The sequence below is a fragment of the Ambystoma mexicanum genome, chromosome 1p (assembly GCF_040938575.1).
Source record: "Ambystoma mexicanum isolate Mex_15411 chromosome 1p, UKY_AmexF1_1, whole genome shotgun sequence".
NCBI lineage: Eukaryota > Metazoa > Chordata > Amphibia > Caudata > Ambystomatidae > Ambystoma > Ambystoma mexicanum.
The window spans coordinates 466,967,781-468,121,213 of record NC_090921.1 but is presented as its reverse complement, the minus strand read 5'-3'; the positions used below and the strand labels follow the sequence as shown (position 1 = coordinate 468,121,213).

The window sequence follows — 1,153,433 nt, the reverse complement described above, 5'->3', positions numbered from 1 at the left end:
CTATTTATTTTATTTATTTATTTATTTTGTCATTTATAAAGTGCACCGAATCCGGGGGCATCTGGGCGCTGGTTTACATAAAGCTAGTGGATGCTCTTGGTTACAACATGGTAACAAACATAGGTGGTACAATGGTATTATAGTGTTTACAGTGGTTATGGGCAAAAGAAAAGATACATGCAAGTAGCTTAGGTGTGCGTTACTGAGCTGGATGGAGGGTGGCAGAGCCACGTGTTAGTCAATTTGGGCGGGTTCGATTCGTTTTGTTGGTCTTGGGAACTTTTGATTGCACTTTTTTTGCGTCATTAAAAAAAAAAAAAACTTTCCTGTCCTAAAAATCAAACCACTCTATGTACGTTCCAACTGTTGCAGCACCCCCACTTTATGCCTGCAAGGTAGGGCTTCAGTTGCTTTTTTGGGAGATTAAGTCATAACATTTCAGCCTAAAAATGATTGGCAATGTATACATCCATGGATATTATTTTAGGAGTAAATTACATTCATAAAAAGACCAAAAAAAGAAGTCAGAGATTAGGTGAGAATATGGGTAGAATTCTCCTGCCTTCTGTTTTTCTGAGAACCAAGAGGAAGACAGCGTCACTATTGGATTAGTCAAACCCACAATCTTGCCGCAGGGAGTAGTGAGAGCGACTCTGGGAGATGTTTAAGGAAAATAAATGAATCCAATTATGGTCTCCACAAAAGTAGACCGATGCACAGTATACCTCAGGGCTGGAGTTTGCATTTGTAGAGGGAGCGGGGACACAAAAAGTATGGAGAAGGAGGACGATTAAGGCGATGGGCGGTGGTGATGGGGGAGAGGGAGGACGTGTTTGGTTGTGTGTGGGGGCCCTGCAGCGGGAATGAGAAGGGTAAGACGGGATTAGAGAGTGATCATGCAGGGAGCAGCCTTCACCATGCGGCCTTCCGCAAGAATGCTCTTTTGTAAGAGAACTTCGAACATAGATCCTGCAATCTGTGGGGTCTATGTCTCCCTGGCTACAAATGTCCAACATGGGCTTAAGCCTTAACTGAAGCACTTGCTCTAGGTGCGACCTGTGTGTTCAGCTAAGTGTGGGCAGTGGATGGAAAAAGGTTTGTGACTACCCATTCAAGACAGGTTTTCATCAACCATCCCACTCCCCCTGAACAATGCATGATGTGCCCCCGGAACCCCTCACTTATCCAAAACCTGTGTTGATGCACCAATGCATGAGGGATGTATTCATGCACGGATAATGCATATTTTCACCTTTTGTGAATCTTACAAGTGGAATGTATGTCTATTTCAAGGTGCAAGTCACCCCCACCTAAAATGAAGTGCTTGTGTTGGTCATTTATAAAGAAGCCACTATGAGTCACTCTGACGTTTGGCTTCAATCTTGAGTGGGCAAGTAAGCCAAGAGTAAGGGAGTCCAATAGAATTCACTCGCCCTTGGATTATTTATTTTATTTAATTATTTGTATTTATTTATTACTTACTAAAGGTAAGTCAGGACTAAGTTAGTTACTAATAGTAACTTCATTGTGAATTGAATATCCTTTCCAGGTTTATGTCAATGTTAACTGAGTAAGTGCTTTGCATAAAGAACACTTTGCTGGAAATATCCCAATCACTCCCCAACAGATCTCAGATTGCCTTATCAAATTAAAAATACCGCAATAGAATGGTGTTGATTGTGTATGGTTGGAGATTCGTAAATTGTGTGGCTCACACTGGTGCTTCCTGAGATTCACGCCAACTGTATCGAGGTAACTCAAGTACATTCCTGCCCATTGAAGTACTTCTTTATTTGCAGGGTAACCAACATAGCACCTGTACCTCAGGAGCCACATTCTCTATGAAGATTACTGAGCCGCATTATCAAAGAAATGCTTTTTTGATCTCCGCTCTCTACATTGCAAGCAGCGTTGGTGTAATTATTTGTATGGGGTGCCATCAGTGAATCCTTTGGTCGTACCTCTCATGCATGGTTGACGCGCAATGCTCAGAAGAGAACCATAGGTTTGTAGACATTTAGAGTAAAACAACCCTCAGTGAAACTACCTCACTCGCAAGATAAACAGGTGCTGAGAAAGCCAACAGCTCTGACCATGCATGTTGTTCTAGAGCTTACAGAGGGCTTTTGTGGGATGCCGTGATGGAGCATCCAGCATGGCAGGAGATGGGGATGTGGGGTGAATGATGTTAAAAGTACTGCTTTTTCTATGGCATCTGGCTCTTCCAATGAATGGTGAAAGAAGGGAGCAAGATTTGACCAGCCATCTTGTTAGGTTCCTGTGCCTTACTCGGAGAACACCACAGAATTCGAGTGGCGTGGAGTCTGGTGAAGTTGTAAAGTGGCAGGGCATAAATGCTTTCCCTGAGCAGAATTTTTGGGGTTCCTCCCATGAAAACGTTATTAAAAAATTGTTTGATATCATACATTTTGAAGCTCAAATAAAAACAAAAAATAGGTACAAATCGCTATCATTTATTTTTGGTTCTAAAAAGGAACACATGAAAAACTCCAATAACTGCCAGTCCATAAGCAGTACCATTTTGCAATTCATTTTCAAGCTGGCTATGTCCAATGGAAACCCATGCGTTCTGTTCAACAATATATGTCAGCATTGCCTACCTGTCAAGATGGGCTGTGCCGAAAGCAAATCATGAGGCCTGGCAACATAGCTGGCCAGCGCTGCCTTCCTTTCATGAGGTTGTGACCAAAGACAGTTATGCGTCTTCTCTCAGCAATATATGCCAGTGTTGCCACTGTGAAACACATGTTCATAATGATTGTGGTCAAAGCAGATCATGAAGCCCCACAGCACCTCAACAGATCATATTTTACAATAAAATGCATCTACATCTAGTGCATTTACAATAGCAGTGTTTGTAATAGTGACACTCATAATAACACAAATCTGTATGCTGCGTCCCTGAATTTGTGGCAACCCTCATAATGGAACAATGCAGCATTTTGCCTTTCTCAGTAGATATAATATATAGCCCCTGAGAGGGGTCAGAGTTATGAGATAGACACAAGGTTGGTAATGTGCCCAATTATGTTTATTCAAATAATAAAAGGGTTTGGAAAAATGCCTCATTAGCCCTAACTCTATGAGTGGTTTCCCTGCCTCAACAAAACGAACTAATGAAGCAGTCGTTGTCAGGATGCCCAGAATGTCCTGTGTCCAAAACCTATTCTGACTCTCACGCTCAAAATGCTACAAAATCTACTATAAGGGAAACATAAAATGTCTTCCAGCTGCTTCCGTGCAGCCTCCCTCAAATTGATTGAACAAAGTTCAAAACATTCAAAAAGTGTTCCAAAGCAAAGTTCCACAGAGATAAAAGTAAGACTCTCTTACTTGCTGGTCCGCCCCTATTTTGGAGGTGACCTTCTTCTCTTCAAGTTGATCTGATAATGCCAGGGTTGACAATTCACATCCCTTGGTCTATCCTCAGGTTTGCTAATTATAAAGAGTAATTGCAACATTCAAAATGTTGTAATGTCTGTGGCGGACTTGGTTTACTTTATTGCCAGATCTGTATGCTTCACTCCTTATCCCAGTAGTCTTGGTGTACTCGCCTGTGGCCCACCTAACAAACTGGGTTCACTCTCCTGCCCAGTGCTGTTTGTTATTGTTGCCCACTTTGCCCCTTCCTTCCCTGCCAGCGCTCATAAACTCTTATCTTTTTGGAGCTTCCTCTAGGGTTGCAGCAGGTCATCAGGGTCTCCCTTCTTTATTTGGTATTCATTGTGCCGCTTACCAACCCACAACGACCCACAATGAGTTGGCTGGTTGTCGGCTTGCTCCTCGGCTGGTCCCAGAGGGACCTCCAGGCTCGCTGCTGTTTCAAGTGATGTCGCTGGGACCAGCAGACAAAGGTATTGTCCTCTGGGTTTCTTCCCCGGTCCTGCAGCGAATTCAGCCCTGCCTCCAGGTGGCCCGCCTCTGCCGTTTGCAGACAGTTTTCTTAATGTCTTATGGCAAGTGCCTTCCACATGCTGTGCATAAGCTCCCGGCTTTCAGGGATATCCCTGCCTGTGCTGCTTGGGACTGCCCCCGGTTGCACGATAGCCATGTTCCTTACCCAAGGGAGGCGGCTGGCAGTGCCTTAAGTGGCACTACAAATCGAGCCGGGGCTCATCGAGGGGGCGTGGACTAACAACGGGGGTCTTCATGGCCCGTTAGGCCACGCCCCCTTGACGAGCCCCGGCTCAATGGGCTACTGGCACCCCTGCCAGGCAGCCTTTTGTAGAGATTAGCACCCGCACCCCTATGGGGGAGAGGGTGCTGATCTCTGCATTTATTTTGTATAGGCTTGCCTGGCAGTGGACAGCGCCTCGCCTATTCAGCCTTAATGGTGACGCTGCCCTTCCCAGCTGGGGAGGGGCAGCGTCACCATTAAGGCTGAAAGGGTGAGGCCACTGGAAGCAGAGGCCTTTTTCCTAAAGACTGAAACTCCCGAGAAACCGCGGGAGCTTCAGTATTTAGAAAGCAAAGCCTCTGCTTCCAGCGACCTCACGTTTTCTCCATAATGGTGGCGCCGGCCCACGTGCATCACTTGATTAAAGGAATGCCTCGCAGGTGCGGCGCCACCATTATGGCTAAAAGGCCATTTTTTTCTGAAGCGTGAAGCTCTCGCTCACGAGCGAGAGCTTCAGGCTGTAGAAAAAAATGGCTTTTCGTGTAGTGGCCAGGGCTGCCAGGGGAGATTAGTGGGCCCCGGCAGGGCCCCGCCTCAAAACGAAATTTCGGAGCCTGCCGGGGCCCAGCCTCTGCAGGCCCCGGCCCACTTAAAGATCAAGCGGCTGGTGTGTATGAGATTCAGTAGGACACTTCACTACTTGCCCGTTGTTAGAAGTGTGAGTTTTTCGCTCCTTTTCCACTGTCCTCTGTTATTCCCACTGTCTCCTCCACTCTGTCCTCTTCTCCGCCTGTTTTCTCTGCCGCCTGCCTTCACAACTTCTTTGACTGCTCCAGCAACTATTACGCTCCGATCCACTGCCACTACTGCTGCTACTACTTCTGGTACCATTTCTCTGGTGTCTGTTTTCGACTTCCCTTTTTATACAATTAATATCTCCTATAGCTGTATAACAACTGGAGCGTTGCTGGTACTTTTCTAGTGCCTCCATATAGGTCCTCCTGTCCTTTAGTGATAGTTGCCACTTTGCCACTGGATCTTTCACATGTGACTTGTCCCAACTGGATAGGCTAGCACTGCAACTGTAAAACACATTTTACTGCCCACAGCAGCTCATGAGGCTCGTCAACACACCATATTATATAATAAATGGCCCCAAACAGTGGGCGTCATTCATAATGAAAATCCTCATAATGGCTCTACACTGCATGTCGCTTTCACAGTGGGCGTTACTCATAATGAAAATCATAATGACACTACACGGTATGCTGCTTTCACGCATTTCTTCTGACCCTCATACTGGGACAACGGTGAATGTTGCCCTCATTAACAGATAAAATACAGATTGCTGAGCTGATTTTCTTGCTTGATTCATATTTGGCATTTGAAGGACTCCTCAGGAACAGATGCACTCCAGTGCACACAAGCCACGGGTTGCCACTTTCATTGTGGTGCCGCATCTCACACAAACACACCTATTCCCTGTGCTCCCTGTGCTACTTGCATGGGGACAGGGCAAGCTGACACAGAGTAACGCAAGGGCACTGTAAAAGAGGTCTGGGAAACGCCCAGTTTAAGCCGAAAGGAGAGGCCGGGAAATCCTGCACTCAATAACAGAAATAGTCACAGTGAAAGGCAAAACCTGCTTTATTAACAATCCAACATAAAGCAGGGATAGCATACAAGCGATTAAGTCGCAACTCTCAAAGCTGCTCATACAAAACAACGGGTTATAAAGCAGGATTTCATCATCACTGACATCATACTACAATCTCAGTAACAAAATCTTACGTGGTGGAGGATTTGGTTAAGGGAATCGACTATAGATATATATATACATATATATATATTAGATAGGGGTTAGTCCTCTGATTGTATATTACCTATCTAATGGCTCCACCCGAGACAACCTCTAAGTTGATCATTGTGAAAACATGTAAGCGCTACAATAAGGTATTGGTTGGCATAATACATAATGGGCAGCCTAGCATTGGGGGTTTTCATTGGTTGGCATCTACTGTGCAACCTTGGGCAACTGACAGGTCATCAACACACGAGCCAATCATGAGAAGGGGGAGAGAGGCCTAGGAACTGCTTTCCTTTCCATCAAAAAAGATACTATCCGTTATTCCTAGGCCACGAGCCAGAGCGACCTCTGGTTAGTCGACCTTGCAAAGCGCCCCATTTCTGAGAATATGTGAGGAGTCGAGGCAGGTGCCTATCTGTGTCTGGGGCTAATGAATAGACAGTGTTCTTAAATTATGGGTCATGCGTGAGAAGACCATGTCCAGGGATATTTTGCCCTGCATTTATCGATATTTTAGCTAATATGAGTGTGAGTTTTATTACTTTTCTGGCCACCAGAGACGTAATCGATTAATTCCTTATGAAGGTTCTAGCTTATAAATACTCTGCACCTGACTTTCAAAGACTGGTTGTTCTTTAATTAATCTTAGAGAAATATGTTGTGTGCCATGGGAATTCTTATCTTGTGTTCTCTTCTGAGCTGTTCAAACAATCCCTAATTTCTCAGTAACCTTGGCAGTGTCCGTGCAGCTACTGTCATTGTCCTGCATGGGTCTGTATTTCAGTGATTTCCGCAGATTGAGGTTTATGGAGCCTTGAGGCCTTTCATTAATTTCAATGTATGCTGCTGCTTCATTTTAAAAACATGACTGCCCATTACTGTTACGTTTCTATGTTGGTGAGATAGATATGTGTATCATTCCTGTAACATTTCAGGTTTGTGAGAAACTTGAGGGTATTCTCCCTCCTACTCCGCTTGGCTCCTCTACGTAATTGGCCAGGGAAAGGTCATTGCTTTTGGATCCTGACCCTCGGGGTGGACAAGCAAGGGATGATCACCTGGGTGGATGGTCCTTGGGGACTGGGAGTGGGGTACGTTTAGGCGAGACATGGTATCCATCTTATCCTAGTGACAACCAGTTTAGCCCTCCCCGACCTTTATAGTTAGCTGTAAATCTGTTCCCTTTTTGTCCCCTCTTGGGGTACCTGACAGTACTGAGACGAAGAAACTGAGAGTAATGAACACCACTTACTCTCACTACTTTGGTACTAGGACGAAGAAGATGACTAAAGAGGCACACCAGTATAGTGAATAGTTATGTCCCACTAATAGGTTCAGGCAAAGTCAGGCAATTGGACCTAAGTATGCCCACCTGCAACCTATCAAAGTCTCAGGAGAGTATATAAAGAGCAGTAACAGGAAAGAAGGTGAGCAAGTTGGGAGAGCAGCTGAGATGCCAGAATTACCCATGACCAGCCAATGGAGAACGAGACTCCAAGATGGCAAGAATCTGCAGAGTGAGGCAGCGAGAGGAAACATGGCGAGGGAGGTGTGACTCCAGGGAGCCAGAGAAGTACAGGGTAGGGAGTTGGGAGGCCTGCTTTTCCCTTATGAAGTCATTAGGAAGAAATGCTCATTCCCCTCGGCTGAGAAGGGAGCCCCGTGTTTGAGGGGCAGAATCCCACTGAAAGCCAAGAACACAACTTCTTTCTTTTAAAACAGCCAACAAATCTTTATATACAATAATAAAGTAATCACAAGTACATTAATACAGTTACATCATGGGTAAGAACATATACTTAATTGCTAATCTTACAATGCAACATAGTCATAGCAATAAGTATTAAACTGTTAAAATGTCTAAAATATCTTTGATAGCATTCCACATTTTTACCATAGGATATAACACCAAAAAATGTTTACTCCTGAGAAATACTTATCATACATAAACAGTATTTACAATGTCAGGCCTACCTGTCCCACTGGCCCTAAACATCATCCTCCTTATGTTAGTTAAACTTTCACAGTAGAGCATCAAATGCTTGGTTGTCTCTATAATCCTGTTACCACAAAGCCTTCACCACCTGTGGTTTTTATCCAGATCTATCCTGATACCTACTTCCTCAAGTGTGTTAACCAAGTTGAACTTAATCCGTAAGTACTCAAGTGCAATTTGGTTGTTGAGGTGGTCAAGAAGATAGCGATGGAGAACATCAGACTTACGGCTTTGAAGGAGATATTCTCCACTATGTGAATTGGCCCCTAAATCAACTATTGTCTGCGCAAGGTCAAGGGAATGGCAAGCACTTCTAATGTTGCCGATATGAAGTAGCCAAGGGATCAAAGCCAAGAAGTAAGCACCACCTGCGGAATTCGTCCATATGCAATTAGAAAACTGTGCCAGCCAATCCCCTGGTGGAGCTTTCATCCGCTAAAAGAATAATATTCAATCAAGAATTATCAGGACTGTTTATCAGTTTACAGTACAATAACACACTCTGCAGTTTGAATGCTCCACAAGTACATAAGTTGATGGGGAAGTGCTTTCCTGACATGGCTCTCAGCTGGTCACTTGGCTCCCCTAAAAGCAGTACACCACGCTGCAGCAAGTCTTATTAAAGGAGCATGGAAATTTGATTGAATTGCCCCATCCTACACAAACTACATTGGCTTCCACTCCAAGCCAGGATACCATTCAAGACTGCATGTATCATCTACAAAGCAGTCACGAGTAGCACACCAGCGTACCTTGCTGCTGAGCTCCACATATCTGGTGGCACACACAAGCTCCTCGTGCAGCAAATTGACTCACCGGCTTGAATCACAACTCGTCCGCAAAGAAATGACCCGCAAGCAATCCTTCTCTTGTCATGCACCCACCCCTGGAACTCGATCCTTGTGTCGGCTCAGAACGCCCCCACAATTTTCCAATTTCGCAAAATCTCTCAAAACATGGCTCTTTCAACAATACCTGATGAAGGACTAATCCCAATGGACGTACAAATCGACGCACAGCCTTCACAGTACTGCGCTACTGTTAAAAGATGGAAGCCGAAATTCTGGCTACCCACACTCTGTACAGCGCTCGGCTACTCTCTAGCTAGGTCCGCACTTTAAACATAAAAAAATAAATACAAATAAAATGCCAAATTCATTTAGAAGGTATTGAACCAGAGTGTGGCTAGGACATTTAATAATGGCTTTGAGGAACGTCCCTTCAAGTTTTTAAAATGTGTCCAAGTGTCTAGCACCACAGATTTCTGAGCAATAAAGTATAATTGGGCTAATGTTTACTTATACACCTGTATAACAGACTCAAGCTAATATCCACTAAGTTCGCAGGCAAAAGGTAATATGGCACCTACTTGTTGGTGGGTTTTTGTCTCGATTGTGTCTGATCTGTGATGTCCAGATCAGTTTGCTATTGATAGTGACACCAAGGTACTCGTAGGTATTAACCATTTCGAGTGGGTTATCCTCCAGCTGCCATTTTAGGCCCTTCAGATTGCCATGTTTATTAGGATTGAAAATCGTGATTTTGTTTTTTTTTGCTGAATTTCAACCTATTATTTTTGGCAAAAGCAGCAAGTTTATCCAGTTGAATGTTAAGCCTTTAGCTGTGTAGTCAAGCAGGACAAAATCGTCTGCATAGCCAAGCAACTGTAGCCGATTCAGCCCTAATCTGGGCGGAAACATTTCTTAATCGTTAAAAATGAGGGGAACGTCAGCCAGATATAAATTAAACAGTGTAGGGGCAAAAATCGACCCTTGCTTTAGTCCTACAAATGTAGAGATGGAATCTATGACCTCACCAGCTGCTACTTTTACCTTGGTATGTCTCTGCAGTAACATTAACATTAACATTCTTAACAAACCCGGGGTTATATCCCAGTTGTGCTGTTTGAGCATAGAACATCACGCTGGACAGTGTCGAAAGCGGCACTAAAGTCATCAAATGCCATGTATACAGTTTGTCTCAGATCCCACCAAGAGCATTCAATAGTTGCAACCAGCACCAGTACATTTGTGAAGATACCGGAGCCGTTACCAAATACATTTTGGTTTGTGGCGATAATGTTATTACTAGTCCAATCCTTAAGGTCCTTAAGAAGAACACGAGCCCTTCTTATGTACCATGAATGATAAGAATATTTGCTAGTGGTATGTTGCTACTGAGTCTTATAGTAGAAAATAATAGATGCAGCAGCCTACTCAACTAACTGGGGTTTAGTTTGATTAGGGCATTGCACAAGCCATCAGGGACTGGAGCAAGCACATTTTTGAGAGACTTACAGTGTTAGTTATTAATTATTCATCGCCATTGTATATCTATCTGTTATTTCAAGTAATCTGACCGATGGATTGTTAGACTGCCCAGTAGTATCCCTAATATGGGAGACCCAATCAGATTTAGAGGCTCCTCCCAAAAGACTGTTCCAAGGAGGTCGGAATTTGCTATTTTCCAAAACCTTTCACTATCATTTTGCCTAGCCACTAATATTAGGGATTTCCACTAATTGCTTATTCTAGTTCTACGCTGCTATCTTAACCATTGGCGATAGCGGGTTTTCATCTGCCTAATAGCCATACAGCAGTCAATGCTGTCAGAGATGTTACGGCATATCCAGCAAAGGTCACTCCTAAGATTACTTTTAGCGTCATGTATGTCTTTACCGTATGTATGCCTATGTCTAGTTGGAGTGTTTACCGATATCCTAACAGCCTTGAAACGAGTAAACCAACTAGAAATGACTCATGAGTGTTAACCAATCACCGGCAGCTATCATTGCTATATTCAGAACAGAAGACAAGTTCTATATTGTTAGAGGTTCTCACCTGGGCAGTGCCTATACACATACAAAAATATCTCCCCAGACTATTTCTGAAAGATTTAGGCACTAGATAAGATAAGGCATTGTTGATGCTGGCCATGTTATTTGAATTCCATTTGATTTTATTCTGGCTGCTGTTGAGTCCCACAACCATGCCTATAGCATCATGGATTTGATTAGGCTCAGTCACTCCAATCAGGGCGTGCAGTGGAAAATGAGCACTGGGGATAATGTCTTTTTTTTCCACTGGGGATAACGCGCAAATCAGTATGAGTCGTGAATAAGGAAATATATAATCTAGGGTGCTTTCGCTGTTATGTGAGACTCTATTAAAAGGTCCATGATTATCTCCCTGACAACACCTATTCATCATACATAACCCATATATGCCCATGTGTTTTTCCCACTCCAAGTCTCTTTTATTGTAGCTGGCTTGCTTGAGATTTAGAAACTGGCAGGCCCTCAGGTGAGTCTAAGACTGAAGAGATCTTTGAATTCAAGTCCACCAGATGGACACATTCATCTCAGACTGTATGCTGCTCCAATAGTAACTTGACCTTATTCATGAGCAAGGGTTGTGACTAGGGTGATCATAGATGTTAATGATGAGCAGGGCATGCTGGAGGCCATCAGTAGAAAACCATGTTAAAATAGCTGCCAATAACTGTTCTCCAGGTACTTTAAGATCAACCAAATGTAAACAATTCTTGACACTGATCAAGAAGCCTCCCATAGGTCGTCGCTTTCAACCTTTTATTTTTTGCAGGCCATTTTATACTACACCTTCCATCCAGTTCTAAATTATCAATAAGCCATGTTCCTGGCCGGGCCACAATACATACGTTTTGTTGGCCAGTAAAAAGTCCTTAGTCGCCAAAGAGATTAGAGTGACCCTGAGAATTCCAAGAAACTACCTTCACCAAATTGCTAATGGAAGGAGCCGATGATCCGCAGGCAGAAAAGATGGCAGCTAAGACCAACTGTCTTCATCGTTGGTGTTGGTACTGTCAAACACTTTATCAAACTGGGCATTTCTAGTGCCTGTTCTATTGGTAGCAATCTTGATAGGTGTCATATTGTGTGAAGAAGGTTTTACTAGCCTTATTAGCCCTTGTCGTTCTCTCAGTGTTTCCGTTATACATTATTGATCATGATAAGGAGGGTGAATGAGTATTTTGGTGTAAGTGGTATGAAAATGCAACTTGACTTGTTCCAAGGAGCAGACATAACCATACCTAACAAATTCAGCTTCGTGGCTGTGAACAAAGTCCAGTGTAGAAATGTATTCTTGAAGTAACGTGGTCAGTTTCTTCAAGCAGCTCCACTGTCTTGCTATCTCTTGTGGTGATGGTTTGGAGGGGCAAGATTTAGTAAAGGAGATGTAGGATGGAAGAGCGGTTCAGATGGTAGTCCCCATTTTGATCAATAACATTTTGGATTCTGGGTACATGCTTGTATGATTTGGAAGCCGAGGCTTTATTGGGTCTCTGTTTCTCATTATGTCCCAGACTCAGGGGTATAGTCTAAGAGTTGCTGCTCGTTAAGCTGCATCCAGTAGGCCTCTCGCGGAGCTTATCTTGTGTATTTACCCAAGGAGTATTATCTAATGTGGAAGTGGTGACATTTTCTCTTGGAGGTCATCATCCACAGAAAAAAGTGGTTCACGTTGTAAAAGAACTGAAGACTTTCCATATTTTTACATGGGGAATAGTTGGATGACTGGCAGGGGTTCAACTAGCAAACCATTGCTTTGCTTTTGCAGTGTTTAGTTTTTTATCCTGCATTTCACATTATTTGATAGCCTAGACTGTTTTTACCCTTGTGTCTAGCCGCCTGATGACAGGTAGAATGAGCAGTAACACTCCTCGCATTGTACTCTACCTTGCTATTTTTCACAGTAAAAATATCTGTAGTGTTCGAGTTGGCAAGGAACATAGCAAGGTTTACTACCTGGGTTAGGTTTGGTCTGTTTGCTTCCCAAGCAATAGTTTGATTCACTTTTCCCTGCTGTTTAGTTATACAAATGAGTGATGTACTTGTGGTTTCTAAGGCATACTATTCTTAAAGATAAGAGAATTAGTAATGATGCGTGCAACATTGGTCAAAGGACGTGAAGGGGTCAAGTGCTTGATTATAGTATCAAGCAACATGGGCTTCATTACGAGTCCGGCCGTAGCTGTGCCAGAGGATTACGACCCCAGTGTTCCTGGAAGTCAGGTGCCAGAAAATTGTTAATCCCCATTCCCATTTGAGTGCCATAGGTGTGCCGGTCCGGTAACAACAGTGCCGGTAGGCTTAATGGCACTGTTGTTTACCGGAGCGGCACACTCGTAATAAGGCCCTCAGTGTATTCAGCAGAAGTTTTGTGCAATTCCTCGATGAGCTTTACAAGAGGTGTTAGCAAATATTCAAATGCCTCCAATTGTGTGGAAGAAGTGCTAATGTGATCGGTTACCAGTCAATTGGTCGAAAACATTTGGTCGACAGGACAACTGGTCGACACCATTTGGTCGAATGCCAAATGGTTGAATTTTAATATTTTTTTACCCCTTTTTTTGGTTTTTTTTGGGGGGGTCCCCCTCCAAACCCCTTTTTTTTTTTTTTTTCCCCCACACGAAAACCCACAAAACACATATATATAAAAAAAAAAAAAAAATTCGACCATTTGGCATTCGACCAAATGGTGTCGACCAAATTGCAGTCGACCAGTTTGCTGTCGACCAATTGACTGGACACCAATGTGATCGTTGTCGCTACCCAAATTGCCCCCATCCTCTGGATTGTGTTGATCAGCTTCACTTGAGCCTACTCAGTTGTGTAAAGGTAACAAAGGTGAGGCCAATAGACTACTGTTTAAAAGACTCTGCTCAGTCTGATGCAAGTCAAACTCCTTCACTAGTACTGGTCGTTGTTGTGATGTGGTTTTCTTGTCAACTGTTTCTGTTGAATTTGCATTGTTTCCCTCCTTGTTGAGCACCTCTTTGGTTGTTTCAGGAGGTCGCTTCTCAGTGTGCAGCGCTAGCGCGAGAGCTGAAATACAGTAATGTCTTCACCTGTGCTTGGTCTGTTAATAGACATATCAGATTGTTTGATAGAACACCAAGGGGGGGAACCAATGTCAGTGTTTTGCTGATGGCCAAGGTCTGGCGAGTTACTCAACTTAGAATCAGCCACATGACAGCCAACGTTAGGCGTTTTGGAATTTGAGTTAGTAGCCTAAGTGGCTGTGATGGTGCTAGTCATTTTGCTAAAAATGCAGTCTTACTATCCATCAAAGCGGCGCGTTTAACATTATTAATGCTCTTGGCGGACCTTAGTTGTCTATCAGAAGTTAAGGATAGCTTGTACTTACCAGTATATGCGGAGTTAGTCGCCAGAGGAGAAGTGATGTTATTGGTGTTGTCAGGCTGATGTGAATTGCAGCAACTTGCTTCCTCCATCACCATGCCAGCAGTTGTCACGTCATCAGACAGCGACACGTTTTGTGCTTAGTGAACTTGTCACCGACATACCGAGTGAGCACTGCTTGAGTACTCTGGTGCTGTCTTTATTCTGGCAGAAGTAGTTCCAAGGGCACGCCAGCCCAGCATTCAACTCTGCTTCTAGTTATAGAAGTAGTGGTCCTCCCAAACAGCCTTCCATGAGAAGTGCCAGCAAGGTCAGCAGTACGATGAAGAGACCGCTGCTTCAGTGCTCTTTTGCCGGCTTCATTCCGGCAGAGGTGGTTCCAAGTGTACGCCGGCTAAGCAGTCACCACCACTTTTACTTGTGGGAGTTGTGGTCCTCCCAAACAGTCTGCCAAGAGAAGTGGCAGCAAGGTAAGCATATGATAAAACACGTTTTAAAAAAAAAGAAATCAACAACTGTGAAGGCATCATGAATCAAGACATAAACAACAAAGTTCAAACAAAAGATATTTATTAACTTAAATGTCAGGATGGTAAAAGGGCTAACTTGCCCTATGCTAAGGTGGGATTTCCTTACCTGAACGAAACTAAGGAAAGTCTGAGTCAAAGAGTTCAACTTAAGCCTGTCTGTGTACAAAGCCTATGCTTGCCCTCACAACCAAAGCTAAACAGTGTTTAGACATGCCAATAATCAAAGAAATGGTGATCAACGCGAAATTCTCAGCTCCTTCCAGTTCTTTGCTTCCTTTTCTGTTCCCCTTCCCCATGTTCATGAAAGTTCCACAAAAGTCTCAGAATTACCTTTCTTACATTCAAGGTAATGCAGTTTCACACAATCCTCTGGACTCCCTTCCCCAAGGTTAAAGCACCTCAGTTCAAAAGGAAAGGGTCTTGAGGCACTGTCCTCAAGACAATACTTGCAGTTCTTGAAGTCTCAGGCTTCCCTTGCCCAAGACTTCAGCTCAGCCACTTACACTTGTTTCAGTCTTTCAATAAGTTTAAAACAACCCAAGGTCAGCCTGACCCTCTTTCTGGATTGCTTCACCAACTCACTTGCAATGCTTCTTCTCGTTTTATTTCACAATGGGCCTCATCATGAGTTTGGAGGTAGCCATGCCGCTTTTAGTGGCATGGCTACCTCCAAACTGGGTACTGGGTCCCAAAAAGAGGGAATTACTGGGCCATGCTGACTTTGGCGGGCCCGTTAATTCCCATTCTCGGGACCGGGACCCGGTACATCCCCATTCCCATTGAGCCCCCACAGGGCTCAATGGGAATGGGTAGGATACTAATGACGGCCCGGTTGTTACTATCCTGGTCTGCTCGCGGGTGGTGGTAAGCACGTCTGGTCTGGACCAGGCATCTTTACCTCCACCCGCGAGCAGACCCGTAATGTTGCGGCCCGTAATGAACGGTGCCGGTCCCTTACCGGCACCGTTCATTACGCAGCCTCCCGGGACGTAATGACCCCCAATGTCTTTGTTTCTTACAGTTCAGGGCTCACTGGTCTAGGCTCCGTTGTCAGACCAAATGGTCCATCCATCACAGGTCACAAAACCAGGATCCCTAGACTCCTCAGACTACACAGGTTCTTCTAGAGTTGCCTCTGTGTATAGAGTCACATTCCTTGGTTTTTCTTTAATGACCTCTTGGCTTTATGTGCAATATTTGTATTCCTCTGGCTTCTCATGCTTAACCTTGTGGCTCTGCCATAGCATGTGTTAGGGAGAATACTCTCTTTAGGCTGAATTTCCTAACCTAGTGAGTCCCCCAGCAGGTTTGCTGGATTTCTGGAGTTTGTTTTTTCCTCCTGCCAAGAATGAGACTCTTTTTCTCCCACTCTTGGACATGATTAATGGTATTCCTTTGATTGGTAATGTGTTTTATGGGCTATGGGGTCCTTTACTCCATAGGGTCTCATGTGTTTTTCCTATGTGTGTTACATAGCACCCTCCGTGCAGTAACAAAGGGGTGTCATAGTGACACCCCACCATAGACTGCATACCCTGGGACTGACTACTGTCTCCCAGGGCATGTAAAGTCACCATTGGCTTTACTAGTCCCAAATTATTAACAGAAACCAGTACAAACCATCGTATTGTGGACGTACTGGTCGGGTCAATTCGATTGCCCCGGGGTCTGTTAGTCGAGGGGGCACGTCTCCATCCCCACTGATCGAGTTTTGGCTGGTGGCAGTGGAAACTACTTTTTATATTCGACCGCAAATATTTCCCTATGGGATTTTCCCATTGTTCGAGGCTACCAACTTTAATTATTTAATTCTTATAGCCTCGAACATACCGCCGGTTTATTTAATTAATATTAATTCTCTGGTTGGTATTTTTTGCCAAGACTCGATTCTAAAATGGCGTTTGTGTTCTCTTCTGTGACTCCAACCCAAGTCGAGCCCTTTGTTCCACTTTTTGGCGGGCTTCTCCACAAAGCCTCCAAAAGTGATGCCACTCTGTCTGGGTACCACAGAGGGTGTGGGAGGGGGTTTAGACACCCTGGACTGAGTTACCTTGGTAACTCAAGTCGCACTCTTGTGTGATTGGCCCAAGTGGTGAGCCGGCCGGCTCACCACTTAGCATGTTTGAGTGACAGCTAGGCTGAGTGAATGAGGGTTTTCTGCATAAAAGCAGGGCTTTGGGGACCGGAACTTCAGAAGTTGCCAAAGGACCTGAGAATCCGACGAGGGAGAGCTGAGCTGACCTACCACGACGACACCACCGGTGGAACCCTGCAGAACCGACTCACTACTTCCCGACGACAGAGAAGATCTCCCAGCTGGAGAGGCTTCTTCCCCTGACTGGTGGGCACAACCAGTTTACCTTTCTTTCTTCGCACCCCAGCCCGGTTTGTGGTCGAACTGCCCGTGCCAAGCACCCCGGCAGCCGGATAGCCACTCACCACTGAACCGCAAATCACCGGACCGCTCCTTGTACCTGAGAAACTCCGCGGCTGGTTTCTTCCCTGGCAGTGCAACGGATCCCTGTCTTCCTCCACGACGAGATCCTCTCTTCCCCCGGACGAAGCATCGACTTGCATCCGCTGCCAGGAACAACTGCCCCCACTGGAGCGTTCTCACCACTTTAAGGTACCGTGTCCGCCAGGCCTCCCTTTCTAAAGATTGCAACAAGGTAATAATAACTCCTTAACCTTCTGGACTGGGCCGGTCTCCTTGACCCTCCAACTGGTCCCTTTCTTTGGTCCAACTCCTTTTTTGAATCATTACAAGACTTTTGTGCACTGCAACCGTGTGACCTTGGACACATTTCGTTTCGATCCTCTTAAAGTGGATCCGGCCTACTGACTCTGAATTCCCGGTTTTCCTTTGCCTTCCTCTCTTGTTATGTTCTTGTAAAAGTGTTGGGATCTGTTTCTCTTCTTTTCTCTCCCTTTTTAAAACGAACTATTAGAGTGCCATCTACGTTGAGCGCTCACCGCTGTCTGAAAATAAGTGGAGCTTTACTTAAGACTTGTCTGATATTCTTTTAAGGGAGTGTATATCTTTTAGTGACTGTGTTTTTGAATTGCTTACTATTCGTGCCTGTGTGTTTTTCTAGGTGTGGTTTTAAATAAATAATTATATCTCTTTTACACCAAGCTCTGGTCAGTGTTTACTTGTTCTATTGTGTGCTCTTGACCTATTGTGAATACTCTGTATACTGCCTAACTCTTCTTGAGGGAAGTCTGACTGCTCAGCCACAGCTACCAAGTGAATCTGTGTGGTACAGACTGCTACCAAGTGGGCTTACTGCCAAACACCTGTAGTCTTAAATATTTTGCAGTGGTCCCAGAGGGAACTGCACAGGTTTTTGCCTAACAGCATGTCACACACCTCTTGCCAGAATGGCTTTGCCGCACTACATATACTCATAAAGTTCACTTTGTGGTGGTCTTGCTAAGTCCCACCTTTTGTGGCACTCTTTCACACTTGCACTCTTGTTCCACAATGTTGTTTTCATAAGGGCACTTTGTCTTTGGCTGTCTTCTGTTACAAATTGCCCATAAAGTTGTACTCAATTCAATATTCAATAAGCTTAATTGCAAGGTTTAATTCAGTTCGGTATTCAATATGCATTCAATATGCTTAATTTCAAGCCTCCTTTCAAGTAAGTATTCAACAGATATTCAATATACTTAATTTCACGTTTCCATTCAGTTCTGTATTCAATGTGCTTAATTTCAAGCTTCCTTTCAGTTCAGTATTCAATATACATCTAATATACTTAATTTTAAGTTTCTCTTCAGGTTGGTAATTCATTACCTATTTGCAGACTGGTCAGAACGTCCCGGCTGTCGAGTGCCTCTCCCTAATATTCACTGGTCCTCTGTGTTGTTTCTCTGCGTCTCCGGCTGCTTCTGTCCTGCTTCTTAGGTTAGTGGGCAAGCTCCGGCAGGACACAGCGGCTCCGACTGCTTCTGTCCTGCTTCGACAAAATATTTTTGGCTGCCAGAGACTGCATTCTTAAGAGAGAAACACCTAGAAGGTGCCGAGTATCCCCACCTTGAGTTCTAGGACTCAGCTGGTCATATTTTACCTAAACTACATGGATGAGTCAAGAATAAAGGTATAGGACTCATCTAGATACTGCTTTTAAAGACATGATTAGCTTAACCATCCAGGTGTCTTTTTCTCAAAACAGAGTGCCGAAGTAAACAGCGTTAGTTTCTCTGGCTATCCCCTTTTCTAAGATAGATGTCCCATCACTGTCTCCCAGCGAAAGGAGGCCCTTACGAGGGGCAGTAGAGTCTTTCATACAGGGTAAGACAGTGACTTGTAGAGCACTTTGAGAATTCAACAGATTCTGTCTTGTATGTGTTGTGGATCAGTATGGGTGTTTGAATGAATCAGGTACCCATTAGACCCCTTTGTTCTGTATATTTAGTTCCATGAACACTTCCATTTTTCCCTTAATGTTAGTCAATTCCGGCAGCAGCTCCATCAAGCGCAGGTTATTCTTTCTCACTTGAGGATGTGAGGCCCACAGGTGTAGGGAGCTTCTCAATGCTTACGTGGAGTGTCAGTTTCTCTATCACATGCATACTTTGTTTTTCTCTAATAATGTTACCATTGGACTATAAGACTCGAACAGTCGTGTGTCTCGACTCCAATTGTTGAAGTGGGGAACGGGAACTTATTTTTTAACTTATTACTTCCAGAAGAATTGGATGCTGCATATCTGGCGACTCTCACAGGGGATTCAATACCTTTTCCCACCTAAAAGCATGGAAACAGGTTAAACACTAAATGCAACTCCCATAGCACATGTGTCCAAAGGGAATCCAAATCCCCTTACCCATGTCAGAGCATCATGGTACCCGGCACCTGGTTTCCGAGAAAGTATTGCGGCCCTGTATCTATATCGGCGGCCGCGATGCAGTACCGGCGTCGCACATGACACGTAGCCTCGTGCACGCCTTCTTGAAAGGAGAAAGATACCTGCCATCCATGATATCTGCATGCCCCATGTTACTGCTAGCATCCCTTTTTAGCCCTGAAAGTTTCTTGATACCGCTAGAGGAAAACCTTAAATACAGTTGAATTTGGGCAGAATTATTCTGTGTGCTAGTACAGACCCATAATTATAGCACGTAGGTGACATAACCACATACCTCTTGCGCTCCTACTACATTTGTGGTACTGTCTAAGGGATTCCAAGCGGCATCCTAAAGACAGCACAGAGCTTGTGTTGTGCATCTACCTAATACCTTTTAATCAGGAGAATATTCTAAGGAGCCTAAGCGAGACACACTACATAGATGAATGGCAGCATCTTTACATTCATTATACTATTTCTTATTCTGTAACGCCATACTAACACCCAGGTTACTGATACAATTTGTGAGAGGTCAGAAATGAGAGGCGGACACAAAGTTGTAATGTTCTCGACATTAGCCATTTTTATTAAAATAAAAAGGGGTTTGGATAAAGGGCTATCTGTCCCTCTTTTAATGAGTGTTCCTGCCTATGAAACTAAAACAAAAGCAAGTTGATCTTGTGTCCAAAATATACCTGAACCTCACACTAACATACACAATAAAAAGGTGCATAGCAAATGTCTCTGTTTCCAAAAATGTGCACAAATCCAAATGTGTTATTCCAACAAAGCTAACCTTGGGTCCAGGGGTTGGTTCCCTTCCCCTAAAATATTTCAGGAAAACTGTTGAAAGTGTTCTGTTTCAGAAATATTCTGTTAAAGTCAGTGAAAATGGGCCTCATTACAACTCCGACGGTAGCCATGCCGTTAAAAATGGGAAGGCTGCTGCCGGAATTGTGATTTTTTCTGGCGCCTGGCTTGCCGTTAATAGTGGGGGATTCTAAGTCAGGCTCCGGAAAAATGGTATTCCCCATTCCCATTGAGTCCAATAGGACTCAATGGGAATGTGGAACACGGAGGCATCAGCACCGTAAATAACGGTGCGGGTGCCTCCGTGAATGTCTGCTTGTGGCTGCCGTCCCGCCCGCCAGTTCTGACCTGGCAGGCGGGATGGCAAGCAGCTCGCAAACTCGGAGTGTGCTGGTCCAGTAACAATGGTGCTGGTACGCTTACCGGCACCGTTGTTACCGTACCGGCATGCTCGTAATGAGGCCTAATGTGTCTTTCAATAATGACTCTTCTGAGGTTGTCAAAGCAAATCTCTTTTCCATAGAACACATTTCTCAAGATGGCAACACAAATGTTTTTTCTATAGAACACTTTTCTCAGGAATGCAAATCTTTTTAACTTCAACAATTGCTTCAAATGATAAAGCATCTCTTCAACACAACAGTTCAAAAATATGATTTTGTGGTATACTCTCCTGCCAGGAATTTCTCCACTGAATTTCTAGATATCCTGGTGTACTCTCCTGTCAGGCATCTTTCAATGTATCTTTTCCTTTCCTTTAACGTAGTGATTCCTGGTGTATTCCCCTAGTAGGAATCGCCCCCTTTTGGTTCTCACAAAACACCTGGTGTACTCTCCAGCCAGGTATCTATTTCCAAAAAGGGCTCACTGCCTGATGCATATCTTTCACCAGGTCTTTTCTACAATGTTCTTTCCTTTAAAGTATAACGCAGATGTACTTCTTCTCTGTTCATACATTGTTGACTTCATGTATCACTTTCTCCAACTTCCCTCTTATAGATATCCCACATATGGGGGTTTTCTCAAGATCTGTCTGTCAACTTCTTTCTTAATGTCTTTTGGCCCATGGCCATGTGGGTTCCAAGTTTCCCCAAATTGACATCTCATATAAGGAGATTTGCACCACTTTTACCTTTGTCCTTCAATTCTACTTGATTGGTAAAAAATAATCCCCCAATTGTTCATTATTCATTAACCTTTTGGCATGTCCCAGGGCCCCCAACTCCTCTTGGGAGACTCACCGGTGTAACGTGGGGCTACAGTGGGCTGGCTTCCCCTGTTGGGCAGGCTTCCCCTGCCAGTCACAGTCTCTTTTGGTTCCCGCGTTGGCTTTTCACCCTTTCGCAAATGGAACCATTGCCACTCAACAAGACTGCGTCTCCTCTGATCTCGCTGCAAATGTCTCACTTCTTGCGGTTCCTCCAGGGCACCCGCTATAACTTTACCAGAGTTCCTGTCCTCCGGTATGATAGGCGTCCATGTGGCTGCCTGTAAGCGTTTCCTTCTTCCTTCACGGCTCGTCTCTGTGAAGCTGCCTCAGCCTCTGGGTTCGGTTCTCGCTCTGTGCCCTCTGCTGCTCTTCTCTCCTGCCTGCTTGCAGGTGATATTCAAGTTTAAATATCCCATGCAGCTGATTGTCAAACTTACAACTAGACCACACGTTGTACTTGGTAGTACATTTATTCCATATTGACTCCTTGCTCCTCTTCTTTGTCTCTGTACTTGAGGCTTTCTGGGACATGGCGTCCATAGGAAGTTTAGACTGTTACATTGTTGGACACTTTTGTTCAAATTACAACCATCATAAACATTAGATGTTAAATATGTTTTGATGTGTTATGTACATATGAAGAGTGAATAGAGTTCTGTTTGGAATGTTTGGAAAAAGAAGGTTTCAGGGTTTGACAATTAATGAGTTCTGAATAATGCTAACATGCTGTTAGAAACTCTGGAATTAAAGAGTCTCCTTCACCAGATAAAGAAGAATACTGCGTCTCTCTGTTGGAGTCACCACTTTTCTCCAAAAGCCATAATCCCCTATGTGATCCACCCCCAGGACACCACCCGAGGCTCAGGATCAGGTATCCTTTCCCTGGCCACATGGGAGGAAACTTTAAGCTGGGGGTCAGTGATTGCTCCAAAGGATTCATCGCATACACTTCCCCTAACGACCCAGCCTTTTGATCTTGGGTTATTGTTTTGATGAGCACCAATAGCCTCCCCCTTAAAGGGAAAATGTTTCTGGGTTTGATTTTCCTAATCCCAAACAAGGCTTGTCCATGAAAATTCCTTCCTTTAGGGAATAGATGTTTTACTAACATTGCTTTGAAGTCTTTCAAAATTTGGGAAATCTGTACCAATAATGGTCTCTTCTGGTAAATTTGAAAGAGGGCTGCATTGATTTTAGTGGCCTTAGTTGAAACATATTAGTAACAGGGGTTCTATGGTAAACCTCTTCATACCCATGTACAGATGTAACTTTAATTGGGGTACCTTTTCTGTGATTTCTATTTGATTCTCATTCATATTGTATAGCTGTTTGTTTACTTCCCGAATCAATTAAGGCTCTAACTGGGATTCCATTAACTATGGTGTAGCAAGGAATACATTATTAGTAACTTCTACTTCCTCCTCATCTAATTAATCTTCCACCCAATTTTGCCCCATCATATATCCAATTTCCATTGGTTCTTCCTTTTTATTAAAGGGGCAATGTCGGGACAGATGTCCAGATTGCCCACATGAGTAACACACCAAGGGGGTAGGTTTTTGGATTTGTGCCTCTTCAGTCCTTATCTCACTTTTAACTATGCCATATTTTCATTCTCCTTTAAAAGATTCCTTTATGGATGCCAAGATGGCGACCGGTGGTGACGCGATGTGCGCGTGTGAGCTCCGTCTCCGATAGGCCCAGGCAACATTGCACATGAGTGATTGTAGCCCCCACAACGCAAAATAAATGAGCTGGGTTTATATTTGCAGCAAAAGTGGACTCTAATGCGGGCTGCTAGATGCTCAGGCTCACTATCCCTGTGGCTCCTGCCTCACCGAAAGCAGAGGTGCCCCGCTATCACGAGCTGCAAACCTGGGGGTCGAGGCAGCCTTTACTGACCATACATCCTGATCATGACTGGGGGCGGAGCAGGCTACCCACTAAAGGGTTCGGAAGCTCCTGCCGAATAACAGGGAGAATAACCAAACAGGCGGCGGCCGCAATAAGCAGAAGCACACTCACCAGATCCCAGAGTGGGGAGCCGATGGCTGTGAGACCGCCGCTCTAGGCGGCAACTCAAGCAGGGGGCCGGACAGCCCCGGAGGGAGCACAGCAGGATTACCAGCAGCGCACACCCAGGCATCCAGGAGAGGACTGGGGGCTCGGTGAACTAAGAGGCACCCACACTGTGCCCACAGCAGTGGGAACACCATCGGCGCACACCTGGGCCTCCAGGGGAGGACTGGGGGCTCAGCATATGGCAAGGCGGACTTGTATCATGCATGCACGGAACACCGGGTGAGGGCCTCCCAGGAGGGGAGCACCCGAAGGAGGCAGACATTAAGAAGAATCCAGGATAACATAATCACTGTGCAGGCAGAGCGGGAGCCCGACGCCACATAGTAGAGCATCCCAACCCTCAAAAGGAGACCCGCAGGGCGGCGGAGATAAATAAAAGAAAAAGGGGACTCCATAAGCAATAGGTGAGGAGGAAGCGAGCCAAGCGGAGAGCACCCCAAGACAGCAAAGGGGGCCCTTACAGTGCGGGGAGACCATGCCATGGGGGGAACTTTTTAATATATCTCCAGACATAAAGAGAGTCCCCTCGGCCCTCACTGGGGGCCTGAAGAGGCAAACGGCCCCCACAGGCGAGGAAAGTTCTAGACACGGGGCGAGTCCCCTAGGCCCTCACCGGGAGTCTGAAGAAGCGAATGGTCCCAATAGGAAACGCAAGGACCACTGACACAGCTTCATGCTGGACTAGACTGGGGGCTCCATGGAGCAAGGCGATCAGAGGGAGACCCCCTGGACTAAGGAAGCTAGCGTTGAGAGGCTTCACTACCAATATAGGCAACCCTCCATAAAGAGAGGCCACACTGAAGCCACGTCCATGCAAATTGCACAGCACCCCAGATATTGTGATCAACCAAACACAGGACGACCCTGCAAATCACCAGAACAAGCAAGGGCACTGGGACACACACCATAGCTGACCATTAGCAGCAATTATCAAGGGAACTGAGGGGTGCAACTCCCAATGCTAGAGGGCAAGGGTCAGAGCACATCCTGCAAAAAACACCCACTGCTGACACCCAAGGAGAGAACCCTCCACCAGTGCTGGGTTAAGGAGAGAGCCCAAGATGCCACCCCACCAAAGATACATGAGCAGGAAAAGGAAGGCACTCACCAGCATAGTGATACGACCGCCATGGCTGTGTCCAAAGGAGATTTGGAAGCCTGCTTTGATGACTACCAAAATAAGCTCACCTCCTTCCAGACGCAATTTGTGACGTTCACGTCCGAACTTAAACAAGCTATCCAATATCTGAAAAGAGACGGTGCAACACTGAGCGAGCGCATTGACACTGCTGAGATAGCGCTGCAAGAGCTAGTGGAGGATAGCAGGAAAAGAGAGGAGATGCTCGAGGATCTGGTTAGGATCTCCCACAACCTAGAACTCCAATGCGAGGATCTAGATAACAGGTCACGGACATCCTACATCCGCATACGGAATCTACCAGAAGAGTTGGGGGACAAAGAGCTGAAGGACACTTTGAAAAAAATGTTTGCAGACCTCTTTGTGGTTGGAAAGCCAGAGGAGGTGCACATAGATAGAACCAGCCCTAATTCACTGGAACCGGGCACACACCTTAGAGACACACTGGTGGTGGTGAGGAGAAACACCCAAAAGGAACAAATCCTTCAGGAGGCCCGTTGGGCAGAACCTATAGCATACAATGGGATGGACGTCCAGCTATACAAGTACCTTGCACAAGTAGGAACAGGGCATTGGGCGATCGTGCATGAGATGCCGGGACATAGGGGCACTTGTAGTCAGAGTAGCGCATCACCGGACGCCTTTGGAAATGTACTGGGGGTTTTAGGATACCCTGCTATTCTACCTTGGAACTGACAACGGGCCATTGCAAAGGGTCCTAGGCCTGAGGTTTCACTAGGAAGTATGGCTCGTACCACGGGACGGGGTTGTTGGGACACTAAAGTTGCGGATGTAGGTGAGGTGGGTGAGGGTGGGGATTTGGGGGGACAAAGCTGGGGTCACAGGGAAGATGGGGGGACGATGCCTGTTTGGCACGTTGGGGAGGGAGTTGTAGGGGAGACAGGGCCAGAGGAGCCATGGGGTGGGCGGGCGGAGGCACTGATGGCAGCAATTCATAGTGTGCACTGTCAAGTACCTAACATTAAACAATAGGAGTTTTAATTCACCCACTAAATGGCAGAAAGTAGACAGATTCCTTCGGAGAACACAGCCTGACATTTGTGCCTTCCAAGAGATTCATATCAGGAAGCTAGACCGACACAGATTTAAATCGACACAATACCCACACCTATATCACTCTAATGCCGAAGGAAAGTTGGCAGGGGTACTCATAACTATTCTCTCGGATCCAACCATTCGGGTCCTGGACTCGAAGGCGGATACCCAAGGGAGGTACCTATTTCTTATCTTGCAAGAGGGGGCCAACATTAGTTACGATCGCAACTTTATATGCCCACAACTTGGGGAAAGATGGCTTCATCAGAGCAACACTAGCAAAATTGGAGGACTTCGTGAAAGGGGAAACTATGCTAATGGTTTACTTCCACCTGGCATGGGATCTACGGGGAGAGATAGAATCACAGGCAACTGTCATGGGCAGCCCCCTCCCACCATGGATCTTTGTGTGACAATGGGCAATTTAGCTCTGGAGGACACCAGAGAAGGGCTATACCTTTTATTCACATGTGCACACATCCTTTTCCTGCATAGATTACGCCTGGGCTTCAGTATCTCTGCTGGTAGGTCTAGAGAGGTGGTATTTGGGGCCATCCAATTATCCAACCATGCACCATTATCGATCATGCTCAACCTGCCAATGGAGAAGCAGGGGCTGTGGAAGTGGTCATTCCATCAGGGGCTCTTGGCCGATCAGGTATTGAGGGAGGAGATGGAATCCAAAATCAGTGATTTATTCACATTGAATGCCTCCTCAGAGGTGGCGGAACGCTCCCTATGGGACGCCTTCACGGCGACTCTCAGAGGTGACCTTATCTCAATGCAGGCAGCAAGATCGAAACAACTCAGGGAGCTAGAAACTGACCTTGGGCAGGAGCTTCAAAATGTAATGCGCTAGATGGAAACTGATAAAGGCACGAAAACCCGTAGGATATATAGACAGCTGAAGGGTAACCTCGACCTGCTGCACACCAGGAAAGCAGAGAAAGGGCTGAGCGAATAAAGCCGACAGATTGCTGGCACAACAGATGAAACAGAAAGCAGCATTGCGTGTTATTCAGGAAATAGTAACCCTGCAGGGTACTAGGCTGGCCACGACCTGGGACATCATTAATCTGTTTGTCTTGTTTTATTCCTCCCTGTACTTCTTGTAAGACCCTGACCAAGACCAGCAGCCTATCTGCGGGCGGTATTGCTACAGAAAATCTCCCTCAGTGAGCGAGAGCAACTTGAGGCAGATATTACCACAGAGGAGGTTATTAGAGCAATTAGGGAACTTCTGCTCAATAAGTCCCCCAGCCCTGACGGATATCCAGAGGCGTTTTATAAAACGATCCAGAAACAACTGGCCCCCAGATTAACTAAACTCTTTAATACTTTAGGCATCCCGGGCCTCATAACTCCTACAATGGAAGAGGCAAAACTGATTGTCTTCCCAAAACCGTTCAACGACCTATTACTATGGTCTTTCAGGACCACAGCTCTAATTAACATAGACACTAAGCTTTACACAAAAGTCCTGGCAAACAGGTTGGTAGAAGTCCTCCCGAAAATAATACACCCAGACCAATCAGGGTTTATCAAACGGCAGCAAACGTTTGATAACATATGGAGGGTGGACCACATAATTGAGAATATCGGGATGAAGGGCACACCAGTAATCCTCATCTCACTCGACGTTGAAAAAGGGTTTGACCGCGTCAAGTGGTCCTTCCTATTTTGCTCAATGGAGATGTTGGGATTTGGGACATCAATCCTACAAAAGACTAACTATGCGGGTTCAAACTAACAGGCCCCCATTAGGCTCGGACGAGGAAACAAGCATGGCTGCCCCTTGTCCCCACTTCTTTATGCAATTCACTTAGAACCTTTTCTTACCAGGATAAGGTCACAGGGGGCAATCCGGGGATCCCATTTGGGGGAGGACCATAAGGTAATGGCCTTTAAGGACGACTTGCTCCTCATCCTCAACGGCCCGTAAAATCTCCTACCAGCAACAATATGGGAGACTAGAGGAGTTCAGGAAGGTGGCGGGACTGAAGGTTAACATCACAAAATCTGTACCTCTCACTTACTGGAGACTCCTGACAAGGGCGCAACACAGTATGTTGTTTCCGATGGGCACCACAGGGCATTAAACTATTAGGAGTGATGCTTACCTAGAGCCCAGCGGGGCTGTATGAGGCAAACTATCACCCTCTTTTAGAATCCATGCAAGCGCAACTGCGCAACTGGGGCGCCCTATCAGTCTCATGGCTCGGGAGAATCAACACCATAAAAATGGTGATCCAGTCTAAGATCTTGTACTACTTCCAAACACTCCTGATCCCTATCCCTCCACAGTTTTTCCGATCCCTGAACCAGATATTCACCGATTTTGTGTGGAATCATAAGACCCAGCGGATCACACTGAAGACGCCCATGGCGCCTATTCACAAACGGGGACTGGGACTGCTAAATTTCCACATCTACTAAACAGCAGCTCAGTTAAGGGTAATTAAAGATTGGTTTGTAGGGAACCCTGATAAAATATGGATGTGCATTGGCCTGAGTGGTAACAGGCAGTTCTCTAAGAGAAGCGCTGTGGTCAGCCAAAGGGGACAGACCACAAAATATGCACAAAAGCACCATCACAGCATTACTAGGGGACACATGGTATAAAGCCGCACAATTTGTATGGTACAACATCATTCCCATCCCTGTTTACCCTGTTATTCTACAACCCCCAATTCTCCCGAGGAATGGCATGGGCTTCTTTCCCAAGCTGGAAGGCTGCAGGGTCTACCAAGATCGGGGACATGTTTCATGGTCAAAGAATTAAATCATTTGAGCAGTGCAAAGCAGACGTGGGTTTGAGCAACAAGGATAGGCTACAATATCTGCAGTTTAGACACTGGCTGATGGCCCCTAGTAATAAAGGGCCACAACCAGATCCCTCCCAAGGTTTGAGAATTATCTCATCTCCAGCATGAGAGATAGGAAGTTTTGGTCTCTACTATTTATAGACTGTTGATACAGAGCATGCCAAGACCACAGAATGCGTACATGGCTGCATGGGACCGGGCATAAGGGAAGCCCATAGAACCTGAACAGTGCGAACAGCTATGGCAGGACATTCCAAAGCTTGCGCGGGCCATGCAAACACGAGACATTTGATATGAAATCATGACACAGTGGCATTGCACGCCAATGCAACTACATGCACTGCGTGCAGACAGGGGTGTTGCTAGGTCTGGAAAAGACCTGGGGCTATGCTGATGTCGGAACTGTTGGGACTGGGGGCTAGCTATAGCCTTTTGGTTGTAGCTCCTGAGATTCTATCCTGGGCTACAACCAAAAGACCAGGGGCTATAGCCCCTTTAGCCCCCCCTCATCAACGCCTCTGCGTGCAGGAACATCACAGGAATGCTGGTGGGAGTGTGGGGGACGGGATGATTGGGTTCATATATGGTGGTCCTGCCCAAAGATGATATACTTTTCGAAAGCTGTTAACGGCAATATGGGGCAAATGTTTGGCAATCAGATTAGGAGGGGACTCAGAGAATGAGTTTAGGTCTGGGGACTCATGATGAGAGAGAGTGGCCGTGGGCTAGGAGGAAGGCATACGCAATCAGACTAGCCCATACAATTGTCTTGGGCACCAATGAAAAAGTGGCCCACAGTTGCAAATGGCGATTCATTCTTTTTGTGACACTGTTTTCAACAGTAACCAAGGGGGAGTTTTCTGATGTAGTGTTATGCAAATTGTGCATTTTAAAGAATATTTATTCAGCAACACTGGTCAAAACTACTAGCCGAAGAGTGAATTAATCAAACGGGACAAAATTGGCCCAAAAAGTGGCCCACTTTGACCAGAAAAACTGTCCCACACTAGCATGTTGTGTTTTTGGTTCGGCCATGGGCCTGTTGGCCTATAGGCCAATCCGAGCCTCGGCAGGTTATATCGTTTCTGCATGATGACTATAGAGAATCATATTGTCCGCAGCGCATACTGGGCATCAAACCTGTCTATAACCAAGAAACCTTATAGGTTGCCACCACCTATGTAACCATGAATTCTGCTACGTATACCTTCCATGCAACAGCGCCTCGATGCCTTTCGGCGCTCTACAAATGTAAAAAATAAAATAAAAAATAAAAAAAATGAACTATCCTGAATATATATATTGGGTCAAATCGCTCATCTACTCTACAGTTTATAGGGGGTAGGGGGAGGTTTGGGGAGGGGCTTGGGGGGAGATTGTTTACTGTTACTTTAATTGAAAATGCCAATAAACAAAGTTTTTAAAAAAAACTGATGATTTTATTACAGCCTTGTATGAACTGTCTTGATTTCTGTCTTTGTTTATTAAAAGGGGAAACCCGGCGAATCTCTTTCAGATCTCCTTTAACCTCTGGTATTTTATGAAGGTTACGAACATGACGATTGGCCTCTCCATGACTCAGAGCTGTTTCCATAATCATAGTCAGACTAGGTTTGTTTAATTGCAAAATAGTTTTTTGTAAATAGGAAGGAACAGAATTCACAAACTGTGGTTAAGATCTCCAACATACCTGGTAAAGATTTTATTCCCAACCATAGAGACAAGGTATTGCAGTAAAGGTGCTGATCCAGTGCTGCGGGGGGGGGGGGTGGTTGTAATTACACGCTGCTGAGTGATTGGAGTGGGGTAGTGTGCCCCTAAATGGATAGGATATCATTGAAAGCTGTAATAAATGTGTCTAAGGCACGCATGCAGCTCAAGAAGTCCAGGGACAATTTCCGGCGGGGGTGCTCAATGGGGGACATGTGGGGGCATCGGGAGTGTGTGATATGAGGCTGGGTTAACTAGGGTAACCTAACACAAGGGGGATCCCCTATAACCACCACTATGATGAGAACCACAGGTAAGTAAATCACATGGGTACAACCCTGACAGCCCCTGCATGATGGGCAAACATAAAATTGCATGAGACCTCTGTGGTAAATGGGGAACGGGAAGAATAATACCAGCTGACTGTTCCCAGGAGACAGTAGTCACTGGGAACATGGACCAACAGATACATACAAGATCAGAGAACCAGGCCCTCGGGCGCAGCTTGGGACAGAGGAGAATTAAACTAATAAAAACACATTCGAGGAGGCACTGACGCAGTGTGGTCAGCAGTTTCAAATTGCCCCTTGGCAGGTGGGCCTGGGAAGAAGGATGTGGGACGAGGGCCTGATATGGGAAGGAGCCAATCGGAAGGTGAGCTTTGGTGTCCTTGAAAGGCAACAACTATATTGTGTTCTTGCTGATTGCCGCGTGGCACCTCATTAGTCAGATGCCATGAGAATGTCTCCCTTCCCACACACCCAGTGTGTCTTGTGTCTTTTCCTATGTGGGCTGACCAATGGCAGGGTAATAAAGTACTGGAGGTCAGCACGATTTTGTATAACTAATAAAAAACAAAAAGGTAGTTCTTGGGGCGGAGCGAGGAAGAATGTTGTGCCACAAGGGAGGTGATGAACAGAGGGGTTAAGATTGTTCGCTCCAGTCACTGTTGATTAACCTATGCCTAGCTATAGGGGACCAATGTAGTCCTGCCAATCATCTTAGTCGGGTGTCTAATATTTTCCAACATTAATCACAACTGCTAATGACTATATAAATAACATTTATTAACTGTATAAAATATCTGACCGTAGTGGGCAGTGCTGTCAGCTCCTATCCACCACTTCTGTTCCACTGTGCTGTTTGATTTGTCCTTGCCCAGCTGTAATAAACAGCGTTACTTCTGGCCTGGTGTACGTTCCTTTCTGGATTACTTTTGGTGTTTTATTGACTACGTGTTCGTGGAGGAACCCTGTTATATTTTGGAGGCCCCAACGAGATCCTTAGTTCCCTCGATCAACTGAGGGTATTCTGGCCGCCCTCCCGTGGAGCATGGGTCTGGTGACCGTAGACCAGTTCTACGTGCACCACCAAGGAGGTCTTGCAGATGCCAAGTTCACGAAGGTCTGCCTGGTCCCAAATGCTGCCAGCACTCAGGAGGAGCGGCGAGGCAGCAAGGAAGGCTTGGTGCAGAGAGGGCTCAAGGATCTCTAGGACATGTGAGTGTACCCGTGCATTAACGAGCTGTGTCGAGATTGCATACCCACAAGGTGGGAGGGAGTCTCTTTTCATAGTGTTTAGGTTGCATCCTCAAGGATGGAGGACGATCGGCCATGGTAGTAGTAGACTCTAGTGCAATATACGCCATAATGAGTGGATATGTGGCGGGCACATCTTTGGTAAGCAGAAATGTGTGTAGAAAGTGGCCGACCCCGTTAGAGGGGAGTTGTGCGCAGTGCAGGTGATTGTATAGTTGTGTCATTAGGGGAAAAGAATGTTGTTTTTATTCATTTGTTGAAGTGGTGAAGGAAGCGCACTATAGAATAGTATATGTCTGAGCGGTTCTGGTGGTCCGTCATCAGTGATTAGTGTTTGTCACTTGTTGTTGTGTGATCCAGCCCGAGGTGGAAGGGTCGACGCCTACAGTATGCAGTACGACGCCTGTATAATATTGCGCTTGGCATAGTAGTGGTGGACACTAGCCTGGAGGAAGGGCATGGTCTGGCATCCAATTGCACTAACATAGGTAAAGGTGAGCCTGTGGAGAGGGCCAGTGGCATACTAACACAGAATAAGTGGACGGGCCTGTGGAATGGGCTAGTGTTCATGGTGGGTGTGCATGGGTAGGTCTGTGAAGAAGGCCAGGGTTGTGAATAGGCCATAAGGAGGAAGAGAGGTTAGTACGTGTATCTGAGAGGTGAATGATGGTGAGGGTGTGAACAGGAAAATAGAGGACAAAAGGGGGACAAGGGCGAATAGGATAAGGGGGAGGGATCGTAGGGATATAACAGGGGGACAATGCCAGATGGTTGAATAATGGCTTCCTGGAATAGCCCCCTCGATTATATGTGTGAAATGTTGCCCCAATATCGTGATAAAATAATAAATATACTTTTTTCAATGGGTTCAAGACACTGGGGAGGGACCGTTCGATAGTAAGATAATAGAACAAATGTTTTCGTATCCATTGACAAAGGCTCTAAACTTAAGAGTAGACAGAGTATTTTATGGTTGTGAAAATTGAATTGAAGAGAAAAAAGGATGGGCCCACGAAGGAGGGCAAAAAGACAATGGCCCTCATTACGACCCTGGCGGAATTCGGAAAACGATGGCGGAAATGCAATACCGCCATCGAATAGCGCTCGGTGCGACTATGATCCGTCACCGCAAAGTACGAAGCCATTAGCGACACCGTAGTGAACGCCAACGCTAACTGCACCAAGCACGCGCGCGCGCGCCATGCCAAACCGCAAACACCACCATGGCGCAAGGGTACGCCAATTCCGACCCTAGCGGACATGTACCTAACGCCATCAAGCATGGCGGAATGTACCATTCCGCCATGGTGAGAAGTACGGCATCGCGAATCAACCGTAAACGGCCCCACTGAGTGCCTGTACACCGCTCCCTGCCCACAAAGTACAACTCCCCGTAGGTGCAATGAAGTCACAATGCAACCATTGAAATGTACAAGTCACCCATGCATGCCAACGAACAAAAGAAACACAACAGGGGCCAATGGGAGCTGCAGGGCACAGATGGCACGAATACAGAAGCCATCCCAATGGACATGACCACAGTCCCCCACCAAGAAACGCACGCAAACACAGGCACCTGTGACCAGCAATATTCCGAGAATCACATCATTCCACCAGTCCACCTGGCTGACCGGCATCTGTTACACAAAACCCAATCCCCCGCCCCTGAGCATGACAACATTCAAACTGTCATATTGGCAGCCCCCATCCCTGACCTCACGGGCTTCGTAGGCAAACGCGCCCAGTACAGTACCACGCAACTAAACTCCGAAGCTGGAACCCAATGCAGATCTCCTCACAATACATCGCCCCCCAAATAGGCATATGCCACATCACTTGCAAAGAAGAACGCTACACGGGCCAAATCAGAATAGAAATTTAATGCACATCAAAATCACCAAGCCCATACAGCCATCAGGCCATGAACTCCAAAACACTTTTCACCATTGTGGGCTGCATCCGCAAGAAATGACCAGCCACTACTTGTGTGACGCCCTGTTCCCTCATGGTACACAGAGCCACATTCACGTACGAAAAGGCAACATGGAAGCACACAGAACCGCAGGGCCGTCCCAATGGGGAGGCACTAGTCCAGCTGAAAGGCCGAAATGTTGCTCCGAGCCACCAGTACTGCGTAAGGGCATGTGGCCCATTGGCGATCGTCCCATAAGATCGTAATGCTGCTCCACTGATTAACACGAAGCAGCAGGTGTCGGGAGTAAAACCCATCTGCAGGAGTGGCATACAGATGGCAGTGGCAAAAGGGGAGGAGATACCTGTCAACCAAAAGAAAAGAAAAAGAACAGAATGGCCATCAGAACTACATTCGAACAACTCACTTCAATGATCACACTAAATCCACAGCCATATGCATGCTAGCCCACTCCAAAGGATCATCACCACCCCAAAACCACTTGCGACACATAACCATCTATATCGAGGTGCAAACACCATCACAAACGAGTGTACCTGTGCATGCGTCTGTCAAAACAGAATCCATCAGATGGGAATGTTAACGTGTATGGACACAAGTGTCTGAGGGCGCGTCGAGACAGGGAGGGCTCAACAAGGCCAGATAGACGATGGTCCCACTATGGCAGCCCTGCATCACATAGCGTAGGGGAGGCGGATAGATCCCAAGAAGCCCTGTACATGGCAAACTCTGTATCAAATCACCTGCCCATGCATCCATTCATCATTCCCTCATCCCGGGATTAAAACGCCTGAATATTTACTCACATAACATTAGAAATATCCATTGAGTCTGTGCGTTATGCAGCCTGCAAAATCCACAGTGCCCCAGCCCGTAATTCCAGTGTAGTGAAGTAACATGTATTTGGGAACGTCCGGCCTCATCGCCCACGTCGCCATTGCGCATCCCAAACCATTCATATCAATCATTGCATCCTCGCCATGGCCCCTGTCTCAAGGACATTGAACAATAGTACGTTATATTTGCAGTCAGACCTGTGGGCATTTCCTCGCCGCTAGCTGAAAACCGAAAGCGCCGCCCTTCGAATTCCTCATTTGCAACATCACGTCGAAGAGGCATCTGTGGCCGTTTGAAATCACTAATTATTCCATCGAGTGCGGCTGTGTGTGAAAATGGCAACTGCCTTCACCCACAAATGGGACGCCCCGCCCGTCGTTGCAACTCGGTACAGTGATGCATGAGGGCCCACCGTTACTCGAGTACTACGTTCCACTGACCCTTCACAAGTCTGTTCGCGACTGCACAGATAGTATGTGAAACAATGGGACCACAGCAGAATGAACATATCAACCAATGTTACACGGCCATCGGGTACAAATACATGATTGCAATAGCAAGATGCCATTCCCCGAATTGCAGCGTTGTGCACGGGACGTGCTCGGCCAAAGGGGAGAGCAGTTTGCACAGGTGGAATGAATCACCACAGGTGGAGGCCATACAGCCTGAAAACACATAAATTGCACAGCCAGTCTCCTCCCACAACCACACCGAAATGCTACCGGCAGGACTCGCGATGTTGGCCCTGGGGGACCTGATAGCACTGCAAGTACTCCAACTCCAAGAAGAAGACGAACACCAACTACAACCGGCCGCACGGAGGAGACGCAGGAGGAGGAGGAGGCCAAGGCAGGGCCAGCAAGGGCCGCCAGCACAGCCACTACCACCACGCAGGCAGCCCGCAATCCCACGCCTCCGAGCACATCCGTTCAACCTCACTGATGAGCAGATCCACACCCTCTACCGTTTGGACCGGGACACCATAGCCGCCATTGTGGACATGACACAGGCTGACCTTGTCAGCATGATAGATAGCCCAACCGCCATCCCACCCCTACTGAAGGTGGTGTCTGTACTCCACTTCCTGGCCACAGGCACCTACCAGCACACAGTCGGACAGTTGCATGGCATTTCTCAGCCACTGTTCTCACGGACACTATTGCAAGTGCTCGATGCCCTCCTGCAGCACGCAGACGACTACATCTCCCTACCACGCTCGGAGCAGGAAATTACCAACACAAAAGTGGGATTCCATGCACTTGCCGGCATACCGGGTTGCATTGGTGCCATCGACTGCACCCATGTGGAATTGGTCGTCCCACATGCCATGGAGGCCCAGTACCGCAACCGAAAACAATTTAATTCTCTGAATGTACAAATGGTGTGTGACTCCAACAGGATCATTACACATTGTTGTGCCAGATTCCCTGGATCAACCCATGATTCTATGGTCTTGAGGAACTCTACAATACCACGCTACATGGAGCGACACGCAGGGAACAGATCCTGGCTACTCGGTGAGTCTCATTACATGCATGATAATGTGGGGTATGTGATTCGGCAATGACCTGGCAGGAAGGGGGGGGGGGTGTGCGTACGTAGCAATGGCATTCCACATCATACGTTTCTCGTCCACATACAGGTGATGCTGGATATCCACTGAAGAGATGGCTCCTCACACCAGTCCGGAACCCACGGGACCAGCATGAGGAGGACTACAACCATGCCCACTCACGTACCCGTGTAGTAATTGAACAGGCATTCGGCCTACTGAAGGGTCGTTTCCGCTGCCTCAGCAGGTCTGGCGGGGCACTCCTGTACCGCCATGAGAAGGTTGCAAAGATGGTGATGGCATGTGTCATGCTCCACAACATGTGCGTACGTAGAAATGTGCCCATGCCCCCTGACGCAGAACTGCAAGCACCTGATGATGGTCATGATGAGGGTGGGGATGTGGCAGCACCTCATGGAGTCTGCGAGGCACCGGAGGGCCGTGACATTCGTCAGCATCTCATTGATGTATGCTTCTAGCACTCACGCCTGGTGGCTGATACATGGACACGGGACCCGTGGCACTGTGTGTGTCTGGGACATGCACAATATGGACTGTACGCCTATGATGGCCTAGTACACAAAGATCAATGTCCACACATCTCATTGGTTGATCGTGCACTGTTTATGGCATATGTGATATCATGTTGTACACCCTATCGACCCGCCACCCAAGTGAGCCCAACACACCCCCTCCACCCTCCTACCTCCCCCCCGAACACCAGTGTCCAAAGATGCTCATTGTCAGTGGGCAGTCGCTATTGCAAGCCCCCTCTGCGGGTATCAGGGGCACCCCTGCCTGTGGAGCGCAGGTTCCTCCCAGATCTACGTTGGGGGCTGCCCTGGACGGAACTTGCAACGGATGATGTCTCTGCCTGCTCACGTCCATGCATGTCCCTAAGGGTTTGCGAGAGCTCAGTGAGCACACGGCGCACTGCGACAAGTTCGGCACATACGTCCTTGGACGTCGCATGCAGTTCCCCCCTCAGGCTCTCGGTGCTACTCTCCATCTGGACTCTCAGGCTCTCGGTGCTACTCTCCATCTGGACTCTCAGGCTCTCGGTGCTACTCTCCATTTGGACTCTCAGGCTCTCGGTGCTACTCTCCATTTGTGCCCTTAGTGTCTCTGTACTTCTCTCCATTTCTGCCCTAAGTGTCTCAGTTGATGTTTCTATGTCTGCCTTAGTGCCCCCACATTCATCGGCATGGTCCTTGAGGAGCGTGGCCAGTTGCTGCTGTTGCACGATTAACTGGTCGAGGGACTGTTGCCTCTGCTGGGCCATGGCCATTTGCGGGGGTGTCACAGAGGGGCTGTTGTCCTCATGTTGCCTTGCCACAGGGCTTGTGGGGGATGGCCAGTCGTCGTCTTGTGGGTGCCCCTGCGTGGTATCCTCATGTTGTACGGGATGGGACAGACAGGGGGATTGGGACAGGTCATGGATGGATCTGACTTCGACATCCCCGTCTTCTGTGTCGGAGCATGCTGCCATCAATGGGGTGTCACCTATGGTGCTGCTGCCACCAGAGGCAGTGCCTTCTGTGGCATCCGTTGGGGGGACCTGTGGTGGTGGTGTTGTGGGCATGCTGGCTGCTGGGGTGCCTGTTGATGTTCCCTCCTCTGTGCTGCCACCTGATTTGTGCTGCTGCCGTGTCTTGATGCGTGCAGCTGAGGTGGAGGGTCTTTGGCCGTTGGTCTTGGCCCTCTTTGCAGGTGTGCTGGTAGGGGTGTCCTGAAGCTCGTCGTTTGGATCAGACCCTGTGGTGGAGTAAAGGAGGTCGAGGGTTATTGATGGGTCTGTGGGAATTGGAATGGCATTGTATCACATGCATTGGGGTGGTACCTGAGGGTGATTTGGGTCGGGGCCTTGGAGGTGCTTTCATTTGTGTGTGGAGTGAGGGTGCAGTTGTTTGGCAGCCTGCAGTTAGGGTGTGCCTGCTGCACGTGTAGTGCGTGTTTTAGGGGTTTTTAATTATTTATGTATTTATTGTGGGTTTTAACGTGCGCTATCAGGCCGATGTGTGTGGACGTTCTCCTGGACATGTGTTTCTGTTGCACTATGTGGACGCATGGTACTTCACATGGATGGACTTTGTGGATTTGGCATTGTTTTATTTGGCCCACCTACCTGAATCTTCGGATGTCTGCACTCCTTTCTCCATCCCTCCGACTCCCTCTATGCTCTCCATTCCGATGGTGGAGGCACAGATTTCTTCCCAGGGGGTCAACTTGATGGGTGATTCAGGACCTCCCCCGGTGGCTGTGGCAATGTTGCGGTTGGCAGAGAGTATGCTGCGGACGCGTATCCGCAGGTCGTCCCATCGCTTACGGCATTGCTGTGGGGTGCGGGGTGCGGTCCCCACCGCACTTACCCGCTGTGCCACCAGAGCCCATATGGCCTTCTTGTTTGCAAGTGCCGTCCTGGTCATTTGCGTGCAGAAGACGACGGCAGCATTCTCCTGGAGGGTCTCTGTTAGCACGGTGAGTTCCTCACGGGAGAAGTGGACCTGCCGCTTGCGGTCGCACGCTTTCTTCGCTACTTTTCCCATTTTTCTTGGTTTCGCTAGGGTGGATGACGGGTTGGGGTGTGTTTCAGGGTAGTGATTTTAGTGGTTGTGTGGTTTTAGTGGTTTTATAGGTGTACGGCGGGATGTTTCCCGTTCCGGGCCCATGTTTTAACTTCCGTTTCCGTATATTTCCGGTCACCGTACTTTCCGGTAGGCGCACACTGCGGTGTCCGCTGTGATGGGTGGCGGTATTGCACCTAGGGCGCCGTACGGCGGCGGTGTGGGCCGTTTTGGGGTCATTTCCGCCATCGCGGACTTTGCACTTCCGCCATGCCGTGGTGCTTGTGCCCGATGGGTCGGAATGGGCCGCACTTTGCTCCTTCGTGCAATGGCGGAAACGCTATTTACGCTGTGGCGGTCCGGTCAGTCACTTTCCGCCAGGGTCGTAATGAGGGCCAATGTGACAGAACAGCCCAGTGCCCTGCCTCCACCATACGGGGCATACCCAGCATTAAGACCTGCAGCCACATATACAAAGCCATGGTGGGCAAACCCCAGATAAAAGGCATGGAGAAAATGAAATAAAGAAAAGCAGGGAGAAGGGACAGGGGCGATAAATAAGCACAGAGAGGAGCACACATCAACAGGTGTATGCTTTTGATCAATGAAGCAGAGAGAGTAATAGAGAAGGAGGTGCGGAAAAAGGAAAGAGAAAAAGGGGACACAGAGCGAGGACAAGGGTGGACATCGGGGAGGAAAAAATGTAATTAGATAATGAGAAGCACAACTTTGGCACCAGGCTCATGAACCAATGTAAGTGGACACACTTTATTTGATGCAAAAGTACTTTATTTGACCTGCAGGAACTTCCATGTGCATTTATTCAGGCGTGGCTGGTGGGGAAAGCTGGATTGCACGTGCAGCATCCTTTAGGAGTGGCAGGGTGGGGCCAGTAAGCCAAGGCTAATGGGCGTGGCCAGAGCTAGACTATATGAGTCCGCCCAGCCTTCATGAAAGCGCTTTGCGTTATTCTGCTCTGATGGCATTGTAACGCTCACCGCCGCCTGAGCGCATTTTACCTTTGATTCCAGCTACCAGCCTCAGCACTTACCTTGGGACCTGTTCTTGTCGGCACGCATCGCCGCTGACTCTGGCATTCATCATCCATCTCCAGACCTCGGGAAAGCAGCACTTCAACCCCGACATCGCGGCATGGCGAGCAGTTCATCCGAAGACGTCACCTGCAAGAGAAAAAGATGAAGACAAGGTTAGAAAATACAAAGACATTACGTTTAAGGTCACGCTTTTGACAAATTTGCACGCTCAACTTTAAACCAACACTCACCTGCTGCCGGAGCATCGTGGGTTCCTTTCTCTTCCATTTTGGCCTTGCTTCATGCACTGCAACTACCACAGGGTTGCAATTTCACCTGTTGGGAGAAAGCAGGAGAGAGACATCATTTAAAGACACGGACAATAATCAGGAACTAAAATCACAATATTTTAAATCCCACCCAAGAACTTAGTCGGAGCAACGGACAAAGATGACGAGAAAGAAGAACAAGATTCGAGAAACTCCAACGCCCGGTAAACGTAGGCGTCCACTTGTCGAGCGAAAAGAAGGAATCCGTACAGACCTCACATCTAGTCATCCCGGTACTTTTGGTTAACCACAAACAACTGTCAAAGATACACACCTTGGAGGCATACATTGATAGCGGCGCCGTGGGAAATTATAACGACCAAGATCTGGCTACACAAATAGGCCTTCTTCTCCGACAAAAGCAGAAATCGGAAAATGACACATCAGTGGATGGTTCTCAGCTATCGTCTGGGCCAGTGACGCAGTATACCGAAAAAGTCATGCTTATGTGTCAGGACGGTCATCAAGAAGACATTGGGTCTCATTATGAATGTGGTGGAAAGGCAACAACGGCGCTGGTAATGCTACCGGCGCCGTTGTTGCCTCACTGCCACATTACGAGTTCTGCCTGCCGGTTCCAGACTGCACGCGTGGTCTGACCAGGCATGCAGACCAGCACCCGCGAGCAGAACTCATGATTTCACCAGCATCGTTATTAACGGTGCCGGTGCAATCATGCTCCCGACCCCCATTCTGCCCTATGGGGCAGAATGGGGATCGGGAGGTCAGCCATATCGGCACCCGCGAATGGCCAATTACCGGCCCATTCATCTCGTAATGGGCCAGCAATGGCCAATTCGTGGGAGCCGGGACCGGTAGCGAGTTTGGCGGTAGCCTTGCCCTTAATAAGGGCACGGCTACCGCCAAACTTATAATGAGGCCCTTTACCTTCGATCTCATTGGTGCTCCTCAGTTCCAGATGATATTAGGAATGCCTTGGCTGGAAACCCACAACCCTAGGATCGACTGGTCAAAACGAGTTCTGACCTTTCTTCAAGAGTGTGCTAACACCTGTTACAATAAAAATGTTTTCAACCTGAAACCAAAGAAAGGAACCATTCTGGGTCTCAATGGTTTCTTACCACCTGAATATCTGGATTAGCAGGATGTTTTTCAAAAAGAGCAAGCGAACATCCTGCCTCCACACAGGCCTTACGATTGCCAAATTGATCTGGTACCTGGAGCCCAAATCCCCTGCAGTCGGATTTACGCCCTAACGGAACATTAAAAAGAGCATCTAACATCTTACCTGGATCAGTATCTAGCTAACGTCTTTATCCGCCCGTCCAAGTCCCCTGTCTCCACGGCTCTCTTTTTCGTACCTAAAAAGGAGGGCGACTTAAGAACTTTTATTCACTATAGAGCGCTTACCCAGATCATGGTAAAAAACGGCTTTTGGATCAGGTAAACAAGGCTCAAATTTGCACAAAACTGGTCTACCATCTTGTAAGAGTTAAAAAGGGGGATGAGTGGAAGACGGCTTTCTGCACAAAGTATGGTCTTTTCGAATACCAGGTTATGCCCTTTGGGTTATGTAATGCCCCTGCGGCGTTCCAATTTTTTATGAATGACGTGCTTCGTGAATTATTGGACATTTGCACACTTGTCTACATTGATGACATTCTCATTTACTCGGCTTCCAAGGAGGATCATGTCGGCCATGTGCGAGCAGTATTGGAAAAGCTTTGGCAACATCGGTTGTTTGCCAAGCTGGAAAAGTGTTTCTTCCATGTAACAGAAGTTGAATTTTTGGGCTTTATTTTTTCACCACAAGGAGTACACATGGACACACGCAAGGTGGATGCTATCCTCCAATGGCCATCACCAACATCCACAAAAGGAGTACGAAGTGTGTTCGGATTTGGCAATTTTTATCGACGGTTTATTCCCAGGTTTTCACAGATAGTACATCCAATTACCTCCCTGCTGAGAAAAAACAAGAAATTCCTTTGTCTTCAGAAGCAGAGAAAGCCTTCCAGGAACTGAAACTTGCCTTGACCACAGCACCAGTTCTTCGACACCCTCGACCGGACTTGCCATATGTGGTCAAAACAGATGCCTCCAACGTAGCCATGGGGACAGTATTGTCGCAGAGGGACCACAAAACAGGAAAATTACATCCTGTAGCATTCTGGTCCCGTACGTTTTCTGCACCAGAGTTGAACTATGCAATCACAGACAAAGAACTGCTAGCAATTAAAGCAGCCTTCAAAGCATGGAGACACTACCTTCTTGGAGCAAGACATACAGTCACTGGGCCTCATTAAGACCCTGGCGGAACGGGTTAAACGGCGCCGTAAAAGGCTGCAGCGCCTTTCAACCCGTTCCGCCACATTACGAGGTCCCCTCGCGGGACACGTTAAGCACGCCTGGGAAAACTAGGCGTGCATACCGGGTCCCGCGAGGGGAAGAGGGAACAAACAACGGGCCATCTCGTAATGGCCCGTTGTTTACTCCCTCTCCCATTCCCATTCAGCCCTATAGGGGCTGAAATGGGAATGGGGATGAACCGTGTCCGTGTCCTCGAGTGAGGAATTACCGGGCCATCCGAACTCGGAATGGTCTGGTAAGTCCTCATTCCGAGGACACGGATGCGGTTTTGCCAGCAGCCATGCCGCCAATAGCGGCATAGCTACCGGCATACCTCGTAATGAGGTCCACTGTCATCACGGATCACTGCAATCTGCAATACTTGAAGACTGCCAAAGCCCAATCCTCATGCCAACTTCGTTGGGCTCTTTTCTTTGCGGAATACGATTTTATCATCACCTACAGACCCAGAGTACGCAATGGGAAAGCAGACGCTCTGTCACACATGAGTGGGTACAAAGAAGCTTTTACCACGTCTGAGCCCGTGGCCATCATTCCTGAAGAATGAGTTCACTACAAAATCATCACAACCACCTGTTTGGACGACCTGTCAACTGATCTCCGATCTCAGATGAATCAAGCAACACAACAGGAATGGCTATCTAGAGGAGACCAATACACCATTGAAAATGATCTACCGTACTTTCAAGGGAGACTGTACATTCAGGACAAAAAACTACAAGATCAAATAATAGCAAACTATCATGATTCACTAGTGAAAGGACATCCAGGAATTGCCAAGACTCAAGCTAAAATACAAAAAAACTATTGGTGGCCAACTTGGAGAAAAGACATTGCCCAATTTATCGTGCCCTGTAGTGTCTGCACACAACACAAATCTCAAAAACTAAACCCAGCCGGTTTACTGCGTCCATTGACGGTACCACCAGCACTGTGGCATACGTTGTCAATGGACTTTATCACAGATCTTCCTCCCTGCAATGGATATAACACCATCTTAGTTATTGTGGATTTGTTCTCCAAAATGGCCCATTTCATCCCGTTAAAAGGACTCCCCACTGCTTCCGCCCTCGCCACCGTGTTTTTGGAACAGATTTTCAGATTAAATGGGTTCCCATCAATATTAATATCAGATTGTGGAACTCAGTTTGTCTCAGGACTCTGGAGGAGATGCTGCAAAATAGCCAAAATCGACCTCCGGTTATCCAGTAGACATCATCCTCAAACCAATGGTCAAACCGAATGGACCAACCAAACCTTGGAGCAATATCTAAGGTGCATGTTGCAACTAACTGAGGACTCCTGAAAAGACATACTTTGGTTAACCTAATATGCCTACAACAATTCCATCCACACTAGCACCGGACAGACTCCATTCTACACGGTGCATGGTCGACATCCTCGAACGTCTGTTTTTGATTCACTTGACGAATTGGAAATGCCAGCAGTGACAACCTTACATAAAACCATCACTCAGATTCTTAAAGAGGCAGCAGAACATTTGACCAGAGCTAAGGAGAAGCAGAAGCAATTTGCAGACCGACACCGAAGAGAGGCCCCATATTATCAGGTCAGAGACAAGGTTTGGTTAGCATCCAAAAACATTCCCCTGAAAGGACCGCAAGCTTTCTGTCCCAGGTACCTGGGGCCTTATCCCATCAAAGCTGTGATAAATCCTGCTGACATGAAATAGGAACTTCCACCTAATATGCAAATCCATCCGGTATTCCATGTTTCACTCATGAAACCAATGAAACCAGGTACTCGGATTGAAGCACCACCCGAGCCCGACATCATAGAAGGAGAACCAGAATACAAGGTCAAAGCTATTCTGGATTCCACGATAGTGCAATCTAAATTCTACTACCTTATAAACTGGAAGGGTTATGGAACTCAAGACCGTACCTGGGAACGCAGTGAATTCGTCCTCGCTCCTCGACTGATCAGACAATTCCATTGCAACAATCCCACCAAGCCAGGACCATGAGAAAGAACACCCGTGAGAGGGGCCTTGAGTGGGAGTTCTATCATGGCCATTGGCCCGAAACCACAGACAATGCACCATCAGGGATGAGGCAAGGTGTAACATAACTTTGAATTGTCCATTTGGGACAATAAAGCATATAGGGCCCAGCTGGACTCAGTCCTGGTGCCTTTGGCACCAGGGTCATGAACAAATGTAAGCTGACACACTTTATCAGGTGCAAAAGTACTTTATTTCACCTGCAGGAACTTCCATGTGCATTTATTCGGGCATGGCTGCTGGGGAAAGCTGGATTGCACGTGCAGCATCCTTTAGGAGTGGCAGGGTGACACTTACATAAGACACTTCCCACCAGAAGTGGCTAAGCCACAGCGGGTCTGGGGTGCCACGTACAATGGGCCAGTGAAGGAACTCGGTCCATCAAGAAGTGCCCTTGCAGTGAGAAACAGGACGGAGAGCTCATCATCATCAATTAACAGGTGAGCCTATATGGGTCGGCACATGCTCACCACTTTGGGAAGAAGGGTTCGAGAGAGACAACTATTGCATAGCAGTATTCTCACGATCTTTCATATCCACGCAGGAGCAGTGTCACCAATTGTTGCAGCCCACAGCATATGTGCAGGGGAAGAAGCCTGACAAGGGTGATCCACTTCTAGGGAGGGCTGCAAGCGTGCTCCAAAATCCCTGCAGAGACCAAAAATGCCAATAAAATGATGTACAAAGAAGCCTGTGTTTTTTTCCTTGTAAGAGCTAGGAACAAATGGTTTGCTGTGCTGAATTCCCCAATTTCCTGGCTTTCAAGAACCGGTTGAGTGGAAACGAAAACAAATATTTTGATGTTGTTATCAACCGTTTTGTGAGAGGTAGGCGATTTTGGCCATTTTTGACAATTGGACATGCATGGACGGAATGGAATAAAAGGGTAGGAAAGCCGAATTGGAGGACAGAAATGCATACATTTCTGAAAAGTAGACAAAATTCCAAGTTTAGGAAGGGGTGATTTGCATAGGTCGGGCAACAACTAGGTAGGGGAAAATGCCATAGATTGGGGAAAAGCGGGAAAATGACTGAAAAAAGGTATGTGGTGGACATGGTTGGCTTGGTATGGCAATGGCTTCTATGAATTTTGAGAAAAACAATGCTCCGCTACATTCCCCCGTCTCTTGCAGTTAGGAAAACACACATTTTTTGTAGTGTTTCACTAAACGAGCAATACCACAAGCCAAACACTGAGCCATGGTAGACAGGAGCTTTATGCCTATGTCCTGAACAGACATACTTAGCATGTGTAAATCAGGAAAACCAATGTGGTGAGGAACGGCAAGCATACATTTTTTGAAAGAGCACAGGCAGACCTTTTCAAGGGTCGGTGACTTGAGCAGGTTACAAAAGTGTATGGTGCCTAAAGTAGAGACTAAATGTAGAGCACATTTGGGAAAAGAAAGGGTTGTATGACAAAGGGCACCAGCAAATGGGTCAAAACTTTGTAAAAACCACACAAACACAACAAATGTCATACCTTCCCGCGTTTCCACACGTGTCCCGATGAAAATGGTACCTCACATGTGTGGGTGCACCTACCTGGGCACCAAGGGGAAAGCCGAACACACCCCTAACCCTAAGTCTTTTCTGACATCTGAATTTCACACTTTTTCCAGACAGGCACACCATACAGATATGGGCCTCGGGTGTCCAAGCCACCAAGGAAACCACTTTACGCAAGTCAGACCTCTATGCATTCCCACGGGTGTCCTCTTTTGGGAAATGCATGGGGTTCCCTGTTTTCTTTGCTGGATTCGACACCCTAGGCCCAAATCTGCAGGTTGCCCACATGAACAAAATGTGCTGTGCTGAAAGGCTTGGGGTTAACAGTGGGTTACCCTTTTCCTTTTACGCCCCGGAAGGTGCACCCACAGATGTGAGGTACCGTTTTTGTCAGGACACCTGTGGGAACACGGGAAGGTATGACATCTGTTGTTGGCGACATGTTTCGGTGAGTGTACAGAGGGAAATGTCTCAGAAATTGGCTGGAAATAAAGACAATTATCAGACATTTCACTCTGGCCACCCACCGAAACACACCACCAACAACACATGGCCTTCCTTGCCTCATCCCCACACATTTCCCGATGAAAACGGTACCTCACATGTGTGGGTGCACCTACCGGGGCGTAAAATGAAAAGAGTAACTCACTGGCAACCCCAAGCCTTTCAGCACAGCACATTTTGTTCATATGGGCAACCTACAGATTTGGGCCTAGGGTGTCGAAGACAGCAAAGAAAACTCGGAACCCCATGCATTTCCAAAAAGAGGACACTCGTGGGAATCCACAGAGGTCTGACTTACACATATCGGCCCAGAATTTATTACCCAGAACCCCGGGCAAAGACCCACATGGGAAAAGGGTGCCAAAGGCCAGGGATATTACCGCCGACTTTGCTGGAGCCCTGGCTGTCCTGCGTTACAGCTTCTCCCCACCAGGGAGTCCAGACAGTGTGCCAATACATACCTGAAGGGAAAAGCTGTAATGTAGCCAGCCGCAACTTCAGGACGGTTGGAGGTGATGTCCCTGGCCTTGTACATCCATGTACCATGTACATCAGCTCCAGGGAGCCCCGGCAGGATCCCCATTCCTCCCCGGAGGTGACATCTGTAACGTAGCACAGCCAGAGGTGGAGCCTGGGCTTGCAGACGGACAACCCACATGGGAGGGATCCACTCCCAGGGAAACACCAATGTTCTGCTGGCATGGGGGGCAATTTGTGGCCTGCCCCTACAATTGTGTCCCAGCCCACCAACATATCTTCCCAGACGGCCCATGGACACCCACACCGCCAACAATCCAGCCCCAGTCTCACCCACCCCACTGAAAGTGGGCCCTAACCATAGCATAATAACAAACAGTACTCACATAACGTTGCAGCTGCTCGCGTAGAAAAAGCTGTACACAAAACAAAAAACATGTGTTACCTACGGTCACACCAGCAAAAACAAATAAATACTTTGCAAGCATGCCCCCCCCCCTTGCAAGCCATCCCTGTGGTCTACTGAACCTTACCCCCAGTGAATACCCATTTGCCCCTTCCTACGGGCAGATATCTGCCCCCAGGGAGGCCTGCATGTGGTACACCCCCCTCCATTTGGGGTGGGGGGTAGAGGGCCCCCAAAAATGGTGGGACAGGCACCCCGGTGGATGGGGCAGTAAGGTTTGGTCACCCCGGGGCAAGACTGGCACACCAATGTGCCCCTCTGCGCCAAGGCAAGTTTAGTAAACAAAGAAAATAATTCAAAATGGCACCCTACACCGCCAGATAATTTTCTAATGTACTGGGGGTTGACCTTCTCCACTCACACCAAATGCAGGAGGGGGGCATCTCATTCAGCCCTCCCTGGGGGCAGATAAGAGGGGGGTTCTCATGCAGCCCTCCCTGGGGTTACTTGCCCGCCCAATCCAGGAGCAGCAATGCTTACAAACAGGGTGTCGTTGGAAAGGGGAGAATCTCCCCTTTCCAACGACACCTCTACCAAAAATATCCCTGGTGTCTAGCGGTCCCCAGCCCCCTGCCCCCTTCCCATGCTGCTTTTGTAATTTCTTTTTTTTAAAACTGTTTTTGATCCCCAACCCTGGGGGCAGATGGTCACCCATCCGTCCCCAGGGTTCTCCATACATATGGCCCCATGCTTTGGGGCCACGGGGGAGAGGGGCGCTTACCTAGTAAGTTGCCCAATCCCCCCACCTCTATAACACATCCCTGGTGTCTAGTGGCCATTCCTGCTCCCGGATTGAGCGCCCTGCGCTCAATCCAGGAGCAGCAATGCTTACAAACAGGGTGTTGTTGGAAAGGGGTGAATCCCCCAAAAAATCCCTGGTGACCTAGTGGTCCCCAACCCCCTCGCCCCTTCCCATAGTATTTTTTTAAACATTTTTTAAAATATTTTTTTCTCTCCCCACCCCTGGGGGCAGATGGTCGCCCATCTGCACCCAGGGGTCTCCATACATGTGGCCCCATGCTTTGAGGCCACAGGGGAAGGGGGCCGCTTACCTAGTAAGCAGCCCCCTGTGTCACAAACGGATCCCTGTTGATCCAGTGACATTGCTACCCATGGATCCCACGCCCTGCACCCGATCCGTGGGCAGCATTGCTACACAAAGGGTGTAGTTGGAAAGGGGAAAATTTCCCCTTTCCAACGACACCTGCCTCGATCTCCGGCTTGAAATACAGCCGGAGATTGAGGTAGAGGGAGAAGGGCACTTACCTTCTCTTTTCACCGCACAAGCCGAAAATGGCTGCTGCAGTGAATTTACTTTCAGTTTCACGCCTTGAAACTGAAGGTAATCCAGCCCCCTGGCAGTGAGGGGGGACCTCCTCCTCACATAGCCCTGGGGTTGGATTACGGTTTTGAGCGATCCGTGCTTTGCAGGGATCGCTTAAAACAGGGTGCCAAAAAGGACGAGCTATCTCATCCTTGGCACTGTGAAAGTAATTCCAAGGATGAGATAGCTCACCCTTGGCACTGAAGGGGTTAAACAGGATGCATTAACCTTGAACATTCCAATCATTAAGCAGCCCCAAATGTATTCTTGGGTGTGGCTGCTAATGGATTGCCTTCGCACGTGCTCACTCTCTAGGAGTGGCAGGGTGTGGCTGGTAAGCCGGCCCTAATGGGCGTGCCCACGATCTCAGCTACATAAGCTGCCCCGATCCTCAAGACAGACGCTTTGTGTTATTCTGCACTTGCAAGCAGCGTAATGCTCACCGTCGCCTGAGGTCAGACTTACCTTTGAAGATCCTGCTTCCTGGACATCCTGCTTCCTGCCAGCATACTTACCAACTGGGGGAAGCTGTTCTTACCTGTACATCTCTTCGGCGAACCAAGTATTCATCTTTACACTTTCCGGAATGCCGCGATCCTCATCCGCAGCACGACACACTCTATAGTTGACAGCAGCGCCTGCAAGGAAAAACAGAAGACAAGGTTAGACATTGAAAAAACAGTCAGTTTAAGGTTGCGTTTTGCCATACTTCGCGTTTTCCTTAAATCATCATTTACCTGCTGTTGAACATTGCAGTAGCATCCATCTTCCATCCGGCCGCGTCTCACGTCTCACAGCTGCATTGAGGCCGCATTTCCATCTAAGGTAAGAAAACAGAAGAGAGACATTATTGCGGGCATAAATAGGAGCAACATTTAAAGTCATTAAACAGAACGAACAGCATCACAAGAGTTCAAGAAAGACTTATCAATCATAAGGAGAAGCATAGTCACAGCTGGACTGGACTAATCCTTATCAGGGATCAGTGAAGGAACTAGATCCCATTCGACGCGCCCCTGCCAGAAGTAGCAGGACGGGGAGCTTATCTTCCATAATTCACAGGTGAGCTTTATGGGCCGGCGTATGCTCACAGAAACCGTACTTTGGGGTGAAGGGTTTGAGAGGTACAGCAATCACAGATTGGTGCACTCACACACTCTTATCTCCACGCAGGAGCAGTATCACCTCGTACCACTGCTCACAGCTTTTCTACTGAGGGAGAGGCCTGAAGGGGTTATTCAAGTTCAGGGATGGCTGCAACCATGCCCCAACGCCTCCGCATAGACCAGGTGAGCGTAACACCTTGCTAAAACCTTATCATCAGCCTATTTTACCACAAAAAACACTGCCTCTACCTGTACTGGTTAATAAGGTCCCGAAATATGAAGTCAACCGCATCTATGATTACAGCTACCGATGTGGAAGACTACATTATGCGGTATATTGGAAGGAGTATCCACCCAGCAAGCGATCATGGAAACTTAGCAGCAATATATATGCCCCCATTCTGGCACAGCATTTTCATACGTTACATCCTGGAAAGCAAAGAGGAGTGAGCCATTAGAAGGGGCATGCTGTCATGAATAGGCAAATCAAACACTGGTCCCTGTGGTCAAAGTGGAGGTTCCCCTATAGATGCTCTGTCAATGCTCTCCACTCCAAGATGGCGCCCTAATTCCCCATACTTCACAAGACCTCTATGATTACAACATGGCACTCTGCTGGCAACGCTGTGCCTGACAGCGTTGCCACAACTGTTATCAGCAGTAATCAGACCCGGCTTGGAGCGTCTCAACGCTAAGGTAAAGCTTAGCTCAGCGCTCCTTGGTTTTCTTATCTGCAACATTTCACTTCTGAAATATTCCCTCCCTTTCCTTCTTAGTATTTACTCCTGCTCTGTCCCTTCCTGTATCCCTGGACCTTCCTCTTGCTCGATCCTTTCCGTGTTGCTTGTTTACCTGGATGGTGCCTCCTGGATCATTTGGTATTGTTGATGTTTCCTGTCTGCCTTTCAAACCCCTGGGCTCTCCACTACTATTTTCGGCATCCAAATTGGAGAGTGCATATCCTTGCTGATGGGATACTATTGGATTACATTCTACTTCTGAACATTCAACTCCATATCAATTCCACATCATATTTTTTGACCCATCTGGGTTATTTCCTGATTGGTGGTTGGCTCTGGGTGTTTCCCTGTCTGGTGTTCCATTCATCAGGCAGGGTGGCGTCCAGAGACGATAGCCAATTTCTACACGCCTCCCGGACCAGCCAAAGAAAACGCCAGAACAAGATTGAATATACTAACAAGACACAGGTGAGACCAAAATCTCATGCTTCAGAGAGTTCTATGTGTCATTCTGAACCTGACAGTAAAATCTAATTCTTCAAACTGTCTCTAATAATCCTTCCTGTCTTGTCAATGTTGTAGTGGATTTTCTGAGACTAGGAGGAACACTAGTAGAGGGACTGGAGGTTAGATCTATTTCTGTTTTGATGACCAATCTTAATTTGCTGTGTTGTTGTGTATTATACTCAGATACCTTAAGGGTATCTAACAAAAGTAGACGATGGCAAAAAGGTTTTTGATAATGCATGGGAAACGCACATTTAGTCAGTATCTTCTGTTTAATTCTTATATTAATATTTTGAGTATTAATCTCAAGAACATAATCCTTTTCCTCTAATTGTTGAATTATGACTTTCATTAAAGTGTAAGGATGTTGCCATAAGGTTCTGAGTTTTTATCAACCAGTTCAGCATCCCACCTCTAACACCATATGTAAGGGGTCTGAAATGAAAGGCGAACAGAAAGTGCCATTGTTCTCAACATTAGCCATTTTAATTAAAATAAAAAGGGGTTTGGATAAAGGCCTATCTGTCCCTCTCCTAATGAGAGTGTTGCTGCATATGAACCTAAAACTGAAGCAAGCTGATAGTGCATCCAAAATATATCTGACCCTCACACTAACATACACAATCAAAAAGTGCATGGTAAATGTCTCTGTTTCCAACTCAATAAAAATCCTTGGGTCCAGTGTGGAAAACTGTTGAAAGTGTTTTATTCCAACAATGTTCTGCAAAAGTGAACGAACATGTCTCTTTCACAAAATACTTTCCTCAGTTTGGCAAAGCTTTTCTCAAGATGGTTAAACAAATGTCTTTTCTATAGAACACTTTTCTCAGGATGGCAGATCTGTTTAACTTCAACAATTGCTTCAAATGATAAAGTATCTCTTTCACACAAATGTTCAAAATGTAAATTCCTGTTATACTTTTTTTCCAGGGACTTCTCAACTGAATCTCTAGATATACTGGTTTGCTCTCCTGTCAGACATCTTTCAATGTATCTTTCCCCTTCCTCTACCTTAGGGATTCCTGGTGTACTTCCCTACCAGGAATCGCTCCCTTCTGGTTCTCACAAATCCCCTGGTGTACTCTCCTGCTAGATATCTATTTCCAGTAACGACTCACTGCCTGATGCGTATCTTTGACCAGGTCTTTTCTACAATGTTCACTTTCCTTTAAAGTATAACACAGTTGTACTTTTTCACTGTTTATACCTTGTTGACTCTTGCTCTCACCTGCTCCAACTTCCGCCTTATTGATATTCCACATATGGGTGTTTGTTCAAGATCTAGCTGTTAACGTCTTTGTTAACGTATTTTGACTTTTGGCAATGCTTGTTCCACGTTTCCCAAATTGAAATCTCACATAAGGAGAATTGTACAACCTTTGCCGTTTAATTTCTTCTTTAGTGTCTTTTGGCTTATGGGAATGTGGGTTCCAAATTTCCGCAAATTGACATCTGATATAAGGAGATTTGTACCAGTTTTGCCTTTGTCCAAGATTTCAACTTGGTCTATAAAAAAATCCCCCAAGTGTTCATTAACCTGTTGGCATATCCTGGGGCCTCCAACTCCTCTGGGTTGACTCACTGGTGTAACATGCAGCTGCGGCAAAGGTTTACCGATGGGCAGGCTTCCCCTGTCAGGCAGAGTCTCTTTTGGTTCCTGCGTTGGCTTTTCACCCTTTTGCTGATGGAACCATTGCTATTCCACAAGACCGCGACTCCTCCAGTCACGCAGAGAATGTTTCACTTCTAGCGGTCCCTCCAGGGCACCTGCTATGATTTTACCAGAGTTCCTCTCATCCGGTATGATACGCCTCCAGGGCACCTGCTATGATTTTACCAGAGTTCCTCTCATCCGGTATGATACACCTCCAGGCAGTTGCCTGTAAGCGTTTCCTTCTTCCTTCACTCTCGTCTCTGTGAATCTGCCTCTGCCTCTGAGTTTGCTACCCGCTCCACACTCTCTGCAGCTATCCTCTCCGCTCCGGCCTGCAAGCAGGTGATTTCCACATTTAAATCCTGCGCAGCTGATTGTGAACCTGAAAACTACACTGCACGTTGTTCTTGGTAGTACTTTCATTTCATATTGCCTACTTGCTCCTCTTCTTCTCAGTACTTGGGGCTTTCTGGGACATGGAGTCCAAAGGAAGTTTAGACTGTTTTAAGTTACATTGTTAGACACATTTGTTTAATTAACAACCATCATAAACATTAGCTGTTAAATATGTTTGAGAGAAGTTATGTACATATGAAGATTGATTAAAGTTGGGTTTGGAATGTTTCGAAATAATGGGTTTCAGGTTTTACAATTAAAGGGTTCTGAATAATGAACATACCAGACAACATTTGTTGTACTCTGGCACACGGGTGTATTCTGTTTACCTTGCCTACTCAATGTAAGTTATTATAGTTACCCTTTGCATCTATACCCAATTTCTTCTTCAAGATTGGCACAAGTATATTGGTGACCCTATACCCAGATATGTTCTTACCCATAGGTACCTTATTTTCAATCAAACACTGGCCTCCGCGTAGTTAAGGCACATTGGAAAGGACAATAGGGAGCTCAGTGCTGCTCCGTATACCGGACTCCTCAAACCCTCCTCCTGCAACGAGTGGCGACGATCTGGCGACTGACTGTTCTCATCCTTAGGCCCGGCACAACGGACCAAGAATGAAAATCGAAGCTACGATGCATCCATTGCCACGGGACCCAGTCATGCTGGATCTTGCCATGCCACCGGTCTTTACCCATTGGACCCCAGATGGCTCTAACGAGGCCCCTCTTGAGACGGGCCGTGTCATCCCCGAGCATGGCATCCTACCCGATGGTGTCTTTTCATCTATTTTGCCCAAAACGAAAAGCCAGTCCCTACAGGTCTCGGGCAACGGAGCCCAAGCACAGGTGGCGAAATCCACCTACACAAGAAAACAGCATACAAAAGCAACGGCCCTTAAAAAAGCAAAGGAGAAAGTGTTTCGTCAAGCCCCCCCTAATAAAGAAGGAGCCCGCACAAGAGCCGATGCCATCCAAAAAGTTGTGCCCCGGACAAATCCTGCGCCGAAGAAACAGGCTGTAACCAACATGAAGGCCCTTCCTATTACTATGTTGTCTAACGCACTAAAGGACTGTTTAAAAAAGCAGTGTAAGAGAAAACTTGATCTATCGAGTGAACTATCTGACGCAGAAATTTTGGAAGCCATCCAAGTACTGCCCTCGAACAAAGCTTGGAAAATAGAGCAGTCTGAGTTGAACAAGGACCCCGTGCCATCATTGTTACAACATCCTCGTTCCTCACCGACGAGTCTGGAGTTATCCAACCAATCGACTGAACACTCTCAAACCACCATGAAAGGGCATGAAGAACAAGAGGCAATGCATGTATGAGATAGTTGCCCTGCAGAGCGTCCAACGAAGAATTTGCTGTTAAACCCTCTCCGGCAAATGGCCCATCGATTGTCCCAATCCTCTAAAATCCACACGACAGGGTCCGAAGATCAAGAGACTAAAGGGCCCGAGATCGCGACCACAACGAAAGCCCAGAAGCCCCAGAGCAGGCTCTTTAACGCCGAGAAGCAAGGCAAGACCACGTCAACTAATACCCAAAGGTGCGAAGAAAGTCAACCTCCTGACCCTAAGATAGGGTCTAAAGTCACAGTGGTGTTGACCTTAGGTTACTCGATTTTTGAAAACTCGAAAACAAAGACATCTTTGGCAATAGAGGATTTTCGGGAGATAGGTGAAGACGATCACTGCTAAGGACTTCATGGACGATAAAGTACTCATGGACTTATCACTACACCTGGACCATGAACAAGACCCTTTGGCCCTCCAATCTTCCTCACCGGAGAAGAGAGTTACAATCAATCTTGACCGGTCCCCTGTAGTCTCCCGTATAAAAACAAATCCTCAAAAAAGATCATACCGAGACCACCGCCACACTTCCCCTACCGGGAAACGGAAAATCTCTAGCACTGACATCAGTTGATCACCAAACCTGGACTCAACGAGATCCAGAAAAGAGCAGAGGCAGGTGGTACCGGATCAAGTAGATGGCAGTAGCCGTGAGGATCCTCGGAATCAAGACAAGAACTCAGACAAGAGCACCATTCATCGAGACTCGAAAAGTGACCATAGATCATCTGTACCCACAAGAACCTTCAAACTGGAACAAACATTAGCTGCAAAGGAGAATTTCGTTTTGAACAGATGAACAGTGCTGTACATTCTATCGACTATAAGCAAGTTAAGGGCACTGAAAACTGACGACTTCACTTTGATAGAACCCTATCATAGACAGCGCAGAGCCAAGGCCTACCTGCAGATTGACGCAATTGCAGTCCAGCCTCTTTCGTCAGAAGTGTACAAAGACCTGGAAAAAAAAGGCTTCCGCCTCACTGAAATCGAACCACCGAAGCCAACTGACCATCTTTACCATGAGTCCATCTGCGTGTCGAAAGAACCGATATACGTCAAGAACTGAAGATTCTTGCAGCGGGCTCGTCAACTCGCAAACCCAATGATTTGTTGCACCGTCATCATGCTGAACCCTACACAAGACATCCCAGTCCTAGCCGCAGACACACCGTCCTTCCACCAAGATTAGAGAGTGACCCTGAACTACATCTGAACACCAATGCGGTCTTTAGCTCGTCACGATCAACTACCCCTAAGACAAGTGCACAAGACTTTGTTATCCAGGAGACCAACTTATCAACTAAAGACAAGCCCGCGAACGTACGTAAAGGTCTGTGGGCTTGGTTACCAAAAGCCCTGGAACCAAGTACCAGGAAATAGCAACCACAGAATACACCATCGCGTTTCAGGGACAAAACTGTCAATGCGGTACCCAAGGTCAGCTACTCCCGCTGACATTGGGTTCATGGAATACTAGAGGACATCTCCACCTCACTCGACCTAGTGAAACAAACCTGGGTGCTTTCAACATCCTCTGTCTACAGGAGACATGGTTGGAGGATCGACCAGCTCTTAATGGGTTTACAGTGATTATTTCTCCTGCCCTTAAAGGTTTGCTGAGCCGACCTTCATCTGGGCTTCTCCTGGCGGTCCGAGCCAATTCCGGTATTAACATCATAAAAAAAAATCCGAAACCGACGGCCACTTTGCAGTTCTCCTATCTTGGGAGCATGGCAAAGCACAGAGTCCAAAGTCCAAAACGTTCCAACTTGCCATTGTGACGTTATACTAGAATCCTCAGCGCACTATGAACGAGAGCTTTTGCACATCGGTGGCTGACTTGACTGACAAGCTCCTTGTGGACTATCAGCAACCCAACATAATCATATGCAGAGGCTTGAACGCTAAGTGCATAACATCTATAAAATCTCCCCAACAAACCGCGCAAAGATGAGGTACGGAGGACCGAGGATCGGCGTGGTTAGACGTGATGAACTCTCAAAACTTCCACAACGCCGCCTCGATTTTGGACAATGGGCCTTGTATCCCAACTTGGCAACGAAAAGCATCATCTGTGACTTTGGACTACATCTTTGTATCGCACGGTATGGTACCTTTAATCACGAATTTCATGGTCCAAAGAACTGAAGCCAATGACCATAACTTGTTATCTGTCTCATGGAGTGCTTACCGTGCACAAAAACCTTCCTGTAACTTGAATGTTGAGCCGAATCAACAGCAAAATCGCGTAAGACTTTCAGCGGAGGACATACTTGACCTCACTAGAAAGTATAACCAACAAGTTATGTCTACCAGCTTGGAAGATGGGACACCAAAAGTCAATTGCCAACCTCTGGTACTTAAATAAAAAGTGGACAGAAATGCAAGACCTAAAACGACCCTGCCGGTGAAACACGCCTATAACAAAATGCTTGTGATCAAGAGGAGATATTTAAGACAGCTGCAAAGGGCTGCAGCGAAACATAACACGTCGGAAACAAGATCGACCCTTGCTACTGAGACCAGAGCCTATAACACCTGGCTTAGAGGCTATTGCGCAACGTTATACCAGCAAGACTAGGAAAATATGCTCAAAACCTTGAGTAGTAAGAACACCAGAGAATTCTGGAATCTCATTCACCCATCTGTAAACCAGTCGAAAAAAGCTATTACAAACTCGGTCACTGAAATAAAATTGGTAACCTACTTTATGGCACTTTTCAAAGCTCCGTGTGGCTCAAACCAAACAGAGAACAATCCCAGCACCACTCTATGGGAAGATCTCTCTGATAAAGATGACATCCGTAAAACCATCAAGAAGTTAAAATCGTCTAGAGCACCGGGCCACATGGGCTGACGAATATAGACTTAAAACGCTACCCGGAGGAATGGGCGTCACTAGTGAGTCAGATTATTACCCGCTGTAACGATGGAAAATCAATTCCATCATCCTGGACCATGGCAGTGATCGTACCAATCTTGAAGAAAGGCGTCAGAGACGATCCGACCAACTATTGCCCGATAGCCCTGCTGGATATTATTGGTAAGATCTACTCGTCACTCCTCTTCAAAAGATTCCAAGCCTGGGCCAGGTTGGCGCCTTCCACAGACCCCTTCCAAACAGGATTTTAAAAAAATGTCAGCACTTTGGTCAACCTAATGGTATTGAACATCATCAAGAGTAAGATCATGATAGGTGCCCCGAGAGTGTACCTGGCTTTCGTCGACCTCACCCAGGCCTTTGACCGGGTAGATCAAGTGAGACTGTGGAAGAAACTTCGAGCGTGGAACTGTGCAGCATCAATATTGGGCCCCCTCATCGCCCTTCACTCAGGCACAAGTATGAGAGTAAGACTTAGCTGCCAAGGAATTCTCTCAGCGGAGATTCCCTCGAATCGAGGCATAAAGCAGGGCTGTCCGTTGGCCCCAGCCCTGTTTATCGCCTTCCTGGGTGACTACCAAGAGACCACTACAATGGTACAAGCTTTCCCCCCTAAACTGAAGTCCCTCGCCTACTTTACGCCGATGATCTTATTTTGTTGGACCAAACACCAGCTAAATAATTTGGTCCAGTACATCGAACAGAACAACTTAGAAATAAATAAAGACAAGACCAAAATCTGATCTTGGAGAAAGCGTCAAAGAAAATCTCGAAGCCCAGCTGGTTCATGGACGGATCCAAAATTGAGCAAGTCTCCCACTTTAAATATCTTGGGGTAACGATTGACTGCTCAAAAGTAGACGTACAAATGCAGCAAGCTCTCTGGGACAAAGTTCACAATTTAACAGCACAAACCTGACTAATTGACAGAAACTTTGGTAGACTTTCATTGCTTCCCGCAATTCAGTACTATAAATCCGAAGTGATTCCAGCTATGACACATGGAATGGATGCAAGCCCGGCTATCCCTCTGACAATATGGCCCAAGCTAGAAGGCTTCCTCTGGCGATCCGTCCTGAATCTACCAAAATCCACTCCCATCGAAGCAATCCGACAGGAGCTAGGGCTGCTCTCACTATCGGCAATGGTAGACCACATCAATATGCAGCTGTTTAGAAAGACGCTAATGCTGGAAAGCCAACCAGTCTACAGACTGATTGGCGAAGAAATTTCAAAAAGTACCTGCTGCATGTGAAATACCTTGGTGAAAAGGAAAAAAATCTCTCTTTGAGACGATCACATGTTCAGAGGAAGTTTTGATATTAAACCCGATGAGAGTAAAACAGAAGTTGGAAGATCAGGACTGGTTAACGACTCAGGAGAAAACAGCAAATAGTAAATCTCTGGCCCACCTTCCACCTACAATAAGAAAACGTAAAGCCGTGCTGGAGTACATCAAGAAATTTCCTGATAAAAAGCTGAGAGGAACATTTATGAGAGCGCGGCTTAATCTTCTCCCGACTCGAGAAATTCTGGAAAGAAGATGCCAGTCTAATTCAAACAAATGGATTCCAGTTGATGACTGCCCAGAGAGTCATCAACTGGAATCCATTAGACACCTGATGTTGTTATGCCCAGCAATACGAGGAGTGAGGAGTGTCTACCTTTTACCTTTGTTTTCTACCTGCAACCTACGCGAAGAAGAAGTTTGGTGGGCCTGTCTCATCCCCGGAGAAAACACTAGATGGACAATCGCAGGAGTCAAGATTTGAAACGCTGCTTTCGAGAAAATAAACTCTGTGAAGATGGAGCGTAATTGACGCGAATGACGCCCAACTCAAAATATATTCTCGAAGATGCAATTTTCACTCTTGTAAAAGCCTATGTCTGGCTAAACACAAGTAAATAAAAAAGAAAAAAAACGGGGGTTATCTTACATTGTTGTAGCGTGCAGCGAACAAACAAAAGAAGTTTAAAGGGCAACACATATGTATACTACAAGCAAAAATGTGGTAAGTCTACAAACTCTGTACTTATAAAAGCAGAACTGCACTTGCATAGGTTGTGCAACATAATGGAATGCACCAAGTACAAAAATAACTTGTGCATCTAATAATATTACCTCAGTGCTGTTTTGCATACACAGTGAGGAGCAACTGCCAAAAGGAAGTCCAACATACTAAGAAGAGAAGCATTCAAAAAATAAGTACACTATATTTTTTCCTGTAACAGTGGAGTTTGTTGTGTGTACATGACTAATAAAAAGCATCATTATTTTTTACACAGAAATGGCAAGCACCCTTGAGTGGATAGAGGAAGGTTTCCCCCATGATGAAATGAGTGATGATAGCAACTCTAAGGGTACACAGTACAATTATTAAAGTAGGAAAGGTAATGCACATTGCTTCACATGTCACTGAAACATGCTTCTTTTTTAACAGTACATATTGCAAATGAAGAAAATGGCCTGGAAGCACCAGCAAATGTGCAAGAAGATGGGGACAGACAGGCCCAAAGTGGAAATGTAGGAAATTAACTGATAAGCCTGTGTGCAAAAATGGATCAGCTGAACACCAATTTTGGACAGTTGAAGACATTTGTAGAAAGGCATATGATGGACAATATTAAATACCACTGCCTCACTTGTACCTGTGCACCTCTGTCCCAGCCAACCATCCCCCAAATTCCCTTAAGTCAAAGACGCTATGATGAGACCTCAATCCCTTCCTCCCCTGATGAACAGTCTGAGCAAAACCCCAATTCCCCCCGTATATGTTTCCCATTCCTCTACCCCTTCCCTTTCCTAATTGAGTATATTTGTGTGTGTTAATGCATTTCTATGTTTATACTGTTGCTGTGTGTGTGTTATTTTTAAAGCCCCACTGGAGTCCGGGGACAGCGCGACTGTCCAGCCTGTCTGTAATCAAAATGGAGGTACCCCCGAACAGCGCACCTGCCCGGACATGTCTGCAAAATCATGAGGAACCATTGTATGATTTGGGGGCCCAGAACCTGTCCTGCGGACACCTGGGCGCATATGCATCCGATCCCCTGTGCCCTCCGAACACTGCGCCTGTCTGCAGATGTACTTAAATTGTGGCACACTTTTAATTAGTTTGGGGGTGCCGCACCTGTCGCATGGACACCTGGGCGCATGCGCATATCATCCCCTGTGCCCTCCAAAACCGCTCCTGTCCGCAGATGTCCGTAAACCTTTGGTGTACTTTTAATTAATTTGGGTGTCCCGCTCCTGTCCTATGGACACCTGGGTGCATGCACATCCAATCCCCTGTGCCCTCCGAACACTGCTCCTGTCCGCAGATGTCTGTAAACTTGTGGCATACTTTTAATTAGTTTGGGGGTCCCGACACTGTCCTACGGACACCTGGCATATGCGCATCTGATCCTCTGTGCGCTCTGGACACCGTGTCTGTCCGGAGCTGTCCGCTGCACGTTTGTCAAACTTTTAATTAGTTTGGGGATCCTGCCCGTGTCCTGCAGACACCTGGGCACATGCGCACATCACATCCTGCCCAATAGGTGTCCTACGGACAGCCGTCTCATCCACGAGTGTTCGCAGCATCATCATGTGACTCCACGCATGCTGAGCGTCGGTCCATATCCACGGACACTGTTCGTACCCCCGGAAACCCAAAAAGTGCTTTTTTGACAAATCCAAGATGTTTTAAGCTGAAATTTGCAGATGTCCTAAACCATGCCCATGTCAACTTTTTGTAACTTTTTTAGCCCAAACTGGGGCTCGAAGTGGCCACGGAGCACGTGACTGTCCCAGAGCACTCCTCTGCACACCTTTAAAAGGCCTCACCCCACTGATGCTCGTCATCCTGTTTTTGGCTACCCAGGACAGAACACTTGACTGACATTGGGATTGCTGTTTGTGGATTCCTGCTGTTGGACATTATAGCATCCATGGCTGCTGCTGTCTCCTCAGCAGCATCCCCCCCACCACAACCACCTTCTGGAGGGCCTAGGGAGCGGGAACCGGCATGGTGATGTAGAGGGGAATCAAGAAGAAGAAGAGGATGAGGTAGTGGATGTCCCCACTACCAGCTGCCAGCGTGATTCTTGAATTTGGAGGCTCTTTACCACCATTGGGTGGGAACACAAGGCGCGTGCATCCAAGGTTTGCTGCACTGAGTACTCAGTCATGGTAAGCCTGGGCTGTACAGCTACAGGACCACCTCCATGTGGCGACACCTGAGGTCAAACCAAAAGGCAGCAGTTCGGAGAGTCGTCCCCTTCGAAGGCAGTAGTAGGTTGAGTTCCTCTGTCACATTCTCAACATCTGCTCCTGTCACCACAAGAGACACTTCTGTGGGGCAGCGTATCCCTGAACATGTCTCACAGGCCATACAGAACACTGTGGACCCTGGCGTTTCGAGGGTCACTGTACTTTTTATGTACTGTGACGCCGCACTTTGCAGGGGGGAACAATTTTGAAGTGCTTTCGGGGCTACAGTCCGGGAGCACGAGAAAGACTGCTCCCTAACTAATTGAGGCCTACCCAACATCTTCCTCTCTCCACCTGCCCCTTCATCCTTGTGGTTGGTGCCCCTTCCCTACTCCCTTTCCTTGCCTCCCTTCTGTGCAATGCCTAAAAAGCCAAAAGAAATTACAAAACACAAAAGTCAAACCAAAAGCATCTCTTTTCAGAACCACCTTTCACAGTTGAAAAATAGAAGTACCAAACAAATGGTGCAGGCTCCTGCGCTGCTTGTGAAGTCCGTGGACAGCACGGTAGTCTGCAGACATCCAAAACACATGGGTGGTGGCAGCATCTAAACCATTGCACTCTTTTGCGGGAGAAAGTTGTGAGCGTTTTTTGTAGTTTTTTATGTTTTTGGAAGGTTTTTTCAAGGTTTAGAGTAAAGTAGGCAACACCTACTGTAAAATGCTTGCTATAGTTGCAAAAAAGGCTGTGAAGCATTTTGTATATTTTCCAAAAAAAGCTGTTTCCCAGCATCAGTAAAATGGACTCCATCTCTGCAAAAAATATTGGTGCTACGAAATATAATGTTTTCATTGTGGAAGGACAACATGCCAACATCTCTCAAAAATGTGCAAACAGCCTAGTTAATATTGCGTCTCACTTTATCCATTTGCGGTCCAAATGAACTGGAGGGCAGCCACAACTGTCTCTGGGTAAGGGAGTTTGGAAACATGTCCTTGATGTTCCCAAATGCCTCCTTCATCGCAAACTGCAGTGAAATTCCAGTAACATGGCCTAAACTGTTCCCTCCACTGTCAATCTGCATCTTTTATGATTAGCATAAGCTAATCCATTCATTCATTATTGTAAAATCTGTTTAGCAATATGGTTTGTTCCGAGCTATCATGGATCAACAATTGCTGAGAGCCATGCAGAAAGATATAATGTAAATATACTTGGTATTATGTATAGAGCAAATTCTAGTTTTCTAAGTGCTAAATGTGGTCTGTTTTTGTCCATTATGAATCAGGCTTTGCTGAATGCGCAAGGAAATGTGTTCATGATAAATGCTGAATGCAGCTGAACACAGTGTAGAGATGTTATTATAAAAGCGTGTCTGTTGGCAGACTGTCAGCTATTCTTTAGCACAGAGAAACAGCCTTGACTGCAGAGATAGAATGACAAATGTTTTTGTTTGCAGCAGAGTTAGGATGTCTTGTACGAAAGATTGTTCGCACAATATGCCTTGCTTTCTTAGATTACATGTTCCAGCACAGTTCATGCTATTATGAAATGTATGCATGTAAGCAGAAGCATGCTGTTTCCATGAAACGCTTCTACGCATGTAATGTACATCACTGCCACTATGTATAAACAGTGGATTTCTGTTCAGTGTTAGTGTGAGCGGGTATGCTAGCGTATGGTAGTGTGTATGCCAGTGTGAGTGTTAGTACTAGAGTGTTAGTGCTAGGGGCCTTGACTTGTTAGTGAGCAGCTGCCTTCCCCTGCCACGCATAATAAACTGTTTTCTGTTTAATATCTATCTCTGTGTCTCTTGTGATCTTATTTTGTTTCCATAGTATATATTTTGGGACTTAAAAATGGTGCCCGAACAGGGACCCTTCCAAGGATGATCAAGGCGGCATTTGGACAAGAGTACCAGGCATCCCTGCCAAGTAGAACAAACTTCCTAGCAGTTGCTACTCCTGATCCAAGTGTCGGCTAAACGATCATCTCCGGTGAGGGTTTTGAACCGGTGCAGCCGTGATGTTGTTTCGCACCTTTTGAATGAAGATCACCAGGCATGGAAATCGAGTTTTTGTTTAATGGGAGATAGCGTTCCCTCTCTTTGATATTAGGTGAGCTTGCTCCAAGTTGTTTGTTTGAAAAAATATATGCATATATTTTGCCAGGCTAGAATAGTTTTTTAAAGATGCCTGATGTTAGAAAAATTCACACATGTTCTTCAACAACCAACAGGGTTAGAAAATGAAATGAAATAATAATGACTCCCTATTTTAGTGAACTAAGAACAATACAGGGGAGATTGAGGAGTATGTTGGACAATTGGGATGTGGTCCCAAAGTCAGTACACCAGTCAGTTCAAAAGAATAAGGTTGGGAATTCCAAATGGCGCCTCACTGATATGAATGAGAATGAGAAGATAGGGGTTGCCCAGGATCAGAGGTTACCTACGGCAGACTCATTTGTGATAGATACCAGGTCACATAAGTGCTCCATTGACAGATCATTGGTTCCAGATATTGCCCTGTTAGGGCAACAGAAAGTTTCTGTAGGGTTTGCATGTACACCAGAAATATGCCCGGTGTCTCAGCCAGTGCCCATTACTGTTGGTCTCTTTACAGATAACTGCCACTTCTTGCTAACATCCAATTATAGAGAGAAACTATTGGGATTGTATATGTTGAAAGAAAATTTACACAATGATTCATTGCAGGTCTGATGGTGTATACTTAACAGTGGCCTCGCAGAAAAATGTTTACTCACAGTATTTAGCATTGCCTTCTGATTTGGCGAGGAAAGGTGTAATTAAGGAAATATCTGACAGTATCTGTAACAGCACCTTTTTGCCAGTTTTTAAAAAGGGTGACAATGGTTTGTCCTATTGTTTTGCAAGTTGTTTGAAGGCAATTGACAAAATGGGTGTGTCACAATTTCCAATTGTCTCTGACATTATTATTCCTGCTCAGGGAACATACATTTCTGTGATTGATGCATTTACTTTTACTATAATACCACAATTATACACTGAGAATACTATAATTTACAGTAGGGCTCTTAAGAAACAGGTTGATAGATTACAATTGCCACAATATTGCACATTGTTACTAGTTGCAGCAGACTCCTGTGATGTATGCCAGAAGGCACTATTGGTTTACTAAAGGATCTTGCAAATATAAGTTAGAATTGTCAACATGAGGTCACCTATGTAGGGTACCTCTTGTTGACGGAGGGTAGGGGCATTGCTCTTGAGAAAGTACATGTTGCATCACTATTGCAATGGGATGCTCACTGTGAGAACACTTTTGTCTTACTGAAATCTGCTTTGTGTTGTGCTTCAGTTTTGGGGATTTGTGATTATGTTAATAGGTTTGTCGTGTTTGTATATGTAAAAGATGAATGTGCTTTATCAGTACTAACCCAGGAACATGGTGGGAAAAATAGACCATGGGGATATTTTTCATTCACATTGGGTCCTGTTGCTTATGTGCTACCTGAATGTCTTAGAGCAGTAGCTACAGCAACTGCACCATGCAAAGAAAGTGAAGGCATGGTTTTGGTCCACTGCTTAACCATGGTGCCTCACTCAGTTGGTGTGCTAGTTACAGAAACATGTCACATCAGCTTGAATTATGAACATATTCTGTTCACAGCACACATTAGGATCACAATTGAACACAGCTGAGTTACTACCTCTCCCAGAGCAAAATGATGGGAATGAGGACGACCATGATTGTGTTCAGCAGAGAACAGATGAACAACTGAGAAAGCAGGAAAGAGCAGAGGAGCAAGACAATACGACAATAGACAGAGGGCAATTGAAGAACGAGGGAGACTAGAAAGGAAAAGAGAGGAAGAGGAGCAACAGAAATTAAGGGATAAAAGAATACCCAGACAAAGAGATGAGGAAATACAGAGGGCAAATGAAAGGAAGGACAGCAAAAGTAAAGAAGAAGACAGGGTGAGAGAAGAAGCGAGGAAACGAAGAGAGCTTGTTGATGACATAGAACGAAAGAGAAGGCAGAGCGCATGCGATCTCGAAAGTATGGAAAACGAATTCATGGATCCTAATCCACTAGTGACATGGCAGGATATTGTCGACTGTGTAGTCATCATCTTCAGTGTCAGTGAATTTCCCCTCCTCCTCACCTGAGCTGATGCGGTCTTACTGGGACTTATTCTTCTTTCTCCAGACACTTCCTTTTTTGTGTGAACATATGGCCTGCCTTGAGAGGAAGCCACAGTGGAGGCTGGAGGCAACAGCTGCCACTGAACCTGCTCCCGAGACAAGCCCAGGAAAGGGTAAAAAGCCAGAGGCACAAAAAAACACTAGATAGTTCCAAGGTCTCAGAGTGTCCAAATGTCAATAGTGGGTTCACATTGAAGGTTGGTGGCTCTGGGAAGATAGTAGTCTGATCCCCTCTGGTGGAATGTGGGTTCAGGTGGATATGTCTCAAGAACTGGGGACTTAATGGTTTGAGGAAGGAGGGAAGGGCCTCCTGGCCATTCCGATGACCACTGGACTTGGCCCCGGAGAAAAGCAAGATGAGAGGCCAAAGCAGACCCCCACAGGAGCTGGGGCTGCAGGGTGGCGATGATAAGGTAAGTGGAACAAATGCTCCTGATGCCCCAGAGTGGGAAAGCAAACAGGGAGAACCCAAAGGAAACACGAGGACCGTGAAGAAACGCAGGGACAGAAGGAGAGATGGGAGAGAGGGAGATGCCAGACACGGTAAGAAAAGAGGAATGAGAGGGAGAGTGGAGAGAAAAGGAGAGGAGAGGAGAGACAGACAGCCGCAGAGAGACGCAGAGCCAAAGTAGAAAAGGGAAAAAGGCAGAACAGACTGCCATAGAACCGGCATAGAAGCGGCAGAGGGCCAGAGGAAGGCAGGCGAGTGGATGCACAGAAAGTAGAATACTAGCGCACTAACCCAAAGATGGAGGGCTCCGGTAGCGGGTTTGCAACGCGCCGACCGCCGGGATGTAATGGAAGTTAAACCTCCTGGCGATGGCCATGCTGCTGAACACTAGACCGGGCATGATGCTGGGGAATACGTAATGGAACATTCAATGGCGGCAGAACTGCCATTGGTTCCACAGGCGCAGGCCTAAGCGGCACATGACAGATATAGGGGAATTCTTTCCAGCAGAGGAGCCCATAGCAGGTGCATCTGGAGTAAATCTAGAGGATGAGTTTGACTCTAGAAGCATTGGGGAATCAATCGATAAAGTCTATCATGATATGAGAATAAGAAATAACTGTCAGTAAAGGGCAAGAATGGGTGCATGGACGTAGGACCTAGGTTCCCAAGAATCTTCTGAAGATGGATACCCCTTCCAACGCAGTAGGTACTCTAAGCGACCCTTTCTATAGCGGGAGTCAAGAATGAGAGAGATCTTGTATTCATCCGGCTCTGCCGTGGAGAGGTCACAAAGCCTACTAACAGGTGAAACTGGACTTCCTGGTTCAGCTGGCTTGAGGAGGGAAGAATGGAATACAGGGTGAATGTGAGCCAAACTCTTAGGGAGCCTAAGGCGATAAGCCACTGGGTTGATCCTACCGATTATTTCGTAGGGGCTCAGCGAGCCGATAACTTGGATGGGTGAACTCACTGAGGCAAGTATCGGGTTGACAACCAAATCTTTGAACCCACATTCCACCCAGGACCCGGCCTAAGGTGATGGTCAGCCTGGATCTTGTATCGGTTGAGTGCCTCTTGCAGACTCCTCTTATGATATGATATGATATGGCATTTGTAACGCATACACAAGGGTTTCAAGTGTTTCAAGGCGCGACGAGGCAGGGAGGGGGGAACAGGGGAAGACAGACAGCGATCCTACTAGGCCAGGTGTCATTCAGATCGCGCAAGTGCAGGGGTAGGGGGAAGGGAGAAAGTGCAAGGGGAGGGGAGGGGGGAAGTGCAGTACAAGTTAAGTAGAATAAAATAAATAGGGCCAGCTGGTGGCAAGTGCAAGGTAAGTGCAGACAAGTGCTGGGAACGGGGGCTGTAGGGATAAACAGACAGTCCCGCAGTGCAGGAGTTGCCACAGAGGCAGTGCAAGTGGAGAGTCGCTGGGCCCAGGACCGAGGTCGGCGAGAGTGGCCCAGTTGCAGATTCGGTGCAGATTCAGCGAAGAATTAGCAGGGGAGAGGGAGAGAGAAAGCAGAAGCAAGGAGGAAGGTTTTGAGGTGCTTCCAGAACCGTAGATGGTTCTCCTCAAGTTTCAGGGAGGCAGGAAGGCTGTTCCAGAGGGAGGCCCCTGCCGCGGAGAGAGATCTACCCCCAGCTTGTTGCTTCGAGAAGCGGCTGACCCTGAGGGATTTGGAGACGGATGAGCGAAGGGCTCGGGAAGGAAGATATTTAGGAAGAGAGAGTTGAAGGTATTTAGGCCCCAGGCCCCAGAAGGCCTTGTGGACAATGCAGAGGGTTTTGAACTTTATCCTCGCAGCCACTGGGAGCCAGTGTAGAGACTTCAGTCCTGGAGAGATACGGTCCCTGGGCTTGAGGCCAAGGACAAGTCTTGCAGTTCTGTTCTGGATGAGTTGCAGAGGGCGGAGAGTGGATGCAGGCAGATTAAGATAGAGGCTTTTACAGTAGTCCAGCTTTGAGAGAACCAGGGCTCGTGAGACAGTGTGCCTCTGGGGGAAGGAGAGGTAGGGAAGAATACCTCTGAGGAGGTGCAGCTGGTAGTGTGACTTCTTAGAAACGTCAGATATATGAGGAGAGAAGGAGAGTGTGGAGTCGAAGATAACCCCGAGGTTTTTTGCCGTGCAGGTAGGAGCAGGAAGAGGGCCAAGAGAGGCTGGCCAGAGAGCTGCAGGGAAGGAGAGAGTGGGTGTGCCGATGAGTAGAATCTCAGTCTTACTGGCATTAAGGCAGAGGTCATTGGCGGCACACCATTCTTGGATAGCAGACAGACAGTCAGAGATGAGGGAAGGAGAGGAGGAGCCCGAGGGTAGCCTGAAAATGAGCTGGGTATCGTCCGCATAGCACTGAAAGTTGGGGCAGAGAGCGGCGATGCGGTGTCTTAGGCTGCAGTGATGTTGTCCAAGGTGGCTTCTATGGATGGTAAGTTGGTGGGCAAAGAATGCACAGGGACAATACTGCGTGGGTGCTTTCTATATGTGCAGAAGAAAGGGCTAATACCGATTGCTGAGAGAATTGTGTTGTTGTTGGCGTATTCTGCGGTGGGTAACAGGGAAACCCAGTCGTACTGATCTCGGTTGGCGTAACATTGGAGGTATTGTTCTAACGAAGCATTGAGACTCTCTGTTTGTTCATTGTCTGGGGATGGAAACCAGAAGACAAAGCCCTTTCTATGCCCAGATGATCGCAGAGAGCTTTCCAAAATCGGGATGTATATGGCTCCCTCGGTCTGAGATGATCTTGTCCGGCAAACCATGCAGGCGAAAAACATCCCAAATGAATGTTTCTGCCATCTTGGAAGCAGAAGGAAGGCCTGGCAAGGGAGAGAAATGTGCCAACTTGGAGAATGAATCTATGGTAACCCTTATGCATGAAAAACCTTGAGACACAGGGAGGTCGACAATGAAGTCCGTGGATATCAGGGACCAGGGTCTGGAAGGAACTGAACTTGATCCAGGAGGCTAATGGGCTTTTGGGTGCTGTATTTGTTTCTGGCGCACACATGACAAGCCATACTTTACCTCTTAATGTCTTATGATAACGATGGCCAGTAGAAGGAGCGAGAGAGCAACTTCAGCATGCCCTTGACCCCGCGATGACCCGCTGTCAAGTTGTTGTGACACCATTCCAGGACCTTTTTTCGTAGAGGTAGAGTAGGTACGAAGAGCCTTTGGTTTATGAACAGCAAACCATCATTGTGTTCCACCTGCCGATGTGCGGAATGAAGCCATGCATCTCGGTTCTGTATTGTAGCTGCCTTAAGATCCTGGAGGAAGGAGGATATGACTCCAACTGTCCAGTTTCTGGGAAACATCGGTACCGGTTGATAATCTGTGAGGGAGCCAGTTGATTCCCTGTGAGAGAGAGCATCCGCCAACATGTGTTGGCTGCCCGGTATGTAGGTGATAGAAAAATCATACTGACTAAAGAAGTGAGCCCACCTCACTTGTCTTAAGTTGACACATTCCATATTCTGGAGGACCTTTAAGTTCTTATGGTCTGTGCGGATGGTAAATGGAAGACAACCTCCTTGTAAGAGATGCCTCCATTCTTCGCACGCAATCTTGATCGCCAGTAATTCCTTCTCGATAACCAAGTAGTTTTGCTGACCTCTAGAGAGGGTCTAAGAGAGATAGGCTATTGGGTGTTCCACGCTGTCCTTTGCTTGAAGCAGAACCGTGCCCACTGAACCTGCAGAAGCATCCGCTTTGACGACAAATGGCCTGGTTTTATCTGTCTAGCTGAGTATGGGAGCAGAGCAAAAGAGGCCCTTAAGGTGCTTGAATGCCTGGTCAGCTTCTTCTGTGTACCGGAATGGTGTGTTTTCCTTCTTAAGTACTGCTGTTAGCGGTAGAATTACCTTAGAAAAATTGATGATGAACTTGCGGTAGAAGTTAGCTAAGTCGAGGAACCTCTGGATGTCTTTCACTGTGGATGGAGTGGGACATACCATAACGGAGGAGACCTTCTTCAGGTCCATCATTATGCCTTGTGGAGACAAAATGAACCCTAGATAGGGCACGGTATCCACGCAGAAAAGACACTTCTCAGGCTTGACAAGCAGACAGTGGGACTGTGAAAAACAGCTCAGAAATGTTCGGTGTGTTCTGGGAGGTTATGTGAGAACACCAAGATGTCATCCAAGTAGATGATAATGTTCGAGAACAGCGTATCCGAGAACATATGATTCATAAACCGCTGAAGCACAGCAGGGGCGTTAACCAGCCCGAACGGCATTACCTTGTATTCAAACAGACTGAATGGTGTCCTAAATGCCGTCTTCCATTCGTCTCCTCTTCATATGCAGATCAAATGGTATGCGTTCCTCAGGTCGAGTTTAGAAAACACAGACACCCTCTGCACCGCCTCGAAAATATCAGAGTTGAGGGGCATGGGGTACCTGTGCTTGATGGTAACCTTGTTGAAGCCTCGGTAGTCAATACAGGGCCTTAAATCGGTTGAGTCTCGCTTAGGTATGAAGAATAGGGACGCCCCTGCAGGGGGTCTGGAGGCTTGAATTAGGTCGTTCTCGAGATGAGCATCCAGATTTGTTCTCAAGGCCTTCTTTTCGATGAGGCATAAGGCAAACATTCAACCGAAGGGCACCAAAGCATCAGGGATTAGGTCGATGGCACCATCCTTTGGGCGATGGGGAGTTAAATCCAAAACTGCCTTGTTTGACGAAGACTTCTTTGTATTCTCCGAGTTCCGGTGGGATGCAACATATCCCTTTGGTTTCCCCTGTAGAGACAGGTAAGATCCGGACAGTCTCGTTGGCTACTTTCCGAAGGCAGTTCTGACGGCAATAGGTGGAATGAAAGGCCATGTTGTTCTTAGTCCAGTCTATGGTGAGATTGTGTAGCCTGAGCCAAGAAATGCCCAGGATTACAGGGAAATGTGCAGCCCTGATGATGGCAAAGGCAAACTCTCAGTGTGTTGCAACACTCTGACCAGGAGTGGCTGTGTGGTGTGAGTGATGACTCCAGAGGAGAGAGGGGTTCCATCCACCCCTCCCACTTTCTGGTCTTCTTCTCGTCGTAAGCAACACAGACTAACTTTGTTGGCCCATAGGGTATCTATGAAGTTACCCGCTGCTGCACAGTCAATGAAGGCTAAGGTGTTGATGGTTTGCTATTCGCAGAGCATCTGTAAGGCGACCACCATGAGGCGGGAATCTTCGGTGCCAGAGATAGGGGCCACAGTGAGAGAAATATAGGGACTGCTTGAAAGCACTCGGATACCCGTACCGGCTGTCAGTTTCCCAATCTCCTTGGAGGCACTTCAGGACAGTTCCGGAGTAGGTGCTTATCAGAGCCACAGTACATACAAAGGCTGGATTCCCGTAAGTCTCTCTGTTCATCAGGCGTCAATGCGGCTCTTGCAGACCAATCTGCATGGGCTCTTCTTTTGTCGGTCGAGCTACAGAGGGCGGAGGGGAGAACAATGTTGGGGGAAAAGAAAAAGGAGCCTTAGTCTTCCTTCTCTCAGACTTTTGTTCACCTAAGCGGTATTCGATATGCAGAACCGCAGTGAGGAGGTCTGAAAAGATCGCGGGATGAGGTGTCTGGGCTAACTCATCCTTCAGTTCTTCTTTCAGACCTCAATGGAAAATCACATACTGTACCTGTTCCGTCCACCCAGCGTTCGTGGCTAGGAGCTTAAACAAGGTAATGTAAATGAGCAGGTCGTTAAATCCCTGATGTATATCTAGAAATTCTTCGGATGCTCCAAACGTGGTTTTGGGGCATTGAAATGCCTGTTTAAGCAGAGTAAGGAAACCACTGTAGTCCTGGAGGACCGGGTTGTTCCCAGTCACCAATGGTGTAGCCCAGGCCAGGGCATTACCTGTGATATTAGAGACCATGAAGCCTACTCGGGAGTGTTCAGCTGCATACATGTGGGCCAAAGAGCGAAGTGGATCATACAGGCTTCAATAAACTCCTTGAGCCGCTTGGGTTCCCCTCAAACTTGCCCAAAGAGAGAGCTATTGCGGGTAGATCAGCTAGATGTGGTTCTTGCCCTGAGACCAGTTGACGGAGAATGACCTTTTCAGCCAGATTCTGGACATTTAATGTCAGCTCCTGCACAGCGCCACAAGCTCCTGTCCCTGTTCGGCCATTGCCATGGTAGTAGTTGGGCATTGCAAACTGTCAACTGTGTTGTCTTCATCTTCAGTGTCAATGAATTCCCCCTCCTCTTCACCTGAGCTGATGGTGTCTTGCTGGGACTTCTTCTTTCTCCAGACACTTCCTTTTTTTGTGACGGTATGGCCTGCCTCGAGAGGAAGCCACAGTGGAGGCTGGGGGCAACAGCTGCCACCGGACCTGCTCCTGAGACAAGCCCAGGAAAGGGGAAAAAGTCGGAGGCACAAAAAAACCCTAGATGAGTCCAAGGTCTCAGAGTGTCCAAATTTCAATAGTGGTTTCACATTGAAGGTTGGTGGCTCTGGGAAGATTGTAGTCTGATCCCTTCTGGTGGAATGTGGGTTCAGGTGAATATGTCTCAAGAACTGGAGACCTAATGGTTTGAGGAAGGAGGGAAGGGCCTCTGGGCCGTTCCGAGGACCACTGCACTTGGACCCGGAGAAAAGCAAGATGCGAGGCCAAAGCAGATCCCCACAGGAGCTGGGGCTGCAGGGTGGCGATGATAAGGTAAGTGGAACAAATGCTCCTGACGCCCCTGAGTGGGAAAGCAAACAGGTAGAAGCCGAAGGAAACAGGCGGACAGAACTGCGGATAAATAGGGTAACAGAAGGACTGCAAAGAAACGCGGTGACAGAAGGTGAGAGAGCGAGAGAGCGAGAGAGCGAGAGATGGGAGAGAAGGAGAGGCCAGACACAGTAAGTCGCAAAGGGACACGGAAAAGAGGCATGAGAGGGAGAGTGGAGAGAGAAGGAGAGGAGAGATGAACAGCCGCAGAGAGATGCAGAGCCAAAGCGGAAAAGGGAAAAAGGCAGGACGGACCGCCAGAGAAGCAGCAGATTCAGAGGACGGCAGGCGAGTGGATGTACAGAAAGTAGAATACTAGCACAATAACCCAAAGATGGAGGGCTCCGGTAGCGGGTTGCAACTCACCGACTGCCGGGATGCAATGGAAGCTAAGACTCCCGGCGGCAGCCATGCTGCAGACCACTAGACCGAGCATGCTGCTGGGGAAGACTTAATGGAACATTCAATGGCGGCAGAACTGCCATTGGTTCCACATGCGCCAGCCTATGCGGTGCATGACAGATATAGAGGAATTCTTCCCAGCAGAGTTGCCCATAGTAGGAGCGTCTGGAGTAAATCTAGAGGATGAGTTTGACTCTAGAAACATTGGGGAGCTGTCATGATGCCTACCGCCGGAGCACCAGGCCAGGCCCAGCACCCCTGGAAGCAGGCATCATGCCCTTGGGTAAAAGCCCAGCGGCCCCTTATAGGGGCTCTTTGGACTCAGTCCTGGCGCCTTTGGCGCCAGGCTCATGTTGAACATCAGTCCTGGCGCTATAGGCGCCAGGCTCATAAAGGGAGGTGTTTTGTGCACTTACCTGGTGCAGACCATGCTGCACACTTCAGGCCTCCCTGAGACCTGAAAGGGACTATTTTTTCATAGGGACTATTTTTTTACTTGGGCGTGGCCAGGGAAGGATACATATCTAGTTGGGGAAGGATACATACCTGGGACTTCTTTGGAGGCTATTTAAGCCACGCCCAGACAGCAGCTCATGCTTCGCGTTGTTCTGCTTCCTGCAGCTTAACGCTCACCGTGTCTGCTCCTGCTCCTGGACTCCAGCCACGCCCGCCTCGAACCTGGAAAACCTGCAAGGAAGGAAGAGAAGAGAAAGGTGAAAACCAAGGACTATTTCAAACTTCTTACCTGCATCCGGAATCTTCTCGCCAGCATCCCTGAAGAAAGACTTCCATTTAAAAGCATTGCGTTGCTCGCTGCAGCGCCACGCTTCACTCACCTGTCCTCGAGATATCTCCCGGCTCCAGCGCGGCTGTCAGCATCGGACGCCACATCTCTGCACCTAGGGGAGAGAGGAAGAAACAAAAGGTGAGCAGAAGGAACACAGAAGGAAAGCCTGATTAACAGCCATAATACTTACCGGCTTTTCTTCCACATTTCGGGTCGGCGCCGCCCCGTTGGCAGGTACCGTACCCGGGCCCCTGTGGGGAAAGGACAAGAGACATTTCTGGGGAATGATAAGGACATTTAGAGGGCTCGCCCTCATCACTACTCACCTCGGCAGTTTAACCCCTCGACGCATCGCCTTCATTCTGCACCTGAAATAAAGGACAGATCACAGGTTAGAAAGACAACATAAAGGGGGCCTCACTTGAACTTTGAACTTTCATACTTACGGCGCATCGCTCAGGAAAGTCAAGTGGATTTTGCCAGCGCCATACTGAAAACCAGTGAAGTAACTGGACGAACACGCGCCCCTGCACCAGAAGCAGGATGGAGAGTTCATCCTTCCAAACCATAAGGTGAGCTTAAACCGGGGTTTGGAGGAAGTTAGAGAGGAACTAAGGGGGAAGGGGGAAAAGGGGGAGCTAGCACACTATTCTGCAGACTGTTAATCCCCTTTCTCATCTGCAGAAGGATATTCCTACGGGCCAGGCAAGCACGATTTGGAGGTCCTGTCCAATCGGTGTTCTGGGTCCTGCGCATCACGCTAGAAGAGGCCACAGCAATCCAGACTAGACCAGCGCCCCCGTGGGAACCAGGTGAGCGTTACAGAATGCGAAGCCTTCCTACAAATTCCCACCAAGGCGCTATGGAAACTTCCGAAACTGACCAGTTGGCCCAATTACTGGGGGAATTACGGGCCGAAGTACACGCCGCTCATCAAGAGACTAGTGCCCTCAGGAGGGAAGTGATTGTAATAAAGGATAGAGCTGATGACCTGGCTAGACAGCTTTTGCAAGGTCAAGCTGGACAAACTCCTTTACCCGGTTCCGGGGGGAACCCCGCTCCTGTGGTTTCCAGTAACCCGGTGCAGATTAATCTACCTGGAAACATGCCGCTGGCCCCACCTGAACGCTTTGCTGGGGACCCCAAACGATTCGCCGTATTCATGAATCAGTGTCGTTTGCACTTCCTATGCAGACCTGGGGCCTTCCCTAATGATCAGACCAAGGTAGCCTTTGTGTTGTCATATCTCAGCGGCTGTGCTGCCGATTGGTCAGTCCCACTGGTAAATCAAGATGACCCGATTCTTCGTGATTTTCAAGGATTTCAAACAAGCATGGAAAGGTTATTTGCTCAACACTCCCAGGGACAGGCTCTGGATGACGAACTTCTATCTCTGCGACAGGGCAATCAAGACCTTCTATCCTACATTGCAACCTTCAATAGACTAATTGTGGAAACTGGTTGGCCAGAGGATAAAAGAATCACGTTATTCTATCGAGGTCTACGCGGAGAACTTAAAGATGTCCTGGCACAAGTTGTAAATCCGCCCCAGGAATGCAGTGAATATATAGACTTAGTGGTCCAATTGGATCACAGGCTGCAAAACAGAAAAGCAGATCGGTCCAAGTTTGAAACCCGGGTGTTGGCCAAGACCCACACTAACCCCAAGGGGGCTGATGCCTCGGAGCCTATGCAAATCGGAGGTGTTAAAGGACCCCTAACTCAAAAAGAACGGGAAAGAAGACGACAGATGCAATTATGCCTTTATTGTGGGCCCTCTGGACACTTTCTACGAGATTGCCCGGTTAAGCCGCCCAAGAAGGTGGTAGGAGCCGCTGATAAAATCCATGGAAACTCTGTATCGGGAAACGACCACGCCCGGCAAGCGTAGGGGTCCGCTTGCCGAGCTTGAAAACTAACTCTCAGACCTCGCATTTCATTGTGCCAATGGTCCTCGTAGATCCGGAACAGCCTAAACGGTTGCATGCTATAAAGGCATATACATCGATAGCGGGGCTATAGGAAACTATGTGGATCGAGAATTGGTCTCTAGGATACACCTCCCTCTGCGTCCTAAAACCAACAAAGATGTCATCACCACAGTAGATGGAACCGAAATTGCCTCTGGACCGGTAACACATTCCACAGCTGAGGTGACACTTGTAGGTCGGGATGGCCATCGGGAGACAGTTGTGTTTGATGTAATCAAGGCTCCACAGTTTCAGCTTATTCTCGGAATCCCTTGGTTAGAGACACATAATCCTCGAATTGATTGGCGAGCGAAGAGAATAACCTTCCCGGATTGTGCACAAACCTGCTACCCAGAAAATCCAAAGATTAATCTAGCATCAGTAACCTCTGTCCCCGTGCAACTACCTCCAGAGTATCAAGAATTGCAGGACGTGTTCCAAAAGGAACAGGCCAACACGTTACCTCCCCACAGATCGTACGATTGCCAAATCGATCTGGTGCCCGGCGCACAACCCCCTTGTAGCAGGATTTACGCCCTTACTGAACCAGAGAATCTGCATTTGAGACAATATTTAGATCAATACCTCGCCAATGGTTTCATTCACCCGTCAAAGTCCCCGGCATCCTCAGCTTTGTTCTTCGTGCCTAAAAAAGAAGGCGACCTTAGAACTTGTATCGATTACCGCGCATTGAACCAGATAACTGTTAAAAATCGTTACCCTCTGCCTCTGATCCCTGAACTCCTTGACCAGGTGAAGGACGCTTGCGTATACACCAAGTTAGATCTCCGGGGGGCTTATCATCTGGTACGAGTAAAAGAAGGCGACGAATGGAAAACGGCCTTCCGTACAAAATATGGACTATTCGAATACCAGGTGATGCCTTTCGGGTTGTGCAATGCGCCTGCAGCCTTCCAATTCTTCATGAACGATGTCCTTCGGGAACTCATCGATGTCTGTGTTGTCATGTATATCGATGACATTCTTGTGTACTCCTCTTCAGAATCTGATCACAGAAAGCATGTCATGGCCGTCCTAGAGAAACTGCGCCAGCACAAACTGTTTGCCAAGCTGGAAAAATGTGTTTTCCATACCACCGAGGTTGAGTTTCTCGGATTCATCCTGACACCTAAAGGGGTCCGAATGGATTCACGGAAAGTGGATGCCATCCTCAAATGGCCATCACCTAGTTCGGTGAAAGGTGTCCAAAGCATGCTTGGTTTTGCCAACTTTTATCGCAGGTTTATCCCGGAGTTTTCACGTGTGGTGCAACCCATCACTGCACTCTTGCGAAAAAATAAACGTTTTGAATGGACCGAGGAAGCCGAACAGGCCTTTCAGGAGTTGAAAGCTAAGTTCACGTCCGCACCTATTTTGAAGCACCCGCGTCCCGATCTCCCATATATAGTCGAAACCGACGCGTCCAGCTTAGCCATGGGAGCTGTCCTGTCTCAGAGAGACCCTGAAACCAACCAACTGCACCCCGTAGCATTTTGGTCCAGAAAGTTCTCACCGCCGGAGATAAATTATGCGATCACTGATAAGGAACTATTAGCCATTAAGTCTGCCTTCAAGGCTTGGCGGCATTATCTCCTCGGCGCCCGGCATACCATCACCGTGATCACTGATCACCAAAATTTACAATATTTAAAAACTGCCAAGGCTCAATCGTCTCGACAGCTCCAATGGGCTTTGTTCTTTGCTGAGTTCGATTTTGTAATCACCTACCGGCCCGGCTATAAGAATGGTAAGGCGGACGCTCTATCCCGAATTGGAATGGAAGAAATAGACACAAACTCAGAACCTGTGCCGATAATTCCCGAACAAAGAATTTTGGGGATAACCACTTTACAAACCCTTGAAGACATTCAAGCACGAGTGAAACAATTCCTGGACTCTTCAGCCTTGCAGGATTGGATCAAAAGGGGGTCTAACTTTTAAGTCAAGGATGGCTTACCTTACTTCCAAGGACGCTTATTTTTGCCAGAAAAGGAATTGCAAGAACTGGTTATTTCCCGTCATCATGATACCCTGATGGAAGGACATCCTGGCATTTCCAAAACAGAGGAAAAGGTTAAACGACAATTCTGGTGGCCTTCCTGGCGAAAGGATATTAAATCTTTCATGATGTCTTGTGGAGTTTGTGCCCAAAACAAAGGTCAAAAGACAAGACCCGCCGGTCTTCTTCAGCCCTTAGACATTCCACCAGCACCTTGGCACACCCTGTCACTAGATTTTATCACGGACCTGCCCTCTTGTAATGGTTACAATACTATTCTGGTCGTGGTGGATTTATTTTCCAAAATGGCCCACTTTATTCCATTGAAAGGATTACCTTCAGCCTTTGTTCTTGCCAAAGAATTCCTCGAAAATATCATCCGTTTGCATGGATTCCCGTCCATACTAGTCTCCGATCGGGGAAGCCAGTTTATTTCTCATTTTTGGAAAAAGTGTTGTCAACTGGCACAAATCGACGTAAGACTCTCGACCAGCCACCACCCACAGACCGATGATCAGACGGAGAGAACGAACCAGACCCTTGAACAATATCTACGATGTATGTTGCACCAATCGGAGGGTAATTGGAAGGACATTTTATGGGTGGCAGAATATGCATACAATAACTCGATACACTCTGGAACTGGTCAGAGCCCCTTTTATACCCTATATGGACATCACCCTCATACTTCAGACTTGGACTCACCTCTGAGCCTTGAAATGCCCGCAGTGGACCATTTGCATTCTACGATTACTCAAGCCTTCAAGGATGCAACTGCACATTTGCAACATGCGAAAGGGAAATACAAAAAGAATGCGGATCTGCATCGAAGAGAAGCGCCTCCATACCAAATAGGGGATCAAGTATGGTTGGCTACCAAACACCTATCACTCAAGGGGCCTCGAACTTTTAATCCAAGGTATTTAGGCCCTTACTCGATCAAAGCTATAATCAACCCAGTGGCAGTCAAGCTCGATCTACCAGATAACATGCGGATTCACCCCGTTTTTCATGTGTCACTTTTGAAACCGGTGCACCCAGGAACCAGATTAACAAAGCCACCAGAACCGATTCAGATAGATGGGGAGCCTGAATTCGAGGTGAAGAACATTTTGGATTCTAAGATCTCAAAATCAAAACTTTTCTATCTAATTGATTGGAAAGGGTACGGGCCTCAGGAAAGGTCTTGGGAACCCAGTGATCACGTACATGCACCTCGGCTGGTAAAAAGGTTCCATCGGAATTTCCCAAACAAACCGAAACCTCCAGAAGGAACGACCTTGGGAGGGGCCTTGGGGGGGAGTGCTGTCATGATGCCTACCCCCGGAGCACCAGGCCAGGCCCAGCACCCCCGGAAGCAGGCATCATGCCCTCGGGTAAAAGCCCAGCGGCCCCTTATAGGGGCTCTTTGGACTCAGTCCTGGCGCCTTTGGCACCAGGCTCATGTTGGACATCAGTCCTGGCGCTATAGGCGCCAGGCTCATAAAGGGAGGTGTTTTGTGCACTTACCTGATGCAGACCATGCTGCACACTTCAGGCCTCCCTGAGACCTGAAAGGGACTATTTTTTCATAGGGACTATTTTTTCACTTGGGCGTGGCCAGGGAAGGATACATACCTAGTTGGGGAAGGATACATACCTGGGACTTCTTTGGAGGCTATTTAAGCCACGCCCAGACAGCAGCTCATGCTTCGCGTTGTTCTGCTTCCTGCAGCTTAACGCTCACCGTGTCTGCTCCTGCTCCTGGACTCCAGCCACGCCCGCCTCGAACCTGGAAGACCTGCAAGGAAGGAAGAGAAGAGAAAGGTGAATATCAAGGACTATTTCAAACTTCTTACCTGCATCCGGAATCTTCTCGCCAGCATCCATGAAGAAAGACTTCCATTTTAAAGCATTGCGTTGCTCGCTGCAGCGCCACGCTTCACTCACCTGTCCTCGAGATATCTCCCGGCTCCAGCGCGGCTGTCAGCATCGGACGCCACATCTCTGCACCTAGGGGAGAGAGGAAGAAACAAAAGGTGAGCAGACGGAACACAGAAGGAAAGCCTGATTAACAGCCATAATACTTACCGGCTTTTCTTCCACATTTCGGGTCAGCGCCGCCCCGTTGGCAGGTACCGTACCCCGGCCCCTATGGGGAAAGGACAAGAGACATTTCTGGGGAATGATAAGGACATTTAGAGGGATCGCCCTCATCACTACTCACCTCGGCAGTTTAACCCCTCGACGCATCGCCTTCATTCTGCACCTGAAATAAAGGACAGATCACAGGTTAGAAAGACAACATAAAGGGGGCCTCACTTGAACTTTGAACTTTCATACTTACGGCGCATCGCTCAGGAAAGTCAAGTGGATTTTGCCAGCGCCATACTGAAAACCAGTGAAGTAACTGGACGAACACGCGCCCCTGCACCAGAAGCAGGATGGAGAGTTCATCCTTCCAAACCATAAGGTGAGCTTAAACCGGGGTTTGGAGGAAGTTAGAGAGGAACTAAGGGGGAAGGGGGAAAGGGGGGAGCTAGCACACTATTCTGCAGACTGTTAATCCCCTTTCTCATCTGCAGAAGGATATTCCTACGGGCCAGGCAAGCACGATTTGGAGGTCCTGTCCAATCGGTGTTCCGGGTCCTGCGCATCACGCTAGAAGAGGCCACAGCAATCCAGACTAGACCAGCGCCCCCGTGGGAACCAGGTGAGCGTTACAGGAGCCAATCGATAAAGTCTATCATGATCTGAGGAATGAGAAAGAACTGACAGGAAAGGGCAAGAATGATTGTCTTGCGAGTACACAGCTCTATGATAGAGAGGGAGGTTTGTGTAGTTTTGAGCCTAAGGAGCTGTCTTTAAATAGACTAACTCTGAATAGAGACAAAGAAGAGAGAAGTCACACACGTTGGGGCCAGGATATGTCAGACGAGGACAGAGAACCTTTCCAAGGAGAAGAGGGGAAAATGCGTGTAATCCCTAGCTATGCCCAAATCACGGGCATCAGAATCTCTGGCACGGCTAGATCTACCCAAAAGACGATCTCATGGCGAGAGGCAGTCTCGCCACCTTATGTGAGCAGGTTAAGGTCATTGCCAGGGAGGAGGCAGAGTGGAACTATTGTCCCTACCATGAATAGACATGCAATGGGGGACGAATATGAGTTTGGGATTTCATAGTTTCCTTTGTTAGAAAAAGGAGGGGCCAGACCACAGTTTATACCTTGGCCGCAAATGGGTAAGGATAATTTAAGATGTAAACTCCAGAGTTAAACGTCTGGTGCTGGGAAATGGATACATGAATTCGAAAAAATGACAGGAGGAAATACGTTAGCTGTAGGGGACATTAAAGGTCTCCTATCCTTGGGGAGAAAGCTGATGATGTTTGGTCAAGAGCAGGATATTCAAGTGTTACCGCGTTGAGCACCACTCATGACGCAGCACTGTTCAATAACTGTAGGGTGGCAGTCTGGAAAGCGCTTAGAGTGCTGTACCCGGACACGTCCGACATGGGAGCTATAATGACAAAAAAGATGCAGGAAGGTGATGATCCTCTCGTTTACATTCTGAATTTTCAGGAGAAATGGAGCTTGGAAACCTGCGAGCTGTAGGGGAAATCTATACTTGTATTTTATCATATATTATGCCAAGGGCTGCCAGAGCCAGTGCTGAAGCAGCTCAAGAAATTCAGTTGACCATTGCACATTATTGTAGACTTTTGCAAGAAAAGAACAGAAAGAAAGAAAGACGATACTAGGAAAGGTGAAGAGGCGAAATTAGTACAGAAGAAGTTATGAAAGTATGCCATTGAAGGGGCGATGTTAACTAGTGGAGAAGGATTGTGTTCGCAGCAAGCAGCAAACATGACACAGATGAGTAACCAAAGGCAGTATGATCAAGGAAACAGTGGATTCATACCACAGGGTAGGGGAAACTTCTGAGGTAGAGTTTTTCAGAATAATCAAGGGAATTTCCAGAATAACCAAGATGGGTTTTAGAACACGCAGATCGGTAATCAAGACATGCAGGATGGGCAAATTTGGAGAGCTCCTGTATGTTTGACATGTGGTATGACAGGACACACTGCGCGTGTGTGTCGAAGTCAAGGGTTTGTACAAAATGGACAATTTTCGAGAGGGGGGGGAATGCATACCCGCCTGCATACAAGCAACAGAATGAAAGTGGGTTTGTTCAAAATCAGACAGTGCAGCAAACACAAGCCCTGAGAGCACAGCAAGATTTACACCTGCAGCAAATAGCAATGAATCTGCTGCAAGGGCAGTCACAGCAGTCCCCCATGCAGAGACAGCAAGGTACAAGCACGGGACAATTGATGACACCTAGGATTGGGGGTGTCACTGTTGAAGGAGGAAATCCTTTCACATGCACAGGAATGAGAATGTACCCACAATAGGACAGCTCTTTGGGAGTCTTGATGTGTTAAGTACTATCTGTAATGCCTAATCCTCAAGAGAACCCAAGGGTTGACGTTAATATAGGGGGCAAATCTTTTTCTTTTCTAGTAGACATGGGAGCAACACGCTCGTGTATACGAGAGGGAAAATTTGCAATGTCAGGAAATACCATGAATAATCAAGGCTTCACAGGAGCTACAAGTAGAGTTCACTTTACTAAGAAATTGCTAGTCTCCATAGGAAAGTGTGACATGTCTGTGCCATTATTATATTCAAGGCAGACACCTGTCAATATACTGGGTCGACACTTTATGACAATTTCATTTACTGATGAAGGCATGGTGTGCTCAACACCAGCAATGGATTATTTAAACGTGAGCGAATTTATCATGGCATTTGCAGGACAAATGACCACGTGAGGAGTACTGTTAGAACTAGAAGTTTTTTACTATGGCGTAAACATCTTGTTAACATGGCTACCAGGCTTAGTGGGGAAAAACTATGAGAATACCTGATGAATTGTTTTTAGACCAAAGATACCTATGGATCAAGAGAAAGGACAAGTCTTTCCTTTAGAATTACAAGCAGCCATAGTGTGGGGAGAAATGGCTTTGCTCGATGGAACCGATTACGAAGGCAGATGATGGTGCACCGTGATTGCCATTGGGGAAGGTTATAGATTGACTGATGTCACTGACAAGGATATATTCAAAGACCATCCATCGGATGACAAAATAGTATTTGAAATGAGTATTACATATAGGGTATGAGCAATCAGACGTTCCTAAAAAAAAATTATGTTAACATTGAAATGTCCTGAGTACTTTGATGAAGATATGGCAAAAGTACCAGCTTCATTGTGGACAACAGGCCCTTATGATATAGGTCTACTAACGGGAGTTGGAGAAGTAAAGATTAAATTGAAACCAGGAGCAATTGTACCTCGAGCACGATAGTATCCCATGTCTCGAGAGGCAGATGAAGGTATCTTTATGATGACATCCGCAATGATGGATCAGGGTATCTTAGTGACATCAGAGTCACTGGGTAATATGTCAGTGTATCCGATCAAAAAAAGTAAAGGGGGTTATGGCGTTTAATTCAAGACCTTGCCCAATTAACCAGATTGTAGAGGCTGATTTTCCTCTAGTTCCTAATCTTGCAACAATCATATGTAATATCTCTGTTGAGGTGCGATATTTCACGGTGATTGACTTAAAAAATGCGTTTTTCTCAATCCCATTGCATAAAGACTCACAGGATCTGACGTCATTTACGTTCAGACAACAGAAGTTAAAAAGCACGAGATTGCTTCAAGGGTACTGTGAGTCTCTGTTGATTTTTAATAGAGTCCTACAGATGGACTTAAGCAATATTAACTTGGAAAGTGTTGTGTTGCAATACGTAGATGATACTAATCTGCAGCACCTCAGAAGAAGAGTGCAGACGTGATTCAGTTCAACTGATGATCATTATAGCAGACAACGGATACAAAGTAGATAAAGAGAAATTGCAGTTTTGCCAAGAAGAAGTGTTGTACATGGGTCAGTTAATATCATATGAAGGAAAAAAGGTTACTCCAGAAAGAGCTGAGGCTATTTTGAAAACAGTAAAGCCACACACGATAAAGCATATACAAAGATTTTTAGGACTATGTAATTATGTGAGAGCATGGATCTTTGATTGCAGTTGATACACAAGGCCCTTATTGCAAGCTCTGAAGAAAGCACAGGCAACACGAGAAACAATTGTCTGGACTGAGGAAATGGAAGAAGGATTTGATGAGTTGAAAAAAGCAATAAACATAGCTCCAGTTTTAGTGATTCCCAATTATGCTGAGGAAGTCTTTTTGTTTTCGCGTATACATGGCACTGTTATGATGGCAGTACTTACACAGAGGACCACTTTGGGGTACAAGCCCTTTGCATATTACAGTGGGATTTTAGACCCAGTACTGAGGGGTAATTTTCCCTGTGAACAATCTTTGGCAGCCGCCGAATTTGCCATTGAGAAAGCTGCTAGTATAGTAATGGGGTGTTTCATGACATTATTTGTTGAACATACTTTGTTTGCCATTTTGGAAAAACCTAAAGGCACGTTAACTTCTCAAAGGGCTTGTGTCTATGAGGTGGTTATATCAAATCCAGCAATTGAAATAGTTAATTGCAGAATAGTGAATCCTGCCATGTTTGTAGTAGAACCACTGGCAGAAGGTGAGCAGGCGCACGATTGTTCGAATATCAAGAATTTTATGACGAGATCCCAAAAGTTAAGGAGAATGCATTGGCAGCTGGGGAGATTCTTTTTATTGACGGTTCTTCCAGAATTGATCAGAATTATGGGCAGAGATATACAGGTGCCGCTGTGGTAAGGCACATGGCAAATTAGGAATTTGAAGTATTGCCAAGTGCACGACTACCATCTCACTGTTCAGCACAGGCTGCAGAGCTAGTGGTGCTGATAGTCACGCTCAAGAATCACACAGACCAGGAAGTAACAGTGTACAGTGACTCTGGCTATGTGACATCGACAGTACATGCAGGGTTAGCATGTTTGAAAAGGAAGGGCTGCCTCCGAGCGGACGGCACTCCAGTGCAACACACAGCCTTATTGGACAGACTCATTAAAGCACTACAACTCCCAGTAGCCATCCCAGTCGTTAAATGCGCAGCTCACACCAAAATGGCAGATTTTATCTCACGTGGAAATTAACCAGCAGACGAGGAAGCAAAACGTGTTGCATATTCCGAAAATATTATGACGTTTGATGCATCTGATGTGAATAAAAGCATGGTTGTGATGATGACTGTGTCCGATTGTTATAGCAATTTGTATAGGACACAGCTGGTGGAGATTTAAGGGGAAGCACCTCAGGATGAGAAAGACATGTGGACGCGGAGGGGATGTTTTACTGCTGGGCACACACTGCATACTGTTAGAGGAGTTATCCCGAGACCTAATGGTCCTTTCCAGCATTTACACATTGACTATGTCGATATGCTGTAAGTCTGTAATGGATACAGATATATGATTGTAGTGGTATGTCCCTTTTCAAGGTGGATGGAGGCTGGTTCATGTACACATCCAGATTCCACCTGCGCAGCGAAATGTTTAGTACGAGAAGTATTTCCTAGATTGGGAATATGTGAAGTATTAAGATCAGATAAAGGCCCTCACTTTGTTAACAAAGTCTTTGAACAAATAAGCTTGTTGCTTAGTATAAAGTACAAGTTTTCATCAGCTTATCACCTGCAAGTGAACGGTGACTGTGAGAGACTCAACGGCCTGCTTAAAGAAAGAATAGCCAAGTTGAAGCTTGCTCTGAAGAAAGAATGGCTGCATTGCCTACCACTGGCATTGTATGCATTGAGAAATCAACCAGGTTCCGACCATCACCTTACGCCCCACGAAATAGTGACAGGGAGGTGAATGAGGACACCCCTCAAACCTCCATCTAGAACTAGAAGTGATGCCCAGACGACAGCAGAATTGTTAGGAAAGGAGTTACGTGATTACTTAACCTGTATGTCCTCAAGTATCTCTGTCATTTCAGAACAGCTCAAACGAAAGGGGTGTGGGACACAGAACACAGTAGGAGATGCTACAACAACCAGACTTTAAACATTATGTCTTCCCAACCTTTTTCCTGGTGATCAAATATTAATCAGGAACTTTACCCGTTGATGGCATAAGACATGGTTTAATGGTCCATTTATCATTGAGGACGTAACACCATCAGCAGTGAATGTAATTGGAAGAACCACAGCACGTGCAGACTAGGTCTATGATGAGGAAGAAGGATGCAGAAGCTGTTAATTAAGCAATCAAAGAATATAGTGGACTGTGACTTATTGTCTGGACACTCTTTTTTCAGTCACTAAAAAAGGAATTAAGGGAAGCTATCTGTTCTGAGCCACAGGAGTTTGTTGACATTGAACTGAGACATGTTTAAGTCTTGATAGAGAAGGAAAGCATGCCAAATTTGGAGTTCCTTTTTGACGACTGGAAGAAGGAACAATACCCTGATTCCTTTCTCACTGTCAGGGTTGCACACCGGCACCTGGCGCAGGAGTGGATGTACCAACTACCCCCACACTGGTCTTGATACCTGCAAGACGAAGCTTACGCAGGCCTTCGTGACCAGGGCAGGGAAAGAGGGTTAGGGTCTCGTTGATTGGATAGGTTGGGGGGTTGTGGGAAAACCGGGAAAAGGAGTAGGGCGAGGTAATGGGTAGGTAGAGGGAAATTGGGTGAGGCTCAACTGCTGCACACCTTCACCGTCATCTTCATAACACACCACATGATAATTCCTGCAGTGCCTACAGGCTGGGCCAAACAGTACGCTTTCTGAAGTATGAATCACATAAACAACATTTGACCCCTTTGAGCAGTGCAATTGGCAGTGGGCAACCACTGTCACAGTTAGACTAGCATGCAACACTTAGCTTGGGTTCATTGTCCGGTCCAAGTGCTCGGTCCTTGGAAAGCTGTCAGTCTGTGCTGCGTCTCTGAAAACGGTGTAGACTGGTCACGTCTTCCGCTACAAAGAAAGAATATGTGTTATTCTTGGTCACACATACACACGGTCATTCACTCCATGCCGCATTCATACTTTCTTCCCAGGCTTAATGATACGGCTCCCCACGGACTATGCTGCTCGCCGTGCTTGTCTTTTTAGCAAACAAGTCGTTAGTAAAAATGCCAGCGCGAGCTTCGCCGCGCGTGGCTTGGGGCGCGGGTATTCTCCGTGTCACAATGCCAATGTTGCGTTCCTCATATCGGCATGACTCGCGCTGCTAAACACTCTTTATCCCAGGGCTTGTACTTATCTCGTATGCCGGCGCAGGGGCAAGCGATATGGACTGGGAGACTGTGCCCCCTGCGCTTCCCAAAACTCTCTCTACGGGCTTTCTCAGGACTGAATATTGCGTGGCTTCGATTCCCTGGGTATGCGTCCCCAACTTATCTGAGTATAGGCGAGGGGCCGGATTCTCAATCAGGCAGGGCGGGGCCCCTCGCACGAGTTTTCCTGCGGAGCTCGGTGTCTCACGTCCTTCTCCCCAGCGATCTCGAGCACAAGCCCCGTGCCGGTGTTTTCGCGCATGCGCGTTGGGGCGTACCATGCCCGATCCGATCCCTGATTGGCTGTCTGTGTGCGAGGCATGCTGGGAAGTGTAGTCTCGATGCACTTGCAGTGCCTGCAGCCTACAGGGAGGACAAAGCAGTCTCCTGTATGGCAGCACCCTTCCCCATCCTACCTGAACACTACACACATCCACAACACGTGGCCCATAGTGCAGGGCACCCACCAGTTTCTTCACTTTAGGTTTCGCTGCATGCTTTGCTGCATGCTTTTTGCGTGCCCCCCCAGGTCTGCCCCTGACACTCACTGAGTTTCTTTTCGGAGGTGTCTATGGTGGTGCCTATTAACAACATTCTTCGGATCGTTCTTGCTGTTTTTTTTGTTCATTTTGCGCGCATACCCTGCGTTGGTGGGGAGAACTACTGATATTCATAGTTTACTGCTAGATCCTAAGAATGGTCCAATCATGAGGATATTGCTCACAGCTATTATTGAGCAAATCCTTCAGCTTCCTGAGCACAGTGGGGAAAACACAAATGCCCCTGTCAGCGGATAATGCACATAGATTGGTCAGCTTGGTGTTCTATTATCTGATTGAGGAGTGCCCAGCTTTTGTTGGGAGGCAAACTGATATCTGCTCGCTCCTGAGGAATCCGAGGAATAATGCAGCACTTAATAAAATTCTACGAGACATAATCACGCAGGTTAACCTTTACTCTGAGAGAACACTGAGAACTGAATGAGACTGTTGAAGGAGAAGATTAAAAAATCTACTGGTTAAAGTACTTTGTTTTATGCTGAAGGAGAATCTTCATTTCTTTTGGTAAAAGGCCAATTTCTGGTCTTCACTGGGAGCTTTTCTTCACCATTGGATAGTCAGCCAGTTGAAGCTGATTGAGGGATTTGTGTCGAAGGATCGGCAGCTTTCAGAGTAGTGCATGATGTTGCCCGACTAAAAAAATTGTTTTTCCTTACTTAAAAAACAGTCAATAGCAACAACGTGATGACAGACAACGAGAGATGTCCATCTTGTGCAAGAAGTTACTTCTGTAACAAATGGGCCTACTTGTATAGTGATACTTCTTTTACTTTCAGTAAGCACAGTTTAGTATGTGCACCCAAACAGAGAGAGGAGTCCTGTGTATCTTCCTATGCAAGAGGAAGGTACAAATATGGTAACTACAAGGCAGCCGAGACCTTATGTAATTGTCCCTACTCTAGAGGTACATTCAAAGGCACCTACTCCTGAAATAGGTATAGCAAGGCTTCCTATTAAAAAGAGGTCACATGCAGAGATTATGCGCGACATCTCTATACCTGCATATTATGTTGATAGGATGAGGTTTAAAGACCTTTCTCCTACGCAGGTAGCACACGTAAAAACACCAGGTCCACTGACAAATGTTTCTATGATTGGTCCAGTTAAAAGGAATTATGCTGATATACTTCACAAGATGATTATAGAGTTTAATGATTACCTGGACAGTACAGCACATTTGGGGAATAACATATGGTATCAGCATATGAAGGAAGTGGGGAGGAGGACCTCGAAGGAGGAATGCTTTGTATGTGCACTCCTGCCTTATAGCATGGGGAAGTCCAAAATCTTCATAGCTATTGAAATAGATGTCCAGACAGCACATTGTCTATAACACAAGGCGCTCTGCTTGACAAGAGGCCAGTTCATGGGTCGAGATGCTCATTTCAAATGGGCAACTGAATGGACAGATCCAGATGAAGACGATTGTATCCAAGACACAAAGACAAGAAACAGGGCGCATACCAAGAATCACGTGATCAGATATGAAAAGCCTGGAGTAAAAGGAGCTGGAATCAGAAAGGAAGTAAACAGGAGACTTGAAAATCCAGATGCAGATGTGGGGATCAGTTTTATCACCAGATGGATGGGAAGAAGGAGTGGTCATCTGCACAGCCAGGGTGGTCATTGGCTGTTATAAACCAGCCATTGACATAGCTCAAAATGGATGCAAGCCTCTATGGCCCAGAATCGCTAAAGTACTGACTTGGGTCGATGATAAAGGGGAACCTTTGCAGATAATGCCTCTGGAAACTGCAAAGCTGTGCTTCAGAAACAATGGCACAAGGGAAGTCAGAAAGAACCAGAACTGTGGTCGAATCTTTGATGTACCAGGAATTAAACTTGAACAGCAGTAATTATGGATCATTATTGGGCATGTGGATCCAGAGCCTATACGAGACTGCCCAAGGACTGGGGAGGAAAGTGTTCATTGGTGAATGCTCATGTTCCAGCATTGGTGATTTCAAAAAGTGACTTAAGTCTTGACAGCTTCCCAAAAGAAGATGCTCATCTAAGGAGGAAGAAGAGATCTGTGGAGCTGATAAATCGAATGAAGAGAGAGAACTATTTTTCAGCCAAGTCAATGGAAGCTTTTGATGCCATCCCTTATGAGCACAGACTGTTCAGTCAAACTTCGCCAGTATTCACGCTGATCTTTAGGCTGAGTGTCCTAGTTGGAGCAAATACCAAGTGACTGCAGATTACCAGATGGGAATTGCTACGGCTAATCAACACTACCATAAAGGGATTCAATGCTATCAGAGAAGAGCTGAGAGCCATACGACTGATGACCCTTCAGAATAGATACGTCCTGGACATTATTACAGCTATGGATGGAGGTGTTTGTGCAAAAATCAGAGAATCATGTTGCTCGCTCATACCTTCTCAGGACGATGAGAATGGCCCCTTGATGGAGGCCATAGAAATGCTGACAAAGCTACACGTCCAGATGGTAGACAAAGTAGGAGATATTGCTGATGATAGCCGGTTTGGATCACTCTTTACCTGGGTTCCACAATGGATGGCAGACATTTTCAAGTTTCTTGGAGCCCTGATCGTGATAGTGTTGCTTGGATTTTGTGTGATTAGGATAATCATCGCCCAATGCAAGAGGACAGCAAAGAAAGCCATAGGGATGAAGATTATGATTGATGTTGAATCAGGATGGATGGCTAGAGACCTGACATATGAAGAAATCAGAGACTTTGTGAAGGCCAGTATCCATGCACCTGAATGTACAAAGTTCTTGTACCCAAAGAACCATACAAAGTATGTGGGAAAATGTATCTATTGCAATCCAAGTGGACAGTATATGCTTATGACATGGAACAAAGATGAGCATGCGATATCAGCTGGATGCCTGAAAGGAGTTTTAAAGATATGGGTCCCGAAAAAGTATTTCTTCAGGCGAGGATGTTTGGATGTAAAGAAGGATGGGTGCGTGGTCGACGAACCGCCCAGAGGGGGGAGTGTAAAGGACGAGCCAAGTATCCCCACCTGATCACCAGCATTGCCTATATGTTGGGAACCAGAGTGTGAGACATGTGCAGTCCCAGTGAAAATACCAATACTGAGGATTATCTTGGAGGCAAGATTTGTATTAAGAAAGCCATACCTGCATACAAGACAATATGATGGCCATTTGAATGAAATCCCAGAAGAAGCAGGACCAATGAATGAAGGAACATATTGGTGACATCACACCTGAAGCTGAACTGACGTACATAGAAGAGATACAGACACAAGAGAATGAAAACCTTCTATAAGGCATCAAGAAAGTATCAAAGATAAGTAACATCTTGAGCTCAAGATGAAGAAACTTATGCTAAAGAAATTATGGAGATATCTAGTGATTTTACACGTGTAAATACGCAATAAAACCAAGCAGATAAAGTATTCTTAAGGCTGGCTATATAGTAAAATAGATTGCGGCAAATGCCAATGTATAGATATATAGGAATCTAGTAAAGTATGGATGTTCTCCACAAGGTGTTATAGCAGAGCTAGACCAAAAGAAGAAAGGCCTTTTTTTCCTGTGTTGCAGCTGAAAAAGCAATTGGTTTACAGAAGCAGATCTCAGAAAAGTGAGGCTGGATGGGCACCAAGAAGCCGAGGTCTTATCAGACGTGGCTGAGCAGAAAGTAGTTACAAATCATGTGAAAGAACAAAACTCCTGTTCCGAAGGCACGGACAAAACAAGGAAGACGTTAGAGGTCTATTAAAAAATAGTATTTTAACTGAACTAGAGCTCGAATTTGTGGTCTTCAGTCACATGGAAGGATAAGATTGGACTGACATAATGGACCACACCTACGCATGAGGGCAGAGTGTGTCTTTACTCCCCTGTATTCTCCAGAGCAAGGAACATATCCAAGGCCAAGTTCAAAAGCTTAATTGACAGCAGACCACTGATTTGATGATGGATGATATGCTAATTGGTGGGAAGCTATGGTTATGACCAGCTCACCAGCACCTGAAAATCTAGCTGGTGTGCTGCTAACGTAGGTGGAAAAGTACTGACGAATTCAAGAGTGCCAACCAATTGTAGGGAGCTGCATGATTAAGAGCCCTATAGTTTGTATAACAAATGGGCACGTCGTATATTTAGTGATGTTCATAGTGACTTGTTTGGGGGTAGGGCTTAGTTGCCCACCTGACCTTAGAGATCCAATCACATCCCTGTATCCCATAGAAAGTATATGTAGATGTTCCCCTTAAGCCTATCACATTTGCCACTAGGTTTTAGTAGTTTGCCACGGAGGATGACGTTAGTAAATACGTAGGTTTATGTCATCCGTGATGAGTTTTTGCTATTTAATATTTGTTTTTTCTAAAGTAAATTGAGAGATTGCTGTGCAACGTTGGATGATGTCTGTTGTAACTCCCCGTTTTAGATAATTGATATTAAAACAGTTAACCTTTTTGCCAACTACCTGAGTTGTTTCAATTATTGATGTTTGAGTAACATCTGCATCCCCATTTATCTCACTGTATTGCTACCTTGTCTTAAAGGGCTGAGGTGACTCCCTCAGTTCACATTTGATGTAGGAACACTGGCCTACTGATCCAGACTGGCCTACAGCTGAACACCCAAGCCAAGCGATCGCAGTACTGTAGAATGTGTAATGCCTCACAGTGTCGAGCAGGATAACAGCTCGGCTTGAGAAGGACACAGTTTATGATGCTTCTGGCTCGAATCCCAATGGTGCAAGATGCTTGTAGAAACTGCCTGCAGTTGCGAGATGTATTTCCCACCTGTTCTTCGAAATGCACATGTTTATCATATGTACATTATACAAGCTGTTCGCATGGGCGGCAAGAAAAGACACTGGATCCATGCTGCACATCTGAAATAATTACTTTACCTCTGCTCTATGACATACTGGGTAAAAAAGGAGGCAGTATGGGACATTGTAATATGTACCAAATACGTACCCCAGTGTGTCTTTCAGTGAGAAGAACAAAATATAGATCCTAGTTTTGAGCAACCTGTGGGTCTATTGAGATCTGAAAATAACTGAATTGTTCATAGTTCACTCTGTGCCCTTAGTGACACAATACAATCTGTACCAAGGAAACATAGGGAAAGACTTTTGGGGTAGAAAGTGTTGCATCAATTTGTGCAGCATCCACAAGAAAACAACGTGTGTTCTCTCTATAGTTGCCCAAAGATGCCTGGAGGTAAGGACATGTTGTCAAGTGCCACTCCTACAGCCTATATCAGTGAGGCTTATTAACGGACACTGATAAGTTATGCCCATTTTTTGGGTTGCGCAGAAATGAGGTTATGGACATAATTGCCACAGAAATGATCAGGTCCAGGAGGCCATGGTCAGCCAGAAAGAAATATGTGATACTTGGTCTGATAATATCTGTGGTACAAATGATAATAATAACTGTCTTTTGGGGACTAGAGAATGCACACCATCTCATAAAACTGTTGCCCACGTCCATCACACCTGCTATGCTATGCTATGCTATGCTATGCTGTGCTATGTTTCTTTTCAAATACACACACACATACTTGATCCTTTTCATCTTGAGCACCAGATTGATACCCTGCTTTTGTACACAGCTTGCTTAGTTTCCATGATATGTACATGTTTCCAGAGATCTGGCACACTTACAGGTCATCATGGTAAATTGCCCAAGATTTGCCATCTCGCACTAAGAGAATATTGCACTGTCCATGTTACTGCCTTAGTATGCCTTAGTATCTAGCTACAGTTCCTTCTTATATCCCTGTTTTGACTGACCTCTGTCATGTAACTTGCCTGATGTCAATGTACCATCTCCTCCACACTACTGCCTAGCTTTACTGTCCTAGAATCGATTAGCCCATGCTAAAAGGAGCGTTTGTGAATCTGCATTTTTTATGGTTATCATAAGCTAATTCATTCATCTATTAATATTGTTTAGCAATATGATTTGTTCTGAGCTATCATGGATCAACATTTGCTGGGAGCCATGCAGAAAGATATAATGTAAATATACTTGTAATATGTATAGAGTAAAATCTACTTTTCTAAGCGCTAAATGTGGTCTGTTTTTGTCCATTATGAATCAGGCTTTGCTGAGTGTGCAAGGAAATGTGTTCATGATAAATGCTGAATGTAGCTGAACATAGCGTAGAGATGTTATTATAACAGCGTGTCTGTTGGCACACTGTCAGCTATTCTTTAGCACAGAGAAACAGCCTTGACTGCCTTGACTGAAGAGATAGCATGACAAATCTTTTCATTTACGGCAGAGTTAGGGTGTCTTGTGCGAAAGAATGCTCGCACAATATGCCTTGCATTCTTAGATTATATGTTCCAGCACAGTTCATGCTATTATGAAATGTATGCACTTAAGCAGAGCATGCTGTTTCCATGAAATATGTCTATGTATGTAATGTACATCACTGCCACTATGTATAAACAGTGGATTTCTGTTCAGTGTTAGTGCGAGCGAGTATGCTAGCATATGCTAGTATGTATGCCAGTCCGAGTGCTAGTGCTACAGTGTTAGTGCTAGGGTCCTTGGCTTGTTAGTGAGCAGCTGACTTCCCCTGCCATGCATAATAAACTGTTTTCTATTTAATATCTATCTCTGTAGTGAGACACATGGCACAGCATATCACGGACAGGATACATCTGTTAAACGTCGCTGAACTGGGGTGCTCGACCCAGCCCTTTAAGACAAGGTAGTAATATTATGAGATGAATGGGGATGCAGAACTTCCTCAAACATCAATAATTGAAACGAATCAGGTAGTTGGCAAAAAGGTTAACTGGTTTAATATAAATTATCTAAAACAGGGAGTACAACTGACATCAACGGACGTCTCAGTGCATGGTCTCTCAATTTGCTTCAGAAAAATCATTGTACTTATAGTAAAAACTAGTCATTGATGACGTGAACCTACGCATTTACTAACATCATCCTACGTGGCAAACTACTAAAACCTATTGAAGAGAGTGATTGGTTCTAAGGGAACATCTAGGTATACGTTCCATACTAGTCTAAGAAAGTGATAGGCTCCTTAACATCAGGTGGGGCAACTAAGCCCTCCCCTCAAATGGGTCACTATGAACGTCACTAAATACACAACGTCCCATTGGTTACCCAAATTATAGGGCCCTTAATTATGCAGCCCCCTACAATTGGTTGGCACTCTTATATCCGTCAGTACTTTTCCACCTACATTAGCAGCACACAGGCTAGACTTCCAGGTGTTGGAGAGCTGGCCATAACCATAGCTTCCCACCAATTAGCATATCATCTATCATCACCTCAGTGGTCTGCTGTCAATTAAGGCTATGAACTTGTCCTTGGAAATGTTCTTTGCTCTGGAGAATTCAGGGGAGTGAAGGCACGATCTGCCTTCATGTGTAGGTGTTGTTCGTCATGTTTGTCATACTTCATCCTTCCACGTGACTGAAGACTGCATTTCTGAGCTCTGGTGCATTTAAAATACAATTTTTTAATAGATCTCTGATGTTTTCCTTGTTTTTGTCCATGCCTTCTGAACAGGAGTTTCATTCTTTCACACAATTTGTAACTTCTGTCTGTTCATCCCAGTCTGATAAGACCTTGGATTTTTTGGAGCTCATCCAGCCTCGCCTTTCTGAGCTCCGCTTCTGTAACTCAATTGCTTTTTCAACTGCGACACGCTGGAAAGGCCTTCCTCCTTTGGTCTAGCACTGCTATAACACGTAGTGGCATCATCCATTAATTTCTTGTCCCTATATATGTAGACATTGGCCCATGCCGCAATCTATTCACTGCATAGCTAGCCTCAAGAATACTTCAACTGCTTGCATTTCTTTACATATGTACATGTGTAAAATGATGTAATATCTTCATTGTTTTTGTAGCATAAGCCTCTTCATCTTGAGCCCAAGATGTCACTAATCCTTGACACTTTCTTGATGCCTTATAGAATATCTTCATTCTCTTGTCTCTGCATCTTTTCTAAGTACGTCAGTATTACTTCGTGCAGTGTCACCAATCTGCTCTTTCATTCATTGGTCCCGCATCTTCTGGGATTTCATTCAAATGGCCTTCATACAGTCGTGTATGCAGGTATGGCTTTTTCGATGGGAACCTTGCTTCCAGGATTCTCCTCAGTATTGGTATTTTTACTGGTACTGCACGTGTTCCACAATCTGGTTCCCAACATATAGGCAGTATGGGCGAGATGGTTGAGGTGGGGGTATTTGGCTCCTTCTCTACAGAATAATACTTTTGACACTGGGACATAGGCTACCCCACCTGTATGGCACTTGCCGGTAGTGTAAAGTCGCACACAAAGATCGATCATAACATTTGATCTATGTATAAATTAGAGAGCACCAACATTTGTTTTCACACATATAACAGTTTTTATTTTCCAGTGAATCCTTAAAATGCCTATTGAGGCTGTTGTGTATGTATAGACATTTTTAACCCCCTATCTACGAGGAGTTTATACAAATGCAATCATATTAAGTATTCATATGACTAACAAATTTGTAATACAGTTTTTTTGTGAGGGTTAGTACAAGTTGTGACTTAGAATGTGGTTATTATAACCAACACATCTGTCTAGTCGACACTTCTGGTGTTTCTGGCACAAACTGAGTGGTTTGCTGTTCTAGTGCCGTCTTCAAGACTATGCAAGTGGACTGGGTGGTGTTACTTGTGTACCCTGTGGCGTAACATCTAAAAATAGAGAAATAAAATCAGAAACTTGGTGTCTCTCTATAGGGAATAGTGATTGCCTGTGTGGTGCGCTCCGACATGTCCTTCCTGAGCCGATGATTGTAGGGTCACAGGTACTGAGAAGAGGTGCAGCGTTCTTCTCTTAAGGTGCCTTCTGTGCACCTCGTGTTTCTTGGTCCTATTCAAAAAGGTTCTGCTGGTGAGTGTCCAGCTGGATCAACTGCAAAAGTAAAAGGCTTTTGTCATCATTGTTGTGTCTGTAGTCAATAGACAGATCTAATTTGCTGCATCTGTTGCGGACCTTTGGCCCTTTTACTAATGGATCACTAGTGTTGGCACTTCCTTGCCGAGTTATTGATCACTAATGTTGGCAAACCCTTATGGGGTAATGCCGGCTTGTGATTAGGTACAAGCACCACATGGAGAAAATCTGAATGTGGCTGTGCGGCCATTTTATATCTGATGCCCCATGGTGAGCCAGCCCTGCCGGGGTATCCGTTACTAGACATGTCATCCCATCACGTTAGTGGGCCCCATGGGTGGTGCCCCCCTGTCTGCGTGGTTGTGGGCAGTAGTTATTAGCATTTGGAAAAAGAACCGCTCTATGGAGGGAGACGGTCTTACCGTCTGCTTGCTTCGTAGCGGAGCTGTGTCCGCGGTTGTGTTCCTGGCCTGTGCATGTGTGTGTGTTAGAAATAAGCGCATCGCTTGTAACTAGGCGACCGCCGTGCAGACTGCGTATGAGTCGATGGATAGTGCTAGTGGCTGGTGTATGTGATGCATACCAAAGCGTTTGTCATGGGCATAGTGCAATCTACTAAGGGTGCCCGGGAACCGTGCGTCCATGGGTGAAAGGCATGCAACAAAATGCACGTTATGAAAGCGTTTGAGCTAGTGATAGGCACATCTTTTTGCAACATAAATCAGCACTTGGATAAACACTAAACATCATTAACAGATAATATTGTGGTAAGATTGTTCTAAGCCTGGCACAGACATAAGTCATTTAACAGTATTCATAACAACTTTGTGCTGGCGTGTGTTAGACCCGTCGCATAACTGAGAAGGCCTTGTCCATACCATAATGCATATTGGATGACACTGCAAAATGGTAATGTGTCATATTGGAGATAATGCACGTAATGAAAGCTTTTGGGCTAGTGATAGGCGCATCTTTGTACAGCATGATTCAGCACTTGGCTGAACACAAAACAGCATTAACAGATAGTATTGTCATAAGTAATTCAACACTATTCATAACATCTTTGTGCTGGCATGTGTTAGATCAGTCGCATGACTGAGAAGGCCTTGCCCATACACTAATGCATATTGGATAGCACTGCAAAATGGTCATTTGTCATATTGGAGAAATTGACATGTTGGAAAATCTGTGCCATAAGTGCCTACCCATGGATGTCATAGCTGGGTGGTGATTGGCTTCTGGGTGACATAGGTGTTGGTGAACCCCTACTTTTAGAAGAACAGGTTCCATTCTATTGAAACATTTAATCAATTTTTCACCGTATCTAAGTTGTGTATCCATTTCTGCTCCACTTTTATGAGTTCCAGATCCCTATCTCCTCCTCTGGCCTTGGCGTTTATGGTTTGGATGACGCACCATCGTAGTTCTGTGTGTTTGTGTTTTTCTTTGTCCTTGATGGTGTTCTTGAGGCACGATCTGTGCTCGCAGATTCTCTGCCTCACTTGTCGCTTGCTTTTCCCGATATACATTAAGTTACATGGGCATTTTATCAAATAGATGCTCCATTTTGTGAGGCAGTTGGAAAAGGTTTTGTACTTTCAAATGATGCCCTTGAGTGAGATTTCTTTTTGGTCTTGTGTAAAATGGCACACTGAGCACTTGCCGCATCTGTAATGTCCAACTACGGGTGGGAGGTGCTATAGAGTGGTTTGGTCTGGCTTCTTTGGTTTCTCAGTCGGGTCGGTGTGTACTTGATGGTCTCTCAAGTTTTTGCTTCTTTTGAACCTGAATCTTGGTGTCGCTGGTGTGAAGGTTTCTGTTTGTAGTAGGCTCCAGTTGTTAAGAATTGTTTTCCTGATTGCATTGCTGACTGGTGTGAATGTGGTCACACACATCATTTTTTCTTGGTGTTCTTCTCTTGGACGTTTCGTCAGGCAATCTGTCCTGTTGGTATTTCTGGCTGTTTTACGTGCCTTCCTAATGATGGCTGACGGGTATCCGCTTGCTTTAAGGTGATTCTCTAAATCCTTGCCATGATGATCATATTCTGGTAGCGTGGTGCAGTTCCTCCTTATTCTAAGGAACTGACCATACAGGAGATTTTCTTTTAGAGCTTGTGGATGAAAACTGGTGAATTTCAGAAGCGTGTTCTTGTCTGTGGGTTTGCGGTGCAGAGTTGTTGTGATTGTGCCGTCTTCTGCTCTGATGATGTTGAGGTCCAAAAATGCTATGCTAGTAGTATCATGATGCATGGTGAAATTTATGCAGGTATCTACGCTGTTGAGCCAGATATGGAAGTCTTGTAGTTGTGTTGCTGTTCCTCTCCAGATGGTGAAAATATAATTGATATTTCGTACCCATCCAATCAATTGGTTCCTGTATATGTTGTTGTCATTGTAGACAAACTTGTTTTCCAGATTGTCCATATATAAATTGGTGATATCCGGTGCAAAGGTGGAGCCCATGCTGGTGCCCCTTGTTTGTTGGTAGAATTGTCCCTGGTATATGAAATAGTTCTCTGTGAGTGCCAGTCGAATGCATTCTTAGATGAAGGAGGTAGGTATTGACACATCTGTTCTTCTGCCCAGATACTCTTTGAGTGTGTTGATGCATTGATTTTGCAGAATGCTCGTGTAGAGGACTTTGACGTCAAAGGTGACGAGGAGTTCTTGTTGTGATGTCTGTATGTTGTTGAGGTGGTGTATCATAGCTGTTGTATCCTGAATGAATTATTTCATTTTTATGACACAGGGGCGGAGGAAAATGTCCGTGTATATGGAAAGTGGCTCAAGTAATGACCCAATGGCGGATACAATTGGTCTTCCTGGTGGCTTGGTAACATTTTTGTGAATCTTGGGGATGCAATAGATGCTGGTATAACCGAATGTTCTTTTATAAGAAAAGCCTTCTCATCTTCATCAATCCATCCTTGTGTGGTGGCGAAGAACATGAGACTTTTGATTTCTTCTAGGATGCGTGTGGTCGGGTTAGTGTCCGGTTTCTTGTAGAACCGGGCGTCGCTGAGTTGTTTGAGGATTTCTTCTTCATATAAATCTTTGCCCCGAAGGACTATGCCGCCTCCTTTGTCGGCCGGTTTGACTACAAAGAGGTCGTTGGTTTCCAGGTTTTTTAAGGCCTGTCTTTCTGACTGTGTGAGGTTGTCTCTATAATTGTTTTTGGTTTTGAAGATTGTCTCCATTTCTCTTAAGATTTTATTTTTTTCGAAGGTGAATATTTCTGGGCAAACCATAGATGTGATGGGGATGAAGGTAGATTTGGGTATTAATCCCGTCGTAGTATGGTCTGTTGGTTTTTCCCCTGTGGAGTTACGGAAAAAATATCGTAGCCGTATCAGCCGGAAAAATTTCCTGATTTCGACCCCAGTATTGAAATGATCTGCTTTGCTTTTTGGGACAAAGCTTAGTCCTTTACTTAGGACTTCTGTGTCTTGTGGTGTCAGGGTATATTTGCTTAAGCTGAATATTGGAATCACCAGGTTTGCTGCTGTGGTTGTGTTGTCCACTGCCGTGTTTGCATCCCGTGGTACCCTGTTGTCGTGGTCTGCCTTGTTTGCCTCGTCCTTGAAAAAATTGTTGTTGTCCTCTTGCCTTATTGCCTACTGTTGATGATGTGGACAGTCCCCTTGGTGGAGAACCTGAACCGCTGCTATTTGATGAGTTGAAGAATGATACACATTTCCTGGATGGCCTTTTTTGGTTATATGGGCCTCCCCTGGTGGTGTTGTTGCTATTTTGCTATTGGTAGAAACCTGGCTGTAGATAGGGGTACGTCTTCTCCTCTTTGTAATTTTGGATGTCCTTTTTAAGTTTCCAAAATTTTTTGTCCAGTGTGAACTCTTTGAATTTCTTGATTTCCTCTTCTATTTTTTCTAACTGTTTTTTGATGTCTGGAATGATTGATTCTGTGTTGATTTTGTTTTCCAGCTGTTTGAGCTCCTCAGTCTGTTTCTTGCCCTCTTCTTCCACTGTTTCTATGATTAGGATCACCCAATCCATGGAGCATTTGTTCCCAACACCACTGACTTTGACCTGAAATTTGGGATTGTCAATGAAAACTCGAGGGATATTTTTGACCTGAAGGCCTTCTGGGATTGCTCCTGCCTTCAGGTATTCCAACATTAGTAGTCCATGTGACTCGGTAGGTACTAATTTTTTCTTTTTTTGTAACAGTGTGTCTAATTCTGTAGTGGAGGTGTTAGTTGCCTCTGCTGCTGTTGGTGGTGTTTGTCCCAGCAGTGATGGTTTGTCTAAAAAGTGGCGATACTGATCGTTCAAGAATGACACAACGTTGACATTCTCCATTGATTTATTTCATGATCTATTGGCACCCACCAACCGTTCAGTTGTCCAAAGACTTCTATAATATAAAGGGGGTGTACGTGTCCCTCTTTTTTGATTAGGGGGGCCTATGTCATGAGGGTATAGAATAATACTTTTGACACTGGGACATAGGCTACCCCACCAGTATGGCGCTTGCCGGTAGTGTAATGTCGCACACAAAGATCGATCATAACATTTGATCTATGTATAAATTAGAGAGCACCAACATTTGTTTTCACACATATAACAGTTTTTATTTTCCAGTGAATCCTTAAAATTCCTATTGAGGCTGTTGTGTATGTATAGACATTTTTAACCCCCTATCTATGAGGAGTTTATACAAATGCAATCATATTAAGCATTCATATGACTAACAAATTTGTAATACAGTTTTTTTGTGAGGGTTAGTACAAGTTGTGACTTAGAATGTGGTTATTATAACCAACACATATGTCTAGTCGACACTTCTGGTGTTTCTGGCACGAACTGGGTGGTTTGCTGTTCTAGTGCCGTCTTCAGGACTATGCAAGTGGACTGGGTGGTGTCACTTTAGTACCCTGTGGCGGAACATCTAAAAATAGAGAAATAAAATCAGAACCTTGGTGTCTTTCTACAGGGAATAGTGATTGCCTGTGTGGTGTGCTGCGACATGTCCTACCTGAGCTAATGATTGTAGTGTCACAGGTACTGAGAAGAGGTGCAGCGTTCTTTGCTTAAGGTGCCTTCTGTGCACCTCGTGGTTCTTGGTCCTATTCAAATAGGGTCTGCTGGTGAGTGTCCAGCTGGATCACTGCAAAAGTAAAAGGCTTTTGTCATCATTGTCGTGTCTGTGGTTGATAGACAGATCTAAATTGCTGCATCTGTTGGGGACCATTGGCCCTTTTACTAATGAATCACTAGTGTTGGCACATCATTGCCGACTTATTGATCACTAATGTTGGCAAACCGTTATGTGGTAATGCCAGGTTGTGATTAGGGACAAGCATCACATCGAGAAATATGGGCGTGCGGCCATTTTATATCTGATGCCCCGTGGTGAGCCAGCCCTGCCGGGGTATCCGTTACTAGACATGTCCTCCCATCACGTTAGTGGGCCCCATGGGTGGTGCCCCCCTGTCTGCGTGGTTGTGGGCAGTAGTTATTAGCATTTGGAAAAAGAACCGCTCTATGGAGGGAGACGGTTTTACCTGCGTCTGCTTGCTTCGTAGTGGAGCTGTGTCCGCGGTAGTGTTCTTGGCCTGTGCATGTGTGTGTGTTAGAAATAAGCGCATCGCTCGTAACTAGGCGACTGCCGTGCAGACTGCGCATGAGTCGATGGATAGTGCTAGTTGGCTGGTGTATGTGATGCATACCAAAGCGTTTGTCAAGGGCATAGTGTAATCTACTAAGGGCGCTCGGAACCATGCGTCCAGGGGTGAAAGGCGTGCAACAAAATGCAAGTTATGAAAGCGTTTCAGCTAGTGATAGGCACATCTTTGTACAACATGAATCAGCACTTGGATAAACACTAAACATCATTAACAGATAATATTGTGGTAAGATTGTTTTAAGCCTGGCACAGACATAAGTCATTTAACAGTATTCATAACAACTTTGTGCTGCTGTGTGTTAGACCAGTTGCATAACTGAGAAGGCCTTGTCCATACCATAATGCATATTGGATGACACTGCAAAATGGTAAATTTTCATATTGGAGATAATGCACGTAATGAAAGCGTTTGAGCTAGTGATAGGCACATCTTTGTACAGCATGAATCAGCACTTGGCTGAACACAAAACATCATTAACAGATAGTATTGTCATAAGTAATTCAACAGTATGCATAACATCTTTGTGCTGGCATGTGTTAGACCAGTCGCATGACTGAGAAGGCCTTGCCCATACACTAATACATATTGGATAGCACTGCAAAATGGTAATTTGTCATATTGGAGAAATTGGGCCTCATTACACGGTAGGTGCTAAGAGATTACCAGTACTGGTAAGGTCACCGGTGCCGGTAATCCCTTAGCACCCTACTACGAGGTCCCTCAGCGGGTCCCATCCTTAACGCCTGGTCTGACCAGGTGTTAAGGACGGCACCCGCTAAGGGACTTCAGAGCTAGTAACGGTTACCTCCTACTGTGTAATGAGGCCCATTGACATGTTGGAAAATCTGTGCCATAAGTGCCTACCCATGGATGTCCATAGCTGGGTGGTGATTGGCTTCTGGGTGACATAGGTGTTGGTGAACCCCTACTTTTAGAAGAACAGGTTCTATTCTATTGAAACATGTAATCAATTGTTCACCGTATCTAAGTGGTGTATCCCTTTCTGCTCCAATTTTCTGAGTTCCAGATCCCTATCTCCTTCTCTGGCCTCTGGGGGTACTTGGCTCCTTCTCTACAGAGCCAAGGATTTCTCTGAACTAGACTTACAAAAGGCTATGACCAGCTGGTGTTGAGCCCAGAAAGCAGGAACATCATTACATTTGTCACGCATGTCAGGCTCTACAGATATAAAAGATTGAGTTTCAGCGTGTCCTCTGCCGCTGAAATCTTTCAGGTGGAGATTCACAATATAATTAAACACGTACCTAACTGTATCAATTACAGTGATGACATTCTTGTTTTTGGGACTGATGTACGGAAACATGATGAGACCCTGTCCAGAGTGTGCGTGGCATTAGAAGTACCCAACCTCACTCTCAATCAAGAGAAATGTGAATTCAGAAAGGGTCTGTTGAAGTTCTTCGGGCACATATTTTCAGAGAAAGGCATGATGCCAGACCCAAAAGAGGTCACATTGCTCAATGAGAAACCACAATACACGATAGAGTGGCGCAGGCCGAGAACATGGTCTAATTTGTTGCCAACCACAAATCTGAATTGACAGTAGATTCAAGCTCAGTCAGGCTAGGAGAACACCTGGCCCAAATTGTTCCTGATGATCCAAGTCGCACCCACAGCGTTGCTTACGACAACTGCAGTCTCTCGACGACGGAGGAAGCATACACTGAAGCGGAGAAGGAAAGTCTCGCTGTTGTATGGGCGTTCAAACACTTCCATCTTTTTCTATATGAAAAGCCGTTCAAAGTAGTGACAGAGCTCCAGGCTCTCATGTTCCTTTATGGCAACCCCCAGGCCAAGATGCCACCTCGGATAGCCAGGTGGGGCCTCAGACTACAAGACTATTCATTTGAGATAGTTCACAGGCCAAGTAAGAAAGAAAACCCGGCCAATTTCTTGTCGCATCACCCGATGAGTGAAAGTACCCCTGAACCGTGGGTAGCAGACTGCTGTCTCCGGTACCTCATCCAACAAGCGACACCCAAGGGCATCGACCCGGCTCACCTCACCCAAGAGATGGAGGCGAACACAACATGTCAAATAGTGTGTGAGGGACTCAAGTCGGGGCAGTGGAGGAGAGCAAAAGAGGGGGGATGCCTCGAATCAGACGACGTCAGGAAAAAGTTGGACAGACTCAAGCAGGTGAGAGAGGAATTAGCCCTCTCTGAGGACAACATACTGCTAAATGGACACAAGATGATAATCCTGGCTTCCCTCAAAAGGAATGTGGTGGAACTCGGCCATGAAGGGCACCGAGTTGTCGTCTCCACAAAGCACATGCTGCGACGAAAGGTGTGGTTCCCACAACTGGACTCAATTGTGGAGGAAATTCTAAGAGAGTGCCCAACATGCTGTCTCATCACACCGAATAGACAGCCCGAACTGTTTCGCATGTTTGAGCTACCAGACGGGTTGTGGGATGCAGTAGCGGCTCACTTCATTGGACTCATCCAAGGAAGGAAACACATGCTAGCAGTGATGGATGAATACTCCTGCTACCTGGAAGCACAGATAGTGTCGTCCAACCCACCACGTCATCCCAGTGTTGGACCGCATCTTCAGCGCATATGGTCAGTGGTCGAAGTGTACGGAAAGAAGTAGTGGAACTATGTTCCCTACTGGCCTGCACTGCTCCCCACAAACCCCATTGCTGCGCCCCCTCCCACACACAATCCAAACCCCCAAACACACGTGCCTGCTGTTTCAGGGAACGTTCAGTGCATTACACTGAAAGTGTATGTTTCAACTTCTTCCTACACTATTATTTTAAAACAAAACCATTCTGGAACGGTTTCTTTTTAAAATAAAAGTATAGGAACAGTAAAACGTAATTAAAAGAAGTAGAGGAGCAACGCTCCCGACCGCTCCCATTCACTTCGACCACGGCGTATGGTATTCCCAGAAGGGTGAAAGCAGACAATGGGCCCCCCTTCACTGGCCAGGATTTCGGACATTTCAGTGAATACATGGGTTTTCATCATCAGAAAATCACACTGCTTTGGCCACAGGCAAATGGCATGATCGAACGCTTCATGGCAAACCTCAAACGAGCCTTGCAAGTGACCCGGCTCACGGGTCTACCCTGTGAACAGGTCCTCCACCAACTGTTAAGGGATTATAGGAGCACACCACATAGCTACACAGGAAAAAGTTCAGCTGAATTAATGTTCGGGAGAGAAGTGTGTACCAGGCTACCCTATGGGAAGCGGCCGGTTGATGCGTAACTGTGAGACTAAGACAGAGCTGCCAAGCAAAGAATGAAGGAGGACGCCGAAGTGATAAGAAAAGCCCAAGATTCTAAGCTTGAGGCAGGAGAAGTGGTGATCGCGAAGCAGCCACAGACACACAAACACACCTCAGTGTTCAAGAGTGAGCCCTTGATCATTACCACGGAATGGGGCTCAATGATATGGGTCATTGAGCCGTCATTGAGTGTAGTGGGTCCAGGGTGACCATGGACTCACTACACGGAACTCCTCACATTTCAAGAGATTCCCACTAACGAGCCCTAGAAGGACAAGTCAAAGAGGAGATGTGACAGATGAATGCCTATCGGACGATCCCTACCAGGGAGATTGAGAAGACTCATGCTTGGGCCCCAAGACAGGGGTTCGATGGGGACAGCAAACTCGGGACATCAATGGACTAGGAACAAGCCTAGATGACTCATTGAAGAAATGGGCTGATCAGTATCATCACAAGTTCAAGCTGAACCCGCATTGGGGTAACTGTTTAATTTGGGGGATGTCACGTTCACAAGTATTTTCTGGGGTCGTGGGGCGGGATGGAGCGGGGCAGGCAGCAGGCAGGGAAGTGACGCAGTGCGGGAGGGACATGGCAGTACGTGTTGGAAGAAGGAGAAATAAAAACATGTGTGCAGAGCACCCTTGGCTCCGTCTTTTCCATATTGCCCAGTTTGGTGAGCAACATCAGTAAGGGCCGTCCCTCACTTGGGACCCCTTTACAGTGCTGAGCGCTTTCTTTGGAGTTTGCCTCATCCCGGGCCATTTGGGCTTCATGGGGGCACCGCCCGCTTGGCCCCACCCTTGCTCTGCCACTGACATCGAACCCCCGCAGTGTAGAGCCTATCACTTCACTTTATACCCATACCCTAGTAGTGCGGAGCACTCAAACAAGCAGTATTCTGAAATACTGCCTGTTTTATTATTACTGCACAACTCATATTATTAGCACATGAAAGTCATCATTGATTTCCAATCGGAATGTTTGGAATCCAGTCAATACTGCTATTGACTCCACAAGCAGCCAAGGAAACAACAGAAAACATTTCCCTGCATTCCCGAAACATGCATGCAATTTCTCAGCAAGATTTCGTGAAAGCTAAAATATGGAATAATGCTCTCAATTCTGTAAAGAAAAAACGTTCACTTTAACATTGCACTTGCAGCAAGCTTGTGCTAAAACTGTTCCAGATCATCTGCATTTATAATTAAAATGTTTTTATTTTACAAGGATAACCCAGTTATTTAAATATTATAAGATGAAATATTTAATTTAGTAATGCGTTTTATGTACTTTACTCATTATTAAAGTAACGTTTTACTCCACCACTACAACTCCAAAAGCTGTATTGCTACTAACACTATGTGCGAACTTCAGACATGTTTTTATCCAACACTAATGATGGTCCTTAGGCCTATAAGGCTATATATAATACGGCCCCAAACTCTTTTTTTTCAATGTGAGTGTTCAAAGACTTCTTTGAAGGCCACAGACACTTTCATACAGTAAATACAGACCCTCTTGTTTTCCAGTAAATGCCCATATAAGTAGTTTAATTTGGAAATACATTGACTAAGGGAAACAAGGCCGAACTCCAGACACCTCGGCTGTTTCTCTGCACCCAGTCTCTGTTTTTTAATGAACTTTCCAATCATAATATTGTGTGACTCCAAGCCATGAGGAAAGTATAACATGAGCTCTGGACATTGCAACAAGGATAGCATAGCTCTTTATACTACTGTTGATTTGTTAGTACCCCATGTGAAATACAATGAATAAGATAGGACAAAATGGCCGCCGTTTCCTACTCAGTATTTCACAGCTCTCCAGGGTGCAGCATGACACATGTTTATTACAGCGCTGGGTTGGGTGTTGGACGGCAGGTTTCATCATCTGTAAGTGCAGTTAAAGGAAGCACAGTGCGTAGATCCATTGCAGCAGTGTTTGGGACTGGCTATGCATGACTCACCTTTCTCCCTCGAACGAATAGGGACATTTGTAGCGTTAAGTTTCCCGAAAAAGCAGACATTTCATTCCCAATGGGGGACGAGATAAAACGTAAACAACTTAAAGCAGAATAACATTTACGACCACCACTGAGCAAGACCCTATTTTGCCAAGAAAGCTGAAGCTGTGCAACATGACTCTTAGCTTGCTGTTCTGTTTCATTCATTTTCTTAAGCAAATTGAAGAAAAGTCTAATTCTGTCACAACGAAAACGTATTATAAAGAAACAAGTGGGTAGTTTGAAGGTAGGCTGCAGGAGGAAATGATATGGCCCCTTCCCTGATTACTTACAGTTAATCTTAAGGTATTCGATTCCCCATGCCTCATCTCACCCCTTATCTCTATTGGGTGGGTTCATCAACTCTCCGGACAGGTAACCCTCTGCCTTCACCCATAGCTCTCAACTCACACGCTTTTGGCGGGTGTCACCCGCCCTGTAAAGGGCTGACTCACCCGCCAAGCCTCCTGCACGCCCATTAATTCCAATGGGCGTCTCACCCGCCAAAAACAAAATTGGGTGATTTCACCCGCCTTTGCAACAGAAAGGCTTCACCACACTACAGTGCTGTCTGCCTCAGTAGAGTTACTAGAGTAACAAAACATAACAGACAAAAAATACCTTTGAAACACTGTGGGACGCACCAGAAAGTATACATGCTTTGTGCGGGAGACTTATTCATCAAAAATGGTGCTATTTTATACTTTCTCCCAGAGATGTCGATTTAGGGGTCGCCAGAGGTCGATCGAGCGACCTCTGCCGATTGGCAGGCGACCCCTGCCAATCTCTGTCGACCGCTGAGGGGGCGTGGCCATCTGAGGGGGCGTGGCTACCACAGCAAGCACAGTGCCACGTGTGGGTTTCTCCATTTTGCCTCGCGTGCGTCATACTGCTGGTGCCTGGTTCTCGTCATCCCGTGAAAGAGGGTAACAGCCAGACTGGAGTGAGAGCAGAGCCGCACAGAGAGTTTGTAGTGTGCTCTGCTGGGGTGGGTCTTCGTCGTGTGGCGTGCCGTCTGACACGGCGCCCCAGGCCTGGATTGGCCGACCTGGAGTTTCCCCGCGAGGCCTCTTTTCTTGGCGGGAAGGATACAAAGATAATCGAATCATGTTGAAATGCTTTGGTTGCTTCTGTTCATTATTTGCAATTGCAATTTGCCTTTTTTGTGTGTTTTCTAACTTAAGTGACAGTCATTCATAATCTCCCTGTTCTGTGGGTTTGCTGAGCCGTTCCGTCTGGGTAGGCAACCAGGCTGTGTGCACTGGCTAGGATGGGGAAAGGGAAACATGGCATGATTCGGCACGGGCAGCGATCATTACGAGAAACCGCACGTGTAAGTGATAGTCATTCATAATCTCCCTGTTCTGTGGGTTTGCCGAGCCGTTCGGTCTGGGTAGGCAACCGGGCTGTGTGCACTGGCTAGGATGGGGAAAGGGAAACATGGCATGATTCGGCACGGGCAACGATCATTACGAGAAACCGCACGTGCCCTACAAATGCGCAAGTGCGGCCTGGCGACAAGCTGACAGCCTGCCTGCATCCATTCTTCAGTAGCACATAGCGACCTGCTGTCAGCCTGTGGCTGTCGGCTGAGGGCAGCAGGCCTGGATAGCCAGGTAAGGATTATTTAGAACACTATTTGTTTCGTGAGCTTTACAGTGTTTTCTGTTAATCACATTGGCAGGACCAGGTTGAGGCAGGACGGGGGACATCATATCTGAAGCTCTTCCATAGTAGTGGTAGATCTGCCAGTGAGCCCTACAGCATTTGGATCAGGTTGATGCCCAGAGTTACCTTGCTCATGGGCTTTGCTTTCCTTTGCCATGCGATCTTTGCCCCTTGCACAAAGTATCATCTTGTTGTTGTGCTCTTTAGGGGATGTGGGACTGCAGGCACTGTAGTTTCGGCACCTCACTTTTGGCATCGTTGACAAAGAGCATCCACTGGATCGGTGGGTCACACAGAGCAATGTGACTGCCTCAGAGAACCTTTTTCTCAAAAGCTCCAGGGTTCCTGAGGAAGTAGTGTTTCTGTGCATGTCCCTGACACACTCACAAATTCACATACCTCCAAAACTGATCAACCAGTATGATTAAAATTGGGATACACTGTCAGACTCTGGGCTGCAATCCACGAAAACAGATGAGACCACATAGATAAACAGCCTTCCCCAGCCTCAATTAGTTTTGTGTGTTCTTTAGCAGATTCGGACTACATGTACCACAATGCATTGGTTGTGATCTGAATGATACATGATACCCCAGCCCTTGAATGGGGGTTTCAGAAGCGGCCCGTGCCACACAAGCGCTTTCACGGTAGTGTAGGATTGCAGCACATGCTGGCACTTCTAGCTTTTTATATATATAAGTCCCAATGCAAAGAAAATCAGGCTGGGTGACTTACTAACAACTAATACATAGCGAATTGTGAAATCTTTATTGTGTGCCTTAAAAAACAGCTGGAGTCTTTTTTAGTTAACTTTGCTGATGTCACTGCACCCATAGAGCATGACGGGGGAACTGCTGCTGGGAGCTGACTAGCTGATGAGGCCTTATTTCAAGGCGGGGGGGGCAGATGAGACGTGAGGGTCTGGATCAATGATGGAGTGGGGGTGGGTAAGGTACCTGGTCTTGATTGGAGATGGCAGGAGAAAAATGGGTGCAGTTCATGATTCTATCCGAGGGGGGGTGAGGGGGACCCAAGTGATGGGCCCAGCCTGATGTCATCCAGGGCCTATATAAGACACACACAAGGATGCCTTGCAGTTTTACTGCTTTCGCTGCCTTCACTTGTCCATTTTTGGTAGAAGCAACCTGGCAATGATTTATCTTTGTTTCCTTTGGTACACTTTTGTTTGAAAATAAGAAAGGGCTGTTTGGTAAAGATTTGGGGGACGGGTTCTTTCATCCTGTCTCGTTTAGGACTCTGCGTGCACTGACATGGCGTTTCTTTTTGGATCCGGCAGGATAATGGGTTACCTGTGCCTTAAAAATCTCAACAGTGGTTGAGGCGCGCCCCCACTCTGTTCTTTTTCTAATGCACATAAGGGAAAAACACACTAGGTGGAGCACCTTATGCACTAACTAACCTGTAGTTGTGGATCTTGGCAGCAGGCCGTACGTTAGTTCTTGTAGCATGGGGTGGTTAAAACTCAAAATGCATACTTTTTAGAGGTTCTGTTAACTTTGAAGCACTGATAACTGTTTGATGTGGTCTCTGGGCGGGAGACACTCTGCGTTCCTGACATGGTCAATATATGTTGAACAGTGTGGGATGCAGTGCCAGGCTTCCTGACCAGCAACAATTCAAACACACACTGTCTACCATTGTGGGGAGTCTCAGCCAGTCCTGTGGTGGTGGTATTTTTCCAGAACGTGTAGTACTGAATTGCTATGGTAAAATCAATTACACAAGTCACAGAAAGGAAAAAGCATGCGTCGAGCATTTATACGTTCATGCTCAATGGAACATGGATAGACCAACCCCCCTCCCCCCGGGGTGGATAGGAGTTTGCCATGTTACCCCAGCCATCGACCTATATGAGCAGTAGTAAAGCATTGCGTCTGTATGTTGCTGCTAACTTCATTGGCCTCAAGGAGTGTATATTTATGCCCTTTCTAGATTCGTCTGTTGGGGGGTGGAGGGTTAGGGGTGGCAGTGCCATGCTCAACATTTGCGCTGGTCCTAGGATTATCATATGCTGCATGCATTTTTGTGTCCCAAGCAGGCCTTATTTGCCATTCCTTAAACTGCAGTACATTTTCAGCATTGAGCCAAAATGCGGCTGTTTCTTAGTCAGCTGTTTTTGATTCCATTATTGTCTTAAACTGAATCTTGGCGCCTCTGCCATAAAATCCCATCTGTCATGGATCTGCATTTCTGTTGCTTGGGGGTCGTCCCGTTTAGCAGTTAACTCATGTCACCTGGGACATCATGGCCCAACCCTAGGCTTTAATTTTCAAAGACGTGCTTTGTAGTTGTTGAAGCCTTGGGTCACTTTAGATGATCACAAGTATTGCCAAATATAATAGATATCTGTCACGTAGATTCAAAGATGTATTTTGTAAAGCCACCTCTGTATACAGGCAGGCCTATTGGCTTTGGCAGTGCTTACAATTGCAGGTTGGCCCTCAAAGAACTCCCATGCTTCCATTTCATGAAGTCTGAAAAATTGCAGAGTGTGTTGTTTGTTCTACTGAGTTACGTGTGGTTTTCCACTTTTCTGGCCATGCATGCTGCACATCAGCCGGTCTCATTTGCACACCCTCATCCCTGTTTCGATCAGACACTAATGCTTTTTTCCCCATAGAATGGCTTCCAAATGGTTGAGTGAACGGACATTGTTGTGAAAAATCCGTTGGCCTATTTATTTCCAGCAATATACGCTATGTGATCCCTTGGAGGAGCGATTCCACTACAAAATTTCAGAAAAATCACAGGCTTCAACCAGAGATGCCCCTCACCCCTCCGGCAGTGTTGTGAAACAGGGTTGAGCATTTGTCTATAGATTTACAGTGGTTTGGTGTGTATGAGCAGGACAAGGGTGGACTGGCCTTTAAGGAACTTTGGAGATTTCCCGATAGGCCTCTGTACCCTGGGACTCCTTTGTGTGGTAACCCATTTTATTTTCAAATGTTCTCATAGGAAAAGGGTTGCGTTTACTGAAAATTATGTCTAATATGGGGCCACTTTGAAAATTATTTCCAGCGCCTCTTTTGGTTCCCAGTCCAAGTGCGGGTCCATGAAACAACTGCAAACAGTACCGTACAACACAACACTGCAGAATCAGAAGAAAATGGGGTACGTGCCAAAATCATTAAAGACTGTGGATGCCAATGACTAGAAGAGTACATGTTCTCTGGTGAAATATTCTCCCTCTCTCCTTTTATCCTGGCTTTCCCCCATCCCCATACTTGCCTATCCGCCCCTGTCCTCCCATAATCCGATTTTTTTCTGTAGTCCTGTTGAAATAACAGGGCGGATCCACATGAAGAGGTGATTTGGGTTCATAGACTTCCTGTTACGCTCACCTCGTCTCTGCGGAGGCGTTGGGGCATGGTTGCAGCCCTCCCTGAACTTGAATCACCCCCTTCAGGCCTCTCCCTTAGTAGGAAAGCTGTGAGCGGTGGTACGTGCGTGGAGATAAGAGTGTGTGAGTGCGCAAATCTGTGATTGTTGTACGCCTCGAAACCTTCACCCCAAAGTACGGTTTCTGTGAGCATACGCCGGCCCATAAAGCTCACCTGTGAATTATGGAGGATAAGTTCTCTGTCCTGCTACTTCTGGCAGGGGCGCGTCAAATGGGATCTAGTTCCTTCACTGATCCCTGATAAGGATTAGTCCAGTCCAGCTGCGACTATGCTTCTCCTTATGATAGGTAAGTCTTTCTTGAGCTCTTGTGATGCTGCTCATTCTGTTTAATGTCTTTATATGTTGCTCCTATTTATGCCTGCAATAATGTCTCTCCTCTGTTTTCTACCCTTAGATGGAAATGCGGCTTCAATGCCGCTGTGAGTCACGGCCGGATGGAAGATGGATGCTACCACAATTTTCGACAGTAGGTAAGTGATGGTTTAAGGAAAAGCGCAAAGTATGGCAAAGAGCAACCTTAAACTGACTGTTTTTTCGATGTCTAACCTTGTCTTCTGTTTTTCCTTGCAGGCGCTGCTGTCGACGATGGAGCATGTCGTGGTGCGGTGCCAAGGTGAAGATTTCGGCGTTCCGGAAAGTGTAAAGATGAATACTTGATTCGCCAAAGAGATGTACAGGTAAGAACAGCTTCCCCCAGTTGGTAAGTATGCTGGCAGGATGCAGGATGTCCAGGAAGCAGGATCTTCAAAGGTAAGTCTGACCTCAGGCGACGGTGAGCGTTACACTGCTTGCAAGTTCAGAATAACGCAAAGCGTCTGTCTTGAGGATCGGGCCGCTTATATAGCTGAGATCATGGGCACGCCCATTAGGGCCGGCTTACCAGCACACCCTGCCACTCCTAGAGAGTGAGCACGTGCAAAGGCAATCCATTAGCAGCCACACCCAAGAATACATTTGGGGCTGCTTAATGGATGGAATGTTCAAGGCTAATGCATCCTGCTTAATGGATGGAATGTTCAAGGTTAATGCATCTGAAGTGCTATGTCCATAATAAAAGCTTTTTGGTGTTAAATGGATGTTCTTGTTTACTTTTGTTCATGAGCCTGAAGCCAAAGGTACCAGGACAGTGTCCACCAAGGTCTCCTGTGCATGCGACCCCTGCATGCCTGTGCCCCTGACTTCATGGCCATGACAGCACTCCCCCTCAAGGCCCCTCTCAAGGGTAGTTCTCCCGGTCCTGGTTTGGTGGGATTATTGTGATGGAACTGTCTGATTAAACGCAGAGCATGGACGTGTTCACTGGGTTCCCAAGTTCGGTCTTGAGGTCCGTAACCTTTCCAGTCAATTAGGTAATACAATTTTAATCAAACTATCTTGGAGTCCAGGATGGATTTGACTTCATATTTTGGTTCTCCTTCTATTACTTCGGGCTCTGGCGGAGAACTAAGCTGTGTATTGGACTTCATTGGTTTGAGGAGAGAGACATGAAATATGGGGTGAATTTTCATGTGAGATGGTAACTCCAATTTCATGGTGACAGGATTGATTATGGACTTTATAGTATAGGGGCCCAGGTATCTTGGGCAGAAAGCTCTTGGCCCCTTCAGGGGAATATATTTGGATGCTAACCACACCTTTTCCCCAATCTGGTAGGTGGGAGCTTCCTTCCGATGTCGATCAGCAAACAGTTTTTGTCTTTCCTTAGCCTTGGTCAGATGCTCTGTCGCCTCCTTAAGAACCTGAGTGATGGTTTTATGCACGTTTTTTAAGGCTGGCATTTCCAGGATATTGGGTGGATTAAATATGGATGTCCTCGGATGTCTTCAGTGCACAGTGTAGAATGGAGTTTGCCCTCTGCTTGTGTGAACTGAGTTGTTGTATGCAAACTCAGCTATCCAGAGTATATTTTTCCAAGTATCCTCGGACTGTTGCAACATACACTTGAGATATTGCTCTAAAGTTTGGTTGGTTTGTTCAGTTTGCCCATCAGTTTGAGGGTAATGGCTTGTGGATAACCAGAGATCAATTTTGGCAATCGTACAACACTTTCTCCAAAAGGCAGAAACAAATTGCGTTCTGCGATCAGGTACTAAGATTGATGGACATCCATGCAATCGAACAATTTTCTCTAGGAACACAGAAGTGAGAGTTCACGCAGTTGGGAGTCCCTTCAGATGGATGAAATGGGCCCTTTTGGTGAATAAATCCACGACTAATACGGTGTTGTATCCATTGCAGGGTGGAAGATCCGCGATGAAGTCCATCGACAAAGTATGCCAAGGTGCTGGCAGTTCTGTTAGGGAATGTAGTAAGCCAGCGGGGTTCTGTTTCTGAGACTTGTGTTGTCCACAGACAGATTCCTGGGTGTCCTTCCACTAATGAACCGTGGTCATTTGTGATGATTTGCTTTTGCAGTTCTTGGTCTTGGACATTGAAACGTCCTTGGAAATATGTTAGATTGTCTTTGATGGTGTATTGGTCACCTTTTAGCAGCCATTCCTGTTGTGTTGATTGATCCATCAGGGATTGTAAACTGGTTCTTTGGTCATCCACACAGGTGGTGGCAGCTATTCTGGTTTGAATCCTTTCCTCAGGAATTATGGCCATGGGGTCGGATGCTGTAAAAGCCTCTTTTTCTTCACTCATGCGTGATAGAGCATCTGCTTTCCCATTGCATACTCCAGGTCTATAAGTGATAATAAATTTGTATTCCGCAAAAAAGAGAGCCCAACGAAGTTGACACAAGGATTGTGCTTTGGTGGTTTACAAGTATTGCAAGATACTGTGGTCCGTGATGACAGTGACCGTATGTCTCGCCCCAAGAAGGTAATGTCTCCAGGCCTTGAATGCTGATTTGATCGCTAGTAATTCCTTATCTGTGATTGCGTAGTTCAACTCGGGGGCTGAAAATTTGCAGGACCAGAATGCAACAGAGTTTAGTTGTCCTGTTTCAGGGTCTCGTTGTGACAATACTGCTCCCATGGCTATTTTTGAAGCATCTGTCTCAACTATGTAAGGTAGGTCTGGTCGTGGTGTCACAGGACTGGTGCTGAAGTGAATGCTAGTTTCAACTTCTGGAAGGCTTCTTCAGCTTCTGTCGACCAATGGAACTTTTGATTTTTCTTTAACAAGGAGATAATTGGATGTACAATTTGTGAAAACCCAGGTATAAACCTACAGTAAAAGTTGGTGAATCTGAGCACTCTTTGCACTCCTTTCGTGGATGTTGGTGAGGGCCATTGGAGGATTGCATACGCCTTTCGTGTATCCATATGTACTCCTTGTGGTGTGAGCATGAAACCGAGAAACTCGACCTCGGTTACATAGAACAAACATTTTTCCAACTTGGCATACAATTGGTGTTGTGGAAGTTTCTCTAAGACTGCCCGGACATGGCCTACATGTTCTTCCATGCAATTTGAGTAGATAAGAATATCGTCAATGTAAACAAGAGCGCAAGCATTCAGTAGTTCATGGAGTACATCATTCATAAAGAGCACCGAGCAAGTCCCGTCAAGTCCCTCTTTGCCTCGGACACTGTTTGGAACGCTTCCTGCATGTTTTCTGCAAGACTTTTCTCCGGCAGAGCCACGAACACTAAAAAATATGTGCAAGCCTCGCCCTCTTGCTGCATGACTTCAAAGGAAGCATCCGCGCGCACCAGCACGCGTGCACCGAGCAAGTCCCGTCAAGTCCCTCTTTGCCTCCGATGCTGTTTGGAACGCTTCCCGTGTGTTTTTTGCAAGACTTTTCTCCGGCAGAGCCACGAACACTAAAAAATATGTGCAAGCCTCGCCCTCTTGCTGCATGACTTCAAAGGAAGCAGTCCGCCCACACCAGCGTGCTCGCACCGAGCAACCCCGTCAAGTCCCTCTTGGCCTCGGACGCAGTATGGAACGCATACCGCATCTTCTCTGCAAGACTTTTCTCCGGCAGAGCTACGGTATCAATTGCCTTCTGAACTCTCATAAGGAGCTTGGCTTGCATTACAGGCACTATATTTGGCCTTTATTTCTCTTTTGCTTATTTAGAACACTAAAAATATGTGCAAGCCACGACCTCTTGCTGCGTGACTACAAAGGAAGCAGTCCGCGCGCACCAGCGCGCGCGCACCGAGCAAGTCCTGTCAAGCCCCTCTTTGCATCTTCCCCGCGACGTCATGGTCGAGTGAACCTCGGGACTTGCTCGGTCCTATTGGCTGCTGCACTTTCATGGGCACTTCGCTCAAATCAGATATGCCGCAGGGCCTTCTACCTTTGAAACAGCCTGCGGCCATTAGGGCAGCTGTTATCAATACCAAGAACTGCATTCTTTTTTTTTAAAAACTCTTTTTATTAGTGATCACAGAAGATGCACAGCACTTGTCACATCATTTTCACAGTGTACAACCAATATATAATATATATCACATTTGAATAATAAAGATTACATAGTCTCGTCATCCTCAGAAATCAATTCACATAAGTACATTCTGAAGGGGCCCCAAATGTCTTTGGGTATTCTTGTAGTTGGGCGGGTAAGGACAAACTGCTCCTCTGTTTCATTTACATACGTTAGTTCTTGAAGGAAATGTTTCATGGTGGGTGGGCTAGTCCTCTTCCAGTTTTGTAAAATGCACTTTTTGGCCACCGCACATGGGACATTAAACAGGCTCCTAATTTTTTCGGAGCACTTCCCTATGTCACAAAATAGGTACTTCTGTGGAGTTAGTACAGGGGGAACTTGTGTGATTTCTTCGAGCATCTCCGCCACCTCCCCCCAGAAGTCCGCCACCACTGGACACTCCCAGTACATGTGGAGTGCCCCCGCCTGAGATGCTTTGCACTTGGGACAATCACCAGAACCATTCAACGTGAACTTGGCTATTTTGGCTGGGGTGTAGTGTAGCCTGTTTAAGATCTTAAATTGGATGAAGCATAAACCAGCATTCAACGATATCTTTTTGGTAAGCGAGCAATATCTGTCCCAGGTTTTATCGTCAATTGGGGCCTGAAGATCTCTTTCCCACTTGTCTTTAGCCTGGTTTGTCGTGGGGGTATGTGCTTGGACCGCCACGTATAGTTTGGAGATCCCCAGGCCGTCCCTAGCCGTTACCAGCTGTGAACATGGGTGTGTATGGGGCTCATCCGGGAATAATGGCCAGTGCTTCTAGAAAGCTGATCTCATACGATAATATTGCAATGTTTTAAGTGGTCCTCCGCCCAGCGCCCTCAACACGTCTTGTAAGGTCGCAAATTTCCCGTTGATGAACATATCCCCCAGTTTCATTTCTTCATTGGAATCCCAGGCTTCCTGTAGGTTGCTATCATGTGTTGGAGGTTGTAAGAAGATTCAATTCAACACTACAGTCAATGCCTAGTCTGGGATACTGAATGGAAACCCTTATTGATATATCTTTATGCCCAGTTCATGAGTTCTGGATGACTACCCCTATATAACACCCCTCTCTTAGAATCCCCCTGACCCCACTGAGCCAAGAAGTAGTTCTGTTTTGCAAGTTTAAAAGGTTTATTTGAAAAAAAAATAACAGTATATATATATATATCACACTTTTATAATGAATTAATAATTAATATCACACTTAAAACATGAGCAGTGATCAACAGTGAATAATGTCCTACTAGTAAACTGATTTGGTTACCCAGGAGTAGTATAAGGATGAGGTAGCACACTTGTGAATAGGAACAGAAGAATAAGGTGGTAGAGAATGCTTTATATAAGTTCAGATGGATGCAATGTTGAATGAAAATGCAGTACAGAAAATACTCAATATGATTTCAACAAAACAATGTAATCACTTTCTCTGGCAATCCACTCCCCCCCTTATGCAATGTTAGGAAATGAAGAGTAGCACACAGTTCTCAGACATGCAATCAAATGTAATTCAGTTCACCCCAGCAAGCTTAGACTACGGATAGAAGTTGAAACACAGGCCCAAAATGCTTTTATATGTGCTGGCAATGAAGTGAGGAATATGCTGAAAATGGTTTTAATTCCCTTTAGGAGGTTCAGGGTGAGTGAAAGATACTTGGGATGAGCTCAGGCTCCCTTTAACAATGCTCTAGGAGTAACTAGCAGGTTAAACAAATTTTTGGCAAAGGAAAGCAAGGAAGCTGCTGTTTTCACTCGTGGCTGGATTTTTAACCAAATCGCGAATCGCGGCAAAATTCGCAAATGCGTGAAATCGCGATTACGGCAAAAGTATAAGGAGTAGAAAGTCGGTTCTAGGTTCGTTGAAAAGCTAAGATTCTAAGCTTTCAGAGGCCCAAACGGTTCCAAAGATATGAACGATTTTGTAAAGGTCGTTTTTCGAATTTAAAGTAACTCAAATTGACAGGTGACAGCTTTTAAAAATGACAAGTGACAACTATGCGGCTGCAGAATTGACAAGTGACAGGAGGCAGTTCTACTTAGATTAAATAGATTGAATTATATCACTGGAAACTAAGAGAGTTGGTTTCACACCGTCCTAGCTGTACTCACAATGAATTTGGAAGGTCTAGGTCTCACGGATCGGGTCAAGATGGCTTCGGTTCTGGTTTCGCCCCGGACGGTCTCTGCGCACAGCATCTGGTCTCTGCTCTGCTGGTCTGGTCTGACACAGCTCCTGGCCCCGCTCCTGGATCTCTGGGTACAGCGTCTGTGCACAGCTCCTGGATCTTTCTGCACAGCTTTCTCTGGACACAGCGCTGATCTGCACGGCTCCTGGATGCTGCTACCGCTGTTAGGTTTGCTGGATGCTGAGGCCTGCTGAGAAGAGTTCTCAGTTTGTGGGTTTAGGCCATTGCTTTGAGTTCTGAATCAAGTTCTTTGGAGTTTTAAAGTCTAAGTGTTGGATCTGGTATCTTCTGGATGTTGAGTGGTCCGGCAGAGCGCGTTGCAGCAACTGGATTTGAATGTCCTCTCTAGCTTCCAGTGGCTCTTTTTATGTCTTTTGAAAGTGGGTGTGTGCCTGGGCCTAGCTAAGCCTGCCCCTCTCTACTTGTCATTGGCCCAATTCTCCCCTCTCCCATGATTGGGGGAAGGAAATGTGAGTCAGAGTGATGCTGTAGGTTTTATGGGTCAGAGGATCCTCCCCTGGTCAGTTTGCCCACAAATCTATATTTGATTCAAATACATATTGCACAGATACACAGTTGTTTAAAATTACATGCACCCAACACATATCACATGAGGTATACTCTGTTCAAACTCTGCTCTTCCTGGGGGCTTGCATTCAGAAATGGCAACATATTTTCGATCTTAGTGGGCTATGCAACATTGGTTTGTCATTAAAATGTATACAAATGTGCGCAAGGCATGTATGCATTTATATAAGGAAGTGTCAGATTTTTAACATGCATACATTTGGAGTGAAACCCTATTTTCTGCTAGCAACCCCCCAGATCATACCACCTGGTCCTAAAACCTCTTAAAATGTGGGCAGAAAAATCACAAGAATTATGGTATCATTTAGATAATTTTGACAGGTCCGCACCATGAGTTATACATCTTTCTTAAAATCATATTCTGGCCAACAGGGGTGTGTCTTCCCAGGTCACATGGTGTAGAAACCAGTTTATCCAGTTTCTGCCAAGCTCAGAGACCCTGCCCCTCCCAGCTTCTGCCAAGAGGAAGCTATTTTACGGCCCCCCCAATAAACCATCTGCCTGGGTCCTGGAAGGCCCATTGTTCAAGAGGAAGCCATTTATGACCTCCTTCCAATAAACCCTCTGCCTGGGTCCTTTGTTTAGTCTCTAGCAGTCCCTTGGTAATTCAATCAGAGAGGGGTAACCTCCCCTCAGAATGCAGCCAGGCCTGAGAACTGCTGTGGATCCAGTTTCACTCCAATTGGGGGGAAGTTGTCAGGCAGAATCCAGTTCCTTAAACCAGGCCCCAGCTAATGTCACTTTTAGTTACCCAGTTTTCTGCATTCAAATAAAACTAACAATTTTTACACATACAGCTAGAATGCTGATTCTAAGTTCAAAACTATGACATTTTAACAGTGACAAACTATGTGGCAGTCACAAGTCTATCCCTCAGTTTATTTACACATTTCGATTTTTGGTAATTTTAAATCCAGTTTCAGTTTAAGCCGCTGCAGACCTGCAGAGCTCAGCCAGTCTTGTTATAAACCTTCAAGTCACTTCAGAATATAACTTTACATTGTATCCACCTCTCAGTAAGTCTTTTTTTGGCCTGCTTTGGGTTCATTTATTCAGTTTTACACAAATGTCTGGTGTTGTTTTAAAACGCCGGCTTTCTGATAGTGGTGAGCACCAGTATTGCAGCCATTTTTGGGATCTGCCTTGGATTCAAGCATTTCAAACAAGAGATATTACATGGAAGTATATTCTCCAGGTTCAACACATGGCACTGGTGTTTTTCCTTTGGCACCCATTCCACTCATGCTCGCACTGGTGGGTGGCAGGTTAGGCAACCATTTTGGTGTGCGCAAACTGCGTGGTTCTCCTGGATTCGGGCGCACATGTGGGCTTTTTGGCCATCTTGGATTTTCTAAGCCCACAGCACCAAATGTTGCAGCATGATAGCTCAAACGTGGGTCAGGACACCCAACAAGGTATGCCCAGGTAGTACCAGAGAGAGACCTATGGATTATAGGGGGTTTCTATGCCCAATCTTTTAAATATAGCCTTCCATGCCCCAACCGTACAGCTCACTGGGTTGTAATCACATGTGTCTCTATAATGTGTATCGAAAATTACAGACTGAATATTCGTGGGGTGTGTGGTGTGTTCTTCTATCCACGCGTGGGAGGGCCATCTGTCTCACCATACCAGTATTTCGTGAATTTGGCTTGGGTAACGTAGTAGTATAGTTCAAAATCGGGCGCTGCTAAGCCGCCTGAGGAGTATGGTTCAGTCATTTTTTCCCACCCTATCCTTGCAGTCTTCCCGTTCCAGAGAAAAGTTACCACCATGGATCGAAGTCTAGCAAAGAAGGGTCGTCCCAGCCATATGGGGATGTTGACAAAGAAATACAGCAGTTTGGGCAAAATTATCATTTTAAGGACTGCGACTCTGCCATGCAGTGAGAATGGAAGGCGCCCCCACATCAATAGTTTGGTATTTAAGGTGTGTAGCGCGCTTTTATGGTTTTCTGCGTATAGTGTATGTCTATCTCTAGAGACAGTATCCCCAGGTATCTGGTGCTTTGTTCGGACCATTTGAGTCCACATAGAGTGTCTGGACACTTGGTTGCCGGTGTAAGGCGGGAATATCTCAGATTTCGCCTTGTTTATAGTATATCCGGAGTAGACTGTAAAGTCCTGAATCTCCACTATAATGGGTGCAATATTGTTGTCTGGTTCACGAACAAATAAGAGTGTATCATCCACATATAGGGAGATTAGTTGGGTAGGGCCTTTCAAATGTATCCCCCTGCCTGAGTGTCTAAGCCTAATTGCGACCGCCATTGGCTCTATTGTTAATGCGAATTATAATAGGCGATAATGGACACCGCTGCCTGGTGCCCCTCCCCAGCAAGAATAATTCAGAGATGGTACGGTTAGTTAACACTCGTGTCCCCGGTTCCGTATATAACAGCTTAACATATCTAATGAAGTTCGGGCCCATCCCAAATGCTTCTAGTACCGCTAACAGATAAGCCCATGACACCGAATCCAAGGCCTTTTCGGCATCCAGGGATATGACCACTGCATTTCTCCCTGGGTCTATTTGTGCCATCATTCCAAAAAGTCTGCAGAAATTAAGGGCCGTGGATCTGGTGGGGATAAACCCGTTTTGGTTGGGATGGACAAGTGTAGGGACCTCTGGCAAAAGCTGATTTGCCGGGGGGCGCTGTTGAGCAGCCTGCAAAATGGCTGCCTAGAGCAAGAGCTCCGTGCCTAGCCGCCTTTTATCCGTCGACATCTGCGGTTCTGCTTTGGATCCTGTGTCCCTGCTACGATCCATGCACTGCGGCCAACGAGCACTATCCGCACGTCGAATTTTGGGAGAAATCGGACCCTCAGAGCCGGAGATCTTCGTCCCGCTGTGTCTTGCTGAGGACCGCCCTTGGGCCTCCGACGGTCCCTGTCCTCATCGTGGCCTGATTGGGCGCCTCCCACCGGATTCGCTGTTGGCTGCTCTGCCCCTGGTGCCTTGGGGCACACACTACACTCGTGATCCGGTCCGTTCCAGTCCCGGCCCAACCTGACTGTCCTTTCGGCTGGGGACTTAGGCCGCGGCCGCCCGCGGCGCGTTAGCTGCCCGTCTACGGTCATGAGGGGCCTGGGCTGAGCTGCTTGGTACGGACCGGTGGGGACCACTGTCGCGGCCTGTTTCCTGCATCGCTGCTGATCTGTAACCCAGCTGAATCCAAATGGTGTGTCCATTTTCTAAGGGATTTCTGTTTCGACGCCGATCCAGTGCCGGTCAGGTGAGGAGTTGAGGGGGTGGCTCCACCTGGGCCCTACATGTATCTGCGATTCTTCTACCCTCTCCCCTGACACTAGCTGGCGGCATGTGCATTACTTGGTCCCTACCTTGGAGCACCGGGACACGGTCATTCTACAGTGGATTGCCCTAACACCCACACTTCAGCCGCGTGTCTATAGGGGATGCCTCTCCTGCCTACTGATTGCGCGGCACACCCGCTGGAATCGTCCTCTGCCGCCCTGCCATACATTGCTTGGGAGTTGTAACCTCCCCAGATTTGACACCGCTCCCTGTGGTGGTGTCCTCCGAGGGAACCGCAATAGGGAATGTGATGATCCATTTAGTCTCATACTTGGCTGAGCTATATATTTAGACTTCCCGCGCACAGGGCCTCCTCAATACCTGACTCACTAGCTGGATGGCCGCGGGGGGCAGTGTTCTCAATTTGCCGGGTTGCTCTCGTCGAGCCTATAGCAGCCACTAACGCTACCGGAGCCTGCTCCCTCCATCTTATCGTCTTCCCCTCTGATTCCGGCCATGTCGAGTCGCTGCAAAGGATCTGCTAAAGGGGGTGCCATGGACAAATTTACTAAGGCGGTCCCTCAGCCTGAGGTGGGCCACACGTCGCCCCCACAGGAAGAACTTCACAACGACCCTAATCCGGGGGTGGCGACGTGTTAGAGAGAATTCTCTCTTTAGGCTGAATTTCCTAACCTAGTGAGTCCCCCAGCAGCTTTGCTGGATTTTTGGAGTTTGTGTTTTTTTCTCCTGCCAAGAGTGAGACTCTTTTTCTCCCACTCTTGCACATGATTTGTGGTGTTTCCTTTGACATTTAATGTGTTTTATGGGCTATGGGGTCCTTTACTCCATAGGGTCTCATGTGTTTTTACTATGTGTGTTACACAGCACCCTCCGTGCAGACACAGGGGTGTCATAGTGACCCCCCACCATAGAGTCCATACCCTGGGACTGACTACTGTCTCCCAGGGCATGTAAAATCACCATTGGCTTTACTAGTCCCAAATTATTAACAGAAACCAGTACAAACCATCATATTGTGGACGTACTGGTCGGGGCAATTCGATTGCCCCGGGGTCTGTTAGTCGAGGGGGCACGTCTCCGTCCCCCCTGATCGAGTTTTGGCTGGTGGCAGTGGATACTACTTTTTATATTCGACCGCGAATATTTCCCTATGGGATTTTCCCATTGTTCGAGGCTACCACTTTATTTATTTAATTCTCATAGCGTCGAACATACCGCCGGTTTATTTAATTAATATTAATTCGCCGGTTGGTATTTTTTGCCAGGACTCAATTTTAAAATGGCATTTTTGTTCTCTTCTGTGACTTCAACCCAAGTCGAGCCCTTTGTTCCACTTTTTGGCGGGCTTCTCCACAGAAGCCTCCAAAAGTGGTGCCACTCTGTCTGGGTACCACAGAGGGTGTTGGAGGGGGTTTAGGCACCCTGGACTGAGTTACCTTGGTAACTCAAGTCGCACTCTTGTGTGATTGGCCCAAGAGGTGAGCCGGCCGACTCACCACTTAGCACGTTTGATTGACAGCTAGGCTGAGTGAATGGGGGTATGCTGCATAAAAGCAGGGCTTTGGGGACTGGAAGTTCAGAAGTCGCCACAGGACCTGCGAATCCCACGAGGGAGAAGCTGAGCCGACCTGCCATGACGACACCACCAGTGGAGCTCTGCGGAACCGACTCACCACTTCCCGACGACAGAGAAGATCTCCCGGCTGGAGAGGCTTCTTCCCCTGACTGGTGGGCACAACCAGTTTACCTTCTTCTCTTCGCACCCCAGACCTGTCTGTGGTCGAATTGCCTTTGCCAAGCACCCCAGCAACCGGATAGCCACTCACCACTGGACCGCAAACTAAAGGACCGCTCCTTGTACCTGAGGAACTGCGCGGCTGGTTTCTTCCCTGGCAGTGCAACAGACTCCTGTCTTCCTCCTCGACGAGATCCTCTCTTCCCCCGGACGAAGCACCGCCTTGCATCCACTGCCAGGAACAACTGCCCCTGCTGGAGTATTCTCACCACTTTAAGGTACCGTGTCCACCAGGCCTCCCTTTCTAAAGATTGCTACAAGGTAATAATAACCCCTTAACCTTCTGGACTGGGCTTGCTGCCTTGACCCTCTAACTCGTCCCTTTCTTTGGTCCAACTCCTTTTTGAACCGTTACAAGACTTTTGTGCACTGCAACCGTGTGACCTTGGAGGCAACGTTCGCATTAATGTCGTCGAGCTTCTCGTGGAAGGAGGCAAAGTTTTTAGCCATTGATTCCATCATGGCAGTAAGGTCTGGCGCCGTGTTAGGCAGAAACCTGTGCAGTTCCCTCTGGGACCACTGCAAAAGATTTAGGACTACAGGTGTTTGGCAGTAAACCCACTTGGTAGCAGTCTGTACCACACAGATTCACTTGGTAGCTGTGGCTGAGCAGTCAGACTTCCCTTAAGAAGAGTTAGGCAGTACACAGAGTATTCACAATAGGTCAAGAGAACACAATAGAACAAGTTGCAATAATGTGCACATCCTTCTTGGCGTGTTAGTGAGGCACTCCACAGAGCTAATCTTGCATTGTTTTGTTGTCCTACCGCAATTTCTGTCTTCCTGTTATTGAATGCAGGTCTTTAATCTCTCTGCGATAAGCCCCGTTTCCCATATATGGGACATAGGGGTGAACACTATTTAACTGTTGAAACTGTTTTGGTTTGTTACGGAACCGCAGGGGCTCGTGCGCAGTCCCCGGTTACCCGCCCCGTGGGCGGGGTCCTGCATCATGTGTCCGCCACCACTGTTCGTTTTGCAACAGAGCCATTTGGCTCCAAGCATGCTAGCGCACGGCAACGGCATACCCCATTGCGATTGCACTGTTTTTTTTCAAACCTTTGGTATGTGTTGGCCCCAGTTGGGCCTTAGGGCAGTTTGGGCCAGGTTGGGGACGGCCCAACTGTGCGCAGTTAAGGGTGGGCGATGTTTACACTGCTGATCCATGGTTAGTGGTGAGGGTGGGGGGTGGTAAAGGGGTGGTTTTTCAAAAAGGCACACAAGGTTTCGCGGCGCGCATACTGAAGGGCCACATGCCCACTTGCTGTTCCAACTCTGGGAGCTCATACCATCACTGGAGCTGGGATGTTCACTGAAATATGGGTACTGTGTGTGTAGATGCCTACCTCTGAAATGGCGACTGTCATAATGTCCTGGAATATTCGGGGGCTGAGCAATCACACTAAGGCCCGTAAGATCGTGGCCTATGCCAACAGACACAATTGCAAGATATTGCTTCTACAAGAGACACATTCCAATGGACTCATCCCGAGGGCTGTTGCCCCGTCATGGGGTTCCGCCAGGTTCTTTACCTCCTATTCCACACAATCTAGGGGTGTTCTCACGATGATCCACAAATCAATTAAGTTTGTGCTGCATAAAAGCTACATAGACCCTGAAGGTCGTTATGTCATACTACACTGTACACTGGTCAATAAAGAGTATGTGCTGGTTAACACTTACTGTCCCAACGTAGGTTCTCCGGAATTCTTTGACACTGTAACTACCATACTGCTGGGCTTCGTAGGGGTGCAGATTATATGGGGGGGGATCTGAACCTTATTCTGGACACTGTCCTGGACAGAATTGCCACGGCTGCCAGAGTTCTGTCTGGTGCAGCGTGCAGGCTGCATGGCCACATGCAGTCGCTCAACATCTGTGACGCCTGGAGAACACTTCACCCCCAGAAGCGGGAATACACCTATTATTCATCTGTACATGATAGCTAATCCAGGATAGATTTGTTCTTGGTCTCTAGGGAGGTCATGGGTAGGGTGGAGGATAAATGAATTTTGCCACGCACACTTTCAGATCACGCTCCAATCACACTGTCCTTAGGACTGGGAATTCCCATTCCAACACTCAGCACCTGGCGCTTTAAGTCCGAAGCCCTAAAAGACATTGTGCTTAAGTCTGAGATACTAGCTGACATTGAGTCGTTCTTTGAACTTAACTCTCTTCAGGACACTTCCGCCGCGGTTAGATGGGAGGCCTTTAAGGCTTACATTAGGGGTATGTCTATCTCCCGGGAGGCTGGGGTGTTAAAAGCCATTAGAGCCGCCCTTGGGCGATCTGAGGCCAAACTGAAAAGACTGGAGCAATGTTGCTCCACCGGTACTGACCCCACCATTCTTGCCCAAATCTCGGTTGAACTCCAAGTATTTAACACACAAGCTACCAGCGAAGTTCATTACTTCAGCCGCCCGCAGGCCGCCAGGAAATATGGAGAGGAAGACAGACCAGGGAAAACGCTTGCGACACTTGTGAGGGGGGAGCTGGGCCAAACGCAGATCATTTCCATCAAATATCGACATGGTGACGCTCAATGGGCGGTCGAACAAATACTGGATATATTTACTGAGTTCTATAGATCCCTTTACTCCCAGCCCGTAGAGCACACCGAGCAACATATGCGAGATCAGATCCCCACTACGGAAATTTCCCCACAGACCCGGGACCATTTGGATGCCCTGTTTACGCTAGACGAGATAGTAACGGCTATCTCGGACTTATCCAAAGGCAAGGCGCCAGGTCCTGGCGGGCTCACTGCGGACTTCTACCAAGAGCACATAGCTATTCTGGCCCCCCGGCTGTTGGAGGTCTGGAATGAGGCACTCCGTACCTCCATCCTTCCCCTTCCATGCGAGAAGCGGTCATCACGGTGCTGCTCAAACCGGGTAAACCTGATGACGAGTGCGGGTCCTATAGACCTCTCTCCCTCATGAATCTCGACACAAAGATCTTTGCTAAGATCATTGCTAATCGCTTTCTGCCTATTATGACGCACTTGGTACAAGAAGACCAAGCAGGCTTTGTTCCTGACAGGTCCACCTCCCATAATATCAGGAGATTGTTCAATGTCATGTCCCGTATAGATCAAGACGTCCAGGCCGTAGCGGTTACGTTGGACGCTCAGAAGGCCTTTGATATGGTCTCTTGGAAATACATGTGGCTGGTCCTAGAAACAATGGGCATTGGCCCAAACATGATAGGGTTCATCAAACTATTATACACTTCCCCTGTTGCGCGAGTACGAGTTAATTCACTAACATCCGAGATGTTCACGCTATTCAGAGGTACCAGACAGGGTTGCCCCTTCTCCCCGATCCTTTTCACGTTGGTGATAGAACCAATGGCGGACTTTGTCCGTGCACGACACTCGCGTAAAGGAATAAGACTGGTAGACGATCCTGAAATTATATCTCTATATGCTGATGATGTCCTACTATACGTCAGAGATCCCACAACCCACCTAGATCCTGTACTGAGAGATATCACCCGTGTCGGCACCCACTCCGGATTTACGATTAACTATTCCAAATCGGAGATCTTCCTGCTCACTAAAGCTACCCTACAGCCCACCACCGAATATCCCCTGCGCTGGGCCCCGGAGCGTGTTAGATACCTGGGGGTGCAGATATCCCTCACTAAACCCACCTTGCTTGCTGATAATTACTCAGCTGTAGATCGAACAGTTGAGACCAAAATCTCACGATGGCGCACTCTTCCGTTATCCGTTGCTGGCCGACTATCTCTTATTAAAATGATTTTGCTCCCCAAGCTCTTATACACCTTTTGCAATATACTCACATGGCCTGGGAGGGCATATTTCACTAAATTGCATACGCTTTGTGCACAATTCCTTTGGCACTCCGGTGCAGGGCGCAAGAAGTGGACTGACATGACACTTTCATACAAACGGGGTGGTATTGCTGCTCCGGACCTAGCACTATACTGGATCGTGGCCCAGGCCCAGCATGCTACTCATTGGTACCCTGGCTCCCCAGTGCACCCACATGTCAAACTGGAGCCGCTTGCGTCTGCTGGTATCAACTTAGTGTCCTTAACACTACATCGACACTATGCACCTGATTCCCCCATCGACCCCATTGCTGCGACTCTGTATGCCTGGTCACGTCTGCTGTGCTCGTCAAGTGGGCCCTCCCCATATTACAAATGGCTTCCCGTATGGGCCTTCCCTGGAGCCCGCGCTGGATACCGCTTTGGCCCGACACTGGGGTGCACTGGGGTATAGGGCGCTATCTGACTTCTATCCTGAAGGCAAATTCATAGATCCCCAAACTTGGAGACCGGGGCACACCAGAACCCCCCTAGAGACTCTTCAATATTATAGGCTCCGCGCCGCGTTCCGCACCATGTGGCCCTCCTTTCCTGATGAGCCCCCAGATAACCCGGCAATAGCATATATCGCTAGCTCGGGCGGTGCACGGGGCGTCGTCTCTTCATTGTATCAAATCCTACAAGACATCATCCCCACTCCGGCTCTCGGGGCACGCGACGGATGGGCAGCTGAACTGGGCCTAGAAATACCTGATGAATTGTGGGAGGATATGTGCTGTCACACCCAAAAAGTCTCCCTCAACTTCCGTTTTCGTGCTATGCAATATAAACTTCTTAACAGGCTCTACTACACTCCACGCAGGACTTCGGGGTTTGCTCGCTCTGGGGTGCACCTCTGCCCACGTTGCAAGGCAGTGGATGCTGATCACTTACATATGTTCTGGACCTGTAACAAATTGTCTGATTTTTGGGATGGTGTTCCAAATACACTAAGTGCAGTAACTGAAACTGTAATTGACTTCGATCCTTTGGCAGTTCTGTTAGGGGTCTGGAGGACTGACGAAACTAAGCGCCTGAAAAAGCTTTTGAATATAAGTTGTTTGATTGCCAAAAAATGTATACTCCAGAGCTGGAAGCGCTCCTCCCCACCGGCCTCTCAGAAATGGCTGGGTATGCTCACATGGTCACGGAACTGTGAGGAGGAATACCTGACTATGCTGCCCGCCCAATCTCGCCCCAGGAACATCTGGAGCAAATTTAATACGTATCTCAACAACCAAAGTGAGAGCACGCCCGGATCTGGCTTGTCTCCAGTCTCCATCCATGCATCGTGATCTCTTTTGTGTCCTTCTTTATTTGGTGATGCTCTGAAACCACTGTTGGAACTAAGATATTGTAATCATTATGATGTTCTATGCTATGCCTGGTTTATATGCTTGTTGCCTTGATGTTTGTGCCTTGTGAACCTCTGCCGACAAAAATAAAAGTTTTAAAAAAAGCCTATTTGCCAGTACTCTTGCAAATACCTTGGCGTCCGTGTTTATGAGAGAAAGGGGTCTGTAAGAAGATATATCCTGGGGTGGGCGGCGAGGTTTAGGGAGCATGGTTATTATTGCTTCTCTCATTGTTGGAGGTAGTATGCTACTCTGGAGGGCCTCTTCCCATACCTGCAACAGCACTGGTACACAGCTCCTCGTGGAACTCCTTGTAGAATTCCAAGCCCAATCCGTCTGACCCTGGAGCCTTGCCCGATGCAAATGCCTTAACCGCTTCAGTGATTTGCTCAGCGGTAAGACTCCTCCATTGCCATTCGGGCCTCCTCAGTTTTGGCATTCCGAGTGCCTCTAAGTAGGATTTAATTTCCGGGTTTGTCTTAGTATCTTTGTTTCTATATACTTCTTGGTAGAATTTAGTGAACTCATTATTGATTTCTTGCTCGCCCAGGAGGACCACCCACTGTGATGTTTGTATATTTGTGATATGGTTGGGTTGCCTATCTTGTTTGAGCAAGTTGGACAGTGTCCTCCTAGTTTTGTTCCCATCGCCATATCTACGGGCACGGATCGGTGCTGCCATATATTGCACTTCTCTAGTGGCTAACTTGCCAAATTCTTAATAATAATAATAATAATAATATTTATTATTATTGAAGCCGTGCCTGAATTTCAGCCAATATTGCCTTGTCTTGTGTGCGAGTGTAGGTTTCTCCAAGATCCCCTAGATATTGGGACCATATGTGTTGACCAGCAATATTTGCTGACCCGTGATCTCACCCCACACCAGAACATATCTGCCTAGCGGATCAATTCTTTGGCACAGTAGCCTGAACCCTAGTCCTGGATGAATAAGGGTAATGATGACCCCACTGAATTGGGATGAGTAATTAGTGTGAAACCTCGATTTGCCCCATTTGGGCAGTATGTGCTCATTATTCGCATCCATCATGTGTGTTTCTTGTAACATAACAATCTGGGGACCATGCCTGGTTATATAATTACCCACTTTCTTGGTTTTCAACCGGTTATTCAGCCCCCTTATATTCCATGACAATAGTTTAACTTTTAGTCCATCACCAATGCTTCATAGGAAAATGTTTTTGACGACCCCATGCATCTTAGAAATGTACTGTTCGTATAACGTAGGTAGTGCTAGCATCTGTGAGAACACTGGTTTAACCAATAACAAACATTCTACTTTCTTCGTCCTTGCTACAGGACAGGGCTCCTTAAAACGGGACCCGTTTTCCGCTTCAAACCGTACGTTTATATAACAGCCGTCATCCCCTCCAACCAACCCCCCTCCCTCATCATCACCCCCAACTTGACGATGTTCCCACTGCAACTTGTGGAATGTTCCAGTGGTAGCCATGTTGCATCACATGTCTGCCAATTCCGGTACCCACCACCCCACCTATCCATAAATCATGAGGCCATCCCAGGCGCCAGCCAGCCTCTCATTAGACCAAAGAGAAAAACGGATATCCCAAACATAGCTGCATATATCATGTGTCATTAATCTGCCGGGCGGGGTCTGTTGTTCTGCGCTGGTCTGCCCCCTCTGGGAGGAAGGGGTATGAAGGGCTCTATATACGTTAAGGCTTCCGTCGGATTCTCAAAGAAGTGTGCAATTCCTGCATGCTGAATCCTCATTTTGGCTGGGAACATCAGAGCATATGTAATTTGGCGTGCTTTCAAAAGTTTCTTGATTGGTTCATAAGATCTCCGCAGCGGTTCAGGCGAGCAGACGATTTCTGGATATATATGTATGCGGTTCCTATCATACTGTAGTGTTCCTGCCTCCCTTGCCAGGCGTAGGATTGCGTCTCTGTCTCTAAAGTTTAGTAGACGAGCAATTATCGTACGTGGCGGTGGACCTGGCTTGGGTACCGGTGCCAGCGTGCAATGTGCTCTCTCTACCAGGAAATGTTCGGAGAATGCCTCAGCCTCGAACAAGGTTCTAAACAGTGCTTCCAGTTGTTTCTCCATTTGGCCTTTCCCAAAGGATTCCGCCACACCAACCACGCGAACGTTGTTCCTCCTTTGATCTGGATTCAAGATCCTCACCCTTACTCTACAAATTGCTCATTGTTTCTTTGATGTGAGTGATGTCCCGGCTGTGATGAGCAATAGTATCTTCATCCGCACTTATTCTGTTTTCAGTTTCAGTGACACGTGCACTCTCTTTTTCTATTCTGGACCTCATGGAGCCTATAGTGGCCACTATCTCATCTAGTTTCATGTTTACTGCCAGGAACCCATTTTGCATTAGCGTGGCCAGTTTATCTTCCCTTTCCCCTCCTTCAGGTTTGCCATTCAAACCGGGCTCCGATGCATCTCAACTGCCACGGTTTGATTTTGGCTACTGGTATAGGTGTCCATTGGTCCTTTCTTTTTGCTTCCAGGGGTTTTGGATGTTTTGCCAGTTTTATGTGGTTCCCCCATGTCGGCGCCGGGCAGCGTGTCACCCCCAACTGCACTTTTGTCGATGTTTTAGGGCAATGGTTTCTATAAGTGTTCACCCCCTCACCACATGTTGCCTGTGCCTGTGGCCTACATGGGATGGGGTCATAGATATGTCCGTGTGCCCGTTAGAGCCAAACCGTATCGCCCATGAGTGGACTGCGCTCTCCCACGTATGTGATGTTTTAATAACAGTATCTGGTAGCTTCTTGCTCAGCCTTCTCCTGTGGGGCCCCTGTATGTGTCTTACTGATTTAGCGTGTCGTAGTGGCAATGTCAGCATGCCTTCAGATGGTCTAGAGGATGCAGTGTGTTAGGCGTTGAGCGCTATCACAGCCCCTCCCTGATACTTAATCAAGGTGCTACTTTGCTTGAAGTTCAAGTGCGCCTCACGGATCGATCAACCGTGCCTTTTACGGGTCAACCGAGCCACGTGTATTCGCCACGGAGGTCAGAACCTCACTGTACAGCTGGCTCCAGGTTTTATATATTGCCTTGAATCAGAAAATTATGTCTCTAGTGGATCGTCAGCGTCCAGCCTGTAACAGGCGCTCGGATGCTAGTGTTACATCAAACAGCTCCGTGCTGATGGGCCCACAGGCTTCTCCGCGGCAATCCTCATGCGCACCGGCAAAGGCCGCCCACCTCAGTCGCAGCAAGCAGAGCCGTGCCAGCCATAAGCCCAGGCCGCGGTATGTGCGGGAAACCTCCACACAGCCTAGTTAGGCCCACCACACACCGCCACACTTATCACACGGTATCTTACTTGTGATCGCGTGCTTTCTCCGTGTCGCCGCGAGAGAGCCGAAGCGTTCACCGCCTCTCTCAGGGATATTGTGGGATCTTTGTTGATCGCGGCGTCCGGGAGGGTGTCGGGTGTTCGCTGCAGTCTCCGGTTGGGGCCCACTCGGGCACAAAAACTCCAGATAGGCACCAGGCGCTGCCATCTCCAGAAAGGCAACCCCCTTATGTCATTCCCAGGCGCGAATCGCCGCCGCAGGCTCCTCCCCTCTGCGGCCTGCAATCCACCCGCGTCCACGGCACTCGGGTGAATCTGACCGGTTCTGGGCACCGGATCGTTACAGCGCTGAGTGTCGGCTAGTCTTCACTTGGTCGTATCATGGCAAATCTGCGTCGCGCTGACCAGGATTTTTTCTGGTTGTGGTCAGCTGTCTGGGCCGTTGTCAGCGCAGCTTACCAGCCTCCCAGGTAGCCTCAGAACGGATAAATTGGCACAGGATGTTGCGGTGGAGCAGAAGCTCCGAAATCAAGCGGCCATTTTACTCATGCGCAACAGCGCCCCCCAAGAACTGCATTCTAAATCACACGTCAACTCCAAACGCTTTGTGAAAGGCGGCAACATTAATAGGCAGCACAAAGGACTTTATGGATATTCAGAAATTCTGCACAGATCCTTTAAACGCCACAGATGCTGCTTTTGCGCGAAATGCAGTGAGTACCTCCAGACTTGCTTGCCTTGTTCCTTCTGTGAAAGTTGGTGCCCAAGTTTTGCCCCAACACAAGGATCACGTGCCAAGTAATCAGTTAAAATCTACCGCACAGCAAGCCAAAGTGGTTGCACTGTCTGTTCAAGAATCACGTGCGGAATATCCGAAACTGAACATATCAATGACCGACAATAGTCTATTGAACTCTGTACCTCCCATTGCTCCAATTGAAGCAAACATGGTCACCTCTGAGGGGGGGGTGTCTGATGTTGCTATAATTGATTTAAATTAATCGAACTCTTGTTTTTCTCCGCAGCTTCTTTCCGACAATTTGTCTAAATCACCAGTAATGTTTTCCAGTATCAGTTCTTACAATTCTAGCACTCACGTGTCATTCTGTGCACCTACGCCGCGTCGAGCTTGCGCTCTACCGGTGTTTACACTTGAGGATGTCCCAGTGAATTCGGCAGAAGTGCCTTTGCCGAGCTCACCTACAACCTCCTTGGAGCCTTGCAGGAAAGCGGATGTCGCTAATCCTGCATTAAGTCCCTTCCACCAGAGCTGGAGCTCTGGCTGCATCACCACGAGCTTCAGGAGCAGCATCCCCATCACCTTTACCCTGCTGGGTGTTAAGGTAAGCCTGGGGGCAATATTGCCACCTCCCTCTGCAATAACTGCGGATGCGCGGCACCCGCGATTCTAATATTGCCGTTATTACAGCATTGCATTTACAATAACAAGAAAACTTGCAGGACCACGAAAAGCCGCAGTCTGACCCTTCTCTTCCATTTGAATATCCAGTCACCATTGTACAACATGAGGATCGTCTCCTTCCAACATGGCTGCCCGCTAAATTTGACCATCAGCACCCAGAGCCCTGTGCCCAGAAGCGACCAGATTGGTTGCTGTGTATCTTCATAAACAATCAGCTCTAGCCGGTAGGCGAGCGCCGGCCCTCGTAACAAGGCACGAGGAAAAAGGCTCCTGTCCCGAGCTTGTCGTAGCCGATAGGAATGGTGGAATGTTCCCCAACCCACTTAATCCCCATGCTCTGCAAAGCATGAGTAATACCCATCCACATATCTTCCCCGAGTGTGTATGCACTGCCATAATCCACCGCTGTACTACACGCAGCATCTGCTTCACTGGTGCTTATAACCCTTGCCCGCCACCACGGCAATCATTTATTTTGATCTCGTGATCTTTCAACACCAGGATCCCTTGCATGTCAATGCGGCAGCCCCTATTACCCAACTCGCTTTGTGATGTTATGCTACTGAATTGTGCGCCACCTCAGCACCTCTTATCAATTGAGTGTATGTTCATTTAAATCCACTATCTGCTCCATGGCACTTTCGGCATCATTCATGAACTGACTTGCTGCAAGGATGACTTGCTTCGTCACTGTGAGCCACATCCTCAGCACCTTTCCTAATAACTGCCTTGCCATATTACTACTGCAACTTTGTGGTACACTGCAGCCTGTCTCGCCTCTATGCAGACTCCTTCTTTTCACGTAGGTGCACCACCCTTGCTCTTATATGAGCGCTCGATCCCCACTAATGTCTTTTATGCTCCCTGAGCCAATACCCAACTGTGCACGCCTGCCCACGTTTGTATATGCTACTGCTATTTATGAACGTCTGCTTTAGCTGCACCAACTGCCTCACGCGCCTGTGTACAGCCGTGCTCACTGTTTGCTCTGAACTGTTCTGTCCCCCTTTAGTCGCAAATGATTGGCACTGTTTTTGTTCTAATGCATTACACTGTTATTATCTGCTAATATTGCACGCCACTATACTGTTTATTATCAGGTGAATGATTTGGGAATGTCCTTGTTTTGCTAGCAAACGCTTGACACTGCTTTGTTCTAAATTGCATTGTACTGCTATTTTCTGCTAATATTGATCGCCACTATACTGTTTATTATTAGTTGAATGATTTTACTCACCCATGAGGAAATGCCCACCGGTACACCATTTCCTGGAGGCCGTGCCTCCTATTACCTGTTGCTCTGATTGTTGTTCCATATTAACATTAACCTCTACATAAGAACATCGTCCTATTACACCTAATTGCTTTATCATCCTGTAAATGTCTAACGAAAGTATTACTCTCCAGACATGTACGCATAACGTTGCTGTAATGTGTGTATGACATTGCGCTATTATAGTCTCTGCATTTCCACCCGGCAATAACCCTCCACATACTAACGTTGCCAGTCTTTAGTGCACCCTTGATTGCCTCCAATGTTCGTGACTCTCTGATACATTATCAGCCCCCACCCTCAGACGGTGCCTTTGTGACTGCACTGGTGCCCCAGTAGCCAGCTAATAGCCCTACTCGTATCAACTATGCACTTACCAACCATCTACACAGTCCTGCTGAGGACTATCCTAAACTTAGCTAGCCTTTCAAACATTATCAGGACCGATACTCCACCTCTCACCACAACTAACCTGTCTGCAAACTTCCACAATATTTGCACCATTCAAACCAAACCGGATACCAGACCATGTAGTCTCCTCCAGAGAAACCTCAAACTTCGTGCCAGATGGCCCAAAATTTTCGAACCCACCGCCAAATCCCTTAGCCTTTGTTCAACCAATAACAATAGAACCTCGAGAGAACCTCTGACATACACTAACAACCCTCACCTCAAAGTCCACAATACTAAAATTCTAACACACAGCCCCCACACTATTCTGTACCATAACCCCGTCCCGAAGTATCATCACAACATCCAGATTCCACCAGCAGATACTACTCAGACTAGCATAAGAGGAGACCTCATAAATGCCCGCTCCAAGGTAGCCCATGCCACGGAAATAGCTGACCTACACCAAACTGAGAACAGGGACTTCCTTGCCATTACAGAACCCTGGCTTCACCCAGCAGCAGGCCCAGCAGTCATGCTAGCTATCCCAAGGACTACACACTTCTCAGAATAGATTGCACCAAATCCCGAGGCGGAGACCTCGCCATAATTGCTAAATCCAGCCTAGTTCTGAGACTCGCCCCCATTCAAAACTTTGACTCCTGCAAATCCCTTACAGCCAAGCTCCCGATCTCCAACTCCCAAACCCTGACTATCCACCTTATTTATAGACCCCCTGGCCCCTTAGGATCCTTTGAAGAACACCTAACCAATATCCTATCAGACAGCCTAAAAAACACCTCACAATGCCTTCTCTTAGGGGATTTCAACTTAGGACTCCATGACCCTTCAGACCAAAAGCTACACATATTAACGACTCCCTGGCCGAACTAGGCTTCACACAAAAAGTGTCAGGCGTGACCCACACTAAAGGTAGGACTCTTGACTGGATCGCAGTTTATAACTGCCAGACCGCTATCACCTCCTTAACACCACAGCCTTGGTCCGATCACCATCTGATCTCTTTCACGGAAGAGGCGTCACCCCCCTCACCCACCACCAACAGCATAGCACCCGCTATTCCCACCAGAAATAAACACAATATCACTGCCGATAAACTGTCTCCCCTGATCCTCCCCACCTTGAGCTCACTCCCAGACCAGACAGACCCTTTTACTCTGGTAGAGGAATACAACAAGATAATGACTTTATCCTTAGACATTATAGCACCCCTAAAACGTAGAAAGAGTAAACCTAAAAAACATGTGAACACCTGGTTCACACCTCATCTGAAAGCCATCAGACTATAAAAACAGAAAAGTGAACAAATCTGGAGACTTGATCCTTCTGTCACTAACAAAAACAACCTTAGCAAAATAGCCACTCTCTAAGAAATAATTCTTGCCAAACAATCTTCCTTTAACCTACGTATAACTCAAGCCAACTCAAGCACCAAAGAACTGTTCACTATCCTTAAAGAGTTAAAAACACCCATCCTTACACCCAACACTTGCCTCAAGGACAAGTTATGGTGCACCAACATTCATAGCACCCTTTCCAACAAGGTCGCTACTCTCCAAACTAAAATCAACAACAAAAACGAAACTGTCCACCTTGCCCCCAAACCCAACAACCCCCTTGTTCTACAGCCCTCGCCTCACCTTAATCAACCACCACCCTGCTTTAATTTGAATAAACTATCTATCCTAGAGGTGGAAAAAATCATCCTCTAGCTTAAACCCTCTAACTGCCACAGCGACCCTTGTCCAGCCCAAATTATGAAGGATGCGGCACGTGATCTCTCGCTATTCATTTCCAAACTCATCAACGCCTCCTTCTCCACCGGCACCATTCCTAATAACTTGAAACAATCCTGAGTCCTCCCACTCCTGAAAAAGCAATCTCTTGACCCCTCGATTCCAACTAACTACCGCCCCATCACCACAGTCCTTTTATTGCTTAAAATTCTTGACAAGGTGGCTTACCTTCAAATTCAACAATATTTGGAATGTAATCACCTTTTAGGAGTACGTCAATCCGGCTTCAGACCCCTACACAGGACAGAAACCACATTGATCGACCTCAAGGCACAAATTGACACGCTGAGAGACAATGGAAAGGCAGCATCACTGCTCTTACTTGACCTCTCAGCAGCGTTCGACTTAGTGGACCATAAAATCCTATGTAACCACCTGGACTCCGCTTCCCACTTTTCTCAGGAAGCGATTGTATGGATCCAATCCTTCCTTGACAATAGGACCATGCGCATCTTCTCCCCATCTGCGGCTGCTGACCCCTTAGCCATCACCTGCGGGGTGCCTCAGGGTTCCTGTGTTTCCCCAACCTTGTACACCATCTTCACAAAGCCCCTTTTTGACAATCTAGGTGGACTGGGTATCACCTACACTAACTATGCTGATGATACCCAGATCCTCATCCCGCTGACGGGAGATTACAGCAAGGATTTGGCCTTTGTAAATAGAGTGTACCTCATCATCCAGGCATGGATCTTCAAACACGCATGCTTTCCATAATAGATAAGGGCAAATCAGGGTTCTTAATGCTTTTAGATCTAAGTGCTGTTTTTGACCTTGTCGACCACTCACTCCTACAACAAGTTCTGGAGAAAACAGCGGGGTGCTCTAAGGTAGCCCTGGCATGGTTAACATCGTTTCTCACAGATCGGGGAGCCAGAATTCACTGGGTGGAGAAGTTTTCAACACCTTCCCCCATAAATGCAGGTGTACCGCAGGGAGCCAGCATTTCTTCTCTTCTTTTCAATCTATTCATGAAATTTCTCTGTGTATTGTTAGAATCCATCGGTGTTCACTTTACCAACTACGCTGATGACACACATCTGGTGATAGAGTTGGAAGGAGATTATCAAATAGACGAGGAAAAGATCACAACTATATACAACTTGATAGACATATGGATGGAAGACAATTGGATGTGCTTGAACTGCAAAAAAAACGAACTAATGATTTTTGGTTCCAGTCACGCAAGGGGTAAGCTTGGTAAAGAATTTGAAGAATTCACCATCAAAGACTCAAGCATTAAGGTGGTCCCCCATGTGAAAACATTTGGGATGATGCTGGAGGCGTCCCTGGGATCTGAATCCCAAACTAATTATCTCCATAAAAATAATGCCTACTACATTAGGCTATTGAGAGCCATACGCCCACTACTAACAGAAGACAATACGGCTACAATCGCCAGGGCCATTATACTGGCACGCCTTGACTATGGCAACTCATTGGTACTGGGAGCATCAAAAAAGTACATAAACAAATACCAGATAATGGAGAACAATGCCGTTCGGATCATAAAAAAGATAGACAAAAGAAGCCATGTGACAGAGGCCAGAAGATCCCTCCATTGGCTCAGAATAGAGGATAGAATCCTTTATAAGTCCATGACCCTAGTACACAGGTGTCTATATGGAGTGGCTCCTTCCTACCTCAGAACCAAATTCACCTGATATACTCCTAAACAGGCTTTAAGATCCCAAACACAAGGCAAGTTACAGATACCCCAGGCACTCTGAGCGACTGGTGCTGGGAAATCCTTCCCGACCCGTGCTGCTCAGCAGTGGAACAACCTCCCAGTTTCCATCAGAGCAGAGCCAAATCTGCTTCTTTTTAGAAAAAAAATGAAGACCTATCTTTTTAAATAATGTGTCATCCCTTAACTTTTCCTCTTCCTTCGGCTTAACATGAACCTGTCTCTCTGCGCCCTGATGCCTGCGGGCTACCGACGCATTATAAATAAACAAATACAAATAAAAATAAATGGATGGCCTCGCACGGTCTGCCTGAATGATGATAAAACGGAACTTCTCATCCTTGGCACCCCTGCAACCCTTAACAAACTAGGTCATAACTACTCCAACTTCAGCATAGATGACAATATTATCACCGTAGCCAAGGAAGTCAAAACCCTTGGATTTTACCTAGATTCTATACTGACGTTTATTTAACAAGTCAACGTTATGGCCTCGTCAATGGCCTACACCTGCAAACTAATCAGAGCAGCTAAACCTTTCCTTTCTTTTAATATCTGCATCACCTTAGCTAGAGCCCTGGTTTTGTCCAAACTGGACTATTGTAACGCCCTATACTTAGGGTGTAACAAATACATTACTAACAAGATCCAGATTTTACAAAACAAAGCCTTGAGAGCAGCCCTAAGCATTCCCAAAAAAGCCCACATCTCTGACATCAGAAGAGCTAACAACTGGCTATCGATGAAAGACAAGATCCTCCTCAAAACAGCTTACTTAACACATAAATGTCTCCACTCCACACTACCTCATAGCCAGATTTACAAGACAATCCTCCAACCGCCCCAGTAGAACTGCTAATGCTAACCTCCTAATGGTACCCAGATTTAAACGCACTAAGACTGGCGGCAGCAGCTTTCCGGTTAAAGCTGCTCAATACTGGAATTCCCTCCCCCCTCTCCTGAGGGAAGATGCACCCTTCCTCCGCTTCAGGTCCAACCTCACCTGTTGGATCAAGGAGAATGACTGTTAAGATATCCCAGTATGCTATCACCATTTGTACATACCATGTAAATTTGTAAATTGTGTATTGTGTATCTATCTAGTAATGTTACCCACTTACCTGCTCCTCATTGTATACTGTCCTAACTGTCTGCTCCTCACCATTTACTTATTGTGTAAATGTATATTCCTATATTACTGTATAAATGTATATTCCTATACAGCATTGTAACCTAAGCTGAACAATCTTCTTGATGCTTATTGCACCCTGATACCCCTGGGACTGGCGCGCATTACAAATATTAAAACAAACAAACAAAAGTAGCTACACCTTGGTGGAAATTGCGCTAAATGCCATGAAACTTTCTCTATCTACTTTGCTTAAGTTATTTGACACTCTTAACAGCAAAGTAAATAGCCAAGCAACCCAAATTGATAAATTGCTTCTATGGCAACAAAAAATCACTCACAAATTACAAGGCAAATGTCTAACTCAGCCAATCATGGCTCCGGCTCCGTACTTGCATGGTAGCAACGAGCACGGCGACTGATGTCCCTCAGCTTCTTCAACCTGTAGGGACCCTGCCTCTAGGGGGTTAACCTGTCTTTAATACAATTCCACAAGTCGGCAAAATCATTGGTGATTTTGACACTAATGGTGATAGGTCACATCCGCACAAAGGTCTAAACATCCCTTTGCAGAGTGAATCCAATGTTTCGAGCTCCACTCCCTTTGAGCTGATGAAACCTTCACAAGTTGCATACACTGGCCCTCATTACGACCCTGGCGGAAATCGCGGTGCTAAATGCACCGCGGAGCACGGCGGAAAGCTGCCGATAGCGCCATGGAGGTTGGCGGATTTTCCGCCCCATGCCGACCTTGGCGGGGCGGTAAATCCCCATTCCCCATTTTACCCTTCCCCATTCCCATTTTTGCCCCATAGGGTATAATGGGAGTGGGGAAGGCGTTAATTGCGCCACCGCAAAATACGGTGGCGTAATTAACATCAAGGTCCCGTAGCGCCATGGATTTCACCGCCCGGAAAAACCAGGCGGAAAACGTTCCATGGCGCTACGGGAACTCGTAGTAGGGCGGACGGGTCCGCCGCGAATAACGCTGGCGTAAACCCACTCCGCCAGGGTCGTAATGAGGGCCACTATCTTTTCGAAAAATTCTAGATGTAGTACAAAACCATCTGTTGTTTCTCATTCCAAGCTGTCAAAAAATGAGCCCAATACAACAAACAATAAAGGCGCTAAGACGCAGTCCTTTATGAAAAGGCTGTGTTTACCGGCCAAAAATTCCATATCGACTGCTCAAGATATATCTAAGAAATATCAGTTTATGAATTCCAACAAAGTGAGCAGAGCAGAGGCAGAGCCCCCAGTCTGCTTGTGTTGTGTGCCCCTCTAGACGCATTAGTCAAGGAGGCTGCCTTGCAACAAACGCATGGAAGTTCTAAGGCGGCTAGACTCCAACCTGCTGTGCCTATTAAATTCCCCATGAATGAAGGCTCAAATTCAGCATCTAATATTAGAGACTGCCATCGTCAAGAGATAAGGAAAGCAGTTGATGCTTACATGAGCAGTCAACCTGCTGTAACTCCTTGTAATGACTCCCCCATTCCCTCGAGACCCCCAGCTAATTGTAACGCTAAAAGTGTCTCTTTCAAAGACAAAAGAGGAAATGAGATCCAGTTGCCGGGGTTGGTGGCCAATAAGATGATACCGTTGGGCAACACAGATCAAAATCTAGAAAAAATAACAGAAAAGGTGCCACTTGATATGGTATCAAATCAACAGAAGCATGACTCAATTTGGCACATAGAGAAAGACACTCCACTCTACCAAATGGCAAAAATGCTCTGCTAGCCCAGGTTGCACCTGAAATCATCCAAATAATTCAAGCCGCCATGGGCACCAATCCTAATCTAGTAAGGGCCCCTGTCGCTGGAGAGCTATTTGCAATTGGCATTTAGTGGCCCCCTTGAGATTCGCAACAAGAAGTTTCCGGCCAATTTCACTTTGAAGTTGGCTAGCAAACAGAGTCCCTCTGTGCAATATGAACTGAACAGGCGGTCCATTTTGGCCATCTTCTCTGACATACCGATGTTGGAAGACTCCACCGATTTGGTGCTGGTGGAATTCCCTGTGAATACCAATTTACAGTGTGTACGGATATGGATGAATTCCAGGTTGGTTCAAAATACCATCTGGTTGGCCAAAAAGGAACTGGTAATGTTGGGTTTTGTACTTAGTACTGAATCAACAGTCGGTAGTGAGATTGGAAAGTAAATACAATACCAACCTAGAAATCTTTGCTCCAACTTTTTGGTACCCAAATCAAGCACTGCACCATATAAAATGGCCGATTGCACATGTAGTATGCCTACTAATTTCTCCTAACTAGCACAGTCCCTCAACCCCCAAAATATTTCACTGTTAAATTGGAATACAAGAGGATTTTCCCATATGATAAACAACAATGATAGTCATATGACCCAACATGATATACTCATGCTCCAAGAGACTTGGTTAGTGTCAGTCTCGGTGTGGGACAATTATGATTTATTTTTTAATCCAGCAGTTAAGGCATCTCAAGGCAGGCCATCATCAGATCTGCTTGTAGCCATCAAAATAGAACAAGGTACTTGTGCAGAAAAATGGGCAACACCGAATTAATTCATACAATTTGTCAAAGTGAAACACAATGACACGTATGGTCTAATTAACGTGTATTGGAATCCTGTGGGAATATCGGATGGCAGTTTCATAAAAACACTTGGTGAATTACGTAACTTAATTGCAATGGACACAACACTCTTGAATTATAATTGCGGGAGATTTCAAATCCTAAATGTACAATTGACCATGCCTCTAAAAACAATTCAAGATTGGCAAAATTACTAGCTATTGCATCTAATCATAACTTGATTAGATTAAATAGAGCTTTTCCGTCCGATATTCCCCCACGACCCACTTGGCAGCGTGGTAGCAGCTGCTCAACGATTGATTTTATTTATGTGAATACGCAAATGTTCCACAGTATAACCAAGTTTTGTATTCTAGAAAACATGCATAGTGATCACAATCAACTTGTAACTGAATGGCCAAGTGTGAAATCCATCAAAGCCACTCAAAAGACCCACCTGCATGATAAATTAATGGTAAATAACAGTGGCAATCGCCTATGATGGTTTGTTAAATCGTTAACTTCCCTGAATGAGCATCTAGCTTTACAATGCTGTAATCATCGAGTGGATTTGGCTGAAACACAGCCTGTTTATTCGGACATGTTACAACACTTCCAAAGCTCAAGTAATAGTAAAAGTCTGCTTAGTCATCGAACTTTGCGACCAAAACTACATGTGTATGACGCGGCCACTTGAACTAAGAAGGCAGGATTTCATCGGCAAAAAAGAGAAGCCCTCAAAATGTCATCTACAGAGAGAGCTTCATTTTTAGCCCACATTAAGACCAAATATAAAAACTGGTTAAAAGTTACTAAGGCTAAAAGATATCAGCTCGATGGAGAAAATATGTTGTCATCAATTCATTCCAAGAGCATGGCTGTTACTTGGTCTCTTTTAAACCAGACAATGCACCACTTGCAAACCATTGTACAAGATAATAATGTCACTGAACAGGATTGGAGCACTCACTTTCTAAAACTCTATGCGGTCCCGCCTAATAATGTTGTTAATCCAATGCAATGTTTGTGGCACTTTCATCAAAAATTTGACTTAGATGATATCAAATTTTATATAAACAAAATCAGTAAGTCAGGAGCCTGTGGGCCAGACGGTATATCCAATAGGACGTTCAAAAAACATCCAGAACTATGGACTAACATACTATTTAAAATATTTACGTTAATTAATGCAACACAAACTCTCCCTGCATCTTGGAAACATTCAATAATAGTCCCAATTTATAAAAAGGGGGACCGAATTCTACCAGCTAGCTATAGACCAATAGCTTTATTAGATGCTCCGGGAAAAATCTTTACCAGATTGATTCTAAGGGACTTTAATGAATGGACTTTAGTAAATCAACTCCGTGACCCGTTTCAAACGGGATTCATAGCAGGTCTGGGTACCAGTCCGAATTTGATGGTATTGAATATGTTAAAATCAAAATATGCGATCAAAAATCAAGTCCGCTACATAGCGTACATAGATTTTAATTCTGCTTTTGATTCAATTGATCGTCAAATTTTGTATTGCAAACTCATTCAGCTCAACTGTCCCACCTCCATATTATCCTTGATTATGAGACTCCACTCAAATAGTACAAGTCAGGTTAACCTTAGCAGGAAAATGATCTGCAATTCTTCATACGTATCGAGGCCTAAAGCAAGGATGCATATTAGCATCATCAATTTTCAACTTCTTTTTGCTTGACCTAGGTGAAGAATTGCGGTCTGGGCATTGTGACTCCCCTAAATTAGGGAGACACAGAATTTCGCATCAACTTTATGCTGATGATCCCATTCTTACATCCCAAACTCCAACAGGTCTGCAACTCTTGCTTAATAAACTGGATCAGTATGCTTCCAGTAACAACATGATCATCAATCTGCAAAAAACGCAGATTATGGTGTGTCGACCTCACACAAATAGCAGAATAAAATCTCACAAATGGTACCTGCAAAAAGAATGTCTAGCTAAAGTTCATCAGTACAAATATCTGGGAGTAAGTATTGTGGACTCCTTGTCCAACAAAGTTATTGAACTAGACATGTGTAATAAACTTCAGACCGTTTCCATGGATGCACTAACAACAAAAAGTGCAATCAACATTACTGTCGCAGGCCTGTGTCCCGACTCGCCGACTCGCCCAGCCCGCCCTCCCTTCCTGCTTTATATGGAGGGGGAGAGGGCCGAGAGGCGAAGCCGAGCAGGGAAGGCCATCAGGAAAGGCCTCTGGTGCTCTTTGCAGCTTTGCTCCGAGCACGAAGTACCACCCATCAGCTGAGGGCTAAATCAGCTGTTAATCTTCTCTTCGGAACATCCACGTGTTCCTCTTTGTCTCCGGGTCCAGCCGCGTGTGCTGAAGCACCATCGAGCCCATACCAAATGGCCCCCGTTTCCATGGATGCACTAACAACAAAAAGTGCAATCAACATCACCGTTGTGGGCCCGTGTCCCGATTCGCCGGCTCGGCCAGCCCGCCGCGCCCCTCCTGCTTTATATGGAGGGGGAGAGGGCCGAGAGGCGAAGCTGAGCAGAGAAGGCCGTCAGGAAAGCCCTCCGGTGCTCTTTGCAGCTCTGCTGCGAGCAGGAAGCACCACCGATCAGCAGAGGGCTAAATCAGCTGTTAATCTTCTCTTCGGAACATCCACGTGTTCCTCTTTGTCTCCGACTCCAGCCGCGTGTGCTGAAGCACCATCGAGCCCATACCAAATGGCCCCCGTTTCCATGGATGCACTAACAACAAAAAGTGCAATCAACATCACCATCGCATGCCCGTGTCCCGAATCGCCGGCTCGCCCAGCTCGCCCCACCCCTCCTGCTTTATATCGAGGGGGAGAAGGCCGAGAGGCGAAGCCGAGCAGGGAAGGTCATCAGGAAAGGCCTCCGGTGCTCTTTGCAGCTCTTCGCTGCTCGTCTACCGTCTGCCCCAAACCTATGCCGCATCCGGAAGGTAAGAAGCACAACCACTGCGACCTACTTACTAATCCATGCTCTACCACAAGGCGCTTTAGACTACGTGCCCGTACTCTGCAAGCCACCGTCAGATCACAGCCCATCCCCACAAGCAGCCGTAATACCAGGCTATGCTCTCGTACCGTGCAACCCCTCTATTTGCCAACAAGGCCAGACTCCTCTGCCCAACTCCCAAGCTTTAAAGCTCAATCCATTAAATACAAAAAGGCAATCACCCAAGCAAAGGCCAAATCTTTTGAATCCAGAATCTCGAAAGCTCAATCTAGCACAAAAGAAATCTTTGCCATTTTTAGGTAGTTCGAGACACCCACTCCCGCCCCCGAGAAATTCACTAAAGACAACACCTGGTGTGATGACATACAAAAGGCCATGCAAACCAAATTGAGCCTCCTAAAAAACAAAATACTAGCCACCAAACAAGCCCTACCGAATAAACACATCCCTGTCCCACCACCTGCCCCGGCCCCCCCCTCAACCTTTATCCTTCAAACCCATTCACGAAAAAGACATTGTCAACATAATGAGGAACATCAAACCCTCGAACTTCAAAGGGGATGCATGCCCAGCCCCCATTATCAAAGACAGCACTGAAGCACTAGCTCCCTTCCTGACAGCCTTCGTTAATGCCTCCTTTACCACAGGAAAAGTTCCCACCTCCCTCAAGGAAGCTTGGGTCCGCCCTCTCTTAAAAAAACCAACTCTCGACCCCACCTCTCCCAACAACTACAGACCTATCACCACTGTCCCGTTCCTCCTCAAAATACTGGACAAAGCCGCCTACCTGCAGGTTCAGCACTTCATTGAAGAAAATAAACTCCTTGGACTCCGCCAATCTGATTTCTGCCCCAGACACGGGACTGAAACCGCCCTTCTTGACCTGAAAAACCAGATGGACGATGCTAGAGACATGGGTAAACCAGCACTTCTTCTACTCCTTGACTTATCTGCAGCCTTCGACCTCCTAGATCATGACGTCCTATGCCACCACCTTTCTTCCACTGCCAAATTTTCTCCAGAGGCCACAGCTTGGATCACTTCCTTCTTACAAGACAGAACTATGCAAGTATTCTCCGACCTAGCCTCTGCCTCACCAACCATCATACTCTGTGGTGTGCCCCAAGGCTCTTGCCTCTCCCTCACCCTCTACAACATTTTCACAAGACCCCTCTTCCTCATACTCGACGCTATGGGCATCTCCTACACCAACTATGCCGACGATACACAGATCCTCCTCACCCTCACTGGTACCTATGACATCGACTTCTTGACCCTCAACAACCTCTACAACACCATCCAAGCCTGGATGCCAGACAATGGACTATGCCTCAACTCCGACAAGACTGAACTCCTCCTGGTAGGCTCCCCCAACATGCTAAAAAACCTAGACTCACAATTCAGCCACTTCACCATCGACACCATTAAAATTCCTGTCTCAGATTCTGTCAAAACTCTTGGAGTCTACCTGGATTCCAGCCTATCCATGGACAGACAAGTCAATGCAATAGCCTCTGCAGCTGCATATCATGCTAAACTTATCAACGCAGTCAGACCCTTTCTCTCCAAAGAGAACTGCACCAATATAGCCAGAGCCATCACCGGCTCTAGGCTAGACTATTGCAATGTACTCTTTCTAGGAACCTCCAATAAGAACCTAGAGATACTACAAGTCATACAAAACAATGCTCTCCGGGCAGCCCAAGGCATTGCCAAAAGAGAACACATCTCTGGGGCCAGGAAACTAGCTCACTGGCTCCCAATAAAGGAAAGGATCCTCTTTAAAGCTCTGACACTGACCCACAAATGCATTCACCTCACTACACATGCCTACCTCTCAAAAATAATCTACCCCGTCTCCACTATCAGGCCAACTAGATCACCGTATACCAACATGCTATCTGTGCCACTAGTAAAAAAAGCCAGAGCGGGCGGATCCAGCTTCCCCTATCTCGCAGCCACTCACTGGAATGCCCTACCTCCCACGATCCGAGGTAAGGCCTCCCTCACCACCTTCCGCAAAGCTATGAAAACCATCCTCTTCACATAAGGCCCCACACTTTAGCATGAATACTCACCACATGACCCACTGCATAAATTGTAACACAATTACCAAGTGCAATGTCTGTGACAACAGTATGATGTTCTATAGTATTCATAATGTATCAACGACCGCTACCATGCCTGTACCTGTGCAACTAAGTTCTTGCAAGTAACAGTGCCTCAATGCCCTTGGGCTGCTTGCGCGCTATATAAATATAAATAAATAAATAAATACATAAAACTGTAATATGCCAAGCAAAATACTAAAGGGCAAATTTGAGAAATTTACCTTAACTCATATTATGACATTCTACCGACAAAAGGTGATTCCTAGGTTATTGTATGGGATTTACTCCTTTTTGCCTAAAAACACCAACTGGACAAAAATGGAATCACGCTTTTGGAAACAACTACTGAATATACCTGCATATGTGCCACTACCATTAATTAGGCATGAACTAGGCTTGCTATCACTTGAAGTATAAGTAAAATGGAGAATGGTAGCCTTACTTAGGAAATGCATTTTAGGTTTATCATCATGTAACTTACTGGGAATCATGGCTGAACAGCTCCTGGCACGGGATCAGACTTTTACCAAAATGTGTTGTGATTACACACTACATGCATCAATATCTCTAGATTTACTTCTGACCAACCCTGAACATGCTAAAACTAAACTGTACCAGAATGACTGGATAGTGAACCGTAACTCGTGCTGAAGGTATAAAGAGTTCTGGTCTAATCCATTTATACACAAGTGTTTCCGAACAATGGCAGATTATCTTATCAAGTGTCCTGTGCCTCGACTGCGTAATCAATATCTTAGGTTCAGGCTGAATCTATGGCCGACTAGGGAGATCTTGGTGAGAAGGAAATTGATACCTAAAGAATTAATTCATTGTCGATCGATTCTGTGAAAATAAGGCCTCAAAAGAAACTTTAGAGCATTGCTTAAAGATTTGTCCCAGATTATTTAATTTTAGGATAATTCATTTAAAAAATGAATGGGCAGTGATGTATGGCAACATGGAAACAAGTGTGTTATGGCTACATCTTTTTAACAATTCTAAACTAACAGTTCGTATAGCGATTGTGCAATTTTTGACTGCAATATTTCCTGATATGAATGAAAAGCAAAAATCTAATAATGTTTAGATGTTCATCCAAAAATGTGTTTTGTTTATTGATTTGTTTGATTTATTGGTTAGATGAGATGAAATGTAATATATTGTAAAAAATTGGAAAGGATGATTTTATTATCCAATACAAATAAAAAATAAATAGAACCTTGTATTCAAAGAGGCCGTACTTCATGCGGAAGGCTGTTTTCCACTCGTCTCCCTCTTTTACTCTTACAAGATGCTATGCTCCTCGTAAATCCTCGTAAATCCAGTTTTGTGTAGATTTGAGCATGTTTCACTTGGTCCAGGAGCTCTCGTATAAGCGGTAAAGGATATCGATTTTTAACTGTGATCTGATTGATGGCTCTATAGTCGATGCAAGTTCTTAAGTCCCCCTCCTTTTTAGGCACGAAGAATAAGGGCGAGGAGGAAGGTGACTTGGACGGGCGAATTAAACCATTCGCCAGGTACTGATCCAGGTAAGTGCTAAGATGCTAATTTTCCTGTTCTGTCAGAGCGTAAATTCAGCTGCAAGGGATCTGACTCCGGGTACAATATCTATTTCACAAACGTAGGGTCTGTGCGGGGGCAGAACATTGGCTTGCTCTTTTTTGAAGACATCCTGGTAATCTTGGTATTCAAGCTGTAAGGAGCTGATAAGGCCCAACACGATTCCTTTCTTCGGTTTCAGATTAGTGTCATCTTTTTTGTAACATGTGTCGGCACAATCATGAGGAAATGTCAGAACTCGTTTCTGCCAGTCGATCCTAAGATTGTGGGTCTCCAGCCAGGGCATTCCCAATATCATCTGGAAATGAGGAGCACCAATGAGATCAAAAGTAATGTCCTCTTGATGCCCGTCCTGACGCAGAAGCTTGACTTTCTCGGTGTATTGTGTCACCGGGCCGGATGATAGCTGAGAACCATCCACAACAGTGAGGTTTTCTGATTTCTGCTTCTGTCGGAGAGGAAGGCCTATTCGGAGAGCCAAATCTTGCTCAATGTAGTGGCCCACAGCTCCACTGCTAGTCAGTACATGAAAATAAGGCACAATAGCCATATACCCAATGACACATCAGTCGTGAGGTTCAATTTGCAAACAAGTCTGGTTTTATTGCAAAGTATCTCAGTTGGACGACTGGGTCTCAGCGCCTCACAACGTGTGTTCCCAGACACCGTGAGATGCGAGAGAGAGCGAACAGCACTCAAGCAGTCATATATATAAATCATACATCAACATTTGCTAATCCTATTCGTCCCGCCCTTATACATGTCATACAGGCTAGGGTTCGGTTCTTGACAGTAATGACACGTCATCATTTAGTCTAAACATTAGTTATTCTAGCAAAGCGTGCAGAGACACTTTTCTGTTATGAGGAACATGGAGCACTGGCAGATGAAGGATATCTTGTTGTTAGCAGAAAAACATTCCACACAACGTTATCTATTTGCTGTGACTCGTGAGCTATGGGTCAGACAGTTCTGAGGCAGAAGATACCATCCTACGTGAAGGAGCACCGCTAGCTGCATATAATTCATGTTTAACTGCCTTTTACAACAGTGCTTGCAAGACAAACCGGCACCTGGGCTACTGATTAGGCGCGGCTTCTGCACAGCTTCAAGACCTCAGTGAGAGGGAAAATAATGTATTTCTGCATGGCTCTACATTCCTGCCTATGTTAGTATTTCAGAGTTCAAGTTGTGGCCTCGCACCGTGTGTGGATCTAAAGCATAGAATACATTTGCAAAGTGTTATAAAAAAAGAAAATGGGCAGCATTTAGAAAATGGACTCCCTATGATCAAATTCAGGTTTTTAGTTTGCAAAGTTTGTCACATGATGCGATTTGCTTCTGGCCAACATACTAATCACAGATTCGGGCTATGTGATTACTTTTTCGGTATAACAAACCCTCCTTTTGGCCTTAAGAAAATAGCATTGTCATCCAAACATTGCATCCTCATCAGACCAGGTGTCATCATCATCAGAAATATTGATTGCCATAAATTCCTTAATTAGTTCATTTTCATGTTTCGGACTATCATTTATCATACGAGGAGGAGGCTTCACAAGCGTTGTACTAATTGTCTGTACACATTCATTTGAAATTATGGAGCAAATAGCTGGCAAGCCTTGTATGCAACAACAGCAGAATATGAGGATACCGAATATCATAACCAAAATTGCAATTAGTTTCTATCCCCAGGATCGTAACAGTTCCTAGAACCATTAACTTATGTTTACATTCCAGCCACCTGCGGGAACATGAATTTCAGAATTTAGGACATGTAATTTCTTAATTGCTTCAAATATTGTAGGGGAGGAGTCACTTACAAATACACAGCACACTGATCCCACTAATTTGCATACACCTCCACGATCAGCCAAAATGATATCATGAACCATTCTATTCTGAAGTGCAACTTGTCTGATTGCTTTTTGTTCCAATGTCATATTGTAAAGTGTGTCAGTAGTTCCATTTATTGTTTTTTCTAATACCCTGGATAGTTTTCTTATATTCCATGAGTTTATTGCCTGTCCCCAAAAAAGTATAAAAGATTTTGCTATGTCCCCAAATATTTGCCCAGCAGTATCATCTCGTTGTGGCTGAGATCTAGATATTTTTGCTATTTCGGAGGTATTGGCAAGGAATACACCAGGTAAAAGTATCCCTAAATAACAGGTACCTTCCCAGCTTCTAGGTAACCATGGATAAGCCTGGTCTGCACACACAAACTAGACAGAACCTCCTACATACAATGGTTTCTCTTCTTGCTCAAGTACAGCAGTATTCATGCATCTAGTAAATTTTCCCACTGGGTGGGAACCTTTTTTCCGTAAGCAAAATGGAACAGAATGTGGACTATGATTAATAGTATGGGAGGGAGGCATGTTTCCAACCGGAGCCATTTTGAAAGTAATTAGGGACTGGTAGGGCCTAGAGAACCTATCTATTGGACTGGTCGATGCAGTGTGCATCTTGCTCCTATTTGTGAACACGGAACAACCTAGCGGTGCTAATAGCAATCTTTTGAATTAATTTATGTTTGTTCCATCAAAGTTTTCAGTGACACTATCATTCCATCTTCCAAAAAATAGAGCTTGTAATGATGCATAACAGGCAGTACTAAGTGGTAGAGGATGCATATACCAACCCATTCCTCTTTCCCTGTGCTGGGGTAAATGTGGACAAACCCAGCAATTGGATCTATTCAAGATAGCATGAGTCATATTCATAATCAGTAATAAAGTGTTATTATCATAACCTTTTCTGTGTTTCACATCTTGTGACGGAAGAGTGTAAGAAAGCACATGAGCGGGAGTGCTTATAGTGGGAGCATTGGCAGTTGGGAATAGAGTGTTCAAGGGATGCATAGTTTCCAAGTACCAAAACATTGGGATCAATGTAAATACAATACAGATAGATATGGTAATCAGGAGCAGGTTAGTCTTTGTAGACCAAGTCTTTCTTGAAGCAGACTTAATGCCAATGTCTATATTCTATCAATGACAGCATCAGTGCAGGCGGCAGCAGGAGCGGATACAGGCATGATCTATGAAGCATATTTAAAGAAAAGTTTCACAGTGTCCGTCGGAAAATTTCTCCACGACAACACACGTTGGCAGCAAAGTTCAAACAAGTTCAGTTCAGCCTGCTTAAGATGGCAGCAAGCTGATGTTTACCTGAACACCTCCAAAAAGGCAGGAGCAAGTATCAATATCAATTTTATAATGTTGTACCTTTTGCCCCGTTTGTTCACGCTAGGTTGCAAAGGCCTTCACTTTCAATGGTAGCACCGGGAAACCGTGTGTCAGAGCTCTCATCCGAAACAGCTCATACATTCCCTTTCCCTAGGGCTCCGTTCCCAGCTCTGTCTGTGAGCTAGAAACAAAGGCGAAACAAAAGCTGCTGATTACTTCCGATTTTGTGAATGCAGATTTTACCTTTGAGCTCCAGGTACAGTGTGGTCGATGAATAGCAAGCACTGTCGTTGCTTGCAGCAGATGCAGAAACAGTGCCAATAGGTGATGCAATTCGTGATGATGAGGCAGCAATCGAACAAGGTTGAGGTAACACTGATGTTTCAATTTTCGTTGCAATCTCCCGAGCCCCCTTCTCGGGCTCAGGAAGGACTTTTGGCTGAAATTCGGCGATGTCTTTTTGATCAATCACGGCTGTCTTACTTTCGACATCAGGACTATCGATATCTTTCTCATGTGGCAAAGAAAACGGGATTCTTTTCGTGTGTGTTGCGTGGATCCAATGCTTTCAACCATTCACTTTGACTGCAGTCTGCATGGCCAGTAACACCTGATAAGGTCCCTTCCAGCGCGGTGCAAGCAAACATTTTCTTTAAAATGTTTTTGACAAGGGTCCAGTCTCCCAGCTGCAGACTATGTCCTGGGCTTGTATATCTGACAGGAAGAGCCTCCTGCACCTGCTGATGAATCAAACGCATGTTTTGAGTCAACTGTTTACAATAGTCAATGAGCAATGGGTATTCAACATCCTTCAATCTCTTTGGACGTGGCACATTCCAGACATTTGCTGATCTCCCCATGATTATTTCATACGGGGAGAGGCCAGTCCTTGCTGCACAGACGTGCGCATGCACAGTAAAGCTAGGGGTAATGCATTGGGCCATTTCAGATTGCTTTCAGCGCATGTCTTGGCCAGTTTGTTTTTACCGTTTTGTCATTCTACCAAACCGGCACTCATCGGGTGTCTAGCTGAATGGAATCGCTTATCGATTCGGAGGCCTGCACAAATCTGTAATACCACGGCTGCTATAAAATGCAGACCATTGTCTGACCATATGACACGGGGTAGCTCGAATCTGGGAAAGTTTAACATGGATTTTGCTGATGACATGGCTGAACAATCTTTCCGGGGATAGGCCGCCACCCATTTGCTAAACGCACATACCTCTACGAGAAATATTTATAGTTCTGGCATCTTTCAGTTTCTATGAAGTCAAAATGGATGACCTCAAAGGGCTCAAAGCGCATAGATGGGGGACCAAAACTTCCTACTGGTGTCACTGTTCCCTTCCCAATGTTATGTTGTAAACAAGTCATGCAATTCTGAACCACTCTCTCAGCAGTTTTCTTAATGTTGGTATTGTGCCATACAGAATCAAGGTGCTGGGACATCTTTTTCGCACATATATGTGTTGGACTATGGGCCATGGTAACCATTGCCATTACATATGCATTTGGCAACATCCATCTATTATTTTCTTTGACCACCCAACAACCCTCGGGATCTAATTCTGCTGGACCCTCGTACCATTGTTTTATTTCATCTGGAGTGGCTTCTGCTTGTATCGCCTTAACTGTCTCAATTCCATCCTCTATTATGCAGGACACTTTTTCTGCTGTTTCGACATACATTTTTGTGTGCAAATCAATGGCAGTTTGTTTTGCGATTCGGTCTGCAAATACGTTTCCCTTTCCTACATTGCACGTTATTTTCTTATGTGCATCGCATTTCATTATTGTTAACTGCTTGGGAAGCGCAAGTGCTGACAACAGTCTCACTATTAAAGTGCCATGTTGAATCTTTGTTCCATGTGACGTCAGGAAGCCCCTTTCAGCCCATAACCGACCAACATTGTGGACCACCCCAAAAGCAAATTTGCTGTCAGTGTACATGTTTACACTAAGGTTTGCAGAAATTTCACATGCTCTGGCTAAAGCTATTATTTCCGCAGCTTGTGCTGAGTTATATGGGATTCGTTTGCTCTCTATAATAGTCTTCAGTGTAGTAATGGCAGAAGCAGCAGATGATGTACCATTCAGTAATTTAAAACAGGAGCCGTCACAAAACAATTCTCCATCTGGCTCTTTCAGGGGAGTATCAGTTAAATCAATCCTTCCTTTTGTCTCTTGCTCTGTAATAATTAAGCAATCATGTGATAATTATTTCTCACTCCCTTTTTCACTGAGAGGGGGCAATGACTCGGCCAGATTTAAAGCGCAACATCCCTTAATTTGAATATGCGGTGCAAATAGGATAATTTCATACCTTGTTAGTCGGGCGGATATTAACTGTTGCGTTTTGGTTCTATTTAGAAGAACGTCTACTGAATGGGGTACTATCATGGTTGAAAAGTGACCTACAACTATCCCCTCGGTTTGTTTTACTGACGCTACAGCTGCAGCAACAGTTTGCAAGCAACGTGGCAAAGCACATGTAACAGGATCCAACGTGGAAGAGAAATAACCGCATAGTCTATTTCTGCCCCCGTATTCCTGAGTCAAGACAGCCAAAGCACATCCATCCTTTTCATGCACAAATAACATAAAACACTTCTCGTAATTTGGCATGCCCAAAACTGGAGCTGAGCATAATGCAGCTCTGAGCAGGTCAAAAGCTTCTTGACACTCCATGTTCCATGGCAAAGGTAAGGTAACATCCTTCCATGTCAATGCCACTATGGGTTTCACAATCATTTAAAAATTAGAAATCCACTGCCTACAATATGAAGCCATGCCAATTAAGGCCCTGACTTCCTTCTGCTTGTTTGGAATAGGCATATCGGAGATGCTTTCTATGCATTCTGGTGTCAATCTTCTTCCCTCCTTCGATAGGAGGTAGATCAAATAGGCCACCTCCTGTCGACAATACTGTAATTTCTTCAATGAAGCCTTGTGACTGTGTGCTGCCAAATGTGTCAACAATGCAACAGTGCTTTCTTTATATATGTCCTCCGAGTCTGCTGCTTTAAGCAGATCATCAATATACTGTAACAATATACACCCTAACGGTAATTGAAGCATGTCCAATTGTTCCTTCAATGCTCTACTGTAAATACTTGGACTTTCAGTGTAGCCATGTGGAATACGTGTGAATGTAAATGAGCACCCTCCTAATGTAAAAGCAAACAAATATCTACTGTTTGGATGTACGGGAATACTGAAAAACTCGTTCTTAAATTTGATCACACTGAAGTTTGATGCAGAAGCTGGAATCATAGTCAAATCATGGTAACATCGGGGACTAACGGGAATTGGGGATCAACTACTTTGTTAACTGTACGTAAATCAATTATAAAAGGGTAAGGGATATTATTCCCTCCTTTCTTGTAAACTGGAAGAATCGGGCTATTGCAAACACTACCGGAAATCTCTTCAATTACATTTCTAGCAATTAAATCTGACACAATATATTTCAACACTCTCTCACCTTCACTCGAAATTTTGTATTGCGGAATACGCGGTAATGTAATTCCTTCCTTCAAAACAATTTTTACTGGTTCTACTTTCAAACATCATTATCGTTCACTGCCCATATACAAGCCGGCACTTCACATAATTCAGTCGTTAATGGCATGGATACAAATTGCGATACAGGAGTTTTTTGTGGCAAAATCATCAAGTACACTCCATCAGGAGAACAATAAATTACTGCATTCCAATTTCTTCAATAGATTCAATCCCAACACATTTTTACCGTAGTTTGTCGTCAAAAGAAACGTGCAAGTTTCAGTAAATGAAACTAGTGTGATTGCCATTGGTTGTGAAACTGGACTAATTACTGGAATACCTGAGAACCCTACTGAGACATTTTTATGCCCTGACAGTGGTATATTTGGAACCCGTTGATGATCGATCGAACATTTTTGTTCACCTGTGTCCACTTAAAAATGTGTTCCCTATTTTCAACCTTCATTTCTACGTAGGGCCCTTTCTGGTCAACAGAATAGGCACTGGTTCCAAACCCTGTTTCGGGCTGTCCTAGTGGAACAGTACATCATCAGATGTAAAGTCTCCAGAGTAATATACATTGGAGGTATTATCAAAAACATTTCCACCATTCATGGTGATCCGTTGTTGATTTTGATTAACCTGATTATCCTGAAATTGTGGCTTCATCTGATTTCTATTCTGACCTGCTATTCCCGGATGACATCTAAATGGTCTTCTTGAAATAATCCCATTTCTATTCTGTAAATGCGGGCACTGTGCTCGCCAACGTCCTTCTTGTCTACAATAGGCATGAAAGGGGCCCCTAGGGGTCCCTCGCGTTATGGAAACAAGGCAAGTCACCACACACGATAGATACGCCAGACACAAGGTTGTATTCCCAAAGCTAGCGTTTATTGCAAAGCAAATAGTCTCAGTTGACCAACTCGGTCTCACGCCCCGCGACGTGTATCTCTAGACCTCGAGGGACGCAAGAGAGCGAATTACATACATCAGTTACATATATACAAAATGCATATCATACAATCAGCTGTGAGATGTTTAACACCCCCCTTTATTGGGTTTCTTTGAACTTGGTTCGCCCCGTTTGTTCACGCTAGGTTGCAAAGGCCTTCACTTTCAATGGTAGCACCGGGAAACCGTGTGTCAGAGCTCTCATCCGAAACAGCTCATACATTCCCTTTCCCTAGGGCTCCGTTCCCAGCTCTGTCTGTGAGCTAGAAACAAAGGCGAAACAAAAGCTGCTGATTACTTCCGATTTTGTGAATGCAGATTTTACCTTTCAGCTCCAGGTACAGTGTGGTCGATGAATAGCAAGCACTGTCGTTGCTTGCAGCAGATGCAGAAACAGTGCCAATAGGTGATGCAATTCGTGATGATGAGGCAGCAATCGAACAAGGTTGAGGTAACACTGATGTTTCAATTTTCGTTGCAATCTCCCGAGCCCCCTTCTCGGGCTCAGGAAGGACTTTTGGCTGAAATTCGGCGATGTCTTTTTGATCAATCACGGCTGTCTTACTTTCGACATCAGGACTATCGATATCTTTCTCATGTGGCAAAGAAAACGGGATTCTTTTCGTGTGTGTTGCGTGGATCCAATGCTTTCAACCATTCACTTTGACTGCAGTCTGCATGGCCAGTAACACCTGATAAGGTCCCTTCCAGCGCGGTGCAAGCAAACATTTTCTTTAAAATGTTTTTGACAAGGGTCCAGTCTCCCAGCTGCAGACTATGTCCTGGGCTTGTATATCTGACAGGAAGAGCCTCCTGCACCTGCTGATGAATCAAACGCATGTTTTGAGTCAACAGTTTACAATAGTCAATGAGCAATGGGTATTCAACATCCTTCAATCTCTTTGGACGTGGCACATTCCAGACATTTGCTGATCTCCCCATGATTATTTCATACGGGGAGAGGCCAGTCCTTGCTGCACAGACGTGCGCATGCACAGTAAAGCTAGGGGTAATGCATTGGGCCATTTCAGATTGCTTTCAGCGCATGTCTTGGCCAGTTTGTTTTTACCGTTTTGTCATTCTACCAAACCGGCACTCATCGGGTGTCTAGCTGAATGGAATCGCTTATCGATTCGGAAGCCTGCACAAATCTGTAATACCACGGCTGCTATAAAATGCAGACCATTGTCTGACCATATGACACGGGGTAGCTCGAATCTGGGAAAGTTTAACATGGATTTTGCTGATGACATGGCTGAACAATCTTTCCGGGGATAGGCCGCCACCCATTTGCTAAACGCACATACCTCTACGAGAAATATTTATAGTTCTGGCATCTTTCAGTTTCTATGAAGTCAAAATGGATGACCTCAAAGGGCTCAAAGCGCATAGATGGGGGACCAAAACTTCCTACTGGTGTCACTGTTCCCTTCCCAATGTTATGTTGTAAACAAGTCATGCAATTCTGAACCACTCTCTCAGCAGTTTTCTTAATGTTGGTATTGTGCCATACAGAATCAAGGTGCTGGGACATCTTTTTCGCACATATATGTGTTGGACTATGGGCCATGGTAACCATTGCCATTACATATGCATTTGGCAACATCCATCTATTATTTTCTTTGACCACCCAACAACCCTCGGGATCTAATTCTGCTGGACCCTCGTACCATTGTTTTATTTCATCTGGAGTGGCTTCTGCTTGTATCGCCTTAACTGTCTCAATTCCATCCTCTATTATGCAGGACACTTTTTCTGCTGTTTCGACATACATTTTTGTGTGCAAATCAATGGCAGTTTGTTTTGCGATTTGGTCTGCAAATACGTTTCCCTTTCCTACATTGCACGTTATTTTCTTATGTGCATCGCATTTCATTATTGTTAACTGCTTGGGAAGCGCAAGTGCTGACAACAGTCTCACTATTAAAGTGCCATGTTGAATCTTTGTTCCATGTGACGTCAGGAAGCCCCTTTCAGCCCATAACAGACCAACATTGTGGACCACCCCAAAAGCAAATTTGCTGTCAGTGTACATGTTTACACTAAGGTTTGCAGAAATTTCACATGCTCTGGCTAAAGCTATTATTTCCGCAGCTTGTGCTGAGTTATATGGGATTCGTTTGCTCTCTATAATAGTCTTCAGTGTAGTAATGGCAGAAGCAGCAGTTGATGTACCATTCAGTAATTTGAAACAGGAGCCGTCACAAAACAATTCTCCATCTGGCTCTTTCAGGGGAGTATCAGTTAAATCAATCCTTCCTTTTGTCTCTTGCTCTGTAATAATTAAGCAATCATGTGATAATTATTTCTCACTCCCTTTTTCACTGAGAGGGGGCAATGACTCGGCCAGATTTAAAGCGCAACATCCCTTAATTTGAATATGCGGTGCAAATAGGATAATTTCATACCTTGTTAGTCGGGCGGATATTAACTGTTGCGTTTTGGTTCTATTTAGAAGAACGTCTACTGAATGGGGTACTATCATGGTTGAAAAGTGACCTACAACTATCCCCTCGGTTTGTTTTACTGACGCTACAGCTGCAGCAACAGTTTGCAAGCAACGTGGCAAAGCACATGTAACAGGATCCAACGTGGAAGAGAAATAACCGCATAGTCTATTTCTGCCCCCGTATTCCTGAGTCAAGACAGCCAAAGCACATCCATCCTTTTCATGCACAAATAACATAAAACACTTCTCGTAATTTGGCATGCCCAAAACTGGAGCTGAGCATAATGCAGCTCTGAGCAGGTCAAAAGCTTCTTGACACTCCATGTTCCATGGCAAAGGTAAGGTAACATCCTTCCATGTCAATGCCACTATGGGTTTCACAATCATTTAAAAATTAGAAATCCACTGCCTACAATATGAAGCCATGCCAATTAAGGCCCTGACTTCCTTCTGCTTGTTTGGAATAGGCATATCGGAGATGCTTTCTATGCGTTCTGGTGTCAATCTTCTTCCCTCCTTCGATAGGAGGTAGATCAAATAGGCCACCTCCTGTCGACAATACTGTAATTTCTTCAATGAAGCCTTGTGACTGTGTGCTGCCAAATGTGTCAACAATGCAACAGTGCTTTCTTTATATATGTCCTCCGAGTCTGCTGCTTTAAGCAGATCATCAATATACTGTAACAATATACACCCTAACGGTAATTGAAGCATGTCCAATTGTTCCTTCAATGCTCTACTGTAAATACTTGGACTTTCAGTGTAGCCATGTGGAATACGTGTGAATGTAAATGAGCACCCTCCTAATGTAAAAGCAAACAAATATCTACTGTTTGGATGTACGGGAATACTGAAAAACTCGTTCTTAAATTTGATCACACTGAAGTTTGATGCAGAAGCTGGAATCATAGTCAAATCATGGTAACATCGGGGACTAACGGGAATTGAGGATCAACTACTTTGTTAACTGTACGTAAATCAATTATAAAAGGGTAAGGGATATTATTCCCTCCTTTCTTGTAAACTGGAAGAATCGGGCTATTGCAAACACTACCGGAAATCTCTTCAATTACATTTCTAGCAATTAAATCTGACACAATATATTTCAACACTCTCTCACCTTCACTCGAAATTTTGTATTGCGGAATACGCGGTAATGTAATTCCTTCCTTCAAAACAATTTTTACTGGTTCTACTTTCAAACATCATTATCGTTCACTGCCCATATACAAGCCGGCACTTCACATAATTCAGTCGTTAATGGCATGGATACAAATTGCGATACAGGAGTTTTTTGTGGCAAAATCATCAAGTACACTCCATCAGGAGAACAATAAATTACTGCATTCCAATTTCTTCAATAGATTCAATCCCAACACATTTTTACCGTAGTTTGTCGTCAAAAGAAACGTGCAAGTTTCAGTAAATGAAACTAGTGTGATTGCCATTGGTTGTGAAACTGGACTAATTACTGGAATACCTGAGAACCCTACTGAGACATTTTTATGCCCTGACAGTGGTATATTTGGAACCCGTTGATGATCGATCGAACATTTTTGTTCACCTGTGTCCACTTAAAAATGTGTTCCCTATTTTCAACCTTCATTTCTACGTAGGGCCCTTTCTGGTCAACAGAATAGGCACTGGTTCCAAACCCTGTTTCGGGCTGTCCTAGTGGAACAGTACATCATCAGATGTAAAGTCTCCAGAGTAATATACATTGGAGGTATTATCAAAAACATTTCCACCATTCATGGTGATCCGTTGTTGATTTTGATTAACCTGATTATCCTGAAATTGTGGCTTCATCTGATTTCTATTCTGACCTGCTATTCCCGGATGACATCTAAATGGTCTTCTTGAAATAATCCCATTTCTATTCTGTAAATGCGGGCACTGTGCTCGCCAACGTCCTTCTTGTCTACAATAGGCATGAAAGGGGCCCCTAGGGGTCCCTCGCGTTATGGAAACAAGGCAAGTCACCACACACGATAGATACGCCAGACACAAGGTTGTATTCCCAAAGCTAGCGTTTATTGCAAAGCAAATAGTCTCAGTTGACCAACTCGGTCTCACGCCCCGCGACGTGTATCTCTAGACCTCGAGGGACGCAAGAGAGCGAATTACATACATCAGTTACATATATACAAAATGCATATCATACAATCAGCTGTGAGATGTTTAACACCCCCCTTTATTGGGTTTCTTTGAACTTGGTTCGCCCCGTTTGTTCACGCTAGGTTGCAAAGGCCTTCACTTTCAATGGTAGCACCGGGAAACCGTGTGTCAGAGCTCTCATCCGAAACAGCTCATACATTCCCTTTCCCTAGGGCTCCGTTCCCAGCTCTGTCTGTGAGCTAGAAACAAAGGCGAAACAAAAGCTGCTGATTACTTCCGATTTTGTGAATGCAGATTTTACCTTTCAGCTCCAGGTACAGTGTGGTCGATGAATAGCAAGCACTGTCGTTGCTTGCAGCAGATGCAGAAACAGTGCCAATAGGTGATGCAATTCGTGATGATGAGGCAGCAATCGAACAAGGTTGAGGTAACACTGATGTTTCAATTTTCGTTGCAATCTCCCGAGCCCCCTTCTCGGGCTCAGGAAGGACTTTTGGCTGAAATTCGGCGATGTCTTTTTGATCAATCACGGCTGTCTTACTTTCGACATCAGGACTATCGATATCTTTCTCATGTGGCAAAGAAAACGGGATTCTTTTCGTGTGTGTTGCGTGGATCCAATGCTTTCAACCATTCACTTTGACTGCAGTCTGCATGGCCAGTAACACCTGATAAGGTCCCTTCCAGCGCGGTGCAAGCAAACATTTTCTTTAAAATGTTTTTGACAAGGGTCCAGTCTCCCAGCTGCAGACTATGTCCTGGGCTTGTATATCTGACAGGAAGAGCCTCCTGCACCTGCTGATGAATCAAACGCATGTTTTGAGTCAACAGTTTACAATAGTCAATGAGCAATGGGTATTCAACATCCTTCAATCTCTTTGGACGTGGCACATTCCAGACATTTGCTGATCTCCCCATGATTATTTCATACGGGGAGAGGCCAGTCCTTGCTGCACAGACGTGCGCATGCACAGTAAAGCTAGGGGTAATGCATTGGGCCATTTCAGATTGCTTTCAGCGCATGTCTTGGCCAGTTTGTTTTTACCGTTTTGTCATTCTACCAAACCGGCACTCATCGGGTGTCTAGCTGAATGGAATCGCTTATCGATTCGGAGGCCTGCACAAATCTGTAATACCACGGCTGCTATAAAATGCAGACCATTGTCTGACCATATGACACGGGGTAGCTCGAATCTGGGAAAGTTTAACATGGATTTTGCTGATGACATGGCTGAACAATCTTTCCGGGGATAGGCCGCCACCCATTTGCTAAACGCACATACCTCTACGAGAAATATTTATAGTTCTGGCATCTTTCAGTTTCTATGAAGTCAAAATGGATGACCTCAAAGGGCTCAAAGCGCATAGATGGGGGACCAAAACTTCCTACTGGTGTCACTGTTCCCTTCCCAATGTTATGTTGTAAACAAGTCATGCAATTCTGAACCACTCTCTCAGCAGTTTTCTTAATGTTGGTATTGTGCCATACAGAATCAAGGTGCTGGGACATCTTTTTCGCACATATATGTGTTGGTCTATGGGCAATGGTAACCATTGCCATTACATATGCATTTGGCAACATCCATCTATTATTTTCTTTGACCACCCAACAACCCTCGGGATCTAATTCTGCTGGACCCTCGTACCATTGTTTTATTTCATCTGGAGTGGCATCTGCTTGTATCGCCTTAACTGTCTCAATTCCATCCTCTATTATGCAGGACACTTTTTCTGCTGTTTCGACATACATTTTTGTGTGCAAATCAATGGCAGTTTGTTTTGCGATTCGGTCTGCAAATACGTTTCCCTTTCCTACATTGCACGTTATTTTCTTATGTGCATCGCATTTCATTATTGTTAACTGCTTGGGAAGCGCAAGTGCTGACAACAGTCTCACTATTAAAGTGCCATGTTGAATCTTTGTTCCATGTGACGTCAGGAAGCCCCTTTCAGCCCATAACCGACCAACATTGTGGACCACCCCAAAAGCAAATTTGCTGTCAGTGTACATGTTTACACTAAGGTTTGCAGAAATTTCACATGCTCTGGCTAAAGCTATTATTTCCGCAGCTTGTGCTGAGTTATATGGGATTCGTTTGCTCTCTATAATAGTCTTCAGTGTAGTAATGGCAGAAGCAGCAGTTGATGTACCATTCAGTAATTTAAAACAGGAGCCGTCACAAAACAATTCTCCATCTGGCTCTTTCAGGGGAGTATCAGTTAAATCAATCCTTCCTTTTGTCTCTTGCTCTGTAATAATTAAGCAATCATGTGATAATTATTTCTCACTCCCTTTTTCACTGAGAGGGGGCAATGACTCGGCCAGATTTAAAGCGCAACATCCCTTAATTTGAATATGCGGTGCAAATAGGATAATTTCATACCTTGTTAGTCGGGCGGATATTAACTGTTGCGTTTTGGTTCTATTTAGAAGAACGTCTACTGAATGGGGTACTATCATGGTTGAAAAGTGACCTACAACTATCCCCTCGGTTTGTTTTACTGACGCTACAGCTGCAGCAACAGTTTGCAAGCAACGTGGCAAAGCACATGTAACAGGATCCAACGTGGAAGAGAAATAACCGCATAGTCTATTTCTGCCCCCGTATTCCTGAGTCAAGACAGCCAAAGCACATCCATCCTTTTCATGCACAAATAACATAAAACACTTCTCGTAATTTGGCATGCCCAAAACTGGAGCTGAGCATAATGCAGCTCTGAGCAGGTCAAAAGCTTCTTGACACTCCATGTTCCATGGCAAAGGTAAGGTAACATCCTTCCATGTCAATGCCACTATGGGTTTCACAATCATTTAAAAATTAGAAATCCACTGCCTACAATATGAAGCCATGCCAATTAAGGCCCTGACTTCCTTCTGCTTGTTTGGAATAGGCATATCGGAGATGCTTTCTATGCGTTCTGGTGTCAATCTTCTTCCCTCCTTCGATAGGAGGTAGATCAAATAGGCCACCTCCTGTCGACAATACTGTAATTTCTTCAATGAAGCCTTGTGACTGTGTGCTGCCAAATGTGTCAACAATGCAACAGTGCTTTCTTTATATATGTCCTCCGAGTCTGCTGCTTTAAGCAGATCATCAATATACTGTAACAATATACACCCTAACGGTAATTGAAGCATGTCCAATTGTTCCTTCAATGCTCTACTGTAAATACTTGGACTTTCAGTGTAGCCATGTGGAATACGTGTGAATGTAAATGAGCACCCTCCTAATGTAAAAGCAAACAAATATCTACTGTTTGGATGTACGGGAATACTGAAAAACTCGTTCTTAAATTTGATCACACTGAAGTTTGATGCAGAAGCTGGAATCATAGTCAAATCATGGTAACATCGGGGACTAACGGGAATTGGGGATCAACTAATTTGTTAACTGTACGTAAATCAATTATAAAAGGGTAAGGGATATTATTCCCTCCTTTCTTGTAAACTGGAAGAATCGGGCTATTGCAAACACTACCGGAAATCTCTTCAATTACATTTCTAGCAATTAAATCTGACACAATATATTTCAACACTCTCTCACCTTCACTCGAAATTTTGTATTGCGGAATACGCGGTAATGTAATTCCTTCCTTCAAAACAATTTTTACTGGTTCTACTTTCAAACATCATTATCGTTCACTGCCCATATACAAGCCGGCACTTCACATAATTCAGTCGTTAATGGCATGGATACAAATTGCGATACAGGAGTTTTTTGTGGCAAAATCATCAAGTACACTCCATCAGGAGAACAATAAATTACTGCATTCCAATTTCTTCAATAGATTCAATCCCAACACATTTTTACCGTAGTTTGTCGTCAAAAGAATCGTGCAAGTTTCAGTAAATGAAACTAGTGTGATTGCCATTGGTTGTGAAACTGGACTAATTACTGGAATACCTGAGAACCCTACTGAGACATTTTTATGCCCTGACAGTGGTATATTTGGAACCCGTTGATGATCGATCGAACATTTTTGTTCACCTGTGTCCACTTAAAAATGTGTTCCCTATTTTCAACCTTCATTTCTACGTAGGGCCCTTTCTGGTCAACAGAATAGGCACTGGTTCCAAACCCTGTTTCGGGCTGTCCTAGTGGAACAGTACATCATCAGATGTAAAGTCTCCAGAGTAATATACATTGGAGGTATTATCAAAAACATTTCCACCATTCATGGTGATCCGTTGTTGATTTTGATTAACCTGATTATCCTGAAATTGTGGCTTCATCTGATTTCTATTCTGACCTGCTATTCCCGGATGACATCTAAATGGTCTTCTTGAAATAATCCCATTTCTATTCTGTAAATGCGGGCACTGTGCTCGCCAACGTCCTTCTTGTCTACAATAGGCATGAAAGGGGCCCCTAGGGGTCCCTCGCGTTATGGAAACAAGGCAAGTCACCACACACGATAGATACGCCAGACACAAGGTTGTATTCCCAAAGCTAGCGTTTATTGCAAAGCAAATAGTCTCAGTTGACCAACTCGGTCTCACGCCCCGCGACGTGTATCTCTAGACCTCGAGGGACGCAAGAGAGCGAATTACATACATCAGTTACATATATACAAAATGCATATCATACAATCAGCTGTGAGATGTTTAACACCCCCCTTTATTGGGTTTCTTTGAACTTGGTTCGCCCCGTTTGTTCACGCTAGGTTGCAAAGGCCTTCACTTTCAATGGTAGCACCGGGAAACCGTGTGTCAGAGCTCTCATCCGAAACAGCTCATACATTCCCTTTCCCTAGGGCTCCGTTCCCAGCTCTGTCTGTGAGCTAGAAACAAAGGCGAAACAAAAGCTGCTGATTACTTCCGATTTTGTGAATGCAGATTTTACCTTTCAGCTCCAGGTACAGTGTGGTCGATGAATAGCAAGCACTGTCGTTGCTTGCAGCAGATGCAGAAACAGTGCCAATAGGTGATGCAATTCGTGATGATGAGGCAGCAATCGAACAAGGTTGAGGTAACACTGATGTTTCAATTTTCGTTGCAATCTCCCGAGCCCCCTTCTCGGGCTCAGGAAGGACTTTTGGCTGAAATTCGGCGATGTCTTTTTGATCAATCACGGCTGTCTTACTTTCGACATCAGGACTATCGATATCTTTCTCATGTGGCAAAGAAAACGGGATTCTTTTCGTGTGTGTTGCGTGGATCCAATGCTTTCAACCATTCACTTTGACTGCAGTCTGCATGGCCAGTAACACCTGATAAGGTCCCTTCCAGCGCGGTGCAAGCAAACATTTTCTTTAAAATGTTTTTGACAAGGGTCCAGTCTCCCAGCTGCAGACTATGTCCTGGGCTTGTATATCTGACAGGAAGAGCCTCCTGCACCTGCTGATGAATCAAACGCATGTTTTGAGTCAACAGTTTACAATAGTCAATGAGCAATGGGTATTCAACATCCTTCAATCTCTTTGGACGTGGCACATTCCAGACATTTGCTGATCTCCCCATGATTATTTCATACGGGGAGAGGCCAGTCCTTGCTGCACAGACGTGCGCATGCACAGTAAAGCTAGGGGTAATGCATTGGGCCATTTCAGATTGCTTTCAGCGCATGTCTTGGCCAGTTTGTTTTTACCGTTTTGTCATTCTACCAAACCGGCACTCATCGGGTGTCTAGCTGAATGGAATCGCTTATCGATTCGGAGGCCTGCACAAATCTGTAATACCACGGCTGCTATAAAATGCAGACCATTGTCTGACCATATGACACGGGGTAGCTCGAATCTGGGAAAGTTTAACATGGATTTTGCTGATGACATGGCTGAACAATCTTTCCGGGGATAGGCCGCCACCCATTTGCTAAACGCACATACCTCTACGAGAAATATTTATAGTTCTGGCATCTTTCAGTTTCTATGAAGTCAAAATGGATGACCTCAAAGGGCTCAAAGCGCATAGATGGGGGACCAAAACTTCCTACTGGTGTCACTGTTCCCTTCCCAATGTTATGTTGTAAACAAGTCATGCAATTCTGAACCACTCTCTCAGCAGTTTTCTTAATGTTGGTATTGTGCCATACAGAATCAAGGTGCTGGGACATCTTTTTCGCACATATATGTGTTGGACTATGGGCCATGGTAACCATTGCCATTACATATGCATTTGGCAACATCCATCTATTATTTTCTTTGACCACCCAACAACCCTCGGGATCTAATTCTGCTGGACCCTCGTACCATTGTTTTATTTCATCTGGAGTGGCTTCTGCTTGTATCGCCTTAACTGTCTCAATTCCATCCTCTATTATGCAGGACACTTTTTCTGCTGTTTCGACATACATTTTTGTGTGCAAATCAATGGCAGTTTGTTTTGCGATTCGGTCTGCAAATACGTTTCCCTTTCCTACATTGCACGTTATTTTCTTATGTGCATCGCATTTCATTATTGTTAACTGCTTGGGAAGCGCAAGTGCTGACAACAGTCTCACTATTAAAGTGCCATGTTGAATCTTTGTTCCATGTGACGTCAGGAAGCCCCTTTCAGCCCATAACCGACCAACATTGTGGACCACCCCAAAAGCAAATTTGCTGTCAGTGTACATGTTTACACTAAGGTTTGCAGAAATTTCACATGCTCTGGCTAAAGCTATTATTTCCGCAGCTTGTGCTGAGTTATATGGGATTCGTTTGCTCTCTATAATAGTCTTCAGTGTAGTAATGGCAGAAGCAGCAGTTGATGTACCATTCAGTAATTTAAAACAGGAGCCGTCACAAAACAATTCTCCATCTGGCTCTTTCAGGGGAGTATCAGTTAAATCAATCCTTCCTTTTGTCTCTTGCTCTGTAATAATTAAGCAATCATGTGATAATTATTTCTCACTCCCTTTTTCACTGAGAGGGGGCAATGACTCGGCCAGATTTAAAGCGCAACATCCCTTAATTTGAATATGCGGTGCAAATAGGATAATTTCATACCTTGTTAGTCGGGCGGATATTAACTGTTGCGTTTTGGTTCTATTTAGAAGAACGTCTACTGAATGGGGTACTATCATGGTTGAAAAGTGACCTACAACTATCCCCTCGGTTTGTTTTACTGACGCTACAGCTGCAGCAACAGTTTGCAAGCAACGTGGCAAAGCACATGTAACAGGATCCAACGTGGAAGAGAAATAACCGCATAGTCTATTTCTGCCCCCGTATTCCTGAGTCAAGACAGCCAAAGCACATCCATCCTTTTCATGCACAAATAACATAAAACACTTCTCGTAATTTGGCATGCCCAAAACTGGAGCTGAGCATAATGCAGCTCTGAGCAGGTCAAAAGCTTCTTGACACTCCATGTTCCATGGCAAAGGTAAGGTAACATCCTTCCATGTCAATGCCACTATGGGTTTCACAATCATTTAAAAATTAGAAATCCACTGCCTACAATATGAAGCCATGCCAATTAAGGCCCTGACTTCCTTCTGCTTGTTTGGAATAGGCATATCGGAGATGCTTTCTATGCGTTCTGGTGTCAATCTTCTTCCCTCCTTCGATAGGAGGTAGATCAAATAGGCCACCTCCTGTCGACAATACTGTAATTTCTTCAATGAAGCCTTGTGACTGTGTGCTGCCAAATGTGTCAACAATGCAACAGTGCTTTCTTTATATATGTCCTCCGAGTCTGCTGCTTTAAGCAGATCATCAATATACTGTAACAATATACACCCTAACGGTAATTGAAGCATGTCCAATTGTTCCTTCAATGCTCTACTGTAAATACTTGGACTTTCAGTGTAGCCATGTGGAATACGTGTGAATGTAAATGAGCATCCTCCTAATGTAAAAGCAAACAAATATCTACTGTTTGGATGTACGGGAATACTGAAAAACTCGTTCTTAAATTTGATCACACTGAAGTTTGATGCAGAAGCTGGAATCATAGTCAAATCATGGTAACATCGGGGACTAACGGGAATTGGGGATCAACTACTTTGTTAACTGTACGTAAATCAATTATAAAAGGGTAAGGGATATTATTCCCTCCTTTCTCGTAAACTGGAAGAATCGGGCTATTGCAAACACTACCGGAAATCTCTTCAATTACATTTCTAGCAATTAAATCTGACACAATATATTTCAACACTCTCTCACCTTCACTCGAAATTTTGTATTGCGGAATACGCGGTAATGTAATTCCTTCCTTCAAAACAATTTTTACTGGTTCTACTTTCAAACATCATTATCGTTCACTGCCCATATACAAGCCGGCACTTCACATAATTCAGTCGTTAATGGCATGGATACAAATTGCGATACAGGAGTTTTTTGTGGCAAAATCATCAAGTACACTCCATCAGGAGAACAATAAATTACTGCATTCCAATTTCTTCAATAGATTCAATCCCAACACATTTTTACCGTAGTTTGTCGTCAAAATAAACGTGCAAGTTTCAGTAAATGAAACTAGTGTGATTGCCATTGGTTGTGAAACTGGACTAATTACTGGAATACCTGAGAACCCTACTGAGACATTTTTATGCCCTGACAGTGGTATATTTGGAACCCGTTGATGATCGATCGAACATTTTTGTTCACCTGTGTCCACTTAAAAATGTGTTCCCTATTTTCAACCTTCATTTCTACGTAGGGCCCTTTCTGGTCAACAGAATAGGCACTGGTTCCAAACCCTGTTTCGGGCTGTCCTAGTGGAACAGTACATCATCAGATGTAAAGTCTCCAGAGTAATATACATTGGAGGTATTATCAAAAACATTTCCACCATTCATGGTGATCCGTTGTTGATTTTGATTAACCTGATTATCCTGAAATTGTGGCTTCATCTGATTTCTATTCTGACCTGCTATTCCCGGATGACATCTAAATGGTCTTCTTGAAATAATCCCATTTCTATTCTGTAAATGCGGGCACTGTGCTCGCCAACGTCCTTCTTGTCTACAATAGGCATGAAAGGGGCCCCTAGGGGTCCCTCGCGTTATGGAAACAAGGCAAGTCACCACACACGATAGATACGCCAGACACAAGGTTGTATTCCCAAAGCTAGCGTTTATTGCAAAGCAAATAGTCTCAGTTGACCAACTCGGTCTCACGCCCCGCGACGTGTATCTCTAGACCTCGAGGGACGCAAGAGAGCGAATTACATACATCAGTTACATATATACAAAATGCATATCATACAATCAGCTGTGAGATGTTTAACACCCCCCTTTATTGGGTTTCTTTGAACTTGGTTTGATGATGGACAATTTAGACGAATATGACACCTTCAAATATCTATTCTAGCAACAATATGCAACCTTGTAAGTGTGGAGACATCTTTTCTTTGTTGAACAGAACACAGTGCTTCTGTTCTTGTAAGCGAGCTACATACGGGGGAAGAGTCACATTCCAGGCCTTGCTATCTTTTAGATGCTATTTGAGTCCTGGGAGTCGACACGCTCTACAGGGCTCGGAAAAGGGGGGCCGCAAGAAGAGCATAATTCAAGCCTTTAGCTGCTTTATTCTAACATATTCTACCATATAACGAGACTGGCTGGCAGCTGTGAAATTATTAAATGCCCTGCGGCTCTCCTTCAAGGCTACATTCGGGAGGGAGCCGGGCATTCCTCTCCAGAGCTGCCTACGTTGTGTTTCAACAAACTCCTTATTAGCCACGCGGCCTTGCGGCCTTGTCCTTTCACGTTCAGACAACAATGTTAACAGTCGAGCAGAGAAAGCAAATAATGTGCTGTGAAGCAGTTTGAACAGAAAGCAATGAGCAATCGTTAGAAAACAAAATGGCGATCCTTGTTACATCAAAATGGCCGCTCATTGGTCAAACTCGGAAACCTGTATTTCTATCGTTATGTACATGAGACGGTTGGTCTTCGGCCACCAAATTGTGAGAGGTGTCCATTTTTCTAGACCGACTAGCCCTCCTTTTGGCTGTATGCCAAATGTCTCATTTGTTCATTGTATCCTCCTCTGATGACGATAAGTCTAAAGTACCTATGTCTGAATTTTGCATGCTATTATAAGTATCATCATCGTCATTAATATCTGTAGCCATTAATTCTTTCACTGTTTTCATTTCATTCATGTCTCTGTCATCCCGGCCATAAGTTTGTTTTCTTTTTGTTATCATATGCATACATCCCTTAGTACATCCCTCAGTTATCTCAGTGCAAACTATCGGTAGGCAGTGTATGCAACAACAGCATGTTATGAATATTCCAAACACTACTACTAATATCGCAATCAACTTCCATCCCCAAGAACGCAGTATTCCCCAAAACCAGGACCCTATTCCCCAGCCCCCTTCTCCAGTAGGGAGTTCGGAGCTTAGGACAGGCATTTTTTTTATTGCTTCAAAAATCGTAGGGGAGTAGTCATCTACGAATACGCAGCACGCTGATCCCACAATCTTGCAAATTCCCCCACCATCAACCAGGATTACATCGAGAGCCATTCTGTTTTGCAGCGTCATTAACCTAATTCCCTTTTCTTCCAACGTCATGTTAAATAGTATATCTGTCATTGTGTTTATCGTATCTTTTAGTATTCTGGACAGCTGCCTTATGTTATAGGAGTTCACTATCTGGGACAAGAATGGTATGAATGATTTTGCTACGTCCTTCGCTATCAAAACACCTTCGCTACTCCTTCGGTTTCTAGATCTGGATAGCTTGGCTATATCTGCTGTTTCTAAGAGGAACACTCCCAGGAACACTCTGTCCAACAGTAGACCCAGGTAACATGTACCTCCCAAGTTTCTGGTCAACAAAGGATATGCTTTTTCTCCACATATAAAATAAACAGGATCTCCCACATATACTGGTTCTATTTCCCATTGCACTGTATTCATGCATCCAGTAAATGTTCCTACTAAATAGGAGCCGTTCTTTTCTAGACAAAAAGGGACAGTTCTCGGGTTGTAAGAAGGGGGGATTGCATCTTTGTTCCCGTCTGTCCTTACACGAAACGTCATCACAGATGTGGTAGGGCTGTGAGCCATTGATAGGTGCTGTATTATTTTCTTGGCACAGATGTGGGTAGGGCTGTGAGCCATTGTGACCATTGCAGTTACATAGGAATTTGGCAACATCCAGTTTTTAGTTCCCTTGTCCACTCAACAACCCTCTAAATCTAACTCAGCAGAGCCCTCTGCCCACCCTTGTATCTCATCGGCCGTGGCTTCGGCCTGCATTTCTTTGACAGTGGCAATTCCATCTTCTATCATACAGGGTACTTCCTCAGTCTCGACTGTCATCATTTTATTATTCAAATCAGTGGCAGTTTGTTTCGCAATTCTGTCTGCAAATGTGTTTCCCTCTCCCACTTTGCATGTTACCTTTTTTTGTGCCTCGCATTTCACTATTGATAGGCGCTTTGGAAACGTGAGTGCAGACAGCAATTGTACAATCAAAGGGCCATGTTGAATTCTTGCCCCATGCGGTGTCAAGAAACCCCTCTCAGCCCAGAGTCGACCAAAGTTATGAACCACCCCAAAAGCATACCGACTATCAGTATAGATATTCACGTTCAAATTTATAGAAATCTCACAGGCTCTGGTCAATGCTATTATTTCTGCGGCTTGTGCCGAGTTGTAGGGGATTCTTTTGCTTTCTACAAAGCTCTCTAGGGTAGTGATAGCGTAAGCGGCAGTTGACGTGCCATCAGGTAGGTTAAAACAAGAGCTGTCGCAAAATAACTCTCCACCTGGCTCCTTTTGTGGGATGTCACTTAAATCAACTCTCCCCTTTGTTTCTTCCTCAGTGACCATTAAGCAATTATGGGGTGGTGATTCGTTGTCACCAATTTCTTCTGTGGGCAGTGGCATTAATTCTGCAGGATTCAAAGCGCTACACCTCATAATTTGGATATGGGGCACGAATAAGATAATTTCATATCTTGTCAGTCTAGCAGAGGTGAGGTGAGGTGTTGCGTCTGTGTCCTATTTAACAGGACATCTATGGCATGTGGCACCATCAGAATTAAAGTATGCCCCAATACCATCCCTTCCGTTTCACCGACGCAACAGCTGCCGCGACAGATCGCAAACATTGTGGTAGTGCGCGCTCTACAGGGTCCACCGCAGAAGAAAAATAGCCACACGCCTATTTCTTCCACCTTGTTCCTGTGTCAAAACAGCCAATGCACATCCTTCATTCTCGCATACAAACAATCTAAAAGCGTTTTCATAATTTGGTGTGCCCAAAACTGGAGCAGAACATAATGCAGTTTTCAATTGATCAAACGCTCTTTGACATTCTTCATTCCACCGCAAAGGTATCACTGCATTCTTCTTAGTTAATAGCACCATTGGCTTCACAATCAACGCAAAATTACCGATCCACTGCCGGCAATAAGAAGCCAGGCCTATTATGGCTCTGACTCCTTTCTGTGTCTTTGGAATAGGCATACAAGAAATACTTTCTATGCGTTCTGGCGTTAGCCTTCTCCCTTCTTTCGAAAGTAGGTAGCCCAAATAAGCTACCTCCTTTCGATTATATTGAAACTTCTTCAAACTAGCTTTATGGCCATGTGCCGCTAGGTGTGACAGTAGTAATACGGTGCTCTTTTTACAAATCTCTTCTGTATCAGCAGCGATCAACAGATCATCTATGTATTGCAATAGTACACAACCCACTGGTAATTCTAGCATGTCTAGCTGCTCTTTTAACACTCTACTGTAAATACTCAGAATTTCCGTATATCCTTGTGGAATGCGCGTGAATGTAAATGATCGTCCCCCTAATGTGAACGCGAACAACTATCTACTGTCCTTGTCCACCGGAATGCTAAAGAAAGCATTTTTTAGATCAATTACACTAAAGTATTCTGCTGAGGCAGGTATCATTGTCAATATTGTAGTGACGTCTGGGACCAAAGGAAATTGTGGATCTACTACTTTGTTTAGCGCGCGCAAATCAATTATGAAACAACATGGTACTTCATTGCCTCCTTTCTTATACACTGGAAGAATCGGGCTGTTACATGTACTGCCTGTAATTTCTTCAATTACCCCTAATTTCACCAAATCTGAAACAATACTTTTCAATCCTCTCTCTCCGTTAGCCGAAATTTTATACTGGGGAATTTGCGGCAGTGTAACTCCTTCTTTCAAAATGATCCTCACTGGCTCTATCTTCAAGCATCCTACATCGTTGTCATGCATCGCCCATATACAGGTTGGCACTTTTCTTAACTCTCCTGGCAAAGTTTCAGACATGAATTCTGACACAGGGGCATTTTGTGGCCAAATCGTCAGAAACACCCCGTCTGACGTGCAATGTATAATCGCACCTAGCCTTTTCAACAAGCTTAATCCCAACAGGTTCTCCCCACAATTTTCTGTTAGGAGAAAGGGACAATGTTCAGTGAATGGTCCTATGGTAACTCGGACTGGTTGGGACACTGGGTTTATGACTGGTGTACCAGCGAACCCTACGGAAATATTCTTTTGCTCTGACAGTGGTATATCCGGAACCAAGTGATGGACTTTTGAACACTTTTGCGCTCCTTTATCTACAAGGAAACGGTGCTCCTCATTCCTGACTCTCATTTCTACGTAGGGTCCTCTCTGATTCACAGGAATAGACACTGGTTCCGACCCCTGCCCTGGGCTGTCCTATTGGGGAAATAACACATCATCCGATGTGTAGTCACTACTATTACTGTAATACGTATTTGGCTGTGTATTGAAAATGTTCCCATTCTTTCCTCTATTTCCCCCACTTTGATTCCCATACTGTTGGTTTTGCTTACCCTGACTCTGGTTAGGAGCACTTTGGTTTTGGGCTTGGTTTTGATTACCTTCATTATTGTGGTGCTGCTGCATACTATTCCGATTTGGTCCATTCCCTCCTTGGTGCCCTCTTTGCTGTCTTCTCTGGCCAGTTCCATTTCTATTCTGTAGATGTGGACATTGCGTTCGCCAGTGTCCTTCCTCCTTACAGTATGCACACTGATTTGGTCCCAATGGCCCCCATGCATATTCGAATTACTCCTCCCTTGTGCGTTCCCTCTTCCTCTATTATGTCCTGCTACTTGCTGCAGTAACACCCTTGTTTTTAGTATGCATGCTTTCAAGTCTTCCCCCACCTGTTTTAACAACAATAATTCGTCCACCATCGCCTTTCGCCCCGGCGATGGTAACTGTTGACCGTCGATTATGTGGCCCTAGCACTTCCTTCCTATCTCTCCCGATATCCTTAGCCCTGTAAACATTTCAGCATAATCATTATCCAATTCATTTTTGAGCTCAAAAAGTCCATACACATGTTCCCTTACTTCTTCATCTCTTCTCTACAGCGTGCTAATGCATTCAAATCTAACAATCGCTGTGGTGGTAATTTCCCAATTAACTGTTTCCATCTCTCCACCAAATATTCACCCATGCATTCCAACACTACCTGTCTTTCGTTGCTTCTTCGGAAGTCATACATCGAAGCCAATTCTGCCGTCCCATCATTCCTGTCTATATACATTTCTGCCTGTTGCTGCAATTCCACCTTCCTTTCTTTGCTGATCGCACTGCGGGTTACCCTTGTGCATCTACTTTGTTCAGTCCCGCCTCTCGCCCCCGTGGTTTCAACTTCAACCCCTGGAGGGATGGACGGTACTGAGTCTCTATCTAAGGCGGGAGGTGCGGATGGGACAATAGGAACGGGGAGTGTCTGCTGTGGGCCTGGTTGTCTAATAGGAAGTGTTACGTGCGCGGTCTGTGGCTGTGGGAGGGCTTGAGCTACAGGAGGGAGAGTTTGAGCTATGGGAGGGGCTTGAGAAATAGTTACTGACGTGTTTGGCCTCGATTCTGATCTTGGGCCTTGTTTTGTATGGATCAATATGTTTTCCATCACTTCATCTACAATGTGCAATTCCCGTTGTGGGTATATTTTTTCTATGTTCAACTGGTCACGTCTACCAGACTTCCTTAGACTCTCCGTCCACTCCTCCTCCTCCTTTTCTTCCGCTACTTCACCTTTCGGTTTATGCCTGCGCGCATGCTTCGCTCTACTTCTAAATCGGAGCATTGCTTCCCCTCTCCAATCCTTAACGATATCAAGTGCTGCGGGACACGCTTTCTTTCTTATAAACACCCTTTCCAGGTTATCTATTCTCGCTATCTCAAAACTACCATTTATCGGCCACTGATGGTCTTGTTGCTTTCTGGTTTGCCTATGCCAAGTCTCACAGAATATTATCACTCCCACACCATACTTCACATACATCTCATACGCCGGCGTTCCCCCAGGTGGTGCAACCATGTTCCAAAGATTGTCTACCGCAGTGGAAAAACCCCGCTAGGGTGGAGAATACCCCAGGCATGTTTCCAGGGTGTTTGATTTTGCAAAGTCAACTCTCAACCAATATCAGGGTTATTTTGAATCGGGGTATGACTCACCTGATAAATCAAATTGTCCTCCAGGACACAATTCGTCTGTATACTGACGCAACCAATGACGTCGTTTCTGCGTTTCTTGGCTTCTGCCTCGTTTCGGGACCTTCGCCTCCTTGTTCTCTAGCCAGATACGTCGATCAGGGATCATATGTGTGCAGATCTGCAAAGGAATCTCTCATCACTTCTACAGGGCGCCCCGAACACCTCTTGATCCGGCTCGATCGTCCCGTCCTCGTCGTTCTCCGCCTTTACTCAATTACAATGTACACGATGGAACAAGTGGGGGAGGGTCCCTATTTGGGTGCCATCTTGAAAGGGGCCCCTAGGGGCCCCTCGCATTATGGAAATAAGGCAAGTCACCACACACGATAGATATGCCAGACACAAGGGGCCTCATTACGACCCAGGCGGTAAGTTACCGCCTGGGCCGTGACTTTACCACTATGGCGTAAACTACGTTTACGCCATGGTGGTTGGCGGATTTACCGCCCCATTCCAACCTTGGCGGGGCGGTAAATCCCCATTTTCCCATTTACCCTTCCCCATTCCCATTTTGCCCCATATGGCATAATGGGAGTGGGGAAGGCGTTAATTACGCCACCGTAAATTACGGTGGCGTAATTAACTCCATGGTCCCTTAGCGCCATGGATTTTAACACCTGCTAAAAGCAGGTGTTAAAAACTCCATGGCGCTAAGGGACCTCGTACTCAGGCGGTAAGGGTCGGCGCTGTTTACGCCGCCGTAAAACCCTTACCGCCTGAGTCGTAATGAGGCCCAAGGTTGTATTCCCAAAGCTAGGGTTTATTGCAAAGCAAATAGTCTCAGTTGGCCAACTCGGTCTCACGCCCCGCGACGTGTATCTCTAGACCTCGAGGGACGCAAGAGAGCGAATTACGTACATCAGTTACATATATACAAAATGCATATGTTTAAAACCCCCCTTTATTGGGTTCCTTTGAACTCGGTTTGATGATGGACAATTTCGACAAATATGACACCTTCAAATATCTATTCTAGCAACAATATGCAACCTTGCAAGTGTGGAGACATCTTTTCTTTGTTGAACAGAACACAGTGCTTCTGTTCTTGTAAGCGAGTTACATACGGGGGAAGAGTCACATTCCAGACCTTGCTATCTTTGAGGTGCTATTTGTGTCCTGGGAGCCGACACGCTCTACAGGGCTTGGAAAAGGGGGGCCGTAAGAAGAGCATAATTCAAGCCTTTAGCTGCTTTATTCTAACTTATTCTACCATATAACGAGACTGGCTGGCAGCTGTGAAATGATTAAATGCCCTGCGGCTCTCCTTCAAGGATACATTCGGGAGGGAGCCGGGCATTCATCTCCAGAGATGCCTACGTTGTGTTTCAACGAACTCCTTATTAGCCTCGCGGCCTTGCGGCCTTGTCCTTTCACATTCAGGCAACAATGTTAACAGTCGAGCAGAGTAAGCAAATAATGTGCTGCGAAGCAGTTTGAACAGAAAGCAATGAGCAATCATTAGAAAACAAAATGGCGATCCTTGTTACATCAGAATGGCCGTTCATTGGTCAAACTCGGAAACCTGTATTTCTATCGTTATGTACATGAGACGGTTGGTCTTCGGCCACCAAAATACGTTTGCCGTCAATCGTGAGAGGTGTCCATTTTTCTAGACCAACAGGCACATTGATTTATACCTATTGGACCCCCTTGCAAGTTAGATGATAATGCAAATTGGACTCTAGACAGTGCATTCCCGCTACCTCTATTATTGTTTACTACCTGTTGCAGTAACACTCTCGTTTTGAAATCTCCTTTCTCCCTTATTTCCTTATCCTTTTCTGAATTTACTGAATTCTCATAATATTGGGCCATATGTAATACTTCACTTTGTGATTTTGCTTGTCATGCACTTTCAGATGTCATTATTAATGTTTGTATTTTTGGTAAAAACCTCGCACAAACTTATCAACAAATAATCTCTTCCCAGGTTCGGTATTTAGATCTTGACCACTAAAATCCGCAAATACATCTTCAAACGGTTAAAATAATCTGTCGCTCCTTCCGATTTGCCTTGTAAGCAAGCAGTCAATTTATCCCAAACTATTCTCTTCTCAGGCACTAAAGTTTTCAATTTCTCTACTATCCGCAAAGGCAAAGTCAAAATTACTTGCGGAGACTTCTCCCCAGCCTTTCTCTCACTATCAACGCTAATCCAAGTTTCCCATTTATCGCCTAACATCGGTGCATCATTTATACTTCTATTATGCTTCCATATGTCTGCAGGAAGAATCACAGGGAACAATAAATCAATGTCACTCAGTGTAAAAACAGATGAACTTAAAACTGATTAAATTTCCTTATAGAACCCTGCCGGGTTTTTCCTAATGTCAGGGACCGTCTGCTTTATAGTATTCACTTCTTGACTAGAAAAGGGAACATGTACAAACTGTGCGATATAATGAGCTTCTATCGTTCGCGCTGGAGTCGCTCCATCGGCAGCATCCTCTACTTTCGGGACAAACGTGGGAGGCACCTCCCTCATGGGTAATTGCAAAGTAGGGGATTCTACATCTGTTTGTCTATTAAGCAACAAAGCTAAATCAAGTGAAAAAGCAGCCGTTCCAGTGTCAGGTGAAAAGGCTCTTTTATAAATCGTCATTAAATCAGCAGGACAACAAACCTTTTTCTTTATACATTCATCCTGCAAGTATTCCACCATAATTTGCAACACCTTTCTCTGCATTTCTGGTCTATACTGACTAAACATATCATGCACTTCAATCGGGGAAATGGTGGCATACGTAATCCATCTAAGCGTGTCTCACGTGCAAATTCGCATCTCTTCACTGACAGGTTTCAACGGCGGAAGAAACTGTTTCTGAGCATAGGACATAAGCGGTTCACCTTTACTCATTATCTCTTTATGCAATCAATCAAGTTCTCGCTTAAACACAAATATTCGCACTACATGTTCTCGGATTTTTGCCGCCTTATCTCGCAAATTGGAAAGGACAGTCAAATCACGCAATTCTTGCGGTACCACTGTATTAGTGAAATCACTCCATATGTTAACAATGTTATCTCCCATGCATTCTAACAATACCTACAGTTCACCCAGGCCTCTATGATCAGATATGGAACTTTGCACAGCCACTTCATCTCCATCATCAATATACGTCTTAGCCCACTGTTTCAGTTCGTCTTTCCGTCCCTTGCTAATCGTATTACGAGTCAGCCTAACACTTCCTCTTTCAGGTCCCATTGATGCAGAACTGCCAACTAAAGCGTATAACTCATGTTCTGAAGGCGGTAGAGGAAATGATGTCATGGGTGCAGATGGGACGGCTACTGCAGGTGCGGATGGAATCATGGGAATAGCAACAGGAGGAGGTACCTAAGGAGGCGGTGCAACTGGGTCAGTGCTTGAATGTTCATTTCTTCGCTCATTTAGTATCTTATTTATCAGTTTGTCTGAACTATGCAGATCTTGTGAAGGATATATTTTCTGTATGTCTAATTGAAAGGTCCTATCCATACTCCTAATGGCTTCTGTTTGCTTCTGCGGATCATGCTCTAGCACTTTCTTTGTATTTTATGTATGTCTACATGCATGTTTTTCTCTACTTTTCAAGCGTAGATTTGCTTCCTTTCTCCAGTCTCTTACAATGTCGAACGCTGCAGGTCTGGCCTTTTTTTGTAACAAAACTGATTCTAAATGTTCTGTACGTGCTAGTTCAAAGCTCCCATTATACAGACACTGATGGTATGATACACGTCTGGTCTGCCTATGCCAAACCGCATTGAACACTATTGCCCCTATTCTGTATTTAATATGCATGTTTTGTGCCGGCGACCCCTTGGGTGGCACCGCCTGGCACAGTTTCCAAAGATTGTCTACCGAACACCTTCCGATCCCGGTGCGACAGCTTCATCCTCGACTCGTCCTTGCCTTCAACATATGCGATGAAGCATCACAGGGAGGGTCCCTGTTCAGGCGCCATCTTTGCTAGTCCGTACATGGAAATAAGGCACAATAACCATATACCCAATGACATGTCAATCGCGAGGTTCGATTTGCAAACAAGTCTGGTTTTATTGCAAAGTATCTCAGTCGGCCGACTGGGTCTCAACGCCTCACGATGTGTGTTTTGAGACACCATGAGATGCGAGAGAGAGCAAACAGCGCTCAAGCAGTCATATATATAAATCATACATCAACATTTGCTAATCCTATTCAACCCGCCCTTATACATGTCATACAGGCTAGGGTTTGGTACTTGACAGTTATGACATGTCTTCATTTAGTCTAAACATTAGTTATTCTAGCAAAGGCTGCAGAGACACTTTTCTGTTATGAGGAACATGGAGCACTGGCACAGGAAGGACAGCTTGTTCTTAGCAGAGAAACATTCCATACAAAGTTATATATTCGCTGCAGCTCGTGAGCTAAGGGTCAGACAGTTCTGAGGCAAAAAATAACATCCTTCGTGAAGGAGCACCACTAGCTGCATATAATTCATGGTTAACTGCCTTTTACAACAGCACTTGCAAGACAAACCGGCACCTGGGCTACTGATTAGGTGCGGCTTCTGCACAGCTTCAAGGCCTCAGTGAGAGGGAAAACAAGGCATTCCTGCACGGCTCTACATTCCTGCCAACGTTAGTATTTCAGAGCTCAAGTTGTGGCCTTGCACCGTGTGTGGATCTAAAGCATAGAATATATTTGCAAAGCGTTACAAAAAAAAGAAAATGGCCGGCATTTACAAAATGGACTCTCTATGGTCGCATTCAGGTTTCTTAGTTTGCGAAGTTTGTCACATGATGCGATTTGCTTCTGGCCAACATAATATTCACAGATTCGGGCTCTGTGATTACTTTTTCGGTATAACACCACAATCAATATATGCCTCCAAGACATGCATTTTTGATGGTTGCTTGTGATTCACCAAAAGCACTGGAAGGACAATATGTGAGGTCTGTAGAGATTCCTTTTTCATGCTCGACAAGCGGACCCCTACACTTGCTGGGCTTTGGCATTTCCCGAGTTCTGTTCTTCTTCCTCATCAGTTTTGTCTGTTGCCCCAACCGTTTTCTTGGGTGATTTTACCGGGCAGTCATGGAGGAAGTGACCTGCTTGTCTACAATATAAGAACAGCTGTTATTGTCTTCTTTCTTCCCTTTCTGCTTTGGTAAGGGGACTTCGTAATCCACCAATTTGCATTGGCTCAGAATGTTCATGTGGTTTAGTCTAATTCTCACAAGGTCGTATGTAAACTGACTGTCCTTCTGATCTAGGTCGATCCATTTTCCGATTCTGCAACCTAAGATCGAGTTGCATCGTCAAGTCTATATAGTCCGCACACCTCTCAGGGGGATTCACCACTTGCGCCAACACATCCTTAAATTCTCCACGTAACCCTCGGTAAAAGAGTGTAGTCCTCTTCTCTTCTGGCCAGTTGGTCTGGGCTATGAGACGATTGAAGGTTGCAATATAGGTTAATAGATCTCGACTCCCTTGTCTGAGTGGTAACTCGTTGTCCAGAGCTTGTCCTTGAGTATGACGGGCAAACAATTTCTCCATCTCATGTTGGAAATTCCTAAAGTTCCGGAGTAAAGGGTCATCTTGATTTACCAAAGGTACAGACCATTCCGCCGCACTACCTCCGAAATACGAGAGTACAAACGCAACTTAGGCTTGGTCATTAGGAAAGGCTCCTGGTCTGCACAAGAAATGAAGGCGACATTGGTTCATAAATACAGCAAACTTGTTTGGGTCACTGATGAAGCGTTCGGTAGAGGCACTGCTCCTGGAAGAACCACCTGAACCGGTCTTGATTGCTGTGGTGTGGAAGAATGAGAAGAATGGGTCACTCCAAGCAGTGGAACCTGTCCTGCTTGTGCTTGTAGCATTTGTCTTGCCAATTTGTCAGTTCTTTCTTGAGAGACAATAAGATCCCTCCGTAATACATTGGGTTCCTGTCTTGAAGCATGTACTTCAGCCCGTAATTTTCCTAGTAAGAGGGCTAACTGATCTGTTTCTGAAGTTTCCATAATGCCCAGGCAGAGAGTTTTAGAGGCTTTGCGTTCTGTTATGCTCACCTGGTCTCTGCGGAGGCGTTGGGGCACGGTGGCAGCCATCCCTGAAATTGAATCACCCCCTTAAGGCCTCTCTCTCAGTAGAAAAGCTGTGAGCGGTGATACTGCTCCTGCGTGGGGATAAGAGTGTGTGAGTGCACCAATCTGTGATTGTTGTACCTCTCGAACCCTTCACCCCAAAGTACGGTTTCTGTGAGCATACTCCGGCCCATAAAGCTCACCTGTGAATTATGGAAGATAAGCTCTCCGTCCTGCTACTTCTGGCAGGGGCGCATCGAATGGGATCTAGTTCCTTCACTGATCCCTGATAAGGATTAGTCCAGTCCAGCTACGACTATGCTTCTCCTTATGATTGGTAAGTCTTTCTTGAGCTCTTGTGATGCTTTTCGTACTGTTTAATGTCTTTATATGTTGCTCCTTTTTATGCCCGAAATAATGTCTCTCCTCTGTTTTCTTCCCTTAGATGGAAATGCGGCCTCAATGCAGCTGTGAGACGGGGCCAGATGGAAGATGGATGCTACCACAATGTTCAACAGCAGGTAAGTGATGGTTTAAGAAATAGCACGAAGTATGGCAAAGTGCAACCTTAAACTGAGTGTTTTTTCGATGTCTAACCTTATCTTCTGTTTTTCCTTGCAGGCGCTGCCGTCGACGATGGAGCGTGTCGCGCTGCCGTGCCAAGATGAAGATTTCGGTGTTCCGGAAAGTGTAAAGATGAATACTTGGTTCGCCGAAGAGATGCACAGGTAAGAACAGCTTCGTTAACTATGCTGGCAGGAAGCAGGATGTCCAGGAAGCAGGATCTTCAAAGGTAAGTCTGACCTCAGGTGACGGTGAGCGTTACGCTGCTTGCAAGTGCAGAATAACGCAAAGCATCTGTCTTGAGGATCGGGGCAGCTCATATAGCTGAGATCGTGGGCACACCCATTAGGGCCGGTTTACCAGCCACACTCTGCCACTCCTAGAGAGTGAGCACGTGCAAAGGCAATCCATTAGCAGCCACACCCACGAATACACTTGGGGCTGTTTAATGGATGGAATGTTAAAGGTTAATGCATCCTGCTTAATGGATGGAATGTTCAAGGTTAATGCATCTGAAGTGCTATGTCCATAATAAAAGCTTTTTGGTGTTAAATGGATGTTCTTGTTTACTTTTGTTCATAGAGTGCCCACCTAGGTCTCCCGTGCATGCGATTCTTGCATGCCTGTGCCCCTGACTTCATGACCATGCCACTTCCCATGGCAACATAGACCTTGACACACTGCTACATATGATGATCCATTCTTGTATGAAATGTCACAATACAGTGATATCGTAACCATATTTTTCTTAGTGTACTGAGGGATAATGCTTTATGACGTCACTTCCTGTACCATCAACCTGGTCAAATGACCACTTCCTGTGATGTCACACAGGGGCGTGGTCAAATGACACCACTTTCTGTGATGTCACTCTTGGGGGTGTGGTATTGTGATACCACTTCCGCTACCCCTGACATTTTGGTGAAATGACGTCCCTGCTTTCTCCCTCAAAAATAATTCAATCCAATGGGAAAATTAAGTTCTCGTGATTTCTGTTGTAAAATCTCCCTTCTAGCTGCTGCAAAATGTTCCCATGTGTGAGAAAAGACTATCTTTCCCACGGCTTCTTCCGAATTCTACCCATGCTAGGATTGATAGCCTCCAAGTGGGAGGGTGGTGCATAAGAAGAAAGGTAAATCGGAGTAATGAAGGTTAACATAAGTAGTCAGGCCCTTATGCTTTCACTTTCTCCCTTGCCCCAGTCATTACATGTATGAGGAAATACCAGAGCAGAATGCTACCTTAAGTTTTGTTCTGATTCTGCAACCAAAAATAACCTATCATAGATCATATTGCCTGGGACCGCATCCATTTTAAGGACACTGGTTAAAAAAATATATTCATGCAGAACTGAGGCAATGACACTGCAACCAAACTTCAGTAACCTCGTTTCTCCCATACACAGATATTGTGTGGACTGTCCAAGTAGCAGCCCTGCAAATACCCAGAAGAAAGGCAGCTCTCAAACTGGTTTGATACATGCAGAATTTGAAAAGGGTGGGATGCCACCATGCTTTTGAAGATGATTTCTATTTTTAATCACTTTAAATTAAATAGAACGGATAGAGGAACAGAATAGAAGGGTACATTGATGGAGGTGAGTACCGGTCTTGGGAATCAGAGGCCATATGCTAACAGAGTGGCCTAAAAATGAGTAGAGCAAAGGCAACCTTTGGATGAATTGAGAAAAAAGCTTTGTTTGGAAAAACCTAACAAGCCCAATAGCGTGAAAATACATCCTTTCACTGAGAACGATGTTCTGCTTCTCGATTGGCATAAATTAACTTTCCATAAGCAGGCAAACTTACCTTAATGAATTTGGACTTCAGTATGGATGAAAACATTACGGGGGAGTTCATGAAATCCTTATCCTAAAAACAGGTAAACAATGAAGAATGGAGAGCATTTATTTCATTTTATTTTGGGCATCTATTGAGCACAGACCTAGCTTTGGGAAGGAGTAGTCCTCTACATCAATAAGAGCGAGGGCATTCTTTAGGTCACAGGGGTGGCGGACAGGCCTAACAACATAGAATTTATTATATGTGTACCATTGAAGGTAGCAGGAAATAGAAAGTTAGTGGAGAAAAGAGCAATAAAGGGAGAATACAGAGGGTATCATTTCTTTACACAATCTGCTGTTCTAGTCAGTTCCTGCTGCATTCTGTGAGGCTAGTTATCTTCTGTGTCTGTGCCGGGGTATGTGTACCTTTTTATATCGCTACTGATCTGTGTGCTGCCTCTGTACTGCAGCCTATGTACTTTCCTCGTGGTTGCTATTGTTAAAAAATGTCTTGTACGTAAGCCAGAGCACAAGTACCCTCACTGTGGACTTCTAGGTTGCCCTACAAATGCCACTTGTTTATTATCATGATTCCAGAAAGGATGGGGTATTGGGTAAGGAGACTTCAATACCCATGCTTATTTTGATTTCCGATGTGGGCAGCATAATAAGCTCTGGTTTATCATTAACAAACAGGGGGTCGACCAGACATTTTTGATCCCTTAACATTTTTGGTTTGGGGGGCAAACCAATATTCATTGTAATGCAATTGTCCTCCTTCAGAATTATGGCATTGCTGCACCAACTTTGTTTTCCTTGGATGTAATTAATAAAAATGTTTTCTTAAATTTAGGGTAGTTCTGGTACCTAGTTTTACCTGTACATCCCGGGAATATTATTCCAAGCTTTTTTGGTGTCCATTGTACGAGATGGCTTTTGTATTTGCCTTATGATTCCAGTCCCAAGGTGTTCCTTGTTACAGGACCTGTGTTTAGAGGTCGAAGTGTAACAAAGCCAGTAGTAGATGTATGTCTCTGGAAGAGATGGAAAGAGGCATGAACATGGAGCCACACATTTGTTAAGTGGTTGTGGTGTGTGTGTGTGGGGTAATGACCAAGTCAGTGGGCTGGGACAAGGGTGCCCTAAGATTGTTTTTTATTTTGTTCTGTCCTCTCAACACATAGTTCATTTTAGATATAACATCTAAGAGGACTTTGATAGGTTTTCTCTGTTCTGTGGGGTGCAATCATAGGCCCCAAATCGAAGGTCCCTTTCACATGAAAAGTAGGAATATTTCCAACACGTACACAAAAACGGCTTTGCATGTGTGAAAAATGCACCACTGCTAACAGAAAGATGTTGGTGAAGAAGACATGTTTTTGTGTTGACAAAAAGTAATGTATATTATGTTTCGTATGCAAAATATCAGCAGACATTCAAAAAGAAAAGCCCAATTTGTTTTTCATAAAAATGTTTCTGTAGGCCAGAGGCAAACTCTTTAACTGGCTGTAAAGATCTACAGAAAATAATCAACAAATGGCACATCAAACAGTTGATCAATGATGCTGAGAAGTCATTCATGATAATTAACAAACCAAGAATTCCGACAATATATTTTCTGCTGAAAATTAACAAAGACCACATTGAACTTCCAGAAGTGAGACCAATTGTTAGTGGAATCGGGTGGGCAACCGAAAATGTATCAAAATGTATTGATAAAATTATCAGACCAGAGTTATATAAACTTGACTCATACACCCCAGACACCATGCATGTACTGGAAAACGTGAGCAAAGTGGAATGGAATAATGATTACATGTTGGTAACTATTGACATAAAAGCACTGTATACCTGAATAGATCACAATCTGGCACTTCAAACCATAGACTTTACGTATCAGTATGTCTCAGCTTCACATTATTCATTCATAGAAATGATAAAATAATTATTGGATTTTGGATTAAAGAACTATGCATTCCTATTTAATGACATACTATATCAACAAATAAAGGGCATAGATAGCAATGGGCACATGCTTTGCACCATCTATAACCAATCTTTTTGTTGGTGAATTCAAGAGCAAACATGCATGTAAAAATTCAATACTGTCTGAGAAAATTGTAAACTGGCAACGATACATTGATGATATTGTCACTATATGGATTGGTAATGAGAGGGAAATGATGGAATTTTGTAAATACCTGAACAACAACACCTTTGGGTTGCAATTCACTATCGAAATGAGCATGACTGAGGTGACGTTCCTCAACCTATACATATATATGGACAGTGGAAGACTAGAGACCAGAAGTTACCGCAAAAAGACTGAGGTCAATGCTAGCCTACAGGCATATAATTGTCACCTTAAAAGTACAATTCAAAACATCCCCAGAGGGGAATTTACCAGAGTTAGAAGAAACTGGAGTCTGGACACCACATATGGGACTGAATGCAGACACATTGATGAAAGGTTCACATCACAAGGATACCCCAAGGGATGCATAAACAAGGCTAGATTTAAAGACGATAGCAAACAACGGGGGGAGCACCTCAAACCACGGAACAAGGATGGAACCAAGGACAAGTACAAGGACATAATAAGAATGATAACACAATGTACAAGGGACAACAAAACAGTATGAAAGATTTTTCAAAAAAACTGGCCCCTGTTACAACTTAGATAACTACATCTCTGAGAAACCTGACATAGTTTACACAATAGCGCCAACACTACAGACGGAACTAAGCCCAAGCTTCATGAACACAGCCAAACCCCAAAACCAAACTAACATCCTGACTGGTAAAGCAATTAAGGGATTTTACAAATGCATCAATTGCAGCATGTGCAAACATCTGTTGAATAATGTCCAAACCTACACAACTGCCACTGGTAGAAATGTGACAATAAAAGAAATCATAAATTGTAGAACAACATTTGTAATCTATGTAATGATATGTTGGGAGTACAATACGTGAGTTAAGAGTAAGAATCAGGGAGCACCTTGGGAGCCTTACTACACCAGGAAGTAACTCTGCCCGGGCAGAACACTGGATCAAGGTACACCAAAAAGACAAGAAGGAGGACATCAAATTCTTCGGAGCATAACATATAGAACTGGATGCAGGACTGAGGGACCGAGAAAAAGCCCTACGCCAACAAGAATGCAATGATCTGAGATAAACCACTGAGGGCCTTAACACGGACAATGAGATTCATTACTTTCTGTAGCAATTAAAACCTAAAAATGCCCAGTGGACAAGCACGTCCGTGGGAATCTGACATAGATTCAGACGACAAGAGCCCAACTGATCCAATTTACATAAAACCTCTAAAATAGCTGAACCTATAAGACACTTATATGTGACCATATGACTAATATGGATCTAACAATTTTGATAAAACCTTCTTAAATAGCTGAATCTATAAGACATTTATACGTGACCATATGACTCTTATATGTATCTCAAAATTACAACATTTGCTAAAATCAGGACATTGGGTATCTCTGTACATTAAGTAAATAAAATCAGTCACGAGAATTATATCTCTAAAATTTGTTCTAGGAATAAGCCCGGAACAAGGCTTAATATTTCTTCAAACTTTGTATTTATATTCATAAAATACAACGATAATACAAATAAGGACGCTATAACTGCAATATGCACCATAAATAAAATATCAGCATGAATCCCCCATACCAAAACTTATTAATATCGAATCACAGAATAATGCAACCCGTGATGACGTCATCATGCACACGTTGTGCCAGCACACGCTGATGACAACTATATTTTCAGTTTCAAAACAACGGCAACCCGGAACTGACCGTGGAGTACTGATACCTTGAAAGAAGCTGACCGTAACAATGGAGGACACTAAACATACAGGTGTTTACTAACATAATGTAGGGATGAATGCTAAACTAGGCAAACTGCATTTTATAGAATGAGATAGGACTAGGGCCCATGTGGGAGGGCAACCAATTGCATAGAACTCCTGAAGTACAGTAACAATTTGGTTAATGATAATTGCATACATACCTCAAACTACATGTTGGGATTTACCAATGTAATAATATATGGGACCTCGGGCTCACACTAAACAGGCACCCGGGCACTAAACCCTATCCAGCTAATGAGCAGTAAAAGTATCACGGCAGAAAATGCCAACACAGCAACAACCAGTGAATGTACAATGTTCAAAATAAAAATATCCACTACAATGGATACAAACCATTTTAATAATGGTCTTCAGTAAAAAAAAGAAGGTGGGTGAGGCGCGCACTCCCGGTCCTGGTCAATTGAACCTGTTGCAAAAAATATAATAAGTAGCTGGGTCAAATCCCAAAATGGACAAATATTCACAGGGTTAGATCCCTTCTGCTGCAAATCAGGTAGTCAGTAATAACAGGGTTAGATCCCTTGCTGCAAATCAGGTACTCAGTAATAACAGGGTTAAATCCCTCAGCTGCAGTTCTGTGGTCTGTAGTTGTTCTCCTCCTAGCGCTTTCTTATCTCAAATAATCATCAGGGAGGCTGTTGAGCAGGTGTGTCTAATTAGACTCAAAGGATTCTGGTAGCTGTAGTGAAAACGTTTTTTTCTGTTCAGGTGACCAGCAACCGACACCCCTCCAAAGCACAAGTCCTTCCCAAATTTGGGGGAGGGGAGAGAACCATCTTTATGATTCTCCAAAGTGGGGCACAGTCACCCTGTGGCGCTGCCTCTGGAGCCCGGGACTCCCATAGCATTCAGTACAAAAAAGAAGGTGGGTGAGGCGCGCACTCCCGGTCCTGGTCAATTGAACCTGTTGCAAAAAATATAATAAGTAGCTGGGTCAAATCCCAAAATGGACAAATATTCACAGGGCTAGATCCCTTCTGCTGCAAATCAGGTAGTCAGTAATAACAGGGTTAGATCCCTTGCTGCAAATCAGGTACTCAGTAATAACAGGGTTAAATCCCTCAGCTGCAGTTCTGTGGTCTGTAGTTGTTCTCCTCCTAGCGCTTTCTTATCTCAAATAATCATCAGGGAGGCTGTTGAGCAGGTGTGTCTAATTAGACTCAAAGGATTCTGGTAGCTGTAGTGAAAACGTTTTTTTCTGTTCAGGTGACCAGCAACCGACACCCCTCCAAAGCACAAGTCCTTCCCAAATTTGGGGGAGGGGAGAGAACCATCTTTATGATTCTCCAAAGTGGGGCACAGTCACCCCGTGGCGCTGCCTCTGGAGCCCGGGACTCCCATAGCATTCAGTACAAAAAAGAAGGTGGGTGAGGCGCGCACTCCCGGTCCTGGTCAATTGAACCTGTTGCAAAAAATATAATAAGTAGCTGGGTCAAATCCCAAAATGGACAAATATTCACAGGGCTAGATCCCTTCTGCTGCAAATCAGGTAGTCAGTAATAACAGGGTTAGATCCCTTGCTGCAAATCAGGTACTCAGTAATAACAGGGTTAAATCCCTCAGCTGCAGTTCTGTGGTCTGTAGTTGTTCTCCTCCTAGCGCTTTCTTATCTCAAATAATCATCAGGGAGGCTGTTGAGCAGGTGTGTCTAATTAGACTCAAAGGATTCTGGTAGCTGTAGTGAAAACGTTTTTTTCTGTTCAGGTGACCAGCAACCGACAGAAGAGAGAAGGGTAACTTTCCAATTCTAGTTGCAAGAACTCTTGCAAGGTACTTCCCCAAGATTGTAAACTTGCGGGTGTCATTGCTGCTACATAAGGGGGACTGCACAAGGAGGAAGTGACAGAGCTGTGGAAATTTAGATCAGGAGGGCTGCTGAAACTACCAACTGACAGCTGCAAAGAAACACCAGAGGAGATTGCTGAGAGTGCATCTGGGTGGCGCTGTCTTTTCTAGCAATGCCTAAAAGCTGACTGGGTCCTATGGTGGAGAGTGGGAGGCCATCCTTGAGAATGGAGTGACCAGACCCCTTATCTTATCCAGAGTGCCCTGAAACGCAGCTGGCTTTCCGGAACTTTAAACAGAGGCTTTCTATGTGAGTAGAACTGAGCCCTGGGAGGCCAAAATGTGTGGAGTCTGCTTGCCTTAAATCCTTTCCCTTTGTAGTGGACGGGGACAAGGGGGGAACTGTGCAGATCCTTAGTCTACTTAACTAAAAATATGAATTTAATTAATTCCCCATTTGGTGGAACACTACGGGGTGATTTTTGTTAAAATTTGAAATTAAGAAAGCTCACTTCCCGGTGTGCACTATAAACATATAGCCTATAATTTAACTGGGTAATCCTTTTTGTCCTGTTCACCCGACTTCTTTAAGGAAGAGGGTGTCTTTGTTCTTAAATACGTCCAATCTTTTTGTCCAACTTTCCCCTAACACTTGCCTTTAAGTGGGGGGGAACTTAAATCCTGATTTCTCAAATCATCCCAATTGTTTACCATTCGGCTTCCCCAACACAGGCCTTTCAGTGGAGGCGGTCTAAAATCCCAAATTCCCAAATCATTCCAATTTTTCTCTCAGACTTCCGCATCCCAGAACATAGTAGGGGGGGGGTCTGAAAAACAAACGCTAAATCACCCTGTTATTTTTGAGGAAGTGTATTTTGTTGTGCCACGGATAAAGTGGTGTTTGACATTTCAGTGTGAGTTTCGTAATATTTGCTCCAAATTAACCTAAACATATTTCCTGTACACCAGCCTGGTTCTTGGCTCATTGGTAGCTTAGGGGGAGGGATCCAAGGGGTGTTAGATGAATTGGAGATAGGGCTGAATAAAAGAATCTGTTAAACAGTTTGTTGCGTGACACCTTGAGTGGGCAGGGAAGGAACTCCCTGTGTAGAGGATGGCCTATCAATAAACTGTTACAAATTCGAGGCTCATGGCCAGGATTTAGCTGGCTATTTCAGACACATGACAAAGTGGATTCGGACAGACTGTTCCTTTTGATACAATTGCATTAAGGTGGGGAAAAGTAATATATGTTTTGTTAAAGTGCCATGAGGACTTGACCCTTGAGTTCCAGGGAGGTGTATAGGAGAAAAATTAAGATTGTTTAAGAATTGATTCATATGAGGAAATCAAGCAGGAACAGGGTGATTTTTGCCCCTGCATAAAGGAAGTTTTACTAAGTGGCAAAAAGCCATAGTGAAAATTACTACTGTACAAATTGGTGAAGCCAGGGAGCATCTCCTAGCTAAATTATTTCTTAAAGGAGAATGGGTTGAGGGTGATGCGGGAGGTTACCTCAGTAAGCAATGATATTTGGTTTTAAGGTGGAATGTTGCACCAGGCGCTTGAGGCATTTTATATGACCGCAACTGCTCGTGATGAACAGGTATAAATGGCTCATCTAACTGCTCAGTTATATTTTCATTTGTTTTTAGTGGAAGAGCGTTGGCCAAATAGTGAGGCTAGTAGGATGAATCAGGCTGGAGACCTGTCACAGGCCCAGGATCCCATTGAACAACTAAAAAATGACTTAAAAACTCAGCAGCAAGAGAGTGCAGAGTGTGAAACACAGATTTCTGCACTGCAAAATGCACATAAAGAGTGTGTGTAAAATTTGAGCACACTGCAACATACGGTTAATGTTCAGACTATTTATACCAGAGGGTTGTTAGATGATATTATGGCCCTCAAACAACAAATTAAGGAATTGGAAAGGGAAAATAGTCAATCCATAATTAAAGAGATGGACTCACAAAAAGAGTTTGATTAAATGGCGACAGAATGTAAATATTCTTAAACAACATAATTTACAACTGGTCAAAGACCAAGATGCATTTAGGCTGACAGTGGATGCAGAGAAGGAACAGTCAGCTCCTCAGGAACTGACCAGAATTAGAGAAGAAAGGAATGAGCTAGAAAGGCATGTGATACAAAAAGAAGCTGAAATATCAGAGGCAGAGAATTATAGGGATGAGCAAGAGAAAGAGTTAGTCTCCTGAAGGAAAAGCGCCTTGAAAATGCACACAACATACAAGGTACACAGAGGTAGAATGAATCACACCAGCATGAGGTCCAGCAAACAAAAGATTGGTTGGTAGCTCAGAGCAGGGTGCTTGACACTAATCAGGTCTTAGTGTCAGAATTAAAAAGCCATCTCTCTGAGTAATGACAGGAAATGAGGAAGGAGAGAAGCAGGTGTGAGAGCCTCACCAAGGAAACCAAAAATTATAAACAGGCACTGAGGCACTCTGACCAATCAGGATATGGGACAAGGCCCACCGATCAAGGTGAGGCACCCCTCCCAGCAGAGCCCTCAGGCCAGTCATTTACAACCTCCCTTGCACAAATGGGAACCAACCTCCTGGATGCCACCTATCTGGAACAGGTCGAAATGAGGCAGTTAGACTTACCTATGCCTAGCCCATCTGATCAAGAAGGCCAGTCCCTGTCTGATATTGATGAGTACTCATCTCTACCACACAGAAGGGAAAGTGGCTGGGTCAGTGCATTCTGGGAAGTAAGGAATAATACTGTAAGTACTCCAGGACATAAAAACTCTTATGATGGGAAAGTCAGTAAGATTGGCTGAAGATGCGACTACAAAGAGACCACCTTCAGGCTTCGCTGAAGGAGGAAAACCAGACCCCTAGCATAGGAAGGGCATTCTAAAAACCTCTCTATATTCAGGGGGAGAGGGGAGTTCCCCAGACTCCCTGGTAGGAGGGATTAGGAAACTGGGTTCTATCCTGGGCCTGAAAGGAATTCCAGTAAGAATTATGACCCTGGGGTTCACTTTGGTCCAGGCGAGAGGAGTCCAGACCATGTGGTTCTAGGAGATGTGAGTGAGAAGGGGAATGGATCCGGTGCAGAAGAAGAAAAAGGCAGGGAAACAGAGCAAGGGATTTGTGAACTACCCCATAATGCAAATGAAGCCATAAAGAGCTTCCTGACCCCATACCATAAAAATGTCAGGTAATTGGTATGGCAACACCTGGAACTTTATGAACAGATGATGGAATCCTTCCAGATCAGGAATTATGTGAATTGTATAGCATTTGCTAAATGGACTTTCTCACCTGAGTACTCCAGTTTCTTTGCAGGACTGCAGGACCAGGATCATTATACATGATTCACCTATAAGGCGGCCATACACAAGAGGCCCGTAAGGCTGCATATAATTTGCAATGTGGGAAGGATCAGGCGCCGAGGGAGTTTGTGCAGGAGTTAAAGCCAGAATTTGCTCAGACATTCCGGCGAGTGAACACCAATAGAGCAACAACATATTTCCATGCACTCCCCAAATACATAAGGACTCAGTTGGTGTGTGATTTTTGCGAACATGGGACCCTGGATTGGGTGATTGAACAGGCCACCAGGATATATGAGGTCCAAAAGCCTGCTGAGTGTAAAAATACCACCAACATCCCCAAACCATCTAACACCCCTGCTGCTGCGAAGGTGGAAGAGGTAACAACTACCCCTCCATTGGATCTGGTGATGGGGAGTCCTAAATGTCACCATTCTGCCAACAAGCAAATAGGAAGACAGAAGGGACCCACCATACCCGTCCCAAATGGTAGCCCGGTAGAGTGCCAGAACAATGATCCATCTGACCCTGCCACTTTTATAAGCCCTAGGTACAAGGGTACGAAACCAATCCTGGGGTATCTATACACTCCACCAGCCCAAGTGGGGGAACCAATCAGGTACGTACTGCCCTGGGAATCTTCACTCCAAACTTCCCTTAGGAGAGAAGTATCACTCTACCTCCCAATTTGAACTTTTTCCCCAGATATTCCCTAAACCAGAACTATCAAAAGAATCCTCTCTCTCCCCGGTTCCAGGACAATAGATCCCTGAACCCGGTAGAAGGGAGATTCAGGAAGGAGAATTATGGGGGGGATTTCCAGTTCCCGAACTACTCCGGGAGAAGGGACAGTTACCCTTTTCGGGAGCAGCAGAGGTATGACTTGAGACCTCCCTACCACCCAGACAAGGTTTTACAACTGGAGCGACAGGTCCATCAACTGACCGATGATCTGGGGTGCATGCTGAGGCCTCAGTCTAACTCTCAACCTAACCCTACTTCCCAGAATTCTCCAACACCGAGGGCTGATGCCACAGTGGGGAAATGATTGAAGGAAACCTCTGACAAACCACTTGTTTCTGAGGAGGGGGCCCGGGTGGAGGGGAGATGCTAAGCTCTAGAGGAAGCTTAATTTCTCACCCAAACAGATCCCCTAAAAACTCTCAGCCTGGAAGTGTCTCTTCTACCCCCAAAATGTTTGAACGCAAAGAGCAAAGGGTAAGTAGGCGAGGCAAAAGAAGAACCCACTTTGTGGAGGAACTCCAGATCATTCCCTTTGAAAGAGAAGAATCCCTGGAGGGTTCAGGTAAGCGGACCTTCTTTTTCAAAAACAGAGAGAAACTATTCAACCCTAAACATGTCAGCCAGAATAAATGGAAACAGAGCGGGGTGTCCTTTCTCCAAACGGGTTCTGAGAACAATGCCAGATAAAGATGGACAGCCAAGGAGCCGGGGAAAAAGAGGGTTCCCCAACAAGTCTCACTATGAGTTGCAATTTTTTTTTTTACAGTTTTCCAAACTCTGACACAGAAAACTGCCCAAGATCACACAGTGTCGGAGTTCAATATTAAGAAAATGACCACCGGCTGTCAAATGAGTCACATTTGCTTTGAACCTTGGAGGAGAAAGAAGGCCGATTTTATGCACTGGTCAAGGTGCAGGGTCAGTGTGAATTATCAGCTCTGGTAGATACTGGATACCAAGCCACCCTCCTGTCCAAAAAGGCCTTTGACCGACTAAACTCAGGACGGGGGAGTGTTACCAAATTCCCCTCACACCACTTCCCGGGCACATCCAAAATGTATACGGGAATGATATTTCCGTCAGAGGGACTGCAGATCTGGAAATAAAAATTGGACGGCATCAGCTGAAACATCAGGTGATAGTTGTGACTCCAAAGGGCACGCCTTGTTTACGGGGAACAACCTCCTGAGGAGGTTATCACCTCTGATTGACTGTAAACAAAGTCCTCAGGACCCAAACTAAGCACCCTATAAAATTAAAAATTAGTACCAATTGTGTAATTAAAAAATAGTCATAGGCGCCCCTGTGCGAGAACGAACACGGCTAAATTGCCTGTTCTTTGGGAAGGTACCCACTCGAGAGTCTGCAGCCACACTTTAGCTCACTAACCTTTCACAGAAGGGTAATATCCATTTGCATATCAGTCTTTGTCCCGCCCACATTAGCAGTCCAGCATCGCAATGCTATGGCAATTTTCTTCTGAACAAGAATACCAACAGCATCCCAAAGACACATGTTTCAGCCTTGTTGGGCCTTATCAGTGAGGTGGAGCTGTGCCTCTCTGAGTACAGTAAGCAAGAATTCCACATCTGGATGACCCTAGGAAACTTTGAGTGAATAAACCTAAGTCCCTTTAACAATTAAAAAATAGTCATAAATGCCCCTCTGCAAGAACAAACACGGCTAAATCACCTATTGTTTGGGAAGGTACCCACTCGAGGGTCCGCAGCCACATTTAAACTCCCTGTACCTTTCACAGAAGGGAAATATCCATTTGCATATCAGTCTTTGTCCCGCCCACAAGAGCAATCCAGCACCAAAATACTATGGCAATTCTCTTCTGAACAAGAGTACCAACAGCAAACCCAGACACGTGTTTCAGCCTTGTTGGGGCTCATCAGTGAGGTGGAGTTGTACCTCTCTGAGCACAGTGAGCAAGGGGTCCATGTCTGGATGACCCTAGGATGTCAACAAGTAAGTGTGCCCCTGTATTAACTGCAAGAGAGAACAATGAGTTTGATGGATAGAGTCGATTGTTCAGATATATATTGTCAGATCTCATTAATTAGAGACCTTGAGTTTTGGGTCTATGAATAGACCCAAATACCAATGAACATTCCAATGCATATGTCAAGGAGACATTAGAGAGAAAGAAAAAAAAGGAGAAATGAAGCATTCATCAATAATTTTGTTTTACTCAGTGCAAATAAACATAACATTGCTTACTCTCTGGATACAAAGTGTATGAACAGTTTTAGAGTGTAACAAAATAAGGAAAAGACGAAAAGAACAACATAGTTATAAATATATACAAATGTCAATTAGAATTCATTGGTGGTGATCATCTTCACATTAGGTCAACAATATAATACATAACAATAATCAATAGTTTTTAAGTTGAGCTTGAACAAATACATGTTTGTTTTAGTAGCATCTGAAGGAATATTCTCAAACAATTACTTGAAAGGTGAATGAGGATGCTGTTGACTCTGGAATAGTGGTCGATGTAGCGTTACAGTCCTTTAATCAATGTATATATATGTATACCATTGTTCAATAGAAAATGAACATTGGTATTTATTTATTTATTGATTGATTTCCATTTATAAAGCGCGCAATCTGCCCTCATGCTTTGAGGTGCTGTTACAGAATATTCACCCAGGTACAGATAAACATATGTACAGTATTTTTGGTGCATGTTCAATGGTTAAGGCATACAGTACTCATGTCCCAAGGTTACAGAGGAACAGCAGAGAGGGTGCGGTCTACTTGAATAGTTTGGTTTTCAGTGCCTTTCTGAAAGCCATGGGAGAATTTTCTGTTCTAAGTTTGAGTGGTTGTGAGTTCCAGGATTTTGGTGCTAGCCCTTAAAAACTGGACCCTCCGGCTTTGGCTCTGTTAAATGCAGGAATTTTAAGTTGCTGTGAGTATAGGTTATGTTTAGGTCTGAGGGTATGAGCTTGGTGTATTCGTTCCACTAGATAGCGGAGTGCCGACTGAGATAGGCATCTGTGAGTGATTGTGATTGTCTTGAACAATATGCGCTCTTTCATCGGAAGCCAGTGGGCCTCTTGCCTTGCCTGAGAGACATGCTCTCTCCTGGGGATGCTGAGAGCGGCTCTAACAGCATTGTTTTGCGCGATTTGTAATCTGTTAGCGTTTTTGACGGATGTGCCAAGTAGGAGGACATTACAGTAATCCAATTTTGCGCTTATTGTAGCTCTAGCAATGTTGAGGCAATTTCTGGCAGAGTCTGTGAGGTGTTTCCCTAAGATCTTGTGGTTAACCAAGTCGAACGCTGCCGACAGGTCGAGGAGCAAAAGAAGCGCAGACCTGCCTTTGTCCATGTTTTCTAGTAGCTAATTTTTTAAGTCTAGCAGGGCTGACTCAGTGCCATGCCGAGGACGAAAACCAGATTGCCTCATTCCTAAAATGTTGTGCAATTCGAGGTAGAACTGGATCTGTAAATATGCAGCCTTGTCAAGAATTTTCAACAGGAATGGCACAGTGGTGATAGGCCTATAGTTGTTTGGGGAGTCAGGGTCCAATGTGGGCTTTTTTAGCAGAGGCCGGACCCATGCTTCCTTGAGGGAGGAGGGTACCGTGCCTGAGGTGAACAAAGCATTAATAAAGGCTATAATGAAGAGAGCTAATGCTATAGCACAGTATTTGATTATACTTTCTGGACATATGTCACCTTTGCATAGCGATGGTTTTATGTGCTTCATGATTAGTATGACTTGAGGAATGGTTACTTCTCTGAAAGTTAAAGGCATCGGGGGCTTTGAGTCCAGAGGTGTAGGTGGATCGGATTCAGAGCCAATGTGTGTTAGGGGTGCAACCTTGGGCAGGTTGTTGAAATTGGCTTTAATTTTTTCTTGGAGTAGATTGATTTTGTCTAACATAGCATGTTGGATGTCGTTACACCATTTCTCATCCTTCATGGTTTGGTGTGTAGGCGTGGAGGAGCCAACCAGCTCAATGAAAATGGCAAAAATTCCTTGGATTGGGGTTTTGCTTTGTCAATTCTGATGTTATATGTAGCGGCTTTTGCTGTAGCTATGGTGTTTTTATATTGTTTGGCAATTGTGAGGTAGGAGTCAAGTGTGGAGGCAGAGGGGCAGGATTGCCATTTGTTCAAGGCTTGCCTTTTGAGTACTTTTAAGTCAAGAAGGTCTTGATTGTACCAGGAGTTGGCGTGTTTGATACTTTTTGCTCTTTTTTTCTCTAGTGGGGCAATGGTGTCTACCGATTCTTTGGGAATGGTGTTATACAGCTCAACCAATTCTGTGGGGTTGTTGGAGAGTGGTAGTGCTAGTGCTGATGCTTCTAAGAGGGGGAGTATTCTGTTTTTGGTGAGAATTTTTTTTGAGCTGGCCATGGTGGCTGGCATGGTAGGGTTTTGTTGGTATGTGGAAATGGAGGAGATGGTATCAGTCCATGGGCGTGGAGTGTTGGAAATGATGTCAACACCGCAATTGTGATGAACTAACCAATCGAATATGCATCCTTGATGTGGGTACGGGAGTCCACTTTTTGAATGAATCCCAGTTCAAGAAAAGACTTAGCAAGGGCTTTACTTTGTTTGTCTTTTGCATCCTTGAAACCAAGGTTGAAATCTCATAGGAGAATGGCTCTGCTGTTAGATTGGAGGTTATTGCCTATGAGGTGTGAAAGATTGGCTTGGAAGTCCAGTAGGGTCTGGAGGACGGTATACTAAGTCTATTATAATTTAGACCACATCAAAAATTATTTTAAAAGTTTGTGTGCAAGTCGCTTGGCCTCATAATTAGAATGTCGGATGTGTCTGTGGTTTCCTCCATGGAAACGGTCTGTAATTCCATAATACGGTCTACGTAAAGACAAACATGGTAATTTAAAAAATAAAAAAAAAACTTTTTAAAGGACGCAATGTGATTGCGTGTTTGGAAAGGCTCCCATTGCACTGAACTATTCGAGTATCTTTGAAGTATGGATACACAAAGTAACCTAAAGTTCAAAATATACAAACCACAGTACATTGTGTCACGAAGGAAACAAGTGTAATAAAATATCATTATAAATATTTAGAAAAACCTGAAAACCGTTCATTATGTTACCTGTTTACAGACTATTTCAATATATTGATTGGTCACCTATTAGACATGTTATACAGACCAATTTGGAAAATGGTAAGATACATTTCCAAATTCAGCATCCACTACTCACTGGGGTTCGCTTGTGTTGGAATTAAGTTGTAACTGTATTTAGAAGTAATTTTACGAAGGAGTCTGGGGGTTTTCTTTGTAGTGTACTTTGATTGTTGGTACATATCTTCTGAGAAGTGTATGCTGCAGATGCATAATTGATTGCCCCTCACGTCATCCAAGACATCCTTGGCTCTGCTTTCAATTTCGGACACTGGAAGCCTGGAGCTCGAGAGCCATTTCGTTATTAAATGTAAATCTTTTGGGAACACATGCAGGACTGTACTCATACTTTTGGCCTAGCTGATATTAGTGCAACCCAAATCGATAAAAGAAGGCATTGTTGTATTGTCACTATGATATGTTAAAGAAATATACATAAATATATTTACATAAATATTGCTTCAAAAATATGCACTACAAGAAATTACATTTGGAAACAATACTCTGTAACGTTATTTTTTTTATTCATTTTTTTATTTTATTGTAACATTAGTTTTAATACAAAAAGAAAAACTTTAAGTTACAGTTCATCCAACCTTAAATTATAAAACAATATCTTCTGATTAATTCTTTCAAAACTTTACAAGACTTTACACGACTTTACACCTATTATAATTGTCCTTTTACTTCCCTAAAATTGAAACTTTACTGCCCCTTATTATTTAACATCAGGGCATCCAGAAAGTTTATTGTGGCGCATATTAACTGAGTATTACCTCCTCCAATCAAATAGCTCCACCATGCATCCATATTACCAGATAGAGGTGCAAATTGAGCTAAATAGAAGGAGCGCTGACTTGTAATCGTCACGCATTCGGTGATTAAATGTCTCACAGATTCTACTTCCTGTTTGCAATACCGGCACCATGAGTCATGTACACTCGGGTCTCGTTTCAACATTTGGATATCTTTGGTGTAGTAGAGGTTAAGACATAACCGAAGGAACATATCTCGATGATACTTAGATGGAAATTGCTTCAAATATTTTGGGAGCACATCAAGTTGGTTCAAGACACTACCCAAATCGAGCGATGTTGCGAGTTTCATCCGCTTTTCTTCATTTGCTATCCAGTTTCCCAACCGCAGTTTCTTTTTCGCTTCTTGCGGTCTTAACAACACTGATTCTAAGGTGACATCCACTTTATCCAAGGCATACATCAGTCTTGCCTTCCACTCATTCAATAAACGAGCTGAGTGGTGCGATGAAACTGTGTGCAAGATTTCATAAGGTTTAGCAACTGGATTCAACTGCGTTTTTCTTAAGGTGGATACAGATTTCCACTAAACAACCCCATAAAGAGATTCAATACATAGCTCATACCGTATTGCAGAGATTGACATGTTTTTTGGCAATCTTAAAACCTTGCGCCAGAATTTACCTTCTAACCTATCCCACAATTCATGGGAGATGTTCCAACCTGCTTCACTACCGAATGTTATTGCTGGCACCACTTTTTGAAGGTAAAATGATAACACTGGCCCAAGGGTAAATTTTCCAAACTCTACGTGCAATTTTGCTCCCTGCAACGCAAACCTCTGCATACGGGCCAACAGATCTTGGGTCCAGTCCCATTCCCGTATTGAAGCATTGAACAGTACCCCTAGATACCGAATGTTCTTTGATACCTCAAGAAGTTCATCTGCTATTCTCCAAGAGAAATTATTAGATTTCTTTGAGTTGCAATTTCCCATCACAATGATCTTTGATTTTTGTGTGTTGATCCGTAAATCATTATGCATACAATATTCTTGGAAAGCATTAAGCAAACGCTGGAGTCCAATAGGGGTAGAGTCTATTAGTACAATGTCGTCTGCGTAAATGGCCCAACTTAATTGATTCCCATTTACTAATGGTGGAAACACCCTTTGACCATTTAAGGACAACAACAGGTCTGAGATGAATAACTTGAATAGTTGTGCCGCCAGAGGACAACCTTGTTTCACTCCTCTTTTAGTAAAGATTTCATCAGATAAGTCACCTTGCTCATTTAGCCGTATTCTAATTGAAGTCTTTGTGTGGAGCGCAATCAGCGGGGACAACAACTCATTAGGGCATTTCCAGTCATATAATTTCCTCCATAGTAGATTACGGTTTATGCTGTCAAACGCCTGACTCAGATCTATGAAGGCGAAGAACAAGCTTCTTTTCCTCATCAAGGAGTCAAGCTTCAGACTGTTCAAGAGGACTAAATTGAGCTCTACACCCACTCCCCTCGTGAATCCTGTTTGACGTACGTCAACCGCTCCCACATCATTGGCCCATGTCGCAAGCCGTTTCTGAAGGAAAGATGAAAATACTTTGCCGATTGTGTCCAAAAGGGCAATCGGGCGATAGTTGTTAGGATCGTCCCGATTGCCCTTTTTAAAAATGGGCACCACAACCGCTTTCAGCCAAGAATCAGGTAGCACTTTATCGCCGGCAATTAATTCAAAGAGGATGGCCATGAAATTTTCTCACAAGGCACTGTTGGTTTTAATGTTACATTGGAGACGCCATCAGGACCAACAGCTCGTGATGACTTTAATCTTTGGATTGCCCACTCGATATCCTCTTCAGAGTCGGCCACGTTCCACCTCGATGTATTCAAGATCAAATTTGGAACATCAATGCAATTATGGTCGTCAAATACCCTAGAGAAGTGTTCCACCCATGTAACTCCGTTCACACCATTTGACATTGCGTAAGAATGTTTTACGCCACTTGTGTTGATAATCTCCCAGATGTGTCTACTATCTTTTTGCAAGATTAGTTTTAACATTTGTTCGGCCTGGTCTTGAATTCTGATCGTTTTGAAGGATTTTATCCAATTACGGTATTGCTGGCGCCGAGATTTAATTAGGTACAGGATGTTACTGGGGCGGGTTTTCTTCAGGACATGTAGATCCTCTCGTAGTTTTCTTTGCTCTCCCTATTGCTGCACTAGGATGGTTCAATTTTGTCACATTACCATTGTGGATTTTAGTCATCACCTTATATTAATGCAGCAAAATGGGATAGTTTATCCTTGAGAGGGACGAATTTGACTGTAGAAAAGTCGATGTCATCTGGGCCAACCGAGGAGCATTCATTCGTAATCGATTAGTTCGATTATTTACTGTGATGTTGGCACTATACTTAATGTTTTGTTTTTTTGGTTCCTTTAACCATGACAACACCAGCGCATCATGATCGCTATTGTCATTCTCTAATATTTTTAGACTTATGATCAGATCTAAAAAGTTTCTGGCCGCCCGGATATAATCAAGTGTCTTCTTACTCATTCCCCGTTTCCAGGTAAACCCTGGGGGGATGTCGCCTCGTGTGCATCCATTCAACATTGAGCAACCTCTCAGGGAAATTTCGTTTATCCATCGGGAACCTCGGTCTATTGAAGTGGTTCCTGATTTACAATCAGATGTTTTATTTTTTATCAATTGGTTGTTAAGCCAAGCGTAATTGAAGTCTCCACATATCAAGATTGTTGGGTCACTAAAAGACAATAGACACTCGTCAACTGCGGCCATAACTGCCGCAATGAAAGCAATTTGTGAAAACATTGCCGGGTTCCAATACAAGTTAATTATCAATAGCACTTGATCATGTGTGCTTATTGACTCGTTCTTTTGAATCGTTGTGACTTGTACAAACATATTTGTGTTTTTGGAGGATAGAATCTTCGATTCCAGACTGTTTTTAACCAGTGTTATAAGACCTGAAAAAGGGCGCCCAAACAGGTTCTTGCCTGCAGGATTCAGCAAAACAGTATAGCCATCGCATGCTGGGCATTCACGTAGCCAAGTCTCCTGCATGCACAATATGGAAACGTGGTCCGGGAAAAGCCATTGTTCTTGAAACAGATGCACAAATCCGCGAGTGTTCCACAACAGAAGCTGATGAAAGGCGTCCGTCTTATTTTCCTTTTGCTAGTTGCTGTTATAGGGTGGGGCCTTCCTGCTTGGTGTACGCTTAAAGCTCATCCGGGCCCATAACTCGTTCCTCCTTGATTCATTCGCAGTTAAATCCACAGGAGAACAGAGCTCTCTTTCATCATCTTGTTCGTCCTCACAGTGAACTTCAAAGCCAAAGAACAGAAGATCCTCAGCGGCTTCCTTTATGGCCGACAGTAAGGACCGTGATTTGAGGTGAAGCCTCACCCAGTCCAGATGATCTTCGGACATGTATTCAACCACTACAATATCCTCCGATTTTGTCGCACGCAGGGTTGGAATACAATATAGCAGATTTAAAATATTCCACCGATTCAAGTTCACTTCTTTTTGTTCTGGCAAGATGTTTTTAAATTGGACGGGCCACAACCCATGGTTTAATGATGAGTGATGTTTTATGTTCTTAACACTTGAGCTCCGTTCAAGTTTTTCAACCTGAGCTCTCGTCTGTTTCGGATTCAATATTTCACACAGAACGTTAGGTCGGGAGGATGAGATTCTCACCTCTCCACTCTGTATCTTCGCATCCTTGACAACCAATGACGAGGAGAGCGGCATTGTTTTCTGCTTTTTTACCAGACCGCCCCCTCGAGGAATGGCAACCCGCACATCTGCAGCCACGGGTATGATAGTCTTAGCTTTATCTAATGCAGTAGATAAGCCTTCCGCCACGGTGACTGCAGCAACCTCGATATCGTCATCAATTGAGTACGTGGAGTATTCGCATGGCTCTAGCGAGACATCAGAGATTGCCTCATCTTCATCTTCAAAGGTGTCTCTATTTCTTTTGGCACAGTTCTATGGAGAGATTAGTATTTCAGGAATATTAATAGAACTTGGTGGTGCCTCATTTAATTTCTCAGCTTGAGAAACTAACTTTGGGTGAGGAGGAGTAGAGAGATTCCTCAAAAAAATTTTAACACCACTTGTCCGTGCTTGTTTTGCCACCTGTTTCAGTGTTGGACGTCGTTGGTGGACGTTTGGACGGCCATTCTTGTGTTGTAGTTGATGAGCATTCTCTTGCACCGGTGTTTTTGATTTATTAAAAATGCCAAACGATAGTTTCTTTGTTAAGGAAACTGGCTCCACAACAACCACCCTCGGGTCAGGAAGCTTGTTGCTGCTGTCAAAGCTCTGCGCGGATGAGGCAGCTAATGTTCCATCCGTGCTTAATATATCACTGTCAGGCTGCGTTGGTATTTCGTGAGAGGTGCCAGGTAGCTTATGCTTGGGTCCATTTTTTTTTCTCTCAATGAGCTGCCATTTTGAAGGCTAGAAGTTGCCTTTAAGGGAGCTGTTGATTTGCTCTTCGAGCTCACTGGACACACTCCACCAATTGGTACACCATCCATCTGATGATCCATGTTAGTTACCTTATGAGCCACTGTAGAAATCCCATTTGGAGGATCTGTGGGTCTTACAAGAGCTTTATGAGTGTCATGTTCAACTTGCTTTTTTGAAGTAGTGTTGAAGCGCATCCATTTAGTACATTCGATGACCACTTCCATTAGGGCTGCTTGATCTCCGTGCGACTGCCGAGCAAGATCACACAATCTATTTTGCCATTTTTGGGAAGTTTCAGCTTCGTAATCCAGTCATTGCGTGTTTTTTTCCGAAAAAGCTTCTAGGGTTGAGATCTTGTTATTGACAGAAACTAGCATCGCCGTTTGATTGCGAACAGCATCATTTAGGGATTCATAGAGCTTCATGAAGGGCAATAAAGCAATTGAAGTTGCAGCGAGCACATCATTATGTATTTGAATACCAGCAGCCGTAGATAGGGAGCTTTTAGAAAGAATGTCAGTTTTTGCATCCTCTGAGGCCACTTTATCCTGTGTGCTGCTAGTAGAGAGTTCAGGCGTTTAGCCTGCCACGTTGGGATCTTTTGCCGTGGCTCGCTTCTCAACTTCCATGACAATTTTGGTCTCCCTGTCTCCACATAATCTGGCGCACAATGTCGTCTTTGATGTATTCTGAGAGAGAGGCACGAATGTCTTATCACCTGGGGTTGCTGGAGAGCTACACCTTCTGTGCGCCGTTGTTTTTGCTGGTGTGTGATAATTCTGCAAGAAGCTGTCCTTTAGACGTTCATACACAGCCATAAAATCAGCTTTTAATCTGGCTGTTAGCCGTACTTCACGTGCAGACAATTCAGTAGTAACGTCATCTGGTAGGGTCATTACAGATGACCTGTCCGTGGGGATAGTCTTTGAACTATGAGGCAGCATCTGATTCAAGTCGGTCTCTGGCACCACAATGACATTAGCCTTGTTGGGCACTACCATGTCATGCGCTGTGCTTTTAACCAGTCCAGCGTTTTGGGGAGCACTGTGTCTCCCTTCCCCCTGTCTCTTTTCATGTGATGGGACTATATTATCTGCCATGCTCGTCACATACAGCAATGGCAAATCCACCGCTGTCAACTTTCTTGGGGTAAAGGAAGAACTTAATGCATGAGGCTCAGGCAGCACCTCCAAGCTATGTGAGTTACTCAACTTTGCAGGTAGTGGCGACTGTACAATTACTTCCACCTGGCCCAAGACATTCGGGAGATTAATAGCAAGCAGATCAGAGTCCGTTAGTTCAAAAGGAGAAACCTGTGCCACATCACTAGCATCTACATACACAGACGGTGACGGCAACACGGCCCACTCCTTCTCACTCCCAGCGCCTCTGCCGCCATGATGAAGCTTTAAGTCAGAAGACTTTGGGGGTATATGGCGGATGGCACCCAATGATGTTAAAGACAGTGAGGCTAAGGAAGGAACCACTCCCCCCACCGTCTCTGCTCCATCCTTAAGATCAATCAAATCAGCTTGTCTTACCTCTTTTAAGGATTTCGGCGGATGTTTCCGACGGGAGAGGAGGGATTTGAACCGTGTCTGAGGACCGGTTTTTGAGCTGTCAGGCATCATGGCGCCAAGTGCCAAACACTCTGAGCAAACTGTTATTCCTCACACCCCCAAAAACAATAATATATAAAAATGCAGGAGAGTCCGTTGCTGCAGCTCCTCTCTTAAAGTGCACAACCAAAGTTCCTTGGCAAGCTAAACACGTCACCGAGCTTTTCCTCTACTCGATGCCGGGATCAAAGAGGGGATACCTCCGCAGTATCCTGGTTACTGGTCACGCCATCAGCGCCAAACAGCCGCACAACAGCCGGTGGGCTTGACTCCTCCGGGTTGTAACGTTAGTTGCTAATTACAGAGGTAACAATCCATAGGACGGTTGATAACGGTGTATACCTTTTGAATAAAATAAAATGAGAACATACATAGAATATAAAACAATAGACAGTGGCCAAGCAGAGAATTTTGACACTACAGAAAACTAAACTAAAAGTTGACTAACCGTTACTTTGAAGAACAGATGAGTCGATTCAGCAAGCAAGGTGAAATGTGGAGAGCTGGTGATATCCGTTGTAGATTTCACAGATGTTTTCTTGACAACTCCTAAACTGTTTATAAAGGATTACAGAAGTGGGTGTGTATGTGAATGTCTGACGTGTTTGTTGACACCCACCAGGCCTCTCTGACAATGTTTGACTTCCTCAAACCCGCCAGTGCAGACCCCTTACGAGCGCTCTGCAACAGGTGCAAACTGCCATTGATAATGGAGGGGGGTGGATGTGGACGAGGCGAGCGCGATAGGCCCGTAACACAGTGAAAGGACACAGACATATGTTGATTTCAGCAGGGACGGGGTCTTTAAAGGAGAGTCTCGAGACACCGGGTCTGGGTGGCCATGTTGCTATGGGTGTGATTGCGAAAAAAAAACCCTTTGAGGTGTACATGGTATTCGAAACCTTGAGCCTTACCATCCTCCCAGCCCTCTCAGGAGCGCACGCCCACAGGTGCGAACTGCCGTTGATAGCAGAGGGGGATGGATGTGGATGAGGCGAGCGCAATTGGCACAGAACACATTGAAAGGACACAGACATATGTTGATTGCAGCATGGACAGGGTCTTCAAAGGAGAGTCTTGAGACCCTGGGTCTTGGTGGCCATGTGGATATGGGTGCCAATGCAAAAAAAAAACTTTGATGTGTACATGGTATTTCACACCTTGAGGTTTACCATCCCCCCAGCCCTCTCGGGAGCGCACGCCCACAGGTGCGAAGTGCCATTGATAGCAGAGGGGGATGGATGTGGTTGAGGCGAGTGCAATTGGCACAGAACACATTGAAAGGACACAGACATATGTTGATTGCAGCATGGACGGGGTCTTCAAAGGAGAGTCTCGAGACCCTGGGTCTGGGGTGGCCATGTGGATAAGGGTGCCACTGCGAAGAACCCTTTGAGGTGTACATGGTATTCAGCACCTTGAGCCTTGCCATCCTCCCAGCCCCCTCGGGAGCACACACCAACAGGTGCGAACTGCCATTTGTATTTTGTATTTTATTTATTTGTAGAGCGCACCAAGCCCTAGGGCATCTGGGTGCGTTTCTTACATAGTTACATAGTTACATACAGTTAAGTAGAATACAACAGGTACAATAGCAGTGTAAAAAGGGGGTATAAGCAAATAGTCAGGTGGAGAGACAAACTTATAATTCTCTTGCTTGAGGAGCCACATCTTTGCATTTTTCCTGAATATATGGTAGTTGGGTTCAGTTCTTAATGTTATAGGAAGAGTGTTTCACATTTTAGCTGCTAGTACTTCTAAGCTGCTACCTCTTGCCTTCTGTAGTTTGAACCTAGGGATCTTATAGCAGTGGGCCTGTGCAGTTCTGTTAGAGCGATCTGAAATGTTACGTGAGAAATCGTTGGTCAAATATCTATTTGCAAGATTCTCAAAGCAATTATGTGTAAGTGACAGGGTTTTGAATTCCAGCCTTTGATTGACAGATAGCCAGTTCAAGTTGCGTCTAGATTCAGAGATGTGCTGCGATCTCAGGATTTTCAGTGCTGATCTAATGGCATTGTTTTGTATTACTTGAATCTTATTTAGGTTCCGTTGGTTAGTTCCCAGATAAAGCGCATTGCAGTAATCAAGTTTAGAAAGGACTAAAGCTCTGGCTATGGAGACGCAATTAGTAGTGGTTAGGAATGGTCTGCACGAAATGTAGGGCTGATATTAAAAACACCCCATGCTTTACATCTTCGGATACATGCCGGGTAGGCATAGCCAGTGGTCGAAGTGTACGAAAAAGAAGTAGTGGAACTATGTTCCCTACTGGTCTGCACCACTCCCCACAAACCCCACCGCCACGCCTCCTCCCATGCACAATACAAACCCCAAAACACATGTGCCTGCTGTTTAAGTGAACGTTCATTGCAGTGCACTGAAATGTAAGTTTCAACTTCTTCCTACACTTTTATTTTAAAACTAAACCATTCCGGAAAGGTTTCTTTTTAAACTAAAAGTATAGGAACGGTAAAACTAAATGAAAAGAAGTAGAGGAGCACCGCTCCCACCCGCTCCCACCCACTTCGACCACTGGGAATAGCACATTGCGCTTGTCATTGGGCAACAGAGAGGAGATACCCGTGTAGTATAGCGGCGGGAGCGAGTACAGCTATAACTAAATTAGCACGGTCAGAATGCAGGTTACAAGCCTTTGATAATAAACACAGTGCTGATATTAGACACTGCTGAGATGCCCTTTATCTCTCCTAGGTCATCACCTACTGTGAGATACGCAATTTGGTTGACTTCAACGACCAAAGCTGGATATCGGAGTGGGAGACACCTATATCACTGGTGTTTATGCCCAGGTAAATCTTTAAGTTTAGATGCACCATTATGTTTCATACACTTCTAAACTAATGGAATAAGACCAGTAAAGATAGTGATGCATGTTGTTATTTCATGAAGGTTATCCACCAGTGCAAGAAGAGATTGGGTCCCAGAAGGACCCTGAGCAACTAGTTATTGTTTGATTGATGAATTACCGTAGAAAGTCAGTTAACTTTAGTTTCATTAGTTCAAAATGGGGAACGTTGAATTACCTATACTAAAACATGTATTATTACCATTAATTTCAGATATACAGAAGATTATGAATAAGTCTATTGGTTACAAGTTTATTTTAAAGAAGCCCGGATGATGGATGACATATCCGAAACGCGTTGGCTAACTGTTGAATGATTGAATTCAAACCAAAATTGTATATGGTACTACTATTGTATTAATGTGAAAGGAATGTGGTTTTATCACAATTTGTACACTAAGAAATATAGACAAATATTATATGCTTGCACTGTGAAATCACTAGCCAAACAACTGAAGCCAATGAAACTACTCCAGCAGGTCAAAAGAGCCACCCACACGGTGGGACACACGCTAAACGCAATCTTCACCAACAAAAACCTAAACACCACAATGCCACCACTACAGATCATTTGGAGCGACCATCTCATCATTCCCTTCTTAATCACGCTACCCACAATGACAGACAAACAGCCCAACAAACTGCCAACCACCTGGAGGGCCATCAAAGACAGTAATTTAGCAGAACAACTAGAAATCAACAAACCTCCTACAAGGATCCTGGATGAAACTGACATCGACAGCAAAAAAGAACTACTTCATAACTGATCGCCCAAACAATCAATGAAATCTCCAAGGAAAAAACATTCAACCCATCGCGCAAAAGAGCTACATCAAAATGGTTTACCCCAATACTCAACGCCATGAAAAGAAAGAACAGAAAACTTGAAATAGAATGGAGGAAAAATAACGATCAGGCGAAGAAATTACAACTCCAACGTCAAATCCACTCCTAAAAAAGGAAATACATAAGGCCTAAAATAAATACTACGATGACAGAATCACCAAAGCCGCCAACACCCAAAAAGAACTATTTTAAATCATAAACAAAATGAGAAACCCACCCGGATGCAAAAACTCACCAATACCCTTGATGACCATTTCAAAAACAAAATCTGTACCATAAAACAGATCATACAAAGCAGACCAAGGAACTACAACATACAACCCATCCAGCCATCTGAGGAACGCCAGAACAAACTTCAAAGATTATCCCAAATATCAGTTGAGACATTCGTCAAGCTGGTAAGCAATAGCAACAAATCAGGCCCCCCATGGATCCATGCCCTCTGGACATACCCAATCCTGTCCCAAGGAATGCCAATGGAATACTACAGAAACCTCTTCAACCAATCACTTTCAATAGGGAAAGCACCACGATCATTCAAATCGGCATACATCAAACCGCTCCTCAAGGACACAGCAGAAAATGTGGAGGACCTCGCCAACTATAGACCCATCTCCAACATCCCCTGTCCAGCGAAAATACTGGAAATGTACATCTATAGAATAACACAAGAATTCATAGAAGAGCACCAACTGCTGGACCAAGCAAAAGTAGGCTTCCGACCGATGAGAGGAATGGAAACAGCGCTGCTTTCAATCTGGGACGATTTTAAGGCTAACGCAGACGTTGACAAAAACACAGCTCTAATACTATTTTTATTTATTTTATTTTATTTATTTATATTGCGCCGGTAGCTCGCAAGCTTCGGGGCGCAGGAACAGGCACACAAGAAACAAGTGACGGGTAACTAACACAAAGCACAAGACAGATATATATAGGATATCGGACTGGGCCAGAAAAATTTATATGTTTTACTTAAAGATGTAAGTTTTCAATTGTTTTCGAAAGCGTTGATAGTTGGTTTCCATCCTTATCTGGCCCGGAAGGTTGTTCCAAAGGCCTGCTACTGTGACAGGGGAGGATTTGCCTGCTCCATTTTTGAGTCTGAAAGGAGCTTTCGTAATCAGACCATGTTCGGATGATCTTAGCTCTCTGGAGGGCTTATATGGAATGATTTTATTTTTCATGTATGCTGGGGCTTTGCCGTATATACATCTGTGTGTGAGTGTGAGCGACTTAAATTGGACTCTTTCCTCGATTTTCAACCAGTGTAGTTCTTTCCTAGCTTCGCTAATATGCTGGTTCCTGGGAATTTGTTTGATGATTCTTACTGCATTATTTTGCAGGACTTGGTAGCTGTGGTAGCAGTTTTTGTTAGAGCCTAGAATTAACGCGTTGCCATAGTCGAGGCGAGATAGAATTGTGGCTCTTGCAATTGTGGCACTGTTTTCCTCCGATAGATAGGGTCTGATGGCTTTTAATAAGCGGAGATGATAGGAGCATGTTTTTTTCACATAGAGGGTTTGAGCCTCGGATCCTAGAGATGCTTCCAACATCATCCCCAAGGTTTTAACCTTGTTAAGGACTTGTATTTGAGTGTCTTTGATGGTAAAGGTGTTATATGCGGGGTGGAGCTTGGATCTGACCAAATTGGAGCCAAAAACCATGAGCTCGGTTTTATTGCCATTTAGGCACATCCAATTTTGATCCATCCAATTTTCCACTGCTTTATACACTGTGTCAAGTTTTTTGTTGTCCTTTTGATGGTCTCCACTTAGTTCAATTACCAGTTGAGTGTCATCTGCATAATTGGTAAAGAACGTGTTGATGTTATCAAGGACTATACATAGAAATCTAAGGTATATGTTGAACAGGAGTGGGGACATGCTAGCGCCTTGGGGGACTCCGCATGTAATTACTTTTTCAATTGAAAATAAATTTCCCCAATGTACTCTAGATGTTCTATCTTGTAGGAAGGACATGATCCAGCTTATAGCTTTGTCTGAGCAATTTGCTGTTTCTTTTAGAGCTGACTTAAGTAAGTTGTGGTCTAGTAAGTCAAAAGCCGCGCTCAGATCTAAAAGTATTAGTAGTCCAGCTTTTCCCTGATCAATAATGTTAAGCATCTTAGTCTGTAAGTCCAGCATAGCTGTTTCTGTGCTATGTGCTGGTCGAAATCCTGACTGTTGGTGATGGAGGAGGTCAGAGCTTTCTACATGTTCCTGAAGTTGTGTGGTGGCAATTTTGTCCATGATTTTAAGTATGAAATTGCAGTTAGTTATGGGTCTTAAGTTGTTTGGGTCCCTTTGATCTAGGTTAGGTTTTTTTACAAGGGGTGTGACTGTTACCCTTTTTATGCTTTTAGGTACATTTTGGTCACGGAAAGATGTATTTATTACTTTGGTTAGAGCTGGTGCAAAAATGGCTGGATGTTCTAGGATCAGGTTGGCCGGGAGTATGTTTTCCGCGCACGTGGTGGGTTTCATGGATGCTAGGGTTTTTATCATATCGCTGGTAGTGATGGGATGGAATTTGAATTGGGTCGTCTGGTGTACAAGTTCCTTTGGTGTGTCTTTGGTGGAGGATTTAGAGGCAGCTTGGGATTTGGCTATGATATCCCTGGCCTTGTTAATTTTATTAAAGAATGCGATCTGTGTTGCGTCGCATTCTTCTTGGGTGGGCGAGAAGGCTGGGTTAAGCTTCTTGGCTTATCTATAGATTTTAATATATTAAACAGTTTGCTGGTGCAGTTGGCTGCTGCAGAAATCTGTTTATCATAGTAGTTTTTCTTAGCCTCGGTTATCATTCCTTTGTAGATTTTCTCCCTGGTTTTCCAGAGGGATTTATTGTCCACTGTGGGTTTTTTTCTCCATTCATTTTCCCTATTCCTTTTAAGCTTTTTCTGTTCGAGAAGTTCCTCTGTAAACCACTCTTGTTTTATTTTTTTATGTCTAGAGGTTTTGGTTTGGAGTGGGGCTTCGCGGTCCACTAGTGCCTGTAACTGGCCAAGTAGGTTGAATAGAGTGGTTTCACATGTATCCTCAATTTTTCCCTCAATTTCATGAGCATGTAGACATTGCATCAGGTGCTCTTCATTGATGTTTTTATAGTTCCGCAGTGTTTTTTTGATAGGGAGATTGGGAGTTTTGGGTCTTTGTGCAGGGGGGTAGATATGAAAGGTCACGCTATAGTGGTCTGACCATATACATGGGTCAGTTTCGTAATCTTGGGATGTGAGGTTGTTGGTGACAACCCAGTCAAGTATATGGCCGTTGTCCATGGTAGGAGCAGTATTCATTACTTGGTAGTCTATGTTGTTCAAGAGTTTCTCCAATTTAATGGCCTCTTTGTCTTTCGGGTCCCCCCGCCATCGATTGAAATCTCCTAAGACTAGAGTGGAGGTATTGGGTCCTTTAATCATATTAAGCTGGTTTGTGATTTCTTCGTTAAAATTGGGCATGGTGGCAGGTGGTCTGTATACTACAATTATGTTAAGGCTGCTATTATTGGTTTGAAGATGTTTAAGGTGGAGGATCTCTGAACCGTTACAATGTGTTTTGATCGGGAACATTTGGATGGTGTCCCTGGCGATTACGGCCACGCCACCCCCTTGTTCTGATTCCCTGTTGGTGTAGTATATAGTGTAGCCCTCTGGGACTGCTAGGTCGCAGGTGGGACCGACGGGTTCTTTTAGCCAAGTCTCGGTAATACACATGATGTCTATTTTTTCCGCGGATATCATGTCATGGACGCTGATGGCATGTTTGTTGAGGGAGCGGGTGTTGAGGAGACAGATCTTTAGATCTGGAGGAGGTTGGGGTGGCGATTTCTTGAGGAAAGTGATCAAAGGTGTTTTTTTCTCACGTCTCTTAATAACAAGGGTTTCTGTGGAGGGGAGACTAACATCTGGATTGGTTCGTTCAAGGATTGCGTCACAGGCTGCTTTGGCAAGCTTTGTGTTTTGGTAATTACGAATGAAGTTGGCCACTATGTCAAAAGGAAGAAACCCCATGGTTTCTGATTAGCAGTGGTTTCTGGGCAGCGTGCTGTGCGCCGGTCGCCGTGGACGGCGAGGACCGGCGCAAGACCGGCTTGTCCCTGAAGCGCCTGACGTTTCCCTATGAAGGGCGCTGGTGCTTCTGGGAGTTGAAGTCCGTAAGCCTGCTTAGCCAATGGCAGAGGCTGAAGCAGGAGTCAGTGTCGAGTTCGCTGACTATAGGTTACAGTTTTAGTGCACCGCAAAGCGGCTGCAGTTGCTAGTAGTTAACACGAGGTCTCGGGGGCAAGGATCTCCTGGGCGTTCCTGCCGTGCCTGAGGACCCACAAGTAAGTACTTTCCTAAGCGTGTGAATCTTGTTGCTGAGTTCACGCTCTTCAGCTCAAAGCAGTCGCTTAGTGCTTAGTGCGTAAAAGCAGCACAAGTGTTCTTTAAATAAAGCGGCAAAAGGCAATTCAAATAAAGTTATCTAAACACACATTCGTTGCTTCTTTCACTCAGATGGCAATATACTTGGACAAAGGCAGGCAAACCGTAAGTTAATGCTCGTTGCAAAACACGTGAGAATTAAACCTTAGCATTCAGAGTGCCGACCTCCCACCAAGTTACCTACCTGGATCTCTCAGCAGCATTTGACACAGTCAACCATGAAATCTTCATCAGGAGATTAGAAGAAATAGGAATCACCGACCTAGCCCTACTATGGATTAAATCCTTCTTAACAAACAGAACAGAAACCATATGTGTCAAGCCTTTCGAATACACTACAAGGGAATTCCCCTGTGGAGTACCCCAAGGATCCTCCTTCTCCCCACTGCTCTTCAGCATATACCTGATGTCTCTAATCAAGCTCATTAAAAAACATGACCTCACTTGCTACATTACGCTGATGATACACAGATTGTTTACAAAATACAAGACACACAGGAAGGAAACACACCACTCGAAGAATGCCTGCAAGAACTCTACAGCTTGATGAACACTAACAGCCTCAAACACTCAACGCAGACAAAATAGAAATAATGATCATATCCAAAAACGTGGAAAACAATCACTGTATCCCATGACCGACAGAACTGGGAACAGCACCAACTCCTTCAACGACAGTAAAGAACTTGGAAGTTTTAATGGACAACAAACTCACACTGGAGCCACAAGTAAACGCTACAATCAAGAAAAGTTTCTTCCTCCTACACGCAGTAAAAAGGATCCTACATTCCTCTCTTTCACCCACAGAATACTCACCATCATCGCACTCATCAAGTCTAGAATAGACTACGTCAACAGCCTATATCTAGGAATGCCAGAACTACTATTAAAAAAACTCCAGCGCATCCAAAACATTGCGGCCAGACTGCTGCTCAAACTACAGTGAAGAGAACACATGACCCCTGCACTGAAACTGCTACAATGGCTGCCAATAAAAGAGCAAATATGGTTCAAAACTATGTGCATAACACACAGGGCAATCCATGGCCAAGAAGCAGAGTTCCTAAAGGAGAAGATAACCGTCTACTATCTGACAAGACCACTCAGATCACGCAACAACATTAGCTTAGAAACAAAACCATACAATAAAAGAACATTTGGAGGAACGTCATTCTCTCAGCGGGAAGCAAAATCCTGGAATCACCTACCAAAAAACATTAGGAACACAAAGGATCACCTGGATATCAGAAAACGACTCAAAACATGGCTCTTTGCTCCAGAAACAATAGGAAACGACTAGGAAATAGAGGCCCATCGGGAAGCAAGTTTATGAGGGAGAAAATCATAACCCCTAAATCAAATCCTCACAGAAGCATAATACGGAGGGGACGCCCCCACACCACCCATGCCCCACTAAGCTAATCCATAGAAGAAACCTAGGTAAGTAAGATCACCACACGGGACGGGTAGGGAGGGAATGTAGTCGTCTAACCTAAACATCACCGACCCAGGATGAGGGAGCGCAGAAAAGCAAAGACAAAGAGGTAGGAGAGGGACAGAGGCAGATAAAAGAATAAATACATCAATAAATAAATATAACAAAAATAAAAAACCTGCTAACCAAAGTCTCAACTTTCCTCATACAACTCTCACACAGAAAACCAGACAACCACCTCTCTGCACAGCAATCCATACGCACTTCACCACATTGCAACATCAGACTAACAACACATAACCAGACACAACAGCACATGGGAGTTCGCACAGACCCGTTAACCGCACTTAAGCTCAACGAACGGTATGAACCGAACTGAAGCTGCCAACACATCACAAATTTCACTTTCCTATTCTCAACTACACCCTACTAACCCTCCACCAAAACCCTTTTTTCCACACTCTCCTTTCTCAGATCTGCCAGAGCGCGTGGAGACCACTTTGGTAGTGACGGTGCGCAGTACAAATACCTTTAACATTAACATTAACTCTTTCCCTAAATGGAAATGCTGGATGATACCGTAAAACAAAACATCTTGGTCTTTTTACTATCTCCCAGTTAGACATGGTCACGCAGCAGAATCTTCCGGACATTCAATTGCACTTTGTCCATCACACTCCTCATTCATTACTTCTTTGTATACATTTCCAGTACAGAGACATACGAGTGTACACTTCGATATCAATTGTGTACTGACGTAATGCTTATTTCCATTCTGTACCCAATCTAGTACAAATCCAAACTTTTGATTACTTAAGGCACAAGTGGGACCTAAGGACTAGGTGCCACAGAAACATAAAAAAAAAGCTTTTTACATTATTTTCTCTGTATCTTGCGACTTGTGTCTCAGTGTCTTCTTAAACCTGACATGTTTCTTTCTTAGGCAAGTTTGCTTGGATATTCATTTAGAGGTTTATTAAAAATTTCAAAGCTGACCTTAGTCTTCCTTTGATACATGCTCCCACTACTGAATTCTACTTGGAATTCACCCTCAACTTTGAGGCATTGGATAATGATACTAAACATTTTTCCAACTAACCCCCTATGGAGGAGAGGTCAGGCTGTGAAATAGATCCCAGTATCCATGTTATTATGTGGATATCATTTATCAAAGTCTCGAAAGCATTCCCGCATTCCATCAATCAGCAAAAGTTGCAAACTGTAAAAGACATTTTCGAACAGCAACATCCAGAAAAGCAGGACCTTCTCCTCAAAGATGTATCAATAGCACAAAGCAAGTATTTATTCTATAGGCGTGAGAAATAGTGCCATAGTCACTGTCTTCCTGTTGAGCATGTACTTTTGACTGCTCTAAACTACACATGAAGTACATGTTTAGCATTATGTACATATGTACAAAGTGTAGGACACTGGAAGACAGGCAACAAGCAGACATGGAACAAAAGTTACTTAAGTACAGAGCATACAGTACTTATTTCCAGAGGACAAATAAACGGCACATACTCCTTGAGCACGCAAAAAAGGGTGTCTATCGTAACGCCCCAAGCTTCTGCACGTGCATCCTATCTTCCTTGACATGGATTCTCTCGTATGCAGCTATGCACATCCCCCGGCGCACATACTGCTCTGCACCCTCATTCCTTGCACTGCCATTCCCTCCCTGAGTTCCCCTTCTGCAGTGTGTCCTTGTCACTTTCAGTCTATGCCAAGACTCAGCATGACACTGCCTTCAGCTCTCACATCCACTTTCCTACTAATATCTGTAACCCATAAGCATATAGCAAAATTACATTTATTCATTTATTTGATATTTGTATGGCGCCTATACATAGGTCTTTCCAGGCGCCACAAGACAAGAGGGGCGGGGGGCATGGGAAATCATAAGAATAGAATAGAACAACAAAGAGACGGTTATATTGGTCTTGTGACAATCCTACTGTGCAAGTGCATGACAAGGTGATAAGTGCAAAGGGGACGGGGTAGAGGCAGAAATGCAGAGGTGGGGTGCCCTCATGGGTGGGGGTGGGCAAGTGCTGGTCGGGCCAAGGCGGCAAGTGCTAGGGGAAAGAGGGCAGGTGGGGCAGAGGAGTGCAGTGGACATGAGGACTAAATTGGGATAGTCCGGGAAAGGGAGCCCGAGGGCAAGTGCTGACAAAGGATGCTAGGGGGGGTGGGGTGTTGGGGGGGGTTGTCTGGCCCTTGTAAGACTCTGAAGGGAGTAGGCTGCAGTTGCAGCAGCAGATGGAGAGTTTAGCATGGGAGAGGGAAGGAAGAGGAGAAAGGAAAGGTCTTGAGAGGTTTCCGGAACTTACGAATATCCGGTTCAAGTCTGAGGGGGATAGGGAGGCTGTTACAGAGGGAGGTGCCAGTCGAGGAAAGCGATCTACCTCCCACTCTCTGCTTGGAGAAGCTTTTCACCTGCAGAGAGTTGGTGCTAGAAGACCGAAGGACTCTGGCTGGGAGGTATTGTGGGAGATAAAGCAGGATGTAGAGAGGTCCCAGACACCAGATAGCCTTGTGGAAGATGCAGAGGGTCTTGAATTTGATCCTTGCAGTCCCTGGGAGCCAGTGCAGAGATTTTAGGACTGGAGAGATGTGGTCCCTGGGCTTGAGGCCAAGGATAGATTTCACAGTCCTATTCTGAATTAGTTGGAGGGGGCAAAGGGAGGAAAGGGGAAGGTTGAGGAAGAGGCTATTGCAGTAGTGAAGCCTGGAGAGAACCAGGTCTCCGGAGACATTGAGCTTCTGGGGGAAGGTGAGGAAAGGTAGAATGCCACTGAGGAGATGAAGCTGAACATTGGACTTCTTGGCAAGCTCTGTGATGTGTGGAGAGAAGGAGAGCGAGGAGTCAAATATGATCCCAGGGCACAAAGCTTCTTTATCAAAGTCAGTGGAACAGAGCCACATGTTTATATCTTTTTAACTGATTATACTAGTAAATCGCGCTTGCCCCCGAAAATTAACATCAAATAGTGATATGAACAACAGATTGGTCTGTACAATTTTTTTATCCAAGAAGCTGGATTTATTATGATCCAAAAATCTGATTACAGCAAACACGTGTTTTGACACAAGTTCTTTTTCAAGGCTGTTATTCAAGCATTCTTTTGACTATAGTACCAATGTGTATTGACATTTAAAGAAATTGTAAATACAGAGCAGATTAATGGTCTGTGAGCAGGCAGGCGAGAAGGAGATAAATCAAACAAAAACATTGGACAGGCAAATATTAAAAGCTGAAAATTGGCAACATTTGACTAATTGTCATGCCCATTACTCCTTTTGACCACCTAGTGTAGTACTGTAGGCAGCTGATAGCAGACAGTTAGCTTGTCTAGTGTTTAATAGGTGAAACACCCACAATTCCTGCTCATTAGAGTACCAATTGCTGGTATGGTAGTTCAGTTGGTGGTGCACACATGCATTGTGCCAAATAATATCTTTTAGGTAAGTGATGATATTAGTAATAGGGTATTATAACATGTTGTAAAATTTCATTCTGAGCATAATTTTTTATCTCAGTGATACCAAGGAGGAGTTCCGCATTGGGTGTATTGTGAGATGTGATAGAACTCACCATTTGTGGCAAACTGATCTTTGCTGTAGGTCAAATTAAATAAATACATGGTTATTAGTCTTTTCAGAACTCGGCTCTATCACTCCTGTAACAATAAAGCAATCAAGAAAGCACTTACCCATTGTGCTGTGGGTAATGCCTGACTGAGTGTTAGTAGTTGCTTAATCTGATTTAATAGGTTCTTCTGTTATAGCTGCAAAGATTGCCAAAGGTCTAATTAAGACTTCTCATATGCATATTATTTCTAAATGCTAAGAGTGTGTTACCAAGGGCTTACCTCAAATGTTGGGTTATTCAGTTAATGTGACATTGTTGTTATGGGTTGTTGCTTCTTAATTTCCAATATATAATCCTGCAAAAGGCAGGAGAGCCACATGATTAAATTAGGTAATGTGATTGACTCTCGTCACAAAATATCATTACTAACAGGTCCAATGTACTCTGCTATATTAGTATTACTGAACTTGGATTGGTCAATAAGAGAAACTATAATTGGTAAAATACACAGAAGTCGGTTTCCCAGAAACTAAAAAAACATTGTGTATGCTAGTTGAGGTCTTTACCTGATTATGGATAGGGTGTCCTGTTAGGAGTCATCTCCGGCAACCTGTGTGTGTGATAAACGCGGGCGCCATTTTTAATAATTATTTATGCTCCAAACATACGTGTGAAACGCACATTGCGCGTGATGTCAAGGTTGCTTGTGTCAATATTGACATAAGTGTTTATTGTACAGTAACGGAGTAGCAAATCTTGTTTATATTTAGCAGCTCCTTTAGAGACCGAGCCATTAATGCTGTTATTTACAAGCAATGTGTGTTAAATGATCTGAAGCATTCTTGTCAATTCTACTTGAGTTTTTATTTCCTCTAAAATAGTCCCCTTATCCTGGTGTGCATGCTTCTTAAATTGACATCTCTAAGAAAATGTTGTCATTAAGTTCCATCATTATTAAAACATAACATTAATTAACTGTTTAATGAATGTTTTTCAATTTGATGAAACATACTGTTTGCAGACAGAGGGAGTTGCAATGGGGGCCAAGATTGCCCGCTTACTGGTCCATCTTTTTATGGCACACTATGAACACACACACATGCTCTTAACAATAATATTTTCATTTGGAGGAGATACATTGATGATATCATTATAGTATGGCATGGTTCACAACGCGTGTTTGAGGAATTTACACTATATTAAAAAAACAATGCTTTTGGGCTTACACTGACAGGCATTGTGATGATAAATGTATAGAGTTTCTTGACTTAAACATCTAGATTGCCAACGGAAGAATCTAGACAGCAACATTTTGCAAGGGCTCTGAGGTCAATTCTTCCCTTCATTCGAGCAGTTGCCATAGAAAAGCCACTGTAAACAATATACATGCAGGGGAGTTCTATCAGGTACGCGGAAACTGTAGTGAAGATGTACACTTTGAGAGAGAATGTGAATTTCTCACAGGGAGATTTCAGGCGAGGGGGAATTTGTAGACTGTGGTTAAGAAATCCCATGTTAAGATTAAGAATTTGTACAGATCAAGTATGATACAACCAACCCCCACGGGAAGTTCGGATAAGAGAAATAACATTTACATCGCCACACAGTATTCAAATGATGCACATATACTTTACAAACTAGTGCAGAAACACTGGCACCTCCTGTGTATGGATACCGATCTAGAACACCAACCATCAGGAGCAAATTATGTCATTCATTTATTGTTACCAGTTGCTGTAAGACAAGCAGTGGCAATGATAGGCTGAGAACTCAGACATGCTTCCATACATGTGGGACATACAGTATGTGCAAGTATGCACACATGGATTGCGAAAAATGTATTTATAAAGAAGTTTGAGGGAATACCATCAAGGATTTCATCAACTGCAAAACCACACTTGTTGTACATGCCATAATCAGTGTGTGTAAGACATTGTATATTGCCACCCCTGTTAGGCAGCTAAGGATCCGAATTAGGGAGCATTTTGCTAGCCTGAATAGTTAAGACCCCAGATCACCAATGGCACATCACTGGCAAGAACGTCACCAGATGCACAACCAAAGCAATCTCAAGTTCATTGGACTCATGAAAACCAAATATGGGAAATGAGGGGGAGATCTAAACTCACATTGAGACAAGTGGTATCTAAATGTATTTGCAACTTAGTGAGCACAACGGAAGGCCTCAATTCAGACCATGAAATGCATGTATTCTTGTAACAATGTGGGGGAGCGGGGCATCCATAAGTACAACATACAGCACCATTATGTAGGAGAATGTGATTATGTTACTCAATTTTTGTCCACAAGTCAAAACTGTCATCACAGAATAAAATGTTACTAATTGAAACAATGGATATCATTGCCAATGTAATAACCAAGTCATAGGAGTTAACACAGGCTTACTGTACCATTCTGCTTTCTTGCTGCATACAATATGCACCAGCAAATGCTGTTATACTTATACGCAATTGAATTAGCTCTTACTTATGACCTTGCATCGATGTAAAGGAAGGATAACAATGTATATTAACATTGGGTGGATGAAGCACCCCAAATGCCATAATAACAGCAGGAATTAAAGAGTGTTGCTTATCTGAGCAACACACATATCAGGACAAGGTGGTATCTTTAACACAATAAGATTATGGGTTGAAGTGACAAGAGTGCTTCAGATTACTTAGTACACTCTGCCTGCCAAAAATATGTACAATGATTTAAGTGAAATTCCAAAAATACTCACAGAGGCCCAAGACGCTACCAACTTATGGATAAAGAGACTAGGTGTTAGGCCAGTGAAATAAATACAGTTAATTAATGTTATGTTTTAATAATGATGGAACTTAATGACAACATTTTCTTTTTTAAGCAGCATGCATACCAGGACAACAGGGCTATTTTAGAGGGACAAAAACGAATGCAAAAACAAAGAGGTGATGGCTGGAAGGTTTAGAATTAATCTTAAACACTGGCGATGCTCTGGACAACCCTCCAGACCATCGTTCTTCGCCTGCCAAGCCATTACAGAAGGGGAAAGACCATATGCAAATCCGGCTTGGTCCCACCCCAAAAGGGTCAGTCCAGCCCGAACTGCTAAATCACACCCCTTCTGCACGAGACCTCAAGCATCCCCAAACATGTTTCGGCCTTTTTGGGCCTCATCAGCGAGGAGTAGATTGGATCTCTGAGCCCAGCAGGCACGTGACCCACGTCTGGGCATACCCATCCCACTCGGGGTGACAAAGCTCCCTGAGCGTCTTCGCTAGCACTCTGCTGATCATCGAGAACGTAGAAAAAGCATAATGCAGTTCTCCACTCCAATCTTGTGGAAAAGTGTCAGCTCCCCTCGCTGTCGGATCTAACCTCCAGCTGAAGTAGCTGCTTTTCTGTGCGTTTAGTCTGGATGCAAAAAGGTCTGTCTGTACTGGACCCCACAGTTGTTCTAATCGTTGCAACACTCCCACATCCAGCTTCCAGTCACTGGCATCTGCCAAATAGCTGGAGTTCCAGTCCACTACTGTGTTCAGAGTCCCTGGCAGGTACTCTGCTATCACTGATGTTCCCGACTGCAGGCACTAATGCCAGAAGTGCTTTGCTAGTTCTGCTTGGAGCCTGGACTTTGTCCCTCCTAGGTCATTGATATATCTGACTGCTGAGATGTTGTCCATCTTCAACAGAATACAGGAGTTCACCTTGCTGTTTGTGAAAGCTTTGATCACAAAAGATCCCGCTAATAGCTCCATGCAGTTTCTATGCATTTGGGGTTCTCTGCTCCTCTCTGCTCCATTTTCTAGTGTCTCTAGTGTCGGGCTCCCCAGCCTACTCTGCTGACATCTGATTCTTTCCCTAGGTCGGGTCGGTCTCCGAAAATGACCTTCCCATTCCATGCATCCATATTCTGTAGCCACCATTCCAGCTCTACCTTGTATTTGTGGTCTAAAGGTACTACTTGATGGTATGCTAGGCCCTGCTGAAGGTGTCTTATCTTCAGTCTCTGGAGGGCCCGATAGTGTAAGGACCCTGGAAATATGTCTTGAATAGACAATGCTAACAGACCCACTATTTTCATGATCGTTCTCAAGGATATTAACTACTTGGTGAGGCATCCTCTTATTTCTCTCTTTATGTCTTTTATTATCCTGGCTGGTAGTTCTAGTGTTGCTGACCTGGTGTCCACCATGAACCCGAGGAAGTGTATCCTCTGCCTCGCCATGATGTTGGAATCCTTCCTGTTTACTAGAAATCCCAGTGATGAAAGCAGTTGCGTCACCCTCTCTGTCTGGTATAGGAGGGTCTCTATGTTGTCCACCAGCAGCAGAATGTCAACCAGGTAGGTGATCATACAGATCCCTTTCACCCTGATCGCTGCTGCTACTGGCCTCATGAGCTTCGTCATGCCCTCTGTCTCACCCTTGGGGAGGTTTTGTCCTGTTCCCTTTCCTCGCCGTCCTCTCGGGAATCGGCCTCTAGTGGGAAGGAAAGTATCTTGTTTATTTTCCCAATAATGTGTTCTGTTGTTTTGAGGCCTCCGTGTGCCCTGATAGTGGCCGGTCGCCAATCCTTGGTAGCGACTGGTCCCGCCAAACCTTCTACTGGGAAAGATCTTCCTAAATGAGGCTTGCGCTTTCTCCAGGGAGGTGTATGTCCCCACAAAACTCTAGCTCTAGTTCTAGGGCTTCCCCTACTTTGCCTGGTAGCTCCGGCCTCATGTATTCCGCCCTCATGCGCTGTCTTGCTTCTTTCTCCAGCGCCTTTCACAGTATCTTTGTCATGTACTTGGTTACCCAAGGGGATGGCTGCCAGTCCGAAGACGGGATTTATAATGTTCTCTGGCTCGAGCATATCTGAGATCTCTTCAGAATCGTCTATGTGTTTCTTATTTCTCAGCCTCTTACCCCTTGGAGGTTCCAGCTCCTCGTCTTCTGTTTACTCTTCTTTTGCTTGAGAAGAGCGTTGGGTGTCTGGTGACTGTTCCTCAGAGTCCCTTTCCTCTTTTACCATATTGTCTTCCCCTGGGTTGGGGGTTGTGAGGCCTGGCACCACCGACTTACGTAGAAAAGCGTCTCTTAGCGTGTTGAAAGCTTCCATAGCCTCTTGGGCTTCTTTATCTGCCCCATAGCGGTGACCTGGGGGTCAGAAGAGGCCTTCCTCTTCCGGGTCTCAGTACACCCCTGTGGACCACTCTGCGGGTCTAAAGTGGGCGTGCTCTCTCTTTTCTCAGGCTTTTCTGTCTCTGGCTCAAGAATGTTTCTATTGTGGCCAGCCTGTCTTGTAGGGGCTTCACCCCTTGGGCCACTGCTTCCACCAGTGAGCTTCCCAGTAATACTCTGAAGCTGTGAGTTAGGTCCTCTGTCTGCTTTCCTTTGCTCCATTCCAATTCTGACATCTTTAAATATCTGGGTATTTGTGCCTTTACCTGTGAGGAGGTTGTGTGGAACGTCCACTGTTGCACTGTGTTAGTAGTTTTTGTGGCCAGCACCTGTCTGCACAGTTTGTGCCTGTGTCTGCTCTCTCTTGCCGTGAGGATCTTGTGATCTCCCTTGTCGTATTTCTCCCTGTTCTCTGTGAAGGGAATTGTGGCGCGGTCTACGCTGTGTTTTTATTTTACTTTTATGGTATTAATCAAGTATGCAACCTCTCCCTGTGATGCGAGCTGGTTTGTACTATGTTCATAAATCGCTTATTACTTTTCGGCTTACTGCTCGCTGGGGGAATAGTCGCGCTCTGCCGACAAGCGCTGTTGTGGCTCCTCCTCCTCCTTTGCGTGCTAGGCCTCGCCCCTCCGTGGGAGATGATTGTTGAGCCCTGCCTTTACTGTGGCTATCAAGGCGCAGCCCCTCCTAGGGAGGGGGCTGGTGCGCTGAATGTGCAGAGGCTGGCTTGATTCCCTGATTGTGCCAGTAATTCGACACAGGACTGCAGCTCCTCCGTTCTGCTCCTATTGTGTCCGTTCTTTCCTGTGATGTCTACACTCACAGAAATCATGTTCAGTCTAACGCTGCTTCCATTATAGTGTTCTCTGCAATATTAATTCAATGTTTTTGGCATAACGCACTCTCATACAGAGAAACGGAGAAAAGGTACTTATCTGTCTGAAGAGCAGGAAAAGAAGAGGTGGAGCAAGGAAAGAGGAAGTACTATTTATTTTAAAGTGTTTTAGATGGACTACATAGAGCCTAGTTTAAAAGGGAAATGTAGTTTTTTTGAAGAGACAAAAAAACAAAGATTTTGAACACGTTTCTAAAAAGTTATATTTTGTTGAAACTGCTGAAGAGAGGAATAAATAGAAGTTGAAACATAATGCTCGCCTGCTGTCTTGACATAGAATGTTTTTTTAGTTGCTTGGAAACCGACTTCTGTGTATTTTACCAATTATAGTTTCTCTTATTGACCAATCCAAGTCCAATAATACTAATATAGCAGAGTATATTGGACCTGTTAGTAATGATATTTTGTGACGAGAGTCAATCACATTACCCAAACTAATCATGTGGCTCTCCTGCCTTTTGCAGGATTATTTATTGGACATTAAGATGCAACAACCCATAACAATGATGCGACATTACCTGAATAATCCAGCATGTGAGGTAAGCCCATGGTAACGTGCTTTTAGCATTTAGAAATAATATCCATTTGAGAAGTCTTAATTAGACCTTTGGCAATCTTTGCAGCTATAACAGAAGAACCTATTATATCAGATTAAGCAACTACTGACACTCAGTCAGGCATTACCCACAGCACAATGGGGAAGTGCTTTCTTGATTACTTAATTGTTTCAGGACTGATAGAGCCGAGTTCTGAAGGACTGATAATAATGTATTTATTTAATTTGACCTACAGGAAAGATCACTATGCCACAAATGGTGAGTTCTATCACATCTCACCATACACCCAATGGGGAACTCCTCCTTGGTATCCCCGAGATAAACAATCATGCCCACAATGACATTTTACCACATATTGAAATGCCCAATTACTAATATCATCACTTACCCAAGTGTGCACCACCAACTGAACTACCATACCAGCAATTGGTACTCTAATGAGCACAGATTTTGGGTGTTTCACCTATTGGGTGTTTCACCTATTCCACACTAGAGAAGCTAACTGTCTGCTATCTGCCGCCTACAGTAGTAAACTAGGTGGTCAAAAGGAGTAATGGGCATGACAATTAGTCGAATGTTTCGATTTTCAGCTTTTAATATTTGCCTGTCCTATGTTTTTGTTTGATTTATCTCCTTCTTGCCTGCCTGTTCACAAACCATCAATCTGGTATGTATTTATAATTTCTTTAAATGTCAATACACATTGGTACTATTGTCAAAACAATGTTTGAATAACAGCCTTGAGAAAGACTTTGTGTCGAAACACGTCTTATCTGTAGTCAGAATATTTTCGGATCATAATCAATTCAACTTCTTGGATATCTAACAATTGTACAGACCTATCTGTTGTTCATATCAATACTTGATGTTAATTTTCGGGGGCAAGCGCGATTTACTAGTATAATCCTTTATCTGTATGCAACATATGAGGCAATGGTTGAACCTCAACATACTAGTGAGGCAGCACGCCCCATCACATATCAGTAGGACCCAAGCGCGCCAAGAAGCGGTCATACCCTGACACTATTTACATGTTCATATCTTGTTTGGTTGCATACATAAACCCTTACACATGCATACACATACAATGGTGGTAACGTGGGTGGTTGATAGTCTGTATCCACTTGGTCAGAGCAGATGGTGTGTATGCAGAAGAGGGGTAACCCATACCCAGACCCTGACATTACTCAGTTGCTGGGTGCCATGATCAAGTTAACACTTGGAAACCTGTTTGATGGGCAGGTTGCCCGTATTCCTGAGACAGGGTGCCTGTACTGCAAGCAACTGATACCTATGTTTTCTCTATTGTATGTTGGTAAGCAATTTGATAGGGTGTTACAGCATGAGAGTCTGCTAGTCAATGCTTGGGAGCAGGGGACCATCTGCAAGCATCTTCATACAGAAGTGCTAAACCCTCCTTCCTCTTGTTCAGGAAACAACTCCAGACTCACCTGTTCAACTAACTTTAATCCATTCTTCTGTCTTCCATTTTCACTGTAACTAGTGCCTAGATGTCCACGGGCTTTGTGCGCTTGTATACATTCAAAAATAAATACATAAATAAATAGAATGCATTTTGTATTTTACATAGGCCATTCAATGTTATCCTATGATCTATTAAATATTGCATAACAACAGAAATGTTACGATTGAAAGAGCATACTGCAGTCCTATAGTTCTTTGCCATGGGTGATGTGCCCGAGATCTGTTGAGGTCTCATTATACACGTTTTGATTCAAGGGTAGACATAGGTCAGACAGGTGCAATTTATTGGCTGGAAAAACCTGCTGAGCACAGCTTTTTCCACTGGTATTGTTAATATGGTTTTACACATCTGGAATGGACCAATGAAGTGCTTTTGTTTGTGCAAGTTCTCGGATAGGTGCTAATGATTCGGTGATTAGAGCTGCTATCTGCACCTGCACCTGAAAGGCCACACACAGCCTGGCTCAGCTAGCATTTTCTAAGCAACTTTTTACCATGGGATACGAAATAAAGGCCAATATTTTAACTTGCTATTTTGTGCTTGTTTGTAGAACTTCGAGTGTTGGTCACTTTCATTTAAAACAAGCGGCTTGGCTGTGTATGAGAAGCTATTTCTTTTATTGGGTGTCATGAAGTCTTTTTCCCAATTTTTTCATCCATCCTCCAGAATTTGCTTAGCTTCCAGAATTGGGAACATATGTTTACAATAAGTAAATAAACTGCAATTAGTAAAACCGCAGATGTTTCATTTGCTGCCTTTTAGGTGTCCATCTGGCCTATGAATATTGCCCGTATTCTTCACAGTGCAATTACATTAAACAACTATTTTAAAAAGTGCTGTTTCGATGAGCAAGCCGAGAAACAAATTACTTTTTCTTGTTTATTCACGCAGACCATTTTATTAGGGCTCAGAAAAGTAAAAATAATCTGTACAATTTTACAGGATTTTTCTCTTGATAACAAAGAATATGGACACGATTCTCAAAACGTTTTGGGCACAAATGAGGAGATGCGCCAAAAAAATAGAAGCCCAATTACGAATGGCATCTGAACGAGCGCATCTTGGATGAAATCATTCAGATGCCTTTTTTCTTCTGTTTGCGCATTTGCTCAAATAAGGGGGCATTTCTGGGCATTTAAATTGCATCCCAAATTCACAAATGGGATTTGCTTTTTTTTTTTATATATATAAAAGTTGTATATTAGTTTGATAAACAAACTGTTACAACATAAAAATATACATCGTGTTTTGTTACAATTAGAGAAAAATTTCGATAATATTTCATATCAAGTAAAATCTTAGCAATATATGACATGATTATATATTCCTACAGAAAACAATGCAAGACATTATCTATAAACCGTTCCATCCCTCGAGAGAAATCAATTCTTGCTGTATTTCATATATAATGCGTTGTTTACAATCAAGGTGAATTCGTTATAGCACAATTGAGATTCATAGGTTCAGAGTCATCACATCGTATTTGGGATTCACCTAGTGTTTAGCATCTAGTTCTTGTTCCAATTTAACCAAGAATTGTGTCAATGCCAAATTATTTTTGAGAGAAACACCCCACATAAGTGTTTTCCAACACCATTCCCTGGAGTTAAGGGTGTTTCCAAAGAATTGGGTTCCGAAGGAGTCGGAACGCAATACCTCAAAGAAATGGCATTCCAGTATCAAGTGTTTGAGTGTTTCAGTCGTAGTACCATCAACACAGAATCGACATAAAGTTGAACAACCATTATCACCAATCTTATTCCATACTGCAGTTTTGTCTAAGGTATGTAATTGGTTCAACTTGAATCTTAGATATAAATTGCGTAATTTACTAGATGGAAATTTCATCAAATAAGTTCTTCGTGGAGTCCTAGTTGCAGCAAAAACAGTAGCTTCCAAGTACGATTTTTTTGTAGCCATTTCATTCAACGTTTTTGCCCAATCGTATTCGAATAAGCGCTTTTTAACATATGAATAACGAAATTCGAGATCAGTGGGTTTTAAGGCAAGCAGTTCGAGAATTTTAGTCATGCGCCGAAGGAACATTCCAACCGATGCTGGATTTCCTGTACGAAGCATTATACCAAAATCCTCGTATAATGAATTTACTGGTGGATATAACATCTTGGCAAGGTTAGATAGCTGTCTCCACTGGAATCTAGTGGATAGGGCAGTTAAACCAAGCTCTTGTCTTAGTATACAATTTGGAAGAGAGTTGGAAATTCTCAACGTAGTCTTCCATAAAAGGCCCTGAATCTGATCGAGGATATCCTCAATATCCACCAAACATAAGTCTAGCCCATACAACAGGATAGCCTCAACTTTTAGGAGGTAAAACTCAAACAGTGGTCCCATAGGGAATTTGCAGTATTTAGCATACACTATCCTCATCTGGGATCCCAGTACCGGAATCTGTGAGTTTAAATTTTTCCTCCATAGTATTTTTGAATTAGAGTCTGAAACATCATAACCCAAGTATTTCAAGTTCGAAGCGATGTTAATTTCATGACTGTCAATTGACCATTTAACAGAATACTTCTTTCTTTTCAGATTTTTGAATATTAGTATGTTTGATTTGTTTGCATTACATTGAAGATTATGTTTATATAGGTATTCTGAGAAAATGTGCAATTTATTCTGAAGCCCAAATGGCGTTTGATCGAATATCAGCACATCGTCAGCAAATGCCATCCATTGCAACCTAAAATGCCCCAACTTGGCGGGATAGCAGATTTCGCTTTTCCAAATATGTTCGATGTCACAGAGGTAGAGATTAAGCAGGGTCGCCGCCAAGTTGCAGCCCTGTTTAACCCCGACCTCCGTGGGAATTGGTTGCGTGGTGGCATCAGTGCTGTCTACTCGTACCATATACGATGTATCTTGATGTAATTTTGCAATCAATGAAATAATATACTTAGGAATACCCATCGTCTCGAGCTTTCCCCACAAAATAGAACGCACCACACAATCAAAGGCGGCAGAAAGGTCAACCGATGCCATATATAAAGTAGCCGAGTTGGATAATTTAGTTTGCCTAAGCAAATGAGCTAAGACAGTTGCATTTAAAGCAGTGCCCATACCGGCACGAAAACCAATTTGAAATTTTGATAAGATGGCGTTTTTCTGTATATATACTTTGAGTTCTTGAAGCAATAAAATGGCAAATACTTTCGCCCCTGAGTCGATAAGAGCAATAGGTCGAAAGCTATTGGGTTCATTTTTTGGGCCTTTTTTGTAAATAGGCACTATAATTGATTTCAGCCATGAGCTGGGCACAAAAGTTGTTGCACAGATCTCGTTGAATTGAATTCTCAGCAAAGGCCCCCACAATTCAGAATTAGATTTTAGAACACAGGGCGGAATACAGTCATGGCCAGGAGCTTTCGAGTTTAGTTTTTTAGTTTTTTAATTCCCCATATTATATCCTCCAATGACCATCCATGGAATCCTTTCAGATCGTAATTGTAGTACCTGTGGTTGTGGTTCACAAATCTTGTCGGAAGCGCAAACTTGGTTTTGAAATATACAGTCCAAACCTCCTCAGAGATGTTAGAGGATTGATTGCATCTCACAACGTCATCGTCACCTCTAAGAAGTGCCCAGATTGATGGTCTATCATTTCGACATAAGCTCTTAATCATTTCTTGATTAGTATGATTGTGTAGCTACGTTCTTTGACTCTTAATGCTATTATGACATTTGTTTAAAAAAAGAAATTTCTGACTTTGGTATTCTGATTCTCCAAGTTGACAACTTTTTAAGAGCCTGAGATCAGCATTCTTTTTTTTAACCAACATTCTAATAGTATTAGTGGATGCATTTCTCAAATTCTCACTTTGTTTATAAGGAGACTTGTAGATGTGGACTAAGTCGATAATTGCAGCGTTGATGATTTGCGTGATTTCACAAGAGGTCAAAGAATTAGTGCAAGTAGAAAAGCACGATTTTACCAAGTCATCAAACCGCATTGCAATCCTCTTATTTAGTTTGTTACAGATCAGAGGATTCCACCTCAAGGAGGCCCCAGGCCGATCTCCTTCAATAAATATATGGGCGGGATCATTTTGCAGCGTAGGAGTAGATATTTGAATTAGTAAATGTAATAGTACATGATCGCTAAGCTCCAAAGTTGTGCATACAACTTCACCAGATAGCATTGCTAGTTCCTTCGTCATTGCAAAATAGTCAATACAAGAAGTCATAAGATTTTGCTTCCAGGTATAACCACAGTATTGCTGCTTAAATGGAATTAGTACAATATCCCATTGGCACAAAACATTGTGGATTAATACCCCTCTCATGATCACAGGAGATAAGTGATGCTTCCTGTGTGGATTCTCAAGTGGATCGATGTACCTCATACAATCCGCATTGAGATCCCCCCCTAAGATAACTTTGCATTCAGGATACTTGGGAAATATCACACAAAATAACCTCTGGAGATTTTCCAATAGAGTGTCTATCGACATCTGAAGAGGATTAAAGTATATTGATATTAACAAAACAATATCACAATTACCTGTTACCATCTCCATAAGCACAGCTACAAAACCCTGCGTTTTCTGTTGCATAATTGTAGAGAATTGAAGTCGATTACTTATAAAGACTGCAATCACCCCTGACGGTCTCCCTTTTACCCCAAGTTTAGCTTCTATTTGAAAAAAGGAGTAGCCATTGAGCTGAATTTGCCTGTGTGACATAGTTTCCTGGCATAAGATGATATCGTAGTCCAGCGGGCATGGGACTCTGTTCGCCCAAGTTAATAGATTCCTGCTAACGCATGAGTTCCACGACATCACCTTGAGGCCAGTATAGCTACTATGAGGGCGATGTTTTTTGTTCTGCCCTAACGTTTAACATCACTGTCACCCAGGACCAATCTTTTGTAGTTTTGGAAATGGCTGCCAGTTGTGCTATTACAGAAGCTTCTAGGTTTATCAAGGTTGTGGTGCTAGATGACACCGCTTCAGGAGTTCGGATTAATACAAGAGGAGTCTCGTTGAATACCTTAGCTTCGTCAATGGAGACTAGGAAATACACAGCCAGTCCTAACATTTTTAGTTCCCTTTTATGAGCCCAAATTAATTCTGCAATGATTGTTGATTGCACTTGAAACACCATTCTGTAATTATTAATAGATGGAAGAGTAATCCACATGATGTCATTAGAAGCTAAGGTTCTAAGTGCAGGAATTTTCTGAAATGTGTGAAGCATAAAAGATCTGTTTAAGCTCTTTTCACCATTTATTTCAGGAGAACTGATCCATCCTAGGATCGAAGAGAGCTGTGTGTTTTCAGACAAGTCGTCTTTAGTGCACAAATTATTTCCATCATTCTTTCATTCCGCACCCATCTTGTTGTCCGATTTTAGGCAGATCTCAAGAGTCGGATTCTTGTTAAATTGGTGAGGAGAGACTACATTGTTTTTCTCATTTGAAGATTCTCTGGTTATACTTTCTTGAATTGAATGGGAGTTTTGATTACTGAAGCATTCCATTTCACATTCCTGAAGATTCGCTGGTAAAGTGATTTTATCAGGAATTTTGTTCTCGAGACGGTTTACACCGTCTCCAGGACTGGAACTCAAGTGTTTTGGACTTAGATTAGTTTTTTTATTCGAAAATAAGTTTATAGAAAGTCGATAAAAGGGTTTGATGAGTGCTCGTAGATGGTAATACGACTGTAGCCCGTTCATCATTAGTTATTGAGCAAGATGCTGCTGAAGTCAAATTTTTTTCCCCAGTTCTAGTCATGCTAGGTTGAGCTTGTAATGCAATTTTACTTTCATTAGTTAATTCCTCTATGTCAATTCCTAGGTCAATATGGGGTGTGCATTTAGGAGTAAATTCCAGGCCCTCACCTGCGATATACTGCATATCGTTTAACGTTCTATTCGTATTGTCGACCACCGCAGAGAACTTAACCTTTATTTGTTTTTTTGTTTTTTCTTGATTTTTAATTTTTTGAGCTTCAGCAGCCTTACGAGTTTTAAGTCTGTTCATAGCACGTATGAATCGTCTTTTTTCTTTGCGTGAGGCAAACTGAGTGTGAGGAGTAATAGCCACATTCTCCTCCTCACACACTTGGGCATCAGCTCTTTGGATTTCAATCAGAAAGGGCTGGTCAAAGAGTGCAATCAATGCTGAAGGACTATCGGGTTGTGAGAGATTGGGGTCATTGATAGCATTATCATAGGGTATAGTTGGTAAGTTTGAAGGTCCCTCATTAGTTTGATTAAAAAATAGCAGTTGGTCGATCTTTTCTGCGTGAGTAGCCACAGTCTGACAGAGTTGAGAAAATGTAGGAATTTGAATTGAATTATTTGGCTTAGGTGCATTAGGCACTTGTGCATATGATTGAGGGAATTCACATACTTGAGGTTGACGAACAGAACTGTTCACCGAGTCAGTTAGTGTGGTTGCTGATTCGGTTTGAGTAGCTCTTGAAAGGCAAGTGTTCGTAGCCGAAACTGGGGAGATACATCCTCCTTGTTTTTTTATAGTTCTCAGCAAAGATAAATCCCTCAAGTTTATTCAATTTAGCTAAAATTGCTGATTGTGTCGTTTTTATGTCGCGAAGCTCGTAATGTGTATAATCATGACCGCGATCTAGTAAATTTAATATGCGTCAAATTACTGGAAATGAGGTTTCAAAGAGCTGTAAATCCTCTGATAGAGTGTTTAAGTTAGCTCCTTGATGCATGCCTTGCCCAATATCAGCAGAAATAGGTTGGCCGTCAGGCTGTATTTCAATGTGGGAAGATGTAGCATGGTTCGAAACTGGGGAAATGAATTGAATGTATTTATGAGGCTCAGGAGAAGAAGCTAAGTTCAACTCTGTACCCGCCGAAATTTTATTTTCTTTGCCTTCTTTAGTTAGGACAGTCGTGTTAGCGTGATATTCAACTTCCTGCGTAGATATCGTTGGTGCGTTTAGGGGTTCAAGACGTAAGTGAACTCTGTTCTTACAGCCTATTCTAGCAGTGACAGGGGTTGATGGCAAAGCCGAAAGTAAAATTCTCTTCTCTAACTCATTGAGGACAACAGGAGCCAAGATCGACACATCAGACGAAGAACCTGCTGGTAGCTCTTGTATCGCACCAAGAGTGGTGCTGTCGTCAACCTCAAGCATACTTAGAAAGATTTTTCTAATGTTGATTTGGGTATTAGTTCCTTTGCCCTTTAATATGGGCATAATTTCAGATTTGTAAATTGGGACCTTTGATCTCTTGATTGATTGAACAAGCTGTGCGATATTATCAATTATCTGTGTCATCCCTTTGACTTTTGATCTCGGACACTTTGGTGGAGGATAAAGTTTCAATATGCCCGCTACGCAAGCGGGTAACCATTTCACCTACCCCACAACAAAAAACAAATTGCCCCACAGAAAAGGTACAACAGTAATAAATTCACAATTCAAGGCGGATCCTATTCTTCCAATGATAGATGCAAAGCTTTAGTCTAAATTACATCCCTCCACCCTCCACCCGCTCACCAGCCAAACAGCACAACAGCACGGCACTTCCGTGCACTTCCCGGATGCGCGCGCGGATGCGCACGCACGTGGATAATGTAGCGTGCCTGTGAGCGAGGGGGCGCGGGTCCAGTAGTCGCAAGGTGTTGCTGAGAAATGAGAGAAAGAAAAAAAAAGAAGCAGCGTAAGTAACGTTCTCTTCTACGTTCCTTCAGAAGAGAGAAACAGAGCAAAGAGCAAGGGTCCAAACAAACAGGCAGCAAAGGGTCCAAGAAACGTAATTACTTGGAATGGTAGTCCACAGTTCGATCCTTAAAAGTTACGCCGTGAAGAGTAGGAAGTGTGCTTCCTCTTGCGCATACAACTCGCAATCCACGGATGAAAACGTTACTTCAAGGCAGCATTTACAAGAGCCCAGATTCACCAGCACAACAGCACGGCACTTCCGTGCACTTCCAGGATGCGTGCGCAGATGCGCACGCACACGGGTAATGTAGCGTGCCTGTGAGCGAGGGGGGGCGGGGCCAGTAGTCGCAAGGTGTTGCTGAGAAATGAGAGAAAGAAAAAAAAAGAAGCAGCGTAAGTAACGTTCTCTTCTACGTTCCTTCAGAAGAGAAAAACAGAGCAAAGAGCAAGGGTCCAAACAAACAGGCAGCAAAGGGTCCAATAAACGTAATTACTTGGAATGGTAGTCCACAGTTCACAGTTCGATCCTTAAATGTTACGCCGTGAAGAGTAGGAAGTGTGCTTCCTCTTGCGCATACAACTCGCAATCCACGGATGAAAACGTTACTTCAAGGCAGCATTTACAAGAGCCCAGATTCACCAGCACAACAGCACGGCACTTCCGTGCACTTCCCGGATGGGATTTGCTTTTAAATATGCATCCCCCAGCACCTTTTGAAATAGCCACAGGATGAGGTGCAAATAATGATAGGGTCACGGCCCTGTCAAAATATTTTTGCATTTCCATCCTCCAAACAGGGATGGAAATGCATTTTTTTCAAGCATTTCACTGACACGCGCCTTTCCAGCTCCTCCTGAAATGCTCAGGCCACCTTTAAGAATAAGATGACCTGCACTCTCTGCACTCCTTTTATTTGTGCAACTCTTTGAGAATCTGTCCCTAGACTTAGAATAAGGTGACCTGAGCATATCAGAAAGTAGTGCAAATGAATCAAAGCGCATTCTCTGCGCTCCTTTCATTTCTGCTACTCTTTGAGAATCTGGCCCTAGACTAAGAATAAGGTGACCCGAGCATAGCAGAAAGTAGTTCAAATGAATCAAAGCGCATTCTCTGCGCTCCTTTCATTTCTGCTACTCTTTGAGAATCTGGCCCTAGACTAAGAATAAGGTGACCTGAGCATATCAGAAAGTAGTGCAAATGAATCAAAGCGCATTCTCTGCGCTCCTTTCATTTCTGCAACTCTTTGAGAATCTGGCCCTAGACTAAGAATAAAGTGACCCGAGCATTTGAGGAAGTAGCGCAAATGAATCAAGCACATTCTTTGTGCTCCTTTCATTTGGGCTACTATTTGAGAATCTGACCCTATGGGCCAGATTCATGGAATGAGGCTAAGAAATGGCGCAATGTCTGCGTGCCGAGAAGAACCCTGCGCCAGCGGTGGCGCTGACATTTTTTTGCTCGCCACACAAATTCATGGATTTAAAAACGCATACTAACCGTCCAGCAAGACAGGGTCCACCCACGCAAACCCAGACTGCATCCCAGCAAAAACGCAGGTCCTCGCTCGCAGTCCCAGACTGCACCCCAGCAAAATCGTGCACACCTCACCTCGCAAGCCCAGGCAGCACCCCAGCGAAAACGTGGGTCGTCCCTCGCAAGCCCAGACTGCACCCCAGCAAAAACGCAGGTCCTCCCTCGCAAGCCCAAGCTACACCCCAGTGAAAACGCGGCCCATCCCTCGCAAGCACAGACTGCAAACTACAGACTGGACACCGCCCCTTAACCCCCTTCACCTGTGACACCACCCAGGCAGCCCACTCCAGACTGGACACCCCCCACAGGCAGGCCCCTCCAGCCCCTTCATCTGTGACACTCCCCCCCAGGTATCCCACTCCAGACTGGACACGCCCCACAGGCAGGCCCCTCCAGACTGGCCACCACCCCCAGCCCCACTCACCTGTGACACCGCCTCCCCCCAGGCATTCCACTCCAAGCTGGACACCCCCCCCACAGACAGCTCCCTCCAGACTGGATACCCCCCACCAGCAGCCCCAGCCAGACTGGGCACCACCCCCCAGCCCGCTCACCTGTGACAGCCCCAGGCAGCCCACTCCAGACTGGACACCTCCTACAGGCAGCCCCCTCCAGACTGGACACCCCCCACAGGCAGCCCCCTCCAGACTTGGTACCACTCCCCGAGCCCCCTTCACCTGTGACACCCCTCCAGGCAGCCCCCACCAGACTGGACACCCCCCACAGGCAGGCCCCTCCAGACTGGGCACCACCCACCAGCCCCCCTCACCTGTGACACCCCCACAGACAAGCCCCTCAAGACTGGGCACCATCCCCCAACCCCCGTCACTTGTGACACTGCATCCCCCCAAGCAGCCCACTCAAGCTGGGCACCCCCCACAGGCAGCTCCCTCCAGACTGGACACCCCCCACCCGCTGCCCACTCCAGACTGGACACCCCCCACAGGCAGTCCACTCCAGACTGGACACCCCCCCCACAAGTAGCCCACTCCAGACTGGGCACCCCCACAGGCAGTCCCCTCCAGACTGGGCACCACTCCCAAGGCCCCCTAAACCTGTGACACCCCCACAGGCAGCCCACTCCAGACTGGACACCCCCACAGGCAGCCCCCTCCAAACTGGACCCCCCCACAGACAGCCCCCTCTAGACTGGGCAGCACTCCCCCAGCTCCCCGCACCTGTTACACCCCCCCAAGCAGCTGCCACCAGACTGAACAGCCCCCACAGGCAGGCCCCTCAAGACTGGGAATGAACCCCCAGCCCCCCTCACCTGTGACACCCCCCAGGCAGCCCACTCCAGACTGGACACCACCCCAGGCAGCCCACTCCAGACTGGACACCCCGCAGCCATCCCACTCCAGACTGGAAACCCACGACAGGCAGCCCCCTCCAGACTGGGCACTGCCCCCCCCCTCTGATACCTCCCAGACATCCCCCTCCAGACTGGACACCACCCACCAGCCCTCCTCACCTGTGACACCACCCCCAGTCAGCCCACTCCAGACTGGACAACACCCACAAGCCCCCCCTCACCTGTGATACCCCCAACAGGCAGCTCACTTCAGACTGGACCCCCCCAAGCAGCCGATTCCAGACTGGACACCCCCCACAGGCAGTCCACTCCAGACTGGACACCCCCCGCAAGAAGCCCCCACCAGGCTGGGCACCTCCCCTCAGCCTCCCTCACCTGTGACACCTCCCAGGCAGCCCCTTCCAGACTGGACACCCTCCACAGGCAGCACCCTCTAGACTGGGCACCACCCCCAAGCCCCCCTCACCTGTGATACCACCCAGGCAGCCCCCTCCAGACTGGACACCCCCACAAGCAGCCCCCTCCAAACTGGACACCACGCCCAGCACCCCTCACCTGTGACAACCCCTGGGCCGCCCACTCCAGACTGGGCACCACCCACCAGCCCCCCTCACCTGTGACACACCCCCGGCAGCCCCCTCCAGACTGGATAACACTCTCCAGGTTCCCTCATCTGTGACACCCCCTCAGGCAGCCCCATCCAGACTGGACCTCCCCACAGCCAGCCCCCTCTAGACTGGGCACCACCTCCCAGACTGCCTGACCTGAGACACCCCCCAGGCAGCCCAGTCTAGACTGGACACCTCCCACAGGCAGGACCCTCCAGACCGGGCACCACCCCAAGGCCTCCTCACCTGTGACACCCCCCAGACAGCACACTCCTGACTGGACATCACCAACCAGCCCCCCTCACCTGTGACACACCCCTAGTTAGCCCCCTCCAGAATGGACAACACCCCCCAGGTACCCTCACCTGTGATACCCCCCCAGGCATCCCCCTCGCGCCTCGTGACTGGACCCCCCCACAGGCAGCCCCTTCCAGACTGGGCATCACCTCCCAGCCTCCCTCAACTGTGACACCCCCCCCAGGCAGCCCCCTCCAGACTGGACACCCCCACAAGCAGCCCCTTTCAAACTGGACACCACGCCCAGCACCCCTCACCTGTGACAACCCCTGGGACGCCCACTCCAGACTGGACACCACCCACCAGCCCCCCTCACCTGTGACACACCCCCAGGCAGCCCCCTTCAGACTGGATAACACCCTCCAGGTCCCCTCATCTGTGACATCCCCGCAGGCAGCCCCATCCAGACTGGACCTCCCCACAGGCAGCCCCCTCTAGACTGGGCACCACCTCCCAGACCGCCTGACCTGAGACACCCCCCAGGCAGCCCAGTCTAGACTGGACACCTCCCACAGGCAGGGCCCTCCAGACTGGACACCCCCCACCAGCAGCCCACTCCAGACTGGACACCCCCCACAAGCAGTCTACTCCAGACTGGACACCCCCCCACAAGTATCCCGCTCCAGACTTGACACCTCCCACAGGCAGCACCCTCTAGACTGGGCACCACCCCCAATACCCCCTCACCTGTGACACCACCCAGGCAGCCCCCTGCAGACTGGACACCCCCACAAGCAGCCCCCTCCAAACTGGACACCACGCCCAGCCCAACTCACCTGTGACAACCCCTGGGCCGCCCACTCCAGACTGGACACCCCTCACAGGCTGCCCCCTCCAGACTGGACAACCCCCACAGGCAGCAAGCTCCAGTCTGGGCACCACCCACCAGCCCCCCTCACCTGTGACACACCCCCGGCAGCCCCCTCCAGACTGGATAACACCCTCCAGGTCCCCTCATCTGTGACACCCCCTCAGGCAGCCCCATCCAGACTGGACCTCCCCACAGCCAGCCCCCTCTAGACTGGGCACCACCTCCCAGACCGCCTGACCTGAGACACCCCCCAGGCAGCCCAGTCTAGACTGGACACCTCCTACAGACAGGACCCTCCAGACTGGGCAACACCCCAAGGCCTCCTCACCTGTGACACCCCCCAGACAGCCCACTCCTGACTGGACATCACCAACCAGCCCCCCTCACCTATGACACACCCCTAGTTAGCCCCCTCCAGAATGGACAACACCCCCCAGGTACCCTCACCTGTGATACCCCCCCAGGCATTCCCCTCACGCCTCGCGACTGGATCCCCCCCCACAGGCAGCCCCTTCCAGACTGGGCATCACCTCCCAGCCTCCCTCAACTGTGACACCCCCCCCACTCAACCCAGTCCAGACTGGAGACCCCCACAGGCAGCCCACTCCAGATTGGACACCCCCCGCAGGCAGCCCCCTCCAGAATGAACATCCCCCACAGGCAGCCCCCTCCAGACTGGAAATGACCACCCAGCCCCCCTCACCTGTGACACCCCCCAGGTATCCCCCTCCAGACTGGACACCCCCACCTGTGACACCCACCCAGGCAGCCACCTTCAGACTGAACACCACCCACCAGCCCCCTCACCTGTGATACCCCCACAGGCAGGCCCCTGACAGTCTCTCACAATACCAGTGCAGTGCATGTCTGCAGCTCACCTGAACTTCTGTGGTCTGACAGCACCATCAGGTGCAACACCAACATGTACACCGCAAATACGACCAACTGGAAGCACCGGAGGTCCATCCATGAGTGGAGCATCTGCTCACACACCCTTCCAGGCCTTAATCAGCCCCCCATACACATGTGACAAGTGAATGCAAATCCATGCGCATGTTGTACATGGCACATTGACAAGGCTTCAAAGCAGAGTAACTCTGCCTCGCTGCCATAGGGATGCCACACTGGCTAGAGAATGATAGTGCTGACATGGCAACCCCTGATGCAGGTGTGGGTGGGCAAGGTGGTCCTGAAGCTGGGCTGTGGAGTGGTGGTGGTGGAATGGCACAGTGGGAGTGATATGAAGCAGCTGAGGTGGTCACATGGCCAAAGACAGGAGCATAGGCAATGGCTGGACAGTAGGCACTCAATACGCAGTGCAGGTGGGCAGCAGGCACACACACTGTACAGGCAGCAGCAGATGGCTAAGTTGGAGGCCTCACAGGGCAGTAGGAGGCAGGTAAAATGTTACAGAGGCAGGAGCATGGGTCTCCTGTGTATCGCAATGTAGGCAGCCAGAAACAGAGTGAAGGGACTTTGCGCGTAAAAAATGGGAAAAGAGTGGACACGTGAAATCTGAGGAAAGGCTTGTGTTAACTTATGTGACATGCGCTGTGCGCAGGCGTTCAGCATGCCATATTTGGGGATACATTAGTACGTGTATAATCAATTCTGAATGTGTGCGCGAAGGGAAGGAGATGGACAAGTGGACTTCTGCATATTTTGGGGTGTCACGCAACCCGTTCACTTCAGGGACTGTACAAACTTCTTATTTTGGTGGGGGATTTGCCTCTGCGCAGACGTGCATCTACTTTTGATTTCTGTGAGGCTACCATTGAGTCATGTACACATTTTACGCCACTCTGGGTGCCCCTGTGTATCGCACACCGCTATTCTTACCTTTCTGGTAGCTTTCCGGGGTTCACATACACATTTTTTTGTGTTGCTGGGTGCCACTGTGTATCGCGTACCGCTACTTTCTTATTTTGGATGCTATCCTTGTCTCGCGGACGCATAATTTAAAATGTTTGGGTGTCTGTGCGTTACGCATACCATATTGTTTACACCTGGGGTACATTTGCGCCTTGCTGAACCACAGTATTAGGTCGTCCATCACGTAGACTGCCCCCTCACTCACATTGCCTGCCTTCCATTTTTCCATTACACTTGGAACATAAGTGGGACGGCACAGAGAGGGAAAGAAGGTAGACGTGGCCAGCCTCAGCAACATGCTGCGGAAGCAGCTGTCCAAGCCCAAAGGGTTCTGGGATGTGCTGCGGAAGCAGTTGCCCAAGCTCCAAGGTTTCCCGGACCTGCTGTGGAAGCAGCTGCCTCAGCCCAAAAGGGTAAGGGACGTGCTGTGGAAGCAGCTGCCCCATCCGGAAAAGGTAAGGGATGTGCTGTGGAGGCAGCTGCACCAGCCCCAGGGGGTAATGCCATGCCCCAGGCCACTTGTGGCCCGGCAGCTGGACCCCAGAGGGGTCTCAGCCAAACAGGGATGGCGACAAAACCTTATGGCAAGAAGGCAAAGCCTGCACAGCAGGAACAGGCTCAACCCCATAACACAGCACAGGACACTGGCACATTGAGGAAGAAGAACTTCCATTATGAAGAACTCAAAATCCTCATGGACTACGTGATCAGTCACCACTGTGACATATGCCAGGAATCGGGGAGCACACATACACCTGCTCAGTGTATGGTGCATTGGCAGCATGTCGCAGATGAGATCAACGCCTTAGGGTTTGAGAAGTGCACTGCTGCACAGGTAGTGAAGCGCTGGAATGATCTTACCCGTCGCACCAAGTCCAAGCTGGGTGCCAACCTAGCCTCTGCTCTGGCAACTGGAGGGGGGTCACCAGAGGAGGAGGAGCTGACCGAACATGAAAATGCTGTGAGCCAATTCATTCTACTGGAGCAGGTGCAAGGCGTGGGAAGCCTGGAGAATTATGAGGACATATCCGGTGAGTGCCCAACATTGTGCATCCTGAGTACGTGTATTAAAGCATGTTTAATTGTCGTGCACATCTGGCTGCATCGGAATGACTGCCCTGGGTGAACCATGTCATGTGGTGTACTGGCTCCTGTCCAGTGTACACAAGAGTGGATACAAACCATGTGTCGTACATCAGTTGAACATGTCCGTGTGACAGTACTATTCCCCCACTAGCATACCCCGTAACATCTGCAACATGATACTTCAACGTACACAGTTTTTTGCTGCATCCATGTGCATGTGTCCGAAATATGAGTTACACTTCATGCTCTGCAGGTATACAATCTCTTTTCACACATGTACGTAGGTGCTTCCATGCTACATACGACATCCAAGATGACAACCAACACGCCTTATGGCATGCCCTGAGTGAGTGTGCATATGTCTAGACTGTGCACATCCCCGCTGCCCCAATGGCAATGACTCCTGAGGCAAATAGTTGTGAGGCCTTCTCCCTGTTACCCTCCCACACTCAGCCCACACCCCATGGGTCCATGCCTCTTTCCCTCTTGTGAGTCACTGTACCTTGCTCCTATCTACAACTCCATTGACTTACTCTCTCCACTTCACAGACCTTGCCTAGGTGGTTCTCTTACAGCCATACATCAACCGGGTCTGTTTCCTTTTTCCCAGACTTGCGGCATGGTCCCATTGTGTACAGTCCCAGGACAACACTGGTGTGGCATGTGATGGATGCAGACTTGGATGTGTGTCTGCCTATTGCCATGTGATGTAATTTCACATCACAGAGCCACCTGTCCATGCCCATTTCACTGGTATTAGTCAACAGTTTGTGGTGTCATGGGCCATAATGTGCTTCTTAAGAATCCTGTTGGTTGGCAATGTGTCCACTGGCAGCATGGCCCTGAGCAGGGAATTTTGTTGCCAGTCTGCATATGCCATGCTCAGATAGCTTGTTGTCCATAGTGTGTGGAGGCTGTATTTCTTATGGTGACATGTCCTCAATTTTGTTGCATGACAGCAATGTGATACACATGTTTACTGTAGACACCTTGCACATGACTCCACATGTCTTTTTCTATCTATGTGCAGGTGGGGAGGCACCAGATGCAGAGGACAAGGAAGAGAATGTAGAAGAGTCTGTGTTGCTTCAGACCAACAGTGGAGGACGTGGTGTGGCAGGCCGTGAGAACCCACTGGTGCTACAGACCATCCTGAGCCGTGCTGCAGACACTTATGACTCCTTGGACTCAAGTAGCTCTGATGCTAAACCGGATGTGCAGTCCTCAATGCTGGCAGAGGTGAATGCACAAATGGTTAGAGCAGTTGGGGCCTGTGAGTCTGCAGGGGTTCAGCTGCCTTCACAAGGCCAGTCAGTGGTGGCATGCCCGTCTGTGGTGGTTACGGCTGCAAGGCCACACTCCCATGTATTGGTTTCTGGTCCTGGGACAGATGTCCAAGGGAGTGTTGCAGTCCTGCAGCCAGGGATAGGGGCATCACAGCAAGGACCATGCTCCTTTGGATAAGGCAGGGGTGGGCCCCGCACATGTTGGGGACGTGTGCAGACTGGGCAGTCAGAGAGGGAGCAGCAGATGTTTGAGTTCCACACACCGACAGGGTGCTGCCTATGATAGTTTGGCTGAGGGCATAGATAGGGTGACCACTTCCATGATCCCTCCAGCTACAAGGTTGGAGCAACAGCTGCAGGTCATGCGGTCCACATGCTGCCCCCACATGCTGCACATGGAGGCCAACATCAAGATCTGAAGGGCAGAGCTGCAGTATCTGCAGGCATCCCTGCTTGCAGATGGTCAGGCACACAGGGAAGCCCTGAGGTGTGAGTTGTTGGCCCACAGAGCTGAAATCTGTGAGGAAGAGGCAGCCAGACGAAGAATTTTCCACCAGGAGATGTTATCATTGAGGCAGACAATCGCAGAGGAACTCCGTACAACCCGTGAGGTTGTGCATAGTGACCTCCAAGCCATCAGAGGTGCTGGAGCATTCATCAGTGTCATGCATGGTGGCTGCCACTGAGGACCAGGCCAGGGCACTGCGTGATGAGCCTCCAGCCCCACTTCCACCTTCAGATTCAACGCAGGATGATGGTGCCAGCACAGACATGCCTCCCGGACCGCTGTAGCCGTCTGATCCGTGAGCCCATGGAGGGGTATTTCTTTTTTAATTATTTTTTTTAACGTCCACCCATGTTGACTTTGACATTCACCCCGCCCCTCCGCCCTCCTGGGTAGACCCTCCCCCCCAGTCCCCCTGTCCATGATGGACATTTTTATTTTTGTGCTAATTATTTGATACTTTAGTTGATTTTTTTTTAACCTTGAGTTGTGCAGTTGACCTCGCAAGGCTATGATGTTTGCAGTGGTGGGCATGCATGCATAGTGATGTCAACTTCCATGTTTGCATGGTGGTGCACAGGATGGCATGTCAGGTAACTATGCATTCAGTAAATCCTCGCACATGTGTGATGTGTGAATGCTACTTCACTAATCCTGTCTTCTCCCATGTTGTTTCAGTAATCAGTGATGTGGCGGTGGCTGCTGTCCCGGGGGAGACACCCTGCACCCTTTGACGTCCATGCTCCCCATGCCCTCCACCAGGCACTGGCCCTCCTGTCACTAATTTGGAGACCCAGTTCCTTGTGAAGGTGATGTAGGATTCACACCATGCCAGCACAGTCAGCAGGTAAGCATGAGCACTGTCTTGCATGTTGAGCATGTGTCTGTGGTCCCCTGCATGTGTAACTTTACTTAACTGTGCTTTGCATGCTACCATGCCAGGATGGTTATTTAAGTGGTACTCATGTCACTGTGTTACCTCCCTCGGTCAACTCATCATTGCCTGCGCCTACTGCGGTGTAGTGCATGTCATTGGCCATCTACAATCCTGCCAGTGTACTCCTTGATGTGCGTTTAACTTGGCCTTTCCTCTCACTGTCACTCTCTTTCCCTCTCTCTGTTGTGGTACGCTGCACTCATGGGCAGGTGCCAATCTATGTCCTGTCACCCTCTTGCAGCCTGTGGTGCTTCTGCAGTGGGTGCTCTCTGCATATTTTCAGGATCCACTCATGTGTTGTCGTGGAGGTGCATGTTTTTTCTGTTGTTACTAAGCATGTCATTGCATTTAGGGGATGCGTCTCCCGATGGGTTGCATCATATAAAAGGCAGGTGGGTACCATGTGCAGGTAAGTGAAGGGCATTTGCAGACACTTGTGTGGTGTTTGGCTGGGATTTTTGCACTGTGTGTGATCACTTTGGATTGACTTGTATTGTGAGGCACTAGTACTACTTCATGGGTGCATGTTTCACAGGGTGTGGTTCTGGGGATAGGTCTGGGCATGGTGTTTTTTCTATGGATTGGTGGGGCCAATGGTTTCATATTTATTTATTTTTTTTTTTTATTTCAAACCGTTGTTTAATTAGTTCGATCAACAAACTTTTACAACTTTTTATAAAAGATATTTTCTATGTTGCACAATGAACACATAATCCATTACAAAATTTCATTTAGATTACATTATTCATTTCTTATACAGCATTTGCTTTGCCTAACAAAGACAATTTTATATGCATAGAATTTTGAAACTCATGCTAAATAATTATTGATACATTCTAATGTAGTCTTATATCATCTACATCATTTCCTTTTGATAAAATAACAGACTTGTGAAGGGACATTAACAACAATGCTTCATTTCGTGTCTTCAAGGTAATAATGAAAATACAGAGACATCTATGTTGACTTAAGCATGTATGTCAGTAAAGTGAATTTGCCACGCACTGTAATGCGGAATTCTCACAGCTAGTCTATATATTTCATCTGGTCAGCTGATTTACAGCTACGATATTAATAGCTTCAACAAGTTTCTTACACCATTTTCCTATTGAACATCCTCTCCAGTTCACTATTTATTACCAGTAGAAGTCTACACAGAGCTATTATGAGGCTCGTTCGAGTCCCCACATACAGGCTAACCATATCCATTCCCTAGTTGCCTCAGTTAGTGAGCAATCAGTTGCAATTGTTAGTACACGTATTGACTCAAAATGAGTGCAGAATATCACTAGATGTTTAAGAGTTTCTTGAGTTGCACTATCTTTACAAAACCTACACCCTAATCCCGCCTGTAATTTCCAATGCTGGCTCCAGCCACTAATTCTTTCTAGGGTGAGGGATTGGTTCATTTTGAAACGTAAGTAAACTTCCCTAGCTTTATTACAAGGAAACTGGATTACATAAGGTTTATGCGGCCGTCTTGAGGAACAGAAGCGTACTGCTTCCTTATAGCCCTTAACATCCGCCATCGCAGAAACCGTTTTACACCAATCATTTTCTATGATGCGATGTTTGACGAGGTTAGATCTAAATTCCAAATCTGCTGGTGTAAGTGCAATCTCATCCAATAGATGAAGCATTTGTGCATGGTAAGTCGTCAGGGATGATCGTTCCGGTGCAGTCATTAGTTGCCCCAAATCTTCGTATAGACAGTTGGTGGGGGGATATAACATTCTGGCAAAGTTAGCCAACATGCGCCAGTTACGGCGTGCAGATAGAGAAGTAAGACCCAATTCCTGTCTTAACACAGTATTTGGTGTTGCTTTGGCTAACCTCAAAGCCCCCTTCCACATACAGCCTTGTAGTTGATCAAGGTAAGTGCTAATATTCACAAGGCACATGTCCAAAGCAAAAAGAATAACTGACTCTACTTTTAAGATGTAAAATTCCATAAGTGGCAATAATGAAAATTTACAAAACTTCAGGTATACTAATCGCATTTGCGTAGCGAGCGGAGCAGCCTTTTTCTGTAGAACCTCTCTCCACATCGCCATCGAGTTGGAATCAGTTAGGGTATATCCGAGATAACGAATTTGAGTAACTGTGGTTAGAGGAAAGTTATCAAGACTCCACTTTCGTGTGATGTTACCCTTCTTGAGATTCCTGAACACTACTATGTTAGATTTTTCAACATTGCATTTTAGATTATGTGCCAAGCAATAGGAGGCAAATAGATCTAATTTAATATGCATACCTTTGGGGGTGCGATCAAATAATACAATGTCATCCGCAAAGGCTAGCCATTGGATCTTGAGATGGCCAAGCCTTGCTGGATAGGAAATATGGGTATTCCAAATATCATTGATACCACATAGGTAAAGATTGAAGAGCGTGGCTGCTAAATTACAACCCTGCTTGACACCTAGGCCGATGTTTATTGGGTGAGTTGTTGCTCCTTCATTATTCACCCTTACCAAGTAAGCTGTATTTGTATGGAGCTTTGATATTAATTGTATAATGTAAAGAGGTATCTTCATCTCAACCATTTTTTTCCAAAGCAGTGCTCGTATAACTGAATCAAAGGCAGAAGTAAGGTCGATCGAGGCCATATACAAAGGACCTGAGTCTCTAATTTTGTGCTTGGCTAAAAGATGCGCCATAAGTGACGCATTTAGAGGTGTACCCATCCTTGAGCGGAAGCCAATTTGAAACTTGGATAAGATCTTGAGGTCACCAATAATCGCTTGTAGTTCACCTAAGAGCAAAATGGCGAATACCTTTGCAGCTGTATCGATGAGCGCTATCGGTCGAAAATTACTTGGATCAGACCTTAGTCCTTTTTTATAAATGGGGACAATGATAGAATTTAGCCAAGACGGTGGAGTAAATGTAGTTGTCAGCATGTTATCAAACAGTTTCTTCAGTATACCGGCCCACATGATGGGGTATCGTTTAAATACACAAGATGGAATCCCATCCGGGCCAGCTGCCTTTGAATATTTAAGGGCAGATATAGTGGCTTCAATAGTAGGAATCTCCCATGATAGGAAAGAAGCAGGAGCCAAATAGGTCCATTTGAATTCCAAATCTTCAAATGTTGCTGGGAGATCAAATTTATTTTCAAAATAAGTTCTCCATGTGTGTGCTGAAATCGATGATGACTGGTCGGAGGGGAGTACAGAGGTTCCTGCCCTAAGTAAACCCCAAGTAGACCTTCTGTCCCTGTGACAAAGTGTGTTAAACATGTTTTGATTCAGCTGGTTTTGAGTGAAGTGCCTGTGATCCCTGCATTGATTCCGGTAAGTGTTTAATATACTTTTTTTTTCTATGCAGTAACTCGCCCAATTTGGAGCCATTTTAAAAATGTGCCTCAGGGCCGCTCTCTTTGCTCTTTTGGCTTTCAAAATGAACTCGGAATATTGCGCGGGAGAGCCAAGAATGGGGCTCGTTGCCTTGCCACGCAAGGATTGAATTATCTGGGTTATTATATTGAGTAGAACATCAAGCTCTCGGTTTGATGTGGGGAGATGAAAGGTAGATCTTTGATATAGTTGGAATCGTGCATAGATCATGTCATTGACCCTATCGCAGAGGATAGTAGTCCAACGAAGCGATAGGCCAGGCTGATCCCCTACTAGAAACCCTTGTTGATTATCAATGGGTAGTTGCGCAGCATGTAGTTGAAGGTTCAAATGGATAATATAATGGTCGCTGAGCCCAGGATCGTATATTGTTGTTTTGCTAGAAACGGACTGCAGTCCGCGCGAAAGGGCAAAATAATCAATACAAGTCGATCTCTCGCCTCTTCTCCAGGTATTGCACCCATCATTGGTGCTAAAAGGGAGGATGTCAAGCTCCCAGGATTCCAAGTAATCCAACCATAATCTACCTCTATGCCAAGGTTGGTGCATACCTCCACAATTTTCAGAGCCAGGATTAATTGTTGTGCAATAGGCATTGAAGTCCCCTCCTAGTACAATATTACAATTGGGATGGAGTGTCAATATTTCATCAAATAGCGTGTCCAGCTCTTGAAATACACCCGTTAGGGAGATCATTGTGGGATTATGATATAGAGATACCAGGAGGAGAGGAGTAGGATCTACTTCCTTAAATACAATCAAAGCAGCCAACATTGCCTTAGCTTTGAAAACATTCAATACCAGTATATTTAATGAAGTATTTATGCATATCGCCAAACCCCCATACGGTCGACCACTAGACCCGCGTTGAGCGTTTGCTTGCAAGACAGTGTAGCCAGGTAGCAGGAGTTCATGGGTGCACATGGTTTCTTGGCATAACATAATATCACATTCCATTTCACCATGCGGATTTCTAAACCATGATGACAAATTGCTAAAGCCACAAGAATTCCAGGATACAATCGATAAAGGAGCACGCTACTTAATTAGGAATATTGTTCATGGCAGGGTTGCGAGTATTTTGCAAAGCAACCAGCCATGACCAATCCTTACTGGAATTAGATAGCGTTACTAATTGAGCAATCACCTCAGAGCTTACCCCACTCTGCAATTCACCAGGGACCAGTTTTGGAGGTTGATCAGGAGGGGGCGCCAGGGGTGTTTCATTGAAGGATATGGCATCATCGATTGAGTCAAACGGATACGGCATTAAGCCAATAAACCGTAACTCCTCAGTATATTGCAAGAGGAGGTTAGTTATGATGGCAGATTGCACCTTGCACACCATACGATTGTTTTGAGTAGGTGGCAATGTTATCCATTCTATATCGTGTGTGTTCAATGTGCGAAGACCAGGTATCCGATTGAAAGCTTGCTTCAAAGCAGATCGATTTAATCGCTTTATGCCATTTTTAAATGATATAATTTCCCATCCTATAATGGTAGTAGATAACTTTGAAGGTTCCCCTGGTGATTCGTGATCCCCCCCCCAAATGATCTGGAGGTGCCCCCTGTAGATTTTGATTCTTATCTATGCCCTTTGCATTACATGCGGGTGAAGCTTTCTTGTCAATCTCTCGATTTGGGCCTGGCTGAAGTGCCACAGGGGATTCATGATTTACTGAAACCAACACATCTGGAGTTGTTGTGTCCAGGTCCTTCTCGCTATTACATAACAGAGGTCCAGCGCGCCTACCTATTTGGGTAATTTTATTGTCTATCGGTTTAAAGAAGTTGGGTAGGTGCGTTTGGGATGCAGAATGACCACACTCTTCATTCATAGAATGCTTCATTTGGTGGTACTGTTTTTTTAGGTTTTTGTTGGAGATTAATTCCCCAGGTTCCACATCATTTGGATGCGATTGCGCTACTGTAGCATATGTCTGTGCTACAGTGGCACTAGACTTCCCTATTTTTAGTTTAGTTTTTTCATTTCCCTTTACAGGTGGGATCAAGTCCTGTTGCAATGTTTTGGAGACTTTTTCCCGAGCAGCTTTCCTTTTCAAGGCACGGAAAAATAGCCTTTTTTCATTCCTTGATACAAAGGATCGCTCTTCAGGTTTTGAGGGGCTTTTAACAGCCGGAACTTGCGTGTTGGCAATTGTAGACGGAATGCTTGTGGGCACACTAGCCATTTGACTGTCCAACTTAAATAAATTGGTTAGTGCCGAAGGACTATCAGGATAAAGTAAATGCGCGTCCTCCGTGGCGGACACGGGTGGACCCACTCTTTCCTCCCCTAAATTAGGTTGGAGAAAGAAGAAAAGCTGGTCCAACTTTTCAGCATGTAAAGCCACTTCACTACATAGTTGGCCGTACGTGAGGATCTGGCATGTATCAGAGGGTCTGGGGGCCATCAATGTTTGAGCAAAAGATTGCGGAAATGCATACGTGACAGGGGGAGGATTCATATCATTAGATTCGTTAGCAGGTAGGTGTGGAAAATCTGTTTGGGTAGTTACTGAGGTCCTAGTAAGAAGTCCTTTTAGAAATGGTTTGGGCCCATCGGGAGCCAGTCTAAGGGTGTCTGCAAATATAAAGCCCTCAAGTTTGGTAATTTTTAATAGAATTTCTGTGAGAGCTGTTTTGTAATCTCTTAGTTCGTAGTGGGTGTATTCGTGACCACGGTCTAATAGATTGAGTATTCTTGTGAGGACCGGGTAGGATGCCTCAAGAGATTGAATATCCCCTGTGGGTTCCAGTATGTCAAAACCCAGGGGATGTTCCGATGTCTTTTTTACAGGTGAATAAGGGGGATCTGTATCCAGGTGATTGGTTGCACAAGGCTGCCTGTTAGAAGAAGATAACCGGGTCGGGGAGGATGGCCACGAGCTGGAAACAGGCATCTTGGTGGACTGAGGTGTATTATCAAGCCGTGGAGGAGAAATATTCAAATCCTCCATTTGTAATTCTTCTTTACAGTGCATATGCACGTCAGCTCTTTTTGAGCTCATAAATGTAACAGGAGTCGAAGGACCCACCGATAACCTCACCCGTTTCTCTAAAGCAGCAAGTACCACCGGCGCTAATATAGAATTATCAGAAGGGGAGGACGGGGTGTCTTCATTAGGGTGCTCAGACTCCAGGGCAACAGTATCCATGCGCATACTAAGAAAGCTTTTTCGAGGTGGTTTAGGTGACAACTTTCTGGGGTGCAATTTACACTCAGCGGTGGATGATCCATTTGTAGGTGGTGCTTGTGCCTGGGATCGAGCATATCCAAAAGCCACCTCATGTTTTATTAGGTCCTGGTCAGTAATTGGCCCCCAATGAGGTACTAGGGTAGAGCTCGCAGTCTCCCCACAAGAGCCTGAAATTTCCATAACTTTAGGAAAAATAATTTTTTTATTTTTTCTATTTAATTTAGGTGTTTTATTGGACGAAGATTTCAAGAGGTGCCCACTTCGCAAGCTTGCAACCATTTATCGCAACCTTCAATATCAATGCAATGAATTAAATATTAAGATACTTACTTGCCCCGCACACCCTGCCTCACTGCCTAACAGCCCAACAGTCCACTTGGAGCCCACTTCGATGCGCGCGCGCGATGCGCGTGCGCGAGGGCTAAATAGGACGTCGGCGTCAGCAGGGGGCCGAGCAGCAGAGGCGGGGGCGGAGCAAGTGTGTGAGTGACTGTGAAGAAATAGAAAAGGGGCCAAGTTAGGCGCTTGAAAAGAAACAAACAAGTAGATACAATTGGAGAAATGCAATGAGATGCGCGGCATTCCTTATTGAGAGACTTTGAGTTAGTTCACTGAGTAACCGAGTTCATTACTTGTTGTTGTTCCCAGTGCGGTGTTTCGCCTTCCAGGGACTTCCTCTCGCGCACAGCGCTGTGATAAACGAGAAAAGTCCAATATAAGTCCGATGCCTGCAGATAGCAAACTTCCTTCACAAATTTCCGGGCAGCCCAACAGTCCACTTGGAGCCCACTTCGATGCGCGTGCGCGAGGGCTAAATAGGACGTCGGCGTCAGCAGGGGGCCGAGCAGCAGAGGCGGGGGCGGAGCAAGTGTGTGAGTGACTGTGAAGAAATAGAAAAGGGGCCAAGTTACGCGCTTGAAAAGAAACAAACAAGTAGATACAATTGGAGAAATGCAATGAGATGCCGCGGCGAAGCCGCGGCAGTCCTTATTAAGAGACTTTGAATTAGTTCACTGAGTAACCGAGTTCATTACTTGTTGTTGTTCCCAGTGCGGTGTTTCGCCTTCCAGGGACTTCCTCTCGCGCACGGCGCTGTGATAAACGAGAAAAGTCCAATATAAGTCCGATGCCTGCAGATAGCAAACTTCCTTCACAAATTTCCGGGCAGCCCAACAGTCCACTTGGAGCCCACTTCGATGCGCGCGCGCGATGCGCGTGCGCGAGGGCTAAATAGGACGTCGGCGTCAGCAGGGGGCCGAGCAGCAGAGGCGGGGGCGGAGCAAGTGTGTGAGTGATTGTTGTTGTTCCCAGTGCAGTGTTTCGCCTTCCAGGGACTTCCTCTCGCGCACGGCGCTGTGATAAACAAGAAAAGTCCAATGTAAGTCCGATGCCTGCAGATAGCAAACTTCCTTCACAAATTTCCGGGCAGCCCAACAGTCCACTTGGAGCCCACTTCGAATGGTTTCATATTCACAATTGTGGGAGTTCCAACTGTGTGGCCTTTCTTGGGTGGTTGGGATTGGGGTGGGTGGCAGGGCTGGCTGTTTGTGGCGTGTGGTGTGTGTCTCATTGTACTTTGACCATGTGTACTGAGTGACACTTCACATCCCTTGCAATGTTTTTGGGGTAATGGTTCAATGGCGCATTTTCCCTGTCTTGCTTAGGGTTCCCCAATTATGGTGTGCTGCCCCAGTTACAAGCCACAACCATGGAACCATTGATGCACATTTTTGTGATGCTATGTTGTGTACCAGCACATTATGTTTTGCGGTGTTGGTGTTTTCACATGCATGTCCCATGCATGCTGCACCATGGTGTTTGCAGCTTCTAGTTGACCGCAGCTGGGTGCAATCATACTTCTGCATTCAATTGAATGCACAATTGGACCAATTGTATGCTGTCAAAATTAAGTCTGCATTGACCCTGCACTTTTACTTTGCATCCTACAATTAGCACGCATTTATCCTTCCTTGCAGTATCACATTGCTTTGTCTTGTCATGGCAGTTGCCTGGGTGGCCAGCCTTCCAGTCTGATATCGGCCTCTGTGAATTGCTGTGTCAAGCATGATTCTGCCTGGATTGCAAGAGGTGAGTATTTGTGTACTTCATTCTTGTGCTTTGCGTAATGGGCTCCCATGAATGTGTTCAGTGCACTGTCCCAATACTACGCAGGTGATTTCATGCCTTGCCATGCCATTGGTAGTCTTCCAGGGGTTTCCTTGCTTTTTTGGGGGCTCATTTATCTGCATATGTGATGTCTTTTCATTTTCACGAAGCATGTTGACTGATGGGTGCATTGTGCATGTGCCATCGTCTTGTGAATGGGGATATATGACATGCACATTTGCTGCATGTCATTCTGGGGAACAGCGAGTGTGGGGGTTGTTGTTGTTTGTCAGTGTGTGTGTTTTGTGTGTTTGATTTGCATGTAGTGTGCAGGTGTTGCTGCATGTGCTGGGATACATGTTGATGGTTGTCTTGTGAGTTGTTTGCATTTGTTGTATGTCACTCAGAGGGGCGCGTGGGTCTTGAGTTTTTGGGTGCGTGGATGTGTTAGCTGTACTCTGTTTCATGTTGTTCATTGTCTGCAGATCCTTCAGTCAGGGAATGATGGGTATTTAATGGGATGAAATTTGACTGTCGACTGCATGCCAAGGGGACAGGTAAGATGTGTATTTATCTTGATCGTTATAGAATGGCTACTTTAGTTGCTGAATGCCTGGATGTGGCAATTCTGGTGTGTCGCCCTCTTTGTCACAATTGTAAATTACCTCTTGTTAATTAATATTTTTGAGATGGAGTTTATTGTGGTCATGTTGCCCAATTGAGTAACATGTGGATCGATACTTGTAAGAATATATAGAGTGTTTTACTAAAGGTGATGGCATTTTATTGCATTTATTGAAAATTGTAGTGGCATTTTGTTTCCAGCAGTAGTATAGCATTTTTATTTAGCCAGTATAATATAGCCTTAGTGGTAGTATGCAAAGTACAGAATTTATAACACAGTCAAACCCAATGTGAAACTACAGAGAATGAAGTGCACCCATTTTTTTTTCTGTGATGCTTTATACATAACTGACTAACTTAATTAATAATACTAATTACGAATCCTAACTTCCCTAACATTATAATGTAGTCTCATGTGCAAAATGAGGTGAAAATACATGTTTTGATGACACTACTGAAATGCATTTTAAATGTACGCTGGCATTTTTTTTTCTTCTTTCTTCTGTGTTAGTTGTGGAGAGCAGAGGGAAGAGGCAGCAGGAAATAAAATGAAACAGTTGCTTAGAGAGCAAGGATTTCATTGTTCTGAAAATTAGGGTGCTGCAGAAAACATTCTTTTAACCTGATTGGAAGAAAGTGTCTGCAGACATGCCACGTAAAAAATGGGAAGGATCCGAGGTTTGCTAATGGTAATAATTGCAGAGAGGAGTTAGTGGAGACTGGGCTGTGAAGACAGAGGGAGTTCCAAGGGGTTACAGAGTGCTGGCTGGGAGAATTATCTCGCCGTGCTCCCCACACAAGATTTACAGAAGCATTTCGCGCTGACTGAGCCTGCCTTTGCGAGTGGAGCAAGGTCGTACTAAGAACTTCAAAGAAGTGCTAATCTCGATAAGATTTGTGCCAAGTGAGGATCATTTAAACGTCGTATGTGTGGCTACAAATTCTTAGTGTAGAAAGGTTAGGGAATTACTACATGTGTATTCTTGGCATTTCAGGATGTGGGAATATTAATTTACATTTCAAATAGATCTGCCTGTTCTGCTTTGTGTTCTTTTTGTATTCCAGAGGCTGCTGTAAATAACCATGGTAAGACTCAGGGGAGGCTCATATTAGTGCAGTAGTGCATTTGCCAATTTACCAATGCAAGTTAAGTAACAGATAAGCAAAGGTTTGTGTGCGGTATGATGAATGCCCTTTTCTTGCATGCTGATGGGAGAGGCATATATTACTGGATGTAAATAGGCCAGTGATACTTTATGATATAGATTACTGGATGTGTATAAACCAGTGATACTTTGTGACATAGATTACTGGATGTATATAAGCCAGTGATACCAGCCACAAACTATAGGTGGCGCTCTAAATAATATTATTGGGTTACAACAGTGCATAGGTCCGAGGCTCTCTATAGATCACTGGGAGGTATTCTAATGTAAAGGAAAGTTTTGTTTTATGATGGGGTTATAGTATAAGGAAGAAAACCATGCTCATCACTAAATAACGCAAAACAAAATACCACTAAAATTACCATCAATATCAGCTAACAAGGTATGGTCACTAAGATAATATGAGGCCAAACCCAATCTAAATGCAAGACTAATTTACCACCAAATTACCGCCAATATTTTTACGGTAAGAAAATACTGCCAAACCCCAAATTTACCCAAATAAGACAAAATATCTAACAGATAATGGTGCTTTGGCTGGGAAAGTGGCTGTAGAGCACCTACTGGGCGAGGCACTACTATACGTGCCTTGAAGGGAACCCATTTCATGAGAGCAGTGTGACCCTAAAAGTGAATCTCAGAATGTCTCAAATGGAGGCCACATTCCCAGAGTTAGTGCAATATCTAGAGGCAAAGTTATATGCATATGGGACATGGTTGGTAGATCATATTAGACAAGATAAAGATGAAGTTGTTTTGGAAATGCAGATTTTACAAAAAGAATATTTTGAGAAAGAAAGTGATCTTCAGAATGCTGAACAAGAGATAGTTAAAATGTTTCAAGAAAGAGACAAAAGAGACAAAGAATTCAATGGCCCTCATTACAACTGAGGTGCTAAGTGCACCAACTTTACCACCATGGTGTAAACTACGTTTACACCATGGTGGATGGCGGATTTACCGCCCCATTACAAGGTGAGTGGGGCGGTAAATCCCCATTTCCCATTTTCACTTCCCCATTCCCATTTTTGCCCCATAGGGCATAATGGGAGTGGGGAAGGCGCTAATTACGGCACCGTAAATTACGGTGCCGTAATTAGCACCAAGGTGCCTTAGCACCATGGAACTTAACGCCTGCAAAAAGCAGGCGTTAAGGTGGGAATCAGGCGTTAAGGGTTAACGGTGGCGTTAACCCTTAACGCCTGAGTTGTAATGAGGGCCAATGAATGCCAAATGCAAATGAGCAATATGCAAAGTGTGATTAATAAGATGAGTCATGAAAACAATTATTTGCATAAGGAGGCAGATAGGCTCCTTAAAAAGTACGAGGATTTGGAACAGCAAATATGCATTTCCAGATCCCAGGACAAACGGCAGGGCACCACATTCAATGGAGTTGAGGTGAATTCTATTTCTACACAGAGAACTAGTGCCCTGGTGGCTGGGCCGGTGACTGAAATTGGTTGCAGCGCCCTTGGGGTATTTGACACACCCATCGGGGGGCGCCACCAATCCCATAAGCCTGAAACAAGGATTGAATCACAAAGTAGTGTGACCCCGTGCATAGCAACAAGTAGCCCTATCAAAATAATGAAATCAATCAAGGCTCTGATCAAACCATTTAAAAAAGGAGGGGAGTGCTGTATAGAGCACCACTTAGAAGTGGTGCACAATATATTTAAAGCCCTCCAGATACCTAAAGAACAATACAGACAATACTTCATTTATCTCTGGACAATCCCACAGCCAGTATCGTTAGAGGGTTAAATGAACAGCAGAACATGACATAGGCAGAGTTTGAGAAAGAGATTAGACGTCATTTTTCTCCATTCCAGTCCTTACAGGAGGTGAAGAAAGTTGCTTACACAATTACAGCTGGGCCAAATACGTCCCCTTGCCAGTTTTTACAAGACTTAAAAAGAGCTTTTTCTCGCTTTGATGTATCTTTTGACCACAATTCCAATGAGTTTAAAACTGCCTACTTCTATGGGTTGCAGAAAGACATCATATCACAGTTAGTCCGTGAATTTGACCGTGACAAGTCCCTTGAATGGATTGTGCACCAAAGTACAAAACTACATGAAGTGCTATGTTGTCAGGGTAGAGAGAGTGATAAAATGAAAGACAGTAGACCAAAATCTAAAGAACCCTCAGCAACAGTGATGGAGAGCAGGTCAGATAAAATGTCACTTGAGTCTGCTCAAAGTCCAGGCAAAAATAATTTGACACCTGAACAAAGGGGTAATCAACAGTGGTTGTCACTCCCTACACCGATGTTTCAATCACATGACCCTAGTAATACGGAGAGCTACATTAGCCCTAGGTACTTCGGAGACAGGCCTCGGCCAGGATATCGGCCTGATATGTCAGGTATGAACAATAATCAGAGACAAGGCCAGAACCAAAGAAATAATGGTCCCTACCAGACATTGGGGACACAGAGCAGATTTGACCCCAATACCATGATATATGGTAATCAGGATAGACCCCGATATGTGGATCGATTTACTGAAAATGGGAATCAACATAGGGGACAATACTCACAAAATGAGAGACAGGGCATGAGGCAGAGTATGAATTATGCCCCACGTCAATACAATCAATCACCGCCATCAGAGGACTACAACCAAAGGATAGGTGCACCACGCTCCCCACCCCACATGAATCAAGAATTCAGAAACAACCCCAATAGAAACCATTCTCCTGAGAGATATCAGAATAGATTCAATCAGGGGTAAAACAACCAATATCGACCTAGGCCACAGAGAGAAGATTCTAGAGAGATGGAAAGATTCCAGTGTCTTGAGGCCCAAGTGAAAATGTTGGCTGAACAAATAGGAAAGCTCTGTACGGCACAAAAACAGTCATCAAAGGAGAGGGCAGAAGGCCATAGCAATGACCGGGTGGTTTCCGATAATAAGTGACTAAATATTAATGATACCTGCAATGCTAAAATGACAGATTGGCCTGATTTCATCTTGCATAATGACTCTGAGATGCTTAATGATTTAAAAAGGAAAATACCGGCAAATGAGCATGTGACAGGAATTGCAAATACATCTAAAAAAGAAGTTCAGTTTAACCTGGAGTTAAATCAAACGTTGGAGATTTGCACAAATGAAAAAGGAAAACATAAAATTCCAAAAGAACAAAGGGACAGATTTAAGAAAGACAACTCATGCATGGGGAATACAATTGAACAGGGAGTAAGTGGGGATGTTAGAACGCTCCCCCTAGACAATCAAAACACTAACAAAATACAGGCAGGAAGAATAAGTACTCAAAAGGAGGGTACAGATCAATCAACTGAAGAGTTTTTAGAGCCACAGATTTTTGAGGAAGTTAACAAGATTGGTACCATGCCAAGCATCCACAAGTGCCCCCAATTAGAAAATGACAAATGATCAAGTAATGTTTTTACGCATATTCAGTTGGAGAATTGTAGTGTGAACTCAGATGACCCGCGGATGGAAGGGCGAACAGTGGCCACACTACAAAGGACCCTTGAATATGGAGAGATGAGTAAGGTTTCTCAAACAAAAACAGATATTATGCTCCCATTACTATGGAAGAGAAACGCAATACATTTGCACTGATTGACACAGGCGCACATGCCACAATTATGTTCAAAGAATTGGTAAAAAGTATCAATGAAGGGAGATCTCCACAGAACCAGATCACAGTGAGGCAAAGTGAAGGCCTAGTGCATAACTTTAACGGTGAGGAGGTGCCTATTGTGGGTGTCACTGAGGTTGACATAAAGATAGGAAAACACAGAATGAAACAGAAAGTATTGATCACACCTATTTGTGAAATTCCATTCCTGATGGGAACAGATTGCTTGAAAAGATTATCTCCTCTAATAGATGGGGTAAATGTGGTACTGTGGTCGTTGACCAAAAAACCATTAAGATCTAAGAAAATAAAATCACAAAACAACAGTATAAATTAATGCCACACTGTTGTTAAAACGAATGATGCAGTGGAGGTATACCTACAGAATAGCTGTGTGCCTAATGTTACTGTCATTTTGATATGTCAGGATAAAATGCAAAATGAAAAGGAAAAACAATCTATGCAGATTTATTTGGATCCCAGGAAGAAATGGCAAACTGAAATAGATGAACACACATTGTGCTTCTATTTAAAAGAGAATAAATGCAAACAGAATACTATTCCTAAAACAGACACAGAAAAACATATTACCACTCTTGCTGAAATACACATGGAAGATGAGCAGCCATGGGTTCACATTGGTATAAATGACCATTCTAAAGTGGTAAAAGCTACCTTGGCGCTTGAACAGGAAAGGAGCTTTATTTTCTTTATTTTCTTTTAAAACATCTATTTATTAGCATGTCAACAAATACAAATCATATCGATATTATACAAGGTTTTTTAGATTTTAGCAGAAGCATAAACACTTTGTTTAACTACACTTCAATAAGTATATAATGTAAAGCAAACATTACAATCCAAAACACCCCCCTTAGCCACACTAAATGACTTTCAGTGTATGTAAACAACAACATTCTCAAAATAAAAAATAACCACCCCTCCTATCAAAAGACATACATAGGCACAAGATTCCACGCAGACCAACACCAAACCAATACGCTAAGAAAGAGAGCAAAGAAGAAAGATAAGAAAAAGTAGAAAGAAAAGTGAAAGAGGGACGAGAAGAGAGTGAAAGAAGAGAAGGAGAAAAAAAAAGCACAATTCCCACTCCTCAATATTAACCACACCTTAGATATTTAGCCATATAAGGCATTGAATGGCTCCCACATCGAAATGCATTCCTCCTCCTTCTCTCTCGCTTTGAATGACATTTTATCATAAGTAGACAGGGTCTGCAACCCCATTAACCAGTCCTCCACTGAGGGCTTCTTCCTGGTTTTCCAAACCCGAAGAATCAGTCACATCGCAACTAACAAAACTTTATCAATCCAATTGTTATATTTCATAGAATCTGTACATCTGCCCCTATGTAGAAGGATTATATTAACTGCTGATCTCTGCAAAATTACTTTTAGCGTCAATTCACTCTATCAATCACTTCATTCCAAAAGCTATGAACTCCCGGACAACTCCAAAAAAGGTGTACCAATGTACCCCTGTCTATCCCACACCCCCAGCATAAATCATCTGTCTGTAAGTTCAATTTATACATCTTAACCGGCGTCCAGTATACTCTACCTATTAACTTCTGTCTGATCATACGTAGATTTAAGTCCGCTCCTAGACTGGCACCTACTCTTAATATATCTCTCCAATCTCTATCCATAAAGTCCATATTCATATCCACTGACCATTTCTCTCTCAATTTTCCCCAAGCTTCAACGTGTCCAATTTCCAATTGCATAAAGTTTATATATGTATGAGCATTATAATCTTGTCCTAAAAGTAGCTGATACAACTCTGGTTTAGTTCCCATGGAACCATTGAGCATGCCTTTCCAAAGATTAATCAATGAGACTAGATCCATATATCTGTTTCTTTCTCTAGCATGCAGACCATATTTTCTCTGCATCTCCTCAAATGACAATAAATGGTCTCCATGAAGTAAATGCCCTAAAGTGAGAATGCCCCTCTTCATCCAACTTTGCCAGATAAGGCACCTATTGTTGAGTTTCAGCTCCTCATTATACCACAGAGAAGCATCCTCACTAAATCCATACAACTGTTTATTCTCTCCAAACCACATCCAAAAAACTTGTCCAGTAGCCACTATTGATTTTAGCTGTAATCTATTGGTCGACAAATTCCCCATAGTATAAAGGCTTTTTAAATGATACGGACTGCAGATATATTTTTCCATACGCAACCAAAGAGGCCCATTAAAATCATCATCTTTATAATAATAAGAGCCTTTTTTAAGCAAAAACGCCTTACAGTATTTATGTAATTCTGGATAGCCAAATCCCCCCCATCAACCTACTGCATCAAAATATACCGTGGGATTCGTGGTCTTTTATCCAAACCCCACAAAAAACTTTGGAAAACCTTATCAACCTGCATAATCTGCTTTTTACTGATTAAACATGGAAGTGACTGAATAATATACAGTACTTTTGGTAATAAGACCATTTTAATGGCGTTGATTTTTGCCCATAAGGAAAGTTTATATCTTTCCCATCTTCGTATAGAGTAAGATATTTTGTCTAATACCCTATCAATGTTGTTCTGCACAATTTTGTTTAGATCACCAATAACATAAATACCAAGATATTCCACACTCTCAGGGTACCATTTACAATTCCACATATTTAGAATTTCTCTATTATGTATTTTTGATAGTGGGAAAATCTCAGTTTTGTCCCAATTCACTTTATGTCCAGATAGTCTACCTACTTTCTCAAACATCTTATTTCAGTAATAACCCACAAACATCTGGGTCGGACAACAGGACCACCATATATCTGCATAGGATAAGATTTTAACCTCAAGTTTCCCAACACACAATCCCTTAATGCTTTCACAATGCCTAATATAAGCAGCTAATGGTTCAAGTGCCAGATCAAATAAAAACAGAGATAGAGGGCATCCTTGTCTTGTTCCCTTAGTAAGTGGGAAAGACTCAGAAAGCAAACCATTCACAGACACACTTGCCTTGACTTCATGATGAATACATCTAATCATGCTCATAAAAGTTGGCCCAAAACCCATCCTCAACAAGGTATATTCCAAAAATCACCAATTAACCCTATCAAACCCTTTTCCTGCGTCAAAAAACCCTATGATTCCTTTTGGAACCTTATTATAATGCTTCCGAACAACATTCAATACCGTCCTGTTGTTATCATATCCATATCTCCCTGGGATGAAACCCACTTGGGATTCATCTACCAAATCTTCCATATTAACCATAAGCCTATTTGTCCATATTCTTGTAAATATCTCAAAGTCCACATTTAATAATGAAATTGGTCTATAGCTCCCACATTTTTTGTGATCCTTACCAGATTTTGGAAGAACAATAATTGTAGCATCCGTCATTGATGCACATATAGTGCCAGTCATTAAAAAATCATTAAAAAGCGTGCACAGAATTGGCGACAACTTATCAGCAAATTTCTTATAAAATTCTGAAATTATCCCATCAGGCCCCGGCGATTTCCCATCTTTCAACTGTAGGATAGCGGCATTAACCTCCGCCTCATCTATCATAGATTCAAGTAACATATTTTTATCTCCTCTCAATTTATTAAGATTAACTTTATCAAAAAAAAGCCTACAGATCCATTTCCTCAGGATGCAAGTCCTCTTTATATAACTTCTCATAATATGATCTGAACGTTTTACAAATATCCGCACTCCGATTAAACGATTCCCCTTCATAATTTTCAATGGTAGAGATACACGTATCAGTCACTAGACCTCTAAGCTTATTTGCCAATAACTTGCCATTTTTGTCACCAAACTCCCAAAACAATTGCTTTGAAAAAAACAACCCTTTCCCTGCGCGTCTGCTCTACATTTCTCAGTTCTTCCTCTGGTTTTTTCAATTCTAATTGTTTGAACTCCGATTCAGTACGTGCACAACATTTTTGTAGTTCCATTTTGTAGTTCCATCACCTCTTTTTCCAGTTGCTCAATCTCTTTTTCTTTTTTTTCCATGCAAGGCTGTACAAATCATTTCACCCCTCAACACTGCCTTAAAACAATCCCATACTATCTTGACATTTGAAGTGCCAACATTTTCCATAAAATATCTCTTGATGAAATCATCTAAATCCTTACCGATTAATGAATATTTAAGGGCATTCGCTTCATTCTCCACCTGTTATTTTACTTACCCATATTAGCCAAATTAATGTTCAGGTCTATTAACGCATGGTCTGAGATAATCCTCTTCTTAATACTAGAGCAGAGTGTCTGATCAACCAATTTGTTACTTATAAAGAAAAAATCTATACGTGAATATGAATTATGAACCAATGAGTAAAAGGAGTATTCTCTATCGGATTGATGTAGCACCCTCCACATGTCTACAAGATTGTAGTTAGACGCAAACCGTTTCAATTCTGTACTAAATCTCTCACCATTGTACCTGCAGTCAGATCTCCTGTCCAGATTACTATCCATTACTAAATTAAAATCACCGCCCAAAATTACATCTTCTCCCTCCATTTCATTCAAAAGACTTTCAAATTGTCTAAAAAAGTTTAAAGTTGGTGTACATGGAGCATATACTGTCCCAACAGTCATTTTCCTCCCAATATATACCACATTAAGTAATAGAATACGTCCCTCTTCATCTTTCACCACCTTTTAAATTTTAATTGGCAATCCTTTTCGAAACAGTATGCTAACTCCCCTAGATTTAGAGTCGTAGTAATTTGAGACCACTTGTGGATATCTACGATTAATACAATATTCCCCAATTTGCTCATTTAATTGTGTCTCTTGAAGAAATACCACATCCCCCCCACTCCTCCAAATTCGGGCCAGAACTTTATGCCATTTGATCACACATCCAATGCCCTTCACATTCCAAGAAACAAAGTTTAACAGACTAATATCGCACTATACAAGTACTGCAATTTTTACCTGCCAAAGTAAATGATCTTTAATATGCTCAAACATCCCCAAAAACCATTGATGAAGAATGTGGGAATTGAAAGTAATGTGAAAAGAAAAAGAAAAACAAGACAAAGACAGAACGAAAAACATCACACCCACATACATAGAAACAACAATAAACATATAAAAGTATTTATCTAATCCAAAATTCCAACAACCATCAGACTTGTAGTAAGCAGATTGATGTACACCCAAACCTTCATTCTGAACTATCCTCACCAGTCACCCCAGACCATATTGAACACATCATATTTCAAGTCCTTTGCCTACTTCAAACAAGAATTACCTTAAATCTACCCCTATTTAAGTAATTACCCCCAAAAAAACAAATAAAAAGCTCTGGATAACCACTGTTATAGTTCAATACAAACCATCAATAGACCTTGTCTTACTGCCGATCACCAAAAACCACCCACACAAACATATACCCATACTCTATCAACGCTCCCAAAAGATTGATCACCTTCCCATGTCCATTTGCATAAGAAAAATTGATATTGCATAGGAATCCAAAATCCGCTACTACCCCTTTTCCTCACAAGAAACTCTGCCTTTTATCAATGTCAACCACCCCCCAAGACCAGCTCATACAGAACTGTTGCACATTGATAAATGCATCAAAAAATCTTCTAAGTGCACGCTAACTAGTCCACATGTATGTAAGTACCTCCCAACTACCAAAACATCCACAGCAACTAAAGCCACTCACTCATATATTCCCTATGTTATCCATGTTTCTAAACAATAACCACTTCCCACACTTAAACACATATAATATTTCCTAAAGTCATCAAACCCTGAACTATCATTAATATGCATCACAACCCCTGCAGTTTCAATTCCCTCAAAATAAAAGATTGTTGACTCCCATCAGTATATAAGGGGAGTATACACATCCACTGCCAAATACACTGACATATAAAATCAATTTTGAATGAATATAAACATATTTTACCCTTCTTGCCTCGTATAGGCTCCATAAAATCCTCAAGAATCACAACACATACAGTCAATCACAATAAGTCACACTCATATTGAATCATCCTAATCATCTCTAATGTACCACTCCTAACATCCTCACACTAATGTTCTAATGCATTCTCTGCAGTATAGACCCAAAAAAGTACACTTTCTAACCAACAGATGCTGCAAGTATTTGAGAAAGTAAACCCAGCAAGGCTAACATGAAACAAAATTAACTGCTACGAAATTGTTAAATGCGCTTATCCCATTGAGTCATCATGAAAAATTGTGTTCAGCAGTTTTTTCCCCTTTTAGAATTACGCCTCTACCCCAACATCAAGTAAAATAAATAAATAGACAATTCAAGTTCTACAGCCATTCTCCAATATCAAGTGATCCGAACACACGCACTTCATTGCTTCTCACATACCAAATTCATAATGGCATTGAAAATGGAATTTCATCTAGTCTTAGGTCCAATATTACCTTTGCTAATTGCCATCACTATATCCTTTTCATATGGAGCAATAAGTGCCTTCCACCAGCATGAGACTACTCTTGGTAACTCTCAAATCACTGGGCGCTCTCTTTTAAACTATATTGCTGTCAGCATTCCATTCCAATGTTTCCAAACAACTCATCCATAGATTCCCACCAAACACACAATAAATGAAAAATATTTAGCTGTATTAGCACCGTAGCATTTACACTGCCGGTTAAACAACCATGTCAATGGGATTCTGCCCCCTAGTGCCACCACACACAAAAAGTGACAGGGCTAGACACCAGAGTGTGCACCTTTCCACTATACTCCAATACATGCTCATGCAATAAGAAATTACAGTCAATTTTAACAGAACCAATAACTGTGGATGAATCCAAGAGAGAATCAACCTCCCCAGTTATGACCTAGGTAGGTGTCCATTAACACACTGCAGTAAGAAGCTGGAAACTGTGCCCCTCTCCCTCCACCCACGTCCCCAGTGAAAAACAGTACCGTGGCATTGCACCACCTAGATGGCGTCACTCAACAAAAACAGTACAGCGTTCTTTAGATTCTCTCCTCTCCAAGGGCTGGATTACGCTAAACAAAACAAAAAAACTGCCCCCAGCAGTGTTAGGTCACTGGACAGTCCTCAAGTTATGAAAGAAGTTTTGCAATTAGTGTACCGTGGGAGACACATCTGCGGGACCCGGAGAGAACCCATATGCCACCTTGAATCCTGCTGCATGACTGACCTTTTTATTCTTTCCCCAATGCAAATCCGGCACTGCAAAGTCAAATCATTTCTGCAATGAAGATGGAGCTCTATCTCAGCCCCATGCACTGCCATCAAGCCACTGGCTCTCCAACTCTCTTGCCAGATGGATGGAAACCTCCCCCCCTGGTCAAGGGTTGTGCATGTGCGTGTCTTCACCTGCCAGCTGAAGTGCTGCCAGAAAGCACACCAAGCAAGGGGCGATGCCAAGGGCCAGGTGGAGTCTACATAACAAGACAGCACGATGTTGACGAAGCAACTTTAACTTCACTATGAAAGTTATACACCATCATCACGACATTAGGCAGACTTACTCCAGGACATCAGGGGCACCTCCGCGGCACGTTTCAGTAACAGACCGCAGGCAGCCTGCAGTTTCCATAACGTGACAGGCAGGCAGCACTGATCACGTATCCTACGGCCTCTCCCCTCTGCTGTGAACTTTCTCATTACGTTCAGACGCACGTTGCAGGAGGAAGGTTCTTTTTTCAAATCATTCCGTTCTCAAGCTAGGAAGATTAAGTAATGCATACACAATGCTGCATCCTCACGTTACGAAAGAAGAATTCCAAACAGTTAAAGCAACGGCCAAAAGGTGGCGGCCATTTTAATTATCAAAAAAGATATTAAACTAATTATCTCTTAGATGTTGTGGTCAAAACAAAGAAATGAATGCAAACCTGAGCAGTCAAGAGGAGAAAAAAAACAGTCTGATTCCCAAACCATAGTCAATGTAACTCAGACCTTCCTTTCTTCCTCGTATTTGTATTTTAGGTTTAACGTTAGATGAAGTTCCCTCCATTGGATCCAGGTCTAAATCCGTTAAAAATGCTTCCAGTGACTTGCATTCACTGAATGAATGTAGCTGCCCCTCAACCACAACTTTAAAAAATGGCAGGATCAACCACATAATATTTTAGTCCTTCTTCCTGTGCCTTCACTTTCACCTTATCAAATGCTTTCCTTCTTTCCAAAACATCTTTGCTGAAATCCACAAACACCATATTTTTTTCCCTCCCCAGGAGCTTTATTAATGAGAAATTACTGCAAAAAATAATGGAGAGGGAGGAGATCCCAAAATTTAGAATTAAAAACCAATATGTCTCTGGTTTGGACAACCCAGATTTTGAAAATGGATTTTCAAGAAGATGCATGCTAAAGATTAATATTGGACAGAAAACCATCTACCACAATGTGTGGATAGTGAGTGGAACACAATTTTCTTTTACATGGGAAATGATATCATACCAGAATGTGTATGGTGTTAGATTTTCTTAACCCAAAAATATGCTCCCAGCCAGTCGGGCCTGCACATGAATTTGAAGATAAGAGAAAGGCTTTTCAATGTGCACAACTGGTACCATGTGCAATTGAAAAAGGATATTACTATTCCTGCATTCACCAAGCAGGTTGCTATAACACTAAAGTGTAAGAATGGACAGCGAATGAAAGATTCTGATGCATTTGTGGGCCTGAATGAATCTATGAAACAGCAGGGCCTGGATTGTGAATACAACCCATTGATAGATGTTGGAGAAGGATCTGCCAAAATTATGGTGAACAATAAAGGGTGTCAGGTTATTAATTTAGAAGAGAATTCTTCATTAGGAATGGCCATACAAAAATCACATTATACCGCAGATTTCAATGACATGGTGATTGGAAATATTCCTGAGAAATATGTAGATGCACAGGGTGTGTTGCCAGAATATCTGGATTCTCAACCCAAAGGGATCTTTAAAATTCAATCTGTGTATTCTTATGATTCCAATGAAACAGTGTGCTGTCACCAAGACAATTGTATAGTATTTGACTTAAATGAAAATGAAATAGAATATCAGCACATTGAAGTGGAGGCTGATGTGCCAAAATATTTAAAAGTGGCAGCTTTACAGAGAGAGACAGCCACACAGTTGGAAGAAAGCACAGAGATTCCTCCACTGGAGGATTTCCCAGAATTTTCAAAAATGGGAGAGGAGCAGATTTTGTTAGCAGATGCATGTGATAGTGAAGAGGATAAGAATGAATTGAGAAAAATATTTTTAGAATTCAAAGACGTTTTTGCCAAAGATGCATATGATTGCGGCCTAACTAATTTACATGTTGCTGAATTACCGGAAGGGTGTGGTAGAAATCCAGTATTTATGCGCCAATATCGGTTACTACTGGCATGTTTAGAGTCATTGGCAGAGATAATGAAAAATTTGGAGTCTAGGGGAATTATCAGGCCCATTCATAGCACCCCCAACACTCCTATTCTGGGTGTGTTAAAGCCAAATGGTCAATGGCACCTGTGTGCAGACTTGAGAGAGTTAAATAAAAGAGTGCCAGTGTCCAGATGGCCACTGCTATTCATTTATCATGGCCTTGCTCAGGTGCATGGCTCAAAGGTATTTACTACCTTAGATCTCACATCTGGATATTGGTGTGTGCCACTGGCAGAGGATATTCAGAATTTGTTTTCATTTTCATTTTATAAAACGCAATATGCATGGGCTAGAACACCATTTGGGTACATCAATAGCGGGAGCGAATTTGGCATATTTCTGAGAAAGGCTATGCCTGATGCAGCGGAAAGAGGAACTACAGTTTATGTGGATGATGTCCTGATAAACAATGACAACTTAAAAAGCCATTTTGATGAAATTAGACATGTACTTGGCCAATTGCAAAAGGCGGGTGTCAAAGTATCTTTACAGAAAGCACAATAGTGCAAGAAAAAGGTGAATTTCCTAGGCCATGAAGTAACTGAACATGGTCTAAATCCACAAAAGAAAAAGGTGGGGGCCATACAGAAATTGAAAGATCCTAGAAATGTGAACAGTTTAAAACGTTTATTAGGAATGACGGTATATAACAGGAAATGTATTGAAAATTATGCTGACATTACTCATCCATAAACTAAACTATTGAAGCTGAATACGCCCTGGAAATGGAAAAAGGAGCAATCTGAGGCAGTTGCTAAATTAAAGGAATGTCTCATAAAGGCACCATGTTTAGCATATCCCATAAAAAAACTGAGATTTCTTTATAGAAATAGGTTTCACTGAACATTGTATGTCAGCAGTGTTATTTCAAAAACATGATTTGAACCACAAAACCATTGCTTATGCAAGTAAGGCATTTTCTCAAGTTGAAATTAAATTCAGTGAATGTGAAAAGGCCCTTTTGACCACTGTGTGGGTGTTGCAGCATTTCCACCCCATTGTTCAAGGAGAAAAGGTAATAATTGAGACAAATAACCAACCATTGCAGTTTTCACAGAGTAAAAGGATTAGGTCTGGTAATCTAGCACAGTCCAGAATTACTTCATGGGCATTGGCATTGCAAGGCTTTCCTGTAGAAGTGAGGTATGGCCAAAATAAAAAGAGCCCAGTTGCTCAAGGATTAGCGGATTTACATGACTGTTCAGCTGAATGTGTATCAGACGAAGTAGAGGTGGAATCTAGTTTGCAGGAGTTTGAACAATCACCACACAAAGCTTTTGATGAAAAGACATGCAAGAATTTACCAACTGTATATGTTGACGGTTGTGCTTTTCACATTGAAAATGAAAGTAATAAACAGTTGATATCAGGAATAGGGAATGTTTGGTTGAAATGTGAAGGCATTACTAGTATAGGGATGAGAATTGGGCTAGGAGTAGTCAGGTAGCGGAATTGGCAGCCATTTATGAAGCAATTACTACTGCAGTTGATAATAAATTCAGTGAAATTGTCCTGGTGACTGATTCTGATTATGCACGAAATAGTTTTGTAGAGTATTTGCCTGGATGGAAAACGAGGCATGCTTACATATAATAAAAAGCCCCTCAAACATGGAAAAATGATACAGGCTATGGACAAATTAGTGTCAGAGAATGATTTAACAATATACTGGAGGAAAATTTGTGGACATTTAAAAACTCCAGGAGAAGATAAGGAGGGGAATGATAAAGCAGATCATTTAGCCAAAATTGGGGCTGTGATGGGAGAGTTGCCACCCATTGAACACTTAATTGGTGAAATACAGATAGATGCAGTTACACGCTCCACGGCTCCAAAAGAGGTAGAACAACCAGTAGTGCAATGGAGTTATGATACACCAGATCAAGATTTGATTAAGGCGCAAAAAGATGATCCAATATTAGGGATCTATTATAATCATTTGATGGATCCCGAACAAAATCCTTTAACTGAGAATGATTATACAGGAAAAGAGGAGTTGAGGGTATTATTAAAGAATAAAAAACAAATCAGACTACAGGATGGACTCATGATCAGGGAATCCATAACAGGACAAATACAGTGGGTGGTACCCCTTTCATGCAGAGGGCTAATGCTACATCATGCACATGATGCAATAACTGCAGGACACAGAGGTTCACAAAATACTTTAGAGATACCGAAAGATTATACTTACTGGCCACATATGTCCAAAGATGTGGGATTATATAATAGGGGGTGCCTGGTATGTGCCCAATATAAACCCGCATCACCAATGCATAGAGCTCCACTGATAAAAAGAGGCTTAACCCTTCCATGGTCAGATTTGCAAATTGACTATGTAGGGCTGTAAAGAGGTTGAGTAGGGGGAACCATTATATTTTGACTGTGGTTTGTTTGATGTCGAAATGGATAGAGTGTATTCCTGCACCAGATTGTAGTGCGCAAACCGCAGCTATGTTACTGGTAAATCATATATTTTCAAGATTTGGGTTACCACAAAGAATAGAGTCAGACAGAGGAAGTCATTTTACAAGCGCTTTAATGAGTAAAGTGTGGCAGATACTGGGGGTGAAAGGGAAACTGCATATTGCGTACCAACCTAATATTGGACGTTGCAACAGGTCTGTTGTGGAGATATTAAAGAAGTTTGCAGTAGAAGCAGGTTTCAGCTGGGATTTACGATTATCCCTGGTTTTAATGGCCATCAGATTGACTCCTGCCAAAGCAACAGGTAATCAGCCCTCATGAGGTGTTGACAGGTAGGAAGATGGTACTGCCACAACATTTATTATACAGGACACATGAACAGACACTTGTAAGTGCATCTACAGTTCACGAATATGTGGAAGAACTGAGGAAGCATTTACAACATGCATTTGCAATTTGTAAAGGGCTACTGATAGTGCAAAATCATATTATGATAGAAAGACGTCTATGAAAGCGTATAACGTGGGGGATCAGGTATATAAATTTCATTTTGGAAACGTTAAACATAAAAATTCTAAATTTCTTGCGGCTTGGCAAGGGCCATTTGAAATTGGGGATAAGGTGTCTCCAGTAGTTTACAAAATATTAAAGACAGAGGGTGAAACGGTGACAGAGCAATTTGTTCATGTTAACCAAATTAAGCCCTGTCACCCCAAACATGAAGTCAGGAGGCTTGAGCAAGTAGAAACAGCTTGAGTGCCCTGAGTACATGGAAGGAAAACCACAGTGACTGTGTTCATTGTATCCCACATCAAAAAAATGTATAAAAGTAGTTGTGGTCTTTATTATAGAGATACATGTAAATGAAAATACCATAGGTGATAAACATTGGTATAAGGGGCTGAAGCAGATTGAATTATTATGGTACAATGTTGAAATATATTTTGATGTATAATGGTGTCTTATGTATATGTTTGTTTTCTCTCTAACATGTGCTTAGTTTCAGAAAGCGAGCGCAATGTTTTGGACTATACTTATTTTTTTTGGTAGAAAGGGTGACATTGGTATTGTGCTATGTACTTAATCTGTCTCTTTTCTGTTTGATTTAGAACAACTAATATATCTTTTGAGGTTGGAGGTTGCAGGACCGGAGGACACGAGAGATGACGGAGTCCTGGAGTCCGCGGGAGGGAATTCCAAAAAAGGCCCGGGAGTTGGGCGAAGACCAAGTCTATGAGACGGATGTCATTGATAATGGCGCCAGCGATATGGATAACAGTTTTAATGGTTGCAGGGAATCTTAAAGCTATGGAAGCACAGGTTATCATTGAGCCCGGACAAGCATCTGGCATTGCAGTGGAAGAAGCGCCTGTGTTTATTATGGGCAATAGAAGGATGATTTTCCAAAATATATATGTACCCATGAATCCTGATTGGTACATATTTAACAAAACTGGGATCGTAACCGATTAGACTAAAGAGTGGCTAGAATTAAGAAAAGAGGACGCTAAGCAGACAATAAGAGATATGTTAATGCAATTAGAAAAGACATTTGGGAATTCAGTGGATATAAAGAAAAGGAGGGGAAAGAGAGGGGCAGTAATGCTTGTGGTCTCCTTGGCAATGTCTATTATTGGAGCTGTAATAGGTACTACGATGTCAACAGCTAATGCCATTTCAGTATGGACATTGAGTGCCAAAGCACAACAATTGAACCATGATCTAGAAATGATCCAAAAATACCTTGGATGGAATTATAGGTGGATTGGATGAACAAGTGAAATTTATGAATTAAATTGTGGTGTTACTAAATAAACAGGCTGAAATTATACAACATAGTACCAAACTAATAATTAAGCATGACCGAATATTGAATGAAATTATGAATGTGATCAATCCTGCTGATAGATTGTTGACAAATTACATGAGGGAAGTCCAAACTGCAATTTCCCAAATAATTCAAGGACATACACCGTTATATTTTGTTTCACAAGATATTGTTCATCAATAGATGGAAAGAATGACTAAAAGGAAAATTGAAACAATACATGTGAAAGTGGCTTTTTGTTCTAATTCGATGGGTCCGACTTGATGGTCGTGCAGTTATGTAATGCCTCCGTCCCCAAGTACCGCTCGAGCAGAATGTAAACACTGTCCTAGCAATCTTTGAGGCCACAGGTGGGGAGTGTCGTAGTCAGCCTGGTACCGGGAACGCCGGAAGGACCCCTGAGTGCTGTAAGGCAAAGGGTTATAATCAAGGAAACACCCAAAAGGCAATTGGCGGAGGGAGCAAACAAGATACAGTGACACCAGCTTACCTAAAAGGGGTGGAGCATAGGTAAGAGACCTATACAGACAGCAGGGGAACCCACAGCAGGCTGAGATGATGTACTTGCCACTCCTGAAAGCACCTGGTGGAGCAAGAACTTGATCCGTGGCAAAACTTGAAGCAATCCGAGGTTTGCAGAAACAGAAGGGTAATCCAAAGGCAAGTCCAGAGTACAAACAGGTGTCAGGTGTCCGGGAGATCAGAGAGCACGCCAGAGTCCAAGGGTAATCCGAGAGCAGGTCCAAGTGAAACGTTCCAAGGTCGAGGTACAAGAAGCAAAAGGTAACGCCTGGCAGTCCTCCGGAGAAGTAGCTGTGAAGCAAAGTGTTTTGTTTGCCGGCTTCTTTTGAAGCGGCGAGCAGTGTCACGTGACGCATCACGTGACCGCTTGCACGCGTTACGTGGAGCACAACACGGCCAGCGATTGGGGCTGCCGGTACTTCCTGGTATACTGGCGTCGCCGGCTGTGCAGGAGGCGCCATGGCAACCGCCAACGTGGGAAAGGGCGAAAAGAGGCGGGTCCGCCCAACATGGTATCCCACCTGCCGTGCTTCCCCTGCTGATGTGAATGGAGAACACGATGGCGAGAAGCGCCTGGTGTGAGAGACAGGTGTGAGGGGGGAAGTGGGAGATGGGGTGTGTGTGGGGGCGTGACACTTTTGAAATGGGCAATGCAATGCCACTATATGTGAATTTAGAAAGAATGGAAATCGGATTTTTGTTGTGCATCCCATATATAGCTCCTGAACTTATTTATCAAACTAAGTGGGTGCATAACGTGGGATTTTGGCAAAAAGGGAAATATATAAAAATTAAAACTCCAGAGGTGGTGGCATTTCAGTCATGGGAGCCTGAGGGTTACTTGATTTCAAACCTGGAAACATGTATAAAGTTTAAAGAACAAAATTACATGTGTCCAGGTAAACCATTTGGTCCTGATGCTACAGATGCTATTTATGGTTTAAAACCTGATCCAGGTGTATCAGGAGGATGTGAAGTGGTCATTAGCAATTCGGGTGGTGAGGAGTTAGCACAAGCCAAAATGGTTAAAAATAGATGGTTGGTCAGCACCTTTATGAAGAATATGACTATCACGCATCTAAATCATGGAACATTTGTTGTCAAGCTATTGAAATATAATGTATTTTACTTGCAGATTCCAAAGGATACAGTTGTTTCGATTGGGGGTCTAACATTATTTCATATTACAAATGATATTTGGGAAAGCCAAGTGGAAAATATTGTTTTTTTTCAAAGGGATACATTTTCGATAGACCCGATGTAGAATTTTTGTTGAGTCATAAGGAAAAGCATACTATTAAGATGAATCTGAGAAACAACAACATTACAGTTAGTAGCCTGGGTGTAATGGAGGTAGATGTGTTTAATTGGGGAACCTTGGTGGAACGCACTATAGTGGGTTTAGCAGTAGTAGTGTTAGTGATGGGAGGGTGGTGGATTATTTTGTCCATAAAGATAAAGATGTTAATTATGATATTGGCGACAATGTGAAATGAAAGATATCCCAATGCACATACATTGTAGGGTAATAAAAGAAAAGAAAGAATAACAATTTGGGTTTCCTCCAATTGTGGATTTGGGTAGCCAGAATTGTCGGAAAAGGAGGGAATATGTAAGAATATATAGTGCATTTTACTAAAGGTGATGGCATTTTATTGCATTTATTGCAAAATGTAGTGGCATTTTGTTGCCAGCAGTAGTATCGAATTTTTATTTAGCCAGTATAATATAGCCTTAGTGGTAGTATGCAAAGTACAGAATTTATAACACAGCCAAGCTCAAAGTGACACTGCAGAGAATGAAGTGCACCAATTTTATTTTTCAGTGATGCCTTATACATGGAGACTACATTAATCATACAGCTGACTAACTTAATTAATATTACTAAATACTAATCCTAACTTCCCTAACATTATAATGTAGTCTCATGTGAAAAATGAGGTGAAAATACATGTTTTGGTGACACTACTGAAATGCATTTTAAATGCACACTGGCATTTTTCTTTCTTCTTTCTTCTGTGTTAGCTTGTGGAGAGCAGAGGGAAGAGGCAGCAGGAAATAAAATGAAACAGTTGCTCAGAGAGCAAGGATTTCATTGTTCTAAAAATGAAGGATGGCACAGAAAACATTCTTGGAAGAAAACATGATTGGAAGAAAGTGTCTGCAGACATGCCACGTAAAAAATGGGAAGGATCTGAGGTTTGCTAATGGTAAAAATTGCGGAGAGGAGTTAGTGGAGACTGGGCTGTGAAGACAGAGGGAGTTCCAAGGGGTTACAGAGCGCTGGCTGGGAGAATGATCTCGCTGTGCTCACCACACAAGATTTGCAGAAGCCTTTTGCGCTGACTGGGCCTGCCTATGCGAGTGGTGCAAGGTCGTACTAAGAACTTCAAAGAAGTGCTAATCTCGGTAAGATTTGTGCCAAGTGAGGATCATTTGAACGTCGTATGTGTGGCTACAAATTATTACAGTGTAGAAAGGTTAGGGAATTACTACATGTGTATTCTTGGCATTTCAGGATGTGGGAATATTAATTTACATTTCAAATAGATCTGCCTGTTCTGCTTTGTGTTCTTTTTGTATTGCAGAGGCTGCTGTAAATAACCATGGTAAGACTTGATGGTGTGTAATTGTAACTCAATATAATAAGCACCTGTGAAAACAAATGTGAGTTTGTGTCATTCTTGCATCTGTGAATTATTTTCAATAGACAAGGTCTAATGCGGAGGCTCGTATTAGTGCAGTAGTGCATTTGCCAATTTACCAATGCAGGTCAAGTAACAGATAAGCAAAGGTTTGTGTGCAGTATGATGAATGCCCTTTTCTTACATGCTGATGGGACATGCATAGATTACTGGATGTAAATAAGCCAGTGATACTTTATGATATAGATTACTAGATGTATATAAGCCAGTGATACTTTGTGACATAGATTACTGGATGTATATAAGCCAGTGATACCAGCCACAAACTATAGGTAGGGCTCTATATAATATTATTGGGTTACAACAGTGCATAGGTCTGAGGCTCTCTATAGACCACTGGGAGGTATTCTAATAGAAAGAAAGGTTTTGTTTTATGATGGGGTTATAGTATAAGGAAGAAAACCATGCTCGTCACTAAATACCGCAAGACAAAATACCACTAAAATTACCACCAATATAAGCTAACAAGGTATGGTCACAAAAATAATATGAGGCCAAACCCAATCTAAATGCAAGACTAATTTCACACCAAATTACCGCCAATATATTTACGGTAAGAAAATACTGCCAAACCCCAATAAGACAAAATATCTAACATACTGCACTGCTTTTCTACACTCCACAATAGGGACATGTTTGTGCGCATCATGCACTTTCTAGGACATGTGTGCAGCTATATGTCCTTGTGCTTGTATTTTTTGTCCAGGTTAATTTTTGAGGCCATGTATGGCTTGCAGCTCAGACAAATTGCTTCAGGATTTATCGTTGCATACATATTTCACAGGTATGTTAGTTAGTCACATGTTTTTGGTGCCAAAGGGGTGATTTAATTAAATGGTTGGAATGGTGGTAGTGGTGTCCTTCCTCTTCAATGTGTTTCTTTTGGAAACACAAAAATAAATGTCTTTTTTACTTCTAAGGGATGCACACAAATTTGTACTTTAACAGGCACTTTCTCAATGTGGTTTTGTGGGCACAGTGGATTGGTCCATTGTCATCATTGAATGCCACCTGGGATTTGGCAGGATTGTGTGCACTCCACAGGGGAAGGATTTCAGGTGAAAAAAGATTCCACAAGCTGGATACGTGCAGCCTCGCCACGTTCCCTTTGCCCAGCCATACGCAAGCAGTGTGCCTGTGGGTGTGGATGGGTTGCCACCACCATGTCCACGGGCACGCCACGCCATGTTGCAACATTGTGCAGGACACATGCTGCCACAATGTTTCTGCAGACTACTGGTGGTGCATATATCAACACACCACCAGAGTGGTCAAGGGAGCGGAAACGTGACGTGAGCGCTCTGAATGTGTGCTCCACTATGCCCCGAGTTGTAATATGGCAGTGTTGTACCTTATCTCGGCAGGTGTGTTGGTGTTGCGTATGGGCATCATCATGTATGTGTTCAGAGGGTAGGTACGGTCCCCTGTAGAGGTGAGAATGGTTGTCATTGTCATTTGTTGACAGTGTCTATTGGTCTGTGTGCAACATGCATCCATGTGCATGTCCATTAATACTCACCAATGAGCCATGTGTTGCCATGCTTCCGAGCTTTAAGGGCCCGGTGTAGGGGAGACATCCTGAAGATGTAACTATAATGTCTGCTACCAGGATAGTTGGCATACACTTCAGTAATGATGCCCTTGGCATCACACACAACCTGGACATTGATGGAGTGCCAATGTTTCCGGTTGCAGTAGATATGCTCTGTTGCTCGAGGAGGACGTAGAGCAACAAGGGTACAATCAATGGCACCTAGCAATTTTGAGAAGTGCGCCACCCCATAAAAATCGTAGACCACTGCTTGCCTTTCTGCCCGTGTTATGGGCATCTAGATATGCCGGCGGACAGAAGGACCTGCAGTTATGATTGGCAACACTGCTGTAAGCAGCGAGACTGCATGGCCTGGTAGATGCCACCTACTATGGCGGTGGTCCGCTGGAATGAGCCAGTGGTCAAATAATGCAGAGCAGTGAGCAACTTTTGCAAGGGGGTCAGTGCTTGGGAGCACATGGTGGGTGATGTGAGGTCATCTTCCCATTCCGTGACCAGGTCAAGGATGATATGGGGGGAACCTATAGCTGCCATTGACCTGGTTATCAGGCATCCCAAAAAGACTGGTCCTTGGTTGGAATATCTGTGCCCTAGCCATCCTATTCCTCCTCCTGTGGTATCCCTGAATGATTGCTGCAACAAATGGTGCATTCATCATGGCTGTATCCATGAGTTTGTTGATTGTGCATGTTTTTTATGTATTTGTTAGTGTGCGCGTTGATGTTTACGCCTGCTATAATGTGTTTCTGGATTTGCGCATGCTTTTGCGAGTGCCGGCGTTCCCTGTTTAATTCCATGTATACATTTGTTTTGCGTGCATATGGGCGGTGCAATTGTTTGACGGTGGAATGTCCATCGTAACGCCCACATTTTCATATGTTCTTTCTCATTCCACCTATTCCGCTCCCTTTTTAGGTGGTTGCGCAGGCCCAGCCGGCCCTTCTCTTGGAGTCTCGCGCAAGGTGTTTGTCGGGTCGCAGTGATGTGGTGGACCGGAGTGTATTTCCTCGCAAGTCCTGGTATAAGCCCTGCACATTGTGTTCCATGAAACGTCGAATGGGTACTTGCGCGTGATTTTGCGCTCAAGTTCTGTTTTTTCCACGCAGATTATTCTGTGAATTGTGCCCTATATGTTTTCAGATTGACTGTAAATATTCCATTTATGGTGTATTCCTATTTAATACACTTTGAAAATGCAGATTTGCAACATATTATATGTAATTGAAAGGTTTTTTAAAGATTATTAAATCGGTCAGATTACCAGTTTAAGGGCATGCAAAAAAATGTCTACATGATGCTCTCAAATCAGGCATATTGAGCAAACATTTTCCCGGGTCTGCCACTGCCAAGGACTATTTTGTATTGCTTGTTTGTAAAAGTCTGGCACAAAGTTATTAATTACAATAATAACTTCTTTTAGCAGTGTGATTTCTGCTCAACTGGAGTGCGCAATGATAATTGTGTTATCAGGCGGGAGGCCAGCGACTATGTGCTGCCTGACTCATGTAGTGACATTGTTGGCACTTCCACATTTGACTCCCAGTCCTCATCCATTTGACATGTGTGTAACTGATGGGGATCAAGCATGTGCTCTACACACCGAACAGCATGCCTAACACAACCAGACTGAGTCATTGTGCCTGATTTACAAACTGTTTTTCTATAGGATTGCGCCATTGTAAAAGGCTTTTGTAAATCAGGCCCTTTGTATTCTGCACTGTGTATGGCTTGACTGCACAGTATTGTGATGTCACCATTTCTCTCAATGCCCTTGGTGTACATTGGAGTGGGGCATGTCCCAATGATAAGAGCCTACTCTGGCAAAGGAAGACGTACCAACTGACAGTGGACCATTATGTCAACCAGTAGGTAAAGTAAGAGAAAAATGAACTAGAAGAGGAAAATGCAAAACAAAACAGATGTGCACGAAAAACAACAAACAACGCTTTATTTATTTAGTTATACATTTATAAAGCTCATATAACCCAAAGACATCTATGTGCTGGAACTTTATGAACATAGTTACACAATTTGTTACAGTGACGTAGACATAGACATTCATCAAAACCGGGCTTACCTTGTAACATTTGCATAAAGACATTTATCCCCTTTGTGTTTTTTCAATTGATACTTCTTTCTTTTTTAAAGTGCTATCTCCATTTGATAAAATAAAGCCGTGTCTATGTTTCGAATTCCGGCCGCTGGGCTGTATGCAAGAAGCTTAATCACTAGAACACAAGAATGTCTGAGCTGATACTTGTGAAACACTCATGTTCACTTTCTGCTGTCCAGGACATATTTTCGTACACAGGTGTGCTTCTTTTCTATTTAGTACGCAATATTTTAAGACAACATGTCTTGGGAAATGCGTATTAGTGCTGCAAACTTTCTTGAGTTGTGAAATACGGGAAAATGGGCAGTGCTTAATTTGTGCCGGTGTTTGCCGGTCCCCAACACCGGCACAGTTTTTTCGGCACCGCCACTCAGCAGTGCCCAGGGGACGAAGGCATTCATCAAAGAAAGTTAACACATAAGGGTTAACTTTCTTTCATGAATGCGATCGTTCGCTGAGGTTATGCTGACAGTGTCCCCGCCAGCGTGGCGCCAGCCAGGAGGGATTACATAACAGAAAAAGGCTCCAACCACATACACATTTTTCTAACTCTAGTCTCGCTTAGAGTATATTATTGTATTTAGTCAAGTTGCTGTTTTCTAACGAGGTGCTTCAAGAGTAGGCTGAGTACCCAAATACAGGCATTATTTTATTCTGGATATAAATCCCAAAAATTTCCCCTGAGCCATTACTTTCTTGCTCAAAGCATTTTTATTTTTATTTATCTAACCCAGTCTCTGGGGCTGGATTTTTATTGCACATATTCATAGTACAATAAATGAACAGAATATGGTTGCTATGATTCTTCACATGAAACAACATATCACAAAGTATGCATCAGAGGTGTGTTAGTATTACTTTGTGGAGTAAATATTACATCATATTCGCATTGTTACACAATAAAATCCAAAGAAATTATATTTGAAAAAAACATGAACAGTAGTGTGCATTGTTATACACCCATTCCCTAGTATTAATCTGCCGGGCGGGTGCGTTCATATCTGTGCAATTTGTCTTTGGAAAAAAAGGGTTTCAAACTAGTGGAACTAGGTTGACCATGGAGCTGACATCAGTTTATGTGGTCAACTCCTAAGTGGATTAAAATTATTTCCACAGAGTATCAAACCACTGCCAGGAGGGAGCCGTGCTCACCCGCCCACACATTGTAATGGTTACTCTTGCAAGGAGAACCTTTGGCCTCGCTTTGCTTTCTTGGAAGCCTTAGCCTTTCCATTGACAATGATTCTCGAGATGAGTCATGTGGTGACATTTCTTCCCCCGTGTCTCTGTCTCAAAACAAATGCCCCACAGAGAATAGAGGCGCTCTGCCCCCCCCCACTCCTCAGCCCCTCCCTCGGCTTCCCCTGGCCCCGGTCCAGGCTCTGACAGAAAATGAAAGTGAAAGCGCCTCAGCCTACTCCCTCCCTCGGTGCCTTAAGCTCGGCCCTCAATGGTTTCTCCCCACCCCTCATGTAGGCACCGCAGGTTCTGGGCTTCCCCCACCTGCAGTGCACTGAAGCGCAGCTTCTCAGTACACCCCAGTCCAGCGGGTCACGGAGAGTTATGTGTGGTAAGCGTGTGTTGCCGTTCACTTAGTAACTGCTGACATCCACCTGAAGTATGACGCCGTTGCTTGTTATGTGGGAAATCCTGCTCCTGGACTCCTTTGCAAATCGTGATGAAGTTTTTAATGTGAAACAGTTGTCCGCAGAAATGTTCGGTCAGACGAAGCCGGACTAGAGGGGGCAACTGCAAGACAATGGAGGCTAGAAAAGCGTGACTACTTGATACACCGTAGTAAGTTAGTAACGTGTTTGAAGTGAACTGAGGTATATCAACAAAACTACTACCATTAAAAATAAACGCCTCTTAATGGCCCGTAAGCAGGAGTTTCCCCGACCAGTGCGCGTGTGTGCAGGAGAACATGGTGCATTGTCGTTGTGTCCTAGACACAATATCCAAACTTGTTTAAAAATCGTAGCTATTTGGTGTTATGGACCCAAGCATTAGCTCATTGCGACAGGTGGCTCATATTTATGTCCAATGTTAGTGGTGGCAGGTGGTTGTATTTTCTTTTCTCTTTGGTTTATTGTAGACTCTTCTTCACTTTGCGTTTATATTTTAAATGGTGACCTGTCAAGAGCAGTTTGATTACCAGAGCATGCATTTGCAAACTTTGTTGATGCCACACTACCCCCTTAATAAATTGCAAGTAAACGTTCCCTAAAACGGCTAGCGAGATAAAGAAATCAGTCATTTTACAGGTGTAGTTTAGGTGGTCAAGGTAACAAATGCAACCCAAAAGTAGATCCTGTACAATTTTCATCTACCATATCAACAGCTGACTCGATACCTATTCTATGTTTTAGTCCCATCCCTGGACCCTCGTCTTCACTTCACACCAGACAGCGGTGCCCCCTGCCGGAAAGAGCCAGGAGCACCTGCAGCGAGGGTGCACCGAGGGGGCAACACAGAAGGAAGGGGCGACCCCCGCTCAGGGTAAGTGCCAACTCCAAGCTTTCACGGCACTTAAAACAATGATGGTTCTGCAAATGAGGGTATGATAGGGGCACGTTCTCTGCCTCCCTTGTGCTTATATCTGCTCTCTGTGCTTTCTCTTACCCCTCGTGTCCTTTCTCTGCCTATGCCCCTTCTTTCCCTGCCCCCCACTTTCTGTGACCCTCTTGTTTTTTCAGACTCTCCTTCTGTTATTTCTGTCCTCTGCTGTTCTTTTCTCCCTTTTTTCTTCTCTGTATTTCTTTCTGTGCTTTCTCTGCCCCCACAGTGTAACGGTAAACTATGGCATAACCTATGAATTCGTATTCGTGCAAATCCTGCAGCATGCAAACCTTGAGCAACATCATTTATCACAAACTATTGGAGAGTTCTATTATAGCTCACTACAATGTACTGCTGCGTGCTGGGGACTATATTGTGGTATGAGGTAGACTATTTTTATAATGATCTGCCCCCCCTGCCCAATTCTCGTGTGTGTGTGAGGTGCCCCGGCTGCAGACATTATTCACCCGAGGTCATCACAATTGTTACACTAACCCTTGGATGGTCTAACAGGGGTACACTTGGGATCGATGCAGGCGGCCCCAATGCCTTATGATCGATAATGTGAACTGTCGTGGGGAGAGCGTCTTTCCACCTGCCTTCGCCCAGGTAAATGGGGTCTTCCCACCATTACATGGCATCCGATCCCGAAGTGGACCAGCATTTGTGTCTTTCGCTAAGCCAGTCATTTTCTTCAAATTGTAAATTGCAGAAAGGGAACCCATTACATTTGTACTTAAGTGCAAAAAAGGTTCCCTCTTTGGAATGTATCATTTGCACTACGATGTGAAAAAAATGCAAAGAGTATAAATGCCACAATCAAAATCAAATGCTGGCGGTAATGCAGGAAGATGTGTATGGCGCATGGGATGGCGGGCTGGCATAAGTGGTAGTTTCATTCGATTCCCCAGCTCTGCCATGCAAATCAATGAAAACCTGGCGGACGGTAAAAAGTATGTGTAAAGGGGTTTATGCATGCTTTTTTGCATGATGTGTCTGTTGCACCAGAAAGGAAATGAGCCTGAAGGTGTAATTTGACCTGCCCCTGGCAGTCACCAGCATATCCCGGAATGCGTTTGTGGACTGATACTTTGGGTACAATCCAGTTCTCTGGTTTGCTTTTTGGCTCTTTAGTCGCATTACTTAGTTATTGCCAGCTTAATTCCAGGCCTTCTACAGTGATATCAACCGTGAAAAGTGAGATCTGTTTTAGTTCGCTGCCAGCATGCAGAGATAGGTGGTTCTCGTGCTATAATCTATCAGGGGTTTTGGTTATGACCAGTATATAAAGGGAATGGGAGGTGGGATTGTGTAATTACTTAATCATAATTGCTCTTTTATAACAACGCACTTCATACCAGACAGTGGTTTCTACGAATGTCATCGGGATTCGAAATCGTGTTGCGCTGCGTTGTCAAGCACTGGTTGCAAGCACTGGTAGAGCCAACCACTTTGTCATATGCTTAGGAATTAGGCAATACCTGGCAAATGTCTATCACACTGAACTGGCTCGGGCCGCCCACGCTGCGGGCGGTGCCCGCTGGTCCCGGGGCCGCCATTATGGGGCCAAGATTTTTTGGGCACTGGCACTTCTTTTTTTACAAATTAAGCACTGGAAATGGGAAATATGTTTGTTTGTTTGTTTGTTTATTGATTTATACTGCACGCCAGACCCGAGGGTATCAGGGCGCAAAGGATACAAGAAGGCTTTCAGCTTAGTTACAAAGTGACATAAAGTACAAATCAAAATCTACAAGATAATAATGTTATGATGAAAATATGCGAATGTCCCCAATTTACGTTCACTGCCTGTGACTTCACACCCCACTGCATGCGTGAGTTCCCCCACTTATTTTGTTTAGGACTTGAGCCCTGGCCCATAGAGTTTTGTAGTCATAGCAACTGTATGACCAGATGTTCACACACAAAAATGTCTGCCTTGGGACAAACCACTCATTACATTTCAAGGAAATGTCTCCTAAAATAATGCAATAAAAAGAAAGAACCTAAAAGCTTCTGTTCATGCAGCACAACAAAAGACTGTCTGAAGAGGCAATCCCTGCACTAATGTGGCATAAATACACTCCTGCATCAATAACACAAAATCTTCATTACATTTTAATAGTGAAAATGTGGTCAAGGACGTGGAAAGGGAATCGTAAAGGTGAACACAGATCATGAATGTGTAGTATATTAAGTGGGATTCCCAAGTGCCCCTAGCTAACATGGGACACTGAGCACATGTGTACGGGGCAACCCATGTAAATGGCCGGATCATTACAGATTCTTGGGAATAGTTGGAAACTCTAATGAAGGAGAGTAATAGGTGCAGAAGGAACTGTCATGCAGGAAAATGTTAGTTTCAAAAGAGATGTTATTGATGGAAAGTGTTATGTTCAGAAAGAACGCTGGAATAGACAAGTATTAAGTGTAGATGAATGAGAGTGCTGATTGCTAAATAAACTGTAAAGAAGTCAAGTGTTAATTGCAGACGGGCAGAAAGCATTCTAATGAAGGTAAGTGTTGGATGCAGAATGAATTCTAATGAAGGAAAACGTTTTGTGCAGAGGCAATTTTGATTAATGGCAGCAATAAGTGCAGAAGACACTCTATGGAATTATAATGATAGATCCCAATGAAGAAGAAACTATATTGAAGGAACTGATTAGTTGCAGAAGGACTTCTAATGAAGAAAAGTGCTACGTGCAAAAGGAACTCTATGGAAGAGATACAGAACACTAATGAAGAAAGAGTTAAGTGCATATGGACCTCTAATGAAGGATAGTGCTAAGTGCAAAAGACACACTAAGGAATAGATAAGGAACACTAATGAAGAAAGAGTTAAGTGCAGAAGGACCCCTCATGAAGGAAAGTGCTAAGTGCAAAAGAACACTAAGGAATAGATAAGGAGCACTAATGAAGAAAGAGTTAAAAGCAGAAGGACCGCTAATGAAGGAAGGTGCTAAGTGCAAAAGGAACTCTAAGGAAGAGATAAGGAACACTAATGAAGAAAGAGTTAAGTGCAGAAGGACCTCTGATGAAGGAAAGTGCTAGGTGCTGAAAGAAATGTTATGGAAAGTTGTAGATGTAGAAGGAACTATTATAAAAGTAAGTGGTTGGTGCAGAAGGAACTCAAATGAAGAAATAGCTATGTACTGAAGAACGCTAATGAAGGAAAGCATTACGTGCAGGAGGAACTTTAATGAAAGGAAGTGGTAGGTGCCAATGGAACTGTAATGAATTAAAGTGTGGGTTGCCGAAGGAACTCTATTGAAGGAAAGGGTTCGATTTAGAAGGAACAGTAATGTAGAAAAGTGCTAGTTGCGGATGCAGAAGACAGTCTAACGAAGGACATTGTTAGATGCAGAAGGAAGTCTAAGGAAAGAAAGTATTAGGTTCAGAAGGAACTCTAATGAAGAAATATGTTTGCTGCAGTCGGAGCTCTAATGAAGCAATGAGATACAGAAGGAATGCGAATGAAGGAAAGTGTTGGGCACAGATGGAATGCTATGTAAGAACAGCTTTATGTGCAGGAGGAACTCTAATGAAGCAAAGCATTAGCTTCAAAGGGAACTCTAATGAAGGAATGTGTTATGCACAGAAGGAACTCTACCAAAGTAAAGTATTTGGTGCAGATGAAGAAGAAACTCGAAAAGAAAGACGTTGTGCAGAAGGGACACTAATGAAGGAAAGTGCCATGTGCATGTGAAACAGTTATGAATGGAAGTGTTATCTGTGGAGGAAACTCTAATGAGGTAAAGTGTTAGGTGCAGACGCAGGAAACACACTAATGACAGATGCAGAAGCAGGAAACACACTAATGACAGAAGCGTTAGGTCCAGCAGGAACTCGAATGAGGTAAAGTGTTAGGTGCAGACGCAGGAAACACACTAATGACAGATGCAGAAGCAGGAAACATACTAATGACAGAAGTATTAGGTCCAAAAGGAACTCTAATGAGGTAAAGTGGTAGGTGCAGACGCAGGAAACACACTAATGACAGATGCAGAAGCAGGAACACACTAATGACAGAAGTGTTAGGTCCAGCAAGAACTTGAATGAGGTAAAGTGTTAGGTGCAGACGCAGGAAACACACTAATGACAGATGCAGAAGCAGAAAACATACTAATAACAATAGTGTTAGGTCCAGAAGGAACTCTAATGAGGTAAAGTGTTAGGTGCATACGCAGGAAACACACTAAGGACAGTATTAGATTCAGCAGGAACTCGAATGAGGTAAAGTGTTAGGTGCAGACGCAGGAAACACACTAATGACAGAAGTGTTAGGTCCAGCAAGAACTCGAATGAGGTAAAGTGTTAGGTGCATTCGCAGGAAACACACTAATGACAGATGCAGAAGCAGGAAACACACTAATGACAGAAGTGTTAGGTCCAGCAAGAACTCGAATGAGGTAAAGTGTTAGGTGCAGACGCAGGAAACACACTAATGACAGAAGTGTTAGGTTCAGCAGGAACTCGAATGAGGTAAAGTGTTAGGTGCAGACGCAGGAAACACACTAATGACAGATGCAGAAGCAGGAAACACACTAATGACAGAAGTGTTAGGTCCAGCAAGAACTCGAATGAGGTAAAGTGTTAGGTGCAGACGCAGGAAACACACTAATGACAGATGCAGAAGCAGGAAACACACTAATGACAGAAGTGTTAGGTCCAGCAGGAACTCGAATGAGGTAAAGTGTTAGGTGCAGACGCAGGAAACACACTAATGACAGATGCAGAAGCAGAAAACATACTAATAACAATAGTGTTAGGTCCAGAAGGAACTCTAATGAGGTAAAGTGTTAGGTGCATACGCAGGAAACACACTAAGGACAGTATTAGATTCAGCAGGAACTCGAATGAGGTAAAGTGTTAGGTGCAGACGCAGGAAACACACTAATGACAGAAGTGTTAGGTCCAGCAAGAACTCGAATGAGGTAAAGTGTTAGGTGCATTCGCAGGAAACACACTAATGACAGATGCAGAAGCAGGAAACACACTAATGACAGAAGTGTTAGGTCCAGCAAGAACTCGAATGAGGTAAAGTGTTAGGTGCAGACGCAGGAAACACACTAATGACAGATGCAGAAGCAGGAAACATACTAATGACAGAAGTGTTAGGTTCAGCAGGAACTCGAATGAGGTAAAGTGTTAGGTGCAGACGCAGGAAACACACTAATGACAGATGCAGAAGCAGGAAACACACTAATGACAGAAGTGTTAGGTCCAGCAAGAACTCGAATGAGGTAAAGTGTTAGGTGCAGACGCAGGAAACACACTAATGACAGATGCAGAAGCAGGAAATACACTAATGACAGAAGTGTTAGGTCCAGCAGGAACTCGAATGAGGTAAAGTGTTAGGTGCAGACGCAGGAAACACACTAATGGCAGAAGCAGGAAACACACTAATGACAGAAGTGTTAGGTTCAGCAGGAACTCGAATGAGGTAAAGTGTTAGGTGCAGACGCAGGAAACACACTAATGACAGATGCAGAAGCAGGAAACACACTAATGACAGAAGTGTTAGGTTCAGCAGGAACTCGAATGAGGTAAAGTGTTAGGTGCAGATGCAGGAAACACACTAATGACAGATGCAGAAGAAGGAAACACACTAATGACAGATATGTTAGGTCCAGCAAGAACTCGAATGAGGTAAAGTGTTAGGTGCAGACGTAGGAAACACAACAATGACAGATGCAGAAGCAGGAAACACAGTAATGACAGAAGTGTTAGGTCCAGAAGGAACTCAAATGAGGTAAAGTGTTAGGTGCAGACGCAGGAAACACACTAACTACAGAAGTATTAGATTCAGCAGGAACTCTAATGAGGTAAAGTGTTAGGTGCAGACGCAGGAAACACACTAACTACAGAAGTATTAGATTCAGCAGGAACTCTAATGAGGTAAAGTGTTAGGTGCAGACGCAGGAAACACACTAATGACAGAAGTGTTAGGTCCAGAAGGAACTCTAATGAGGTAAAGTGTTAGGTGCAGACGCAGGAAACACTAATGACAGATGCAGAAGCAGGAAACACACTAATGACAGAAGTGTTAGGTCCAGCAGGAACTCAAATGAGGTAAAGTGTTAGGTGCAGACGCAGGAAACACACTAACTACAGAAGTATTAGATTCAGCAGGAACTCTAATGAGGTAAAGTGTTAGGTGCAGACGCAGGAAACACACTAAGGACAGAAGTATTAGATTCAGCAGGAACTCTAATGAGGTAAAGTGTTAGGTGCAGACGCAGGAAACACACTAATTTCAGAAGTATTAGATTCAGCAGGAAGGAAAGTGTTCATTGTAGAAGAAATTCAAAGGAAGTAAAGTGGAAGGTGCAGAAGGGTCAATATCGTGTGCGCTTCGGCGTCTCAAAATATGCATTTAGCCCTCATGTTTGAATGAAAGGACATCTCCCCATGTGAATGAATACTTTCCTGCTGCAGAATAAATCTAACATCTTTGATCTCGATCTCCCAAACGTGCAATATCCCATGTCGGAGGGCCTGACACCACTAATTGTCAGTCAGCTTTTAGACATTCCAAGTCCTCAGTTCCTTTAATTTTCTGTAGCACGTCTTCCTTACTTCCAAATTGTTGCCGCTCGAGATAACTTCTGGCGCTCTTTCTGATGGTCAGTGATGTTGGGCAGAGATCAGACGAGAAGGATCTATTTTGTTGTGTATCTTAGCTGCCACAGTAGCAACCCTACCCACTCTTGGCCGGTGCTTTCCAAGCCCCATTCCCTGCACCCTTTCTTCTTTTCCAAATGTCCTTCTCTGGCCCTGAACCTCGCCAGTTGCCAGGCTGCCGCTGGAAAGCGTTCAGTGGTTCATATTTGGTTCTAACATCTACTTAGCGCCCTAAGGAGACGAAGCCAGTTAAAATTAAACTCAAATTAGAATCGTGTGCCGTGAAATTGAGGTATATTGCATCATCTGATGCCTATTTGGAAGTACAAGAAATATGTTGTCTTTGGTTTGCTCTCCCGACTGAACAAACACCATCTGAGGAAATATGGCAGCTGTATTTTTTTTTAGAAGTGAAAAGAGGTTAGCGTCCTCTGAGGGAAATGGCTGCCTGGCGCGATGATCTCATTCTGTCAGGACACTGTCGCCATTGTGCTCAACCCCTAGAGAACCAGCAGCTATTTTCGCAGTTGCATTCCTGCTAATAAGCGTGATGCAGGATACCTTCCCCGAGACGCATGCCACGCTTCTCCAAAACCACTGCAAACGTTCTCTCAGAAAAAAAAACAAAAAACAGGCGGCAACCAACCCTTTGGATCTGTGAGAAATGTACCGCCACTGGAAAATGACTTCACCTTCATTCAAGGGGCTTTTTCTAATTCGGAAATATTTTTTTTTTTGCTGTTTAATTACGGATAGAGGAATCTCGCTGAGGGACTTCAGTTCCAACACCTTCACAATTTTGACTTATAAGTAGACTTCCAACACACAGTGAAGAGAGAGCATAGTGCAGGAGCACTGTGAGGAATTCGATGATCCGCATGGGGAGAGTGCACTCGTCTTGGATGTTTTGATTTTTTAATAATGAAAATTAATGATGGGAGACCAACCTCTGAGAAATGTGTGAGCCCACTGACTGTTGTCCCGCTGCAGTCACCAGAGCCGTCTGAGACGCCTCAACCAGCATTCCAGATCTGCTAACTAGCACAGAGACAATGATTCTTGGCCCAGAGCCGCTGTACGGACAGCCTACAGACGTCCATCTAGCCTTTCTTACCAAACTGCTTCCGGCCTACTATCTACAGTTGTCTGCTGCTGCTAACTCTGTCTCAAGGGCTGCAAAGCACCCTGGAACTGCATCAACGTTGCCGAGCACCAAGAACTTCTTCAGCACCAGCTACATTGTGGTTTTGCCCCTCTGGTCCTTCTCTGTAGGCCCCTAGAGAGAGTTACGACCCTTTGCCCTTTTGGTGCTGGAACATAATAACCTTGAGCAGTAAGACTGATTACTTTACCAACTACCCTCCTGTCAGTATCCAGAGTGGACCCCTTTCCTTCGTGAAACTGCCCTCTGTGTTCCTTTACAGGGTGGGTTGTATTTATGTAGTCAGCTAGAACTGTCTGTTGTAGAATAATAAAGTAGATACTTTTATTCAACCTTGACTGAACAGTACTTTTTATCACTGGGTAATAATTGTATTTTTGCTGTGTTTCAACTAACCAACGATCCACAACCTTGTGGAGATAAGCCTGCTGTTCCGTCCACGTTACCAAAATTGCACAAGGAAGTCTTATAATTCACTGGTATTCCAATCTGTTCGGATCCCGTCTGGTGTACTAGAGGTGTGGGGTTGATTGATGGTTTAGAAACTGATATTCATCCCTGGACCACTGGTGCCCTGGAACTTGATTCGTCACAGGCACAACTAGACCCAAAGGTCATGGGCGGGAGTGGGTTTGGGAGGCAGGAAGCAGCACTTCAAATGGTGGGGAGCAAGCGGCTACCGGCTTTCAGAGACTTTGTAGGGCAGCAGCATACTTTCTTCGGTAGGGACCCCTCTCACCTTTCCCTCAAATGTTTTTTGTGGGAACTTTCGCCAAACTAGCACCAAACCCTGCATTTTGAAACACAATAGGCCAGTGTCATTACCAGAAAACATGACAGGATTTAAAGACAACATGCACTTGTTTACTGCAGTTGTGATTTGCTGTGTGGTTGGCTTTCTCAGTTGCTAGTTTACAGTGTGTGTGTGTGTGTCCTAATGCATTGCATCATGATTCCGTGTTAGCATGAGCAACGCTTTTCTTGGAGTGTCTAGGAGGCATCAGGAGGTAGCCAGAAAGGAGCCCCCAGGAAATTGATTACAAGCTGTTGGCCCCAGGGTTTGCTTCCTGACAAAGCGGTACCTGGCATAGGATAACCAAGCCTAACCTTGTATGATATGGTAACAAGGTATACCTCGGGCATAGCAACGAGTTTCACAGCTCCTTGTTCTGTGAGGCAGTGCTCTGCCCTGCCGGTGCTTTTTTGTCAGCAAGGTAGGACATGAATGCTGACTATGCTGCTTTCAGTCCTCTATACTAGAATCCCTGGTACCCTGACTGACCAGGGTGAAATGATATCCTGCTGTCCAACCAAGTGGTATAAGAATGAGCCACGGCCATTGGTACAATAGCACTAATCTAGGCAACATCCTCGAGAGCAACCAGCGTAGGAGCACCAGGGTTAGCCGTTTCCTCTCTAAAAATATAACATCTGCAGCATTGAACATGTGGGGATGTGAAAAGGTAGCATTTGCATGGGTTACCGTTAATCCTTCCTTTTTTTGTTGAAAATGTTTATTTGTTCTTGATTCTCTTACAAAGTAACAGAACCTTTACAAAATTGAGATGACAGATAATCATTACAATATAATTCATACAAAAATGTAAAATCATTATTCAATAAAACTTCACATTAAACATTTCCTGTACCAAAACAAGACAAAGGTTAGATTTACAAAATAGAAACAAACATACTCAGGTTAAAAAAGAGAGATAATGCAACATTAATAGTATATCTCTTCGCTTGATTTATTGAGTTTACCTATGCAGTTTGTCAAACCTTGGTATTGGCATGATTGTCTAATTCCTTTTCTATCAATTTGCAAAATCTCCTTAGGGCATAAATGAGAGGTTTGTGATTGCCTTGCATCATTCGAGCCCATAGGAATAATAAAAAATCAGTATAATTGATATTCACAAATTCCATGAGGAAAACAGTTCTTGAATGTTTAAAATAAGGACAATATAAAATCAGATGTTTTAATGTTTCTATAGTTTCAGTACACGTGGGAAAACTACAATGCTTGTTTTCAATGCTCGTCTTCTGCCCAGCCCAATTCGAAATTCTTTCTTTGGTATATAGTAAATTAAATTTAAACCATAGATAGGCCTTGCGGGTATAATTACAGGGAAATAGAGTGATATGGTCGTATCTAGGTGTGCGCATTTTTGTGAATAGATAGTACTCCTTATAAAGTTTGTATGATCCTATTTGGTCGATAGTTGTGCACCAGTCAAGTTCGAACAACTTTTTTTTGGCATAAGCAGGTCTAATATAAACGTCATCCACTGTAATGTTGGCATCATTCAGAATAACATGCATTCTTGTCAGATATTGATCCATGGGGGTCGCTGGCCTTAAATCAATTGTTTTCTTCATATCCACATACAGGGAATTCGCCCTAGGATAAATTATTTTTGCGAAATTTGTAAGGAGTCGCCATTTCCAGCGAGTGGATAATGCTATTAGGCCTAGCTCATGCCTTAAGACTGCGTTAGGCAGTGACATTGGAAGAGACATTGCGCGTTTCAAGGATGTTCCTTGTAATTGATCCAAGATCGCACCCATTTCACTGAAACATATATCTACTGAATAAAGAATAACACTTTCGATTTTCAGCGTGAAGAACTCAATGAATGGAGTTAGTGAAAACTTGCAGTATTTCGCGTATATTATTTTTAACTGCGATGAGAGTGGTCTGATCTTGTTGTTTAGTAGGTCAGTCCACATTTTAATGGAGTTTTTCTTGGATAGATAGTATCCTAGGTAAATTGTATCTATATGAGAGGGGATGCTAGTTTTCATAATATACCATTGGAATTTTCCAGTTTTCTTCTGAACACCAAATTTCATCACTGCTGTTTTGACAGGGTTGGGGGTTAAATTATGTGCTATTGCGAACTCTTTGAATAATCGTAGTTTACATTGGGGGCCTGCAGGAGTAGGATCAAATAGAATGATATCATCTGCAAAGGCGAGCCATTTTAATCGGATAAGCCCGATTTTCACAGAGAACAAGTTTTTCTCGTCCCAGCCTTTGTCGAGGTCTGCCAGGTACAAGTTGAAAAAGGTAGCGGCTAAATTACAGCCTTGCTTTAAGCCTATTTCACTGCTGATTGGTTTGGTTGTGCGGCCTTCAGAAGTGAGTTTGATTTTGTAGGAGGTGTTGGTGTGCAAAGCAATTAACCAATATATTGGCACTGGCGGTATTCCCATTTCGGTTAGTTTGACCCATAATAGATTCCGTATCACAGTATCGAAAGCTGAAGTCATATCGATAAGGGCAATATAGACTGGATTTGCAGATGTTTGTTTTGCTCCTGCGATGGTAAATGCCATTATCATGTCATTGAGCGAGGTACTCATCCCTTTCCTGAACCCAGTTTGATATTTAGAGTATAACTCATTCGTTTCGATATGTTTTTCGAGATCATAGAGAAGAAGAATTGCGAAGAGTTTGGCTTCCGTATCAATTAGGGCGATAGGCCGGTAGTTCTCTGGCATGGAATGGTCCCTTTTTTTGAATATCGGTATGATATTGGCCGAGAGCCAAGAAGCAGGAATAATTCCCGAGTTAAGAATGGCCTGAAATTTGGTTTTAATAATCGTAGCCCATAAATCCGGATCTGCTTTGTACAGGCAGGGGGGAAAGCCATCTGGACCGGCTGATTTAGAATAGTTAAGTTTTGAAATAGCCCACTTAATATCAGCAATGGTCCAATTCAAGCAGGGAAGGCCTTGATATGGTAAAAAAGTTGTACGAGTAGTCAGAAACTGATAAGGGATCCGAAATTTATTTATGATATAAGTGTGCCAAGTAGATTCAGATATGGCATTAGGAGCTGAGAGTGGCATTTGATTATGGTTGGTTTTGATAGTTCGCCAAATGGTTCGTGTATCGTGGGCTGTTATGGCTCTAATAAGGTTACAGTTAAGTTAATTGTGTCTTAATATTCTTATTTGTTTTATGTTTTGTTTGTATGAAGCCATGATTCGATTTCGCTGTATTTGATACGTTTCACGGGATAAATCATTGTTTTTTTTCAAGTCTCTGAGGGCCTTGTTTTTATCTCGCTTCTGAGTTTTGCAGAGAGGGTCAAATAAATGTCGATGTTTGGTGACAGTACTTTTTTTTTAACTAAAATGTAATAAAGCAACATGAATTATTTCAGCGTAAATTAACTCCATATCACTATTGGGGGTTTCCTCTGAGATGTGGTGATTGGCAATGGCCATTGTTACATATTGTACAAATTGTTTGCATAAAGCTTGACTCCATCTCAGAGAAACCTGCGGGCAATCTATTTCGAACAACATTGTAGGGGGATCAGCTGCCAGAATAGGGAAATTAATTTTTAACTTGCCCAGTATTTGTGCATGGTCACCATATGACATCGGGGTGATTTTTAGCGGCGCTGATGTTACAAGCAGATTGTGCGTGACGAATATAAAATCAATCGTTGAGAATTTTACGTCTCTTGACCATGTAATCCAGTTGGATTTTTGGCCAGGTGTAATAATGTCCAGGTCCCAATCTTTCAAGAAGTTCCTCCTCTGCGCTTTGATAGTATATTACTTTTGGAGCCTCTAAGCTCAGTGTTAGTCCTACAATCACAATTAAAATCGCCTCCTAGTATTATTTCAATATTTTGGTATTCATGAGTTACAAATTCTAGGCAATTCTCAACCAAGTTAATCATCTCATCAATTGGAGTGTGCGCTGGATTCCAATAAATTGTAATTACAATCAGGTGGCGATACTTATAGATATTTGTTTTTAACAATATCGCGAGAAAATTGTTGGCCTTCCAAATAATATTAGAACTAAACTTTAGGGCATTATCTACTGCTATCAAGATGCCTCCAGAGGGGCGACCAGCAGAAGATTGTGTGGCCGGTAAGCAATGCGTTGTATAGTCAGGTAACGAAAATGCAATTGTTTTCATGGTTTCTTGTATCATTAATATTGATGGCCGGTTATCACAATCTATCGCTGAGTGCCATTTCATAAGATTGTGATAGCCGCATGAATTCCAAGATAGAAAAGTTAGGAAAGTTTTTGTGGGCAGCTACGATGTAGAATATGGTTCCTGGGATTTGAAAAGGGATTTGAGCTTTGGGGCTAGCCACGGGAGATCATGAGAAATACCCGCTTTATTTAGTAGTTCATTGATGGCTGCATTTGCATCCTAATTAGTTTTAGGTAGCAGAGCAGATCGTGATTCAGGAATAGAAGTCTGAGGGCATTTATACTCAATGAATTTCATTGCTTCTTGTTCTTTTTCCATTGTGCTTAGGACAAGGCCTTCTTCTTTTATACCTTCCCTGTTGAACCATAGGTATTTCATGACAGCTTCAGAGGACAAGTAACACACAGCATGGTAGTTGTTTTCTGTAGATAATGATACTCTCAGGATATCCTCTGATTTAAACATCCGTAATTGGGGGATTCGACTGAAGAGTATTAGAAGAAAAGCTTGATTAATGCGATTTATCCCAAGTAATTCGCGCTTTCCTTTGAACCCTATTAGATGGTGTTTTTCCGTGGTGATGTGTTGGATCTTATCAGGGGGTTGATCGAACAATTTTATGTGAGGGTCAGAGGTGTTATCAGGAGGAGGGACATGATTGTTCGAACTGATCGGGTTTGGACTTGATAGTTCATTGTCCAGGCCGGCTTTGCTGGATCTCTCGTAAAGTTCTTTCCTCAGAATATCTAAAATATCGTCATGAGTTAGCATTGTGGAGGTTTGGGCTTCTAAGATAGATCTATGTAGCGCAGGGCCATGCACTAATGTGCAATTGTGATCAGGGGATGGTGGTGCACGAGGCAGGTTCTGATTGGGATTCTGTGAATGGTAGGATTGTAAGAGATGTTACTTTACCTCGTCGGTTAACTACTATCTCTGGTCAGACTATAGTAGGAGGGTCCATTCTATCAGTAATGATAGTAGGACAGTTAGGTTCAATTAAGGACTTGGTGGTAGAGGATGATAATACATTAGTAGTACTCGGGTCCAAATTTTGCAGATGTGAAGATGGTAGTTGAACCACTGGCAATACTGCTGCAGGTGGATCAATGTCCCGTCCATTTACTACTGTTATAGGACCAATGATATTAGGGAGGTCTGTAATTCGAGTAGAAATTGGAACGGAATTAAGAACGTTTGTGCAGGCTTCACTAAATGTTTTGGTCATTGTAGTGATGGGAGGATCTAAGGGCAGAGTATCATCATAACGGGTAGTACGCATTCTGCCACATATTGGAAAATAATTGAGCAAATTCGATTTAACTCCCGTCAATTGTGTCGGAGCCTGCTCGTTCTGGGATTCCAAGCACATGGATACGTTTTTTGTGATCACATTGTCTTTTTTATTTCTTCGTTTGGTTCTTATTGGCACATTGTTGGTCTCTTTAAGATATATGGGTGCTTCTTTGTTGTCGGAGTTGACAGGTATGATTTCCTTGGGAGAGTTTGCATTGACAAACGAGATAGGCATTTTTGGGGTATTTGTTGCTTTGTTAGGTTGTTTCGAATTAGGTTTAGTGGGCAGAATTAAGGCTTATTGGCTTTCTTTTGAAAGTTGTTGAAGATCAATGTGGTCTTCATCTGTTGTTGTGGGTAATGACTGATCGTCCCGGGAGGATAGCACAGCGGCAGCGTGCGCGTCTTGGAAGCAAGACGACACAAAGCAACAACAGGTTCGATCCCCGGGTCCGCGCTTAGAAACCTCTGAGTGTTTAAGCGCGTTATAAATACGTAACTAAGACAAAGAAAAAAAAAACACAATTACACAACTAAGAAAAACTAACAATTCCTGTAACAGCGCCTCGATGCCTGCGGGCTGTGTGAGCGCTTTATAAATGTAAAATAAAAAAAAAAAAATTAGTTGGGTCGATTTGGGTACTGGAACCTTTGGTCAGGGCGTCCTTTCTTCTTTTAGCATACCTTTTAACAGCTCTTTGATGAAGTATTTTAGCTCTCCGAGACATAAAGCCAGTAGTCCTCTCTATTGACAGATGTTCTCGAGAGTCCGGCTGCATTTGTTCGAGTACTTTGAGCAGCTCAGTTGGACTATCGGAGCCGTCTTTAGGCTGAGGGAATTTTGGGGTATATAGCGCTATGATGGTATTCATTTTTTCTAAGGTTGTTTTGAGCTCAGTTGGAGCATTTTGGCAAATACATACAGGGGGGTTTGGCGAAATTTCCAAAGAGATTGAAGGAGGCGTGGAAGTTCGTTCTAGACAGCACTGGGTAGTTTTGTTTTTCAAGATTGAATTAGTCGCAAATGGGTGATTTAAAGTTGGGGCTACTTTAAGGTTTTTTAGTGTTTCCGCTGCCATAATAAACCCTTCAATGCGATCCATCTTTGAGGACATGAGTAAGAGCATTGATATAATCTCCTTCAATTCGAGATGGGTCAGGTCGTGGCCTTTGTCGAGGAGGTCTAGGATTCGGATGATCACCGGGAAGGAACCGGGGGAATGTTGGATAGGACTCTCATCAGGAGATGGTGATCGGTGAGAGGATTGATTGTGTATTACCACATGTTCCCGAGTTAAGGTGGTTTGAGATGGAGGTGGCTCTTTGTTTATATCATCGATAATTGCAGTGCTCATGTCCAAAAGACTTTTAGAATAGTTCGGCAAGTGCGAATGAAAGGACATGCGCTTTTTTACTGAGTTAAATACTATTGTTGTCAAGGTGCCAATAGAGCGGCCGACAGCCTGATCAAGCGCCTCCATTTTCTCCATAGTTACATCGAATTGCTTTTTGTTGGTTTCAAAGACCAAGGGTGATTCAGAGCAACTTCTGAAATCATCTATGGCTTTGCGCACCTCGGGGCTAATAGAGGAGGGAGAGGCAGAAGGCGCAGAGGGTGCGAGGGGTGGAATGTGATTAGTGATTGGGGAATTTCTCTGCACATGTATTTGGGCAGCATGTAATGCACGACAGGGCTTGGGCAACTCTTCTTTGTCAGAAGTCACGGCATGAACTTCGGGGACAGTTGATTCGATGTATGAAGTTTTCCCATGACATACAAGCAAGTCAATGTTACTAGAGGAAAGAGGAAAGGGGGTAATCAAGTTGCCCTTAGCGCTTCTTAGTCCACTCGCCATGTTTATATTAGCAGGAGATCAACGTCGTTGATCCAAAAAAGGGAATTTTAGTGCAAATTAGTTAGTGCGTTTGAGTTTGATGATTATAAGCACACTGAACATAAAACCAATGTATGCACTAAGTAATTTGACAGCACTTAGCTAAGTAGCAGAATCAACAAAAAAAAAATGTCTAAGTAAGAGTATGGCCCGTCAAGCAATGAGCAACAATTATTTACTCCCCTTTACCTGATGTTAGAGTGTTTAAAGCAAAGAGAAACCAGCTGCCAGCTGCCAGCTAACAGCAAACAGCGCTACTTATAGCGCGTACTTAATGTGCGCGCGCAGGAAGCAGATTATATGCACTTCCTGTGTTAGGGGGCGGGACCAGCAAAAGTCCAGGCAAAGTCAGGCAGGCCAGGCAGTTTCCAGGAATCTTGAGCATGTAGGACAGCGTAACTGGACAGCAAACAGCGCTACTAGCGCGTACTTAATGCGCGCGCGCAAATGCACGCAGGAAGTAGATTATATGCACTTCCTGTGTTAAGGGGCGGAACCAGCAAAAGTCCAGGCAAAGTCAGGCAGGCCAGGCAGTTTCCAGGAATCTTGAGCACGTAATCCTTTCCCCAGCCTCTACCAATAAACTGTAAGGAGCTGAATCACCAGACAGGGTTTGCTTCACTGCATTACGCCACATGGAACTGAGAAAATAGGACTCATCCCTTCTGACTTAAGAAATAATACCCGGCGAGTAGCGTACCACGTTGTAACAGACCACAGGCTAATACTGCACATTGGTATGGTGCTCAGAAATGGGCAAGATTGCTTCTAGCAGCCCCAGGTAAACATCTGGGCGACTAAGGTCAAGAAAAAAAGAAGAAAATAAAGGGCGCAGCAAATGTGCAACTCGTAGATGCCAGTTTAAAAGTAAAAGACAAACATAATGGCCACCATGGAAATGGAGCGGGGCTCTAAGTGGAGCCCGCGAAAGGATGATGACGTCTGAGGGGCACATGGGGTGCGTTGCTGTGGGAGTGGACGTCAGGTCAGGTGATCCAGGGGAGAGGCGTAAACGGGGAAGGGGGAAGGTGGTCAGGAGGCAAGGCCGACAATGGAAAGCCTGTCTTTCTCAGGAAATCAAGGACATGTTCTTCTGCACATCTTGATTGGTCAGCTGGCATCCTTTGGGTGCTTATATGCAGTTTTGAACAGAGTGAAAAGGGAACAGTCCTTCTGATGAACTAGGCTGGGCCATGGTTCTTTATGCAGGAGGAAATGGAACATAAGGTTGTAGAGAATTTATCCGGTGATCACCTAACAGGCGTCAGAGCACACTACAGATTGGAGGAAGAGTCTGATCCCTGTTCATCTGGATGTGCCCAAACAGTGCAGACATAGAAAAAAACAAGAGGGATGGTAAGGCATAGTCCCTACTGTACTATATCTGCAGCAGACATTGCTGGCCCCTTTGCTGCCATACTACGGCATTCTGGTGGCAGTGGCTCCCTCCCCCAGATCATGGTCTGATTCATAGATATGAACCATTGGCTCTCAAAGCTGAGGGTGCTGATGGTCCTGCAGCACAGTCGGGACCTAACTGTGGGGGCAATTGAGACACAAATGTGGGAGGCGTTGGAGCACCCTGTCTGTCATCCCTAGCCAGGAAACACAAACATGGCCACTGCAACCAGCTTCGCCACCCAACTGTGCTAGTGTCGTAGAAGGTGGCAGAACCCTCTCCTCCTCCAGAATGCAGTAGTCCCACATAGCGAGAGAGAAGAGAAGCGAGAACTCATGGACTCATAGCGAGAGAAGTGAGAACTCAGGGACTCACTGGAACAAGCATTTGCTGATGGGTGAAGGATGCAGGTCATCATCAGTAGGCAGAAAGTGATGATGCGTGCACTTTTCATTTGCAAATAAAAATATGTCTACTTCAATGTGATTGGTCAATATGATCAATCAATCATATTAAAAAGTGGCTTCAGGCACAAGAGTACGCCCTTGGACTTGTATGCATTTCAGTAGTTCCGGTCCGAGGATTCGTGGGATGCTGCAGTGCGCATGCACCCTAAATTAGATTTATATAGACCTCACTGGAGATGGCAGTAGTCTCTAATACTCAACAGCTTTCCGAGGAGCGACATTCCAAGAAGTTCATGTGAAGGCACATCAGTAAAATGGGTTAACATACATAACAACAAAACAAGGATAACTATTGTTGCAGTGCAGCCAATATTTTACAGTTTAATTTGCCAAACCCTGCGCCATTTTCTGCTATGTATCGCCACTGAACTACAAAGATATAGAGTGGTGAAATGATGGAACTGGTGAGATCTCATTCCAATTAGCGCAGTCCTGCAGGCAAGATTTAAATTCTAAGTATAGCTGCCAGTATCAATGTATTCCATAGTAATGGTTGCAGGCATTATCCCAACAGTATGTTACCCATGTGCTCTTTAAGGCGCGTTACTCAAAAATAAGAAACATCATAAAAGGCAGCCGGAAATGGAACGTAAGGGGATGAGGGCATAACGGACTAATAGTGGAGAAATCAGGGTCTATGGGAGGACCCCTCTCATGAAGGATACGTTGGGAGGGGACCCTGGATTTCCGAGCATGGAGAATGGGAATGTGTAGGTCGAGACAGCTGCCTACCAGCCACAGTCCCAACTATTTTTAAGCACTTACGTCTCAAGTCCACAATCCGTACAGCCTCCCATCCAAACATTTAACCCAATTCTGGCCCCATTAGTAGGTAGTGACTCCCTGACTCCCATTGATCCATAATCTTTATTAGGTGGAATTGAAGAGGGAACACACCAAACTAAGGGCCATTAACCAATGAGGGCCGATACTGCAGGGTACCACATTTGTAACTATACGTAGGACGAATGCAGGAATCTGGGACCGGCTGTACCGTATGTGCTCTCAATGAACCTCCACCCCAGATGTGCACTCAAATAACCAACCTTTGCTACTAACCACCTCAATCAGTATTAAAGAGAATCAGGACCTTTTAAGAAGTACACACAAGGAGGATGACTTCGGAAGACTTATTAAGTGGAAGCAAAAGCTGCATGAGTGAATCTACTAAATAGGTAGGGTTTTAACTCTTCAATGCAAAAAGAGAGAGATGCATAATGACATATGGAACATCCTTAACAAAGAAACTGGTAAAGTAATAAAGAAATCAAAGAGGATTTCGCAGGTTTGGCTAAAATATTATTAAGAGTGATATACAGAAAAAAGACGTGCATATACTACTCCATATAGAAAGGTTTTGTGGCGCTCTTAGGCATATGAATATTAGATATTGAGAGTTGTACAGACATCTTCACCATCAAGGTGATTACACATATCATAGACCAAAAGGCAAGTGAGAGTCACTGATAGACCCGGTAATAGTGGTTGCACAATAAAGAATGAGCTTTTATTGCAGAATACATCACTTGCATACTACTCATGAAAGCACCATATCACATGTTATCTTTAGTAGTAAATGTGGCAGAAATATGTGGGAGAAAGAGAGAGGGGGGAGAAGGCCAAGAAAGAGGGTAGAGAGGGTTTAGAGAGAAGGAGCCGAACGGCAGTTGAGAAGGAAACTGAGAAAGAAAGAAATGGAAGAAGAGAGAGAGGACAGGTGGGAGGGAGCGAGAGAGATGCTGAGGGTTGGAGACAGAATGGTGAAGGATGGGAGAGCTTGAGAGGGCATGCACTGCATACATTGGTCTGCAGAATGCTCACTGTCTCATGGACACCAGACTTCCAGTCTCGCCCATTCTATTTACAAATCCCTGTCATCCGGTGTGTTAGTACCATTGGTTCAGCCAGCACTCGAATCCCCAGAATGTAATTTGTCTTGAAAGAAAGGCTTAGCCTAGAAAACATGTTGAATTACCTGGCCACCTTATGCACGAGGAGCATGTATTGTGATTGATTAAAACGGACTCCCCTATCCGTTGTCCCACTTTTCTACAACACACTTTCCCAGTGGAACGTATATTTTGAAGGCTGATGGGAATTGGGAAGGTATTCCTTTAGGTTAATGCTGCAGGGTAAAGTGACAGCAGGAGGGCCGAATTGATTGGAGAGGGAAAGCAGTAGCCACAGGATCCAGGGAATGTCCTGTGCTGGCAAAGGTAAAGAAACATAATGCATTGAAAATAACAATTCTTACAATGACCCAACTCCTGTTACTATTACCCAACTCAATGGGACCCATTTTATTAACATCGGAGGATTACAGACAGAGCCTGGCCATCTGGGCTCGCAACTAGTATATATGCAGGTTTCACCCGGATCTCTACTTATCTACACAGATTGCCGTTCATGTACATATGTTAAAGGATTGGTTTGTAATAAGAGTGAAAAGCATATGTCAACCTCTTCTGCATTCTTTTTATGAACTCCCTCATTTTCAATGATTTCTACCACAGAGACTGGCACCTAGTAAAGCCACCACACCCATGCACTCCACCATAGAAATCCAAGAGCCTCTGTGGGGCCCGGGCCTATGTGAATTTCCATGCATTGTTTGTACTTTTCAGTGGAAACAATAAAAATAGTTTGAGGGCTTTGCAGCCTCCTCCATGTCCATCTTCATGGGATGAATTTAACTTGGATTAGTACATATGTTTCCTCTCTCACAAAAGTAATCTGTATGCAAAGTAACTGCTGAGAAAGAGTACTCTACTGGCAGTTACATTTAGCTAAATTGAAAACCTACTGCCCACTTTGTTTGTATTTTTGTATTGTATTATTCTAATCTAAAGCGCTTACACCTCACCAGTGTACATAGTTAATGAATTGGTGCAATCACAGTTGCAGTGACAAGTTAAACAGGACAGAATAGCAAGATGAAAATACAGGAGAAAACCATAAAGACGAAATGTAAGAAGGATGAACCAGTAGAACTACAGATAAGGGTCACTCAAATGTATGAATGCAGGAATTTATTTTTAAAACTGTTTTTTATTAACTTTTACAATACAATCCGTACAGTAGACCAAAAGAGGAAAAATAAACACTTAACAATGCCCAATCATAGGACAACAACCCCACCCACCAGCCCGCCCACCCAACCCCTTCCAGGTTATATATTCATACCACAAAAACGCATCAGCGTACCATTACCATAACAAGAGTGCCCTAGACCCAAGGTGCCCTAATACTATAAAGGGTAAAACCCCAAAGCAAATCCACACCAAGATGAGGTCCCTAGTCAGTGTTTGGGGCCGAAGACCTCTGACATACTGTAAGAGTATCCTCCAGGTTATCTTGTGACAATGAGTCGCTCCCACAGTTCAATTCGTTAGACATGTAGCTCCTGAAGGCCAACCAATAGTCCCGGGGTCTGCTGTTAAGGGGAAGCGTCTGATTGTACTGCGTCTCCCTCCATTCACATATCGACATAGAATTCACACAATGGTGTAATGTAGGGGCTGCAGCTGCCCCCCATGTGCGTGCCACTAAAGATCTAGCGACCAAAGAGGCCATGCCAACCAAGCGTTTATCACTGCATGATTGCAATTCCACCAATGCCAACAACCAGGTTTCGGGAGTAAATGGAATCGTGTCCTCCACCATCTTCTCCATAACTTCTGCAATGCCCACCCAAAAGGTTTGAATATGAGGACAGAGCCAGGCCACATGGTAGAAATCGGCTGGGGTCTGTTGACAACTCTTGCAGTTCGGGGACCTGAGTGGGAACAGTTTGTGCAGAGAAAGAGGAGAATAATACAAATGATGTAAGAATTTAAAATGGATCAAGCAAAATCTATTATTGATGGAGATCAATATGGTCTGAGCAAGTATGGAACCCCATTGAGTCGGTGACAATGAACATGTCATACTTTCTTCCCATCTGATCTTGTATTGAAATGAGGAGGGGGACACCAGCAATCGAGCCATGCTGTACAGGGATGAAACCACCTTTCTAAGGGATATCGGGGCTATGACATACTCCAATATTGGGGAAACCTCAGGAGCATTTGGGAAGTCGGGCCACCTTGACTTCAATACCTCACAGAGGTGGAAATACAGTAGCAGAGTGACCGGATACCAGTCGCCCCTGGCCTTAAGATCCTCCCAAGATATACATTTGCCATGCAGTGCCACATCTCCTAACGTGTGGATTTGCAGATTCTGAAAATGTTGACTAAAGATGTGTTCATAGAGAACGGATTTCCTGTCTTTTCGCCGACAGTTTGGCTTGAAGCGAGGGGGAGTTCGTCCTTTCTTGAAGGAGCTCTATATTTTTTATTTCTTTCTCTTTAAGAGCAATTGCTCTACGGATACTTTTCAGGACCCCCCCATCCTGTGACATGCACCAATCCCGCAAAAACACCTTAAAAGTTTCCCATACAACAACTGGGCTAGGGAAGGATTCCCCGTTCAGCTGGAAAATTGTGCAATGGCCTGGCGCAGATCCTCCCGAAACGCCACGTCCTCCAGGGCTTGAGCCCGAAACCTCCATCAGAGTTGGTTGGGAGGGGATGGTGGGCCCTTGAATTTCAATAGCACCGGGGAATGGTCCGACAGGGTACGGGGAGAGTCACCGCTCCATCCATCACGCGTGACAGGTCTAGGGACAGGTGGATATAATCGATTCTGGAGGAACTCCCTTTACACTAGAATGAAAGGTGAATTCCCAAGCGTTAGGGTGATGCCAGCGCCAGATATCAAACAGGGAGTAATCCAATGCAATGGAATGCCATTTTTGAGCTGCACGGGTGAGTGGCCTTTGGGCCGGTGTAGATCTGTCTAATGTTGAGGAGAGGGCTAAGTTAAAATCTCCCGCCCAAACCACCTCATACCCCGGGAATGTTCGCAGGTGTTCCGAGCATGCTTGGAAAAAATCAGGAGAATCATGATTAGGGCCGTAGACATTTATGAATAAAACGGGCCAGGCCGCAATCTCACCAGCCACCAGGATGAACCGGCCTTCACTATCCGACACCTGTCTGTGTAATTTAAATTCCAGAGAGCGGTGTATATAGATTGCCACACCCCGGGAGTGTGTCGAGTAGGAGGACCCGTACCTGTGGTTACCCCAACCTGACAGGGCAGAGAGTTTGTGATCCTTCCCTAGATGGGTCTCCTGTATGCATATGACATTAACATGGTGGTTTTGCACGTAGTTGGAGATGAGGTGTGTATTTTTTGCATTAGTGAAGCCACGAATGTTCCATGTAAGTAGAATAACGTCAGAGTTGATGGGAGCATGAAGCCCCTGGGGGATAGTCATGTCATGACTGGGCTGGCAGTAATTGGATAGTCTGATGCCACAGAGGTATCATCTGGTGTAATACTACAGGGACACTTTACCAAACCATGACGCGCATAAAGCATTATAAGCCCAGAAGGAAAGACCCGCCACCCCATCCCCTTAAACTAAGTACAGCAATACAAGGAACACCATCAGGTGAAAAACTATGAATACTCCTCTCCACCCCCCACCCACGCCAGAAACTCCAACCTACCGGCCAGCAAATCCCTTCCCCCACCCACTTAACACCATCCATTAAACCTCTAATCGCTTAACTGCCTCTGGGCATTGGGTGTGCCGGCGGCCTCTGTGCCTCCCAATGGCAAGAGGTTCATTTACCACATCAAGCTACTACATTGGAATTAACATGTTTAGTAAGTGTTTCCAGTAATTGCAAAGCAGGGCCTCGGGGTTCATTTGAGGCCCAGCGAGCCGGTCGCAGCTGTGTGATGGTTCCATCCAAACCAAGTCAGGCTAGGATGGATGTCGAGGGGAGGCCCCCGAGTCCGGGATTTCAGAAGCAAATCGTTCCGCCGATTCCGGAGTCGTGAAGAATATAATGTTTTCCCCTGGTAAACGACCCTGAGTTTAGCGGGGTACATCATAGAGTAGCGAATGTCTTTCTTTCTTAGGATGTTTTTCACCTATTGAAAGGGCTTCCTATGGTCCTGTACTTGTTCACTAAAGTCAGGGAAGAGTCTAATTGTAGCAGAGCCCCACCGGAGAGACTTCTTTTCCCTAGCGGTGCGGAGCAAGATATCCGGATCCTGATAGTTGAATATGCGAGCAATAATGGCACTCTCCGGGGCCCCTTGGGGGGGGTCTAGCCGCTAGGGAGCGGTGGGCCCGCTCCACCATGAACATGATCATAACGGGAGGGTCGTCGAGAACCTCTTTAAGCAGTTTTTCCACAAATAGTTCCATGTTGTCAATGGGGGTGGACTCGGCGACCCCTGTGATCCTTAAGTTGTTTCTTCTAGACCTTCCCTCCAGGTCGTCGTTCTTGGCAACCACTCTTCACCATCTGTTGAAGAGATTCCACCTCTCACTGAAGTACCGTAATCTTGTCCTCTCCCTCCCCGATACGGTGCTCTGCCTCCGACATTCTGCCGCACAGTTTTTCAATTTGTACTGCTGACAAGTCTACCTTACACGTTAGCACATCGATTTTGGCACTCAGATTGTCCGTACTGCCTTTCAGAGCTAATAGGGTCTGGTTGAGGGCCATAATATGAAATTGGGATGGGCCTGGCTCAGTTTCTTGTTGCGAAGAGTCCGACCTGGCATACTGATCCATCTTCGCCTGTTTCTTCTGGTTTCCCATTACTGGTGCAGGTTATAGGCTCGAGGTGCACGTAGGACAATCCAGGGGTAGAGGGGTTTATCACAGTATACCCAGGAGGGCTGCCGGGAGGTATGAATGGGCAGGGGCCCCTAATATCACAGCTGAAAGACGACCCAGTAAAAGAGATGGGCAGGGCGGGGAGGGCGCCCCATGCAGAACCAGGAAGAATTCAATGGGCCCCAGAGGACCGGCCCAGGGTAAAGCTTGTTGATTCAGAGAGCTTGCTGAAGGTGGGCGGTGTAACCCCACTGGGCAGCCTCCCAACAGGCCCAATCTATGGGACCTCCTGTCCCAGGAGAAGCATCCAGTCCTCTCGCACCCCCAAGGGCGTTGTGTCCGCAAGGGGTAGTTGGAGTGTCAGGCTTCCACCCCCAGAGAGTCCCTCCATGAGCCAAGCACTGCAGGGATAGGGGAGCACAGCGAGATGTGAACTAAGAGCAACGCTGGAGCAGGGCTTTATATGCAAGGCTCCTCAGTTCAGGGCTACCACACCTCCAGTAGCCGGAGAGCCCCACTGCGTTAGGAAAGGGGGAGGGGGGCAGGGTCGAGGAATCTGCACAGGTAGGCAGGACAGGTAGGGTGAGCCCCGGCACCCTGCCGCTCCCGCCTCCAGGATAGGACGGCAGCACCCACAAGTCACTCCCAGAGGCTGCCCGACTCACTGCAATGAGAGAATGCTGGTCCTGTGGGGCCGGAGGGCGAAGAAGGAAGCGGGGAGGCACGGTCTAGTCCCAGCTCAAGTCTTGGAGCCAACCAACGCCGTCTACCCAAGCACTTGCTGGCAGGCAATGGCGATGCTCCCCCAGCAGTGTGGACAGATTCAAGGAGCCGCAGGGGGACAGACAGCAGCGCCGCGGCGCTAGTTCGACCCAGAGACACCCCCAGCAGTAGGTGATCCAGGGGGAGTTCCTCCAGGCACCCTTGGGCGGACAGCCAGAGCTCCCCCCGCAGCGTAGCCAGGTCCATGGAGCCACGAAGGGGCAGAAGGTAGTGCCTGCAGTGCTAGCCCCGGCTGAAGCCACCCCCCAGCAGCAGACGATCCAGGAGACAAGGGGGAGGTGGGCGAGGGTCACCACGCCACCCCTGCAGATGGCAGAGGGCCGCAAAGCAGGGAGGGGAAGCCCTGGGGTATTACTTCAGCCATTGGTGCCGGAGGGGTGGCCCGCCAAGTCCAGCCACATCACAGCAGGCCCCGAGGAGAACGGCCAGATAATCCGGGACCACTTAGTCACAGAGGCTATAATCCAAGTTCCCCTGTGCCACAGTAGTTCCGACACTGCGCGGAGCAGTTTCCCTCTGAAATTCACAACTCGAACGCAGGATATCAAGCCACATAGTTGAGCCTCTGCCAGAGCACTCTCAGGCTGCGGCCATCATACGAGCCGCACAACAGCGCCCCCCCATGAATGCAGGCATTTTGCAGGACGCATGAACTTAAAAGCACTAAGACTAAAAAAGGTAGGTTATTTAGAAGTCAAGTGGGATTCAATGGCATATGAAGGAGGAAAGCATACAATGTAAGGAAACACATATGAGGTTAGTCACTAGAGTGCCAGCAATACCAGGCAGTACAAGTTGGACCAACAATAGGTAACGGATGATACTACTGCACAGTTTAAGGTAGTCAAAGCTGGACAGCCACTCCACCACATGGCTACAGGTTGATAGAAATTACACTCAGGTAGCCAGATAATATGACCAGTAACCAAACTGGTCAGCTAGCTTCAGCTATAGTAAGTAACAGTAAGATGGAAAAACAGTTACTCTACCCAGCGCACCCAGACCGTAAGATCAATTAGTCAACCGCCATGGCGCAATGGGCACACGCCAAAGCCAGGGCACCACAGTGGAAGCAGAACATCAGCTGCAACCGCAAAACCTGCATAGGGAACAGAACACCAGCAGATAGATACCATGTTGCGAAATAGGAGAGCTCAACAATCCACGCTAAACCGACGCCAGCTCACTGACACACTGTGCCGGTAGGCATGCAAATGAGGGAGAATGAGGGCTGAAACCGGTGTCAAGATCTGCCACAGCACAACAGTCCAATCCCCGTTTACCCTAGCGTGCACCAGGATCCCATAACACTCGTGGTGAAGAGAGGGTCCCAAGAATGCCCATCCTCACTCCCAGATTCATGACAAGATGAAGAGCCAGAAACCCCTGCAGCCACCCATCCTATTTTGGACGAATCCCGAGTGCATCAATGATTGACAAGTACACAGAAAGGTATCCTCTCAGCCAGACCTACGGACAGAATCCAATACACGTCTTCACAGGTATAGGAGAAGAAACAGAGATCCTGGACGGAAACACGTATATGGACAGTCTCGACTAAGCACCAAGAAACCACGATGCTGACATTATTAGTGACACTGCAACGTAGCAACATTAGACATGAAGCATCGTTGCAGTCCTGCACTGCATTACAAAAACACATATTTGCATACACAAAGAACATGCATACACAGTTCTATAGCAAGAGGACAGATACATATATATACTGTCAATGCTGTTATTATTTTCTAATTAGCCAAATGCAGTAATGCAGAACCGCAAGGCACATGAGATCCTGAGCAAGCTTGCAGATGCTTAACGCGAACAAACCTATGGGACTACAGTGATACATATATGGAACCTGATTTAGAGTACTTAGAATAACATGAACATGTAGAATTTATATTATATGTCTAAGGAAAGTTACAGAAGGCCTAAAGCCACAGAGCTTGAGACTAGGAGAGCTGATTTAGACTGCACAGAGCATGAAGCAGGCTCACTGCCAAGGTCAGAGATATGCGGACACGTTCCAATCTTCAGACTACAAGGGGACCTGCTGCAGAGAAACTGAATAAATCATCATAAATGCAAGCTGTAGAGCTCAATTTTGTGGTCTCTAAGCATGTGGTACAGCCAAACGAGACAATGGACACGTGGTGAGAAAGTAGAGCCGATCCCTGCAAATCGACGCAGACGGCAACTAGTGTTGCAACGTAAGGAGAGCATTCTCATAGGCAAAGGTAGTACACACAAGTTACAATGCAGACACATAATCATTCACATCACCTTGAAGAGGTGCACAGAGGGCTGAGAACTAAAATCAGTCCCAGGCCTGGGAGATCAGCCCTAACCAATCACAGCTTAGAAAGTCAGGGGGTGGATAACAAAGGGTACAAACCAATGGTAAGCCCATTACTCTGAAACAATGTAGTAGATAGTTTCTCAGGTACGGGACAGGCCAGCCAATGACATGCAAAGACCAGTAGAATAAACTCTATAGGGTACCTCTATAGGTAATAGTACTCTTGATACCCAATCCTCGGTGGAGATAGGTTTTTCGGGGAAGGGCACAGATGATGATGAAATACTTGTACAAAAACGGAGCACATGCCATGAAGAGCTGAGAAGTACTGGAGAATCCAAATTGTCTTGTATTATCCCTGTTGGTTTTTGTAATAAACCGCAGTTCTAACTTGCTGTTGACTGAGTCCTCCATTTATTCTGGGGAAGGGCGTTGGGGCCCTTGGGAGTCAGGCGGACCCCCAGACCTCTTGAATACCTTTGGAGAAATTACCTCAACATTGGCATAAGACCATCCACGAACAAGCTGCAGCTCTGCTTCACAGCTCCCACTAGCCAGGCTATCAGCTGCACCATGGCTCCAGCGTGCAAGCGCCATTGCACTGCGCTGACTGCCAGTCGTTACAAGAGACTCCTCCTCCTCCAAATGTTTTCTTCTAGCACCACTTCATAAATCACACTCATAAAAATATGCATAAATAGATTTCTGAAGTAATGTTCTGCAAACCCAGACTTTTTGTTACATGTCATTGTGCATTCATGTTTATTGTTTATTTCAGTGACCATGATCCCTTACTCATCATATCCCCTCTCACTGCTGTCTTTGCTTTATTTTTTATAAAATAGCTGCCCTTTATCTTTGCAATGCTCCCAGCAAACTGGTGCTACAAATTATAGAAATGCTTGCTCCCCCAGCTGGAAATCGAGCTTGGGTCTGGCAAGTAATGCAATAGTTTCTCAACACGCATGTGGATAAGGTGTTTCATGTGGCACACCAGCGGAAAAAGCTCCCCCATCATGGGAACATTCAAATATATGCATTTGTGTGAGTAAAATGGGTTTGACAAATAAAATACTAAAGAATATACAAATAATCTAGCAAACACACAAAAGCAAGACTTATTGTAAAAAATCGAGAAGTTTAATATTCAGGGATGATGCAGGGATTTCTGATCAGCCGGGTGTGGGTTCTGGTATTTATTGAACTGTTTGCTGAACTAAGTAGAAGTGAAGAAAAGGTGATACGAGCAGTTCTGAAAGGGTAATGGCCCTTTCATGCAGATGACGTTTAGTGTATTAACATAATTCAGATCTCACATACATAATAATCCTCAAATCTTTCATCAATCTGGTAAATACTGCAGACATTTTATTAACCAATCTGAATCAGAGATTTTTGAAATTAGCAAAAATATTACATCTACTAAACATTTGATAAGTTATACATTTAATTTTGGAATTTGGTTTATCCATAGTCTGCAGAAAATCGTCAAAGTACATTTTGAGGATACGTTAGCTGAAGTGCAAAAAGAGTTGAATTAAATAACTAATCACCAGTGCTTTCCAACTGAAAATATTAACTATACAAAAATGTATATTATGCGAAGTTCTCTTTTTTTCCATAAATCCACCATACTGGTGTTCTCAAAAATATGGATACTGTATTGAGTAAGATTCTGAGGACTAGGCAGAAACCTTAACCCACAAAGATGAAGCTAATGTATGCAATGTTGTTTGGGTCGAAGGTAATAACAATTACGCTGGAAAATTTGAAATATTTGAGAAATGTGTTAGTGAGAATGCATTGCAATAATTGTCATCAATATTTGTAATATTGGGCAAAACGTAATGTAATCTTTGATGTGATATGAGACCCTGGGCCTCATTACGACCCTGGCGGTACGGAGTGAACGGTGACGTAAAACGTGCCGGCGCCGTTCACTCCGTACCGCCGCATCACGAGTTCCCCTCGCGGCACACGGTAAGCACGCCTGGGAAAACCAGGTGTGCTTACCGGGTCCCGCGAGGGGAAGAGGGAGCAAACAACGGGCCATTTCGTAATGGCCCGTTGTTTGCTCCCTCTCCCATTCAGCCCTATGGGGGCTGAAATGGGAATGGGGAAGAACCATGCCCGGGTCCTTGGAGGGAGGAATTACCGGGTCTTCCGAACTCGGAATGGCCCGGTATGTCCTCATTCCGAGGACCCGGACCCTGACGCGATTTCGGCGGCAGCCATGCCGCCAATAGCGGCATGGTTACCGCCGAACTCGTAATGAGGGCCCCTGTGTTTTGGTAAGGAATTTGTGTAATTTTTCTGCAACAGAAATGTTCAAGGGAGAACTGACCGAAGATTATTTGCCCGAAATAATCTTCGGTCATTTCTCCCCTGAACATTCCCGATGTGCACAAACCCCTACCCAAACCACCACCCACACCACTACGCCCACAACACTCTCACCCTCTTACTTACCTTGCCTACCGTCTCGATGGACCCTGAAATGCTTGTTCCCTTTCACTTCTGTGATCGGGGAACCCTTGCCGCAGGGTACGTTTCTTTTTTTTTTGTTGGGCAGCTGCGGGTTTGTCCCCCACAAACCCTGCTCACCATACTATATAGTATGGTGAGCAGGGCTTTGTGGGGGACACCCCTCGCAGCCCCCACAGCCTTTCTTTCTTCTTTTTCAGGTCTGCTGGTGTGATGTCCTCTGCAACCCCCACTCACTATACTGTAAAGTATAGTGAGTGGGGTGTTGTGGGGGACATCCCCGCAGCCCCCACAGCCTTTGATTTTTTTTTTTTTTAACAGATACAGACCCCACCAATAAATACATACCATAAAACTTTTGGTGGTATGTATTTTAGGTCTTTTGGTGGGGTCGGTAATTTCTATTTGGTCATTTTGTCCTATTCCTTGGTAAGCAGCCACCCATACATGTATTTATCTTTTCACCCATCAACTATAAAGCTAAAGGCAATCTTACGTCACCTCTCCATTCATGCCACAGTGTGGAGCCAAATGAAAGATGTATTCACCATACATAAGGTTTAAGCCATACCCAACATGTCACATTATATAATCCGTTAGTATAGGCACTCAATGCCATCTCTTATATGGTGCCAATTTCCTTAAAAAAGGGAGCAGCCATTGGAGCTGAGTTTGAACTGATTCTTTTTACGTAAACTGTTAGAGCCTATAATTAATACACATTTTGTGATTAAAATGTGCCCCACTGTTTGTAAATAGATTATCCAAACACAAAATAAAAGATACCAAAAAAAGGGTCCATTACAGGGACCCCTGAAAGGGAGGAGCAAATGTAATCACCTGCCAAGTGGCTGTGCATTTGCATGGCCAGTGTTGATCATAGAATCAATGTGGTACTGTAGCAATGGACCTTACTCACCATCTTCTTTGGTTAGCCCAAACATATGAAAACAACAAAGGGAAAAGAGGAAAGTAGAAAAATGGAGGAGCCATTCAGGTTGTACCATCCTTGCAACTTTGGCACTGTGACTGATGGAAGCTCTCTCTCTGGTGACATCTACTTCGGGGGAATATTCCACCCCAAATCAGGTGCCCACAATCTTTATTTATTCAACAAAGTTCTTTTATATGAGCCTGGGATTCACCAGTTTAACAGTATCAATTACCTACAGCCTCTCTCCCCTTTCAGGACAAGAAATGCACAGGATTGCACAGAAGGATTATTTATTAAAAACATATCAAAACTAAAAGTAAAAATCTAAACAAATTATACATCTTTTACATTCTCTATGAATTCCCAAAGTCAATGATTATTGTAATGATGAATGAACACTATAGTGATCATTTACATTTTTCCAAGCTATAATTAATTTGAATGCAGTCTTTTTAAAATCACACACCCCACCATATGTTCATTTGGTTTAGCCTAAGTTCACATTCACCAAGCATTGAAAAATGAGTAGGGTTTAGGGCAAAGCTTCCCTTTTATAGAAAACAAAATTAAATCAGAACATCCCTCCCTATCTAAATCTCTCTACTTTTTATTTATTAAAAATAAACACCCCCTTCTGTAACAGTAGACATGACAGTGTTTCAAACAGCACCTTAGAAAACTCAATTTAAAGACAAGCTATTTGACATTCCTGTGTCTAAATCTATTGCAAACAAATATGTCTATTTTAAATGCATGTTTGCTACATTCCCTTAAATGTTTTTTTTTCTATTGCATTAATGTGTAGGAATTGTACAAATGGTGGCAGTTAAAAATCATTTCTTCTTATGTGATTCAGAGCCAATAACAGGACTCTGCTTGATGATACAATCAGGGAATGACTTTAATTATATTATTTTCCTAAGCATGTGAAAGTGAGACACTATTAGGCTCCCTGTCTGTACTTGGCCATGGCACAGAAAAGGTGTCCGGGATTTCCAAACTTGCACACCATTTGGGTCTATTTGATAAAATCCAATGTTTCCAGAATCCCTTAAAGTTCTTAAATATTTACTAATTTCCCAGGATGTACAGTCAATTTTTGTAACACCCTCAGTACTTTCACAAATAAAATAGGCTGGGGCCCCATTTAATTATATTTCCTCCTGGCATTATACTTACATAGGAATTTCTTTTGGCTGTATCACAGACAGGTGGGTACCCTCCCAAGTAGTGGTTCAATTCTCCTCTTCTAGTAACAGGTGGGCATCAGTCAACAGGATGGGTCAGCTTCCCTCCACTGCCTGATTTCTCTCCTTCTGCATTGGGACGGGCTGCCTGCTTTTCGACTGAGAAAGGCCTTGGGTTGTATTCCATATAAGCCTTTCTCAGAAGTCTGCCAGCACTCCAAAATGGGTCCAAAGGAAATGAAGCTATTCTATTCTCCTTCCTATTGTTGTTAATTCTTCTTTCTATCTTCTTCATCCAGTCAGTCTGTCAGTCTTCACCAATTAGTCTGGGATTTAGACTTTTATAGATTGAATACCACTCCCTATAGAAGTATGCATCATTTATTTTTTAAACTTTTGTTTCATTGTGCCACAAGTTTATGTTATGTCATGTCATGTTGATTTATACCAGGCACCCCTACCACCCAGGGGCAGTCTCCAGGCCTTTGTGTGGCTCTGCAAGATAGGGGAATGTGGAGGTTCGTGGGGATAGGGTGAGAGGATAGGTTCAGAACCAGGAGGAACAGGTGCTTGTAAGTGTTGTCTTGCATGTGGTAGTTTGTGCGAGAGGTCTTGTGCATTGTAACCGTATGGGTGAGATTCAGTGCCTTGGGTGTGTGGTAGTGTTTTGTGTCGGTTTTAGTGTGTTGTGTGGGTTAAGGTGCGTTTGGTTATGCGCACTGGTTGGATAGTGTCCATAAGGGATTCAGAGTCACGGGTGGCAGTACCTGTAAGATAATCTGGTATCTTAGTGTGTAGTTGCGTGTTGATGGTTTTATGTACTATGTGGGTGGTTCGCTCTCAGTGTGCTACAAACTTTAATACAAACAATTCCCATAAAAAAGATGTCTCATACAAATAATTTCACATAAAATACATTACAATTTTGTATGAAACCATTCTATTGAGCAATTCATTAAAATTGGAGGACAATATTCACCAACTAAATTAAGAATAAAATTAAATCTATTGAAACAGACCACTTCTCCTTAACACATGTAATCCACTTCTTCCAATAATGTGTCCATAGTGGCTAACACCTTTACCCATGTTATAATCAAAGATGTTCCATTACCTCCCATCAATCTATTCCAAAACCATTCACTATCCAAGTGGTTGTCTGTGACAACAAATCTCCTAATGTGCAATAGTCTTAAGGTTCTAGTAGCAAGACAACTAGACGTCCAATGCTTAAGGGATTCCAAGCTGACCCCGCTCACTTACATGGAAAGAGAATATAGATGTCTTCCACAATTTAATAGACCTCTACCAGGGACTCTATACAGGTGTTCAGTGCGTGGAACCAACAGAAAACACAAATGATTCCCGCAAACCAAACAGTAGCTCTAGCACTTGACTGTGCCTGACCCTGAGTCTTTTATGTCTTCTACAGCAATAAGCCTGACTTTCGGGTAGCGCTAACGCATAGAGGCGTGCACACGTGACACGCGACCGCGCCTCACATGACTCGGAAGCTGAGTCTGTAACAGGAACCGGCAATCAAACTGCGTTGTTCGCGCTTCGATTTTCCGGCCAACAGTTGACACAGATTTCGGCTTTAAAGGAGTAACATGCAAGTAAGTGCTGGATCCTGACTTGCAGCCCGCTCGGTTATATATAAGCCATTAAATACTTGGGATACTTTTTTTAAAATGCATGTTGAATCCACACTACAAGGTGGACTAGACACTCTAACTCCTTGGGGTATGAAGTGTATTAGGAAGAGTATCATAAACATCTATGCGGCCCGTTAGTACTACCATATGCGCGCCTGCTATAGAATCAGAAACCGCATGCTGCCTTTAAATATCTGTGTTTGTTGCAGACTAGGAGCATGTGGACTGGACAGTTACGTTACGCCTAAATATGAGGAATACATTCAATCATTGTACCAAAAGGGAATAACACACAAGGTGAGTGCATCCCTGTTTTTTGATCAACTAAATAACCCCCCCCCTTTTTAAGCTGGGGAGGCTAATCACAGAGGATCCCCGCATGTAACATAAGAAATGGGATAAGATGGGATCAGATAGAGCTTACCCAATAATAATAAAAATATCTGTGGCCACCATTCTTGAGCCCTGAAAGAAACATGAGGAGACCAGCTGCCTCTTTTGATGAATGTAGCGAAATGTGGTGTTTTTGCAGTAAATGTCTGTAGATATGAATGACACAAAGTAATGTGCCAATTGATAATCCAGTTATTGGAATCTAGCAGCCTTAAAGTGACTGTCGTGCATAGTTTGCTTTTGCCCATAGGTTCCCTTCTAGACTGTTCCAGTCCATTGACACCTACGGCGAGGTGGTAAAGTATTAATCCATCTACCCGATCCTGTTTTTCTCAATCTGGTTATCAATTGTATGTCAAAACCAGGTAGGAGAAACCGAAGACTGTCCTGACGAAAGTGGCATTATCCAAGTTATGCTGCTGAAAACGGCCTATTTTTGGAGTCTGAGCAAACATTTTTACATATCTCCATCCACCGCAAGTTTAAAATAGCTACAGACGGAGAGTGGCGATTGTATTGACTTCTTGTCCTAGGAATAAGGGACATTCGTGTTCCTTGTCCCTTGTTTATTTGTGTCTTTTTAACCCCAGCACCAGTGAGACAATCTATGGGTTATTAAAGTATACATTATCCAGTAGATAGTAGATGCCCCACGCTTATCATTTTTCCTTGGTGCGCTTTTTTACTACATTCTCTTCCAAAAAAAAAAAACAAAAAAAGAAATATATATATATATATATATATATGTATATAGACACACACACACAGTGGAAGAGAGCGGTAAAGGCTGAATGTATTACAATCAATAGAAATTGTTAAAGTAATTCTTATTCTATCACTATTAGACAGAGTTACATCATCACAACCTTGTTGAGACACCACACTAGGTAGGGATAGTTAGCACTTCGCTCTATCCTTTTCTGTCTTCCTTCATAGCCTTGTCTCTTGAAACCATAAATAGCATAATCCTTGTCCATACCACAGGTTTTCTGTTTTATGTTGGAGCTGTCTCCGGACTGATATTAGCTGCTACTAACAAACAACACTGATGTGTATGCCTGTTCTTTTGTGTTAAAAAAAACTCTAAGCTATCCCCCATCCTTGCAAAACCTGCAAATGCAATCTTTCTTTTCTATTTGTCTTAGCCAGCCCCATCTTTCCAGGGTACCTAATAGGTTAAACCTAAACCTAATATATATCAAACAGAACATATAGTTTGGAAATCTTACCATGTATCCTGGAAGACTTTGGCATGGTCTGTATTGTTTGGCCATTTCAGAGTATAATTTGTATTTACCTAGTAGATATTGATCACAACTGCACTGGTCAATTTTTATTTTTCAATAGACTTTCACAGGGTTCTCATCCAGACAGCTTTGATTCATCCCGGAGCCCTCAAGAAAGCTCACACAATCCATTATAAACACAGAAAGGGGCTTACAGGAATTCTGAACACAAATGACATTTAGATTCTTAAATAAGGAGCCTCTTGCTGGATCCAGAATGTTCCTATAGAGTCTAAGTTTTGCTATTCACATTATAGTTTTCCAATAAACTAGACCCAATGTCGAATCACGACAAAAGAGATGGCAGATGGAAAACGTAGCAAATTTTTCCAGAAGAGTCCTTGCATTCTCTCTAGACTCTTCCAGTCCAAGGTACACAGTTCAAGAAGTATAACATTGATGGAATCATCTTTCCCACATAAAATGAAATTACAGGTTGCAACCTATATCTACAATATTTTTTCAGAAGGTTCTTACATTGTGCATATAAGGGTACTCGCTTCTGTTTCATTCTCATGGTTTGTATACCGCAATGATCCTTGTTTTAAAGTCTAAAACCCACATATTTAATTTCCTTGACTATTTAAAATTTCTGATTTTCAATACACCAAGCACCAGAATTTCTAGTCTTAGAACAGTAACTATCTACATTGCTGTTTCTACGGCATTAATACCTAGGTTATTAAGAATAAGGTAGCCATGAAGAGAATATAAGGCTTGTTGCAAGCCGATCTTGGTACTGTCAAAAAGGAGTTTATCATCAGCAAACAAGAGAGTCGGCACAATGAGACTTCCTACTCTAGGTGGAAAGTTGTAACACTTTCTCAAGTGCTCAAGAAGGCTGGACTGATGCAAGTTAAAAAGACATGGAGAAAGTATGCAACCCTGTTTTAGGCCCCTGTTTGTCATAATGAGCTTCAGGCTTCCCATTACTGTCCAACCTTTTTGGAACACTTGTGTTAGTGTGCAAATCCACCGAAAATGTTGCTATCTATGGTATAAAATGGCCTGGCAAGATCTATACTTGCCAGGAATACAGGTGCTGACCCCTTGCTAAGAGCCTGTCTCTTACTTAGCTGAACCATCAAACTGTTTAATTTTGTGCCATAATTCTTTCTAAAAACCTGTTGATATTTACTTGGCCTATTCACACTTTCAGTCCAAATTAATACATCCATCAATAACAGAGCCACAAATAGCTCAGATGAGGAGTCCATTATGGCAATAGAGCGAAGGTTCCCCAGGGATCTTATTTCACCTTATTTAAATATTGACACTGCATAATGCCTGATGCCAGGACTCAGGAATCACTCGCTTTGGTATGATTTCCCTAAACACTTGTAACAAGATTTTAGAGCATCATTTCCTTCCAGATTTGAATACCAAATTTGGAATTCCATCAGGCCCTGCTGCCCTTGATCCCTTAGATCTCTTTATCAGATGTTCAACTTCAAGGCGCCCAAAAGTCCCCTCCCACTTCTGGAGGTTCCGAATAGAAAAGTCATACCGGGTAATATTCTTGGTCTGGAACTTTTCCACCACAAAGACGCTCCAAGAATACTTTGGTATGACGCTATCTAGAGCCTGCTCAACTTCCCTGTTGGTACCATCTACCCTATTAATTTGTTTCCAAAGTACAGTAAGGTTGAATTTATTTGCAACTACCTACATTTTTTGTGCAGCTACATCATCAAGTCTATAAGGGTAACATTTTTTCCAATTGCGATGTTCTTGTTTCAGTTTCTTAATAGCAATCATTTTTTCATCACTATTCAAATAATCCTAATAACTGTCGAATATTTTTCCTCAGTCTCCTTTTCCGATCTTGCCCTTCCTGATCAAAACCTTTTCTACACGAAAACCCTTTATGGGGCTTGTTTTGAACTCCCATCACTACAAATTCACATATTTTCTGAATTTCGCTCAGAAAAGTACATAACAATAATAATTATTATTATTATAATACATAATTATAATAAACACTAATAATAAAAATAGATTGAAATACATCCAATGAGGACCAGCTCTATTCCATAGATCTTCTAGTTTAGTATTCAAAACAGAGATTGTACTGCAATACTAACTCACTCAATTTTTTTCATGGCTACATGAAGAGCCACAGACCCACCACTAAATTCCACTTGATTCACCTTGAGGGATAGCTGGACTATAGATAGGCATGGTGACTAGCAGAACACTTTATTATGTGTAACATTTCCACAACAGGCAGTAAAACCTTTGAAACATACATCATCAATGATCAAATTTATAGAGCCTCTACTCCAAGTGGGCTGTCCCTCATAGACCCCAGGAGTGTTTACATTAAGTTTAAACAATGAACAGCTATTCATAGCTTCAGACCACAACTGGCCACAAGCCCTAGAGGCTGCTGTCCCTCTATGTAGAGCCAATACTCCACCCAAATTCACTTACGGGTGAGTGTATGATTGTCCACAGACCCATTTCTCTATTTTAATCGGTCACACTATGTGAGTGGACCGTATTACAAAAGTGACATCACACTAAACCATTATCATTGTACTTACTGGGCATATTAATTAAGAGGGCAGTCCAATTGGACAAACGTTCTAACCTAGTTTCCCTCCCATTTAATCTGATGTTCACTTGGCGATTTTTTCTATTGTGATTTTCTAAAACATTATGTTTCCACATGTGATTATGTTAGTAATTAGTATGCCAGATTGTTCTCACTCAAGTGAATTAAATGATGCTAGTCTCATCTCGGCACGACATGTGTTGTGTGCGTGACAGATATTTGCTTTTTATTTTCTGATACATTCACTGAAATATTGTATTCCTTTCTCAAAATATAAGCCACCCGGCAAGGAAGCTAGGATATATGAATCGCTGAAGTACAGCTTTTCTGTGCACAAATATCTACATTTGTCATATTTGCATAAACAAATACCATAAATATCTTTTGACATTCAGCTGATAGAGTTTTTGAATCTGAACATTTAAAAAAAGTAAGTTTCTTCTATATATCTATGAAAATATATTCAGTAAAAAATATAAAACCATATGTCAGATTTAAAGATGCCATTATTTCCCTGTCCATGTAATGGGTTTGACAAAATATTTCCTTCCTCAGCCTGGCGTCAGTCCTTTGAGCATCAGAGCTGGGACAATTATGACCCCTAAGAATCCCAGTTGTCATAGCACTATTGTGAGAATTCTCTTTGAAATTAGGCTGCTCTGGGCCATTTGTTGACACATTCCTGTGCTCCTTAAGTGATTACAGTAACATGATGTCACAAATGTCATAATTCATATCTCAGCTTGAGATAATGGCATCCTCAATGAAAGGCCTGTTTGATGGATACACCAAGTGACAATTAGAATAGAGTTTTGCTCCCAAGGCCTGCTTCTGAGAATGAGAATAAAATGAACATTTGGTCCTTTGGTGAATCCAGCAGTGTCATAATGTTTATATCCCAGCCTCAACGGCATGGTTTCATTTCCTTTGACCAAACATCTCCTCAGTACTGTTGCTGTGGTCAGAGAACATGCAATTTTGCTTTGTAGCCTACAGATGCTGGTTTCATTCACAAATATAGCATTTAAAATCACTTTCTTTTTCACATTTCCATATTTTATGTTGTTCCTTACTCAGGCGGGTTACAGCATTTTTGCAATCAGTATCCTGTGGATAAAGATCTACACTTGAAGCCTCTGTAGGTTTCATTTTACAATGCTGATTATCAGTCCTGTAAAGAAGAAAGCAGAAATAATATAGGCCTCAATTTGATTTTCACTTTTCTGTAAAATGCTGTGCTTTTCCATCCCAGATTAACAGCTCTCCTTTTAATACAGATTACTGTATACTTCCATTTAACTGAAAATAATTATGTTTGGACTTTGCCATTTATTGTGAACAATTACACTTTTGTTGTAGCTGGATTGCTGACATTACAACATTTCCTCACATGTGTTTCTTTCAAGTACTTTGCGTATAATGCAGTTCATATATTTATGATTATATTTGAAATCTGTATTTGTATCCTTTCCTTGTGCCTAGATTTCCCTACATAATCCGTACCTTTCTCTTGTTCCTTGCAGTAGCTAAAGGCAGAGTACAAATTACTCTTCTTCAGGACTGTTTATGGAGGTTATGGATGAGTCCAACTGCCCTTTCTTCCTTTTTAAGTAACGTCAGAGGTTTCTTTTATAGGTTTTTCCCCCTGGAGAGGATCCTTCCCTGTCCCTCGGGCCCCGGAAAGAATTTGCCAGTTAATCACTAGCGAGAGGGGTAGAAAGGCTGGTTTAATAACTCATAGAGACACTGGTTTAGACACACAGGGTTAACATAAAACACAGATCCTATCATGAGATTTTTATTATTACATTTATCCACCAATTTCTGAAATACTGATATTGTAATCGGTCATGCACGGTACTCTAATTTTATTACTTATCAGTACATTTACATTTCTACTCTCCAGGTTTCATTCTTTAGGATTTTCCTCCACCCTGACTTCGGATGCCTCCTCAATCATTCCCTAAGCTAGTCGAAGGTAACAGCTTTTCAATTGATTGATAAGGACTACATTTCCCTCAATCAAATCTTCTTTTGGGGTCCAGATTTTATAGACGACAGGAGAAATGTTATCAAACATCTCAAAATTGGCTCACCAGGGTGGTAAAACCATTTACTCCCTGTCACCTTCCTCATGCTCCCTTTTTATTGTCTTCATGTCATAATAGATCTTCATACCTTCAGTAGACTTATCAATATTTGTTCATGCATATGCAAAAGCATGCTGTAGGTATTAATGGTGGGATAAAATAATGCTGTACAATTGTAGGTGCTCATTGGCTGTCTTGTACACCATGACATTTGACATCATAATTGAAATACAGTCAAACTTGCAGGAAACCTGTCTGAAGCCCTGCATCATTTATTGGACTCAATGGTGCTCTTAAAGGCTGCCCCTCCACTGGAGATGCAAATGCGATGACACAGCTGGTTATCTTCCCTAAAAATAAACATTAGATAAAAGACTAAGGGCCTCAATACACGTTTGGTGGTATTTTGGCAGTAAATCTGCGGAAATACCACCAAACAGATTTACCGTTCCCAACACTTGGTCCGGCAGATTTACCAGCAGATTACAAGTGGTGGTAGACAGTTTTAGTTCCCATTTATTGGAGTTCACATGACTCCATGCTGACTTCTGCAGAATTAACGCTGATGGTAATTCTGTCGATGTTGCTGATTTTCAGTCGTAAAGTAGTGGATTTACCTACAGCTGTTTACTTGAAGAAAATCTTCAACTTCACCACCAAAATAGTAGTATGTCAGTGCAGTAATGTGGCGGAAGTGGAATTACTGCTGTTACCACCATTTCTTACTGCACTGCCGTACTTGTAATGAGGCCCCAAGTCTCATGTGCCTGAGCAGCAGCATGCTCTGATTCTGCTCTTCTGCCTCCTCTCACACAAAAACCCTCAAACATCTCATTAAGTGTTTACCTTATTTTTGTACGATTGTACGGGTTTCCTAAATACAGCATTTGTAGTGTAGAGGATGGAACACTTGACTTTGAAAAAAAGGTTGCAGCCCTGTGAGCTGAAATCAGACCTTTGCTACAATGCTTTCTTTTTTAATGCAAACAATATGTTATTGGCAAAAGTCACTTAGAGTCCACCGCGCTTGCAAACTGGATTCAGAGTCACTAAGGCTGCAGTACTGGGTACTTTGCCTAAGTACGCCAACAATATAAAGTAATTGATACAAAACCAGTCACACAGCGCTAATTGTGATAAATCAAAATATGCTTCCGAGTCACACGTGGTTTATTAGCATTGAACTGATAGATGCAGCCTGACACGTGTTTCGAGCATAATCTTGCTTTTCTTCAGAGGCTGATTGAAGATTACATTAATGCAAAGATATAATACAGATTGCACAGATTTGTTAATCCAGATGCCCAGCAAGACATGACAAGTGACAATATGTATCAAATTCAATTCAACAAACTATTCATGATTGTAAACCCTTGTAGAAAATTATGGGTCCATCATGTACGCCCAAGAATAGACACCATTTGAACATCAATATTTATGCAAAATCACCAAAACAATTGAGAATAATAATTCATCAAACAATAATAGATATTACATTTAGAAAAGGAGAAAGAAAAGGGTAAGGGCTCAAGAAAGATTGCAAAACAATCACTTAGTAAAACGTCTGCTTTTGATGGTCACAAAAAATATAATAAATGCACAATGAAGCAACAGCTCGCCAAAGTTCAAAAACCAAATTGTGTAACGGTACCTTGTATCTGTTGTGGGTATTCCCAAGAATCTCGAATAAATCCAGTCTGGTTGAATTACCAGCTGGTATCCCGTCGGATAAGCGAAAAACTGCAGTAAAGCACATAAATAATGCGTCACGTCACAGTACGTGTTAGTTCTCTAAAATACTGAACTGTACTTCCAATTAAAAAAACTAACTGCTTTACATACCGTAATCCTTCGCAGTTGCAGTAATTGACCATTACGATCACAAAGAACACCATGTCCATCCAAATAGATCCATTAAAAGTAACTGGTGAGACGAAAGTCATTGGCCATAATTGTAAGTAGAAGGGAAAGAGAGCACAAACATATTTACATCAACTTTACTAAACTTCAATTAGCCATACAAAATAAGATCCAATTGCGTACTGTGAAGCTGCGATTCAGCGGAAGTCTAAGGGACTATGTGCTAAGAGTCTTACCTTGTCAATGCGTGTAGCTGTTCTGTATTCAGATGCTAAGCACCGCGCGGTTGTTTAAACATATATATAGGTTCATAGGACCAGACAGAGCTGCTAGCGCGCGAGCATTGGCTGCTTACTGCCTCCATCTTGGGTGTGTATCAACTGTGTAAAGTTAGCGGCTGCCGCTCCAGCCCGGTTCTAATGCTGTATGTTCACCTTGAATATGGAATTTGTATATATATTCAACATCATGCTTGATTACATTATGTATTTAGGTTACATATATAGATTATACATATATTTAATTTAGATGAAAATATTTTGTGCTCAAGATCCTCCTACCATGTATTAACACAGAGTTTAAGTACCGGCAATATTGCCACTGGTCTCACATCAATTGTTCTTTACAAATCGCCCGATTTTGCATTCCTTGGTTTATGCACTTAAATTGAAGAGTATATTGTGGTTAAGTGGATGTTCGTACTCATGTGCCCTGCTTACTAGGTTGTGCATTCATTAATAACTGGACAATTAATTACCACATTTGGGTCATATTGGAGTGCCTCATATCATATGCACATATATATTAAAAGCCTGCTGGCAATGTTTCACAATTCAATTCGAGGTGCTGCTCATAATTACAAATAACAATATGGGCAGTAACATGCACATGAAAACGTGCCTGCTCATAAGAAGACTGAAAACTCATGATCTAAATTCAGACCAGAATAGACAGTTTGGTATTTACATATAAGCATCGCTTCTAACCTACGTAATTTCAAGGTTAAATTGCCACCGCGCGGTGATGTTATTACCTTAACCAATCCACCAAACCTGATATCCGTTTTTGTTGTCCATTTGATGGCAATTCTGGTTTACAAGAGGATACTTGGCATCTTGACTTGCAATTGTGGAAAGTTGTTTCCTTATACAAATTTTTAAAAGTCTAATGGTGCTGCCTATGTATTTTAAACCACATAAACATATAATACAGTAAACCACAAATTTGATGTTGCAGTTGATAAACGACTCAATACAATGTTCCCCCAATTTGCCAAAGGAAACTATAGAGGTTTCAAAAGCATATGTACACATTGTGCAATTTCCACATTTATGAAAACCCTTGTTCTGAGCCATGTGTAGCTACGATCTGGTCTATTTCATGTTTTGCATGAATGATGGACACAAAATGTTTTTGAGGGTGGTCCCTTTGCTAAAGGTAAAGCTTGGATAGGGGTCTATCCAATTTGTCACATCCTGGTCTAAATGCAGCAAATGCCAGTGCCTTTTAACAATAGGGTGTAGCTGATAGCTATCAGCATTATAGCGGGTAATCAGTCTAATTTTCCTAGCTGTACTTTTCAAATGCCCTGATTTGGGAGTCAGTAAGTCAACTCTCTTCATTTGACTAACTTGTTGTTCTTGTCGCTGTAGATTGCTGCCATTATAGCCTCTTTGTATGAATTTGTTTCTGATACATATGCTTTCAGATTTGAAATCTTCATTTTTAGAGCAATTATGCCTCGCCTTTATAAATTCACCATTGGGAATATTAGCAATAACTAGTTTCTTGTGGCAACTAGCCGCATGAAGTACAGCATTCAAAGAGGTGCTTTTGAAGAAAGATTTTGTTTCAAAACCATGTTCTGTTATTGAAATAGTAAGAACAAGAAAGTTGATACTGCTGTAACTGTAGGTGTGAGTACATTGTATGACCCACTGATTCGAATTCAGATAGTTAACAAATTGAAGTAAATTCATCTCATCACCTGACCAAATTAAAATAACATAATCTATGAATCTCCTCCATAGGTGAATAGATGATTTGAATTGAGTGTTACTAAATACAAATTCCTGTTCGAAAAGGTGCATAAATATATTTTCAAAGGCTGCCGCAAAGCTGGCACCCATTGCTATGCCAATCAATTGCTTGTAATAATTAGTATTGAACAAAAATACGTTGTTCTGTAGTGTAAACAAAAATTCCTTGAGCATCTAAATTTGGTCATAGTAAGAGGCTGATGATTGGCAAAATATATAGTCCACGCTTTGAATAGCTTTGAAGTGATCTATTTAAGTGTATAATGACTTTACATCAAGTGTTACCAATATCAAAATAACTTTGAAGACCAGATTGTCTAAGATGTAAAATATGCAATCTATCTCTAATGTATGTAGGTGTTGTTAAGACCACAGGTAACAGACACTCATTAATATGACTAGCAATTGGTTCTAGAATACGTTCTCTGCCACTCACAATCGGCCTTCCTTCAGGGATCTTGATAAACTCTTTGTGTATTTTGGCCAGGAAATATATCGTCGGCCTTTTAGGACCATCCACTATTAAGTATTGTTTTTCAATGTCTGAAAGTACCCCTTTCATGTGCCAATTTGTGATTATTTTATTGATTGAAAATTTGATCTGATTAATGGGTTTAGTTGGTAAAATTTGGTAGCATCCCGCTGTATTCAGATGGCATAAACCCATAGTGATGTAGTCAGCCTGATTCATTGCCACAACATTCCCCCCTTTGTCAGCTTCCTTAATAGATTAAATCACTGTTGTTGTCCAGTCCCTGCATGGCCAAGTGTTCCCTTTTATTGAGATTAGGTTGTAATCTGCACTCGTTTCTACTTGGTTTATACGCTAATTTATCTATATTCATTGTAACTGCCTGATGAAAGGTGTCAATTATATTGTCATTAGGAAAGGTGGGTGTGAACTTGGATTTGTTACTGAGCTCTTTGATTTTCAAATTCTGTTGGACGATGTCCAGATCACTGAGAACTTTCATAATGCTTGATTGTGATTCATCATTACAATCCTCAAGTGTCATCAATATATGTGTGTTTATCATCTTCTGAAGAGTAATCTGGGAAAGAGGAGGTGGAACTTCCTTGGGTTGGAATGTCTTCACTTGCATTGCAAAAATCTTTTTTAGCTTGAGTTTATGCATGAATTTAAACAAATCAATCTGAATATCAACATAATTATTGAAGCCCAAAGGTGCAAATGATAATCCTTTATTTCTCATCAGAGGAGAGTTGATAATTCCGGTTCATTAGTCTCACCAATTACTTTTAATGGATCTGTTTGCATGGACATGGTGTTCTTTGTGATCGTAATAGTCAATTATCGCAAATCCGAAGGATTAGACGAATGTTAAGCAGTTATGTTTTTTTAATTAGAAGTACAGTTCAGTATTTTGGAGAACTAACACGTCCTGTGATGTGACACATTATTTCTGTGCTTTACTGCAGTTTTTCGCTTATCCGACGGGATACCAGCTGGTGATTCAACCAGACTGGATTTATTTGAGATTTTTGTTTGGGTATACCCACAACAGATACAAGGTATCATTACACAATTTGGTTTTTGAACTTTGACGAGCTGTTGATTCGTTGTTCATTTATTATATTTTTTGTGACCATCAAAAGGAGACGTTTTACTAACTGATTGTTTTGCAATTTTTCTTGACCCCTCACCCTTTTCTTTCTCCCTTTCTAAAAAGGTATGTCTATTATTGTTTGATGAATTATTATTTTCAATTGTTTTGATGATTTTGCATAACTATTGATGTTCAAATGGTGTCTATCCTTGGGCATACATGATGGACCCATGATTTTCTACAATGGTTTAAGATCACAGACTATTTTGTTGAGTTGCATTTGATACATATTGTCTCTTGTCACGTATTGCTGGGCGTCTAGATTAACAAATGTGTGCAATCTATATTATATCTTTACATTGATGTAATCTTCAATCAGCCTCTGAAGAAGAGCAAGCTTCTGCTAGAAACACGTGTTAGGCTGCATCTATCAGTTCAATGCTAATAAACCATGTGTGCATTGGAAGTATATTTTGATTCATCACAATTGGCGCTGTGTTTCTGGTTTTGTATGAATTACTTTTTTTTCAGTGAATGGTTATGACCTCAAATGGCCTATACATGACCTACACTTAAAAGAAAATAATAAAAAAGTATGAAGAATGGTGCAACATGTCATAGAGGAGCAATTTGTATACTTTAACATGAAGGTCATGGATAGCAAGTTCTTTTTTTTCTTTCTTTTCATCCATAAGGGTTTTCCCCCATACACTGTCTTGCTTTCAACCACCTGCAAGCTTTCCTTTTCTTAATTGCCTTTTTCAATTTGGACTCTTTCACCCTTTCTAAGTTGATCTTATTAATCTAACCTCATTTATCAGAGATAATATTCAAAAGATATTTTCAAGTGTAACTCTGTACCTCATAAACTATTCCATTACTTTAGATGTCGGAGGGGGAGGAAGAGGCATGTTAATCAGGTCTCTCCTCCTCTTCATTTTATGACATTTCAACTGCTGCAGGATCCCTGAGTATGCAATGGCTGTGGACAATGTGCAAGTTGTTAGACACATTCAAAGTTGTATGGAACCGCAGTGGAGTCCATCTGCAATCAGTGGGTGCAGAACACCATCCATCAAAGATGTGTCTAATACCTGGCGGTCCCAAATTCTTTCCTTTTCAGAGAAAGCAGCCTTTCCAGGTGTCCATCACAGAAAAAGCCTGGTTAGGGGTATTCAGACTTTGTTGAGCAAACTAGTCGCTGCACCTTTCACAAAGATAGAGATAAGGGCAGGGTTCGATTCAATTCTTTTCCGGGTCTAGAGAATTGATAGTATAATCTCTCATGGCGAAGCAATGAAATCAGTTGAGCATCAGGTGCATATTTTCACAGAGCCATCGCAAGTGTCTTTGATTTGAGGTTGCTGAATGACATTTACAGTTTCAGGTCCTCCCATTTAGCCTAAAAACTGTTCCATGAGTTTTAACCAATGTCTTGGCTAGCTTGTAGCTCTGGACCATAGGTATGGTGTGTGTCTAGGGCACTGGAGAGACAACTGGAGACAGAAATGCTATGTCTTTCAGCCAGGTCTTGTCAGATTCTGAAAATGGCTGGATGTTCAGTTTCAAAAATTCCAATCCTGTGCCAGCTCAACCCCTAGAATTTATTGGGCCAGAGATGCATGCTCTTAAGGCCAAGGTTTTTTCCAATGCTTCATCAAGTATCATCCATGCACTGTGCTCCTCTCTCAGGGGGTACCAGTTCATCATTGGCTGCAGGGAGAAATGTCTTCCTGCACATTGATGGTATTTAGGGGGACAGATCCTCACCTCATGGCACTAGTCCGTCACTGTGTCCAACATTGGTCTCCACAGTCAATGGATTGCAACTTGCAAATATTGATGATGCCAAAGTTGGTACACTCTGCCCAATGGTAGCTGTATGATTCACCTATTCCGGAGCAGGGGCCTGAAGCCCATGGATCTGATGGTGATTATAACCAATGTGAGGTAGATGGAATGCGAACCACCCTAATCTCTCTCTAAATGCAAAATCAATGGTCAACGCTAGAAGCTGATAAATCATCTAATGTGACACAACTAACATATACTCAGGAATTAATGGCCTTTGCCCTGTACCTATTGGGAAAACCAGCTCTGATCAGTAGGGACAGCTGCGGCCCCAAATCCTATCACAGCAAACAAGGGGGGCTCATTCCAAGAACCTGGCATATCAAGCTATTTAAATATCAGAATTAAGCCAGGTGAATGTTAAGCTGTGCAGCTAACTGTTTTTTTGTTAATTGAATAGCTCTGTTCCGGTTTGTTTCCGATATTGTGTACAGTTGATTATGCTGCAGGAGCCTAACGAAGACTGTTATTCACTACTAAACAGTCTTGTTGCACAGTCAAATTATATCACAAAATGTTAGGAAATGTGCCCTTATTCCTGGATCTATAATAAACAGTATTCAAAAGGTATCATTATACCATGTGACTATTATGTCAGAGTGGTTGAATCATTATATATATATATATATATATATCCTGTTTCATTCACACAGTACCAAATGTGGCAAGTGCCAACATATGACCTATTGGGGCACGTGCATATGTTTCACCCTGTTTGTGGGCTTCCTCAAAGCCTATAAACTTATTTGTGTTCTTCAAAATTGTGTTTAGATTTCTTATCTATTATATAATGATTTCACATATATATTCTTCAGTGATTTCACATAAATACATTGATCATTAGTACCATCATAAGACAGATTCACATGTGTATCATAATTTGATTTATATTTAACTGGATGTTTCCACTGAGTGTTGTATTCCCTTGGTATTTTCTTCCAACTTCATTCATATTACGTTACTGTCCATTTGTATCTAAAAAGTCGGAGAAGGGGGGACAATAAACAAGGAGACTCGGAGGGTTAGATTCTGCTTATTTCTATGTGTAATAGTCTTCTCAGATTGTCCTGAAGACATATAGTGCCTTGCCTATGGCCCTATTGTAATCCTCATTTTAGCATACATGTATATTAGACCCCAATTTGTATTGGCTGCTTATGCCGTTGAATCTAAAAGACAATGGGCCTCATTACGACCCTTGCGGAAATCGGAAAACGATGGCGGAAATGCAATACCGCCATCGAATAGCGCTCGGTGCGACTATGACCCGTGACCGCAAAGTACGAAGCCATTAGCGACACCGTAGTGCACGCCAACGCTAACTGCACCAAGCACGCGCGCGCGCGCCATGCGAAACCGCAAACACCACCATGGCGCAAGGGTACGCCAATTCCGACCCTAGCGGACATGTACCTAACGCCATCAGGCATGGCGTAATGTACCATTCCGCCATGGTGAGAAGTACGGCATCGCGAATCAACTGTAAACGGCCCCACTGAGTGCCTGTACACCGCTCCCTGCCCACAAAGTACAACTCCCCGTAGGTGCAATGAAGTCACAATGCAACCATTGAAATGTACAAGTCACCCATGCATGGCAACGAACAAAAGAAACACAAGAGGGGCCAATGGGAGCTGCAGGGCACAGATGGCACGAATACAGAAGCCATCCCAATGGACATGACCACAGTCCCCCACCAAGAAACGCACGCAAACACAGGCACCTGTGACCAGCAATATTCCGAGAATCACATCATTCCACCAGTCCACCTGGCTGACCGGCATCTGTTACACAAAACCCAATCCCCCGACCCTGAGCATGACAACATTCAAACTGTCATATTGGCAGCCCCCATCCCTGACCTCACGGGCTTAGTAGGCAAACGCGCCCAGTACAGTACCACGCAACTAAACTCCGAAGCTGGAACCCAATGCAGATCTCCTCACAATACATCGCCCCCCAAATAGGCATATGCCACATCACTTGCAAAGAAAAATGCTACACGGGCCAAATCAGAATAGAAATTTAATGCACATCAAAGTCACCAAGCCCATACAGCCATCAGGCCATGAACTCCAAAACACTAATCACCATTGTGGGCTGCATCCGCAAGAAATGACCAGCCACTACTTGTGTGTCGCCCTGTTCCCTCATGGTACACAGAGCCACATTCACGTACGAAAAGGCAACATGGAAGCGCACAGAACCGCAGGGCCGTCCCAATGGGGAGGCACTAGTCCAGCTGAAAGGCCGAAATGTTGCTCCGAGCCACCAGTACTGCGTAAGGGCATGTGGGCCATTGGCGATCGTCCCATAAAATCGTAATGCTGCTCCACTGATTAACACGAAGCAGCAGGTGTCGGGAGTAAAACCCATCTGCAGGAGTGGCATACAGATGGCAGTGGCAAAAGGGGAGGAGATACCTGTCAACCAAAAGAAAAGAAAAAGAACAGAATGGCCATCAGAACTACATTCCAACAACTCACTTCAATGATCACACGAAATCCACAGCCATATGCATGCTAGCCCACTCCAAAGGATCATCACCACCCCAAAACCACTTGCGACTCATAACCATCTATATCGAGGTGCAAACACCATCACAAACGAGTGTACCTGTGCATGCGTCTGTCAAAACAGAATCCATCTGATGGGAATGTTAACGTGCATGGACACAAGTGTCTGAGGGCGCGTCGAGACAGGGAGGGCCCAACAAGGCCAGATAGACGATGGTCCCACTATGGCAGCCCTGCATCACATAGCGTAGGGGAGGCGGATAGATCCCAAGAAGCCCTGTACATGGCAAACTCTGTATCAAATCACCTGGCCATGCATCCATTCATCATTCCCTCATCCCGGGATCAAAACGCCTGAATAATTACTCACATAACATTAGAAACATCCATTGAGTCTGTGCGTTATGCAGCCTGCAAAATCCACAGTGCCCCAGCCCGTAATTCCAGTGTTGTGAAGTAACATGTATTTGGGAACGGCCGGCCTCATCGCCCACGTAGCTATTGCGCATCCCAAACTATTCATATCAATCATTGCTTCCTCGCCATGGGCCCTGTCTCAAGGACATTGAACAATAGAACGTTATATTTGCAGTCAGACCTGTGGGCATCTCCTCGCCGCTAGCTGGAAACCGAAAGCGCCGCCCTTCGAATTCCTCATTTGCAACATCACGTCGAAAAGGCATCTGTGGCCGTTTGAAATCACTAATTATTCCATCGAGTGCGGCTGTGTGTGAAAATGGCAACTGCCTTCACCCACAAATGGGACGCCCCGCCCGTCGTTGCAACTCGGTACAGTGATGCACGAGGGCCCACCGTTACTCGAGTACTACGTTCCACTGACCCTTCACAAGTCTGTTCGCGACTGCACAGATAGTATGTGAAACAATGGGACCACAGCAGAATGAACATATCAACCAATCTTACACGGCCATCGGGTACAAATACATGATTGCAATAGCAAGATGCCATTCCCCGAATTGCAGCGTTGTGCGCGGGACGTGCTCGGCAAAAGGGGAGAGCAGTTTGCACAGGTGGAATGAATCACCACAGGTGGAGGCCATACAGCCTGAAAACACATAAATTGCACAGCCAGTCTCCTCCCACAACCACACCGAAATGCTACCGGCAGGACTCGCGATGTTGGTCCTGGGGGACCTGATAGCACTGCAAGTACTCCAACTCCAAGAAGAAGACGAACACCAACTACAACCAGCCGCACGGAGGAGACGCAGGAGGAGGAGGAGGCCAAGGCAGGGCCAGCAAGGGCCGCCAGCACAGCCACTACCACCACGCAGGCAGCCCGCAATCCCACGCCTCCGAGCACATCCGTTCAACCTCACTGATGAGCAGATCCACACCCTCTACCGTCTGGACCGGGACACCATAGCCGCCATTGTGGACATGACACAGGCTGACCTTGTCAGCATGATAGATAGCCCAACCGCCATCCCACCCCTACTGAAGGTGGTGTCTGTACTCCACTTCCTGGCCACAGGCACCTACCAGCACACAGTCGGACAGTTGCATGGCATTTCTCAGCCACTGTTCTCACGGACACTATTTCAAGTGCTCGATGCCCTCCTGCAGCACGCAGACGACTACATCTCTCTACCACGCTCGGAGCAGGAAATTACCAACACAAAAGTGGGATTCCATGCACTTGCCGGCATACCGGGTTGCATTGGTGCCATCGACTGCACCCATGTGGAATTGGTCGTCCCACATGCCATGGAGGCCCAGTACCGCAACCGAAAACAATTTCATTCCCTGAATGTACAAATGGTGTGTGACTCCAACAGGATCATTACACATTGTTGTGCCCGATTCCCTGGATCAACCCATGATTCTATGGTCTTGAGGAACTCTACAATACCACGCTACATGGAGCGACACGCAGGGAACAGATCCTGGCTACTCGGTGAGTCTCATTACATGCATGATTATGTGGGGTATGTGATTTGGCAATGACCTGGCAGGAAGGGGGGGGGTGTGCGTACGTAGCAATGGCATTCCACATCATACGTTTCTCGTCCACATACAGGTGATGCTGGATATCCACTGAAGAGATGGCTCCTCACACCAGTCCGGAACCCACGGGACCAGCATGAGGAGGACTACAACCATGCCCACTCACGTACCCGTGTAGTCATTGAACAGGCATTCGGCCTACTGAAGACTCGTTTCCGCTGCCTCAGCAGGTCTGGCGGGGCACTCCTGTACCGCCATGAGAAGGTTGCAAAGATGGTCATGGCATGTGTCATGCTCCACAACATGTGCGTACGTAGAAATGTGCCCATGCCCCCTGACGCAGAACTGCAAGCACCTGATGATGGTCATGATGAGGGTGGGGATGTGGCAGCACCTCATGGAGTCTGCGAGGCACCGGAGGCCCGTGACATTCGTCTGCATCTCATTGATGCATGCTTCTAGTACTCACCCCTGGTGGCTGATACATGGACACGGGACTCGTGGCACTGCGTGTGTCTGGGACATGCACAATATGGACTGTACGCCTATGATGGCCTAGTACACAAAGATCAATGTCCACACATCTCATTGGTTGATCGTGCACTTTTTATGGCATATGTGATGTCATGTTGAACACCCTATCGACCCGCCACCCAAGTGAGCCCAACACACCCCCTCCACCCTCCTACCTCCCCCCCGAACACCAGTGTCCAAAGATGCTCATTGTCAGTGGGCTGTCGCTATTGCAAGCCCCCTCTGCGGGTATCAGGGGCACCCCTGCCTGTGGAGCGCAGGTTCCTTCCAGATCTACGTTGGGGGCTGCCCTGGACGGAACTTGCAACGGATGATGTGTCTGCCTGCTCACGTCCATGCATGTCCCTAAGGGTTTGCGAGAGCTCAGTGAGCACACGGCGCACTGCGGCAAGTTCGGCACATACGTCTTTGGACGTCGCATGCAGTTCCCCCCTCAGGCTCTCGGTGCTTCTCTCCATTTGGACTCTCAGGCTCTCGGTGCTACTCTCCATTTGGACTCTCAGGCTCTCGGTGCTACTCTCCATTTGGACTCTCAGGCTCTCGGTGCTACTCTCCATTTGTGCCCTTAGCGTCTCTGTACCTCTCTCCATTTCTGCCCTAAGTGTCTCAGTTGATGTTTCTATGTCTGCCTTAGTGCCCCCACATTCATCGGCATGGTCCTTGAGGAGTGTGGCCAGTTGCTGCTGTTGTACGATTAACTGGTCGAGGGACTGTTGCCTCTGCTGGGCCATGGCCATTTGCGGGGGTGTCACAGAGGGGCTGTTGTCCTCATGTTGCCTTGCCACAGGGCTTGTGGGGGATGGCCAGTCGTCGTCTTGTGGGTGCCCCTGCATGGTATCCTCATGGTGTACGGGATGGGACAGACAGGGGGATTGGGACAGGTCATGGATGGATCTGACTTCGACATCCCCGTTTTCTGTGTCCGAGCATGCTGCTATCAATGGGGTGTCACCTATGGTGCTGCTGCCACCAGAGGCAGTGCCTTCTGTGGCATCCATTGGGGGGACCTGTGGTGGTGGTGTTGTGGGCATGCTGGCTGCTGGGGTGCCTGTTGATGTTCCCTCCTCTGTGCTGCCACCTGATTTGTGCTGCTGCCGTGTCTTGATGCGTGCAGCTGAGGTGGAGGGTCTCTGGCCGTTGGTCTTGGCCCTCTTTGCAGGTGTGCTGGTAGGGGTGTCCTGTAGCTCGTCGTTTGGATCGGACCCTGTGGTGGAGTAAAGGAGGGCGAGGGTTATTGATGGGTCTGTGGGAATTGGAATGGCATTGTATCACATGCTTTGGGGTGGTACCTGAGGGTGATTTGGGTCGGGGCCTTGGAGGTGCTTTAATTTGTGTGTGGAGTGAGGGTGCAGTTGTTTGGCAGCCTGCAGTTAGGGTGTGCCTGCTGCACGTGTAGTGCGTGTATTAGGGGTTTTTAATTATTTATGTATTTATTGTGGGTTTTAACGTGCGCTATCAGGCCGATGTGTGTGGACGTTCTCCTGGACATGTGTTTCTGTTGCACTATGTGGACGCATGGTACTTCACATGGATGGACTGTGTGGATTTGGCATTGTTTTATCTGGCCCACCTACCTGAATCTTCGGATGTCTGCACTCCTTTCTCCATCCCTCCGACTCCCTCTATGCTCTCCATTCCGATGGTGGAGGCACAGATTTCTTCCCAGGGGGTCAACTTGATGGGTGATTCAGGACCTCCCCCGGTGGCTGTGGCAATGTTGCGGTTGGCAGAGAGTATGCTGCGGACGCGTATCCGCAGGTCGTCCCATCGCTTGCGGCATTGCTGTGGGGTGCGGGGTGCGGTCCCCACCGCACTTACCCGCTGTGCCACCAGAGCCCATATGGTCTTCTTGTTTGCAAGTGCCGTTCTGGTCATTTGCGTGGAGAAGACGACGGCAGCATTCTCCTGGAGGGTCTCTGTTCGCACGGTGAGTTCCTCACGGGAGAAGTGGACCTGCCGCTTGCGGTCGCACGCTTTCTTCGCTACTTTTCCCATTTGTCTTGGTTTCGCTAGGGTGGGTGACGGGTTGGGGTGTGTTTCAGGGTAGTGATTTTAGTGGTTGTGTGGTTTTAGTGGTTTTATAGGTGTACGGCGGGATGTTTCCCGTTCCGGGCCCATGTTTTTACTTCCGTTTCCGTATATTTCCGGTCACCGTACTTTCCGGTAGGCGCACACTGCGGTGACCGCTAAGAGGGGTGGCGGTATTGCACCTAGGGCGCCGTACGGCGGCGGTGTGGGCCGTTTTGGGGTCATTTCCGCCATCGCGGACTTTGCACTTCCGCCGTGGCGTGGTGCTCGTGCCCGATGGGTCGGAATGGGCCGCACTTTGCTCCTTCGTGCAATGGCGGAAACGCTATTTACGCTGTGGCGGTCCGGTCAGTCACTTTCCGCCAGGGTCGTAATGAGGGCCAATTTAGTATATATTCTTTTAGCTATTTATTTCCTCCCAATGATTTTCATAATAGCTGAGAAAGTTTACATATTGTACCTGATAGAATCTGTATTCAGTTCATGTATCAAGTGCTTATTATCATCTTGCACCATCATTTGTTGGATCCATTATTTTGATTCTGTAAGGAGACCATGGACATATGTATCAGTAGAGCTCCCCTAGTTCTATGTGTATGATCAAAACTGATGTCATTAAATTTGAATATGCAGCTTTTTGACTTGCTTGAATAATTACTCCATTATACTTTCCATTGTAGTATGTTTAATTCATGGCTTGCTTGGTAGTTAGTCTGTAATGCAAATGTTTATGTATATTAGGTTGGAATCTGGGTAGTTATTCATGAATAAACAGGCTCCAAATGCCTTATTAGATATCTTCTGAATCAATCACATTAATCAGAAACTTTTACCTGTTTTGCTTGTCGAAAGATTACACTGTTTCTATTCCACGTGATGATCTGATCCCAATATATTCTGTCAAAATTTACTGGATGCTTATCTTGCAATACAATTTGTTTTATGGGTGAGAAGGGGCTACATCACTTTGTTGGGGTTCATAGGATAATCCATAAATGTACTGTCCATTTCGCTAATTTATTCACCTAATCTCTTTTCTTTCAAGATGAAGGCGTTCCGTGTTTCTGGAGCTGCTGCCATATTGAAACCTATTTATTTAATCTGTGCAGTATCATCACGCGTTGCCGATGTCGTGACGTCACTATCAGCATGCGCTGCACAGCAGTAACCATAAACGTTGCTTATTTTTCATTGTACATGTAAGGTACACGATTGCCAATTGTATACTTTCTCGGATCGAAGTTGGGACTGTTATGTTTGAACAGGAAAGATATAGTGTGAAGGGGATATTTCACTTAACGTATATCTCTTGCCATACATATTTTGACAAAGTGTATGTGTCAGTCTGCTTCATTTCGAATTATGTTTCCAGCAGCTATAAAGCACACTTTGAATCTATCCTACTCATAAATTATGAGGGAGACATTGTTTTATTTGATCCATAATTTCTCATTTATACTAGCATTTTCATTAATACATGCGTCCTATTGTGCATGCATTTGCATTGGATGTTGTGCTCTTAAATTCCCTTTAGTTATCTACATCATCCCCATCCTGCTTTTGTTAGTTATAAACGGCCATGATCCGGTTTTTAGACTTCATCTTCGGTGGTCCAAAGTTGATCAATATTGTGGCTATTCATGGTGGCAAGTGCAATTCACTGGTAATGTGTTAGATGTTAGTATCTGGGTGTTCGAATTCTATTCTTGATTTCTTTATCAGGCTATTATTATGGCAATAACCACCTCGCCGGCGGGCCATTACCGCCTTTTGGAAATGCCCCCGGGGCCACCGTTAAGGCCCTTGCTACACTCGGGGCTGTAACTTGTGGCCCCAGGGGCATTTCCAGAAGGCGGTAATGGCCCGCCGGCGAGGCGGTTATTGCCGTTAGTATTCCGGGGTCTGCAGGCTTGGGATACTGGCTTTTCCGAGTTTGAAGCCCCGGAACACTAATGGCTTACGAAACCTTTTCAAGTGGCATGTCTTTGCCGTTTGAAAAGGTTTTGTTGCAATACGCGCTGGTCCGTGCGTACTGCTTCATTAGTACGGAGCAACAGGGTGCCATTTTGCTCGAAGTTGCTCTGTACTAATGAACTGGACAAAAATAAAAATAAAAAAAGGCCACCTTGGGAAAAGGAGAAGGGGCTACGTGTGGTCCCTTCTCCCTTTCCAAGGTTGCCTTGAAAAAAGAGTGTACCCGGCACACGAACGACGTTCGTGCATCCATGGGATTACACTGTGGTATGGCTCAAAAACGAGCCAATTCACGTTCAGTGTTTCCCGTGGACACGGCATGTCGGGTACTATTGTTTGTTAGAAAGAGACTCCCCTTTACTCTTCATCAGCAAGTTACACCCCAGGGGAGGAGAATGTTTTGACAGCGGCGTCAGCAGAATGTTTCTATCCTGTTATGATTTGTCTCCATCCCTTCCAGTGTTTGCAGAGATCTGCATATTCATAGTGTACCATGCACACCTATCACAACAATGTACTTCTTTCAAGATACTCACCTCAGAGACACACAAGCCGGGGCAATCGTGTCGAAGTCAGGAGCTTTTGTCTTTTTCCAATACCTTGTACTCTCAAGGTGACTAGCAAAGTCAGGCAGCGAGAGCTCTATTGATCGTAGTTGTTTGAAGATAGCGCAGGAAGTCTTGCATCCTAAAAATCCTGTCCATGGATCAGCCCCTGCGTTGGTTCTTCCGCCATACTGCACAGTTAGACACTGATGAAATGATGCCTATTGTGTTTTTGCTGAATGAAGTGGTCTGCTAGCAAGGGGTGTATTTTGGGAAGCAACAGCTGCCATCCCTCCATCAAAGAAGCGGCAGCTGCCTCTCATCTGTCAAGATGCCCTTCTATTTGAAAATCATCCAAAAGGCACAGCCTTTCTTCTCTTCTAGAAATAATGTATTGCTTCTTTCATGTGGCCCTACACACAACTTTAAATTGATTTCACTGAGCTTGCCAGTTTACACTTTAACGGTTCAACTAGCAATCTTAGGGTGGCATTGAATTAGTGGAATCCTTTGCTGGGCATCTCCAGCGTGATGTTCACATTGCTTGCCCTCCAGTACATTTCTCCATTTCCTCCTGGGATCTCCAGCTGGTGTGGGTTCCTTTGCTGAAACTGCCATGTTAGCCTGACCTTGAGGTGTCCCTGAAGTTGCTTACATTGAAGGAAATCTTCCTGGTTGCCATAACATCATCACATCATTTGGGAGAGTTGAGTGTGCTGGCGTATTCCCAGATATTCCTTTGTTTACTTCAGAAGGATTGACTTTAAAGACGGACTGTTTACTGTTTTCATTTGGAACACATGATTATTCTGGCTCTTTTCTCTCCCTCTGATCCACATCTTTTGCTGTTGATGTTGATTGGACAGTGAGGATTTATCTTGAGCAAATTGACCCATTCACAGTTGCTTTTTTCCTATCTTTTGTACCCAGTTACATGGCTAAGAATCCCTCTAAAGGTACCTTGAGTCAATAGGTAAAAAAAGCAACTCACGTTAACTATGATTGTCAGAATCTTCCCCAGGCCTCTTTGGTACAGATTAGATCTACCAAAGGACCATGGTCTCATGGGTCAAGTGAAAGGGGACACGTTTGCTGGAATTAGCATGGCAGCTACCTACTGAGCACCCCCCTCCACTTTGATTCAACATTAAAAACGTAATGTGTATGAGTATGGTTATCAGAATTTGAGTTCTGTTTTCCTTCAGGTAGGTACATGAAGGCCTTAGTAAACATGTGTAGTTGAATGTTCTGATTTTAAATCTTAATGCTTAATTTTAAATCTGACACCAGCGTTTGCAATTGTGATATACCATAGCTACACTGTTAAGGACGGGGAAGAGAAGGAGGAATGAGGAAGTAATACCCGGGTTTCTTACTAGCATCCAGTCCTGCTACCCTACTAATCCACCACAGGGTTTTGTTATGTTATGTTGATTTATACCCAGCATTGCTGTCACGATGCCCGCTCCTGGGGAGCCGGCTCAGGCCCGGCGTCCCCGAAAGCGGACATCAAGTCCCCGGGGAAGGTCCCAGCAACCCCTTATAGGGGCCCTTTGGACAGCGTCCTGGTGCCTATGGCGCCAGGCTCATAGAAAACGTCAGTCCGGGCGCCATAGGCGCCAGGCTCATTATGAAAGTGTTTGGGTGCACTTACCTGATGCAGACCATGCTGCAGAACCCCGGCCTCCTTGAGGCCTGAAAGGAACTACTTTACCTGTGGGACTCATTTACCACCCGGGCGTGGTCGGGGAAGGATACATACCTGATTGGAGGAAGGACACATTCTAGGAACTTCTTCCAAGGCTATTTAAACCACACCCGATCAGCCACACGTGCTTTGTGCTATTTAAACCACACCCGATCAGCCACACGTGCTTTGCGTTGTTCTGCATCTAGCAGCTGGACGCTCACCGTGTCTGCTCCTGCATCCTGACTTCTGCCACGCCTGCCAGCATCCTGAATCACCTGCAAAGGAAGGGAACAAGAGAACAGAAGAAGGAAAAGGCCTTACCTGCTAAATCTGCATCCCAGAGACATTTCGCCGACGATCCTGAAAAGGAAGACATTTATTTTTAAAAGCACGTCACATCGATCGCTGCAGCGCCTCATTCTACTCATTTTACAGGGCGCTTCCATGTTCTGCAGCGACCATCCGGATTCACAGTCGCGCCCCAGCGCCTAGGGAGAAAAAGACAATAACGAAGGTGAGAGAAAGAAGGGAAAAGGGACGCTAAATCTCCATGTTAAGACTTACCTGCTGGGTCATTCCCTTTTCATTTCGGGTCCGCGCTGCATCCAGGCATTTTCGGACCCCGGCCCCTAAGGGGAAAAAGACATCAGCGTTAATGAGCGAATGAAAAGACATTACCAAGACGCTCATTAAAGACTTACCTGATTTCCACAAGGATTTCACCTCTCATCTCGGGTCGGTGCCTGTTCCCCGGCATTCCGTACCCCGGCCCCTATGGGGAAAAAGACACTAGCATTAGAACATTAATGCATGGACACAAGGGGAACCACTTATCAAAAACTTACCTGGAAGCCAAGCAAGTTTGGTTCTCACCAATCCGAAAATCCAGTGAAGTAACTGGATACCAACGCGCCCCCGCATCTGAAACCACCAATCCGAAAATCCAGTGAAGTAACTGGATACCAACGCGCCCCTGCATCAGAAGCAGGATGGAGAGCTCGTCCTTCCAGACCCTAAGGTGAGACGCTACGGGGAAGCACAGAAGGGTTTTGAGGAGGGTGAGAGGGGTAAGTGGGAGGCCGATTGCATTACCCCGCAGACAGTTAACCCCCTATTTTCACCTACAGAAGGATACTTCTGCGAGTCAGACAAGCCAGTTTTGGGGCCCAGTCCAGTCCATCTCCCGACCCCTGCGCATCACCTTAGACGAGGTCACAACAGCGCGAACCAGGCCAGCGCCTCCGTGGGAGTCAGGTGAGCGTTACAATAGCTACCATTTCCTTGGTCTCCAGGCTCTCACGTGGCTCTGTAAGAAAGTGGGTGGGGTAGGTTAGTGTGGGAAGAGGGATAGGATAGAGGTTGTGTTTTTCTGTTGGTGCTTGCAGAACCAGAAGAAACTGACGTCTGTACGTGTCGGCTTTTTGAGTGTGCTTGGATTGTGCACTGGGGTTATTGTGTCAGGAGGGGCAACGTCCATTGTCTGGGTTGTTTGCAGCAGTTTGTTCTTTTGGTGAATGTGAGGGTTGTGTGTTTTATGTGTAATAGGGCTGGCCCGTTAGGCCATGGGTGGTATGTGGAGTATGCTGGAGAGGAACACAGAGTAGAGGTGGTTAGTGGTCAGTACAGTGTGGTGTTATATTGTTGGTTGTAGGATTTGTACTGTCCCTTGATTGTCGTGGGTCCGGGGTGGCGGTTCTTCGAAGTGTCAATTTCCAGGCTAGTCTCAGTGAGTTGAATAGCCAGGTTCTCAGTCATTTTCTGTAGGTTAGGTGATCTTCTGTCGTTCTTATTTCCTTTGGGATTGAGTTCCATAGTTTGGCTATTAGATGGGAGAATGCTGTTCCTCCGAAATGTCCTTTTCTCGTAGTCTTTCGTTTCAATTTGGAGGTCGTTGCTTGATCTTAGGTTTCTTCGTGGTTGGTAGCGGGTGGATTTTGGCTTGGAGGAATTTGTTCAGACTTTGTTGTCTGCTTTGGCTTGTACACCTATACAGGATGAGGAGGGAGAGCATTGGGCTATTACTGCCTCTCCGCTAATACTTGCTTGGCAAGAAATGGTGGTGTCACTTGGCTGAATATCTTGAGGTTAAGGACTGGGACAAGGTACAGTCAAAATAAAAGGCCTTTCTTAGACATTAACTAAGAATGCAAACGACATCCAAAATGCCTTGTTTGAGGGTTTACTGAACCCCAATAGGACAGGAAAAATGAAAATTAGCTAAATAAACAGTCAGTGAACTCAATGTTTAGAGAACAAATGAACTGCTAGTAGAAGAGAAATGCCTTTCACTGCTTTGGAACTGTTATTTAAACATTCCAACCCATTTATAAATAACAAAGATTGTTTACAGATAAACTGGGCATTTGTGGTTGTGCTGTACTTCAACAAGAGATCTTAAGGTGGAAAATGTGTGTGATTTCTCTGACAGTTGAGAATTACCCACTTTTTGTTGTAGAACAGGCGCACTGCCCGTGATTACATATGCACACCACCACTGCTACCATTACAATCCAACCAGCTAACTGAGCTCACTGCACAGGTGTACAATGATTGTATGCAGGAGCGGGTTAGTAATATGCTATTATGCTATTATCTCAATGCATTAACAAGTGAACATTTCTGAATGTATGGGGGCATGAATCTACCTTTTTAGACTGAGAAAACATCCCTTTCTTTCCTATACCAAATTGAATGTACCAAATAAATATGCTTTGAAAGCTTTCTAAGTCATATGCTTTCATTACGAGTTTGGCAGTAAATCGGCAGTAAAAGGGTTTATTTACTGCCAAACTCGTTTATTGTGAAGGCCACTAAATCATGTGACTTTACCATGGGATTACGAGTGGTGCTATGGCAGTTTAACACCTGTTTTTGTAGTCCAAAGGACTCCATGGGGATTTCTAGCAGGTTTACTGGGAGCAGTGATACTGTGTGGTCAATCCACTGATTTTTGGAGGTAAAGAGGAGGATTCACTTCCAGCATTTTGCAGTTGCTGAATCCTCCACTTTATATATAATATAATTGGTTATTTATAACACGCTTAATACCTTAAGCGCAGAGCCAGGGATCGGACTTGTGTTGCCGCGTGGCCTTCTTGCAAGGCAAGCGCGTTGCCCCTGAGCTATCCTCCCGAGACTTCCAAACGTGGAATGTGGCAGTGCGATAAAAGTTGTGGTCATTCTGTTACTGCCAAGAAAGTGTGGTAATGAAATTACTGACACTTTTATACCACAACACAGAACTCATACTGAGGCCCTATGTTTTTACAAGATTAAAGGTTTAGGGGTAGATGCATACCACATAATTGACATATACATTGAAAGACAGAAATACTTGCAATTATTAAAACACTAAAAGGCCCGTGCTAATAAGCTCTGCTTTACCTTTTTTTAAAATATGACTTGCAACATAAAACACAATGAGGTACACTAAATTAGAATTACCATCAGTGTTAAATACTTATGATGGTAAAATAACATCGGAAGAACAAATACTTTCAGTGTTTTCAGCCACAACCATAGATTCCACCAGAGATTAAAACAATGACCACTGGAATCAGGAATGAAATACCAAACATAACAAATTTTAATTTCTTGTGCCGAGATAGTGCCCTTGTAGAAAACGCAGGTCCCTGTGATTGTGTGTGCTATCTGACTACACATAACATAAAACTGCGGCAGCTGCTAACTGGTAAGACAATTTTTCAAACAAACTCAGAGCTGATCTTATTTTATGGTGCTAGTTACCTTACTTTTTAGATATCATATTGTTGCGGGTATGGCTTCTTTACTGCTGGCAGTAATATTGAGACATGTTATAATTCACAATTTAACTGGCGGTAAATTAGTAGAGCAGTTTCTTTCTCGTCTGGCAATATTTAAACCTTTTAGAACTGGGATTAATCTACCACCGAAAGAAATTTCAATTTAACACCTGCAGTAGAAATGCCATGCTTAAATGAGACCCTGTACACTTGCATGTTTTTCAAAAGTTGAAGAATGTGATCAAGTAAGTGGCAATGTAGAGGCATTACTGAGCAACACTGCAGAGGTATTGTAGGTATTTAGTAATTGGGAATTTGGAGGGGAACAGCATCATGATTTTGACCAGCCGCTGAAGATTCATTAAGGGTAGGCCCCGAGAGTACACAGTGAAGAGTATTTGGAAGCAGCACATGAGTAGCACTTTAGGTAGAGTGGTGAACCAGTGCCAACAAGGAAAACATAAACAGGAACATCGATTTCTTTTTTCTTAACGAAATTACGTCTCAGGCTTTACTCGAAAGAAGTCAGTTTCTCAGAAGTTTCTTTACTTCTTTCTTCATCTTCGTATGTTTCTGTTTCGTTGACGCTTTTGCCAACCTTTTGGCTGTTATATAAAAGTGTTTCTTAAAGCCTCTCACCAGCCACCTGACTTCATTGCTCAGTTCTCCCATGCAGGTTCTCAGCAAGTTGTCTTGGGGTTGCTCATTTCCCTGACTTTCAGCCACCCTTTGGGGTTTTTCAGGTAAGTGTTCCTCCGAGATTTCAGCTCTCTGTTTTCTTTGTCAGGCCAGCATTCCTCTCAGACTTTCACCAACCTCTTGGCTTTGTCATGCAAGTGTTCTGCAGGTTTTCCTCAAAGACTTTCCTTAAACTCTTTGATTTGTTAGGCACGCATTCAGCAATGACTACCATCTGCTGATCGGTTTTGATCAGGAAAGCATTCAGCAGAAACTTGCACCAGCCTTTGGTTCTTGTCAGGCAAGAATCATTAATTAAGCCTGGCAGCATGTGAGGGCCCCCGGTGGTAGAACAGTCCGGCTTTCCTTCCATTCATCAGCAAGTCCAATGCTGCTTTTACCACTGGTGAGTTGGTTGCATTCTCTGGTTCACTGCAGATGGTGTGGTCTGGAGCTGGAACCCATTGGTTGACAACCTCCAACCGCAGGATCACTCTTTTTATACTGCCAAGTTTAGCTTCCCAATGGCACCAGGATTCCCTCTATTTTGCCCCACTAGTGATTGGTGTGAGGCCTTCATCCCATCCCTTTTTCCAGCAGTCTCTGAGATGTTTCCACTATCAAATAGGGTGGACGGAACCCGAATAAGCACACCAGGGCCCGTTTTGAACTATATTCTTGCTCTGCGTTGGAGCATTGTGAGGACAATGTGCCACACACCTTCCTGATTGTAAATCAGGGGGATATAACTTTATTTCTTGTATGTCTAGAAATAAGGGTGATTCAGCACAGCATATACCTGTTACGCTCACCTGGCTCCCACAGAGGCGTCGATCTGAACTGGACAGCTGCGTTCTCCACCAATGTGACGCGTAGGGCCGAGATGACGGACTGGACTGGCCCACCTAGCTTCGTTTGCTTGGCCCGTAGGAATATTCTTCAGCAAATGGAGAAAGGGAATTAACCACCCGTGGTGTTGAGCGTAAATCCCACCACCCCCGCTGTTCTCCCCACAGATCACCTTTGATGTCCCCTCTTATAGTCTCACCTGATGGTTTGAAAAGATGAGCTCTCCATCCTGCATTGAGCGCAGGGGCGCTTTGTTAACCAGTTGCTTCACTGGCTCGAAGGAATTGGTGAGTTCCAGAACAATATTGACTCCGAAAAGCATGTAGTTCGTAAGAGTTCACATGTCTGACTTCACTCTTGTCCGATTCCTTGCAGTTTGCAGCTTGACCCCAGCGAAGAGTTCCTTGTGGTAGCTGACAAAGTTCAGGTAAGGATTTGGCTTATCCTACACAGTTCAATAAAATAAGGCCAGAATGTAACCTGTTGCTTGCTCTATTATTCAGGTGTGGAGAGAAAATATGAAGTTCGGGGAATAATGCCTCCGGCGGTAAAATTAGGTAAGTCTATTGCGGTGAGAATAATTCCCCTTGTTGTCCTTTTGTTCCCCTTAGGGGCTGGGGTACGGCGAGGATGCAATGGAGACTGCGCCGAACCCGTGAAGAGGAATAGTTCCCCGGCGGTAATCAGGTAAGTCTATGGGGGTAGTTACTATTGCCTCTGTTTATTCCCTTGGCTCACCTTTGCTGTTCTTGTGTTCCCCTTAGGCGCCAGAGTGCGGCGGGAACGTGCAGAAGGATGCAGTGGATCGTGAGGATGCTGCGAAGGCCGGTGAGTTCAGCGCGGCGCTGCAGCAGGTGAGGCGGCGCGCGTAAAATGATTCTTTCTTCCAGATCGAAGGCGCGGTGGATCTGGAATTCAGGTAAGGATCGAAGGTTTTGCTCTTATTCTAACCCTTTCTCCTTCTGTTCCTCCCTTTTTCTAGGAGCTGCAGACTCGAGGCGGGCGTGGCAGAAGACTGGATGCAGGCTTGCAGACACAGTGAGCGTTACGCTGCTGGATGCAGAATAACGCAAAGCGTGTGCTGCTCTTTGGGCGTGATTTAAATAGCCTCCAAAGTAGTCCGAGGTAAGTATTCCTCCCCAGCCCCACCTGAGTAAAAGATAGTCCCTAGGTAAAATAGTCCCTTCTAAGCCTCATTTGGCTTGGAGCTCTGCAGCATGGTCTGCATCAGGTAAGCTTGCAGCATAGTCTGCATAAGGTAAGTTTTACTCTATGAGCCTGGCGCCATAGGTGCCAGGATTGACTCTCCATATGAGCCTGGCCCCATAGGCGCCAGGACCGCACCCAAACAGCCCCTAGTAGGGGTTTTTGGGCTTGCTCAAAATAACTTGATGCCTGCTTCTGGGGTTGCTGGACCTGGTCTGGTTCCCCGGGGGTAGGCATCATGACAGCACCCAGGAAGCTTTAGGGATAGACACTGAAGCAAAAATTGCAGGGAGGATGTCATGAAATATGATTTCACAAAGGGCAGTGCCTTTAGGAAACTCACTTGTGTGGTACTGAGAAACAAAGGGGTGTTTATTGAAGAAGGGAAAACATGAAGCAATACAATTGGCATAGTGGAAAATTGAGGAGCTGCATTGGGAACTTGTTGCAACTCCTTTGACCCGCTCAACGGCCTTCAGTAAGGACAACATGAAGGTACAACATTCATAGTCAACTGGATTATACTTCCCATCAGTCTGCCCCTTTCTTCTCCTGCATGGGGCGCTGCTTTGTCATCAGTTGTTTGTGCTGATGGAGTGTCTGTACTTGATAATGAGTCGGCATGCCTGCTTTGATGTGGTTGTATGTGGTGTGAGATACAGTTCAGAGATTATGTGTGCTTGTTCAGATGCACCTTAAATCCTTCTCCGAGGAGTTCCACATACTATTAGCGTCCAAAATTAAATGTGCAGGAGTGAGAGGTGCATGCATTCTACTGCCAGTGACAATTGTGTGCAGAGTCAAATGATGATCTGTGCCAGGGGAATTGTGTAGTCCAAAGAAAGCGAGAAGCAGACAGTAGAGCCAGTGCTTCCCAAGTGTGTCTGACAACTTGGCAATGCGCTCTTTTAACAGGCCATTAAGGTGCTCTACAAGCCTGTTGTTTTGGGGATGATACACAGAGCACAATTTGTGCTTAATCTGCTTTGTGCTTAATGCCCAGTAAGGAGGTTATCTCCTTAAAATGATCCCTAAAAAGATCACTACCAAAGTGCTGTCCATTGTCAAACCTCAAACCTTCGCATACTCCCCATCTGGGAAATACTTCGTGTACTAGAAACTTTGCTGCCAATTTGGGATTATTATGGGCACAAGGGCCAGCCTCAAGCCAGCAGGAAAAAGGGCATGCAACTACAATCATATAGATATAAGAGCTATACATGCCCTGCATCTCAACATAGTCCATATGCAAATGCCAAACAGGCCCCCTTTTGGGCGTGGCAGTGTTGCTTTCAAAGTTTTGAGTGTGTGACAAGCTGTGAATCTCTGGCATGTCACACAGTTGTTTACAAATTCAGTTACCAGTTCATGTAAATTTGGGATGAACCAGTGTTAGTTCATCTCAACAGCAACATGCTCTTTTGAGACATATGCAGGGTAATGCAGCTAATCCCGTGATGTTTTAAGCGGCCTATGGAACATCACTGGTTTCTGTGTACTATCCTGTCTCCACACCAAATCCGTGGGTGACAGTGAGCAACCCCTTCTTTTCCATAGCTCCTACTAGAATGCACCCCCTGTAACCCGATCACTTGGGCAAGGGGTACAGCAGTAAATGGCTTTGCAATAATGTATGTAGTGACATGTATGCTGGTTCTTTTGCTGTGGAATCGGCCCTGTTCGTTGTCTTTTGAAATTAAATCTAGCCATTTGTATGGGTGGTGCATTTTACCACCACTAGTGCTGCTGGGAGGCGCAGTACATCTATTGATCAGGACAATAACTCTGTTTGTTGCACTGTGGCACTTCTCTCCTCCTGAAACCTCTTCGACATGTCTATGGCCATTATCAGAGCAATCAACTCAGTAATTTGTGCAGAACAGAGGAGTGGCAACCATACCCAAGCCCACACATTAAACTCTCCTCCTTAATGGCAAACCACTGCTGCACCTGTGTGTCGACAACCCATGCTCGAATAAAATGTTCGGTGAAACATCAACAAAGAGAATTTCTCCTCCTTCTATGGGCTCTTCCTTCACTCTAGTGCCATCCTCAACAGTGTTCATGTATGAGGCACAATCATGCACATAGTTACCTACTTGCTGGCTGTGCTATGAATGTTGCTAGATTGACAACCCAACACCTCAATACCTCAATTGATGGATTGGACAATATCACCTCATACCCTGATACTCTCTGAGTTGTCAGTGTGGACTTTGATTTTTCCAGTATCGCAAAAAGCAAATGCTCCACATAGAGCTTGACTGTACAGCACATAGTTATCATCACTGATTTCTGAATGGCAAGAGTCCCTGCAGCGAGTGCCTGTTCACAAGGGAAGTGGCATTGCATTACTGGGCCTAGAAGACCACTGTACTAGGCCAGCGGCTTGTGTCCTTGTGGCTTATTTTGGGTGAATACAGCCATTATGACTGTGCCATCAGAATGTGAAAATAAAATACAATTGTTACTTATAGTTCAGGGTTGCTGAAACTGCTGAATGTGATAACGCTTCCTTAGGTTCTACTAATAAGTCAACCAGACGTGGACTCCCTGCTCACTGTGCTCAGCGAGGCACAGCTTCACCTCACTGATGAGGCCCAACAAGGCTGAAACACGTGTATGGGGTTGCTGTTGGTACTCTTGTTCAGAAGAGAATTGCCATAGCATTTTGGTGCTGGACTGCCCATGTGGGCGGGACAAAGACTGATATGCAAATGGATATTTCCCATCTGTGAAAGGTACAGTGAGCAAAAAGCAGATGGCTGCAAACTCTCAAAGTTGTTAATAACCACTGAACAGGTTATCATGCCATGTTCTTTCGAGGGAGGGACGCCTGCTACCTTTTTTGTATTTTTGGAAGGAACTTGGGGTTGGTGACCCTACGTTACCTGGGGGCAACCAGACGTGGACTCCCCGCTCACTGTGCTCAGAGAGGAACAGCTTCACCTCAGTGATGAGGCCAAACAAGGCTGAAACACATGTATGGGGTTGCTGTTGGTACTCTTGTTCAGAAGAGAATTGCCATAGCATTTTGGTGCTGGACTGGCCATGTGGGCGGGACAAAGACTGATATGCAAATGGTAATTTCCCATCTGTGAAAGGTACAGTGAGCAAAATGCAGATGACTGCGAACTCTCAAAGTGGTTAATAACCACAGACCAGGTTATCATGCTGTGTTCTTTCGAGAGAGGGGCGCCTGCTACCTTTTTTGTATCAATCATCTCAGGTGTCCATATTATGGAGTCTTTTATTTTCTGTGCCTCTTTTAACCCCTGAAGGAGTGGCTTGGTGCATGGAGAATAGTCGAAGACCCAGGCCTTGCAATAGTTGCACAGGCCTAAGAACTGCTGCATCTGCTTGACCATGCATGGCTGTGGTATGCCGTGCCTGGCTTCTGCCCTCTCTGGAGGTATCCTCCTGCCATCTACTGATATTATCTGTCCTAGGTACACTATTTGTCTTTAGCAGTACAGTAATTTCACATTGTCTTTCTGAATCTTTTCTACACTGGTCCTCCATTGTGCTGCACATCAGTGTTATGTTCAACTGGTATCCACGGGGGCGCCACACGATACTGGATGGAGGTCTAAGCGCTATCCCGGACCCCTCTCTGCTTGGTTATGTGCCAGACGTTGGGAAGCGCCTATAACAGGAGAATGGAGGATTAAGATACTGGTTCTGTGATGGGTGGACTCCCACCTCCCTCTGGTCCAAATCCCCTCTCTTGGGGTTATAGCTCACCTTAGGTTTTTGTACGTTGAACTCTCTGCCTTGTGTCTTTGAGCAGGGCCGCGTGGTTGGTGCGGGCGTTCCGTGGACCTAGTTGCTTCACTGGTCCATGTGCCCTTATGTCAGGTCCAGACCGGCTGTGACTCCGACTCTGCTTGCTGTCTTCCAGGTGAGTTATAATGTCTTTTCTGTCTTTATTCTGTCTCTTTCTTTCCCTCCGTTTTCTCTGTCTTCTCGGTGGCTTGCTCCACTACGCTGTTCCCTAATAATGTCTCTTTTTGTTTTCACAGGATGGTTGTGATCTCAGAGTTGCCACGCTGATGGCGAAGACGACAGTGAGTTATTGATGCGCGGAGAGCGCTGCGCTGTGTATTGGTGTTGATTGCTAACCTGTGTTCTCCACTCTTTGTACAGGTTGCGGTGATGTTCCAGAGTGATGAGCGATCGAAGCGCTGCTTGCCCACGGTAAGTGCTTTGTTAATGCTGACCTTGTTCCTTCTCCCTTGCAGGTTACAGTGAAACCCGTAGAGGGGCGAGGTAAGAGAAGCGCAGGATGTTGCCAGGACTCGCTGCTTGCCCAGGTGAGAATTGTTATTAATGCTGTCCTTGTTTCTTTACCTTTGCAGGTTGCAGCGAACTCCGGAGATGGGCGAGGTAAGCAAAGCGATGGATGGATTCAAGACTGGTTTCTTCACAGGTAAGTGTTCTTGCTCGCTAATGCTGTTCTTGTTCTTCCAGGTTATTGATGGAATCCGGATATAGGGCTTTAGGATCGGGCCGCCGGAGAAGCAGATGAGCAGGAGCTGGACACGGTGAGCGTTACGCTGCATGAGTGCAGAATAATGCGAAGCGTGTTCTGCTGTTTGGGTGTGGTTTAAATAGCCCAGGTAAAGTAGTTCCAGGCCAAGTAGTTCCAGGCCCAGCCACACCCAAAACATTAGACCGAAAGGTTTGGTTCTAAAGAACTGAGCTGTGTAATAGGCCTCCATGTTGGATTAAGGTCCAAAACTGGTATTGCTTTATTCCAGATAATGAGCCTGGCGCCAAAGGCGCCTGGACTGACTCCATGTATGTTTCTGATGGAGTTTTAAGGCCCTTAGGGCCAGTGTGAAGGGCTTTAGCCCCACTGCTGCCAGGGGGCTGTTATACCTGAAGGGGTCAGGGGCATGGTTCGTGACAATCAGTAGGTCATCCACATACTGGATGACTGTACTGAGCGCTTGCAAGTCCATCTGGATCACCCCGTTAAACACACTTGGTGACTCGCAATACCTTTGTGATAAAGGAGTGTGCTGGAACCTTTTCCTGTGGTACGTAAATGCAATGGGATACTGTGAAGGGATGGAAAAGTATGCATTCTTCAAATCAATAACTGAGAAGCATGTCGCTTCCTTGGGGATGTTACACAATATGGTGGCTGGTTTTGGTACGAGTGGAAACTCTGCTTCTACTATGTTGCTCAAGGGGTGGAGATCTTGAATGAACCTCCAAGCCCCATCCTTCCATTTCTTAACAAGGCAAATGGTGATGTTGCATGGGGATTCTAACGGTTTTATTATGCCCGGTCGCCATAATGCGTGGAGTGTGCCACATATGCCCTTGTCTGCTTCTTGTGATAGGGGGTATTCTTTAACCCAGGGCAACAGTGCCTACTCCTTCAATTTGATGCATACCGCCCACTGGACCATAGTGCCTCTGGCGCGTTCTTCAAATTGTATCACAAACTAGATGATAATGTGCCCACTATCTGCATCCTCTGGGGGACCTGCCTCTCTTCTATATTCACCTAACATGGAATGCACATCTGAAATACCATCTCCCCCTCCTCTTCCTTATCTGAAAACAGTTGTACATCTGTCAAGTCTTTTAGTCTTAATGTCGGGTCAATTAATAGAACCGTGCATCATTCTGTACCCTCTTTGTCTGTTCCATATAAAATTACCATGTCCTTCCTTGTGAGTGCTGCTTCTAAATGTATTGTGAATGTTGGTTCTCTTGCAATTTCTTTGTGGATGGCTGGTCTGAATGCTGTGGCATCCAAAATACCTTGTCTTTCATTCTGGGTACCTACCCTAACAAAACTTGTATCCCATAAAGGAATAACTCGGGGAGACATGGTGACCCTCCTATGGTGCTGTTTGCGCAAAATGCTTGTGCAAAGTGATTGCTGCAATCCGCTAGTAGAAAATACAAAGCGTTGAGCATACAATACCCTGCTCTGAGAATTAAATTGTCATGCTTAATTTGCTCATTATGTCTCTTCCTAATATGTTGATGGTCTTCTCTTTTGAATACAACCAGGCACTACTATTTGTTGTGTGCTTATTGTGAGTGGCAGTCCTTCAGTAATAGCAACTGTTACAACAGCCCCAGAAATCCCTGTGTCCATTACTTTGTCCGACAAGGGAAAGGCACCCTCCTTAATGCAGGATTTGGTGACTCCCGTGACGACCTAAAAGGAGAAATATTTTGTGCAATCTTCACTGCTACCTCAGGTTCTTCTGCGGGGTCTTCAGTTATGAAAGGATTGGGCACAAATGTGTCCTCTGTGGCCTGGCCTATTGGGCATATGGGCCTGGTCCTGGAAATGGAAACGGGTTACCTCCAAGTAAGGTCACTCCTGTATAGTGTGGCATATTACTCTGGGCTAACAATGCACTGTCCCCCTGTGCATATATTTGTGCTTGAGCTTGTAAGGCATTCTGTGGTACTGTCGGTTGCTGCTGAATGTCTGTCTGTGGTGTCTGGGCCTCCCATTGTCCTGCTGGTTGGACTGTCTGTGTGATGGGCACCTGATGAGGTTGTATCCTATTGCTGCATGGGTTGTATCTGTTGCTGCATGGGTTGTAGCTGTTGCTGCATGGGCTGCACATATACCTGAGCCGTTATGCCTCTTGGCCATACAGCTGTTGTTTTTCTATGTGGCCCCCACACAAAATATCGTCCTCCAAATCTGGGTCCTGCTCCTTCATATCCATATCTATAACCCCTCCCTCTGTGTGACTAGCCTCTACCATGTTGATAATATCTTGCCTGCGGGTAATACCCCCTTGTTGATAATACCCTTGTGGCTGATACGCCCCCTGCTGGGGGAGATACTCTCCCTGCTGCTTAAACCCTCCTTCTTGCTGTGGGTATACCCCTCCCTGTGACTTGCCCCCTATGGGAAAACCCCTTGTTTGGCAGGAGCTGCTTCAAGCTGCCCTGGAACACTGTTTGTGAGTACAGTCCCTTACATGGATATTTGTGCTTGTTTCTTTTGCACCAATTTAGCCTCTGCCTTGACAGCACTATCTACTGTGTCTTTCTATCTTTCCTGTTTCCTCTTACAAAAATGTACTATGTGCATCTGTATCTCTGGCAACCCCTTTGCCTCAATCCCAACATTTATAATAATGTTTGTACATCCGTGGGGAGCCCCCTGACTCTATAAACACCAGACAGCACCTCACTGCCCCTAAAACAACCAAACAACACCTCACTACCCCGACAAAGACCAGACAGCACCTCACTGCCCCTAAAAACCGCAAACCGCATCTCACAGTCCCTACACCAAACAACACCTGACTGGGGGGGCTGAGGTTGCCCAGTTCCTGGAAGGTCCAGGGTCCAGGTGCCGCTGGGGCTGATGTGGCCCATTGCCTGGAGCTGCGGTAAGGGCAGTGAGGTGCTGTCTGGTCTTTGTAGGGGTAGTGAAGTGTTGTTTGGTTGTTTTTGGGGCAGTGTGGTAGTGAGGTGCTGTCTGGTCTTTGTAGGGGTGGTGAGGTGTTGTTTGGTTGTTTGTGGGACAGTGAGGTGCTGTCTGGTCATTTTAGGGACAGTGAGTTGCTGTCTGGTGTTGTTAGGGACAGTCAGGTGCTGTTTGGTCATTTTAGGGACGGTGAGGTGTTTGGTTGTTTTAGGGGCAGTGAGGTGCTGCCTGGTGTTGGGACGGTGAGGTGCCGTCTGGTAGTTTGTAGAGTAGTGAGGTGCTGTCTGGTGTTTGTAGGGATGGTTTTAGGTTTATGGAGGTGCTGTCGGGTTGTGTTGTGGTGTGTTTTGGGACAGTCAGGTGATGTTTGGTGTGGGGACAGTGAGGTGCAGTTTGGTGTTGTTAGGGGCGTTCTGGTGCTGTCTGGTCTTTATAGGGGTAGTGAGGTGTTGTTTGGTTGTTTCTGGGGTAGTGTGGTGCTGTCTGGTCTTGTTAGGGGCAGTCTGGTATTGTAACGCTCACCTGAATCCCTCGGAGGCGCAGGTCTGGGCTGGGGGTTCTCGGAGTCTTCTAGGGTCACGCGCAGGCCTCGAATGCCACCCTGGAAAGGCCCTTTCCTCACTGAGATCTTGATCTGAAGGGTGAGGTGTCTGCAATTATGAGAGCAAGGGGTTAATATGGATATATAAGCCTGACTGGGTAAGCTGCCTCCCCTTCCTGGTACTCCCAAGTAGTTTGTAGGCTAAATGTGCTCACCTTATGTAGGTGAAAGCGGAGCTCTCCATCCTGCGTCTGTGCAGGGGCGCCGAAGCCAGTTACTTCACTGGTTAATTGTCCAGCCTCTTGGTTGCAGAGGATGAAGATTTGGAGCTAGGCCGTTGTTAGCAGCACGAACGGCGGTTGCTTGAATATGGAGGTCCGGAGAGCGATGGAATGGCGAAGGTATTGCAGGCAAGTAAGTAAAAAATGTCAATTCGAAGTTAAAAGCACTTCTTAATGTCTCTTTTCCTTTTTCAGGTCGCAGAAGCAGCTGGGTAGAAAAATGGAGGTCGAGGAATGCGCCGAGGAGTGAGAAAGATGAGCGCTGCCCAAAACACGTGCGTATAGATGGAGTTTTGTATTTCTTAATGATGTCCTTTTGTTTTGCAGATGCGAGTAGCAGCGTCGGCGGAAGCGAGAAGAATGCAGCGCAGGTAAGGAAAGTTTCACGGAGGTTTACTAACCAATGTCTTTGCTTCCACAGGGTGCCGGAAAAATGGAAAGCTGCAGCCCGTGGCTTGAGATGCACCGATGGACCGGGTAAGTGCTGCGCTGGTTTTGATCTCGTGCTAACCTGGTGTTCTTTTCACTTTTCAGATGCTGCTGAAGACGAAGATGGTATTTCAGAAGGTAAGATTGCGGATTTCTCTTCCCCAGATGCAGAAGTTGAAGATTCTCTGGAGCTGACACGGTGAGCGTCCTGCTGCTATTGCAGAATAACGCGAAGCACGTTGCTCTGATCGGGCATGGTTTAAATAGCTTACTAGAGTGCTTAGGTGTCTCCTTCCACAGCAGCCTCGCCCAGGTAAGAAGTCCCAGCTTCCAGAATAGTTCCAGTATCCAGTCCCAGGGAGTGGTGCTGGCCACACCCAGAAGGTAAAGTAGTTCCAGCCATGGATGGATGAGGATTTCATCCTGCAGGTGAGTGAGCAGCATGGTCTGCAGCAGGTAGGTCCACCCAAGCACCATTCCTTACATCATGAGCCTGGCACGTCCTGTGCTGGGACTGGGTCCCCTTATGAGCCTGGCGCCACTGGCGCCAGGACAAGGTCCATAAGGCCCCTATGGGAGCCGATGGGTGCCTGGAAATGAAGTTGTGACCCAGCTTCCGAGGCAGTTGGACTAAACCTGACTCCTTGGAGGCTGCGGTCATGACAGGTATTTAGGGACGGTGAGGTGCTTTTCCCTGGTTATGTGTGCATGCTGCCAGTGTTTTAGGGGCAGTAAGGTGCTGTCTAGCGGGCAGTTAGAGTGGGCAGTTAGGTGTCATCTAGCGGGTAGTTAGGTGCCATCTGGGTCATTTTTTTGGGCAGTGAGGTGCTGTCCAGCGGGCAGTGAGGTGCTGTATGGGTCATTTTAGGGGGCAGTGAGGTTCTGTTTGGTGTTTTTAAGGGTTGTGAGATGCTGCCTGGATTTTAAGGGGGTAGTGGGATGTTTCAGTGTGGTGTTAAGGGGTAGTGAGGTGCTGCCTGGAAACATTTAGTGCTAGTGAGGTGCTTATGTTTTGGAGGTTTTAGGAAAGGCAGGAGTGGTTTATATTCATTTTAGGGAGTGATTTTGGGGTGGCATAGGGAGGTGCTGCTGCCCAGTTGTTTTAGGTATAAGAGGTGTTTTGGGGGACAGTGAGGTGCTGTCTGGTTGTTTTAGGGACAGTTAGGAGCTGTTATTGTTGTTATTCAGCTGGTTGATAGCAGAGTGTTGGTTCTTCCATGTCGGGGTTCATTTAGCGGGTTTGTAGCTGAGTGGGCTCAGGTTCTGGGGAGAGCTTGTGGTTGAGTTAGTTGTCGGTTTTCCAATTAAGATCTGGGTTAGATCTTGGGGTGTAGTGGTTTGGGCTCAGGGGGAGTAAAAAAAAAAATAAAAAAAAATTGGTTTATGAGCTATAACTCTTCTGGTAATTTACACTATGGTGGGTTTCCATAATGGGTATAGTTTGGTGTTATGTTGGGTTGGTTGAAGAGTTTATGGAGGTGCTGTCGGGTTGGGTTCTGGTGTGTTTTGGGACAGTCAGGTGCTGTTTGGTGTTGGGACAGTGAGGGGCAGTCTGGTGTTAGGGGCGGTCTGGTGCTGTCTGGTCTTTATAGGGGTAGTGAGGTGTTGTTTGGTTGTTTTAGGGGCAGTGAGGTGCTGTCTGGTGTTTTTAGGGGCAGTGGGGAGCTGTCTGGTGTTAGGAACTGTGAGGTGGTGTTTGGTGTTGTTAGGGACTGTGAGGTGCAGTCTGGTGTTTTTAAGGGCAGTGAGGTGCTGTCTGGTCTTCGTAGGGGTAGTGAGGTGTTTGGTTGTTTTTGGGGCAGTGTGGTGCTGTCTGGTTATTTTCTGGTGTATTTAGGGATGGTGAGGTGTTGTTGGGTTGTTTGGTAGTTTGTAGGGGCAGTGAGGTGCTGTCTGGTGTTTGTAGGGATGGTTTTAGATTCATGGAGGTGCTGTCGGGTTGTGTTCTGGTGTGTTTTGGGACAGTCAGGTGCTGTTTGGTGTAGGGACAGTCAGGTGCTGTCTGGTTGTGTTCTGGTGTGATTTGCGTGTTTGAGGGACAGTCAGGTGCTGTGTGGTGTGTTTGGGACAGTGAGGTGCTGCCAATGATATAAACAAGAAGCACCTTCTCCATAAGACCAAGACCAGAAGGTAAGTAGTTTACATGTAGGTTTTATTCTCTTAGTTAGTAAGTCGAGAAAGCACTGGGACATCCATCTAGCCCAGAAGCTTAGGTCCAACTGCCACCAGTAGAACCCTGCCCACCAAACATACATCAACATTCCACCAGAGTCCCAGTGACATCACCACACCAACACTCCACCTAGAATGTTAGTGACATCACCACTATCACAACACTCATAGCCATAATCAATCACAGCACAGACTATGACATATGTCCCTCTCTTCAACCAACACCACACTCACAGCCATCCATAATCACTCACAGCACAGATTATGACAATATGATAAAATATTGTTATTTTATCGTCTCATGATTGTCGTGGCTCTAATGTCCACATCTCTTGAATCTGCGCGGTCTTTGTCAGGTTTCATTTTGCATGCCAAGATGGCCTGCATGTCTGATGTGTCTAGGTACATAGTACTCAATACCTTTCACACATGTGCATGGCAGTTGATGAAGGGCGCACCTCTGTGAATGTTACTACTCAACTTAACTCTGTCATATCCTGACTGTTTCCATACCCCCCCCTCTGGCTCACACATTAAGGCTGTGAATAGGCTCTTCATCTTGCTGTTTGCCAGGGTGATCCCTGTCGTCTCTTACCCTGGAGTATATATCCATTTGCCTGCCCCCAACACGAGGGACAGCAAGTTTTACATCAAATTGTCTCTGTCCATGTTCTGCCATGGTATATACTGCGCCCCTCCCACGCCCTTCTGTAGCAGAGGAAGCTGTGTTCGTGGCACTGGCCCTTTGCAGCGCTGGCTGCTGCAATCCTTCCTGTCCTATTTTGGAAGGTTTGGGAAGGGTCCCTACTACCTTCCCACTATCTCTCCCTTTCCCTCTCCTTTTCTCTCTTCTGTCTTCTCTCTCCCACAGAATTATTTTTAGTAACTAATCTATCTTACTATACAACTACCTGGCCCCTCCTCCTTGGGTTACCAAACTACTTATACAATCACTAAGCACTACTATTTACAGCACCAATCACGTGCCAGTCCTTCCACCTTGAGCAACAGTGGGGCTGTGGGGAGGCTGCCCCCCTCGTTGTGGCCGCTACTCTGACCTTCTTTATGCGTTGGGTGCCATGGCATCCTTAACGCTGTTGGCCCGCTACATGGCAGGGACACGCAGCATCCCTTGTCCTGCTCAAGCTCCTCCAGGAGGGAGCTCGGTTTGCCAGCAGCACTGCAGGGGCCGGTTGTGCCCCTTCTCCTTGGGGGTTGGCTGGGCGCTTGAATGAGACACAGGCAGCTGGAGTTGCAGTGGCAATTAACTGCTGAGCGGGCGGCCACTCTGCCCTTTATTAGCTTGGTGACAAGTCTCCCATGTGTCACCTCACACGTGGACTCTGCATGGTTCCAGGAGGGGCATGAGTTACAACACCCGCCCCCCCAGATATAGTGGACATTGTTGGAAAGCTTTGGCTACAAACTGTGTTTGAGGTAACTTTAGGGTAACAAAGGGCACAGACTCATATGATTCCTTATGTTTAACATCCACTTTTAAGTTTATGTGTGTGGTACTCACAGTGCACAACAAATGGCTCAGTACTGTGCATAATATTTGGAGTATTTAATTAGGGTATACAATGCAGGAAGAACCAATGACTTTGACCAAATGGAAAACAGTAGTGTGCAACAAAACAGCACAAATGCATCAACTATACACCAAAAACTACATTCCATCAAAGCCAGATTGAGCGTAGTGGGTTCAAAATTAGATGAAGGCAAGTCTCTTAACTGTAGTTGGTAACACACACACACACTTTCTTGCAAACACACAAACATAAATTCACACTGACTTGCATCATATTTTCTTTTTTAAAACACCTTTAGCTGTGGAAGTAACCGATTGCATGCTGCAGGTAAGGCAGCGGAGGAGTCTCCCACCACCTCCTCCCTGTTCCGCTACCCTGGAATTAGGCAGGAATGATGTCAGAATTCTGACCCTGCCCTGGCGTGTGGCGGGAAGCCAGTGGAAGAGGTGAAGGGCCTTCATTTCCTGAGTATCCGGATTTCCAGCATCCTTATAGAACTATGCAGATTGTGATGTCACTGGAGTCTTCCCTATTGCCTTTCATACTCCTGTGCATGAGTCAGTGCTAGGTTGTTGATGGCCTTCAAACCTGGTCCACATAGAGAACTATGAAAGGCATATTAGTACACGATGAATCCTCCAGGCTAACCTTGGGGCTCCTTGACCCCGCAAACAACATTCCTCCTCTTTGGTTTCTTAGGGTCCCTGCAGCTGATACAACTCCATTCCTTCCTTAGGTGATTCAATCCTCCAGAGAGTATGAGACACCATTCACAAGAAAATGAAGGACCCATACAGGCAGCACTAGAAAGGGGCAGTTCAGACTCTTTCCTTTACAAGAGTTTGCTATGGAGATTCCTGAGACATTACAAATGGACTCCATTCTGCCTTATTTTTCTGAACACATCACCCTGACATTTGAGGATGCATCCCCTGTGGATGACAAGGGTAGATTTGGCTCTCAAGCGAGCACAGGGGGACTCCAAGATTGTACTTAGAGCAATGACCTGCATATGTACACTCTTTAAACACTACAGAATGATTTTCATTCCCTTCTGTCCTTCTTCGAGGAGGGTGCAGACTACAATCTGGTTCTAAAGGTAATGGAAGAAGGGAACATGTTGGGTGCTGACATTGCCTTTACCCAGCATTAAAAAAATTACCCTTAAAGGTGAATCCTCCCAGAACGCAAATGCTTTTTTGTACCGAAGTTCAGTGAGCTTGATTAACAAGCACCAGAACAAACTCAACTATCACTCCCCCACATGTCTAATGAACCGACAACCAGGCACATGGGTTTCAGGTTTCAGACCTCTAGCGGTTCCTTCCGAATATAGATGGATTGCTAGGTGTAGATTCTGCAGAGGAAGTGCTAGGACAGTGACCTGTTGTAGATCTAAACCTCCAGAGATAGGAGAGTACTCATGACGGCATTGAAATCCAATCCGCATATAATCTGGTTGGAGGCTGTTTCCAATGGTTCAAAGAGTCACCTGGGATTGTGATGTGGTGTGGCTAGGTTATTCCACTGAAATTCTCTCTCACTCACCCCCACCCCCTCTCTCTCGGTCTCAAAAGTTGGGCCTGATTATCACCCCATGACTGAAAGATCCCATCATACAAGTAGTTCTACAGGCAGGAATTCGGGAACTCCTGATGAAAATAGCTATAATGCAGGTATCCTTGCCAGAGCGAAGTCAAAGATCCTTCTTCATCCTTTTTGCCATTCAGAAGTTGTCGCGAAACGTTAGCCATTTCATTGACTACAAAAGTGCAAACAGGTTTGTAAAAGACATTCCTTTCCATATAGTAACCCTGCAGACCACCATCTCTCTGGTTTCCATAGGAGAATTCTTGGCTTCTCTAGTTCTCAATATCACTTATTTCCATGTCCCAACTCACACTACTTAGCAGAGGTTCCTCCAATTTGCAGTCCTGGGTGCGGAACTCCAGCGCAGGGTCTTCCTGCATGGCCTGACGAGAACACTTAGAGTAGGTAAATTGGAAAGGCCCAATTCTATAATTCGTCCAGCAACAAACAATAGTGGAGCATTGGAGAAGCGAGCATTGTTGCTAGAAAGTCGAGCAAGTAAACAGATGACCCATTTACCATGTTCATGTCCCAGACTTGCCTCCTCCCACTGTAATCTTGATGTACACTGAAGTATTAGTTTGCAGTAAATTTAAACCATGGAGTAAGACTTCCTGAATCTCCCATCCTCGTGATTTATTCCAGAGGGTGGTTTGATAGATCTGGTCAAATGCATTTGAGTTATCTTTGAATGCAGAGTACAAAAGCTGTAAATCATAGGATAGAGGGTGTTGCTCTGCCGTGGGTATTTAGAGCGGACGGGGGTTGGTGTAATTCCTTAGCCTCCCCTTGTTAACCCAATATTAGTGCAATGAATGCCACAATGTATATTGTATCTAATCCACTTGACAAAACAAGTGGGACACCAGGATAAGGTAAATATAATGAAAAAAACAAACAAACAATAAAACACAAGTCTCAATTGAAGTAAAACAGTTCTGTATTTGGTTGCACAAGCAGATTGTGAAAATCACTGTGTGTCTGGTGGTTATCACCTCAGCCATGTAGAGTTTACAACCAATGTCCGTGATATAAATCAAAACATGAAACGTGATAATAAAAAACACACAACTTGTTGTGTTGTACTCATTGAAAACATGAGTGAGAAATTAAAGTAACCTTGACTCTAACACACACCTTAAACATTCCTGTTCAATCGTCACAGAAAATGTAGGTTTGAATCCAAGTGGTGGTGTCGGATAGGAAAGCAAAGATATGCAGATAAGAGGAAGGAATGATAGGCAGAAAGGAAAAGAAACATCCAGTTAACAGTAGCAGCGGGATTGGGACAGGAATGTGCTTGCCTGTCCTAACAAAACATTAAGAGCAAATCCATAAGGTCAACATGTTTTAAGCTGCTATGGTTGGGAAGTAACTCCTTGTTGTTCCCACTCTAAGGTCTGGAATAGAGAATGCAAACAGAAATTCCTGATATTTTTTCCCCCTCGGGTGTAAGGAGTTTGCCAACGCGCTGGGGGATCCCAGTTCTGAGAGAGTGTCAATGTGTGGGTGGGTAGCGTGATACCTAAACTCCCCTCACAGTTCTTGCGTTTCGGCGGTTACTGACCAAAAGGAAAGTAAAGAAAAATGAAGTATTCCGCCTTGATGTGATGTGATGGTCAAATTCTGCGAATTAGAGAGAGAGAAAAAATCTTGTAAGTAAAGAGTTGTAGTTAAGATGAGATGCAGAGGGCAGTAGTTGCCACTTGTGTTGGTGTCCAAAGAGGTAGGTCAGGGTTAGTTGTGAAGTTATATTTGGTGAAATAAAGCAGGAAAGAAAGAAGGAGATCTCCACTGGAATAACTTATTCAATGTATTAGTCATGCAAGGCTTTCTACTGTGGCTGCCTAATCATCAGTGAAAGGGATAGAAAAGGAGTGCTCTTGTTCTATCCAAATATACCCATGTACCGGTGCTCAACATACCACGTTCCCCCCAACTGCCGTTACACCATATTGCCAGTGTGGGCGTGAGGAGGTGGTTATTGACTGCATGAAGTACAGTCTCTGTACCTTGATAGCCACGGGATGGGGTGTCCGTGGTCAGGTGAGGTAAAGTGGCCTTAGGTGGCCTGCCCCCTCTCTGTAGGTAAAGATGGTAGGGGGAGGATATCCGGCAGGGGCACAGGCCGTGGGTTCCACTAGGCTCATGAGTGGACGGCTGGGTGCATGAGCTGGCAAGACATAAGGTAGAAGATAATGTCAGGGTGCATAAAATAGATTGCGCGAGAGTCCGGGGGGTATGTGAAAAGGAGGGGTGTTACCCATGGTTTGCTAGTGTAGTGCTTACCTGCGTATTAGGGTAGCATATGGTAGGACCAGCTGAGTTGCTGGCTAAATTGGGGTGGCGTCAGGAGGATGTCCGGAGACATTAGCATGCTGCACAGAAGCTAGCTCCAGCCGTAGGGTTTCTGTCATAAACGCGTTACTCAAGTGGTGTCTGTGGCCGGCTTCAGCACGGACATGGCCGTGAGCGGGACTGAATCCTGGTCGTTGCGAGAGCCGGAAGGTGGGAGGGAGGGAGAAAGAGAGGTGGGGGGAGGGTGGGGGGTTGTGTGCGTGGGAGAGGGAGTGGAGAAGGGGGGTGGGGGGAAGGGAGAAAGGGGGTAAGGGGAATAGGTGGAAACAGAGGAAAAAAGCATTAGTCAAGAATGAGTGGTACATCAGAAGGCAGACCTTGCCGAGGGGAGAAGAGAAACTAACCTGTCTTACACGGCTGTTACCGTCCGGAGAGGCGCTGAGTACAAAAGCTGGCCTTTAGTTTGAATGTATTTCTCAGCCAGAAATGTGTCATTGTATTATCTCTGGTAGAGTCTTTATGAAAAAAGAAACATGTGAATGCTACCTGACCCTTCTTTAAAAAGTGGAGTAACAACAGTTTTGAAATAGAGTTGTAGTGGAGAATTGTTTTGCGATATCTATCTATCTATTAAATGATTATATTGCGCCATACGCCAATGGGCCTCAAGGCGCTCACAAGACAATGGCCCTCATTCCGAGTATGGAGGTAGTCATGGCACTATTTGCGCCATGACTACCTCTAATACCGGTACCGACTCCGACTTGGTTCAATGGGGATTTACCGGTGTAGTCCGACCTTTGCAGGACCGGTAAATCCCCATTGAAAAATCCATTCCCCATTCCCATTTGAGCCCCCATAGGGCTCAATGGGAATGGGAAAGTAGCTAATAACGGTACCGCAATTTGCGGTATCGTTATTAGCTCTGAAGTTCCTTAACGGGTCCCGTCCATAACGCCTGGTCAGACCATGACTACCTCTAATACCGGTACCGACTCCGACTTGGTTCAATGGGGATTTACCGGTGTAGTCCGACCTTTGCAGGACCGGTAAATCCCCATTGAAAAATTAATTCCCCATTCCCATTTGAGCCCCCATAGGGCTCAATGGGAATGGGAAAGTAGCTAATGACGGTACCGCAATTTGCGGTATCGTTATTAGCTCTGAAGTCCCTTAACGGGTCCCGTCCATAACGCCTGGTCAGACCAGGCGTTAAAGGAGGGACCCGCTAAGGGGCCTCGGAATAGGGCACCGGTGCCGGTAATCCCTTTGCGCCCAACTCGGAATGAGGCCCAATAACAACACAGAACAAAGGTAGCCAGTTGCAGTGGGAAAAAGTCATACTGGAAGCAAAGAAGAGCTTAGCCTGTACCCAGGTAGAAAAGATATGTTTTTATTTGTATTTTTAATTGGGCACTTGACGCACAACCCTTCAGAACAGAAGGGAGCTGATTCCAAAGACTTGGGCCCAGGCATGAAAGCCTGAACCTCCAGTCTTTTTGCAAGAGGACTCGTGGTTGCTGCAAGAGAATGGGCATCATTATAGGTCCGGTGGACCCGTAGTGGACCCGTGAATAATTACCGGAGCCTGACTTCCCGGTGCCACTGGGTTGTTCCAAATACGGCAGCCGGGAAGTCAGGCGCCAGTAATTTTGTTAGTCCACATTCATCCCCATTCCCATAAAGTCCCATTGCACTTATGGGAATGGGGACACGGGAGCACCGGCACCGCTCCTAACGGTGCCGGTGCCCCTGTGAATATTCTGCCGGCGGGTGCCCTCCCGCCCGGCAGGTCTGACCTGCCAGGCGGGAGGGCACCCGCCAGGCAGAATTGTAGTGTGCCGGTACGGAAACAATGGTGCCGGTAAGCTTATCGGAACTGTTGTTTCCAGACCGGCACGCTTATTAATGAGGCCCAATGTCTTTATTGGAGCAAAGGGTTTGCCTAAAAGGAATGTTTTTTGTGGGGTTTTTACAGCTGATATTTTTTATGAAATAACTCATCCAATTTTTTATTTTTTTATTTTTGGTGGGTTACCCCTCCAAACCCCCATCCCCTTTCATTTATTTTATATTCCTGTACACCCATACCCAATTTATATATTTTTGTAACCACCCAAAAAATGTGCTGAATTTTTTCGGCAAAACATTCACGGTAAAAAACCCTGTGCAAAAACATCCCGCAATGAAAGGACGTTGTACCCCCTGGAGACTCTGTCTGAGAGATAATAAGGGGCTTCACAGGCCAGGCACTTGAAGACTAAGGTGGTGCCTTTAAACCTAATTCTTTGACTAACAGGCAGCCAGTGCAGTCTCCTTCGGGCCTCAGTGACATAGGCCCGGCGACTGATACCACAGACGGCATGGGCAGCTCGGTCTGGATCACCTGTAGACTTTTAACATTTACCTGAGAGGATCCAATAAGCAGGCTATTGCAGTAGTCCAATTTGTTATTGATAATGGCAGCCGCAATCATAGCCCTATTAGACTCAGAAAGGTATGGGCGAATTTGCCACAATAAGTGAATCGAATAGGAACGGGAAGACTCAAGGTGTAAGACATGTTTTTTGAAAGATAGGTGTGAGTCAAAGTATACCCCCAGTGTTTTTACAGACTCAGAAACCTTGATGATGTTACCTGTGATGGAGAAGCTATTATGAGATGACTCAAGATTATTTAGCTTTGTTGGAGTGCCTAAAATAAGCAGTTCTGGTTTCTTGTTGTTCAAGGCCAAAGAATCGGTGGCCATCCAGGATTGTATTGCAATGAAAACTTCAATTACCTTTTTTAATTCTTTGCTCTATAGGCCCGATAATTCAATCACAATCTGGGTGTCATCTGCGTAATTTGCAAATAGTACACCCATAGAGGATAGCAGGTCGCACATTGGTTTAATAGAAGCAGTGACAAGCAAGAGCCTTGCAGGACGGCACATGTCAAGGACGCTTTTTGTGGTTGTGCATTGTCCTTAGTCACATAGGTGGTTTGTGGGCCAAGAAACAATCTAAACCAGATTGCTGCAGAATTCATACATCTCCCAACCTTGACCAGTCTATCAGCCAGAAGGGCATCATCGACTAGATCAAAGGCGGCCGATCAATCTGTAATTCATGCAGCCTGCAATACCCGAAAACCTATAAAACATTGTTTTATTACAAGCTAGCTGTGACATCAGTCCTGGCATGTAATAATCAAAATGGCATCACTACTGCTCTGTAAGCAGTTAATACGCTTGTGTTTTGACATCAACATGCCTGCTGCTTGAGACAGCACATAGCCTAATTCCAGCTGTCACTGCAGTACTTAATAAAAGCCGTGACACACTTTACAAATTCCTTGCTTGTACTTAGTTTTCCGTGACACTTTACAGCCATTATTTGAATGTACACAAAATATTGTTTTTTTCGGTGCATTGTATTAAACAGCTTGAACTATTGTTCTTCTGGCTTTCTAAATTCCAAGCACATTCTACATCAATTATATGGATCATTAGATTAAGCAAGAGACCAGGCAGTGTATGACCATCTATTATAAGGAACCAGGAATAAAAGACCCCCTACTGTACATAAAAATAACCAAACACCTACAAGCTTTGTGTTGTCTCCAGCATGCGGTACTCACACAATCCAAAGAGATACAACTAAATGCACCAAAACGGAAGCACCCGCAACTTCAAGTAATCAGTTCTGATGTCTGCTTAGCTGCAAGATGAGCTAGCATCCAACAGAGCGTTTGCCGCTGCACCTGTAAGAAAAACAGGTTTCAGATCTGCGCTACTAAAAAGAAAAGAAATATCCTGAAACATGATTGTCCAAATTCTGGTTAATTACAGATGGATGAAATCCTGATTCCACCAGAATGGGATTCAAACATGTGACCTATAGATCGCATTCTGTGCTCAGTCAGCAGCATTTGCGCAACCCAGCCATTTATCCTAGCTAGCAAAGCTAACATTTTCCCCTCGCCTCTAACCTGCCTCTGTCCCTCACGTCCTCTGCATCCACTCTAGCACTTACCCCATCATGGTCACATCCTAAGCACAGCTGGCCGTACTGCCTATATGCACTTAAAAAAGTCCAATGTTGGTTGTCCTTAATCTATGTATGTACACTTATTGGGGTGCAGCTTTGGAGAAGTAGCGAAGGTCCTGCGATAATGTGGGGCATTCCTGTCCTGGTGTTAAGTAATTTGGACATGAGCCTAAAATGCTGGCAAGCCTCCAGATTGGCCAGCATTGCCTGCTGACTGGAACAAAAGCAACACTGAGGTCCTGAGTGTTCTCCTGGCAAGGAGAAAACAAGATGCATGTAGCGCCTGCGTTAAGAGTGTCCCTTCCAATAAAGAGCTACTCCAGAGACCACTGCTGCACAAGCAAGGCAATAAGATCGTGGGAGCGGTGGTAATTGGTAGACCCACAAGTTTCACCGTAGTTTGTTAGTGCAGGTAACTGTCATAAAGACTAGCTTCATCACAGAATGGCCAAGTAAGCACCTTTGGTTGACCCGGAAATACTTTCTGGGAGCTGATCTCACAGATTTACTGGCACTCTGTTCTACTGTCCCGTGAAGGATATTGGAGGAGAGTCCAAATCTCCTGTATCTTCAGGTGAAGACACAACAAGAGCTCAACCTCATGTCTTCATCGGGTTCTCAGAGTCACCTGGGGGGGGGTTAGGCAAAGATGCACATTTAAGCTCTATTATGTTTCAATCAAGGAGGTGGCTAATCAATGATACACTGATACACAAATCAAGCGTAACTTACAAACATGCCCCGGGACTTGCATTTCCCTACCTGCAATACTCACAAGCCACACCTTGCATCTCTGTTATGTGGTCTGTTTGCTTCAGAACAGGTGAAAAGCTGTCCTAGCTGACAGACTTGCTTGCTAAAAAAAGAGGAGCCACCCAGCATGGTCAAAATTGCCATAAACCAACAGAAAGGCTTGCTTACCATTTCTCAAGCAGGTGGAATGTTTAAATGACAGTTCCCAAGTGGTAAGAAGGCACTTCTACAAGCAGTTAATTCATTCTGGAAGTATTGACATTGATTTCACCATTGAAAAACAATTTAGCAAATCAGGCCCATAATGTTTATTAACAGATAGCATTGCCACACAGTTTTGTTTTTGTGTGTTTTTATGACTTGACTGAAAAGCTGCATAACATAAAGAAGATTTCTTTAGGCTGACATAATTTGCATTCATATACTTATATTCTTCCGTTGCAAATAGGGAACACAAAGTTCATGTCATGCTATTTTTAGTTCACAAAAGTATTTATATATTTGTCATTTTAGTTTACAATGTGAATTGTGTACAAAATCCCAAGAAAACACAGAGGACAGTGCTCAAAATCCATGAGCAGTGTTTTCTATGTGTTTACAGGATTATGCTCGCAAGGTTCCATGTCTTAAAATCGTGGCAAAAATGGCAGTGAATACAAAATATTGCTGCAAAAATGCTGTGGTTTTTTGTGCCGCAATCATGTAAGGGATGTAGGGGACACCCCCCCCAACCCCTGGACCCATTATGCCATTTAAGGGGAGCGGGGCACACCCCTGCAACCACCACTCCCCTTAAATGGTGTAATGGGGTACACCTTTACCGGGTCAAACCACAGCTTTTTTTACTGGCGACATTTTTGCCACGATTTTATTACCTGATACCGCTCGCACTTCGGATTTGTAGCTCTCTGCTGCCGGCATTCTCAACGTTGCCGGCAGCGGTGAGCTAGAAATCCAAAGTGCAAGCAAAATCCTGTGAACACATGGAGGACATTGCTCTGGTGAGCACGGTCCTCTGTGTGTTCACAGGATTTTGCTCACACTTTGGCTTTCTAGCTCCCCACTGTCGGCAAAACGCAGCACATGCCAGCAGCGGGGAGCTAGAAATCCTGAATGCGAGCAAAATACCACGAACACATAGAGGACAGTGCTCACGTTGGAGAGGATCTATGTGCTAAAGACCCTGGGATCCTCTCTGACATGAGCACTTTGGAGTTTCATGTCTTATTGTAAGTAATCTTATTGGAACACTTTACAGTTGGTAAAAAGGAAGGGGAGAAGGAAATCAACGGAAAGGGAATGCAGTGAAGGACGAAAATAGAGGTGGGGTGAGCCAGACAATGAATCTGTGAAGCTGAGCACAACCAGCCGGATTGTGGGACCATGTGGGGCAAGCATCTGTATGATCCTTCTCAGCTAAACGAGGCAATCATTGAGCCAGTAAGGGTTGGAGCACTACATGACATGTATCACAACATTAGCGATTTTGTGTTGGAAGACATTGATACATATTAAAACTAATTTAAAAAGGATGAGCAAGAGCCCTAGCTATTTTAAATTAAACAAGGAAATGAAACGCAGGAAGGACAGAATTAATTACTGCTGTCGAAAGTATTGTAAATTACTTTAGCTATTTTAAAAAATATTATATTCACATGATTCAATGTATCATTTTATTTGGAAGAAGCATGGTACCTTTTCTATTCAAAGACGGGCGGTAGGTTCAGCCTGTTTCCAGAGAGCTTCCTTAGATGCAGTCATTCAAGATGGCTGCCTCCATGGAAAAGCTGAAAGAGCTCAAAGAGTTCTGAGATGGGCAGGAATGGGTGGGATTAGCCATAGGGATTAGCATGGGCAGGGTCGGGAAATTAGAGGGGTTCAGTAACCTAACAACTGTGTATCCCTCCTCAAATGTCATCTCCATTGGAAACGCATTACAGGTACTCATTCAAAGCCAATATTTGAAGCTCTTTTGTTAAAGCTCTTATTTTAATGACAATAGTTTTGGCTTAAAGGTAGCTCTTTCAGTGCCATCTAACAGCCTAAATTAAAAAGTCCTGAACTCAACCTTCGGCTTGCTCCTCTATTTGGTCATAGAACTCCTAGATGACTTGCAATATTCTTATAACGTAAGGAAGGGGCACTTTATCCCATATATATTTCTCAGGAAGCTTTGTATTACCTTCTTTCTGATAAGACTAAATTACTACCACCACAGCTTATTGGTAATTTGTCTTCGCTCATGTCATCGGTACAGCTAAACCTACCGCCCCTGACAAAAGTCATTGTGACTTTGGGATAGAACTGATGTATATTAATAAAGATAACCCATGCCTTGGCACATGGAGTCTTGATTCTATTAAAGACACAGAGGCAAGCATTATGCTTACTCTTCTTTAGTTCTACCCTTCAGCAGATTTAAATCTTCAAACTTTTCTTTTCAATAAACAAATGTTTTTTTGTTGGTTTCTTTTACTGAAAACTGGAAAAACTCTTTCAGACTACATTTCTGATAAACCCCAGTGTCTCCGGTAGTCGATATGTCCATATTCAATCCCATGAGGCACTTTCTGCCCAAGTCCTTTCCTCTTGTTTGATGCCTTCCAACGGACACCCTGATCTATCATAAACCTTCTTGAAACGGAAACTCAACATGGCGTCCAACTGTCCATGAACTCGGTCCACCAGCACCTGAAGTAATTTCAAGGCCAACCTTGGCAACTGGGACTGCACTTTTGCTCTCAATCTGCTCTCCGATTTTCATCTCTTCTTCTGGTAATCTCCTGTCAGAGAAGACATACGTTAGGGAGGGATACATGACGCAAGATAACAATACCAATGCATAGATCATTTCATTATTACATGCCCTTCCCTTTCGTCGCTGGGCGGGATAATGCTCGCCCCTGTGTCTTTAATAGAATAAAGACTCCCTGCCCCAAGGTAGGGGTAATCTTTATTCTATGTCAAGACTGGAGTCGAGCATTATGTTTTTTCAAAGCTGTCTACTATTGCTGCTATTGCCATAGCCTTAAAGTAAAAGGTCCTAAACGTGGTGTTGCTGGACCAATCCGCTGCTTTTAATATGTCTTGAAGGCTCGCACCGGCTCCGAAAGCCTTGGACGCCATGGCTCCTCTTACTGAGTGTGCCCCAAATCTAGATACATATACGCCTGCTAGTGACATGATCTCTCACACCCAACACACTATGGTCGGTGTTGCTACTGCTTTAAACGGTTTCCTGTGCATGATAAGCATTGCGGTAAGCCTGCCCGCTGTATCTTATTTGTCCTGACTTCGCACTCTTTGATACAACCTGCCATGCATAACTTGGACTGTTCCCAGAAGTAGGGGTATGAGTTGACTGACAAGTGACACTTGGTCCTCTTGGCTATGGAAAAAGTCACCCGGTCCAGACCGAAGGATTTCCGGTCTATTTCTAGAGCCCCCACATCTGACACTCTTCTGCATGACACTAAACACAGTAGCATCGCTAGCTTGCCTGACAAGTGCTGGTTCGATAGGTCTTTATTACGTGGCCAGTCCAGGAATAGCCGTAATACTACTGACATGTCCCATAACTGAGCACATTTCGGCAGGGGCGGCGCACTAGCCTTTACTGCGCGCATTAGTCTCACTACTGCTGGGTGTTCTCCTATAGGAGCCCCTTCAAATGGATCATGTCCGGCTGATATGGCTGACCTGTAGACTGCTATAGTCCGAAAGGCTTTCCCGTCTTTGGCTAAGGAAGCCAGAAAATTGAGCACTTGTACTAAAGGGGCAGAAACAGGATGAAAATTGCGTTGGTCGTACCATTGGCTCCATCTCCTCCAAGCCGTTTTGTAACCCTTGAGCGTAGAAGGGGCCCAGGATTGCTTGATAAATTCTGATTCTTGATCAATTGCCCAAAATACCTGGCAAGCTCCATCTGCTCCGATACCCTGCACGCGAGTGGGGGTAGTTGGTCGGCCCTCGTCAGGATATTCATATTATGTTCCTTCTGAACTGGAAACCACACTTGCGATTTCCAGTTTGGGGAAATCACTAGAATGTCTGCTTTTTCTCTACTGCTCTTCGCCAGCACTCTTGGTAGCATTGCGAAGGGTGGAAAGGCGTAGTACATTGTGCCCGACCACGCTTGCTGAAACGCATCCACCCCTTGAGCTTCCGGATCATGCCTCCAGCTGAAAAATTTCGGTAATTGTTTGTTCAATCTGGAGGTGAAAAGGTTGGTGTCCAAGGCCCCAGGAGGGCTGCTACTTGTGCAAACACCTCCCTGTGCAACATTCAGCCACTGGAGTCATGCTAATAGCGAGCACTCCAATCTACTGTGTTCTGGGTGCCCAGAAGGTACTCGCGGCTACGAAGATCTTGTAACCGAGAAAATAGTGCCAGAAGTCCTTGGTTAGCTCCACTAGCGTGCGCGATCACGGCCCTCCTAGGTGATTGATGTATCGGACTACAGAAATGTTGTCCATCCTGAGTAGGATACAACACTCCGCCCTGTCCTTGGTGAAAGCTTTATAGGGACTGAGCTTGCAGGCAGTTCCAGGCAATTGATGTGGAGGGCTAGCCCCTCTTGGGCCCATCTCCCTCCCATCTCCAGGTGGCCGCACCTTACTCCCCAGCCTGCTCTGCTGGCGTCGGATTCCATGATCAGCTCTGGGATGTCCCTGAATATGGCACGCCTGTTCCAGGATTCCATGTTCTGAAGCCACCATTCTAGCTCCGACCTCCTCTCTGGGTCCAGAGGGACTAGTTGGTAATATCCCAGGCCCTCTTGCAGATGCTGTATTTTCAGTCTCTGCAGGGCTCTGTAGTGGAGGGGCCCCGGAGAGATGGCTTGGATAGAGGCTGCTAGAAGCCTGACAATCCTTGATAGGGCTCGAAGCAATATCATTTCTCTCACTAGTGTCGCTCTGAGATCCTTCTTTATCACTCTGATCTTGGGGACTGGAAGCTCTAGCGTCACCTTCGTGGTGTCTACTATGAAACCTAGGAACTCTAGGCGTTGTCTGAGAATGAGCTCTGATTTCTCCTGATTTATCAGGAAACCTAGGGAAACGAGAAGCTGAGTGGCCCACTGGGTCTGTTTGATGAGGGCTTGCTTGTTGTCTGCTTTTACCAGAATGTCATCCAGATAGACGATCATCCGGATGCCTCTCCCTCTCATGGCTGCCCGCACTGACCTCATGATGTTTGTGAAGGCCCACACGCTGAGGCTAGCCCGAACGAGAGGGATTTGAATTGCCATATTTGTCTGTTCCATATGAAGCCTGGGTATTTTCGGTGCTCTCTGGCAACCGGAATTGTCAGGTAGGCATCCTTTAGGTCTAGCTTCACCAACCAATCTCCTTTGCGGAGGATGTCCCGGAGGAGGTGTACCCCTTCCATTTTGAAGTACCTGTAGACCAGCCACCCGTTCAATTTCTTTAGGTTTATAACTGGCCTTACTTTCTCCTTCCTGTGAACTAGAAACATGTTAGCATCTCTCACGGTGCAGCGTTCTATCGTGCATTTGTTTTCTAACATGCTCAGTTTCCTGTCTAGTAGCTCGCTCTCCCTGTGTGCTATTGCAAAGTGCTTCGACTTTATCTGCTGTGAAGGCAGCTCTCCGACCTCTATGCAGAAACCTGTCTCTGTTCGCAGTATCCATGCATCCCTAGAAAGCATCTGCCTATTTTCTAAGAATAACAGTGTCCTGCCCCTGATGGAAGGGGGGGGCATAGGTTATCACTTTCCTCACCTGTTAGTGCAGTGGGGTGGCGGTAGTAACCGCAGACTCTGCAGCCCCTATTGCTGCATCCGCGCACAGGAAAGAACATGTCTTGTTGTCGGGATTCCCAGTAGTGCACTCTCGAGTTCTGAGGTCTTCTCTTTGAGTGGAAACGACCAGATGCACAACCTCTGTTGTGGCTGGTCCCGGCAATAACTCTCGCTGGGAAAACCTTTTTCATGGAGGCTTGGGCTTTCTCAAGCGTAGTGTACGTGCCCACAAACCTCCCCATCTCTTTCACAAAGGCTTAGCCAAATAGTAGTCGGTGGGCGGTCTCTCCTGCCTCGTAGGATGCTAAATCCCCCAGTTTGGAATCTATTTGCAATAGAAGGCTTCTTCTCCTCTCACATTTCTTAGGAGGCACACAGCTCTTGCCCAGTTGACTAGGACGTTTGGGTCTACTGGCTCTCCGGTGTCCCTGGTACTCTCTGCCAAGTCTATGATCTTAGCTATGGGTCCGGCTTCTTGAGGCAGCTCCTGCAGGCTCGGCCCCTGCCCTTTCTCTGATCACTGGTGGCCTTGGAGATGAATTTGGTAATCTTTGGTTCTAGCTCTGGGGTCTCTGCTACCTTGCCCGGTAGCTCCGACCTGGGACATTCCAAGCGCATCCGAAGTCTCACTTCTTTTTCAATGGGCTTGCGCAACCTTTGTGCCATATATGACGTTACCCTGGGTGATGGATGCCAGCTGTTTGATCTTGGGTGTATTACTGACGCGGGGTCAAACATATCCATCAACTCTTCCTTGTGCTCCTCTAAATGCTTCTCTTTGCGCTTTCTTTTGCTGCTCTTCAATTTTTGGGAAGCTTTACAGTTGGAATCTCTGGACTCTGATGAGGAGTCCTCATCCCCTATATTCTGCTCCGCTGGGGAAGAGGGAAGGATACTAGGCACGCTCGACCGTAGTAAAAAAGCATCTTTCAGCTTCTCAAAAGCGTCAACAGCCTCAGAAGGATTCCTCTTGTCCTCCTTGATAATACTCTTGGGAGTCGGTGAGCATTTACGTTTAAAGGTCTGTTCTCTTCCCTTATCTTTTGCACTGTTTGTGGGATGTTCAGAGGACGTGCTGGTGGTTGTTTTAGAACCTTTTTTCTTGAGGCCATTGTCAATAAGATACTGCAGGGCGTTCAGCCTATCTTGGAGTGGGCGTACCCCTTGAGATCCTGCATCAATCAAAGAATACCTAAGACTCTCTTAAAACTAAGAGTTAGGTCTAATTCTTCTTCTAGGAGCACTTACTCTTGGCTTTCTACACTCCCTTCATCTGATTCCATTGTAACTGTGTGCCTGTGTGCCTGAACGGTGCAGGCTGAATGGCACGTCCTCTTGGGAGGTAGCAAAGGTTAAGCCTGTTGAGGGATGTGGCTCTGTTGACCTTGCATGTTATAGGGCTCTGCCCAGCTGTCTTGTATGTTAAGGGATCTTACTTGTAGGTAGGTCCCAGTCCTGATAGCTAAAAGGTATCCTCTGTGTAAAAGACCATTATTTTTTATTCTTTGCAGGCATTTACTGCCTTTACTAATGTCAGAAAGCTGAGAACGGCACTCACCGGCGTTTCTCGCGGTCTCCTCTGACATATTAGAGGAAAGGCACCTGCTGCGTGCCGTATCCTCGCGTATTGGGGCCTTTGCGAATGCGTGCGTTTGACTGTGCCCACTCTGGCGCTCGTGGGCTATCGAGGAGTCTAGAGCTTACATCAGTCCCTTTTTCGAATAATCTACTGAGGCGCAGCTGGAGCCCTAGCATGAGTTCGATACTCACATGCCCGGCTGTGCTTCAGTGACCGTTGTCCCTCTGGCACCACCCGCCCTCGCTGTGATTGAGGGGGGCGCGCTCACATATGTACCTTGAGAGATAATGGGACAGAGAGTGTACGCCTTGTGTGGGCAGACACAATACCAGCGTGGATGAAAAAATAATTGCGCTCAGCTCAGCGCTGTTCGTGCTCGTATTATGCTCAAATATTTCATTAAGTTAAATACATTTCAACAGTGCATTATAAATACACAATACAAGTTATTTCAACATTATATCAACGTTTCATTCAAGGAGCCACACGATCATGCCACTTAACATTGGAAAGAGCAGAAAAAGAAGAGGAAAGGACCTGGACATGAAGGGTCTCATGGGATTGAATATGGACATATGGACTACCAGAGACACTGTGGTTCATGGGAAATGGAGTCTGAAAGTATTTTTCCAGTTTTCATTAAAAAAAAAACAATATGTTTATTGAAAAGAAAAGTTTTGAGATTTAAATTTGCTGAAGGGTAGAAATAAAGAAGAGTATGCATAATGCTCGCCTCCGGTCTTGACATAGAATACTATAAGGACATAAATGAAAATGATAAATTGAAATAATACCTTGTATAGTGTGTGCATATTATATGGATGTCTGCCTGCCAATGCAGCCTCTGCATTAGGTCTAGCTAGACCCCGAACTGCTTTGGCTCATTACAATATGATAATTCCTGACCAGAAAAATGACCTACAGGCAGAGACATTGTCAGGTATGCAGATTATCAAATTACCAGCCAACATGATAAACACAGCCCCCTGAACATGTGAGTACTTGACAGAGACAGCTTTCAGAATAATTATTTGTAATCTGTTTTGCATATTTTCCAAGAGTCAGTGCTGAATATGTAAATTGTGCTTAACTCAGTTATTCTGCATTTCATTAGCATACATCAATTGTGGCATCTCTAGTGGCCCACAAAATACGAGTTCGTCTTAGAAACAGATAGGCTGGGGGAGGGGGAAGTGGAGGGGGTCTGTTTACATCCTGCCTTACAGTGGAGTGTGTAAGACCACTCACTCTGAACAAGTCGGTGGGCCGAGTTATTTTATCTGCTAGGTGGCCCCAGGTAATGACGGCCTGTCTTGGCTTTTCAGGCAACCACACTTTCTGCTGTGCGACTTGTAGTTTCAAGTACAATTATTAGGATGAAGAAAAATCTATCAAATTACACAATATCAATAATAATAAATACATCATCACATTTAAATGCAAAATACCATGCTAGAAAAATTAGATACAATTTCTCACTTATAGACATAAGCGTAGATATAAAATTCAGAATTAAAAAAAAAGAGTTTAGTATTTTGTTCCTTAATTTTAAAGAATGCCGGAGATAAGAAAACAATGTCCAAGCAACTAAGGATGAGCTAGCTAACAAAAGAGAATGCAGAGCTGGTCTACATTGCCTAAAAACATTTTACAGTGATGCTATAATGATCTTCCTTCTAATATTACAATAAATAGGGCAAAACAAATAAAATGCATTGTTACGCCTCTCACTAGGCCTCCCCATGGGGCCCCGTACAAACAACACTGGAGCCTATGGTCACATAACCTTCACTTTATTCATCCTTCCTCGTATTGACCTCTCTTCCTCCTTGTCCCTCCCCTTCCTCCTGTCTCCCATTTCCTCCCCTTGGCCCGGGTCCTTCCTCCTTAAAGGAGCTCGTCCTGTTTCCCTGGTAACATGCATCATACCCTCCAGCACAACACTTCATAGAAAACAATGTACTTCATTTGTGGTGGATGTTTTTGGCCCATTTGCCTGTACCTGCCCTTAGTGGTGTAAGGTTAAACCTAACCCTTGTAATTAAGGTGCGGTCATGTTTGTACTTTGCCCATACTAAATATTCTGAAATCGTTTTTGTCATTAAAGTAATATGGGCGCATTTACACACTTTGGACCACATTCTCAACAAACGTTTTGGCGCAAGTGCATCTCCTCACGTGCACCAAAAAAAGGAGCAACCCAAATTCACAGAGGGCATCTAAATGAGTGCATCTTGGATGCGCTCGATCGGGTGCCCGTTTCCCGCCTTTGTGCATTTCGTAAACAAAGGGTTGCTTCAGGGGATTTAAAAGCGCATCCTGAATTCAAAAACTGGAAGCACTTTTAAATGCCCTGAAATTAGGGTCATCCCCTTGTACATTTTGAAATAGGTGCAGGGGAGGCGCAAATCATGACTGGGTCATTTTTTACCCTGTTTATAGTTTTCAAGTGTGACAGCCACCTCCTCCCCCCAAACAGGGATGGAAATGTTTTTTTTCCAGGCATTTCCCTGTGACGGCCCCTTTAACGGCCAATCTCGGTGAAATCCACACCCAGCAACCGCTTGGTTTCTGGGTGCCTGTCATACATTAGTGTTGGGTGGGTGCTCCAAACACTGGAGACGCTTGAGAATGAGAATCTGGTCCTTTGACAAAATCCTTTTCTTCTTCTTCTTTAGCTTCATTTCGGCCAATTAGTCATAAAAGCCCATAAAAATACACAAAAACATACAGTAAAAATACACATAAAAAGATGCCCTTCTCACAGTACTATCAAACTGACATTCTGATATTTTAAAACAACCATTTAATTAAAAAAAAAACGGAATAAAGGTAAATGCAATGTGCATTAACTACAAATGCAATGTGGTGCTACATCAATACAATTCCCAAATTCGAAAAAGCACACACAGGCAAACGTTAATGGCCATGATAAAAGCTAAAATGCAAAGATACTTGATTACTCGATCCAAATCAAGTATACATAACAAACATCATCATTTAATACGATCATTGATAAGATCAAAATATTAACCTGGTAATGTGCAAATACGCTAAAGTGCAAAGTCACAAGAACGGACAAAGTTACCCTCTTCTCAGTTGCATTAACCTATCTTTGCCAGTCTCCCTTGCCATGCTTTGCTCAGGCAGTTGCACATGGAATGTACTGCTAGATTGTGGATGGAATGGCGACACAAGGAAATTGCTTGGACCCTAGTGTGTACTCTTCTGGCCAGACAAAATGCTTTAATAGAGATATTCCTACTGTATAGGTACTGTGGGCTGAACAGATTAACATGAATTGTTGTGTTTGGTGTAAGGATGCAGAGAGGACACGTTTCCTCATCCTCATTACTACATTTGTGGCAGCAATGTCTCACCCCTAGTATACCTAGACGTAATTTAATATACAGGGCTCATAGCCTCTTAGGTTGTATTACTTCATGTCCCAAAGCTTGTTTGCACACCCAGTATTCTCTTACCATAGGTTTCTGATCGACCAAGCTCACAATGCCCAATTCTGCTTTTGCCTTTAGCAGTTTGTTGATCACAAATGTCGCCCAATGGTGGCAAGTTTTTTCCTTATATGCCAAAGCCACAGGGGCGAGGTCCTACCCTCTGTGACATTGGGCCCTTTACCGCCTCATTGAATTTATACCACTTGTTGGTGGGGCAAAGTCTTTCCCAGTAGTAAATGGGTCTGCTCCTGCACATTGAATCAATCCTCTGCAGATCCCGCTCTAAACAAATCGGCAGATTCGGGGCACTGCTTGGGAAACCAAGTATATTGTTGACAAAGTTGTTTTCAATGGTGGACAAAGAAGTGCTATTAAGGTGCCCCCATAACTCAGCCCCATATTGGGCTGCCTGTCTAGCCTTCAATGTGTAAGCTTCCAGGGTCCCACTGACTGCCTCATTCCATAAATCTTTTTGCTCACGCTCCATGACCCATGTAGCCTCCATATTCTTTGAAATCATTGTACGGTTACCGATAGAAAGAGAGATGGGAAAGCAAAACATGTATTATATTTATCAGAGCCATATGCTTTTTTATGAAAAAGGAACCACGGAATAGACATACAATTTACTTCCAAATTAATAACATGGTTTAAAGTTACTTAAGAGAGGGTAGCTGTTTCGTTTTTCCAAATCCTAAACCAAAGTTTAACAGGCTCTTGCCATAATTCATCTTCTAAATATACCAATTTCACATGTCACGTTGTGACGTGGCCAGCCCCGTTTGCCGAAACTGTTGGGGGGAAATGATGCTGTGCTAGGGAGGTGGCGGGATGAGGGACGGAAGCGGTTTCCTTTAGGGTTGGGAATTCAGTTAGTTAGTGAACAGCAATAAAGAAGGTTCACATCGTCTGCAGTGTCTGTTTCAATTCATTTGCGCTGGGCAGGCCTATGCGGCAGCCCTGCACGTGAGGGAGCTTGGTCTGCCCCGCTCACAATGGCAGCGAAGGTCTGAGCATACCACACGCTGCACGGCGTGCTGTATCGACTGAGTGCAGGTCAGGACGGCGATACGCACGTGGTCCCGGTGTACAAGCCGTGTTATACACCAGGTGCTGTAGTGGAGGGTGCTGCCGGGCACACAACATGCGCGTCAGTGCACCTCCAAGCATGACCGGTGCACCCCAACCCCATCGGGATTCCAGGTATGGAGGAAGAGTGAGGGATCTTGCCCGACGCCCGGCATCACTAAGGTCCGCCCCTACGCTCTCACTGCACATTCTACATTGATTCTGCTGTCCCCGGCATGGGACGAAGCAAAAGGCAAAGAGGAGATGTTCAGCGGCAGAAGCCTGACGCCATCAACCCTTCCTAGAATCCCAAGTCCCCTCCCCACGCAAGGCCTAGCCCAGCCTGCAGAGACACGTGACACGTTGGGGAGAGGGGGAGAGCACATGATATCCCTGCTCTGTGCTGAAGGGCAGGAGGAACATACAAGCCAAACCAAGGGCCTAGGGAAAAGACTACAGGACACACATCAACCTTCCACCCTGCCAATGCAGGGCAACACCCAGCTGCTGACATCATGTCAGATGAAGAAGTCACATCCACAGCAGGGGAAGGGCCATCAGGACATGTGTCCCCCACCAGCAGCGGGATGCCCAAGTACTGCATCTGCCTCACACGTTTGACATAGGCGACACCAGCAACCTGGGCCCCAGATGGAGGACCTGGCTACGCGATTTTAAATTCTATGTGGGGGCAATAGGACTTAGCAATTATACGTGGCTCCAAAACATGCTGTCCATGGCGGTGGGACCCGCAGTCAGAGACATTGCAGGCAAACTTATGAACCTCGATACCACTTCCTACCAAGAGTTGCATGCAAAACTCTCAGAATATTTCACCCCCGATACCATTGTCGATTATGAAAGGCATGTCTTTCATACCACACGCCAGGACAAGGGAGAGACCCTGGATAACTTCGTAACGAGACTGAGAATCAAACTAAAACACTGCAAATTCCATCGCTTTTCCAACGAGGAAGCCCTGTGGCCCCAAGTCATAGCTGGTTGTGAGTCCCAGTCATTCCGCAAGAAACTCCTACAGAAACAGAGGTCGCTGGAAGAGATTCTAGCCCTATCAGGCATGGAGGCAGCCTTTGAATCCCAACTGGACAGCCTTGGCAAAGTCACACTGCAGTCAAAGGCCCCTGAACCAGTCACTGCCAACAAACTCTTCACCACGCCGATTCAACTGCCATGTTCTACAGATGTGGCTATGAATATCCTCACACAGGTGATTGTCCTGTGCTCGGACAGAAATGCACTGCATGCGGTGGTGAGGACCACTTCAGAGCGGTATGCAAAAACATGTCCACTCACCTAGGCAGCGGGAGAAGTCTCAGAGAACAGAGGAGGACAGAGTCGTCCAGCCCACGGGTATGCGGACCGGACAATGAACCAAGATGGCAACAACGCGACGAGTGTGACCACAGAAAATCATACGCTCGAGAGGAACACAGGCCGTCCGTACGCCCCAGGTGCAGTGAGCGCTACATTCGCTATATTGAAATGAGGTTGCTGTCCAGTAGTGAATCGCCCTCATCGAGCAAAGATCAGCAGAAAAAGGGATACGTGTGGGCCCTAAACAACAGCACGGCAACTCAACACAGTCCGGTCCTGGAAATTCAGGTCAATGACACACCTCTGGAATTTCTAATAGACACCGGAGCTACGGTCAACATAATCAGTGAAGAGGTGTACAACACTTTACGAAGGCACCAAATCTCAAGAAGTCCACCATCGACATCTGTGGACATGGGCTCAGTAGACATCCTATACCAACTGATGGCTCACACGTACTACGCAAGACGCAAAGTCATTGAAGCAGCTTTTCCATGTCTGTTTAAAGGGCTGGGAAAATTGAAACATTGTAAAGTACTGCTACACATCAACCCAGAGGTTAAACCCGTTGCCCAACAATACAGGGGCATACCCATCAACATCCAGAGGCAGGTGGAGGAGCTCAACAAAATTCTAAAATAACATGTCATCGAGCCGGCTACAGGGCCCACTCCATGGGTATCCCCCATAGTACCCATCCCGAAGAAATCCCCAGACGGCTCCATCAGACTGTGCGTGGACATGAGGAGGGCGAACAAAGTGATAGAACGAGAATGGCACCAGGCACCCCGGATAACGGACATGATACACCTATTGCAGGTTGGCAAGTTCTTTTCAAAGCTGGACCCCACAAAAGGCTGCCACCAGATCAAGATTATGCCCGAGTGACGGTATATCACCACTTTCGTCACACATATGGGCCTGTTCCAATATAAACAACTCAGCTTTGGCATCTCGTCTGCGGCCGAGATCTTTCAGGAAGAAATTTACAAGGTCATCCGCCACATCCCAAACTGCCTGAACTACTCAGACGATATACTAGTCTATGGCAAGTCGAAAGAAGAACATGACGCTGCCTTACATAAAGTCTGCTCAGCACTAGAGGCGGCGGGACTGACACTCAACTGAACAAAATGTGAATTCAGAAAAGGCTCGCTCAGATTCTTCGGTGACATATTCTCGGAGAAGGGCATGAGACCAGATCCTAACAAGGTGGAGGCACTTAACACTGCCCAGCCACCCTAAAACGTGTCTGAACTGCAGTCGTTTCTGGGACTAGCAAGCTGCTGCTTGAGGTACCTGCAAGACTATGCCACAGTCAGTAGCCCTCTCCGCCTACTCACCTGGAAGGACCAGCCATTCGAGTGGTCGACGGACTGCCAGCACGCATTCTAGACCATCCGAAATAACATCTCCAAGGCCGAGGACATGGCCTATTTCAACATAGACAGAAGACTGAAGTCATTGTTGATGCCAGCCCGGTTGGCTTTGGCGCCATCCCAAAGCAACGGGATCCCTCTGACCCGAACAGCTAATTTATTGTGGCCTACGCGAGCAGGAACCTCAGGACTACGGAACAGGCATACTCCCAGGCAGAGAAGGAGAGCCTGGCTGTGGTGTGGGCCTGAAAGTACTTTCACCTCTTCCTATATGGGAAGGCGTTCACAGTCATCACTGATCATTAGTCCCTCTTGATGATATTCAGCGACCCCTAAGGCGAGAATGCCCCCAGAATAGCCAGGTGGGGACTATGGCTACAGGACTATAAGTTTGACATAGTGCATCGCCTGGGCAAAGAACACAACCCGGCCGACTACCTGTCCAGGCACCATACGGGCTCCCCACAAACGGCCTTTCCATTGCTGATGCCTACATTAACTACATCTTTCACCACCTGCAACCCCTACCAGTGGAATGGCTCACCCAAGGAAAAGAGTCAGAAAATGACCCGGCCCTGGCTATGATAACCCACTGCATCAAAACAAACAGGATTGCATACAACAGACATCAGGCCAGAGAGGAGCAGGAATCCCTGAGAGAGGACATCAAATCCCTGGAGCTAGTGATAGATGAACTAACAGTGGTGGACGGACACATTGTCATAAACACTGCAAAGTCATCATTCCATCATCACTGCGCGAACGGACAGTCATGCTGGCGCATGAAGGCCACAGCGGGGCGGTTTCCACAAAACGCCTACTACCTCAAAAAGTTTGGTTCCCCAAACTGGACGCCCTGGTAGAGAGGTCATCGGCAAGTGCAACATCAGTGCATTGGTACCTCAACCGCCACACCCTAATCCACTACAAATATCCCTGCTCTCAGAAGGTATCTGGGAAGAATTGGTGGTAGACTTCTTCGGACCGCTACGTAATGGAACATATGTACTGGTATTAATCAATTAACAATCTTGCTTCCCGGACACACAGATCGTCGAATCCACAGCAGTCACCTGCATCATCCCGGTAATAGACCCCATGTTATCGACCTACGGAATACAAAAAATAATAAAGTCTGACAATGGCCCACCATTCAAGAGCCATGACTTAGAGAACTTTGCACGCTACATGGGGTTCCAACAACGAAAGATAACCCTGCGCTGGCCCCAAGCCAATGGCATCATGGAACGGTTCTTGGCCATCATCAAGAGAGCCCTGCAAACAGCCAACCTTGTCAACAAACCGTTCAAGCAGGCGCTATATCAACTCTTACATGAATACTGCCACATGCCCCACAGTCCCACAGGGGTCAGCACATCTGACCTCATGTTTCGTTGAGTCATAAGAACAAGACTGCCTGAAGCCCCCGCTCCAATGCAGGCTGCACCCCCAGACCAACTGGTCAGGGTGCGGGATCAGGAACAGAAGGAAAAAATGAAGGAAAGAGCTGACTCACGAAGGGGGGGTGAAGGAATGTAACATAGAACCAGGAGATCATGTGATGGTATGCCAATCGAAAATGAGGAAGGAGGACTTGTGGTTCGTACCCGAGCGACTGGTACTAACCAGCAAAAAGGGCACACTGATAACTGCGAGTGGAGAACACCAACACTCCATAACCAGGAATTCCTCCTGCTTCAAGAAGCCGGAGGGCGTCCTGCCATTCAGAAGGCCCCCTCTCAGATGAGCCTTATCATGGAGATGGCGAGCTGTCAGAAGGAGAAGAGTGTACTGGAGGAGAACGGCCACTCGCACAGGAACTCCGTCTCCCCATGAGGCCTCAATGATGCCGCATAAAACCTCAGAGACTAATTGAAGAAATGTGGTGAAAGGCTAAGCGACGAGCATGTTAAAAAGGGGGGAAGATGTCACATCATGATGTAGCCGGCCCCCGTGCCCTCCCGCATCGTTGTGTGGGCGGCCCCTGTTTGGGCCAAACTGTTGGGGGAAATGACGTGTGGCTAGGAAGGGGGCGGGATGAGGGAAGGAAGGAGTTTCCTTTGGGGTTGGGAATTCAGTTGGTTAGTGAACGGCAATAAAGAAGATTCACAACGTCTGCGGTGTCTGTCTCCCTTCAATTGCGCAGCGCAGCAGACCCACACGTGAGGGAGCTTGGTCAGCCCCGCTCACATCACCATGTACAGAAAATATTGGGACAGAGCTCGGTAAGCCAAGTAGTAACTTAAAAAAACGATTCTCATCAATTTGTAGACTGGGCTTGTCACAAATGTCCCACAATCTCCTGCCATATTTAGCTATTGCTTTTACATTTTTAAATTTTTAGTTGTAACTAGACCGGTTGGGATTTAAATGTCCAGGCAAAGCGTGGTAAGCCCCCAAATGCCTGTAGCATTCTGTTTTTTTCAGCTTTTCTATGGTTCCCTCCATTCAGCAATGGTGTAAAGGCAAAGCCCAAATAATCATACCTTGTTGATTTTAACAGGATCATCTCTGGCTTTGAATGTGGGTAGCTTAATTCGTTTTTTCCCAGACGGACAACCAAGATAGATGATTTGACAAGTCCAGTTCCTCCTTAAAGTCAACATGTGCAGTTATTAGATGTTGCAATGAGGGTGATGTTCTATCAAAAAGTACTGTATCATCGGCATATGGAACACCCTTAGCTTTTTGTGGCTACCATTAGAATTTAGTACACACAAATTAATTCAAACATTCTTATTACTCACTGCTAATCCCCCCAAGGCAGTACTTAAGTGAGCCTGACTTATTGGATATGTTATGAACCACAAAGGTCAAAAACTGCAACTGGCCCATAGTAAGACTGCAAAGGTGCAGCATACCTTCAGGTCTGAGAGCCATCCTGCCATTTGAACATTCTTGTTGGACAGAAACAGAGCGACCCTCCCCAGAATTCACAGTGCAATTTCTGATCAAAGCCCAAAGGCAAGTGTAGCGACTCTGGGGTGAGAACACTTGAGAATAAAAGCCTCCATTTCACAGTAGTCCTTCAGTCCCTAAATATAGGAAGAAATATAACAAGAACAGTTGGAATGCAAGTGCTATGGTATGATAAGATATGATATGAAATGGCATTTATAACGTGCCTATACACAAGTGTTGCAAGGCGCGACGAGGCCAGGGAGGGGAACAAAGGGAGGACATACATCGATCCTACTAGGCCAGGTGTCATTCAGATCGCGCAAGTGCGTGGGAAAGGGGAAAGGACAGTGCAGTACATGGGAATAGATAATAACAATAAGTAAAATAACGGCCAGCATGTGGCAATTGCATGGGTAAGTGCGGACATCAGGTGTCAAGGGCTGGTCGGGGCACTGTAGGGATACAGAACAGTCCCCAAGTGCGGGGGTTGCCAGGTGGGCAGTGCTGGTGTGTGAAGCTGGCGGGGGAGGGACCTGGGCTCGAGATCAGAGGGTGTCCAGGTAGCCAGTGCAGTACTGGTTACAGCCAGGAGGTCAGCAGAGGAGAGGAGGAGAAGAAGCAGAAGCAAAGAGAAAGGTTTTGAGGTGCATCCTGAACCGGAGATGGTTCTCCTCAAGTTTAAGGGAGGCAGGGAGGCTGTTCTAGAGGGAGGCACCAGCCGAGGAAAGAGATCTACCACCAACTCGTTGCTTGGAGAAGCGACTGACCCTGAGGGAGTTGGAAGCGGATGAGCGAAGAGCTTGAGAAGGAAGATATTTAGGAAGAGAGAGTTGAAGGTGTTGAGGCCCCAGAACCCAGAAGGCCTTGTGGACGATGCAGAGAGTTTTGAACTTAATACTTGCAGCCACTGGTAGTCAGTGCAGAGATTTGAGTCCTGGAGAGATACGATCCCTGGGCTTGAGGCCAAGGATAAGTCTCACAGTCCTGCTCTGGATGGGTCACAGAGGGCGGAGAGTAGAAGCAAGCAGATTTAGAAAGAGGCTGTTGCAATAGTCCAGCCTAGAGAGAACCAGAGCACTGGAGACAGTGAGCTTCTGGGGGAAGGAAAGGAAAGGAAGAATACCTCTGAGGAGGTTCAGCTGGTAGTTTGACTTCTTGGAGACGTCAGAGATTTGAGGAGAGAAGGAGAGTCGAAGATGACCCCAAGGTTTTTGGCCTTGCAGGTGGGAGCAGAAGAGGACCAAGAGAGGTCGGCCAGAGAGCAACAGGAAAGGAGGCAAAATCACTTCTGTTCAGCAGTAGTAAAGGGATATATAGTGTTTTCTAACTCATATTCAGCTGCACACAAATACTAAACAAGCAATGATGCCAATCATAAAGGTGAAACATGCACAACCCGACAGCTATACCTCTTGTGGTTACTTGGGTCGAGGGTAGGCTACAATCATGAAGAGGGGTGTGAGCAGGCAAAGAAGCATCCATACAAAAATAGTACTGTTATACCAAAATAAGGGAAATTTCCAATTAAGGTTCTATACAGAATGGCAGGCTTTCCTCCAACTATAACTACAAATACACTACAAACACTAACAACCCACCCCTGTAAAGGAAAACACATAATATGCAGACTTTAGAATGGACAAAGCACTTTCGGTCTAAAGATAGTGATAGACATGCAAAGCCTCTGCATCAATGTTCAAGTTTAAAGGGTATGTATTTAAAAGATAAAGAGTGGATGTTTAATGTCTTGAGGGTCCTTTAGACCAGGCCATGGGGACTGGACTAGTACCAGTACCTTTATATCCTTCTAGGGTGGCTCAACAGCATCGAGCTGGGATTCTAGGCACTTTCTGATGGGTTGAGTCAGGGTCTAAGTTGGCATCAAGACAGTTGTGTCGGGTGCTTCCAATGCATCGAGCCTGTTCTGAAATGGTAGAGTTGTTTCGAAGCGATCCAAAGATGTGTTCCTGCAGCGGTGATCAGATCGAATCAGCTGAAAAACAGGCAGAAGATGGTTGAGTCAGTGGCTCAAAACTTTCAATTCAATTCAACGAGGTCCAGGCCATGTGATGTCATTCTGCAATGGCGACTAACTAGAGGACAGCTGCAGCACTGGCAGGCAATGGTTGACGCAGCAGCCTGATGGATTAAGATTATTTAAAAAAGTGATGAGTGTCAAAGGCAGCTCCGGGGGTCCTGCGTTGGCTCAGAAATGACTTCAAAACATTCAAGTCAGCTTGAAAGAGGTTTGAGGGGGGAGACAGGGTCCAGAGCAGTTTTTTGTCTTTTTGGTTACTAGGGGACTCAGTCCAATGCCTCCAGGGGTAGTGTGAGCTCTTCTTCTGCACTTCCAAACCAAGAGAGTTGCCAGAGAGCGGGATCCTGGATTCCAGTGTCGAGGTAGCAAGCAAGCCTTAACCAAACAGAAGATCATCACATATGGTCATCTAGGATGGGAGAGGGGAAGGTCTTGCACCCTCCATTGATTCTTTATCTTTACCTCTATGGCAGAGGACATTGGTCAGGCTGGAGTCCAATAAAGTCCCAGGTGATAACCTCTTATTTTGATTCCCAATGATGATTACATTAAGAGGGTGTGTTCAGTTCCCCCCTTTACATACACAATTTGAGATAGTGGATTGGTTAATGTCAAGCCTTCTGTAAGGGCCCAATCCTGGCAGGTGTGACAAGAGTCTTTTCCTGGTGATGTCAGTACCAGAGTGCTTTGTCTGCAGGAAGTGGGAGGGAGCCAGAGAAATGTGAGTGGCCTAAGAAAATACAGGATCATTTAGCCCCTCTCTTGGCTGCAACTACTCTCCTGGACTACTTCAACTCCATCCTCCTCCTTGTCTGTTTACATTAAAGAGTGTCAGTCATTACCTGGTGTGACCTCTCTATTGTGTTGGCATTGCTTGCCTTTGAAGTACTGGGTCCCAACTAACTCTCCTGTGGGTTTATTATACCTTCTTGGGAAGGTGACAAACCTTTGCATAGAGAACAAGGGGGAGCTTCTGTAGCTTAACCCAAATGGTTGATTTGGATGAAACTCAGTCATAGATGGATGATACACCAAAGGACTTGACAGTTGAATGAGTCACTAGAGACACATTTGGAAATCTACTGACATCAACAGGGGTTTCGACCTGTATAATTTGATATCCCTATCGATCAGCATTTCGGTGCTGGACTGCCCTAGGGCAGGACAAAGACTGATATGTTTTTGATATTCCCCCGCTGTGAAATATAGTGAGCTAAAGACTCTGGGTAAGTCTCTCGTAACCGGGACTAATGTCCGGCAGAGGGACTCCCAGGACCCCCCCTTGTTTTTTTGCATATTTAAGTAACTTTTGGTCTCACCCTATGTTACAAGGGGAATCCAGCCGTGGACCCCTTGTTTTTTGACATAATAACATACAGCTTCACTGATCCTCACTGCCCGGTACTCTGTGAGGTGTACCCTGACGGCCTCTGTTATGAACATAGTGCTGATGAACTAGGTCTCTGTGTGGAAATTATTCTTTTCAGCTTGAACAGAGGTCTTGTCAACATCTTGCATGTCCTCTTCATGTTTTCTCGCCATCTCCTGCATAAATCAATTGTGCAGGTAAGAGTACAAGAGGATTGTATCCCAAGGGAGCCAGGACATTGGTTAACATTCTTGGGGTTGAACATAGAACAAAGGTTAATACACAGAACACTGAAAGTGCCCCTGTTCCACTGCAGACCTCAAATATTGGAAACAAGAGAGTTGGATCGGGACATGGAGGTAAGCATCAAAGAGGCCCAATGATGGAAAATCTCAGTCCCCAGGGAAATATATCTATTATAAGGTCTGCATCTTGACTGTGCTTTTCTGAATGAACTGATTCCCTTCCTTCGGCAGCCTTGGCCAAGTCGATAAGGATGGATCCTCACGAGGGCACCTTTGTGAATAAGAGCATGAACCTCTGCCCGAAGAGTCTTCTACTTCACAAAATTCTTTGGTAACAGTGTTGCCATTGTCCCTGTCTCCACTAGTTGAACATGAAGCTGCATCCCTGGTGCATAATGTCCATAGTCTCCAAGATGTTCTGCCTTCCCAGGCCTGGGAAAACAAAAGAAATCTGGCCCTCAATTGGGGAGCCTTGGCATAGTCAGGAGAACTGTATTTTAGGAGATGACTTGCATATGACTATGGAGGGACTTCAGCATTTACTCTTGACGACCGGCGTACTGCCCCCTTTGTAAAGCCCATAGCAGGACCGAGAGGGAATCTCCTTCTTTGTTATTTGTGTTCCATGGTCAGAGCATCTTTGTAGGGTCCCTACATGCTACCCTGTTTGTGGATGTGGTCCACTTTACCCTCTAGATTGTCATCAAACAGCTGTAATCCTTAGAGCGCCAGATGAAGGGCTACAGTATTTTGTGAATTGCCACTTTTCTAGTCCCACAAAGCAGGTGCATGCTAACCAATACTGTGGTGCCCATGGTAAGTGCAGCACCCAAGGTCTCATCATAGGTTAAATGAGACAATAGTTCTGCCTGTATGTGCATCGCCTAAGACTGGAACAATTGGCCCCTTCCTGCAACCTGTCATGAAGGGTCTGAAAATCCTCCAGGAATTAGGCTTTATAGGATGCATAGGTCCCTGCCCGTAGGTCAGATGTGGCCCAGCAAATGTCTTTTTGTGAGAGGAATCCACCTTGCAGTCCACCGGATACCGTACGTAAGCCTCTCCTGCTGACATGGGTGTCTTTCCTGTCAGGTTGGAGAGTATGGCTTTGATCTCCGGAGTCATTGGCAATTTGGCCTCTTCCAGAAGAAGAAAATGTATCCATTGATCGTGGGACCAGGAACCTCACATGGTCCATCCAGTCCTTCAAAGGTTTCACCTTCATAACTGGACTCTGAGGCAGCCCCCCCTTCTTCCTGAAACTGTTGGACTGTTGGGTAATCTTCCTCTACCTGGGTGTTGCCTCCCTCAATTTATTTCATGCACACAGCCACATGCTTCAAAACCTTGGTTCGAGTTTTTTTATGTTCAGCATCTTCCCACTGCATGGTGTTGGAGACATAGGGCATGGACATGTGCCAAAGGAGATTTCAAAATTGTGGAAGTGGCTCCACAAACCTAACGTTAATTTTTTTTATTTATTTTTTTATTTGTATAGCGCTTATACACAGGTGAAGTGCTAAAAAGTGCTTCAAGTCGGGAAGGAAGCAAGGGAATACAGTAGTCATTCTTAGGCTTTGAAGTTTCTGAATGATCTAACAGAAAAGTAACTAGCGTACTAGGTCTAACAGCATTTTTCCTAGTGTAAGTGTGTGAAGTGTTTCAGGCGCAACCAAACTGGGGAGGGGAGACACAGGGGGGGACAAGACAGAATTACTAGTCCTAGTAAATTTGGGTCATTCAACAAAAGAGACAGGGGGAACAAGACCGAATTAATGATTGGGTAACATGCATACCTCTGCTGGACAGATATGAGGGGGCCATACATGGCATGTCTCCCCTGCACATCACTTGGCACGCTGCAACCCATGTTGGACCTTGTCTGATATCTAACTGCTTCTGCTTTTCTTTGTCTTCTTGTGTGCATCACCATGGAGCAGACCATGATTGGTTCCATATGTAGTATTGAACATGTCATTGCATCTGTTTATAGATGTTTGGGAACCCTGTATGGCCTTTAAGGTGTGTGCGCTGATGGCTCAGGCCCTACCACCCGCTGTGTGATGTGGGGCTAGGGATTGAATGGGGAAGATCCTCTTGTCCCCTCACAACACTGTGGCTGAGAGCTCGAGATCACCATATGCGTGATGCCACCAATGCTTCCCATTTTAATCAGTTAAGCTATCATGTTAAAATCCATATGCCCTGTATATCTGGACCTGGTGCCTCCAAGGTTTTCCAAATTAGAAGTCATCAATGCCAAGCTTGCCTTCCCTACAGGGAATGAGCTACCCACTGAACAGTAGTGAAGGGTCATGCTGGCTCTGCTCACATAGATCATCATGTCTGCCCAGGTGCGCATGAGCAATTCACCCAGATTCAAGATGGAAGTCTGGACTTTTAGGGACACAAAAGAGGAAGAGTGGATACCTCTGAATGTAGGAAGCAAGCACGATCCAACCAATCCCAGAAAAGGAAAATAATCAAACCCAGCTGTGTATCCTCGTCACAAGCCCAGGAACTACATTAAAAACCCATACTGGGAAAAGAGCAGTGTGGGAGTTGGAGCAGCGTGTAAAGGAGCAGAAGAGGTGCAGGTGCAAGGGGGAGTTAGAGGTGCGGAAGGAGTTGCAGGTGCATTAGGAGTTGCAGGAGGAGTTCGAGTTTCAGGAGGACTCTGAGGTACAGGAGTACATGGAGGTGAAAAGGGAGTTGGAAGAGATGGCGGAAGGGCAACAGAAGCAACTGAAGAGGGAGAAGCAGATAAAGGGCCACAAGGAGAGTGGAAGCAGAAGAGGTTGGCGGGCGTGAGGAAGGGGACATGTTGGAGTCCATCAGAAGATAAGAAGGAGAGAGAAAGGGGAAGCAGTTGGAGGAGAAAAACAGACGCAGGAAGTGAGAGATAAGGACAGTGGGAAGTCCCCTGGCGTTGCATTATTGTAGGAAAAGTGATTTGGCCAGCACATGACATAAAGTGACGTGAAATTATTTATCAATTCTGTGTCCCCCAGTGTGTGGAAAATGTGCAAGTGGAAGAATATGTAGCAATCCATTCTATACAACTTGTATATTCAGTTGCACAAGATCACACATGGTTCCTGTGGCTGGAAGTGGATCTTGAACTCTGGCTTGACTGGACTTGGTGATATCAAGGGAGTAGCACCACAGCTAGTTTCAAACATTTTTAATTCACTAGGCTGAGCATATGCACATGCATTAAAAAATTGCCACTCTTCAGTAGTACATGGCGTTGACATTTTGACAGGTGGGAACGCCCCCTACTTCTGGTATTAATCTCAACCTTTTCATTTGGTTTTGATATAAAATGAATATGAAAATATCAACTATGATATCAATTTTTCAAAGTGTTTTTGTACTTAGATTTAAAACACAGCAGTTGCTGAGCTTTATAGGGGCTATTGGGGAAACAGCTATTATGAACAGCTACAGTTACTACCTGGGTAGAACACCCACAGGAAGCCCTGTGGAGTTTACGGTGTATGATGAGATGGAAGATTGTATTTATTAATTAATTTATTTATTTTATTTCATTTGATTATATGCCCAAACCCAGAGGTATCACGGTTTAGGTTACAGTGTTGTAGTAAGGCTTGTTGTTTACAGGGCAAAAACATCAAGAGAATCAGGCACAAACAATTACCTTGTTGTTATAGCAGCTAGGTTGACAATGTCATACATCAACAGTGGCAGTTAGTCAGTTACATTGGCCATATGATAGTGCGCAAAGTAGTATGATATGGTTAGGTTAGAATTTGTTAAATAGCCAGATTTGTAGGAGTTTCTTAAAATGGGTGTGGGATGACTCATTACTTAGTTAGTGGGAAGTGTATTCCATATTCTAGGGGCTGCTACTGGGAAGCTGGACTCTTCTGTTCTAGAATTTCTGAAGCGGGGAATGAGTAAGTGAGAGCTTGTGTTCGATCTGAGGACTCGGGTTGAGGTTTTCTGGGTGAGACAGTCATTCAGGTAGGTTGGGGTGTTTTGGCTAATGCAATTATGTGTGATGGTGAGAGTTTTGTGAAGTATTCTCGCTTGGATGGGAAGCCAATGTACCTCTCTTCTGGACTGTGATAGGTGGTCCCTTTTTTTATGTCCAGTGCTGCTCTAAGAGCTTTATTTTGTAGTAATTGTAATTTGGCTAGGTGGTGCCTAGCAGGAGTATGTTACAGTAGTCTAACTTTGACAAAATAAGCGTTCTTGTTAGGGTGCTGCAGTTGCGTATGGAAAGAAACTGTCAACTGAGCGAAATTAGTGTGGCCGTGTAGGCTGTGGAAGAGGTGAGTGAGTTGATGTGTTTACTCATGGCAAGGCTTTAGTCTAGGTAAACCTCTAAGGTTTTGACTTGGTTGGAAATGGGAATGGAAGTACCATCTATAACAATAACAATAGAGGTGTAGTTTGGAGGTAATTTTTTCAATAGGTCTGCAGAGCCTACAAGAGGAATCTCAGGGCCTCATTACGACCCAGGCGGTAAGGGGTTAACGGCGCCGTAAAAGGTGGCGGCGCCATTAACACCTTACCGCCTAATTACGAGGTCCCTTTGCGGGTCCCTACCTTAACGGCTGGTTTTACCAGCTGTTAAGGATTGGACCCACAAAGGGACCTCAGAGGAAATTACGGTACTGCAATTTGCGGTACCATAACTACCGCCTTCCCCATTTCCATTGAGCCCTATGGGGGCAAAAATGGGAATTGGGAAGGGCCAATGGTGAATGGGAAATTACCGCCCCACCAACCTTGGAATAGGGCGGTAATTCCGCCATTCACCATGGTGGAATCAGTAAATTACCGGCATCAACCATGGCGCTAATAGCGCCATGGTTAACGCCTGGGTCGTAATGAGGCCCTCAGTCTTTTCTCCATTAAGACAGAGACTATTGGTTGCCATCCAGTTCTGGATGAGGGAGTAGATATTGTTTGAGGATTGTGTCCTGTTCCTGATTACCAGAGATTGGAATGAGAATCTGTGTATCATCCGCAAAGCTGGTATAGATTACTCCCATATCATCTAATGCTGCAAAGAGAAGTTTTGTGTATGCATTGGAGAGGGTGGGGGAGAGGCATGATCCTTGTGGTATGCCTATGGGGACTGTTATAGGATCTGCCGCCTCCTTCCCTATGACTACTCTGGAGGTGCGTTCGGATAAGAATAATTTGATCCAAATGGTTGCGTTATGCGGAAATTGAAAGTTGTGAGATAGAGTTAGGCATAGTTTTTCGTGGTCCACTAAGTCAAACGCAGCGGACAAGTCAAACAGGAAGAGGATGCAAAGGTTGCCAGAGTCTCGGATAGCGTCCATTTAGTTTTTTAGGTCCAGTAACGCAGTCTCCATACTGTGTTTTGGGTGAAAGCCAGATTATCTATTGCCTAGTAGGTGATTGTTTTCTAGGTGTGTTTGTACTTGGGTACATGTGATTTTGTCAATAATTTTAAGGAGGAAAGGAAATGTAGTAATGAGTCTGTAGGATGGTCAGGATTTCCTAGCCGATTATAAACTTGAAGCGTTTTGGGACAATGACAATGCAAGTGTGGAGCAGCCATTTGCGGCCGATGCAAGCTCTGAAGACAAGGACTTTGAAGCTATGGCTCTGCAGGTGGATGCAGCAATGATGCCGGAGACTGCTTCCGCCCCCTGAGACTTGATGAAAAACAGGGGCATTTGTGCGGGTTGAGGAGACCCAGACTGTAGCAGAGACTATTAATATTTATTGTGCTTGCTGTTCCAACCAACTTGAAAACTCTGGGTGTTTTGAAAATAACCCGTTTAAGGCCTATCTTTTGCTGATGGAGACCGATAGCCGTAAAGACCATTATTAATTGTGCTTGTTGTTCAAAACAAATTGAAAGCCTGGGGGCTAACATTTTGTGTAAGGAATGTATAATGCTAATGGATACCGACATGGACACAACAGTCCCTCTTCGCACTGATATTTGTGTCACTGAGGGGATTACAGTCATCTTGTCTGGGGCGTGTTTAAAAAAGCACTTTTACAGATGGTGCTACGGACACAAAATTCATGATCACCAGCAGGATGCTCAAAAAAGTTTGGAAATATCTTATGCGGATAATTCGCCACATAAAATGTGTTGTGCCCTGAGCCTTAAACGCACTGTAGAAATGATGCATCTGACACAACCGCTGACACAGGAAAGGATTGGTTCAGGAACTGAACGATGTGTAGCTAAAATATTATGGGCTATAGAAGCGGCAAATAACCCTCTGTTGAAAATGAAGCAATTTAGATGCATGTGTCCAATTGGTGTTAGAAGCATCATTGAGAAAACACTTCCCAAATGGGCAGGGGGGATAAAGTATATGTAAAGGAGCGCCTAATCGAGTATTACATGCTTGCTTAACGAAGCGACAGCATGCAATGTGTTTATGCAGCATTCACATGTATTATGAAATCTATAACAGGGCCGATTACTTTAGTGCTTTAATGTGAATATATTTTTAATAAAAATTGTCGTTTTAAATCTGAATATAAATCTGTTGTTTATAAAAACTGCATGTGTCTTCATGTTGAGCTTTTATGGGGGAAACATGTCTGACCTGAATCTGTTGAAAATGTATTATGATGAAGGAGGTGTCGGTAGTTATGGAGGGCTTATCAGCCTGTCCCGTGAACTACGAATAGATGGTGAGAAGGTGTCACGGGAGCTCTCAAAACGTGGCTTCAGGGGAGGATGCTTACACGCTGCACAAGCCGGCCCATAAACATTTTAAACAGCGAATGTCCATGGTATGTGACATCCATCAACAATGGCAGGCAGATATTATGGATGTCATTCAGTTTCGCGAAGATAATGACGGTTTTCGCTATATTCTAGCCATCATTGACATCTAAACTACAGACTGACGCTGGTAAAGAGTTTTTAAATAAGCAGCTGCAGAATCTTCTAAAGCAGTGGTCTTCAAACTTTTTTGGCCTGGCTTGCCCCCACAAAATTCTAAATGGAAAATATGTTTTGCGTGCCGTCACCGCACCCTACTTCCAGTATAGACCCTGGGCTGCCCCACCTGCTCCCATCATATTCGCTGGGCTCCCCCATCCCACTCCTACCCAGTCGCTGGGCTCTCCCCATCCCATCACACACCCTGGGCTCTCACCACCTGCTCCCACCACTATCCCATGGATCCCGCCCACCCTGCTCCCACCACAGTCCCTGGGCTTCCCCCTATCCTGTTCCCAACACAGTCCAAGGGCCAGTGGCGGCTGGTGAATTTTTTAAGTGGAGGGGCATAACTATTTCCCCCAAAAATGCCATAGCGACCGAGCGCAGTGAGGGAGCCTGAACCAATTAAGGGGGGGTTCGATGGGCTTTCCCCCGTGAATTAAAAAAAAATAATGGGTTAAAATGTTGCATAGTAGAGCATACTTTAAAATAAATTGATAAATAGCCAAACAGTTTGCAATTGGTGCTGGGGGGCCCAGAGGGCAGGCATGACATTTTTTACTGGACATCTATGATAGATGTCCAGTAAAAAGATACCATCCCTGTCCCCTGGGCCTCACTGGGCGTAGCACAATCAACATGATTATGGGTGTATGCAAGGCGCTAGAGTGCCAAGGGGGAAAGCATTGTATTTTTGACTGGACATCTAAGATAGAAATCTAGTAATAAAACATCATCCCTGTCCCCTTGGCTCCACAGCACCTCAGAAGGAGAGCGGATTTTGGCAGGTGGGTAGGGGGATTGTGCAACAAAGGCATTTTTGAAATGCCTTTGTTGTTCACCCCTCCTTCCCTCCTCTATCCTCCACTTGCCAAAATCAGCTCAACGGACCAAAACAAACTAACACACACAGACATTCATACAGCAATCACTCTACTATTCACACAAGCATCCATCACAATACACTCACTCATAACACGAGCATACACGCATCCATACACATGTTTACATTTAAAAAAAATTAACATAAACGTACCTTCTGCATTGGCCTGCGTGTGAGTGCTGAAATGCCCTGCTCCAGGCTGCTCTGTCCGTATGTGTGAGGAGGCACAGGAGCTCCCCCTCGCACATATAGACATGCAGTGGCCCAGCCAGCATTTCAAATGATCTATGCAATGCTGGTGAAGCAAAACGCCCCCGCACTTGCATGGCTTAGTGAGCATGTGCGGCTGGAGAACTAAACTGAACTGTCAAAGGGAAATAGTGTTTCCCTTTGACAGTTCAGCCAGCCCAGGAGCACTCCCTCAGCTGGAAAAAGCAGCTAAGGGAGTGCTCATTGTTTCACTGGGCTGGCTCCTTAGCTCCTCCATAATGGGTGAGGGGGCCGCTGGGTGGGCGCCCCCTCTCCATTATTGATGACCCGCCAGGCTCGGACTGGCCTATAGGGCAATAGGGCAATGCCTGTAGCAAAAATGCAAAATTCTAGTGTGGGCCAGTCAAAATAGGCCACCTTTTTGGCCAGTGTGGGCCAGTTTGATTAGTTACTTCACTATGCAGTTAATAATACTTTGACCATTGTTGTTGAATAAATATTCTTTAAATATCACAATCTACTTACATTTTAACACAAAGCACCCCCTTGGGTACTATTCAAACAGTCTGTGACTAAAGGAATGGATATCCATTTACAACGGCGGACCACTTTTTCATTGGTGCCTGAGCCAGTTTCATGCTTCAGCCCGAACAGGTGAGCGGCCCCTGCCCATTACTTCCAATCTGAAAAAAACAAATATATATGTATATATTTTTTTATATATCTTTTTTTACATTGCATGCTGGGCTCTCACGGCCCCCCAGGGATGCGGCCGCGGACTCCTACGGGGACCGTCCCACAGTTTGAATACTGCTGTTCTAAAGCAACACGGTGTGCACCACTTTGTAACACACTTTGAAGTAAAATCCTCCATTGTTAAACGTTTAATATGAACATTTAAAACGCAGCTCTGGTGCATTTTTACAACTAGAAACACCGGAAGATATGTGGAGGTGCTACCCGCATTTATAAATGTATATAACAACATGCATCATAGATCTATTAAAACCACCCCAGCTGGTGTAACACCGCAGAATTCCCTGGAGGTCTGGAAAAAACAGTACGGTGACAGACTTTTTAACAAGATGAAACTTATACCCCTTTAAAAGGGGGATCATGTGCGGATTTCAAAATACAAGGCCCTCTTTACAAAGGTATATGAGCAAAACTATAGTGACAAGATCTTTATTATAGATGGAGTGGCTCAAAGGGGGGTATTTATGTATACAGATTAATTGATTATTCGGGAGAGGCTGGTAAAGGTGTTTTTTAGAGGGAGGAGATCCAGAAAATGAGTAAAGACAAGCAGAGCATTTATAGAATTGAAAAAAGTCATAAAAAGTAAAGGGCGGTTAGCCAGAAAGCAATATTTAGTTAAATGTCTGGGGTGGCCTGACAAATTCAACAATTGGGTGTCAGCCGGATCCCTAGATACCACGGGCGTGTAATGGTGGTCAAAATTGAGTCTACACCTTTGGATGAATCAAAAGAACTCCATGCTTCACAGCCCCCCAGACATTCCTCAGAAAAAGAACATCGATCGTAGGGACCCCCCAGCCATTACTTGCGCACTTACGATAAACAACAAAGATGGATCAAAACATTGTTCCATATTCTGTAGTGCCAGTTGTCAAAACGCTGTGATTGATTTCTTGGTAGCTGCAGCTCCACTGCTCCACTGCTTGGCGTTGTAAAAGCAATGGGCGCCATCACCCCCTCTACACCTTGTGCTTGCGGTTAGTGATGGGGTCCAAAAACCCTGCTTCTTTCTTGAGACATTTCCTGGTTGCTGGGGCTCATCAAACTAGCCCAAAAGCCATTCTCCAATGGGGTGTCAACCACTGCCCGTTGTGGCTTAAAGCCCCCTGAGAACCAGCGAATGGTACACTCCATAAATCCTTGATATGCTGATCCATCCATGATGATTGCATGAACCCATTAGACACATTCACGGACAGCCCTAGATCCATTCCCCCAGGTCTTGGTGTTTGTGAGATTGCACAATATACGGTAAATCCTAGATCCATGGCATCAGCGGCTGCTGGTTGCATAAGGCCACATGTTGGACACAGTTCAGGAATGGCGTAGTGCCCACGATGGCTTGCATGGCCCCCAAACACCATTCTTGGGTCCTCAAAATAGCCAAGCCGCATGCTGTTTTTCCACAAGCGGCCTGTCACATCATCGTGTTGTTGAAAGCCATTTCTATAAAAAACATAACAAATATAGAATCAGAATATCTCAATATTCAGCATCCTAAACCCTTACAACAACCAAGCATACCTTGAGCCCAAATATAACACCTTAATTGTTGTCATCCTTAAAAAGATTTCAACCAAATGTGTGATCTGTAACACATTGGCAAAATCCTCATTATTTTATAAAAGTTACAAATATACCTATTAAAATCATGGCACACAATTAAGAAAACATATTACGCATAAATACCAAGAGTCTGCGGTCCAGATTAATATAATGTATTTCATAATATTGGACAACTGGACCATTAAAGCAGCTATTGGTTCCATTTATAAATTGTGCTCTAATACAGAACATCGGATAACAGGGCCACATAGCCAATAAGACTGATAGGCTGCTGCTTCTGTGGGGTTGGGCAACCGATGGTGAGGCACAGTATTCCCTCCTTTCCCATAGCCATGCCCCATCCTATTTTATAGGATTCTCCAATGTTCCAACCCCTATCCCCCTTTTTGCACAAACACTAGGCCGAGGAAGAGGGCGATTAAGAGTAAAGAGGCTAACTCTTACATATCTCATTGGACATGTTCTGCGAATTGGGTCAGGCAAAATCAGGCACTTGACTTTAATCACATACATCTGATACCCATTAGCTCTCCCCACACGGATAAAAGGCGGAACATGAAGACACACACTGAGCAAGGTGGAACACAAGAAGGAGCAGATCTTACGGGGCGAAGGCGAACCCACTGGAGCAAAACGACCGATCGAGGAAAGAAAAAGGTAGGGAAACCCAGGAGATCCCTGCAGGAGGTAATTGCCTCCAAAGAGCCATGAAATATACGTGGAGAAGGCCAAATCCCAGACAAGAAGAATGCATTGTGTTTCAAGGACGCCAGCCATCCTCCCAGGTGATCGACAGAGTTGGAGAGGTGAGGTCAAGCCTGAGGTATTAACCTTGACTCATGAATTAAAACTGCAAAGCCAAGAAAGGAATGCACACAGCTGGTGAGTACACGAATGATATGAAAGGCCGGTGTGTGTTAAAGGAAAATAAAAGTTGCAACATTATATATCATGATTGAATGCTGCGCCCGTGCTGATGAGACACAAAGGAAGGCAGACCTCTGGTGAACTTTAAACTACTGATAACTGTGAAGCCAGTGATAGAGAGTAGTAGAGTGGTCTGGTGACAGGAAACAGCGAAATATGTGATATCTTATTTAAAAGCAGCAAAGTGAACAAACTACTTTAAGAGAAAGATTACTATAAAAATGTGTGCTTATGATGCTGAACTAACAAGACCAAGAGACACTTGGGAAAATAACACAACAGTGTGAGCTGAAGAGAAAGTCGAAGTGGTCCTGTGGATGTCTGCAGAAAAAGCCTTGCACATTTGAAAGTCTTCGACATCTATGAAAGGTCCGAGCCCAACAGAGGAAGACCGGTAGTGTGATAAGTTAGGAGAAGAAAACTCCTAACGAATCAGAATAAAGTTTGAGGAAGGGTACCCCTACAAGTGCTGTGATTGTGAGGTTCGAGCCTCGCTGAGGGAGATCTATCATGAAGCAGGTACGTTTTGGTTGAAAGGTCTAAGCCCGACCGAGGGAGACCTGCGTGAACATTTTGCTTTGAGAGGTCCGAGTCTGACTGAGGACAACCTGCATGAACTTTTGTTGAACTGTGAAATAACTTTTAAAGGCTGGAATAAGTGCCTTTAACATGGAAGGCCAAGCGGGCCTCGATCCACTTTTTGAACTGCCTTTGTTTTGCGAACCTGAGCCAGAGTGTGTCATCCTGTTTACAGGGGCTGCCTTACTCTGTGCTGTCCAATGTGGGAAGGAGAGCTGACTCAGCCACATTGATTCTTTATGTTATAACACTTACTTTCCTTTGCATACATATTCCCCATTACATACGTTTTGTATAAGAGATAGGGCAAGCATTAGGTTTTGTTAGTATAGGCCGTTTTGCTTTGACATAGACTGACTAGGACTGTATTTTCTTTATTAATTGATGTTAGAGACTACTCTTATCTTAGTTATAGGGCCGAGTAAGAGTTTCTCCAAAAAATAATTATTGAAATTCAGAGTTCGGACTGAATTTATAACATTAAAGAGGCTCTGTATTCCCAAATCCATATACCAATCATCCAACTAGATTTATTCTTTCAAAACCAAGTTTTACTAGATACCCTTCCTTGTTCTCACTACTACATTCAGCGTTGGGGGTGAATAATCTTAAAAGCAAGACCATCTCGGATCTTTATTAGACCTGGTACATTGAACCTCTCTTTTCCAGAACCTTTTTTCTTTAAAGCTGGATCACCGTCTGGATCAGGCTTGTTCGGTATAAATCCTAATGATCCAAGTTTTCCTTCTCAATCAGACTCAAACCCCAAAAGTTTAGAAAGTTCTGAAACTTTCATTTATTTTTTAGAATTTGGAAGTACCTCAGAGGGCACCCTCACACCCACTGAGAATATGGCCTCAATAGAAGATGTGTTAGCACAACTGGCCACCCATCAGATGCAGGCTGAAAACCATCTCCAATCAAGCTTAGAACAAATAGTGGCTTTACAGACCAAACCCCTATTACCTAAGGGGGTATTTTATGCTTAAAACATTTCAAGCGATCCCACCACTAAGAACATTACGATCAGATGACATAGATTGGATACGTTTAGCCACAAACTACAATAATCGAATGATTTGTGGCTTCCAGTCAATGATCATTATGAGGATGGTATGGGAACGGAGGGAGAACTTTGCCAATATTGGTTTGGTCCAATATATCTTCCAGAACGATCACGAGGCTGAGACCTTTTTGGAAAAACCCATTGAGAATGAGATTATGAAAGGAGAAATACTGCTGAATGGCCCACTTCCAAAGATTAATGAAGACACCTTGAGACAAATTCTCGCACTAGCGGCAGCGCTTAGTGGAATCACGTCCTTGCCAAACAACTCAGTTGCCCCACCCTCTAAAGGCAATTCTGATACCCTAGCGTAACGAAGAGCCTTTTGTTCTGATGTCATGGAATAGCTGTGGCCTGGCAAATTTCCTCGGATGGTTTGGTAAAACGGACTGTGAAAATCATCCAGCTGTGATAATGCTGCAAGAAACCATGCAGATGTTGCACTTTGATGTTGCTGGATATGAATGCTATACTCAAACGGCGACAAGAGGCAATAAGGGGCGTCCCTCTGGGGGCCTAGCTGTTCTTATTAATAATTCTTGTAAACTGGCCTAGGAGCTACTTTATAAGGATGTTGCTGTTATGGCTATAGAGTTGATCTTACAGGTGTCAGTTAGGTCTGCAATTGTGATCCTATGTATATATTGGAATAAAGTTTGTGTTTCCTGGGAATAGTTAGTAGACACATTGGATTCAATCCTGGAAAGTGCATTTGTGCGAAACGATCAGATGGGGATAGTGGGAGGGGGGGATTTTAATTCTACTTGTTACCAGCCGCTAATGAAAAACGTTTTTATGACAAACAAAGTAGCTTCACCAACCATTAGGAATGATCAGAAATGGGTGAAATATTTTTTAGGCTGGGACATACAGTTGGTACCACCCAAAGTAAACTCCAGTCGCTATACATGGAACCGTGGATGTTTCAGATCTTATATAGATTATTGTTTTTTGTCAACTTTAATCTTTAAGGACCGTGAGATGGTTTTAATCATTGATTTAGGATATGGGGACCACTTTGCTATCTCTATAAAGTTGCAGTTTCCCAGTTGGCGTTATAATTCAAATCCTATTCATGAGCTAATTGAGATCGATAGACCTGGGCTATCTATTAGATGCAATCCTGCCATCTGCCATCACCTAATGTGCCGTATTGGAGCTGATAAAACTTTTTGGGTGAAGGTGTTTCTTGATTCACCATCCAGTGTGGAGATGGAAAAGCGGATTACGAACGGTATCCAAAGGCACTTAATGCATATTGCTCGAGACTTAAAATCTGCACAGAAACCTAAAGTGCATAGGGATGCTTTTAATTTAGTGATTCAACAGCTAGAAATTGAAAGAAATGTCAAGATTCACCAATTGGGTAAACTACGGCTGGGTGTTTCACAATGATGTGTTGAGAAGAAACGTATTAATCTAAATTATAAAAATAAGCTCAAAAATTTCAAATATAACATTGTGCTTCAGGACAATCAACGCATGATGTATCATTTGTTAAAACATGATACACAGCAAACTTGGGTGATTCTTAAGCTAAAATGTTGGGCAGAAGGAACCAGCCATCTTGGCATCTCTATGTGTTGATTATATCACACAAAAATTTAAATTGCCCCATAAATTTGAAATAAAACACATCTCGTGAACTTCCGAATCTAATATTAGAGCACTGTCCTTGGACAATAGAGGACATAGGGAATGCTATAGACAAACACAATGATTCAAAAGCAGCTGGTCCTGACGGGATCCCTCCCTGCCTATTGAAAACTGATCCTCAGGCATGGGCGTGGATTCTTAAGAACAAATTCGATAACATCTTTACAAATAGGCAGATTCCAGCAACCTTGTGTTCTGCGATCATTGTTCCGATCTATAAAAAAGGATTATCAAGTGAGCTGTCTAACTTTAGACCGATCGCGTTGACTGATGCATCTTCCAAGGTATTTTCTCAACTGATTTTGAAAGATCTACAGGAGTATACGCACAATCAAAACACGCTGTCTAAATTTCAGATAGGGTTAAGAAAATTAATGGGATGCCCCTTGTATGCAACAATTGTGTCCCATCTCCAGTGTCAGACTAAGTGCCCTCATGTAGGGGTAGTCTATATGGCTGCTCTTGATCTAAGCGCAGCATTTTGCAATGTGATCAGGGAACATCTGTGGGAAAAGATGTCACAGTTTGGCTTTCCTGTGCATCTAGTTGCACTTATTGCACTCTTGCATTCCCCTACCACTTATAGAGTAAGCTTAAATGAAGTGGGTTCACTTACTGATGAAATTGTGACTGCAATTGGGCTAAACAAGGCTGTTCCTTGGCAGCGGTTTTATTCAATCTGTACATTTCGGATCTTGAAAAATCCTGGAAGGATGCAATTATCTTTCCGGTTCAAATAGGCCATCTCAAACTAAACTGGATTGGCTTTGCTTCAAACTAAATTGAATCTCTTCTCAGTATTTGCTGAATCTCATAACCTAACTGTGAATCAGGCAAAATCACAAATTGTCATCTTCTCGGATGGGAAAAAAAGGGTGTCAAAATTTGAGTAGATCATATAAAATGTAAATCCTGTGATTGTGAAAACTGTTAGGTATGTGGGATACACCTTATCTGATCAATATTCTAAGAGATGGTGGAAAGAGGTGTTGAAGTTAAAACGCAAGCCATTGACAGCTCAAATGAGTATTATATATTGGAAATGTTTCCTATTATTCAATTCTATTTGCTTAAAATTGAACCATCAATCTTATATATCTTGGATATTTGTACTACAGAGATTGATGACTTGCTGGATATTGTCCAAGGGAAACTGTGGAAAATAGTGTTGGGTTTGGCCAAAACAATCCCCAATGATGTAGTATGCCACGAATTAGGTTTACTACCATTATCAGCTAAAAGGCATTGGAGGTTATTCAATAATTATGCTAAGATGCTATCCCCACCTAGGAACTCACTCTATGAACATCTAAAGGTTATGATTGCTGCAGGGTCGTTAGTATCTCTGTCTAAATTTGTGACCAAAATGAATGCAATTTTAGATTTGATTGTTGTATCAAAGGAAGAGTTAGTAGCAAGTCTCCCCTGCTGTAAACGGAAATTTCAATTGTTTAACTGGTGTGTCCAGTCGGATCGGATTGGCAGTTATAAAGCCTACTCGGAACATGCAAACTTTAGGAGGAAATTGGGCGATTGCCCAAAATACATTCTGCAATTTCCTTGTGTGGCTGCCAGAAAACTATACCTGCGGTACAAACTAAATCAATTTCATACCAATGAGTGTGTGCAGCATTGAGAAAAAAGAAAGGAAGTGCGTACTACCCACAAGGGGGAATGTCGCTTTTGTAGGATTGAAAAAGTGGTTGACACTCTTAAACATTTGGTGCTGTTTTTTGAGCACTTTGAGGATCTAAGAGTGAAAGAATTTGGGACCTACTTGTACTCAGGATCTGTTTTTACTAGGAATGCATTATGGAATAAATGCGTGTGGGAAAATAGTATTAACTTAGTTATAATGAAAATCCTAGCAGTGATTGATGAACAGTTATCGTTTAATTGTGATGCATAGAGAAACAGTGCTTTTGGAATAATGAAATGGAACAAAAAAGGAATGATGCACATGAATGTTTTTAGCTTGTTTGAAATGGTAGAAATATAAAGGAAATCGGAATAGAATTTGTAATGAAACATTAATTTTTAATTGTTTTTTTAAATGAGTTATTTAGTCATAAATGTATTGTCTATGTAGATATGAATTTGTCTTCATGGAGGCATATGAAAGAATTGTTATATGTTAAATATTATTTTATATTTGTAAAGGTTTTCTATTTAACCAAACACAATAATGAAAAAAACCATTGTTGTTTGTCCTAGCCATTGAACCGCTGGCTATTGCATTGAGATGTGATTTGAATTTGCAAGGTGTTTCCTTTCACGGTGTTGAACAGAAGATTTGGTTCTATGCAGATGATCTTTGATTAGTTTTGAGGTACTTGGATTTGTCTTTGCATTCGTTGATGAACACACTTAATTGGTTTCATGAAGTGGCTGGATATAAGATTAACTGGTCTAAATTGGAGGTAATGCCGGTGACTGCACGTTGTGATAAGTCTTTGGTGGTGGGGTTTGGATTTCAATGGTGTGAGAAAAAACTGATGTACTTGGGAGTTTGGTTGACTCCGGGTGTCAGTGAAATGGTTGAAGAGAACATGGGTATGGTTTGTGGGGAACTGAAATCGAACGTCCAAAGGTGGTCGGTATTGCATCTATCTCTGTGGGGTAAGGTAAATGCGCTAAAGATGAATGCTGCGCCTACAATTAATTATATTCTGAGTATGCTTCCCCTGAAAATTGGTCAATCTTTTTGGAAGTTGATTGATACCACTCTCCAGTCCTTTCTTTGGGATGAGAAACTGCCAAGACTGAAGCTTTCGAAACTCCAACTTCCGGGCGAGAAGGGGGGACTAGGTGTCCCGAATTTTAAGGCATATCATTTGGCCTTCTCGTGCCAATTTTTTCTTCCTTTTTTGAAGGAATCTCCTAGTGAGTGGGCGATGGCAGAGGCAAGTGTGATGGGCCCATTCGCCCCAAGAGCGATATTCACAACTGTTAGCAAACATGGTAGGAGATGCCCCTTGAATGAGTTTCTTAGAGACGTTTTGAAGAATATCTATGATATGTGTGCCTCGGTTGCTCTGAAATCGCCTGATGCATCTCTGTGGTTGAATAAAGCTATAACGGACAATGGCAAGTTGTTGTTTTGGCCGGAGTGTTTTATTGGCGGAATTCAATTGATTAGTGATGTTTTTAAAGATGGAAAATGGATTGACTTTGCTGAGTTAAGTGCTACTTTTACTGTTGAAAATGTTTCTATCTCAGACTTCAATAAATTGACGAGATGTATTGGTGAAGTGCATTGTGACAGGGATGCGAATGTTGAACTTTTCACTACTGGCGTTCAGTCACTTGCAAGTAGGGTTTATCATCGAATTGTATCGAATTATAAGGAGAATACTGAATTACTTAATGAATGGAGCAGAAGAGTGGGTTGTGGAATCACTTCTGACCTGTGGCTTGTGATGTGTGCAAATGTGAAGCTTTGTTCGATAAGTTTGACTGAACGTTCGAGACAAATTAAAATTCTCAATAGAGTTTTTTGGAGCCCGGAAAGGCTTAAAAATAGAGGTTTGTCTGATTGTGATGTTTGTTGGTGTTGTTGGAGTGAGAAAGGCAGTATGGAACATTTGCTGTGGGATTGTGTGAGGGTTCGTGGGTTTTGGCACGAGGTTTGTATTCTTTGTCTCGGGGTTTTGAACCAAAATGTTGACTTGGATTTTAAAACTATGGTGCTAGGCTGCGATGATTTACTTGAAGACCTTTCACTATCAGAAAATACATTTTTGTTCAGAGGCGCTTCCATTTGCAAAAAAATGATTTTGAGGAGCTGGAAATCTCGTGTCTCACCAATATTGGAGGATTGGATTGCAGAAATGAACTGCTTGGAGAATATTGAGAAATTTATTTACAGAAAAATGGGAAAATTGAGTTTACATACGAAGTTCTGGGGGGCTTTTCTGAGTAGGTACTAGTTCATCGTTAAACATTTTTTTTCTTTTTCTTTCTTTTTCTATTCCTACATGTTTTGATCCTTTATGCTGTGTTATGATACTTTGTGATGTATTGTTCAGTCCTGTTCTAATTACTAAAATTGAAATAAAGAATTAAAACAAACATTTAAATAAACATCAAGATGGAGAAGACCTAGGGAATTTCTTTTCAATTTTGAGCGGATAGAAGAACAATTCGGATGGCCTGCACATCTAAAAATGTGTTACCTGGGACCATTGCTGAAAGTAGAATTACAAACTACCTACCAGTTACCCAATCTCCCAGTGGGGGCCTCCTTTATCTCTATTAAAGAGGGACTTCTTAAAAGAGTAGGTCAGACAAGCAACTTCTATAGACAAAAATTGTTATATAGTGCTTGGGATGAATGCAGAAGCTGGGGACGCAAGAGAGAATGTTGGGTGTGACTGGGAGAATGTTCATGTGTGTGTAAGAGAATACGTGGTGAGAAGGTTCTAGATGCATGCAGTTGGAGAGCTCCTTCCATGGTGATGTGAGCCAGTGATTACATCTGTACTATCTTAATTTAACTGACTGATGCTGACACAAAGGAACTTTGCTGGAACCATACCTGTGTACCTAAGGATCCTACATCATTTCACTGGTGACGAGTTGGTCTTCTTGATTTTTAGGGTGCAAGATTAGCATAGGATTGTTAGGATGTGGTATAAATTCAGTGACCAAATTTAACGTCTAGTCACACATGATAAGATTCACAGCTATCAGTATCAATTATGGAGATTGCATCTAGTAATAACAGGTTTGAGGAATTTCAGGTTAAGGCTGACGTCAGCTAAGGACTTTTACCTAAAGATGTGGCACAATGATAATAGTTGCACACATTTGAGTGTGTTTTTAGCAATAGTCCTGAGGGTTGAGAGTGCTAGAATAACGCACTTGAGGAATTTCAGGCTTAGGGCTGAGAGAGAGGCATGGACTTATAGCAAAAGGTTCTAAGATGTTTACAGCTGCACATGTCGTGGATATGGTTTAACACATTGTGAATCTGAGAGTCCTCAAGAGTGATTTTAGTGTCCAATTAGGTTCAAGTATTGACATGTTTTGGGAAATAAGGGGTTATGTCTGCACCAGGAACTTAGGTGTGGCACTGTATGGATAGCCAATTGTAGTGTTGATCTACCATAAGTAGTACCCTGAGGTACCCATAAGAGACGGGTTGATGGTATGTGTTTTGTTTAACCCAGTAGAGGTAGGGGGAGATGTTCTCTGCAGTGTTATAAGCGGCACCAGTCACTAAAAAGGTGTGTGTATGCTTTTGACTACCAACTGTGGTACTCTGAGGTAGTTGATTATTATATATTTTAACTCATAAGAGAAATGGGGTGCGTCCTCCGCAGTGGTAAGAGTTGCACCTCTCGTAAAAAAGGTGAAAGACGAGAGGTATTCGGTAAAGATTTAGAAAATGTTGATGTCTGGCTATGCATGCTGTAGCGTGCTAGGGAGGAGTGTTATTTGATGAGCTTGTTGCCAACCAGAGCAGAAAAGGGTGGTATGCATTCCGCCAAGAGAGAGTGGTGATGTGTGGTGATGTCAACCTGTGTAGAAAGGGGGGTATGCCTGCTGTCATGTGAGATAGTGAAGGAGCTGACTCCACACATCACAAATAAAACTCAAGAATAATGGACACATCCCAGTAGGGAATGAGACCAGGAGATTGGTTGTGAGAGTTAACCAAGTGTATATAAGATTCAGCATCCAGAGAACTCTGCTGCTTTGAGAGTGCTCTGCCAAACAATACAAAAACAATACATTTTAAAGGGTTACAGCGTCATCTATGACGATTTCTATACAGTCTACAAGTGATAATTTGATTGGTGGGGGAAGGGGTTCACGTATAGGGCTGTAAGGGCCGGCTCCACGAGATTGGTTGGTGGCTTGGCGGGATGTCGGACATCACGTGGTTCATCTGGGCTGGTCCGTGCGAGGTGGAGGTCGGGTCAGGTCTGGGAGAGGCGGCTGGTTCTGGCTAATTAATCTACACACTATCACAAGACATACAGTAAATAATGACCATTATTACATCTTTGATATTTTACAAGAGGCCTATACATTTTACACGTGTATTCACATTATCTTGCTTTAGATAATTGGCGAGGTGAAGGGTGGTGGGGTCTTCACCTCCAGCTAACATTGGGAGGCAGGATTGATAGCTGTCGGGTCTGGGACATCAGAGTGGGAGGGGGTGGAGTGACACATGTTAGTTTAGGACAGAATATACTGTGACAGGAGTCTGGTTTTATTGAGAGGACACTCTAGGGTGGTCATCAAGGAAGGGTCGCACTTCTGCTACATCAAAAAGAATAGCTTTGGAGGGGCACAGGGTTGAACAGGCAGTCATTTTCCGACAGTGGGGACGAGAGGTGCAGAAGCGGGTTTGTTGAGATAGATGGGCCACAAGTCAGGGTTCGGCCGTTCACACACAGGTCAGTGATCTCAGAGGAAGGATAAAAAGAATACACTGTTTGCTCACAACAATTTACGCTAGAGCATCCGTGAGAATGGGACTTGGGAGGCACAGGCTCAGGAGGAAAAAGGTGGGGGCTGTCAGTGTTCGCTGTGTGTGGCGCTGCAGAGGGGAAAGAAGGTTTCATAGATACCAGAATGCGGCCTAGTCCAAAGATGGAGTCAGGGGTACACAAAATGGAGTCCAAATGTGTCTTGCAATAGCCCCACCTCTGTATGTGCCAGGGACCTGTCCTCTGAGGCCACAGAAGGGCAAGGAAGGCGTCCCTCCACTAGTGCAAGGGCAGGTGGTCCCTTTCGCGTAGAATGTATGGGGGGTAAATCCGACCCCCTCTTCCTTACATTACCCCCTTTCGTTACATTTAAAGTAACAAACTACTGTTTAGTATTATTACCATTCATGTAGTGCTCTGCCTCCAACACGGCCTCATCCCAAGCAGGTGTCTCTTTTATTGGCATCAGGCTCTACAGACATATCGTAGGCTTTGGCCTCTTCTAGCAAATTCATTAGGGGTGCATGTCATATAAATCCCACCATCCCCATCTAGGTCCACCCATACTTCCTTAAACCATTTCAATTCCCTGGGTTTTTTGATTGTGGTATGATACAAACTATCCACCCTGTCCCCTGTGTTGTGTTACACTGTTGTCATACGGAATTTACGGTTGCTAGGTTCCCCGGTCTGCATTTGCTCATCTTTCATAGTTTGCACCTTTGTTGGTTTGCCCATCGTCACCATCATCATTGCAGAACTAGCCATTGATTTTGCGCAACATCAAATCCCTACGTGGCACACACAAAAAATCAGTAACAGGAAAACTATAAGTGGAACAAAAATCTGCAGATATCTCGTGTGATAAAGTTCCATTGTCAGTGTTGGCAGAAGGTACGAATGTACAACATGCACTCCCGATTTTTCGGCAAACACCGCCGTCCATTTCTGTGAGGAGATCTAGGGTGTACCGGTTTTGCATGGTCATCAACCGCAGGGCTCGAAGTTCCGCTTTGATCATGTTGAATCCTTCTTCTGTGTCGTTGGCCAGCTGGATTAGCTCCCAGCAGATGATTTGAAGCCATTTGGCATTCGCTCGCGCCTGGATACTTGTCAAAAGGGAGGGAAAGAAGTTTTCTGCAGAGTTAAAGAGTCTGTATTGGTCAGGAATTTCTGCCAGGAGGTCTGACGATTTACTGGAGGTATAGTTTGACGATCGCCTCTTGTGGGATACTCTTTCCTGCAACTTATCTTCTGACAGGATGTCATATGTGGAGGGCTCTTCAGTAGCTTGCTGGGGTGTGTGGCGATGTTTCAGTTTGCACCCTTCCCCCCTGGACATGGCTTTCTGGGGTCATCATCAGGGCCAAATGCAACGTGGCCATGGCGCAAGTACCTCTCCATGACGGTGGGAGGTGCAGGTACGCTTGCTTGCCACATACCCAGTAAGTGTCCATTAATGCTGCTGTGCCTTTCTTTATATCTGGCAGAATGAGCGTTTTATTGCAATATTTATTTGAGCCCATGGGCACCTTCCCTTCTCTGTGAAAGCAAAGTTTGTGCTGTATTTCCCGCTGTATCTTGATTGGTTTTTCAAGGGCTGTCACCCAGGTTAGTTTGGCAAAGTGTTGGGACCATGTTGGAGTGCATGTTCGTTCAACACATTGGAATTTTCATTCCGACAGTCCTCGCAGCGCTTCGGCTTTGTATGTGATTGTCTCTTCGTGCCATTTGTTTTCCATGAACATTGTCCTTCTGATGATAAAAAATGGCTCCTTCACACAGAGTACTCCTTGAGGTTTGCTGTCACATGTTTTCTCGTTCTGCAGCATTTGTACTGTTACGGTGTGTGCCTGGAAGGTACTCCGAATCCTACAGAGGGCTAGATGAACAAGACACTGGGCATCCGAAAAAAGGCATTTCTTAGGGTATGAGAACTTTGGGCACTCCAGACACATGGGGTATCAAAGAGCAGACTTAACAACTTTTGTAGGCCGCCTGTTTAGCCATGGCACTCATATCTGAATACCATTTATTAGATTGATCAGGATGGCGGGGATCTTCTACACCATCTAATCCCAAGCCATGGTATGCATCATACCTCTTACGTTCCGCCCCCTTCTCCGTTTCTTATTCCCCCCTAAATCATTATGTATCTTTTTCACCCTTTGATATCGTATAGGAAATATGTCTGTCCATGTTTCATCATTGTGTTTACAATCACTCTGCCAAGAGTGTGAGGTTGAATACATTTGCGTGGTTGAGGCATGGGGCTTAAAGTGCATTTTCTCGCCATCTGAGGTAGGTTCCCTGGTTGTGTGCATATGTACATATGGTGATACCATTACATCAAACATTGGAGTGTCAACATCATAGTCATTCGATACTTCATCAACATCATAACCCATAGCAGTTTATGTAAAAGTGGTGGTTTTGACAGTTCGGTTTTTTTGTGCAGAGTGGTAAGATTAACTTTTATAGAGGCATTGTGGGCCCATATCACTTTAAACCCATTCCAAATGATGCTCGACCCCTCTTGTATTAGTTTTACAGTGCCCCCCCCCCTTTTATATCACCCAATGTAAAAGTGAGGCTCCAGTACAACCCTAGACAAAACATCATTACAGAAAAAAACAATAGCTACAAAGTATAACCAGCACTCATAACTATAAGCTGTAGTAGCACTAACTCCTTCCCTATTGTTATCTACATTTGTAGTGTCATTAGTGAGGGCCCTCCTTTCTGCCATATTTCCACCTGAAGGGGCGATATGAATGGGTCAATTACACACAGATCAATCAAATACTATCATTTATCTCATCAACAGGCAATCTATATACATTTATTTGAGAACCAACAGAGGAAGAGAGAGAGAGAGATTTACATCTGTTAAACATTTTTTTCAGCATTCACATACTCTTAGTAATACTGTTCACTGTAACGAAATGTTGCATTACATTTTCTACTTTTCATCTTTGTTTACCCAATGGTTTATCAGCACCCTTTTTGATTATGCACTTTCCTGCTCTTGTGGCTGTTCCCCATGGGGCACTGTGCTATTGTGTGCTTTTCTTACGTCTCCATTATTTAAGGTCCTTAAACTTTATAGCAGTATGTGTGCAATACACTAGCTCATAGGGGCTGTGGAATCACGGAGAGTTCCATCTCCGCACAAAACCGCGCACATACACACATTCACTGGGCATTAACTGTAGCATCGGACTGTCTGCTGCTGGGGTGTTTGTGTCTGTTTCACTTTCTCGTGTGAATGGGGGCACTATTTGTTCGGCTATATTCCGCACAACTCGTGTCAGTTGGGTGAGATATTCTTTAAACTTGTCCCCCAGCTCTGTAGCAGCTATGTGAGGTCTGACGCCCTTCTTACTGGTGATAGTGGCGTTTGAATGCGCCTCCCTGTCACTATCTCGTGCAGGGACAAATTAAGGTCCTTACTAGGCTGTGTTCTGAGTTGAAACAGTGCTGGGGGCAGGCAATACACCCAGTTCTTTTTTAGGGTGTGGCATAATTTGGAAAGTCTACTCTTGATTGGGCTATTTATCTTCTCTACCATTCCGTTAGCTTGCAGTGATAAAACGAACACAGTTTGTGTTTTACACCTAGCAATGTTGTCACTTCCTTGAAGAGGTCATTGACAAAATGAGTGCCATTGTCTGAGCATATTATATCGCACATCCCACACCACAGGAACACTTCCCTTACCAGGAACTTTGCTGCGCACTTTGCGTCTGGGTGTGCACAAGGTCCTGCTTCCACCCAGTGAGAAAAGGGGCACACTACCACAAGGAGATATCTTGCTCCGTTGCACCTTTCTCCCAGGTCGGCATAGTGAATGTGTAACTCTCCGAATGGTCCTGATGGGCGCAGCAGTGTTCCCCGCAGTGTCCTAGCAGTCATCCCCGAACTGTTTGTCTGACTTGTAGTGCATTCTATTATTAATTTTGCGAGGTGTTCTTGGAGGCTTGGAACAAACCTTTTCTCCTGGATATCTGCTGCTATGTGTTATTTGGTGGCTTGTGCGGGGAAATTAAGCTGTTGGAAGGCCACGTGCAATAGTTCTACTGGCATCACCACTTTTCCTGTCATTTCCTGACGGCATAGGAGGTCTGTGGGTGACTACATGCATCCTCTCTTTACCCATATTTCCTGTTCTTCTGTTGGGGCGCACTGCTGCAATTCTATTATTTGCATTATGGGCGTAGAGTTATACCCCTCTTCCCCTCTTCCTTGTCGTTTTGTGTGTTTATCTTTACTACACATTCTACTGCTTGGGGAACGTTGAAGTATGCAGCTTCTTTTGAGATGGTGTCAGTGTTATTCAGTGTTATTCGTGTGGGCCTGGCATTTTACTGAAGCCACTACTGACGGCTCGGCCAATGCTTCAATAAGGTCATTCAATAATTGTGCGTGCTGTACAGGAGAGCTATCCACGCTCCTGAATCCTCTTCTTCGCCATTGTGAAAGGCCAGAGTGCACCGTTGTTGTCCTGTACGCGAGTCTGAGTATATTGTCACTGCGCATCCTTTGGCTGTTTGCAACGCTTCAATTAGGGCTCTGAGTTCTGCTACTTGTGCTGAAAAATGTGAGGGGAGGTGTTTCTGCACTTCATATTCGTCCCCTTCTTTTCTCACCACTGCTGCCCCTATATGTTTTTCTCCTGTCTCGCAATCAATGGACGCTGATCTGTCCATGAAGTACACCTCACCTCCCTGTAGGGCATTTTCGCTGGCTTTGGGAATATTTTCAACTTCCCCCTCATATGTAGCACAATTGTGATCTTGCATGTCTTCGACTGTGCAGGGTTCTGTGATGAATGTGGTTGGGTTTACAGTCTAACAGCGCACAACGTGTATGTTTGGGCTTGAGATTATTATTTTATATGCAGTGGTTCTCTGTGTGGTGAGTGTGACTTTGACCTTTCGAGTATGGCAAACAAAGAGTGTTCGACAAATAGATGGTGTCTAGTAATTTATGGAATTGTGTGATCATCTCCTGTGTCCATTTTATAGGGGTAATGTCCTTCTGGGCCTCTTTCAGTGCCTGGAGAAGGGGGCACTTGTATGCAGCGTAATCCAGTATCCATGCACAGCAATAGTTGGATATGGCGAGACATTTTTGCATGTCTTTTACAGTTTTGGGCATTAGGGTGGCACATATTGCTGCTGCTCTGTCTGGTATTATTCTCTTACAGTCCTTTGAAATTAACTGCCGCAGATACAACACTTCTGCCAAGCAATACTGCAATTTTCCCCTGTCTACCTTGTACCCTTTTGTTGATAGTAAGTTCAACAAGGTTATTGAATCTTCTGTACATTGCTCTTCATTTTGGCTGCAGTTTAAAAGGTCATCTGCATAGTGAATTATTGAGCTTTTTACATGAAGGTTGCCAAGGTCTTTGTGCAAAATTCTGTTAAAAATGCTAGGGCTCTCGCAATAACATTGGGGCAATCTGCAATGTTCATATCTCTTTCCTCCCAAGGTAAATGCTGATAGGTATTAGGAACTGGGGTCCAGTGGTACTGAGAAAAAAGCATTCTACAGGTCCACTACTGTGAAGCATGTGGCCTCTTTTGGAACACTGCACAAAATGTGTGCAGGATTTGGCACTAGGGGGAACTCCTTCTGTATAACGTCATTAAGTGGGCGGAGGTCCTGTATCATTCTCCAAGCCCTGCCATTTGCCTTTTTGATTGGATAGATAGCAGTGTTGCATGGTGAATTTGATGGCACGATGATGCCCTGTTGTAGCAGTGCGTTTATCATCTCCTTTATCCCTTCCTCCGCTTCCCTGGACGATGGGTATTGTTTTACTCTGGGTGGCACTGAACCAGGTTTTATTTTTATTTTTATGGGTGTTACTTCCTGTAAGAGTTCTACATCATGGGGCCCTGTTGTCCATAAGTTCGGCAGTGCTTGTTTCATATCTTCATCAAAAATCGAAGGTGGTGCACTGACACTGGCCATGAGGGGGTTATTTACTTCTCTATGTTGAATCATTCTGTCGCAGGCTACACAAATTACATTATTATCTCCCCATCAGTGTCACTGTCAGTGAACAGCTCTTCCTCGGTAAGATCACGTCACGCTATGTTTGGGTCGATGCACAACACTGTTCTCCACTCACATCCATGCGTGTCCAGTCCTATTGCCACAATACCTTTAGCTGATACTTGCACCCCTTGTAGGTCGATGAAGAGGATGGCACCAGGCATAATTTATGGGTTTACCACTGGGCGAAAAACAAAATCGGATGGTACTCTCCATTCTTTTTGTGTTATTTGTGTTACTTTTGTGTTAGTACCTGTATCCCATAAATGAACATGTGAACATCTGTGGGCACTCCTCTTACTGCTACTTCATTTGTCGTGGTACTGATCATTAGCATTGCTCTTAGTGGGCATACCCCTGGAATGGAGCATACTATCCCTCGTTCTGTAAAGGAGATGGTCATATTAAGCTTACTGAGGAGGTCCCTCCCTAGTAATTTTATGGGTGAGTCTTAGTGGTATGACAGGGGTGCCTGCACTGTCTTTCCTCCCACCATTATGTTCAAATCTTTTGTGTAGGGAACCTTCAAAATGGTCCCAGAGAATCCTTGCGTTTCCAAATTTTGGCCTGATAGCGGAAACCGGCCTTCCATGAGGCATGATTTTTCCGCTCCTGAGTCCACCATGAAGATTAACTGCTTGTTGCTGCTCTCCGCCCCCACCAGTGGTTCCTCATATGGACATAGGGTAGTCGATAGGACTGGACATGTAAGTGCTCTCTGTGGGCTGTCCTAATCTGGGTAAGTATTTGTTCCTGGGACAGAAAAAACAGTGTCTCCGATCATCGATGTTCCACGGAATGGCGTAGATGCGCCATTTGTGGTAGTTGCAAAAACATCTGTGTGGGTGCTTCCCATGATGGTTTGACATGCTAATTGTGGTTGCATGCCCTGTTGTGGTGCTTCTGGCCCCTGTTGAATTGGTTTTGCTCCTTGTTGACAGTTATGGTAATATTGCTCTGGTTGCCCATGGCCACCCATCGGTAATCCATAAGGGCTGCCCGGATGAGGGTGGCCAAATTGCTGCTAATTTCCAGATTGTTGGGGCCCTTGATAATATCCCATGGGTCGGGCGTGGCATTCCCATGAAAAATGTCCCCATCTCCCGCAATTCCAACATGATTCTGGCCCCCTCCCCGAGGTCCCTGCTCTCCAAATCCACCTCTCTGCCCCCTGTACCCACCTCATCCTCTTCCAGGCCTTCCCTGCCACTGGGGACCCTCACATTGGTCCTCGCTAGCCCATTGTTCCTGCCTGTGTGCAGACCATGTTGCTGCCATCCTTGCCAGTGAACCTCCTGACCCCTCCTTTTCTTCTCCCTGTCTCTCAGTAGGTGTGACGCTCACCTGATTGTCGCTGAGGCGCCGGTCTTGACTGGGCGACTACCGTATCTTCAAAGGTGATGTGTAGCACCCGGTTGGCTCTTTGGGCTGGACCTCTGTGCACTGTATGCCTGACGTGCAGAGTAAGATGTCTGCAGATAGAAAATATGGGGTTAATGAACTGGGGTTATTGGGGTGTCCCTATCTCTTTCCTCTTCTCCTCTCCTGTAGACCCCCAAAGGTTAACGCTCTCACCTTAGGTAAGTGAATGCCGAGCTCTCCATCTGCCTCGGGGCAGGGTGCTGTAACCAGTTTCTTCACTGGATAGGTAGCGCAGGCCTCTTGACTTCAGGGGACTGCTGTCCGTCGTTTACTGCACGAACGGTAAGTTTCGAGTCATTCAAATGTCTTTAAAGTCTTTAGTAATGATGTGTCTTGTTTTGCAGGGTTCCGGCGATGGCGGATGAGGGGCTGAAGTGAGTTGAAGATGGAGCCCGTGTGATGAATAGAAGCGCCTGGAAGCACGTAAGTAAGCGCTTGTTGCCTGCTTCACTATGCGCTCTAACTGTCTTTTTATTTTGCAGGTACGAGTTCGGAGCGGCTGCAGGGTGCCGGAATACCCACTGGATTAGATGTGGAAAGGAGTAATGGCACGTGAGTATTAAAGTTCCCCAATGTCTTTAAACGCACCTTGTTTTGTCTTTCAGATGCGGGATGCAGCGCCGAAGGCCTCCGGAGCGTGCGAAGAGTTGGTAAACTTTTGTCTTTCAGATGCCGGAATGCAGTGTGAAGACCTCTGGAGCGCACGAAGAGTAGGTAAGCCTTTGCCTTTCAGATGCCGGAATGCTAACCTGTTCTTTCTTGTCTTTATAGGTGTTGCTGAAGACTGGATTCAGGATGGTAAGCCTTTGCCTTTCAGATGCCGGAATGCTAACCTGTTCTTTCTTGTCTTTATTGGTGTTGCTGAAGACTGGATTCAGGATGGTAAGCCTTTTTCCTTAGGCCCAGGACCGGATGCAGAAGACACGATGAGCGTTCTGCTGCAGAGGTTGCAGAATAACGCAAAGCAAGATTCATCCACCGGGTGTGGTTTAAATAGCCTCCTGTAGTGCTTAGGTGTCTCCTTCCACAGCCACGCCTAAGTAAGAAAAGAGTTACTGGTAAGAAAAGAGTTCCTGCCTTCCAGAAGAGTTCCAGTGTTCTGAATCTAGGGAGTGGCTCCAGCCCCACCCAACAGGAAAAGTAGTTCCAAACAGAAGAGGATCAGAGGCTCAACTGGCAGGCAAGTAAGCAGCCTGGTCTGCTGAAGGTAAGTCCACCCAAGCATTATGAGCCCGGCGCTTCCAGCGCTGGGACTGGGCATATTTATGAGCCTGGTGCCACTGGTGCCAGGACTGGGTCCAAAAGGTCCCAATTGGGACTGGTTGGCACTCGGAACCTGGGTTATGGATCTGCTTCCAAGGGAGTTGGGAAAACCCTGACCTTTTGGAAGCAGAGATCATGACAGTACCCCCCCTCAAGGCCCCTCCCAAACATGGCTTCTCCGGGGGTTTTGGCTTGTCAGGAAATGTTCGGTGAAATCTTTTGATTAGGCGAGGAGCGTGGACATATTCAGCAGGTTCCCAGGATCTCTCTTGGGGGCCGTAGCCTTTCCAGTCAATTAGGTAGAATAGTTTAGATTTGGAGATCTTGGAGTCCAGAATACTTTTGACTTCAAAACTCGGCTTGAAACTCGAGTTCTCCATCCACTAGGATAGGTTTTGGAGATTTGGTTAGTCGGGTTTGAGGTTGCACGGGTTTTAATAGAGAGACGTGGAAGACCGGATGTATCTTCATGTGCGGGGGCAAGTCCAACTTGACCGCTACTGGGTTTACTATGGTAGTGATGGAATAGGGACCAAGGTATCTTGGGTTGAATGTGCGTGGCCCTTTTAGAGATAGATATTTGGTGGATAACCAGACTTGATCCCCTACTTGATAGTGAGGGGCTTCCTTCTGATGTTGATCTGCTCCTTTCTTGTATTGTTCTTTAGCCCTTTGAAGGTGAGAAACAGCTTCCTTAAAGGCTTGGGTGATTGTAGAATGCAGGTAGTCTACTGCTGGTGTTTCAAGATCTTGGAGGGGATCCAACTCCGAGGTTCGAGGGTGACTGCCGTACAAAAGAAAAAACTGGGTTTTCCCAGTTCCCGAATGGACAGAGTTATTGTGGGCATACTCGGCTATCCAAAGGATATCTTTCCAAGTTTTTTCAGTTTGTTGCAGCATGCAGCGTAAATACTGTTCCAGAGTTTGATTGGTCCTCTCGGTTTGTCCGTCGGTCTGAGGGTGGTGACTGGTCGATAGTCTCACATCAATTTGAGCCGACCGACAGCAACTTCGCCAAAAATGAGAAATAAATTGACTACCTCGATCCGAAATTAGAACCGAAGGAAAACCGTGCAGTCGGACGATGTTTTCGAGAAATTCTCGGGCCAGAGTTGCTGCTGTTGGCAAGCCTTTGAGCGGAATGAAATGCGCAATCTTGGAGAATAAGTCCACGATTACTAGAATCGTATTGTATCCGGAGCATGGAGGTAGATCGGTGATGAAGTCCATAGAAAGCGTATGCCAAGGGCGAGGTGGGATGTCAATAGGGTGTAAGAGGCCTGCTGGTCTTTCCTTTTGACTCTTGTTTTGGGCGCATACTCCACAGGACATTATAAAGTCTCTGATATCTTTTTTCCAAGACGGCCACCAGAAGTAGCGCTTGATCTTTTCTGAGGTCTTGGCTATACCGGGATGACCTTCCATTAAAGAGTCGTGATAACAAGAGATTACTTTTTTCTGTAAATCTGTGCTGGGTAGGTATAATCGTTCTTGGAAATACAATAAGTTGTCCTTTACTGCAAAGTCCTTTCCCTGTAGATGCCAATTCTGTATGTCTGCTGGAGTTACAAGTTGCCTGGCTTTATCCTTAACTTCCTCTATGGATTCTGTGGCGATTACACCCAGAATTCTTTGTTCGGGAATGATTGGTACAGGTTTAGGGTTGACCAAGTGTTCTTCCACTCCCATCCGAGAAAGGGCATCGGCTTTACCGTTCTTTGTACCAGGTCGATAGGTAATTATGAAGTCAAACTCGGCAAAGAATAATGCCCAACGGAGTTGTCTAGAGGATTGGGCTTCTGCGGTCTTCAAATATTGCAGGTTTCGGTGATCCGTAATCACAGTAACGGTGTGTCGGGCCCCCAGCAGATAATGCCGCCAAGCCTTAAACGCAGACTTGATAGCCAGAAGTTCCTTGTCAGTAATCGTGTAATTGATTTCAGGAGGCGAGAATTTGCGGGACCAAAATGCCACGGGATGCAACTGATTGGTTACCGGGTCCTTTTGTGATAGAACTGCCCCCATGGCAAGGCTTGAAGCATCAGTTTCCACGATGTAGGGGAGTTCGGGGCGAGGGTGTTTTAAGATTGGTGCAGAGATAAATTTAGTCTTCAAATCCTGGAAAGCTTGTTCCGCCTCGGTAGACCATTCAAAACGTTTGTTTTTCTTTAACAAGGCAGTGATGGGCTGGACTATTTGAGAGAATTCGGGGATAAACCTGCGGTAAAAGTTAGCGAAGCCTAACATGCTTTGCACACCTTTTACGGAGGATGGTGATGGCCATTTGAGAACTGCATCGACCTTCTTTGAATCCATACGCACTCCGCCAGGTGATAATATGAATCCCAAGAATTCAACTTCAGTCACGTTGAAAACACATTTTTCCAACTTAGCGAAAAGTTTGTGTTGACGCAATCTTTCGAGGACCATTTTCACGTGTTTCCGATGTTCAGATTCCGATGAAGAATAAACGAGGATGTCGTCAATGTAAACAACAACACATACATCTATGAGCTCTCTGAGGACATCGTTCATAAAATATTGAAAGGCGGCCGGGGCATTGCAAAGTCCGAAGGGCATGACCTGATATTCAAATAGCCCATACTTGGTGCGGAAGGCCGTCTTCCATTCATCGCCCTCTTTTACTCGTACCAAGTGGTAAGCTGCTCTAAGATCCAGCTTTGTATATATGCGTGCTTTTCTGACTTGGTCCAGGAGTTCAGGGATCAAAGGTAAAGGATATCTATTCTTAACGGTGATCTGGTTCAGGGAGCGATAATCGATACAAGTTCTAAGGTCTCCTTCCTTTTTTGGAACGAAGAACAAAGCTGAAGAAGCAGGGGACTTGGAAGGACGAATAAACCCATTTGCCAGGTATTGATCCAGGTATTGTCGAAGGTGAAGGTTCTCAGGCTCGGTGAGGGCATAAATTCTACTACAAGGAGGAGTAGATCCAGGTATCAGGTCTATCTGGCAGTCATAAGACCTATGAGGAGGTAGAGAGTTAGCCTGATCCTTCCAGAAAACATCTTGGTATTCTAGGTATTCGGGAGGTAACTGGGGAGTCTCTGAAGAAATTGCAGCCAGTGCAACACCAGGTGGAGGGTGACAAGTAGAGACACATTCTGGAAACTGGACCGTTCTTGCTCGCCAATCGATCAGAGGATTGTGTTTCTCTAACCAAGGTATTCCTAGAATAATCTGAAACTGAGGGGCCTTGATCACATCGAACACGATCTTCTCATGGTGTCCATCTTGACTTACTAGCGTCACCTCTTGAGTGGTATGCGTTACTGGCCCGGAGGCTATCTCCGTACCATCCACCGTAGTAATGACGTCCTTTACAGCCTTGGGACAAAGAGTTAGATTCATCCTCAAAACCATTTCATGATCCACATAATTGCCGATGGCACCGCTGTCGACGTAAGCTTCAATTGCATGTAATCGATCCGGATTATCAGGGCTAATGAGGACCATAGGTATCACGAAATACGAGGTCACGGAACTGGTTTTCACGCTCGGCAAGAGGACCTCTATTCTTGTCGGGCGAGGTCGTTTCCCTGCTCAGAGTTTGTAACTTTGGTAACTGCAGCTCCTACTGCCTTCTTGGCAGGTTTCACCGGACAGTCTCGAAGAAAGTGCCCTGAGTTTCCGCAATATAGGCATAATTGCAACTGTTTCCTCCTTTCCCGCTCCCTTTGTGTTAGAGGACCTTTCAGACCCCCTATTTGCATGGGTTCCCCGGAGTCTACTCCTTTGGAAGGAGTTGGCGGTTTGGAAAATACTCGAGCATCAAACTTGGAACGATCGGCCTTCCTGTTCTGCAGCCTGTGATCTATTTGAACGACCAAGTCTATATAATCCGAACAGTCTTGTGGGGGATTCACTACTTGGGCTAAAACGTCTTTGAGCTCTCCACGTAGACCTCTATAAAACAGCGTAATCCTTTTGTCCTCAGGCCATTGAGTTTCCACTATTAGTCTATTGAAAGATGCAATATAAGCCAAAAGGTCTTGATTACCCTGTCGCAACGAAAGAAGCTCATTGTCCAAGGCCTGCCCCTGTGAATGTCTTGCGAACAGTTTTTCCATACTAAGCTGAAAGGCTTGAAAATCATGGAGAACCGGATCATCTTGATTAACTAGAGGGATCGACCAGTCTGCCGCATTGCCACTAAGGTACGAAAGTACAAAAGCTACTTTTGCTTGATCAGTTGAAAAGGCTGCTGGCCGGCATAAGAAGTGCAACCGGCACTGATTGATAAATACTGCAAACCTCTTTGGGTCACCAGAAAATCGTTCGGGCGGAGCCAGAGGTACATTCCCAGGTAGGTTGATTCATAGAGGATGTTGAAGGAAGATTTGCCCCTGATGCGGGTAACGGGGTCTGTCCGGCTTGTGACTGTAGCACTTGTCTAGCAAGATTGTCTGTTCTCTCCTTGGAAATAATTAATTCCCTTCTTAGAGCATTCGTTTCCTGACGAGCTGCATGCACTTCTGCCCTTAGTTCCCCAAGTAACCGGGCTAGGGGGTCAGTATCCGAGGTTTCCATAGCGCCTGGGCGAGAGTTTTGCGGTAGGCTTTGCGTTCTGTAACGCTCACCTGATTCTCGCAGAGGCGCCGGTCTTGACTGGGCGACTACCGTATCTTCAAAGGTGATGTGTAGCACCCGGTTGGCTCTTTGGGCTGGACCTCTGTGCACTGTATGCCTGACGTGCAGAGTAAGATGTCTGCAGATAGAAAATATGGGGTTAATGAACTGGGGTTATTGGGGTGTCCCTATCTCTTTCCTCTTCTCCTCTCCTGTAGACCCCCAAAGGTTAACGCTCTCACCTTAGGTAAGTGAATGCCGAGCTCTCCATCTGCCTCGGGGCAGGGTGCTGTAACCAGTTTCTTCACTGGATAGGTAGCGCAGGCCTCTTGACTTCAGGGGACTGCTGTCTGTCGTTTACTGCACGAACGGTAAGTTTCGAGTCATTCAAATGTCTTTAAAGTCTTTAGTAATGATGTCTCTTGTTTTGCAGGGTTCCGGCGATGGCGGATGACGGGCTGAAGTGAGTTGAAGATGGAGCCCGTGTGATGAATGGAAGCGCCTGGAAGCACGTAAGTAAGCGCTTGTTGCCTGCTTCACTATGCGCTCTAACTGTCTTTTTATTTTGCAGGTACGAGTTCGGAGCGGCTGCAGGGTGCCGGAATACCCACTGGATTAGATGTGGAAAGGAGTAATGGCACGTGAGTATTAAAGTTCCCCAATGTCTTTAAACGCACCTTGTTTTGTCTTTCAGATGCGGGATGCAGCGCCGAAGGCCTCCGGAGCGTGCGAAGAGTTGGTAAACTTTTGTCTTTCAGATGCCGGAATGCAGTGTGAAGACCTCCGGAGCGCACGAAGAGTAGGTAAGCCTTTGCCTTTCAGATGCCGGAATGCTAACCTGTTCTTTCTTGTCTTTATAGGTGTTGCTGAAGACTGGATTCAGGATGGTAAGCCTTTGCCTTTCAGATGCCGGAATGCTAACCTGTTCTTTCTTGTCTTTATAGGTGTTGCTGAAGACTGGATTCAGGATGGTAAGCCTTTTTCCTTAGGCCCAGGACCGGATGCAGAAGACACGATGAGCGTTCTGCTGCAGAGGTTGCAGAATAACGCAAAGCAAGATTCATCCACCGGGTGTGGTTTAAATAGCCTCCTGTAGTGCTCAGGTGTCTCCTTCCACAGCCACGCCTAAGTAAGAAAAGAGTTCCTGGTAAGAAAAGAGTTCCTGCCTTCCAGAAGAGTTCCAGTGTTCTGAACCTAGGGAGTGGCTCCTGCCCCACCCAACAGGAAAAGTAGTTCCAAACAGAAGAGGATCAGAGGCTCAACTGGCAGGCAAGTAAGCAGCATGGTCTGCTGAAGGTAAGTCCACCCAAGCATTATGAGCCCGGCGCTTCCAGCGCTGGGACTGGGCATATTTATGAGCCTGGTGCCACTGGTGCCAGGACTGGGTCCAAAAGGTCCCAATTGGGACTGGTTGGCACTCGGAACCTGGGTTATGGATCTGCTTCCAAGGGAGTTGGGAAAACCCTGACCTTTTGGAAGCAGAGATCATGACAGTAGGCAGGGCCACTGTTACGGCAGCAACCTTCACCAGTTTATTTTGTAGAAGTTTGACCTCGTCTGCCAACCTCCTCTGTGCAATTTCATTTTCTCTTTCTTTGATCCTCCTACAATGATGTACTATAATGCTCTGAATTTCAGGCCAGCCTTTGGCTTCTATCCTAGCAATTTTATCTAGGGCCTTCCGTACCTCCTTTGGGAGGCCTCTTTTGATGATAAAGCAGAAAAGGGAGGTTGATTGGTCCCATGCCATGCCCGTCTCTGATCTCCGATCTTTTGTACAATATCAAATGTCAGCAATACTTTACAACTAACACAGAAGCTCAAATGCAAGGCACGCTTTGGCCCCAAGATGAAAGGTATAACTGAAATATGTCATTTCGCCTTTTCATTGATAGATACCATTACAACAACCCGCTCTGGAGAGCTGCTCCAACTCAGTGGATTTCGACACCTGGTCTCCCAATTAATAAAGTGCCAACAATAGAAGGCACGGTCCAGCACGTGAATCTAAGTAAGTCGCACTATGGTCTTTTTTCCTCTGCAACAAAGGATGTATCCATAATCTGAAATAAATATTGGAACACTTATGAGTTCCTTTCCCTCTATCTCTAGGGAACACAATACTGGATGTTTAATTCAAATTCACCAGTTCGCAAGCTCAGAAGTCCCAAGTAGTACCACGGGTACAACAGGTTGGTGAAGTGGTTGATTCTTCTAGTAGATAATATGAGTCATCACCTTTAAAATAAGTCGGGTAGCACAGCTCTTTTGCATAAAATTTTTTTTTATATATTTTTGTAGATCATTACAGCTACCATTGGGTAGCTGAGTGGTAAGATTAACTTTTTTAGAGGCATTGTGGGTCCATATCACTTTAAACCCATTCCAAATGAGGCTCGACCCCTCTTGTATTAGTTTTACAGTGCCCCCCCTTTTATATCACCCAATATAAAAGTGAGGCTCCAGTACTACCCTAGACAAAACATCATTACAGAAAAAAACAATAGCTACAAAGTATAACCAACACTCATAACTATAAGCTGTAGTAGCACTAACTCCTTCCCTATTGTTATCTACATTTGTAGTGTCATTGGTGAGGGCCCTATTTTCCACCATATTTCCACCTGAAGGGGTGATATGAATGGGTCAATTACACACAGATCAATCAAATACTATCATTTATCTCATCAACAGGCAATGTATATACATTTATTTGAGAACCAAAAGAGAGAGCGAGAGAGAGAGAGAAAGAGAGAGAGAGAGAGATTTACATCTGTTAAACAATTTTTTCAGCATTCACATACTCTTAGTAATACTGTTCACTGTAGCAAAATGTTGCATTACATTTTCTACTTTTCATCTTTGTTTACCCAATGGTTTATCAGCACCCTTTTTGATTATGACACTGCACTTTCCTGCTCTTGTGGCTGTTCCCCATGGGGCACTGTGCTATTGTGTGCTTTTCATACGTCTCTGAGGTGTATCCATTATTGAAGTTCCTTAGACTTTACATCAATATGTGTGCAATACACTAGCTCATAGGGGCTGTGGAATCACGGAGAGTTCCATTTCCGCACAAAACTGCGCACATACACACATTCACTGGGCATTAACTGTAGCATCGGACTGTCTGCTGCTGGGGTGTTTGTGCCTGTTTCACTTTCTCGTGTGAATGGGGGCACTATTTGTTTGGCTATTTTCCGTACAGCTCGTGTCAGTTGGGTGAGATATTCTTTAAACTCGTCCCCCAGCTCTGTAGCAGCTATGTGAGGTCTGACGCCCTTCTTACTGGCGATAGTGGCGTTTGAATGCACCTCCCCGTCACTATCTCTGATAGGGACAAATTAAGGTCCTTACTAGGCTGTGTTCTGAGTTGAAACAGTGCTGGGGGCAGGCAATACACACAGTTCTTTTTTAGGGTGTGGCATAATTTGGAAAGTCTACTCTTGATTGGGCTATTTATCTTCTCTACCATTCCGTTAGATTGCAGTGATAAATCGAACACAGTTTGTGTTTTACACCTAGCAATGTTGTCACTTCCTTGAAGAGGTCATTGACAAAATGAGTGCCATTGTCTGAGCATATTATAGCGCACATCCCACACCACGGGAACACTTCCCTTACCAGGAACTTTGCTGCGCACTTCGCGTCTGGGTGTGCACAAGGTCCTGCTTCCACCCAGTGAGAAACGGGGCCCACTACCACAATGAGATATCTTGCTCCGTTGCACCTTTCTCCCAGGTCCGCATAGTGAATGTGTAACTCTCCGAATGGTCCTGATGGGTGCAGCAGTGTTCCCTGCAGTGTCCTAGCAGTCATCTCCGAACTGTTTGTCTGACATGTAGTGCATTCTATTATTAATTTTGTGAGGTGTTCTTGGAGGCTTGGAACAAACCATTTCTCCTTAATATCTGCTGCTATGTGTTATTTGGTGGCTTGTGCGGGGAAATTAAGCTGTTGGAAGGCCACATGCAATAGTTCTACTGGCATCACCACTTTTCCTGTCATTTCCTGACGGCATAGGAGGTCTGTGGGTGACTGCATGCATCCTCTCTTTACCCATATTTCCTGTTCTTCTGTTGGGGCGCGCTGCTGCAATTCTATTATTTGCATTATGGGCGTAGAGTTATAACCCTCTTCCCCTCTTCCTTGTCGTTTTGCGTGTTTATCTTTACTACACATTCTACTGCTTGGGGAACGTTGAAGTATGCAGCTTCTTTTGAGATGGTGTCAGTGTTATTCAGTGTTATTCGTGTGGGCCTGGCATTTTACTAAAGCCACTACTGATGGCGCGGCCAATGCTTCAATAAGGTCATTCAATAATTGTGCGTGCTGTACAGGAGAGCTATCCACTCTCCTGAATCCTCTTCTTCGCCATTGTGAAATGCCAGAGTGCACCGTTGTTGTCACGTACGCGAGTCTGAGTATATTGTCACTGCGCATCCTTTGGCTGTTTGCAATGCTTCAATCAGGGCTATGAGTTCTGCTGCTTGTGCTGAAAAATGTGAGGGGAGGCGTTTCTGCACTATCACTTCATATTCGTCCCCTTCTGTTCTCACCACTGCTGCCCCTATGTGTTTTTCTCCTGTCTCGCAATCAATGGACGCTGATCCGTCCATGAAGTACACCTCACCTCCCTCTAGGGCATTTTCGCTGGCTTTGGGAATATTGTCACCTTCCCCCTCATATGTAGCACAATTGTGAGCTTGCATGTCTTCTGCTCTGCAGGGTTCTGTGATGAATGTGGTTGGGTTTACAGTCTTACAGCAGACAACATGTATGTTTGGGCTTGAGATGATTATTTTATATGCAGTGGTTCTCTGTGTGGTGAGTGTGGACTTTGACCTTTCGAGTATGGCAAACAAAGAGTGTTCGACAAATAGATGGTGTCTAGTAATTTATGGAATTGTGTGATCATTTCCTGTGGCCATTTTATAGGGGTAATGTCCTTCTGGGCCTCTTTCAGTGCCTGGAGAAGGGGGCACGTGTATGCAGCGTAATCCAGTATCCATGCACGGCAATAGTTGGATATGGCGAGACATTTTTGCATGTCTTTTACAGTTTTGGGCATTAGGGTGGCACGTATTGCTGCTGCTCTGTCTGGTATTATTCTCTTACAGTCCTTTGAAATTAACTGCCCCAGATACAACACTTCTGCCAAGCAGTACTGCAATTTTCCCCTGTCTACCTTGTACCCTTTTGTTGATAGTAAGTTCAACAAGGTTATTGAATCTTCTGTACATTGCTCTTCATTTTGGCTGCAGATTAAAAGGTCATCTGCATAGTGAATTATTGAGCTTTTTACATCAAGGTTGCCAAGGTCTTTGTGCAAAATTCTGTTAAAAATGCTAGGGCTCTCGCAATAACATTGGGGCAATCTGCAATGTTCATATCTCTTTCCCCCCAAGGTAAATGCTGATAGGTATTAGGAACTGGGGTCGAGTGGTACTGAGAAAAAAGCATTCTTCAGGTCCACTACTGTGAAGCATGTGGCCTCTTTTGGAACACTGCACAAAATGTGTGCAGGATTTGGCACTAGGGGGAACTCCTTCTGTATAACGTCATTAAGTGGGCGGAGGTCCTGTATCATCCTCCAAGCCCTGCCATTTGCCTTTTTGATTGGATAGATAGCAGTGTTGCATGGTGAATTTGGTGGCACGATCATGCTCTGTTGTAGCAGTGCGTTTATCATCTCCTTCATCCCTTCCTCCGCTTCCCTGGACGATGGGTATTGTTTTACTCTGGGTGGCACTGAACCAGGTTTTATTTTTATTTTTATGGGTGTTACTTCCTGTAAGAGTTCTACATCATGGGGCCCTGTTGTCCATAAGTTCGGCAGTGCTTGTTTCATATCTTCATCAAAATTCGAAGGTGGTGCACTGACACTGGCCATGAGGGGGTTATTTAATTCTCTATGTTGAATCATTATGTCGCAGGCTACACAAATTTCCATTATTATCTCCCCATCAGTGTCACTGTCAGTGAACAGCTCTTCCTCGGTAAGATCACGTCACGCTATGTTTGGGTCGATACACAACACTGTTCTCCACTCACATCCATGCGTGTCCAGTCCTATTGCCACAATACCTTTAGCTGATACTTGCACCCCTTGTATGTCGATGGAGAGGATGGTACCAGGCATAATTTATGGGTTTACCAATGGGCGAAAAACAAAATCGGATGGTACTCTCCATTCTTTTTGTGTTATTTGTGTTACTTTTGTGTTAGTACCTGTATCCCATAAATGAACATGTGAACATCTGTGGGCACTCCTCTTACTGCTACTTCATTTGTCGTGGTACTGATCATTAGCATTGCTCTTAGTGGGTATAAGCCTGGAATGGAGCATACTATCCCTCGTTCTGTAAAGGAGATGGTCATATTAAGCTTACTGAGGAGGTCCCTCCCTAGTAAATTTATGGGTGAGTCTTCGTGGTATGACAGGGGTGCCTGCACTGTCTTTCCTCCCACCATTATGTCCACATCTTTTGTGTAGGGAACCTTCAAAATGGTCCCAGAGAATCCTTGCGTTTCCAAATTTTGGCCTTATAGCGGAAACCGGCCTTCCATGAGGCATGATTTTTCCGCTCCTGAGTCCACCATGAAGATTAACTGCTTGTTGCTGCTCTCCGCCCCCACCAGTGGTTCCTCATCTGGACGTAGGGTAGTCGATAGGACTGGACACGTAAGTGCTCTCTGTGGGCTGTCCTAATCTGGGTAAGTATTTGTTCCTGGGACAGAAAAAACAGTGTCTCCGATCATCGATGTTCCACGGAATGTCGTAGGTGCGCCATTTGTGGTAGTTGCAAAAACATCTGTGTGGGTGCTTCCCATGATGTTTTGACATGCTAATTGTGGTTGCATGCCCTGTTGTGGTGCTTCTGGCCCCTGTTGAATTGGTTGTGCTCCTTGTTGACAGTTATGGTAATATTGCTCTGATTGCCCATGGCCACCCATCGGTAATCCATAAGGGCTGCCCGGATGAGGGTGGCCAAATTGCTGCTAATTTCCAGATTGTTGGCGCCCTTGATAATATCCCATGGGTCGGGCGTGGCATTCCCATGAAAAATGTCCCCATCTCCCGCAATTCCAACATGACCCTTGGCCCCCTCTCCGAGGTCCTTGTTCTCCAAACCCACCTCTCTGCCCCCTGTACCCACATCGTCCTCTTCCTCGTCCTCTTCCTTCCCTGCCACTGGGGACCCTCACATTGCTCCTCGCTAGCCCATTGTTCCTGCCTGTGTGCAGACCATGTTGCTGCCATCCTTGCCAGTGAACCTCCTGACCCCTCCTCCCCTTCTCCCTGTCTCTCAGTAGGCAGGGCCACTGTTACGGCAGCAACCTTCACCAGTTTATTTTTTAGAAGTTGGACCTCGTCTGCCAACCTCCTCTGTGCAATTTCTTTTTCTCTTTCTTTGATCCTCCTACAATGGTGTACTATAATGCTCTGAATTTCAGGCCCGCCTTTGGCTTCTATCCCAGCAATTTTATCTAGGGCCTTCTGTACCTCCTTTGGGAGGCCTCTTTTGATGATAAAGCAGAAAAGGGAGGTTGATTGGTCCCATGCCATGCCCGTCTCCGATCTCCGATCTTTTGTACAATATCAAATGTCAGCAATACTTTACAACTAACACAGAAGCTCAAATGCAACGCACACTTTGGCCCCAAGATGAAAGGTATAACTGAAATATGTCATTTTGCCTTTTCATTGATAGATACCATTATAACAACCCGCTCTGGAGAGCCGCTCCAACTCAGTGGATTTTGACACCTGGTCTCCCAATTAATTAAGTGCCAACAACAGAAGGCACGGTCCAGCACGTGAATCTAAGTAAGTCGCACTAGGGTCTTTTTTTCCTCTGCAACAAAGGATGAATCCATAATCTGAAAAAACATATTGCTCTTGTTGCCCATGGCCACCCATCAGTAATCCATAAAGGCTGCCCGGATGAGGGTGGCCAAATTGCTGCTAATTTCCAGATTGTTGGGGCCCTTGATAATATCCCATGGGTCGGGCATGGCATTCCCATGAAAAATGTCCCCATCTCCCGCAATTCCAACATGACCCTTGGCCCCCTCCCCGAGGTCCTTGTTCTCCAAACCAACCTCTCTGCCCCCTGTACCCACCTCATCCTCTTCCAGGCCTTCCCTGCCACTGGGGACCCTCACATTGGTCCTCGCTAGCCCATTGTTCCTGCCTGTGTGCAGACCATGTTGCTGCCATCCTTGCCAGTGAACCTCCTGACCCCTCCTCCCCTTCTCCCTGTCTCTCAGTAGGCAGGGCCACTGTTACGGCAGCAACCTTCACCAGTTTATTTTGTAGAAGTTTGACCTCGTCTTCCAACCTCCTCTGTGCAATTTATTTTTCTCTTTCTTTGATCCTCCTACAATGGTGTACTATAATGCTCTGAATTTCAGGCCAGCCTTTGGCTTCTATCCCAGCAATTTTATCTAGGGCCTTCCGTACCTCCTTTGGGAGGCCTCTTTTGATGATAAAGCAGAAAAGGGAGGTTGATTGGCCCCATGCCATGCCCGTCTCCGATCTCCGATCTTTTGTACAATATCAAATGTCAGCAATACTTTACAACTAACACAGAAGCTCAAATGAAAGGCACACTTTGGCCCCAAGATGAAAGGTATAACTGAAATATGTCATTTTTGCCTTTTCATTGATAGATACCATTATAACAACCCGCTCTGGAGAGCCGCTCCAACTCAGTGGATTTCGACACCTGGTCTTCCAATTAATAAAGTGCCAACAACAGAAGGCACGGTCCAGCACGTGAATCTAAGTAAGTCGCACTATGGTCTTTTTTCCTCTGCAACAAAGGATGTATCCATAATCTGAAATAAATATTGGAACACTTATGAGTTCCTTTCCCTCTAGCTCTAGGGAACACAATACTGGATGTTTAATTCAAATTCACCAGTTCGCAAGCTCAGAAGTCCCAAGTAGTACCACGGGTACAACAGGTTGGTGAAGTGGTTGATTCTTCTAGTATATAATATGAGTCATCACCTTTAAAATAAGTCGGGTAGCACAGCTCTTTTGTGTAAAATTTTGTTTTTATATATTTTTGTAGATCATTACAGCTACCATTGGGGAACAAATTGAACTTCCAGAAAAAACAACCTATGTCCTGAAGATGGCCCAATACCTGAACTAGTGACAACCCAAAAAAGGGTCTTGTACACATCTAAGGGCCAAAACATGTGTCAACCATAAAGGGTATCTAATGTGTTTTTACCATGTCTTATAGGCATAATCTATTGATTGTTATGCTCAAAGAAAAACTAATTCAATTTACACCATTGTTGTAAAAGTATATGTCGGATGGAAGTGGTGAATGATGATCAAAGGATCAAATGTTTCAATGTTTTTTTAACATGTTTTTATGAAAAATAAATTAAATAAATAAAGAAAATTATGCTTTGCGATGAAAGCTGTCTGCCAAAATATCTAAACAAAGGGGGGTCTGGGAATCTCTCTACCAGCACGAACACAGCCCAATGACCTGTTCTTGGGTGAATAACCCCTGGGAGAGACTCTACCAAGTCTTTAGCTCACTGTCCTTTTCACAGAGAAGAAATTTCCCCGCATATCAGCCTTTGTCCTGCCCAGGGGCAGTCCAGTGCCGAAATGCTAGGCAATTCTCCTCTGAACAAGAGTACCATCAGTAACCCCATACACGTGTTTCAGCCTTGTTGGGCATCATCAGTGAGGTGAAACTGTTGCCTCTCTAAGAACAGTGAGCAAGGGGTCCACGTCTGGATTGCCCTGTTAAAGGATAGTTCCGGGACTTTTTTTTTATTGTCCCTACGGTTCGGCCATGTGTTTTTAAGCATAAATCGGTAGATCGTAGAAAACTTTCCTATGGACCTTACCCGACTTTTCGTCCATTAACGCACTCGAAATCAGCCGCCATTTTCTGATAATCCTATCATTTCCCCCCATCGCCCTGGCTCACCTGCTTTTGCGGCACTAAATCAAATCCCCTGCCCCTGAAACAGACTTTATCAAAACATTCATATTCCCCGCCTCTATCCGTGACGTGACTGTGCTGCGTAGGCAAACGCGCCCAGGCGTCTTCTACGCGACTCCACACAGAACCCGGAAACCAACACAGATTAGCTCACAACACAGCGCGCCACAATTCGGAATATGAAACTGTACTTTTAAATCAAACCGCAAGATTGTAAATTTGGTAAAGTACATTTATTTGACATCAAATGTTTAGAGAATATTCAGCGATTTGCATTTTTATTTTCTCACGTTCCAAAAAGTTTGTTTTGAGGCACGCGATGTTCCTTTGCTGTACACAGGGTCTTAGATCATCTCACAATACAGCGCCACAATTCGGAATATGAAACTGTGGTTTAAAAGCAAACGGCAAGATTGTCCATTTGGCAAAGTACATTTATTGGACATCAAATGTTTAGAGAATATTCTGCGATTTGCATTTTTCTTTGCTCTTGATCCAAAATAGTTTGTCTTGAGGCAAGCGATGTTCGTGTGCAGTACACAGGGAGTTGGTTTACGATAAAATAAGCTCTTCGGTCGCACTGATAATCGCATGGCTGTTCCAACAACGAGGCACTAGGCCACCACAACGGTCTGTATGTTGCATCTAGCCGTTAGTACCGCGTAAGGGCATACTTGTACTTGGCGATCGTCCCATAAAATGGTCAGGGTGGTAACGTTGTTCACGCGGAGAAGCAACTGGCGGTTATAAAAGCCATCCGCCGGTGTCTGGTACTCGTGACACATACAATAATGAAGGATGTACCTGTTTTAAAAACATAAAAAATGAAATTAGTCTCACCATCAGATCTTTATTAAAATTATTCATTTTATATATTAGGTCGGGAAATTATTTCATAGCTAGGACAGTGCAACTGGGTATTATACGTCAAGGGGGGGCTGTAGGATACTGAGACAGTCCCCCAGTGCAGGGGTTGACAGGGAGGCAGTGCAGGTGGAGAGTGGAAGGGCCCAGGACCGAGGTCGCAGACAGTGGACCAGTTGTAGCAGGGGAGAGGGAGAGAGAAAGCAGAAGCAAAGAGGAAGGTTTTGAGGTGCTTCCGTAAAAGGAGATGGTTCTCCTCAAGATAGTGCGCAGTACAAAACAATATGCCACATAGAACGAACAAGTACAACTTAACCCGTCTTTAAAGCTACTGTATAGTAATTAAATTGTGGTATAAACTCATCTAAAGAGTTACTTACATTATATTTGCATTTTCCATTGTGTCTGTGCGTAGGGCAGCCCCGAAATACCACTCCTTCTATGCCGACGTTATTTCTTCTAATGAACGAACATTAAATGGCTTTCGTTTCTGAAATTATATTCATTATCGTTTACGTTATTGCACCACACCCCCAAAAAGAAGTCTTTCGGGATGGTCCCGGCCTGTCAAGGTCAAATAACAATAGAACCTTATACTGAGTCGTGGGCCATTCCGGCACCCGAGCAAAAAATCAAAGCAGCTGACCTTCACTTTGAACGAGCACACATTCCTAGTTAGCTACATTCAATGTAAGGCCATCTCACAGGACTTGAAATTTACACTCCATCTTTGCATTTTGTCTGCGTGCATTTGCAGCCCCAGAGAACCATAAATACGGAGACATTCTATATTTTTTGAAAAATGATTTATATTACTGTTTGGTTTAATTTAATGCGCAAATGAACAAGGTTGGATAGACACATTGCATGTACACTGAGCAATCACTTTTATTTACACAATACATAGCTACACATATTCAATGGGCCTGCGACATGAGGAGACTCCAGAGCAAAGTCACAGGTGACACCCGGGTGGTTCGCACAACTGCACGGCGAAGGGAGGGGCAAGGGTGGAGAGACACATTGCATGTACACTGAGCAATCACTTTTATTTACACAATACATAGCTACACATATTCAATTGGCCTGCGACATGAGGAGACTCGAGAGAACAGACAATCAAATTACAATCATTTAAACCGTGATGTGTATTTCTCAATGAGCTCTGCTTTAGGTGGACATGGAACAGAGGCAATGTTGGGTGGCAATGCAGTTGTCCCCTGCACAGGTTCGTTCACAACTCCATGTATGTGCCTATCTAGGACATCAACAATAAGTCTCTCAATGAACTCATATTGCATATCCTCAAACACTGGTTCGATCACCCATTGTTTACTTCTTTTAGTGAAGGCCTTATTGTAGCGAAGCGTCCCTAAAGTTCCGGTCGTCCTACTTTGTTGACGGCCAACATTATGGTTATGTGCCAAGACCGCTAGAAGAGTCTGATTTATCATGCCCTCCATGCCAAAATGCAATCGTTTTGGCCTGTACTTTAGGCACATATTGTGGAACACCTCCAAATCTCCTGTGTGGCAGAATTCCGTGAGTCCCCTCAAATCTCTTGTTATAGTTTTATCAAATACAATCTTTTCAATGGCTTTGTGAGTGGGTGATGAAGGAATCAACCACTTCTTCTTCCGTGCCTCCTCTGTGGACAAATGGCCATGTTCACAATTGTGGAAATGTTGGTTTGTGGTCCAGCGGTGAACGTTGCTACAGTGTAGCATTACTGACCGCCATTTTTCCAGTAGAATTTCCAACGACCCTCCACATGTTTTTGAGCTCCACCAAAGATGGTTGCTGATTGACTTGGACCACTGTGAAATACCTTGCATATCTTTTTTTTTACCTGCAGCCGACATTTTTTTATTGATTGTTTTTGCAAGATGCCAAACATCAAATTGGTAATTTATATTTTTGTACTCTTCTCTCATTGTCTTGGCAATTGAAACGTGTCTGTCCGTGGCTATCAGGTCGATCACCATTCCCCGTGATTGTAGTTCTTGCAATGATGCTACAAAGCCAACTTTCTCCATGGCCACTGAGGATGTACTTTGTGACACCTGCACGACCACCGAACTCACAATTTTCTTACTTTCCATGTCCTGAAAGTGGTAGGTGCAGTACTTGGCTGAAAATCCTGGGCTGTCGCACTGTCCATCACCGGCTAGCCTGAACCGTTTGCCCGCGAATGTACTATCAATAGACATTTTTTCCATTCTCCAAGCTTCGCTAATGGCTGGAAATAGATAATCGGTTTGGTATTTGTAGAACTGAGTTTTCGCAATGAAATGGATTCCCACAAACTGAAAGAAAGACTCTAACTTTTTAAAACTTGAACCACTAAAAAGTGCAGCCGCTGCACAAAGTAGATTGCCTGCTGGCAGTTGCCCCAGCATGGGTTGTGCAGACCATGAGAAAGGATGATATTTTGTACAGGTGGCATGTATTTTAAGGTTAGTGCCTCGAATTGCACGAGTCACATTAATCAATGGCTCCCCACATACTTCCCCACCAACTGAATGCCCACATTTCATCCGAATAATAATATCAATCAAACAACTATCGAATACAATGAATTTGGCCTCTTTCCTTATACTGTCACTCTGCATCCCAGCTGGTTCGGCCTGTAACGTTGAGGACATGTCACTCACATGAAAGGTAGAATCTCTGATATCGTCTTCCGATATGTTCAGTGATATTGATGGTGTTTCATTGTCGTCCACTTCATTCTCTTCCATTGCAACATCTGTTCCTTCTCCGGCGATGGGTGAATAAAACAATTTCTTCAACTTTCTCGCGGTCTTAGTTTTTGGGGGTGTGGATTCTGTGAATTGATCTCCGACTGCATCCGAACTACCAGGAGGACATTCACTATCAATGGCTGGATGTGGTATAGCTCCGTTGTCAATCACTTCATATTCTTCCCATTGGCACGATGCATCTCCAGTCTCAAGTCCCTGCCAAAAGGTTTGACAAGCAACATCTCTCGTTCGCTTCACTGTCTGTGTAGATCTAGTTTGTACACCCACTCGCAACTAGAGGACAGATTGGAAAAGGGATGTTCAGTTTAAACACAACTTACAGTATTGAACTATTAACAGTGAAAAATAACATAATATAGTGACCAGGACACTAACCTGCTTTTGCTTTCTTTTCTTTGAAACTTTCTTGCCTCGAACTTCAACATCGGGACGCTGTTGCTCCGACTCGTGTGTGCATGTCTCCACTTCCTCTTGCGCTGCAACGACTATATTTTCATGATAAGCACATCCATCACGCACTGACGCTCCATCGACTCCCTGAAACATAGAACTTTCATTAGTATGTATAATAATATTGAAAACACAAAATGTACTTGGGGACCAATACCCACGTACATCTCAATAGCAAAACACGAATGAACGCTTTGTGTAGAACATTCAAACGACAACTATTCACGCATTGTTGATCTAGTTAGATGGAACTGTCAAGATCCATACCTCGGGCTCCTCATAGACTTCCATTGATGATATTATTGAAGATGATGCTTCAGTAACTCCCTGAAACACAGTAATTGCATTAGTATGGTTTTCTATTTTGTTAAAAAGAACATACACTTTGTAAATAGACCTGCACAAATGATCAGTTGTCTAAAATAAATAATGGATATCTAAATATGATTCGATTTGCTCGATCATTGGAAGTGTCACCACCCAGAGATCTGCATCAACTACTAGGGGTGATGTTCTTGTAGAAGAAGCTCCGTCATCTCCCTGAAACATAGTACTTGCATTAATAAAGAAGGAATTATAGCGGATGTAATCACGTCATATGATTTCGCTTGATCGAACTGTCAGTATCCATACCTCGAAATGCATAAGAACATCAAGGGACGATGTAACTGCGGTGCACACTTCTGCAAGCTGTTGCGCCGACCCGTAACTGCATGCTCCCCCTTCTTCTTGGACTAATGCTCCATCGACTCCCTGAAACATAGGACTTTCATTAGTAATGAACACAATATTGAAAAAAGAAGACACATAGGAGGGCGACGACAGAAGGACATATCATGGGCTAAAAACGAAAGAAACATTGTGTGTAACAATCACGCTACAAGAATGCAAGATCTGATGATCTCCATCAATGGAACTGTCCGGAAACGTACCTCGAGCATCTGAGTGACATCAACGGTTGTCGTCAATGCGTTGGACTCCTCAGCATCTCCCTGAAAGACAGTACTTGCATTATTTTGGATAACAATAATTATAACTGAAAACAAAGACTAGAGGACGAGTACAAGGGTGTACCATTAGGTAAAATAATCACACGATAAATTAAAACTATTGATTTACATGCCTAAAACAAGTCATTGGCAGAATAGCTAAGTAAGATTACCCGATAGGCGCTTGAAGTGGCTGATGACTGCAATAACGACACGGATGGAGAATCTTCCGCCTTCATATTGAGTGGATACATAAATGGGGAAATTATTGTTAGCTAATGCTACACACTACCGCAAGGCCGAGAGATAAATACGTAAACTTGACTCACCAGTGGAAGGATGTGGACGAATAGAGTGGGAATAGCGGTTGAGAGCAATTTTCGCTTCGCTCGCGGTGTGTTCTTCTTTATTAGCAATGATGTGGAGTACATGTCAGAGGTAAAGTGCCTGCTGCAGATGCGGCATCGATCACCCCTCTTGTCCGCAAAGACTTCTAGGACTCTACTTTCAAGCTCAGACGGTGGATATCCGCAATATCAGACCCATTCTCTTATCTGATCTATTGTCTTAGGGAAAACATGCATTATAGTACCTTCAGATTTACTATGAGTCTTCGAAGGGCAACCGCCAATGGAACAGGCAGGCATTGTGGAAAGTTCTGAAAAGTAAAGATCAACAATTCTCTATGAATACCAACGTGTTAAAAAATTAAATGACACATAAAAGGTTCAATGCAAGGTTCGTTTTGGTTCTTGGAACTATACACGTTATTCACATGCGGATAAGTATTTGAATAACTTTAAAAAAATAGAAAAATAATTTCACTAAACTCAGAACATGTGACTAGTTCCTTGCATGTACTGTTTTGAACGAAAAGAAATTGGACGCAAAATGATTATGGTACATGGCCTTACCTTGACGAACAAACAGTTAGATGCAGGGATCAGAGTAGTTTCTTGTCGTAGAACAGGGAGCAGTTCACAGGTTGCAAACTGACGAGTTTCCTCGAAGTAGTCACGGAAGTTCACAGAGACGAAGAGCAGATAACCAGCACCTTCACGGGTTGACTAGCAAAGCGCAAAGAAGTTCTCATTAAAAATATGAAGTGGGTTATAAAGAATTCGAAACAGGGGTGTGTTTGTGAATGACGTGTATATGTCGTGGCATTATGCGGTTTGCAGGGGGGCGTCCAGCGTGAGGGGGGATGCTTGGCAGAAGACACGGGGTCTGGAGGTAGACATGGGAACAACAACCCATGCTCTATAGACCACTTTGAAGTGTACATGGTCTTTGGCACCTCTTGGCCTTTATCGCTCCCTGACAGCTCCACTTGCCAGCACAAGTACCCCGGTGCGAACTGCCTTTGATAGGGCGGGGGGTGGATTGGGGCGGTGGTCGTGCAGACAAGACACAGGAAGACTCGTGAATGGAGACACACTTACGTGGATTGCAGGGGGGCTCCAGCGTGAGGGGGGATGCTTGGCAGGAGACACGGGGTCTGGAGGTAGACATGGGAACAACAACCCATGCTCTATAGACCACTTTGAAGTGTACATGGTCTTTGGCACCTCTTGGCCTTTATCGCTCCCTGACAGCTCCACTTGCCAGCACAAGTACCCCGGTGCGAACTGCCTTTGATAGGGCGGGGGGGGGGGGTGGATTGGGGCGGTGGTCGTGCAGACAAGACTCGTTTGCCGCAGGGCCTCACCAAGGAGAGGCCATCTAACTGCAGGCTGCAGGATCTAGTACATGGAAGGCAGGGGGGTGAGTTTATAAATACCTCACCCTCCCAGGAGAATATATGGGTGCAGTTCACCCTGGAGACCCTGGATGCCTAGGCAGTTAGTCAGCAGCAGGCTGGCCTGTGGTGGCAAGGCGGCACGGGCCAGAGGGGGTCATCTCTGTACCCGGTGCCCAAAAGGATGATTTATTATGATCAACCATATTGATTATTTACGTATAACCATGTTTTGTATCAATAAAATCCAACGGCCTTTTATTGCCAACGCTTGAACAAAGTGGTGTGGTAAGTATTTTTGGGGGAGGAGGCAAGGCCGGGAGGCTTGATGCCAACCCGCAAAATAACATATGTATGTCTGCTGCATATGGGTTCAACGGTTATGTGGATTGAAGGTGGGCGGCCAGCGTGAGGGAGGATGCTGGCCGGAGACATGTGGTGTGACAAGACAAGGCACAAGAAGACTATTCAATGGAGACACACTAGATTCATTTAAAAAATCAAAACAACCATTGTTAAAATATATGTTGGGTTTTATTTTAGATCTTAATTTCAATTGAACATAAATAATAAACATTACACATTGTAAAGTTCCGGTTGCAGCACATCCAGGGAAAATCCGCGGTATTGTCCACTGTCGCTGGGGAAATGTTGTCTAATGGCAAGTACCGCACAGGCAGGTATTACTCTCCGAACGCGGTGTCCGAGCCTCCCGTGAAGCCACCAAGTGAAGCAACGATAGGCCACTAGCCTGTAGCACTTGTGAAATGAAAGATGCAAACTGTATTAAAATGACAAAACTTTCTTATCACTGTCGATTCAGGTAAAAAATGTCATTCTGCTTTGAAAAAAATTCTATCTAGAAAATGCACAATATGGATCCAATTTACATGCGTTCGAATGATATGTAGATGTAATTTTATATGTGGGAGATGACCATGAAATAGTAGTGGCATCACTGACATCACAACCAGAGTATACTTACTCGTTACTCGGATTAGGCGGACGAACAGTGCCGCGAAGTTCGTGCATAAGCACCATCATCATCCTCAACACGGTCCGTGAGAGGCAGGCTTCCCTGAACTCTGGCAGCTCGGTGATGCATTGCGTACTTGGGTCGCCTTCCGAAATGTAGGCCACGCACCCGGAATTTTCACGGCAGCAGCAGTTCTCCTCCTCAGTTGGCATTAGCTCGCACCGATTGCACGTGCACCAGGTGGAGACGCCGTCCATGCGACATGGTCCAGGCTCTTCATCCGTTGACTGGTCCTCCCAACTGCCGTCCGAATCCCCATCGTTTTCGCGTGCTTGCCTTTCCAGTAGTTCTTCCTCGGTGTACTCGGGCTCGTACATATACGGCATTATTGTAGCCATTGTGTGGTAAAGAAAGTAAAATAATTTACAGAGATGGTACAGGTGTTCACAAGGCCTAGAAGCGGCGAAGGTAGCTGACCAGAGCACAGAAACGAGTCACAGAATACTCAAAGTAACACAGAAAGAGTAATGGAATCGAAAATCTGCTGCTGTATGTTGTGAAACGGTGTGTTTATACTTATTGAGGAAAGAGGCGTCCGGCCATTTCCATGGCGACACTTCATTAGCTGAGGCGCAGCGATTGTTGACACGAAACGTGCTTTGGCGTTGGGAAATGGGCGGTACGCGTCTGCTGATGTCAGGCTCAGGGGCGGGGGATTTGATTTAGTGCCGCAAAAGCAGGTGAGCCAGGGCGATGGGGGGAAATGATAGGATTATCAGAAAATGGCGGCTGATTTCGAGTGCGTTAATGGACGAAAAGTCGGGTAAGGTCCATAGGAAAGTTTTCTACGATCTACCGATTTATGCTTAAAAACACATGGCCGAACCGTAGGGACAATAAAAAAAAAGTCCCGGAACTATCCTTTAACTTAGGGTGAAACCCAAAGTTAATGTATGCAAACAAAGGGGGGTCTGGGAATCTCTCTACCAGCACGAACACAGCCCAATGACCTGTTCTTGGGTGAATAACCCCTGGGAGAGACTCTACCAAGTCTTTAGCTCACTGTCCTTTTCACAGAAAAAACATTTCCCCGCATATCAGCCTTTGTCCTGCCCAGGGGCAGTCCAGCGCCGAAATGCTAGGCAATTCTCCTCTGAACAAGAGTACCATCAGTAACCCCATACTCGTGTTTCAGCCTTGTTGGGCATCATCAGTGAGGTGAAACTGTTGCCTCTCTAAGAACAGTGAGCAAGGGGTCCATGTCTGGATTGCCCTGTTAACTTAGGGTGAAACCCAAAGTTAATGTATGCAAACAAAGGGGGCTCTGGGAATCTCTCTACCAGCACGAACACAGCCCAATGACCTGTTCTTGGGTGAATAACCCCTGGGAGAGACTCTACCAAGTCTTTAGCTCACTGTCCTTTTCACACTGAAGAAATTTCCCCACATATCAGCCTTTGTCCTGCCCAGGGGCGGTCCAGCGCCGAAATGCTAGGCAATTCTCCTCTGAACAAGAGTACCATCAGTAACCCCATACACGTGTTTCAGCCTTGTTGGGCATCATCAGTGAGGTGAAACTGTTGCCTCTCTAAGAACAGTGAGCAAGGGGTCCACGTCTGGATTGCCCTGTTAACTTAGGGTGAAACCCAAAGTTAATGTATGCAAACAAAGGGGGGTCTGGGAATCTCTCTACCAGCACGAACACAGCCCAATGACCTGTTCTTGGGTGAATAACCCCTGGGAGAGACTCTACCAAGTCTTTAGCTCACTGTCCTTTTCACAGAGAAGAAATTTCCCCGCATATCAGCCTTTGTCCTGCCCAGGGGCAGTCCAGCGCCGAAATGCTAGGCAATTCTCCTCTGAACAAGAGTACCATCAGTAACCCCATACACGTGTTTCAGCCTTGTTGGGTATCATCAGTGAGGTGAAACTGTTGCCTCTCTAAGAACAGTGAGCAAGGGGTCCACGTCTGGATTGCCCTGTTAACTTAGGGTGAAACCCAAAGTTAATGTATGCAAACAAAGGGGGGTCTGGGAATCTCTCTACCAGCACGAACACAGCCCAATGACCTGTTCTTGGGTGAATAACCCCTGGGAGAGACTCTACCAAGTCTTTAGCTCACTGTCCTTTTCACAGAGAAGAAATTTCCCCGCATATCAGCCTTTGTCCTGCCCAGGGGCAGTCCAGCGCCGAAATGCTAGGCAATTCTCCTCTGAACAAGAGTACCATCAGTAACCCCATACACGTGTTTCAGCCTTGTTGGGCATCATCAGTGAGGTGAAACTGTTGCCTCTCTAAGAACAGTGAGCAAGGGGTCCACGTCTGGATTGCCCTGTTAACAAAAATAAGGGAGTTCCCAATTCTATATTCCTTCCGATTTCCACAGGTCCGGCACCCGGAGAATATACTGCGCAGCCTCTTCCTCGTCCCCCATGGTGCATTGCATCACCAAATGTAAATCTCGGATGTCAGGGAAGGTCCTCTGCAGTGCATCCCACATTTGAGCCCGTACATTATTAAATGCTGACCCATCATGGTGGTCATAATTTTTCATCACTCCCGGGAAACCAGCCTTCACCCACACCCCGTCTGCTTGGTCTCCCACCGTGGACAACAGCAAACTCTTTATGTCCCCTATAGCCAGCGGGACCCCTGCGGTATGTTTCTCAAAATCACATATCCATTTTCCCGCCCTCCCGAGAGAGGGGGCAATGACTTCAACAAATTATTCTTGTCCATCTGTGCCCATGGTATGTAGTGGGGCCTTCCTGCTCCTTTGTGAATGAGGGGAATTTGCAATTTCGTTTTACTTCCTTTCTTACTTACTTTTACTCCTTTCGCTTTACTCAATGACATGTTTACCAACCTACTTCGGAGCCTCCCCTGCCAACTTTGTCGTGACACCCCATCTTCCGGCTCTTCTCGTAGTGGCAGTGGCATTCCTGCTGCCGCCGCTCCTTCCTCATATTCATCTAGTTCACTCCACACCTCATCTATTTCCCTGTCTGATTCTACACTTCCCTGTTCCTCACTTGCTTGGCTACCTTCCTGTCCTACTCGTACTATCTTTATGAAGGTATTGTTAAGGTGAAAGAAAAACTCCCCTGATTTCCACTCGTCTTCCTGCTGGCTAGAGGGGTTCCTGGACTAGAGTGACGATGGTGTTGGCCCACCAGCCGAGACGGATGGTGGCTCCCCTCCCCCAGGTAACATTTTTCCCCTGTCACATAAAGCCAGTGGTAGCGAGTTGTCTTTCTAAATCATTAGTTAGGTGTGAAAGGTTTACTGGAGGGGCGCTCGTGGGACCATACAACCCTCTAGGGTAATTGGGAGGTGGAGCTGTCACTGCGGGAGTAGAAGGTGTGTTTTGCGCAGGCAAATAAAACGGGTCACTGTACCCGCAGCGGGCCTAGTTAACAGTGGGTAAAGCCCAGTGAGTTCTTCATCCCCCGTTTTTATCACTCTCCCCTCATGCGCTTCCTTGTCTGCATAACTCACAGGAAATGTTTCTTCAAACATCCTCCAGAGATCTAACACTTCACGTCTATTTTGAAGTTCCTTTCCCCGGTACTTTGCTAACAGGTGAGTTGTCACAAGATCTAATATTCTTTTATCGAATCACCCTCCTTCTGGCCACACTTGGGCGATCCCTCCCCCTTTATCTCAGTGAGCCACTGGTCATGATACTTTTGGATTTTCTCACTGTACAGGGGGAGGTGCTGGCAAATATGGGATAATGGTGTATCTCCCCCCATAACTCTCTGCTTCACTCTCGTATACACTTGTGTATGTGTTGTGCGTCAAGATAGAATCAAAAAAACACTTCTGTTTACCTTGTAACACCTTAATAAGCAACTTACAATGTCACAATTTTAAGAACTTTTCACTTACACCTTTTCGACTCCAACATATATAAAAAACAGAATTTAGACCGATTTAACATAGGACAAATTTACATATACTCTTTAGACATACCGACACAGTTGACCTTGACAACAATTAACATAAAACACAGATTTCCTGTCCTTCTAATTACACCCCCACCCTGCCCTGGATCACACTATCGTATCTTCTCCCCCACTCACTCTCCCTGCCTGCCTCCCCTGAGCCCCTTTTGGGCTGACCTCTAAAAGAGTTATGCGCACAAGAAAAAGAATTTTCTAATATCTCCCGAGTCTATTCATTACATAAGACTCCTATGTTTTTTTTCTATTTCATCTCCACTTATTTCCTGCACTGGTCGAGACAGTGCTACACGGCGCCGCCTTCCACCCCCTTTTGGAGCTAGATTCCAGTACTCTTCCCGTATTCTGTTACTTCTGTATTCATAACCTAATGGCCATATAAAGAGAAGAGAAGAAAAGCCTACCAGCCACACTCATACAAGCCCTATGCCCTAAATATGACTCCTCACTATTCCCTCACCATTACCCTTATACTCATCACCTTCTTTTAAAATCCCCCACCTTTGAGGTTCTCGCAACCAATACTCGCATGCCGGGGTGATCCGAGAGCCTCCGTTCACCGTCTAACCACAATCGGGGCCACACCCCAACCAAGCCGTTACCCGCCTTGGCGAATATTCGGGTATTTGCAATGGCCGGGACTCTTAGAATCTCTCTTTGTGTGTGCTCATTGGTGAGCCGCAGGTGGTGATGGTTTTGCTGGGGGGCGTCCCGGATCTCGTTGCAAGGCATGGGGGTATCTCTCAGTGCACCCTCGATCACATTCCGTATCACCAAGTGAAGGTGCTCACTCCCCACATCACAAACAAAACTCAGAATAATGGACATATCCCAGTAGGGAATGAGACAAGGAGATTGGTTGTGAGAGGCAACAAAGTTTATGTAAGATTCAGCATCCAGAGAACTCTAATGCTTTGAGAGCGCTCTGGCAAACAATACAAAAACAATATATTTTAAAGGGTTACAGCCTCATATGTGACGATTTCTATATAGTCTACAAGTTACATTTTGATTGGTGGGGAAGGGGTTCGAGTATAGGGCTGTAAGGGCTGGCTACATGAGATTGGTTGGTGGCTTGGCGGGATGTTGGACATCACGTGGTTCATCTGGGCTGGTCCCTGCGAGGTGGAGGTCGGGTCAGGTCCGGCAGAGGCGGCTGGTTCTGGCTAACTAATCTACACACTATCACAAGACATACAGTAAATAATGACCATTACTACATCTTTGATAGTTTACGAGAGGCCTATAAATTGTACACGTGTATTCACATTATCTTGCTTTAGATCATTGGCGAGGTGAAGGGTGGTGGGGTCTTACCCTCCAGGTAACATGTGGGGGGCGGGATTGATAGCTGTCGGGTCTGGTACATCAGAGCGGGAGGGGGTGGAGTGACACATGTTAGTTTAGGGCAGAATATACTGTGACAGGAGTCTGGTTTTATTGAGGGGCACTCTAGGGTGGTCAGCAAGGAAGGGTCACACTTCTGCTACATCAAAAAGAATAGCTTTGGAGGGGCACAGGGATGAACAGGCAGTACTTTTCCGACAGTGGGGGTGAGAGATGCAGGAGCGGGTTTGTTGAGATAGATGGGCCACAAGTCATGGTTCAGCCCGGTCACACACAGGTCAGTGATCTCATAGGAAGGATGAAAGAATACACTGTTTGCTTGCAACAATTTGCGCTAGAGAATTTGTGAGAAAGGGACTTGGGAGGCACAGGCGCAGGAGGAAACTGTTCGTTGTGCACGGTGCTGCTGAGGGGAGAGAAGGTTTAATAGATACCAGAAGAAGGCCTAGTCCAGAGATGGAGTCGGGGGTACAAAAAATGGAGTCCAAATGTGGCTTGCAATAGCCCCACCTCTGTATTTGCCAGGGACTTGTCCTCTGAGGCCACTGAAGGGCAAGGAAGGCGTCCCTCCACTAGTGCAAGAGCAGGTGGTCCCTTTCACGTAGAATGTATGAGGAGCATTGCCTTTTTGGAAGGGAAAATGAATGGGAGAACAGTACTAGCGTGCTGGAACTATAAGCTTCTAGTATGAAATGAAACTGGATGAAGAGTGAGACGAGTACTAGCGTGCTGGAACTATAAACTTCTTGTATGAAGTGGAACTGGATGAAGAGTCTCTGTGTGAAAATAACAATTTCGATATTACAAATGTAAAATTTGAGAATATGTCAGGTACTGTTGGTGCAGCGTAGCGTGAACCCTCCAGTTTTGGATTAGTTTGGGTTCATGGGTCAATTGGAGAGCTAAAGCTAACATAATATGACATGTGTGAGCGCTTCAAGAGAAGATCTTCTTCTGGCTGCAATGATATAGAGTACGGAATATGGTACACGCAGTGGGTGTTTGAATATTGACATAGTGATAAGTGTTTATTATGGCTAGTGCATTTGAGGGAGTTCACTTTGGAGTTTCTGGTGTGCCTCAATGGTGACAAGGAGGTCATGCTCATTAGATCACAAGAAGGGGCTGATATTAAAATGTTGTTTTGTAGTGCATGGCAAGAGGTTCCATGTGTTAATAATGACGTTAGTAGGTTTTTCAGGGTGCTGGCAAAGATGTGGCATTCAAAGTGAAATTTTATTGCAGAATTTAACTTTTTGAAGTTGGCAAAATAGTTAACTAGTGTGAGGATTTGCAGTTATAGAGCTTCAAAGAGTGTTATGGACATTTAGGTTTATTGTAAAAGTTTAAAATGTCAGACTTTAGTTTCTTGCAATTATTTAAAATCTCATGTGGAGGAGTAGATGCAGACAAAAAGCTAAAGATGTCGAGGAGTATGTCTACATCATAGTGTGGGTATTTTAGGGGAATTTGACATGGTGTCTTGAGCTATATGTTTGAACAGTAATGTGTATCGACAGTGTATGAGTTGCTCTAGGTCTCTGTGTGTGGGTATTAGTAGAGCAACACCGCGCTCTTTAAAGAACTTGTGAATGGTGAGAGTATACGGCTGATGTTTCCGGTGTGTGGCACAGTCATTGGTACAATAGTGTATTGAGACATATGTTTGAACAGTAATGTGTATCAACAGTGCATGAGTGGCACTACGTCTCTGGGTGTGGGTATTAGTAGAGCGGCACCACGCTCTTTAAAGAACTTGTGAATGTTGAGAGTATGGGAATGATGCTTCCGGTGTGAGGTACAGATATTGGTGTATAGAGACACTTTTTTGTTAAATCCTGTATGGTGAGAGTATAGAACTACTATCCTGGTGTGTGTGTGGAGTAGTTAATGGCAATGTTGTGCAATGTTGGATATTGATAGAGGGGTACACAGCCAAGGTGTTTCCTGAGATTAATTATATTAGCATGTGTGTGTGTATGTGTGGATGAAACCATGATGGGTGTATGGGCATCTAATATATGTGTTGCAGTGTTGGGCGGTGTGGACTGTACAGAAGAGGAGATGTGAGGGCGTGGCTAGCAGCCAATGGAATAAGTCAGCTCCCTGTACTGCTCCCGCCTGATCCTCTTAAAATCCGACAAATATGCAAGCATACCGAAGTTAACACAGCCTGCAGTCGACGGAGAGCATGTTTGAAGCTCATGGGAGTGCCCAACTGACAGGAGTAAGGAGAAGGCTTTGCCGCTGGCGAGCCACGTAGAACGAAAGCAGAGGACCTGCTGGCGGTGTCAGGAGACAAGATGGCGCGCCCACCATTAAATAGACAGAGATGGCGCAGAAGCGACTTTGATGCCCCGGTGCCCCGCAGGAAGGTGAGGGACGCAGTAGTGAAAGCAGGAGGGATGTGACCTGTGGAGTGAACGGGGGATTGCAAGCAGCGAGGAGAGGATGCTGGTGACCTGATTTACCCTAACAAGTGATCGGAGCGACGCACAGACAATGGGGGAAAGCTGAAGAATCAAATCTTTGAAACCGGAGCACAGTGTTAACAGCACGTCCCCCTTCCGCAGCCTTGGATTCAATCCAGTGACTGGAAGCAGTCAGTCTGTTGCATACCGGCCTGTACTTTAAAGGAGCGGAGAAAGCAGATCTTCCGGAGTGTCATTAAGGTACGTGGAGTGCCGTTATGGATCTGGAACGCCGCCTCCCTCCACTCTGGTGACCGGATACTGGTAACTTGTGAGCAGAACCAGTGCAGGGTGCGGAGAGTGGGGGAGATGTGATCATTGTGTCCTAGTGCAAGAAGGAGTCTGGCGGCAGCATTTTGGGCTCTTTGGAGTTTGTTAAATTAATATGCCGGTGTATCCAGATATAAGGAGTTGGCATAGTCCAATCTCGAGATAATAGTGGACATAATAGTGGACATAATAGCAGCGAGTCTGTTGTAGTAGGTGAGGTAAAGGAAAATGCAATTTAGCAGCTTGTGGTGGTAGTGACAGGATTGTGATACATTATTGATCTGATGGGATAGGGTTAGGCCCAAGTTCATAGTGCAGCAATGGTTTTTGACTATTTCAGAAGTAGGAGGGGGTGCCAAGGGAGGGGGGACATGGGAGTGGTTGGAGAAGAATGGCAGTGTTGCTACTTACCATGATCTCAGTTTTTTCTCGGTTCAGAAGGAGGATGTTCTTGTCATCCATTGGTCAATGTCTCTTGGGCAAGCTTCACGGTCGGGTCATGGGTTGAAGCTTGTTTTGGAAATACTCAGGATAATTTGGGTATTGTCAACCTAGTTGTAGCAGGTGAGGTTGGACGTGCGGGTGATCCCTGGTAGAGTGGTCAGATAGAGGTTGAAAAGCAGAGCAGAGAGGCAGGTGCCTTGTGGTACTCCAGGTTTCACGGTACGGGCGGTTGAGAGAAAGGGGGAGAGGAGATTGATGTGTTTCCTGTTGTTGAGGAATGAGGCAATCCATTTGAGTGCTGAGCCTTGGATTCCTAGGGTGTGGAGTTGGTAAAGGAGGATAGCATGGTTAATGGTGTCAAATGCGGCTGACAAATCAAGGAAAACTAGCGCTGCACAGCCCTCCGAGTCCGCCGAGACCTTGAGATCATACCAGATCGAGATCAGAGTGGTTTTTGTTCCATGGCGCGTCCTGAAGCTTGACTGAGCAGCGTCGAATAGGTTGTTGGATTCTATGAACCGGTTGAGCTGAGAGTATGCAGCTCGATCAATTAATTTTGCCAGGAATCGGGTGTTGGAAATCGGCCTGTAATTCTTAGGCTCAAGGGGATCGAGGGATACCTTTTTCAGGAGAGGTTTGACACAGGCTATTTGAAGACATCGGGAAAGACGCCAGATGTGAGGGAGTGATTTAGTATGGACATTGCTTGCTCTCCTGCACATATGGAGGAAAATATTTCTTTCAGAAGGGAGGCCGGACAGGAGGGAAGGGGGGATCCGGAGGGTCTGCTGCCAGATAGTAGATCCAGGAACTCGTCTCTCAAGATGGGGTTGAAAGAGTCAAAAGATGGCATTGCAGCGGTCAGAGCAGTAGAGTCAGGAGGGGCAGGTGAGGGGCAGGGAGTGAGCGTAGAAAGTTTGGTATTAAGGGTTGCCATCCTGTCTAGTGATGTGTTGTAGAAATGCAGGGAGAGGGAGTCACAACGCGTTTGTGTGGGTGTTGTCAGTATAGAGGTGCAGGAGGGTTTCACAAATTCGGAGATGATCCTGTGGAGCTCTTTGCTGTTGCAGCAGTTCAGGATTTGTGTATTTTAATAGGCCTTTTTGGCCTTTCGGATCCCGGATTTGTAATTACGATGGTGGCGGGCAAACATAGATCTGCTGAGAGGGGTTTGGATGTTCGCCATTTGTGCTCAAGAGATTTATTTTGGCTTTGAAGTTCTTCAGGTGGGGCGTGAACCATTTGGGGGATGGTCCTTTGTAAGAGGCAGCAGAGCGTGAGGGGGTGAGAGGAAGTAGTGATTCATTAAGCCAGGAGTCAAAGGATTCGATGGCTAATGGTCTATCTGAGGTTGCCGGTGCTGGGAGACTGTGCTGCAGGGCATCAGCTAGGTCAGGGAGTACCTTGACTTTGTTTCAGCTTTTGTGATCATGTGTGGGGGCAGGGTCAGCCTTGGGTTGAGGGGGTAGAGTGTGGACAGAGAAATGGATAACAGAGTGGTTTGTCCAGATGAGCGGTTTGGGACTAGATACAGAGACGAGGTCATAGGAGCTGAAGATTGCATCAAGGGTGTGACCTCCAGAGTGGGTTGGACCTTTGGTATGCCGGGAACAATTGAGTGCCTCTAGACTTTCGACCAGAGGTTGGGTCATGGAGTTGTTTTGGCACATCAAACCAGATATTGAAGTCCCCCAGTAATATTGGGTGGTATACCTGAATGATAGCTTGCAAGTCACAGAGATTGTTGGCAAAATGTCTGCCATATCCGGTGGGTCTGTATATGAGTAGGAAGCTGTAAGTGAGTGTTGACAGTAGAGAGAGTTTTACTAGAAGGGATTCACAGTTAGCATTGCATGGCTGGCTTTCGGTGAGTGAGATGGTAAAATGAAGTTTATAGAGGATCGTTACTCTGCCACCTCTGGAAGGTCTGTTGTGGGAGATAAGTGAGTAGCCTGGGGGAAAGCCTTGTGCGCGACTGGTGCAAAATCATCAGCGAACCAAGTTTCTGTGATGAAAATGAGGCCAGTGTTGTCTGAGGATAGAAGGTCAAAGATGCTGTGTCTGCTTCTCACCATGGAGCGGGCACTGAAAAGGAGGCAGGTGACTTCATGAGGGGTGGGGGTTTTTCTGACACTCGTGGCTGGGAGGGTTCAGTTGGATGGAGAGGCAGTGGGCAAGGTGTCATTCGTTGTGATGCAAAGTGTGGTTGAAGCAGTCTGGGTGGCTGAGGTTGACAGAGAGGTGGCAGTGGTGCTTCGGGACACAAGTGCTCTATGAGAGGGGGGTGAGTGGGTCATGTCGATGGGGAGCAAGAAGAGTAGACGGGCGGTGGTAGGTATTCGTGAGATGTGGTGGGGTGGATCAGGGAAGGGAGCGTGGATTGTGAGTGGTGCACATGTTTTGTGTGGGGTCAGGCAAGTTGTTGTGTGTGGTTCGTGTCTAGATGGAGATCAGGGATTAGGTCTACTGGGTGAGAGGTTGTGTTCAAAGAGGTGGAAATGGGGGGTGGCAGGTGGTTTGGGCCTGATGGCAGGGCTTGGAAAGGATGGGGGTTGGACTGATGAAGAAGTGGCGAGGTCTGGAGACTCGAGGGAGAGGGCTGGTCACCCTTTCCATGATTTGTGCATTTGCCTGCAAGAGGTGTGTGAGAGAGTGTCAGAGGGTCAGAGGGGGAATGCGTGAAGTGCCGGTTTGAGAAAGGGCAAGATCTACTATTTTGAGAGAGGGGGCACCGGTTGAAGCGGGAGGTCTGTGGGTGGGGGTCGAGGAGGAGCTGAGGGTGCAGGTGAAGGTGGAGGGAAGGGGTGAGGGTGGTAGGGCGAGAGGGTTTGACATGTGAAGCGGGGGAGTGACCAAGCTGTGTGGTGTTTGGGGGGCTGAGAGATCATAGTGGGTCTTTGCTGTCAAGGAGGCGCTCAGATTTTGAGGGAGTGATGTTGGTGGTGAGGAGGTGTGGGGTTGAGGTGGGGGGAGGGATGGAATGCGTGTTGGCGGGAGTTGGCCATGATGTTGCGAAGTGGAGCTCTAGACGAGTGGGGGAATGCTAGTGCAGGGGTCAAAGGGGTTTTGGCAGAGGTGGGGAGGCCTGAGGTCGGGGGGTAGATCTGGGGGGAATGTTCCTATGTGGCTGCATCCAGAGAGCTCCTCTGGCTTGTGAGTTGGAAATTGCATGGGGTGTAGGAATGGGGGTCAGGGGGATGTTCTCAGTGGGTGCTGGGGGGGAGAGTGGGCGGGACGGGGGGATGAGCGAGGGGTGTCATAGTGTCTGGGTGTTCCAGTGCAGAGGTCAGAGATGGCAGGGTCTAGTGGTATGCAGGGGGGCTTCATGCATGAAGGAGCTAGTACAGAGGACCTGAGCCGGGTGGGGGTTCATTATTGTTTGGCAGGGGGTGGCAGTGGTTCAGAGAGGGCAGGGTTGTGGGGCGAAGAGGCGCTCTTGGTTGTCGTGGTATTTCTGTCAGGTTGGGCAGGTCAGTCATGGTTGTTGGATGAAGTAGTGCAGCAGGTGAGTGATATGGGGGTCAGAAAATTGCTACAGATACAGAAAGTTAGGACAGGAGGTATCAGGGCCGATGGACCTAAGACTAAGATATCAGCAGATGTGTGACAGTTAATGCAATAGCAGTGGCTAGATTTAGGACACCAAGATAAAGGGAGAAGAGGTCTAACAGGGGGCACAATAGTAAACGCAATACGTGTGAATGCGATATCCGTTAACACAATAATAGCACCTAGATTGGGGACACCTGGACAGAGGGAGAAAGGCCAGGGCTTCACAGAGTGGCAGGCAGCAATTAAATACACCTAGATTTGAGACACCTAGATAACGGGAGAAAGGCCTAGGTATCACAGAGTGGCAGGCAGTAAATTAGAACACCAAGATTTCAGACAGCTATATAACAGGAGAAAGGCCTAGGTTTCACAGAGTGGCAGGCAGTAATTAAATACACCTAGATTTGAGACACCTAGATAATGGGAGAAAGGCCTAGGTATCACAGAGTGGCAAGCAGTAATTAAATACACCTAGATTTGAGACACCAAGATAACGGGAGAAAGGCCTAGGTTTAACTGAATGGCAGGCAGTGATACAGTACCTAGATTCGAGAATCCATAGTGAGAGAGAGGTCTAGGGTTCACAATACGATCAGTTTTTAAATAGTTTGTCTTCACGGTGGATTTCCTAGTGCCAGTGATGGTTGTGAGTGGGTGGTGTACCTCTTTCCAGTGGTAGTGTTGTATGGTGGGTGAATGCTTAAGTGGTTATTGGTGCCAGTGTGATTGTGTGAGGAATTGTGCCTACCTTATCCGTTGATGCTGGTTGACGGCAGTATGTTCCTCATTTGACGCGTCTGGGTACTGCAGCCGGTTGCTACTGTTTTGCCTCAGGTGGAATTATGCCATTGCAACCACCTCATTGAATCCGATTGGAGCAGGCAGGTATTAGCTTTTGTTATCGGGAACAGTAGGAGTTTGTCGCTGTACCCGGGACTCAGGTGGGAGCACTGCTGGTCCTTTCCTTGGGCTCAGTGTGGAGGATGAGCAAGGTGATGGGCACAGTGGGTCTGTTTGGTTATATGTGTTGCTGAGGGATTGAGGGATAGTTGGTAGTTTAGGGTTGTTTAATGTTAATTGGTGGCTGCTGACATCTGCAGACACAATACGGAGCCGCCCTTTGCGTTGGGGCCCTTAGCCGCTGGGGTTGCTACGGGCAGAGGGCTGCCCTAGCGCTATGCTAATAATGGGATACAATCACCAATTGGGGGAGGGGGGGAACACGAGGTTGGGATCGAACAAAGAAGAACACGGAAGGGAAGGCAGGCAGGGGGCTCAACAAAACAAAAAATGCACAAAGTCACAGGTTAGCACTGGGGTGCAGGGGGCCTCACCTCAGCCATGCCAGGGACCAAAGTGGCACGCTGGGGGTGGTACTACGAGGGACTAGGTCCCCATTAGGGTTCAAGATGGAATTAGCCAATCGGGAAGGGCACGTGACACAAGGCGTGGAACGAACGAAGAATAACACGGAAGGGAAGCCAGGCAGAAGGCTCATGCAGCGCTGGGGCACTCAACAAGGCAAAAAATGCACAAAGTCACAGGTTAGCACTGGGGTGGAGCCGCCCTTTGCGTTGGGGCCCTTAGCCGCTGGGGTTGCTACGGGCAGAGGGCTGCCCTAGCGCTATGCTAATAATGGGATACAATCACCAATTGGGGGAGGGGGGGAACACGAGGTTGGGATCGAACAAAGAAGAACACGGAAGGGAAGGCAGGCAGGGGGCTCAACAAAACAAAAAATGCACAAAGTCACAGGTTAGCACTGGGGTGCAGGGGGCCTCACCTCAGCCATGCCAGGGACCAAAGTGGCACGCTGGGGGTGGTACTACGAGGGACTAGGTCCCCATTAGGGTTCAAGATGGAATTAGCCAATCGGGAAGGGCACGTGACACAAGGCGTGGAACGAACGAAGAATAACACGGAAGGGAAGCCAGGCAGAAGGCTCATGCAGCGCTGGGGCACTCAACAAGGCAAAAAATGCACAAAGTCACAGGTTAGCACTGGGGTGCAGGGGTCCTCACCTCAGTGACACAAGGGACCAAAGGGTGCACCTGCAAGCCCTGTTCCAGCCTGTTTTTTATATCTGCTCACGCAGACACACTGCAGGCAGGGCAAGCAGGATTATGAGTTACCGGCATGGCCGGTAACAGAAAAGCTCCGGTGGCCGAAGCAAAAAGACATCAGGGCTGCAAAACCCTTCCCTCAGTCGTAACAGGTGACAGGGCCATGCCGAGTGAATGGGTTACAGGAAGGGGGCAGAGCCCCCTTCCACAACACGGCCCCTGGATGTGGGTGGGGCCCACTGTAGAGCATGAAGCCGGACCAAAAGCAGCACCATACCGGGAGGTCCCATAGACCCCTTTGCTATGAGGTGTCCCAGAAACAGCTGGCCAGGATTATGGATATTTTAGCTAAGGGAGATAAACGGAGAAGAAGGTCTCACAAAAAATTCTTCCTTTGCCTCCTCTTCCAGGTCTTTATCTGCTTCTTCCTCCTCCTCCTCAGAAGATGACATCAGAGATATGGATGGTAGAGGGCGTTATGTTCTCAAAGAGACGGTAGTGGACATAAAAGTGCATCTCAGAGAAAACCTTGATTTTCCTCTTCTTGGTGCCCCTTTGTCCTCGGGATGGTTCAGGCACCATCATAGAGAAGGAAACCTCCCTGGTTATCCCTTAATGATGATATACGGGATGTGATTTTGTGGGAATGGTCAGAAGTACATAATAATTAAATTCCAAAGTTCTTAATGAAAATGTACGACCTTGAGTGGTCTGTGCAGGTGTATCTAGGTTTGTTGGATTTGATTGGACGCACAGTGGTGTCTTCCGAAGAAGTAGCTCCATCAGATGCTAGTGACCGCACGGTTGAACTCGCCTTGAAAAAGTCTTTGTCAGGCTCAAGTCTGTTGCTGCGATCAGCAGCATATATAGCGTACACGCAAACTCAGTTTTGAAGGACTTTGAATCCCTTTTCAGAGCCATAGCCTGATGAAGCTCGCCTTTTTTTGGGCAAAAAGAGCTGTTCGGAGAACACATTGATAATGTTCATGAAAAGAGCATATGAGGGGCGCCAAAGTGGCCAGAGCAAAGCAGAAACAAGTGGCTTCCACGATCCAGTCCCCCAAGTGGAGATTCAGGCGTCCCTTCCAGTAACCAATCTAGTTATCTGCAGAAATCTGACCACCTAAACCAAGTGAAGCCTACGACAACCACAGCGTCAGCACCGTCCACTTCCTGTCTGCCATAACTGGATATACTTTGCACTTTGCGTTGCTTCTTTGCAAAAACTTAGGAAACAGAGGTTGGGGATGCCTGGACAGCATCAGTAGTCAAGGAGGGGTACAAAATCGAGTTTGGATCTAGCCAGCCTCCTTCAAGATTTTGAGGGACGCTACTATCGAGGCTTGCAGAAAAGGGGAAATGCTCTGGAAGAGCATCAGTATGTTGCTACAGAAGCATGCCGTAGAAGAAGTGCCCTAGGCCTGGATGATACATGCCCTAACTGAGGGGGAAACATCAGCAAATATTCAAAAAGTTATCTCAACGCTCCATCGATTTGGAATCCTGCTGAAATGGGGAAAGACCTCCCTATTCCCAGACCAAGACTTCCAGTTAATCTGGGCCCGTTTTCTGACAGGGAAGGAGTTGGTCTGCCTTCTGGAGGATCTGATTGCCAGACTACAGCAGCATCTTCAATAGCTGCTGTTCCTCTCGCAAGCTCCGGTAGGGATGTGGTTGTGATCCCAGGGGGACATGGTGGCTGGCATCCTTGTGGTGCCTTGGGCTTGCTGGCATCTCAGAGCTGTAGTCACGCACACCTTGCAACACTGGTCTCCACTGAATGATCTCCTGAATTCCCCCATTCCACTCTCCCTGTCAGACCGGCCCTGAAATGGTGGTTGGATGCCTGCAGCCTCAGGAGGGGAGTTTGGTTGTTTCTGCCTCCATGCATGGTATTCACCACAGATGCCTGTGCAAGGGAACCAGAAAATTCAGGGCAGGTGGAGTCACTGGGAAAAGGCCAACTCCTCGAATTGGTAGGAGCTGGAGGGGATCTCCAGGGCCCTCTAGTACTTCCAGTCTGACTTGTAAGATCAGTATGTGAAGGTCCAGACAGACCGCAGGGTCACCATGGCCTATGTGACATGAGGTGGGACGGCGTCTTCCTCTCTGAACAGATTAGCCATGGGGATTGGCAGGTGGTGGGTGACACAAGTATCCAATCAGGTAGCAGATACCCTGAGTCGAGATTGTCCCTGCATCTCTGTCCCTGTCCTCAAAGATGTTCCAGAGGATTTGTGGCAGATCTGCCATGCCCAAAATAGACCTCTTCAGCTCCTCCCCAATGCAAAGAGATCCTGGTACTGCTCGAGGTGTCGGCAACCCAGGTATTGGGCCTGGATCCCATTTCAGAAAGGTTACCTCGGGCCCTTCTATGTGCATTACCTCTGTTTCTCTTAATCTGGGGAGTGCTGATGCAGATCTTGAGGGAAGGAGATCAAATGATCATGGTGGTGCCATTTTGGGAGCGTAGGTCCTGGTAGCTGTTGCTGAAAACGATTTCCCAGGAACCAGCATGGATCCTCCCATTGCACCCGTCTCTTGTAGAATCCTCCTGCCCCCACCCCCAGACCGATTGTCGGTCTTAAAGATGGGCAACTCGGATTCAAAGCGGAAAGGGAGGGGCTGAGACAGGAAGAGCTGACCCAAGACTGGCAAAAGCAATCCAGAATTCCAGGTGCCCCTCCACTTTCCAATCATACTTAAAGCATTTTAAATCTTTCCATGCTTGGTGTCAGCAGAAAAACATTTGCCCACAGAGGGGTGATCCCTTTCACATTCTGGCCTTCCTTTATGGGGGTTTCATAATGGGGTTATCAGTATCCACACTCCGGCTTCAGTAGTCAGCCATTCAGACCTTTAGGGATCCCTGGAGTGACCTGGCTCCTATTACCTCTTATGCCGCTAGATTGCCTCATAGTTTTAAGCTCCTCAGACCTCCCACGAAGACTATGCTTCCACCATGGGATCTCCCTCTAGTGCTCAAGGTGCACCAGTGGGAGCCCTTTGAGCCATTGGAAAAGCTTATCTTGAAATTCCTGTCTTGGAAGGTCACATTCCCATTTGCCATCACGTCAGCTAGAGGCTTGGATGTAATTAGGTCCCTATTGCCTTCACAGCTCTACTTAAAGATACTTATGGACAGGTCAGTTCTGTGCACACATCCTTCCTTTATTCCCAAGGTTCTGTCAGCATTTCATTTGAATCAAGAACTCTGTCTGTCTGCATTCTTTCCGGATCCCTCAACAGAGTAGGGGTCCTGTTTATTTATTTATTTATATTTGTATAGCGAACTACAGCCCAGGGGCATAGAGGAGCTGTCACAAGTAGATGAACGTGAGCTTGATTAAGGGTTACAGAAAAGCTGCCCAAGTTGCTTAGTTACAAGACAATAACAGAATGTGCAAACAGTTATCAGGAAGCAAAAATATGAGAAGGGTGCATGTTAATGTGGCATCAGACGAAAAGCAGGGTTTTGATTGCTTTGCGGAAGGCAAGGTGCGAATTAAATGAGCCTGAGTTGTGGTGGCAGAGCATTCCAGTGTGAAGCTGCTAGGGAGGGGAAGCTAGTTCCGCCTGCACGCACTCTTTGGGTTTTGGGCAGGGAGATCCTGTTGACGTAGGCAGTCCTGGTGGGCCTGGTTGAATTGGATTTAACTATTCTTTGGACCAAGTAGGGTGGTGCTAATGCATGAAGGCATTTGTGTGCGAGGGCAAGGGTTTTAAAAACAATTCTCTCTCTTACTGGGCAATGAACTTCCTTGCGCACCTGTGAGATGTGGTCCCTCTTGGGGATCCCGGTGGCCGCCCTGAGGGCATTATTTTGTACCAGTTGCAGTTTGGCAATGTTCTTACTGGAGGTCCCTACGAAGAGAGCGTTGCAATAATCCAAATGAGACCCAATTAGTGCCCTAGCAATGGTAAGGCAGTTGAGTTGGAGAGAGGAATGGTCTTGCTCCATTGGGCAATTTAGAGTAGTACGCTGAGGATGAGGCAACAGTGTTTACCTGTCTATCCATGTTGAGATTGGAGTTGAGATAAATGCCAAGGGTCTTGACGGTTTGAGACACCATGATATTGGTGTTGTCAATAGTGAAGGAGCTGTACTGTTTGCCCAATTTGCCCAGGGTGGCAGGAGACCCGATTAGGAGCAGTTCAGTTTTCTCTGTGTTTAGGCAGAGCCAGTTCTGAGCCATCCAAGATTGGATAGTTGAATAGGTAGAGTTGAAGGTGTTCATGTCTGACTGGTAGTCACCCGAGAGGGGGATGAGCACCTGGGTGTCATCAGCGTAATTAGTGTACGAGATGCCCAGGGCGTCTAGCAGTGTGAATAGTGGCCTTGTGAATAAGTTATAGAGGGTAGGAGCAATGCATGACCCTTGTGGGAGTCCGCATTTCAGTAGATTGGGGGTGGCAGAGGCGGTGTCAGAAAAGACTTTCATAGCCCTGTCTTGTAGAAATGAGGCAATCCAAGCACAAGCCCTGGGGGAGAAGTTAGCCGCAGTGGTGAGATGTTGGCATAATGTCTTGTGATCCACCAAATCAAAAGCAGCGGAGAGGTCAAGGAGCAGGAGGAGCGCAGGTTTGCCCATATCTCGGAGGTCATCAATTTGATTTTTCAAATCAAGAAGGGCAGTTTCGCCAAGGAGATGGTTGTCTTCGAGGAATTTTTGGACTTGTAGGTAGGTTGCTTTCTCCAAGATTTTTTGTAAAAAGGGAACAGTCGTGATGGGTCTATAATTCACTGGGACCGAGGGGGTCAAGGGAAGGTTTCTTAAGGAGAGGGCGTACCCAGCCTTCCTTAAGGCTTGTCGGAACATGGACCGCCTGGAAGGAGGCATTGATAAAGGCAGTGAGGAAGGGGGCAAGAGTAGTGGCGCAATCCTTGATGAGCTGGGCCGGGCAGACATCCCCCTTGCAATTGGATGGTTTGATTGCATTGAGAAGGGCGATGACTTCCGGTTCACTCATGTCTTTGAATTCAAAGGGTGGATATTCATTCTTAGCAGTGGTGGCCATAGCAGTAGAGGGGTTACAGTGAAGGTTGGATAATAGGTTGGATAGAGCCTTTTGATGGGTTATAATTTTATCTTGCAATGTGTTGAGTGTATTCAGCATGGCAGTTTGGATTCTGTCACACCAACTAGTGTCTTTAACAAGAGCGGGTGGTGGAGGGGCAGGATTTACCAGCTCTCTAAAGATTGCAAAAATGTCTTTTGTCCTTGATTTTGCATTTGCTATCCTGTCATTGAAGGAGGCCGCTTTTGCCTTTATTATGGCAGATTTGTACTCCTTAGAGATAGCCTTGAAGTCGGCTTTGGAACAGTCGTTGGGTTTAGCTTTCCATAAGGAGAGTGCTAGTCTTTTTCTAGAGCGCATGTTAAGAAGGTCCTGGGAGAACCATGCGTTTGAGTGTTTTACTTTTTTGGCTTTCCTCAGAGTGAGCGGGACAATGGCCTCGACAGCTTAGGAGATGGCGTTTTTAAATGCACTTGGGAGTGTTTCAGGGTCATGGGAGAAAGGAGGTAGGAGTGCAGGCACGACGAGGTGAGGAGCGATCCTTTCTTTGGTCAGCTGGCGGGCACTCCTAGATGAAGGGAGTGGGGCCACTATCTTGGGGGGCCCTTTGGAGGTCATAAGGTTGAATTGGATATAGTGGTGGTCAGACAAGGGCAGTGGTCGAAGTGAGCGGGAGCGGTTGGGAGCGGTGCTCCTCTACTTTTTTAAATTACATTTTACACCTCCTATACTTTTATTTTAAAAAGAAACCATTCCGGAATGGTTTTGTTTTAAAATAAAAGTGTTAGAAGAGGTTTAAACTTGCACTTTCAATGCACTGAACTGAAAGTTGCCTTAAACAGCAGGCAAATGTGTTTCGGGGTTTGTATTGTGCGTGGGAGGGGCGTGGTGAAGCGGTTTGTGGGGAGTGGGTGCAGGCCATCAAGGAACATAGTTCCACTACTTCTTTTCGTACACTTCGAACACTGGACCAGGGTAGGGGTGTAATGCCAGTGATTCTGATGTGGCAGTTGTGCTGGCTGATCCAGTCCAGCGTGCAACCTTTTATGTGGGTGGGTGAGGCGACTTCTTGAGAGAACCTTAGAGTCGATAGGGCTTTGTTTAAGGCATGTGAATCTTTGGGGTCATTGAGGCCCAGGTTTAGATCACCTAGGAGCAGGGCTTTAGATGTATTTGTTAGATTATCCGATAGAGAGAGGATCAAGGATTCATGGAAGTCAGAGACTGGCCCAGGAGGCCGATAGACCACGTGGAGAGAAATGGTACAGTTAGGTGTGGGGCTAAGTTTGAGTAGGAGGTAATCCGACTTTTGGTCGAGTTCCTTGTCAATTTTCTTGATTGAGAGAGACTCTTTTGCGATAAGGGTAACCCCTCCATCTCTTTGGAGGGGGCGATCTAGTCTAAAGATAGTGTAGCCTACTGGAATAGCTAGGGAGAGGGATGGGCCCGATGAGTCACTTTCGATGAGAAAGAGGAGGTCGAGGTTATCATTAATAATGGTGTCATGGATGTCAAGGGCATGTGCAGGTAAGGAGCGGGCATTGACCATAGCACATTTAAGAGGGCCCATGGGAACGTAGGGCTGTCCTCATATACCTGAGAAGGGTTTCTCCATTAAGGGTATGTGACTCTCTCTCCATCACATTTGGCATGGCGTCTATTGGGGCACTTCTGTCCTCCTCCACCTTGAGCAAATAGGTTCGAGCGGCCATTGTGGAAGCATATGCAAGGGCTGAGGCACTCCTTCCCCCTTTGGTACAGGGTTGATCTGCCAGAGCTATGGTGGCAACCTGAACCGAGACAAGGGGGATTGCATTCCATGAGGCCCCATGTGCCTAGGCTCGCACATTCTAGTCATATTACCGCTTAAGGGAGGTCTGGGTCTGTGTGACCCTTCATTCAGGGAGTGGCTTCTGTCATCAGCACTGCCATCCATCTCTCTGAAAGCAGTGTATTTGTTTTTGTGCTTGTTTGCAGGGTACCCAATTAATGTGTGTTATCAGCAGTCCCACAATGCTTTGTGTCCTGTTGTTGCAATTTGACGGGTTAGCATGGATTCGGCCCTCGAGGCCTGGAGTTGGAGAAGCCGCTCCTTATGAATCGCGTGGGTGTGGTTTGCATGGTAAAATAGGTGATAGGAAAGAGGTAATGCCTTGATTAAAGGGGGTCATCTTCATTACACCAAGTCCTACTCTTCCTCGTCACCTTCACCCGCCCCACAGGGTTCAGGACAATGAGCCGCAGTGGTCCACAGATGGGATACGTTAGGACTGGAACAATGCTCCTGGGTGCTATTTAAGAGCGCACAAGAGAAGGGAAACCGGAAGATGGGGTTGGGGGGCGAAGTCCCTTGCTAAAAAAAAGTAAAAGAAAAAGAAAACAAAGAATGTAAAGAAGGTGACGAGGGAGAGTAGGACTCAGTGTGATGAATATCCCCCCTGCAATCAGAGCCTTTTCCCTATGCTCCCTTCACCTTGGACAAACGGCGAATTTATTGCACCCCAGAAACGTGTGCTAACTGCATCCCATGGGTGATGCCTTTAGCGTATTGTTTATTTCTGGAACTTTTACACTCTCCGAACCAGCAGCCAAGTTGTGACGAGCGCCCTCCCTCCTCAGCATCAGAGGATAAAACCGAGAGGGGAAACAGAGTGAGTTCATAAACTGCACCCATTGCACATGCGAGCGACCAGCGAGGAGAGCTGAACTGACACAGGTCCGGGGAAGAACTCGACACAGATCGAAGCCTCCAGTGTCCAGCCATTCCAAAATGTTCTTCTTTTTTTGGGCTGTTACCTTTTTGACTTTTTATTGTGCTTCAAGTCAGCAGCCGAGTGGACGGGGTAAGGATGCTAGGGACATTCTTTCGGAATAGCCGTCTGTTTAAATAACACCGATAAAATAGCTTGGAGCCCACGTCTGCAGGAAAGCACACCGCGGCGCGCAGGGATGCCTTGCCAACAGCAAGGCATTACATTCACAAAATAGTAAAACAGGAGGTGTCCAGGAAAAGAGCAGACACGCTTCAGCGCTGTGAACGGGTAGCTCATTTAAAATTACGCATACTTAAGGCCCTAATGGGGGCAGGTGGGGGATCGAAAAGTAGTTCTAAGAATGCCTGTTTTTTTAAAAAAAAAAGCATTCGGTGTGCTTTAAAATGTTTTAAGGAAATACGGTACATCGATGACCGACTACTGGTGAATGCTTCAGTGGTAACATTTCATAGCCCACGAACGATTGTTATTTACTGCTAAGAGCAGAACGGCAGGGAGGGGAGCGTCCGGCAGGGCTATGCTCATCTCACCTGGCCATGTGTTTGACTATGGCTAGAAGACTTAGGCAAGCGCTACAGTAGTTTATATTCGGGCATGTGTAAAGCCCAGAAGGGTTGGTCTGCAGTTAGTTCTGCCCAGATAGGAATAACCTGCCCAGGCGAATCCCATATGTGAAATAGTGCTTGGCTACACTGTCAGTTGCTTGGCATGTTCTGCTTGCATGTGCCTGGCATCGCAGCCGCCATGTTCTGGGGAGCTTAGCTTCGCTGGGTGGGATTGTGCATTGTGTTCTGTTAGAGTTTGCTTAGATTCCGTATGTATCGTGTGTTGTGTTTGCATGCCTGTAGTACCCGGGGAATGTTCGACTGCGTGATCTGCTTGCATATGCGAAGCACATCGATGCCTTCATCTGCAATGTGATCTGTTTGTATATTTTAAGAATACTGATAGAATATGGTTTGCTGCAATATATTTAGATACGGTAATCATCACCGTGGAATGCAGTACAGTGTCATTTATTTGGATATGTTACATGTACCAAAGGAAAGTTCTTCAGTAGGATCTGCTTGGCTATTTGAAGTATACCTATGGAACGTTCTATGGTATTGCTTGTTTCAGTATGTTATTCATACACATGGAATGTTCTAATGTGTCATATATGTATGTGTTTAGCCCACATCTGTGTCCTATCATTTGCTTGGCTGTATTACTTATATCCATGTAATGTTCTATGGTGTGATCTGTTTGCATATGTTTAGCTACATATGACAGTTTTATTGTAGGGTCTGTTGGATTTGTTAAGCATGTACATGGAATGTTCTATGGTGGGTCGTTAAGCACTTGTGTGCAATGTTCTATAATGTGATTGGTCTAGATATTTTAAACATAGCTATAAAACAATGTTTGCCGTTAGATATTTTGATATGTTAGGCATATCTATGCAATGTTCCCCGGCGTGATCTGTTAAAAATAGAGAATATTCTCCTATGCTGTGATACGTTTAAGTGGCAGGAGGATAGCTCAGTGCCAGCGTGAGCAAGACCTTGCATAGCAACACAGGTTTGAATCCCGGTCTCGTGCTTAGAAACTGGTCTCCGGCATTAAGCGCGTTATAAAAGAATAATTATAATAATAGTGGATCATTTTCATGTTTTCATGATTCAAATTGCTATCTTAAATTTCTAAGCATATCTCTGTCACATTTAGTAAGAAGAAAAGTTTATTGCTACCTAAGCAATGCATCCCAAAAATATAAGATTTTATAGAATTTAAGGAATAAACGTGAGGGTTACAATTTTTACAGTATAAAGCCACTAAGCTACATTCAGTAAGAGGTCGAGAGATAATGAGATACCGTGCTTTCAACGTTCATATCTTGCATTTTCCATTTAACAGCAGATTAATGTGTGGACTTTTTACATAGGATGACTTTTTTTGTTTTAATTTATTAGCAAATTATTTTCCCTTGAGTAATCCATTAACAGATTTAAGGTCCTCTTCATGCCTCTCATTGTGTGATCAAGTAACACCACGTCGTCTGCATAACCCATCCGCTGTATTATGTGTTGTCGAGCTATTTTGGGAGGAAAAGAGTGTCCCGGTCTTAGATTGTCTGGCATGTCAGAAATATAAATATAGAAAAGCAGGGGTGAAAGAACACACCCCTTCTTTAATCCCACATTAGTGTTTTGATTGAACATATTAAACATGATATGTTAAGCATATATATATGGACTCTTCCACTGTGTGATCAGTTCAGCTTTGTTAAATATAACTAGATCATATTTTATGGTGTGATATGTTTTGATATTTCAAGCCCACTTAGTGAAAAAAGTATCACGACTTCTCACACCAACGCACTTAATAAGGGCAGGCACTGCTTTTCCTGCCGCAAGGAGCATGAATATGCACAATATTCCATGTTTTGTGGATCAGTTTTAAACACAGTACTTTGCCTGTGGAAGGATACACATAGCATAGAATGTTTGAGATTCAGTACTTAGTCAAAGTTCCTCACCCCTCTTTCATGCACATGACATCAGTTGGCGATTAGTGGATCTGCAACCAAGCATCCACCACTAACAAGGCACATTTCTAAACAAGTGAAACATCTTATCCCGCTACAGTATAGATGCTTATTTTCAAAATTCACATTCATTTACACCAGCATTGGGATCCAAACTCTGGCTGGAATTTTTTGAAGTGTTGATATTTCTTCTGATAGAGAGTTCTTTTGACTATAGCCATGTCTAATAACTATATTAATTGAAAAGACGACAATACTTATAGGTGCTGATGGAGGGATTGGTCCAGTGGCACTAGGATCTATCTAGGGTTTTTTGGATAAAAGACCCAGTCACTATATGTATTTACAGTATGTGTGCATAAAACGTGCCATTTTTCTATTTTTGATTAAGTGTATTGGTAAGTCATTTCCAACCTTAAACACTACACATCAAAAATAAACATCATTTCACTATATGACAATTAAAAAAAATAAAAAACTCTACATATAATACATGATTGCAAATGAACACATGCCTTAACTAAAACGAAACATTTTCCAATTTAATTTACCAATTTACTTGCTACTTCTCTACCAAAGGAGCCAAGACCAATATCAGTCCCACAAGGCATCTAAAGATCCAACATAATTTAATCTCACATTCTCAATAATTTTAATACATTCCCATCAGACATGGGATTGTGCTATAGCGATGACCAATGACTCTTTTCCAAAGTACTCCAAAGCTGGTCAGACTTATGTTCTTAAGAGGTAGAAACAAATCTTCCATAGCCCGTCCTATATTTTTCGTATAACTTAGTACATCGAGTGAGAATATGTCTGCTTGCCTCAATTTTTATGGCCACAAAGTCAGCACAGTCTTTCTTCCCTTTTCATGCACTTCCAAACTCCAAAATAGTCCAAAGTGGGGAGGATATTAAGGATCAAGTAACTAATAAGGTGTTTTTCTTCTCTGTGGCTGTTGGATGTATTGACCCACTCCGCTATGCGGCATCACCCTGCCAGTTATGGGGAAAGAAACAGCAACAATGATGGCAAAACCCTTTTATGTGCCAAAAACCTACAAAAACCGTGTGCTTCAGCACACAAAAAGAAGGATGCGCAACCTGCCCTCCATGGTGCATGTGCAGGGGGAATAGAGCACACCCTGCAGAAAAGGTGCCAGTGGGCTCCATGACCAGCAAACAGAGTGCACAGAGAGAAGCAGCACTTTGCAAATGAAACCCAAATGTCTGCCTACAAATGACATTTGTTTTGTTGCCAAAAACTCCAAAATGCCTATGACACAACACTTTCAACATTCACAATCTTGCCTGGTGCTACAATCCATGTATCAAATGAAACATTGTGAAAACTGACAGCGTCTATGCCAAAATCTGGGTGCAGTACCCGGGGCGACCTGAATGACAGCTGTCAGAGGAGTACTAAGGCAGCTTTAAAATGACCTAAAACTCAAAAGTCTGCTGAATTAGCAAACATAAAAAGGATTGTTGCCAAAAAGGAATACAGATTTTAGTTGTGTTTTTGATTCCACATATTTTAAGGCCAAGAAAGAAATGTATTTGTTTGTGATGCAACAAATGTGGGTTTTGTTAGGTTTAAGAAGTAATTAGCTTGGCTGAAGTTGAAAAAAACTGGGAAAGCAGGTTTTTTCCCAGAGGGGTGGCCTTCCCCTCAGCAGAAACTCACAGGGAGTTAATTGCATGGTAGGGCAGAATCTGTTACAGAGAGCAAAGGAACAATGACAAGCTGCAGCTCAGGAAACTAGAAGTGTGAAGAGGGTCGTAAATGGCCTCTGGGAGGAACAAACAAGGAGGAGCATGCTCCTGGACTGAATGGAGATAAAAAGAGGCGGAGCCAAGCAACCATCTGTTGCTAAACATGAACAAAGAACACTTTTTAAAATACTTATAACTTGCTATTCAAAATGGTGAAAAATATAAAAATGACAGAGTTCATTTAATTTCTGACTGCACGTGTGAAGAGGCGGCAGAACTGTGTGACATGTTCTGGACAGGAATGGCAAGATATGTGATTTTACACAAAATGTATTGCTGTTAGAATTGTGAAAATTTACAAGCATATCCCTATGTTAAACACGCACACTTGTGGAAATATACAGAAAAATTGGAAATTGTGTTCATAGCGAAAAGGGTGAAATTCTGTAGAAAGTTGATACCAGATCCTACAGCTGCGAGATTTGGATGAGCAGATACTCCATAAAATATGCAATCTGTGTGTGTGATTTTTATAGAGGTTGGAAATGTGTAAATATGTATTTTGCCAAAATTAGACTTTGTGTTCCAGTGGCTACGGGTGGATTCTCAGCATCATAAAATTATACCATAAAGATGACACTCTGTTTCTCTCCTCCTATCAAGGCAGAGAGTAGAATCTGACCCAATCACCTTTCACAGGGGAAAGCTTAGCTAAGCCGGCCCATACACCCCATTGTGATGTAAGTTTTAAGGCATTAATAGAGACAGCTGAGAGCACATAGGGACCCACAAATCCAGCCACCTTCCTGATTCCGGAAAAACACTCTGATCCAGCTTCCTACATCCAGCTTTAAATATTCTTCCAGATGCCAAATCTCTTGCCAGCAATACAGACTATTGATTTCCAACAAGGCCCCAATCCTCAAATTTATTCTCCCCACTGAGTAAACCGCTGTGTGGTGTGAGAAGGCCATTTTGAACCAGTATCCAGAAATTCTCTGGCTTGCCACCACTAGGCTTGCCTGAGGAACTCACCATCCAGCTGATCCAATTACCCACAGACCAGGAGAGCAGATTCTGTGCCAATCCAGCGACCGGCCTAGAGGATCCAGTCCTGTGCCTGAGGTGCTGTATTTTCTAGACCAGACCCAATCCGTGACCAGAACTGACAGTCTAATTTAAAAACTTATCCAGTGAGTATAAATAGGAAGAATTGTGTCCCATAGCATATGGACTTTGCATAGTCTTATCCCTATTTCAGAACCATCCTATCTTTCATTCAGAACCAGTATTGTTAGGAGTATCGTTGCCTTGTCTTATCCCTTTCCAACCCATCCTACGTTTCCTTCAGAACCAGTGTTGTTAGAACTATCTTTGCGCTGACCCTTTTCTCATCTGGAGAAGTCGAGTTTCCTTATCAGGTGGGTCACCCTGATCCAGTGGCTGTAACATTCCTTTGTGATATTCGTTTCTTCATAGTCATCCCCTAGTGTAAGCAAACCCATTTGTCATTTTCGAAAGTGCATTTCTGGCTTCAATTTGCGCCTATTTTACAAAAACGACCTTTACTAAAACCTCCATAACTCCCTCAGTTTTTGTGATAGAAACAAAATTATTTCAACTCCTACTTATACCCAACATCCATAGCTATCCATATAACCCAACTGCAACTCAGTGTGATTCTCCCGTTATCACGAATATTGCGCAATGAAAAGTTTGCCACAAATGTTCATTTTGAGAAATGTTTACACGTGTGAAATAGCTCTAAACTGCTTCCGATTGGGACCTTAAGATTTCCATTCTTTTCTGCTGACCAAATCATTGATTGTGCTTCTGTGCAACTGTTCAAAGCGGCTCCCGTAGGAATTTAGAATAATTTAAGCATTTTTCCACACATTTAGAGTTCTTGCTCAGTCACTTTAAAAGTCATCCTGACGGTTGAAGAGCCCACTTCGTTTTTATCTTTCTGTGTAAGGAGGGCAGGGGGAAGTGAGACACTGTTTGATCTGAATACCTGCTCTCTCCTCCTATCTCTTTACATTGCCTTTTGGGGGGTTGAGGAGTGTTGCAGAGGGAACTGCTAAGCACAGTGCTATCTGATCTGAACCAACACAAAGGTATTATTTTCTGACATTGTTTTCTCATTACTTACTCCTCATGTATCAAATATATTATTCAGTGTTCTCTCACCCCATTGGTGATTGTTGTTTATATATTAAAACATCTTGTGATTAAATCTTAAATACATAAATAAATATTTACCTTTGCAAACCAGCCTGATTCCTGGTTCAGTGTGACCGGGGGGGTGGAGGGGGGGGGGTTCCAGGAGAAGGGTGTAATATGAGTGGTACATCGTTCAGAATATTGAACTTTTAGACAAAAATAAATAAGGATTTCAGTTGTGCACTATATGCTGGGCTTTGACTTGGGTGAGTGCCAGATTGAAATCACTTACATGGCTTAATTTTAATAAATAGGAGCAAGGAGAACCAGGGCGTAAACCCTGGATTGAGAATTCTTTATATATCTTCTTGGATCCTAATGTATCTATATTTTGCAAGCAGTCCCATATTAGGGCTTTCTTTTTCAAATCTTCAGAGAAGAATGGGTAGTTTATCCCTGTCGGTGGTAACATGTCTATTCCATCCAGGAACATGGCCACCATATTTTACAAGTCTTGGTATAAGAGATTCTGAATATATTGACCACTATCCTTGGTGAACATTTGCATAAGATATATATCTTCAGTTTCTGGCCTCCTAAGGGTAACATAACATTCTGTTGTATGTATCAACCACATCATCCGCAGAGATGTGGTGACCAGTTCACAGCATAAAGCCTCCACTGACAGAACATGGAAGGACTCCCAGAATGGAGCGTATTAATTTACCCTCCAGTTTTTCTAGCCAGTTTATCTTATTAGAGTGGAGGGTCTCAAAAGCATATAAAAGGCATGGGACGATTCCCAGACTGTAGAGTTCAATAGTGCCTTCTATATTCTACTCCCCTGCTTTGGATGATGCAGCTCTTGATTACCCCCATCTTTTCATCTCTTTACAAGAGACATCATTTCCAACGCTGAAGCTATTCGAGGACGATGTCATGGAAATGCCCAGATAGATATAGCTTTTGACAACTTCCAAAGTCTCTGTGTCTAGCCTCTAGCAAAATGTACTATCTTGATGCCTTTTGCTGAATGTCATGACCTTTGTTTTCCTGGTGTTAATTTTCCTTTTATTACGAGAAACATATATGGCAGGTGCTGCAATAGAATGTTGAAGTCCTATTGGCATGTAATCCAATAGGATCGTATCATCAGCATATGCCATCCATTTGCCATTTCAGAGCGCCAATGGTGGCATAATTACATTCTTATATAATGCCACTTTGGAATGTGTATCCATAGAATGCATATGCTGCATGAATTTCAGAGTAACACAATGCATTGGTTTTCCCATTCTATAGGTGTTTTCTGTGTTCTAAATGACATATTAAAAAACAAATCCCACTACAGTTTTGTGTTGCACATTTGGGAAATATCTCCGGTCAGCAAGGCATACTTTTTTGCTTGACTATGCAATTATAAGGGTGCATCATCCATGATTTTGTACAGCATAGAAGCTTTCTATCATAATATTAATTTTCTTTTTTGTTTGTTTGTTGGTATATCTATTCAACATGGACCTATAATCACAAAGCAGCAGAGAACTGTAAAACAATTGTTCCATATCTCTCTATGGAGGATCAGGTTGCGTAGATTTGTAAGGATGGCCACTTTAAGTTAAACATTCTGTGGAAAGTTCTCCCTTTTATCCCGGTTCAGCTTCAAGCTCCGGTTGTAGCAGCTCTTGCACTTAGTACAGTAGATTACTGTAACTCGCTCTATCTTGGCCAACCTTGCTATCTCCCATACCGGCTCCAGCTTCTTCAGAATGCTGCATCCAGGTAGATTCTTTACCGTCCAAGGGGGGTTCATATGTCTCCCTTACTTTAACAGCTCCACTGGCTTCCTGTTGAAAAACGTGTGCTTTTTAAATCTTTATGCACTGCTCACCAGGCTTTTTACAAAGTAGGCACAAAGTATCTTCAGGTGAAGTTTCCGATGTATGTTCCTTCGCGCCTCCTCCGCTCTCAGTCTGCTCTTCTGGTCTACGTCCCTCGGTTTAGGCTGCCCTGTGTGGGCGGACGTTCCTTCAGTTATGGGTTATGGTAGTTAAGGCCTGGAATGCTCTCCCTCATTCCCTGCAAACCATTTCTGATCATTTGGCTTTTCGTCGGTCTCTTAAAACTCATCTGTTTTAGATCCTCATCAGTTGTTCTCTTGTTTTTCTGCCGGTCTAGCACCGGGAAAGACTCGGTGGCAGAGCTTTTTCCATCGCTGCGGCCAGGTTGTGGAACACCCTCCCACCGCCACTCAAGTCTACCTCTAACCACCTGGCTTTCAGGAAAGCCCTGAAAACAACTCTTTTTTAGCTCCCTGCCTACTATTGTTCTTCCTGCTCGGTAGCTTCCTCATCAGCGCCATGATGCCTTCGGGCGACCGTGCGCTTTATAAGTGAAGGTAACATAACATAACATGATACCTTATGGTGTAAGTGCGCTTTATAAACGATTTTAACATAACAGGAACACAAGAAAGGGGCACAAGTTACTTTGGTGTTCAGTGATAAAGTCGCCTGGGAAATGGCCACCAGGGGGGTGACATTAAAGAAAAGTCAAACACTTCCCCAAATATACTAGGATTGGAGCTTATAATATAAAATTGTACTTCTCCTAGAATATTTGGGGAAAGTATTTTAGGAGTCAGGAAAAAAAGTCGACTACCTGGTGACTTTTTCCATCTGATATTATCACATGGAACCGTTACTTCAGGCCTGTGCTGCATTGCAGTCAAGCAACAGAAGCAGTAATCAGGGGTAAGGTGGTATCGACCGGGTGAGGGGAGGGGGGAAAGGACGTGAGATCAGCCATGTCTATTGTGTGTAAAGGAAGTGCTTGAGATTTTTTCCGAATTGCTTGAGGGTGGGTGCTAGGATCATGGTGAAAGGTATATGGTTCCACAGCTTGGAGACATATATCAAGAAAGCCTTTTTCCAGTTTTTTCTTTTTTGCCTTTTCAGAGCTCTAATCTGGTCAGGTCATGGCTTCTTGTGGAGGGTTGCCCATAAGAGATGGTGACCTTGTCCGTTACATAGGAGGGAGCAGGTGAGGAAACGGCTTTCAAAATGACACATCTAGTCTTGAAGGTGATGGATGTTAGTAGGGGCAATGATGTAGTTGGATTCGTATAGGTGTAATGTGGTCAAATTCACAGAGAGTTTGACGAGGCAGCCCATGATGTGGCAGGTGCATCCCATCAGTGCCAGAGGGAAGGTTGGTTGCCTGTTCAGTATGGTGTTTCCACCATCCAGATGACATAAGGGCTTGTACCCTGGATCTGAAGTTATTGTCTGCAAGATAGAGCTTTAGCATACCATTCAGAAATCCATCTGGCCATGAATGTTGAATGTGCCATAATTGTTGGAGCAGTTCAGCCCAAAAATCAAAGACATGGCTCCGCTGCCTGGTAGAACAAGCAGATACAGATGTGTTGCTGCCTTATTGGACATCATCACTGAGGTGAAGACACTGTCCAGTGGCACAACTAGCAAGTTGTACTACCTGGTCTGATTTGCATGCAAGCAATATCAATTTGGTCATAATGGTTTAGCCCCAGTTCAGAAGAAAATGTTTATTGTTTCCATTACATTTTTCTATCTTTTTAAAACAGTCAATACAAATAGAGGCTACCTCTTGAAATATGAACATTTGTATTATTTTCTGACTGCTTAATCAAAACTATAACATTAAATTACATTGTGTTCCTAGTGGTCTAGCAGACTGTTATAATAGTTGTCCAAAGTCATTAATTTTCAGTGCAGAGGAAGAAATACCCTTTTGGGAAAATCCAAAAGGCCATCTTAATTTTCTCAAGCATCCATTGGACCTTCACCAGCACGGAGAAACACAGAGTAAGGAATATGTGAGAGGGTAATAATTGATACCATAATTTCAACACAGATCAGTTGAAGACACCAGAAGTGAAAAAACAACTTTATATTTGAAAAAATCGTTAATAAAGACATGTATATCTTGCTATATTTGACAACATTTGATGTGTAATTCTTTTAATTGTGGTACGTATTTTTTTATTAGCAGGACATGCCGAAACACAAATGCTTTCACAAATGAGGGAATCAAATATAGTTCTGAAGGAAATCCGGGATCTACTGAAGAAGCAGGTAAGGTATTAAAGACATTATGTATTTGAATGTTTACAAAGTGTTGGTCACGGTTGGCTTCCTAAGTACAATGTGTTCTCTAATTGACTGATATATACGGATTGTGGCAACCTCCCTAACTTCTTCACTGAAGAGCTGGACAACCTGGGTAGACAGCTCATGAGTTAAATGCTTGCCTCTCACAAGACGCCTGCCTGTGCTTCGCAAGTTTGAATCCTGTGGCAGGACTGACTCAGCTTTACATCCTTCTGACGATGATCAATTAAGAACTATTAGCTGGAATAGTAATAACAGTGCTTCGTAGCGAAGCAGGATGAGTACAGCCTAAAATGCTCCAACAAAACTCATGGATATTAATGCTTTTCCTGTTGAAAAAAAATGGCTAAGGCAGACATGGTAAGGCTTACTGCGGGATAACATGGATTGAATGCAGCCTTTATTGTTTGCAAGCTAAAAATTAAAATGGTGATGCCCCAAGTAATAGAAACATTTCTGTATGACAAGTAATGATCAGCTGAAAGCAAATTGATGTACATATAACCTGTGCTAGTGCAAACCATTTAGCAAGGTTACAAAAAACATGTTTACGATTGGACCTTCAATTGGAGTTTCATTTACCCCCCTAAATTCTCTCCATCATGGAACCTAATTACTTCTATTCAGTTCTGTGAAGTAGGAACAAATATCTATTCATTTCCTTGGCTTCCAAGACTTGGATTGCAACCACTATCCTAAATGGACATACTTATGAATCATAGTCATCAGTTTTAATATTATCACTGCTCCTTGCTTTGTGACTCCTATTGCAGCAAGGGCCTTCAAAAGCTATTCTACTGCTCAAACACAGAACTTTGACACATGTGATTCACAGTATAGCTCACCAGCCCACCTCTTCAATTGATTATAGATTGAGGCATTTAAAGGGCTTACCACAAATTCACCTATGGTACAAGGTGACCATATGACACGCAGCATATATTTTATTGGCAAACATTGGTCCTTGCGCTCTTAGGTTATCCATCACCTAGTCATCTTCGTGTCATAGAGAATCCATGTATTTTTAGAAATCAATTTCAACACTACCATAAGGATGAAAAGGCCACTGGTAATCCACCCATCATAAAATTGCTGAACACCCCATCTGCTAATTTCTGTGTTCAACGTCTGCTCCTGGGCATCAAACGGAAAAAATGTATGCATCAGAAAGGAGATTATTTTTCCATGGTAATTGGAATAAATGTGGTCCACCATCATGGTTACGACCCACCATTTATTTCTGAAAGAATGAGCTCACAGATAAAATTGATTTCACAAAAACAGTGTCGATATTTCCACAACTCTATGTTCCAAGAAGGTTTATTCAAAAAGATACTGCAGTAAAACCATATATTTGTATGCCACAATGAAAAAGAGCACTCTAGACTGAGGGCTTATCTCCGGCCTGTAAACTCCTTCTTTCATGTTTACTAAGAAAGGACCTGCCATGGCAGAGAGAGGACAAAGGGGCATGGAACTAAAGCAGCAAAAGGTGTGTGGGTCTCCCTAATTTTACTATGAAACAGGTGATTTGGCCCAGGTTGATTTCATCATCGACTCCATACCCTTATTGTAGTAATAAGTATTCCATCTCGGATGGTACGAGTATCTTTATTTTCAGCTGCGGAAGACATTAGGAGAAAAGAATTTGACATTTCTTAATTTAACTGCTCTAATATCCGGGCGGTTATTGTAGGCGCTTTGACTGACATTTCTGGTTTAATAACATCAGGGTGGTTGCATATATCCGGTTCCTGCAGTGGCGTGCCCAGACTCTTTTGACTGGGGTGGCCCAAGTGGGGTACTAACTTATGCAGGGGTGGTATGAAGTAGAAGCACACACACTTACACGCACACACACACATCCATACACGCACGCGTCTGCATAATGGGGTGGCCAATCAGATTCCAGTGGTAGCACGTGCCACCCCAGGCCACTCCCCGGACAAGCCTATGTGTTCCCGGGAGGTTGGTCAAGACTGGTCCTTTAGGCTTATCAGCATTCAAGATGAAGAGGAAAATGTTGCTCAAAATTGGGCATGGCTCCCAGGTCTATTAACTGGAGATGGGTCGTCAGTGGCTAAACCGACGCTGGGTTTTTAGCAAAGAAACTCTAGTGAAACTCGCTTCTTGGAATAATGAGGGCTAGCATAAGCAAGCATAACTTGCTGAACAATGCTGATATTTGTACACATTTAAGAACTCATGACATCATAGTGTTAAAAGAAACGTGGCTTCTACAGCAAGCCACTTTTGAAGGGTTTGGGTGTGTCCTACAAAGGGCCAGGAGAGGGAAATTGGGGCAGCCACAGGGGGCTCTCTTAATGGTGGTCAATTCTGTTTGGGCTGAGAGGTTTGCAGTTTTTGATAATTATATGAGTGGCATTCTGGCAGTCCATGATCTGCTTCTGCAAGGGTTGCTTAATTTGCTAATGATCAATGGATATTTTAACCATTTTGTACAGAAGTTGGGATTATTTCTGTCATATTTGGCTTGGATCTCGGAAAACTGGGTGGGGAAATACGAGAATGAGTATGTTATTCGTGTTGGTGATTTTAATGTTTTGAAGGAAAGGTAAAAAGGGGGGTAAGGCAATTGGCCTATCAGCTCAGAACTAAGTGAAATATGGTCCCTCTTCTGTTTCAATTGTAATACTGAGGGCAATTTATAGGGACCTGCTACTTGGCATAGTAACGGCTCTAAATCCACTATTGATAATTTGTTTGCTTCTGAGTCCATTTTTGAGTAATGCCAGGGGTTTGAAATTCTCCCAACAGAAGCTAGTGACCATAACATTCTTTTTGCTAAGCTTGCCTCCTTTCATTTACCTGCCCGGGACTTCTGGCCACCAGCTCTCACGGTGAATAAGGGGCTTCATATTGTACGCTGGACCCAGAGGAATATTGAGAGTTTTAATAGGAGGTTACAATTGAGAATGGGCAGTGCCACAGCTCAGCCCCAAACACATGTTGTTTCCCAGCGAGAATTTTATAAAATTATTTAAACACAATAAAACATTATTTATTATTTAAACACAATAAAAATGTGTTTAAAGTATCTTGGTTCAAAGTATTAAATAAATAAAACAGCTTTGAGATGCCCCCATTGTTTTAATAGGGAAGTACAGGATTTTAAAAAGTCCATACAATCTAGGCTGAGGTTAGTCAAGCAGAGCTTGCTTGCCTCCCCCCGCGAGAAGGCTAATGCGTTGCGCAATGTGTACTAGAACTATGAAACAGCAACAGCATTAAAACAGTATAAAGGCTATTTGTACAAGGATGCTTGAGAAGGACAGGAAATCCATGTTGAAAGCACTCCCTAGGAAATAAGGAAATATGATATTGATTTTTGGAAATGTACTAATTCTGTCTCCTCAATTCAGTATGTAGTCCAGGAAAACCATATTTTGGAAACCATCTGTCGGGCCATTTTTCCTAATTATTTATAGCTGGGGTAAATGAGAGATCAATGATTGATGGGTCTTTTGAATGGGATCTAAACTTCGACAAAGGGGATATCAGGAGTTTGATTATGCAATGCAGCAATTCCAGAGTTCCTGGACCCAATGGGCTGAATAATAGTAGCACAGTTATTTAAATAAATTCTATCTATGCATATTGCTTCCTCCTCCTGGAAATCATCTATTATTGCACCTTTATTTAAGAAGGGGGTGAAGTCTGAGCCTTCTAATTACAGACCCATTGCACTGTTGGACGTGGATTCCAAAATCTTTGCATCCCTATGTCACTCGCAGTCGCGGCCATCGCCGTGACTGGCGTTTACTTCCGCGTTGGAGTTTGAGAGGTCATGGGGGAAGGTTGCTTTAGTCCCTTTTTTGTGTTTATGGCCGCAGCTCCTAACGCGAGACGCAACGCTGCCGGGAGTATAAAATCCCTGCCTCCCGGCAGGTCATTGCGTTGCAATCCCCTCTCCGTTGTTTACTTCGTTTCTGGGTCCTTCGCTCTTCCTCTGCACCTCGCTTTGGATTCTACTAGGGGTTAATATTTACCCCCACGCGGTTACTTCTCATAGGTGTCCAGTCACCAGTAACCTCCATACTTTGTTTCCCTTTGCCATCCGCCGACCCCCTTTAGGCGGCGTCTGCCGTGCTCTCTCTCTCTCTCTCTCTCTCTCTCTCTCTCTCTCTCTCTCTCTCTCTCTCTCTCTCTCTCTCTCTCTCTCTCCCTCTCGTCCTCTCACCTAGCTCTTGAGTCTGGTCATCGCGGGGTTTTCTCTCCCGTGCTCCCGTGTTCCTCCGCAGTGCCTCTCGGAAGACTTCTACCTTCAGTCCGGACCTCCCAGCTGCTGTTTCCCTCGCCTCTCTCCAGGTCGACCGCTACGGTGGACTGCTGGCCTTCTGAGAACAGTCTTGGCACCTCCTATCAGGGTTTTTTCCCCTAGTGGGTTTTTCCCTGCTTTTTCTGGTTTGATTCCGGAGAGGGGGTCGCTGTGCCGCTGTTCACACCCAGCGGCCACAGTGGCTTCTCTCCGTGACAAGCCCTCGCACCAGAGGAAAGAGAGAGACTACCTGGCACGTCGAGGCCTGCAAGATACCATCGACTCGGAAAGCCCAGGTGAGGAGAACGTGGGTACGGAGGGAACACAGTCAAAGGTACCCCTTCAGTCACAGATTGCAACGCCAAAGAGTATCACGATGTCAGCTGACGAACAAGTCCAAGAGCTCTGGAAGGCATTCCAAGCGATGTCCCAAGAGCTACAAGGGGTCAAGACTGAGAACGCTTTGCTTAAACAGATGGTTGCGGCTAGGGAACCTACTCCCTCGGAATTGCCACCCATGGCACTGTCCTCGGGGAAATTTGATGGCTCCCCAAAGAAGGTAAAGGAGTTTCTCGAAGCATGCCTGGTTCACTTTACGTTCAGACCCCGTACCTTTGCTACAGATCAGGCCCGGGTGGGTTTCCTAATAACCAACATGACGGGAAACGCTCTTTCCTGGGCCACCCCTCTGGTGACTAGCGGAAACGCCATTCTGCAGGACTATCCGGGGTTTCAGAATCTTCTCAAGCACACCTTCGAACGACCAGAGCTCTCCTTTACAGCCTGCGAAGACCTGTTGGATGTCAGGCAAGGCTCGCTAGACGTGTTATCATACATCTCCTCTTTCAAGACATTAGCAGCCGGGGCCGGATGGCCCGAGACAGCCCAGTATGCCATTTTCAGAAGAGGACTGAAGGAAGAAATTAAAGACGAGCTAGCCAGGTCTCCTCGTTCTCCTACTTTCACAGATCTACTTTCTGCTGCTCTTCACATCGAGTATCGCCTTCAGGAGAGACGAGTTGAACGTCGTAAGCAAAGGACTCCTGGCCATAACTCAGACCCCTCTGTACCCGTTCTCCCTGGTCGCTCTACTAACATCATTACGGAAGAACCTATGCAGATCGGTGCTACCAGGGCGCCCTTGTCCGCTGCTGAAAGACGTCGCAGAAGAGAGAAAGGACTGTGTGCCTACTGCGGATCAGAGCAGCATTTTCTCAGAGACTGCACAGAACTGTCAAACAAGAGGTCGGGAAACGACTACCCTCGGCGTTAGTAGGGACAAACGACCGAGGGTCTTTAAGAAATCTCCATCGTCCCTATGTTTCTCTGTCAGTGACCTCTTCCGAGTCTAAGGAAGATTCCAGGCTAATGGTCATTCCAGTACAACTCAACCTCGGAAACCATCAGGAGGAGACACTGGCTCTGTTGGACTGTGGCGCGGCAGGGAACTTTGTTGACACCGTGTGGGCTGACAAGGTGGGCCTCCGTCGAATTCCCCGGGCAGAAGGTCAGAAGGTGGAAGGAGTAGACGGCTCGCCTTTGTCCTCAGGTCCTATCACCCATACCACTGAGGAACTCACTTTGACGATCAACCAACATAAGGAAGTCCTGAGTTTTGATATTATCAGAGCGGCTCATTTTCCCATCATCTTGGGCATTACCTGGCTCCGACGACACAATCCTCTGATTAATTGGACCGAGAACCAAATAAGCTTCAGTTCCCCATATTGCGCTACTAACTGTTGTTCTCTGGAAGGTCGGGCTGATCTTCAGCCAGTCAAGGTGTTTCCCAATAATCATGTAGGTATCCATGCTTTACCCTATTTCTGCTCAGATTTTTCAGACGTTTTTCAGGAGTGCCTCCATGCCAGACTTCCACCCCATCGGCCAGAGGACTGCACTATCGACCTGGAGCCCCATGCCTTGGTGCCATTCGGAAGGATGTTCGCCCTCACTCAGACCGAGAGACAAGTGCTTCAGAAATACTTGGATACCAACATGGAGAATGGTCTCATACAACCTTCCAAGTCTCCAGCAGGAGCCCCTTTGTTTTTTATAAAGAAAAGAGATTCCACCGATCTTAGACCTTGCATCGACTACAGGGGTCTAAATACAGTGACAGTCCGTGACAGGTATCCGATGCCCCTAATCACGGATATTATTGAGGCAGTGCAAGGTGCTCGAATCTTTACCAAACTGGACCTACGAAACGCTTACCATTTGTTGCGGATAGCCAAGGGTGACGAATGGAAAACTGCGTTTCGTACTCCTCTGGGCCTATATGAATACAAGGTAATGCCGTTTGGCTTGGTGAACGCCCCTGCGGTATTTCAGAGGTTCATGGACCGGATGTTCTCCGACATGCTTTCCATCTCGGTCATCATCTATTTAGATGATATCTTGGTTTTTTCCCCTAATATGAGAGAACACATAGCACAAGTACGACGAGTTTTGGAGCGTCTTAAGGAAAACCATCTTCTGGTCAAAGAGGAGAAGTGCAGCTTCGCGGTACCTTCGGTACATTATCTGGGATACGTGCTATCAGAAGAAGGGATCGCCATGGATCCTGACAAGATGCAAGTGATTCTTGGCTGGCCGGCCCCGACCTCTGTCCGGGAGGTTCAGAGGTTCTTGGGTCTTTCAAATTACTACCGAAGATTCATTCCGAACTTTTCAGAGGTGGTGTTTCCCATCACCCGCCTACTCAAGAAGACGGCCTATCCTTTTTCCTGGTCTACTGAAGCAGAAAGAAGTTTCTGTCATCTAAAAACCCTCTTCTGCTCTGCCCCGATTCTGCAGCATCCAAACCAAACTCTTCCATTTATTCTGGAGACGGACGCCTCCGCTATCGCTGTAGGAGCAGTGTTGCTTCAGTCTTTCAACAAGGTGGAGCATCCGGTCGCCTATCTCTCTAAGACTCTTTCTCCCAGCCAGCTCAACTACTCGGTTTTGGAGAAAGAATTGTTGGCGATGAAATTGGCTTGTGAGGAATGGAGGCACCTTCTCATGGGTGCCCGTCATCGGTTTCTCATTCGCACTGACCACAAAAACCTCAAGGCTTTACAGGACATGGAATGTTCTAACTCCAGACAAGCTAGATGGGCCTACCTGTTTTCGCAGTACGACTTCCAGATCACGTACATCCCTGGGTCTCTCAACCGTCTGGCTGACGCTTTGTCTCGCAAAGATTCCCACTTGGAAACGGTAGCGGTCAAGTCTGAGCCGTTATTCCACAGAAATCGGATCTTAGCCACAGTGAGTTCTTTCCTTCAGGAGGTCAAGGCTGCCGTTGCGCAAGAGGCTCCCCAGTTCTCTTTTTCCGTTGATTCTCCTTTCCAAATCAAAGACGGCTGGGTCTTCTACAAGAAGAAGTGGTATATTCCTGAGGGGTCACTGCGCCGGAAAATCCTTAAATGGTGTCACGACTCACGTCTAGGTGGACACCGAAGTGGGAATGGTACGTTGGAACTCATCTCGAGATCGTTCCAGTGGCCCAACATCAGGAGAGACGTGTTTAACTACGTAAAGACCTGCCCTACTTGTGCCAGTGTCAAATATGCTTCCGGGAAGCCCCTAGGACTTCTTACCCAAGCAGAGATGCCGACTCGCCCGTGGGGTCTCATCTCCACGGACTTCATAGTGGAGCTTCCCGACTCCGAGTCATGCACATGTATCATGGTGACAGTGGACTCTCTAAGCAAGCTAGCCCATTTCTCTCCTCTTCCAGGACTCCCTTCGGCCACCAAAATGGCAGAAACCTTTGCCCGAGATATCTTTAAGCATCATGGCCTCCCCGACAAGATTATATCCGATCGAGGAAGCCAGTACATATCCAAATTCTGGACGGCTTTATGTACTCGATTGGGGATGGAAAGGGCCCTATCCTCAGGGTTTCACCCCCAGACAAACGGCCAAACGGAGCGACTCAACGCAACTTTGGAGCAGTACTTGCAATGTTTTATTTCCCAGTGCCAAGATAATTGGGTTTCTCTACTCCCTACGGCGGAATTCGTGTACAACAACTCCAAGCACAGTGCCACTGGCCTATCACCTTTTTATTGTACCTATGGCGTTCACCCGCGTTATCTAATGCCCGAGGTACCCAGTTACTCCAACTCTCCCACTGCAGAAGAGGTGTTAAGTAATCTCAAGGAGGCCAGGGACAGTGCATTAACGAGTTTGGCGGATTGCAGACGGCGGAATAAGACCGAGGCCGATAAACACCGCAGGGATACACCTTCATGGAAACCGGGGGACAAAGTGTGGTTGTCCACCAGATTCCTTCCCAGATGGACAAGGCCTTCTAAACTATCTCCTCGTTTCTTGGGACCTTTTCCCATCCTCTCCAAGGTCAATCCAGTTGCCTATCGCCTACAACTCTCTCCGTCTCTCAGACGCATACACCCTGTTTTTCACGCCTCTCTTCTTAAACCTTACTATTCAGATCCCAATCACCGGTCTCTCCGCCGGAAACTACCTGTCACTACAACCGACCAGGAGGAATACGAAGTTTCCGCCATTCGTGATTCCAGATTCCTTCATGGTCGGTTGGAATACCTCCTGTCATGGAAGGGTTTCCCAAGGTCGGAGGATTCCTGGGAGCCAGCTTCCCATGTACATGCCCCTCAACTGTTGGCAAAGTTCCATCGCTTGCACCCAGGTAGGCCTGGGGGGTTGCACTCTAGGGGGGGGCATACTGTCACTCGCAGTCGCGGCCATCGCCGTGACTGGCGTTTACTTCCGCGTTGGAGTTTGAGAGGTCATGGGGGAAGGTTGCTTTAGTCCCTTTTTTGTGTTTATGGCCGCAGCTCCTAACGCGAGACGCAACGCTGCCGGGAGTATAAAATCCCTGCCTCCCGGCAGGTCATTGCGTTGCAATCCCCTCTCCGTTGTTTACTTCGTTTCTGGGTCCTTCGCTCTTCCTCTGCACCTCGCTTTGGATTCTACTAGGGGTTAATATTTACCCCCACGCGGTTACTTCTCATAGGTGTCCAGTCACCAGTAACCTCCATACTTTGTTTCCCTTTGCCATCCGCCGACCCCCTTTAGGCGGCGTCTGCCGTGCTCTCTCTCTCTCTCTCTCTCTCTCTCTCTCTCTCTCTCTCTCTCTCTCTCTCTCTCTCTCTCTCTCTCTCTCTCTCCCTCTCGTCCTCTCACCTAGCTCTTGAGTCTGGTCATCGCGGGGTTTTCTCTCCCGTGCTCCCGTGTTCCTCCGCAGTGCCTCTCGGAAGACTTCTACCTTCAGTCCGGACCTCCCAGCTGCTGTTTCCCTCGCCTCTCTCCAGGTCGACCGCTACGGTGGACTGCTGGCCTTCTGAGAACAGTCTTGGCACCTCCTATCAGGGTTTTTTCCCCTAGTGGGTTTTTCCCTGCTTTTTCTGGTTTGATTCCGGAGAGGGGGTCGCTGTGCCGCTGTTCACACCCAGCGGCCACAGTGGCTTCTCTCCGTGACAAGCCCTCGCACCAGAGGAAAGAGAGAGACTACCTGGCACGTCGAGGCCTGCAAGATACCATCGACTCGGAAAGCCCAGGTGAGGAGAACGTGGGTACGGAGGGAACACAGTCAAAGGTACCCCTTCAGTCACACCCTAGTTCTTAAAGAGATGAATAAGTACGCTTTGGCCAAAAATATTTTAAGTGTGTTTCAAACTGGGTTCAGGGGTGGAGTTGGGACTTCACTGAATGGTTATATAGTCGACAAGCTTCAGCAAGGTTGTTGGGAACAATCAATGGGTTCCTTATATTTGGCTAGTAAGGACCTGTCGCTTGCTTTCAACACGGTCTTCTTTGGAAAAAACAATATGATTGGGGGATTCCTGACCACTTGCTGAATGTTCTAATATGTCTGCAGACTGACTTTGAACTGAAGGGTCGCTTGAATTCGTGGGGCAAACATTCTGGTCCATACCTACAAGCAGGGGTCTGAGGCAAGGTTGCATATTTGCACTTTGCCTCTTCAATTTATACTTATCAGACCTAGTTAAAGGGTTGGAGTCAGTTGCTTTTTTCTTCCTCAAGATAAATGGGGTGAAGATTTTCTGTCTTATTTATGCAGATGATGTTATGCTTATTGATTTGACTCCAGTTTGAGTACAACGCCTCCTGACAGCTTTTTGGATATATACCTAAATGTATGACCTTGTAATAAATGGTTCCAACTATAAGGTCTTACATTTTAGAAACCTGCCCTCATCAAAAAGTCGAGTTTTAAGTGGCGTCTGAAGGACCGGCAATTGGAACACATCAATGAGCTAAAATACCTGGGCCTCCTTTTTCCAGGAACTCTGTCCCTGTATAGTGTTGATCTGATTTCTAAAATAGAAAGTTGTGTATTATAGAGCACAAAAGCAAGGCTTGCTCGCTAAATATGAACATTTTCAATTAATTCTTTGGTTAGATTCTATGAGGGGAAACTGGGTCTTTCCCTATCATATGGGACAGAACATTATCGTCTTATGATTTGTCATTTTTGGAAGGTTTACCGTGGTGCAAAGTTCTGGGGTTACCAAAGTGTGTGCTAATTGCTATGATTCGTTTTGAACTTGGGCTTAAATCCATTAATTTCTATCATTTATGGAGGAAACTATCACTCTGTAATCCCCACTGGAAATACTCTGAAACGTTGAACTGAGATTCAAAGGGTTGTGCATCGAATTGTGTTAAGAAATTAGATTGCATATTAACTCAAAATGGCTTGAACCTTGAACTTTTACTTTCAAACATGAGCAGTGCCAAAGATTTTATCTTTAAGAAAGACTGTTGTGATAGCTGTGATACAATGCTTGCTTATAAACGCTATAGTCAACATCACACAGAAGTTAGGAGAGTGGGTGAAAGAAGCTTGTATCTCTCACAGTCACCGTCTTCCCCTGTTAGATGTCTAATGATGAGGTTTTGGGTTAATTTGCTAAATAGCAGACTTCAGCAATGTATTAGGGAGGATTTGCCTAAGGAATGAGCTAATTGCAGATTTTGCGAGAAGGAGACCATAACGCTGCGGCATTTGGTTATTGATTGTGTGACTCTAAAGCCACAACACTTTTTATGTTGTAGTCATTTGGTTCACGACCCCAAAGCAGTTCTTAGTGATGCTTTTTGGGAACGGCTGTTAGCAGGAAATTCCATTAAATTGGTATTTGCACTTATGAATTTTCTAACAAAAATTAATTTATTGGAATAGTTTTTATCTGGGAACTCTATGAAATTGTTATTTGCACTTATGAATTTTCTCACAAAGATAACTTATTGTAATAGTTTTAGAACAGTAAAAAATCAGGATTTCATCTACAATGTATTTAGTTTTTTACTGCGGGTTTATTTGATTGTTGATGTATGTTTTGTTCATGGTTTTTCTTGTGTAAGGTTTGTAATAAAATATGTACACATTTTTTAAAAAAAGCGATAACAATCTTCATACGCAATTGGATCATTTGAAGTGATATTTCAAGACGTTGCCTGGAGTGAAGTAAAAAGAGACAATTACCTTTGTTGACGTTGCCTGGAGTGAAGTAAAAAGAGACAATTACCTTTGTTGACGTTGCCTGGAGTGAAGTAAAAAGAGACAATTACCTTTGTTATGTGTAAAATCTGGATAGTCACCCTGATTATTTAATGTGAAGCCACACAGCTTTCAATTTAGCTATGAATGCATTTTTTAAAAATAATGTACTCTATGAAAATCGTCAACTTTTACAGTCTACCTATTTTGGCAGATAAGGTACTGAGGGATAGAATAGGGTGCCCAGGAACACACACATTAGTGAAATAGCAAACCAAAGATTTAGCACTGTCTTTCCTTTTGGAACCTGGACGCATATCTACTCAGCTCTCGCTGGTACACATATGGATTAATGTGTGTCTTTCAAGCGCTAACTAACAGTTTTTCAGAAGTGACTTGAGAAATACACAAATCACATTCTAAACAAACTGACAACTATGCAAGTCTTTATTGAAGCAAATAAACTAAGAATAGGATTCTAATTGTACTTTTTCAGTCCAGATAGGGAAAGTAATGGCCGCCTTAAACGTGTCCCGAGGTTTATAATTGTACTGCTACGACTTAAAGACACACCTCTAAACGGGCTGCGTGATGTGATTACCTGCTTCTAATAACTCTTTGGCACAGACATGCAGATTGTTACTATAGAAATTTTAAGGTTTATAAAAATGGCGTTTTGTGTATGCCAACAAGCAGGCGTAATAATTAGGTGGTTTAAAAAGTGTGATATATTTAATAACAACTCAGTTTAACTGTTTTGAGAAATTGCATGCATCACACTAGCTAACTCCAAATGGCTGCGGTTTTGACATACAAATGATCCCATTGCTGCTAAAAACCTGTGGGCCAAATTGACTAATCCCACCCCCTGGGAGTCACTTCCGTGTCATGTTTCTTTGTTTTCAGAAGGGCATTTAAATGAAGCTCCAGGGGATCGTAAATGTTGATGCGGGGAAGGAAGACTAGAAGAGGAAGTCGGACAGGTTAGAGGATTTGCGGCAGAAATCTCATTTATTAATAAAAGTAAAAACAGGGAATTTACTTCTGTTACTTTCTGTTATGGATGGCTATGTTAGAGTTTCTCAACCAACTTTCAGAGTGGTGACTCTACAAATGTAACGCACCTGGCCGCAACAAGGATTTTTCTGCGAAGATGTACCAGGAGGATGTCTTCTTTCACGTCCTGCTCCCCCTAGATACAAGTGCTGCCTGCATTTTCTCCAAGGTCAACTACCAATTCAAGATACTCCTGGGCAGTTGCACCCATGGTGTTCATAAAAGGCCCATCTTCAAATGCGAGGCTGGAGCGTTTATCCTTACCTGTTGTGACAAACCTGAGAGTATTCTCCTTTCTTCTCCCCTTGGATCCTCTGTACACCTGGCCAGGGATAGGCCATCGCTTTTGGAACCTGACCCTGGGGGAGGAGAAGCGAGGGAGGAACCCCTCAGTGGATGGTCCCTGGAGATTTGGTATATCCGGAGAAACATGGCATCCCCCTTTCCCTATTGAAGACCAACCTCCTCTTTCCCAAGCCTTTATAGGATATTGTAAGCCAGCCCCCCCTTCTTTCCCCACATTTGACATCTGACAGTACTGGGACGAGGAAGAGGCAACTAAGAGTGATGAACATTAAACCATTTCACCATTCTAGTAATGGGACGAGGAAGATGCCTGTAGAGTGCTGTGAGGGTCAACCATGTCCTTTTAATTATGGTCAGGCAAGTCCAATTGAGAATCTACCCCTGCAACCTGTCAATCAGTTGCATGTTTATAAAAAGCTGGCCAGAGAACAGCATGGAGAGCAATAGGGGAGCCTGTGTGGGAGAGACCAGCAAGGGACCCATTCTATGAGGAGGCTGCTGTGTTGGGACTGGAGAAGGAGCCAGGACGCTGGCCGATATGCCAGAAGACTTATGGGGCCCAAGGCAAGTGGGCTGTGTAGTTGCCAGAGGTGTGGGAGCCTCCACATTAAAGAGCGAGCAGCAGGAGCCTTCCTAGCGGACCACATATAAGTAACGTTCCTTGAAATTAAACGCATCAGATGCATATTGAATATTGAATGGAATGGACTTGAAACGAAGTATATTGAATCCATTTTGAATACCGAACTGAATAGAAACTTGAGATTAAGTATATTGAATGTATTTTGAATACCAAACTGAATGGAAACTTGAAATTAAGCACATCAAATGCATTTTGAATACCATATTCAATGGAAACATGAAATTGAGAACATCAAATGTATACTGAATACCAAACAGAATGGGAACTTGAAATTAAACATATTTAGTGTATATTGAGCACCAAATTGAATGAAACCGTGAAGTTAAGCATATTAAATACGGAATCAAATAAAACTTTATGGACAAAGCAAATAGCAGATGACAGCCAAAGTGCCCATGTGAAAGTAAACTACGGGAAAGAGCATAAGAGTGAAAGAGTGCCATAGAAAGGTGGGGGATGAACAAAACCACCACAAAGTGAACTTTTATGAGTGAATACAGTGCGGCAAGGCCAAAGACTGGCCAGAGGTGTATGATACCGTATGGCAGAATTAAGAGGCTAATAAGGAGAAGCCAGAGAGGTGTAAAACTGCACATAATGCCAAGTGGCCGACAAAGAGGAACTAAGTGAATGTGACTTTCTACACAGGGGCAGGTATAGAAGAACCTTTGGGAGCTGAAGAGCCTAGGTAGCCTGGTTGCGTGACCTGTGGTGGGTAGGCCATGTGGTCTGTCAACTGCACCCAGACCAGTGAGCCTTGAATGCCGAAAACCCGAAGACATTGTGAAACAAACCAAGGAGAAGCACTGTGAGTGAACTGGTGTAGCAAGCCAGCAAGAGGGTCAAGTTGACCTCAAGTTGTGTTGAACTTTGTGAAAAGACTGAAACAAGTATACGTGGTGGAGTTAAAGTCTTGGGGAAGGGAACCCTGAGACTTGAGAAACTGTATGTGTTATCTCGAGAAGGAAGCCTCAAGACCCTTTTCTGATGAACAGCGTCGCTTGGAACTTGGGGAAGGGAATCCTGTGGATTATTTGGGACTGTATTGCCTTGAGCTTGCGAAAGGTAATCTTGAGAGATTTGTGTAACTGTCTTGCACTTGGGGAAGGGAAGCTGAAAGAAAGCTGGGAGTTGGAAGAAGCTCTGATGTTAGAGTTGAGCACCATTTCCTTTATTGTTATTGACATCCCTACACATTGGTTAGGTTTAGTTCTGAGGGGAAGAATAGGTTTTGGACACAGACAGACCTTTAAGTTGAACTCTTTGACTCAGACTTTCCTTAATTTCATTCAGGTACTGAGATCCCACCTTATTATAGGGCAAGTTAGGCCTTCTACCATCCAGACATTTGATTTAGTAAAGCATTTTAATTTGAACATTGAATTTGTTGTCTGTGTCTTGCTTCATGATGCCTTCACTCTGTACAACTTGGCTCATCACAGTATAAACAAAACAGCTGTCACATGAGAAACTACAAGCGGCTATGTCATGCCTGACGTCATCCAGTCAGTCCTAACACCTTCTGAGCAGGCGCTCATCCTATTAGTCACTTTAGACACAACCACAGTGCTGGGGCATCACTTAGATCAAAGCATTTTCTCACATGATGGAAAGGATCTCGAGCTTATCTTGATTCACAAGCAAGACATTCAGACCCCTTCTGGTGGCTATGAAGTCCTGAATTTCCCTTGTACAGAATTGTCACCTCCAGATATGACAAATGCAGGAAATAGATAAATAGGCAACGGGGCCAGGCCATAGGTCATTGGGAAAATGCAATCTGCTTGAGCGCGCCCAACCTTAAAATACGCCTTTGGTGGGCAAAGATGACCAACTTCTCCAATGGCTCAGAAGCTATTTGCATGAGCCCTCAAAGAGAGCATGATTTTGCTGGCACATCACTTGTCAGCACATCCCACAGTCTGGTGAATGTACTAACCAGAGACATGTAAATTACGCACAAGGGGGAAATTGATCAGCATCAGCTACGAGCTATCTTCCTGTTGTGAGGCATATCAGAAAATAGCCTCTTCGCGACACAAGACAATACCACCTGCCAATGCTTGTCAATCAGGTACATGAAACTGGACCTGGAGAGAAAACACTTTCAGATTCTTCTTCAGAGAGATTTTGCAGCACTTTTCTCTAGATATGCCGGATACCTTGGGTGCTCCCTGATCTTGTTTCTGGATCTCCTCAATCTCTACCTGTAGGACGTGGTCACCTGAGGCCATTGAAATGGAAGCAAGACAATATCCAACTGCATATTACAGAAGGCTATATGGACATCTTCAAGGCTGCTAATGCCCCTGCACCATTCAGGGTCTATAACAAGATATGCAAGGTGTTCAGTTCATGGTGTTCTTATTGGGGGCTACCCCCTTGCCCACTCAGTCACCAGATTTAACAATATCTTTGTCAATCAGCCATGTCTGGCTTGAAACAAGCATTCATTAGAGTACATCTTGGAACCATTTCCTAGTACTAATACATTGAGCAGTACCTTAAAAGCCTACTCAGTGCATGCCAGTAATCAGGCTAACCGCAAGCTGGGAGCTCAACAAAATCGCATCAACGTCGTGAAACAGCTATTTGAACCTATGCATAAAGCTGACATTAGTTATGTTTCCTGGCCAATGGCTTTTATTGTTGTCATAACATTGACAAGGTGGTTGGGTGAAATTCATGAAGCTGGATACTACATTCTTCAAAGACAAAGTTGATGTTGAAAGCCCATCCTTGCCTCATTCCAATAGTACATTCTGAGTTCCATATAAATCAAATTATCTTATTGCCTATAATTTTCTGGATGCACTCAATGCCGGCTGAACTGGCATTGCATACACTGAATACAGCAAGGTTTTCGTTGTTCCCGGGTCAGGATTAAGGATTTTGCAAATCAATGCAGTTTTTGGGTACATTTGGAGAGACTCCACGACAGTGTAAATTCTGCTTAAGCACAAACTCTGAACCTCCCTTCTCACGGTATGTGCCCTGTCTTCTGGGCGGTGAACCCACTCCTCTATGTGTAGTCTATAGTCTTTGTGTTGGAGTCAACTGAGATTTTGAGTGGTTGGTCAACAACCTAGCAAAGCACAGGTAAGGCTGACATTGTGCTCTATCTCCCTCCAGGATGACCACTGCACCAACAAGTATTTGAGGTTAGGGTAAACCTGCACATCCTCCATGTGCAGCAGACCCCTTGGAAGGCTGCCAACATTTTTGTAAATACAGCAGGAGCTGAGCACAGCCTGTAGGGAAGGACCACAAACTGAAAGTGATCAGAGCCCACTTCGAAACAGAGGAACCAATGGGTCAGGTTGTGCACAGGAGCATGGAGTTAAGCATCCATCATGTCCAGGAAGCCTGTCAACCCTACTGCGAGGTGAGGGAGTTCACCCTCTGCAGAGTCCTAACAGTGGGAAAGGCATAAATTAGTTTTCAAAAACTGATTGGCAGAGTTTGCTAATAAAATTTGTCTTGATTAGCAAACAGACCCTTTTGATTAGCCATGTCATACTAATGTTTTTAATGCCACCAGAAGATACTTGTACCCAAGATATAACATGAGCAACAATACAGCAGTTTTGTATACCTTGCAAATTCTTTCTGTAACATGGTGCATGTCATCACAAACCAAATTTAGTTTGGCACACTGCTCCCAAGCAGAGGCCAGCCATGCACAGTGAAACTTGTATTTGACATTTGCTGCAGACAAACTAAAGCTTAAATAAAAGTTTCCAATATCCCCTGCAAATGGTACTGGCTCTTCTTAAAATATACTCGACTATGCGAGTGGGCGAAAATACTTTGCAAGCCCTGGATGAGTGTCTGTAAAAAGGTTAGCTGCATGAACGGACACAAATAAATAGATATGATAAAAGGGCTCTTAAAACAGTTTGTCCAGCTCTCTACTGCAGGTGCAAATATATAATGCAATCATAATCATAGAGCAAAGTGAGCTCTAGAGGCCAACTACATTGTACAGTTTTGCAGTAGGTCTGTAGACTGGATGAAACTATTGATCGCTACTTTAAGTAAATATCAAGTTAGCTTTGTGTATTCATTATGTAAAATACTAAGCAGAGTGGATGGCATAACAGGCAGAGAACTGAGCAAACTAGGCAGAATATTGTAGTTTACGGCCATCTCACTTTCAGAGTAGCTGGTATAAACCAACATGGAAAGATAGAATGTCAAGGATTATGGGATCAGCTCATGGGTTGAGCACCAGTTGCAAACTGTATGTAACCTGCAGGCACTGGACTAGGTTTGCCTTCAAAGCATTTGGCCGTGTGGTCATGTACATTTGCAAAGGTGTCCACTTGTCAATATGATGCATCTTCCCCAACAAAATTAAATCTAGTCGACACTGAGATTTAGATACACTTCACTGTAAAGCATGGAGACAATGTAGCATTTTACAGTAGCAATACTGTAATTATGCATTATGTAACCTAGTAACCTATTATTTTTTTAGAAAAGGAAATGAAAGCCTTTGGCAGGCAGGCTACAGTGAGCTTAATAACAGTACTATCCTGATTATTGCTGGTTTGCAATAATTTGAAAATTAAATATAAAATGTGAGTAGCACTCCCACACAGGGATTTTGGCACATGAGCGAAGGGGATGATTACTGCTGCACTGTAACGCTCACCTGGTTCCCACGGAGGCGCGGCGTCGTAGGCGCAGAACTCTGAAGATGGACAGGAAGGGCCCCTCTATTCTGGCTTCCCTGGCTCGTTGGATACCCTCCTGTGCGTGAAAAGGGAGTATTACCAACTGTGGAACAATGCTCAAGCCTCCCACTCCCTTCCAACCCTCCACGATACCTCCTCCACGATTCCCCGTGAAGCCTCACCTTAGGGTTTGGAAGGATGAGCTCTCCATCCTGCTTCTGATGCAGGGGTGCGTTGAAACCCAGTTACTTCACTGGATTGAGGATTGATGGGAGTTCAGGTAAGCTTGGCTGTTCAGGTAAGGCGCTGTAAAAGTTCTGTTCAAAAGTTCAAGCTTAATAATAATGTTTGTTGTCTAATTGCAGCAAGCGCTAATGCTTATGTCTTTTTCCCCTTAGGGGCCGGGGTTCGGTGTGCCGGAGATATGGCGCCGACCCGAAGTGAAACAGTTCTGGATGAGCGCTCAGGTAATGTCTTTGCATTCGCTCATTCAATGTCTTTGTCTTTTTTCCCCATAGGGGCCGGGGTCCGGAGATGCCAGGAAGCGGCAGGACCCGAAATGCAGTGGGAATAATCCAACAGGTAAGACTTAAAAGGAAACTGAGCTTTCCTTATTCCTTTTCTCCCTCTCACCTTTGTTCTTGTCTTTTTTCCTCTAGGCGCCGGGGCGTAGCTGAATCCGGAAGATCGCTGCTGAAGATGGAAGCGCCTTGCAAAGGTGAGTAAAATGCAGCGCTGCAGCGATCGAAACGAAATGCCTTTAAAATGAAGTCTTCCTTTTCAGGGTCGTTGGAGAAATGACTCCGGGATGCAGATTTAGCAGGTTAGGGCTTTTCTTCTCCTATTCTCTTCCTTTCTCCCCTTGCAGGTGTTCCAGGGTGCTGGCAGGCGTGGCTGAAGTCAGGATGCAGGAGCTGACACGGTGAGCGTCCAGCTGCTAGGTGCAGAACAACGCAAAGCATGTGTGGCTGTTCGGGTGGGGTTTAAATAGCCTTGGAAGAAGTTCCTGGTATGTATCCTTCCACCAATCAGGTATGTATCCTTCCCCGACCACACCCGGGTGGTGAAGTAGTCCTACAGGTTAAGTAGTCCCATTCAGGCCTCAAGTGGGCCTGGATGAAGCAGCAAGGTCTGCATCAGGTAAGTGTGCACCCAAGCACTTAAACACATATCCTCTTCTATGAGCCTGGCGCCTAAGGCGCCAGGACTGGGGTCTGCTATGAGTGTCTGTAATGTCGCTATGGCGACTGAGTCCAAAGGGCCCGCTGAGACTTCCCTGGGGAAAATGATGTCTGCCTCTGGGGTTGCTGGGCCCGGCCTGGCTCCTTAGAGGTAGGCATCATGACAGTACCCCCCCTCAAGGCCCCTCCCAAGGTCTTTTCCTCCAGGGGTTTTGGTTTGTGCGGGAATCTTCGATGGAATCTTTGAATTAATCGTGGTGCGTGAATATAGTTACTGGGTTCCCAAGATCTTTCCTGAGGTACATATCCTTTCAAATCAACAAGATAGAAGAGTTTCGACTTAACTATCTTGGAATCTAAAATGTCTTTCACTTCGAATTCTAATTCTCCATCAATTTGGACAGGGCCTGGGGGCTCAGACAGTCTGGTTCCAGGTTGCCCTGGTTTTAGAAGAGATGCATGAAAAACGGGTTGAATCCGCATGTTGGATGGTAAATCGAGTTTAAAGGCCACTGGGTTGATAATAGCTTTGATGGGGTAAGGCCCAATGAATCTGGGATTAAAAGTTCGCTGACCCTTGAGGGGTAGATGTTTAGTTGCTAGCCATACCTGATCTCCTTCTTGGTAAGGAGGAGTTTTACTTCGGTGCAAATCAGCGTTTTCTTTATACTTTTTCTTGGCTTGCTGTAAGTGGGTTGTAGCTTCTTTGAAGGCTTGGGTTATTGTGGAATGTAGGTGATTTACTGCAGGCATCTCCAGGGTCAGAGGTGGATCTAGGTCAGAGGTCCGAGGATGGTGACCATCCAGGGTATAAAAAGGAGTCTGTCCGGTTCCAGAATGCACTGAATTGTTGTATGCATATTCTGCAATCCAAAGGATGTCCTTCCAATTCAACTCGGATTGGTGTAACATGCACCGCAGATATTGCTCGAGAGTCTGATTGGTTCTCTCGGTTTGTCCGTCGGTCTGGGGGTGGTGGCTGGTGGATAACCGCACGTCTATTTGTGCTAGTTGGCAACATTTCTCCAAAAGTGGGAGATAAATTGACTTCCACGGTCTGATACTAATATGGAAGGGAAACCATGTAACCGCACTATATTTTCCATAAATTCCTTGGCTAAGGTGGAAGCTGACGGCAATCCTTTTAAAGGGATAAAATGGGCCATTTTGGAGAATAGATCCACTATTACGAGAATCGTGTTGTAACCACCACAAGGAGGCAGGTCAGTTATAAAGTCCATTGACAAGGTGTGCCAAGGTGCTGGTGGAATGTCCAAAGGTTGAAGTAGGCCGGCTGGCCTTTTCTTTTGACTCTTATTTTGGGCACAGATTCCGCAAGACAACACAAATGACTTTATGTCTTTTCTCCAAGAAGGCCACCAGAAGTGGCGTTTGATCTTTTCTTCTGTTTTCGCGATACCGGGGTGTCCTTCCATTAATGATTCATGATGACGGGTAATGACAAGTTCCTGCAATTCTTTACTTGGCAGAAATAACCGCTCTTGGAAGTAGGGTAAATCATCCTTAACGGTGTAGTGAGGACCCTTTTGACTCCATTCCAGTAAGGCAGAAGAGTCAAAAAGCTGTTTACTTGAGCTTGGATGTCCTCAATGGTTTGCAATGAAGTCAAGCCCAGAATTCTTTGTTCCGGTATGATTGGCACAGGTTCTAAACTCGAATTGGGTTCTTCCATGCCTATCCGGGATAAGGCATCTGCATTACCAATCTTGCAGCCAGGGCGATAGGTAATTACAAAATCAAATTCCGCAAAGAATAAAGCCCATCGGAGTTGTCGCGAAGATTGAGCTTTGGCCGTCTTTAAATACTGCAAATTTCTGTGGTCCGTAATTACGGTGATTGTGTGTCTTGCACCGAGAAGATAGTGACGCCAAGCCTTGAAAGCTGATTTAATAGCCAGTAGTTCTTTGTCGGTAATTGCGTAATTGAGTTCAGGTGGAGAGAATTTTCTGGACCAAAAGGCTACAGGGTGTAGTTGGTTAGTTTCTGGGTCTCTTTGCGACAGGAGAGCTCCCATGGCCGAACTGGATGCATCGGTTTCCACGATGTAAGGGAGATCTGGGCGCGGGTGCTTCAATACAGGTGCAGAGGTGAATTTGGTTTTCAGGTCCTGAAAGGCTTGTTCAGCCTCAAGAGTCCATTCAAAGCGTTTATTTTTCTTTAGGAGAGCTGTGATGGGTTGAACAGTTCGAGAAAATTCCGGGATGAACCTTCGATAGAAATTGGCAAAGCCAAGCATGCTTTGCACTCCCTTCACAGAGCTAGGAGATGGCCATTTGAGAATGGCGTCCACTTTCCGCGAGTCCATTCGGATTCCTTGAGGTGTCAGGATGAATCCAAGAAACTCCACTTCTGTGGTATGAAAAACGCATTTTTCGAGCTTGGCAAATAATTTGTGCTGGCGCAATTTCTTAAGAACTGCCCTAACATGGTTTCTGTGATCAGATTCTGAGGAGGAATACACCAGGATGTCGTCAATATAAACGATGACACAAACATCGATAGGTTCCCGAAGAACATCATTCATGAAGTACTGAAAGGCGGCAGATGCGTTGCACAAACCGAAGGGCATTACTTGATATTCGAAGAGCCCAAATTTGGTGCGGAATGCAGTCTTCCACTCGTCGCCCTCTTTTATACGTACCAGGTGGTAAGCTCCTCGGAGATCTAGCTTGGTGTACACACGAGCATCTTTTACTTGGTCGATAAACTCAGGTATCAGGGGCAAAGGGTAACGATTCTTAATCGTTATCTGATTTAGGGCGCGGTAGTCAATACAGGCCCTAAGGTCTCCTTCCTTTTTAGGTACGAAGAACAAAGCGGAAGAGACTGGTGACTTTGATGGGCGAATGAAACCATTGGCCAGGTATTGATCCAAATACTGGCGGAAATGCAGGTTCTCAGGTTCAGTAAGAGCATAAATCCTACTACAAGGTAGTTGTGCATTGGGTACCAAGTCGATTTGGCAATCGTAAGATCGATGGGAGGTAAGGTGTTAGCCTGCTCTTTCTGAAAAACGTCTTGGAATTCTTGGTATTCAGATGGTAGCTGTACAGGGGTGGAAGTTACAGAGGCTAGACCCATAGCTGGATTCCTTGGGTAACAGGTTGGTTCACAATCAGGAAAAGTTATCTTCTTTGCTCGCCAGTCTATTCTCGGATTATGTGTTTCTAACCAAGGGATTCCAAGAAGTACTTGAAATTGTGGGGCCTTGATCACATCAAACACGATTGCTTCCCGATGTCCGTCCTGACCCACCAGAGTGATTTCAACTGTGGAATGCGTTACAGGCCCTGAGGCTATTTCGGTTCCATCAACTGTAGTAATTACATCTTGGGTTACTTTCGGGCGGAGAGGAAGCTTAATCCTGGAAGCCAATTCACGGTCTATGTAATTTCCAATAGCTCCACTGTCTATGTATGCTTTTATAGCATGCAACTGCTGAGGCTGTTTTGGGTTCACAAGCACCATTGGCATGACAAAATGCGAGGTCAAAGAGTTTGTTTTCAAGCTCGGCAAGCAGACCCCTACGCTTGTCGGGCTAGGTCGTTTCCCGAACCAGGTGTCAATAACTCGTTATCAGTGGCTCCAACCACCTTCTTGGGTGGTTTAACTGGACAATTTTGAAGAAAGTGACCGGAAGTTCCGCAATACAGACAAAGTTGCATTTGTCGCCTTCTCTCTCGTTCCTTCTGCGTTAATGGTCCTTTAACACTGCCAATTTGCATAGGTTCGGAAACGTCAGTACTCTTGGAGTTAACGTGGGTCTTGATAGGTACTCTGGTTTCATACTTGAGCCGATCTGCTTTTCTATTTTGAAGTCTGTGATCAAGTTGAACCACTAAGTCTATGTAGTCTGCGCATGCCTGGGGTGGATCTACTATCTGAGCTATAACATCTTTAAGCTCTCCGTGCAGGCCTCGATGAAACAATGTGATCCTTTTATTTTCAGGCCATCCGGTTTCCACAACTAGTCTATTAAAGGTGGCGATATAGGACAAAAGATCCTGATAACCTTGTCGTAAGGATAGCAGTTCGTTGTCAAGGGCCTGTCCCTGCGAGTGTCGAGCAAACAATCTTTCCATGCTGGCCTGGAAGCCCTGGAAATCCCGGAGAATGGGATCATCCTGATTTACCAATGGAATAGACCAATCGGCAGCACAGCCACTGAAGTACAAAGGCTACTTTGGTGTGGGCGTTGGGGAAGGCCCCGGGCCTGCATAAAAAGTGTAAACGGCATTGGTTCATAAAAACGGCATATTTCTTGGGATCCCCCGCAAAACGTTCCGGCGGGGCCAAAGGCATGTGTCCAGGTAGATTTATTTGTACCGGGTTATTCAAACCCATTGTTGTAGAAATATCTCCGGAAACAGGTAAAGGAGTGTGCTCTGCCTGGCCCTGCAATAACCTTTTGGCCAGATCATCAGTTCTTTCCTTGGATAGGATTAGTTCCTTTCTGAGAGCATTAGTCTCCTGGCGGGCTGAGTGCACTTCTGCCCGTAATTCCCCTAAAAGATGGGCCAGCTGATCTGTCTCGGAAGTCTCCATAGCGCCCAGGTGGGAAATTGTGGTAAGGCTTCGCGTTCTGTAACGCTCACCTGGTTCCCACGGAGGCGCGGCATCGAAGGCGCAGAACTCTGAAGATGGACAGGAAGGGCCCCTCTATTCTGGCTTCCCTGGCTCGTTGGATACCCTCCTGTGCGTGAAAAGGGAGTATTACCAACTGTGGAACAATGCTCAAGCCTCCCACTCCCTTCCAACCCTCCACGATACCTCCTCCACGATTCCCCGTGAAGCCTCACCTTAGGGTTTGGAAGGATGAGCTCTCCATCCTGCTTCTGATGCAGGGGCGCGTTGAAACCCAGTTACTTCACTGGATTGAGGATTGATGGGAGTTCAGGTAAGCTTGACTGTTCAGGTAAGGCGCTGTAAAAGTTCTGTTCAAAAGTTCAAGCTTAATAATAATGTTTGTTGTCTAATTGCAGCAAGCGCTAATGCTTATGTCTTTTTCCCCTTAGTGGCCGGGGTTCGGAGTGCCGGAGATATGGCGCCGACCCGAAGTGAAACAGTTCTGGGTGAGCGCTCAGGTAATGTCTTTGCATTCGCTCATTCAATGTCTTTGTCTTTTTTCCCCATAGGGGCCGGGGTCCGGAGATGCCAGGAAGCGGCAGGACCCGAAATGCAGTGGGAATAATCCAACAGGTAAGACTTAAAAGGAAACTGAGCTTTCCTTATTCCTTTTCTCCCTCTCACCTTCTTGTCTTTTTTCCTCTAGGCGCCGGAGCGTAGCTGAATCCGGAAGATCGCTGCTGAAGATGGAAGCGCCTTGCAAAGGTGAGTAAAATGCAGCGCTGCAGCGATCGAAACGAAATGCCTTTAAAATGATGTCTTCCTTTTCAGGGCCGTTGGAGAAATGACTCCGGGATGCAGATTTAGCAGGTAAGGGCTTTTCTTCTCCTATTCTCTTCCTTTCTCCCCTTGCAGGTGTTCCAGGGTGCTGGCAGGCGTGGCTGAAGTCAGGATGCAGGAGCTGACACGGTGAGCGTCCAGCTGCTAGGTGCAGAACAACGCAAAGCATGTGTGGCTGTTCGGGTGGGGTTTAAATAGCCTTGGAAAAAGTTCCTGGTATGTATCCTTCCACCAATCAGGTATGTATCCTTCCCCGACCACATCCGGGTGGTGAAGAAGTCCTACAGGTTAAGTAGTCCCATTCAGGCCTCAAGAGGGCCTGGATGAAGCAGCAAGGTCTGCATCAGGTAAGTATGCACCCAAGCACTTAAACACATATCCTCTTCTATGAGCCTGGAACCTGAGGCGCCAGGACTGGGGTCCGCTATGAGCCTGGCGCCTAAGGCGCCAGGACTGAGTCCAAAGGGCCCCGACTTGGGCCCGCTGAGACTTCCCTGGGGAAAATGATGTCTGCCTCTGGGGTTGCTGGGCCCGGCCTGGCCCCTTAGAGGTAGGCATCATGACAGGCACTCTCTCTCCATTAGCCCTTTTGAACTTGCAGTGAACAGAGAAAAGAGGGTGGAGAGAGCTCTGAAGGCAAGAGAGGAATGCAGGGTGAACTGTGCTTTCATTGAACGGTGTAACTTAAATAGCTAACTTTGCTACACAAGTGCCAATTTAATTAGCAAACCTACAGAATTGCATAGCAAATTTCTCCGCAACACTGCTTATTTTATGCCTTGTTGGGGATGATTTTCCAAACAAGCTGATAGCTTTCTTCAGGCTGGTCACCATCCGGAATCCCCAGGCAAACTTTCCAACAAGGAAAATTATTTAGTAGCACCCATGTCCCCATTCTTGTAGAGGAGCAAGATGAATAGCACCCTTCGGTAGAAGGGTCGTTTGTATCGCGATAAGGGATGCTTTCTTCAAGCTGTTCCTTGACACTGGGGTAACCTGAGGCCTGCTTCTGGTGGGCGTTACAGGAATTGTATCTGGTCCCAAATGATCATCATCAATGGTCTGACACCCTACTATCCGACTGGGTGCTTAACAGCAAAGGTCTGGCTCCCACCTCAGGAGACCTGGCCCAGTCAGGACAGCTGTTATTTAATGGGGCTGAGTCAAACTTGGGCAGAGGGTGGATGCAGCGCCTGCCCTTGAAAACAGGTCTCCCCAATCTGCAGAAGCCCTGTACGATGATCTAGTGGATTGATATATCCTTGCATTCTGAGAAAGGGGCTGTGACTTGCACCTCAGTGTTAAGATCTGCTAGTCCTGCTTCGGGACATGTCTACCTTGTCTTCCAACTCCTCCCAAAAGAGTTTGAAACCCTGGAAAGGGAGATGCAGAGAAGTTGATGTCTGAGTGTTATCTCCTTCCCAGTTGGGCCTCATGGACAGGGCCACAGCTCATACTCCATCATATGCAAGATTTAAACAAGAAATCTGCTCCTCTATCAAGCTCGAAGCAACTTTGCAGTGTAGGAGGCATAGGTATAAATATGCATGGATAGGGGCACCTGTAAAGCTATTTTTGAGGGTGGCATCCACCAACTGTGGCTTCCTCCAGGGCCATAGCAAATTCCCCGGAGAATAGAGAGAAGGTATTCTACCTCCACTGTGATGGGAAGTGTATCCGCCACCGCCATCAAAGGATATTGTTTATTCATAAACAGGGACACCGAGATCCTCACTGCGTCTCTTATTTCTTTGAGTAGCTTCTTTTTTGATTGCTAGGAAAAGAGGAATGCCCTTCTAACATCTTTCTCGAACAGGATCTTTTTCTGCCACAGACACAGAGTCTTTGAACTTCATGCAGGCAGAAACATGAGCCAGCACATTAGCCATAGCTGTGTAATCTGTAATATAGCCTTGCGTTTGCTCAACGTACCACCCGTAGACTGAGGGCCTCATTATGAGATGGGTGGTAGCCATGGAGCTAATAGCTCCATGGCTGCCTCCCATACCATGTCCGTGTCCGGTCTCACTCAATGGGCACTTACCGGTGTAGTCCGACCCTGGCGGGACCGGTAAATCCCCATTGAATGAACCATTACCCATTCCCATAGAGCTCAATGGGAATGGGGAGGGTGCTAATAACGGGCTCGCGACTTAAAAGCCCGTTATTAGCGCCCTGGTCCCTTAGCGGGACCCGTAAGGGACATGTGGTCAGACCACACGTTCCTTACGGTCCCCGCCAAGGGACCTTGGAATAGGGTGGTAAGGGATTACCGGCACTGGTCTCCTTACCGGTGCACAGTATTTCTTACCGCCCAGTCGTAATGACCCCCTGATAGCCGGGTAAGGAGGAGGGAGAGGAGAAGGAAGAGAAGAGCCACTCTTGTGCTTCTTGGTTCTATGGCTTTCAGCAGATTTTTCCTCTTTGGTGGATTATCTGATTAAGCCCTTCAGATATTTGGTCGGCTTTGACCTCTCTTTCTTACTCTTCTTAGTGGGAACCAGAGGATAAAGAGGAGGGCTCCAAGTGCTTTTCTTTCGCAGCACATGTGCCCCTGTTAGCCTGAATACTGCTGAACTCCACGTCCTGTTAACGAAGAGTTGTCTAGGGACTGGTCCTTTAACATGATGAGCTTAAGCTGCATCCAATGAGACTCAACCATTGTGACAGAGGCCTGCGAGAGGAAAGGTGGTCCCTGACTCCCCCATGCTCTAGTAGGCACCCCCCCAAAGGTAATATCACTTAAAAGAAGTTCTGCAAGAGTGATGCAGCTCTCACTCTTCCACATAGGCCTGAGTCCATTATCCCTGTGAGGGTGAGAAATGGGCTCAGTCGTGCAGGTACGCCCTAGGTAAGTCAGCTTGTGGCAAAGCACAACCCTGGATATTCCTCACCCTATAGGGGCTTCCATCTATCACCTCATTCTGAGGCAGTAACCCCCAATACTAAGTACTGCCGGGAGTGGCTAGCAGGAGTGACAACTCCAGCACTTCAAGCCTGCAGGCATTCTCACAGAGGGGTGGGGCCCCAGCCATCCAGCTCACCTGTTTCTGCTCAGGCATCTATGAGGGCCATACTCACCAGGAACTCATCCAGCTTCTCCTTGTTAAGTACCGTCAGGAGTGGCTACCAGGAGTGACAACTCCAGCACTTCAAGCCTGCAGGCATTCTCACAGAGGGGTGGGGCCCCAGCCATCCAGCTCACCTGTCTCTGTTCAGGCAATTATGAGGGCCATACTCACCAGGAACTCGTCCAGCCTCTCCTTGTTAAGTACTGTCAGGAGTGGCTACTAGGAGTGACAACTCCAGTAATTCAAGCCTGCAGGCATTCTCACAGAGGGGTGGGGCCCCAGCCATCCAGCTCACCTGTCTCTGCTCAGGCAGCTATGAGGGCCATACTCACCAGGAACCCATCCAGCCTCTCCTTCCCTAATTCCACCTCCTCCAAAACATGCTATGGAGGTGGGAGATTATTTGTGCACTCCTCACAACACACAGGAGGGGAATCCAAGTATCTTGTAGGGAAAAGTCCAGCAGGTTCTCCAGGGAACCAATGTCTGGAGGATAGAACGAAAACCAGGAAGTGGAGTGGTGAGTCTCTTGCTTTATTGGAAGGGTAAGTGGAAAGGCTTCAAATTGCGTGGATGGATTATTTGGAATTACCAATGGGAAGGCAGAGCACCTTAATGAGTAATAACTGGGATGAGGGAGAGGAACACGGAGGTAACGTTCTCAAAGTATGTGACACTATTAATAGTACAAAGCTGGAGAATATTTTGTTACCTGCAACTGTATATCTCCGTTGTTGGTGCCCTTCATACATTCAAAAGTGCTCCGCCATCATCCCCATGCCCTGCGGGAAGCTGCTAGGGAAGAGTGTAAAATAGGTCATGGTTCATGACACTTGTATGCCTCTAGAGGAAAAGCATATGCCCGGCTCCTTTCATTGGTCATGAGTGAAAAAGACCAAAATGAGATGCATACTTCCTGTATTAAATTTTCAATACTGCTATTCTATTAAATGTGTTGAGGATTCTCTTCCTGACAATACAGAAATATCCAAAGAATGCAAAGCTATGAAAGATATCAACGCTGAAGAACGACAATTACAGGTAAGTAGCTAATTCTTTCCTTCCTTTTCATTTCCACCTACCTTTATTAGAGAGGAGAAATCAGAAAGTACCCAAACCAAAAATGCTGAATTTATATATAGAATGTGCAGAACCTGTCCATCATCATATGGGTTGATGGCCTTATGCTTGATTTTTCAGACATTCATACATTTTTGAATGTTTCAGAATTAGTGACATTCAACGAGTGTCGTAGTACAAAATTAGGGTTATCCCCTGTGAGCTATGTTGGGGTCCCCCCTCAAACTCCTCAACAAAGATGGGGGCACTCCAGGCCAGACTGCCCCACCACATCTGCATAATGACCATGATTATCATGCTGCTGCAGGGGCATGCCGCGCACTGCAGTAGGTGAAAGATGCAAATATGTATTTTAATCAAATCTTAAAACTTTCACTAAGCGTAGAAACAATGGGGCGGTGCCTGGTCTCTGCCACCCGAATGTACCAGCCACTAGTGGCAGCTGGTGATGTGTTTAATTGGAGGGGTATAAATATTTGCCACCAATATGCCAGCGTGACCAAAGTGTTGTCATTGAGACCAAACCAACCAAGGTGGGTTTAGGGGTGGTGTCCGGCCGAGAATATTTTTGAATAATAGGTTAAAATGGTGTATTGTACAGCACATGAAAAAATGTGCAAAACAAACCGGACAGTTTGCAATTGGTTTTGTATAGTAACATCAATTAAAGAATATTATAGGTGCAACTCAACAACCATCCACATGAGCATTTCCCAACAACTTTTCATGATGCCTTTGCCCACACTATATGCCAGAATAAAAACATTTTCACACTGGCTATGACCATACATTTCATGCTGGCTGCACCAATATATGCCAGTATTCCCATATAAGAACATACTCATGCTTGCTCTGCTCAAAATTCCTTAATGATACCATAAAGAAACATTTCCAAGCTCACTCTGCCAATATATGCCAGTACCACCATGTAATAACTGTTGTTGGCTTTGCCATTAAAAGTGCAATGCCACAATAAGAAAACATGTCCATACTGGCTGCACCCTTGTAGGCTAGTCTAGACATGTAATAACAATTATCATGCTTGCTTTATCAAAGATGCCAGCAATAAAATCCATGCCATAGTAAGAAATGGCTAGACTGGCTGTATCACAATGCCAGTCTAGCCACGTAATAACATTTATCATACTTGCTTTATCATAGATCACCAGTAAGAAATGGCTAGACTTGCTGCACCAAAATGCGAGCCTAGCCATGTAATAACACTTAACATACTTGCTTTATCATAGATACCTAGTAGAAAATGTCATGTCACAGTAAAGAATGACTATATTTGTATTTGTAGTTTATTGAATTTATATAGCACTTTAATCCAACGTGCTTTACATGAGGAACAAGAACATATACAACACGCATAAAATGGCAATTCAATCACAACTCGAAAACAGTACAAGGAACAATTTACATTATTGCTGAGGTAAGGTGAGAGTGGAGAGGGACAGAGGTGTGAGAGGGAATGGAAGGTATGAGTGGAGGTAGAAGCGGAAGTAAGAGGTATATATAATTATTGCTGTGTCATGGATACCCAGTACAAAATGTCATGCCACAGTAAGAAATGTCTATATTGACTAAACGAAAATGCCAGTCTAGCCACGTGTTAACACTTATCATTCTTGCTTTATCATAGATGGTGAGTAAAAAATTCCATGCCTGCTCCCTGGCACTCCCAATACCTCACACACATACATAATCACATTTAATGGTATGAACATGATTATGCGTTTGTGCGAGGCACTGGGGGGCAGGGGGCAGGCATGGCACTTTTACTTGACATCTATCATGTCTGCATGCATAGGAATGGCTTTTTTACCGGTCATGTATGATAGATGCTTAGTGAAAAATGATATGCTGCCCCCTGGCTCCCCCAGCGCCTCGCACGCACTCATAATCACATTAATACCCAGCCATTCAATCACCATTCACTTGCCCCTACACTTTCTTTTGCATTCACTCACATGTGCCAAGCACCCAGAACATTCACACTGCATTCACCACACATACACCCAGAACATTCACCCACACTGCATCCTCCTCCACACGATGCATGTACTCACACCCATAAATACATACACCCTTCACATGCACGCACGCCTATATATGTATTACATACATACACAATCACATCTGACACGCATGCACACTCTCAGATATACACAAATGTAATACATAAAAATACTTCCTTACCTGCTCCCTGCTCGAGGCTCCATGACTGCAACTTCTGCACTCCATGCAGACAGGAAGCAGGAAGAGCTTCCTAGTTCCTGTCTGACATGCGCACGGGAGCCGTAGGTGGAGTGCTCCATCCTGCACCACTAGCAAGACGCAATAGGCCCCAGTGAAGCCCTCACCCTGACTTAAATCAGGGTGAGGGCTAAGGCAGGGTCCCCATAGACATGTGGTGGTACGGTCCCTCACAGCAAGGGGTCTGCAGGGGACTCTGGTATACCAATACATTTGATAACCTGTTTAGGATGCAACAATGTCCAGAGCAAGTGGGGTGCAGGGCAGACCTGTTTTACTCTAGGTATTTATTGAGCATGTGCCTGACTTCGGGAAGCAACGGGGGACTGTGCACAAGTAGAGGGTACATGCATACATTAGATGGTCACGGGTGGGGCATGAGGACAGCTGTCCTAAAAGCATTTACTGGCATTCCATTGCAGTAGCAGGGTACAGTTAACATTTACAGTCAGTCAGGAGCAACATGCAACTGTTCTGAAAGGTGGGGAGTGGAACAGGGAGTGGGCTGTACAGGGTGGTCATCGAGATTGGGGGCGGATAATGGACCGAGCGGGATAAGGGGGAGGTAATAGGGATTGTTTTGGCGATCTAAACTGTAATAGCACCTTGCTTGAAACTGATTTGTCCAGTAATAAGTATGTCTATCTATCTATCTATCTATCTATCTATCTATCTATCTATCTATCTATCTATCTATCTATCTATCTATCTATCCATCTATCTGATAGCTATTTTTCCCAGTGTTATGTTTAGACTGGAAGGAGGAGCTCCTGGAATACGTGTGTGGTGTCTGCATCTATTGGTCTTTTGGATGTAGAAAGGTTTCTTTATTCCAATAATCCAATGATCCTTTGGCTATTTCACCCCAGACACAACATCGTCACCGTGGGCTACCGAATGCTTGGCACTGTGCACACGTTTTGTGCCAGTACAAATCTTGTGGCGCGTGAACTGCTGATGGAACTTTTCACACTTTATAAATGGCCAACAGTAACTATGAAGAATGTCTAGTTAAGCTCCTAGCAGTCTGGCGGGACATTAGCTCCCAAGAAAATTAATGACAGTCGTAAACCGAAATTATTTTTCCAAACCCATTTCCTGCTGCAATTTCCTTGTGTTTTTGCAACAGCTTAATACATATTTTGTTGACCTTACTTTTGAGGATGGTGCTATGCAAGTATATAGATGTATTTATTCCCTTGCAATGGCACAGCTGTGGGCCGAATATTTTAGAATGTCTCGTTTTGGACCATGTGACAAGGTCGAGGCAGGTCAAAAACTGATCTCTGAATTAAATGATCAAGGAAAGAATGGAGAAAACACGATTTATTTTGTTTAGTAAGCTAGGACCTCTTATGTAGTGTTAAGACTTCTACTATTCATTGCAGACACATAAATGACAATTCTGCATGAATAAATCAAGAAATATGTGATGCCCTGAAAAAGGACAGATTCCCGAAACAGGTATTGCCCAGAGCGTGGAAATATATTTTTGTTGCATGCTGTGCCTGCCGTTTCCCCGTTTCTACTCTTTATTAACTTCTGCCCGAGTACTCAATCTGGCTGCCTCCTCCCTGTTCTGAGTCAACCTTCACTCCCTTTCTCTAGCCACCTTTCTTCAGTCGCTGCTCCTCTACTAACTCTACTGCCTTCTCTCTCTCTTTTCTCCAACACCTCTTGCTAACTGTCAGTCTCCTTGCAAAGCTGCCCGCACTTCTTTCACAACACCCTCAGACTGCGCCAGAGATTGCCCTTTCCTAACACTTCTAGGGTGAGTATCTGTTAGCCCCGACCCTGAACTCGCAGCAGCATTGCCCAATCCTTGATCTAGGATGGCTGCCATCTTGGCTTCGGAGTTGTCACCTGACTGAAGTGGAACTACTTGCTTGGAGCTCTGTGGTTATGATCTGCCGTCCTCTGCAGCGACTTAATGCCACTAGAACATACATTACCTGGTGCGCAATCATCTGGATTGGTTTGATTATTGTGGGAAATATGATTTCCAGCGCTTACTTGAAGTTTCCTAGATTTCAGTGTTCTCCTAATAGTAATCTCTTGGTTTTCTATATACAAAATGCCTCACAAGAGTTAGTAGTCATGTGGCTAGTTTAGGGGGGTACCCTTTTAAAGCCATGGTGCCCGCAGGTTATGTGAGTGGTGGGGCCCTGATTTGTGCTTGTTTACATGGGGTTGGTGAATGTTGAGGACTTATGGGTTGAGCCCCTGCCAAACAGATAGGATACAATGGGGCAAGCTATACGATCCTTCCCACATTTCCCCCCAGGTCATAGCCATGGCCACCCCACACACTACACCAAAAGCCAAGCAGGGGATTTCATCACATCACCCAACATGTACACAACTGCTCATGTGCCCTGCACATTAACATTCCAGCATTCACTCATGATGGTGATCAGGACAGGCAAGTCAGGATCCAGCACACCTCCCTCCCTTTCACAGAACACTCAATTTTGTCATACTCAGGCCTTCTCTGTCTACACCACTAGGCTCAAAAACCTCCTCCCATCACCACAAGACTTGCACCCTCGCTTTTCCATTTCAGGAAGGAGCTCAAGACCCACCTCTTCAAGGAATGGCACCTCCTTAGCACCTAGGGCCACGCCCGCTCCAGTACCTACCTAACCAGAAACTGGCTGATCTGCTTCTGCCTGTTTCCTCCCTGGTTGCGTGTAGATCCCTTGTTGGCATATTGCCCGCTCTACCCTGCCCTGTTATTAGCTGCCTGATCCCTTATATTGACCCCATGCGACCTTTTTGCCTCACCATGTAGTTCACCCTAGGACCAGTACAGTGATTTGTTGCTTCCCATGTATACGCTCAATAAATGCCTTCATAATATTAATTTCAACAATAATAATAATAATAATTTTAATTATAGTAACCCAGTGGCAGATTAAACTCAACACTCAGCCCACAGGTCCATTTACAGACGAACATACACACCACACATAGTACAGACAGAGCAAACAAAGGTTTGTGGCGGTAAAACATCATGCAGAGACTCAAGCTCCAGACATATCACCCACGTAATAGAAACGAAATAATGCAAACTCCCTAACACACTGACAACAGGAACTTAGGCCGAAGCCTAGCCGTTCTATGAATAACGCTGACACCATGGAAATGCAACAATGCAAAAGCCCCAAATCACATTGACAAGTTAGACGTGCGTGTTAGTCAGAATCATGTGCACTACCCTTTGGGACCATCACACACAATTAAGACTACAAGTGTAAGTATGATTTCACCTTTGGTACAAGCCTGTACTACACAGTAAAGAGGTTGGCTGAGCAGTCAGACTTGTCTCAAGAGTAAAGTGAGCAGTACAAGAAGTTACACAAAGGACAGCAATTACTATGGTTCAAACAAACACAGATTCAAGATTTCTAAGTCAAAGAATATACATTTATTTACACCATTGTTTATAAAACAGTTCACTATTATAAAGAGAATCACAGTCGTAATATACTACAATAACACCCAATACATTCTGGACAAGTTAAGCTCAAAATGATGTGTGATCAAAATGGCACTCCAGCAGTTTAAAAGGGACAAAGGACAAGGTTATTCAAAATCAACAAAACCAACAAGTTATAGGCAGGGTAATCTAGAAAAGGCTACTACAACTAGGATTCAAGTCAATAGGCCTGGGCCAATGTTAATGGTTCAGAGTCTTTGCAGAGGATCACACAGTTCAGAGTAGTTTACAGTTAAGTCTTTGCCAAGAGTTCAAAATGAGGTTGGTCGGAGGAAAAGTTATTTAAAGGAGAAGAGAAGGACAAGCCTTCGGAGAGGCGAAAGATTTCAAGCACTTTCACCGTGGTCGGGCGGAAAGAACGACCGATTTGCACAATACCTTAAAAGAAGAAGAATGCTCTAGCTGAAGCAGTTGTTCCTGGCAGTTCCTGCAGGCTCGCTGTTCCTGAAGCTTCAGTCGTGGTGACAAGAAGGAGGACGGCTGGAGGGTCCTGCATTGCCCAGGGAAGAAGCCAGCAGCGGAGCAAAATGTTGAATAAAAGGTGCGCTCCTTAAAACCCAAACGGGTTCTCTTCCCACTGGCTATCCGATCTGCTGCAGCGATGCACAGAAAATTCGACCAGGATGAGGACCGGTGTCTGGCGTTTGGCGAGCTGGTTGTTCCCACCAAGCTCAAGGGAATAATATTCCTTGCAGATCTCCTCTGTCGTCGAAGTTTAAGGCAATTCGGACTTGCAACATGGCTTTACCGGGTGTACAGTAGTTGCAGCAGTCGTCCTCCTTCTGCTCCTCATTGGTTCTCTTGTTCCAGTGGTGACTCTGCCTTCTAGTCCCAGAGACTGGCTTTTTATGCACCAAATCCCCCTTTCACACAGCCTGGCTGTCAATCACACAGCAGGGTGGCTGTCCTGGCAGGATAGCCACCTAGCCAATCAAAGAAGAGTGCGACTTCGGTCTCCAAGGAGACCCTGTGCAGGGGGCCTCCAACCCCTCCCTCACATCCTGGCCACTCAGACACTCAGGCGTCTAAGGAAAGCTTCTGTGCGGAAGCCTGCGAAAGGACGGCGAACAAAGGAACCAAACCTGGTTTGGCGCGCAGAGTAAAACACTAGAAAGACCTTTACTAAAAGATACTGCAAAAGAACTTGACTGGAACCAAGTTAGAATAAACGTGGATTACCGGGTTTTGTTCGAGGCTACCACCATAGCCTCTAATGGTACCGAGGCTATTTTCATAGTTCGCGGTAGAATAAAAATGGTAGATACCACTGTCACCAGCCAAATCTTAGAGAAAGGGGAACAAAATAATGTTCCATGAGAATCAGACAAAAGGGGATAACTATTAACCCCTCCAGTACTCTATTGGAAGATAGGGTGTACTGGGTCTGTAGATTTAAAAAGACTAATAAAGTCAATGGTAACTTTACAAGTTCTGGGAAACAGTAGTCTGTCCAAGAAAATGGAGTTTAAAGTGGGAAGTCGGAAAAGACAACCCTGTGTCACTGCACTAAAGGTGCTGGGTGATACACAGTAAAAAGATGATGCCTATGGAGTGGGTGAGACTCCATAGTCCATGATCATAAAAATGTACAACACACAGCAAAACACATATAAGAGTGGGAAAAAATGCTCACACTCTAACCAGGTAAAAATATTAAATCCTAGAAATCCAGCAAAGCTGCTGAGGGACTCAAAAGGTAAGGGAAATTTGCCATTCTGGAGAATTCTCCCTAACAGTGGGCCCGAGACCAGATAAGATCATGCAAATCTCAAAAGTTCCATCCATGTCACAAACACCATGCAATCGCAAGACATATATGCGCTCCCAACACCAACTATTCTCCACAAGAAAATATACAATAGGGAAACAAAAGGAATGTGTGCAACCACACACATATTCACAACCTCAATAGCAGTGTGCACTCAGGAGGAGGAAAAGCCCCCCTGTCCCAACATAATATACATCCAGCCCCTCACACATAAGGCAACAAGGCCCAGCAAGGCCAAGAAAGGGCACTAATGGCAAAGTGGCATGGAACCCCATTTAAGGATTCGCTATAAAATACTGCTAGCCATGTTCCTTACCAGACACCAGTTTGTAATCATGGGACTGGTATTCGGGATTGTGTTGCTATGTGTTGTCTTACTTCCAAGACAAATGCGTTGCCCCTGAGTTAATGCGTTGCCCTTAGTAATGTTTTTCAAAGTGGCTCCATATGACACTGTGCTAGCATGTGATATGATAGTTTATTTATATAGCGCCTACACACAATGTCTTTCAAAGTTCTTGAAGGCAAGGGAGGGAACAAGGGAAAATACAATGGGCCTCATTCCAAGTTTGGGGGTAGCCATGCCCTTAATAAGGGCATGGCTACCCACAAACTTGGGGCCGGCTCCGGGTCCCACGAAAGGGGAATTACCGGGCCATTCTGACCTCAGCGGGCCCGGTAATTCCCCGTGCGCGGGACCAAGAGCCGGTATGTCCCCATTCCAATTTGATGGGAATGGGGAGGATGGTAGCAGCGGTACCGTTCATAATGGTACCGTTGCTACCATCCTGTTCTGCTTGCGGGTGCCGCTCTGCACTCCTGGTCTGACCAGGCGTGCAGAGTGCCCCCCGCGTGCTGAACTCGTAATGTGGCGGTACAGTGATAACGGCGCCGGAATCACTGTACCGCCACTGTTATAATGAGGCATTTAGTGCAAGAGTTAAGACAAAGATAAGGAAGGGAGGGGGAGAGTGGGAAGGAAATGGAAACAAACAGACGACTACCATACTAGGCTTGACGACATTTCTGGTAGAGCCGGAGACAACGAAAGGTGAGGGAGAGGGGTGCCGAAAGGGAGGGGAGGAACAAAACAAGCGACTATCGTACTGGCCTGATGACATTTCAGATAGGGCTGGGGAGGAGAAAAATAAACAAGTAACGGAGGAGGAGACAGACAAGGTGCTATCATGCTAGGTCCATGGACAATTCTAATAGAGTAAGTGCATAGAATAAAGTAAGGGGAGGAGGGGAGGAGATAGAGAAAGGGAGAAAGGGAGAGGAGGAGAGAATAGAGAATAAAGGGAGAGGAGGAGAGAATAGAGAATCTGCAGTCAAAACGAGTGGAGAAGCAAGAGGGGAGAGCGAATACAATTGCAGAAGTCAGTAGTAACACATAATGTTGCAAAGAAGGATACAAGATGAAGATGGGAACAGCATGATTCAGGACCACCATGAGTACAAGATGCCAAGGAAGCATGAGAGTTGAGAAAAGGCGACACACCGTGAAATCAATGAAGTCCATAAAAGTAAAATCCAGCAGTGGTAACAAGACGGTGATGGTGAAACCAGAATTTTTCAGGACAGACTCCTGCAGAAGTAGACTGGAGAGGGGGAAGGGGAGCAGGTTAGAAGAATCAAGCAAAACAGGCAGCACCTGTGTACGAGAAGGGAGAGGGGCACAAGGGAACATCACAGGGGGATAAGAGGGGGTAGGGATGGCCTGTGGGGACAGAGGGAGTAAACACACATGTTGGTGCATTCCTACCTGCTCTCTGAGCAGGGGGTCGGGCCCTGGGTCCTCCTGTTCCGAACAGGTCCAAACAGAAGGAGCCCTTTTCTTCGTCAGCCCCTTTTTGTCCTCTTCAGACGCCCGGGCGAGAGACACCCTTGATCTAAGAGTTAAGGGCAGGAAGGAAGAGGCAGGGCTAAGAAGGTGGGTGGTGCTTAGGCCAGGTGACCTAGATCCGCTTGCACCTGCTCCGCATCTGCAAAGGAAAAGAAGCTGGAAGGCTCCTTAAATAGGAAAAAAGAGCGGCAACCAGGAAGGCACCAGGTGGGTGGGGCTTGCTAAGTGGTGAAAAAGAGCAGCAACCTGGAAGGTGGCAGGTGGGTGGGGCTTAGGTCAGGTGACCTAGATCCACTTGCACATGCTCCCCATCTACAAAGGAAAAGAGGCTGGAGGGCTCCTTAAGTAGGGAAAAAGAGTGGCAACCAGGAAGGCACCAGGTGGGTGGGGCTTGCTAAGTGGGGAAAAAGAGTGGCAACCAGGAAGGCACCAGGTGGGCGTGGCTTGGGCCAGGTGATCTAGATCCACTTGCACCTGCTCCCATCTTCAAAGGAAAAGAGGCTGGAGGGCTCCTTAAGTAGGGAAAAAGAGCGGCAACCAGGAAGGCACCGGGTGGGCAGGGTTTGCTAAGTGGGGAAAAAAGCGGCAACCTGGAAGGTGCCAGGTGGGCGGGGCTTAGGCCAGGTGACCTAGATCCACTTGCACTTGCTCCCCATCTGCAAAGGAAAAGTGGCTGGAGGGCTCCTTAAGTAGGAAAAAAGAGTGTCAACTGGGAAGGCACTGGGTGGGCGGGACTTGCTATGTGGGGAAAAAGAGCAGCAACCTGGAAGGCACGAGGCGGGCAAGTCTTAGGCCAGGTGACCTAGATCTACTTGCACCTTCTCCCCATCTGCAAAGGAAAAATGGCTGGATGGCTCCTCAAGTGGGGAGAAAGAGCAGCAACCAGGAAGGCACCAGATGGGCAGGGCTTGCTAAGTGGGGAAAAAGAGCAGCAACCAGGAAGGCATCAGCTGTGTGAGGCTTAGGTCACATGACCTAGACCCAATTGCACCTACTCCCCATCTGCAAAAGAAAAGATGGTGGGCTAATGGGCTCCTTAATTAGGGAAAAAGAGTGAGAACCAGGAAGGCACCAGGTGGGCGGGGCTTGGAAAGTGGGGAAAAAGAGCAGCCACCAGGAAGGCACCAGGTGGGAGGGGCTTGCTAAGTGGGGAAAAAGAGTGGCAACCAGGAAGGTGCCAGGTGGGCGGGGCTTAGGCCAGGTGGCCTAGATCCACTTGCATGTTCTCACTATCTGCAAAGTCAAAGAGGCTGGAGGGCTCCTTAAGTAGGCACAAGCTCACCCGCGGCAACCAGGAAGGTAGCAGGTGGGCAGGGCTTGCTAAGTGGGGAAAAAGAGCAGCCACCAAGAAGGCACCAGGTGGGTGGGGCTTAGGCCAGGTGACCTAGATCCACTTGCACCTGCTCCCCATCTGCAAAGGAAAAGAGGCTGGAGGGCTCCTTAAGTAGGGAAAAAGAGTGGCAACCAGGAAGGCACCAGGTGGGCAGGGCTTGCTAAGTGGGGAAAAAGAGCAGCAACCAGGAAGGCATCAGGTGTGCAGGGCTTAGGCCGGGTGACCTAGATCCACTTGCACCTGCTCCCCATCTGCAAAGGAAAAGAGGCTGGAGGGCTCCTTAAGTATGGAACAAGAGCGGCAACCAGTAAGGCACCAGGTGGGCGGGGCTTGCTAAGTGGGGAAAAAGAGCGGCCACTTAGCAGGCACCAGGTGGGTAGGGCTTAGGTCACGTGACCTAGATCCACTTGCACCTGCTCCCTATCTGCAAAGGAAAAGAGGCTGGAGGCCTCCTTAAGTAGGGAAAAAGAGTGACAACCCGGAAGGCACCAGGTGGGCAGGGCTTGCTAAGTGGGGAAAAAGAGCAGCAACCAGGAAGGCACCTGGTGGGCGGGGCTTGCTAAGTGGGGAAAAAGAGCGGCAACCAGGAAGGTGCCAGGAGGGCTTAGGCCAGGTGACCTAGATTCACGTGCACGTTCTCACCATCTGCAAAGGAAAAGAGGCTGGAGGGCTCCTTAAGTAGGCACAAGCTCAACCGCTCTAAGTCTAAGGGAACCACTCACGATAATTTGGACAAATGGGTCCAAATAGTGAATTTTAAACCCCCTATAGAGATTTTAAAATGTAATTAAACAGTAGAAAAAAATGACGTAAAAAATATTTGTTAAGAATGAAGAATAACATACTGGAATGTTTATAACAAATTCTTTGCTTCAAACCGATGTTGGGGTGGGAAGAGATGGAACAAAGGCGTGGGATGACAGCAAGAGATGGTAAAAGGAGCAGAAAAAAAGAGGGTACTCCAATAAAGGGGCCCATGGTGAAGAGGCCCACTGAGAAATCTACAGAGTTCCATGTAGACCAGACCACCACTGCGACCAACACACCCAGGCCTGCCACACTTAGATACCATTGATGCCTCCAATTCCAGGTCACACTTAGTGCTACGAAATAAGACTGTGATGATTATATTCAACTAACATGGCCCTAGCGCCAGGGCACAGATATTGCATCCAAATTTGAAAAGAAGGTATTGATACGTAACCCTACATTCAAACCAGACTGGCTTCAGCCGACAGGCACAACCAGAAATCCACGGTTGTGCAACACTGAGCCTCATAAACGGACAGTATATCTACGAACACTGGGCACAGCACAAAACATGTTTGCAGTCCCACACAGTGCACAATACACCCGCATGTAATCGACTGCGACGGCTTAATCAAGCAAAAATATATATAGTGAAAGTGACATATGAAAATTGCAGGTATATTGATATGTTATATCATATGGTATGATATAATAGGCTGTGGCATTTACAAAGTGCCTGTACACAAGTGTTTCTAGGTGCAACAAAACAAGGAGGGGGAATCAAAGGGAAGACAAAATAACAATCTTACTAGGCCTTGTGTCATTCAGATCACGCAAGTGCTGGGAAGAGGGATGGGAGGGCATTGCCAGAGGGGAGGGGAAGGGGCAAGTGCAGTTAACTCACAAGTGCAGCCAGCGGGTGGCTCATAAATTCAGAGAGAAGGGACAGTAGGATTGCAGCTACAGATGCTTAAGTGCCGAGGATCCCAGCGGCAGTGCAAGGGCAACTGGACATGCAGGAGCATGGGCCCGACTTCAGAGTATGACCAAGTGACCAATGCGTGGAGCAGTCAGGTGCATCAGCAGGGGAGATGAAGAGAGAAAGCAGAAGCGAAAAGGAAGGTCTTGAGTTGCTTCTGCCCAAGTTTGAGAGAGGCAAGGGGGCTGTTCCAGAGGGAGGCCCAAGCCGAGGAGATAGATCTGCCCCCAGCTCTCTGCTGGTAAGAGATGCCAGGTAGTGGTTGAAGTGCCAGGGAGAGAGGTTAGACCCCTGGGGAACACCACAAGTCAGTGGTCGAAGTGTCGAAAAGAAGTAGTGGAACTATGTTCCCTGCTGGCCTGCCCCTGCTCCCCACAAACCCCATTGCACAACCCCTCCCACACACAATACACCCCCCCAAACACTTGCACTTGTTGTACACTGAAAGTGAAGGTTTCAACTTCTTCGTACACTTTTATTTTAAAACATAACCGTTCCGGAACGGTTTCTTTTTAAAATAAAAGTATAGGAGCTGTACAAGGTAATTTAAAAAAGTATAGGAGCACCGCTCCCGACCGCTCCCACTCACTGCGACCACTGCCACAAGTAGAGAGAGAGATAGAAGAGAAGAAAGACCCCAGATTCAAGGCTACTGACATATTTTGTTGTATTGAGGGGAGAACTAAATGCCCCCCGTATACATTGCTGTGGACTCAATGATTGTGTCCCTGTGTCTGATGATGAAGTAGAAGGTTTTCTCCTGGGCCAGTGAGCACAGCCTGAATGGTGAGATCAGGGTCGGTTAGCATACTTTATGGGAACATACTGCTATGGTACTCTCATACACTGCATCATTTTCTTTAATTTTATCCTCCTGCGTCACACTCAGTTCACACGTTTTTACTTTATGAACCACTTGGCACAGTTTCAGAGAACTGATAAAATAGTCAGTTGCTCTGCTAAAGTGTTGTCCTTACATGAATATAACCTTTGATTTAGCTAGCCTGCCTTGCATTATTTTACATACTTACCTCTCAGTTACTTCTCACCGGGAAAAGGGATTATCTCTTCATGCTTACAGGGTACTACGCCCTCATAAGCATATCATTCTATTCATCAGACCTGAAGATCAGTGTGTAATTCCTTGTATCCGTGTGGGTTGTTGGCTATGTTCATCTAAACCTTTATTTCACTGTAATTTCCACTATTCCATCTCAATCCCTCCAAAGCCTCATCCGTTGGCCATGTAGGTTTATCTCCTTAGGTGATGGCCTACACTCCCTGTTGTCCCTTTTGTGTCCACCACATTTACCTTGCATGAAGTCCACTCTGAGTTCTAGAATTTTTGACAACTGGGCGGGCAATTGCTGATTCGTCTGGGTCCTGCCCGGTTACATACCAGTTAACAGAAAATCAGGCCTCCATACTTGAAGGGCATGCTGGCGCACAACTACAGCCTATCATGTAACCACTTACTAATCTCAGTACTTTTTTAAAAATAACTCTTATCTGCCCCTGCAGGTTATATATACACTGTTCTCAGGAACATTGCGCGTTGGCCATTTTTTCCAGATCAGCATTATGATTTGATTGATCTTCAGTGATGCCACAGACAGGAAGGCCGTAACATCATACCACTGTAGGATGGTGTCTACTTTCTTCTCCACTATCCCCTTTCTCTTATTGTGGTTCCCTGCATTCACCTTTTTACACAGCCTATTCTTGGCTCTGTTACTTCTGACAGTTGGCTTGGCATTCCCAGAGTATATACCTGGGATTGGTACCTGAAAAACAAACTATACCCGAAGGTTCTGGCCTCCACACTTCAAGTGCTTCTCAAGCACTTTTTGTGGGCAGTGCACAAGCATGCTTCCACTAATTGTAGTACTTCTTCCATGGGACCAGAACATGCTATCACTGGCAAATGTTTGGGTTTTCTTATTTTTCCTCTTTCAGCATTCTGCCTAATCAACTGCCTACCATTTCACATGCACTCCTACTTATACAACCATCATCCTATGTATGCAACCCACTATCACAAACATCTCTCATCTTCCTAATTTGGTAGCTCTGCACATCCCTAACCTATGTCTGATTTTTACAGCACCCACTTTTTGCCATCTTCCTTTCTTCTTTGTCCAGAAGCCAGAGAGTATGGTCTGGTAACACAGAGTTGTTACACAGAACACGCAGAGCAACAGAGGCTCGAATCCCGGATCCGTGCTTAGAAACCGAACTCATGTACCGTAGTATGCGCGTTATAAAAAAAACAAATAAAGAGTAGAGGCTCGGTACTCCATTTTGTCAGCCATGGTACCAGCTCTGTACAACAACCACAGTTGTGATTGGCACACTATAAAACCTTTTAGAACTTAACAAAACCCCATCCCTAATGCAGCTGTTTCTTCACACTCTCTTTCTTGTGAGGTCCTTTTTCAGTCCTCTGCAGACCAAGGTCTGGATGCCCCTGGCAGAGGAACAATGCACCACTTTCCAGATAAGCCTAGGTGCTGTGTACCTCGACTACAGTCGTGATTGGTGCAGTGTAGAAACTTTGACATAACATAACATAGCAAGAACTTATTGAATTATTCATTGCCAAGTTCATGGCATTTGTGACACAAAAATGATCTACTTATACATGGCAAAAAAATACCCTTTTGGGATTATAATTGTTGCTTCTCTGACTGATCTGTGCAAGATACCAATAGCAAATGTTTAATCACACTTGAGTATGTTGTAGTTGACCTCCCTAGTGCTGGTGGTCTCTTCAGCCTAGTGCTGCCGGTGTCTTCTCCACTTTACTTTATATACTCGTAATTTGGCAGCGCCGAAAAATATGGTAAAGTGGTGGCAATGCAGTTCCTGCCACTTTAATGCCATCTTTTACCGTTCAGTAGAACTCATGAGTACCTCTGACTCGTATGTGCTTGTTTAGTGGATGACTTGGCATTGATAAAAAAACATTTGCCATTGATTGCTTGTAAATGTGAAGGTTTGTGAGTATGGTGGGTGTGCTGATTGTTTCAGGGCTGAGAGACACATATTTCTAATAGAGGTTCTATGGCAGTATACGCCCAAAACACCATATGAAACTTACAATCACTCCCAAATTCAGATAATAAGGCAGGCATAGAAATGCAATGTTTTTCTGCAATCACACAGTGCTGGGCAATCATGACATCAATCAACGACCAATGAATCGTAAACCAACACGAAAAGCACTACATCAATTATGCTTATCTTTGCTTGAGAGTGTTTCTTCCTCCCCAATGCACATGCATTTAGCACTTTGTTAAATAGACTTTGCTTCTAGAAACCCCTTCCAATGGCCTCAGGACTTGCTGCATCAGTATCCTAATCCGGGCCCCTGCTCTGCAGCGGCACAGACAGAGGCGTTCCTAGGGGGGTGGCTGAGGGGGCTATAGCCCCCAGTCTTTTGGTTTTAGCCCCGGATAAAAACTCAGGGGCTACAAGCAAAAGGCTAGCTAGCCCTGAGTACTGACAGTCCCGACATTAGCGTAGCCCCGGATCTTTTCCAGACCTAGCAACACCCCTGGGCACAGAGCAGGTTCGGAGATCACAGGTGCCCTCTTTGACGGCTGCTGTGACAGCCAAGGTAACGCAGTGAAGGGGCTGCATTTAAGTCATTTCATTGAAAAAATCATATCAATAAAAATAAACTACCCACCTGATGGCAGGCACCTGCCTGTCTGCATTCCACTGACTCGAACAAAAGGAAAGGTTGCTGGCCTCTGTTGACTCTCTGGAAACTAAGGTAATTCCTCCCTTGCCCGGTCTGAACTCTCCTAGCTGAAAATGCCTTGAAAGCCTTGCTTCAAAGAGACAATTCTATAACAAAGGCCTGCCTAGCACTAGGGGGCTGAACACCAGAGCATTCGAAGATGAAAGCTAGGAAAGGGGTGGAGTTAGGATAGTCAGAGAGCACAAGTGGCTTTGAGGAAGGCTTCCCCAATCCTACTTTTATGTGGGCCTTTCTCTCCTTCCTGCCCCCTCCGCTTCCTGAAGAGAAAAGCACTCTGGGTATGACATCATAAGGCAAGGGGAACTTGTCACAAGGACTGTGACTGGATCCTTAAAGCAGGCTTGCTTTCCTCCAGTCCCATGTCGCATTTTGACTGTAAAAGAGAAGTTATGCCACTCCCTCTTTCATTGACATTTGGACCTTTAGGGACATTAGAAAATTCATTTGGACCTCTTTTGGGAGAGTTTATCTCCCTAAAGCCCTCAGCCATTGAGGTGGTGGAGTACTCCAAGTCAGAGGCAAGCTTTGATCCATACCCAATTCCAAGGTACATTGGGGGTGACTCTTGCTTTGGACCAAGTCCTGCCACTCTGCTAGAAAACCTCCATAGGCTGGGATAGCAGAGACAGAAAAGGACTCACCTTCTCCATGAGCCCCCTACCGTGAGTCTTACTTCATCCTGAGAGCCAGCACAGCCACGATCCCTTTATTGGCCATAGAACCTTGATTGAACATTCTTTTATTTTAGAACTGTTGTACTATTGCTGTTTGGGTGCTACTGCTTCACATTCACACCCTTTCTAAGAGTATTGTCTGTCCTCGGCCCATGTTACCACAAAATACAAAGGTGGTATATTTTGTGGCTGTACCTGTTTTACCTTTATGATTATGATCACTGTTGATTTGTATAAGTGTGAGTTCCGAGTAGGCAGTTTAATCACTACTCACCTTTATACTTCTGCAGAGCTGAAGTCATTTTTGTCACACATCTAGTGACTTGTTTTATAGAGCTAGTCTAAATGATTTGCTACTTTCAGTCAATTTCTGCTGCAGGGGATTCTTGTCATGATGCCCGCTCCCGGGGAGCCGGTTCAAGCCCGAAAGCGGACATCCAGTCCCCAAGGAAGGACCCAGCAACCCCATATAGGGGCCCTTTGGACAGTGTCCTGGCGCCTATGGCGCCAGGCTCATAAAAGACATCAGTCCTGGCGCCGTAGGCACCAGGCTTATTACGGGAATGCTTGGGTGCACTTACCTGATGCAGACCATGCTGCAGGATCCCGGCCTCCTTGAGGCCTGAAAGGAACTACTTTACCTGTGGGACTAATTTACCATCCGGGCGTGGTCGGGGAAGGATACATACCTGATTGGAGGAAGGATACATACCTGGAACTTCTTCCAAGGCTATTTAAACCCCACCCGAACAGCCACACGTACTTCGCGTTGTTCTGCATCTAGCAGCTGGATGCTAACCGTGTCTGCTCCTGCATCCTGACTTCTGCCACGCCTGCCAGCATCCTGGATCACCTGCAAAGGAAGAGAAGAAGAGAACAGAAGAAGGAAAAGTCCTTACCTGCTAAATCCACATCCCGGAGACATCTCGCCGACAATCCTGAAAAGGAAGACTTTAATTTAAAAGCTCATCGCGTCGATCGCTGCAGCGCCACATTCCACTCACCTTTACAGGGCGCCTCCATGTTCAGCAGCGATCATCCGGATTCGCAGTCACGCCCCAGCGCCTAGGGAGAAAAAGACCAGAACAAAAGGGGAGAGAGAGAAGGGAATAAGGAAAGCTAAATCTCCATGTTAAGACTTACCTGTTGATTCATTCCCTCTTCATTTCGGGTCCGCGCCGCATCTGGCATTTCCGGACCCCGGCCCCTAAGGGGAAAAAGAGACATCAGCGTTAATGAGCGAATGAAAAGACATTACCAAAAAACGCTCATTAAAGACTTACCTGATTTCTACAAGGATTTCACCTCTCATCTCGGGTCGGTGCCTGTTCCCCGGCATTCCGTACCCCGGCCTCTATGAGGAAAAAGACACTAGCATTAGTACATTAATGCATGGACACAAGGGGAACCTCTTATCAAAAAACATACCTGGAAGCCAAGCAAGTTTGGTTCTCACCAATCCGAAAATCCAGTGAAGTAACTGGATACCAACGCGCCCCTGCATCAGAAGCAGGATGGAGAGCTCGTCCTTCCAGACCCTAAGAAGGATACTTCTGCGAGCCAGACAAGCCAGATTTGGGGGCCCGGTCCAGTCCGTCTTCCGAACCCTGTGCATCACCTTAGAAGAGGTCACAGCAGCGTGAACCAGGCCAGCGCCTCCGTGGGAGTCAGGTGAGTGTAACAATTCTAGTCTTCAGTGCCTTTCAGGGCGCTAGCAGTTTCATACATCTGGAGGGCACTGTACATGCATATCAATGAATGGGATTTAAATAGCTTAAAGCTAGATTGCAAGCCATAGAACAGCGTACATAAACATGTGAGAATGCAGAGAGGAAGGCAGGGAGAGCCAGAGGAGCGAAAGGGGCCAATGTGGAAAGCCCTGGTATCTGGTGGGTAGGAATCTGTTTTTGTGCCTGTTTCTGTGCCTGCCTAGAAATGTGAAACTGATGTGTATTGGTGTGTTAATCCAAAATCAGCAAGAGGAGGCCCGTTTTCTTTTTACTTTTTTTTTCATCCTCAAGAGTGTAGTCTGGTGTTCTTGTAATTTCTGGTGCAGTTGAGGGCAAAGACGGTGAGTTATTTTTTTTCACTGCAGGTAGGGGGGGATTACTTTATCATTGCATTGTTTGTAATAAAGCCCATCCTGAAGTTGATTCCTTTTGCAACTGTACTGTACAAAAACTCTGTTGTGTTCTTTGAGGATCATTTTTATCAAGTGTGAACAATCTGAGGATGTTGCCCCTTCTCCGCTGGGGGGAGCACTTTCCCATGGGGCCAATAGCGGTACGTCCACAGTACAATAATCCCCCTGAGAGTGGTGCATCGGGGGAGGATCGCATGGGAGAGGAAACCCCTTATGAGATTAGGGACGACCGTCCCCAGAAAATGTGGTATCCCCACCAGTCACCTAATCCTAGACCCCTTCCTACAACCCTAAGAACAATCCCTTCCCTCATAGGCTCATGAGTTATTGTCAATATACAATTCCCCTAGATAGCACTGGGACGAGGAAGAATAGGTGTCTCCTAAGTGAAGAACCCTTTCCCAGTACTGTGATGAAGAAGAGCCCTAGTGACTCACAAGGGAGCCATAAGATCACCACTGTGATGAGGGAGAAGTGCGGAAACATTCAGATTCCCTATGGGAACCACATTGAACAGTCTGGTGGTTACCGACTGCCTATTGGTCCTGCAATGGTATACATAGAGGAGGGAAACTAAGAAGTGTTGTCAAGCTTTCCCTGGATGAATTGGCAGAGAAGCAGGCAAACAGTAGGGACTGCAGAACAGGGGTGTAACGAGTCTGCAGATGTGCTCCCAAGTGGTCCAAGGTGGAAGGACCATCTGGCTAGAGGGAGAAGCAACCAGCAGTCCAGGCGGACAAAGCCAGAGGACTGCGTGGTCAAGATGAGACATGCTTGCTGTGACAGACCACATGCTGTGGAGCACGCTGGATAAGGGTAGAAGACCGCAGAACCCCAAAACTGAAGCAGAAAGACCCGAAGACCGACCAAAGACTACCGGGAGAGACCCTACAAGCACAGGGGTGACAGGGACGGTTGGTAGAAGCAGAAGGGAGCAGTGGGATGCCCGGTCCCACCTTAACAGGGGAAGAAGTGAAACTCGGGGCAGCAAAGTAACCTTCCTGAGCCCCCAAGAAAGAAACCAAGGAAGACGGGTATGGGACCCACACCCAATGAAGATTACCATGGTGAGTCATCTTCATAGTCGCAGTACTTGGCAAGATAGTGAACCAGGTCTGCCACACTATCAGGAAAGAAATAGGGCTACAGATAAACAATAGAATGTTGAATTGGCGTAGTTGGGCAAACAAAGAAATTCTGAAAATTTAATACATCTGGCAGGATGACAAAATGATACCCTTCATAAGGCTTGTTGAACAATATGGTTTGGGTAATAGGGAGTATGGCGGATATAGGGCTTTGGAGGAAATGATGGTTGAAAGACTGAGGATGCTAAATGCGCCAATGACAGGAAAGCCCAAATTCTGTGAGTTATTTGATGCCCCGCCCCGCACAGTGTCACAATTTCTTAAATTAATGCCAATGAAGGGTTACCTGCAAGTGTCCTGGGAGAAATTAAGACTGGCTTGGGTTGCAGAGTTGGGAAGGATTATTTCATTATAGGAATAGGAGGGACTATAGAGGGTAGCTGTTAAGGCTAAGATGAATTTAAAACTACGCTATATTCATCAAAGGGTTTTAGGCCACTTAAACTGGACTCCGCTGCATATTATTGAGATGGGCTTAATGGACACTGACTCGTGTTGGGGCTGTCAACGAGAGAGAGGTTCATTGCTTCACATGCTTTGTAAATGCTATCGAGTGGTTGACTTTTGGAGGGACGTATTGGACAGGATTGACACTATTTGGGGTATCTCATTTCCACGTACTTCATTGTCAGTGATTTTGGTATCAGCTGAGGGTAGGTGGGAAAATATGTGTGAGTCATCATGCTGGATTGATAAAGCTCTTCTCATGGCAACCAAGCAAATTCTGAAAGTGTGGAAAACAAGAAAGAAGCCTCTTGTAGAGGTCTGGTTTTCAGATATGCAAATACTTTCAGGTTTTGAACAAATTATGTTTAAGCGACAGAATCGAGAGGGAAAGTATTAAGAACTAAGGGGGCCATTCAATGATGTGTATGGATGAGTGTAGGTTGGGGTATCAGGGGTGAATATACTTGTGTTAGTTGGGCGTATGTTTTAGGGGTGCGTTTGTCTTGTGATTAGTCTTTATTGTTTTGGTTTGTTTTTTTCTTTGTGTCTTATTTGTAGCTAATGGGGTTTTGAGTTAATGGAAGGTTTCTAAGAGCTAAATACTGTTGCTTGAATTTAAAATGTGTGATTAGTCAAACTAAGGTTTCTGTTTATTGAAGTTATAATAGCTCAAACCTTGAATATTGATGTAATATCTTGTTTGTTATGTGTAAAATCAAAATAAAGTGATAAAAAACCAAAAAGCAAAGAAACAGCTGCAGTACTTGGCAGGCTAGTGAACCAGATCTGCCACACTATCGCGAAAGAACCTTACAGGTCTGCGACCCGTACCCCATAGACTTGTAAGCAAGGCGAAACAAGGTGTGAGAAAGAGACCAGGCGAAGAAATGCATCCTCCCTGGTATTGTGAAGAAGAGACCAGAGGAAGGGAAGCATCCTCCCTGGTATTGTGAAGATGAGACCAGGGGAAGGAAAGTGTCCTCCCTGGTATGGGATGAAGAAAAAACCAAGGGAAGGGAAGTGTCCTCCCTGGTATTGTGAAGAAAACACCAGGGGAAGGCAAGCGTCCTCCCTGGTATGGGATGAAGAAAAGACCAACGGAAGGGAAGAGTCCTCACTGGTGTTGTAATGATCGGCATGGGGAAGAGAAGTGTCCTCCCTGGTGTTATAACAAAGAGACACGGGGAACGTTAGTGTCCTCTCTGATGTTGTAACGAAGAGGCATGGAGAAGGGAAGCTTCCTCACTGGTGTTGTGAGAACTGCATGAGAGAAGCCAAGAGAAGGAAGCCATTCTCCTAAAGAAAGTCAGGGAGTCATTCCACATGGTGTTTGTAACCACAGTGAGAAGCCTGAGTGAGACAAAGAGAAGGGAGCCATTCCATTGGTGTAAACATGTTTGAGTTGGATTTTGACCTTCTTTTGAGCCAGAGAGCTGTGCTACTTTGGAGCTTTGTTTTTGTACACGTTGGAACTTTGTTTCAGTACTCTTTGGAACTTTGTTTTCCCAAAATTGGAACTCTAATTCATTCTTCTAGATCAAGAAGACCCACATCCTTTCTAGGTTAGTTGATAAGGTAAGGGACGGAAATAGGTTTTCGACACAGGATGGTGGACTGTATACTTTTTGCGGACATCCTGACAGAGTCCTCAATATTTGGTTTGAGGCAGGGAAACTCTTCTTAGTAATAGGGCTAGGTAGGATTTTCCCTTATTTTCTTTTGAATATCGGCACCTTTACACAAGGCATAGGTTCAATGGAACACATGAAAGGAACTCATAAAAGCAACTAAAACACACACAAAACAGATAGGAATGTTGCAAAAGGAAAGAAAAGGGAAACCTTATGGCTTTGTCTACCATTTTATGAAGAACAAAATTGGAAGGAAAAAAGTTTGACATGCTTTGTAATAAAGTAAAATGAAAAAAGAGTACAGGTGCAGAGGAAACAATGGGACATGAAGAAACATCCACATGCTCACTACTGGCCTTTAAATATTTGCATATCTCCATATGGCTTTGCTGTTTTGCTTAGACTCTTGTTTGGGAAGCCTTGCAATGTAATGGAAGTTAAAGCGGTAATGCTTAGCATCCTTCTGCCACTTTGGTAGCCTCACAACGTGCCAGGGCCCAACTATTTTCTAACACAACTGTGCTAAAGCGGCAGCACACTTCCCTTTGCTGCACCCATCCATTGCTGCTCCCCACAGTGTCAACATATTTGGGGTTGCAGTCTCCCACCGGCTCTTTGGGGGTAATGAAGGCACCACCCATGGCAAATGTGCAATTTACAAATACCTATCAAAACACATCAACATAGCATAGTAGTTGTGTCTTGAAATGAGGCACAAAAGTTCAACTGTTTCTTTAAACATATAATTCTCGTCAATTTCCTCTTATTCTCCTAGGTGGGAATTGGATCATTTTGACCACCTAGCCACAAAAAATAGAGCAAACGCGTTTTCTTCATATAGCAAAGTGATGGCCATATGCAAACTGTTTACTGAACTGATAAACTTGCCTTCCAAACATCTCAGCAAAATCTCATATTGTTTGGCACTACTCCTTGCCAGTGGCCTTTTCCCTGGCCTTTCCCCTCTCGGGGGTGCTGTTGGTTAGTGACCGTCCTGCTGTTGTCCTATCTGTGCTGGGTGTCCCTCTTCCCCATAAATTGAACTGTTGACTGTGCGGCTCCAATCGCAGTCACGTGCCAATGTGTGTTTACAACTCAGTGAATTGGTGGCCGCCTTGCACAGTCTTTGTACTAGTGCACCAAATGTTGGCTGCATACCGGAAGAGAAAGGGAAAGTGCCCCTCTTCACAAGGCCCTGAATGTGCCCACTGATTTCCCCCACCTGCAGAGATGCAGCAAAGCCAGAGTAATACTGACAATGGCACCTATACATTTGTGTGCCCAACTGCCTGCTGGACAACTGAGCTGTCCTTGGTACAGTGGCTGTCTGGCAGCTGGCTGCACAACACACCTCTGTCACCCGTCCTGATATTGGGGTTCTGGAAGTTATGTTATAAGAGTAATGGAGCCATCCTAATGTCATGTAAGCTCACTAGAGCAGTGTGCGGCCAGGAATCATTTCCATTCATGAAACTGGATTTCTAGCTCAGCTGTGAGGGCGTGGCTCACACTGTTATTGCTTGTTTTGTGACTAAAGCTGTGAGGGTGTTGTTCACACTGTTTTTGCTTGTTTGGGGACTAAGATTGACTGACATTTAGTGCTGGTGCTTAGAAATATGTACCAGGACTCAGTCCAGGGAAACACCCCCACAAATGAAGCACTGGTGCGCTTGTGATAAAAGTTTCAAAGCAAATGTTCAGTGCATGGGTTCTCCAGCATGACCGACCTGTATCAGAGTTTATCGCACTGTCAACATCACATGAGCGCAATCTCACGGTGTGAGTGCAACTCCCCGGCCAGGTTGAGCCGGTTTCCTTCTGCCGAGGGAAATAAAACCAGCACCATTCTTCTTTGGGCAATAATGAAGGCATGCTAACCTGGAGACTTTCTTTGGGAAAACACATCGACCTAATTATCCTTCCTTTCATTACTTTTGGAAAGGAGATGGCAGAGGGGCGTTTTCCCAGTGTTTCCTGTTTGCCAGAACAGAAGAACGAGACTTTGTGAGAAGGCCAGGAAATAAACCGTATTTTCCTTAAACGAAAGCACAGGGTGTCCCTGCGCAAAGTTGCAGTGACCTAATGCAAGGGGTGGGCAAGCGTTTCCCGCCAATTTAGTGCTGAATTTAGAAGCAAGAATCTGTAGGATTGCTTGTATGGAAAGATATTCTTCAACCATTTGGTAAAGGCATTAGTCAGAAGAAAATAACTGGGAAGTATATATAGACTCTCAAACCATTCAGTATGAGCAGCGGGCGGGCACTTAAGTCTGTGTTTAGCTCCATACACCACTTGCATATCCAGTTCACAAGCTCCATTAAGAAGCCATCATTGGAGCAGTATTGTCAGTTAGACAACCACTTGGAGGTACAGTGAGAGATAACCAATTTAAAACTTGAGGTCAATAATCGTGTCCCTGTGAATGAGGTTGGCCCACGACATTGCATGCATGCAAAATCGTGTCCAGTTTGGAGACACTAATGTTGAAGGAGACCTGCCATAGAAGATGCCTTTAGGTCTTGACTGCACGTGCCCTCTTATGCAATTATGGGGTTAAACTCCCTTCTTGCTGATGTGTTTATTGTTGGTTTGAAAAGGCACTAGCTGGGTGCAGCTTGCTTTGTGGTGCCCAGAATGTACATCCTGATGGCAGTAGTTAGGGGGGAATAGTACTCTCTGTTATGAATTTGAATGTTTGAATTTATAACACGCTAATCCATAAGGAACCACACAGGAGGGCACCACATGTCAAATAAGTGAACCAAACTAGGAGACCATAGAGTAAATCAGTGAAAGAGAAGGGGAGTTGGAAGTTGGGAGTAAAAGGATTTCTTAGGGAGTAAAAATGGAGTTCCCATTCACTACTGGCGTATTTATCGATAAGTCCAAACATGTCTTACTTTAAAAAAAAAAAATGTTTCTCGTATTGCAAACGTTGCCTGCGGCTAGCAATTCCTACACATGTAAAGCTGCTTTTTCGTTATGTGGTCCACCTTCACATCAGGCAGCAATATAGCAGAGGTGCCAGGCCTGTACTCATCCCAACCTGAGCAACCCGTTACCCAGGTGGCATAACGAGCCAGACACACGTGTACCTGCTATTTCCTCTGCTGGGACAATTGGTCTGATTTTAGGGAGCAAAACATGCGGGTAGGCGGCTTATCTGGAGGGGCAGCTGAAGCCAATAAGACAGTCATTTGGCATCTTACTCTGACATTCAGAAGGCTCTGGTTTTCCCTTCAAGATCAATACCTGGTGCTCGGTTTTTGGTTTTGGTTGACCTAAATGTACTTGCAAACAAATTCCAATGCTGTATGAAATGTATAGAAACATGCCAAAGTTCGTCCAGAGGTTTGCCCTGACCGCAGTAGCTACATTGTTAATGTGTATTAGACAAAGCGCAAAAGCTTATAGCCTCTCAATGTACTTACCCTTAGAGTGTGTCTAAAACCTCTATCTGCGAATTTAAAGGGACCTCTTGTGCAAAAAAGAGCTGAAAGCTCCCCTCAAAGCTGCACAGTGTTTCAAGGGCCATTATTATTAGTGTTTCCATTAAATTGAAAACTATTGCACTGGAGCACAGATAGGTGGGAGTTGAGAGGAGAGGAGCGACACACCGTTTGTGGGTGTTGTTTGACTTATGACCCATCCACTGACCAACAGTGGGCATGGTAATCCCTATGGTCATTCCTACTCACTACCTGCCCCTCCCTGCCCAAAACTCACCCTCCTGGAATGTCTTTGGGTTGGTTCTATCTATCATGCAGAACACCACACTGTGTGCTGTACAGGGCCTGTGAGTGTTATTTCTAAGAAGTGTTCTGTGAGATGATGGCCCTCATTCCGAGATTGGTGGTAGTCATGGCGCTATTTGCACCATGACTGCCACCAATAACGGGTCCGGCATCGGTGTACTTCAATGGGGATTTACCGGTGTAGTCCAACCTTTGCGGGACCAGTAAGTCCCCATTGAAAATGCCATTCCCCATTCCCATTTGAGCCGCCATAGGGCTCAATGGGAATGGGGACGGCGCAAATAACGGTCTCGCGAATGGCAAGGCCGTTATTTGCACCCTGGTCCCATAACGGGACCCGTAAGGTATGTTTGGTCGGACCAAACGTACTTTACGGCTCCCGTTAGGGGACCTCGGAATCGGGCGGTAGGGGATTACCGGCACTGGTCTCCTTACCGGTGCCCGGTATCCCCTACCGCCCGACTCGGAATGATGGCCGATGTCTTACTTGCAGCTGTAATTGTGTTCCTGGTGTAATGAAATGGTCTTACCCAAGTGTACCCTCATCCCCTTGATTTATTAGCGATATATGTGCCCTTGGATCTGTTTGCGGCAATGATTTCATATAAGAACAAGAATTAGTAAAAGCCAACAGTTTTGACTTGTGTGCAGGCACTATCATCATATGCCCAGTTCCTTACAACATTCGCCAGCTGTTGCCATCTTATTGTAATGTAATATTATTGTGGCAGTGCCTGGTAAATGTCTTTCCAAGGCCTCCACCAAAGCCAAACATGTTGTCTTTGGCGATGCTTGTTTCAAGTAGCGCACGTCAAAGACAATAATCATTAACCATTGAAGTCAGTGGCAAACTTTTGCAGCTTGCAGCCATCTTCTTTCAGATGACATCACTCCAGATGCTATTCAATCACACCAGTCTATACATACAATGCAATGGAATGTGTCTTTGTTGCCAAGACTAAGCATAAACGTGTGGCCAAATCGAGGCTGATCAATGTTTCCATGTATTCATCAGCCATTATTTACACATAGTAGCTTCCTATTTAATTGGATCTAGACAATATTTTCGAATGATGCCTTTGTATTTGCTAACTGTGTTGCCAGGCAGTGGCCATTTGTGTGTGTCAGATATTCTGCTGCTTATTCTGCCATCTTTGTGTCCACGCAAGAGCATCTACATTTTCTGTTCCTTGTTGGTCTGTGATTTTTGTGCAGTCTCTGCAACACTGTTGTCTTGCATGTTTGCAGTTGGTGAAATAAAGAAGGAAGGTGGTTTCATCTGCCAAGGGGTCCTTACGGGACTGCTTACCCACCCAGTATTCTGTTGGTTTCCAGGTTTGTCTGTGGCTTCCTTTTTAAATCACCTGTCCGTGGAGGCTCACAGTCCACTTGGCCACTATCTGGGTTTGATCTTTTTGCTCGGAGGAGATATCCGGAGAGTTTGTGGCCCGTACGTTTTAGGCCGTAATATGCGCATTTTGCTTTGTAATGGAGCCTTCCATGGTCTCTTGGCGCTTAGAGATAATTAGTCCAGCGTCTGTGTAGTCCATACGCATTAATTGGGAAATAATTGATATTGTTTATTGTTATTTTTTTGGGGGGGGAAATGATCAATTTTGTTGTTGCTGTTTTTAGGGATCATAATCTGCAGGAGCTTTCTAGAATGTCTCAGCTTTGTTGGAGACCTTCTCATGGCTGAAAGGAGTACCATATCTTCAGCAATAAGACAGTACCCCCCTCCTAATAAATGCAGGTCTCATAATCCCAGGCTCAGGACTACACATTCCCCCATGTCTGTCTCTCCATACAGCCATATCATCCCAGGTTTAAGCCTCATCTCACCCTGCTCATCCATCAGTTTGCCAATCATATTGTGCCCCATGTTAAGGCACGTGGCTTCGGATTGCCCCAATTTCTCAATGCATCTTTTGTACGTCTGAAGACCTAAGGAATAAATACAACAGGCATACAAAATGAGGCTTACAAAGTGATGGGGAGGTCACTTATCTACACGCTGGAGAGGATGGAGGTCAGGGAGCACCCCAGTTGCACTCCCTTCCCCATTCTGAATGAGTCTGTCTCCTGGGTTATTCTATTTTGACACTGCATTTGGTTTGTGAGTTCATTTCCGTAATAGCATCACAATGACTTTCATCCTGTGCCACTTTGAACAGGTGTTATTAGCAGCCAGGGGAGTGTGTGTGGCCATTCATGTGGCCAGGAACGCAATCGGGATCCTACAGTGACCACCCACATTCCCTTGGACGCCTGTTCCTCCACCCTGGGTGTCGGCTATTTTTTTCATTCTATGCCCATGGCCCTTTTCCATACTCCCCTCCCCCCCTAGTCTTGTGAACTGCCCACCGCCCCAGCAAGAATCGTAAACCACCCGTCAACCCCTACTTACCTGGCTGCTGTGTCTATGCCGCTCCTCTCTCGCCACTCCTGGCTGCACCATGGAACTACCTCTCGTATAGCGGCCATCTTTGCGTGCGCTTTTTTTAAAGAGAAATTGTGTAGGAGTGTTCATCACAGATGCAATTTCCCTTAATAAAAACTATTAGCAGTGTGGGTGAAAGCCCTGGAGTGCTAATAGTGCGAACCTATACATTCGGGGGTGGACAGGTATGGCAACAGCCTGCCAACCCCCAGACTGGATCAAGCACACTCTAGAATTCCGCAAACAGACACATATTTTCTAGAGGTAGATTTAAATCATATCGCCATGGTATGAATGACAAAAGCACCCAGGGTGAGGCGGTGACAGGGTAGGGTTTTGGGTAGGCCTGATTTAGGGTGCTCTTAGGTGCACCGATTCTGTCTCCTCACTAAGACTTGCTGGCAGACTCGGACTGGCCTACAGGGCACTAGGTCCATGGCCGAACAAAAAACACAAAATGCTGGTGTGGGCCACTTTTTTGGGTCAAAGTGGGCCACTTTTTTGGACAATGTGGGCCAGTTTGATGAGTTACTTCACTATGTGACTAGTAGTTTTGACCAGTGTTGCTGAATGCACAGCAATTGTGATGGGATGAAAAGTTTCTAAGTTCCGAATTTTGTACTCGAAAAAAACATTGGGCAGTTAAGCTTGAGTTAGTAAAAGCAGCATATGGCATAGATTGGTGATAACAAATGTGGTTCATTGGGTCAGTGGAGTAAATTAGCATTTTTCTTTCTTCATCCTCCATCTATAGAAGCTCAGGTGCTACAGCCAAAAGGCTAGTTAGCCCAGAGTCCGACAGTCCCGACATTAGCGAAGCCCCGGATCTTTTCCAGACCTAGCAACACCCCTGTCCATGCAGCAATGGTGGCTGTGCTTGTCCACAGTGAGATGGAATGTTACCGTTTACATGAGAAACAATAAATCAGGCTCCATGTAAAGGGGCTGGCCCTCAGGTTGCTGGCAAAAACAAGGAAAAAGAAAAGCAATCCTGAGATGTCGCTAGAATTCCTTGTAATGGGGGCACAATCAAAATGAGGGGCTACGTGCCCTAAAGTTTAGTGTATTTACAAGTATACATACGTTTAAACACATGACCATTAAACATAGTACATCATTTATTTCAACATATTTTGAGGCATGAACAATGGCTTACTAGCGACATTCCCACCAGAAACTGGTTGAAACTCAATGGCAGAAAGACTGAGGTGCTGGTGGTTGGTAAAACCTCTCAATGACTCAATGACTGTTGGCCTGCCTCCTTGAGTCCTCTTCCAGTACCTGTTTCTTGGGTGAGGAATCTGGGGGTCATTATTTCTTCCACCCTTGCTATCGATGGTCAGGTGGCTGCAGTATGCAAATATGGTCATTTTAAGCTATGCATACTTAGGAAAGTGTTTCCATTTGTGCCTAATAAATGCCAGGCCCCTGTGGTTGCCACGCTTGTTTTGAGTGGTCTGGTCTACTGCAACTCGCTGTATCTTGTCAGCCACACTATTTGATCAATTGGCTTCAGCTGTTACAGAACACTGCTGCTAGAGCCATCATATGGCCCCCTTTTGGTACCCACATGTCTCCACTATTGACACAGCTCCACTGGCTTCTGGTGGATAAGTGGATTCTATTTAAGTCTTTGTGTATGGTACATCGTGCCTTTAATGGCCTGGGGCTTGAATACATTCAGGCCAAATTCCTCCACTACACTCCCACTGTGTCTCTGCTAACAGTCCGCATTCCTGGTTGTGGTTCCCTGATTCAGATTGATGCGTACTGGCGGACGGGCCCTCTCGGTTGCTGCCGCTCAGGCTTGGAACACTCTTCCTCTTGCATTGCGCAAAACTGCCGATCACCTTGCCTTTCGGCGACTGCTAAGAACCTTTGTGTTCTAACTCTGGTGTTAATCTACTCTGCTCATGTGTTAGAGCCATGATGCCTTTGGCCGTTTGTGCGCTCTATAAATTCGTACAACATAACAAAGTTCAAACAAAATTCTGCGTGCAGTATGGACGTTTATAAAGGTTAATATTATTCACATGTCAGAATGACTCCATTCTAAAGAGCAACCAATGTTACTTGTATCTTCTAGGTACTATGTATGAAAGAACATTATATATGAAACAACAGTCTAGCCTAGGAAGCCATTGAGGAGTAAGTCTTTTTCTGTAGCACACACTCAACGGAAAGACAGCTAGGTAAGCCTAGTAAGGAGAAATAAGGCAAGTGAGGCCAAGTTATTTGCCCAGATCACTAAATGTAGTCCAATGGGTGGAGCTGGGATTCGAGGGACAAGTTCTTAGTCTCAACATTTACAATTTGAGTCTATCGGCATCTCCATGCTGTATCAAACTTGTCAAGAGCAAAACAGGCGATGTAGATCTGCAAAATTATCAGAATAAAATCTGTGAATTACATATTTGTCTGTGCTATTTTCCGTAGAACAATGTCCAGATTAAGGAAAGAAAAGTACGCAGCGAATTGCAGTGCGTTTGTGTATGTACAAACAAAAGTACATCATGTGTGACCTGTATTCGCGATGTGCAGGGAAATGAGAGTCAGTCCAAGTATACCTGCACTTTATTTGCACTGCTAATGATGTGACTGAAGGACCAAACTGCTTTTGCTTATGAGCAGACCTACCAAAACTTCACCCTACGTTTGTTAAAATCAGCACACTGCACTGGTATACCAAGAGTCATTGGCCCTCATTACGACCCTGGCGGAAAGTAACTGACCCGACCGCTATAGCGTAAATAGCGTTTCCGCCATTGCACGATGGAGTAAAGTGCGGCTAATTCTGACCCATCGGGCACGAGCATTACGCCATGGCGGAAGTGCAAAGTCCGTGAAGGCGGAAATGTCCCCAAAACGCCCCTCACCGCCGTCGTACGGCGCCCTAGGTGCAATTCCGCCACCCATCATAGCGGTCACCGTAATGAGCGCTAATCGCAAAATACGGTGACCGTAAATATACGGAAACGGAAGTAAAAACATGGGGCCGGAACGGGAAACAGCACGCCGTACACCTATAAAATCAGAATCCCAACACAACCATTAAAAATCCGACCCTGAGACACATCCCAACCCGTTAGCCACCCTAGTTAAAACAATAAAAAATGGGAAAAGTTGCTAAAAAAGCGTGCGACCGCAAGCGGCAGGTCCACTTCTCCCATGAGGAACTCACCGTGCTCACAGAGACCCTCCAGGAGAATGCTGCCGTCGTCTTCTCGACGCAAATGACCAGGACGGCACTTGTGAACAAGAAGGCCATATGGGCCCTGGTGGCACAGCGGGTAAGTGCGGTGGGGACCGCACCCCGCAACCCACAGCAATGCAGAAAGCGATGGGACGACTTGCGGATACGCGTACGGAGCATACTATCAGCCAACCGTAACATTGCCACAGCTACCGGGGGAGGATCGGAATCACCCATCAAGTTGACCCCCTGGGAAGAAATCTGTGCCTCCACCATTGGAATGGAGAGTATAGAGGGAGTCGGAGGGATGGAGAAAGGAGTGCAGACATCCGAAGAATCAGGTAGGTGGGCCAAATAAAACAATGCTAAATCCACAATGTCCAATCATGTGAAGTACCATGTGTCCACATAGTGCAACAGAAACACATGTCCAGGAGAACGTCCACATACATTGGCCTGATAGCGCACTTTAAAAGTCACATTAAATACATAAATAATTGAAAATCCTAAAAACACCCTCTACACGTGCAGCATGCACACCCTAACTGCAGGCTGCAAAACAACTGCATCCTCAATCCACACAGAAATGAAACCACCTCCAAGGCCCTGACCCAAATCACCCTCAGGTACCACCCCAATGCATGTGATACATTGCCATTCCAATTTCCACAGACCCATAAATAACGCTCGCCCTCCTTTACTCCACCACAGGGTCCGAGTCAAACGACGAGCTGCAGGACACCCCTACCAGCACACCTGCAAAGAGGGCCAAGACCAACGGCCAAAGACCCTCCACCTCAGCTGCACGGATCAAGACACGGCAGCAGCACAAATCAAGTGGCAGCACACAGGAGGGGACTTCAACAGGCACCCCAGCAGCCAGCATGCCCACACCAGCAGCACCACAGGAACTCCCAATGGATGCCACAGAAGGCACTGCTTCTGATGGCAGCAGCACCATAGGTGACACTGCATTAATGCCAGCATGCTCCGACACAGACAACGGTGCTGTCGATGTAGGACCCATCCATGACCTGTCACAATCCCCCTGTTCGTTTCATCCCGTACACCATGAGGATACCACGCAGGGGCACCCACAAGACGACGACTGGCCATCCCCCACAAGCCCTGTGGCAAGGCAACATGAGTTGATCAGCCCCTCTGTGACACCACCGCAAATGGCCATGGCCCAGCAGAGGCAACAGTCCCTCGACCAGGTGATCGTGCAACAGCAGCAACTGGCCACGCTCCTCAAGGAGCATGCTGATGAATGTGGGGCTTCTAAGGCAGCCATAGAAACATCTACTGAGACACTTAGGGCACAAATGGAGCGAAGTACAGAGACACTAAGGGTACAAATGGAGAGAAGCACCGAGAGCCTGAGGGGGGAACTGCATGCGACGTCCAAAGACATATGTGGTGAACTTGCCGCTGTGCGCCGTGTGCTCACTGAGCTCTCACAAACCCTTAGGGACATGCATGGACGTGAGCAGGCACAGACATCATCCGTTGCAAGTTCCGCCCAGGGCAGCCCCCAACGTAGATCTGGGAGGAACCTGCGCTCCACAGGCAGGGGTGCCCCTGATACCCGGAGAGGGGGCTTGCAATAGCGTCTGCCCACTGACAATGAGCATCTTTGGACACTGGTGTTCGGGGGGGGTAGGAGGGTGGAGGGGGGGTTTTGGGCTTTCTTGGGTGGCGGGTCGATGGGGTGTGTAACATAATTTCACATATGCTATAAACATTACATAATCATCCAATGAGATGTGTGGACATTGTTCCTTGTGTACGAGGCCTTTATAGGCGTACAGTCCACATTGTGCATGTTCCCGACACACACAGTGCCACAAGTCCCGTGTCCATGCATCAGCCACCAGGCGTGAGTGCTAGAAGCTTGAATCTATGATATTCTGACGAATTTCACGGGCCTCCTGTGCCTCGCGGACTCCTTGAGGTGCTGCCACATCCCCAGCCTCATCATGACCATCTTCAGGTGCTTGCAGTTCTGCGTCAGGGGGCATGGGCACATTTCTACGTACGCACATGTTGTGTAGCATGACACATGCCATGACTATCTTTGCAACCTTCTCATGGCGGTACAGGAGTGCCCCGCCAGACCTGCTGAGGCAGCGGAAACGAGCCTTCAGTAGGCCGAATGCCTGTTCTATGACTACACGGGTACGTGAGTGGGCATGGTTGTAGTCCTCCTCATGCTGGTCCTGTGGGTTCCGGAGTGGTGTAAGGAGCCATCTCTTCAGTGGATACCCGGCATCACCTGTATGTGGACAATAAAGGATGTTTGTGGGATGACATTGCTACGTACGCATCCCCCCCCCTTCCTGCCAGGTCATTGCCGCATCACATACCCCACATTATCATGCATGGATTGAGACTCACCGAGTAGCCAGGATCTGTTCCCTGCGTGTCGCTCCATGTAGCGTGGTATTGTAGAGTTCCTCAAGACCGTAGAATCATGGGTTGATCCAGGAAATCGGGCACAACAATGTGTAAAGATCCTGTTGGAGTCACACACCATTTGTACATTAAGAGAATGATATTGTTTCCGGTTGCGGTACTGGACCTCCATGGCATGTGGGACAACCAATTCCACATGGGTGCAGTCGATGGCACCAATGCAACCCGGTATGCCGGCAAGTGCATGGAATCCCACTTTTGTGTTTGTAATCTCCAGCTCCGAGCGCGGTAATGAGATGTAGTCGTCTGCGTGCTTCAGGAGGGCATCGAGCACTTGCAATAGTGTCCGTGAGAACAGTGGCTGTGAAATGCCATGCAACTGTCCGACTGTGTGCTGGTAGGTGCCTGTGGCCAGAAAGTGGAGTACAGACACCACCTTCAGTAGGGGTGGGATGGCGGTTGGGCTATCTATCATGCTGACAAGGTCAGCGTGTGTCATGTCCACAATGGAGATTATGGTGTCCCGGTCCAAACGGTAGAGGGTGTGGATCTGCTCAGCAGTGAGGTTGAACGGATGAGCTCGGAGGCGTGGGATTGCGGGCTACCGGCGTGGTGGTAGTGGCTGTGCTGGTGGGCCTTGCTGGCCCTGCCTTGCCCTCCTCCTCCTCCTGTGTCTCCTCTGTGCGGCCGGTTGTTGTAGTAGTTGGTGTTCGTCTTCTTCTTGGAGTTGGAGTACTTGCAGTGCTATCAGGTCCCCCAGGCCCAACATCGCTAGTCCTGCCGGTAGCATTTTGGAGTGGGTGTGGTTGTGGGAGGGGGTTGGGTGTGCAATTTATGTGTTTTCAGGCTGTGTAGCCTCCACCTGTGGTGATTCATTCCACCTGTGCCAGCTGCAATCCCCTTTGGGCGAGCACTGTACCGAGGTTCACCGACGGGCGGGGCGTCCCATTTGTGAGTGAAGCCAGTTGCCATTTTCACACACTGCCGCACTACATGGATGAATTTGTGATTTCAAGCGGTCACAGATGCCTTTTCGACGTGATGTTGCAAATGAGGAATTCGAAGGACAGCGCTTTCGGTTTTCAGCTAGCGGCGAGGAGACGCCCACAGGTCTGACTGCAAATATAACGTTCTATTGTTTAATGTCCTTGGGACAGGGGCCATGGCGAGAATGCAATGATTGATATGAATAGTATGGGATGCGCAATAGCGTAGTGGACGATTAGGCAGGACGTTCCCAAATACATGTTACTTCACAACACTATTATTCCGGCCTGGAGCACAGTGGATTTTGCAGACTGCATTACGCACAGACTCAATGGAGATTTCAAATGTTATGTGAGTAAATAATCATGCGTTTTAATACCGGGATGAGGGAATGATGTATGGATGCATGGATAGATGATTTAATTGAGAGTTTGCCATGTACATGGCTTATTGGAATCTATCCCCTTCCCCTGCGCTATGTGATGCAGAGCTGCCATAGTGGGACCATCGTCTATCTGCCCTTGTTCAACCCTCCCTGTCTCGACGCGCCTTCCAACACTTGTGTCTATGCACGTTACTAATCCCATCTCATGGATTCTGTTTTAACAGACGCATGCACACAAACACTCGTTTGTAATAGTGTTTTCACCTCGATTTATATTGTTATGATTGGCAAGTGATTTTTGGGTGGAAATAATCCTTTTGAGTGGGCTAGCATGCATATGGCTGTAGATTTAGTGTGATCATTGAAGTGAGTAATACTAATGAAGTTCTGATGGCCATACTATTCTTTTTCATTTCATTTGGGTGACAGGTATCTCCTCCCCTTTTGCCGCTGCCATCTGTATGCCACTCCTGCAGATGGCTTTTACTCCCGACACCTGCTGCTTCGAGTTAATCAGTGGAGCACCATTACGATCTTATGGGACGATCGCCAATGGGCCACATGCCCTTACGCAGTACTAGTGGCTAGGAGCAACATATCTACCTTTCAGCTGGACTAGTGCCTACCTAATGGGACGGCCCTGCGGTTCTAGGCGCTTCCATGTTGCCTTTTTGAACGTGAATGTAGCCCCTGTGTACCATGAAGGAACAGGGCGTCACACAAGGAGTAGCTGGTCATTTATTGCGGATGCAGCCCACAGTAATGTAGATATTTTGGGGTTTATGACCTAATAGCTGTATGGGCTTGGTGAATTTGATGTGCATTAAAATTTTATTCTGATGTTAACCGTGTAGCGTTATTCTTTGCAAGTAATGTAGCATATTCCTATTTGTGGAGCGATGTATTGTGAGTAGATCTGCATTGGGTTCCGGCTTCTGAGTATAGTTGCGTGGTACTGTACTGGCCGCGTTTGCCTTCGAAGCCCACTAAGGTCAGGGATAGGGGCTGCCATTATGACTGTTTTAATGATGTCATGCTTAGGGGCGGGGGATTAGCTTTTGTGTAACAGATGCCGGTCAGCCAGGTGGATTGGTGGAATGACGTGATTATCAGAAAATGGCTGGTCACAGGTGCCTGTGTTTGCGTGCGTTTCTTGGAGGGAGACTGAGGTCATGTCCATTGGAATAGCTTCTGTATTCGTGCCATCTGTGCCCTACAGCTCCCATTGGCACCTCTTGAGATGAGCCTGGCTGCACAGTCACTCTGCCAACTTGTGTGGTACATGCTTATGCTGATGGTTGGTTTGTTTACTGGCATGTGTACAGGGCTGGTGCAGTCTCCCTCAGGATACTGCTTTGAATGTTGCCTTACACTGGTGTCAGGCGATGGGGGCCTGTTGTTGTTTTGTCTCATCTTTCAGTTCATTTTGCTGTACTTGAACCTTCACATGCCTGTGCTGCATCAGTACGGCAATGGTGACATGCCAAATATGGATGGCCACTCACAAGGCACTTGGAGCCCCTACATTCATTTGTTCGTTGGCATGCATGGGTGACTTGTGCATTTCACTGGTTGCATTGTGTAACTTCATTGCACCTACGAGGAGTTGTGCAATGTGGCCAGGGAGTGGTGTACAGGCACTCAGTAGGGCCATTTACGGTTGGTTCACGATGCCGTAATTCTCACCATGGCGGAATGGTACTTTCCGCCATGCTTGATGGCGTTAAGTAAATGTCCGCTGGGGTCAGAATTCGCGTACCGTTGCGCCATGGTGGTAATTACGGTTTTGCATGGCGCGCGTACTTGGTGCAGTTAGCGTTGGCGTTCACTACGGTGTCGCTAATGGCATCGTACTTTACGGTGACGGGTCATAGTCGCACCGAGCGGTATTCGATGGCGGTATTACATTTCCGCCATCGTTTTTCGATTTCTGCCAGGGTCGTAATGAGGGCCATTGTGTTGTGTAGCTGACACACTCATGGAAGTAGACAATAGTATCACTTGCCAAATGAGGATATGAACTGTTACATTTGCAAAACAGTGAGGCCTCTCATCCGCTGAGCCTGCTCACAGGTTACACACGGAAGAAGACTGTGACGTCCGGCTGCCCGGTCAATCTTGACTAATGTTCACATTGTGTTTCTTAGATAATGAGGGGGGGAAGGGGTGCTGAGACAGAGGAGACGCTGGCCAGGAAGCCACAAAGGGGGAGGGGGCTAGCTCGAGGCCGCTGAATGCGGCCCACTCCTTTGTTGCTGAGTTGGACGCGCCTTCAGTCCACTGTTGATGTTTCCTTGTGTCTAACAGTGTAGGCGGGGATTGTGCTTGGTCTGCTGTTCTGTGTCTGAGGAGAATCCTTACAGGCGCCTGTGCAGGATTATTTCCCCCGGTAATGGTGTGTGCACTATTGCACTTACCATAGGTATCTGAGAGGGAATAGTTACTGCTTTTACATTCAGGGTGATAATGTCTCTAGTCCATTCGGTTGGTAAGTGGCCACCACATAGCGTCTTTTGAGAAGTTAGTTTTTCGAAGGGTTCTTTGGATGGGCTCAACTTTAGCATCACACTTAATACCTTTGCAAATGATCTTTACTTTTATTTAAAGCTATTTATTTGCCTAATAGTATATGATGACTCTTTATGGCCTGCTCTGAAGATGACAGTGAACTGATACTGTTCACATCTCCAGCTTAGGAACGAAAAGGTTGAATGGATACTTCCGTGTAGGACACACCAGCTGTCATGGGCTAGTTGTTCTGTTTTACTCAGCATTTTGTGTATCATTTACGCCGCCTGGTCTCCACCTCACAACACTTCATGATGGGGGTCAACGTAACACAGTGCAGCAGTAGAAGCACGTGGGATAAGGTGAGTCTTGAGACCCTGTAGATCCCAAGCAAGTTGCTCTCTGAGATAGACCGGAAGAGAGCTCCATAGTATAGAGCCTTGTCACTTCAAAAAGGCCGCCCCAGAATGCTTTGCACACAGCAATGTATTAATTTATTTTTCAGATCGGAATTGTATTTATTGCAAAGATATCCAACCAGAATAAAACATTTGCAGTGCTCGCTCCTCTCTTACATCCCACTTGTTCTTTTCCTCCTTATAAAAAAAGTCTCAACCATGGCTGTCCTCTGGATTTCGCTCCCTTCAGTTGGCCTTGCGCAAGGCTGAACGTCATTGGAAAATATTTCATACCCCTGAAGGTCTACATACGATTTTTCCCCTCCATTCTTCCTATGGCTCTTCTCTCTTGGCTGCAAAGAAATAATACCTTTCTTCTCTTACTCTTTCTCTTGCTCATCATCCTCAAAGCCTTGTTCCACTGCTAAGCTCTATCCTTTGACCTCGTCCTCCGGATCCTTCTCTGTCTTCTCCTGTCAGCTGCTGATTTTGCTGATATCTGTAATTCTACAGCAACTTTACTTCGTTCATGATCTCATTTCCTCTATATATTCTCCTTTAATTTCCTATCTTACTGTTTTGATTGACTTGTCCGAAATCTCTACCTTTCTATCTTCTTTCAAACATGCTGTCATTATTCCTATTCTTAAGAAAGCCACACTAAATCCCTCCCTTTTCTCAAATACTCATCCTATTTCTTTGCTCCCCTTTTTATCTAAACTTCTTGAACGGTTAGTCTATGCTGACATTTCCTCTTTTCTTCATCTTCATTCTCTTCTGCCTCCATAGGAGCACCAAGAATCCACACAGGTGGCGATAGGGGGCAGTATAAGAACCTTTAACATAACATTACAATCTGGGTTCCATCCTGCTCACACCACAAAGTCTGCTCTACTTCACATATCTAATTCACTACTCTCTGCTGACTTTCTTCTTTTCTTATCTTACTTGATCTCTCAGCTGCTTTCACTACTGTTGATCACTTTATTTTGCTTTCTTCTTTATCAACTCTTGGACTATCTGATTCTGTTCTTAAGTGGTTTCATTCTTATCTGTCTGATTGCACATACTCTGTTTCCTGGGCTGGTAAGTTCTCTTCTTCCCATCTACTTTTCTATGGTGTTCCACAGGGAAAACTTTTCTAGGGCCTCTTCCTTTCTCTTTATACACTATTCCGTTGTCCGATCGTATTTCTGCATTTAATTTGTCTTGTCACTTTTATGGTTACGATTCCCAGATCTTTTTTGCTTTTTCCGAATTCTCTTCCTCTCTTCACAATACTGTTTCTTCCTGCTTACTTGCGATAAAGTACTTGATGTCTTCTAGATTTCTCCACCTTAATCCCTCTAAAACAGCGATCCTTTTCTTTCCTTCATCGGCTCCTTCCCCTGTTCCTCCCCTTTCTGCTCTTCTTTTTCCTCCATCTCTTCTTTCATTCTCTTCTTTTGCCCGGAAACTTGGCGTTGTCTTTGACCCATCTCTTTCTTTTTGTATTCATATTTCTAATACTGTTCATATTGCTCGCTTCCGTCTCTGTAATCTGTGATGGGCTTGGTCTTATCTTTCATTTCAGGCAACCAAACACTTGATCCATTCTATGTTATTTTCTCATCTTAATTATTGCTCAGTTCTTTTCTTTGGTCTCCCTAAGACTTATCTCACTTCTTTACGTTCTGTGTTCAATTCCGCTATTCGTCTTCTGTTACAGTTACCTCTGCGTTTTTCTGTGACTTCCTCTCTTCGTTCTGCTTCTATACTTTCTTTTGATCTTTATCTTACTTTTCATTTTCTTTGCCTAGTTTACAAAAGCCCTTCATGGTCTGGCTCCCTCCTATCTTTGCTCTCTGGTCTCTCTTTTATATTTTGTATTTGCATTTATTGAATTTTCATGTATCACTTTAAACCAAAGCGCTGTACATGAGAACAGAACGGTACATTAAAATGGAGATAAAATAGAAAACACAGCAGAGGTCTGCATTTACATTAAACATTTTAACCAGTAAAGAGAAGATAAGATCTCAAAGAGACCCGGTAAGTAGAATAGAGAGAAATAGAATGAAGAGAGAGAGGGAGAGCATTCCAGTGTATAGGCACAAGAGGAGAAAAAGAGTGAAAACGAGATTGAGGGAAGGTGAGGAACAACTAGAAGGCAATGGGAAGAAGAGCGGAGTGAACGAGAAGGAGTATTCAATGAGATAAGAGAGGAGAGATATGTGGATGCACTACCATGGAGGGATTTAAAAACTAAGCACAGAAAATTACATTTTAAACAGTGATGGAAAGAAAGACATCCCAGATCAACCAGAGAGGATAAAATAGAGTCATGAGGAGCAAGGAGAAATAGAACACGAATAGAGGCATTTGTACAGATTTCAGAGGGGCTAGGCAAGATAAAGGAAGTCCAAAGAGGGTAGAAGAAAAGTAGTAGAGCTGGGAAAAGATTAAGGCAGACACCAGGAGTTGAGTGGCCTTAAAAGTCATGAAAGGATGGGCTTTCCGAATATTGTGCAGGTGGAATCGAAAGGAACGGGCAGATAAAGAGATGTAATGACTAAAGGAGAGATCTGAGTCTAAATAAAGACCTAGATTACGGACCGTAGAAGAAGTAGGTAACTGAACTGGGGGAAATGATACAAATGCAGGATAATGGAATGGTGGTGGAAGGAAAGAAAATAACCTCAGTTTTAGCAGTATTGAGTACCAAGAAGTGGTCCGTCATCCTAGCAAGGAGACAGGCACTGAGCCTATTGTGAATATCATCGGTGAAGTGCGGGAAGGATGAAAGAGTTGAGTGTCATCGGCCTAGAAATGGTGGGATAGCCCAAAAGAAGAAATGATGCCGGTGAGCGAGGAGGTATAGAGAGAAAAGAGGAAGGGGTCAAGGACAGAGCCTTGAGGAACACCATAGGTAAGTGGAAATGTTTTGGAAGAAACCCCGGCCCAAGAGACTGAGAGAGTCCTCTGGGACAAGTATAACTCGAACCAAGATAGAGTAGAGCCAGAAAAACCAAAAGAAGAAAGGGAAGATAATAGAAGCGTGTGATCAACAGTGTTGAAAGCTGCAGAAAGATCCAGAAGAATGAGAAGAGAGGAGTGTTTAGAATGACGTTCAGAGCATAGGGAGTCCAGAACAGAGAATACAACAGTCTCTGTGGAGTAGCCAGGACGAAATCCAGACTGAAAACAAGGAAAAATGGTGTGACGAGCAACAAAAGTGGAAACCTGAGAGTAAACAATGTGCCTCATTACAACCCTGGCGTTGGACCATGGTGCTATTAGCACCATGGTCCATGCCGGATTCCGCCATGGTGGATGGCGGATTTACCGCCCCATTCCAAGGTTGACGGGGCGGTAAATCCCCATTCACCATGGCTCCTTCCCCATTCCCATTTTTGGCCCATAGGGCTCAATGGGAATGGGGAAGGCGCTAATTACGGCACCGAAAATTACGGTGCCGTAATTAGCACCAAGGTCCCTTAGCGGGTTGGACTTTAACGCCTGCAAAAAGCAGGCGTTAAAGTGTGAATCGGGCGTTAAGGGTTTAACGGCGCCGCAGCCTTTTACGGCGCCGTTAACCCCTTAACGCCAGGGTTGTAATGAGGCCCAATATGTTCAAGAATTTTAGAAAGATACGGCAGGAGCGAAATGGGGCAGAAATTATAAGCAGAGGATACATCAGCAGAAGGTTTCTTTAGGCTCAGGATGATAGGAGCATGCTTAAATGAGGATGAAAAGATTGAAGTGGATAGACAGGAGTTAAGCATAATGGTAAGGTAGGAGACGAGTAAACCATAGACTTTACAGATAACTGTGGATGGAATGGAGTCCATTGGGGAAGAGGTGGGTGAGCCTGAGCAGGGAGGAGAGAGGTCTCCACATTAGTAATAGGGGTGAACTCAGCAAAAATCTCTCTAGGAGGTACAAAAGAAGTAGAAGGAGCCGATTGCATGATAGAAGATTCAATAGCAGATGGAAAAGAAGAAACCTTTCAGGTCGGAAGCAGAAAGCGTGTAGTTGATTGAATGGTCAGGGTTAGGGGGAGAAAGCAGACGGGAAAGGGTTTGTAAAAGCCATGTAGGATGAGAAGACTGAGAGTGTAAAAGATCAGAAAATAAGTTTGTTTGGCAGAGTAGAGACAGTTGTCATACAGAGCATGGTAAGAAGCAAAGAAACTGTAGTTTCCCAGAGTTTTTAGCTTCAACAAGCATCTTTATTTTCCTTTTCGCTCTTTATGTTCTGAATCTCTATTTCTTCTTTCTGTGCCTAAGCCATGTTGTGCTTCTTCTTGTTTTTGTTCTTTTTCACTCCCTGCTTCTAAAAACTGTAATGGTCTTCCGCTTTCTATTCGTACTTCTACAACCTAGAACGTTTTTCATACTCAACTAAAATCTCACCTCCTTCTGTCTCTCCCTACTGCTAATTTTTTGATTTTCTTTTCATCACTGCTAATTATTGTACCATTTGTTTTAAACCTTTTGTAAAGCGCTTTGGCAAAAGCGCTACATAAATAGAAATAAATACAAATACAAATCAGTGCAGTTCAGCGTGCAGAGGGGCATTACAGCTGATAGCAAATTGAGAATGTATCATGTGAGGGTAGGGGGATGGTGGAAACTGAAATGGGAATGATACATGCAGATGGAGGACAGAGTATGTACAGGGGGTTAGTCAATATACACTTCATGGGCAGTGGTGGTGAGGTTTCTGGGGAGGGGGTTGGGATAGTATGTGTGCCCCTTCCAAGGAGAGGAAATTGAGCTTGAGTGTGGCCTTGAGTGCAAGGACGCTGGGGTTGTTTATGACTTCTGGGGGTACGGCATTCTAGTGGTGGAGTGGAGAAGAGGGAGAAGGAGCGAAGGGCACAGGAAGCACAGAGTGCATGAGGGCCTACAAGATTACGCTGGACACTAGAGCAGTACGCATGAGGAGGAGCTTATCAACAGATAGAGGTAGCCACATTTGGGAGAAAACCCATGTACTGATTAAAGATAAGTAACGAGAATTTGAAGAAGGATAGGTGTTTCAAAGAGAGCCAATTGGAGTGGAGGCAATATATGAAGGTGGGATAAGAGCCGGGGTGTTGGTACAGAATACGAGATGCAATATTTAAAACAAATGGGTTTAGGTGTAAAAGGAGTAGAGGAAGGCCTATCAGGAGGCTGCAACTGTACTTCAGGGAACTGAGTACTTGGGTGGAGATGAAAGTATGTGTGGAGTGTTAGCTGAGAAGAGTACAGATGTTCTGGATACTAAGCTTGTTGAGCTTGAAGGCATTAGCTGTACAAGGGATAAACTGATGGAGTTTTAGCTTGCAGCCCTTGGGGAAGAGGAACTGGATGAAGGTTGGCAGGGACCAGCATTCTGGACAGGATGATAGATAACTTCACTCTTTCAGGACTTAGGTTTGAGATATCATAGTTCCATCCAGGAACAGATGGTTGATAGACCATGGAGACCCTTGGGGTACATGAAAGACGCTTGGAGATCCTTGAAGAGAGGTCCAGTGGGAAAGAGGAAAAACAAAAGAAAATCTGAGTATCATCAGAACATAGGATCTGAAGTAGGAAATGAGCTTGCTGTGGGCAGAGATATAGAGGTTCATGAGTAGAAGGTCAAAGTCTTGGTTAACACATACTTGGACAGTGGTGGAACTGGCCATCTTCATGTTCCAGGATATGAAAAAATATGTATCTGTGAGGTGGGTGCAGTGAGTGCATTGCCTTTGCAAATTTGTAGTGTGTGAGAAGGAGATTAGGGTGGTCGAAAATATCAATGGCTGTAGAAAGTTCTATAAGAATAAGGATAGATTACAGATTACAGTAGAGCGAAATTGAAGACATTAGTCAAAGGTGTTTCCATGGAATGATGACTACAGAGTTCAAGTTGGAAAAAGTCGGAAACCTAATAACCTCTAAGCATCTGGTGATCCTGATGAAGACCATGCACTCCAGGATGTTGAAACAGTGGGGAGAAGAAAGACAGTCCATTAGTTTGTGGGGGTATTAGGGTCAGCAGAGACTTCTTGAGGATTGGAAGATTGGTGGTTATTTCGAAGAAGCCTGAGAAGATCCCAATTGTGAGGGTAAGGTTGAAGACGGATGAGAGAATGGAGGAGTTTGTATAATGAAGAGATACATGGGAGCAAAGGTCGGGTTGGATGTCTGGAGAATGGGACCATCTCAGCAGGAACGATTTGTGAGTACGAGCTATGGGAGAATGGAGTAGAGGGGAGAGGGTGCTTGCAGAATTAGGATGGAGGCGGGAGCTAGACGAGTGAAGCGATTGTCTTAAGGATCATAGAGATTCAAGAGAGGAAATTATGGGCAAACTGGTTTACTTGGGCGGACTAGGCGGTCAATCAAGGGTGTTAGGGAGCACCATGGCATGAAGAGTAGAGTAGAGTTTGGGACTGTGAGAACAGAGGGATGAGATTAATTTAGTGTTGCTGGTGAACCTAGCTGCACCCAGAGCGGTAGTGGTGGCAAAGTGGGACTCCTTGCAGCAGGCCAGTAGTGGAAGGCAGTGGGATGTACGCCATTGCCAAGCATGTAGTTGCATGTCAGCTTTGAAGCAATAAATCTCAGGAGTACTCCAGGGCTGGTGGTGAGGGGTGAATGGAGTGGGGGTGTGAGCAGAGTAGTAGTGTTGGAAGTGGAATCTCAGAGACAAGTGGGAGCCATTGAAGGCCTGTTCAATGGACGAGCACACGAGTCATGCAAGGGTTAGGAAAGAGGCTCTGAGCTCAGCTGGGTAGTGAGGCAGGTTAGAATATAGAAAATGTAGGATTGAAATGTGGCAGGGAACAACCATGCTGAAATGTAGGAGCGTGTGGTTATACTGGTGACTGGATAGAGAGTTAAGAGAGGCCTATCTTAATACTGCAAGAGTTATCCATTTGTTACAGTGAAAATGAATGTCTGAACACGATTTCAGTTGCTGCATATATTTACTTCATGCCAGTTCAAAATAAATAAGCAATGTAAATGTGAAACAGAGTAGCATGGTGGATGGTTGGTTTTAATACCAACTAATGTTGTAGACTCTGGATGAGTCCTGCAAGCTGCGTGAAGAAAAGTAAAGCCAAAAACAGGCCATCCATCTTGCATGTTACTTCTGGAAATGAATGCGATGCGAATGCAGGGAGGTCTACTTTCTTAAATTATCTTTTGATGGAATTAATTTGAATCATGTAAATGATACACATTTTCGAATGCAATAAGAGCGAGAACAAATGTCAAAACATGAATGCAATATTATCCAACTCTATGGCCATGTAAAACAATGCCGAACTCTGGCCACATATGACCGCGTTGCTCTAATATTGCTCTAAATAACTATTATACATTTATAAATACATGTAGAATAATCCAGCTGAGTCAAATCACAAATTCTGCAGCATCTAACCATCTCTGGAAGTTCACCTCCAGTTCAGAGCCACATCAGCAAATGGGTATCAGTGGGGGTGGAAATTAACACAAGGCTTTTGCTCCAGAAAATCGTCTTAGTATCACTGGACCGATCTTTCAGATAACTTGGGGCAAGATGCGCACGCAGCTTGGGCTTGGTACCAGTGCGTCTTCATGAAGGCTCATCCCATCATTGTTATGAACGTTTCTATAAGAGAAGTATTGAGGAAATGCAGCTCTCCAATGGAGTTTTTTTCCAGCCATTCATTCAACCAAAGGTAAAATGCCTGCGCTGCTGTATCTCTCCAGCTTCTCATTATTTCAGTACAGGGTGCACCTTTTAGTTCTCATTATTTCAGTACAGGGTGCACCTTTTAGTTCTCATTATTTCAGTACAGGGTGCACCTTTTAGTTCTCATTATTTCAGTACAGGGTGCACCTTTTAGTTTAAGCTATTAGGTGGCACTGAAAGCACTGCCTAGAAATCGAAACTATTGTCATGGAAAATGCAAGTAGGAGAGAGATGAGATTTGAGGAGAGACAAACAGTTGAAGTGTTGTTTGGTTTATTCCCCACACACTAATCACCCATGGCTATCCTATTCCTCATGGCCATCCAGACCCACCACCAGTCCTCCATGCCCAAAACACATTCCCCCGGGATCTCTTTGAGCCTTGCTCTGTGCTTTCTGAGCAGCCTGTAAAAGGCAATGGCTTAATTGCAGCTTTAAACCAGCTACATGATGTAATAAAACTGTCATAACTAAGTGGGCCTAGTGTCATTGCATTGGTTCCTTGCACTAAATTCCTGTTAAAACAAGCATTGACAATAGCATCGCTTTTGGCTCTTATACAGGCATTAAATAGGCATTTGCCAGGCACTGCCAGAGCATGCCTAGATACAAGCACAATTTCACAGCTCGTGCCATCTTATGATCCGATAAGTACCATTATTGAAGTGCCTGAACAATAAATGTTTAACGCCTACACACAAGTTAAACTATTGGTGTGACACTTAAATTGATGTACCTTTATTAGGTACAAGCAAAAGGTTGCTTTCCTTACCTTAAGAGTGCTTCAACTAGTAATGCAGGGTGCAATGGATCGATCTATATTTTCTTTACCAGCACTCTTTACTCATTTTCATGTCATTTTCTCTATAAATGTGGCTCTTCCGCTGGGCATGATTTTTATATTTTAGTTGGTTTTTCAGTTTTGCTTGCGAATTTGTCAATAAAATGTCTGATCTCTAGTCATAGTAATTGCTTTATATTAAGTAAGTTGTCCAATGTCTGATGAAAAAATAAAAATGACCTTTAAAATCAGGGCGCTCTAATTAAGGTAACAGGAGATCAGGCTACTGGCACCTGATTTAGAACTTGGCAGATGTTCTACTTCACTTGTGGCCCCGCCTCTTGCTCTACCGCCCAGGACTGGGAACTCCCTGGGGTTGCACTGGTTTTCTTGAGGGGCACCAAAGGGGCCGACACCCCACCTAGGAGGATTGGGACAGTTGCCAGGCTGCTGTCCTGTGCCACGCCCTTCAGCCCACCTTTTGCTTGGATGGGGGCCATGAAGGCAGGGAAAGCTGTGGAGCTTCTGCCAGTGGGTTCCACCCTCTTCCATATACAGTGACTGGTGGGAGGTTGACAGGAGAGTGCCAGCACTTTCACCCTCCAACCCCTAAATCAGGTCCTTGCAAAGTCTGACAACCATAGTGATTGTGGGCCAGTACTGTGGGAGAAATACCAGCCAGGCTCAGAGAAAGCACATCCCGCCTGGAGACCTCACTATCACACTCACTATCACACTCATCATGGCAGAGGAGAACGGTATTACCCAAATTGTTCGAACACAATTGTTCGAATTACCTAATTGACCGAAAGTCGAAGGTCCGAATTGACCTTTGCACAATTGACCGTACATATATATATATATATATATATATATATATATATATATATATATATATATATATATATATATATATATATTGGTTTTATATATATATATATATATATATATATATATATATATATATATATATATATATATATATTATATATATATTTATTTATATATATATATATATTTATATATATAATGGGGGTTGCGGGGGGTTTCCCCCTGCATATATGTAACAATTGACCTTCACAATTCGGTCAATTGTGCAAAGGTCAATTGTAATTCAAACAATTGTAGTTCGAACAATTCGTATACAACCAGGAGAACATTATAATTGTTCTTTTATAACACACTTAATACCAGAGACAGTTTCTAAGCGCAAGTCCAGTTTCTAAGTGCAAAGCCGGATTTCGAACCTCTATTGCTATGCGTTGTCTTGCTTCCAAGACAACCCCTTTGCCACTGAGATATCCTCCCGTCCCCATAGAGAACCCTGGAGATTTCCTGGTAGGCCTCTTCACCCTGGGCCTCCTTTGTGCGGTAACCTATTTTATTTCCTCGTTTTTATTATAGGAAAAGGGTTGGGCTTGCTGTAAATATGTAATATGGGGCCACTTTGAACATTATTTCCAGGGCCTCTTTTGGTTCTCAGTCCGCCTCTGGACACAATGCACAATTGTACAAATGCAGCGCACTTTCCATGCAGTCCAGTGTGCTGTGTTATAAAATGGATGTCCAATAGAAACTCGCCATGGTTATAATGAAGGACGGGACAGAGCACCACGCCATAAGGAGTAGTCAGTCCTAACATGCATGCGATCTGTGGTTGAGTTGCACCAGTGGTGCCAAGGGGCGATGTAAATGGCAGCCGTGTATGGAATAGAACCCAAAGACAGGACAGGGCATGGTGTAACTTTCACATACAACGATGGATCCATTCTCACCAGTGTGCGCCTTTTTAAATGACATTTCCGTGATAATGTGGGATTGGGTCTGGCTTAATCTAGTGAAGCATCCATGATGTGTTTTTTTACCTATTTACTGGGAATTTTGAATGCCATGTATAAGTAGTCCTTGAAAGGCCGCTGGAAGTTGCGGGGGAAGGAATTCCATGGGAGCTTTCGAAGTGATAGCTGACAGATTAGTGGGAGCCAGGATTTGATTTTTAGGTGTGGCGGGTTTAGGCACAGGCCTCTATCCTCGAGAAATATTGTCAAACCCAATCCTTTCCGCTTTGAAGGTTCTGGAGTAAAACAGCCATGCAGTGCAGCACAGTGTTTCTGTGAAGCTAAGAGGCATCCATGTGCCTTTCCCTTTACCAAGCCCAGTCCTATCCCGAGTCCACAATACATCCCCACGTGGAGGCACCCGCTTCCGGTCCCTCAGCGCACAATATATCTGGAGGGCAACTCTTCCGTGGTATCCACAGTGCTTACACTCAACACAACGCCCTCCCTATAGTGCCTAGTCTGGAGCTCATCCCTCCTGGGAGTCCTGACCAATCAACGTGCCAGACCCGCAATTATCCTAGCCGCAAGCAGCTCAGAATCCAGCCAGCCCTAAACCCTTCCCTTTCCAGAGCCCAGCTCAGAGCTCACCCAAGCCTGGAGACCGGCAATGCCAAAGGTGCTGCTCAGCCTAGCACAGCATACATCCAATACCAGTCCACAGCCACGTCTGCCCGTTACCACTTCTTCTCAGAAATTTGCTGCATCGCCAGGCTTTTCTAGAGCCCACCACTAGAGACCGTCCTAAGCAGTTTCAAAGTCCTAGCCCAGTCTGCGTCTAGAACGTAGGTCTGACTACAGCCGAACTGTGCTGTGGGCCTGCCCAGTGCCCGTAGGAAAGCAACGCTCACATAACCCAGTCTGGATCAGGCAGCGGCCCTGCCCTGCTCAGGGCCATGCTCTGCCCGAAAATCAGCTCAGAACTCTGGCCTGTCTGCCCAGCCCAGCAAAATATCCCACCAGCAAGAAGCCCAACCTAAGAGCCCAGTTCAGATCTAGAACTCACCAAAAGCCCCCTTCACAGAGTGCAGCCCTACCGAGAGCCCAGGCAAGCAAAGCTTGCAGTTCAGCTGCGCTCACGGCCTTGTCTGTAACCTAATAATACCTATAGCTCTGTCAAGACCAGAGTCAATTCCCTCACTAGAACCAGACTAATTCTGTCATCCTTGGAGTCTATCCCTAAACAAAGCGCTGTTGTTCTCAGCCCTGTTAAGACCCAGAGCATAACCATAGCAGCCCTTCCTTTAGGCGCATAACCAATCCTGCAGTCAAGTCCTGCCTAGAACATGGCTCAGCTCATACTCAGACAACTCTATAGCCTAGTACTGCCAGAATCCTAGCCTTGTCTGTAGCCAATCACAGCCTGCACCCCAACCAATTCCATCTCATTGCAGAGCGTAACCCAGCTCAAGCTAGGCCACAGCCCTTTAACCCAGAGCTCCACTCAGGGCCAGCCCCCTGGCTGCTCATGCAGATTGCTAGCCTTGCCTATAGCCAATCGCAGCCCGAACCCCAACCAATTCCATCTCATTGCAGACGCGAACCCTGCTCAAGCTAGGCCACAGCCCCTTAACCAAGAGCTCCACGCAGGGTCACCCCCTGCCTGTAGCCAATCGCAGCCTGGACCCCAACCAATTCTATCTCATTGCAGAGCGGAACCCAGCTCAAGCTAGGCCACAGTCCCATCCCGCCCCACCCCCCCTCCCCAGCCCCCCCACTCAGGCCCCCTGCTTCCCGTGTCATCTGTAATAGATCTTCCCATTGTGGGGGCCCTGGGTGGAAAAAGATGTGGACCCCCTGATTTGCATAAATAGTGATATCACAGAATGAGGAAGGAAGGGAAGGGAAGGGAAGGGAAGGGAAAGAAAGGAAGGAAGGAAGGAAGGAAGGAAGGAAGGAAGGAAGGAAGGAAGGAAGGAAGGAAGGAAGGAAGGAAGGAAGGAAGGAAGGAAGGAAGGAAGGAAGGAAGGAAGGAAGGAAGGAAGGGAGCGAGGGAGGGAGGGAGGAAGGAAGGAAGGAAGAATGGAAGGAAGGAAGGAAGGAAGGAGGAAGGAAGGAAGGAAGGAAGGAAGGAAGGAAGGAAGGAAGGAAGGAAGGAAGGAAGGAAGGAAGGAAGGAAGGAAGGAAGGAAGGACAGACATACATGCTCCTCCTATCTTACTCTAGTAAAATAGACAAGCAGGTTGAGCGCTCGCTGCCGCTGCTGCAATTTATGTGTGATCTGCAGGTAGCAGGTTCAAATTCTGGCAAGGCAAACTCAGCCTTTCATTTCATTAATCAGAGGTTGATAAATGAGTAACAACTTCATTGGTGAATAGTTAAATTATATGCAGCAAGCACCATTAACCCTCCATAAGTAAAGTCGTGAATTGATGCGATTCACAGATGAGGGTTTGAGGGCCACTTTTTTTGAGGTGAGGGCGACTTTATTTTTATGTTCCCGGACCTATTTGTTGTCCCAATCCGACCCCGCCCATATCCATATATGGATCAGAACCCCTGGGAAGGTGAGGCTCCTTACCGGCCTCGATTGATATGCAGTTGTGAAAGTGACCCTGCAATTGTTGCTTGGGTACTCTCGGGGGAAGAGTTCTAAATGAGGCATTGTGTGAAAGAACTGAACGCTCGCTACATTATCTCCTTGTGTGTCTTCCTCGTCACAGTCCCTGGCATAGAGTAAGGACAGTGACGGGAAAGACTGGGAGTTGGAGTTATGACCCTGCAAGTGTTCCTTGGGTACTCTCGGGGGAAGAGTTCTGACTGAGGCATTGTGTGAAAGAACCTAAACGCTCGCTACATTATCTCCTTGTGTGTCTTCCTCGTCACAGTCCCTGGCATAGAGTAAGGACAGTGACGGGAAAGACCGGGAGTTGGAGTTATGACCCTGCAAGTGTTCCTTTGGTACTCTCGGGGGAAGAGTTCTGACTGAGGCATTGTGTGAAAGAACCTAAACGCTCGCTACATTATCTCCTTGTGTGTCTTCCTCGTCACAGTCCCTGGCATAGAGTAAGGACAGTGACGGGAAAGACCGGGAGTTGGAGTTATGACCCTGCAAGTGTTCCTTGGGTACTCTCGGGGGAAGGGTTCTGACTGAGGCATTGTGTGAAAGAACCTAAACGCTCGCTACATTATCTCCTTGTATGTCTTCCTTGTCACAGTCCCTGGCATAGAGTCAGGACAGTGACGGGAAAGACTGGGAGTTGGAGTTATGACCCTGCAAGTGTTCCTTGGGTACTCTCGGGGGAAGAGTTCTGACTGAGGCATTGTGTGAAAGAACCTAAACGCTCGCTACATTATCTCCTTGTATGTCTTCCACGTCACAGTCCCTGGCATAGAGTAAGGACAGTGACGGGAAAGACTGGGAGTTGGAGTTATGACCCTGCAAGTGTTCCTTGGGTACTCTCGGGGGAAGAGTTCTGACTGAGGCATTGTGTGAAAGAACCTAAACGCTCGCTACATTATCTCCTTGTGTGTCTTCCTCGTCACAATCCCTGGCATAGAGTAAGGACAGTGACGGGAAAGACCGGGAGTTGGAGTTATGACCCTGCAAGTGTTCCTTGGGTACTCTCGGGGGAAGAGTTCTGACTGAGGCATTGTGTGAAAGAACCTAAACGCTCGCTACATTATCTCCTTGTATGTCTTCCTCGTCACAGTCCCTGGCATAGAGTAAGGACAGTGACGGGAAAGACTGGGAGTTGGAGTTATGACCCTGCAAGTGTTCCTTGGGTACTCTCGGGGGAAGAGTTCTGACTGAGGCATTTTGTGAAAGAACCTAAACGCTCGCTACATTATCTCCTTGTATGTCTTCCTCGTCACAGTCCCTGGCATAGAGTAAGGACAGTGACGGGAAAGACTGGGAGTTGGAGTTATGACCCTGCAAGTGTTCCTAGGGTACTCTCGGGGGAAGAGTTCTGACTGAGGCATTGTGTGAAAGAACCTAAACGCTCGCTACATTATCTCCTTGTGTGTCTTCCTCGTCACAGTCCCTGGCATAGAGTAAGGACAGTGACGGGAAAGACTGGGAGTTGGAGTTATGACCCTGCAAGTGTTCCTTGGGTACTCTCGGGGTAATAGTTCTGACTGAGGCATTGTGTGAAAGAACCTAAACGCTCGCTACATTATCTCCTTGTATGTCTTCCTCGTCACAGTCCCTGGCATAGAGTAAGGACAGTGACGGGAAAGACTGGGAGTTGGAGTTATGACCCTGCAAGTGTTCCTTGGGTACTCTCTGGGGAAGAGTTCTGACTGAGGCATTGTGTGAAAGAACCTAAACGCTCGCTACATTATCTCCTTGTATGTCTTCCTCGTCACAGTCCCGGACACAGAGAAATGACTGTGACGGGAAAGACCGGGAGTTGGAGTTATGACCCTGCAAGTGTTCCTTGGGTACTCTCGGGGGAAGAGTTCTGAATGAGGCATTGTGTGAAAGAACATAAACGCTTGCTACATTATCTCCTTGTGTGTCTTCCTCGTCACAGTCCCTGGCATAGTGTAAGGACTCACCGTGACGAGAAAGACCTGGGCTTGGAGTTAGGACCCTGCAAGTATTCCTTGGGTACTCTCGGGGGAAGAGTTCTGAATGAGGCGTACATATTTTTAAAGTCAGTACTACTTTAGAACTTTTGTTTGGCATTTTTCGAAAAAGCCCAAAAGCTGCTTTAAGTCCTTGTCCACCTGTCTCGTCACATTCGTTGAGACTCTGTGGGCCTGATTTACAAAGCGTTTTCCATTGGGATTTTCCCATTGAAAAATGCTTTTGTAAATCAGGCCGCATACATTGAGCAGTTATTGTACCTAAAAACGACTGAGGGGGCCTGTACTATTAGTGTGCAAGATTTTAAAAACATTAAATACGTTAATAAAACATTACTGACGTTAATAAGGTCAGCAAATGTAAGTTACACCAATAGCCCCGGGAGGGCATGGAAATGCTGTCCAAGAACATCCTTTGGAGTAATGGGTCGACATGGTGCATTTAAACGCACGTTTTTCAGAGTAACTGTTACTTTTTTGTACTAAATTGAGGAAGGTTTATGGACATTTATGAAATCGTTTCTATGGATGTTCAAGTTTCTTCTGCAGAATGTATATTTATGTTTCACTGGTGCTTTGAGTTCAGTTGATGTAGGTCATTTCTCAGGAGAGTTGGACTCTCGCTACCTATGCAGGTTCCTCTGCATTATCCCTTACATTTCCTAGATCAGAGTTGCCAACTGTACCAATGTGCTCCAGATTCTATTGACCCTGTCCTGGCCTTGTATCTAACGCACTTTGCATGGCGGAACTTAGAGGTAATTGGTTTCCATAACAGGGTGTAACCTACGAGTTTCAGCATGCAAATTGGCATTGCGTAGATAAGACAAAGCTGAAAAAGGTTGAAACTTGAGGAAAACCATTTCCGGTTCCGGAAGCACCTCAAGACCTTCCTCTTTGCTTCTGCTTTCTCTCCACCTCTCCCCTGCTGAACTCCAGGCTGAATCTGAAACTGCACTGGTTACCTGGCTACCCTCTGATCTCTGGCCCACGCCCCCTCCCTGCCAGTTGCACACCTGCACTGCCCCCCTGGCAGCCCTTGTACTCGGGGACTGTTCTGTATCCCTACAGCCCCTACTAGCACTTGACACCTGATGTCAGCACTTACCCTTGCACTTGCCTCCTGCTGGCCGCACTTTATTTATTGTCTTTATTTATCTTACTGTTATCCTATGTGTTGCACTGTCCCCTCACCTTTTCCCTCTGCACTTCTTCCCTTCCCCCTCCCCTGCACCTGCACAATCTCAATGTCACCTGGCCTAGTAGGATCGCTGTCTCTGTCTTCCCTCTGTTTCCCCTCCCTTGCCTCGTCGCGCCTTGAAACACTTGTGTATTGGTGCATCATAAATGCCTTATCATATCATATAATATCATATCATATTATATCATATGTTCTTTTCTAAATGGTGCATTCTGCTACTAAGATGTCATACCAGTGGAATATGGCAGTCATTTTCAACTGGCGTGCTGTCACCTAAGGGGACTATGTAATTTTATCTGACACTCCACATGTCCCTAGACTGAGGGAAACCAAATAAGCCACAGTGGTGGTAATGCACCAAAATCACAGGAGGAGCAGAAGTAACATCACATGACCTTTCACCCCCAGAAGACATTGCAGGAAGTGGCATTACCCAGAGAGCAACCACATTAACATTTGACCCAAGTGACGCGATAGTGACATCATGTACCCCATGTGGCATGCACCAACACCTGTGCAGTGCCCATCAACGCCCCCTCCTTCATGCAGTGCCCTGCATGGATGTTCTTCATGCACCCACACACCATAGAAGCTTGTCCGCAAAGTGTTAGAACCCAGCGCAATCATTCCATTCTCAGGTGTGGATCGGAGGGCCAGTAGATTACAACTGGGTGTCGAGCACAGATTGACTCTTAAGTGCCCGTTTAGTGGATGGGATGCCGCTGTCCCTGTACAGCAAATGTTACTTCATCATTCAAGCTGGCATGCAAAAGATGTTTCCTCTCTCTGTGTTTAAGTGCATTCCTTGCTTGGTAGCCTCATATAACCTCTACATTTTGTTAAGGCTCATATATTCATGTGGCAGTATGTATGACATTCTAAAATGCGCTTATTCTGAGTTGAGATTTGTCACAGAGTACTTGAAGGCCCAGTTGAAGCAGACATCGGGCAATTGCTCTCCACTGCCATTTTCTTAGTGACTTGGCGCTCTGTCGAGTCCAAAAAGCGGGAGAGTGGACTGCGAGTGTTTAGTGGGACAAGAGGAGAAATGCAAATTTGCTTGGCTGTTTTGTTGCTGTGTGCAGTTCGCAGGTAGGTGGCTACTGTGTGTGTTAGCGTGTTAGAGGGTTTGGGATATCTGTGGGAGCTGTGTACCTGCAGTGCGTGCATGAGGAAGATGGAAGTTGGATGTATACGTTGGATTGAGGGATGTAGTGTTCAGGGGTTTGATGTCTGTTGGAATGATTCTCCACTTGCTGTGTGTGGGTGGGGTGCTAAATTGGAATGCGTTTTGTTTGTTTTATTGTAGATTGCGAGGCCGAAGGAACAGGGGGTCCTTGATGGGCATATGGAGAATACATCCAGTGTGGCTGTGCCACCGAGCTGCAAGTGATGCACCTTGGGAAGGGTAATTGTGAGGAGAGGACCTGGGGAATCTGGGAGGGAACAGTTGCTCAAAACACGGAATGCGTTGCCAGCATTTGGGCCATAAAGACAATGGAAAAAAGAGAGGAGAAGACCTACAGAACTCCTAGACTTCACGTTTAGAGCCCCGAGAAGGGTGACAGACTTTCCTCCCCACAGCAACATGCAGAAATAGTCTATATTCCTTTCTCACAGTGCGCTCAAGTGAAAAGGCGGGAGGAATGCCACCAAGTGTTGCAGCATCACTAATGCACCTACAAGGGGAAAGAGGCTCTGGCTGGAACTAGACACAGAATCTTCACAGGCAGATCTGACCAGCATGGTAAGAATCCAGAAAGGGATGAGATGAAAACAATCAAGTCCAGAGAACCAAGTCCCACAATCTGAAGGAGAAACTATGCAACGTCCAAGCCAGATGACCATAAACAGTAATCAGCCTGACCCATCAATAGGCCAGAAGGAGATCCAGTAGCAGTCCATAATACAGTCAGAGGTCAGAAATCATTGCAGCCAAAAAAGGCACCTGGGAAATCCAAAACAGTCCGAGGAGCGAAGGGGTGACATTACCAACAAGGTGCTAGATTTATACAAAGGGAAATCATGCGCTGTATCCGACGACAGAAAAGGTGAAAGCCAGGGAACAACCAGAGGCAGGCCGTAGTCTAATATCTCAGAAGTCCAGATCCAGATAATGGCACAACAACTTGGAGGAGAGGAGCAGGCGGTTCAGAAGCATTGACCAGCGCTGAGCAGGGATTTTCACTCTGTGTCCTTCTGCTAGGAGGATGCTTGTACATGATTGGGGAATTATTGTTCTACCGGTTAAAGCATACTGGCACTGGTAAGGCAGAGAACTGTACTTCCCCAAACACGCAGACTTCTGCAAGTGCCATGGGAGTCTCCAGGAATTATAGAGCAAGTGCAGAGGAGCAGAATGAGGAAGTTGATTCTGGGTCACGACAGGCATCCAGGAGACATGCCAGGTTTGCTGCTCTATTACGCAGTGTACTTCTGTAATAGTGCCACTTATAGCAATCAATCAGCATGAGAGAACCATGGTGCAGTGTGAGATACTGTCATGATTTTTTAAATTGGGTTGACCAATACATAGTTCTCCGGTGCAGGGGTTCGGCATGGGATTTGAGTATGGTGCAGAATCTTGGCATGTTCTGACTTTTTGACCTGCCCTTAGTACATGCTTTGAACCCTATAGAGGTTGACCTGCTGTGGGCGGACTCCATTTATGTCGGTGCATTGTCTTTGTTTCGGTGCCAGCTCGAGGCAATGGCTGAGTCTTGGTTAGTTACAGTGAGTTGAACATTCAGGCATTCAGTGCTTTCTGCAAAGTAGTGGGTCTGGATTGTGCAAATACTTCTTGGGAGAGAGATCCAGAGTTTGGCAGTGATGTTGGAGAAGACCGAGCCTCCATGCCTCTTGCTGTTTTGCAGAGTTTGGTAGGAGCATGCTGTTGCTGGATCTTAAATGCCTCTTAGGATAGTATGTGATGCTATTTCCTCCGATGAACTCAGCTCCACTCCCTGAAGAACAAAACGGATGATGCTTTTAATTGTATTCTTCTCTTAAATAGAAATCAGTGGAATAGTCTTAGTTCTGGAGTGATGTTTTTCCCGTCAACACTCAGCAGCAGTTATGGGGTTGAGTTCTGGTTGCTCTATAGTTTCTTTAGTAAGTGATCAAGAATATTGAGGCATACTGGCGAGGGAGAATAGCTCGGGCAACGCGTTTGATTTGGAAGCAAGATAACACAGCACAGCACAGGTTTGAATCCCATTCCCGGCTTAGAAGCCACAAACTGGTATTAAGCGCATTATAAAAGAACAATTATAGTAATAATAATACACTGATGACATAATCGATCCTTGTTAGGAACAGTGATATGGCTGCAAGGTCGTTATATTCAGAAAGGTGAATAAGGGTATTTTTCACCTGTTTCACCTTAACTAGAAAAAATTAACTTCTTGGCCCTGCAATGATGTATGTATCCAGGGTTAGTCCACATTTCCATTCTGATGGACAGCATGCTAAGCCTGGAACCACATTGTCTCTTCGCAGGGGGATAACCCTGGAGACACAATGTTTCTAAGCAAGCCCCCTTCTTTAGGCCATGGAAGTGTTTGGGGTGTAGCATTGACATAGGAAATCATGTTTCAAGTAGTTATTCCTCAACCACAATTTCAAATGTTCAAGGCATCTAAAGAAGGTGTTGCCTGTGTCTTTGTTAACTGTGAATTTAAAGACGATTTTGGTGGTATCTGCATAGTTTTAACAAGTGAGACCATGTCTTTTCATGAGTCCAAGGGACAATATCTATGTTGAGGCGCATTAGCAATAGGCTTGAGGCATGCGCTACTCCACAGCTTATGCTGCATGAATTTGACATGTGTGGGTGTAGCCAGGTTGCCTCTGTTCAGCCCCAGAGGAATGAGGTCGTCCATCAGAGGATAGTGTTTTGTAGTTCTGCCTCAAGGAGTCTCTTCATTAGGGACAAGTGGTTGGCTCTGCCAAACGCTACAGATATGCCCAGGAGTATAAGGGCTTATGTGATGTTGCCATCGGCATTGATCTTCTGGTGTCCCCTGTGAATAGACACATTGATTAATTTCCTCTATCACGCCTGAATTCCACTTGGCTATTGTTCAGGATGCTCTTTCACAACACATTTTGTAGGATTTACTCATATGTGTAGGTCTCCATTTGTGCTGGCCAAGGTATGTTGGAGATCTGTCGTTAATTTGTAAGCTCTTTAGAGCTTCCTGTCTTGTTTTTGAGAAGTAGTCTTATGTAGGGGCTTTTGAGAGATTGTGGTTTCCTGATGCCAGTGTTGAGTTGTGAGTTCCTAATAGAGCATGATTAGAGTTTCCTTCACATGGATTTCTTAGATAGATGTCTAGTGACCAGGGGTTAGTTGGTCAGCCAGCTTTGTTTATTTCCTTAACCAGTTTGGAGAAGTCCCATTTGGTGATTAGGTTGCAGTGGTCTAGAATCACTGTGCTTGGCATGGGGCATTCCTGTGCAGTTCCTTCATGTTTACATGTTTGGGCTGCATCTATGACTTGTTTGATGTTCTTGCCTTTGTGTTAGAAGTAAGTGCTGTTATTGCATACTTGTTGAGAAAGCATGAGATTGGGTTACTCATTTCATTGATAATTAGACACACCTCTTTCGGTGGGTGAGTTGCTGTTTTGATGCCTTCTGTGTCGTGGAGTTGATTTGCCTTTAGGAAACTGTCACTGGCATGAAGCTTTCACTTGCAGGACGTAGCTTTTTCTCTGTATCTGTTCCGTTTGTTTATTTTGTATGTGACCACAGTAGTTCAGAGGTGGACCATCTCAATATTTGTTTTTTACTGAAGAGTGCATTGTTTCATGGTTATACTAGGATGTCCAATGCTTTTATAATTAATTTGTGAAGGGTTTCTGCTACTTCCTCTGGCAGCCAGTGGTCTGGGACTGCCGGACCTGGTTTGGTGTCCTGCATTAGTTTGTTGAGATCCTATGAGTTAACTACTTTTTCAGGCTCTCCTGATGATGGGTGTTTATTTCATGTGCTTCCGTAGAGTGCTAGTTGACATGTACATCACAAATGGTAGCATGAAGTAGTCAGAGGAACTAGGGTGTGTCCAGCTGAGAGTGTTTAAGGGGAAGGTTAGCCATGTAGGAACATAGAAACCTGGTCAAACCAGATGTTAAGTTCTGCTGGTGCAATTAGGCGCGTGTACTCCACCACATGATTGACGGTTGTGTCCCTGAATCTCTCTGCAAATGTGGAGCTGCAGAAGAAGCATAAGATATTAACAAAAACAAAATGTCAGCATGTTGGTTGCGATTGATGTGGATTATTTTGTGGATCAGGAGCGACTCGTAGTATTTGATGGATGGGATGCCCTTAACCCACAAATGGTTTTTGTGCTTTGTGGTAAATCCTCCTTGCCCTTCTTGCTTACCGTGACTGCATTTGAAGTTGGTTGCAATAGTTTCTTGTGCTAGCACCTTGAACATGCCTGGCATCCATTCTCCTTGATGAAGAGTAGGCCAGCGCCCTCTTCCACTAGCAGGTGAGAGATCTCTGTTCTGTGATTGGACATGGAATGCATGTGGATTAGATTGTAGTGTATCCTATTCACTTCCAGTGCATCTCTCTCTGATCTGGCTTGTGGTTCTGTGATTCTCTATTGATTGGTTTGGGTTGTGTCTCCTGTGTTGGTATTCCTGACAGTTCTTGGGGTGTCAGGCATTCAAGCTCTCTTCCCTGATGTATTGGGTTCTCCATTGAGAAGTACTGCAAAGTTGCTTTGTCTACTTCCTGAATCATGTGCTTTAGCAAGAAGCCCTGTGTTGCTGAAGCATGGAAGTGCCAGCCTTTTGTGATGTAGGGTCTGTTGAGATGCTGCGTATCCGGTTGACAGGTCTTTGCTGCTGTGCATTGTAGGGTCCGATTTGGTTTGGCTTGGCGGAGCATGCTGGATATTCATCTCACGTCTGTAAATCTTTCACGGGTGGACTGACCTACACGCATAGGGCATTCCACCTCATATTAGTGTCCCTGAAATATTGCTAGTAAAGGGGATTGTGTCAGTCCTACACACCCCCAAATGCACCTGACTTTTCTCCATCCCAAAAGAATGTGTCAGGATAACTCTGTGATGGACTGTTGCTGAGAGAGGCCTTGACTTCTGACTGATCTAGAGCCTTCTACATCGACAGGCACTTGGCTCCAGCCTTCCTAGAAGCCAGGCCCATGCAGAAGGGCTGGAAATAGAGGGAGGTGGGGAAGGTGTAGAATATTAGACGAGAGGAAGCCACATGAGGCAGGTGGGGGAGGTTGGGATGATGCCAGATATTTATTTTTGGGGGGTATAGGGTGATTGGGCAGGAACCACACAATGGGTGAGAGGCTGAGAAAGTGAGGCATATTGGCAGTCCATTGATGTTACCTCTAATTTCCTCCTGTCTCCCCACCTGCTCCCCTGAAATGCTGGTCCATGAGGACAGCACAGGAGGAGGGAATGCGGCATGTGGGTGTGGGGAGAGTATACACAACATAAGATTATGTATAGGGGATTATGAACCATGGGGTGTTTCAGCTTGCGGTCCAGAATGATATAATAGACAGCACAGACTTCTCTCTCAGTTTCTATCAGAGGTCACCTGCACCCGTCTACACAGTCTATCTAATATCTGTACATCCATAAGTTGTAGTCACGTGTGGCTGCAGTGAAGAGTGTCATATTGAAGTAGTGATCCCAGATATGACAACCATTGTATTTTACTGACATCCTTCAGAGAAGTGTTGCAGCCCTTTCCATAGTACATTGAATGCTCTTAGAGTTAACAGCAGTTGTGAAACCAGAAAACATGTCCAAAAGGTGTTAGCTTTCACAGAGGGACAAAATGTTGCATTGGTTGGCCGTGCCAGTACTACAATCGTTATCTGTCCATCACAGGGAACTTTATTTGCTAAGGGCCTCATTACGACCCAGGCGGTAAGTTACCGCCTGGGCCGTGACTTTACCACCATGGCGTAAACTACGTTTACGCCATGGTTGTTGGCGAACTTACCGCCCCATCCCGAGTTTGGCGGGGCGGTAAGTCCCCAATCCCCATTTACCCTTCCCCATTCCCATTTATGCCCCATAGGGCATAATGGGAGTGGGGAAGGCGTTAATTACGCCACCGTAAATTACGGTGGCGTAATTAACTCCATGGTCCCTTAGCGCCATGGATTTTAACACCTGCTAAAAGCAGGTGTTAAATCCGCCATGGCGCTAAGGGACCTCGTACTCAGGCGGTAAGGGTTGGCGCTGTTTACGGCGCCGTAAACCCCTTACCGCCTGAGTTGTAATGAGGCCCTAAATACCTTTAGCTGAGCAGGCTATGCCTTTCGATTGTCTGACCCATGATGTTACCTCTATACTCTTTTTCTGATTCAATAACTCTTTAACCACATGTTTGGCCTGATCTGCCGATTCCGCTGGTGATGGATTTTTCATGTGCTGTGCGGTTGCGTAACAAGCGGGAAGTGCGCTCAAAAAAAGTATTTTTCAGATTCATGCAGTGATTCAGAGTTCGGGGTGAAGCCAGAATGAAAAAGTGTAGCAAAGCATCAAAACATTATCGGGAACCCTTGCAGTGTGCTCCAGGCATTGCACCATCAGATCACACTAAGCTGAACCAGACACTTAAAAAACAAGGCATGCTTCTCAATTGTTCTGTTAAAGGCACCTCCCTGCTCTTGACTCAGTTCGTAACATAGCCCAGACAGGTAATCTGCCCGCTGCATTGATTTGTTCATCACATAAGGGTCACCAAGTCTGGTCCCCAAGCTCAAAATACCACACATATTTCAGAATATTTGCTTAATGGTATTGACACAAAATATGTAAAACTGTTACTTAATGATTCTTTTGAATTATGAATTGATTATAAAAGTGTTCAGCTTGTTTTTACAATGTTAATGTTACAATATAAATGTATTGAAAGTTCAATAAAACAGTAAAAAAATACATTTCTTATAATTATTATGGTATTTATTGACCGCGGTCCAAGCTTCGAGAAGCAACGGAGCACTTTACAGAAGTATACAACAATACAGATACACAACGGAGGCCTTTTCAGAGGAAAACACAGAACAGATATACAAAGGGGGTAGGATATAGTGGGACACAGAGGAGGGGCACTACTGTACAGGGTGGCGGGGAAGAGAACGTGGACGGCGTCTAGCAAGTCAGGTGGTACGGGTGGGGCAATGTGATGTCCTAGGTGTTGGGGGTGAAAGACTCGTTGAAGAGGGGGGTCTTGAATTCTTTTCTGAATTGTAGGAGTGTGGAGGCAAGTCTGATTTTGATGGGGAGGAGATTGCATAGTCTTGGGGCGTAGGTAGAGAAGGCTTCTTTTCTGGTCCCTTCCTAATTGAAGCTGCGGATGTCAAGTCTCCATGTGTCATAACCTCTGGTGGCACGCTGTCTGCCGGAGATTCTGAGTTTCTCCATGAGGAGGCAGGGTGACCTGAGGGCAACTGCCTGATGTAGCAAGACTTAAATGTGTTTTGTGCAGGCAGCGGTGAAGGTCGATGAGGGGTGGGAGGATGCAGTCATATCTGCGTAGACCCTTGATGAGGCGTGCAGCTGCATGCAGGACACTTCTCAGGGGCAGAAGGGAGGACGACGGGAGGCCTTCAAGGAGTGCATTACCCGTTTTGAGGAGGTTATTGCACCCATCCAGGTGGGCTAGGCCCATAGCTTGAACGGTGGCTTTAAAGCTAGCTGGAGGGAGGAAGGGCTTGACTTTCCACAGTATTGAGAGTTTATACCAAACTATCTGAGTTTTCTTAGCCATGTGTGTCTTGAAGGAGAGGTGTTTGTCGATGTGGAACCCTCCGGGTTCATGGTTGATAGCCAGGTCTGTATGTCTGTGTGTCTGAGCATCAATTATGCACTGGACATCCAAGACTGGATCGGTGAGAGCCAGGTTTAAGCCTGTGGATGTCCTTGATGGAGTGGATCTTGAGGTATTGCTGTGTGTCATTGGCATATTGTTGGATGGGATGTTGTGTGTTGCTAGGAGGGCTCCCAGTGGGTTCATGTATATATTGGAGATCACTGGATTGAGTGTGGAACCCTGCGCGACTCCACAGGTGACGGGTAGCATTGGCGATCTATAGGAGTCCATCTGAACAAACTGCTGGCAGTTGATGAGGTAGGAGTTGAAAGACTTCGACGACTCGACTCCCTTCTCAGGCCACAGTTCTTCAGAAACTCTTTGCGGTCCTGAACTATCAAACACTGAGGTGCCCCGCACACCTCATCCTCGCAGGACGTCGCAGACGAGCATCGCCTGGATCGACGCTGTGGTCTTGGTACCATCAAACTTTTCCTTGATGCCGTCGACTCCAAGTTAACCTTCTTCGAAGCCTCTTAACGATCCGTGGCTCCTGCTTTAAAGTGGGTCACTCAAGAAGGATCCATTGACACCTCATCGAAAAACTCTGCTCCAGCAGGTACATGGGGGGGGGTAGAAACCTTATAGAAGGAACTAAGACTTATAGAACAATATATGGACTGGGCTTGTGATATATCTTTGATATACAGGTTGCCCAGGTGGGTGGATATCCACACAGAATTGTGCCTAGTTGGTAGGTGTCAATATTCTGCTCATTGTTCTAACCAACTGCTTTCCTCCTATATCTATTGTTGGTTACTTTTATTCCTTGATCTGTGTGACATTTGACCAGAGTATAGTTGATGCACTTTAATGAGATCTGATAATAATTGTGGTACCACTTTAGAACAGTATATATTTGCCATTGTGGATTTTCTGAGCACAAAGTGAGTTATTGTGATAGTGTACATAACCTTAAAGACTGTGTTTTATCTAATACAGTGTGTGGACATTCCTTTTTGGGGGCTTGGGGACTACACTGTACTTAAGAACCAGCCTGCATCACCTCCTGAGAATCTAGGCCTTGATTGCTCGATGAGTGCTACCCTATAGAGAACCTTGGCTGGGGTCCTCTGTGCCTCTCCTCTGCCATATAGAGAGCAGTAGTACAGGCACCCCCCTCTAGTCTTTACAGAGGGTCTTGAGGATGAATGCTGAGAGGATGTCGTCTGTATGCTATGTGGCTTTGAGGGAGGCCACGGTGTCTACCCGGTAATCTATAGAGATTGTCTTGAATGTTGTCCAAGGTGTGGACACTTTGCAAGGAGGGATGTGAGGTGGCTCTGTGGATGCAGAGCTGGTGTCTATGTGCTGGAGAATCTTGCTGATTTTGTTGATGAAGAAGGTGTGGATGACGGTGGATTTTACGATGGAGTATGTTATGGCAGGGGCGGTTAGCGGGTTGAAGCAGTGCTTGACTGATATGAATAAGGCTATGCTTTTGTTGTCAGCTTCTGCTATGGATTTCTGATACTTGGAGGCCTTGGCTGCTTTGATTAGTTGTTGGTGGGTTTCTCGGATTTCCTTGAGGAGCATCAGGTCTGATACAGTCCTGGAGTGGTGACAGGTTTTCCCTTGTTTCCTGATTACTCTTTTGCTGAGGTCGAGTTCAGTCTTGTACCAGGATGCTGAGGTTTTCGGTAGGTGTGTTGTTTCAGAGGGGTGTGTCAGTCGATGGAAGCTGAGAGGGTAACATTGATTTCTTCCAGTAGAGAATCACAATTCAGTTGGAGGTGTTTGGTCCTTGTGAGGTGGAGGTTGGCAAGGTCTTTTGTGAGCGCTTCCACTGGGAATTTCTTAAAGAACCTGTTTGTCTGATGGGTTTCTGCTGGGATTGCTCAACTGGGGTGGTGTGCAGGATGTCGAAAGGCACAGCCAGATGGTCAAACCAGTCAAGCAGGAAGAATAGCTGTAGTGGAGGGAAGGCAGTGCAGTAATGATTAGGTCAAGGATGTTACATTTTTTGTGCATTAGGTCTTTTGTGCGCTGTGTGAGGCTGAGGGTGTTGAGAAGGCAGAGGAGAGCTTCCTTCATTGCTTTGGTACCCTTGATGCCAAGGAGGTTGAAATCACCTAGGAAGATGTTGTTGGCCTGTGTGAGGGACATGGTGGTGACCGGGCCTGTGAAGTCTCTGATGAAGGCGGTGTTGGGCTTCGCTGGTCTGTAAATCAGATGGAAGGTGACTATGTTAATTGGAGAGAGCGGGAAGTGTCAGGAGAGGATTTTGAAGGAGCCAGTGTTGTCAACATCAAGTCTGGAGCAGGACCACAAGGTCTTGTGGGTGACTGTGAGTCCTCCGCCTGTCTTGTTCGGCCTGTCTCTGTGTTGCATGTTGAAGCCGTTGGGGACAAGGACATTTAGTATGTGGTTGGAGGTGGGCAACAGCCAGGTCTCGGCGATGAAGATGGCGTCAATGTTGTGTGTAGTGATGAAGTTGGCGATGTCTGCTGCATGGGTGAAAGTAAGTGCACGTTGGTGAGTGGATGGTGAGGGGGTTCTGATGGGTTTGAGGCTGATGTGGGTGAGGTTTCTGCATTGTGGAGTCCATGCCTTAGAGGAGGGGAGATGTCATTGATGTTGGTGTTACCTGATGGTGGGAATGGCCTGTGGGGACAGAGGAAGAAAACACATGTCGGCGCGTGTTTCCCTGTAGCCTGAGCAGGGGCTCAGGCCCCCGGGTCCTCCTTGTCCACACAAGTCCAAACAGGAATTGCCCTGTTCTTCATCTGCCCTTCACTACGGATGCCCGAACCTTTAGAAAAAACAGTGAAAAACCTGGGTTAAAAAGATGCTAAGGTGAAAATTTAATGCAACAAAATCCCTGAAATTCAGCAGCAATTACAAGCAAAGTCACCTTAACTATGTTCCCCCTCTTGCACATAGTCTGACCACAATGATGACATCACTGAAGGCATCAGGGGTGACATCACTAATTAAATCAAATATGACATCACTGATGACATCACTAACACCATCAGACATAACATCATATATGACTTCACTGATAAAAGCACTGGTTAGATTCATTACATTTTCAACTGTGAGAACTTTGTTCTGTTAGATAAAATATATGTACATCTTGCAAAGTACATTTTTTCTGCTCTTATTTGTTTACATTTAGTGTATAGTCTACCATTTGAAGTGCATGCAAAAATGAATACAATAACAAATAGTATATTGTGTAAACAGATATTTCCTTTGGAAGGTCATCTGTTAGATTGGAATAAAAACTCACAATTAATTTAATTCATTTCTGAAAAGCCTCTCTCTGCTCTAAAGCACCATGGGAGATACATAAACGTTTTGGGGAGCAGGGGGCATCTACTACTACTACCACCACTGGACAGATTTACACTAAAGCAGTCAAGGAAAGTAAGCCAAATGATTTGTGCCCAAGTTGTCTCTTAGTTGGTCCAAATCTATCCAGCTATTTTCACGCTATACTGTTCACAAAGGCACTTTTTCTTTATGGGAAAATGCACGGGAGGAGACATAAAATAGCATTTTTCTCTTTTCTTAACATTTCTTCATTGTTTAACAAATCTTTCCTAATTTGTCTAAATCCATCCAGTGAGTCAAAAGTTATTAGGAATAGAATTTTGGAAAACCTCTATGTACAAAGGTTTTACCTTAACTATAGAGCTGCGACAACTGCCTGTAATATATATAAATCTATATACGTAGATAGATAGTAGTGAATAATCTTCATTCAGAATATACAAATTATTTAAAAGAAATAACAAAGGTCCATATTACAATAAAACAGTAAATCATACATAAAAATAAGCTCAAGTCTCCAATAACAATTCACACAATAGAAAATACGAAAATGAACATGAATAGTCAAATCATCAATGACAGCAAATGGGTACAAGTTTGATAAAAACAACTTTTATGAACTGGAACCAGCATACTCTAAAGTTATTCACCAATAACAGATAATAATAGGTCACCTGATAATATCTAAAACCAAGAATCTTTAAAAGTGGGATTACATATTTGTGGCACGTGTGGTCATAGCAAGGGGGAAACAGCAGAGCATGCATATTAATCCCTAGTGAGGCATTATCACACTTAAAGTTAGGTTCCATCTCATTTTTCCAATGCATTCTGTTAACTGTGAAGGGGAGCTGATTAAATCGTAATTTTGATATTAGCTCCCTTGCCACTTTATTGTAGACATGAAACAGAACACATTTATTACTAAAATGTAAATGCATGAATGCAAGTATGCCCTAACACTTAATTGCTTCTTTTTAAGGAGTTTTAGAATCACTTTATTTTGAGTTGACAGAACGGAGAGTGGGTTCTTGGCCAGGTTATTGCAACCTAGATTGTGCAGAGCTTTATAAAGGTAAGTAACGCAGCTAGATTTGACCCTATTCATTAGGACGAGTAAGTCTCTTAAAATAATTAGGACAGCTTTTTCATTCGTGCAGACCACAAACCATAATGACATGGGGGCTATTTGCAGTTGATCAGTTAATGGCTTAATGCCGTTTTCACAATATAAAAACTCAGTGGACTTTGCTGGGAAGATACCCAATAGGGATCACAAACATTTCTGCTCAGCTACTGCAATAGAAAGCGAGTGGGAGATTCCCTAAACTCCAGCACCATAGTGGACAATACCATCCCACTTTGCCAGATAAGCCTTAATTGTCTGGGGACCTGCTCCGGCTCCGTGAGAAGAAGAGACGCACAATAACCTGGCATTCGATTGCTTTAAAAAAGTTGAATCTGATGCCTAGTTAATCAAACACATGCACTTTTTTTCAAATTTACCTTCCCCACAGAGATAACCAGGTTTCACCTCTTATTTCTATGAAAAACCAGTAAAGTCTACTTAGAACTGTTCATTGTCATGTCCCTGGTCTTCATAAAATATATGTAGGAGTTTACAAGCACTTGGTAAAGCTTTACATGTCCTGTCCAGTAGTATCACACCATATGCATACCCTAGGGAGGGTGTTTTGCGACCTAGAAAGGTTGGAACATCAGCAGGATTACTTGAAAGATGTTTCTCCAGGCCATCAACATAAAGGTTGAATAGTAGGGGCATAACACATCCCTGGTGGACATCTCTACTAATGTTACATTTGCCAATGCGTTCACCAGCATTCCCATATGTGATAAAAGCTTCTGTAGTCCAGAGGGCAAGTGTCTATGTTCAAATCATGAAGGATTGACCACAGTAGAGGTCTGTTCACCTTATCAAATGCCATTGACAGGTCCATAAATGCCAAATACAGGGCACCCTTTTTGACCTCATAGTATTTGTCGATGGCAAGGTATAGGTTTAGGCACTGTTCAACAGTAACCAGGTGTAACAATTTCAGATTTACTATAAATTAAATGTGTTCACAGTCATTAACGTAGCACTCGGATAACAACAAAAAACAATACTAACCTGGTCCTGATGGATTTCTTAGAGAAGAATGGAAAGCTCACCTACCTTCCTCTCTCAGCGCCCAAGAAACCAGGCTCAGAGAGAAAGAGCAGGGAAACCCTCATGGGGAATAAAACCCTGGCGAGCTGGAAAGTCGGGATCCACAGGTTGTGTGCTTCTGTTACCAAGGAGTTACTTCGGGAGATGCTTGCTCGCTGTCACAAATTCTCCTAAGGAAGGGGAACAGGGTGAGTATATTTATGAAACGACAGCTAGAGCAGTTTTTGTACAGAATGTTACACCTTGAATTCAAAAGGGCTGCCGCCGGGACTGAAATGGAACGGCACGGTGCTGATAGTCCGTCTCATTCGTTCTGGTGTAGGAAAAAAGAGATTCCCAGACTCTGCAGAAGGGACTAAAGAAGTGGGGAAAGGTTAGAGCGTGAATGAATGTAGGAGTTTGGGGTACGGGAGAGCGGTGGACTGATACGTACTGATCTGAGTGAGGATAATACTTCCGATTGAAGAGTGTTGAATGATGTCTCAGTGAAGGTTTGCGGAAAGAGAGGATTGTCGCTATAGGAATAGGTGAAAAGTAAGAGAAAGAGGTTCACAAGAAAAGCTTTACCTAGCGGTAACGGATCTAGTCTAACTTCCCTGACTTACTATGCACGGCTTCTGGTAACAGTAGCAACGCGTCGCTTCGGAGACGCCGCCAAAGGAAATCCCTTCTCTGAGGCTGGGGGCGGAGCCCCCTGGCTCTTCCTGGTTCGGAAGCCTGGAGTACTGCTCTTCCTCGTGGCATCCATGTTGAAGGTAGTAAAAGCACTACGAGGAACAAGCCTCCACTTGCGCCATAGAGACCACCTCCTTAGACCCCTACCAGGAGCGGATGTGACAGTATGCCCCCTCCGGAGGGCGGTAAAGCCGGGCTTGCCCGGGTGAAGACGATAGAATCTGCGAATTAACTGGGGAGCGTGAACGGCAGAGGCAGGTTCCCACGAACGTTCAGCCTGGGAATAACCCTTCCAGTCAATCAGGTATTGTAACACACCTCTCCGATAACGTGAATCGCAGATCGAGGAGACTTCAAATGAAACCGGGAATGAACATCTGGTTTTAACTGAGAAACATGGAAAGTAGGATGTATACGTCTCCAAGAAAAAGGAAGCTTCAATTTGAATGCAGCTATCCCCTTACTTTCCATGACCGGAAAGGGGTCAAAGTACCTCAGAGACAATTTGGAAGGAACCAGTCTCTTGGGAAGAAATTTACTAGCGAGCCAGACTTTGTCTCACACCTGTCTGGGAGGAGTTGGGCTCCTGTGTTTGTCTGCTTGTGTTTTATAGCGTTCATGAGCATCCTTCAAAGCCTCATGGGCCTTACGATGCCCTTGTTGGATGGATGCTATTAACCCGTCCAGATCCGGGTAAGGAGTAGCTGTGGGAACTGCAGAGGGGTAGACCGCAGGATGAAAACCATATCTACCAAAGAAAGGGCTCATTTGTATGGCGGAATGAATAGCATTATTATAAGCAAATTCCGCGATCGGTAGCAGTGCCTTCCAATTATCCTGTACCATGGATACATAGCATCTAAGATAGGCTTCTAATGTTTGATTCAAATGTTCAGTCTGATCGTTGGTCTGCGGGTGGTATCCTGAACTCAGCGCTCTTGAGATTCCTAGAAGGTGGCATATATTTTTTCCAATAATTGGAAGTATATTGTGGTCCTCTATTGGAGATGATGACTTCTGGGAGTCCGTGGAGTGAAAAAATACGATCTATGAAAACTCTTGCCATACTAGGAGCAGATGGAACAGAAGGTAGAGGGAGAAAATGTGCTAATTTAAAGAGTCTACAGCTACCATTATGGTGTTACATCCCTCGGATCTTGGTAAGTCAACGATAAAGTCTGTTGATATTATTTGCCAAGGTTTCATAGGGATCTTCGTCAAAACTAGTTTCCCAACAGGAGGGATTCTAGGAGTCTTGGTTTGTAAGCAGACTGGACAAGAAGCAACATAGTCCTGTACATCTTTGCGAAGCGAAGGCCACCAAAAGTGTCTTTGGATCTGTTCTGTGGTATTGAAACTTCCTCTATGCCCCGCTGTCTTGGAGTCATGACACATCCGAAGAACTTCTAATTGTAGGTCTTGATCGGGGATAAACATCTTGTCTTCTTTAAAGAGAAGTCCCTGACTCAGAGTAAGATCCAACTTGTACCGAGTCTCGGGTTGTGTAGATTCCAGAATCTTAGTTCGATTAGCAATTTTTTGAAGAAATGAGTGGACAATCGGCACCGTGACCAAGTGCAGGAACATAGGCTCTGGCTGAAATGGAGTACCCCTCTGGCCCATCTGGCCTGCCTGCTGTTGTTGGTTTGGGCGTATTGAAGAGCTCTAAGATTGTGGTGGTCGGTTCTGACTTCAATGGGAAACATTGCTCCTAGAAGCAAATGGTGCCATTCTTCAAAGGCTCTTTTTATAGCCAGAAGTTCCTTTTCCAAACCTGTGTAATTTACTTCAGCTGGAGAAAGTGTCTTAGAGAGATAAGCTATGGGTCTTTCATAACCATCCTCATCCGGTTGTAAAAGAACAGCTCCGATACAATGGTCTGAAACATCTGATTCAACCACAAATCTGCGGTGTTGATCAGGCATAGCTAATACAGGGGCTCTGGTGAAGAGTGCCTTTAATTCTTGAAAGGAGTCTTGAGTTTCTTTTGTCCATTGGAAGGGGACTCCTTTCTTTAGGAGATGAGTGATTGGTTGAGTAAGAGTCGAGTAGTAGGGAATGAAGCGCCGGTAAAAATTAGCGAAGCCAAGGAACCGCTGTATGTCTTTGACTGACTTGGATGATGGCCAGGCGAGAAGGGCCGACACTTTTGATGGATCCATGGAAATACCTCGGGCGGAAAGAACATACCCTAGATAGATCACTTGGTATTTATGAAATTCACATTTCTCTAGCTTGTTTTAGATGATCCGATAGGGTGGATCAGAATATCAAAATGTCATCTAAATACACAATGACGAAATGCAGTGCAATGTCTGCAAAAATGTGGTCCATAAATCTTTGGAACACCGCCGGTGCATTGGCTAGTCCGAAGGGCATCACACGATACTGGAAGTGGCCAAACGGTATACGGAAAGCGGTCTTCCACTCATCCCCCTCTCTAATGCGGATGAGATGATATGCCCCACGTAAGTCCAGTTTTGTATAGATCTTGGCTCCTCTGATTGCCTCCAAAATATCTGGAATAAGAGGCATGGGGTATTTGTCCGGGACAGTGATATTATTTAGTCCTCTAAAGTCAATGCAAGGGCGGAACTCGGAAGTGTTCTTCTTGGGAATAAAGAAGAGCGAAGCAGCTGCTGGGGAGGTGGATTCGGTTATCAATCCATTTTCAAGATTCGTCTTCAAATATTCTTTAAGGGCTTCCTTTTCCTTGGCGGACAAAATGTACATCCGTCCAAAGGGAAGAGGGCTATTTGGTATAAAATCAATCCCACAATCGTCTCTACGATGGGGTGGCAGTTCGGTATATTCAGTCTTGGTAAAGACATTGTGAAATTCTTGATATTCCTGAGGAAGAGTAGTCACTTCGTTTAGCACCCGGTTTGTGGTACTACAAGTATCTGAAGAAGGAGTGTTCCTATGTGTAGGGACAGTTGTCTGCTGGCAGTTGTGTACGCAATGTTCTGATCCTAATAAGAGAGTTCCTGATGTCCAATTGATGTAAGTGTTATGTAATCTTAACCATGGTAACCCTAAAATTACTGGATAATGGGCAGTCTTGATTAAACTAATTCCAGAATTTCATGATGGGCTGCTATTGTCATCATAAGAGGAGAAGTGTGGTCTTTGATAGGGCCGGAAGTAAGAGGGCTACCATCCACACTTTCGACCGGAATCATTAAAGTCTTGGGGACTCTTGGGATCCCTTGTTTTGTAGCCCATGCGTCATCAAGAAAATTCCCTGCTGCTCCGCTATCAATCAGTGCGGGCACATTTACCAGTCTCGTATTACCCAAAGCCATGGTGACCCGGAGAACAATCATCAGGTTATCAGATATTTGGCCTTATTGGGACTTAGGGATGTTCTGAAGGGAACTAGTTAGTCTGGAACCCTGCACCGTTGTTCCTTTTACAGCCGGGTTTTGGCATTTCCCGCCTTTCTAGGAGGAGTCAGTGGACATTCCTTAACTGAATGCGAACTATCCCCACAGTACATACAAAGTCCCTGCGTACGCCTTCTGGTACGTTCTTCTATAGATTAAGGACCTCTAGTGCTGCCAATTTGCATAGGTTCCTCAGAGGGAGTAGGTTTGACAGAAGTGATTGTTCCATCAGGGGTTTGTCTGGGGTTCTTTCCTCTTCTTTTTTTTTTCTGTCTTTCCTGCAATCTATAATCTAATTGCATGACCAAGGAAATATACTCAGCCATGTTGTGTGGTCTGGAAACTCTGGACACTTCGTCTTTTAAATCTTCTGAAAGTCCTCTTTGGAATATTGTCATCAAAGCCTCGTCCGCCCAAGCTGTATCTGAAGCTAATTGTTTGAAGCGGGTTATGTACGAGAGGAGATCCTGATTTCCCTGTTTACAATCTAGTAATCTTTCCTGAGAGGCTATTGTAATCTCCTGTCTCCCAAACATGCTCTTTACTCTGTTACAAAAGGCAGGGTATGAATCAAGAATGGGATTATTATTGGTCACTAAGGGAGTCGCCCAAGCTAAAGCAGCTCCCGACATCTGGGCAATCATATGGCCCACCTTGTCCCTATCTGTAGGGAAAAAGGCGGCCTTAAAGGTAAATTGCACGGCGCAGGATTCAAGAAACTCCTTGACCGCATGGGGGTTACCATCAAAGCGACCTGATGGCAATGGGCCCGGAGGTACTTCTGAACTATGGGCTGCTCGTCCTACCTGTTGCCTTAAATTGGCATTCTCTTGTTTTAATTGCTAGACTTCTGTGGACAGGGATTGAACCGCTGCTACCAATTGTTGGATTTGTTGTTCCATAATAATTGAATCCTATGATCCTACAAATTAATGACTGTGGGACCAGAGTATCCACTGATCCAATTTCGGGCATTGCTATCTGTAACAATTTCGGATTTACTACAAATGAAACGTGTTCACAGTCATTAACGTAGCACTCGGATAACAACAAAAAACAACAATAACCTGGTCCTGATTGATTTCTTAGAGAAGAATGGAAAGCTCACCTACCGTCCTCTCTCAGCGCCCGAGAAACCGGGCTCAGAGAGAAAGAGGCAGGGAAACCCTCATGAGGAATAAAACCCTGGCGAGCTGGAAAGTCGGGATCCACAGGTTGTGTGCTTTGGTTCCCAAGGAGTTACTTTGGGAGATGCTTGCTCACTGTCACAAATTCTCCTAAGGAAGGGGAACAGGGTGAGTATATTTATGAAACGACAGCGAGAGCAGTCTTTGTACAGAATGATATACCTTTAATTCAAAAGGGCTGCCACCGGGAGTGAAATAGAACGGCATGGTGTTGATAGTCCTTCTCGTTCGTTCTGGTGTAGGAAAAAAGAGATTCCCAGACTCTGCAGAAGGGACTAAAGAAGTGGGGAAAGGTTAGAGCGTTAATGAATGTAGGAGTTTGTGGTACGGGAGAGCGGTGGACTGATACATACTGATTTGTGTGAGGATAATACTTCAGATTGAAGAGTGTTGAATGATGTCTCAGTGAATGTTTGCGGAAAGAGAAGATTGTCGCTATAGGAATAGGTGAAAAGTAAGAGAAAGAAGTTCACAAGAAAAGCTTTACCTAGCGTAACGGATCTAGTCTAACTTTCCTGACTCAATATGCGCGGCATCTGGTAACACTAGCAACGTGTTGCTTCGGAGCCGCTGCCGAAGGAAATCCCTTCTCTGGGGCTGGGGGCGGAGCCCCCTGACACTTCCTGGTTCGGAAGCCTGGAGCGCTGCTCTTCCTCGTGGCATCCATGTTGAAGGTAGTAAAAGCACTACAAGGAACAAGCCTCCACTTGCGCCATAGAGGCCACCTCCTTAGACCCCTACCAGGAGCGGATGTGACACCAGGGGCTTATGAAAATTCAATTGCAAGTCAGGCATTGGGCCTCATTCCAAACCTTCCGGTATCCTGGGGTAAATTCCACCAGGATACCGGCAAACCCACCTTCTGCCACCTGATATCCTGGCAATAATTGGATATTCCAGGCAGCTGAAATACCGGAAAATCCCCATTCCATTAAGTCCCATAGAACTCAATGGGGGGATTTGCCAGTATTCTCTTCACCAGCAATACCGGTGGCAAGAATACCTGCTGTTTTATGCCAGTGGGGGCCTGAGTTACCCCCAGCTCTTGGCTGGTGGTGAGTCAGGTTACCCCCACAGGCATATTTGTACTCTGCTGGTCCGATAAAGTGCCGGTATATGACCTTTTTTTTACCAGACCTGCAGAGTCATAATGAGGCCCAATATCTTATTTTTCTCCACCCAAGTTTGAAGCCTATCCACCAGAACCCTCCCCAGGATTTTAAAGACACATCACTAAGGACAATGGGTCTATAGCAGAAGGGTTCGGCCTGGTTACACCTTTTTGAACACTGGAACGATGTTCAACAGTGACCATGTAGGCAGGAGTACTCTAATAAAGAGACTAGCCTTGAATACTTTAAACAACATGAGAGCCCAGATGTCAGGTGACAGTTTATACAGATCATCTGGAACTCCATCTGATCCAGGAGCCTTGCAGGAAGGGAAACTAACACTAGCCTTCCACACCTCGGATAGAGTAATACTTTCAGCCAACAAATTAGATGGTGGGAAAGAGATCAGTTCCCAAGTTTGCATCCCAGCGCTCTGGCATCCATAAACCTTAGTATAATGGTTTGTCCATTGTACTCAGGTGATATCACCGGCCATGGAATCTGTACTAGACCAATAAGACTCGAGTCCACTAGGCTCCAAAACTGCCTGGTATCTTTTGAATAGCAGGTTTCCCTCTTACGGGCCCAAGACCAATGTACCTGGTTTGCCTCCTGGATAGTATCTGTGTAATTTTTACTAAACCCACCCACTTTCAACAACCTTAGAATCTAGGTTTTTCAGCCTGCTTAATAAGAATGTGTTTTGTAGCTGTACATCTCTTATTATACCAAGTGCTCCGTTTTTTACTTGTCTAGTGAACTTATTAGTCGAAAAAGGACCCGTGAATGATGTCATTTAGAGTGGTGAATAGTTCACTCATATTATCATCATTGGGATTGCCTAACAAGCAGTCCTCAATTAGTAGCAGGCTCTGCTTAAATATTCTTGCTTCAGGTAGATCAGAATTTGCGTTATCCCATTTTAGTTTCCTTTGACAGGAGTTAACAACAGAGGATAGTCATGACTCTCTGCCCTGGTTACAACCTCTAGATCAATAACGAACCACCAGTCAAACTACTGAATAAAATAATAGTCAATTGTGCTATTCAGCGATCTTATAAAGGTGTTGTTTGCAGGACAATCCGAAGGGGTACGTCCATTGACTCTACAAAGCATGCAATCCTTTAATAGGTGTTTCAATATTTTACTTGTTTGTTTGTAAAGGGCACCTTAGAGACAATTTCTGGGACACACCAGACCTCACTTGTATTGGGGTCCATTACTTTTCCCTCAGTCTCGGTCACCGATGAAGGAGCATATGAGACCCTAGCGTTCATATAACCGCCAATCAAAAGCACCTGGCCTGGTTCTGAAAGTTACCAAGTTTCCAATGAGAATGTCTGTAGTGTTTCTTGTAGGTCTAAGTAAATAGGGGAGAAACTGTTGGAACCACTGCGGTTGTTGTATATAATATATATATACGCAGAATTCTGTGACTCTAAATGGTAGTTATTTACATCATTTAGTTACGTCATGTTTTGGTAATAGCTGCATGCTAGAATTTCTTTCCAAGGTCAATATAATGTGAACGGATATGTTGGGTAAAACCGAAAGTAATATCTGTTATCACAAAGCTAAAATGCCCAATGTTCTGTGTGTTATGCCAGAAGCTATTAAAAAAGCAAATTGAACATAGATATGATTTGGCTTCCCTTTCTGGAGCACTATACTGCACACATGAATGCATTGAGGGGGAATGGACTGAAGGCATGGGACCGCACTTCAGTGTACCGCGTGATGCCCTTCGGTTGCAACCCCTGCTGGGGTGGTTGGAAAGAACGAAAGGTCAATACTGGACATAAAAAGAGACTCAAACGCATGGAACAAATTCCTAGTCCGATGTAAAGGCCAATAAGGACTGCCCACGCTGATAGCTCAGGAAGTCTTGATTCTATTAAAGACAAGGAGGCAAGCATTATGCTTATTCTTCCTTTAATTCTGCCACCTCAGCAGTTTAACATATCAACTTAACTTATTTTAATATTTTTTGATATAACATTAGAAAAAAAAGGTAAACGTTAAGTTCAAGTTTAAAACATCTCCAAAATCTCCACAGAGTGTTGGGAACCACAACTCCCATGATCCTCAGTAGTCCTGACCCCTCTGACTGTCCACCTATCAGCGCCCAGCATGGGGTATAAGCAGCCTGATCCCAATGTCCTTTCCTCTTTCTTTGCCATTAGAGTCTTAGTTTTGCACGTGAAGAGTCAATAACGCCGAAACCCATAACACTCGTTAACGGCTCCACTGCTGTAAGCAATCTTGGTCCAACGGGGACAACTTGCGATAACTTCTTCTTCTTTTTAAATCAATCCTTTCAGGACGCTTTCTGGTCCTCTCCTATGAGAACAGAAACAGGCACTGTGAGTGTGGGAATGAATAAAGACTGGCATGTAATACATAACAGATTATTTCTTTAACATTCCGGGCGGGATATAATGCTCGCCTCCTTGTCTTTAATAGAATGAAGACTTCCTGAGCTATCAGCGTGGGCAATCTTTATTCTATGACAAGACAGGAGGCTCGCATTATGCTTGTTCAAAGCTTGCCACCACCCTGTTCGGTATATCAGACACTGGTTTGAAATAAAACATCTTAAAGGTCGACTCAGAGGACTCTGCTGATTTCATGATATCTTGAAGAGACACTCCTGCTGTAAAAGCTCTAGAAGCCATTGCCCCTTTAGCAGAATGCGTGCCAAATAATGATAAGTCTATGCCTGCCCATTGCATCACTTCTCTTACCCATCTAGCTATAGTCGCTGTTGCTATTGCATGGTGCGGTTTCCTGCGCGCTATAAGCAATTGGGTCACTCTGCGAGGCCTAATATGAGCTGTCGCTGCCTCATAATCTTTAATGCATTGCGCTACACATAATTTCTTATTCTCTGCAAAATAAGGGTAAGAAATCACTCTAGAATCGGTCTTTGTTCTCTTGGCGATAGAGAATGCTACTCCTTCGGGGTAAAAAATCTTTCTATCTATCTCTAGAGCTTTAACGTCGGACACTCTCTGGCACGCCACTAGGCATAGAAGCATAGCTAGTTTCCCTGATAATTGGGATTGGGATAAGTGTACATTCTCTGGCCACCTCAGAAATAGAGGGAAAACGTCTCTGGCATCCCACAATACTGTGTATCTAGGTTCTGGTGTTCTTCTTAACTTAATCCCTTTCAGGAGCCGCAATACTGCTGGATACTCTCCGACGGCATTCCCTTCCATCTTATCGTGACCATCAGAAATTGCTAATCTGTAAACTCCTATTGTTCTGTGGGCACTTCCTGCTTGGAACCTTGAAGCTAGAAAGTTGAGAACTTGCACTAGAGGAGCTGAAACGGGATCCAAGCTGTGTTCTGTACACCATAGGGTCCAACCTTTCCAAGCACTGCTATAGCTCCTAATAGTGGAAGGCACCCAGGAATTCCGGATGCAATCCGCAGCAAGCTCCGAAATTCCTGGCAATTGCCATCTTTTCCTGAAACCCTGCATGCTATCAGCTGTAACGTGCCCGCTTCTATCGTTAGATGGACGTGACCTGTCGGGTCGAGTAGAAAGTCCGGCAGACTCGGAACCACTCTCGGAAAATCCGAAGAAAGTTCCATTGCTACTGCAAACCAGGCCTGCGTTTTCCAACAAGGCAGCACCATCACTAGCTCGGTTTTCTCTCTGCAGACTTTCGCCAGTGCTCTCGTGATCATCACGAATGGAGGGAAAGCGTAGTGGACTGCTCTGCTCCACGGTTGTAGGAATGCGTCTGTACCCGCTACCCCGATCTATCCTCCAGCGGTAGTACTTTTTCGTCTGTGCATTCAGTCTGGATGCAAACAGATCTATGTCCAGGGGTGCCCATAATGCTTGCAAGCGTTTGAATATCTGAGGATGAAGCCTCCAATCGCTGGAGTCTGCAAGATATCGAGAGTTCCAGTCTGCTACACTTTTCTGACTCCCGGGAAGATATTCCGCGGTGACTGCAATCTTGTTCTGGAGGCAGTAATGCCAAAAATCTTTTGCTAGCTCTGCTGACATCTTGGAATTAATTCCCCCTAATTTGTTGATGTAGTGGACGGCTGATATATTGGCCATCTTGAGCAATACGCAGCATTTCACTCTATCTTTTGTAAATGCTTGTATCGCGAAGGAGCATGCTAGGAGCTCGAGGCAATTTATGTGCAGGCTTAATTCTTCTTCTGACCACTTTCCTCCTGTCTGAATCTGTTTGCACCTAGCCCTGCAACCAGACCTGCTTGCGTCTGATTCTATAACTAGATCTGGAAAGTCTCCGAAAATAGCTCGGCCGTTCAAGGATTGCATATTCTCTAGACACCATTGAAGTTCCGTGATGGCTTCTTGATCCAAGCTCACTATGTGATGGTAAGCGAAACCTCCGGGCAAGTGTCTGATCTTGAGCCTCTGTAATGCTTGGTAATGTAACGGTCCTGGAAATATAGCTTGTATGGAGGCTGCTAGGAGACCCACTACTCTGGCTAGATTCCGAAGCAAAATAGACTTTTTCACTATCACTGTTCTGAGTTCCTTTTTTATCGCCCTCACTTTGTGATTTGGGAGTTCTAAAATAGCTTTCACAGTATCTACGGTGAAGCCCAGAAATTCTATCCTCTGACCTGGTATGAGCTGGAAGTTCACTAAGAAGCCTAGGGAGGATTTGAGCTTGAAAATCCATTGGACGTCTTTCGCTAGGATTTCCTTGCTGGATCCCATCACCAGAACGTCATCTAGGTAGATTATAATGCGGATCCCTCTCTCCCTGATAGCTGCGGCCACTGGTTTCATCAATTTTGTAAAAGCCCAAGGGGTTGATGCTAGGCCGAATGGTAGGCACGTAAAACGCCATATCCCCCTTTCCATCGGAAGCAGAGATATTTCCGAAAGGCTGGCGCTATCGGAATTGTGAGATACGCATTTTTGAGATCTAGATGCGCTAGTCAATCTCCTGAACGTAATAGGTCCCAAAGGAGGTGAATCCCCTCCATCTTGAAATTATTGTATGTCAGCCCACAGTTCAAGTTCTTCAAGTTTATGACGGGTCGGATCGTGTCTTTCCTGTGAACTAGGAACATGTTGCTGAGGAATCCCTGTCCTCCTAGTAATTCATGCTCTATTGCATTCTTTTCCACTAGCTTTGTTAGCTCGCTGTGTAACATCGCTTTCTGTTCTCGCGGCATATAAATGGGGTGAGGCTCTATCACTTGAATTGGGTCGTCTATAAACTGTAACTTGAGGCCTGTTATTGCTTCTAAAACCCAAGCATCACTGGATAAAGCTTGCCATTGAGTCACAAAGAGGAGGGTCCTCCCACCCACTCGTATATTTGGTGTTCTCACCGCCTGCTGCACTAGGTTGCCGATAGGAGCCTCTTCCTCTGCGGCCGCCTCTCATATTCCTTCCCCTGGCTGGAAAGAAGGTGTCTTGTTGGCGGCCTTCCCAATACTGCGCTCTTGGGCCTTGAGGTCTGCGCTGATAGTTAAATTGACCGGACGAACGACCTCTGAAGCGTCCAGTCCCGGCAAAAGCACGCCCTGGGAAAAACTTCTGAATGGATCTTGTCGCTCTCTCAAGCGCGGAATATGTTCCCATGAACTGCGCCATCTCTTTAGCAAATGCTTCCCCAAAAAGCTGTCCTTTGGCGCCTTCACCCGCCTCGTAATTGGCTAGGTCGCTCAGTTTACTATCTATTCTCCTCCTTTCTGAAGAGAGCGCACAGTTAGCATTTTCTAGGAGGCAGACCGCCCTCTGTGCCCAGTTACCTAGGGTTTGGGTATTAACTGGGACTCCCGTGTCTTTTGATTTCTCCACTAAATCCATAATCTTGGCTGGTGGTCCCGCTAAGTCTAGAACTTTGTCTTGACAGCCTTTCCAGGCGCGGTCGACACCTTTTATGGGATAGATGTCTCTTGTGGATTTGGTAACAAAGTTGATCATTTTAGGGTCAAGATCTGGCGTGTCGGCGAGCATTCCTGGAAGCTTTGGTCTCGGGCACTCTGCCCTCATGCGTGATCGGACTTCTCTGTCCAGTGGCTTCCTAATATGCTGGGCCATATATATTGCCACTCTAGGTGAAGGCGCCCATTCCGATGACTTTGGGTGCCTAATTGCTTCCGGATCAAACATATCTAATATGTTCTCCTCTTCTTCGGGAATATTTGACTTAAATTGTTCTATTATGGCTTCCTCATTGCCACTTTCTTCGTCGGGTGTATAACCCTCTTTATAATCCCCTGAATTGTCCACCCCTGGGCAGGGGGTATATCTTTGCCACCTGCCATCTTTGCTAGAAAGGCCTCTTTTAGTCTGGCGACAGGGTCGCTATGCCATTGGGGAACAGGGTTAACCCTTTCATCCGTGCCTGTGGGGGTCAGAGAGTCTGCGCTCTTCCGGGCTTTCTTACACCCCTTATTATCAACCCCTCTTTTGGGGTGACCTGCTGACGTACCCTCGCCAGGGCTATCAGCCCGCCCCTTTGCGGCTGTTAGCTGTTCCTGTTGTTCAGCCATAAATGCTTCCAGCATATCCAACCTTTGTGCTAAAGGTTGCTCTCCCTGTGAAACTGCCTGCGTCAGGATGTCCCCCAGTACCTTCTTAAAGCTGAGGGATAGATCAGTGTCCTGCAATGAGGGTACTTCTTCCTCCCACTCTTCTTCACTCCACTCTGGGGTGGTGGATTGTGATTCTTTGTGAGTTTTCTGAGCCATAATTCAATGTTAGCAAGGCTAACCTCTGGGGAGTCAGCTGAAAATTGGCTCTGATAGAGTCAATGAAGACAGAGACTCTGCCTTTCTAGCCATTCCTCTGTGCCTTGGTAATATAGACTTTGGATTTGATCTTCTTTCAATTCTTTTTTTTTTTTTATATCACTTGTGAAGAGAAACACTCCTGGGTCCGAATGCCCATCGTGTTCGCCGGCACCAGTAACCGCCCAGAGTAATGCGGAGAGCGAGGATGGCTGCCCAATGCGAGCGGCTTTGCCCGTGGCCCCGTCCAGCCTCTCCCCCACTCTGAATCACTGTGCTCGATCTAAAGCCGCATTACGACATCGAACAAGGGAAAGCAAGGTATGAGAGAGAACGCGTGAGCGCGCGACTCTGTCTGAAATGCCTGACTGAAATGCTTCAGTCGTTTCTCTGATGGTGCACAGAGTGCTTTTACAATTTTAAAACCCAATATTATTACGATATTACTACGAAATGGCCACTCTGACCTATAGTATTAATCACTGTGATAAATATCATAATGACAATGCCATATTACGATATTACCTAATACACAAAACTTTGCACTTATCTGAAAATGGCAGCCAAAAGAAAGAGGAAAGGACATTGGGTTCAGGTTGCTTCTACCCCATGCTGGACGCTGATAGGTGGACAGTGAGAGGGGTCAGGACTACTGAGGGCCTAAGGATCATGCGAGTCGTGGTTCCCAACACTCTGTGGAGATTTCGGAGATGTTTTAAACTTGAACTTAACTTTTACCTTTTTTTTCTAATGTTATATCAGAAAAATATTAAAATGAGTTAAGTTGATATGTTAAAATGCTGAGATGGCAGAATTAAAGAAAGAATAAGCATAATGCGAGCCTCCTGTCTTGTCATAGAATGAACTGAACAGTGACACTCTGGGTGTTTCTCTGATGTGCGGAGGGAGGGAGGAGGGAAAAAAGGAGGAAAATATGCATGTTATTGATCACCACCTATCAAGAGATAAACTAGTCAGTACGGTCCTACAAAGGGCACGCCCTGGTGTGAGCCCTACCCGGTCCTTGTAGATCCTAGTCGGAGAAGTATGAGAAATGTAATGGTAGTGGGTTCACCCGTCACCTGGACGTTATATTTGACTTAGTTACTACTGTCTCTGTGGAATTAACGTGAGAATGGTGTTCCTGTTGAACCTGTATGTTTTTAAAAAAAAGCAAATTGATTCCCGATGAGGGACACCAAATCATGTCATGACATGTGATAATGCTCACTATTTTCCCCATTTTGAAATCCATCTTCTACAACAAAATAACAGTTGGCATGTTATTCTTTTTCAGATCAAGGAGATAACTTTCTTGAAAAATGCAGTCATGGAATGCGATGCTTGTGGTAAGTTTATGAATTTGAAAAGCTGTGTCCCGCCTGTTTTCACTATTATGCAATCTATGTGATAGTACAACAAGGTCAATTTATGAGGTAATAAGTCTGCATGTTTGTGCGTTCATTTTGCATTCAGAAAAGTGTGGGCCTGAGGTCAACTAAACTTTGCATGGAGCCCCCATTTGTTCCAGGGATGCTCAGAGGTGAAATCTGCTTCCACTCTGGGCCCCGCCTTCAGACGCGAGATGCTACCTCCTTTCAACCAAGGTTTGCATGGATTCAACAATTGATATAAGGAAGCTCATGGGCTTTTTGCGTGCAAGTTCTGAAATTCAACCAAATCTTTTATGAGTTCTCCATTTTAGCAGAGAAATCACCCAATCCTGGCATGGCTTCTTGGCCAATTGAGACAAGGACTCTAACTGACTATACAGGTTTTCGCTCCTGAACCACCATTTCAGCAGCAATGGCATACCTCTTCTTGCATGTGCATTCAGGTGCTTTAAGTCAAAATTCACTCAAAGTTTACATTACTTCCCAGTTTAATTTTTGGGAGAAAGTTCACATGGTACATGGAGTCTAGCATATGGGCCCATCATCTTGGCCCATCCTCATTGACTCATATACCATACATATTGTAACATTCTGAAATTCCATTTCACCCAGAATCTGCATCGCTTTTACTTTTGATGCCGGGGGATAACAGCCTCTTAAAGTTCCGAACACTGCCTGCTACCCCCCTTTAGACCTACTGAGGGAAACCTCTCTTTGGGTCTGCGCTATAAGAAGTAACTTGCAACATCAGTTGAATACAGCCTGTTTCAGTATCAAATACAAAGGATATATTTGACTTGCACTGAGAGTCTCTAAGAAGTAATACCTACAGAAGATATTTGGCAGGTCTCTTATTCTAGGACTGTCTACGGGGTTTCTTGCTACTGTGCGCACAAAGTGGAGGAACACTGTCTATCGCTAGATAATTACAATCTGTCGGTCTGTCTGGGTGTGCCTAACAGACTTGTGGCTAGCAAAGAGTTGTGTAGGGCTGTTGGGAAAAAACAACGTGCATAGTCAGTCCACTGTCCTATGTTTATGTTAAAATGGAGGCACTCATTATCATACATTGAGACTGATTTAATGGTAAATATCTCCACAGCATATAAAGGAATTTTAAAAAAAGGTCTTAGGGCAACTCTTATCATTTAAATTCAAACATTGCTTAGCTTGAGCTCCTATTTAGTAGCGGATAACGGATGTGCAGCAAGATTTGTGAATGAATCTTTAGATAATAATAATAAAATAATAATAATAATAATTAGGCTTTTATATAGCGCTACAAACCCTCAGGTATCTGAGCGCTGCTTATTATTACCCACGGTGTGTGGTGCTCATTTATCGACCTCGGAAGGATGAAAGGCTGAGTTTGGCCCCGCCGGGATTCGAACCTGCGTTAACAGGCTCTGCACGGGTGTCAAAGCGGGCGCTCTACTCGCTGTGCCACTTGACCGATAAATCTGAAATTAGGTAGAGCTGTTGGGAACAGTTACTCCAACTGGTTCCTTTCCCATAGGAACCTGCAAGTATTACATAGTGCCCCTCGATCGCCGGGGTTGGTCAGAGGAGTGTCATTTAATAGTCGCAGGTGGAGCACTTGTGTCACTGCTTTAAACCCCAGGACTCATTTTTCAGCCCCTGTGATTAGAAGATGAGTGTGTATGCCTAACATGCCATGGTCGTTAACCTACTTCTGATTTAATTGGTCAATAAAGGATGTTTAAAAAAACGAAAATGGCTTGTCATGAGGGTCAAGGTCATGTCATATCAATGTCTCTGATGTCACCGAAGGTGTAAAGGCTTGCAGCATCATGCTTCCTACCATCGGGTTGTGTTGAATTGACATCTGTTGGGAAGAGACCATTTTGCTGAGGCTCCCTTCTGTCAATGGGCCATCCCGCCTTTATCTTCCTCAGCCCTTACTCCTTGTGTTGTTCCTGCCCAATCCCCTTCCAGCCAAAAAGGAAATAAATATCTAGAATCCTGCCACCCACCTCACCTTCCTCATGTGGCTCCCTCCCCTCTAATGTGTTGTCCCTTCCCCCACCTGCCTCATTTACATACCTGGAATCTCCCATATTCTGCAGTGGTGAATAAATAAAAGTCATACTGCATAACATCATGGGTATACATAACCGCTTACTCTGTTGCCCAAGCAACATTCATGTCCCACTCCACCTTTCATGCTATTGTTTATAGGAATAGTTATAAAAAGCAAGTGCTGCAAAATCCAAATTCCCCTTTCAGCCACCCCTCTTCTAAAATCAGTGAGACTCTCGGTAAAGGAAGCATTGCCTCTGGAAAAACGAGATGCTACAACCATTGTGTCCTCTCATCCAATTTTTGAAGATATCCAAAGGAGTAAATATGGTTTATGGTTACAAACACGTTAATATTAGGGTGAGTGTTGTGAAAAAATCCCATTGTATGCTATTTACTTAGTGATTCAGCCATAGAGCCCTTTTATCACAGCCATATTTGTCAAATATAAAGATCTGTGTTAAGCTTTTATATCCTCAAAATGCTCTTTGATTTTATGCAAACCATCATTGGTGCTATTTCTTCTCTTCCCCTTTCTCATAGAGGCATTGAGGAAGAGTACATTAGGAGCGTAACAGGCTGTCCATCTTGGAAAGATAACTTTCTGTACCTCGTTATTCTAGGTTTTATGGCATTCATATTATGACTACAATACATACTGGAAGTAATTGTTAAAAGTGAACATTGTAAACATTTTTTTAAAAGAGCCTGTTTACAATGTAATTACATATAAATAATGTCCATTATTTAATGTCTTCTTTTGCCGAGAATACACACCATTTTGTCTGCCAAGCACAATTGCAATGTTTGATTTTGCATGCTGACCACTGATTGGTTGTCATTGCTGATGATCTCCTGTAGGAACTCATGCGTGTACAAACAAGTACTAATAATAACACATTAAAAATCACAACGTTGTTGTCCCTGCATCTTGGGCCTATGGTACCTTAAATGTTTTTCAGAACCCCATCAACCTCCACAGAGCTTATCCACCTCCCCTTCATCTCCACCCAAGTGATGGCGATATCCCTGCAGGACACACAAAATGAAAATGTATGACTCTGAATACCAGGCTGGTACCCACTTTGTGGCACACTTTCAGTTCTGCTGCTCCCATTCTTCTTGTAACCATAAAAAACACAGCATCCTCCTTAAAAATATCAGTGTTTTTCGTTTGGGCTATTAGGTGGAGCTGAAAGCGCTACCTTTAAGCCAAAACTATTGTCAATGAAAGCTTTAACAGAAGAACTTCAAATATGGGATTTGAATGAGGGCCTGTAATGCTTTTCAATGGGAATGACATTTGAGGAGGAATAAACAGTGTATTTGGTGTTGTTTGATTACTGAATCCCTCCCAGTCTCTGACCCTAGCCATAATAATCCCTATGGCTATTCATGCCCATTCCTGCCCATCTCAGAACCCTTGGAGCTCTGAGCTCTTCCATTGAGGCAGCCATCTTGGATGATTGTCTCTCAGCCCTGAGCTGGTTTTCTTACCCCACGTTTCACACTGTTTTTCAGCAGCACTATTCTCCAGGTTGAGTGACATGTTCAAAAGATAAGCTAAAGCAGCACAGGTTGTATGCTGTTGCAAAAGGTCCTCATTAAAAAGACAACCCCTTTCCTGAAGGAATATGTTGCTGCACCACCCCGCCTGCTTTATTTCACCATCAAACACCTTGTTCGTCTCAAACACGCGGGTAAGGAGGAAAACAATGTGCTTTCACATTCCATAATTTTCATCCCACTGCACCGGTCGGGGGAAGTCGCTAATTCTTTGTATGGTGAGGGAATCTGTTTAACTCGTGCAGAGCTGGTCCACTCGTCACCGTTAGTCTCCTGAATGCCTGGCAGCGCCTCTGTTTACATTACCCGCTAGTGCCATCCAACGCCCCCTCCCGGGTCTTTTGAAGCTGCCATGTAGTGATGCTGTGCTTGGCGGTATGCCTTTTACAAACCAGGCTCGGCTCGCGTGTATGCATGCACACACTCGTTCTTTGGATGCTGTCTCTGCTGATGTTGCTTACACCTTTAGTACCCCACCTGTCATAACCTTTTACCCAGGGAATGCTCCATCTGAGTTATTTTGAGGTGAGTAAGGAAACCTCCACTGCTGCTACTTAAGTTAAATAACCTCTGCTTATTTGTCTTGCAGCTCAGTGAATTTAAGAATATGCTTGTTGTATTGTACTGTAGGGGAATTTAGTAAAGCGCAAACAAAGACCAGTGAGGGCATCAAGGCGCTGAGGAGAGAAAAAGCAAGAGGGTCAAGCCAGCACGTAGTACTCAAAACAGACATATTTTCAACTTCTTGAGAACAGAGAGAAACTGAGGAGTAGACCTAATCTCAGCCCTGGAGAGCATTCCATATGGTTGGAGCAAGCACAGGCTGAGCTCGACGGACTCGTGAGATGCAGATCCAAGAGAGATTAGCCGACCGGAGAGCCCGGCAAGGCTGGTACGGAATCAGTTTGGATTGTAAACATTCTGCTCCCTCTTTATGAGTTGCTCGATACACAAGGCAAAGAACCTTAAACTTAATGCGGCTTTGTACCGGAAGCCAATGAAGTTGACGCAGGAGTGCCTGCGAATGAGCCAGTCTAGGTGCCTTCAAGGCCAGACGAGCTGCTGAGTTCTGTAAAGTTTGTAGCCGCTGAATCAAACATTCGGGCTTGTTCATTAGAGATTCATTTTGCATTTGTTGAGGTACTGTTATTTATAATAAGAGGCAGGGCACCCCTATCATTTGCGAGGCATTGGATGGGTACATTTTATCGACCCCTAATTTGCTTATGTTTTGACATCACAGATTGTACCTTGAGTCTGTGAAACTAGAGGCGATCATGGGAAGTTGTTTTAGAAGACGCCGCTAGCCCTAATCCAAGAGTCAAGCTTTGTGATATGCAATATAGTAGTGACCACTGTTGTTATTTTTGTGTATGTCCATTTCCAAATGTTGCATTGTCCTGCTGTAACATGATAGGAGGGTATTATGTTCCTAATCAACTACAGTGAATCGGATACATCATTTTCTCTGCCAGGTATTTTTTGTCTTCTTTTTTTTGAGGCCTCATCAATTTGGTAGTGTTTCCTGTGGAAATATGGCCAAACTACTTTACTGTTTGTGCCACTCACATTTAAAGTACTTTTTTGGATTTTGAGTGGCAGGATGGCAGTGTTCCCCATTTCTAGAATCTGTAGTAGTTCACTGGAGATTTGGTAGAGAAAAAACCTCCAGTAAGCGCTGGAGGTATTTGCTCCAATTTACCACCAAATTGCTGTTTATGCAGTGCATGAAATTGGCAGTAAAGTAGCAGTAAATGAATAACTGTGGCCAGACCCCTGTTTCGTTTAGCCCTGCCAAACTCTTTTTAAGGTCCTTTTTTAGTTTGGTCTTATAAGTGGCGCGAGCGCCACCTATAAGCCAAAACTATTTCATTAGAGTAAAGATAGAGAGAAATGACCTATCAGGGTGGACCTAAAGCTTATTGGTGTTGTTTGGATATTCCCTATGACCATTCCCACCCAGTTCCTGCCCCTCCTGACCCCAAACAACTACTTGTGGAAACTCTTTGAGCTTGCTTCACTCCAGCCTTACCATCAAACTTTGCACTCAAAATGACTGCCAGTGTTTTTTCAAAGCAATCTTCCGAGAATAGTTGACGTAATTGGAGCTGTACACATGCTACTGGTGTATTAAGCACTAAAAGCAAGCATTGGCAAAGCCAACCGTTTTAGCATGTGTATAAGTATTAGGAATTTGCTAGACACTGATATTAGATGCTCAGGTGCTCACATGATTTTGCACCTGCTACCATCAATGGGCAGTTAATATCACTAGCACAGTGCCCGGAAAGTGCTTTTCACATGCGTACACAAAAGCCCAATGCTTGTTTTACTTTGTTGCTGCTGCTTTCAGCAATGGCTGATCGGCCCTAGCAAACGAGCACATGGTAACGAGACTCTCAACCAGAGGGACAGAGACAGAGTTGTGAAGTAAGACAGAAAGAGAGATGGGCAACGGGCAGAGACAAAAAGAGCGTGCAACGAGAGGAGAACAACGATACAGATTACTCCATTGTAGTTATGTGCTGCCAAAATGCGCAGTCATAAATCCCTTGCAACATTAGTGCCTGCCTCTGCCTCTGTCTGAACTACTGAATTTCGAGGCATTTTCTATGATCTCTTAAATGAGTCCGATTCGCACAACATGGCCGCATCGAGAGGTTGTCATGGTAGGTTCTAAACCATGGTGGAACCTGTCGCTTCATAACTCTGAATGGCTTAAGCTTCAATCAAGATCCCATCACTATAATTACCAGAGTAGTGGCGCAATACCTTAACTGTCACACAACCTGGGTAAGGGGGATAGCTCAGGGGCAACGTGTTTGTCTTGGAAACAAGACAACCCAACACAGGTTTCGAATCCTGATCCAGTGCTTAGAAATCAATCTGTGGTGTTAAGTGCGTTATTAAAGAACAATTATAAATAATCCTTGAAGGGGCAGTCATAATATCCCAATTGGACCCTGAAAAAGTCATGGTTAGGAGTCATTAGCAGGGGAAATGGGGACTAAGCTGCCCCTCCATCTCTGTGTTAAAGCAAGAAATTAAGAAAATACACATTACAGACAGTGTCCTAAAGACATCGTGCTAAACGTTTACAACGTTTATTATATCAATGCTATTTTTTAAATGAATATCCACACTTATCTGCAAAATAACTGTTATGTAATATTTTTACAAAGTTGGACAATCGTTAAAAACGTGTATCCAGAGAGGTTGTGGGATGTACGTCTATGAGCGACAGCAATATTTTTGCAGTTAACGGGTCAACACCAGCACAAATGGGCACAGCAAAGTGCATTGATTCAGGGAGCAGAGGCACCTTGGGCTGCTGGTAAGTAATGTGTAGAGGAGCATAGCGCTGACGACTGGAAACACAAACATGCAGTGGGTGGACAAACACACAAAATAGGCCTTGCAGGCCTCACTCAATGCTAAGATTTGCAGGGGACTCCCAGCATAAACAGAGCTGTAAATCAGAACATAATGCTGCTTTTGATTCCCCTTCTCAGGTCGTGGTGCCTGAATGTATAAGTGGAGATGCCAAGCCACAGAACTGAACTTATAATTGGTAAATTAAAAATGGCAATGACGATTTAAGGCAGGGTTACTGAAATGCCTGACAGAAGGAATGCAGAGGGATTTAAGAGGCTGTCGCAGCATGCCGACTGACGCACACATCCCGTCTTGGTCATGCAGACACAACAGGATTCCTATCCATCGCTGATGAGGTTTAGTAGGGTGAATATGTCACAATAAATAAACATCACCACCAGGCCTGAACTCCCCACATTTCCTCACTCCTCTGCTGATGGAAAAAGAACCACTACTTGGTGGGCAGCCCACCACCTGCTCTTTGTTTAATGGCTGTCAATGTACCCACCAGCTGGTCAGAAAGCTGCAACAACAAAACCTCTGTGGAGCCGTACGTCCATCTTGGAAATGTTAGCCTGATAAACAAGCCTTCTTCAGTAGTCGCCGCACCTGCAATGCTGAAACAACTCACGTAAACTAATGCATAGCTGAAGTGCAGCAAGAATCGCCAGAACACAGACGCCAGCTCTGCATCCACAGACCCACCTCACATCCCTCCTAGCAAAATCTCCACACCCTGGACAACATTCAGGACACTATCGACAGAGGACCTGGTAGAAACCCTAACCGCCATCAAAGCCACATCGTATACAGATGTCTTCCTCCCAGAATCCATCCTCAAGACACTCCGTACAGAAGCTCTTCTTCCCTGGCTGGAGATCATCTCCAGTTCCCTACTTTAAGGCACCTTTCCATCCACTCTAAAAGCAGGACAAATTCTCCCTCTACCAAATAAACCCACTCTGGATCCCGACAACCTAGTCAACTATCGCCCCATCACCCATCTTCCCTTCTTAGGTAAGAACATCGAGAAAGCGGTAGCCGCACAACTGCAGCAACACATCAACACCATCAATCTCCTCCAAACCTACCAATATAGATTCAGACCCAGATTTTCGGAGACAGCAACCATAGAGTTAGTCAACAACACCCTCAACATCCTTGATGACGGCCACCCCTGCCTCCTGGTTCTACTTAACCTCTCAGCCGATTTTAACACAGTAGATCACCAGGTGCTTAAAGACACCCTGCATCAGTGCATGGGCATCAGCAACCTTCTTCTCTACTGGTTCAAGTCCTACCTCGCCAACCGCAAGCAGTTTGTTGAGATGGACTCCTCTAGATCGCCAATGCTGCCCATCACAGATGGAGTATCGCATGGTTCCATCCTCTCCCCAGTGATCTTCAATCTATACATGGACCTGCTGGAAGCCCTCCTAGCCACACACAACATCTACATCCAATTCACAGACGACACACAGCTATACCTCAGGATCGACTCTATCAAGGACATTCATAGGCTCAAAACCGGCCTCAAGCTGATCCAGTTTTAGATGTCCAGTCCATACTTGAAGCTCACCCCCTCCAAGACAGAATTCATACTCCTCACCAACAACACCGAACACCCAGACATACAGACCTGAGTATCAACCATGAACTCTGAGGACTTCACACCCGAGCTCACCAAGTACCTTGGGTTCCACATCGACAAACACCTCTCTTACAAGACACAAATAGCTAAGAAAACTTAGACAGCTTGGTAAGAGCTCTCCCTCCTGTGATAGGGCAAGCCCATCCTCTCTCTGGACAACTTTAGATCCACCGTTCAAGCACTTGTCCTATCCAACCAGGATGGGGGCAACTGACTCCTTGAATGCCTTCCGTCATCCTTCCTTGTGCGCCTGAGAGGTGTCCTACACGCGGCCCCTTCCTAATCAAGGGTCTACACAGATACGACCACATCGTTCCGGCCCTCATCGACCTTCACTGGCTCCCACTGCAAGCACAAATTACCTTCAAGTCTTTCTGCATCATCTATAAGGCAGTCACCCTCAAGTCACTCAGCTACCTCGCAGAGACGCTCTGCATCTCTATGTGGACAGCACACCACCAGAAGCCAGGACATGTGCAGACTTGAAATCTGCCACTGCAAAAAGGAAAGGGCCAGAAAACAAGCCTTTTCAGCCTACACCCCACGACTAAGGATCCTCCTCATTGTCAGAATCAGACTTGCCTGCACCGCGCTCTACAATTCAGAAAATAACTCAAGATCAACCTCCTCAAGGAGTCTCTCCTCCTCAACACCTGACTCAGTAGACACCACCGCTGCTGTATATCTTTTCTGTTGTTACCACTGAAAAGCGCTCTGTTTGCATCAGTAATGTTGTACACCTCTGTAAAGCGCTCCGTTGCTTCTCGAAGCTAGGTCTGCGCTCAATAAAAACCATAATAATAATAAAAAGTGCGGTTTCTCCCGGGTTTGGTGCATAGAAGATTGCAGAGGTGTTTGCCATTTGTGGTGCCTTTCAGGCCATGGTCAAGCCACGCTTCCACTGGATTGAATCAGATTGCTATTGTGTTTATGTGCACCCAACCAGTGAGTGCCTAGCAAAGCACCTTGCTCCTTCTCAGGAAGGAAGGAGGCAGCCCCAAAATGTCGGGAAAGGGCTGACTGACAGTTTTAAAAGCTGATTGTGAGTGTGGCCATTAACCCATTGCGCTGTCGAATCACTCATCCCCGCCACCACATACATTTTCAGACCTCAGGAGGCTGAATAGCTACAAAGCCTTCCTTTGACCCATTAGAGCACCTTTCCCCCCATTTCAGAATCCAGTTAGTTTTACAAAGTGATGCTAAGCATTGGAGGCATGGGCTATTTAAAACCTGAGCCAGCTGTTAAGCATTTGGCATCATCAGAGGGTTATATTGATATCTCCTGGGCAGACTTTTGTCCTCTGCCTCTGTACGTTATTTTGCTGCTGCCATGTTAATGATTGTTTAAATGTAAATACTCTGCTCTCTCTGGTGAGAAATTTTACCGACTGTTGAGGTAGCACCCCTTTCCCATCGGCGCCCCCGCCCAGGCTAAGCTGCAAGGGTGAGTGCTGCCCTCTGCATGCAACCTCCCTCCGAAGCTATGGGCTTGGCAGTCTCAGCTGCCAATATATGTTAGCCATATAATTAAATCACTGCATTAAATGCGGAGCAGTGCTGTCAATTTCTAAAACACTAGACCAACAAGAGATTGTATGCTTTCTTTAGTCATCTCTCTCTCTTTCTCTCTCTCTCTCTCTCTCTCTCTCTCTCTCTCTCTCTCTGTCTCTCTCTCTCTCTCTCTCTCTCTTCCTTTTTTTCACTCTCTCTGGCAGTAAGAACCTTTTTTCTCATGTTCAGTCTGCACCTTCACACTAATGATATCATGCACACCAACATGAATTACTAATTCAAAACATAAATTGCAATTGCATTGGCAGAACAGAATCAACAAGGGCCAAAGGGTGCAGCAATCAAGGAGGAGTAGCATCTAAGCACCAAGCAGTGCAATAAAAGCAAGCAGTAGAACCTGCATAACTACTCACACTGTCACGCAATGAGTATATTGAATATTTACCTCGAGGGCAGCTGTGCATTGGGTGTGCCTAACGTTTGTTGTGTTGTCATTCTTGCCTGTGACAGTTCCTGGTTTGAGGTCACGTCCCATTAATAAAGCGATGCTCCCCATTGGTTTCCTGTCGTTATGTTAGCAAGTTGGTACATCACTCGTTGTAACTGGGGTTAGTGTCTTCCAGGGATCGAGTTCTACAACAGAAAGTGGCAGGACTCTGACGTATGCAGTGGAAAGTGAAGTCACAGGAATTTAACATAAATTAAAAGAAGTGTGCATTTCACTTTAGGAATTATTTCTGAACTTTAGAAAGTGCATAGTTTTCAGCTCTTTCTGCGGACGATGCTGCTTCTTTACTTTCTTCTTTCTCTCTCCTCTTCTCTTGATTCTTTGTATCCCGCCTCCTCTTCTTTGCCTACTTGGAAGCTATCAAAACCATTGCATGGCTCATGCCACAGCTTTGTCCAATGTGGCAAACTCTCTGCGATCTGGAGCGTCTCTGGCGTAAATCAAATTTGTATTCTATTTCTTATTCTCTTTCTTCGTTTCACTCTCTCTATGATGAAGCTCTTCTCTCAGCTAAGCGCTCTTTCTATTCTGATCTTCTTCACTCTGTCTGCTTATCCTCACAGTCTTTTTATGACCCTGTCTCGCTTACTTCCCCCCCTTCTCCAGACCTTATTTTTATTTCTTCTCTCGGTGCTACTGATTTCGCTTCTTATTTTCCTTGAAAGTTACTGCTCTTAGTGTTGCTTTTGTTCCTTCTTCCGCCTGTTCTTCTCTTCCTGATTCTTCTGTCCTGTCATCTTTTCTCCCAATCTGTACTTCTGATACCCCGATTTTGTTAGCCTGAGCGCACACTACTGCTGCTCCTTCTGATCCAACTCCTTCTTTACTTATACACAAGGTCTATGTCTCTATGGTGTCCTATCTTACTTCCCTCTACAATATTTCTCTTCTTTCCTCGACTTTTCCTTCTTCTTTTAAGCATGCTAACATTCTTGTAATCTTGAAAAGACTTCTCTCGATCACTCTCTCCCCTCTAATTTGATGCCTATATCTCTTCTTCCTTATCTCTCTAAGCTTTTGCAGTGTCTGGTCTATTCTCAAGTATCTTCTTTTATTTCTAATAATTCTATTTTTCCTCGTTTTCAACCTGGTTTTTCTTTGTTTCACTTTACTGAAACTGCGCTTCTTTCAGTTTGTGATTCGTTACTTTCAGCTTGTTGTTCTAAACATTCTTGTCTCTTAATTTTACTTGATCTTTCTGCTGCTTTCAATTCTGTGGATCAAGATTCTTTCTTCTCTTTCATCTTTTGGGTTGTCTGGTTCGGTTCCCTCCTAGTTTCATTCTTATTTGTCAAACCGCACATATTCGGTATCCTCAGCTGCTATGTCTTCTCCCATTGTTTCCATTCTTCATGGAGTTCCCCAGGGTTCGGTCTTGGGACCTTTTCTTTTCTCTCTTTACACTTCTCCTATTGCTTCTATTATTTCTTCATTTGGACTGTTTCACCATTTTTATGCTGAAGACACTAAACTTTTTCTCTCGTTCTCTTCTTTTACTTCTGCCATTGATAACGCTCTGGCATGGTGTCTCTTGGCTATCAAATCTTGGGTGGCTGACCACTATTTTGTGTTAAATTCTGCTAAGATGGAATTTCTCTTTTTTCATGCTACTACTATTGCTCCTCCTTCTCCACCTGCTTCTATTTCTTTGCCCTTCTTTGCTTTCTTTCTCTTCTTCTGCCTGCAATCTGAGCCTCCACCTTGACTCTGAGCTCTTTTTTTCTCATCATTTTTCTTTACTCTCACACTTATGTCGGACTCACCTTTTCAACACCCTCAAGGATAGACCATTTCTCACTTTCTGGGCAACAAAAGTCTTCATTTCTTCTCTTATCTTTTCTCGCTTGTTTTACAGCACCTGCATTCTTTTTTTTCCCACCTCGCAATTGGGTCCTCTTAAGACTATCTTCAATTTTTCTGTTTGTCTTCTATGTTCTCTATTGCCTCACAATTCTATTTCTCTGTCTCTAATGTCTCTTGGATGGCTTTCCTTTCACTCTCTTAAATTTAATTGGTTACATGTGATTTTAATAAATTTAATTACTGAGAAGGCTGTAATCACGAAAATGTTATAACGAAAAATATTGAATTGTTCCATTTTTTTTCCTTTGGTGGGTCTGCCTCAATCCCCTGTTTCCCTATGCTTTTAAACCCACACAACCACCTCCACACCTGTTTTAACCCCTTAACCCACCCTATATACATTTTAAACATAAATCGATAATTTGTTCGTTATAACATTTTCGTTGTTACAGCATTCTCTGTAATTTAATTCGTTAAAATCACTGCATAACATTTAATTGTCTTTGTACGGTCTTTAAATCTCTCTATAACCTTGCTCCCCCTTATCTTTCATCTCTGGTATCATTTTACGTTCCTTCTCACTCTCTTTGTTCTCATTCTCTTTTTATTTTAACTGTCCCTCGTCTTCCATGTGCTCAGTCTAGATTTCTTTCCTTTTCCTTACCTGCTCATTTACATTGGAACGCTCTTCGTCTTTTGTTACGTTCTATGTATTTCTACCCTCTCTTTCGCTCTGCTCTTCTCTAGTCTTTTGGTTTAAAGATATTGCGCTCTCCTAATTGTACTGTGATGTGATATTTGTACAGCGCTTTGGCATATAGAACGTAATAAATACAAAAATACAAATTACAAGTTCGTCCGTAAGTGTAAAGTGGCGGTAGCGGAATTACTGCCACCTTTGCAACTCTGTCGAATAAAGGGTTATTGAAAATGGGTGTTAATTCTGTCAGTGGATTTACCACTGGCGGAAATTAGCACAGGCGTAATTATCACCTTAAACCGGCAGATTCAGCCCCAGCAGCAATTGCACCTGCGGAATTAACGACTTGATAACAAATGGTAATTACAACCCATTACAAGTTGAAATGCTACCAAAATACAGCCAAAAATGTGTGGTAATTCTTCCAAAAATTGGGCGTAGTTACCTCCACCAAATCGGTGAAGGGAAATGCATCCAGGTGAAGAGAATGAACCCACAGATGTACCTAATGGACTCAAGCAGGGTATGTAAGGGACACACCTTCCCCAAAAACTCACTTCCAAGCACCATGCAGCCCATGGCAGTTGCTAACTTTGACATCCAGGGACTCCTACTCTACATTGACCTACAGAGGATAGCACACCAGCAGCAAGAAAGAAACCCAACAGGGCCAAATCAGGGGAGATGCGTGGCAAGGGGGGTGCCCTTGGCACTGACAGATGCAATTGATAACACTTTACTGCCTCAACCCGCTAACCATTGCAGACCTCTTTACCCTTACCCAGTCTGATATTGAGACTGCCAACCATATACGAACAGCCATACCACTGCTCCTGAAGGTGTTATTAGTCCTTCACTTTTGTGCCACAGGCGCATATCACCACACCGTCGGCATGCTGCATGGCATGTCTCAACCAACATTTTCAAAAGTGCTGCTGGGACAAGTGATGGAGGTACTGCTGAAAAATGTGCACCAGCACATCTCTCTGCCAGCACCCTTGCAGTATTGCATATCACAAAGGTTAGATTTCATGCCACTGCTGAATTCCCCAATGTAATAGCAGCTCTGGACTGTGCACAGGTGGCATTGGTGGTACTCCAGGTATAGTAGCATGTGTTCTCCACCAGGAAAAAGTGCCATTCGCCTAATGTGCAATGTACATGTGACGCAGACCTCATTGTGACCTACTGTTGCGGCTGTTTCCTTGGTTCAAAACATGACGCCATGGTACTATGGAACAGCACCCTGCCTGAGTATATGGAGACCCACAGCAGACAGAACACTTAGATCCTGGGGATGTATCCAGAAAAGTGAATGTGGAAGTGAAATGGGGTGGAGCGGGGGGATCAGGAGGGGCAATGCCAAAGATACCCCATGCAAATGTAGCACAAAAGATCCTTGGGCATGATCCACATGGGTTTGTAACTGAAAATGCACATTAGTTGTAGATTGCCATCTCTCCTACCCCTCAGATTTGATGAAGGATCCATGGGGCCACTGATGGAAGCAGAAAGGAAATCCGGCCACCATTCCCAGTATGACACAAATGTCCTTAGACATACAATACGCCAATCTAAACACTGTCATAAGCACACATCAAATAAACCACAGAGACTAAGATAAAGTCAGCAAGGGCAGCAACATGCCAAGTACCCATTGGGATGGGTAGGGACAATTGGGGAAAGCAGACTATGATGGTGCATACATATGCTGCAGTCATTGTGCATTGTCAAATGCAAGGGAACGTACCCCTATGGCAATAGAGCGTACTGAAACGACTGTATGGAAGTGAAAAGAATGTACCACTTAGTCAGGACGGGGAAATAAGACCATTACCTATGTGCAAGTGACCCAGTCTCACTCCATGTGCAGGTGACTCTGGCAACCCACAACTACCATGGCTCATGACCCTAATAAGGAACCATGGGACGGCAGAAGCGATTGCATACAACAAGGCACATACAAGGACAATGGTGGGCATAGAGCGCACATTTGTACTCCTCAAAGGAAGATTATGGTGCCCCCAACGGACTGAAGGGGCACATATGTACAGTCCAGCGAACGTTGGGAAGATAGACCTTGTGTGTGTGATGCTGCATAATATGTGCATCAGGAGGGATTTCCCATTGTCTGCTGAGGAGGATGTGGCACTGGCAGACCCAGAGGAGGAGAATGATGAGATATGGGCTGGCAGACCAGCACATGAGGCCGTGCAGAAGGAAAGGATGTGTACCTTTGGGGTCAGGAACTAATAGAAAATGCATTCCAACACTGCACAATTTAAATAGAGAAATCACTGTAGTAAAATCTAAGACACAACCGAAAAAACAGCCAGATCATTACTTGTAATGCAAACTCAATTTATTAAGTCTGTGACTCCCATGCCCACTCTACCTTCACTCACTAACACCTATGTCCACACTCCACTGTCACACAGAACTCAATCCATGTGTCACATTTAGATAGAACTGAGAAGATTAGTCATGCGTTTCACTTAGATTTGTGGGCATTAGCCATGCATCACACTTAGACAGATTATGAAGATTAGCCATGAGTCACATTAAGATAGAATTGTGAAGATTAACCATGCGTCTCACTTAGAATAGTGAACATCAGCCATGCATCACACTTAGATAGATTGTGAAGATTAGCCATGCGTCACATGAACATAGATTTGTGAAGATTAGCCACGTGTCACATTTAGATACAATACGTAACATTTAAATAGATTGTGAAGATTAGCCATGCGTCTCACTTAGATTTGTGAACATAACCCATGCATCATACTTAAATAGATTGTGCATTTAACCATGCATTCCATGGAAAGAATTGTGAAGATTAGTCATGCGTCACATTTAGATTAGCCACATAGAAGAACTTACAGAGTAGCCAAGCACTAAGCGCCTTGCTCATGCTCCCTACAACACACCATCCAAGTTCTATACAGGCCCACTGGGCTAGCCAACCTATACACAAACACACACCCAATATAAGTAACACACGCACATAAAATCAACCCCAGACACTGGACCTTACCTGTTCTTGGGGAGAGGAAATTACTGACGGTACATTGGTCAGAACAAACAACCCCCAAAAACTTGCAAGACAAGATAGCTGCACCGAATGAGGACAGGGTGCAGGATTTACATACTCCAGCACAAATAAATTCTAGGGACTCAGTAAATTGGCAAAGGGAAGTCCATTTAGTACATACATCAGCTTGTGGAAATCAACAGCCTCTTTTATGGGCAAACTTCGTCATCATTGACGTACACTTCTATAAAAAACCATCATGCAATATAATTGGTTGGGAAAGGTAACTTAAGTATAGGTGTTATATCTGTATATGAAAATAAAGCATACGGATTGGATAACTCTTATCGGGTGGGCGTCTACGCCCATCCCTCTACAACACACGTGATTGACGTCACTAAAAGTATGACGTCCTATTGGTTACAGTCTCTATAGGACCCTAGATTACATGGTCCATTGTGATTGGGCAAGTTACACCCCTAAACATAAATCTCCACTTTAATTAGCAGCATGCAGACTAGACACCCTTGTGCCTGGTGTCCCAATATTCACCCTACCTCCCTTCCATCAATCAGTGGTTTAGGGCTATGTGTCAATTAGTTGGCTGGGTATGGCCTCGGATCTGTAGTCTCTTATCAGGAAAAATTATGGCACCCTCTGGTTCTGAATGACATTAGGCGGTGGTACATCTTCACGCCTGTCTTGTCACATGTTGGTCCACCGTGAATCTGCTTCAGTTCTCAGTCTTTTTGTGCATTTGATTCTGTGTTCGCTTGGCCACCTGCATGGGCCTCTCTTATCTTGACCTTCACGGGCGGGCTGGCGTGCTCTGAAGTTGGAGCTTCGTGAGCTCATGCTCACCTCCCCTTCTCTGGTTGACCTCGATTTCCCCGGCATGAGCCATCCTTTGTTAAGTTTTGATCCCGTTCATTTCCTCAGCTTGGACCTAGATGTGAAACTCAGTCAGTTGGGCCTGGGCAGCCTGGGCTTTCTTCTGCTCAAACAAAATGGAATCGCACGTGTACATTATGCTGTATTGAGGTAGACATATATAGTTGGCGCATGCCGCTCTATTCTTCTACTTAAAAATTGCAGGCGGTATCGATTACTTGCATCTTGCATTTCAAGCTTATTTACACACGTTCAATAAGGCAGTTGCTTCCTTCTTGTCTCATGGCACCATTCTCATACGTTTTCACAGTGTCTCTCCCCTTCGTCCATTAGAATTCTCCTCGTAGTTGTCGGTACTTACTGGCATGCATAGCTTTCAGTAGCCACTTCTGGTTGTTCTCGGGGCTGCCCAGGCCCTTAGTCTATTTCCATTGGCCTTTCATTAAGGCCTTCGGGGTTTCCTCGTGGACAGTCTGTAAATACTCGTCGTTTCGTACCAATGGCAGGTACGGTTGTCTGATTGGGTACCTTGCTGCCCAGCGTTGCCTGGTTATGGGCATTTCAACACGTGTTGATCTTCTAATGTTCACAGGGCAGCACCCCATTGCCGCCCTTTGTTGGTTTAGCTGTTCCTCGTACATCACATACCACAGCGAGTACCTTACTGGCAACTCGCAATGGGGGGCAGGGGTGCAGGTCATATCTGGGACCTCCTCTACACTCCCCCCTCTGGTCGGTTCATCGACCACTCCTACTTCATCCTTTATATTCAGTTTCTTTGATTCCTCAGCTTCTTGCTCATCATCTCCTGGGTTTACACAAGAAGGCGTGAAAGTATGCAATTTTGGTGTCCATATCTTTATCACCCCTTTCAAGCTTCCTGCTGTTTTCACATGCTCATCTTTGTTCCAGGTCATCAACTGGCATTGTCCATTTGGACTGCAGTAAATCCATTTGCCTTCATACCTTCTTCGTTTCTTAGGATAAGGGAATTTTGTTCCCTCTGGTGCAAATTCACTGGCCTTCACGAAGTCCTTTATCTCCTCATCTGTCAGGTCTCTGGGCTTCCAGCCTGGTTCGACGTCGACCATAATTTTCATCCCAATGGCCTTCTTTGCAGTTTTCTGGCACTGTGTGATGATTATCTTGATAACACAGACTCCTAGCAGCACCATTGCTAGCAAGGCTCCCAGGAACTTGAATATGCCTGCCATCCATTGCGGGACCCATGAGAATAGGTTTCCGAACCAGCTATCATCATCTACTTCATCTGTTTCCTCAGTCATCTGGTTTTTCAGGGTCGTTAACATGCTTATGGCCTCTGTGAGGGTTCCATTTTCTTCGTCGTGAGATGGTATAAAAGTGCAGCATGATTCTCCAATTTTCGCGCAAACACCTCCATCCATTGCGGTGCTCATATCAAGTACATATCTGTTCTGGAGAGTCATCAGTCTGATTGCTCTCAGCTCTTCTTTGATCGCGTTGAATCCTTTTATAGTGGTATTGATGGTCTGCAATAACTCCCCTCTGGTTATCTGCAACCATTTAGCATTCACTCCAATTTGGATGTGTGGCAGGAGCATTGTGGTGAATAGTTTTGAAGTGAGGCTGAACAGCCTGTGTTCGTATGGAATCGCATAGAATGCTTCTTCTGATTTGGCAGAAAAGTAGTTTTCTCTCTTAATTCTGGATATCAGTTCTGCGGATCTCCTCCTTCTCAGATGAGCATCTGCTTTCGCGAAGCTGTCCAGATTCAGATTGTTTTTTGGAATCACCAGTGCGGGGACATGGACAGTGACCAATGTACATATGCCCCCCCACTTTCTTGGCAGTCTTATGTATGCTTTGGATCCACATGCCCAATAGCGGTCCATCAGGACTGCGGTTCCTTGTGCCATTCCTGGTGCCTCATATATTCGTCCACAGTTTTGATTTTCCCCCATTTTCCTTGTACCATTATTTCCGAAGCACAGTTTCGGGTTCTCCAACGGTGCTATTTTCAAGGGGTCCTCCTCTGTCTTTGACCCAATTTTGGCCATAGAGGTTTACATAACCTCTGTGAGTTTTCTACTGCTTCCTTGCAGGCTCCAAGAAACATCCAAGCTCGGCAGATTACTACTCCTTCTTCCCATCCGTCTGGGGAAACCACTGACCCCCAGATCTGCATTTGGCCTCTGTTCTTCCAGATTTGAGCCTCTTCTGCAGTTCTTCCTTGGACGTTCAGTCTTGGGTTTATTTCCCATCTAATTCCTGATCCTTTGACATCAGGGTTTTCATATCTAATAACGTGATTCTTGGTGTGCGCCCTGTTTCTTGTTTTGATGTCCTGGACAAAACCGTCTTCATCTGGGAAGTCTTTTTCATTGGCCCATATCAGTGAGGCGTCTCTTCCCATAAACTGCCCTCTGGTGTTGCACATTGCTACGTGTGACATGCAGTGTGCCATGGGGACGTCAACTTCTATTGCAACAAAGATTTTGGACTTGCCCATGCTATATGGCAGGAGTGCACAGACGAAACATTCTCCTTCTGATTGTCGTCCAACTTCCTTCATGTGCTGGTACCATATGTTGTTTCCAAGATAGGCTGTGCTGTCCAGGTAGTAGTTTAGTTCAGTGTCCGTTTCATATGGGCTTCTCTTGATTATTAACGTTTTTCTGTAGTTGGCCAACACTATGTCTCTGAATGCGTCTGTACTGCTCTTTCGTTCAGGTAGTTTCTCAGTTATTATCCTCGGTGAGGCAGGTTCCATTTCCTGCCCTGCAGTCATAGGGGGAGGTCTTGCATTTCTTTTCCTTCCCTCATGCATTCTCTTGTAGACCTCCTCCCACCACCATTGTCTAGTCATCCTTCCAAAATGTGGCGGTGTCGTGGGTTCGGTAGTTACTTCTGGCATTGGAGCTGGTGTACTTGTTATCACAGTTGTTGCAGTTTTCTTGCTCAGCTCCTCATGTAGTTTCCTTGCTCTTAGTATGAGCGGAAACACATACTTGACTACCGCGTGTGTTTCTCAGTAAGTTACTTCGTAGCTTCCTCTGTTCTCTTGAGGGATTTTGTCATCTCTGTCTTGTTGCTCGCTTGGTTCTCTGTTCTCTGGAGCTGTTCGTTTCACAGGTATCTTTTCTTTTTCGGTTGTTCCGGCCTGTGGTTGCGTAGCCATTGACATTTGCCCTTGCTCATGTGCATTCAGTGTATGGGTGCGTGCCGTGGACAGTGCTATGTTATCATTCATTCTGTGCTGACCCTGTCTCCAGCTTTTCTCACCATTCAGTACTTCAAGTGCGTACGTATTACTGCTAATTACATTCAACTGTAAATCGTTTGCTTTATCATCAGGTTTTCTTGGAACAGGGATCACTATATAGGGTCTGGGTGCTTTTGTGGGGCCCAGATGTTCATTACCTGGTGGAAGCATGGACATTGGGATGCTTTGTGCACCAACAAGAAAGGCAGTTCTGACAGTTAGAGACAAAAATACTATAACAATCACTATGCATATACATATGACAGCCTTGAAAGACATCTTACAGCATCTCCCTCCAGGAAACCGGGGGCGCCCCTCCACTGGTGGCACAACTAAATTACTGTTTTGGGCCCCCATCTCGAACAAGTCCATAGTCAATAGTTTATTTATTTTCTTATCTTGATTTTCATTACTTAAAAGTTCAGCAAACACTGAAATCGCGGGTGCAGTTTAATGTCCCCCCTCTTGCGAGTGATGACGGAAGTCTCTAGTTATGGGGTACAGATCCTTTGCTAGACTATGGAAAAAGGTTAGACTACCGCTTTTAGCACATCACATTCTTCCTGCATTTATGTATACAACTCGTCTTGGCCCTGAGGACATGCAGGAATTTGTTCGCAGTGATACCATAAAAGGATGGCTTCACTGCACATCACGCATAGACAAACCATTGAAAAAATAAAAACAAAAATAAAAATAACAGTGAACATATGAGAAGGTGGGAAAAATAAGAAAAAAGTTGAAAAAAGTAAACACGGCAGTGAAGTTCGTTGCTCTGCTCCTTTCACTTGGTTCTTCGAGGTCAAGTTGCTAAAAAGTCTCTCCCTCCCCCATTTACTCCACTTCGGGAGGATAATGAAAAATAGAGAAAAATAAGAAAAATCGGAAAAGAAGTTCAGGATGTAGTTATCCCCTTTCGATTCGTTCTACGTTGGAAGCATGAAGAAATGTGTCTTTGTTTGCTTGCTCTGCCCCCGGCTGGGGCTTCTAAAGGGTTTTTATTTTGGATCTCTCCTTTCTAAGGCTCTTCTCAGCAGCGGATGTCCATGATTGCTTCTCAGCTGTGATGCAATAGCTCTCAGGAGTCTGTTGAGTTGTGCATTTTTTGCTGGATCACAGAGAAACGTGGGCACGTCGACAGTGATGGGTCTACCCACTAGCTCTGGAAAGTTCTCGATGAGGTGAAAGAAGACTGTGAAGCCAATTCTGCTATCTTCAGGTGATAATGACATTTGCTCTGATTCTCTGTCTCTTAGGTCACCAGTCTTTTTTGCAGTGTGATCAGTCCTTGCCTTCTCGATCTGTCCCTTGCCGACTAATTTCACTGGAATTCTCTCAGCAACTCCCTCTGAAAGCTGGACAGTTCCATTTGTAGCTGTATGCTATAGAAGAGTGTTCCTATCTTTCTCGCGTTGGCAGGGTCTCTGAGGAAGGTGAGGGCGTCAACCTCGGCAGGTCTCACTAACATTTCCAGAAAGTCATTTACTAAGCCGAAGAGGACGTTGTGGGCAAGTAGGCTGTCCTCAAGGGACAGGGACATTTATTCGAGTCTCAATCACAAGGTTTTTTGCTGTCGTGAACAGTTTCTTTGCTTATCTCCCCGATCTGTCCCACGGCGGAAAGTCGGCAGAAAGTCTCACTGGAACCTCCTGAGGTATTCTTGCTGGAAGTTAGATAGCTCCACCTGGATAGCTCCATGGAGAACGGTTTTCATTTGTAGGAAATCGACTGGGTCTCTGAGAAACGTTGCAACGTCAACGTCAGCAGGTCTTCCCACTATTTCTGGATAGTCTGCAACGAGTCTAATTAGAACATTGTGTGCTAGCTGCGTGTTTGCGGGGGACAGTGGCATTTGCTTCGCCTTGCTGGGTCCCGATCACACGCCTCGCTTTTGATTTGAGCAGTCTTTGCACTTGCCTGCTGCGTGGAGGGCTACCACAGTGTTCAGTTTACTCCATATTTGGTTCAGGAGGTAATTATTTTGGGGATCTCTGATAAATGTTAATGTGTCTGTGGTCCTCCCAACAAGCGCTGGGCACTCCTCTATGATTCCGAAGAACAACACGTATGTGATCTCATCAATGACTGCTTGTGGTGGTAGCATCAGTCTTTTGCTCCTCGTGCTCGGGCAATTCAGCGAGGACTTCTGTGATTACAGTCAACAGTTGCCTCATTACCTTCTTATTTTCTGGATCTTGGATAATTCTGTGACACTTGTTTCTCTCCCTATGAGTGATGGATACGTCAATGTCACTAATTGGAACTAGGTGAGTACATCCCACTTAAGGCTTCTGCTGGGGGTGTACCATAAGTTTGTGAACAAAGTCTAGATACTGGATGCTTTCAGGATAACAGTTTCAGCTTATAAGAGTGTCCTTCCTTTACTGCTTATCAGAGCCTTAGAGTTCTTTGTTCACTACTCTGTGGCTCTACGTGTTTTCGTTACCAGTGTCACTGCAGGTTCAAAGTATGCAACCTTTTCCTTTGCTCTGCGAGTTCAGCTGCACATTGCGTTTCTTTGAAAAAGTCTTGCATCTTGTTCAGTGCTTAGAGAAAAAGTTCAATGTATAGCCACAATTTTCACAGCGAGTTCTTCAGTCTGTCTTTTCTGCTTGTGCGTCCTTCTTCCTCACCGTAGACCTTGTCTGCATGTGCTGTGGTCCTTCCCTGTTGTCTGTAGCTTCCACGGTGGATGCAGTAGAAGCGCCTTCTCCTATAAAGGGCTTGACGTCATTCAGGAAGATCCAGGCTCTTCTTCCTTGGAGCTTGACAGTGGACGGGGTGCAGTCCTCTACGATGAAAGGGCCATTAAATCGTGGTTCGTCCCATTTCTTCCTCATAAAGTTCTTCACTAGAACTCTGTCCCCCGGGAAGACAAGGGGTGCGCCTAGGCTGAGAGTTGCGCCTGCATCAGCATTGTCTGTTGTGGTTTGTGCTGTGCTGTCCCCTTTCCGCCGTCGCTGCAGCTGGCCTGAAATGACAGATGTACTAGAGGTAAGGCAGTCAAGGTAATTCTTCATTTCTTCTCCCAGAACCTCCCTAGCGGGCTGGGCATCACATCTAGCTCTATCCCGGGGGGGGTAAGAGGGGTTCTCATCCTTCTACCAGTGATAATCTTGTGCGGCTTGAGGTGATGGGCGAAGCCTGGCTGGTGCCGAAGCGCATATAATGCCAGTGGTAAGCAGTGCAGCCATCCCTTCTTTAATGTGAGCTTCAATTTGGCTATCCTTTCTTTCAACAGGCCGTTGAGCCGTTCACATATGCCATTTCCTTCTGGGTGATACACCGACGTGAACTTGTGCTTTATACCAAGCAACAAGCTAATCTGCTCAAATACTGAGTTTACAAAATGGGGCGCGTTGTCTGACCTCATAACCTCGGAACCTTGGCTTCCGTGTCCGCTTCATGGTTTCCACGTGTCACGAAATCTGTTCCCTTGGTGTGAGCGGTGCACTTGACAACCACTATGCACACTGGGAGCTGTAGTGCTTTTAACAGCCTGTCCAACAAGGCTGCATGTTGCACTGGCGTGCCGTCCGCTCGGAGGTATGCCCTCCTTTTCCATCGTGCCAGGCCTGCATGCACGGTGGACGTCACATAGGCGGGTCACTGTACACTGTTACTTCCAGGTCTGCGTGATTCTCGATGGCGAGTATCAATGCCACTAGTTCTGCAGCCTGTGCCGAATAGTGGGATGGTATTCGTGCACTGACAAGTACTTGGAACTCCCCATTTGCCATGTGTTTGATCACGGCCACGCATGTGCACCTTTGCCCGTCTTCTTGGTCAATTCTCGATGACCCGTCCATGAAGACGACTTCTCCGCTTGGCAGAGCATTCTCTCTTTTTCTGGGGATTTCATCATAAAACTCTTCATAATTGGCGCAGTCATGCACAGGTTCTCCCTCTGTGACTGGCGCAGCAATAAACATAGCAGGGTTCACAGTTTTGCATCGCACTATTTTGATCGATGGATTTAAGATAATCACCTCATATGCGAATGCCCTCTGTGACGTCAAGGTGTCCTTTGGCTTCTCCAATATGGCAAATAATGAGTGCTCAACATATAATGTCATGGAGCATCCCATCACAATGGATGATGCTTTCTCGATGGCAAACGCGGCGGCTGCTAAATTTTGCTCGCATGGGAAGTGGCCCCTCATGACTGGGTCCAAGCTCCCACTGTAATACGCTGGGGGCTTGTAACCCAGCGTTGTTCGCTGAGCGAGCACTGCCGTCTTAAAATTGCCATCGGTATGAGAGAAGAGATAGAATTCCTCTGCATAATTGGGGATCCCGAGAACTGGGGCCTTACAAATTGCCCCCTTTAGTTCTGCAAACCCCTTTTCCATTTCTTCAATCTATTCAATTTTTCCCTCTGTTGCCTGGGCTTTCTTTAAGGCCTGGAGCAAGGACTTGGTGTATGAGCTGTAATCGAAGACCCATGCTCTGACATAATTGCATAGGCCTAAGAAGCTCTGCATTTGTTTTACTGTGAGCGGCTTAGTCGTGTTCATGATAGCTTCAGCCCTCTCTGGTGTTACCTTTTTCCCTTCATGTGAGATTAGTTGCCCTATGTATAGCACCTCCTGTTGGCAGTATTGCAACTTTTCCTTGTCCACCTTGTATCCTTTCTCAGCTAATATGGTCAATAGCTGAACAGAGTCATGTCGGTATTGCTTTTTAGTGGTGCTGCAGATCAGAATGTCATCTACATACTGCAAAACAACACTGTCTACCGCAATGTTACTTAGGTCCATTTGCAGGACTCGGTTAAAAATGGACAGAGATTCACAATACCCCTGTGGCAGCCTTGTACTTTTCAGGTGCATTTGTCTGAAAGTATATGACGTCAGGTCTTGTGAATCACGGTGCAATGGGATCGAGAAAAATGCATTCTTCAAATCGATCACCGTGAAATATTTTGCCTCCGTGGGTATGTTGCACAAAATAGTGGATGGATTAGGGACTAGAGGGAACTCGGCTTCTACTATGTCATTCAATGCTCGTAAATCCTGGATTAAATGCCAAGACCCTCCCTTCGATTTTTTGACAGGATAGATCACCGTGTTACAAGGTGATTCTGAATTTACCAGAATGCCCTGCTCCATCATGGCAGAGATTGTCTTTGCAATCCCCTCATCCGCTTCTCTGGACATGGGGTATTGTCACGCTCTTGGAAATATCGCTCCAGGCTTGAGTTTAATCTTAACCTCTCCTGCCCCCTTCAGGAGCCCTATGTCATCAGGCCCTTTTGTCCATACTGTGACTGGCACCTGGGCCATGTCCTCCTCAAAGTGCTCTGGTCGTGCCATCACTAGCATCATTCGCTGTGGCACTTCTCGTTTGGTCATTTTGACCCAGAATATGAGACTTACTTCCACCCGTGTCTCCTCTAAGTCAGGGTGCTCTTCGAACAGATCATCATCTGTGACGTCAGTCACTCGATACCCTTCTCCAATGGCGATAACTGCGCACCATTGCCTTCCTTGGTCATCATATCCTTCTACTAAAACCACCTTCCCCTTTACTGCGGCAAACTGTCTTACCAAAGGAAATATTTGTCCCTCTTCTTCATGCATGGGTATCCTTGGTCTAAAAAGAAACTCATCAGGGGTCCTCATAGTTTAGCCTGCGAGGCCCGGCAATCCCGCCATGAGCAATCGCACGCCATATTTGAAGACCTCCGGCTCCAGCAGTAAAGCTCTCATAGCTGTACGTCCCGAGTATGCTCTGATCATTTCGCATACGTTGGAATAATGCATTCCTGGCGTGGAGCACACTATGCCATCCTCAGTGAATGAGATTGACATATTCAGCTTTGTCATTAGATCTCGACCCATGATGTTTACTGGGGACTGACGTGAGTATAGTAAAGGCACATTCATTTCATGCTCTCCCACCGAGACTGGGAGAGTGTCTGTAAAGGGAACTCTACTATGAGCTCCTGCGAACTTTGCGTGTCTATTGCCTCGCCAGACAAGGAAAACTTGCCCTCTCTTATGCACGAACGCGTCGCGCCTGTGTCAACTAAGAATGAATACTCTTTTCCCCCTATGGTGACATTTACCCTTGGTTCCCTATTAGGGTCTGCTGTCACCGATAGGATAGAGCACATCCGAGTTTCCCTTGAGCTGTCCTATTTTATGTACGGGTTCGGCCCACTATAAGTTTGGGGAACACCCCCATTGTTCATCCCTTTTGGTACCGGCGGCGGTGCCTGCTGGGGTTGCCCTTGTTGCAAGTTCGAGGGTTGAAACCCTTGCTGTGCACCTTGCTGCAAGCCAACTGCCTGCTGCTGCACGGTATAGTTTTGTGCATTGCCCTGTTGTGGGGTAGCCGGTTGATTTACCGTGCCTTCCCCCATCCATTGATTGTTCTGCCACATGCCTTGGCTTCTGCACATGCGTGCCACATGTCCTGTCACTCCACACAGCCAACACACTGGCAGTGGTCGGGCCATCTGTCCATCTGGCATAGCTGGACTGCCCATTGGTGCGCTCTGGATACCACCTTGAACATTTTTAAAACCTCCAAGGTTACCTCTAAAGCCTCCCTGAGTACCCTGCCATCCTCTTCCTCCAAATACCCTTCCTCTCGGATAATATCCCGCGTTACCCTGATTGTTCTGCGGCGGGTTAGTGACACATTGCACACTCAAATCGGCTGGGCTTGTTAGCATGGCTCCCTCGAGCGCATACTTCGAGAGCTTCCTTTGCCTCTTCTCCCTTACGCGTTGCCTCTTTCTTTCGATTCTTTTCTTGCAACAGCCTACAATAATGGGCCATTTTCAACTGGATTTCGGCCCACGGTTTAGCTTCTATTCCTACCATTTTTTTAGTTGTTTTTGCACCGGTTCTGGTAACCCTTGGCACAATATATGATATAATACAGGGATAGATTTCGTCCAAGACTTATGCGTTTCAAGCACCCACGCGTCTTGAAAATTCTGGATATAAAGCAATGGATCTTCTGACTCCTTCATGTTTCGAGTCATTATAGCTCCCATATCAGATGTGTCTGGATATAGCGTACGTAGCGCTTTCCATACTGCTGCTCGACAGTTATTAAACAGCGCTCTGTCATGAGAGGTGTTAGTTATGGTTACCCTAGGGTAGCCTGCCCTCTTCCACACATTGTCTGCTCTTTCTCCGAGTATAGCAATTAGGAGACCCTTGATGTCCCCTATGGCTAGAGTGACTCCCCCCGTCATTTTTTCTAGCTCATGTATCCACTTCCCGGCTCCCAATGTCAACATTGGAAGCTTATTCTTATATTTTCCCGGTCCATGTGTGGCCATGGAATATATTGCGGTCTTACTCCCCCTTTCTCTAGCAGTGGGAATTGGAATGCGCAATCCTCCTTTCCCTTTTCTTTACCTCCTCGGTCTCTTGCTGGGGTTGCGTTCCTGCCTTGCTTTCTACCTGGCAGTGCCCTTAACCTATCTGTATAGGCAGGTGCCGACACCCCCCTCTGACCATAGGGTGTTTCTTCATGTCGGCTGGACTGTCCAGCGGACTTCGATGTCCTACTTACGGACTCGCCAGCCTCTGACCATTGTACCCCTCGGTTCCCTGGGAGCCGCCTTTCGCGCCGTCTCCCTTCGTCATACATCGCTTCTTCCGCGTCCCCATCGGAGTCAAACTCCGAATACTCCGAGATTGCACAACTTCTTGCATCATCTTCGTTCTGCCTATCTTCTAGTCTATCTAGGGAACGTCCCCTACTCTCACTACTTTGGGTGACATCCTCAGTGTCATATAACTGAGTGCTCTCTAAGCGTACATCTTCCCTTCCCTCTTGGGAGATTCGTTCCATTCCCATTTCATCATATATTTTATCAATCGCTTCCCCGATGCTTCTGGTGTCGAAGTCATCATCAATAATTGTCCTGCTTGTACCTGGTACTGCAGCACTTGCTGGAAAGAACTCTTCTATGTCTTCCCAGTCTACAACAGGATTGTTTTTTTTCACTTCCCGCTGCAAATATTCTAAATCTTGCGCCCTTTGCCTGCGCTTATGCTCTGCTTCCTTATCCATTTCTCTTCGCTTCTTCGCCTCCTCTCTAGCCTTATCTACTTCCCTCGTCCGTTCATTTCTACATTCTTTTGCCCTTCTACTTTCCTCATCTTCTCTCTTCTTCACTTTCCTTTCGTGCACCCTCCTATCTTCCTCCAACTTTAGCATGTTCTGCCTGCAGTTTTCATAGGCTGCATATTGCGTGCGCCTGAGCGTTATACCCTGCTCTTCGCGATATAGTTGGTCTCGCCTCAACTTATCCTTTTTTCTTGCCTTCTCGTATCTCATAGCCATTTCTTTCTTCTTTTCCTTAATTTGCGACTCAACAGACCGTTCACTCGGCCTTGCGTCATCACTTCCTTTTCCATCTTTCATATTTCAATAGTATCTGTCCTCTCATCCATTCGTCCTTTGCGAATGTCATCTCATCACTCTCTCTCCGCTTCTTTCCCTCTCTCCCCTTATTGCGAGGTGCACTAGTCAGTGCCTGATCCTTTCGTCCATCTCCGTGCCTCTCCTTGTCCCTCGGGACGGCGGGGGCTGGAACGGTTTCCCGCTCCTTCTCATTAGTTTCGTCACTACTGCATGCAGGTGACTCATGCGCGGAGTTGCTATACCCTGTAGCTGCATTGAGCTCTCGTAGCGGGTAAAAGACCCTCTGACCTGCTTCCCTCAATGACTGGTTCCGGCGGGGCCGGTGGCGCAGTAGGCGTCTCACCCCCCCTCTGTACATACGTTTAATATCCAGTCTGCAGTTGGTTCTTATTCCTTTGTATGTTCAAACATCTTCCATAACTCGAGAACGGTAAGGCGTTTCTCGAGTTTCTTCCCACTATATGTGGCACGTAGGAACATGGTCATGTGCTGTAAGACAGCCTTAGACAATGGGCCTCATTACACGGACGGCGGTGGACCAAGGTGCTGTTAGCACCTTGGTCCATGCCGGTAAAATACCGGCACCGCCTTGGAGGAAAGGGGAATTACCACCCTATTCCAAGGTTGGTGGGGCGGTAATTCCCCCTTCCCCCATTGCCTTTCCCCATTCCCATTTTTTCCCCATAGGGCATACTGGGAATGGGGAAGGTGCTAATTACGGCACCGCAAATTGCGGTACCGTAATTACCTCCCTGGTCCCTTTGTGGGTTGGTTTTTAACGCCTGCAAAAAGCAGGCGTTAAAGTCTCCAACCCGCAAAGGGACCTCGTACTAAGGCGGTAAGGGTTAACGGTCACTAGTACCATTAACGGTGACCATTAACCCTTACCGCCGTCCGTGTAATGAGGCCCAATGACCTATTCTGGGGCCACGGCATAAACATTTTATTTGCAGTGCCCTTAACCCACTCCTGGCTGTATTTCTGCAGCTTTGCTGCATGTTTTGGCAATTGCTTACAGAGATGCATAAGCGGGGTGACCTCTCCATCTTTTCACTGCAATACCTACAATGTTTACACAATAACTTAAGTCTCTCCACCAATATGAGCGAGCACCACAACCGCAAGCTCCAATCCACTTTTTTCCGCCAAAATGTATACCATCAATTTACTCAACAGAAAACATCAATTCACTGGCGATCCCCTCTCAGTTACAGAATCGCAAAAACCAAAATGCATTTCACTCAAGCATCAACATATTTTTCGCATCAATACATTTATTGCGCATTCACATATAGCAAGACACTTACAACAGACACTTGACAGACTAGACAGACACCAGCTGGTCAACATATACCTGCCTTCTAATTATTACCCCGTCATGGGATTTGAACTACCCCTTTATGACGTCTTTAAACGTCATCGTAGCCTGGCGTCCCCCTCTCTGTTGGCTCTGGGTTCAAGTTCCCTCTGACCACTCTTTAAAGCGCAGGAATAAGGCGAATATACAGTTTTCTCTTGGGTGCCCCCCCCCCCGGTATTCCTTACTGTTTTTAATCTCGGGTGCCCCCCGGTATTCCTTACAGTTTTTAGTCTCGGGTGCCCCCCCCACCCCCCGGTATACTTTTACATTTTTACCTTTCCCAGGTGCCCCCCTGGTATTCTATTACGTTTTAGCTCAGGTGCCCCCCAGGAATCCTATTATATATGTCTTCCTTTTATACTCGAGTCATTAAACCACTATATATATACCGTCTTCTCTACCTCTAACTAATTTATCTTTCTCCGCCACCCTCCGTTACCTTTCCCCCACTTGCTCTAATGCCTATAAGTCATTTGCCAAGGTAACGAGTTTCGTTGTTTCACTCACCGATCGTCTCTTTTCCTCTCTGGTTCTCCGGGATCATGCCCCTTCCTCTTCCCGCTTTATGGTTTTCGTCCAATCCGCTTCCCGTGGGAATGAAAAGGGTTATGCTTGGAAAAGCGGGTTCCTTCAGACCCACTGCAGATTTTTTGGGAGCATATACACTATCACTGTCCACGGGAAGCTTCGCGGCCTACTCAGCCGGAATAGCGAAAGGACTCGCGATGTAACCGAAGATCCAGAGTTACTTTGCGCCGTCAGTTTAAAGGTGTCTTGTGACTATATTAATCGATTATCAATAATCGATGGCCGAAACCATCCTCATGCTACCAAGTGTTCTCGGGGAGAGGAAATTACTGACGGGCCCATTGGTCAGTACTCAACCCCCAAAAACTTGTAAGACAAGATAGCTGCACCGAGTGAGGACATGGTGCAGGACTTATATACTCCAGCACAAATAAATTCTAGGGACACAGTAAATTGGCAAAGGGAAGTCCATTTAATACATACATCAGCTTGTGGAAATCAACAGCATCGTGAACACCTGTCTCGCCCCGACTTCCCCGAACTTCAGTACAACAGCCTCTTTTATGGGCAAACTTCGTCATCATTGACGTACACTTCTATAAAAAACCATCATGCAATATAATTGGTTGGAAAGGTAACTTAAGTATAGGTGTTATATCTGTATGAAAATAAAGCATACGGATTGGATAACTCTTATCATATGGGCGTCTACGCCCATCCCTCTACGACACACGTGATTGACGTCACTAAAAGTATGACGTCCTATTGGTTACAGTCTCTATAGGACCCTAGATTACATGGTCCATTGTGATTGGGCAAGTTACACCCCTAAACATAAATCTCCATTTTAATTAGCAGCATGCAGACTAGACACCCTGGTGCCTGGTGTCCCAAGATTCACCCTGCCTCCCTTTTCGTGCATTTGATTATGTGTTCGCTTGGCCACCTGCATGGGCCTCTCTTATCTTGACCTACACGGGCGGGCCGGCGTGCTCTGAAGTTGGAGCCTCGTGAGCTCATGCTCACCTCCCCTTCTCTGGTTGACCTTGATTTCCCCGGCATGTGCCATCCTTTGTTAAGTTTCGATCCCGCTCTTTTCCTCAGCTTGGACCTAGATGTGAAACTCAGCCAGTTGGGCCTGGGCCGCCTGGGCTTTCGTCTGCTCAAACAAAATGGAGTCGCACGTGTACATTGTGCTGTATTGAGGTAGACATATATAGTTGGCGCATGCCGCTCTATTCTTCTACTTAAACATTGCAGGCGGTTTCGATTACTTAGCATTTTGCATTTCAAGCTTATTTACACACATTCAATAAGGCGGTTGCTTCCGTCTTGTCTCATGGCACCATTCTCATACATTTTCACAGTGTCTCTCTCCTTCGTCCATTACAATTCTCCTCACAGTTGTCGGTACTGGCATGCATAGCTTTCAGTAGCCACTTCTGGTTGTTCTCGGGGCTGCCCAGACCCTTAGTCTATTTCCATTGGCATTCCATTAATGCCTTCAGGGTTTCCTCGTGGACAGTCTGTAAATACTCGTTTCATACCAATGGCAGGTACGGTTGTCTGATTGGGTACTGTGCTGCCCAGGGTTGCCTGGTTATGGGCATTTCAACAGGTATTGATCTTTTAATGTTCACAGGGCAGCCGCCCATTGCCGCCCTTTGTTGGTTCAGCTGTTCCTCGTACGTCACATACCACAGCGAGTACCTTCATGGCAACTTGCAATGGGGGGCAGGGGTGCAGGTCATATCTGGGACCTCCTCTACATACCCATAAGGATACAACAAGCAAGTGCATACAACCTTAAATACTCATAAAACACACAGGCAACCCCAACATAACAAACATTCACATAGAAAACAACCCAGGCATGGGTCCTTACCCTTATGGATGCAACAGGGCAGTGCACACAATCACCCACCTGCATGCCAACACAGCGAACACACACAGAGGTCAGTTTCTCCAGGTTTTGGACCTACCCTATCACTATACCCTCAACTAACCCCGTCCTCTTTCTTGCAGAGCCACGTAAGCGCCTGGAGACTGCCCTAGGGTGGTAGCGGTGCATGGTATAAATCAACATAATATAATATAACATTAACAGCACCAGGTCCTGAATGAAATTCTATGACAAGACCGGAGGCGAGCATTATGCTTTATCTTCTTTATTCACTGCTCAACAGCAATTCAAAACTTCAGTTTAAAACTTATTTTTTTTTTTTTAAAGTATGCCCAACTGACTTGAAAAAATAAAAATAAACAAACATGATGAGCTCTGAAGGAGCTCCTGCACTGCATTTACCAAGAATCTCAAGGGGTTCGATAATCCCTAGCCTCAGTTCCTCCAATGAGGTCTCCTTGGTAAGTATAAGTCCCTGCGCCTCTAGGTAAGTACCTCTTCTTTTTTTGCTGATCTCGACAGCTAAGTATCCCTTTATGACTCTATTAACATTGCACACATAATGTCTTGTAAATGCGTGTAAATACCTCTAATTAGTATGGGAATAATATTTTGTGACAACATCAGGATAATATCGTTTTATTCATAGTGATATTGACGCATAGCGAAGTTGTAGTGCGTGTACACATTTTTCAAAAATATTTATTTTGACCGCACGTAACATTCGGTTTACCTCAAATGGTTTAAAGAGGGTATGACAGGCCCGCGAGTGAACTTGCTCGCTTCAGGGCAGTCATTTCCCCTCTGAGAGGATTTCTGTTAATATCTGCGTACCGCTCCAGCGCAGTACGCATTTCATTTAGAGAAGACGTATTATGAGCGTTCCGCGCATGCGTGGCGGTTGTTTTTCCTCCTCCAACATTCTTTTTTCGAACGTAGCAACTGCAGAGACAGCTCCGAGGCTCCCGAATCTCCGTTCCACGTCGGAAGAGCGGGAGTTTGAATTGCAGAGGCGATTTACAAAAAAATAAAAATATATAAGAATACAGAGATAAGAGAGATAGCACTATTTCACTGCCGCTGTTGCAGACAGGTCAATTAAAGGTCCTAGATAGTGCATGGTCACGGCCTCCCACAGGGAGTCAAGCATGGCCTGTGACAGAGGGGAAGAATACTGGGAGGAGTACAGTGACCAAGAGCTGGAGCTGCAGGAGGAGGAAGGAGACCTCTCCCAAAGCTTTAAAAAAGTTTTGGGAGACTCCCTAGTCAGAGCGGTAGCCCGGGGAGTTCAGCCTATACAGGACAGGCTACAGGTCCTGGAGAATATTTTGGGCACTAGAGCTGGCAGGCTAGAGGATGCAGGAGAGGGGACCTCCACCACCAAGCCTTTGCAGGAACCACATAGGGGATGTAAAGCAGCCCGGAAGAGGAAGCACTCTTCTACCCCCCTTGGCTCAGATATGGGGAAGAGAGAAAAGCCCCAGGAGGCAGCTGATGCCTTTGATAGGCTCAAAGACACTTCCCTTGCAAAATCAGCAGTGCCCTGCCTCATACCCCCTGCCCCAGGGGTGAAAAACATAGGGAAGGTACCTTCGTACTCGGAGGAATACGACCAGGAAGAGCAGGAGGAGGATGAAGGAAGTCTGTCAAGAGGTAGTTCAGGAGCTAAGGAGAAAGACAGACCTACAGAAAAGAAAGCCAGATTGGTGAAGGGTACCCTCGAGGAAGAAGACATGCCGGACATGTTTGAGCCGGAGGCCATTAGGCACCCCAGATCTACTGACTGGACCCTATCCCGAGGGTAGCGCTATATATGGCTCAAAAGATCAGCAAACCTTTGGAAAAGGGGACTAGATTCCGGCTTAGGGCGGAATGCCCCAGACCCGAGCTCACAGGAAAGGTGGCAGAGACTCCGGAGCTGGACCCCAAAATTTTGACTTTTGTCACTAAGGCCAGTAAGGACGCCAGAAGGGGAATGGACCGCGCATGGCAGTCATGCCAGGATAAGATCCTGGACCTAACAGGTCCCATAGCTAAAATTATGGACCTTGCCGAGAGAGCAAAGGACAGGGGTGAGCCATTGGACCCTTTCAGCCTTGCGAGGTGGGCGCAGCGAGCCGTGTGCCTTCTTGGTAACGCAAACTCAGCCATTTTGGCCGAGAGACATAGGTTTATGCTTTTGAAAATAGACAACAAACTTGGGGACCTAGCCTCGTACGAAGCAGGTGAAGGGGCGGAAGGCCTACTCTTCAGTGGAACATTTTTCAAAGAAATGAATACGTTTGTAGGAACTTATACGGCACTTGAGAAGGCGCAAGCATCGATTAGGAAGGTGCTCCCTACTCGGGTTTTTGCAGGAGCCAGCTGTTTCAGGGGCCGCTCGACCGGCCGCTCCAATGCCAACAGGAGACCCCAGGGGCCCAGGGCCCAATACTGGGAATCGCGCCAGCAAGACTCATTCTTCCTGAACAGAGGCAGAGGTTTCAGAGGCCGCAGAGGCAGAGGCTATTTTAGGCATCAAAATAATTCCACAGGTGAGGGAGCGCTCAGCGAAATATCCCCCAGTAAGAGGGAGGACGTTGCTTTTTATGAACAATTGGCGCAAATTAACACCAGACGCATGGGTACTGCAAACAGCGCAGGGGTCTCACCTAGCTTTCATAGAGGAGCCAATTCAGCCTCAACCCCCACAGCGCATGCGTTCCTCGAGGGAGGAGGTAGCACTATTAGAAGCAAAATTAGAAATGCTGGCGCAAAAACACGCTATAGGGAGAGCACAGCCCCACTCAGAAGGATTCTTGAGCAACATGTTTTTAGGACATCGCAAGGGCAAGGTCAGACCGGTCATCAATTTAAAGGAACTGAACATTTGGTTAGTTTACAGACACTTCAAGATGGAGGGAATCCATCTACTGGCAGACCTCCTCAAGAGAAACGATTGGCTAGCTCGGCTAGACCTGAAGGATGCGTACCTGACGATACCCGTAGCCCCTCTCTACCATCGTTTTCTTGAATTTGAGTGGAAGGGATAGATATGGCAGTTGAAGACACTGTCTTTCGGACTAGCATTGGGGGCTTGTGCCTTCACCAAGTTGAAGAGGCCCCTAGTGACAGCGATGAGAGAGCAGGGAACAAGCATGATAATACACTTAGACAACATCCTGCTCATGGCGGAGAACGAGGCCAGGCTGCGGAGGCAAGTTCAGTGGGCAACGGCTTTCATCTCCAGTCTGGGCTTCCTGATCAGCGAGGAGAAGTCGGAACTCATTCCATGCAGGAACCTGGATTTCCTAGGTTTCACCATAGATACGAGGAAAGCCACTTTAACCCTGCCGGCCTCCAAGATAAGATCTATCGAGAAGGATCTGACAGTCCTAGGGAGACAGTTTATTTTGCTTCAGAATCTAGCCAGGTAGTGGGTCTGCTTGCAGCCTCGATCCAAGTGATCTTTCCCGGGTCTTTACACTATCGAGCTCTTCAGAGGCTCAAGATCTGGTACCTGCAAAAGGGATGGAGATACCATCATCAGGTTCCGTTAGACGAGGACAGCAGAAAAGAGCTCCTCTGATGGCTTCACAACATAGAAGCATGGAACGTCAGGGCCATCTTCAGAGACCTACCAGAGCTCATAGTGGAATCAGACACCAGCAGGTCAGGTTGGGGAGCCAGATGCGGGCACACAGAAACAGGAGGAAAATGGTCCCAAAAAGAGCTTGAGATGCACATCAACTGTTTGGAGCTTCTAGCGGGATTGTTCCCAGTCAGAGCCTTCTCCAAGGACAAGGTGCGGTGCTGCATTCTGCTGCGCATGGACAATATATCAGCAGTGGGATATATCAGCAAGCTGGGAGGAACAAGGTTGGGTCCGTTTCATACAGATCTGTTTGCTTCCAGACTAAATACATACCTGCCAAACTACTTCAGTTGGAAGCTAGATCCGGAAGCGACAGGGACGGATGCGTTGCTGCAAGATTGGGGACTCCACATCCATGAGGCTTTTCCCCCCTTCGCGATGTTGGCCAGAGCACTAGCGAAGGTGCGCAGAGACAAGGCCAGATTAGTGATGGTAACTCAGGAGTGGAGGTCTCAGGCCTAGTTTCCGATTCTGATGGAACTTTCCACGGATTTCCCTCGGAGGATATCACACCGAGAGGATCTCCTCGTACATCCAGCGGGAGCACCATACCCTCTGATTCAGGATCAGACCCTAACCCTCCTGGCCTGCAGAATTTCAGGCAAAGGTGGTGCTTACCGGGACTTTCAGAAGAGGCTATGGAGCTCATCAATGTGTCATGGGCTCCATCGACAATCAGGAGCTATAATTCCGCTTGGCAGGCCTGGGAATTATGGTGCAGGGGGAGGAGTATTTCTCCCATTTCAGCTCCTATAACTCAAGTGATAAACTTGCTAGCGTCCCTTGGCGCAGGAGGAAAAGCATACAGAACAGTAGGAGTGTACAGGTCAGCCATTTCGGCTGGTCATGAGCTGGTAGACGGGTTACCAGCAGGAGAACACCCAGCAGTGGTGAGACTTCTCAAAGGTATTAAAGTAAGCAAGCCTCCGTTACCTAGGTACTCAGTCCTGTGGGACATTACGAAAGTACTACATTTGTTAGAGCAGTGGCCAAGAAACGATCTCTTGTCAGGGAAGCAACTGTCCGGGAAGTTGGCCACTCTACTGTGTCCAGTATCTTGTAGACGAATTTCAGATGTGAAGGCCCTTGAGATAGATCGAGAAATGTTCTATCCGGAAGGGGTGGCATTCAACATAGCGCAGCGCACTAAGGCCAACTCCAGAATAATTATCCATACTTTCCAGATAACAGCAGCCTCTGCGTAGCGCAATGCATAAAACAATATGAAGCAGTTACAGCGGCGATAAGACCACTGGGGGTGACTCAACTGCTTGTTGCGTATAGGAAACCTTATAATGCAGTTGCCCCGGCTACAATAGCGAGATGGGTGAAGGAGATTATGGAATTGGCAGGAATAGACATTTCTGTTTTTGGAGCTCATTCGGCCAGAGGAGCTATGGCTTCTGGAGCTTTTGCAGCTGGAGTTCCGCTGCAAGGGGTCATGAAGGCTGCAGTTTGGTCCAGTGACTCAGTATTCAGGACTTTCTATTTCAAGCCAGTAGCGAACATCGCAGCAGAGGTGATACAAAGCTTTGAACAAGCTTAATGCTCACCTCCGGTCTTATCATAGAATGAAGATTGCTAAGCGCTAGAAGTCTTGATTCTATTAAAGACACAGAGGCGAGCATTATCCCTCCCTACAGAATTCAATTGTGTGAATAATGTTGTATTGCATTATTATGATTCAAGGTTAGAGACAAATGCCCAGCCCTTACAATCCTGATTTCTCTTTGGCCATAGGAGAGGAGCAGAAGAACAATCGGGATTGATGTAGAGCGACACATCGAATAGTGGACTATGAAATGCAGAGTAGCAGAATTAATTCAAGTTGGTTAAAGTTGGAACTGTTACACAATTAAGTTAAGCAGCGAGAGAACAAAAAAGAAGAGGAAAGTACCTAGAGGTGCAGAGACTTATACTTACCCCGGAGACCTCATTAGAGGACTGAACTGAGGCTAGGGACTACTGAACCCCTGAGACTCTTGGGAAATGCGGTTCAGGAGCTCCTTCAGAGCTCATCATGTTTGTTTATTTTTATTTTTTCAAGCCAGTTGGGCATACTTAAAAATGAAATAATAATAAAACAAGTTTTAAAGTGAAGTTTTGAATTGCTGTTGAGCAGTGAATAAAGAAGATAAAGCATAATGCTTGCCTCCGTTTCTTTAATAGAATCATGACTTCCTGCGCTTAGTGCATGGGCAATCTTCATTATAACCCTCATTACATGACTTCTTTGTGGGTAAAATCAGACTACTGCAGGGACTATGGGTTGGTACAATAATACCTTGTTGGAGAAGGGATTCTATTACAGGGCAAATGCCTTCTTCAGCCTGTCGGGAAATAGGATACTGAGGTACACATGGCAGGGGCTTCACAGGATTTAGAGTAATTCTGACTGGCTCGGCATTGACCATAAAAGCAGAATCATTTGCAGGGGTTGACAATCATTTGACTGGGACTCGGTCCAGCAGTCCCTGTCGCAAACAGGGAGTATCCGCCCGGTCTCCAGGGTTCAAATGGTTCATCTCCTGTAATACTGCCAGAATCTTGTGCTCTCTGTGGGCAGGGATGTCAAGGTAAACAGGAAATAGAGCAACTTAGCTCACACAATGTTGGTCAGAAATGTGACCTATCACGACCATACTCAGAGTAGACACAGGATGGAACATTAGCTTACCCCCTATAACTACAGCATTAACAATTTCATCAGCATGCATCATTTGTTGAAACTCAGAAGCTTTTAATGTGGATCGTGATTCTCCCATGTCATTCAAACATGAAATCTTTTGTCCAGCAATAACACAATCAACATACAAGGCAGTAGAATCAATTGTTATGGGTGGTGCAACAAGTTCTTAGACCCCTTAACAACGTAAGCATCGGTCTGGAGTGGTGTCGGTGGAGGCTGGGACCTAGTCATTCTGCTTGGCACGGTTGGCTCTCTGCCTCGACTGTTATACTGAGGCTGATGTGGACACGCTGCTTTCCAGTGTCCAAACTCTTTGCAGTAATTACACTGATCACTGTATGTGTTCGTGTAGTACCTCTCACCAGTTTGCCCTGATTCATGTAATTGGGGCGCTCCTCTCCCTATTCCCCATCCTGGGCCTACTGGAGTGGGGCAAAAACCTCCTCTTCCCCAGGAAGGTTGAAAACTCTGTATCTGCAATGCCATATGTTTGTCTTCAGTAGTTTCTTTCTGTCTTTCGACATTATCATGGTAGTGCTGTGCAGCTAATGAAACCTCTACAAAGCCCTTTCCTTCCCACACTATTAGCACTGCCTTAATTCCCTCTGCTGAAAAAGGTTGATTATTGATGCACACCTCAAATTAAATGGCAATGGAACATACATTTAAGAGATGCTGTAGATTAATTTTAGGTGCGGGGGAGGAACTGAGGCCATGGCACAAGACCCCTACAAACAAGAGACAATACGAATGAGGATTCAACAAGGGAACCCTCCCGTCCCATGCACACTTTAGGATGTTTGGACTAAGTCCACTACTGTTTTCTCATATTAATACAAAAAACATATAAACCAAAGAGTTCAGTTGTGTGTTTTTATAGCAAAGGTTTATATCTAAAGTGTCAAATACACAATATTTCAAAAGGAGAAACATTTACAAATTCAAGAAGCAAAGCAGTGCAATAGTAGGTCACAATAAATTTGAAACAATGGTGGAATCCAATTCATGTGGCAACGCGTTTCGAGGATACTTTCCTCTTCTTCATATGGCCAAAATTGAATTCTTCATACAAAAGGAAAAAAACAAAGGGGAGAACGTTTGTACAAGTTTTTTTATTGATAATGAATTACCTTGAGGTAATTCATTAAACTCATGCTGTACATTTCAGTCTCATCTGTGAGCCAGAACAGACTACATTGTCAGAGAAATTGTAATTAATCTAGTACCACAAGGGCACATTCATTCCCAGTTAAATTCAGGGTGTGGGGAGGAGAAGAGGTTCAGAGAGACGTTTCTAGTCCAGTGCAAGAGAAGTCGTCGTTCAAAAGTCTTTAGAAAGAATGTAGGTAGGTAAAGGAGCCATATAGGACAAGATATAAGAAAGTATAATTACCAGTAAGCAAAGTGTTCGAGGGCATCGGGTGCAGATAGAGATCCTTGGTGGTGAATCAAGTGATGTGTAGATCCTCCACGGGAGATATAGTTTGCTGTAGTCAAGAGGAAGACACAGCTGCAACAGAAATGAGGAGCAAGTGAGTAGAAATCAAACTATGATGAAAGGTAAGTTCAACCCTAGGCACTAGAAGAAATGTAGTACCTGGGGAGTGTACAAGAGGAGTGGCAAGTGCTGGAGAAAATATTCGAACGGCGTGGAAGCCTGATATATTCGGGGTTAATTCACGTTAAACACTGTGTAACTTCTGTTCAACGTTCATCAAGAGTCAGCAAAGCACTCTAGAGTATACGATATAAGTGTGAGCTTGGGAGGAATACTAAAACAACATATATTGATACAATACTATCCACAACTAAAGTGTTAGCTGATGAAAAAAATACCTTGTGGTATACGCTTAGCAGTTATGGTGCACGAGCTGTCAGGCACAGCGTGCTGGCAATGCGCTTTCTTCAGTGGGCGGTTTGTAAGGATAGGAACTCAGGCAAAACAAATACAGTGCACTTGTGCACTACGGGTCTCAATGCGCAGATGATGATCTGTGAAAAAGTGTAACGGACATAACCCGGATCGAGGTTAAGAAAGTACTTAAACTAGAAATCTCAATGGGATAGACAATGCCTGGTAACGTGTGCTTACCTGCACAATAGGAGACCAATCGCAAAGACAGCTGCCGCCGATCAATGCGTCCTAGCAGCTATGGGAACGGCGCGCAATGTGGAAGAAAAAGGTTGGCGAATGTGAAGATAGAGAAGGGACTAAAGCAGTCACCTAAAGGATTGGCGATCTTAGAATGGAGTAAGAAGTCATCGGGTGAGCCCGCCGAGGTAAACCACAATGTGTCAAGAGGATGGAAGTATATGTGGAATAAATAATAAAATTGATGAAAATAAAGATAAAAAATAAAGGGAAAATAGAAAAAGTATGAAGAGAAAATGTAAACAATACTAGTGAGAAATCCTGCAGAGTCAGCAAAAAGAGACTATTCAATGGAGAAGTAGACAGATTAGGAGGTGCCACTGAAATACAGAAACGTCAAAATGAAACAAGTTCCATCCGCCAGAGTCCAAATGAAAGAGGGAATTTTAACCACTAACAAGGTTAATTCGCATAATGTATGGCTGAAGGGTGGACAAAAGAAAATAAGCACAGTTTGTATACATAAGTTGTCGTCCAACATATAACACAAGAGTTCATTATATGTATATACATATATATATATACATTTTAGTTCAACCTTCAGTGGAGTATGTATTAAAAGGGTATCAAGAGAATAATACAAGTCATTGCAAAATACAATCGGATATTACTTGTTGGCAGTTAAAATTTCCAGATAAAATAAACTTGACATAACTTTAATCTTTACAAAAAAACAAGATGCTAGTGTTAGAGGTCAAACATACCCTATTTACAGGAAACAATTAAGGGTAAAATCTTCATTGAGGCCCCGAGGTTGCAAAGAGCCCATTCTGTCGATCCAATAGGCTTCTCTCTGTAGTAAGAGTGATTGAAAGTCACAGCCCCTTGTTGGGTGTTTAACAACTTCAAGTATCTGAAATTTAATTTGGGCATTGGAATGTTTCTCAGAATTTAATTGTCGGGCTACTGGTGAATATTGGTTCTTACACCGTATGTTTGATTTGTGTTCTGTTAGTCTTAGTTTTATGGGTCTTTTTGTCTGGCCAATGTATACCTTCCCACAGGGACATTTCAGTAAATATATTACACCTGATGACAAACAGGTGGAGTAGTCTCTAAGTTTAATTTTTTGTCCAGTTCTCGGGTGGGTTACTACATCACCTTTGATGACGTTGTTGCAGTGTGTACATCCCAAACAAGGGAAGGTGCCCAATTTTTTAGTGGTCAGAAACAGTTGCTTATCCTTCGGTATTTTTTCTGCCCTTACTAGTTTATCTCTAATGTTCCTACCCCTTTTGTAACACATCATTGGTGGGGTTGGGAATAATTTTAGCAAAGTTTGGTCATTGTGAAGAATGTTCCAATGCTTCTTGATGCTCCTTGTGATTTGAAAACTCTGTCTTGAGAATTTCGATATAAATAACAACGGCGTGTCCTTACCACTTGGTTTTGTTTTTAACAAGTCGGTGCGTGTAATCTCTGATGCTCTGTTTTTAGCAATTTCCAAAACATCTTGAGGATATCCTCCATTGATGATGTGGCACACGTGCAGAATTGGACCTGTTTATTGAGTACATCAATTCAATACATCCTCGTATCAAGTTCACCATGGAAGTCGGTAATCCATATCTCCACTTCCTGGATGTTAATTTGAGAATTAGTAACAACGTAGTCGCTACATCCATATATCATAAACCAACTGATGCAAACAACCTGCTACATTACTCTAGCTTTCACCCCAGAGCTATGCCCCAAAGCTTACCGTATAGCCAAATCCTAAGGCTTAAGAGGATCATTTCTGATCCAGAAGTTCTAACACAGGAATGCAACAACCTGGTGGATACATTTGAGAATAGAGGTTATCCTCAAGATGTTTTGGAAATTGCTAAAAACAGAGCATCAGAGATTACACGCACCGACTTGTTAAAAACAAAACCAAGTGGTAAGGACACACCAATGTTATTTATATCAAAATTCTCAAGACAGAGTTTTCAAATCACAAGGAGCATCAAGAAGCATTGGAACATTCTTCACAATGACCAAACTTTGCTAGAATTATTCCCAACCCCACCAATGATGTGTTACAAAAGGGGTAGGAACATTAGAGATAAACTAGTAAGGGCAGAAGGATAAGCAACTGTTTCTGACCACTAAAAAATTGGGCACCTTCCCTTATTTGGGATGTACACACTGCAACAACGTCATCAAAGGTGATGTAGTAAATCACCCGAGAACTGGACAAAAAATTAAACTTAGAGACTACTCCACCTGTTTGTCATCAGGTGTAATATATTTACTGAAATGTCCCTGTGGGAAGGTATACATTGGCCAGACAAAAAGACCCATAAAACTAAGACTAACAGAACACAAATCAAACATACGATGTAAGAACCAATATTCACCAGTAGCCCGACACTTCAATTCTTGGAAACATTCCATTGCCCAAATTAAATTTCAGATACTTGAAGTTGTTAAACACCCAACAAGGGGCGGTGGTGACTTTCAATCCCTCTTACTACAAAAAGAAGCCTATTGGATCGACAGAATGGGCTCTTTGCAACCTTGGGGCCTCAATGAAGATTTTACCCTTAATTGTTTCCTGTAAATAGGGTATGTTTGACCTCTAACACTAGCATCTTGTTTTTTTGTAAAGATCAAAGTTATGTCAAGTTTATTTTATCTGGAAATTTTAACTGCCAACAAGTAATATCTGATTGTATTTTGCAATGACTTGTATTATTCTCTTGATACCCTTTTAATACATACTCCACTGAAGGTTGAACTAAAATGTATATATATGTATATACATATAATGAACTCTTGTGTTATATGTTGGACGACAATTTATGTATACAAACTGTGCTTATTTTCTTTTGTCCACCCTTCAGCCATACATTATGCGAATTAACCTTGTGAGTGGTTAAAATTCCCTCTTCATTTGGACTCTGGCGGATGGAACTTGTTTCATTTTGACGTTTCTGTATTTCAGTGGCACCTCCTAATCTGTCTACTTCACCATTGAATAGTCTCTTTTTGCTGACTCTGCAGGATTTCTCACTAGTATTGTTTACATTTTCTCTTCATACTTTTTCTATTTTCCCTTTATTTTGTATCTTTATTTTCATCAATTTTATTATTTATTTCACATATACTTTCACTCCTCTTGACACAGTGTGGTTTACCTCGGCGGGCTCACCCGATGGCCTCTTACTCCATTCTAAGATGGCCGATCCTTTAGGTGACTGCTTTAGTCCCGTCTCTATCTTCACATTCGCCAACCTTTTTCTTCCACATTGCGCGCCGTTCCCATAGCTGCTAGGACGCATTGACCGGCGGCAGCTGTCTTTGCGATTGGTCTCTTATTGTGCAGGTAAGCGCACGTTACCAGGCATTGTCTATCCCATTGAGATTTCTAGTTTAAGTACTTTCTTAACCTCGATCCGGGTTAATTCTCCGTTACACTTTTTCACAGATCATCATCTGCGCATTGAGACCCGTAGTGCACAAGTGCACTGTATTTGTTTTGCCTGAGTTCCTATCCTTACAAAACGCCCACTGAAGAAAGCGCATTGCCAGCACGCTGTGCCTGACAGCTCGCGCACCATTACTGCTAATCGTATACCACAAGGAATTTTTTTCATCAGCTAACACTTTAGTTGTGGATAGTATTGTATCAATATATGTGGTTTTAGTATTCCTCTCAAGCTCACACATATATCGTATTCTCTAGAGTGCTTTGCTGACTCTTGATGAATGTTGAACAGAAGATACACAGTGTTTAATGTGAATTAACCCTGAATATATCAGGCTTCCACGCCGTTCGAATATTTTCTCCAGCACTTGCCACTCCTCTTGTACACTCCCCAGGTACTAGATTTCTTCTAGTGCCTAGGGTTGAACTTACCTTTCATCATAGTTTGATTTCTACTCACTTGCTACTCATTTTTGTTGCAGCTGTGTCTCCCTCTTGACTACAGCAAACTATATTTCCCGTGGAGGATCTACACATCGCTTGATTCACCACCAAGGATCTCTATCTGCACCGATGCCCTCGAACACTTTGCTTACTGGTAATTATACTTTCTTATATCTTGTCCTATATAGCTCCTTTACCTACCTACATTCTTTCTAAACACTTTTGAACGACGACTTCTCTTGCACTGGACTAGAAACGTCTCTCTGAACCTCTTCTCCTCCCCTCACCCTGAATTTAACTGGGAATGAATGTGCCCTTGTGGTACTAGATTAATTACAATTTCTCTGACAATGTAGTCTGTTTTGGCTCACAGATGAGAATGAAATGTACAGCATGAGCTTAATGAATTACCTCAAGGTATAAAAAACTTGTACAAACGTTCTCCCCTTTGTTTTTTTCCTTTTGTATGAAGAATTCAATTTTGGCCATATGAAGAAGAGGAAAGTATCCTCTAAACGCGTCGCCACATGAATTGGATTCCACCATTGTTTCAAATTTATTGTGACCTACTATTGCACTGCTTTGCTTCTTGAATTTGTAAATGTTTCTCCTTTTGAAATATTGTGTTTGACACTTTAGATATAAACTTTTGCTATACAAACACACAACTGAACTCTTTGGTTTATATGTTTTTTGTATTAATATGAGAAAACAGTAGTGGACTTAGTCCAAACATCCTAAAGTGTGCAGGGGACGGGAGAGTTCCCTTGTTGAATCCTCATTCCAATTGTCTCTTAATTCCCTCTGCTATCTTAGTTTGCAAACCCATAACAAACTGAGCCGCCACAGCTCAACAATCCCAGAGTAGTGTTCAAAATATCATTTCAGACACTCAAGATATTCTGCAGGATTCTCACCCTTATCTTGCTTGTATGCATTAATTTTAGACCAATCACTCTTTTGAGGACACATTTTCAGTGATAGTTTATACCAGCCTATCAGTAAAGGTTTTCGTGTCCGTTGAGGTGGAAGGTTCTTCAGCTGGCCAGTTGGTTCGCACTTTCAGCAGGATAAACGTATCGGTAAACGTATCGGTGCTCGCAACATTTATTCAAATCAACACACGTAGGGGGATAGCAATCTGTGACAGCCTGAAGCTCCTCTTGGAAGTTAACAGGATCCTCACGTATGTTTGGGAATCTCTGAACTAAATTGAACAAATCAGTAGTGCTCCAGGAGCATGTACAGTAACTTAGGTATCGCATCCTCCAGGGAACTGTCTGAGCGGGAATGCACCAGTACTGATATTAGCTGTCAAGTTCAGGAACCTTTCAAATGTGGCTGATGAAGACAAAATAGGTTCAGCAATCTGGGCTCGTATTTCAGGGCTAAACGGGCCACCATAGGGGTTATTCATCATAGGGTTTATTAGATGGGACTGATAATTCTCTCTTCCTTCTCTCCCATTTCACCGGATGAGGTCTCTAGAGTAGTCCACTCTGTGAAAGTCTCCTCTAAACCGGTGCTCCCCTGTCCTTTCAGTATGATCAAGGAGAACATCTCTCTCGTCCATTCTTTAGCTGACTTCTGTAACCATTCCTTTGCCACTTGCCATCCTCTCCTAAAAAAAGCTGTCTGCAGACCCTTCTTGCCCATTTAACTATTGCCAGATCTATATCACACCTTTCTTGGGCAAACTCATGGAGAAGTTGTTCATCCCCCAACTGACCCACCACACCGAAAGGGCTGCCTGCTTCCATGACCACCAGTCTGGCCTCAGAGCGTCCAGAGGCATGGAAACTGCTCTCCTGAACACCTTTGAAGACCTGCTCTTGAACCATGACTCAAACTCTCACTCTATTTTGATCCTCTTCAATCTTTCTTCTGCCTTTGACACGGTCAACCATGCCATCCTCGTAAATCGTCTCTGTGATACCCTAGGCATCACTGACCGGGCACTGGCATGGTTGACCTCCTTCCTTTCAGACTGACTCTCCCAAGTGCAATTGGGACCTTTCTACTCCTCACTCTCTACCTGTGGCATCCCTCAGGGCTCTATCCTATTGTCATAGCTATTCAACATCTACCTTGCCCCTCTGGCCAACTTGATCTCCACCTTCTCTTCTCACTTTCAGTGTTATGCTGATGACATACAGCTCTCCTTTAAGCTTCCATCCTCTACATCCTCTCCTTCCTCTCTCATATCTGACTGTCTTTTTCTGCTTTTCAGGCATTGTGCTCTGCTAACGATCTCTGCCTTAATGCCAGTACGACAGAAATCCTTCTCATTGGGATGCCTGCTCCCTAACCCCACCGCCCCCCACTCACTGACCACCCTCCTTGGGCCTGATCCCCTCACACTCTTGTGAGGCTAAAAACCTTGGGGTCATCTTTATCTCCTCTCTCTCCTTCTATCCTCACATCACAGACCTTGCCAAGAAGTCCGACTTTCAGCTTCACCTCCTCAGAGGCATTCTCCATTTCCTCACCTTCCCCCAGAAACTCAATGTCTTCAGAGCTCTGGTTCTCTCTAGGCTGGACTATTGCAACAGTCTTTCCTCCCTTCACCCTCTTCAACTAATCCAGAATAAAGCTGCAAGTCTTACCCTTGGCCTCAAGCCCAGGGACCACATCTCTCCAGTCCGAAAATCTCTCCACTAGCTCCGGGTGACCACAAGGATCAAATTCAAGACCCTTTGCGTCATCCATAAGGCTGTCTGGGGCCTGGGACCTCTCTACATCCAGCTTTCTCTCCCTATATACCTCCCTACTAGAGTTCTTCGGTTCTCTAGCTCCAACTCTCTGCAGGTCAGATGTTTCTCCAAGCAGAGAGTGGGAGGTACCTCCCTTTGCAACTGCCTCTGAGGCCCCCTCAGACTTGAGCCAGACCTTCTTAAGTTCCGGAAACTTCTCAAGACTTTTCGTTTCTCCTCCTCCTTGACTCTTCCCTCCCTCTGCTAATTTCCTTCTGCCACTGTGACTGGTGCCTGTTCCCTTATGAATCTTTCATTGGCCGACCATCCGCGACCAGTCTCCCACAGCATCCCTTACCAGCATTTGCCCTCGGGCACCCTTCCCCAGACTACCAGAAATTTAGTCCGCCCGTCCATCGCACTGTTTCCCCTAACCCCTTTTCCCCTGACACTTGCCCACTTGGCTCCCCTCAGCACTTGCTCAGCCCCTTGGGCTCACCACTCCTGCACTTCACCTCCTCCAAACCCTCCCCCCTACTCCGCCCTCCCCTTGCACTTTTGTCTCTGCACTTGCACAGTAAGAATGTCACAAGACCTAGGACGAGTGTTATTTCTGTTTTTGCCTATGTCCCCTCTTTTTTTTGTCTTCTGGCACCTGGAAACACTTGTGTATAGGTGCCATACAAATGTCCAGCAAATAAATAAATAAATAAATAAATAAATACATAAGTGCTATATCGTTGATGGTCGGGTGCAACATTTGAATTTGGTCTGTAATTCTGTTATCAAACCCACTATTGATGACTGCAATAGAGTTCAGAAGGCTTTCGCAAATAAGCTGTCGAAAGCCCAAAAGAAAATTGAACAGGAAATATTGATTCCCTCACTACTCGATCCCCCTCTATACCCGTTGCTCTAGGCACCTTTAATTTTACTGAACCTAATTCAGTTGAAATTTTGGAGTTACTAAAAAATATGCACCCACCAATTGTCCAGGGGAAATTCTTCCGTCTAAATACATATTGGAACAATGAGAATTGTTTGCCCCATTCCTCTGCCGGTTTGTTGACTCATCCTTCCGTACCTGTTCTATTTCTCAATCTATAAAAAATTTGGCAGTTACGCCGCTACTAAAAAAACTGGTCTGGATCCGTTGGATGCAGCCAATTTAAGACCAATTACTAATACCCTGTTCTTCCTAAAACTAATTGATAAGGTAGCCACCACACAGCTTCAATCATATGTATCTAACACCGGCAAGCTACATGTGAAGCAATCAGGTTTCAGGAGCTATCATGGAACTGAATCCGCGCTCCTGAACTTACAAACACACATGCTTGGCAAACTGGAGAACAGCAAGTCGGGGCTGCTGATGTTATTAGATCTCTCGGCAGCCTTCGAATTGCTGGATCAAAACATTTTACTTAAAGGATGACTATCCAGCAACGCCATCATCTGACTTAGATCATTCTTGGAGGGCCGTCAGTCTTGTGTCTACTGGGGTGATTGTGTTTCTGAGCCACAAACAATAACATGTGGAGTCCCCCAGGGGGCATGTCTTTCGCCTTTGTTATTTAATATTTATATATTACCTTTATGTGTTGAGTTGGAAACCTTGGGGATCTTCTGCAATTATGCAGATGATTTTCAGTTGGTTTTGGTTATAACCGGGAACTATGAAGTCGATCAACAAACTCTGACTGTAATATACCATGTTATTAAGCAGTGGATGTCAGTGAATTGGCTCTGTTTGAACGCCGCTAAAACTGAGCTGATGCTTTTTGGGCCACAACACGCTCAATCTAAACTGAACCATAAATACAACTGCTTTTCCATTGAAAGCAATCAAATCAAAACTGTGCAGAAAGTCAAGACCTTGGGCACCTACATGGAGGACAGCCTTGACAGCGAGGCATATGTCACAGCTATTTCTTCTAATACCAACTACCATCTTAAGGTACTGAGACAAGTTGCCCCGCTAATATCAGTGGAAAACCGCATAAAACTCGTAAGAGCAGTAATTCTGCCACGTGTTGACTACTGTAATGCTTTGCTAGGTGGAACCAGCAAAACAAATGTTCAACAGTTGCAGAAAATTCAAAATGCACCGGTTCGAATCATCTTCCAGATGAAAAGCTCTGAACCTACTGGCGCTGCTAGAATTAAGCTGCATTGGCTCCCAGTGGCAGCTCGTATTCAATTTAAATTACTTACCACGTGCCATAAATGCATCTTCGGAAATGCCCCTTCATATTTGAAGGAGAGGATTAATATTTAGCATATGAATAGATGCCTAAGATCTATGGAGGGCTGCTTGTTGGTAATGCCACGAACTAAAAGATCTTGTGGTTTGGGACGGGCCTTTCATGTTCGGGGTGCACAACACTGGAATGCGTTACCAATCAAAATATGTCAAACTGAGGATCATCTTCTTTTCCGCAAACAGATAAAGACCATTCTGTTCAATTAGGATCTACTGTAGTTTTCTCCACTGCTGCTGTCTTTCGGCGTCTGGATGCCCACGGGCTTTGGCGCCTCATAAATCTGAATAACATAACATAAATCTGAATAACATAACATAACATAACTGGCATAGTTGTAAGTGTCCAAAATATCTTTGGGAGTTTTCTTCGGCGGGAGCTCCCCTTGGATTACTGGATATAAACGTTTGTACTGGGCTTTGTGGGCCAGTACCTGCAGGTTGGAGTACTTGGTTTTTAGGGATTAAAATTGCATCTGGAGCTTTTCTTGGGTGTCATTCAGTGCCCCGGTCTTGGACTCAGTTTGTCTCTTAGTAGCTTTGGTATACCAATCTAGATAGCTGTTCCTTTCTTTTCTAACACCTTACGTAGGCTTGTTATCTTATCTAAGTCAAATGTACCTTGCTGCGGGAAATGTCTAGGTGACTCACTCTGTCTATTTTCGTGCCATTTATCCAGGTACTTACATGCTTTGAGCGAGTAGTGAGTAAACATGAAGTGTGCTGGACTTCCTTTAGGAGGAAGTGGCACTTGTCTAGACTGACCTGAACCCATTCACACTAGGGTAAGACAAGATATGACTTATTATGGATCCAGTTCCATTCCTAACTCTGCCTGCATCATCGGGACGCTGTTGTGTCACGTGGCTGGTTGGTACGGCTCAAAGCTGAACGCTCTGCCACATGCATCCTCCCATTAACAACCATGCCCATTTGCTCATATGTGAAGGGGTCACACTATATAACAGCAATTGTGCCTTGCATGCCAACACATGTGGTTGAACCATACCTGACAACATTTCCTATGTCCCTGATAGGCGCTCGCGCATCGCCAGAGGCATCAGAGGAGGAGGAGGAGGATGCTGGGTCATCAGTGAGCAATGCTACCAGACCCTCAAGATCTGCCAACACCACCCTGCAAAAGCCCACATAGGCCACACCAAAGCATATGTCCTGGCACGTAACGCTGCACTAGAGCAGGGCCAAGTCAACGCCCACACCGCGGGCCAATAGGACCAGTGCAGGGCACACTGCACCCAGTCCTGCAGCCGGAGGCACTGACACTGAGGCCACACCTGTTGCCAGGACAACTGAGGACCTACAGGGGGACACCATCCTGGTGACATCACCTGCCAAAGGGCCACATTCCCCGGAGAGCTCTCCATGCTGCCAATGACAGCACTGCCCGGAGAGTCCTCCACGACCCCAGTGCGCACGTACACCCGAGCCGGATGTGGATACTCCACCATATGGCTCCCCTGCTTTGAGTCCTGCACTAGTACAGTGCCCCTCAAAACCACAACACACTTCGACATGCAGCATGATGATGCTTAGGCTCGAGGTCTTGGAACGCAGACAGTGCGAGATGGAGGAGTTTGGCCGCATCCACACTGCACACCTGCAGGCAATCAGGGACAGCATCCAGGGGGCTACCCGCAGAGATGGCAGCCAACACCTCTGTCCTTACACTCCCAACGTGTCAAGGAAATGACAGAAGGCATCTCTGCACTGAGGTGCAATGGCAGCAAAACATGGTGACAGGCTCCGTCCCGGGGGGGAGGGGAGATAGCATGATGGGTAGTTGGAGGGGGTAGGGGTAATAGTTGGGGCACTTCATTCTATAAAAAACGTTAACATTCATCAATGCGAGGACATTCCTGATTGTGTCATTGTTGTGTTTATTGATGGGGGGTGTAAGACAGTGGTGCATGGCTCATGCCATGTGTAAGTGTCAGAAGAAATTGTCCCTGGCATGCCATTCCCCCATCCCTTATGTCATCTCTGGCAGTGCGTGCATTTGCTTCTGCCATATGTACTGCATCCTCATTCTCTGTGGGTGACATGTCCATGTCAGGGGGTAGTGGAACGTTTCTCTTCAGGCAGATATTGTGCAACATTATGCACACACCAGCACAATTTTTCCAACTTTCTCTGGAGCGTACATCGGGGCTCCACCGGTATGGTCGAGGCCGCGGAAACGTGCCTTCATGAGGCCGGAGATACGCTCAATGCAGACCCTGGTCCACTGTGAGCGTGGTTGTAGGCATTCTCTTGCAGTGTTTGTGAATCACGCATTATCATTAGCCGGGGCAGCTGTGGGTATCTGGAGTAACCTGCATGGGGTGAGGCACAGGCATTGGTCACGGTGTAGGGTGTGGGGGTGGACGTACACAATACCAGGTCAATGGGCTACTTGTGAATGCAGATGGGCCATCATTTCATGCCATGTGTCTATTCATGCAGTGTCACTCATGCCATGCATCATTTGTGCTTCACATGCACCCTGTTCCCTTGCAGCATATGTTACGTAGGCTATCATGTGGAAGATTATTCACACCGTGCATTGGGCTAGATGCTGGGTTCCCCATGGATCCTCCCTGGGTGTCTGGTGGCAACGGGGAGGAATTGTGGGCTGGCCGCACATGGGTGTATGGCCGTGGCACTGGCAGGGATGTTGTGCTCTGTAGGATTTTGGCCATTTCTCTGCCTTGCTTTCGTGGGTGAATGTTGCATTGTGGTACCTGTTGGCATGTTGGTGAATTTGGTTGATACTGTATGTGTACTACTGCTTCTCCATGCAGGTATGTCCGACATGTGCATGCTCCCTGGTCTGTACTGTGACTTTGGTGCGGGTGGTGGTGAAGTGCGGATTTTGCATTTGCTTGTCATGCCAGCCTTTGTGTGGTCATTCAAGCCCACCCGCCCCTCCCATTTGGGCATGTGACCCACAGCACATGTGTGCTAGCTTTTCTACTCACCCACTACCCATGTGTATTGTCCTCTATGCCTGTATCCTGGCAGTGTGCTGTTCTGTAGGACCAATACATCATGGGTGGAACCAGGGTAGCGGACACAGCAGTGGGTGATGATGAGGTTTGGGTCGCAGGTCACCTGCACATTCATGGAGTGGAAGTGCTTGCGGTTTCGTCAAACTGCTTCGTGGGCCTGGGTGGCCACCAGCGCAACATGGGTACAGTCCAGGGCAGCAATCACATTTGGTATTTGGGCAAGGCAGAAATCTGTGCCTTCGTGGGATTGACCTGGGCTGGGGTGGTAGGCAGTGAGATGTGACGTTGCACTTACCGCAGGAGGGCTTCCTTCACCTGTACCAGCACTGCACAGAATGTGTGCCATGCCGTGCATCAAGGGCCACAGTGTGCTGAACGGTGCCAGTTCCAAGGAATTGTATACTAGTTTCAGCAGTGGGGGCACAGCTGTCCGGAAGTTGATCCTGAACACTATATCGTCCTGTATTTTGGTGAGCAGTTCTATTATGGTGTCCCTGTTGAGGCGGTACAGGGTGACCAATTGGCTCTCAGTGCAGATCCAAGGTGAGGGTCTGGGGATCGGGGCACACCTTGCTTGGCCTCTCTTCCTCCTCCTTTTCCTGTCCACCCACTCTGTACTCCCTGTTCCCTGTCCTGGTTGTCCAGCCTCTCTACTTCCAAGCGCAGCATGAGCAGCTGCCTGTCCCAGCTCACTGTGGCTAGTGGCAGCATGGTGTTGGGAACAGTGTTTGGGGTAGGGATGTGCCTTATGTAGTCCTCTGGGGGTGGAATGGGATCACCTGTGGCTTTATTTTAGGCACCTGTCTTCATTTACTGCCAGCTCGGGGTAACTGTGCAGTGTTTTCAGTGGTATTAGTGCCGGTTTTCGGTGCTAATACTGCCGGACATGGACTTGTGATGCAGCTGTGTTTGTGCCTTGTGTGGCCGGCTGTAATAGCGCTGGCTGTAATTGTACCTGCTGTAATCGCGCCGGATGATTTCCCTGTGTGCAGTAAAAACGCTGGCTCATGATCCGGCGGAGCGGTATTGGCGGCGCTAATTCCATCACCGCTGCTTTTAAAGTTTACCGCCGGACTAGATGAGGCCCTATAATCATTAGAAAGAAAGCCTACTGCTCCCTAACTAGGATAGAGGAGAGTGTAAAATATTAAGAAGGGTCGTATTTAGGGTTTCAAGTGTCAAGGCACAGGTTAAGAAAGGACAACTGTGGGGCTCTCATACAAAATATTTTCTTCACACTTACAGAACACATCTATCCTAGTTCCTGATCCATACTAAACTAGGCGCAACCGTCTCATGTTTTCTTAAGTCAGTAGGGAGCATGGATGCGCTGCTTTTACAATTCATCCTAAGCTGCGGTGGTCAATCGCTTTTATGTTTTCTTATTCAGCTAAACAGTTCTGTAGGCAGGGTACTTTTCCGTCCTGTATCCTTGGATTATCACAACAATTTTCAGATTTCATAATTGTTCCACCAGAGACAAACATATACCCAAATCCCATTTCAAACAATACTGTATAAGACATAACAATACACTGATGAAATTACCTGTGTTTACCAACCCATTATTTTTGGTCTGCCTTTTTTACGCATCTGCTGTGTTCACCTTCCCTGAGCCTCCAGGCGCTCTGGCTCACTCTTCCCCATCCCCAAACATCTCTCCTGATCCCACGAGGATCACTGCGAGGTGCACCCGGCGTCCCTTTGACCTGGCCGCAGGGCAGCGGGAATCCGACATTGCAGGCAGCAATCTTGTGATCGAAAAATGGCCACTGACTATTCCGGTGGCTTAGTGATCAATTTATTTGTAAAAACAAACAGCAGGACAAAAACAAACCAACAAAAGTATAAGACTTTGACTCAAGTGAGAACCCGCCTCTTTCCATGCACCGTTCTCTTATACCCAAAGGTGCACATGAATTTCAATGGAAAAGGAGGTCCAGACAGGGCAATGAATCATACTGAAACGTACCTATGGAAATGATGGCGATTGGCAGCGATCAGTGATTGGTGCAAGCATTCCCGCAGGAGGAGAATGTGAGCAGGCATAGATTGAGAGTGAAGATGTGGAAAAAGTGATGATACATTTAGCTGGGCTTGTCGTTCTGACAAGCGCTCTGCCAATTGTAGGCAGTGAAGGCCAATGAGGTAGCTGGGCTTTTAATGGCAAAAAATGACTTGAAAATACAAATACATTGGGGGTCATTACGAGTTTGGAGGTAGCCATGGCGCTGTTCGCGCCATGGCTGCCTCCAAACCCGTGTCCGGGTTGTCGGAATCGAGACTTACCGGGTCATTCCAACCTTGGAGGACCCGGTAAGTCCCCATTCTGAAAACCATTCCCCATTCCCATTCGAGCCCCCATAGGGCTCAATGGGAATGGGGAAGGAGCTAATAACGGGCCCGCAAATAGCGGGCCCGTTATTAGCTCCCTGGTCCCTTAGCGAGTCCCGCTAAGGGCAGCTGGTAAAACCAGCCCGCCTTAGTGGGACCCGCTAAGGAACCTCGGAATGCAGCGGTAGAGGGTTAACGGCACCGGCATCCTTACTGGTGCCGTTAACCCCCTACCTCCGTACTCGTAATGAGGCCCATTAGTTGTTATCTAATAACACCCTAAGTGAAACGCTAATAAAAATGACTCCCCATATCACATTGGTCCTTGGTAGCTTATCACCACACCAGCCTACACGTCCATGTATTTGTTTCCCTTCATCTCTCTATCCTCAGGACAATAGTGTATTACTGGCAGAAAACTAACCCTAATTAACTAATTTTGTCATAGGAGTAGTTACGCCAACAGACGTAAATGTGCACTCCAAATCAGAAACACACTGGGCCTCATTACACGGAAGGCGGTAAGGGTTTACCGGTACCGGTATCTTACCGGTAAACCCTTACCGCCTTACTACGAGGTCCCTTTGCGGGTTGGTATATTAACGCCTGTTTTTAGCAGGCGTTAAAAAACGAACCCGCAAAGGGACCTGGGTGCTAATTACGGTACCGCAATTTGCGGTAGCGTAATTAGCGCCTTCCCCATTCCCATTATGCCCTATGGGGCAAAAATGGGAATGGGGAAGGGCAATGGAGGAAGGCGGAATTACCGCCTTCCCAACCTTGGAATAGGGCGGTAATTCCCCTTTCCTCCAAGGCGGTACCGGTAAATTACCGGCATGAACCATGGCGCTAATAGCACCATGGTTTACCGCCTACCGTGTAATGAGGCCCACTGTTTTGATTTACCTGGAACAAAGAGATCTGTCTTCATGGAACAAAGAGATCAATCAAACGCCAACTGATCAGGAACAATGGGCCTCATTACGACCCTGGCGGAAGACCATGGTGCTATTAGTACCATGGTCCATGCCGGTAAGTTACCGACTCCGCCATGGTGAAAGGGGGAATTACTACCCCATTACAAGGTTGGTGGGGCGGTAATTCCCCCTTCCTCCATGGCCCTTCCCCATTCCCATTTTTGCCCCATAGGGCTCAATGGGAATGGGGAAGGAGCTAAGTACGGTGCCGCAAATTGCGCCACCGTACTTAGCACCAATGCCCCTTTGCGGGTCCCTACTTTAACAGCTGGTAAAACCAGACGTTAAGGTCGGGTCCTGCAAAGGGATCTCGTAATTAGGCGCTAATAGATTAACGGCGCCTCAGCCTTTTACGGCACCGTTAACCCATTAGCGCCTGGGTCGTAATGAGGCCCAATGTTTGGTTATGAGCATAGCAGAAGTTGAGCAAATTCCCAAACCAGAGTCTTTCTAATGACAGGCCCGCTGACCTATTTTACGTTCTGGAATGTTTTCGCTGTGAGCTGATTTTCCTCATGTTTATGTTCCTAGGGTTATAATACTTTGCATCAACATTACACTGGTCCTCGCTTTTACAAAAAGATTCCCTAATCCTAAACCTCACCCTAACAGTAAACCTGTCTCTAATTCTAACCCTGAACCTACAGCCGATCCCTAACCCGAAACATAACCCTACCACTAACCTTATTCTGAACCCTATACTTGAAATGGCGTTAGCGTACAATCACTCTGGGAATTTGCTACTCGAGGAAAAACATTGGAAGATTTCAGAAGGGCTGAGGCTCAACAGTGTGAACAGAGTGCCAGGTGCACGAAATTAGGCCTCCAGAACATGGTTGTTCCATGGTTTGAGAAAGGAAATAATTCTAGGACCAGTTGATTGGAGTTGAGTGTGGAATGCAATACTTCATGGCTAGAATTGAGTGTATTTGGGTTGAGAAACAAACTCCAAAAAGCGTCCTCCTGCTTGTGTCCACTAAGTATGACTAGGTCCCATTACAAAGTTCATGTTGAGCACTGACAGGAAGTGGAGGAGAATGGATAAAGGAAAGGCCAAGTAGAAATACCAAAAATATAAGGTAGATCGTAAAACTGGATGCCTCTTGCGTCAACCATAACAGCATCGAGGCACGTCGCAGGCGGAAATATGAAAGAGCAGCAAGAAGAGAATAGCACATGAAATCAAGGGCTCCAAACCCCTCCATTGCAATGGGGAAAAGCACAGTGTAGATGGAAGAATAAATAGGAGACAATGACATAAGACAGGAGTAGAAATCAAAAGACATGAGAGGGGATCCAATAAGGCAGGAAAGATAAAATGCAACCTTCCAATACCCTGAGCCGAAATGATGGGCAGTATAAACATATAACAGAGATCTCCATCCTGAAGAAGCCAGTATTATTAATGGCAGCAGAAGAGGCAAATAATAGATCTGGAGACAGCCCCCAGGAGCTTACTACTAAAGAAACTTTAATACAAATCTAATAAAAACAACAAGTAAAGCCTTGGGAATTAAGTCTATTTCAGGTGGATAAAAAAGCCTAGGAATTAAACTTATATTAGGGAGATCAGAACTTGACCCAATGGAGAAAGAAGACAGACACTTGAAACATCACAAAGTAACAATCCATAGGATAGAGCCACGTGTGCAGAACGGTCCAACTCTGCAATAATGTCAATGAACAGTCAGTTTAAGGATTGACATCAAGATGAATGCACCTTTGTCCCATACACCATGCTCCTATATGAAGTGATAGCCACACTGTCCAACTGCAGAAGTAACCGGTGACATGGAAAAAGGTGCAGCAGATCAAAAGAAACAAAAAGTCATGAGCTCAACTGCAAAGATCAGTACGACAGCGGGTAGTGGACAGATCATGAATACAGTAACAAAGTTACGTCAAAGGACATCACTGAATGGAATGGTAACTACACGGAAAAATAGTCCCGTGCAGGAGTCGCAAGGATTCAAGTAGGGTATAATGGATTGGCGAGAGCCCTCTGAACGGCCTCCAACTCTCTCCAATACAAAGAGGTAGCTGCCTCTGTCCAATACAATGGGCCTCATTACAAGTCCGGCGGTAGCCGTGCCGGTAAAACAGGCAGGCTGCCGCCGGACTTGCAAGATTTTCCAGCGCATGGCTTGCCGGATTTCCAGGGGCATTACAGCCCCGGCTGTCCGGAAAGTCAAGCACCAGAAAAGGTAAATCTCCATTCCCATTCGAGTCCTTTAGGACTCAACGGGAATGGGGAGCTTGGAAGCACTGGTACTGTGTGCAACAGTGCCGGTGGTTCCATGTAAGTCTGCGAGCGGGTGCCGGACCGCCTGCCTGGACAGACCTTGTGGGCCGGACAGCAGCCGCTCGCAGACTTGGAGTGTGTCGATCCGGTAACAGCGGTGCTGGTAGGCTTACCGGCACCATTGTTACCGGACCGGCACACTCGTAATGAGGCCCAATGCCTCCTGACAAACCTCAGTCCCCACAGGTGCCCCGCAGCACAGACCACTGGCATTGGTGGTAAGTGTGATCCCCCCTGAGCAACCTAGGAGCACCTCCCTGAGTAGGTTTGCCCTGTGGGATCACCTCCTGAGGTGCCATATCAGATCCGGGGAGATAGCGAGTAGTGTCTCCATTTCTGAGAGTCTGGAAACAAATGGTTATGTAAACCTTTTACTAGTGGCCTGAGGAGTAACATCGCCAGGAGCACTACAGATACGCAGGACACCATGCACCAGATTCTTAAACCTTTTTGGAGGCAAGTTATGAATTCACAAAGAATGTGTGCATATTAGACACACACAGTTAGAAGCCTTTTTTTGCTGTCTTTGCGACAAATATAGCAACATTTTTGCACATTTCAATGCGACTGGCCCTTTAAGGACCTGTGATGGTGAAATGCACCCCCACTGCTACCGTGGGTGTTGGAAGCCTGTGATGCATTAGTGGTGGGAGCATCATCTTCATGCAACATCTATCCACGGAAATGCACTCTGATGCGAATGCGGCCACAAACACCAGATCCCCACATAGCATCTAGCACAGTCTTAAACCCAGAGACCTCAGTGCCAATTCTGAGACCATCTGAAGAATGCAACACCTGAAAGAGAGAAGACAAGTGTGTGATTCACAAGGTACTCTAAGGGAGTTAGGCTCTGGGGTTTCCATCAGGAAGCTTTTAGGTTATGTAGTAACTATGAAGGTGCTACATTTGCAAGCCTTCTTAATTGCACCCAAGATAACCTCATGCAACAGCGCCTCGATGCCTCTGGGCTGTAGTGCGCTTTACAAAATCCAAATAAATAAATAAGTAAATATATATGTAGTCACTTAGGCTAAGTAAGAAAACATTACCTTGTTACCCCACTATCGAGGGAATACTGATGATTAATACAAGAAAGAGATGTATTTATTTATTGACTTTTTATTAAGATGCTATGACTAGTTTGTCAACTTCCCATTAGTAGGTAAGAAACACAAGCTGCAAATAGAAAGCAATCTAGAACATTGAACCGGAGCCAGTATTGACATTTGCATTTTAAACAATGATCTATCTGTTAAGTTAAAGCCTTTGTCCTTTTGTTGGCCCTCCTGAGTGATCAATGTATGGTCTCTTGGCAAACATTTACCTACGCACTGTCGCTTGAAGTTCATTCCTTAAAGACAAGGCTTACTCGCAATGCTGAAAGATATGTCAAAAATGGCCAGTTGCATTCTAGGTTAAGCAATGGATTCCTCCCTGATTGTCTCCATTTTTTTCTCTTCCTTAGGCATAAACCCAGGTGCCACCGGGCCCGGAATCACCATGACGGTCTTTCAGCGCAGCTGCACCCCAAACCCTTGTTTCCCTGGAGTTTCCTGCATTGATACAACCACCGGGTTCCTGTGCGGGGCTTGCCCTCTTGGCTTCACTGGCAACGGAACTCACTGTGCGGATATCAATGAGGTCAGGAGCGAAGGATGTGCTAGCAACACATTTGTATACATTTTGAACTCATGGAATGAATGCTGGGTCCACAATGATGTTGCCATGGAGGCAAAGTGATTCACTACATACCTTGAGCTCAGGCCTGTCAATGATTTTAAGCAGATCTAACCACACCACCAGCGAAACCAGTAATATGAGACACATAGACATCATGTAGCCATCCCATAGAGTTCAATGTACCCGACATGGACATATTTCAGATAAATTGTCTCTAGCCCTTGTAGAAACCATGGTACGTGTGTATATCACCTCTCCTGCAGGAACTGCAAGAAAATGAAGAGCAGGCATTCTGATGGCGGGTGCTTCTTATCATTAGTCGCCAATATCACTGTTACTGTTGACCTGTAGATATGAGAGGTTGATGTTGAATTACACTTCCTGGAAGTAAGCTTTTCATAGGCTGTGTAATATCTTATTTTTGATGAATTGGGATCTAAAGTCTGAAGGTCGCACCGTGCTGAGTTGTTTATTTTTTTGGTCACTCCTGCGTCTGATTTCTCTTTCATAGGATCCCATTTCATTACTTTAAGATCATGTTCCACAAAATAATGCTTAATTGTCACTACTAAGGGCCCGATTCATGGAATTATTTGCAACTAACATGGGGAACTTGCGCGTCAAACTGCGTGCGAAACACTGCTCGTCGATTCATGGAACAGACTGTGCGGGACTTCTCCAGGACTTGCATGGAGTTTACGCAGGCTTGGCATGGCTCTGCAAGTGGCCGAGAGACTTGAGTGAGACTCCATGCAGGGGGTGGCCGTGTCCTGCCTAGGAGCCGGAATAGGGGGTAGTAAATGAAAAATGGGGAAGAACAAGCCAGAAAGTGGGTCTTACGGACCGTAGGCAGACCATAGCATGCTCACAGCAAGCATATTCATTGATGTGACTGCGCAACCTCTGGCTTGCGAAATGCCCCCGCAGTGCCCTCAAAATCTCTGCCACCCAGAATCAGGCGTATGGACTTTCGCGGAGGAATTGCAACTCTGTAGGTGAGTTTGCAAGTCGGATTTAAGGGTGTGTGCATGCAAACAGGGGTTCCAATCGTACTTAGGGGTGCACATTCGCAGTTTAGTGGGGTGCAGGGACTGTTTACGGGGATTCGCGTACATTTTGACCGGGAAGATAAATGCTTTCCATGAAACTGTACGCATGTCCTCGGGGTGCCGGGTACAGTTATGGGGGATCCTGGCAGGGTCCCCGAGATGAAGGCTGCTGGCGGGGGACACCACACACTGTTTGAAGGGTGTGTGTGTTTGAGATCAAGGGGTAGCTGTTCTGGCTGTTTTTGCTTCGCGTGGGGGCGTGTTGGGGCTTTCCGGGCATGGCCTGCATGTACGGTTACTTTGCGCAGAAAATTCCATGAATACGCACGCAGGGCACGCATTTTTTATTCTTTGTGCCTGTTCTGCACGCTGCAATTGCGGGAGAAATTTTCAATTTTCCATGAATCTGCCACTAAGTCTTTTAAGTATTGCAAAATCTTGTTTGTACCACAAACTCATATAGTAGAATATGTCCACATTACTTAGCGACTTCCTGAAAATGTGTTTGCCATATGTTGCCACATTTGAGGTGCAACACTGCCTTTTATGATTTTTGACCATTTACCTTGTTGCATTTTTTTGCAAATGTCCCAATATCCTTTCTCTCTTATAGTGGATGAGAATATTGTTTCAATCCGAAACAAATTACAACTCACTGATAAACAAATCAAAATGTCTTTTGTGCGAAACAGTGTCATTCTGATGCCAGAAGAGCGGTAGGGGAGAGGAAGACCGGGCAGGAGTTCATGAAGAGTGGAAGAGGGTGCCTACACCACCGCTCTTGCCAGTGAGATGAGGTGTATGGGTAAAGGAAGTGGTACAGAAAGACACAGAGGCTGGCGCAACAGTAGTTGAAGGGGGACAGTCAGTGGGATTTATGACAGGCGTTCCAGAGCCTGACCGAGATAGATGCAGGAGGTTAGAGAGGGATGGATGAAGGAGGTTAGAGAAGGATAGATGAAGGATGTTAGAGAAGCATAGATGAAGGAGGTTAGAGAGGGATAGATGAAGGATGTTAGAGAAGCATAGATGAAGGAGTTTAGAGAGGCATAGATGAAGGAGGTTAGAGAGGGATAGGTGAAGGGGGTTAGAGAGGGATGGATGAAGGAGTTTAGAGAGGCATAGATGAAGGAGGTTAGAGAGGGATAGGTGAAGGGGGTTAGAAAGGGATAGATGAAGGAGGTTAGAGAGGGATGGATGATATTAGATTGATCACGATGGGAAGGACGGGGCGAGGATCTAGTCGAGCAGGGAATAGGGATAGTAAATGTCATAGAGCGAGGAGTGGGATCAAAAGTAGGGGCAGTGATTAAGACGTATGAGATGAAAGAAGCGGTGAGGAAGAATGGAAGCTTCATAGCATGGGCGAGTTCTTGGGTAATGGGAGGAAAAAGAAGGAACGAATAGTAATAGTTGTTGTGGGTGCAAGCAAGTGTGAAGAAGGGTAAACGCGGAGTGAGAAGTCCGTCCTTCGAGAAGGGACACGCAGAGAGAGGACACCACAGGAGGCAGACATTTAAGGGGTGTGGCTGCACGTTATGATAATGATAATAATGTGTATTCATCTAGAGCCCTTCATGCTGGATCGCTCGCCCTTCTATGTGTTGGGGCTTAAAATTCATTATATTTTGTATTTGGTGTCTACCTAATATCTGCTCTCTGCTTCACTGAGAACGTAAGCTGTAAGCTGTTATTTTTTTTGAAGTAGATACTGAACTCTACTATCATTTGACATGTTTGTGTCATCACCTTTGCTCATCCGACCTCTCGGTGCCCTGCCTTTGTAAAATTATATAGATAAAAAACATATGAAATGACTCAAGGAAACGTGGAGTGGGAAGGGGGGAGCAGAGTGCTCACGTGCTCTGCACACCTCCAGTAGAAAATGCAGGGATTCAAACATGAGGAGACGCTAGATAGAAGGAGGATCAGGGGAGGTCAGTGGTACAGGGGCAGATAATTTGTAGAGCCTTGTGAAAAGTAGAATGCAAGTGATAAATGACATGAGATGTCGACGTGGAACCTTCAGACCGCACACCGTTTTCCTGAGTTGTGGTTTACATGTGCGGGTCCGTAGATCCCACTTGCCTCATGCCTTTAACCACCTTCAGGCGGGAACACTTATTTTTCAAATGAATGCTATGCCATATAAAATGTGGCACATTTCCATTCCCACATACCACAATTCTACAATACCCCTAATCCAATCATGCCTGTCCTGAGGACAGTGCATCTGTACGTTCCTTTCCCCATTGATTACGATCACACTTTTCTCGTCCCACACCAATTTCACGATCATCTCATCCCCAATTACTAGCGTCTCCTTTTTAGTTTTGTGTGCTATTGCAGGAAAATCATTGTACATTGTACATTGTAGAGCAGAATCGTCAAGACTGTTGTTCCTCTAACCATCTAAAAATAGCAAAACATGTATGTTAGAAAAGACTACTTCCACCCAACCAGAAAATGGATTCTCAGAACCCTGGGCGAGGGGCTAGAACAAGTGACATCAAAGTATCAATCAAACCGTTAGCAAATGTGCAAAAGCTCACAATGTGAAGGCGGCTACAGATAGCGGCATGCCTGTAAGTCATCAGACACACGCAACATTACTATCTGAGGGCATCAACAGAATGCAGCGAGGTGGAGTTACACACTGAGTAATAATGCACATGGCCTTAAATCACAACACCCAGAGCGAGAACACTCATGGCAGATATAAACAAAACAGTGACTTCATCCCAGATGCCATATCTTAATGCACTTTATACCTCAGGGGCGGACATGTTCTTGCCTTACGGGCTGGTGAGGTACCTGACCATTAACGCAGCAGCAGCAGGAGGTTTGCAATAACATTTGACTTCAGGCAAATTGAGGCAATGATATGGGCTCTAGAGGAGCAGATTTCGCTGAAGGTATTGTCTGGTTGCTTCCTCCAATGTGATGTTCTTGTGCAGCCTCTAATTACCTACAGAAACCTAGCACCTGCCTAGTGCAGTTGTAGGGCCATCACAGAAATGTACTGAGGCAAGGCATCTGTTTACCGGCTACATTTTTTACACAGGTGCAAAAAATTGCATTTCGCCAGTGCAATTTTCGGTACTCTGGGCCCAGATATCGACACCTTCTATATTTGTTCTGGATGCATGCTTACACATTACGTGCCCTCATGAACCCTAGCCGTAATAGTGAGTGCATAAGTATCATGGAAGCTGCAGGCGTGTCTCATACTTCTATCTATCTTGTCACTTCTACACGGATGACTCACCAATCTTCCTGGCCTTATTATCTTTCATACACACGCTCCACTCCACTGTTTCTCCCTGCATCTAAACATGAATGCATAGACCCTTTCTCCATCTCAATCCGACTCAGACATCAATCCTCTTCTTTCCTGCCTGTCTTTCCTCCTCTCACCTTCTCTTGCCTTTTCTTCTCTCCTACCGTCCTTTCCTTTTCCACCTCTGGTCATTGTCTGGGTGCCACTTCTAATTCCTCTCTTTCTTTCTCTACTCACATTTCCACCAGTGCTCGAATCTGTCGTTTCCATCTCTAGAATATTCGCTGTGCCTTTCTTCCTTTTCAGACTCTTAATCACACCGCAGATCTTTTCTCGTCTTGACTGTTGTCCAGCCCTCCTGCTTGGCCTGCCTGCTTCCCTTCAGCCCTCCTGCTTGGCCTGCCTGCTTCCCAGCTGGCTCCCCTCTTACTCGCCTTATGTTCTCCTTACCCACGCGTGCTTCCATTTCCGCCTCTCTTGCTTCCCACTCCATCCTCTCATTTAACTCTTGGATATTCATCATTTTCTCTGTTTTGTCTCTAAATGTCTCCACGGTCTTGCCCCACCCTATCTCTCGGCCCTCGTTTCTTTTTACTCTCCTTCACGCGTTCCCCTCTGAAACATTACATCTACTTGCAATTCCCCAACCACTGTATGCATTTTCTTGACTTACTCACACGTTCTTGAACTCTCTTCCTTTTTCTGTCTGCTCCTCTACAAACCTGCATATCTTACAGACCAGATTGAAGATCCATCTGCTGTCACAAAAGGGATGCATTTCTTTCTCAAACCATCTTGATTTTATCTACTGCCTCTTCAAATGAACGTTACTCTTTTTACTTGGTCTGTACAGCACTTTGGCGAAAGCGCTTTATAAATTCCAATAAATACAAATAGCTCAAAACATCTGCAGAGCCACATAATGAGGACACATGTATCTTCTCGTTTCGCCAGTTCTTGGGGTTGCCTACTCGCTTATTTAGTGCCAGGTAATTTCGGTCCCTCTCCTGATTTTGACCTGAAGCTTGTTGACGCGATTGTGAGTTTGTTTAAAATTGCACAAATAGCGGCGACAGCTGCAAAGCCACCGGTCGGTACCAGCCAGAACAATGCGTGGGATATGGGCTAAATTGGGCTTGCGCACTGGTGACAAACAGGCGATGGGGCATGAGATTCTGCTATGGGGCAAGTGAATATTCAAGGGACCGCTCGGCATCAGCAGGCGGGATCAGGAGGCCTTCTGTGCAGGGGCAACATGGGGAGCTCTCAGTTCTGGGCCTATGCGGAAACCATGGCAGCTGTCAGAAGGGCCTGGGAGGGGTTCCCAGATATGCCTGCATCAAACAAGGGATTAATAGACGGCGGGTAGAGAGTCTGGGTCTTGTATAAGGCTCTCCTTGTGCAGAAGGACCTCAGTATTGGGAGAGTAAGAGAGCAGTCGGAAAGGGACCTGGGTGTTGTAATAGATGACACTATATGGAGGCAGGTGTGTCTGCATGTGAAGGAAGATTCAGTGAATATAAGTATGTGCACAAAGTCCATCTATCGCCAGCTTGCATCAGCAAGTTCACCGTGGGCAACGTTGTGGCTTGCCCTACGTGTGCCATCCCGGCGGCAGCCTTTCTGCACATGGTATGGGAATGCCTACCATTTAAAGCAGACTGGCAGTAAATAAAGCCCCAGTTTAGTGAGCTGTCAGGCTGGGAACTGGAGCATAGTCCACTGGTGTGTATTCTGGGCAAAATCCCAAGGTGTAAGGGGGGAGTCACCAGGAAATGTATTGTCCTAGGGCTGATCCTGTTCAAGAGGCGGATTGCAACGCACTGGAAGAATACCAATCCCCCGGCGTAGGTTGGCTGGTGGCAGCAGGACTTGTTGAAATGGGCAACTGCTAACAGAGATGTGTCCCTGCAGAGGGCAATAAGAGTGGGGGCTGTAGTCGAGTCTGTACTCGAGGTGGGATGAATTTCTAAATCAACTTCAACACCCTGCTGACCTGCGCCCGCCATGAAGCTGTAACCTGGGCACGGTGGTTGAGGTGGGAGTTGTGTGCCTTCGGGGAGATGTATATGGGATGCTAGTAGTAGGGCTACTGTTTGTGCTCTTGTGCAGGACGATAGATCATTCCTTGGATGGGATGGAGGAGGACAACCAGAGGTGGACTGGGAGAACTGTCTGGCACAAATGCAATGAAGTTGTGATCACTTCGCACCTGGAATCAACTTATCGTTTTAACAGTTTTATCTTTGTTTGTTATTATCTACGAAATGAAATGAAAAGAGAAAATAGAATCGCACAAATAGAATGAGTGTGCCTCCCTGATTGGGAACGTTGGCTTGTAGGGTGAGAGGTTTGCCTTTATTCTGCAGGCCAGTATTCTTTCTTAGAAAGGCTGGTCATTTTGGAGACCCACGGATTTCGTGAACTGAAGTAAGTCACCTCAGCCTTTATCCTTTTTCTGGAAACACATGTTGTATGTCCTGGGAGGATATCTCAGTGGCAACGTGCTCGCCTGTGAAACAAGACCACACGATGCAACACAGGTTCGATTCCCAGGTCGGCGCTTAGAAACCTCTGGGTATTTATGCGTGTTATAAATATACAACTAAGACAACAACAAAACCAAAAAAATTCTGTAACAGCGCCTAAATGCGCCTGACAGCCCTGGGACCATTTTCCTTCCTGGTGGGGGTAAAGCTACTCGGGGACACTATTCCTATTGCATCCATTCAGTGCTCTGGTCTGGCCAGTGCTTAATTTGTAAAAAAAAAGTGCCAGTGCCCAAAAAATCTTGGCCCCATAATGGCGGCCCCGGGACCAGCGGGCACCGCCCGCAGCGAGGGCGGCCCGAGCCAGTTCAGTGTGATAGACATTTGCCAGGTATTGCCATAATGGTGGTACCTGGCCATAAAATGGCAACAGCTGGGTAATGGTGTGAGTACCTGGGCATATGATGGCAATGCCTGACAAATTCCTATCTAATTCCTAAGCATATGACAAAGAGGTTGGCTCAACCAGTACTTGACAACGCAGCGCAACACGATTTCGAAACCCGATGACGTTCTTAGAAACCACTGTCTGGTATGAAGTGCGTTATAAAAGAGCAATTATGATTAAGTAATTACACAAACCCACCTCCCATTCCCTTTATATACTGGTCATAACCAAAGCCCCTGATAGATTATAGCACGAGAACCGCCTATCTCTGCATGCTGGCAGCGAACTAAAACAGATCTCACTTTTCACGGTTGATATCACTGTAGAACTCCTGGAATTAAGCTGGCAATAACTAAGTAATGCGACTAAAGAGCCAAATAGCAAACCAGAGAATTGGATTGTACCCAAAGTATCAGTCCACAAACGCATTCCGGGATATGCTGCTGACTGCCAGGGGCAGGTCAAATTACACCTTCAGGGTCATTTCCTTTCTGGTGCAACAGACACATCATGCAAAAAAGCATGCATAAAACCCTTTACACATGCTTTTTACCGTCCGCCAGGTTTTCATTGATTTGCATGGCAGAGCTGGGGCATCGAATGAAACTACCACTTATGCTTGCCCCCATCCCTTGCGCCATACACAACTTCCTGCATTACCGCCAGCATTTGATTTTGATTGTGGCATTTATACTCTTTGCACTTTTTTTTCACATCGTAGTGCAAATGATACATTCCAAAGAGGGAACCTTTTTTGCACTTAAGTACAAATGTAATGGGTTCCCTTTCTGCAATTTACAATTTGAAGAAAATGACCGGCTTAGCGAAAGACACAAATGCTGGTCCACTTCGGGATCGGATGCCATGTAATGGTGGGAAGATCCCATTTACCTGGGCGAAGGAAGGTGGAAAGACACTCTCCCCATGACTTCTCATTATCGATCATAAGCCATTGGGGCTGCCTGCATCGATCCAAAGTGTACCCCTGTTAGACCATCCAAGGGTTAGTGTAACAATTGTGATGACCTTGGGTGAATAATGGCTGCAGCCTGGGCACCTCACACACACGAGAGTTGGGCGGGGGGGGGCAGATCATTATAAAAATAGTCTACCTCATACCACAATACAGTCCCCAGCACGCAGCAGTACATTGTAGTGAGCTATAATAGAACTCTCCAATATTTTGTGATAAATGATGTCGCTCAAAGTTTGCATGCTGCAGTATTTGCACGAATACGAATTCATAGGTTATGCCATAGTTTACTGCTACACTGTGGGGGCAGAGAAAGCACAGAAAGAAATACAGAGAAGAAAAAAGGGAGAAAAGAACAGCAGAGGACAGAAATAACAGAGGGAGAGTCTGAAAAAACAAAAGGGTCACAGAAAGTGGGGGGCAGGTAAAGAAGGGGCATTGGCAGAGAAAGGACACGAGGGGTAAGAGAAAGCACAGAGAGCAGATATAAGCACGAGGGAGGCAGAGAACGTGCCCGTATCATACCCTCATTTGTAGAACCATCATTGTTTTAAGTGCCGTGAAAGCTCGCAGTTGGCACTTACCCTGAGCGGGGGTCGCCCCTTCCTGCTGTGTTGCCCCCTCGGTGCACCCTCGCTGCAGGTGCTCCTGGCTCTTTCCGGCAGGGGGCACCGCTGTCTGGTGTGAAGTGAAGACGAGGGTCCTGGGATGGGACTAAAACATAGAATAGGTATCGAGTCAGCTGTTGATATGGTAGATGAACATTGTACAGGATCCGCTTTTGGGTTGCATTTGTTACCTTGACCACCTAAACTAGGTTTTACACCTGTAAAATGACTGATTTCTTTATCTCGCTAGCCGTTTTAGGAAACGTTTACTTGCAATTTATTTAGGGGGTAGTGTGGCATCAACTACAAGTTTGCAAATGCATGCTCTGGTAATCAAACTGCTCTTGACAGCTCACCATTTAAACTATAAACGCAAAGTGAAGAAGAGTCTACAATAAACCAAAGAGAAAAGAAAATACAACCACCTGCCACCACTAACATTGGACATAAATATGAGCCACCTGTCACAATGAGCTAATGCTTGGGTCCATAACACCAAATAGCTACGATTTTTAACAAGTTTGGATATTGTGTCTAGGACACAACGACAATGCACCATGTTCTCCTGCACACACACGCACTCGTCAGGGAAACTCCTGCTCACGGGCCATTAAGAGGCGTTTATTTTTAACGGTAGTAGTTTCGTTGATATACCTCAGTTCACTTCAAACACGTTACTAACTTACTACGGTGTATAAAGTGGTCACGCTTTTCTAGCCTGCATTGTCTTGCAGTTGCCCCTTCTGGTCCGGCTTCGTCTGACCGAACATTTCTGCCGACAACTGTTTCCCATTAAAAACTTCATCACGATTTGCAAAGGAGTCCAGGGGCAGGATTTCCCACATAACAAGCAACGGCGTCATACTTCAGGTGGATGTCAGCATTTACTAAGCGAACGGCAACACACACTCACCACACACAACTCTTCCGTGACCCGCTGGACTGGGGTGTGCTGAGAAGCTGCGTTTCAGTGCACTGCAGGTGGGGGAAGCCCAGAACCTGCGGTGCCTACATGAGGGGTGGGGAGAAACCATTGAGGGCCGAGCTTAAGGCACCGAGGGACGGAGTAGGCTGAGGCGCTTTTTCTTTCATTTTCTGTCAGAGCCTGGACCGGGGCCAGGGGAAGCCCAGGAAGGGGCTGAGGAGTGGGGGGGGCGGAGGGGGCAGAGCGCCTCTATTCCCTGTGGGGCATTTGTTTTGAGACGGAGACACGGAGAAGAAATGTCACCACATGACTCGTCTCGAGAATCATTGCCAATGGAAAGGCTAAGGCTTCCAAGAAAGCGAAGCGAGGCCAAAGGTTCTCCTTGCAAGAGTAACCATTACAACGCGCGGGCGGGTGAGCACGGCTCCCTCCTGGCAGTGGTTTGATACTCTGTGGAAATAATTTTAATCCACTTAGGAGTTGACCACATAAACTGATGTCAGCTCCATGGTCAACCTAGTTCCACTAGTTTGAAACCCTTTTTTTCCAAAGACAAATTGCACAGATATGAACGCACCCGCCCGGCAGATTAATACTAGGGAATGGGTGTATAACAATGCAGACTACTGTTCATGTTTTTTTGCAAATATTATTTCTTTGGATTTTACTTTGTAACAATGCGGATATGATGTAATATTTACTCCACAAAGTAATACTAACACACCTCTGATGCATACTTTGTGATATGTTGTTTCATGTGAAGAATCATAACAACCATATTCTGTTCATTTATTGTACTATGAATATGTGCATAAAAATCCAGCCCCAGAGACTGGGTTAGATAAATAAAAATAAAAATGCTTTGAGCAAGAAAGTAATGGCTCAGGGCAAATTTTTTGGGATTTATATCCAGAATAAAATAATGCCTGTAGTTGGGTACTCAGCCTACTCTTGAAGCACCTCGTTAGAAAACAGCAACTTGACAAAATACAATAATATACTCTAAGCGAGACTAGAGTTAGAAAAATGTGTATGTGGTTGGAGCCTTTTTCTGTTATCTAATCCCTCCTGGCTGGCGCCACGCTGGCGGGGGCACTGTCAGCATGACCTCAGCGAACGATCGCATTCATGAAAGAAAGTTAACCCTTACGTGTTAACTTTCTTTGATGAATGCCTTCATCCCCTGGGCACTGCTGAGTGCCGGTGCCGAAAAAACTGTGCCGGTGTTGGGGACCGGCAAACACTGGCACAAATTAAGCACTGGGTCTGGCTTTTTTAGGGTGCAGAGAGCGCTGGTATCCATTTCCAAACTCCTAGCACCAAGCTCTGCTCTGTTATCTTCCAAATGCTCTGACATCATTCAAGGCTTTGCAAATCACGCAGGCCTCTAGTGGGCTCAGACTAGAGCCTTCAGCAGGACCTCAAATGATCTGAAATGATGCCCCCATGACTTCTAGCCCCACTCTCCCCTCGGATACTATTGGATATGAATGAACACCGACAGTTCTCAGTCACACTGCGCTGAACAGTGCAATAGTGACAGGTGTTCCAAGTAATTCAAAGAAGGAGGGATTTCTCATGAGTCCGAAGTAGCCTGACACGTGTTTCGAGTCATCATTCAGTTCAGCAGCATTGCACAGAGTTCCGCAATTGCGAAGCAGTGAGAGAGTGCATCTGGCACTGGCCACGATATACTTAATTGGTTAGGCTAGCTCTGGAAACTTTCAGCCTCAGATGAAGAGTCGGATGAAGAGTCAGATGAATTGCGGAACTCTGTGCAATGCTGCTGAACTGAATGATGACTCGAAACACGTGTCAGGCTACTTCGTTATTAAACTCATTTACGAGTTCACGAGTGTTGAACGTGCGGAACCCAGTCCTCTTTCTGTTTCTGCCAGTGGGCGAATCTCGCCTCACTTGCAGCTGGGCTCGGCATTTATGTGCCGGTACACACGCCAGTACAGCGGACGGGCGCAGCAGGCATGCTGTCTGCGTGCTGAAGGCGCGCTTATGGCAGGCCCGTCTGTGCCCGTCCGTGACCCAGATGTGCAAGATGTAAGGCTGCAATTTAGTAGAAGATCCATTTTGGACCTTGCACCCTCACGTGTCATCCTCCCTAGGGGATAGAACATGGCACTAGAATTTGCCAAACCATCTAAAAACCTCCTCTAATACTATCGGCCAATACCAGCACTAAAGATGCTGTGTTGATGCTGCTTAATACGCGTTCCCTACCGGCCCACGCAGCTGAGGTGTACGACCTCCTGACAGACCACCTGCCAGGGTTGCTCTGTATCACAGAGAAATTGCTCCGAGAGTTCTGGTCCCGCACTAGTACAAGCAATACCTAATGATTAAATATGAATACACTGTCTCTAGATTTACCATTAACCATGAATTAAACATGGAAGCTTTACTGGTCAAATGTATGAGCACTTTGCATATAACCTGCCATTTTCTTCTTGTTTATCGTCCACCTGGGCCTGCACTGGGTTTCTTGATCCATTTGTTGACCTAGTGGCCGAACTTCAGCTAAAATATACGAATTTGATTGTCCTAGGCAAATTCAATCTTAAAACTAATAGCCCTAGACCTTTTGTGCTCGACCATTTTTTCACTAGTCTAAATGATCTTAACATTCAGCAGCTGGTGACGGAACCCACACATAAATTGGGGAACACTCTCGATGTAGTGCTTACTAATGCTAGCCTGGTGGTCGTCTCCACTGTAGAACAGATACTGTGGTCAGGTCAGACCACTTTTTAGTTATATGTTTACTTAAAAATAACTATGCCCCACTTAAAATTCGTCTACCGCAAGTCTGGCAACGTAGTTGGTGCTCTGCTGATCGACAAGACCTTTCTAAACTTATTAAAAGTAGGCACTAGGCACACACCCATCCCTCCTTTTCTACCCTACTCTCCTCTCTGAGTGAAGCTGCGGACATAATTGGCCCTCGCCGGCGCATTCAACCACGCAGGCTTCCCACTCAGCCTCGGTTCACTCCAACACTTAAAGCGGCTCGCCTTAAGCTTACTCAGACAGAACGTAAATGGCGCATTGCCTATGATCTTAATGCGAAAGCTCAATATAAAGCCTGTTCTGCTTCCTACTTTTCGGATATTCGCGAAGCAAAAAGACTGTATTTCACTCAGACGGTGGTGTCAGCTCTCTGTCTTCCTAAAACTCTTTTTTCAGTGGTTTGCTCTCTTTCCTCTTCTGAGAAAATTACTCCTGTTCTCCGTTCCACTCAGGAACGCTGTGATTCTCTTGCTCAATTCTACATATCCAAGATCAATACCATTCGGATTGCCATTCAAACATCCTTGCTGCCTTCAACCTCTAATGGTTGTTCTACTTCAGCAGGTAGTTCTACTAAAGTTAAAGAATGATCTAATTTTCCTCTTTTTTCTGAAGAAACAGTTATGGGGGCCATACAACGGATTAAATATGGCCCTCCCTCAGATGTGATTCCACTAGCAGTTATGAAAGAAATTGCTGGCAACATCCTTACGAAAATTACTACATCTGGGAATGTTTCCTGCCAGACAGGAACAATCCCAGCTGAACTTAAAATTGCTACTGCCATCCCCTTGTTAAAGAAACCGTCACTTGACCCTTCTCTCCTTTCCAATTTCCGCCCTATTTCTCTTCTCCCGTTTTCCATGAAACTGCTGGAATCCTTGGTCTCCCCTCTTCTCTCTTCCTTTTCAGAGTCATCTTCACTGCTTGATCCTGCCCAATCTGGCTTTAGGCCTGGTCGGGGCACGGAAAGCGTATTGGTGTCAGTTCGAGAAGACATGGCCAGACTGGTTGATGATGGTGGTGTTGGGACCCTGATTTTGTTGGATCTCTCAGCAGCCTTTGATACGGTCGATCATCCCATTTTGCTAACCCGCCTGTCCCAGATTGGGATTACAGATCAGGTCCTCTCGTGGTTCTCCTTTTTTCTGTATGATCGCACCCAGGTGCTCTCCCTTCCTCCTTTTCTTTCCCGCTCTTTTAACTTCACTTGTGGAGTGCCACAGGGTTCTGCCTTGTCACCGATTCTCTTCAACATATACATCTGGCCTCTTATCTGTCTCATCCGCTCCCTCAGCGTCAGGTGCTCTTCTTATGCCGACGACGCCCAGTTTCTAATTCATCTGGATTTAGCTCCTACTGATCCTTCACTCTGGGTGTCCTCTTTCTGGCCCTCTTCCTTGGGCTCTCTGCCGGTCCCGGTGACAAAGGTAGGAATTTGGGCGTTATTCTCTCTGCCTCTCTTTCAACTCACGACCAGGTCTCTGCTGTGTGCAAGATAATCCACTTCCATTTTAAGATCCTTAAAAAGGTTCTACCGCTTCTTCCTGCCACTATTCACCCTACGGTTGTTGCAGCCATGGTTCTTAGCCGTCTGCATTACTGCAATGAGATGTATCTCACGCAAACTAAGGGCTTAATCCAGCGGCTCCAGCGCCTCCAAAATCTGGCTGCTCGTGTCGCTACAGGATCTCTGTATGGAGCTCATATTTCCCCAGTGCTGCGTGCTTTGCACTGGCTCTCGGTCAGTCGTAGAATTGAGTTTAAGTCACTGTGCATTGTTCATCGAGCACTCCACAGACTGGGAGCAGAATATCTTCAGTCTAGGTTTGTTCGCTATCTTTCTGCTCGTACTCTGCGTTCCTCCTCGGCGGAATTACTGGTAGTCCCTTCATACCTTCGCAAACGCATTGGAGGCCGGGCTTTCTCGGTTGCGGCAGCTCAAATGTGGAACAACCTTCCTCCCACGATCAAGGCTATATCCAAACATCTAACCTTTAGAAAGTCTCTGAAGACCCTGCTATTTTAATTCTATGTGGTTTCCTCCGCCAGTTCTTCTCACCTCTCCCTTAGCGCCAAGATACCTTCAGTGACAGCGCGCTTTAAAAGTTCAACTAACATAACATAACATAGTTGAGCAGTACCTTAAGAAACCCAAAAAATGAATTGCTAATACCTTTTGACTCGTACAACAGGTATGGCTGACATTTTGCAAACAAAATTGTACATTCGTGCTCCACAAACAGGGAATTATGGAAAAGATCCATTAAAAATAAAGAAATTATGAAGAAAAGAACAAAACGCAGTTTCGACCTGTAATGGGAAAAGTAACATTTTTGCTCGAGCGCTCAGTGAAAACTGCTGGACGGAATTGGACCAGTTACGAAACATCTTGGGCGCAAAGTGATTTCCGAGGGGGACATAGGTTATTGCATCCAGAAGATTTTTAAATAGTTTATGGAGAAGGGGGTTGTCCCCTTCTCCCAAAATTATACTGATATCTCCCATGGTGCTTTGCAGAGGAGAGGCTAGCAAGATTTTCAGAAATTAAAAAGTAGGAATTTTTTCCCAAAATTCGATTGTTAATAACTTAACCCCTGAAAACTGCACATTTTCAGAACAAATACTTTATAAAATGAAAATGTTATTAAGAAAACACAACACCACCGTTTAACAGTTTTCAGCCCATTAATTTTACCATAGAGAAAAAGTGCAGATCTTGATTTGGACCAAATAAGAACAAAATTGGGCACAAAGCATTGACCTACATTTCCTGACTGGTTTGGGGTTAATCCATCCAGTAGTTTTAAAACTATTTGACAGAGAAGGGTGTGCTGCCTGCTCCTTAAAACCTTTATATCGGTATTGGTGCTTTGCAGCTGAGAGGCTGAGCGAGGCTAATAAGATTTGACTTGCTGGATGGATTTGGTTACAATTATCCAAACAAACAGTGTATTGAGAGTCCAACTAAACTGGACATTTTGGGAATGATTCGTTAGAAAATGAAAAAGTTATTAAGAAAACATAAAAAATGATGTTTTCAGGGTTTTCAAGGTATTGTCAAGTGAAGAGGAAGACCTAAACGTAGCCCTTGTTACACTCACCCCACTCTCATCACAGGGACAGAGATATTGGCGGTGCACATCGTTTATGGCTCTTTCAACATCAGCCATTCAGACCATACCCTAATGATGTCAAGAAGGACATAAGCTTGCAGTCAATGGAGCGCATCTCCTGATCGAGACCATGCATAAGCTATTGACGTCATGACTGAACTATGACATAGATGTGTTAAACATGAAGCACATATGTATCCCTCAATGAAGTTCCACAAACAATTTAGATTAAATTGCTGGCAGACACGAAGAACATGCTTATGGCTCATTTAGCTAGAGGACGCACACACACTTTTGCTGAGCAGAAACTGGCAAGTTGCATACACACACATATGACCTGCTTTCTGACACTAAACACAACTAACATGGGCCAAAAGCGCATTGAAGTGAATGGATTTCAGAATTCAGAGAGAGGCAGACGTACTGAATTCACCGAGGCATGCAGACCATGTTCCCAGTGCTGTTACTGTGCCCAGCCTTGCCAAGGACACTGAACGGGATACATTTCATATTAGAAGACGAAATAGGTCACCTGCATGGGTAAAAGCTGAATATCCTCATAAATACAGGCAGGAGAAAGTCAAATTTGTGGTCCCTACACACGTGATCGAGACCTGAGCAACAAAGCCTATTAATTCGAGCTAGACAGAGGCAGTTGTTCTGATCTGACTGAAAGCATGGTGATACTAAATAAATACCAGGTACTGTCTCAAGACCTAGAGGATTGGAGATGTAGATGGTAACTTAACGGGAACATGCAGCACCTTTGGGGTTGTTCTTGCTACCTTCAATAGTTACACGTAGCTGGTGACTTTCCAGAGCGCCAAGGCTGAGAAGACACTCTCTGACCAATCCTTTTTCACCTTTCACGTTAAGCTCACACTTTGTTGCACAGCTCAATTGCAGTACACTAACATGAGATATCATAGTCGCAACATTTAGAGGGTGGTATCAGGAGGAGCGACCAGATATGCTTATCCAATCCCCGAACTAATACCTTATATATCATATACATAGTTGACCTTACTAACCAATCCTGCTCCATGGTAGGTTTGCATAATGTATCATTATTTTGTGATGTCATACAGTAACAAAAAGGGCTGACAAGCTTGAGATCGTTGGAAGAAATAATGGAGAATTGCTGTACTGTCCATTGCTGAACCCCTGCAAGAGAGCTCTCTTATAAAGCAGTTAAAATTTGTTACATTGTTGGACTACTCTGTTCTCGAGTGCGGGGGATTTTCTCGGCCCAGTTCCTCTTGCTGATAATCAGGGAGATTGACAAGTCCCTCGCCTGTAATTCAGGTAGTAGCAGAGGACCGTCTTTCACGTTGCATGCCCAAAGAGATGCAGCACAACCTGCGAGGCCCAGATTGAAAACCACGTGTGAAAATTGAGAAGGTCGTCGGGAGCCACCTTGGAGAAATTCCCACACACTCCCTGTGGGACACCGAGCAGACCAGAAGGCAGAGTGGCAGATTGTGGGAAGTGACGGTGCTCAAGGGCTTCAGACCCGCAGAGTGTAAGTATACATCCAACAATTTAACAAATATTAGGGCAGGAAGTTGTTGGTTTGTGATGTTTTTATGTTATATGTGAAGTATACCTGTTTTCTAGGTGGTAGCTTAGTTTAGCGCATGACGAGAAATATACCTGTTTTCTAGGCGCTAGCTAAGTTAAGCGGATGACGAGAAGTATACCTGTTTTGTAGGTGCTAGCTTAGTTAAGCGGATCACGAGAAGTATCCCTGTTTTAGGCGGTCAGCTTAGGTTACGGATGAATTATTTATGTATACCTGTTCTCTAGGCACTAGCTTGGTTTACGGATGGCAAGAAGAATCCCTGTGTCTAGGCGCTGGCTTCTTTAGGTCATGGAAGGTGGTGTCTTATTGAATCCTTTATATATGTATTCCTATGCAACGGTATTGAAGAACCACAAAGTTTTAAGAGATTGCATCCCCTGTGATTTGAAAAGCATGAAGACGGCCGTGAAGTGTTTGTATTTGTGTCAGGGTGTTTCAGTGTATTGTCGGGTTTTATAGTGCACTAGAAGTGTTGGGATTTGGAGGACTGGGGCTTGAAGCATTGGGTTTTTACATATTGACCTTTTAAAGGGCTGGTGATGTCACACATAGAAGGCTGTTAATTGGACATGACGCGTTGATGAGAGCACAAAGGTCTAGTGAAGGGGCCCAGAATTGTTGTTAAAGAGAGCAAATTGAGGAAAACATATGAGCTGAGGTGGTGTTGAAATTGTGTTATATTTTATTCGGGGTAGGGCTGGAGAAGTATGTGGTACATTTGTGTTGTGGCCTTTTGAGGGCAGTGTGCAGAACATGACCCTGTTGGCAGTTGGTGAGCGGGGAGGCTGGTGGAGCAAAGTGAAAATTGTGATTTGAAGAGATGACAAAATTGCGATATTGAAATTGGTATTGTCAAGGTATACAAAATCCCTATTCGAGGTCAAGTAAGTATCGGCAGGCTGAAAGGGATGTGCCACCATGGGGGACACACACCTGAGACATTTGTGCAAGTCCCTTCCATGGTATAAGGACAAAATATGCAAATATAGTGTGAAATGGACTCACGATACAGAGGGCAAGTTGGTAAAGCCATGGCCCAGGGAAGGCTCTCTCTCGAAAATCTGTGCTGCAACACATGTCCACGTATTTACATGCCACATATAAGGGGAAGAAATTGAGTACGTGGTTAGCACTATTGGAATTATGGAAGATGTTTGAGGACAAGGAAGAGGACTCACCCAGGAAAGATTGATGCTTAGTCAGCATGATGCCGATGGCTCCTCCACCTCCTCCTCACCTGAGTTTACCCCTTAAGGGAATTAAAAACAGCGGCAGGATACATTTGCCCCATTTATGCACTCCTGTGTATAGTAGCGAAGACAGTCTTAGTGGCGCTAAGCTGGCAAATAAGACAGTAGATGTTTTTTTTGATGAGCGCAAGCTAAGATGACTGGATATGCCAAAGTAGCCAAGGGACGCAAATAGGGTGAATAAGCGATAATCCCACAAAATGAGTGGGTGGGAGGACAGATATTGCTCAAAATATATGGAAGGAGTGCAACAGGACCCAGGGACATGGAGGGGGAAGCAAGAAACCAAAGACAAAAAGAGGAGGAGGGCAGAGATAATGGAGGAAGTACATAGAAGAGAAAGGGAGGAAAAAAGGAACAAGAGATGTTGAGAAGAGAGACAGAGAAATTAAAATCTAAAGAGAGGGATGAGAGCAGAGGCGTTGACTAGTTAGCCCTGAGTCCCGACGGTCCTGGCTATAGTGTAGCCCCAGATCTTTTCCAGACCTAGCAACACCCCTGGATGAGATAGAAACAAGAGAAGGCAGAAGGACATAGAAGAAGAGGCAAAGAAAAAAAGCAGAAGAGGAGAGGGAGAGGCAGACCTAATTAAGAAGGGAAAGGAGGAAAATGGAACTTGAGAGGCTTGATAAGGAAAGTCAACGTAGGGAGGAAGAAGAAAGAGAGAGGGAGAGAGAGAAGCAGAGAGAGACACCCCAAGGAATTAGAGGACATAATGATGGGGCCCAAATGATTAAGTGATTTTGTGGGAAAGAAAGCATTAGAGAGAACTGAGACACTGCGCAAAACTAAAAGAGATAGCCTCTTAGCCCTAGGGCAAGTAGGAGTGTAGCGGGCCCATACAGTGGGCGGGATGTGATTTGCTGGACAGAAGAGCAGGGAGACAACAGGGGAAAGGCACGCTGAGGTGACTTTCTATGCATCTGAATTCCACTGTCGCATTTCTTTTCTGTGTCTTTCTGTGAGCTTTGATGCCTTTGGGCTCAGTAAGACCGTTGTCTCTGTCTTCCCTCTGTTCCCCCTCCCTTGCCTCGTCATGCCTTGAAACACTTGAGTCTCGGGAGGATAGCTCATGGGCAACGTGCTCGCCTTGAACGCAGAACGACACGGAGCAACATAGGTTCGATCCCCGGGTTTGAGCTTAGAAACCTCTTGGTATTAAGCGCGTTATAAATAACCTATCATATCATATCATAGACGTGTTATAAATGCCATATCAAATCATATATAAAATAGGGCTTTCTTTGCTTCTGAATTACACTGTCCCATTTCTTTTCTGTGTCTTTCTGTGCACTTTGATGCCTGTGAGCTTAGGCGCATTAGAAATGTAAAAATAAAATATATGAATAAAATAAATACATAAATAAGTTACCCTCAGTGACTGCACGAGCAGGGAAATAGATTTACAAGCTAGAGAGACTGACTGCAGGGACGACATTGGCAGTGGGTGACATGAAGAGCTTGCTGCAGCCACTCTTAGGGAGGTAGCTGACGACGTTTGGAAACAGGCAGGGTATCCCGGAGTGACTGCACCGAACACTGCACATGATGGGGTGCCGTTTAATAACTGCAGACCAGCTGTATGGTAGGCTCTTTGCGTACAGTACCTAGACACATTTGACATAAGTGCAATTTTGCATGCAAAATGCATGAGGACAAAGACCCACTTCGATATATTCAGGAGATACAAGAACATTGGTGTCTCGAGATGAGAGAGCCGTGGGACAAAATTATGGGCTTATTTTATCATATATTAAGACAGGGACTACTGTAAGGAACTCATGGTGGCAACAGTAAAGACAGACACAAGTGATCACAGTTCAATGGTGTTTATTAAACTGTATATGCGGGTTGGAAAAACGCCTAATCTTAACCTAAATCTAAAGATGGGAGCAAGCTACAACCATCAAATAATAACAAGGCAGTCCTTGTGGTGTCTTGTCAAAATAAAAGGGCCTATACTGAGAAAAACCTATTGCCAATCCTTACGCTAAATACAAAGTGTATGGGATGAGGTTCATTAGAAAGAAATAAGTGTTCATAAATAATAAGTCAGGATGTGGTAGTCGGGGTCTCCCTTCCCTACGTTTTGAGCACGGGACAAGGCAGGAATCCTGAGCACAGCAGACGCTTGAGCTTTCCCAGCATGCTCCAACAGTTCTGCTCTTAGCTATCAGAGCCTTCGATAGTTAAGTCTCTTTTCAATAAAAAAGTCTCTTGCCTCTGAGAACCTGAGGTATTCCAAAAATAACAATCAAAAGTTCCTTTCTGCTTGTACGTTGGTGATGCATTCTCACCCTCGGATCCCCCTCTTCTGGGCTCAGATCCTTCTCGAATATTAGCTTCCCTCCGTCGAGAGACCCCTGTATGACCACTTTGACCCCTTTCACGCCTTTTCCCAAGGCCTACTGGTAACGGTAGTTTCAACAATAGGGTAGTCGCCCAGAGTTTCCCGAGTGAGCACCCTCAGTAGCTGGTTTTCCCCTTTCGTATCAACAGTTCTTTGTACTTTTTCCAATTAGCCGCTTGCTACTTTCGTTCAACACAGTTCGGTTTCTTATCGGCTCTCCCCTTGACTCACTGGCTCTAATGAATAGCTTGGTCTTTCTTGCTTCTTGAGGCAAGGCCAATACAATGGTGTATATCCCTGGCTTGGTAATCAGCGGAGGAGGGCCCTGTGCACCGTTGACATCTGCTACAACACACGCTGGCTATTGTTTGCGGTCTTACATTTCCTTCCGTGGAGGTTTCATGGGCCTGGCTTGGAAAGGGCAATGTAGTTTTTCTCCTTGTCACCCTCTCGATTTGCCCGTCTTGCTCCTCCTCTTGAACTGCCGTGCTGAGTTATTTCTCTCATCATGCGGTCTGCCTTGCTCGAATTGTGCTCTCGTGCTCCACCTTTTATCCCTGTGGGGAAAGGAAAGGGGCATCAGGTGTGTGTGTGTGATTTAGGTCGATAGCCTGACCCTTGTGGTGGCACATGTCAGGTAAATGGCTCTGGTGTTCGTCCGCTTTCTTTCGTGGCGTGTGAAAGTGTTAGTGCCGAAAAGGGACGGGGGATAGAGTGTCTGAGTATCCTATTGGGTAGGATGGGAAAAGGTGTTATAAGAAGGAGGATACCGCATCTCACACATCAGTGTCCCACTTCCACTCCCCGAGCACCCCCCATCCAGGGGATCCTCCCTCACTGGTCCACCCCCAGGAACTGGATCCAATAGCGAATGCTGTGTCCTGGCCACCTGGATGACAGATCCCCGTGGACTAGTCAGGGAGACACCTTCAGGTTTCTCACACTACCAGAACAGATATAGAAGCAGTTAAAGAAGTTAGTGGGGATGGAGGCCAAGCCTTGGTCAGAAATTCAATTGACTATAGCACATTACTGCCGGCTCATGCAAGAAAACGCAAGAAACAAATGCAGGGAGAGAAAGCAAGAAGAAACAAAGCTAGTTCAGAAAATATTGTCAACATACACAATGGAAGGAGCAATGTTGCCAAGGAGAGATGGGGTGGTAATTCTGAATGCCCAGTATTGGCAGCCAACGGCAGGGGAAAATTCCGCAGGCTGAGGGGACGGGCACTATTGGCCTAAGGGAAGAGGAGGTGTGCTCAGGGGGGGTGGAGAAGTGCACCTGGTGCAGCAGAGAGAAGACAGGTTTAATGTTTAATGGGGATGGGGACAACCCAGACCTAGGGAGGTCCACCGCAATGCTGGACATGCAGAAAGATAGACCATATATCCCGAGTGTGTAGAGGGGCATAGCAGGGTGGAGAGGTGACATACCTGCCAATGCATAACACTAAGCAACCCGCCTATTATGCCTAAGACCACACACAGATGCAGACATATGCACCGCAAGTGGCACTGATGCAGAATGCACCAGAACAGTTCCAACAGCCTACACCATATGCTCAGCAGACCTGGGTGTACACAGCCACCACAAACAGCATTGCAAGCACCGGCTCAGCAGAGCACTGTAGCTGTCGGACATGCCGTCACCACATTACAGACTCCCACACAGCGACTGGAAGGAGCCACTGTGATAGGGGGAAAACCATTTACGGTGAGAGGGATGACTTTATATCCACAATAGGAAAGCTCACAGACAGACCTGATGTGTTCGATCCTATCTGTTACAACCGACCCGAACGAGGAACCACGTGTATGGGTAACCATAAGTGACAAGACCTTTTCCTTTCTCGTTGGTACGGGGGTGACCAGAGCCTCTATTAGGGAGGGGAAATACCCAATTTCAAGCGTTGCCATGAATGCTCTAAGTTTTTCTGGGGCTACATATTTAGTTCCATTCACTGACGAATTGCCAATCACCATTGGGGAGCACGATCTTACCATGCCACTGTTATATTCCTGCCAGACGCCAGTTAACATAATGGGCGGGACATGATGAGCAAACTCAACATGACCATCTCATTTGGTGAGCAAGGGATAGTATATTCTACCCAGGCAATCTATTACGTGAATGCGTGAGAACTCGTTTAAGCATTCTGTGGACGGACTGTACAGAGGTAGGTGCCTGTAGACCCCAAGCTATTTGAATACGGAGTGGAAGTGTTACTAGCATCGCGTCCAGGGATACAAGGCAAGCTTCTTAGGCTACGCAACAAAGTGTTGTTCTGACCAAAAGTCTCCCTAGATGAGGACAAAGGAAAGGTGTTTCCACTTGAGCTAGAGACGGTCATAGCGAGAGATGAAAGGATACTACTACACGGGACTGATGATACAGGACGAGCATGGAGAGCAGTAATCGTGGTGGGAGAAGGATACAGGCTGACGACTTGACAGATGAGGAATTGTTTAAAGACGACTACTCAACCATTGAGACAGTGTTTTACATGAATATTACGTATTGGATGATAGTCCATTACAGGCAAGTTCCACAGAGAAGAAAGAGGTGCTGCAGCCCTTCCTTGAAGATTTGGCATGAGTACCAAGCATACTGTGACCCAACAGTCCATACGACATTGGCCTACTCAAAGGTATAGGAGCAGTTAAAATCAAGCTCAAGCAAGGCACAATCTTACCAAGCGCAAAACTATATCCCTTATCCAGGGAGGTGGATGAAGTTATTTTAGAGACAATTTCCACACTAGAGCAGCAAGGGATCTTAGTGCCATGACAATACTGTGCAGCGTTCCAACAGACGCCACTCACTTCACGGTGGTAGGTTTGAAGAACGCTTTCTTCTTTATCCCACTCCATGAGGAGTCACAGGATCTGACGTCATTCCTATATAGAAACCAAAAGTGGAAACATACAAGACTTATCCAAGGGTATCGTGAATCACTGTCTATAGTCAACAGGGTTTTTCCCCAGGACATGGGGAACATATACCTAGACAGCACGATCATTCAATATGTAGAAGACATGTTAATCTGCAACAGGTCAGAAGAGCAATGCCGAAAAGACTCAATACAGTTGCTGACAATCCTGGCAGAAAAGGGTTACATGGCAAACAAAGCAAAATTGCAGTACTGGCAGAAGGAGGTCCAATACATTGTACAGCTCATATTCTAGGAATGCAGAAAGGTAAACCCTGAGAGAGCAGAGGGGGGGCCTGGTGCCCTGAAGACTCTGAAGGAACAAGGTAGCCAGTAAAGAATCGGACTGGGACATTAGCAGGGGAGGGGGAGAGGGAAGGAAGAAGAGAAAAGGAAGGTGTTGAGAAGCTTCTGGCACTTAAGGAGATCCGGTTCCAGTCTGAGAGGGGCAGGGTGGCCATTCCGGAGGGAGGCACCTGCAGAGGAGAGAGATCTACCCCTCCCCGCCCTCAATGCACTGCTTGGAAAAGCGTCTAATCTGCAGAGAGTTAGAGCTAGACAACCAAAGGGCTCTAACAGGAAGGTATTTAGGGAGAAAGAGATGGATATGTAGTAGGGTCCCAGGCCCCAGAAAGCCTTGTGGATGATGCAGAGAGTCTTGAGCATGATCCTTGCAGCAACCAGGAGCCAGTGGAGAGATTTTAAGGCTGGAGAGATGCAGTCCCTGGGCTTGAGGCCAAGGATAAGTCTTGCAGTCCTATTCTGGATTAGTTGAAGGGGGCGAAGGGAGGAGTTAGGCAGATAAGGAAGAGACTGTTGCGGTAGTCCAAACTGGAGAGGTCAAAGCTCTGAAGACACTGAGTTTCTGGTGGAGGGTGAGGAAAAGGAGAATTCCTCTGAGGATGTGCAGCTGAAAGTGGGCCTTCTTGGCAAGGTCTGTGATGTGAGGCGAGAAGGAGAGAGAGGAGTTGAAGAGGACACTAAGGGTTTTTGCCTCACAGGAGGGTGAGGGGAGGGGGTCCATGGAGGGCAGACAGAGTGTGGGAGGGAAAGAGGGAGCAGGGGTACCAATGAGAAGGTTCTCTATCTTACTGACATTAAGGCAGAGACCGTTAACAGAGCACCATACCTGAACAGAAGTCAGGAATGAGAGAGGAAGAGGAGGAGGTTGGAGGAGGGAGGTTTAAATGAGAGCTGTGTGTCCTCCGCATAACATTGGAAGTCAGGAGAGAAGGTGGAGATCAAGTGGGCTAGAGGAGCCAGGTAGCTGTTGAACAGCCAAGGTGAGAGTATAGAGCCCTGAGGGACTCTACAGGTGGAGAGTGAGATGGTGGAGAGAAAAGGGCCCAGTTGAACCTGGGAAGGTCGGTCCATGAGAAAGGCGTTCAACCACTCCAGAGCCAGGTCCGTGATGCCAAGATTATCACAGAGCCGATTTATCAGGGTGGCATAATTGACCGTATAAGAGGCAGAGGAAAGGTCAAGAAGGATGAGAATGGAAGGAGAGCTGGAATTGATATTAGAGAGCATAAGTTCAAATGAGATCAGGAGAGCAGTTTATGTGCCTCTGGTAGCTCTGAAGCCAGACTGGTGGTCGCATAGACAACCAACATATTCAGTGTGGTGAATAAGCTGGAAGATGCCGAGCTTCTCCAAGAGAGTGAGAGAGAGTCGCAGAGGTCGTGAAAGTGTCCAGAGGAGGGACAAGAGGCACCCAGGTGGATGTTGAAGTCTCCAAGAAAGAGGAGTTGAGTGGTTGAGGACAAGAGTGAGGAGGAGAGGTCCGCCCACTCGGAGAGGAAGGAGGAAATTTGGCCGGGTGGCCGATAGATAGTAGCCACAGTAAGGGAATGGCTAGGAGAGAGAGAGAGTCGGCAGACAAGGCATTCAAAAGAGGAGTGGGTCTGCGTAGGAGTGACAGTGGCAGGAATCCACTCAGGGAAGATAATGGCAACACCCCCACCAGCACGGTTGGGCCTGGGCACGGAGAGGATATTGTAGCCGTCAGGTAGGAGTGTGTCAAAGCTGGTGACAGAGCTGGCCATGAACCATGTCTCAGTGAGACCGAGGACATCAAGGTCCAGTACCTCAAGAAGGCGACAGATATCAGAGGAATGTTTGACAGCAGAGCGAGAGTTAAGAGTGGCAATGTGGAGAAGGTTTCCATCCTTGAAGGACTTCCGGGGAGGGGTACAGATCAGAGGTAAGCCCTGCGGAGGTGAAGAAGGAGCACAAGCAGGGGCAGGGAGGGAGGGGGGAGGCAAGGTAGCCGAGGACAGAGGAGTGGGGACAGCAGGAGAGGAAAGGAAGTTGATAAGGCACAGGAAGTGTCTATCAAAGAGGTGAAGGTTGGCCTGAAGGCCTTGGACCAAGACAGTACCATTAGAGTAGACATTAATGATGGCCTTAGAGGAGTGGAAGGAGGCCAAGAGGTCATCCCAATGGGTGCCACCATTAATGGAGGGCCAAGAGAGGCCAGCCAGAGAGCTGCAGGGAAGGAGGGAGTGGGTGTGCCGATGTTAATATGGAACAAGGGAGAAGCCACCTAAGATTGGGAATCCTGAGAGGGGAGGAAAAAGGCCTGGTTTACCACAGTGCAAGAAAACAACAGTAAATGCGTATTAGGTAACCGGTGGAGAGGCCACCTAAGTTTGAGAATCCTGAGAGGGGAGGAAAAAGGCCTAGTTTACACAGTGCAAGAAAACAACAGTTAATGGCCCTCATTACAACCCAGCGTTAAGGGGTTAACGGCGCCGTAAAAGGTGGCGGCGCCGTTAAACCCTCAACGCCTGATTACGAGGTCCCTTTGCGGGTGACACTTTAACGCCTGCTTTTAGTGCAAGAAAACAACAGTTAATGCGTATTAGGTAACCGGTGACGAGGCCACCTAAGTTTGAGAATCCTGAGAGGGGAGGAAAAAGGCCTAGTTTACCACAGTGCAAGAAAACAACAGTAAGTATTGGCACAATGCGTAATTAAGTGACATGGGTGTAGGAGGGGTGGGTCGGGAGAGCAGGTGGAGCTAACAATGATAACTGGCGCCTGGCGTCCCCTGGGACCCCTGCAGACACAACGGGAGCCGCAACCGTAGGAGTCGCCCTTTGCCTAAGGGGCCCTTAGCCGAGGGGCCTGCCGGGCAGGGGGGCTGCCCAGGAGGGTCAGCTTAAGGCAGAAGGAGGAGATGAAGGGGACGGGGTGTGGGCGGGCAGGGAGGTGGGAAGGGAGAGGAGGACCAGGAAGTGGCTGCAAGGGGAGGGGGCAGGGGGCAGTACAACACACTCGGAGCGCGAACAATAACATTATTTTTAAAATAAATAGAAACAACTTAGCGCCTTCCCCATTCCATTTGAGCCCTATGGGGCAAAAATGGGAATGGGGAAAGGCCATGGCGGCATGGGGAATTACCGCCCCGCCAACCTCGGAATGGGGCGGTAATTCCCCATTCCGTCATCGTGGAGTCGGTAAGTTACCGGCATGGACCATGGTGCCATTAGCACCATGGTCCAACGCCGGGGTCGTAATGAGGGCCAATGTGTATTAGGTAACCGGTGGAGAAGCCACCTAAGTTTGAGAATCCTGAGAGGGGAGGAAAAAGGCCTAGTTTACCACAGTGCAAGAAAACAACAGTTAATGCGTATTAGGTAACCGGTGGAGAGGCCACCTTAGTTTGAGAATCCTGAGAGGGGAGGAAAAAGGCCTAGTTTACCACAGTGCAAGAAAACAACAGTTAATGCGTATTAGGTAACCGGTGACGAGGCCACCTAAGTTTGAGAATCCTGAGAGGGGAGGAAAAAGGCCTAGTTTACCACAGTGCAAGAAAACAACAGTAAGTATTGGCACAATGCGTAATTAAGTGACATGGGTGTAGGAGGGGTGGGTCGGGAGAGCAGGTGGAGCTAACCATGATAACTGGTGCCTGGCGTCCCCTGCGGACCCCTGCAGACACAACGGTAGCCGCAACCGTAGAAGTCGCCCTTTGCCTAAGGGGCCCTTAGCCGAGGGGCCTGCCTGGCAGGGGGGCTGCCCAGGAGGGTCAGCTTAAGGCAGAAGGAGGAGATGAAGGAGAGGGGGTGTGGGCGGGCAGGGAGGTGGGAAGAGAGAGGAGGACCAGGAAGTGGCTGCAGGGGGAGGGGGCAGGGGGCAGTACAACGCGCTCGGAGCGCGAACAATAAAATTATTTTTAAAATAAATAGAAACAACTCACTGGAGGCCCACAGGACCTGGCATGGCTTGGCCTGTAGTCAGGGCACACAGGACTACCGGCGACTGCTCGCACCCACTCCGCTCTTCCCATTTGAGAGGGAAAGAGAGTCACAGAGGTTGCGTAAGAGCCCAGAGGCTGCATAAGGGGAGTGGAAGTGAATATTGAATTCTCCGAGGAGGAGAAGCTTGGAGGAGGAAGCAAGGAGAGAAGAGGTAAGGTCAGCCCATTCAGAGAGGAAGTGGGAGACCTGGCCAGGGGGCCTATAGATGGTGGCCAGAGTCAGAGAGAGGCCAAGAGAGACACCAACCCTGCAGACAAGGCATATGAAGGAGGAGTAGGCCTGAATGGGTATGAAAGTATCAGGGACCCACTCAGGGAAGATCAGAGCAACTCCACCACCGGGTCGGTTAGGCCTGGCTTAGAGAGGATCTTGTAGCCCTCAGGGAGGAGAGTGTCAAAACTCGTGACACAGCCGGCAATGATCCATGTCTCGGTGAAAGCAAAGACGTCTAGGTCGAGGTCTTCAAAGAGAAGGCAGATGTGAGAGGAGTGTTTGACGGCAGAGCGAGAGTTGAGGGTAGTTAAGTGGATCAGGTTACCACTTTTAAAGGTCTTCCGAGGAGGGGTACATGTGTGTGGTACAACCGTCGGAGGTGGCAGAGGGGCCATAGGGGTGGCACAAGGAGGAGTGGCAGGAGAAGGGAGTGGGGAACTGCTTTATTAGAGAGCTCTCATGCAGTGGTACAGCCATGGACAATACAGCAATTCTCCATGACTTCTTCCAACGTTCTCAAGCTTGAGAGCCCTTTTTGTTATTGTATGACATCACAAAATAATGATACATCATGAAAACCTACCATGGAATGTGATTGGTTAGTAAGTTCAGCTATGTATTTGATATATAGAGTATTAGTTCAGGTATTTGATAAGGATATCTGGTGGCTCCTCCTGCGACCACCCCCTAAGTGTTGCGACTATGATATCTCAGGTTAGTGTACTGCTATTGGGCTACAAAGTGTGAGTTTAACATGAAAGGTGAAAATGATTGGTCAGAGAGTGTCTTCTCAGCCTTTGCGCTCCAGAAAGTCACCAGCTAAGCACAACTAGCAAGGTAGTGAGAATGACCCAGAAGGTACTGCATGTTCCCGTTAAATTACCATCTCGAATGGCCGGCCTTGTTAGTTGCGCTTAGCGTTAGCAAACAGGTCATATGTATGTGTATGCGACTTGCAGGTTTCTGCTCAGCAGAATTGCGTGTGCGTTCTCGAGCTAAGTGAGTCATAAGCATGTTGTGTTATGTTGTGCCCTGTGTTGTGCCTTATGATCGCCAGTAGACCACATTTGACCCATGCTGCGCCCTTTGGTCGCTACTTGACTTATGTTGTGCCTTGTGTTGTGCCCTATAGTCGCCAGTAGACCACATTTAACTATGCTGAGCCCTGTGTTGTGCCCTATGGTCGCCATTAGACCACATTTGACCCATGCTGCGCCCTTTGGTCGCTACTTGACTTATGTTGTGCCTTGTGCTGTGCCTTATGATCGCCAGTAGACCACATTTGACCCATGCTGCGCCCTTTGGTCGCTACTTGACTTATGTTGTGCCTTGTGTTGTGCCCTATGGTCGCCAGTAGACCACATTTAACTATGATGAGCCCTGTGTTGTGCCCTATGGTCGCCATTAGACCACATTTGACCCATGCTGCGCCCTTTGGTCGTTACTTGACTTATGTTGTGCCTTGTGTTGTGCCCTATGGTCGCCAGTAGACCACATTTAACCTATGCTGAGCCCTGTGCTGTGCCCTATGGTCGCCATTAGACCACATTTGACCCATGCTGCGCCCTTTGGTCGCTACTTGACTTATGTTGTGCCCTGTGTTGTGCCCTACGGTCGCCAGTAGACCACATTTAACCTATGCTGAGCCCTGTGTTGTGCCCTATGGTCACCACTAGACCACATCTGACCCATGCTGAGCCCTGTGTTGTGCCCTTTGGTCGCCATTAGACCACATTCTCCTGCCACTGGAACTGGAAGAATGCTATACCTAGCATTAGTCCTCTGCATCATGGCTATAGTCACACAGGTTGTCCCTAGCAATCAAGATCACATCGATCAGTCACCAACACCTACCTCACACTTTTGCCAACACACTACTAACGCTATGCAACCCAATCTCTCCACATTCTGCAAGGCCCAAGAAACAATACTCTATGCCTCCCTACCTTGTACCATATCCAATAGAAACAACAGACTCCGCGCAAGACTAGCCAAACTACACGAACCACTGAGAAGAGCCCTTCCGGCCTCCAATCTCAAAACCAACTACAAACCTAACCCACGTTTGCACAGCCAACCTAAATGGCCTACTCAAACATCTACTTGAAGGTGAACACCCTCCAGCTTAATAACCTCCAACCAAAAGCTTGCCCCACTGTAGACAAACCCATCCGAGCTAACAAAACTCCTGAAGCCCCCCCTCTCAAGGGAGCTAACAAAACTCCTGAAGCCCCCCCTCTCAAGGGAGCGCTCCTTAATGCTAGATCACTAGTCGCTCACGCTACGGATATTGCCGATTTAATTACGGAAGGGAACCTGGATTATCTTGCAACTACGGAAACTTGGCTCCATAATGCAGCAGGACCTGCCCTCATGCCAGCTGTCCCTGATGGCTACACCATAATCAGACAAGACCGTGATAATGCACGAGGTGGCGGCATTGCTATTATTTCTATAACGGCTCTTGGTCTCAGACTAGCCCCTACCCAGCCTCTACAATCATGTGAAACCCTCACTGCCAAAATTCAGATAAACAATTCGCAATCCATTACCATACACCTTATATACAGACCACCCGGCCCTCTTGGTACCTTTGAGGAAGACTTGCATAATATAATTATGAACAACCTGAAACCTACCACGCAACTACTTATATTAGGTGACTTCAACTTAGGATTTAACGACCAAACGGACAAAAATGCCACCGACATAGCCAACACGATCAAAGCACTAGGCCTTACCCAAAAAGTCACCACACCCACCCACCTTAAAGGGAGAATATTGGACTGGGTAGCGGACCTTAACTGCTCTGCCACTATCACTTCCATCCTGCCTTTAGCATGGACAGACCATTCTCTGATCTCCTTTCACTTATCTACTATCAGACCCACTCCTCTGGCTCGACCACGAGCACCACCATGCCCAACCAGAAGTAATAAAAGTATTACGGTAGAAAGAATTATCCCCGCCATACTGCCTACTCTCAACGCACTGCCTGATAATCTCGACCCCAGCAGCCTAGTTCAGGAATTCAACAATATCATGCTTACCACATTGGATAAAATTGCTCCTATCAAACTCAGACCGAGCAAACCCATAGCCCACCTAAACAAATGGTTCACCCCTCAACTCAAAGACCTTTGCACCTTAAAGAACAAAAGTGAAACAAATTGGAGACTATGCCCCTCTAGTGAGAATAAAGCTAAATTAACTGCACTTTCCTCACATTACAAAAAGGAAATCTGCCAAGCAAAACGCGACTCCTACGACGAACGTATTGCTAACTCAAACTCAAGCATGAAAGAACTCTTCTGCACAATCAAAGAACTAGAGTCCCCTATTGCTATCCCGGACGTCTGCACCAAGGACAAATCTTGGTGTACAGATATACAACAAGCCTTAGCGCATAAAATTGACACACTTCAGAATAAAATTCAACTAAAAAAAAAGTCTCTAAACTTACTGCATTCGCCTAACACTCCCCTGCCCAATGAGCCACCACCGGCACATAATACCACATTCCACTTCTCTAAAATGTCCATCCTAGAGGGAAAATATTATCCTATCTTTGAAGCCCTCAAACTGCAAATGCGATATCTGCCCTGCACAGCTAATAAAAGATGCTGCTAGAGAACTCTTCCCATTTATAACCAAACTGATAAATGCCTCATTTGCCACAGGTACTATACCTGCCAACCTCAAGCAATCCTGGGTGCTACCACTCCCCAAGAAACAGACACTTGATCCCCTCATTCCTACAAACTACCGGCCTATTACCACGGTCCCATTTTTATTAAAAATATTGGATAAAGCCGCCTACACTCAAATTCAGAAGCATTTAGAATTGCACAAACTCCTGGGCAACAGACAATCTGGCTTCCGTCCACTGCACGGAACTGAGACTGCCCTAATCGACCTTAAGTCCCAAATAGACGAGTTGAGAGACAAAGGAAGGACAGTACTCCTGCTCCTACTCGACCTCTCCGCTGCATTCGACCTGGTCAACCACAAGGTCTTATGTCGGCACCTTGACTCTGCAGCTCACTTCTCCACGGATGCTATCAAGTGGATCGAGTCCTTCCTGAGTGAGAGGACCATGAGAGTCTTCTCCCCCTCAGCATCGGCCGATCCTACACCCATCCTATGTGGTGTTCCCCAAGGATCCTGTGTCTCGCCTACCCTCTACAACATCTTCACTAAGCCACTGTTCGATGATCTGGACCAGCTGGGTATCACCTACACTAACTATGCAGATGATAGCCAGATTCTCCTACCACTTTCTGGGGATTACGGTACGGACATGGGCTTAATGAACAAGGTTTACCTTATCACTCAAGCATGGATGGCCACTCACGGTCTATGTTTGAACGATGATAAGACTGAACTAATAATATTGGGTTCGCAGGCCAATATTAAAAAATGAGGTCAAGAATATTCATCCTTCAATATTGACAGCAATACTATTAGAGTCTCCAAGGAAGTAAAAACCCTTGGATTTTACTTGGATTCCACACTTTCCTTTGACAAGCAGGTCAAATCCCTTACCTCGGCTACGGCTTACACATGCAAAATTCTTAGAGCTGGTAAACCGTTCCTCTCTGACAATAATTGTCTGATCCTGGCTAGAGCTCTTATACTCTCTAGAATCGACTATTGCAATGCCCTCTACATTGGGGCTAACAAATCTACTATTCAAAAGCTCCAAACGCTACAGAATAACGCCTTAAGAGCAGCCCTTGGCATAAACAAGAAAACCCACATTTCTGCCTGGAGACGTCAACACAAATGGCTCTCCACATCCAATAAAATACTTCTAAAAACACTCTCTTTGACACACAAAGCCTTGAACAATGCGGCCCCTAGTTTCCCCATAGACAAACTTCAGAGAAGAACTTCTCTCAGACCAACTAGAAGTGGGAAGACCAATTGCCTAAATATCCCCAAATACAAACTCACTACCATCGGGGGCAATGGCTTCACTGTTAAGGCAGCCAAAAGCTGGAATTCACTGCCCCACGAGTTGAGAGCTGACCAACCATATCCACTCTTCAGGAGAAACCTAATAAAACACATCACTAACACCAATCCTTAGACTCCCATCACCCTCTCCCCTGAGGACACTATCCTGCAATCAAGATAACAGTATATCTTGCTATATTCGTTCTTTATGTAAATATTGTTGCCTGTGTATATGTAACCATATAAGCCTTATATCCTTAGTGCATGTACCTTTGCTTCAGCCCTATTGTTCATATTGTATATATCCTGTAGTCATGCAAAAATTGTTCATCTAGCTATATGTAAATTCTGTAACCTGTGTATACGTAACTATGTAAGCCTTGCATTTCCTTGTCATTGCGCCCTTTTACTCACGAGTCTGGTGTGCTTAACAAATGAATAAACAAACAAACAAACAAACAAACTTGTTCTTCATTTTTGCCAGAAATGTAATCAAAAGTGTTTATGTAACTTTCTGAAGGGATGCATATGTTCTTCATGTATAAGGCTTCTATGTCATGGTTCAGTCGTGACGTCATTAGCTTCTGCAAAGTCTCAATCAGACGACCTGCTCCATTGACTGCAAGCTTATGTCCTCAGTGACACCATTAGGGTATGGTCGGAATGGCTGTCTAAGCGACTAGCGCTTCCTCCACTTGTGGTACATCAATGATGAAAGAGATGGGGCCATAAACGATGTGCAGTGCTCAATTCCCTGTCTCTGTGATGGAAGTGAGTTGGGTGTAACAACGGCTATGTTTAGGTCTCCCTTTTCAATCCCCCTTCTGTTCAATAATTCAACCACACTGCCTTGTCCATTCTCTCTGTTCAGATACAGTTTTGGGATCCATACTTTTGCCATGCCTCCCAAGTGACCACAGTACTTCACCTGTTAGTCTAAGCTCCAAGTCATAGCAGCAATCTCCATTGGGACCACACCACACCCATTTTTCCACATAATTACCTGGATCCAGAAGAAACGTGAACTTGGTGCCCGAAGGGAACAGAGGACATTGCTTCATGTGTGGCTGAAATACTTCAAATGTCTATGTTCCTTTGTCTGCTTTTGTTTCTAGTTCTAGCATGATTTTCACCAATACCGTCTTCTCAGAGGTCTTCTTACACTTTGTTATAGGTACTCTAATAACACAGAATTCCAGTAGTACCAGTACCAGGGTGGCTAGGAGTACTTTCAGTCTGCTTGCCGTTCATTTCGGTATCCAGGAAAAGATAGACGACAGTCAATCTTCATCTTCTCTTGCTGGATTAGTTATCTCCTCCATCTTGGCATATAGTTTAGTTTAGTTTAGTTTATTATTTGTATAGCGCCACCTGGCCCTGGGGCATCCAGGCTCTTGTCATGATTACAAATTTGCAAGAAAAACAGTACAGAGTAGGCATTACATATAGTAAAGACAATGTTCAACAATATATATATATACGTTTGATAACTGCATTATTGCTTCTATGAGTGCCCCAGTCTCTCTGTCGTGGGAGGATATGTAGTGACAGCAAGCAGGCTCAATCTTTGTGCACACACTTCCCTCCTTTGCAGTAAGGATGTCCAGAACGTATCTGTTTTGTAGGGTCATCAGTCTGAAGGCTTCCAGTTTTTCCTTGATGGCGTTAAACCCTTTTACCATTGAGTTTATTGTCTGCAACGCTTGCCACCTGGTAATATAGAGCGATTTAGCATTCATGATGGCTTTAACTCCTGGAACTAGTGATGCAAAGAATATTTCAGTTTTGCTGAACAGTCTGTGCTCTAGTGGTATTGCATCCAGTGCATCTTCCATCGTTGATGACACATAGTTTCCTCTCTTTACTCTTGCCAGCTTCACAGATCTCTTTTTCCTCTGGTGTGCATCCATTTTGGGCAACCCTTCTGCTTGTATGTCTTTCCGTGACACTACTAAAACTGGTGTGTTCAGCTGTACTAAGAAACATATTCCCCCCAGTCTGGTGGTAGTTGCATGTAGGTCCTGGAGCCGCAGGCCTATTAGTGGTTCATTATTGCTGTGCCAACCTTCATTCCTGGTATCTTCAATGTCCACTTGCAACCTTTATTTTCCCCAACCTTTACAGGACAATTGTTCTGGAAACATAGGGAAGCATTCTCGAGTGCTACAATTGCTGTAGGACCAGCTTCATTTTCTAGCCATGTGAGCAACTTGCCACTAGCCACCCATTCCTTGAGACAGTCATCATTTTCCTTCTGTACCACTTCTACTGGAACTGTTAGGAGTGCATGTGTTTTGTTACCTTCATCTCCTCCATCCATCCTTCTCCTGTGTACAATTGTCCATACACCAGCAATTGAGGTCTCTCCCAGCCTCCTGATAGGCCTCCCATCTCTTTTTTCCCTGTCTTTGGACATTGCAGCTCCTTTTCAGTCACTATCCTAGCTCCTCCTTTGTTTGGACCATCTGGAACATATTTGATTGTCTTGTCTGAACTCCAATAGTCATCTATCATTTCCTGTGTCTTTATATAACTGTCTTCATACCGGAACCTTTTCTGTGACATCCATCATAGTGTGGCACATTTCCCTTGGAAGCGGCCTATTGTGTTGCAGAGCGCTAGGTGCATGAGGCACTGTGCTCTGGCTGCTGGAACCTCTGTGGCTATGAATGTTCTGGAAGCCTCATGGCGTAGGGGATGAGAGAACACAAGCAGCAGCTTTCTTTCATTGCCTCTCTCCCCACCTTCACCATGTGCTGATACCATACGTTATTGGACATATGGGCTGAATTAGCTAAATAGGCATTTACCTGTTCAAAATCTACATCTGTGCTTCGCCTCAGTCTTTTTACTCCTTGGGCAGCACTGGGTATTTGTTTGGGTCTGACACAGTAACAGTGGGAATTGGGTTCGTTAACCTAGGTTTCAATGTGTGTGTGCAACAAAACATTTTGCAATGCAAAGAGGGTAAAGAGATATAGACAGCAGATTGTACCTAGATTCCACATACCACATTACATTCTTAAAATTCATAGTTATCACTTGTTAGGGTAGTCAAGCTCTCCCACGATAGTACTGAGCTAATGACGCAAGAATCAATCTTTCACAAACAAATCGTACTTTTGGACTGTTGAGCAAAGTAATGACGGGTATGCCTCCTCTTGCCAATGCTGGATATGTCTAAACTATGTAGAGAATAAAAGCATAAAAGAAAATCTTCATGGGTATCATTTGTCTGAAGGTTACTGTAAGTTCACAAATGTTCCTTAAAGCCTGTGCTGGTGTATAATCTTTTTGTTAAATGTCAGTTCAAAAACGTTCACAATGATTACCTAGTGTAAGGAAAAGACAGTGTGCATAATCTAGCTTTCAATATTTTCCTGTCTAGCTCTAGCTCTTGACAGCGTCTGGATCTGTCACGGTGGTTCTTCTTCTTCTTGTGGTTTATCGTCTGCGAGGTGGGCTTGTCTCACCTCTGCAGGGCTTGACCAAGATAGTTCCAGGCTTTTCTCCCTATTAACTTAACTGCCTTGTCAGTTGCCTGCTCTACAGTATACGGGCCTAGATAACAAGGTTTGTGCCATGCCCTTGTGAAATTTTTAAGCAATACCCGGTCACCAGGATACAGGAGAGGCACTTTAAGGAGTTTGTTTTTCTCTACTGGTGTGTTGTCTTCATCACTCTTCTTCGACCTCCCAAGCTGTTGAGATATAGAAGAGGCACTAGCTATCATCAAAGTGAGATATTCATACGTTTCCTTTCCAAGTACAGCTGCAACGTTTTGGGCATCTATCAATGCTATAGTGGGAGGAGCAAGTGGTAAATGAATGAGTCGACTTGTCACCACCACATGAGGGATTAAATGGTGGACAGATGTGGGCTGATTGCGCAATGCAAACATTGCGATCAGTAGGCAATGGAGTCATCCCTTTTTCAGAATTGTCTTTATTTTTGCAATCTTCTCCTTGAACAGGCCATTGGGGTGCTCACAAAATCCCATTTGCTTATGGGTGATACGCATAAGAAAACTTGTGCTTAATCCCCACCAGGTTTGTTATGTGCTCAAACACTTTGTTTACGAAGTGAGGGCCGTTGTCGGACAGTAGGACCTCGCACCCCATTCCCCATTGTGGGACCACCTCTCTTATTCTCTTAGGAGGAATTTTGCTGCACTGAGGGTATCAGGGTGTCAGCATGGACCAGCTTCGATCCAATGATGAAATGAGCATAATTCAACAAGCATGTACATGTAACCATTGCATATTTGGATCATATCTACATAATCTAAGTGTAGTTAGTGTAGTTGTTGGAAAGGCCCATTAGGATGGGGGTATTGATCCTTTCACTACACACAGCGTGTGTCACGCAGTAAATTGTTTACATACAAGACAGTCAGTCATAAAGGCAACAACATGCTCTGCCAAGTTTGGGCAAAACCAGTCTTCTGCTATCTGTGCTGCAACAACTTCTTTACTCAAATGGGCCGAGTGATTTAACTGTGTAAGGGTAGTTTCAATAATGTTTGGGGCATCACTGGTTTCCCAGTTCTTTCCTGTCGCCACATCACATCAGTTGGAGATATCGAGCATCCTCTCCTCACCCATAGCTCCTTTTCTTCTACTGGTGCCCATCCTTGTAATTCTTATATTTGAGTGATGGGCAATGAATTGTGCCCTTCGCGCAATAGCATTCTGAGCGTGTGCATGTGTTTGTTGGGCAGAGTATCAAATTAAACTATTTCTGAAAAATAAGCTGCTCGCTTCGCCTCTGTGTCTGCAGCTTCATTACTGTGCAAAATCACGGCTTTCCCCTCATGTGGGCTTGACACTTTACTACTGATGGCTGCTGGGAGCTATAGTGCTCCTATGAGCCTGTCCAATAGAGGAGCATTCTGTACTGGTGTGCCATCAGCACGGCAGACGCCCCCCCTTTTCAAACGTGACAGTCCTACATGTACAGTTGATGTCACATAGGCGAAGTCAGGAATACACTGTGATCTCCGTGTCCCCATGTGTCTCTACCGCTATTATACATGCTAATGCATGCTTGTGCTGAATAATGAGAGGGTGATTTTGTGCTTTACATTACTGCAAATATCCTGTACTGTTTCAACTTCACAACTTCCCTCCAGCAGGAGATAGAGGAGATTGAAAGCACCATTGAGGCTCCATGTTACCCAAGCCCTGGTTCTCTCTATACTTGACTATTGCAATAGCCTCCTCCTGAATCTACCTTCTTCCACTCTGCAGCCCCTCCAGCTAATCCAGAATAGGGCACCAAGATTTATCCTTGGCCTTAATCCCAGGGACCGCATCTCTCCTGCCTTAAAAAGTCTTCATTGCCTCACGGTTGTTGCACAGATTAAATTAAAATCCCTCTGCATCATCCACAAGGCTACCTGGGTCCGGGGACACACTATCTTCAAATTTATCTTACTAAATACTCTCCCGCTAGACCACTTCGTTCCTCTGGAACCAACTCTGTGTAAAGCGCTTTGCTAAACAGAGGGTAGGTGGTCGATTGCTTTCCTCAGCTGGCTCACTCCTATGGAACAGTTCCCCCTGCGCCTTGAGCGGGACTTTCTTAAATTCTGGAAGCTCCTCAAGACCTTCCTCTTCACCTCCTTCTTCCCTTCTTCTCTGCTCTGCTAATCCCACAGTTGCGGCGATTGGTGTCCAGGGCCCTTATGCATTGTCAGGGTCTCTGACCTCCCAACCCCAATCAGCTCAGCTCCTGTCTACCCTCAACACTTGCCTTGGTACACCCTCCGCCTTGATGGTTTGCACTTATTCCTAATGTGGCCCCTGGCTATCTAGAATCCAAAAACCCAAGCACTTCATCTGTGCTCACCCATGAGCCAGGATTCCCCAGCACTTATGCCGTCTGCCCTTTTCCTTGCTGCACTTCCACATTCTGAAAACTCACAAGGCATAGTAGGTATGTTCCTGCCTCCTTTTTCCCTCCACTGCTCTTATTCATTATTGTGTTTTGTAATGTACTTCACTCCCTTGTTCCCTCCCCTCATCCTGTGGGCACTTTGAAACAGTATTTTACTTTCTCTATAAGCGCCTAACAAGTCAACAATAAATAAATAAATACATAAATAAATAAAGGTGTGAATAGTGTACAGTGGCACGACTGAAGACCGCGGTCACCTAGTGGGTCCAAACAAAACATATTGGGGGAACATGTACAATGGTCATAGCCAACGTCATGTCCACTGTCCATGTCTGAAACCCATGGCTAGTGGGGCGTAAAGAAAATGGTGGTATAACAAAACCCTTGAAATTCACTGAAAAAACTTTAGTTCAAGTGCAATTAAGTTGACCGAGTTAACGCAAAAAAAAAACCTTGAAATTCAGCAGATGTGTGAAGTCATGACCAGCTTAACTCTGCGTGTTCCTGTTTTAAACCACATGAGCACATAGATATTATAAGAGAAGGGAATAGCAATGACTTACAAAATGGCCCTATGGGGGACATGGTATTTTGGGGACATCAATGGGAGCATGCCGAGTTAAGTTAGTCATGACTTCACACATCTGCTGAAAATAGTTTTTTTCCTTTAAATCTGGTCCACTTAACTGCACTTTAACTAAAGTTTTTTCAGTGAATATATATTGTGAGGCAGGCATGATATCACAAGTAAGGACACAGATGCAAAGATACCATTTTCAACACCTTTGTGTTTGACTGCGGTTGGAGACTTCCTAACTGGCCCTAATTCTATAATGGGAGTAGTCTCGACCATCAAAGTATAATAAAGTATTGGGAAATGTATGAAAATAAAGAGTGTATCAAAAGAATGTCAGAATGCCAATGAAAGTGGATCACCACTCCCTTACGCAAGTTCAGTTCAATGGGGTTCTTACAAAGTTCCTTCAAGGTGGGTAGTATGCACAGCTCAAAGATTTCCCATAAATCTATTAGGCTTCCCTCGCCTATTTCAATGTCAGTTCAATATGCATCACAGTTCTCTTCAATTGATTCTTTCAGGCTTCCCTCCCAATTGTCAAGCAAAGAGACATTCACAAAGTTTCTTCTTAGTTACTTACACAGGCTGTCTTCAAACAATCAAACATTGCTGAAACACTTTCCAGCTAAACAGCTCCACTTCATAGAGCTTAGGGAGAACCTCCTTCCCCAACCTTCCCCAACTTTTGTACTTCTCTTTCACAATGTTCACCTATCAGAGACCATCACTACTTATCACCCCCATGCGTGACCACTCCGACAGCAGGGTCCTTATTATTATCACCTTGCCAGAGACTTTCGCAACCGCACAGTATTCTCACCCCTACGCGTGACCTCTCTGACAATAGGATTGGTTTCTTAATATCCGTGCCTCTTGCACTTGGTTTCGCAGAATGGGCCTTTGGCATCTCTGTTCCTTATTTCACAAAAACATATAGTTCATTAGGACAGGGCCACTGCCACTCTGTTCCTCGTTTAACAAATATATCCATTCACTTTCACATTAGCCTTTCTCGATCTATGTACGCTCTCTTTCTCTCGTGCCCTTCCGTTCAATGGCTTTCAACACATTTCGCTTTCATTATTCACTGTTCTGTTATCTTATCTTTCAAGAAGCATTTAACAATGTGCCTTCTCACACGGCCTCAACTCCGTTACTTTGTTTCTCATCGGCTCCCTCGCCGGCAAAAGACATTCAAGGTTTCGTCTTTATCCTTCAATGCGTAGACTTGTGTGTAACACCGTAGCATTCTACAATCGCACGAATCACAAACCAGGCTCTCCCTTTCTTTGAACTCACCGCCTGTGATAGCCTGTGATAGCTTTTGCTCGTCCTTCTGTTTTCAGCTTGTTGAAGTCAGGTTCTTGCCCACCTGCCCCTCGGACACTCGGACACTCCTGGGCGGCCTTGCGGCTCAGGGGAGGAAACAGTTTGCTCGAGCATGGAGGAAACTGATTAGCCGGCCGCTCAGCTCCCATCTCTGAACTCTCCTGGCTTCTTGGAGACACGGCTCCCTTGCCACGCTTTCTGAATGTGCACCCTATTTCATGTTGCATCTTTTGAATTACTGTTAACACTGTCAATCAGGTTTGTACTTTATTGCTTGTGATGTATGTCACAAATTTGCACAAAAAATGTTTTTTTATGATTCAAAATGTATTTGCACTTGCACTTAACTCAGTCATTTTTCTTTTTTAAATGGTATTCTGGAGACTGACTCTCTTGATTTTATTAATTGTTAGTTTAGGCATTACTATTTTCTTGTCTTAAAGAATTACTCCATTCCAATATGGCACTCTGAATTGCTTTAACATTTCTGTCGAAGCATTTCTTAAGTCATTTGACTTTTTTCACATGACAAAATGCTGTGACATAGTTTCCGGTTTTAAATCATGGAATCGAGTAGTTTGTTTTATCAATTAGCCTGACGAAGTCCCAAGGTGGATGGAACGCGTGGCAGTTTGAAATCCGTTTATACAGGCATCTATTGTTTGGCCTATGAAAGTATGGATTTTTGCTCAGATCATTGGTAAATAAAACACTTTGCACTTTAAGGAATACAAGTGCCCGGGTTTTTTGTGTGTACTGGCACAACATAGTTTTCTGTGAGGACCTAATAAACTTTGTTCCTACTTGGTAAAGGGGACTGTAAGTGTCATACTTTTGGAGTGTATCATACAAAAACATTAGAGTAAAACCTAACTAATTAATTTCACAATGTTCTTTTTTTTATATTAACCAAGAAACTCTACAAACTCATAGGGCCTCATTACAACGTTGCCTTTCCGGTAACAACGGTACCAGTAAGCTTGCCGGTACCATTGTACCATTGTACTGGACCGCAAAACTACGAGTTCTGCTCCCAGGTGCCTTTCCGGCCAGCAGGCCTGACCTAGAGTGGTACTGGCCTCCCCATTCCATGGAGTCCTATGGCACCCAGCGAAGGGGAATTACCGGGTCCGCTGGGGCTGGAATGACTCTGGTGGCATTTACCGGCACGGCTACAGCCAACCCTGTAATGACCCCCATAGTATTTTACCAAGGCTACATCAATGGTCATTCTCTTTTGGCCATCTCAAGTCTGTGAATGGAAATTGTTCCCATGAAACGGCGGTGTGTGGGAAAATATATAAACCACTGGTACACACAGGTCAAAGCAAGCGGGAAATAACTGGCACTGAGTTCCACTTCTTCATTATTTACTACTTATAATTTCACTTCCTTTTGCAACCATTTTCAAAGTCTGTCTTTTTTTCACAGTGAAGACCAGCCTTTTCATTTTACTTGATAGGCAAATTGCAGAAAATAACTGCGCTGCTACTCCTTCAGAGCTCGCAAGCATGAACTAGGTGTTTAGCCTCTGCTTCAGAGACACGTGTTGGTAATCATGCTGTACAAGTGGAGGCATAAATATTCACCACATTATGCCTTTAATTTGTTTTTTATAAAAAAGGAACTGGCAGAACCTGGATGGCCAAAACATTTTGCTTCCCACGGAAATCACATCTCTTCTCCCTTCCCCCCACTCCACTCGCTCTTCTTCCCGGGCCGCCCTCAGAACTACTGGAACTTCCGGCAAACCGGAATATCCGCCCTCTGCCACCCACTTCTCACTCTGTCCTTACCTGCTCTGCTGCTGCACTCTGCAACGTGAGTGTGCAACGCAGAACAGACATTGTTGCACCGTGTACAACATGCATTTTTCTTACATCGTGCCCTGGCAAAGGTGTCATTCTTTTTGGGATTTTGGTGCAGTGATGCCCATCATAGTAGGCAGGACTATATTCAAGACTCCACCAATAAAGAAAAGTGTTCCACCCACTGCATGAATTCAATGTGCTACTTTTCATACACACTTCAGTCATCACTGTAGGGCATGAAGATTGACCAAGTGGTGATCCTAGGATCTATGTTTTATCAAATGTATTTACAGGAGGGCGAAGAGCTGTGATGTCAACACCCAATCTGTATTTCCCAAAGAGTTGAAGATTTCTTGATCTTTCTGTGTTACGTGGGCCTCTTGTAAATGAGGTAAATCAGGAGGCACCTTGGACTCCTCCTTCATCACTTTGCGCTCGCCCTTTATCATTTATCCCTCTAACCTTTCACCTGCACATAATGCTGCACTTACTGCAAAATGATGCAACCACAGGATATGATTGAAGTCAGTGCATGCACTTTAACCTTCAAATGTTTGGTCTGGCAGAGGGGTTTGTGGATGTGTCACCAAGAGATGCAAGCCAGGACTGCAGAGGAGCTCCTTTATAATCTGGAAAATTATTTTATTTTATTTTGGAAAACTTTTGAAGTGTCTAGCAATGCTTTTTTACCGAGGCAACATTCTTTTATGCCACACAAACCCTAAACCTGCTAATCTGTGGTTATTAATAAATGTACACAACTCTATCAGATAAGAGAACATCTTGAAAACCCTTTTGTTAAAACCTTTTTGCAAGAGCCTGCAAAGCTAAAAAGCAACTGGGAGTAACAGAACTATGTGTTGCAATACTGAGGTAATGCCTACTGCAATCAGATGAACACCACTGCTGATCCATAAGAGGTTTGATAATTACACCCAATCTAATTAATGGAAAAGAAAATAAACAAACAATTGAGGGTGCTCAGCGAGAAAAGCTTTCCATAATTGCATTCAGGGCAACAAAACACATTTATTCAGAATCATGTGTCTATACAAGTTCACAGTGCATATCAGTACATTCATTGTAAAGAGCAGATGCATTATGAATCTTGTAACCAACAACAAGAGATTAGTGTCTTAACACACTACTTAGTGATTGCCCAGGTGCCCGAGGGTTAGGTGCGCTATATGCGTAACTAAATAAATAAATAAATAAAATTGACCTGAACAAGGGGCAAACGTCTTATCGCGGAAATGTATACTTCCCTACTCTAAACAGACAGTGCACTCTCTATTAAGTCTACTCTTCCTATTTATGGGTATCAAAATTCACAGCAAAATTGGTGATTCAAGATTCACATTATAGTGTATGGGAAATCGACAAGCAAAACAATTTGTTATGAAAAAAGAAAAATACATTTTTAGATAATGCAATACTTTAACAATAATGCCCGATCAGGCGTGCCGAAACAGTTTTCATTGCAATTAGCGGGAGCAGCAATATGCAATAAAATGATTTTGAGGGGATGAAAATCCCGAATTCTGCCATATTCAGATGATTGGGTTGATGAGATGATTCGTTTGGCGGCTTTTGAAAGAGTGATTTACAGAAGGTTGGAGAAAATGCATTTACATGCTAAGGTCTGGGATGTTTTCTTGAGTATGTACTAGTTCTTACATTTGGGGTATTTTCTTTTTTTCTTTTCTCTCCTCATGATATTATTGGTAGGCTTTATATGCTATGTTGTGTGATTCTTTACGCTTTGTATTTTCTTATGTTCTTGTTTGGTAAAATTTAAATAAAGAATAAAAAAAAATGTATTGCAATTAGCACCCTGTGTTTGCAGCGTTCACCTTAAGGAAACAAACTTGCAACACTTCAAAGCCACCGGAAAATATATTTTTTGTAATCGGCACTTTTGCAGTAAAACATTTCTTTTTATGAGTCATACCCATGTAGTTCAAGGAGGCTCCCAGAATGCAAAAGGGCAAAATCACCAGAGAACAAAAAGTAACTGACTTGTGTAAATGCGAGGGAAGAAAATAAAGTTCCTCGGAACATTGCAATAGTTATAAATGTGCAACTCTCCAGTGACAAATAAATTGTAAATGCACTAGACAGAGTCACAGGCTTAACATAGTGGTTTCTGACTTGGAATTCACACACAAGCCATGCTGAAGGGCATGGGGTAAATCAGAAAATGGAATCAGAGCATCCTGGGTTCTTCACACATACCCAGGCGAGTTCTGTCATCCAAAATGGTGACAGGGCTTGAAATAATCTTAGGCCAACACCTTTTCAATCCATCGGACTCTAATCTCATTACCAAATCACTAAATAGCCCATTCACAACAGCCTGGTTGCAACATATATTCCTAAACACCACCCAAAGGGAGTGAATATCTCCCTGGAAAAAGAAACAGCTTGTCCAGTCTGGCACTGTGGGATTTTTGATAAGGAGCTGGAGAAAATTTGGAGGAGATTGGGGAGTTAGAGCTGAATTAGTCTGACTGGATCAGTCTATGGCAGGCTTCCACAGGAGGGAGGAATGCAATATAGTGCCACTTCAGCAGGTGTCAGGCAGCTTATAGTAGGACAGTCAGGGTGGATGTCCCCGCAGACTAGGATGTCAGAACAATGAGGTCACCACAAGACGCAAGAGACCCCAAGCCCAGAACCCAGACTTTGGAAAGGTGGAAATCTGTGGGAGAAGCTACACTCCCCCTCGCCCCTGATTGGCTGTTGCACTCTCGGTGCCTAGCCTTGCTCCCGACACAGCCTGCGAGCGCCCAATTTCGCCCAGGTGAGTGTGGTTAGCACAAGGACCCTTCCGGGTCTTGTTTCCATATATTTTTTAAGTGCAGCCCTGCGGCTAAGAAGGCCAAGGGCGGCTCCAACAGAGGCGGCTCCAAGAAGTGCCAGCAGGTGACCACTGGGGAAGCCAGTGGCTAGCCGTCAACCATCAACTACAAGGACCAGTAAGGTAGGAGTGGCCTGGGTCAGGAGTAGAGCAACTACTCTACCCTAGATTCTGAGCCACTTACCAAACCTGTAGCAAACAAGGTGACTCCCCACTGCATCTCTCTCTCCCTCACCCTCAAATATAATCATTATTTAATACTGTACCAATATTAGTTTAATAGTTTTGCGCCATCCGAGGCAGGTGAGTGTGGGCTCGTGCCTGAAGAGCCCCCAGGGCCCTCTTTCTAGATTCTCCTGGACCGCAGCCTCGCGCTTCCAGCGCCGTTGCCCTAGTCTCCCCCTATCCCTCCTTGCATCCACTTCCTCACTTCCCCGCTCCCACCCGCCTCCCGGACCTCCCACCTCCCCTGATTGGTGGAATATCACCAGACCCGGCAGGCCTAGTGACCTGCAGCAGCCGCCGCTCGCCTTGTGCCATCCGAGACAGGTGAATGTGGGCTTGTGCCTGAACAGCCGCCAGGGCCCTCTTTCTTGATCTTCCTGGGCTGTAGCCTCGCGCTTGCAGCGCCGTTGCCCTAGTCTCCCCCCACTCCCCCTTGCATCCACTTCCTCACTTCATCGCTCCCACCCGCCTCCCGGCCCTCCCACCTCCCCTGATTGGTGGAATATCACCGGAGCCGGCAGGCCTAGTGACCTGCAGCAGCCGCAGCTCGCCTTGTGCCATCTGAGGCAGGTGAGTGTGGGCTCGTGCCTGAAGAGCCCCCAGGGCCCTCTTTCTTGATTCTCCTGGGCCGTAGCCTCGCGCTTGCAGCGCTGTTGCCCTAGCCTCCCCCCAGCCCCTCCCTTGCATCCACTTCCCCGCTCCCACCCTCCTCCCGGACCTCCCACCTCCCCTGATTGGTGGAATATCACCGGAGCCGGCCGGCTCATCTAGGTCATAACCGACTCTCCCAGGGCAGACCCCCTGCCCGCACATCCCTGTGACCAGGGGCCCTAAGGCCAAGGGCAGCTCCAACAGAGGCGTCTCCGAGAAGTGTCACCCGGTGTCTGCAGGGGAAGCAGTGGCTGACCGTCAACCATCATCTACAAGGACCAGTAAGGTAGGAGTGGCCTGGGTCAGGAGTATAGCAACTACTCTGCCCCAGACTCCGAACCACATACCGAACCAAAAGTAAAGAAGATGATTGCATTGTATGATGTTTAGATTCCATTGATAGGCCTCTTTCCCACTACACAGGTCTCTCAAATTTAGCTGGGGTTCTGTCCCCAAATTGCATTGTATGATGTTATAGATTGCATTGATAGGCCTCTCTCCCACTATACAGGTCTCTCAAATTTAGCTGGGGTTCTGTCCCCAAACTGCATTGTACGATGTTCTAGATTGCATTGATATGCCTCTCTCCCGCTATACAGCCCTCTCAAATTTAGCTGGGGTTCTGTCCCCAAATTGCATTTTATGATGTCTACATTGCATTGATAGGCCTCTCTCCCACTACACAGGTCTCTCAAATTTAGCTGGGGTTCTGTCCCCAAATTGCATTGAATGATGTTCTAGACTGCATTGATAAGCCTCTCTCCCACTATACAGGTCTCTCTAGCTGGGGCTCTGTCCCCAAATTGCATTGTATAATGCTCTAGATTGCATTGATAGGCCTCTCTCCCACTATACAGGTCTCTCAAATTTAGATGGGGTTCTGTCCCCAAAATTTGCATCGTATGATGTTCTAGATTGCATTGATAGGCCTCTCTCCCACTATACAGGTCTCTCAAATTTAGCTGGGGTTCTGTCCCCAAACTGCATTGTACGATTTTCTAGACTGCATTGATAGGCCTCTCTCCCACTATACAGGTCTCTCAAATTTAGCTGGGGTTCTGTCCCCTAATTGCATTGTATGATGTTCTAGACTGCATTGATAGACCTCTCTCCCACTACACAGGTCTCTCAAATTTAGCTGGGGTTCTGCCTCCAAACTGCATTGTGTGACGTTTAAATTGCACTAATAGGACTCCCTCCCACTATACAAGTCCCTCAAATAATCTAACTGCGCTTAGCTTAGTACTCTATCAATCCGGGAAACCCACCACAACCCAACTCAGTTAAGTCCCATTCCAGCAGACTGTTAACACCCTAACCCCCCCGACAGTACACCCTTAGGAAACACACCCTACCCATCGACAGAAAAGCAACACTGAGCCAGAGAACACCTCAGCATATCCAGAGAAGGAACAACCGAGGGCACTGCGACTGCACAACATAGCATAGAGGACCAACTACCTTACTATGCCTGCATATAAACTGGAAAATGGCCCGACCCAGAAAAGGACGCCAAGAAAGAGAACAAGACCGTGCAACAAGAGACGCGAACACACAACACCGACAGAACCCACAAGAAGCAGCCCCACTGGAAGGAAACACACCCAACACAGCCATAACCGGAACAAAATCTACAAGAGAAAAATCCTTATACTTCACACCTTACCTCGCAACAACCACGATACACCAACACCCAAACATGGAAACCTCGAAACATGCAAAGAATTCCCTGAAACACGCGGAAAAACGATGGGAGACTCAACAAGAGAGTGGGAGGGCTCCGACCCCATCACACCTTACATCACAAGAACAGAGGGACAACATCGATTTCCACTACATCCCGCACAATACGGCGAAGCACCGACAACCAGCAATGCTACCTCCCACCCAACAATCGGACTCAATGAAGAAACCACTGCTGATCTTCATCTGAACAGCATCACAGCAGAAACACCAAGAATAACCAGCCCTGTTACCAACTTACTGGACTGCTTCAATGAAGAAGCAGCCGTCGCCATTCTTCATCCAACCGACATCAACGTGGAAACACCACGAACAGACAACTACAAACTTGAACAACAAATAACCTCAAAACAAAATCTCAACCAGAGAATCCACTGTAACCTAATAAACGCAAGGTCAATGTCCAAACACTCAACTGAAATATATGACCTCCTTTCAGAAGGAGGCATAGACATCCTATTTATAACCGAAACATGGCTAGACGACAACTACAAGATCACCCTCAACAACTTCCTGCCTGAAGACTTCAAATGCATCCAAACAAACAGAAAATCCAAAAGAGGGGTGGGGACTAGCGATCATCCACAAGGAACAACTGGCCATCAAAATGGAAGATCCTCTGAACATCGAGAAATGCGAATTCTTAATACTACGACTTTCAGTACACCCCAAAACTAACCTGAAATTCATATTGATATACAGACCACCAACCTACGATGCGACTTTCATAGACGCTTTCACGGAAGCAATCACCTCCCTAGCCATCAAGTACAATCATCTGATCATCCTCGGAGATTTCAACATCTGGTTCAACGAAGAAACCACAACCACACAAAAATCTCTAACCGCGCAACTAGCAGCCGTGAACCTACAGCCGTCAACTAGTCAAAGGAGCAACCCACTCAGCAGGGCACACACTTGACGCAATCATCGCCAACAAGGATCTCATCACCACGGCACCCCAATTCAAATACTTTGGAGCGACCACCTCATCATTCCATTCATAATCAAAACGGCCGCTCCAACAAAAAAGCAACAAGAAAAACGACCCATCATGATGAAAAGAAATTGGAGAACCATAAAAAATCCCAACCTAACCGATCTCCTAGAACTCAGCAAACCACAAGCACCATGGAAGAAGCAGATCTAACAAAAAAGTTGCCCTACTTCATACCTGGCTCGCAACAACCCTAGACGACATCGCCAAAGAAAAGCCCTTCACCCCATCACGTAAGAAAACCACAGCAAAGTGGTTCACCCCACTACTCAACGCCATGAAAAGAAAAAAATGAAAACTAGAATCTGAATGGAGGACCAACAACACCTCCGCAAACAAATTGAAATTCCTACAACAGATCCGCTCATATAAAGAGGAAATACAAAAAGCGAAGAGGAAACATTACGATAAACGAATCTTCAGAGCACCAAACGCTCAGAAAGAACTATTCAAAATCATAAATGAAATAAAAAACCCACCGGGCTGCAACAACACGCCAATTCCATCGATGAAACTCTGCGAGGACCTCGGAGACCACTTCAAAAACAAAATAACCTCAATCCAACACACCATTCAAAACAGACCAAGCGATCACAGCGCAAACCCCACCGACATTGACGAGGAACATGCAAACAAGCTACGAAACTTCCCAGAAATATCAGTTGAGGCTTTCGTCAAACTGGTAAACCAAAGCAACAAATCAGGCTCTCCTGAAGACCCCTGCCCCCCGGACATATACAAAACAATTCTCAAACAAGGAACCCCCATGGAATACCACAGGAACCTCCTCAACCTCTCAATCTGAACAGGTAAAGTACCACAGGCCTTCAAATCAGCCTATATCAAGCCGCTACTCAAAGACACAACAGGAAACGTAGAGGACTTATCTAACTATAGACCCATCTCCAACATACCATACATAGCCAAACTGCTAGAAACGTACGTCTACCAAATAACACAAGAATTCATAGAAGAGTATTGCCTACTAGACCTGGCACAAGTTGGTTTCAGACCTATGAGAGGAACAGAATCAGCTCTCCTCTCAATATGGGATGACCTAAAAATAAACGCAGACTCAGACAACAGTACCGGCCTGATTCTCCTTGATCTGTCTGCAGCTTTCGACACTGCCAACCACACCATCCTCATAAAGAGATTAGAAGGATTAGGGATAACAGACACTGCCCTACTATGGATCAAATCCTTCCTAACAAACAGAACAGAAACAGTATGGATGAAACCTTTTAAATCCAAACCCAGAAACTCCACGTGCGGAGTACCACAAGGTTCATCCTTCTCCCCGCTGCTATTCAACATCTACATGCACCTACTAATCAAACTCATCAAAAAACACGGCCTCACATGCTACAACTACGCCGACGATACCCAAATAATCTTCAACATACAAGATACCCGAGAAGAAAACACCACACTAGAAGATTGCCTTTGTGACATATTCAACTGGATGAACCTCAAACATCGTAAAATCAACCCAGGCAAAACAGAGATAATGATCATCTCAAAAAAGGGAGGAGACATAAACCACATCCCCTGGCCAAGAGAGCTCGGCACCACACCAGAACCATCCTCAACTGTAAAAAACCTAGGGGTCCTGATGGATAACAATCTCACTCTAGAGCCACAAGTAAACTCGGTAATCAAGAAATGTTTCTTCCTCCTGCGAGCAGCAAAAAGGATCCTACCGTTCCTGTCGTTCGCCAACAAAACACTTACCATCATCGCTCTGATCATGTCCAGAGTAGACTATGCCAACAGCCTATACCTGGGCATGCCCGAACGACTTCTAAAAAAACTGCAACGCATACAAAATGCAGCAGCCAGACTCCTCCTCAAGCTACCCCGAAGAGAACACATCACACCCGTGCTAAAAATACTACACTGGCTACCACTAAAACAACGAATAAAGTTCAAGTCCATGTGCATCATGCACAGAGCAATACACAAACAAGGCGCAGAATTCCTAAGCGACAAACTACGCCTACATCAACCAACAAGAACACTAAGATCAAGCACCGACATACGCCTGGAACCAAAACCCTACAACAGAAAAAAACTGGGAGGATCCTCTTTCTCCCACCAAGCACCCAAAACCTGGAATGACCTACCAAAGAATATACGGAACACAACAAACCACCTAGCATTCAGGAAACTCCTCAAATCATGGCTCTTCACAGGGTAACCACAACGGAGACGCACCAGAATGCACAGACATTAAAACAACAATGAAAATAACTCCAATCCCGGTCACTCCCAACATGGACAAACCCTCAAACCAAAGAACTAACCACTCACAGAGCATAAGATAGCTTGAAAAATAGCCACAAAAGGAAGGCTCCAGAGACTGAACACATACTTAGACCCAGACGAAAGCCCTCAAGTGACTCACCCACTCACACATACCGAACGCACCATATCCAGACCGGCAGACGCATTTAGATAGAATTGAGAATATTAGCATGGCCACACGTGGATGGAATTGTGGACATTGGTTCGCGTCGCATCTAGAGGGGACTTTGAATGCTAGCATGCCCGCCCTTAGACAGAACTATTAGCATGTCTACACCTAGACAGAATTGAGAATATCAGCCTGCATCGCATCTAGATAGGACCAGGAATGTTGGCATGCCCGCACCTAGGTGAAAGCTTAATGCCAACATACCCACACCTAGATAGATTTGTGAAATATTAGCCAGCGTCGCATCTAGATAGGACTTCGAACGTTACGTTAGCATGCCCGCACCTATGCGAAACCTGAAGACTAGCACATGCCACACATAGAATTGTAGACATTGGCCTGCGTCGCATCTAGATGGGATTGATTGAAGGATAGCAAGCCCGCACCTAGATGAAACTTGAATGTTGGCATGTGCCACACTTGGAATTGTGAACACCAGCCTGCGTAGCATCCAGATAGGGTTGCGAATGATAGCATGCCCACACCTGGAAAGATCTCTAGATGCTAGCTTGCGCATCATCAGGATGGGACTGTGAATGTTGGCTTGCCCACACCCAGATAGAGTTCTGAACATTGGCCCGTGCCGCATCCAGATAGAGTTGTGGGGGTCAACTGGGACAGAACTGCAAATGCTAGCATGCCAAAGGTCAGGTAACCCACTAACCAATATAAGCTTAAAGTCTGCATACTTATCTCACTCAAAAAACTCACACAACCATCTCTCGCACAACAAGCCACACACACTTCACAACACTGCAACAACACATAAGCCGGACCAACAGCACACGTGGCCTGTCACCGATCCAATACCCACACCAAAGCTCAGCATCTGGTGTATACTGAGTTAAAGCTGCCAACAGAACACCACTCCTCTCACTATCCTACTCCCTCTTCACCTACTAACCCACCCCACCCCACCTTATCATTTACAGATCCGTCAGAGCGCCTGGGGACCAATTCCATTGGTGACGGTGTGCGGTACAAATACCTTTAACATTTAACATTGAACATTTAACTAATACCTCAGTCTTTTGGAGGAATCCTGTTGACTGCTCTCTGCCCAAGAACTGTGGGCACAGGTGACTTATGCCCCTAGGCTCATCAAAAAAAACTACAATATGGAGACCACCACGGGGTGCATGTAAAATGGCTGCCTGAACATCGTCTCACCAATTGCGCCCCAAAATATATGGAAAAAATCTGTGACTGACTGAGTACAAAAGCTGTGAAAGGGAACCCCCATCCTCCCTAGGAGGTTGAGAATTGTGGATACTGAACCGGAGACATACAATTTGCAGGGACTGAGTCCAGATGCTGAAAAACAGAGAGATGCAGCCAAGGGAGAGGAAGCAGCGATCAGAATCCTGTTGCAAAAAAAGTGGGTGCATAGCGCATGTCAGCCACGAATACCCAGAAGCCGAGAATAGGAGCGGTAGAAATTGGGCACCATGGGACGGTGTATGGATGACTTGGCGACAGTAGTTGCGGCCCGTATAGGGCATAGGTGAACGCCGACACTGTATAGAACACGCAGTGAAGGTAGGGAAGTGGGGATAAGACCTCCGGAGGATGGCTGTAGTTGATGGAGTGTCACTTACTGCTTTGCCAGCTGACCAGGAAGGTCAAACACAGAGGAGTGGAGCACCGAGAAGCCCGAGATCCCAGAAGCACGAGGCACGGAGGTCTGCAGGCTGTAGCAGCGAACTCCAGGGAGAGTGCAGTTCAGGTGCTGGGCCTCTAAGATTGGAGAGGCAAGCCAACTTCTATTATAGGACCGGTCCATCACTGCATAAGGAATAGGCACAAGGACTCCACAACAGCTGATAATTAAATGCAGCGAGGGTGAGCACGGCCCAGGTTCAAGGCTAGAGTACCGTGCAGAACTCAGAGTTGGAGAAGGAGGCTGCAAGATCCCACCAGGAAAATGACACATCCCAACACCATTGTGGGCTTGCAAAAATGTAGGACAGATTCAACATCAGAGGGTGGCATTGAGCTGCTTCCAGCGCCGCAAATGATGCAGTCAGCAGTGTAGGAGACATCAACGAAGGTTTAGACAATAGAAGAAAATGTTGAGAACAACCAGCTGTTGGCTGATGTATGGAGATGTGACTTGATGCTAGGATCAAATAATTGAAAGTAAAAGACTATCACATGTCTCTGAAGACAGATGACCTGGAGAATAGGGAAAGGAGAGCGAATATCAGAATTCTTGGAGTCTGCAAGGGGCAAGAAGAGAGAGAGCCCTAAATGGCTGGGTCAAAAGTTCAAGGCGATCGTACAGATCCTATTCACGGGGATGAGGAAAAAAGAGAGACTTAAGCTTTGACAGGATTCACAGGGCGAGGGTCCTGTAATGAGGTTCTAGATTGGTATTGGAAAAGTGTCACAATTGCAAGAACAAAATAGAAATATTGAACAGAGTGAGGTCGCAGATGGACCTGGACTTCTAAGTACCCAAGATTAGCATTCATCAGGACCTATCTTCTTTTATCATGGGGAAACAAATTGCAGGGCCCTCATAACATGGCTACGGGAACATGAGGTAAAGTATAGATGAGAGTTTCTGTTCTCTGTGACCTTTAAGGTAGAGAGCGAGGAAATTCACATTACATCCCGAGAGGAGGATGAAGGAGCTTTGGCCTACCTTATTGAGGGTGAACAGGGGATGGTCTCTAGTCAACCACCAGTGCTTGGTGCCAGCAGACTACAGAGGTAAAGAGGGCTGAGCGGGCAAGGTAAAGAAAGCAGAAACAGGATATACCTCCTCTCCAAAGATATGAAAGACGAATTGCGATGAAAATAAGACAGGATGACATGTGTTGGTGGAACTGTGGTTGCTGTTTGACAATGACACGAGTGGAAGGTTGTAGATACTGCACTTTAGGGTGATGCAGTGAATTAGAGTCATGGGAAGATGGGCAGGAACTGTAGACCTGTAGGATCGAAAGCTTGGATAAAGGATATATTATTGCAGGAAGGGACTTGGGGACAGCGAGAGATACCTGAGTAGCCCTGCTTGAGGATCAGGGCGTCTCTTGGGGAGAGGGTTATGGGAAAGGGGAGGGCTGAGAGGAGAAAGTGGTTACGGTGAAGGGGGTGTTGGGACACATGTTGTACAAATTTAAAGCTCAGTTTGATGCTTCACAGCTAGTGTTGTTTTGGCTATTTCTAAATCACATTGATCTCCTCCTGATTAGTGGTGAAGGAAGTTTGGAAAATATCTGGTGGGATGCATATTGATACACTGAATGTCAAAGGTCTACATTCCCCAGGAAAACAGGCAATGTTGTCACAACTGTTTCATCAAGAATGATTAGATGTGCTCTTTGCGCAAGAAAGAAGATACATACAACAACAAGGAGTGGGTATGTTACACAAGAGGAACCTGGGGCTTAGTTGTGGGCCAAATAAAGAGAGATCTGGAAGGTCGCTGGGTAGTGACGAAATGCACAATGCACAATTGAAAATCAATGCTTGATGCTTTGTGCAGCATATGCTCCTAACATGGCTCAGTTTGGGTGTTGTGTGGACACCCTGGGACAGATGTTGCATTGGAAAGAGGTGGTGCTGATCTGTGGCAGATATTTTAATATGATTATGGACCCCATTATGGATAGGTGTTCAGTAGGTAAGGAGAAATGCAAGTTCGAGCGGAAGGCCAAGAGCACTTTGAAATGGGTAGTGAGGGAACACTTTCTATTTGACACATGGAGGTGAGCGAACCCTGACATGAAGGAATATACATTCCTCTCAATCCCTCACAAAGCATACACGCGAATAGACCACATTTTAACGCAACAGAGTCAAGAGTACCTATTAAAAGGATCAACTATGTAATCTGTGGGGTGGTCAGACCACGACTTGACAGCCACAGTCATAATTAAGAATCTAGTAGAGAAAAATCTTGGTCTGTAATGAGACGTAATTTAAAGATATGGGGCCTCATTACAAGTTTGGAGGTAGCCATGCCATTTTTAGCAGCATGGCTACCCCCAAACTCAGGTCCGGGTACCGTAAAAGGGGACTTACCGGGCCATTCCGACCTTGGAGGGCCCGGTAATTCCCTTTTGCGGGACCCGGACTGGTACATCCCCATTCCCATTGAGCCCCCATGGGGCTCAATGGGAATGAGGAGGATGCTAACAACTGTTAATGACAGGCCCGTTGTTAGCATCCTGGACTGATAGCGGGTCCCGCTCTGCACATCGGGGCTGGCCAGGTGTACAGAGCGGGACCCACAGCAGAACTCGTAATGTGGCGGCCCGGAATGAATGGTGCCGGTCCCTTACCGGCACCCTTCATTCCGTGGCCGCCACATTCGCAATGACACCCATGGTCTTCGTTGGAGAGATGAGAGAGAACATTATTCACTACATTTGGATGAATGGCACTGGGGATAGAGGGCTGAGGGTAGTGTGGTAAATAGGGAAAGCCCCCTTTAATGGGCTGATTATGGTCGCAGGGCTGCCAAAAAAGAGGGAACAGGCCCTGGTAGAAGGTATACTGAACGCAAAGAAATGATGGCCAAAAGTTAGGACACCCCTGACCCTGTACACTTAAATGCTTCAATTGCAGTCAAATGTATTCATAAATGTAAATAGATATTGTAGTGTGCAGTATTGATCATAATTGAAGAGATTATATATTTTTTTAAATAATCAGCAGATTAATTAAGGACAATTGGAAAGTAGGTGGAAGCTTCTTTAATGAAGAAAAAACTGCTCAATGCATTTCGGGGTAACTAAACCCCGACACCGGTTTGCACAACAAATCACAAAGAAATGATGCCCCTTTTGGACATCGGCGCTTTTGCGATTTGTTATGCAACCTTGTGTCAGGGTTGAGTTACCTCCCCTGCACCCAGGTAGCTTTTACTGGTTTAATTAATTTCTATAATATTGACACTAATTTCGGGTGTGCACTGGTTCTTCTTTAAACAGAAGGCAAACTGAAGGCAATGATCTGGGCAATGTAAGCTGAAATTAGAAGACAAGCGACAGAATGGGATTTAGAGATAAAAGAAGTGCTGACCGAAAGAAAGGCCTGGAAAAGTCTCTGGTTAACAAGCTAGTAGCAAAGCTCCGATTCTGTAAACAATCATTTTATGAGAAGGGGGATAAGACTGATGCAATGCTTGCGAGGAAGTTGAAAGAGCAACAAAAGGCAAGAATGTTTAATAAGATTAGAGATGAGAGGGGTGCTATCCAGATGTCTCCATCCGACGTGGCTCACAGATTTGGCAGGTTTACCAAGACCTATACCGTGCTACTGAGGGTGGTGCGGAGGGAGAGATACAGTCTTTCCTAGAAAATAATCCAGTGCCGTCACGTGAAGGGGACCAGGACACGCTGGAAAACCCCAATACCATAGAAGAGGCTAAGAACACAATAGCCTCAATGAATCCTAAGAAGGCCCCTCAGACAGACGGTTTCACGGTTGCCTTTAATAAGAGGTATGTGGAGGTCTTGGCACCCTTTCTGTTAAAACTGTTCACTTCTTTTCTGGACAGAACGGGAGCACGGAGATGTTTTTGGAGGCTAGAGTGATAGTGCTTCACAAGGAGGGACGAGATAGGGAGAAGTGTGGCTCATACAGGCACACATCCCTGTTGAATTATAATGCTAAAATATTCATGATGGTGCTTGCAAAGAGATTAGGTTAAATCCTCCTGAAATTGATCCATACTGATCAAATGGGATTTATTTGCAATAGGCAAGAGACAGACGATATTAGAAAAACCCTTGACCTGATGGCTTTACGGAATGAGGGGGAGGAGGACCAGATTCTCCTATCCCTAGATGCCGAAAAGGCATTTGACAGGGTGGGCTGGCAATTTATGTTTGCCACACTGCAGAGAATGGGATATAGTCCACAATGGATAATGAGGATTGAGGCTTTGTATCGAGCAGCTACGGCAGTAGTCGCAGTGAATGGGGTGTCATCGGATAAGTTCCCTCTGGGAAGAGGGACGAGGCAAGGTTGCCTGCTCTCACTTCTGCTTACTCTATCTATAGAACTTTTAGCAATAGCAATTAGAGGGGATATCAATTTTCAGGGATTTATGGTCAGAGACGAGGAGTCCCTCTTTGCGGATGATATCTTGGCTTACCTGCAGCGGCCAGAAGAATCAGTACCTAGACACTTTAGGTTACTGGAGTCCTACAGGAAACTCACTGGATTCAAAATAAATTTGAATAAGTTTAGAGCTTTACTTTTGGTGTATAGGTCTGCAGTAGTTCTAGAAGTGTTGTCTGAGACATGGGTAAAAACCTGTATGAAAAGGATTTGCTATTTGGGGGTTAATATAACGAAAAAAACGGACAGACCTGTACGAGGCTAACTATCCTGATCTATGGTGCAGACTAGCATACGACATGTGGAGATGGGAAAATCTTACCCTCTCCTAGCGTGGGAGGCTGGATACTATTAAAATGAATGTATCCCAGATTGTTAAAACAGAGCTACAGGCCCCCCTCTGCGAGAACGAACATGGGCTAATGAACTGTCCTATGGGAAGGTACTCACTCAAGAGTCCGCAGCCACATTTGAGCTCACCGTACCTTTTAGAAAGGAGGCATTGCCATTTGCATATCAGTCTTTGTCTCGCCCACTTGAGCAGACCAGCACCAAAATGCTAGGCAATCCTCCTTTGCACAAGAGTACCAACAGCAACCCCAGACACGTGTTTTGGCCTTGTCTGGCCTCATCAGTGAGGTGGAGCTGTGACTCTCTGAGCACAGTGAGCAAGAGGTCCACGTCTGGATAACCCTAGGTAACTTAGGGTGACCAACCGCAAGTTCCTTAAACACAGAAAAAGAGAGGTAAGAGCGCCCCTCTGCCTGGGAGAGTGCATTTAATTGGCAGTTTGTGAGCAACACTTATATCTTTCCATGTCTGATTTGGTGGCAACAGCCTCTCTCCATCCACCTTGAGTAAAAAGACATTGTCCTGTTGTTCCTGGTCACATGTGTAGAGACCATGAAATGGAGCTCTCTTTCCTGTACATATGAGGATTTTAGTCTGAATATCCTGCAGGTGGCTTACCGTCTTGGTAACAAGGAACTTCCCCCGTCTCCACTCTGTTACTCACGGTTGAGTTAACCAGCCGGGGCGTTGCTCCCACCTCGAATCGGGCAGAGTCTGCCTTGCCGTGTCCCGGTCAGCTGACTAGGCACGTGACCCGCTCAAATTCTGGCACGGAAAATGCTACGTCTCCACGGCAACTGCCAACACTGCAAAAAACAAAGAGGCAAGTCGCCCACACCTGTGGCGAGGAAACCGAGGTGTAACAGTATCCTCCTGCAAAGGCCATGGCAACCCCCTGGCGGCATGGAAAGCCCGCAACAAGGCAGGTGACTGAATATGGGACAAAGGTTCCCACATACGGTCCTCCGGGTGGGCGTAACCCTTCCAATGTACCAAGTAGAACACCCTTCCCCTGGATACTCTGATGTCTAAGATAGCCGAGACCTCAAACTCCTCTACCCTATGAACTATGATTGGGGCCGGGCGGTGAGGCAGCCAGGTACCAGCATGGCATGGCTTCAACAAGGAGACGTGGAAGACCGGGTGGACATGCCACGAGGCTGGTAAAGATAGACAGATGGCAGAAGGATTAACAACTGACTGAACGAGATAGGGCCCCACAAACCTAGGAGCTAACATCCTCTTCCCGGGAATCTTCAGGTTCCGAGTGGACAGCCAGACCTTCATTCCAGGACGGTAAACAGGAGCCGGGGACCGGTGAGCATCAGCATACTTCTTGGCTCGGACTTGAGCCTGTAAAAGGTGCTGTCATATGTCTCGATGTACTTGGTCCATATCTCGCACACAAGCGAGGGCTGCCAGATTATCCGTAGGCAGTGAAGGACCAGAAGGCAGAGAACAAGGGTGAAAACCATGAAGAGCAAAAAACGGCGATGAGCCCGTCGAGTGCAGAGAGTTGTTGTAAGCAAACTCGGCCTGCGGCAGAGCTATAAACCAGGTGCTCTGGAACTGTAAACACAGACACCACAAATATTGCTCCATGGTGGCATTCAGACGTTCGGTCTGCCCATCGGTTTGAGGATGAAAAGCTGTCGAGAACCTATCCTCAATCTGAAAAGAGGAAGTGAGAGCCCTCCAAAACCGTGATGTGAATTGAGACCCTCTGTCAGTTACAATAACAGAGGGCAGTCTAAATCGTCTGAACACGTCTAAGAGAAAGAGATCGGCCAAGGCAGGTGTCGACAGGATACCATAACAAGGGACAAAAATGGCATATTTCGTGAAATAGTCAATTACCACTAAGACCGTGTCATAATCATTGACCGGGGGTAGTTCCACAACAAAGTCCATGGATAACATCTGCCAGGGCTTATACGAGACCGGAAGAGGCTGCAGGAGACCCATTGGTTTGGTTCTAGATGGCTTGCTTTGAGCACAAATCGCACAGGTAGAAATGTGGTCCATAACGTCCCGTGACATCGAGGGCCACCATGCCCAACACCGAAGCAATTCTAGTGTTTTTTGCTGTCCCGGGTGTGCTGCGATGATCGAGTCATGGGCCCAATTCAAAGCTTGTAACTGTGCCCTACCAGGAGGTACAAAAACTCAACCTTGGATAAAGGGCAACCCACCATGAACATCGAGGTTGAGTACGGCCACCTCCTCGGGGTTCGCAATAACCCAATCCTCAATGAGGGAACGCAGTGAAGAATGGACGGTGCAACCACACACAACGTTATTGGACAGAAGCGGAACAGGGTCTCTAGTTTCCTGTGGGACTGCAGGGTTTTACCTAGACAAGGCATCCGCTAGAACGTGCAACCTTGCCGGCTGATAGGTGATGATAAACTGAAATTGTGAGAAAAACAGGTGCCACCTTGCTTGTCGGGCTGTGAGGCACTTCATTGACTTGAAGGCAAGCAGACTCCTATGGTCAGAATACACTGTAACAAGATGTCTGGCCCCCAAAAGGTGATGCCTCCATTCCATGAATGCCTCCTTGATAGCCAGCAGTTCCCTTTCCGTGATGGAATAGTTCCTTTCGTAACTGAAGAGCTTTCGAGAATAGAACGCAACATGATGCACCTCTCCTGATTGCGGAAAAGACTGAGAAAGAACTGCCCCGATGGCATAACCTGAAGCATCGGCTTCCACAAAATAGGGTTGATCCGGGTTAGGATGTTGTAACACCGGGGCGGAGGTGAACGCCTCCTTTAATTTGTCGAAAGCATTTTGGGCCGCAGTATTCCAGACAAAAGGGTTCTTGGAACTTGTGAGAGCAGTGAGAGGTGCAGAGATGGCAGAAAAGGAGTGGATGAATCTGCGATAAAAATTCTCGAATCCCAGAAAGGACTGGAGAGCCTTACCTGTCTTAGGGACAGGCCCTCCATTACCGCCTTCACCTTCGAAGAACACATCCTGATACCCCGATCAGTGATGTCAAAGCCTAGGAATTCCACTTCTGTGGCGTGAAATACACACTTCTCTGCTTTTACAAACAAATGATTGTCCCTTAAACGCTGTGGAACTGTCGAAACGTGTTAAACATGATCGGACAAGGAGGCAGAATAGATGAGTATATCGTCCAAGTAAAGCACTACGTATTGGTCTTGTTTATTGTGAAACACATTGATCATGAATGCCTGAAACGTAGCAGGGGCGTTGCATAGGCCGAACGGCATAACCATATACTCGAAAAGACCATAACGAGTCTTAAAAGCCGTTTTCCATTCGTCACCACTTCGGATATGAACGAGATTATAGGCCTCACAAAGATCCAATTTGGTAAACACCCGCGAATCACCCAACTGATCTACCAGTACCGAAATGAGAGGTAAGGGGTATTGATTCTTAATTGTAACTTTGTTCAATGCCTGATAATTGATGCAAGGATGTAAGTCACCCTCCTTTTTAGGCACAAAAAACAATGGAGAGGCTGCAAGTGATTTAGATGGTCGTATGAAGCCCATGGCGAGAGCTTTGTCCAAGTAGTCCTTTAGAACCTGGTCTTCTTTCAGGGAAAGAGAGTATACGTGCCCTGAGGGTATCTTTGCCCCAGGAATCAGGTCTATAGGACAGTCATAGACGCAATGGGGTGGAAGCACTTCTGCCTTACCCTTGTCGAACACGTCATGATACTGAATGTATTCCGATGGAATATGAGGAACAGACTCGGATGAGGTAGCACCTATACGTGCAGGTATAGAGGATAAAACCTGACTAGGGACCACTGAAGCGATACCCAAAGCGGAAAAGCACGCACTGTTACAATGTACGGAAGGAAATTGAATCAACCCCAAAGCCCAGTCAATAACGGGATTGTGGAGGCGAAGCCATGGAAGCCCGAGAATGAGGCGATAGGCAGGAACCTGGATAACATCAAAGATTATGATTTCAGAGTGGCCCTCCAGAGTGCTCATAGCAATAGGAATGTTCTGTTGAGTAACCAGGCCTGAGACAAGTGCTGTGCCATCAACGACACTGACTGATTCGGGTTGGGGTTTTTCCGTTAGAGTGATGCCAGAGAGCCCAGCAAAACGTTGATCGATGTAGTTCCCGGTGGCTCCGGAATCGGCAACCACCGAAACCGGAAAAGAAACACCAGATGCCACCGAGAAGGAAACAGGAAGGTGAAACAGAACTGTTTGGTCATGAACGCGGGAGTCCAGGGCCAGTTTTCCCGACGTAGGGACTCCCTCTACTGTCAGGATTTGGCGTTTCCTGCCTTCTTCTTATTCGTTTTTTTGGTGCAGTCAGGCAGGACATGTTCTGCAGAGCCACAATACATACATAGATTATGAGTGCAGCAATATTCCCTTTGAGCAGGGGTCAGGGGTCCTCTAACCGCACCGATCTGCATAGGTTCAGGTGTGGAGACCGAAGCCATAGGTGACTCCGTAAGCAAAGGAGGAGCATTGGGTCTTTTCTCTCCCTTCTATCTGGAGTACCATGTCGAGTAGTTCACCGAATGCGGTTGGAACAATAGGTACTGTGGATAGTATGTCTTTCAATTCCTCAGACAGGCCCTGATAAAAGACAGCAGATTTCTTATCTTCGGGCCAATCCGTTTCTGCTGCCAACTGATTGAAATGGGCTGGGTAAGTAAGCAGTGATGTGGAACCCTGCTGGAGTTTGAGCAGTTCGAGATCCGAAGCCTGCGAGGTATATCGAGTGTCAAAGACTCTGCTCATGGCAGACAGAAGTGCATCACAGTTGTACAACACGTGACTATTTGATTCTAATAGAGTGTTAGCCCAAGCAGCAGCTGTACCACCCAAATGTGACAAGATGAATGCCGCCTTGGTGGTGGAGGTAGGAAACGAAGAAGGGTGGCACAAAAAGTGCAACTTGCACTGGTTGATGAAAGTCCTGTATTGTCACCCATGAAACGCTCTGGTGGAGCAAGAGGGAATTGTGCTGAAAGCACGATTGGAACTGCTTCTTGCCTGGGTGGCAGAAAACCCGCTCCAGACGTGGTAGCCCACGAAGCCCCTGACCCTTGTGTACCAGAGGTAACCAGGGATTGTATGGCATCTATACGCTGTTGTAGGCTATCCTTCATAGAAGACATCTCGGCCCTCAGATCTGCCACCAACTGCAGTATCTGGTCCATTGCCTCTGAAGGATCTATTGGCTTCTAATTCTGTTACTCACTGTTTAGAAACCTAGGCAGAGGAGTTAATTCCTCAAAAGAGCGGGGCTGTCCACACCGCAGTACCAATGCTGCAAGAAAAAATCGAGATATTAGATACAATTATAATACAATCTCTTAAATAGAGTGTCCTAAAAAGGTGACTCTACCTGGTATGGTTGGACAAGAAACCAGAAGTAGGAATTGTGTCATTAGAAGACCTGCAACTAAAGGGAGACGGAAGGCGGGTAAATTCACCTATCTTATAAGACAGAAAGGTAGAAGTAATTCCAGAATCAGCTTACCCAAAAAAAAGAAGTTAGTGGACTTCAGGTTAAAGAAACAACAGAGGTATAAAATAATAAAGAGGAAGGTTAGTAAGGGTAATACTTCCCGGGCGGCACGAGGGACGCCAACTAGAGTCGGGTTGGTGCACAAAGCAGGGTAGCATCCAGGAGTGCACGTTTGATCCACAAGTGTCTTTAACAAGACAGCACAATCCAAATGAAAGTAATGTACAATTTCCCAAAGTTGTAGGTGTCAAGGCAGGACAGAGGGTTGGTTGGGTCGTATGACAGGCAGTACCAAAGTTGTAGGTGTCAAGGCAGGACAGAGGATTGGTTGGTGCGTATGACAGGCAGTAACTTGGATGGAAGGTATTTAGTAGAATGACTCACTGGAGTTTAATGTGTAAACGGTAGCGGTGTGGTGGTGAGTTCCCCGGGTAGCAGGACCTTGTCCCCAGGGGAGCGGAGTTGGAAGCCGAGCCGCAAAATGGGTAAGGTGGAAACAAGATCAGAGCACCCAGGAGGACACAGGTAGTGAAATATGAGCGAGTGCTCGAGAACGTTCTAGACGTATAGTCCGGTTCGCCAAAAGTAGAAGGGGCAGGCAGGAGCAAGTCGAGAGAGCAGGCAAAGGTCCAAAAACAATGAATTATCCAAGAACGAAACAGGACGGAAGAACGCTAATTAGGAGCAGCGTCTTCCGGGTGTCGAACGCTTATGTGCGCTTGTCAAGGGGCGGAGTCTGCCTTGCCGTGTCCCGGTCAGCCGACTAGGCACGTGACCCGCTCAAATTCTGGCACGGAAAACGCTATGCCTCCACGGCAACTGCCAACGCTGCAAAAACAAAGAGGCAAGTCTCCCACACCTGCGGCGTGGAAACCGAGGTGTAACACACTCGTCCTTGGCTGGGTGCATCGGTTCTGCTTGCCTCTGGCTGCAGCGATCGCACCAGCCCTTCCATGTACTCGAAGTTTGTCTGCCCTTCCTCATTCATTACAGTGGGCCTATAGCTTCCATATTTGCCCTTATGGCATTTCCATGTTAGTGGTAAATAAGCATATGCAAGCTTGGTATATGTATATGTATACTTTGCGATTTGGTGGTGAAGAATGTGACTATATATAGAGATATGTATGTGTGTCTGTCATCTACCTGTGTGAGTCATAAGCATGTGTTTCGTGTCTACATGCAATAAGCTAATGCATGTTCATGTAGCTTTGTGAATGGATGGCTAGGTACTTCATGTCCAAGTACGGCTCCATCGTGAAGCCAGGGATGATGTCATTCATTTCTTGCATTGAGGTTAGTCGACTTGTTTGATTGATGGCATCTCCATCCCCTCCAAATCATCAACTGGGCATGGCCTGAAGGGCTGCCTGAGAAAGTAACATTTCTCACATCTGCGATACATTGACAATGGCGGTGAAGGGACTAAGAGTGATGTGCATCTATTGTGTCTCAGTCTTCGGGCTGTGAGTTGTGTGGGGGTTATAAGAGCCATACTTGGACCTCCATCTTCAATCCCCCCTCTGGTCGATGTGTTGACCACACAACCTACATGACTCTCTTCATGTGTAACTTTGGGAGCCAAACCTTTGTTATCCCTCTGAGATGTCCATGGTATTTTGCATGGTGGTCCAAACTCTATGTCAGGTAACTCCAGTCTCTCCCAGGGTGGTAACAAACCCATTTTTCCCAGTAGTCACAGGTGTTGACCAGGAACTCAAACACTTTTCCTGCCGGGAACAGAGGACACTGCGTCAGTTGTGATTTCATCGTATTCCGTATCTTTGACCCTTCATCTTCTTTAGTCTTTAAGTATATCAATACTTTGATCCTTATGGTCTTTTCAGTGGTCTTTTTGCATTGCGTGATGGCTATTCTGATGACTCAAAAGGCGAACAACACTAATACCAGGGCTGCCACCAAACCTTCAGTCCTTTGGCCATACATGTTGGTATCCATGAAAAGATATATGATAGTCAGTCTTTGTCTTTTTCTACAGTATTTGCTTCTGCCTCCATTTTAACATGCAGCTGTGATAACTGGGTAATGGCCCCTGTCAGGGTTCCATTGTCTTCACCATTGGCAGGAGTATACAGAAAGAAGATCCGATCTTGGAGCAAACACCTCCCTCCATGGCTGTGAGGAGGTCTAGAATATATTTATTCTGGAGAGCCATTAACGTCCCTGCTCGCAGCTCTTCCTTGATGGCATTGAACCCTTTGACAATTGATTTTATCTTCCGCATCAGCTCCCAATGTGTTATTTGAAGCCATTTGGAATTTATGCTAGTTTGGACTGCTGATACGATGGAGCGAAGAACAGTTCCATTCTGGTGAACAGTCTGTGCTCTGGTGGTATTGCATCCAGGACCTCTTCCATTTTTGATGAATAGTTCCCTCGTTTTACTCTGGTAAACCCTACAGGTCTATTTTTCCTTTGGTGAGTATCCATTTTGGGTAATCCGTCTGCTTGTTTGTCCTCCCGAGGCACTACCAATGCTGGTGTGCTCAACTGTACAAGTGAACCTATTCCTCCCCAGTTGGGTGGCATTTGCAGGTATGCTTTCAACCTGCAGGCCCAGTAGTGGTCCATAAGCACTGCGGTTCCGACCTTCATGCCTGGGACCTCAGAGATCTGCTTACACCCCTTATTCTCTCCAACCTTTATCGGACCATCATTAGGGAACCATAAAGAAGCGCCTTCAAGTGTGTCAAAAACACCATAGGGGAGGAAAGTATCGACACTCTCCCCCGAACCCCAGAAGCCAAATGAAGTCGACCCTCCACCTGTGGTTGGCACAGATACCTGATATTCTAAACACAGGATACCACGTGGCAGCCAATGGGAGGAAGAGGGTTAGGAAAAAACCTACAGTGGATAGGATGGGGGAAGTAACAGGGAAAAAACCCTACACTGTCTAATATGATCAACCATGAAACATAACACACACATAGATCACCAATATGCCCCCTTAATACAGGCTGAATAAGGACCTTAGATAGTGTAATTGTTCTCTCTAATAGCATCTTGATACAGGCACATGTAGTTATTACTAGGTCATGGAATACATATAAGCAAACATGAATGAAACAAACTCAGGGGCTATGACTGCCCAACATGAAGAACATGACACATGGCCCCTTTTGGGCAAGCAAAAGCAACATAAACACTCATAAAACATGTAGGACAAAATGTGTGATTTTCAACACCCACATAGAATGAACTCCAACACATATGTATATATATTGAGGTAGCAGGCCCCTAATGATAAACTGTATGTTGTACAGTGTGACCGCTGATTGCCTCCGTAGTGTCAAACATTCTGTAATTTCGAGACCTGGTCTAATCAAGAGCTCGACCCATATGATATGCTCAAAGAAGTCCTGCAAACATTGCCCTACGTTAATTCGCGATAAGCAACAAAAGCATTGAGCACTTATCTGAACGTCTGGGAGACTCGCAAGCCGTCCCAGACGAGAAACGATGACGCCTTGATGGAAATGAGAGCGACCCCGCTCGCAGTGTCCGCGCCGGGAGAAGAGCGGAGCTTTAATGAAGTAGAGCGAGTCTTCTTGCTTCATGTGCTTAGCCGCGCGTACTTTCTAGGACCGCATAGTTCTCCATGTGCTGCCAAGATTCCTGAATCCTGCTGTAAGCGTGCGCTGGACCGCACGAACCTCCGGCATGGCTTCGCCTCGTGGAAACAATAAGCCACACCTGCCGTGCGCCGTTGGCCCTTGATAAACTGTTGTTAATTACAGACAGCTGGTCAACGCACACGGCAAGGACTACGATATGACAAAGGACTGCTGGGAAATGTAGTTTTTCCAGTCCAGGTATCAATACTAAGCTCTTTTCAGCTTTAAACAACTCTTTCGCCTCCACCATCCCATATTCCTGACAAAGTGGTATGATGGGCATGGGTCCAGCTTCATTTTCCACCCATGTGAGCAGTTTCGCACTTGCTTCCCATTCCTTGTGGCAATTGTTGTTTTCCCTTTGCACTACTTCCACTGGAGCAGTTTGGAGCACATGTGCTTTGCTCCCAGCAACTCCATCCTTCTGCCCATCTGCTGTGTGTACTCCATATACTAGCATCTGTGGTGATTCCCAGCATCCTGGCATTCCTGCTATCTTCCTTTGTACTTCCTTGAGGGACTGTAACTTCTTTTGTGTCATTACCCTTTTTCTCCCTTTTGCAGTGACACATTCAATGGTCTTGTCTGTACTCCAGTAATCGTCCATCATTTCTTGAGTCTTGATGTAACTATATTCATGCAGGAATGTCTTTCTGGACATCCATCTTAGTGTGGCCCGTCCCCCTTGGAACAGTCCTCTTGTGGTGCAGAGTGATAAATGCATGAGGCATGAGGCATTGTGCTCTGGCCTTTGGAATTTCAGTTGCTACGAATATCCTGGATGCAATCATGGCATAGGGGATGAGAGAACAGATGTAACAGCACTCTCCAATGTTTGGCTTCCCTACCTTTGCCATGTGCTTATACCCCATATTATTTGAAATACGGGCCGAATCAGTTAGATAAGAATTTACCTGGCTGAAGTCTACATCTTTACTGTGCCTAAATCTCTTTACTTCTTTAGCAGTGCTTATTGCCTGCCCAGATATGGTTTCCGTGATTACATGGATAGGGGTTATGTTAGTAGGGGTTAAAGCTTGCACATGCGAAAATAACCGTCTTTGTAGAACAAGGAAGGTACAGAGGTAGAGAATGCAGAAGGCACAAAACATTATCTCAGTGTTTCAAATTACCTTTCCCATGTTATAACTGAGTGTTTTCTAGTGTTGAACCAAGGGTCTGTAAATCTCACCTGAAAAGCATCAAAAATGCATAGTTAAGATGTTAGTGTATGTTAGGTTAAGCTCTACAGTATATTATTGGGCAAGTGCAGAATAGAACAATCGCTCTCACACCATACGGATTCTCAAATCACTGAGCAGACCAATGATAGATGGGTCCTGGCAGGTTAACTGTAGGTAGGTCTCTGAGACACATAAAGCAGAAAAGTGTGAAAAAGCAATCATGAAGGAATCATCCGCTCTGTTTCCGACTGTGTCACAAATCTAATGAAAGTCTCTTGAAAGGACGTATCTCAGAAAGTCTGTACTTTCGCGATGAATGCATGCTGTAAGGAAAAGATAATGTGCCTAATGTAGGTGCGCGTATTGGTCTTCCCTAACTAATTGGTCATGGACCGGTTTAGCTGAGGTTGTGGTTCTTCTTCTTTGTCTGGTTCTTCTTCTTGCTTTAAATTGTCTTTCGTTCGGGCGGGAGGAGGTCGCCCCTCGGCAGGGCTTAACGTATCCAATGTAGTTCCAGAACTTCTTACCGCTCAGTTTAACTGCACGGTCTCTGGCCCTCTCTATGATTTATTTTATTTATTTATTTATTTCATTTGTTGGTAGCACCCAAGACCCAGAGGTATGATGGCACTCAAGATGGTACATTTCAGTCAGATTGTTTTTGACACATTGTACGACACGTTGAACCTGGGCTTACACCATGGCCGGATGAAGTTTCTCTACAGGACAGTATCCCCATGGTAAAGTAGCAGGGGCTTTAAAAGTTTGTAACTCATGTCTGGGCTGTTATCTTCTTCACTGTTCTAGAACCTCTCCCACCTTCCCTGCAGTCGGTGAGAAATAAAAGCGCACTAGCCATCAAAGAAGCAACACATTCCTGCATTTCATTTCCTAACACGTCAGAGGCAGCATGTGTGTCTGTCAATGTCCTATTTGGAGGAGCCAGGGGGAGTTGCATGCGCCACCCAGTTATCACCTGGTGGGGTATTAAGTGGTGGTCAGATCCGGTGTTGAATGTGCAGTGCAAACAGGGCTAAGGACAATGGAGCCATCCCTTTTTTAAGGTGGCTTTTATTTTTGCAATCTTTTCATTCAGAAGGCCAGTCTGGTGCTCGCAGAGGCCATTTGCTTGTGGGTGATGGGCATAGGAGAATTTGTGCTGTATCCTGAATAGGGTTGTGATGTGCTCAAAAGGCTTATTTGCGAAATAAGGTCCATTGTCAGACTGAAGGACTTCACTACCCCCCCCCATCATGGGAATACCTCTCTAAGAAGGAATTTCACTGCCCTGAGAGCATCAGGGTGTGAGCAGGGACCAGCTTCGATCCATCAGGAAAATGGGCACGCAGCCACTATCATGTAGTGGTAGCCCTGGCACACCTGGTACATGTCTACATAGTCTATGTGGAGGTGTTTGAAGGGCAGGGTATGCCCCACTGTAAACTTTTTACAGGTGACACAGTTCTCCATATGCTCTGCCATGTTTGGACAAAGCCGTTCTTCCCCAATATACACGTCAAGTTCGTCCTTACCCAGATGAGTAGGATAGTGCATTTGGGTAAGCGCAATCCAAAGTAATGCTGTTGGAATCACTAGCTTGCCTGTGCTCCCGTGTCACCACAAAGCATCCGTAGGGGATATTGAGCATCCCCTTCTCAACCGTAATTCTTTCTACTCTATTGGTGCCCTTCCCTGAAATTCCATTATCTGCGTGGCTGTCAAGGTATTTCAGCCTTCCGTTAGAATTGCAGACGGGGGTCCAGATCTTACCCTCATGCCCCCCACATGGATCTCAACACAGAGGCAGAGAAACGACAGATGTGCCTCACTCTTAGGCTTATCACTGCAATCATCGATATTGCAGGTTTGAGAAGCGTTACTCTCTCAGACCGCCATTCAGACCATACCCAATCGATGATTTGGACAATATGGAAATGATGTCAATCAAGCAAGTCGACTGACTGCAGGGCCAAAAATCAATTACATCATTGCTGACATCATGATTTAGCCATGCTTATACATGAAGTACATATCCATCCATTCATGAAGTTACCCAAACATGCATTAGTGTATTGCTTCCATGCATGAAGCACATGCTTATAACCCACATAGATAGAGGACGGACACACATACATATCTTTATATTCACATCCTTCGCCAAAGCTGAAACCATAAGAGGCAAAGTATTCATATATTTAGCTTGCACATTCTTGACTGGTACTAACATAGAGAAGCTGTAAGGAACAATATGGAAGCTATAGGTCTATGAAGCAAACAGAGAAGGAGAGACAAGCTTTGGGTACATAAAAAGGCTGACATGATCACTGTAGCCAGAGGCAAGCAGAAACAAGGCACCCAGCCAAGTGGAGATGGGAAGATTCCAGTTACCAAGACAATGGGCCACTTGCAGAAAATCAGGCTAAAATCCTCATAATTACAAGCAGGATAGCTTATTTTTATGGACTCAACACACGTGACCCAGCCGAATAGGACACTGCCCATTCAACCGAGGTAGATGACGAGGACTGCTCCCATTGAACCAGAGGAGGAAAGATACAAGTGTAGCCCACAAACTGCTAACTGAATGCACTCTCACAAGCTTAGGTGATCAGAGATGGCAACATCAGAGAACACTTTGCACCTCCATGTTCATTCCCATTGACTTGAAAAGGTACACTCAGCATGGTAACCATCAGGGGTCCTAGGGATGGGAGGACACATTCTGCCCAATCCAGATTCACCTTTCACGTGGGGATATAATTTGTTGCAGGGTCTCTCTGCAACCCTGAACCTAGTAGAGGTGGTCCTAGGAGGAGCCACTAGATATGGCTATCTAGTAATATCCAGTAGAAATAACCCTTATAGCTCCTATATGCAGCTCACCCAAACTGACCAATGTGAATGCCTGATAGGATTCTGGGATGAACCTAAACTTGTGATGTCACACCAGAATAAAACCGGGTGACACATGCTTAGAAGAGGAGAGCTTTGGACAGTAGTTGTTTTTCTGGTGTGATCCCTGTCATTTTTTGTTTGCAAATAAAAGACAGGAACCTTGCCCCATGGCTGAGTCTCCCAGTCTTGTGGTGGGGAGTCATTGATGGGCCCAATTGTTCCCTGCTAATAATTGGGGTCACTGCTAGAGCCCCAGCAACATCTATGCAAAATCAAGATTGTACGCATGAATACGTTTGTTCGATGGGGTATCAAAGTCTGTGATTTCTGAGAAATATACTGCACACTTTGCTTTTGCATCTGCGGCTTCATTGCCCCAGGAGACTAGGTCCTCCCCCCTTCGTGTGGGCCTGGCACTTCACAACCACTATGGCTGATGCGAGTTGCCACGCGTCTATGAGCCTACCCAGCCCAGAGTGTATTGTAGACATCACGCAGGCCGAGTCTGAATACTCTGTAACTTCCTGGTCCCTGCGCACTTCTAATGCCATTATGACAGCCACTAATTCTGCTGCTTGCGCTGAAAAATATGAGGGCAACCTTGTGCTTGCTATTACTTTGGCTGCCCCGTTTGTCTGTATTCTTACCACAGCCGTTCCTGTATGTCTTTCTCCGGTTGTCTGGTCTATCATTGAAGACGCGCCAATATAAAGTACTTCACTGTTACTCACTGCACCTTCACAGCCAAGGGTGTTGTCGTCACGTGATATTGGTGAAGCAATAGGGAGCAGGATAAGAGTCTCAACAGTGAGCCTGATCCACCACTTCCTCTCCGGATACAGGCCTCCCCAACTAGAGGGAACTCTTTTTTACAATACAACCCTCTGCTGTTCAAAGAAAACAGACAGAGGAGTTGATCCCACAAAAGGGCGGGGAACACACGCACCGCTTGTACCAATGCTGTAAAGAAAGAACAAGCATTAATAGTGTCACAAGACGACAATAACAAATCCCTATTCTACAACTGTAGTAGGGAATATCTGTTAGTTATCTTGGTTATGGCAGAGGGTCTGAACCTGAAATTATGAGAACCAATTAATACTATGGGCTAAATGGAATATGGTTCAACCCCCCCCCCTCCTCCTACCTAATGCTCAGTTCTTACCACCAATCCAGAGGAAGTCAACTGAATGTGTCAAAGAAACGACAAGAAAAAATAATAAACAGGTACGGTAGCATGGGAATCTACCCCGGGCAGCATGAGGGTTGCTCTGGTTCGCGATGGTGCACTGGCAGCAGAGCATACACTGTGCACGTGAGGAGCAGAAATGACACACACTTGAAAGGCTTGGTGTTCAGCAGCAAAGGTAAGTATAAGGATGGTTTTTGTTTTGGAATACAGGATAAAGAGAAGTGAATTTTCCCCACTGAGAGGGTAAGTCTTACTGAATGTTCCGTTACACCATTCCAGGAGAGAGTGTGCGTGTAACACCAGGAGGAGTCCCAGAAACGCTGAGGAAGAATGACGGCGTCTTTAACCAGGTTTGCAAGTTGCTTAGGACTTGATAGCAGTTATAAAGGAGATTGCAGCTGGAGCAGAATCCAGGTAAAAAAACTTTTATATTACCAGAATCGAATGGCGAGGCAAGGTCGGGCCGTCTGCGTTCTGGTAACCAGGAAATCAAGCCGTACCAAAGCAAAGAGTGGGAGCAAATCCAGTAGGCAGTCCGGAGTCAGGAAACAAGGAAGGCAATTCGGAGTGTTCAGAGAGCTTCGGAATAGACAAGGGAATGTCTGAGAGCGATCAAAAAGTAACGCTAAATAGAAGCACCGAAGCAAAGCAATGAGAGGATTTATTTGTCCGGCAGGGGTGGAGTCTGTAAGAACGTAACGCGAGTAGGAGCGTCGGTTTCCCACGTGACACGGAAGGCACGCTTTGTTTGCCAGTTTCCAAAGAAACCTCCGTTTCTTCCACAAGGAAGTACTGACACAGCGAAGGAAACCCCGAGGCCGCATTAATCCACTCGGTCTCTGCAAGCGTTGCACAGGTGGCGCAGGGCCATGAGTGACAAGTGTCTTCTCCCCCACTTTGGAAAGTTCTTCATACTGTTCCATATACGTGGCAACCCCATGTACATAGTCCCCCTCCTCCACTGGTTCAGTTCGAAATGTCACCGGGGTTACAGCCTTGCACCTTGCCACCATTATCACAGGATTCAAGATAATTACGTTGTATACAGAAGCCCTGTGGTCAGTGTACTTTTGGGTCTTTCAAGGATTGCAAAGAAAGCATTCTCCATGTAAAGTGTAGTGCTACATCCCATCATAATACTTGCTGACATTTCTACTGCAAATGCGACAGCAGTCAGAGCTTGTTCACATGGATTATGTCCTCTCATCACTGGGTCCAAACATCCACTATAATAGGCCATTGGCTTGTTTCCTAGGGTAGTCTTCTGCATGAGTACTGCAGTCATTATTATTCCATTGGAGTGTGAGAGCAAAAAGAATTTGTCATGGTAGTCTGGGATCCCTACCACTGGGATGCTACACAGAATTGTCACTGGATTAGGAACTAAATGGAATTCTGCTTTAACGTTTTGGTTCAAGGGACAAAAATCCTAAATAAAATGCCACAACCCCCAGTCTCCTTTTTACAGGGTACACTACAGTGTTACACTGCAATTCTGAAGGTACCAGAATACCTTGCTTCACTAGTGCAGTGATCGTCTCATAAATACCTTCATCTGCTTCTCTTAATAGGGGATACTGTCTCGCCCTTGGTAAAATATGCCCTGGTTTGAGCTTTATCTTAACTGCCCCTATCCATCTTAGTAGACCCACGTCATAGGGACCACCAGTCCATAAAACACTGGGTACTCGCCACAAGTCTTCCTTGAGAAATGATGGTGGTGCTTTTCACAACACAGCCATTCTCTGTGGCACTTCCCTGTAATGTATTCTCACCCAGTATGTAATGCTTATGCCAAATACCACCTCGTGATTTTATGGATCGTCCTGAAATAGTTACTCATCTGTCACGTCAGTCAACCTGTATCCCTCCCCTACTACAATCACTGTTCTCCATGATCGTCCTGTGTCATCAGTCCCATGCAATGCTATTCTCTCGTCTTTCACTATAACTTCCTCAAGTTCTATTGAGATCACCTTTCCTTCCTGTTCATCTAAGGGAATCTCTACATAATAGCCTGCCCTGCATCCCTGGGAGCCACGCTATCAATAATTCCACTCCATAATGAAACAACTCATTGTTTACTGGCACACCCCTCTGTACCTTCTGCCTGCAATATGCCTGAATGAGTTCCCTCGTGTTTGGATCATGAATTCCTGGTGTCAAGCACACTATCCCCTGGTCTATGAATGAAATGGTCATGTTAAGTTGGCTCATCATGTGACTACCCATTATATTCACCGGTGTCTGTCGGGAATAAAACAGTAGGTCAGGTCATGTTCTCCTATGGAAAGTTGAAGTTCATTGGTAAAAGGAACCAAATCTGTAGCCCTAGAAATTCCCTGCACCTTCATGGTGATGCCTGACATTGGGTATCTTCCTTCCCTAATACAGGACTGAGTCGCCCATGTATCCACAAGAAAGGAGAAAGTCTTGTCACCTATTGTCACCCCTATACGTGGTTCCTCAGCCGGATTGGGTGTGACGGATAGGATTGAACACATCAGGTCTGTCTGTGGGCTCTCCTGTTGTGGATTTAATGACATTCCCATAGCTGTGAATGGATTGCCACCTGCAACAGTCGCTCCCCCCAGCTTTTGCACAGGAGTCGGCATTGTGGATTCTGCATGTGTCGTGGTTATGATGTTCTGCTGTGCTGGTTGTCATGGCTGAATGTGTCCCTGCATCTGCGATGCATGTGTCATTGCTGGATATGGCTGCATTTGCATGTCCTTTGTCTGCATCTGTCACAAGCGTATGCCTGCGCTTGCGTGTGATCCATAGTCAGTCTGCTCTGTCTGATATGTGGATTGGTGCTGCATTCCCCCATTCTGGTGCATCCCACCCCTGTTCATACATTTTTTTTTATTATTTATTTAAAATGTTCTGTTTCATAATACAAACTTTTCATTTATGTCATTTACAAGATGAGAAAGGGTTGAAATTTAGGTTTCTTATTCTTGGTGATTGCTAGTATTCAGGATCGCGGTCCAAAATGTAATTACTGTTAAGATTAGGTTCTTGTCATGTCCTTTTAAGATATGGGCCCATCATTCCTGTGTGTTCATCTGTTTCTGGGAGATTTTGAAGAAGTCCCTGAATAAGTTTCTTGCATCCGTCAAAGCTTGGCAAACCATGATTACGTGAAAAAGAGCCTCTTTGGTGTTGTCAATCTTACAAAATCGACAGTCTGTAGTCATTATGGTTGGGTGTTTTATGTTAGATAAGTAATCGCGGGTTGGCAATATGTTTAGGCGAAAGCGTAGAAATTGGTCTCGTATTGATTGTTCTGGAAAGCATGCTAAATATGGTGGTAGTTCGTTGAGAGCTCTTGATTCTATTGAGCAGTTCAATGCTCGTTTGTATTTCGATTGTTCCTCTATTGTTTTGATCCAATCGTTTTGCTGAACTCTTTTTTTGGCATATTGTGGTCTATTTATTAGCATGTCTTTGCTGATGTCTTCGGCCTTCATTTTCTTTTTTATCTCGTTGGTCCAGTATTGAAGAGCTGTTACATATACAGGGGTCTTTTTTTCCTTGAGTATTTCTAAAGATGGAATTTTATCCAGGTAAATTATTTTTCTGTAAAGATCCATTTTTTTCAAAGTAATTATAGATTCTAGAGATTGTAGTGCCAATTCAAAACGAATTATTGGCATTGGAAATGAGTTAGGTAAAGCAAGAGTTTTTCTCCAAAATATGGCCTCGTATTGTTGCCATTTCATCGTATCTTGATTGATCTCTTTATCTTCTAATTTTAGTTTCACCTTTTGCCACCTGATGTTATATGCAGAGATGTTAGTCTCATTAACTTGGTTTTTGGGATGTTAATTTGTAGGTCGTTCTCTTTCATAAAAAGGCCCACTTTGTTTACCTTTTTTTGTAAACCTGATTGTATTATGTCCATGACAATGATGTCGTCTGCATACATTAAGGTTTTTAACGGTTCGTTATTAATCTTCGGTGGATTCGAGAGAGGGTTGTGAATCGCTTGTACAAAGCCAAATGTATATAAGTTGTATAGACAAGCAGCCAGGGGACATCCTTGTTTGAGGCCATTCCAGGTGGTGATTTCGTCTGTTACTGCACCGTCTTTTGTTAATCTGACTCTAATCAATGTATTGGAGTAGACCTGTTTAATTGGGTTGAGAATGAATGAGGGACATCCCCATGATGTTAGCTTCAACCATAATTTTTCTCTATTCACCAAGTCGAATGCTGTTTTTAGGTCTATAAATACAGCATATACTTGTTGTTTCATTGTTGTCGCTTCGTACTTAATCATACTTAGAAATAGCAGATTCACGTTTGTGCCGATTTTGTTAGCGAAACCAGTCTGCCTCTTCTCTTGGAAACCATTTTCCTCAGCCCAAGTATTGAGTTTTTTCATCAGAAATCCCGCGAACAGCTTTCCCAGTGGGTCAAGAAGGGCTATGGGCCTGTAGTTTGTTGGCATTTTCCTGTCACCAGCTTTGTAAATCGGAATCAATATCGCTAGGTTCCAGGTGGATGGGATTTGTTTGGTTTTCTCTATTAAATTAAGCAGTTTTGAGAAAAAGGTAGCCCATTCTTCGGGGGCAGATTTTAGATCGGCGTTTGAGAGCCCATCAGGGCCTGGTGCCCGCGATGGATTCAAGGACATATTGGTTTTTTTGATCTCATCCTTTTCCCATGTTAGGTCCCAAGCCTGATGGTTGTTCGAGCTTCCTGTTGGTGAAATGTCTGTTTTCTCTTTGTAGAGGTTTTTGAAATGTTGAGACCATTCTCCGGATTCTACCTCTTGTATCATGATTGATGCATTGGATTTTTCATTTAGGAGCGACCACAGCTTTCTGGTGTTTTTCTGTTTTAGAGCCGCTAATATCGCCTCTGCGTCTGCTTGGCGCATATTGGCTTTATGTGATTTTCTGAATTTTGAATATTTCTGTTTTTCCTTTTTTATTTCTACCGCAGAGGTTATTGTATTCTGTTTTTTGAGTAGTCGATTTTTTTTGTGTGAGTTCTTTTTCATTAACTTGATATCATGATTAAACTGATGTTTGTGTTTGATTTGCTGGATCGACAGGTTTTTTGGGTTGCTGATATTTGTGCAGAATCCACTCATAACTGAGTTTTGCGTGGTCTGGTAAATTTGAAGTCTCAAAGTTTGTCAGCAGATCAGTCATTTGGTGTTGGTTTATTCAAAGCTTATTTAGACCGTTATTGAGTTCCAACTCTGGGAGGTATAATCGTGAGGTTTGTGTTTGAGCAGTAGTCCATGTGATTTAAATTTGGTGAGGATCACTATTTATTTGTGGATGGTTTGCAGTTGCCGTTAGATTTTTTAGTATCATTTCTGAGATGAAGATATAGTCTATGATTGAGTTGGATTGTTCTTGTGTCCATGTTGGCAGCGGTTTATCTTGGTCATTTCGTGGTTGTTCAGTCAAGGTTAGGTTTCTAATGAGAATTTCTTTGGTCCATTTTTTTGCTCTTGAAGATAGATTGAAGGAATTTAGTTTCATACCTTCTGGGCTATAAAGATGGATATTCAAATCACCAGAAATTATAAAATCTGTCGAATTATGTAGGCTGGCAATTGTATGGAATTCATCGAAAATTGAATCATGAAATATGTTTTCATTCATTGATGTTGGGTTCCAATAAATATTGAAGATTGTTAAATAGCTGGATTCCTTTTTTGGGGTTTGGATACAGATGGTGATGTATTGGGCCCAGGGGTGTAGATTTTGCTTTGCTACGATTGACCAGGATGGATTTATTTTGGTCATAATCAGCATGCCTGATGATGGTCTACCTTGGTGTGAAGTAATCGCTGAGTTCATGAAGGTCGAGAAACCTTTGCAGGTTACCTCTTCAGACAGCCAAGTTTCCTAAAGGCAAATTATTGCTGCATCTTTTTGATTTAAGGATCCTTCTTCAAATAAATGGGTTGAGCCTCTAGTATTCCAGGAACATAATGTTATCTCTTCTGTCTTTATTTCATTGTTTTTTGGTTGTTATAGATATGTCTTAATTCTTGAGTTTTGAATATCGGCTCGTTGTGTTAATTTTTGTTTGATTTGAGCGTTATAAGACATGTCATAATGCATTTGGTTCGTCCTGCGGATTGGATGAGGATTTGATTGAATGTTTTTGTTCCGCAGGACATTGCATGATACTAGCTGCCTGGTTTTCTGTTGGCTGTCGATATTCTTCTGTTTGTTTTGATCCAAATACTCATGGTTCATAGATAATTTTAGTTTTTTTGAGGCCATAGATTTGGTTACAAGGACTTCTTCTGTTGTAAATCCCAATTTCAGTAGGTGACTATTTGTTGACAGGACATGCATCATTGTTTTTTGATTGTAGAAGTCGATGTGAACTGTGTCCATCTGGTTTTTGTTTGGGAAGTGTAGAACATCAATGTCTCTCGAAGTGATTTCAGCCAATTGTGGAATGACTGTAAATAAACGTAGGATGTTTGATCTGTTCATGATTAGGACTTCAGTAGGATTTGGGGTAGTTGCAGTCAACGATAGGCGAAAGATATTATTTACTTTCCTTGGATCCTCAAAGATAGGTTGAATTAATGGACATTTTCCCTGGTCCATAGTCATTTCCACACTTTTGTAGGAATTTTCAGTTTCGACTGAAGTCCAGCTTTCCTCATTTGATACTATAGAGTATGTGAAGGAGATATTAGTGGATGTATTGATCGAAATCGAATTAGGAGTTGAGGTCTCAGAACATTCGTCTAGGACTATTAGTGGCTCATCTTGAGGATCAGTTAAAGTGGCATCCAGATCTGTTAGAATACTTAGGCTTTTTGGTTTGTCATGACGACTCCTCGTCAAATCGATAATTGCGTTTTGGTCAATCACAGCTAATAGTGCGTCGAATGGTTCGTCTTCTCTTTGTATCGATGTTTCTTGCTTTTGTTCTGAGCCAGTCGTTGCTTCTTTAGAATCTGATCTTGGTGTCGCAGGGGCTCTCATCGTGTCCGGTTGATCTTGTTTCTTCCTATTTTCCAGATTTTTTTGGGTTGTTATTATGGGTGTAGTTTGTTGTTTTTCAACCACCTGGAGTTTTCTTAGGAACGCTCGAGAACCTGTCTGGTGTTTTTTTGCAGTTTTTTTCTTTGGCTGAGGTTGATTTCCTATAAGGCCTCTTTTGGTTAGGTGAAAGATGTCAAATGGAGTACATGACGAAGGTTCGGTATTAGCAATACTTGTAAGTGATTTTACGGGATCAGCTTGAGTTTCATACTGAGTAGTTTGGTTTGTTGTAGGCTTGGGATCAGATGCGACTTTTTCACTTTGAGGTTGCATTGAAAAATGATCTGGTTTGTTGTCTGTTCCAAGGTATTTTTTTGATTTGTCGTCCAACATTTTCTTTGTTATTGTTGTCAGGGTATCTGTTAGGTTTTGTTTGTCAACCCGATCAATTCTAGCAATTTCTGCCAGGCGGCTTTGCCAGGTCCTGGTAGCTTCTGCCTCATAGTTGAGACGTTCTTGTATCGTACCCATGAAGCCTTTAATATTAATTTGTTTTGTTAGAATCATAGCCAACAGGGTTGCTTGGTCTTTTGTAGAATCTACCATTGCTTCTTGGATTTTAAGGAAGGGTACCATAGCTAATGAGAGAACAGCCACTAACGTTTTTCTGGAGATCCAGCATTGTTGTTGGAATTCTTTCTGGTATCTCAGCGGGAATGTTTGTTGTAATCTCCTCTATTGCCGGTTGATTGTTGTCAACTGGTGTGGATTTTAATACAGAAGCATGGGGCAGAGAGATTTTAACATGCATGAGTTTAGTTTTGTTGACGATTGGCGTGGATGTATTATTTGTTGACATTGTTTTGGTATTCTTTGGTCCTCCAAAGATTTCTTTTCTTCTTTCCTGTGAGTCCATAATTGCATCTATTTCCGTGGTGTCAAGAGATAGGCGGGCCACACGGTTTTCCAGTTGTTAATTTGTATTTTGTTGTGGAGAGTCTAACAGATAATATGATGTTTGCCATTGCTGTTTTGCTGTTCGAGCTCTTTGCTGCAAAGATGGAGTACAGGGTACGTCCGTGCATTTCTTTGAATGAATTTTTGAAGTTTGTATGGATGAGGCATTTTGTGAAGGAGAGTCAGTATTTTGAATGGCTAAAGTGGTTTGTTTGTTTTTTTTTCTTTCTAAGTTCAATACTGTTTTCGAATCAGATTGTTCATTATTTCCTAATGAGTTGTGTCTGGGTGCTGTAATTAAGTGATCTTCTTTCTTTGGCTCAACAGGAGGCGGTTGGTCAATCTTGTTTGTTATTTTAGCTGGAGTGCTAAATTGATCTTGACTAGGGCTTGCAACTGGATATATAGGTGTAGTGATTTTAGGCACATTAGCTAATGTCTCTTCCAGTTTTTCCTATAATCGGGTGCAGGGTTTGGTGAATCCATTGTCTCTATCTCGAAAATAATTCTATACTATACAGCCGTCAGACAGGTGAAACAGAAGGACTTACTGCGTCACCAGCCGTAAACAGCAGCAAACAACGTCTGAAAATCGCCCTTGACTCCGACGGGCTTAATGCTGTAAGGGCAGTCGGGTCTCCTTTTTGTTCATGCTTCTGGGGGGTGTGGCTTGTTGCTACCACGTGACTCACTTCAGTTGCTAGCCACGCTCACTTCGAACTGCTACGGCTCCAGCCACAGTCTAACGCGATTCGGAGCGTGGCAGGCAGTCGATTCAGGTGTTCAGGGGCACAGGGAGAAGGAAGCTCAACAGGAGCAACAATAGCAACAGGACCAGCAAACAGCATCTGAAAATTGCCCTTGACTCCGACAGGCTTAAGATTGAAACAATAACGCTCCTGTACTTCTTTCACCAACCAGCGTTATCATATCATGTGGTGGTGATCTTGGTGCTTTGTAAGCCAGAACCAGAGCGGCTTTACTTGCTTAGCGCCTTGATGCCTTTGGACTGTATCCCTGTCATGATTTCACCCTCATGGAAGCTTTGGGATAGATGGAGAAGCCGTCATTGAACTGTGCCTCCCGCTCCTTTCAGTACATGCTTAGTGGTCTAGTTGTTTTTCAAATTGTAGATCGAGTAATGTCATCTATGGGATTAAGTGTCCCTGTGATCTCTTCTCCGAAATGCACCTCTTCTTCGTTCAGTCTCGGCGCTCAGCAGTAACCAATGTCCAAGAATTGACACCTAAGAGCATGAAAGGCGGGCCTGACTGAGCAAGTTTGGGGACCAGGCGTAAAGCACCCAAGAGTTATCAATTCACGAAACGAAACCAAAACTTGTGCTTGAGGCGCATACAGTTCTGAGGCGAGGTGTGGCGACAGGAGGAGCATGCAAGGGGAGGACTGGAGTTTCAGTTTCAGGTTGTTCCTCTACACTTGAGATATGTGGCATATTTTCCCAAACACTCAAAAATGTACGGGACCCCTTGTTGGTCTTTACTGTCCCCCATGAAACCCTCTCCCCTGAGGTGCCCATCCTCATCCCCTTGACCACTGATTCATATCCCCTCACCCTACAAAGCCTCCCCCTTCTACTTGCGGTCTATTCTGCACATGCTTAGTTACTACTCATTCCCCACTCGTAAGCATTGCCCCTTTCATTGTGTAATTTCTTCTGCACTAACTTCGCTTATTCCTGTTTTCTTTCCTTATGCTTCTTCCTCGCATTCCCTTGCATTAGTTTACAGTAGTGCAATACGGTTAGCTGATTTTCTGACCAAGGCTTAGCCTCCATCCCCACTAGCTTCTTAAGCTGTTTTTGCACCTGCTCGGGAAACCCTTGACATAATATGTGTTAAAATAACCTCACTGTTTTGTCCCACGGCTCCCTCGTCTCGAGGCACCATCACTCTTGAATCTCTTGAATATATTGAAGTGGGTCTTCATCCTCACACATTTTGCGTGCCATAATCACGCTTATTTCCGAGGTGTTGGGGTATTGCACCCTTAGAGTTTACCATAAGGCCACTCAGCAGTTATTGAATGGCACGCCATCATGTGCCGTGTTCTGTGCAGTCACTCCAGGATACCCTGCCTTTTTCCATACATCGTCGGCTTCCTCACCAAGAATGGCTATAAGTTAACTCTTCATGTCACCCACCGCTAATGTCTTCTCCCCTGTCAGTCTGTCAACCTCGTAAATTTATTTCCCAGGCCCAGCAGTCGACGGTAAATTGCATCTTGTCCTTGTCTATTTGCTGCCAGGGAATATACTGGGGCCGCCCACCACCCTTCTCCAATAATGGGAACTGTGTCAGTCTTGTCCCTCCATCATGTCTCCCCATTTCTTTAGTGGCAGTGTACACGTTTGCCATCTCTGTCCATTTCCCTCATGGCAGGGCCCTGAGCCTCTGTGCATACGGAGTGATATTGTCCGAGTGATCCACCCTTAGCACATGACAGTCACCCTTCAATGTCCTCCTCTCTTCTGTCCATGTCTTCTTCATTGCCCCACACTGTGTCTCTGTCAGGGCTTGCTTCCCTGGAGCGGTGAGAGGGTCTTCCCTCTTCATCGTCCTCACTCCCCTGTGGATCCTCGTCTGACCCAAATGTCCTGATGCTACTGTCACTGTGCCCTCTCTCGTCCTCGAAACTAAGCCTCCTTAACATTGGGTCTTCCCGCTGCTTTCCCTTTGCTTGATCTGTAATCCTGCATTCCCCCTCACTGAGGATCCAGTAGCACTCCTATCTGCCCATAGGGCAGCCGTGCTGTTACTCCTACTCCCCCAACCTTCTTTGTATCCCTTCCCCATCCTCATCATCGAACTGTGCCAAGTCTGTCTTAATCTCCACCACCCTCAGACAGGGTCTCTCTCTGTTTTCGTCTCTGCGCTCCTCTTCTTCCCTGCATCAGCGTTCTTTAACGAGCCGCTCGACTTCTAACCTCCTTTTCGCTTTCTTTATTTGCAATTGCTTTTCTCACTCTTCTGTCACTTTCCTCCTTGCTATGTCCTCTAGCTCTCTGTTTTAATTTCTCCTTTTCTTCTCTCTCTCGTGCTTGTGTTTGCTCCCTTTCTTCTTACAACCTTTCCTCCTTCTCTTCCCTTTCCCTTCTATGAACTTCCTCCATTATCTCTGCCAATTCTTTAGTTTCCTCCTCCCTGTCTTTACTGCTAGGTAGTTCCTTCCCCACTTGCCCTGTCTCACTTGCGGCTTTCCCATCCTGTTGGAGCAATTTCTGTCCGCCTTCCCATTCATTCGGTACTATCAATTATTGGCCCTCACTAAGCCTTGTCTTCCCCATGTCATTCTCCTTTAGCTTCGCTTGCAGCTCGCTGCACTCCTTACATTTGCTGCTTATATCTTGCGTTTCTTTACCCGCTTGCTTTGCACCACTAAGTGCATCTGCGCCACTATATGCTGGATGTGCGAAAGTGGGATTGGTGTATCCCGCCACTGCTTTTAACTCCTTTACGTGGTAACATTCCTTACTTTCTGTTGCTGCATCTATGTCCGCGGTTTGAGGAGGAGGAGGGGGAGTCGAGGGCCGCTTACCTTTCATATCCCGTTGACTCAGCATCCAATGCCGCTGGTTCGAGCACCCTTCCTCATCCTGAATCATTTTCCATAACTCTAATATGGCCAGTTGCCTGCTTAATTTGTTCTCCTTATAGGCAGCAAGTAAGTGGTCAATTGTTGCTGCACACATTTGGGAAAGCTTCCATCTTTGGGCCATGGCTTTGCCAACTTGCCATCAGTAACCGCTACCATTCCGAAACTATACTTGCGTATTTTGGCTTCATACCGCGGGAGGGACTTGCATAAGTGTTGGAGAGGTGAATAACTCATTTCATCACCTTATCACTTGTCAATACTTACTTGAAATCAAATCGGGATTTCGACACATCCAATTTTACCTAGTAATTTTGCAATCCACAATCTCAATACTGTCTTTCTAATACCACATATCCAAATCATGACAATGCAATAAAATGTTTTCCTTAGCCTCTCAGTCTCAACACCATCACTGGGGGTGTGCTCGTGCACCGCCCCACTGCGGCTCTTCGTCCAGAAGGCTCAAATCACAATTCCACTTGCATGCTTCTCAAGCACCGCCCCAATGGCCCAACACTAGTTCTCAAACTAAATCAACAGTCTAACCACTGAACTCCACCTCTTCCAGTGCACCTCAAGTCCTATTACACATCATCGCCAGTGACATCACCAATACGTCAGAGGAAAAATGCTCGATGCCTGACCCTTCAGGATATATGTCCACTTATTAGCTACCCAAACACAACAACAAACATGATGTAATACACACACTGCTGTCTTCCTGCCTTACTAACAGGGTAAACCATTAAGTTATGTGATGATCCCTCTACTATAGCGTCACCATATAGGAATACATCTCAGAGAGATAAATCAGGAGACCTTGTGTGATTTAAGCTAGCTTCTCCTGCTAACACCTATACACAGGTAAACCATACATAATCATCCATGAACTAAGCTAAATTGCCTAACTCATATGCAGGCTAAACTGACTGTCTATGCTGACCGCCCAAACTGACCACCTAAAGAATGGGTAATCCTTACACAGAACAAAAACTGCAAAACAAAACATCAAGTGGAACACCCTGCCCCGTTTGCCACATAGCTGAGTCGTTACTTACACTCCGTGGTTCGCTGAAGCCCCTCGGACACTGACTCTCCCACAACCTGCCACTCTGCTGTCCAGTCTGCTAGACATCCCATGGGAAGCAGGCAGGAATTTCCTCCAAAGGTGGATCCTGTCGACCTCTTCTCTTTTTTGCCATGCATGGTTTTAGGTATTCAGTTACTGCAGGTTACTGCACAGCCCCTCAGCCATGAGGTGGCTTACTGCGGAAAGGACTTAGCGACTGGTCTCTGCCACCACTTGTTGCAGCGTTGGGGCTCTATAGCAGTCACCCCAATTACCTGCAGAGAGACCCCGAGGCCCAACAAAACTCCCCACCTGAAGAACTGAGGACTCAGCTATGGGGCAAAGTGTACTGTCTTTATTATCTAACAAAATGACAGCGATCACTATAGAAAAACATGAATTCTCCAGGGTTTTCGTCCTCTGAGCATGTGCCACCCAGTTTTATCCAGGTGTGACGTAACAAAAAACAAGCTCCGTACCCAAAACCTATTGGACATTCACATTGGTCAGTTCAGGTGAACTAGGCATATGTCCTGGGACCACCTATGCATGTTTCTTTTACAATGTTGCAGGGTCGCAGGGAGACCATTGGCTCCTGAAACATATGATATCTTCGCGTGAAAGGCAACTCTGGATTGGGCAGAATGGATCCTCCCAGCCCTGGGACCCTGGAAGTTTGCCATGCTGAGTGTACCTTCTCAAGGTAATGAGAATGAACATGGAGGGGATGCGTGTGCCCTAATGTGGCTACCTCTGATCAGTGTAAAAAATAGTGTGCAAAATGTTTACGTGATGATTTTATGCATTATGGGGCCGTTTCATGGAATTTTCGGTGCAGAAAATAGGGTACTTTCTTGCACAACTGCGTGCAAATCCCCCTTTGTCAATTCATAGAATTGAATGTGCAGTACTTTTCCTGAACTTGTGTGGAGTATGCGCTGGCTCGGCACGTCTGTACTAGCCGTCAATGGCCTTGCGCGAGACTCCAAGCAGAGCCTGGGCGTGGCTTGCGCAGAGGGCTGGGAAGGGGGTGGAACTACAAATATGGGGAAGAACTTGCGAAAAAGTGGGTGTTCCGAGGGACGGCGTCCCACACACACACCCACAATTGTGTTGTACAAGACTTATTCATGGATTCGATCGTGAAACATCTTGGCTGGAAAATGGCCACGCAAGTCCTTCATACGATCTGCTATCCGAAAGCAGGCGTAAGTAAACCTGCACATAGGATTTTCAGCACGCAGGCAGGCTTGCATATGGATTTTGTGGTGCCTATACTCAATCAGGGTTCTGATGTAACTCAGGGGTGCGCGCAAGCAGTGTAGCAGGGTGCAGGAACATTTTATGTGGGTCCGCACACAGATTTCCAGAGTTATTGCCGAGTTACACTTTTGTATAGCATGTTGTCAGGACACCGGACACAGTTATGGGTGACTCTGTGCAGGGTCCCCGAGTCACAGGCCTTACTACGGGGGACCCCACGCACTGTATGAAGGGAATGTGTTTTTCGCGTCCAGGGGAGCCTGCAAAGGTAGCTCATCTGGAAGTTTTCTACTTTGCGAGTGGGCGAGTCGTGGGCGTTCTGGACATGACTTGGAATACGGTTACTTTGCGCTGTCAATGCCGCTGTCTGCTGCACAGTCCAGTCGCATGCAGCGTGTAAAAATATTTCTGCAGGCAGCCATCAGCGTGTAAAAGTACAAGTTCTGCAGGCTAAAAGTACTTCTGCTTGCAGTGTGCTGCACATCTGTGCATTTGGTACATATTATAGCCCAGGCCAGGGAACAAACTGTACATGCCCCTGCGCAGTGCACTCCTGTACAACCTGCATTTTTTCACTCAGTGTGTGACTCATCGTCGAAGTGAAGTGGAGCACCCAAGCAGCGACGCGTGCTTAGACTGAGCAGGCAGGATGGGCCGGCCTCCGCGGCGGCCTTTGACTGATTAGCGATCGAGAGAGACTCGACTCGAGATAAGATAAGTGAATACTGGTGTGTGATGTCGTGTGTGGACGAGGGGGCACAGCGTGAGTGTGTGATATCATGTGAGGACAAGGGGGGACAACGTGGGAAGGCCACGTGTGAGAGGAGATGAATGGAGCATAGAGATGCCCCTGAATTTGCCAGAGTGGGATATAGGTTAAGGGTTCCCTTGGAACCTCAGCGGAGGCAAGCATTGGCCGTTTGCATTGGTATTGTAAGCAGCGCTGCATTCAAGAGCAAGCTACGTAAGTGCACTTGTGTGCGTTCAGCATCTCCCGCCTGGGATTGTTTGGGTAGGCACACTGCGGTGTGTCCAAGGCTGCTCTTCCCGCCTCTGTTTCACTTATGAACCATTGTCTTTGGATAAAGAACATAAACCTGCCGTGTCGCATTCTTTCTCTTACTCCACGACATAAAATTAGCAACAATTCTTTATGTACTATTGAAATACGGGAGATTTCATAAAAGGACACTACCTCTTAAAAGCGGGTATGTGTAGGGCAGGATCATTCACATATCGGGCTTGCCTGGCTCCAATTTTCATTCTTCTAAGGATGAGGACGTGAGTAAAAGTGAGATGGGTAAATATTAAAAGGTGAGAGTTAATAATAAAAGTCAGAACCTCTATGACTCTGGAAGGGCTGGGGAAGAGTCTGTCACGTGTAAGGATTTGCATTGCTCAGGCTTTCATAATTTTAACTATGATATGATATGATATTACATTTATTACGCACCTGTACACAAGTGTTTCTAGGAACGACAAGACAAGGTAGGGAAGACAGAGGGAGGACAAAATCACGGTCTTACTAGGCCTTGTGTCATTCATGTATCATGCAAGTGTGGGGAAGAGGGAGGGGAGAAGTGCCAGGGAGCGAGGGGGATAACATAACAACATTAAAATCAGCACAAAATCAGGCCAGCGCTCCTCAAAAGTCAACAGGGCTCAGGTATAGCCCTTCTTAGTTTGCAGGCCTATGATTGACCCATTTAAAGGCATTTTACTTCTTGCATCCACTGAAAAGGCTATTCTAACCAAGCCCTTTTAATTGTGCCTTTCAACCCTCAGTTGTTGCTGTTGAGATGTGGAGCGCTGGGAGCCGGTAAAACACACTCATGCCGCCCAATATGTGAATACTGGAAAGAAGACCCCTTCAGTTATCTTACTGGGGTTGGAACCACACATGCACACAGATGCACACACACACACCCACACACCCTATAGCCAGGGGCAGGCCCATGCCTGGCAGTGCCCGGCCAAACCAAAATGTGTGTACACCCCCGCCCCCCCAAGGCGGCAGGGGGCACCAAATTTGGGGCTGTGCCACACCAGCAGAGGTCCTTTTAAATGGTGCCTTGCTGGTGCTGGTGTAGCAGCGACGCTCTATTAAAATGAAAAGCCTTGGGATGACTGGGTGTATTTGAAATCATGGTAGAGCAGCATTAGCTGAGCTCTATGGATGTGTCGGCAACCGGATACCAGTGCATATTGCAGGTTAGGCAAGAGGTCCGTCCTGTACGCCCGTACGCCATGTGGATCTCTCACGACTGTGATAACAGAATGCACTTAAAGGCAGGATACGACGGTATTGCAAAAACTCAGCAGACGTCTCTAAACTGGGAGACAGGTGTCGAAAGAAGCACATTGAGGAGCATGTGCATTTTCAGTGAGGGAGCATTTTCTTCTTTTCTCTTGTTTTATACAGTGATGATACATGTAATCAAATACGAATTGCCAGTAAATGTGGGATCGCTATTAGACTATGTGCGCTATTTACCACTCTAAAAGCTACAGAAATAGGTCGGCAGCAAGTGATATTTTGCCCTCAAACTTCCCACAAAGTTTGTAATAAGTAAACAAAAGAAATCCTGGTTTGGGAAGATATCTCGCGCTCACACCATACACTTGATCAAAATTTCTAATCAATATAAGTCCACAACTGTATTGTTCTGTAATTGTAATTGTTCTGTAATGAAGCAACGTCAATCCCAGAAGTCCATCATTGTAATGTTTATCAAAGAAAAATGATTTTAATTTGTAAAAGAAAAACAGCCGACACGTGTTTCGACCAAAGGTCGTTTTCAAGGCCACTGTATAGTTCACTGAGATTCACAAGTTTGAGATGTAAAAGGTAGCTCAGTTTGCTTGATCTTGAATTCATAATTCAATTCCTCAGATTTTTTTTTACGAAGGAGTCTGTTAAGACAAAAAATGTGTATAGCTGGAGGCTATAAATCCCAATCTCTTTAACACATAAAATGTGCACTTCCGCAATCAGAGTTCACCAATAAAAGGGTTAGATCCCAGCGCCTCTGTTTGTCACCAAAAGGGTACTGCTATTTGAATTTTGTAATTTTGTAAAAAGTCGAGTTCTTTGACTAAAACACAATAAATTAAAAAAAGAAAAGCAATGTCCCCAAGGTATCCCCTGTCCCCCACCCCAGATTTTATGTATCTCCAACGCCCCTGCATACGGAATATTTGAGCCACACATTTGTGTTCTTGTGTTATTTAGGAAATGGTGTGCAAGCACACCGCTGCTTCTCTCAGAAGAATGTGGTAAATCTGTCTGTTTTTGTGCACTGCCTGTTTTCCATTTAAGCTCAGGGAGCACTAGGCTGCCATCCAGACTTAAAGGGACGCATATGGAAATGTGAGCATCTCGCTTATTATGGCAACGTGACATTGACTCTTGCAAACAAACAGTTAGGAAAGGTAAAATATACATCACTGCATTTCCTTAAACACTGTGACCCATTTTCTTGTCACACACTGTCGCTTTAACGCTGATGAGAGACAGTTTCACCTAAGCCCACATCTCCCATCAGCCAATCAGCTATTTCGCTTTTAGCAAGCTATGAATGTATTGTGATTCATAATTTCGTTGGTGTCTGGCAGCAACGCTGTGAAAAACATCCAGGTCACGGTTTTTAATTACACCTTAGGCTGTTACTATGGCCACCCTAAATTGCACATTAAATCCGGTGACGATGACATTGCGGTTTAGTATGTGTGCAGTGTGCGGCCCAGACCTCACGCCACTGTGTGCCTTAACAATGCTAGGTATATTTGAAAAATGCTAATATTGTTTACTTGTCAAGCACATGAAGTCATCAACCCACGGGAAAGGCACACATTGTGGCTTTACTACCAGGCTTTGAATGCCCTGAACATACAGGATATTACGAACAAGCAATGACCAAGTCACATGTGTGGCTTTTGTAATGTGCAAAGCTGTTCTCTTTTCAAGACACACAAGGAGATGCACTTTGGCTGGTGGTGGAAGAGCGGGAGAGATGTGGAGGAATATAGAAAGGGAAATTAATAGATGAATGAATGAGAAGGTGCAGGATGAATGGCTACATGAGGGCGAGGTAGGGTAGAGGTTGTTCCTGTGTGCATGAGGGTGAGGATGCTGGATGAATGTGCAACTCAATGGGGGAGCAGGTCCACGAGAGTAAGGAGCTTCGGAGATGAAGGATTGAGGATGAATGAATGAACCTGTATGGAAGGAGGAGAGTGTGAGCCTAGGTGAGTGAATGAATGAATTAATGGGTGGGTAGGGATGGGTTGAAAAAATGAGAGTGTGGAGGAATACATGAATGCGCGTTTGAGGGTGGATGAATGAGTACCTGTGAAGATGCATGGCTGTGTGAAAAGACCCTACTGTGTGCTAGGGTTTCTAAGTGAATGAGTGTAAGGGGAATCAGTGATCTCAAGTTTCCCATGCACGAGAAGCGAATCCAATCCTGTTTTGCTTGGAATTCTGGGATTTGTAGTTTCCCTCAGTTTCAAATACAAAATAAGAAGCTACAAGTCACAAGTGCCAGAATTCAAATGGAATGAAACAGAACTGGATAACCTCATGGCGAATGGCCACAGGAAACTCTGTGAATTAATAAACGTGTGAAGTTGGCAGTGTGGCGATAGGACTCCAGCAATCGACTTGGAGCGCTTTTCTCAGTACTGAAAAATGTAACAAAACGTTTGAAAATGAAACATCGTATGTGGGAGCAGAAGACTTCCGTATTGTTGCATACTGTTGCCTCGCCCACATTGGCTGTGTCTACTCTGTACACTATGCTCAGTGAGGTTCTGCAGAGCATCCTCGCACCCTCAGCTATGTACAGACCCTCAGGTATGGAGAGTCCCTCAGGTATGTAGAGACCCTCAGGTACGTAGAGTCCCTCCGGTATGTAGAGACCCTCCGGTATGTAGAGACCCTCAGGTATGTAGAGTCCCTCAGGTATTAGAGACGCTCAGGTAAGTAGAGTCCCTCAGGTATGTAGAGACCCTCAGGTATGTAGAGACCTCAGCTATGTAGAGTCCCTCAGGTATGTAGAGACCCTCAGGTATGTAGAGACCCTCAGCTATGTAGAGTCCCTCTGCTATGTAGAGACCCTCAGGTATGTAGAGTCCCTCAGGTACCCTCAGGTATGTAGAGGCCCTCAGGTATGTAGAGTCCCTCACGTATGTAGAGACCCTCAGCTATGTAGAGTCCCTCACGTCTGTAGAGACCCTCAGCTATGTAGAGTCCCTCAGGTATGTAGAGTCCCTCAGGTATGTAGAGACCCTCAGCTATGTAGAGTCCCTCAGGTATGTAGAATCCCTCAGGTATGTAGAGACCCTCAGGTATGTAGAGTCCCTCAGGTACCCTCAGGTATGTAGAGACCCTCAGGTATGTAGAGTCCCTCACGTATGTAGAGACCCTCAGGCATGTAGAGTCCCTCACGTCTGTAGAGACCCTCAGCTATGTAGAGTCCCTCAGATATGTAGAGACCCTCAGCTATGTAGAGTCCCTCAGGTATGTAGAGTCCCTCAGGTATGTAGAGACTCTCAGGTATGTAGAATACCTTCAGGATGCGATGCTGGGTTGCAGGCCTAGTGTGGGATGATAGCATGGGGTTTAAAGAGGGCTTGGGTAGGGAAAAGGTTTAATGAGCTCATGGTGTGAAGCCAATGAACATACACACTCGGTGCATTCTTGTTAACGTGGTGCAGTGAGGATACTTTACCATGGTATCCAAAGAAGGTGAAGGTTTAGTGGGGACGTATGCTGAGGGTAATGAACAAACATACTTGAGGTGGCACAGTGAGGCGCTGAGTCACAGACCACTGACAATGACACCAGGGGCACTATATGGTGGGTGAATAGGCAATATGGGGGCCCAGACAGAGAGAAGACTATTGGCACAAGCGAGGTGAGAGTTGGAGACAGAAACTTAGTCAGAGCCTGGGCCACAAGGTGCTTTATTGCTGGGGAGTTCGATTGGGAAAGGTACAGGTGTGTGTGGGCTTAGAGGGCAGGTCAGGGAAGAGGGGGGCAGTTCAGGGGTGGGCACTCAGAGTGAGTAATATCAGTGTGGCTCAGACCAACTGATGGCTAGGGTCAGAGGTTGGGTAAGGACATGGGGCAGAGGTCTGTTCAAGGCAAGGGTACATGCTGGAAGAAGGTCTTGTTGAGGACAAGGAAACAGGCTGGGTGAAGGCTATGGGCACAGACCGCGTGATTGCTGAAGGCGCACTGGGTGAGGGCTGGGATTACTGATATGACATTGAAGGGGAATAGTGAACTGAAACGCAGGGACGCCATTTCACCCAAATGCCAGGGCTAGTGGAAGTAACATCACATGGCCCTTGGCCTCTGATGACATCACAGGAAGTGATGTAATTTGACCATGCCCCACGTGACATCACAGGAAGAAATGGCACACAACCTTTCACCCCTTGACAAAACAAGCAGTGGCATCACATAGCATTGTTCTTCAGTACACTAAGAAAAATATGGTTACAACATCACTGTAATATGATATACATCACCATATGTAGCGTTAATATCTGTGTGTACAGGCCCATATTACCAAGATCTTTTAGTTGTGTGACCACCAAATGGGATGGTACCATGTTCCCCTGCCCAATGGACCTTGTGAAATACCCACTGGCTTCTGGTTGCACCCAGGGGTAGCAAGGGAGACAGCAGGGGGAGCAAGGGAGACAGCAGGGGTCGCAGCTGTGACCCCTAGCGACCCCAAAATGACATCCTTGCTGAAACGACATGAAATTAAATGATATTTTATTTATATTGCGCTCGTACACAAGGGTTTCAGAGCACGACCAGGCAAAGGGAGGGGAACAGGAGAGAACAAAAACAACGATTTTACTAGGCCCAGAGACATTGAGAATGCGCAACGCAAGTGCATGGGGAAGGGAAAGGGGGAGAAATTGGAAAGTGTGGAACAGAGGAGAGAACAGAATAAATAATAATAACAAAAACTATGAACAAATAGCAATGCGAAGGTCGGCAGAGTCACATCAACGACATCTTGCAAGCCGACCAGTCCCAGACTACGCTAAAATTGTGCTCTTGGAATACACGAGGATACACCCACCTGACGACCCAGAATGATGCGGACTTAGCATCATGTGACGTGATCTGCCTTCAGGAAACATGGCTCACCGACAAACCGATTCTAGACGGATACGACCTAGTCTTGGCACCTGCAAAAGAGGGCCCTTTGGGCCGTCCATCTTCGGGTCTGCTCGTGGCCTGCAGAAACGGTGTCGGCATAAAAATGAAAGAAACCTTGTTGAAAAATCTATCTACACTAGCAGTTCTTATCGAACTCGAAGAACCTGGAAAGAAGCAAAACTCAGAAATTGCAATCTTAAACTCTTATTGGAATCCTGCAAACATCGACTCGAAGGACTTCATCCAAATGATGGAAGACTCCATCGACGAAATCCAGTCTACTCGCCTGGTCCCATTTCTTATCATCTGTGGAGACCTCAATATTCCATGCATCCAACCAGGCTCGAGAGAGGGTGAAAACCCAATATCCACACTTGCAGCCCAAAGAAGTAAGCTCTGGAGTAAGCTGATGTCTACACGACATATGTTGAACCTCGACACGATCTTCAAGGAAAAAGACCGTCTCCCAACATGGGAACAGGGAACGGCAAAAGCAACAATCGACTACATATACGTGTCCCGCCCTTTTATTGAGACTATAAAAACTTTCAAGGTCTACAAAACGACGGCTAGTGACCACAATCAATTAACAACAACTTGGACTACTAACTTCCAGAGAACCAAGGACGAATCGTATGGTATGGAAGTAAACAACCAAGGAAACCGCCTAAAACTCTCAACATCAGCAGTGAGGTTGCTTTCAGAAAGATACTCAGAAGAGGGTTTGTCAGAGAAACACCCCAAACCAGACTATGTGCCCCTTCTTGTGGCTTTCTCGACAAAGAAAAGGAACCCTCAAAATTCTGAGTCCACACACAAACACAGCTATAATGAACAGCTGGCCTAAAAAGACGCGAATTTCGAAGAATTAAGCGACAGCTGAAATGATCATCGCCCAGTAAACAGGGGCAAAAGCTGTCGGAAATTACCAGAAACTACAGAAACTGGATAAAAAACCATTGCGCCCTCCTTTACCAGCAAGACTCAGAAAAAGTCCTGAAAATGATCTGTGGCAACAAAGCCAGAGAATTCTGGTCTCTTATAAAATCCTGAAATCCATCGATCAAAAACTCCATCATCAACTCGATTGGGGAACAGAAATGGATCGATCACTTCCAAACCCTTTTCAAAGCCCCCCCCAAATGAAAATGTCGACTACAACGAAAAAGACCTTTCGAGTTGGTCAAATTTCGACGACTACGAAGAAATTTTCAAAACCTTGAAAAAACTGAAAAGCTCTAGAGCGGTCGGTCCAGACGGAATTTCTAATATGGACCTAAAAAAAAACCCAACAGAATGGTCAACTCTCTTAAAAAAGATCTTCGAACGCTGTGCAAAAACGAAATCCATTCCATCTTCATGGACTAAAGCGATTATAGTCCCAATCTACAAAAAGGGGGACGTGGGCGACCCTCTGAACTTCCGTCCAATTGCACTTTTGGACTGTCTCGGAAAAGTTTTTGGGGCACTGTTGCTGAAAAGACTCCAAGCCTGGGCTAAACTGGCACCATGCCACGACATATTCCAAACTGGTTTCAAGAAAAATGTCGGCACATCGGCGAATATCCTCGCTATCAGCACTTTAAAGAGCAAAGCAATTGAAGGAAAATCCAGATGCTTCATGGCATTCGTTGACCTTTCCCAGGCCTTTGACCTGGTAGACAGGTCCCGACTCTGGACAAAACTTGAAGGATGGAACTGCCCAAAGGAAATTCTTTTGCCATTAAAAGCACTGCACACAAACACCTCTTTGCGAGTGCGACTGACTCCCTAAGGCCAAGTCTCTGCAGTAATCCCGACGAGCAGAGGGGTAAAACAGGGTTGCCCTCTTGCCCCTGAATTATTCCTAGCATACATGGGTGACTTTGGAGAAACTGAAGACCTCACAAAAACTTTTCCACCGAAATTGGCCAAAGTACACATCAGCAGGCTCATGTATGCCGACATTCTGGTTCTGTTCGACCAGACTCAAATTGGATTGCAGAGACAATTAACAAATCTTTCTCACTACAAAGAGGAAAACAACCTCCTAATTAACAAAGAAAAAACAAAAATACTAATTCTGGAATCAGCACCTAAAAAAGCCGACAAGTATAAGTGGTACCTAGAAAACACAGAAATCGAGAGAGTAAAAGATTTCAAATACTTGGGTGTGACCTTAGACAGTTCCCGCACAGAAAGTGTAATGCAAGACAGTCTGAAACCCAAAACCAAAAAGTTGTCGGCGCACCGGGAAGCACAGTAAAGCGCTGTTTGCTGGCCAGTCAGGATCGTCTACACAGTGTTCGTGAAGTCTCCTACTAGATTCACGAAGTATCGGGCTGGAGGACGTCATTAGCAGTTGCACCACGCTGCCTGGAGTGTGCGCTGGTGGCTCCGCCTATTCTGTGCCTCGGGCACTTTTTCACTTCTACAAATTCCCATGGTGCAGCGCACTCGCGCGCGCACCGGGAAGCACAGTAAAGCGCTGTTTGCTGGCCAGTCAGGATCGTCTACACAGTGTTCGTGAAGTCTCCTACTGGATTCACGAAGTATCGGGCTGGAGGACGTCTTTAGCAGTTGCACCACGCTGCCTGTAGGTGATTGAGCGTGTGAAACTTTCCTCTTGGTTTTCTTTTTTTTTTTTTTTTTTTTCTTTTTCTTTTGGACTATAAACGGACTTTGCCATATGGACTTGGCAGTACATTGTATTTACAATTTCTTTCTGTTTTTCTAGTGTGCGCTGGTGGCTCCGCCTATTCTGTGCCTCGGGCACTTTTTCACTTCTACAAATTCCCATGGTGCAGCGCACTCGCGCGCGCACCGGGAAGCACAGTAAAGCGCTGTTTGCTGTTCGCGGTTTGTGTTTTTTGTTTTGTTAAATGACTTTGTTTTAGTTCTCAAATTTATATCTTAGGTGGTGCCAGGCTTTTGAAGGTTTCCTAACGAGAGTTGAATACTCTGTTGTGCAGGGGAAAGTTTCTACTAATATCTAGTCTTTATTAGACTGTGATAGAAGACATCTTTCTTCCAACAATAATAGCGATATGGGTAAATTTAAACTAAACGCTCTTCGTAAAGATCATAGAGCGGATTTCTTTAATGCCGTCAGCACTCGCAGGGCTAGTTTAGCCCGTGCGGCTGCCCTACCCCTACCTGCCCCTTGTGTAGATGAGGAAGAATTGCTACAATGTGCGCAAGACTGCTCAGCAGAAATCAGAAATAATGATGGAAATTTGGACCCTTCCCAACCAATGTTTGATCATGAGATAGAAGGGATATGTGGCGAATTACAGCAAGGGGCCGATATAACTGAAGAGACGCGTAGTAACACACTTAAAGAAAAAATCACTGATGGGATGGGCATTCTTGATCTAGACACTCCCGCCATCTTTATTTCGGATGTTAACTTGCCGGACCCCATATATGACATAAACTCTGGGGGTGTCAACGATTTTCCATATATGGAAGATACCATGACTATGTTGGGTATCTTTAATAGAGCTATTCTGGTTGAACTGAGGAAAAATAATGAATTGTTGACGACATTAGTATCAGCTTTTGACAAGATTCCAAAATCTATATCAGATGCCTTTACACCAATAGTGAAAAGTATAAAGGTATTACCTAAAGATTTATCTGATTTGTTAATGCCCCTATTAAAGGAGTCTATGACAAAGAGGGCAATCGAAAAGAAATGCTGGGGTAATGCGGAAGATGAAGAACAGATATCGAGCCCATCTGATTCCCCCGAATTGATGAAAAAAAAAATAATATCCATGAATACCGAGAGAGTCCCCACTTTTTCAGATATTGTGACAAAGAAGGCTGTAGCTATACCCAAAAATGACCCAAAGATCATAATTATAGACCCCGAGACGGGCAATACGCTATCCAGGGCAGCTAAAAAACAAGCCAAAAAAAATAATAATAAATCAAAAAAGGCTGACCTCAAGAACAAATCCTCAAGGAAATACTTAAGAGATCTGGATATGAGGCATATGATTGATGAGGAGGTAGAAGATGCAACTGCGGATATGGCCTTACAAAAGGGTGACAGGCATACGATTATGCTGGAAACTGGGAGAACCTGCTTAGATCAGGCGACCCAGAGTGAGTATGAAGAAGGAATGGATGGCATATATGAAGTGATGAAAAAGAAAAAACCAATGGATTTACTTGTGGAGAACAAGAGACTGGAAAATGGGCTAAGTGACATTTTTAAGATCTTTAAAGTATCATCTACCATTGAGGGTAAGGGTGTAACTATACGTGAGACGGATGAAATTAACAAGATCTCTGAAAATAACTCTGGTACTGATCAAATTAATAAAAACCAACTATCCAGTGACCATGGTGAGTTAACTAAGCCCAGAATAAGGCCAATTGTTCACTCGGTAAATACTGGTTTATATCATAAAGATACTCTGAAAGATAACACTTTGTCAATTAAAAGCAAAATGTTTGTTAATTCTGGTAACAAACTAGATGAAATATCCTCACCTCAATGTAATAAGGAAGGATTTCCCAATTCCAATCCATCCCCAACACAGATGCAGCTATATATGGAGGATATTCTCAGAAACATGCAGGATTTGATGAGTGAAAACAAAAGGTTAAAAGAAAAAAACGATGCTAATAATGTTATGAGTGATATCCCAAATACTGAAAGTGATGGACTGGTATCACAAACAGAAAAACCAACCAGGATTGTATCGGATAAATTTAAACCAAATGAAGCCTCGACTGACATAACGAAAGATCATAAGGCTAATGAACGAGATCTAATTGGTGAACTGCTAAAAAATATGCAGGATATTGTGGAAGATAATAAAAGGTTGCGGAATAAAGATGCACCTCATACATGTGAGAATAGAGAAAAGGTCTTGTCATATGAAGAGAGGAACGAACGTGAATATCGCTCTTATGTAAGAGGGGAAGATAAATGGTACAACGAAAAACCTCCTTATGATCAAAACCAGGTTCAAGAGTCTAGACCTTTGGCTTTTCCAACGCTGCCGGGACTGATTCTATGCACATTGTTTAAAGATGAGAGAAATTTACCATTGAATAGATCAAATATTCTTTCACTATTTGCGGGGATACCTGAACTTAAACTTATCACTTCAGCTGATATTCATCTGGTTGATTTTATAGATAATGAAAGAATAGACTTTGTAAGGTTGGTAATTCCATCCCCTTTAGTTCGTTCAATGATTTTGAAGGAGGCAGAAGCACTGCAACGCATGGGGTTTGATCTTTTTCCCTTCAATGACTTATCAACCACTGAGCAAGCCCTGGATAGAGGAAGACCCTCAGTGCAAGAAGGTTTTGAACAGGTAAAATACCCCCCGAAACAAAGTAATGATGAAGTATTAGAAAAACAAGATTGGAGATGGCTGGCACTGTCATTGCGTGATGCAATCTCCAACTTAAAAGAATTGGTTAAACCTGCATAGCTAGCAAACACAATTTGAAGCTGCTTTGCTGGAATTCGCGAGGCAACTTCAATCTTTTCAATAATGAACAACTGATGAAAGAGTTACATGGTTTTGATTTCTTAATGTTCCAGGAAACTTGGCTTACTTCGCGTGTAGGTTTGGCAGACTTTGTAGTGGACAACCTATGTGCCAAAAAGGGACCAAAAGGCAGACCAAAGGGTGGCATATTTACGGCATCCAAAGTTTCCTCTAGTATCTCGAAGATAAATTCTCAGAAACAAGGCCACTCATTTCTCATTACGGAATATGTTGTTGGTGAGAAGTCGAACTGTTTCTCTTTACTGGTCATTAATGTATACTGGAATGCCAATGAATTAAGAGATCAACAGCTCGAAACTAATTTAATCGACCTAGGTACTATAATTGACCAGTGGACATTAATAAACCTTGACGGCCAGATTATTATAGCAGGTGACCTTAATGCCGATTGTAGCGTAGATAAACTAACAGGAGAACTTTTGTATCTCCAAATAGCATCTAGTTTGTTTGGCAATCAGAAACTTAGAGGCTTCCTATGGCTAAAATATACTGAAATGTGGGGATTAAAGCAGGTACCAAATGATCATTATACTTGGAATGCGAGAGGTTGTGTGTCCACGATTGATTATATTTTTTTGAGTGCCAAACTGAGTTATTCAATGTCTAAATTAGAAGTAAGAAATGTAGCGACGAGTGACCATTGTATGCTGATAGTGGACTTTGAATTTACAATTTATGAGAAAACTAAACGAAGTTACAATAAGGAACTATTGGTCAATACTGCCAACAATAGAATAAAATGGTCTTTTAACACTACCAATAAATTTATATCGATTATGGTTGCGGAATACGATAACACTAAGCTGGAACAACGTCTCCAAATGTTTTCTGTATCAGAATTTAATACTACTATTGGAACCAAAATTAAAAGTGTAATGAAGTATGATAAAAAAATTCAACCCATACTCCATAGACACTCTATGGATATAGAGGTTTATGAAAGAAAAAGAGAGCTGAATAGGGAGATCCGTAGACTATGCAAATTGAGTAGAACTGATGCCAGTGCCTGGATTGATATTAAACGTCTGAAACAATCATATAAAAATTGGCTGATTAGCCATAAAGGTATCACTGCCCAACGCGATGGAGAAAGTATTTTGAATGCTATGAGGGGGGTGACATCCTCAAACTTTTGGCAATTAATGAACAATGTGGATTCATCTCAGGCGATGACAACGGTAAACCCAATTCCTGAAAGTACTTGGGCGGGTCATTTTGCAGAGCTATATAAATCCAATGAACAAAGTCAAGCATTTCTGAGATTGGGATCTTCTGAATGGTCTATGAGATGCAAGGTGGATATAATTAGGAGTCTTATAATGAAATCTAAAAACACGGGGGCCCCGGGCCTCAATAACTTAAGTAATAAGGTATTGAAATGTAACCCACTATTGTGGGCAAAAATATTATGTATTCTATTTAAGGATGTGTGTATGTCGAAAACTATCCCTCTTTCTTGGAGAGTCTCTGTGGTTATTCCGATATTTAAAAAAGGCTCAAGATTATTGCCCACCAACTATAGACCAATAGCGATTGCAGATTCGGACTCCAAAATATTTGCCTCTTTGGTTCTTATTGATATTCAGAGATGGATGGATCAGAACCATATCTTGAGTATGAATCAAATTGGCTTTAGAAAAAATTGTGGTACTGACTGTGGTGGATTGATTTTGAAATGTCTACAAAGTAAAACCTGGACCAAAGGAAAGGGCCAAACTTACGTTGCATCTATGGACCTTAGCCAGGCATTTGATCTTGTGGATAGACAAAGGCTATGGCACAAATTACAATCCTTAAAAATGCCGAATCATTTATTAGACATCGTTATTGAGTTGTATACGGACACAAGATTAGTGGTACGAATGAATGCTGGGGGAGATCTATCCACGGAGTTTGTAACCAATAACGGATTACGCCAAGGGTGCATGTTGGCACCGACAATCTTTAATCTGTATGTTAGTGGAGCCCAATCTGCTTTTGCAAATGGAGGTTTGATTTCGCCTAAATTGAATGGGAAGGAAATATCTTGGTTGGCTTATGCCGACGATTTCATTCTTATGGATAATACCAAGGTGGGCTTACAGCGACTGATTGTCATTTTTGAACAATTTATATGTAATTTGTTTTTGAAAATCAATCCTGATAAAACGACTATCATACGAATGGGACGAGTAAACAAGAAACAAGATTCTTACTCTTGGTTTTGCGAGGGTAAACGAATTAAGATACAGAAAGCATTTAAGTTTCTTGGATACTGTTTTACAGGCGTAGAATCAGTCAGTTTACTCAAAAATCAATTGAAGACTAAAGCAGAGGTGGCCCTAAGACAGATGAGAATGCTAGAAAGAAAATTTGGGGGGTTTTCTTTGAAACCGATGAGAGAGTTTTATTTAAGAAAGGTGGTCCCGCGGATCACTTATGGTTTGGAATTCTATCACGTAGGTATTGCAGACTTTTTGAAATCTCTGGAAAGTCTAATATGGAGGGGTCTATTATTCTTTCTGCCGAGCTGTATACCCTTTGAAGTGCTAAGGTATGAATTGGGTTTACAATCACTACATTCACTTGTTGTAACCAAAAGATGCATGTTATGGAGAAAATGTAGGTTATTAGGCCCCACAAACTTTTATTTGGAAGCAGGCATTGACACTTCATGTCCTTTTATGCTTGACCTAAATAAATCCATTGAATCCACGATTGAGGACTGTGGTATAGCTAAATGCACGGTGATAAACAAACCTAACAAATGTAAAAGGATTTTAAAAGGGATGGATTGGTCTCTTACCAAATCAAAAGTATATGCTTCTAAATTGTACAATCAGGTGCACTCTTTTTGGAAACTTGATATGGTTATGGAAAATTACTTAAACAAATATCCATCTAGAAGGTATAGAAACTCTTTCATGCGATTTAGACTTAATGTTATGCACACTCGTAGTATATTAAACCTAAGGAATCCTTTGGAAGAAAAGAGATGGTGTCGCTTTTGTAACATTTCAGGAATGGAAGAGACTTTAGAACATATTTTGGTGAAATGTTCCTATTTGCGTAAACAAAGATCAGAGTATTTTATGGAGTTATTTGATAATGGTACTTGTAATGACCCGAAGTTCATATGGTACAGAATGAGAAATGGTTACTCATCGACTCTGATTATTCGATTAATTACGTTTTTAAAAACAATATGTGACTTAAGTTAGAAATGTTTTTACCTTTTCTAAATGTGTATATGGTTCGGTTTCTGATGCTTTTATTATGATTTTGATTGCAAATTCTTAACAGTGTTTTGTTCTTTTTTTTCCTTCCTTTTTCATTGTAAAAAAAGTGTTATTTTGTAAGATCGATTTTGTAAAGGTTTGTTTAAACCAAGAACAAATAAACAAAAAAAGAAAAAAAAAAAAGTTGTCGGCTCAAGGAAAAGCCATAGACCTAAAATACGGAAAATTTTCAATGATTCCAGTTATTGAATTTTACAAAAAAAAGGTGGTGCCTTCAATTACTTACGGCGCAGAAGCCATGCCTGAGATACCGAAAAACCTCTGGCCAAAACTAGAAGGCCTCTTTTGGAAAAAGGTCCTATGCCTGCCAAACTCAACTTCAATGCCGGCAATTCGCCGCGAACTTAGCCTTCTCTCACTAGCAGGCACGGTAACCATCAACTCATTATTGCTCTACCGAAAGTGCATTTGCCAGGACGCCCAGAACATCTACACAATGATAGGTGAAGAAACAAAATCCCTTTCGGTGAAAATGCTGACAAAATGGAGAGAGGAAAATGTAGCTCTTTTGGACTCAGTCGCATGCTCTGAAGACGACCTCCACTCTAATCCAGTCAGAATGTGCGAAAAACTCAAAAACCTTGACTGGGCCAATACTCAAATCGAAGCATCAGACAACAAACTGTTAGCCCACCTGCCACAGACCCTGTGCAAAGTAAACGAACTACAGAGGTTTATTAAAAAATTTCCTAATAGACAATCCCGGAATTTTTAAATCAGGATAAGATTAAACCTAATTGAAACCAATGAGATCCGCTACATCAGAGGTGTCTCAGACTCATGTGAATGCCGCTTTTGTGGAGCAGAAAAAGAAACCATACGTCATCTACTAATGACTTGCCCAGGGAACCAAAAGATCAGATCAGCCTACCTCGATCCACTCCAGGCAATGGGCCTTTCGACATCGACCATTGGTGGCACAGACTAATCGGAGGCGACAGAACAACATGGCAAATTGCCCCGGTGAAGATCATACAAGAAACATTGAAAATGTTAGGCAGAGGCTACTCAAGATTTGAAAACCAGTTGATCAAGAGCTTTGTATAGTTCCATTCGGAACAAACGCAAATAAAAAAAATAATAATAATAATAATAAGTAAAATAAATAAATAAATAAAGGTGATAAACAGTGGTAGTGCAGCCGGGAAGTGGCAAAGTGCTAGGTTAGTCAGATAGGGTGTAAACCTGTCACATCCTTACTGATTGCCCACAACTAGCAAAGACGTATTGGAAGCGGTATGGTAATTTGGGGTCCTCTTTGCAATTTATAACCAGTGAACAGTTCTCGGTCAATATCTATACAGCCAATTCTTTGGTAATTACAGTGACTTCATATTTTATTTGTAAAATAGCTATTGGCGCCCTTGTTGATCTATAGCAACTCCAGGTTTGGGCTTTTCGTAAGAAACTGAATTGACTGATGTTATTCATGAAATATCAATCTTTATCTTGTAAAACTGTTTTACTATCTATGTGAGTATTTAATATATTTGTATGTTGTTTGAGGTATGTATGACATGTACTTTAATGTTTAAATTAGTGTTGTGCAAAGGGTTTATTTTAAACCAGATGCACATAATCAATAAAAATAAAATAAAAAAAATAAGACCTTCCTCTTCAAGACATTTTGTCAGTTGCTGGATCTTGGTAGTGCTCTTGTAACACCCCATGTTCCACCCCTGCCTACTTTGCACTCCACATTCTCTTGTTTGATTTGCACACTAGAAAACCTTACATCTATTTGCATAGACAGACTCAATTATTGCATCTTTTTCAAAAATAGCCACCAACACTGGTTAATAGTAATTCCCAAGAGAGTTGACTGCATGGTACTACTCTCATCATGATAGCATGTACCTTTCTTTTCGGGAGGCACCAAGGAACGTTGGCCATCTAAAATTGTACATTGGCCTACTAGTTACCATACTCACACCCCAAATGTCATTAGCCAGAAAGGCTGCAATTTAGGGAACTTTTACCCCTCCCACTCATATGGTCTTCTTCATCGTGATTTCATCCTGACTCCACCTGAGAACCTCAAAGCTAGATGTCCCTCCATGGTTGCAAGAGACAAGAAATTGTTGCAGTAATTCGATGTGGATCAGACGGTAAATCACCCGCAAGATGGACTGCCTCACATGCCCTTTGCATACACCAAGAGTTGTTTTTGAATAAGCTCCTGGAATTAATACGCAAAGTCATTCCACCCATCCCATGGTACACACTTTATCTCAAAAAGCATACAATCAAGGTAAGATGGGGGGTGGGGTGGTTAAGATGGAGGAAACCAAATAGAGAAGAGAGGTCAATTCAGCTTCCTTCGCTTTGCTCTTCCCCCTATGATTGTAAAGAGCTCTGTTGCTTGCCAAAGCTAGGTTCCCGATCAATAAATACAATAATAATAATATTGCAAAAAAAATAAATGTTTCTTTAACACAATTTTTCTTTTATTCTCTATAAATCTTTAAAACAAATTCATTTACATATATTAATTACAAAACCAAAGTTTATACAAAATGTCATACAACATTTCAACATTCTCAGCTCACACATATAAATATCCCCACCATCTACTCACATTCATTTATTCTGCATACACTTCTCAAACTTCATACACATGTGACCATCTGTATCGGTCACCTCACTCAATTAACAATGTTTAACACAATTTGGTTGCCCTTGTCCAATATCAGGTAACTTAATCTGTATATCAATATTCCCACAGATTAGTTGTCGACACGTGTTTCGGTTGTCGTAGTCAGACTTTATAAATCGTTGCAACCTTCATCAGGACAAACACAGGATCTCAATATGTTCTCATGGTAGAGTGAGCCACACCACCAATAAAAACAAATAAATCAAACGCATCATCATTTTCATGTTTGTCATCCCCCTTCAATCATACAGTACTTTTAATGTATTTTCAATGACTGTTAAGTAGTCACATAATCTGACTCCACATAGCATTTTATGGGGGTAACCCAGACGTAAATCTAATGGTGATTGAAATAAGGCCACAGTGTCTCAGTAAACCCACTTTTTGGTCCTGCATCGTAGTCTATTAAGTTATATTGGGAGCATTTAGTGGTAAGTCCATATGATATGATAGTTCACATTTGTGAAACATTTTACATATGGTACTGCAAGGCACAGTAATCAGGTTGACAAGCACTGGCAATGCCAAGAGTTTTGGTGTTTACTGTTGTTCTTTGACTTTATAGGCACCAAGGTGCAAGGAGAGTGCAAGGTTTGAAAGTGTGATGCGATAAGGGGTGCATGTGTGCAATAGAACGAGAATAGGAATAGGTTAAGGGAGCAAGCTATTGATAGAGGGAGCCATCGATGATGAGCAAGAGGAAACACGAGCGAGAAAGGGTATGGGTGAGAGGGTAAGAAATAAAGCGTGAGTGTGAGAGGAAGGATGAGAGGGAATAGGTAGAGGGGTAAGAGAAGGTAGGATTGGGTAGGGTGGGTGGTGGGGTAAAGAGAGGTGGTATGGTTGAGTAGAGAAAGAGGGGGTAGGGTGGGTGGATGGGGTATGGAGAGGGGGTTGGGTTCTTGAGGGTAAAGAGGGACCGCTGCCTGCATCATATAAATAATTTAAGTTTATAAATAAGGGACCGCTGCCTTTATCATATAAATAATTAAAGTTTACAAATAAGGGATCCCTGCCTGCATCATATAAATAATTTAAGTTTAAAAATAAGGGACCGCTATCCGGCATTATATACAAAATGTAAGTTTATAAATAAGGGGCCGTTGCCTGCCTTATATAAATATTTTATGTTTATAAATAAGGGACCGCTGCCGGCATCATATACATAATGTAAGTTTATAAATAAGCCACCGCTGCCTGCATTTTGTATGCAGGCTGTATTTTCTGCTTGCGAGTCCCTTCACCACTCATGCACACTAGTCGTTTCTTAAACTAAACACCCACTGGATAAGGACATTTTTAAAAAAATGTATTTCTCTTCTGACAATTTAAGTTCGCTACTTTCTGGAGAGAGGTCCGGTGAAGGTTCCTGAGTGAGATTTGCATGCCGTTTTCATCGTTCGAAACTTCGTGCAATATGCAATAAGTACACTAATAAGTATCTAACAAGGGAAAGGTTAATAGAATTTAATTACAGCATCTTACTATTAACAGACACTTTCATATAAATCGCGTCGTTAGTGCACGCCTCTAGAGCTGCAAGCTTAATTACTTTTTTGTTATCTGATTGCATTTGTTATCCGAACTGAACTTTGCCCATCTTTATTTTCCTGGATACAGTGAGAAATCCAAAACAACGTGTTTGGGATGCGTACGTGGAAACCCTCCTGTCGGTTTTGCATGGGAAGCAGATGCAACAGGCCCCCCAGTCTGCTGGGAGCAGTGCAGAGACCTGCCACGTCTACTGTCTTGGCGAGCGTGGCTCGGGGTCTGAGTATGAAGGAAGGCGCAGAGCTGTGTTAGTGACTGTTACGTGGTTAGTGTGGGCAGCAGGCTCCAGCTGCACTGCGGGCACCGTTCCGTCCCTGATGCCTTTCTGCATGGCCTGCATGCACCACATGCTGTGGCGTTAGCAGTACTCTTCGGCCCTGCAGCCCTGTGCTGCACATACCGAGCCGTGGTACTTCTCCAGAGACATGAGCTTGCCCCAAATTAACAGTCAAAGAAAATGGCGGAAGCACAGCCCTCCTTGAAGAGCCATGGTCTAGCTGGTGTTTCGGCCATTTCATTGCCAAGTTTGGCAAGTTGCCATGCCAACGCCATACACTGCTCCCGAATCCCCTTTCTCCTTTTACTTTTACAGTACCAATGTTTTGGGCATTATGCTAGCGCCACCAAATGCTCCAAAACCAGAAATGGGAGCCTAGGCCGTTGATGCAGTCCTGATAGCAGGGATAACGCCATGAGAGTGCTGGAGGGTACGTCTCCAATGATACTACAGCCTTCAAGGCATCCCGTTTCCTTCCTCTAGACCTGGGTTGCATTTGCATTGTGCGGTTTGTCGTCCCAGGCTGAGAAATTCCTGGGCCACAGAGCCTGGCAGAGAAGCCAGTCATCTCTATGGGAGTTATTGATCTGAGGATCCAGGACTGTATCAGATTGCAGACCCAAAGGCTTAAAAGACAAAAGAATGTCTCATTCGTTCTCCAAGTTGACTGACGCCACCTGGAACAAGCTACTGGTAGACTTCGGATGGATCACCAGCCTCTTTATTTCCAAATGAGGTCAAAAGGCTTATCTTTGCAAACTTGATTTCAATCACTGCCATTTGGAAAATGTTTTATTGTGGTGATGTGTGTAGCAATTTTTTGTTAGACCTATGAAAGTTGCATTAGACTATGTTGTGTCTCACAACCTGTGAAAGTCTGGTCCTTGGAATGGCGGGCCGTTGTGGGTCTTTACAACGTTTGGAATCCCCCGTTCACTGAAGAGTACATCGATCACCCCCACGACATGGTGGAAAAATGTAAACTGTATGTGTTTCATTAGTGGGAACAGTGAGTATTCATCTATTATTACAAGGAGGTGTCCTTCTCCTTCAAGTGGGCCGTAAACGTTAGTGGCTATTCTTTGCCAGGGTCCACCCGGTAGTGCTACCACTCGAAGTGGACATGGGGGACTGTTCGCTGCCGTTTTCTGTCAGGGTACGCAGTGGGTTAGAGTGTCTATTACGATTGTGTCCATGTACAGGAACCACACTTGATTCCTTAGTACTTTTGTCGTGTTTGCAACCCCCTGGCGGCCTCATGGGCTATGGTCATTAGTGCTTTTCTCACGCCTTTCGGGACTACTAGGTGGTTTCCTCGTAACAATATCCCATGGTCAAATGTGGCAGGTTCATTTTGTATTTTCGCCATCCTGTGCCGGTCTTTTTTATCCACTTCCCCATCCAAAAACTGTTCTGTGTTGAGGTGTTTCCATTTATTGCCATTGCTGAGACGTATCGCTGTCTGCATCGTGGGATCCGCTCTGCTTTTGCTGATGAATGTCTCCGTCGTGATGTCAGGGGGGAGGGCGTTAAGTGATAGGTATGATGTGTAGTCCTCTGGTTCATGTTGCAACAAGTCCTCCATCTTTCCTTCTGGATGTCTGGACAGGTAGTCCACTGGGTTGGGCTCACCCCCGTCTTTGTGGTTAATTTGGTAGTCAGACTTTTGGGGTCTGATGCCCCACTGTTCAATGCCTGGGGGCATTTTGGTCTTGGCCTTGCCAAACAGGAAGAGTAATGCCTTTTGGTCCGTGATGAGGGTGAATCTCCTGCCGATAATGAAGTGGTGGAACTTTTCACATGCCCACACCGCCGCTAGACTTTCCCGCTCAGTTTGGGAGTATGCCTGTTCTGTGGATGACAGGGCTCTGCTGGCGTATGCCGCTATTCAGGGCTGGACTGGCCCACCGGGACTCCGGGACATCCCCCGGTAGGCCTCTGGGCATAGGGCCTCTTTGTTGCGGAGGGATACATGCGTCACGTCAATCAGCCTGGGTGGTTTTCTAGAAATTGGCTGCCTGCCGGCTGCCAGCACTGATGGTACGCTGGCCTGACGTTTACTTGCGCATTTGTTTTAGGGCGAGTCCCTCAAAAGTAGCATGCAAAGGCGAGGCCGTCCAGGAGCTCTGTGCGGCAGCAGGGAGAGGAACTGGTTAATTGGTCGCTCATCCTGCTCATCTCTGAGCCTGGCCAATCATTGCATTTCGTGCTAATCAGTGGCGGTCCGTGGCAAATAAGTAAACACTGTGAAGTGGTTTCAGAGGAAGTCTGCTGTGACCAGCCTAAGTGACGCCAATAAAACTGCGAAAATAAGAGTGGCATCGGCGCGTGAGAAACTCAGGCCAAACAGGAAAAAGCGACTGCAGGAAGACAACGCTAAGGGGAACAGGGAGAGAGGGAGAGAGAACGAGAGAAAGAAAGTATGAATAAATATCAAAAGTGGATTAATATGATATTATATGGTGCGGGAGAAACGAAGCCAACCAGAATAGAGAACTAATAAATATTTTCTGCTGCAAAGTGGGGGTGGGGAGTACGATTTTCAGGGTAGATGTGAAAGCTGGACAAAATAGAAGGTTCTGGAACCACCCTTAGGAAGATAGCGCTTATTAAGGAGTCAGGGAGCAGGCAGATACAGGAAGGAAGAAGCCAGAGCCAGGAAGGTCTGTGTCAAAGTGATCCGCAAAGGTTCGGAGACAGGAGCGAAGAGGCAACGCGTGTGCGAGTCATCACACTAGCCTGAAGGACGCATTCTCAGATCGGAGATCCACCATCCACGCACTTGCCAATGCTCGAGACGGTAAGTTGAGCTCTGAGAGCTCTGCTAGTTGTGCAGCAAAGAAATTCACATGTGCAGTCTGTGGGGCCATGGTTACTTCATTGGCGTTTTTGTAGACTGAGTTGCACATTTTCATCCAATTTTATATTCCAAACATTGAGCTCAGAAGCAATTGACAGATAAATGATTAGCCAATATGCGAACATCTTTAAAAGGCCCTTAACGCACCTGTTGCAGAAACTGGTGAAAACTGCAACTCACGACCTCATACCTCGGTAAATTAAGAGTCTAGATGGATACACCAATTACTTTTGATGCGGGCAAATGTGACGCATATTCACTGCAGCAGCACAACCAAGAGTGCTGTAGTAAATATAGTCAAATATTGCTGCTACATACCGCACGTACTTTCATTTTTCCCACCACGTTAATAGGTTTGTTGGTGAACAATTTACCATCATTCGACAACAAAGCAGAGTGCCAGTGCACTTTATAACATGATAGCTGCTTGCAATCTTTGTAATTATGTACTTTGCACATTTTTGTGTCTCTTTTCTTAATGCCTCCATGCACGGCTGGGAACGCACCCCAAATGAATGGTTCAAAGTATTGAATGAGGCTGCAATTGGCAGCAATTCCTCAGCGTAAGCGATCGCACTATGGGGAGCTCACGCCCATGGCATGCTCCCCCAAGGCTATGAATAAACAATACCCTTGATATGCAGAAATGTTATGATCCGATGTGTGGATGCCAAGTTCGAAGTGGGTGGGAACTAGGCGCAGTTTCCAGAGCGACCTCTGAGAGGCTGCCCCCACTTATTTTGCTGTCTGTTTGCCCTTTGGCCTCAAACACTGAAGACTTGCTTCTTGTGCAAAGAAGCACTGGGCTGGCATTCCTACAGTGAGAGCCAGGTGCCTTCCACAGTGCAGACTATGCGCCGTTGTGAGGGTACTCGGCTTGGGCAATTTTTGAAGCATGTTGTTAAAGCTACGTTATGCTCATTTTGCTATGCTACTGTGTTTACTTTGTTTCCATTTCTAGACTAGATCATGTAGTACTAATCTTGTATGTTATGCTACATATGTTCTGTTAAGCATTTGATGATGGGCTGCTCTGTCCTCATTGTGCCATGTTATATTCAGCAGCTATTTTATGGTCCATCATATTACATGGATTATGGCGGATTGCTATGCTGAGCAGTGCCTTTAATGCAAAACCAGGGTGTGCAATGTGAGTTTTTGCAAATCCACTGTCGGTGTCTGGACTTCCAAGCAATCCCAGAGCACCTGATATGATATGATATGATATTTTATTTGTATTGCGCTCGTACACAGGTGTTTCAGAGTGCGAGTAGGCAAGGGATGGGACCATGGGAGAACAACAAAAATGATCTTTCTAGGGCCAGTGAGATTGAGAATGCGCAAGTGCATGGGAAAGAAAAAAAAGGGAGAAAAGTGCATGGAAGGGGGAGAGTGGAAAGTGAAGAGCAGAGGAGAGCAGATAAATAATAAATATAAAATAAAAAGAAAATGGAGGCAATAAACAGAGGTAGTGCAGCCAAGCAAGTGGCAAGTGCTGTGTTTAAGGCAGCAGACTGAGTAAGTCTGATAAGTGCAGAAAAAGGAGAAAATGGGGGTGGGGGCTGTATGGGTACAGATACAGTCCCCAGTGCAAGGGGTGGCCAGGAGGCAGTACAGGAGGGTGGCAGGGTGAGCAGGTACCTGGGCCCAGGAGACAGAGGGTGGCCAGGTGCACAGTGCCAAGAGAGAGCAGATCAGCAGTGGAGAGGGGGAGCGAAGGCAGAAGCCAAGAGGAAGGTCTTGAGGTGCTTCCGGAGATGGTTCTCCTCAAGTTTCAGAGTGGCAGGGAGGCTGTTCCAGAGGGAGGTCCCAGACGAAGATAGAGATCTACCCCCAGCTTGTTTCTTTGAAAAACGATTGCCCCGGAGGGAGTTAGAGGTAGCGGAGCGAACAGCTCGAGAGGGGAGGTATTTCCGGAGGGATAGCTGAAGGTATTTTGGACCCGGCCCCAGAAAGCCTTGTGGACAATGCAGAGGGTTTTGAATTTAATCCTTGCAGCCACTGGGAGCCAATGGAGAGATTTCAGAGCTGGAGAGATACGATCCCAGGGCTTGAGGCCAAGGACAAGTCTCGCAGTCCTGTTCTGGATAAGTTGCAGAGGTCAGAGAGTACAGGCAGGTAGATTTAGAAAGAGGCTGTTACAGTAGTCCAACTTAGAGAGAACCAGAGCTTGGGAGACAGTGAGCTTCTGAGGGAAGGAGAGGAAAAGCAGAGTACCTCTGAGGAGGTGCAGTAGGAAGTTTGACTTTTTAGAGACCTCAGAGATATGGGCGGAGAAGGAAAGTGTGGAATCAAAGAGGACCCTGAGGTTCTTAGCCTCGCAGGTAGGGGTGGGGGGAGGTCCAAGGGAGGCCAGCCAGAGAGTAAGGGAAAAGGATGGAGATGGTGTGCCGATGAGGAGGATCTCGGTCTTGCTGGCATTCAGACAAAGATCATTGGCAGCACACCAATCTTGAATGGCAGTTAGGCAGTCAGAGATGATAGAGGGAGAGGAGGTGGCCGAGGGCAGCCGGAAAATGAGTTGAGTGTCATCAGCGTAGCACTGGAAATTTGAGCAAAAAATGGCAATGCAGTGGGCGAGAGTTGCCAGGTATTGGTTGAAGAGCCAGGGTGAGAGGTTAGACCCCTGGGGAACCCCACAGGTAGAGAGGAATATAGATGATAGGAAGGACCCCAGTTGGACCTGAGAGGGTCAATCAGAGAGGAAAAAGGTTAGCCAGGCCAGAGCCTGATCAGTGATACCCAGGTTATCACAGAGACTGTTGAGCAGGATGGTGTGGTTGACCCTGTCGAAGGCAGAAGAGAGATCAAGAAGGATGAGGACAGAGGGAATGTTAGAGTCCAGGTTGGAGAGCAGATCTTCACGGATGTTCAGGAGAGCAGTTTCCGTGCTTCTGGCCTCTCTGAAGCCAGACTGGTGGTCATGGAGACAGCCAACGGAATCTGAATGAAGGTTAAGCTGAGAGATCGCCAGCTTTTCAAGGAGTTTGCCCAGAAAGGGGGTAATGGAAATTGGGCGATAGTTAGATGGAGAGGAAGGATCAGCTGTGGGTTTCTTGAGAGGAGGATGCACAAGGGAGTGCTTCAGAGGGGAGGGGAAGGATCCTGTGACAAAGGAGTGGTTGCAAAAAACAGCCAGGGCCGGAGCGATGATGGTGAACCTGGTGAACCATCATTTTTATATGTATTTTCAAAATGGTAGTTTGTTTTCTAAGTGAGTGTGACCTCCCATGTTTGTTTGGAGAGAGGTATGACGCTGTGGGTTAAATTGTGCATGCGATTACCCTTTCACGATAGTGTCTGGGAGCCACCTTCGTGTATGTCTACATGCAAAGTCTTCCTGTGGGCAAATGCCACACTGGACAGTGAGCTCATATATGTTTAAAACCTGTGTTTTAAATGAACTCATTTTCACTCATTGTATTCAGCATTTCCTTGTGGGAAATGCCCAATCACCTCTTAGAATAGTTGGATTCACTCACCCTGCTCGCTCCTTTGACGAAATATGGGGCCACTTTGAAAACATTTTCCAGGGCCCCTTTTGGTTCCCAGTCCAGCCCTGCCGCTATTTCGCGTTTGTTTGGTCTGCTGGGGTTTGTCTGGGTGTGTATGGCGCCTACGCAACAGGGCTGGCATCCACGGTGAGTTCTGTTTCCCATTGCGGGTTGAAGAAGGCCGGCTGGCGATTGTTGGCGAGTTCCTCTTTGAGGGTGTGGAATGCTTCTTGGCAGCTTGTGTCCCATTCAAACGGGTAGTTTCTCTTGTGGAGTCTCCTAAGGGGTTGTGTGAGGGTGGCATAGTTCAGCAGGTAGTGAGCACCGTAGCTCGCCATCCCCAGGAATTATCATAGTTCTGCTACTCCAGCGGGTGCATCTAGGCCAACAGTGATGCTGATTTTGTGAGGGTCAGCCGTGATGCCCCGGACTGAGAACATTTTCCCAAAGAAGCGTAGGCTTCTTTTCTTGATGTCGCATTTGGGGCCGTTGAGGGTGAGCCCTGCTTCGTGAAGGATACCACACACTGCTTTCAGGGCAGTGTCATGTTGTTCTTGAGTGGTCCCGAAGATCAGTATGTCCTCTGTAGTTAAGAACGTTTACCACCAAAGCTATCAGTCTACGGATTGTTTCCTGAAATATTCCCGCTGCGGATGATATTCCAAAGTTGAGACGCTTATAGTGGAACAGCCCCTCATGCGTTGCAAAGGTGGTGATTGGTCTGGAGGTGGGGTCAATCACCAGCTGGTGGTAGCCTTGGTTTAAGTCAAGTTTAGAGAAACAGTGGCTTGGTTGAGTCTCACGAGCATGTCTTCAATATTGGATCTCTCGATTGCACTGTTGGGAATGCGCATGCCCGCGCAGAGGTGCAGGCGGCTGTTGTCCTTAGGCACGACCACTAAGGGGGGTACCCATGGTGTGGGGACGTCCACTCTCTCAATGATGTCGTTGTCGAGGAGGAGCTGTAGTTCGTGTGTGAGTTGGGCTTGTAGGTGGAATCCTACTCTGCGTGGGTGATTGTTGCCTCACATAATCTCTTAATATACGACACAGGAGCCTCAGGTTATGTGCCTTTTCATCTTTATTCTCCATACATAACTGGACTTCCCCCTCTCCCACTCCTCCCTTTCCTCCCTCCTCCCCACAGTCGCAGTCCGTCCCTCTTAAATGGGCTGCAGTCCTTTTCCGCCACAACAGACTATTCTTTAATATCTTTTCTGACACTAGTGTAGTGCCTGCCATTTCCAACAAAACTTAATATCAAAAAGATGCAGTCATGCGAGACAGCTTTGACAGGGAGTGCTGCACTGCAGTGTTTGCAATTAAGAATCACTCTGATATTCAGATCCACACTGCCAATGTTGCACCAGTCACCAAAACACCCAGAATATCTTCCCTTCATCACCTCGGTACAAGATCAACAAAGAAGCAATACCTTCCCGAATCCTGAACCCCACTACCTCGCTGTCATCTCAGGGCAACAATGGTTTGAAACCAGGGACATCTTTAGGGATTTTGGGACCCGGGCATAGATAACTTTGGGGCACTACCGAACCAAAAAATGAGGGTACTCCAAGACTCACTGGTCGCTCCTCCTTGTCCCCCACCTTTATGGTGATCACAACCCAAGTCTTCATCAGTGCTGGAATGAAAATAATAAACAAGTGCTATGTAAAGGGCAGCATTAGCAGTAACAATGAGGGTATGTATGTTCTAGCATAAGTACAGGATCCTTTTGACAAATGTAACTACAAGGAATGCATACAGGCTTTAGCATAAACGCAGGACACAGATCCGTAGCCCTATGCAAAAGGCATACATACCCCAGCATGGACAGCGAACGCCATTTAGCAGCCTCACATAATGTACAAGTGCTCAAGCCTGGATACTGGAAACAGGTTGGAAACAACAAGTATGGTGCATATATCATAGCAAAGATAGACGGTTCTGATTATAGGTTGCCAGGAAGGTGCTCATACTATGGCATTAGTACCCTATTCCATGAGCTACACCAGACGAGAAAGGTTCAGCAGCCCAAGTTAAAGGCCAGAGCAAAGCGAGGGCATTTAACAAGGGCACTGGGACGTTACCTCCGGTGTAATCGTGGAACAAGTTACTAATGCCACTAGCACCCCGGGTTACCAAAGCAGTAACCCGTGATGCTGATAGCTGTGTCTTTTCTATGAATGAACGGAACAACTTGTTGCATCCCGCTCATTCATCGAAATAACTGTGCCACGGAGCTCCTCTTCCATTTCCATTGCGGCCGGGGAAGGGAGATGGACAGAAGCAGTGGTGGCCGCGGCCTCGCCGCCACCACCATCAGGTAAGTTGGACTGGGGAGGGGGATGGGAATATAAAATAAAAAAAAGGGAAAGGAGGGTAGGGAGAAGATGGGGGACTGGGGCGGGGGAGGCAGCCTGTGGGTTCCGTAAAACACAGGCTGAGATCAGCAGTTTCAGCCCACGTTCCATGTAACCTGATTGGTTGCTCCCCCGCCATGGGTGCTAATTGAACATGGACTGAGATTTTACTTTCTTGAACCAAACATAATACCCTGTTTTGTATATTTGACTTGGAAAGTATAAAAATCACATGATAAATCATCATAACATTTTGAAATAAAATATGTATAGAAACATACTATAAAAAAGGAACATTTATTTCCTCCATCATAAATGGAACTCTACAAATATCAGAATACTAATTTATGTTAAACCACAAAATCTCACCTGCCTTTTCCTACTGTATTTTGAAGATTTAACACACCTAACACATTAAAACTGTATGATCATTATAACTGTATATGGTCAATGTTTGATAAAGACTTGCAGATTGTTTTTTATGATGTGAAGAAGAAAATGTGAGCTTATACAAAAAATAAATAATCAGACCTAAAAATAAGCTTGCCATAAGCCTTTGACATTTGGTCAGCTCTCTCCAGTAGAGCCCCCTTTCCTCTCAAAGGGCCTACATTTCAAGATAGAGAAGGCAATGGTCTAGAAAAACACCATCAACATCTATGACAGCAGACATGATCAACTTCTTACTATTATATGAAACAGTCCCCACACCCATTAAACAAAGTATTTTCAGACCCCTGTTCGAGAAAGCTTCCCTTTGTCCCACCAATCCTTCAAGTAATCATAAAGAACTCTGTTGCATGGTCAAGCTTCTGAAACTAACAGCAACTGTCGAGGTGCAAAACATTTAGCAAGTCAAACTCCACTAGATCCCTAATCTTGTCTCTCTGCTAGCGACTGGTCAGTGGATGAGGATGGATCCAGATGGCTCAAATATACTTTGTCCTGGCGGTTCTTGGGGAATCAGTCCCAGAAGTTCTTTACCAAAGTGTATAATGCATGACAGGAGCTGTTGGGGGATTCCTTGCTGTTAAGGAATATAGAGGCCTTCCTAACAATGCAGGTACTGGGTGATATGGGCCCAGACTAGGATGCATGGGTTCTGGTAGGAGGCATCCTCAATATTTGGATGGGGGAAAACATTTTCATTGGGTTGGTAACTTAAAGAAGAAAAGGAATGAGGGTTTGGTGAGGGATAAGTGAAAGGAAACATCAAAAGTCTTCACACTGAGCAATGGGCCTAAAAATGATGACTGAGCACCTTTGTTCAACCGGCCAGCATAACCAACTTTTGAACTTGTGTAAGTCTGATCAAATTCCCCTACGCTTGCCTATTAATTTAGAGAGAGGTTATCATATCCCAGGGTGTGAGAATGGCTTGTTCAATTTGGCAAGGACAACTTGATGCCAGCAGAAATGGTAGGTCTATGATGAAGCCGCTGTGACAGAACCTGTAGTCAGAGCAATGTGCTGTGAGAAGGTCTATTATTGTTATTTGGCTTTGACATTTCTGTCGAACCTGACACGCCTCGGAGAAGCCTTAATTCCGTGCTGCCGGCTCACCATCCAACTGAAAAAAAAACAGCAGCCGCGAAAACTTTATGCAATAGCATGCCTGCTGAAGTGCGACCAAAGGATTCTCGCTCTCGATTTGAGAAAAATTCGAGCAACCAGAGACTGCAGAATCAGGATTAGCCATGATTGGGTTTGGAGAATGCCATGCTCTCCATCCTGTCGTGGAACACCCGAGGGTTCCAGCATTTGTTTCAGGACTTTGATGTTCCACTAGATGATGTGTTTGCTGTCTGTCTGCAAGAGACTTGGTTAGTTGATGCTCCGATGCGAGACGGCTATACCACAATGGTCAATCCTGCAATTAAAAACATACAAGGTAGACCATGTGCAGGCTTATTGACAATGGTCCGACGATCTCAAGATTGGTCCACACCAATATGCACCAATCCTAACCCTTACGTTCAAGGATCAATTATGCACTCACGTTCTGCAACCTCAAAAGCAGTTAGGTCCTTGTTGCTTATTAACTGCTACTGGAATCCAGCAAAAATAAACAAATTTGTCTTTACCTCAGCGATCAGTACTTTAATGGATGAAGCAATCGTGAATTATAATAATCTGATTATAATCTGCTGCGGTGATCTAAATGGCTCGTGGTTTAAGCATGACCCACACACCAACTCCTACTGCCATCTCGCTTATGAGGAGCTGGGCGAGAAAGAACAGTGCTGGACTGACATAATGGAGTCGCATGATTGTATATTGTTGAATGGCAATGCGCGGGGTGACATACCGGCCCAGCCTACCTGGCATCGCCAAGCAACGCATAGCATCATTGACTACTTCTGGGTTTCCAGCAATTTTGAGGCGAAGGTCATTTCGCTACATTCCTTGAAAACGTCTAAGAGCGATCATTCACTGCTAAAACTTGATTGCCTATTGACGGAGTCGACCTCTTTGCCCTTATATTCCGAATCGGTAGAAACAAATTCAAGTGGTAACCGATTAAGACTAAACGTCAAAGCGATCTGTTCTTTAACGGAAAACCTGCTTGACTCGCCAAATTGTGTAGACTACACTCCGCTTCTCATGAATCATATCATAACCATCAAAGATAGCTCCCAGCAACACAAGCTCCACAATCATCTGTTTAGCAAAATGCTTGATGACAAAAAGAAAGAGCTCAGAAAAGATGTCCGCAGAATAAAAAACCAAAAAAATGTACCAATTTTGATTAAGCTGGAGGAAGTAAAAGCTAGACGCACGACTTATAGAAACTGGATGAATTCCCACAGAGCTATTGTTGACCAAGATCGTGCTGAACTGATGATGGAGCTACTGATCACAAAGAACACACGCGACATTTGGAAAATACTAAATATGGGCCCGTACAGCGGAGTAAATTCGACGCAGAACACCATGTCTGGCGACGCCTGGTGTAAACATTTTGGGTCAGTGTTCAACAGCTATTCCAAGTTTCCAAAAATCGATTCTGTTGCCACATCAGCACCATGGGATGTGCAAATGCTGCACACTGACATTGTGGATGCCATTAAGTCACTCAAAAATTCACGCGCTGCGGGTCCAGATATGATCAGCAATGTGACGCTAAAGAAAAATCCACAAATCTGGGCCCCTTTCATTGAGTGTCTTTTCCAAAAGATTGCTGAATCCATTCGTTTGCCTGAGTCCTGGCTAACTGCTATCGTGATCCCTATTCACAAGAAGGGCAGTTGGGACAAACCTGAAAACTATCGTCCTATTGCCCTCTTGGACTCTATTGGAAAACTTTTTGGATCCAATCTGAGACTGAAACTTGTGAATTGGGCGAAAAACTCAGGAATCCTTGATGTTCGTCAAACAGGGTTTTCTAAGGGCACAGGAGTAGATGTAAACCTTTCAATTTTAACTGCCCTGAAACTGAACGCCCTTAAACGTAAAACCAAACTTCATCTAGCCTTCATTGATATGAAGCAAGCGTTTGATGGAATCAATCGTGATTTGTTATGGGCGAAATTAATTAAATGGAAATGCCCTATGGCCATCCTTAATCCAATAATGGCGCTGCATACGAACACTTCTTTTCGAGTTCGCATCAATAAGAATGGCGTTCTATCTGACAGTATTCCAACTACAAGAGGAGTCAAGCAAGGCTGTCCGCTCGCGGCAGACCTATTTAAATTATTTTTAGCAGATCTCCCGACTCACCTCGAACAAGCCCACTTCTTTCCCCCATGTCTAAATAAGACTTCTGTTCGTTATATCGCTTATGCTGATGATCTCGTTCTGATTGATAGCACACAGATCGGCCTCCAACGACTTCTAAGCTGCTTGAATAACTACTTAGTCAATAACGAACTTGTCATCAATACAGAAAAAACTAAAATCTTGTCTATTGGACCTACATCAGGCAGAAGAGACCGTGCATTCAAATGGGCTGTTGGTGGTCAGCCGTTAACTTCAGTTAATTTGATCCGTTATTTGGGTATTGAATTTAATAACTCAATCTGTGAAGCACAATGGCCAAAAGGTCTAAAACAGAAAGCCGTAGGTCTAGCGCTACAAGCGGCCAAGATCAACAAAATCTTTGGAAAATGTTCCCTGACTCCAGTCCTAACGTTCTACCTCCAAAAGGTAGTACCCATCTTAACATTTGGTGCAGAAGCGGGATGGAATATTAGCAAGCAAAATTGGAATGTATTAGAGGGTCTCTTTTGGGGACGTGTCCTCAACCTTCCGAACTGTATTCCAATCATGTTGATCCATCATGAACTATCGCTGAATTCACTCTTTACCCATGTGATCTGGAAGTCCATCTCGTTGTGGCGTAAGATGAGAGAAGCGCGCGGTGCGCCAGCCTATGGAATATTCACCGTCTCTGACGACACTAAAATCAGCTGCCTGTTGGATCAATGGAGTATAAGAGTTCAAGAGTGGATTGTTGCAGCAGATATTAACAATTTTGATCTATTTTCCCGTCCTCAAGTGGCCAAAAGAAAATTTGAAGCATGGGCATGGATTGTTAATGTGGAAAAACATACAAACCTCGCTGCTTCCCAATGGCTAGGCAACGCTAAAAAAAAACTAAACTGCCAGCCCTATTACCTGACTCAATGCTATACTTGTTATTACCGGGAACAATTCCTTCGTTTCCGCTTAAATACGCTGAATACGAAGGAAATTCTACTTCAAAGGAATCAGCCTAATGTAAATAATAACCTTTGTCGCTTTTGTGCAGTTTCGGTTGAAACTTTGAAACATTTAATTCTAATATGTCCAGCCATTGACAACCTTTGTTCTATTCATCTAGGCAAATATGCCCCTAAGGATGGAGATATGTCTACTTGGTGGCTTCTGATTTCTTCTGGACAAAATGCCAAATATGTTTGCACGATCGTAAACTACTTGAACGCTATCCTGAGGTTTCCCCCCAACTACAAGGAACGTCCAACCTGAGGGCTGAGATGGTTGCGTGCACCTCTGACTCTTTCTGTAGCCAATAAAAAAAAAAAAGAAAACATGTTCATTGGGTTGGGAACTTAAAGAAGAAAAGGAATGAGGGTTTGGTGATGGATAAGTGAAAGGAAACATCAAAAGTCTTCACACTGAGCACTGGGCCTAAAAATGATGACTGAGCACCTTTGTTCAACCGGCCAGCATAACCAACTTTTGAACTTGTGTAAGTCTGATCAAATTCCCCTACGCTTGCCTATTAATTTAGAGAGAGGTTATCATATCCCAGGGTGTGAGAATGGCTTGTTCAATTTGGCAAGGACAACTTGATGCCAGCAGAAATGGTAGGTCTATGATGAAGCAGCTCTGACAGAGCCTGTAGTCAGAGCAATGTGCTGTGAGAAGGTCTTGACATCTACTAGGATCCAGTAACTCATGCAACCAAGCGATTGGACGTTAAAACATCTTGCCCTTTAGGTGGAGTAGAAAACAGATATATATGGCTGCTGCTGTTTGAAGTAGGCAAGGGAACTCCACTCACGATAACACAAGGCAAGGCTGGCATCCCACCAGTATTGGATCATGTAGAATGTAATGCTTTATGTGGACAATTATGGGTGCACCCGAAAGCTGGAGGTCACTTCATAACTTTTTAAATTGGAGATGTCCATTCAGACTCCATTTTTGGCATATATTAATTGATCCCTTTTCTCTTGAGGTTGCATAGAGTGAGGATATCTCCGGTCTCTAAAAATAAGAAATTGTTAAACTTATTTGAGAGCAATTCAAATCCTTAAATTATTAGGTGTTCATTAGAAAAAAAATCCTTGTTTGTATCTACTTTATGTGTCTTGAGTCCAAATAGGACTATGGATTTAAATCACACCTGCGTGAGTTTATGTTGGCAGGAGGAGAGCAACTTCACAAAGTCATGGTTTGGCCCACTTCTGCATCAATGACTTTTTTGTTATGGACACATTTGCAAACTAATGAGTTCAGGTAAGTAATACATTTGAGGACTTTGGACACTGAAACACATGTCTGCCTCTTTTGCCCACAATACACTAAATTGAGCCACTATTGGTTAAGGACTCTGACCTTGCTCAAGTGGATTAGAAAGGTCGGGAATTCTATGCCCTGGCTAAAATCAACCCAAGAGGCGCTTCCATAGTATGGGAGCAGGGCATGGAAACAGGTTGAATTGTCTCAAGGAGGCAGGGGTTGGGTTTTAATCTGATGTAGAAGGGGATAGCAAAAGTGATACATTATTTTTATAATTTTTGACAGCGCAACCATTATTTTAAAACTTGATGTATTTTTATGTTTGATGTCCTTTTCTATAATATATTTTCTTGCATTTCAAATTAATCCAATAGAAGTTGCTCATTAACCATCTAGATCATTGGTAGACAAACTTCTATTCAACTGTATCAACTGACTCTGTTTTAGTCCGCGTGGCTTAAGATTGTCGATTGACCGCTGATGATGGAACCAAATGTCTACTTGAGTTTTTGGTGGCTTTCTAAACACTATCAAAACACTCTTCTAGATCATTCTGTAGCACTGTTCTAGTCTCGGTGTTATCCTCCTATCAGCGGTGCCCCTCTTACTGGTCAATTCCTTCCCCTGCCCACTTGCTTTTTTAACCAATTGTATTACTATACACATGCTTATGACACCTTGTTATAGTTTAGAGTTTACAAATATCCAGTACTGAGTGTAATACAAGTATCTCAAATGACTGAGGTTTTAATTTATTTGTATTTGTATTTATTTTTGTTTATATAGTGCTTTACACTAAAGCACTGCACATTATAACAACAGGATACAAAAATCCCACCTTTTTGACAAACATTCTCTGGCATTAGTATTAGAACAAAATAAGATGTTAAAGAATGCTAAAGACCAAAACCCAATACTGGCCAGAAGAAGTACAAGGGACAGCAAAGGCTTCTATGCGCTATTCACAATATTGTACGACAGCTCAGTTCAGTGGTGTCTTAATCATAAAGGTAGAACATGTAAAATTGTAATCATATACCTTCCTTGCTTATACTTTGGTAACATGGGCAGGAGCAGGTTATACTTTTCAGAGATGTGAGTTAGCAGCAAAAGCATCCAAACAACAATAGTACACTAAGTAACAAACACCTTTGCAAGCGCGGTTCTATAAAAATGTATTCTTCATTCAAACATAGGCAATTCATAAAAATGACAAATACTCCACCCTTTATTGCAGGTCCACAGATAATTCAGTCTAGAGTTATACAAAGTGTACACTCTGGGTATTATAATGCATGAGGAAAAATGCAGGCAAGAATAAAATAAGCAGTAAAAAGACAAAACAAAATTGGGTACTCTGAAAATGTCTTATGAAAATATAGGAAGGCGAGCGGATTGAGGTACTTATAATGCTTTGGAATGAGCCACCGAGTCTAGAGGTTTAATAATTTAATCCATTTAATCCATTGAGCAGACCAAATGAGGTTGGTCAGGCTTGCTGGCATTTCTCCTCACAGAGGAAGTACAAGATGCGTCCCAAGCATTGTGATTTCTGAGGAGGTTTGAGCTCAGAACACAGCATTTTTTACTGGGAGTCAAGGTTTATTACGTTCAGATTTGTACGTTTTTTCGGCACCAACTCTCTGCGTGACAAGTGCTTCGCTAAACAGCGAGTTGGTGGTTGATCGCTTTCCTCAGCAGGCTCCCTCTTATGGAACAGCCTCCCCTTCCTCTTCGTCTTGAGCCATATCGCCTCAAATTCCAGAAACTCCTCAAGACTTCCCTCTTCACTTCTTCCTTCTCTCCCTCCCTCCTCTGCTAAACCCCACTGTTGCTGAGATTGGTGACCAGGGCCCTTATGTGTCCTCCTGGCCCTTCTGTGACCCTAGAATGGCATTCTTAAATGGTATCAAAGTTAAAGCAAATATGATAAGTGTTGTTATATGGCTATATTGGTCTACTTTACTGCAGCCACTCTTGTTATGTTTTTCTGACTCTGGCATGGCATGGCAATTTTTACTCTGCATCATGGCTAAAGAAAACATATTAAGTGTTGTTACATGGCTAGACTGTCCTGCATTGCTGCAGCCAGTCTGGTTATGTTGCCTTCCTGTGGCATGGCATTATTTACTGTCCATCAAGGATAAACGAAACATGACGGGTCTTATTAAATGGCTACATTGGTGCAGCTAGTCTGGATATATTTTCTAACTGCGGCATGGCATTTTGTACTGGCAAAGACAACAGGACCATGGTTTTATATGAACATTCTGCCATTTATTGGCACAGTCAGCATGACGTTGTTTTTTATACTGGCATATATTGTGGCAAGTGCCATCATGAAAATGAGTTGGAAAATGCTCTGTGCGCTGTTGGTGGTGTGCATCTATTGGATTTTTTCATGTGTTACCCTACAAAACCAAATATAAACTGTAAGGCTATTGACCCAATTTTTCACAGAATGTATCCTGTAAAATGCTCCATTGTAACCCACTATTTAAAAAATGTTTTTGTGGGGAGAACCACCTTGAATCCCCTTGCTTGGTTTGGGCTCCCTCGCTACAGTACGTCACTTACCCATTTTCATGGAAAAGATTTACATCCCTCCAATTAAAAAATTCAGTCGCAACTGAAAACAATATCACACTTTAAAGGGCCTCGTTATGAGTTGGACGGTGCAGTAAAAATGCACCGGTAATACTGTTACCACTGCAATACCGCACAGCCCATCTATGAGTGTGGCAGAAAGTTGGAGGATTCACCCATTTTCAGCAGAATTACTGTGGCGGAATTACCAAAAAGCCCCATTGAGTGCTAGGGACTCCTAAAAATTGGGACTTACACCGCCACTTGCAATCTGGCGGTAATACCACCAGACCAAGTGGCAGTAACAGTAATAGCATTGGGCCGAATTCCGGCCCCTTGTCTTACTCTATACAAATATGTTTTAAAAATAGACGTCTGTATAGTATGAAGTTGTTCCCTAAGTGCCAAATGAGCTTCCATCTTCACCTTGGCAAATAGAGCAGTATTCACTCCATATTAAGTGCCACCCTTCCAACATTGAACAAAGCCTTGTCATACTGTGCCACATTGAGCATCACTCCATGCACACAGACCATCATCACTGGCTTTGTCACTTCGAGCAGCAGTCCTGTGTTACTGTGTGCTCATTGGCGCATTAACCAGCACCTTTATATTATCCTGCCAGCAGAATGTCACCTTAACCAGCAGTCTTGTTCTAATGATAGCACCCAGATTTATTGGCAAAACTCTAAGGTATTTTGATGGGAACTCTGATGCCATAGGCAGCGCCCTCCATTATTTGTACAGGTATAAAAGGACTGCAACAAGCTATATAATTGCAACAATTCCAAGAGGCCTCACTAGAGTTGTCCACTCTATAAAGGTCTCTTCCAAACAGGTCTCCCCCTGTTCTTCCAGAACTATTAAGGAATATATTGCTTCTCTTGCCCCTGCGCTTGCTGATTTCTGCAATCACTATTTTGCTACTGGGCCTTTCACTTCTTCCTCCAAGCACTCTCTTGTGTCCCCATCCTGAAAAAACCTTCTGCAGACCCCTCCTGTCCGGTTAACTACCGCTCCATCTCCATCATCCCCTTTCTTGGGAAACTCTTGAAGAAGCTGGTCTTCCACTAAACTGACCCAGCATACTGAGCTTTTTGGTTGCCTACACGACCATCAATCTGGATTACGAGCATCCAGAGGCACGGAAACTGCTCTTCTGAACACCTGTTAAGAACTGTTTGCATCTCTTGACTCTAACTCTCTTACCGTTCTCATTCTACTTGATCTCTCCCCTGCATTTGACACGGTCAACCATTTCATCCTCATAAAACGGCTCCACAATACCCAAGATATCTCGGAGCAGGCACTGGACTGGCTGACCTCCTTCCTCAATGACCCCCCCACCAAGGTCATCCTGGGCTCTTTCTCCTCTCCCACCTCTATCTCCACATGTGGTGTCCCTCAGGGCTCCAACCATTCTCCATGGCTCTTTAACATCTATCTTGCTCTGCTTGCACACCTAATTTCCACCTTCTCCTATCACTTCCAGTGTTATGCTGTTGACACAAAACTCTTCTTCAAACCTTCCCCTGATCCTCTCCTTTCTTCCTTCATCATTCCTGACTGCCTATCTGCCATCCTGTCCTGGTGTGCCTCCAATGATCCCTGCCTAAATGCCAGCAAGCCTGAGGTCCTTCCCATAGGGTCTCCTGCTCTCTCTTTCTTCCCCTCACTCTGGCCACCCTCTTTGGGTTCACCCCCTTCTCCTTCATCTGAAGCCAAAAACCGAGGAGTCATTTATGACTCCTCTCTCTCCTTCCTCCCTCACATCCAGGACATTGCCAAGAAGGTCCACTTTCAACTCCACCTTCTTAAGGGAATCGTCCTTTCATCACTTTCCCCCAGAAGCTCAATGTCTCTAGAGCTCTGGTACTCTCTAGGACTGACCACTGGAATAGCCTCTCCCTTAATCTACCCTCTTCCACTCTAAGTCCTCTCAAACTAATCATGAATAGGGCTGCAAGACTTATCCTTGGCCTCAAGCCCAGGGACCGCATCTCTCCAGCCCTAGAAACTCTTCACTGGTTCCCGGTCGCTGCAAGGATCAAATTCAAATCCCTCTGCCTCATCCATAGGGCTGTCTGGGGCTGGGGACCACGCTATCTACAACTGGCTCTCATTAAATACTCTCCCTCCAGATATTTACACTCCTTCGGCACCAACTCTCTGAGTGTCAAGTGATTTGTTAAACAGTGAGCAGGTGGCCGGTCTTTCTCCTTAGCTGGCCCCCTCCTTTGGAACAGCCTCCCTTTTCCTCTTCATCTTGAGCCGGACCTCCTCAAATTCCAGAAGCTTCCTTTTCATTTCCTCCTTCCCCCACTGCCTCCTTTGCTAAACCCCACAGTTGCTGAGATTGGTGACCAAGGCCCTTATGTGTCTACCTGGGTCCTGGACTCCCACCCCCAATCGCCTTCAGCCTCCGTTAACTCCCAGCACTTGCCTCAGGCACCCATTGGTCTGTGCTATCACAGGCCTGCATGTAATTATTGGCAGCTGACCATTCCTACCAAGTGATCTCTGCCAGCCACTCAATAGCTGCAACTTACTCCGTAGTACTTCCACAACCGAAATGCCTAACCCCTCCTTCAAATCCTCTGACCCCAATCCAGTCAACCCGTCACGCCAGTCCAAGCCCCCTCAAACCCACCAACTCAACTGCCCACCTACTCTTCCCATCGACCACCAAGCACCCCCCCTCTAGCTCCCCATTTTCCACCTCCTCCCCCTAACCCCCCTCCTCTGCAACTCCCTCATCACCCTCCTGTACCGAAGTAAATTGCATCCTTTTTAATGCCTGATCTGTAGCAAAAACAGACACAGCATCTTTGACCTCCTCGCCTCTGACAAACCGGACCTGGTCTTTATCACGGAAACCTGGTTCTCTGACGACTTCAACCCTATCGCCAATGGAGCCTTTCCCCCAAACTACTCCCTCTCCCACTGAACCATCCCTCTAGAGGAGGAGGAATAGCAATCGCCATCAAGTCTCACTTCTACGCCTCAATCATCGCCAACCAGCCATCCATTCCTTCCGGCGAATCACTCCTCGTAAAACTCTCCCTCCCCCCTTCGTTCTCCCACAGCTTCCTAATCATCTACAGACCCCCAGGCTATGATAGACAATTCTCAAACAACCTCTGCGACTCTATTGCCATCCTCCAACTAAACCATCCCACCCTCACCCTTCTAGGAGACTTCAACATATGGCTTGACATCCCCACCAACCCTATGACCTACTCTCTGGTTGACGGCCTAGGCGCAATTAACCTCCATACCCACATAAACGGGCCAACTCACTATAAAGCACACACACTTGACGCCATCTTCAGCTACCACAACCTGATACACCTAAACCCCCCCACCCCTATCATCTGGTCCGATCACTTCATTGTTTTTTTCGCCATTCGCTCACCCAACCCTCTCCCATTACCTAAACCAGAACCTCAGAATCTACGCAAATGCTGGAAGAAACTAAAAATCCTTCCCGACCTAGCCGATGCTCTCCTTCAGTGTCATCCTTCTACCCGCCTACCCAATGAACCCCTAACCGGTATCAGGTAATATTTTCACCAGCAAAAATATCACCATACATATGGTCGTCGGGAACGGCCATAGGCGATATTTTTGGTGGCGAAAATATTAGGAGCGGGGGTTGTGGGGGTGTCCCCCGCACTTAAAAAAATGATGCGGGGGTTGCGGGGGTGTCCCCCGCAGGGTCCATGTGTTATTTTCCCCGGAAAAATATGGCGATATTTTTGCATCACAATATTTTTGCGGCGAAAATATCACATGGAACCCCCTAACCTCCGACGCCTTTGACTCAACACCTCACTAATCCCGCTCACCCCCTCTTGCAAACCATCAGCTCGCCATGGCCTTTTTTACGAGATGGTTCACACCAGATCTGAAGACCACCAAACAGCTATATAAATCCCTAGAATGAAAATGGTGGAAAGACAAAACTGCCAAGAGCAGATCCCCCTTGGCCCGGCACCATCGCCACTACAAGGCCGAAATCCGGAAAGCTAAAAAAGCCCATTACAACTCCGAATCCTAAAGTGTAAAAACCCCAGCAAAGAACTTCACAAAATCATCACCAAATTCACCAAACCATCATGTACCACCACCCTTCCCACCCCCTCACACTCACTGTGCGACTCTCTCTACACTTTTACACCACAGCTCTCGAAAGAACAACCTCTCTAACCAACAAACTAGCTCTCTTACACCCACCACCTTAAAACTCTTAGGCACTTTTTTCCATACATCTCCTTCCCCAACAGACTCTCTTCGGTCCAATCAATTGTTATGTCAAGACTGGACTATGCTAACCCACTCTACCTCGGAGTCCATGCGTACCAACTGACTAAACTACAAAGAGCACAAAACGCTGCAGCCAAACTGCTTCTAGCACTTAGCCCAAGAGATCACATCTCCCCAGCCCTCAAAACTCTGCACTGGTTTCCGATTGCCCGAAGGGTGACCTTCAAAACCTTATGCATCTCTCACTGAGCAACGCATAAAACTGGACCTCAATATCTTCAAGACAAACTAAAACCCTACCATCCCCCACACACTCTAAGATCAAGCTCTGCCGGCCTCCTAATCATATCAAAAACCAACTCAGTCTGGTTAGGTGGATCATCAGTCTCAGCCCTAGCCCCCACTCTATGGAACGCACTTCCACCCCACATCCGACTCACCGAGAACCTCATGTCTTTCCGCAAATTACTAAAAACGTGGCTCTTCCCCTAAAATCGACTCTTAACTCTAACTGGATAACAGCAATCAATGGGCCTCATTACAACTCGGGCGTTAAGGGTTAACGCCGTCGTTAACCCTTAACGCCTGATTCCGATTTTAATGGCTGCTTTTAGCAGCCGTTAAAATCCATGGCGCTAAACCGCCTTGGTGCTAATTACGCCACCGTAATTTACGGTGGCGTAATTAGCGCCTTCCCCACTCCCATTATGCCCTATGGGGCAAAAATGGGAATGGGAAAGGGTAAAATGGGAAATGGGGATTTACCGCCCCACTCACCTTGGAATGGGGCGGTAAATCCGCCATCCACGTAGAACGGATAAAGAGTGTGAAGCGGATAAAGAGTGTGGAGCAGATGAAGAGTGTGGAGCGTATGAAGAGTGTGGAGCGTATGAAGAGTTTGGCGCAGATGAAGAGTGTGGCGCGGATGAAGAGCGTGGCGCGGATGAAGAGCATGGAGCGGACGAAGAGGGTGGAGCGGACGAAGAGGGTGGACTGGATGAAGAGTGTGGAGCGGTTGAAGAGTGTGGAGTGGATGAAGAGTATGGAGGGGATGAAGAGTGTGGCGCGGATGAAGAGTGTGGCGCCGATAAAGAGCGTGGCACTGATGAAGAGCGTGGCGCCGATGAAGAGGGTGGAGCGGATGAAGAGGGTGGAGCGGTTGAAGAGCGCCACATGTGTGGAACGGATGATGTGTGTGGAACGGATGAAGAGTGCGACGTGTGTGGAACGGATGACATGTGTGGAACGGATGACGTATGTGGAATGGATGACGTGGGTGGAAACGATGAAGTGCCTGGAGCGGATGAAGACCCTGGAGCGGACGACCTACATGGAGCGGATGAAGTGTGCGTGGAGTGGTTGGAGTGCATGAAACGGTTGGAGTGCATGGAATGGCTGGAGTGCATGAAACGGCTGAAATGCATGGAACGGTAGCAGTACATGGAACGGTTAGAGTGCATGGAATGGTTGGAGTGCATGGAATGCATGGAGCATGAAGGCGCTCGATCTCAAGCACCTACTGAAAACCACCATATCAATCACCACGCTTACTCTCTTCTATACACCACCACTCAACTAGAACACAGCGATACTATGACACATTCGGTATAGCTGTTCTCATACCAACACCTGCCACACACCCCCCATCATCCTAACTAAACACACCTGGCTGCACACCCGCCAGCCTAGGCGTTCTCCTCAGGCCTAAAGCAGCCAGAATCAGTCTGGTATCACCCTGCCAGAACAAACACATACTCCTGATCTCCCAACCACCACACCTACCGTTAAGAAGCAGCTATCATACGAGTGCCACACCTGCTGCACACATATCCGGTGCACACAAGCACCTTATGACTCTCTCTCTCTCTCTACTGACTTGAACTACGGTTCTCGAGGGCGTTCAACCTACCAGCGCCTTGAGATCATATCAATGATACATAAGGCGCTGTATAAATGCAAAGTAACATAACATAAAATAACTTCCATCCGTTCTTACTCTTAGCACTTCCCTGTCCCCATCCCTTCTCTCTCTGCACTTGCGCCTTCTGAATGCTCACAAGAACTGCCTATTTCTTTCATTGTTATATTTGCTTTTCATTCCCATGTTTCCTCCCCGTTGCCCTGTGGATGCTTTGAAACACAATGTACTCAATATATAAGCGCCTTACAAATGCACAATACATAAAATAAACAAATATTGTTTTCAGCGCTGTCTATTTCGCCCTTGCCGTGAGTGGGAATATCACCCAGTCCTGGTTTCATTTTTGACTTCTCGGACTTGTACTTCTGCCTTAACAATAAGTCCTAGCATACAAAGTAAACACATGACTGGATGACCTTCTGAAGCATGAGCGCTCTGTGTTTTATTTTCTGGCACGGGGATTCTGATGAAATGTTCACTGGCAGAGGAAGGGTGAAATGGATTTCGTAATTTGGATAAAGGTATGTAAACCTGGTGCTCATTCTCCCGAAACATGTTTGATGATGCCCATGTGTCTGTCCTCCTTGAGTCCAGGGAATACGATCCGCACTGGAATCATGTTCCCGCTCTGCGTCACATTTCTGTTGGGGACAGACTTGTGTTTCCTTGTGCAGAGGACATATTCTCCTCAGTGTTGCAGCAGACCATGAAATCTTAAATTATTTTACAAACTCCCTTTCTACATTATCCCTCGTGCATATGTGGACAAACTATGACTATAGTGCACCGTTTGGCCATATATTCTTCAAACATTTGTTGGTGTAGGTTGGGTGGGTTGGTGTAGGTGAGTGAGCTAGGGGGTGAGTGGTCTGTGTGTCATGTGGAGTGTCTGTGCATGCGTGTGTGCCGATTTCTCTCACTGAGTAAGAAGAGGATGCAAGCCGGTCAGATAGCACACTGAGTAGAGAGCTCGCTTTGACATCCATGCAGACCCTGCCGACACAAATCCCGGCAGGGCCAAACTCACCCTTTCATCCTTCCGAGGTTGATAAATGAGCATCACACACCATGGGTAATAAGCAGCACTCAGATACCTGAGGGTTTGTAGTGCTATATAAATACAAATAATAAAATTAAAGCATAAGGTATGGAATTGGAGGAGATTGTTTTATGAAAAGCATTTGTATGTTATTTTCTATCACAGCAGTCTCCATATGATGGTGGCAAAGGTTTAGAGTGGCACTATCCCATAGGTGTACTTGAGTATTTTTAGTTAATATATTTTGGAATACCAAGAAATCTAAGGTATTATATATTTCATCGGCAGGCAGAAAACGGAAGGAGACCTTTCGGTGGAGGGTGGAAGATCAGCCCCTGGACATTGTTGAAACAATTGTTTATTTGGGAACTGTGATAAATAAAAATCTGAATGAAAAAGGCCATTACATATTCCTGAGGGATGCATTGAATAAGTTATCCACTCAGGGGGCAGCCATCTACAAGCAATATTTCTCTGACACTGGTAATCACCTTCTACAAACAGAAAGTTGTTCAAGTGCAAACATACGGTGCCAAAGCTATACTAAACCTCACATGGGAAGTGTGGCCGTTATTGGAGAGTTACTTTTGGTGCAAAGTATTGAGGCTGGCAAAATCGCTTCCGGTGGTAGCGATACAACATGAACTTCGCTTACAATCCATGGCATCTGTAGTGTTATGGAAATCTATATCGCTGTATTGGAAATGTACAATGGTGGAGGGTGTGCTCCCGTTTGCCATCTTAAGATCTCAAGAGCAGGATGAAAAGGCTGTTACAGAATGGAAACTGAAAAGGTGTCTAGTCAAAGGATCGAATCTAAAGGGTCGACAGGTCAAAGGATCGACACCAAAGGGTGGACAGGTCAAAGGATCGAATATTTTTTTTAATTTTATATATTTTTTTAGGTTTTCGTTTAGGGTAAAAAGGTGTTTTTTAGCAAAAAAAGGAGGTTGGGGGGACCCCCCCAAAAAAAACATATGTGAAAAAAAAATCGATCCTTTGACCTGTCGACCCTTTGGTGTCGATACTTTGACCTGTCGACCCTTTCACTGTCGATCCTTTGACTGGCAACCAACTGAAAATAGCGTCATACATCATCATAATATCAAAATGTAAGGTTCTCGCGGGGAATCTATCGAAAGTAAAAGTTCTTCTTGAAAAAAAAGATTGGATAGAAACAGCTGAAGCCAAAGGGATGGATACCTAGAGGTGTGGTTTGTGGAAAGAGAAGAAAGGTTTGAATGATCTACCGAGGTACCGCCAGAAGTTCCCATCGGGCCATTATAGAGACCTCTTGTTGAGATGTCGCCTGAACATCTTGCATACGAAAGAAGTTCAATAAAGAAGGCACCAAATACAGGAGATCAATGCTTATTGCCAATATTGTGAGGAAAAGGGCCAGGTTGAATCATTAGCCCACTTGGCAACGAGGTATACGGCTCTAACTGAGCTCAGCACACTCTATTTTGGAGAGCAATTGGGCAAAACATTATAATTGACAGTGGGAGAATGGTGGGAGCTGGTGTTATTGGGGGAAAGAGTTGGCCTGGTATCTGCGGCAATGAATTAGTTGAGTTAATCTTAAGAGACGAAAAGTTGAACTAAGGCAATGTTACTTCTGATTATTTCACTCGTCTGTGGGAGGAGACAGCTATTTTGAAGTACTGTGACCATGTATATAGGAAAGGTTTCTGGAATTGGTTTTAACCTGGGGAGGAGGCTATTTTTAAATATGTCTATGATGCATATAGGATAAGGGCTTAGGAGTCTGTGGTAATTCCCCTTTGGGATTGTGTGCAGCATTTGTCCTCTACCTCCCCTGTTTTAAGTTTGTGTTCTTCTCTTTCCTCTTTCTAGGATGTTAGGTAGGGAGATGGGTGGAGACGTAATATTGTTTTCCTTATGTTTTTTTTATTTTGAGGAAGTGATGTAAACTGTTACAGGTTTCTTTTTGCTTTCTTGTATGTTTGCATGAAACCAATAAAACTTTAAAAATATATATATATTTTGGAATACATGATTATATTTCCACTTCATTTGTACCATTTATATAGTTCTTGTATATTTGCTATCTTGTCATTGACAAACTGTAGGCACTCCATTTTTTAAACTAAGGCTACAGCCAATTAATGGTAAACCAATAGTTTGTTTTCCCTGTAATGTCATTTATTTAATTGTTATTTCATTTTATTTTGGTATTTATTGAATAGAAGTCTACCCACAGGAAACATTCATCTATTATTTTTAAAGGTACATGGTAACATTCTTCAGAAACGTGTTGTCTTGTGTCATTTCCATTAATTACATTCGAGGCGCAGTAAAGGCAAGATGACTTTAGGGGAATCTTCTCCCGATGATTTTTCTGCATTATGTCTATCATTTCTGTGCTGACCTTTTTCATAATCCATATTGATGTCTTTGTGGGACCAAGCAGTTCTTTGCGCTCAATCCACAGAACCTAACTACATGCTCATTATTGTCTTTACAGTGCAGTGTAAATCCATGCTTCCATCAAGTTGACTGCATCAACACTACGCCCGGCTTCCGCTGTAACGCCTGCCCGCCGGGATACACTGGACCTGTCATCAAAGGTGTGGGGTTGACATATGCGAAGGCAAATAAACAGGTACTTTTTGAAACTATGTGGCTAGTATGTGATGACGTTTACCGTCGGGAAACCCCAACAATGTTGCTTTAACTTATGACTACATATTTGGCCTAACGCTGCTGAGAAAATGAGAATTCCATCTGCACCTCAAGCACTTGGCCAATCTGTAGAAGTAGTGCTCACGAGAGAACATAGAACTCTGAAAAAGATACAGTAAAGAGAAGAGGTGCCACGCATGCCGGCAGCCTCCCCAGACGTAAATCATAAAATCGCTCCACTGGCTCCCGGTGACTGTAAGGATCAAATTCAAGACCCACTGCAACATCCACAAGGCCTTCTAAGGCTTAGGACCACACAATCTCAAACTTTCCCTCCCTAAATACTCCCCTGCTAGAGCCTTATGCTTCTGTACTTCCAACTCTCTGAGCAAAGATTGGGGGCAGATCTCTCTCCGCGGCTGGTGCCTCCCTTTGATACATCCTCCCTGCCTCTCTCATATTTGAGCTGAACCGCCTTAAATTCCAGAAACTGCCCAAAACTCTGCTCTTCTCTACCTCTTTTCCTCTCTCCCTTTCTTGCTAATCACCCCACTGCCGCTGTGATTGGTGGCCTGATCCTCAATAACCCCACAGGCTCTCAGGCCTTTCCTCACGGTCATTACTAGCACCTCCCCCCCTTCTGCACTGCCCTGCGGGCCCCTGCCCGGTGGCTCCACATACCACACTTGAGAGCTGCCTGTTCTAGCACTAAGCCTGAGGTGCTCCTCCTGGCTCCCCTTAGCACTTCCCCCTTGGGACCTTCTCCAGCACTTGTCCACTCCTCTTCTCCCACTTTCCATCCCCCTTCCCTGCACTTCACATCACTGCACTTGCACAGCTGAATGCCACAATGCCTAGTAGGCCCACGACTGTGCATATAATATCCTTGCTTTTTGTTTCTTGCCACTGTTATTATCTCCCCTGTTCCCTTCCCATTTAGCCTTGTGGCGCTTTGGAACACAATTATGTTGTATAAAGCGCCTTACAAATGATCAATAAAATAAAATAAGATATTTAAGCGCTGGTCTTACCACAACTTTGCCATAGCCCAGTAACTATGAATCATCTACATACTCGTTCTCCTACACTTGTCATCAATCATAGGCTAAATGGAAAGGGCGGCAGAAGGACATTTCATATGCTTGCTTGCAAAGGCTGCAGAGACCAGGGCAGTCTTCATGGATTTTGGGGCCCTGGGCACATGCACATTGGGGGCCCCATATGTAATAAAGAAATAAAGGGGTGCAAGAATCTCTGGTTACCCCATCCATCTTCATCATGATCACAACCCAAAGTTTAATATGCTGCCCCGGCAGCAATTAAAATAAGTATGGGTGTTGCCTTCATATCTCCTTCATCCCCTTCATCCATGCTGGAATCAGAATAATAAGGAGGTGGCATTTCAAAATTCAACATTTTTTTTATTTTTTTTTTTTAATTTAAAATGCATTTGGTTTATTTCTTAAACCTTACATTTGTGCAACATATTGGTACAATTTAACGATAATATAAATAAAAACGGTAAAAAGAAAGAATCTCTGAACGAAAATAGCATAGTCTTTAAAACACTTATGTATAGTTTGCAGCAGTGATGTCCTTCCAAAAGTGGACGATTATGGACACCATTTTTCTGTTGTTTCCCATTAAAATATAGCTCCATCGTGCCTCAGTGTCCAATGTGATGGTTGCTGACTCGTATCTTTTACTGTATGTCAGCCTTTTCTGACTCAGAACTTCACATTCCATTATTATATGTTTGATGGTTTCTTCAGCGGCTTTGCAAAATCTGCAGTTAGTACTGTTCGAGGGATTCAGAGTCCATATGCCTAAGATTTGTCATGTCGGAAGGATGTTTAACCTAAATCTTAGGAAGGTGCCGCGTATTTGGCGATCTGGGAATAGGTTGAGGTAATGGGGCAATTGGTTTATTGCTCTTGCTTCTCCGTCGCATTTGAGATTTAGCTTGTATTCATCTTTCTTTTTTTCTGTCTCAATCCAGTTTAGTCTAGCCAGATGCTTTTTGGCTTATTGAGGCCTTTTTATCAGCATGTCGAGTGATTTTTTCCGAGCATATGAGCTTTACGGCTTCTCTCCATCTTGTCAGTACAGAGTTGTTTGGTGTTGATGGCGATGCTCTAAATATATCAAGTGTTGCAATGTTGTCTTCGTTATTCAGTTTCCTGTATGTGTCAAGGATTTTCCACGTGATTATGGATTGCAAAGATTGTAGGCTGACCTCGTAGCATATACGTGGCATGGGGGTTGATTGTGGTAGAGATAGGATTTTCCTCCAGTAGCTGGGATCAAGTTGGATCCATATAGATTGATCCATGTTAATCAGGCATTCCCCCTGTATGTCAAGATTGCTGTTACTTTTTGCTTGTAAAAAGCTAAGGCAGGTTTGATCGAGAATTTACCAAATTTCCGGTGGATGATTACACCCTGTCTGGCCAGCGATTTGACTTTTGATTTTAAGTGGAGTGCCCAAGGAATTTCGCTCGTTGATTGGTTTATCCAAATTCCTAGGTACTTGTATGTGGTGACTTGTTCCAATCGTTGGTTTTGAAGGAAGAACACCGGGAGTTTGAAATTACCTTGGGCTTTCCGTGTTAAGTCATGACTTTTGTTTTTTTTATATTTATGGTGAGTTTGTTGTGATCTATGTATTCAATCGTTTTGTTTAGTGCAATCTGAAGACCGCGTGGCATTTTTGCAAGGAGAATAATGTCATCAGCATAGATCAGACATGGGACCGCACTGTTGTTAAGTTTCGGGGGGTTGATATTAGAGGAGTTGATGCTTTCCTCGTAGTCAGATGTGAACAGGTTAAATAGGGCAGCAGCCAACTGGCAGCCTTGTTTGAGCCCATACCATGTTCTGATTGTGTTGCTTATGATCCCATCTGCTGTCATTCTCACCTGGATCTTGGTGTTCGAATATAGGAGTTTTATAGGTGCTAGTATGTCGCTAGGACATCCCCATAGCTATATTTTTTTCCACAGAAGGTCCCTGTTGATGGTGTCGAAGGCGAGTCTTAGGTCTACGTATGCAACATACACTTGGGTGTTCGTCTTGTCCGCTTCGTGTTTTTGTATGTTCAAAATTAATAGGTTTATGCTTGTGCCAATTCTTCTCACAAATCCCGTTTGTCGAGTTGCTTGGTGGTAGGTCGGTTTTGACCATGCGTTTAATCTTGTTAGGAGGTGGTTTGCGAATACTTTCCGCAGAGGATCTAGTAATGCCAACGGTCGGTAATTCATTGGATCTTTGGTGGATCCCTGTTTGTATATGGGGATTATTGTTGCCAACTGCCAAGATGTAGGTATCGTTTTGGTGCTGTTGATTAGGTCAATAATTTCACCGCAGAATTCCGCCCATGGTTTAGGATCCTTTTTGAGAATTGCATTTGATAGCCCATCGGGACCAGGGGCCTGTGATGCATTTAGGTTCTGGATCGCATTTTCGAGATCTTTTACTTCATATACAACTTCCCATGTGTTTTCTTTTTGGGTGATGGTTTTCCCTTGAATTGCTGGCCTTTCTTTATATAACTCGGTGAAGTATCTGGTCCAGTCTTGCTCAGTAACATCGACTATCATTGCTTCTTGTTTGTTAGTATTCGAGTTTAACAGGTCCCATAGACGTCGGGTGTTGTTGTTTCTGAGAATAGACATCATGTTTTCTGCATTCTCTTGTTCTTGTATCATTTTTGCATTTTTTAACCAATTTTTGAATTTTTGCTTGGCTCTATGTATTTTTGTTTTTTTGGTTAAACTCGTTTCGTGTTTTGCTCTTCTCACTTCTCTTCGCATTTCTTTTTTTTTTGCAGCAATCGAGTCAGTATAGGTGTACTGATGCCTCGGGTTTTGAAGGTCTTTCCGGACGGAGTAGTAGTAATAACATTAGCGGTTCATGATGATGGTACCTGTGTTCTTGCCTAGGGACAGGAGGACACATTTTAATAATAGTAGCCACAACAATGGTATACAGGCTGTGGTATTGATGTAGGACAAAGGTCAATAGCTGTATGAAAAAGGTACACATTACCTAGTATATACACAGAAAACAGATTAGCAGCCCTCGAAGAATGTACACATGCTCAAACATGGATACAGGGAACAGATATGAAGCACAGAGGAAGGTGCTCATACCTGACCATACACTGAGATTAGAAGAGGACCAGGGTTTTCAAGCAGTGTTTGCATGAGTGACCGCAAAAAACACATGACTGTTGTGTGCAATATAGCAATGGTCACTATTATTATGCATGTAAGCAACATTATAGCTAGTTAAACTATGAGGGTGGCATTTTGTAGGTGCCTCCCCTTGGAATTTAAACGCTTTTGAGGGCTGACAATTGTGAAATATTTAAGGACCAAGCAATTTTGACAGGTTAGACACTTTGAGATTAAATGAGTTGTCCAGGGTTACACACTTTGCTTAAATGATGAAGCTGACATTTGTGCCCAGTCTGAAATGTAAGCATGTGGCCATATTGTTTCCCAGTTCTTTTCACAAAGCAAGGTGCAATTATTCGTGATTTTTTGATTTTCATGAACTAAAATAATACCCTGCATTGTACAGCTGACTTGGAAAGTACACAGATCATACAACAAAATGTTTTCGAGAATCTATCTATAAACATGTTATACACAAGGGGAAGCATTCCACTGTAGCAGTTTTTCTTCTCATTCATCAAGGGGATTATGCAAGTAACTGAAAGCTAATTGATGTAGTTTTAACAAATCTGCTTCAGGTATGTTGTTTTGTAGCAGAGTAGGTTTCAATATCACCAACGTCTTTTATCCGCCGTAAAGCGAGAACAGCCGGCATATGAACGCAGATCCCTGCAAGAAGTGCCTAACATACTGAACTCCTTTCTGGAATTTTCAAGAGACTCAGTTTATTAAGGTGCATTTCAACTTTGTTTATTGCATGTGATTAATACATTCCCCAAAGAAAGGTGAAAATGCTCCACAGGTTTTACTATAGCGAGCACACAAGCTGTATGCACTATAGTGAACAAATAACACTGCACAGAAGGAACTGATCAGATTATACATGAGCTGTAGACAACAGCTAGGCAGCTGGTTCAGAACCTCTGAAGTGGATGGCATGTGCTATTTTTTTTAATGTGATTTTTCATCTGGCAGACAAGTGGGGTACTCTCGCATGATGAGTGTCTTGGGCACAGGCCCTTTTTGTCCTCCCATAAAGACATCTCTGGCTGGGACACACTGGTGTCTCTGGGCGATTGTGTGCAAGTCAGAGGAAAGGATGGCATTGTGCTCTAGCACCTTTGGCCGTTCTCATGCGTGGAATGGGATTACCGTAATAAATGAACTCAGACCCAAATAACCGGACAGACTCAAAGGATATGGCAAAATACTACTTTATTATTAGCTTATTAAAGTAGGCAAACCTGGCGCACAACAAATTGTAGTCCAAACACTCTCAATACATTTTAGTTCCACAAAAGGCTTTATACCTCAATGTACGTCAGTATGACATCATCCCATGTGGCATAATTAAACCTATCGGACGGAGGGATTGATTAGGGAACATATCTACTAATAAAAGGTATAAGTGGTAGTAACATCATTGGCTGCCCTTCATCTGGCAGGCATAGCTTTAATTTCTCTCTAATGACGTACAATACAGATTATAGCAGCATAACAGGAGCGGATTGACCTCTGCAAAATTGTATGCTCACCATTGCATAGGCCCTTACGATTGGTTGGCATTGTCTCCCAACCTTGGACATTTGGTTCATTAGCAGCACGTAAGCAAAACAAAACTCAGGTGCAGAGAACAACGTCAGACTACTGACCACTTGCCCAATCAGTCTACCATCGCTCATCAGCCAAGCCTTCAGCCAATGGCTCTTCATTGTACTTGACCTTTGCTGGATGTACTCTTCTCTGGAACTTTAAGGGGAGTTAAGGTACATCGTTATCTTCGTCTGGAGTTTCTGAATAGGCCTTGTTTCCTGGTCTTAGACCATGTGTGAAGAGACCATGATTTTGTCCATCTCGCCTTTCTATTTAGGGCTGTTTGATTCAATTATGTCAGGAGTCAGTACCCTCTTCTGCCTCTGGAGACTTGGTTGCTCCGTCTCACATATGCTTTCTGCACCTTCAATTGTTCAATACTTGCCATTCACAAATGTTTGCTCATTACTTAATCTAAGAGACATATGTCCTGCGTACATTGCTTATCCTCGTTGGCTCCTTTTGCTTCTTGCTGTGGCATTCTTGATCTCTGGCCAACAGCTATTCTTTGTTCATGCGCAAATTTGTATTTCCAGTATCTGTCAGCTCTGCAACCCTGGTCTCTCTTTTTCAAGCGTTTAACTTACTATTATTCAGAGCCGACATCCATCTTTCCAACACCTGTGTTATGCAGCAATCTTCTATGTGACTCATCTACCTTGCGTTTCTGCGTATATACATTTACTACTCATCTGGTTACGTATCTTCTTTGTATATATGGTTTCTTCTCACTCGTATATATGTTTACTTTACTTCTTCAGTTACGTCTTCATTGTTTAAGTATTCTCATATCGTTTCGGTCCGTCATTGTGTCTTCTCCTTATGATGTCACTTTGCACCTGTTAGATTTCCTTTACAGCTCTTCGATAGTCAACGGTGTCTGCAACTCTCCTGCTACCACTTTACTTTGCGGATACATTCGGTATGGTTGTCTGAGTGCATAACGTCTCTCATACACTCAATGCAGTATTGGAATTATACCTGGTGTCATGCATAGTGTCTTATTGTTCTTCATCCAGTATGTCGGAGGTGAGAGGACGGGTTCAATCAATGACGTACATGTCTGTTTCTCGATAACATCCCATAATGGGCACATTCTCTTTCTTACTTAACATATTGTAACCAATGGGGCACAGGCACCTGTTTTACCCAGGCCCAGAGGTTTTCCCTCCGGTGCAATGTAGAGGCCAACAAATTTTACAGAATTTAGGCCCATGTTATACTTCACCAATGATACACTTACTGTTAAAATTTGGATGGGGCATTGCATAAACCAATAATTGGTTACGAAGTCCAAATTGGTCATGTTATTTTATGTTATGGTATTTGTACCTATAGAGCGCACGTATACCGCAAGTTCATCTTGGCGCTACGATACTAAGGAAGTCACAGATAGCAGCTGACCTAAAATACGGAAGTTTTAAGGGAGCAACCAAATTCAAGATGATTATCCAAGCTCTGCATAGACGCCAGGAGGCCATTCCAGTGTTTCCAGCCGCAACTGAGAAGGCCCACTAGGTTAGTTGCCCCAGACCGAAGAGTCCAGCCCGGGGTATAAGGCGGTAATTGGTCCTGCAGATACTCTGCACCATGGTGATAGTATGCCTGGTGAACCAGGAAGAGGGCTTTAAATGTAATCCTCTCCACTAGCGGAAGCCAGTGGAGGGTGCGGATAACAGGGCTGAAATGGGCTCCATAAGGAGAGCCGGTGGAAATCCTCACTGACATGTTCTGCAAGCGCTGTAGCCGCTGGATAAGACCCTTCAGCTGGGTCAAATAAAGGGCATTACAATAATCTATGTGGCTAGTGATCAGGGAGGATACTACCCAGGGACGCAGGGCCAGCGGTAGAAAGGCTAATTTCTTGCAGAGTATCTTCAGGGAGTAAAAGCCCATTTTGCACACCACACTCACCTGTGAAGACATCGATAGAGAAGAAGATAGACACCCAGATTCTTGACCATTGGCACCGGGATGCAAGGGTCCCCCAGAGCAGACGACCAGAAAGAAGGGGCCCAGAGAGTGGCCGTAGGGGAAGAACCCACTACCAGAATCTCTGTTTTGTCCCGTTCAGCTTAAGCCAGTTGCTATCCATCCAGTCCTTCCCAGCCAACAGGCACTCGCACAGGCACGCAGACACCTCAGTCTGTTCAAGTTCTAAGCGGACCAGAATCTGGGTGTCATCGGCATAGGCGTAACACTGGAAGCTGCGAGAGCGGATGACAGCAACCAGCGGCTGGACGTAGATGCTGAAGAGCATCAGGGACAAGGCAGAGCCTTGGGGACACCACAAGAAAGTGAGTGAGAAGTAGAGAGAAAGGGAGGGAGGGAGAGTGACTGGCCCCGATCAGACACGAAAGAATAAAACCAGGCCAGGACGGTCCCTGAGAGTCCTGCTGTGGCCAGGCGAGATAGCAGGATGGAGTGGTCAACAGTGTCCAAGGCCACAGACAGAACAAGCAATATCATGGCTCCCACTCCATCCCGATCAGCCAGCATGGTCAGATCGTCAAGCACTGACACCAGGACACCCTCGGTACCCTGCCCCGGACGGAATTCTGACTGGAAGGGATCAAGGCCAGTAGAGTGTTTCAAGAAAGATGAAAGAAGAGGTGCAACCAAAGATTCCAACAGTTTCATAGGGAAAGGAAGAAGAGAAATAGGTCGATAGTTGGCAAGAACTAAAGGATCAAGTGAGGGCTTTTTAAGAAGTGGAAGAACAATAGCCTGAGCTCTGGGGAAATAATACCCTGCTGGCAAGAGCCATTTACTGCGGTCATGAAAAGAGCTTTCCCATCCTTGACCTTGTTTTAGGTTAACCAAAAATCTAGGTTCTCCCTGAACCCAAGCTTTCTGCTGGGTTCCATTACTATTGGTCTGGTTCGCTACGCTATTCCATGTTCTTGCCATGTGGCTGTGCTATGCTACCTATACTACCTTTGCTCTATGCTCTGTCATGCTTTGAAATTCTATCCTTTCATAGGTTTTGTATGATATGCTATGTTATGTTACACTGTGCCAGGTTGTCTTCATGCAACTTGGACATTTTGTGTAATGGTGGGCGGCTAGGATCTATGTTCTTTGTTCCCAAATGCATCTCTGTTGGAAACGTTGACTTGAATTTGTGCTTTTGATGTACACATTCCTTTTCCTTTAGGTGGTTGCTCGTCCCGCCCGCAGCCAACCACCCCCGTACGCACCCCTATTTGTGCTCAGACTTCCTCCATCATTGCATCTGTAACTAACCCTGCTCCACCCTTGTGTGTTCTTTTTTAATTCTCCCTTCCAATGTGCGATCTTGTTAACCAAATTGTATTTTTTTGTTTTCAAGGAAGTTATGCTCATTTATTGTTTTATATGCTCATTACTTATTCTCCCCTCCATTTTGTTATTGGCACATGATGCCAATTGTGTAATGATAGCTGGTTTTGTCAGGTTATGACAGGTTATATCATGCCATGTTTTCGTATACATTTACACATTAGTGTCATGTTTCCCTTTACAGGAGATGACAGCACTCAACAAAACTCCAAATAAATAACGAATTCAATTGAACAGCACCTAGTTAATAGAAAGGGGCATAACCCCAAAGGAGACTTGGAAATGTAAGCTGGTAAGCAGACTCCCGACCCTGTTAGACCTAAGAGTCCCATGCTGCCCTCTTTTAATGGGACAAGGTAATTGCTGCCCAGGTTGATCACGGAAGACAAGGCTGGATTGTGCAGATTAACTACCAGTTCATTGGTTGTCTTAACAGATAATCAGCTGGATTTGCATCCTTTCCTGGCCTATGCACAATCTTGTAATCATATTCATGCAATTGCATACCCCATCGCTCAATTCTGGGAGGCATCTTTACTCTTGGATTCCCAAATAATGAAATCAATGCTTGATGATCCGTTACAAGTACGAAAGGTTTTCCAATTATAAAATGGTTACATTTCTCGCACGCCCACACGGCAGCCAAGCTCTCTCTCTCCGCCTGTGAGTAAGCCTGCTCAATATCACTTAGCGCTCTACTGGCATAAGCAACAATATGCTGTTGTCTATATTCTGATGTCTAGCTTGGACCTGTTTGTGTCAGAATCGCACCTAATCCCACCGGACTGGCATCAGCAATCACTTCAGTGTCCCATTACGGATTAAAGTATGCTAATTGTCTATCATTTGCCAGCTCCTTTTTTATGTTCTTGAAACTCTCTTCACAGTCTTCATTCCACGTAAATGCCACATCTTTTTTTAGTAATTGCCTTAGAGGATCAGTTAGAGTGGCATATTCCGGCAAATACCTTGCACAATATCCCACCATTCCAAGAAAAGATCTCAACCCCGCCACATCTCTTGGAGGTTTCAAGTCTAGTATCACTTTCACCTTCTCCGGATCTGCCTTCATGCCATCTTCCGAGAATATGTGCCCAAAAAACTTTAGACTTCTTCTGTTCACTTCACATTTTTGAGCATTCAGGGTTAATCCACTCTCTTGTAACACTCTGCACACTTGCTTCAACGCTTCATCATGCTGGGCTGGGTCAGTCCTGTATACAAGAATATCATCGCTGTAGTTAAACGCATTTTGTACTGGTGCTAGGACTTTTCTGATGGCTTCCTGAAAGATTTCAGCTGCCGAAGAGACTCCAAAGCTAAGTCTCTTGTATCTGAATAAACCCTCATGAGTGCTGAAAGTGGTTATCGGCTGAGACTCCTGATCAATCACCAATTGATGGTATCCCTGATTCAGATCTAATTTACTGAATCTGCTGGCCTGAATTAGGCAGATTATCATGTCTTCTATGTTCGGTCCCGGATGTCTCTCCCACAATATGGCCGTATTAGGTATCCTCATATCCACACATAGTCGAAGTCGTCCATCCGCTTTGGGGACTACCACTAGTGGAGAAACCCATGGGGTCAGGCCGCTTTCAACCTTTTCAATTATGTCATTATCTTTCAACTGTTGCAGTTCCTGTGACACTTTCTTCTGTAAATGAAACCCTATGCGTCTTGGATGCTGTGGGACTAGTTGAATTGACTTGTCAACGTGCAGATGTACATTGCTGGTTTTCAACTTTCCAATCCCTTGAAACAACTTCAGTAATTCAGTCTTCAGCTTTTCTAATTCCAGTTTTCCCTCGGATATGAATCTTATAGTCTGGGATCCTGAAGGAAAACCTTGTATTTTTTCAGATTGATTATATCGGACATCAGTAAGTCCCAAATTTGTTGCGGTTTTACAACTAATGAGACATCTACCAACAACAGGGCTCTTGATGACATGCATATTGGTTGGTATACATCTTCCCATATGAATTAAATTGCATCGAAATAGACCTTTGTTCAGTAGTGGTTGTTCAGCTCCCCATTGAAAAATTGCAGCCTTTGAGGAATGTAAAGGATATTGTCCAGCTATCTTTCTGTACATTTCCTCACTCATAACATTTACAGTATCCCCAGTGTCCACCAGGAAAGGTATGTCTACTCCACTGAAATTTACCACCACTCTTATTGCATTCTTTCCGCTTTCCTTGTCACATATCAACCGTACATATTCTTTGCTGTACCTATCATATTCATGTTCTTGATGATAGTCAATTGATGGTACTTCATCTTCATAGGGTATAAGTGGATTCTCATATGGGTCCTCATATTGTATCCCTTCTTGATCTCAAGACTCATCATTTGTTGTTGTTCTCTGTTTCAAATCCTTAGTATTTTGATCCATTGCCTCAATTTGTAAATCATCCATGGCTCTAACAAAACCTGGTCGTGTTGTTTGCAGGTTTGGTCTTGAACTTGGATAAGGCCGTGTTTCCCCCTCTGCAGGGTTCCGTCCTCCTAAACTTCTTTGGTTATCATATCTCCTGTTCAGCGCCATCTGGGAGTTATAACTATTTGACGGTGTGTTTATCCTTTCTCTGCACATTGTTTGGAAGTGATTTTCCTGCCCACATCGTAGACATAGTTAACCCATTGCAGGACAGGGCCCTTTGTGGGGAAACTCAAAGCACTGTCTCTCTCCCATACCTCTGCGCATCAAACTTGGTGAGCCGGTTCCCGAATATCTCCTTTGCCATTGAATATTTTTAAGCATAACAGCAACTGTGTCCCTTCTCTTTGGATTTTCCATATTGGCCGCTTGTGTGTCTACCCTTTCATATACCCTAGCAAGCTCCAATACTTCTTTCATGCGTAGAGGTTTTTTTAATAGGTGCTTCCTAAATTGCGACGATAAACATCCTTCAATAAATCTCAAACGTATTGCTTCATCGTCATTAAAGTTGACAAATTCACAAAATGTGGTCTTCTTCTGTAATCTCAGTATAAATTGAGCTATCGTTTTGTGAGGACTTTGTGTACATTGATTGAAAACGTATCTTCCATAATCCCTGTTGAGTGGGATTATTATTTGTGCATGCTGCCACCAATAGCGGATATGTCATTCTGTCTTGAGGTGGAATAGTTTTGATAATGCTTTTTATTTCTCTCCCCACTAGGTTCGTGAAAATGTCCATTTTGTTTGGTGCATTTTGATCCCCCACAGCCCTTAAGAATTCCTCAAATTCCTCAATCCACTCTTGCCATCTTTGGCCTTGTGTCTCTTGTGGCTCTAGAGTGAAGGGATTTGGTCTCCTCAAGTAATTTAGTGTATTTGTCGACATGAGTGTGTTTGCAGACATCTGAGGTATGATCTGTTGTTCATTTGCATCACCTGCTGAATGTGTGCTTTCAATCGACATTTTTGTATGACCACCTCACTTTATGTGCTTTAACAAAATCCAGAATATTTTATTTTGTTGCTCCTTTGCCTTTACTATTGATTCCTTCTTATTGCCAAATGTTGTGTTTGTAACTTTGCGCTGTTTATTGTTGCTTTCCTTCTCCTTTAAACTCCAAACAGTGTTATGTCCAAATCCTTTCTATTGTGTATATCTTTCGATTCCACACGTATATCAATGTGTGTTATTTTCCGTTTGTTTCATTTCATCTTCATTGCGCTCCGTTTCCATACGCCCTTTCAAATGTCCTTTGTTTGTTTTTGTTTTAGCTCTCAATGTTTGTTTGCTTTGCTCGTATACCTCCGTGCCGATTCACATTATCATGTTACACTGTCCCCTAAAATGGCAGCACGTATTTCCATGTCCGCAGGTCCTTTCCTCTATCTCCTCAAACTCACTTCCTTGTTGTAGCACGTATGCTGATGCGCACAGCTTCCCTCACTCGCGTTTAGGCTCGCGCACTCCAGGTACGTTGCTCGGCTACTTGAAAAATGCCTTTCCTCACATACATTGTTTGCACATTGTTTAACACCAACGTCCTTATTGCTTTGGGGTTAGAGGCTTCATTCACATTACTGTCGATCTGCTTACCTCAAGCCCTGTTTGATTTCCTTTGCATCCAGTCTGTTACGGTTCATATAGTTGTGCACTTCCGTTTGTCTCCGTCTCCTGATTTCCTCATCTACTTTGTTTTAACTCACTTTGTCCTTCAGGCAGTTTCCTCCTTCAAGTCTGGTTTATCCTCGTCACAAACTGTTATATCCTTATTTCTTGAAGTTCCATAATAAATGATCACACCTTGTGATACATCTTTATCTTCCTTTATTCATATCATAACTGAACTCCAACCTGCTCCCCACATTTCAGAATAGCATTTCCCCACATTCTAACATTCTCATATTCGATATTCTATTTGGACTCTAACTATATTAATGTATGTGATAGCAATACACAACAGCTAGTATGGTAACAGAGCCTTAACAGTTGTTATGTGTTGGGTGTGTTTGTCTATGTCAGTGAGTCAGTGATTGTTGAGATCAGAACTGAATGTGGGTTTGGAACTCAGCCAGCTATTCTAGGGGCTCTCCTCGCTGCACCTCCTAGCGCAGAGTGAGTTGCAACGCATCTGTCCATCCACCCAAAGTCGCTGATAGGAATTACGTCCTCTGCAATCAACGGGAATGCATGTTCATGCAGTCTGCATGATTGTGATATGTTATTGAAATCCGTTTCGGATTGTTGTAGATCTAGATAAAAGAAGCATGCATGCAGCATGAATAGCTATAATGTGAAACGACGGTATAGCGTCCTTTTGCCAGCACCCTTTTTTCCCGACGGGTGTTTTGCAGCAGGAGTTTTGCCAAAAATTTCCCATCGAAATTTCTTTTGGGTGGGGGGGGTAAATAAAGGGTTGGAGGGAAGGTAAATAAAAAAATATACAATAATGTAAAAAATGTTCGATTAAGTTTTTCAGCAAAACTCCTGCGGCAAAACACACGTCCGAAAAAAGGGGGTCGGCGAAATGACGTGGCACCGAAACGACATACCAAAACATTGCATATTATAACATGGCACAACAAGTTAGTATATATAACAAAGTGCAATTATGTCCAAAAAGATAAAGAAAACAACAAGAGAAGAAAAGCTCCCTTCAAAGAGGAAACTGAATAATGCAATTGTGTTGCAACCTTGGAATAAGTAAGGGAAAAGTGCACAAATGAAAACGCAATGGGGAAACCTGGTTGTGTATAGATGGGGTGAGAGACGATTTTGCAGTCCATTGGCAGGTGTGGGAGGAGGCTCCATAAAAGTAAAAGGAAGGTGTACGTTAACCCCTACAGCGCCTGTCTAACTGCGGCTGAATGACTCAGATTTTCTGATGATGTGTCTCTCCTTGTCCTCGAAAACAGATAGAGCTAGCCGAACGCGTGCTCAGCCACCTCCTCAGAAATGTAATGGTTAAAAGGACAACTTAATTTTAAAATATGGCAAAGATGCTCTTGGGAAAAATCGCATAGATCCAAACATACCAACAATGCGTAACATGTTCCATGAACTGAACATGGCATAGCAAAACATAGCAAAGCATGGCATGCCAAACTTAAGAAAGCCTAGCATTTCAAAGCATGGCATAGCTCAACACACACAGTAGAGGTAACCCTGGCACAACCAGTAGCAAAAACCTGCTGTAGCATAGAATACTAGACAACGAATAATCTAACGTTGACTACCAGCACCGCAAAGGGGGCATGTTCCAAATAAGCTGAGAGGTGCTGGGGTAAGTGGGTACAGTAGCGGGCATCAGGGATAAGCCCATTACGATGTTGTTATCCAAACCAGGGCTAGAAACTCACAGGTACCAGTAAATGAGCAATCCATCCTCAATAATTGAAAATCATTTTCATTCACTTGAGCTAATTGCATTAAAAACTATATTCAATGCACCCATGGTCAGTTTCTTTTCTGTTGGCATAAAGAACAGTCATGCTCCTGCTGTTGACGCTGATACATGTCTTCAGTGACTTACACACGGTTTTCATTGAGCAGACATAACGATGTATAGTTGTATTTATTTATTTATTTATTTATTTATTTATTTATTACATTTATAAAGCGCCTTAACCATCAGGGTGCTCTTACTGACCAGATACCTGTGAACACTTCAGCGGAGTGGGAACGGACACAAAGGGTGACTGTACATTGGATAACTGGCTAGGGGGAGACCAGTTAGGCCAAAAGCCAGGTTTTCAGCCAGATACATGTGAAACACTTCAGCGGGGTGGGAACGGACACAAACGGTGACTGTACATTGAGTAGCTGGTTAGGGGGGGATCAGTTAGGCAAATAGCCAGGTTTTCACAGTTTTACAGAAGGCCCAGAACGAGGCCTCTGCTCTAAGTCCTGTGTGTAGCGCGTTCCAGTGACTTGCTGCGAAAAAAGGGAAACTAGCCCCCCCCCCATCTCTGGCTTTTCTGACTTTGGGCATAATGAGCCTGTGGGCGTAGATAGGCCTTGCTGGTCTGTTGGACTTGGATTTTTCTATTTTTTTTTCCTTTTTTAAACCTTTATTTATTGAGCTTGACATTGTAGCAGAGAAAACAAGTAGACTACAGATAGACTGTAGTAATACATTCCACGTACATTTATCGGATGAAGATCATACAGAGTAACAGAGCAGTAGTTTGGGGTACAGTATCCAAAGGCACAGGCAACAATTGTACAATTTACGTAAATGGGTTAAACAGAGTTGGGTATTGGAGAGATCCGGTCGCTGTCGTCTTCTTTGGTGTAAGCGTATATGGAGGATAAATAGGAACGGAATTGGATCCAGATATTCCTAGGTCTAGTCACTATTGGTTGAAGGAGTGACCAACGCTCCTTAGTATCGGAGGCCCAGCTGACAGCCCGGAGCCACTGAGTATGTGTGGGGTCCGCAGGGCGAAGCCAGAGTAACAGGATGCAGTGGGTCGCTAGCAGCAGGCATAGACCAGCTAATTTCTTGGAGTCATGACCGAGCTGGGGAATCTCGTGGAAGAGACTAGTCAGTGGAGAAGGGGTAACAGTGCAATCTAGCATTTTGGATACAGCATTACATACCTCCTCCCAGAACTGGGAGAGGCACGGGCAGGACCATACCATATGTATGTAGTTTGCGTCCTCTGGTCCCCATCTAGGGCAAGTAGGTAGATGGTCTTTTGACATGCAGTGTAGTCTGATCGGGGTGTAGTGAAATCTATGGAGTACTTTAAAATGGATCAGTTTAAATCATGAATTGAATGCGATTTCATGGGTAATAGCGCTGGTCTGTGATTTCAACACCCAGATCCTCATCCCAGGAGTTTCTGAGCTTGATGAATGGGGAGACCGGTCTATTCTGGAGGATGGTGTATAATCTAGAGACTTTACCCTTAAAGGTCGTGGTGTTCAGAATTTCTGATAGCATCAGGTCATCTGGAGGGATTGAGGGGAAGTCCGGGAACCTATTTTTGAAAGAGCGGCGCAGGCCCGCATATTGTAGCCAGTGGGAGGGTGTGCCTTGCAGGGGTTCTGGTAAGTTGGGCCATTAAATACAGATTCCCTGGTCGAAGACATCCCGGACAGAATCAAGACCTGCATCTGACCAGTGACGTGCCATCACGGAATCTACACGGGGGGATTCTGGGAAAAAGTTCCAAAGGGGAAGGTCACCATGAGAGGTGTGCGGGGTGCAGGCCTGCTCCAAAATCTATTGAAGGCTAGAGCCGTGGACCCAACCGGGTCAAGGGGTTCAAATTTAATGGAATGGGTGGGGAGAACTAGAGAGCGATCATCTCGCCCATCCGTGGCCAGGCGTTCGAGTTTAACGTGAAGAGGAGGATCGATAGATGTGAACCAGTGGGAGGCAAAGGAAGCTTGAGCCGCCATCCAATACCCCTCGAAGCAAGGAGTGCCAATTCCGCCCCTCGACATTGGGATGGTTAGTGTTTCTAATTTCAGGTGAACCACACCAGAGTGCCACAAATACGTATTGATGACTAGAGACAGTGTTATGAAGAATTTGCGACCTGGCTATCGGGGAACATTTAGGAATCTGTATAAGAGTTGAGGCAACACCACCATCTTAAGGATGGCGATCTTGCCAGCCAGCGAGATCAGCAACTTAGCCCAGTCAGTGCACTTTCGGTCGATGGTGGCAAGATACTTCCCGAAGTTTGCTTCATACGATGTGTTGCGATGGTGCATAACCACCACTCCAATATAGGTGATCTCAGACTGCGCCCATGCAAATCCCAAAGGGTTTAGGGTGGGGGGGCGGTGGCCTCGGTCAGTGGACACAATATGGATTTGGAACAGTTTACTTGGAGCCCCGAGAGTTCGCCAAATCATGCAACGTCCTCTAATATTGGGGCTAAGTTGCGTTCAGATGAGCGGATGAAGAGGACAGTGCTGTCTGTATAAAGGGAGATGATATCGGAGGGGCCTGACAGCTTTATGCCTCTGTGTGCATGTTGTTGATGTATCCTGTTGGCCAGGGGCTCGATCGCTAGGGCAAAGATTAGTGGCGAGAAGGGACACCCCTGCCTCGTGCCTCTGGCTATTGGAAATTGGGGTGAACGATACTCCTTGGTGCGAATCCTGGCAACGGGAGAGGAATACATGAGTTTGACCCAGGATCTGAAACAAGGACCAAAGTTGCACTTTTCGAGAACCTGCCACAGGTAGCACCAGGAAACAGAGTCAAAAGCTTTCTGCATATCGAAGGTGGCCGCAACTGCCTGTGTACCTGGGTCAATCCGGGTGAGTAGGTTGAATAAACGGCGTGTATTGAGCGAAGTGGAGTTCCCCGGGATATAACCTGACTAATCAGGGTGAATGATGTAAGACATATACATGGCCAATCTCAGGACCAGAACCTTAGCATACATTTTGATGTCACAGTTGATAAGATAGAGGGGGCGCTATGAGCCACATTGTGTGGAAGGTTTGACTGGTTTAAGTAGTACCGAGATTATTGCCTCTCGAAAGGAGGGGGTGGAGGATGCCCGTTCCGCAGGCTTCTTCCCAAAGGGTTGACAGTTGGGGGACTAGGCGGGTCTTATATTGTTTATTAAATTCGACGGGCTGTCCATCGGTACCAGGGGCCTTCCCAGAGGCCAGCAAATCTATAGCTTTTGATATCTCCTCGGATTTGAAAGGGTGTCTAAGGTATCCCTAGTCTCTGAGGAAAGAATAGAAAGCGGGAGAATATCTAAGAAAGTTCCGATGTCAGTAGAGGAGGCAGTGTCTGTGTTGGAATACAAGGTTTCATAGAAGGAGTGAAGTTCTGTATTAATATCCTGTGATGACAGAGCCAGAGTGCCATCTGCCCTCTCGATAGCCGAAATATGTGTTGTGCCGTTCTCGTAATGAATCAATCTAGTAAGGGCGCGACCCGGCGCTCACCTTCTCCATACCTATGAGCTGATAGGGGGTCATCAAGAAACTTCTGCTTTCGCTTCGCGTGGGTGCAGAACGCATCTAATTCCGTGCATATGTCGGTGAGAATGACGGGTGATTGGGAAGAGACATACTGGGCCTTGTGGCAGTGAGTCGAGATTCACTCCAAGTGATGTCTCTCCGGATTGCTCTGAGAATCCTGGACTCTTTGGAAATGGCAATGCCCCGGATATAAACTTTGAACGTCTCCTAAAGGATAGCCTGTGATTCGATGGAACCAGTGTTTAATGTAAAAAAGTCATCAATGTTGGTTCCTAGTACAGTTTCAAAGGCAATATCCAACAGTGAGTGCGGTTTCAACTTCCACCGGCGAATCCCAGGAAAGTCTACAGTCGCCTTAGGGAGACTGTCACCGGGAGTGGTTGGAGAACGTTCCGGAAAGGATAGACATATGGTTGATAGACCCGACAAGAGTATCTGAAATAAGCCATCTATCTATCCGTGTGTGGGAGTCGTGCACCGAGGAATAAATGGAGAATGTTCGGGAATCAGGGTGAATCAGTCGCCATGCATCTGATATTGTTAACAGGGCCTGGATATCTATGATGGTTCTAGCCGCCTTGGTAAGTTGACTAGGACTGGAACCTGATCTATCAAAGTTAACGTCTAGAATAGTGTTAAAGTCCCCACCCCAGAGGACGGGAATAAGAGGGAATCCAGATAGTAGGGACAAGAGATGTATATAGAATTCGGGATCGTCCATATTGGGACCATATATGTTCAGCAACACAACTTCCCTGCCCGACAGGGCCCAAATAGCAACACATACCGACCCAGGGGATCTACATGTTTCACTTTATGTTGAAATGTGAGGCTTTTGTGGATTAAAATCATGACTCTGCGGTTCTGGCTGGAGTAGGCCGTGTAGTTTCTCTGGGGGCCCATGATCTCGCAAACCCCTCACATCCGCTGGAAAGAGCGTGTGTTTCTTGTAAGAAGAGTAATGTAACCCTATGTTGTTCAATATATAACTGCATTTTGCACATTTTGGTGTGGTTGCCTAGCCCCCTGACATTACAACTCGTACATATTATACTGTCATCAGCCATTAGGACGGTACATCAACAAAAATAAAGACTGGGGTATGATCTGCCAGGACCAGACCAAACGCACCAAATCCGCGATCCATCAGAACCAGTACGGGAGGATTTAGGAACTCGGATTCCCAGCCACATGTCAAGCTTTTTTCCAACTTTAAACCATTCCCACCCAACCCCACCCCTCCACCAATCAGAAAGGTGAAAACCCACAAAACCAATAAACCAATCACAAACAGCTGCAACATCGCCTGGTGGCCGTGAATGGCCAGAGGGGGTAGTACATCTGAGGTGGGGCATCCACAAGGCATTCTATGGTGCACAATAGCCAGACCGGCGGGTAGATTCTGAATGACCGCTGATCTCAGGGAACAAATGACTGTAAGTGTGTCAGTCATCCAGGTCTCGCTCCGTACTAGGTATACTCAACATTTTTCAAGGAAAAAAAAACAAATCTGAGGTGTCTGGAGGGACAGCGTTCAATTTTGGTTAGCCTGGGAAGTGTTCATCGATACACTTGGAGGCCTCTTCAGGAATGGTGAAAAAGAAGACTTGATTTGAGTGTTCGATTCTGAGTTTAGCCGGGTACAGCATGGAGTATTTAACTCCCAAGTCACGCAACCTCTTATTAGTGGCTAGGAAAGTTTTCCGTTCTTGTTGGACGGCCACAGAGAAATCGGGGTAAAGGTAGATTCTGGTGGATCCTAGAAAGAGGTCACCTTAGGCACTTGCCGCACGCAGGAGAGCGTCTTTGTCCCGGTAGTTGAGAACTCTCGCGATGATAGTGCAGGGAGGAGCGCCGGGCCTGGGTTTCGCTGTTAGGGATCGATGGGCTCTCTCAATTGCAAATTATGGGGAGAGCTTCGGGGAATCCAGCAGGGAAAGCAGAGTGCGCTCAATGTAGTCTTCCATAGGGCCTTCGATGTTATGCTCTGGGATACTGATGGTGCGTAAGTTATTGCGTCTGGAGGGCGATTCCAGGTCATTGTTCTTCTTACTGATATCTTGAAACTGTCTGGACAATGCGGTCACTTCAGCCCGCAGGGCAACAATGCTGTTCTCAGCCGTTCCGACTCTAGTCTCCACCTCCATCACCCAGGCGTCACTTTCCTCCATGTGGGCTTTGATGGAGCATATAGTTCTGTTCATGTCGTCCAGCTTTCAGTGAAGAGCAGTGAACCCCTCACAAATGTATTCCATCATTTTCTGCAACTCAGTAGTTTTAGGAGGCGTCGACATGTGTGCTTCTGAGTCCGGTAGGGATTCGCAGTTTTGGCGTAGCTTTAATATACATATTGATAGAACTTTGTTTCTTGTTGGCGCTCTTGGTCAAGCCGCATAGGTCACATGAAAAGCAGATTTGTGCAGTGCACGGAGGTGCAGGTAAGAGGGCATCAGGCCGGGAGGGTTAGTCCGGTGTATAGTATTGGATGATAAGAGTGTTCAAGGCATTCCTTCATTGAGTTCTAGGGTGCAATGTTGCGAGACTCAGAATGCCGCCCGGCTGGGCAAGTCCGACATCGGGGTACGTCGGCAGGAGATCCGTACAGCTAGGGGGTCGATTAAGCAGGTGCCCGCTGACTCCGGGTGCAGGGGAGGGCAGTCCCGTATATGATTCCAAGGAGGTGGTCTTAGTGAGGTTAAGATCTGTGTTCACCCCTCTCCCTCAGAGCGGCACTTGGTGACCCGAGTCGATCAGTGTCGATAATTGTGAACAGTGGGATTGCGTAGTCCACAGCTGAGTTGGTTGGGGCCTCTCACATATAGTTGGGTGATGTGCAGTGGTGAAGGTAAGCAAAGTAAACAATCAATCAATCGGGCGTGGGTAGCAGCCCACAGTTGAGTGAGTCCTGGTGACCCTGCCTGAGGTAAAGACAAAGCTCGGTGGCGGTGCGGAAACCAGCAGTAGAGGGGGGAGGTTGTGAGGGGTGATCTCCCAAGTAAATAGGTAATCAGAGATCTTCCGATTTCAATGAACTGCTTGGCGCGGGGTCCCTGCCGCCGGGGACTGGGACAAGCACTGCCAGCGTGGTAGCAGTTGAGGCCAGAATATTATTTTGTAGGGTGCCTGTAGTGCTAGATAGGGGGGGCCAGCACTCGAGGTGTGGGGTCTCCAATGGGCTTCAGTGCCGGGTTAGGGAGGCTTGGAAGGTGAGGAGCGCACTGACGGTAGACGACAGGAGCTCGACCCCTTGGCAGTGGGCTGGCCGTCAGACCATGACAGAAGTCGAATTCGGGCAGAGATCTGCTGCGAACCTCCTCAGAGGTACAAGTTGCGGGGGGCCCAGTGGGACAACAAGCCAAGCCGCAGTAATGTGGATTGGTTTCAGGCTAGGCTGCGTGGCTCTTCATAGCGGCTGCCCCTCCGCAGCTGGGCCTGAAGCCCGGACACTTGCGTGGTCTGCAGGACACCCCCCGTGGATGCAGAGCACAGGGCACCGTGAGGGGACCAGGCGATGAATCAAACAGCAGAGTTTGCTCTGCAACGGCCTCACTCCGGGATACGACAGCTGGGCAGCACCCCCACGGGACCAGCAAACATCTATCAGCAGGAGCTCAGGCAGGAACACGGCACCAACTGGAAAGGATAAGTTTGAAGGATCTACCCCAGGACGGAGAATCTCACTCAGGGGGCCATTCCATATGAGCGCAACAGTGCCCCTGGTCTTTCTATTTTCTGTGAGAGATATTGCGGGACAGTATTGCTCAGGCATTTGTGCATGATGGACAGTGATTTTAAAATAATCCTTTCCCGGATGGATAGCCAGTGCCCCTTTTTTCTCACTGTTGTGATGTGGTCTTTTTTGGGGATGTTCTGTGCCGCTCGTAATGCATTGTTCTGGATAATTCTGTAGTTTATTTGGAGGTTCCGGCAAAAGGGAGTTACAGTAGTCAAGTCTAGCGCATGTTACTGCTCTGGCGATGGTCATGCAACTTTCTGTGGTCGGGAATTGTCTCGCTGCATTCATCAGCTTAGCTGTGTATGAAACTGAGGAGGCTATTGAGTTGACTTGTTTGTTGAGTGAGAGGGCTGAGTCCAGATGTACTCCCAGTGTTTTTACTGCCTCAGAGGTCTTGATCTGGATGACATCTATCCAAAATGATGAGAATTGAGGGCTGAGATTTTTTAGCATCGCCGGGGAGCCCACAAGCAGGATCTCTCTCTTATCGTTAAGGCACAGGTAGTTATCTGCCATCCAGGACTGTTTTGCGGCATACATTGTGTTGATCATAGGGGAGTCTTCTTCATATACGCCATAGAGGGGAAGGTGGATTTGGGTGTCGTCAGCGTACTTTGTGTAGGATATACAGAGATTATCCAGGAGGTTAAATAATGGCTTTGTAAAGATGTTGTATAGGGGAGGGGGGACACAGGAGCCATGGGGGACTCTGCAGGGTATGGAAATTGGGATGGGGGAAGCCACTGAGTCTGAGGAGACTCTCACGGATCGGCCCTCCAAGAATGAGGCGATCCACAGTGCAGCTTCCTGTGAGAAATTGGCTGCCGATGTGAGGTGGTGGCAGAGGGTATTATGGTTAACTAAATCAAAGGCTGCAGAAAGGTCTAAAAGTAGGAGTGCTGGTTTACTGCTGAGTTATTGCTCATTTAGTACAGGGGGGTGGTCCTGACCTCATACATTTAAGCTACAGTAGTTTGCTGTAGTGAAAAATTCTAACACATCTCCATATTATGTTTAATCCATCTTCATAAGTATGCATCATAGGAGGAAAGTACAAATCCAAATTCTGGAGAAACTGAAAAAAACAGTTGTTGAGACCTTTATTTACTTAGGTCGCATATTTCTGCATAGATAATTCAATATTGATGGCTGAAAAAATTACACATAGAAAAGAATAAACAATCAACAATTAACCTGGTCACCAGCTGGGTGAGTTGTGTAAACAGTATTGGACATATATGTTAACAATGTATAGTGCATCTTTGCATAGCATTACATGTTACTGGTAACAGGAGGTCACTAAATTAAGCCTGTTATGGTTCATACAGTGCAGAATTCAAAAAGTGACTTTATAACAATGTGCCTACGTTTCCAAAACGGCACGTTTGTGGGATTAGTATAGGGTGTTACCTCCACACTCCTATACTAGTACTGTGTTATATTGCCTGTGTGCAGTGTTACCAAATATTACTTCATATTTGTTAACCTAATAATGTCTTGTCACAGTTACAACCCATATTTGCACAGTACAGTGTTATTTGATTCAAGAAACCTAAAAATAGGGTATGCTGAGAGGCGACGTCAACATTAAGGTGGTAGTAAAGATTCAGGTCATAGGTCTGTATGATGTAAGGGCCAGTTGTGATGACGTGGGATGTTTCGGCTGTAAGAGGGTGGCAGCCTTCTTCTGGGGCCAGATCAAGCAGGTCTCAACAACTGTTTTTTTTCAGTTTCTCCAGAATTTGTACTTTCCTCCTATGATGCATACTTATGAAGATGGATTAAACATAATATGGAGATGTGTTAGAATTTTTCACTACAGCAAACTACTGTAGCTTAAATGTATGAAGTTAGGACCACCCCCCTGTACTAAATATCATTCCAGCCTTTACGTCCTGCCCGACCACAGGCTATCCCTAAGGTTACAAAAGTTGAAGATATAGCGCTGCTATAATAGGGATCCTAACTTGGATTCACCGACACACTAATGTGAAACTTCTTCTCTCTTTTCCCGTGAGAATTTCGTTCGTTTTTAGCCACACTTCAGGGGGGTCCCCGTCTTTCCCTAGCCCCCACACTTGCATTCCTCCCCACAATCATGGAATACACATTCAGCTTCTCGGAGGAGCAAATCAATGACATGATCCAGGGACCGACACTTTTCAATATGGTAGGGGCCCAAGCCAACCTAGATTCAACTGCTTCCGGAGAAGACCTTCTTAATCTTAAGAAACGATGCTTCAGGACAGAGGTCCATGGACACTTTCTGCGGGAATACCTGCGAGCAAACATGGTACCCCTAGGTCTATTAATACGCAATGAACCAGCACTCTTCTTAGATGACAGAGCATATATGGAAGATTTCAGCAAAATTGCCACAAAATGTAGCAGAGACTTGATGGCACTTACCATCTCCACTGCCAAAAGAATACATACTAAAATGATGGGGGACTTGAAGAATGAAGAAACCAAGCTCCTAAATGATGACACTATTACAAACACAAGGGAAAAACTCAAAGAAATTGATGCAACCCTTGAAACCTTCTCAGCACTTACATTGGAAACTTGCTAAGGACATTAAAAATTTCAAACTGGAAAATGTGTATCCTTACCTTGCAATAGACTACAAAAACACCAAAGAAAAGGAAAGAATGGCGAGACAGGGAAGCATGAACAGGAACAGTCGGAAAGTCATATCTGTCATGCCTGCGCCATGGGCGCATACATTTGCGATCAATATGGACTTTATTTTCCATTTGCGAGACTTTGGTGCTTTTCTATTTTTCCCAACAAACTACACTTACCACAATGCACTTGGCTATAACCATCTATTCCTGGCCATTCCTATTCGTCATCTTCGGAACTACAATCCCCAGAAGACCTAGGGATCTCCTCTGCTTCCACCAGCTCAGGAACAGAGAGGGAGGTGGCCGATTGTATGCAGATGTGCTGATCCAGGTGCGACCAATTAGCCTGCCTCTGTGCTGGGCTGGGCGGTATAAAAGCTGCTGCCTGCAGGAGCACAGTCTCTTGCATTAAGAGTCCTTCCAGCACCATTTTGCTTCGAGCTACGGATCGTGTATGCGGTTCCTCCTTACTCCTGCTTTGGATCCAGTGCCCTGCCGGGCTCTCTGCATTGCAGCCGATCACGCTCTGCTGTTTTCCAGCCTCCGCCTTTGCCCTTCTGGGCTCCTGCTTTGCAGCCGATCACGCTCTGCTGCTTTCCAGCCTCCGACTTTGCCCTTCTGGGCTCCTGCCTTGCAGCCGATCTCGCTCTGCTGCTTCCCAGCCTCCGCCTTTGCCCTTCCGGGCTTCTGCTTTGCAGCCGATCACGCTCTGCTGCCTTCAACCTTCAGCCTTCGTCTGCTGGACTTCCAGTCTAGCAGCCTCTACAGCCCTCTGCAGCCTTCTACAGTCATCGGCCCTGCTCCTCTGGGCTTACTACTTGCTGCCTGGTCCTTCTGGCTCCTTGCCGCGCAGCCTGCTTCTCTCCGCTGCCAACAGCCCTTGTACACGGGGCTTCCTACCTTGCAGCCGATCACGCTCCGCTGCTTGCTACCTACAGCCTTTGTCCGCTGGGTTCTCAGCCTAGCAGCTCTCTACAGTACTCTGCAGCCTTCTACAGTCAGCGGCCCTGCTCCACTGGGCTCACTCCTTGCTGCCCGGCCCTTTTGGGCTCCTTGCCGTGCAGCCTGTTTTACTCTACAGCTCTAAACCCTTTCCCTCTGGGCTCCATTCCTTACAGCCCTCCCCCTTTGGGCTTGCTCATTGCTTTTCTGCTCCTCTGAGCTCTCAACCTTGTACCCTACCGTCCTCTGCTATCCACAACAGTTTACCTACATTATTTACTTTCAGTTATTGCAGTTCCCCTGTTTTCCTGACTGCTGCTCCCTTGCTTTCTTACTTGTTTTCAACCCTCTGTCATTTATCCCTATCCAATTCTGTTATACGGCATTCCCTTCATTTCCTTCTGCTAGTTTGCTATCGACTTCCTTTTTCCTGGATTAGTCTGTTAGTATCTTCTCTTTTACTGTTTGTAGACCCTTTTGTACAGAGCTTGTCTGTCGGTTTCCGTCAGGCAACCTCTCCCCCTTCCCTTGTCTCGTTTCTACATTACAGACACCCATAGCTGTTGTTCCAAGCCATGAGCAAACAGCGTGGGCCTCTGTTATAGCAAACTGTGCAGAAGGCTAGAGTTTTTCCTAAGGTCCGTGGAATACTCTTTTCCTGTATCTGCATACACCCCTAGAGGGAATCCATTCAGTTGTACCTTATTTCCTTGCTACTCTTGCCTACTATTCATTCTCATTACTTTCAGCAGTGTGTGTACTCAGCTGTCCACCTTACTTCGACACAACCACCCAAAACCCTTCCTGGGTGTCCTGTGCCACTCTTTACAGAGTGCCATCCGTGACAGTATCATTCTCTGGCTCAGACAACTCGAGTTCAGGTTCATCAGCAGGAGATCAAAGCAACCCCAGAGGCACCAACCCGAACTACGGCCAATTCCAACCACCACCCATGATGACTTTTTTAGGGCAAGGGGGCCCCAGAGGAGGATTCTGGGCCCCCCCCCTCAACCTCAAATGCCATTTTACAATTACCCCCAATGGGGCCAACCGGGCAGGAGACACAGGGGCAACAGAAGACGCCAGACCTAATCCTGATATTCAACCTCTCGGGTATGCCACTCTCCACAGATGAAATCTCCCTCTTGGCGAAAGGCCTTTCATTTGTACCCACTAATACAACTAATTGGTTTCAATTGGATGGAGAACTCTCCACTTTCCTGCGCACTATTAGAAGAAAAGTTTTCTTCGAGGACAAAGATGGTCCCTTGGAAACAGAGGACACAGGACTTAGACCAAGAAGTGACTTCTGCCCTGGAGACAACAACATCCCGTCCACATTTCTTGCTTTTGAGAAATGCCTTAGACAAGAAATCAACAAACTCAAGTCCACACAAAAGCATCAGAGAAATAACCTAACCACCGGGGAACACAAAGCCCTCAAAACCCTGTCCAACAACTCTGAGATCGTGATCAAAATGGCAGATAAAGAAGGAGGTATTGTTATACAAAGCAGAGAACAATACACGCTGATGCTCATGACCCTATTGAATGAAGACAACAACTATAAAAAACTTAAAAAAGATCCTACCAACATGTTGAAATCAAAAATACAAGAAATGACAAAGTTTGCAGCGGAAAGAAACTGGATTACAAACAAAGAAGAGGCTTTCCTTAACACCACCGAGGGGAAGATACCAGCGTTTTACGCCCTACCTAAAATTCATAAAGATAGGACCTCTCCTCCAGGGAGACCTATCGTCTCAGGATGCGGCTCCATACTAGAACCCGTGTGCAAATTCATTGATTTTTTTCCTAAAATCATTATGCCAGAATACACCGACATATCTCAAGGACACCATGACGACCATTACTATTATTGAAAACCAGCCCTTTGACCCCACCAAAAAAGAAATAGTCACCATGGATATCAAGAGCCTGTACACCAGCATCCTCCAGCAACAAGCAGTCGAATGCATAAGACAACACCTAGCCCTACACATGACTTAGAGGAGAGTCCCGGACAACTTTATATCTGAACTACTGGACTTCGCGCTAACTAACAACTACTTCTCATTCAATTACATTTTCTACCAACAAACTTGCGGAACTGCCGTGGGTGCAGCATTCGCACCCAGCCTAGCCATAATCTTTATGGCCGAATACGAGAAGACCTTTATACTCAGTGACGCCAACCCATTCCACAACCACATCCGCCTCTGGTATCGATATATTGATGATGTCATCTTTATATGGCATGGCAATAAACAAGAACTGGACAATTTCCTTATTTGGATCAAAAATCAAACACAAGAAATCCAATTTACGATGAGCCACAATAACGAGAAAATAAACTTCTTAGATCTCAACATAATGGTCTCGGACGGAAAATTAACATGCTCTATTTTCAAAAAAGAGACAGATCGCAACACCTCACTGCACTAATCACCCCAAAAGCCTCTGGGATAATTTACCTTACGGACAATTCCTCAGAATCAGACGCAACTGCACTGACACGAAGGACTTCAAGACGCATGCATCAGAACTTCAACACAAACTTGAAGACAGAGGTTACCCTACCAAATTACTCAAGGACACCAAAAAAAGAGCACTCTACACACCCAGAGAAGTGTTATTGGTTCCTAAGATCCGCAACCACAACACAGAAGACCCCATGGCATGCGTCACTACCTTTAACGCCAACACATCCAAATTCAGAGGCATCATCAAAAACTTTGGCCCATCGTCCAGCTAAGCTTGCCAGAAGAACTCTTACCTAGAATGGCTCTAAAGAGATCCAAAAATCTCTAAGATCTCTTAACCCATGCTAGAAATAAACGCAAGGACTCTAGATCTACTCTGTGGAATATGCGGGAAATCCGCGGACACCATCCCTGCGGGAGCTGCTCAGTTTGCAGTCAAACCAAAAAACTACGATCCTTCCCGTTAGACGGCAAAGAATGGGAAATCCGCCACTTTTCCAATTGCAAGACACCCAATGTCATTTATCTCATTGAATGCCCCTGCCATCTGAGATACATAGGCCAAACATCAAGGCCAGTGAACAAAAGAATAGGGCAACATAAGTCCAAAATAAGATGTAAATCTCATAATGCACCCTGGTTTCACATTTTCTTGAATTCCAACATAATTGTGACTCCTTCCAACGGTGGGTAGTAGACAAAGTGACGGACTGTTCTAATACCACCAATGCTCTCAATTTCAAAGAAGCCTGGTGGATATTCAAGCTACAGACCATTTCTCAGGGTCTCAATGAACTCGCACCACTTGAATATTTGTAATCACTATAATTCCCCCCCTCCGTTTTTTGTCCACTCCTCTATCCGAGCATTTTAACATGCAGCTCTCCTGCAGGCGATTGTCCCGCAGAGTGCAGACAAAGTGTTAATCCGAGTCTATGTTTCCCCGTAGTCCCGCCGCCTCCGTCTGAGCGCATGTCCCAGGATCAGACACTAACTCCACATGCATGCGCCCTTTAAATAACTTGCACAGCTCCTTCCCAGTCGTATGCGAGCTCCACTACTGTGCGGACTCAACGCACGCCATCCGACCCCTGCCTCGAGGTGAGTCCACCATAACCTGTCAAAGGGCCCTGATTCTTACAGGTATACCTTCTCCTGTAGCCGGCAACCAATACTACAAGGTTTCTCGGTTTTTGTCTCCTCCTCCCACCCTGCAGCTTCGGTCATAGAGCTCTTCTACTACACAGAAAGGAACTGATCTCCTGCCTCAGAGACTCCTAGCACACCGAGGTACCTCTGCAGCACCAAATCCTGCTTTGCCAAAGCAACCAGGTACCCCCAGATAGCCTCCCATACCACTAAGCCACATTTAGGTGTTTTTAGCTATATATGTGACTAAACCCACTTAATGTGTTCTTTCAGATTGCACTCCAGTGAACATCCTGCATCCCTCGGCTAGCGGGCCACCATTGTGTTTATCATGAGTACTCCAACTAACAGCTCATACACCTAAACTTCCGAATGCAAGGTCAGTGCCTGGGACCGGAGGGTCCTCCTCAGAGTATAGCCTCTCACGGGCTGTTTTAATATTCACATTTATGGTCCACTTTCTGGAACATACAACAATGTCTTTTATATTGTGTTTTAATCATAGGGAGACCTGCTTGATCTGGCCCCAGAAGAAGGCTGCCACCCTGTTAAAGCCGAAACGCCCCACGTCATCACGTCTGGCCCTTACATCATACAGACCTATGACTTGAATCTTTACTACCACCTTAATGTTGACGTCGCCTCTCAGCAGACCCTATTTTTAGGTTTCTTGAAGCAAATAACACTGTACTGTGCAAATATGGGTTGTAACTGTGACAAGACATTATTAGGTTAACAAATATGAAGCAATATTTGGTAACACTGCACACAGGCAATATGACACAGTACTAGTATAGGAGTGTGGAGGTAACACCCTATACTAATCCCACAAACGTGCCGTTTTGGAAACGTAGGCACATTGTTATGAAGTCACTTTTTGAATTCTGCACTGTATGAACCATAACAGGCTTAATTTAGTGACCTCCTGTCACCAGTGGACATGTAATGCTATGCAAAGATGCACTATACATTGTTAACATATATTTCCAATACTGTTTACACAACTCACCGAGCTGGTGACCAGGTTAATTGTTGATTGTTTATTCTTTTCTATGTGTAATTTTTTCAGCCATCAATATTGAATTATCTATGCTGAAATATGCAACCTAAGTAAATAAAGATCTCAACAACTGTTTTTTTCAGTTTCTCCAGAATTTGGATTTGTACTTTCCTCCTATGATGCATACATATGACGATGGATTAAACATAATATGGAGATGTGTTAGAATTTTTCACTACAGCAAACTACTGTAGCTTAAATGTATGAGGTCAGGACCACCCCCCTGTACTAAATATCATTCCAGCCTTTACGTCCTGCCCGACCACAGGCTATCCCTAAGGTTACAAAAGTTGAAGATATAGCGCTGCTATAATAGGATCCTAACTTGGATTCACCGACACACTAATGTGAAACTTCTTCTCTCTTTTCCCGTGAGAATTTAGTTCGTTTTTAGCACACTTCAGGGGAGTCCCCATCTTTCCCTAGCCCCCACACTTGCATTCCTCCCCACAATCATGGAATACACACTGAGCTTCTCGGAGGAGCAAATCAATCACATGATCCAGGGCCCGACACTTTTCAATATGGTAGGGGCCCAAGCCAACCTAGATTCAACTGCTACCGGAGAAGACCTTCTTAATCTTAAGAAACGATGCTTCAGGACAGAGGTCCATGGACACTTTCTATGGGAATACCTGCGAGCAAACATGTTACCCCTAGGTCTATTAATACGCAATGAACCAGCACTCTTCTTAGATGACAGAGCATATATGGAAGATTTCAGCAAAATTGCCACAAAATGTAGCAGAGACTTGATGGCACTTACCATCTCCACTGCCAAAAGAATACATACTAAAATGATGGGGGACTTGAAGAATGAAGAAACCAAGCTCCTAAATGATGACACTATTACAAACGCAAGGGAAAAACTCAAAGAAATTGATGCAACCCTTGAAACCTTCTCAGCACTTACATTGGAAAGAAAACACAAGAAACTTGCAAAGGACATTAAAAATGTCAAACTCGAAAATGTGTATCCTTACCTTGCAATAGACTACAAAGACACCAAAGAAAAGGAAAGAATGGCGAGACAGGGAGGCATGAACAGGAACCGTCGTAAAGGCGTATCATTCTCTGGCTCAGACAACTCGAGTTCAGGTTCATCAGCAGGAGATCAAAGCAACCCCAGAGGCACCAACCCGAACTACGGCCACTTCCAACCACCACCCATGATGCCTTTTTTAGGGCAATGGGGCCCCAGAGGAGGATTCTGCCCCACCCCCACAACCTCAAATGCCATTTTACAATTACCCCCAATGGGGCCAACTGGGCAGGAGACACAGGGGCAACAGAAGACGCCAGTCCTAATCCCGATATTCAACCTCTCGGGTATACCACTCTCCACAGATGAAAACTCCCTCTTGGTGAAAAAGCCTTTCATTTGTACCCACTAATACAACTGATTGGTTTAAATTGGATGGAGAACTCTCCACTTTCCTGCGCACTATTAGAAGAAAAATGTTCTTCAAGGACAAAGATGGTCCCTTGGAAACAGAGGACACAGGACTTAGACCAAGAAGTGACTTCTGCCCAGGAGACAACAACATCCCGTCCACATTTCTTGCTTTTGAGAAATGCCTTAGACAAGAAATCAACAAACTCAAGTCCACACAAAAGCATCAGAGAAATAACCTAACCACCGGGGAACACAAAGCCCTCATAACCCTGTCCAACAACTCTGAGATTGTGATCAAAATGGCAGATAAAGGAGGAGGTATTGTTATACAAAGCAGAGAACAATACACACTGATGGTCATGACCCTATTGAATGAAGACAACAACTATAAAAACTTAAAAAGATCCTACCAACATGTTGAAATCAAAAATACAAGAAATGACAAAGTTTACAGCGGAAAGAAACTGAATTACAAACAAAGAAGAGGCTTTCCTTAACACCACCGAGGAGAGGATAACGGCGTTTTACGCCCCTAACTAAAATTCATAAAGATAGGACCTCTCCTCCAGGGAGACCTATCGTCTCAGGATGCGGCTCCATACTAGAACCCCTGTGCAAATTCATTGATTTTTTCCTAAAACCATTATGCCAGAATACACCAACATATCTCAAGGACACCATGACGACCATTACTATTTTTGAAAACCAGCCCTTTGACCCCACCAAGGAAGAAATAGTCACCATGGATATCAAGATCCTGTACACCAGCATCCTTGAGTAACAAGCAGTGGAATGCATAAGACAACACCTAGCCCTACACATGACTTAGAGGAGAGTCCCGGCCAACTTTATATTTGAACTACTGGACTTCACGCTAACTAACAACTACTTCTCATTCAATGACATTTTCTACCAACAAACTTGCGGAACTGCCATGGGCGCAGCATTCGCACCCAGCCTAGCCATAATCTTTATGGCCGAATACGAGAAGACCTTTACACTCAGTGACGCCAACCCATTCTACAACCACATCCGCCTCTGGTATCGATATATTGATGATGTCATCTTTATATGGCATGGCAATAAACAAGAACTGGACAATTTCCTTATTTGGACCAAAAATCAAACACAAGAAATCCAATTTACGATGAGCCACATTAACGAGAAAATCAACTTCTTAGATCTGAACATAATGGCCTCGGACGGCAAACTAACATGCTCTATTTTTAAAAAAGAGACAGATCGCAACACCTCACTGCACTAATCACCCCAAAAGCCTCTGGGATAATTTACCTTACGGACAATTCCTCAGAATCAGACGCAACTGCACTGACACGAAGGACTTCAAGACGCATGCATCAGAACTTCAACACAAACTTGAAGACAGAGGTTACCCTACCAAATTACTCAAGGACACCAAAAAAAGAGCACTCTACACACCCAGAGAAGTGTTATTGGTTCCTAACATCCGCAACCACAACACAGAAGACCCCTTGGAATGCGTCACTACCTTTAACGCCAACACATCCAAATTCAGAGGCATCATCAAAAAACTTTGGCACATCGTCCAGCTAAGCTTGCCAGAAGAACCCTTACCTAGAATGGCTCTGAAGAGATCCAAAATCTCAAAGATCTCTTAACCCATGCTAGAAATAAACGCAAGGACTCTAGATCTACTCTGTGGAATATGCGGGAAATCCGCAGACACCATCCCTGCGGGAGCTGCTCAGTTTGCAGTCAAACCAAAAAACTACGATCCTTCCCGTAAGACGGCAAAGAATGGGAAATCCGCCACTTTTCCAATTACAAGACACCCAATGTCATTTATCTCATTGAATGCCCCTGCCATCTGAGGCACATAGGCCAAACATCAAGGCCAGTGAACAAAAGAATAGGGGAACATAAGTCCAGAATAAGATGTAAAACTCATAATGCACCCCCGGTTTCACATTTTCTTGAATTCCAACATAATTGTGACTCCTTCCAATGGTGGGTAGTAGACAAAGTGACGGACTGTTCTAATACCAATACCACCAATGCTCTCAATTTCAAAGAAGCCTGGTGGATATTCAAGCTACAGACCATTTCTCAGGGTCTCAATGAATACGCACCACTTGAATATTTGTAATCACTATAATTCCCCCCTCCATTTTTTGTCCACTCCTCTATCCGAGCATTTTAACATGCAGCTCTCCTGCAGGCAATTATCCTGCAGAGTGCAGGCAAAGTGTTAATCCGAGTCTATGTTTCCTCGTAGTCCCGCCGCCTCTGTCTGAGCGCATGTGCAAGGATCAGACACTAACTCCACACGCATGCGCCCTTTAAATAACTTGCACAGCTCCTTCCCAGTCGTACGCGAGCTCCACTACTGTGCGGACCTAACGCACGCCATCCGACCCCTGCCTCGAGGTGAGTCCACCATAACCTGACAAAGGGCCCTGATTCTTACAGGTATACCTTCTCCTGTAGCCGGCAACCAATACTACAAGGTTTCTCGTTTTTTGTGTCTCCTCCTCCCACCCTGCAGCTTCGGTCATAGAGCTCCTCTACTACACAGACAGGAACTGATCTCCTGCCTCAGAGACTCCTAGCACACCGAGGGACCTCTGAAGCACCAAGTCTTGCTTTGCCAAAGCAACCAGGTACCCCAGAGAGCCTCCCATACCATTAAGCCACATTTAGGCGTTTTTAGCTATATATGTGACTAAACCCACTTAATGTGTTCTTTCAGATTGCACTCCAGTGAACATCCTGCATCCCTCGGCTAGCGAGCCACCATTTTGTTTATCATGAGTACTCCAACTAACAGCTCATACACCTAAACCTCCGAATGCAAGGTCAATGCCTGGGACCGGAGGCTCCCCCTCAGAGTATAGCCTGTCACGGGCTGTTTAATATTCACATTTATGGTCCACTTTCTGAAACATACAACAATGTCTTTTATATTGTGTTTTAATCATAGGGAGACCTGCTTGATCTGACCCCAGAAGAAGGCTGCCACCCTCTTACAGCCGAAACGTCCCATGTCATCACGTCTGGCCCTTACATCATACAGACCTATGACTTGAATCTTTACTACCACCTTAATGTTGACGTCGCCTCTCAGCAGACCCTATTATTAGGTTTCTTGAAGCAAATAACACTGTACTGTGCAAATATGGGTTGTAACTGTGACAAGACATTATTAGGTTAACAAATATGAAGTAATATTTGGTAACACTGCACACAGGCAATATAACACAGTACTAGTATAGGAGTGTGGAGGTAACACCCTTTACTAATCCCACAAACGTGCCATTTTGGAAACATAGGCACATTGTTATAAAGTCACTTTTTGAATTCTGCACTGTATGAACCATAACAGGCTTAATTTAGTGACCTCCTGTCACCAGTGGACATGTAATGCTATGCAAAGATGCACTATACATTGTTAACATATATTTCCAATACTGTTTACACAACTCACCGAGCTGGTGACCAGGTTAATTGTTGATTGTTTATTCTTTTCTATGTGTAATTTTTTCAGCCATCAATATTGAATTATCTATGCTGAAATATGCAACCTAAGTAAATAAAGATCTCAACAACTGTTTTTTTCAGTTTCTCCAGAATTTGGATTTGTACTTTCCTCCTATGATGCATACTTATGAAGATGGATTAAACATAATATGGAGATGTGTTAGAATTTTTCACTACAGCAAACTACTGTAGCTTAAATGTATGAGGTCAGGACCACCCCCCTGTACTAAATATCATTCCAGCCTTTACGTCCTGCCCGACCACAGGCTATCCCTAAGGTTACAAAAGAGTTATTGCTCATGACGTGAGATCAATAGCCCGATCCATATATAATCCACAAGGACTGCCTACATCCTGTAGCGCAAATGTCATTTTTAACATTGTGAATAGTGGCCACCTGCAAGACGCTGCCACCCGATTGAAGACGGTTGAGAAAATAGCAGCACAAAGGTTATAAATAGTGTCATTTGATCTATGGATTGTGTTTATCTGACCAGGTCATAGACACAATTGCTTCAAACCAAGATATATTGACTACAATTAAATCCATATTCTCCCTGTGATTTTAATTAGCATATGTAATTAAAAGATTTGATTAGTTGGGGGTCCTGGTGGCTGCCATCTTTCCACTGCTTCTGCCCTTTCCTTGACTCATGTGGGAAGCTTTCTGATAGACACTGTGAATCATCAGTAAAACCCACACGTGGTGTTGAATTAAGAGGCAACATTGTACAAGATTCTGGGCCAGTAATTGAAAATACTATGGGAATAACTTAATGACCTGACTGACATTGGACAACACAAGAAGATGTTTTCTGATCAATATGTTCTTGTGCTGTGGTCTGAATTAGTGTCAGGTGTCATCACTTACCAAAAAGGTGTTGGTCTGGGTTCAGGTGGATCCTCCTCTTAGAAACAGTTTATCCGACAACCCAAATTATAAACATGGATTTCATCTGCGTTGTGAATCCCGTCCCCTCGGTGCTTTACCTTTAAACGTCCTCAGAGTTGCCTTGGTTTCAGAATAGGGATGTTAACTTTTTTTGAAATATCTGGGTAGGCCAGAACCCTGACAGTGTTTCATGTAAATTTAGATAGCGCTTCCTAGCTACATTTGCACTTCATAATCCCATGCACGCAGTGCTCCGTAATGTCCCACTTCTGGGCATCCCAGGGCTAGACAAGAGAAGTCTCAGATCATAAACTGAAGGTTAATCCAACAGCTGGGCTTGTCTAAGTGTTCTGAAAGCAATATAGTTTTCCTGTTTACTGATTCACCTATGTTCTTGAAGCCACATGACGGGCAATGTGACCTATGACCTATGTGACTGCCATCATTTAAGGCTCTGCAACTCTCTGGCAATGTGCACTGACCCCTTCAAACCGAAAAGATTAGAAATCCCACCCATTGCACTCATCCTATAGATTTCAATGCCATTTACTCTGTGATAGTGTCCTCGCCAATCCCCTTTCCTCCCCTCTCAAAAAGCTCTTTGACACATAATCAAAGGCCCATGCGCTGCACAAGTAAAGGACAATATTATATATTAGTACCACGGCACTGTTTTTATTCACTTACCTTAGTCTGCTGATGGGTCACGTAGCGGGCCTTACCAGCCCTACAGTCCCGCTCTTCCTTCCCCATTGCGCGTCTCGAACGTCTCCATGTTCCTTTGCGGGACGTTACTCATTACTCATTACAACATGTTCCCTTGTTTTATTTACATGTGCCATAGTTCAGCACTAAGCAATATAGAGTAACGTTTACTCGCACCTTTCCAACATGCCGGCCAGACACTAACTGTGCTTCAAACAAAGTCACCTGTCTAGTCTTTTCACACTGCAGCCATGTTACTAAAGCGGTCGGCATTCTGCCTCGCTTTATTGCGCCTGCCTCTCTGTCCCCATTCGTATCCTGGGAAATACACCTGGGATACTAATAGCAATAAACCGCTCGCTGGGGGAGGGGCATTACTGCATCAAGTGAGGCCTACGTTAAGACCTTAACTTCGCCCGGACCTCTAACTGGGTTCCTCGGGCATTACCTGATGCAGTAATGCCCCCAGCGAGTTGTTTATTTCTTATGCATTGCAATGTGGGCTGTTCCATTGTGCTGAATGGGGGAGGAAGATTTGTCAGCCAATGATAGTACGACGATCACGTCCTATTTGTTACATCCAGGTGAACTGCGACCATGGTGCACTGAAGCAGTGCCGCCAGTATAGGAATGGGACACAGTGGGGCTGATTCTGAACTTGTGATAAAGGTGGGTGGGGAGATTTGCTTTCCAGCAGCAGAAGCTGCTAAATCACAGGTTGTGGGGGAAACATGTGCTCCAGTGGCATTGCAAGCATTTCTTGATAGGCTGCCACTTTCCTAGTTTAGGAAAATATTCTTAAACTTTCCTTAAAATAGAAAAGTGGTGCTGCAGTCTAAGAAATGCATTGCTTGTAAAGGGGAAAGTGTGCGGTGTAATTGAACGGCTCCTGAAATGTGCTGTATTTTTACTAGTTTTGATGTCGTGCTAAACCGATGGTGCTGGGAGGAGAATCTCCTCCATGTGGGTGCCCTGCATTCCTGATGATTGCTAGGGGTGTTGTGAAGCCGTAAATCAGGCTCATGTAGAGGCTTTCATGTCCCTGCAACACATTCTATCCCTGTCAGAATATGGTTCATGTAAGAATGGTGCTGTTCCAGCTTGGAACAACACATTTCTATTTTTACATGGACCTCTGAATCAGGCCCAGTGTCTGTGTTTCTCGTAGCGTGCATGCCCTAAAGGTCACTTTCTATGACTACTTCCCATGTTTCCTAAAGCACAGAGAATAGGGACAGAAAGGACAATTCACACATATCTGTGGGTACAGAGATGTAAGGGCACTTTGCCCTTGTGCGGTTCATGCATATTTCACCTTGCACGGCCCCTATTCACAAATTAGACTTGCGAGGTAGAGGAGGGCTCTCTGCAGGAGGAAGGCACCAGCAGCAAGCAGCTCCATGTGCATCAAAGTTCCGGCACATTCCCCACACTTGAATATGCATCCTCCTCTCCCTGATTGCCCCCATCTGGTTGGAGAGCTGGGGTCAGGCCCCCACCAACATTGGGTCAGTGAGGGCATTTGAAGTGACTGAACTTGAAAAGCAATTAAAGTCCCACACTTCCTTTTATTATACAGAAATACTCATATAAACCACTTCCGACCCTGGCAGGATTCTGTTTTCCCCTGCACCTGGTCTGTGGCAAGCGAGGGGAGGCACAGTGGGAGGAGGCTCAGATCCAAAGATCCAAATGAATCTTTCTGGAAGGCGCCCAGGACCCACCTAACTGCAGAACTGCTCCACGCGTGTCCTCCCCTGGCTGCTTGTTGATCCCTTGTTGCCATATTTCCCGTCATCCCCTCCCCTCTCCCCACCCCGTTGTTAGCTAACTCCCCACCGACTTCATCTCAGCCATCTTCACTGTGTTCTTCCCCTATGACTTTCAAAGCACCCTGCTGTTTCCCACGGCTGTGTCCCTACTCAATAAACACCCTAATGATAATAACCATAATAGTGACAATGCTAATAATAAGCTTGCTCTAAATCTGGAGGCACTTTCCGGTTGCCCCGTCGCCCGGCCGCGCCACATTTTGCACCTTTGCTGATTCACAGCAGTGAGTACGCTCACGCAAAAGAATGTTCCGCTGTCTGTTTCACCTTTTCTTCATCAGGTCAAGTGCAAAAAGGGAATGTTTTCTCCAGTACAGTGAGTGCAGGGCACCTGTAAGTGGATCCGCGGGTGTGGAAGTGCATCTCACAGTGCACCGACTCTTTCCTATGCACCCGCTGTCTTTCATTGCAGTGGCAGACTGCTGAGCTCCACCGCTGCGGCTACTCTTATTGGGGAGTGGGCAAGGAACGGGGATATTTTTTATGTACCTCGATCATGCCAGAGTCCGTGGGTGTAGGTAGAGGAAGGTTTGGTGTTGTGTGTTGCAATCAATATAATGGCAATACAGACTGTAAGGACGGGCTTTAATGGCCCCTCGTCCTTGTTGTGAGTCCTCTGTCATTTAAGGCAGTTAACATCCATTACAACCTGTCATCGTGGACACTAATGCATCGTAAATAGATCTGACACCTCCTTGATACGGTTTATTTTGGGACAGATGAAACCAGCTTGCCATTTGAGACTAGATTACTTAGGATCAAGTTTCGGCCGCGTGTTGCTTCACGGGTTCAGGCCGCAAACGGCACCCGGTCACTTCATGTCTATTTCAGGAGCTCGTCAGGTGGAGGTGTTCAGCCTCCCACTGCACGCTCTCTGTTGCTGAGCCTCTTCGAATGTATTCGCTGACGTGTGGTCCTTGGTGACCCCATCTTTGCACCCCAGCTTTGCTACCGCTACGAGGGCCTTTGTGGCTGGTCTAATGCCACGGATAGCACCGGGGGCGGACATCTAGGAGGCCTGCGTTCTAATCTCATCTCCCACACTTGATTGAAGCCGAGCCAATTACTTTGTATATGTACCCCAGTTCCCTGCCAGTTCGTGGATCTGAAAACAGTGGGATTACTCGGTCTAAACTCCATATAAAGTAACACATCCAAAGGGTGCACCTTCAGTATATTGAGTATTCTGCGCCTGCGTGTTCGGGGTTTGGCACTGCGTTTCCTGTAGCGGCACCATGCAGCGGCTTCAGTTGCCACCCCCCTCCTCTCCCATACTACTCTGCTCCATAAACCTGTCTCCATAGGCCCTCCACTGCTCGCACGTGTGCCAGCAGCTCAGTGAGTACCAGGCCCAGCAGTTCGTGGCATTACATTGCAGGGTCGCTCTGCTACTGCGGATGAAGTTCCCTGACAAGTTAAATATAAAATGTTTAGCTGCAGGCGACGAGTTACAGGCTGGACTCGTGCCCTCTGGGTGCTGATGAGCATGACACTCAGGCCTGTTTCTTGGCCCGGGCGAGGCGAGCAGCTGCTCGGGGCGCAATAGTCCCGGGGGGCGCAATTGCCCCATCCCTGGAGCCTCTGGAGGGGATCAAATTCCCCAGTTTGTGGGGTGCGCATTTCCGTGGGAGAAGTTCCACGGGTCAGGTGCTGGCGCTGCCCTGAAATTACATGAGTCAGAGGCTCACTCTGACCACTTTCGCACAGAGGGGGCAGAGGGGGGGGGCTTGGCGGCATAAGCACAACAATGAAAATACTTGAGGTCCCCCTGCAGTTAAGACAAACCCTCCCATCACAATGCCGGCAGGAAACTGCTAATAGTGGGCCATTAATCGCTGAATGGTTTCTTGCTGGCATCGTGATGGGAGTGGAGGTGCAGTGGGCTGTGGGGAGTGGGCGTGCCTTGCAGGGATGTACCATGGGCCCCGACACAGTACAAACGGAGACCTGTTTCGCCCATGGCGCGTCCCTGCAAGCCCAGAAAATGGCTGAAATAATAGTTTAAAGTGGCGCTATTTCTTTCATGCTGCTTCTTTGTCAAACTATATATCAATTACACTTTAAACCATTATGCTGATAATAGTTTTGACCAGTGTTGCTGAGTAAATATTCTTTAAGCCACGACCCGGTTTATTTATTTATTTATGCAATGTTTGTCGGGTACATGGACACGGATAATTTATTTATTTATGCAATGTTTGTGGATACCTGCATCCGACGAAACATTGCATAAATAAATATACAGGTACCTGACAAACATTGCATGAATAAATAAATAATGCGGGTCCATGTAACCTTATAACGAGTCAGACTTTTAACAAGACAAGAATTTTAAAGTTATTGTTTATTGGGGGTCAGGTGTCTCCTTGTCATTGCCCTTTTGACTAAGGTTGTCTCCAAACCCCCTTCAGCATCTTGTGTTCTTTGTTGGTTGTATATATTGCATCCTGTGCCATATTCATGGTCTCTTGGTATGCCCAGTCCTCATTGTCTGCAGCCTAAGTGGGACTGCGGCATACAATTGTCTTGGACACCAATGAAAAAGTGGCCCACTGTTGCAAATGGCAATTCATTCTTTGTGTGCCGCACTGTTTGACTTTGGGTAGGACTTGCTGAACGGTGTAGTTTGGGAGTGGCGTGCGGGATGTGGTCTGGGGGGGCGCATTCTAGTGTTTCGCCCTGGGCACCAAATGGACTAGAATCTGCCCTGATGACACTGCGTGCCATTAATCAGACTAGATACACAGGGCAGTGCCACGAGGCACCGTGTGCTTTAGAGTGCGATTTAGGCAGGCTGCCAGGACATGGTGTGTAGTCCACTACGTTACCAGGCATAGTTATTTAAGCTCATGTCACCAAAAACCCCTAATCCCATTACAGGTCTATTATACACTGCTACCCAATGAACAATCTCTCTATATTGTATCATCTGCCACCTCCATTTAATTCACAAAAAAATGGGTTTTAAACATGTCATTTATCAGGAGGATGTCATCTCTGTTGATTATGCGGTTGGCATAAGCCTCATACATTGACATGTCTATGCCCACATGGCACTGATGTAGAGAAGATTTGGTCCGTCAACCTTGTCTGTTCCAAACAATGTGCTGCATGAAAAACAAATCCCACACAGTACTTTAAGGACATGCAGTATGCATGCTGCCTTTGGGCCTCCTAGGAAACAGTGCCCACACAAGGTAAACAGGGCATCAGTAGGGAGGGGACCATTCCTCCGTGCGCCTAAACGTTGTCAAGAGTCATGTTCATTTCTGGAGCCATGCCGTTGAAGTCCACTTCCACAATTGCATATTTTTGAGGGACAAACATAATTTACTGATAAACCTCCCAAACAAACTACCCTCTAAGGAAGGGGGCCTGCACTGATCCTCCACTACAGGTTCTAAGCCCACAATTAAAACAGCAAACAGAGCAGAGCGTGTCGATGCCACCCTCACTTCCCCTACACTTACCCCTCCAGAAAATGCCTCTAGAAACCTACACTGCAGCAGCTGTTGTTGATCGCCACTGTCTTCCTCCAGGGGTGGACTGGCTGATTTCCCAGTGGGCCTCTGCACTACGGGGCTCTTCTATGAGTGCACCCTGATTTTCTGCTCCTCTTACCCTCTCTGCCATCCACACTGCCACCCTCCTTTGGTCTCTCCTCTACCCCCACTTCCCCTTGAAGTAGATGACTTGGTATAACCCCTACTTAGAGTAGTTGGTCTTTCTCACATAGAGTAGTAATATAGGGCCACTTTGCAAAGCATTCCCAGTCCACACCTGCTAAAAATGTGCCCCTGAACCTATTGGCCATGGCAGAAATGTGGCCCGCCTTCCCAAACATGGAAGAACGCCTTCATCACCACTCACGCCTCTAGTGGTAAGAACTGCCACATCTTGGGAGAGCGACAAGCAATCAAGTCATGAGAACAAACTCGGAGGGAGAATTCTCTTGGAAAGGGGGTGGAGGGGTGGGGATCTGTCTATCACAGAAGCAAGAGAACCAATCAAACAGAACATCTAGGTTTGAATCCTGTGTGGTGGTTATGTCAGGTGGCTGACCACCGGGCGTGGGAATACCCCTTCTATGAGGAACATTGGGCCTGGGTATCCAGTACAAAGAACAGGGGTGTATCTGGTGTGCATCTTTATGCATTGCTTCTGTTGAACTAGTACAGTCTCACCCACTGGTATTTGATGATCTTCAGCTCTTCTATTGCGATCTGTCCATTCTTTGGCTTTCTTTCTTTTCTCACTCTCCCTTTTTCTAATCTCTTCATCTTCCACAGGGGTGTAGTCCTCCAATTGGGAAAGCTGTGTTCGCGGCTTATACTGTATCATCAGTTCAAAGGGAGTGCGCCCAGTTGCCACATGCAGCGTATTCCCATAACTTCTCAACATTTGCTTGTTCTCTAGTACTGTAAATGATCATATCACTAACATATATGTAAATACATGATGACACCGGATCTGGCTCTGGCAATGATCTCCTTTATTTCTCTCCCTCTTGCCAACTGCCTTCCCTGCCCTGCCCCCTCCCTCACTGTTCTTCAGTCCCTTGTGCTCCCTTCCATTCTCTCTTACGTGCTGCATTCTACAGTCACAACACCCCCCTTACTTATCATAGAAGTTCCCACTATACATTTATTCAATAAATTCAACTGCACATTTGTTCAATAAAACGTGGTGGCTTGCAAATAATTCTCTGGGGGCGACTAGTCGCTCCAAGAGTTTCTACATTGAGCAGTCGAGGTGAAGAATCTTCAGGTGACGTGACACTGACACCAGGTTCTTCATCTTCTTCTTCAGCGTGTGATTCTTCATCTGGATCATCTTGAAACATCCTACGAAAGAATGAGGCATTCCTAGTTATTTCACCATCATCCCCTATAGCCGTATTCATGGGTCCTTTGACCGATGTGACCACTAAAGGTTCTGGCTTATATCTGGTGTCCATCTTTCTGCGTTGCTTCTGTTGAACTAGTACAGTCTCACCCACTGGTATTTGATGTTCTTCAGCTCGTCTCTTGTGATCTGTCCATTCTTTGGCTTGCTTTCTTTTCTCACTCTCCCTTTTTCTAATCTCTTCATCTTCCACAGGGGTGTAGTCCTCCAATTGGGGAATCCGTGTTCGCGGCTTGCATCTTATAATGTATCCTCAGTTCAAAGGGAGTGTGCCCAGTTGCCTCATGCAGCATATTCTGATAACTTCTCAACATTTGCGAGATTGCTTGTGGCATGGACATGAGATCTGTGTCAGCTTTCTGACGTGTCCGCTTTATTGTGACCATGAAGCGTTCCACCATACCATTGGCCTCTGGCCATAATGGTGCAATATTTTGATGGCGGAAGCCCAAATATGCCGCAAACTTCTTGAACTCCTGTCTCTGGAACGGTGGGCTATAGTCTGTTTTGACAATGTTAGGGACACCCCATTCACTGAATAATTCATCTACTACCGTCACTACATGTTGGAATGCCGTAGACATGACATGTTTCACCATGGGGAACCAGGAATATTCATCTATAGTTGCCAGCAGATAACCTATTTCCTCCAATGGCCCATAAAAGTCCATTGCTACTCTCTGCCAGGGCCCGTCAGGCATTGGAACTATTTGGATTGGGCATGGAGGCTTACTTGATGCGGTCACTTGACAAGTCACGCAGTGTTTCAGGGCGTCTTCCACTATCGTATCCATGTGTGGAAACCACACTTGATTCCTCAGAATTTTCTTTGACTTTGCGATTCCTCTATGCCCTCCATGCGCTATGATAACAAGAGCTTTCCTCAGGCTCTGTGGGGCCACCAGTCGATTTTCCCCTGAGTAGTATCCTTGACCCGTTGTGGCCAATTCGCTTTGCACCCTTGCTAATATCTGCAAGTCTCTCCTGTCCACCTCCCCATTTTCAAAGCGCTCTGTGGCCAGGCATCGCCATCTGTTAGTATTAGTGAGTTGAATGGCCGCTTGGATGGTGGGGTCAGCCTTGCTGCTTTCCGCAAACATTTCCTTTGTGATAGCTGGAGGAAGAGCATTAAGAGATTAGTATGCGATGTATGCTTCTGCCTCCAGTTGCATCTCATTCTCAGGTGTCTCACCAGGGTGCCGTGAGAGATAGTCTACAGGGTTAGCCTCTTTCCCCGGCTTGTGAACTATGGTGAAATCATACTCTTGTAGATGGATACCCTACCGCTCTATGCGAGGAGGCTCTTAATCTTGGGATTTCCAAATAGGGACAGAAGAGTTTTGTGGTCAGTAATAAGGATGAACATTCTTCCAATGACAAAGTGATGACATTTTTCATACGCCCAGACCGCAGCGAGGCTCTCCCTATCAGCCTGCGAATATGCTTGTTCAATAACAGTCAAAGCTCTGCTGGCATACGCTACAATGTGCCTTTCATACTTCCCTCTCGGATCTGTTTGGGCTAGTATAGCTCCCAGACCAACCCGACTGACATCCACTGTAATCTCTGTGTCTCAGTCAGGGTAGAAGTATGTGATTTGGCGGTCATTGGTTAGGTCACTCTTGATCGCATCGAAGGCTGTTTGACAGGTTGCATCCCACGTGAACATAGAGTCTTTCTTGAGAAGTTGTCTGAGCGGATTGATCAGAGCCGCGTAGGTTGGCAGGTAACTGGCGCAGTAACCCGCCATTCCTAAGAAGGAACGTAGCTCCATCACATCCTATGGGGCCTTCCACTTCACAATGGCGTTGATTTTATCTGGATCTGCTTTTATCCCTTTGTCAGTACACTCGCCTCGGCACCAGTTGTTATGTAGTACTGTACAATATTATATCACTAACATATATGTAAATAAATGATGACACTGGAACTGGCTCCGTACTCCTTTATTTCTCTTCCTCTTGCCAACTGCCTTCTCTGCCCCGCCCCCTCCCTCATCGTTCTTCAGTCCCTCATGCTGCGTTCTACTCAGCCACAACACAGGGGTGGGAGGGGCAGTCGTGGAAATGAATACTACTGGCAATCAAGACAAAACGCTATTGCATGATATATTAATCGCCTTGCTAATGTGACTAACATGTATGTGTTTCATGGGCTTCGTTTGCCCATGTGTTGTTTTTTGAATGAATAGTTAAAAAGTAAATAGTACCATGCATTGTTAATTTAGATAGATCAAGGGAGGTTCATTATCTCAGTTGGGCTATAGGTTGGGGAAGGGTCATCATCCCAAGCGATAATAAACTTGCCCAAGGTCTATAAATCAATTATTACACAGTGGTAATGGCAATATCGGTTTTGGAGTTGTGTTGGTGGAGTGCAGAACACTATTAGTGTGTAAAATAAATGGGCAGGAGATATTTGAAAATTAAATGAAAATGTGTTTAGCCACATCTTACCTACATAAATATTACAGCTCAATATTAAATGGCTCTCTTGTCTGTGGAAAGCTGTGCATGCAGTGTGCATGGTAAAAGCTATGGGAAATGCTGTAATGTCCAGATGCCAACATGTGGCATACATCTTGTTGTGGTGAACAAGGAGTCAGATACATGACATGTTCCGCGAATGCTGCTTTCCTATCCCATGGGGCCGATGGAGCCATGTCGACCCCCCTCTCCGCCATAGAGGGCATGGCCACCTCCCACCCTGCGGCGGGGCCCATAGAGGGCACGGCCCCCTCCAACCCTGCGGGCCAGGCCCCCTCCCACCCTGCGGCGTGGCCCATAGAGGGCACAGCCGTTTTGTTGAGGAGAAATAGTGTACCAGATGAATTTGATATTATCATAAAGATGACATTCAAAAATTGCTTTCATTTTTTGTAGATCTGCACCGATGTCAACGAATGTGAAAACATGAGCAGTGCCTGTGTGGCAAACTCTGTCTGCATTAATACACAGGTAAGGGCTGGTACCGAGGTCTTCCATGTGGGATGTCACATGTTCAATATTAGGTCACTCAAATAAAGAAACGTTACACCAAATGTCCTCTCATACTCTCCCTCTGTCTGTCTCCCTCTCTCCCTCTGTCTCTCTCCCTCTCCCTTTCTCTCTCTCAATCTCTCTCCCTCTTTGTCTCCTCTCTCCCTCTCCCCCTCGCTCTCTCCCTCTCTTTTGCTCTCTCTGCCACAATCTATTTCTTTCTCGTTTGCTCTCTTTCTCACTCTGTATTTTACACGATCCCCCCTCTCTCTCTCTCTCTCTCTTTCTCTCCCTCTGTCTCTCCACTCTCTCACTGTCTTTCTCTTTTCTCCCCTCTCACTCTCTCCCTCTCTCTTTCGCTCTCTCCCTCTCTCGTTTGCTCTCTTTCTCACTCTGTATTTTACACTAACCCTCTCCCTCCCCTGCTCCTCTGCCGTTCCATCGCTCCCTCTCTCTCTCTCCCTCTCTCTTTCGCTCTCTGCCACAATCTATGGCTTTCTTGTTTGCTCCCTTTCTCTCTCTCTCTAGCTCTCCAGCTCCTCTGCCACTCCATCTCTCCCCCTCTCGTTCTCTCCCTCTCTCTGTCTGTCTGTCTCTCTCTCCACCCCTGTCTACTCTCTCTCTCTCTCTCTCTCCGCCTCCCTCTCTGTTTCGCTCTCTCTGCCACAATCTGTCTTTCTCGTTTGCTCACTTTCTCACTCTGTATTTTACACTATCCCTCTCTCTCTCTCTCTCCCTCTCTCTCTCCACTCTCTCTCTGTCTTTCTCTTTCCCTCTCTCTCTCTGTCTCCTCTCTCCCGCTACAATCTATTTATTTCTCGTTTGCTCTCTTTCTCACTCTGTATTTTACACTAACCCTCTCTTTCTATCTCTCCAGCTCCTCTGCCACGCCATCTCTCTCTCTCTCTCTCTGTCTCTCTCTCTCACACACACACTCTTTCTCCCTCTCTCTGTCCCCTCTCTCTATCTCCCTCTCTATACCTCTCCCCCCTCTCTCTCTCTCTCTCTCTCTCTGTCTCCTCTCTCCCCTTCTCTCTCCCTCTCCCTCTCTCTTTCGCTCTCTGCCACAATCTATTTCTTTCTTGTTTTCTCTCTTTCTCACTCTGTATTTTACACTAACCTTCTCTCTCTCTCTCCCTCTCTCTCTCACTCTCTCCCTCTCTCTCGTTACCCCTCTCTCCCTCTCCCTTTCTGTCTCTCCACTCTCTCTCTTTCTCTTTCCCTCTCTCTCAGTCTGTCTCCTCTCCCCTCCCCCTCTCTCTTTCGCTCTCTCTGACACAATCTATTTCTTTCTCGTTTGCTCTTTCTCACTATGTATTTTGCAGTAACTCTCGCTCTCCCTCTCTCTCTCCTCCTCTCTTTCCCTTTCCGTCTCTCCCTCTCTCTATTTCTTTCTCTCTCTCTCTCCCTCTCTGTCTCTCCAATCTCTCCCTGTCGTTCTCTTTCCCTCTCTCTATATGTCTCATCCGCCTCCTCTCCTCTCTCTTTCGCTCTCTCCCTCACTCGTTTGCTCTCTTTCTCACTCTGTATTTTACACTAACCTCTCTCTCTAGCTCTCCTGCTCCTCTACCACTACATCTCTCTCTCTCTCTCTTTCTCTCTTTCTCTCTCTCTGTTCGTCTCTCTCTCTCTCTTTCACTCTCTCGCTCTCCCTCTCTCTCTCTTCTCTCTCCATCTCTCCCTCTCTCTCTCTCCCTCTGCCCTCTCTCGCTCTCTCTTTCTCTCTCTCTCTCTCTCTCTCTTTCTCTCTCTCTGTCCGTCTCTCTCTAACTCTCTCTCTCTCTTTCAGTCTCTCTCGCTCTCCCTCTCTCTCTCTCTCTCTCTCTCTCTCTCTCTCTCTCACTCTCTCTCTGTCTCTTACTCTCTCTCACTCCTACACTTTTTCCCCAGCGCAATATTTTGGATGAGAGCAGTGCGTGATATTTCTCCCCCAGTTTTCTGAAAAAGTCCCGTTTTGATGTTATCAAATGTAATAAGCCTCATACATGCGGGGCATAGGTGCGTGCGGAAGGAAGTCTTTTATTGTCCTCTGTGGAGCTTGGGCTTAGAGGTGTCAAAGGAAGGTTGTAAGGACGGCAGATCACCCAAAGACGAGACCCTTCTGCAGAGTGCACTGTTCCCTTCTTCCTTGAGAAAAAGGCTCTGTAAGTTCACACTAGTTTTCCACTGTATCCCTTTTAAGCTTGACTAGGCCATGTCAGTTCAGACAGCACCACCTAGTAGCCATCCCTGGAACTTCACCTCTGCTTTGGAGCCTCAGAGCAATAGAATACAGGAATGCAGCATTACATGAAAAGCTTGCATTTTGCTCCATATGAGAGACATCTCATTAGCATTTGTTGGACATTACCTTTTAGTTTTAAACTTTTTTCTACCATTTTTTTCTTTACAAATTCAGCCAAAGTACATTGCTTAGCTAATTTTTCTTTTTTTCATGTACTGCAACCAAAATGCTTCAATGTATGAAAACTGTCAGGGTCCAGAAGAACTTATTCTCCAATACCAATCCACAGCATGCCTGAATTTGGCCTGTATTTTCTTTCTTACCACAAAATGTATTTGTATCACATATTAAAAAACACTAAAAGACGGTCTATACACCGGACAGTAATGAGTATAAAAAACAATATGCTTATATTTTGATCAAATTCAATGATTTGTTAATTTTAATGTAAAATGATTTATGGAACAAGATGTTGTAATTTGGTTCAAGAAATGAATGTATGAGCATAATATCGCTAACGTATTCACACGGATGTACCATAGATGGTGGAACAATCGGTACTGTCCTGATGAAGGCCAATATACGAGATGGAGAAACATTTCAGCTAGCTCTGATAGGCCGAAACACAGTGGAGCTCATTTTGCTTCTGGCCTTAGTTTGGTGGCGGGGAGACGTCACATTAGCACTGCAATGTAAACGTCTCTCTGCCGCAAAATTCTGGTCATTTGCACAGGGGAGTGCCAAAGTGCACAGCAAAAAGTGGCGTACAAGCATGTGCACTGCCTTTTGTCCTGCACTTTTGTACTCTGCCGTGCAAATCGATGAAACATTGCCTGCCATGCTCGTATGGCAGGCAGCGTTTACAGTTACAATTAACCGCTGCCTGCCATGCGCTAATCTCATGGCAGGCAGCTTTTATAATGTATCCCTATGGAATCTGCCTACTTTATGCTGGCGCATAAAGCCGGCGGTCTCCATAGGGATCACCAGAGAAGAAGGGAGGTGGTGGAAATGCAAGTGGCCCTCCTCTCCGCCATACAAACACATGAAAATGGGGCGTGCCATTAATGGAAGGCGTCTTACACCTTCCATTAACGTTACGTCCCAATGAAAACGAGCGCCAGTGCATCAAAGTTTTTTTTTCCAAATATGTTTGCGCATTTGAGTTAGATTATGAATTTAAACACTGTTGCTGACATTTGAACTACAAAATGAAATGTGGTGTTCCTGATCACATTATAAGCATATTTATTTATTTGCATTCTTTCCACTCCCGTGCGTTGACTGTCTTTTAGTGTTTTTTAGTTTGTGATACAAATACATTTGTGATAAGAATGATAATGTGCTTGCCCGCGCCGAAGCTTTTGATTGGTTTAATCTTGTAAATACAGGCCAAATTCAGGCATTTATTGGGTTGGTCTTACATAGTAGGTTCATCTGGACCCTGGCATTGTTTATATATTGAAGTGCATGGTTCCTGGGAAGCCAGGGTTAAAATCAAGCTACCTCATTTATGTGTAACTGTTGCAACCAAAATACTACTGCCTATATTTCATGTCAGCCATTTTCAATTTCTTCAATGAGGTGTAAATTACCACGGAAAGGACCGCAGCTACTCACACTTGCATGCCTGCAGCCAGTGGTCGAAGTGAGCGGGTGCTCTTATACTTATTTTAAAAACGTTTTTAGCGTTCCCATACTTTTTTGTTGAAAAGAAACCGTTCCGGAATGGTTTAGTTTTAAAATAAGTTTAGGAAGAAGTTGAAACTTGCACTTCAGTGCACTGCACTGAGTGTTCCCTTAACAGCAGGCGTGTTTATTTGGGGGCGGGGGTTGGATTGCGCGTGGCATGGGCGTGTCGATGGGGTGTGTGGGAAGCGGGACGGACCAGAAGGGAACACAGTTCTACTACTTCTTTTCATACATTTCGACCACTGCCTGCAGCTCTATTTGCATGATTTTTATTGTGTGTTAGGGGTGTAAAAAAACGTTGAGGAATCCGGGTGTTTTTGTGTCCACGTGCCTTTTACACCCCTCACAAAAAACGAGCAGTAATGGCAGCCTCCATCAGCAGGTGGCAGCCGATGTTGCAGTGAATCCATCTAGATGTTTTACAGGCAGAAGCCATTGGGCATCAAGCCTCTGCTCCCGCAGCAGCCATTGGACATCACACCTCTTCTCCTGCAGCAGCCATTGGGCATCACGCCTCTGCTCCCGCAGCAGCCATTGGACATCACGCCTCTGCTCCCGCAGCAGCCATTGGGCATCACACCTCTGCTCCCGCAGCAGCCATTGGGCATCAAACCTCTTCTCCTGCAGCAGCCATTGGGCATCACGCCTCTGCTCCTGCAGCAGCCATTGGGCATCACACCTCTGCTCCCGCAGCAGCCATTGGGCATCAAACCTCTTCTCGTGCAGCAGCCATTGGGCATCACGCCTCTGCTCCCGCAGCAGCCATTGGGCATCACACCTCTGCTCCCGCAGCAGCCATTGGCCATCAAACCTCTTCTCCTGCAGCAGCCATTGGGCATCACGCCTATGCTCCCGCAGCAGCCATTGGGCATCACACCTCTGCTCCCGCAGCAGCCATTGGGCATCACGCCTCTGCTCCCGCAGCAGCCATTGGGCATCAAACCTCTTCTCCTGCAGCAGCCATTGGGCATCACGCCTCTGCTCCCGCAGCAGCCATTGGGCATCACACCTCTGCTCCCGCAGCAGCCATTGGGCATCAAGCCTCTGCTCCCGCAGCAACATCAGATGCATCCTGGGATGCTGGAGTGTTTACTGGACAGAGATGGCTCTATGCCCGGTCCCTTATCTCCTTGCAGAAAAAGTAATCAAAACGGGATTGAGCATAATTTACAGGTAGGGCGCTTGTCTCCAGCTGTAAATCACGGGCGGCACTGCATGAGAGTCATAGACTTTTAATTCTTTGGAAAATAATTGATTGTGGTGAATGTCCTGCCGCTTAAAGTGACGCTAGTACTACTGTTTAAAAAAAACAAGCGCACGGTGACCAGAAGTGCTAGGTATATGGTTTCTCCGTCGAGTAATGGATAAGTAAATGAAACATCATGTTTCAAGGTCCATGTTGCCTCTGTTTTGTGATATCTGGCTGATAGAAAATGAAGGTCTCTTTGAAGGTAACATAGAGACAATTGAATTGAATTGATATCTTATTTCTATCGAGCTCATACACAAGTGTTTCAGAGCGCGACAAGGCAAGGGAGGGGAACAGGGGAGAACAAAACAGCGATCTTACTAGGCCCAGTGACATTGAGAACGTGCAAGTGCATGGGCAGGGGGAGGGGAAAAGTGGAAGGGGGGGAGAAGTGGAAAGTGCGGAGCAATAGGAGAGCAGAATAAATAATAAATAAATAATAAACGCAACACAAGTGGTAGTGCAGCCAGCAAGTGGTAAGTGCTGAGTTTAAGGCAGTGGACAGGGTAGATCAGATAAGTGCAGGAAGTAAAAAAAGGGGGAAACTGTATGCGTACAGATACAGACCCCAGTGCAAGGGGTGGCCCGGAGGCAGTGGACGAGGGTGGCAGGGTGAGCAGGAACCTGGGCCCTTGAGGACAGAGGGTGGCCAGGTGCACAGTGCCAGGAGAGACCAGATCAGCAGTGGAGAGGGGGGCCAAGGCAGAAGCAAAGAGGAAGGTGTTGAGGTGCTTCCGGAACCAGAGCTGGTTATTCTCAAGTTTTAGAGTGGCAGGGAGGCTGTTCCAGAGGGAGGCCCCAGCCAAAGACAGAGATCTTCCCCCAGCTTATTTCTTTGAAAAACGACTGACCCTGAGGGAGTTAGAGGTAGAGGAGCGAAGAGCTCGAGAGGGGAGGTATTTGCAGAGGCATAGTTGAAGGTTTTTTGGACCCAGACCCCAGAAAGCCTTGTGGACAATGCAGAGGGTTTTGAATTTAATCATTGCATCCACTGGGAGCCAATGGAGAGATTTCAGAGCTGGAGAGATACGATCCCAGGGCTTGAGGCCAAGGACAAGTCTTTCAGTCCTGTTCTGTATGAGTTGCAGAGGGAGTAGGGTAGAGGCAGGCAGGTTTAGAAAGAGGCTGTTACAATAGTCCAACCTAGAGAGAACCAGAGCTTGGGAGACAGTGAGCTGGGGGAAGGAGAGGAAGGGCAGAGTACCTCTGTGGAGGTGCAGTAGGAAGTTTGACTTTTTAGAGACATGATATATGTGGGCGGAGGAGGAAAGTGTGGAGTCAAAGGTGTCTCTTAGATTCTTAGCCTCGCAGGTGGGGGTAGGTGGAAGGCCAAGGGAGGTCGGCCAGAGAGTGAGGGGAAAGGATAGAGAAGGTGTGCCGATGAGGAGGATATCAGTCTTGCTGGCATTCAGACAAAGATCATTGGCGGAACACCAATCTTGAATGGCAGATCTACAATGGGGCTGATTATCAAAAAATGTTTTGCGCAAATAGCTCATCTCATCACTTGCGCCATGAAACGGAGCAGCCCAAACCTTAAAGGACATCTTAGATGCACTCATTCAAATGCCCTTTTCCCCCCTTTAACGCACTTACGCACATAAGGGGGTCTTTCTGGGCATTTAAAAATGCATCCCGAATTCAGAAACAGGATGCTCTTTTACATACACAGACATGAGTGTCTTCCCCCTGCGCCTGTTGTGAACAGGTGTATGGGTATGTTAATCATGGCAGGGTCGTTTATGGACCTTGTTTTTGAAGTGTGACAGCCTTGTTTTGACACTGCAGCTCTCACGCTAGCATTCCCTCCTCCCCCCCCCCAGGCAGGGATGGAAATGCTTGGTTTTTCACTGAGATGCTGGGAGCTTCTTTCGACACTCATGCACATATGGGGGCTGGACAGCGCATCCTGCACCACTGTCCAGCCCATCCTGATATGCTCAGGTCACGTTTGAGAATAGGGTGACCTGAACATTTCAGCAATAACTGCAAATGAAACGGGTGCATTCTCTGCGCTCCTTTCTTTTGCACTCATATTTGAGAATCTCGCTGAAGGTACACAGAAATGAGTTATTCCTATTGCGCTATATAGTGCATGGACCCACTAAGCTGCAGGCTCTCTATAGATACCTTTCTGCCAGAGGTCTGACGTTAAACAGTTAGACTGTTCCAAATGGTATAGAGTGCTAAGCACTTATGTACGTTTTTTCAAGAAATTACACATAGATATTTGAAATTATGACTTCTTTTATTTTGATTTCAGACAATTCTCCTTAAATCTTATACAGAAATGATTAACTTATCTTCTTAATTGTAGAGAAATGTCCAATTCAGTATTTGTTCCAATATATCTCCTTTATTATAGATAGGTATCCTATACATTTGTTTTACTGCTTCTTCAGTTCATAAACCTATGCCCCAAGACTATGGAACCTCCTCCCGTCAGCATTAGACTCGCCCTCAAGCTCCTACAATTCAGAAAAGAACTCAAGACCCACCTCTTCAAGGGGTCTCCCCCCCTCAACAGCTAGGCCACCACGTCACCCTCTGTGCCACCTGACTCTCTAGGCGCCATACACCCCTCTCCTACCCCGCCTCCAGTACAGCTGTACCCTTCCTCTGTGCCCTTCTGTATCCTAACCCCGCTGTATATCTGTTCTGTTGTGACCTCTGAAAAGCACTCCGTTATGCATCTTTAGTGTTGTATACCTCTGTAAAGCACTATGTTGTGTATCAGTATTGTTGTATACCTCTGTAAAGCGCTCCTTTGCTTTTCGAAGCTAGGTTTGCGCTCAATAAATACCATATTAAAAATAATGATAATAATAATAATGTGGAATATTTAATAGTATTTCTTAATGAAAACATGTTTGATGTTTCTGTTTTCTAGATAAAACTGGAGAAGTCTTTGTGAGTATTTTTAATGACCTGGCAATTGATGAGATGTGTGGTTAGTTATTTCCGGGTTTAAGGCACTTTTGGATGGTTACTGTGATGAATTGACTTCTGTCTTGCAGGAGAACAAGGATCAGTAGAGGCTAAAGCGCCTAGTCAGCCCTTTATTTCTCCCCTCACCAAGCACCAACATGACCATAAAGGTAAGGCAGGCACAGTCAAACAGTCAAGAGATATACCTCCTTTGCCTTTTGTGGTAGCGTGGGCCGAGGGAAGACTATGTTCTCAAGTGGGCTGTGAATGTGATTCAGTAGCAACCCAAACAGTGAAGTATAACAGTCCAAAATAAAGGAATGTCCAATCCGGGTTCTGTACACATATTTATATACTCAATTTAACCACAACATATGCACTATTAACTAAATAGAATACACTACAAAAGCCCACCCCTAGAGAAAGAACACAGAATAAGCAAGGATAACAAGATGCAGGACTCTGGGTAATGAATTAGAGATGATAGGCAAGCAAAAGCCAAAACGTTCAAAAATGACATGTTCTTGGGTGCAAAAGGGATTAAAGTGACCCACAGAGTCTCTAGGGCCCAAAAATGGACCATGGGGTCAGTTAGCAATTGATTGTTCGGGTTTGAGAGCATGGCACCAGGCTTTGCGCTGTTGTGCGAGTGGTTCAAGGCAAGTATGGGTGTTTCAGACATGTTGATTCAAGCAGCAAGCTGATGTTAAGTCGGTTTTAATGCGGTGGCTGACAGCGGTTCTAAAATGGCATTCAAACAATGCAGGATAGAGTGCTCACCAGGACTGGTTCAGGTTGAGCCGGTTCGAGACGTCCGGTGGCCACCTCTGGGTAGGGTCATCGAGTGTTGCTCCAGTAGGTCAAGACGAAGGTCAGCAACAGTTGAAAGCGATGATCCTGATGCTTTGGTGTGCAGTTCAACGAAGCAGCAGTTGGAGGTTGAACTGGGTCGAGCCGTTTGGTAACTGCTGGCTCAAGTCAGAGAATTAAACTCCAGTGGTTAAAGTCAGAGTCCAGTGATGAGCAGTTGATTCGAGGTAAGCAGGTCCGAGCTATGCGAGGTACAAGGCAGCATCAAGCTGGTTTGAGATGAAAGCACGCTAGTTGGCAGAGTTCAGTTGAGTGTCAAGGCAGCAGCAGACGGTCCTGTGGTTCGAAATACATTTAACCCGGTTTGAAATCAGTTCAACCGGTTCAACGCAAGGAAAACAGGGTTCCTGGCTAGCTTGGCTCTCAGGTGGCTGTGAATGCCAATCCACATATTCAAGGAGCAGATTACTGCTTGCTCTGGGGCTCCCAGACATGTGGCAGGGACATACTGGAAAAGGAGCCAGTATTCTACTCGTGGTCATGAGCCAAACTTAAATAGACTTTGCCCACTAGAATCCATGATCCTGGACCTGACCTTACTTTACGGCTACATACCGGAAACTGAATGTGACTCTTCTCACACGATGAGTTAAAAGAAGTAGATTATGCACGATGATGGATTCTCTTTAAAGAGCAAATGCATAGTTCATGGGGCCCCCTTTCCACATCAAGTAAGTTTTGACAGGTGGACAACCTGAAGAGAGGGTCCCTGGAATACCCCTCCACACCCCCAGGAATATGACAGGTTGAAGAGTTAAGAACGCACAAAGCAATTCATTATTCAGACAGCCCCCAGGAGGGTCAGTGACATCCACATATTCGGACCCTCTTACCCATTCAAACCGTATTCAGTGAATGTGTTTTTGGACAAAGGTACCTCAACACTGGTTATAGACCCCAATGCCTCGATGGATGATGTTGACTAATGCTGAGAAACCAGTGTGCAGATGTCATTAGTGACACCATGACATAGCAGCGTTAGTCACGAAGCAAACTCACAGCCATGCATAAAGTTACACAAACATACAAGTGCACACACGAAGAACATGCTTACACAGTTCTGTAGATAGAGAACAGATACATATACTTACTGTCAAAAGCTTTTATTATTGTTCTCATTAGCCAAGTGCAGAAATGCTGAACGCAAGGCAAATGAAGAGATGCAGAGCAAGCTTGAAGCCGCTATTATCGCAACTAACCCTATCTAACTACAGGACCAGGTAAAGAGCCTGGAAGGACCAGATATGACTAACCTATGGAAAACATAGCACGGTACACATGTAAAAATCATAGTATAATTATAATGAGGATTAAATGAGGCCACAAGCCGCAGGGCGAGAGATGAGGGAAAGCAAAACTAGGCTGCACAGAACAGCAGACCAGGGCTCGCAGCCAAGGTCAGAGACAAGCAGTAGATTCCAATCCTAAAATGACAAGGAGCCATCTGCAGGAAAAACTGAATAAATCTCCTCAATTGCAAATGAGAAAGCTTGATTTTATGATCCTTAACCACATGATGTAGCCGAGTTAGACAATGGTCAATCACCTGCGGTGGGAAGACGAACGGTTCTCAGCAACACAGACATGATGTGAAGAATTGAATCGTTAACAATGTTGCAACACAGAGGGCATTCTCACTGGCAAAAGTGGTACTACTAACAGTTACATTCTCATCACCTTGAGAAGGTGCACATAGCACTGAGAACAGAGCTGGGCCCCAAGCCTGGGGAGATCAGCTCCAGCCAATCAGGGAACAGAAATCCAGGGGTGGATGGCAGAGGGCAAGGGCCAATGTTAATCCTGTGACCCTGCAACAATGTAATAGATGGTTTCTTGGGAAAGGGGCAGGCCAGCCACCTGACATGTGAGGACCAATAACACAATATCTATAGGTGCAGTCCATAAGTGATACCACCCCAATCACCCAACCAGGCAGACTCTTAGGTTTTTTGGGGAAGGGCCCAAGTTGTGATGTCGACATGATACAAAATGCCTGACACAGGCTTGGGAGTGGTGATTCTGGGAATATTTTGAATGTCTTGTAGGACCCCGATCTATTTGTGTAATAAACAACAGTTCTAACTTGCCCTTGGCTGAGTCCTCCATTTGTATACCGGGGGAGGGATGTTGGGTCCTGGGAGCTGAGATGGCGAGCTTGTGATAACCCCCAGACCTCTGGCATACCTAAGCCAATAACGCCCCTTTGCGTCTTTAGCTTGCCCCCTTTTGATACGGTTTTGATATCAATTTAATATCAATTTTATATACAAAAGATATCATAATGTTTTTATATTGATTTGTCCTCGGCCTCAAGCCCAGGGATCGTATCTCTCCAGGACTGAAATCTCTGCACTGGCTCCCAGTGGCTGCGAGGATCAAGTTCAAAACCCTCTGCATTGTCCACAAGGCCTACTGGGCCTGGGGCCTCAATACCTTCAACTCTCTCTTCCTAAATATCTGCCTTCTCAATCTTTTCGCTCATCCACCTCCAACTCTCTTAGAGTCAGTCACTTCTCAAAGCAACAAGTGGTTGGTAGATCGCTTTCCTTGGCTGGGGCTTCCCTCTGGAACAGCCTCCTCGCCTCCCTGAAACTTAAGGAGAACCATCTCCGGTTCCGGAAACACCTCAAAACTTTTCTCTTCGCTTCTGCCTTTTCTCCTCCTCTCCCCTGCTGACCTCCCATCTGAATCTGCACTGGTTACCTGGACACCCTCTGTTTCTCGGGCCCAGGCCCCTCCCCCACCAGTCGCACATATCTGCACTGCCTGCCTGGCAGCCCCTGCACTTGGTGACTGTTTCTGTATCCCTACAGTACCACTACCAGCACTCAACACCTGTTGTCTGCACTTACCTTTGCACTTGCCACCAGCTGGCCGTTACTTCACTTATTGTTATTATTCCATGCCTATGTACTGCACGATCCCTTCCCCTTTGCCCCGCACTTTCCCCTTCCCCCATTCCCATGCACTTGCGTGATCTGAAAGACACCTGGCCTAGTAGGATCGCTGTCTGTCCTCCCTTTTGTTCCCCCTCCCTTGCCTCATCGTGCCTTGAAACACCTGTGTATAGGTGCGTTATAAATGCTATATCATATCATATCATGTCATAAATGTATATTTGATATCAAGTGTGTATAATTTATATCGGTTTTTATATAAACTGAGCAGCATGTTGTGGTGTTGCTTGGTCAACTATGGAGAGTGAAGTGAGCTCTGAAGGCAGGGACTGTGAATGTAGGTTTTTGCGTGTAACACGTCGATGACGTATGAGAGGGGTTTGGCCTTTAATGTGATAGTAAGTGGAAACTATAAAAAATGTTGATACCTTGTTTATATAAAATGTATATACAAATTATTATAAACATTAGTATGTTTAATATGCACATGTTTATAAACATTTATATATAAATTAATATTTTTTATATAAAAAGTTATATTCAAATTAAAATACAAATTAATAGGATTTGATATAAACATGTATATGAAAATTTATATAAAATAATTCATATGTTTTGCTATAAAAATGTATATAAAAATGTCTATTTGTAGATATAAAAGGATCGAGCCATAAATAGGTCAGCGCTCGTTCTAAGGCTATGACGAGGGCGGGAGGAGGGGTTTACAACCCAGATATATCGTTTTTGCGGTAGGAATGGAAAACAGGGGTTCTATGTCATAATCCAGCATTTTAAAGCCTGAACATAAAAAAGACTGATTTTTTGGGCCGTTTTTGTGCAGACTTTAAAATGCAGTATTATTACATAGAACCCCCCTCCTTAAAACCCCCGCCCTCCACCGCTCATTCTCTTGTTAATCGGAGGTTAACACCCGAACCGCCCTTTTCCCCGCCCATCACCCCTTCCCACATCAAACATGCAATCTCCCCACACATTCTCATAAAAACACATGCACGCACACACAGACACACACATACACTTATAAACTTGCCTGTCACTCCTGCATCGAGTCTGCCGAGAAATCATTCTTTTTTCCATCCGAAACCTAGGACCAAAACGCAAGTGCTATTTCAGCTTTCTAGGGTATATTGTGCGTGTTATTCTGGAAACAGCAATTATGAACTGCTAACGTTACGACGGGGGGGAACCCCCAGGAAGCCCACAGGGTTTTGAGGATAGTCATATTTCGAATTGTTTTGGAGTGTATGATGTGATGGAAGATGCTCAGGATTTGATGGCCGGCTATGAGTCTGAAGAGTTTTGGGACAACAACAATGTGGTTTTGGAGTAACCATTTGTGGGCGATGTGGGCTCCAAAGACAGAGATTTTGAATCTATGGCTCTGCAGGCGAATGCATCGATGACCCTGGATAGTGACCCTGCCTCCAGGAGACTTGATTAAAAACAGGGTCCTGTGTGGCGCGTCAAGCTGTAGTAGAGACTATTCATATTTACTGTACTTGCTGTTCAAATTAACTTGAAAAACTTGGCACATAGTGCTAATAGCCTATGTGAGGACTGTGTTGCACTAATGGAGACCAATAGCATTAAAGTGAATGAGCCTCTTTACAAGTGTAGTGGTATGCAAACAAGGCTGTTGGTAAGTTTACCGGCACCCTTGTTTCCGGACCGCCACACTACAAGTCTGGATGACGGGGTTGCCGCACCCGGCAGGTCTGACCCTGCCAGGCGCAACAGCCCTGTTAGGCAGAGTTGTCATGGAAGCACCGGCACCGTTGGATACGATGCCAGTGCTTCAGTGTCCCCATTCCCGTGTAGTCCTATTGGAGTCCTAATCCCCCACCTGACTTCCCGCTCTGCCAGGACTTGTAATGCACCAGGAAGTCAGGCGGTGGGTTCTGTGTTTTGAGGCCGGCAGCAACCCGCCGGTACCACTGGCGAGTTGCCGCCAACCTCGTAATGAGGCCCAATGTCATCATTCACTGTGCTTGCTGTAGAAAACGAATTGAAAACCCAGGGATTGCGATAAAAGTCTGTGTAAGGAATGTGTCACGCTAATAGAGACCAATCCGGACACGTCGGTTCTTTTTCGTGTTCATATTTAGGCTACCCAGGGGTTTACGGCCATAGTGGCTAGAGCATGTTTAAAACAACACTTTTACAGATGGAGCTACAGACATAAAACTGATGATCCCCAACAGGATGCCCAAGAATGTTTGAAAATATCTTACGTGGATAATTTGCTATGTAAAATATGTTACATGTTGAGCTCTAAACGTCTTGTTGATCTGCTGCACTTGATCGCATCCGCTGACATGCGTAGGGACTGAACAATGCTTGTCTAAAACATTATGGGCTATAGAATCAGTGAATAACCCTATTTTGAAAATGAAGCAGTTTAGACGCATTTCTCCTATGGGTGTTAGAAACATCGTTGAGAAAACAGTTTGCAAGTGGGAGAGGATAAAGTATATATAATTGAATGCCTAACGGAATGTTGACATGTTTGCTTATCGAGGCAGCGATGTGTAATGTGTCTGTGCATTAATCCCATGTATTACAAAATCTGTACAAGGACTGATAATCGTGCAGCAACTGCCAATCCCCAAACTAATACATTTTTAATATAAATACACGTTTTAAATCTTAATAAAAATCTGTTGTTTATAAAATCTGGTTGTGTCTTTATGTTGCGCTGTTATGGGACAAACATGTCCGGGCTTGAAGCTGTCAAAAACATATTATGATGAAGGAGGTGTTGGTCGTTATGCAGAGCTTGACAGCCTGTGTCGTAAACTGCAAACCGATGGCGAGAAGGTGTCACAGGGAGATGTCAAGGCGTGGCTTTCGGGGGAGGAAGCCTACACGCTGCACAAGCCAGCCCTGATACATTTTAAACAACAAATGACTATGGTATCTGACATCTACCAATAATGGCAGGCAGATATTATGGATTTCAGCCAGTTTCATGAAGATAACAATGGTTTTCACTATATTTTAGCCATCATCAATGTTTTATCAAAATATGCCTATGTTGAGGCTTTAAAGAACAAGACTGGCCCCAGTGTAGCAACGGCTTTTAAATGAGTCCCCGCTAAACTACAGATGGACGCTGGTAAAGAGTTTTTAAATAAACCACTGCAGGGTCTTCTAAAGCAGCACAAGGTGCATAATTTTGTAACACATTCTGAAGTGAAAGTCTCTACTGTAGAACATGTTATACACACCTTTAAAACACAGCTCTGGCAGTTCTTCACATCTAAAAACACCCACAGAATTCCCTGGGGGTCTGGTAAAAATTCTATGACGCAAGACTTTTTAAAAAGACAACACTTAAAAAGTGGGGTCATGTGCAGATCTCAAAACACAAGACTGTCTTTACAAAGTGGTATGAGCAAAAATACAGCAACAAGATATTTATCATACATGGAGTGACTCGGCAGGAGGGTCTTTATATATTTAGTATAATTGATTATGCAGGTGAGGCTGTTGAAAATGTTTTTCATAGGGAGGAGATCCAGAAAGTGAGTAAAGATCAACAGCGAGTTTATAGAATTGAAAAAGTCATAAAGGTTGTGGAGGCTGGAATCCGCATCTAGTCAAATGGCTGTGGTGGCCTGACAAATGCAACAGTTGGGTACCCGCAGGAGCTGTAGAGGCCACGGGTATGTACCTGGGTGGTTTGGAGTCTATACCTTTTTACATTATGCTCCCCAGCAATGCTTCAGTCGAGATATTTCCAGAAAACAACATTTCCAATTGTACTGTGAAGCTGGCCAAATCTGTACATTTGGAGGGGCAGTGGACAGTAGTGCTTACTGATGTTCAGTATGTTTGATTGTGGGACACTTTAGCACTTTTATCATAAAAAGAACAAACCCTCTGAGGATCTTGCTGGGTGGGTTTCCTGAGGGGCATTATCTAAATATACAGGAACTTGTCAGAATCATCAACAAAGCCGTATCAATCATAACCAAGTACAGCGATATGACGCTACACCTAGACCCACACCAGCGGAACATTTTTCTACAGGGTCCAGATGCATCTCTTAGGTTTTCAACAGCGGTGACACGGCGTAACATATTGGGATCCGTGCAACACATTAGAATTAAGGAACCATGGAACAATAACTGTGCCGACATCAACAGGGTTTTTTTTTATAGCTTACTGCTGTACAGCAATACAGCAATATCGTGGAGTATCAAAGGGTGGGGGATAGCTATGCCCCGCTACTTAGAACCGTGGAGATTAATGGGAACAACGACGACATTGTGAACATTCAATACAACAAACAATATTATGTCCCTGTGTGTAAAAACATTTTGACACCATCAACATACAGATAAGAGATGACCCGGGGCAGTTTTATCATTTAAATATGAAAAAATCTGGCTGCGATTGCACTTCAGACAGCTCCGGTTGAAAGACTAATAAAACAGCATTGTAATGGCTGTGGTGAAGCACTATGGAGACCCCGGCGCCTATATGGAATATTGTACGAGTCAAGCCGGTATGGCATTCAGCCATATTTTAGCGGAACCCTGGAAATGTATGGTGCAGGGCTTGGCAGTATCTTTAGAAGTCTTTTTAGATGTGCAATGCCCTTTCTACGCCGCGGCTTTAAATGATCTAAACCACACGTGAAAATGACCTTCAACAGCATTGCAAAAGACATCATGGGAATTGTGACAACTGCGGTTGCCGAGCGGCTAGCAAACGAGAAAAAGGAGGACCAGGACAGCACAGGACTCATTTATAAACCATGTAGGATCGTTAAGAGGAAGAGGTCAGCATCCCTGCTGTGCTGCCCCCCAAAACCCACCAAGAAAAACAGATCAAGAGCCTGACATGGACAACAGAACAATAATAATAAGAAGAGAGATATCCCTAGAAGACACACAGGAGGTGTTATCTTTTAAAGAACAATGGCCTTCTTACACAGAGCCTCAGGAGAAGGTGTGAAATCGGAGCTCGATCTTTCACGGTTCCGCCCAACCCAGAACAGCACCGATAAATCGATAACCCTTTCTTCATGGAGGTCTCGCCTCTGGCGGCTCTATCGCTGCTATCCCCCATAGAATTCTTTATATCAGACTAACATGTATCTGGATTTGAACAACACACTGCTGTATCTGGTTTGTAAAATAACAAAGACGGATTGGGACTGACATTGCAGCTGCTACACATGTGGCTCTGATTGCCTATACCATTTCCACCATGTTTAACCAGGTGGATGTGGCGGTTGAATGATAACGCTGAGTAATAATATGTACACCAACAGGGCCTATATACAAGGCCTATTAAATTATGGCTCTGATACCCTGGGTAAGCAGCTCTCGGCAGGCCTCTTTTATCGTGACAATGCAGGGCACTTCGACTCTACAGCTTTGGATGGAGAAGAACACAGGGTTTACAAAGAGAGCCGACCAATCCAGGGCCAGCAGAGTATTCGATTTACTCAGCCTTCTACACGCAGATCTTTTCATTCAGGATGAACTAGTGATCAACAGCGTTGACCTTAAAATAAAACTATCTAGAAACACGGACACTTTTTGTCTCATGAGCAGGGATGCCGAACAATACAAGCTAGTCATCCTATCAGCAAGTTTATTCGTTAAATGTGTGAGCGTCTCTGCGACTATTAGACTGGCACATGCAGAGGCGCTGCAAATATCTAACGTAAAGACCCTGTGGAGAGAGTCACCCTTAAAGTTTTCAGCATTCCTACCGGCAGCCTGGTGCCACTCAAGACAACCTGTTTCTGGGGCAGCTCCCAAAAATAATCATCATGGGAGTTGTTGAAGCAACACCGCTTACCGGTACATACGATAAAAAACCCTTTGAGTCCAATCACTGTAAAATTTACTATGCTGTTACACCCTACTGGCCTTAAATCTAAGACATGACAATGCATCAGCAGGGCATTTCAACCTCCTGAGAAGCTGGAATCTACGTGCTGAGATAAAGTTTGAAAGAAACCAACCACCACGCACTCGCTGCTAGTGTGCAGTGTTTACAATAACGTTCTTGAGATCAATGTGCACAGAAACATACTCTTCGATATTGAATGGATACTCTACAGAAAAAGGATTTCTGCGTAAGCATAGACACATTCGAAAAACATTTTACAGTGTGTATGCCAGCGATAGATGCCCCATGCGCCACCCAGAGATCACCCAGTTAGCCTGGTGGTGTACCCTGATCTGCAGTACCAGAGCGGAACATACTGGATAGCTTTGTGGTTGGAGGAAAATGTGCTAACACTGTTTGACAGCTTCCCACACTTCTCGCTACACCCCATAAATGCCAAATTTTTAACAGACTATGAAAAGAATTGCAAAGTATTTACGTTATACCACTGCACCGGTTCAAGACTCTAAAACCATGACCTGCGGTCAGTACTGTATATTCTTTATCAGCTACATGTCTGAATGGAGATTGCTTTTGGCTGTTTTGAAAATGTATTTGAGCAATCGCTAATCAATATGATCAAATGGTGATCAGATTTGTTTACCTAATGTCTATTTATCTCACAAAATATTCACACTGTCAAAAATGTAAATACGGGATGTCTATCTAGTCATACATCTATCAGTAAAATAACTTTTTAAAAATCAACAAGCGTCCTGTATTATTATACATAATAAATAATACAAAGTAATAAAGAGCCAGTTGGTTTTATGATTCAAATACATTTTATATTTGCAAAAATAAAAAAAGACATAGTTAATTCAGAAAGAATAAAAGTTATTCCACAAACATGTCAAGACAGAAAAAAAGAAACGTATACATTCAGACAAAGATGGGGATCACATTAATCAGATAACCAGATAGAGGGAACGTGTCTCCGGCGAGCCCTAAATGCTCTGGATGTATTAATGACAGGGGCGTTGTAGATTTGTGAGGAGGTGGGTAAAGATTCCTTAAACCAGCTGGTATTTCAGCCCTCTTTGTGGCTGGAGGCACAGGGGCTGTTCATAGGTGTATCTATAGGACTGTGTTGTTGCAGAGGAGAAGCGGGCACCAATTTCTATCCTCTCCAGAAGGCGTCATTATACAATGCTACCCACAACGGATGTTAGGGTATTTAAATCAGCGACCGCTTGCATAAACTCGTTCCAGCCAATGGGGCATTTGTTATAGAAGTGGGGTGTTGATTCATAACACCCTTAAAAAATCGTGCAGGTTTCAACCCCTTACAATACTGCCCCTGTAAATAAACTTGCTCCTATTGGTCCAGAGGCCACATCCTTTGCGAGTTCCATTTTATGTAGTAATAGTTCTGCGTTAGGTTTATAGCGACAGCTGAGTGTATTCACCACGTTGATAAGTAACAGATCTGCCCCAGGCGGAGCATTCACATTGCTAGATTCTTCAGGTAGTATGTATAAAATTTGTTTGTTTTCTCTGCATCGCTGCGCCGGGGGTGGTTTAAATATTTATGCAAAATATCCCTATATTAGACCGCTTTATCATGCACCGCTAAATCAGGCCTGTTTAAAACATCCTTCATTTCCAAGTCAAGACGCATGGTGGCAATCTTCTGTATATCCCAATCCTTGGGGCTTGTGGGGGTTGTCAGACTTTATAACTGACTTTTGTCCACCAGATACATTTTATGGGTGTGCTCCATCACTGGCCACCGAGCAAGCTGATGATTAGTGGTAGGGCTATGCCTATCAAAGATCCTATAAATCTGCCAGCCTGAGAGACCACTTTTCTTTTAGCCCTTAGTGTTATCCACTTATTGAGCAGTCCTTTGATGATACCCTTGTTCTTTTTCAACACAGTTATTTGATGGTGTGTTGGGGGGACGTGTCCCTTTGAAGTGTTCTGAGCAATCTCTGAAATAGCGGCCACCAGATTGTCAGAGACTGCGGCTAGAATGGCCTTGCATTGTTGAGTGGTGGCATATATAAGCATTTTGAGCAGCTCGATGTTTCTCTGCATACGTGACAACATGATGCAGGCAATATTGCGATTAATGGCATTTTTTAGATGTCTTTTTAGGAGTATAAACAGCAAGTATCCCCGGCAGAAATATATCAGTGAGCAATCCATAATACTTTTGAGTGGTTGTTTTTAAATCAACCACAAGGTAATTGTAGGTCTTCTGGACATGTCTTCAAAAGCCTCCATAAAAAACATGTTTTAGTCAGATACATCTGTTGAGCTATCATGGCTAGTTGTTGTTTATCCCGAGGGATTTTAAATAACACTAAGTAACTAGCATTTAGCATTATAGATCGGTTGCTCTTGCAGTTGTTGAATACATTCTGCACGGTGTAGCAAAAGCTTAGATTGCAATGATGGGATTATTGGTTAAAGGCTTTTTCTAGCTCGGTGCTCTGCCCGCCCCTCGGTCATAAAATCATCTGTGATGATCATATTCACCATGCTCGGCGGTAGTCGGTAGTAAATCATGGTCGTTGAGACTCTCAGGCATAACCTCTACATAACGAAGGTGCTTAAACTGGTGTTGAAGGTGGTATAAAGAGGTTGCCAGCAACTGTACAGCTGAACAATATTGTCAGGAATATGTATCATTGCGGTGTGTGCGTTTTCTATGAGTTTTCAGACAAAATAACTCTTACCGCAGCTGGAAGGTGCTGCCAGAACACACATGCATGGATGTTGTAGCCTGGTATCCATAACAACAAATAATTGAGGCTTGAACAACCTTGTACAGATATCTATACGTGGACTCCACCAGGCGGAGTTAAATCACAGCAGGGGTTAGCTGTTCCTCCTTCTGGGGGGTTACTAAAACAAACATTGCTATATCTGTATTCAGCCGTTTAAGCACTATGTGAAAACCTACAAATAAAATGCATGCCCTTCTCTATCTAAGCTAGAAGCAGAGAATACAAACATGTGACAGCTTTATATATTTTCTTCAACAATATGGCATTAAAGACTATATAAAACACACATCCACTGTATATAATACACAACATACCTTTAGATGCTGTAATAAACCAATCAACCTATTGCCAGCCCCTCCCAGTCCCGCGAAACAATGTTCACACTTAAAAACTGTAGTGGCCACCATCACATTCTGTAGTGCCGGTTGTTGGGGTCAAATCTACTATCTGCAGCACTCCATGATTGGCACCTTGATAGGTGTGGCACCGGCCCATCGGTATGTCCTCTGGTAATTACAAAACAATAGGGACCATTACAAACTCTTGGGCTTGAAAATAGCAGCAGTGTCCAAAAACCACTGTCGCTTGCCAATGTATCTCCATGAAGTCGGCAGTGAGGCAGCCTTAAAGTGTTGCAAAAGCCATTCTGAAACAGCAGCAGACCCCCACCATCCTTGGGTATTGCTGGCCCTGAAAGCAGATGGGGCGTGTTAACATTCCAAAACGATTGCGTGCTGGCAGATGCAATCCCAAAGTAATCATTACTGAATATGAAAAACAACTTTGTGGTATTGGCACCCCAGACATTCCATTGGTGGTTGATAAAGGCGGTAATCCAAAAATACTCATTAATGAATCAGAAAAACAGCTCCTTTGCATTGGGGCCCTAGAGATTCCATCAGCCCCAGCTGGCCCCTAAACCAGATGGGGCATGTTGCGTTAGATTAATCAATTGTCATAAACCCAATGGCTGCCGGTTGTTGGCTGACACAATTCCCATCCAGAGACTCTGCCCTGTGTGCCATTCATCTGTTGGGGTACATGATGTCACTAAAAATTCAAGATAAAAGAATCGTGGCTATCACACTTCACCAAATGTGTGATCTCTGCCACATACTCAAACCCCTTTGAGCCCAACTATAAATTCACATTGTCAGCATTGTCAATATTGTATAAAACACAACGAAAGAGAAAAACTATCATTTAAATTGCTAGCGCCCAATATTTTCGATATAGTTACCATTCAAAATTCTTCCATGCTGGCAGTTTGTACAAAATAAATCGCGCTGCCAGTGTGTCAACAGCCTGTGTGATCTTTAACAAGGATAGCAAAAACATTGCATTGTCAGCATTGTCAATATTGTGGAAAAGACAATGCTAAAGTTAAAAAAGGTCGTTTAAATTACTGCTCCCAATATCACCCATCTAGCTCTGAATTAATAAAGCACACATTGCAGCTTGCACATGTAAAAATTGAGTTCTAGCACTCTGATCTTGCCTAGCACACAGAGATTAAGCACATATTGTTTTTACTGCTTCGCACCCAGCACCAAAACCGTGTCAATTGTGCAGCTTTGTCAAGGCCAGAGTCTAAATTGCAAATATAGCTTTTATATTTTTGTGCTGGTTGATACATCAAAACAGATTCACAGTGACTGTTTCTACAGTCAAAGTTTCGAATAACATAAATTCCAACACAAAAGTGTCCAAAAAAAATGTCAAAAGTATTTTATTTGTTTTGATTTTTTTTTCATGAGGGGGGTTCCGCTCTCCCACCCCCGAACCCCTGTTTTTTTTTTAAACACTTATTTTACTATACTAAATTAAAATAAACCCTTAATATTAAAAAAAAGACATTAGAAACTTTTTTTTTGAAACTTTTGTTTCGGAACTTTTGTCATTCGAAACAATTGTTTCGAAACTTTGGACACAATCAAAACAGGCTGCAACTGCTCTCAACCTCTAGGACGTGAAACACCCCTCATAAAATTGCTTAAAACATAGTGCCACCCATTTAAAATGAGAAATAGCCATGTAACTAAATGTTACAGAACATATTCTTATTACACTGCACAACCTTTTAACACTGAAATCCTAAACCCTGTTAATACAGGGTCCAACCCTAATAACATATTTAAAAGCCTAAATACTTTTTTAAACTGCACATTTGTCATTACATTCCTGCAGTTGTTTAATTTAAAAGTAAATACAACTCTCCTTTTATACTTTCTGGAAATAATCTGCCTAAAAAAGGCCTGGCCTGTTTTCAGTCAAAAGTCTTCCAGGAGGTCCTCTGTTCCGGGCTCTCAGATAACAGGTTTCCCGCAAAGCTGCTGGCAGTTGAAACCAATTAGCCACACTGCAGGGATTGATCAAGTCTTGGGGATCTCCTGAAACTTCAAAGTGCTATTTCTGCTGGCTCCCTTCCAAAATGTGCTTTTCAAACATTAGAGGCCACCATTCACTTGCATGCTGCTTTATTATCAGCACCCCCAGCGTGCTGTATTTTTAAAAAGGTGTGGCCCATCCCTTTGCAAAATTCCTTATCCACAAACACATAAATATATTTGTGCTTACTTTACAAAAATAGACCTTTATAACAAAACTAAAATGACCTAGCTACCTCTAACCAGTCATGGATAACAATATTGTGTATTGCAAGACCCCTCCCATATACTCTGTCCAGCTCACCAGGCCTTATCAGGCCTGTCATCTGTCTTTTCTGCTGCACTGGGTGAAAATGTTAAAGTTTTGAGTTTGGCAGATAAACCCCCCTCCCCAGAGCGGTCCTGTTTCACAGCTAATCAGTGTCGTCATTTCTCTCTGCATGCCCCTGCAGCCCTTTTAGACAGCATTCATTCTAAGAGAACCGGCCGTGTGCACATACTGTCCAGATCAGCATATTTTGCCATAGCAATAGTTTGGACTTTTGTATAATTCTGGTGAGGACACTTTGTAATAAACAAACCGCTTTCATTATTTAAAAGAAACATGCATTGCCAAACTAAATAGTTAGATTTTTATAAAGACTTGTGCCACATACTTTGCGCTCTGTCATTTGTATTTTGGGCTGACAGCCTCTATTTAAAGTCTACATAACATCTACACCAGTGTTACTAGGTGATGAAGCTAACTCAACTCTAGAGGGTTATTTTTAGACCACATTGATCCTCTGGAATGCTATGAAATCATCTATACTATATAAAGACTTTATGTCCAGTTCCTATAACATTGATATACATTTTATATTAAAATTCATATAAAAAATGTGTGATAGCAAAAAGAATTTTAGGCCAACTTAATATCACAAAAATATTAATGTGTTTATACATTTTTATATACAAAGATACATTTTTATATGAATTTGTATATACATTTTTATAGCAAACGTATTAATTTCTATATTAATTTGTATATACATTTAATTTAAAAAAGATATCAAAATGTTTTTGATATCATTTTCCACATCCTATCAAATTAAAGGCCAAACCCCTGTCCGAGGTCATTGCTGTGTCACGTCGCAAAACTATGAGTTCACAGTCCCTGTCTTCAGAGCCCACTTCGCCTTCCATAGTCGACCAAGCAAAACCACAACACAGTGCTCCTGTGTTTACATCATTTTTATATATAATGTATGGTTCATAGTGATAATGTCGAATTCAAAAAAGTCTAATACAAAAATGTCGAGAAAAAAAATTTGAATGTTTTTTTATTTTTATTTTTGTAATGGGGGGTTCCTCCCCACCCCCCATTTATTTTTATTACCCAAAACCCCAAAAAATATACAAATAAAAAAAAAACATTTTTTTTTTTCGACATTTTTTTTTTCCACATTTTTGTTTTAGACTTTTTTGCAATCGACATTATGACTGCACACCATAATGTATATTCAGTTTGTATCAAAACTGATGTAAATTATACCCACTTTATATCAAATATACATTTCGTATAAAATCGTTATCCAAAAGGTTTGATATCTTTTTTATATCAAAATTAAATTGATATCAAAGCCATATCAAAGGGGGCAGGACTAAAGACACAAATGGGGTATGTCCACCTGTCAAAATGTACTTGATGTGGAAAGGGGGCCCCATTAACTACTCAAAGGAAACTGTATAACAATACATAATAATACCCTCTCAGTCTCACTGCATTACATTTTGGGGTGCATATAGTCTGGAGAAGTTGGTGACCCTGCGTTTGCTTTTTAACATACTCTTGATACCCTTCCACTTTTTATTGTTGCTTAAGCACTGCAAAATTACAATTAAAACAGATAGTAGGCAATAAGTGCAACACAATTGTGCTGTATCTTGTGAGTATCCTGATTCCTGCGCTGTCTCTTGCACGTCTTATTTCATATTGAAATGCAGACTTTAAATAGTGTTTTGGGCATTCTTCAGTGCTGACTCTCCTGCTAGGGCGGCGTGTATCCAAAATATACTGTTACTGTCTTATATTGTGCTGCAGAAAGGGGCGGTAGGGTCTGTTTTCTGAATAGGCTCAACATGTGTGACTACTAAACAAAACCAATCTAACATTCCATAACTGGAAAGAAACAGACCCACAAAACACATGTTATAGAATGCCAATGAAATGCCGTATGCTCCTCTATAAGAACCCCGAACAACAGACCAAGCTTAATCACGTTTGTAGTGCTGTACAGCTGCAACATTTACCCGCACCTTACGAATTTATAACATTTAACTGCATAATGATGGTCAGTGCTGAATGTACTGCTTAATGATGTTCACAGTCGAGGGTATATCAAAATGTTTTAATTCCACATACAAATGGCAACGAGTGTCTCCGGTCGAGCACCAGCTGGGTGCATCTGCCCAGGAACCTCGGATACTCTGATACAGATCTGGAAACGTAATGTTCCTGTTAATCGTTAGTGCCCAAGCAGAGCTCACAATGTTTTTTTTTAATGCTTTACAATACAAAGAATTGGTCTTCATTGTAACACATTCTCTGTTGGCAGGGATCGTACAGATGTGGACCTTGTAAACCAGGTTACGTTGGCGACCAGACCTCTGGCTGCAGGAGGGAGAGAACCTGCTCAAACGGGCAGTCAAATCCATGCCATGAGAGGGCGAACTGCATTATTGAACGTGATGGGACGGCGGCGTGCATAGTATGTGTTTGACACTTTAAAAGCCTACTGAACTCTTTATTCCCTTGTATACTTTCAAAGATTGCTTTTATGTAAGGGAAAGAATTTGCCAAATGCAAACCTTAAAGGCCTTTGCCACCTCTAGTCTTCAGCAGACACACTTTCCAGCTGCTACTGGAAACTGCCACCAGCTGCCCCCATCAGATGCTCCTGGAGGCTGCCACCAGTTGTCACTGGAGGTCAGTCGGACATCGGATAGCAGCATCCTCCGTTGTCAGTGCAAGGGGGATCCGGCCATGACAACATTTCCTCTTCATTTTAGCAGCTTTTTGGTTCACTTAGCATTTTTAGTGTACAATTTTGCAATTTCTGCAAACATAGCCTTTTATACCACCAAGAATTGATTATCTTGTTTCCTCTTTGCATGACATTATTATGTGAACGTTCTCTGTCATGTCTCTTTTAGTCTCTGTTCCTTTTACTCTCCTCTCATTCTTTTAATTTATACCTCAAGGGTTGTTTGTGATGATTCTAATCCACCCTCAAGTATTCCTTTTTGCAAATACCTATTGTTTAACTTTTTTGATTTACAGTGATATAAAATTGTACTATATGATTATCTATTCTTCAACAATCAATTAAATGCAAAAATGGCAGAGACAAGATGTCCACAGGTGGATCATACAAACACGAAAGAAAGTGCCTTGTGCAATCAACAAGTTGAATCAGTACATAAAAAACTCACGTTTCATATCCATCTCGATGAGATACACCGAAACCCCCCCACCACCATATTCTCTTAAATAATTCTATTTGGCTCGCTGGGCCAGAATCGTCTGCTCATAAAAGGTGTGTATACTAGTTCATCAAATCATGTCGAGATGCTAGGGGCGCCAGACAGTGTGTCGAGACAGAGTCATGCAAGAGCCCGTGATGGAGGAGGTCTCGCAAGACTCATGAATGCATGCGGGGGGCAAAGCGATGCAGAAAGAAAAGACTGCAAAACGTCAGCGCTGCCGCATAGCGGTCTCCCCACGGTCCTCTGCTATAAGAGACAACTAGATCAGGAAGGCAACCTAACACTATCAGACATTGTTATGATGATGAGCATTACGAGCAGTGAATTAACTGCATCTGGTACATAGTTTCCAGCAGCCACCATTAAACCTGTTGAGCTCCCACAGTGTACAACCTCCTTATTACACAACTTAATTGGCGACGAGCACTATGGAGTGAGTTCCACATGTTCAAGATGCAGGGAGCTATGCAACCTTCTGCGTCTCTACAGTCTCTTTCACTACATACTTGGATGCTGTTCCGGGGGTACAGACTATTCCCTGGCCAGGAAGAGAGCCATGTTGCTGAATGCCATGGGAGTGAGAGGGCAGAGGATTGTTGCTGGACACAATCCCGAAACAGTGCAGGATGAGGACGATGACATATTCAAGGAAGCCAAACAGCGCATTGTTAAGCGGTTTTCCAACAGAGAAAACACAGTCCTGCACCATATCAAGTTCTATGGCAGGAAGCAAGAATCATCTGAATTAGTGGACGACTATGTCACGAGGTTGAGAGAATTGGCAGCTCTGTGTGACTTTGACAATAACACAGAGAACATGATTTGCGACATGCTGGTGATTCACATCAACTCGAGAAAAGTACACGACAAGTTCATTTTGGAAAAATAATTAATGCTTGACAAGCCAATTCAGATTGCCAGAGCAGTGGAGGAAACCTCCAGCAGATGCAAAGAAATATCAGGAAGTGTGCCGGCTTTGGAAGTGCATACCATCCAGTACACGGAGAGACTGAAATGGGATGGTAGGGATGGAAGAGGTGAAGAAAGAGAACCTTTGAAGTGCCACAGGTGTGCCAGCACTCACCATCTGGAAAACGATAGAGATTGTCCGTCCAGGAGCAAAGAATGTTCCGATTGCAGGAGGTTTGGACACATAGCGGTTGCCTGCAGGTGTAGAGGCAAGAAAATCACATTAGCGGAAGTGGACAGTGGCACAGGAGGAGATGAATCCTCAGGGGAGGATGTGCCAACCGTCATGATGGTCAACAGTTCCATTGCAAGGAGACAGAAGCCACACTGGAGAGAAATTAAACCACTGTCATGGATTTGACCATTCTTCCATTCCACTCGTATAAGTGCATGGTGGGCCAGAGCAAGGTTGAAGTAAAGAGAATGAAGCACAGACTAACAGTGTACTGAGGAGTGTCCGTTCACCTGTTGGGGTACATCAACAGCACTACAGAATTTAAAGGCCAGAAGATACACAAAAGAGTATATTTCGCAGAAGATGGTCCAGCTGTGTTAGGGTGGGATGATCAGGTAAAACTGAACATTAAACTAGATCCCAGCATGGAATATCAAGTCTTATCAGTGGCAATAGGAGCAGCGCCAGGATTAATAAAGGAATTTCCAAGATTAGTGTCCAGTGGCTCAGGGAAAATCAAAAACGATGTGCACAAAATCATGCTACGGCAGAACAAGATTCCTCTGAAGCATAAAGTAAGACCAGTGCCAACTACTGCACAACTAAGGTTACAGGTGAGTTAGAGAAAATGGTCAACAAGGGCACCATAGAGAAAGTTGAGTCATCGGAATGGCTGAGACCGGTGGTGCTAATTAAGGAACAATTTTAGAATGATCTAAAAGTATGTATCGACTGGCGCAGCCTGATCCTCGAAGTAATAACAGACAGCTACCTGCTGCTAGCATTAATGAGTTCATATTAATGATGTCGGAAGCAAAGGTGTTCTCTAAACTGGGCATGCAGGATCAGTACCATCAGATTCCCCTACACAAAGAGTCGAGACCCTTGATGGTGTTCATCACCCCGTTTGGCCTCTTCCAGTTCAACAAGATGACTTTTGGGTTATCCTCAGCCACATCGGCAGTCCAGAGGATGATGGATTCACTATTGAGAAACATTGGAAAAGTCATATTTTCAAAATGATATCCTCATTTATGCAGAAAGATTAGAAACACAGGATAGTGTTTTGAAGAAGGTTCTACACAAACTGCAAGATGACGGTGTGTGGCTATGGCTAAGAGAAGCGTGCCATCCAACTGAAGGAAGTGGAGTACTTGCGTTATACCATACCATACCATCAAATGGAATCAGTCCCAAGAAACTATAGAGTAGAAGGGTGACACAGAACAAGTCGTAGCATTTGCGTTGAAGACATTGCCGACACAGAAAATAATTACTCAACAGTGTAAAAAGAAATGTTGGCGTGTGCTAGGATCGTGGAATATTTTAGGACATATGTGTTGGGCACTAAATTGAATCTCCTTACTGACCACAAACCTCTTATACACATGTTAAGCCCCAGCGGAACGGAGACATCGACTCCCAGGCTAGCACGCATTGTGGCCAGACAACAGGAATAAACCTATGAAATAGGACAAATTGCAGGCTGTAAAAATGCCAAAGCCGACTGCATGTCGAGGTTGCTAGAGATAAGAGGGTCAGCGACCACCTTCTTGAAGGATGAATGTGTGGTGGTGTCAATCAGCGACCAGAGCAGCCAGCGGTATATGGAGATGGGTCAAAACCCTTGGAGAGAGGAGTTGGATAAGGATCCCATGATGCAAAAGTTAATTGAGTGGGTCAGGAAAGGAAAGCCAAATGAGAAAGCTGTTCCAGAGGGGCTAAAACCATACTGATAGGTCGCCAAGGAGATATAGGAATCAACTGGTTTACTATTACGAGGTGACCAGGTTATTCCGGTAGGCATGAGGAAAGTTATTCTCTGCAGGGATTATTCAGGACACCTTGGGAGCAACATGACACAGCGCAGGGTGAGAGATGCATACTGGTGGGCGTGTATGGATCATGACATTTGCATAATGATGGAGCGATTGTAAAGACCGGAGGGGGGTCTGCACTTCCGATCTCTATATGGTAGAGGGGAGGCACAGAGACCCTTGCCAAGATTCTTTATTACGGTAGCAATGGACGAGCAATCAAGGCCTAGCTTCTCGGGAGGTGATGCGAGCTGGTTCATAAGTACAGTGTAGTCCTCAAGCCCCCACGAAGGAATGTCCACACACTGTATCAGTTAAAACACAGTCTTTATATAATTAATATTCAAAGTCATATACACGATCACGATAACTCACTTTGCACTCCGAAAATCAACAATGGTAAATATGTACAATTCTAATGTGGTACCACTAACGTTATTAGATTTTATTAAAGTGCATATGGTCAGAATGACACCCAGATCAAAATAAAGAGGAAACCAGCAGTAGAGAGAGGAAGGAAAGCAGGATGGTTGAGCAATAGGCAGAGGACTGGTAACTACCGTTAAACACAGCTCTGTGTGGAGATCCCCCCACCTGGGCAACCTGTAGAAGAAAGATACAAGCCCAGTCCATATATTGTTCACCCTTAGACTTCCCAATAGTTCTGCAACCCCAAAGTACCTTGGTGTTGTAGCGTTCCGCATCGGGGAAATCGACAACCCTTCTTGAGTGTCCTCCCTTTCAGGCAGGAGTCACGGGTTGTCGAACGTCCGATGGAGAACAGGTCGAGCTACGACGGGGAAGTGGCTGTGTCGTTCCTAGCGGTGCTCGTTGACGGGGAAGCGTAAACGTCCTGCAAGGAAGAGGCGTGCGGGGTACCTCGGTGTCGATAGTTCTGGACCGCAAAGAGTTGAAGAACTGTGGCCCAGCAAGGGCGTCGAGTCGTCGGCGTCTCTGTGGTCTTTGGGTGGTGGGAAATCCACCGGTGGATGCTCCTCAGCGCGTCGACAGTCAGGCCTTCTCCAGCAGGATACAGCGGCAACGATGCGGACGAGAGCGTCCTTGGATCACAGAAGTTTCTTAGGCAACGGGAGCACTGCGGCTCCAGTCGGCGACGGTGGTCGATGACAGTGACGGACAACAGTCTGGGCGCTTCTCCTTGGAGTTCCGCGGCAGTCCCCGTATCGTGTCGGCAGCCTGTCAAAGGTCTGTCTACAAGGGAGCTTAGGCAAAGATCAGCTGTGCACGATGGTCCCTCGTAGCTCGGGAAGAGGGCACCTTACCAGGTCCTCTCTGGATCAGTTCTTGAAGCACAGCAGCTTTCAGATTGCGAAGGAGAGCAACAGCAATTCTTCTCGTCCAGCAGGGCTCAAGGTTAAGCTTCACTCCAGTTACTCGTCGTAGTGGACTTCAGGTTCTGAACACGATTCCTAGCAGTGAGAGGTCCCCAGATATAATGTTGATCTCCCATTCATTCCGCTGGGTCACACTCAAGCCTCCAATCAAGACTACGGGCATTCATGCAGGTAGGCAACCAATCAGGTACATGAGGTATTCAGGCCATTCACTTCTCTTCAGACACTCACAACAAGTTATGTGTATTGGGACAAGTACCGAGCCATTCAACACTCCAAACTGCATTCATACCCATTTCGCGCAGGGCTGTCTCAACCATTGTGTCAAACACCAGATACTAGACAGTCACACCTAGAATGTATATTCGTTACACACTCCATTTACCCAGGTCCCACCCACAGGCGTACCCACAACATACGGTCGTTGAGAAGGCTCCAGCCAGTCTGGTCGGCACTTCCCCACGCTACCATATACGGAACTTCCACCCAACAGCCAGTCAGGGGGTAGGGACAGAGGTAGGGCTTCCCGGGACTTCAGGAAGATCAGGGTAACAGATGATGGAAGGCAAGAGGCCATGGGGGCCATTTTGTCTCCATCAGGAATCTCCCGATTCCAATGACAGGGCCTGGGCATCCCAAAATGGCGGATGCTCAGGGCACCAGTTATTTCAGCATGGAGCTGCCACCAGCCCGTACCCTGCTCTGTGGGTCACACACAGGGGCCCAAAAACATACACTAGGGGCACAGGGTTGTACCCCTACCCATGGGTGCCATAAGGGTATCCCATGGGTCTGTTCACCAAAGCAAAAGAGAGAGAGCTGCACCACAAGGAGTCTCACCTGAACTCCTGCGCGGAAAACACGACAGAACACACAGTAAAAAGCAGTAAAGGACAACGATACTGAGGCCCTGTCCCTCCGATGCATTTCCAGCATCACAGCGATGTCATGAATGTTTAAACAGTGAAAACATCTGAAAGTGAGAAAAGCACCACTCATTCCCACAGAGATACCAGAAGGGGTGTGGCACAAATTGGGTCTGGACTTCATTGGACCATTAGAAGCCATGTAGCCAGGCCACAGATATGGAACAGTAATGATTGACTATTTGTCCAAATGGGTGGAAGCAGAATTTGTATCGGATATCACCACTGTGACAGTGATAGAACTTATCACTGCAGTGTTTCAAAGAGGATTACCTAAGGCGATAGTGGCATACAATGGTGTCCAGTTGGTTTCTAGAGAAATGAAGAAATTCCTAGTGGGCAATAACATTAAACAGATCAAGGCCTCTTTATGTGATCCCCAGACCAATGGACTGGGTGAAAGGACCAACAGATTTATCAAAGGAGCACTGCAATTGGCTAAAGCCTCAGGTATGGTCCCATACAAAACAGTAAAAAGTCTATTGCATCTCATCGCCTTACTCCAAATGGGACCACTAATGTGTCTCTATTTCACATGCTGTGGGGTAGAAGGGCGGCATTCGCGTTGGTACCTCCTTGGCTAAACAGAGTGAGTGTGGATGAAGTCGTGAACATGGAAGATGTTCTTTGGAGAATACAAAGAAGCAAGGCATCCATGAAGAAAAGGAGTGACGATAGAAGAGCAGCTCACAGAACAGAAGTACAGGAAGGAAACTTAGTCAAAAATTGACTAACCCACAAGGATCAAGTCACAGGCTCAAGATTCAGCAAACCAATCAGAGTTATGCAGAAAGGTTTAAATCATGTGTGCACCCAACATGGAAAGAGATGGAACTTGGAAAGGGTTGCCCTGTATGAGAAAAGGTCCAGTGAGTCAAGAGAGTCTAGCATGAGCGATCAAAGGGAACAAGAGAATGGTATTGGCATCACACCAGACATTGACACTGCGGATCAGGTGATGGAGCATGTCCCAGGAAGGAAGGAGAACCAAGTCAGCATGGGTGGTGAGAGCAAGGTTCAACGTGAAAGGAACATTGTAGATGCAAATAAGGTCAGCAGAGTGACATCTACTCCCGGGACCCAGCAGTGCTAACTGCGAAGGTCACCCAAATCGGGAGAAACGCAGGCCAGCAAGGTATGCAGACTTCATGATAGAGTGGGACCAAGCTGCTCAACAAAAGGAGGTATATGGAGACAGAGTCTCAGGAGGGCCCGCGATGGAGGCAGTCTCGCAGGACTCATGAGTGCATAAGCTCAGTGATGCAGAGCCAACAGGAAAAGACAGCGAAAGGTTGGCGCTGCAGCAGAGCAGCCTGCCGTTGTCCCTCCGCTATAAGAGACACCTAGACCAGGAAGGCAACCTAAGACTGTCAGACATTGTTATGATGATTATCATTATGAGCAGTGAATTAACTGCTTCTTGTGCATAGTTTCCAGCAGCCACCATTAAACATGTGCAGCCTCTTTACTACACAACAGCGTGTGCAGCATTTGCCAACCAGAGTTCTAGAAATGACACTTTCTTTAGTTAGAAACACAGAATGTTTTGTTATGCGCCCTGATGGCTGCGGGCTTTCAGCGCTTTATAACTATACAAATAATAATATTAAATAATGTGCCGCCTTGCGGTAGAAAACCGGGCTCTACAGTAGGCTCCTTGTTCAAAACACTTTTTACTAGACAATCCCCTGTTACTTTTCTACATTACTACAATCCCATTCCCTTATTTTGCTAGTCGCCTCAATATACTCACCATTCGTTCTTCAGCTCAAGGCCCTCGGTATCGACCCCTCCTCCAATCGACCACCGTCGCCTTCAGTCCGCTCAGTGCCTGTAGAAACCAGGAGGGATTTTGTCAAAGAGGGACCCGTCCCACCTTTATCGTTTTTCTTGCAAGAATTCTATATCGGCCTCTCTCCTCGGGAAACTTTGTGATCTTCCGGCTAAATTGAAGAGTATGTCCAATTATCTGAAAATGTTGAGACCTACTAATCGATGGGTCCGAACCATCCTCGCTCTGTGACTATGTGAACTCGTAGGCCGTTTGAGCGAGGTAGCTCTATCTGGGATGGATGCGGATGCAGATTTTACTCTGACACCAATAATCAGACTGACTCAGGAAGTTGACAAATCTTTTAGCTGTTTTATTAACAAGTATCTAAAACAGGGAGTTACAACGGACATCAACAGACGTTCACTTAAGCTCTCAATGTTTCACATGAAAAAACACATATCTATAACACAAATTCGTCATACATGATGTTATACTATGTGGCAAAATAAGAAAACATACTTGGAGTTGTGATAGTCTTAAGGGGAACATCTAAGTATACTTTCTATGGGGGACGGGACTGTGATTGGATCTCTAAGGTCAGTTGGACAGCTATGCCCACCCCTAGTGCAAGTCATCTTCGCTGTCATAAAATACACAACATTTCTTTGGCTTTCAAACTATAGGGCTCTTTGCTATGTGACCCTCTACGATTGGTTGGCATGCTTGTACCCTTCTGGAATATTCCACTCGCTAACAGCATGCAAGCTGGTACCCCAGGTGCTGGAGGGTTGATCTTGACCATGGGCGTAATTTTAGGGGGGCAGGGGTGTTTGTCCCCCCCAACTTTTATGGCACACTATTTTGTACCCATTAATTTGTCTGGGGCACCTTTTCTTCAGATGTCATGTCCCCCCCGAACATTTTCAGCAGAGTTACTCCACTAGACTTGACCATACCTTCTCACCCAATAAGCCCAACGTCCATCATCACCCCTACTGTCTGCCATTCAAATTAGTCAAATTAGTCTTTGAACTTGGCCTTGCAAGTATCGGTGTGCCTGAGAATAGAAGGGAGTGTGAGCATGGTCTTATCTTCACGTCCCGGTGTAGCTTGCCCAAAGTCTATTTTCATCTTGACCATGTGACAGAAACACCACGTTTTGAGCTCCTTCTTCACATTTAACACTATTATATGAACAAAACCTGTCACTTCTAGTGTTTTTCCATTGCACATCAACAGGAGCTCGTCTCGCGTCTCACGTTCATTGTATCTTCTCGAATAGATAACCAGTTTCTTGGCTGCCCCAACCCTTGGCACTGGGAAAGACAAGTCTTCTCGGATCTTCCTTCACCATCAGCTGTATTCTTTTACTGCGCCACACTTTCAGCCATTCTGTTCATGGGGTCCTACTTTGCTAAAATACATTGTGGAACATCCATATTCTATAAATAAATATATATATATATATTGGCAGCACCACTTGCAGTCTATTCACTACGTACAGCCAGCCTTCATGATTACTTAGTCTAATTGCGTTTCAGCCTCTGTACAGTTATAAAACGGCTTGCATTTTCTTCAGTGCTTTCTGCACGTGTAATCTTCATTCTGCACATGAAATGTTGTTCAATTCTTTACTTCGTCATCAGGATCTAAAAGGTCTATATACTCTCTTCATTGGCATCTCCTCTGGGTGCGTAATTTCTGCTTCATTTGACATCACCAGTCTTGTCTTTCATTCATCTTCACACTTCTTTCCGAACCTCCTTTAGAAGACTGCCATTTCTCTGCGGGTACATCATATAGGGCTTTCTCAATGGCTATCTTGTTTCGACAACTCTTCGCGGTATAGGGACCATTATTGGCATCGTGAATGTCACAATTTCCGGTACCAACATATAGGCAAAATGGGGGCGGGACTTCCAGTAGAGGCACTTGGCTCCTCCTCTACACAGCAGTGGTCCAGCAGTAGTCCAATCAGGAACCACTGTGGCTCTCTTGGTCTCGGGCGCACCAGACATCCTGCCACTAGTAGTGTGGCTTGGGCCCAGACAGTCCCAACCCACTTCCTGGATATCCACACACATGACCTGCAGTAGCCCGCAAAAGAAGTGGCTTCCCCGGGCAACCTCATGCCCAAATAAGGAAGTCCCAGGTCACAAAGACCAGGGGGGAATGCCAGGATGAAGGTCAACAGACAAAATGGCCAAAGGAATAGACAAAAGACCTTGTGGCATAGCCATGATGGACACTAGCCACAGTCATGAGCCAAATGCAGTAAGCGCAGCATGGCTCAGTAAAAAGTTATAAAAATACACAAAAAAGCTTCTGTTGCCCCCAGACCATTTCTAGGCACATTGTCCAGTCACCAAAAATTCCTTAGTGGATGAATAGGACCAGAAAACACAAGGACCCCATTGCGTGGTACAGTAATGTACTTTGTGCAATGATAAAATGTTAACAAAAGTGGCAACATAGTCAAAAGACTAAGAGAAACAACGTTTCTCAGTACTGACAGCCTGAAACATGTCAATTTCCCCGTAACAATGAGCGAAAGCCCAGGGGAGCACAACTGAAGGCTGTGCTTCACTGGTAAAAGTCAGGTCAGGCTGCTGAAACAAAAGCAAAATGTTTGGAGGGTCCACAAATATAGAGGGAAAATTGCCTTTAGAGCAATGTTCCCTAACAATATAACAATAAACATTTCCTATAAATATAGCAAATCATGCATTCAGGAATGTTAAATACAGCAAGCTAGCCTGCATGTTTTTTTTAGTGCTTTGTAAATTGTAGGTACCATCCCCTCATCTCCACAGGTAATTCTTTCCCAGCTGATATAGCACATCCAAAAACATTGTAAACGTGTTTCTTATATTTGCAGTCTGAATATTTAGCAAACTTGGAAAGCATCTGAAACCTCTCAATCGGTTACCAAAAACTTAATAAAGAAAGTGAATGAAGAATTATTAAATTTTGAAAACCTGCTGGCTGGTGATATACTAGAAAAAAATGTTTCCACTATGCTCAGGTTTAATATCTATAACACTCCCACATAAGCATCTTAATTTCCTGCTTCTTCTCTTTCCAAAAACGAACTAAATCCATGCAGATTTATTAAAAGGAGCATCTAGAAAAATGCCCATGTTTGGTTTTCAGTAGCAGGTTCACCTTTTGAAGCATATGAGTTAACAATCGTCACCCAATTCTCACAAGCAAGCGGTCCAGTAACATACCTTGGCCCTCATTACAAGTCAGGCGTTAAGGGGTTAACGGCGCCGTAAAGAGCGTCGGCCCCGTTAAACCCTTAACACCTGATTCACACTTTAACGCCTGCTTTTTGCAGGCGTTAAAGTCCAAGGCGCTAAGCGACCTTGGTGCTAATTACGGCACCGTAATTTACGGTGCCGTCATTAGCGCCTTCCCCATCCCCATTATGCCCTATGGGCAAAAATGGGAATGGGGAAGGGCGAATGGGGAATTACTGCCCCACTCACCTTGGAATGGGGCGGTAATTCCGCCATCCACCATGGCGGAATCCGGCATGGACCATGGTGCTAGCAGCACCATAGTCCACCGCCTGACTTGTAATGAGGGCCCTTGTATCTAATTGTATCTAATTGTATTGAATTGTTTATTTATAAAGCGCCCAGACACAAAACCAGTGTTTCAAAGTTCAATTAATTCGAGTTCGCTGTCAATTTTTAATATCAAACAACATGGCTGTTGATAAATTTGGTAACGATTGAACATGCGCTGGCAAATTCAGGGAACTGATGTGATCATTCTGTCTTCTTTCCATCTAGTGTGCAGTTGGCTGGGCAGGAAATGGCTTTCTCTGCGGTAGAGACACTGATATTGACGGGTTCCCCGACGAAAGACTGCGATGCTCGGACATAAACTGCAGAAAGGTAAAAAGAAAGAAAATGTCAGTCCTGGAAAAATTGAAAACTGTTCAGAAGTAAATCATCCATTAACGATCTGCAAACTATTCCTCTTTGCTAGGATAACTGTGTGACTGTGCCTAACTCTGGCCAAGAGGACGCCGACAGAGACGGCGTTGGAGATGCCTGTGATGACGACTCCGATGGAGATGGCATATTAAACTCTGAGGTTGGATATCTTGATTATGACTAATATGTACATGGCTTCACTGTCATAGATCCCTCTTTCAGTGCATACAAAATGTACCAATCTAACACCAATAGAGGTCCCTGAAGATGGAGCTTGACTGTAGAGTCCTGCCATCACCCCGTGGACCAGACTTCCACAGCCCATTAGCAGCTTCGGCTATGTTACCGGGGACCCAGGGGGTAACTCCACCACTCGCTACGGTGGTGCCATTACCCACCTCGGTTTGGACATATACATGTAGTTCGTTCCAGATGTCTATAAACATGCAAACAAGTACACATATTCGGTATGAAAAATCAACATATGAGTCACTATTCCAAGTGATGTATTATGCAGATGTAAACCTCCCATGAGTTTGTAGGCTAGATCCCATTTCTCTGCCATTCTATGTAATCCTATTTCTATGCTTCCCTGTCAGACTTATTGGCTGATTTCCAATAAAATAATTCAGCATCTGTTCCCTCAAGAGCCCCCTACAGTCTCTTATGGTCAAACTATATTGGTATGTCCGTTTGCATTCTTTACAGGCATGCATCCTTCATGTGGTGAAGGAAGCATTTGGGAAGAGGGGGCAGAGACTATTGAATATTGACAGCCCTGCATTAAAATCCATTTCCACTCAAGCTCAAGCCATTTCCGGCTATCGTGCATTTTGAAAATCTTTGAAACAAAGGCCTTTTCTGAAATGAGTACTTTCTTCTTTTGTTTAGCTCAGACCTGTCCTAGTTAGCCCTAAGATGCCTCGGAAAGTCCCTAGAGTAAATGCCCATTCTACAACAATAAATAGCATTATCAACCATTCAATATTACTTGATAGACTCCATAATGCGGGCCTTCAGGGTAATGCCCTTAAATGGGTCCAATCTTTTTTGATAGATAGCAAATACATCTGTATTTATTTATTTGTTTGTTTGTTTATTTATTTATTTTCCATTTTATTTTATTGTGCATTTGTAAGGCACTAATGCAGCAGGCACATTGTGTTTCAAAGCCCCCACAGGGCAACGGGGAGGGACCATGGGATTGAAAAAAATATAAAAAATGAAATTAAATAAAAATGAAAAACAATTAAAGCACAGAAGGATGAAGACAGACCTACTATGCCTTGTGAGCATTCAGAACGTGCAAGTGCACAAAGAGGAGAGAGGTGAGGAAGTGAGGGATAAGTGCTAGCTGTGCCTGTGCTTGTGAGTGAGCATCAGATGTAAGTGCCAAGTGGAGGAAGTGCTAGGGAGCCGTCAGCTGTCAGCAAATAGATAAGTACTAGGGAGAGGTCAGCTGCCAATAAGTAGGTAAGTGCAGACCTACGGTGGCATAGGCCAGTGGGTGCCAAGGAAAGTGCTAGGAGCGGATATAGTCTGAAGGTGATTGGATGTGGGAGGCCAGGGCCCCGCAGGACACATAAGGGCCATGGTCGCCAATCTCAGCAACTGTGGGATTAGCAGAGGAGGAAGGAAGGGAAGTAGGAAGTGAACAGGAAAGTCTTGAGGAGCTTCCGGAATTTGAGGAGATCTGGCTCAAGAAGCAGAGGAAGGAGGAGGCTATTCAATAGTTGGGTGCCAGAAAAAGATTGTCCACCAGCCAGTTTAGTGAAGTGCTTGACACACAGAGAGTTGGTGCCGGAGGGCCGTAAAGATCCAGAGGAAGAGTATTTAGTTATAGCAAGTTGTAGGCAGTGTGGCCCCCGGACCCCAGCCCCAGACAGCCTTATAGATGATGCAGAGGGATTTGAATTTGATCCTTGGAGCAACCGGGAGCCAGTGGAGAGTTTTTAGGGCTGGAGCGGTGCGGTCCCTGGGCTTGAGGCCAAGGATAAGTCTTGCAGCCCTATTCTGGATTAGTTGGAGGGGTTGTAGAGAGGAAGAGGGTAGATTCAGCAAAAGGCTATTGCATTAGTCAAGCTTAGAGAGAACCAGAGCTCTGGAGACATTGGGCTTCTGGGGGAAAGTGAGGAAAGGGAGAATTTCTTTGAAATGGGGGAGAGCCCATAGAGCATGGCCAGAGTGAGGGAAAGAAGGAGAGAGCAGGAGTCCCAATAGGAAGGATCTCAGTCTTGCTGGCATTAAGACAGAGATCATTGGAAGTGCACCAGGACTGGATGGCAGATAGGCAGTCCGGACTGATGGAAGAAGTAAGGATAGGGTCAGAGTGAAGTTTGAAGAAGGGTTGTGTGTCATCTGCGTAACACTGAAAGTTAGGGGAGAAGGTGGAAATGAGGTAGGCCAGTGGAGCGAGGTAGTTTTTAAAGAGCCAAGGAGAGAGGTTGGAGCCCTGGGAGACACCACAGGTGGAGAAATAGGTAGGGGAGGAGAAATTGCCCAGAATGACCTGAGGTGGACGGTTACTGAAGAAGGAGGTCAGCCAGTCCAGTGTCCCAAAAGCAGAGGAGAGATCAAGAAGAATGGGGACAGCAGGAGAGTTGGAATCCAGGGATGCGAGCTGTTGCTCACGAGTGTTCAGAAGAGTGGTTTCCGTGCCTCTGGATGCTCAGAATCCAGATTGATGGTCATGGAGGCAGCCAAAGAGTTCAGTGCGTGAGGTTAGTTGGGGGAATGCCAGCTTCTCCAGGAGGTTCCAAGGAAGGGGGTGACAGCTATGGAGTGGTAGTTGGCTGGACAGATTGGTCTGCTGATGGTTATTTCAGGAGGGGGCACACAAGGGAGTGCTTGAGAGAGGACGGGAATGATCCAGTGGCAAAAGAGTGGTTGCAGAAATCAGCAACTGCAGGGACAAGAGATACAATATTGTCCTTAATGGTTCTGGAGGAGCAGGGGGAGACTGTTTGGAGAAGACCTTCATGGAGCAGACAACTCTGGTGACCTCATCAGGTGTGAAAGCAGAGAAAGAGGAACAAAAGGCAGAAGGAGGGTGGGAGGCCATAGGAAGCAGTGGGTGAGGGGGAAGAGGCTCAAGAGAGACAAGGGAGCTCAGGATGTCCTAAGGTGTTGTAGTAAAGTGTGTGGCCAATGTGTTGCAGAGGGCTTGAGAGGGGATGGAGGAGGAGGAGACTACAAAAGGGTTGGCTAGTTCCCTGCCGATTTTAAAGAGCTCAGACGTGTTGTTAGATGCACCAGAGACGTGGCAATGTGGGCCCTTTTCTTGGTGTGGATGGAAAGTCTGTATTGTCTTTGGAGCAGGCCAATGTATCAGAAGGTGAGTCAGAGGTCTTCCACTTCTGTTCCGCAGCTCTGCACTTGCATTTTAGGGCTGCAAGTTCAGAGTCGTACTAGGTGTTGAGCTTAGAGGCAGGTTTCAGGCAGATCCTCATGACTGGGGAAAGAATGTCTAGAGTGTTAGTAATGGCCAGGTGGAGGTTGCTGAGGGCAGAGTAAGAGGTAGAGTCTGCAGTGAGGGCAGAGGGGGGTATGAAGGTAGATGTGAAGGCAGCAGCTGACACTCATTTCATCGGACAGATGTTCGTGAATGAGTTTAGCAGGGCCGGGGGATGTGCATTCAAAGGCCTGAGAGGGCCCAGTTGAGAGGAGGGGAGAAAGTGGTCTGACAAGGAGAGAGGGGTGATCAGTGGGGAGGAGAGTGAAAGATCAGAGTGGATGAGGGCATCAAGCATGTGTCCAGCTGAGTGTGTTGGACCAGAAGGGAGAATGGAGAGGGAGAGCAAGGTGCAAAGGTCACAGAAGAAAGAGGATGTCATGATAGAGGAGTCCAGATGGATGTTGAAATCCCTCATGAGAAGGAGTTTTGTGGAGGTTGTGAGGAGAGAGGAGCAGAAATCGCCCCATTCAGAGAGGAACGAGGTGGTGGAAGCAGGTGGACTGTAGAAAGTGGCAATGGTCAATGAGGAAGAAGGAGAGATGACCAGCTTGCGAGCCAGGCTCTCGAAGGAAGAGTAAGAAAAGTCAGTGTTCAAATGTAAAGAATAAATGTGGCTGAGTCAGCTCTCCTCCCCACGTTGGACAGCACGGAGTGAGGTGGTCCCTGTAGGCAAGATGACAAACTCTGGCTCAGGCTCTTAACACAAAAGCAGTTCAAGATGTGGATTGAGGCCGCCTGCCCTTCCACCTAAACTTCTTACTTTCCAATTTCCAAAACACAGTTCACCAAAAGGTTCTCGTCGGTCCAGCGATGTCGGGCTCAGACCTCTTAAAGCAATTGTACATGTTTATCCGGGCTCAGACCTTTGACAGCAAAAGTTCTACAACATTTGCAGGGGGCTCCCATACCAAAGCTTAATTTACCTCCTTTAGGGGTTCCCTTCCCCTAACTTATTACAACCTTCGGTCTCCCTCAGTTGGGCTCGGACCGTTTCCTGATGTTGAAGACTTTCAAATGTGCGTGGCTTTTTGTCTACAGAGCTCCACAGGACCACTTTGACTTTCCAGCTTTCAACTCACACTCCTATATTATTTGCCCCAGTGCTTCCTGGTCTGGGTAGTTCACTGTATTATGCATCAAAATTCAACGTTCACCTTTTTACTCTCCCCTTTTCTCAGTGTCGATTTCAATCACCTAGCTTTTACAGTTCATTCTCCTTATTGCTACAAACTTTTCCACTTTCTAGGAGACTTTTGAGTGAGTGGGCTACTTCCTTTCGCCGGACCACAGCCTTTACTCTGTTTTTACAGCTATCGTTACTTCAAGGTTCATTTGCAGGTCTGCATTTCTTTGCTTTTCATCCACACACGTGGAGCCTTTAATTGTGCGATAGATTATTGCCACTTCAATCTTTTTTTAGCACACACCGGTCTCTCAGGTCGCTTGCCAACTCACTGGCTGTGTGTGTTTCTTTCTACTCTTTACTGTATTTCAGTTTACGAATCAAGGTTAGTACCACAGGTTTGGTCTGGCCTCCTCAACTCTGCCGTTCATCCAGGAGGGTCACTGGCATCCTTGAAACACAATGCAGCCTTCTAGTTTGGGACTCAGCCTTCTGAACATATCTTTCGCAGCCTTTTGGAGGCAAGGACCTCCTGCAGGGTACTCCTGGGGTTCTTCACCCGAGGCTCTCATCCCTCGGTCTGTTACTCTGCTCCACTAGGTTCGCCTTCGCCCCACAAATTCTTCTCTTTCTTGCGTTCCACCTTGCACAGAGTGTGTCTCTATGTTCTGCCTTTTATCGTGTGAGGAGAGCTAATTGGTATTGGATGTATGCACTTAGAGTCAAGAGCCTGACGTTGCCTGACCAAATTAACGGGGCATGTCCAATGTGATGTGTCAGAGTTAGCATTATTACTCTCAGCCCCCCTCTACATCGGCCCAGTGTTTGTGTGGCTAGGGGAGGGGAAGTTGGACTTGGAGAATCCTATGAAATAGGAGGGATCTTGGGTACGGGAAAGGGAGGAATACCTAGTCTCACCACTGGCTGCCCCACCCCCTCTCCCTGCAGATTCCTCACCCAGGTGATCCTTCCACACTTGTCCACCACAGGGTCTGGATCCAAAGGTGATGGCCATGCTCTGGCGACCTGAGGGAGAGATCCCTGGGGACTAGCAGGTGAGACACCCTTTGGTTTCTCATAGCTGGCATTGAACCATGTCTCTGTAAGAGCAAGGATGTCAAGGTCAATGTCTTCAAGGAGGAGGCAGACGTCAGCAGAGTGTTTGATGGCTGAACGAGCATTAAGTGTTGGTAGATGCAGGAGGTCTCAACCTTTGGGAACGTGGTACACCATTCGGGGGGAGGGGACAGAGAGAGTGGAAGAGGGAGTAGCAGCAGGTGTTGGAAGTAAGTTGATGAGGGATGGCAGGTGCCGGTCAAAGAGAAGGAGGTTTCATTGTGGGCCCTGAACCAAGATAGTGCCAGTGTGATAGACATTAATGATATGCTTAGATGATGCAGAGCCTGCCAAGAGGACTTCCCATTTGCTGCTACCATTAATAGAAGAGGATGTGAAAGGGGACACAGTAGAGATGAGATGAGGAGTCCATAGATCTGGAGAGGGGACAGAGAAGATGATATCTGTGAAGACCTGTCTGGAAGTTGTACTGACATAGCTGCGATGGGTAGGCCAGGGTTAGTGGTCAGGATGTCTTTTTTGTGCTTTTTTTCTTCCAGACTTTGTGAGAGAGGGAGGGTAGGTGATAGTGTAGCAGTTAGAGAAGAAAGAGGAGATGTTGAGTGCCATAGGGGCGGCAGAGGAAAGTTGAAGGAAAGAGTAGTGGTTGCGGAGCACAGTCCAAACCCAAACTCACCAGGCGACCTAGTAGTTACAAGGAGGGACACAAAGTGCAATGGAAATTGGGGTGAGAAGTTGTTCAAAACACACACCTACATACTAATTTCCAAAAAGGGACACAACATGCTAAGCAAATTGGGATGCAAAGATGTTACAAACACACACCTAGATTTGAATTCCCAAAATAGGGACACAAAAATACAATGCAAAATGTGTTACAAAGATGTTAAAAACACACACCTAAATTCGAATTTCCAAAAAGGGACGCAAAATGCATTGAGAGAAGGAGTAGATTAGGTGGGGCAAGGAGGCGGAGTTAGATGGGCACAACTTGGTTCAGTGTTGTTAGTGGAGGAGGCAGTGGAAGTGTTCAGCCATTACTCACTGGTGGATCTGTAGAGAGTGTGGGGGTGCAGGGGCCCGAGTTTGTAAGGTGGCAGCCTGTTTATCAGGAGGCAGCTCCATAGTTAGAGGAGGGAGAAGGAAAAGGTGGGAGCCCCCCAATCCCTCCTAGACCTTGACAGGCTCAGACAGAGGCCTTTGGAGCTGGCCTTTGGACGGGGCCAGCGTTCACCTGCTTGCGACCCTGATTGGCCCTGATGTCTTGGGCTCAGCCTATCACAAGGCCCCAGGCGGTCCGTCCACCCAAGCACTCCGATGCTCAATTGGAGGTGGCCATGTTGGAGCGGTAACGGCACAGGCAGTGATTACATATACGAAGTGCCAAAATTTACATCTGTCACTCGATTCATTATGGCCCCATATTGAAAATAATTTAATGCAATGTCATGAATTGCTGGCAGATTCCGCCGTATGTAAAACCCACACAAAGCTCAGCCCAGGTGGGCTTACCTGCAAATGGACATGGTAGTGATCAAGAAATGGATGCCTCGTGGTGGGGGGGGGAATTCAGTGTGACCTGCTTCTCCTGATGCAGCCTCTGATGTCCTTGAAGTGGCTGATGTCGGGGGAGTGAGGGAGGAGTGAAGGAGGATCTTGAGAGCATGTGCCTGAAGTGGGCCTTTGGACGGGGGCCGGCGTTCACCTGCTGGTGCCAGATTCCACTGTATGCAAAACCCACACAAAGGTCAGCCCAGGTGGGCTTACCTGCAGATGGCCGTGGTAGTGATCATGAAATGGATGCCTCATGGTGGGGGGAAGCTTCAGTGCAACCCGATTTTCCCGATGCAGCCTCCGATGTCCTTGAAGTGGCTGATGTCAGGGGAGTGAGGGAGGATCTGGAGAGCAGGGGCCTGGAGTGGGCATTTGGACGAGGACTGGCGCTCACCTGCCGATGAACCTGATTGGCCCTGATGTCTTGAGCTCAGCCTATAACAAGGCCCCAGGCAGTTAGTCCACCAAAGCACTCTGGTGCTCAAATGGAGGCAGCCATGTTGGAACGGTCGCGGCACGGACAGTGATTATATATAAGAAGTGCCCAAAATGTACATATGGCACTCGATTCGTTATGACCCCATATTGAAAATAATTTAATGCAATATCATCAATTGCTGCCAGATTCCGCCGTATGCAAAACCCACACAAGGGTCAGCCCGGGTGGGCTAACCTGCAGATGGGCGTGTTACTGGTCACAAAATTGATGCCTCGTGGTGGTGGGAAGCTTCAGTGCAACCCGCTTCTCCTGATGCAGCCTCTGATGCCCTTGAAGTGGCTGATGTTGGGGATGTCTTTATCAGTTTTATTCACGACTGTTGCAATGCGGGCTCCCACATGGTTCAAATCTGTCGCTGATTCTCTTTACTTTGATATGTTCCACCGCTAATGGACATTTTGCATCAATCAGGAGTAAAATTCTTTAACTCTGCAGTTGACACCCAGACCTGGTTGATTTTAACAAAGGTAACGATACTCTGTCCTTAAAGATCAAAGACTGTCATCTATGAAACATTGAATGGACCAAAGCCTTTTAAAAATTAATCCTAATCAAATTGAAATTCTTATCGTGAATGAGAAACCTGATTCCTGGCTACTGTCTTATTGGTCAGATTCCTATGGATAATATGACCCCAAGCTGAAGTCAAGCACTTATGCATCATTGTGGATAACAAATTAACATTGACCAACTAAATAGCTTCTGTTACAAAATCCTGTTTCTTTATTATCAGGAAATTAAAGTACATTATTCCTTTTCTCTCCTTTCCTCACCTGGTTCTCATAATGAACTCCCCGGTCTCATCTTTGGGGAGGAAGGATAGCTCAGGGGCAACACGTGTGTCTTGGAAGGTTTGAATCCCGATACCGCCCTTAGAACTCATTTGCTCATATTAAGCGTGTTATAAAAGAAAAATTACAATCTAGGTTAGATTTTAACAATACCATCTGTTTAGCAACAACTAATCATCTGATCACATGCTTCCATAGAGTGCAAATACTGTGGCTACATTATAATGAAAGTCAAGAAATACGGTCACGTTACCCCAGCTTGGCGCTCCCTACACTGGCTCCCTACACTGGCTCCCTATTAAAAACCGGATCATATTCAAGAGCATGTGTCTGGTGTTTTCAAGCTCTCCTATGCCCCCTGATTCTAACCCACTTGCACCTAAATCCAGATTGTATACTACTTCCCGGTCCTTAAGATCCAACTTGGACAGGAAACAGATTATTCCTAGGTAACGGAAAGAAAGCCAGGGTGGACGTACTTTCGTGATCCAGGCTTATAGACTCTGGAGTACTCTTCCAGCCCTGCTTCCAAGAGAGACACATCTCCTAACTTTCTGGAAATGTCTTACAATTGGTCTTTTGAACAAATCTTAAACTAGTCCTCTATCGCATAACCCCCTGCCCCCACCCACATTCTAATCCTTGTGACGTCCAGTGCTTCATTCTGGTCCCTTTAGCGCCTAGACAGCTTTTGGTATTTACGGTGATTTACAAACCATGATAACATAACAGCTCAAGGACTTGCGTCTGGTTTTTTAAACCAGCTCCAGGTGTAGGGCTGTTTCATGCCTTTTTATCTACACACTCAAAATGACTTTTGGTGCTACGGTCTGTTCACTAAGACCTTTGCCCTTTCCTGTGGCATTTATAGCAGGCAAACTAGGAATAAAGATGGAGCCAACAGATATGGCTGGGGAATGCAGCGGGGTGGATGCGTCGTGGTCGGTGGGTTCTCGGGGCATTGTTTGTGAACATGGCAGTCTGTATTGGCTACTGAACACGAACCAGCAGTCTACACCAGCAATCCGCAAGCAGGATCCAATCAGAAAGTTTTGTTTCTGTCTTACTCTTTGGAAGAGCAGTGCAGTTATTTGTTCTGTCATCCTCGAGCTTCCTGAAACTTACTGTAGCAAACCCCTGATGATCTCTGCAGCTTATTTTATTTGACCGTCCTCTTCCCTCCTCAAGCTCATTTCCCAATAGAGAAAAATGTGCTTCCATTGAACATCTGTAGTACAAAAACCACTGTATGATTTGCAACAAATAGAAACAAGTTGGGCACAAAGGGTTGCAGCTATTCCTGTTTATGTTTTGGTGTTAATCCATCCAGTCGTTTTTAAAAAAAATTGACAGACAATGAAGGCACCAAGTGCAACAACAAGTTTTTAAATCTCCCATTGTGCATTGCAGAAGCGAGGGTTTCCAGAAATGAAAAGCTGCCATTTTTGTTTTGCCCTCATGCAAGTGATTACTGTAGGCATCCCATGGAAAACCGAGAAAAGAGAAGTGTTCAAAATGAGACATTGAGGGGGGAATTGACTGGTTTCACGTTATGGTAGAGGTGGTGAGGGGCAGAATGTTTTTGACTGAATGCAGCATTCCTGCTGGATTCCTGCAATATTCCTGAGAGATTCCCATGGAACCGTCACAAAATGCACTCAGGTGGAAAAACAATATATTGGGGGCGCTTTGAAACACAATTCATTGTTGTGTAATGATATGATTTGATATGGCATTTATAACGCGCCTGTACACAAGTGTTTCTAGGCGCCTTAACAAAGCTAAATAAATAAATAACTATCAACGCAACCTGAAAGTGAAAGGGGTTAATAGGAGCTGGTCACAAGGATTTACACAGATTGGGGCAGGTCGGAGGACCTAGAAAGGAGGAGGGATGCACATTGATGCTGGCAATGCGGATGGGGAAGACATTTAAATTGTTGACATTTTTTTCTCTATGATCACAGCAATCAGCAAACCATGCTTTACTGCGGTAATGATTGCCTTGGTTACAAAGGCTGCATCGAGTTGATAGCGGTATGTTACTGGAAGAATTTTCTAGTTGAAACAATAGCGGAAATGAAAGGAGGAGGAACAAAAGTGGCAATGGGCCAATGGTCAGCAGCCCATACAATTTTAATAGTGTTGGTTTGACAGGGGCAGCACACATGGCCGGTGGGGTCTGATAATTTAATAGTGATGAAGATATGGGTCTCGATTGTTGGCCCGGCCCATCTGCTATGACTACGATCTATTAGTCTAATTGGTGCAACATAGACAGTGGATACACTGAAGGCCATAGCAAGTGGCCAATTGCCCACCGCCTTTTTGTGTAATTGCTGCAATGTGGACAGCAATGGCTGAAGACCATTGCCAGTGGGTTCTGATTAGTTACTAGGCAGGGCCATATGTAGGGCCACTGGCCATAGCCTAATGCTGTTTTTTGTAATAATTGGTTCAGCATGGACAGTGAGTGAAAAAACATTAGTTGAGACAGTTAAGATGATCCAGTTCGAAGTTCGAGTTCAGATCATCTTCACTTCCCACGCCCTGTAAAGTTCCTGGGTTGTGTTGCACTGATTCAAATCATCTTAACTCAGTCGAAACTAAAGGTTTTCTGCTGAATATATATATTTTTATACCCACAATGCCTTGCTGATGTGGCTCAGAACTGGTAGTGAACCTCCAGCAAAGACTACTAAGTGGCATTGCGGAATGTGTGATTTGGCTCAAATTGACTATTTTACGTACTGCAGGAGCGGCCGAGTAGTTATGGTTAATATGCTCAATCCATAGGAAGAACAGTTTTTGGGCTTTGTATAACTTTGGCAAAGTTTTACGCATCCTCACCAAACTTTGCAAAACAGGTAAATGGCCACCTCTGAATGATTATGCACATTTTGGTGCAGTTTCGTCAAGGGCGGGCAAAGTTATAGGGGCGATCCGAAAACTTTAGAAATCCTCAAAGACATAATGGAAAAAGATGTTTGCTCGCGCCTACAGCCCAAACCGCTGGATGTTTTTGCACCAATCTTGCGCAAGGAGTTGCGGCTTGGTCCCGAAAGCGTGCTAAATCTGTCCAGTAGTTCTTTTTAAAATGGCCAAAAAGTAGGTCCAAACAAATTAGTGATATCTGGGTCCAGTCTGTGGACTCACCTCCTGATTCAGATTCTGTAGACGCCTCTGGACCAATCAGAGAGCCATGTGACGTTCGCGAATATCGTACATGTCTGCTGATTGGTCAATTAAAATCTTGAGGTGCGTCAAAACCTTTGAAACGGACGGCATGTTGGATTCGCGAACTGTGCCGGTAGCCCACGAACATATTAAAAAACACAACATTCCAAATAATCTCTGGGGAGGTGAGGGGTGATGATGATGGGATAGGATATGACCATAAAAAGTCAAAAATCTCAGATGTTTGGGGATATCCATGCAACCATGCATATTTCTGTATTAAAGGGTCTGTAAAAAGCATTTTTTGGATGGCTTATAACTGTGGCGCCACTCATTGAAACTGCATGACATTTGGCAATATCATTGTAGACCCGACCCTGAATGGTTCTGCCAGGTCTGGTGCTGTTACACCAAGAGGGGGCAAAATTAGAGGGGGCTCCCAAAATATTTGAAAGGCTCGTAAATCTGGCACCATTTGACAAATCTGCACAGAAGTTTGCAAAAAGAATTTAGACCCAGATATTAATGTTTTTGTAAGGTTTGGTGGGATTTTATCAAGAGAGGGGTCTCAACATTTTTAGATGTCTTATAACTTTGTTGCCATTTGATGAATCTGCACAAAAGTTTGAAGAACAAGTATAGACCCAACCTTGAATGGATTTTGTCAAGTGGGGGCTAAGTTATATGACTGTTTTTGTATATACATTTTGACACTTTTAATTTTTATTTATTAAGTGTCATAATGTAGGTACACAAATTAGTGATATACCTTTGGTGACTGAGGTATAGCCTGTGGCCATTGCCAGTGGCCAGATGCCATTGATGATGTCATTTGTGACATTGATATTGATATTGATATTGATATTTTATTTATATCGCGCTCGTACACAAGTGTTTCAGAGCACGGCAAGGCAGGAGAACAGAGGAGAACAAAACAACGATCTTACTAGGCTCAGTGACATTGAGAACGCGCAAGTGCATGGGGCACGGGGGGGAAATGTGCATGAAAGTGCAGCGCAAAGGAGAAACAGATAAATCGTAATAAATAAATACATAAATAATAAATAATAAAGGCAAAAAACAGTGGTGATGCAGCCAGCAAATGGCAGTGCTGGGTTTAAGGCAGCAGACAGGCTGGGTCTGATAAAGGAAGAAAAAGGGGGGGACTGAATGGCTACAGATACAGACCCCAGTGCAAGGGGTGGCACGGATGCAGTGCGGGAGGGTGGCAGGGTGAGTAGGTACCTGGGCTCGGAGGACAGAGGGTGGCCAGGTACACAGTGCCAAGAGGGAACAGATCAGCAGGGGAGAGGGGGAGCAAAAGCAGAAGCAAAGAGAAAGGTCTTGAGTTGCTTCCGGAAATGCGATGGTTCTGCTCAATTTTTAGAGTGGCAGGCAGGCTGTTCGAGAGGGCGGCCCCAGCCGAAGAAAGAGACCTACCCCAAGCTAATTTCTTTGAAAAACGACTGACCCTGAGGGAGTTAGAGGTAGAGGAGCGAAGAGCTCGAGAGGGGAGATATTTGCGCCGGGACAGCTGAAGGTATTTTGGACCCAGGCCCCAGAATGCAGAGGGTTTTTAATTTAATCCTTGCATCCACTGGGAGCCAATGGAGAGATTTCAGAGCTGGAGAGATACGATCTCAGGGCTTGAAGGCAAGGACAAGTCTCGCAGTACTGTTCTAGACTAGTTGCAGAGGGCAGAGAGTAGAGGCAGGTAGATTTAGAAAGAGGCTGTTACAATAGTCCAACCTAGAGAGAACCAGAGCTTGGGAGACCATGAGCTTCTGGGAGGAGAGGAAAGGCAGAGTACCTCTGAGGAGGTGCAGTAGGAAGTTTGACTTTTTAGAGACATCAGAGATGTGGGCAGAGAATGAAAGTGTAGAGTCAAAGATGACCCCGAGGTTCTCAGCCTCGCAGGTGGGGGTACGAGGAGGGCCAAGGGAGGCCGGCTAGAGAGTGAGGGGAAAGGATGGTGATGGTGTGCCGATGAGGAGGATCTCTATTTTGCTGGCATTCAGACAAAGATCATTGGTGGCACACCAATATTGAATGACAGTTAGGCAATCAGAGATGAGAGAGGGAGAGGAGGAGGCCGAGGGCAGCCTGAACATGAGTTGAGTGTTGTCAGCGTAGCACTGGAAATTTGAGCAGAAAATGGCAATGCAGTGTGCGAGAGTTGCCAGGTATTGGTTGAAAAGCCAGGGCGAGAGGTTAGACCCCTGGGGAACACCACAGGTAGAGAGGAAGATAGATGATAGGAAGGACCCAAGTTGGACCTGGGAGGGTCGATCATAGAGGAAAGAGGTCAGCCAGGCCAGAGCCTGATCAGTGATACCCAGGTTATCACAGAGATGGTTGAGCAGGATGGTATGGTTGACAATGTCGAAGGCAGAAGAGAGATTGAGTAGGGTGAGAACAGAGGGAATGTTAGAGTCACGGGTGGAGAGCAGATCTTCACAGATGCTCAGGAGAGCAGTGTCCGTGCTTCTGGCAGCTCTGAAGCCAGATTGGTGGTCATGGAGACAGCCAGCAGAATTGGAATGAAGGTTAAGCTGAGAGATGGCCAGCTTTTTCAGGAGTTTGCCCAGAAAGGGAGTAATGGAAATTGGTTGATAGTTAGCTGGACAAGAAGGGTCAGCTGTGGGTTTCTTGAGAAGAGGATGCACAGGGGAGTACTTCAGAGGGGAGGGGAAGGATCCGGAGGCAAAGGAGTGGTTGCAAAAATCAGCAAGGGCTGGAGCGAGGCTGTCAATGTGGTCCTTCATGGTTTAAGAGGAACAGGGATGAAACTCTTTTGACAAGGCTTTCATAGATCGGACGTGCCCAGCGACCTCGTCAGGGGAGAAAAGAGGACAGGACAAGAAGAAGGTTCGGGGTGGCTGAAGGAGGGTCAGCAAGCACAGACGGAGAGGGTAGAGGAGGGGGAGGGGTGGAGAGAGTGGACAGGATGTCATGGGTTTTTGAGATAAAGTGAGAGGCAAGGGCATTGCAAAGAGCCTGGAAGGCAACAGGAGAGATAGAGACTGCAGCAGGGTTGGCAATCTCCTTGCAGATTTTAAAGAGTTTGGCCGAGTTGTTAGATGCCGTAGAGACACAAGCTTAAATGTGGATGCTCTTCTTGGTGAGGACAGAGAGTTGGTATTGCCTTTGAAGCAGGCGACACGCCTGTTTATCAGAGGATCAACAAGAAGCCCTCCATTTCCTCTCAGCCGCCCTACACTTACATTTAAGTGTAGCTAGGTCAGAGTAATACCACAATTTGCACTTGGCTTTGGAGTTCAAATGGATCCTCATGACAGGGGCAAACGCATCAAGAGTATCAAAAATTGAAGAGTAGAGCAGAGACAGGGCTGTGTCAGGATGTGTGACAGCCAGAGGTGGAGGGGGGGAGAGAAGGTGGCGGCGAAAGCCTCAACTGACACACGCTTCATGGGCCAGATGTCCAAGAAGGTAGGTGGCAGTGTTGGGGTAGGCTTGGCTTGGGGGGGGAAGAGAGAGAGAGATGAGAGGAGAGGAGGGAATGATTGCTCCAGGAGAGAGGAGTGGTCAGAGGGATGGAGAGGGGGAGGTCAGAGGAGATCAAGATATCGAGTGTGTGCCCTGCTGAGTGAGTCGGGCCAGAGGGGAGGATGGACAGGGAGAGGGAGTCGCAGAGGTCACGGAAGAGTACAGAGGAGGAACAAGGAGAGTCTAAATGGATATTGAGGTCACAGAGGAGGAGGAGTTGAGTGGTAGAGGCCAGGAGGGAGGAGGAGAGGTCCGCCCACTCAGAGAGAAATGAGGTGATTTGACCAGGAGGCCGGTAGATGGTAGCCACAGTAAGAGAATGGGTAGGAGAGAGAGAGAGCCTACAGACAAGGCATTCAAAAGAGGAGCAGGTCTGAGTGGGAATGATAGAGGCAGGAATACACTCAGGATAGATCAGGGCTACCCCCCAAACCCCACCGGACAGGGAGGATCTGGGTGCAGAGAGGATCTTTTAGCCATCAGGGAGGAGAGTGTCAAAGCTCATGACAGAGCTGGCCGTGAACCATGTCTCGGTAAGACCAAGAACATCAAAGTCTAGTTCTTGGAGGAAGTGGCAGATGTCAGAGGAGTTTTTGACAGCAGAGCGAGAGTTTAGAGTGGCAATATGAAGAAGCTTGCCAGCCTTAAAGACCTTCCGGGGAGGGGTACAGATCAGAGGTATGCCCTGCAGAGCAGAAAGAGCCCTAGGAGGGACAGAGGAAGAGGAGAGAGAGGGCAAGGCAGCCAAGGGGGGAGAGGCGGGGACAGCAGGAGATGAGAGGAAATTGATGAGGCGAGGGAAGCGCCTATCAAAGAGAAGGAGATTGGCCTGAGGGCCTTGGACCATGACAGTGCCATTAAGGTAGACATTAATGTTGACTTTAGAAGAGTCAAAGGAAGCCATGAGAACTTCCCAGAGAGTGCTACCATTAATGTGAGAGGAGGAGATAGGACAGAACACAGAGATCATATGAAGAGTCCATAGATCTGGCGAAGGAACGACAAAGAGGATGTTGGTGAGGGTCTGTCTGGAGGAAGTATTGGAGTAGGTGTTGGCGATAGTAAAACCAGGGTTAGAGGCCAAGATATCCTTTTTGAACTTCTTCCTACCAGACTTAGTGAGAAGGGAATGATAGTCAATGGAGAAGCAGTTGGAAAAAATAGGATAAACAGAAAGCGCCATGGGGGTGGAAGTGAGGAGAGGATGGAGAAGCTGGGGGGGGCTAAGGCAGGTAGTTGTGGGACAACAGAGAGGGGTGAGGTCACTTGGCTGGCAAGTTACAGAGAAGCAACAGTATACAAGCAAAATACAGCGAATTTAGCAATGGGCAGCAAGATTAGACTTTCTAGCAAAAGGCAAAAACAGCATGATTTGATTTTCTAGCAGAATGCAAAAACAGCTAGATTTGACTTTCTAGAAAAAAGGCAAAAACAGCAAGATTTGAATTTCTAGCATAAAGGCAAAAACAGCAAGATGTGACTTTCTAGCAAAAAGGCAAAGACAGCTAGATGTGACTTTCAGAGATTCAGATGTCAGCAAAGGGTTTTAAGAAGCACTGCGCATCGGGATGACAACATGGGAGTAACAAGCAGTATAAATAGTGATAGTCAAAGGTGGTAGGAGTGAGTCCAGAAGGAGGGAACTAACCCATAGATCTGGAGGTGACAATATCAAGGCAGTCCGGATTTCTTAGAGGAGTTTGGTGGCAGCATCATTGTGGTTAAGGTGCAGGGTGGACCCCAATTAGCTTTCCGGAAGCGGAGAGGGAGCAGACAGGGGCCTTAGAAGTGACATCATGTTTAATGTCCTGAGTGTTAGCAGTGCATAGCGGTGGCGCAAGTTATGGTTGAATAGTTTAGCATAACAGGTGAATTTCTTGGGTTTTTCAGTTTTACTTGTAACCATAAAGTCCCTTTTAACAAAGTTTTTTCCCTGAATTTGATTAGTTTTTATTAGTGCATATTAACCATAACGTCCCTTTAACAACATTTATTCAGTGCATATATATAATGCTTAGGTATGTTTCCTTACTCAGCTGATGTAATTTATATTTATCAGTGTTAGGTTGCCTTATGCTGTCCAAATGACAAAGTGCACTTCTGTGTGCCCTTCCCATTCAACAACAGTTATCATTCTAACAAGCAGAATGAACACAGTTCTATGCAGTCACCTTCACCTTCCAATATCGCAAACATTCAGAATAATTTCAAGTTACTTCTTTCCACCCCACTTCTCTCCACGCAGGACACGCGGGTAAAGTGTCAATGAACAGTTAATTACCGGCTCAACTTTTCAGTCTCTAAAGAGCGAAACGTTGTAGGACGAATGCCTCTTTCTTCATGAGCTAAAACTGAAAATAGGTGTTGTAATTATGCTACTATGCAATCGTATGCCATCACGGGGACTCTGCAATGGAACATGGTTGACAATTACGCGTCTACAAAGACACATCATAGAGGCCTGTGTAATCGAAGGAAATTAGATTTCGTTCTTATACTGCGTACCTCTCATTCCATCTGATAGAAATATGCCTTTTAAATTCAAAAGAAGACAGTTACCTATATGTTTAGCCTTTTCAATGACCATTAATAAGTCACAGGCACTTATGCCCCTTTCCTGAAAGTGATCAGTGGTGACCATTAATAAGTCACAGGGACCTTCCTGGAAGTGATCAGTGTTAATTTTGATACTTAAGAAGGGGTACAGAAATGACCCTTTGAATTACCAACCCATATTGACCTTTAAGATATGCTAGAACGATGTATGTTACGCTGGGAACGGCTAGTGTATATAGTATATATATATATATATATGTGCATATATATATGTATATATATTTATATATATATAGTCCCCTTTACTTCTTTACTTCTTTCCTTTTCCTTTCCTCTTTTCCTCTCTTCTCATTATTCCTCTTCTCCTCCCTTCTTCTCGTTTCTGTTGGTCTCCTTCATTCCTCTATCAGGCAATGTCGGTTCCTTTCTTCCTAACCCCTTTCTGGCCTCCTTGACAGTCTTCCATGCATCGTATTCCTTGACCTCAACTCTCTGCCTTTCTCTAGTTTCTATCAACTCCAGCCTCCACTTTACTACTTCCCCTTCTTTTGTGCCCTTTTTGGCACTTGATTTGCTTCCCCTCCTTTAACTCACCCTTTCAGTCTCTTACTTCTTCGTTTATATGTCCTCCTTTCTAGGAACTGGACTCCTTAGTGTCCTTCACTCTCTTTTCCTCCTTGGACACTATCTCTCTTTGCCACTTCCTTTGGTCTATGCCCTCTCTCCACCTCCTGTCACTCTGTCTCCATCCACCTGCTCTCATCTCTTCTCCCTTCACCACTTTTTCTGCTTTTGCCTTCTCCACTTTTCTATTTTTACCTCTTTCGCCCATCTCTGCTTTCCGCTATCATGCCTCTGCTCTCGTCTTGTCCTCATCCCACTCTGTGTGTTTTCCCTGACCTCCATTCCTCTTTTCTCCACCTCACTCTTTTCTCTCCAACCCTCAATCCTCTTTCTCCTCTCATTGTCCCCCCTCACTGCTCCGCTATCCTCTTTCACCTTCTCTTCACTTTCTCTTGCACGTCCCCCCTCATCGCACTCCCATCCATGCTCCAATCACCTCCTCTCTAGCCCTACCCAGGATACCCACACACTCTTTCTGTCCCGGTCTCCTTTTATCGTTACAGGAGGTCGGCCCTCGGTTGGACAAGTGTGTTCAGGTGCGACTGTGGTGAGGGTGTTTAGTGTGATTGACAGATGTCTGTTTCAACTATGGAAATGTATTACAACATCAGAGGGCCTTTTTTAATCACACTTTTACACAGAGAAAGTCAGTGCTGCCAGTGTGCTGCCAGTAAGGTCTGACACCTCCCACTCACAACTATGATGTATTGTTTCCAGAACCTGGTACTTCCAGGTGCGCACATGAGAGCTGTCGCGGCAGCAGCTTTTGGTGATGGCGAAAGGGGATGGATAATAGCGCTCTAGCGGGAGGCTTGGGGGTGGAGGGTGCACTGGGCCACTCCCCTCCACTCCCCTTTGCTCCACCACTGCAAGAAAGTGCGTGCATGGACCCCAGACTTCTCGGTGAGCTGCGCTCATGAGTTGTTGCGGCTTAGAAAAATAGGCCTCACTGTTGGAGAATTCACTATGCCCATAGTAGTGGCTCAGAAAGTGAAATGCTCTTTCTCTGTCTCCCTGCCATGTTGGCCATATTGTGCCCAATCTGTTTGTTACTAAGGCTGGCGGGGGCATTCTGATGGGGGATACCCCCAAGGCTAGGAAGTCTCTTGGGATTCAGGGGGATCCTCCACATGCCTACTCCGGGGTCTGCAAGATAGGTCTGGCCCCGTTTGGCCCCTACAGAGGTTCAGACCTGTTTTTCTCAAGTGGAAGAGTTTGTTATGGTGTGATCTTGGTCCAAACGTTTCTGCTATTTGTTAAGGACCCAGAAAAACGGCCAAGTATAGCTGAACCATAGGTTTGACTTCAGTACTAGATTTGGAATAAATAGATCTGAAGAGGATATCATCACAATAAACGCTGCTGCAGATGTCTCTGAATAATGCGTACATAACCAGAGCTCCATTTTCATTTGGATGCAGCTGTTTCCAGGTAACATTTACATGCAAAAAAGTACCTAAGGTGGAACACACATTTCTTACACAGTATGGTCATGCATGCAGATATGTTGCTGTATTAAGCCACTTTTGCCAAAATGTATGAGAGCTCATTTACTGAGAACAAACAAGACCACATAGCCTGTTCTATGTTATGGTGCCCTTTCTGGAGGGTGTACTACTATCATGGTTTAGGTGTCTGTTTCATAGCAAGGGAGAAATATCCGTGTTCATATCAGTCTGGTCCTGCCAGTCTCGGGAGTATAGCTCAGGGGCAACGTGCCACCCTTGTAAGCAAGACGACACGGAGCCACACAGGTTCGATCCCCGGGTCTGCGCTTAGAAACCTCTGGGTATTTAGTGTGTTATAAGTAACCTATCATATTATTTCAAAGACAGTGCAGCACCGAAATACTAGACAACTCTCCCAAAAAAGAATACAAACAGCAACTCCAAACGCATGCGTCTGTCCTGCTTCATATCATTCATATGGTGTTGCTAGGCACAGAAAGCAAACCTTTCATGTCTACAGTCAGTTAACTCAGCATTTTAAAATTTGCCAAAAAATATGACGGCCCCTCTACTGAGAAGGAACAAAACAAGACTTTTTTCTGTGGGATGGAGCCCAATTACAAAGGTCTCCAATCAGGTGTTAGCTCACTCTGCCATATCAGAGGAGACATTCCATTTGCAAATGAGTCTGGTCGTACCCACAAAGAACATTCAGCACCAACATACCAGCCCTGTAGCCATTGAAAATAAATACCAGCAACAACCCCAGATACTGTACGGATGTCCACATTATCCTGCATAGCTGTGGGTGAAACCCCAATTATTTCAAAATTGCGAAAGAAAAGGGCTTTTTTATTGGTGATATCTAAGGTACAAACAGCAGTCTCAGTACCAGATGGAGCTGCCATTCTTCTTGGTAAATAATGGGTTTGTCCCATGTGTGTCCATGTCTTTGCCGAAGGAAGTAGACCAGTGAATCTACTGTAAAAGTTGAGGATGAATGCCACATAGATGCTTGCAAGAACATTTTATTTTGGCATTTTTCGGTCTGGCCAAAGAGAGCTTGCTCTCTACCAGCCTATTGGAGGTATATGTTTAGAGGGAAGCTAGCTGCTCGGTCAAGCAGGACCTGTGCATCTTGCTGAAAGCTCAATTCCAACAGCAGCCATATTTTTTAAGAGCCAGTGGAGCTGTCTAAATAGGAGAGAGTTTGTGAAATATGAGGGAGGGAGCGATAGCTCAAACAGTAATATTACAGAACAGGAGGGAAGAGGTAAAACCTGGAGTGGAGTAGAAGGAAGGAGAGAAATCAGAGGAAAGGAGCGAGGAAGTAACATATGGAGTGAAGTGAATGGAGATGATGAGAACAGAGGACATAAGGGAGAAAGTAAAACCAGGATCAGCATGGAAGGAGGTGATAAGAACAGAAGAAAGGAGGAAGCTGGTGAAACATGGAGGCAAGAGGGAGGAAGGAGTAATACCAGAAGACAGAAGGGAGGAGGTAAAATCTCGAGTGGAGTGCAAGGTTATGGGGGCAACCGGAGTGATGGAGGTGGAAGCAGATGTAGGGAAAGAGCTTGAGGAAGTGGTAAGACCAGAGTGAAAGGAGGTGGAGAGATCTAGTGCTCTCACCCTCTCCGTGTCAGCATCCCCCAAGGGTCAATCCTTGGACCACAGCTTTTTACCATCTATACCTCTGGCATAGAAAGACTTATCTCATCCTTAGGCTTTCACTATCATCTCTTTGATGATGCCACTCAAATTCTTTACTCCTTTGATTCCTTCAACCCAGCCATCTTGGAATGGATCACAAACTGTCTCACTACAATCTGTCACTGGATGGATCTCCACTGCCTCACGCAGAACTCTTCAAAAATGGAAGCCATCTTCCAATGCTATCCTACTATCTCATCTTCTATCTCACCAGTACCACTGCCTCTGCTGCTTGTATTAACCTTTGCAACATTTGGAAAATCCATCAGGTTCTTACCACTCTATGAAAAATGTAATCTCTACCCTCGGGTTCAGCCAAGTCGACTGCTGCTCAAGCCTACTCCTTGCCCTTCCTCTCTACTCCTTTGTCCCACTAGCCCTCACCTTCACTACCTACACTGCCGATATCCTACCTACATTCTTCCCCACTACATCCTAACAACACCACGCTGACTTACACTCCATGCACAACCCCTACCTTTTCAAGTTCGTTTACCTAGTTTAGAAAAAGCAATCAGTGGTCTGGTTTCTCAGTGCCTGAATAACTCTATTTCTGTCTACTCGACATCTTGTTCCCTCCACTCCTCCTTTGCTATCAACCTAACTGTCCCATCCTTGTGCCACTTCTCGCTTCTGCTCTTTCTACCTCCTTGTCCCACTTCATTGGCATCTGCTGCCCATCACAATCAAAGCCAACCCGGATCTCTCCTGCCCTCTCCCACATTCACCCACCATGACCCCACCACTCCCTCCAGTGCAGTGCAATAATGTAAACATGTAATTTGTTATAGTTTGAAGCTCTTGCCTCCCTATGTTAATGTTTCCTTTCTAAGTCATGGTTGGCCAGTAGTGCAGTGCCGATTCTTAAAAACAAGCAGTAACAAAGCCATGCCTATTGGCTTTTCCAATGCTTGTTTAAGGGACAGTGGGCTCTAGGAAGGAAAACAGAATGTGTTTGGGGATGGAGCATAAGTACATTTAGGGAAGTCGTTTGTGATTTGGTGAAGATTGTAGATGGAGTTAAGCAGAAACAGGCTGGTTTATGTAGGGGTCGGGGTTAGAAATCTCCTCTTAATGTGCACAGTTATCAGAAGAAGCAACACACATTGTGGTATTGTGCTTGGTGTTCCTCATTCTTCAGAGTGTTGCTTGACGTTAAGCTCTGTCATGAACATGCTGCATAGGCAGTGCTGTTAATGTGAAATGTAAATGGCCTAGGACAATGCAAACCTGTACTCTGTGGCACAGATATCAGCTCCGAGAAGAGATTCAATTATAGATCCATCACTTGGGTGAATCAGTGATTAAACTCTATATGTTTTCACATCATATATGGAATGCAGCGGGTCATGCGCCAGCTTTCACCTAAAACATCTCACCATAACAAATAGCACACAGATTGTCCTTTAAGAATCTCTACTTTGAACTAGTGTCGTGTCACAGTCACTAACTAGCAGCATGGCATATCTGGAAACCTACCTGTGATTTGTCTCTGAGCTATCTACCCCTCCATACAAACTGACCTAACTTCATGAAACGTTCCTGGCAGGATAACTGTGTCTTTGTGCGTAACGTGGAGCAGAAGAATGCGGATAAAGATAACTTCGGAGATGTGTGCGACAATTGCCGGAACATTAAAAATGATGATCAGCGAGACACTGACCTTGACGGCAAGGGCGATCTCTGCGATGATGACATAGATGGGGATCGTGAGTCATTTCTTTATTATTGAAATCGTTTTACATGGGAAGCATATTTGTGAATGTGAGGCAGTCCTGTTCAAATGTTTCAGTTTATAACAAGTATTAGCAAAATCAACCATTTTGTTTTTGAAAAATGGAACTGCTTCGGTGGTGTAGGTCTCCTCCAGGTCTGAGGCAGCAAAAATGGGGAAATGGCCCATATGGCGATGGTAAGGAATAGCCAAGTTGGTTGGCAATGGTTTGGGATAGAGGGCCATGGTTGGCAATGGTTGACCATGGTTGCTTTGGACCATCATGGTCGACCATGGTTAACAAAGTTTGAGGATGGTCGACTGTGGTTGGTCATGGTCAGCTATGTTTGCAAATGATGGTGTTGGTTGGCTGTGTTTGGTGGTGACTGTCCGTGTTTTCTGATGATCGGCCATATTTGGCAACGGTCAGCCATGTTTGGCAATGGTCGACCATTGTTGGTGATGGTCAACCATGGTTGGCCATGGTGGGCCTTTGATGGCGATTGTCGGCTTTGCTTGTGATGGCAACCCGGGGTTGGAAATGTTCAGTGACGGTCACCTATGGTTGGAAATGGTTGGCAAGTGTCAGTAATAGGATTGGGGATGGTTGGCAAATAAAAACTCTTGTTGATAAGGGATGACTAGCTTTGGGAATGGCGCATTTTAGATTCCAAACCTGTTATCTCTGTCTCAGCATCCTAGTTGATTACAAAAAAACACAAAATTCCTCACTCTAAAATGGTCGGTAACTGAGTCATAATTTAGTGCAGTCAAGCAAACTTAAGGATCTATAAATGCATTTGACATGCCAACATTTAACTACACACATACAGTATTCTGTCTGCCTCAATGGCGATAAAGCACTAGCTAAATGAACCAAAATTAAAAAGGAATAGCATGCAGCACCTTAACTGTACAGGATTATACATTATGGGCTAGACCAGGTAAAACAGCCATGGATGTGGGACAAAACACAACATTATCAAGTATAGGATGCAAACAGGTAAGTGTTCAGTTGTTTTTAAAATAATATGGGTCCAGAAGCTAAGTGTTGTGCTATTCATAACGAACTCCACAATCCTGAGACGGTGTGATAAAACACTTGGATGACTCACACATCTTTGATTTCATTCCACACGAAAATGCAAGTGTTGCTACATTTAACTGGAGAAAGTATGCTGAGATGATACAATGCATTAGCTTTCGAAGTCCAAAGACCTCTTCATCAATTTGTGACGCTGTGCACGGGAACAGCATCATACCAAGATAGAGAGTTAACACTATTTCATTATCCTGCCACCAAAAACTCCTCCCCTGAACCACTATATCTGAAGACGAGATGTGGAACAAACTTGGATTCAAGTGGAAGGAGATTCCGTGCACAGGGAGGAAGAGGAAGAGGCACCCTGACATGAATCCTTCGAAAACCGTGTCATCCCGGCTCCAACTGAGACCATCATGATGGAAGTGGGCTCATTCAAGACATGCACACCTGATCAGGAGAATGATATTTACTAACAGACAACAGGCGATATGGCACCTACTCACACCAACAAGCCAATCAAGAATTTTGATGCAGCAAACCTGTCGGCCAAGGGTCAAACTTTCAAGTTACATGCCACTAGCCAGGCACACAACTGTTATTTGCACCCTGAACACTCCACATGCACACAGCACACCATCCAACAACTGCCAAGAGGCATCTCCTACCCACCAGTAGCTAGCAGCCAATGCCAATTTGCAGCCTGCTGTAGAGAGCTACAAAAATCACTAAAACAAAAACGTGGGGGGAAAGACCAATTTGCCTCGATGGAATGCTCCTGCACTGGGAAGGTCAATTCGTCCTCACGCTGGATGTCTTGTAGCAAGAGGAAATGTCCATTGACTCACATGCACTGGTACTACACCAGATAGCCCATTGATATAGACCCGGAATCCACCACCCCAGTGGTCACAAATCAAGGATAGATTTCTGAGTGAGCGTGTATTTACTGTATGGATTGAAGGAGGTAGGTTGTGTGATGGTCTCCTGTCCTCCTACTGATGTCCCTAAGCATCCCAACCTCAGCAGCTCCAGAGGGCAGAATGCTGTCATTTCCAAACAAGAAATTGCCCAGCATCCTTCACATAGCCGTTAAGATGGGTTGGGGGGCGGATTATTGTCATGACTGAGGTCTGGAAATACAGGAGTATGCAGAGAAGATGCATGGAGGGAAGAGAACAGCTGAAGGAGCAAAGGCCTGAGTAACAACTGTCCCTTCAGAGGTCACGAAAGCAGGAACTCCATGAGAGGATTACTGGATCACTGTCAGCTAATTAGGAAGCAGGTCCTCTGAAGGACAAAGGATATATTTCCATCCGTTCAATTGTGGGATGAACTGCTATAGGGAGTAGCCCACAAGTCTGGCATAGGACTTGTTCCCTGGAGGAAAAGAGTGAATATCAGCCCGCCATCCACCTATGAATAAGACAACTTGCCACTAACGTGGGCCCACGACATCATTAGTGCCATGGTCCCTCCTTGGTACTTACTGAAAACAAAACTGGTTCCCCTCAAGGCACACAACGAGAGTCTCAGGATGTCCACTCAAAATGTGGGTCCCTTTTGTAAATTTTGACTCTGGTAAAAACTCTTTTGCTAATCTAATGAGCACAAAGCCCTTCTGCACGGCGACCATGATCCAGAGTTCAAAAGTACACAACTCACCATAGTCTACTCTGCCCAAGACACTCCAAACTGGCCACCAGGAAACAAGATGAGGAACATCTCAACCCTACGCAGCAGTTCATTCCCCCAGAAAGGAACTTCCAAGCTGCAGCCTGATGTATGCATCAGAATTACTGCTGCTTGAGTCATTTTGCGAGAGTCTTCAGAAAAGAGATTCCAAAAGTACTGGTGTTGCAGTAAGGCGAATTACAATGACAATATCCCGGGAGGATAGGTCAGTGGCAACTTGCTCGTCTTGGAAGCAAGACGACACGAAGAAACACAGGTTCGACCCCCGGGTCCACGGTATTTAAGTGCGTTTTAAATATGCAACTAAGACAACAACAACAAAAATTCTGTAACAGCGCCTCAATGCCCCTGCGCTTTAAAAATGCAAAATAAATAAATAAATGCATCTCCCTGACACTGATGAGGCACTCTTTCTGTAGATGACTCCACTGATGCAACAACAAAGACTATGGACCATTGACCAAAGTGTCAGTGCTCTGGCCGTAACCTTGCCAACAACAATTCTAAGAATCCACTTCATTGGTATATGTTGGAGGAGACCCTTCCCTCTGATACATGTAGTGCCTGTGTAGGGTCAATCATAGCTTACAGCATAGTAACATAATGGAAATATTGCCTCCTGAGGGCGACAGCCTAGACATTCCTTGAAACAGTGTCTGTTGCTAGACCATAGGGGAGATGACTGCTGAGGACAGGCCATTCACAATTATCCAAAAAGAACGGTTTCTATCTTAGAGAGGAGGGTGCATGAGAGGACGTGAGAGAGGGCATCAGGAGCAAGATAATTCCTTAGAATGGGGCTTGGAGGAGTAAAACTGGACAAGACATCCTAAGACTGCAACTCAGCCCATGTGCCATGTGCATGAGGCCCGGCCCCACATGCCTGTCTCAAACAGCTCATTCCAGGAATGAAGACTGGCTCCCAAAGTCAGGCCTGCACATGCAGCCTTACTTGCCATTCCCGTGACTTGCTGCAAGGAAATGCAGCGGCGCCCACGTCATCTTCAAGAGTGCGCACCAGCTGGGTCCACAATGCCACCTTTAGAGCAGCACAGCAGTATCAGCTCTAGGGTGGCAACCACGAGGCTGAGCGACCACTTCAGGCCGTGAGACCAGAGCATCAGTACATGCCGCGATGCATTCTAGGGTGGGTTGCTCAGGGTGGCCATGCCTTGGTGCATGCACTCTGTGGTGGCCCTACCCGACACAAACTGCTTCTGTCTTTGGACTGACCCTCGCACCATCTGTGGTGTGCAGAATCTGAGGTTCTAAGCATGCCCTGATGCATGCAGAGTGGACGGCTAAAGGAGGCCCTTATTCGGTGCATGACCCCTGTACTGGCCCTGTCAGACAAGAACCACTATGCAACATGCCTGCCGTGCTGACAACGCAGGCACGTCTCTCTGGAAGCTGTTTCTACGGATACACAACATTTTAAAAAGAAAGTGAGGGTAAAAAGAACAAGCTGGGTCCAGGCCAGAGTACTACTGTCCTAAGGACAGACACAAATAGGATGTGTGGAGAGTAGGCTGGCCTCTTAAAGTCCCAGGGGTTTGAGAATGGAGTCTGAGGAGGCCATGGTTTGACTTAAAGGAAAGGTACCGGGGATACAGGGAAAATGCTTGTCCTAAGTGTTGGACATCCTCCAGTAAGTTTGTGATATTTATAGTTGGTACTCTTGTGGTGTGCGATCCCCAGAGAGAAGTACAGTCGATTTTCCAATATGATTTAATTTGTTTATTTTATAAGTATCCAGTTTCTTCATGTATTTGATTCATACATTTGAGTATTGCAGTGTCCTTACTTCGTACTTCATACATTTGTATATAACTCCTTGCTCTCAATAATTGAATAACACCTATGTACAGTTCCACATTGGTTACATAATCTCCCAACACGTGTTTCCCCACAGTTTTAACTGTGGTTCCTCAGGAGAGATTCCTTAATTCTGTTTTCTTGATCTCGGTTGACAATAGTAGCTGTGTTTTTTGTATTTTTTCATTCACCTTTTCTAGAGATTGTGTTTACAATGTTCCTCAGCAAGTCTTTTATAATTCTTGTATTTGTCTCCCGCGGCAAGGTACGATTGCCTTGGCGCCTTCGCGATCTGATATGGCTAAATCGACTGTACTTCTCTCTGGGGATCGCACACCACAAGAGTACCAACTATAAAAATCATAAACTTGGTTTCAAATTGTCTCTGCCACAATATAGGCACTCTAAGTGCAGACCCTGGAACTCAAACTAAAAACAGCACAAAGGATTTGCTCTAGGATAGGAATAAAAGCCGAAATAGGCTGAAAGATTAGAGTTTATAAAATCCTCCAGTAAGTAATCAATGTGATGAGGAAAAGGCGACAAGGGGTTATGTGTGGTTTTACAAGGCCCTGCATAGTCTCTGTTGTTATTTAGTATCTACTTGCCTCCTTTAATCAAATGAATCTGTGAGTAAGGTTTAACCTGTTTAAAGAAACATAGCATTCTCAAGTGCTGCAAAAATGTAAGACAGGGACAGTCTGCCCTCCTGTGGTGCAGTACCCTCCATGACCTCAAGCAAAATAGAAAACTATGAATATTTCCTCACTGGCCATGATCACGTAACACAGTAATGCACGTCAAAGACACACAGAGAAATCAGTGAGATGAGCTTCCCGGAGGAGCAGCAGGGCTAGTGTGTGTAGGGAAGCTGTGGAGAGTCCTAGAAGGCCCGCACTGCAGTGGAGAGTCATGGGTAAATGTCAGACATGGAGCCCACAAGCCGCATCACAAAGGAGACAGGAGCATGCCCAGATTGCAGGAGAATTTGAGGCAGTTAAAGAGATTTTATTTGCATTTTTTGTGTGGGCCCTAGTGAAGTCCCTCTCTCTTTCTCGTCTTCCGGTGAATCTCCTCCCTAAAGCAGGTGTCCATAATCACGTTTAGTGCTACTGAATGGTAACTCCTTACTGTCTAAAGGCTGACTGTGACTAGTGATGGATGCCTAAGAGCAGGCGATCTAAACTCCCACAAGAGGTTAAAGTTCTTATGGGAAGTTGGATAGTGTGTTGCCCTTGCTCTGCGGTATTGAGACTACTTGAGTCATGCCCACTCACCCCTTCTCCTCTGCACTAGCTACCACTCCCAGCTTACTCCTCCTACCAGTTCTCTGTGCCTCAAATATTTCATTCCTTCTACTCTTTCCTCCTCCATTTGATATCACCACCCCTCCCATACCACTTCACTACTCCCCCATCTGCTGCACCTCCCATTACTAAACTCCTCTTTCCACTGCTACAATCCTCTTTGCACTACTACTCTCCTCCTCCAAAAAATACTCTCCTCCCTCCGGTACTACTACTCCTTCCACTACTACACTCCTCCTCCCACTATTACTCGCCTCCTCCCCAAACTACTGTACCCCTGCCGCTACCACACTCCTTCTCACACTACTACAAATCTACTCCTGCTACTCTACTCCTCCCTCTACCTCTCCACTCTGCTCACTACTTTTCTCCCAGCCCTACTACCCAAACACCCTCCTTTCATCCATTCATGTCACATCCACTCCTTACAGTAACTTCCTCTACTCACTCGCCAAACAACCACGTGCACTCAAACTGCAGTACTACTTTCACATGGAAATTAGTAAGAATTCTACAATCTCTTGCCTAAAAGAAAACATGAAAAAGTGTTTCAGAGAGATATGCCGGACCGTACGACCAGGGGGCAATCCGGTTACATGAAAGCTTGCTTTGTCTAAACAGGTGGACCTCTGGGACTGGTTGGAGAACTATGCACATCTTGAGGGTTTGAAGAGCTATTCATTTGTGTCATATATTCTCTACTCATTTAAGCGCCCGAAGCAATACTTAAACCTGTGTCCATCTATAAGATTGAGGCATTTTATATTGCTAACTGGAATTAATTATCTCCCAGTTCCGGCAATTAGTGGAACAGTTAATCAGCTGCCCCAGTCTGAATGGAATTGCCGGCTATGCAAGAATAGACAAATCATTGAGACAGGAAAACATGTATTAACTGGTTGCCCGAGTATGTCAAAGACCTATGACACAGACTATGGCAGATATGTACGCAACAAGGAAACTATAAATGAGACCGCTTTCTGGCTTCGGTGCATCAACACAACAAATAGCAAGCTGCTTATAGCAATGCACAATGTTTGGTTGGTCATAGAAAGCGTCCTGGGCATAGCTATTTGAAGACAACAACCCAATGACTTCTGATTGGCGGGCAGGACTGGCCGGAAACCGCCCAGACAGTCAAAAAACAAGGGGATATTAACTGTGACGCTATATTCGGTCTACTGCTAAATTATTGGACCCATAGCGAGACTATGAACTGAACACAGTAAATCAGGTTAATGTTATTGAACGATCAGTAGAAATATCTCTAGGTTTTATGCTTTTCCCCTAGCTTTCCGGATAATGTAATAGCATGGGAATACCTATATCGATGCTCCTTTTGACGTATTGGACTATTATCGGCCAATATTGATACTATTAACTGAGCACAGCAATTTAGGCTAATATTACTGAGTTGGCAGTAGAATAGTTTTAGGGTTTTAAATTACTTTCTTTCTTTAGTTCTTTTTATTTTGTCTTTTCATTTTTAAGTTAATATAATGTATTTTGATGAATAGTTCCCCAGAATAATCATTGTGTAAGTTTAATTATGTTAGTATATATATTTAATGAATTATGATTGTGATTAAGAATTATTTGTGAAATATGTGTAAAGTTTATTTATAAACTGTATCACATTAAACAAATATATAAAGTACTACTTTCACATCCAAGCCAATATCTCACCTGATTCAACAATATCCTCCACAAGTTACTGCTCCTTCTTTCCTCCTGCTGGTCTCTTCGTCCTCCTCCACCTCCACTGCTGAACTCACCTGATTAACCCACACTTGCTGTTTCCAGTCCTCTGCTAAAATGTCTCTCCCTTTGTACTGATTAGCCTGCTTTCCCTGCCCAATCCAGACCTTTCTTCCCCACTCAGGATGTATATGTGCATGGAGACATTTAAATTTCTCCACATGGGCTTGTCACATATTGGCCATAGTGGCCTTGGAAATGCAATGTCCAAGTTTGGGTTCACGGCCCACTCCCCTAGTAAGTTTGAGGAATAGTCAGTGGTCTAGAGTATTGCTGCTTTTTTAATGTGGACTGGGTGTTAGACTCTGTTGTTCCAGTGTGGTGGGTTTCCACACTGTACCAATGCGTGGGTGCAGTCTGTGTCTTGCTCTCCCTCGCAAGGCTGCTGCTGGGATCGGGGCTCCTCAGAGCTGTGATTGTCTTTGCTATCTCATTCTGTTGGTCCGTAAGGCAAGCTGGTGTTCTGGTTTTCTTTTCCCCACGCTCATCCTCGGCTTGGCAGTATCTGCAATCAATAGAAAACACTGGCAAGCATGTGTACTTAGGGGCAAGGCTTGAGGGCAGGGGAGAGGAGGGGACATGGATTGAGGCCCTCTCTGATGCAACTGTCCTTCTAAGAGGTAGGGTTGGCTGTGTGTGGCTTTCTGGTCAGCCTCCCCTCCTAACCCCCCCCAAGAGACAAGGTATAGAATTCCAGACCACATGATAAACATTTCTCATACCAAAAGCCTTGAACATTTTTTGTCTGACATCGTCACTTCAAAATATCACCATACCCAAAACTAGTCAGCAGAAACGAATGAAATTAACTGACCGGGTGCTTTCATTTGTCGAAGCATTAACCTTTGAAAGAACCATCTCTCAAAGAAATCTATGAGGCCAGATCTTTCTTCATGTAGGCTTCCCACAGTGGAACCTCATACACTACAGGGTGATGATATCTTAGTTAGGCTAAGAAGAAGAATTACGCTCTTGGAAAAACAGGGCAACTCTGGAATCTCCTATCTGTTCGCATCTGTGGTTCTGATTCTGATGTGTGGTTCCTTCCCAAAGAGCCATACACTTCAGTCGTTACCTACACACATTCCAGTCGGAAGGATTTAAATGGGGCACTGCAAACTAAATGCAAGCAGGAAAGAGAAAGAAACACTGCTGGTATTCTCTCAGAGAGGTGTGAATGGAGTTGATAGCGTCAGTCATGGCATGTGCAAACCTACCAAAGGTCAGCATGCTTTAAGCAGAGCTGATTGCATGCCCATCTCGACTCAGCCCGTTGGCCAACATGCCCCTCTATCTATACGCTTTGGATAGGAAATGCAGTCAGTGCATGTCAGACGGTTACCAGACATTTGGTCGAATGCATTTGATCGAATTACAATATGGTCGAATCAATTTGGTCTAAAAAATGGTCGAATTATTATTTTTTTTTTTGGGGGGGTTCCCCCCCCCAACCCCCGTTTTGGTGAACACCTTTTTTTTACCTTTTTTTACCTATACTAGAGCAAAAAAAAAAAATATTTTCAAAAAAAAATTCGACCTTTTTTTTTTTTCGACCAAATTGATTCGACCAATTTGTCATTCGATCAAATATATTCGACCATTTGACTGGACAGCATGTCAGACACGTGTATTTCGAGAATGAATCATGCTCTTGGTTACATTGCTTATAAAAAGCTGGTCAGACTGAAAAAGAGCAAGCCATTTGTCAGGCTGATCCCTTAGCCAGATTTTCAGTCATCCATGTGTCGGGTTTGTGCCTCTCGAAGGGCAAGAGAAGGGGCATGGGGAGACTCGTCTATCTGCTGGACTTTGTGTTACACGCTTTTCCAACACAAATGTATGCCCAAAACCATGTACGTTTTCTAAAGAGTCAGTAAGCACATCACTCTACTGCTTAAACAGCTTTTCTGGCATCTCATGGCACATGACAGGTTCTACCACATTGGGGCCAATCTTTATAAAGAATTATTTTGATTAATTCAACCCAAAAGAGAAGATTCTCCATACGTAGATCCAACAAAGTGTCTTTTTCTTAAATGCCGACCTAAACTGGCCTACCAGTTTTATGATCACTCCTCCATTAGCCTTGAGCTATATATCTTCACCCAAGCCCCTCATGACTCTTCCCAATACCTTTCAGAAACCTTTCTAGAAATATCCACCATGCCTTAAATTGATAATCTCCAAATCAATGTACGGTCCATTCTCCACCACAGTGCTCACCTTTAAGACATGGTTATTTTCTGAATCTTTTCCACTCTCCCCGTGGTGTACTTCATTTCCCTGAATTTTCTTTTAAAGAGACCTCACTTATGGAATTTATGACATATCCTGTCGCAGCCGGAACAGGAAGTACTGTTTGTCAGATGCCTATTTACGTAGGCCTTTTTGTGCCACTTTTACTTTTACACAGACACTTCAGTTTTCTACAATAGTTGCTTTATTTAACACAATCAGTAGTGTTTGTATGCTATAAACTTAGTTGCCAGCTTCCGCTAACCTAGTGTTTTTCCCTTAGAGCCTTCCTTGTGTTGTAATTGTGTATTTGCCCTTCACTAACTGGTCCCTAATAAGTGATGGCATAAGATCTCTGAACTAACATGCTTTGACTAACCCACGTAAAGACAGCCAAATAACGAATAACCTTTTCATGAGGTACTGGATGAAACACTGGTATCTTTACAAGAGCACATTGGTTGTAGTTCCAAAGTCTAACTCTTTGTGCATTACTTCTTGGAAGGGAAGCAAGCTCGCAATGTCAGATGCCAAATCCAAGCAGCCACCGCACATGCCAGTCTTCATCACAAACCCTATTCCCATGCTGTGCGCCACAAGCCTGAGCTACCCAGGGCCATTTTGCCAGCCACATATACTGGCAACTAGCCCCCCTAATCCAGCGGTTTACAGCAATGATCACAGGGTTTGACATAGTAAAACCAAAGGCAGATTCCAAGCACGGAAGTGAAGGTATCACTACTTTAATAAATTCGTCACCACCCTCTCGAAAGAAAACAATAACACACTCAGCACCTATCTAAGTGTCCACTGCCCTATAAGGACAGACAGACTAATTTAAAAGAAAACCATTTCTTAAGAGTTCCAGGATGTAGGATCCTACTATACTGAGTGCAAACCCTGGACAGAACACCAGTGAAAAGAATATGTCCAGCGATAAACATATAATGCCAAGGTAGGCAGAAGTCTAGCTTGGTGAATACATAGTACTGTTTTAGAACATCTCAGCCTGTACAGTCATACCTTTAGCCATGGGTAGCATAGCTCAGTGGCAATGCGCTCGTCTTGGAAGCAAGACAATGCACAGCGACACAGGTTTGAATCCCGGGTCGTGCTTAGAAACCTCTTTGTTAATAAGCACTTTATAAAAAAACTTTTAGAATTATAATAATACCTTTCAATATCTGAAGCCACCAGACAAAGGCACTCACAGTCTGAAGGAGTCAGAATAGCCACAAGAGAGGTCATGACGAGCTAGAAAGTAAGAGTGTGTGAGATGCTAGCTGTTACATCATATGGCACCAAGGGTGGTGTGGGCAGTACAGTGCCACCATTATCCCACCTGCTGTTTCTGTCTGAATCTTCAGTTACACTTTCCCCATCAATGAAATTGGATGACAGGCATACAGCCTGTAGTTGGTGAGCAGGTGTAAGTGGATCTAGGTCACATGCCGTAAGCCCCGCCCACTTTCTTCACTGTGCCTCTTCCTTTCTGCTCTTAACTCTTAGGTTAAGGTCTTCTCTCGCCCCAGCGTCTGAAATGAAGTGCAGACAAAGAAAAGGGCAACTCCTGTTTGGACAACAGGTAAGCATGCGCTGGCATGTGTTTTCTCCCTCCGTCCCCACAGGCCATTCCCACCTTCACCAGGCAACACCAAAATCATCGCCCCTCCTCTAAAGCATGGACTCTGCAATGCAGCAACCTCACGCACATCAGCCTCAAGCCCATCAACACCCCCTCATCATCCACAGTATGGAATTGTATGATTGCCAATGTCTGCTCAGCTATCACCCATGCAGCAGACATCGCGGAACTCATCACTACACACAACCTTGATGCCATCTTCATCTCCGAGACCTGGCTGACACCCACATCCACCCACATCCTAGACGTCCTTGTCCCCAACGGCTAAAGCATACAACACAGAGACTGGCCGAAGAAGACAGCTTGAGGCCTCACAGTCATTCAGAAGACCATGTGGCCCTGCACCAGACTTGACGTCAACAACATTAGCTCCTTCAAATTCCTCTCCTGCCACTTCCCGCTCTTCCCGATAGACACAGTCATCTTGCATCTCATCTATAGACCACCCAAACCCAATACCGCCTTCATCATAGACTTCACGGACCTGGTCACCATCATGTCCCTCATGCACGCCAACAACATCTTCCTAGGCGACTTCAACCTCCCCGGCAACAAGGCCACCAAACCAATAAAAGGAAGCTCTCCTCGGCCTTCTCGACACCCTCAGCCTCACACAACACACGTAAGACCCAATGCAGCATGAGAAAGGTAACATCCTCAACCTAATAATCACTGCACTGCCTTCCCTCCACTACAGCACTCCTCGCCTGCTTCACTGGTCTGACCACCAGGGCATGCCTTTCAACATCCTGCACATCACCCAAGTCAAGCACTCCCAGCAGAAACACATCAGACAAACATTCAGGTCCTTCAGGTGAAAGCCCTCATGGAAAACCTCGCCAACCCCCACCTCACATGGACGGAACACACCCAACCGAACTGTGACTCTCTACTGGAAGCACTCAATGGCACTTTCTCAGCCTCTATCACAACACGTGCCTCTGAAACAACGCACCAGCAAACCAAAACTGTCAACACCCTGGTACACGCAAGAACTCACCCTCAGCAAAGGAGTCATCAGGAAACAAGAGAAACCTGGCAACGCTCCAAGACCACATCTGACCTGGCACTACTCAAGGAACTTCGAGCAATCCACTGACAACTAATCAACACAGCCAAGGCCTCCTACTATCAGTACACCATAGCAGAAGCCCACAACAAAAGCAGAGCCCTCTGGAAAGCGGTCAAGCACTGCATCAACCCACAGCCTGACCCTCTCATACCACATTCCATCAAAAAATCCACTGACATCAGTACCTTCTTCATCGACAAAATCAGCAAGATTCACCAGCACATAGAAACCAGCTATGCATCCACAGACCCACCACATGTCCCTCCTTGTCAAATCTGCACAGCCCGAACAACATTCAAGACACTCTCTACAAAGGACCTGGTAGAAACCCTGGCTGCACTCAAAGCCACATGGTATACAGATGACATGCTCTCAGCATCCACCCTCAAGAACCTCCCTGCAGAAGCTTTCCTTCACTACCTGGAGATCATCAACAGCTCCCTAACTCAAGGCACCTGCCCATCGACCCTAAAGACAGGACAAATCCTCCCTGTACTAAAGAAACCCACCCTGGATCCCAACAACTTAGGTAAGTATCGCCCTATCACAAATGTTCCCTTTCTAGGTAAGATTATCAAGAAAGCGGTAACCACGCAACTGCAGCAACACATCGACACCAACAATCTCCTTCAAACCTACCAACCCATGTTCAGACCTAGATGCAGCACAGAGACGGCAACCATACAGATGGTCGACGACGCCCTCAACATCCTTGATGATGGCCACCCCTGCCTCCTGCCTGCCTGCTGGTTCTACTTGACCCTTCGGCCGCTTTCGACACACTAAACTACCAGGCGCTCTCGGACACCCTACACCAGACGTGGGGATTTGCGATCTTGTCCTACGCTGGTTCAAGTCCTACCTCGCCAACCGCCAGCAGTTTGTTCAGATAGATGCCACTAAATCGCCAATGCTACCTGTCACCTGTGGAGTCCTGCAGGGTTCCATCCTCTCCCTAGTGATCTTCAATTTATACATGGAGCGGTTGGGAGCCCACCTAGCCACACACAAGATTCACATCCACCAATACACGACAACACACAGATATACCGCACGATTGACTCCATCAAGGACATCCACAGACTCAAAACCTGTCTCTCGCTGATTCAGTCTTGGATGTCCATTGCACACTTGAAAATCAATGCCTCCAAGCACGAATTCCTACTACTCGCCAACAACACCAAACACCAAGACATACAGATCTGGCTATCAACCATGAACCTTGAGGGCTTCACATCCAAGCTCACCTCCTGCGCTAAATCGCTCGGGTTCCACATCGACAAACATCTCCCCTTCAAGACACACATAGCTAAGAAAACACAGACAGCTTGGTACCAGCTCTCCCTCCTGTGGAAAGGCAAGCCCTTCCTCCCTCTGGAAAGCTTTAGATGCACAGTTCTTGCACTGCTCCTATTCGACCTGGATGGGGGGCAATGGCTTCCTCGAAGGCCTCACGTCATCCTCCCTTGTTCCCCTGAGAAGTGTCACACACGCGGCTGCACTCCTTATCAAGGCTCTACGCAGATGCAACCACATCACCCCGGCCCTCATCGACCTTCACTTGCTCCCACTGCACACACAAATCACCTTCAAGTCTTGCTGCATCAATACGGCAGTGGCCCTCAAGTCACCCAGCTATCTCACGGAGAAACTCAGCATCTCTGGCGTACAGCACACCACCAGAAGTTCGGACATGTGCAGACTTGAAATCTGCTGCTGCAAAAAGGAAATAACCAGAAAACGTTCCCTGCCTATGCCCCAGGACTATGGAACCTACTACCCATCATCATCAGACTTGCCCCCAGGGTCCTACAATTCGGTAAAGAACTCAAGACCCACCTCTTCCAGGAGTTTTTCCTCCTCAACCGCTAGGCCATCACGTCGCCCCCTGTGCCACCTGACATGCTAAAAGACGTTCACCCTTCTCCTCCCCGCCACTCGGTACAGCTGTACCCCTCATCTGTGTCCCTCTGTATCCAACCCACCGCTGTATATTTGTTCTGTTGTTACCTCCGAAAAGCACTCTGTTATGCATCTGTACTGTTGTATACCTCTGTATATACCTCAGTAAAGCGCTCTGTTGCTTCTCGAAGCTAGGTCCACGCTCAATAAATACAATAATGTCAATAATAATAATAATAATAATCATAATAATAATGCAGCCGTCCTGATGTTCAGGACAGACACAGGGCATAGACACCTCAAATCTGCCACAATGAAGTCGTGAAACAAGAAGTGATCAAACGGAACACTCAAGGTTAAAGACAAAAAGCCCCTGAAGACTGGTGTACTCAGCTGAGACCATCAGTACAGCCATTTTGGAGAAATATGCTTCTGTCAACAATGACACAAATTATTCTAATGCTATCTCTGGTCTTTCTAAAGATGAGATACAATGAGAGAACCAGGTGAAGGTGAAACAGCTACTGCCAATTTGAGGATAGGCCACCCTTCCCAGGGCACCATTTGTCCCAGGTCACTAGAAATTCGCCCCCGAACCAGTTGAGTGCCATGCGTTAAAAGAGCCAGCAGAGCTGTGGGAAATACAGGTGTTTCCTCAAGTTGATAGCTGGTTAATACCTGCTTGTTTTTTTCCTGGTGTAAAGGAACTTTCAGAGTGTTGCAGTCTCATGCCATCAGCAAGGAGAAATCTCACCAACTCGGGCTCAACATTTGACATTCTTAGGGTCACATTTCCAAACTGATCCTGGGGCGGGTGATGTTCCAAATTTAGGAGAGAATGATTATACTCTAACATCCGCTAAACGCGTTATTGGCAGGGCCTCGAACAAAGGCACGCAGCTTGAAACCATGCATTGGACATGAATCATTTAAAATCTGTGCCATTGTCACACTGTTTCCCAGTATCCAAGGAATATGAGAGATCTAATCCAGTGACTAGGGCATTCAGAGGATCTCTTATTGGTGGTAGGATCTGGCACTTTGTGTATCCATACTACATGATCCTGTATCCATAAGCAGAAAGGACCACGGCTTACCAGAAGCAGACCTAGGGATGACGAGAGGCTTCTCCAATAGGTGTCAGGACCAGACAGAAGTCCGCAGCAATCTTGGTGACGGTAATGCAAGCTGGAGGTGGAGATTTACCTTTTTTTGATCTTGATGATGGCGAGCCTCTGTATGAGCAGAGAAAAGGGTCTCTGTGCATCATTTAATGTGCTCTATTCCATTAATGAAAATCATGTTTTTTAAAAAAAGGATAGTTACTATTTGTATTCCAGACACATTTTATTAGGAAGCTGCTTCTCAGGTGAAAAAGATAATGAGCAAAAATTCATTCACAGATCTGAATTTTTTTGTCGAAATATTCACATTTTATGAAATTCAGAAGATTACCCTAGCAAGAACCAATGCCATTCAATACAATATTGCCCACTAGACTATCCTTTCTTCCTAAATGTATCCGAATCCACTGGCACGACAGTAATATTAAGTGGTATTTTATTCTATGTAGCAAATACGTCATTACTCTCAGTAATGCAATGAACAGCGAGCATTTCCAGTACTATCACCATGCTTCCTGCAGAGTGATTTTGGGTGATGCAGGATTTGAAATACGGTATTTTCGTTGAATACCGGCCGATGCCACCTGCACATCTTGGCAAAGTGACCCCAATCCTCTATGTGCCCCCCATGCAAAAACAAATCTCAAAAGCTGGTGTCAAGAAGAGGTCATGGACCCAATAGCTGTGCAGAGGAGCTGGAGGAAGCAGACTCTGTTAGACTTCTACGGGTCGATTCACAAATACATGTTCAGGATTACCTTTCTCTTACTCCTCCAATCTTACTCCACTCTTTCCAGGAGTAAGTCAGAAGTAAGTCAGTGGGTGTATGGTTGCTTGTTGGATCTCTAACTGCCAGGCTATTATGTAAGTCTATGCAAAAAGGATGAGCATACTCGTCCTTGGCCCTTAAGGGGTTAAGATTCAGTGAAGCTGCCTGTGCCTGTCTGATCCCGATGTGACCTTTAAAAACTGTTTTTGTTATTATAATTATTCAGTTATTACAAATGCCTTCCATTTTTTCTCAGATTTTTTAAGGTGTTAAACGTAACTAGCATGCTCCACTGATTGGCGTGTTGACCAAGTCCAAACTAGGTTTTTTATTTATTTATCACATTCGTTTAACCCCCAGACCCGGAGACCAGGAGGTATCACAGCGTTTGTACAGCGTTTGTACATTAGAATAAACTGAGGGCAGACATAGAAAATGTTACTGACAACCCCACGTTTCTGCATCCAGGAATGTCACTTGTGCGCACTTTCAGGGATGGACAGGTCCTCCCTACATAACACAGCTGGTGGCTCTATTGAACACCCTATTAAAGTAGCAAGTATGACCACTTAAAGTGTCTGGCATTCAAACGAAAATGCTGCTAATGGCGAGTAAGCCCCACCTGCCAAGGGGCAGATGCAATGCAGAAAGTGCCTGTAACGTGGCAGAGCGGCCCGTCCTCTGGACGTAACACATGTGTGCTGACAGAGCCACTTCACGCCCAATGTGGCCAGTGGAGGACCTGTTTTTATCCCTCGACCCCCAAGAGAAGTGCCCGGAAGTGTTTGGTGTGTTCCTCTGTGGGCAGGGTGCGGAGGCTTCTTGCCACTGCACAGAATTCGCTATCTAGGGCCGGTGCTGGTGGCCTCCTCCTGCCTTTTTTCACTGTAATTGGCCCGAGTGGGCTCCTGTATTCATTAATGCCGGTGAGTAACGTCCCTGTTTGCATAAACTGTTTCACTCTGTGCTGAAAAAAAAGAAAATGAAGACAGCCAGACAGCGCAAATATACATTACGTAGCTCCACACGACGCGCAGAAGAGAGAAACCGCAGCTGCATAATTGATAGTGACAGCATCATTGGCCCTTCTTGCTCAAAAAAAGACAAATATGAGCCTGCAGTGGAAAGACAACCAAAAATAACTGGGTTTTATATAGCTATCAATAGCCCTGAAATGACTGTGGGAAAATCATCCCTAGGGTCTCCAATGATAGACAATGACAATGCATTACTTAATATGCGTCTGGGCCTCCAGAGAAAATCGATAGGTGGGGGAGCCACCCAGTTAAATATATCTGGGGGTTTTGATAACGTCATAGGATCTAATTTATCTGCAAGCCAGGATCTTGAAAGACTGGTTTCTGTTTTGATAACGTCATAGGATCTAATTTATCTGCGAGCCCGGATCTTGAAAGAATGATTTCTGTTTTGATAACTTCATAGGATCTAATTTATCTGCGAGCCCGGATCTTGAAAGAATGGTTTCTTTTTTGTTAGCGTCATAGGATCTAATTTATCTGTGAGCCCGGATTTTGAAAGAATGGTTTCTGTTTTGTTAGCGTCATAAGATCTAATTTATCTGTGAGCCCGGATTTTGAAAGAATGGTTTCTGTTTTGATAACGTCATAGGATCTAATTCATCTGCGAGCCCAGATCTTGAAAGAATGGTTTCTGTTTTGATAACTTCATAGGATCTAATTTATCTGCGAGCCCGGATCTTGAAAGAATGGTTTCTTTTTTGATAACGTCATAGGATCTAATTTATCTGCGAGCCAGGATCTTGAAATAATGGTTTCTGTTTTGATAACTTCATAGGATCTAATTTATCTGCGAGCCCGGATCTTGAAAGAATGGTTTCTGTTTTGATAACGTCATAGGATCTAGACTGGTTTCTACATCGGATTCAATCAGCGAAGATGAAAGTACGCTGTTGTCAGATGAACTTTCCTTCTTGGAAGTAAAGAAGGAAACTGCACCAACTTCAGCAATAAACACCCTGTCTGCTAAACATGACTTGCTTCTGACTTTATGTTTAGGAATGTCTGAAGAACAACATGCACTGAAATTAATTTTGGCAAAAATAGTAGATGTTATTGTTGTCTGCTATTCGGATCAGCATCCGGAACTCCCAGACGATATGCTAGCTGATAATAATGTTATTGCACCTCGGCAACTATTCCTGAGCAGACTCTGTCCATTATTTTACCTTCCCAGGATCGGCACCAGTTGGCTGTACAGAACCCTTTACCGGTATCATCGGTACGTAACCTTGGTGTGCGGATCTCAGCCACACTGACTATGGACGAACAAGTCAGTGCGGTATGTAAATCCGGCCATTCTAAACTTAGGAGCCTCCGAAAGGTTCTTCCTTTTATTCTGGCCGTCAAACAGGCTCCCGTGGTTGCGGCTTTGGTGCTGAGCGTGCTGAATTACTGCAACACGCTCTATCTGGCGCAACCCGCCCATCTGATAGGACGGCTACAGTTTATGCAGAATGCTGCGGCCAGATCCATTCTCCATCACCTTTTGGCTCCCACATGACCCCTCTGCTGCGCAAGCTGCATTGACTTCCAGTTGTCCAGCAAATTATGTTTAAGTCGATGTGCATGGTGCACAGGGCCTTCTATGGTGTTGGAGCCGAATACCTGAATGCTAAATTCCCTCGTTACCAACCCACTCGGGTCCTCTGCTCTCAAGGGACCTGTCAACTGATGGTGCCCCGCTTCAGATTTGCTCGTAAAGGTGGCTGCACGTTCTCGGTAGCGGCCGATAAGGGATGGAATAATCTGCCTCTCCCCCTGCGTGAGACTATCGACCATTTTACCTTCCGGCGCCATCTGAAAACGTAACCGTTTAAAATAAGTTTTCTGCTCTCTGCCGCATTTTTCTTCTTCCTCCCTCTCTCTTAGCGCCATGATACCTACGGGTGTGTGTGCTCTTGATAAACCTCAATAACATAACATAACAGAACCCATTGCCTGGTGATTTGCCTGCATCTATCACAGAAAATATATCCATTTTAGAAATGCCGGAGTTTGCTGATTTGGCTTTGTACTCTAGTAGGGTTCGTACAAGGTAACGCATTATGCGTCTTACGACATGAGCAGGTCTAACAATCGGAAGGTGGAATTTACTGAAGGGAGTACAGAATCAAATCCGATTTGTGCCCAACAAATTACTGCACTTCCCATAGTTGGGAAAACTAAAGTTATTAGACACCAGGACGACGACACAGTTAGACAATTGGCTTCAGCCAGGGCCTGAACTACCGCCTTTACCTTTATCATTGGAAAATCCGGTGTTGGCAACACCGTTGCATCGAATACCTAAACTGAGACTAACGCTAACGCTAATATTAATCCACAGGTTGCACTCACCTCTTTGCAGCAAACCTGCACTGTTGGTCAAGTCCATGCTTATGACCCAGGGTTATTTATACAAGTAACTACAGCATATGGCTCCCTCCTCTACATTTGTTGCCTCAATTTTGACCCGTGAGTTCACGCAATATGAATTAGGAGGGATGCTACCTTTTGGGAAATGGGCCAAGCTTGAAAAATTAAATCCTAAAATAGAAAGTCCCTTTTTAAATCGGTCCTTTTTACTTGATCTCTGGCGAAAAGTCCCCCACCTCTCAACTATTAGCTCGGATGATTTGATTCCTGTTGAGTTACCTCTACCAGACAGCCCTATAAACTGGGCACCGATAGGATGAATTTCCCCAGTGGTTGTTGCACACTTCCTGCATAACGGAATTGAACTTACCGTATGTAGGAAATACACAACAAAGACGATGGGAAAGGCGGTCCTTGACCCAGTGAATAGTTAATTTAATCAAACAGGCTCTTCAAACAACTTGGCTACAGAAAGATCTAGCCTTTGGAGCTTCACTGGACAGAAGTAAGGAGAGAGTAGGGGCGTAAAAGGAAGTGGTGCATTGGATCTCTGATACCCTGAGAGCCAATGGTAACTGACGTTTGCACCAGATGAATTGCATTCATTGGATGTGTTGGAATACCAGAGGCCATCGGTCTTTCTTACACACCCTCAAGGCCAATCATATATTACCTCTAGTGCGGTTTATCTGCTACAGGAAACCTGGTTATCCAAAAAAGTATACATCGCTGGCTATAATGTCCTATGGTGCCCTGCTACCCAGAAAGCAAAAGGCCGGCCAATGGGTGGCCTGGCCATAGGTGCTTGAGTGCAGCTTGAATTAAAGCTGTTTCCTGTGGGTCCTGCTACCCTCTGTGTATTAATTGCCATTGTTCGGGATACTAAATGTATGAGCTTGTGTGTACTGATAGTGAATATCTATCACCCCCAGATGGTGCCCTATTAGTGGTACCCAGAGGACAATTGATAATGTGTTATCACACTGGGTGGATGTATGCCCTGGGGGGGAAGGTGGTTATTGCTGGGGACTTTAATGCTCCTAACCTTCATTTACACTTTGCAAGCCACGTTGAAGCTGATTGTAATACAGTACATTACTCCAAGAGAAGAATATAAGGTGAACTGCATCTGATCCCAGTTGGGGATTGCTTATGGACTCGCATGATTTAATGTGCTTGAATATGAAGGGCAAGAAAGTAATTTATCTCGAGTTACCTGGTCTAATGGTAGAACATTCTCCTGTGTGGATTATGTTTTTAATGATCTTGATTTATGATATATATATATATATGTAGTGAAATGGAGATATGCCATACGAATGTGAGCGACTATACTTAGGTGGGTACAATCATTGCATATCCCCAGTAAAATTAAATATATTGACACTAAGGTCTCGATTAAGCTCCCAGGGAAATCATATATTATTGACGTAGATCAACATAAAACGACTTACTAGGTACATCACTGACAATGTCTCCATCATGGTGCAATGGTTGGAGGATAATAAATGAGACCTCAGGTTAATGATGAGCACTTTTGGTAAACTTTTATGTTTGAACCAGAAGACTTATATAATGAACTGTGTTTGTAAGGGCCCGCTCGATATAATACATAACAAAAGAAGGGATTATCAGTGGGCAAGAGGTTTGCTTAAAAAGAACCCAATGCTATCTTCTGAGGAAAGAGGGAGGCAATTGGCCAGCATTTCTCTGCGCTATAAGAATTGGCTTAGACCCCACAGATGTTCTCCCTCCCATGATAATTGGAAGTTGCTATGTAGAATGTTGAGAAATAATGACAACAAGAAATGTTGGTCATTGATAAGAAACCGTATTGTTGAACATTCTTCTCATGAAGACAACTCAATATCGGAGGCTGGATGAATTGAAACAATTACTGACTTATATTATGATACTGAACTCACAGCCCCGACATTGAAACTTGGTCGCCAGTAGCGAATGAGGAAATTGAATCTGACATAATTGACATATTGAACATCATCAAAGGGCTTAACAGCACGAGGGCACCTTGGCCAGATGGTATTGCAAATGTTGTAACCTAGGCTAAACCTAATTTCTGGGCACTGATACTTGAGTGCCTTTTTCATGACATTATGGTCACGGGTCGGATCCTGGCTGGCTGGCGGGAGTCTATTTTAGCAACAGTATTCAAGAAAGGAGACCAGAGTGATCTGGATAATTATAGGCTCCTGGCCATGTTGGATAGAAGTCAAAAAATAATCTCTGCAATCTCTGCAATATTGTCAAAAAAGCTTAATAGCTGAATAGAATAGAGGACTGATACACACATGTCATACCAGATTCCGTTAAGACCATGCAACTGTGCATAATATATGCATTCTACTTTGTCATGGCCGATACAGCGGGACCCAGGTTTAGGAAACTTTATTCTTGCTTCGTAGATTTTACTAAAGCTTTTGACTTAGGCTATGGGGAAAACAGTGCTATTGGGGGATTGACTCCAGGTTACTGTACTATAATAAGGCACTGTATACAGATACTTCTGTAGAAGTATGTGTATATTTAGAAGGACAAGTCACACCTCAAATATCCACCAATAGAGCTCTTACGCAGAGGTGCGTTTCATCTTGTATATCCCAGACTTGGACTTGCAATTGGAGCAGCCCGTTATTGTCCCCCTAGCATGGCTGGGCTATGCCGATGATACAGTTTTATTGGACTACACCCCCATTGGACTCCAGCACTCAATTGATGCTTTAAAATCAACAATAGTAAAACTAAAATTGTAATTGCTGGAGGTGGCACATGGGAAAAAAAATCTTCTGGCAGATAATTGATGGGAAACCTCTTGAAGTAGTAGAGAAATATATATACCTCGGGGTCCTGGTCAAATACTGCCTGGAACATAACTTGTATGTTGTTTTTATTATGCCCAAAGTTTTTACAAAAATAGTTTGTTTAAAAAAAAATAATCAGCAATACGGGTGGCTTTAATGTAGAAGGCCTCATTTCCATCTACAGGACTAGTGTAGTCCCTGGGGTCCTTTATACACTCACTGCACTCTCTAAATCTAGTATGATGTGGTTGGAGAAAGATCTATGTTTTTAGTACCACCGTGAGTACAAGTTAAATCTCTCAGTTAAGAGGTGGGTCTTCCCTCTTTGAGATCCTTATGGCTTTTACAACGGTGTAAATTGGCATTGGCATTATAATCCCCCCATTTGACGGCAGAAAGTTTATTAGGCTGAATAGCCAAACAATATTATCTATCACAAACTAACCTATTTGTATCTGAACTTCCGGCTATGGTAACGAATCACCTGACTCATATTGGGCTCACTGTTGAGCAATCCTCAGATTTTCCCAATGCATTGTTCATCATGAAAAGAAGCACTCATGTTTGGGATGCTGATGCTAAATACAAAATAATAAAAGATCAGTGCTCCTCGACTTATAAAAGGCTGGAACATTCCTGCCAGCTCTAGTTCCGATTTCCTCTCGTATTTTTCCAAACTTAAGCTTTCCAAATGTTTTGGACTACATCTTCTGAGCAGCGCTAACCAGCACAGTCAATGGTGAGGGGTCCTGAGAGTTGTAGACTGAACCATCCGGCAACCACAGGCTGCAGATTTTTTCTGAGTATTGATGCTCTGGGATTCTGCTTTAGTTTTAAGCATATCTTTCATCTACACTCGTAAACTGCTAAACCTGTACACAGACACGTTGACCAGTTTTACTACGACTGGGTTGAATGTGGGTAAAATCGCTGCATAGATATATAATCTTAGCAAGCTCCCTTGTAAGTCAAGGCTGCACCCTTGCAAAACCATGCAAGCCCCCTCATAAGAAGTACAAAATCAAAAAGCAAATCATGCATTTTATTGTTCTTTATGTACCATGTGAAGCATTTAGGGCCCGATTTACAGACAGTCTCCATTGATGCCGCAAATTCCCCATGCCGAAAACGACTCTATGCAGCCCTACGCACAAAGTTTTCAATGCGCGGTCTGCGTATTCATGGAATCCAAATCGAAAGCAAGCCGACCCGCAAAGGAAACCGAGCTTAGTGAGGAACGCCCACAACACAACCCCACACAAATCCAAACTATAGCCATAGACCAATCTTTGCGCAAACTTCCGCATAAATCTCTGACCCACCATCCAGCACCCCAGCGACATTGCACGCAGGTCCCCCATAAGTCAAGGCTGCACCCCTGCAAAGCGTTTGAGCTCCCTCGTAAGTCAAGGCTGTACCCCTGTGAAACAACACAAGCTCTCTCGTAAGTCAAGGCTGCACCCTTGCAAAACCATGCAAGCCCCCTCATAAGTCAACGCTGCACCCCTGAAAAACTATGCAAGCTCCCCTGTAAATGACGGCTGCACTCTAGCCACCAGCCCCCCTCACCTTCAACACTACTCCAAGCAGCCACCTCAAGCCCAGACACCAACCACCAGCCCCCCTTACCAGCACCCTCACCTCTGCCAATACCCCCAGGAAGCCCCCTTAAGTCCAGACACCTCACACCAGCCCTCCTCACCTCTGCCAACACCCCCATGCAGCCCTGTGACAGTCTGCCACCCTATCAATCCAATGTATAGCTTCTGCTCAACCGTAACCTCTGTGGTATGCCTCCACCATGAAGCAGACCTCCAACATGCCCACCACCAACACGATCAACTGGTAGCGCTGATGAGTAATCCAGGACTGCAGCATCTCCTGTTACTCCCTGCAAGACCTGAATCTGCAGCACCTCAAGTGGACAGCACACTATTGCACAAACAACACTGTGGCCACCCCATCCACATGTGACATGTGAATGCAATGCAAAGTGGCATGTGCATATTGGCCATGGGTCATTGGAAGGCTTCAAAGCACAGCAAGTTAATGCGTGTTGAGGACAGAAGCACACAGAATGAAACATTGGGCATATCCACAAATAATGACTGGACGTTATACAGCCTATGCATAAGTAGCCTGGGTGCTAAAGGTGGCAAAGTCCCTGTCAGGGGTGAAAACATGGCCAGTCCGAGAGTGCATGATTCAGTGAGACAGGAAATGTGTGCTGCCCCACAGAAACAGCAAACATGGGACACAACTGCATTCCAGTGGCAGTGTGTGTCTGCAGATGTCGGTGGGTGTGTGTGCATGACATGGGCGGGACACAGCAATTAGATATCACATGCACAAGCTATGTGTCCAGGCCACAGTGAGCACACTTCCCCCCACAGCACCCACAATGATCCATACACACTACAGTGACTACAGTGTGGGCACATACACAATCCCAAGCATGTGGGCCTGCAATCAAAACATTGTGGAAGCATGCAAATACACATGAACAGGTGGCAATCCATCCCCAATGAGAGTCAACAAAAAGAATCATAAGGCATCCACAAATCACTGCAAACACATATGTACATCATCACACACAACAGAAGCCTCAAAGCCAACCACAGTGACCCACTGACACCAAAGACGCAGTGACGCTGCACACGTAATGGAAAATGAAAATCATCCGGTGCTGCCTCAGTCGTCTGGTGGCCTCACCCCCACATGTGCATCCCTCCACCCACAAACATCACAGCATCAACACATGACCTGCAAAGAAGAGATGCACTGGGCGAAATTTCAACAATCAGATGTTTAGACAGACAAATGAACTGCATGAAGCGTGGAATGTACTCATTGAAAACCTGTGTTGAACATAACAAGGCCCCCCTATCGTCCTCCTGCCTCATTGATGCCACCTGCCTCTTCGGGCTGGATTGCCATGTTACAGTCTGCCTCCTCACAGTTGCCATCTGATGATGCCGTGGCCAGTGTACGCTGTGTTGGTATACCCTCCAATGTGATGACATTTGTCTGGGGAGTACGTCACCTGCACTGCTCTGAGGTGCTTGCTGACCCTCCATTAACTGTGGCCGTACTGGTGCCTGGGTAGGCACAGTGAACACCTCAGCCAATGTTGATGGGACTCCCACCTCAGACAGGTACGTTAGCTCTACCAGATGGGGCATTGGTGGTGGGACTGGGGCAGAAGGAGGCGTGCTGGAGGGGGAACTGGAAGGCACCCTGGAGGATGACTGGTGGACAGAGGAGGAAGCTGAGGAAGGGGTTGTGTCAGAGAACAGCCCACGGAGCCCACCAGAGAACAGGACTGTTGCTAGCAAGGCACAGCTCATTGTGATGATGCACAAGCATACACAAGTAGCCTATCCATCATCACGGATGACTTGGTCTGCCTCGTGAGACCAGCCAGCAGGGGCAGCACATGATCTTTGATGGACACATCAGCTGGCATCAGAGTGCTGGTCTGGGTGGAAGCATCCCAGAAGGTGCACACTGTTGCATCCGATGGCCCAAGGACAGGATTTTGTACAGGCACCTCCACGGCGGCCAGCACGGAGTCATACCCCTGGGACAGGGTTGCAGCATGAACACCCTCCTCGACACCCCCACCTGACCCCATGGACTGGGCCGCACCGGCCACCTCCTCCGCCTCCAGCTCCGTCAACCTGGATAACTCCAGTGCTGAGTAGCCCCCTGTCTCCTTCACCTGCTGGGACTTACCCTCAGCCACATCGCTCCCCGAAGATGAGCTGTCACAGGGGTGTGGCTGGGGTCTGCGCCTTGGTCTGGTGGATTTGTTCCCACATCCTCACTCCACAGCACCGCTTCCGCCCTCTCTTCTTCAGCTGCAGCAACTGTGGTAACGGAGACACAGAGCATCGACATCAGTGCAGTGTCAAAGCATGTGTAGAATACACAACATTTACAGTAACATGAAGTCACCATGGTTCAACCAGAAACATCCACGCTCACACACATGGCCATGCAATTCCCATGAAAACAGACACAACAATTCAGGGTCAGTGATGACCACAGTCACGACACATTCACATGTAAACACAGCATAAAAACGGCAGTGTACAGACACATACCAAGAAATATGACATGGCACAATGGCAATAGCAACAAGACCCAACTTCAACGTGCTGCATTGCTATGGTAGACATAGCACAGGGGTGGGCAGGGAGTCAACTGGTAGGTTGCATGGAAGCACATATGGGCCGGGGTACCACTGTGTGCACATTGGTGTCAAGACACATAGTGGAATGCTGGCTCCAAGTAGACACTCATGATTGCCCTAGTCATAGCATGGCCATGCCAACACCTGCCTGGGCATCTGTCCACAAAATCACATCAAACAACATGCCTCCCTGATAGCCTATGAGCATGCAACACATACATGCACTAATTGCAGAGGCACACGTGAGTATGCCATAGCCCCATGCACACACATGGCATGCGCCCACATCAACTCAGAGTAGACATGCAGCGGCATGTCAGATCACATCAATGTCTCTGATATGTCAATCCCTTAACTTGGCACCACCAAACATCCAAACACACGTGTCTCCTCCAGATGTTGAGGGTGGATAGGCACGCATTGCAATGGTCCACACAACATCATGTCCATCATGCATGCCCCTCGTATGGGCACAACATCCTCAACTGGCACCCTTGCTGTCCAAGTACGTCTGACCATCAAGCATCCAGAATGCCCTTGCCAACAAAATCACAGGGCTCCAAACCAAGATTGAGGACAAACGACAACAACTCACCTGTAGCAAGTCCACCAGCCTAAGCACACCACCTCCCATTGACACTAAGTTAGGCTTCACATTCAATAAGGTAACTATACCTGAAGTACAAAAAAATGAGAGCCTCTCTAAAACCGTCCAACTGTAAAGGCGAAAGCTGCCCTTCCCAGATTATAAAAGACGCAGCCAGAGATCTATCACACTTCATCACTAAACTGTATCATTTTCCACCAACTCAGTCCAGTAATTTGAAACAATCATGGGTTCTCCCACTTCTAAAAAAACAATCTCTAAACTCGGCTATACCCACCAATTACAGACCCATCACTACGGTCCCATTCCTGCTAAAATCCTAGACAGAGTTGCTTATCTGCAAATTGAAGATTATCTAGAGACAAACCAACTATTAGGAATACGTCAATCTGGCTTTAGACCTCTGCATGGAACAGAAACGGCCCTTGTCGACCTCAAAAGCCAGATTGATGAACTCAAGGCAACGCCGCCATCCTCCTCCTATTAGTCCTCTCAGCAGCCTTTGACTTGGTCGACCACAAAATCCTCTGCAACCACCTATCATCAGCAGCTCACTTCTCCTCCTCTTCTGTCATGTGGATACAATCCTTCCTGGCTAATAGAACCATGGGGGTCTTCTCACCCATAGAGGCAGCTGACCCCATCCCTATCACATGTGGTGTCCCACAAGGCTCATGTGTTTAGCCTTCTCTGTATAATATATTTACAAAGACACTCTTCGACAAACTGGACCATCTGGGTGTCCCCTACACCAATTATGCAGATGACACCCAGATACTCCTCACTCTCTCAGGTAACTATAACAGACGTCATCCGGATTAACAAAATCTTCACCATCATTCAGGCATGGATGGCCACACATGGCCTCTGTCTGAATGATGAGAAAACTGAACTTCTCCTTGTTGGCTCACCCAATAAGCTGTTAAAACTTAGCCCCAACTATAACAGCATCATCATCAATGGAAATACCATCCCCATTGTTAAAAGCGTGAAAACCCTTGGCTTTTATCTTAATGCTAACACCAACCTTTCAAAACAAATTAACATGACTGCCTCAGCCACTGCCTACACAGGTAAGCTGATTAGGGCCTGCAGACCTTTCCTGTCCTCTAATAGCTGCCTCACACTGGCCCAGGCTCTTATACAATCCAAATTGGATTACTGTAACAGTCTATATATACCTAGGAGAAAATCAATCCATAATGAATAAACTACAGGTACTCCAAAATAACGCTCTACGAGCGGCATTAAACATTCCCAGGCGAGAGCACATCTCTACCACTAGAAAATCGTGCAAATGGCTCTCCATACAACAAAATATCAATCTAAAAACCATCTGTCTCACATACAAAGCCCTGAACCACCTAGCCCCTCCGTATCTCACTAACAAATTTACACTGAAATCTGCTGCCAGAATCACTAGATCCACTAACACCTTATGCCTAACGGTGCCCATATTCACCTTAAAAGGAGCTGGAGGATTTAGTTTCACGGTCCTCGCCTCCCAACTTTGGAACACCTCACCATTGAACATCAAATCCATCGATACCTTTCTATCATTCAGAAAACATGTCATTAGATGGCTACTGAATAAAAACTAACACTTACCACCTTTATCTCTCTCATGCTGAATGATATTGCCTTTTACCTTAAATGTGCCTATTACATACAAACTGTATAAATGTATAACTTGTAAAATGTATATAATGTATCCTGTAACCACTTCCGTTGCACCCTTTTACCTCTGGGTCTGGAGCGCTATATCAATAAATAAAACAAACAAACAAAGTGACCTTGCATGTTCACGGTTTGTGCAACTGTACAACTACACACACTGCAAATACCAGCTCATGTCCAATGAACAGATGTCACACTTCACACATGGGGAGCATTGTCTGGGGGCTGCATGCCACTGTGGAAACACACATGCCGCATGCATAAGGGTGTAACTACAAACATGCAGGACCAAGCACAACACACATGCACAGTAGAGCAGTGCGCCACATGGCTACTCCCCAGCAGCATCCAGGCGCCTTTTTCACTCACAGGTCTGGGGATTAAGGTTTGGGTAGAACCTCGCCAGGACCCGCAGGTATGTGGTTGAAAATGTTCACCTGCCCGCACGGTACACCTCCATGGTTGCAGGGCATGCAATACCTTGGTGTGGGTCCTGGACTTGAGGCCCTGCCACAAACATGAGAACCTTGCTGTCCACTATGTGACCCACATCCTGTGTAGTAAGCATCCTTCCCCCTAGGATTATCCTGGAACACCAAGAACTGTTCATCCCTTTTCTAACTCGTATGGTTAACTCTTCCTTCCGAGATAATGTTGTGCCGGAATCCATCAAAATCGTCACTGGGACACCGCTGTTAAAAAAACAGGGCTTGACCCAAAAGATCCAAGCAACCTAAGACCGAAAACCAGGCTTTCTGGGGACTGGGTCCAAAATACCTTCAATTATCCATCTGAAAATACCTCCCCTCTCGAGCCCTTCACTCCTCTTCTATTAACTCCCTCAGGGTCAGTCATTTTTCAAAGAAACGAGCTGGGGGTAGATCTCTGTCTTCGACTGGGGCCTCCCTTTGGAACAGCCTCCCTGCCACCTTGAAACTTGGGGAGACCCATCTCTGGTTCCGGAAGCAGCTCAAGACCTTCCTCTTCGCTTCTGCCTTTGCCCCTCTTCTCCCCTGCTGATCTGCTTTCTCTCTCTGCACCGTGCACCTGGCCACCCTCTATTCTTCGAGCCCTGGTACCTGCTCACCCTGCCTCCCTCCAGCACTGCCTCCGGCCCACCGCTTGCACTGGGGTCTGTATCTGTATCCATACAGTCCCCCACCCACTTTTCTTCAGCACTTATGAGATACACCCTATCTGACTAACCTAGCACTTTGCCACTCGCTGGCTGCACTACCACTGTTTATTGCCTTTATTTATTTATTTATTTTACTTTTTAATATTTATTCTGTTCTCTCCTCTGTTCTGAACTTTCCACTTTCTCCCTCCTTCCATGTACTTTCCCCCTTTTACCTTTCCCGTGTACTTGCGCTCTCTTAATGTCACTGGGCCTAGTAAGATCGTTGTTTTTGTTCTCCCCTGTCCCCCTCCCTTTGCCTGGTCGCGCTCTGACACACTTGTGTATGCGCGTGATATAAATAAAATATCATATCATATCATAACCAATTGCAACTTCTTTTTAAAAATTCTCGATAAGTGTACCACGATCCAATACCAACGCTACGTCGAAGTCAATAACATCTTACACAAACAACAATCAGGTTTTAGACCAGCACAAAGCATTGAAACAACCCTCATTGATCTGCAGACTCATATGCTCCAGATTATGGACCAAGGCAAGACTGATGTGCTGGTCTTACTCGACCTGTCCGCAGCCTTCGACTTGCTCGATCATGACGAGTTACTACAGACTCTGGAATACCCAGGTAACTGCTCCACGGGAGCAGTTGACTGGATTCAATCATTTCTTTCCAGCCGTATGTCCAAAATCCACTGGGCGAACCTTTCTCCCCCAGCTCCAATTAAGTGCAGAGTGCCGCAGGGCGCCAGCTTGTCCCCTTTGTTTTGCAACCTATATCTCAGCCCACTGTGCTCTCTGCTAGAGGAGTCTGGCATGTTTTTTGAAAACTAGTCCGATGACACACAGCTGGTACTGGTGATGAGTGGGAATTACCTTCAAGATTTGAATAACCTGACAACACCAGCGAGTTCTGGATGGGCAGGAACTGGATGTGCTTAAACAGTAGCAAAATGGAACTGTTCATCTTCGACTCCTGGCACGCTCGCCCAAAGCTCAGCGAAGATTATAAAAGCTTTAGCATCAAGAACAGTGTCATTACGGTACATAGCAAGGTGAAAACATTAGGCATCACTCTGGAATCCTCCTTAAATGCAGAGGCACATGTGAATCAGATCAGCCAGAACTGTCTGTATTACCTCCGACTGCTTAGCCACATGAGACCTCTTGTCAATGAAAGAAATTGTGCCACCATTGCGCAAGCAATCATCCTATCGAGAATTGACTGCAGCAACACTTCGCTGATAGGGGCAAATCGTTCCTTCCTTGCTAGATACCGGACAATACAGAACAATGCAGTGCGTATCATTAAGAATAAACCAAGAGGCGAGCACATGTCCTCGGACAGGAGAGACCTACACAGGTTGGCAGTGACGGAGCGCATCGCCTTCAAATCCAGCACCATATAACACTGCTGTCTTTTTGGAATAGCACCCTCCTACCTGAATCTATTAATTTCAAATGAAGTACCCTGCAGATTCCTGCGTTCGGGAGATACAGGACGGATTAACTGCTTAAATTTCAAACGCTCTAAGGTGCTGGGTAGATCATTCACAGTAGAGTGGCACAGCTATGGAACTCACTTCCCATGGCTCTGAGATTAGAGAAAAACATACTGACTTTTCGCAGAACCTTGAAGACCTTGCTCTTTAAGTAATCTGGAGTTAGGCTGTGCCCTCCTCTTGAACCCGGTCGTCCTGTCTACTTTCATGTTCGTCCCCGTCTAATTGTTGCGCCGTGATGCCTGCAGCGAATTATAAATAAATAAATACATTCATAAGTAAGATAACCCCCTGAATAGATGGCAAAGATAGAGCCTTTTGACTAATATACATGAAAACATCAACAACATACGGGTGATAACATGCTTCATGCCCGGTACCTGTATAATTGTTTCCAAAACACATCCCTGATTTTGCAAGCTGGAGGCTCCATGATCTGCACAAACAAGACTGACAACAGTGGCTACCCCTGACTGGTGTCTCTGCCAGTCAATACATGCAGAGAGATGCAATCATTCGTCGCATCTCTGGCCACAGGTGCTATTTACAGTAGTGTCAGAGGTGGTAATTTAGGGGAACTAAAGCCAAAGAGCTGGAGAATCTGCTACATAAACTCCCAGTCACCAATACCTTTTCTGCTTGTAGAATATCTTCGGTCTAATAGCTTGGGATCAGAGTTGCCACAGCCAAGAATTAGCAAAAGACTACTCACATTAAGAGAAGTATTCATGCCAGGTACGAATCCCACAATTTTTGAAAGAGTAGAGTGGGATATAATGCCTCAAATCTCTACTCTTCAAGATCGTAACGATAGTCTTTAGTTAATAAGACTAACATTTTGGGTTCTAGGTCTTATTATGAAGCATCAGACATAAGACTGCTCTCTCACTGCTGCACCCCTGATGCCACCCCTCTTTTTCTCCTTCATTATTGCCTTTGGCAGTGAAGTCCCTCAGCGAGATTCCTCTATCCGTAATTAAACAGCAACAAGAATCTGCTCGCATCAGAAAAAGCCCCTTCAATGAAGGTCATCTCGGGCGGCTCAGGGGCAACCTGCTGGCCTTGGAAGCAAGACGACACGGACCAACACAGGTTCGATCCGCGGGTCCGCGCTTAGAAACCTCTGGGTATTAAGCGCGTTATAAATAACCAATCATCAACATCCTTCTTTGCTTTATTTGGAGAGGTATTCAGAGGGCCCCAACCCAAGCACACCTTCCTGTGCCTAACTTCCCCAAAGCAACTTGCCAGTATCACTTCTTCCTCATGCTGACGGCAGTGGACAGGGACTTCCAGATCCCACGTCCCTAATCACATAGTGCCTTCTGTGTCATCTTTCGCTCTCCGCTGCACCTCACACCCGGCGTGACCCACTACCCTCACACCCACCTCCTTACTGTGTTAATGTCAGGGGCCTCCACACGCCAATGGGCGGCCCTCCTCCTTCAGTAATGGGTCTGCATGCTCCCATGTGTTGCCCCCTGTTGGTTTGCCATGTGCAGCACGGAAATGAGGTGCAGTCTTTTGCATGCTGCATCTATTTAGGGTGACCTTCGCCAGGCACCCAAAATACCTCAAATTCTATTTTGAAAAGAAAGCGCACACTCTTTCCTCAATCCCGATCAAGAAGGGGAACAAGTAAGGCTGATAGACCTGCCTAGACAATATGCCACATACTTCCCTAATTGGGAGGGGGATCAACCGTAAGCGGCTAGACCATGTCCTTTGCATTCAGACACTGAAGCAGGTACTGTTCACTAGACCCATATGCACAGATGCCAAAATGCAGTTATTATTATCTTTATTCCAGACTTGGAACCATCTGCTCTCTTCAAAGTATCTTAATAGTGATGCAGCAACATCATTATATACTTTCTAACATCCATTCCCACAGCTAAGGACTGGCGAATGTGAGTAATTGCCGTGAGTTGAATAGAGTTATATTACAACCATGTAGTGTTCCACACGCAGTCCCCTGATCTATTGTCGCTGAGGATTCTATGTGACAGACGTGCAGTGGGATTGCTTTCTGTGGACATAGATGAGTGGGTCAGACCTTTGCAATTTTAGTAATAAAGGCCAACTCCCTGGGCATTGAAGTTGGGAAGTGATCTTGGGAGCCAGTGTTCTCTTCAGGGAGTCCTCTTCAGTTACCTGTAAATGATCAGGGTTTTCCTTCACCAAAATTCAGATCCATTAAACATAACAAAGTGTGATTTATCCTGATGCACATAACCAAGGTCATTTCCAGGAAGCACCATTTGATTGCTTGACCAACCTCTGTTTCACAATATGTCCAACGCCGCTCAGATTTTCTGAGAATCTGACTCCCAGGTAACTAAAAGGTTTTAGCACCTCCAGTATCTCACCATATAGGTGAAAGAAATGATTGCATGTTTTTTGTCTTGCTCATGAAAAAAGAACCCTCGATTTGGACCCATTAATCGTTTGGGAAACCTTTAATCATAGGTTTTGAGTAGTAGTTAATTTATTGTCCCAAAGTAAAAGGGGTCGGGCAAACAGGGCTTTGTCATTGGTGTAGCTTAATGATGGAAGAGTCGCTCATCTCCTCGTTTGGGACATCAGCCTCTACCCCTTACAACTCTGATTGGATTTTTTTGGTGTGTAAATAAATGAAATGTATTGCTAAACTGCACCTCAGCCTAACACCTCTCCTAAAATCCAAATGGCCTATTCGAGTCCACTGAAACAAATACAGGCTTTTGGTGTTAGTGTGTGGTAATGTTAACATCCTGACAATGTGGTGGGGATATTAAACTTAACTATCACACTTCATAGCTTTTTCCTGTTCACCATATCTAAAGCCGATGGCAGCTAAATATAATCAACAAATAAAAGTTTAAACATAATGTCCAACCCATCTCTGAAACCCCATGTGTAATTAAGTTATCCGCTGCGCATTTCCGCACTTGGTCGAGGAACTGATGGGAACCCGGTCCTCCTCCACCATCAGGAAACATGCTCCAGCGTACGGCATCACTGGGTAAGGAGGAGGGCTTTGGGGAAGGACACAAAAGGAATTGCTGATACCTGATGTGTGACCGGTCTAGGCTTCAGCACTAGTGGACTGGAGTTGGACTACCCACCTGGGCCACTCCCAGTCACATGACGTCAAAGGGAGCTCTTGCGTCATTTCAAGGTGACAATGGCAAGAGAACTGCGTTTTGGAGCACAATGGGACTCACTTAGCATCAAGCAGGAGGCAGGAACATAGAGACTGCTGTGTCCCGCTTTGTGAAGGACATGTCATCAAACCAGTATGATTGGGGCCTCATCCATTGGGGCTGAACCTGAAATGGCCTGACTGTAGCGTCCTGTTGGTTAATTTGATACATTCATAGCATATTGTGTTGATATTCATTCAGAGAGTGCCACTACCAAGATCTGAATGGCATCATTTCTGAGTACTTGACTGAGTCTTTGCTGTGTGGTTCCCCCTCCCTGCCCTAGGAGCACTGTCGGAGCTCCACGCATAGGAGGTAGGTTGGGGTGAACGTGATCAAGATAGACGTGCCTGCACACCACATATCCATCTCAGTTGTGCCCTTCGTGCTCTTACCGAGCCACCAAGCAATGGTATAGTGTGTTCCTGATATGGTGTGTCAATTTTTAAGAGACTGTTACGGTTATAAAATACAGGTGTCTACCATCAATACTACACACCTACTAGCAAACTCAGGATTGTAGACCATGATCTGTTATATCTATTGATGCAGGTTGCTTAAAATGTACTTTCTTTCTCAGCTGTCCTGTGGCAAGGGAGGTAGCATAGTGGTCCCGCCCTGGCCTGGTGGTGATGTCTGGCAATGGGTCAGGGATAGAAATAACCTGGACTACAATATTAAACTGCTTGAGTTTGACACATGACCAGATGAGGCTGTTTGGCACCCAGTGAATCAGCTTGCTCACTTTCTGTCATTGCAATTTGGGGTATGACCGAGCTGATTTGGGAAGCAAAGTTGCCCTCAAAGGTGTTACGCTGATGCTTTGCACCCACCTTCTAACTGGAGCTCTCCCCTCTCATTTTCCTAGAGGATGATGGTTTTCAGCCTTCATATACAAATGTCCACAAACCAAATAAGAAATAAAAAACAAGATATGTGCGATAGCTGTGGCGGGGGCACCCACAACTCCACTGTAATACAGTGAAGCTAGCCTTATTCATAGAGTGGCTGTCAGCATGGTGATGATGGAACGCAGCTTCCTATTTCTGGTATAATATTGCTCCCATATGGACCAGCCATGTGGCAGGGTTATCTTCTGCTGAACCAACATGTGTCTCCAGGCTCTGCCCCAGAGAGAATTGGCACTAAGGCATGCATAGCTGCATGCCACAGGTTGCAGAGCAGAGCCACAGAGCACCCATGCTCACTCTGTCACCCAAGGATGTCCAGAAACACACAACTCTTCCCACGCTAGCTCATCCAGTGGAACAGCTGTCTAAAGAGGTTCCAAACAACAAGAGTTCCAGAGCTCACAGCTGCAGGGTTTCATGTAAACAATATGCTGTCTGCTAGGTAGTACCAAGGGGGCAGAGCCCTTTTATGTGAAAAGGCAACATTCACTTGAGTTCTGTAAAAAATCAAAACAAAATGAGTACCTCATATGTATCACAAGACAACGCTGTTTTTAAATCCGACCTTTCCCTGACTGCAAAGTGCTGGAGGATACATGTACCCATGAACCTGACTAAAGGAACACCTGGCACTTATAGTGAACTCTAGCAGAAACTCAACTCAAATCAGTGGTCCCATAATTAACAAGCATCCGAGTCTGCTTTCCCTTATGATGCCAGTTTTCTAATTTGACAATTCATGTTACCTGGCAGACCTTGGCAAACATGCAAACTGTGTATTATCTCATGTTTCAAAAAAGGTAGCAGGCGCCCCCCTCCAGAAAGAACATGGCATGATAAACTGTTGTGTTTTTTTTCGCACTTTGATAGTTCGCAGCCATCACTTTAGCTCACTGTACCATTCACAGATGGGAAATACCCATTTGCATATCAGTCTTTGACCCGTCCACATGGGCAGTCCAGCACCGAAATGCTATGGCAATTCCCTTCTGAACAACCAACAGCAACCCCATACAAGTGTTTCAGTCTTTTTGCTGTGTATTATCTCATTTTGAAAGACAGGGAAGACCAGATGCGACTTATGAACACTTGCTTCCCAGACTTTGGGAAACCCACAATGGGAATGTTCTCCAGGCTTCCAAATGCGATTTCTTATCAAAGAAACAGGCTAGCCACTTGTGCTCTGAGCAATGCATAGAGCTGAGACATGCTGAAAGGCACAAAAGCTAATGTAGCACATGTTTCGAAAGAAAGCACCTTTAAACTAGATGATTTCCAGGGTTACAAATGCTTCTATTTTAGTTAGAGAGGAATTGAAGAAATGTCAGTGATCTGCAGGAAGTGGTCTTCCCAAAGATGTTACCTAGGTAGCGATGTATCAATATTTTAGTATATAAAACATGATCTGATATCCCCTTTTCTGCCAAATTTAATGTGCATGTCCGCAAACAGCTGACTGTGAACAGTCTTATTCTGTTATTTTGAAAAGGGTAACGTTATTGTAAATGCAATTTGAATAACCTCGTCGTTATTTCGCCCAATCGTACTCTTGTTGATGTCATTTTGTCATTTTGAGACGAGGAATGAAATTAAACTTTCGATCTCTTCCCCAGTTATGGGGAGACATCAGTGTGAGAAGTATCCTCCCACCATAAAGGTTTCTCACGCTCTTAGCCAATCAGGTGTAAGGGATCAGATTTGTTGAACTATCCTACACTCTGAGCATTCGATTGAAATAGAGAATGAATAGAAACTCATTTCATCACAAATGTATCATCAGGAATGTGTTAATCCTCTTTATGACGCCAAACTCTAAGCACAGAAAGTGAAGATGTGGGAAAGATCCAGTGCAGAAAGACAGAGGGTCATGGAAGAGTACAGGGGATCCTACATGGGGGCACACTGATTTTACAAGAAGTAGCCATCTTGAAAGAGACATTTTGGGGAGGCCCATTCCAGACTGAGCCGGAAGCAGAAGGGAGTCCAGTGCTTAGGATCAGAACCAGATTGCATACAGCTGGAGTTGGTTCCCGGAAGTAGCAGAAGGTGCTGTTGTCACCCAAACAGTGAAGAAAGATTTGCCAGAGAGGGTCATTAGAGGGACAAGCCTGGGCAGGAACTTGCTGCTTTGCACCCACTAAAGTGACATTGAAAGTAAGTGAATTGGTTCCCTGGGAGAATGCTTACAAATAAATCTCCATAAGAGCTTGATACAGGTTAGGGTGAACTGGACTCTGCTTAATGGAAGTTAATGCTCTTATTTACCACAGAAGAAAAATTATACGTAGGTCTGGAAGTTGCAGTGGCCAACACATCTTACAGATAAACAGTGATTTAGAGACTTGCTTCGAAAGTCTTAATTAAAAGTTCTGAAATAACTTATTTGCTAGTTGTTAAAGGTACTAGAGAAAGGGTGGAGAAAGGGGAATAGACTCCCAGTAAAAACCTGTGGGTGGGTTTGTTTTTTCCCCTTCATTTGTTCCAAAAAAGAATATAATTTTAACACAACCTATTTAAATTGCATTTTGATTTTAAGCAGCACAATAATCAGGGTGTTTTACCATAAGAGAACTCTGGAGACCAATGGGTGAGCGTCTTGTAAATTCCTTGGCTATTTTGATTTTCTAATGTCGTGATTGCATGACATTCCAAAAGTGATGTACATCATGTTTTACAAAACCTTTTGAAATGCAACTAAGTTAAAATGATGCTGTCATTTTGTCTTTTTTACATCTTAATTTAGCGTCCCCCGTAGACGTCACCCATGGTGTCATTTCTGATCTCGTTAATCCCTGTTTTTCCCAAACACTTGTTGTGTTTGAAATTGTTTTCTTGGAAAGTATAAACTGTTTTAATTCAGGTTCTTTTTTCTGCTTAGTAGAGCATTGTAACTACCATTGGGAAAAAAGTTATTATAGCTCTAAAGTTACATATCAAAGGCCAGTTATTGTAGTAGCATTTCTGAATGAGATGTTATTACATGTTTTGGGTCCCTCCTGTTACTGTAAACACTCTTGATTTATAACTCCTTCTGGAAAATGTTAACCAGCTCACATGTACTAATCCTTATTTTACAGGGATTAAAAACATATTGGATAACTGTAGACTAATCTCTAACCCGGACCAGCGGGACAGCGATGGCGATGGGGTAGGAGATGTTTGCGATAGTTGCCCCGACATCAGGAACCCAGACCAGGTAAAGTATACACACTTAACTCATTACGTGTTAAGAAGTTCACATGCATCACAAGTACTTCCATTTCCACTTCTTGGTCCAGAGCTGCATTTTGTCCATGTCCTCAAGAGTCCTGCTCACCACATAGCTTCTATGAGGCAAAGCAAGTATGGCCGTTTCCAGGGAAAATGTGCCTTTTAGTTTTTGGACTCGATGATGTGGCTGCTCCCTGAGACCAATTATTAGGCTTGTGGCATGATACAACGATTCCTTCTATAGCTGCCAGCATCATTTTGAAGCAACAATAATGGCCAGTTCTGTTTTCTTGGCTTGCCAATTACCATCTTATCTTCCATGGCTGTCTCTGGTGCCCACCTGGTGCCCAGCTGAAGGGTGGCGTTAAACTGGAAATACTGGTTATGGTAATTGGGTGTTGAGTGTTTCCTCAACTGGTCGATGTTATCTAGATTGGAAATGGTCAAATTCAAATTAACAGCTAGAAAATGAAATAGATTGAAAATTAAATAATTGAAGCCTTAACACATACAAAAATATGTCAAAGGTAACTGAGGCTTATACATCTCTGGTAATATATGAAAATACTGTTTGTGGAAACAAAATTAAGAGGTATTCATATACTTAAAAGAGGGATCACTTTTCGATTGCAACAGGAAAGGTTTGCTGTTGTTTTTCTGGACTGTGAACATTGTGAGTGGTCTGTAACTGGTCTGGTGGAATGTTAATGAAGTCTGTGCTTTGGAATCTGCCTAGGTCTGGTACACGTGTGTCTCCGCCTTCATTGTTAAAGGTGCAGTTAGAGCTGGACGGGTGGGCAGTGGCTTCCCCGTACGTTATTGGTATGTAGGTGAAGTGGGATTAGGGAGTTGGGCCATTCAATACTAGGGCAATAAGTGTCCGTAGGCTTTACCAGAGGATGTTTGTGGCTGTAGGGCGTGGTCTTTTATATGCAAGATAGTAAATACTCTGTGCAAAGAAAGTGGACTTTATGTGCAGTCCAATAGGTGACATGACGCTCTTGGGTGGATTGAAAGATTAGGGGGCGGTTTTAATGTTAACATTCTGTGCCATTTGTTTTCCTTGCGAAATGGAGCGCATTATGATTATTCTTATTTGATGTTTACTATGTACATGTCTGCATTGTTTCTTGATCATGCTCGCCTGGCTTTGCCCAAGAGATGGTTCTCCTCAGGGGATCTTTGGAGCTGCCTGTGGAGTGCCTGCCCCTGGCAGTCACGGCTTGTAACTGCAGCACTAGCCATGCTCGCCTGGCTTTTCCCATGGGATGGTTCTCCTGGGGGGATCTTTGGAGCTGCCTGTGGAGTGCCTGCCCCTGGCAGTCACGGCTTGTAACTGCAGCACTAGCCATGCTCGCCTGGCTTTTCCCATGGGATGGTTCTCCTGGGGGGATCTTTGGAGCTGCCTGTGGAGTGCCTGCCCCTGGCAGTCACGGCTTGTAACTGCAGCACTAGCCATGCTCGCCTGGCTTTTCCCATGGGATGGTTCTCCTCAGGGGATCTTTGGAGCTGCCTGTGGAGTGCCTGCCTCTGGCAGTCACGGCTTGTAACTGCAGCACTAGCCATGCTCGCCTGGCTTTTCCCATGGGATGGTTCTCCTCAGGGGATCTTTGGAGCTGCCTGTGGAGTGCCTGCCTCTGGCAGTCACGGCTTGTAACTGCAGCACTAGCCATGCTCGCCTGGCTTTGCCCAAGAGATGGTTCTCCTGGGGGGATCTTTGGAGCTGCCTGTGGAGTGCCTGCCTCTGGCAGTCACGGCTTGTAACTGCAGCACTAGCCATGCTCGTCTGGCTTTGCCCAAGAGATGGTTCTCCTCAGGGGATCTTTGGAGCTGCCTGTGGAGTGCCTGCCTCTGGCAGTCACGGCTTGTAACTGCAGCACTAGCCATGCTCGCCTGGCTTTGCCCAAGAGATGGTTCTCCTCAGGGGATCTTTGGAGCTGCCTGTGGAGTGCCTGCCTCTGGCAGTCACGGCTTGTAACTGCAGCACTAGCCATGCTCGCCTGGCTTTTCCCATGGGATGGTTCTCCTGGGGGATCTTTGGAGCTGCCTGTGGAGTGCCTGCCTCTGGCAGTCACGGCTTGTAACTGCAGCACTAGCTATGCTCGCCTGGCTTTTCCCATGGGATGGTTCTCCTGGGGGATCCTTGGAGCTGCCTGTGGAGTGCCTGCCTCTGGCAGTCACGGCTTGTAACTGCAGCACTAGCCATGCTCGCCTGGCTTTTCCCATGGGATGGTTCTCCTGGGGGATCTTTGGAGCTGCCTGTGGAGTGCCTGCCTCTGGCAGTCACGGCTTGTAACTGCAGCACTAGCCATGCTCGCCTGGCTTTTCCCATGGGATGGTTCTCCTGGGGGATCTTTGGAGCTGCCTGTGGAGTGCCTGCCTCTGGCAGTCACGGCTTGTAACTGCAGCACTAGCCATGCTCGCCTGGCTTTTCCCATGGGATGGTTCTCCTGGGGGATCTTTGGAGCTGCCTGTGGAGTGCCTGCCTCTGGCAGTCACGGCTTGTAACTGCAGCACTAGCCATGCTCGCCTGGCTTTTCCCATGGGATGGTTCTCCTGGGGGATCTTTGGAGCTGCCTGTGGAGTGCCTGCCTCTGGCAGTCACGGCTTGTAACTGCAGCACTAGCCATGCTCGCCTGGCTTTTCCCATGGGATGGTTCTCCTGGGGGATCTTTGGAGCTGCCTGTGGAGTGCCTGCCTCTGGCAGTCACGGCTTGTAACTGCAGCACTAGCCATGCTCGTCTGGCTTTGCCCAAGAGATGGTTCTCCTCAGGGGATCTTTGGAGCTGCCTGTGGAGTGCCTGCCTCTGGCAGTCACGGCTTGTAACTGCAGCACTAGCCATGCTCGCCTGGCTTTTCCCATGGGATGGTTCTCCTGGGGGATCTTTGGAGCTGCCTGTGGAGTGCCTGCCTCTGGCAGTCACGGCTTGTAACTGCAGCACTAGCCATGCTCGCCTGGCTTTTCCCATGGGATGGTTCTCCTGGGGGATCTTTGGAGCTGCCTGTGGAGTGCCTGCCTCTGGCAGTCACGGCTTGTAACTGCAGCACTAGCCATGCTCGCCTGGCTTTTCCCATGGGATGGTTCTCCTGGGGGATCTTTGGAGCTGCTTGTGGAGTGCCTGCCTCTGGCAGTCACGGCTTGTAACTGCAGCACTAGCCATGCTCGCCTGGCTTTTCCCATGGGATGGTTCTCCTGGGGGATCTTTGGAGCTGCCTGTGGAGTGCCTGCCTCTGGCAGTCACGGCTTGTAACTGCAGCACTAGCCATGCTCGCCTGGCTTTTCCCATGGGATGGTTCTCCTCAGGGGATCTTTGGAGCTGCCTGTGGAGTGCCTGCCTCTGGCAGTCACGGCTTGTAACTGCAGCACTAGCCATGCTCGCCTGGCTTTTCCCATGGGATGGTTCTCCTCAGGGGATCTTTGGAGCTGCCTGTGGAGTGCCTGCCTCTGGCAGTCACGGCTTGTAACTGCAGCACTAGCCATGCTCGCCTGGCTTTTCCCATGGGATGGTTCTCCTGGGGGATCTTTGGAGCTGCCTGCGGAGTGCCTGCCTCTGGCAGTCACGGCTTGTAACTGCAGCACTAGCCATGCTCGCCTGGCTTTTCCCATGGGATGGTTCTCCTGGGGGATCTTTGGAGCTGCCTGCGGAGTGCCTGCCTCTGGCAGTCACGGCTTGTAACTGCAGCACTAGCCATGCTCGCCTGGCTTTTCCCATGGGATGGTTCTCCTGGGGGATCTTTGGAGCTGCCTGTGGAGTGCCTGCCTCTGGCAGTTACAGCTTGTAACTGCAGCACTAGCCATGCTCGTCTGGCTTTGCCCAAGAGATGGTTCTCCTCAGGGGATCTTTGGAGCTGCCTGTGGAGTGCCTGCCTCTGGCAGTCACGGCTTGTAACTGCAGCACTAGCCATGCTCTTTTGAAAGCTTGATTGTTGGCTCTGTGACCTTTCTGTGTTTTTCACTTCTTTTCTGAAGAACTGGTGGTACTTTAAGCAACATTGGGCAGGCAGTTTGCTTTTAGCACTCTTGGATTTCGCGCTCCTACACTGCTTACATCACATTGCATGGGAAAGTGCTATTTGAAAACACATGAGATTAGAACTTTGCACTTCAAGCTAAAGAGTTTCTAACGCATGAATGTGACTCAACAAGGGCCGATCCACTCATTGATCGGGACTCATCTATCTGGCATTTCGACCCATCCCCGGGAGTCTCAAGGCAAGGGAGAAGACACTCACATGTTATGGGGAATTGAAGCTGCAGAGGGAACCCAGGCTCCAATCACAGGCGTACATCCTTTCAAACATTCAATTGGCTAGCCAATCAGAGGGGACATCTCTTTTCTCTTTCACAGACTTCTTCCTGGGTTTTTTTTCAAGTGAGGATTCCAGTTTGAAACCAGACACCAGGTGCCTATTAGGGGTTTACAAATGAGCAACCCTGAAAATAGCACACATTTCATGTTGCAACTTTAAATAGCTCTGAATATTTAAGTGACACCCCCAAATCGTGGACAATCCCGTTTTGATAGCTTAATGTTTAATTTCCATTACTACGTGTCACCACTGCCTCCATGCGTTTTTAAAGGCATTGGCCCATTTCACACACGTCCTATAAGTGCCTTTAGCACATATTCCTTGTTTGATGGTGAGATCCCTACACCCTCGACTTCACAATGGCCCAAAGGAGATGTCAGTAACCTTCTGAATAATGTTGACATGAGTTGCCCTAATTTGAAAATACCTTTTAGAGGGTGGTTACAATTATGTAATGCCTTCTGAGGTGGAGAGTAGCCATGACCTTAGTCCGGCAAAGTGCCATCCAGTTCACTCTTACCTAGGAATAATGGGCTTCATTATAACCCTGCCCGTCCGTCAATAAAGTGCCTTATCCATGTATATCAGCACTTTACTGGACTGGCAGAGTACAAGTATGGTGGGGGGGGGGGGTGACCAGACTTACCTCCAGTCAAAGGCTGGAGTTAACTAAGGCCTCCATCGGCATAAAATAGTGGGTATTTTCAGAACCGGTATTGCCAGTGCCAAAAATAACAGCAACTCCCCCCATGGAGTCCTTTGGGACTCCATGGAATGGGGGTTTACCGCCCTTTCCACCATCTGTAACGGTAGGAACGTTTGCCAGTATCCTGGCAGATTTCCTACCAGGATACCAGCAAACCTACAATGAGGCCAAATGTCTGGAAGCTGGATTCAGTGCTGGAAGTTAAACCTTGAATCCTTGCAGGGACACCTCCGGAGCATGGCAGCCTGCACCCTCGTGGATTCAGAAAACCAGTGCAACTTGCACAACCAGGAGCAAGAAGGCTTGCACATGGATAGTTTACATACTGCTGGGTTTATTGTCATGTATGGGCACATACACAATTCACAGCTGATGAGGCCTCGAGTGACGGACTGAAAAAGTCTGGGGACTTTTGGCCTCACACCCTCAAATATGCTGCCACCCTAAACCCAATTCCAGGATTCACCTACGTCACCAAAAATATATTCTGCAACTGTCCGTTTGGTCAAGCTACCTCGCACTGTCTACCCCCTCCACACTGGACGTATGAAATTACCTACATGCGCTGGTTTGTATATGAATATCCTGTTATTTGATATTTGTATAGTGCCTACTACCATAGTTATGGCTTTGAACACTGAAGGGTGGAAGGCCTTTCAGAAGACGCGGTCTGTGCAAACATATAAATGAAAAGAGCATTACAATGCATGCAAATAGTTAATAGAATGAAGTGACTATTCAATTACCAGTAGAGATGACTAGTTAAAAACATTAAATCATGCAGAGCAGTGTGTTCAGGCACATAGATGGCTGCTTTGTCAGTGACTATGTGACAGCAAGACCAAATTGTTTCATGTCTCTCAGCTGTGTTCTATGGGGTGCATTGCAAGGGGAGGAATGGATATTATAAATCGTCTATTCACCCCTATTTGAATTCTTTTAATTTTGAGGAATTTATATTGCACGAACACAACAAACTGAGAAGAATCCTGGCGCAGATGGGATGTTTAGCTAATACAAGTAAAGGAATCAGTCAGATAATTATAACTGCCAGTAAAATTTGCCAAGAAGAGAAGAAAGAAAAACCTATTTGAATAAATAGGTCTTTAAACTAGCTCTAAAAGTCAGTAAATAATTTGCCCTTCTTGAATTCAAAGGCAAGCTGTTCCATAATCTGGGTCCAGCGACTGAAAAACTGCGATCTCCACCTGCTACACAGTTCTCACAGTTCGACCTCGGAACAATAAGCAGGTATTGATCTTCAGAACTTAAAACTCGAGTAGGGTGATACCGCTTCAGTTTATTCATTAATTAAATTGGAGCCAGTCCATTTAGGCATTTGAATACTAAAAACTGAATTTTGAATTTGATGCAGTCTTCTACCTCTAGCCAGTGTAGAGAGCGGTGCAGGCCTGAGATTGGGGTATTTTTTTAAACCCAAAACACCAATTGTACTCTGGCATTTTGTGCATTTTGTAAGCATTTTGTAAGCGGTGGCTCTGCTTGGCTGGGGCTCTGGCCAAAAGTCCATTACAGTAGTCTAATTTGGAGTTGACCAGAGCTCCCACCACCGATGCACGATCCTTGTCAGGTATATATGGTAGAGCCTGGCAGAGAAGACGAATGTTATAAAAGACTTACTGTACAGTAGCTGACACATGGCCACTACAGCCCAAGTCACTCTGCCACACACAGCCAAGATGTTTAACCTTGGTAGCGTATTTAAGGCTGGATCCCAGAAACTGGGGTGACAGAGGACTGCTTGTTCCTTCCAGCAGATGTTTCGGTCCTAGTAGGATAATCTCAGGCTTGTAACTACCTTTTCCAGAACTTTTTCCGGCCATGGTAGGCCTGCAATCGGACGATAGTTATTGTAATCTTCCGGATCAGGATTGGCCTTTTTAGTAATGGTGACACTACTGAGAGTTTCAATAAGTCAGGAACTAACCCCTGAGTTAATGAGGTGTTTACAAATCTAGTCATGAAAGAGGTAAGCTCTGACTTAAGTCGCTTGGCAACTAATGCAGGAATGGGGAAAAATGAATCATTGGTAGGTTTTAGTTGCGACAGGTGACCATGGATGTCGTCCTCTTTCACCTATTTACACTTAAACTGTGCGGTCTTAGTCAGTCCATTCTCTAGTGTTCTGGGCAGTTGTATATCTACAACATCAGCAGCCATCATAGGACCTGAGTCTTTGCTGAGTGTAATATTATTTTGAATATTTAAGATTGTATCTCTGAAAAACATATTTAAACCATTAGCATGGTCTACCGAAGAAATCTATGCAGCGATGTTTATATTGGGCATAACAAATTTGACAATTGTTTTAAATAATTCTTGTAGGTGGTTTGCCGCTGCTGTAATTTTCTTAGACAAGAAATTAGATTTGGCACTAAAAATGGCTCTTTTGTAATTAATCAATGCTGTTTTGGCTAGCAGAGCGTGTTCTGGTGATTTCAACAAATATCATCTATTCTCATGGTATTTGTGTTCCTTTTTTAGGTCTTGAAGTTGTGTGGTATACCAGCCCTTGGATAAACTTTTGGGAACAATAGTTCTCAGGGGAGCATATTTTGTACACATATTACTCATTATTTGAATGACTTGTTGAAATAAGGCCTCACACTCTGGAATCAAAGCACATTTGCTCAGTGCAATGCCTTACTCCCGTCCAGGTATACTATCCAAGTCCTTTTTCTTTCGAAGGGACGTAGCCCCCGGCTACTGGGGTAATAGGTTCATGTTTGGTTGTTTTAATATGGAAGAGTCTAAGAAAATGGTCTGTCTACTGAATAGGAATTGTCTTGATCATACTAACTCCCTTCCCTCTGGCCAGGACTACATCAAGACATTGGCCATATATATGTTCGGTTTACCCCTAGGACAACTGTCTACTGTTGAGGGCTCTGCTATGCTTTACCTGCACAAGACATGCACACTGAATAACATGCAGTCAAGGCACAACTACCTGCAACCCTTCACTCCCACTGCTGCCCTATTACATACAGGTCTCATTCCACTAGATCACACTGCACCTGCCAATCCCGTCTTGGTCGGAAGAAAGAAAACATTTGTCAGGTGTTTGTCGGGCATTGGTCTGGGCAGGGACTTAAATCCCTGCTCATTTTGCTCAGAGGTTTACCTTGCTGTCTCCCACAACCCCAAACACCTCTCACACAGTCCACAGTAAAATTCCCCCTCCACCACCACCAGACACAATCTCACCAGATTTTGATGTGGCACCAGGTCTTCGGTATCAATGATGCTGCAATGCTGCAGGGGATTCTTCAAGCTGAAACACAGATCAGAAAAGCTGGAGGAAAGGTGCAGATTCTGCAAAAATGTGCTGCACCCTGGTGTAAAAAAAGGGGATGAGGAGTGCGGCAGCAACAGTATGGTGAAAAGAAGTGTGTTGCAGTGACAGATAGGGGTTATGGGAATGGGGGGTATGATAGACTTTCCAATAAGTCTGCTCTCTCGTGTTTGCAGTATCTCTGGATGCTGTCTAGGAAAAGGTCTCATGGCGGTTCCCTTACTTGTGCCACAGCTAAAATGATGTCATCAGAGCAAAGAAAGCCATGCTTAATTTATCAAGATTCGAAGCGCTGTCTTTCTAAGGGTAGGGAGGGGCTGTCACAAGGTGTGAGATGTTACCCTGAAGGGTGCTCCTGGATGAAGAGAAGGTTCTGTCTCACTCATTGAATGCTATTTACACTACTAGATGAAAGGTTGGGCTGTCTCTTTGAAGGGCTTTGTTTGTTGATTAAATTGTCCTCTTATATTTAAAATCTTTACACAGGTTTGTAAGATATCTTGGGAAAATATCTGAAAATGCAGCAGACGTACCCCACACTCCTAAACTGGACAGCTTCTGTGAGTTCCCGTTGTGACCACAAAATCAATATTACATTGCCATCCCTAAAAAGACATTTTTAGGGATGGCAACACAGAGAAGAATTGTTAATTTGCAGAGAAGTCAGTCAATAAGCAACCTAACCGGCGAGTCTACGATGTGTAGTTTTATTGGTTTCAGTTGTCAGCACGGAATGTACCAATATTGTGACTGTCCAATATTATGAATACTCCATATTTGCTTTTGGTACCTTTCTTCGTGCGCCAGCTCTATGTAGAGATTATTTTCACAAAAGAGTGGACCAATTCATTCCATTCCTAGTTTTACCTTTCTTATGCTTTGATTATATCTTATCTTGGAAATGATCCATGTAGCACCACAATACCAAATCAAAATTATGTACAAATTGATGGCACAACCATAAAACAACCGAACCCTCTCCTGATGATCCACTATAGAACAGTGGGGAAGCACGTTCTGAGAGAAAAGTAAACAGTGATTAAAAGAAAGGAATACAGTGATACCTTATGTTATTCATTGACAGAAAAAGAACACTTTGACTGAGAGAAAGGAACACAGTGTTACTTTATGAAATGAAAGAAACTTTATAAAGGAATTTGTGGTACTGTGGTGCTACATGGATCATTTCCAAGATAAGATATAATCAAAGCATAAGAAAGGTAAAACTAGGAATGGAATGAATTGGTTCACTCTGCTGTGAAAATAATCTCTACATACAGCTGGCGCACGAAGAAAGGTACACAGAGAAGAAGGCTCCCTCTCTCTGAAAAGTGAGCAAAACGGCATTTGTATGCATAGGATCAGACATTTTGTAAGTTCCTAGGCCACTGTATAAACTGGGTTTAAGGTCGTAGAATGCTGTTGAAAGAGCTCCTTAATCTACTCTGACTTGTATATAGGCATGCACGTGCGCACGCACCACACACAGACACTCATGCACACACACATATTCACACCCATAGGGATTTGTGAGGCACTGACATATGATTGTGTACTTGCACCTCTTTCCAGCTGTTTGCCATGTATGACGAATCCCGAGCTATCATGACTACTTTAGATAGGGGAGCCCCTTTCAATGAGACAAGGGAGGTGAGGCTGCTACCCGATAGTCCCCCTGCGAGTGGTACTGAGGGGCAGGATTTCATGGGGAGGGAGGACCTCATGGAGAGTAGTTACTATCCTGGGAGAACGCAGTATCCTTTGACCCTCCCACCTTCACTCAAAACCCCCCCAATTCCGCAATGCCTACCATTCCCATATGTCTTTGTAGTATATCTCAGATGAAAATTACTGAGAAGAGGAAGAGGCAAGAGATAATGAGGATCACTGACAAGAACAAAGACATATGCTCTACTCTTTCTAGTAATTCCATTGGTCAGCTGTCATTGAAAGACAGAGTGGGAAGGGAACAATGGCATCTTCATTCACCACTCGGCTGGACCGAGAGCTTAGCAATGGGCGTGCAAACCCACAGTGCAGAGAGGCAGACGGTGTCCAGTAGGGAAGCACGCTCGCAGAGGGCCCACAACGGAGAGGGCAGACCGGAGGAGAAGGAAGATATCCGTCGGTGACCGAAGTGCAATGAAACCTTCAACAAGCTGCAGGGAAGACTCGCAGAAGTGCACAGAAGGTCCTGGTGAACAGGAGAAGCCACCAACGCTCCTGGGAGACCTGCAAACAACTGGAGGGTGACGGTCAAGATCCTACAAGTACAAGGGTGGCTGATCCCAGGGTTGGGGAGACCCAGAGAGCACAATGGGGCTGGAGCAAAGAACAGAAGGAATACTCACTGGGGCAGCGTGACCTAGTGAAAGGGGTCTGGGCCCCATATCAGCATGGCACACCCCAACCTTTAACAAGGGAGTATACAAACTTTAAGGATTCAAATGACACCCGCAGACCTTAGCAGGAGAGTAAACCAAGGCTGTGGAATGAAGGGAAACTAGATAAAGAGTATGCTGTGCACAACCAAGTGAAGGGGGTCTGGGACCTATGCCTATGAGAGAATGAACAAAGAGAACATTGTGAACCAATCTATACTACCCCACCGCAGCACCTGGAAGCTGGGTCTGCCCACAAAGGATCTGGGACCCCCAAGATGCTTGGCTAACGCTTCCAAGCCATTCCTCCTTGCAGCAGGCCTGGAAGCCAGGTTTGCCAAGTGAAGATAAAGACTGGCCGTGAACAGTAAGGACACTGAGACAAGCTGGATAAAACTAGAAAGGCTCTGGGGAAAGGGAATCATCCCCTTCAGTGTTGTGGAACTTTCGTTTGCTTATGTACACCTTTTTGGATATTTTGTTTTGAACTACAAAGCTTGGCTGCAGGTCGACAGACAAGAGACATTTCCCCGTTTCACCTTTTGTTGAGTTTAGCTTGTGAGGGATAGGTTAGAATTTGGACACAGGACGGCAACTTTACTTTGGACATTCTGACATCGGCAGTTTCATTAGCTAGTTTTGTTGAGGCAGGGAAACCCCTCTCAGAGATACCCCCCGATTTTTTTATTATTTTTTTATTATTATTTTTTTGTTTTGTTATGGTTTATTGGTTAGAAAACAAACCTTAATCACTATTTATTCTACCATATAAAATACAATACACATCAATAACCTAATAAAATAAGATGGTATTATTTATCTATATATTCTAAAAAAGAATTCCAAAAAAAAAATCACTACAATCACAATAAACAATAACATTAAAAGAAAAAGAAAAGAAGAAGACATGTTAAAATTAATGCTCATTAATAAGTGCACAAGCATGGTTCCATACATTATATGCTGCAGCAGAAATTCGAACTGATTCAGCTCCGACCAATGTACTCCAGAATTGATCATTTTCTCTGCTCAGTTTATGAGAGATGAAGCTGGCGTACCCTTTTTCATAGGAGGACGTCATGGCTGGGCATTGTGTTGGGATGTGACACGCTGTCTCCACTGTTTGGTTGCACATACGGCGGAGTCGTTCCTCCCTGGGCAAAGCTTTCCACCTGCCCATATGCTCCAAAGTAGGGAGAATATTCAGACGGGCGGCCTAAAACACCAGATGCTGCATGCCATCAATATGTAGATCATTAGTGGCCCAGGTTTCTTGCAGTATAATTACATCGCTATCACCAATGACTGACAATCCAATTTGGTTTTTCATAAAGGAATTATAACCCTGTGTGTTCCAACAAAGCATCTTCAATGTTTTTTTAAGAACAGAATTTCAGGGGTGGGTATATTTTTCTTGTTCCCAAGTACGATTACGCAGATTATTCTGCGTGATCCATGGGGGCCTCCTCTCACTAGATCTCCTATTCCAACAAACCTCTCTGTCGGTTGAAGACATACAGCAAACCGTTAATTTAAAGGCCCTTCTTTCAAGTGCCTGGGCCCCCATACAAATCAATGCAGTAATTACTGGTGCGGTTAGGCTAATGATGGCCCTATTTGACACACTATCCCACTTCGGCAACTGAACCCCATAGATGTCCTCGCACTTAATATCATTGAGCCAAGCTATGCCCTACATAGTTGCAGAAGTCTTGTTGTGTTCAAAAAGGGACTATTACTGTCAGGCGTAATTTCTTAAAGTTTAACAATTGACCCCAAATTGGACCATGAGTGAATATTGAGAGAGGGTTGCGGGATGTTCAAGATGTCAGTCGTTTGGATGGGAATATTCTGAGCGTGGCTCGGTTTGGTGATGGTAGTTGAACAGTCAGGAGCCGATGACATTTGCTGTGACGGGTATCGATATTACTTGCATGCGGCAGATATGACCTACTGCTTGTTGGTGGAAGCTTGAGGTTCCCTAGCTCATGTAGGGCACAGCCACCTATCCAAGGGACCTCTGAGTTCTACTTGCCTACAGGACACATCTCCATGTTCCTTAATAAATAAGGAGACTGAACCGTTGCCCATTTTTTTTAGGGCCGTGCTATGGAGCATTCCTTCTTCAGGAGCCCTGTGACTAGTTAAATTCAACTTGCTTAAGGCAAGGTAGGGCTGTCTTTTTTTCACTCTGCTTCGCCCTAGTCTTTGCCATTTCAGGTGGAGTTCTCAGTAACAAAATCTCGATAGCTTCCACCTCAGTTGCTGCGGAAATACGGACAACGTTGTTCAATCCGAGCAGCAGCCAACATGTATTTGAATGGTGAGCATAGTCACCCCAAATTCTCAATCAAAATTGTCTGACAGGAGCCTATAGCAAGTAACATATAAGCAATCAATACCCTGAGGTGGTTCAGAGAAAGAATGTCATGACAATGGGGAGGCGTGTGGCCCGATTATTTATCAAGATGGCATCCGACAAATGTTCGGTGGCAAACAATGCATCCAATTTAGAAATGAGTGTCAGAAGAAGCGAAGAAGAGGGATCTACATATGTGTTAATTGTCGGATCTTCTCCTTCCGAAGCAATAGGTCCAATATATTCCCCTCTGTCGGAAACTAGTGCTTTTGGAGAAGCAGATAGATAAGTCGCCATAAGATTATCACCTTGTGAACCCGCATGGCCCACAGAGTGTCTCTGTAGATTATTACAGAAGTTAAGAATTGATAAATTGTTGTCAATTGTGAAAGAGTAGTTTGCAGCACTCGTTTCCAATGCCACAGCCGGGAGAGCAAATTGCTCAGCCGTGTGATTCAAGGACGGGATGGTAACGCCAGAAAATATCATCGCCCAAAGTCCAGTAATTTTGGACTGGATATTATTCCCAGGTTTCTTGGAGGGTGAGGGATATATTTGGCTACCTTCTTAGGTCGAGGGGCCCCCCTGATAGTTCCATTGCTCCTTGAGGGGCTGCAAAGATGTTTGCCATGTCTAGGCAGCATACTGCATAGGCAATATTTCTTTTTCTGCATCTATTTAATGGTGGAATGAAGGGAAGGAATCAATGTGTGGGTGCTTATCTCAACCACTCACTGAAAGGACTCCATTCACAGTACCTCAATACAGAGAGTGTGCCTGGGATATGTCAGGGAGCAGGGGCTTACCAGGGGCCTGACCCAAACTACTGTTATGCACCAAAGGAAACTACAAATACCAGTTGCTGGTTAAAACAAATGAGAGATCAAGTAAAATACAGCAATTCTACTATCCACGCTCTGCCAACCAATAGACATGGGTACAGAGCACAGAACACGGAGCACTGAGCACAGAGCGTGGAGCCCGGAGTATGTGAACACAAACATAGAGTACACCTTACTTCTTTCCCCCACTGCTCAATAACCAATAGTCATTGCTGCCCCCTCTGTTTTAGTTGTCGGCTGTTGACAGGAAACAGCCACAAGAGGTCACTCACTCCCGCTGAGGACCCTCTCCGGAGGCTGGAAAAGACTGGGACGCCACCGGGAATCACACCAAGAAGGACCACCCAAGTCAAGTCGGTGAGTCCCATGAACCCAGCTCCTGCTCCAATCCGATTAAGGTGCCTGCACAGTCCGTGTAGCCCACCTGCAGCTGTCAGGTTTACCACTGCAGGGGCTGAGGCTTCAGACTCAGAGCTCACTCGCTCAAACTAGAAAGGAAGGACCTCACTCCACAACACGTCAAGCAGCACTGCCTCTCAGTCCAATGCCACAGCCGCTTCCAAAGTGTTCCACATGTTTTTGTTATTAATACAATTATTTGCCAATCAACATGTCACCCTTGTGTCCGTCTCTTACTCCTATAGCCTCGCACATGCTACGGCTTGGCCCAAATGGGTAGTGCTTGGGAAGTGTCTATACCTTGATTTCTAGCTGTTTCATTCATGTAGACATCACAGATTGTGTTCTTCAGGGCCTGTGAGTGGTATTTTTAAGCAGTCTGCTGAGACTTAATGGCTCAAATGTGCATGTAAATGAGTTCCTGTTTCAATTATAATAAGACAGATGTGGGCCCGTGTACCTCATCATAGCCGTTATGTTAAACGTGCTCACTCTGCATTGCTGTGGTTTATGTCAGTTTCTGATGCCCACCTTTTCATAAGGGAAAGAAATAGGGGCGAATAAGGCCAGAACTATAGAAGTGGAACTGTCAGGCTTCACTGAAGTCTGTTCCTGGCATGGCACCATTGCCCAAAAGTGGGTGTCTATTTTAGCGCATGTCCTAAGCATCATGAGTGCAGACTGTTGGAGAAGGGTGGTGTGGCGGTACGGTGCAAATAAATAGGAGGTTGGGTGGTGGTTGTTGAGGGACAGGGGTTAATAACACTCATGGAGAGTGACAGGCATTGCTGGGGGGACCCCACTCAGGGACCAGGCTGCAAGACAGCTGCCCAGGACTAGCAGGGGTCTTCACCACACATACAAGGACGATTCATACACACTGGGTTAGTTTACATCCGTTACTGTTGTAATCAATGTGAACCTACCTGGCAGTTACACTTACCCAGGGAAAATTGGGTTTCAACTGTGTGTTAATAGTTCATATAAGTGCACCCAAATGTTGGCTAATGGCTAAAGTGAGGCAGTGTACGAGCACAGCTCTCGCCGATATCTCGCGAGATCTCTTGGGAGCATGAGTGGGCGATTGTACGCATGGCAGTTCGGTGTGCCGAGGTGTAGTGAGAGGTCGCAACCTGGCACTTCTCCAGAGAGAGACCCAGCACTACTGTACTCCAGGCTGTGCAGGCGTCCAGAGACTTATATATACACATGCCTGCGGGCTTGTGGCATGATATAAATAAATAAATAAATTAATGAATTAATTAATTAATTAATAAAATGTATGGACATTGAATTTAACTAGTCCTGAGCCTGTGTAGATTATGAGATGTGGGGCAAATAAAGAAGCATCCTGAAATTGAAGATGTCGAGTTTTATGTGAAGGCACAACATAGTTGGTGACGAGGATAGGGGATCAGGCTCACGGCCGCAGAGATGCAAGGTGCAACCCCACTCCCAGCCTTCCTGCAGATACCAGGTAGGTCAGCAATTCCATAGCTCCAATGAGATCCTCTTTTCATAGCGTATTTGGATTCCCTGAGAGGAGCATATAATTCCCCAAGCCGGAAAAAGTCCATGCTATTGAATGCCATGGGGGTGAAAGGCCAGAGGATCTTCGCAAGTTTGAAGCCACAATTGACCGAGGACGATGGTGATGATTCATTCAAGGAAGCCCTTAGAGGGATAATGAAAAGATTCTCCAAGAAAGAGAAGAAAGTGTTGCACAGAATCAGGTTTTACAACAGGAAGCAATAGCGTGCACAGCCAGTGGATGACTATGTTACAAAAATGCGTGAGATGGCCGCGGTAATGCAAATTTGGGGACAATGTTGGAAATATGATGTGCGATATGCTGATAGTGCACACAAACAGTCAGTAGGCGCAAGACAAATTTATTTTGGAATAAGAACTGCAGTTAGACCATTTTGTTTATTTATTATTTGTATTCGAACACAGCAGCCATTAACACATTTAAAATCATAAGCATACATATAAAATGGACACCAACACCAACAAAATATGCAGCATTGTTAGCAAATTCAAACAACCTTGGTTAACCATCAAACAAGGCTAAAATATAATACTCCTATATTCTTTAATTTCTCTAAAAGCATACTTAATAAAATTAGCTACATCAGATAACTATTTTCCATCATTGTTATTCATAAAAAAGCACATCGCCCCTGCACATGTTCTTATGTTATACCTGTTAAAATGAGGACTAAGCCAATGTTTCATTAAATAAATGAAAAACCTGCAAACCGTTAAGAAATTAATTAGATCCCCCTCACATTCTAAACCACGGGGGCATATCTTTCCCAACCATGAGACTCTGCCTCTAAGCGGTAACACATTGGTTTGAGCCATTAACAGTAATCTGCTGCTGTCAGGTGCATATAATTTAACTATTGCGAAAGCAAGATTTGGGCACTCTGGAGCGGGGGCATAGAATTTTAATGAAAACAACTTAACTCTTCTTTCCTGAAAAGGCACCCAATTCCATCTCAGCAGCCCTTTTCTTTTTTTTAAAACTCTTACGCTTTATGATTGAAAGGTGCCCAGCGCATCCGCATCCCTCAGTTAACAGCGGACCATCAGATTAGTCCCACAATTACACCAGCTGTCATGAACATTCCCAAAATGACCGTAAAGCTCCCTCACAGCGGCACCAAGATTAAAATGTGTAGGTTTAACATACTGGCTCTTCAAGAAGAAGTCCAGAAACCGCTGCTCGGCTAAAAGAGATATATTAACCATCCCTAATCCATATTGCAATGCATCTGCGGGGGTACTCACGGGGAAACCCACAATCCTCATGGGACCCACATTTTGAAAACTTTCTAAGCGCCGACACAAAGACGAGCCCCAAACTTCAGTGCCATAAAGAACTGCTGTATTAATCTTGTCCTGAATCACCTGGAGACATTTATCTAAGCGTTTACCACCAAATTGGTGGCAAAAGCCTCCAAGAGCCACCACTGCCTGCTTAGCCGTTGTGCTTATATGGCTTTTCCAGGTGCCACTACATCCAATGCAAAATGTTCAAGCGCCCATTTTCAATGATTATTATTTTTCTTACCAAAAAGCACAATTTTCATGTTTGCCAAGTTTAGCCTAAGACCATGTGCTTTAAAGTAATTGCTGACATATTCCAAACTCTGCTTCAATCCGTTGGCTGTGAAATCCATCCTAACGGTGTCACCTGCTTATACAATGCACTAAATCTGACACCATCTAATGACAGACGTCGGTACACCCTCTTTTGGCACCGCCATATCGCCGCGGGCCGATTCGGCGCAGCCAGTTCGGCGCAGCGTCCGATTTCGCGCGCCAATTTTGGTACAGGAGCCTTTCTGGCGCAGCTGATTTGGCGCGAGGGACGTTTGCACGTGACTGACATTGCAGCCACGTCCAAACTCCCACACGCCAAATTCAAAAGCATAATTCTTTGTAAATGCAGCACGTTCACAGGTACTGTCCTGGTTAACGTTTTGCATTTGCAGAGGATGACCGCCACTCCCATGAATGAAACGTAGCTGGATTGATTTTAATGTTTAATTAAGAAATTGACCTGCAATGCAACGTCCTATGTCAGAGTGGCACAGTGCATTGCAGCGCACAGTTCGGGCATGCATGTCCGCGATGCCATGGGTATCCTGGGTACAGATGGCATACTCAATGGTATGGGGCTGAGTGTTGAGCTGGAAGCTTTCAAAGTGCTCCCCGTGCTAACCCTCAAAGTGCTGCGAAGCTAGCTAGCATCTCTCAATGAACTAGCGCTCATGTGGGTGGGGGTGCAGATGTCAGAGCTCATCCATGGTGTAGGCATCAAATCAAAGTGTTGCCACAAAGTGAGCACCTCTCAAAATACTAACAGTATTTGGCCCCATCGATCTCAACGTGCTATCTGGGGCAGCTCCCTCAAAGTTTCACCAGCGGGTAAGTGTTAAAGTGTGACCAGAGTAGCCAGTCTTAAAGAGCTTCCAATGGGTAGTGCTCAAAGTGCTGTCAGATTCACGGGTCGCAACGCGGTGCCAAGGGGTAGTTGTGAAAGCCCTGCGGCATCAGCAGTAATGCCAGAGAAAGGCAGAAGTGGAAGTGCGGCTTGGTGTTCTGGCAGGGGACCTGCCTTGAAGTGCTGTTAAGTGCTGCCCTTGGAAGATCTTGAAATGCTGCCACGGGGTCATTGCTGAGGAAGTTGACAGGCGCAGCTCTCAAGAAGTGCCAGGTGATGCCATGGAAGCGATGCCAAAGAGCTCGCTATCAAACAGATGAGTGTGTTTTCAAAAGGCTGTCGGAGGGTGTAGTTCACACAAGGAATTGACGCAGGTGACCAGCTTGCATTTCCTATTCACATATATTGAACTGTACCAATATTTTGAAGGGTGAAGGAAAGGAACAGTCCATTTATGATAAAAAGGAGGGCTTTGTTAATGCCCACGTCACCCTTCAAATTGAGGGCCCGACCATCTCCCGAGCCCGGCAGCTAAGGCGTGGAGAGGTGGCTTTGCTGCCAGCAGTCTTCGCCGCCCCCGTACTTCTGATTACACATCTGGTCGGTGTACTCACGGCAATTCTGAGAGGTTAAGGTGCCCCACTGGTGCCCTACGTGCCAAAGCGTGTTCTGCAGGGTTCTGAGTTGCCAATGTGTGCTCACTAGTGCAGTGTGCTGCTGTGTACCCACGGTAGTTCTGAGTGGTGAAGGTGCCGCACTGGTGCCCTGTATGCCAAGGCGTGTTCATCAAGGTTCTGAGTTGCCAATGTGTGTTCACTAGTGATGTGTGCTGAGTTGCCAATGTGTGTTCACTAGTGATGTGTGCTGCTGTGTACTCAGCGAAGTTCTGAGAGGTGAAGGTGCCGCACTTGTGCCTTTTGTGCCAAGGCGGGTTCACCAGGGTTCTGTGTTGCCAATGTGTGCAACACAGAACCCTGGTGATCTGGCCAGATCAGGCTGAGCCGCCATTGTTTGCCCTCTCCCAAGGCAGCAGAAGGAATTTCATGGTACTTTGACACTTTATGTTCCGCAAAGGACGTGCTCCAGGAGCTGATGAAACCACCAGACAGCTGCTGATTTCATCAGCTGTGTCACTCACAAAAAGAATGCGAGCGAGAGGAGCGCAACTATTAACTTCGTTGCAGCACAAAAGATCCCGGCGGTCAAACGTTCCTGTGCCGAAATGGGCGCGCCAAAATGTTTCCTGCGCCAAAAAGGTCGCAGTGAATTGTCCCGCACCGAATTGGCCGCGCCAATACGTCCTGCAAGCTAGCGAGGCAACATAGGGATTAAAATCGCACAGAAATAAGGAAAATGAAAGTCCAGGGGTCATCCTTGCTTGACCCCCTTATTAGTGCGAAAGTCCCTTGAATACCTGTAATGTCCATCACATCTGACAGACACCCAGGTATCCCTATATAAACCCTAATAGCTTGCAAAAACCCATCAGGAACCCCAATACTGTTGAACTTTTCCCATTATAAGTTTCAACTAAAAGAGTTGAATGCTTAGTATAAATCCAGAAAAGCAGTGAACAGGAGGGATTTCCTTCTTTTTACATTTTTCTCCACTATCGCATTTAGAAGGAAACATTGATCGGGAACCCTTTAAGGAAACCCACCTGTACATCTAGGATAACATGATTCTCTAGAACCCATTCATACAATTTAGCTGGCAAGCATCCAGTGAAAATCTTGTTGGAAACGTTGATTAACGCAATTGGGCGCTAACAATGAGGGTCTAGCATGTCACCTTTCCTAAACAGGGAGACTACTACTCCATACACTTCTGGCATAATCCCATCCGGGCCAGCAGCTTTATCTTTTTTTAGGGTTTTTAGTTGCGCCTCAATTTCAACAAGAGAAAATATTGGCGCTTCACCGAACTCACTCTCAACTACACAGCTTGGGGAACTTAAAAGCGCCCTCGCCTCTGTATCCGAAAATACTTCCTTGAAATGGGTAACTCATCGTTCCGGCTCAATGGCACCCACATCTCCCACCTTGGCTCCCTCAAACCCACTTGCTACTAACGTCCAGAGGTTTCTCAGCTGATTCTCTCTCACTGTTTTGTCAAGGAGATCCCATTGAGCGTCAATGAATTGACACTTCATATTTTTAAGCAGATTCGTATAAGATCTTTGCAGATATATATATAGATATCATGCCGCTGTTGCCTGCTGCTGTGATACTGAATGTACTGCCCATTTGAACTGTCTGCATTTGCTATCGAACCAAGGGGTGTCAACCATCATGGGCCCTCTTGCGTTGCGATAATCAGGGGAAGCAAAGAGAACCCCTAAAATACCACTGGTGCACTCAACACCTGGTGTATGGCAAAGCATGCCCCAACCAGGAACAAGGAATTCAAAAACTGTAAGAGGTTTTGTCACATCACTATTGCGTGCCACTGACGAGGAAGGAAAGTCACATCCATAGAAGTGACTGAAGATGGAGAGGGCAATGAGTCCTCAGAAGAAGACAGGCCAACAGTTGTCATGGAAAATAGCCTGATGGCCAGACATGAGAAGCCACACTGTGTGATCAGAATAGATGGAAGTGAGACTAAAGTAATGGCGGACTCTGGATCAGACTGAACATAAACATAAAGTCTGACTGGTACCTGTGATGGCGAGGCGAGTGTTGCAAGATAAACTCAGGAAGATGGTCAAGGGAGGCATGATCGAGAAAGTAGAGTCATCAGAGTGGCTAAGCACTGTGGTACTAATTAAAAATCAGCAGTCCAATGATATCAGAATATGCATAGACCTATGCAGTCTCACTTTAGAAATCATAACAGACAGCCCCATAGCCGAGCATAAACAAACTCATCTTAATGATGAAAGAAGCTAGGTACTTCTCAAAACTGGACATAAATGCGTATCACCAAAAAGGCCTACACAAAGAATCGAGACCATTGACGGCATTCATCACCCGCTTTAGCACATATAAATTCAACAGAATGCCATTCAGATTGTCCTCAGCGTCCTCAGTGTTTCAGGAAATGCGCTGACTAAATTGCAAGAGGCAGAGGTGAAAATTAGATATGAGAAGTGCATGATCAAGGTAACGGAAGTAGAATACTTGGGTTACAAGATCTCGCATGAAGAAATCAGTCCTAAGAAAAACCTACTGCAAGCAATCGTAAGAGCTACGGTGCAAACCAATAAGGAGGAACTAAGATCGCTCGTAGGATTAGCAGAATATTATGCAACGTTTGTGCCTCGTTTTTCAGAAATGGCAGCGCCACTGAGAGGACGGCTGAGAAAGGGGCAGAGTATGAATGGCGACCAGAACATAACAAAGCATTTGAAGAAGTAAATACCAGGCTAGTGGAAGCCCCCTGCCTGCGATCTTTCAATCCGATATGGAAAACCTATATCACCACTGATGCAAATGCATATGGGGCAACACTTGCACAGAGAAGAGGAGACGCAGAAAATGTAATGGCGTTTGCATCCAGAGCACTGTCTGAGCCAGAGAAAATGACTCCACAGTGGAGAAGGAGATGTTGGCATGCACATGGGCTGTGGAGTACTTTACGATGTACGTGTGGGGCACCAAGTTTCACCAGTTTACAGATCACAAGGCGTTGGTGCACATGCTGAGCCCAGGGGGCACAAAGACATCTTCTCCGAGATTGGCATGCATAGCGTGAAAACTTCAGGAGTATACATATGAAATTGTGCATATTCCCGAGTGGAGAAATACGTGAGCTGACTGCAAGTCCCGCCTGCCAGAAAAAGGAGGCTTGGCTACAACGTTCCTAAAAGATGAGTGTGTGGTGGTGCCAGTGGGGGACTTGAGGAGTAAAGAATATTTTAAAATGAGCGAAATTCATTGGCCAGGAGAATCAGCGCAAGATGAAATTGTGACGCAAGTAACCAAATGGGTTCAAAGGGGATGGCTGCATGAAAGAGCTATTCTGTAAAATATGAGACCATACGGGAAGGTGGCAGAGGAGAGCTGACTCAATAAACATGGAGAGTCTGGTGTGGAGAATCAAGAAGTGCAAGGATCACATGAAAAAATGCAATGATAACCACAGGCCAGCGCAAAGAACAGAGGTAGAAGACGGAGATGTGGTGAAGATACGCTTGCTCACAAGAATCAAATCACAGGATCCAGTTACAGTCAACCCATCAAAGTAGCAAAAAGAGGCACAAATCATGTATGTACGCAAAAATAGATACAACTTAGAGAGACTGGCGATCTAGGAAAAGGGACATCCTGCCGAACAAGGGTCAGCAACACAAAAGCAACCGTTGCAAGAGAAGAGTACAGAGAACGAAAAAGGTATCACCATAGAGGAGATCGGGACAGGAAGGACGAGCGAGTTCAGGAAAGATCAGAATTAAGAGAGAGAAGAGGATCTGCAGGGTGAAGACGATGACTCAAAATCAACAAGAAGCAGAGAAGAAGGAGTCAAAGAACTTTTGCCTAGCATATGGAGGGAGGTGGCGGCAGCCACAGCGTGAGAGGAGGCCTGTGAAGTACCAAGACTTTGTAATGGAGTAGGACCATGCTGCTCAAGAAAAGGAGGTATGTGGAGACAGGCTCCCGCCATCATCTCGTGAGAAGTATTGGGGGAGCAGGAGTGGGCAAAAACGCGTGTATCAGTTCGGCGCAGTGCGAGGTTACACCCCAGCCCTACTCCAGAGAATTTAAGTCAACTGAGAAAACCGCTTGAGTAAGACCTAAACTTTGGAAAATCATCTAAATATCCCAGTTTCAGAAAATGAACTAGTGGTCATTTCATAGAAAATGGATACAGGGGCCACCAGCATTAGCACTTATGTGTGATCCCTGCACTTAATTGTCAACTTTCTCAAGGCACAGAGCAAAAGAGAAGAGTAATACCAGGAGAAATCGCTTTCCGCCTTTCAAAAAAGATAAATGCTGCCTTCAAATTATGCCTTGCAGATAGCATTTACCTATGGACTCCTGTGAATCCATTGGTGCTAAGCGGAGGCATGCAAGCATAACAAGAAGTGCACATTTAAGACGAGGAGGAAAGCACTGCAGTAATCTTGACTCCACTTGTGCCCCTTCTCCACCTTGAAAACAAGGCATTACACCTTGCTTTTACACCTTCATTTACCGCTCTGGTCCATTATAAAATGATGCCTTTTGAAGTCAGGTTCTTATATAATGTAGGATTGTTTAAAAAAAGTAATTGTGTCCTTTCGCTCTGCTCGTATAGCTTTACGAGAGCCAAATAATGGATATTTTGTATACTTTGAAATAAAGGTATTCACCAATGTTTACAGGGAGCTCATCTTTTCTTCTTATTCTTATTATTATTATTCGTATTGGTATTTATTGAGCGCAGACCTAGCTTTGAGAAGCAACGGAGCACTTTACAGAGGTATACAACAGTACAGATGCATAACGCAGCGCATTTAAGAGGTAACAACTGAAACATACAGCGGGGAAGGATGCAAAGGAGTACAGAGGAGGGATACAGCTATGCAGGGTAGCAGGGAGGAGAGGGGCGGATGGCGTCTAAGTGTTGAGGAGGAGAGGCTCCTTGAAGATGTGTGTCTTGAGTTCATTTCTGAATTGTAAGAGCGTGGTGGCAAGTCTGATGCTGACGAGGAGGAGGTTCTATGGTCTTGGGGTGTAGGCAGAGAAGGCTTGTTTTCTAGTCCTTTCCTTTTTGCAGCGGCAGATTTCAAGTCTGCAAGTGTCCTGGCCTATGGTAGTGCTCTGTCCACCGGAGATGCTGAGTTTCTCAGCGAGATAGCTGGGTGACTTCAGGGAAACTGCCTTATAGATGATACAGCAAGGCTTGAATGTGATTCGTTCGTGCAGTGACAGTGTAGGTCGATGAGGGCCGGGGTGATCTGATCGTATCTGCGTAGACCCTTGATGAGGAGTGCAGATGTGTGTAGGACACTTCTCAGGGGCACACGGGGGGACGATGGGAGGCCTTAGAGGAGGGTATTGCCCCTATCCAGGTGGGATAGGACCAGTGCTTGAATGATGATCTAAAGCTGTCGGTGTGAGGAAGGGCTTAACTTTCTTGAAGAGGGAGCTGTCTGACGAAGGAGTCTGAGTTTTCTTAGCTAGGTGTGTCTTGAAGTAGAGGTGTTTGTCGGTGTGGAACCCAAGGGACTTGGCACAGGAGGTGAACTCAGGTGTGACGCCCTCGAGGCTCATGGTTGACAGCCAGGTCTTTATGCCTGGGTGTTCAGTGTTGTTGGTGAGGAGCAGGGCTTTGGTCTTGGAGGGGTTGGGCTTCAAGTATGCACTGGACATCCAAAACTGGATCAGCGAGAGGCAGGTTTTGAGCCCGTGGATGTCCTTGATGGAGTCAATCTGAGGTATTGCTGTGTGTCATCAGCTTATTGGTGGATGTTGTGTGTGGCTAATAGGGCTCCCAGCGGCTCCATGTATAGATTGAAGATCACTGTGGAGAGGATGGAACCCTGCAAGACTCCACAGGTGACAGGTAGCATTGGTGATCTGGAGGAGTCCATCTGAACAAACTGCTGGTGGTTGGCGAGGTAGGACTTGAACCAGCGTAGGACAAGGTTGCTGATCCCCATGCACCGATGCAAGCATCCATGTGTTTCAGGAGGAGAGATATACACATACTCATATCATGTTATTGAGGGGTCACTTAACAGAGAGAGTAAACTGTTCTCTGTAAGCCGCCTCTGTTAAGGCTACATGCCGTCCACAGTGTTAACAGCTGATTTTCAAATATTTATGCTTCATGCAGCACAGCCTGACAATATCGTAGTTCCACATTGTCATATCACATAAGGCATAAAAGCGAGACGTTTCTGTCTCACTTTCAGAATGTGAAAAACGAACGTAGTACATCATATTCAGTTCTCGAGTTCTCGGCCTGCTTCACAACTAAGGAGAACTCAGAACAAGAATATGTACAGAGGACCCCTAAAAGTCGGTACGACACACAGCAAGCCCCCAGGGCTACATAAACACTCATCACCCACCTGCAAGGCCCTATTTGACCCATCAAGAATACAAAAATGACCTTGTCTGCCATACTCCCACTCTCGCCTACCCAGCAGCTGCCCCCTCTTAGTCCCTGTGGCCCAATTGCCTGCAGCTGCCTCCTATGTGCCCCTGTTACCTCAGTGGCTGTCCCCATCCCCTTTGACTCCCCTAATTGCATCTGCCCCTCCTTGGCCCTGTGACCCCCATTTGCCTACACTCACCCCCATCCCCTTAGCTACTGTGACCCCTGACTGCTTTTTGCCCACAATGACTGTTCCTGCCCTCCCAGCTGCACCTGGACTGTGTGTCACCCCCCACTAACTGTTCCTACCCCTGTAGGTTCACCCTTAAAAGGGTCTCACACCCACTCTTGCCCACCTTGACTGAGTTATACACCCACAGACTGTTCCTGCTATCTACACCCCCTTGGCAGCATTTCAACCCCACTGACTGTTCTTGTTCCACTAAGCCCCCCTTGACTGTGCTTCTCCCCGGCTGACTGCTCTTTTTCCTCCCTTGCATCATGTGTACTCCCTTTACTGCTATGCCCCCTTGCCCTCTGTGAGCCCCCAGTACCTAGCACCACCACCTGCTGCCCTCAACTTCTCTGGCATGCCCCAGAATCACCTCCTCCCCATCCTCATCCCCACAAATCCTGTACAATTGCTGATTCCCAGATCCTCCAACCATTACCTGTGGACCACGTCACACCTGATCAACTTGCCTCTTCAGAGCCCCACTACACCGGGCACCCATAAGGATCATGTTTACTGAGGAAGATGTTGTGGGATGTATTTACCCATGCATCCGAGCCCTACCTCAAAACTGTGCAGTACTGACATGAAAACATCATGATGGCCAGAGCTTCCCAGAAAATGCACAGGGAAATGCAGGAAGAATAGGCTGCCACCCATTTTTGCCGATGTTATGGGCACAGAAGGACACTGCCTAAAATCACCATTGGACTACCCGCACAGTAGTCTGAAACCATTGGGAATGGCAATGCTGATTGCCAAATGCAACCTAGAATTGTTGGGAATTCATTTTCTTAAATCCCAAAAATGGGTGCAGTACCAGTACTCACCACTATCCAAAAGCCGGCAGTTTAAAACCACCCTGTGTTTCTCTGAAGGCAGGCTCAAATTGTCTATTTTAAACATTGCAACACATCTAAAAACTCACTGAACACCAGCAGACATTTGGTAGAATGGAGTTTTGTGTGCCTACAAAATCTGGGAAATGAAGAGCCCAGAACAATGCTTATAACAAGACTTGCTGCGCTATGGAGTCAGCAGTTTAAGTTGCACTGGATTTAAAGACACTAAAATCGAAAATGTTTAGATTAAATGAGTGACCTATGTTTAGTGTCACATGCCTTTGCAATTGTTTAAATGTCATAGTTTTAAACTTAGAATCAGCCTTCTAGCTGCATATGTGAAAATGTTTAGTTTTATTTGAATGCAGAAACTGGGGAACAGAAATGACAGCTTAAAGAGATTCCAATTTGCCTGGCAACTACCCCCATCAGGAGTGAAACTTGAGTCACAGCTGTGTTCCCAGGCCTAGCTGCCCTTTTGCTGCTCACACTAAGGATATGCCATCTATCTGATAATTGAATTACCTGTGCTCTGCAGGAGAGTGAACAATGCAACTCCCTTCACCCAGGCAGAGGGTTTATTGAGAGGATCATAAATGGCTTCCTCTTGAACAATGAGCCTCTCCTGACTCAGGCAAAGGTTTTATTACAGCAGTCGTAAAATGTAGCTTCCTCTTGGCAGAAGCTGGGAGGAGCACTGCCTGTGAGAGCAAGCTGGCTTGGCAGAACTGGAAAAACCAGTATTTCTACCTTGTGCTGAGAGGAAACCACACCCCTTTGGAGCCAGAACATAACTTTAAAAAGATGGATCATTCATAGAGCGGACATGTGAAAATTTTATAAATGATACCATAATTCTTGTGATTTTTCTGCCCACATTTTAAGAGGTTTTTCGACCCGGTGGCGTGTTCAGGGGGGTTTTAGCGGAAAAGTGGATATTACTCTAAATGTATGCATGTTAAAAATCTGAAACTTCATCAGTTAATGTCCATACTCCCTGCACACATGTATGTAAAGTTGGGTCAATGTCAGAGAGTGAAAAATCAGTTAAAAAGTCAATTATGTGCCATTTCTGAATGCAAGCTCTTAGAAACAGCAGATTTGGACAGAGACATGGCTAAATTCAGCCACACCATGTATATGTAATTTCAAGCAACTGTGTAACTGTGAAATATGTCTTTTATTATCAAATATAGAATGTGTGCAATCTGACAGAGGAGTGTCCTATCTGCAAGCCATAAAATGACATCCCTCTGACTCACAGTTCATTCCCCAATCAAATGATAAATGGAAGTTTGACCAATTAGAAGCTGAGAGAGAGGTAGGGTCAGTGATGCTAGAACACACCCACATTCTAAACACATAAAAGCAGACAGACAGGACAGATAGGGACCTTCAATTCCATCTGCAGCGGGACGCTCTGCCGGAAAAATCCATACTTTACCTCCATCAAACCTCCAGAGAGCCAAACTAGAGACTTCAATCTATCCAGAACTAGAGACCCAGACCAGAGAACCAGAGAGAGCTGACCCAGATCACTGTGAAGTGCAGAGACCAGAGGCGAGTTTAAAACCTGACCAGATCCATGGCGAGGCCCATTTCACTCAAGAATATAGTGTGAGTACCTAGAAAACTGTGCAGAACCAATCTCCTAGTTAAAATAATATAATTCAATCTATTTAATCTAAGTAGAACTGCCTCCTAACTCTCACCTGTCATTTGTAAAGCTGTCACTTGTCATTTCCTAGTTGCAAGCTGCACTTGTCTTTTTGAACTTTAAAATTTCAAATCTGAAAAACGACCTTCACAAAATCGCTCATATCTCCGCAACCGTTTGTGCTAGAGACTTGCAATAACTTTCATCTGAAAGGTTAGAATCGTGGCTTCCGTACGAATCTAGAACCGCATTCCTACCCCTTATAGTTTTACCGCAATCGCGGAACACGCATTCGCGAATTTTACCGCGATTTGCAAATTTCTTCACATGTAAAAACTGCTGCTGCTGGCCTTCCATTTGCCAGAAATTCGTTTAACCTGCTAATTATCCCTGCATCATTGCTAGTGTGAGCCTGGACTAATATTAACTAGATACCACTCACCCTGAACCTCTGAAAGGGAATTAAAAGCATTTCCAGCATATTTCTCATCCATTGCTAGCACACATCAAAGCATTTTGCCTGTGTTTTCAAAACTCCTATCTGTTTTCTGTAGTGTAAGCTTGCTGGGGTGAACTGATTTACATTGATTGCATTTCTGAGAACTGTGTGTTTTCCCTCCATTTCCTTGCCTTGCATCAAGGGGGGGAGGGGATTGCCAGAGAAAAGTGATTACATTGTTTGGTTGAAATCATATTGAGTATTTTCTGTACTGCATTCATTGAATATTGCATCCACCTGAGCTTACATAAAGCATCCTCTACCACATTATACTTTTGTTCCTATTTACCAGTGTGCTACCTTATCCATTTCATGTCAACTCATTAGTGATTATAAGAAGTGTGCTAGTGCCAGATTCTCCGTTGTTGATCTTTATCATATCAGATTAAGTGTGCTATTCAATTATTAATTTATTATAAAGCGTGATATATATATATTGTTTAAATTATCAATTAAACCTTTAAACTTGCAAAACAGAACTACTTCTTGGCTCAGTGGGGTCAGGGGGATTCCGAGAGAGGGGTGTTATATAGGGGTAGTCATCCAGAACGCATGAACTGGACATAAAGATATATCAATAAGGGTTTTCATTCAGTATTATAGACTAGGCGTTGACTTAGCTGTAGTGTTCAATTGAATCCTCTTACAAATTGGGGGCTCGAGCCGAGACGTTGGGTTAGATTTACCACTTGTGCAGCTTAATACAGTGTGCTAACGGACGGGATACATACATCCAGTCGGATCACCAGGCTGCTTTACGCTGTGAAGCATTCCTCAAAAGGGACACTCCAAGAAAAGTTCTGTTCTGCAAAAATAAAATACAAACTTCTGTAAGTCAGGACAGAGACCAATCTCTAGAATGACGACCTTAGTAGACATGAAAATAGCCAGAGAGCACCTCTTGCATAAGCTATTTGTGAGAGGTGAATGGACTGAACAGGGCCAGGATGCGTGGTTGCAGGCCATTACACAACAGGTCACTGAAACAGGGTCAGATATATATAGAGATCAGGGTCCCTTACATGTGGCCCTGAGTGAACTATATATGGCTCCTAAAGCCAAAGAGGAACACAATAAGATTGCCAGGATAGCGGCATACCTGTACCTATATATGGGAGACATGCAGGATAGATGTGCTGAAAGCCAAAATCTGGCAAATAGGCAACAGATGGCGTTAGAGAAGGTCCAATCTGACTTGGTCTCTTCTGAGCAGAGGCTGCAGAAGAGCCAGGAGTCAGAAGATGATAGTAGGCAGCACATCATTAAAAATGGATGTGCTGCAACAGGAAAAGGTAGAACAGGATACCAGATTTCTGGCCATGCAGAAGGAATACCAAGAAGGTTTGGACTCCCTACTGCAAAACCAGAAAAAGCTGGAGCAACAACTGGACTTCAACAGGGTATGTGCTGAGCAGGTAGTCACCCTGCAAGGCCACCTAGATAGAGTGAAGGCAGAGAGCAACAAACTAATTCTGAAAGACCTGGATACCCAGGCAGAGTTTGATCAGGAGCGCCAGAATGCTGGTGCCTTCCAAAGGCAGAGGGACGACCTGGCAGCACAGATGCAGGCTCTCAGTCAGGAAAGGGATACCTTAGGCCAGGAAGTCTGCCATTTAAAAAGAAAAATGGAAGAAAATCACCTGACCCACCAGGGACTGGGTGACCTCCAAAAAGAACACCAGAACTTGCTAGAGCACACCAGGAGGGTGGAGGATGCTCTAGCAAGAAAGGAGCAGGCCAATAGGGACACAGCTCAGGAGGTAACCCTCCTGCAGCAAAGATTGGCCCAGTACTCCAGGACCAATCAGGAAGCACAGAGAGAGAATGAGGCTCTCTGCCAACACAATGATAGGCTCCAACAACAGGTAGCGATGCAAGAGAGACTGATAGTCGAGTAAGGCCTTAACAGAGGAACTGAAAGCACAAATGCAGGCTCTTGCATCGCAACAGGGAGCAGGGGCGGATAGAGATGAGGTCCGCTGGGAAAGAGAGACTCCTGACCATAACCGCAGGAGCCCTAATCCCAGGGGCCTTCATCTCCCCCAGTCCCTGGACTCTACCACCCCCATGTCCCCTGGCGCACATGAGCACAGGGCCGCAGGGATGGCAGATTACTATCCAGCTGAGAGTATGGGGCTCATAGGCCAGTACCACTCAGGAATGGAGGGGTGGGCATCCGGGTATGGGCACCCAAGTACAGTACAGTTCAATGGGGAACCCCAGGAGAGTAGGCCCATTAAGGGCATCCTGAAAACCTCTGCCCAGTTAGGTCAGTGGAGGGGGTACCCATCAAATCCTGGCAGCAAGGAGGAATCTGAAGACTCCTCTGAACTGCGCAGGACACAGGAGACCAGGTCCCCACATTCTTCCAGCCATTCCCAGGCTCGCAGAATCCGGGAAAACCTGGAAGAACAGACGGGAACCTCTGGGAGCAGTGCCTCTGAGTCCGAGGAAGAATGGACAAGGGTTACCCGAACCAAAAAGGCCAATAAGGCAAAAAGGGCCTTGCTTAAGGACCCCTTAAAGCAGATTAAGGCGATCAGGAGCGTCATCACGCCTTACCATAAGAACGCTAAGTATTCTGTTTGGGAGCACTTAGAGTTGTTTGAACAAATGATGGAGACTTTCCATTTGAAGGACAGCCAAAGCTGTATTCAATATGTAAAGTGGACATTCTCCCCGGAATACTCCAGTTTCTTTGCGGGGCTGGAGGACCAAAATCATTTAAGATGGTCCACATATAAGGCGGCCATCCTGAAACATTTTTCTGTTCACAGAAATCCTCAAGAGGCTCGCAAGGCAGCCTACAATTTGCAATGTGGGGAGGATCAGGCCCCACAAGAATTTGTGCAGGAGTTAAAGCGTGCTTTTGCACAGACCACAAGAAGGGTGCGCACGGATAGCAGGGAATTTATAAATACGTTTTTCCATGCCTTGCCCGAATATATCATGACCCAGCTCGTGAGGGATTTTCACGAGAAAAGATCTTTAGACTGGGTCATTGAACAGGCTACCCGGATCTATGAGGTGCAGAAACTGATAGATAGCAAAAGTAATGCCCAGAAAAACCCCAAAGCCAACAGCACCCCTGCTGCTGCCAAGGTGGCAGAGGTAAAGGTCACCCCCGTTTTGGATTTGGAGATGGGGGGGCCTAAAAACCTGCCTGCACCTAATAATGCTAGGCCCAGGAGGTCCTCGGGTCAGTCACAGACAGGGAGCCAAGGAGGCAGCCCCACAAATTGGGTCCCTCGCTCTCCTGATTATGTAAGTCTCCGTTACAAGGGAAATCGACCCATCCTGGGTTATGTGTGGACTCCTCCAGCCCAAGGGGGGGGATCCAGACAAGCACCTAACCCAGGGAACTTCCCTCCAAACTTCCCACAGGAGGGCAGAAATTTACCAAACCCTGGGCAGAACTTTTTCCCCAGATATCCACCCGACTTCCAGCCCCAAAACCATCCATCCTTCTTTCCCCAATTCCCTGAGCCCAGACCACTGAATCCGGGAGAGGGGAGGCCAAGGGTGGAGGGGTACCCAAATCTTCCCAACCCGGGGTATTACCAGAGGAGGGACAGCTACCCTTCCCGGGATCAGCCCAGGGGAGAAAACAGGGCCCCGTATCAGCCTGAGCGGGTTTCCCAGTTAGAGCGCCAGGTTCAAAACATGGCGCGGGACCTGGGTCACATACTGAGGGCTCAGCAGAACCCTCAGATGGGCGAGCCGGCGCAGAACGCACCCAACTCTGGACCTGGTGCTCCAGAACAATGACGGGGGCAGCACCCCGATAACTCACCGGTTCCCAGGGAGGAGGCACAAGGGGAAGGGGGGTGTAAAGCCTTGGAGGAAGCTTCCTTCCTCACTTGTAAACAGCCCCTGGAAACCCAGGAACCGGAAACAAAATCTCTTGCCCCTGAAAGTCTGCCTCCTAAGGAGCAGAGGGGGGGTAGGAGAAACAAAAGACCCAAACAGACTCAGTTTGAGGAGGAGGTACAGATCTTCCAATTTGAGGGAGAGGGATCCTCAGAGGATCCTGGGAAAAGGATCTTCTCCTTCAGAGAGGGGGGAACTCCTCCCAAAGAAAAATGGGTCCCTAGGGATGCAAATCCAGACTGGGGAGATGTGGAGACTGAGCTACCGCCGCCCACCATCTCATCCCAGAACCGACATCAAGAAAATCCCCTGGTTCGAACCCATCCTGGTGACTGCCTCCAAAAAGGGGGGGGCGGCCCAGAACCGGAACCAGGGGAACCCACAATGGCTCTGATCTCCAGTTGCCAACTTTTTCTTTCAGATTCCCAAGACTCTCCACAGAATTCTGCCCAAATCTTTTCGCTAGCGATGTCCAAAACCAGAAAATTAGCCCACCAGTTGTCCAAAAATGTACATTATCTGTGCCCCCTTGAGGAGAAGGAGGGAAGATACTATGCCCCGGTACAAGTACAGGGGCAGGGTACAATCTCGGCACTGGTGGACACTGGATCTCAAGCTACCCTTCTGTCCAGAAGGGCCTTTGACGAACTGAATGCAGGAAGGGGAGAGAATTACCAAATTCCTCTCACCTCTCTTCCTGGACAACTACAGAACTTTGACGGGAAGGAAATTCCCGTCGAGGGGACGGCAGATTTGGACATTAAAATTGGGCGACATAAGTTGAAACACCCGGTCATAGTTGTGACCCCAGAGGGCACCCCTTGTTTACTAGGGAATGACCTCCTGAGAAGGTTGTCACCCCTAATAGATTGCGTAAACAAGGTCCTCTGGACCCAGACTAGCCGACCGATAAAATTAAAACAGAGTGTCAACCATGTTAGTTTAAACGGCACCTGCCACATGGTTGAACAAAAATCTGACCAAGTAGAATTTCACTTCCAGAACAACCAAATTCCAGACGTGACAGTAATAGCAGTAGGACAACAGACTGGTGATGGGGGGTCCTCTCTATTTCTGAAAATCAACCTTCCTTCCAGTTTAAAGTGGTATTCCACGCTGGAAGGAAACACTCTGAAATTCTATACCAATCCACAATCTGAAACTCCCACTCCTATAGTCCAGAAAGATGTGAAATCAGCTCAAAGCCTGGCTGATATTCAGCAAATTGGAGAGCAGTTGTTCATCCCTGTTCAGTTAAATGATGGGAAGGACTCTGTTCTCGCTCGAGTGTGTGTGAACAACGGTAAGAGCTTCATCAGCGAAGCCATGTTCCGCCAACTCCCAAAAGATCCAGCCATTCCCGCCTTCAAACTGATAGACAAATGGGAAATGGACCTGGAAGCACCTAATTCCAAACATCTCCTGCCAAGCAGGTGTATGCTCAAAATCTCCATTGGCAACAAGAGCATAGTCCATAATTGTTGGGTCGTGCGAGACGTCACTGCCGCCTTTTACTTAGGCAGTGACATTCTCAATCGCTTTGCCATTAGTTTGGACCTAATAAACTTCAAAGCCTGGTCCCGATTAGCGGATAATCCCATGGGCTTTGATGATCCAGAAAAAGCATTTAGGTCAGCTCAATTGCTACCTTATGCAGTTGAAATTCAGGTTAAAGTGGAAGTCACCATCCCAGAAAGGACCCGACAATTCTCCCTGGAAGTGAAAGTTAAAAGGGGACAAGAGTTGAAAAACCCTGATGCTTACATACATCTAAATGCTTCTCTCCAACAGCAAGGGTTGGGGGTAAACCCAACTCCATTAGTCAACATAGAACATGACACCATTCCAATAGAGGTGGATAACAGCGACTTAAAGAGTATTACTCTAGCCGCAGGCACCATTATTGGAATGGCGGTTGATGACCAACATTTTTCCATTGATTTAGGTAATGAACTGTTAGGACCAATCCCCAAGGACTGTTTTGACAGTGACAGTGAGGACAACACAACACCAGACAGGATTTTTACCCGGCATGGGGGGAACTTCCTGGTGTACACTTCCTGCCCCTATGGTAAGGAAGATGTGACTTGTGACTTCAGGAGGGATGAGGTGATTTTCCAGGTCCATGAGGGCTGCCTTTCCCACCTGAAGCCTCCGGTCCAAATCAGCACTCTAATCAGGGACTTCTCCACCCAGCTGGAGGAGGCTGCTGAAATAGCCAAACCAGAAGTCTTTCCAGGCTTCAGGCAGATGGTGGAAGAGAGAGTCAACCTAGCTGATGCCTGTGTGACTCTGGAACAAAAGCAAAAGTTGAAACAAGTTTTCTTGGATTTCCAAGATCTCTTTGCGGTAGACTCATATGACTGTGGTCGCACTGACATCCACACAACAACAATCCCCACGGACCCTGGCATGACTCCTGTGTTTGTGAAGCAATATCGCTTGCCTCTCGCATCAATGGAGTCCCTTACTGAAATAATTAAGAACCTTGAGTCCAGGGGAATAATCCGTCCAGTCCACAGCACCTTCAATAATCCGGTGCTGGGAATATTGAAGCCGAACGGCCAGTGGAGACTCTGCGCCGACCTCAGGGAGCTCAACAAACGGGTCCATACTTCCCGATGGCCTCTTCCCTACATTGACCAAGGGCTGGCCCAGATTCAGGGGTCACAGGTATTCACTGCAATAGACCTGACCAATGGATACTGGACCGTGCCTGTCAGCAGGGAGGACCAATACAAACTGGCTTTTACCTTTGGGGGCCAGCAGTATACATGGACCCGGACTCCCTTCGGATACCTCAACTCCGGCAATGAATTCAACATTTTCCTACATAAGGCCATGCCCGACCTGGGTGCGAGGGGTAACCTGGCTTATGTAGATGATGTCCTCATCAAAAGTTCATCTGTGGAGGAACACATAGCGGAGATCCGTTATGTTCTGACACAGTTGAGGGCCGCCGGAGCAAAACTTTCCTTTCAGAAAGCACAGTGGTGTAGAACCCGTGTTAAGTTCTTGGGGCATGAGATTACTCCTCAGGGCCTCTGTCCCCAGGAAAAGAAAGTGGAAGCACTTCAGAAACTGAAAGACCCCACAACTCCGCGGGAACTAAGGAGCCTCCTTGGACTGACTAATTACAGCAGAAAGTTCATTGAGGGCTACGCAGAGATCACCAGACCCCTGATTCATCTCCTGAAGGGGGGGGGTCAAGTGGGAATGGGGTCCAGAACAAGCCGAGGCAGTAAAACAACTCAAAAGAAGCCTCTCACAAGCGCCTTGCCTAGCTTACCCTGTCAGGAACAAGGAGTTCTTCCTGGAGACGGGGTTCTCTAATACGTGCTTGACGGCAGTATTATACCAAAAGCATGACAAGGTCAATAAAGTAATCTCCTATGCGAGCAAAACTTTATCCTCTGTGGAGGAAAAATTCAACGATTGTGAGAAGGCACTCCTGGCAACGGTGTGGGCATTGAAGAATTACCGTCCGTTTATCAAGGGGGAACACATTATAGTGGAGACTCCACACCAGCCTCTGCAATATCTCCAAAGTGACAGAATCCGGGCCGGAAATGTGAGTAATTCCCGAATTACTTCCTGGATTCTGTCAATGCAAGGCTTTCCTGTGGAGGTCAGATATGGCCAAAACAAGAAGAGTCCCCTCGCGCAAGGTCTGGCTGACTTGCATGATTGTGCCAGAGAAAACTGTCTCGAGGACGAAAGTCTAAAAATAAAGGACAACATGGAGGCATACCTTAATTCCCCCCACAAAGTCTTTGAAGAAGATAAGTGTGAGGGAATGCCCACTGTGTATGTGGATGGATGCTCTTACCATGTTGACAACAACGGGGAGAAAGAACTGGTGGCTGGCGTAGGGAATGCATGGGTGAATGAGTCCCCAGAACCCTCCGCTGGATACAAAATTGGTCCCCGAAGTAGTCAGGTGGGAGAATTGATGGCTGTGCATCATGCCATCCTCACTGCTGTCCAGCATCAACTCCACGAACTGGTCATAATCACAGATTCGGATTATGTACGGAACGGGTTCGTGGAGCACCTGGTTATTTGGAAAACCAGAGGCATGTTATGTGCTAACAACAAACCCTTGAAACATGGGAAGTTGATCCAAAACATTGATGATCTGGTCACATCGAATGGGATGACCATCTACTGGAAAAAGATCAAGGGTCATTCCAAAGTAGAGGGACCAGACAAAACTGGAAATGACTTAGCTGATCAGCTGGCCAAAACCGGGGCCATCCAAGGGGATCTAATTGAGATTGAGTCCCTGTTGGGGGAAATCCAGGTCACTGCTATCACTAGGTCCCAGACAAATGCTCACAACGACCTTTCAATTGTACAATGGAGTAAGGAGACCCCTGATGCTGATTTGATTACCGCTCAGAAGGGGGATCCAATAATTGGTAAATTTTACCAGCACCTTGAGGACCCTGAGAACTTTCCCCTGACGGATACCGATAACATTGGGAAAGAGGACCTAAGAGTGTTGATGAAATGTCCAAAAATGTTCCGGATTCAAGACGGTTTGCTGGTAAGGAAATCCAAAGCTGGCCACGATCAGTGGGTGGTTCCTACCTCATTCCGAAGCCTGATGTTAAGTCACGCCCATGATGCGGCCTCCGCCGGTCATAGGGGGTTTCACACAACATTGGAAATCTTAAGAGAGGTTGCATACTGGCCACACATGGGGCAGGACCTCGACCAATACTTGAAGGGGTGTCTTATGTGTGCACAATTTCAGCCATCATCCCTCACGCACCGTGCGCCTCTCCAAAAGAGGGGGATGACACTGCCATGGTCAGATTTACAAATCGACTTTGTAGGCCCTGTGATTCGCTCGGCTAGGGGGAATAAGTACATGTTGACTGTGACATGCTTGTTTACCAAGTGGGTGGAATGTCTCCCAGCCCCAAATTGCAAGGCAGAAACTGCAGCTGCCTTGATGATTAACCACATCTTTTCCCGTTTTGGTCTACCTCAAAGGATTGAGTCAGACAGAGGTAGCCACTTCACCAGTGAAGTAATGACAAAGATGTGGGAGATACTGGGGGTCAAAAGGAAGTTGCATATTGCTTATCGGCCAGCTTCTTCTGGGGCAGTAGAGAGATATAACTGTACAATTGTGAGCATATTAAAGAAGTTTGTGGCAGATTCTGGGCCAAGTTGGGATATCCGATTACCTCTGGTCCTAATGGCTATCAGATCTACCCCTTCATCTGCAACCAAAATGTCACCGTTCGAGTTGATGACTGGGCGCAAGATGGTGCTTCCTCAGCATTTGCTCTACAGGACCCAAGAGCAGACACTGATAAATGCCTCCACTACTCATGAGTATGTAGAGAATTTAAGGAAACACCTCCAACATGCTTTTGCTTATGCTCAGCGGAATCTAGAAAGATCAGCTGATAGCATGAAGACCCATTATGACCTGAAAACTTCCAGGAAGGAATATCAGGTGGGAGACCGGGTCTATCTATACAACTTCCAAAGGAACCAGGCCAAGCAGCGCAAATTTTTGCCTACATGGAAGGGACCCTTTGAGATCGTCGATAAGATCTCCCCTGTGGCCTACAAGATTCGCATCCCCAAAGGCGGTTCGGCAGAGGGGGAAGACAAGTGGGTCCACATAAACCAGTTGAAATGTTGCCATCCCAGGCACACTCTGCAACAACTGGAGGAATCCTCTGGAATCCTAGCGGGTACTGTCTCGGACTAATTCTGTTCCAATCATAAAACATACCACATCTAGTCTCTAAAATATTGTGATTTGCATGAAACTGTCTCTTAGTTATACTGTTTTTTTTTCAAAATAAGAATGTAATGTTTCGTTATGATGAAATGCATATGCTGCCCCACTATCTCAACAGTGGTGGAAAAAAGTCTATGAGTAGGTATTGCCGCTCTTCCTTTGTCGTCCTAGGAGAAAGAAAACCTGAAGACGGGCCAAGGAGGATGATACGGAGACCGGGAACGAAGATCCAATGGGCCCAGTGGACCGCCCAATATTCCCATCATGACCGGCGAGGAGAACCGATCGATCCGACCGGATGGAGGAAAAGATGCTGAACTGTGCCATCTATTGGAAGAAGATGAGGAAACATCCCAGATCTTGCGAGTCCCATCAGTGAAACCGAATGGCCATCGCAAGAGGGGGGCTTGTGGGATGTATTTACCCATGCATCCGAGCCCTACCTCAAAACTGTGCAGTACTGACATGAAAACATCATGATGGCCAGAGCTTCCCAGAAAATGCACAGGGAAATGCAGGAAGAATAGGCTGCCACCCATTTTTGCCGATGTTATGGGCACAGAAGGACACTGCCTAAAATCACCATTGGACTACCCGCACAGTAGTCTGAAACCATTGGGAATGGCAATGCTGATTGCCAAATGCAACCTAGAATTGTTGGGAATTCATTTTCTTAAATCCCAAAAATGGGTGCAGTACCAGTACTCACCACTATCCAAAAGCCGGCAGTTTAAAACCACCCTGTGTTTCTCTGAAGGCAGGCTCAAACTGTCTATTTTAAACATTGCAACACATCTAAAAACTCACTGAACACCAGCAGACATTTGGTAGAATGGAGTTTTGTGTGCCTACAAAATCTGGGAAATGAATAGCCCAGAACAATGCTTATAACAAGACTGGCTGCGCTATGGAGTCAGCAGTTTAAGTTGCACTGGATTTAAAGACACTAAAATCGAAAATGTTTAGATTAAATGAGTGACCTATGTTTGGTGTCACATGCCTTTGCAATTGTTTAAATGTCATAGTTTTAAACTTAGAATAAGCCTTCTAGCTGCATATGTGAAAATGTTTAGTTTTATTTGAATGCAGAAACTGGGGAACAGAAATGACAGCTTAAAGAGATTCCAATTTGCCTGGCAACTACCCCCATCAGGAGTGAAACTTGAGTCACAGCTGTGTTCCCTGGCCTAGCTGCCCTTTTGCTGCTCACACTAAGGATATGCCATCTATCTGATAATTGAATTACCTGTGCTCTGCAGGAGAGTGAACAATGCAACTCCCTTCACCCAGGCAGAGGGTTTATTGAGAGGATCATAAATGGCTTCCTCTTGAACAATGAGCCTCTCCTGACTCAGGCAAAGGTTTTATTACAGCAGTCGTAAAATGTAGCTTCCTCTTGGCAGAAGCTGGGAGGAGCACTGCCTGTGAGAGCAAGCTGGCTTGGCAGAACTGGAAAAACCAGTATTTCTACCTTGTGCTGAGAGGAAACCACACCCCTTTGGAGCCAGAACATAACTTTAAAAAGATGGATCATTCATAGAGCGGACATGTGAAAATTTTATAAATGATACCATAATTCTTGTGATTTTTCTGCCCACATTTTAAGAGGTTTTTCGACCCGGTGGCGTGTTCAGGGGGGTTTTAGCGGAAAAGTGGATATTACTCTAAATGTATGCATGTTAAAAATCTGAAACTTCATCAGTTAATGTCCATACTCCCTGCACACATGTATGTAAAGTTGGGTCAATGTCAGAAAGTGAAAAATCAGTTAAAAAGTCAATTATGTGCCATCACTGAATGCAAGCTCTTAGAAACAGCAGATTTGGACAGAGACATGGCTAAATTCAGCCACACCATGTATATGTAATTTCAAGCAACTGTGTAACTGTGAAATATGTCTTTTATTATCAAATATAGAATGTGTGCAATCTGACAGAGGAGTGTCCTATCTGCAAGCCATAAAATGACATCCCTCTGACTCACAGTTCATTCCCCAATCAAATGATAAATGGAAGTTTGACCAATTAGAAGCTGAGAGAGAGGTAGGGTCAGTGATGCTAGAACACACCCACATTCTAAACACATAAAAGCAGACAGACAGGACAGATAGGGACCTTCAATTCCATCTGCAGCGGGACGCTCTGCCGGAAAAATCCATACTTTACCTCCATCAAACCTCCAGAGAGCCAAACTAGAGACTTCAATCTATCCAGAACTAGAGACCCAGACCAGAGAACCAGAGAGAGCTGACCCAGATCACTGTGAAGTGCAGAGACCAGAGGCGAGTTTAAAACCTGACCAGATCCATGGCGAGGCCCATTTCACTCAAGAATATAGTGTGAGTACCTAGAAAACTGTGCAGAACCAATCTCCTAGTTAAAATAATATAATTCAATCTATTTAATCTAAGTAGAACTGCCTCCTAACTGTCACCTGTCATTTGTAAAGCTGTCACTTGTCATTTCCTAGTTGCAAGCTGCACTTGTCTTTTTGAACTTTAAAATTTCAAATCTGAAAAACGACCTTCACAAAATCGCTCATATCTCCGCAACCGTTTGTGCTAGAGACTTGCAATAACTTTCATCTGAAAGGTTAGAATCGTGGCTTTCGTACGAACCTAGAACCGCATTCCTACCCCTTATAATTTTACCGCAATCGCGGAACACGCATTCGCGAATTTTACCGCGATTTGCAAATTTCTTCACATGTAAAAACTGCTGCTGCTGGCCTTCCATTTGCCAGAAATTCGTTTAACCTGCTAATTATCCCTGCATCATTGCTAGTGTGAGCCTGGACTAATATTAACTAGATACCACTCACCCTGAACCTCTGAAAGGGAATTAAAAGCATTTCCAGCATATTTCTCATCCATTGCTAGCACATATCAAAGCATTTTGCCTGTGTTTTCAAAACTCCTATCTGTTTTCTGTAGTGTAAGCTTGCTGGGGTGAACTGATTTACATTGATTGCATTTCTGAGAACTGTGTGTTTTCCCTCCATTTCCTTGCCTTGCATCAAGGGGGGGAGGGGATTGCCAGAGAAAAGTGATTACATTGTTTGGTTGAAATCATATTGAGTATTTTCTGTACTGCATTCATTGAATATTGCATCCACCTGAGCTTACATAAAGCATCCTCTACCACATTATACTTTTGTTCCTATTTACCAGTGTGCTACCTTATCCATTTCATGTCAACTCATTAGTGATTATAAGAAGTGTGCTAGTGCCAGATTCTCCGTTGTTGATCTTTATCATATCAGATTAAGTGTGCTATTCAATTATTAATTTATTATAAAGCGTGATATATATATATTGTTTAAATTATCAATTAAACCTTTAAACTTGCAAAACAGAACTACTTCTTGGCTCAGTGGGGTCAGGGGGATTCCGAGAGAGGGGTGTTATATAGGGGTAGTCATCCAGAACGCATGAACTGGACATAAAGATATATCAATAAGGGTTTTCATTCAGTATTATAGACTAGGCGTTGACTTAGCTGTAGTGTTCAATTGAATCCTCTTACAATGTAAATGTTGTGGTGGATGGTTTTTGTGAATGCCTCACAGGTCCTGGCCCCAGCAGATGTCTGCCCGCCAGTGCAGCAGGGTATGCGAACCCCTGCTCAACATAGTGAATGCTACTGCGCCTACCTGATGCACCATTCCACAGGTCCAGAAGCTCTTGCAGGCCCTACGTGGGTATGTGTGAAAGATAGTAGCACACACAAGAAGGAGTGCTTGGCCACAGGAGGCAGTGAAGTATCACTTGAACTGAGCTGCAGTCTTGGGGGGAGCAAGCCAAGAGTGTAATTGACCTCAGTGGCCTAGAGGGAATCAGTGGTGTCGAGACTGTTGTTGACGTTGAGCATAACACATGCATACAGTGCAAAAGTATCACATTTTGTGACCGATAAAATAATGTCAGCTGTGTCACAGCTGAAAATAATTCCAGTAAACACTAACCGAGCTTCATATCACCCGTCCAACCAGTTTTCCTGAATATTCTTTGGGGCATTTACTATTGGGGGCCCAGACTCAGGACAAGAGCAATCCAACCTCCGATAACACCATTACCATCCCAATAAATCTCCCATAAATCTCCGAGCAAGCCTCAAGAACCTCTAGGCAGCCTGGTCCTTGGCCTTGCCTCATGAAAGAGTACCTGTGGTTCTGACCAGCTATCCTGTCTCTAGAATATGGGTGGCCATTGGTGGACATTCAAGGCTGGAACATTGTTTTCTCTGCTTCCTCATTGGGCATCACTACAATACACCTGGGCAGAGTGAAAAGGCCTCAAAGCCTATGCCTTAGGCCCAAAACAGTCTCTGCATATTTGCCTTAGAACAGACATGTGCACTCCTAGAGTGTTGTCCTAATGTGATGGAGTCCTTTGAACCAGTGGCCATGCCATGCATTATTTTATAACCTTACCTCTAATATCATAATCCCCTACTGCATTCCTGTGGATCACCTACCAATTCACTACGTAAAAGGGCAACACTCATTCACTCTTCTCCACCCGATGTGAATCTGATATGGCTGGGGGAGATCAATATTGTCAAAATCTCCTTTTATGTCTACCATCACTCATTCTGCACTCAGCCAAAACCTGCCTCTGACACCAATGTCAGTGAGTTCGGCTTTACCTGAATTACTTCCAACCATCAGCGGGAGACGATCAAATATGATTATCTGGTTAGTTTGTTTGTTTGTTTGTTTGTTTATTTATTTGTTATGCGCACCAAACCCGTAAGTAAAAGGGCGCAGCAAAATGAAAATGCAAGGCTTACATAGTTACAAATACAGGTTACAAAATTAGCATAGATACAGAATTTTAAAGAAGGTCAAAGTATACACATATGTACAGAGGTATCAATATATGCAGGAGAGGAGCCAAGCGGTGTGCCAGGGTGCACCCATACACAAAACACCTTTGTGTAGCGTTCAGGCTCTAGGTTGGACCCTAGTAGCAGACATAGTCTTACAAGTCACGGCTGGGGTCAGTCGCAATGACATGGTTTATTACATTTTTTCTGAATTGGCAGTAGTGTTGGGTGGCTCTCAAGTCATGAGGCAGTGAGTTCCAGCGTTTGGCGCCCTATACGGGGAAGCTATTACCACCAATGGTTGTAAGTTTGTGTTTGGGTATGGTCAGACAATTAGCATTGCCTGTTCTAGTAGGTCTATGAGTGATTCTTCTCTGGAGTTTGGCAATCAGATACGTGGGTGCCATATTGTTGAGAGCTTTGTGTGTCAGAGATAGCAACTTCAGCTGTATTTTGTTATCTGTGGATAACCAGTTATGGTGTCGTCTGAGGGGGGAAATGTGGGTTCTTTTGTTTATGCCTAAGGCTGCTCTTAGGGCATTATTTTGTAGAGTTTGGAGCTTGTGGATAGTTGTTTTATTAGCGCCACTGTAAAGAGCATTACAGTAGTCGATTCTGGAGAGTATTAGGGCTCTGGCCAGGATCAAGCAGCTCTCGTCAGAGAGGAAAGGTTTTCCCGCTATAAGAAGCTTGCACGTGTAGGCCGTGGAGGAGGTCAGTGATTTGATCTGTTTATCAAAAGACAGTGTAGAGTCTAAGTAAAAGCCAAGGGTTTTTACCTCTTTGGAGACTTTAATGGTATTCCCATCAATGTTGAAAGAGGAGAATTCCTGCCCTAGTTTTTTGATATTAGCTTGTGAACCCAGAATTATCAACTCAGTCTTATCATCGTTCAAGCAAAGGCCGTGGGTGGCCATCCATGCTTGGATGATAAGATATACTTTGTTCACCAACCCCATGTCTTTACTGTGATCCCCAGAAAGGGGGAGGAGAATCTGGCTGTCGTCTGCGTAGTTAGTGTAGGTGACACCCATATTGCCTAGATCATCAAACAAGGGTTTGGTGAAGATGTTGTATAGAGTTGGTGAGACGCAGGATCCTTGAGGGACCCTGCAGAGAATGAGGGTGGGGTCAGCCGCTGCCGAGGGAGAGAAGACTCTCATTGTTCTCTCGCTAAGGAAGTATCTGATCCAGTTAATAGCTCCCGGGGGCAGCAGAGTCAAGGTGTTGGCAGAGGACATTGTGGTTGACCAGATCAAACGCGGCTGAAAGATCAAGAAGGAGCAGAAGTACTGATTTCCCTTTGTCTCTCAGCTCGTCAATTTGAGTCTTTAAATCAATAAGGGCTGTTTCTGTGCCATGTAGCGGGTGGAAGCCAGATTGTCTATTGCCAAGGAGTTTAAACTGTTCAAGGTGTTTTTAGATTTGAACGTATGCATCTTTATCTAGAATTTTGAGTAGGAATGGGACCGTGGTGATGGGTCGGTAGTTGGTAGGGATAAGTGGGTCTAGGGTTTGTTTCTTGAGAAGCGGTAGCACCCAAGATTGTTTGAGGTTGGCAGGGATGGTGCCTGAGTCGAAAGAGGCGTAAATCAGTTTGATAATGAATGGGGATAGTTCTCTGGCAGCATCTTTTATTAGTTGGGCTGGGCAGGTGTCACCTTTTCAATTAGTTGGTTCCAGTGACAGGATAATTTTTTCAACTTCCAGGGTGGACATTTTGGAGAAATGGAACATGTTATTATGGGCCTGTGGTGGGACATTTCTTACAGGACTATTCGAAGGGTGCTGTAGGTTCAGCACTTCTTTTTTTTTGTTGGATTTTATTTTGCAAGGTGACAATTTTAGTGGCTAGTGCTTTTTGGATGTCTGAACACCAAGATTTATCCTTGGTACAAATGTCAGGTTCTGCTATTGGGGACTCAAGTTCTTTGAGTATAGAGAACAGTTCCTTCATATTGGAGTTAGAATTGGCAATACGCTCATCGTACGATTTACGTTTGGCCTGGCAGATTTCCTGCTTGTAGAGGGAGGACAGTGATGATAATTTAGTCTTAGTAGTCCTCACAACTTTTAGGAACTCTTAAGCATACCTAAGGGCCATCACACAACCACAACATGACTGAACATAATGCCACCAGCACACTAGTAATAGCCTGCATGAACATTCTGCCGGCCAACAAGGGAAGTTCCTGGCTCTTCTTTTGATTATATTCTACTGTGATTCATCCCAAAGATCAGCCTCACTCACCCTTATGGTACCAATTCCCTACATTTTGTGAGTTGAGTCTGCACTTATTTTATCTTGCTCGCTCTCATTCGACCCCTTTACTTTTCACACCTGTAGGCCAACTTGGTAGGGATTACAATTCACCACTACATGGACAAGTCAAGACCCATCAAGACCACTATGGAGGTGATGTGCCCATTACAAAATAACAAATAACAAAACATGCCCATGGAAAATTGCCACATGATGCCACTAAATCCATCAAAATGTATATTGTCACACCCCGCAACAATCCTCATTTGTGCCTGCATACATGTGTGATGCGAAGGCAGCCTTAGATTGGACTGGAAATTGTGTGCTGAAACAAGCATTTGTTTGCCTCTTGTATACATACCCACAACGTGTTGTGTACTAGAGTCAATATCAACGTTAAACATCCTTCACTTCTCTATTGGCCATTAAGCAACATGAGCAGGAAACCAATCCAATTCCTCTGACCACTATTTATTCAACCCCATGAACAATTAGGCCAATACCACTGCTGTTGGGAAAACAGGAGCAGGAAATGTAAAAGTGCCCCATCATCCTTCTGCATCTATGCCTGCGGAAAAACATAGGAGGATAGTAAGATCATATCAATGGCATAAACAACCACAGTGGTCATGCCCTACAACTGCACGATGCAACATGCACAGAAACCAGCATTATCGGTCAAGCACGGGTCAACGGCTTGTATGTAACATGTTCCACCTCACCCCATGTATGAACACCCTGGTGACATGCATACAAACAATCTAGAAGCAACGCATGGCCAGATGCTGACTTGTGAAAGATATTGAGACACATCCTCATGGGGCACTTACTTCCACACCTTTCCAGCATTCCCATTCAAAAGGTGTATGTGTGACTGCTGGAGCAATGCTAGCTACAGGCATTACTCTCCAAATCCAAATGTACATCCTGAAGCTGTCACATGGGCATCAAAATGCTGCCCACTTATGCACTCAATCCATTACTTGCATAACAGGATATGTCCATGCTTGGTCACAGAACATTAACTGTACAAACAATCAGTCCCACTTAACACATAATGACCTTATCAAGACTGTGGATAACTGTCACTACAGCAACCTTACATGAACTAGGAGACAGTCATCGAAAAGCAATGGCCAACAGAGACAGGCCATTTATGAAATATAGAAAGTATCCCAACGAACATGACCCCTGATTTCCTGTTTTCACCCATAGGAGACCATAAGGACACTCCCGAGGATGAAGAAGATGGAGATGGCTACACCAACAGTGGTGTACTCATGGAGGAGGCAGGCAGTTCTCTCCCACTCTTGATAAAGATGCATATGCTTGACAATATGCAATCCCACCAATCATCAGTGACCTTGACATCGAGCCCTCAGCCAGCATTTCCACAGCAACAATTACCAGGACACCTCTGCAACATCAACAGACATTGGGCCTAATACCGAGTTTGGAAGTAACCACGCTGCTATTTGCGGCATGGCTGCCTCCAAACTCGTCCCAACTCCGGCCTGGTGAATGGAGTAATTACCGGTCCATTCCAAGGTCGGAGGGACCGGTAATTACCCATTCACCAGGGCCATTCCCCATTCCCATTTGAGCCCCCATAGAGCTCAATGGTAAGGCGGCAATTACGGTACCGCAAATTGCAGTACCGTCATTGACCCCCATTTCCCTTTGCAGGTCCCGTTCTTAACGCCTGCCAAAAGCAGGCGTTAAGGAAGGACCAGCAAAGGGAACTCGTAGTAGGGCGCAAAGGGATTACCGGCACCAGTGTCATTACCGGTGCCCGGTATCCCTTTGCGCCCCACTTGTAATGAGGCCCATTGTCACTGTGGCTGAACCTGAGAAGCTACAGTTGAGGGCTAGGGACATATTAGTGGTGATAGAGGATACCACCCCTCCTGTGGAGCACTCTCTTCCTGAGGCATATAGGGAGCGTGCAGCACACCCTTCAGGGGCAAAGGAATTGGTCCTCTACTAGAATAGGCACTGAAATTTCCCCCGAAAAACACACTAGGGGACTAGGAGTGGGTAACTGACCTGTAACTGTACCCTCACATTTTCACACACAGAACACACAGGTCTATGACCTCGTTTACTTTCATTTTAATGTTGTCAGTGTGTACAACCTATATTGCCCTCCAACCATCCTAACTAAGCCCTCCTGAAGTGTATAAGCCCAAGGTTACGGTGATGTGCCGCTTATCTAGGGTTAGGGGACAGACAAAAGAGGCTTGCCCTATCTAGTGTAGACAATGGGTGAGTTTCTCAGTAACATAGTTACAAAACACACTCCTAGGGGTACTGAATGTTGTACTCAAATGTGTGATGGAGGCCATGCAGGATAGTTATTCCTTTTTAATTTTCCTGTTTAGCGATCCCGCAATCAGTTAAAAACACAAGGCTAAACTAAGAAGCACAGCTCCAACGATTATGAGCTGTCTCTTTTTCTAGTGTTGGTTCTACACCAGTGTTCCTCCAAGTGGTATCGAATAACCACAGGAACCACAAAGAGGCCTACCATTTTCAGTGACTTATCAGACTGTGCCACTTTCTTCAGGGCCTCGGTACCTTGTTGGGCACTGAAAAAGGGTTGGCTTGGCTGGTGGTGATCAGAAATGAGATCTCCACCTTCACTTCTAAGTGATTTCTGAAATGTTTTGCCCTTGGGATCTATGGAACCGTACATCTCACCGCAGCCCTCTCTCCATCCCGAGGAAAACATTTTGGTTAGTCCCTCCATTCTCCTTCTGCTCTGATGTGGACCCAATCCCAAACTCCCTTTGTACGGTGGCTCCAATAACCCACAGCGATGACTCGGCCTCCCCCAGATCGGTCACACAAACCAGGACTGGAATTTGGTAGGGTCTCTCTGCCCATCCATCCTTTATTTCCCACCACGGCCAATGTGTCCCATGCAGAAATGGCTATCACTGCTCTGTCACTCCCTACACTGCATTCCACTGATCCACATGTTGTGGTGTAGAACCACAGGGTTAGTAGGGAAGGATATGCAGTGACGGATTCATCTCACCATGGCGGACAACAAGTGTTGGAGGAGGCAGTAGAAGCATGACTGGGGTATACCATGTGGCAGGGCCACAATGTGCTGAAAGGTTCCCCTGGCACAGCAATGGAGCACTGTAAGGAGCATCAACAGGGGAAATAGACATTTCAGTCTGCCAGCTATGCTCAATGTAAAGCTAAATGTATGCCAGATGGGTGCAGATTGTGGGTGGGTCCAGGGCGTAGAGATGGAAAGGACCTGATACTCTGTGAGGTCTTGGTGGGATCACATGGACCAGTACGCCCTCAGTGTGTAGTACTTTTGAGCTCTGCTACTCCACCTCCAGTCCTGACACTTGCTGATGCTGGGGTGGGGTGTTTGGGGTGCAGTCTGATGGGCTGCCTGCAGGGAGAGGACTGAGGTGCAGGCCGAAGAGCTGCATGTGGAAGGAGCAGAGGTGCAGGCTGATGGGTTACTTGTGGAGGGCTGCAGTGTAGGTCTATGGCCTGAGTGCGTGCAGACTGTGGTGCAGGCTGATGGGTTACTTGTGGAGGGCTGCAGTGTAGGTCTATGGCCTGAGTGCGTGCAGTCTGTGGTGCAGGCTGATGGGTTACTTGTGGAGGGCTGCAGTGTAGGTCTATGGCCTGAGTGCGTGCAGTTTGTGGTGCAGGCTGATGGGTTACTTGTGGAGGGCTGCAGTGTAGGTCTATGGCCTGAGTGCGTGCAGTTTGTGGTGCAGGCTGATGGGTTACTTGTGGAGGGCTGCAGTGTAGGTCTATGGCCTGAGTGCGTGCATTCTGTGATGCAGGCTGATGGCCTGTATGATGTTGCGCTACTGTGCCATCTGTGCCTGAAGCAGGACCTTAGTGAAAGTGAAGAGAAAATGCACCTGCTCTTCCTGTGGCAGCGGGAAAGTGATACGTGGGTGTCTCTGCTTTTCATGTGCTATTCAAACCCCCAAAACGCTAGTTTTCGTCAAGTGTGCCCTGTTTTGGGGCTTGGGTTACTGACCTGTGTGAAAGGCCTCATTTATACAAACAAATAATACCTGCTCTTTAGTAGGTGAAATGAAAAGGTGTAAAAGTTGTTGGTAAATTAAGGGGTAGGGTTTGTTGCGTTATTGCAGGAGGCATTTTTCGGGAGGTGTTAATTTGAATCTTAAAATCGATGTGTATTGAGAAGCATAATCACAAGGATGTTTATACTCCCTTGTGGTTACCCTTCGCATATGAGGCGTAAAGTGTAGCAGTTAACATGGCCGTATTTTGAGGTGTAGCCCTTGGTTTCATGCCTACGTTTTATGGTTCGTGAAGCTAATTTTATTGAATTTTGTAATTTGACGGTCAGGACTTGGTACTTTTCCACTCAGGCAAAACCAGGACCATGCCGCCACATTTTCGTCATTTGCAGGGAAAACGGAAGCTTACACAAGTGTACTCTGTCTTAGTTTTGCCCTTCACATTTGCACTCCACTGCTTTTAATTGTGAGCGCACAATTAAAAGCAGGGTTCACCATGCGTGTATGGTAAGCAGTTTTCACAATTACAATAAAACGCTGTTCGACATGAGAGAATGTTGGGCAGCGTTTGATTGTAACTGTACATGCTGCCTTTCATGTGAACATTTTGGGCATCACGTACAATAGATCCTTAAGGGGTCTCCAGGCTTTATGCTGTTTCATAAAGCCGGTATACCCCATAAGTGAAAACAAGGAAATAATATGAGGCAGGGTAACCAAAAAGGAAACACACCAAACACAGGTTACAAAGGAACATACAAAGTACTTTATTTTATACTGAATCCAGTTACAAAAGAACAGAACACAATTCAGATAGCTATCGACCCTCAGTACAACACAGCGAACTCTATCGTGGATCGGTGTGCTCAGTGAGTGTAAATATTCATTGAAACAGTCAGGCTTTTATACATTTCTCCAGCCTTTTGTCCAGCCTTTCTGCAGGTTAACCATTCCATAAATACGTTACTGCTCTAGGGTCCCTTGCCAGGTCAAATCTAGTTCATTTTAGGTTTATACATTAACATGAAGAAATGGTAATAATGTATGCTCTAGGCCTAACATTACAATGCGGGACTTAGTTTATACAATGTAGTTAAGCAGGTGTTCTCATTCAATTATAGTTCAGTTTCGGTGATACAGGTAATCCATTGCACACAGGTCAGCAGAAGGACAAGGTCTCAGCTCATGACCCTAACAAGTGGCCTGCAGGCAAGTTATACATTAGCTGTACAGAGGTCATGACAATCGAGTTCTGTTCTGAATAACATAGGCTACCATTTTAGCACACATGGTGACTTTATAGAGCAAGAAAACCTAAAATGGCGGCTTGACCCAAAATTACAGTTTACATGGTTTCTAAGGTCAGGACCTTGCAATGCGAGTTTATTCACATGTAGTTTATAAGCAGCTTGTTAGCAGCTTGGCGTAGGCCAATATACATATATTCATAGCAGTAGGAGGCACAATATAATTTCTAGTTTGACAAACCCTCCTTTTGGCCTATGCCAAGGGCTAAACTACTTCTGATCTCCCTGCAAATAACTCCATGTGTCATCGTCCATGTACCCTGAATAGCTGTCAGAAATATCTATCGCCATTAGATCTTTTACTAAGATCTCTTTCAGTACATACTCCTTAGAGGTTTTATCCGGGGCATACACTTTATGTCCTATTGTACCTATCGCCTGAGCGCAACATCCCCCTAGCATTGAACATATACTTGGTAGACATTGGATACAACAACAAAGAAATAGCAGAATTCCCAAAATAATCAGCAAGACTGAAAGCACTTTCCAACCACAAGACCGCAAGAAGTCCCAGAACCAAGCGCTAAGATCCCAATTTCCCTCGGGAACATGCACTTCTGAACTAAGAATGTGCAGATTATGTATTGCCTTAAAAATTGTCGGCGAGGAATCTGGTACGAAAACACAGCAAGCGGACCCCACTAATTTGCATACTCCACCTCGTTCTGCCAGAATGACATCTAATGCCATCCGATTTTGGAGTGCTACCAATCTTATTGCTTTTTGTTCTAGTGTCATATTGTAGAGTATGTCCGTGGTCCGGTTGATCGTTCTCTCCAGTACCCTTGCTAATCCCCTAATGTTCTCAGAGTTTGTTATTTGTCTCCAAAAGGGCACAACTGATTTTGCTATATCTCCCAATACTTGCCCAGAGGTATCTCCATTCTTGTCCCGCCGTGGGCGAGCCTTAGAAACCTCCAATGTACTAGCTACAAATACCCTGGGTAACAGGATTCCTAAATAACAGGTTCCCTGCCAATCCTTGGGCAACCAGGGAAATGCTAAACTACCACAAACAAAATAAACAGGCCCCCTCATACAGAGGCCTGTTTTCTCCAGTCAAATTTACAATGTTCATACATCCTTCAAAATCTCCCATTGGCCGAGTGCCATTTCTTTGTACACAAGAGGTGACCGTGTCAGGGCTATGATTTATAGAGTAAGAAGAAGGCACAGCGTCCTTATTGCCTATCGGAGCCATTTTAAAGGAAATTAAAGTTTGAAAGTTTGAAAAGGAAGAGACAGTTTATCAGACGGCCTAATAGAAGCGACTTTAGGTTTACTTCTATTTGCAAAAAGCGAGCATCCCAGGGGAGTTAATTCACGTTTCTCGAAATTATTCAAATTAGTTCCATCAAAGTTCCCTGAGATGCTATCATTCCAACGGCCAACGGCCAAAGAATAGTGCTCTAAGAGAGGCATAGCAAGCAGTCGTTAAAGGTAAAGGGTGAATATACCATCCCAGTCCCTTGTTCCCATGTTGCGATAAATGAGTGCAAATCCAAAAATTACTCTTATTAAAAATGGCATGCGTTGCATTCATTACTATCATTAGAGTGTTATTATGATACTTTTGTCTATGTTGGGAGTCTCTAGGGGACAGAGTGTGAAGGTGTACAGAGGGAGTCGAAGCAGTCGGTACAATCTCGGTCGGTAGTAAAGGTTTTAGAGGATAGATTTCTTCAAAGTACCAAAGTCCTACAGCAGTAATTGCGAAAATAACAATTATCGTTATCAAAACACAGCAGTACGTTTTCGGGGCCCAGGCACATTTTTCATTGTCCAAGTTGGTCACCCCCTTATTCACAAGTCCAGTGTGGGGAGCAGCAGTGGAGGTGGCAGGCATTGTAGTTCCTCAATCGACGACCCCAATGTTCGTTGCTGGCGACGCTACGGTTGCGCGATTTCTTAGTCCTTCCCAACCTTAGCCAGGAGAATCCCTTTTTTTCCCTTTTGTTCAACAGAAACTTTCTTATACAAAGGAAAACTTTCGATCACTTCTCTTTCTCAAATGCACGGAAAAACCCGTGCCGTAGTTCTATTTTCTTTGTCGAAGGTTGTACCTGGTGGTACCCAAGATTGTTTGGTCCGAAAATAAGGTGTCGACCCTTCCTGAGGGAAGCGACGTATCGGAGGCGACGGAAGTCGCAGAGCTTGAAACAGTATTTTCCGGAAGTGATTTTTCAAAAGAGTGTGGAGACGTAATGGACTGTTCCCCAAGCTCCACGGGCTCAGAGAAATTCTCCGACACACTCACAGCTCTGTTTGCTACTCCAAGATCAGGGACTGTAGCATCAGCGAGGGGTTCTGCTTCTTCTGTAACATGTGGCGTCGGGTGAGGAAGTTTCTTGACATGCGTCGCGTGGATCCAGTGTTTCTTTCCAGTCACCCGCACTGCTGTCCGAGTGACCAACAGCACCTGGTAGGGTCCCTTCCAACGAGGAGCGAGACAGGAAGACCTTTCGTAGGCCTTCACTAGGACCCAACTTCCAGGCTGTATATTGTGTCCTGGGCCCGTGAACCGTACAGGTAAAGCTGAAAACACCTGGTGATAAATGAAATACAGGTTTTTAGTTAACTGGTTACAGTAGTCGGAAAGAAGTACATTTTCTACATCGCGCAATGCGCAGCTTTTAGGCAAACCCCAAATATTAGCAGGTCTCCCCATTACCACCTCAAAGGGAGAGAGCCCAGTCTTAGTTTGAGGGGTTGTCCGCATTTAAAGTAACATGATCGGTAAGGCGTCCGGCCATTTTAGTTTGGTGCCGGCACACGTCTTAGCGAGCTTGTTTTTTATGATACCATTGTGTCTTTCCACTAACCGGCGCTCTGAGCATGTCTGGCCGAATGGAATCATTTGTCAATTTGCAATGCCACACATATCTGTAGAATTACAGCAGCGATAAAATGCGGACCATTATCCGACCAGATAACTCTCGGCAAACCGAACCGTGGGAAGAATTCCTTTAACATGGTCTTTGCAGTGGTCATGGCTGTAGCGTCTTTAACAGGGAAAGCCTCGACCCACTTACTAAAGGCGCAAATGACCACAAGGACATATTTTAGATTGTTACATCGCTCCATTTCAATAAAGTCAAAGTGGATCACTTCAAACGGGACAGAAGGAGGCCCAAAGCTACCTCTTGCAGTTGCTGTGCCCTTTCCCACATTGTGTTGTAGGAAAATCATACAATTTTGGACATAATGCTGGGCAATTTTTGAAATCTTATCATTTACCTAGACTTTCTCTAATATTCTCGTGATCTGTTGAGCGCACACATGTGTGGGACCGTATGCCATGGTAACCATCATTACTATATAGGCATTAGGAAGAAACCATTTCCCTTCAACCATGTCCACCCAACACCCATCATCATCGAGTTTCCCCGAGCCCTCAGCCCACCTCTTGGATTCTTCTAATGTGGCATCGGCTTGGATATCCCGTACAGACCCAACACCCTCATCCATTGCATAGGCATCTACAGTCTCCCTTGAAACATACATCTCCGTGAAGAGATCAGAGGCAGTTTGTCTAGCTATTTGATCAGCGAAAGCATTCCCTTTCCCTACATCATCTATAATTTTGCGATGTGCTGCGCACTTAATGATTGCTAACTGACTAGGGAGCGCAAGCGCTGAAAGCAATTGTACTATCAGGGAGCCATGTTGGATCTTGGTGCCATGCGAAGTTAAAAACCCTCTCTCTGACCAAAGTCTCCCAAAGTTGTGAGCCACCCCAAAGGCATACTGGCTATCAGTATATATGTTTACTGTTAGCCCTTCGGAAAGCTCACAAGCTTCAGTCAATGCTATAATCTTTGCGGCCTGCGCAGAGTTATGCGTAATTCTCTTGGTCTCCACAACCGTACTCAATGTAGTGACTGCATAAGCAGCTGTGGATGTACCATCCAGTAGTTTGAAGCAGGAGCCATCACAAAACAGCTCCCCTTGTGGGTTATCCAAAGGAGTGTCCCTCAAATCAACTCTGCCTTTTGTATCTTGTTCAGTAGCATACAGGCAGTCATGTGACTCTTCGTCACCGCAAACAGTATTTTGCGGGAAAGGTAGGAGTTCAGCCGGATTAAAAACGCAGCACCTCCTAATTTGAATGTGGGGAGCAAACAAGATTAATTCATATCTTGTCAGTCGTGCGGAAGTGAGGTGTTGCGTTTGGGTTTTGTTCAATAGAATATCTACAGAGTGAGGCACCATCAGGGTTAAATCATGGCCTAGGACCATTCCCTCACTCTGTTTTACAGACGCAGCAGCGACAGCGCACAAACATCTTGGCAAAGCGCATGCAACAGGATCAAGGGTGGAAGAGTAGTAACCGCATGGCCTATTCTTCCCTCCATGTTCCTGCGTTAATACAGCCAAAGCACATCCATCACATTCATGCACAAACAACACAAAGGCCTTCTCATAGTTCGGTGTGCCCAAAACTGGCGCCAAACATAATGCAGTTTTGAGCAACTCGAATGAATGTTGATGCTCCGTATTCCATGGTAATGGCAAAGAAATACCCTTCTTCGTCAAGGTCAACATCGGTTTTATCACTAGTGAGAAGTTTGGGATCCATAACCTACAGTAAGAAGCCATACCTATGAAGGCTCTAACTTCCTTTTGTGTATTTGGGACAGACATGCCAGAAATGTGTTTTATTCCTGCGTTAATACAGCCAAAGCACATCCATCACATTCATGCACAAACAACACAAAGGCCTTCTCATAGTTCGGTGTGCCCAAAACTGGCGCCAAACATAATGCAGTTTTGAGCAACTCGAATGAATGTTGATGCTCCGTATTCCATGGTAATGGCGAAGAAATACCCTTCTTCGTCAAGGTCAACATCGGTTTTATCACTAGTGAGAAGTTTGGGATCCATAACCTACAGTAAGAAGCCATACCTATGAAGGCTCTAACTTCCTTTTGTGTATTTGGGACAGACATGCCAGAAATGTGTTTTATTCTTTCAGGTGTCAATCTTCTTCCCTCCTTTGACAGGAGTTAGCCTAAATAGGCGACTTCCTGACAACAATATTGAAACTTTTTGAGCAAAGCTTTGTGACCATGCTTAGCTAGATGGATGAGCAACAACACAGTGCCCTCTTTACAAGAGCTCTCAGAGTCAGCGGCTAAAAGCAAATCATCAACATATTGAAGCAACGTACAAATAGGGGGCAATCCAAGGGTATCAAGCTGCTCTTTCAAAGCCCTACTATAAATACTAGGACTTTCAGTATAACCTTGAGGTGCACGAGTAAATGTGAATGAGCGTCCCCCTAAGGTGAACGCGAACAAGTATCTACTGTCCTCATGTATACGAATACTGAAGAAAGCATTCTTTAGGTCCACAACACTGAAGTGAGTAGCCGTAGCTGGAATCATGGTTAATATTGTCGTCACATCAGGCACAATTGGAAATTGCGGAGCGACGACTTTATTAATGGCACGTAAATCAATTATAAAACGAAATGGAATTGCATTATCACCTTTTTTGTACACGGGTAAAATCGGACTATTGCACAAACGTCCTGCAATCTCCTCAATCACCCCACGATGCACAAAATCGGAAACAATGCTCTTCAAAGCTTGCTCGCCTTCAACTGAGATCTTATACTGTGGAATACGGGGCAACTTAATTCCATGTTTCAAAACTATTTTAACAGGCTCAATCTGCAAAACACTGACATCATTGTCATCAACTGCCCACAAACACTCTGGTACATTACTGAATTCTGGCGGCAAAGGTCTAGTCAAGAATTGCAAAACAGAACATTGCTGTGGTGGAATCGTCAAACGCACTCCATCAGAAGAACAATGAATTACCGCATTTAATTCCTTCAACAGATTCAACCCCAGCAAATTCTCTCCACAATTCGAAGTCAAGAGAAATGGACAGTGGTCCGTAAAGGGACCCAAAGAAATAGGTACCGGTGAAGAAACCGGACAAACAACTAGTGTGCCAGAAAACCCTACAGAAACATTGGTTTACCCTGACAGTGGAATGTTTGGAACCCGAGAATGAGTGTCTATCAAAAATTGATGTTTCCTATTTCCCACTACCATTTCAACGTAGGGACCTTTCTGATTAACGGGAATAGGTGTAGGTTCCAAACCCTACTTTGGGAAATCCTAACGAAACAAAATATCATCAAAAGGAAGCTCTTCAGATAGATATGCAGCAGAAGGATGATCAAATATGTTTCTAGTATCCACACTTGAAGTCTGATTATCTTGTGAAAAAGGTTGTTGGGGATCCTGCAAAAACTGGCCTCTACCAGGGCCCCCTACACCCGGGCGACCTCTGGATCGTCTACCCATATTTCCAAATGTGTTATTCGACCTCTGTCGAAGGACGGGGCATTGTGCACGCCAATGACCCTCCTGGCGACAATAGGCACACTGGTTAATATTCACAGGACCCAAGGGCACATTCCCTTATGGAACATACTGACCTCTAATCTGCGAACTACCCCCTCTGGGGCCTATAACAATTTGCTGTAACAATACTTTAGTCTTCAAATCACCTTTTCTCTTCTCAACTCTATCTTTTTCATTATTGACACGGTTCTCGTAGTACTGAGCCATGTGCAGTACTTCTGATTGGGATTTCGCCTGCCAAGCGCTCTCAAAAGACATAATTTGTGACGATGTCAGGCAGCAATCCACGTACAAATTTGTCCACAAATAATCTTTTCCCAGACTCTGTACCTAAGTCTTGTCCACTGAAATCCGAGAATACCTGTTTGAACCGATTAAAGAACTAGGTAGCACCCTCAGATTTTCCTTGGACACAGGCCGTAAGCTTGTCCCAAATAATTCTCTTTTCGGGATTATAGTTTTCAGTTTTGCAATGATTCTGTCAGGCAAAGTTAGTATCACCTGAGGTGGTCTCTCACCAGCTGGCCTTTCCCCATCAAGCCTAACTATGTTAGCCCATGTATCTCCCAACCCTGGTACATCGTCTATAGTTCTAACTTGTTTCCACAAATCTATAGGCAGGAGTACAGGGAATAACAAATCAATGTCGCCTAGGGTAACACTGAGGACTGCAAAACGGACTCTATCTCTTTATAGAACCCTGTCGGATTTTTCCTAATGTCAGGAATAGTTTGTCTAATAGTATTCACTTCCTGTCGTGAAAACGGGACGTGAACAAACTGCGATACATAATGTGCAGGAATTTCCACAGCAGGTGTACCTGCTGCAGCATTAGCAGGAATCTCAACCTTTGGGACAAATGTCGGAGGAACCTCTCTCATAGGCAACTGAGATGTAGGCAACTCCGAACGCTTACTAAGCAACAGAGCTAAGTCGAGCGCTAAAGCAGTTGAAGAAGTGTCAAGTGAAAAAGCTCTCTTATAAATGCTCAATAACTCTGTGGGACAACTAACCTTTCTCTTTAAACATTCATCCTGCAGGTACTCTACCATTACCTGTATCACTTTCCTCTGCATTTCTAGCCTATATTGACTGTATGTGTCATATACCTCAACTGGAGTTCGCGATATGTCTGAAATCCATCTAATCGCATCTTTTGTACAAATTCGCGCCTCCTCAGATGTCGATTTACGACACGGAAGAAATCATTTCTGTACATACATACTTTCTTCTTCGTCATCCTCATTCCGTAACCTTTCCAACTCCTTTCTATACTCAAATATCCTCTCAACATGCTCATGTACCTTCTCCACAGTGTCCCACGAAAACGCTAAAGTATTCAGGTCCCTCAACCCTTGTGGGAGGTCTGCATTATTCAATTTACCCCACATTACACATAAATGAATCCCTAAACCTTCAATGAAAACATTTTTCTCAGGAAAATTATCCATATTAGAAAGTGTGGCAAGAACATTAGCTCGATCATCTCTCTCCATACAATGCTTAGCCCATGCAAACAAATCCTGTTTCTTTTCTGTAGGAACAGTATTACGAGTAACAATCCTCGACCCCGCACCCTGATCAACTACAAGCGGTACAGAACTACTTGGGAGTGAGGGTGCAGGCAAATTCAATGGAGTTACTATTACTGGTGCAATGGGAAGAGGCAGAGGAGCAGGTGGAGGAACAACAACCGGAGGAATAGGAACAACAGGTTGAGCAGGAAGAGCAGGAATAACAGCAGGAATAGGTACAGCAGGAGGAAGAGGAACATACGGAGGTGGTGCAGAGGCACCAGGCCTTCGTTCATTTAACAATTTGTCGATAAACTCATCAGAAACATGAAGATCTTTAGAAGGATAAATTTTCTGAATACCGAGTGAGAAAGCCCTGTCCATATTCCTAACCGACTCAGACTGTTTCAGCATTTGTTTTATGACGGCGCACATGTTTTTCCCTACTTTTAAGCTGCTGCAACGCTTCTCTTTTCCAATTTTGCAAAACATCAAATGCTGCAGGTCTGGCCTTCTTTTTTAACAAGACTGACTCTAAATATTCAATACGAGGGATCTCAAAACTACCATTGACTGGTCACTGAAGTTCGGAGGCATGTCTGGTTTGTCTGTGCCAAATTTTATTAAACACTACACTTCCAATGCCATGCTTAAAGTACATAGTACATGCCGGTGACCCCTCCTGTGGTGCCGGACGGCTAAATTCCAAAGATTGTCTATCGCTGCGGAATAATGCCCTAAAGCAGCTAGACAATTTCCCAGGCATTTCTCAAATACTCGGTGTTACCTGGTCAATAATTGTGTCTGCAGATACAATGCGCCAAATTCAAATTGTCAGGGTTGAATTAAGAGTCGGGTAACGACTCACCTGACCAAACCTAAGGAGGACCGATCGGTTTACAAAGGACTTACCTAACGAATTTTACCTTGTGTATGGTGATTTCGGCAAATCTGCCCGCCTCAAAAAATTGACCCTCGTCAAGATGCCGTCTCAGACCACACGGCTATTGTCCAGGGAACAGATCGTGCAGCGCTGTTGAGGTGTCGCGTCTCGTTCAGTCGGCCCGTTATGTCACACCGTCCGATCCCGGTCCGATAGCGTGCGTCAACCTTCAATAATCCGGCATCAATCTTGAGGGTCCCTATTCCGGGCGCCAACTGTGAAAACAAGGAAATAATATGAGGCAGGGTAACCAAAAAGGAAACACACCAAACACAGGTTACAAAGGAACATACAAAGTACTTTATTTTATACTGAATCCAGTTACAAAAGAACAGAACAAAATTCAGATAGCTATCCACCCTCAGTACAACACAGCAAACTCCGGCTTGGTTCGGTGTGCTCAGTGAGTGCAAATATTCATTGAAACAGTCAGGCTTTTATACATTTCTCCAGCCTGTTGTCCAGCATTTCTGCAGGTTAACCATTCCATAAATAAGTTACTGCTCTAGGGTCCCTTGCCAGGTCAAATCTAGTTCATCTTAGGTTTATACATTAACAAGAAGAAATTGTAATAATGTATGCTCTAGGCCTAACATTACAATGCGGGACTTAGTTTATACAATTTAGTTAAGCAGGTGTTCTCATTCAATTATAGATCAGTTTCGGTGATACAGGTAATCCATTGCACACAGGTCAGCAGAAGGACAAGGTCTCAGCTCATGACCCTAACAAGTGGCCTGCAGGCAAGTTATACATTAGCTGTACAGAGGTCATGACAATCGAGTTCTGTTCTGAATAACATAGGCTACCATTTTAGTTCACATGGTGACTTTATAGAGCAAGAAAACCTAAAATGGCGGCTTGACCCAAAATGACAGTTTACATGGTTTCTAAGGTCAGGACCTTGCAATGCGAGTTTATTCACATGTAGTTTATAAGAAGCTTGTTAGCAGCTTGGCGTAGGCCAATATACATATATTCATAGCAATAGGAGGCACAATATAATTTCTAGTTTGACAATAGGGATTTCCAACATTTGCTCCGGCTTGAAAACACATCAGTCTCATTTCTCATGGAAAATGAGCTCCCATCAGTCTATAAAATGAGACTGATGGAACTCATTTTCCAAAGTGGCATAACGTGATTGAGAATTGCAAAAACCTTTAATTCACGCCACATTCTGAATCACTTCTATGGGGAAGAGTTGGAGAACGCAACTTACGCTTCTGCGAACTTCCTTTCCACCATACAAATGCTACTGCATTTGGTCCGGCAGTGATTTTCATGCCAGCACAAGTGCTGGAGATCCCTATGGGGTCAGCCGGCTTTCTGCACCAAAGCAGTTGGACCCCATAGGGATCCATTGTACACAATGCATGCCATGCTCTCATGGTAGGCAGTCTGTACAATTACACTTAGCCACTGCCTCACATGCTTGCATGTCAGGTAACATTTAATTGTAATTGTAAATGCTGCTTACCATGCGCATATGCAAGCATGCCTGGCAGTGTTTGTTCATTTGCACGGCGGAGTGCAAATGTGCTGAGCAAAATACAGTGTACACCAGTGCGCGCCGCCTTTTGTCCTGCACATTAGCACTCTGCATTGCAAATGACAAAAAGTTAGCAGCAGCGACTTGGCTACGCCTGAGTGCAAACGTACCAGGTCCCTGACAACAGGTTACGAAATTCATTACAATGAGCTCCACAGTGTTTATAACAAAAATGTCAATTGTTTGTGTGTTTACAGATTGGATAGAGTGTTTCTAGGTAGCAAATATGATCCAGCATTCTTTTCATAAAGCATGTTAACATACAGTGCAATACATTCATTTTTAACCGGGCAATGCATTGTGGGTATTCCAGTTAGCACAAATGCCAGCTTTAGCTTTAGAACAGTTTGTCTTTGTCTTATAGGGTGGCGCTATTTCATACATTCATTCTTCCTCCCAAAAGAGATAGCTTTCAAGACTGTAGACAACTCCATACACGCATTTCACCCTTATTGGAGATCAGAGAAGTACAGTCTGGCATTCAAAGAAAGGATGTCAGAGTGCGGATTTGCTTTTTGAAACAGTCCTTACTTGTGGCAGTGGCCAGTGGCCAGGGGCAGTGTGACATTTCCAACTGATCCCGCTGAGTTTTAGGTTATATCCAATTACAACCTTGAAATAATCCTTAAAAGCTGTACTTAAGATCTCAAAGTGTCCACAGAACGTCAGAGCTGATATACATTTATCAAGACATTTTTATGGCGTATGCAAGTGAGGTTTCAGCTACAGGGGCTGCCTGTGTATGGGATAGGGGGAGTCACTGTACTTACTATACACATATTTTACTGCAGCAAATAGACCATTAGGGTCAAGTAAAACAGGAAAGAGAAAGGCAAAGGAAGTGATGAACGACGGGGAGAATAGTGATGGAACGCAATAGAAAGGAGACAGTGTGTGATGGAGAGAGGCGGGAAAGCAAGGGGAGGACAATGGAGGATCGGTTGCAGGAAGCAAAGAAAACAAGGAACAGAACATGTATGATGCGATGGAGGACAAAAAGAAGTGATAGCAGATGTTTGAAGTGAGAGAAAAAGGGAAACGTGTGAATGAAAACACACAAGGCTACGGAGAAAGGAATATAAGGGAAAGAAAATATATTGCGCGGTAGAGGAAAGTATAGAGCAGAAATTCCAAAATGCTCCCAGAGAACGTTAACCTATTCTAAATGTCCCTGAATGGGCAGTACTCCCCAGATGACACCCGCTGCAACTAAGGATCCACCAAAGCTCACTGAAATAGGACAAAAACTCGGATGCACCCATCATCGCAGTCTTTTGCATTTCTGAAGTTGTAACCACTCTAGTTTGACCCATGCATTTCAGACTACAGCTGTTTTAATTTGCTTATCCTACTCACTTTGCAAAATGATAGTCCCTCTATTTTCGTGGCTTGGATAATATGGTCACCATACGCAAGAATACACGTTTTCCGAACTTCTCACAACTGAGGACACCCAACTATGGAATAGCTTGTTTGTCTATTTAAGAAATTTGGGTCTAACCAACATCAGGAAAACTGCACTCCTCAAATACGCTTGGGGCCCAAAACTCTGCTACTTCACAGACTTGTCCATATTTCAAGTAGTCATATTTATGCAAAGACACCCAAGTTCACGCTTCTTCCCTTCCTTCCCCTTCAAGCCTTCGCCCACTCTGCAACACCTGGCACCCTGAGCAGAGTTCATGGCTTCATAGATCACACATAAATACATACACCTCCGGTATTGCAAAGGTGCAAATGCCAAAACATGATGATTCTCCCATTGCATCATTTACCTTTACATTTCCCATTACATTGTTTGGCATCAGTCAGGGCAGGAGGATAAATACAGCAGGATGATGTTTTCTTCCCACTAATGCACGTGCAGTATGTTCCTGGCTTTACTGACCGTTCAGAGCAAAACTATACAGCTATATCAGAACTTAGTTCTCAAACCCAGTGAGTACTGAGTCTGGTTGCACTTCACTTAATGGAAGGCAGACTGAGATTTGGTACCCCCATCCTTGTGCCTGTTGATGCATTTTGAAAAGCGAGGGTATATGGGGGGTTTGGAGGGGCTGTTCTAAGAGTCTGCAGCTTTGTGTGCACAATTTCCCCAGCAGTGGCCTTGCTCGTGTCCTCGTTATATAAGAGCTCGCGCTTTGTATGGACATTGACAAAGAATACCGTCAGGGTGATTGTGGTCCCAGAGGGAATTGTGTTAGCTGGCTGTTGATGTTTCCATGGTAGTGCTCTGCATTTAGCGGGATGCTTTTCTCTTTTTTTTCCATTTCTTGTTTTTGTTCAGCGCAAGGACATGCCATCATGTTCAATCTAAAATCACTTAAAAAGGACCTTGGCTATGTGTTTTCTCTTTTGTTTCCCTTTCTGAGAACATGTGTTTCATCATCAGGGTTAGCATATCCGTGCACGAGGTGGACGGACGTACACGGTTGTCTATGAGGTATTGCTGTGAAAGAAAGGGGTATACTGAAATCAACGAGCTGGCTGCTTATAGACAATTTGGTCTGGAACAAAACAAAATTTGCAAGTGTAAAATTCTGGGCCCACAAAGCTATCCAGGTCCAGACATTACTTTACATTTCCGATGTGTTTCCTTGCCACTGACTGACAAGAGGCTAATGGCCATCTTCCTGAAATTTGCTAGCTTCCTTTCGAAAGGTAAGTGTTTTTCAGGTCATTACACCAGCAAGTAACTTGCTTCCCCTGCATCTTTGCCTCAAACTTGACTGTCGGAATTTCCAAGGCTGAAGATCTACCTCTTCTGAGTTTTATTTGGATGCTAGAACTTTCTTCTCAGCCATCTAGGACATTGAAATAGCTGGTAGAGCGCGTTACAAAACAATTCAGCCAAAATGTGTAAAAATTAGTGTTTCTGGAGAATAAATAAAGCCTTGACCATCCATGGCAATTAAACTCCTGTCGAAGTCATCTTTGTGGCAGGTTGTCGAGATCCACTGCGATCCTACAAAGGGGATTTCATTCTACTCGCATACTCGCACCATCAGCTGTAAGTGGTCGCACACCTTCCGGTGTCACTGACTTGGTGCCGGTATAGCACATCGTTTTGGGCCCTGGTGACCAGTCAAGATACCAAGTGCCAAGCAGAAAGTGCACAGATAAAGAGCTCACAGTCTCAACTTTCCACAAATATCGAGCAAATTAACAGCGCTGTTTACAAATATACATTTGGTTTGTTGAAGGTGATAGGAGGTGAGATGAAAGGCCCAGATAGGGATTATTACAAGCAACAGGCGGGTGCATTAACCCTGCGTTTATTGTTTTATGGAGAAATGCATGTGGGACCTGGTGCACCTCTAATTATACCACAATCATCCTGGCAGAAGGCTTCCCTGACAGATGGGATCCCCAAGGTCTTACTCTTACATCTGCCTCCCGCCTTCCCAGGGTAATTAGAGCAACAAATAAAACTAATTCCAAAAGATTTAGTAAATGCAGACTTTACTTTATATGATCAGACTCCTGTTTGGCACCAGGAGCCCCACTACTTTTACTAGGATGTCCATGTGACACACCCTCCTTATATATGTGGATCAATTCCCTTGGAATTTGTTTTATTTCTGAGGAAGCAGCATAAAGAAATGTGTTTATGCCTGACCAAATATACCCCAAAAGTCTCATGCTTATGCCCATCTAGCCACCCCTTCAGGCTGTTATTTAAATTGAATAGAGTAGTCCTAACGGCAGAATCCAGGAGAGGTGGGCTGGATGGTACGTTTAGATAGGGTAGTGGTGTATTTCAGGGTCCCTTTCCATTGTTAGGTTGTGGATCAGCCTCGTTTGAAGAGTTTACTGCAGCTGCAGAGAGGTCTTTGATGACCAGCGGAGAGAATTCCAGTGGAGGTAGGCAAGAGAAAAAGAGTGAAAGCAAAAGGAGGCATAGGGGGCAAAGGTCTCATAGGTTGGGAAAAAATGACAAGCTGAGAGTTCGAGAAGGAGAGTACAATGAGATGCAGCTTCATGGATGAGTAGCAGGAATGTGGCATTTTGCACGGGAGCCATCCAGAGTGATGATGGTAGACAGAGGTGGAGGGGTCTGGGAAAGTTGAAAATTGTGCATATCACAAAGTTGAAGCCTTTGTTGGGGGAAGCAAAAGAGTAGAGGGGTAGAGCAAGAAGTAGGCACATGCAGTAAAGAGAAAAGGGATTTGGTTGAGCAGTGTGTAAGGTGTTGAAGGAGTTTTCTCATTTTTAATAGATTGACTCTGCCTGTGGTACCAGTGGCTGTGATAACCTGGTACAGTTTCATGTGACCATGTGACTGTCAATGAGCACCCCAATTATGCAAGCCGTAGATGAGAGTGTTAGGGGATCAGGGGGAATGAGATGGGAGAGGGGATATTCATGTTTGTGTTGGAGGCAGGGAGAAAGATAACTTGTGCCCTGGAAGAGTTTAGTATGAGGCAGCGCAGAGATACCAAGTGGCAGATGGTGGTTGGGCAGTTGGTCATCCGTATGAAAAGTGCAAGGGTGAAGGAGGCAAAGGATAATAATATAATCAATGAAGAGGTGATAAAGTCAAAGGAGCAAATTTGTTTTCTGATGGAGGTTGTTAGAGTGCAGATGAGTGGGACTAGGGCTGATCTTTGAGGAACACCTAAGTCCAGCGGTGTTGAAGGAGAGGTGCTGGCATCTTCTGAGGTGAGATGGAGCAGGAGCAGTCAGAGAGATAAGAGGACACCCAGTCAATGTGTGCTGTCTTTGAAGCTAAGAAGGGAACGAGTGAAGGGGGGGAGGGTGGATGTTCAAGTGTGTCAATGGCAGTGGAAAGGTATAGAATGATGATAGTGGAGGAGAGTTGAGAGTGGCGGGCAGTGGTAAGAGAATTGGTGACATGGATAAGAGCAGTCTCTGTGGAATATTTGGACTGATATCCAGATTGGAGGGATGAGCAAGTGTACCTTGCTGTTTTGTGAGATGCTGAGAAGAGATGAGTTGAGAGAAGTAGGTTGAATGAGGCAGGGTTGAGCAATGGGGAAGGCTACCAATCCCATAACATTCTGTGGAGAAAAGGGGTTGGTTGGAGTGCAGTAGGGGTTTGCAGAACAAAGGATGTATAGAACATCGGTGTGGGAAGTAGGGTAGAATGGAGATACAGAGTAGAGTGTGGGTGCGATGGAAGGAGATGAGCATGAGCCAGTGGGTGGGAGGGAAAGATGGGTGGACAAGGTGTCATATATTGTGGTTATTTTAGAGGAGAAATAGAAGGCATCTCATTAGGGGGAGAGAGAAGGACATGGAGCAGTTCTCAAGGGGGAAAATGTGGCTAAGAGTGTGATTAACAGTTTGCACGTGTGTGAGCAGAGAAGGGCCCAGCTGTCTTTAGAGCTGTGGCCAGTGTAATAAGAGAGTCCTTGTAGGGAGTGAAAAGTGGGGTGACTGGTCTTGGTGCTAGCAGCAACGCATTGTTGTCCTCACCCGATGTTATGGCTGCTGAGATCCATGGTTGTGGACACTGGTGGACGGGAGATAAATAGAGATGCCAAAGTGAATAAGAGAGTGTTCAGATGGGTCAGTTGTGGGAGCGGAGGAGACCAGTGTAGAAGATAGGAACATGGGATTGAGACAGTTGCACTGAGTGTAGGTTGGAAGATTATGTTGGAGAGAGAGTGGAGGCAAATTGAAGCTGTTGGTTCTTAGTCATATTGGATAGGTTGAGGCCACTCATTAAGATGGCAGGGACTTCAGCTTTGTATCTTTGGAGTGGGTGGTAGGTGAGGAGAATAGTTAGAGGGGTGGGAGCAAATAGTTGGACAGGGTTATTCTCAAAGCACAAGGGAGTGAAATCACAGAGTGTAATAGATGCCAATGGTGTGTCTATGCTGATCATGAGACCAATATTACTGCCTTTTTTGAAGTGATGAGGAGAGTGAAAGAAAGAGGTCAAGTAGGTGTGATGGGTTGCTAGGTACCCATCTCCGAATGTTGAGGTGATGGGATTTGAAATGAGATGGTTGCAGACGGATGGGTCATTCCCTTTTCCTGTGGTTTTGCCGATGGATTTTGTTTCAAAGTCATTTTAAACGCCAAAATTGCTCGGAAAAAACTCATAAGAAATATAGGGGGAAGGGGTTAAAAGGGGTGGGGAGGGGGTTGGGGTAGGAGTTAGAATATAGGGAAAGGCAGAGTTGGGGGGGGCAAAATAAAATGTACAAATTCGAAGCGTTTCTTTGAAGTAATTTTGGCGTCATAAATTACTTTTTAAAAAAAACTTTGGTAAAGGGACATAGAACCGTCATTCCAGAGACCCATTCCAGAGTGTAATCAATAGGGGGCAGAGGCAAAGGCTTTTGCTGGAGTAGATGAAGGGAAATGGACAGGGTAGATAAGCTTAGGTTGGGTGTGGCCTGATTGGCATTTAGGAGACAAGTGAAGAATGGGGATGGGGGGACGGGGAGGGAACAAGGGGGGTGGTGTAAAGAGAGGGAATGGGTGTAAGCCTTGCGAGAGAAAGAGGCAAAGAACAGTAATGAGTATGAGGAGGGTTAGCAGGATCATGATAGTCAAGGAGTAATGGGGAGGGTGTGTGTGGGGTGGGGGACTGATCGTTGGGGGTAAAACAGTGCAATTTAAAAAATCACAGGGTATTACGTGACCAAACAGTGCATTTTAAAACTTTACATGGTCCTATGCAACCAAATAGTGCAATTGTAAGATAAAAAGTGTCATAGGTGACCAAACTGCATTTTAATTGATTAAATGGGTTCTAGACGACCCAACAAATCAATTTAATTGAATCGCAAGGTCCTTATCAACCTTTACTTTACTTTACTTTACTTTACTTTACTTTATTTCATTTTACCATGGGGACCCAAAGGCATAAGGGCGCTGACAAAACAGACAACATCAATATGTTCAATAACCTAAAACCAAGAATAGTACATTCAATATAGGTCATTCCGAATTAATCTAGAAAATTTCAATAAACTAAAGTAGCCGAGTTTCAAAAAGTCCATATCTTTAGAAAAATAGGTAAGGAGAACACTGAGGTGCACCCTAACGTACATCAGAGGATCAAATTACAAATTGAGGGCCCTTTAAGGAAACATTTACAGCACTTGAGAAATGCAGGTAAGATACTGTCCCCACAACCCACTAAAACACAGTCGCTGTTAAGTTGTGAACACCAGTCACTCTGGTCCATTCTACGCAGAATTTTAAAATCAGTGCTTGTAACCACACCAGGTCCAGTTCTCTGCCACAACCAGTCAAGGACCTTTTTGCGCAGACCTTCTCTAGTCTCTTTCCCATCTATTTTCCGAACTTTGGTTATAACAAAGTTTCTTTGGTCCATGATGAAGTTATGCATATTCGTATCCTTTATTGTTAGCATTTGTGTCTTTTTAGGGGAGCATTCCATGCGGATAGAATCTCACATTTAGCCTTCATCGTTGTGGGAGGTTTGAGCACTTTATGGTCAGTTTCCTGGTCAGGGATCAATGCAGGGAGCGATATTTCCTGTATTAGGCTATTGTAGACCACAATAGGGATTGTTGTTTTCTCCCTACTGTCCGATATTGTATAGTAGAGTTAGATGGCACCTCGCTCCAGGCGTGAGTTTGTAGAGCTTGATCTCTTGTCTCCTTTGGTATAAAGACTTGACAGACGTTGTTGACCTTCAATATCTGTGGTAGGATGAAAGGACTGGACAGTCCGTCTGTCTGTGAAGTAGTATTTACTTTAGGCGGTCGCATGTCTGCCACCCAGTCATTTAGGGCATCAGCCAAAAGGCCAAGGTCAAAAGGATCCTTACATAATAGTAACTCTTTGGCTATAACCAGACCATACAGTGCATTTTAAGAAAATCACAGGGGCCTGGCTGCCCAAACAATACAATTTGAAAAATAATGGGGTTGTAGGTGACAAAAGAATGCAATTAAAAACATTACAAGGTCCTAAGTAATAGAATAGTGTGATTAAAGAAATCATGGGTTCCTAGGCGACTAAAGAGTGGACATTCATAACAGTCATCACACAGATTTAGGAAATGGAACTGACGTGGTAGTAGTTCTGTACTGTTGGGGAAATGGATGCAGGAGGTATCAGTGCAGAATGAGTGTCCCTGGAACCACCGAGGACCCAAACTAGCCTGGTAGCTCTAGGAATTCCAAAGGAATTCTATTAGTCTAAAATGTCATCTTTCACGCCACACACATTCAGCACGCCCTTAGGAAATCTGGGATGAGACCAGGACCCAGAGGCATTCCCATATTGGATGTTAATCCACTGGGGCAAGGATCTCTGTCCAGCTCCTATTTGTTTAACTCAAGTTTCTCTATTTCTACCCTTTAAGAAGGAAGCTATTTTTCTCCTAGGGTAATTTCCTGCTTTTTAAGGGCTTCCTGATGTGCTCTCCCTCTCACTAGGCAACTAATCTAGTTACCCAATTTCTGGCATCTGAAACCAATTGAGCCCTTCTTAAATCAACCAACTTTCATTTAATTGCTTCCTAGGTCCTCCTTGCCCATCTTCAGGATATCCTCCGCCTCGGAAGTAGTTAACGTCACAGTGGTGGGGGGTTGAAGAAACTAGGGACGTCCACACCCCTATCGGCACTCCCATCAGTAGCGTTACACGTGCCTTTAAATGGGGTTACCTCTGCGTTGGTGCTTGTGGCACGGGGATCCCTAGCAGGACATAACCCCTCACGTTTGTCAGAAATAAGCCTGCTTAGGGCTTCTGCTGTGAAGAGTTCCATGACTGTAAGTTAAAGAATAAACAGCGTTTAACACAGTAGCAGTGTATGGGTCTGTGGTTCAGCAAATCCATGATGCTTCACTGAGCTTTTGCGCCTGTGTCCCTTTCAAACATTGTGTTCGTCGACTTTTCTTTTTTTAATTATATTTAATTTAAAAAAATTCATAGAACAGAACAGAAGAAGTCATACATAGTACACATATATATGAGATACACTCATCAACTCCAATCTCTACGGATCAGGGACAACTGACCCCATTTTTTGTTACATTTTTATGGGGGCAAACTTCCACATGCCCCACCCCCACACAACCCTAAATTCCCAAGAACGCTATTCCTTAACCATGGTCCCGGCCTAAACATACTGCAAATAAATGCTGTAAAATAGCCCTGCACCGAATGCACTGAAAAGGCCATGGTGACTTCGGAAGGTAACATCTCTGAAATTGCTGTTCTGAAGTTGAACAAATACAATGCAGGGTAGGTAGTGGGGAGAGGCAATCATTGGTGTAGGCTTAAATGATTTGTATGACATCTTCTACTTCCTAAACTAATACAGCCCCTAAGGAGCTTGTTTACCCGTCCAGTCCAGATGTTGCCTACATATTTTGTACAATTTTCAAGGTGTCTTCCTCCTTTTGAACATGACCCTTTCCTTTCAGCATAGCATTGGCTTTTACGCTCTCTAGTCCTCTGTCTTCAGTGCGGTCGTCCTTTGCAACTCCTCAAAATAATGTTCTTCCTGTCCAGCAAGCTCCTTGTCATAAATTCCCATGTTCCCTACTCAGTGTCCCATAACTGTTCCATTCTTAGCAATGCTACTACCGGAGCTGATAAGTCTACCTGCTCCCTTATCACAAGATTTAATGTTTCTGCCACCCCTGACAGAACGGACAGGATCTGCTTCAGGACTAAAACGTGTGTTCTCACATTCACTAGTTTCCGCACAAGCCCAGCTCTTGTTATTGTCTGCCAGCTGATACATCTCTTCAGGTGTCAGAAGTTATACAAAATTGTCATCTGTTATTTAAAGTCCAAAGTTTGATCCAAAATAGGTCCAAAATTGACCTTTAATATCCTTTCACCTTTTTCTTCCAATAGGTCGCTGCCTGATTCTGTCACCCATTTTATGCCCACCTATTTCATGTTACTCCCTTCTCTTCCTTGCCTCAGTTGGTAACCTATACTATTCAAAACCTTGCTTGGCAGAGTGCAGTAAACAGCTTTGGTAGGTCATTCCATTCTTCTTGCTTTTTCTTAAACTATGCACCCAGCCACCCAGGCAGGTTCTGAGAAATGTTCACCTCTTCTCCTCTTTATTCTGATGTTGGTATTTGTACTTTTGGTGCACACAATCTAACATGCCAATGCACAACCTGCACACATTGTAACTAAGTCTTCCTTGCAAGTAACAGTGCCGCAATGCTCCTGGGCTGTCTGCGCGCTATATAAATTTAATAAATAAATAAAATAAATAAATGTGGCTCCACAACTGATCTACCTAGGTTTTCCCTTTTGTACCCATGATGTCCAAAATATCCCTTTATGGTAAGCATTTCTCCATTTGATCCGCCTCTTTCAATGACCTGCGCCAGTCTTCGACTTCGTTCTTTGCAGCACTCAATGTAACTTTTTCTAACACTGCTTCCCCGTTAACATGCAAGCCTAGTCTATCTAGTCTACTCTCTTCTATGTTCCCCCATGTGTGTGTTTGTTCTCTTCCTTCAGGCTTCATTGTATCTCCTAAAGTGTGGGTAGGCATAATCGTGCTTAATAAAAACACTTTCCCTTTTAGTTGCACAGCTCCATGTGCTAAAAGGTTTACAGACCTTGAGTGGGGTAATTATTGCGTGGGATAAAGACGCTTCAACAACCTATAGCCCTCTGCCTCGGGCAGTAACTTGGGGCGGGTCGTTATCTTGTGATAATGACCCCTCTCTTGGTCTATACGGTCTAATTATAGCCTTGCATGTAGGTGAGCCACTGTAAACAATGGCACAGCAGAGGGCCTGTCACAGGGCTCGCTAATTCTCCCCAAGAGAGCATCTATGCTCAGTGCCTTCTTTAGCCAACATTCTAACTAAATGAATCTCTCTCCATGGTTCCAGGCATGTATTCCACGCATGTATTCCACTGTTTTGTGCTTGTCTAATACTGTAATTGCATTATGGCCCTGGGCAGGAGGACTTTAACCTATGCTATGTCCTTTTCGCGCGGAATGCGCTCAAGAGGAGTGTGGGGAAGAAATGCCAATTATAGCCCTTTCCCCCTACCTCGCAATGCCTTCATTCTAAAATTGAAAACTAGGTGTGTCATTGTAAATCAATGGTCAGAAGGGGGGCATAACCAATGTTACTAGGCCTGCTGTTTCTCTTCCAGCATTCCACATCAATTCTCAGTGTCTTTCTTATCCAACATTCCATCAGCACAACGTCACTCCAAAGTGGCAACTATCTTCCCTAATTGTTTTCTTTTATTTGTATCCAGTTTTTTGTGATTTTGACATTTAATAATGTGTTTTCAGCCCTAGTGTGGAGGGGCGACTGCAATGCACATTATCGTCCCTTCGCTTTGAATCCATATCTCAGGTATGAGCCGATAACACCTGTCACAGTCCTCTGCCCCTGGACTGTTATGCCACATTACTATGCCAGAATTTGCACTGCTGAAAAGTGACTTTGCACTACCGACACAAACCCTGATTCATGGAACCGTGCAAAGTGTATTTTTGCCCTGGAAAGTCCGGGCAAAGTAATTTTGTACTGCAAAAATGACTATGCGCTGACCTTGCCCAGTCTATGCACAGCAAAAATACACTTTGCATCGTTCCATGAATCAGGGTTTGTGTCGGCAGTGCAAAGTCACTTTTCAGCTGTTCAAATTCACGTTGAACCGTGCAAATATTCCATGAATCGGGCCCTTCATATCTGCTAACCCAAACATAACCTCGCTAAGCAAACACGTCCCTCCCTACTATCCTATTGACGTAGGGTGTGTGATAAACCAACATCCTGGATGCAAACTTTGTCTGGCAGGCTGACTGAGATGTCTTACACTAAAAACTGGATATCCGCTCCTTCATGTTATGATTAATAAAAGCTTGGCAGCCTGGGAACATTACACAATGGGTGCATTATATTTCGCGCTGCATTTAATGTGCTACTAATGTGCGGCTGTTGTTTTAAGACCTTTCCTTTTCTTTTATTAGGCAGACTCTGATCACGACCTGGTGGGCGATCCCTGCGATACTAACAAAGACAGGTAAGCTTCACATGAAAAACATTCCTTTCAGTCAGGGGCCTCCAGGCCATCCTAAGAGTTGAATCCATTCAGCTTTTCAGGATAAAATCCACACAAAAGACTTGTATCTCTAAATTGGAATTATTTACATAGTCATTGGTAATTTTGAAAGCCTGGTCGGATGGAGCTCTCCAGGTCCAGACTTGGCATTGAGGACAAACTTGGAGCCTCTTGATTTCTGTATATAAACAAACCTCCTCTCCGAAGCTGGCTCTTGCAGCCACTTTACCGTAGGAGCATTAGAGATAATTTGACCCGAGCACTACTCTGGAATGGAGCTCAAAGGTGCGTGGAAAAATTAAGGATATGTGGCAGGATCAGTGGGATATGAGTTCAAAGGGACGTCACTTGTATGCAGTGTGCAGGGAAGTACGGGTTCGGGCGTTTGAGGGAGGGGTGGAGTTGACACGAAGAGAGGAAACTATTTTGAATCGCCTTAGGGTGGGTCATGCGGGGTTGACGGGATGGGAGTGTTTGATGGGTAGAGTTACATCAGCGGCGTGTGAGGTTTGCGGGTGCCCAGAGACAGTGCCTCATTATATTTTGGACTATGTGAGGTTTGATGTGCAGCGGGAATTACTCAGTCAGGATGATTGACATTGGGGTGGTTGTACAGGGGTCATCTGATCTGTTCAGTTGGAAAAGTGGAGTGGTGGATGAACAGTGTAGGTTCCTGCTTCAGTTTGTGCGGGAGACAGGGAAGTGGGATACGATCTAGTGGAGGTGGATAGCTGATTGGTGCTTATTTTGGTGAACAACATCTTAATAGATGGAAATCGCCGGCTTCAGGTTTCTGGAGTCATCCTAACAAGAAGAAGAAGTAACACACAACGTATACTAAGGAGGTTTTGCCTGTTGCTCATTTTGCGCTTGCATTTCCAGGTAAGCCCCCTTTAGCAAGTCCTGTTTCCTCCATGGGGTGAGGGTCCCCCCTTTCTCCTATCGATATCTTGCTTTGGCCCACCTAGAGCAGATTTTGTGGGCTATCAGATCCGTTTTTCATTTCCTAACCGTGGCATTGCTTCATACCCAACTGCAGTGCCGGTAAAAGCACCAGTAGCAGGAAACACCCAACTTGGCAGTCAGAGCACGCCTTAGTGGTGGGCCTTCCAGATGACCGCCTGGGGCGCTCTGCCATTAGCCCCCAACCATGCCAGCTCGGGGGAGTCTTTCAAGGTCTCCCCCGAGCTGGCGTGGTGGGAGAGGCGTGGCAGGCGCCCCCTTTAAATTAAATGTTCTCCGCTCTCTGGAGCGGAGCGCATTTAATAACAATAGGGAGCTGATCAGCACCTATTGAGAAAAAGCCAAATCATTTTGTACCAATCGGAGCGCTGCAGCTGCTAAGCCCGGCCCTATTAGCAGTAACCATTCAAGTACCAGCAGCAGAAAACATGCCTTTATCAAAAATAAGTGAAATGTGCAGTCTCAGTGTAGCACCTGATTTGAGGCCCTGGTCCAAGGCCAGGGTATGTGTCTCCCTTGCTCCAGAATAGGGGCAGTCGCCATGGGAAGACACCACCCCACCCCGCCCCCCCATGCCAGCTGAATAAGGAGGGGTCCTGTCCCCGCAAATTAAAATCGCTGTAAACAGCAGATGGACTATGCCCTGATTCTTTACCTTACCCCTTCATGAGACACAGCTACCAAAGTGGATTTTTTAGGGATCCCAATGGGGATCCTTCTTTATTCATAAACACACACACTTTTCTTATCAAACATCCATACGCTTCTAATAACTGATCTTGTTCCAAGTACTTCTTGGCATTAAGGGGAACTTAGAAAAAGGGATCTGCCATGTCAGCCCAACCTTCCTTAGTGGGGTCACATGGTGACCATGAAATGATATTTTATTTATATCGCGCTCGTACACAAGTGTTTCAGAGTGCGGCCAGGCAAAAAGGGAGGGGAACAAGGGAGAGAAAAAACAGAAAAAACAGCGATCTTACTAGGCCCAGTGACATTTAAGAAAGCGCAAGTGCATGGGAAAGGAAAATGTGGGAAAAGTGTGAAGCAGAGGAGAGAAAAACAAATAAATATTAAATAGAATAAATAATAAATAAGGGCTTTAAACCATTGTAGTGCAGCCAGCAAGTGGCAGGTGAAAGTTAGTCAGAAAGGTATATCTGATAAGTGCAGATGAAACGTGGGAGGGGGACTGTATGGGTACAGATGCAGAACACTAGTGCAGACGGTGGCCTGGAGGCAGTGCAGGAGGGTGGCAGGGTGAGCAGATACCTGGGCCCGAAAGAACAGAGGGTGGCCAGGTGCACAATGCCATGAGAAGAAACAGATCAACAGGGGAGAAGGGGGGCAAAGGCAGAGGCAAAGAGGAAGGTCTTGAGAAGTTTCCGGAACCAAAGATGTTTTTCCTCAAATTTCAAGGTGGCCGGGATGCTGTTCCAAAGGGAGGCGCCAGCCGAAGACAGGGGTCTACCCCCAGCTCGTTTTTTTGCAAAACGACTAACCCTAAGGGAGTTAGAAGTAGAGGAGCGAAGGGCTCGAGAGGGGAGGTATTTACGGAGGGATAGTTTAAGGTATATTGGACCCAGGCCCCAGAAAGCCTTGTGGACAATGCAGAGGGTTTTAAATGTAATCCTTGCATCCACTGGGAGCCAATGAAGGGATTTCAAGGCTGGAGAGATACGATCCCAGGGCTTGAGGCCAAGGACAAGTCTTGCAGTCCTGTTCTGGATTAGCTGTAGAGGGCGGAGAGTGGAGGCAGGTAGATTTAGGAAGAGGCTGTTACAGTAATCCAGTTTGGAAAGAACCAGAGCTTGGGAGACCATGAGCTTTTGAGGGAAGGAGAGGAAAGGTAGAGGTGAAGTAAAAAGTTAGATTTTTTGGAGACATCAGAGATGTGTGCGGAGAAGGAAAGTGTAGAGTCAAAGATAACCCCAAGGTTCTTAGCCGCGCAAGTCGGAGTGGGAGGGGGGCCAAGGGAGGCCGGCCAGAGAGTGAGAGGAAAGGATGGAGATGGTGTACCAATAAGGAGGATCTCAGTCTTGTTGGCATTTAGACATAGATCATTGGTGGCACACCAATTTTTAATGGCGATTAGACAATCTGAGATGAGGGAAGGAGAGGAGGAGGCTGAGGTAAGCCTGAAAATGAGTTGGGTGTCGTCAGCATAGCACTGTAAAGTTGAGCAGAACATTGAGATGCAGTAAGCGAGAGTTGTCAGGTATTGGTTGAAAAGCCAAGGCGAGAGGATAGACCCCTGGGGAACACCACATGTGGAGAGGGAGATAGAAGATAGGAAGGACCCAAGTTGTACCTGGGAGGGTCGATCAGAGAGAAAAGAGGTCAGCCAGGCCAGAGCCTGATCAGTGATACCGAGGTTGTCACGAAGACGATTGAGCAGGGTGGTATGGTTGACCGTGTCAAACGCAGAGGAGAGGTCAAGCAGGATAAGGACAGAGGGAATGTTAGAATCGAGGTTGGAGAGCAGGGTGGAATGGATGGAGCAGACCCCTGACCTACACCTGGCACGACCCACTGGAGACAGAGGTCAGAGCATGGCCTCAGTGGGTCGTCCCACCACTTGGTGGCCTCAGCCAGGCCGCCACTTCACTCACCTGCCTCATGCCAGGGTACACATCCCCATTTCTTTTTCCCTCTTTTTTAAACAACTAAAGCTATCTCCTCTATATACCTTCCCACTATTTAAATATTAATATTCCCCCTACTTAAATAGTAATATGCACTATGTATTCATATAACTATGAACACGGCCCTATCTACACATTTAAATATACACAATACTAACATATAATACATATTATTTTATACATGGATGGAGACTCCACGAATGAAATCAGAGTCTGATCTTTTAGGTTGGCCCTGTCCACCAAGTGAAGCAACAATGATCCACCACGCATGACCCGCAATGTAAAATATCCATTAGGCAGCTCCATGCCCGTTGGGGCGGGGGGCGTCCCAATCACCGCCACATCTGTGGCATACCATGCTCTCTTTGGCGGTCCCCTTATTCTGGGAACCACCCAATGTCACTGCTGCATTCTGCAGTCTTTTTAGTATTTTGGGCCACCCACGAACACCGCCACGACCCATGGTGCCATTTGTTGCTTCAGTCGGCATCCCTGTTACTATGGGGATGCTGCTGTACTGATTACGACATTGCGGTGCTGCCCCCCTCTGCGTTACATCAGACTGATGCAGGGCTGCATACTCACCTTGGTACTGGCCATTGTGCCAGTGCCCACATCTTCACCCATGCCACGATGATGCAGCAGCCCCAGACTTACCTTAACCTGGCCTGAGAGGATGGAGAGGTCCAGGACATCAGTTCACCTGGGTTGCTCCTGCAGCCCAGGGCTTCTTTTTACCTGGGCTGGAGGGGGAAGACTTCCTCTGTCTCCCTCTTCACCTCCCAGACCGCCTCACGGATGTTGCCAACAAGGGCTTTTTCTTGCAGGGCATGTCCTGACTGGCCGCGGGGTGAGCCCACAAGGCCACAGCCACATCTCTCCATTCAGGCTGGATTGTCCAAGCAGTCCAGACGAGGTAGCGACTAACTCTCTCCCCGGCCGCCATGCATGTGTCCCATTTGTTTTTAAGACTGGTCCCATCCGCTCTGACCCATGGGTGGGCCAACGGTCACCACAGCCATGTGAGAACCCTGGCGGCTCCAAGCACACAGCCCAGGCCCACGGTAATACTGATCAGGCCCTGGAGGGCTCTCGAGGCCATAGCCAAATAGAGAACAACCAGTTTCTTTCTTCTCTTCTTCCTCTCCCTTCACTTATCCCATCTTCCTTCAACTGTTTCCTTTTTCATTTTTCCAATTTTGTTTTCTAGAATCTTCTCCCCTGCCCAGCCCACTTCTGGGGATCATGTTTTTTTTCAGTTGGTGAGTGTTGTTGCACTCATTTGAATGTGTTCTCTACCAGTGTACATGGTAACTACACATGGTACTAATACGTGCTCAGATATGTGTGATTTTGATTGCGGACGCACTGACCTCTTGTGCAGTGCAGTACACTACTTTTTGTGTGGATCTTTGTTCAACCTTATTCATCTGTGAATGTTCCTATTAGGCCTGTCAAAGTCATGCATGGTACCACATGTAAGATCATCAATAAAATTAAGAACGTTGAGTTGAAGCTGTGTTACGGCTACAGAATGTGAATGATACGTCACTAACTTTATTTCACGCATAGGTTTTAGCAAACAGATAACGCGTTTATATAAATACTTATGAACACCAATGGTTTATTTTCTTTCCCAGAGATGGGGATGGCCACCAGGACTCACGAGACAACTGCCCAACCGTGATAAACAGCGCCCAGCTGGACACTGACCGTGACGGACTCGGAGACGAGTGTGACGATGATGATGATAATGATGGCATCCCAGACTACAGCCCTCCCGGTCCAGACAACTGCAGGCTTGTTCCCAATCCAGGACAGGAAGACTCCAACGGTGAGCAAAGATAGAAGCCAAAATATTGAAACTTTTCTTACCAATTAAATAAATCCTTCAGGGGGAACAGACCAGACTAAGTAATTGGGAGACTTGGCATAGCAGTGTGTGCTGAGAGAAGTGCTCATTTGGGCAAAACATGAAATCATGCAAGGCTATCCAAAAGAAAGTCCAATGGAAACATCATTTTTATTTTTTTATTTTTTATTAAAAGATTTAGTTTGTTACAAACTTTTTCAATGGTCTATTTCATATCAAAATTACTGGATGCCATTACTCCAAAACTCTAAAAAAACAAAAGGAAAGAAAAGATAGTCTATTTCTACATTGTTACGGATCGTTCCATAATTTGAAACTTGATAAGTCATTCCAAAATCGTAGCACTCCAGATATTGTCGATTTATCTTGGCCCAGCAGGATTTTAGTCCATCTTTCTTCTTGGGTAAATGATGTTGATGGTCGCTGGATCTGGGCTCGATATTTATTTTGGATGTCTGCCACGGTTTCACATTCCATTTTTATATGATATAGGTACTCCAGCTGAGCACTCTATTTGCAGAGACTGCATGAATTCGGAGTATCTCCTAGTTGTTTTCTGGATCACAGGACTTCTCTTGTGGGTAAGAGTTTTAATCTGAGGCGTAAATAGAGATTACGCAATTTCAAGCAGGGAAATCTTCTGAGGTACGTTGGAAGTTGATTCCGTTTTCGAATATTGTACACACAATTGATAGAGAGTTTATATCGTGCTTAAAGTTCTTGTGTTTCCATCCAATCTTGGGACTGTATTTTCAGTTTGATTAGCATCGGGTTGTTTGCCAAGGTTTCTGCCATTGTATTTTAGGTCTTCAGCCATTCATCACATTTAAATTTCCATTTGTTTAGTAGCTCATTGTGCCCAGCATTCAGTGTTGATCTTAATATATTCAACAGAGGAATGTGGTCTTCGTTGAATGTTTCCCAATATAAATCCAAAAATTTCCAGAGTACGATGGATTAAAACAATTGTAGTGTCAACTCAAATAGTATTCTTATGATTGGACATTTTTGTGAAAGGGATAGGACTTTCTCCAGAAGCGGCCTTCTAGTTTGTCCCAGATCTGCTAGGGTACGTTTAGGGTCACTTCCGCTCCGTAGATTAATATAGGTGTTACTTTTTGATGATAGAATGTCATAAGGGGCACAGTGAGAAACTTCCATATTTTCTGTGAAGAATCAATCCCTGTCTGGCGAGGGAATCTGTTTTGGCTTTAAGAGCTGACATCCAGGCTTGTTCACATACACTCGTGCTCAACAAAACTCCTAGGTTTGTATATGAGCACACCTGTTTAAGTTTTGTTCCATTAAGAAAGACTGACTGAGATTTTATCCTTGGATTTTGTTGTGCTCCGAATATCATTGATTGTGATTTGTAAGAGTTAATAACCAGATGGTTGTTTTTGACATACTTAGATAATTTATCTAATCTTCTCTGTAATCCAATTTGTGTTTTATTAAGGAGAATCGGGTCATTCACGTATATGGGCCAAGGAACAGGCATACCGTTCAACATAGGGTGATTGGCTCTGACTCCTTCTTGATCGGACGATAGGTCAGATGATGAACAGTGTTGCTGCAAGGGGGCAGCCCTGCTTAAGACCTCTCCAGGTTTCAACATTTTCTGTTACCTCTCCTCTAGATGATAATCGGACTTGGATTGATGTGTTATGATAAAGAGCACAAATGGGTTCTAAGATGTCTAGCGGGCAACCCCATGTTCTCAATTATTCCCATAGGCTTTCTCTGTGGACCAAGTCAAAAGCTTGCTTAAAGTCTATATATACCATATCTAGCTTAGTTTTGCTTTTAATGGCTTCTAGCTTCAGTAGATTCATAATTAATGAATTGACATTGGTCCTGACTCCTTTGACGAATCCTGTAAGACAAGGGTCGCTCTGCTTAGTAGAGGTTATCCATATGAATAGTCGTCGGAGGAGCATGGTTGCAAATAGCTTCCCTAGGGGGTCTAATAAAGCTATGGGCCTGTAATTTGTTGGTGTAGATCTATCTCTTTGTTTATAGATCGGAATGAGGATTGCATTTCTCCAAATGTCCTGTACTTGTTAGTTCTGGATGATTATTTCGGAGAGTGATCGACAAAAGGGTGCCACGCCTCTGGATTAACTTTAAGGCTGGAATTTGAAAGGCCATTGGATCCCGGTGCACGTGAATTGCTAAACTGTTAAATTTGCAATGGTATCTTGTCATACTCCCATGGATGTCCCATGTAATCGTCTTTGTTGAAAGCAGGGCACTTCCCTTTCTTTTCTCTTTATGTAAGTTGTCGTTAGACCAGGCACAAACTTACTAGACTGGGCAAAGAGAGATGAAAAGTGGGCGATCCGCTGGGATTCAGAGACATCTGCAATTAATCTTGCAGCGTGATTCTTCTGGTTGTTAAGAAGTGACCATAAAGATCGAGTATTTCGATTTGCCAAGGCAGCGAGCATGGATTCCACATCCTCTTGAGTACGCTGGGCTTTTGTAGTAAATAGCCAGTTCCTGAATATTTCTTTGATCTTTTTTTGCTCCTTTAATCACTCTTCTGGAGTAAGATGTGATAGGTTCCTCAGAGCTCGACGTTTGCTTTTTCTTTTATCTACAAGCTCTTGATGGTAAATATGGTTGTAGCTGGGAGCAGTAGTTGCATCATTCCGCGAGGTAGATCTGAGGGGAGCAAGTAGCCAATCATAATCTAGACAATTTCCTTATATTTGAGTGCTATTCAAAAACCTGCCATTGAAGGTGGTAACATTTTCGGGTCTTATTCTCAGATGAGTGTTACTGGCTTTTAAGGTTAACGGAGGTAAGAGAAACAAAGGTTGTTTTGAGTGCAGAGTTTTCCAGCTCACCCCTAGCCTCATGTGATCACTTTTGGTAGTGTAACTAATTTGCAATGAGTCTAGTTCAGTAATCAGCACGGCTGATACAAAGACGTAGTCCAAGTGGGCCTTTAGATTACCTGTTTGCCACGTTGGGGTCGGTGGTATATCTCCTTTCAGCTGCGCGTTGAGCAGGTACATAGAACGCATTGTCAGTTCATGGGTCCAAAGGTTGGCCTTGGTATATAGATTATTTAGAGGTATCAAACTGCCTAATGGATCAATTAGGTGGATATTCAGATCACCGCAGACAATGAAGTTTGTTTTCTGGTGGGACGCTTCATACTACCAGTGAGGATTTAGCTCTATGTGATAGAGCAAGGGACAGGATATCAGTATTATGATGAGATAATATCATGATGCATGCATGTATATAATGATATGGCTCTGTATTCACATACCTCCATAGTATCCCGCCCGAAAATGTATCTGGCACAAGAAAAAATACAAAACACGTTCATGATGCTAACACTGGCATCACTGATCATTTTTAGAAAGATGGAATACCAGAATGTCTGATTGTGGGACTTTTCAATCTGTTGGTGCCAAACAGGGCTATAGGGAGATGCTCTAACAAAACAGGGATGCAAAGTTGTATCCACAGGGTTTAACGAAAATACAATTCAGTCAGAGAGGGATATTCAAACCGTAGCCTAGGGTAGGACCATAGGCCTGAGTTCAAGTTCTTAAGTCTAAAACAGTTTGTGATCAGGCTGGGAAGCCCTGAATGATTCCCCCACAGTCATTCACAGTCTGGGTGTGTCTAAAGGGGTAGTAATTAGTGTACTGTTGGGCTAATTATAATTTATGAAGTGGTTGTGAGTCACGCTTGAGACAGTTGAATGTGTTTCCCTAGCACACCTCTAGCAAGAGACAAAAAATACAAACACACAAAGGGGGTCATTCCGAGGTTGACGATAAGGGATACCGGGCACCGGTAAGGAGACCAGTGCCGGTAATCCCCTACCGCCCAATTCCGAGGTCCCTTAGCGGGAACCATAAGGGATGTGTGGTTGGACCACACGTCCTTTACGGGTCCCGCTAAGGGACAAGGGCGCAAATAACGGCTTGACTTTGTAGTGTCTGAGTCATCAGGTGACACAGGTAAAATGAAGGAAGCACACAGGAAGAGGTAAGTAAAAAAGGAAAATTAAGTATTAGAAAGATGTGGATTCGATAAAGTGAAGCTGTGCGCGCTTGACCACTCCTTGAATTATGTGAAAAGTATGACGAGATTCTAAAATTACTGTCAGCGTTATCACCACACCCTTCAACTCATCCACTAGGAGTTGGTGAAAATGAAGAAACAAAATTGAGGTGGGTGGGGACCACGCGCTCTAGTTGAGACAGTACGTTATATAATAGTCCAGAGAATATCTGTCCTAATTTTGAATAAACTCATCTCTTACTACACTTATATGAGCTCTTCAGGAAATGTTTCCAATCAAGATATTCTCTGGACTATTATATAACGTACTGTCTCGACTAGAGCGCGTGGTCCCCACCCACCTCAATTTTGTTAAGTATAAAAGAAAATGTGCTTTATTCTGTTTCGGTATCAGATAGAAGGTAGGTGGAAGAGCAGGTAACAGACATCCTTCTTGTATGGGTCCCATCCTGAATGTGTCCAACGGTCTCTCAACGGGTTCCATCTGTGTTCCGCATTCCACTGGCACTACTGGTGCCAGCAGGGTACTACACATCCCCCTTCCTTATAAAAGTACCAGAAGGGCTTAGTATCCACTTAGCACCTCTTCGCAGGACCCATTGCATTGAACTATAACAAGTTCACCACAAACAAACTCACCACCAAACAATTCTTCATTCGCAACCAACCAGACAGCATATCTACTCTAGCTCTGCGTAACTAACATTCACAAACCATGAGGAAAACTTTGCTCCATATTCTTGGACCTGCCACCTCCGAGCACCACCGATCTCCTAAAGAGAGGATTACATTTCCACAACCGTCAAGGCATAAACACCTCTCACTTGAGTCTGTCACACTCAGGTGACGGGCCTGCCATGCCCGAGCAGACTCTCATCCAACAAATAAATAACATCACTACACACGCAAACCCACATTTCGTATTCACCTCCCACTGAGGCATGCCATGCCACGATCTCAAATCTGCCACATTTGAGCATGTACTATAACCACATTCACAAAACAAAACGAATAACCAGCTGGAATCCTGTCCTACTCATGGGACATAACACCTCCAAACATAGAACCAGTGCCTCCACCAGAGCCACATCTCCCTGGAGAATACACAAAAGCATAGAAAGAAAAGGAAAGTGACATATGAGACAAAGAGCACACAGAACCAAACATACCTGCTAAAGGGGCACAACGTTAAGATACAAACACATGCATGGGTTGATCACTCCCATGTCATGCGTTGCCAGAAATAGAGAATTGCATGCATGCAAAGACAAACACGGGTTTATCTCTTTTTACATGCGCAAAGGTTTTATCGCAACACATGACATGGGAGTGAGGTGGCAAAGCTGAACAGACGACCCAGTGAGAAAGACACAAAAATGAAATGGCTGAGCCAATTGAGCCACACAGGCAAGGATTAGGGGGGGGCTAGAGAAGAAATCCTGTTGAAGCCTCATATAAACAGCTGAGAGGAGTCGTGTCATAAAATGAGAATCGCTGGATCCCCAGAGAGTAGCCTGCTGGGGGATCAAGTCCCGATATTGGTGGTAGCTCCAAAGAACTTAGCATTCTTGGAGAAACTCTTTGCTGGGGTGGTCATAATTACTGCAGCCTAACAAATACCCAGGTTGGGGGTCCCGGGTGGGGGGTAGAAAATCCTACCTAGAAGAATCCCTAGGGGAAGAGGGAAGCTACGGGTCTTGTGTCTGTAAATCATGAAAGAGAGGTTTTTTCTCCTCTCTGAAAATATTGTAAAGCTGATTTAGTTCAGTTAAATCAATAAAAAATAAATTTAAAAAAAGAAAGAGAGGTCACACAATAGGGCTGGCCCAACAATGAGTTCACCAAAGGCTACAGCATCCCAGTAGACTGCTCGACGCCAGGATTGCCTAACAAAGCACAGGCCAGGAAATGCGCTGATGGGGACTAAAGCTTCCCTGAGACTGTAATGATATAAAGAACGCTTTCCTCAGTGTGGACAACTCAGAACCCATTTTTAAGTAGCAAAGGGACTGGAATTGTACTCAAGATATTAGGTCCTTTTAAAATAGTCATGTAAAGAATGGAATGTGCCTCGCGGCGGTCACGCGCGCTCTCGAGCTTGGTTGTAATGAGAGTCGCGTGACCGCAGCGAGGAACGGCAGTTGGGGAGAGATGAAAGGCGGCCTGAAGGAAGAGGGGCGACTGGCGAGCTCCGTGTGAAAATAAACAATTAGTTGTTTATTCAGTGTGGCCTCCCTTCTTCAAGTGGCGACGAGGGGGCACACGGAGCTTGCCAAGGAGCCTAGCGACGTTCCTTTGTAGTGGAATGTGCTATTTATAGCTGTAAACAGGAGGAAGCCGGTGGAGAGGTGGGGGCCTGAAGAGCAGCTGTCTCCGCAGTGCCTCGGAACGTGGCGCTGCAGGGGGACATTCTCCCCACTCTCACGTGAACGGCCACACAAGGAAAGGCTGTCTGTCCTGGTGGGTGCTGCCCACTCCCCCTCTCATTGGAAACTAAGGTGAGGAGCAGGGAGAGGGGGGGTTGGGGGCATAGCCAGAGAGGAGGCGCAAGGAAGGACAATTCTGTGTAGATGAAAACACCATAAGAGGGGTGTGTTCAGGACAGAACATTAATGATACATTAGAGGTGAAACCCCAGTGGCTGGTAGGGTGCACAGGAAGACTGCCTCCCAGAGGACAGTAAAGCAATGGCATAGTCTGAATTATATGGTGTGTCAAAGTAAGACTGTAATATTGTGAATAAACACTATTCATATATAAGAATCACCTAAAAGGACAGCACAGGAGACTGGCAGAAAGTATTGGAGACAAAAGTAAAGTTACACCAAGGGCGAAAATTGGAAAGTAAGCCACTAAGTACAAGAAAATGGCTGCGGCAAGTATGTCACCTCCGCCACCGTTCCTGTCAGAACCTGGTGCTCCACCTATAAGGTGGGATAGGTGGAAGAAGCTTTTTGACACGTACCTGATTGCTATTGGAGGGGATAAGTTTGCAGCAGCAAGAAAGGAGGCAATCCTGCTGCACAATTTGGGAACCGAAGGCAGAAGTGTTTATGATGGATTACCGGATCCTCCACAAGAAGGCCAGGGAGAGATGGACCAGTATTCTATAGCAGAAAAGAAGTTGGAGGTCCATTTTGAGGCCAAGAAAAATATAACATTTGAGAGACACAAGTTCTTCCAAAGAATACAAGATCCACAAGAGCCGGTGGAAAACTTCATTGCAGCATTGAGGTCTCTTAGTCATACGTGCGAATTTGGGCCGCTCACTGACTCTCTTATAAGGGACCAATTAGTCCGTTGCACAAATAACATAAAGATACAAGAGAGGTTACTATCAAAGGATGCATCACTGGAGTTGGCCATAGAAATGGCAAGGAGTATGGAACAGACCCATAAATATATGACCACTATGAAGGGAGACAAGTCAGAGGGAGAAGTGGCTGCTGTGAAGGGATTTCGCAAGACTGGCTTCAACAAAGAAATCAAATGCTACAAGTGCGGTAGTAACCATCATATTTCCACAAGCATGTTTTGTCCAGCCAGGAACATCTCGTGTTTAAAGTGCAAAAAGAAAGGGCATTTCGCGAGAGTGTGTAGGGAATCAGGGACGGTGCAGAGCATTGAAGCAGGAGGAAGAATGGCGGAACAAGGTGAAGATTTAGAAGTGGGAAGGATCAACCAAACAAAGCATGTATTGGAAGTAACAGAAGTATCAAGCAAGGGAGGTGCACCCACCGATGTATTCATGGTTGATGGAAGAGTGGTGACAATGAAGGTGGACAGTTGCTCACCGTGGACATTAATGTCCAAGGCGACATTCTTGAGTTGCATGCAAGGAGACGTGACAAAATTAAAGGAGCATAACATTGAGCCGTATGCATATGGAAATGTTAAAATTGGAATTATAGGGATATTCCGAGCTTCCATCAAGTACAAAGGGAGGAGCTGTGAAGCAGAGATATACGTTACTCAAGAAGGTTCTTCACTTCTGGGATGGGAAGAACAGTGGAAATTGGGAATCAGGATACAGGCAAATGCGGAGAGACCAGTTGATGTAGCTGAATTGAAGGATAAATGGGAAAAAGAGTATCCCATGGTGTTTCAGGAGGAACTGGGATTGTTGAAAGGTTTTGAACATGAAATTCAATTAAAGGCAGGGGCCAGTCCGAAGGTGCACAAGGTGAGACCAGTACCTCACGGATTGAATGAGAAACTCAAAGAAGAAGTGGAGTCGTTACTCCAAAGAGGAATAATAGAGAAGAGTGAAAGCTCGGAATGGCTATCCCCGGTAGTAGTAGCAGCTAAGACCAATGGAGACATTAGGTTATGCGTGGATTTGAGAGATCTGAACAGAAATATACTAGTGGATAGACATCCCTTACCAATAATAGGTGATCAGCTATCAGTACTGAACAATGCCAAAGTGTTTTCAGTTATTGATATTTAACAAGCTTATCATCAGATCCCGTTGAAGGAGGATTGTCAACACCTGACAGCATTTATCACGGTGTTTGGTTCATTTAGATACTGTAGGATGCCATTTGGGCTGGCGTCCGCAGCAGCCGTGTTCCAAAGAGTCATGGAGACGGTGTTGAGTGGAGTGAAAAACATTATTGTGTTCCAGGACGATGTGTTGATATATGCTAGTTCTACTGAAGAACATGATGAAGTGTTGAGACAAGTGTTAAGCAGATTGGGGGAGGCAGGGTTGACGGTGAAGAGGAGCAAGTGTAAGATTTTAGTACATAGGGTGGAGTATCTGGGACATGAGATAGATGAGCAAGGGGTGAGGCCAAAAAAGAACTTGGTGGAAGCAGTAAGGTGCGCACCTGTACCCAAAGATAAAGAGCAGGTGAAATCATTTCTCGGTTTGGCCGAATATTATCATAGATTTGTGAAGGATTTTGCCAAGGTATCAGTGCCTCTCAGAATGTTGCTAAAAAAGGGAGTGAGGTTTGAATGGTCTAAGGAATGTGATGTAGCTTTTGAGTGTATTAAGCAAGCAGTGGGTGAGGCGCCATCCATAGGTAGATTTGAACCCAAGGACAAAACGGTATTGGTAGTGGATGCGAGCATGTTGGGACTGGGTGCAACGTTAGTGCAGTACAATAAGGACAATACTGAGAGAGTGATAGCATTTGCGTCTAGGACGCTAAGAGGGGCAGAGAGCAAATATTCTGTCATTGAAAGAGAAACTTTGGCCATGTTTTGGGCAGTAAATCATTTTAAGTTCTTCTTGTGGGGAAGAGGATTTGTGGTCAGGTCGGACCACAAACCACTGGTTCAGATGTTTGAGAGTGGTAGGTGGGCCACGGGTTCTCCAAGAATAAGCAGGTGGGGTCTGGGACTCCAAAACTTTAACTTTGAAGTGAGCTATTTACCAGGGAAGCGGAATGTGGTGGCAGACTGCCTTTCCAGACTGCCTCTTAAGGGTGAACCTATAGAGGACAGAGTGACAGAGGAGGAGTTAGTGGTAGCAGAGGTAAAAAGTGCGGTCAGCAAGGAGGAATGGGCGAAGGAAGAGGACTCTGATAATGACCTCAAGTTAGTCAAAGGTTGGACAGTTACGGGGTGGCCAGAAAGGAAAAATTTGGATGGTAAATTCAATACTTGGTGGGAAGTAAAAAATGAGTTAAATTTATGTGAGGATAGGTTAAGGAGGGGAAGGTGCATTGTTCCTCCTCATTCCCTGAGGTCAGTACTAGTTGAACTGGCTCATCAGGGGCATCCTGGAGAAGCGGCTATGAAAAGGAAATTGAGGCAGAACTATTGGTGGCCGGGAATTGACAGGTGTGCAGAAAGGTGTGTCAAGGATTGTATAGTTTGCCAAACGAGTGACAAATGCAGAGTGGTGAGAGAGGCTCCAATAGTTCCAAATGTGGTACCGGATCAGCCGTGGAGTAAGTTAGCAGTGGACATAATGGGTCCGGTGGCAGGTCTGGGAGATGGCTTAAAGTTCGTATTTGTTGTAGTGGATTTTCATTCCAAATGGTTTGAGTGGGAGGCTTTAAGGGAGGTCACGGCAAGGGAGTTGATTGGATTCTTAGAAAAAGTATTTCTTAAGGAAGGGGTCCCGGTGGAAATTGTGTCAGATAATGGGGTACAAATTGTGTCTGGGGCAATGAAAAAGTTTCTTGCAGGATACAGTATAAAACACACAAGGACGGCTCTGTATAATCCTAAAGCAAATGGACTTGTTGAAAGAGTTAACAGGTACATAAAGGGGGGCCTGCAGATGGCCATGAATTCTAGGCAACCATGGAGGGAAGTATTAAGGATGCTGACATGGAATTATGTCACTACGCCTCATTCAGTGACGGGAGTATCCCCATTTGTTTCTATGAAGGGAAGGGAGCCTGGGACAAGGCTTTGTCCAGGATGGCTAGGAATGGCCAAAGTGGTCAATGTGGACCGAAATCAGATTATGAAACTTATTGCATTAAGTCAAGAAAGAAATAAGGAACTGTTTGATGACAGGATGAGAGTGAAGGAACGTGATTGGAAGGTGGGAGAAAAAGTGTATGTCAAAAATCCTAGACTAGTAAACAAGTGTGTGGAAAGTAGATTTCTGGGTCCTAAGAAAATATGTGCAGTAAAAAGTAATGTGGTAGTTCTGGAAGGTGGGGAAGTTTGGTCGAAAGGAAGATTGGCGAAGGCGGGTGATGAGAAAAGGAGTGAAGATGAGGAGCAGTTGAGAAAGGTGAGAGGAGAGGTGCCGGATGAAAACAGGGAAAGGACAGGTGGGAAGGTCAGAGAAGATGATAGTCAAAGGTCAAAAGTCGAAGAGGATTCTTTACACAGAGCCAGGTCTAAGCCGGTGTGGATGAGGGATTATGAGACTTGACATTATAGTGTTCAGGTCGTGTTTAAAGTATCTTTTAATGTAAATGTACACGGAGGATACTAGGTCAAGTGCAAGTTGTACAAGTCTGTCGATTTTCTGTTATATTCTGGTTCAAACAAATTCTCTGATTAATTTTAACTATAGTTGTTAAGTTTTACATTACAGTTATAAGTATTACATGATGTATATTTGCTCTGTTTGAGGGGGAAGATATGTAAAGAATGGAATGTGCCTCGCGGCGGTCACACGCGCTCTCGAGCTTGGTTGTAATGAGAGTCGCGTGACCGCAGCGAGGAACGGCAGTTGGGGAGAGATGAAAGGCGGCCTGAAGGAAGAGGGGCGACTGGCGAGCTCCGTGTGAAAATAAACAATTACTTGTTTATTCAGTGTGGCCTCCCTTCTTCAAGTCACTTCACTGGATGGCACTTTTCCTTAAGAAATGTTCATAGGTTTAGTTATTTAGTCCTACCCTATGTCCTGTAGGAGGTTGTTTCTTTGTACACTGACCCTTGATTTTGATAGGGAAGATTGGGAGGTCTGGAGAAACTCAAGCCAGGGATTACTAACTATTCCAGAGCAGAATTAAGTACAATTAGTTCCCACTTAGCAGTTAACAAAGACCCCCTTTTTCTTGATGCAGATGCTCATTCGGGCAAAGTAGGCAGGCCTGTTCCGTTTATGCTACATTCCTTCTCTCCTGCCACCCCAACTATGCTATTTTCTCCAGATCAAACAGGTTACAAAACATTTATTTAGTGCTTCTGTTGTGTTGCTTGCTCCAGATGACTGGCCAATCTTAACGCGCAACCCATATCCCTAAGCTTACAGAATATAATGGGAAACAATGTGATCAAGAGTAGGGCCCAGCACTGTATAATATTAGTAACATGCATTGCATAAGGTTTTGCTGTTGGTGCTTATTAATACTTAAGCAATATGCCCTGAGCGGCGGGGGTATTACCTGAGTCGGTAATGCCCCGGGGCCCATAGTTATAGGCCCTAACGAAGCAAGGGCCTTAATGAAGGCCCCAGGGCATTACCAGAGTCGGTAATGCCCCCGCCGCGAGGGGAATATAGCTATTAGTACCCCAGCCCACACTAACTGCATGACGGGGCACTAAAAGCTTTTTCTTTTTCTACCGAAACGTAGCAGTGGAGTCCGTTTTCCCTTTCCATGGCGCCCATCGGGAGCGGACGTGCTGGAAAAAGAAGCGTTTCCAGTGCGTCCGCTCCCGAAATAAAAAGAAGGTAAGTGCGGTTGGGAGGGCGGGAGTGAGTTGAAGGGAGGGAAAAAAAACATACCTGGGTCCCTGGGGGATGATAGAAGCCTCCAGCCGTGTGGAGGCTCGGAGCGGGGATGGCCCCACTCTGAGTCTCCACATGGCAGGAGGCTGCCATCGTCCCCCACCGGGGACAAAGGATAGAAGGTAAGTGGGGTGGGGAGGGCAGGGAAGTGGAAGGTGGGAGGAGGGAGGGAGAGGGAAAAAAAAAGTCAAAGCTTTACCTGAGTCCCCGGCGTGGGGCGAAGGCAGCCTCTCAGCCGTGGGGAGGCTCGGAGCGGGGATGCCCCTGCCGGGGACAAAGGCCGTGGAATCCCGACAGAAGGATTCCCGGCCTGGTAATGACTCGGCGAGGGCCAATCAGAATGGCTCTTTCATTTTGATTGCGCCCTCGCCGGGTACTAATATTTTGAATGATAAGAAAAATATAGCATTTTTTTTTTTAAATAGGTCAAATGCTATTTACTAATGGCCTGCAATAGAAATCATATTTTTGTTCTATCTCAGGCTATGGTGGGCTCTTAAATCGGGCTCCTGATTCCAATGGCAAGTTCATGGAGGAATTCACTATCCTCAGTTGAACAACAAAAATATACAGAATGCCCTGACAATTACCTCAAAGCCTGCAAATATTTGCGAGTCACTTTTTGGAAATGTCGCCCACTGCTTACTTTAGCCTTTCGCTGGTTTAAAATGTCACTGAATTCCACCAGATATTACATTTTGCCAATATTACTGGCAAAATATACATTTTGCTCTGTCCCATTTTAGAGCATGATGTGCGATCAGAAGATTAATATCACTGAAAGCCATAGATTCGTAGAATTTTAGAACAGGACACATTTGCAGAGTAGACAAAGCATGATTGCAAATTCAGAGCATGATTCCTATGTATTGCATATTCCGATCATGTTTATTGTTGGAGGGCAATTGTTTTCATGATCTACGTGGCACGCAGTCAGTGCATGATATGTATTCCAAGCATCATCGCAAAGAGTAATTTGCCGTCCGAGTAATAGACATATTCAGAGCACCATTTGTATTCTAAGCAGGATACTTCCTTATTCAGGAATAATTTGCATGTAGAGCCGGATGACACACGCTCAGTGCTCAATATATATTCAGGAAATGTCTCTTATGCAGAGCGGCTCTTTCCTGGATCTTGATCAATTATCCAGCTATAAAATGTGAAATTCTATAACGATTCAGCACCTTCAAGCATGCAAAATGGAGTGAGAAAATATAAAGGTCCTTCTGAGGGTGTCTTGTCTTGTGAGGGATTACGCTGATATATGCAGTAGGATGATTCCGTTCAGCGCTTCATAACTCCGGAAATCGTTGTCATGGCATTGGTTCGCTCCGTAACAGTATTGGGGATGCTGATCTGGGACGCTTAAACAGCATTGTGCATTAATTAGCAATTCCTTCTACTTCTAATCACTGCCATTATTAAGCCTTAAAGCACTCGGGAGGTGTCATGATTGCCTAGTATAATGACCCACCCCCAGTTTTTTACCTGTGACAGAGCTGAAGGAGAAGACCCTCAGATTTGTTACTGATTTTCGAGGTCCATAACATCTGGTACAGCCCTTGTACTCGGGCTGCACAGCTTAATTAGCACATGAATTCCACTCAGCCAATCAAAATTCTTGGAATGCAGTCCATAATCTCAGTCCAAAATTCTTGGATGCAGCATGATCTATAATCATTCAATTTACTTTTTAGTTCCACATTTCCATGTTCCTATAGCTCATAGACATAGGATTATGGAATCTTCCCATTTCACTGCTGAAGAAGTCATACCATCGCCCCAGATATGCCACATCTCGTCATTTCTCCATGTGGCTAACAATACCTGCCCAACGGGGTGTACTTAGAAAGATGGAATTATACTCCTGTGGCATTTATCACATGGACGCTTGTTTTGTAGACCTTTCTCATTAGTATTTTCTGCTCATTTTCTTTAACAGGGAACGGAATTGGAAATGCTTGTGAAGGAGACTTTGACAAGGATTTGGTCATTGATAGAATCGATGTGTGCCCGGAGAATGCCCAAGTGACACTGACCGACTTCAGGGCATTCCAGACAGTGGTTTTGGACCCCGAAGGAGATGCGCAGATTGACCCCCACTGGATTGTGCTTAACCAGGTAGGATCCTCGAAGAAAGCCAGTGTTGCAGTAGGGTGACGTATGACTGTGCACCTTGCTTCCAGCAAATGGAGAGGATTGCAGGAAATCAGCCAGTGCTTGTAATGAACACTTTGAGTGCTAAGGATGAGTATGGGTGTCCTGAATTCCCATAAGGAATCCGCCCACTTCCGCAGTTAAGTGGTTCATCCATGCACGATTAAAAGGAACAACTTCTGAGCCCTTTCTGAAATGTCAGTATCACTAAGGCATTGGTATCAAAGAGGCCTTGGTGAGTGCAGCTTGCAGAAAAGAGCATTTGTGCATCATTTCACCAAACATGTTTGCCCTGAGAAAATGGCAAAAATGATTTCATTTTCTACAACAATGAATCTATCTGTTTAAAAAAACAATAAATAATTTTCTTTAAAAAGCTTATCTTCAAAAACAGATGGATTCTAAAAAAAAAAACAATTTCTGACAAATAGGTTGACATTATTTTGTTTGTTCTATGCTTTTCAGAATGTCCTAAAACAGTTCTGGGATCATATACACAGTCACTGCCACGCTACAGTATGAGTTAATTCCTCCTTATTAAATCATTGTGGTTACCAATGCCCCTACTAATACTGTTTGTATTTAGTTATTGGGTATTTATAATGCGCATTTAGACAGTGTGTTTCGACCTGCAACAATAATGATGTCCTTGTTAACACAACCATTTGTGAATTTTCTGAAAGCTATACTAAAATAATTATCACCAGAATTACAACTAGTACATGTTAATCTATCAGTTTGTGTTTTGGTGTTCTGGTCAGTGGCCCCCATTAGTAGTACATGGTTCTTGGCATTTTTTAAGACCATCGTTCATGAACCGAGAGGAAGGACTCATGATTTGGTTACTCCCCATGGTTATTCCCCACAGTTTTTGTGAGTAATAACATTAACATTGTGAGTAATAACATTAATAACACATGCATAAATACAGGTGCCATTATTATTAATATACGTAAATGTAAGTATTGCCTATTATTGCTTCCTGACTTCCTTTCATGTTGCATCCATGGCAGGATTAAAACGCCCTGTGATATCATATCTTTGTAAATTAGTATATCATCCGATCAAGTTGTACTGTATTCCATTGATTGATATTCACGTATCTTTGTGAAAATACACTGATATGCCATTATACTGTTCAATTGCATGCAGCTAAATGTAACAAAGTGATTCCTGTTCTTAAGTCATTAGGTCTATTGTGTTTCATGCAATTGAGGTCTGGCTTATCCATGATCTATGTGCGCAACGTTCTTGGGTGAACAGCCAGCCGTCATAGTTCAACAATCCATGACCAATTCTTGATCAAACCAGAAGAACAAGGTTCTCTAACATGGATACCCCCGTCTGCTTAGTGTCAAATAATTACTTTTCACATGTGTGTGTGTCCCCACATTCACCTGTGTACAGAAACAATATAATTAATCCTCGACGAAGGCTATCTTCTCTTGATTGAAGTCTGATCCTGTGGCCATTGGAGTGCATATGTAGTGTGATTGCTGTCTTCTTAAATGTAAGTCTTTGTTGCTTCCTCTTAGCAATGGAACAGTGTGTCCCACATCTACAAATCCAATTGTATCTAGAGCTCCTGATGGGGAGTTGTTTGCCAATGAGGGTCTAATGGCCTGTGAAAACATAGAAATAATATGAGGCTGGGAAGCCCAAAAGAAACACACCAACACAGGTTACAAAGAACATACAAGTGCTTTATTTAAAAGCTACAACAGTTACCAAAGTCAATTGACAAACGGATAGCTATTCGGCTCTCAGAGTAACGTAACGAACTTCAACGAAGGTTCGATGCATTAGTAAGAGAGACCGTACATTGGAATACTTGGGTTTTTATATCCTTTATCCAGCCCTTGGCCAACCCCCTCGCGGGTTAACCATTCTAGGGATCGGGCCTATGGGTTCCTAGCCAGGTCAATCCTATAATTTATGCATTTTGATTAGTTTCACTGATATAGTTGTACATTTACACATAGGTCAGCAATAGGACAAGGTCTCAGTTCGCGACCCCGACAAGTGGCCTGCAGGCATATTAATTATTCGTGTGTACGGAGGTCACAACGACCGGAATCTTACTCAGAATGTCATTCGGCCTCCATTTTGATGTTCAGGGTGACTTCTACATTACAAGAGAACCTAAAATGGTGGCTTAATCCAAGATGGCAACTTACATTACTTTCTCTAAGGTCAAGACCTTGCCGCGGAGCTTGTTCGCATATGATGTTTTAGACAACTTGGCGTAGGCCAATACATATACAATTGCTGTGATAGGAGGCATAATATTGTTTCAATTCCGACAAACCCTCCTTTTGGCCTATGCCAAGTGCTAATATCACTTCTAATACTTTTGCAAATAACTCCATGCATTGTTGTCCATACATCCTGAATCATTATCTGTAATGTCTATAGCCATTAGGTCGTTCATCAGGACCTCTCGTAACACAAACTCTTTAGATGCTGTATCTGGGGCGTACATTTTGTGCCCCACTGTGCTCACTGCCTGAGCACAGCATCCCCCTAGCACTGCACATACACTAGGTAGACATTGAAAACAGCAACAAAGGAATAGCAGGATTCCCAAAATAACCAAGATAACAGAAAGCACCTTCCAACCCCAGGATCGTAGAGAATCCCAGAACCAGGTGCTAATATTCCAATCTCTCACAGGAACATGCACTTCAGAACTAAGGATGTGCAAGTTCTGTATTGCTTTGAAAATTGTCGGCGAGGAATCTGGTACGAAAACACAACAAGCGGACCCCACTAATTTGCATACTCCACCACGTTCTGCCAGAATGACATCTAATGCCATCCGATTTTGGAGTGCTACCAATCTTATTGCCTTTTGTTCGAATGTCATATTGTAGAGTATATCCGTGGTCCGGTTGATGGTTCTCTCCAGTACCCTTGCTAGTCCCCTAATATTTTCAGAATTTGCTATCTGTTCCCAAAATGGCACAACTGATTTTGCTATATCTCCCAATACTTGCCCAGGGGTATCTCCATTCTCATCCCGCCGTGGGCGAGCCTTAGAAACCTCCAATGTACTAGCTACAAATACCCCAGGTAACAGGATTCCTAAATAACAGGTTCCCTGCCAATCCTTGGGCAACCAGAGAAATGCTGAACTACCACAAACGAAATAAACAGGCCCCCCTACATACAGAGGCCTGTTCTCCCCAGTCACATTTACAATGTTTATACAACCTTCAAAATCTCCCATTGGCCGAGTGCCATTTCTTTGTACACAAAAGGGGACTGAATCAGGGTTATGATTAATAGAGTAGGAAGGGTGCACAGCGTCCTTATTGCCTATCGGAGCCATTTTAAAGGAAATTAGAGTTTGAAAAGGAAGAGATAGTTTATCAGATGGCCTAATAGAAGCAACATTAGGTCTACTTCGATTTGCAAAAAGCGAGCATCCCAGGGGAGTCAATTCACGTTTCTCAAAATCATTTAAATTAGTTCCATCAAAGTTCCCTGAGATGCTATCATTCCAACGGCCAAAGAATAGTGCTCTAAGAGAGGCATAGCAAGCAGTCGTTAAAGGTAAAGGGTGAATATACCATCCTAGCCCCTTGTTCCCATTTTGCGGTAAATGAGTGCAAATCCAACAATTACTCTTATTAAAAATGGCATGCGTTAAATTCATTACTATCATTAAAGTGTTATTATGATACTTTCGTCTATGCTGGGAGTCTCTAGGTGACAGAGTGTGAAGGTGTACAGAGGGAGTCAAAGCAGTAGGTACAATCTCAATTGGCAGTAGAGGTTTTAGAGGGTACATTTCTTCGAAGTACCAAAGTCCCACAGCAGTAATTACACAAATTCCAATTATTATTAACACAACACAGCAATACGTTTTCGGGGCCCAGGCACATTGTTCGTTGTCCGAGTTGGTCACCCCCTTATTTACAAGTCCAGTGCGGGGAGCAGCGGTGGAGGTGGCAGGCATCGTAGTTTCTCAATCGACGACCCCAATGTTCGTTGCTGGCGAGACTACGGCCGCGCGACTTCTTAGTCCTTCCCAACCCTAGCCAGCAGAATCCCTTTTTTCCTTTTGTTCGAAAGGAACTTTCTTTTACAAGAGAAAACTTTCAATCACTTCTTCTTTCCAAATGCACGGAGAGACCCGTGCCGTAGTTCTATTTTCTTCGTCGAAGGTCGTACCTGGTGGTACCCAAAACTGTTTGATCCGGAAACAAGGCGTCGTCACTTTGAGGGAAGCGACGTATCGGAGGCGACGGAAGTCGCAGAACTTGAAACAGTGTTTTCCGGAAATGACTTTTTCAAAGAGTGCGGAGACGAAATGGACTGTTCCCCCAGCTCCACAGGCTCAGAGAAATTCTCCGACGCACTGACAGCGCTGTTTGCTACTCCAGGATCAGAGATTGTAGCATCAGCAAGGGGTTCTGCTTCTTCTGTAACGTGTGGCGTCGGGTGAGGAAGTTTCTTGACATGCGTTGCGTGGATCCAATATTTTTTTCCAGCCACCCGCACTCCTGTCTGAGTGACCAACAGCACCTGGTAGGGTCCCCTCCAGCGAGGAGCGAGACAGGAAGACATTTTGTAGGCCTTCACTAGGACCCAACTTCCAGGCTGAATATCGTGTCCTGGGCCCGTAAACCGTACAGGTAAAGCTGATTGGACCTGATGATAAATGAAATACAGGTTTTTAGTCAACTGGTTGCAGTAGTCTACAAGCAATACATTTTCTACCTCCCTCAGGGCTTTAGGCTTCGGAAGACCCCAAATGTTAGCAGGTCTTCCCATCTCTACCTCAAATGGAGAAAGCCCAGTCGTAGTTTGAAGTGTGGTACGCATGGCTAATAATACAATAGGTAAGGCATCTGGCCATTTCAATTTGGTGTCGGCACATGTTTTTGTAAGCTTATTCTTTAAGATACCGTTATGTCTCTCTACCAACCCAGCACTTTGAGGATGTCTAGCTGAGTGAAATCGTTTTTCAATATGTAACGCTGTGCATATCTGCAAAATTACTGCTGCAACAAAATGGGGACCATCGTCCGACCAAATTACCCTTGGAAGCCCAAATCGTGGAAAGAATTCTTTTACCATAGTCTTTGCAGTGGTCATGACAGTAGCATCTTTAACGGGGGAAAGCCTCGACCCATTTACTAAAAGCACAAATAATCACAAGAACATATTTTAGATTGTTACACTGTTCCATCTCAATAAAATCAAAGTGGATGACCTCGAAGGGAACAGAAGGGGGCCCAAAGCTTCCCCTTGGAGTTACTGTCCCCTTCCCCACATTGTGCTGTAAGCAAATCATACAATTCTGAACATGTCGCTGTGCAGTCTTCAAAATTTTATCATTCACCCAGACTTGTTCTAACATTTTCGTGATTTGCTGAGCGCACACATGCGTAGGACCGTGTGCCATCGTAACCATTGCCAGCACATATGAATCAGGGAGCAACCATTTTCCTTCAGATGTATCCACCCAACACCCATCATCATCCAGTTTCCCCATTCCTTCGGCCCACCTTTTAGACTCTTCTATTGTGGCATCAGTTTTAATATCTCGCACAGACCCAATACCCTCATCCATTACATAGGCATCTTTTGTTTCCCTTAGAGCATACATGTCTGCGCTAAGGTCTGTGGCCGTTTGCCTGGCTATCTGGTCAGCAAAAGCGTTCCCTTTTCTCACATCATCTATGACCTTACGATGTGCTGCACATTTCATGATCGCTAACTGCCTAGGGAGTGAGAGTGCCGAGAGCAATTGCACTATCAGGGGACCATGCTGGATCTTGGTCCCATGTGAGGTTAGGAACCCTCTTTCCGGCCAGAGCCTCCCAAAGTTGTGAGTCACCCCAAAGGCGTACTGGCTATCAGTATATATGTTTACTATACACCCTTCGGAGAGTTCACAAGCTCGGGTCAACGCTATAATCTCTGCGGCCTGCGCGGAGTTATGCGAAATTCTCTTAGTTTCAACAACCGTACTCAACGTAGTAACTGCGTAAGCAGCTGTAGATGTACCATCTAGAAGTTTGAAGCAGGAGCCATCACAAAACAGCTCCCCTTCTGCATTGTCCAAAGGAGTATCTATAAGATCTATCCTGCCCTTCGTTTCCTGTTCAGTGGTATACAGGCAGTCATGTAATTCTTCGTAACCGCAAACAGTTTTTTGCGCGAAAGGTAGAAGTTCAGCCAGATTAAGAACACAACACCTCTTAATTTGAATGTGAGGGGCAAACAGAATTAATTCATACCTTGTCAGTCGTGCAGAGGTGAGGTGTTGCATTTGGGTTTTATTCAATAGGACACCTACAGAGTGAGGTACCATCAAAATTAAATCATGGCCTAGGACCATTCCCTCACTCTGTTTTACAGACGCGGCAGCAGCAGCGACAGCTCGCAAACATCTTGGCAAAGCGCATGCGACAGGATCAAGGGCGGAGGAGTAGTAGCCACACGGCCTATTCTTCCATCCGTGTTCCTGTGTTAACACAGCCAAAGCACATCCATCACATTCATGCACAAACAACACGAAGGCCTTGTCATAATTTGGAGTACCCAGAACCGGTGCAGAGCATAACGCGGTTTTGAGAAGCTCAAATGATCGTTGATGTTCCGATTTCCATGGCAGCGGCAAAGAAATGCCCTTCTTCGTCAAAGCCAACATTGGTTTTATCACTAGTGAAAAGTTCGGGATCCACAACCTACAGTAAGAAGCCATACCTATTAAGGCTCTGACTTCCTTCTGTGTATTTGGAACAGACATGCCAGAAATGTGTTTTATTCTTTCAGGTGTCAATCTTCTCCCCACCTTTGACAGGAGGTAGCCTAAATAGGCGACCGCCTGACAACAATATTGAAATTTTTTGAGCGAAGCTTTATGACCGTTTTTAGCTAGATGAACAAGCAACAGTACAGTGCCTTCTTTACAAGCACTTTCAGAATCTGCAGCCAAAAGCAAATCATCGACATACTGAAGCAGTGTACAAGTAGGTGGCAATTCAAGGGTGTTGAGCTGCTCTTTCAAAGCTCTACTATAAATGCTTGGACTTTCAGTATACCCTTGAGGTGCCCGAGTAAATGTAAATGAACGTCCTCCCAAGGTGAACGCAAACAAATATCTACTCTCCTTGTGTATAGGAATGCTAAAGAAAGCATTCTTTAAATCCACAACACTAAAGTGCGTAGCCGTAGCAGGGATCATTGTTAGTATCGTTGTTACATCAGGCACAATTGGAAATTGTGGGGCGACAACTTTGTTAATAGCACGAAGATCAATTATGAACCGGTATGGGATTGCATTGTCACCTTTCTTGTATACAGGGATAATCGGGCTGTTACATAAACTACCTGCAATCTCCTCAATCACCCCTCGATGCACAAAATCGGAGACAATGCACTTCAAAGCACGCTCGCCCTCAACTGATATTTTATACTGCAGAATGCGTGGTATTTTAACTCCACGTTTCAAAACTTTTTTAACGGGCTCAATCTGTAGTACCCCGACATCATTGTCGTCAACTGCCCATAAACATTCCGGAACAACGCTAAACTCAGGAGGCAATGGTCGAATCAGAAACTGAGAATTGGGAAGTTGCTGTGGTGAAACCGTCAGTCGTACTCCATCAGAGGAACAATGAATTACTGCATTCAATTTCTTCAACAGATTTAACCCCAGCAAATTCTCTCCACAGTTTGAAGTCAGAAGGAAGGGACAATGGTCTGTAAAGGGACCCAAAGAAACAGACACTGGCGAAGAAACCGGACAAACAATTGGTATACCAGAAAACCCTACAGAAACATTTGTTTGCCCTGACAGTGGAATGTTTGGAACACGGGAATGATCAATGGAGCACTTCTGTGCTCCAGTGTCTATCAAAAACTGATGTTTCCTATTCCCTACTAACAATTCAACATAGGGACCTTTCTGATTAACGGGAATAGGTGAAGGTTCCAAACCCTGCTTCAGGCAGTCCTAACAAAATAAAATGTCATCGGAAGGAAGCTCTTCAGAAAGGTAGGCAGCAGAAGGGTGATCAAATATGTTTCTTGCGGTCACACTCGAAGTCGGATTTTTCCGTGAAAAAGGTTGCTGAGGATCTTGTGAAAACTGACCTCTATCAGGGCCCCCTGCTGCAGGGCGGCCTCTAGGTCATCTACCCATACTCCCAAACGCATTGTTTGACCTTTGTCGAAGGACGAGGCACTGTGCTCGCCAATGACCTTCCTGGCGGCAATAGGCACATTGATTAATATTCACAGAACCCAAAGGAGCGTTTCCTTTTGGGACATACTGACCTCTGGTCTGTGTCGTACCTCCTCTGGTATTTCTAACAATTTGTTGTAACAATACTTTAGTCTTCAGATCTCCTTTCCTCTTCTCTATTTTCTCCTTTTCATTATTAACACTGTTCTCATAATACTGAGCCATGTGCAAAACTTCAGGTTGAGATTTCGCCTGCCAAGCGCTCTCAGAGGACATAATCTGTGACTGGATGTCGGGCATCAATCCACGTACAAATTTGTCCACAAACAACCTTTTCCCAGACTCTGTGCCCAAGTCCTGTCCACTGAAGTCAGAGAATACCTGTTTGAATCTATTAAAGAATTCGGTGGCACCTTCAGTTTTTCCTTGAACACAGGCCGTAAGCTTGTCACAAATAATCCTTTTCTCTGGAATTATAGTTTTTAATTTTGCGACAATTCTATCAGGCAAAGTAAGTATTACCTGAGGTGGTTTCTCACCAGCTGGTCTTTCCCCATCAAACCTGGTCATGTTAGCCCACGTATCTCCCAACCCTGGCACATCGTCTATTGTCCGAACCTGCTTCCATAAATCTACGGGTAGGACTACAGGGAATAGCAAGTCAATATCACTTAAGGTGAACACAGAGGACTGCAAAACGGACTCTATCTCTTTGTAAAACCCTGTTGGGTTTTTCCTGATATCGGGAATTGATTGTCTAATAGTGTTCACTTCCTGTCGTGAAAACGGGACGTGAACAAATTGCGATACATAATGCGCAGGGATATCCACAGCGGGTGCACCAGTCCCAGCGTTAGCGGGATTCTCAACCTTTGGGACAAATGTCGGAGGAACCTCTCTCATAGGCAACTGAGATATAGGTAACTCCAACCGCTTACTAAGCAACAGAGCCAGGTCGAGCGCTAAGGCAGTCGAAGAAGTGTCGGGCGAAAAAGCCCTTTTACAAATTCCCAATAACTCTATAGGACAACTAGCCTTCTTCCTTACACATTCTTCCTGCAAGTACTGTACCATTACCTGAATCACCTTCCTTTGCATTTCTACTGTATACTGACTATACGTGTCATATACTTCATCTGGCGGTATCAATGAATCCAAGATCCATCGAATCGCATCTTTGGTACAAATTCGTACTTCCTCAGGTGCCGATCTACGACACGGAAGGAACCGTTTCTGCACATACATACTGTCGTCTTCATCATCCTCTTCTCGTGATTTCTCAAAGTCCCTCCTATGCTCAAACAATCTTTCAACATGACCATATACTTTCTCCTCTGTGTCCCTCGAAAGTGCTAAAGCATTTAGATCCCTCACCCCTTGTGGGAGATCCGAATTTTGTAATCTACCCCACATCACACATAAATGGGTCCCCAAACCTTCGATAAAAACATTTTTCTCGGGAAAACTGTTCAAATTTGATAATGTGGAAAAAACGTTAACTTGATCACCTTTCTCCATACAGTGCTTAGCCCGTGCAAATAATTTTCGTTTCTTGTCTGCAGAAACAGTATTACGAGTGACAATCTTTGACCCCGCACCCTGATCAACTTCAGTCAATACAGAACCACTCGGGAGCGGAGGTGTAGGCAAATTCAATAAGGGTGCAACTATCGGCCCAGGAGAAAGGGGTGGTGCGATAGGTGGAGGAACAACAACTAGAGGAATAGGAACAATAGGTTGTACAGGGGGAACAGGAATAACAGCAGGAACAACAGCAGGAATGGGCAGAAGACCCGGGAGAGGATCATACGGAGGTGGCGCAGAGGCACCAGGCCTGCGTTCGTTTAACAATTTTTCAATAAATTCTTCAGAAACATGGAAATATTTAGAGGGATACATTTTCTGGATTCCGAGTGAAAAAGCCCTATCCATATTTTTAACTGCCTCTGAATGTTTTTCCTTATCATATAACAGCGCCTTCTCGGCATTTGTTTTATGACGGCGTGCATGCTTATCCCTACTTTTAAGCTGCTGCAATGCTTCTTTTTTCCAATTCTGCAAAACATCAAATGCTGCAGGTCTGGCCTTCTTTTTTAGCAAGACCGATTCTTGGTATTCAATACGGGGGATCTCAAAACTACCATTGATTGGCCACTGAAATTCGGAGGCATGTCTGGTTTGTCTGTGCCAAATATCATTAAATACTACACTTCCAATGCCATACTTACAGTACATAGTACATGCCGGCGACCCCTCCTGTGGTGCTGGGCGGCTAAATTCCAAAGATTGTCGATCGCTGCGGAACAGAGCCCTAAAGCAGCTAGACAATTTCCCAGGCATTTCACAAATAATTGGTGTTACCTGGTCAATAATTGTGTCTGCAGATACAATACGCCAAATTTAAATTGTCAGGGTTAAATTAAGAGCTGGGTCACGACTGCACCTGACCAAACCTAAGGAGGACCGTACAGTTTACCAAAGAACTTACCTAACGAATTTTACCTTGTGTTTGGTGGTTTCGACAAATCTGCGCGCCTCAAAAATGGACCCTCGTCAAGATGCCGTGTCAGACCACACGACTATCGTCCAAGGATCGGATCGTGCAGCGCTGCTGAGGTATCGCGTCTCGTTCGGTCGGGCCCGCAGTATCACACCGTCCGATCCCGGTTCGATAGTCTGCGTCAACCTTCAATGATCCGGCATCAATCTTGAGGGTCCCTATTCGGGCGCCAACTGTGAAAACATAGAAATAATATGAGGCCGGGAAGCCCAAAAGAAACACACCAACACAGGTTACAAAGAACATACAAGTGCTTTATTTAAAAGCTACAACAGTTACCAAAGTCAATTCACAAACGGATAGCTATTCGGCTCTCAGAGTAACGTAACGAACTTCAACGAAGGTTCGATGCATTAGTAAGAGAGACCGTACATTGGAATACTTGGGTTTTTATATCCTTTATCCAGCCCTTGGCCAACCCCCTCGCGGGTTAACCATTCTAGGGATCGGGCCTATGGGTTCCTAGCCAGGTCAATCCTATAATTTATGCATTTTGATTAGTTTCACCGATATAGTTGTACATTTACACATAGGTCAGCAATAGGACAAGGTCTCAGTTCGCGACCCCGACAAGTGGCCTGCAGGCATATTAATTATTCGTGTGTACGGAGGTCACAACGGCCGGAATCTTACTCAGAATATCATTCGGCCTCCATTTTGATGTTCAGGGTGACTTCCACATTACAAGAGAACCTAAAATGGCAGCTTAATCCAAGATGGCGAGGTCAAGACCTTGCCGCGGAGTTTGTTCACATATGATGTTTTAGACAACTTGGCGTAGGCCAATATTTATACAATTGCTGCGATAGGAGGCATAATATTGTTTCAATTCCGACAGTCCTGATTTCTGATTGTTTGTAGATGTTCCCCGTGTATATGATTGTTCAAACCCTATTGATCATTCATAGGTCCTTCATTGATCCTGCCTTATTTTTCTGAACAATAAATTCTCTCTGAATCACCCATGCTGTATACTCTGGTCATCGCAACTGTTTTTACTGGCTTTTCCCCATTTTCGACACATACAGAGGTGGGTAGCCAATCTTCTTTCGCTCTACGACCTGGCCTTTGGAATACGCTATCTTCTCCGATTTGCTTACTGCATAGCTTCCTGGATTTGAGGTCCATATCAATTGGGTCTTGTGCACAACATGTTGAATACATACAAATATGTACAGAAACGGAACACACATGTGGAAACAGACTTTTCACACTGCAATCAGGAAATAAACCGGCATCCTGACACATAATCACTGGACATCACATACTTTTTAAAAAACGGGCATTAGTTAAAAAGTGTTTACCCAAGTAAAAGTTACTGCTTAGAAAATGTAAAGTCTGCAAATGTTTAAAGTCAACTTGCATTTTTGTAGTGTTGCGCTAGTTGCCATAGATACGGCTACATGAGATTTTTCATTGGAAAATTAGAAAACACATTCATCTGTGAACTTTGCCCTGGTCTGTGTAAGCATTGCACATTTTACAGCAAACATGTGTGGCCATATACAAACACATTTTGTGGAAGGACAAAACAATGTGCAAAAAAAGGTGTCCTTAGACTCCAAACACATATCCAAACGAGCATTGGCAATATGAACAGTTTCTGCTTTTGTGTAGGCATAGGAAAGGCACATGCTAGGCACTGCCATAGTGTATTAACTGACCATTGATGTTAGAAAGTGCAAAATGGTACCTAATCATTTAATAGCTAATAATTGTACACAAACTAAAACTATTGGCTTGTTTTTAACAGGACTTAACAGGACTTCAATGAAGGACATGCAGAATGCTTACATTGAATGGCTGAAGGCAGACCTGATTAAGACATTTATATTACACCAGTGGGGGATTTACAGCCCCAATTAAGTCATTGGGCCTGTCAAGTGACTTCAATTCAGCAATCCCACTAAGTCAGTGCCTCGTCTGTGACGCCCAAGGGAAGCCCTTATTTATATATTTTTATGACAAGTTATACTCTGGATGATAAACCCTTATATAACACCCCTCTCCATGAATCCCCCTGATCTCACTGAGCCAAGAATTAGGTTTGTTTTGCAATTTAAAAGATTTATTGGAAAAATTAAACAATATATATATATATATATATATATATATATATATACATATATATATATATATATCGCTTTTATAATAAATTAATATTTGATATCACACTTAAGAATATGACGGTGATCAACAATGGATAATATTACAATTGTATGCTTATTTAATGACTTAGGAGTTGATATAGGAAGGAAAAGGTAACTGAGAATGCTTTATTGGTTTCAAGGAAAAACAATGATGGAAAGAATGCAGTACAGAAATAACTGATAGGGTTTCACAAGAGATAATATGTTCACTTTTCCCCTGGTGGCAATTCACTCCCCCCTCTGCAATGGAAGATGGAAAGGAGAGCACACAGTTCTCAGGAATACAATCAAATGTAGTTCAGTCCCCCCTAGCAAGCTTAGATCACAGGGATGATTTTAGAACACAGGCAAAATACTTAAAATGTGGCATTTTGCAAAGAAGTGAAAATATGCTAAAAATGATTTTAATTCCCTATAGGAGATTCAGGGTAGGTAATAGCTACTTAAGGTTAGTTCAAATCACACTGGCAATATTCAATGAGGGATTAGTAGGTTGAAAACAAATTTTAGCAGTTCAAGCAAAAGCAGCTATTTTGACAGGAGCTAATTTTTCAATTCGCAGCAATTTTTCCAAATGCGTCGAGCGCGACTATAAGGAGTAGGCTTGTTGGAAAGATTAGAATCTTAGCTTTCAAATGAAAGTTAAATCTCGTTCCTAGCACCTACGATTCAAAAGATACGGACAAATTTGTGAAGGTAGTTTTTCGAAATTAAAGTAAACTTCAGAATGACATGGCGGGTGGTTCTGAAGTCATAGCTCTCTGGGTCAGCTCTGCTCTGCACTTCACAGCGGTCTGGTCTCTGGTTCTGGCAAAAGTTCTTGGCACTGCAGAGCGGTCTGGTCTCTGGTTCTGGAGATGGTCCTTCTGGATATTGTCTGGTCCGGCAAAATGCGTCGCAAGAAAGTGGAAAGTGAATGTGTCTCTACCTCGGTTTTGGTGTTCCTTTTATGTCTTTAGAAAATGGGTGTGTGCATGGCATAACTAAGCCTGCCCCTCACAACTTATCATTGGCCAAGTCCTCCTCTCTCCCTTGATTGGGGGAAGGAAATGGAGTGTCATCGTGATGAGGTAGTTTATGGGTCATTGGATCCACCCCTGGTCAATTTGCACACAAATCTATTCTTGATCCAAATACATATTTATCTATGTACCATTTTTCTAATATTATATGTCCAGTTAACATATTTTCTGTAGCACCAAACCATCCGATCCCTGTCTTTGTAAGATGTTGTGTCCACTTATGACAGAATTCTGCCCTTTTCATCAAGAACACAACCTCTAAACTTTTCCAGAATTTACACAAACATGCACAAGGAATATGGGCATCAGATGATAAAGTATCAGATTTTTAACATACATACATTTGGAGTAACAACCTATTTTCTGCTACTATCCCCAAGAACATACCACAGAGTCCTAACACCTCTTAAAATGTGCACAGAAAAATAACATATTAATTATATAATTTTGACAAGTCCGTACTATGAATTATCCATCTTTTTAAAATTATGCTCTGGCCCAGAGGGGTGTGGTTTCCCAAAGCACATGGTTGAATTTCTGGTTTGTCCACTTCCTCCAACTCAAGTTGCTCACAGAGGCACTGCCCCTCCCTGTTTAACTCAAGAGGAAGCCATTTACAACCCCCCCTAATTTAACATTTGCCTGAGCCAAGGAAGGCTCATTGTTCTGTTTCCCTCCAGTCCTGGGTGCTCCTCCCCTGATTCAATCAGGGAGGTGTTATCTCCTTTTGGTGGGGGCAGCAGAATGCAGCCAGGCCTGGGAAGAGTGGCTGAGCAAGTTTCACTCCTGTCGGGGGTAATTGCCGGGCAAAATTCACTCTCTTCAAGCCAGGCTTCAGCCAAATGTCACTTTTGTTCCCAGTTTTTCTTCATCCAAATCAAACCTACAATTTTTACACATACAGCTAGAATGCTGATTCTAAGTTCAAAACTATGACATATAAACAGTTGCAACCTATGTGACACTCAAAGTAGGTCACTCATTTATTTTAAACATTTCGATTTTAGTGGCTTTAAGTCCAATTTCACTTCTGCTGCTGACATCCACAGCTCGGCCAGTTTCATTATGAACATTATTTTAGGCTCTTTCTTTTCCCAGATACACACGTCGTTGAAATTACATACACATTTCACAGATTAATTTAAGATACACTTTCGCCCAACTCTGATCCCCCTCAGAGCCTGGGTTCACAAATGGCAACATTTTGTGCTTTTTAGTGACTTTCGCCATATTGGTTTTTCCTCAATATTTACACAGACCTGCATCCCTTCCCTGAGCATATTACTGGAAATGACTATGTCTCTATCCTAAACACATTGTCTGCAATATTAATAAATAGCGGGGTTCGGTCCCAGAACACCATACAAAGTGGAATTTGGGCTCCAATCGTGAGGGCATTTTTCATTTTCAGGATCCCCAAATTGTACATTTCTGTGAGCTTAATACAAGATTTTAGAAGCATTTAACTTAAACATATATTTGCTGAAATATGAATCCACAGTCCTGTCTGGGCCGCCCCTAGGAACTGGGGGAGTCAGGGATCACATGTCTCTCCTTTCATGCAGAGCTTTGTTTACAGTCCACACCCAAATCAGCATACTCCATTCAATTGAAAGGGTCTATTGTGTTGGGTCCAGCAGGCTGCAGGGAAGTCCCCTCCCTCTCAATCAACAGGGCCATGTGATATCCTGCCTCCTGGTGTGGGTCTCTGGGGTGTTAAGAGTTCTCAGGAAAGGCATGTCTTTTGAACTTTTAATTACATAAGACCCCCTTCTGTTCACTGCACAGTTCTGCAGGACAGCTCTCCTGTCAGGATTTATAGAGCGCCAGCGCCGGTCAGTGTCCAATGCCGGTACTGCACCTATTTTTGACAGCTGTCTTGAATTAATACATTTCAAAAGGAAAGGATTTTACTTGATAGTATATGATCCTTGCTTGACATGGCATTGATGTGGTTCCGGGCCCATGATCTTAGCAATTTTTGACATTAATAAAAACGGGTTTTGAACAGAACCATCTTTCTTTGCACTGGTGGGTGGCAGGTCAGGGGACCATTTTGGTGTGCACAAAACTGCACGGTTCTCCGGGATTCTGGTGGAAATGTGGGCTTTTCTGCCCTCTTGGATTTCCTAAGCCCACAGCACCAAATGTTGCAGCATAATAGTCCAAACGTGGGTCAGGACACCCAACAAGCCCCCCTGCCCGACTGCGCTTTGATTTCGAGTTGAGTGGGAGTCGGGTGCAAAGGATGCTTTGATCCATGCGCTACGATGTGCGCATCATCTTCTTCCGATTCCGCAGATGACAAAGTTCAGCATCTTTTCCTCCATCAGGGTGGATCGATCAGTTCTCCTCGCCGGTCCTGATGGGAGTTTTGGGCGGTACCCCGGGCCCCTCGGATCTTTGCTCCCGGTCCCCAGGTCGTCTTCTGTGGTCAGTCTCCAGGTTTTCTTTCTCCTAGGATGACAAAGCAAAGCGGTAATACCTATTTGTAGACATTTCTCCCCCTCTATTGATATAGTGGGGCGGCATATACATTTTATAAATCAATAGACATTTACATTCTTATTTTTAAAAAAACAAGATATAATTATAAGACATTTTCGTTCAAGAATCATAATATTTTAGAGACTATATGTGGGATATTTTAGGGTTGAAACTGAATTACTCTGGATCAGCCCCCTCTGGTATTGCAGAGGACTCCTCCAGTTACTGATTTATATGGACCCACTTGTCTTCCCCTTCTGCCACACTACCTTTGGGGATGCTGATCTTGTATGCAACTGGGGAGATCTTGTCTATAATTTCAAAAGGTCCCTTCCATGTAGGCAAACATTTTCGCTGTTTGGCCTGGTTTCTTTGGAAATTGTATAGATAGACCCGGTCTCCCACATTATATACTTTCCTGGAAGTTTTCAAATCGTAATGGGTCTTCATGCTATCAGCTGATCGTTCTAGATTTCGCTGAGCATAGGCAAAAGCATGTTGGTGGTGTTTCCTTAAATTCACCACATACTCATGAGTTGTGGAGGCATTTATCAATGTCTGCTCTTGGGTCCTGTAGAGCAAATGCTGGGGAAGCACCATCTTGCGTCCAGTCATCAGCTCAAATGGTGACATTTTAGTTGCAGATGAAGGGGTAGATCTGATGGCCATTAGGACCAGAGGTAATCGGATATTCCAACTTGGCCCAGAATCTGCCACAAACTTTTTTAATATGCTCACAATGGTCCGGTTGTAGCGTTCTACTGCCCCAGAAGAAGCTGGCCGGTAAGAAATATGTAGCTTCCTTTTGACCCCCAGTATCTCCCACATCTTAGTCATTACTTCGCTGGTAAAATGGCTACCTCTGTCTGACTCAATCCTTTGGGGTAGACCAAAACGTGAAAAGATGTGGTTGATCATCAGGGCAGCTGCTGTTTCTGCCTTGCAGTTTGGGGCCGGGAGACATTCCACCCATTTGGTAAATAAGCATGTGACCGTCAACATGTACTTATTTCCCCTAGATGAGCGAATCACGGGGCCTATGAAGTCGATTTGCAAATCTGACCATGGCAGTGTCATCCCCCTCTTTTGGAGAGGCGCCCGGTGTGTGAGGGATGTTGGCTGAAATTGTGCACACACAAGACACCCCTTCAAGTATTGGTCGAGGTCCTGCCCCATGTGTGGCCAGTATGCAACCTCTCTTAAGATCTCAAGTATTGTATGAAACCCCCTATGACCGGCGGTCGCCACATCATGGGCGTGACTGAACATCAGGCTTCGGAATGAGGTAGGAACCACCCACTGATCATGGCCATCTTGGGATTTCCTTACCAACATAATGTGTTTAATTCGGAACATCTTTGGACATTTCATCAACACTCTAAGGTCCTCTTTCCCAATGTAATCGGTATCCATCAGGGCAAAGTTCTCAGGGTCCTCAATGTGTTGGTAAAACTTACCAATTATTGGATCCCCTTTTTGAGCCGTAATCAAATCAGCATCTGGGGTCTCCTTACTCCATTGTGCAGTTGAAAGATCATTGTGAGCATTTGTCTGGGACCTAGTGATAGCAGTGACCTGGATTTCCCCCAACAGGGACTCACTCTCTATTAGATTCCCTTGGATTGCCCCGGTTTTGGCCAGCTGATCAGCTAAGTCATTTACAGTTTTGTCTGGTCCTTCTACTTTGGAATGACCCTTGATCTTTTTCCAGTAGATGGTCATCCCATTCGAGGTGACCAGATCATCAATGTTTTGGATTAACTTCCCATGTTTCAAGGGTTTGTTATTAGCACATAACATGCCTCTGGTTTTCCAATTAACCAGGTGCTCCACGAACCCGTTCTGTACATAATCTGAATCTGTGATTATGACCAGTTTGTGGAGTTGATGTTGGACAACAGCGAGGATGGCTTGATGCACAGCCATCAGTACTGCCACCTGACTACTTTGGGGACCAATTTTGTACCCAGCGGAGGGTTCTGGGGACTCATTCACCCATGCATTCCCTACGCCGGCCACCAGTTCTTTCTCTCCATTGTTGTCAACATGGTAAGAGAATCCATCCACATAGACAGTGGGCATTCCCTCACACTTGTCTTCGTCAAATACTTTGTGTGGGGAATTAAGATATGCCTCCATGTTGTCCTTGATTTTTAGACTTTCATCCTCGAGACAGTTTTCTCTGGCACAATCATGCAAGTCAACCAGACCTTGCGCGAGAGGACTGTTCTTGTTTTGGCCATATCTGACCTCCACAGGAAAGCCTTGCCTTGACAGAATCCAGGAAGTAATTCGGGAATTACTCACATTTCCATGCCGGATTCTGTCACTATTGAGGTATTGCAGAGGCTGTTGTGGAGTCTCCACTATGATGTGTTCCCCCTTGATAAACGGGCGGTAATTCTTCAATGCCCACACCATTGCCAGGAGTGCCTTCTCACAATCGTTGAATTTTTCCTCCACAGTGGATAACGTTTTGCTCGCATAAGAGATTACTTTATTGACCTTGTCATGCTTTTGGTATAATACTGCCGTCAAGCACGTATTAGAGAACCCTGTCTCCAGGAAAAACTCCTTGTTTCTGACAGGGTAAGCTAGGCAGGGCGCTTGTGAGAGGCTTCTTTTGAGCTGTCTTACTGCCTCGGCTTGTTATGGACCCCATTCCCACTTGACCCCCCCCTTCAAGAGATGAATCAGGGGTCTGGTGATATCTGCGTAGCCCTCAATTAACTTTCTGCTGTAATTAGTCAGTCCAAGGAGGCTCCTTAGTTCCCGCAGAGTTGTGGGGTCTTTCAGTTTCTGAAGTGCTTCCGCTTTCTTTTCTTGGGGACAGAGACCCTGAGGAGTAATCTCATGCCCCAAGAAATGAACACGGGTTCTACACCACTGTGCTTTCTGAAAGGAAAGTTTGGCTCCGGCGGCAATCAACAGTGTCAGAACAAAACGGATCTCCGCTATATGTTCCTCCACAGATGAACTTTTGATGAGGACATCATCTACATAAGCCAAATTACCCCTTGCACCCAGGTCGGGCATGGCCTTGTGTAGGAAAATGTTGAACTCATTGCCGGAGTTGAGGTATCCGAAGGGAGTCCGGGTCCATGTGTACTGCTGGCCCTCAAAGGTAAAAGCCAGTTTGTATTGGTCCTCCCTACTGACAGGCACGGTCCAGTATCCATTGGTCAGGTCTATTGCAGTGAATACCTGTGACCCCTGAATCTGGGCCAGCCCTTGGTCAGTGTAGGGCAGAGGCCATCGGGAAGTATGGACCCATTTGTTGACCTCCCTAAGGTCGGCGCAGAGTCTCCACTGGCCGTTTGGCTTCAATATTTCCAGAACCGGATTATTGAAGGTGCTGTGGACTGGACAGATTATTCCCCGGGACTCGCGGTTCTTAATTATTTCAGTAAGGGACTCCCTGGATGCGAGGGGCAAACGATATTGCTTCACAAACACTGGAGTCATGCTAGGGTCTGTGGGAATTGTTGTTGTGTGGATGTCGGTGCGACCACAGTCATATGAGTCTACCGCAAAGAGAAATCCAAGAAAACTTGTTTCAACTTTTGCTTCTGTTCCAGAGTCATGCAGGCATCAGCTAGGTTGACTCTCTCTTCCACCATCTGCCTGAAGCCTGGAAAGACTTCTGGTTTTGCTATCCCAGTGGCCTCCTCCAGCTGGGTGGAGAAGTCCCTGGTCAGAGTGCTGATTTGGACCGGAGGCTTCAGGTGGGAAAGGCAGCACTCATGGACCTGGAAGATCACCTCATCCCCTCTGAAGTCACAAGTCACATCTTCCTTACCATAAGGGCAAGAAGTGTACACCAGGAAGTTCCTCCCATGCCGGGTAAAGATCCTGTCTGGTGTTGTATTGTCATCACTGTCACTGTCAAAACAGTCCTTGGGGATTGGTCCTAACAGTTCATTTCCTAAATCAATGGAGAAATGTCGGTCATCAACCGCCATTATAATAATGGTGCCCGCAGCTAGAGTAATACTCTTTAAGTCACTGTTATCCACCTCTATTGGAATGGTGTCATGTTCTATGTTGACTAATGGTGTTGGGTTTACCCCCAACCCTTGCTGTTGGAGAGAAGCATTTAGATGAATATAAGCATCACGGTTTTTCAATTTTTGTCCTCTTTTAACTTTCACTCCCAGGGAGAATTGTCGGGTCCTTTCTGGGATGGTGACTTCCTCTTTAATCTGAATTTCAACTGCATAAGGTAGCAGTTGAGCTGACCTAAATGCTTTTTCTGGATCATCAAAGCCCATGGGATTACCCGCTAATCGGGACCAAGCTTTGAAGTTTATTAACTAATGGCAAAGCGATTGAGAATGTCACTGCCTAAGCAAAAGGCGGCAGTGACGTCTCGCACGACCCAACAATTATGGACTATGCTCTTGTTGCCAATGGAGATTTTGAGTATACACCTGCTTGGCAGGAGATGTTTCGAATTGGGTGTTCCAGATCCATTTCCCATTTGTCTATCAGTTTGAATGTGGGAATGGCTGGATCTTTTGGCGGAACATGGCTTTGTTGATGAAGCTCTTACCGTTGTTCACACACACTAGGGCGAGAACAGAGTCCTTCCCATCATTTAACTGAACCGGGATGAACAACTGCTCTCCAATTTGCTGAACATCAGCCAGGCTCTTAGCTGATTTCACCTCTTTCTGGACTATAGGAGTGGGAGTGTCTGATTGTGGATTAGTAAAGAATTTCAGAGTGTTTCCTTCCAGTGTGGAATACCACCTTAAACTGGAGGGAAGGTTGATTTTCAGAAATAGAGAGGACCCCCCATCACCAGTCTGTTGTCCTACTGCTATTACTGTCACATCTGGAATTTGGTTGTTCTGGAAGTGAAATTCTACTTGGTCAGTTTTTTGTTCAACCATATGGTAGGTGCCGTTTAAACTAACATGGTTGACGCTCTGTTTTAATTTTATTGGTCGGCTAGTCTGGGTCCAGAGGACCTTGTTTACTCAATCTATTAGGTGTGACAACCTTCTCAGGAGGTCATTCCCCAGTAAAAAAGGGGTGCCCTCTGGAGTCACTACTATGACCGGGTGTTTCACCTTGTGTCGCCCAATTTTGATGTCCAAATCTGCAGTCCCCTCGACGGGAATTTCCTTCCCGTCATAGTTCTGTAGTTGTCCAGGAAGAGAGGTGAGAGGAATTTGGTAATTCTCCCCCCTTCCTGCATTTAGTTCATCAAAGGCCCTTTTGGACAGAAGAGTAGCTTGGGATCCAGTGTCCACCAGTGCCAAAATTGTAACCTGCCCCTGTACTTGTACCGGGGCATAGTATCTTCCCTCCTTCTCCTCAAGGGGGCACAGATAATGCACATTTTTGGACAACTGGTGGGCTCATTTTCTGGTTTTGGACCTTGCGAGAGAAGAGATTTGGGCAGAATTCTGTGGAGAGTCATGGGAATCTGCAAGAAAAAGTTGGCAACTTGAAAGAGGATATTCGAGTTCCCTTGGTTCCGGTCCTGGGCTGCCCCCCCCTTTTTGGAGGCAGTCACCAGAATGGGTTTGAACCCGGGGATTTTGATGCTGTTGGTTCTGGGATAGGATGATGGGCGGCGACAGATCAATCCCCACATCTACCCAGTCTATTGATTCGGTTTTAGGTTCCCCTGGGTCCGGTTCTGGGCCGCCCCCCCCTTTTTGGAGGCAGTCCCAGGATGGGTTTGAACCAGGGGTTTTTGGTATTGTTGGTTCTGGGATAGAATGATGGGCGGCGACAGCTCAATCCCCACATCTACCCAGTCTATTGATTTGGTTTTAGGTTCCCCTGGTTCCGGTTCTGGGCCGCCCCCCCCGTTTTTAGAGGCAGTCACCAGGATGGGTTTGGACCAGGGGTTTTCGGTCTTGTTGGTTCTGGGATAGAATGATGGGCGGCGACAGCTCAATCCCCACATCTTTCCAGTCTGGGTTGGAATCCCTTGGGACCCATTTTTCCTTGGGAGGAGTTCCCCCATCTCTTAAGGAGAAGATCCTTTTCCCAGGATCCTCTGAGGATCCCTCTCCCTCAAATTGGAAGACCTGTACCTCCTCCACAAAATGGGTCTGTTTGGGTCCTTTGTTTCTCCTACCTCCTCTTTGCTCCTTGGGTGGCAGACTTTCAGGGGTAGGAGATTTTGTTTCCGGTTCCTGGGTTTCCAGGGGCTATTTACAAGTGGGGAAGGAAGCTTCCTCCAAGGCTTTACAACCCCCTTCCACTTGTGCCTCCTCCCTGGGAACTGGTGGGTTATCGGGGTGCTGCCCCCGTCATTGTTCTGGAGCACCAGGCCCAGAGTTTGGGGCATTCTGCGGTGGGAAGCTCATCTGAGGGTTCTGTTGAGCCCTCAGTATGTGACCCAGATCTCGTGCCATATTTTGGACCTGGCGCTCTAACTGTGAAACCCGCTCAGGCTGATACCGGGTTCTATTTTCTCCCCGGGGCTGATCCCGGGAAGGGTAGCTATCCCTTCTCTGGTAGTACCCTGGGTTGGGAAGATTTGGGTACCCCTCCACCCTTGGCCTCCCCTCTCCCGGATTCGGTTGTCTGGGCTCAGGGAATTGGGGAAAGAAGGATGGATGATTTTGGGGCTGGAAGTTGGGTGGATACCTGGGGAACAAGTTCTGCCCAGGATTTGGTGAATTTCTGCCCCCCTGTGGGAAGTTAGGAGGGAAGTTCCCTGGGTCAGGTGCTTGGCTGGATCCCCCCCCCTTGGGCTGGAGGAGTCCACACGTAACCCAGGATGGGTCTGTTTCCCTTGTAACAGGGACTTACATAGTCAGGGGAGCGAGGGACCCCATTTGTGGGATTACCTCCTTGACTCCCTGTCTGTGACTGGCCCGAGGGCCTTCTGGTCTGTGAATTGTTCAGTGCAGGCAGGTTTTTAGGCCCCCCCATCTCCAAATCTAAAACAGGGGCAACCTTTACCTCTGCCACCTTGGCGGCAGCAGGGGTGCTGTTGGTTTTGGGATTTTTGGGCTGATTCTTATTTTCCACCGGTTTCTGCACCTCAAAGATATGGGTGGCTTGCTCAATGACCCAGTCTAAAGATCTTTTCTCGTGAAAATCTCTCACGAGCTGGGTCATTATGTATTTGGAAAACGTATTAACAAATTCTTTACTGTCCGTGCACACCCTTTTTGTTGGGGGGCCTGATCCTCCCCACATTGCAAATTGTAGGCTGCCTTGCGAGCCTCTTGGGGATTTCTGTGAACAGAAAAATGTTTCAAGGTGGCCGCCCTGTAGGTGGACCATCTTGAATGATTTTGGTCCTCCAGCCCCGCAAAGAAACTGGAGTATTCTGGGGAGAATGTCCATTTGACATACTGAATGCAGCTACTGCTGTCCTTCAAATGGAAAGTCTCCATCAGTTGCTCATAAAGCTCCAAGTGTTCCCAAACAGAATACTTGGCGTTCTTGTGATAAGGGCTGATGACACTCCTTATTGCCTTGATCTGCTTTAAGGGATCCTTAAGCAAGGCCCTTTTTGCCTTATGGGCCTTTTTGGTTCGGGTAACTCTGGTCCACTCATCCTCTGACTCAGAGGCACTGCTCCCAGAGGTGCACGTCTGATCTTCCAGGTTTTCCCAGATTCTGCGAGCCTGGGAATGGCTAGCAGAATGTGGGGACCTAGTCTCCTGTGTCCTGGGACGCTCAGAGGAGTCTTCAGATCCCTCCTTGCTGCCAGGATTTGATGGGTACCCCCCCCACTGACCTAACTGGGCAGAGGTTTTAAGGATGCCCTTAGTGGGCCTACTCTCCTGGGGTTCCCCACTAAATTGCACTGTGCTTAGGTGCCCATGCCCGGATGCCCACCCATCCATTCCTGGGAGGTACTGGCCTATGAACCCCATACTTTTGGCTGGATAGTAATCTGCCATCCCTGTGGCCCTGTGCTCATGTGCGCCCGGGGACATGGGGGTGGCACAGTCAAAGGACTGGGAGAGATGAAGGCCTCTGGTACTAGGGCTCCTAAGGTTATGCTCAGGTGTTTCCCTTTCCCAGCAAACTTCATCTCTGTCAGCCCCTGCTCCCTGTTGCAATGCAAGAGCCTGTGCTTTCAGTTCCTCAGTTAAGGCCTTACTAGACTCTATCAGTCTTTCCTGCATGGCTACCTGTTGCTGGAGCCCTTCATTGTGCTGACAGAGAGCCTCATTTTCTCTCTGCGCTTCATGGTTAGTCCTGGAATACTGGGCCAGTCTTTGCTGCAGGAGGGTTACTTCCTGAGTCCCATCCCTACTGGCCTGTTCCTTTCTTACCAGAGCATCTTCCACCCTCCTGGTGTGCTTTAACAAGTTCTGATGCTCTTTTTGGTGGTCACCCAGTCCGTGGAGGGCCAAGTGATTTTCTTCAATTTTTTTCTTTTAATTGGCAGACTTCCTGTCCTAAGGTGTCCCTTTCCTGGCTAAGAGCCTGCATCTGTGCCGCCAGGTCATCCCTCTGCCTTTGAAAGGCACCAGCTTTCTGGCGTTCTTGATCAAACTCTGCCTGGGTATCCAGGTCTTTCAAAATCAATTTATTGCTTTCCTCTTTCTCTCTGTCTAGTCGGATTTGCAGGGTGGCTACCTGCTCTGTACATGCCCTGTTAAAGTCTAGTTGTTGCTCCAGCTTTGTTTGGCTCTGCAGTAGGGAGTCCAAACCTTCTTGGTACTCCTTCTGCAAGGCCAGAAATCTGGTATCCTGGTCAGCCTTTTTCTGTTGCAGGATATCCATATCCTCCTTTTTTTAATAATATACTGCCTACTATCATTTTCTGACTCCTGGCTCCTCTGCAGCCTCTGCTCAGAAGAGACCAGGTCAGATTGGGCCTTCTCCAATGCCATCAGTTGCCTATTTGCCAGATCTTGGTCTTCAGCACATTTGTCTTGTATGGCTCCCATATATAATTATAAATATGCCGCTATCCTGACAATCTTGTCGTGCTCATCTTTGGCCTTAGGGGCCATACATAGTTCACTCAGGGCCACATGTAATGGACCCTGATCTCTCCATATGTCTGACCCTGTTTCAGTGATCTGGGGTGCGATTGCATGCAACCAGACCGCCTGGTCCTGATGAGCCCACTCTCCTCTCACAAATATCTTATGTAAGAGGTGTTCTCTGGCTATTTTGACATCTACCAAGGTCGTCATTCTGGAAATTGATTTCCTTCCTGACTTACAGAAGTTTGTATTTTATTTTGCAAAACAGACCGTTTCCTTAGGTGTTCCTTTGAGGAGTGCTTTTACAGTGTAAAACAGCATTGTGATCTAACTGGATTTATGTATCCTGTCAGTAAGCACACTGTCCTAAGCTGCACAAGTGGTAGATCTACTCCAGATACCCTGGCTCCAGCCCCCACTCTGTCAAGTGACTTCAATTCAGCAATCCCACTAAGTCAGTGCCTCGTCTGGGACGCCCAAGCGAAGCCCTTATTTATATATTTTTATGACAAGTTATACTCTGGGTGATAAACCCTTATATAACGCCCCTCTCTATGAATCCCCATGATCTCACTGAGCCAAGAAGTAGGTTTGTTTTGCAATTTAAAAGATTTATTGGAAAAATTAAACAATATATATATATATATCACACTTTTATAATAAATTATTATTTGATATCACACTTAAGAATATGACGGTGATCAACAATGGATAATATTAAACATAAAACAATGATGGAAATAACTGATAGGTTTTCACAACAGATAATATGTTCACTTTGCCCCTGGTGGCAATTCACTCCCCCCCTATGCAATAGAAGATGGAAAGGAGAGCACACAGTTCTCCGGAATACAATCAAATGTAGTTCAGTTCCATCACTAGCAAGCTTAGATCACAGGGATGATTTTAAAACACAGGCAAAATACTTTAAATGTGGTTTGCAAAGAAGTGAAAATATGCTAAAAATGATTTTAATTCCCTATAGGAGATTCAGGGTAGGTGATAGCTACTTAAGGTTAGTTCAAGTCACACTGGCAATACTCAATGAGGGATTAGTAGGTTGAAAACGAATTTTAGCAGTTCAAGCAAAAGCACCTATTTTGACAGGAGCTAATTTTTCAATTTGCTGCTTTTTTTCCGAATGCGTGAAGCGCGATTACGGAAAAACTATAAGGAGTAGAAAGTCGGTTTTAGGCTTGTTGGAAAGATTAAATCTTAGCTTTCAAATGCAAGTTAAATCTCATTCCTAGCACCTACGATTCAAAAGATACGGACACATTTGTGAAGGTAGTTTTTCGAAATTAAAGTAAACTTCAGAATGACAAAATGACACTTTTACAGCTTTGAAATGATAGAATGAACACACGATTCCTATGATGCAGTTCTGGACAGGTTCAAATGTTTTGAATCAGATTATTTTAAACTAAGAGATTAGTTCTGGCACAGTTCTAGCTGAGTACTCACACTATAAATTAGAAATAGGCCGTCAAGGTCTTATCAGGTTTGGACTGGACTCCTGGCGGGTGGGTCTGAAGTCACAGCTCTCTGGGTAAGCTCTGCTCTGCACTTCACAGCTGTCTGGTCTCTGATTCTGGCAAAAGTTCTTGGCACTGCAGAGCGGTCTGGTCTTTGGTTCTGGAGATGGTCCTTCTGGATATTGTCTGGTCCGGCAAAATGCGTCGCAAGAAAGTGGAAAGTGAATGTCTCTACCTGGGTTTTGATGTTCCTTTTATGTCTTTAGAAAATGGGTGTGTGCGTGGCATAACTAAGCCTGCCCCTCACAACTTATCATTGGCCAAGTCCTCCTCTCTCCCTTGATTGGGGGAAGGAAATGGAGTGTCATCGTGATGAGGTAGTTTATGGGTCAGAGGATCCACCCCTGGTCAATTTGCACACAAATCTATTCTTGATCCAAATACATATTTATCTATGTACCATTTTTCTAATATTATATGTCCAGTTAACATATTTTCTGTAGCACCAAACCATCCGATCCCTGTCTTTGTAAGATGTCGTGTCCACTTATGACAGAATTCTGCCCTTTTCATCAAGAACACAACCTCTAAACTTTTCCAGAATTTACACAAACATGCACAAGGAATATGGGCATCAGATGATAAAGTATCAGATTTTTAACATGCATATATTTGGAGTAACAACCTATTTTCCGCTACTATCCCCAAGAACATACCACAGAGTCCTAACACCTCTTAAAATGTGCACAGACAAATCACAAGAATAATGATATTAATTATATAATTTTGACAAGTCCGTACTATGAATTATCCATCTTTTTAAAATTATGCTCTGGCCCAGAGGGGTGTGGTTTCCCAAAGCACATGGTGGAATTTCTGGTTTGTCCACTTCCTCCAACTCAAGTTGCTCACAGAGGCACTGCCCCTCCCCGTTTCTCTCAAGAGGAAGCCATTTACGACCCCCCCTAATTTAACATTTGCCTGAGCCAAGGAAGGCTCATTGTTCTGTTTCTCTCCAGTCCTAGGTGCTCCTCCCCTGATTCAATCATGGAGGTGTCATCTCCTTTTGGTGGGGGCAGCAGAATGCAGCCAGGCCTGGGAAGAGTGGCTGAGCAAGTTTCACTCCTGTCGGGGGTAGTTGCCGGGCAGAATTCACTCTCTTCAAGCCAGGCTTCAGCCAAATGTCACTTTTGTTCCCAGTTTTTCTTCATCCAAATCAAACTTACAATTTTACACATGCAGCTAGAATGCTGATTCTAAGTTCAAAACTATGACATTTAAACAATTGCAACCTATGTGACACTCAAAGTAGGTCATTCATTTATTTTAAACATTTCGATTTTAGTGGCTTTAAGTCCAATTTCACTTCAGCTGCTGACATCCACAGCTCGGCCAGTTTCATTATGACCATTATTTTAGGGTCTTTCTTTTCCCAGATACACACGTCGTTGAAATTACATACACATTTCACAGATTAATTTAAGATACACTTTCGCCCAACTCTGATCCCCCTCAGAACCTGGGTTCACAAATGGCAACATTTTGTGCTTTTTAGTGACTTTTGCCATATTGGTTTTTCCTCAAAATTTACACAGACCGGCACCCCTTCCCTGAGCATATTACTGGAAATTACTATGTCTCTATCCTAAACACAGTGTCTGCAATATTAATAAATAGCGGGGTTCAGTCCCAGAACACCGTACAAACTGGAATTTGGGCTCAAATCGTGAGGGCATTGTTCATTTTCAGGATCCCCAAATTGTACATTTCTGTGAGCTTAATACAAGATTTTAGAAGCATTTAACTTAAACATATATTTGCTGCAATATGAATCCACAGTCTTGTCTGGCCCGCCCCTAGGAACTGGGGGAGTCAGGGATCACATGTCTCTCCTTTCAGGCAGAGCTCTGTTTACAGTCCACACCCAAATCAGCATACTCCATCCAATTGAAAGGGTCTATTGTGTTGGGTCCAGCAGGCTGCAGGGAAGTCCCCTCCCTCTCAATCAACAGGGCCTTGTGATACCCTGCCTCCTGGTGTGGGTCTCTGGGGTGTTAAGAGTTCTCAGGAAAGGCATGTCTTTTGAACTTTTAATTACATAAGACCCCCTGTTCACTGCTCAGTTCTGCAAGACAGCTCTCCTGTGCCACCTAATAGCCTAAACTAATTAGATTAGTACATATCTCATGGAAGCAAAAGAAACTGCTTTGGACATGGTGTTTGTAGGGGCGTGTTTGAAGTTTAATAAGAATCACAGCAGACACACTCAAATCAACATTGATTTAAGACTATGACATCATTCTGAGTCTTTGTATGGAATTATTGATGCTAACATTTAGACATTTCTTTTTATATATACATACCAACAACCTTTGGTAACGCTTTGCCTGTGGGCATTACATTTCTTATTAATACAACATCCATTATTTCACTTTTTAGTACATTGCTTAGAAGCAGGACAAATATGTCATGGCACACTATAAATGTGATAATATCAATCTTATATGTGGTATTGAAAAAGGACTGGAGAGAATAGGGGTGAAGAGAGGAAGTGGGGTGAGTTTATAGCTCAGTGAGTTAAATGATCAACTGTGACATGTGCCTGCCTGCACTTTCCAAGTTCAAATCTTGGCAGCACCTAATCAGCCCTTCATCCTTCTGAGATTGATAAATTAAGTACCATAACATTTGGTAGTAATTTCCATTGTTGTTACAGCACTTAGACGTGGGAGGGTTCAAGCTATGCAGAAACATGTGATATAATAACATTCTCACAGCATTAGGGAAACTCAACACCACAGTAGCATCAAAATGGAGTATTTTTCCATGCCCAAAATGATAGGCCAGATAAAGATAAAATAGTCAAGCTGATTCTATATAAGAAGTTCTTGAAGTGGAGCATTCATTCTGCTGCCTTAAATAGACAAGCCCTACTCGCTACCTGTAGCATTGCGAAACTAGCACTTTAGCCTCTGAAAGAAAGACAAAACTTATGTGAAACGAAGAAGGTTCCTGGCAGGGGGAATTGTGGTTTGAATGTCAAACTGCAGCCTGCATTAAATACAATGTGCACACGTTTCACCTGACTAGAATCTGTAACACACTCTGTGTGGTGCACGTCTCTTGCACCACGCTTCTTGTTGCGCTTTGCAGGGAAGGGTAAAGGAAAATGTTCAGGCTTAATGTTAGAGATCCGCCCGGCCCTTCCTAGAGACTCCACTGCACCAGCAACAGCCACTACTGTACTCCAAAAAGTAGAAATACTTCCAGAAACCTGTAATGCTCAGTCACCAAGCAACCAGCCTGGTGAGGCATGACTCTGACCCAGAGGAAGCCGAGGGATTCTGGGATTGTGTATAATGAAATACCATACTCTCGAAATCAGAGTCTGAAGATTATAAATTGGATAATAAGTTGATTCAGAATCAGGCCTGGCGTCAGGGCCTTTCAAGCTATCCATTTAGAATGAGACTATACTCTTTGTGGGCCCCCCTTCGAACTTGACACAACAGCTTATTAGCTTTACTTAAGTAGTCTTTTGGGGGTTAAAGCTTCTCTGCTTGCTGTCTTACTCTGTTTTGCTATGCATAGGCAATTAAACCTGTCCTGTGATAATTTGTAGTTTTACAATCCTCTCTATTGCTACATTTAGGGTTTGCCACAAGATGAGTTCACAGGGTGGAGCGGAAGGTATACACATATGCCCTAAAGAAACATTAGTCCTCACAAATTGAACGCTGGTGCACTTTATTTGTGCACTGTTGACCAAAGACAGACCTTTCCAAAAGCTGTTCAATAATCACAGACATGTTTCATCCTTCTTTTATTTCTTTGGAGTAGGGTATCTAATATGCTGGGAAATTAATAAAGTTCAACAGTGCAACTAATCAAGCTATCCCACTTCAAAGCTAAAACCAGGGAAATCACTCATTCAATTTGTATTAGTAAACATATCCTCCTATCATAATCTATGCATCCCAAAAGCTGCGTCCCCTTACAGAAGTCGTTTACCTAGGTTGCACTGAATTCACTCTTCCCATTACTTATGATATATGGATTTTCTAATCAGATATGTGCTCCTGGGAAAAATTTTAAAAAACTCACAAATTGAAACTGCTTGTGTCCCAAAAAAACTTGTTTATCATTTTTCAACTGCCCTTTTATATTTTATATCCTAAAACCACACCAGATCAATGCCTTTTTATTATGACATATACAGACAGGTTTTAACAGCTACATTTTAACAGCTACAAGAATGTCCCCACCCATCATTTTTGGATGCCCTTTTCCTCCCCCCTGCACAACGTGTAAGAATGGCCTAAAGAATAGTGGTGGGCAAAGATGGAGGCTGAGATTCCCTTTGTATTTTCCATTTTGTACAGCCAATGCTTGTCAAGCCCTGGTTAATTTGTGCTTTTTAACAGGACTTCATTGAAAGACACACATAGTGCTTATAAATCAAGTGGCTGAAGACAGACCTGGTAAGATGTTTTTATTACACCGGCAGCATATTTACAACTAAAATTAAGTGTGAATAGCCTTTAATCAGTCATTAAGTCAAGAAGAAATATTTACAAATACTTTAAAAATCACATATGTACATAGGTAGATGTTTTTTAGAAAAAGAAATGTCCAAATAATTCTATACATATGGAACTGCGCAATTCTGACATATGTAGTCATGCATAAATACATATTGCATAAGAACAATAAAATACAATACCAGGGTGTCAACAAATAAGACAATAGAATAAAAAGGTCTGTTCAATTATTCATCATATAGCCCAAAATTCTTCACACTGAAGTGTGCAGTGTAGAGGAGCAGCCAACTGCACCTACAGGAAGTCCCGCCCTCTTTGCACATATATGCTGGAAGCCAGAGATCTTGCCATGCTTAACACCAGCGGTTATGACTATTCCGTGAAGAGCCTTCAAGAAAAGGTATCGAATGAGGAAACCCTATCTGATGTACCACCGAAGAGATGACAATCTCTTGGTAGAAATCCCTGAAGGAATATGAAGAATGAAAGAAAGAGAAGTTGGTGACATCACCAGAGACGAGTGTGATGCACAGAGAAGACGGGCTGAAGAAGAGAATGTATAGACCTTATAGAATCTGATGACGAAATAAAGAATCGAGTTAACTTTTATATACGGAATAAAGATTGCACGTGTGAAGAGCACTGCAGAAAATGCAAGCCGTTTTATAACTGTACAGATGCAACAACGCAAGTAGACTAAGTTCAAGGTGAAGGGGACAAGAGTCACACTAGTTGGGGATTAGACATGTCAGACAAAGAGAAAGAATCCTTCCGTGGGGAGGAGGCAGGAAGCGCATGTGCCCCAGAGGAAAGTCTGCAAACAGACAAGGAAGTAAGATGGTCCGATCTAGAGCAACCTAAGGATAGGACGCCAGATCCTATAGCATACCCAGAGCATCACAAAGGACGATCATATAGTGAGAAGGGAGAATCACTGCCATATATGAGTAGGTTAAGATCGCTATCAGTGAGGATACAGTCGGGGACGATTGTCCCTGCCATGGATAGGCAGATAATGGGAACCGATTGCGGATTAGGGTTTACGCAGTTCCCCTTATTAGAAAAAGGAGGAGCAAGACCACAGTATATTCCATGGCCACAAATGGATAAGGATAAGGATAATTTAAGATGCAAACTCCTGAGTTTGAAGTCGGCTGCAGGAAAACGGATTTATGAATTGGAGAAAATGACAGGAGGAAATACATTGGCAATAGTGGACATTAATGGTCTCCTGTCAGCCATTCTTGGGGAAAGAGCTGATGGCATATGGAAGAGAGCAGGCTATTCAAGTGTGACAGCACATAACACACCGCACGATGGAGCGCCAGTCTAATAATTGCAGAGCAGATGTTTGGAGGGCTCTCAGGGTGCAGTATCCTGACACGTCAGACATGGGTGCAATCATGACACATAAGATGAAAGAAGACAAGCACCCTATTGCTTACATTCAGGACATTCAAGAGCATTGGACTCTTGAGCCATGTGAGCCATGGGGAAAAACAGTGGCAGTATTATACCACATTGTATGTCAGGGGTTGCCCGAGCAAGTACAGAGGCAACTCAAGAAGCAAGTGGGAATGGAAGCAAAGCCTATAGTGCATCTCGGCTATTGCAGGAGAAAAACAAGAAGAAAGATGTGGCTAGAAAACTTGATGAAGCAAAGTTAGTTCAGAAGAAATTGTCAAAATATGCCATAGAAGGGGTGGTATTGAAAAACGGAGAAGGGCTCGGGATGCAGTAAGAAGTGGGTACATCGCAGGCGAATAACCAGTGCTCGATGGACCAAAGAGGGAATAGGTTCATGCCATGAGGCAGAGGTATGTGGACAAAGATGGGCGGCCCAGGATTGGAAAGGACTGAAAGGGCTATGAAGACACTGTGACAGGGGGGTAGTCCTACCCTATAGAGTTTAAATGTTTGCAAAATTATTTACATGCAAGCTTTATTCGAACCCTTGTAAGAACACAACTAGATGGGACATTGAGCATAAAAACCCATCAGTAGGTTACTTGTGAAAAACACACATGGATATTCAATTTGTAGGTATCCAGCTTTTTATTATTTAGCTGATACACTAACTGTTTTGACTTTTTTATATAGAAATAATCAATGCAGTACAAAGTTGTGGAATGGAACAGCAATATGCTTATTTCAAAACAAAATAAATTCACTTCAACATGTGAAAACCAAGTAATAAGGTGGTTAGAGCAACATGAGAACCTAAGAGCAACCTAAGGATAGGACGCCAGATCCTACAGCATACCAAGAACATCATTAATTGGACGCACATGCAAAAAGGGACAACTCATGCGATAATCAGAATGTTGTGAGAACAAATTAAATGAATACAGAGTAGTCACTGATTTAGTGAATAGGAGACTTAGGTCTAGGGTCTCCTGAGCCCGGCTACAATCTGACCTTATATTTGAGGCAGAGGTATGGTCTGTAGAGGAAGAGGCGGATTCCAAAGCAAACATGGTGGGTTTCAGAATGCACAGAATGAGAATCAGAATGCACAAGAAGGATTTAACGAAGGGGGATTAGTCAGACGGGCTCCTCCTACATGCTGGACTTGTGGGATGACAGGACACATTGCACACGTATCTGGGAGCCAAGGGAATTTACAAATGGACACTTCTCAAGAGGGGGGAATCTTATCTATCTTCCACCATACAGCACAAAACCTAGGGAAGGGTTTACCCAAGATCAGACAGTGTATCAGACACAAGTGCCACAAATGCAACAGACAGAGCAACCACTGCAAGTGCAAATGAATCCACCACATGGGCAGTCGCAGCAAGCCCCCGTGAAGACACAACAGTATGCAAACACAGAACAATTATTGACATCTAGAATACGGGGTGTCACTGTGGTGGGAGGGACAGGCTCCTCCTATATGTTAGACTTGTGGGATGACAGGACACATTGCACACGCATGTGGGAGCCAGGGGAATGTACAGAATGGCCAATTCTCAAGAGGGGGACAGCGTATCCTCCACCATACAGCACAAAACCTAGGGAAGTGTTTACTCAAGATCAGACAGTGTATCAGACACAAGCGCCGCAAATGCAACAGACAGAGCAACCACAGCAAGTGCAAATGAATCCACCGCAAGGGCAGTCGCAGCACGCCCCTGTGCAGACACAATATTATGTAAACAAAGGACAATTATTGACACCTAGAATAGGGGGTGTCACTGTGGTGGGAGGGAATGCTTTCACGGGTACAGGGGAATGCATGTATCCACAATAGGACAGGTCACAGTGGAACTCAATGTGTTCAGTACTATCAGTGATACCAAACCCCAAAGAGGATACAATGTTGGAATTGCCATGACTGCTCAAGGGTTCTCTGGAGCTACAAGTCGAGTTCCTTTTACTGACGTATTACCAGTCTCTATAGGAGAGTGTGACATGTCTGTTCCAATGGTTTATTGATGGCAGACACCAGTTAACATTTTGGGAAGAAATTTGATGACAAAACTTAACATGACGATTTCATTTACTGATGAAGGGATAGTGTGTACCACTCCTGGAATCCACTGTTTAAATGTGGGCAAATTTATACTGGCATTCACAAGGTAAGTGGCTCTTCGAGGTATACCAGTAGAGCCAGACGTTTTTATTTATGGGGTGAGCATTTTTTGACATGCCTACCTGGCTTGTGAGGATACCTGAAGAATTCTTGTTCAGACCACGGATTGTTATGGATGAAGAGGGGGGACAGACTATCCCTCTAGAATTAGAAACAGCCATAGTACGAAGGGAAATGGAAATGCTCGAAGGAACGGATGACGAGGGTAGATCATGGAGGACAGTAATAGCTCTTGAAGAAGGGTGCAGGCTGACTGACATTTCTGATGATGACATGTTTAGAGACGATCCAACAGACGATGAAGTAGTGTTCTTTATGAGCATTACATATTGGATAAGAATAGAGATAAGGGAGATCCCACAGCAAATGGCAATAATGCAGCAGCATCCAGCATTTTTTGACAAAGACTTGGAGAAGGTGCCAAGTGTCTTATGGACTACAGGCCCTTATGACGTAGGCCTGTTGAAGGGAATAGGGGAAGTCAAAATAAAGCTGAAGCCAGGGGCAATTTTACCTCGAGCAAGACAGTACCCCATGTCTCGAGTGGCTGATGAGGGAATATTCAAGACTATGGGGGTCATTACGAGTGCGGCAGTAAGGGGTTAATGGCGCCAGTAAGGCGGCACCAGCCGTCCTTAGTGGGAGCCGCTAAGGGACCATGTAGCTAATAATGGGCCAGTTATTAACGGGCCGTTATCAGCTCCCTCCCCATTCCCATTGAGCCCTATGGGGGCTTGAGTGGGAATGGGGCTGGGTATTTAGAATGGGGACTTACCGGGTCCTCCATGGTTGGAATGACCCGGTAAGTCCCCATTCAGGGAACCCGGCTTTGGAGGCAGCCATGGCGCTAATAGCACCATGGCTACCTCCAAACTCGTAATGACTCCCTATTTCAGCACTGATGAAAAAAGGTATTCTGGTTCCATCAGAATTATCATTTAACACCACCGTGTATCCTGTGAAAAAATCAAAGGGAGGGTCGTGGAGATACATACAGGACATGAGACTGATTAACCAGATTCTAGAGGCAGAGCTTCCTTTAGTTCCTAATCCGGCGATGATAATATGCAGTATCCCAGTTCAAGCACGATATTTCATGGTGATTGATTTGAAAAATTAATTTTTCCCAATCCTGTTGCACAATGACTCACAAGACTTGACTTCATTTCCATTCCGCAAGACTTGTCTGAAGCATACTAGGCTGCCCCATGGGTACTGTGAGTCCCCATCGATCTTTAACAGGGTCCTACAGATGGACGTAGGTCATTGGCAGCTGCCGCGTTCGCAATTGAGAAATCTACAAGTATTGTAATGGGCTGCTCTATGACGCTTTTTGTAGGACATGCTTTATTTACCATTTTAGAGAAACCCAAAGGTACATTGACATTGCAGCGAGCTTCTGCTTATGAAGTAATGATTTTGAATCCAATTATCAAAATTGTCAGATGTAACATAGTGAATCCTGACACATTTATAGCTGAGACCACAAAAGTGATGGGTGGAAGGTTTTGAATGAATCTGTACCACTGGCAACGCTCTAGGCAACCTTCCACACCACCGTTTTTAGCCCGTCTGCGCCATTGCAAAAGGGGTCCAGCCATATGCAAATCAGTATGGTACTGCCACCAATGGTAGCAGCCCAGCCCGAACTGCTAGTCCAGGTCCCCTCTGCACGGAAACACAAGCAACCCCAGACATGTTTCGGCCTTGTTGGGCCTCCTTAGTGAGGTGCAGCTTGGTTTGCTATGGTGCAGCGAGCAAGGGACCCACGTATGGGCATACCCTCTCTCACATAGTGAGACAAACTGTGACCACAAAAGTGATGGGTGGAAGGTTTTGAATGAATCTGTACCACTGGCAACGCTCTGGGCAACCTTCCACACCACTGTTTTTAGCCTGTCTGCGCCATTGCAAATGGGGTCAAGCCATATGCAAATCAGTATGGTACTGCCACCAATGGTAGTAGCCCAGCCCGAACTGCTAGACCAGGTCCCCTCTGCATGGAAACACAAGCAACCCCAGACATGTTTCGGCCTTGTTGTGCCTCCTCAGTGAGGTGCAGCTTGGTTTGCTATGGTGCAGCGAGCAAGGGACCCACGTCTGGGCATACCCTCTCTCACATAGTGAGACAAACTGTGACCACAAAAGTGATGGGTGGAAGGTTTTGAATGAATCTGTACCACTGGCAACGCTCTAGGTAACCTTCCACACCACCGTTTTTAGCCCGTCTGCGCCATTGCAAAAGGGGTCCAGCCATATGCAAATCAGTATGGTACTACCACCAGTGGTAGCAGCCCAGCCCGAACTGCTAGGCCAGGTCCCCTCTGCACGGAAACACAAGCAACCCCAGACATCTTTCGGCCTTGTTGGGCCTCCTCAGTGAGGTGCAGCTTGGTTTGCTATGGTGCAGCGAGCAAGGGACCCACGTCTGGGCATACCCTCTCTCACATAGTGAGACAAACTGTGACCACAAAAGTGATGGGTGGAAGGTTTTGAATGAATCTGTACCACTGGCAACGCTCTGGGAAACCTTCCACACCACCGTTTTTAGCCCGTCTGCGCCATTGCAAAAGGGGTCCTGCTGGGCCTAGAGACCCAAGCTACAAGGATGCTTGTGGTCTCGTGCAGAAGGGATGTGACCTAGCAGTTCGGGCTGTACTGCCCCTTTTGGGGTGGGACCAAGCCTGATTTGCATATGGTTTTTCCCCTTCTGTAATGGCTTGGCAGGCGAAGAACGATGGTCTGGAGGGTTGCCCAGAGCAACGCCAGTGGTTAAGATTCATTCTAAACCTTCCAGCCATCACCTCTTTGTTTTTGCTTTGTCATCCCGAGTGGGACGGGTATGCCCAGACGTGGATCCCGTGCCTGCTGGGCCTAGAGACCCAAGCTACTCCTCACTGATGAGGCCCAACAAGGCCGAAACATGTTTGGGGATGCTTGTGGTCTCGTGCAGAAGGGATGTGACCTAGCAGTTCGGGCTGTACTGCCCCTTTTGGGGTGGGACCAAGCCTGATTTGCATATGGTTTTTCCCCTTCTGTAATGGCTTGGCAGGCGAAGAACGATGGTCTGAAGGCTATGTCTCACTTTTCAGCACAAGCAGCAGAATTAGTGGCGCTTATTGTCATGCTCGAGAAACACAAAGGGCGGGAAGTGACTGTGTACAGTGACTCCACCTATGTGACGTCAAATGTACATGCAGGGCTAGCACCTTGGAAAAGGAGGGGCTGCCTCCGTGCGGATGGCACTCCAGTGCAGCACGCATCTCTATCGGACAGGCTTATTAAGGCACTACAGCTCCCAGCAGCCATAGCAATAGTTAAATGCGCAGCACATGCTAAGCAAACAAAATTTGTCTCTTGCGGGAACGAATGCGAGAAGGGTTTAATCATTTGCCAAGGACCCAATTAATGGAGGCAGGGCACCGCAGGAAGAGCAGGAATTATGGAGGCAAAGGAGGTGTTCTTTATCCCCCACATAAGAATTCTGGTGACAGGATAACACTGTTAAGCCAGTAATGCCACTAGCGTTATTAAAGATTGCACTAAAAAAGCTGCATTACCCCACACATGTGACTAGGGAGAGTCTTGCTGCAACGATTGCGGAAGACTGGTTTGTTCCGAATCTGTTAGAACATGTTGCATTCTATGTAGTGAATTGCATCGTGTGTCAGATGTTTACTGCTGGGCATACACTGAGAATGATTAGAAGAGTAATTCCTCTACTGAATGGTCCTTCTCAGCATTTACATAGCGATTATGTTGATATGCTGCAGGTGTGTAATGGATACAGGTATCTGATAGTGGTGGTGTGTCCCTTCTCTAGGTGGATTTTATTTTATTTGATTTGATTTATTTATTTGTAATGCACACCAAGCCCGGCGGCATCAGGGCACTCAAATTACATGTTGCAACCAATTAGGACAGACAGTTACATCATAATATAATAAAGCAGGTGCAATAGAAGATACATAAAAAGAATTACAAATATACAAGGAGTCATTTTTCATACATATGTACAGCTAGGTAATGATTAATCGACCAAAATGGAATTTTGTTCATGGAGCCAAACTTTAACCTTGAATTGAAGCAGGTCTGTTTACACACCCTGATGACAATTGCGCAGCAATGTTCTTAGTATGTGAAGTATTTCCAAGATGGGGTATGTGTGAAGTGCTGAGATCCGATAATAGGCCACATTTTGTCAATTAAGTATTCAAACAGATAGGACTGTGTTTGAGCATTGAGCACATGTTTTCTTCTGCTTATCACCCGCAAGCGCACAGGATATGTCAGAGACTCAATGGCCTCCTTAAAGAAAGGACTGCCAAACTCAAGGTAATTTTGAAGAAGAGATGGCTATATTGCTTGCCCTTAGCTTTATATGCCCTAAGGAATCAGCCTGGGTCGGACCACCACCTCACACCCCATGAACTAGTAACAGGGAGGCAAATGAGAATGCCTCTTATACCTCCATCGAGGAGTAGAAGTGATGCCCAGAGCACTGCGAAATTGCTAGGTGATGAGATGCAAAATGATTTGACATGTATGACCTCTAGCATCGCTCTAATTTCAGATCAACTCAAGCATCAGGGGGGTCGGTCTCAGAACACAGATGAAGCCCATTCAGCAACCAGATCTCATAAATTACTATCAGCACCTACACTATTTGTTGGTGACACCATGCTAATTAAAAACTTCACTACAAAGTGGCACAAGCCAAGATTTAATGGTCCCTTTTTCGCTGAAAATGTCACTCCCTCGGCAGTAAAGGTCCAAGGCAGACGAGCTTGGATACACCTAAAGCTATACACCGGCAAGACAGCAGCACCCCAGCTATCGATCCAGAAGCAAGACAAGAAGAAGAATTTCAGCGTGTGCAGACTCTATCAATGACGAAGAAGAAGGACGACAAAACTACCAGCTGATTAAATGAAAATTGAATTTGGATTGTGACTCACCTTGGACAGTCCGTATAGATATTATAGCAGGCATGTAAATCTTTGCTGCGAGTCACAGGAATCTTTTGAATTGAACTTTAGAAAGTGTTGACGTATCACAAACATGCCTAATCTAGAGTTTGAATTTGATGACTGGAAATGCGAACAATTTCCAGACTTGTTTCTCACTGAGTATCTATTTGGTTGAATCTATGGTCCTAACAGATGGAGATGCCCACAGACTTATTCTTGCTGTTTTTTTATTTATTTTTCAAGTTTATCCTGCTCTTGACAGAAGACACATGGATATTCACACTTTTTTACAGAATCCTAAGACTGGCCCTGTAATCAGAAGATTGCGTGTAGTGATTGTAGAAGAAATATTGCATTTGACAGATCTGTTGCAGTTGCTGGGGTAAAAGTGTTTTTCCTTCCTTAAATGATTACACCAGAAATGAGGAATGTTGAAGCTGCCACGATTTTGGGGAATGAGCAAACCCAGCCGATTCCAGAATGACACAAACGGTGGAAGTCAATGGGTTGGTGCATGATGTATGCCTGTACAATTACCTTTTTTGTCTTTGTGTTCCTCATCATTCACAGTCTCTATTATATTGATGATCCTGTTCAGATAGAGACTACTATAGTTTCTCTGACTAGAAGAACTGATCTTGATTTGTTTACTTTCACTGAGACAGAGACCTCTATGGTTGTCCCCACTAAGAGAACAATGTTTGACTTACTTACTTTATGAGTATTACACAACAATGCATACATATGGGAGACATAAGAGAAGTGCAGATGAAGACAATGCCGGGATAATCACTTAAATCAATAGTGCAGCACAACTGGGTAATAACATATGGTACCAGCACATGAAAAAGGTGGGAGAGAGAACATCTAAGGAGAGTTGCTATGTGTGTTCCATAATACCTTATGCTTTGGGAATCTCTAAGACATTCATAGCCACAGAAGTATCAATGAAGGAAGCACATTGCCTGACATACCTCACACTTTCCCTAAAAAGAGGACAGTTCCAAGGCAGAACGGCATCCATAGTGTGGATGAATAAAGTGACATCTCAAAGAGAAGATAATTATGTGCAATATTTAAAGACAAGAGAGAAACCAGAAACAAAGCATCGAATAATAAAGTATGAACATCCTGGAATAAATGATGCAGGAATCAAGATTGATGAAGACAAGATTCTGCAATGCAAAGATAAGAATGGGAAATAAATATGACAATGCTGGGAAAGGGGACAACTACAGAGCAAAGGAACAATGTTCACTCTCGAAGGATGGGCTGACAGACTGGTTGTGTACAAAGCAACAGCATTAACTGGGTATGGGAAGAAGTTGTGGCAAATGCAGAAAAAGAATGCAAGGATCAATGGCCGAAGATTGTAAGATTGTTGGCATGGGTCAACGATAAGGGAGGGCCATTGCAGATATTACCTCTGAAGGATGCGTCCTTATGTTTCTGAAATAATGGCACAAGGAAAGTTAAAGCGAATCGCCAGTGTGGCTGAATTTTTTATGTACCAGGAATGAAGGAAGGGACAGCAGTCCTGATCGATCATTATTGGGCTTCTGACTCCAGAGCCTACATGAAGCTGCCTTAGGATTGGGGAGGGATATGTTTCTTAGTGCTTATCCATGTTACAGCATTAGTGATTCCTCAGAGTGACCTGAAAATTGGTGAATTTCCAAAAGCAGATGCACATTTGAGAAGAAGATCACTCGAATTTCTAAATTGAACAAGGAGGGAGAATTATTTCTCAGCTAAGTCAATAGAATCCCTTGATGCTATTCCATACGAGTACAGGTTGTTCAGCCAGACTTCAGAAATATTTACATCTATCTTTGTGTTTGGAATCCAGATGATGGCCAATGCGAAGTGGTTGCAAATCACTCTCTGGGAGTTCCTACAAATGATCAACACCACCATGAAGGGATTCAATGTTATCAGGGAGGAATTGAGGGCCATACAACTGATGACCCTCCAGAACAGATATGTCCTTGATGTGATTACAGTGATGGAAGGGAGTTTGCGCCAATCTTGGTCCATCATGTTGCACGTTCCTACCTTCTTACGATGACGAGAATGGAAACTTGACAGAGGCCATAACGTTGATGACAAACTTGCACAACAAGATGGAAGATGAGGTTGAGGACATTGCTGATGACAGTTGGTTTGCATCTATCTTTTCATGGGTTCCACACTGGATGGCAAACATCTTCAAGTTTCTTGGAGCAGTGTTAGTGATGATAATGTTTGAATTCTGTGTGATCAGGATAATAATTACACAGTGCAAGAAGACAGCAAAGAAGGCAATAGGAATGAAGATCATGATCGATGTTGAATCAGGGTTTGGACCCAAGGAGTTGACAGATGAAGGGATCAGAAAATACATAGAGGCCAGTATTTTAGCACCTTTGGGAAGAAAGTTCCTCTATCCAAAGAATCAGAAGAAGTACATAGGATGATGGGTCTATTGTACACGGAATGGAAAATGTAATAACATGACCTGGAGTGTGGATGAACATGTAAAATCAGCAGGATCTCTGACGGGGTAATGAAGATATGGACCCCAAAGAAGCATTTCTTCAAGAGAAGAAATCAAGATCTGGAGAATAATGATGGTGTTGTTGATGAATCAACCAGAGGGGGGAGTATAGAGGAGCAGCCAGCTGCCCCTACAGGAAGTCCATCTCCCTTCACACCTATATGATGGAAGACAGAGATCGTGCCATACTTGACACCAGTGGTTATGACTATTCCCCAAAGTCCCTTCGAGAAAAGGTATCCACTGAGGAAACCCTATCTGATGTACACCCAAAGAGATGACAAGCTCTTGGAAGAAATCCCTCAAGGAATATGAAGAATGAAAGAAAGAGAAGTTGATGACATCACCAGAGACGAGCGTGATGCACAGAGAAGACGGTCCAAAGAGGAGAATGTATAGACCTCATAGAATCTGATGACGAAATAAAGAATCGAGTAAACTTTTATATACAGAATAAAGATTGCACGTGTGAAGAGCACTGCAGAAAATGCAAGCCGTTTTATAGATGTACAGATGCTGCAACACAAGTAGACTAAGTGATCATAGAAGCTAGCTATACATAGTGAATAGACTGCAGGTGATGCGGCCATTATATAGAATCTGGACATTCGATGTCACAATTTTAGCCAGCTCGATGCCCATGGAGAAAATGGCTGAAAACTGTGTCGTAGCAAGAAAGCAGCGGGAATCAAGGAAAGACTGAGAAGGATGTCTGGCTTGATATCAAAGCCTGGAGCAGCCAAGAACTGGTTATCTATTCCTGTAGACAGTGAACTTGAGAAGTTGAATCATAACTTGTCATGGTGCAAAGAAATAAAACCATGTGTGCCAAGCTCTTCATTTAAGACAATTAAATGCTGTAAAAATGGGCCGATTTACAGTCTCCTGTCAAGGATTGAAATAGGATTTCCAGAAGCATGCTCACACTCTCTTATATTGTCAGAGGCAAGGATACATTGCAAGGCCAAGTTCAAAGGCAAGCTGCATGGCAGAAGGCATGAGTGAGGAGAGCGAGGAGAGATGTTGTGTTAATTGGGTAGGGAGACACGGTCAAGTACACCCGCTGACACCTGGGGTACCAGCATATGTGCTGCTAGTGAGCAGAATGTTCCAGAATGGCACGAGTGTGCCAACCAATTGTAGAAGGCCATATAACGAAGAGCCTTATAGTTTGAGAGCCAATAATATACTGTGTATCTAAGAACTGATGACGGTGACTTCTACTAGGGGTGGGCATAAGTTGTCCACCTAACTGTAGAGACCCGATCACAACCCAATCCACTTTAAAAAGTATACTTGGTTATCCTCCGTGAGCCTATCACAATCCCTTGTAGGTTTTTCTTGTTTGCCACGTAGTATAACGTCACGTATGACCAGTTTTTACTATATAAGTGTATTTTTTTATGAAATGTGTCAAGTTGAACGACTGAGAGAACTCTGTACGACGTCCAGTGATGTCCGTTGTAACTCTCTGTTTTAGACAATTGATAACAAAACAGAGTAAAAAAACGCTGCCTTCTTCCCGAGTTAGTTTGACTATTTGGTGTAAGAGTTCATCTGCATCCATCTACTGCATGATCTGCTACCTATTTAAGGGTCATAAGCTCAGCACTCATAGATATGTCAAAGAGCACAAAGTCATTTTTTCCCAATCGTTGGGAATCATATACCAGTTACAACAGTATGTGCACACAAATGTCTTGAAAAATGGCCTCCTCTGAGCCTAATGGGTGCCACTGTTTAAGAAATATCCAGCATACTTGAAAAAGTAATTTTGACTAAAGAGTCTACCTCGGATCCAAAATATAGACACGATTCTACCTTGCCAGGATGAAATAACGGTTGAACACTTAATTACGCAAGATGAACCCTACAGTAAAAACAAAATTTCACACATCTAATGACCAACGATTAAAACCGCACCTCAGTGACAAGGTTAAAAATATCGAGCATACACGGTGCATCAAATCACCAGAATTCGTGATTGGCCCAAAAAAACAAAGATTACCTCAGCAGAATACACGTACCGTAGGTCTGTGTTCAATGATCAACAGGAAGAGAAGCAGCTCGATCTCTAGTGAGCGAGAACGCACTTAAAAGACACGCTCTTATGCACAGAGATTACATCAGAAACTAACGTGCATCAATACATAGTCATTCCGTAACCGAAACAAACATCCAATAGGATCTACATACACTCAGTCACTACAAATACTACTTAGTATGTGGCAGCCATTGCTGTTGTACCAAAAAGGTCTTAATTCAGTGTGTAACTAACAAACAAACCAATGTGACCCTAACCTTGAGTATTCAATGTACAGGGCAAAAACACATTTATATTCAATCTAGGGTTAAATCTGCATATATGTGACCACCAAAACATTACTAAGTAGTTGATGTATAAAATATCCATCAATGTAGATACAACGATCCTCATACAGTTCTACAAAGCAACTCCTATTAAATCATTAACTCTCGTAAGACTGCTTAGAAAAAAACCTGGCAGACGCTTCGAGTGCAAAGTCTGATGGTAAGACTTGATTAAAGCAAGCTCAAATTGTTCCCCTGAGGAGTTTTGGGCATGGAGGGACAGGAATGGATGGGAATGGCCATAGGTATTAGCATGACCATGGGCAGTCAGTGGGTGGGCTCATAGCCAAACAGCACCTGTGTCCCTCCTCATATGTCATTACTCTGTGTGCCTCCTCATATGCCCCATTCCTTCCTATATGTACTCTGTTGCAATAGTTTGTTGCAAACTAAAAAGGATAGAGGAGCGAAAAGCCAATAATTGCAATGTAGTGATTTTAGTTGGAGAACAAAGAAAAAGGGGGGAGGTCAAAGTCTGCTAATGCACCCCAACTGACCAAGGAAGTGGTTGCGGAAAAATATTCCCACAAAAGACTGTTTGCTGAAATGTTTCCTCGCAAACCAATTACTTCCAAGGTCAAAAGGAGGATAGGGAGGAGCATGTCATGCAATGAGAGCAGCAAGTAAGATATACAGTGTATGACTACCATTTTCTGTTTTTCGTTCATGACTGCACTTGGTGTGATGATTGACCACATCCTCGGGACTGGAACAATATGAATGCATCCTTTTTTCGACCGTGTCATCCTCACATTCTTTTCATATTAAAACACACGTAATTACTGCTTAGAGTGAGAACTCATTAGTTGATGTTTAAGGAACTTTTTTTTTACTTTGTAATCATTTTTGGCAGGGTTAGATGGTGGGGTAAAGGAAGCAGGGGTTACAAACATGTTTATTCAGTTTTATCTTGTTTTTTCAATGTGTATGTTAGTGGGTGCAGAGTGTACAGAGTACACCACATAACATAGGCGGCAAAGGGAGGGGGCAATGGCAGAAAGGCTTATGCCTCAGGGTGGAGCGTCGGGTGAAGTGGTAGAAAGCGCATTAGCTGGAACTGCTGGAACTACGAGTCCTTTTGTTTTTTCAGCCAGTTTCTGTTTTCAATGTGCTGTCAAGCCCGAGAAGAATAACTGAAAATAGATCCAAAGGAACAACCTACTGCATATCAGAAAATGAAAGTGAATGGCTCTCTAGTAACACAAAAATAAACAGTGCTCACATAGCTCTGGGCAGGTGAGTGTAAGTGCTTCTAAGCAACATAATAGCAGAAAACAAATTGTGTCTATGGTACCCAAGAGGTCCAGCCATATTTTGCCGAAGAAAAAGAAATGTAGCTACAGTAGGTTAAGTAGTAGAAGTATCATTGGAAGCACGGGCGCCCTAGGAGCATGAGGTTCTTTTATTTCAGGTTCCAACTGGATGACATTTGCAAGAGCTGCTGAACCCCAGACACATGTGAGAGTTTCCCCTACAGTCTGCTTTGCCTTCAGCTATGTCCAAACACCCCTGGGGAATTGGGGAAGTGGATAACATGTAGAAAAATCCCAGTGTTAGATTCCAGCCCGCGGTGTGCGCACCTGGGGGCTGGCGTGTCAGGGCTAGGCCGCGCGGCCTGTGGCGCAGCGCCAGCGCGAGCTGTATTGATGTACACCCACGCTCGTTGCTGGTGTGCCCCGGAACTGCCTCCCGAACGCGGGGGCGGGGCTTTTATTAGAGACGCCCTGCGTCACCGCGTAGCGGGACGCAGGGCGGAACATAACATTCCTCCTTTATTGTAAAACAACGAAAACACAATACAACATGCACTCAACTGGTGTGCCTTGGCTACCACACATAGTCACTTAGCTTGGCTGGCGGTCTCGTGGCAGTTCTCAGGCCGTATCGCCCTTCTCGGGGACTACAGCCCCTTGGCTCCCGATCGGGTTCACCTTCATTGGTGGTGTCCTCGAGGCTAGGGGCCTCCGGTGGTTCCCAAGTTCTGTCCTCCGCTCCTGTTTCATCTGGGATGGATCCAGGCTCCTCTTCGCTGGCCCGAGCGTCTTCTTCTTCCCAGTGACACTCTTTGTCTGTTCACAAGGTGCGGGGTACCGCCTTGAACCACGACGAATTCCTCGTCACTTGACGGCGTCCTCGTGTCACAGTCACCATGGTTCCGTGCCGATCACTGACGGTCCATGGCAGTTCCTCATATCTGGTGTCGAGCTTTGCCTTGGTGGGGTTGCGTAGCATGATGACTTGATCCCCCACTTGATGGTTAGACGGCCTCGCTCTCCTCTTGCCGCTCATGTGGGCATTGGCATCCCGTCTCCTCATTTCTGTGCATTCCTCGTTGATCGCGTCCGGGGTCCTGCTTGGATGATGCGGGATCGAGGATCTGATGACGGTGCCAAACATGAGGTCTGCCGGTGGTATGCCAGTTGTGCTGTGGGGGGTGACTCGATAGTTTCGTAGGAAACGGTAAAGGTCAACTTTCGAGAACACACAGGACCCCGTGAGGTCAGCCACGATTTCATCTATTGTTGGTGTGATGTGGCGCTCTCTTTTGATGGCAGTGTTCGGGAGGCGCATATCTATGCAGATCCGCACTTTTCCAGGCTGTTTGGATTTTCGCGTTACCACCATTGGCGAGACCAATGGTGTGGGTCCTGTGACCTCTTCTATGATGCCGGCTTCTTCCAAGGCCTTGAGTTCCTGCTCCACTTGGTCTCTCATGTGGAACGGTGTTCTGCGATGTCTTACGGCCTTGGGCTGTACGGTTTCATCGATGTGCAGTTTGATGGTTTTGCCCTTAAGACAGCCTATTCCCTCTTGTAGCTTGGGGTATTGTCTTAATATGTTCTCCACCTCCTCGACCTCATCGACGTGGCAGACGAATTTGACCACTCCCAGATCTTCTGCTGCGTCCCCACTCAGGAGGCATTCGATTCCTGCCTTCACGACATAGACTTTGGACCATAGTCTGTTTTCACCGTGTTCCAGCATCGTGCGGAACCTGCCAATCACTGGTAGGGGCTTCCGGCTGCCATATGCGTATAACAGCGTGTCTGTGCTTTTCAGATCTGGTAGGGGTTTAAGAGTCTGGAATATGCTTGTGGGCATCACATTCACTGAAGCGCCTGTGTCAATGGTCATGAGGATGCGCTGGTTCTGGACGGTGACCATGCACTTGCGCCTTCGGGCAGATCTTCTTGGCGGTCCCTGACCTTGGCTCAAAGCATGCACCAGATACACCTTCCTCCCTTTTCTGTCGTTGTCTTTACTGATGTCTTGCTGCACTGTCGAGACGTCATCCCCTTCTTCCTCCGTGGAGGAGTTGGCCACTGCGACCCTCCTTGCGTTGGCCTGCTTCTTTTTCTTGGTCGCATTCTTCTCAGGGGGATTCGGTGGGGGCTGAGTGGAGCTGCCCACTGATCTGCATACGGTAGCATAATGATCCTTCCTGCCGCATGCTCCACACGTGGTTCCTTGTGCGGGACAGTTGCGACGGCCATGTCGTGGGCCACCACACCAGCCGCACTCTGTGGGCCCGGGAATGCGCGGTTGCCACCTGTTCTGGCCATATCCCCTGCTGTGGTCCTCTCTCGAGGATAGTTTATTGGAGATCTGGGCGACCATGGCAGTGCTGAGGGCAGGTTGCAGTCTGTGTAGCGTGGCCTCCATGTTGGCCGCTCTGGTGTGAGCCAGTTCCCTTTGGCGTCCGAGTTCAAGGATGCGCTGTAAAGGAATGCCTCTCTCGCTGAGGATCAGGCGTCTTAGTTTTTCTGAGTGTACGCCATTGATGACTTGCCTCCTAATTTCCCTCTCCACGTTTGTGAACTCGCAGGACATGGCCAATTTTCTCAATCGGGTGTGGTACGCGTCTAAGGTTTCATCCGCTGCCTGTATAGTGGTGCAGAATATAAAAGTCTCGTAGTCCGAGTTTAGTTGAGGGAGAAAATGAGCTGTGAGGGCATCTTTTGCACTTTGGTATGCATCTTGTCCATCATCAACATTGAGGGAGTTGAAAATGCGCAGTACCTCGTCACCCGCACTGAGGAGTAGGTGTGCTTTCATCTTCCTGGCCGCCGTAACCTCCTTGCACTCCATCGCCATCTCGAACTTCTGGATCCACAGCTGCCATCTGGGTCCGCTTGACGATGGGTCCGTGAAGGGGTCAAATGGCTGGATTAGAGTTGACGACCCTCCTTGCGTGCGAGGCTGGGGGGATGACAGCGACAGGTTTGCCGCAATTCTGGATGGCGTGATGGGCCCAGGGGTTGATGTGCCAGCCGCCATGTCGACGTGTACCTTGTCGGTGCTGTCGTGATACGCTCAAGTGACTGCCAGAGCTGAGGAATCGGGCCTTCACCGGATGTGCCGTGGCTCCCTACCGCTGAGTGTGGAAAGCGCAGGACCTGGTGCTTCAGCGTTGCCCTGGTTGGCAGTCCGTGTCACTGCATTCAAGTGTGGGTGTCCAGATGTCGACTGGCTCCACCATGCCCAGCTGGATGTCGTGGGGCAAAGGAGAAATGCAGATGTGGAAACAAATGAAATTTTTTTTTTTTTCTTTTTTTTTGGGTGGGGGGGTCACGTGTGCGATCCGCCCCCCACCGGGTGTCCAAAAATTTCGACGCGATGGATGTGGGCCATCGGTATGCTTTCACACGCCAAGCGCGTGTTGGATTTCGTTCCGCCTCGTCGCCATTGTTAGATTCCAGCCCGCGATGTGCGCACCTGGGGGCTGGCGTGTCAGGACTAGGCCGCGCGGCCTGTGGCGCAGCGCCAGCTCGAGCTGTATTGATGTACACCCACGCTCGTTGCTGGTGTGCCCCAGAACTGCCTCCCGAACGCGGGGGCGGGGCTTTTATTAGAGACGCCCTGCGTCACCGCGTAGCGGGACGCAGGGCGGAACATAACACCCAGGTTCTCCATTTTCAGATTGTTCCACAAATCTGCAGAAAAGTAAGAGAAAGCAGAAAAACGTCAAGTCTGATTACTTCTCCCCACCTGCCCTGCCATGACTTTCTCCCTCTGACCCATTTCCTAATTACCTTTGCTCCCCTGCGAGGTGCCTGGGGTGCGGGAGGGAGTATTGGTTGACTTTTGGCCTTTTATCTTTTGAAGTTATTGTTGAAATAAATAGAGGTCTTGGAACTTAGAGCTTCCTAACTTCCTTCAAATGGTCTTGTTTAGAATAACTCCAGACCTTACCCCAAGACTTGAAGATATATATGAACATCCATAATTATGTATAGGTTCTTTACAGAAAATTAAATGGAACCTTCTAAATGTTCCTTTCTTTCTCTGCTGCTAAATAACGGAGTAAAACAGTAAGATTCTTGCTCTGTCCTTGAGAAGAGCTTGCAAACATTGATCCCAGTGGCTTACTTTCCTCTTCTGGGGTTGTTTATGGGCTAAAGTATTTTATTAACCTTAATGTTGAGTAGTTTCTCCAAAAAGGATTTCTCTAAATACTTACAGAATTCAGTGTAGTCTCTGGCCGAGCTTTGTCTTGGACTTGGCAAGACTCTGAGGCGTACTGTCTGTACACACTAATACGATTGGTTCTTCTCTCTGGGCTCATTTAAGATTTCAGAGTGAGGGTGGCCCTGTTTCTGCGCATACAAGTGCGGATCGAATGGCAAGAAGGCACTAGCCTCCTGAAAAGGCCAGGATCCATGCAGCAGTCCGATGAGACCCTTCACAACTCCATGAATGAATGATGATTAATGTCTTCCCATTGAGCGGGAAAAGAGTGTGAACTGAGGAACTCCTCTGGAGTAGAGAGCACCCTTCTCGGTTTACAAGCTCATAAGGTAACCTGCACTTTGAAGAAGCGCTGAACTAACACATCCTTGTGCGCCCACCAGGAGGCACTGCTTCTGTTCTACCCTGGTTCCTCTCTCTTTGACTGTTCATGAAAAGAAGGAGTGGGAGCCCCATTCATTTAAATGGACACATCTACAGGTAATTGGACTAAGGCAAGCCTTTTTACATTTTCCAATCCCTTGTGAAAAGTGGTCTTTGATTTCTGACATCATAATCAAAGTACTTTGTGGTAAAGGAAGTGAAGGGGTCAGGAAGGAGAGAGAGATATAGCGACAAACAAGATGGTGGAATCTTCCTTTGATTATGTTGAGCACCTCCTGTCTCCACTAACCTTGCCCCTTCCCTTGTCAAAAGCATTAAAGGCCCTTTAGGTGTGCAGCAGCCTGGTGTGAGGCCAGTCCTTTAGGGTGGGTGTGTCCTTTAATTCCTATTTCCCAGGACTGCTCCTGCTGGGAGACTGTCCTAGTAGAGAGATGTGTTGGCAGACCTCGCAAAGGATCAAAGGAGAGACCCACTCATTCAGTCTCCTGCCCTGCAGGTTATTGATTGATTGATATTTTATTTCTATTGCGCTCGTACACAAGTGTTTCAGGACAAGGCAATGGAGGGGAACAGGGGAGAACAAAACAGTGATCTTACTAGGCCCAGTGACATTGAGAACGTGCAAGTGCATGGGAGAGAGGGAGGGGAAAAGTGCATGGAAGGAGGGAGAAGTGGAAAGTGCGAAGCAGAGGAGAAACAGATAAATAAAAATAAATAAATAATAAGGGCAACAAACAGTGGTAATGCAGCCAGCAATTTGCAAGTGCTAGGTTTAAGGCAGCAGACATGGTAGGTCTGATAAGTACAGGAAGAAATGGGGGGGGCTGTATGGGTACAGATACAGATCCCAGTGCAAGGGGTGGCCCGGAGGCAGTGCAGGAGGGTGGCAGGGTGAGCAGGTACCTGGACCCAAAGGACAGAGTGTGGCAAGGTGCACAGTGCCAAGAGAGAACAGATCAGCAGGGGAGAGGGGGAGCGAAGGCAGAAGAAAAGGGGAAGATCTTGAGGTGCTTCCGGAACCGGAGATGGTTCACCTCAAGTTTTAGAGTGGCAGGGAGGCTGATCCAGAGGGAGGCCCCAGCAGAAGACAGATCTACCCCCAGCTCGTTTCTTTGAAAAACGACTGACCTTGAGGGAGTTGGAGGTAGAGGAGCGAAGAGCTCGAGAGGTTAGGTATTTGCGGAGGGATAGCTGAAGGTATTTCGATCCAGGCCCCAGAAAGCCTTGTGGACAATGCACAGGGTTTTGAATTTAATCCTTGCATCCACTGGGAGCCAGTGGAGATATTTCAGAGCTGGAGAGATACGATCCCAGGGCTTGAGGCCAAGGACAAGTCTCGCAGACCTGTTCTGGATTAGTTGCAGAGGGTGGAGAGTGGAGGCTGGTAGATTTAGAAAGAGGCTGTTACAATAGTCCAAGCTAGAGAGAACCAGAGCTTGGGATACCATGAGCTTCTGGGGGAAGGAGTGGAAAGGCAGAGTACCTCTGAGGCGGTGCAGTCGGAAATTTGACTTTTTTGAGACCTCAGAGATGTGGGCGGAGAAGGAAAGGGTGGAGTCAAAGATGACCCAAGGTTCTTTGCTTCGCAGGTGGGGGTAGGAGGAGGGCCAAGGGAGGCCGGCCAGAGAGTGAGGGGAAAGGATGGTGAAGGTGTGCCGATGAGGAGGATCTCTGTCTTGCTGGCATTCAGACAAAGATCATTGGCGGAACACCAATCTTGAATGGCAGTTAGGCAATCAGAGATGAGAGAGGGAGAGGAGGTGGCAGAGGGCAGCCTGAAAATGAGTTGAGTGTTGTCAGCGTAACACTGAAAATTTGAGCAGAAAATGCAGTGGGCGAGAGTTTCCAGGTATTGGTTGAAAAGCCAGGGCGAGAGGTTAGACCCTTAGACCCCTGGGGAACACCACAGGTAGAGAGGAAGATAGATGAAAGGAAGGACCGAAGTTGGACCTGGGGGGGTCGATCTGAGAGGAAAGAGGTCAGCCAGGCCAGAGCCTGATCAGTGATACCCAGGTTTTCACAGAGACGGTTGAGCAGGATGGTATGGTTGACCATGTCGAAGGCAGAAGAGAGATCGAGGAGGATGAGGACAGAGGGAATGTTAGAGTCAAGGTTGGAGAGCAGATCTTCACGGATGTTCAGGAGAGCAGTTTCCGTGCTTCTGGCAGCTCTGAACCCAGACTGGTGGTCATGGAGACAGCCAACAGAATTGGAATGAAGGTTAAACTAAGAGATGGTCAACTTTTCCAGGAGTTTGCCAAGAGAGGGAGTAATGGAAATTGGGCGATAGTTAGCTGGACAAGAAGGATCACCTGTGGGTTTCTTGAGAAGAGGATGCACAAAGGAGTGCTTCATAGGGGAGGGGAAGGATACCGAGGCAAATGAGTGGTTGCAAAAACCAGCAAGGGCCGGAGCGAGGGTGTCAATATGGTCCTTGATGGCTTTAGAGGAACAGGGATGAACCTGTTTTTATGAGGCTTTCATAGATCGGACTTGTCTAGCGACCTCGTCAGGGGTGAAAAGAGGACAGGACGAGAAGTATGGTGGGAGGGTGGCTAAAGGAAGGTCAGCAAGCACAGATGGAATGGCGAGAGGAGGGTTGTGTGTGGAGAGGGTGGACAGGATGTCCTGGGTTTTTTAAAAGAAGTGAGAGGCAAGGGCATTGCAAAGAGCCTGGGAGGCAACAGGAGGGGTAGAGACTGCAGCAGGGTTGGCCAGCTTCTTGCAGATTTTAAAGAGTTCGGCCGAGTTGTTGGATGTCGCAGAAACACAAGCTTGAATGTGGACTCTCTTCTTGGTGAGGACAGAGAGTCGGTATTGCCTTTGTAGCAGGCGACAGGCCAGTTTGTCAGAAGATGAACAGGAAGTCCTCCATTTCCTCTCAGCCGCCCTACACTTACGTTTAAGTGTAGCTAGGTCAGAGTCATACCAGGAATTGCACTTGGCTTTGGACTTCAAATGGATCCTCATGACAGGGGCAAGAGCATCAAGTGTATCAGAAATTGAAGAGTAGAGCAGAGACAGGGCTGTGTCAGGATGTGAGACAGCCAAAGGTGGAGGAGAGGATAGAAAGTGGCGTCAAAAGCCTCAACTGACACATTCTTCATGGGCCGGATGTCCAAGAAGGTAGGTGGCAGTGTTGGGGTAGGCTTGGCTTGGGGGGAAGAGAAGGAGAGATGAGATGAGAGGAGGGAGTGATCGCTCCAGGAGAGAGGAGTGGTCAGAGGGATGGAGAGGGGGAGGTCAGAGGAGATCAAGACATCGAGTGTGTGCCCTACAGAGTGAGTCGGTCCAGAGGGGAGGATGGACAGGGAGAGGGAGTTGCAGAGGTCACGGAAGAGTACAGAGGAGGAGCAAGGAGAGTCTAAATGTATATTTAGGTCACCGAAGAGGAGGAGTTCAGTGGTAGAGGCCAGGAGAGAGGAGGAGAGGTCTGCCAACTCAGAGAGAAATGAGGTGATTTGACCAGGAGGCCGGTAGATGGTAACAACAGTAAGAGAATGGGTAGGTGAGAGAGAAAGCCTACAGACAAGACATTCAAAGGAGGAGTAGGTCTGAGTGGGAATGATAGAGGCAGGAATCCACTCAGGAAAGATCAGGGCTACCCCCCCCCCCACCAGACCGGGAGGATCTGGGTGCTGAGAGGATCTTGTAGCCATCAGGGAGGAGAGTGTCAAAGCTCGTGACAGAGCTGGCCATGAACCATGTCTCAGTAAGACCAAGGACATCAAGGTCTAGTTCTTCAAGGAGGTGGCAGATGTCAGAGGAGTGTTTGACGGCAGAGCGAGTGTTGAGAGTGGCAATATGAAGAAGGTTGCCAGCCTTAAAGACCTTCCGGGGAGGGGTACAGATAAGAGGTACGCCCTGCGGAGGATAAAGAGCCCTACGAGGGGCAGAGGAGGAGGAGGAGAGAGAGGGCAAGGTAGCCAAGGGGGAAGAGGAGGGGACAGCAGGAGATGAGAGGAAATTGATGAGGCGATGGAAGCGCCTATCAAAGAGGAGGAGATTGGCCTAAGGGCCTTGGACCATGACAGTGCTATTTAGGTAGACATTAATGATGACTTTAGAGGAGTCGAAGGAAGCCATGAGAACTTCCCAGCGAGTGCCACCATTAATGGGAGAGGGGCAGATAGGGCAGAGCACAGAGACCATATGAGGAGTCCATAGATCTGGCGAAGGAACGACAAAGAGGATGTCGGTAAGGGTCTGTCTGGCGGAAGCATTGGAGTAGGTTTCGGCGATAGGAAGACCAGGGTTAGAGGCCAAGATATCCTTTTTGAACTTCTTCCTACCAGACCTAGTGAGAAGGGAAGGATAGTCAATGGAGAAGCTATTTGAAAAGATAGGAGAAACAGAAAGCGCCATTGGGGTGGAAGAGAGGAGAGGATGGAGATACTGGGGGGGGCTAAGGTAGGTAGGTGTGGGACAAAAGAGAGTGGTGAGGTCACTGTGCTGGCAAGTTACAGAGAAGAAACAGTATACAAGCAAAATACAGAGAGTTTCCCAATGGGCAGCAAGATTTGACTTTTAAGCACAAAGCAAAAACAGCAAGATTTGACTTTTAAGCACAAAGCAAAACAGCAAGATTTGACTTTTAAGCACAAAGCAAAAACAGCAAGATTTGACTTTTAAGCACAAAGCAAAAACAGCAAGATTTGTCTTTTTAGCACAAAGCAAAGACAGCAAGATTTGACTTTTAAGCACAAAGCAAAAACAGCAAGATTTGGCTTTTAAGCGCAAAGCAAAAACAGCAAGATTTGACTTTTAAGCACAAAGCAAAAACAGCAAAATTTGACTTTTAAGCACAAAGCAAAAACAGCAAGATTTGACTTTTAAGCACAAAGCAAAACATCAAGATTTGACTTTTAAGCACAAAGCAAAAACAGCAAGATTTGACTTTTAAGCTCAAAGCAAAACAGCAAGATTTGACTTTTAAGCACAAAGCAAAAACAGCAAGATTTGACTTTTAAGCACAAAGCAAAAACAGCAAGATTTGTCTTTTTAGCACAAAACAAAGACAGCAAGATTTGACTTTTAAGCACAAAGCAAAAACAGCAAGATTTGACTTTTAAGCACAAAGCAAAAACAGCAAGATTTGACTTTTTCAATCTTGGAATCGGATGTTGGCAAAGGGTTTTAGGAAGCACTGCGCAGCAGGATGACAACATGGGAGTAACACGCAGAAAGAACAGTGATAGTCAAAGGCAGTAGGAGTGAGTCCATAAGGAGGGAACTAACCCATAGTTCTGGAGGTGGCAAAGTCAAGGCAGTCTGGATTTCTTAGAGGAGTGAGGTGGCAGCATCATTGTGGTTAAGGTGCAGGGAGGACCCCAATTAGCGTTCCGGAAGCGGATAGGGAGACAGGGGCCTTGGAAGTGGGCCTTTGCTGAGAGGGCCAGCTGGAGCCTGCCAGTCCCTGAATGGATGGAAGAAAACACTCAGAAACCAATGGGAGTGCAGCACAGGGTGAGGTGGTTCAGCACAGCCTGCCTACACAACAAAGGTTAGCAGGGCCAGGCTGTCTGACCAGACTACACATAACCATTCCACAGCTGAGCTGGGTTCACAGTGCTGACACATGCATATCCTAAATACAGCCCCTGTCCTGAAGTGAATTGCTGTCACTGCAGCTGTCAGGTGGCACCTGTGACCTTTAGTCTGCTCTGTGCCACTGGAGAGCAGGCACTGCAGATCGGGATACTGATTCAACCAGGGCCAAGAGTACACTCTGCTTTTGGCATGGAGTTTATGAAATGGAGATTTGGTTAGCAGGTCAGCCTTTCTGAGATGGAATTACCCACATAATGTTATCAATGAATAATAATTTGAAAAATGCTGTACTTCTTCACCCCTGCCAGATGGCAATCCTTCACAGTATCTCTCTAATATCAGCAAATACACCTGTCAATGACTTCTATGTCTTATGTTTATTTTTTTTTAATACTTTCTTTATTTTGTGCTTAGTATGTTCATTTCAGCCCTATAATGTATGAGTGTGTGTGATATCTGCAAATATGTGTGTCAATTATGTTGGTGTATGTGCATAGTATGTTTATTGCAGCCATATCATGTGTTGTTAGTCTGTGTATGTGTGAGCGTCTGCACATGCATCTGTACAGTCTCGGGAGGATAGCTGTAGCATGTTTTGACCCACTTTTTCTCTGCCATGCGGCATCACTGTGTTCTGATGGTGCCAAAAATAGTAAAATGGCTGCAAAACCCTTGTGCGTGCCAAAACCTCTGAAAATGGCGCTTTGCAAAGCACAAAAAGATGGCTGCCCAATCTGCCATGCATGTTGTCAGTGGTGGAACAGAGATCTCACTCCTGAAACATGTCACTCGGCTCCACAACATGTGAAAATGGAGCACAGAAGGAAAAGCAGTGTTTTGCTAAAGGAAACCCAAATCTTGCTTTAAATCACTGTTTCTTTGTTGCTGAAACTGCAGAATGCCGGTACAAAACACCCTCAAACATCCACAATTCTTGCTGGGTGCTACAATTCACTTAGTGTAAAAAATCATTGTGAACTTACAATGTCCTGAAAAGCTGAAAGCATCAAGGGATTTCCACAGCAAAAGTGGCGCGTCTGTGAATCTGTCAAAATCTGGGTGCAGTACCCTGGGCCTCCTGAATGACAGCTGTCAGTAGACTGCCTGATTAAACTTTAAACATGTATAAACTGAAATCAAATGTTTGCAATCTAAGAGGCCTGTTGTTGAGAGTACCCCATCTTGTAATTGTGTTGATTCCATGGTTTAAAATCTTGAATAAGTATTTAGCTGTGATTTGCTCCCACAAGTTTATTTTATACTAAGGGAAAATTCAACAGAAGTAACAAGTAAAGTAAGCTGGCTAAAGCTATCAAACTGGAATAACAGCTTTCCTCACAGAGGCAAGGCATCTGCTTCCACCAGAAAAACAACCCAAAGTGATAATTATAGGGTTTGGGAAGAACCTGGTCTGCAGTGGGGAAGGAAACAATGGTAAACTGCAAAGCAGGAAATGCTAGGTGTGAGGACAGTTCTAAAATGGCTTCTGCCAAGAGAACAGGGAGGAGACTGCTTCTGAACTGAAGGGAGACAAAAAGAGGCGGACCCGAACACCCATCTGTGGCTGAACATTCACAAGGAACATTTTGCTTAAAGACTTCTAACTTACCACTTAAAATTGTAAAAAATACAAAAGTAACAGAATTGTACATCTAAATTTTGGTTGCACATTTCAAGAGGCGGAAAGATTGTGTGACATGTTCTGGAAAGAAACGGCAGAAAATGTGATTTTACACCAAATGTATTTCTGCTAGAAGTATGAAACTTTATACACGTATGCCCATGTTATACGCGCACACTTATAGAAATTTGCTGATAAATTGGACATTGTATTCCGGATGAACAGGGCGAAGTTCAGTGAAAAGCAGACACAAGATCCCACAGCGACGAGGTTTTGAGGAGTAGCTGCTACACAAAATATATAATCTGTATTGTGATTGTTATAGAGGTTACTCACGTGTAAATATGTCTTGTGTCAAAAGTAGATTTTGTGTTCAAGAGGCTAGGGGTGGACTCTAAGCCTCATAAACCCACACCATAAAGGTGACACACTGTTTATCTCCTCCTATCAAGGCAGAGAGGAGACGCTGACCAATCGCCTGTCAAAGGGGCGAGTTTATGCTAAACCAGCACACATACACACCCTTTATCATAGCATAAATAGAGACAGCAGAGGGCAGATAAACACAGATAGATTCACTCACTATCCCGATGCTGGCGGAGCACCCTGCTGCAGGACTTTACATCTTCCTTGCTCCAGACTCCAGAAACTTGGCAAAGCAGAAAGACCCATTGCATAGCTGAACCACTTTCAGCTAGGCCTCAAACTCCAGAACCAAAATCCCACAATTCTAAGGGGGACCAAAAGACAGCCGGGCTGTGCTGTACTGCTTGCCTGCTGAAAATAATGTCCATCATAACCAAGAAGGGCAGATCCAATCCAGTCCTTTGCCGTGCTGTGACCAGAGTGCCATTGCAGATCCAATCCAGTCCGGTGCCGTGCGGTGACCAGAGTGCCTTGACGCTGCCCAATCCGATGTGCCCAGCAATCTGTCCTAAAACCAGATCCAGTTCCCTGACCAGAATCCTGATGGTTCCATTTAAAAACATATCTAGTGAGAATCTATAGAAAGAACTGTGTCACTAGCATATGTACTGTCCATAGTCAATCCCTATCTTAAACCCATGCTATCTTATATTCCGAACCTGTGTTGTTAGGAGTATTTTTGAATTGTCTGAACCCTCCATCCAAACCATCCTATCTTCCTCCTGTACTAGTATTGTTAAAACTATCTTGGCGCTGATAATTTTTCATCTGAAGAAGGCGAGCTCCTCAGTAGGCAGTCACCCTGATCAAGTGGCTGTGTTCCTGTGTGGTATTCGTTTATTCATAGTCATCCTCTAGTGTAAGAAATCCCATTTGTCATTTTAAAAGTGCCTTCCTGTTTACCATTCTTGCGCCTATCTCAAAAAAAAATGACCTACACTAAAACGTCCATACCTCCCTCAGTTATTGTGCTAGAAACAAAATCCACATAGTTCTCTCGTTATGCAGTGAAAGGTTTGCCTTGAATTTTCGTTTAGGGACATTCTGACACGTGTAAACAGTTTTTGAGTGCTTCCAACTTCAATTTTCAGATTTCAAATTGTTTTTTGGTATTAAATCATTGCTAGTGTTTGTGTGCAACTATCCAAAGCAGCTGCCATAAGAATTATAACACTTTCAGCAATTTAGACCATATTAAGTGTTTTTTCCAATCCATCCTAAAATAACTTTAAAACCATTCTGACAGCTTGCCAATCAATTCCTTTTTTCTCTTGTGTTGCTGGGGGAAATTGGGATTGATATTCTGTTTGAATTCTGCCATTCCTGAATACCTGCTCTCTCTCCTCCTATCTCTTTACATTGCCTATTGGGGGGTTGAGGGGTGTGCAAGGGGAACCTTTAACCACAGTGCTACCTGACCTAAACACACACACAAAAGTTTTATTTATGTGCTGAATTGTTTTGCTCACTATTACTCCTTGTGTATTAAAGAGATTATTCAGTGTTACATCACCCCATTGGTGATTATTGTGTACCCATTAAAACATACCGTGATTAAATTGTAAATACATAAATAAATATTTTAACTTTGCGAACCAGCCTGATTCCTGGTTCAGTGTGACCGGGGGTGGGTTCCAGGAGAGGGGCGTGATATGAGTGGTACATCGTGCAGAATAAAGAACTTTAAGACAAAAAGAAATAAGGATTTCAGTTGTGCATTACACGCTAGGCGTTGACTTGGGTGTGTGCCGGATTGAAATCACTTACATAGCTCAGGGGCAGTGTGCTCGCTTTGGAAGCAAGACGACACGCAGCACCACAGCTTCGATCCCTGGGTCCGCGCTTAGAAACCTCTTGGTATTAAGTGCATTGTAAATAACCTATCCTATCATATCATGCATCACCTTCAAATGTATATGTCATTGGTGTCCCTAGCTTACATGCGCAGTATGCTTAACTGTTTCAGCCACAAATGCATGCATATTGGCGTGCTTGACTAATGTCCATTTTATGCTACCTTCAGGCCTATAGTGTCTTGATAGTGTGTGCATTTCAGCGCATGCATCTCCTAGACACTCGTGTAACAGTCATGAAACGTTTGTTCCCTATTTTACAGGCAGAGTATGTTCTTTGAGCCCTATAAAGAAGTGATGGTGTTTTTGTGGCTGCACATCGAGGATCCACAAATGAATGGGCGAATGCTGTTAGTTATACATGTTTAGTATGTTTGTTGCAGCCCTATGGTATGTCCATCATCAGCAAGTGTGCATGTGGTTGGTGTTGTATCTACCCCAAACTCCAATCCCTTCATACATACCTCTGTCACTCCCCTCATATCTCCCCCCTTCCTCCATCCCTCACTCCATCTCTTCCTTGTCCATCCCTCCCACTCCCTTCCACTATTCCGTCTGCATCCATCTCTCCCTCCATCCATACCCCCTCAAACTCTCCTTCCATTCCTCGCTCCATTGCATCAGTCTTCCACCCAAGCGTCCATCCATCCTTTCCACAACCCTTCCAATGCTCCATCCATACTTCATTCCATCCATCACTCCCTCACTCAACCATACATACTTCCCTTCTTCCATCCTTCTTTCAAAATGACATGTGCTTTAATGATACACTGCTACTGGGTTCAATGCTATGTGTGTCCCACTGCAACATTTATTTCAATACTAAGGAGCTCATGTTGGCGAAATGAGTAATTTGGGGGTGTAGAGACGTTACGTTTACACTAAAACGTATACGGCTCCCCGCCACCAAATCCTCGTCATTTGCACTGCGGGATGTAAATGTAAAGGGCAAAGGGCAGCGCACACCCTTGTACGCCACCTTTTGCCCTTCACATTTGCACTTCGCAGTTCAAAGTGAGTAAACACTGACTGGCATGCTGGCACTACAGGCAGTGTTTACTTTTGTTTGTGAGATCTGCTTGCCATGCTCGTATGGCAAGCAGCGCTCACAATTGAAATGAAACCCACCCGAGATGCGAGCATGTCTGGGAGGATTTCATTTCATCTGGGTTCCCTGCTTACCATGTGCGCAAATTGTAATTGTGCGCGCTCCCAGCAATGCTAGCATGGCAGGGAGATTGTACAATGGATCCCTATGGGGGTCTACCTGCTTTATGCAGGAGAATAAGGCAGGCGGACCCCATTGTGTTCACCAGCATCTGCACCGGCATGAACATCAATGCCTGCACAGATGCTGGAGCATTTCTATGGCAGAGAGGAAGGAGGTGGCGGAAACGCAAATTCCGTTCTTCACCTCCTCTCTACCATACAAATGTTTAAATGTGAGCCGTAACGTACATGAATGGCATAAAAGCTGTACGCTACGTGCTCATGGAGCATGGTGGTAAAACAGGCGTAACACCTTGGAAATAATCCCCACATTGAAAAATGATCCCCTTTGTGTGTTTCATTGCACGGTATATTACAATGTTGCATGTGGTTCAATGCTTTGTGTGCTTCTATGCTACCTGTGTTTCAATGCTGCGTCTGGAGAAAGGGGAGGCGCCGTGCTCAGCGCGGCAAAACACCAGCAAAGCCTGCGAAACAGGAAAGCGCGGGGAATCTCAGGAAAAGCCTGCGAAGGGCAGACAAAAGATAGAGGAGGGGTTTCCCTCTTAATAACAGGCAGGATCTGTAAGACGGACAGCATCCAGCCACCACGAAGGACACCCGTCCAGGAGTCGCGGAAGGAGCTTTTCGTTTTCCCACCCACCTACCCTACGAACAGAACAAGCAGAAGTACCTGGTCATCGACGTCGCAGGATGACAAGGCGGTGTGGCAGTGTTTGGCCGAACAAACACATGAGACAGACTCCGGATGAGCCAGGAGAAACCAAGAAGGGTCTTCGCTCTTCTCAGACCCAGCACCCCTTGAGAGCCTAAGCGGCAGGGGCGTATGGGAGGAACAACTAGGGCTCAGTTTACCCCAAGGAAACGGCACTCTCCCTTGCCCGGGAGCGCCTGCAGGGGCAGGAGAGGCTCGGATGCAAAGGTTGGGAGAGTTGGGCCTATTCTGGACACTTGGGGAAGGAAAGGGGGAAGCAGGTTATTGTGGACACGGAGCAGTCGCCACATCTTATGAGTAATTTTCCACAAATGTGTTGTGTGCAGTGTGGTTTTGGTTTGGTGTTATTGTGGAATAAATCTGCGGCCTTTTATACCAAAAAACAAACAGTTCTCATTCTACACTTTTCTGGGGGAAAAGGGAATGTGCTATGGATATGTGTTGGATAAGAATGGACGGATGCCAGGGTTATGAATGCTGTGTGTGTTTCAGTGCTGCGTGTGTTTTTTCGGTGCTTTGTGTGTGTCTATGCTGCGCATGTTTCAATGCTACGTGTGCATCAATGGTATCTGTTCTAAGGCTACCGTTCAGTTAATGTTGATTGTTTCATGTTTCTTTCCCATGGCAAAGTTCGTTATTGTTTCTAGGGATCCTGCGCAGTGCTGCTTGGTTTTCCTCCTTCCCTTTGGTGTGTCATATGCTGAGTGTGTCTTTGTATCATACAATCAGTTGCATGTCCAAGTATATAAGTACATTGTTTTTTTTGAATATTTCAAGTTTAGCTGAAGAAATCTCAAGAATCGGAACTATTGTAAAAAGCGTGCATTTTCAGGGTCTCTGGAAAACCCAATACAAAATGCACATCTTTTTTAGCCTTCATTTTCAACATGTAAACGTTCATGAAACGTAAAAAAACGTGTCAAGAATGATTTTGCAGGGTATGTAGATTTTAAAATAAACTAAGGGCATATTTACATCAAACCTTCAAATGTCACTGCCAGTGTGGCTGCCTCTTCAAATGCACGTGACCTCGTGAAAATCGATTCCTTTAAAAGTGCTACAGTCCACTGAAAACCCCGTCTTATGGGAAAATGAACGGGAAACCTATTGCGGAACCGCACAATATTCTGCACAGTCGGGTCTAGTTGCCTAGCTCTTCCGGAAGGCTTTGCACAGTTTGGGGGTCAAAGGCCACACCTGTAAAGATATGATATGATATGGCATTTATAACTCGCTGTTGTGTTCCGCCTTGCGTCCCGCTAGGCGGTGATGCAAGGCATCTAATAAAAGCCCCGGCCCCGCAGAAGGTAGGCAGTACCGGGGCAGACACCTCACGAAGCGCGTCTGTGTTTCATTTCGCTCCGTCTTGGAGCTCCGTCACAGAGGCCTACTCACACGGCCTCGCCCGCCCTGTCCCAGGCCGCTGCAGCGCTGGGACAGGATTCTACACTCGACGACTCTACACAAGTGTTTCAAGGCGCGACACGGCAAGGAGGGGAGAACAGAGGTAAGACAGACAACGATCCTACTAAGCCAAGTGTCATTCAGATCGCGCAAGTGCATGGGACAAAGGAATAGAATGTTGGCGCCTCCATCGGAGAAGCAGATGTAACCTGAATAAAGGGTCTGCAAATGGTGACCGCTTAGTAGGTGTAAGTGGCACGAGTATCCAGTTAATTACAATGGCCCTCATTACGACCCTGGCGGAAAGTGACTGACCGGACCGCCACAGCGTAAATAGCGTTTCCGCCATTGCACGATGGAGCAAAGTGCGGCCCATTCCGACCCATCGGGCACGAGCACCACGGCATGGCGGAAGTGCAAAGTCCGCGATGGCGGAAATGACCCCAAAACGGCCCACACCGCCGCCGTACGGTGCCCTAGGTGCAATACCGCCACCCATCATAGCGGACACCGCAGTGAGCGCCAACCGGAAAGTACGGTGACCGTAAATATACGGAAACGGAAGTAAAAACATGGGCCCGGAACGGGAAACAACACGCCGTACACCTATAAAACCACAAAATACACACAACCACTAAAAACACCACCCTGAGACACATCCCAACCCGTCATCCACCCTAGTGAAACCAAGAAAAATGGGAAAAGTAGCGAAGAAAGCGTGCGACCGCAAGCGGCAGGTCCACTTCTCCCGTGAGGAACTCACCGTGCTTACAGAGACCCTCCAGGAGAATGCCGCCGCCGTCTTCTCCACGCAAATGACCAGGACGGCACTTGCGAACAAGAAGGCCATATGGGCCCTGGTGGCACAGCAGGTAAGTGCGGTGGGGACCGCACCCCGCAACCCACAGCAATGCAGGAAGCGGTGGGACGACCTGTGGATACGCGTCCGTAGCATACTTTCTGCCAACCGCAACATTGCCACAGCCACTGGGGGAGGATCGGAATCACCCATCAAGTTGACCCCCTGGGAAGAAATCTGTGCCTCCACCATTGGAATGGAGAGCATAGAGGGAGTCGGAGGGATGGAGAAAGGAGTGCAGACATCCGGAGAATCAGGTAGGTGGCCCAAATAAAACCATGCCAAATCCACAATGTCCAATCATGTGATTCACATGTGTCCACATAGCGCAACAGCAACACATGGCCAGGAGAACGTCCACACACATTGGCCTGATAGCGCACGTTAAAACTCACAATAAATACATAAATCATTAAAACCCCAAAAACACCCACTACACGTGCAGCAGGCACACCCTAACTGCAGGCTGCCAAACAACTGCACCCTCACTCCACACACAAATGAAAGCACCTCCAAGGCCCCGACCCAAATCACCCTCAGGTACCACCCCAATGCATGTGATACATTGCCATTCCAATTCCCACAGACCCATTAATAACGCTCGCCTTCCTTTACTCCACCACAGGGTCCGATCCAAACGACGAGCTCCAGGACACCCCTACCAGCACACCTGCAAAGAGGGCCAAGACCGACGGCCAAAGACCCTCCACCTCAGCTGCACGCATCAAGACACGGCAGCAGCACATATCAAGTGGCAGCACACAGGAGGGAACATCAACAGGCACCCCAGCAGCCAGCATGCCCACAACAGCACCACCACAGGTCCCCCCAATGGATGCCACAGAAGGTACTGCCTCTGGTGGCAGCAGCACCATAGGTGACACCCCATTAATGGCAGCATGCTCCGACACAGAAGACGGGGATGTCGAAGTCAGATCCATCCATGACCTGTCCCAATCCCCCTGTCTGTTCCATCCCGTACACCATGAGGATACCACGCAGGGGCACCCACAAGACGACGACTGGCCATCCCCCACAAGCCCTGTGGCAGGGCAACATGAGGCGAACAGCCCCTCTGTGACACCACCGCAAATGGCCATGGCACAGCACAGGCAACAGTCCCTCGACCAGTTAATCGTGCAACAGCAGCAACTGGCCACGCTCCTCAAGGACCATGCCGATGGATGTGGGGGCACTAAGGCAGACATAGAAACATCAACTGAGACACTTAGGGCACAAATGGAGAGTAGCACAGAGAGCCTGAGAGTCCAAATGGAGAGTAGCACCGAGAGCCTGAGAGTCCAAATGGAGAGTAGCACCGAGAGCCTGAGAGTCCAAATGGAGAGAAGCACCGAGAGCCTCAGGGGGGAACTGCATGCGACGTCCAAAGACGTATGTGCCGAACTCGCCGCAGTGCGCTGTGTGCTCACTGAGCTCTCACAAACCCTTAGGGACATGCATGGACGTGAGCAGGCAGAGACATCATCCGTTGCAAGTTCCGCCCAGGGCAGCCCCCAACGTAGATCTGGGAGGAACCTGCGCTCCACAGGCAGGGGTGCCCCTGATACCCGCAGAGGGGGCTTGCAATAGCGACTGCCCACTGACAATGAGCATCTTTGGACACTGGTGTTCGGGGGGAAGGTAGGAGGGTGGAGGGGGTGTGTTGGGCTCACTTGGGTGGCGGGTCGATAGGGTGTTCAACATGATATCACATATGCCATAAACAATGCACGATCAACCAATGAGATGTGTGGACAAGGATCTTTGTGTACTAGGCCATCATAGGCGTACAGTCCATATTGTGCATGTACCAGACACACACAGTGCCACGAGTCCCGTGTCCATGTATCAGCCACCAGGCGTGAGTGCTAGAAGCATGCATCTATGAGATGCTGACGAATTTCACGGCCCTCCTGTGCCTCGCAGACTCCTTGAGGTGCTGCCACATCCCCACCCTCATCATGACCATCTTCAGGTGCTTGCAGTTCTGCGTCAGGGGGCATGGGCACATTTCTACGTACGCACATGTTGTGTAGCATGACACATGCCATCACCATCTTTGCAACCTTCTCATGGCGGTACAGGAGTGCCCCGCCAGACCTGCTAAGGCACCGGAAACGGGTCTTCAGTAGGCCGAATGCCTGTTCAATGACTACACGGGTACGTGAGTGGGCATGGTTGTAGTCCTCCTCATGCTGGTCCCGTGGGTTCCGGACTGGTGTGAGGAGCCATCTCTTCAGTGGATATCCGGCATCACCTGTATGTGGACGATAAACGAATTATGTGGAATGCCATTGCTACGTACGCACCCCCCCCCTTCCTGCCAGGTCATTGCCGCATCACATACCCCACATCATCATGCATGAAATGAGACTCACCGAGTAGCCAGGATCTGTTCCCTGCGTGTCGCTCCATGTAGCATGGTATTGTAGAGTTCCTCAAGATCATAGAATCATGGGTTGATCCAGGGAATCGGGCACAACAATGTGTAATGATCCTGTTGGAGTCACACACCATTTGTACATTCAGAGAATGAAATTGTTTTCGGTTGCGGTACTGGGCCTCCATGGCATGTGGGACGACCAATTCCACATGGGTGCAGTCGATGGCACCAAGGCAACCCGGTATGCCGCCAAGTGCATGGAATCCCACTTTTGTGTTGGTAATTTCCTGCTCCGAGCGTGGTAGAGAGATGTAGTCGTCTGCGTGCTGCAGGAGGGCATCGAGCACTTGCAATAGTGTCCGTGAGAACAGTGGCTGAGAAATGCCATGCAACTGTCCGACTGTGTGCTGGTAGGTGCCTGTGGCCAGGAAGTGGAGTACAGACACCACCTTCAGTAGGGGTGGGATGGCGGTTGGGCTATCTATCATGCTGACAAGGTCAGCCTGTGTCATGTCCACAATGGCGGCTATGGTGTCCCGGTCCAAACGGTAGAGGGTGTGGATCTGCTCATCAGTGAGGTTGAACGGATGTGCTCGGAGGCGTGGGATTGCGGGCTGCCTGCGTGGTGGTAGTGGCTGTGCTGGCGGCCCTTGCTGGCCCTGCCTTGCCCTCCTCCTCCTCCTGCGTCTCCTCCGTGCGGCCGGTTGTAGTTGGTGTTCGTCTTCTTCTTGGAGTTGGAGTACTTGCAGTGCTATCAGGTGCCCCAGGGCCAACATCGCGAGTCCTGCCGGTAGCATTTCGGAGTGGGTGTGGTTGTGGGAGGAGACTGGGTGTGCAATTTATGTGTTTTCAGGCTGTATGGCCTCCACCTGTGGTGATTCATTCCACCTGTGCAAGCTGCTCTCCCCTTTGGGCGAGCACGTCCCGCACACAACGCTGCAACTCGAGGAATGGCATCTTGCTATTACAATCATGTATTAGTACCCGATGGCCGTGTAACATTGGTTGATATGTACATTCGGCTATGGTCCCATTGTTTCACATACATTCTTTGCAGTCGCGAACAGACTTGTGAAGAGTCAGTGGAACGTAGTACTCGAGTAACGGTGGACCCTCATGCATCACTGCACCGGGGTTCACCGACGGGCGGGGCGTCCCATTTGTGAGTGAAGGCAGTTGCCATTTTCACACACAGCCGCACTAGATGGATTAATTTTTGATTTCAAGCGGCCACAGATGCCTTTTCGACGTGATGTTGCAAATGAGGAATTCGAAGGGCGGCGCTTTCGGTTTTCAGCTAGCGGCGAGGAGATGCCCACAGGTCTGACTGCAAATATAACGTTCTATTGTTCAATGTCCTTGGGACAGGGGCCATGGCAAGGATGCAATGATTGATATGAATAGTTTGGGATGCGCAATAGCGACGTGGGCGATGAGGCCGGACGTTCCCAGATACATGTTACTTCACAACACTGGAATTACGGGCTGGGGCACAGTGGATTTTGCAGGCTGCATAACGCACAGACTCAATGGAAATTTCACATGTCATGTGAGTATGGAAACAGGCGTTTTCATTCCGGGATGAGGGAATGATGTATGGATGCATGGACAGATGATTTGATACAGAGTTTGCCATGTACAGGGATTCTTGGAATATATCCGCCTCCCCTGCGCTATGTGATGCAGGGCTGCCATAGTGGGACCATTGTCTATCTGGCCTTGTTGAGCCCTCCCTGTCTCGACGCGCCTTCAGACACTTGTGTCTATGCACGTTACCAATCCCATCAGATGGATTCTGTTTTAACAGACGCATGCACAGGTACACTCGTTTGTGATAGTGTTTTCACCTCGATATAGATAGTTATGATTCGCAAGTGGTTTTTGGGTGGTGATGATCCTTTGGAGTGGGCTAGCATGCATATGGCTGTGGATTTAGTGTGATCATTGAAGTGAGTTGTTCGAATGCAGTTCTGATGGCCATTCTATTCTTTTACTTTTCTTTTGGTTGACAGGTATCTCCTCCCCTTTTGCCACTGCCATCTGTATGCCACTCCTGCAGATGGGTTTTACTCCCGACACCTGCTGCTTCGTGTTAATCAGTGGAGCAGCATTACGATCTTATGGGACGATCGCCAATGGGCCACATGCCCTTACGCAGTACTAGTGGCTCGGAGCAACATTTCGGCCTTTCAGCTGGACTAGTGCCTCCCTATTGGGACGGCCCTGCGGTTCTAGGCGCTTCCATGTTGCCTTTTCGTACGAGAATGTAGCCCCTGTGTACCATGAAGGAACAGGGCGTCACACAAGAAGTAGCTGGGCATTTATTGCCGATGCAGCCCACAATGGTGAAATGTGTTTTGGAGTTCATGGCCTAATGGCTGTATGGGCTTGGTGAATTTGTGGTGCATTAAATTTCTATTCTGATATGGGCCGTGTAGCGTTCTTCTTTGCAAGTGATGTGGCATATTCCTATTTGGGGAGCGATGTATTGTGAGGAGATCTGCATTGGGTTCCAGCTTCGGAGTATAGTTGCGTGGTACTGTGCTGGGCGCGTTTGCCTACGAAGCCCAGTGAGGTCAGGAGTGAGGGCTGCCAATATGACTGTTTGAATGATGTCATGCTCAGGGGCGGGGGATTAGGTTTTGTGTAACAGATGCCGGTCAGCCAGGTGGATTGGTGGAATGATGTGATTATCGGAATATTGCTGGTCACAGGTGCCTGTGTTTGCGTGCGTTTCTTGGTGGGAGACTGAGGTCATGTCCATTGGAATAGCTTCTGTGTTCGTGCCATCTGTGCCCTGCAGCTCCCATTGGCCCCTCTTGTGATTCTTTTGTTCGTTGGCATGCATGGGTGACTTGTACATTTCACTGGTTGCATTGTGACTTCGTTGCACCTACGGGGAGTTGTACTATGTGGCCAGGGAGCGGTGTACAGGCACTCAGTGGGGCCGTTTACGGTTGATTCGCGATGCCGTACTTCTCACCATGGCGGAATGGTACTTTCCGCCGTGCTTGATGGCGTTAAGTACATGTCCGCTAGGGTCGGAATTCGCGTACCCTTGCGCCATGGTGCTAATTACGGTTTGGCATGGCGCGCGCGCGCGTACTTGGTGCAGTTAGCGTTGGCGTTCACTACGGTGTCGCTAATGGCATCGTACTTTACGGTGACGGGTCATAATCGCACCGAGCGCTATTCGATGGCGGTATTGCATTTCCGCCATCGTTTTTCGATTTCCGCCATGGTCGTAATGAGGCCCAATGTACATAGTGAGTACCGTCGGATCCTGCATCAAGTGCTCTCTTCAGACACCTCCTGCATCATTTACATATAGCACAGCAAGATTCAAAAACGTATTAGCAAAAACAAACGAGCATCTTTGTCTTTTCTGGGTCCGTTGAAATTACAAATACCATCCATAAGAGCGGAAAATGCCTGCCTGTATGTTGCTGGGGTCGACAGGTCCCCACTTTCCAATTGTCTTTGATTTATGTCAGTGACGTCGATCCATTTTGGTCACCCTCTAGCCTGGCTTCTGTTAGACCTATCCAAGGTTCTGTGATAGAGCAATTAAGTGTTCTGCTAGTCCCATTGTATTGAGGGACAAGTGCCATTTTACCTTTCATTCTTCTAAGGTGTTTAATAAGAAGAGCTTGGAATGTACTAAATATGTTTTTAAAAAATCTGAGTGCATATGAATGGCACCTGTTGATACATTTATGCATCAATCTGTTTATGCTTTGTTGAAGTGTATAACATTATCTCTGTACGATTTATGTGTCCATGCAATTTCTATATATGTAGAAGTGTACATTTAACTGAGGAGAGTAAAATAAAAAACACTCCCAGTTTCATATTAACCAAGTTTATGTGGTATATATATCTTTTCTCCTTGGTGCTTTTTCATCTTTCCCCTGGATATGTATAAATAATAGATATAACAGGAGAACAGATACACATCTAAATTTATTTGCATCCGAACTAATTGCAATTAGCTCTGACTGCTTGAGTCAGGACAACCCCCCTTGTGTGTTCTTGTATGTTGCTGAAAGGCGGAAAGGAATTCATCAAAAGCAGCGAGGTGTGTGTACAATAGGAGAGCGCTGATACGCAGGCCCCTTCGGGGAAATATGGCAGAACACTCACTCAGTGTACTGTGGGCTTGCCGGCTTCATTTTCCAAATTGATTAATTACTGTTTGCATAGCGCATTTTTAATTTATGAGCAACTGCATAATTTGGCAGCTGCTGGGGATTCGGATCTGGCTGTGCCCAACAAATCTCTCCTCCTGGCATCACAAATGAGCAGTCAGATGGTGATTCAGTGGCGCGGTTTCATGTATACACATATTTGCATCCGCGCTGCACAAACTGGCGCCCTAGATACTTCCATCGTGTGGAAGAATTCCTGTGAAACGAGGAATGTTATCTTATTAGACGCCGGCTGGGTTGGTGGGAAATGCGATCATTTCCCGCGCCAGGCTGGTAGACCTGGGGTCATTGGCGGAGCTACTGGTCTGGTGGGGGGAGGGTGGATTAAGCCCCCCCCCCCATAGAGGAAGTTGCAGGCAGAAGACAGCTGTCTGCAATGACCCTCATCCCATGGCGCAGATGGCTACAGAGACTCTCAAAATTCGCACCTCTCAGAACGGACTGTTTATGTTTAAAAAACATTAACGGCAGCAGCAACAAACATAGTGGCAGAGGGCAGAAGTTTTCCAAGCCCATAATGATACACTGCTCTGCTTCAGATGTCTCACACCTTTCGGTTAGCACACTTTTGTGAAACTAAATATCCTCGGAATTGGCGTAAAAGATGGCTTTTAAGAGCCTCAGCAGGGCTTAACAGATGATTCACAGAGTGTTTTCCAATGGGGTTTTGCCATTATAAAACGCTTCTCTGAATTAGGCCCTGTCTCCAGGTCTCTGGGGAAGGAGGACAGCAGATGGCAACTCACTGGAACAACACACCTAGTGCAGCTTTCTGCAGCTCCTCATGAGACCCCGATCCAGGTCTGCTTGCAGCGGCCGGACCTGTAGTCACCCCAGCACCTCAAGAAGGTGCCATGTTTGCTTCCAACCACACGCAATTTATCAATACTGACCCCTAGGCTTCACTTCTTTTCTCTAATTTTTTAAGACCGTTGGGAGCAGTGAGACAGCCTTTGTTATGTTAGGTGGTATTTGTATAGCGCCTGCTGCCATTGGTATGGCCTCAAAGCGCTGTGAGGATGAAAACCCTTTGGAAGACCATGGTCTGTGTTGTAAAGTAATGAAAGTAGTGTTAAAATGCATGTGTGCAATTATTGCCAAATCGAAGGCAGATAGAGATTGCTAAGGTCCAGAATCCTTCTATTGATGCATGCACTACAACATTTGCAAGTACCAGAACAAGATGAACAGAAGGGTCATGTTCAAAAAGATAAAAACCAACTCGTGATAGCAGCAAGGGAAACAAATCATAGGGGCCCGGGCCATAGCATCAACGACATCCATTCTTTGCTCAGGGACTGCCTCGGTCGGCGGGTTCATGGCTGCTGGTGACACAGATCTAGAGGTGGGTAACTGGGCCAGTCACTGCGTATCTCTGAGCTTTGGTATCTCTGGTACTGTTCCTCCGGATCTTAGGGCAAATCTCGGGCTGGTTGCTTTGTGAGAACTAAGGGGGTCAAACCCTTCAGGTGGTGAACCAACAGGGGAACTTGAATGGCAGTGGTTCCCTCTGGGGCTACGATCGCCTTCTGATTGATCTTTAGCAGTAGCTCCCGCAGCGCCCTCAGAGTGGTGAAGAGGCTCAGCAATTGCGGGTTCTGATGCAGCACATATTGTCTGAGTGCAGGTCGGGCCCTGGCTCTTCGGTAAAGCTTGGTCTGGTCCAAAACCACCAAATGATTCTGGCAGTGGGCCGGAGGGGTCACAGAAGGTGGTGTCGGGGCTTGTGGCAGTGCTGGTGCATGTCAGAGGAAGAACAGACGACGTGATGGTTTGGTGGTCTGTCCGCAGATGATCGATCGGTGGTCTCGGCAGTGATGTCATCGGATGGAGCAGGTACCTTCTGGCAGTGGGACGTGTGGATCCAGATCAGAATCCCATCACACTTCACTGTAGGATTTGTGGTGGCAAGGACTTGATAGGGGCCGCGCCACTTTGATTGAAGCAATGTCTTCCACTGATGGATTTTCACCAGGCACCAAAGTCCTGGTCGCAGAGGGTGGCACGGTCCCACAGCTGGTTCGGCCAGGGGCTCGTGGGTCTGTGTGTGGAGAGATCGATCAGTTTTAATCAATGTATGCAGTACTGAATTAATGTGTCATCCTCTAAAATTAAACTCAGGCCACATGGGGATTGAGCCGACTTCATTCTTATTGGATGGCCAGTGAGGATTTCCTAAGGAGACAGTCTGTGTTTAAGCTGTGGGTTATTCCTCATGGCTAACAAGACTAGCGGGAGGGCAAGGAGCCGTTTCAGCCCATTTTCTCTACACGCCTTAGATAACCTCAGCTAAAGGTCGCTGTTGCAGCATTCTATGTGTACGCTAGAGCATGGGTGGTAAGGGCAATGGAACTCCTGTGCTATCCTTAACACCTTGCAGATTTCCCTGATAATCTGGCCAGTGAAGTGGGTACCTCGGTCGCTGTCTATGCTTCAGGGCAGTTCGAACCAAGGTATGAATTCTGCCAGCAGCTTCTTGGCTACAGGGATCACATCTGCCTTCCTACATAGGTAGTCACCCACCCACCCTGAAAATACGTCTGCCACCACTAGGTAATACAGATATGACATACAGGTGGGGAGCTGGGAGAAGAATGGACCTTCTGGTATGGGGCGTGCAGATAGTTTCATGCGCACCGCTTTCCCAGCATTATATGATAATCATGTAATACAGTGTTCACAATAATGCTGGGCCACAGAACCTTACCCACGCTCCACCCAGTCTCTCTGATGTGGTGAACTCCGCGGGCCTTGTAAGGAAGCAATGCCATAGGTGCCACCAGGCGGCCATCTGGGGAGCATCACAGAGAGTCTACTCCCATTCTACACCTACGCTGAGTCTGGTCACCTTGTCAGTGTCCGGAGCTTGATCTTGGAGAGTCACTAGGCTGGCAAGAGACAGGATGGGTGACCCTGGAACTGCAACACAAACAAGACATTCATTAGGTGCCAGGGGCCCTCTGAGGGCCCCTGAGCAAGCGGCACCATCCACAAAACCATTTCCTAGAGCAGTGAAAGACTGCGAGGGGTCGTGCCCTCAGCATTTTACAATTACTACTGCCACAGGGAGGAGCAATGCATTTAATAGGCCTGCCACATATTTCCCATTCTGGATTGGGGTACCCGGGGATGTGCAGTATCCATGCTGTTTCCACAAAACGCAAAGTCATGGATCACCCAATGTGTGTACCTGGAGTCAGTGTAGATCGTTGATGATCTACCCCGGGTCAAAGTGTATGCGCACGTGAGCGCCAAGAGCTTGGCTACTTGTGTTGACTTGGCGATGGGTAGTGTGTATGCTTCTAGTACTGAATGGGGCACACACACGGAGTACCCCGAGACCAATTCCCCGGTCTCCAGGACACAAGTGCATGAACCATCTGTGAAGAGGATGAGTTCTGGGTTCAACAGGGGTACATCAACCAAATCAGGTTGAGGTGACAACAGTGTTTCTACAACCACCTGACAGTCATGTGGCTCCCCATCTTCAAGGGTCAGTATCAATGAGTCAGGGTTCAAAACGGGACAGTGAATTAGGGTTACATTTGTGGCAAAAATTGGCAGCTTCTCATACCAAGTAAGGTTGGAATTGGATGCATGTTGGGTATTGCCCTTCAGCAGTTATGACAATACGGCATGTGGGACAGAAATTGTGACAGGATGCCCTTGGACCAGTGAGTCTGTTTTCTCGATTAACAGGGCAGCGCCAGCAAAAGTCTGCACACAAGCTGGGAGCCCCACTGTCACTGGGACCAGTGCTGCACTCTGGTAGGATACAGGTTGGTGCTTACCACTGTGTACCCGAGTCAACAGACATGGCGCTCATTGCAAAAGAAGACAAAGGACTTGCTATAATCCGGCAGACTTAAAGCCAGAACCGTTTTGAGTGCTTGCTTAATGTTGACAAAGGCATAGTCAGCTTCCTGGGACCATGGCAGCGGTTCTGGGGTCGAATCATGGGTGAGTTTCTGAAGGGGCTTTATGATTTCTATAAACCGGGGGACCATTGCCTATAGTAACTAACCATCCAGACGAACCCCCTCATATGTGTCATGGTTTGTTATTGAGGCACTTTCTGGATCTGGAAATCTGATCATGAGACATATGTCACTCCCTTGCCGGGATCTCATGGCCAAGTTATTGCACACGGGGCAGACATAATTGTAATTTGTCTTTCGATGCCCTGTGTCCCTTTTCAGCAAGCACTTTCAACAGAACCAGGGTGTCTTTCTCGCACGCTTCCAAGGAGGCTATGGGAGGTTCATCTACGTACTGCACTAGCGTCGACTGTCATGGGAACTGCACTGAATCTAGGTCTTTCATCACAATTTGGGAGAACAGTGTGGGGCTCTCTACATACCCCATTGTGAGGCTATTAAACTTATACTGCGTCATTGTATGTGTGAATGTGAAGAGATATTGACTCTTCAGATGTGTGGGTGTAGAGAAAAATGCTGACCACAAATCTACAACAGTGAAAGACTTGTCAGTTTAAGGAATACATGACAAAATTGTAGCGGGATTTGGTACCAGGGGAAAGGATGGCAATACAGTGGCATTCACCGCATTCCGGGCCTGAATGAAATCTCTTTCCATGGCTTTTTTGAAGGCAGTATCACAGGGACTGCGGGTTGGCACAATGATACATTGTTGTAGCATGGATTCTGTCACAGGGCAAAGACCTTCTTCATCTTGGCGGGAAATATGGTACTGGAGCACACACGGAAATGGTTTGGGCAGGATTCAGTGTGATCTTGACTGGTTCAGCAGTCAACATATACCCAGTATCATTTGCATGGGTCGACCATAAGCAGGTCGGGACCTTGTCCAATGGCCCTACCATGGACAGGGGGTATCAGTCTGGTCTTTAGGTTTTGAGTGGGCTACTTCTTGCAACACAGATAGCATCTTGTGCTCTCTATAAGCGGGAATATCAAAATAACCCCATCAGGGGAACAATGAATGGTGCAACTCAGTTTACACAATAAATTTAATCCAAATAAATTAATTGGAGAGCAAGTGCTCAGAAAAAAGCATGCTGCTCATAAATAGGGCCTAACGTGACCATCATAGGGGTGGATACAGGGTGCAGTATCGGAGTACCTCCTATGCCCACGGCATTGACTCTCTCTTCCGAATGGGGAGTCTGGGAAAATTCGCAGGCTCTGAGAGTGGAGCTTGAGGCCAGTGTAGCCACTAGACATGAAACCTTTTGGCAAGCCACATTACATTCAACAAGGGGGCAGCAGGGTCAATCGATATAAGCAGTGAAACAAGCTCTTTGGATCCCTTGGCAATCTTATATGATGGTCATGAGTATCGACTGTTGGTGCGGACCTCACGCCACCCCTCCTGAGGTGGTCGTTTGTCCATCCCGACCGTCGTACTGGGGCAGATTCGGGCACTCAGGTTTCAAGTGCCAAGTCTGTTTGCATTAATTGCACTGGTCAATATTCGTGTTTGGGTAATATCCCTCGGCAGCTTGTCAGTGCCTGGAATCACTGGAGAGCTCCTCTTCCCTGTTCCCATTCCCTGATCCTGGAATGCTCCCCTTCCCTGAAAGGGTTGTGAACTCTGTAACCTTAGTGCCATAAGCTTGGCTTCTGTTGTTTTTCTCTTTCATCTTACTCATGAAAATCTTAACCCACCATCAAGACCTCGACCAACCTCTTTTCTTCCCATCCAATCATTACAGCCTTGATTCCTTCTGCTCCCTTGGGCTACAACCCCATAACAAACCGTGCCCCTACCGCCTGTGGTGCAGAAATCACAGCATACATAATCCCTGAATGTTGTTCAAAACATAGTTTCAGTCGTTCAAGATACTCCACAGGGTGTTCTCCCTTGGCCTGCTTGTACAAATGAATCATGACCCAATCAATTTTTCAAGGACAAATTGTAAGAATCGTTTGCACCAGTCTATTAGTAAAGGTCTGTATATCTCTGGGCGCAGCGGGTTCTTCGGTCAGCCAATTTGCCCGTGCTTTAAGCAGAGCAAACGTGTCCAGGGGTGACACTGCCTGCAGTAGCTGGTTTAAATCTACACATGTGGGGTGGTAATAGTGTATTACTACTTTGAGCTCTTCCTGAAATGTTCGTCACAAAGCAGTATGTCATAGTGCACTCCAATAAATAAAAAGATATTTCAAAAGAAACGATTTAGTACAACAATTAAGATAGATGTGGGTGCAGGAGAGGAATGACTGACCTGCCAACGAGCTGTCAATGAGTGAACAACAAAAGGAGCCCAATCTATGGGCCCTCCCATCCCTTGCACACCATTCAATCCTAAAGAAGGCTCAATAGATATCTCTATATTGTTTAGGAACAGGTGCATAATTCATGTGACAAAAAGGAATGTATTGAAACGTCAATATTTTTCATCAATTCATAAATGTACAGTTTAGAGTTGTAAAATGAGCTCAATGCATTTCGGGGAACCAATCCCCTTCTTCAGGAGCTGAACTGAGAGAACACTGAAAGCACAAAATATACCTAATCAGTAATGCATAATACATCAGTTTCGATACCATATCACCACACTAGTTACAGTAAAGCATTCCCAACATGGCTTGGGTTCACAGTCTAGTATCATTCCCAATTGGTTGTCCCAACCCTCTAGATCAACTAGGAATCACCTAAGATTCATGTGAGCCTCACAACACACTTGATCGTGCTCAGGACCAGTAAAAACACCCAATCAATTAAACAGCTTTGACACCTCACGTGTTTATAGACTGAAACCAACCTAGTGTGAAAAGTGAAAAAATGTGTGCAGAAACTACGAGTATCTAAGTTATATATCCTCCCTCTGGTAAGGTCTAGTAAGACATACCTATGTCCAGAGGGATACAAAAATCCCCAGAGGTAATAATGGTCACGACCATGAAGATCACCTTCTTATTCCAAGTGTACGAAACTAATTTACAACCGCTGAAAAGAGATAGCATGTCAGTGAGACATGGAACTCATGGAGGGAATATGTACATACCTTTACTCTGCATACTAGTAACTCAATACAAGTCATCAACTAAGAGTCCATAGATTGTAACCCTATATATAGAATTGAGGGGTCAACTTTAAATTTGGCTGCTATGAGCATCACAAGTGCCGTATTGACGAATGTCCCGCCCCCTAAGGGAATTAGGCGATCGACAACTCTTCCTGGAATTTGACAGGATCTTCTTGTATCTTGGGGAATCTCTGGACCATGTTAAATAAGCCAGTGGCTCTCCAAGGGGCATGCACCTTGACTATGGTGTAGCCTCCTCCCAGGAGCTGCCTGAGTGGGACTACACCTGTGCTGGAATTTAGGGTAGAGTCTGGAAAGCCTTTGAACGTGTCTGAGGATGGTGCAAATTACCTAGAAATCTGAACTCTCATTTCAGGGATGGAGGGGCCCTCCATTGGTTATCTGGGTGTGGATTAGTGGTAGGTAGGTGGCTGTTAAGAAGCAGGGCTACCGGCTCGCTCATATGGCGGGTTGTTCAAAATAGCCGGGTTGTGAGTGTCCAGAATTCTTTGGGTTTTGGTCAGGGCTCTCCTTGGAAGACTGGCTATAACCGTTTGTATCTGGTTTGTGTGTCGGGACTTGCAGGTTTGTGCATTCATTATTCATTGATTTAACTTGCTCCTGGAGCTTCATCTGTAAGTCTTTTAATGTCCTGTCTTAGATTCAGTTATTCGCTTAGTGGCTTTGGTATACCAATTGAGCTAGCTGTCCTATTGGTGTTGGTGTACATGTGAGCACTTTTTCTCAAATGCTGCTCGCAAGTTTGTTGGTCTTTCTAAATATAATGTTCCTTCCTGAGGAAAGTATCTAGGTGACTCAGGTCTGTGGATATTCATGCCATTGTTCCATGTACTTGCATGTTTTTGGCGAGCAGTGAGTAAACATGAAGTAGGCTGGACTCCCTTTAAGAGGGAGTGGCACTTGTCTAGATTGTCTTGACCCCATTCTCTAAACGGCGGGGAGGTTAAGACAAGAGGCCTCAACACGAGTTGGGCGGTCACATCGGTGGTATTACCACCAGCGTTATTCGCCCTACCGCCAAATACCCCGGCGCTATTAGCATCGGATCACAGGTTTGGCGGAGCGGCCCATTTGGAAATTCTTATTCCCCATTGGGCCCAAAGGGGAAATCCGCCGGCGGTAATAGTGCCGAAAATCACCAAATTTGCAGCGGATTTCCCCCAGCTCAGAGCTGGGCAGAAATCTGCCAAGTCCATCATCTGGTGGACCCTTAAATGCAGCGGTAACAGCGCTACCGCAGCATTTAAGGGTTAGCGCCAAACTCGTAATGAGCTTTTCTTTCTGATCCAGGTCCGTTCCTAACCCTGTCTGCATCGGGACACTATTGAGTCACGTGGTTGGCAGTGTGGGCACGGCTCATGAACTCAACCACTCTGCCATGTCTAGTCGGCAGCTCAGGTATCACCTGTGTCCCCTTCCTCCCGCATTATAGAAATTACAGAGGCACCCGCAGGTATTGGTAAGATTCAGATAACTGCTGTTACACAGTTAATTTTCCCCATTATTCTACCCACAATACAGAGCAGTAGTCAGTTGTTCAGTGACGTGGGTATGTAAGGGTCGACAGACAAGACACATAATCAGTAGAAATACAGCCTGTTAGAGCTCCCATACTAGGATAGAGGAGAGTATGAAAAATAAAGCCGGGTTGCAACTTGCGTTGGACATTGAGGGTTTCTAGTAACAAGGTCTGGGTTGAGAGAAGACAATCACAAGTTTCTCATCCACGCATAATTACAGAACACATTCTTCCTTGTCCCTAACCGGCCCTATACTACTGTGACTGACATTGCAGTCTCCTGTCTTCTTTAAGTCAGTAGGCAGCATGGATGTGCTGCTTTTTAAAACTGCGGTAGCTAACCGCTTTATTGTCTTTACTTCAGATAACCAGTTTTTGTTAGGAAGGGTACCTTCCCTCCTATTACTCCAGACATATTTTGCACTTTAAATCCAACTACAGACATTTTGTCCAGTTTCAGACAGTACGACATATGACATCACAATACATTGATGCAATTACCTGTGTTCATCAGCCCAAAATTTTCTGATTTGCTCTTGCTTCTGCATCTGCTGTGTCTGCCCCTCCTGGGCACTCTGGCAGTTCTACCCTTTGATGAAATCGTCCTTTTTGGGACATGGGAGTCGGCAGGAGGGACCCCCAGAGGCCCTTCCATGATGCCACAGAGCAGCATTTATCTGAGGTATCAGGCACCAGATTGATGTGGAAAGTAAAGCCCACTTGATTCCGGTGGATTGAGTAACACTTTATTAGTCAATACAGTAAGCAAACAAATGACCAATAGCAACACAAGACTTCGGCCAAAGTGAATCCCCCACCCTTCTAGGTCCAGGTATCTTATACTCCCAGGACTATGTGGGTTCCAATGGATGGGGGTGGTCTCAGTCTTGGCAAGGTCCCACCTTGTGCTTTATTGCTGACTGACTCGAAGCCCTTTGTGTACAGTGTTTTGCTGCCAGCTGCTTTCAGCAGCTATTGTTAGTGTTGTCAGTAGGCAGCAGAGTGTAACGCATTTCTTCAAAGTAACTATACTCCCGAATGCTTCACATCTCGTTTCGACACACGTGAGAGACCTTGTAATATGATGGCATCTGCCTGCTAAAGCTGCCTTAGACTAAAAGCGACAACAGAATCCACGCTTAGCTATGCCACAACATATATACGTTAGAAGGGTGAACAGTGAAGGTGAGCATTCTTTAATATTAATGGGTGAAGCACTTCTGAAGCTGTGGCATGTTCAGTGTGGTTTAGTACATTGTGCTGTGTGGCTACGAACAGTGGTCTAACATGGCATCTGACAAGCAGAATATGCTGTTACATAATGGTGGAGTACCATGGGAGTACATAAATGATCATGCCTTACTTAATTTCCTTCCTCCACACCTCATCATACGCCATCTGCCCTTCAGCGTCAGTTCTTCACTTGGTCTTCCACAGAGTTCAAAGGTAACCTGGACTCCCCTCATTCACAAATAACTACTGGCACTCCTAAACCAAACAAACCCATGTTCCCAAGTGATTATTAATGCTATAAGTATTTGCCTTCACATGGGTTCTCACTTACATACATCCAGCCCGGTAGATCACAGCCACCATGATAGTCCAGAGAGAGGGCGAGGGAGGAATGGTATTCCCTTGAAGTGTTGTCAAACCATGACCATTGCCAAGGCCCAATTGGGAACCACCCAACTCTGTGAAACTCAAGCCAAGGAACTGAAACCGAGGGATGCCAGGGAAGCCCAGTAGTTGAGGCATTTCAGGTCCCAGTTTATGAGCTCAGATTATTTGGTCTAGAGTTCATCTATCTCAGGACTCTTAACATGAAATCCGAGCCCGTCGAATACCTCCTCTGCAACTGGGAAGGCCACAACAACTTCCACCTTAAGACGTACAACATCCTTCACTACATGGAATAACCCACTGAGATGTACTGTGATGTTCCTTCATGGTCTCCCCCAACTAGCTCTTCTACCAGTTTGCCAGGCCTACTTTTCCTGATAAAGCATCAACTTTCTCAGAGATTTTCTAGGAAGGCTGACTATAGCAGACTTTGTAACATTATGCAAATATATCATTTATTTCTCTTTGTGCAGTAGGCAAGTTACCATCCCCTCAACCTAGGCTAATGATTTCTGTCACCCCCGTATGCAATTTAAGGTACTTTTGACGAACCGGATAACTGTGCTTTTTTAAATGCCTTAAAATCAATTCTTCCCTCGTACCCTCTAGCCTAACCTCCGTGGCAATCTCGAATAATACCAAAACAAGAGATAACGTTTCAAGCACATATTTATAATCTCAGGCATGGTCAGGATGGTTTGACTTGCTACATTTTGGTGAACTGTTGCTCCCCGTTCTTGTTTGAATCATTTCTCCACTTGGCTTCACAAACACTGTAGTACGTGTTTGGGACTTTCTCTCCCAACTTCGTTAAGCAGCGTTTCTCAATTTAGCTTCTCAAAGGCTTTTCATCTGTTTAAGGAACTGCCTCTCTCTCTCTCACGCACAGTTATCAAGTTGGTCAGAATGTCGGCTACTGCACATAGAGAAATAAATGAGGTATGTGCAGAATGCCTGTATGTCTCTCTGCTTGGCAATACAAAAGCTCTGTGGCAGCTTTTCTCAGCTTAAGATCACAAAATACCGTACATGCTTTAAAACACGCTAGGTTAAACTTCATGGCTTCTCTTATATGCTTCATGAACTTCCTCTGTCAGTACCTGTATGCAGCATTGCTCAGTTTAACTTCACAAAGGCTCTCAAAAGCTTAATCCATGTTCCAGTATGTAGATCATTTCAGAAATTGGGGGTTGCCTGGGTACCGGTTGCGCTTACATTTGAAAAATGTTTTTTATTTCTTGTTAATTTCATAGCTGCAGAGCCTAGTAGAACAGAGACTCACCCCTTGTCTCCAAACTTGGAAACAGAAAAATTGGTTGTTTACTAGGCTAGTGTGTTTATCTTGTGGGAAGAACATAAATCTTATATTATAATTGTATTGGTTGCGCTCAATAAGCCAACAAATGTTTCGACCATTGGTCGTTCTCAAGGCTTGTAATTGCACCAGTTGTAACTTGTAAGCTTCAGAGGGTTTCCTTGTAAAAGTTCTGCACTGCAGCTCAACAACGCAATTCTTGCCAAAGAAAGTCCTGAACAAATCTTAACCCCAGCTTTAGTTCTATGAGATCATAGTTCTTTCAAGGTGGTCCTCCACCCCTCCTTGCATCCAGACACTAGATGAGATGGACTGATTTATGGTGCACCCTTGCTCCTTATTGTATTGTACTGAGATTTGTAGAGTGTGACCAAGACCAGAAGGCATCAAGGCGCTAAGGGAAGAGAGGAGAGAGAACTGTAACCCAGGGAGTTAGAACAAGAATGTTTTGAGGTGTTTACGAAACGGGGCAAAGCCAGAAATGTTGCGAATCTCAGATGGGACGGAATTCCAGAGTGTAGGGGCAAGCAAAGAAAAGGACTGTCCTCCCGCTCGGGTACGTTGGAAACGGGGGATACTAAGCAGTGATTGATTGGCCGAGCGGAGCACTATGCTCGGTTTGTAGGGTATGAGTCTGGATTGAAGAACCTCAGCCCCAGCATTGTGGGTGACCCAGTGAACAAGGCAGAGGAATTTAAATTTAACTCAGCTCCTCACAGGAAGGCAATGAAGATGGCGAAGAAGGTCCTCGGAGTGGGCCAGTCTAGGGGCATTCAGAGCAAGGCGAGCCGCTGACTTCTGAAGAATCTGAAGACATTAAAGCAGAGCTTCAGGATGACCGAGGTAAATACCATTACAGTAGTCAATTGATCCCATAATGGAGGCTGTCATAATTTGTGATCTAGAGTCCGACGGAGGGAACAGTAAGAACCTTTTTTAGTACTTTAAGCTTTAAAAACCATGATTGGCAGACCGCCGAAACTTGAGCTTTTCTGGAGACTGAGGACATAATTTTAATTCCTTTGCGCTTAACAGCAGAGGAGGGTTTGGGGCAGGGGCCAAAGGGAGGTAGGCCAGTACTCAGAAGTGCAGGGCTGCCCTGCAAAACTGGAGCCTACCAATAAAATCTCATTTTTTTCTCAGTTTAATTTAAGCCAGTTGTTGGCCATCCAAACACTAACTGCCGAGAGACAGTCCTTTCAACTTGTTTCAGGGATATATAATTCCCCATCCTCTCATCACGGCACCGGGTTTTAGGCCAGCCATCTCTCTACTACTCTCAAGATACTCCAAGTGTGTATTCACAGAATGCCAGGACCTCTGTAGGGCTAGGGCAGAGTGGGTAGCACATCAGGTGTGCATGCATGGGTCCCCTTTCTAATGTTGGTCAATTGGATACTATCAAGATGTGTGATATAACAGAGGCGCAGTTATGATGGCAGACTTGCTATACCTCTGAAAGGCTTGAGGTTTATAATATTACAATGGGGAGAGTTCATGGCAGGCCTGTAACTCCGATGGACCATCAGATCATCAGCGTGTCGGGCCCTGCATGGTAGCATAGGTACCATGTGTAGTACTTCAGATCCAAGGAAGTGCTTGAGGCTATTAGGATCATCATGGCAGTCAGGGGTGTCATGGCCTGTATGGCGGTGTTGCTCCACATTGCATGCTGGGGTGGCAGGTCCAGCTTCATGGTGTCGGAATTAAGTGTTCTTCTGCTTGCGGTGTTCATTGGCATCTAGGTTCGCAGGAAAGGAATGGGCATAGAAGATAATTGGGCAGTGAGTCAATTCAAAGATGTTTGTCAGATAGACGTTTAGTCATTAACCTTATAGATCTTGTTTTTTTCTTATGTAGTAGTCACTGACAGCTTTATCTTAATCAAAGATGGCTACTGGATGGAAGGGCGTCAGACCTTTCTTTTGTGTCCTTAGCTAGTAACCCACTCCTCATCACTCGGTTACTTGTATGCTGGTCTCTGATTGGAGTACTGGCCCGCTCCATCTCTTCCAGGTTACTGTGTCATTGCAACATGATTATACATATGGGCACGTTTCAGGAGTTGTCATTTGCTGGCTGCTGAGGTCCAGATTGGAAAGGCCTTTTTGAAGTCACCCATTGTCATTTACACTTATTGGAGTTCAGGCCCTTGATAATGCTGTGTTTCATGGGAAACTAAGCAATGTTAAGGAATTCCTTCACAGCCGGTAACATAGCCCAGCAGGTAACCGGTAAGATAGCTCAGTGAATTAAGCGCTCGCTTCTGCGACCTGTGTTTGATCTACACGTCGCAGATTCAAATCCTGGCAAGGAAAACTATCCCTTTCTTTCATATTTCTATGGTCGATAAAATGAGTACCAATTTCGATTGTGTAATAACAAGTTATTAGTATTTATTAAGGATTATTATGCTTAGCCTGTTTAGATTTCAGAAAATTAGATTAATCACCGTGTGTTATTAAGGAGAGGTTGGGTAGGTTGCTTTATCTCCTTCGTTTGGCCAATTAGACATACTTGGCAAGCTCTGCTAGTATTATTCCATTATTGTTTCTGAAATTATTGTAAGTCTGGTATGGTTGGGTTGTTGAAGCTCCTGCCCAATTATTCTGGTGTAAATGGATCACGCTTGGATGGGCTAATCAGTTAAGGGTCCTTGTCACCCTAAGATCCTGGTCATGTGGTACATGCCATGGATTGGATGTTTGAGGCACTCTATGATTGTGGATTCTTCGTTTCGTGAATTTAACTGCTTTGCTGAGTATAGGGACTGGAGTCGCGAATTATAAGCGGAAGTGTGAACATCGCCTGAAATGTCACTGGGACAGCTGGTATCACCAACATTTTCAAATGTCCCAACTCATTTTTATGAGTTTCTGAACATTTTCATGAAAACTAAGTGTCACCTTCTCCTTCCTCATAGAGAGTATAATTGTGCAATCTACCTATTTCTGGGGTCAATTTGGTTGAAATGTAAACATTATCAGAGAGCGAGAAATCTTCCAGAGGAAATGTCATTCTTGTTTTTATGATGTTAAAAGTCCAAACAACTCCACACTGCTATAGCTCCTAGATGCTACACAAGTAATATTTTTTTTTAAAAACCCATAAATTATCTAGAATAACACAGCAACAAATAGAAAATGCTACAAATTTTTCCAGGTCAAAAAAAGTAAAATAAAAACTCATTGCTAATTAACTGATTTGTAGAAGGTGAAATAACCATAACACACATGGGATCTTTGGCAGTTTCCTTTTCCAAATGTAGAGAACAGGTATGCCTCATATATTTAGCCAAGGAGCACCCGAGGAACACACCAGCCACCTCTACAATGGTTCCACCATGGCATGACTTGTTTTACTGACTGACTTTGATTTCAGGGATTGAGGTCGATCTCCTCTATGTAGTGGTTGAAGGAAAAACAAGGGAGTGACTCAGACAGGAAGGTAAGGAGCCCTTGAATATTTTCTAGAACAGGCCTACGACTCTAACTTGCACTTGTAGATAGATTAACAGGCAGCCAACCAAGAGTACTACATTCCTCTTTTGTGTAATCCGCCAATCAGTGACTTTCTGCTATTTCCTGATATACTCCTTGGATTCCCTTAGTATTTTGCAACACAGACATACTTCCACTTTCACCCTCAGAGCGATCCTTTGCACTATGTGCTCTGTTTTTATGTACCCACATTCTGCTGCTAAGATGGTAATGTGCACTCCTTCTGCGTTGACATGGCAGTGGTTTTCCACGGTCTGCTGCAAAGAGTGTCCTGTGCACTCCTGCGTCGACATGGCAGTGGTTTACCAACCCTCTTTGCACGCCTTCTGCGTCGACATCGCAGTGGTTCGACATGGCCGTGGTTTTCTATGATCTGCTGCAAAGATGGTCCTGTGCGCTCCTTCTGCGTCGACATGGCAGTGGTTTTCCACAGTCTGCTACAAAGAGTCTCCTGTGCACTCCTTCTGCGTCGACATGGCAGTGGTTTTCCACGGATTGCTGCAAGAAGTGTCCCTATGCACTCCTTCTAGGTCAACATCGCAGTGGTTCGACATGGCTGTGGTTTTCTACGATCTGCTGCAAAGATGGTCCTGTGCACTCCTTCTGTTTAGACATGGCAGTGGTTTTCCACGGTCTGCTGCAAAGAGTGTCCTGTGCACTCCTTCTGTTTAGACATGGCAGTGGTTTTCCACGGTCTGCTGCGAAGATCCTGGCAGTGGTTTTTGCAACAGGATTCTTGTATGCCCACGTGGCGTTCCATTTCAGACTGGATCCTTCTGCAGCTGTAGTGGGTTTACACATTTGGCTCATCAGATTGTTATTTGAGTCCTTTTTCCAAAGACAGTCGAGTTTTGTGAGATTAATGTCCTATCACTGGATGCCGGTGCATCTTCTGTCGCCAGTCTTTCCATTAAGTGACACAAAATATGGTGCTTTAACATTCACGTCGTTTTTTCGCATTAATCAGTTGTATTTTTGTCTTTATAGTCGTGGGGGGCGTTCATATTTATTATATGCCTGACCCACTCAGTTATCCACTTCCCCAGCTTGTCCTATTCACCATTGTTCAAATCCAACCGATTTACCTGATCAGAAGTGTTGGATAAGTCTCCTTTGGAGTGAGTCCTCCTTCACAGCTGGAAAGCGATGTTGGGGGCTAATGAAAGTTGTTGCTGAGAGCTGGAGGGAGCTGTGTTTAAGGGGTGTTGAAAGCTGGGAAGACATGGTTCCACATTCTATAGAGAAGCAGTTCTGAAAGATGGAGGGAGATGCTGTGGAGGGCTCATGATAATTGATGCCGGGGGATTGAAAGTCAGAGTGTGGCTGACCAAGGATAAATAGCGCAGATGGCTGAAGGTAGATGGCCAGGTGGATGCTGTGGGCTGGAGAAAGATAGTGGTGAAGATTTGCTGTTGTCTCAGGATAGCTCAGGGGCAATCTGCTCGCCTTGACAACAAGGAGCACCACAGGTTCGATCCCCGGGTCCGTGCTTAGAAACCTCTGGGTATTAAGCGCGTTATACATAACCTATCATATCATATCATGGTGGTGCTTAAGACTGTGAATAGATTTTACTGAGGGCTGGAGTGAGAGTTGATACACACAGCTGGAAAATGATAGCATAAATGCTGGTATGAGATTATAATTGTTCTTTTATAAAATGTGAAAATAAGGTGCTAAGGAGAGCCTGCTCAACGATTTGCAGAATGGTGATGTGGTGCGGTTGCAAAGGATTGTGCTGAGGGCTGTGCAGATATGGCCCTGACTGCTGATGTGGGATGGTACTAGGAGGAGATTAATATTAGTGTTGACACACAATAAGGGGAAATGCTAGGACTGGTGAGAGGACATCTTAAGAGATTGTTAAAGATGGGTGGAGAGGTGTTACTGACAGAGGGGTGGTTCTCAGTACAGATAAGAACCATCACAAGGGGTGATATGAGATGCTGCTGAGAGTTGGTGATAGATGGGGCTGAGTGATGAGAACGTCACATAGAGATGGTGAGGAATTGCATCGCAGACCAGTGAGTGATGTTGCTTGGAGCTGTCACGAGAATCTGCCAGGAGCCAATGATGGATGTCTTTGAGGGCAAGGGAAATATGGTGTAGGGGGCTTAATAAGAGATGTCATGGAGTGCTGGAGAGGGCACTGCGAACAGATGGAAGAGAGTGTACTCACAGTTGGTAAATGAAAGTGCCTAAAGCTCAGGAGGAATGGTACTGGCATTTTAAGAGATGATGTTGGGATGTTCAAGTGAACTGTTGAGGGATGATGAGAGATGGAGCTACAATTGTTTAGTGACGTTGCAAAAAAGATGGTGTGAGATAATGTTCAGAGCTGTTGAGATGCTGTGCTGAAGTGTGATTGAAGATGAATGAAGATGGTAGGGAGTGCTGATGAGATATGAGCCAAAACGAATGTAGATAATGCTGGGGGCTACTGCAAAATGGCTCTCACTGGCAAATATGTTTGATTACAACCAATTGTCTGGTCGGTTTATATTCACATGCTAAAGGCTGACAAATATAGTGTTTATGAAAGCGTGTCTTACGTTCCGTGGCTCTCTGTGTGGCACCATGATGAAATATACTACACAATGTTCCAAAATATGAAAGCGCATGTAGGTTTTTTGTTGGCAATAAAAGAAAGAGAACATTTTGAAATAGGAAATACAACTACTGGCCACCTTGTGAAGTACTGTGTGTTGGAACTATCAGAACAATATTTTAACCCCCAGAGTATACATTGTACACAGAATCTGTAATAATTGAAGCGCCCACCTGACATAATGGGAATGTGAGGACATGCCATCTTGCAAGTGTGTAGAACCGCTGGCTTTTAATTTACTTTACTTTGCATTTGTAATGCACAGCCTAGGACCCAAAGGCTTAAGGGCGCACAGCAAAAAACATACCAACACCTACGACAGAGACAGGGCTTAGAGCTTAGCCCAACTTTGCTGCTGAGTATAAATAGGCAAAAGTAGCAGAGGTAGCAGAATAAAAACGTTTTGAATTCTTTTTTTAAAGATTTCAGGGGACTTGATTTCCCTTAGGTCAGGCGAGAGAGAATTCCACGCTTTGTCTCAGAGAGAAGAAATTTAATGTCAGATCTCTTAGATCTAATAACATGCATCAATTGGAGACACCTCTATGCAACACCAGTAAAGCGTTACAAGCTGCCTTCATCAAAACAGCCCCAAAAGCGTGGAATTCTCTCTCACTCATTTGTGAGTAACTAATAGCAGCCGGTACTGTACTCTTGCTGCCACCGGGATCCAGTGTAGGCTCTGTCTAGCCTCTGAGATGTCATCTCTCCAATTAAGGGATTTGACCACCCTAACTGCGCTATTCTGCATCACCTGAAGACTGTTACATTCAAATAATTCACATAATCATTAAAGTCATTTCTGATTTGAATCATACACATGGCAACACTGTGAGCCCAGGTTAGCTGTGAAAAGGTTGCGTGTATTCCAGTCAGACAGCCTGTCTCTGTTCAATCAGCAGGGCAAGAGATAACAAAACATGCATATTTTCTGATTTCTTAAACAGTTATTTTAATTTTTATTGGTCATTTGTTAGGCGTTTATACAATTAGCAAAACTGTTTAAAAGCACCCACAGGGCAACAGGGTGGGGACAGGGGAAGGTAGACAATTAATTACAGTAAAGATAATTAATTGAATTAATAGTACAAACAAATAATGAGAATAACAGGGAGAGGACACAAACCTACTATGCCTTGTGAGTGTTCAGAACAACAGGTCCTTTGTGAGATCAGGTACACTTCTCTCCAGCAGGAAAGCCCCTCAGCAGAAGCTGTCCTGGGAAATAGGACTGAAAGGTCACGCCTTAAAAAAAGACTAGCCTCATACCACAGTGTTTCATACCAACGGGCCTTTGATGTTATGGGCCTGAAATGGGGACAGGGTAAGTGTGATCAGAGGAAGCTTGGCACAGTTCCACTATTTTGTTTCCTCTATGTCTCTCCTGCCTTCTAGTCCCCTACATTTCGTTTAGCTTGAAACACTTTGGGTATGATGCAAGAAGGGAAAGACTACTTGTGACAAGGACAGGGATTTGACAGGGACAATTCATTTTGGACCACTTTTGGGAGGGTTGACCTTTGCAGAGCTCCCCAGCAGTGAGGTGAAGATTGAGTGTCCCAAGGCAGATACAAGCTCTGCTTTCTAATCACTCACAGGGTATACTGGGGGTGAGCTACTTTGCAGCTAGACCTGCTTCTCTGCCAGCTGTACCAGTACCTGGGACCTCACTGGAGGTGAAGGACCCTTGCAAGTGTTTATCAACCTCCCACTGGTTGGAACAAGGACTCATCTTGTCCCTGCGCCCCTGGATCAGTACTCAGAGCAACTGGAGACGTTAAGCAGGTCATCTCCTGCCTCTCTACTGTCGTGATCTACATTGAACCATCGTCAACCACGTTCAAATGCTTTTGAACCAACGGAACTCATGTATCACCCTTTGGCACTTCTTCAAACTCTTCTTACCGCTGCTGCTTCATCCACAAACCAGTTTGCAATCGTACTGTGCCAGCTGAGCACATCATTGCCTCGGCTTGAACTAGATGCTCCCACTGCGAAAAGATTTCTAACTGCTGCACCGTGACCAAGAACCTCGAGTCACCAGCATCTTCCTGGAAGAACCAGACCCTCTGGTCAATTTGTTGTGACCCTAGAGTAGTGGTCTTCAAACTTTTTTGGTCTGGCCCCCCCTGAGCAGAATTTTGGGCAGGCCAGGCCCCCCCAAAAGTGCCAGATGTACAGTATGTCAAAATCGCTATGAACTTTTGTGTGCCGTCACCGCACCCTACTCCCAGTACAGACCCTGGGCTCTCCCCACCCTACTCCCACCACTATCCCAGTGGTGCAGTCCATCCTGCTCCCACCACAGTCCCATAAAACAAGCATACACATTTAAATAAAAAATAAATCTCCATAAGCCCCCTCACCCATTATGGATGAGCCGGCAGGCATGGACTGGCCTGTAGGGCAATAGGGTGATGACCGTACCAAAAACGCAAAATGCTAGTGTAGGCCAGTCAAAATGGGCCACTTTTTTGGCCAATGTGGGCCAGTTTGAGGAGTTACTTCACTATGCAGCTAGTAGTTTTGGCCATTGTTACTGAATAAATATTCTTTAAATATCACCATTTGTTTACATTTGACCAGAAAACAACCCCTTGGGTACTATTGAAACAGTCTGTGACTAAAGGACTGCATATCCATTTGCAACTGCTGGCCATTTTTTCATTGGTGCCTAAGACCGTTTTATGGTCCAGTCTGACCATGTGAGCTGCCCTTCCCATTTCCTCCAATCTAAAAAAATGTACTCCCAGTACAGACCCTGGGCTCTCCCCACCCTACTCCCACCACTATCCCAGTGGTGCAGCCTATCCTGCTCCCACCACAGTCCCATCAAACAAGCATACACATTTAAATAAAAAATACATCTCCATAAGCCCCCTCACCCATTATGGATGAGCCGGCAGGCATGGACTGGCCTGTAGGGCAATAGGGTGATGACCGTACCAAAAACGCAAAATGCTAGTGTAGGCCTGTCAAAATGGGCCACTTTTTTGGCCAATGTGGGCCAGTTTGAGGAGTTACTTCACTATGCAGCTAGTAGTTTTGGCCATTGTTACTGAATAAATATTCTTTAAATATCACCATTTGTTTACATTTGACCAAAAACAACCCATTGGGTACTATTCAAACAGTCCGTGACTAAAGGACTGCATATCCATTTGCAACTGCTGGCCATTTTTTCATTGGTGCCTAAGACCGTTTTATGGTCCAGTCTGACCATGTGAGCTGCCCCTTCCCATTTCCTCCAATCTAACAAAAAAACATTTCTTTTTAACTCATTTCATGCTGGGCTCTGGCGCCCCCCCTGGGATGCGGCCGTGCCCCCCTGGTGGGCGCGCCCCACAGTTTGAAGACCTCTGCCCTAGAGACTAAGTAAGCCCCTTTTGCACCTTTGTTTTGCCAAGAACCATATCCTTTTAGAACATGGTGGTACTTTATTACCTTGTTCCCCCCTGCTAAGTTTCCAGAGTGTGTGTATCTTTCCATTCTGCATTTCTCTGTCTTTCGTTATGGGGTGGGTTTTTGGTGGTTTATAATAGTTCATTGTATATTGCTGTGTTTAATTAAAGAATAATGTATGCAACCTTGCTTGGACATTCCTTTATTTTGAACTGCTGTACTATTGTTTTTTGGGTGGCTACTGTTTCACATTCACACCCCTCTTGAGAGTATAGCCTGCCCATGGCCCATGTTACCACAAAAGGTATATCTCCTACCTGCTCCTGTTTCACCTTTATGATTGGGATTGGTCTTGTTCTGTAGAAGTGTGAGGGCTCAGAAGGTGTGTTAGCCACTACTCATCCTTGTACTCCTGCTGGGCAGAAGTCATTTCGTCACAGGGTATAGAAAATGTTGCACTTTATTGTATATGTTACTGGATTTGGTTGCGTGCACACAAGGTTTGGCCAGTCAAGTGGGTGGGGTCAAAACATACATTTGAGGATAACATAGGAGCGCTGCAGTGATATGGAAAGACTGTCACACCCACATACATTTCGGTCACTGCTCTTCATCAGGGACATCAGTGTTTATGAAACGATATCATATTTCCATACATAATATATTATTCAGATGAACAAAATATGTAGAAATATTTGATTGGACTCTGTTTTTTAGATGCTTTTTTGTAAAACCTCATACATTACTTTATACTTTCCGGTAGTTTGCATTCGTTTTTAGGATTTTGATTTATGTACAATAATTACTTAAAGAGTCTGTAAGTGTGCTAGAAAGAAGAAAATAAACAATTATTAATTGTGTGAATGTTTAACAATTTCAGGGAATGGAAATTGTTCAGACTATGAACAGTGACCCTGGTCTGGCTGTTGGTAAGAAACACTTTGTTCATATTTCTTAACTTCCCATTTTACCTTCTTAACTCCTTTGCCCTCTCTTTCTCTTTCTTTTGTTCTCCTTTCCTTTGTTTTTTGAGTGGACAGAGGTCACCACAGAGAAGAAACCTGTACCACTTAGGATCTGCCACCCTGTTTAACCTGCTTGCACTTGAGGGCTCAGCATGTGGGTGGGCTATTCGGGGCAATGTCTTTAAGTATCAGGCGCCATTGTTCCAGGAGGCCTATTCATACTGCCTGGCAATACAATAAATGTCCAGATCATTTCTGAATGAATATGAACAAGAAGATGGTTAGGGCGCATTTGATGAACTGAGGACACATTGTGCTCTTCTCACTCCCCTGTAATTGTCAACAGTTTTAACTAAAATATTGTGCTGTCAGAAAAACAAATTATATATATAAAGTTTCTATATAAAAAAGAGGTATTGCAGAAGGGTACGGCGTCCTTTCATCACGGGATGTTTTTTCGCAGGGTTTTTTGACCGCAAATTGTTTGCCAAAAAAACTCATCGAATCTTTTTGAGGGGGTTAGAAAAATATGTAAATTGGGTGTGGGTGTTCGGGACTATATAAAAAATTAAAGGGGATGGGGATAAAATAAAAATAAATAAATTTGATGAGTTTTTTCCTAAAGAAATCTATGGTAAAAAAAAAAAAACGTGAAAAAACATATGGTGATGAAATGACATGGAACCTGCAGAAGATACTAGCAAATACAGATTTTAGGTTGAGACATTTTCTGTATAGGGTAACAGCAAAAAATGTTAATGCTATTTTTGCTATTTTTGTATTAAGGTTACACTGCATTCAACGGGGTGGATTTCGAAGGCACCTTCCATGTCAACACAGCAACAGATGACGATTATGCAGGGTTTATATTCGGCTACCAGGACAGCTCCAGTTTCTATGTGGTCATGTGGAAACAGACTGAACAAACGTACTGGCAAGCAAACCCCTTCCGAGCAGTTGCTGAACCAGGCATCCAGCTCAAGGTAAAGAACAAACCTCTCAGAACGTAAGGCCTGTCCTCATCAATGCTGCAAGAGCAGAAGCCTAATCTGAAGCCAAAAGAACACAGCGGTCAACAACAGACAAGGCCCCCTAGGCATATGCAACTTGTCCAATGCCATGCCTTCTTTCATCATACATGCCTTAAAGGATTTTGGGCATGTCCCTCCATTTTACCATCAGTATGAATTGCATTCCACACAATCCCTCAAGCTTCTCTTCATTACATCCAACAGCCTTTGGCCTACTTTCATGACTCCTTGCCCTAGAATGTCCTTGTACACTGGAAACTAATGTTACCTCTTCCATATTGCCTATGCTCTTGAGATACTGAAAAGTAGCTACAGGTTCTGCTCCTCCCGGATGTGCACATGTAGGGCCTACACACTCCCCTGCAAGTTGGACAAGGCGGCCAATTCCCCATTATGGCCATCCTCCTCTCACATCCTCCTCTCACGTCTCCACTCCTGCGTTGTTGATGTCCCTCCTCAAGTGTAAATTCAAGAGCTAGACAAAGTACTCATGTGGTTTGCACCTTAACAGATTCAGAAAGCAATGCAAATGTTAAAGAAATGATAGCCAAATCACTTCTAAACCACTGAGAGAACCTCGCAACAGAATTTCCATCATTTTGTGGCTCTTCTGAGCCATTATCTAACCTTCTGCAAAACAGTCAGACATATCCCTATAAGCAGAAGTTTGGCCCTAACTGCTGGGCCACGTCCCTGGAGCAAAAGAAAAAGAGAAGATGTTTCAGCCTCTGTGGCCCTCCTTCATTTATTTATTTATTTATTTATTTAGCAGATATAGAGCGCTCCCAGACCAGGGACAAAATCACAAGCAAAACGGAAGGTATGGGTGCATAGGAAGTAAGTCTGGCTGCTGTAGTGTAGTGTTGACAGTTGTGATGGTAAACACTGGGCCTTCCTGATGGGGTAGGGTGGTCTATTATATGTTGGGGTCTCGCGCGAATAGCCAAGTTATGAGGTTTTTGCGGAAGGTCCAAAGGGATGATTCTGATCTGAGCGCAAGTGGGAGAGCGTTCCAGTGTTTAGCATCTACCACCGTAAAGCTGCGGCCCCATGCCTTTGATTGCTTAAATCTAGGGACAGTGAGTAGGTGTGAATAGGCGGCCCGGCTGGGTCTGTTGGATTGAGATTTAGTCATTTTGCTCGATAGGCATAGCGGTGCGGTTTTGGAAAGGCATTAGTGAATGGTAGGTTCTTGAACAAAATGCAGTCTTGGACTGGTAGCCAATGGGCGTTCTGTCTGGCAGACGAAGTGTGCTCCCTTTTTCATTCATAAGGTGCAGCTTGAGTTTCTTAACACAGCAAGCAAGGAGTCCACATTTTCAAGGAGACTTAACGGAGAGCATATCATGGGAGAAATTATTCAGCATTTGCTTATAGCGCAGTAGGAATACCTGGCATCACCCCATAACTGCGCAACTGAAAATAGAGGAGGTATGTGCGGTCGTGGGGGTTCACCATCGCATATATATGTGGCAAAATGGTTTTAAATAAGTTGGCATTTTGGGCTTTGGTATTTAATTTAAAAAAATTTTAAGCACCCACACAGCCCACGGGCATCGAGGTGCTGTTACAGGAATTGTTTGTTTTTTAGTTGTGTAATAGTTTTTTGTCTTAGTTGCGTATGTATAACGCGCTTAAATACCCAGAGGTTTCTAAGCGCGGATCGAACCTGTGTTGCTCCCTGTCGTCTTGCTTCCAAAGCGAGCACATTGCCAATGAGCTATCCTCCCGGGACTATTTGTTTTTCAAAGTGTTCACATAGATCCAAATACCTCGTGGTTGCATTTCTCTATTATTTTTACGCTCGTTCTTCCATAACAGAAGCAGACCACCCTTAGCGGAACCAGTTCAGACTGTAACAAGCAGGCCACATCTCCCCTGCACACCGCCAAAAGCAAGCACAGTTCTTTTTTGACCGCAGTGTGGCGCCCCTTGAATATCTAGGCACTGTGATCATAGGATCCTCATCTCAACACACCCCACGTCACTCGGGTACACTCAAAGTGAAGAAAAAGATGATGAAATGATTGGGAAGAACTTGCACCTCCTCACTGAAGCCTTTCCAGAACTCTTTAGTTAGCACAATTGCAATAAGTGAACACCTTTATACAAAGCACTGCCACCCCCCACACCCAAAAGGAGCCATCAAGCCCAAATGGCTGGTCCTCTTGCCCTCTGTGTGAGACAACAAGCTACACCAAACATTCAGCTCAAATGGCCTTCTCAGTGAGATACAGCTTCAGCAAAGATTCCCCAGTTGGATGGACCCACTCCAAGGGTTGAGAGTTTGCAGCTGCACTGCAATCATGTGTTAAATCATTAGGAAGTGATCCGTCCATATACATGTTGTGTTCTCCTTCCTACATCATCATTAGTCCTCAGCTCCCTCTAGTTCACCGTTTAGCAATGTCACTGGGCCCTCTAGTTCAGAGGCATTTTCATGGTGCAACCAAGCTTTTCAGAACATCTCTTTCCCAGCAAAAGGTCAGTTAATAAGGAATCAAGCACCCATTTAACTCCAAAGTCATTCAACCTTTCTACTTCCTGTGACAGACGGATACGGACAGAGGAAACTAAAGAGAGTCCCAACAGCCATAAAAGATCTAAATACACTTTAAAAAAAATGTAAAATGCCTGTTTTATCATAAATAAAATAAAGTTCTGGAAACCATGATGGGTGTTTATAATGTCCTATCTTCGCAGTATGGTTCCCTGTGTCTGTGGCTGTAATTATTGTTCATATCCTAGCAGGATGACACTGTGAACATTTTTATGCAAATAGACGCTTGAAAAGCCCCATCTGTGGTAATGTTTGGATTGAACTTCCAGTATTATGTCCTTTAAATAATTTTCCAACGTCTATTGTAACAGGCTGTCAAATCTACAACTGGCCCTGGAGAATACCTCAGGAATTCACTGTGGCACACTGGAGACACCTCAAACCAGGTGAAACTATTATGGAAAGACCCCAGGAATGTAGGCTGGAAAGATAAGACGTCCTATCGCTGGTTCCTGCAGCACCGCCCTCAAGTCGGATATATCAGGTAGGACCTAATGACATATTTCCAAGCCAATCCGGATTTAGACACAATCTTATATAGGCGCCTTTTGGGGGCGATAGGCCAATCAGTGGGTTGGAATTCTGAAATGCAGCATACTGGTATATACAACAGGGACAGAGATTCAGTGATGCAGAGAACTTTCTGTTGCACAATAATGAGAGATAATCTTTCCCAAGACTAAGTGTCAGCCATAGTCTTTCCTTGGGTTTGAGACGATTACCAGGAAAAATTGGAAGAAAGTGGTGCATACAATTAGACCCATTATTCAGCAGAAGGCGGATGCGATGCCTGTGTCGGCATCGTGGGAGTTGTGGGACAACAAGCCCTAAAAGGCATTTTACATGGCCACCACTGCACTCATTAAAAGATAGATGTAGGCTTTTGATCTTGAACAGGGTGTGGCTCTCCTAATGCCAATTCCGTCATTAACCTTTTTGAATTTTTAGACATTGGGCCTCATTATAAGTATGGGCTCCGGTATCGCTACTGGCACCGTTGCTACCGTACCGCCATACTACGAGTTGTGCTCGCGGGTCTCGCTCTGCCCGCCAGGTCCGACCTAGCGGGCAGTGTGGCACCCGCGAGCACAACTCATGGATGCACCGGCACCGTTATGAACGGTGCCGGTGCATCCAAGCTCCCCATTCCCATTCAGCCCTATGGGGCCGAATGGGGATGGGGAGTCCCTTCTTGCCGGCACCCGCGAATGTGCAATTACCGGGTCCGCCGACCTCGCAGGTGCCGGTAAAATCACGGGTCCAGCGGCAGCCGTGCCTTTGTTACAGGCACGGCCACCACCAAACCCGTAATGAGGCCCATTGAGTTCAAATATAAGATGCAATTGAATGCTTTAATTCTATTGAAACATGTCCAGTTCTGATAGCAATATCCAAATCGACTCTGTAAACATCAGAGAATATTGTCCCCCTAGGCATATTCATGATCATTGTTTCTTTTTATTCATTTTTTGCATTTTCGTTTATTATTTGATCTTGTTATCTTGATTGTTTAGAAGTTTAACAAAGTTCTCAGCCAATGGTGCTTCGGCAACTGTGATTGAAGACAAAATCTAATATAGCAAACACCCATGTCTGGGGGCCTACAGAGCCGGTAAAGGCCCATCAGCTCGAGTATCGGCGAGGGCTCAGGGCCATTAAGGGCCCTGTGTGCCCCACAGCAAGAGGAAGATAGCTGTTCGCACCCCAGGGATTCATCCGAGGTACAAATAGTTTAAATGGTTTTTCGGCAGATGAGCTGCGTGCATCTTGTGCGAGCCCACTCCCCCATCATAAAAAAGAAAAACAAAATGCCTACCGTCATGGAAAATCGAAAAGAGACCAACTCCCTTTACTATATCTATTGCGTTGTGCGTGGCTCAGACTGCAAGGAGAACGCAACCGGAGATGGGCTTGCAGATAAAAGGGGGTGCGGGGGGTGGAAGAAAGAGAGGTGGGGAGGTAGGCTGGAGGAGAGAATGGAGACCATGGAGCCAAAATGGTGAGACAAATATGGCAGCCACCGAGAAAGGGGCGTGGGTGACTGGTGGAATGCGGGTGGACACTGGCAGTCTCCACCTGCGTTTCCAATGGCCTCACTGGCTGACCGACTTTCCCCAGGTGCAAACAAAACTTCATGGCTCTGGAGGTGTTTGGAAACAAACTTTCAGTTCCATGACGTCAGAAAGGGAAGGGGCTCGCTATTTCTCCATCTCACCTGGGCTGTTGACAGGGTCCTTACTGCTAAAGTCAGAGACATCCACGACTTTCTATATGGAATCCTAACTACATAACAGAGCACGTCCTTTTCCCAAGACATCTGGAATTTCAGAAAGCATTCCTTGACATGCAGAATATCCGATAGCCAAGAAGGAGCATTGTTACAAACATAAAAAGGCAACTTCATTATTTTTAACCCCGAATTCAGCAACCTGCTGCTTTCCGGATGTTTTGGACTACGACTCCTGTGATTCCTCACTATAAACTTTGCTGACAAGGGCTGATGGGAGTTGTATTCCTAACCATCTGGGGAGCCAAAGTTTGCAGGCCCATGTTCTAAGAATATTCTGAGATTAAAGTGAGACACAACTGGTATAAGAATGAAGATTTAGTTTGCAGCTGTGGTATGTTTCAAGGGCCCATGCTGCAAGATACCTGGAATTCAGGACACAATTGGCCAAAGTCAATGGGCCTCATTACGAGGTTGTCGGTCGGATACAACGGTACCGGTAAGCTTGCCGGTACCGTTGTATCCGGACCGGCAAACTCCGAGTTGTACTCGCGGGTGCCTTTCAAGGCACCAACGAGCACAGCAAGCCTGTAGCACCGACGCGGTAATGAACCTATGGGGCTCAAATGGGAATGGGGAGCTACCGGCACTGGCACCAGCGAAATACCCAGGTAATTGCCCATTCGCGGGTGCCAGATTTTCTTGCCGGTTTTACCGTCAAGGCTACCTCCAACCTCGTAATGAGGCCCAATGATAGTGATTCTGATCACTTGGGTAGTGAGAGAGTATGATAGTCAGTGACTGAAAGAGGAGAGTAACAGCACTGAAAAGATGTACTAAATTGAAAGAGCTGCTGTGAATGGAACTGGGCAGACTGCTCTAAGGACACCCACTTCAGACATTGGTTCAGGTGCTGCGATGATTCATCCCATGCAACACCAATGCTGTGTCCGAGTTCAAAGTGTGCTTCCTATTTTTTTTTCAGAGCTAGATTCTTCGAGGGGGCTGAGGTGGTGGCAGATACAGGGGTCATCCTTGACACCACAATGCGTGGCGGACGCCTGGGTGTATTCTGCTTCTCCCAAGAGAATATCATCTGGTCCAATTTGAGATATCGTTGTAATGGTGAGTTGCATTTTTTTTTTACGTTTAATCTAAACACTCATAAGAGTAGAGTAGATGCCTTGCAGCTGTGTTTTGCAATACCTAGTAAAAAACACTTTCAGCAATTACCACAATTGTGGGTTGAGCCAGTTTCACACAAGATTAGTGCCATGTTTATTAAAGCCACTTCAACCTTTAATTGATTAATGACCCACAAAAACAGTTTGAACCTCAATGCTGGTTAAACTAGTGCATGTCATATTATTTTTCCCCCTCTGCAACTCAATCTATACAATTTGGAAAGTGCCATCAACATGGTTTGTGTTCAGCTGAAAATGTAAATTTGTTATGTGATGCGTAAACGTCTTTGCAATTTTTCTGTAAATGATACTTCATTTCCAAAGCTATGTTTCCAAATATGATATTGCGTCACATCAAATTAATATGATGCTCTTGGAAATCAGGGCTAAAGCTTCCAGGAATGATCAAACCCAATGGATTGCCCTCCAGCGAACAAGATTAATTCCAGAGTCACTTTCCTTTCAGCTTTGTGAACCCTTACTGAGTCCCAATTCACCTTGCTAGAGAAGACTTGTAAAGACTTGTGTTACACTGTTGATGCCTGCCCTTAATCAGTCGTTAAGCTCTGCACTGCAGCAGGTATTCCGCAGTAGTGTAACACAAAATTGGGCCCCCCCTGTGAGCCATGCTGACGCCCCCCCAACTCAGCAACAAATAACAGGTCGCACCACACTCTGGGCGGGCCTAGATTACCACACTTGCGCAAAACGCACGAACGTGCTGCTGCAGGGGTACGCCGCACACTGCACTAGGAGAAAGATATAAATATGTGTTTTAATGCATTACACAGCACACTTTCTGAGAACAATTGGCTAAAAGGCCAGAGTGTTTGTAAATGTTTTGTAGGGTAACACCAATCCAAAAATCCAATACATGCAAGTCACCAACAGAGCACATGAACATTAATGCTTTAATTAATGTAATGCTTTGCTATTAAAATGCCAGAGCACAATGAAAACATGTCCAACTGGCTGCACAATGTAGACCAGTCTAGAAATGTAATAACATATTACAGAAAAGCATGCCAGGCCACTTTTTAGACATACTTAGACTGGTTGCTACAAAATGCCAGTCGAAAGCAGTAACACTTATCATGGTTATTTTATCACAGATGCCCAGAAAAATATACAATGCTGCAGTAAGAAATGGCTAGACTGGCAGCACCTAAATACAGGTCTAGCCAGGCAATTACACTTAGCATGACTGCTTTATCAGAGATGTCCAGTTAAAGAAAAGTCAAGCCAAACTAAGAATGACTATTCTGGCTGCACCAAAATGCCTCTCTAGCCACTAATACCACATATCATTCCTGCTTAGCCTGGACATGGATGGCCATTATGATGTATTGCACAATCCCCATCCCACCCCTCCACACATCCCCTCTCCCTCCCACCCCAGCGCCCAAAATCAGCTTCTCGGCCCAGAATTACCTTCACATCCCTTTTCCTTGTCCCAGTGCTTACGTATGAGGTTCCTTGCCTCATTGGTAAGTACTGGAATAAGGAAGAGTGGGACTGGGAGTAATGAAGATTATAGGTAACTGAACTGCATCGGCTCCAGGCGGCCGCGGCAATTATCCTAAAATATTTTGCTCCCAAGACATCAAACAAGCCCCAAAACGCACTGAAACAGAGGCAGGCCCACCAGGGCAGCAAGCGCTGCATTCCGGAGGAAAATCGAACTCGGGTACACCGGATTCGAGCCGGTGACCACCAGAGCGTGGCCTGCCGCCATTTTTGGCAGACAAGAACGGTCAGCCGCACCCCCATCCCCCGAGCTGCCACAACCACAGAGGCTCCTGGGGAGAAGGCAGAGCAGAGATGGAGGACGGGCCGTAGTGGCGTGTTCGGCAGCAAGAAGCGACCATATCCCAACAACACCACAGGGACTGCTGAGGGTGCCGCCTAGGAACAACTCGCACCCGCCCAACTCCAGCGTCCACCCAGACACCAGCCGCGAGCTCTGACTGTGAGCTCCATGGCTGACAACATCCTGCATTTGGGAATCCTGCGCTGGGCTGCTACTGGCGAGGACCCAGAAATCATGTTCTTCCTGCTGAAGACACGGGACCACATTGTCCAAATCTGGGGCGAAATCGGTGCCTGGAGCCCAAAGAATGAAAGGCTGCGCTGCCGTGATCCTTTTCCAACGGCTAGGATGCTGCGCACCAAACTCAGCCCTAGACTGAGGCTGTTGCTCTGAGCAGGGGAGGGAGTGCGCCGGACCAGACCGCGATCAGCGGACCAGCCCGTGAACAACCTGGAACATCTAACAATGGGCAGACACTCACACCGGCACATCCTGGGGACCAGACTCTGGTGGTGAGCATGCAAGCGCCAGGGACCCGGACTGTAGGTGAACTGCAGCACGGCCCGCAAGGACACAGAGAACACAACAAGTCCCCTTGCCGCCCGAACCAGCATCTGCATGGGAGGGCGAGACAAGCGCCCCCACGGCGGTCCACTCCCGCACAAGCACCCATAGACAGATACGACCCGCACCGGGGGGCTGAATCGGAGTGTGTTCCCCTCCCACCCCGCCAGCGAGACTGCAGCGCCCAGAGTAGAGACGCGGCGCGGTAAAGAGCTCCCAGTGCCGCGCTCCCCTGACAGCGAAGAGCACGGCAAAGCAGACCCAGCATCAACAAGGTATGTGCAGGGGAGGTGGGGTCCCCCCCAGAAAAAACACGCGCAATCATACTACCAACAGGGCCCACGAGATCTGCATAGCAAACACTTCCCATCCCCCTGAAAAGAACCAAGGGACAGAGGTGCAGCGGCGGAATACTACCACCCTCGCATGGACACAGCAGTGGACACCCTCCACTGAGTGCACAAGTCTAACTAGATGCAATAGGCAAGCCAAATTAAGGGATACACCCTTAAGGGACTGGTGGTAACCTCACTGGCACTCCGGAACAGAGGTCGGATGCGCAGAGGCTAGACACACGCCAAATCCCCCAAATCCAACTCCAACACCAACCCTCTCCAGGCCGCTAACACGACCCACCTTGACCCAACACCTCACTGGGATCACCGACTGCACTATGTGCAAGGATAAGGCCAAAAGACAAACCTTACAAAGTAAAATGGACCTCTTCATAGTAGGGGCCCCTCCCCACCTTGAGACACAGACCCTGGAGGAGGAAGAAACCAGAGAAGAGGTTCATGACCTTCCTGTCTCACTGATCGACCTAATGAAAGTGATTGGGGATTCGAGAATGTCTCTGGAAATCAAAATTGGTGGGGTATCCACAGAAGTGTCCCTCCTTTGCCAAGATCTACGCAACCTATCGCCTAGAGTCGGTGAAGCGGAACAAAGAGTATCAGACACAGAGGACACTGTCTGCCGACTCGAACAGCAGCTAGCCGTAATCACCCAGAAAGTTAACCAACTTGAATACCGCGCTGAGGACAGCGAAGGAAGGACGCGTCGCAACAATCTCAGGATTCTCGGGATCCTGGAAAAAGAAGAAGGCCCCAGTGCCAAACTTTTTCTGGAAGATTGGCTGGCTCATGTCTTCGCCCCCAAAAACCTACCAACTACCAAGTTCTTCTCCATAGAAAGAGCATATAGAGTGCCCACCGGGTGACCCACCCCTGGAGCCCCGCCAAGAACGATAATTGCACGCCTCTTAAATTTTCTAGACCGAGACGCTATCCTCCAGATGGCACGGGCCTCGGGCCCAATTACATACAATGGATACAGAGTGGGGTTCTACCCTGACTACACTAAGGAGGTCCAAAAGGCCCGCCAGTCGTTCAACTCTGTCAAGAAGAAACTCCAATCTCTGTCAATCAATTATGCTCTTTTCTTCCCGGCATTGCTCAAAGTCCATCCATCACGAGGGCACTACCCACTTGTTCTACAACCCCAAAGAGGCATGGGAGTGGCTCGAAAAGCCAATGGCCCCGGAGCCCGACGCTCACCTTCTAGAACGTCCGCACAGAAACCCAAGCCCGGACAGCTCCCCCTTAACTCGGTAGACCTGGAAACCGACACGCCACAGCATTCAGCCAAAAGCACCACGGAGAATGGATGAGGCCTCTGCACCATAGGGACCGACCTGCAACGCATCACTATGGGAACTCTACCTTAGCGGCCGCCGCCCTCTAGGTGGTGCAATTACTACCAGAGTCCGGGTTATCCCAAAGAAGTTTTACAGTTAAAAGTTCAATGTTTGGGCGACAGGTGCTCCCAGTAGGGGGGGAAGTACAGGGTGGGAGGAGTTCTACGGGTGTAGGCAATTGAAATCACAGAAAAAAAAGGCAAGTCACTAATTTCTACTGGCACAGAAAACAGAAACAGCCCATCTGCTGGGCCCGAGATACCCGTATTATCCAGGCACAAGTTACACAGTCACATGGCAATCCTGGGACGATTCCTTCCAAGAGATACACCTGGGTACCCCAGGTCTACACTACACCTCCATTAGCAGCAATGGATCCAGATGTGGGACACACTGGACAGAGCTTGAGAGAGCACTACATACGACCTAAGAGGCTACCAAGACATCAGATCCTTCTTGAGGCCTCACAACGAGGCCCACACAGTTAGAACAAACACAGACAAGCTGTCCTTGTTGACCTGGAATGTCAACGGCCTTGGCTCCAGCGTGAAACGAAGACTGGTGCTCCAATATCTCAACCGATACTCACCAGATATAGCTCTCCTTACGGAAACACATCTGATCGGAACCAGTAATGGCTTCTTTAGAAGATCCAACTATCCGCAAACCTACCAAGCTGGGTTCACAAAAGGCGCCAGGGGCACAATGATACTCATCCACAAACGAGTCCCCCTACAGGTCAGGAAAGTACGGACCGACCCTCGGGGCCGATTCGCGATATTGCTCTCAAACATCTGGAGTGAAAAATGGGGTCTTGTTGCGGTCTATGCTCCCCCCACACTTACAAAGGAACTACTTGGTGAACTGCAGAACATACTCCTGGAGGAGGACGCCAACTTATGGGCCATAGGGGGGACTTCAACAAAGTTATGGATGTCACGGCTGACAGGTCCCGCAGAAGGGCTGGAACTCGACTTGCCCCGACAGCTCTGTACACATTTGCTGAGACACTGGGACTGTCGGACACTTGGCGATCACTGCACGACAGCGAGGCTGGATTCTCATTTTTCTCCAGTGTGCACAAAACATTTTTGAGGATCGACTATGCCTTCATCCCCCGCAACACATCCCGCAGGCTCGTATCTGATGAGTTCCTGGCAAGAGGTATTTTGGACCATTTCCCGCTCCTCATAACTATGAAAAACGCTCGCCAGCGCCCAGACACCACCTGGCGACTGAATACATACCACCTGTGGCTATCCGAAATTGCTGAAGAACTCGAGGAAAAGACTATGGAATACTTTGAAATAAACAAAGGCGCAGTTGAATGTCCGATCTCGTTATGGGAAGCATATAAAACTGTCCTCCGCGGAGAGGCCATCTCCGCGGTATCGGCCTACCGGAAACGACACACTCAAAAGATCGTGGAGGCCGAAAAGCAAGTACTGGAGTGTGAAGAACAACTTCTTCACACGGCACTCAGAGCACAAAGGAAGCCCTGGTAACAGCGTAAAAAGCCCTCAGTAACATAGCCCTGGATAATTCCCAGGCGGCCCACTGGCTAGTCCTGAATCAAATTTACGATAAAAGAGACAAGGCAAATAAAACCCTTGCCTGGTGGGAGAGATGTGAACAAACTAATGGGCACGTGCGAGCCATCAGATCCCCGGAGGGGGTGCTGCTGACCGAAGACTCTGACATAGTAGAAACATTTGCTGCCTACTATGAGAAACTCTACACCCCACCAACCCGGAACCCCACACCTGCGCCCTCTAGCTTCCTTGACCGATTGAGATCCCGAAACTGTCAACACAACTAACAGATTTCTTAGACACTGAAATCACCGAAAACGAAATTCAAGAGGCGCTAGCACAACTCCAACCTGGGAAAACCCCGGGCCCCAATGGGTTCCCAACAGAGACCTGGAAATGCCTGGGTAGCACACTAAGGGGACCTATGCATTGAATGTTCCTCCGCAGTAAAGAACAAAGCGCACTCCCTCCGGTCCTTAGAAGAGCGAGCATCGTGGTCATACATAAAACCGGAAAGCCCCTGGAAGAATGTGCTTCCTACCGCTGATCAATGGAGAAGCCAAAGTCCTCGCCAGGACACTAGCTAACAGACTGCTCAAGGTGATAGAGACAATTGTCCATCCAGATTAATGTGGATTTATGCCCAACAAATCTACCTGCATGAACTTACGCAGGATCCAACTCGCCCTAGGCAGAGCATCAGAGATACTGTGTCCACTGGCCCTCCTGGCGTTTGAGAAGGCGTTTGACTCTGTGGTGTGGGAGGCCCTATGGGAAAATATGGCCTGAATGAACTTTGGGTGAAGCTTCATCTCCTGGGTTAGACTCCTCTATGCATCCCCAGAGGCTAACTTGAGGGTGAATGGCAAGTCCTCCAGATCATTTCCCCTGGGCCGAGGTACCAGACAGGGTTGCCCCCTTTCCCCACTCCTCTTCCTGCTCGCTATCGAGCCACTAGCGATCGAACTTAGATCGAATAAAAGCTGGTCCGGATTCGCCCGGCCAGGGGGAGGAGAAGATCGGCTCTCGTTATGTGCAGACAACCTCCTTATATATCTTAGTATTCTGGTCACCTCATGCCCGATTGTATCCCTCATCCTTAAGGAATACCAAACCTTGGCCGGCCTGAAGATAAACGAGTCCAAAACTATTTACTTCCCGATCCAAGGTGGCGAAACTGCGATTCCCGAGACTTGCCCCTACTACGTCTGTATTAGGGAGTTTAAATACCTGGGCATACGCATTGGCCCGACCCTAGACGGATTTCTCCAACTCAACCTACAACCCGTACTAGATAGGTTTAACAGGGATGTCTCCCACTGGCAATCGCTCCCCCTATCATTAATGGGTAGGGCAGCCCTGTTTAAAAAGATGACACTCCCAAGACTCCTATACATTCTCCAAAATGCTCCGCTCCCCATCCCCCACAAAACCTTTGCGCTCATAGATAGGAATCTCTGTACGCTGCTTTGGGGAGGGAAACAACCCAGAATTGCCCTCACTACACTCCAACGATCAGTATGGGAGGGAGGCATTGGACTACCATGCATACGCACATACTATCTAGCAACACAGATAGGGGTGGTGTATGATTGGCTACACGCAGACCCCACACTACCGCACATCCGCATTGAAATAGAGACTATGCTCCCAGCGTCGCCCCTACAGGTCCTACATGCCACCAACAACCAATTCCCGAAAACACCAAGAATGACACGCCACATCCATCATGCCTGGAGGGACGCACACAAAATTGTTGGCTGGAAGGCAAAACCAACACTAGCCCAACCCATATGGCACAACGTACATCTCCCAGAAATAAGGAAAATGGGCTGTTTTGGGAACTGAGGAACACAAGGGATAACCACAACCGCTCACGTGATTCAAGAGAGACGCCTCCTAAGCTTTGACACTCTGTAAGACAAATTTGGTTTGGAACCTATGGAGCAGTTTCGATACGCACAGCTTGCTCATTCCATACACACCCAGTTCCCAGACATAACCACTATACCTCCCTGCTCCCCCATAGAGACCAGCGTTTTCCTGCAACATATCCCCTCCAAAGTCACCTCCACGCTCTGCCAGGCCCTTAACTCCTTCGGTGCTAAAGAACTCGTTAAGCTGAAAGAAAGGTGAGAAAGGGATCTGGGTGATCTGGAACCAGAGGACTGCACGGATGCACTAATGTCCCCCTGAGAGATAAGTATCGAGGCCAAACTCAGATTGATACAACTCAGAATACTTCACCGCTCATACTACTCTCGCACAGCCCTGGCCAGGTGGGGAGGGACCGGAGGTGAGACATGTATCCAATGCAAACAGGAGATGGCCACCTTCTTTCACATGATTTGGGACTGTCAGGTGTTACAAGTTTTCTCGGGTAAGTGCACTGATACAATCTCCACCATACTAGGAAAGCCAATTCCTAAAGACCCCAAAATGGCACTTCTGGGAATCTGGGGGGAGGTTGACCTTACTAAGTATGAAAAAACATTCCTGGCGGTGGCACTGGGTGCAGGGAAAGACTTATAGCCGCAAACTGGGGCTCAGCGGACCCAATAAGCTTGAACCATTGGATCAACGAACTAAGTAGGTGCGCATCTCTGGAACCCTGTATCTACAATGCGCAGGGCTGCACCCGAAAATTTGAAAAGATATGGGGGAAATGGCTGGACGTTCAATGAGGCACATCCCCTCCCTACTTCCCTCCTTCCCCTTCCCCCCCTGCTCTCCCCATCACCCCCCTCTCATAACCCAAAGACATGAGACGTAACCAGAACTGACATCTATTACCTGTTCTGCGGATGAAACATTGTTATCTCTATGCCTGTGTCGCCTTTTTCACTGACAATGCTGCAGTGATTTTCTGATGAATGCCTACGTTTATATCTATGTTGTTTTTGCTGTTAAAATCATAATAAACAGTGTTATAAAAAAGAATTATAGGTAACTAAGCCAGACATTACCTCCATGTCCCTCTACCTCATCCCAGTACTTGTGTATGAGTCAAAGTGCTTCATACACAAGTGCTGGGACGAGGAAGAATAGGGCTATGAGTACTGAAGATTACCAATAAGTACCCAAGGAATTAAACACAAGTAGTGGTGGAACACCATTGATCTAACTGGGCTACAACCCTATCCCCAGCCCTCCCTTGAAATGTAGGGCTATATTGGCTCGACCTGGCTGACTTGACAGAGCCATTGCCAGACAGAGCAGGACACAGATGTTAAACGGCACCTGGGTTTCGCTGTTAACAAAGGCCCAGAAATTACTAACGTAATGCATTTCACTGTTAGTACCTGCATTCAAATGCATAATTCTTTAGGCAATTGAAATCTTAATGTGGGTTTAGTACTTGCATGCCAAGGAAGTGATTGGAAGGGTAGAGAGGGGAAAGGAGACCGCTTATTCTCAGAGCAGTCCATATGTGGGTGCTTTCAGACTTAAAGGAGAGAGTTAACTGCTTGTTACATTGATGCTGCACTAGAATATTCTCATTAGAATACAAAAAGAAGTTAGATGCTCCACCCAAATAAGTTTGCCCCACCACACCACCCGTGAAGTTAGCACCTCTCTCAACATTTGAAGGTTTGCACCCCCTCACCTCTGAATTGTAGGTTTTGTTGTGCCCCTGAACACAAGCACACACACCATTCACCATACACACGCACACCCAGCCACCCATGCATTTAAGTTAGCACCCTTTCACCATACAGGCACACCCAGGCAGCCACCCATACATTTAAGTGTGCGCCCTTTCACCATACCGGCACACACACACAGGCAGCCACCCATACATTTAAGTAAGCACCCTTTCACCATACAGGCACACCCAGGCAGCCACCCATACATTTAAGTGTGCACCCTTTCACCATACCGGCACACACACACAGGCAGCCACCCATACATTTAAATGTGCACCCTTTCACCATACACTCACAAAGGCAGCAGCCTATACATTTAAGTCTGCACCCTTTCACCATACACTCACAAAGGCAGTCACCTATGCATTTAAGTGTGCATGTTTCATCTTTCAGGCACACCCAGGCAGCCACCCATACATTTAAGTGTGCACCGTTTCATCTTTTAGGCACACCCAGGCAGCCACCCATGCATTTAAGTGAGCACCCTTTCACCATACAGGCACACCCAGGCAGCCACCCATACATTTAAGTGTGCACCCTTTCACCATACCGGCACACACACACACACACAGGCAGCCACCCATACATTTAAATGTGCACCCTTTCACCATACACTCACAAAGGCAGCAGCCTATACATTTAAGTCTGCACCCTTTCACCATACACTCACACAGGCAGTCACCTATGCATTTAAGTGTGCATGTTTCATCTTTCAGGCACACCCAGGCAGCCACCCATACATTTAAGTGTGCACCGTTTCATCTTTCAGGCACACCCAGGCAGCCACCCATGCATTTAAGTGTGCACCCTTTCACCATACACTCGCCTCACACCCAGCCACCCATACATTTAACTGTGTGCCCTTTCAACAAACACTCACAGCATACTGTTTTAGAATTTGGGATGCATGAATTTGCAAAGGGGTCTGATAAAAGGACATGCGCTCATTCAAATGAGATTTGTGTATTGGGTAGACAACATTGTATGGCCAGTTACTTCCATATAATGCCAATTATAGCTGCATGTCAGGTATTGTCACTATATGAAAAGTAGATTCCGTAAATTGCCAGTTGCTGTGATAATACAGCATCCAAAAATCCAATAGATGCAAGTCACTACAGTGCACAGGAGCATAAATGCTTTAATTATGATGATCTGTGATTTATACAGCGCTTTCGGCAAAGCGCTGTACACAGCACATATTTACATACAATTATCATCCCGACTGAAGTTGGTACTCATTTATCAACCTCGGAAGAATGAAAGGCTGAGTTGTTCATGCCAGCATTTGAGCCTGTGACCTGCAGATCACACAAAGATTGCAGCAGCGAGCGCTCAAACCGCTGAGCTATCTTACTGCTTTACTATTGAAATGCAATGCTGCAATAAGAAAACATGTCAACCGTTACGTTTTCTATTACAAGAATCATTTCTTTTTTAAGTCAGAATGACTTCAAAAAGAAATTATGCCATTCCTGTGCTCATTTACACGTGTACCCATTCACCATTCTCTCACACATGCACACCCAGCCACTCATACATCATGCGCTAACTCACACCCATTACATAATAAACACATATACAAACACACACACTTGCAAGAGCAAACCCAAATCTGAGGAACGTCTCTGCTGGCAGGCCTCTCTGGCTCTCATGCTCCATGCATGCAAGGAACCAGCTCTGGTTCCTGTCATATGCAGAGCATAGGGGCCGGAGCCTTCCATGTCCTGTGGGGGTGGGGTATTGAAACTTTCTACCATTATAAAAGCTCCTGTTGTCTTGTCCAATTGTCTACTATTGTCTCTTCTCTCTATGTCTTGTTTGCTTGTGCCCCTCCCAGTGTCCTTCCCTACTGCTCTCCCTGCCCCTACCCCCTCCCACACCCTTTCCTCTTCTCTCCTCTCCCTACCTACTCTATGGTACTCTCAGTATGTATCCCTATCTTTTCTAACTGATTCTCTATTGAATATCCTTCTCTCCTCACTAAATCTGGTAGGAAGAAGTTTAAAAACGACATCCTGGTCTCCAACCCATGCTTCCCTATCACTTATACCTATACCAATGCTTCCTCCAGGCAAACCCTCACCGACATCCTCTTTGTCGTTCCCTCGCCAGAACTATGGACTCTACATATGGTCTCTGTGCTCTCTCCTTTCTCTTCTTCTCCCATTAATGGTGGCACCCAATGGGAGGCCCTCCTGGCTTCCTTCCACTCCTCTAAGGTCATCATTAATGTTTACCTGAATGGCACCGTCTTAGTCTAAGGCCCCCAAGCCAACCTTTTCCTCTTTAATAGATGCTTCCTGTGCCTCATTAACTTCCTTTCTTCTCCTGCTTTCCCCTGTCTCCCCTCCAGGCCTCCTTGCCTCCCCCTGAGTTCTCCTCCTTGGCTACCTTGCCCTCTCCTCTTTCATCTTCTTCCCTCCCTCTGGCTTTTTCTACACCTCCGCAGGGCATACCTCTGATTTGTACGCCTCCCCGGAATTCTTTCAAGGATGGCAACCTTTTCCATACAGCCACTCTAAACTCTCGCTCAGCTGTCAAACACTCCTTTGACATCTGACATCTGCCGCCTCCTTGAGGATTTTGACCTTGATGTCCTCGGTCAGCTCTGTCACAAGCTTTGACACTCTCTTCCCTGATAGCTACAAGATCCTCCCTGCATCCAGGACCAACCGTTCCAGAGGGGGTGTAGCCTTGATCTTTCCTGAGTGGATTCCTGCCTCAACTACTCAACTCCTCCTTCTTGGAGACTTTAACATCCACCTGGATGCTTTTTGTCCTTCCTCTGGACTCTTTCGCAACCTCTGTGACTCTCTCTCACTTTCTATTCGTCCCTCTGGCCCGACTCACTCTGCAGGGCACACTCTGGATGTTCTGATCTCTTTAGACCTTCCCCTATTGATCCCTCTCACCACTCCTCTCTCCTGGAGTGATCACTTTCTCCTTTCCTCCCAGCTCACCCTCTCTACTCCTCAGGCCAAGCCAACTCCAGCACTGCCACCTACCTTCTCGGTTATCAGACCCATGAAGCATGTGTCAGTTGAAGCTTCCGCTGCCACTTTCTCGCCCCACCTCCTCCCAACTTGGCTGACTCATACCCTGACACAGCCCTTTCAATGCTCCACTCTGATTTATCTGATACTCTCGATCTTGTCCCTGTCAGTAGAAGCCCAAAGCCAAGTGCAACGCGTGATACGACTAAGACCTCATCACCCTCAAACACAAGTGCAGGGTGGCTGAGAGGAAATGGTGTGCTTCTGGTACACCCTCTGACAAACTGGCCTGCCTCCTGTTCCAAAGGATATACCAGCTCTCTGTCTGCACCAAGAAGAGACCCCACATTCAAGCTCACATCTCTGTGGCCTCTAACAACTCGGCCGAACTCTTTAAAATCTTCAAGGAACTGGCCAATCCTGCTGCAGTCTCTACTTATCCTGTCCCTTCTCAGGCCTTCTGCACAGCCCTGGCATCTCATTTCATCTCTAAATCTCTAAATCTCAGGACATCCTGTCCTCTTTCTCTTCCTCTCCCATTCCTCCCTATACACCCTGCTCTTCCTCTGGCCCATCCTCGGCCACCTCCCCTTCCACCTTCTCTGCCTTTCCCCTATTCTCCCAAGACGAGGTTTCTAGACAAGTCTGATGTGTGAAAGTGTCATCAAAACAGGTTCAACCCTGTTCCTCCAACCATCAAGGACACACTGACACCCTGGCTCCTGCACTAGCTGACTTCTGCAACCACTCCTTAGCCACTGGAGTTGTCCCTCCCCCCCTGAAGCACACCCTTGTGCACTCTCTCCTGGAAAAGCTGGCCATCTCTCAGCTTAATCTTCACACATAATCTGTTGGTTGTCTCCATGACCATCAGTCTGGATTCAGAGCTACCAGAAGAATGGAAACTGTTCCCTTGAACATCTGTGAAGACCTGCTCTCCAACCTTCATTCCAACACCCCATGTGTCCTCGTCCTACTTGATCTCTCTTCTGCCTTTGACATGGTCAACCATGCTATCCTGCTCAACCGTCTTTGTGAAAACCTCGGTATCACCGATCAGGCCCTGGCTTGGCTGACTTCTTTCCTCTTCGATCGACCCTCCCAGGTCCAACTTGGGTCCTTCCTCTCCTCTATCTGTATCTCTACCTGTGGTGTTCCCCAGGGATCTAACCTCTCTCCCTGGCTGTTCCACTAATACCTGCCACTTCTTGCCCACTGCATTGCTGCTCTCTGCTCCAACTTTCAGTGCTATGCAGATGACACTCAACTTATTTTCAGGCTCCCCTCTGCCGCCTCTTCTCCTTCTCTCATCTCTGACTGTCTGTCTGCAATCCAGGAGTGGTGTGCCACCAATGATATCTGCCTTAATGCCAGTAAGACTGAGATTCTCCTCATTGGCACACCTGCTCCCTCCTTTCCTGTCACTCTCTGGCCAGCCTCTCTTGGCCCTCTTCCTGCTCCCACCTGTGGGGCTAAAAACCTTGGGGCCATCGTTGACTCCACACTCTTCTTCTCTCTTCACATCTCTGATGTCTCTAAGAAGTCACACTACCAGCTGCATCTCCTCAGAGGTATTCTTCCTTTCCTCTCCTTTCCCCAGAAGCTCACTGTATACAGAGCTCTGGTTCTCTATAGGCTGGACTACTGCAAAAGCCTCTTTCTAAATCTGCCTGCCTCTACTCTCTGCCCTCTGCAACTCATCCAAAACAGGACTGCAAGAATTGTCCTTGACTTCAAGCCTAGGCATCGTATCTCTCCAGGACTAAAATCTCTGCCCTGGCTCCCAGTGGCAGCAAGGATTAGGTTCAAAACCCTCTGAATTGTCCACAAGGCCTTCTGGGGCCTGGAGCCTCAATACCTTGAACTCTCTCTTCCTAAATATCTTCCTTCTCAAGCTCTTCGCTCATCCACCTCCAACTTCCTCAGGGTCAGTTGCTTCTCCAAGCAATGAGTTGTTGGTAGATCTCTTTCTTCTGCTGGGGCTTCCATCTGGAACAGCCTCCCTGCCTCTCTGAAACTTGAGGAGAACCATCTCCAGTTCCAGAAGCACCTCAAGACCTTCCTCTTTGCTTCTGCTTTCTCTCCTCCTCTCCCCTGCTGATCTCCTGGCTGAAACTGAGACTGAACTGGTTACCTGGCTACCCTCTGATCTCGGGCCCAGGTCTCCTCCCTGCTAGTTGCACACCTGCACTGCCCTCTGGCAAACCTTGCACTCAGGGACTTTTTGTTTTTATTGTCTTACTGTTATCCTATGTATTGCACTGCCCCCTCCCCTTCCACCCGCACTTTTCCCCTTCCCCATTCCCTGCACTTGCACAATCTCAATGTCACCTGGCCTAGTAATATCGTTGTCTCTGTCTGCCCTCTGTTCCCACTCCCTTGCCTCGTCACGCCTTGAAACACTTGTCTATAGGCGCATTATAAATGCCGTATGATATCATACCTACTGTACACAGAAGCATTGGAAAACCTTTGATGATGCCGTGCCACAACATCTGCCACCATTCCTGTTGTAAACCAGTGTCATGATTGTGCCCATAATACACTCCAGCATGACCACTGTGAATCACATGCTCATGGTTCTTAGGATGTATCCACAATATATGCCAGCATGGCCATATTTTCATGTTTCCTGCACCCAAATAGGTGTCAGTAGTGCTGATGTCCACAATACATGGCAGCATGGCTCTGTAAAACCATTTGTTGTGCTGCCTGTGCCCACTATTGTCACTGTAAAAGATGTACGTAAAGGTGCCTGTGTCCATAATATATGCCAGCATGATGCGAGTGTACATTCAGGGTGCAACGCCCTGCCAAACCCACATGTTATATTATGTAGGAAAGCTTTTATACTGCACACAATTATCACTGTAATGGTTTTACAGTGCCAAGGCTTGTACATGTGTAGGCATATTGTGCCTACACCAGAGGTATCCAGATTGACACATGCTCTGCACTCGTTCACACATTCACTCAGTCTCACTCACAGAGTTGTCACAAGGGGGTGGAGGGGCAGGAGGGACAAACCACCCCAGACCTTGCCACAGGCTTTGCAGGGGGCCCTATTGTCACCCCTTGCCAGTGTTGCATGTGATACTAGAACTGTTCAATCAATTTATCACGGGGACTGAGGATTGCATACAACACCAGCAGAGTGTATCCATTAACAGGTACCTCTGAATGTATGCACATTTTGGTGCGCACATTACAGGGGGGTCTTGCTGTCACCATCAGGCTGGTGCCCACTCATTGGCCATTAACGCCTCTTCTCACACTCCATTAGCGACATGGCAGGGTGCAGGCTGGCAACAAAAAGAGCGTGACTCCAGCTCCCATTGGGCCCCTTTCTTGGCTGTGATCACCTCCCTACCGCATGGACACTGCGTTTGCCCAGAGGAATTACTTTTCAGCTATTTCTCATGAGGTTCATGGTCCCCAGATAGGCTAGGGAGCAAATGTGCACAGTGATGTGTCCAGGAGTTATATTTGGGGGGAGGGTTACAGTTGATGATAGCATTAATAAAGTTGAGTCTGATTCAGCTTCAGACATGCCAGTATCAAATATGATTCACACATATCTCAAGGAAGCAAAGACAATAATTGAAAACTATGATATTATCTGATAGGACAGTGGAAAGCGGGTGCGTGAGCGCCCCACAGCGACTCTTTGCATGCTGTACCTGTCAGAGTTCATCGAGCTGGACGAGCATTCCTTCCAGCCTTAGATCCTCAGTTCACCCTTCATACTTCATGTTTACAGCCCCAGACAGCCCAAGTACTATACACTGTCCTTTATCGTGTGGCCTTTGTGGTTGTAGCACAACACTGAGGACACAGACTCCCATTGTGCTCTGTATTATGGCTGGTGTGGCCAGTGCACGCAGGGGACGGACTTTATACCTCTGTACAGCAGCTGCTACTGTTGATGGTGTTTGCACCAGGATGTATTGCTTGGCTTTTTATTTGCAAAGTGTTAGGTTCCTGTTTCAGGGAACAAGCTCACTTGTCTTCTTCCTGGTACATGCCCCCAACTCATGGATCATTTAATATCTGTTCTTTAATATCTGTTCTCCTCAGGTGGACTCTAAATACCCCGCAACGTTGCCCTATTCTTTACATGGTGGCGTGGACGTCATTTGGGGATGCCAGTGGTAGTAGCTGCAACTCCTGGTGACTTCCCTAAAACCTCTGGTACCGCTTCTTCAAACCGTGGCCAAGGATTGCAGAAGTAGTTTAAAAACACAAATAAAGCAGGTTCTTAGACTCCTCTTCAATTTCTGAAAGTATCCTGTAACATTTGGATTTCTATAATGTGCTACATTCCCAAAGGTGCAGCCGGAGATTGGAGTTTGTAAACATAGACCATGCCGACTGGATAACCCCGACCCACTACTTCCTTTTTAGAGGCAACTTGATTGTTCTTTTGTTTCTGGGGCCAATTATTTTGTGCAAAAATAATCCACGTTTTGCTAGAACAGTGGCCGTGATTTTCCCATATCCAGACAAAATAGTTGGTGTTATATCATATTTGCATGTATAGCGCTTCATGTCTGACTCCTGCTTCTAAGGGCTGTAAAAATGGATGTCATTATGAAATGTATTGGTATCTAAACCCTAGAAGTCTGAATGGCTGTTTCATCTCTGCTGAAATATAAACTTGGGAAGTGCAGGCTGGCACATGGCAGAGTTGAGCCTTTAAATCGCGCAGTTATCCAATTGCGATACAGAATGCTGTTTAATCCATTGTGGGGTTAAAAAAATAAACATTAAGATATCTATCCACCACCCTCTCCTGTCTCTTCCAGTCCTTTTAAAAACAAAATCTAACACTACTATTACCACATTGACAACTGGGCAATGGCACAGTCCTCCTGCTTCTAAGCGCTGTAATAATACATGATAGGTTATTAAGAAATGTAACCCACAGAGCCAATGCATTACCAAATGCTGTGGTGATATGATATGATATGATAATTTATTTATATCGCGCTCGTACACAGGTGTTTCAGAGCGCGACAAGGCAAGGGAGGGAAACAGGGGAGAAAACAAAAACAACGATCTTACTAGGCCCAGTGACATTGAGAACGCGCAAGTACATGGGGGCACATTTCATTCACATTCATCCTTCTGAGGTCAAAAAGTCAGTGTTACTTCTGGTTGCCGGGTAAAAATGTGTACCAGAATGTTTTATTTGAAGTGTTTTGGTGAAAGCGCTACATAAGTCATGGATTACTATAAATGCCTAAGTGTTAGCATCAATAAATCCAAACACGGTCTACAGAAGGTGGACGACCAGAAGGAAGACTTAAAAAAAAAGTATTTCAAAACAGGTAGAATCGTCTGACTTACTCCGTATGTCCTTGACTTTTGGGATACCCTTTTCGGTTCTTGCATATGTATCTGACTTCTGGGGGTACTGACATAAGCGTTTGACCCATGTGACATATGGGTCTGAATTCTGGCACATGTCTTTGGCTCTTGATATGAGCCTGCGACGTCTGGCGTGTCTGTTACCTCTGGCACACTGCCTTGCCTTGTGACATTCTCCACTCATTGTAGATGTTGCAGCAAAGTTGCATGCCCACAGTGTGGCTCTTTTGCGAGTCCCCCGGGTCATGAATGGAAGCACTGAAGACAGGCGTAATCTGTTACGCCTGTTTTACCGCCTCCATTCACGGTGTGGGGGCTTGTCTGTCTTTGTTTTTGAAGGTGGGGGCGGAACAAGAGTTACGTAACTACCTCCCTATTGCCCTCTGCCTTCAAAAACAACTTGGTTTCAAAACTAAGAATTTCTTATGGAATATGCCTGCATTTTGCCGTGTGTACATGGCAGGCAGCTGAATCCTTTAGCTATAGGGAGTGCAAAAGAGAGGTGCAAAGAGATTTCCGCCATGTCTGTACACATTAGGTGCAGGCCTAAGCGGCCCCGTCCGTGCCATTTACTTTGCGGAGCAAAATGAGCTCTAGTATACTAGGAAAACAGACTTTTCAAACAAAAATAAATCGTAACTGCGAAAAGCATACATATCACACTGTTGTCACTTTAAAATAATCTGCTTTTGATGGATATTTAAACCCTTGGTAAAATGTGTATGATGTTTATATTGTGTACGTTAAATTGTGTATGTTTTAATGGGATAATGTTTTGGATATACAGTGTTTTTAGATTTGTATGTGTTTTGTAAAGTTTCTTTGAAACTAAACAAATAAATAAATAAACAATAATAATAATGATAATAATAGATATCACACTGGCTGAATCGGACATGCAGGAGAAGTGCAAACTGGATAGAGAGGGGGTTGGGTGATTCCCATTCAAAGACATCTGGCAGATGAGTTGGGGCACTGCTGCCTACAAGCTAAATCGATGAGTATTGAAGAGACACACGTTGCAATTTAGCAACATATTTCTGGCTGACGGGACCTCGAGAGTCAAACCATGAAAGAAATATTAGATGCTGACAATAAATTATCTTTCCACGCCACCCTTGTCTTAGTGGAGAGCACAATTGGAGATGGAACAAAATGGAAGATAGTACATATTGCTGTTATGCAGAACTTATATGAAAGGGTTGCATATAAATGGGCAGCTCAACCTTATGTGAAAGTGAGCTTTAGCTAGTATTCCTCTCCTATGTTTTTTTCTAGTGCGATGATCTGAAAATCAATAATATCTCAAATACCTCACCAGGCCTTTCTCATACCCCATTTTGTATGCCCTGCTCCTATGTCCTGCGTTGCAGGGTTGAGTGTTTAACCATATCAACCCCTTGGCATGGGCCTTGTTTGCTCAAGCTTGCTGTTTAGTATGAGTATGAAGAAAAAAAAACGGACTATTGGTGGTCGGACTTTTCAACTCAGTAATTTCACGCAGATCCCCACTGGGGTTAGGGCGAAATTACCTCAGTAGAAAAGTCCTACCACCAAAAGTCCGACCCCCCATTTATTTGCATATGTATATGTGGGGGGGTAAAGTTAATAAAAATGTATCGGTGTAAGGTGACGGGACAGTGGGGGTCTCCCCCCACATATATATATGTGAAAAAATGAAGAAGAAAAAACAGACTTTTGGTGGTCGGTCTTTTCAACTCGGTAATTTCACGCAGATCCGTGCCACTGATCTAGCTTAATACAACAGTTGCAAATGGTCATAACGTTCTCTCTTGAATGTCTGCTTATGTCGCGGGTGCATACACTGGGTATACAAAGCATACTCAAAAGAGGTCAAAGGTTGCACATGTTGAGATCTGCAATTATCAAGAAAAATGAAAATCCTGTTGAGGTTCTTGCCCTTCAAAGAGTCATTTAAGACTATTTTCTATACCCAGCACAATAATAGCATGTTGAAAGATGCACAGCAACCTTGGCAGAGTTATTCAATTGCGTCAAATAAGACATTTCCCTTTCTTTCATTTCTCCAGATACAATTCCCGATGACTACGACAGTTACGTAATCCAGCAAAGCCAGCTCAGAGCATGAGCACACATCTCTACACGAAATTGAGCACAGTACACCTGCTTAATCTGGGATTGTGTAGGACACCACTTACTTTTTCCTTCAGTAGGACAGATTGTTAGCGCTTTCATTTAGCTTTATGACAAAAGCTCAAGCCTTCTCGCATCTGGGTTATATCTCCAGAACCTACTGAGCTGCATATCATACAAACCTCCTCTAAGGATTTCAACCAACAACAATGACTGCTTCCCAGTGAGATTAGAACTTCAGTAAGAATGCTGAAATGAGGCTCCCAATGGATGGTGTCCATGCTCACGAATGACGAGGAAGCTAGCATGCGCGTGGACAATAAACACTCACTGTGTGGCATGTAAACAGCATGGAAACTGGACTTCAATTCAGCATAAATCAGGCCAATTATACCATTTGCATGTCTGAATAAAAAGGAATATGATTGTGTTGATCATTTATATTTGACTCCAGGTGGGAATGATTATGATGCTCTTAATGCCTTGGATAAGGTCACTGAAGGCAGCCCTGTGTTTGTTCGCCACATGCAACATTTGATAGGTCTTTCTTGCAAGTCTTTCCCAATTCATTGAAACAGTCTTACATCTTACACATTATATTTTAAAGTTATTTTAAATTGTTGAACACATTGTTCATTTAATTTCTAGAAAGAAGTCCTTCTGCTAGAACTCTAGTAATTGTAGAATTGTATGACTTTCCAGCAGAGGTTATCTTGAAGCTATCATCTCACATTTATATTACATTCAACATACAATGTTTTCAATTCACTTTTCTTTTAAAATGCCTTTAGCATTTACTGGTCTATGTTATAAACAGCATTGTACCCCTTTGCTGTACCTGACTGACAACATAGTTAAGCTTTGGTCTAGTCTTAGTTATGCTAAGCCAAGGAGTGCACTTACCATATGTTGCTCTCTCTGATTGATTGGGCGTTCAGTAACTCCCACGGACGCACATGCGTGAACATGCACATGCTTCTCGGAAATGCATCCACAAACATGCTCAAAGGCTCTCGGCACTCGCAATGACCGCTCCCTTGGCATGCTTGAAATGAACTCATAAATAGAGGCATTCATATCTAAAGGTGCTACGTAGTCTTGTTCTCATGTACTGGCCGGCATGCCTACGCAAGGTTTTGGCAGGTGCATGAACACATCTGCAAAGTCACAGTAAGATTCACACAAACATGAAGGCAATAGAAAGACGGAGCATTAATGTGTGCAGCAATCTGGGGCCCAATCATTGTGACTGCAAAGGACTGGAGGGGCGCGGAGGCAATCAACCTATTCTAAACTTTCAAACTTGTCAAGTCATGAAACACAACTATCAGCAGCTGTGGGCTCAGGTATAGACTTTGCAAGGCCAGTAGCTGACTACATAATGAGTAGGCCACATGACTTGCACATGTGCTCCCTATAAATAATCAGTCGGATTGTGTATATATAGTTGATAGGGATCATTAGTAAACTGTGCACTTAGATCATGAGTCTGCAACCTTTGGCTCTCCTGATGTTTTGAACTTTGATTCAATGACACCTCACCATGGACTCTGTTGGCTAGGGCTGATGGAAGTTGTAGTCTAAAACATCTGGTGAGCCAAATGTTGCAGGAACCTGACTTAGACCCCGGTGAAATCCAGTATGAAGTACTATATGACAATGTGGTATTATTTATTGCCAAATTACAATGGAATGTCATTACAATATATGTAACAGTAGCTAACACCCGATATATAGCAGAATATTTGGCTGCAAACACAGTTCAGAAATGTTGGGCACATTTGTTGGGCACTCGTGGATGGGATTTTTTCCGTTCTGGAAATTGATCTTGATGAGGGCGACCATACCAGTGTTCAATGAAATGCTTAAGGTGTGTCAGGCCAGGTTTTGGCGATTTTATAGAGTATCTACCACCCAAATTGGGAGTAATCCGGGAATGTAGATACTAACATCCAAAAGTGGCAGAGTTTTTATAAGCCATTGGCGGGCTAAATTGGGTTGAATCATGGACCACTGGAAACCATTGCAAGACAAAGCTTGCCACAAATGGCATACGCGTAGGTGGACATGAATGGCTGGGCCTACGAAAATAACAAGCCAAGAGACGTGTTGCGATCACAGGAGGTGAAAAATACCCGAAAGGCACTAGAGCCCCACATGTCCATCACATTAAGGTGACAGTGACATAGTAACCCAGGTTTATATTTAAGGATCATTGACAACACAGCAGTGACTGGTGTGGTCTGCAGAGTTGGCCTTCAAGGTGGCGCATGAGAAAATTCCGCCAGACATTTATTGGGCAAGGTTTTGTGTCCTGCAGTAATTTTTCAGTGTGAATGGGTTGATCGTTGTAATAAAGGCTCCTAATATAAATATATATATATATATATATATATATATATATATATATATATATATATATATATATATATATATATATATATGTACTTGGTTGTCTGCATGAGTATGTCCCAAATCACTGTGTGACCGCTCCACAGATATCAGATATCAAATTGTAAGAGTTTCTTTTGAATTGGGAAAACAAATTACTCTAATGCACCAACTTTGAAAAAATAATGGTACAAAGCTTGGTTGGTGAGTCAAATGTGCTAGTTTCAAATTATCTTATTGTTGCAGAAAAGTAATAACATAGACTTGTTTCAAAAAAGCGTTGAAACATATATTTAATTTGACTCAGTGTTAATTGTCACACCAGAAAAAAATGATAACATCCTCCTTTGTTCAAAATGATGTAACTGTCAGTATTTTGGAAAAAAGGCTTTACTTTCAGGCTTCTCAGTTGGTGTTAAGTATCACACCATGGATATTTATATTTACTTGCATTCAAAATTATACAATTTCCAGTGTTGAATTTCACACTTTCTCTGAATTCAAAGTTACAATTGTTTCTTGAAATAAACTTTGCTCTCAAGTTTCCAAATACAAATTATTGCTATTAGTGCTTCAAATAGCTTCTTGCACTGATATTCAGGCTTTACATTTTCTCAGATGAACTCCCTACAGATATCATGCAAAAGATGTGCTATAACATATTCTACATAAATGCCCATGAGTACTGTCCGCCATTTTGAGGAACAATACAATATTTCAATAACATGTCTGATGAAACAAAGTTAAGAGCGTCTGAATCCCAGCTAGGCCACCTCAGACCTTCCTTCTTCTCAGGTTGGTTAATTGATTATCATTACATTTGTACGTATTATCACCTTTAATAGCAGCACCTAGACGGGGAAGAAATGCAGCATGCAGTACTATTTAACAGTATACCTTTTGATGAAATGGCTAAGGCGGGACATCAAGCTATTGGGAAAGTGGGCTGATGGGTTGAAGGGTACAGCGTGCAGCTTAATGATGAAATTGGACTTCAGGGAGCTATGTAAGTTTCGAGGCCCAAATGGCACCATTCACTGTGAGTCTGTGAAACTAACACGATCCTACTATTGCCAATTCACATCTATTTTTTTCTGCTGAAGCTGGAACAGGAGCGCTCGTAGGGATGTTTTGATATGGATGTACGGAGTAATTATACAAACAAAGGTGTAACAAAAATGACAAGCTTGATCAGAGGCAGGGGTGTTGCTAGGTCTGGAAAAGATCCAGGGCTATGCTAATGTCGCTACTGTAGGGACTCAGGGCGAGCTAGCCTTTTGGTTGTAGCCCCTGAGCTTCTATCCGGGGCTACAACCAAAAGATCCAGGGCTATAGGCCCCCAACCCACTGCTAGCCCAGCAACTCCTCTGATCAGAGGAAAAGGTGATTTGTGTTATCCTGGTTAAAGTGCATTGATCAGTAGTAAAAGAGAAAGAACATGATGTGGCATTGATTATCTGTGTCCTACACGAAATGGAAAAGAGCACATTTAATTCTAATGAGTATAGGTATACTCTTAAAATACCGAATTGCTGCTAGTTTAGTAAGGATTTGATAATTGCTGCTAGTTTTGTGATTAGTCAGATTTGATTTGCTGCTAGTTCGTTTAGGCTTATTGTTTAAAAAACATTTTTTATCACTGTTTATTTTACTTCAGGGCTTAGTTTTGTAGCTCTTGACAATTTAAATTGCACCACTGTATTTATTACCCGTTAGGAAGAAAAACCCTTTTCACTCAGATCGGAGCAACTTTAAAAGAACTTCAACTCCCATTGTTTCTGTAGCTCTTAGGGCATACTTGTTTGCAAACCAGGCACGTGAGCGCCGGCACGTGAGGAATAAGCCGGTCTGTGCCGGTCCGTGCTGGGTTCTGCTGGTATGCTCTTTCATATTTAGGTAAGGTCGCTGCAATCTCTACCCAAAGTGTATTACAGCACTGTTTGTTGTAGATACATGCCTCTTTGCAATGGCAAGAGATACTTTTGGCACTCTATCCATTGACTCTTTTTCCACCTTTTCCCGGTTAAACAAATATCTGCCTACATCAATCCTCGGCTTGACTTGTACTGATGCCAATGATTCAGAGGCTATTTCGAGCGTCATTCCTGAAGCTGATACTATACCCTTATTAACATCAACTTGTTACAGTCTGAAACTCGGGCAGAATGTACACCTACTAGTATTGACACTCTAATGGCCAACGCTTATTTACCCGCTACTCTAGAGGTTGCCCATGGGAAGAACCTACCTTCTCGAGAAAAACCCAGTAATTCTTATATGAAAAACATGATTCAATAACAGGTGTTGCATGAGATTCTGCCTGAATCCGGCAATGGTGTGAGATGTGCTCTTCTTTATACAGGATCCACAGTGAGACACGCCACTTGGGTGGCTGATTTTATATCCAAACATGATTTGGACATAACGTGCGTAATGGAAACATGGCTCTACAGCCACTACAAATCATGCCACAACACTTGCTACTCGAGCAGAGTGTAGCATTTTGATAGCCGAGAGAGACTCTGGTCGGGCGGATGGGGGTTTTGCAATAATTTTGAAAGAAATCTATAAAGTCCACACACTACCGCGGTCTTGGAAGATTGTGCATCTCTACTAGTAAAAATGTATATTGACAACAACACCGCTATTAACATTCTTATCATCTATAGACCCCCTTCTTGCTCAAGTGCTTCTGAAGAACAAGTTCCTGCCTTGGTTAACAGCTCTTTAAACACTCCTCCTATACTATACTCCTTGGTGACCTGAACCTTTGTGATAAAAATATCCTTGACCCCAGAGCCTCCTCATTAATGTCCTCTTTGCGATCTTTTGGCTTTATTCAAACTGTAAATGTTGCTACTCATCAAAAAGGACACATCCTGGATTGGATCCTATATCTCAAACTAAATGTAACTACTACAATGTTATTTTATATTATGTTAATAGAATTTATAGAGTGCACGTATGCCAAGAGGCGGAGTGCAATCTAGAACAACAATGTTTTCAGTTTTCTCCGGAAGGCAAGATGATCAGCAGTCATCTGTAGATCAAACCGAAGTCTATTACGGCCTTAGCCGTCGCAACGGAGAAGGCACGACCACCAATGCGGGTACGCCTAAATAGAGGGATGACTAGCAAGAGGGCAGAGTGGGAGCGGAGGGTGCGGGTGTTAAAGTAGCGCATACATTTTGCTTGTAGATACTCCGCTCCCACTCCATAGAAGGCACGATGTACCAAGCACATGGACTTAAACATAATCCAAGCTGCCACCGGAAGCCAGTGGAGTTGTCTCAAGAGAGGGGACATAAGAGTACCAAACAGAGGGCGAAGAATCGATCTTGCCACTAAATTTTGGAGAAGTTGAAGCCGCTTGAGCAGGTATAGGGGTTGACCTAGATAGAATGAGTTGCAATAATCATTACCACATAAGACCAGAGTAGCTACCGCGGGTGCCCGAGAGGCCATAGGAATGAAAGGAAGGACTTTTCTCAAGACCCAGAGCTTGAAATGCCCAGTCTTACAGGCATCAGCCACCTGCTCATCCATGGTTAGTGAGGCAGCGATTTTTATCCACAGATTTCTGACAGATGAGACAGGCATAGGCAGAGGACCAAGCGAGGAAGGACAGAAGTCCTTAGTCCAGAACTGAAGAGGGGAGGAGTTACCTACAACCAGGACCTCAGTTTTGGTAGCATTTAACTTAAGCCTGTTAGAGGTCATCCATCCCCCAAGCACCTCTAGACAATTCCTCAGACGGAAAGCTGTGTTCGACTGCGCTAAGTCCAAATGAACCAGAATCTGGGTGTTGTCCGGGTTCATTTTAGAGTAAAATGATAGAGTTATGCCCCTGGTCTGATCATCTACACGTACTTTTTTATTTGGATATGCCTTCCTATCATAGGAAAAGCACTCCACCCAATAACGTGGAATACACCTTTAGGAATTTTTAAAACATGTCCCATTCTGCACTCCTTGATCTTACATCCAAGTTGATGCGTTCAGGTGGTTCAGGTGAATGATACCAGCCAACTTGTCAAACAATTTCTTAACAGTACATCCTCCACCATCAGCATGCTTGCCCCAAGGAAGAAAGTCCTTCCCACCACACGTCGTATTTAATGATGACTTGTTAAATGCTAGGAAACAGAAAAGATCACTCGAGAGGATCTGGAGAAAATATCCTTGCTCTGAGTCACATACCAAGTACAAAGCGGGAGCACTTCAGTATATGTTGCGTGCTAACAAAAAATCCTACTTTTTAAACAGAATTGGCAATGCTAAATCAGATAAAAAGGAACTGTTCAAAGTTCTGAGGGAACTTGAAGGTAGGAAAGAACAAGGTAACTTGTACAAATGCGTGACTCCTGGTGTCAGGAACTGCAAACGGGGTTCTTCAATAAAATACAGAATCACCAATCTAGCAGGAAATTCTATCTGCTCGATGCCAGAATGATTTTAATAATTCTCATGATAGTCTTATCACTAGTAACATTGTTGTACAATTTAATTTCTCTCTTGTGGACGATTTCATAAAGAAAATTGACTCTGAACATAATCCTACCTCTAGTCCCTCGGAAATCTGCCCCTCTAACTTAATACAAGATTCACTGGACCTTTTTGCTCACTTCATATCTAAAGTTGTTAACTCCTCTTTTAGTACCTCTTGTGTCCCGTTCTCTCTAAAGGAAGTCTGGATGACCCCTATTTTGAAGAAACCTACTCTGGACCCTTGAAACATTAACAGTTATCGTCCTATAACAAACGTCTAATTTCTGCTTAAAATTCCGGACAAAGCTGCATATTTGCAGCTTCAGAATCATATTGAACATCACAAAATGCTTCGTCCTCATCAATCAGGAGTATGGCACAGAAACTGCTCTGACTGACCTGAATTGCAACCCCAGTGATATCATTGAGAAGGGTAAGCTTGCTCTCCTGATGCTGTTGGACCTGTCGGCTGTGTTTGACCTGGTGGATCATCTTCTTCTCTTAGATAGGTTGAGAGATCTAGTCAATTGCTCTGAGTTTGCACTCACTTGGTTCTCCTCTGTTCTCAGCCCAAGAGCAGCACGTGTGGCTATTGGGAACTCCAATGCTCCGCAGAAATTAACTTACTTGTGGTGTACCACAAGGAGCATGTCTCTCGCACACTTTATTTAACATATATACCCACGCTATTCCACATTCTTGATTACACTGGTATCGTCTACACTAATTATGCAGACGATACGCAGCAGGTCCTCGAAATGGATGGAGATTATCACACTGACCTCTTGACTGTTAATAACTTGGATCCAATTCTCTGCTAGTCAAACTTTTCTCCAAGTAGAGAGTGGGTGGTAGATCCCTTCCCTCAGCTTGCTCCTCCCTCTGGAACAGCCTCCCTCGCTCCCTCCGACTTGAGCAGGATCTTCTAAAGTTCCGGAAGCTTCTCAAGTCTTTCCTTTTCTCCTCTTGCTGCCCTCACCCCCTCCCGTGCTAACTTCCCTCCAAAATTGTGGACTGGTTCCTTCATAGTCATACAGGGGCCAGACCAACTCCCACCAGTCTCCCCTGCATCCTTTGCTAGCACTGCCCTCGGGCTCCCTTCCCAGAATAGCCCAACCTAGTCCTCTCTGCCCACCACACTCATCTCTCTTTCCCCAGTTTTCCCTTGGTTTAGGTTTGGTTTATTGTTTGCCTGTTAGGCGCAAATACAGCAAATAAATTCTTGCACTTGCCACCTTGGCCCACCCAGCACTTCCCTATCCCCTTCCCTGGGGGTCACCCCACTCCTGCACTTTTCCCCCTGCCTCCTCCCCCTGCACTTACCACCTCCTCAATCACTTGCATGCTAGGATTGTCAGAAGGCCAATATAACATTTTTTGTTGTTCAACGTTCATGATTCCCTTGTCCCCCCATCTTGTCTTGTGGTGCCTGGAAACACTTGTGTATAGGCTGGGTCCTTAACCCCACCATCATGGGGTGGCAGTTAGGGAACTTACTCCCCTGGAGTTGGTCTTCCAGGAATCGGCTGAGTCCAAAGGGCTGATCTCTAGAATATACAAATCCATTAATGCACTCTCAGTGTCTGATCGTAGGTCCTACTGTGCTGGCTGGGAGAGGGAGTTGGAAGAGACAATATCCCTGGAAGACTGGGAAAGGGGGGCTTTTTGTACACTCTGACTGGGGGATACACAGGCAAAGATATTGACAATGTGGTATAGAACCTTCTCCTGTCTCCATCATTCTCACCCTAACAATTCTAAGATGTGCTAGAGGGGATGGGGCACTTTTCTAGGCACACTCTGGGGATGTCCAGAAATACTCCTGACTTGAGGTCAAATCCAAATTGAAGGAAATAATTGGGGTAGAGATCCCAGGGGATACTGTGCTCTGCATCTTGAGCCTCAATGCCCCTATATTGTATGTGCTTTCTAGATAACTTGTTAGAAACATTTTTGATACCTGAATGTACTCCTGGGGGTGAAGGGAGGGGTGCAGGAGGGGGTCGAGAGGGAAATAAAGTTATTATACGAAATTGTTTACTATTGAGTGCAGGGATCCTCCAGACCTTGTAAAGAACATCAGAAAATCATTAAAATTCTACATTTAAGAAAATGTACCAATGGTAAACTAAGATTGGATACAATCCAGCCAAAGTTCAAATATAATTCAACTTAGAAAAGAAAATAGCCAATTAGCTAAAATACAACAATAAGTAATCAAGAATCAAAAGAAAGAGCGGAAAACCACTTTATAGTTGCTTCCTGAAGGACAAGAAATCAGTATTGACTAGCAAGAAAGGAATTCCAGACAGTAAATCTAACTCTGAAGAACACAACAGAAGGTAGTTTATTAGATTTTGGAATTTCCGGTTAGTCTTGACTGAGGGGTCCTCCTGGCCCAACAGGCACGTTTAGCTTCTCAGACAGATAACTGAGACACCCAATATGACTTGCCATTTGGCCGAAACAAGTCAGTTAAAATTGAGCACTGGAAGGTAAAGGCAACCAAGGCTGTTGCTTCCACACAGTGGTAATATGATGGACCCTACACAATCCCCAGAAAGTATGGAGGCAGCATGAAGCACTTCCCTCAGGGTGAGTGAGCATGGATTTCTGGTGGCCAACCTGACCATGTTTCCATAATGAATTCTGAAATAACTGAAGATTTAATTAAGTATGCAAATCACAGGGAGGACGTGTTTTTTTTTTAGAATGAAAATTAGTAGAATACACACTTTTTAATTATGCATAATCATTGATAGAAGGGTATTCATGTGGAAGCCAAGAGACCCTCAGATGTCCAGATGGCTGGTGTAAAAATAATCCTTTTTAATCAAAGCTTCACAGGAATCCTGGAAGATGGATTAGAAAGGAGCCAGGGCCTCAGTGTAGGAGGTATTAAACTTTTAAAAAATGATCCACCCTCTAACCTGTAATCCCTTGAAAGGAGTACTTCTGCACATGAAGATCTTTAACTATTGTACAGGAATGCCATTACCCTTGTTTAGGTCGATCAATGGCTTCATATAGATGTTATATTTTAATGGGCATAGGAACCGATCAGGCACACTAAAAGGAGGGGGGAGTTGTACAGACTCAACCCACCAATTGAAACTAACTGAGATCTGTCAGTCAGGGAGGAGGACAACCAAAGCAAGACTGACATTCTCATCTGAAAGATGTTCAACCGTACTCCATTGGCAATGATATCACATGCCATTGAGATATCAAATCCAACCAGACATCAAGGTCCACCAGTATCCATCAGATGGCAAATCCCATTCAGTATTTGCCACTAATATGAAGGTCAGATGGGTAAGAGTGAGAAGGGTCAAGCAGAAAATGGGATGAACTGTATTACACATACTAAGGTATTTTCCTAAAAGAGTAACAGAGAAAAAGGACTCTATCTTTCCTGGAAAGATGAACCAGTGGTGTTTAAAAAAAACAAAAGTGGGGTAACACATGCATATTTCAGTGTGAAAGGTAAAACGGCTTGTGACAAAGCATAATTTATCAGCGTTCCCTGATGAAACAATTAAAGAGAAGTGTCCCTTCACCACAGATGCAGGCAAACATCACAGGCCTGTGTTATAGCCTTTTGTTGGTTTAAAAACATGATGCAACACCTCTTTATATAGAACTGCAAAAGTGGTCCGGGGAGAGTTTTCTAGATGAAGGAATATTCCCCAAAGAAGAAATATTAAAATACAGTTCAACTGCAAACTAATTGCAAACATCTATGGAAGCCATAGTTTTATATCTCTTCTATTTGGTTCTCTTAAATAATGTAAAAGTCAAAAGAGAAAATTGAGCCCTCGAAAGAGCTTTCATCCACTGTTCAGAATATGATCTTGGAGTACATGCATCTGCACCACCTGATTATTAAAGAAAATGTTCTCTCCTGTATTTGCCAGATCTTGAAAAACATTGCATAATAAATGAGGTAGACAAATCCCCCAATCACCCTCCCACGCAACCATCCATTCTCCCTCTCTCTGGGGACCAACCTCTGTTTGGCAGTGTTTTTCTATTGCCAGATATGGCTGATTCTGGGTTGACCTCCTGTGGGATGTATTAACCCACTTATGCTCTGCCCTGTGGCATCACTGTGTGCTGATGGTGCCAGAATGATCAAATTGGCCGCAAAACCCCTATGCACGCCAAAACCTATGGAAATCGTGCCTTACAACATGAAAAGATGGCTGCCAAATCTACCATGCATGTTGTCAGTGGTGGAACGGAGACCTCACTGCTGAAACATGTCACTGGGCTTCACAAAAAGTAAAAATGGAGACTGCATGAAAAGCAGTGTTTTGCTGAAAGGAATCCAGAATCTTGTTTTCAAATATTTTCCTTGGTTGCTGAAAATACAGAATGCCGGTCCAAAACACCATCAAAAATCTAATATTCTTGCTGGTTGTTACTAGTCACTTCATTCAAGAAATCATTATGAACATACGTCATGAAAAGCGGAATTTGTCATCA

General features: G+C 45.2%; 1 protein-coding gene across 2 annotated transcripts; it reads left to right on the top strand.

Annotated features, from left to right (window-relative positions):
• Window positions 1-465,902: 465,902 nt before the first annotated feature.
• On the top strand, window positions 465,903-1,142,507 carry COMP (cartilage oligomeric matrix protein). 2 transcript variants are annotated; one of them, XM_069649319.1, is made up of 19 exons: window positions 465,903-466,079; window positions 476,454-476,536; window positions 588,905-588,956; window positions 648,887-649,062; window positions 783,065-783,202; window positions 829,853-829,927; window positions 855,459-855,611; window positions 867,206-867,310; window positions 867,405-867,512; window positions 890,425-890,584; window positions 929,460-929,578; window positions 1,002,503-1,002,555; window positions 1,007,843-1,008,036; window positions 1,022,223-1,022,401; window positions 1,115,250-1,115,298; window positions 1,116,121-1,116,317; window positions 1,119,237-1,119,409; window positions 1,122,138-1,122,277; window positions 1,142,003-1,142,507. In XM_069649319.1, exons 1-19 carry the CDS (start codon window positions 466,007-466,009, stop codon window positions 1,142,059-1,142,061), a joined length of 2,286 nt encoding a protein of 761 aa, XP_069505420.1. In that variant the 5' UTR covers window positions 465,903-466,006; the 3' UTR covers window positions 1,142,062-1,142,507. The 2 variants fall into 2 exon arrangements, with proteins under 2 accessions (XP_069505420.1, XP_069505419.1); XM_069649318.1 differs by having other exon boundaries at window positions 476,451-476,536.
• The last annotated feature ends 10,926 nt before the right edge of the window (window positions 1,142,508-1,153,433 follow it).

What these genes read in the sequence shown, in the direction of transcription:
- COMP (XM_069649318.1), top strand. Translation starts at nt 466,007, where the DNA reads ATGTTCTTCTTTTTTTGGGCTGTTACCTTTTTGACTTTTTATTGTGCT. An exon ending in ATGGGACGGCGGCGTGCATA is followed by an intron (nt 855,612 to 867,205) that starts GTATGTGTTTGA and finishes CTTTCCATCTAG; the next exon opens with TGTGCAGTTGGCTGGGCAGG. An exon ending in TGATGACATAGATGGGGATC is followed by an intron (nt 890,585 to 929,459) that starts GTGAGTCATTTC and finishes CTTATTTTACAG; the next exon opens with GGATTAAAAACATATTGGAT.